Below are 1,125,475 nucleotides of genomic sequence, written 5' to 3'. Positions count from 1 at the left end.
CCGATTCTGTGACTGGTTGCAAGGGGCCTGGCTATTGTGGGGTGAGTTCCTCAGTGATTACCCCACCCTGAAGGGTGGCCAGGCATTTGAGTACCGGCACCTTTTTTGCTAGAAAAAATACACTGGAGCTCTTCCTCTTACTCCTTTCACTCTCCTCCAGAAAGGAAGTGATAGTTACTGGTTTAACTTTTCAAACACTAAAACAGGACCCTCAATGAAGCCAACAATTAGCAGACTGACGACAAAGTTATAGAAGGTATTACTTCACATAATTAAGCTGTGGAATTATCTTGCTGAAGAATGTCTTCAAAAAGACTAAAAGTAGGGTACACAAGAGGTTTGGGACGAGCTCCTGGAGAAAAATTCCATAAAAAAGTTAGCCACTGCTTATCTCTTGACATGAGCTATGAAAAAAAATGTGATTAAAAGTTTTGGGACCAACACATACCCTAATCACAGGCTCACTGCAATATAAAGAGTCATTCAGTTTGGGCTTATGGGAACTGAACTTCACCTGCACACTTCTGGTTCTAGTCTCCCACTAGCCTATGCTGTAGGTCATGTAGTTGCTTTGGGCATCCCTCGCTGCCTTTTCTCCCGTGGCTCCGGGTCCGGCCATCCGGGAGCGTTGCCTGCCTCAAATTCTGCTCCTCCCCACCACAGGAAGGAGCGGAGCTGCCTGTGTGAATCTCGGCGTGCCGGTGACGGCCCAAAAGAGAAAGCTGAAGACCGAGGCATTGGCGGGGAGGAGCATAGAGGCAGGTAACGCTCCCGGATGGCCGGACCCGGAGCCACAGGAGAAAAGGCAGTGAGGGATGCCCTTACAGACATGGGACAAAAAAATACAACAAAGCTTATTGGCTGCTCAATCCCAACAAAAAAGGTCCAAATCAGTTTACAATTTAAACTTAACCAATACAATCACGGTTTAGAAACGGAAATAGACGTATTATAGGAAAAAAAAAACTATAAATCCTAAAATGTTACAATTACACATTTGTTAAAAAGAAAAAAGTTTTTTTTAATTTTTTTTCTGAAACGATACTTTTTTCTTCTTTAATGGTCATAGGTAAATTGTCCCAGACATGTTGCTTGATATGAGAATCAAGAACTGAATAGTAATTTATAATGCAAACCTTTAATCAAAGGATATGATGGTAGAAATTGATCATGAAAACAAAAAGTGTATCTGGATAATGGTCTTTTAAACAAATTAACCACACGTTCAGATTGACATCTGTAAAAACCTTTAAAAACAATAAAATAATACTTTAAACATTATACAGGCCGATATAGAAGCCAGTGAAGTTTAATGTGTGAAATACTGGGCATACTGAAAGACCGGTTGACAATTTGAATGTTTAATGTATTTATTTATTAAATATATATTCCACCATCCCAACAAGTGTTCCAAGCAAGTTAAAATAAATATTTAAAATTATAACACAAAAAAACAACAGCAAGAACTGCAAAACCAAAGGAACACCAGAGACAATGCATATAAACTACAGAGATACAATCCCATCCCATGTTACTTGGGAAATGGTATCAAAATGGGGTCTCTCACATCACTTGACAGAATAGCTGTCCGCTTACCAATGTTGGCCCATGAAAACCAAAAGCTAACATACATTCTTTTTTTCCTAATAACAGTTACTGGGTGTTTAACTTTATCAGTACAGAGCACAGAAGCAGGCAACACATGTCGTTAGGGAAAGGGAAGGGAAATGGGACTTGATATACTGTCTTTCTGTGGTTTTTGCAACTACATTCAAAGCGGATTACATAATATATACAGGTACTTATTTGTACCTGGGGCAACAGAGGATTAAATGACTTGCCCAGATTCACAAGGAGCTGTAGTGGGAATTGAACCCAGTTCCCCAGGATCAAAGTCCACTGCACTAACCACTAGGCTACTCCTCCACTGGCAACATTCCATGTAGAAGCCTGCCCTTGCAGATCAGCCGCGCAGGCTTCTGTTTCTGTGAGTCTGAGTACGTGCAGGACGTCAGACTCACAGAAACAGAAGCCTGCACGGCCGCTTCTACATGAAATGTTGGTAGTGGAATAGCAACATTCCATGTAGAATCTCAAATAGGGAAAGGGAAATGGGACTTGATATACTGGCTTTCTGAGGTTTTTGCAACTACATTCAAAGCGGTTTACATATATTCAGGTACTTATTTTGTACCAGGGGCAATGGAGGGTTAAGTGACTTGCCCAGAGTCACAAGGAGCTGCAGTGGGAATCGAACTCAGTTCCCCAGGATCAAAGTCTGCTGCACTAACCACTAGGCTACTCCTCCTATTTTTTAAAGATTCGTGTGACTCTGATGTAGCCAGGAAACAAGGGGGTTCATGCCTTCCACACAAAAAAACACAAGCAATGTAGACTAAGGGTGAAATAAGACCAAATCTAAATGACCAGCCCAACAAATGAGGAGGAACTTCAAAAGCTCCTACTTATTTGATGGGCTGGTCATTTGGATTCGGTCTTCTTCCACCCTTGGTCTGCATAGTGGAGGAGTGGCCTAGTGGTTAGGGTGGTGGACTTTGGTCCTGAGGAACTGAGTTTGATTCCCACTTCAGGCACAGGCAGCTCCTTGTGACTCTGGGCAAGTCACTTAACCCTCCATTGCCCCATGTAAGCCGCATTGAACCTGCCATGAGTGGGAAAGCGCGGGGTACAAATGTAATAAAATAGATACTATTGGAGATTCTACATGGAATGTTGTTATTCCACTAGCAACATTCCATGTAGAAGGCTGCGCAGGCTTCTGTTTCTGTGAGTCTGACATCCTGCACATACGTGCAGGACGTCAGACTCACAGAAGCAGAAGCCTGCGCGGCCACATTGGTGATCTGCAAGGGCCGACTTCTACATGGAATGTTGCTAGTGGAATAGCAACATTCCATGTAGAATCTCAAATAGTAGCAACAGTGGAGGAGTGGCCTAGTGGTTGGGGTGGTGGACTTTGGTCCTGAGGAACTGAGTTTGATTCCCACGTCAGGCACAGGCAGCTCCTTGTGACTCTGGGCAAGTCACTTAATCCTCCACTGCCTGCCGCATTGAGCCTCTGCCATGAGTGGGAAAAAGTGCGGGGTACAAATGCAACAAAAAAAAAAATAAAAAAGTTGATCTGATGTAGCCATGCATAACATGTAAAAAAAACCCCTCTTTACTTGTTAGTTATTGCTTGTTATTATTAATAATCATACAGCCACTACCTAGTGATTTTCTGTGAGTGCAGCAACTATCTAACCAATTATTTCCCTTCTTTCTCCCCATAGTAATTTTTTATCCGAAACCTATATGCGCTTTATCTATCTGTTCCCTCCCATTCTAGATCTGATTCTTCCAAACTGTCACAGCAGCAAGTTCTCCAAGATCACAGATACTAACAACTCTCTCTAGAGGCTTACTTACTAAGGGCCCCTTTTACCAAGCTGCGGCAAAAGGGGGCCTGTGCTGGTCAGCTTGTGGAAATGGCCATGCGGCAAGTAAAGTACTTGCCACGTGGCCGTTTCGGGGGGAGCCCTTACTGCCACCCAGCAGTGCCAGGTATACCTCGATGCTACAAAAATTAATATATTTTTGTAGCGCCGGATATGATGGCATGCTGGGGGTGGAACGCACCGCTGGGCTGCTGCTGTACTTCCTGTTTAGCGAGTGGTAACTACTAATTGTTTCTGTAGCGCTGCTAGATGTACGCCGCACTGTACACATCACACGCAGGTACTTTTTCTGTCCCCAGAGGGCTCACAATCTAAATTTTTGTACCTGGGGCAATGGAGGGTTAAGTTCACAAGGAGCTACAGTGGGAATTGAACCCAGGTTGCCAGGCTCAAAACCCAGTGCACTAACCATTAGGCTACTCCTCCATTCCTGCATTGGGCTTACCACTGCTTTGTAAAACGGGGCCTAAAGCCTTTCTCACATTCTGTGTCTATTGGAAAAATGGCTACAAAAACAGAGCCCTTAGTAACCCACAAATTTAGATACACAGATTCCCAATTCTCGCAGCTGAGTTTAAATGGGCAGTACATAAGTACATAAGGAATGCCACACTGGGAAAATACCAAGGGTCCATTGAGCCCAGCATCCTGTCCATGACAGCGGCCAATCCAGGCCAAGGGCACCTGGCAAGCTTCCCAAATGTACAAACATTCTATACATGTAATTGTGGATTTTTTCCAAGTCCATTTAGTAGTGGTTTATGGACTTGTCCTTTAGGAAACCGTCTAACCACTTTTTAAACTCTGCCAAGCTAACCGCCTTCACCACGTTCTCCGGCAACAAATTCCAGAGTTTAATTATGCGTTGGGTGAAGAAACATTTTCTCCGATTTGTTTTAAATTTACTACACTGTAGTTTCATCACATACCCCCTAGTCCTAGTATTTTTGGAAAGCATGAACAGAAGCTTCACATCCACCTGTTCCACTCCACTCATTATTTTATATACCTCTATCATGTCTCCCCTCAGCCGTCTCTTCTTCAAGCTGAAAGGCCCTAGCCTCCTCAGTCTTTCTTCATAGGGAAGTCGTCCCATCCCCGCTATCATTTTAGTCGCCTTTCGCTGCACCTTTTCCAATTCCACTATATCTTTCTTGAGGTGCGGCGACCAGAATTGAACACAATACTCAAGGTGCGGTCGTACCATGGAGCGATACAACGGCATTATAACATCCTCACACCTGTTTTCCATACCTTTCCTAATAATACCCAACATTCTATTCGCTTTCCGAGCCGCAGCAGCACACTGAGCAGAAGGTTTCAGTGTATTATCGATGACGACACCCAGATCCTTTTCTTGGTCCGTAACTCCTAACGTGGAACCTTGCATGATGTAGCTATAATTTGGGTTCTTTTTTTCCCACATGCATCACCTTGCACTTGCTCACATTAAATGTCATCTGCCATTTAGCTGCCCAGTCTCCCAGTCTCGTAAGGTCCTTCTGTAATTTTTCACAATCCTCTCGCGAATTAACAACTTTGAATAACTTTGTGTCATCAGCAAATTTAATTACCTCGCTAGTTACTCCCATCTCTAAATCATTTATAAATATGTTAAAAAGCAGCGGTCCTAGCACAGACCCCCAAGGAACCCCACTAACTACCCTTCTCCATTGTGAATACTGCCCATTTAACCCCACTCTCTGTTTCCTATCCTTCAACCAGTTTTTAATCCACAATGGGACATTACTTCCTATCCCAATTTCCTCTGAGGCCTTTCATGAGACACCTTGTCAAACGCCTTTTGAAAATCCAGATACACAATATCAACCGGCTCCCCTTTGTCCACATGTTTGTTTACTCCTTCAAAGAATTGAAGTAAATTGGTTAGGCAAGATTTCCCCACACTAAAGCCGTGCTGACTTGGTCTCAGTAATCCATGTCCTCGGATGTGCTCTGTAATTTTGTTTTTAATAATAGCCTCTGCCATTTTCCCCGGCACTGACGTCAGACTCACCGGTCTATAATTTCCCAGATCTCCCCTGGAACCTTTTTTAAAAATCGGCATTACATTGGCCACCCTCCAATCTTCCGGTACCACGCTCGATTTTAAGGATAAATTGCATATCACTAACAGTAGCTACGCAAGCCCCTTTTTAGTTCTATCAGTACTGTAGAATGTTTAGAGTCCTAGGCTTCGCGCATAGGATACTGCTATAATAGGCCTGCTCTTTTAAGCTTTTGCAAGACCCAAGGGAAGCAGAAGGTGGCGCTCAGAACAGCCATTCCCACTAGTGAATAGCACATTCTACTCACAGACATTGTAAATGCACTTTGTGGCAACAAATGTTTGTTAAAAGATAATTCTATAGTTCATAGACTTGGAAGAATTGAACTACAAAAACCTCAGAGGGCTTGGTGTTGACACAAAATTCTGTGGCAACCTACCTTGTATTAAAAATTATTGTGCATGCAATAAAAATATATGGCCCTACCACTGACATGAAGGAGTAGCTGGCTGACATCTAGGAAAGGCAGGGTTCAACCCCCACTGCTGTTCCTTGTGATCTTGGGCAAGTCACAGGGTCCCTTTTACTAAGGCGCATAGGTGCCTACATGCGTCCAACGCGTGTCAATTTGAAGCTACCGCAAGCCCCGGGCGGGAATTCAATTTTTTACCTGCATCCAATACACGAGGCAGAAAATATTTTTTATTTTCTACCGTGTGGCACTAACAGGGCGGTAATCGACAGTGTATGCACGCTGATGATTACCGCTCGGTTAACGCGTGAGACCTTACCACTAAGTCAATGGATGACGGTAAGATCTCAGGCCGGACGCGTACTAATGTTTATTTTGCCGCCAGTGGCGTTCCTAGGGGTGGCGGTGGTTGCGGTCCGCCCAGGGTGCACGCCGCTCGGGGGGTACCGTGCACCTGTCGGCGCCGCTCGTTCCGTGCTCCCTCTGCCCCGGAACAGGTTACTTCCTGTTCCGGGGCAGAGGGAGCATAGAACGAGCGATGCCGACAGGCGCGCGGCACCCCCCCCCCAGCAGGTAAAAATGCACCCGGGGGTGTCGTTTCGGCGATCCGTCCCAGGTGTCAGCCGCCCTAGGAACGCCTCTGTTTGCCGCACATCCATTTTCGGCCCCAAAAATAAGAGGTCTTTTTTGCAGGTGTGCTGAAAAATGGACCTGCGCGCATCCAATACACATGCCTAGAACAGCGAAGGCCAAATACACGAACAGTGGATCCAAAACGTCCTCTCACAAATGGTGTTTCCTAAACAAGGTCTTTTATTCAAATCAATAAAAACAACCCGACATGATTCGTGTTTCGGCCGTAAAGGCCTGCGTCAGGGGTCTATGAGTAAACATAAATATAATAATCAGAAACACATGTCTCTTATAAATACATATAAAAGGATATTGTTCCAATAAATACATTTGATTCCATTGCTTTGTTGTTTTTTATCTACTGTTTTGTAAGCAGTTGTGTGCCTTTTTGGTTTTTTTTGTTTTATTAAAAAAATATATAATAATAAAAAATCATTATATAAAAACATTGTATAAAACATAATATAGTTTACATAAAATAAAATGATCAACATACCTATTGATCTTCGATACAAAAAAACTGGCAAAACAGTCATCTGTTTTGCCAGTTTTTTTGTATCGAAGATCAATAGGTATGTTCCTTTAAATATGTGTTGATCATTTTATGTAAACTATATTATGTTTTATACAATGTATTTGGCTTTTGTTTCTCCTGTGGAGAGATCACCTTCTGTAGGTGTTGGCTTCTTTAGAACAGCGCAGGGCCATTTTTCAGCGCACCTTTGTAAAAGGACTCCTTAACCCTCCATTACCTCAGTTACAAACTTAGGGCTCCTTTTGCAAGGCAGCGCTACTGATTAGCCTGCACTGAATGCAAAAAAAAAGTCCATGGGAATTGGAACGGGCTTCTTCGAATTCAGCGTGCGCTAATCAGTAGCACCATTTTGTAAAAGGAGCCCTTAGATTGTACCAGAAGGTAACACATGTGAGCCGAATCCACATCCCATCCTGCTGGTGCCTCATTATACTTTCAGCCTCAACCTCTCACTTCTGCTGCTTCTCAATGTCTTCATGAGATTCTTTGTATGTTTGTATGGAAACCACCTGGGTTATAGGTGGTACATACATTTTGAAAATAAATACATATTTCTCTTTCTGCAGCATTGCTCACGGTAAATGGTATCACTTAGATATTCCTGTTTTCATTTTGTCCAGTTGAAGATCTTAAATTATCATTATGCATCTTTCCCAGATAATCTTGCCTGGCTTATTCCAATTTTTGCTGTTACCTCCTAGATTTCAGTTCAGGTGCGTCTCCATTTGGTCTTCAAGGGTCCACGTAGATATATCCAGCTTTCTTCCTTAGCTGCTGTGATCTGTGTCCTGCTGCTATAGGTCAATTAACAGGTCCTCCATCACCTATAACTGTAGTAGAGAGGACTCTGCCAAATTATTAGCCCTTGCGCCAAGCCTACGGCTAGGCATCTTTGTATGCTATATGATGTGAACTTCTCATTTCTTTTAGGCAGTAGACACCCAGCCTTTTTCATAAAGGTGAGTGGTCTCCCAGATTTACATTTGACAATGCCCAAGGATCTCATGGACTGGGACAGAACTATTACCCTTAGGTTAAGATACTTCAGGATTCCTAACAGGATTCTTAGCACTGATTCCTTCTGAAGATCAAAGGAGGTGGCTTGGGCCATCCTTTTAGTATTAAGAGTGCAGGAAGTGCTCCTCATCGGAGGAGGAGAACTGAAAAGCAGGTCGGTCGAGTTATGTCTATGTAATTCTAGCTCTCGCACGTCCATAATCCAGCTCCTGAACCAGTTTCAATTGGTGGTGGTGGTGATGTATGAAGAAGGGAGGATACCTCTCTGATGCAGCCTTCCAGGGAACGTGATGGGAAAAATTCTCTCTCTCAGGTTGAGTGACTGTGAACTGAACTCAGCTGGGACAGAGCTTGCACTGTGAATCATTTGTTCTGCCTGTACACCAGAGTATGAGTCTGATCATCTGGGTCTCATGCAAGCTGCAGCCATACTGAAGTAGATAAGGAAGAAGCCACCAAAGTCAGTGCTTAGCCTTGAGATCATTTACCAATCTGACTGAGCCCTTCGCATATCCTCTCCCAAGCAACTGCTCAAACCCAGAATATCCCCGTATTTCTAATGCCAATGTAGGCCTTGAACAGACATAAGACTACTTACGGGGCAGTATGGACAATATGGCATTGATGACCTTGGCACTGAGTTTGGTGTGACTGCAGGATTGGTCTTTTTGGCTGGCTCACTTTGGAGGACAGACCTCATTGCATTCTCCCCTCTTACCAATGCCAAAGCTTTGATGTTACAGCTCAATTTCAAATGCTTTCAGGTCTCACATGCAACCTTGTTTCTTTCTGCAGTGGAGTGGGCTAACAGTGCCCATTCTTGGCTATGAGAAGATCCTATCTGAACTTGGCTCTGAAGAGGTCACCTTCAATGATGAAGGCTCTGTCAGAGGGGTCCTTTTATGCCAAATGCTTTGATACCAAGTTTTTACTACTATATTCAGTGGCTAAATATGTTGCTTTGATGGGCAGTATTAGATATTTTTCGTTTACAGACAAGGCATTATCTCTTGTAGACAAAATAGTCCCTACCAAATCTTTTTTTTTTTTAAATGGGATTCTAGATTATTCACCTTTTCTAAATCCAAGCTCAAGACAAGTTACATACAGGTGCATGAATTAGTTCCCTGTCCCTGGACGTGTACCTAAGGAGTGCCCCTCGCTTACAACCCGCTTCTCTAACCACTAAACTACTCCTCCTTAAATAAAGGAAAACGTAAAAACCCAACTGGAGCGGGCGATGGTGGGAGGGGGAAGTCGGGGAGGGATTTCCCGACTTTATAGAGCCCTTCTTTCTTATGCTAAACCTGTTATGCACCACCTCCTTAAATGGGAGTCTGTTCTAGGAGTCTCATATGAATACTCTCAGTGCGAACGAATGTTTAAATCGCTTCTTAAGGTGTCTGTATCTAGTGCTCTGATGGAAAATGGATACAAAATTTTGTATAGTTGGTATTACACGTCTAAGCGTTTAGCGGCTATATTTCAAACGGGGTCTCCAATGTGCTGGCGCCAGTGCGGCCTGGTGGGAGACATGGGCCACATATGGTGGTCCTGTGCTCAAGCACAAGAATTCTGGATCAATGTTTTGAAATTTGTTTTCTCTCTCACCAAAACTTCATATCCCCTGAAGTTAGAACACTGTCTCCTGCATTTCAGACTGTGGGGTGTGAAGGTGGCTGTCGATCAGCTAGTCTCACATGTGTTTGTAGCGAGTAAGTTGATACTAGCTGCAGCCTGGAAGAAACCTACCTTACTGGGACTTGGGGCTATTTTGCGGAAAGTAGCCCATATCCATTTGATGTCTAAACTAACGGCTCTGCGTAGCGGACAATTATTGGCATACTCTCGCATCTGGGACCCTTATGTGCAGTGGACTGCCTGTCCTGACTCTTCTCTATCCATTTTGTAGTTGGTTAACTGGGGGGGGGGGGGGGGGGGGGGGGGGGGGGGGAATTGTTCGGGTGGGGGTGGTTAGGCTTATTGATTGTTATCTGATGTTTAGTAATCTTTTTGATGATTAAGCTTTAATAAACATTTTTGAAATGGAAACAAAAAAAAAAAACGTAAAAATATGAGAACATTTTCTAGCTAGACCAACATCTTCATTGTTACTAGAGCCTCACAACTGAAATGAAGAGAGGTGAGAAGTGAGAACACAGAGGGACACGGAAGAAGAGAGATTCACGGGATCTTGTGTCGCCAGTGCCTTACAGTGTATCTGATGCCCAGGAGCAGTAAAAGCCTTCTAGACTTTCCTGCAAGTGCTAATCATATACTGTGTCCACGGAGAGTGATACTGTTCTTGTATATTTCTTCTTTACCACTATGTCCAATTTTCTCACCGAGTGTTTCAAATCGGTGGGAAATAGAAATGTCCCATTTGATAACAATGTCTTCCTTCTCTGCAATTATACCATGGCTGTGATGCCAGTATTTTTCTAGAACAGCAATCTTACAGCGTGTACAGAGCTTCACGTGGTTAAGCCATGCTACCATATTGTGCCTTCTAAATACAAGTCCTCTGACATCAGCATCTTGCACTCAGCAACAAGATGCATGACTGTTTTCAGGTCTGTACTAAACACATTGCATTTGTTTATCTTCCCATATTTTTTCTCTGTTGTCTATAAACCATCTTGATCATTGTCCACTCTTCTGTGCTACAATTATCAGTAGCTCATCTTTGGGTTTAAGTTCACTTTTCTTTAACTACGTCCTGGGTCGTTTTCATCTACATATGGTTACTGAAGTAACTCTTCGTATTTCACTTTTATCTACAATAGCAGTATGCTTTCAGTTTTTTTCTATGCTTGCTATAAGCCATCCGACACGTCATCCACTGTCCTGTACACGATTATAAACCTGTCATCTTCAGAATGTACTTCCTTTTCTTTAGACAGTTCTGGTCTGGTTTTGTGGTTACTGAAGTAGCTCATTTCTTTATTTTATTTTTATTCTATTTAGAGAATATTTACTATACTGCCTTAACTAATGGGTAGATCTAGATGGTTTACAACTCTAACAATAAAACAATTAATGGAAAGTAGGAAAGGATAACCAATCACACAAGCACACTTGCACACCCAAAGAACAAGCTAGAACTGTAGCACTGGTTAAAAAATTTGAAGGGAGGGGAACAGGGAAGCAAAGGGGAGAATCAGTGATGTTGGCAACAATCTGCCCTCTGAGGGATTATAGGCCTGGGAAAAGAGCCAAGCCTTTAGAGCTCATTTCAACTTTTCAAACAACAATTCAGCCTTGATGTTGCGAGGAAGAGAATTCCAGTAAAATGGAGCTGTGAGATAGCAATCATATTGTCTGGTGAACTAAAGACTGGCCTGCTTGTGATTAGGAAGGATCAGAAGATCATCATTTAAAGGCCAGAGCAGATGGGGTGGGGAGTATGGGATGGTAAGAGTGTCAAGATATTGTAGTGAACCTAGTCGGAAAGCTTTAAAGGTAAGGGTTAGGAGCTTATGTATGAGTTGTAGTTTGATAGGGAAGTGTCTCCAAATGGGTTTGTGTGGATCCTTCTATGAGTTTTTAGGTATCGAACTAGAGCGAAGCTCTTGTCACACACAGAACAAGAAAATGGTTTCCCTTTAGCATGAATCCTTTGGTGAATTTTCAGATATGACAACGTATTGAAGGTTTTATTACACTCACCACACGTGAATGATTTCTCTCTCATATGGATCCTTTGGTGTGTTTTCAGATTTTTCTGCAGAGTGAAGCTTTTATTACACTCAATACATGTAAAAGGTTTTTCTCCCGTGTGGAGCCGTTGGTGAATTTTGAGGGACGATAACTCTTTGAAACTTTTATTACAGTCTGTACATATAAACGGTTTCTCTGTCATGTGGACTCTTTGGTGTTTTGTTAAATTTGATTTCTGGCCAAAGCATTTATCACACTTATTACATGTAAATGGTTTCTTTCCAGCATGTATGGTCTGGTGGATTTTCAAATAAGATAGCTGATTAAAGCATTTGTTACACTCAACACATGTAAAAGGCTTGTCTCCTCTATGGATGCTTTGGTGGATTTTCAGATATGAAAAATGATTGAAACATTTGTTACATTCAGCACACGCAAAAGGTTTCTCCCCTGTATGGGTTCTTTGGTGCGTTTTCAGATTCCCTTGTTGAGAGAAGCTTTTATTACATTGACTACATGTAAATCGCTTCTCATTTTTCTGTGATTTTTTCTGTAGTGGGTCTTTCTTGTGAAGAATGTTTTTCCCATGTTCAGAAAGTGAAAATGTTGTCTCTTCTGTCTGCATCTTCTCATGTATTTTTTGATGCTTTAGTAAGGACTCCTTGCAAAAGAAACGTTTCTTACATTCAACACATTGAAAAGGATTCTCATGAGTTTGCCAGAAACTCTTATCACACTCAGAACAGGAAAATAGTTTCTTATTGGCATGGCTTGTCTGGTACATTATAACACTGTCCTTCTGAAAGATTTTACGACATTCCATGCAAGAAGACAACCTCTCTCGGGTGTGAATTGCCTGGTGTTGTACTAAATTGACCTTCCTAGTAAAACCATCCCCACATTCAGAACATGTAAATGGCATTTGTCCTGTTTGGGTTTTCTCTTGTTCCTGTATGTCTCCATTGTGGCTGAAGGCCGTCCTGTAATCTGTACACATAGATGGTCTCTCTTCAGTGTAGTATTCCTGATGTGATCTCAGTGTTACAGGATCCCTGAGGTATATTTCACATATATCACACACACACCTTTGTTCTATTATACGATTGTTCAGCTCTCCTCCTATGAATGTGATATCACTAGCACTTTGCTCATACAAACTAGAATCCTGAGCGGAGTCTCCTGTTGATTTTCTTCGCTTCTTTTCCAAGGTACATTGATTACTGAAACTTCTTCCTCTGTCAAAACATGACCTATCCTCTCCATCTCTTGCTAATAATATCTTGTTCTCATCATGATTCTTGATGAGATCACAGTGATGTTTCTCTATATCTTTATTCTCAGGTGCATCAGTTTCTGGATTAAGTAAGAAAAAAAACAGACAAATGTTAGACATACAGTGAATGTAACAGAAATTTGCTGAACTCACTGGATGATATTTTAAGTATTTCATCACAGGATACAAGAAGAATTGCCGAGTTCCACTCCCATTTGTAGAACTGGTATGAAAAGATCTGTTGACACAGGTGGTCTGATTTTGCATTTAACAAAACATCTGATTTGTTTACGCGTAATTTTTGATATGTCATCCATAATAAGTTTAGAATATAATTTAAATAACAGTAACAAATGAAGGTAACAGCACCTTTTTCCAATTCTGTTATATCTTTGTTTAAGTTGACAGAATTAAGTGTTAAAACTGTGGTCGTACTACAGCTTCCCTGCAAGGGGTGGGAAAGTAAGTAAACTAACTATGGATCCAATACTGAGGAAGAAGGCCAAGAGAAGATGAGCCAGCAGAGGATCAGAGGGCAAAATGGAAAGCTTCAGAGAAGGTACAATTAGATCCAAAGTAAGTGAGGCCTTCAGATATATTACGTTGTGTCAAAGGGATGGACTGAAGACTTTGGAACATAAAGCCTGTGTACATTGTACCTATTAGATAATAAATCAAACCAAGTGCGGGGTAAGAACTTCCCAAAACAATATCAAATATACACAACGTAGTGTGAGCTCATCTACTGACTGATGACAACGAGTCACTGTCTGTGCAGGAGGAAGAAGCTTCTTGAGGCTTTTTCCTCCTGCACAGTGACTCGTTGTCGTCAGTCAGTAGATGAGCTCACACTACGTTGTGTATATTTTACATTGTACCTATGACAGGAACCTGAAGTGATGAAAGAGCTCTCTAGAGGAGCTTGTGAAGGGGTCTGTGCTTGTCAGCGACGAGAGAGATCTCTAGAGGAGCTTTGAAGGGTCTGTGATTGAGGGTAATGAGAGAGCTCTCTACAGCAGCTTGTGAAGTAGGTCTGTGCCCTGTGACTGTGGACGAGAGAGCTCTCCAGAGGAGACTGTGAAGGGGTCTGTGCCTTTGAGTGATGAGAGAACTAGAGGAACTTCTGAAGGGAGGCTGTGCCTGCGGGTGATGAGAGAGCTCTCTAGAGCAGTTTGTGAAGGGGTCTGTGCTTGTCAGCGACGAGAGAGCTCTCTAGAGGACCTTTGAAGGGGTCTGTGCCTTTGAGTGATGAGAGAGCTCTCTAGAGCAGTTTGCAAAGTGGGTCTGTGCCTGTGGGTGATGAGAAAGCTCTCCAGAGGAGCTTATAGAGGTCTCTACAGTTCCCAGCTGCTCATTCCACTCTTCAGCTCAGTAGTTTTACAGCAGTCCCTCTTATTATTAAACTCACCTGAGCAGCTGTTTTTCTCAGCCTTGCTTTCCTCTGATCCCAGCTCATCTCCGACGTACGGCTCTTCCACTTGTTCAATGTGAGATATAATATCAGGGGTGACAGCTGGAGATCCTGCTCCTGGGGGTTAGAACAACGCATTAGGTTCCCAAAATCACTCTGGGTTTGACAAACTCAAATTCAGGACTTTAAAAAAATTACTAAAATAAAGACATTTACAAACGTGAGTGAACAAAAATAGTTGACTCCTTGATTAAGGAGAAGCAGCTCACAATACCTCATCTATATGAGGGAAGTGACATCATGGACCAAGATGGTCAGCTGAGCTTTTAGTTCTGCACAGCCTGATTCAATTTCAGCACAAATCCCCTTCATTTGGTTGATTTCGCATATAGGGAGAGCATTAACACTATAGAGGAACATTTGAAGAACACGGGGATATGAGTATTTCGCTCTTCTCTCATCATATTTTGCAAGTTTGCTTATTTATCCCACCAGAGGTGCAAGTCGTGAGAAGGTCGAGATAGCTGGGCCTACTAGTGACACCGCCTCTTATAAAGGAGTTATCAGCAGATCCAGTGGCGGATGGAGGTCCACTTATGGAATTTCAGGTATTCCTCCAAGAAATTAAGACCGATTTGAAAGCAGTTCGATCTGAGCCGTGTACATTGGCAGTGGATCTCCGTGGAAAAGCAGCAAAATTGGGCCATAGACTGGTCGATACGAAAGCTCGGTTGGAGGAGCATATGAAATCATCACTTTGGACTCTTCTCTAGAGGAGTGTAAAACTACTGATCAAGTTCTACTTGAAAAAGTTGAAGATATGGAGAATCGCAGCAGGCGACATCAGGGGCATAGCCAGATATTGACGGGAGGAAAGTGGGGCCATATTTTGGCCCACCTCCCTGCTGCCGCCCTCCCCTGCCGTCGTCACCACCGCTGCCGCCACCCCCAGCCAACACGACACTGCATGATGGTACCTTGGCTGGCGGAGATTGCCTTGCCTTCCCTGTTCTCGTCGCACCCTGCACCCTTGTTTAATGAAACTGAGCATGCGCGAGTGTCGCACATGCTCAGTTTCACTAAAATGAGTGTAAATGATGTGACTAAGAAGAGAAGGGTAGGCAGTGTGGCGAGACCAGCACAGGACAAACGCTTCATTTGGCAGGGGTTGGGGAATCCCGCCAGCCAAACCGGGGGCCCCAGAGCCACTTTGGGGGGCCCTAGCCCCTGTGGCCCCCCCATACCTAGGCCACTGGGCGACATAACCTGTGTTTCAGGGGGTTCCGGATAGTATGGACTACATAAAGCTTTTGACACGGTTCCCCACAGGAGGCTCAAATAAACTTGACAGGCTGAAGATAGGACCCGACGTGGTGAGCTGGATTAGGCACTGGTTGACGGACAGACATCAGAGGGTGGTAATTAATGGAATTCGCTCGGAGGAGAGAAAGGTGAGTAGTGGAGTGCCTCAGGGCTCAGTGCTGGGGCCGATTCTGTTCAATATATTTGTGAGTGACATGGCCAAAGTGTTAGAAGGTAAAGTTTGCCTTTTTGCGGATGATACTAAGATTTGTAACAGAGTGGACACCCAGGAGGGAGTGGAAAACATGAAAAAGGATCTGCAGAAGCTAGAAGAATGGTCTAAGGTTTGGCAATTAAAATTCAATGCGAAGAAATGCAAAGTGATGCACTTAGGGAGTAGAAATCCACGGGAGACGTATGTGCATAGGAGCTGGCTCTGTGGGTGCTTGAGCATCCCCAATATTGAACAAATTCCTTGACAGTTTCCAGGGAGAGGTCATTTTCATTTGGTTTAGCACCCCCAATAATTTTGAAAAGTTGGCTCCCCTGCGTATGTGTTAGGCGGTGGGAGTCTGATATGTACAGACAGGGAGAGGGATCTTGGGGTGATAGTATCTGAGGATCTGAAGGCGACGAAACAGTGTGACAAGGCGGTGGCCATAGCTAGAAGGTTGCTAGACTCTATAGAGACAGGTGTGACCAGCAGAAGAAAAGAGGTTTTAATGCCCCTGTATAAGTCGTTGGGGAGGCCCCACCTGGAGTATTGTGTTCAGTTTTGGAGGCCGTATCTTGCTAAGGATGTAAAAAGAACTGAAGCGGGGCAAAGAAATGCTTCAAGAATGGTATGGGATTTGCGTTACAAAACGTATGAGGAGAGACATGCTGACCTGAATATGTATACCCTGGAGGAAAGGAGAAACAGGGGTGATATGATACAGACGTTCAAATATTTGAAAGGTATTAATCTGCAAACCAACCTTTTCCGGTGATGGGAAGGTGGTAGAACTAGAGGACATGAAATAAGATTGAAGAGGGGCAGACTCAAGAAAAATGTCAGGAAGTATTTTTTCTTGGAGAGAGTGGTGGATACTTGGAATGCGCTCCCGTGGGAGGTGGTGGAGATGAAAACGGTAACGGAATTCAAAAATGCGTGGGATAAACATAAAGGAATCCTGTTCAGAAGGAATGGATTCTCAGAAGCTTAGCGAAGATTGGGTGGCAGAGCCGGCGGTGGGAGGCGGGGCTAGTGCTGGGCAGACTTCTACGGTCTGTGCCCTGAAAATGGCAGATACAAATCAAGGTCTGGTATACACATAAAGTAGCACATATGAGTTTATCTTGTTGGGCAGACTGGATGGACCGTGCAGGTCTTTCTCTGCCGTCATCTACTATGTTACTATGTATAAACTGCGAATCCGTAGTGCAGCAAATTAAAGTACACTTCTTTCTGATACTGACACATTACTGCCTCCTGATAGCATACGACTGGAGGGAGTCTCTCATGTGTCAGGACACCACAGAGCCAATCTCCCACGGGATATAACAGCATGCTTTACAGATTTTAAAATAAGTTAAGCTATAATGGTTAAAGACTTTCAGTGGAATACTTAAATGGTCGATGTGGTTCAAGATGTGGCAGCAATGACGCTTCGTAGGAGGAAGGAACTCCAACCTTTTACTAGATATCTACATGAAAAGGGGAATCAAATACAGAGGGCACCACCCGATCGCATTAACATTTTATTTGGAAGGGAAGCTTCAGCAAGTTAGATCACCCAAAGAAACTAGAAAGGCTTTGCCTGAAGTGATTTATCTAGTACTTCAGCTTCCTTGGCATGTCAACATCTCTCAGCCCGACCTACATCACTCGTGGTTAAGGCCGCTTGAGCAGACAATCATCTGATCTTCAGTTTTTTTTGTTACATTTGTACCCTGCGCTTTCCCACTCATGGCAGGCTCAATGCGGCTTACATGGGGCAATGGAGGGTTAAGTGACTTGCCCAGAGTCACAAGGAGCTGCCTGTGCCTGAAGTGGGAATCGAACCCAGTTCCTCAGTTCCCCAGGACCAAAGTCCACCACCCTAACCACTAGGCCACTCCGCCACTGTTGCTACTATTTGAGATTCTACATGGAATGTTGCTATTCCAACATTCCATATAGAAGTCGGCCCTTGCAGATCACCAATGTGGCCGCGCAGGTTTCTACATGGAATGTTGCTAGTGGAATAGCAGAATAGCAACATTCCATGTAGAATCTCCAATAGTAGCAACATTCCATGTAGAATCTCCAAGAGTATCTATTTGATTACATTTGTACCCCACACTTTCCCACTCATGGCAGGCTCAATGCGGCTTACATGAGGCAATGGAGGGTTAAGTGACTTGGCCAGAGTCACAAGGAGCTGCCTGTGCCTGAAGTGGGAATTGAACTCAGTTCCTCAGGACCAAAGTCCACCACCCTAACCACTAGGCCACTCCTTCACTCCTGAAGCAGCTCCTACTTGACTTGCATTCAATGAGAAATAATTAGTTAGGTTTTAATGACTAAGAGAGGATACACTTAAGTGAGGTTATAAGAGATTTGGTTTTTCTCAAGCGACTCTTATGTCTGAAGAGATAATTGTTTTTAAGGTTTATGCTGCATTTTAGGGCTATGCATGATTTGCTCCTCCCCATCGAGACATGCCTGAATAGTGGTGCATGTTACCATCAGTTTCAGTTATGGGGGGGGGGAGGTATGTGGAAATGGGGTTATAGTCCATGGGATGTCTTTTATTATTACGATGGTTGAAGAGGTTTGGGATGAGAGGGATATTATAAGGTTGGGTACACCTCAAATAATCTTACTTTATTATCTACCCTGGGGGATGTAAAATTCACACCCTTGAATGTCAAGGGTTTAAATACAGCTTTTAAATGCCAATTGCTATTCAGAGAAGCGCAATGGCTGCAAACAGATGCTCTCTTTATTCAGGAAACCTATTTATTCCCAAAACATGAATGAATATTATTTCACAAAAAATACTTGGGGGGTGTACTTGGCATCCAACAAGCTCCAAAATAAAACTAAGGGAGTGGGTATATTGTTCTCACATGATCAACAATGGCAAACGAAGAAGCAGTTGGCTGATAAGGAAGGTGGTATTCGCTGCTAGTAGTTCAAATGAGGCAATCCATATTTACTTTTCTAAATGTATACGCACATAATCAAGATCAAAAATTCTTTTATGAAACAATATCTGAGCTGCTGACTAGACTGCTATGTGTAGGGGGCTCTGCTTGGGGGGAGGGTGGATTTTAATCTCACTTTAAATCCTGATACTGATAATTCAGCTACTTCTGTGACCTATACTAAAGCAGACTATAATCCCACTGACACAGCCCCATGTGACATCCATTCTACGCCTCACTATAACCCCTGTCCCAGATTATAACCCTACTGACACAGCCCCCTATGACCTTCTTCTACCTTCACTATAACTCACTGACATAACTATGCATTTTTTCTTTCCTTGTCCTGTTTGCATGTCCTGCATTAGAGACATTAGTGAGCACTACAGCACTCGTTTCATTTTCTCATATTTTTTTTTAGATCATGTCCAAAATTCCTCACACTATCTAATAAAAATGTAAACTTATCATTTACCTATAGAGATCAGGATTTGATAATTTTCCTTCATCACATCTTTATAAAGCTCCTTCTGCCATTTTTCTAAATCCTTCCACTCCTCTTGGGAGAAATAGATGGCAATGTCCTCAAAGGCTACTGGCACCTGAAACACAAACCATTCCACAGTCAGCACCTTCTGCATCAAGTACACCAGGAGACCTCCCTGTGCTGAGACTTAGCAGGGCAGTGGAAAGCATTTCTCAGCTGCCTCCATCATTATTACCCTTAACATAATAAGAATAATAAAAACAGGAAAAGAAACCAAGTGCTAATTTATTTCTTTTTAAAATCACTGTTTGGGTTTTCTAAGTCCAACTGGCAGATATTGAAATTACCCTGAAGAAATTGGGGACAATCTCTTACCTGAGTAAAAGGCATTTTCCTCTCTGCTTCGGGCTGTTTTACAGGATTAAAAATGAACTGTGGCTCTGTCTCTGGTTGAGTGTTTGGGAGAGGGGAACCCTCTTTCCCTAGAACTACCAGAGAGCAGCACCTCCTCCTGCTTGGCGCACACTGATGATGTCAGAGAAAGGGGGCGGGAAATGTGCAGCACAAAGGTGTGTAGTTTTGCTCTGTCGTTCGGAGAGCAGCAGCTGACTTTGGTGGGGGTGGGGGAGGGGGAGGAGGAGGAGGAGGAGGAAGCAAATGTTCACAGGCTTTGGTACGTGCTAGCACCGTTTTCCATCCTACACCATGATCATGTCAGAAAATTTAATGAAGTCAAGAAGAAGCAATGTAAAAAATAAATAAATAAATGAAAATAACAAAAAAAAATCCTCACTCCTCAAAAATGAATGTGGGAAGAGAATGCATAAGCCTGTACAAGGCAAAGGTGCTGGGAAGGACACCTTACAGGCAGACAAAGGAGGATTAAGTGACTTGTCCAAGGTCACAAGGAGAGGAGGGGGAAATTGTATAATATAGGTGCTAATATTTATGCACTAATTATGAATGTAAATGTTTGGAATAATGGTATTTACATATGTACGTGTGCATATACATGCATAACTGTAAAGTTACCAGATTTTTGGTTTGCTTGCACATCTGGAACACCTGGACAGGGTGGGGCACGATAGGGACTCTCCCAAGTGCAGCTTTCCACCATAACAATTATAAAACTACAAAAAATGAATATTATGTTACTTTACATCTTAAAATACATGTTTTTAAGTTCCTTCATGGCTCCTTGGCTGATATGATCCACATAAAAGAGTTAATTATGCAAATAAAACACCAAAGCAGCTGACAAATCCAGCTGTTCAACCTGTAAACTTTATCGGGACTATTTTATAACATAGGCACGAACATTTATCTGTATATTATATGTGTAAATGTTTAGAATAGTAGCATATACCTACATATGTGTGCACATGTTTATGATGGTTAATATACCACCTTTCCAAAAATAGAACAAAGCGGTTTACAATTAAAATATGAGAGTACATGCCAGCCTAACACCTAAGCCCTATTCTACAAATACCTGCCTATCTTCAAGAGCACATATTTTACAAGAGGGTAAACCAGGGGTGGGGTTACCATATTTGTGGAGACAAAAAAAAGAGGGCACACAAAAATAAAAATGGTTGCTACCTTTACTAAAGAAATATTTAATTGTAGCAAATGTGTAAAAATGGCTTTTAGTTAATGAACACAAATCAGTGACTGACTTAACAGTACAGCTGTAGATAGTCTACTTTTCAGAAACTTCTGGATTTGAGTTTGACTGAGTCTGAGCCCAAGCATACTTATCAGAAGAGTGGATATCCCTCAACAATATTAGCTGGCTTCTGAGATAGGTGTGAAAGTCTTTGCATGACATGCTTAAACATGCTGGCCCAAGGCAAGATGCCGCCTGAGGCGGAGCTGACATGCCACCCCCTCCCAGGCCAAGATGCTGCCCCCCCCCCCCCCCCCGTGCGTTTTACCTCGTCAGGGTGACATTCCAAATCCAGCAGCGATTCCCATACACTGCCCTGATGCCACCAGCACCCGCCTCTTCCCTTTACTGTAGCTGCCTGAGCCTCTGATACCATATAGTAACATAGTAAATGATGGCAGATAAAGACCTATACGGTCCATCCAGTCTGCCCAACAAGGTAAATTCATTTTACATGGTATGCGATACTTTATATGATGAGATCAGCAATGCCTTTCTCTCTCATTAGCACCCCCATGTGTCCAGACTCCAGACTGACTAATAGGCCAGAGATGGGTTCATTATGTGGGTTGGTGTGTTGGTCATAGGCACATAAAAGAAAAAGAGGATATTTTACTAAAAATTTAAAAACCTGGAGGACATATCTGAAGAAGTCCAAAAGAGAACATATGGTAACCCTAACCATGGGTATAGTTTAGGGGGGGTAAGGGGGGCATTGCCCCACAAATGAGCTGCTCTTATCTGTGTTGAAGGCAGGTGGGCAACAACTCCTCATCTCTCTCTATCCCCCACCCCACCACAGGTTTGTTTTTCTTTTGAGCTGTCACCGGCAGCAGTAGTGAATCAAGTACTCTGTTGGCAACCTGCCTTTGGAGCCTTGCTTATGCTACCTTCCACCCTTTCTGATGCAACTTCCTGTTTTCATGAGGGTGGAAAGTAGCAGAGCACCTTTTATTTTGCAAAGCACTATGGGCCAGATTCAGTAAATGGCACCCAGATTTAAGTAGTATCGGAAACTCTAGCGTACCTAGGTTGGGGCAGTGGGGGAGGTCCATTCTGGGTGCCAGCAGCAAGGGGGTGCATGAGCAGGTGTGCGGCTGTCGGCGCCCTGCCCTGGAATAAGAATTTGACATCAGAAGGGGTAGGGCGCCGGCAGAGCCGACAGCCATGCGCCTGCTGTGCACACCCCTTTGCTTGGAGGAGGTGGGGTGTGCTCGCTGCCTGGGGGGGGTGCGCACTCCCCAAGGAGGGAGCGTGCTCCACCCCAGGTGCCATATAAGGTAGGTACATCGCTGACCGGAAAGATCCATGCTAAACTCACATTCTATAAAGGGTGCTCTGCATCAAACCCATTATAGAATAGCGCACAGTGCCAATTCCTGCGTCCAACTTTGAGCATCAGAACTTGGACGCACAACCCAGGAATTCTATAACACTATGCCTACATTTTTGGAACCCTGACCTGCCCATGCCCCTCCCATAGAAACACAGCAACAAAATGGCCCATCCAGTCTGGCCATTCTCAGTAACCCCTAACTCCTCCTTTTCCTAAGAGATCCCAGGTGCTCGTCCCACACGTTCTTACATTCTGATACAGTCCTCGTCTCTACCACCTCCACTGGGAGGCCATTCCACGCATCCACCGCTCTTTCCTTGAAAGAGTATTTTCTTATACTCCTCCTAAGCCTATTTCCTCTTAACGTCATCCTATGTCCTCTCATTTCGGAGTTCACCTCCTGTACATTAATGCCACTGAGGTATTTAAATGTCTCTATCATATCCCCTTTCTCCCAGCTCTCTTTCAGTGTGTACATGTTGAGGTTCATAAGCCTGTCCTTATATGTTTTATGGCAGAAACCACTTACCAATTTTGTAGCCACCCTTTGGACTGACTCCATCCTGTTTACAGTGGTGGAAATAAGTATTTGATCCCTTGCTGATTTTGTAAGTTTGCCCACTGACAAAGACATGAGCAGCCCATAATTGAAGGGTAGGTTATTGGTAACAGTGAGAGATAGCACATCACAAATTAAATCCGGAAAATCACATTGTGGAAAGTATATGAATTTATTTGCATTCTGCAGAGGGAAATAAGTATTTGATCCCCCACCAACCAGTAAGAGATCTGGCCCCTACAGACCAGGTAGATGCTCCAAATCAACTCGTTACCTGCATGACAGACAGCTGTCGGCAATGGTCACCTGTATGAAAGACACCTGTCCACAGACTCAGTGAATCAGTCAGACTCTAACCTCTACAAAATGGCCAAGAGCAAGGAGCTGTCTAAGGATGTCAGGGACAAGATCATACACCTGCACAAGGCTGGAATGGGCTACAAAACCATCAGTAAGACGCTGGGCGAGAAGGAGACAACTGTTGGTGCCATAGTAAGAAAATGGAAGAAGTACAAAATGACTGTCAATCGACAAAGATCTGGGGCTCCACGCAAAATCTCACCTCGTGGGGTATCCTTGATCATGAGGAAGGTTAGAAATCAGCCTACAACTACAAGGGGGGAACTTGTCAATGATCTCAAGGCAGCTGGGACCACTGTCACCACGAAAACCATTGGTAACACATTACGACATAACGGATTGCAATCCTGCAGTGCCCGCAAGGTCCCCCTGCTCCGGAAGGCACATGTGACGGCCCGTCTGAAGTTTGCCAGTGAACACCTGGATGATGCCGAGAGTGATTGGGAGAAGGTGCTGTGGTCAGATGAGACAATAATTGAGCTCTTTGGCATGAACTCAACTCGCCGTGTTTGGAGGAAGAGAAATGCTGCCTATGACCCAAAGAACACCGTCCCCACTGTCAAGCATGGAGGTGGAAATGTTATGTTTTGGGGGTGTTTCTCTGCTAAGGGCACAGGACTACTTCACCACATCAATGGGAGAATGGATGGGGCCATGTACCGTACAATTCTGAGTGACAACCTCCTTCCCTCCGCCAGGGCCTTAAAAATGGGTCGTGGCTGGGTCTTCCAGCACGACAATGACCCAAAACATACAGCCAAGGCAACAAAGGAGTGGCTCAGGAAGAAGCACATTAGGGTCATGGAGTGGCCTAGCCAGTCACCAGACCTTAATCCCATTGAAAACTTATGGAGGGAGCTGAAGCTGCGAGTTGCCAAGCGACAGCCCAGAACTCTTAATGATTTAGAGATGATCTGCAAAGAGGAGTGGACCAAAATTCCTCCAGACATGTGTGCAAACCTCATCATCAACTACAGAAGACGTCTGACCGCTGTGCTTGCCAACAAGGGTTTTGCCACCAAGTATTAGGTCTTGTTTGCCAGAGGGATTAAATACTTATTTCCCTCTGCAGAATGCAAATAAATTCATATACTTTCCACAATGTGATTTTCCGGATTTAATTTGTGATGTGCTATCTCTCACTGTTACCAATAACCTACCCTTCAATTATGGGCTGCTCATGTCTTTGTCAGTGGGCAAACTTACAAAATCAGCAAGGGATCAAATACTTATTTCCACCACTGTATATCTTTCTGTAGGTACGGTCTTCAGAATTGCACACAGTACTCAAAATGGGGCCTCACCAGAGACTTATACAAGGGCACTATCGCCTTTTTCCTGCTGGTCCAGAGGCGTAGCCAGGTTTTGACATCAAGGGGAGCAGACTTTTGTAAAATAGGCACCAGTGCGAGGCTGAAGGGCCGGGAGAGAGGAAAGGGTTAAAATCCTCGTAGGCATATATGTGTGATCAGTGATTCAGTTGTTTGGGGAGGCTAAGGTGGAGTAAAGTGGGCCTAGAGTGGGGTTGGGGCAGGGGTAGGTAAAATCCTTAGGGTGAAGGCAGCACCTTTGTTAGCAGCAAAGGGACAGTGAGGGCACAGCAGTGAAGGACCCCTTCACTTTGTCTCTGGTGAACCTGCACTAGTCATTTCCCCCTAGTATCTCTATTACTGAAGGTATTAACACTGAATACACTCCAGGGAATTATGTGCCAAAAACATCCATATACTATACCACAATAATACTAATTATTAAACAGAATAGTATTTATGGTATTCTGTAAATATATACAGGTACTTTTAAAACTTGGCTCCCGGTCAGTCCTAGCTCTCTAGTCCAGCATCTTCCTGTTGGCCATGTGAACAGTGATGCTCAGCAGCACTGTAACAGAAATCCTGTGGTTACTGGCAACCATAAGATGATTTGGCTATCACATTTTTGGTAAGTTGCCAAATGGCCACCAGGTTTACTGCAGAGTTACAAAACATGTTTGGAATAGGCATTATCTATATTAGATGAATCTAATGGTTAGAGAAGTAAGCTAAGAAGCAGAGAAGCCAGGGTTCAAATTCCACTGCTGCTTCATTACCTCCTGTACAAACTTAACCCTCCAGAGGCAGGAAAATACCTGTTGTAGCTAAATGTAACTCACCTACAGCTACTACAATGAGAGGTATGAGTTAAATACAAATCCAAAGTCCAGTACCAGGTATATTGTGAATACAAAACCCTACAAAAGTCACTCAGGACCTATAGAGCAACTCTAGCAAACCATAATAGCACTAAATTTCCAGGAATCACACAACAACGGTCTATCCAGTGGCATACCAAGGGGGGGGCAGTGGGAGCGGTCCGTCCCGGGTGCACGCCGCTGTGCGCCTGTTGGCTCCGCTTGTTCCGTGCTCCCTCTGCCCCGGAACAGGTTACTTCCTGTTCCGGGGCAGAGGGAGCATGGAATGAGCGAAGTCGACAGACGCGTGGCACCCCCCCCCCCCAGGAGGTAAAAATGCACCCGGGGGGGGGGGGGGGTGCGCATCGGCGATCCGCCCCGGGTGTCAGCCACCCTAGGAACACCACTGGGTCTATCTAGGAAAAGACAGCACTGTAAATATTGCCGTCGGTACTAGAACTCAATACATCTTTTGAAAAAACTAAGCAAGCTGGATTAGTACAGATTGAGCCTACACAGAAATTCAGTGCTTAACAGAATACCTAGCCTCTTTCACACACAGACCCTCACCAAATACAGAATAAGTAATCATAACCTAAAAATAGAAATATGTAGACAAATTAATCTGAACCCCCAAGAAGCCAGAGTCTGCAACACCAGAGAAATAGAAACAATATGTGTCCGTCCCCCTGTAATGTGCAAAACAAAGTTAGTAGCTGCAAATTTCAAAAACTGACATATTCCAATCACTTTATTAGACATTAAGAAATACAAATAAAACAAAAAAAAAGCAGAAAATAAGGTGATATCTTTTTATTGGACTAAATACATTTTTTCCTCGTCTCCCCATCCAGCACTCTATTACTCTCACTCTTCTCCCCCGTCCAGCATTACCCCATCTATCTTTCTTTTCACCCATTGCCCTGTCTCTCTTACCCCATCCAGCATCTCTCACTCTTCCTCCCCATCCAGCATCACCCCATCATTCTTTTATGTCAGAATCCAGCATCACTCTCTCTACCCCCCCCCCCCCAAATCCAGCATCACCAGTGGTTCTGAACCTTTTTTTTAGTGAGGACATACTTGATGGACGATGCTCACATCCATGACACACTACATACATGACCCTCGTGGACCTTTGATCTGATACAGTATGTCAGTTCTTATATATTAAATGTAAACATCCCACTCTTTCCTGCTGCTTTCCACTTTTCTGTGCTGTGGCTGGCCCCGCTGTATTTTAAAAATGGCTGCCGAGGCTTCCAGCGGCAGTCTCAGCAGCCATTTTGTGACAACACGGTGGTGGCACCTGCAGCACAGAAAAGTGGAGAGTGCCAGCGACGGAGTAGCAGCAGTGGGCAGGAAAGAGTGGGATTCTTTCCTGCCCCCACAGTGACCACTACACCACCAGGGCCGGTAGCAAGGTAGGACTCTAGTACGCTGGAGGGGGATAACGGCATTACTGGGAGGGGGGGCAGTTTTGGCACAGTATAAGTCATCACAAGAACAAAATATAAATCAAGCGTGGTACCGGAAGATTAGAGGGTGGCCAATGTCACGCCAATTTTTTAAAAAGTTTCAGAGGAGATCCGGGAAATTATAGACCGGTGAGTGACGTCGGTGCTGGGCAAAATGGTAGAGACTATTATTAAGAACACAATTACAGAGCATATTCAAAAGCATGGATTTAGTGAAGGGAAATCTTGCCTCACCAATCTACTACATTTCTTTGAAGGGGTGAACAAACATATGGATAAAGGTGAGCCGGTTGATATTGTGTATCTGGATTTTCAGAAGGCGTTTGACAAAGTACCTCATGAAAGACTCCAGAGGAAACTGGAGAGTCATGGGATAGGAGGTAGTGTTCTATTGTGGATTAAAAACTGGTTAAAAGATAGAAAACAAGAGTAGGGTTAAATGGTCAGTATTCTCAATGAAGAAGGGTTGATAGTGGGTTCCACATGGGGTCTGTGCTGGGACCGCTGCTTTTTAACATATTTATAAATGACCTAGAGATGGGAGTAACTAGTGAGGTAATTAAATTTGCTGAAAGTCGTTAAATCGCAGGAGGATTGTGAAAAATTACAAGAGGACCTTACGAGACTGGGAGACTGAGCATCTAAATGGCAGATGACGTTTAATGTGAGCAAGTGATGCATGTGGGAAAGAGGAACCCCAATTATAGCTATGTCATGCAAAGTTCCACGTTAGGAGTCACGGACCAAGAAAGGGATCTAGGTGTCGTTGTTGATGATACGTTGAAACCTTCTGCTCAGTGTGCTGCTGCGGCTAAGAAAGCAAATAGAATGTTAGGTATTATTTTTTAATTTTTATTTCTTACATTTGTATCCCATATTTTCCCACCTATTTGCAGGCTCAATGTGGCTTACATGGTGTTCGCCAACTCCGGTTGAGAAACAAATACATAGTGATGTTATAAGTCTAATAGGTTCATAGTTACAGACGCAATTAGGAATAGTACAGAAAGAGAGATATATGATAGTGTTCGTTACAAGGTTTGGTTACATTGTGTTGCAGGGGTTCAGGTTGGGTCAGAGGGGTACGCCTTTTCGAACAGGTGGGTCTTTAGGGATTTCCGGAATTTAAGATGGTCATATGTTGTTTTCACAGGTTTTGATAGTGCATTCCACAATTGTATACTTATGTAGGAGAAGCTGCATGCATAGTTTGATTTATATTTGAATCCTTTGCAATTTGGGTAGTGGAGATTTAAGTATGTTCGTGTACATCTGACTGCGTTTCTGGTTGGGAGGTCTATGAGGTCTGTCATGTATCCTGGGGCTTCGCCATAGATAATTTTATGGACCAAGGTACAGATTTTGAAAGCTATGCATTCTTTGACTGGGAGCCAGTGTAGTTTTTCTCGGAGGGGTTTGGCGCTTTCGAATCGCGTTTTTCCAAATATGAGTTTGGCTGGTGTGTTTTGAGCAGTCTGAAGTTTCTTAGGAAACTTTGAAGATTATTAGGAAAGGAATGGAAAACAAAAATGAGGATGTTATAATGCCTTTGTATCGCTCCATGGTACGACCGCACCTTGAATATTGTGTTCAATTCTGGTCACCACATCTCAAGAAAGATATAGTGGAATTAGAAAAGGTGCAGAGAAGGGCGACGAAAATGATAAAGGGGATGGGATGACTTCACTATGAGGAAAGGCTAAAGCGGCTAGGGCTCTTCAGCTTGGAGAAAAGGCGGCTGAGGGGAGATATGATAGAGGTCTATAAAATAATGAGTGGAGTTGAATGGGTAGAAGTGAAGCGTCTCTTTACACTTTCCAAAAATACTAGGACTAGTGGGCATGCGATGAAGCTACAATGTAGTAAATTTAACACGAATCGTAGAAAATTTTTCTTCACTTAATGTGTAATTAAACTCTGGAATTCGTTGCCAGAGAATGTGGTAAAGGCGGTTAGCTTAGTGGAGTTTAAAAAAGGTTTGGATGGCTTTCTAAAGGAAAAGTCCATAGACCATTATTAAATGGACTTGGGGAAGGTGGTCATGTGATGCTAGGCTAAGGGAAGGACGCCGCACATTACAGTTCCGCGGCTCCTCGGGTAACATCAAGCCCTTAGCAACATCAAAATCAAGCACAGACGACAAAAAAGTAGGGTGGGAGCGGTCGGAATACCCCAGCAGTGCAAATTTGAGCAGTGCGCTCAGAAAAGGGTCAGCATGACTACAAAAACAAACCGAAAAGAGGGGACGCGGACACTGGTACCTCGGGATAATCGGTGAGCTCGGCCTCGAAGACTCGACCTTACTGGAAGCGTCGGTAGATAAAAAACTGCAAAGAATCTCAGATCAAATAGAGCAGATGGAAGGCAAGCTGGAACGGTTGAGAATGGATATGTCGGGGTTCCAGCAGCGACTGTCAGATGTGGAGGATCAGTGTGTGTAGCAGGAGGCTCAACAGCGAGACATGCAGAAAAAGTTGGAAAGTTTAGAATCAAAAGTCGAGGATCTAGAAAATAGATCACGATGGAATAACCTCAGGCTGGTTGGCTTGCCGGAGTCTCTGAGAGATGTGGATTTAAGGCAATTTTTAGAAAAGTGGCTGCCTAAAGTGCTAAATCTGCAACAGCTGGAAAACTGTCTAAAGACTGAGTGCGCGCACCGGCTAGGTCTGGCCAGACAAGGCAAGGAGAGACCGAGAGTTGTTATTTGCAAAGTGCTTAATTACACTCACAAGCAAGAAATCTTACAAGCATGGCGGATGAGAGGAAAGGTGCAATATAAAACATTTAATGTTCTGTGCTTTCAAGACTTTTTGGCGGCAGTAGCAGCTCAGCGCCGGCCATTCACAGAGGTTTGCAAGCATCTGTATAAGAAACGGGCGCACCTTTCTTTATTGTTTCCTGCCAGACTGAGGATTCAGTATGAGGGCAAGCCTCACTTTTTCAACTGCCCTGCGGAGGCTTTGCAATTTGCCAATCGTATGGAGATCAGAGCGGAGGATAGAGACTTGGCAGGACCCAGTAGTCGGCAGGAATTGTGAAAAGCAGCGAGTCCAGCAGAAGAGCATGGACGTCTGTCAGTTGGGGAAGATGGAAGAGAACGTGGAAGACCAAGCAGTATTGGACAATAAAAAATTTAAGGTTCAGTTTGATGGTTTGGGATAGACTGGGTAAAGCATAGTATTCAATTTAATTGCTCTAAGAGCAAGGTAAATTGCAGAGCTGAATATACACTGTTTTGTATTTTGTGAGATGTTGCGGGGTGAGAGGAGGGGGCGGAGGCGTGACCTGTTCTCTAATGAGGACTTAGCTTAAGTTAATGGGAAGTGGAAGGGGGTGGAGGGCAGATGGGATAGGGAGAGGGAGGGAAGGGGAGGGGAGGGAGAAGGGGGATGGGGAAGTTTTTTTTATTTATCTCTCTTCTTTTTCTTCGATACAGGCAGAGATTGGGTGAGAGTATTGCTGAGGTGTACTGTAGAGAAATTGTTGACAGAGGGGGGCGCACCCAGGGGCTGGGGGGTGTAACCTCATATTACAGGTTATAATATTTTGGTCAATTCCCTATGTCATGGAAATAGCTGGGTTCATTTAAATTAGTATCCTGGAATGTGGGGGGGGGGGGATCTCATCGCCCATTAAGCGTACAAAAGTTCTACAAGCAATGCAGCGACATAAAGTGGATGTTGTGTTTCTTCAGGAAGCACACTTGACGGCGGTGGAACATAGTAAATTTCAGAAAGGATGGGTGGAGCAGGTAGTGGGGTCCCCGGCAGAGCATAAAAAGGGGGGAGTGCTGATACTTTTCCGTAAAGGACTGCAGTTGCAGGTCAAGACGGTTAAAAAGAGTTCTGAGGGTAGATACATGTTGGCAGAAGTAGTAATGGGGAATAACATATACATTTTTTGTAATATTTACGCACCCAATGTGTTTGACAGCAAAATTTTACAGAAATGTAATAGAGCTGCTGAGCCCCTATCAGGGAGGTAACGTAATTCTTGGTGTGGACTTTAACTTCGTATATGATTCCCAGATGGACAAAACGAGTTCACAGGTACCTAGTTCAAGTTATTCTTCCAGAGGCCTACCCTTCCTCTGTTCAACACTAGACTTAATTGATGCGTGGAGAGTATTACATCCAACTCTGAGAGATTATACACACATGTCCAGAGCACATTTAACACAGTCGCATATAGATTATTTCCTAATATCACAAGATCTCTTTTCTAAAGTTCCGGTAGCAGAGATAGGGCCCTGTGAGGTCTCGGATCATTCATTTATATGGATACAGCTGCAAATATCAGGTGGGGGGGTGTGGAGATTCCCATTTGAGCTGTTTTGGGACCCACATTTTAAGGCTTTGATAGGGGATAAATGGAAGGAGTATGCGAGTCATAACAGTGGACATCAACAACAGCCTAGTTTATATTGGGAAACAGCTAAAGCGGTGATGAGAGGAGAGATCATAGCATATAGGGCTAGGTCCAAGAAAATGAGGGATAGGGAGATTCTTCGCCTAGAAAAGGAAGTCCGTTCTCAGACGGTTCGATCTGAGGAAATTATGACACCAGAGAGGAAGGGTGCACTCTTGGCCACTCAGAAAGCGTTAAATGAATTGCTCCATCAGAGGGCATTGAAATCACATCTTTATTACAAGCACCAATTCTTTCTACATGGGAACAAAACTGGAGCATTGATGGGGAGATTGGTAAGAAGGAAAGGGGGTTGTAGGAGCATTCTGGCAGTGCGGGATGAGGGAGGTCAGTTCCTCCATGCGCCTAGAGAAATTACTGAATGTTTCAGGAGATACTGAGATTTTAAACAGGGAGCCCACTGACATAGTGCAGGACAGTATGGTTTACTTAGTTAATCAAGCGCTGCCTCAGATATCGGATTTGCAAAAAGAGTATCTGAATAGTCCTATTACAGAAAGAGAGTTAATGTTGGCGTTTCAACATACAAAAAGCGCCGGGCCCAGATGGGTTTACTATGGCATTTTATAAGATAGTGCAGGAACAGGTGACGCTTCCATTGTTAAATCTCTTCAACGCTATGGCAGTTTCTGGAGAAATGTCAGACTCCCTTAATGTAGCAAAAGTGATAGTGTTGTTGAAGCCTGGGAAGGATGGGACAGAAGTAGGGTCCATATAGGCCAATAGAGTTATTAAATTGTGATGTTAAACTTTATGCTAAGATATTAGCCAACCGGCTGTCCAGGGTGCTTCCAGATCTGATAGCGTCCCCTCAGGTAGGATTTGTGAAAGGTAGATTGGTGGCAAGCAATGTTAGAGCCCTTTTGGCCTCGTTGGAGATAGTGGAGGTGCGGAAAAGACCTTCTCTGTTGGTCAGTTTTGACGCAGAGGCCTTTGATTCTGTCGTTTGGAATTTTCTGTTTGCGGTGATGGAAAAGGTAGGAGTGGAGGGAGTTTTTCAGGATGCGGTGAGAGCGCTCTACTCGAACCCACAGGCGTTTATGTGGATCAATGGAGAGCAATCTTCTTTGTTGTCAATTAGGAGGGGCACGAGGCAGGGTTGTCCGCTGTCCCCCTTGCTATTTGTTCTCATATTGCACCCATTGATCAGGGAAATTGGATCCCACTCAGGAGTGGATGGGGTATCCTGGGGGACATCGTCCTTTAAGATTTCTGCTTTTGCAGATGACATACTAGTGCACCTCATCCAACCTGGAAGGTCCTTGAGGGCTGTGCTGGAACTGTTTCAGGAATACGGGGACTTTGCAGGGCTTAAAATTAATTATTCTAAACCTCTGGCATTGACAGCCCATGAAAGTGTGAAGGAGTGGGGGGCTGATTTTCCACTAAAATGGGCGACAGAGTTCCTTCCGTACTTAGGAGTGTGGGTCTCAATGAAAATGTCTGCTTTGTATCATCTAAATATTACTAGATTGTTGGATAGAATGAAGGGCCGGTTGGGTATGTGGCGGGCCTTGCCGCTTACCTTGCATGGGAGGATACACTTGTTCCGCATGGTAGAAATTCCAAGGTGGCTGTACACTTTCCAGGTGCTGCCTTTGCGGTTAAAGAATAAAGATCTAGGCCAGATTTACAGGCATCTGCGGAAGTTTGTTTGGAGAAATGCTAAGCCAAAACTTCCTCTAAAATTACTCATGGGCCCTTGGAGGGCGGGGGGAATGGGGCTCCCAGACATATGTCAATATAATCAAGCATGTTTATTAAGACATCTGGGGGATTGGTTGTTGGGTAGACAAGATTTCACACCCTGTAGTATGGAACAAGATTTTTTCAAGCCCTATCATCTGTATTTTTTGTTGCAGTGTTCCCGAAGAATCTTGCCTGAATACATCGGTAGCAATGTACTATTGAATCCTCTTAGGGATATTTGGAGAGAACTGAATAAGTTATGGGGACTAGCGGCGGACATCTCGGACCTGTTGCCTTTACAGGATAACCCATTGTTTGCTCCAGGTTCAGATAATAAAGTATTTCGTAGATGGGTGGAGCTGGGGATCACTTGAGCATGTATTGGATGCAGGGGGTAAGATACTGAATTTGGGAGCTTTGGGAATAGGCATTAATCATAGTTATCAATTTGCATATCACCAGTTAGCACACTATGTTCGATCCCTGGACCCCAGTAAGTTGGGAAGTGGTCACGGGCGTAGGATTAGAGAATTTTTTGGAAATATACCTGGGGATAGGCTTTCAGTTTCAGGTTTACAGAGAGCCCTCTGGGAACTAGATGGGGAAAAGGATACAGAAATTATACGACAGCATTGGGCGCAAGATTTGCAGCAGTCAAAGTTGAAGTTAGATTTTCGGAAATTGACATCTCGTATACCTACGATATCTGTGAATGCCAGCCTGCGAGAATGTCAGTACAGAATATTATATAGAGCGTACATGCCCAAGAATCAAGTGTTCAGAATAGGGGGGTGGGTCTCAGATCCTCTTTGTTCTAACTGTAAACAGGGGGAGGGTACATTGTTTCATTCTCTTTGGGAATACCACACTATCAAAGCCTTTTGGAGGTAGATATTCAAGTACCTGGAGTCTTTGGTGCATTTTAGGATTCCATTTTCTCCCCAGGGGGCACTGTTAGATAAATATGAAGTATTCGTGCTTCCAGAGGGGCTCAGCAGCTAATCCGTAAGGCCAGTATTTTAGGGAAGAAGCTCATTATGGGTGCGTGGATGAGTGAGGACCCGCCGGATTTTTGGCATTGGAGGAACCGGTTACATGAGCTATTGCTGCTGGAAGGTAGGGGAGTGGGGTCCTCCCCCAAGAGAAGGAAAGTCATTTGGGAACCATATATACAGTCTCTGTCACCCAAAGCTCGTCGCTTAATAGGCTTTGAAACTTTTTTTTTCCATTGGTCATTAATAAATATGTTGAAACAAAGTGGGAGGGTTGGAGATGGGTGGGGAGGGATGGGGTTTGATCATTTCAAAAAAGTTTTGATGACTTTTCTCGAGCGTTCTTTGAGGGCATGTAAACTGTTTTGTACTGTTAATGGTCGTCAATAAAATGATTTAAACTTAAACATAAATAGAGGGTGGGGTGGGGATAAAATTGTTAAAAGTTTGATGATAGACTGTTTGATGATAGTCTGTCTCGGCTGTGTACATTTTCTTCTTTGAATCTCTGTATACTCATTATCTGGAGGTGTTTACTTTGAACTGTCATCAATAAAAATGTTGAAACATAAATGGACTTGGGGAAAATCCACAATTTCTGGGATAAGCAGTATAAAATGTTTTGTACTTTTTTGGGATCTTCCAGGTATTTGTGATCTGGATTGGCCACTGTTGGAAACAGGATGCTGGGCTTGATGGACCTTTGGTCTTTCCCAGTATGGCAATACTTATGTACTTATGTAAAATATTACTGGAATTGGAAAAGTACAATTCCAATTTGTACTTTCTGTCTCATACCTAGCTTCCCAAATAAGAAAAATTCAAAAACCAAAATGTACCTTACTGCTGTTTGTGTTTATGTGATCACTGACAGCTGTATCTGATTGCTGTGCTTTTGCAGGACCTATATCCAGTGCATGATAAAGCTAAGTTTTTTATCTGATCTTTCTGAATGTCTGTGGGTTATTTGCACGTATCAGAGGAAATACAAATAGAACTATGAGGTGGTGGCTAGCAGTTCATATCAATCACTATAAAAAAACGATAAAATAATAACTTAAAAATGTAACCACTATCAATTGCTGTAAAATACATTTCGCAATGTACAAAATAAATGAGATGGAGTCCCATAAAATAACAAATAAGCATTTAAAAAGACAGAGGACAAACAAGGATAAAAAGGTTAGGGCTCTTCAGCTTGGAGATGGCTGTGGGGAGATGTGGAGCAGGTAAATGCAAATCAATTATTTAACTCTTTTCAAAAAGTACAAAGACTAGGGGACACTCCACAAAGTTACATAGTAATACTTGCAAAACAAAACGGAGAAAATATTTTTTACTCAACTCAATGCACAGTTAAGCTCTGGAACTTGTTGCAAGAAGATGTAGTAAAAGTATGGCTGCGTTTTAAAAAGATTTGGTCAAATTCCTGGAGGAAAAGTCCATAAACTTTTTAAGGTAGATATGGGGAAAGCTACTGCTTATCACTGGGGGGTAAGTAGTGTGGAATCCTGCTACTTTTGGGATCTGCCAGATACTTGTCACCTGGATTAGCCATTGCTGTAAACAGGATGGGCTTTATGGACCTTTGAACTGTCCCAGTATGGCAATTCCTACATCCTTAAATGAAAAACATAATGGCTGTAGATACAACATTACCAGTTTGGAGCTAATTTTCAAAGCATTTAGACATAAAATACCACAGTAACCTATGGTACTTTATGTCTAAGTGCTTTGAAAATGAGTCCCTATATAACTTAGTAAGTCTAAGTACTTTGAAAAGGATCACCATAATATCTTTTGATTTAAGTTCTCCTTTCTTTAGTCATTCTTGGATAGAGTTTGATCTGTGTGTTTATGTGGATCCTTCTATGCCTTTCCAAGTATCGAAAAACAGTGAAGCTCTTGTCACACACAGTACATGAAAATAGTTTCTCTTCTGTATGGATCCGTTGATGGATTTTTAAATATGATGACTGACTGAAGCTTTTATTACACTTAGTACATATAAAAGGTTTCTCCCCCGTGTGGATTCTTTGGTGTGTTTTAAGATTCGTTACCAGAGAGAAGCTTTTATTGCATTCAATACATGTAAAGGGTTTCTTTCCTGTGTGAAGCCATTCATGGATTTTCAGAGAAGATGACTGATTGAAGCTTTTATTACACTCAGAACACTTAAACGGTTTTTCACCAGTGTGTATCCGTTGATGGATTTTCAAATATGTCAATCTTTTGAAGTTTTTATTACACTCGGCACATGTAAAAGTTCTCTGTCTTGGGGTATCTTTAAATGATTTTCTGTGGCTCCATGTGCGCTTTTTCAGCTGTGAAAACTGAGTAAAATTATTTCTGTTCTCTGTTGATATAACCAGTTTCTCTTTATGTACTTTTTCATGTATTGAATCTTCTTTTTGGGAAAACCTTTTCCCATTTTCAAAACATGAAAATGTTCTCTTTTCTGTCGGCATTTTCTGGTGTATTGTTTGGTGTTCTACTAAGGATTGCTCAGAAAAGAAACGTTTCTTACATTCAATACATTGGAAAGGTTTCACTTGAGGTTGCCAGAAATGTTTATCACACTCAGAACACGAAACTGGTCTCTCACCAGTGCGGTTTGTCTGGTACATTATGAAACTTTCCTTCTGAAAGATTTTACGACATTCGGCACAAGAAAAGAGTCTCTCACGGGTGTGAACAGCCTGGTGTTGTACTAAATGTCCATTAGTAGTGAAACCATCTCCGCATTCAGAACACGTAAAAGGCATCTCTCCTGTTCGGATTCTCTCTTCTTTCTGTATGTCTTCCTTCTGACTGAAGGTTGTCTCATAATCTGTACACGTGGATACTTTCTTTCTCATGTGAGACTTCTGGTGTAATCTCAGAGTTACTGGATCCTTGAAGTATATCTCACATATCTCACATAAACATCTTGGTTCTGCTGTTTGTTTTGTCTGTCCTTCCCCTATATCATCGCCACTTTGCTCACAAACAACATTTTCAGCTAAGCCTCCTATCGAATTTATTTGCTTCTTTTCTGGCATGCATTGATTTGTGCAATTTCTTCCTCTCTCAAAACATGAAGAAATATCCTCTTGTAATAAGATTTTGTTCCCTTTTGTATTTTTATTCTTGCATGCAACAGCTTCTAGATAATATAAGAAAACACAGACACATGTCAGATATCCCATACAAATTTAAGGTCTTCATTGAATAATAAGTGTCAGATCACATGTTTAAAAAAAAAACAACTGAGTTCCACTTCACTTTTGAAAATGGACATGAAAGAATTTGTGATCAAAGTTCCTCTGATGCTTTTGCAACATTAATAAATAACTAATTAGGATATAGTTTAGCCTTAGTAACTTTACCTGAATATTGAAAAAGAGAGGAGAGAACAGATTATGGAGTGACTGTGTATCACATGAATCAGTCTTTATTACAAAAAATGTCTATGACAACAACAGTCTATTCATGTAAAATAAAGTCAATCCATGGCAAAGAGGACTCAACATGGCCGTGTTTTGGCACAAGGCCTGTGTCAGGAGCCAACAATACCTAAAAACAGTTGTAACTATGATGAACAGAAAAAGCCTTGTTAGGAATATTTGAGTAAAACCACTGGATAGTAACCTTCATATTGCAAATAAAACAAAGCATATCTGTAATACAGGGTCGCTTTGGTGTAGCACTGTCCCAGGATAATCTCCCTGAGTCCGTTTTATTGGGCAGAATTCAGTATTTTCTTCTGTCCAGAGATAAGGCAGGGTGCTTGTATGAACTTTCATGTACTGTTTCACATGCTTTATTTATTGTCACGAATGCAAACTTAAAAGACCTTAACTGGAAGCAAGTTGTGACCTACTGGTGACGTGACAGACTCTGTTAGTCATTTAGCAAAGAAGGGAATTTAGGAACGAGATTAAAGATACAATTCCAGGCTACTCTGACTCTCCACTGAAGAACTAAGGCCTTGAACATTAAATTGAGCCTTGTCAGCTTCCCTACAGATGACTTCCACCAATTAAAAAAGGTAAAGGGTAATGGAAGAGCTTAGGGCTCTTCAGCTTGGAAGAGAGACTGCTGAGGGGGATATGATTTAGGTCTATAAAATACTGAGTGGTGTAGAATGGGGTAAAAGTGAATCGATTTTGCACTCTTTCAAAAAGTACAAAGACCAGGGGACAGTCAATGAATTTACGTGGAAATACTTACAAAAAAAATGAGAAGGAACATTTTTTTTCACTCAAAGAATAGTTAGGTTCTGGAACTCGTTGCCAGAGGATGTGGTAACAGCGATTAGAGTATGTGGGTTTAAAAAAAGTTTGGATAAGTTCTTGGAGGAAAAGTCCATAGTCTGTTACTGAGATAGATATGGGGGAAGTCACTGCTTGCCCTGGGACTGGTAGCATGGAATGTTGCTATTATTTGGGTTTCTGCCAGGTATTTGTGACCTGGATTGGCCACTGTTGGAAGAAGGATACTGGGCTAGATGGACCATTGGTCTGACCTAGTACAGCTATTCTTATGTTCTTAAATGCTTGAGAACATCTCCAAGAAAGCTATCCTCAAATACAAGCTCACTTCCTGTCATCTAAGAAACCTTTCAGAATATCTCTTCCCAGACACTTAATTTACCCACAAGCTCACGTCCTGTCAGCTAAGAAAGGGAAATGGGACTTGATATACCGCCTTTCTGTGGTATTTTGCAACTACATTCAAAGCGGTTTACATATATACAGGTACTTATTTTGAACCTGGGGCAAGAAACCTTTCAGACTGCCTCTTCTAGGAGACTTCATTTACCCACATACTCATTCTGATCTTCAGTATGCACCTTGCCATCTGTCTCAAGATCACCAAGCATTCTGCAAGCTAGTGGGATATATTTAAAGTTTCTAAATATAACAAACAGCTAGTTAACGCTGAGTTTAACTGCAAACACATCAGACCAATAAAAGATGAAACTGTACTCTACTGCTGGATTACTTCAGCTAACGGTCAGAAATATAGGTTGAAAAGGGTAGAGGAAAACATCCATTTATTCCTGAAGAACACTTTAAGTAGGGAGCTGAGACATCCAACTGTTAAACCAACATATTTATTTTATCCAGTGAACATCCACTCATCCTGCTTTTCATAAGGATTTGAACCAGCACATTATTCCCAATACCCATAGACTTCAGATACTGAAGAAGTCATTGATGATCTACTGCGCTGAAGACTACAGACAGGTCAAGCAATTCCAACAGGAAGTGGCTGACCTTATCTGCATCTGTGTTCAATTCTGGTCGCCGCATCTCAAGAAAGATATAGTGGAATTGGAAAAGGTGCAGCGAAGGGCGACTAAAATGATAGCGGGGATGGGACGACTTCCCTATGAAGAAAGACTAAGGTGGCTAGGGCTTTTCAGCTTGGAGAAGAGACAGCTGAGGGGAGACATGATAGAGGTATATAAAATATTGAGTGGAGTGGAACAGGTGGATGTGAAGTGTCCACGCTTTCCAAAAATACTAGGACTAGGGGGCATGCGATGAAACTACAGTGTAGTAAATTTAAAACAAATCGGAGAAAATGTTTCTTCACCCAACGCATAATTAAACTCTGGAATTCGTTGCTGGAGAATGTTGTGAAGGCGGTTAGCTTAGCAGAGTTTAAAAAGGGGTTGGAAGGTTTCCTAAAGGACAAGTCCATAAACCACTACTAAATGGACTTGGGAAAAATCCACAATTCCGGGAATATCATGTATAGAATGTTTGTACGTTTGGGAAGCTGCCAGGTGCCCTTGGCCTGGATTGGCCGCTGTCGTGGACAGGATGCTGGGCTCGATGGACCCTTGGTCTTTTCCCAGTGTGGCATTACTTATGTCTTCATGTACAATCAGTTATGCACAGTACATGCACAGACAAACTGCTGAAAGTGTTCATAAGTACATAAGTACATAAGTAGTGCCATACTGGGAAAGACCAAAGGTCCATCTAGCTCAGCATCCTGTCACCGACAGTGGCCAATCCAGGTCAAGGTCACCTGGCACGCTCCCCAAACGTAAAAACATTCCAGACAAGTTATACCTAAAAATGCGGAATTTTTCCAAGTCCATTTAATAGCGGTCTATGGACTTGTCCTTTAGGAATCTATCTAACCCCTTTTTAAACTCCGTCAAGCTAACCGCCCGTACCACGTTCTCCGGCAACGAATTCCAGAGTCTAATTACACGTTGGGTGAAGAAACATTTTCTCCGATTCGTTTTAAATTTACCACACTGTAGCTTCAACTCATGCCCTCTAGTCCTAGTATTTTTGGATAGCGTGAACAGTCGCTTCACATCCACCCGATCCATTCCACTCATTATTTTATACACTTCTATCATATCTCCCCTCAGCCGTCTCTTCTCCAAGCTGAAAAGCCCTAGCCTTCTCAGCCTCTCTTCGTAGGAAAGTCGTCCCATCCCCACTATCATTTTCGTCGCCCTTCGCTGTACCTTTTCCAATTCTACTATATCTTTTTTGAGATACGGAGACCAGTACTGAACACAATACTCCAGGTGCGGTCGCACCATGGAGCGATACAACGGCATTATAACATCCGCACACCTGGACTCCATACCCTTCCTAATAACACCCAACATTCTATTCGCTTTCCTAGCCGCAGCAGCACACTGAGCAGAAGGTTTCAGCGTATCATCGACGACGACACCCAGATCCCTTTCTTGATCCGTAACTCCTAACGCGGAACCTTGCAAGACGTAGCTATAATTCGGGTTCCTCTTACCCACATGCATCACTTTGCACTTGTCAACATTGAACTTCATCTGCCACTTGCGGCGGCGGCCATTTTGAATCTCGCCAGACCGTCAGAAAGCAGTGAGGAGCACGGAGAGCAGCGCGATGGGCAGGAAAGAGGGGGCTCTTTCCTGCCCCGACGTCACTAGACCACCACGGAACATGGCATCGCGTAAGTACGGGACGGCGATCCAAAAACGCTACCTTCGGACTATAAGACGCACCCCCCATTTTCCTCCCAAATTTTGGGGGAAAAAAGTGCGTCTTATAGTCCGAAAAATACGGTATGTGTTATGTCTAGCATCTCTCTCAAGTTATTTCAACATTAGCTCAATGTTCAGTAAATAATTATCATTTTAGTTGCTGTAAGCAGAATCATCTAGGCTGCAAGCTTTTTGTTTCCCCTGATTTAATTGTTACATTAAATTCCTGGGCAGCTCTTCATAATCATTTTCAACATGGACCCGGGGGTCTCTATTCTCAGACACATTTTCCAGACCATCAGGTCTGCTCCTGATTACATTTCCAATTTAATCCAAGCATATCATCTATCATGCCCTCTCCGATCTTCTCAGCGATCACTACTGCGTCTCCTTAATACGACTAGACACTGCCAGAGAACATTTTCATATGCAGCCCCCAAACTCTGGAATACATTACTGCACCTTCATTTCCTGTTTTCACACAACACTCGAAAACCTGGCATTTTCATTATCTTAGGCTATAATTCTTTCCTTTTTTTGTTCTATTCTCCTTCTTTCTTATATAGTTTTTAATTTGAACTCATCCGAGTTCTGTTTTGTACACCGCTTTGCTACTTTTCTTGTAGACAGCGGTATATCAAGGTTTTGAAAGCAACTTATCTCCATGACCCTTCCTAAACCCTGTCTGGGACAGACAAATAGAGTCTCACCCATAAATTGACAATATTGAGCACAGACCAACTTTTCATTTACACCCTAAAAAGAGGAAATGAGAACACGGAATGAGCCAATCACACACGGTCAAAAATACAGCACCTTTTTCCAAACCAACCAGTCACCCAAACAATCAGAACTCACAACATATTTGGGAACCCCCAAGCCTGAAAATAAATAAATTCTGAACTTTTATTAATCTCTACAGTCAGTATCTGGCACAAACAACTTCTCCACTGTCCAAGCTTGCAAACTATAAACACAACGTTATCGTCCATCATCAACCAGTTTAACATTTCCCCCCCCCCCCTTCTCCCCCTACCCATCCACTTTCCCTTCCCCATAGAACTCCTTATGAATCTTAATATACCACAAATACAGAAGCAGTCCCTGTACCGCCTATTAAATCCTTGAGCGCACTGCATACAGACAACCTGCCTCCTCTTTGTCGGGTAAATTCTGAACTTTTCTTCTTCTTCTTTGGAAAATGGCTTTTATTCTTTTGGCCATAGAATTCCAGGAAGAAGCAGCTTCCGCAAACTACTGAAGACCCATCACAAAGATCAACACGTGTGAAATCCTCCTCATGTATCCAAAACTGTCTTATAATGTTTTCTTGTTTTATTACTAATATGCTTCATCATTATCATGTAACCCAAAACCCTCTGTAATACCAAATGTCTACTCTCTTCTTGTATCCACTATTCATGATGTATTGTAAGCCACATTGAGCCTGCAAAGAGGTGGGATAATGTGGGATACAAATGCAACAAATAAATAAACTGTCCACTAGGAGGTTTGGCCAAACCTCTTGGATCCATCAACATGGGACTGTGATGTATACATTCTAATCCTATTCGGGTACAATTAGATCCTTGCGAGCAGTAAAGGAAACTTAACTGAGTAACTGATGTGCACTTGGCATCTGCCATAAATACAATTAATGTATGACAAGCTCAGCAGTTTTATATCAGTCCCTCTTATTACTGGACTCACCTGAGCAGCTGCTTTTTCCGGTTTCTCTTTCCTCTGATCCCGGCTCATCCCTGATTTCTCGTTCAACGTAGGATATAATATCAGGGGTGACAGTTATAGAGCCTGTTCCTGGGGATAAGAACGCCACATTAGGTTTCCTATAGTCACTCTGGATTTGATTCATCCTAATTCAGGCCTTCGAAAATTTCTAGCATAACAATATTCACCAAATGCATGGAACAAATTATTCAAATCCTTGGCTGAGGCCCAGACACCTCAGTAAAGTTGTACAAACTACTTTTATGAAATGTGCTAACTCCACTTCCTGCTATAAATCAGCTTCAATAACTCTTATACACCAAATGAATCTCCTTCATCCTCCATAAGAAACACTCACAAGGGATGGAATCAAGTAACTGGCTCATGCTGAGTGAATCATCGTGCAATGCTGATGGTTTGGAATCTTTCATTTTGGCCAGACACTTTTCTTCTGCTCCTTTGGGTGACTAGCTCAGTTGACAGAAGCCTCTGTTGACCTATGGTGCCGTGAGCCTTCATCTACTACTTCCTGAGCTGGTGGGGGGGGGGGGGGTCTTTTATCTTCATTCAGGCCCCAATGCTCAAAGCTTACCGTGCTTGTGATATTTTCAGCGTCTAATGCACAATGGGGTTCAGTGGGTCTTTTACCATTTGCGGTAGTAGTTATCGGTAACCCTCTGCAAATATATTACAACAAGCTCATTAGTATTAAAATGAGCATTCTGTGCAATGCACAGAAAGGAGCATCTACCTTTAATGTTCAAAATATTCCAACACATCTGAAGCTGTCATTGCATGAGTGCAATTTCTCGATGGAGCAGTCTGCTTGCATTTTTTTTTTTTTACAGTATCCGCATGTGTGTGTGAAATGTGCCATGTGAGTGTATTATATGTGTGTGTGTCCCACACGTAACAGTAGTGTTAAAAAGTTGTTGTGGGGGGGGGGGGGGGGTGGAAAGGAAACTCCATGCCTACAACAAGGTTGTAGCCTTTTTTTTCCTGGGCATGTGTAGAACATAGACATTTACCGCAAAACTGTTCTGCACATGTGCAAAGCGCTTTCCCTACTGAGCTGCTTTCAGAATTTCCGTACATTTCATTTGCATGTGAGATCCTTTAAGCATCGATCAGTAAGTTCAACCAAGATATAGATGCGCTCTGTTTGGCAACGTTTGAGCACTGGGGCCTCAATTAACTGAGTTATATAACAACAGCCCTTGGAAGGGATCATGCACCAGGGGCTTCTTCCTGAACCTGCATTCATGAGCCCTATGTCCAGCCACTAGGTGTCACCACTGCATAATGAATAAGACTCCCTCTCCCCAGGGTCTCCGAGTGCTCTCTCCATACCATCTTTAGGTCCGACTAATCTAGGGAAAAGGAAGATCTGATTTGGGAACTTAAACCCAGGCCCTTCACTTTGTAGGGAGTATGACAACACAGCAGGGCTGCCTCATTGCCAGCAGCTGCTCAGAGGGATGCAAGCAGTACAGACCCCTGCTGTGTCCTAATGAGCAAGTTATCATAGGGAAAATGAAGAAATACAGGCAGTCATTTCAGAATGTTTAGGTGCCATTTATATTTGTAATTCAGGCTATACATAGTAACATAGTAGATGACAGCAGAGAAAGACCTTCACGGTCCATCCAGTCTGCCCAACAAGATAAACTCATATGTGCTACTTTTTGTGTATACCTGACCTTGATTTGTTTCTGCCATTTTCAGGGCACAGACCGTAGAAGTCTGCCCAGCACTAGCCCCGCCTCCCAACCACTAGCCCCACCTCCCACCGCCGGCTCTGCCACCCAATCTCCGCTAAGCTTCTGAGGATCCCTTCCTTCTGAACAGGATTCCTTTATGTTTATCCCATGCATTTTTGAATTTCGTTACCATTTTCATCTCCACCACCTCCCGTGGAAGGGCATTCCAAGTATCCACCACTCTGTCTCTGAAAAAATACTTCCTGACAAAGAGCAATTTCAGAAGAGATATGCAGCGGCACATGGAGATTTCAATCAGGCATTTTTGGACAGTCCTTAAAAAATATAGATGTAGACCAGTAATGGATGTATACCTCGGAAAATTTCCCTGTCAGCATTTTACACTTGATCCAAGTCCTGGGATTTAGAGGAGAGAACTGTACAGGAAGTCACCTTCTTTTGCCAAACGTTTTGAGTTCTTGTATTCTTTTGTCCAGAAATAAGCAAAATCCCCTTCCATCCTAATGTCTTGTGGGCAGATGCTCCACAACACAAGACTAGCCACAGAAAAGGTCAGTGCTGTGGGTTCCACAGCATTGGAGCTGACTCTGTGGGTGCTGTGGGTACTTGAGCACCCCCAATATTGAGAAAATTCCTTGTATGTGTCCAGGGAGGGGTTATTTTCATTGGGCTTAGCAGCCCCAATAATTTTGAAAAGTTGGCTCCTATGTTCCACAGCCTAACTTTTGAACAAGTCGTCAACCGCATCAGTTGCTCATTGTCTGAGGACATAAAAGTCTACTAAAGTCTTCAAATATTTTGGAACCTGACCATTTAACACCTCAAACATCAAAACCAAGACCTTGAATTTCACCCTTATGGGTATAGCTGCCAGTGGACACTGATAAGATGGGGGATAATATGATCGTATCATCTTCAGCCTGAAATCAGGTGTACTGCCACATCCTGCACAATTTTCAGGACTTCACATGATGAATACAGAAACCCTAAAAATATCCCGAGCAATGCTCAGGCTGTGGCAGGCAGTGGTATTGTTTTCTTGAACACTGCCCACTGTGGCCTTACTTACACTCAGATACTCAGTGCTGGCCCAAGTCTTTGGTGGGTCCCAGAATACCCAGGTCACCAATATTTAGTCCTGGTGTCCGTAGAGCTGTCTGGGCCAGTCAGGACTGCTATAGATGTGGTCCTACTTGTCCAGATAGTTATCTGACCACTGGCACTGAATATCGGTAGTGCCAGAATAACCTCTGGCTTCACTTCTGCTCTGCGCCCGGACTGCCCCAGCAGTAACCAGAGGGCGCCGCACTGGTCCATGCTGATCAAGGTGGTTTGATGAACAGGAGATGGCAGGAGCATGCTTGGCCCATTATCTGGTCTGAAGCCAGTAGGTGGAGCTTGGCATCCTATCAATTACATTGTTTTAAGTGTACCAAGATGGCGGCAGCTGCATATGGGAGAATTAAAACCTCCTTCGGTGGAAAAGCTTCAACTTTGTGACGTCAAGCCATCTCCTGTTCATCAAACCTCCTTGGAGCTGGTACTTCGGGGCGCTCTCTGGTTAAGTGTCACTGAATATCAGTGCCTCACATGGTCAATGTGATTTAACAGGACTGGGGCCCTCCTACCTGGTTAAATTCCACTAAAATATCAACCCCATCGTGTTGTAATAATCCAAACCTCATAACACCAAATCCTGAACAGACAAAAAAATGGTCTCTTCTTCGACAGTCTTGCTGTTATCTTAACATGGTTGTCATTATCTGACTATTATTTTATTTTAGAGCAGTTCTTTGGCATGTGTAGACTAATGGACCTAGTTTTCCGAAACCTCCACAACCAACTTGGAGTTGTAATACCACAGCACCTGATGAGGGTACTGCTTTGCACTCTCAGGTACCCTCATCTCTGCATTCCTTCAGGCTTTCTTCCACTCTATAGGAAAGAGCATTTCCAGTGAGACGATAAATTCAGTTTTGTGTCTCCCATAGCTATAAATTTATAGTTAATAGAGACTCTGCCACTGATCATTGAGCCTCTCCATTCTAACTGCTGCGGCATGATCCGGCCATAGCCAACATTGGAAAAAATAATGCTCCTATCCATCCATATCCACAGAAGATTCATGCTTGTCTTATATTGGCTGCAAAGAGGAGCTTTGGACCCCTCTTGAGTCTTATCTGCCTATCCAATACTGCTTGCCCTTCCCACCCTACCAGATTAATCCCACAGTTCTTGCCTTTCCTCCCTCAAAAGCCCGACTAATACTTTTCTCTCTCCACCCATCCACTCAATCCCCAGTCCATTCTTTCTACCAGTCCTAATCCCACATCCTCTCTTTACAAAGTGTAATTCTCGGTCATTTCTTTTCTCCACTTCCCTACACTCCCTCCTACCCAGCAGGAGTAAAAATATACTATACATTACACCTGCGTCCAGCTTCCCCTACCTTACAGTCCCCCAGTTTGAATTGCACAGTGCAAGGAGACCTCTCCATTTTAGCAATTCTATCATCCACAGGCACCACCCCACAATGCCTATTCTGCCTGTACTGTGAGCCACAGATGCCACCCCACGTGACGCCCATAATGCCTGCTGTGACCCACAGACGCCAACCCACGTGACGCCCATACTGCCTGCTCTGTGACCCAGACGCCAACCCACGTGACGCCCATACAGCCTGCTCTGTGACCCAGATGCCAACCCACATGACGCCCATACTGCCTGCTCTGTGACCCAGATGCCAACCCACGTGATGCCCATACTGCCTGCTCTGTGACCCAGATGCCAACCCACATGACGCCCATTGTCAGGATTCCTACCTGCATGGCTGGTCAGTTCGTGTTCCTGCTGCGGGGCCTGGATGCTGGCTGTGGTGTGTTTGGGTGGCCACGGCGCTTGTGAACCAAGCCCTCTACTTACGGATGTATGTTAACAGCCGACACGATGATTGGGTGTCTCTTCTTCCATGGGCAGAATTTGCTTACAATAATAGTTTCCACATTTCCTCTCATATGCCTCCTTTTTATGTCGTCTATGGACACCATCCTCAGTTACCCCTCCCTCTTCCCCAACCCCAGGGTCCTCCTATTGTCCATCGAACCCTCCAAAACTTTCACGAGATCTGGAACTCCGTCCAACGACAACTTCAACAAGCTGACACCCGCTGCAAGTACTTTGCAGACAAGATACACAACACCTTCCATGTGTCTCTCTTAAAACCATTTCTCCCTTCCAAATGGCATCATGAGCCTAAAAGGCCAATCATCCCCGACACGGAGCCTGATCCTGAGTTTGAGGTAGCCGAAATCCTAGACTCTAAATGTCGTAGAGGTCACCTGTATTACCTATTATCCTGGAAAAATTAAGGACCCAAAGACAACTCCTGGGAACCCGCTACCACGCTCCTGACCTAATTCGAGAATTTCACTCTCACTACCCCTCCAAACCTGGACCAGGCCGGAGGAGGGGTCCATGAAAAGGGGGTACTGTCAGGATTCCTACCTGCACGGCTGGTTGGTCCACATTGCCGCCGCCACGCCTTGGGGTCTGGACGCCGATTGCGATGTGTCTGGGCGGCCAAAGCGCTTCTGTACGGGGCACCGCAGTATTTTCACTGCTTTGGGCAGGTCCTGTGATGCTTCCACTGCGGTGGGTGGGTGGTGTCCTGGCAGCCCCCCGGCGTGGTCTCTGGACGGTGCGGGGTGCGTCCCTTTTCCAGCCCCGCCTCCCGATTGGTCAGCCTGCTGTTTGCTTCCTGCCCTGTTATATTTAAGCCAGCCCTAGTCTACCTTCACTGCTTCGGCTACAACTTCGAGTTGTTCTCTGGACCTGCTCGTCAGCCCTAACCTTTCTTGTTTTTACCTTCCACCTTGACCTTAGCCTGGATCTGGACACTGCCTGCCGCAACCTTAGCCTGGACACTGCCTTTGCCTACCTAGACCTTAGCCTGGACCTGGACACTGCCTCTGCCTGCCGCTTGACTAGACCGTCGTCTGGGCTGGGACGCCTCTACATTGGTCTTCATGGAGGAGTAGCCTAGTGGTTAGTGCAGCGGACTTTGATCCTGGGGAACTGGGTTTGATTCCCACTGCAGCTCCTTGTGACTGTGGGCAAGTCACTTAACCCTCCATTGCCCCAGGTACAAAATAAGTACCTGTATATAAGTAAACTGCTTTGAATGTAGTTGCAAAATACCACAGAAAGGCGGTATATCAAGTCCCATTTCCCTTCTCTTCTAAGTTCCTCTTCCGGTACACTAGTTCCTATCCGTTGGACTACTCTAGCCTTGTTCGCCCGGCTCCAGAATTCCCAAGTCCTGACAGCCGCCTGCACCCAGGTGCTCAACCGCTGGGGAATGGCTGTCATCGCAGGTGAAGCACCCGGGTGGCCGACAGCTGCTCCTGGCTCCAGGACAGCACAGGAACTCACTTCCCTAACACCCATTCTGCCTGCACTGTGACCCAGACACTACACAGCGTGATGCCCATTCTGCCTGCTCTGTGACCCACAGATGCTACCCTACGTTGATAACAATTCTGCCTGCTCTGTGACCAATAGATGTTATCGTATGTGACATGCATTCTACCCTTTCTGGAGTCACCCCATGTGACATCCATTCTCTTTATAATTCCCCAGACATCCATTCTATTATCTTCATGACATATTACTCTCTAGTCATGTTGCATCTGCAGTTTGTGACGTGAGGAAGGGGTTGTTAGCGCCTAAAAAGTACATACGAAATGTATGAAGTTGGTTCAATAAAAGGTAAATCACATCATTTTTTCCTTTTTTCTTTTTAACCAAATCACAGTGGGAATCCTTGACATTCGACACTGTCTTGTGTCATGATGACCCAAATCTATTAATTAAATATATAGGAACATGGACAGGCATTTTCGAAAGAATGTCCAAGTCAGAATTGGGATGTCCTGCTCATAACATCCAAAAAAAAAAAATCCATCTCACAGCCATTTTCAAACATTAAAAACATTGGGATTTCCTGTTAGAAAATATGCGAGGACGACATTCTTGCACTGAAAAAGTCCAAAATGAACAGCTATTTTCCAAAATGAAACGTCCAAAATCTGAACGCCAAAAAAGCAGACACAAAAACATCTGTCTGGCATGATTTATATAAAAATAGCCGCACAGACATCCCTGCAGAGCAGAGGGTCAGCCTAGTGATCAATGCAGTGGACTTTAAACAATGGGAACCAGGTACAAATCCCACCTTAATCCCATTTTAATTCTTGTATATGTTACTGTGACACCTCCACGAAAAGATAAAAACCTACTGCACCTAAAGGTACACCACTACAATAGCCACCACGCTTGCAGGTGTCTTATAAATTCAGGTACAGTAGATATTTCTATGCTCCAGGAGAGATCACAATTTTGTGCAAAAATAAGTTAAAATGGGAGTTATATCTGGGTTCCCCTGTTCAAAGTCCACTAAGCTACTCCTTACACTCACTTGCTGCTCTATTAGCAATGCCCATAATACCTGAAAGCTGTCACAAAGCCTGTCTCTTTCACTTCTTGGGGGTGGGAGAGGGTGAGTAACCACTAGGAGATGAAGGAAGGCTGATACTTTCACCCCTCCAGTGCTCAGCTGCTCAGTCAGGGCACATTTTTGTACCCTGGAAGTGTTTGAAAACAGATCTTGATAAAATGGTCCTTTTTTTTTGTCTTGGACATCTCTCCCTATTCCATTATCACTGAAAGACATCCTAATTTTGTGCCTGCCCTAGTTCCACCATAAACATGCCTCCAACACACTTCAGGGTTGCCAGATGGGTGGCTTTCCCGCCCAATTGGGCTCCTTTCCGTGACCCGCTGCAGCATTTTCATGCCGCGTGCGAGTTGCGGGATTTTGGGCGGCTTCTTGTTGCCCCACCGGCAGTTTTTTCACCCGCTATGGTTTTTTCCCGCCATCGGGAACGGGTTGACTAGTTTTCCCACGGTCACGGCCAGTAGAAGCCCCACGGAGGCGGGCTTAATATAACATCATTTGATTGCAAATGGCTTCATTAATATTTATTAATGATGTCATTCACATGCACATAGACTTTGTGCAGTTTGGGGCTGGCTTTGGGCGTGACAAATGTTTTCCATCTGGCAACACTGCTCGCTATTTGGATGAACTGCAGTGGAAAACATCCAAATTCTGCCTTTCGAAACTCATACTTTGGGCGTTTTCAGCAGATGGATGCTTTTTGCTATTTTGAGACATCCATCTGCTTCGAAAATGAGCACCATAGTAACATAGTAGATGATGGTATATAAAGCCCTGTTCACACCATCCAGTCTGCCCAACAAGATAAACTCATAGCATATGGCATGTAAAATGATCCCTTACCCAGTGAAAGCAAGATCTCATAATTCTCCTTCATCACATCCTTATAGAGTTTCTTCTGCCAGTCTTCTAAATCCTTCCATTCCTCCTGGGAGAAATAGACGGCAATATCCTCAAAGGTTACTGGGATCTGAAATACAAATCCTACCACACTCAGCACCGTTGGCATCACATCTATCAGGGCAGCTCTTAAGCCTGGGGCTCAGCAGGGCAATTCACAGCCATAAAGCAGAATTATATTTGTCTATTATATATTTTGGTATATTTTGTTAAGTAGGCATTTAGTTTTATTTTGTGTTATATTTTTCACCTGAAATCTATGTAGACAGCCATTTTAAGTTAATTAAAATATTTATTTATTGCATTTGTATCCCACATTATCTCACCTCTTTGCAGGCTCAATGTGGCTTACAATACATCATTTTTAAACTAACTACATACAGAACCTCAGACACAAAAAATCATCAGTGAGATGCCCGAACTCTCTCCTCACATTTAGGAGGGTCCTGAGGTGCCTTTTCCTCAGCCCCAGGTCTGCTCAGGGTCGTATTAAAGCCAGCACTGACTCTGCAATGACCTGGATAAGAGATTCATATAGAGAGGGCACGAAGCTGGGGGCAGTTAGTCTCCTACCTGAGCAGAAGCTCCCGCAAGCATTTCCCTCTCTGCTTTAGCTGCTTTGCAGGATTACAAATAAACTAGGGGCTTTTCCTCCTGCAGTGCTGAAAAGAACAGCTTAGAAGTTAGAAGCTGTTACAAGTAAAGGAGGAAGCAGAGGTTGGCGGCTGGAGTTTTGTGGCTTCCAATTGCAACAGTTAACCTGCAAATGAAAGGATGAGACACTGGCTGCTGCTTCAACCTCTCCCAAGCCAAAGCCGGAGCCCCCTGCTAAGCGCACATTGATGACATCACTCGGAGGCGGAGCTTCGCACTGAACTTTATGCAGCACAGCTGTTCGCCAGTTCTGCTGCGCGAGAGGTGTTTATTTTTCTTCTGTCGTTGCAGGCGGTGTTGCTTGCAAGACAAGTTAATTGTCCGAAGAAGAGACGCTTCTTTTATTTCTTGTCTCCTTCGTTCTTCTATGCTTTCCTATCATTTCTTCTTATACTAATTCGTTTTATAGATTCCGAGGTCTCTGCCTGTAGGTTGGTTATAGTGTAGGAAACGGTGCTGTGCAATCAAGGACAGATTTGTTTTAGTGCTGCGGTGTCTGCATCTCCCTCTCGCTAGAGTTGCCAGATGGCCCCAGACTGGTCAGACAGGGTTGACCCCATGGCTGGCACAACCATTTGGCAAGACTAGGCAACTGCCTGGGGCAGCAGATTTTTTTGTGTGTGAGGGGGAAGAGGGCAGCAAATAGCAGCCGCACAAACTCAAAGAACCATCGGTATATATTTTTACCTAGGCTACTCCTTAGAAAAGCAGGACTAACAGTTTCTGTGTGCACTAGGTTAAACAACAGGGCAGGTGTAAGAGTATTGGGCGCCCTTGGAGAACCTTCAGTCATATGCCTTCTCCACCTCCTAAGACATGTGCGTAAATATCATACACACAAACAATGAGGGCAGATTTGAAAAGTAATTTAAATGGGCAATTTGAAATTTGGCTATTCTTCACTAAATCCATGTTGGTTTTGTTTCATTAATCCATGCTTTTGAATATATTCTGTAATTTTATTCTTTGTCTACCATTTTGCCTAGCACCAACGTCAGGCTCACTGGTCTATAATTTCCCAGATCACCTCTGGAACTTAAAAAAAAAAATCAGTGTTACATTGGCCACTCTCCAATCTTTCAGTACCATGCTTGATTGTAAAGATAAATTATGTATTACTAACAATAGTTCTGCAAGTTCATTTTTCAATTCTATCAGTACTCTGAGATGAATACCTTCTGGTCCAGACAATTTGCTACTCTTCAATTTGTCAAATTGTGCCATTTCATCTTCTAGGTTTATAGAGATTTTATTCAGTTTCTCTGACTCAGCTCTGAATACCATATCTGGCACCAGTATCTCTCCCAAATCTTCCTCGATGAAGACCAAAGCAAAGAATTCATTTCATCTCTCTGCTATGGCTTTGTCTTCCCTGAGTGCCCCTTTTACTCTTGGGCCAAAATGAGCCATAAGAATAGCCATATTGGGTCAGACCAATGGTCCATCTAGCCCAGTATCCTGCTTCCAATAGTGGCCAATTCAGGTCACAAGTACCTGGCAGAAACCCAAACAGTAGCAACATTCCATGCTACCAATCCCAAGGCAATCAGTGGCTTCCCCCCACATCCATCTCAATAACAGACTTTTCCTCCAGGAACTTGTTCCGTTTTCCAAATAATTTATAAATATGTTAAATAGCACGTCTCAATATAGATCCCTGCAGCACTCCACTGTTCACCCTCCTCCATTGAGAAAAATGGCCCTTTTCCCTCTTCTTTTTGCTCTGATGCTCAATCTGTTGCTTCAGGAGCTCCAGAGCAACATATGCAGAGTGTGGATTGGATATGTTGGTTTTAAAACCGCTGCATTTGGTGATGATTTGTTGGTACTAATTATACAGCCTTGTTCCTCCATCCCTATTCTTATGCAAAGTGTTTGTGAGTATGGTGATTTCTCAGGAATCTAATTGAATCTGGCTAAATCTGAAGTTTTGGCAAGCTTAGACTCGTTGCATCGGACTTGGAGAGCTGATTTACCTTATACGGTGGGTGCGGAGGTTTTTCCGCTATCTCAGTATCCAGTTACCTATAGACCTGGCTTTTCTCTATAAAAGCTTCTTTAGATCACTGCAGCACCTTCCCTCTGTCATTTCTAGGTAGGATCAACTTATATAGCATGGTGCTTTTTCCGCAGTGGTTATATGTCCTCCAGTCTTTGCCAATTCGCTTACTTTGTTGCGATATTCAAGCTTTACAAACGCTCTTGGTGAAGTTTTTCTGGGGAGAGAAGAAGCGTACAATTCAGTGGCGCTGTCTTTTGGGATCAGGGAGGAACGGGGGTTCCAGATCTAAAAAGATACAACAAAGCTCGTCTCCTATGTCACTTACAGGATTGGCTTTTGGGCACTTCTACCTTTACCGATGTAGTTTTGGAGAGAGCTTATTTTCACCCTTGTCATCTCAATTACCTCATTCATGCCAAGTTGGCAAAGTTACCAGCTCTGATCTGCAGGAGTGTTTTGTTTCGGCCACTCTGGACTTTGTGGAAAGAACTTCCTGATGTGGCACCAGGAGCCTTCATTTAGTACTTTTCTGCCCCTTGGTGGTAATGCAGAGTTTTCTGCTGGTACGGACAATGGGGCATTTAGGCGCTGGGAGGCTGCGGGTATTTTGGTTAAAGAAGATGAGACTTTTCCTACATTTCAGGATCTGCAGCAACATTGTGGCTTTGGTCCTTCGGATACTTTTACTTATGTTCAGTTATCCCATTATTTATCCTTTCTATCAAAACAAAATTTGACACTGAGATCTGTGTCCTCTTTAGGGAGCTCTTGGAAGGGGACACTTTGGGCGAGGTCTCCATTTTCATGGTTTCATAAGGAGCTCTGCAAACACTCTTCTGCATTGGATTTTGGCGGTGCGGTGGAAAGGTGGGAACGGGCTGCAATTATTTTGGCTGACATTCGAGGGATTCCTAATCTGGTTCGTAGTGCAGAGTTGCAGGAATGTCATTTCCGAACTGGGCATAGAGCCTATTTTTCTCAAACAGGCATTCCATGTGGAAAATGTGCCCCCCCCCCCCCCCCCCCGTTGGGCGCCAAATCTGTTCTAGAATACCAACGAAAGTCCGCAGTTACGCACCAAACTTATGCCGTGTCTATGGCTGGTGAAAATACTGGCGCCTAAAATCAGCAGCTGGGCGCATAAGTGCAACTATTCTATAAAGTGTGCACTGAAATAGTCATAACGGAATACTGTAAGCCACATTGAGCCTGCAAATAGGTGGGACAATGTGGGATACAAATGCAATAAATAAATAAATAACGCCTATGACCCGCTCCTACCCCTTCCATGGGAATGCTCCCTCTGCAGTTAAGCGTTAGAACAGTTAAACGCCAAGTTATAGAATAGCATCAATGCATTTTCCCGCCTAACTGCCATTTCAGCCCCATCTTGGCTCTGAGTGAAGCACCCTTTATAGAATAACTAGTGGAACCCAGCCTGTTTCCTCAACAATGAAATGGGCCACAGGAAGGCTCTCTTGTAAGCAATTTTTTGTCTCTCCCCTGCCCTCCCCTCCATGCCCAGCGATTCTTCCCTCCAATCCCCTCTCCTTCATGTCCAGCGATGCTCCTGTTCCCTGCCCTCCCATCCGTGTCCCGCGATTCTCTTCTCTCCTGTCCTCTCCTCCCATCCCATCCATGTCCATCGATTCTGCTCTGCTCTGCCCTCGATGTGCCGCGATTCTCTCTTCCTTTGTACCTCATCGTTTTCTGGCTGGCCTGGCTGGCTTCCCTTCCATTGGTAACATCCTGACGTCAGCTCACCTCCAGCATTCCCTTCCCTCTCACTGTTCCGCCCTCTGACGTCATTACGTTTTGACGCGAGGGCGGGGCAGTAAGGGGGAATGGAACGCTGGAGGCTGGCTGACGTCATGAGATGTTACGAACCCAGGCAGCCAGACAGTGATGGAACGTTGGAGGTGCAAATTATTATATAGGGTAGATTAGTGCGGATATTTCTGGCGCTGATTTTTGGGCATCGTTGACTGAATCCAGCCCTAGGTGCCAATGAAAATGCCACTTGCATGCGCCCAGTTGTAGAATTGCCCTTACTGCCTATCAGGGCTGCCAAGAGACAAAGCCTAGCCCAGGGCAAACAACTTAAGGAAGTTACTTCACAGCAGACAGGAAGAAGGACCCGTGGCTGGCACAACAGAATTAACGAGATAACTTGGCACAGGAGCCCGAGCCAGCCTTCTGCCTGCCACAGGAAGCCGCCCTTCTCTCTTGATCACTGCTGTGGCAGGTAGAGGACTGAAGGTGGGGGGGAGGTTGCTGGCACTAAGCCCCTCCCCCACTTCTCGGTGGACTGTTGCCTGTAAATCCCCCTCCTCCTCACTCAAGAATTCATCATGACACAGGCTCACATTTAATATTCACTTACATTTCATGGGGGTGAATTACACTTATTGCTGAAATTACATGTACTTTTTGCTACAGTGAAGCTTGAATCTGATGCAAAATGCAGTGTGGGCAGGTACTGATATTTGCACAGGAAATAGGTAAAAGGCCAAACTCTTTTTAAATTGTATATCTCCCCAGGGTTACAACTCCTAAGGAAAAATTTAGTATGAGACAAAAAGCAAAGAGCCTAAGGAAGCAGAATGAAATATCAAATGACCCAAAAAGGCAGTGGTGTTACTCATCAAATCTTTGGTCCCTGAATTCTCATCATGCTGGCAGCTTTTCTTTTATAGTTATATAAAAGTCTCTCAGCTTTAAAATTCAATATTAAGCACAAAATATGAAAACCGCGATCATTTCACTACTGTCCGATCATTTCACTACTGTGCATGTATTTCTTTGTCAATTGTTTTCTTTTCCAGAACAGTTTCTCGTACTGTTTTCTATTCTCTCTCTATTGTCTTGCATTCGTACCCCTCTGCTTTTCTTTGATCTCTTCCCTTCTGCAGCTGCATTTCCCTCTTTTTTTCATATCTCTGTCTCTGTTTCTCTAGTCGGATCTGCCTCTGCTCCACCGTTTCCACGAATCTTTTCTTTGCGATTCTCTCTTTCTGTTGTTGTAATCGTATTTGTCTCTGCTCACTCGTTTCTTGCGCTCTTTTCTGCGCAATTCTCTGTTTGTTCTTCTGTAGTCGTATGCATCTTTGCTGGCTAGTTTCCTGTGATCGTTTCTTTCTCGCTTGCTCTCTAACCTTCTGCAGCCGATCCTGTTTTTGGGCTACAGTTTCATGAAATCTTTTTCTTGCGGCTCTCTCTCTTTGCCCCTGCATCCGTATTTCTCTTTGTTCTAAAGTTTCTTCAGATTTTCTCTTTTTCACTTGTTCTGTCAATCTCTGCACGTAATCGCCGTTCATTTTACTCTCGTTTGTAGAAACAGTTGGAAACAGAGCATCACAATGGCCGTTGTCTAGCCCACCAGCGTACAACGGTGATATATTTCTTGCAGTCAAAACTTGCTCATCTGTAATAGCAGTTGGTACACTAACTTGGCCTTCAGTGTCCAAATAACTACTAATGGAAACTGGACGGTATTTTGTTATATCTTCGTTCTGAGAGAAGAACTTACCACACCTGGCACATGAAAATGGTCTTTCTACCAGGTGGCTCATTTTGGGCCTTTTCAGGTATGACAGAAAACTGAAACTCTTATCACATTCACTACATGTAAGTTGTGTTCCTTCTTTGCATGTTTTTTGGTGTATTGTTAGGTCTTTCTTTCGAAGAAAGCTTTTCCCACATTCAGAACACGACAATGTCCTGTTTTCTGTCTGCATTGTTTGGTGCATTCTTTGTTCTGTTACTAAAGATTCCTTGCTAAAGAAACGTTTCTTATGTTCAACAGGCTGCAATTGAGTTTTCCGGAAACTTTTATCACACTCGGAACATAAAACTGCTCTCTTGCCAGCAGGGATTGTCTGGTACATTATGCGTCTGTCCTTCTGAAGAAAGATTTTATGACATCTAGTGCAAGAAATCATTCTCTCTCGGGTGTGAATTATCTGGTGTTGTACTAAAGCTCCCTTGCGAGTAAAAACATCCCCACATTCGGAACATGAAAAGCACATCACTGCTCTTTGGGTTCTTTGTTCCTGTAACTCTCCCCTCTGGCTGAAAGAGTTTGCGTAATCCATACATGTAGCTGGTCTTTCTTGGGGGAGTGCTGTATCAGATTTCTGATGTGATCTCACAGTTATGGGATCCTCAGGGAACATCCCACATGCATCCCCTGTATGGATTCTTAGCTTCTTTTCCGAGATGTGTTGATTCTTGTCATTCCTTCCCATGTCAGGGCATAACGACATCTTCTCTCCATCTCTTTCTGATAACATCCTGTTCCCTTCCAGATTCTCACCAAGTTCCCTGTGATGTCTCTCTAAACTTCCACACTTGGGCACTTCAGGTTCTGGGTAACATAAGACAAGACAGACCTATGTTAGACATGACATATGTAGGGGAATGCTTTCTGTGAATGAAGCATGTTTTACAGATGGTAAAGGGCTCTTATCAAATTTCACATGAAAAGCAGGCGCATAGAAAGAGTGTACCTATTTTTACATGGCCCTTATTAGATGTTCCCATGGGCGGAGTTTGGGTGGATTTGCAATATACTTGCATATTGTATTAAATGCATGAATACATGCGTACATTTTATTATTTTATTTGCTGCATTTGTATCCCACATTTTCCCACCTATTTGCAGGCTCAATGTGGCTTACAATGCTCCGTTATGGCATTCGCCATTCCAGAGTAGAAGTTACAATAGTTGTTACATAGAGATTAGGTTGACATGATAAGTTTAAGCATACAGGCATAGAAAGAAATCATTCAAAGTGGAGGTCGAGTGGTAAGGTGTTGTGGTTACAGTTATTAGACATTGTGGTATGCTTTGTTGAAGAGATATGTCTTCAGAGATTTACGAAAGTTCGTTAGTTCGTAGACTGTTTTTAAGATACATGGTAGTGCATTCCACATCTGTGTGACCATGTATGAAAAGCTGGACGCATGTGTTAGTCTGTATTTCAGTTTTTTTACAGAGCAGGTACAGATGTATGCAACAGTATCTGCGCACTGCTGAGGCTGGATCGGGGAGTATGAATTTATTTAAAACAATTTTTATTGGTGATCAAATAGTAAACATATGAACTGGAAATCACAAACTTAACCAACTCTTAGAACAAAGATAATGAATACCAAAATCAACAACAATAATATATATCACCATCTTATAACAATTTCAAAAGCTGCTCACCCAAGCATTTCTATCCCCCCACGTTCCAAAAGATAGTATGGAGCTGGGAGTCAACATTTTCACCTCTAACTCCTAAAGCTATTCAGCTATACCAAATTTGAGAAACTGCATAATCGAATAATTGGGTAATCTCGAGGAATATTACCTAGATCCTCCCCCATCCATCTAGCTAAATCCCCTTCCCTTCCTAGAATAAATAAGAGACTTCCAAGCCTCTCCCACTTCAAGCCGCCACCTCCCCCCGTGGATAGAAAACCCAATCTTCCCCTTGGGCTGCTGCCCTCCTCACCGTCCCCCGTAGGCCCTCCCCAGGCCTACTTTTTAAAAGCCCTGGTGGTCTAGTGACCTCTTTGGGGCAAGAGCAGCCCGGGTTGCTCCTGTCCCCACTGGCTGCAGTTTGAAAATGGCAGCCGGGACTTTCTGCAGCAGCCTCACGAGATTGCTGTGGGAGGCCACAGCTGTCATTTACGGCAGCAAACTTTTACCAGAAGTGGCTGTTGGTTTCTGTGAGCCGGGGATTTCTGAACACTGATTATGGAATAACATATGCGTAGTGCTGTGAGGAGCATCAACCTTTTTTGAGAGGTTTCTAGTTTGAGAGTTCTCGATATTGCTGCAAGACCCCAGAACATGACCTGTTACATACTGACCTGAACATGTATACCCTGGAGGAAAGGAGAAACAGGGGTGATATGATACAGACATTCAAATATTTGAAAGGTATTAATCCGCAAACGAACCTTTTCCGGAGATGGGAAGGCGGTAGAACCAGAGGACATGAAATGAGATTGAAGGGGGGCAGACTCAAGAAAAATGTCAGGAAGTATTTTTTTCACAGAGAGAGTGGTGGATGCTTGGGATGCCCTCCCGTGGGAGGTGGTGGAGATGAAAACGGTAACGGAATTCAAAAATGCGTGGGATAAACATAAAGGAATCCTGTTCAGAAGGAATGGATCCTTAGAAGCTTAGCGGAGATTGGGTGGCAGAGCCAGTGGTGGGGGGCGGGGCAGACTTCTACGGTCTATGCCGTGAAAATGGCAGATACTAATCAAGGTCAGGTACACACAAAAAGTAGCACATATGAGTTATCTTGTTGGGCAGACTGGATGGACCGTGCAGGTCTTTCTCTGCCGTCATCTACTATGTTACTATACTGCATTTACACTGCATATCTTCCTTCTTTGCTGCAGAGGATGTGTGCCTAGTGGATTGAGACTCTGTTTGTATTCCGATACCTTTTGTTGGTTTTTAGGAGCTTTCTAGCAACTCTGGCGTTATATGCCTTTATGACTCTTTTTTGTCATACTATATATATTTTTTTTTCTATTGCTAGTGGATGATATGCTAGATGTGATGGTTAGCCTTAGTCTATTATGGATTGTAAGTTGTTTCTTATGGACAGATTATCGACACAGGCTAGAAGGGACTTCAAAACTCGTTCAGCTGTATATAACTTTTTGTTTCTGCCTTGCGATATGGTATGTGCCAGTCTTTTACGTTGCCATGTTATTGCTATAATCCCTTTGCCTTTTAGCAAAGGGTTATGAGGCCCTTTTACTAAGGAGCGCTGAAAAATGGCCTGCGGTAGATGCGTGTTTTGGGCGCGTGCAGAATCATTTTTCAGCGCACCTATAAAAAATGCCTTTTTAAAATTGTTGCTGAAAATGGACATGCGGCAAAATGAAAATTGCCACGCCTCCATTTTGAGTCTGAGACCTTACTGCCAGCCATCGGCCTAGCGGTAAGGTCTCATGCGGTAATCGTCCGCGCATAGAATGACGATTACCGCCCGGATTTTGCTGTACGCCAGAAATTTAAAAATTATTTTCCGGCATGCGTAGCGGATGCGCGTCAAAAATGAAATTATCTCAAGGGCCATGCAGTAGCCGGGCAGTAACTCTAAACTAACACGCGTTGGGCGTACGTAGGTGCCTAAGGGGCTTAGTAAAATGGCTCCTTTGTAATTTATGGTTTATGATTCTGGTTGAGAAGGGGAACGAGGGTAAAGCTCGTCTCATATTCATGAAGGCAATGATGTTCTGAGATTTTCTGTTCCTGATATCATACTAGTACACCATGATTTTTTTATTTTATTTTTTTATAACTATTATTATGGGTACTATCATATTGCATTGTTTCTGCTCCCATGTGGTTTTTCAGCAAAGTGAGAATGGTTACAAATTTTATGGGCTGGTCACTACATCTTTACTGAGGGGTAATCTTTTTCAGAGTTTGGCGGTTTAGCTGCCAGATATGTTATTTTTACCGACTTTTTCCTTATCAGAGTTTTGGAGGTGTTGGGATATCGGGAAGGAGGATTCCAGTTTCACACTCAGGGGGGGAGGGGGCAGCAACCACTGGGGGATTAAGAGATGACTTCCCTTAATCCTTCCACTTCACAGCTGCTCAGTTGGAGCACACTCTGAGGCATATTTTCAAAGCACTTTGGGAGGCTAAGTTCCATATGTTTCTATGGAACTTTGGGAGGCTAAGTGCTTTGAAAATAAGCCTCTCTATAACCTGGACATGTCGGGTACCAGGTCTAAATACCAAGGTCCATTTTTTTGGACATAGCTCAGTCAGGAACCCCTTCTGAATTCAGAGTTGGACTTCCATATTTTGGCACTTCCCTAGTCCCGCCCAAAATATGCCCAGACCGGGCAACAAGGATATACTATAGTTTTAGACATCAGTATCCCAGATTTATAAAATTGGGATTTGGATATCCATGCAATATGGATGTCTAAATGCCAGTGTTCAGACATCCAAAATATGAAAGGGCCTAAGTGACCTACCTCCCATATGGCCTCAGCCAGTCTGAGAACTTTGGGTTTCTTGAGTTGGAAAAAGGTTCATCCTAAGCATCAGGTGTCTGTAACAAAAACTCTGTGAGTGATGAGAGGGATCTCCAGAGGAGCTTGTGAAGGATGTACAGGAGGAGAGCCTTTTTCAAATGAAGGTGGAATGAGGGGGCATACAATGAAGTTAAGAGGAGATAAGCTTAGGAGGAATCTAAGAAAATACTCTTTCACGGAAAGGGTGGTGGATACGTGGAATGGCCTCCTGGTGGAGGTCATGGAGACGAGGACTAGGTCAGAATTTAAGACAGGCAGGTGGGATCTCTTAGGAAAAGGAAGAGTTAGTGGTTACTGAAGATGGGCAGACCAGGGGCGTATCTGCGTGGGGCCACAGGGCCTGGGCCCCCGCAGATTTCGCCCTGGACCCCTCTACCGCCGTTAACCCTCCCCCGCCTACCGCCGTCAACCCTTTCCCCGCCTACCGCTGTCACCTACCCCCGAGGTCCGCTTCCTCCTGCTGTTTTTTTAAAATATTACTTCAGCTGGTGGGGGACCCCAACCCCCGCCAGCCCAGCCGAGGTCTTCTTTAACTTCTTTATCCTCGTGATGTGAAAGCTGCATCCTTCCAGTTGGACGGAGTCTGACATCGCAGCACGTTGACATCCTGCACGTACAACGTGCTGCGATGTCAGACTCCGTCCAACTGGAAGGATGCAGCTTTCACAGCATGAGGATGAAGAAGTTAAAGAAGACCTCGGCTGGGCTGGCAGGGGTTGGGGTCCCCCGCCAGCTGAAGTAATATTTAAAAAAACCGGCAGGAGGAAGCGGACCTCGGGGGTAGGTGACGGCGGTAGGCGGGGACCGTGCAGGTCTTTTTCTGCCGTCATCTACTATGTTACTATGAAAGGGTTGACGGCGGTAGGCGGGTGACGGTTAACGGCGGTAGGGGGGGCGGTGGCCGGGGGGGCTATAATGTGTCCCCTCACTCTAGCCCCTGCCCCCCCTACCGCCGAACCTCAGATACGCCCCTGGGGCAGACTGGTTGGGCTATCTGGCCCTTATCTGCCATCATGTTTCTATGTCTCTGCCTATGAGTGCTTAAAGAGCTCTCTAGAGGAACTTGTGAAGGGGTCTCTGCAGTTCACAACTGCTCATTCCATTTTTCAACTCAGCAATTTTACACCAGTCCCTCTTATTACTGGACTCACCTGAGCAGCTGCTTTTCCCAGTGTCATTTTCTTCCGATCCTGGTTCATCCCTGATGTATGGCTCTTCCCCTCGTTCAATGAGGGATATAATATCAGGAGTGACAGCTGGAGATCCTACTCCTAGGGGTAAGAACAATACATTAGGCTTTCATCATCACTCAAGTTTAAAAAATAATAAAGATATTTAACAATGTCTCTGAATAAAATATTAATGAGGCATAGGTCAGAATACCTCAGATAAATCTGAATACACCCTCTTTACACATTTGGTCCAATACTGAAAGCAAATTACCCATTTTGCCAGCAGGTGGCGAACACGTAACTCACCAACCTAGATATAAAAAAAAATAATAATTATGTGGATAAAATCAGGCCATTTAAAGTGCCAAATAGCCAGATTTTATCTGGATAATAAGGGGCCAGTTATCCTTATTATAGATATATTTTTCTACACATATACTAATACATATAAAAGTTAGTAAAAGGGACGCATTATCTACTAGGGTCCCAAAGGGCATTTACTCCTGAAAGAAGACGGTAATAAATATCATACAAAGGCTGTATCACAAAAGTGCCTGCAACATGATAAAAGCTTCTTTATGCTTCTAAGAATTAAAAAAAAATTTTGAGAGAGATGTATTTTAAAAACTTTTATACTCATCTACAACTGTTACAAATTATTACAAAATCTTTATTATACCAAAATTTGTTAACACAATTACATCACCCATGTTATCTAAAAAATCCCCAATCACATTCAACATCATTCACTCCAATCATCCACACACACTTATCATCTTAAGATGATTGGAGTGAATGATGTTGAATGTGATTGGGGATTTTTTAGATAACATGGGTGATGTAATTGTGTTAAGAAATTTTGGTATAATAAAGATTTTGTAATAATTTGTAACAGTTGTAGATGAGTATAAATTGTTTATTGGTACAACTATTTATAGCGTGTGAACTTAAATTAGAATTGTGTTAAAACTTTTATGATGCAAAAGCAGTGTCAGGTCAGCTCACTTGTGTTCAGTGAATGGCTTCCGGCTAGAGACAAAAGGTAATTTAATCCTTATCAGTACTGCTGGAATGCAGGTTTAGCAAAGGCTCAGACAGAGAAGGAAATAGCAAAAGATAGTACGGGAAAAACCAGTTCATTTCAAAGAAAAGTTTAGTGCTCTCAAACAGAAGTGAAGTTTCTATCATTTAATTGGAGACAAAAAAAAGCATATTTTCAAAGCACTTAGCCTTCCAAAGTTCCATAGGTTTCTAAGGAACTTTGGAAGGCTAAGTGCTTTGAAAATATGCCTCAAAGCTATTTACAAAGGAATGTTGCGAAAAACATGCGGCAAAGTACTGTCCCTCTGCATATAGCAAATGCTATATATAAAAAAAAAAAGGTCCTCTGTTATTCTTACTTATAAATGCTGAAACAATAACGATTCTTTACCAACTGACACAGTTGCAACTGCCTACAACTAAAATGAAAATATATCCCTAGTTACAGTGCTTTGGAGCAATGAAAGCAAACAAGAAGCCTCATGTGGCCACGAGAAGGAGGAATTCTTTTTAGTAGCCTTGTGCCATTTATTTTTTGTATATAATTCAAAGAATGTGAACTAAGGTTTGAAAAAGAACTCAAATAAGATAAGAAAATCTTCCCCAAGAGAATAGCAATTATATACTCATGAATCTTTGTGACAAAATGGGGGACAAAAGGGTCTGGGATCCCTTCTCCTTCAGGACATCCCCTGAGATAACCGCCAACTATCCATACCTTGTGATAGTTAGGATGTACCAAAATTCAAACTTGTTCAACAGCTAAAACAAAGGACATCATAAAAATAGACAACAATAAAATTAAAGAACAATAAAGTGTAATCTTCCCTCTGACCAGCAGATGGGAGAAAGCGCGAACAGCGCTCCAGAAACGTCAGGGTCAGCAATTTGTACTGGCTGCGTGCTTTTGGCTTTTCTATTCTCTGACCACAGAGAAAAAGGAAGAAGGAAAGTTTATTCCTCACTGTCATACAAAGGTCACAGAGCTGAGAGAAAGAAAGGCAGAGAGAATGAATGAAAGATTCTTTGCTGCAATTAGTTCTTACAATGGGGGAGAGGGACACACCCCTCTCGGGAAATAGGCTGCGGGCAAGGATATGAAATTTCTCTTGCCAGCTGGACTATTTCAGAGTCTCACTTTAGATGAGCAGTCACTTATATACCCTTCCCATCACAAAAGACCACCTCATATATCACCCAATCAGCAATCCTGCAAGTACATAGGAGACCTGTGATAGGGCCCTAAGTGTCCTTGCCACACCTTTGCTCAGTAACAAACAGTTGGGATGTCATGACAACGGGGGTCTTGTCAGTTTGTTTGTAACAAGACAGTTGGTTGGGATGTCATGGCAATGGTTTTTGTCAGTTCGTGGTCAGCCAGAAATTCCTGTCTTGCAACTATCAGTGAAAACTCACAGAAACACAAACAGAAATAAGCAGAAAAGACCAGAAAATTCCAGAACATAACAAAAAAAAAACCCCTTCTTGTCATCAAGGGAAGGGGCTAGGCATGGAGCCAGGGGGCTCCACAAAACTGCTCTGCACAGGGCCCCGCAATTGCTAAGACTGGCCCTGTTCTGAACAACATATCCTTAGACATGTTGAAATCTAAAGTACAAACCACTCTCTCCTTTCTTTCTTTCCTTATGTCTCAATAATTCTTTCCAATCTTGTTGAACCGTTCTTTGAAAATGTTCTTTAATAGTTTTCTCAGGGTAACCCTGCTCTAAAAATCTATTATGCATATCTCCTCGTTGCTTCAAAAAATTCTGTCTCCAAAGAACAGAGGCATTTCAAACATAGTAGATGACGGCAGAGAAAGACCTGTACGGTCCATCCAGTCTGCCCAACAAGATAAACTCATATGTGCTACTTTATGTGTATACCTGACTTTACTACTACTACTACTACTTAGCATTTCTATAGTGCTACTAGGGTTACGCAGCGCTGTACAAGTTTAACAAGGGGAAGGACAGTCCCTGCTCAAGAGAGCTTACAATCTAAGGGTAACAAACTATGTAGTCAGTGTAGGTATCATGAATGGGGAAGGTGGTTAGGCGCCAAAAGCAAGGGAGAAGAGATGGGCTTTGAGTAAGGACTTGAAAATGGGCAGGGAGGGCGCATGGCGTATGGGCTCGGGAAGTCTGTTCCAGGCATAAGGTGATGCGAGGCAGAACGGGCGGAGTCTGGAGTCAGCGGTGGTGGAGAAGGGTACAGATAGGAGTGATTTGCCCTGAGAGCGGAGGTTACGGGTGGGAACATAGGGAGATAGGGTAGAGGGGAAATGGGGGGCTGCAGATTGAGTGCATTTGAAGGTCAATAAGAGAAGCTTGAACTGTATACGGTAGCGGATCGGGAGCCAGTGAAGCGACTTGAGGAGAGGGGTGATATGAGAGTATCGGTTCACGCGGTAGATAAGACGTGCGGCGGAATTTGACAAATTGAAGGGGGGATAGGTGGCTAAGCGGGAGACCAGCGAGGAGAAGGTTGCAATAGTCAAGACGAGAGTGGACGAGGGTTCGGGTGGTCTGTTCAGAGAGGAATGGGCGAATTTTGCTAATATTATAGAGGAAGAAGCGACAGGTCTTAGCTATCTGCTGGATATGGGCAGAGAAGGAGAGGGAGGAGTCGAAAATGACTCCGAGATTGCGGGCTGAAGAGACGGGGAGGATGAGGGCGTTGTCAACAGAGACGGAGAGCGGGGGAAGAGGAGAGGAGGGTTTGGGTGGAAAGACAAGGAGCTCAGTCTTTGCCATGTTCAGTTTCAGATGCCGGTTGGACATCCAGGCGGCGATGTCTGAGAGGCAGGCCGAAACTTTGGCCTGGGTTTCGACTGTGATGTCGGGAGTGGAGAGGTAGAGCTGGGTGTCATCGGCATAGAGATGGTACTGGAAACCATGTGATGATATCAGCGAGCCCAGGGAAGAGGTGTATATCGAGAAAAGAAGCGGTCCAAGGACAGATCCTTGAGGAACCCCAACAGAGAGCGGGACGGGGGTGGAAGAAGAGCCATTTTCCGGGCACAGACCGTAGAAGTCTGCCTAGCACTAGCCCCACCTCCCACCACCAGCTCTGCCACCCAATCTCCGCTAAGCTTCTGAGGATCCATTCCTTCTGAACAGGATTCAGACATAAGAACTAGCTATATGGTAGGTTATCTTTCAGTGCTGTACCGTGACAACTAGTGTAATGCAGTACCTTATTTACATCTGTAGGCTGTCTATAGATACTCGTTTCAATCCTTCCATCCACATTAATAATCTGGATATCTAGAAAAGGAATCTATTTCCTATTGTAACTGATCTGAAATCTCGAATTTGAGTCATACTGATTAATCCATTCATGGAACCTTAGCAAATCAAATTCAGTTCCTTTACAAAAGAAAAATATGTCATCAATGTACCTCTTCCAAATTAACAAATTTTCCTTTAACTCATGTTCCCTTAAAATTTTCTCTTCAAACCTAGCAATGTATAGTTTATATGTGGTAATACCATGGCCTGAGAAGTTTGTATATCCTTTTAGTTTAATGTCAAATATGATTTTATATTAACCGATTGCTCTGTTTTCTGGTTGCCTTTAATTATTTTAGGTTAGATATTTCAATTTTTACATTTTTATGATTTATATTGATTGTATATGTTTTTATTGTGCAGTATCAGCCCCTGACACAGCCTAAAAGAAGGCAAAACGTCACCATGTCAGGCATTGCTATCTCTAAAATTGATCAGAATAAAGTTTTCTTGTATTATAAGATACGTGTTCTGCTTTTTCTGGACTGCTTAGCATCTTTTGCAGAATACAGTTTCCTCTTCTTGGATTCCCCCCCGAGCCATGAAGTCACATTTGATATGTTCAGTAGGATACCTAGCAGTATCAGTTGTGCCGACATGGATGAATAGCATAGGATAATGGTCAGTAGGCTACATTAATCTTGGCAAACTTTCTGCTTTGGCACCAGGCAGACAGCACACCTCCCTGGATATTATGTCTGGTTGGCAGCCTCTGTACTCCTCAGAAGAGAATCACCAACCACCACTGCTTTTTGCTTCTTATTGGCAACTGATCCAGCAGCTTTAGGATTTTTTGATTTTAGCTTTGTTTCCTCCTGTTCTTGAGATTTTTTTCATCTCTTCTACCTTCAGGACTGCAAACCAGTTCTTCAGTTCAACAGAAGATGGAGTTGGGGAGTTGATTTTGCAGGATCTGGTGATCTATGTTCAGCTGTCCACTTTCTGCATATCTCCTTTCTCTCTGCTGGAGATCCCCAATGCCTCAAAATGCATTTCTGGGATGGATTTCTGGTTGTCACAGATGCTTTTTAGTCTTGCCACCTCCTCTCTTAGTTCTTGTACTTCTTTCATGAGGGACTCAATGTGCATACATTTAGCACATGAAACCAGTCCTTCAGCTTGGAGTAAGCATTCAGCCTGGACGGAGGCAAAAGCTGTAATGACAGCAGCAGCTTTGGGGGGAACAATGTACTTAGCTATACTTCAACTGTAGTAGCTTTTTGTACAGTGGTGGAAATAAGTATTTGATCCCTTGCTGATTTTGTAAGTTTGCCCACTGACAAAGACATGAGCAGCCCATAATTGAAGGGTAGGTTATTGGTAACAGTGAGAGATAGCACATCACAAATTAAATCCGGAAAATCACATTGTGGAAAGTATATGAATTTATTTGCATTCTGCAGAGGGAAATAAGTATTTGATCCCCCACCAACCAGTAAGAGATCTGGCCCCTACAGACCAGGTAGATGCTCCAAATCAACTCGTTACCTGCATGACAGACAGCTGTCGGCAATGGTCACCTGTATGAAAGACACCTGTCCACAGACTCAGTGAATCAGTCAGACTCTAACCTCTACAAAATGGCCAAGAGCAAGGAGCTGTCTAAGGATGTCAGGGACAAGATCATACACCTGCACAAGGCTGGAATGGGCTACAAAACCATCAGTAAGACGCTGGGCGAGAAGGAGACAACTGTTGGTGCCATAGTAAGAAAATGGAAGAAGTACAAAATGACTGTCAATCGACAAAGATCTGGGGCTCCACGCAAAATCTCACCTCGTGGGGTATCCTTGATCATGAGGAAGGTTAGAAATCAGCCTACAACTACAAGGGGGGAACTTGTCAATGATCTCAAGGCAGCTGGGACCACTGTCACCACGAAAACCATTGGTAACACATTACGACATAACGGATTGCAATCCTGCAGTGCCCGCAAGGTCCCCCTGCTCCGGAAGGCACATGTGACGGCCCGTCTGAAGTTTGCCAGTGAACACCTGGATGATGCCGAGAGTGATTGGGAGAAGGTGCTGTGGTCAGATGAGACAAAAATTGAGCTCTTTGGCATGAACTCAACTCGCCGTGTTTGGAGGAAGAGAAATGCTGCCTATGACCCAAAGAACACCGTCCCCACTGTCAAGCATGGAGGTGGAAATGTTATGTTTTGGGGGTGTTTCTCTGCTAAGGGCACAGGACTACTTCACCGCATCAATGGGAGAATGGATGGGGCCATGTACCGTACAATTCTGAGTGACAACCTCCTTCCCTCCGCCAGGGCCTTAAAAATGGGTCGTGGCTGGGTCTTCCAGCACGACAATGACCCAAAACATACAGCCAAGGCAACAAAGGAGTGGCTCAGGAAGAAGCACATTAGGGTCATGGAGTGGCCTAGCCAGTCACCAGACCTTAATCCCACTGAAAACTTATGGAGGGAGCTGAAGCTGCGAGTTGCCAAGCGACAGCCCAGAACTCTTAATGATTTAGAGATGATCTGCAAAGAGGAGTGGACCAAAATTCCTCCTGACATGTGTGCAAACCTCATCATCAACTACAGAAGACGTCTGACCGCTGTGCTTGCCAACAAGGGTTTTGCCACCAAGTATTAGGTCTTGTTTGCCAGAGGGATTAAATACTTATTTCCCTCTGCAGAATGCAAATAAATTCATATACTTTCCACAATGTGATTTTCCGGATTTAATTTGTGATGTGCTATCTCTCACTGTTACCAATAACCTACCCTTCAATTATGGGCTGCTCATGTCTTTGTCAGTGGGCAAACTTACAAAATCAGCAAGGGATCAAATACTTATTTCCACCACTGTATCTATGTGTCATACCCCGCGTGAGGGATTAGGGTGGGCCTGTGAAATAACACAGCTGGACAAAAGGATATAAATAGAAAACAAGTATTTATTTAATTGAATCCTGAGGCCTGTTACGTCACAGGACCAGGAACAAAAGATAGACCGCTTCTGTAGTTCAATAAGAAGTCTTAAGCAGGCCTCAGGCTGGCAAGGCCTGAACACCATCTGTGGATGGTAGGGCGCTCCCACCCCAAACACAGCCTGCAAGTCCTTCTCGGTTCTTCTCCAAGTACTAGGGTCTGGCTCCATCCAGACCTCAGAGCAAGGCTTGTCAGTCTCAAACAAGAAGCAAAAGAGGCTTACCTCAGCCAGGTCACAATTCTTAACCACAGATGGTGGTGGCGTACACTGGGGCTTCGATTCCTTCTTCTCTCTGGGCCTGCTTAACCTCAGTCTGGCCTTGTCTTATATACTTCCTGGTTTAGGCTCCACCCCTCCTCCTGGCTCACTTCCTCCCGGGCCAGACTAGTGTATTAAAAACACCCTACTACACCTCCGCTTTGCAACAAACCCTGCCTACTAGACTAGGAGACTGCTTTAGCTATGGGTAGAGAAAAGGTGGGGGAGGGGGCAGGAGAGCTAATAAAAAATACTTTAAAATATGGTGCTTTAGCCTCTCCAATGGCCCCCTCCCCTACAACGTCCAACACCCCCCCATGCAGAAGCGTATCCAGGTGTCACAGCTCCTCCGTGCCTCTCCCCCCACTGCCCCCCCCCCCCCCGATGCACCTTATATCTCCTTTAGGGAATACACCTTTTAAAGAGGCTCCAATCTCTCCTCCAGTGCCTTCGGGCCCTTTTGAGCCTTGTTTCAAGGTCTTTAAGCCTTGCCTTGTGTGTCTTCGAGTTCCTGCCGTATTCCAGTTCCTGTCTTCTCTCAGAGTCCCTGTCAAGCTCCAGTCCTGCCTTGTTTCAGAGTTCCTGCCAAGCTCCTGTCCTGCCTTATCTCTGAGCTCTTGCCAAGCTCCAGTTCTGCCTCTTGTCCCAGAGTTATCTGTCTTGTCTTTTGTCTTATCTGGTCCTGTTCGGTCCCGTCCAGATCCAGTTCTTGCCCTGCCTTGTCTGGATCCAGTTCTAGCCATGTTTCCTTGTCTTGCCTTGTACTGTCTGGGTCCAGTTCTAGCCCCATTGCCTTGCTTTTCCTTGCCTCATCTGGATCCGGTTCCTGTCTTGTCTGTCCTGCCTCGTCTTGTCGGCCTTGCCTCAAGTTCCTGCTCTGGTTCCAGTCTTGCTTCAGGTCCTGTCTTGAATCACCTTGCCTTGGATCTTTCCCTGTGCCAGCCCAGAGTCTGGCTGCGGCCCAAGGGCTTACCTCCCCTGTGTTCATGACAGATTTTGAAGGCCATAGCCCAATGAGTCACCTGGCACTGATGTTCCTGCCTTGGTCTTGTGTTGATACAGTTCTGTTCCAAAATCCTGCCAGTTCACTTCAGCCTTGTCTAATTCTGCCCAAGACCTAGCCATTCGCATGGACCAGATCCAGCAAGCAGAAGAGAGTGCTCTCATTGGGAGAACAAGGATGCTGCAGACCTCTGGCTGGGAGGGAGGCTTCTTTGGATAGCTTGCTCACGTTCAGTCATGGCTGATTGCATGTCTAGGGTCCCTGTGAACAGATGTATTCAACCTTGTGTTTCCTGTACTGTGCCCAAAGAAATAGACCATAGGGACCTAGTCTAGGACTGGCCTGCGGTTTCAAGGATTCTTCATGGAAGTCTTTTAGTCCTGCTCCTGTGTTTCCTGTGACACCCTGAAGTGAATAGAGGAGAGGAGGACTTTGAGGAAGGGGTATTGTCACGGCTCTGCACCTTGTATCTCCTCTCAGGTCCCGTGGCATTCGGGGCCTATGGCAAGCGGTCAGGCCTGGTGTGTGTCTGGGGCAGCCATCTCCGATGTTCTGCAGTCATTGACAGACTTTGGGGTGCTCCCTGCTGTCAGCCTCCTAGGGCGCACTCGTGTGCCCAAGATCTGCTCTTAGAGGAGAAGTGTGCTTGGCTTCTGGGACGCCTGAGGAGTACCTTTTGCAGTCTGAGGGGGTATTTAAAGAGGCTCCAGTCTCTCCTCCAGTGCCTTTGCAACAGGTCCTTTTGGGCCTTGCTTCAGGTCTTCAAGCCTTGCCTTGTGTGTCTTTTGAGTTCCTGCCCAGCTCCAGTACTGCATTGTCTCCAAGTTCCTGCCAAGTTCCAGTCCTGCCTCCAGTCCCAGCATTGTCTGTCTTGTCTCTTGTCTTGTCTAGTCCTGTTGGGTCCCATCTGGATCCAGTTCTTGCCCTGCCTTGTCTGGAGCCAGTTCTAGCCTTGTTTCTTTCTTTTGCCTTGCCCTGTCTGGGTCTAGTTTGAGCCCCGTTGCCATGCTTTTCCTTGCCTCGTCTGGATCCTGCCTTGAATCACCTTGCCCTGTGCCAGCCTGGGGGACTTATCTGCCGCAGTCGGAGTCTGGCTGTGGCCCAAGGGCTCACCTCCCCTGTGTTCGTGACACCAGATTTTGATTGCAGGGGGAGCAGACCTTTTGTAATATAGGCACGGGTGAAAGGCTGAAGGGCTGATCTACATAAGCACCATTTCATTCAAAATCTGTTTGGTGAAGAAGCTGTTCCACTTACATCCCACCTAGCTACACCTCCGCCTCCAGGCCTACCTCAGATCCTTGGTGGTCCAGTGGGAGCGATGAGGGCAGGAGTGAACCCCACCCGCTCCTGCCCCTAGTTGGCAGAAAGTTAAGTGATCACAGCAGCACTTTCACTTTCTCACCAGTTCACATGGGGAAATCCTCACACTGTGTTTTTCCTGATGGTCCAGGTCTGCTAATAAAAACGTAATATTTTCTCTTACCCAGTGAGATCAGGGTGTCATAACTCTCCTTCATCACATCACTGTAAAGCTCCTTCTGCCACTCTTCTAACTCCTCCCACTCCTTCTGTGAGAAATAGATGGAGATGTCCTCAAAAGTTACTGGGATCTGAAAAAGAAATGGGTACAACTGGCCTAAAAAAAACTGGCAGTTTGATGGACTTTTCACTCGCCTCCTGTTAGTAAATGAAGCTCAATGAGGCCACTTTGCACTGTCCATATGGTTGCAAAGTCCATAGGGCCTTCTTACCTGTACGCAATTTCACTCAGAAAATTGCTTACCAACCCCCCCCCCCCCCCCCAGCAACACTTGCAGCTGTTTCTTCTGCAGGACCTTTATCTGTCCAAAACTGTGCAGGTTGTTGCAATCCCAGCCCTAGCACCGTCCTTAGGAACTGCCCTCAGAACATATTGAGACAAGAAAAAAAAAAGAAGACCTTGGTGGAAGACTAAACGATGACAAAAGCAAACAACCAAAAGAAGCAAATGATTTGATTTATTCTTTTTTTTTTTTTTTATATCTTTATTGAGTCATATGGAGAATACAGTAACTAGCAAAATTGGTCTGGGTTCACAATCCCTCTATATAAACAAGTGAAAACACAGCGTTGATTACAAAACACGACTAGCACGAACACTGCCAAACAAGTAGATCACCCTTGACTCATTTTCCCCCCATATGAACAATAAACAGTGGTGTTCCCCTTCCCCCCTTACCCTCCCCTCATGACCATTCTGTACTTCTGACCATAATATCTTATTGACTCTTGCAGTGACTAATTGGTAGAGACCATCATGTACTATCCTACTACTCACCAACATTCGCATCGCAACTCCTGCAGTGAGTTATTTGACAACACATTTTCTCCTGCAAATTTTTCCCAGAACATTTTATACTGCCTCGATCCCAAAGAGGTGTTGTATTTAAGAGTCTCCAGCACCCAGCTCGCCATCTCTTTCACGAGGCTCACCCATGTCGTTATCTGATGAGTTTTATCCGCCCATGACATCAGACTACATTTCTTAATCAACATAGCAGCCACTAAGATAAATTTACACTGTGCCTCATTCAACCCTTGTTCCCTCAGACTGCCCAAATCTCCCATATATAACACCAAATAAGACCACTCTGAATTTTGCCTTTAACAAAACAAATAGCAAAAAGCCTTGTGCGATGCTGCTCTTTTTTTCATTGTGCTTCTTTTGGATACCGCTTTATCATTATCACCTTAGGTTAATGCCATGGTTAAGACGGCATGTTTCAAACTACATCAACTAAGAAATATTTTTTCATTGTTATCGGCCCAATCGATTCGACTACAGGTTCTACAAAATATTGCAGCAAAGATGGTGTTTGGAAAGAAAACATTTGATCATGCCACCCCATGCTCGATCAAGTTAGAACATTGGCTTCCTATGAATACTAGAATTTCTTTTAAGTTAGCCAGTTGGATTTACAAACTATTTGATTGCTTGTGCCCAGATTATTTAATAAAGCTATTTTCTTTTCCTTTACCTCCGACTTTTTCAAGAGCTGGAGACCATCACTTTCTTTAATTTCCATCATCTGTTGGGATGAAATATAAAAGGTTTTTGCAATTATCTTTTCCCTATCAGGCCATCCAATTTTGCTGTTCTTTGCCTATCACACTTAGGACAATGTCTACATAATCCTCTTTTCAAAAAAGCTTGAAGAACTATATATTCCAGAAAACATATTTATAATTCTTGTGTCTCTCTCTTTAAAATTCTAATCTTCTTTGAACCTAAATAATGGGAGTTGGCGGAATGTATGTACCTTGTCCTATTGTATTATAATCATAAAATGCCTGTTGCTGCTGGGCATGTCAGCAAATACACATGTATTTCTGTGTCCTCATACATGTTTTTCCAAAGACTCCACATTTACATAAGTACTTAAGTATTGCCACACTGGGACAGGCCAAAGGTCCATCAAGCCCAGTATCCTGTTTCCAACAGTAGCCAATCTTGCCAAATACCTGGCAAGAACCCAAAAAAGCTCAATACATTTTATGCTGCTTATCCTAGAAATAAGCAGTGGATTTTCCACAAGTCCATTTTAATAATGGTCTATGGACTTTTCCTTTAGGAAGCCAGCCAGACCCTTTTTAAACCCCGCTAACCGCCTTTACCACATTCTCTGGCACCGAATTCCAGAGTTTAATTACACGTTGAGTGAAGAAATATTTTTCCAATTCGTATCAAATTTACTAATTTGTAGCTTCATTGCATGTCCCCTAGTCCTAGTATTTTTCGAAAGAGTAAACAAACGATTCATGCCTACCCGTTCCACTCCACTCATTATTTTATAGACCTCTATCATATCTCCCCTCAGCCGTCTTTTCTCCAAGCTGAAGAGCCCTAGCCGCTTCAGCCTTTCCTCATAGGGAAGTCGTCCCATTCCCTTTATCATTTTCGTTGTCCTTCTCTGTACCTTTTCTAATTCCACTATATCTTTTTTTGAGATGCGATGACCAGAATTTAACACAATATTCGAGGTGCGGTCGCGCCATGGACCAATGCAAAGGCATTATAACGTCCTCACTTTTGTCTTCCATTCCTTTCCTAATAATACCTAACATTCTATTTGCTTTCTTAGCCTCCGCAGCACACTGAGCAGAGGATTTCAACGTATCAACAACGGCGCCTTTCTTGGTCTGTGACTCCTAACGTGGAACCTTGCATTACGTAGCTATAGTTCAGGTTCCTCTTTCCCACATGCATTACTTTGCACTTGCTCACATTAAACGTCATCTGCCATTTAGACGCCCAGTCTCCCAAGGTCCTCTTGTAATTTTTCACAATCCTCTCGCGATTTAACAACTTTGAATAACTGTGTCGTCAGCAAATTTAATTACCTCACTAGTTATTCCCATGTCTAGATCATTTATAAATATGTTAAAAAGCAGAGGTCCCAGCAATGACCCCTGAGGAACCCCACTATCTACCCTTCTCCATTGAGAACACTGACCATTTAACCCTAAAATACTCAGGGAACTGTGAACATCCTGTCCTAGACATTTCCGTTCTGACCTAGATGCCCTATAGAAAATGGGCTGTAAAAATCCTAACATTATATATTAACATCTCATCCAGGGGAGGGTAATATCCAGACATGATACACTAGCTTGCAATAACACAAAGACACAGGCACCCTGCCCAGCACTTCCTAACCTGCTCTACTGCAAAGCTTCTTTAAGATTTAGGTGGTGCCCTTTGGCACATCTGAGGTATTTTTCCATGACAGCAGCATCCTTAACATATCCAGACTGGACCAATCTGGGTCGTGTTGTTTCTTACTGAGTGGCTCACACTCTCCCAGACCCAGTGAAGGAAAAAGAGGCATTGCTCCCACAAGTAAGCAGGGTGCTGGATAAGGTTGTCACAGGCTACCCCAGTGCTCTATTACCGTCCCACTGTATATAGGAGGGGTTTGATTTCAGGGAGTCCCTGAACTTGGAAGGGAAAACAAATAGAATGTTAGGTATTATTAGGAAAGGAATGGAAAACAAAAGCGAGGATGCTATAATGCCTTTGTATCGGTCCATAATGCAATGCACCTCGAATATTTTGTTCAATTCTGGTCACCGCATCTCAAAAAAGATATAGTGGAATTAGAAAAGGTACAGCGAAGGGTGATGAAAATGATAAAGGGAATGGGATGACTTCCCTATGAGAAAAGGCTGAAGCGGCTAGGGCTCTTCAGCTTCGAGAAAAGACGGCTAAGGCGAGATATGACAGAGGTCTATAAAATAATGAGTGGAGTGGAATGGGTAGACGTGAATCATTTGTTTACTCTTTCCAAAAATACTAGGACTAGGGGGCATGTGATGAAGCTACAAAGTAGTAAATTTAAAATGAATCGGAGAAAAGCTTTCTTCATTCAATGTGTAATTAAACTCTGGAATTCGTTGCCAGAGAATGTGATAAAGGCGGTTAGCTTAGCAGGGTTTAAAAAAAGGTTTGACCGGCTTCCTAAAGGAAAAGTCCATAGACCATTATTAAAATGACTTGGGGAAAATCCACTGCTTATTTCTGGGATAAGTAGCATAAAATGTATTGAACTTTTTGGGGGGGATCTTGCCAGGTATTTGTGACCTGCCGGGCTTGATGGACCTTTGGTCTGTCCCAGTGGGGCAATACTTATGTACTTATTACAACTTTATTTAACTTTTCATTCAATAATGAATGTAGGCAACAAAGTAGTTTATTGCCTCTAGAATCCACGAATGCTAACTTCAACAAATCTCACTAACTAAAATTATTATACCCCAAAAAAGCAAAACCAGAGCGCACTTGTGTGAAGTACCTTTATCTTCGAAAGCATTCAACTGATAACGGTCAGCACATATTTATTTTTTAAAATATTTTGATAACTGTATTTGAGCATAATTTCCTTTATACGTTCTGAACCGTCTTTTAAGAAATTTAGGGCCCTGTTTACTAAAGTGCGCTAGTGTTTTTAGTGCGTGCACAAAATTAGCACACACTCGGGCTCATTTTCAAAGCACTTAGCCTCCCAAAGTTCCATAGAAACCTATGGAACTTAGCCTCCCAAAGTGCTTTGAAAATATGCCTGACTGTGTAAGCACCCATCGGAATATTGTGGTTAGTGCGCTAAAAACGCTAACGTGCCTCTGGCATAGCTTAGTAAACAGGGCCCTTAAATCTCTACTCAAATCTTATTTTTCGGTTGTTTTTGGACTATCTCAGCAGTGACATTTTTCTTCAGATCTGTTATTTATTTATTTGTAAGTCCTGAATGATCTTGGTTTGCATGTTCTCTTTTCTATCATCATGGAATTCTGTTTTCTTTGGATTTTGTTTGTTTGTTTTAGCTTTCTTTGTAAACCGCCCTGACCTGTTTGCTCAGAAAGGGCGGTATAGCAAATTTGAATAAACATAAACAATCTACTTCTATATCTATATTTTATTTTATGCTTTTATGAGACGAGATCTATAGGTTTCACTAAACTTTCAAAGAAGTCCATGGCAGAAAATCTTTTAGAATCCCTGGTCTATAGGAATCCTGTGTGTCAATTCCATGCCTTTGTTTCAATCCTGATCCTGCTTTTGCTCCAAGAGGGCAAACCAGGCCTCCACTCCACTTTTCTGAGAAAACGTTTGTGATATCCTTCCTGAATCAACCTCCTGGAAATTCATATCATGACCCCTTGTTCAGCAACTTTCTTTTTTTCAATTAAGCGTTTGATTTCTGAACATTACTAATTGTCCAGTATTAAAACATGTTTATCATATCCCCTGTCTTTCCTCTCTTTTACGGTAATCAGATTTATGTTTTTCATTCTCATCTATTGGGATTTTAATGCAGACTACACTTTATTCTGGTTGCCCTTCTACCACCTTTAGTCTCCATCCTTTCCAGGCCTGATCAAAGGGTGTCCAACACCCTAGGCAAATCTTCAGCTATGCCCTCCATCCCAGGGATGGCTCAAAGCCATATTCCCCTCACTCCTAGTGGGCTAGCATCTCCCTTTCCCCTCCACGCCCCACCCAGATCAATATCTCCCCCTCCTCTCCAAATCTCTCCACCTGTCCATTATCGCCTCTCCCTCTCTTTTCCCCTCCAATCCAGCATCTCATCTCCCCTTCCATATCCCTTTCTGTGTCCAGAATCTCCCTACCCCAGCCCAGCATCTACCCCCACCCTTGCTTTTCTCCTGCTGCCACACCTCCTCCCAGGCTCTCCAAAAATATTCAGCAACTCTGCAGGATCTTTCAGTATAGGTTTTTGCTCAAGCGCTGCTGTGGCCCCCCCTCTCCCCAACAGGAAATTAGTGTGGGCATCTACAAAAAGGTCTTGCACCGACACCGGTGCCCACTACCTTTTTAGGGTCCAGGAAAAGGTAGGCAACACTAGCTGTGGTGGCAGAGGAAAGGGAAATGGAAGAACATGATATACCACTCTACTTCCGTGCCACCCCTCAAATATTGCCAAGCTAGCTGGCCCCCTAGTCTACCTAGTGGAAGGGCTGGCCCTGATACTTTCTGAGATACAGCAGCCAGAACTAAACTTGGTACAAGTACAACCTCTTCAATGACATTCTCACCTCCTTTTTACTTCTCTATATGCTCCCCAACATGCTTCTAGTAAACTGCCTTATCATACTGTTTTGCTACCTTGAGATCATAACACTCTCTGAGGTTTCTCTCAATCAGTACACATCAGATTCTTATACTTAGCAAATAACCCAAAGTGTTTTTTTCTCAGCACTAATTCTGCTCAGGGTATTAAAGGCAGGGCTGAAGCTGCAGAGTCCCGGGTCAGAAAGCTGCAGCTGTTTGTATAGAAACAGCAAGAAGCTGGGAACAATCTCCTACCTGAGCAGAAGCTCCTGCAGGCATTTTCCTCTCTGCATTTGCTGCTTTGCAAGATTAAAAATGAATTGGGGGCACTTTCTTTGGCTGCTGGGGAAGAGATCAGGGATGGTCTCTTGCAGTACATGGAGAATTTGTGTGCCTCCCAGCTGCCTGCCACATGTACAGAACAAGAGGTTTGGGCTGGAAGCTTTCCGTTTTAAAGTGCAGTTGTTAACCTACAAATTAAAGAATGAAAGACTCCTTAAATGCTAAGCTACCCCGTGCTGGGGTGCAGACTGATGACGTAAGGAGGTGGAGCTTTACACTGAGCTACAGTACGGAAGAATTTTCCAGATATTGCATAAATATTGTATTTGTAAGATAATTGGGGCCAGTTATAGAATGCATGAATGGAACATCTTCTTGGATCAGCCAAACAAATCCTGCCCTCTCATCCTCCCCGATTGCTGATGCTGCGTGGGGCAAACATTTGGTACGGCCGTAGTCTACTTGGTCATCCAGTTCTACTACCGATGTACAAAATGTACAATAGCTATTTCTCACTGGTTCACTCTAATAAGAAAACCCGTATGCACAAGGCAGCAAAAGATATTTGCTTAAGTCAGGTGACCTCCTTGGAATTGGCTCAGAGCAAGCTTGCCGTCAGACTGCCCTGCCTTCTACTTCCTGGTTGCCCGCAGCCAATCAGCAGATCTGACTGAATCAGCCAATCAGCTGAGCCTGAGTGAATCTGGTCTCCACCTCCAGTAGTGCAGCTGCCAGTGGGAGAGATGAGAGAGTAGGAGATGGATCTGTATCTTCTGTTTTTGTGCTGTCAAAAATCAGCAGTCTTCCCAGAAAATAAGTGTCTTTACCTTTCCAGTTTATTCACAGTTTCTCTTATATCATGCTGTTATCTAGAGGGAATTGATAGCAGGAACCAGAGGGTAGGTGGAGGTATAAAAGCCAACTTTTCAAAACTCATGAAATCAATACAAATTATTTTTTTTGTTACATTTGTACCCCGCGCTTTCTCACTCATAGCAGGTTCAATGCGGCTTACATATTGTATACAGGTACTTATTTGTACCTGGGGCAATGGAGGGTTAAATTGTACAGCGCTGCGTAACCCTAGTAGCGCTTTAGAAATGTTAAGTAGTAGTAGTAGGGTTAAGTGACTTGCCCAGAGTCACAAGGAGCTGCCTGTGCCTGGCCAAAGTCCACCACACTAACCACTAGGCCACTCCTACCATGTAAGGAAAAACAAACAAAAAGCAGAAACAGAAACACAAAGCAGGTCAGGAGTCTGACTGCCCAGCTCATATTTAAACCTGCAGTGCAAAGCCTGGACCACAGGAACCTATAAAAATAAATAAATAAATAAAAAAGAGCACTCAAAAGTCCCAGCACCAACATTCAAGTAGGGCACGTGTTGTCATTTTAATTTTTGCTTTATTGTGATGTTTTAGTTATATTGTACTCTGCACGGAGTATTTTTGGAGGTGTGGGGTATAAAGGTCAATGAATAAATTACAAAAAATTTTACCTATGTCCTTCAGGTTTTTTAATTTTTGTGCCTATAACCACCATACCTACCCACATAATGGAGAAAAACCATCTCTGGCCTGTTAGTTTGGACAGATGGGGATGCTAGAGAGAGAAAGGCATTGCTGATATCTGTTTCCCTGCTGTTTGAACTTCAAATTAATTTTGTTCATGCAGTACAACTTTGAGCATATGTCATGCTAAGACTTTCACACCCATCTTAGAAGCCAGCCAAAGTTGTTGATGGATATCTGCTCTTCAGATAAGTATGCTTGGGCTCAGAGTCAAACTCAAATCTGGAAGTTTTTGAAAAGTAGATTAGATTTTAGTACATGCTCCAGCCCCGCCCCACTCTGCCTTGGCTCCACCCACTTTACCTCATGGCTCCACCCCCTGGCATATCAATCCCACAGCCATTCCAGAAAATATTTTATTTACTCCAGTCACAGCAGGGATGGGTAAGAGGGAGTGTTTCTGTTCACTCTATTACACCCCCCTATCCAGCATCTGTTCCCCCAAGGGACAAAAAACCATGAGGGGGCCTCGGGCCTCCCCCCCCCCCCCCCCACTTTGAGTTTAAGCCTATCTTTCCACTCATTTCTGTACCTCTCTTCCATCCAGCTCCCCATTTAAAACTGATTATCAGCCAGGACCCACATAAGTGGATGTGTTAGTAGCCCCCCTCCTTTGTAATTCCCCAATCTATCTGATCCCCCCCATTTCCCAACCACTCCCTCCATGGCAAGCTCTTATATGGAAGGCTGACACCTAGTACCATGTGACTATCACTAAGGGTCAGCGCCGTCATTTTGAAACCCAGAGCTAATGGTTGGAAAGGGGATGGCTTGAGCTCCATCCCATTAGACACCAGGGATAACCTCCAGGTAATTCTGGGGGGGGGGGGGGGGGCGTCAGGGCATCCTGGAAGTTGAGGGTGCTTGTCACTATTCAGTGCCAACACCTGATAGCTATGCGACACACAAAAGGCTGTCCTATCTGGCCACTTAGCTGTGCGGGGACCAGAACTGAATACGGTTTGTGCCTGCATAAGTGCCAGCTCCTCCCAGACTCTGTCCACGGACCACCCTAGCAACGACCAGGTTTTGATTGTGCAGTTTGAGCCAATATTCAGCTGTACTCCTCAGTTATGTGTGGCTGAATATCGACCCCTGTTTATTATGTATTTAGGAGACGGGAAAGCCTAACGCTCTGTGGGAAAATGGCTAGAACTCTCTAGAAGAGAAGTCCCTACACCTGGATAGGGAAACCAATGCTGGGAGGGTGGTAACCATCCCAAGGAAAATACCAGGAAGGCCAGCCAGTATCCAGAACAGAAGAGGCATCAGTTCTCAGGGATGACCAGCAGTATCCATATGTGTATGTGACTGGAGCAGCCACCCCTAAAAGAACCAAGTCCAAAGTTGTCGGTGGCATTTCAGAGGACCCAAAGTGCTTTATGACTGACCATATAGGCACCCAGGCAGTGCCTAAGGGCCCAGTGAAGTTGGGGGGCCTAGTACCTCCTCCCCACGTCAGACATCTCTCTCCCCTCTGAACTCAGGTCTGGCACTTCCCCTCTCTCACCCTCCACCCCGTTTACCTCAAAAGTCCTTTGTCCATACAGAGCCCAGCTGTTTGCGACTGGAACCTTCTCTCTGCCGTGGCCTGCCCTTTTCTGACAATTCCTGCTGCCACAAGGGTGGGCCGTGGCACAGAGGTTCCAGTCAGCGGCAGACAGCCAGAACCCTATAAGGAGAAAGGAATTTTGAGGTAAACAGGGGGGGGGGGCGAGAGAGGAGGAGTGCCGGACCTGGGGTGGGGGATGAGGGGGGCAAGGAGGTGGTGGTGAGAGGGCTAGTGCCAGATCTCAGGAGGTGAAAGACTGAATGCCAGACCCGGGGATAGAGAAGGGTGAGAGATGTGGGACCCAGGGGCAGAGGGGGATGGATATGGGATCCAGGGGTGAGGGGCCCTGCTGCCTGGAGAATCAAGACCATGCGTAGCAGACACAACCTGCCAGTTGCTTGTTCTGAGTTACTCATGCCTAATAAAGTTGTTGGACCCTTCCTGTATGATCCCGTTATGTACCACCACAGAATCCACAACCTCGGGGGCAGGATCCCAAATGTGTAACATTTTATTTGAACAAGGGAAACAATGTTCATCTCCATTCAAGCCCTGACCAGAACCCCTTTCAAGCGAGTGCAATTTTAAAAAAAGAGATTTTCAGCCTACAGTATCACAAATCCCCTCAACCTCTTCCTCTTATCCTCCAGTTTAATATCTTAATTACATCTCCTGACTGAAAAAAGGCAGATTCTAGTTTCTCCCTATCCTTGAGCTATCCACTCCACAGGAATCTACAATAAAATAAACAATTTTCCAATCTTTGTAGCTATAGTTTCAATCTGTCTTTTCTTGCCCTTGGTTTTCTGTTAACTTCCTCCCTGGCTCCTCATTCCTTCTCCTTTTTTAGTAATTCTGTTCTTTTTCCTCCATGTCCATCTCAATAACAGACTATGGACTTTTCCTCGAGGAACTTGTCCAAACCTTTTTTAAACCCAGATACCCTAACCGCTGTTATCACATCCTCCAGCAGCGAGTTCTAGAGCTTAGCTATTGAGTGAAAAAATATTTCCTATTTGTTTTTAAAGTATTTCCATGTAATTTCATTGTGTCCCCTGGTCTTTGTACTTTTTGAAAGAGTGAAAAATCGATTTTTACCCATTCTACACCCCTGAGGATGTTGTAGACCTCAATTACATCCCCCCTCAGCGGTCGCTTTTCCAAGCTGAAGAGCCCTAGACTCTTTAGCATTTCCTCATATGGAAGCAGTTCCACCCCATTTATCATTTTGGTTGCTCTTTTTTGAACCTTTTCTAATTTCTATTAACACTTGTGGAGTGGAGGAAAAGCATAATGGTTAATGCAGTGACCTGAGAACCAGGGGAACTGGGTTCAATTCCCACTGCAGCTCATTGTGACTGTGGGCAAAGTCCATTACCCCAAGTGCAAAATAAGTACCTGTATATAATATGTAAACTGCTTCGATTGTAACCACAGAAAAGTGATATATCAAATCCCATCTCCCATTCCACTAGTAAAGGAAAACACAAAACAAAACCAGGAACGGCACTGTTAATATAATGTCCCATTTCTTAGCATCAGCCTGTATACAGTAGCCTAGTGGTTAGTGCAGCGGACTTTGATCCTGGGGAACTGGGTTCGATTCCCACTGCAGCTCCTTGTGACTCTGGGCAAGTCACTTAACCCTCCATTGCCCCTGGTACAAAATAAGTACCTGTATATATGTAAACCCCTTTGAATGTAGTTGCAAAGTACCACAGAAAGCCAGTATATCAAGTCCCATTTCCCTTTCACTATTTGAGATTCTAGATGGAATGTTGCTACTATTGAGATTCTGTTGCTACTATTTGAGATTCTACATGGAATGCTGCTATTCCACTAGCAACATTCCATGTAGAAGTCGGCCCTTGCAGATCACCAATGTGGCCGCGCAGGCTTCTGTTTCTGTGAGTCTGACGTCCTGCACATAAGTGCAGGACGTCAGACTCACAGAAGCAGAAGTCTGCGCAGCCTTCTACATGGAATGTTGCTAGTGGAGGAGTAGCCCAGTGGTTAGTGCAGCGGGCTCTGATTCTGGGGAACTGGGTTCAATTCCCACTGCAGCTCCTTGTGACTCTGGGCAAGTCACTTAACCCTCCATTGCCCCTGGTACAAAATAAGTACCTGTATATATGCAAACCCCTTTGAATGTAGTTGCAAAATACCACAGAAAGGCGGTATATCAAGTCCCATTTCCCTTCCCTCTCCCTCTATTAGGCAACCTTCGAAAGCTAATCAAGAAATGTACTAAGTTATGTCCAATAAAAAAGGTATCATCTTATTTTCTTTTTCATGTTTTATTTTGTTTTATTTGTATTGATTACCTCTATTAGTTGGAATAGGAACTTCCCAAGGTGATCACTCTTATTCCAACTGCTGAAAAGCTCTTTCTCGGTTGTGAATTGCCTGGTGTTGTACTAATGACCCCTTCCTGCTGAAACCATCTCCACACTTAGAACATGTAAAAGGCATCTCTCTGTGGGGTCTCTTTTGGGCGTGTAATTCTCCCTTCTGGCTATAGTTTTTCCCATAATCTATACATTTAGGTGGTCTCTCTTCTTTATGAAATCTCTGCTGTTGATGTAGAGTAACAGGATGTCTCATGTGTATCTCTTCTTGGGGTAATGTCTTCAGTGGGGTTGGTTTTACATATACCATTCCAGGTATCTCTCGAGTGTGAATTCTCTGATGTTGTACTAACGATCCCTTCCTAGTGAAAACATCCCCACATTTCGAGCATTTGAAAGGCTCTGTTGTGCGAGTTCTTTCACATTCTTCTGATTCTTCATTGTGGTTGAAGGTTTTAGCGGATTCTGGACACACAGATGGTTTCTCTTCTGATCTCAGAGTTACAGGGTCCTCAAAGAATATCCTGCACACATCACATAAACATCTTTGTTCTGGTTTCTGGTGTCTCTGCTCATCCTCCGTGTGTGAGATACCATTCCCACTTTGCTCACACACAGTAGAATTCTCTGTCAAGTCCCTCAATGAATTTCTTTGCTTCTTTGCTGAGAGGCATCCAGTCCTGAATTTTATTACCCTGTCAGAATGTGAAGAAATCTTCTCTTCCTCTTTTTCTGATAACTTCTTGTTCCCTTCACAAATGCTAAGCTCCCAGTGATAGGTCTCTGTATTTTTCATCTTGTGTGCATCAGTTTCTGAAAGATAAGAAGGGGAAGACATATGTTAGACAAGCATAGGGCAAAATTAGAAAATCACTCTTCCAAGACTGCTGAAATATAATTGCCTACATGTGGTTGGCACTGTAATTCTACAATCGTTCCAACTACACTCACCATCCCAGATGTCAACATTCCCATTTCCGACAACCTAAAAATTTTAGGAGTATTAACTCTGGAAAAATCACGCAAAAGCCACGACAAGGAAAATGTTCAACATGATGTGGACGCTGAAACGCGTGAAATCCTATCTTCCCCTAAAATCCTTCCGCACCTTGGTTCAATCCACTGTGCTTACCCACGTTGACTACTGCAACAGTATTTTCCTTGGATGCAAGGTCCAAATTCTGAAAAAACTTCAAACAGCCCAAAACACGGCAGCCAGACTCATTTTTGGTAAGTCGCGGTTTGAAAGAGCGACACCTCTCCGTGAAAAGCTTCATTGGCTACCGATTACTGAATGAATAAATTTCAAAGTCCACACGCTGAGTCACAAGATTATCTACGGAGAATCCCCAGACTACATGTACAGTCTGATTGACCTTCCATCCAGAAATGGCTCTAAATCTTCCCAAACTTAACTTACATCTTCCTAATTGCAAAGGACTTAAGTACAAAACATACTACGCATCTAACTTCTCCGTCATTGGCAGCCAATTCTGGAACGCCTTACCGAGATCCATTCGAATAGTAAATGACCATTTAACCTTCCGGAAGCTGCTAAAAACTTACCTCTTCAAATAAGCCTACACAAATGAACTGACTTAAAATAGAAATCCACCTCCGTTACCCGAATCAAACTATGAAGACAGAACCTGGAATATTCTCCCCATTTTAATCTTTATAAGTCCATCCCTCTCCAGCCCCTCACTATACACTCTTCCTCATATACATCACACTATTCCCAATACACACCCTCCTCCCATTCCCTACCTTTACCATCCTCCTCTCCCTTGTTCAACCAACTTACCCACATCCAGTTGACCACCTCTTTATTCACTATATTATAACTGTATCCATTCTATGTTACTTTGTAAACATGAAATACTATGTACGCCGCACTGAACCTGCTATAAGCGGGAAAGCGCGGGGTATAAGTGTTACAAATAAATAAACTGCCCTGTTTGTGATGCCAGTATCTAATCACGATGGCGTGTGTAGCCTGCAGGGAGGGGTGGGTGCGATTCTGGATGCCTTGTTGGGCAGACTGGATGGACCGTGGAGGTCTTCATTTGCTATCATTTAATTAGATTGTAAGCTCTGTCGAGCAAGGACTGTTTCTTCATGTTCAAGAGTGGAGGACTGGCCTAGTGGTTAGGGTGGTGGACTTTGGTCCTGGGGAACTGAGGAACTGAGTTTGATTCCCACTTCAGGCACAGGCAGCTCCTTGTGACTCTGGGCAAGTCACTTAACCCTCCATTGCCCCATGTAAGCCGCATTGAGCCTGCCATGAGTGGGAAAGCGCGGGGTACAAATGTAACAAAAAAAAAAGTGTACAGCGCTGCGTGCGTCTATAGCGCTATAGAAATGATAAGTAGTAGTAGTAGGTCTTTATCTGCTATCATTTAGTATGTAATTTCAAAAACACTTATTCAGTTGGTGGCAGTGTTGACTGCATTAGTTCTTTAAAAACAAAAATATCCTAGGACACGTTTATATAGAACTACTACTACTACTATTTAGCATTTCTATAGCGCTACAAGGCATACGCAGCGCTGCACAAACATAGAAGAAAGACAGTCCCTGCTCAAAGAGCTTACAATCTAATAGACAAAAAAATAAAGTAATCAAATCAATTAATGTGTACAGGAAGGAGGAGAGGAGGGTAGGTGGAGGCGAGTGGTTACAAGTGGTTACGAGTCAAAAGCAATGTTAAAGAGGTGGGCTTTCAGTCTAGATTTAAGGGTGGCCAAGGATGGGGCAAGACGTAGGGGCTCAGGAAGTTTATTCCAGGCGTAGGGTGCAGCGAGACAGAAGGCGTTGGCAGTAGTGGAGAAGGGAACAGATAAGAAGGATTTATCCATGGAGCGGAGTGCACGGGAAGGGGTGTAGGGAAGGACGAGTGTGGAGAGATACTGGGGAGCAGCAGAGTGAGTACATTTATAGGTTAGTAGAAGAAGTTTGAACAGGATGCGAAAACGGATAGGGAGCCAGTGAAGCGACTTGAGGAGAGGGGTAGTATGAGTAAAGCGACCCTGGCAGAAGACGAGACGGGCAGCAGAGTTTTGAACCGATTGGAGAGGGGAGAGGTGATTAAGTGGGAGGCCAGCAAGAAGCAGATTGCAGTAGTCTAAACGAGAGGTGACAAGCGTGTGGACGAGCGTTTTGGTAGAGTGCTCGGAAAGAAAGGGGCGGATTTTACGGATGTTGTAAAGAAAGAAACGTGTGTATGTGTGATCATGAGAGGAAATGAGAAAGGAAGACAGTTTGAAAGGTACAGTGAATCAGTGTATGCGTGCTGAAGCTGTTGAAGCTGCTTCTCCCATAGAAATATATTCACAATATTCTTATTAAAACATGTCATTCAAATCACAACCTTTTGTTGCCTCATAAAATCCCATTCATTCTTTCACACATCCAAAATCACATAATACTCCCCTGCAACCAGTCCACTGTTGGATCATTAACAGTTATAAACTTGATGCTTATCTTATCCTTATCTTGATGGCAGACCCAATGACATCATTTGTCTCAAAAAATCTTTTGAGTATCCTCGTATGCCAAGATGTTATTTCACGACAAACAAGGTGGCTCATGTACAGTTATAAACTAGATAGGACCTGAGTATTAGTTCTTTTGACTCTTATTTTGGTTACATTTCTTTAAAATGTCTCCCACTCATGACAGGCCAGCAAAGTGTCGTAGGTATACATTTTTTTTTTTTTTTTTGCATATTAGCTCACCATTCCGGCTAGCTGAAGATCCTCAATCTGTTTTCTTGGGCTGGTGGGCCTCCCAGTGCTCTAGTGTCACAAATATGGGACTGATTGAATTATGCTGAGGCTGCTACCTGTATGCAGACTATATTGTCAATCTCTCTTACAGAGCTACCTGGGGGGAAGTGGCTCATCGGCATTGCAAGCTTTCTCTAGTCCTCATTTGTACTATTTTTCCTGCTTGGCCATATGCTCATCTTAAACAGTTTTGCCTGCCTATAGTGCAGTGTTTTTTTCTTCTTTTTCCTCTGTCAGGCGATACCTTTTTCAGCATCTTCCGAAAATGCCCTGTGCTCAGGACTCAGAAGGCTAGGATTTTAAGATTGCCAACTGTTTGGATGCATACTATGTCAGGACATTTTCCCGAGTTTAAAACTTTTATGGAGTGGAGGAGTAGCCTAGTGGTTAGTGCAGTGGACTTTGATCCTGGGGAACTGAGTTCGATTCCCACTGCAGCTCCTTGTGACTCTGGGCAAGTCACTTAACCCTCCATTGCCCATGGTACAAAATAAGTATCTGAATATATGTAAACTGCTTTGAATGTAGTTGCAAAAACCTCAGAAAGGTGGTATATCAAGTCCCATTTCCCTTTATCTGCAGTTCTCTAATTCCCATCTCTATCTCTCCCATGTAATTGAACCTGCTTGCCTCCATTGTAATTAGCATCAGAGACTGTAGGTAGGATCCAGCCTTCAAAAAGGCTCGCTAGAGTCCCCTACGTGGAACTTTTTTGAGCCATATAAACTTGGTGAGGATAAAGACTGTAAGATCCAGCCAATGAGGAAGGCTGTGGGGGTGGAACACTGCAACGCAGTTCTAGTCACAGAGACTGCGGGTCAGATCCAGCCAATAAGGAAGGTCATGGGGGGAGGAGCATTTGAATGCAGTTCTAGTCACAGAGACTGTGCGGGTCAGCCAATGGGAATGCAGTGGGAGAGGAGCACTTGAATGCAGATCTAGCAGGGAGGTTTAATGACCTCCTTGAGTTCTAGTCACAGAGACTGTGGGTAAGATCCAGCCAATGAGGAAGGCTGAACACACCACCCGAACTCTCGTCCACGCTCTCATTACCTCTCGCCTGGACTACTGCAACTTACTCCTCACCGGCCTCCCACTTAGCCATCTATCCCCCCTTCAGTCTGTTCAGAACTTTGCTGCACGTCTCATATTCCGCCAGAACCGATATACTCATATCACCCCTCTCCTCAGGTCACTTCACTGGCTTCCGATCAGATACCGCATTCAATTCAAGCTTCTCCTTCTTACCTACAAATGCACTCAGTCTGCTGCCCCTCACTACCTCTCTACCCTCATCTCCCCTTACGTTCCCGCCCTTAACCTCCGTTCACAGGATAAATCCCTCCTCTCAGTACCCTTCTCCACCACCGCCAACTCCAGGCTCCGCTCATTCTGCCTCACCTCACCCTATGCTTGGAACAACCTTCCTGAACCCTTACGCCAAGCCCCCTCCCTGCCCGTCTTCAAGTCTTTGCTTAAAGCCCACCTCTTCAATGCTGCGTTCGGCACCTAACCCTTACCGTTCAGTGAATCCAGACTGCCCCAATTTGACTGCCCCTATCGGACCGACCGTTCACTTGTCTATTAGATTGTAAGCTCTTTGAGCAGGGACTGTCTCTCTTTGTTAAATTGTACAGCGCTGCGTAACCCTAGTAGCGCTCTAGAAATGTTAAGTAGTAGTAGTAGTAGTAGTAAGGTGGAGCACTGGAATACAGTTCTAGTCACAGAGCTTGCGGGTCAGATCCAGCCAATGGGAATGCAGTGGGAGAGGAGCACTGAAATGCAGTTCTAGCAGGGAGGTTTAATGACCTCCTTGAGTTCTAGTCACAGAGACTATGGGTAAGATCCAGCCAATGAGGAAGGCTGTGAAGGTGGAACACTGGAATACAGTTCTAGTCACAGAGACTGTGGGTAAGATCCAGCCAATGAGGAAGACTATGGGGGGTGGAGCATTTGAATGCAGTTCTAGTCACAGAGACTGTGGGTAAGATCCAGCCAATGAGGAAGGCTGGGAAGGTGGAGCACTGGAATACAGTTCTAGTCACAGAGATTGCGGGTCAGATCCAACCAGTGGGAATGCAGTGGGAGAGGAGCACTGGAATGCAGATCTAGCAGGGAGGTTTAATGACCTCCTTGAATTCTAGTCACACAGACTGTGGGTAAGATCCAGGCAATGAGGAGGGCTGTGCTGGGTGGAGCACTGGAATGCAGTTCTTGTCACAGAGACTGTGGGTAAGATCCAGCCAATAAGGAAGGCTGTGGGGGGTGGAGCACTTGAACGCAGTTCTAGTCACAGAGACTGTGGGTAAGATCCAGCCAATGAGGAAGACTGTGGGGGGTGGAGCATTTGAATGCAGTTCTAGTCACAGGGACTGTAGGTAAGATCCAGCCAATAAGGAAGGTCATGGGAGGAGGAGCATTTGAATGCAGTTCTAGTCACAGAGACTGTGGGTAAGATCCAGCCAATGAGGAAGACTGTGGTGGGTGGAGCACTGGAACGCAATTCTAGTCACAGAGACATTTGGCGTGCGCCCATACCTACTGGATGATTTATTTATTTCCTCCCATGCGTGGCGTTTCCAGCAGTAATTGGCACTTGGCATGCGCCAACCGATCACTGCTTATGTGTCGTGTCAATCCTTACCACTAGATCAATGAGTGGCGTTAAGGGCTCAGGCCAGTGTTAGGCGCGTGCTGTTTCAGTTTTACCGCATGCCCTTTTCCTGTCCCATTAAAAAAAAGCCCTTTTTTTGCAGATGCGGTAAGAATTGGCCCAATGAGTGCCCAAAACACAGGCCTACACTACTGCAGGCCACGTTTTACTGCAGCTTAGTAAAAGAACCCCATAATTTTCCCAATGTCTAATCACAAACCAGGATTTAAGCGCTATACTACCTGCACCAGAAAAAATGTCAAGCACAGGCAGTGCTTACACTGCCTGGTCAGCAACACTGTGTAGAAAAATGTCCCGATTGTAAGCAGATGTCACCAAAGATGCTAGAAATCAGAAGGACTATATTCAAACAACTTTTCACACAGAGCAGCCATCAACTTCAGGCTCTGGTAAAAAGAAGCAAACTAAAAAGATGCTAAATCTGAACAGCAAGTGTCTAGCAGTATCTGCCCATGGGCGGGACCAGAGCTTGAGAGACAGAAGCGAAGCAAAGGCGCGCCAAGTGAAGACCATGCCGCGTTTCGCTGTAGCTGCCGACGCCTTTTCAATTTCGGATGAGGAGGGTGAGCGCTGGTACTGGGAGGTGCTGGGAGGGCGAGCGCTGGTGCTGGGAGGTGCTGGGAGGGCGGGCGGGCGGCCTGGTGCTTCGGCGGTTTGGGAGGGAAGCAGGCCTGGTGCTGGGAGGGAGGGAGGCAGGCTGGGTGCTACTGGGTGCTGGGAGGGAGGGAGGCAGGCCTGATGCTGGGAGGGAGGGAGGCCTGGTGCTGGGAGGAGGGAGGGAGGAAGGGAGGGTGAGCGCTGGTGCTGGGAGGTGCTGGGAGGGAGGGAAGCAGGCAGGCCTGATGCTTCGTCGGTTTGGGAGGGAAGCAGGCCTGGTGCTGGGTGCTGGGAGGGAGGGAGGCAGGCCTGGTGCTGGGAGGTGCTGGGAGGGAGGGAAGCAGGCAGGCCTGATGCTTCGTCGGTTTGGGAGGGAAGCAGGCCTGGTGCTGGGTGCTGGGAGGGAGGGAGGCAGGCCTGGTGCTGGGAGGTGCTGGGAGGGAGGGTGGGCGGCCTGGTGCTTCGTTGGTTTGGGAGGGAAGCAGGCCTGGTGCTGGGAGGGAGGGAGGCAGGCAGGCCTGGTGCTGGGTGCTATGGGTGCTGGGAGGGAGGGAGGCAGGCCTGGTGCTGGGTGCTACTGGGTGCTGGATGGGAGGGAGGCCTGGTGCTGGGAGGGAGGGAGGCAGGCAGGCCTGGTGCTGGGTGGGTGGAAGGGTGGCCTGGTGCTGGGAGGGTGGCCTGGTGCTAGGTAGGTAGGTGGGTGGCCTGGTGCTGGGTAGGTGGGTGGGTGGGTGGGTGGGAGGGAGACCTGGTGCTGGGAGCTACTAGGTGCTGGGAGGGAGGGAGGCAGGCCTGGTGCTGGGTGCTACTGGGTGCTGGATGGGAGGGAGGCCTGGTGCTGGGAGGGAGGGAGGCAGGCAGGCCTGGTGCTGGGTGGGTGGAAGGGTGGCCTGGTGCTGGGAGGGTGGCCTGGTGCTAGGTAGGTAGGTGGGTGGCCTGGTGCTGGGTAGGTGGGTGGGTGGGTGGGTGGGAGGGAGACCTGGTGCTGGGAGCTACTAGGTGCTGGGAGGGAGGGAGGCAGGCCTGGAGCTGGGTGCTACTGGGTGCTGGGTGGGAGGGAGGCCTGCCTGGTGCTGGGAGGGAGGGCAGGCAGGGGGGAGAGGAGGGTGGCTGGACATGGGTGGCTGGAGGGGAGAGGAGGGTGGCTGGACATCTGTGGCTGGAGGGGAGAGGAGGGTGGCTGGACATGGATGGAGGGCAAGAAATGAAGAAGAAAGGAGGAAAGTAAAGAAAGAAATGGAAAGGAAGCCCTGGAAACGGAGTTAAGAGAGCAGCAGAATCAGAGACAACAAAGGTAGAAAAAATCATTTTATTTTCATTTTAGTGTTTGGAATATGTCCAATTTGAGAATTTACATCTGCTGTCTTATTTTGCACTGGATATACTGGAGCTGTAACAGCTTACAGAAATGATTTATAATGGAAGAAAATCATGTTATTTTTTTCTCCTATACTAGTATAATATTTTCAATGATGTCTGTTTATATGCGCCATGGCTGGTGTAAGGGGTGTGGCTATCATAGGGGTGGAGTCATATGTGGTGACTCCGCCCATAATGAGTACCGGCACTTTGCAATAAATAATTAGATTTTGGGTTGCTGTTTGGGCACTCGGGCTCTGAAAGGTTCGCCATCACTGGTATAGGGGGTGAAGTGCTTCAGTGTGTGAAGGAAGAGCGGGACTTGGGGGTGATTGTGTCTGATGACCTTAAAGCTTTCAAACAGGTAGAAAAAGTGACGGCCAAAGCCAGAAGGATGCTTGGGTGCATAAAGAGAGGCATGACCAGCAGGAAAAAGGAGGTGATAGTGCTGTTGTATAAGTCTCCAGTGAGGCCTCATTTGGAGTACTGTGTGCAGTTCTGGAGACCGCACCTACGGAAAGATATAAACAGGATGGAGTCAGTCCAGAGGGCGGCTACGAAATTAGTAAGCGGTCTTGAATGCAAAAATTATAAGGACAGGCTTATGAACCTCAACATGTATACGCTGGGAGAGAGGAGACATGGTAGAAACGTTTAAATATCTCAAGGGCATTTATGTACAGGAAGAGAGCCTTTTTCAAATGAAGGAGAGCTCTGGAATGAGGGGACATATGACAAAGTTAAGAGGAAATAGGCTTAGGAGTAACCTAAGGAAGTACTATTTCACAGAAAGGGTGGTGGAGGCGTGGAATGGCCTCCCGGTGGAGGTTGTGGAGTTGAGGACTGTTCCAGAATTTAAAAAGGCATGGGATAAGCATGTGGGATCGCTTAGGAACAGGAAGAATTAGGGGTTACAGAGGATGGGCAGACTGGATGGGTCATATGGCTTTTATCTGCCATCATGTTTCTCTGTTTCTAGTGTCTTCTACACCAATAAGAAAGCAACAGACTACTACAGCACAAGTTGCACAAACCACTCGTGCTTGCCTAACTAATCACTAAGAAGACAATGGGTTTTGGGGGGGGGGGGGTTGGGGGGCTCAGCACCCAAGGTAAGGGAGCTATGCACCTGGGAGCAATTTGTGAAGTCCACTGCAGTGCCCCCTAGGGTGCCCAGCATATGAGGAGGACCAGTGCACTACAAATGCTGGCTCCTCCCACAACCAAAGGGCTTGGATGTCCACTGCAGTGCCCCCTAGGGTGCCCAGCATATGAGGAGGACCAATGCACTACAAATGCTGGCTCCTCCCACAACCAAAGGGCTTGGATTTGGACGTTTCTGAGATGGGCGTCCTTGGTTTCCATTATCGCCGAAAACCGGGGACGACCATCTCTAAGGATGACCTAAGGGTGACCATCTCTAAGGTCAACCTAAATGTTGGGATTTGGGTGTCCCCGACCGTATCATCGAAACGAAAGATGGACTCCCATCTTGTTTCGATAAGCCCCTTCGCCGGGACGTCCTTTAAAGATGGGCGTCCTTGTTCGATTATGCCCCTCACAATGTCATGGCAGCTGTAAAGTATAAGAATACAACCACAGAGTCATATCCCTGGTTGAGCCCTCAAAGAACACTGACCGTATATAGACAGCCAATTCCAAGCTGTAGCCAAAGCCATAAACTTGATTACCCCATAGCCAAAATGTGTTCGATAAAATCAGACAACTGGTGACAACTTTTTTCAGCTGGTTTGCCGAAAAAGGGTAAATGGGAAATAGATCTATAACTATTAAAATTGTTTACATCTTTACATCATATCATAATCGGTTGTACGACAGCTTCCTTTAGTTGGGAAATTTCCCTTGCTATATTGAACAAGTCACTAACATCGGTGGTTTCTGCAATAAATTTGTCCATTTTCAATTTCAAATTGTGCAGGCAGAATATCTTTTTTTTTTGCGGGGGGGTGGGGGGGGAGTCAATCACTAGGGATCATGCTCTTAAGAAATTTGTCCATTTTTAGACATTGGATAAAAAAATCTGTCAAGCTGTCCGTGCAAGTTCATAGGTCTCAACAGCCCCTGAAGCATTTCATCAATAGAAGACACCATGATTTCCAAAGAGGTTCTGATATTTTTGTCCCATTGGAAGACTACTCATTAGGCATATGGAAATCCACAGTTGAAGCATTGTTTTTAAGAAAGCATACACCTTTCAAACTGCCTTTTCTTCTCTTCTCCTCTCCTGATCACAGACCTAGTGACAACACATACACATACATACCAACACACATAAACACAGATGTAACTGGAAGTCAGACTCAGGAGAGAACAAAGGATTTTCAGAATTTCCAACTAGGTATTCCAGGCTTCAGCAGACTCTCTGATCATGGGACAGTAGCTGAGACAGTAATCAGGACAGGATGCTAAAAGCACTTTCCTTAACAGAGGAAAAAGTAGAGCTCTACATTCAGAAGACCAAATTGAATCATTACAACATTTCATGTGGGACTAATGTTATGTGCATTATGGTGAGAAGATGGTTGAGGACTTTGGGTAACTGGATTGGAAAAAACTAGCCTAAGTGACTGAAATCCCGTGAGCAATGAAAGAGTTCTCCAGAGGATCTCGTGAAGGGGACTCTATAGTTCCCAACTGCTCATTCCACTCTTCTGCAGCCCCCCATTACTTCTCTACCCTCCTCTCCCCTTATGTTCCCACCCGTAACCTCCGCTCTCAGGACAAAGCACTCCTATCTGTACCCTTCTCCACCACCGTTAACTCCAGACTCCGCTCCTTCTGCCTCGCATCACCATATGCCTGGAACAGCCTTCCCGAGCCCATATGTCATTCGCCCTCCCTGCCCATCTTCAAGTCCTTACTCAAAGCCCATCTCTTCTCCCTTGCTTTTGGCGCATAACCACCTTCCCCACTCATGATACCTACACTGACTACATAGTTTGTAACCTTTAGATTGTAAGCTCTTTTGAGCAGGGACGGTCCTTCCCCATGTTCAACTTGTATAGCGCTGCGTAACCCTGGCAGCGCTATAGAAATGCTAAGTAGTAGTAGTAGTCTTCAGCTTAGCAGTTTTACATCAGTCCCTCTTATTACTCACCTAAGCAGCTGCTTTTCCCAGTCTCTCTTTCCTCCGATTCCAGCTCATCCTTGATGTAGGGCTCTTCCCCTTCTTCAATGTGGGATATAATATCAGGAGTGACAGTCAGAGAGCCTGCTCCTAAGTTAAGGACAATGTGTTAAGTTTCCATAAACACTCTGGGTTTCAGTCAAGCATTGAGCCATGAACCAGGAAATCTCAGAGTGAAATTTTGTTTCTGATGTTCTTTGTGACCTGTCCCCTGATTCTGATTAGGTTACCCAAAGTTGAGTCCAGATCTGCGCACAAACCAATTAGCTAAACAGGAGCTAACAAGCACTTAATTGGCATTAATTAGGACTCATGTGGGATCTACCCTACGCCCTATTCTATAACATTCACACTCCAAAGAGGGGGTGGGAGAAGCAGAGGTGGGTCAGGGTCGTTCCCAGAAGTTAGGTGCAATGTTATAGAATACCTGCATTTGCACGCCTAACCAGTTACATAAGTATTGCCAAAGGTCCATCAAGCCCAGCATCCTGTTTCCAACAGTGGCCAATCCAGGTCACAAGTACCTGGCAAGATCCCAGAACAGTACAATACATTTTATGCTGCTTATCCTAGAAAAATGTTAACACCAGTGAACACACACACACATTTGAGGCAGTGATCGGAATTCGTAACTCCCCCTTGATAAAGTCAATACGAAACGGGGACCTGTCGGGGTTCAAGAGTGCACCAACCTGCCTAAGATAAGTGTTGTGTGTATTTTTTGGATTAAGAATGTTGTACCAGCTTACAGTCATGAATTAATGATAGAAATAGGATGGTGGAGGCTGAGTCAATGATTAAGCTATGAACACAAGATAGTTATTCACCTATTGAGTGAAAAAATATTACCGTGTTGAATATATGAGACTCTACCTCACTTTACAACAACTACCTAGTCTCTACGTTCATTATATTTACATTCATACACTTTGTGTATATTTTGTTTGCGATTTTTTATCCTAGAAATAAGCAGTGGATTTTCCCCAAGTTCATTTTAATAATGGTCTATGGACTTTTCCTTTAGGAAGCCGTCCAGACTCTTTTTTAAACCCTGCTAAGCTAACTGCTTTTACTACATTCTCTGGCAATGAATTCCAGAGTTTAATTACACGTTGAGTGAAGAAAAAATTTATACGATTCATTTTAAATTTACTACTTTGTAGCTTCATCGCGTGCCCCCTAGTCCTAATATTTTTGGAAAGAGTAAACAAGCGATTCACGTCTACCCGTTCTACTCCACTCACAATTTTATAGACTTTTATCATATCTCCCCTCAGCCATGCCTTCTCCAAGCTGAAGAGCCTGAGGCGCTTTAGCCTTTCCTCATAGGGAAGTCGTCCCATCCCCTTTATCATTTTCGTCGTCCTTCTCTGCACCTTTTCTAGTTCCACTATATCTTTTTTGAGATGTGGCGACCAGAATTGAACACAATATTTGAGGTGCGGTCGCACCATGGCGCGATACAAAGGCATTATAACATCCTCCTTTTTGTTTTCCATTCTTGTTCCATAGTCTGTTATCGACATGGCGATGGGGGAAGCCACTGCTTGCCCCAGGATTGGTAGTATGGAATGTTGTTGTTGTTTGGGTTTCTACCAAGTAATTGTGACCTGGATTGGCCACTGTTGGAAGCAGGATACTGGGCTAGATGGACCATTGGTCTGACCCAGTATGGCAGGTTCTTATCAGTTTTGCGCCAGCATTTACACCAGCCTTTTGCAGGCATAAATGCTCATGCCCACAGTGAGGTGTGAAATGCACGCTAAGCTAGTATTCTGTAACGATCATTATGCCCAGAGAACTCTTTATAGAATACTAGCTTAGCGTGTTATCATCCCGGTGCCTAACTTTGGGTGCCATGTATAGAATCGAGTTCTATGTCATCCACTGCCTGTGGAAGAAACTTAAGATTGCAAACTCGCTCTCTGGTGTAACATGCCTTGATCGTGAGTTTGGACAGGTAAATATTTAACTTATTGCAGTATTCAAAGCATGAGGTGGAATAAAATTACTGATTTTATCATCTGTTTTCGCTATGAACAAGCCTTGATCTCTCTTAAACATGAGACTCCTTCTGTAACACCACACATCCTAAGGGGGGTCACATGACTGTCTTGTTTGGTTGTTGTGGTCTGGCAGTTTCCCCCTTCCTACTTTGGGCTTCCTGCCCAAGCAGAACCAATTTCTATTAGGCTACAGTGCAACAAATCTTCATTCACAACTTCCTGCGGTGGGGAGTTAGTTTCCCTGTTTTCTATCTACCTTCCTGTTAACTTAGCCCAATCACTAGGCGAGGAACTAGGGCTCCACTTTGCATCACGGGCCCCAAGTACAGCTTCCTAGATGTCACCATTGCAAAATGCATGGAACTTGCTTCTCTTCATGGGGCTGTAAGTGTGGGTATCCTTATGTTTGGAAACGTTGTAAGTTTAAACTGGTTGATAAGCAATAAGGCAGCTACTCAAAGGGACATAAGTGGTGATGCCCCTGCTGTGTTCTAGTATACAAAGATTAACTTCATAGCAGCTACATGTTGTTTAGGTTCACCTTTCAGTGCAGGATCCTACAGGTACGTTCACCTAGGCCAGTGCTTCTCAACCCAGTCCTTGGGTGACACCCTGCCAGTCAGGTTTTCAGGATACCCACAATGAATAGAGTGGAGATACAAAAGGAGTTGGAATGAAACATAGTCCACAGCAATATGGTAGTCGTCAATGTGCAGAAGGAATGGATCCTCAGAAGCTTAGCTGAAATTGGGTGGCGGAGCAGTTGGGGGGAAGAGGGGGTGGTGGTTGGGAGGCGAGGATAGGGGAGGGCAGACTTATACGGTCTGTACCAGAGCCGCTGATGGGAGGCGGGACTGGTGGTTGGGAGGCGGGAAATACTGCTGGGCAGACTTATATGGTCTGTGCCCTGAAAAGGACAGGTACAAATTCAAGGTAAGGTATACACATATGAGTTTGTCTTGGGCAGACTGGATGGACCATGCAGGTCTTTTTCTGCCGTCATCTACTATGTTACTATGTATTGAAAGAAAAAAAAAAAAAAGGCCCGACACAGGCACATTTCGGCTAACGCCTGCATCAGGAGCTTCATTAATATTTGAGATTGCAATAGGTGAGTTCCAATGAATTACTCAATTTATTGTAAACTGATATTGCTCCTTCTGGGAGAGCAAAGATGATATTGATGTAGCCACTCTGTGCATCACTGTTGAGGTTGGTTTCTCTTTATTGGAGTGGAGGAGTAGCCTAGCGGTTAATGCAGAGAATGTTAATCCTGGGGAACTGGGTTCGATTCCCGCTGCAGCACCTTGTGACTCTGGGCAAGTCACTTAACCCTCCATTGCCCCTGGTACAAAATAAGTACCTGAATATATGTAAAACGCTTTGAATGTAGTTGCAAAAACCTCTGAAAGGCGGTATGTCAAGTCCCATTTCCCTTTCCCTATTTGAAATTGTACATGGAATGTTGCTAGTCCACTAGCAACATTCCAAGTAGAAGCCTGCCCTTGCAGATCAGCAACGCGGCCACGCAGGCTTCTGTTTCTGTGAGTCTGATGTCCTGCACGTGCAGAAGCCTGTGCGGCCGCATTGCTGATCTGCAAGGGCAGGCTTCTACATGGAATGTTGCTAGTGGAGGAGTAGCCTAGTGGTTAGTGCAGCGGACTCTGATCCTGGGGAACTGGGTTCAATTCCCACTGCAGCTCCTTGTGACTCTGGGCAAGTCACTTAACCCTCCATTGCCCCTGGTACAAAATAAGTACCTGAATATATGTAAACCGCTTTGAATGTAGTTGCAAAAACCTCAGAAAGGTGTTATATTAAGTCCCATTTCCCTTTCCCCACAATGAATATGCATGAGATAAATTTGTATGCACTGCCTCCCTGGTATGCAAAACTTTCTCATGCATATGCGTTTTGGACATCCTGAAAACCTGACTGCTGGGTTGAGAACCACTGCCTAATGCCATGTCACCCTGAATGGTCTTCTTCAGAGGCTATTATTCCAAGGACAGTGACATTCAGAATTTTTCACCTTTTGATGCATGGAAATATAATACCTGGCAAATCTCTCTCTTCCCAGAGGATTATTTCTTTGGTTCTTATGTTGTTTGGGAGATGTCATGAGTAAAGTGTTAGTCCACTTTTAAAGATAATAAATAGAAATAAAACAAAACAAAACATAGAAAAGAAAATAAGATAATACCTTTTTTATTGCACTAACTTAATACATTTTTTGATTAGCTTTCAAAGGTAACCCCTCTTCTTCAGATCAGAAATACCCAAATATTGACAAATATCAGAATATATCTGAAACACAAAAGCATTCCAATAGTCTCACAGGAAGAGGGTGAGGTGGGTTAGGTGAGAAACAGGGAGAGCTGGGTGGGTGAGAGACGGGGAGATATGGATGACTGGTAAGATGGTTTATAGTGAGATAGAAAGCCCAGATCTTTAGTCCTGTCTGGTGGGTGTCAAAATATTTCATTTTGACTTCAAAGGTCTTAGGTTCCTGGATTGTCTTAACATTTCCTTTTAGTATTCTCACCATAAATCATTGATGCAGTGTTCTGGTTTTGTAAAGTGTTGTCCCACAGAGGTGACATCCTGGTTGGCATTGTCATGCTAATATGGTGTTTATGTAGATTAAATTTCGTCTTTAGTATCTGGCTTGTTTCTCCAATATAGCACCCGGAACAGGGGTGATATGATACAGACGTTCAAATACTTGAAAGGTATTAATCCGCAAACAAATCTTTTCCGGAGATGGGAAGGCGGTAGAACGAGAAGACATGAAATGAGATTGAAGGGGGGCAGACTCAGGAAAGATGTCAGGACGTATTTTTTCACGGAGAGGGTGGTGGATGCTTGGAATGCCCTCCCGCGGGAGGTGGTGGAGATGAAAACGGTAACGGAATTCAAACATGCGTGGGATATGCATAAGGGAATCCTGTGCAGCAGGAATGGATCCTCAGAAGCTTAGCCAAAATTGGGTGGCGGAGCAGGTGGGGGAAGAGAGGTTGGTGGTTGGGAGGCGAGGATAGTGGAGGGCAGACTTATACGGTCTGTGCCGGAGCCAGTGATGGGAGGCGGGAAATACTGCTGGGCAGACTTGTACGGTCTGTGCCCTGAAAAAGGCAGGTACAAATCAAGGTAAGGTATACACATATGAGTTTATCTTGTTGGGCAGACTGGATGGACCATGCAGGTCTTTTTCTGCCGTCATCTACTATGTTACACTTTTTGCATTGAATGACATTACTACAATTGAAGATGAGCACGTGTAGGATCCCCTTCTGCTGAAAGGTTTTTCCCATGTGATACTGCACTCTCTCATTTAAGGGGAAGGCATTTTTTTTTAACTTTTAGCAAAATTATTGAAATTACGGGGCCTGATATTCAAGTCCGCTAGCTGCTGATTTTAAAAAAAAGTCCACAAAAGTGGAGGAATGCAAAACATTACAAACACAAATCAAATCGAAAGGAGTAGTGTAGTCAGAGGAGTATGGATTGGAGGAGAAGGATTTGGTATACTACCATTGCTTGAGAAATTATATACACAGACGAGCGAGGGAAGAGCTAGAGTTGGCTGAAACAGTGCTCGAAAGAGCGATCAGGGGGGGAGGTGGCAAGGGCGCTGTGACTAGGCTTTATAGGGCCCTGCTGCTGCTCTCAACTCCCCAGGAATATTATGTGAGGAGATGGGAGTCGGTGCTACAAACTAGCTTTACGGATGAGAGTTGGCGGAATGTGTATAGATATTTGTTAAAGCCATCTATAGCACAACCCCTAATTGAAAATGGGTATAAGATACTGTACTGGTGGTACTACACGCCGGACAAACTCCAGAGAATTTATACACACATGACTGCAGACTGTTGGAGAGGTTGTGGGATAAGAGGGACGTTTATGCATATTTGGTGGGAATGTCCAAAGGTCAAGGTATATTGGGCACAGGTGCTGGAGATGATTCATACAATGGTCAAGGTGACATACCCTAGTCAGGCAGGATATTGCTTATTACACCTTCGGCCCCCGAAAGTTAGGATACGCTGGCATAAACTAGCGATCCAGTGTCTTGTAGCAGCTAAAATTATGCTAGCGAAGGCCTGGAAGCAGGTCGAACTACCTGGCATGCAGCTGGTGGCACGTAAATTAGATTATATATACCAGATGTCCAAGTTGACAGCAATTAGAAAAGGCCATGTTAATTTGTTTCAGAAGATATGGCTCCCATACGAACAGAAAAGAGAAGTGCTTTTGTCACCACCATAGTGCGGGAGGGATGGGGGGGGGGGGGGGGGGGGGGGGGGGGGGAGGTTGCTTTATCCGTAACTGTTTTGTATTGTATGAGAAATCCTATGTATGAGACTTGGCAAATGTTGCTGTTTTTGTTTCTCTGTTTGTTGAAATTGAAAAAGCAATAAAAATATTTGGAAAAAAAGAAAGGAGTAGTGTAGTCAACACAACACTTCCAAAGAGGACATGAAAATGATGTAGATGTAAATGAAGAACTTTATTCTATAAAAAAACTCAACATGGCACTGTGTTTCGGCTACAGCGCCTGCTTCAGGAGTCTCTGAGGATAAAAATAATGTAAAGATATAACAATAATGTTCAAAGTAAACAGTCACAGTATTTATTTATTTGGATTTTTTGCTCACACCTTTTTCAGTAGTAGCTCCTGGTGAGTTACATTCAGGTATGCTGGATATTTCTCTGTCCCAGGAGGGCTCACAATCTAAGTTTGTACCTGAGGCAATGGAGGGTTGTGACTTGCCCAAGATCCCAAGGAGCAGCAGTGGGATTTAAACCGACCACCTCTGGATTGCAAGACCGGTGCTCTAACCACTAGGCCACTCCTCCACTTGTTATTCTTTAGGGTTCTACATGGACTGTTGCTACCCTTTGAGATTCTGCATGGAATGTTGTCACTCTTTAGGATTCCAGAATCGTTGCTGATCTGCAAGCGCAGGCTTCTGGTTCTGTGAGTCTGATGTCAGGACGTCAGACTCACAGAAACAGAAGCCTGCGCAGCCACGGTGCCAGGTACACTGGATATTTCTCTGTCCCAGGAGGGCTCACAATCTAAGTTTGTACCTGAGGCAATGGAGGGTTAAGTGACTTGCCCAAAATCACAAGGAACAGCAGTGGGATTTGAAGCAGTCACCTCTGGATTGAAAGACCAGTGCTCTAACCACTAGGCCACTCCTCCACTTGTTATTCTTTAGGGTTCTACATGGAATGTTGCTACTCTTTGAGGTTCTGCATGGAATGTTGTCACTCTTTAGGATTCCAGAATCGTTGCTGATCTGCAAGCGCAGGCTTCTGTTTCTGTGAGTCTGATGTCAGGACGTCAGACTCACAGAAACAGAAGCCTGCGCAGCCACGTTGCCAGGTACACTGGATATTTCTCTGTCCCAGGAGGGCTCACAATCTAAGTTTGTACCTGAGGCAATGGAGGGTTAAGTGACTTGCCCAAGATCACAAGGGGCAGCAGTGGGATTTGAACTGGCCACCTCTGGATTGCAAGACTGGTGCTCTAACCACTAGGCCACTCCTCCACTTGTTATTCTTTAGGGTTCTACATGGAATGTTGCCACTCTTTGAGATTCTGCATGGAATCTTGTCACTCTTTAGGATTCCAGAATCGTTGCTGATCTGCAAGCTCTGTGAGTCTGACGTGCTGGACGTCAGACTCACAGAAACAGAAGCCTGCGCAGCCACGGTGCCAGGTACACTGGATATTTTTCTGTCCCAGGAGGGCTCACAATCTTGGTTTGTACCTGAGGCAATGGTGAAATGGTAGCAGTGCTCTGCACAAATGTGGCCATTAAAAAGAGCACTGCTGCCATTTCACACTGTGACTGTGTACTTTGGACATTATTCTTATATCTTTACATTATTTTTATCCTCAAAGGCTCCTGAAGCAGGTGCAGTAGCCGAAACACAGTGCCATGTTGAGTCTTTTATAGAATAAAGTTCTTCATTTACATCTACATCATTTTCCTGTCCTCTTGGAAATGTCGTCTTGACTACACTACTCCTTTTGGTTTGCTGATTTTCAAAGACATACGCCATGCATTGTATCCTCACTATAACCCACAGAAACAGCCCCGTGTGACATCCATTATACCCTAAGTAGAACCCCAGTGACCCAGGCCACATATGGTTGTCCTCATCAAGCGTCACAAAAAAAACAGAAATGGAATGTTCTCCCTTACCGAGTGAGATCAGGGTCTGATAATTCTCCTTCATCACATCCTTGTAAAGCTCCTTCTGCCATTCCTTTAAATCCTCCCACTCTTCCTCGGAGAAATAGACGGCGATGTCCTCAAAGGTTACTGGGACCTGAAACACAAACCCTTCCACACTCAGCACTATCTGTATCACATCCATCAGGAGACCTCCCAGTACTGGAGCACAGCAAGGCGGGGGGAGAGAACAGAGTTACTGTTCTGTTTCAAAAGCAGTAACATCAGGAAACACTGAGCAGTAACTGAAGAGTGATAACTAAAAACAATTTTTATGACGAGGGTATAGGTATATATATAATGTATGGGTGACTCATATTTAGTGCAATATTGGGAACAGTGATGTGTTATATAGAGCCTGCAGGTTTCCTCACTAAAATTAGTGTCATTACTTAGTAGAGGAACCATAATGGTTATTTCAGGCATAAAGACATCGCCTCGGGAACAAGATGGCGGCTTGAAGGGAGTACAGCGAGTTGCTCCAGGACCCGTGCTGACTCTTTTTCCCTTTTTTGACTTTAGTACTCTGTTTACCCTATGCCTAAACGGAGAGGCAAACAGAGTGCAAGCCCCGTTGTACCTGTTTTGCCAGCAACTGGGACCATGGACCGCTTCACTGTTCCAGGGATTACGGGACGCTTTGAGTCTTCGCTGCGAGGGGAGGTGACGCGAGGTGAATCGCTCCCCCTGCCTGAAGTAGATACATCTCTCAGTCCCGAGACTAGAAATCCAACGCTGATGTCTGCAATCGAGCAAGGGTTGATAGAACAGGGGCATACACGCTCCACAGGGGCGGTGATAGCCCCTGCAACGGGGTCAGACCCAAGCAATGGATTGCAGAGCAACTCTTGGAGTTTGGGTGTGCCACAGCATAGCAACGGCGTTTCTGGAGAGACAACCGCGGAGAAGGAGTTGAAACTCTCTGGAGATTCTCTGCCTGAATTAACATCATTGAGTAAGTCTTTTCTTCCAAACAAACCCTCAACCATAACTTTAGACGCTATATGGGAAGCTCTTCTGTGCTTTGAGACATTATTTCCCCCAAAATTAATATCTGTTTTGCGACAAGCTCAATTTCCCCTTGAAAGGGTATCTATAATGGAAAAGAAAGTCACAATATGTGAAGGGAAAATTGAAACTAATAGTAAAGATATAAAACAATGTCAACAAATTCAAAGAAATATCATTAAAGAAAGTATGTGGTTGCAAAATAAAATTGAAAGCCTAGAGAACCAACAGAGATCAAAAACAATACATTTTCCAAAGCAGATGTCGGTTGCACCTTTAATTACCTTTAAAAGGTATATCTTTGAAATATTGAAAATTCTGGAACAAGTTTGTCCTCTGGTATCAAAAATATATTATTTACAACCTTATAAGAAAAAAAAAATGACCAACCTATCTCCGAAGGAGCTGATGCTGTTTTTGAGACTTTAAACCTTACTCAAACTATTTAAGTTGATAATCTGGGCTTACAATCAGCAACTTTAATTGTGACTTTCGTATTACAACCGGATAGAAACTGGATATTAAAATAATTCTTCCGTCATAGGGAGAAACCTTTTTGAACCATAAGATAAGAATTTTCCTGATGTATCCCGTGTAACCCAGAAGAAGCGCCAAAGTTTCCTTAAACTTCGCTCTTCTGTTCTTCAGTTGGGCGGTCTTTTTTGGTTGAATTTTCCATGTAAATGTATAGTGAAGTTTTAAATTCAGTGAAATATGTTTTCTTTGATCCATTACATTGAAGTTCCTTTCTTAAATCTAGGTCAGTAACAACTCCATCTCCAATTCCAGAAATGGTAATTGTTATTTTGAATTCTCTCAAGGGAACCTCCCTTCAAGTCTCTAAAGGTAGATTAGTCAATGAAAATTATCCTGAGTATTGTGCCTTGTTCTCTTCTCCCAATTGTGGCCTAAATTGGATAATATGTATTTTCTTTTTCCTTTTGACAAAATGATTTGCTTTATTAATCCTTTTTTCTGTAACAAGATTGTTCTTGGAGCCGTAATAATAATCTTAAAAAAAAAAAAAAGACCGCCTCAAGTTGGCCTTCTTAGAAGGGTTGTATACGACTCTGTACGTGCTTAGGGCCTCCTGTGGAGGCTCAACTTCATTTTAGTTATGTACCCTTGTATTTAAATTACTTCATGGTGAGGATCCAGTGTATATGAATGCTTTAATTGCTGTTTTGTCCAAGTCCGGTTTTTGAGCATATGGCAGAAATATATAAATACGATATCCCCAAGAGCACGCAGTCAAGTACTTAATAGGTTACCGTGGGGTAAAGGAGGAGAACAGAACTGATAGGACATGGGATATGACAACAGGACGAGGAGGGAGGGGGGAAGGAGGGAGGGGGGGGGGCGGCATAGAGTACACGTGACCAGACTGGCAAAGGCCTAAATATTGGGGATTTCAATTGAACTGCTTTGTTGAAGTTGAAGGAACACCTCAACGAGGCTGTGGTACCAGGGAGCAGCTTCGGTTGAATGGGCAACTGGATAACAGCGAAGAATGGGGGGGAGGGGGGGGAGTTGGGAGGGGTAAGTTGCACAGTTAAAATTCAAAAATGCTGCATGTTAGTTAGCAAACTGTTGTATAGTTATATCGAGGTTTGATGTATGTTATATGCAGAGCCCTGTATGACAATGTTTATTCTGCTGCAGTATCAATAAAAATCGTTTAAACATAATTGCTGTTTTGTCTCGATCTAGGGATACTTTTTCAGGAAATCCTTTACTTTTGCAGTTTCCTAATCCTCGAGGAATTTGCTCCAGAAATTTTTTGTCACCTACTTTCCAATACTTAGCTACTCAAGTTTGGAACTCTCTGCCGATTAAGATGCAAGTCATTTCTGATTACATGGCTTTCAGAAAACAGTTAAAAACGCAGCTTTTTAAAAAGTACCTTTTATAAATTTAGGGTTATATCATATACTTGTGGATAGTTTTATTTTTATGGGGCCCCGTTTACTAAGCCATACTAGAGGCGTGTTAGTACTTTTAGCGTGTGCTAACCATTAGCACACGCTGTGTAGCTGCCCACAATATTCCTATGGGCGTCTACACAGTTAGCTAGCGCGCGCTAATTCTGTGCATGAGCTAAAAATGCTAGCGCACTTTACTAAACAGGGCCCTAGGTTTATTTCATTTTATTTCTGATGGTTAATTCTTCAGGTTTGTCTGAACTGTTATGATTTATGAAATCTGCACTGAACTTATAAGGTTGTTGCGGAATATTAGTCACCGCATCTCAAAAAAAGATATAGTGGAATTAGAAAATATACACAAAAGGGCGACAAAAATGGTAAAGGGGATGGGGTGAGTTCCCTATGAGGAAAGGCTAAAGCGGCTAGGGCTCTTCAGATTGGAGAAGACACAGTTGCAGGGAGATATGATAAAGGTCTATAAAATAATGAGTGGAGTGGAATGGGTAGACGTGAATCGCTTGTTTACTGTTTCCAAAAATACTAGGACTAGGGGGCACGCAATGAAGCTACAAAGTAATAAATTTAAAACGAATCGTAGAAAATATTTTTTCACGCAACCTATAATTAAACTCTGAAATTCGTTGCCAGAGATTGTGGTAAAAGCAGTTAGCTTAGCGGGGTTTTAAAAAAGGTTTAATTACGCGTTGGGTGAAGAAACATTTTCTCTGATTTGTTTTAAATTTACTACACTGTAGTTTCATCGCATGCCCCCTAGTCCTAGTATTTTTGGAAAGTGTGAACAGACGCTTCACATCCACCTGTTCCACTCCACTCATTATTTTATATACCTCTATCATGTCTCCCCTCAGCCGTCTCTTCTCCAAGCTGAAAAGCCCTAGCCTCCTTAGTCTTTCTTCATAGGGAAGTCATCCCATCCCCGCTATCATTTTAGTTGCCCTTCGCTGCACCTTTTCCAATTCCACTTTATCTTTCTTGAGATGCGGCAACCAGAATTGAACACAATACTCAAGGTGCGGTCACAAAAAAAACCCCAACCCCAAAAAACTTTTATGCAGAGCTGCCTATAAGAAACTCGTTCATGTAAATTTTCTACCAGATTTATTTGTATACAAGTTCCAGTAGAAATTTTACAGACGGACTGTTATTTGTGCGTGCAATTTGGCAGGACTGAACCTACAGGGAGGAAGTTAAAATAAGCTGTTTTTTTAACCAAAAATGGTTCTTCGTTCCAGGGAAGGCACAAGCATAGAGGGGCCGATATTCAGACTGTGGGAGGGAGACCGGCTAACTCCCACAGTGAACCCAAAAATTCAATGCCGGGGCCGTATCCGGCAACCAGCACTGGATTTCCGGGATTCTTGGCAGCTAAAACATAGCAGGTTAAGCCGATATTCATTGGCTGACCACCTAAATTATAGACCTATTTACGCAGGCGACATAGCCGCTGACTGGGCTGGCCACTAAGCAGTAATATGCAGCCAACATAGCCGGCTATCTCGCGCTGAATATTAGCGCTTAGCTGGTGTAAGACTATGTTACTTAACCGGCCAGGAGCCGCTCCTGGCCAGTTAAATAGTTTTAAATATTGGCTGGAGAATGTTCTTATTATTAGTAGAGGATTCCATTAGGGGTTTTCTGGGATCCCCATGCAGAAGCCAGTGGAATATCAAAGCAATGAAGCTGCAACCCAGTGTGACTAACCTAGGCCGTATCTGCAATATACTCATCTGTTACAACTGGTGAGACACAAAAAAAATCCTGCCTGCAACCTGTGGCATAAGGTCTCTTCTTTTATCTTTCTTGTTTGGCTGTTCCCTCAAAACACAGCAACTCCTCTGTTTCAGGCAGACTGATGATATCAGGAGTGGAAAGTGGAAACTGGGACCTGATAGCATAAGCATATTGGGCTCAATATTCAAAGCAATTTAAGCAGACAGGAGAGACTCTGGCCCGCTTAAATCGCTCAGGGCCACCCAACTGCCAATATTCAGTGGCACTTAATCGGACAGTGCTGCTAAACATCGGCTCTGCCTGTCCAATGAAAAAAGTGGGCAGGTCAGGGGCAATACATCAGGGACTTCAAGTAGGCCCAGGGGTGCCTATCCTGAGAAGCAGGAAGGTTGGGGAAGACTGCCATTGCATTGTTGGAGGGCTCAGGGGGGTGTCAGGGGCTGGGTTAGGGGGGGGGGGGGGCTAGTGTTTCAGGAAGGTTAGGTGGGCAGGGGAGTGAGTCTTGTGAAGGGGGTGTGGGGTGATCATTAACACAGGGCACTTTTTTTTTAATGCCGATATTCAGCTACTGCCTGCAAAAACTGAAGAAGCCAGCACAGCCCCGGACTGAATATCCTGGGCCAATTTAGCCAGTGACTGCGTTTTAAACAACGCTGACTGAATATCATTTGGATTATTTCTGATGGGGGTACTGGCATACCACGAGTGTCCAGCACCTTGAAGCCAGTGTTTACATTTGCATCCTTTCCACCCCCATGCCCAACAAAAGACTGACCTTCCAGTTCCTCCTCTAGCACACACACCCCTCCTCAAACTGGCACCCAGGGGTCATGGCCCCTCTAATCCAGTCGGTTGGCCACTGGATGAAAGCTGGAAAGGATGGGAACACAGAAAGGCAGGTACACGCATAATCACTGTCCCAAAATACTCCCACTCACATTCAGTATGCACACTGTTTTCTGCATTTCTCCTTCAGTATTCTCTTGTGATCTTTTTCTTGCATTTCTGTGTCTCTGTTTCTCTAGTCGTATCATTATATCAACGGTTTATTGTGCTATTTTCTTTGCATTTCTTTCTGCTTCTCTGTTTGTTCTTTTATAGTCATACTTCTCTTTGCTGCAGGGTTTCCTGCGATCTTTTCTTTCGTGCTCTCTATCCTGATGACTTCTGCAGCCTTTACTGTACGGTCTCGTGTAATCTTTTATTTGCTTCCCTAGTTATTCTCCGCGTCTGAAGCAGTTTCTCTCTTTGCTCTAAAGTTTCTTCTGATGCTTTCTCTGTCTCTTGCTTTGTTATTGTCTGTACGCATTCACTGCTCATAGTATTGTATTGTGAAATTTTAGAGGGAGAAAAAGGATCCTTTCCCAGGCTCTTTCCCTAGATGCCGAACAGGGAGCACCGCACACCAAGGCACTTAGAATAGAACAGGAGAGAGACGCGTGATGACGTCAAAAAGCTGAACCCTCCCCGCGCGGCCACCAATCTTGATACACCCAATCAAGCAAACAAGCTAGGTTACATTTAGGAGATGGGGTGAGCCCAAGGAGGTTTGATGAACAGGAGACGGGGGTGTTCCTATTTAGTCCATTATACCAGATGAAGCCAGTAGGCGGAGCTTGTCGCCGTTTTAGTTCACCCAAAACAATAGCAAGCGCTGTTGAAAAAACAGTAGCAACATCAAACCTATAAATGGCAAGTGACCGACTCACCTGCAAATGCGCAGTAGAGACTTCCCTCTCTGTCCCGCCCCCGCGTCAAGACGTGATGACGGGAGGAGGGGGGCGGGACAGAGAGGGAAACTGCGCTGAAGGGAACCGCTGACGTCGCTACCGCCCCCCCCCCCCAAGGTAGCCACTACCGCCCCCCCCCCCCCGGAGTCGCCACCACCCCCCCTTCACCCGGCCCGGGCCCTCTCTTCGTTATTCAACTTACAGCAGCGCCGAAACAGCAGCAAGCAGCAGCTCCCATTGGCCTTCCTTCACTGCCTGTGCCCCGCCCTCGCCGACGTGACGTCACACGAGGGCGAGGCACAGGCAGTGAAGGAAGGCCAACGGGAGCTGCTGCTTGCTGCTGTTTCGGCGCTGCTGTAAGTTGAATAACGAAGAGAGGGCCCGGGCCGGGTGAAGGGGGGGGGGTGGTGGCGACTCCGGCGTGGGGGGGGGGGGGGCGGTAGCGGCTACCTTGGGGGGGGGGAGGGGAGGGGACATGGGAGGTCTCAGAAGGAGGGGGCCTTGGAACTGGGAGGGCTGGACTGAAGGGGGCCTTCCAGCTGGCTGGGAAGAAGGGGGGGCCTTGGAACTGGGAGGGAGGGAAGGAAGGGGGCCTTGGGAGCTGGGGGGGCCTGGGGCCTTGGAACTGGGAGGGAGGGAGGGCCGGGGGCCTTGGGAGCTGGGGGGAGGGCCTGGGGCCTTGGAACTGGGAGGGAGGGCGGGCAGGCAGGGGGCCTTGCAGCTGGGAAGGGGGGAGGACTGGAGCCTTGGAGCTGGGAGGGAGGGCAGGGGGCCCCTTACAGTTGTGAGGGAATGGGGCCCCTTACAGTTGTGAGGGAGAGCAGGGGGCCTTGGAACTGGGAGGGAGGGAAGGGGGCCTTGGGAGCTGGGGGGGAGGGCCTGGGGCCTTGGAACTGGGAGGGAGGGAGGGAGGACAGGGGGCCTTGCAGCTGGGAAGGGGGGAGGACTGGAGCCTTGGAGCTGGGAGGGAGGGACAGAGGGGGCCTTGGAGCTGGCAGGGAAGGAGGATGGCAGGGGGCTTTGCAGCTGCAACGGGAGGGGGGCCTTGGGGAAAAAAACATTCCAATACCCGCCCGTTTTTACGGGCTTAACGGCTAGTATAATAGAAATAACGGACTGCCTATGCATGGTCCATGATCTGTAAAAACCTGATCCATTTGGCTAGGCAATGTCTTAAAAGGTGGAGGACAAAAGATTTCTTTTCTTTTTTTTTTTTTTTTTTTACTTATTTGACAGCTTTTTCATTTAATTTTATTTATTCCATATCCTATATAAATATAATAAAACGCACCTCCAACATTCTGAAGCCGAGAAAGTGAAGCCTTCAAGCATTCGTGCACTCTGTAAGGCTCCATCTCCTGAATTGACGTCACGTAGTTCCGGGTATGTCAGCCGCAGCACTGACCAACCACGCGACAGCAGCATGAGCCCCCGCCCCTGCCACCCGTCCCTCGCCGCAAAGCCAAGCCCCCCCCCCCCAGGTCGATGCTGCTCAACCCTCCACCCCCCCCCCACGGTTGCCACCCCTCCCCCCAACATCCCCCCTGAGGTCGCCCCCCCCCCCAGGGTTGCCACCATTCCCCCCACTCCCCCCCCCCCCCCCGAGGTTGCCGCCCAGGCCCAAGAACTAATTAAAACAACAAAAATGCTTTAAAAAAGCAAACTCGGCACCGCAGGCAGCCATCAGGCATTGACTGTCGGCTCTGCAGCTGCTCCTCTCACCTCTCATGTCACTGCCCCTGGAGCAGACCCCGGAGGAGCGCAGCGACGTGAGAAGCGAGAGGAGCGGCTGCAGAGCCAACAGCCAATGCCTGATGGCTGCCTGCGGTGAGAGGCTGCTGAAAGAAAGAGGGGACACATTGGGAGGGGGTGCTGAGACCAGAGAGGGGGAGGGGGTCCTGAGACCAGAGAGGACGGGGTCCAGAGACCTGAGGGGGGGAGAGGGGAGGAGGTCCTGATACCAGAGAGGGAAGGGGGGAGGGGTCCTGAGACCAGAGAGGGAAGGGGGAGGTATCTCTGTCACACACACACTCTATCTCTCACACACACGCTCTCTCTCTCTCTCACAGTCAGTGTCTTCCTCTCTCTCAGTCTCACACACTGTCTCTCACACACTCACAGCCTTATTTTCGAAAGAGAAAGACACCCATATTTCGACCCAAATCAGGAGATGGGCGCCTTTCTCCCGTGGGCACCCAAATCGGTATAATCGAAAGCCAATTTTGGGTGTCTTCAACTGCAATCTGTCGCGGAAATGGGCAAAGTTGACGGGGGCGTGTCGGAGGCGTGGTGAAGGCGGGACTGGGGCGTGTTTACTGGCCGAGAAGAGATGGGCACCCTTGACCAATAATCGAAAAAAGAAAGGCGTTTTAGCGCAAATTTGGGTCACTTTTTTTGGACCCTTTTTTTATCACGAACAAGTCCCAAAAAAGTGCCCTAAATGACCAGATGACCACCGGAGGGAATCAGGGATCACCACCCCTGACTCCCGCAGTGGTCACTAACCCCCTCCCACCAAAAAAAACCAACTTTAACAACTTTTTTTTCAAGCCTGTATGCCAGCCTCAAATGCCATACCCAGCTCCATCACAGCAGTATGCAGGTCCCTGGAGCAATTGTTAGTGGGTGCAGTGGACGTCATCCAGGTGGACCCAGGCTCATCCCCCACTATCTGTTACACTTGTGGTGGTAAATGGGAGCCCTCCAAACTGCACCCAAAACCCACTGTACCCACATCTAGGTGCCCCCCTTCAGCCCTTAGGGCTATGGTAATGGTGTAGAGTTGTGGGCAGTGGGTTTTGGGGGGGGGATTTGAGGGGCTCAGCACCCAAAGGAAGGGCGCTATGGACTTGGGAGGTATTTTACTTTTTTTTTTTAATTGTTACAAGTGCCCCCTAGGGTGCCCCGTTGGTGTCCTGGCATGTGAGAGGGACCAGTGCACTATGAATCCTGGCCCCTCCCACGACCAAATGCCTTGGATTTGTTTGTTTTTGAGCTGGGTGCCTTCGGTTTCCATTATCGCTGAAAAACGAAACTGCCCAGCTCAAATCCGCACAGATCCGATGCATTTGCCCGGCACAAACTGTATTATCTAAAAAAAAATGGACGCCCATTTTTTTCGAAAATATTGTCTGTCCCGCCCCTTCACGTACCCATTCTCGGATATAGACGCCCATGGAGATTACTACTATTACTACTACTTAGCATTTCCATAGTGCTGCCAGGGTTACGCAGCACTGTACAAGTTTAAACATGGGGAAGGACAGTCCCTGCTCAAGAGAGCTTACAATCTAAAGGTAACAAACTATGTAGTCAGTGTAGGTAACATGAATGGGGAGGTGGTTAGGCGCCAAAGGCAAGGGAGAAGAGATGGGCTTTGAATAAGGACTTGAAAATGGGCAGGGAGGGCGCATGGCGTATGGGCTCGGGAAGTCTGTTCCAGGCATAAGGTGATGTGAGGCAGAAGGGGCGGAGTCTGGAGTTAGCGGTGGTGGAGAAGGGTACAGATAGGAGTGATTTGTCCTGAGAGCGGAGGTTACGGGTGGGAACATAGGGGGAGAGGAGGGTAGAGAGGTAATGGGGGGCTGCAGATTGAGTGCACTTGAAGGTCAATAGGAGAAGCTTGAACTGTATACGGTAGCGGATCGGAAGCCAGTGAAGCGACGAGGAGAGGGGTGATATGAGAGTATCGGTTCACGCGGTAGATAAGACATGCGGCGGAATTTTGGACGGATTGAAGGGGGGATAGATGGCTAAGCGGGAGACCAGCGAGGAGAAGGTTGCAATAGTCGAGAGTGGACGAGGGTTCGGGTGGTCTGTTCAGAGAGGAATGGGCGAATTTAGCTAATATTATAGAGGAAGAAGCGACAGGTCTTAGCTGTCTGCTGGATATGGGCAGAGAAGGAGAGGGAGGAGTTGAAAATGACTCCGAGATTGCGGGCTGAAGAGACAGGGAGGATGAGGGCGTTGTCAACAGAGACGGAAAGTGGGGGAAGAGGAGAGGAGGGTTTGGGTGGAAAGACAAGGAGCTCAGTCTTTGCCATGTTCAGTTTCAGATGCCGGTTGGACATCCAGGCAGCGATGTCTGAAAGGCAGGCCGAGACGTTGGCCTGGGTTTCGACTGTGATGTCAGGAGTGGAGAGGTAAAGCTGAGTGTCATCGGCATAGAGATGGTACTGGAAATGGGCGTTTGCAGTCGATTATGCCCCTCCACATCACATTCACTCTCTATCTGTCACACAGTCACTCTCAAACACTCTCTTGATCTCATACACTCTCTCGGTCTCACAGTCTGTGTATCGCACACATACTCTCACACTCTGTCTCTCACACACACTCTCTCTCTCACACACACTCTCTCTCTCTCTCTCACAGACACACTCGCACCCACACTCACTCTCTCTCTGTTACGCACATTCACTCTCTCTCTCTCACACAGTCACTCTCACACACACTCTCTCAAACATACACACTTCGAGGAAAACCTTGCTAGCACCCGTTTCATTTGTGTCAGAAACGGGCCTTTTATACTGGTGTAGATATAAATATCATGAAATAAACATTGACTATCAAAACAGCTTAATAAATTATTTTAGCTGGTAGAAACAGCAGTAATAAACTGTATTTTGCGCTCATTTTTCTTTTTAAAAATATTTTATATTAATCTTCAGATAATAAAAAATATAACATTCATGAAATGTATGAAGTACAATAGTGCAATTGCAAGAACAAAACAACCAAATACTTGTGCTCATTTTTCTACACCGTTCTATACAATACAGATGGCCAAATTTCACTGACAAGTGGTTTTATAAATCAAAATCAAAATAAATATTTAGTTTCTGGTTCTGATATCCTTGGATGGTCCAATTGATGCAGGTTACTGTAGGCTTTTTCTTTGTTGTCCAGGAGGAGGGTTAGATGTAAATAAGGATCCAGCTCAGAGCATAGGGCATGAGGAGAGTTATTTGTAATGTGAACGGAAGATAACATTTCCTTTCTCCAGCCAAAATAAATGGAAGAAGTTCAAAGTAAAATTGAAGACTGACGCCTCAACACAGACTGAGCAGAAGTCAGTAAAGGTTTGGGTTGTAAATAAGCAGAAAATGTAATTATTTAATCTAAGTTGCAGAGCCTGATGTGAACCCAGCCGGCCAGCTGATTCTAGCTTCCTTATGTCTATATTAATAGCAGACTATGGATCTTTTCTCCAGGAATTTGTCCAAACTTTTTTTAAACCCAGACATGCTAACTGCTGTTACATCTTCCAGCAACAATTTCCAAAGCTTAACTATTTGTTGAGTGAAAAAAATCCTTCCTTCTATTCATTTTACTTTAAAAGTTTTTATTATTGAGAATCGGTAGCAACATTACAAACAACAGATGGCTGCTCACACACTTACAGTGAATCAGCAAGTAGACCTGACATGATCAGTACTATAACCTCAAAGTTTAAGTAATACTTCCAACCCAGTTCTGTTATTCACCCAACCTGACACCCACCCTTACTCTACCAGCTATACCTTTTGTGTATTATGACCTTTTTACATCATCAATATAATGTATTACCTCTTCATACAACCATGTGCAGGAACCTTCTTGCAAAGTCAACAAGCAACAAAATCAATATTCCCTTTCCCTCTCCACTCCCAACCACCAATCAACTCACCCCATACGAGCATATGAATCCCAGCCATCCCAGCTTTTAACATTCCCCATCCCCCTATCCTACCCTCCCTCTTTTTATCCCATCCTAATCAAGAACCATCATTCACAGGATCACAGTATGGATTATCAAGGTCCACCTAAGTCAATGAGGAACAAGCTCCGAACTCTTGCTGGAAATGCCTGTATGTAACTCTCCCAAACTTCCAGGAAGCCCTTTTTCTTTCTAAGTGTCAGCTTGGCGTGATTTAGTTCTAGTAGTATAAGCGAATGCAATCTATTTCTCCAAAACCAATATGTTGGGGGATCCTTACCTATCCGGTAACAGAATATGCTCTTTTTCTCCACCAAGACTCCTTGTAGACTAGCAATTGAGGGCCCCAGGTGAGGGAACCTTGAGGTCCATCTTCCCAAACAAAGTTTCCTTGTGGGTCACATCTAATACTCTGTCCTCGCAGGGAGCTTAGATAGTTAAAAATGTCCCCCAAAAGGAGGATATAGACGAACATTTCCAGAAAGCATGAAAATATGTTATCAGCCTGATGACATTTAAGGCATACTTGAGATTGGATGATCCCTGCCCTAACTGCTTGTGTTTGAGAATAATGTGCCCTGCATATAATCCAAAATTGGCATTCTTGAAGATCTGTACTGTGAACAGCCTTTGGAATCTGGTAAAAGCAGGGCCCCAATATTGACAGTATACTCCCAAACCAAGCTCCTGACTCAATAATTGATCAAAATATTTCAGGAGAGCAATAATGTCTTATGATAAATGGAGATCGGAACTCCAGATGTTCTCCCTCCAGAAGCTCATCTACTTGAGTACTTAGATGAGTCTCAAGAGCCCTACAATCTAATAAGTGAATGTAATAAACCGCTTGTTCAAAAGCATACTGGTGTCCTCCTGTCACAAATTGAAGTCTCTTCCTATTAGAAATATAAGGCATCAAAGAACCATCTTCCCTCAAAAAAATGTTCTACTGGGTGATGCCACACCTAGACCATCTCTGTATTATCCCCAAATCCATCCCCAGGGGAACCTGCCCATTACCCATTAAGGGAAGCAGTTCAGTACCAGTGGGAGAATGTCCCCAATGCAGCATTGAAATGATGCCAAAGATGGCACAAGGGTTGTAACAAAACATTATTTTTCTTCTCTGGGGTAATGGATCTGATGACGCATGCAGCCAAAAAAAAAAAGAATTCCATGGGGCAAAAAATGCTTGTTCAAAATGTATGGAAATATACGAGTCACTTCCCCTTAACCAATCACCAAAATGTCGAAGCATGCAAGCTGATTATAAAGCACCAAATCCAGTAATCCATAACTCCCTGACTTTGTGTCCCCAGCAATAGTTTGAGCTGTATTTTAGGTTTCCTCTCATCCCATAAAAACTTGGCATCAGCTTCAGATACACCTAATCCTTCCTCAAAAAACGCAATGGGAGCCTCTGAAACGCAAAGCCAACGGGGGGAAATTACCATTTGATAAAGACTTACCCTACCTGTTAATGATAGAGGCAAAGAGCACCAGCAGGACAATTAGGTTTTAGTTCTATCTAGAAGCTTAAGTACGTAAGTATTGCCACACTGGGACAGACCAAAGGTCCATCAAGCCCAGCGTCCTATTTCCAACAGTGGCCAGTCCAGGTCACAAATACCTGGCAAGATCCCGAAAACATTCAATACATTTTATGCTGCTTATCCCAGAAATAAGCAGTGGGTTTTCCCCAAGTCAATTTAATAATGGTCTATGGATTTTTCCTTTAGGAAGCCATCCAGACCTTTTTAAAACCCCGCTAAGCTAACCGCCTATACCACATTCTTTGGCAACGAATTCCAGAGTTTAATTACACATTGAGTGAAGAAACTTTTTCTCCGATTCATATTAAATGTACTACTTTGTAGCTTCATCGCTTGCCCCCTAGTCCTAGTATTTTTGGCCCGTATAACTGCCCAGTGTTGGTGGTGATAATTACACCTAAGTAAGTAAAGAAATCCCCTGCTCATTTCAAGAGAAATGTACCCTGCCAAGCTGCCCGAACTGTCGGGTCTGTAGCCAAAGCCTCCGATTTGGTGTAATTTAGTTTTAAACCACAGAAGTCCCCATACAAAACTTGCCTTGATTTTAGCAAACATCAAATTATCCCAATTGACTCTGTACCTTGCATCTTGTTCCCATCATATATCTGCTGTTGGTCTCTCAGCTTTATGGTAGCTGTAATTGTAGAAAATCATTAGTATCATATCTCTGTTAGCTGAATGTTCTAATGCATGCTTATTAGGTGTATCATTAGTATTATGCTAACATTGTATTAAATCTCTGATATTTAAATTCCAGTGATGTTAAATGTATATATTTTTGATACTGTTTCACAGTAGTTCTGTTATTAGTTTTCAATTTACTGTTTTCAAGTTTACCTCATTCATTGTATTTATGTTTATGATTGGTTATTTTACTATTGTTCTGCTGTTTGTAAGTTTTATGTTAAACTGTACCTGCTGTACACTGCCTTGGTTCAATATCTTCATAAAGGCAGTTAATAAATCCCAATAAATAATTATTCCTGAAAACTGTCTAAAAGAGCCTTCAAAGATAATAGGGGATTGGTGAGGTGGACCAAAAGGTCATCCACAAACGCGGCTATGGTGAACTCCTTCCTTCCCAGTCTCACCTCTCAGTTCTGGGTTGGTTTGTATATCTCTTATCAACAGGTCCAGTGTCATCACAAACAGCAGGAGAAAGAGTGGGCAACCCTGCCTAGTGCCCCAGCCTATGGGCAAAAGGTTCCATTGATCCACAATATGCCTCACTGCATCTTGAAAAAGGCCCCATGTGCCATAAGCCTCCAAAGTCCCAAACTCCCAGGAGACCCTGTTGAACATCTTCTCCACATTGAATCCGAAGACCAGAGAAGGTGTATGAGACTGAGCAACCACCTCCAAAGAAACCAAAAGTTTCCGAATATTTTTTAAACTGCTGTTCTAGTCGGAGCAAAGCCCACCTGCAGGTCTGCTATTATTTTGCGGAACACTCTGGAGAGGCGGTTAGCTAAAATTTTTGCAAACAGTTTTGCCTCACAATTTAACAATGAAATCAGTCTCTAAGAAGCTGGCCACACTATTTACTGGGTCTCGCCCGGGCTTCTCTAGAACAATTACTTGAGCCATCTGCTATGAGTCTGGCATCTGTCTGTTGGTTATGATTTCATTAAACATAGCAGCTAGTGAGGAAGCAATGGTGTCCAGGATTTTATAAAATTCACTTCGGGTTCCTGGGGCTTTTAATAAAGGTCATTGTTGAATCACCCATCCTACTTCATCTGAGGTGATAGGGGCATTCAGAAGTCCCTCATATTGAGGTGTGACCTGGGGTAATTCTATACTTAGATAGGTTGTACTATCTAACTGATTCAAGTAATCTCTAGTGTATAATTGGTCAAAAAAGGATTTTAAAATTGCTGCTATCTCTGTATCCTTGTGCACGAGCTTGACCTGTTTATCCTGAAGCCCCGTAATTTACTTCGTCCCTTCTCTTTTTTTTGTGTAACCGAGCCATTAGTCTAATATTTTTGTTGGCATAATGATTTAACTGGTATTTGTAGTATTGAATAGATTTGATAGTCCTGTCATGTATCAAGGAGTTCAGCTTATGTTGGCTGGCTATAAGTGGCTCTTTATTTTGTAATGTTGGCACCCTACTGAAGTTTTTCCTTTCCTCCTTGCTTTTTCTTCAAGATGTAAGATTTCTTTGTCTCTTGATTTTCTTTTGTGACATGAGTAGGATATAATTTAACCTCTTAGTATTACCTTTGTGGCATCCTAAAACAGTGTTGGGATGCATCCCAGTGGTTTCATACATCCCATTTAAATCTGTGCATTTATTTATTTATTTCTTGCTCACACCTTTTTCAGTAGTAGCTCAAGGTGAGTTACATTCAGGTACGCTGGGTATTTCTCTGTCCCAGGAGGGCTCACAATTTAAGTTTGTACCTGAGGCAATGGAGGGTTAAGTGACTTACCCAAGATCACAAGGAGCAGCAGTGGGATTTGAACTGGCCACCTCTGGAATGCAAGCCCAGTGCTCTAACCACTAGGCCACTCCTCCTTCCATGTTTCCTGTTTGTCTAAAATATATTCCCAGAACCACATATCTGAGTACAAGGCTCAGGGAAACAGTCAATACCTATGATGGGTTCAATCCCAGCTTAACACGTCTGCCCAAACTATTGCATGGTCAGAATTTCCCCTGATCCTATCTCCAACTGTTCCAGGTTATTGAACTCCTCTATCCTCTCTGGAAATCTATCTTGGATAGTGAACAGTGGGCTATAGAGAGGTGTGTTTAATCATGATCCTGGGGTTGTAGGACTCTCCATCCATCTACCAACCCCAGAGCCTCACACAGAAGTGGAACCTCCTTGGCTAAGTTGATCCCTTTGCTGGGGAATACAAGAGATTTATCTAATTGGGGGTCAAATACTCCATGGAAATCTCTTCCTAAGATCATAGGAGAGTCACCAAACTCTTGAAGTTTATTGATTAGATGTATATAAATTTTTTTTATCATAAGTATTGATGAATTTCCACCTGTATCCCTTTTCTAAACAGTATGGCTCCTTGGGCTGGAACTTCTAACACTTTCCCTACCTACCACTTTTGCCATTTCATATGTTCAATGGAATTAAGATGTGTCTCCTGAAGTAATGCTATGGTGGCATGCTTTCTTTGCAGAGCTTGTAAAAATGTTTTACGCTTAATCGGGGAGAATATCCCTGCCACATTCCAGGTAATTATTCCGAGACATCTAAGTGACCTCATCCACACCATAAGAGTTGGCCACAATGTTCTACTAGATTGTGTAAGGGAGGGGGGGGGGGGCTCCAGCCATCCCCGTGCCTCTAAGTTTATCTAGTCCCCAGTGTAGGTGGGTTCCCTTCCCCAATCCTTTTTAAGCTCCTTTGTGCTCATACTTAAACCAGACTCCATATCCACTCCCTCCCCCATCCCTATCCACCCCAGCACCACAAAAGATACCACCTCCCTCCCTCATCCCCATTCTGTGAGTATTCTTATAAATATGTTAGATTTCTCTGAACCCCCCACTCATCCCCATGTCTTATGTGACTGTAAAACACTCCCCCTAACTCCTAACTGTACCTACTTAAGTACAATAATATGTGCAGATACCACCTTATCACGATGGTGTCTGTTTCCTTGTCTGTGCTCGCCTCACCCTCTGGTGGTCAGAACCGGTGGCTGCTATGAACTGTCACCCATTCCAGACTTTAGCCTAGTCCGGTCCGGATCTTCCGGGCTGCCAGACTTGCTTCTCTTGTTTGTGCCTGAACAGCACCCGTAGCTGCCTGCAGCTGAACTTCAGCAGCTGATGGGCTTTATTAATCACCTGGAAACTTCTGTGTTTGCCTTTGCATCGTCGAAGGTCTCTGGTTTGTTGGTGCTTTGTTGCACTTCTGCCTAGTCTGGTTTCTTGTCCGGTTCTAGTTAGTCTGTGTGTAGTTTAGCTTAGGTTTGTTGCTTATTTCTTAGTCTTGCTTCTGGTCTGTATTCCTGGTCTAGTTTCTGTTTGTCTGTGTCTCTCTCTTAGTGGCTGCGTGGCAGCTTTCAGTTCCTGTCCTTTAGCTTGTCCATTTCCTGCCTTGTGTAGTATTGTCTGTCTGTGTCCTAGCCCAGTTTCCTGCCTTGCTGCCCATGTATATTCCTTTCCCCTCTGACCCTTAGTCCCTGTTCAGCCTAGTTGGTATCCAGTTCCTGCCCTGTCCGGTAAGTCCTGCCAGCCGCCTGCACCCAGGGGCTCAACTCCTGGGGAAGGGCGGTCAAGTGCAGGTGAAGTCTAGCTGTTTCTGTCAGAGTTCTGCCTTGTCGCTGGTGTGGGGTGGTTTTGCCTGCCACTGCCGCTCCCCGGCAGTGGTCCAAGGGCTCACAAACCTAGTTTCTGCCTTGAAAACCTAACACACCTCTTCCCCTAAATTCTTATTTCTCACACTAGTCCAGCAAATGTAGACCCTGCCAGAGTAGAAATGGACTGTATGAGCAAGCCATTACTGTCTGAATCTGTCTTCCCTGTTCCTGTAATTGAGGGGGTGATGGCGAACAGGGGATTAGCAACAAAATCTTTTGGGTTGAGCAATCCAGATACCCCTCCCCCCCAGTTCTGGGTGGTCATCAATTTAGCTGACAACAGAGAGGAGAACAGGCCCAGATTGCCGGAGCCTACCCTCAGCCAGGCTTAGGCTGTGTGACATCTCACCTCAGAGGGAGACCCTATCACTGAAGGAGATTTTAAAAAGTCCTTGGTTTCCTTTCGAGAGTTCAGGAATCGGCATTTCCCATTATGGATGGCTGCCAATCTTGCTGGAAACCAAATCCCCACCTGAAGACCTTTCTCTTGTATCACAGTCTTAAAGGGCCATCATAGCTCCTTGTGCTTACACACTGTCATCAGACTCTGGTCAGGAAAAATCCACAGATCTCTGCTGTCATATTTACACACTTAATCATGTCACAATTGTTAAAATATCAGCTCTGTTTCTTGGTAGCATAGGAGTTTGATCACCATAGCTCTTGGTGGCATAGAAGAATCTGGTCTCGGCTTGAGTTCCCAATGGGCTCTTTCAATTTCGAAAGCTAGGGAACCTTCTTTAGCAGGGAAACAGGACATGAAAAGATTTTGTACATAAGCAACTGGTGCTCCATCTTCTGAACCTTCCGGAATGCCCAGGATTTGCAGGTTAGACCTGCGACTCCTGTTTTCTTGGTCCTGAATCCAGTTCTGTAGTTTCTCCTTCTCTGCTCATATCCAGCAGATTGCCAAGACCTGTCGTTTCTTTCTTTACAACATCTGTAAAATCCGCCCCTTTCTTTCCGAGCACTCTACCAAAACCCTCATCCACACCCTTGTCACCTCTTGTTTAGACTACTACAATCTGCTTCTTGCTGGCCTCCCACTTAGTCACCTCTCCCCTCTCCAGTCGGTTCAAAACTCTGCTGCCCGTCTCGTCTTCCGCCAGGGTCGCTTTACTCATACTACCTCTCTCCTCAAGACCCTTCACTAGCTCCCTATCCGTTTTCGCATCCTGTTCAAACTTCTTCTACTAACCTATAAATGTACTCACTCTGCTGCTCCCCAGTATCTCTCCACACTCGTCCTTCCCTACACCCCTTCCCGTGCACTCCGCTCCATGGATAAATCCTTCTTATCTGTTCCCTTCTCCACTACTGCCAACTCCAGACTTCGCGCCTTCTGTCTCGCTGCACCTTACGCCTGGAATAAACTTCCTGAGCCCCTACATCTTGCCCCATCCTTGGCCACCTTTAAATCTAGACTGAAAGCCCACCTCTTTAACATTGCTTTTGACTCGTAACCACTTGTAACCACTCGCTTCCACCTACCCTCCTCTCTTCCTTCCCGTTCACATTAATTGATTTGATTTGCTTACTTTATTTATTTTTTGTCTATTAGATTGTAAGCTCTTTGAGCAGGGACTGTCTTTCTTCTATGTTTGTGCAGCGCTGCGTACGCCTTGTAGCGCTATAGAAATGCTAAATAGTAGTAATAGTAGTAGTTTCTCCAGTTGCTATTCTACTCAAGGTCTATAGTGGTTTTCTTCGCCCAGTCCTCCTGCAGCTTCACAAGGTGAGCTTCCACTGTGTCTAAATGGGAGGACAAGGCCTCAAATTTGTCCTCCAATCTGTGAATCACCAAACCAGCAATTTCCAATTCTGCTGCCTTATGGTTTCATAGTTGTCCTCCCCTTCCACCCTGGTGGTGTGGGCACTCGGTCCGGACTGGTAGCATGTTACTCCAGTGGAGAATTTGTGAAGGCAGGTCTCCCTCCTTCTTTAGGCATTTTGATTGGTTTAGCCAAATACATGTCTTTGATGGGGGAGGGGGGGAGGAGAGATAACCTGAGGCAACAATGTTGCTTGTAGTAACATAGTAACATACATAGTAACATAGTAGATGACGGCAGAAAAAGACCTGCATGGTCCATCTAGTCTGCCCAAGATAAACTCATATCTTGAATTTGTACCTGTCTTTTTCATGGCACAGACCGTATAAGTCTGCCCAGCAGTATTTCCCGCCTCCCAACCACCAGTCCCATCTCCCATCACCGGCTCTGGTACAGACCGTATAAGTCTGCCCTCCCCTATCCTAGCCTCCCAACCACGAACCCCTCTTCTCCCCACCTGCTCTGCCAGGCTGATCCTCCAAAGGGTACTGTCTCCAAAAGATCAGGGCCAGAAAATTTACGCTCCCCCAGGCAGGTCTCAGATCACTGGCCGCCAGCTGCGGCATCTCAGCTCCAATAATTAAAAAAACACAGCACTGTGAGGGTCTCATGTTCAACCGGCTTTGACCTCCATACCGGCTGACAAGCTCTGGGAGACCCCGCCACCCCCTCCTATTAGTTTTAAAAGTTATTACCATGTAACTTCATTGAGTGTCCCCTAGTCTTTGTACTTTTTGAAAGAGTAAAAAATTGATTCACTTTTACCCGTTCTGCACCACTCAAGATTTTGTAGCCCTCTATCCTATCCTCCACTCAGCAGTCTCTTGTCCAAGCTGAAGAGCTCTAACCTCTTTAGCCTTTCTTATACGAGAGGAGTTCCATCCCCTTTATCATTCTGATTGACCTTCTTTGAACATTTTCTAATTCTGCTGCATCTTTTTTGAGATATGGCAACCAGAAGTGCACTCAAGGCGAGGTCACATCATGGAGCGACACAGAGGCATTCATTCCTAGGATCCTGTTTGCTTTTTTTGGCTGCCACTGCCACACACTGGGCGCATTTCAACGTATTGTCTATGATGACACCTAGATCTTTTTCTTAGGTACTGATTCCTAAGGTGGAATGGAACCTAGCATCTAGTAACTATGATTTGGATTTTTCTTTCCAATGTTTTGCATTTGTCCACATTCAATTTAATCTGCCCAGACTTCCAATTACCTAAGGTCTTCTTGCAAGTTTTCACAGTCTGCATGTGTTTTAACAACTTTGAATAGTTTTGTGTCATCTTCAATGTTAACCATCTCACTTGTCGTTACGATTTCCACCCAGTACAGATCCCTATGGCACTCTATAATTTACCCTCCTCCACTGAGAAAAATGGCCATTTAACCCTACCCCTCTGCTTTCTATCCATTAACCAGTTCCTAATCCACAATACAGCATTGTCTCCTATCCCATGGGTTTTTAATTTTCTCAGGAGTTTCTCATGAAGGACTAATGCTTTCTGAAATTATTTATTTATGGTTCATTTATATCCCACATTTTCCCACACATGCAGGCACAATGTGGCTTACAGAAAATTAGGAGGAATTACAAATTATGAAGAGACAGAAAAGCGAAAAAGATAAAACCAGGGGGCGTTGACTAACAGCAGAAAACTAAGCAGGGAGGGGAACGTAAGGGAATATTAATCAGCAGGGGAACTAGTGGAGTAGGTTGTAACAAAGAAGTAGGTCTTCAGTAATTTCTTGAAGAGGGTGTGGTCCGTTTGCATTTTGAGGTGCCTCGGCAGAGCATTCCACATTTTGGGGCAGCAATAGCGGAAAGACGAGGAAAAAATCTTCTTGTATTTGACGCCCCCTGCAGCTAGGAAAGTGGAGTTGAAGATATGACCGGGCAGTAGGCACAGAGTTCTTGGGTGGAAGATCAATCAAGCTCAGCATGTAGTCTGGAGCAAGTCCATAGATAATTTTATGGGTCAAAGCACAAACTTTAAAGGTGATACGTTCTTGTACAGGTAGCCAGTGAAGGTTGTAGCGCAGAGGCTGAGCATATGTGAATCGATTTTCACCCAGAATCAGTCTCTCGGCTGTGTTCTGGACGGTCTGGAACTTTTTTAGGAGAGTTTGCAGCCCACATAAATCCCACTGCAGTAATCAAGGTGGGACAGTACTAGCCAGTGCACAAGGGTGCGAAACAGCTCTCTTGGAAGGAAATGTCTAATGCGCCGGAGCCTCCTCATAGCATTAAACATTCGTTAAATGCTATGTGGAGGCTTCGGCGCATTAGACATTTCCTTCCAAGAGAGAAATGAAGCAAATTGGTAAGGCAAGACTTCCCTTGGCTAAATCCATGCTGACTCTGTCCCACCACACCATGTTTGGCTATGTGTTCAGTGGAGGAGTGGCCTAGTGGTTAGGGTGGTGGACTTTGGTCCTGGGGAACTGAGTTCAATTCCCAGCACAGGCAGCTCCTTGTGACTCTGGGCAAGTCACTTAACCCTCCATTGCCCCATGTAAGCTGCATTGAGCCTGCCATGAGTGGGAAAGCACGGGGTACAAATGTAAGAAAAATAAAAAATATATTTTTCCACTATTTTGCTCAGTGCTGAAGTCAGACTTACCGGTCTGTAATTTCCCGAATCACCCTTCAAACCCTTTAAAAAAAAAAAGGTGTTACATTGGCCACCTTCCGATCTTCAGGTACTATGGACAATTTTAACGGCCTTCTCCTAGCCCCAGCATCTCTCAGCATCAGCCCCCTCGTCCTAGCTCCAACATCTGCAAGAATAAGCAACCTTCTCCCAGCCCCTGCAACCAAAATCAGCCTTCTCCCAACTCTACCCCCATCCCCAGGCTCAGCTCCCTTCTCTCAACTCCGTTCCCAGCTTCAGCCCCTTCTCCTAACCTCAGTATTGGACACTTTTCCCCAAATCAGCCCCTTTTGCCCAACTCAACAGCCCAGTCTCAGCATCGGACTCTTCCCCACCCTATCACCTGCCAGTGCCTGACTCCTTGTCTTACTTCCCCTCATCCCAGGGGTTGGAAACCTGCAGTCCGCTGTTGAATTTTATGTGGCCCTCAAGACCATAGGAATTATACACAGAAAACATCATTAGAGTATTGGCAATTTTAAATACTGTATTTTTCAAATATTCTCAGAATAACCAGTCTAGCAGTTTGTTTATTATCATTCTTATTTACATTTTTGCTCATTTATCACAGGTCTATAGAGCTCTGTGCAACTCCTGTTCCAACCTTACATAATGTTGCGGCCCTTTAGGGGTAGTACTGACAATCATGTGGCCCTCTGTGTATAAAGACTGCCCACCCCTTCCTCATCCCCTCCAATCCAGGTTCCTCTGTCTCCCTAACCCCCCCCCCCCCCTTTCCATGTCCAACATATCCTCCTCTTTCATCCTTCTTCCCAGTCTCTCCCAAAGAGCCAACATTTTTCATTCCCCCTCTCCCATATGGTCTAGAATTTATTTATTTTGATATTTAGACTGCGCTTCCAGTAAAGCCCAGAACAGTTAAAAAAAATACATACATAATCAAGTAACAAGACAAAATTAAGAGCAAAATAATACATAATCCATCATCAACGTGACTCAAGAAAATAAGAATGAATAATAATAAAAATCACATAATAAAAGTATAGTTTTAACAGCTTTCCTAAACTCAATAAATCATCAATAAATCTACAAAAGGAAGCTAATTCCAATTAAAAAAACAACCAAGTAAGAGTACACACAAGAACGTGCTCATTCAAGGTGAAAAGATCTAGCTGAAGGAAGAAAAAAACGTTCTCCTTGAGAATGCAAAGGATGATTAGGAACATATTTGGAGATCTTTTCGAAAAAAATACCCAACAGACAGCCCATGGAAAATGTTAAATGCAAGAACCAACAATTTGAACATGCAACGTTTTTCAACAGGTAACTAGTGTAAAGCAACAAGAATTGGTATAACAATCATGATCTCTCAAAAATTCAAAAAAACGCACAGAGCAATAAATCCAGAAACGTAGCTGCTGCCCTGAACATGCGGTATTGACCATACAGCTCCAGGAATATAGCAATTATTATAATTTAAATAAATAAAGCCTCATGAGCCCAGGGTACAAATTATTTGGACAACACCTGAATGGGCTCTCATCATTGGCTCCCGCCGCCTCCGAAAACACCAGCAGAATAAAACAACTCCAACTGGAGAAAAAAGGTCTGCGGTAAAAAATGGAGGGGGCTGACTGTAATTATTTTATCCCAGAGGTGTACAGACAATAATCCAAACTACTTCTGTGTTTCAAAAATCGGAAGAATTAATTCTAAAATGTCAAACACATGCACAAGAGAACAAAATAGAGTACTTAGCTTCACCCGGATGGTAATGCCTATTATCCCTCCAGGAAACACTCTTAACTTTGTTCAAACCAAATGCCCATAGTGTTTCATAAATGGTCCATTTCTCAGTATTTCATTAGTGTCCCATTTCTCGACAGATCAAGGAATCCTTCAGTTTCGCAACTTTATTAGGATAGAATGACCACCCAGGTGAACCAGAGGATTTAGCAACAGCAGTTAGTGTATCTGGGTTTAAAAAGGTTTGGACAAATTCCTGGAGGAAAAATCCATAGTCTGCTATTGAGATGACATGGGGAAGCAACTGGAAATATTTTTTTCATTCAACAAATTGTTAAGCTCTGGAACTCTTTGCTGGAGGATGTAGTTACAGCGGTTAGCTGCTATTGAGATGACATGGAGGCATATTTTCAAAGCACTTAGCCTTCCAAAGTTCCATAGGTTTCTATGGAACTTTGGAAGGCTAAGTGCTTTGAAAATATGCCTCATGGGGAAGCAACTGGAAATATTTTTTTCATTCAACAAATTGTTAAGCTCTGGAACTCTTTGCTGGAGGATGTAGTTACAGCGGTTAGCATATCTGGGTTTAAAAAAGGTTTGGACAAATTCCTGGAGGAAAAATCCATAGTCTGCTATTGAGATGACATGGGGAAGCAACTGGAAATATTTTTTTCATTCAACAAATTGTTAAGCTCTGGAACTCTTTGCTGGAGGATGTAGTTACAGCGGTTAGCATATCTGGGTTTAAAAAAGGTTTGGACAAGTTCCTGGAGGAAAAGTTCACAGTCTGCTATTGAGACAGACATGGGGAAGCAACTGCTTGATCTGGGATTTGTAGCATGGAATGTTGCCACAATTTTGGTTTCTGCCAGGTACTTGTGACCTGGCTTGGCTACTGCTGGAAACAGGATACTGGGCTAGATGGACCATTAGTCTGACCCAGTATGGCTACTCTTATGTTCTTATGACATTGTAAGTAGTGCACTATGAGGTGTATTTTAAAGCACTTGATAAGTCTAAGTACTTTGAAAATAAGCACCTATGCCATACTTTGTATTGTTATTTGAATATTTTACTGCTGTGTCTATTGCTTATGTTTGATTTATTCTTACTGTACACCACCTTGAGTGAATTCCTTCAAAAAGGTGGTAAATAAATCCTAATAAATAATTTACTTTACCAGGTGCTTATATTCCGCTCACACCTTGAGAGGTTCGGAGCGGATTACAGAGTAAAGAGAATTCAACAAGATTGCATTGGGAAGACAAGTTTCATAGCAGCTTATAGAGCGGGTTAGCAGGTAGATAAGTCAGTCTAATACATAGATGCAGTGAAAAGGACTTCAGTTTGATGTACTGAAAAAGTCATGTTGGAGAACCAGATTTACGAGGAGTTTGGTAAGACATATTTCTTGAATAGAACGGATTTTAAGGCTTTACGGAATTGAGTGTAGCAGTTGATGTTAAGCATTGGTGTCAGTAGGGCGTTCCAGAATTTGGCAGCGTGGTAAGAGAATAGGCTTGAGAAAAGTCTCTAGCTGAAATTCCTTGAAGGATAATTTTAGAGGGTAAGGATAATATAGCTGGTTAGCAGCTAGCTGCAAATATTCAGTGGGAAATAACCAGTTCCTGGCCAGTTATACTGGCCAGTGTGGTTAGATATTGTTGACAATTATTGGAGATTTTTAGATAAAGATTCCAATGTTCTTCTGATATTGTTGGACCTGAGTGCAGCTTTTGATACTATTGATCACTCTGTTTTGTTGAATAGATTATTAGAACATAAGAGTAGCCCTACTGGGTCAGGAGTGGGAGGAGTCTGAACATTGTCAGAGAGGCGGCTAGAGGGAGGGGGGGGTCACCTTGTTGGAGGGTAGGAGAGAGGTCTTGCCTTGTTAAGAGGTGGGAGGGGGTCCGAACCTTGTTAGGGGGAAGGGGGGGTCTTACTTTGTCAGGAAACTGGAAATGTGTCAGCCAGTACCAAAAGTTATACAGTTGCTGTCTGGTATTCAATGCCAGCACCGCCTAGCTAAGTGGGCAAGTTGAGGACTAAATATTGCTGGCACCCACATAACTACTGACTCCTCCTGAATCTGCCTCCAGCCCACTTCAAAAATGGATGGTCAGCGCCATCATTCAGTGGCACTGCCCGTGAAATGTTTCTGAATTTCGGCATTTGGCCTGCAGAATGTGATTTAAATGGACAAGTGTCTCCTACTTGCTTAAATCGCTTTGAATATTGATCGTCTGTATATAACCTAGGGGTGTGCAGCCCAAATATTTTTGTGATGTTGTTTCCCATGCTATTTCTGGGAATGCGTGCTTTATGAGTGGGTTTTATTTTGTTGCGTAACATAGCTGGTTAGATGCAGATATTCAACACAGTGGCGTTCCTAGGGGGGCTGACACCCGGGGCGGATCGCCAATGCGCCCCGCCCCCGGGTGCAGCGCCCCCCCCGGATACAGCGCGGACCCCCCCTGGTGAAAGGACACCCCCCCGCGAAGGAACCCCCCTCCCCGGGTGCACGCCGCTGGGGGGGGGGGTGCCGCGCACGCCTGTCCTCCGTTGTTCCATGCTTCTTCTCTGCCCCGGAACAGGAAGTAACCTGTTCCGGGGCAGAGAAGAAGCATGGAACAACGGAGGACAGGCGCGCACGGCACCCCCCCAGCAGCGTGCACCCGTGGCGGATCGCACCCACCGCCCCCTCCTAGGAACGCCACTGATTCAACATCAAACTGGTTATGTTTAGCAGTTAACACAGGCCTGCTAGTTAGGCAACCTCTCTTTAACCACTCAGCACTTAACTGGTTAGCGCTAAATATCAGCTTAACCAGTTAAGTTGCCGCAGTCAAAAATTAAACTGGAGAAGGTAGTGGGATCCAAGATAGCTGCTGCCTGGAGTGCCACGTAAGCTATGCGGGGCCGGTGCTCGAAAATAATGTTCCTGTTAGTTGCCTACCGACCTTTCTGCCTTGAAGATGGCCCTGAAGCGACGAGGGAAATTCAAGAGCCTCCCCTCAAAACCTCTTGGTTCTCTTGCAGCATCACAGTCTTTGATTACACCCTTTGTAAGTTGTCTCCAGCCAATGCACCGCTGGGTAAGGAGGCCTTGGCTCAAGTTTGTGCTGGAATGCTTTTGAGCCCAGACACAAGGGGGAAAGGGAAGGGGAAATGGGACTTGATATACTGCCTTTCTGAGGTTTTTGCAACTACATTCAAAGCGGTTTACATATATTCAGGTACTTATTTTGTACCCGGGGCAATGGAGGGTGAAGTGACTTGCCCAGAGTCATAAAGAGCTGCCATGGCAATTGAACCCCGTTCCCCAGGATCAAAGTCCACTGCACTAACCACTAGGCTCCTCCAAGGAGCCCTCACCTGCTACCGGTGTGAAGTGCCGACTATCGAAGTGCGGAAGAGCAGCACCATTTGGAAGGGATCCTAAAGGGGGTATCTACCTTCTCTAGAACCTTTGACAGAAAAGGTACATTTGAAACAGGTCTGTAACTTTCTGGTCTGTGTGGATTTTTTTTGAAATAGGCTCAACTGCTGTTTTCCATGATCATGGGACCCTCTCCCTATTTCAACAAATCATTAATCAAAAGGTTGAAATGACTGAACTGTGGTATCTCCAACTATTGTCAACATCATAGAGAGGCAAAGATCAAAAACAGAAGGACGAATAGAATCAAAATAAATCAGTCAGCTCTGGTAAAAAATGGCAGCTAAGATAGCAGGAGTAAGTAGTAAGGATGGTTCATTCGGACCTCATGGTGGTAAATGGCCCACAATCAACTCCAGAAATTTCAGTGTCCAATGATAGGCAAATATTCTCAATCTTTTAATTGAAAAAAAAAAAAAGAAAATACTTCACTATCTAAATGAGGAGGAAAATCCAGTGTAGCATCCCTGGATGCCACTATAAGCTTTTTAGTCAATTAAAAAAATATTCCTAGATCTATTTGGCATCTCAGCTAGTAGTTGAGAGAAATAGGCCTTCTTAGCCTCAAAGATCCCAACTCTGTATGCTTCTTTTCTCCAAATATTTTTAAAGACTGGTCTTTACACTACATTTTCTCAGCTCTCCTAACCAAAGGATAATAATGAATATACTTGGATTATGACTTGATGTGGAATCATGGGTATAGTATAAGGGGGACAAGGGGGCATTGACCCCTCCCTAATGCTGCATTACTGTGTGCCTCTCTGCCTCCCTTCCACTCATCCTCACACATGGTGCAACATCCCCCCTCCCCTCAAGCTTCCCTGTCCAACATCTCCTCCTCTGTCTCCCTCCTCATGTCCAACATTCCTCTCTCCCAAATGACATGGCATCTTTCCTCTCCTTCCTCCCCCTCAAACCTTCCTATCATGGCTGTGGCCACATCAGCATCATGACCAAAAAGTACAGCCATGTGCCGTTGAACCTCTCGCTCAAATGCGTTGCAAGGCATGTTGAGTTCTGCCCCTTTGATGCACATTTCCTATTTCTGTTTGGGCAGAACCTGGCAGTGCCTTACAACGTACTTGAGCAAGAGGCTCTGTGGTGCACTGCTTGACTTTTTATTCATGAAGATGTCGCGGCCACAGCCATAACAGAAATGTTTGTGGGGAGGGGGGGGGGGCTTCCTGCAGGGGCGGATGGGTGGAAGGGAGGCACACTTTCTTGCAGCATTTGGGGGGGGGGGGGCAATGCCCTTTCATGCCCCTCCCAAACTATAGCATGATTCCATAACAAGTCATAATCCTAGTATATTCATAATCATCCTTTGAGCAATAGTTACCTCTTCATTTATATTCAGGGCTGGCCCAAGGGTATCCGACACCCTAGGACAAGGGTTCCCAAACTTGTCCCATGGGAACCCCTGCCAGTCAGGTTTTCAGGATATCCACAATGAATATGCATGAGATCAATTTGGTTTGGGAATCTATTTTCCTAGGAGAACCTTCAGACATGCAACCCTCTTGCCCCCAGGAGTGGCTCAAGCCCCCCCACAACAGTTCACCATCTCCTCTTCCCCTCCCTCCCACCACCAGGTAGGAAGCATCTCCCCTCCCTCCCCCCTAGGGTTCTCTCCCTGCCTCGCCCTCCTGGATCCGGCATCTCATCTCCACTTTATTACCCTGGTCCCAAATCCGGAATGCTCCTCCTGTAACCACCACATAAAACTTCCTAAGCCATTTTAAAAGGTACTCTGATACAATGGATTTCCTTTTTGGGGGAGGGGAAGGGAGGGAGCAGTGCTCAAGTGTAAGCCTCTACTACAAAGTCCCATTTTAGCATGGACTACCTTCAAAATGGCCTGGGAAGAGGGTCAACAGAAGGAGAGATGGCGGAGCATTGGGGGAGCATGTTGGACATGAGAAAGGAGTAAGGAATGGAAGATGAAATAATGCTCTCCAGCTGAGCCACCACCTCCTAAATGCTACTGTCCTAGGCAGAAGCCTAGGCTGGCCCCACTTATATTTTCCATATTGCAACTCCTTTTCCTTGTTTTATTAATGTCTCTGCTTCCTTTTTTGCTCCTGGTCTCTCCCCTCCCCAATGGCAGGATTAACCCTTTGGTGGGCTCTAGCACACAAAAGCGTTACCCCCCTCCCGCCCTCACTGAACTCTCCAAAAAATGCTTATGACTATAGAGGAAAACCAGCAGAGAGAAAGCAGTGAGTAAGAAGTGCCCCTCACTGGCTCCTCCTGTTACCTAGAAGAGAGTCCATGGGGAACAGTAGAATAGAGAAACTTCTGCCATAAGCTAACCCTCCAGAACAAAATCTACTTTGGGAACTACTCAATTACACACCTGAAAGGGCCCTTCCTAAACATTTGGGCCCTAGGCATATGCCTAGTTTGCCTCGGCCTTGATCCTGCCCTGCTCCCTTTCCTCCATCATCCCTGTAGGCACCTGCTTTTCCTTCCCCTCCTCGCTCCTCCTCCTCTTCTACCTTCCCTCTTCTCCCCCCCCCCCCCCAAATCTCCACCCCATCTCCTATTTGCCCATTCCATATCGCTCCATTCAAACACACACCTGTATTCTCCAACTCAGGACATTCCCATTCCAACTCAAATTATTCTTTTAAACCCATCCATGCTCTCTGCCCCACTCACACCATATCTGCTATTCCACACTCTCTAACAATCTTTAAGTATTAAAGACTGTTCACTACCTCTTCACTTTGGCATCTATTTAAACTATTAACTTCTCTAAGTATTCAGTCTCTGTCCAAATGTCATCTGCATAACTATGGCACCCAGTATTCTTCTCAGTATCCAGCACTCTGTGTATTACTGTTTCACTCAGAGGCATTCGCTCTACCAACTGAGCTACTGAAGGAGACACCATACTCTTTAGTCTTTTCCCACTAGCAGGAATTCTCTGTTGGGAATGCTTTCACAGCTGTGCCTGTCCCTGCCTCATCATGGAGTAATCCTGCTCTTCTCAAAGCCTTTTTTTTCTTGGTTCCTCAGGTTTTCTCACACAAAAAGCAGCTCTGGTATTTAACATTTTCCTTTTTTTCAGTAATGTTGCATATTCTTTTAATCTTTTCCTCCTCTGCAAAGTGTCCTGAGATAGATCATTGTACAGTTCCAGCTGTGACTCTTGCCATATTATATTACCCACTTTCTAGGCCTTACTTCAGATTGCCTGCTTCAAAGCAAAACTATCAAACAAGCTATAACATTCTGTGGAATATTTGAAGCTCTGCAGGGTCCAGCATGTGTGATGTGTCTTTTTTCTATTTCCACCACTGTTTCCTTTGGGCTTCCCTCTATTGCAGTGATAAGAACTGCTTTCCAAATTTTCTTTACCCACTCAGTCTCTGTGCCTTTGCTCTACGTCCGAGCAGCAGAACACCTTTTTGGTTGGAGGGCCAAACCAACCTCTTCTCTTGCACCCACAAGCCCTGGCTGCTGATGCCATATGTGGTAAAATATTGGTCAGCCTATAGCAGTGACCCAAACCCATTCTGCCTATAGTCTACAACATAGATGTATCATTATCCGAAGGGGAGAAATTTAGGACAATAGATTTGGGTCATGGACTTGATATACTGCCTTTCTGTGGTACATCAATGCAGTAGATTCTTAATTCTTATTATGAGAGTGGAAACGTTCCATCTTCTGGTCCTCTGTTCGAAATCTACAGGCCCAAAGCTTTTCTGAGCAGCCTGGGCTTTGGGTGAGGGATTTGCTAATAGTTCATACGTAGTAGCTAATGAGCTATTTCTCTTTGTGAGTCTTTATGGTTTGGAAGGAAGTTTTTGTCCATGCTTCTTTTCCACAGCAAGAGGACAGAAGTGGGATAAGACTCGGACAAAAGCTCTGGCTTCTCTAGTAGTCGGTCTCTTGTGGGAACAGCCCTCTTAGTTTTGGAATAAGATTTTTTGTTGAGGTAGGAGGGTTTGGTGGCTGGAGATTGTTCTACGGTTTTTTAGAATTTTTTTTCAGTCACTCCTGTGTCCCTCAACCGGAAAGATTCAATACCAACCTGGCAGGTATCTGGTGAAGGCATGGATACCCAGCGAATGCCACCTTGGTAGGAAAGAGGAGAAGAGCCACCAACCTGGTAATCGCCCAGCAAAGAAAGTTAAGGAGATGCCTACAAGGCACAAAGGGAACGAGAGAAGTGAATTAATGGACCTCTAAAGACTGATTACTGGCTCTCGGCTATAGAGGATCCTTTTTGATTAGAAGGAAGCCCAAATTCCAAGAGGAACGAGACCTGTTTCAAAGTGTAGGAATAAGGGAACAGGTTCATTAATGTACACTTTAAACAGAGGGGTTGCTACAAGAGAGTCACATTGTTCCTGCTAAACAAATACTTCAGAGTCAAGCAACTTATTGACACAAAGCTAGAAGAGACATCAGTGTACGTCTGAAGGTAAATTCTTTCCCTCTTCCCCTAGTAGAGAATCCACATCTGGGTTTTGAAAAAGTGAGTCAGAGACTGCTGTTGATAGCTCCTCTCCTTAAGGAGTCCATGAGATGCAACATATAGGCAACACATCCAGGTGTGCTTGAAAATTCTTTTTTTAAACAGGCCAGTGGCACCCAAGACTACTGAAACTATTTTCCATCTCTCAAATTCACTGCTAGTGCTCATCTTTAAAATTTCCATTGTGCTGGAGAGAACCTCATTCTGAAGTTCATAGGTTGTAAAATATAACAGAAAACACTTAATCAGGCCAGTTGAAGCCCAACACAACTGGGGCAGTTTCTGTATCTTTCCACCACATACTCTCAGTCTCTTGATTACATCTCTCAATACTTAGTAATGAATAATCGCTTGGTACCGATACTTCTACTGGAAAAGCCGCTTCAATGTTTTTCTCCTTTACCACTATATCCAGTTGATTGGAATGAAACGTGCGGATCTTTTTGTGTCCGGTAAAATTTGACTTTCAACTGAAGCTTTTACCACTCACAGAACATAAAAATGGTATCTCACAGGGGGACAGTGTCTCTAAAAGGGTTTATTTCGAGCATACCATGACAGAAGTGAACCTCACTCTCCAGTCAGTGCATGTTGTATACAATCTCAATCTCTCAAATTTACAGTGTGGACTTTCTGGTGTTCTGTGAGGTGAATTTTCCAACTGAAGCTTTTCCTACAGTCACTGCAGGAAAATAGTTTCTTATCAGTATGGTTTATATAGTGGGTTACAAGATCTTTCTCATGCCAGAAGCGCTTATCACACTCAAAACATGAAAATGGTCTCTTTTTACCAGGGCTTATTTTGTGGTGCATCTGGAGGCTTCTGTCACTGTCAATGACTGAAAACAATCGGTCTCGGCTGTGAACTTTTTGGTGTTGTAGTAGAGCTTCCTGTCTAGTGAACTCATCCCCACATTCTGAACACGTAAAGGACATTGCTGCTCTGTGGGTCTTCTCTTGTTGCTGTAATTCTCCCGTCTGAATAAAGATTTTCACATACTCTGTACCCACAGATGGTCTCTCTTCAGTGTGGGATCCCTGATGCGACTGCAGAGTTGCAGGATCACTAAGAAATATTCCGCATACATCACATAAACTACTTTGTTCTGTTATCTCAGCTGAGTCTTCTGTCAAATCGCTTTGCTCCTTTTCCGAGATGTATTGATTTCTGCAATTTTGCTCCCAGTAGGAACATGACACGTGCTTTTCAGACACCATTTCTTTACTTTCAGGACTCTCGCTAAGCTCCCAGTGATGTGCAGCTGGATTTTCATTCTTGGGCACATCAGTTTCTAGATAAGGTAAAATAGGAGAGACATATGTTAGAGGCATAATGAGTGATCCCAAAGGAATGATGACTTTGAATTCAGATTCAACAGTGAATGACATTTTCAGTTAACGATGGGGAGGAGTCCAGGTCCAGCACAGACCCTCTGCCCATGGGGCAACACTTGAGACGGTAATGAGGAGAGACTGTTAAATCACTTCCTCTTCCCTAACTATGGAAAACACTGCATAAGAAGCTCTGTACAGAGAATATCACATTGTGTAATTTTATTTATTTTATTTTTGTTACATTTGTACCCTGCGCTTTCCCACTCATGGCAGGCTCAATGCAGCTTACATGGGGCAATGGAGGGTTAAGTGACTTGCCCAGAGTCACAAGGAGCTGCCTGTGCCTGAAGTGGGAATCGAACTCAGTTCCTCAGTTCCCCAGGACCAAAGTCCACCACCCTAACCACTAGGCCACTAGGCTACTCCTCCAATCAAGGACAGTTCACTTCATATGGGACCAATATTACAGGCTCTGAGCCAGAGCACATTATGACAATTAGATGATGTTAACGGTTCTATGTGACCGGGTTTGGAAATGGCAGTCTGTATCAGAAACACTGCAAGTGATGAGAGAGCTCTCCAGAGGAACGTGGGAAGGGGGTCTCTGCCTGTGAGTGATGAGAGAGCTCTCCAGAGGAACGTAGGAAGGGGGTCTCTGCCTGTGAGTGATGAGAGAGCTCTCCAGAGGAACGTGGGAAGGGGGTCTCTGCCTGTGAGTGATGAGAGAGCTCTCCAGAGGAACGTGGGAAGGGGGTCTCTGCCTGTGAGTGATGAGAGAGCTCTCCAGAGGAACGTAGGAAGGGGGTCTCTGCCTGTGAGTGATGAGAGAGCCCTCCAGAGGAGCGAGGGAAGGGGGTCTCTGCTCGTGAGTGAAGAGAGAGCTCTCCAGAGGAGTGTGAGAAGGGGTCTCTGCAGTTCCCAGCTGCTCATTCCACTCTTCAGCTCAGCAGTTTTACACCAGTTCCTCTTATTACTGGACTCACCTGAGCAGCCGCTTTCCTCAGTGTCTCTTTCCTCTGATCCCAGCTCATCTCTGATATACTGCTCTTCCCTTTGTTCAGTGTGGGATATAATATCAGGAGCGACAGTCACAGATCCCGTTCCTGAGGCAAAAACAATGCATTAAGTTTATCGAAGGCACTCTGATTTGTCTGACAAATAGGGTGGTAGAACAAAAGTTTTAAACTATTAAACTCTTTGCCTTAATTCTGAACAAAGAAAATGTTAAAACATGAAGAAACTCATCAACTTCCATGAACAGCAAGTCTGAAATCCTTGGTAAAGGCATCACGTTATGTTCATGACCCTCTCCAAACACAGCAACACATCTACAACCTCATCCCAACAGGCATGGGCCTCACTATTCTTTATACAACTAGCAAGTCTCCTTCCTTCTTTAACAGAAGCCGTTTTTGTGGCTTCCTACAGAGGGGTCATGGTGTCAGTCCTGTGGTGACTATATTCTGTTGTACAGTCTCCTCCTACAGCTTTCCACACCTCCAATAATTCCTGACCTGCTTTCTATTTCCCTGAAATTAGCCCAATCATCCTGTAAGTACACCCCATCTCCCACAACTACCCTCCCACAATCCCCCCCATCTTCCCATCCCCCCAAAACTACTCCCCCACATCCTCTCTTTTCTAAGTCAAAGATACACACAAATGCCCATGGAGGTGCTGAAAAGACTTTTCTCTCCTAGGGGGTCTTTACTAAGCCAAGCCCAAATCATGAACAAACAGCCCAAAACACAGCAGCTAGACTCATTTTTGGCAAATCAAGATTCGAAAGCGCAACACCACTTCGTGAAAAACTTCACTGGCTCCCAATCAAGGAACGAATACACTTCAAAGCCCACACAATGATCCACAAGATCATCAATGGCGAATCCCCAAGCTACATGTCCAACCTGATCGATCTTCCAGCCAGAAACTGGACCAGTACTTCTAGAACATATCTCAATCTTCATCTCCCTAACTGCAAAGGCCTTAAATACAAAACCTACTATGCATCCAACTTCTCTGTAATTGGCAGCCAACTCTGGAACGCCATACCTCGACACATCCGAAAAACCAATGAGCATCTACCCTTCCGAAAACTGCTGAAGACTTACCTCTTCAAACAAGCCTACGACCCGTCCTAACTCTCAAACACAACTCCACTCCACTATATCACCCACACTCCAATCCCTTCAACACATCGCTTACCACTGTCCCACTCAATGTAATTATCCCACTCTACGAAATTATGCCGTCCCTGTGACACTTTGTTCCATACTTTGTATATCTGTGATACATCATATCATACTGAACCTAATCTAAGTAATTATGTCATCATCTCTTTGATACATTGTTTCCATCCCTGTATTATCTCTGTGATACTTTGTACCACACTTTGTAAGCCGCACTGAACCTACTACTACTACTATTTAGCATTTCTATAGCGCTACAAAGCGTACGCAGCGCTTCACAAACATAGAAGAAAGACAGTCCCTGCTCAAAGAGCTTACAATCTAATAGACAAAAATAAAGCAAGCAAATCAATTAATATGGGGGAGTGGTTACAAGTCAAAAGCAATGTTAAAGAGGTGGGCTTTCAATCTAGATTTAAAAATGGTCAAGGATGGGGCAGTAATATTCCAGTAAGATGTGTAAATAAAAAACTTAAAGCAAGATGGTCAATATATTGTATATGGATTTTCAGAAGGCACTTGGCAACATGAAAGACTCCTCGGGAAAACTTATGATAAAGCCACAACTTTAAAGTTGGCGCTTAGGTAAGTACCGCAGCCATCTTGTTTGTAGATGCAGCGGTGAAGTAATGGATTTGTTTCTTCCATTTCAGATTCAACAGTGGATTTGTGAAATTGAACTGAACATTGAAGCGGCTGTTTAAGGATTAGCCCAGTAAATCATTCGACAACAACAGGATCTGAAGGAGGATTTATGGAGTTGGAGTCAATAATAAGTACTGGTTTTGTGAGTCACTTTTTTAAAAATTTCAGTTTTTTTATATACAGATCTGTTGATTTTTTTGAAGTACATTGCCCAACACTTTTGTTGTGTTTTTATATATCAAAAAAGTACAGCCTTTCATGGTTTCTTAGTCAGCAGAGATATAGGGTGGATTTTTTGGAATCAATCCTTTTTCTCAAGATTGTGGATTTTTTTTTTTCTATTGAGCGGGGTATAAATGCCACAAATAAATAAATAAGCCACGGTACCGTTTTTAGCTTGCGGTAGAAATCAGCTGGTGGTAAATGCTGAGATGCCCATAGGAATATAATGGGGGTCTCCTCAGAGAGTGTACCACCAGCTGATTTCTAGCATGAGCTAAAAATGCTACCGTGGCTTAGTAAAAGACCGCCCCCCCCCCCCAGGTTCCCTGAAGCTCAGCTTCATTAACTTTTTAGCTTGGAGAAGAGACGGCTGAGGGGAGATATGATAGAAGTGTATAAAATAATGAGTGGAATGGATCGGGTGGATGTGAAGCGACTGTTCACGCTATCCAAAAATACTAGGACTAGAGGGCATGAGTTGAAGCTACAGTGTGGTAAATTTAAAACGAATCGGAGAAAATTTTTCTTCACCCAACGTGTAATTAGACTCTGGAATTCGTTGCCGGAGAACGTGGTACGGGCGGTTAGCTTGACGGAGTTTAAAAAGGGGTTAGATAGATTCCTAAAGGACAAGTCCATAGACCGCTATTAAATGGACTTGGAAAAATTCCGCATTTTTAGGTATAACTTGTCTGGAATGTTTTTACGTTTGGGGAGCGTGCCAGGTGCCCTTGACCTGGATTGGCCACTGTCGGTGACAGGATGCTGGGCTAGATGGACCTTTGGTCTTTCCCAGTATGGCACTACTTATGTTATGTACTTATAACTCACACTTGTTAACACTCACAGTGACCGCTCCTAGCGGGGTCACTTCAGTACTTCACTTGTACTCTATAGTCTGGGATCTTGCCAGGTATTTGTGACCTGGATTGGCCACTGTTGGAAACAGGATGCTGGGCTTGACGGACCTTTGGTCTTTTCCAGTATGGCAATACTTATGTACTTAGTCCTCAAATTCCATCCCATCTTCCAATTCTGCAGTCACAGGTTAGGTAAACACTCCACAATGTAAACCTCCGACCTTTTCCTGTCTTCTAACACTGCGGTCACAGGCTAGGACTCTTCTGGAGGACCCCTATCTCCTGCACCAGGCACATCTTCAAACACAGCCGCCTGTGTTTGGAATCTCTCTTGGAGCGCTCAATCTTCCTGTTCCACAATGGAAGAGCTAACAGACAAAAGGCGGGGGAGGTATAACCCAGAAGCAGAAGAATGGATGCATTTTGATAGACTTCTAGGGAAAGACCGGAATATGGGGGGGACAGAGGGGAGGGTGAGTGGGGATGGATTGGGGTCGGTTTGCGGGGGAAAGAGGAAGGGGATGGGAAAGTCGAGGGGGAGGGGGGGGAGAAAATGGAGGAGAAGTAAGCTCTGTTATTGGTTAATGTTTATACGTCTGTACCCTGCGGTGAGAATTAGGGAGCGGAAAATGTAAGAAGTGCAGGATGTGCGACATGGTAATGTTGTTATATTTGTGGTATGTTTAATAAACTTTAAAAATTAAAAAAAAATCTGCCTGTTCTATTCCCACACTAGGAATTTTAGGGGCCACGGCTGGTGGTAAACGCCGAGACACCCACATGAATATAAACACTGCCGTAGCTTAGTAAAATACCCCCTTCATCCTGTTCTCTGTCTTGAGCCCTGCCCTCCTGACTCAATAGTCTAACATACCCTTAAGGTGTGGTCTGGTGAGGAAATAAAGGGGAATTGTGTTTACTCACTCCCTCACAAGCCCGTTAAGTTCTGATACTCCCTTATATTTTATAAAGGCGAGTTTTATTGTTTTGTGTTGATTATTTTTTTTATTTAAAACATTTATAATCCACAAGCTACAGTACAACAATCCTTCATTTAAATTACCTTTTTCCCCACCATTTTATTTAATTTGATGACAGTCAACTATCTAAAAAAAATCAGTCTACAAACATTGAGAGAAATTGCGATGCACCCAGGTATACAAAAAAAAAATTAACAAAGGAAACCTCAAAGCTCCAAAATAGTGCTCAACAAATCACCAGCACATACTTACCCAATGGAGACCAAATACTATCATTGGTTTCTAATTTGAAGAAAAAAACAGAACAGTCGATAAAACTCCAGACCACAAGCTGAAGACAAACAGTTGTTTAAAAAAAAAACTACAATATAATAAACAGCAATCGCAAAATCACTCGATGTGGCAATATGTTAAAAAAACAAAACAAAAAAAAAACTGGGCATAACAAACCAAAAAACCAAAACACTTGTCTTTCAAATGTGTCTCTTCTTTAACTATCAGCAAATGTTCGAAAAGAAGTAAGGTGTGGGAGAGGTTTGCATATCCATGCAGATAATTTGGAAAATGCATGTAAATTCCCAATGAAAATTTGTGCACTCCATACAGCAGGTCTAAACATGTGAATATATTTTCCTGGGGTAATTTCCAGACCTGAAGTACATGTGTACTGCCAGTCTGAAAATCCAGCCAGGTCCAGATACAGAAACCTATGCATGTATCTCTCAATATCCTGGTCCCATGGGACTATCTCTATGGTGCATCTTATTTGAGAAATGTCTTAGAAATTGCAGCCTTCATTTTGGGGTTGGTGAAAAAGACAGCCATTACACCAGGGCCCTTGATCTTCCATGTTACTGAGGGCAAAGACACAGCACTTGGTTCTTCCTGATGAGGGCAAGGAGATGGGGTGAGCGGATTTAGGGACGACAAGAGTGAGGACAGGATCAAAGTGGCTGTGGGTTTTGGTGAGGAAAGTGAGGGAGTTAAGGGGGATGGAGAGAGAGAAGTAAGGGGATCAGAGGGAGTGCGGGTAGCATGAGTAAAGGGATCTGAAACGAGAAGTGAGGGCAAGGAGGATCGGAGGTGCTGTGGGATATGAGTGGGGATTAAAAGTAGGGAACAGAGAGAGAGAGAGAGTAAGGGGGATCACAGGGGCTCTTGTGTTTGAGTGAGGGGATAGGAAAAAGTATGCAAGGGAATTGGATAGGGGTGTGGAGTATGAGGACATATTTCATTCCTCTCTTGACCCACCTCACTGAATCAGGATCCCCCCTTTCTTTCCTTTTTCTGCTGCTCACCACCCCCCACCTCCACCTCTCATTCCCCACCCTGCCCCCAGGACACATATCCTTCTTTCCATCCTCTATCCATATTTATTTATTTATTTGTTGCATTTGTATCCCACACTTTTCCACCTATTTGCAGACTCAATATGGCTTACAATAATACATCACAACAAGCGCTAATCCAGAGTAGATAAACAATTGGTTACATAAAGAACAAGTGTAACATAATGGATATAATCAATCCAATAAATCAGAAGGCAGACAGATTATCAAGTAATTAGTGGTGTGTTGGATTCCTATTATTGATTATTAAGGTTCCACGTTAGGAGTTACGGACCAAGAAAGAGATCTGGGTGTCGTCGTCGATAATACACTGAAACCTTCTGCTCAGTGTGCTGCTGCGGCTAGGAAAGCGAATAGAATGTTGGGTATTATTAGGAAAGGTATGGAAAACAGGTGTGAGGATGTTATAATGCCTTTGTATCGCTCCATGGTGCGACCGCACCTTGAGTATTGTGTTCAATTCTGGTCGCCGCATCTCAAGAAAGATATAGTAGAATTGGAAAAGGTGCAGCAAAGGGCGACTAAAATGATAGCGGGGATGGGATGACTTCCCTATGAAGAAAGACTAAGGAGGATAGGGCTTTTCAGCTTGGAGAAGAGACGGCTGAGGGAAGACATGATAGAGGTATATAAAATAATGAGTGGAGTGGAACGAGTGGATGTGAAGCGTCTGTTCACGCTTTCCAAAAATACTAGGACTAGGGGGCATGCGATGAAACTACAGTGTAGTAAATTTAAAAAAAATCAGAGAAAATGTTTCTTCACCCAACACATAATTAAACTCTGGAATTTGTTGCCGGAGAATGTGGTGAAGGCGGTTAGCTTAGCAGAGTTTTAAAAGGGGTTAGACGGTTTCCTAAAGGACAAGTCCATAAACCGCTACTAAATGGACATCCATTCTCCCCTCACTATAACCCCATGTGACGTCCATTCTCCCCTCACTATAACCCCATGTGACATCCATTCTCCCCTCACTATAACCCCATGTGACATCCATTCTCCCCTCACTATAACCCCATGTGGCATCCATTCTCCCCTCACTATAACCCCATGTGACGTCCATTCTCCCCTCACTATAACCCCATGTGACATCCATTCTCCCCTCACTATAACCCCACTGACACAGCCCTGTGACATCCATTCTCCCCTCACTATAACCCCATGTGACGTCCATTCTCCCTTCACTTTAACTCCATGTGATGTCCATTCTTCCCTCACTATAACCCCATGTGACGTCCACTCTCCCCTCACTATAACCCCATTGACACAGCCCCCTGTGACATCCATTCTCCCCTCACTATAACCCCACTGACACAACCCCGTGACATCCATTCTCCCCTCACTATAACCCCACTGACACAGCCCCGTGACATCCATTCTCCCCTCACTATAACCCCACTGACACAGCCCCGTGCGACATCCATTCTCCCCTCACTATAACCCCATGTGATGTCCATTCTCCCCTCATTATAACCCCACTGACACAGCCCCCTGTAACATCCATTCTTCCTTAATTATATCTCATTAATGCAGCCCTTCTGACATCTAGTCCAACCTCCCTATAATCCCAATGACCCAGCCCAATATTTTAGAACTCTTAGTATAAAATAAAATTCTCCCTTACCCAGTGAGATCAGGGTCTGATAATTCTCCATCATATCCTTGTAAAGCTCCTTCTGCTGTTCTTCTAAATCCATCGGTTGCTCCTGCGTGAAGCAGATGGCCATATCTGCAAAGATTACTGGGACCTGAAGCACAGATCCATCCACACTGAACACCATCTGCATCGCGTCCATCAGGAGACCTCCCTGCGCTGGGGCTCGACAGGACAGAGGGAGAATTTTCCATATGCTTGTATGTCACTGAAAGAGAACAGATTTACTCCTTCAGCTTGGAGAAAAGATGGCTGAGGGGAGATATGATAGAGATCTATAAAATATTGAGTGGAGTGGAATGGGTAGATGTGAAACAATTGTTTACTCTTTCCAAAAATACTAGGACTAGGGGGCATGCGATGAAGCTACAAAGTAGTCAATTTAAAACTAATTGGAGAAAGTGTTTCTTCACTCAACGTGAAATTAAACTCTGGAATTTGTTGCCAGAGAATGTGGTAAAGGTGGTTAGCTTAGCGGGGTTTAAAAAAGGTTTGGCCAGCTTCCTAAAGGAGAAGTCCATAGACCATTATTAAAATGACTTGGGGAAAATCCACTGCTTATTTCTGGGATAAGCAGCGTAAAATGTATTGAACATTTTTAGGATCTTGCCAGGTATTTGTGACCTGGATGGGCCACCTTTAGAAACAGGATGCTGGGCTTGATGGACCTTTGGTCTGTCCCAGTATGGCAATACTTATGTACTTATTCTGCTTTTACACTCTCCAACAGAGAAGCACTTGGCAATCAGTGAGCAACAACTGAAGAGTGATCTCCAATAAAGATTTTTTTTTTAATATCTTTATTTATAATTTTCCAAATTATCACATAACATGAGTGCAATCACAGTAACTGAATTACAACATAAAGGAAAAAATAAATCTAGGAAATAACCTCCTGAAGTAAACACTTCCATTTAGTTAGTCCACAATAAAGTAAAGTAAAGTGGGACAACACACAATGAAAAAAAATAAACATAGGAAATACAGCCTGCCTGGCTCACTCCCTCCGTTCGTCGTTGCGTAGTGGATCGATGTATGCCCCGCCCTCGCGTCAAACGTGATGACGTTGAGGGCGGAGCGATGCGATTGGTCAAGTGTCATAGCTCCGCCCTCAACGTCATCACGTTTGACACGAGGGCGGGGCAAACAGCAATGGGGCTAAATTCCGATCTCTGGCACCTCACAAACCGGAAGTCACAGCTTCATTAGAACGTTGAGGTAGGAAATTATGTGCGGAAGGGGCGTGGCTGTGGGTGGGTCTATCAGTGAGAGTGAGTGGTGCATGAGTTACAGTGAGTGGTGACAGCCTAAGTGCAGGGCTCCAGGGTTTCCCTGCCACAGAGTGAGCTTCAGAATGTTTGAGGTGAGAATTATTAATGTATATATATATATATATATATATATATATATAAAATACACTGATCTTTTAAAGACTTTAATCAAATGACGTTACTAGACATTGTGTACTATATAAGAGACAGATGTATCACATGCTCTAACTACAGGTACATCAGAGAGACAGCGTTCCCCCCAAGAGAAAGTATTTCTCATTTCAAAAATGACCTCCACCCTTATTTCCCCTTCCTCCCCTAACCATCACCACTACTGGGTGATTCCTCTACTATGTTTATAAAAGGCTGCCAAGTGGTTGGGGAGGGGAGGGCGGATTGGGAATACTAGAAGTTATCGCTTCAAAGATGGCCTGGGGTCATAAGAGTCCAGACGCCAGGTCATTTCAGTGTATGTTTAAGATATGGGTTAAAGTAGGGTTGCGGGGGGGGGGGGGGGGGTGATCCTGCATACAACCGTTAAATTTGAAAGGAAACTAGGATAATGAGGGTGAGGGTGAAGGGAGTCTTCGCTCAAAACAAAAATGGGATCATGTGTTATCCAGCTTTTTGCTGTATGATGTTTTTGCTTATTATTCTGTTATGTTTGATTGTTGTCATGTAATCAATTGATGTTGTTGTTTAGTTGTTAGATGTTGGATTTGTCTGATCCTGAAAAAAAACCCCGTTAAACCTTAAAAAAAGGCTGCCAAGTGTCCAAAATAGATATTTTAACATTTCGGTTTATTTGTTTGTCTTATATTTTTGGCCTTGCAATTCCTTTTCTTGCGTGAATTAAATCTCATGGCAAAGTAGTCAAATGACTTGGGGATTTTTTTACCCTTTATTTTCTGTCTCCTCCCATCTCGCTGCAGGAACAGTTCACAGTCGAATGTCAAGTAAATTGTGAGCCATAGGTCTGGCAACAAGAGGGTCAAAAGACCTGACTGGGGCCTGGAACACATGCCCCTGTTAGCACTGAGCCACCTGGAAATCTTTTAACTTCACGAGAATTCTTCAGGCCAGCAAACCACAAAGAAGACTGGGGACTAAAGAGAGAACTTCACACAGATTTAAGCAGTTAGCTTAGTGGGGTTTAAAAAAAGGTTTGGTGGCGCACAGATAGCATATGAGCCCTTACCACCTACAAAATGGGTGGCGGTAAATGCACATGTAGTAATTTGACAAAAATGGTCACAAGCTAATGGCAACATTAGCACGAGAAAAGTCCATAAGCCATTATTAAGATGGAATTGGGGAAAATTCACTGCTTATTTATTTTATTTTATTACATTTGTACCCCGCGCTTTCCCACTCATGGCAGGCTCAATGCGGCTTACATGGGGCAATGGAGGGTTAAGTGACTTGCCCAGAGTCACAAGGAGCTGCCTATGCCGGGAATCTAGCATAAGCAGCATAAAATATAGTGTACTGTTTTGGGATCTTCCCAGGTACTTGTAACCTGGATTGGCCACTGTTAGAAACAGGATGCTGGGCTTGATGGACCTTCGGTCTGTTCCAGTATGGCAATGCTTATGTCCTTATGTAACCCATAATCTGTGTGATGTCACAGAGCCCTTTCTGGTCCCTTTTTCTTTTCTTCCAATGACAGCAGGATAGCCATAGCAGGTATTAAAATCCTTTTATTAAATAACCTTTTCTAGGCACTTTCTGCCCCTCCCTGACAGTTCTTCCTATACACTGTATGGCACTGGGAGGCAGGACCATTGCCAGCGTTGGGCAAGAAGGGCTACTATCCTGATTGTCACATCAATCTCTTTCGTCAGTTTGCAGTGGCATAGGCAGAATTTTTAACAGGGGGGGTGCACCACCCCCCTGGTACCTCAAAATCACCTCGCTCCCCTCCAGTCTTTACCTGGGCAGCGGCAGTGGCACTCACAGGCTGCCTGTGCCTGCACCTGGACTCTCTCTCTCTCTCTCTCTCTGAACTGTCCCACCCTTCACAGAACAGGAAATTGCATCAGGGGGCAGAGTGGTTCACAGAGAAAGCCCTGGTGCAGGCAGCTTATGAGTGATGCTGCCCAGGTGAAGACTGGAGGGGAGATTAAGGTGCAGGCAGTCTGACAGGGTGTGTGTATGTAACACAAGCTCCTGGAATAAATATGCCACTGTCAATCAGTGAGCCCCAAAGGGCTTATAGAGTGCTGCCTCTTTTAAGCAGAATTGACAGAGGCAGGTGGCACCTCATAAGCTAACTAACTTATCGAGGCTTGAGCTTTTGATGACGTGAACCTAGTCCTTTAAAGCTCACATCTCAATCAGCTGATTAGTCACCTGTTTTGGTCAATTTGTTACAAGAGACTAAATTTTAAAACTTTTTAAGCAGAGACAATCAAAGCTTCCCACAGAAAGCCATGCTACAAGCTTTCAGGGACGTTAGTGGGTAAATATGAGAAAAAATGCATTTGTCTTCCTATGGAAAATCCACATAACAGAAAGATCTGAGCTCTTGTAAATAATTTTCTTTGCAGGTGGAGTGGGAAGAGATGTATAAGTAAATAAGCACTGTATCCTAATATCTAAGGCCCTTTTATTACGCTGCATTAGCTTAGTAACTTAAAATGGCATACTGTGGGTCACGCTCAGTCATCCTGCGGTAGCTGCCAGAACTGCATGTGCTACAAAATTGTTTTGAGTTGGCATTCCTGCACTAATCATTTTGCACAGCTACATTATTGCACACTAACTGGTTGGCGCACAGATAGCATATGAGCCCTTACCACCTACAAAACGGGTAGTGGTAAATGCACATGTAGTAATTTCACAAAAATGGTCGCAGGCTAATGGCAACATTAGCACAAGGCCATTAATATAATCATGCCAACTGGATCCAGATTCACAGGACAGGTTTGATCCAGTCCTGGGTTTACCAGGTGCATACTGGGACTTGCAGTCTTGCTTTTCCCAGGGAATGCAACGGGGTAAACCCAGAACTAGATCCACCCTGTCCTGTGAATCTGGATCCAGTTGGCAGCCTTACATTATACAAAAATAAATAAATATATATATATATATAATTTAACAGATAAATTTAACAGATAAAAGTGGAAATTCAGATTTTTGCTCTTTTCAGTAATTAAAGTTGCTTTTGATAACTTCTCTTTCCTTAAATTCAGGAGGATCCCACAAGTGCAGCAGTGTGTTGTATAGAGAAGGCAGGAAGTTGGGGGGGGGGGGGGGGGTCAATCTCCTACCTGAGCAGAAGCTCTTGCAGGCATTTTCCTCTCTGCTTTGCAGGAATAAGAAATTAAACTGGAGGTTCTTTCTCTGACTTCTGTGAAAGAGCCGAGTCTTTGTCTCCTGCAGTGATGGGGGAGGGGCTATTACAAGAGCAAGATAAGAGCAAAAGCTGCGATTTGGGGATGGAGGATTCTCTTTTCCACGTGCAGCTTTTAATCTGTAAATTAAAGGTTGAAAGAGGATAATTATTATATCTGTTTCTGGCCGATCAGCTTCGGAGGGAAGAATCTTTTCTTGCTTGGGCGCAGAGAGATGACATCACAGGAGGGGGCGGTGTTTACATTGAGCCTATGCCATCTGTACTCTGCCTGCCAAAGGCATTCTTTTCAACTTCATTTTCCTCATTTACTCTGCCCAGTTTTTATTTCTGCTTTTTCAAAGATCCCTCAATATCTGACTTCTGCTAAATTATTCTGATTCTGTGGTGAGGCTTTCATATCTGTCTGCATTTTATCTCATGCAAGAAGGTTTGGGAAAGTAAAAGAGGAATCTGTGCAGATGACAGAGTTAAAAATCATATGTATTAAGTTAGGAAAATAATATTCTTTTAAGTGAAGCTTATTTTTACTGCAGTGCTGGTAATTGCAGATAGACATGCTTGTTTCAATTACACAGATGTTCTTACCCAGAAACAACCAGAGAATCCCCACCTATTGTAATCTCATTAACATCTGTAGCCTGGCCTTTTGTTTTTAGAAGTTTCTATTTCTCAAGGCTCTTCATCATTGTAACTTGACAGCATCTTCAAAGGGCCTATAGTTCTGCATATGATAATTAGCAATAGCCAGATGTTATATTGTTTAGATTTTTTAACATTCACAGTACATTAAGAATTTGCTGTGTATATTCTTTCTGTCTTGTGGTGCCAATTATACATCTTTAAAGTTTGGACATCTTAAATATCTGTACATTTTTTTCCTAGTCTTTGTCTTAAAGCCATTTATCTTCTTAATTAGCCAACTAGCTAGCCAATATTTTGTGTATAAAAAGAGGTGCTTTGCTAATTGTATTTTTGAACAGAGTCGGATTTAGAGAGAGAGATTCTCTGTCTGAGATCTGTTCCTTGCTTAAGCAATTATCATTGAACTAAAGGGTGAATAAATAAATTGCACAACTGACTTGCTAGACTCATTCCTTTTTCACAGCATTATCAAGGAGGAATTTTCCTCTAGGATCCACAATGCTTTTTCAGTGCAATACAGAATCATGGGTGGGGGTCCCTGCAGCTCCTGATGTTTGCATGTGTAAACAGCCTATTGGTGAATGAACAACAATCTTACAATAACAAAGTAACACAGTACATTCTATTAACCGTGGATAAAAACCTGTACACTCTGTCCAGTCTGCCCAAGGCAGCCAGAGTCGTACCTGCTGCTCCATGCAGCTTAAACTCTTCTATACCCTGCTTAAAGTGTGAAAGTCATTTAATTTTGCTTTGATTCCATGCTCTTTTTATATAGGGATCCATATTTATTCCATGTGTCTTTGAGTTAGGTCACTATTTTTTCCCCATCACCTCCCTGGGAGGCAGTGGCATAGCTAGGACTGAATGAGCCCCCTATAACACCATCTCTCGGGGGGGGGGGGGGTGTCTTCAGAGGTCTAGTAAATAAACCCTGCAAACAAAAATACATCCCAAACCTATATTACTCCTGCTGGAATTCTGCACAACTGCACAGCGCAGAATTTCCTTAGAATTCCCCAGCTACGCAGAATTTGCCATTTTTCCAACAGAATCTACTACAGGAACAGTGGCTAGCCCCACAGAATCTACACGGCTGGCTGGCAGCCTGAGCCGAACCTCAGTAGGCCCTCCCCGAGCTTACCTTAACACCCCTGGTGGTCTAGAGGCCTCTTTAGATGCAGAAAAGAACCCCACTCTTTCCTGCCCACTGCAGCTGATATGGGCCGGTACCATCGTTTCTTCAAAATGGCCGCCAAGACTTCAAGCGGTAATCTCGTGAGGCTTCCTCAGGAAGTCTCAGCTGCCAGTTAGAAGCAGCAGCAGTACCAGTCGCAGAGCAGCTGCAGCAGGCAGGCAGGCAGGAAGAGTAGGGTTATTTTCCTACCCCAAAGAGGTACTCCCGTTGCAGCTCCTCCTTATCGTAGCTCACTGGTGAATGTGGGTCTGGATCTAGAAATTAAACTATGGAAGATGCGTGGATACAGGGGTTCTGGAAAAAAAAACTATGGATGCAGTGGGTATAGGGAGGGGACTCTAAAAAAGTGGATGCTATGTGTAGGCGCAAGCAGAGGGCTGGAAAAGGGTGCAGGGAGGGGGATGGAAAAATATGGATGGTGTCTGAGTGCAGGGAGGGGGCTGTAATATTGTTTAAATTATGACAACGATGCAGAATTTTTGAAATTTTGAGCACAGAAGTTTAAGGGCCCTGTTTACTAAGCTGCGATGTAGGCACGCTAACAATTTTAGCGCGCGCTAAAACTTAGCACATGCTAAAAACGCTAGCGCACCTTAGTAAACAGGACCATTCATTTTTTTGTGCAGAATTTTGATTTTTGGTCCAGAATTCCAGCAGGAGTAATTAAGGTAATAGAAGGATTGGTAGGTAGATAAATATCTTATGGATTATTTGGAAAACCAGGATATTTTACATTCACCACAGTCTGGATTCCAAAGCAAATATGATACTGAAACAGCAGTAAACACACTGATATCTGATGCTCACTCAATAATAAGTACAGGCCATCAAGCAATAATGCAGGTTGATTTATCATCTCCTTTCGATTTGGTTGATCAAACCATCTTACTCTATATTCTTAATGACATTGGTATAACTGGCAAGGTTTTATCATGGTTGGATGTCTTACAAAAAGAACCTAAGAATAGCCATACTGGGTCAGACCAATGGTCCATTCTAGCCCAGTATCCTGCTTCCAACAGTGGCCAATTCAGGTCACAAGTACCCGGCAGAAACCCAAACAGTAGCAACATTCCATATAGAACCCCAAAGAATAGCAAGATTCTGGAATCCTAAAGAGTACAAGTCTCCATGCAGAATCTCAATTAGTAGCAACATTCCATGCTACCAAACCCAGGACAATCAGTGGTTTCCCCATGTCTGTCTCAATAGTAGACTATGGACTTTTCCTCCAGGAACTTGTTCAAACCTTTTTTTAAACCCAGATTCATTAACTGCTGTTACCACATCCTCTGGCAAAGAGTTCCAAGTGAAAAAAATATTTCCTCCTATTTTGAGAGGGTCTTTTACTAAGCTGCGGTAGCATTTTTAGCTTGGGGTAGAAATCAGCTGGTGTCTCGGCCTTTACCGCCAGCTGATTTCTACTGAGAGCTAAAATTGCTACTGTGGCTTAGTAAAAGGCCCCGACTATTACATCCAGTTGACAAATTCTCTTGGCTCAAACCCTCGACGTCTCTTTGCCACACTGAACTCTCCTCAAAGTGCCTTCACCTCCAACCCCCCCCCCCCCCCTCCTTCACTTTCCCCCCAGAGTTCTTTCATGATAAGGTTCACAAGATTAAACTTGAATTCTCAACCAGGTCACCTCCACCTCTCCTTCCCTTAGTCCATTCTCTCAATCCTCCAACCCCTGCCTCCTTTTCTGAAATCACTGAAGAGGAAACTATACATCTTCTTTCTTCCTCGAAACTAACGACCTGTTCCTCTGATTCTATTCCCACCCATCTACTTAACACTATCTCTCCTACTGTCATCCCTTTTATCTGTCATATCCTCAAGCTTTCACTTTCCACTACGACTGTTCCTGATGCCTTCAAACATGCCGTAGTCACACCACTCCTTAAAAAACCTTCATTGGATCCTACCTGTCCTTCCAACTATCGCCCCATCTCCCTCCTCCCTTTCCTATCCAAGATACTTCAATGTGCAATTCACCGCCGTTGCCTTGACTTTCTTTCATCTCAAGCTATTCTTGATCCACTTCAATCTGGCTTTTGCCCCCTTCTTTCAACTGAAACAGCACTTGCTAAAATCTCCAATGATCCGTTCCTGGCCAGATCCAAAGGTCTCTATTCTATCCTCATCCTTCTCGATCTATCTGCTGCTTTTGACACTGTTGATCACAGCCTACTCCTTGATACGCTGTCCTCCCTTGGATTTCAGGGCTCTGTTCTTTCCTGGTTTTCTTCTTATCTCTCTCAGCGTACCTTTAGTGTATACACTAGTGGATCCTCCTCTACTTCTATCCCACTGTCAGTTGGTGTACCTCTGGGATCTGTCCTGGGACCTCTTCTTTTCTTCATCTATACATCTTCCCTTGGTACTCTGATCTCATTCCAAGGTTTTCAGTATCATCTTTACGCTGATGACTCCCAGATCTACCTCTCCACACCAGAAATCTCAGCCAAATTCCAGGCCAAAGTATCAGCCTGCCTGTCTGACATTGCTGCCTGGATGTCTCAGTGCCATCTGAAACTAAACATGACCTGAGCTTCTTATCTTTCCCCCTAAACCAACCTCTCCTCTTCCCCCATTCTCTATTTCTGTGGATAACACTCTCATCCTTCCTGTCTCAGCTCGTAACCTTGGGGTCATCTTCGATTCCTCCCTCTCCTTCTCTGCACATATTCAGCAGACTGCTAAAACCTGTAATTTCTCTATACAATCACCAAAATTCGCCCTTTCCTTTCTGAGCACACTACCAGAACCCTCATCCACACTCTTATCACCTCTCGCTTAGACTATTGCAACTTGCTTCTCACAGGTCTCCCACTTAGCTATCTCGCTCCTCTTCAATCTGTTCAAAATTCTGCTGCACGACTAATATTCCACCAGTGTTGTTATGCTCATTTTAGCCCTCTCCTCAAGTCACTTCACTGGTTTCCTATCCATTTCCGCATACAGTTCAAACTCCTCTTATTGACCTATAAATGCATTCACTCTGCAGCTCCTCAGTACCTCTCCACTCTCATCTCTCCCTACATTCCTCCCCGGGAACTCCGTTCACTGGGTAAATCCCTCTTATCTGCATCCTTCTCCTTCACTGCTAACTCCAGACTCAGTTCCTTTTATCTTGCTGCACCATATGCCTGGAATAGACTTCCTGAGCCGGTATGTCAAGCTCCATCTCTGACAGTCTTAAAATCTAAGCTAAAAGCCTATCTTTTTGATGCTGCTTTTAACTCCTAACCCTTGTTCACTTGTTCAGAACCCTTATTTTATCATCCTCACTTCCCTTATCTCTTGTTTGTCCTGTTTGTCTGTCCTAATTAGATTGTAAGCTGTGTCGAGCAGGGACTGTCTCTTCATGTTCAAGTGTACAGCGCTGCGTACGTCTAGTAGCGCTATAGAAATGATAAGTAGTAGTAGTAGTAGTCTTTGCACTTTTTGAAAGAGTGAAAAATCGATTAACTTTTACCTGTTCTACCCCACTCAGGATTTTGTATACCTCAATCATATCTCCCCTCTGCCATCTCTTTCCCAAGTTGAAGAGCCCTAACCTCTTTAGCTATTCTTGGTGACCTCTTATATGTGTGGGATGGGATCCTGAACAAAATAAAAGTCCCACTGTAGCCAGACACATAGGCAGATGCAGCAACCAAACGTAAAAAAATCTAAATCGTTAAAGTCCCTAACGATTTTAAAATAACGAAAAATGCACAAAAAAAAAAAGTCACACATGCTGAGATCGGTATTGAAACGTACAATGTATCAAAGAATCACAATACACATCGTTAATCGGCCCCCAAATCATGCGCAGAGCAGCCAAGCGTTATGTTAGCTGCTCTGCGCATGCCACAAACAGTCAAAACACAGTCAAATCACAAGCACATGGCTCCCAAATCAAAACAAAAATAAAAAAAAAGACAGGGGTGGGCCCAGCAGGAGAAAGACGCGCCATCGAAGCTGGGCGAAGGCAGGCATCAGCTTTCTTCTTGCCCGTGCAGCGCCTTCGGACAGAGGAGAGAGGCGCTGCACGGGCCCGGTAAGAGGGAGGGGGGCCCGATGGAGGAGGGGAATGGTGGCGACGACCCCAAAAGGGGGCGGGGCACAGGACGGAGGATGTCGGGAGGTGGAGCTGAGGTGAGAGAGTAGTGAGGAAGGGAGGGGGGCAGGGGCTGCTAGAATTTTGCTTTTTCGGGGTGGGGGGAGCGGCGGAAAGTGGGGAGCAGCGGGGGGGGGGGGGGCAAGGCCGTCCGTACAGTACGCTCCTGATGAGCGCCCTTGCCCCTCCCGATCCTTTTTTTATTTTTATTTATTTATGTGTTTTCTGACGTCCTTTGGACCAATCACAGCGCTTTTAGCTCTGCTAATGCGCTCGGATTGGCTCAAAGTTTGTTTATTTTTTCACTTAATGATTTTTCCTGGCACAGAGCTGTCCTAACGAGTGGTTGTAGGAGTATTTGCTGTGATCTCACCCACCCTGTGTGCATATGAGAGCATCTTTACAGCCAACATGGACGCTGCAACCTTTCACCTATATGTCTGACTACCAACTGTGCAGAAGTCAGCATTTCAGCTTGTAATAGATTTACTGAAGCCTGCACCACCTCCAAGGTCACTCTGTATCGGGGGAGAATGCATGTCCCTGAGAGAGAGGGAGAGCGTACGAGATAAGACGGACAAAGGAAGCTTCATACAGATGCTGGGAGTACATGGTGGGATTATTTCTGATTGGCTCCCAGAAAACTGATTGGTCTGAGAAGCGGGAACAGAAACAGGCTAGTTGCTGAAGAACCGAACAGAAGAACAGAAGAGGAGAACACTTGCATTTCTGCAAGCACCTGATTTACCTGAGAGACTTACTGATAATACCTGGCAAAGCTTTTCCCCAGGTTACAGCTGTCTACAGGATCTATACTGCGTCTGTATCATCTGTGGCTGATCAAGACAAGTGCATCACCTGAGCTTGTGGGACCTCGCTGAGACATTCGGCTGAGGTATCGGAAGGAATCTGATCTGGTGACCGGGACGGTGAGATCATAGTTTACTTCCTTCAGGCTGGGTTAGATAATTAGTCTGTGCTCGGACCCATCAGATGCGTGACGTCAGGATTTATGATCTCTACTCGCTGTTAGCCTAGTATAAGATTTGTGTGGTAATCATTAGGATCTTGGTATTGTGTTTATCTGTCATTACAGATTAGCCAATAGGATAATCATAGTTATTCTCTATATTTTTGGTATCATTGTGCATGCAATCAGGAATTGCTGATGCTATAAGCTGATAAGAGTTTTCTATATTTTTGTATATAACGCTGTATAAATAAACTAATATATTCCATTGGTCTGTCCGTTATTTTCCATGCAGCTAAGGTTGGGCAGAGGCCACGCCCCCTAGACATAAGCGAGTACATAGGTAGGAATTGGCCTCTTACAAAATATATATATAACCACCTACATGGTCCAGACCTCTCGTTAGATTTCCTGCCTTTTTCCTGCGTAAAGGCAATCGGAAAAGGTTAGTGCATGTCGTTTCAATGGGGTTTTCACACTAATTGCTCATCTCCATTCCGTTTTCGTTAGCTGCTGGCTTCCTCGGTAAAAGCCCTTTGATGCATGCAACGGATCAAATTTTCCTCGTTGGAGAGTCATTAAAGGCTCATTTAGCTTTAGTGCATCTGCCTCATAATCCCCTCCCTCTCCCCTGAAAGTGAAATTGAAAGGGGATACCAGGCTCTGACAGCTTTAGGTATTAGCAGCATAAGGATCCTGCTCATTGTCTAAGTGTAAATTCAGCTCCCCTTATACAAGGCAGTGTTTAGAACTTACAATACGCTACGATAAAGAAAAAAATCATACATTGTAGAACCTCTTCCCAGCTACAGGGTGGAAGATAAATCAAAATGAAGCTTATAGTATCGTGCAGTGTGGAGCCACTTGTGTCACAAACCAAGATTTTCAGATTTGGCACATTGATATAATTTCTGCTTCTTCCCATTTACCCATTAGCAAATGGCTGGTTGCACTGGAATCTGTAATAAGAATTTTTAGAGGGAAAACAGAACTGCAGCTGGAAAAGAAAATGACCAGTACCATTATTACCCTCACTGCAGATGAACATCACTGCACTCCCACAGTATTGGCACATGCAGGAAGTTAATTTCATCCTGTGGAGTTCATCCAAAATCAGGATGTGCAACAATGATATTTGAACAGGAAAAAACGCCCAATGGAGTGGAGGAGTAGTCTAGTGGTTAATCCTGGGGAACTGAGTTTTGATTCCCACTGCAGCTCCTTGTGACTCTGGGCAAGTCACTTAACCCTCCATTGCCCCTGGTACAAAATAAGTACCTGAATATATGTAAACTGCTTTGAATGTAGTTGCAAAAAACCTCAGAAAGGCAGTATATCAAGTCCCATTTCCCATCCTCTGCCCATGAGACAAGGGCTCCAGCAAAAAAACAAGCCATCAAAATGGAGAAAAGAATCAGCAAAAGGTGATGTGCAAAACATCTTCTCAAATCTCAAAAAGAATCATCATACATGCTAAGGGTCGAATATTCAAGAACTTCCCTTCACATGTCATAAGTGATGGACTCCATACTCTAAATCAAATGACACCAAGCGTAGATATAGGTAAAAAGGTTTTATTGACACACATTTAAAATGATCACAGTTAACTCAGAAACGACAGCATTTAGCTTTCAGACACCAAAAGGAGAAACACGTCAAAGTGGCTGGATACCCAACACAAGCAGTGTTCTGGTCGAAAACAGCTGCGTCGGGGGGAAATTAATATCTGGATATCGGAACCATATAATTTTAAACCTGAAATGATTGATGAGACAAGTTACAAAGATAACAACAAGATACATCTAATTATAGAAAGGAGCTTATTTGAAGCATATGGACGTCCATATGTTTGAAAAGCCCAAATCCCGATTCTCCAAAAGCAGAAAAGGGACGTCCAACACTGCAGTACATCCAAACAGCAAGGGGGTGTGCTGTGGGAATGTTTTGGGTGGGACTAGGGAGAGCCCAAAATCAGGATGTGCAACAGGAAGAAACGCCCAAGCCTAGAAAAAAGAGCGTCCTAAGTTATACCTGTTTCAAGTCACATCCAAGGTGCAGCAACTGACCACTGGCGGGATTAAGGCCCGATACTTCCTTTATCTCCCAGTGGTTGCTCATCCACTCCCTCTCGAAAACTGAAAGGGGATACCAGGCTCTAGGTATTATCAGCATTTTTAACAAAACACGAAGCTAGTCTGAGGAGTGCCCCAGTGGTTAGTGCAGAGGACTTTAAACCAAGGGACCCAGGTTCAAATACCACGTTAACTCTTTTTTTTTTTTTATTATTGTGAGCCTGCCAGAAACAGAAAAATACATACTATACCTACATACATAAGCCACCTGCAGAAGTGGTGTACATTCAGGTACAATATGTATTTTTCTGTTCCTGGAGGGCTCATAATTTTTTTTTATTACATTTGTAGCACGCGCTTTCCCACTCATGGCAGGCTCAATGCGGCTTACATGGGGCAATGGAGGGTTAAGTGACTTGCCCAGAGTCACAAGGAGCTGCCTGTGCCTGAAGTGGGAATCGAACCCAGTTCCCCAGGACCAGAGTCCACCACCCTAACCACTAGGCCACTCCTCCACTCTATAATTAACAAAATAAAGGGTCATTTTACAAAGGCGAGCTGAAGAATGGCTTGCGATAGCGTAGGCGCGGGTTTTGGGTGCGTGCAAAATCATTTTTCAGCGCAGCTGTAAAAAAAAAGTTCTATTCCCTCCCCCCCCCCCCCCCCCCCCGAAAATGGACGTGTGGCAAAATCAAAATTGCCGCATGTCCATTTTAAGTCTCAAACCTTACCGCCAGCCATAGACCTAGCGGTAAACAATTTGGATGGTAATGACCTGCGCGTGTCCGCTACGCGCACCAGATAATAAAAAAAAATATTTTGCGGACACGCGTCAAAAATGAAATTACCGTAAGAGCCATGCAGTAGTTGGGCAGTAACTCCATTTTGGCGCGTGTCCGTGTGTAGGTGCCTATGTGGCTTAGTAAAAGGGGCCCTAAAAGAGTCAAAGTTGGATTTCAACCTGGGTCCCTTGGTTTAAAGTTCACTGCACTCACAAGGCTGCCCCGTCTGCTCTGCAGGGATGTCTGGGTGACCGTTCTTCTACGAATGCTGCCAAATGTCCTTGTCCCTGCTTTTTTGCCATTCACACGTTGGGCATTCCAGTTTGTAAAATGGTTGTCTGTGCTGGACACCTTCAGACATGTAAGATGGTCGTTCACTTTGGACATTAAGAGCTGGACGTCTCTAACCTGACATGGACATCCTTTCAAAAATGCCCCTCAAACTACCTTGGGAGTTAATAACAGAAATTGTCCAGAACATTACTATGTCAGTTTAAAAATTCATCTAATTATCTGTTCCCGTTTTAAAAACGTCACACCAAAAACCATGGGCCCTGTTTACTAAAGCCGCGCTGTAGGTGTGCTAACTTTTTAGCGTGCACTAAAATTAGCACGTGCTAATGCTAAAGACACCCATAAGAATATACAGATGTCTCTAGCATTAGCAGCTCAGTAAACAGGGCCCTAGATTTAATTATGAATTAAACCCATTTAAATTAACACATTTCTCCACAAAAATGAAAAGCAAATCACATCTCTGACAAGTCTCTGGTTTCAGAAGTCCAGCCCCACGGACTGGTTAAATTTTGCCCAGTCAACTCGGCAGCCGGAGAAAATTTATCCAGTAATCTTGGGGTGGCGCTTGGAGTGTTCTGGGGGTTATGCTTCAATTTAGCCAAACCGTACTGAATATCAGAGGTGTCTGGTAGGGATCTGCATGTTTGTGTCATTTCATTTTATAATAACAAAATGCTATTTAATTTAATGTACGCTGTTTAGGAACAATGTGCACTGTTATGAGATGAAATGGAACGATACAAATGAAAAGCAAAAGCCAAATAAAACAAAAGTTTTCTGCCTGCAAACCTCTGTTATCTGGCTAAAATTAAGACAAACTGCCGAAAGCTATAGTTATCCAGAAAGGTCATCTGGAGTCTCTTAACCAGTTTTACTCAGTGGTTTGCTGATTATCAGGTTAAAACATAACTGGGTTGTATTTGTTTGAGTGTGGGGGTTCCTGTTTCTGTAGGACTCTTGCTGCAGATGAATCTAACTGTTTGGTACTGTTACTTCACACTGTTTTGTACAATGTATATTTGCTGGATTCATTAATAAACTTCTGGTTCAAAATTAAAAAAAAAACTATTCGGATAGCTTTACCCAGATAGCGATCCACTGACCCAATAAAGTGAATGACATGGTAACGGGGACAGAGCCCATGGGGATGGGGTGAGGACAGAGTCTGCGGCGATGGGGCGGGGATGGAGACAGAGCCCATGGGGACAGGGACAAACTTTGTCTCCATGTCATTTTCTACTTTGAAGCCTGTTAATCAACTGGACTGTTATTTATGTTTGAGTGATGCGGATGGTGATATTTTGATTTTTTTGGAAAAACAAACAGACATGCTGGCCACAACTAGCAGAATTTGCATGGAGGATCCTGTACATCCTGCTACCAGCACATCTTCTAAAAAGATATCTTCTATTGCAGGAAGGACTGTGGAAGACAGGAGAGCTAGACTGAATCCTGAGATTGTTGATCACTCATTCATCCACAGATTAAAAAATCATAACACTGCTTCATAGGGCATATTTCTCTCCTCTAGGGCAAAGAGAATGGGTTGTATTTTGTACCCCTAGACATTTTAACAGGGTGGATTAGGGTTCCTTGGGGTAGTAGAAGTCAGCTATTGTTGGGGGTTGAAGGGTAGAGAGGGTGGTGGGGAGTTATTATAGTTGCTCATTGTTGTTATTGTTTTCTATTTGTAATTTATACACAACAGTTGCACAGCATATTGTTCCTTTTTATATTTGAATAAAAAGATTTAAATATAAAATCATAAATAATCTGACCAAGCCATGAGATGGAAGGAGAGAGAGGCTAAAAATTTTAGGAATGGGAGGGGTTAGTGGAGTATGCATAGTTAGAGAAGTCCGCCTCAGAAAATGGGGGAAAGTGCCAGGGGAATCCGGACATGTTAACCTACACTCTGATAATTATACTGAGGGGAGAGGTAGAGGGATGCCATGAAGTTAAAAGTTGGTTTAAGAGGATAGAGGGGAAGGAGGTGGGGGAGGGAGGAAGGGGATATAGTTTTGGCAAAGGTAAGATTCTATGTAAATTGAAGGGTTACATGCAATAATAGCTTGGAAAAGTTTCGTTTGAAGAAAAATATTCAGAAGTCTCGTCTGTAAACATTGTTGGGACTTAAATGAGGTAATAATACACAGAGCAAAACACGAGACAATTATGGGAGTTTAATATGGAAGTTTATGGGTTAAGATAGAATTATCTGTTATCAGACTTCTATTGTATAACGAAGAATTGCTAGTAATGCGTCTTCATTCATAACAATAGTTAATACATAAATGTTAAATACAGAATAGGGTTTGGGGGGAGGGAGGGATAAGTGTTATATTACAAAATTTGATGGCTGTACGTAATGTTGCATGTTTGAAGTGTTGTTCCACTGAGCTCTGTACAACTGTTTTGAGACTGCTATGTTCAGGTGGATTTGTACTTTTGGAGTTGTCATCAATAAAAACTGTTGAAAATAAATATAAAATCATAAATGTTCGAGGCTTCTACAGATGAGGACAGAGCCCACGGGGCTGGGACGGGGACAGAACCTGCGGGGACGGGGCGGGGATGTATATAGGACTCTGAATGGATGTCTGTAAATTTAGTTTCAGTGTTATTTTACAAAACCAATCATCTGCACACAACCTGCACCAATATAAGCATGATCAAAAGACATCACTACAGGAGCTGGCAGGAAAGATGGGCTGCAAACAGAAATAGGGTGAAGGATGAAAATCAGCTGTTTCCGCTTCTGGTCCATGACATGAGGATGTGAAAGGAAACGCATGGAGCTTTTCTGAGCTCCAAGGGCAGCAAGGAGGAGACACCACATGTGGCTTCTGAGTGCAAGCAACATGTGAGCCGGTTTGGATCATGTACACAGTTTGATGGCATGACCACCCCACCTAAGTGGGGGAGGGGGAGTGAATAGAGAAAGAGAGTGAAAGATTGATAGGGGACAGGGGGAGTTGGTGAGGGAAGTAGAAGCATGAAAAAGAGGGGAGATTGTTGAAGCTGAAGAAGGGGAGAATATCTATTTGCAAGAGGAGAAGTAAAACATTAGGGAAGGGAGAGTAGGAACGTGGCTATAATGCAGAGATTCAAAAATTCACAATATTTTCTGTATGTATGTGGGGGAGGGTGCGGGAAGTTTGAGGAGAAAGAAGGGTAAGGAAGAGATGGAAAAGGGTACAAGAAGGAAGGTGTGAGATGGGTACAGACTGATGAGAACTCACTAAATTGCACTTGTTTTGCAGGTTTCAGCCAACCTATATATAGAAAACGTTTAGCTGGCAGTGGTGTTAATTGGTACCCTGACACGGCACTGCTGCCCTCCCTGCACAGATGAACGAATTCCTTGGGCACACCATTGTGGAAATGCTCCGTTTTGACAGAACTGATGGGATCAGGCTTGAGGGGAGGGGAAGTACAGCACCTCCGAGCATGTGCACAGGTGTGGGCCAGAAAATACCATTAATAAGAGAGCAAACTATTAACACCTATCCCTAAAAGCCCAATCCAGGAACAGTTTCAAGTAAATTAAAAAACTATGCATTCCAAAGGAAATTATTTAATTCCCACAGCTTCAAACACACACAAACGTCACATAGAATACCAGATAACATTATACCTAAACAGCTCCTTTTTAATTCCATCCAAAGAAGGTCTTCTTGGCATATTTGTGAAAGAATGTGTCCTCCTAACATCTGGGTAGTTTTTCTCTAGTTGCAGTTGTTTTGATAAATGATGATCACAAGAGCTCTAAAGTTTCAAATCATTTGCAAAAAAACCTAGATACGATGGTAACTGTGACTCATTTACATCTCTGGCATTAAGGTTGAATCTATATCCCATGGAAAGTACAGATATGGCTTTTCTGGTAAGCTTTGAGGAGCATCTTCCAACTTAAATTTGTATTACACTCAGTCTCATTCTAATGAGAACTTTCTGGAATTGTATGAGCCGTATCTTCAAACTAAGATTGAATCACACATCTCTCACAGGTCAGTGTCTGCAAATGAGTTTGTTCTGTGTCTCCTACAACACAAATACCTTTACTCTTAAATTTCTAAAGTTTACGACCAATAGTCACTTTAAATCTTGCATTATGCCAAACAGCGCTTTCTTCTGGAGTTCATAGGGTGTAACATGTACAGACAATACTGAGGTGCAACTGGAAGTTTTTTTTTTTAGTCAAGCTGGTCACGTGCATTGCAATACAATTTAGCTGATTTCTGTCTCTAGTTTTGAATCCCCTGGTACGGGATGATCTTGTCTCATCGTATGCGGTACAGAATAATCTCTTGGTGGCGACACTTCCATCAGTAATGCCATTAGCGTGTTTTTCTCTTGTACCACCATGTCCAGTTTCACCCTTTTGGTATGAATGGGAATTTTCCAGGTGTCCACAATGTCTTCATTCTCTACAGTTCTGTCAGGGTTGTGGTACAGGAATGTTCTAGAGCGTACACAATTTCCAGTTGAAGAGCTATGCTACTCAATTGTACATTTCTACATAGAGGATTATGGGATCAGTATGTTACTTGCAGCAATGTGTAACCACTTCCAGTTCAGTTTACGGAATCCCCATTTGTCTGTTTTATCCATTTTTTCAATGTTAATTGTGATCCATGTTTTCCATAGTCCATTGTACCTGCTGCAGTTAACAATCTTTCATTTTCAGCTTTAAATTCGCCTCTCTTTCAAATTACTGTGTCAGATTTTGGTCTACAAATGGTGAGTGAAGTAACTCTTTGCATTTTCTGTTGTAGATGTACATTTGCCATTTGTTTTTTCTCATTCTCTGGTCCAGCTCTTTAAAAATTACGTTTTTATCTGGTTTTAAAATTGTGTTGTTGAAGATCTCTGAATTTCCCCATCTGTTGGTTTTCATCAACTGAGATACTCTTGAGGAAGTATTTCAAGGGAAGTATTGATGTTATCTGATTCTGACAACATAACTATTTGCCATCTAATATTTTTAAAGAGAGTAAGGAGAAGGGGGAATGTGAGAGCTATCTACGGATTAAACAAAATTTCCGGAGAAAACACAAAATACCTTCATGCGCCACCCTCCTGGTTAGCTTCTCCTGTGAATGTGACAAGCTAGTTATTTTGGGAACACATGTCAAGAAAAAAAGATTACTTATCTTCTAGGGAATGAGTTCAAATGTTTCTAATTGGGGATAATTTTCCCACTTCAATTGTAACCAATACTAAATTCTCAACAGTAGAAAATTCCCACTTCACCAGGGGGTATGTTTACTAAGGTGCGTTAGCGTTTCTAACGCACCTTTAAATTTAAAGTGCGTTAAACTCTAACGCGACTATACATTTCTATGGGCGTTAGCGTTTAACGCGCGTAAACTATTTACGCGGGTTAAAAATGCTAACGCGCCCATAGCAAACCCTAGTAATCGTAGGCGTAGGTGTATACTCTCACTCTCAACTTTTCACATTTATGTTAAAAAGGAGAAGCCTCAGTTATCACTGAAATTGCTTACCAAGGGGCTCTTTTACTAAGCCGCAGCAAAAAGTGGCCTATGGCAGTGCGAGCGCATCTTTTGGGATAATCCAGAACCTCGAGCATCTCAGCCCTGGGCTCATCCTCAACCTCTATAGGGAAGGGAATAGCCACAGCCATTTCCCGGACAAAGGAGGTAAAGGATAGACTCTCTGGTGAAGAAAGTCTCCATTCTGGTGGAGGGGAAGGTTCAGAGGGAATCCCATAGGACTCATCAGAAGAAAAGTACCTGGGATCCTACTCTTCCTCCCACGAACGCTCATCTTCAGTATCAGACAAGACTGCCTCGACGCCGAGGAACGATGTCCTCGATGGCAGTACCGAGAAGTCGACGCCCGCCTGGACTCCGGTGAAGCTTCCTCCACCGACGTCGAAGGGGAGTCGACCTGGGTGGCAGCCGACACTGATGATTCCCTCAACGCCCCGGAGCTCCCGGCACCATGTGTCGAAGGAGAACGATGATAGTGCTTCTTCATTTTCGCTCGTCGCCCGTCATCGAGACTCCTCGGTACCGATCAGGACGTGGAATCCTCACGCCTCCTAGGGGCCAGGTCTGACGAAGGTCGGTCCCGGGGGGCCTGCATAGCAGGAGGCCTCGAGGCAGGTGGAGATCCACTCGATGCCTCACTACTCCCAGCGCGAATTGGTCTTTCCGCAGCCATTACCTCCGTTCCCGACGTTGATGCTTCCCTTGATGTCGACGCTGCCGACTTCGGTACCGGTCGAGGTCGGACTGGACCGACCCCTAAAAGCTTTTCTCGTTGGGCTTCTCGAGACGCTTGGGTCCATTTCTTCATACAAAGACACAAACTACAAGCGGCTGAGCTATGGTCGGGCCCAAGGCACTGGATACACCAGGCGTGGGTATCGATACCTGAGATGGTCTGGTTTCACTGAGTACAACATTTGAAGCCCCTGGGAGTCTTGGATGACATGGAAGGATAAACGACTTCGGCAAAATCAAAAGACGCGATTGTGCCTGCTAAAAGAAAAAGGGCACAAAAAGAAGGGAACAACTCGGCCGCATCGATAAAGAAAGGAAACTTTAAAAGGGCAAAAAATAAAAGAAAGAAAACTACGGGGGAAGTTTTTTTTGTTTTTTTTTTAATTGTAAATTGTATTAAAAAGAAAAGAAATAAGGCAAATGCCTCAAAATCGAAAGAACTCTTTCCTGGGCCTGAGAGGAGCAGGGAAAAAACTCAACCACACCTCAATGCGGAAAAAAAATAACTGAGCGGGAATGCTCACGTGACGAGTGGATAAATTGGTCCGCGCATGCACGGTGCGCGCTGCATGCGTGCCAGAATACTCTGGCAAGAGTTTTTCATATTTTGCTTGCAAAAATGACGGTTCTCGGGCCGACGCAGACGTCGACCCACATGTGAGAACAAGCAGCCTGCTTGTCCTCAGAGAAACAAAGTTACGCCTAGAATAAATTAGTAAGCAATTTCAGTGATAACTGAGGCTTCCCCTCCAATTTAACATGAATGTGAAAAATTGAGAGTGAGTACACACCTAGTGAAGTGGGAATTTTCTACTGTTGAGAATTTAGTATTGGTTACAGATGTGGCTAAGGCCATATAACGATAAAGGAAATTATTCTTCAGTTAAAATCTAGGGCTCTTGCTATGGTGGCTAGCTTCTTTTTGAAATTTCCTTGCAAGTGCTTGATTACATTTCCAGATGCTAATTATGGGTCCCTTTTACTAAGGCGCAGTAGGCCTAATGCGGGCCTACTGTGTGCTAAAAGGGCAGTACCGTGGGATGCGCCGAGGCATCCCGTGGTAGATTCCCGCTCAGTGCGCTCTAATCCCACACTGGAAAATATTTTGTTATTTTCCAGCATGGGAGGCGTGCCCCTGGGTGGAGAATAGGCATGCCTGCACTAATCGCATAGTGCAGGCACAATACCGTGTGTTACCTCATTAGCACGAGAGTAGCAAAGGAGCCCTAACCACCTCCTAAATAGATGGCGGTATGGGTTCCCACGGTAATGGCTGCACGCTAATGGGGAAATTAGCACGTGGCCATTACAAAAAAATGTGGCACGGCAGCCATTTTACTGCCACACTAAAAGTGGCCGCAGCACGCAAAAAAAACCACATGCTAACACCAGCGCCAGACACTTTTTAGCGTGGCTTGGTAAAAGGACCCCTATGTTTCCTATGGAACAGCTCAGCTTGAATGATTATGAATAGATAAGTAAGTGAATAATTTTGGGTTTGTCCGTAACTTAGGTGAGGAATTTAGTTAGTACAGGCCAAATATTTTTGCCAGGTTTAATTTGAAGTCCAAATTGCTTTATAGTGTTAATGTTTCTATTGTCCTTTATCCTCATTGACGTAGCATTGTTCTAATTCTTGTTTTGGGTATTATTGTACTTAAGATAAGATGTTATAACATTAAAAATAAAACTGTTGCATTTTTTACCTCATACACTAATAGAGTATCATTCATTCCTTCTATTAGCAATGAATTTCTTGGTGTTTTCTGAAACATTTTTTCTTCCTAAAGCGTTTACCACACTCAGGGCATGAAAATCGCTTTTTATTGTGAGATTTCAGGTGTATCATAAGGGCTATCTTCTGCCTGAAGCTTTTATCACACAGAGTACATGAAAATGGCCTTTCGTCTGTGTGAATTCTTTGATGAACTGTGAGATTTGCCCTCTGTTTGAAGCTCTTATTACATGTACTACATACAAACGGTTTTTCATTAGTGTGGATTTTTTGGTGCATTGCTAAACTGTTTTTATGTTTGAAACTTTTACCACACTCAGGGCACAAAAACGGTCTCTCTTCAGTGTGAATTTTCTGGTGTGCTGTGAGGCTTACCTTCTGACTGAAACCTCGACCACACTCAGCACATGAATATGGTCTCTCACCTGTGTGTATTCTTCTGTGTACTGTGAGATTTCCTTTCTGATTGAAACTTTTCCCACAATCTGTGCATGAAAATGGTCTCTCATTAGTGTGGATCAGCTGGTGTGTTCTGAGACTTGTCTTATGACTGAAGTTTTTATTACACTTAATGCATGTAAACAGTTTTACATCTATATGTATTTTTTGCTTAAAGTCTGTCAAACTGAAATGTTTATCATATGCAAAATATGAATTTGACCTCTCACTATTGTGGCCTTTCAGGTGTGTCATTAACCCTATCTTCTGTCTGAATGTTTTACCACACTTAGTACATGAAAATGGTCTCAAATTAGTATGAGTTTTCTGGTGTGTTATGAGGTTTCCTTTCTGGGAGAAACTTTTATCACACAATGTACATGAGAATGGTTTTTCACCTGTGTGGATTCTTTGATGCACTATCAAACTCATTCTGTTGTTTAAAATTTTACCACACAAACTACATGAATATGGTATCTTGTTCTCCCTTATGCCAATGTCCTGAACAGTATGAATGTTCTGGTGTTCTAGTAAACTTATTTTATATTGGAAACCTTTACCACATTTAGTACAAGAGAAAGGTTTCTCTCTAGTGTGGATTTTCTGGTGTATTTTGAGACCTATCTTCTGGTTGAAATTTCGTTCACATACAGTACATGGAAATCGTTTTTCACCTGTGTGGATTCTTTGGTGCACTTTGAGATTTGCCTTCTGGTTGAAATTTTTACCACATATATTACATGAAAATGGTCTCGCATCAGTGTGGATTATCTCATGTATTGTTAAACTTGCTTTATGTTTAAAGCTTTTTCCACATTTAGGACAAGAAAATGGTCTCTCCCCAGTGTGGATTTTATGGTGTGTTATGAGACCAACTTTCTGGCTGAAACTTCTACCACACTCAATACATGAAAATGGTCTCTCACCTGTGTGGATTCTTCTGTGTACTGTGAGGTTTCCCTTCTGACTGAAGCTTTTATTACATTCACTACATGAATATGGTTTCTCAGCAGTATGAATTTTCTGGTGTGTTCTTAAACTTAGTTGATCTCTAAAAGCTTTACCACACTCACTACACAAGTATGGTTTCTCATCTGTGTGAATTTTCTGGTGTGTGATTAAACTTAATTTTTGTGTGAAGCTTTTACCACACTCAGTACATGTAAAGGGTCTCTCACCTGTGTGGGTTCTTTCGTGCACAATAAGGTTTGCCTTTTGAATGTACCTTTTACCACAATAGCTACATGAATAGGGTCTCTCGTCAGTATGAATTTTTTGGTGTGTTCTGAGATTTGACTTCTGAGTGAAGCTTTTATGACAGTCACTACATGAATATAGTTTCTCATGTGTATGTATTTTCTGGTGTGCTTTGAGGCTCAACTTATGCCTGTAGCTTTTACCACAGTCTGTACATAAGAATGGTTTCTCATCACAATGGGCATTTTGGTGTCTAATAAGGAGTTTTTTCAGAGAAAAGCCTTTCCAACATTTAGAGCATGAAAATGACTGCACCCTGGCAAGAATACTGTGACTTTGAGTGAGATCTGCATTATTAATAAAGTTTCCCCCATAATTTGCCGCTATATACAGCTTCTCTGTTTTGATTTTCTGCCATTCCACTAGTTTTCTCTCTGTAATGAAATCTTTACCAGATTCAACACATGTAAAAGGTTTCTCTTCTATGGACATTATCTGTTTCCATAGTTTTCCCTTTTGACTGCAAGTTCTCTCAGAGTCTATACGTGTCAATGATCTCTCTTCAGCGTCAGATCTCTGCTGTAGTTTCAGAGTTGTAGAATCCAGGAAGAAAATCTCACAGACATCACATACACATCTTTGTTCTGCTGTTTGGTTTCTATGCTTTCCCTCTGTGTATGAGATATTATTGGCGTTTTGTTCACTATCAGATTTATCATCTGAATTCCCCTTTAATTTTCTTCGCTTCTTTGCTGAGATGTACTGATTTTTGCAATTTCTTCCCCAGTCAGAACATGAAAACATATTCTCTCCATCTCTTTCTAATGAGATCTTCTTCCCTGTGGGATTCTCCCTGAGCTCCCAGTGATATGTTTCTGTAGTGTTGTTCTTGACATTTTTGTTTCCTGGATAAAAAAATACTAGGTGTTATTATATTTGCTAAAAACCCAGAATACAGACACCAGTGAAGTGAGGTAACTGGAAGTCAGGCTCAAGGAGAATAAAGGGGGGGTGGGGGTATTCCAGACCACTACAGACTCTCTGATCATGGGACAGTAATCAGGAGAGGATGCTAAAAGTACTTCCCTTTGGAGACATTGCCCCTGACAGAAAACAGTAACATATGGACAGTGCGTTTTTCTAACGAAAAAGATGCCGGTACTCAAATGCCAAGCCACCCTTCAGGGGTGGGGTGATCACTGAGGGCCCCACCCCACAATAGCCAGGCCCCCTGCAATCAGTCACAGAGTCTAGGACAAGGCAGAATTGGTATGTAGAGCCTGAGCTCTTTCATTAAAACTTGGGGACCATGAGTCAAATTTAGCAAACAGTAGAAAAGGTGCCGGCACTCATTACCCCCAAGTACCCCCTCAAAAAAAAGCACCGCATATGGAACACGAAATTAATTACATAAAGAATCGTAAAGATGAGCTCAGCCCTATATTAACTCTAGCACATCACATTCAGGGTCATTTTAAAACAGGTCACTCATATAAAATGTTTAAAAAGTACTTATTTTACAAAGGCAACATCCATGGGTATAACACAGGCTCCCAGAATGATCTCCAAGATTCTTAAAGCAGCTACATCTTTTTGCTCGTACTCTCTGCTGGTTCATACACATTTGACAAACTATTTGTAGCCATTCTAGCTTCACCTCAACTACATCTCCAGCAATACTGTCTCATGATCCCTGTAAAAGTGTGTATGCTCCTATTGGCACATACATGTACTTGTACACACTATATATGCACTTGTGATGCTTGTGAAGGGTCTCTGCCTGTGAGTGATGAAAGATCTCTCCAGAGGATCTTGGGAAGGGGTTTATGCCTGTAAGTGATGAGAGAGATCTCCAGAGGAGCTTGTGAAGGGGTCTGTGCCTGTGAGAGATGAAACCTCTACAGAGGAGCTCCTGAAAGGGGTCTCTGTCCATAAGTGATGGAAGAGATCTCCAGAGGAGATTGGGAAGGGGTCTCTGCCCATGAGAGATGAAAGGCTCTCCAGAGGAGCTGGTGATGGGGTCTTTGTAGTTCCCAGCCGCTCATTCCTCTTCAGTTCAGCAGTTTTACACCAGTCCCTCTTAGCACTGGACTTACCTGAGCAGCTGCTTTTCCTAGTCTCACTTTTCTCTAATCCTGGATCATCCCTGATGTATGGCTCTTCCCCTTGTTCAATGTGAGATATGATATTAGGGGTGACAGTTGGATAACCTGTTTCTGGGTTAAGAACACTGCATTAGGTTTTTCAGTCACTCTTGATTGTATTGACCCATAGTCAGCAATTAGAAAAATAATGCGGCATGCGGATATTTTCCACCTTTAGTGAATATATTCAACCCCCCTCTCAGAAAGACAAATTCTGAGGTGTTTTGTATCTTGGAAAAGCAACAGAACCATCTTTTCATATCCTTATAGTCTCATTCCCACTATGAAAAGTGCAATGTGGAGATAATTTTTATAATGGAACAACACAGAGGCAGTGATCTGCAAGAAAATAGTCCACAAACAGAACAGAGCAGACCACAATATTGAAGAAACAGATATTTATTGCTCAAGATGACCAATGTGGCCACGGTTCGCCTTCCAAGAGGCTGTATCAGGGGCTACACTGTTCAATCAGAACATCCTATATAATAATTCTCACCTCCAACAAGATGTGCTTGGGACCGTGCCTGCCGGAAGTGGTCTGCTAGGCAGGCACGCACTGACCTCAGTGACATCAGCAAAGCAAAACAATCTGAGTGCTGGCCATTAGGACACAGGGTTGATAGGAGAGTTTTAAAAGACTGAAGGAACCGACAGTGTTAAATGGGGGGAGGGGGGAGTTCTGAACGATTGAAAGACATGAACATTTGGGAAAGGAAAACAATCTGAATGCTGGCCATTAGGACAAAGAGTAGATAGGAGAGTTTTAAAAGACTGGAGGAAACGAAAGTGTTAAACTGGAGAAGGGGGGGGGGAGTTGTGAATGACTGAAAGACATGCAAATTTGGGACAGGAAAACAATCTCAATGCTGGCCATTAGCACACAGGGTACATAGGAGAGTTTTAAAAGACTGAAGGAACCAAAAGTGTTGGGGTATCCGGATACTGGGCGTTAGGGCCATGGGGGTACATAGACTTTTGAAAGCCTTAAGGAACCCAAAGTGTGGGAAGGAGGAAAAGGAGGGGAGGGAACAGGGTGAGGGGGGCCCTGTCACACACTCTCATTCTCACACACACACTGTCACACAGACAGTCTCACTCTGTCACACACCCACGCATTCACTCTGGCTCTCTCTCTCAAACATACACACTCCCAGGAAAACCTTGCTAGCGCCCGTTTCATTCGTTCCAGAAACGGGCCTTTTTTACTAGTTATATATAAAGTCCTACAAAATTCATCGTATAATAAATAAACTGAAATCATGCACCTAACTGAGGGCCCCTTTTAAAAAATGGCGGTAAGTCCAGTGTTGGCTTACCACTCGCTAAAAAGGAAGTACTGCTGGACTACCGCAGCAGCCCGGCGATATTTACCACCCCCAACGCGGTCATATCCGGCACTACAAAAATAGTAGCACCGGTGTGTACCTGGTGGTAATCGAACTCTCCCCTCTAAATGGTCGCGTGGCAAATGCTTTAACTGCCGCACGGCCATTTCCTGCAGAAAGACCTACCTTTTCTCCGAGGACAAGCAGGCTGCTTGTTCTCACATGTGGGTCAACGTCTGCGTCGGCCCAGGAATCGGCATTTTTCAAGAAAAAAACAAAAAGAATTTTGCCAGAGTCTTCTGGTGCAAGTGCAGCGTGGACCGATTTCCCGCCCATCGTGTGAGCGCATTCCCTCAGTTGTTTTTTCTCCGCATTGAGGTGCGGTGTTGTTTTTCGCTGTTCCTCTCAGGCCCAGGAGACAGTCTTTGTTTTTGTTTTCAATTTTTTTCCTTAAAATATTATCGATTAAAAAAAAAAAAAGTAGAAAGGCCTTTTCCTATTACTGTTGTTAGTTTTTCTCCTTTTTAAAGTTTCCTTTCTTTTTCGACGCGGCCGGCTTCAGGCCCCGCGGTCGGGCTTTTTCCCTTATTATTGTGTCTTTTTATTTTAGCAGGCACAATCGCGTCTTTTGATTTCGCCGAAGTCGTTTATCCTTCCATGTCATCGAAGACTCCCAGGGGCTTCAAACGTTGTACTCGGTGCAACCAGACCATCTCAGGTACCGATGCCCACGCCTGGTGTATCCAGTGCCTTGGGCCCGACCATAGCCCAGCCACTTGTAGTTTGTGTCTTTGTATGAAGAAATTGACCCAAGCGTCTCGAGAAGCCCAACGAGAAAAGCTTTTAGGGGCTCAGTCCAGTCCAACATCGACATCGGTACCGAAGTCAGCAGCGTCGACATCGAGGGAAGCATCAACGTTGGGAACGGAGGTAATGGCTGCTGAAAGACCAATTCGCGCTGGGAGTAGTGAGGCATCGAGTGGATCTCCACCTGCCTCGAGGCCTCCTGCTATGCAGGTCCCCCGGGACCAACCTTTGTCGGACCCGACCCCTAGTAGGCGTGAGGATTCCATGTCCTCCTCATCGGTACCGAGGAGTCTCAATGACGGGCGTTGAGCGAAGGCGAAGAAGCATTGTCATCGTTCTCCTTCAACACACGGTGTTGGGAGCTCCGGGGCATCGAGGGAATCGGCATCCGAGAAGCGTCAGCGCCAAGAGGATCGCTCCCCCTCTATTCAGGAGGTGCCGATGTGTTGGTCTTATGGCAGCCCGGTACCTGCTCCCGAGCCTCGACAGATTCTGCCTCCGGCTCCTTTACTGACCCGCAGCCTTGTCCAACGGCTGCTGTCGACGAGCGCATCAGGGCCCTGCTTCGAGAGATTCTGGAAGGATTGCTGCGCCAGTCTGCTTCGGTGTCGGGGGTGCTTACGCCTTCCGTACCGTCTGCTGCAGCGGCACCTGGCCCTTTGCCTGTGTTGAGGTCCCCGACCTCGGTGCCGCCTGCGGCATCGGTGTTGGCTGCCACCCAGGTCAACTCCCCTTCGACGTTGGTGGAAGAAGCTTCACCGGAGTCCAGGCGGGCGTCGACTTCTTGGCACCGCAATCGAGGACGTCGTTCCTCGGCATCGAGGCAGGCTCAGGTTCGGACTGCTCTGAGGGATGCCTTGTCCGACACTGAAGATGAGCATTCATGGGAGGAAGAGGAAGATCCCAGGTACGTTTCTTCTGACGAATCCTATGAGATTCCCTCTGAACCTTCCCCTCCACCAGAAAGGAGACTTTCTCCACCGGAGAGTCTATCCTTTACCTCCTTTGTCCGGGAAATGGCTGCGGCTATTCCCTTCCCTATGGAGACTGAGGATGAGACCAGGCCTGAGATGCTCGAGGTCCTGGATTATCCTTCTCCGCCTAGAGAGGCTGCAATAGCTCCTTTGCATAATGTACTGAAGGAAGTCCTTATGCAAAACTTGTTGTTCCCTCTGTCTAATCCTGTGATCCCGAAAAAAAACTAAATCCCAATATTGGATCCACGGGGAGCATGGATTGATGAGGTCTCAGCTACCTCACAATTCCATGGTGGTGGACTCCGCCCTCAAAAGAGCCAAGAGTACTAGGGACTATGCCTCGGCGCCCCCAGGCAGAGAATCTAGAACCTTGGACTCTTTTGGGAGGAAGATGTATCAGGCCTCTATGCTTGCTGCCAAGATCCAGACATATCAGCTCTTCACGAGCGTCCACTTGCGGAACTCGGTGAGGCAACTGTCCAGTTTGGTTGATGGACTCCCTCCGGAGCAGGCCGAGCCTTTTCGCCAGGTAGTCAGGCAGCAGAAGACGTGTCAAAAATTCCTGGCCAGGGGTACGTTCAACACTTTTGATGTAGCATCCAGGATTGCTGGTCAAGGTATAGTGATGCGCAGACTCTCATGGCTGCGTGTCTCTGACCTGGATCATTCGGTCCAGCAGCGAATGGCGGATGTTTCTTGCCGGGGGGATAACCTTTTTGCTGAGAAAGTAGAGGATCTAGTTGACCAGATCAAGAAGAACAATGATGCTATGGATTCTCTCTCCCACTGGGCGTCTTCTGCTAGATGAGGAGGTTTTTTGGAGGGAAGAGGAGTGCTCCCTATTCCTATGCTAGGCGTAGGTACACTCCTGCTTCTCGGTAGCCTGCTCAGGCTCAGTCCCAGTGCACTCATTTTCGTCAACAGCGTGTGCCTAAGGCCACTGCGGCTCCCCAGCAAAAGCAAGGGACGGGCTTTTGACTGGCTCCAGTTCAGCATAGCCTCAGTAAACGTGTCCGTACCGGACGACTTGCCGGTTGGGGGAGGAGGTTAATGTTTATTCAACAAAGGTGGCCTCTTATAACTTCCGACCGATGGGTTCTTCAAATTGTCCAGTTAGAATACACCCTCAATCTGGACTCCAAGCCTCCAAATTACCGACTGGGAGCTCAGTCCTACAGCTCCCAGCACAAGCAGGTACTTGCAGAGGAACTCTCCGCCCTTCTACAGGCCCAAGTGGTCGAACCCATTCCACCAGGGGAAGAAGGGCTGGAATTCTATTCCAGGTACTTCCTTGTAAAAAAAAAAACATGGGGGATGCGTCCCATCCTAGAACTAAGGGCCCTGAACAAATTTCTTATTCGAGAAAAGTTCAGGATGGTTTCCCTGGGCACCCTTCTTCTCATGATTCAGGAAAATGATTGGCTATGCTCTCTGGACTTAAAGGATGCTTACACACACATCTCGATACTTCCAGCTCACAGGAAATATCTTCGATTTCAGATGGGAACACAGCACTTTCAGTACCGTGTACTGCCTTTTGGCCTGGCGTCTGCGCCCAGAGAGTTTACCAAATGCCTAGCTGTAGTCGCAGCATCGCTATGCAGGCTAGGAGTGCATGTGTTTTCGTATCTCGATGATTGGCTGGTGAAGAGCAGCTCGAAGGAATGTGGCTCGGCAGATGTTGAGACTTCTGGGGCATATGGCCTCCACAGTTCATGTAACTCCCATGGCACATCTACATATGAGATCAGCTCAATGGACCCTAGCTTCCCAGTGGTTTCAAGCTGCGGGGGATCTAGAGGATGTAATCCAACTGTCCACCAGCTTTCGGAATTCTCTTCAGTGGTAGACGATTCGATCCAATTTGATCATGAGACAACCATTCCAAGTTCCTCAGCCACGAAAAGTGCTGACGATGGATGCATCTCTCCTGGGGTGGGGAGCTCATGTAGATGGGCTCCACACTCAGGGAGCCTGGTCCTTTCAGGTAAGAGGTCTGCAGATCAACCTCCTGCAATTAAGAGCGATCTGCAACATTCTAAAGGCTTTCAGATATCGGCTGTCCAACTGAGTAATCTTAATTCAGACAGACAATCAGGCTGGCACCAGATCTCGCTCTCTGTGTCAAGAAGTCATCCAGATGTGGCTCTGGGCTCGTCGTCACAGCATGTTTCTCCAAGCCACTTATCTGGCAGGCGTAAACAACAGTCTGGCTGACAGGTTGAGCAAGATAATGCAACCTCACGAGTGGTCACTGAACATGGCCATAGTCCACAAGATCTTCCGAGCGTGGGGCACCCCCTCGGTGGATCTTTTTGCCACTCAGATCAATCACAAGGTCCCTCAGTTCTGTTCCAGGCTTCAGGCCCACGACAGACTAGCATCAGATGCCTTTCTCCTACATTGGGGGACAGGCCTTCTGTATGCATATCCTCCCATACCTCTAGTAGGGAAGACTTTGCTGAAACTCAAACGAGACTGCGGAACTATGATCCTGATTGCACCCTTCTGGCCGCGTAAGATTTGGTTCCCTCTTCTTCTGGAGTTGTCCTCCGAAGAACCGTGGAGATTGGACTGTTTTCCAACCCTCATCACTCAGAACGAGGGGTCGCTTCTACATCCCAACCTCCAGCCTCTGGCTCTCACGGCCTGGATGTTGAGAGCTTAGAATTTGCCTCCTTGGTTCTTTCAGAAGGTGTCTCCTGAGTCTTGCTTGCTTCCAGGAAAGATTCCACGAAGAGGTGTTACTCTTTCAAATGGAGGAGGTTTGCCGTCTGGTGTGACAGCAAGGCCCTAGATCCTCTTTCTTGTCCTACACAGACCCTGCTTGAATACCTTCTACACATGTCAAAGTCTGGTATCAAGACCAACTCTGTAAGAGTTCACCTTAGTGCGATTAGTGCTTATCATCGCCGTGTAGAGGGTAAGCCTATCTTGACAGCCTTTAGTCGTTCACTTCATGAGAGGTTTGCTTTTATCAAAGCCCCCTTTCAAACCTCCACCAGTGTCATGGGATCTGAACGTTGTTCTCATTCAGCTGATGGACATATAATAACTCTTCCTCTCTACGAATCCCTAATGTGTCTGTACACATAAACCTTATTCTACCACAACATTACTGTATTTGTTCATACCAGAATTGGCGAATGCCTTTACGGTACTATGTAAGCCACACTGAGCCTGCAAATAGGTGGGAAAATGTGAGATACAAATGTAACAAATAAATAAATTAAAGCTCCTTTTGAGCCACTGAATTCCTGCCATCTGAAGTACTTGACCTGGAAGGTCATTTTCTTGGTGGCTGTTATTTCAGCTCATAGGGTCAGTGAGCTTCAGGCCTTGGTAGTACATGCACCTTATATCAAATTTCATCACAACAGAGTAGTCCTCTACACGCATCCTAAGTTCCTGCCAAAGGTGGTGTCGGAGTTCCAACTGAACCAGTCAATTGTCTTGCCAACATTCTTTCCCCATCCTCATACCTGCCCTGGCGAAAGCAGTTTGCATACCTTGGACTGCAAGAGAGCATTGGCCTTTTACATGGAGCGGACAAAGCCCTTCAGACAGTCCGCCCGGTTGTTTGTTTCTTTCGATCCCAACAGGAGGGGAGTCGCCATCGGAAAATGCACAATCTCAAATTGGCTAGCAGATTGCGTTTCCTTCACTTATGCCCAAGCTGGGCTGACTCTGGAGGGCCATGTCACGGCTCATAATGTTAGAGCCATGGCTGCGTCTGTGGCTCACTTAAAGTCAGCCTCCATTGAGGAGATTTGCAAGGCTGCAACGTGGTCATCAGTCCATACATTCACATCTCACTACTGCCTCCAGCAGGATACCCGACGCAACAGTTGGTTTGGGCAGTCAGTGCTGCAGAATTTGTTCGGGGTTTAGAATCCAACTCCACTCCCCTAGACCTATTTTTGTTCTGTTCCAGGCTGCACTCTCAGTTAGTTGTTTATGGTTTCAGGTCAATCTAAGTTATGTCCTCGCCGTTGCGAGGCCCAATTGACCAATGATCGTTGTTTTGAGTGAGCCTGGTTGCTAGGGATACCCCACAGAGAAAGCGAAGATACTTACCTGTAACAGGTATTCTCCGAGGACTGCAGGCTGATTGTTCTCACAAACCCGCCCACCTCCCCTTTGGAGTTGTTGTTAGTTTGTTTCTTGCTTTTTGATTAAACTGAGGGAACGCGCTCACATGACGGGTGGCAAATCGGTCCGTGCATTCTGCACGCGCGCCAGAAGACTCTGGCAAAATTATTTTTATTTTTTGCTTGCAAAATGCCGATTCCTGGGCCGACGCGGACGTCGACCCACATGTGAGAACAATCAGCCTGCTGTCCTCAGAGAATATCTGCTACAGGTAAGTATCTTCGCTTTACCCGCTGAAGTAAAAAGGGGCCTCGGCATGCATCAAAAACATGCGCCAATGCCAGCGCAGACCCCCTTTTGCCACAACTTGGTAAAAGGGGCCCTGAATCAATTATAATAAACAAGCAAAAATGCCCGTTTCGGAACAAATGAAACGGGCCCTAGGAAGGCTATCATCTAAGCGTTTTCTCGTCTCTCTCCCCTGCCCTCCCCTCCATGTCCAGCGATTCTCCCCTGCTCTCCCCTCCATGTCCGATTCTCCCCTGCCCTCCCCTCCATGTCCAGCGATTCTCCCCTGCTCTCCCCTCCATGTCCAGCAATTCTCCCCTGCTCTCCCCTCCATGTCCGATTCTCCCCTGCCCTGCCCTCCATGTCCAGCGATTCTCCCCTGCTCTCCCCTCCATGTCCGATTCTCCCCTGCCCTGCCCTCCCCTCCATGTCCAGCGATACTCCCCTGCTCTCCCCTCCATGTCCGATTCTCCCCTGCCCTGCCCTCCCCTTCATGTCCAGCGATTCTCCCCTGCTCTCCCCTCCATGTCCAATTCTCCCCTGCCCTGCCCTCCCCTCCATGTCCAGCGATTCTCCCCTGCTCTCCCCTGCCCTCCCCTCCATGTCCAGCAATTCTCCCCTGCTCTCCCCTCCATGTCCGATTCTCCCCTGCCCTGCCCTCCCCTTCATGTCCAGCGATTCTCCTCACCCCTACTCTGCCCTCCCATCCCATCTCATCCATGTCCAGCAATTCTCCCCTCCCATCCCCTCCATACCTGAGGTTGCAGCGGCGGCAGGCTCAGCTCGGCTCGTGTCGCCTCCAGCCTTCCCTCTCAGTGTCCCGCCCTCCTCTGACATCATTTCGTCTTTCCACAAGGGCGGAACACTGAGAGGGAAGAGAACGCTGGAGGTGAGCTGACATAAGCTCATTAGGATACAGTTACGAACCCAGCCAACCAGCCATCCAGGGACGTACATTGACCAATTATTATGTAGAGAGATAATAAGCCAAATGGAAAAACAAGAGGAGCAGGTACATGGATAAAAAGACATGCACAATAAGACATTTAAAAGGGACACATACCTGTTAGGGTTTCTCAAGGCACTTTCCCCTAATAGTAAGTAATATTTTCAAAGCTTTTCTTATGCAGCAAAAATTCTTTAAGTAACATTTGATTTGAAAAATAGTGTGGCTTATAAAACCAGACAAATGGATGGATAAAATGCAGCTACTCACAAACAGCAGCAGTGTCTCTGCAAAGCCTAAAGACAGTAAAATTACTGAAAATGAGAATGAAGCCAGTAATTAAGAAAAAAAAAAGTCTAAGTACACAGATGCAGTAATGAAGCTACAAAGTAATAAATTAAAAATTAATCAGAAAAAATGTTTCTTCACTCAACGTGTAAGTAAACTCTGGAATTCATTGCCAGAGAATGTGGTAAAAGCAGTTAGCTTAGCGGGATTTAAAAAAAAGGTTTGGATAGCTTCCTAAAAGAAAAGTCCATAAGCAATTTATTAAAATGGACTGGGGAAAATCCACTGCTTATTTTAAGCAGCATAAAACATATTGTACTGATTTGGAGATTTTGCCAGGTACTTGTAACCTGGGTTGGCCTCTGTTGGAAACAGTTTACTGGGCTTCATGGACCTTCAATCTATCCCAGTATGGCAATATTTATATTATGATAATGTCATCAGCATCACTGGAACACATACAAAATGGACACTTGGAATGCATAATTTATGAGCACTTTGCAGCATTTTTACACAAAAAGTAGCGATTCCAGGTGGGGAGTGGTTTGTGTTTTTTAAAAATTATCACAGATCGATCGGTTTTTATAATTAGCATTCCAAAAATGGCACAATTTTTTATATTTAGTGCAAATTTTTAAAGCAAATTTTGTAGGTTTTTTAGAAAGGTTTAGGCCTTTTTTGAAGCTATTTTAAGTGCTTTAATATGATGCACCTTTGACATCTATCATGCAACCTATAAATTTGATTGTTCATCAGTGTGGCTGTTGTCCTACTAATCAAAGAGGAGGTGTTCTGCTTGACAGAGATGTTGCTGCTGTTTGTGAGTAACTGCATCTTTATACTTGGACTTTTTTTTTTTTTTTAATTACTGGCTTAATTCTTATTTTCAATACTTTTGCTGTCTTTAGGCTTTGCAGAGACACTGCTGCTGTTTGTGAGTAGCTGCGCTTTATCCATCCATTTGTCTGGTTTTACAAGCCTTCAAATCAAGTTTTACTTAAAGAATTTGTATTGTTTTAGGCTTTAAATATATTATTTATTATTGAGGAAAGTGCCTTGAGAAACCCTAACAGGTATGTGTCCCTTTTAAATATCTTACTGTGAATGCCTTTTATACATATTTATGTTCTAAGCCTTTAAGACTTACGATTTTCATTCAGTATTTTATCCATATACTAACTCCTCTTGCTTTGCCATTTGGCTTATTATTTATTATGATTGGTTCAATTAGTTGCATGTGTTTTGAGTAATCACATGTGCATGATTTCTATTTATTTATTTGGTTGTGAGATAAAGTTTTATCGGACTTTAACTGTATATATGTTCTGTTGGAACAGTGTAGCTCCTGATGCAGCCTCCTGGAAGGCGAAACATGGCCACATCGGGCATCTTGAGCAATAAATATCTGTTTCTTCAATATAATGGTCCGCTCGGTTCTGTTTGTTGTAATTTTTATAAGCCATTTTTTGCATGTACAGCATTTGGTATGTGCAGAAATAGGCCCTTCATGCAATATGAGGTTAATTTTACAATAGGCCACCTACGTGTGGAGGGTAAGCAAGTGCCTGTTTTATGAAAGACACACAGGCAACTAGGTGTCTTTATAAAGTACTAGGGATAAAATGGCAGAAATCATGGCTAGACTGAAGCCACCAACTTTTACGCCTGCTCAAGATCAGGAGTAAGTGTTAGTACATAAATGGTGTGTGTAAATCTTGACTCCACCCCGGAGCACATGAGTCTCTTAAAAGTCCTTGCTTTCTTGGTAACCCCTGGGGTAATGTTACACATGTAATAAGGCATAAATTTACTCCCATGGGTGTAAACATTCCTAGGGGGTGGAGATGCGAGCTATGTGTTTATTTCATAACATTTAGATGTATCTACACAAATGAAAGCAGAAAAGGTGTAACGGTGCCAAAGCTTTGAAGGGATAATTTTAACACGTTAATCGCATCCTGCCTCCCCATCCCTCTGGGATCCCTTTGAACTTGCCTATACAAACGGCACAGCTAAGCACTCGCTGCTTCTCCCTAGCCGGAGCCTTCCCTATCATCCCGCATCCTCTGATGAAACTGCATGTTTCCTGTGGGCAGAACACTAGAGAGGGAGGTTTCTGGCAAGAGAGAAGCAGTGTGTGCCTAGCAATTTCGAAGGATCACCAGGAGGATGGGGAAGGAGAATGAGATGCCGGCGAATGAGGGGGCAGCAGAAGGGAAAAAAGCTGCTAGAACAAATGGGGGGAAGGGGTAGTATAGAAAAAGATGCCGCAGTATGGGGGGGAGGGGATGAAGCAGAGAGAAAAATATGTCGGTCGGGGGGAGGGAGGGTGAGGCAGAGTCCCGGACTAAAGCATCCTGTCTCAAGTGGGGTTTATATGTGAGATGGTGCCCATAGAGAGGAGGGGAGGGGAGGGAAGGGGATGGGAAGGGAGATGGGAGGAGATGGTGCCCATGTACAGGAGGAGGAGGGAATGGAAGGAGATGATTTATTTATTTATTAGGATTTATTTACCGCCTTTTTGAAGGAATTCACTCAAGGCGGTGTACAGTAAGAATAGATCAAACATGAGCAGGAGGCAATTAGAGCAGTAAAAATATTGGAACAACAATACAAAGTATGGCATGGTATACTACTTGCAATGACAACACAATATGTACTAGAACATTATAATTGGTAGTGAAGGCGGAGCAAGATGGCGGCGGTACCAACTGCTCGCGTTAGTGAGTAGCCCATCGCTGCTGGTATCTAGAATTTCTCTTGCTAAAATTTCTTCGAAACAATTTCTTCTAAAAGTTTTTTGGCTGCTATGCCTCATAGCAAAAGAAAAGGGATCGTAAGGGTGAGGACCCAGCCCTCCCTAACTTCAACACCCGCCCAGCAGTCCATGGAGCTGTTCCTTACGCGACAATCCACTTTAATAGCGTCTGGAGGTCCCGCTGATCTTTCGACGCAGGGAGGCGCCGAGATCCAGGGAATTGACACATCGTTGTCTCCCCCGACGCAACTCCCGCCTATGCAGCCGGTGGTACTCGAATTTGCGGGTGAATTGTCGACCTCGGAAGTCGGGGAATTGAATTTGCCACTGGGTCAGCAAATAGGAGTACTTCCTGGATCTCCCACGTCAACGGAGTTGAAGGGCCTTGAGCCCTTGCAAGGGAAGCCCCAAACATCTAAGGCCCCAACTGCAAAGGTTACGCTGAGGCAATATGGGATGTGCTCCAGCGTTTGGACAACTCTGTGAAGACTTCAACAGGCAAGATTGACATTTTATCTGAAAATTTACAGAATTTAAAAACTGCATTTGCAACTATGAGTAATGAGTTGATTGAGAAAGTAAATCTTTTAGAGGCTGATACTGTCAAAATGAAAGAGGTAACATCGAAATTGATTCAAGACAATACACAGATATATAATAGGTTGGAATACTTTGAAAACTACAACCGAAGATTAAATCTTCGATTGTTAAATTTTCCTTGCACTGAGGTGTATTCCCCCTTGGATATATTCAAGAGATACTTGATGGAAAATTTAAAATTCACCTCTGAGAATATACCTCCTCTTAATAAAATATATTACCTACCAACAAAAAAACTAAGTGGATCTCCACAAATTTCTCAACAGCCTCAAGGAGATCTTAATGTTTCAGATTTGCTAGAAACATCTTTGTCTTCAATAACAAATAGGCAAACACTGTTGGTCTCATTTGTATTTCAGCAGGATTTGGAACTGGTTAGGAAACTAGCCTTAAGGAACTTACAACTTCCATTTTATGGACAAAAGATCTGGGTTTTCCCAGACGTTACTAAATCTACACAAATTAAGAGAAAAGATTTTCTAGCATTGAGACAAGCTACCTTGGCGCTGGGTGCTACTTTTAATTTAAGTTTTCCATGTAAATGCAATATAAAACATTTGGGTGTAAAATATGTTTTCTTTAACCCTGTTCATTTGAAGCAATTTATAGAATTGAAAAAATTGTCATGAAGCCTGTTGGATAGTAGCAGTATTGACCTTATGGAGAAATGAATGATTATAAGTGGATAAAACTGTTAAGCATTTCTTTCTAGGTAGTTTTTGTTGCATATAGATCTCCTGTGTGAAAATGGCTCTTCTCCTCCCCAATTTGTGGTCTAATATAGGATGCATAATTATGTTTCTGGAATTTAAAAAAAAATTTCTGTAATTTTGTTTATTTATATCTGATTTTCCTTTTCAAGCGTTATGAAGCTTGTAATTTAAAAATGATAAATAAAGAATTAAAAAAAAAATAATTGGTAGTGAAGGGTAAGGCAAAGTTGTAACATATAGGTGAGTAAGAAAGTAGGAAGAATTAGAAAGTAAGGTGATTGATTTGAAGAAGGTTGCACGTGAGGTCTGAGAGATGGTTAAATATTATCTCTCAGCTAGGGTAGGAGTGGATAAACATGTCCCGCTTTAGTATGTGCAGCCCGAGTCAATCCTTTTGTGTGTGAGTGAGACTAACAAGTTAGTTACTTCTTCCGTTAAAGGCCTGGTTGAAGAGCCAAGCTTTCACCTGCTTCCTGAAGTAGAGATAGTCTTGTGTTAAGCGGAGCCTTTCAGGCAATGCATTCCAGAGTGTGGGGGCTACTCCGGAGAAGGCTCGCTTGCGGGTATCACATCGTGTAATGTCTTTTGGAGAGGGTGTAGTTAGTGAAAGTCCTTGGGAGGACCTTAGTGTCCTTGGCGGTGTGTGGAGGATCATCCTATTCCCATGATGCCCATGTAGAGGAGGAGGAGGGAGATGGGAGAAGATGGTGCCCATTGAGGGGAAAGGGAAGGGAGATGGGAGGGAATTGTGCCCATGGAGGGGAGGAGAGATGGTGCCCATGGAGAGGAGGGGAAGGGAGACGGAAGGAGATGGAAACAAGACAGATTTGAGAAGTAGGAATCGAAATGGAAGAAAGTTGCATGTGAAAGATGGATATAGGGCAGGACGTGAAGGAGAAAAAAAAAAGAAAGTGAATATAAAGGAGGCCCTGGAATCAAGTTCAGAGCACAGGGAAGCAGAACCAGAGACAGAGAAAGAGATGATTAGAAAGATAAAATCCAAAGAGAATCCACATACAGTGGAGAACTCAATAGATCCCACGGGTCGTGAAACAGAGAAAAAGAGGTGGGAAAATAAGTCAGGCTATCCAAAAGATGGAACCAAATGTTTATATAAAAAAACAAAATTTATTAATCTTTAAACAAAAAATGATATAACAATAACTCATTAAAATTGACTCGACACAAACGTTGTGTTTCGGCCGGAAGGCCTACATCAGGAGTCTTATTTGTCAAATTGAGATTAAATGTGATAATTCAAAAGAATCTTGAAACGCAGCTAAAAGATTCCAAAGATCTGCAATGGAGATCTAAAAATGGTCTTGAAAAAGACCGTTGTGCATATGAACCATCTATCACAGTGATCTCAAAGGAAATAATGTATCACAGTGATCTCACTGTGATAGATGGTTCATATGCACAACGGTATTTTTCAAGACCATTTTTAGATCTCCATTGCAGATCTTTGGAATCTTTTAGCTGCGTTTCAAGATTCTTTTGAATTATCACATTTAATCTCAATTTGACAAATAAGACTCCTGATGTAGGCCTTCCGGCCGAAACACAACGTTTGTGTCGAGTCAATTTTAATGAGTTATTGTTATATCATTTTTTGTTTAAAGATTAATAAATTTTGTTTTTTTATATAAACATTTGGTTCCATCTTTTGGATAGCCTGACTTATTTTCCCACCTCTTTTTCTCTGTAGAAAGATAAAATCGCCAGACAACAAAGGTAAATCATTTTATTTATACTTTAGTAATAGAAATATGTCAGCTTTGAGAATATACATCTGCTATCCATACATTGCATTGTATAGAAGGCAATGTGAGGGGGGCGCTTTATGAGATTAATAATGCAATTCAAAATTTTAATCTTGATTAATCATACGATTAAAAATTGTAATCAATGTACAGCTCTAGATAGGTGCCATCCCTAACGCGAAACATGCCTAAAGTTCATACAGCGCTTCCTTTCTGAGCCTTACCTCTTTTCATTAGCAAACAAGGAAGTGTCTGTCAGGTCACAGATATTACAGTGCCACTTCCTTTCTTTCGAGGAGGAGGAAAAAGCTTTCTGTTATGTTTCAGGCTATCCTGCTATATCATTGGCGCTCCTGAAGCCCACAAAAGGAGCAGACTTTAAAATTCACTGCCTGATTCAGCATTACACAGTCACTGAAGGGTTTCAGAGGAGTCCTCCAGCCTCGGTAACAAATGAAAGTGCATTTTCTGTTAACATTTCTCTAATTCACAGAAATCACCATCTTTCTGCATAAGTCAAGCATTTGTCTTTTTATACCATTTTGATGGACTGTATTATATTTTGATTGCTGTCATCTGTTCTCTTTGGGGGAAGGAAGGTGCTGAAATAGAAATATTCATTCTGCTACCTAGATTTCCATTGTTACATTAGCTGCCTCTCAGTTCTCCCACACCTTTTTCACTGTCCCATATTTCTAAGCACCATAGCGTGCTTAAATTCTCCAGTTTCTTTCCTGCTTCCCTGCAAACCACAGCCAACATAAGTGAAGTGATCACCATTTCACAACAACTCGTCTGGTACCTGCAGTATCCCAGGCTCCCTCCTACCTGCACATATTGCTCGCCAAACCAGCTTCAAGAGCAATTTTGCTCACTAAACGGAAGTGGCTGTTTATATAGCTGCTCATGGCACTTTCTGTCCCTCACTTACAATTTTTTTTTCCAAATCACATTAGGAATCCCTCACACTCAGAATGACATTTTATATGATGGCCTAGAACTGTGACTAAAAATATAAAATCCATTATTCCATAAATTTCACTTGACCCAAAAACCACCTAAAGGGCTACGTCCGTTTCTTAAAAGAACGGTACTACTGGGTAAGAAGGTCATCTTAAGTTTATGGATCTCACCAGACTCTCCAACTTTGCCCCACTGGCGAGCGAGAATGATCTTTCTATGTTCTTTGGAGCGTAGAGCAGTGGGTGACCTGGCCTCACCCAGAGGGGAACTATTTTGCTTGACTTGGGCCCCTTTTTGGGACTCATTAACGGAGGTGGCTAGAAGTAGAATTTTGAATTCTTAAGGTTTGGGCCGACGAGCTTGCCCCGGTGCGGTGGCAGGGAAAGGGAGGTGACATGGTTCTGTGATAAGATGAAGGAGATAATGTAAAAGAAAGCGATGGCGATTACCTTAGTCTCTTCAGGACCTTCGTAACTATGAGTTACAATCCGGGGTACTACCCTGGATGACAGTAGCTTAGATATGACCTTATTGTTGTGTAACCCCGTAAGATGAGGGACTGAATGGTAACTAACTGACTCCATATCCATAAGTGATCTTTGGGGATGGGAGGGGAGGGGGGATTATAGGGGGGGAAGGGGGGTATCCAAAACAAAAAGAAAAACTGTCTAGACTACTAGAGGCTATCGGTTGTCTGTTACATGGTTATTGTTCTTCTGTTGTATTTTCTGGTATAGCCCTGTATATTACATTATTATTTCTTTAATAAACAGATTCAAACATAAAAATATAAAATCCTCCCTTACCTAATGAGATCAGGATCTGATAATTCTCTTTCATCACATCCTTGTAAAGCTCTTTTTTCCGTTCTTCTAACTCCTCCCACTCGTCTCTGGAGAAATAGATGGCGATGTCCTCAAAGGTTACTGGGACCTGAAACACAAAACCTTCCACACTCAGCACTTTCCGCATCAGATCCATCAGGAAGCCTCCCGGTGCTGGGGTTCAGCAGGGCAGGGAGAGAGTTTCTGTGCTTGTAACTCACAGGAAAAGTGGTCAAGTAACCCACAGGGTTTCCGATAGGTTGGTGGCTTTTTCATCTACAATTCTCATATGGATGAAAATGAGCTCTATAGAAAAACTGCATGTGAAAACTAGGCACAGGGCCCAGCAAAGAAAGCTAACTACACCTCTTCACGTTATTATTATTTATTTAGATTTTGCTCACACCTTTTTCAGTTGTAGCTCAAGGTGAGTTACATTCAGGTACACTGGATATTTCTCTGTCCCAGGAGGGCTCATAATCTAAGTTTGTACGTGAGGCAATGGAGGGTTAAGTGACTTGCCCAAGATCACAAGGAGCAGCAGTGGGATTTGAACCAACCACCTCTGGATTGCAAGACTGGTGCTCTAACCACTAGGCCACTCCTCCACTTGTTATTCTTTAGGGTTCTACATGGAATGCTGCTACTCTTTGAGATTCTGCATGGAATCTTGTCACTCTTTAGGATTCCAGAATCGTTGCTGATCTGCAAGCGCAGGCTTCTGGTTCTGTGAGTCTGACGTCCTGCACATACGTGCAGGACGTCAGACTCACAGAAACAGAAGCCTGCGCAGCCACGTTGCCAGGTACACTGGATATTTATCTGTCCCAGGAGGGCTCACAATCTAAGTTTGTACCTGAGGCAATGGAGGGTTAAGTGACTTGCCCAAGATCACAAGGAGCAGCAGTGGGATTTCAATCGGCCACCTCTGGATTGCAAGACCGGTGCTACTACTACTACTACTACTACTACTATTTAGCATTTCTATAGCGCTACAAGGCATACGCAGCGCTGCACAAACATAGAAGAAAGACAGTCCCTGCTCAAAGAGCTTACAATCTAATAGACAAAAAATAAATAAAGTAAGCAAATCAAATCAATTAATGTGAACGGGAAGGAAGAGAGGAGGGTAGGTGGAGGCGAGTGGTTACAAGTGGTTACGAGTCAAAAGCAATGTTAAAGAGGTGGGCTTTCAGTCTAGATTTAAAGGTGGCCAAAGATGGGGCAAGACGGGGGAAGTGACGTCACCGGAGAGCATGGCTGCCTAACTTCTGTGCTCCCGAGTACCCGAGGTGCAAAGAGCGCTACCCGGCACTTACAATAAGCAAGGAGGGCAAAGAAAACGGCGCCACTTAAGAACGAGGAGCGGAGGAGGCCAGAGACGTCCATGCAAAGGCGGTCTATGCCGCTAAACCTGTCAAAATTCGCGTATAAGAAAGGCGCGACGAAATCCAACATGGCGGCCAGAGCGAACGAAGAAATGGCGGAGCGAATGGATGCGGAATTGCAACCATCGGGAGACATGTTCGCATCGCAGACCCAGGGAGAGCCTGAGGGGGCCGGACTGCCGGAGCTATGCGCTTGGATCCAGGAAATCCGATCGGATCTAAAAGCCATGAGGTCAGAGCTGGCGACGCTGGGGGCTGACCTGAGAGGGGAGATAGCTGAGCTCGGACACCGGGTGGAGGAGGCGGAAGGCCGAATAGATGACCATTCGGAGTCCCTGGGCTCCCTTGAGAGGCAGATCGCAGATGAGCGAATAGGGCAGCAGCTTCTCTCTGAAAAACTGGAGGATCTGGAAAATAGGAGCAGGCGCCATAACATCCGCATTCGGGGCTTGCCGGAGGTTTCAAAGTATCAAAATAGTGAGCAAGTGGTCCAGCAAATTGCCAGCGATGTTCTAGCGAACACGGAGGATCCGATTCCACCAGAAAAAATAAACTTGGACAGAGCACATCGGGCCCTGGGGGCTAATAGAAAGAACTTACCAAAAGATATTATAGCATGCTTCCAGGACTTCAAAGTGAAAGAGCGAGTCATGGCAGCGGCAAGACAAATAAAGGATTATAAATGGGACACCAATAGAGTGGAAATATACCAGGACTTGGCGGCTGCCACCCTGAAGAGAAGGGCTGAGTTGAAGCCGGTAACGGCAAAGTTGCGAGAACTGGATATTCGTTATCGCTGGAGATATCCGTTTGGACTAGCATTCTACAAGGATGGGAAACAGCACATGGTTAAAACCTTGGCAGAGGCGCAGAGAATACTGCAGGGAGACTATCAGATGGATACACCCTCGGCAGCGGAGCGCCCATCGATGGCAGCGGATCCCAGGACCCACCCCAGATGGCAAAGAGTGGGTCAGAGTCGACTACAGCGCCAGAAGTCAGCGGGACGCCTCACCTGACTTTGCATGGCAACAATGGGAGATAAGATCCCACTTGTTTAACAGGATGCGCCCTTGTGGCGAGTTTACCAGGTGCCGTGGACTTGGAGAGCGGCAAGCTGGCCTGGTCGAAAGTTATTGTTGGTTATAAGGTGCAGTAGGGTAATATAGAACATTGGTTTAAACAGGGAGCAAGATAAGAGTTAAGTTAAAGATATTAATAGCTAAAAATGTGAAGGGGTACTAGTGAGTTACAACACCTCCGTGTTGCACCATCCAGAATATGGTAAAGGTGCTAAGGTTTTGGGGGAGGGAAGGGGAGACTAGGGGGGGAGGGAGAAGGAAAGGAGCGGAGGAGGGGAGGGGGGGGGGGAGGGAAGAAGGGTGGGAGAGATGGGTGGCTAATATTGAGATATGCTATAATGATGCTCATAACTGAAGAAGTTGTCTATATATACAATGCTTAAATGTGTGACTATAAATGTGCGGGGCTTGAATACTCCGCAAAAACGGAAGCAGGTATTTAGGGAAATGCAACGCCAGCAAGCCGATGTAATGTTTCTCCAGGAGACCCACCTTAGAAAAGTCCATGAATACTTAATGAATAATAAGCAGTACCCATATATAAGATGTGCATCAGCCACAGAGGTTCAGAAAAAGAGGGGAGTTTTGATAGCTCTATCCCGGTCCCTACCTTGGCAGGTGCATACAACGGTCAGGGATACAGCGGGCAGATATATATTGATGGTGGTCTCCCTTGATAAGGAATATTACACACTGGTATGTGCATATGCACCCAATGAGAATCAGAGGATATTTATGCAGGAACTGGAGAGGATTTTACAAAAGCATGCTAAAGGTCATTTGGTGATAGGGGGCGACATGAACTTGACACTGGACCCGAAGCTAGATAACTCAGGGGGGGTGGCAAAATACGCGCAGGGAGATAGAGTAGCCTTCCAGTCCTGGCTGGCAAGGTGGGGGCTGACTGACTTATGGAGAGATACGCATGGGACTGAAAAAGATTTTACCCATTATGCCCCCCTCCACAAAACCTACTCGAGAATTGACTATTGGCTGGGCGATGCGATGGTGAGGAGGCAGGTTGAAAGGGTGAATATCGAGCCCTGTAGTTGGTCGGATCACTCTCTGGTGGTGCTAACGCTGAGGATGGGAAGAAGGCCTATAGGCCGTCCCCATTGGAGGCTAAACGAAGCCTTACTCCTAGAGCCACAGAATATAGCTAAATTGGAAAAGTACATAAAGGAATATATAGAGCTTAATGATAATGAAGAAGCCCATCCGACCAGTATTTGGGAGGGAATGAAAGCGGTATTAAGGGGTCAGATAATAGCATGGCAGGCACACATCGTCAGGGATCATAGGGGGAAGGAGGATGCAGTTAGAAATAACATGGAGGCCAGTGAAAGAAAGCATAAAGAGGATCCGTCCGACACGCAAAAATTGCAGGAAGTGCAGCAACTCCGAGCACAGCTTAATGATCTCCAGATGACGGAGATAGCAGGGCAGCTTCAGCGGGTTCGGCAGGAGCATTTTGAATTTGGAAATAGGGCTGGCCGGCTATTAGCAAATAAATTGAAAAAGCAAACCCAAAGAAATTATATTGCAGGGGTATATAATGCATCAGGTCAGTTAGTAAACAGCACAGAAGAGATACAGGAAGTGTTTCGGGATTATTATGGCCAACTATATAAGTCGGACCTGAGGGGCACAAGGGAAGAGATTGCACAATATCTACGGGGGATACAAATGCCAGGCCTATCGGAGAAGGAGGTAGAGGAGTTGTCCTCCCCCATAACGCTTGAGGAGATAGAAAGGGCAATCGCGAGTTTGCCAAATAATAAGGCGCCTGGGCCTGACGGATTCCCAGCGAGCTTCTATAAGCTGTTCTCCAAGTGGTTAGCACCATTACTGTTAAAAGCAGTCACAGCATTTGACAACATGGGGGAAATGCCTTACTCGTGGAGGGTGGCAGAGGTAGTCTTGATACAAAAGCCGGACAAGGATCCCCTATGTTGTGGATCATATAGACCCATTTCCCTATTAAATGTGGACTATAAAATTTTCACTAAAATTCTGGCTGCAAGGCTGCAGAGGGTACTCCCGAGAGTGGTTCATGAGGATCAGGCGGGCTTCATAGAGGGCCGGCAGACGTTCGACAATATTAGGTGCCTGCTCCATGTGATTCAGCAAGCTAATGAAGAGCCAGACTCGGTTCTACTCCTCTCGGTGGATGCTGAAAAAGCGTTCGACCGGGTGGAGTGGCCTTTTCTGTTTGGGGTCCTAAAGCAGATGGGACTGGAGGGAAGAATCTTAAAATGGTTCAGCTTGCTTTATACTAATCCCCTGGCAATCATAAAGATAAATGGGGCTTATTCGGAGCCGATAGGGCTGGGTAGGGGGACGAGGCAGGGGTGTGCGGTATCGCCCCTGTTGTTCGCAATATCCATTGAACCATTAGCACAGAGGATTAGAGAACACAAGAGTATACGGGGGGTGGTTAGAGGTAAGAGGGAGCACAAGATTATGCTGTTTGCGGATGATGTATTGCTGACCTTGGCACAGCCTAAACAATCGCTACAGCAGGTTACAGAAGTGATCTTGCAGTATGGGGAGCTCTCGGGCTTTAAAATTAATACCACTAAGTCCGAAATACTTAATCTTACGGTTCCGCAGAGGGAGGCCCAGGAATTGCAGAAATTATACCCATTTAAATGGGCAGCGAGGGCAATAAGGTATCTTGGGGCTATGATTACCCCAAGAATAGAGCTTTTATATCAAGAAAACTTCCCTAAGAAGGTCAGGGAGCTTTTTGAAGAACTGGATAGGTGGGAGGGCCTCACGATTTCGTGGTTGGGTAGAATACATGCGGTAAAAATGATGCTCCTGCCGAAGCTGCTTTATTTATTTATGGCGCTTCCAGTTCCCATACCGCGTATCTTTTTCCAGCAGTTGACTAAAAAGGTTTTTGCATATATTTGGAGGAAGCGGCCACCCAGGGTGCGAAGAAGTGTAATGTACCAAAGGCCGAACAAAGGCGGCATGGGGGTCCCAAATTTTTTTCTCTACTACCAGGCAGCGCAACTGCGGGTATGCGCAGAATGGTACCCGACCAATACCAAAAAGTGGCTTCACTGGGAGCGAGCATGGATGGGGACTAGATACACAGGGGACGCACTCTGGAAACCGAGAAAGGAACTCTTAAAGATAATTGAGAGGGTTCCGTTGGGCTTGAGCCACATCTTACATACCTGGCTTCAATTAAGAAAGCGGGCTTTCCCAGAAAGAGAATATTTCCAACAGATGGCAATACAAGATGCTCCAGGGTTCCCCTTGGGGAGGGAGGAGAGGGTATTTCAGATCTGGGCCAAGAGGGGTCTTTACCAACTGGGGCAAATTTGGGTCAACGGAGAGATGAGGTCATTTGAGGAGTTGCAAGATGAGTACGGATTGGAGGAGAGGGACTTAGTTTATTATAACTGCATCAGAAATTATATACTTAAAAGAGCTAGGGATGAATTGGAGTTGGCAGAGACGGAGGTGGAAAAGGCAATGAGACAAGGAGGGGGTAGGGGTGGCATAACGAGGATATATAGAGCTCTGCTTCTGCTCTCGTCCCCACTGGGATTCTATACTAGAAAATGGGAGGAGGAACTACAGGGTAACTATACGGAAGAGTGGTGGACACATAGCTATAGACACCTATTGAAGCCCTCCATTGCCCAGCCTCTGGCAGAGAATGGGTATAAGATCTTATACTGGTGGTACTATACCCCAGTTAGACTACAGAAATTCTGCCCACAAATGTCGACAAATTGCTGGAGGGACTGTGGAGGGAAAGGCACATTTTGGCATATATGGTGGGAATGCCCAAAGGTTCAAAAATTCTGGACGGAGATCCTGGACAGGGTGAAGGAAATGACTGAGATTAGATATCCGAAAACGGCAGAGAGTTGTCTTCTGCATGTAAGACCTAGCAAGAGCCCCATACAAGGTCACAAGCTGGTCATCCATGTCTTAGGAGCAGCAAAATTAGCGCTCGCTCGGGCCTGGAAGCAGCAGGAGACTCCAGCCATGCAGGTGGTGATGGGCAGGGTACATCACCTGTATCAAATGTCAAAGTTGACGGCATTGCGAAAAGGTCAGCTTCAAAAGTTTAAAAAAGTATGGGATGCATATGAACAATGGAAAGGAGTGGAATGAGGCAGGATGATGCACACCCGAGGGGGGGGGGGGGGGGGGGGAGGGGAGGGAGGGGGGAAGAATTGAAGGGGAAAAAGAAATGAGCATATGAGCTGTACGATCTGCATTGTTTGTATGTAGTTGATGTAATAAGTTTATCAGAAGCTTGTATCAGTAGAGGTTGTTTATTTTTGAAAAACCAATAAACAAATATAAAAAAAAAAAGATGGGGCAAGACGTAGGGGCTCAGGAAGCTTATTCCAGGCGTAGGGTGCAGCGAGACAGAAGGCGCGAAGTCTGGAGTTGGCAGTAGTGGAGAAGGGAACAGATAAGAAGGATTTATCCATGGAGTGGAGTGCACGGGAAGGGGTGTAGGGAAGGACGAGTGTGGAGAGATACTGGGGAGCAGCAGAGTGAATACATTTATAGGTTAGTAGAAGAAGTTTGAACAGGATGCGAAAACGGATAGGGAGCCAGTGAAGAGTCTTGAGGAGAGGGGTAGTATGAGTAAAGCGACCCTGGCGGAAGATGAGACGGGCAGCAGAGTTTTGAACCGACTGGGCCCAATTTTGAAAATTCTTTTGAAGACCTCAATATGTACACCCTACAGCAAGGGTGTCCAACCTCGGTCCTCACCAGGTCGGGTTTTCAGGATGTCCCCAATTAATATTCATATACTACTAGCCGTTAAGCCCGTTAAAACGGGCGCGTATTGGAATGGTTTTTTTTCCCAAGGCCCCCCTCCCGTTGCAGCTGCAAAGCCCCCTGCCATCCTCCTTCCCTGCCAGCTCCAAGGCCCCCTCTGTCCCTCCCTCCCAGCTCCAAGGCTCCAGTCCTCCCCCCTTCCCAGCTGCAAGGCCCCCTGCCCGCCCTCCCTCCCTCCCAGTTCCAAGGCCCCAGGCCCTCCCCCCCAGCTCCCAAGGCCCCCTTCCCTCCCTCCCAGTTCCAAGGCCCCCTGCTCTCCCTCACAACTGTAAGGGCCCCATTCCCTCACAACTGTAAGGGGCCCCATTCCCTCACAACTGTAAGGGACCCCATTCCCTCACAACTGTAAGGGCCCCCCTGCCCTCCCTCCCAGTTCCTAGGCCCCCTGCCCCCCCCCCGTGCCTTCTTCCCAGCCAGCTGGAAGGCCCCCTTCAGTCCAGCCCTCCCAGCTCCAAGGCCCCCCCTCCTTCTGAGACCTCCCATGTCCCCTCCCCCCCTCCAAGGTAGCCGCTACCGCCCCCCCACCCCGGAGTCTCCCCCGCCCCCCCTTCACCCGGCCCCTCTCTTCGTTATTCAACTTACAGCAGCGCCAAAACAGCAGCAAGCAGCAGCTCCCGTTGGCCTTCCTTCACTGCCTGTGCCTCGCCCTCGTGTGACGTCACGTCGGCGAGGGCAGGGCACAGGCAGGGAAGGAAGGCCGACGGGAGCTGAAGCTGAGCTGCTTGCTGCTGTTTCGGCGCTGCTGTAAGTTGAATAACGAAGAGAGGGCCCGGGCCGGGTGAAGGGGGGGTGGTGGCGACTCCGGGGGGGGGGGGGGCGGTAGCGGCTACCTTGGGGGGGAGCGGTAGCGACGTCAGCGGTTCCCTCCCTCCCCTTCCGCGCAGTTTCCCTCTCTGTCCCGCCCCCTCCCCCCGTCATCACGTCTTGACGCGGGGGCGGGACAGAGAGGGAAGTCTCTACTGCGCATTTGCAGGTGAGTCGGTCACTTGCCATTTATAGGTTTGATAACTCTCCAGTAACCACTCTTATATTAATGATCAAAATGTTTCTTTATTCTTACAACATTTTTTTAAATACCTACAAATTTGTTAAAAATGACCCTAATCCTCACATGCAACTTTCAACACATCTCTAATTATATAGCTATGTCGTCTGTGGCTACACCTTCTGTTATTTGCAACCGAAATTACACATTCATATTTTTCTGTACGTGTGATGTAACATAAATAGAGCATTCTAGATGAGAAGAAAAATCACTTGTCACAAATAATTGAAAAAGAAAGAAGTAAAACTGGACAGTGATCATCTTGTTGTTGCAACAAACTGTGCATAATAGAATAATGCCGAGTATTCCAAATATAAGATTATGAGAATGCTCTATTTATGCTACATCACACGTACAGAAAAATATGAATGTGTAATTTCGGTTGCAAATAACAGAAGGTGTAGCCACAGACGACATCTCTCTATATAAAAGGCAACACCAACGTTCTATGAAGCCTCCAGCCGGAAGTGTGAAGGGGGAGAGATATCCGGTTTCCCCATGAGTGTCTGCCCCGCCCTCTCTGTAACACAGTCAGTGAAGGAAAACAGCAGAGCACGAAATCAAATCGCTGGCTCTGTAACAGTGAAGGACTCAGAGGGGGGAGGGGAGAGAGGCCAGAGGGCAGGGACACACACACTCCCACATGCACACAGAAGAAAACCTTGCTAGCCCCCGTTTCATTTGCATCAGAAACGGGGCTTTTTTACTAGTAGCTATATAATTAGAGATGTGTTTGAAAGTGCGTGAGTTGCATGTGAGGATTAGGGTCATTTTTAACAATTTTGTAGGTATTTAAAACAAATTCTGTAAGAATAAAGAAACATTTTGATGATTAATTTAAGAGTAGTTACTGGAGACTTATAGTAATAAATGCTATAACCAGAGTGAAATCAGGAAACTCAGAGGGAAGCACAATGAATATTCATGAGACCTATTTGATTACAGTGGAGCAGGAGTTCTCAACCTAGTCGACACACATCTAGCCAGTCAGGTTTTCATGATACCAACAATGAATATGCGCAAGATAAGATTTGCATGCCCTACCTCCATGGTATGCAAATTTCTCTCATGCATAGTCATTGCGGATATCCTGAAAACCTGACTGGCTAGATGTGTCCCAAGGACTGGGTTCAGAACCCCTGCAATGCAGGCAGAGCAAGCAAACAGATCTCATGCATATTCATTGGAGAAATCCTAAAAACCCGACTGGATTGCAGCCCTCGAGGACCAAGGTTGGACAACCCTGCCCTAGGGGATAACGGGGGTAAGATACAGACATTTAAAAACTTAAAAGTTATTAATATGCAAACTAATCTTTTTTTCAGAAACAGGGAAGCAGTAGATCTAGAGGTCATGATTTGAGGTTAAAGGGTACGAGACTTAGGAGCAGTGTCCGGAAATACTTTTTCATGGAAAGGGTGGTGGAATGACCTCCCGTGGGAGGTTGTGAAGACAAAAACGATTACGGAATTCAAAAATGCTTGGGATAAACAAAGAGGATCTCTATATCGATAAAGAATGGAGTCCAATTAAAGCAAAACTTAAATGGCCTCATAATCTGAGTGAGCTTTGATGGAAGCTTCAAAGCTGAGAAGTAAGGCCAATCCCAGGCAGATTTCTATGGTCTGGGTGCAGTAAATGGCAAAAACAGATCAGGATGAAGGCTGGAATGGAGTAGCCTAATGGTTAGTGCAGCAGGCTTTGATCCTGGTAACCTGGGTTCAATTCCCACTGCAGCTCCTTGTGACCTTGGGCTAGTCACTTAACCCTCCTTTGCCCCAGATACAAAAAACAGATTGTGAGCCCTCTAGGGACAGAAAAGAAAACTACCTGCATATAATATGTACAGCACTGCGTATGTCTAGTAGCGTTATAGAAATGATTAGTAGTAGTAGTAGTAGTAACTACTAGTTGGGATGTAGGACCAGTGCCAGGCAGGCTTCTACAGTCTGTGCCTCAAAACTGGCAGGGACAGACGGAGATTAAGGGGTCCTTTTACTAAGGTGCACTGAAAAATAGCCTGCGGTAGTGTAGGCATGCGTTTTGGGAGCACGCAGATCCATTTTTCAGTGCGCCTGCAAAAAAAGGCCTTTTTAAAAATGTTTGCTGAAAATGGATGTGCGGCAAAATGAATACTGGCGTGTGTCCATTTTGGGTCTGAGACCTTACCGCCAACCACTGACCTAGCGGTAAAGTCTCACATGGTAACCGGGCGGTAATGACCTGCATGCGTCAAATGCCGCTTGGTGCACATCCGAAAATAAATATTTCGGACGCGCCTATCAGACACGCGCCAGAAATGAAATTACCGCAAGAGCCACTCAGTAGCCAGGCGGTAACTCCATTTTGGCGTGTGTTGACGCTTACACGGCTTAGTAAAAGGGCCCCTAAATATACCAGCACAGGCAGCTCCTTGTGACTCTGGGCAAGTCACTTAACCCTCCATTGCCCCATGTAAGCCACATTGAGCCTGCCATGAGTGGGAAAGCGCGGGGTAATAAAATAGATACTATTGGAGATTCTACATGGAATGTTGCTATTCCACTAGCAACATTCCATGTAGAAGGCTGCGCAGGCTTCTGTTTCTGTGAGTCTGACGTCCTACACGTACGTGCAGGACGTCAGACTCACAGAAACAGAAGCCTGCGTGGCCACATTGGTGATCTGCAAGGGCCGACTTCTAGTGGAATAGCAACATTCCATGTAGAATCTCCAATAGTAGCAACAGTGGAGGAGTGGCCTAGTGGTTAGGGTGGTGGACTTTGGTCCTGGGGAACTGAGGAACTGAGTTTGATTCCCACTTCAGGCACAGGCAGCTCCTTGTGACTCTGGGCAAGTCACTTAACCCTCCATTGCCCCATGTAAGCCGCATTGAGCCTGCCATGAGTGGGAAAGCGCGGGGTACAAATGTAACAAAAATAAAATAGATACTACTGGAGATTCTACATAGAATGTTGCTATTCCACTAGCAACATTCCATGTAGAAGGCTGTGCAGGCTTCTGCTTCTGGGAGTCTGACGTCCTGTACGTGCAGGACGTCAGACTCACAGAAACAGAAGCCTGCGCGGCCACATTGGTGATCTGCAAGGGCCGCTGTCTTCTACATGGAATGTTGCTAGTGGAATAGCAACATTCCATGTAGAATCTCAAATAGTAGCAACAGTGGAGGAGTGGCCTAGTGGTTAGGTTGGTGGACTTTGGTCCTGGGGAACTGAGTTTGATTCCCACTTCAGGCACAGGCAGCTCCTTGTGACTCTGGGCAAGTCACTTAACCCTCCATTGCCCCATGTAAGCCGCATTGAGCCTGCCATGAGTGGGAAAGCGCGGGGTACAAATGTAACAAAAATAAAATAGATACTACTGGAGATTCTACATAGAATGTTGCTATTCCACTAGCAACATTCCATGTAGAAGGCTGTGCAGGCTTCTGCTTCTGTGAGTCTGACGTCCTGCACGTACATGCAGGATGTCAGACTCACAGAAGCAGAAGCCTGCGCGGCCACATTGGTGATCTGCAAGGGCCGACTTCTACATGGAATGTTGCTACTATTGGAGATTCTACATGGAATGTTGCTATTCCACTAGCAACATTCCAACATTCCATGTAGAATCTCAAATAGTAGCAACAGTGGAGGAATGGCCTAGTGGTTAGGGTGGTGGAACTGAGCTCAATTCCCACTTCAGGCACAGGCAGCTCCTTGTGACTCTGGGCAAGTCACTTAACCCTCCATTGCCTGCCGCATAGAGCCTGCCATGAGTGGGAAAGCGAAGGGTACAAATGTAACAAAACAAACAAAAAATCATGAAGAAGTGCAACTTGTGCAGAGCAGATTCAACTCTGGCCTTCTTGTTGGGCAGACTGGATGGATCGTACAGGTCTTTATCTGCCGATCACAAAGGAAACCACTAAATATGTGCACAGCATCGCAAAGAATTCAATTCTGTTTTAAACGTATATCTGTTGTACAATTTTAAGTTTGTCAATAAAAAATTTAAAGTTTAAACAAAAAATTTCATTCAGCAAGACCTGAATGCAATTATGAGATTATACTTTAAATCAACTAATCGTATTTTTGCAGGTCAAAAGATTTGGCTTTACCCCGATGTGACAAAATCAACTCAAGAAAAAAGAAAAATGTTTCTTTCTATGAGGTCAAAAGTTGTTGATAAAGGGGGAACTTTCCTCTTGGCTTACCCGTGTAAATGTCTCATAAGGCTTAATCAGACAAAATATGTTTTTTATGTTCCTGATCAGCTTAAATCCTTTCTGGAAGTAGAACAGAGTCAGCGTTAAAAGAAATGTAGAGAAATACGACACCATAATTTTGGAGAAATTATTTGATAATTTGAATTTTGTTAAACTTCACTAATTCCTGCCCCCCACTTTTCTTCGCCTTATTAGGCTTTGAGGTCTAAGGAAGCCATATTGTAATAGATTGTAAGTTTGAAATGACTATATTTGTATGACTATTATGGCTGTGTTTAACTTGACAGTTTGTTATACCTGTTAAAGTTTAATGCAAATAATAATAAAAATTATTATACAAAAAAAAAAATGTCAATTCTGTTTCAAACACACATACTTTTCATTAACTCTCATATCCAATTTTTATCTGGAAGAAAAAGCCTTACCGAATTTTGCAGGTATCTTAAAAGTTTAACCTCCACTGCATTCAAATCTCTCTCATGAATATTCATTGTAGGTATACTGAAAACCTGACTGGCTGGGGTGCCTCCACAATCAGGTTTGGAATCACTGACTTAGACGCTAGTCTATAAACGGGCACGCAAGTGTGTTTACGAACAGATTTGCTGTTTCAGCCCCATTTCAGCGCCTTGCATCCGTTATAACGCTTTTCCGTGCCGAAGTAGCACCTAACATTTGGCAACCATACATAGAATTCCCCAGTATGTGTGTAAAACAAGCAACAGCTGGGAAACTCAGGACAGAAGGGAAGGAATTTCTAGAGATGTGTGTGAAGACAAAGGATTTGGGAGCTACGTTTTTTATTAGCTTATCCCTGCAAATGCTTAGTACAATATTTTATTTGCAGCATTTGTATCCCACATTTTCCCACCTATTTGCAGGCTCAATGTGGCTTACGTTATGCCGTAATGGCGATCGCCATTCCGGAATGAGAAATACAGAATATCATTACATTTAAAGTACAGAAAATATAAAATAAGTTATAAGAAGTAGATATACAGTTCAATTCAAGCATTAAAGATCAAGGGTAAATGTAGAACATTCAACAGTAATAATGTGAATAAAGTAAACAAATACAAAGAGTTCAATGTTAACTTGTTTTGGTAAAGTTTTGATGTCTGGTCATTTATGAAGGATCCTTTAGGTAAGTCTCTTTGAGCAATTTTGGAGTCACGTATACCTTTTTCGTTCCAGCCCAATTAAGAGCTTTTTTTTAACCTTAAGAAAATCTTTAAATATTTATTTGGATATTATTGTAATATGTCTTGAGGAAGGGTGTTGAATAATTGTGATTCCTTTATTGCTCCTTGTAAATTGCAGGTCTCTCTCCCTAGTTTTGGTGGTCTAAGAAAGAAAATTATGATATTCCTTAAATTGTTTCCTTAATTAACAAATGCTGATCTGTTTTTCTGTAGCAAGTATTGTTGCTTGTGCAAATAATCAATAAATAATAATTAAAAAAAAAAACATGCAGCAGCTCAAAATGTTAGAGCTTTCATACATTTCGCATATGTTTCTGCACATCGGTCCCCGTCTGTGAAAATATTCACCATTTTGTACATCTAGAGAACAGAGTTACTATTCACATTCTCTAAAGCAGCAGCAGCCCTACCAGCAAACCCTGAGAAGCAACTGAAGAGCGATCTCCCAAAATAAGTACATAAGTAATGCCATACTGGGAAAAGACCAAGGGTCCATCGAGCCCAGCATCCTGTCCACAACAGCGGCCAATCCAGGCCAAGGGCACCTGGCAAGCTTCCCAAACGTACAAACATTCTATACATGTTATTCCTGGAATTGTGGATTTTTCCCATTTAGTAGCGGTTTATGGACTTGTCCTTTAGGAAACCGTCCAACCCCTTTTTAAACTCTGCTAAGCTAACCGCCTTCACCACTTTCTCCGGCAAGGAATTCCAGAGTTTAATTATACGTTGGGTGAAGAAAAATTTTCTCCAATTTGTTTTAAATTTACTACACTGTAGTTTCATCATATGCCCCCTAGTCCTAGTATTTTTGGAAAGCGTGAACAGACTCTTCACATCCACCTGTTCCACTTCACTCATTATTTTATATACCTCTATCATGTCTCCCCTCAGCCATCTCTTCTCCAAGCTGAATAGCCCTAGCCTCCTTAATCTTTCTTCATAGGGAAGTCGTCCCATCCCCGCTATCATTTTAGTCGCCCTTCGCTGCACCTTTTCCAATTCTACTATATCTTTCTTGAGATGCAGTGACCAGAATTGAACACAATACTCAAGGTGCGGTCGCACCATGGAGCGATACAACGGCATTATAACATTCTCACACCTGTTTTCCATACCTTTCCTAATAATACCCAACATTCTATTCGCTTTCCTAGCCGCAGCAGCACACTGAGCAGAAGGTTTCAGTGTATTATCGACGACGACACCCAGATCCCTTTCTTGGTCCTTAACTCCTAACGTGGAACCTTGCATGACGTAGCTATAAAGGATCAAGAGTTCAGTTTACTTTAATTTAAAGGACATAACTGGTACACAGAGAATGTCATAGGGTTAAATCACAAACAGGATTACATTTACAAACCAGTAAAATACATCCATTTTTGTTTTCTAAACTAGAAGAATAAAAACCTCATTATCCACGTGTTCGGTATTCACAGAAAATAAAATGTGACCCATTTTGGCTATTCATAGCCACGCACAGTGTAGTGCAAGTGAAAATGAAAGTGTGTTCCCATGGGATGAAGATATTCATGAAACTGTGCGAGAGTACTGTTACACCAAAAGACTGTATATACTGTACTTTTACTAAAAAAAACAATTGTATAACATACATTTATAAAATGCACAATATAATAAGGAAGCTGTTCTTTATAAGAAGGCTACATGAAATGATGAGTTTATGGTGTTCACTGTACACTTTTTGCTACCTAACAGGGTTGCACAGGAACCTAACCCCCTTTTTCCTATAGGATCAATGGCTCTGTATTTGCAGTTTTGGTATTCACAGGGTTTAGGAACCTAACCCCTGAGAATAGCAAGAACGGACTGTAAATGGCCATTTATAAAATACCGACTGTTGCAAAAGTACACCCCATGATATGACGGCGCATAAATTGTCAGTGATCATGTACAGTAACAGTGTCTGGGCAGAGTTACTACATAGATTATGAAATGCCTGAATCCATGCAGGTACCTGCGTAAAGCACGCACCTTCATTTACATCATCTCTCGAGCAGATTTATGTGATTGCGCCTAAATTCAAGACACATTCTCTGCTACATACGTTAGAATGACAAGTAGGCACTTAAATATATACATTACAAAGATACAGTTTAGTCTGATTGAGGATTACATTGGTGTTTCTAATATGTTAGCTATGAAAGATTTTTGTGAGCTATTATCTTTGAGGTTTTGATCGAATCTATTACAATGCCAATCCCCTCCCCAATCCAGCACCTTTATTTTTCTAGAAAAGCAGCCCTGTTATTATTTTAGTTGGACAAAGAATATATGGGGAAGAAAAAATAATTATAAACACAGAGGTCAATATTCAAAAGATTTGTCCACCTAATTAGGAAGGAATTCTAACCATGGACTCCCAATCTCTACAACTATATTTACTATGGACAACTCATAGTGTATAACATTTATCCAAATAAAGAGGTAACACTGGGGGCATTCCCACTGTGAGGATTAACTTTATCTGGTCTGCACTGGCTTACCTAAATTATCTGGGTTACACTGATTAGTTAATGGAACAAAGGTAATCACACTATTTTTAATCCATATATTCTATTCACGCACATATGGCCTGAATGTTAAGTTAACTTTAATGCTTAGAAGGTTTTTGAATATGTATCTTTTAGGGCTTCTTTTACAAAGCCGTGCTACCGATTCTCGGTGCGGCAAATGAGAGAAAGCCCATTCAATTCCTGTGGGCTTCCTCTCATTTGCTGTGCGGGAATCACTAGCGCGGCTTTGTAAAAGAATTCCTTAGCAAAGACCGCAGATGTGACCACTTTGATTTAATAAATATATACACTGGCTCCCTATTCAAGCCAGAGTGATTTTTTTTTTTTGCTTTCTTTACAAAATTCTGGTTGGTCTTGCACCAGTGGATATGTATGAACATTTCTTATTGGTGAATACTGATCAAACTCGCAGTTCCAAGATCTTCAATTTTTTTTAGCTTTCCTTTTATACAGGAAAAAAAGATTAAAGATAGTTGATTTTCTTTTTTCATATCCAGCTGCTAAGCTAAACTACAATAGAATTTGCTGAAATTATCTGGGGTTGCTTCTACTTATTTAGACGTCAGAAAACTTTACTATTTAGTAAATCCATTTTGAAATCTTGTTAAATTAAGCTACCTGTAATTCTGATATGTAATTGTTGATTTAATGATCATTTCTGGCTTGTCCTTATTGTAATCCGCTTAGAACTTATAGAGTACAAGTGGGCTATAAATCCTATTGTAATGAAATGAAGCATGTGATTGGTTCTTCTCACTAGTACAATCTATACTGAAATTTCTGCTGTCTATCCTTACACTCAGAAAGGTCCCAAAGTGTATTTTCCCATCCTCCGATCTGTTCTGCATGCCATTAGGTCAGAGCTTACTCTAGTGCACAAACAGAGTAGAATGCTAGGGACAATCTCCTACCTGGGCAGAAGCTCCTGCGGGCATTTTCCTCTTTGCTTTGCAGGATTAGAAATGAACTGGGAGCTCTTAGTGTTTGGGAGAGAGGAGTCTCCAGCTGGAAGGCTGCAGCAGAAAGTCTGTCTCTTTTCTCCCTTTCTCTCCCGGCTCATCCCTTGGAAACGGAGCAGCAGCATCTCTCCGAATCCTGGCTGGCGCGCGCTGATGACGTCATAAGCGAGCAGGAATAAGTGCACTACAGCAATGCATGTCAAGGTGTTCTGTCAATAAAGTTCTTTGAATCAGCAGCTGAGCTGAGGTGACTGGGGAGAGCGGAGGGGGGTTCTCGCAGGCTGAAGGGAGGTTTCTTTCCAGCACTGTGCAAAAGCAATAAAGAACAAAAATTGGGTATTTTCCTTTGGTTGGGACATGGAAGGGGCAGTAATGTATCTCATACAGCAACAGAGATGGGATGAAGACTTTGGCTTTTGGTAGGGTTACCATATTTGCCTTGCCAACAAAAAAAGAGGACCCCCCCCCCTCTGAGGGACACCACCTGCAGCAGAGTTGCCAAGTTACCCATTCCTGGAGGGAGGAAGACTTTTTGGCCAGTCCTGATTTTAAACTTACATCCCAAAGCAGTGTAGTAATTGTAGTCCATGATTCTAGCCATTGAAATCAGTGCTGCAGGTCCCATGATGCACCAGGATGAGGTTGGCAGAAATCCAGGACCGGCCAAAAAGTCTCCCTCCTGGAATGGGTAACTTGGCAGCTCTGTTGCAGTGGTGGAGGGGCTTCTGTGTTTCAATGACTCAGAGGGCTATGCTGAAGGGTTACCCATATCCAATGCTTGTTTTGTGCCGGTACGTACCGGTACAGCGTACCGGCACCTTTTTTTCCTAGGCTCACCTACCCGCTCTTATCTCCCCAGCCCTGCTTTCCGTTCCTGCCACCCGCGACGCCCCTTTTAAGCCCCCGTTGAGTTCCAGCGCCATCCCCACCTGCCCGCCCTTAGCTTCCCGACAGCCCCACCCCCGTGACGCGTTTAAATCTTTTTTTTTACGTGAAGTCACAGCGCCGGCGTTAGTGAGAGGACCAGGCTCGCCTCCTCCTGCCTTCCTTTCGTTCCCTCTCAGTGTCCCGCCCTTACAGAAACAGGACACACAGGAAGGCGGGACACTGAGAGGGAACGAAGGGAAGGCAGGAGGAGGCGAGCCTGGTCCTCTCACTAACGCCAGTGCTGCGACTTCATGTAAAAAAAATAAAAGATTTAAACGCAACGCGGGGGGGGGCTGTCGGGAAGCTAAGGGCGGGCAGGTGGGGCTGGGGCACTGGAACTCGATGGGGGCTTAAAAGGGGGGGCAGGTGGAGGCCTGAGGCGAGTTACTGGACATGGAGAGGAGGATAGGGGGCGAAAGAGAATCGCTGGACATGGAGGGGAGGGGAGAGAGGAAAAATTGCTGCACATAGATGGGAGGGAGGCAGAGGAGAATCGCTGGACAGGGAGGGGAGGGCAGAGGAGAATCGCTGGACATGGAGGGCAGGGGAGAGAGAGAATTGCTGAACACAGATGGGAGGGCAGAGGAGAATCTGGACATGGATAGGAAGAGAGGGCAGGGGAGAGAGCAGAGTTTCTGGACATGGATGGCTGGAGGGAAGGGCAGGAGAAATGCTGGACATGGATGGAGTGGAGGGAAGACAGGAAGAAGATGCACATGGATGGAGGGGAGAGAGGAGAAATGCTGAACATGGATGGAGTGGAGGGCAGGGAAGAGAGGAGAAGTGTTGGAGGGAAGGAAAGAGATGCACATGGTTGGAGGGGAAGGGAGAGAGGAGAAATACTGGACATGGATGGAGGGGAGGGAAGACAGAGGAGGAGATGCACATGGATTTAGGGGAGAGAAGAGAAATTTTGGACATGGATGGAGGGGAGGAGAGAGAGTTGAAGTCAGATGAACATGGAGAGGAGGAGAGAGGAGAAATGCTGGGCATGGATGGAGGGGGAGAGGAAAAATGCTGGACTTGATGGAGAGAGGAAGGAGATGCATACTGACAAGGTAAGGGAAAGGGAAAAGAGGAGAAAATCTGCACATGGATGATAGGCAAAAGCTGGATCCACTCTATACCTCCTCCAGTCAAGAAGACCCAGCTTTTACCTATGGATGTAGGGCAAGAAATGAAGGAGGAAAATAAATAAATAAGGGATCAGATAAAGAGCCTCAGAATCAGAGACTGGGACCAACATGTTCAGAAAAACAGTCACCAGACAACAAAGGTAGAAAAAAAATCATTTTATTTTCATTTTAGTGTCTGGAATATGTCCAATTTGAGAATTTACATCTGCTGTCTTATTTTGCACTGGGTATACTAGAGCTGTAACAGCTTATAGAAATTATGTATAATTAAAAAAAATCACAAGTTATTTTTTGCTCCTATACTGGTATAGTGTTTTAATGATACTACTTATATGCGCCACGGCTGATATAAGGGGTGTGGCTACCATAGGGGTCAGAGCCATAGATGGTAACCCCACCCATAATGAGTACCGGTACCTTTTTTCCTACAAAAAAAGCACTGCCCATATCAGACAGGCCTCTGAGGAGAAACCAGACAAAGAGTGTCACAAACTTGGGAGAGTGGAAAGATGGCGACCTGAAGCTCGTACGCTCAACGACCCAGCTGTCCAGGGCCGTGCCGATGCGGTAAGCGAGGTAAGCGCCGCAGGGGGGCGCCCACCTCTGGAGGGCGCCGCCGCGGTGCTTACCCTCGCCCCGCCGAGGCCTTTAAAACTTTTGGTCGCCCCGGGTGTCACCAGAAAGGGGGATGCCGCCGCTCTTCATCCTGGCACCCCCCCCCTCCCGCACCAGCCCTTTAAATTTATTTGCCGAGCGAGCGCAGCACCTCGTGTGCAAGTAAAAGAAGCGGATCCAATCATCTCATTGGGCCTTCCCTCACTGTCCCGCCCTCCTCTGACGCAACTTCCTATTTCCTCTAGGGCGGGACAGTGAAGGAAGGCCCAATGAGATGATCGGATTCGCTTCTTTTACTTGCACACGAGGTGCTGCGCTCGCTATCGCGTCGGCAATGTCTTTTTGAAGACGGGTGTCAGGGAGAAGACGAGGCAGGGTGAGGGTGGGGGATAGATGGGGTGACCGTGAAGGTGGGGGAGGACTCGGATAGCAGAAGGGACTGGGTGCGAGACAGATGGGGTGAGGGGGACTCGGATGGGCAGATGGGACTGGGTGCGAGACAGATTGGGTGAGGGGGGCTCGGATGGGCAGAAGGGACTGGGTGCGAGACAGATGGGGTGAGGGGGACTCGGATGGGCAGAAGGGACTGGGTGGGAGACAGATGGGGTGAGGGGGACTCGGATGGGCAGAAGGGACTGGGTGGGAGCCAGATGGGGTGAGGGGGACTCGGATGGGCAGAAGGGACTGGGTGCGAGACAGATGGGGTGAGGGTGGGGGACACTTGGATAGCAGAAGGGACTGGGTGGGAGACAGATGGGGTGAGGGGGACTCGGATGGGCAGAAGGGACTGGGTGGGAGACAGATGGGAGAAGGGGCATGGAGCTGGAACTGGGGTCTGAAAAGTGAGCAGGAGGGAGAATGGGGTCATGCCTGGGGCAGGGGTGGATGGGAGAATCAATGGATCTGGAACTAGGGGCAGCCGCAGGTGGGAACTGGGAGCCGAAAAGAGGGGGCAGTGAGAGAGGGGGGATAGATCCTGGATGGAATGGGGAGGGCAGACCCTGAATGGATGGGAGGGCAGAGAGGCATGGATGGGAGGGCAGGGCCCAGGGAGAGGACAAATTGTTGGAAGGGGAGGGGAGAGAGGATTGCTGGCTATGGATGGAGGAGGGAAGGGCAGAGAGGGACAAGGATGGACATGGGGGCCCAGGGAGAGGACAAATTGCTGGAAATGGAGGGGAGGGGAGAGAGGAGGATTGCTGGCTATGGATGGAGGAGGGAAGGGCAGAGAGGGACAAGAATGGACATGGATGGGAGGGCAGGACCCAGGGAGAGAGGAGAAATTGCTGGAAATGGATATAGAGCAAGAAATGAAGAAGAAAGGAGGAAAGTAAAGAAATAAATGGAAAGGAAGCCCTGGAAATTGAGTTAAGAGGACAGATAGCAGCAGAATCAGATACTGGACCAGCATGATTGAAAAAAGAAAGTCACCAGACAACAAAGGTAGAAAAAAATTATTTTATTTTAATTTTAGCGTTTGGAATATGTCCACTTTGAGAATTTACATCTGCTATCTTATTTTGCAATGTATAGCAATTTGTTTCTAAGAATATTGCTGAAAATTCCTTTCAGTGTGGCAAGTGGTGAGCGATCATTTTCATGGGGGGGGGGGGGGGCGCCAACTGATAGTCTGCAGGGGGGCGCCAGAGACCCTAGGCACGGCCCTGCAGCTGTCCTCTGAAGTTCTGTCGTTGTTTACTTGAAATTTCCTCTCTGCAACTGCAGTTACCTTAACTGAGAGGAAGGGGACAATCGGGGGTCAGCCGCTGATAGCCAGAGTTTTGTCCCCTGTGCAGCAAGTGTGGGACTGCTGCGCGACAAGCTGCCCACAGATGACTGGGTTGGTGAGTCCTTTGATTAGCGCCGGCGAAGGAGCGTCAACGCTCTTGGACCTGGAAACAACTTCATCGCTCCCGAATCATTTAACCACCATGTCCAAAGGACTAGAGGAGTGAGTTAGGAGTCCATGCTGAAATGGAAGTCGTTTACAGCTGAAGCCGAGTCGGCGGTGCCACTCCTAAACCCGTAAGGACTATCAGCTTGAAGTTTTTGGCTCCCGTGGAGGTTACATTAAATATCATCTGGAAGGCACTCCAGGACCTAACGGTGGTAGTAAATAACTTTGCTTCAGATATAATCTTATTAGTGAGCTACATGGATAACCTAATCGAACACTTTGAGAAAGAAAAATTGATACAGCAAATGAAGTTTTACAGGAGTAGGAAATGGTTAAGATTTTGAAAATGATAATAGACCAGAAATTTGAACAAAATGAATATTATTACAGATGATTAATATTGAGATTGTTGGTTTCCCAGAGTTCCGGGTATGACTCCTAAAGAGTTCCTCATAAATATTTCCTGAAAATTTTGTTATTTTCCTTTGTAATTTATTTATTTATTTATTGCATTTGTATCCCACATTTTCCCACCTTTTTGCAGGCTCAATGTGGCTTACAATACATCTTAGTAATTCCTCTTAGTAACATAAATTATTACTTAGTAATATTAATTCAATAGTTAATTCAAAAGGAGTGAAGCCTGTGAAACTGGGATTACCTTAATCAGCGGGAATTGGATTAGAGACTCAAGTGTTCGCATTGTTAAATAATTTCTGGTTTTAAAAGAGAAAAAAATGAAATTAGGTGTATTATTTCTACTAATATTGGACAATAAGTATGTTTCCAATTAAATAAATTCAATATACACCGTTTTGGGTTTGAAGAAGCCAACCAGACGATCAATGTGGAATAATTATTCAGATAAATAACAACTGGGGATAACCAGGTTAATACCACGTTTTTTTCTGTTTACTGTTTTAATTGATCTCCTTGTCTTGTTTCACTCTCCCTATTTTGTGGTCTAAGGAAGAGTATAGAATTACCTGATTGAAATAATTATTGTGTATTACTTTCTCTGTATTTCTGGCAAGTTATTTTATTGCTTGTAAATTTAAATTCTTATTTTAAAAAAAGGACAGATTAACAGGATAGGCAGTCTACCTGAGTGGATGAACACCAAATCCCAAGAAATCAAACCATAAACAGAGAAATGGGAAGTGGACCAATGACTCCAGGAGACTCTGACAGTGGTTGTGTACAATGAACAAACTTTAATGTAGACTAAACACGGTACTGTGTTTTGGCCACAGGCCTGCCTCAGGAGTCTTTGGTGGTCTTTTTTCGGATATACAGTCCAGATAAGAACTGGCCTTAAAAAAGACCTTTTGCAGATTTCCTCCCACAGTCCAGGCCACGTTTCATTATTGGGACTCTATGTTCCCGGAACGTTATCCGATAATGTCGGGTTTAGCCCCAATTGCGGATAATCCCCTTTTTATACCAGGTATGTACAGTAGACCTTTTAGTGATTGGGCTGTAACAGGCCTGGAGTTATTAGGGCAACTACATGTGGGTGACAGGGTGACCCCTTTTGAGAATTTGAAGAATGATTACGGGCTTAGCTCCAGCGATCACTATGCCTATTTGCAGCTCCATCATTTTCTTAAGGGGCCCGTGTACGGTACATGTTTAAGGCGTGACACGCATCCGATGGAGGAGGTATGTGTGGACACGAAGCGTACGAGGGGGCTGATATCTTTTATGTATGATTACTTAATGAGGCTTTCAAAACCATATGTATTACATAGACAGAGGTGGGAGCGAGAATTGCAATTTACACTCTCAGAGGCCAATTGGTTGACTTTGGAGAAAAATATCAGGAAGACATCAGGGGCTGTGGCCTTACAAGAAAATGCGGTTAAGGTGTTTTACAGATGGTATTTGACACCCGCTAGGTTACACCACATGAATGCCCAAATACCACGTAGTTGTTGGCGAAATTGCGGGGAGGAGGGAACTGCAGGACACATTTGGTGGAAGTGCCCGAAAGCACAAGCTTATTGGAGAGGAGTTCAGGCACGACTTCAAGGATGGATTGGTAGGTCTGTGCAGTGGCATCCCTCGATCTTTTTGCTGGGGGCGCGACCTGAAGGTCTTGAGTCCCATCAGTGGCTTTTGGTACGTGCCTCCCTTAATGTGGCACGGGTAAACTTAGCTCAAAGCTGGAAGTCCCCCTTGGTTCCCTCAATGGTAAGATGGATAACCAAGGTTCGCCATATTTGTGAAATGGAAAGGTTGACTGCTGTAAAACAAAGAATGTTGCCCAAATGGAAGAGAATCTGGGAACCCTTTTTGACTAAGTGTGTAGAATAACTGAAGTTTTGAATGGGGGACACAAAAAGCGGGAAGACGGGTGGGAGGGAGGAGGGTGGTTTAGGGGGTGAAGGAGGGGGGTAGGGGTTTAAAGTTGGGGTAGATTTAAATGTAAAATTATAAAATGGTTGAAGTATTATAAGCTGCATATTTGACAATGTTAATCTGTTAGTAGTGTTGCAAGTGATATTGAGTAGCGTCACCTGGCTTGATTGTGCATCATCATATTTAGCTGCTGTTATGTAAAGACGGTCAAGCTTGTGTTCGATTGACAAAACTGAATAAAGACTTCTATAAATTAAAAAAAAAAAGACCTTTTGCTTTTCGCTCTTTATTGATGCAGGAAGATATACTCAGCGCTTTACTGTGTTTTCAAATTGCAAATGGTCATAGGCGCCCCGTATAAGAGGCTTGGGGAGCCCAACCGTGACCTTCCCCTGACTGCTGCCCCCACAAACGCAGGACTGGTGCAGCGCTGCAGCCAGGCAGCTCTCCGGCGGTCCCTCCTTCCTTCCCACCCGGCAGCCCTCCTCCTCCTCTCTGTTCCTCCCTCCTCCCACCCCCCACGCGTGCGTGTATTTTAACCCTTATACTTTCCGTGGCAGCGACATCAGTGACGAAGAAGGCACTGCGGGCTCGCCTCCGGCTCTAGCTTCTCCCTTCCCTATTCACACAGTGTCCTGCCTTCTGCGATGATGCATTTCCTGTTTCCACGAGGGTGGGACACTGTGTCAAGAGGGAAGGGAGAAGCTGGAGGCGAGCCTGCAGTGCATTATTCTTCACTGATGTCGCTGCCACGGATAGTAAAAGGGTTAAACGCGTGGGGGGGGCAGGAAGGAACGGAGAGGAGGGCTGTCAGGGAGCTAAGGGAGGGCAGTGAGAATCGCTAGACATGGATGGGAGGGGAGGGCAGGGCAGGGGGAGAGAACAGATCACTGGACATGGAGAGGAGGGGAGGGCAGGGGGAGAGAACAGATCGCTGGATATGGAGAGAAGGAGAGGACAGGGGGAGAGAAGGGGAGGGCAGGGGGCAAGAAGAGATCACTGGAGAGGGGAGGTCAGGGGAGAGAGGAGAATTGCTGGACATGGATGGATGAATGGGGACAGGGGAGAGAGGAAATTTGCTGGATATGGGTGGATGGAGGAGAGGGCAGGGGAGAATGGAGAGTTCCTGGACCTGGATGGAGGGGAGGGGAGAGCAGGGGAGAGGAGAATTGCTGGACATGGATGGATGAATGGGGGCAGGGGAGAGAGGAAATTTGCTGGATATGGATGGATGGAGGAGAGGGCAGGGGAGAATGGAGAGTTGTTGGACATGGATGGATAGAGGGGAGGGAAGTCAGGAAGGAGATGCACATGGATGGAGGGGAGGGAAGAGAGGAGAAATACTGGTCATGGATGGAGTGGAGGTCAGGGAAGAGAGGAGAATTGTTGGAGAAGGATGGAGGGAAGGAAAGACAAAGGAAGGAGATGCACACAGATGGAGGGGAAGGGAGAGAGAATAAATGCTTGACATGGATGGAGGGGAGGGAAGACAGAGGAAGTAGATGCACATGGATGGAGGGGAGGGGAATGAGGAGAAATGCTGGATATGGATGGAGGGAAAACTGCTGAATTTAAGGGCTGGTTCGGAACACTTTGAGGACAGATACTAAAACTGGAGGAAGGATAGGGACAGGGCTACAGATGGTAGACAGGACGCATAAGGACACAGGAGGATGGTGGACATGGTGAGAGAAAAAATATCAAATGGAAAGAAGACACTGCATAAAACAGAAGACACTGGGACCAAAGCGAATAGAAAAACTAAATGATCCGACAACAAAGGTAGAAAAAAGTATTTTATTCAGAATTTATTAATTGGAATATGTCATCTTTTGGAAATGTGCATCTGTGATATTTTGCATGTAAGTTTCAATTGTTCTAGTATTGCTGCATGCTGAGTCTGACTTCTTGAGGTAACTTTCCAGTTCAGTATTTTGCCTTCATATCTGTTGTGTCATGTGTTTTTCATGTGCGATCAAGGTGCAGTATTCTGCTAGTGTGTAGTATTTGCAGCCCTTTTTTTTCACTAGGTTGTGTACTGGTGTTTTAGAGCCCGGTGTAATTATAGTGCTGCCTTTCCACACATAAGGTTGCAGCTCGTCCTGTCCTTGGAATTACTGCTGTTATGGTTTTGTAAGGTTATGAGTATGTTTTTGCTCAAGTTTGTGTATAGTGTTTTGCAGTGGAGAGATTGTGTGTTGGCCTTATTGAGGTGGCACCAAAACATCAGAAAGAATGTAGAGCCTAAATCATGACACACTACCTCTTGAAGGATCTACATATGGTCGTTAATAAAAGGAGCTCATTGTGAACACTATCCACCCTAAAAGGGTGTTTTGTGGCTCTACATGAGAATTGTGATATTATGATCCCTTGTTTCATATTGTTGACGGTCTGCATTTTCCGTATGGGTGGTATATTGGTGTATTAGGTTCTGCCCAGTGTAATATTTATGGTACAGTAAGGTTCTGAGTGTGTTTTTGCACAAAGTTGTGCATAGTGTTTTGCAGTTGAACGATTGTGGTTAGTATATGCTTTGAGCAACCACTTTATTCTTTGACATATGATACATGTCTAATATCTACATTTAATAAAAGGTATTGTGACTATTTTATTTTTACTTATTTTTTTTCTGTGTGTTGTCAGACAATTATGGATGTAAGCTCCGCCCCTGGTCCCACCCCTGCCCCACCCCCTTTAGCATCCCCAAACAGTTGGGCCACCAACCACCTATGCAAAAGGTCTTTTTTAAGACCAGTTCATATCAGGACTATATATCCAAAAAAAGACTACCAAAGACTCCTGAGGCAGGCCTGTGACCTAAACACAGTACTGTGTCAAGTCTACATTAAAGTTTGTTCATTATACACAACAACTGTCACAGTTTCCTGGAGTCATTGGTCCACTTTGTTTATGTATCATTAAAGGACAACATTTTAAATGCTCAGTTGGGTATATATGCTAATCTCAGACATATCCATCTATTTGTTCCTGTGATATAACTGAATTCTATTATTCTGTCTCACTCTATTTTCAAATGTAAGCCACATTGAACCCGACTTTGCTTGGGATAATGTGGGATATAAATGTTTTTTAATAATCCTTTATCCTTCACCTTTTAAGCAAGTTTAGTCCAGTGAAGACTAACTCAAAATAACCTGTTTCTTAGCAGTGGTGTAGCCAGAAGGCAATTTTTGGGTGAGCCAACAGGTTGGATGGGTGGGCACTAGAGAAACACCTGCCACCTTAAATAAACATAGATGCCTACAATGTAACCTTTTGAAATAAGTGTTAGGGAACCGTCTGAAGTGGTATCTTTCAAACAAGCAAAATCTCAGCTTGCTACCACAATTTTTCATCATTGGTATCCCATACAAACCACATGCCAGCAGAAACTCTCACCTGCTCGGTCACATGCAGCCCACAGACCAACCCTCATCAATGACAGAATAAAGGACCAAAAATTAAAAATGTATTGATTTTCTACATTTCTATGCCACACTGTCTCTGCAATTCTAAGCAGGTCACAATTCAACACATATAATTAAAAAAAAATATTACAAAAACATAAAACATAAAGACCTTCCCTTCCCTTCCCTACCACCCCCCTCCATCCATCACAGCAGCCTGGCATCAGCTTTTCCCTTCCCTAATCCCTATCCATCCCCATAGCTCAGCATCAGCCCTTCCCTTCTCTACTTTACCCACACCCATCCTTCCCTGTAGCCCAGAATCAAGCCTTCCCTTCCCCACCATCCATCCCATAGTTAAGCATCAGCCCTATCCTACCACCCCACCCCTCCCTGTAGCCTAGAGTCAGCCCTGTCCTACTCCCTAACCACCCACACCCCATGGCATTAAATATAAAAGACCTTTTTTTTTAATGTCCTGGGCAATGCAGAGCCCACCTCTGCACTGGTCTACCCAGAGAAAACCACCTACACAGGGCCGTACCTAGGGTCTCCGGCGCCCCCCTGCAGTTGTCCTCTCCGGCGCCCCCCCCCCCCGAAAACGAGCGCTACACTACCTGCGCTCTTCTCCCCAGATCCTTTTTTTTTGTTTAAATTTACCTCTCCGGCGCACGGCAGCGTAGGCAGCGTTAGTGAGAAGGAGGCGGCGCTCCCCCGCCCCGACGTGTCTTGCCTTCGCTGTGTCCCGCCTTCTTCTGACGTCAGAAATGACGTCAGAAGAAGGCGGAACCGAGCGAAGGGAAGACACGTCGGGGCGGCCGGGGGAGCGCCGCCTCCTTCTCACTAACGCTGCCTACGCTGCCGCGCGCCGGAGAGGTAAATTTAAACAAAAAAAAAAGGATCTGGGGAGAAGAGGGCGAGGTAAGCATGGTGCGGCGGGGCGCCCCCCAGAGGATGGCGCCCTCCTGCCATGCTTACCTCGCTTACCGCGTCGGCACGGCCCTGCACCTACACTTTTATTTTGTTATTTTAACCTAGGCACTGCAGAGACCATCCCCACCTAAAAACCCACCAAAATGAGAGAAATAGACAATTTTTTTAATTAACATGGGCACTATTACAATTATTGTTGGTGAATTTCTAGGTGGGGATGTGCTCCTCATTGCCTAGGGCAAAAGAGATATATTTAATGATTAAATATACCTTTTTTTGCCCTAGGCAGTGAAGCGTCCACCCCCCATCATTTTGATTTTCTCTCCTCACATGCTATTCTTGACCCATTACAATCTGGTTTTCGCCCTCTCCACTCAACCGAAACTGCGCTTACTAAAGTCTCCAATGACCTATTACTGGCTAAATCCAGAGGTCAATATTCCATCCTCATTCTTCTTGATCTTTCCGCTGCTTTTGACACTGTCGATCACAGCATACTTCTCGATACCCTGTCCTCACTTGGATTCCAGGGCTCTGTCCTTTCCTGGTTCTCTTCCTACCTCTCCCTCCGCACCTTTAGTGTTCACTCTGGTGGATCCTCTTCTACTTCTATCCCTCTGCCTGTCGGCGTACCTCAGGGTTCTGTTCTAGGTCCCCTCCTCTTTTCTATCTACACTTCTTCCCTTGGTTCATTAATCTCATCCCATGGCTTTTCCTACCATCTCTATGCTGATGACTCCCAAATCTACCTTTCTACCCCTGATATCTCACCTTGCATCCAAACCAAAGTTTCAGCGTGCTTGTCTGACATTGCTGCCTGGATGTCTCAACGCCACCTGAAATTAAATATGACCAAAACCGAGCTTCTCATTTTCCCCCCCAAACCCACCTCCCCACTCCCCCCGTTTTCTATTTCTGTTGATGGCTCTCTCATTCTCCCTGTCTCCGCAGCTCGAAACCTTGGGGTCATCTTTGACTCTTCTCTCTCCTTCTCTGCTCATATCCAGCAGACCGCCAAGACCTGTCGTTTCTTTCTTTACAACATCCGTAAAATCCGCCCCTTTCTTTCCGAGCACTCTACCAAAACCCTCATCCACACCCTTGTCACCTCTCGTTTAGACTACTGCAATCTGCTTCTTGCTGGCCTCCCACTTAGTCACCTCTCCCCTCTCCAGTCGGTTCAAAACTCTGCTGCCCGTCTCATCTTCCGCCAGGGTCGCTTTACTCATACTACCCCTCTCCTCAAGACCCTTCACTGGCTCCCTATCCGTTTTCGCATCCTGTTCAAACTTCTTCTACTAACCTATAAATGTATTCACTCTGCTGCTCCCCAGTATCTCTCCACACTCGTCCTTCCCTACACCCCTTCCCGTGCACTCCGCTCCATGGATAAATCCTTCTTATCTGTTCCCTTCTCCACTACTGCCAACTCCAGACTTCGCGCCTTCTGTCTCGCTGCACCCTATGCCTGGAATAAACTTCCTGAGCCCCTACGACTTGCCCCATCCTTGGCCACCTTTAAATCTAGACTGAAAGCCCACCTCTTTAACATTGCCTTTGACTCGTAACCACTTGTAACCACTCGCCTCCACCTACCCTCCTCTCTTCCTTCCCGTTCACATTAATTGATTTGATTTGCTTATTTTTTATTTTTTGTCTATTAGATTGTAAGCTCTTTGAGCAGGGACTGTCTTTCTTCTATGTTTGTGCAGCGCTGCGTATGCCTTGTAGTGCTATAGAAGTGATAAATAGTAGTAGTAGTAGTCTCTTGTAACCAGAGCTAATATTGTGATGTCATAATGCCTCAGGCCACCAATAAGAGCCAACCTCATCAGTGATGTCACAATGGCTTGATTGTCCTATACTTGGCTCACTTTTATTACATAGCTCTTTGAGCAGGGACTGTCTTTCTTCTATGTTTGTGCAGCGCTGCATACGCCTTGTAGCGCTATAGAAATGCTAAATAGTAGTAGTAGTAGTAAGAGTAATCAAAATGGTGGCTGGTGGTGAGCTTCTGGTTGTGAGTGGGCTCTTCACTGCCTAGGGCAAAAAAAAGTATATTTTAATCATTAAATATACTTTTTTTTGCCCTAGGCAGTGAAGTGCTTACCCCGCCCAGAAGCCCACTACCAGCCAGCATTTTGAGTACAATTACTACATGACAAGTTAAAAAAAAAAATATATATATATATATATATATATGTTTATTACCTGGCTCTTGTAGCTGTGTTGTGGGGCCATGGGGGAGTGTTACTACTGCTGCTGTGACTGTGATCGATTGACTCCCCAAGAAGAGAACCAACTGAATATCATAGACCCAGCTGGCAGGGCAGGTGAGGGCACAGGCAGGAGCACACAGTGTGAACTAAAGAGCCGCACCCGTGACACAGCCAGGCCGGCAGCCTTTCCCATGTGGCACAGCGTGCGGCGTGGCGCCATTGTGCCATGTGCACTTCAGGGACGGGCCAGGGGGAGCAGGCAGTGCAGCTGAGCTGAGGTTGCTTACTATACATGAATAACAGAGCAGCCACGAGACTTTAGCGCGAGATTATATGAGGTGCATCGGCGTCGGCGTGGGATAGCAATGCAGGCAGTGCTGAGGAGGAGGACCGAGTTAGAAGAGCTGCCAGTGAGTGCCAACTGCTGAGACTGTAAACAAAAAAAGCAGGTGGGAGGTGGCTGAGCAGGCCGCTGCCACGCCGGCAGAAACTAGGCTATGGCTGCTCAGCTGCTGTAAAACTGGGAGGACCTGAGCTGAGATTGGGTGGGTCTGGGCCCACCCAGGCCCACCCGTAGCTACACCCCTGTTCCTTAGCTGGGCTCTAGTATTACCATATTGACAATGCGACCATACCATGCCTCTGTGGTTATGCTCCACTAATAAGTTAAAAGATTAACTGGATTTCTTGAAAGGATTATACAGTGATACCTCGTTTTTTGTTGATAATCCGTCCAAAAACAATCAATGAAAACCGAAACAGATGAAAACTGAGGCAATTATTTCCATAAGAATCAATGTAAATCCAATTAATTCGTTCTAGACACTCCAAAATAAATACCAAAAACACATTTTATAGAGAATAAATATAGTCCCATGATGGAGCTAAAGGGAAAGGGTTAACTTATTAGCAAGGGAAACACTTAACAGGGAAAATTAGATTTGAGCACATGTGATTTTATCTTGCGTGCGTTGCGTTACACGTATGGGGTGATGCTCACACAACGAGAAACGACGCCACAATGAGCAGAACGTGTGGGTCGCCCTTTGTTTTCGCAAAATTAGCAGTGAAAACCGAGGCAACCAATGAAATCCAAGACAAATTTTTCACTGAAAAAATCAACGAAAACCGAAACCGACGATAACCAAAGTCAACGAAAACCGAGGTTTCACTGTATAAACTTAGAATGCATCATGACTAGGGACACAAACATATATTTATTTATTCAATATCACAAATTTTCATGTACAGCCACAAAACAACCTTTTAGGGTGGATAATGCTCACAAAAGAGCTCCTTTTATTATCGACCAGCTAGAGATAGGAGTTTTCAGTTTTGGCACAGTATCAGTTTTCACAAGAACAAAATATAGCAAAACCAGTGGGCTGTATTAAGGGCTTATAGCCCATTTATGTTTAAACAAAAGAGATCTGCAGGAAATAAAATATTTATTTTAATTTTGACTTGCCCCTGAAACATGTTTGAAAACAGAATAATCCATTTGTGTATCTAAAAGGTAAATTTCTGCAAAACAGATGAAGATGTGAATACATATGCCCCAATGAAAGGAGGGTTTAATTTTATTTCCAGTTAATTTCAATATATTCCATCATCTTTATAACACCAGGCTTTCCAAGGTAGATTACAACAATAGTTAAGTTCCCATCAGTAAACAGGATATTCTCACTGAAATTTGTCCATCTGTATTGTACACAGTGTATGTATGTATGTATTTATTTATTTATTTATTTACTAGGAAAAAAGGTCCGTTTCAGACACAAATGAAACGGGCGCTAGCAAGGTTTTCGTCGGAGTGTGTAAGTTTTACAGAGTGTGTGCGAGAGTGAGTGTGTAATAGAGAGAGAGTGAATATGTGAGTGTGTGTGTATGACAGTCAGAGTGAGACTGGGTGCGAGTGTGTCTGTGTGAGAGAGAGTGTGTGTGTGTAAGAATGAGAGTGTGTGCCAGGGGCCCCCTCTCCCTTCCAGTTCCAGGGGGCCCCCCTCCCTCCGAGTCCCAGGGTTTTTCTCCCCCTGTCCCTCTCAGTTCCAGGTTGGCTGTCCCCCCTCCCAGTTCTAGGGAGGCCGTCCCCCCTCCCAGTTCTAGGGTGGCCATCCCCCCCTCCCTGTCTCCCAGTTCCAGGGTGGCTCCCCTCCTTCCCCCCTGCCTCCAAGTTCCAGGGTGGCCCCCCTCCCTCCCTCCCTGCCTCTCAGTTCGAGGGTGGCCCCCCCTGCCTCCCTCCCAGTTCTACAGTCAGCCCACCTCCCTCCCAACCTCCCAGTTCCAGGGTGACCCACCCTACCTCCCAGTTCCAGGGTGACCCCTCCTCCCTCCCTCTGAGTTCCAGGGTCTTCCTCCCTCCGAGTTCCAGGGTCTCCCTTCCCCCCTCCCTCCCTCCCTCCCTCCGAGTTCCAGGGTGTCCCTCCGAGTTGCAGGGTGTCCCTCCCCCCTCCCTCCGAGTTCCAGGGTGTTGGAGTTGCGAATTATGTTGGGGTTGGGCGGGGCTGAGGGTGGGGTTGAGGGCGGGGCACCCTACGAACACTACAGGGGGGGAGCTTCAGGGGCAGGCTTAATCAGGGGGGCTTCAGTCTGGCATGGAGTGAGCTTCAGAGGTGGGAATTATTTATATAGATTTATTTAGTTTTTAGTTTAGAAAAATTAGCACAAAATACAGAGTTTAAAATTGCTGTTTCTACCAGCTATAATAACTTTAAGCTGTTTTAGTGATATTCAATTGTTATTTCATGATATTTACATCTACATATGGGAAGCTTTCAAATAAATTGAAAAGCTGTGCAATAATTACAAAGAATCTTTTGTCCACCTTTTAAGGTACAGTCTATGCAACTGAAACAGCTTTAGACTTCTTACAGATGGACCAATAAAGAACGACAACGTGAATAAAGCACCTCCTAGGTTTGCTTGCTTTATTTTGAATGTACTAGAGATGACGGCTGCGCGGGGAGTAGAAACAGAGATTAACCAAACAGTCTTCCTTGCTTACAGTGGATTTAGCTAGGCTCGCTTCCACTCCTATCTATTAAACCTCCTTGGTGTCCTGTTCTCAATCCTAACCTCCTTGCCGGAGCCCATCGAATACGGAGACTCCACCTCTCCTGGGATGCCGCGGCGCGCGCGCATAGTCCACTGCCGCTTGCTTCACTGAGTCCCAGTGGAAGGCGGCCGCTTCCGCTCTCCAGGCATCCTTTGATGTTTTTCTTGTGCAGAATGATTTTGAGAATCCATCGTCCTCTATGAAAATCCTTTATTGTTAGAGTGACTGTAGTAGATCGGTGTTTTTTTCTATCGTGGGAGATCAGTCATTTTGCCGTGGGTAATTCGTATGAATAGTTGACCCCAGTGGTGTGCTGGTAAATGTTTAACAACAGGCTCTCTCCTCGGTCCACCTCTGAGCCCCCACCCACCCACCCCACAACAGGCTCTCTCCCCAGTCCACCTCTGCGCCTCCCTACCCCACCCCACCAGGCTCTCTCCCCAGTCCACCTCTGCGCCCCCCCCCCCACAACAGGCTCTCTCCCCAATCCACCTCTGCACCCCCCCCCCCCAAATTGCAGAGCTGACTATAGCCGGGGATAGAGCCTGGGAGGGGGCAATGCATTACTCTCTCCAGGAAGACTGAGATTCTGTGGAGCAGGGCAAGCCGGCTCTGCTCTTCTCCTCCTCCCCTCCCCTCCCCGCCCCTGTGGTGCAAGGCAAGCCAACTCTGCTCTTCTCCTCCTCCCCTGCCCTGCGCAAGCTGCAGGGTCCCAGTCTCTGAGTCCAGTACATACCTGAAGAAGGCAACCTGGTTGTCCAGTGGATTCTTCGGGGCAGGCAGGAAAGATCCCCAGTCTTGCCTGCCCGCTGCCAGCACTGACTCTCCCGCGGCGCTACTGCATCGCTCTTCAAAATGGCCACCGAGACTTACAAGGGCGGCCTCCAAGACTTCAGCAGAAGTCTCGTGAGGCCGCCGCTGGAAGTCTCACCGGCCATTTTTAAAAAGCGATCCAGCAGTGGGGGAGAGTCAGCGCCAGTAGTGGGCAGGCAAGACTGGGGATCTTTCCTGCCTGCCCCGAATAATCCACTGGACAACCAGGGTGGTTGCCTTCTTCAGGTATGTACACTAGACTCGGAGCCTGGGACCCTGTAGCTCGGGGGAGGGAAGGAGGAGAGCCGGCTCGCCCTGAAGAACAACCGGCTCGCAAGATGGTAAAAAATTTAACAACCAGTTCTTGCGAGCTGGTGCAAGCCGGCTCCAGCACACCACTGGTTGACCCTAACTAGAATAGGTTTCTAGTGGCAGAGGGTGGCAGAGGCAAGAGTAGGCGATAGTTTTGTGCAGTGGCAGTATCGTAGCTAATGAGGTTAACCTGAGGCATAGGAGCCAACTTTTCAAAATGATTGGAGGTGCTGAAATTTTTGTGTTTTTTTTTAACAGGTGGTGCATTTCCCCCTCCCCCTTCTCCCCCTCCATTCATATCCAGCAATTCTCCTCTCTCCCGTCTCCCCTGCCCTCTCCTTCTTTCATATCCAGCAATTCTCCTCTCTCCCCTACCCTCCCCTCTCATCCATGTCCAGCGAATTCTCCTCTCTTCCTTGCCCTCCCCTCCCTCCATTCATGCCCAACAAGTCTCATCCCTCCCCTGCCCTCTCTTCCATGTCCAGTGATTTCTCCTCACTCCTCTCTATGTCCAGTAACTCACCCCAAACACCACCTGACCCTTTTCAGCCCCCCTCTCCCCCGAGTTCCAGGCCCCCTCCTCTCCTTCGAGTGCCAGTCCCAACCCCAGCCCGACCCGACCTCTTCTTCTCCCTCAACAGTCCTCCATCCTCGCCTTCCTGCTGCCCAGAATTTAAAAGTCATCTCACCTCGGGTCCCGGGCCGGCAGCAGTGAAAGGCAAGCAGGCTCGGCGCTTCAGCCTTCCTTTCTCTCTCAGCTGTGGTCCCCTGCTCGCCTTTCACTGCTGCCGGCTCGGGACCCGAAGTAAGATGACTTTTAAATTCTGGGCGGCAGGAAGGCGAGGACAGAGGACTGTTGAGGGAGAAGAGGAGGTAGTGGCGGGCTGGGGTTGGAACTGGAACTTCCGGTGCCGGCAGGTTAAAATATTGGGGGTGCTCAAGCACCTATGACCTGAGGTGCGATTATTGGGAGGCGGGGATAGTGCTGGACAGACTTGTACGGTCTGTGCCAGAGCCGGTGGTTGGGAGGCAGGGCTGGTGGTTGGGAGGTGAGGATAGTGCTGGGCAGACTTATACGGTCTGTGCCCTGAAGAGCACAGGTACAAATCAAAGTAGGGTAACACAAAAAGCAGCAAATATGAGTTATCTTGTTGGGCAGACTGGATGGACCGTGCAGGTCTTTTTCTGCCGTCATCTACTATGTTACTATGTATATTGAAAACTTTTCTCAATACCCCGCCATGACGACTTGGCATATAGTTGGCACTGGTAATTTTTGATAGTCTCCACGGAGACTGATATGCATATTGTAAAATAACAGCTTTTTAAGATTATTGTGTAGTTACTGTATTTGTTTTGTTTCACTATGAAAGCAGCTAAAGAGGTGCTTTTGCCAACGGTTAATATTGCACAGTTTTTCTGGCTGTCATTCATTATTGACTGTGCCCCCCCCCCCCCCCCCCCCCTCTCTTCTGGAGTACTGGGAATCATGTGGCTTCGTTTAATATTGCACAGTTTTTCTAACTTTCATACTCTATTCGGGAGTACTGGGAGTCTTGTGGAATGCATTCAGCAGCTGCTGTAGACATCCAGCGGGCTTCACGTTTCTCTGCAGGTCAGAGCGGGCTGCATCCATGCTCGGACAACAGAGAGTTACTTGCAAATTCCAGATATAGAGGAAGGGAGACGGGCTGGTTAAGGATTCCCTGAGCTGTTAAAAAATTAGACACCCCTTCAATATGATGCACCCTGATCATTCTCCTTGAAAATTCTCGGATTTTCTCTTAACAACCTACTTGAATTATTCTCAGTTGTGGTATTGCTATATTCATGCAAAATTGCCTTTCTTAGTTATGCATCTTGACTGTCATGACTAAATTGTACAGGGTAAACACTATTTATTATGAGGGTACTTCTGTAAGGTGGGTGCTAACATTTATGTATAGATTAGAACCGTCTGCTGCTGTATTTCAGCGGCTCCACCCTGGTCTCCAGTAGTAGAGAAAGGCTGCGTGAGTAGTTTCACATTTCAGCCAACCTAAGAGGTAAAAATGATTGATTGATTGATTGATTCCTTAAACTGGTCTCGTGGTTCTTTGAAAAGCACAACCTCCTGTCCGACTCCGCCCGCTGCAGTAACAAGGTGACGTTAAGAAATATTAGAATAATGGAGCCCGGCATCCTTTGCTGTTTTTCCTGCGCAGACTGATTTTGAGAATTCATCGTCCTCTACGAAAATCCTTTATTATTAGAGTGACTGTAGTAGATCAGTGGGTTTGTTTTTGGTTTTTTTTATTGTGGGAGATGAGTAACTTTGTGGTGGGTAAATTCGTATGAACAGTTTACCCTAACTAGAAAAGGTTTCCAGTGCCAGGGGGTGGCAGAGGCAAGAAGGTTTGTGTTAGCTTTGCGCAGTGGCAGTATCGTAGCCGATGAGGTTTAACCGAGGCGCGATTATTGCTTATTGAAAACTTTTCCCAATACCCCGCCGTGATGATTTGAAATATAATCAGCATTGGCAATTTTTGACAGTTTCTGCGGAAACTGATGTTTTCAGTATAAAAATAGACAAGTTTTTTTCCTAAGTGTTGTATTACTATTAGGTACCGCTGGGGTTTATTAAATGCATTTTTCTCGTTTTGTATTTCACTGATTTACTACGTTCAGTTTTTTCATTGTGTTAGTATCACCCACGGCGTTCTCAATTGCACAGTTTTCTTATGAGGTGGGGGGAGATTCATTTTTATCTACAGGGCGACAGTCTTGGTTCAAACAACAAAAGAGTCACTAAAAAAGCAGATATAGAGGAAAGGAGACAGGCTGGTTAAGGATTCCCACAGTTAGACACCTCTTCAACATGATATACCTGATCATTCTCATTGAAGATTCTCAGATGTGGTATTGCTATATTAATGTAAAACCACTTTTCTTGGTTATGTATCTTGCCTGAGTGCCATGACTAAATTGTACACTCCAGGGAGTAAACACTAGACACTATTCATTATGAGGGTACTTCTATAAAGTGGGTGCTAACATTTATGCACAGCAGGGATGCACTGGGCAGGCAGTCTACCATATAAGGGAGGGAGGGGGCCCATCAGTTGGTATATCAGTCCTGTCATGGGGGTGATTGGAATGGAATCGGGTGAGAGGAGGCTGGTCCTGTCATTGGGGGGAGGGGTGCCAATGATGTTCAGAGTGGTACAGATATTATTTCTTTTAAATTTGGGGGAAGGAAATGGGGATGATGCAGATTGGGGGCTCTATGTCAGCCTCAGACGTAGCAGTAGATTTCTGGCATTGAGCTCCTGCAGTCATAGGAGCCAACTTTTCAAAATGATTGGGGGTGCCGAATTTTTTTTTAACAGGTGGTGCATTCCCCCTCCTCTCCTCCCTCTCCCCCTGTCCCCCGTCCCCCTCTCCTGTCCCCCCTCCACCTCCCTCTGAGCTCCAGGCCCCCTCCCTCCCCTCTCTCTCTCCTTTCCCTCCCCCCCCCTGAGTTCCAGGGTCCCCCGTTCCCGCCTTGAACTCGAAGGGAGGGAGGAGCATAGTAACATTTACTATGTTCCTCCCTCCCTTCGAGTTCCAGGCCCCCTCCCTCCAAATTTTAAAAGTCATCTATTTTACCTCGTCGGGGTTAGGGAAAAGTGAAAGTTACCTTGCTTCTTGACTTCAGCTTTTTAACGTCATCTGGGGCTGGGCTGGCACCTTTCCCTGTACCTCTCTGGCTCGCTCTCTGAGTTTCTGCCCTTCTTCAATGTTCCATCTGGGCCGCCGATAAGCACACACCTTCGGGCTTCGGCGCTCCCGAGCTCTCCCTTTGCAGCATCCTGCCTATGCGGGACAGGAAACTGCTTAATGCACACTGCCGGCGGGCCCGGAAGTTGGAACAATGAAGCAAAGCTGTGCAAGGCGGGCCATGGCAGGGAGCTAAACGATCAACGCCATGGTGCATGCAGGGACTGGAGTGGGAGCCAGCCTGGGAGGGACAGGAGGACATGCACTCATGCGCGGCACCACCGGCCCACCACTGCCTAAGTTCGGGTTTCAGCGACGGCGGCTCCAGAAGCTCCTCTGTGCTCTGCCTCTGTTGCAGCATGATGATCATCCCGCCTATGCGGGACCGGAAACTGTAACAGAGCTAGAGCAGGGAAAGCTTCCGACAGCGAAGGCAGTGTGCTTACTGCACTGACAAGGAGAGTCTGGAACATTGAAGGAGGTAGGAGGCGGAGCGGACGGACAGTGCAGCTGGGCAAGGAGTCGGGACGGTGCAGGGAGCGGGACCGGGCGGGAGGGACTTTATGCCCACATCACGTGCCACTGCCAAAAATTGGGGGTGCTTGAGCACCCACAGCACCCATGGAGTCAGCGCCTATGCCTGCAGTAGACATCAGCACACAGTCCTGCACTGCTGCAGACTAGCTAAAAGGCTCTTTAGCATGCATTTTAATAGCCTGTGGTAACTTGCTGCATCAGTCCCTCACAGGCCAATGCTCAAAATTCAGCACTGTTCCGAACAGCATCGTAAAAATACTGCCAGAACCGCGCCGAACAACTCCCTAATGCTCAACACTAATGAGATGCAAATATAGACGCGCCCATAGCATTGAACATTAGGTAGTTCGGTGGGAGGATTGTGCTTGGCGCAGTAAGCTCTGCTCTTGTGCACATGCACCTGGCAAAACCAGAACGTCAAACACACATTGTTTTCTGTTTTCTGCAGCCTTAATATAATCGTTTTTATTATTTTTTTTTTTTGCTTTGACACTTACATTTAAATACAGGAAACAGTGGCGTAGCCAGACCTGACATTTTGGGTGGGCCCAGAGCTAATATGGGTGGGCACTATGTATATAAGTATGAGTAGTATTTCTTGAGATACTACAAAATAATGCCTTAGGATGCACTTGATGATGGATTTCTAAGTAGCTTGCCCAACAGTTGGTCATCATAAACCACATACATACTTTAATGGAAATGAAAAAAAAAAAACAACAATATTTTTAAATATAGTTCTCCGAGGACAAGCAGGCTGCTTGTTCTCACTGATGGGTGACGTCCACGGTAGCCCCTCCAATCGGAACACTTTACTAGCAAAGGCCTTTGCTAGTCCTTGCGCGCCGATGTGCACCGCGCATGCGCGGACGTCTTCCCGCCTGAACCAGCTCGTGTTCGTCAGTCTTCTTTTGTCCGCGCTCGGTACGGTCGTGTTTGCGCCGTTCGCGCCCCTTAAGTTGACCCTCGCGCGTCTTTTGACTTTTCGTTTAAAAAAAAAGGGGATTTTGGAAAAGGGCCTTTCGGTCTTTTCCCTTTCCCGTATTTCTAGTTTTTTTGCCCCGTTAAGTTTTCTTTCGTTTTCGGGGTAGGCCCTTTCGAGGCCTCGGGTCGAGTTTTTTCTCCCTCTCTTTTTGGTGCCTTACCGCAATTACGAGTTTTGATTTCGCCGGCGTGATTTTTCCGCCCATGTCATCGAAGTCTCCCAGCGGCTTCAAGAAGTGCACCCAGTGCGCCCGGGTAATCTCGCTCACTGACAGGCACGCGTCGTGTCTTCAGTGTCTGGGGGCTGGGCACCACCCGCAGGCCTGTAGTCTTTGCGCCCTTTTACAGAAAAGGACTCAGGTAGCGAGATTAGCCCAGTGGAACGTTTTGTTCTCGGGCTCTTCGTCTGCACCGGGAGTATCGAGTGCGTTGACGTCGACAGCGTCAAGACCTCCGCCCTCGGCCGCGACTGTATCGATTGCATCGAGGAATCGACCCTCTGCATCGTCGAGGCCGAGTCATTGGAAGGCTGCGTCGGCGTCGGTGGTACCGGGACCTCCACTAGTGCTGATGTCGTTGGACGGTGGTGCTTCGACTGGATTGCAGGTGAGGGCTGTCCATTCCCCTGCTGGTAGCGGTGAGCCTTCGGGTGGGTCTCACCCTACTCTGAGGGCTCCTGCGGTACAGCCCCCCCCGAGACCGACCTTCTTCGGCCTCGGCCCCGAGGAAGCGACGGCTGGATTCTACGTCCTCCTCGTCGGTACCGGGAAGCTCCGGTGACATGCTTCGTTTGAAAAAGTCAAAGAAGCATCGACACCGGTCTCCTTCCCGCGTCGGTACCGAGAGCTCTGGGTCGCCGAGGGAGTCGGCACCCAGTAGGCATCGGCACCGGGAGGACCGCTCACCCTCTGTTCAGGAGGTGTCGATGCGCTCCACCCTGGACAGCCCGGAACAGCCTTCACGCCCGGAACAGACTCTGACTTCGACACCTGCATCGGCTTCCATGTCTTTCTCCACAGCCGCTCTGCACGAGAGTCTCCGGGCCGTTCTCCCAGAGATCCTGGGAGAGCTGTTGCGCCCTTCCCCTCCGGTACCGGGGGTGCTTGCGCCACCGGTACCGTCGAGTGAGGCGCCGGCTGGCCCCTTGCCCGGGGTGAGGTCTCCGACATCGGTGCCGCTTGCGGTACCGACTGCGGTCGCCTCCCAGGAAGGCTCCCCGACGACGTCGGCGGAGGGAGCTTCACCGGTGCGGGTGAGGGAGTCTACCTCTCGACGCTCACACCGTGGCCGTGGTTCCACGGAGTCGAGCCGAGCACGGCTTCAGACCCAGGTTCGTGAACTTGTGTCTGATACCGATGGTGAGGCCTCGTGGGAGGAGGAGGAGCACATCAGATATTTCTCTGACGAGAAGTCTGATGGCCTTCCTTCTGATCCCACTCCCTCCCCTGAAAGGCAGCTTTCTCCTCCCGAGAGTCTGTCTTTTGCGGCCTTTGTCCGGGAGATGTCTACGGCCATCCCCTTCCCGGTGGTTGTGGAGGACGAGCCCAGGGCTGAAATGTTTGAGCTCCTGGACTATACTTCTCCACCTAAGGAAGCGTCCACAGTACCCATGCATCATGTCCTAAAAAAGACATTGCTGGTGAACTGGACCAAGCCTTTAAGTAATCCCCACATTCCCAAGAAGATCGAGTCCCAGTACCGGATCCATGGGGACCCAGAGCTGATGCGCACTCAGTTGCCTCATGACTCTGGAGTTGTGGATTTGGCCCTAGAGAAGGCTAAGAGTTCTAGGGAGCATGCTTCGGCACCCCCGGGCAAAGACTCTAGAACCTTAGACTCCTTTGGGAGGAAGGCCTACCATTCTTCTATCCTCGTGGCCAAAATTCAGTCTTACCAGCTCTACACGAGCATACACATGCGGAACAATGTGCGGCAGTTGGCGGGCTTGGTGGACAAGCTCCCTCCTGAGCAAGCCAAGCCATTTCAGGAGGTGGTCAGGCAGCTGAAGGCGTGCAGAAAATTCCTGGCCAGAGGGGTGTATGACACCTTTGATGTTGCGTCCAGGGCCGCTGCTCAAGGTGTGGTGATGCGCAGACTCTCATGGCTGCGTGCCTCCGACCTGGAGAATAGGATCCAGCAGCGGATTGCGGACTCGCCTTGCCGTGCGGACAATATTTTTGGAGAGAAGGTCGAACAGGTGGTAGAACAGCTCCACCAGTGGGATACCGCTTTTGACAAGTTCTCCCGCCGGCAGCCTTCAGCTTCAACCTCCACAGGTAGACGTTTTTATGGGGGAAGGAAGACTGTTCCCTACTCTTCTGGTAAGCGTAGGTACAATCCTCCTTCTCGACAGCCTGTGGCCAAGGCTAAGCCCCAGTGCGCTCGCTCTCGTCAGCAGCGTGCGCCTCAGCAAGGCCCCTCGGCTCCCCAGCAAAAGCAAGGGACGAGCTTTTGACTGGCTCCAGCAGAGCATAGCCGACATCAACGTGTCAGTGCCGGGCGACCTGCCGGTCAGGGGGAGGTTGAAAGTTTTTCACCAAAGGTGGCCTCTCATAACCTCCGACCAGTGGGTTCTCCAAATAGTCCGGCAAGGATACACCCTCAATTTGGCCTCCAAACCTCCAAATTGTCCACCGGGAGCGCAGTCTTACAGCTTCCAGCACAAGCAGGTACTTGCAGAGGAACTCTCCGCCCTTCTCAGCGCCAATGCGGTCGAGCCCGTGCCATCCGGGCAAGAAGGGCTGGGATTCTATTCCAGGTACTTCCTTGTGGAAAAGAAAACAGGGGGGATGCGTCCCATCCTAGACCTAAGGGCCCTGAACAAATATCTGGTCAAGGGAAAGTTCAGGATGCTTTCCCTGGGCACCCTTCTCCCCATGATTCAGGAAAATGATTGGCTATGCTCTCTGGACTTGAAGGATGCCTACACGCACATCCCGATACTGCCAGCTCACAGACAGTATCTGCGATTTCAGCTGGGCACACGTCACTTCCAGTACTGTGTGCTACCCTTTGGGCTCGCCTCTGCGCCCAGAGTGTTCACGAAGTGCTTGGCTGTCGTAGCAGCGGCGCTTCGCAGGCTGGGAGTGCATGTGTTCCCATATCTCGACAATTGGCTGGTGAAGAACACATCCGAGGCAGGAGCTCTACAGTCCATGCAGATGACTATTCGCCTCCTGGAGCTACTGGGGTTTGTGATAAATTACCCAAAGTCCCATCTTCTCCCAGTACAGAGACTCGAATTCATAGGAGCTCTGCTGGATTCTCGGACGGCTCGTGCCTATCTCCCAGAGACGAGAGCCAACAACTTGTTGTCCCTCGTCTCGCGGGTGCGAGCGTCCCAGCAGATCACAGCTCGGCAGATGTTGAGATTGTTGGGCCACATGGCCTCCACAGTTCATGTGACTCCCATGGCCCGCCTTCACATGCGATCTGCTTAATGGACCCTAGCTTCCCAGTGGTTTCAGGCTGCTGGGGATCTAGAAGACGTGATCCACCTGTCCACGAGTTTTCTCAAATCCCTGTATTGGTGGACGATTTGGTCCAATTTGACTCTGGGACGTCCTTTCCAAATTCCTCAGCCACAAAATGTGCTGACTACGGATGCATCTCTCCTGGGGTGGGGGGCTCATGTCGATGGGCTTCACACCCAGGGAAGCTGGTCCCTCCAGGAACGCGATCTGCAGATCAATCTTCTGGAGTTACGAGCGGTCTGGAACGCTCTGAAGGCTTTCAGAGATCGGCTGTCCCACCAAATTATCCAAATTCAGACAGACAACCAGGTTGCCATGTATTACATCAACAAGCAGGGGGGCACCGGAACTCACCCCCTGTGTCAGGAAGCCGTCAGCATGTGGCTCTGGGCTCGCCGTCACGGCATGGTGCTCCAAGCCACATATCTGGCAGGCGTAAACAACAGTCTGGCCGACAGGCTGAGCAGGATTATGCAACCTCACGAGTGGTCGCTCAATTCCCGAGTAGTGCGCCAGATCTTCCAGGTGTGGGACACCCCCTTGGTAGATCTCTTTGCATCTCAAGCCAACCACAAAGTCCCTCAGTTCTGTTCCAGGCTTCAGGCCCACGGCAGACTGGCATCAGATGCCTTCCTCCTGGACTGGGGGGAAGGTCTGCTGTATGCTTATCCTCCCATACCTTTGGTGTGGAAGACTTTGTTGAAACTCAAGCAAGACCGAGGCACCATGATTCTGATTGCTCCTTTTTGGCCGCGTCAGATCTGGTTCCCTCTTCTTCTGGAGTTGTCCTCCGAAGAACCGTTTAGATTGGAGTGTTTTCCGACCCTCATCACACAGGACTAAGGGGCGCTTCTGCATCCCAACCTCCAGTCTCTGGCTCTCACGGCCTGGATGTTGAGAGCGTAGACTTTGCCTCTTTGGGTCTGTCAGAGGGTGTCTCCCGCATCTTGCTTGCTTCCAGGAAAGATTCCACTAAGAGGAGTTACTTCTTTCTATGGAGGAGGTTTGCCGTCTGGTGTGACAGCAAGGCCCTAGATCCTCGCTCTTGTCCTACACAGACCCTGCTTGAATACCTTCTGCACTTGTCTGAGTCTGGTCTCAAGACTAACTCTGTAAGGGTTCACCTTAGTGCAATCAGTGCATACCATTACCGTGTGGAAGGTAAGCCGATCTCAGGACAGCCTTTAGTTGTTCGCTTCATGAGAGGTTTGCTTTTGTCAAAGCCCCCCGTCAAACCTCCTACTGTGTCATGGGATCTCAATGTCGTTCTCACCCAGCTGATGAAACCTCCTTTTGAGCCACTGAATTCTTGCCATCTGAAGTACTTGACCTGGAAGGTCATTTTCTTGGTGGCAGTTACTTCACCTTGTAGAGTCAGTGAGCTTCAGGCCCTGGTAGCCCAGGCCCTTACACCAAATTTCATCATAATAGAGTAGTCCTCCGCACTCACCCTAAGTTCTTGCCAAAGGTTGTGTCGGAGTTACATCTGAACCAGTCAATTGTCTTGCCAACATTCTTTCCCCGTCCTCATTCCTGCCCTGCTGAACGTCAGCTGCACACATTGGACTGCAAAAGAGCATTGGCCTTCTATCTGGAGCGGACACAGCCCAACAGACAGTCCGCCCAATTGTTTGTTTCTTTTGATCCCAACAGGAGGTGAGTGGCTGTGGGGAAACGCACCATATCCAATTGGCTAGCAGATTGCATTTCCTTCACTTACGCCCAGGCTGGGCTGGCTCTTGAGGGTCATGTCACGGCTCATAATGTTAGAGCCATGGCAGCGTCGGTAGCCCACTTGAAGTCAGCCACTATTGAAGAGATCTGCAAAGCTGCGACGTGGTCATCTGTCCACACATTCACATCTCATTACTGCTTTACATTATGCCATATCAAACTTGACGAGATATAAGTCTTCTATAATGGCAAACATATAACAGAATCCTGCAATATATTTACAGCATATATCCTTCTAACTTTGCTTTATAACAAATGTAAATACCTGATTAAGCAAAACAGGTAAAATACCTTTGAAGTCTTTTTCCCTTCCTTTGGCTCTACTGCTTTCTCTCTATTCTGATGCTGGCAACATAACATTGACACCAACAGATTTAATAGTCCCCGATTTATTTCTCAATGCTTTTTCACCATATTGCTTAGTAACTTCTCAAGCTTGTCACAATCTCTCAACATATCTATTGTATTTAAAATTTTACCTCAGAGGTCCTTAATTGTCCAATAATAAGTTTCTGGCAATTACTTTAGCACCAAGCTCCTCATCGGCTTCTACATAATTTTTAGAAGTATTTAAAGCACTTAGCTTAAATATGCTCCGAGCCCACCTCCACACAAAGAAGACCACCCACACTTTTTAGAAAATTTTAACCTAGGCACTGCAGAGACAATTCCCACCCAAAAAAAACACCAACAACATGAGAAATAGATAACCTTTTCCAACTGAACAAGGGCACTATTAAAATGTATTGCTGGTGAGTTTCTGAGTGGGGGTGGACTATTCACTGACTAGGGCAAAAAAGGTATATTTAGTGATTAAATATACCTTTTTTTTTTGCCCTAGGCAGTGAAGAGTCCACCCCCCCCACCCAAAAGCCTACCACCACAGCCATAATTTTGAATACAAACGCCATCTGCTGGCCAATTAGGAGAAATACACGTCATGAAATAATACTGTTTTCAGGCTTAGAAACCCACTGTTTCATCACAGTGCTCTAATAGTTAAAGCAGCTGGCTCAGAACCAGGACAACCAGGCTTCAAATTCCACTGATGAACCTATGATTAGTCCAGGGTGGAGGAGAGGTGAGTGCTCACTACAGGCCTATAAAACCACATTGCAGACAAAGAAACTCTGAAAACTAACCATGAGTTTCAGATCCCTTTCATAGCCTATTTTAACCCAAAGGGGGTACGCTCCCCCCTTTGTAGAAACGTGTTCACTATAGCTAAGAATCGTTCTTTAATTCATTCTTTCTTCCTCTTTGTTCTCTCTGTTCTGTGACCTGTGACCTCCTTTTTCTCTTCTTTATATAATTAGTCTGATTTCTTATAATTACCAAAAGTAATGATGTTAGATTTTCTAAGTTTGTTACAACTTGCAACTGATATCTGATCCTGTGCTGATGGATGAGTAATATAAGACTTTTTTCTCTAATTCGTGTCCAATTTTTCTGTAATATTTTGTAATATGTTTAGAGAACAGCAACCAAATGCGCAGCCTAGTACAAAAAAAGAAACAGACCCTGCTCTTTCTCCTGCCTGACTTATTCTGATGATGTCAGGAGAAGGTGGGAAAGCGCAAACATACACACAGCTTCATACCCTCTCCTATCATACTAAAACTGTTCCTGATCATCCTATGTGGGTTGTAGCTCATAGCCAATCAAGAAGCACAGAAAAGCATGGAATGCTAGCCTGAAAAAACCCTGCAAATACAGCGGTTTAACAAAATCAAACTATAAAATAGAAAACAACAACCAAGCATGGTGGTTTTAAATCTATTCTTAAACAGGAGTATCAGTCTCCATAGAGACTATCAAAAATTGCCAATGCTGATTATATTTCAAGTCATCACGGCGGGGAATTGGGAAAAGTTTTCAATTAGCAATAATCACGCCTCGGATAAACCTCATTGGCTACGATACTGCCACTGCGCAAAGCTACCGAACCTTCTGTGCCTCTGCCACCCGCTGGTACTGGAAACCTTTTCTAGTTAGGGTGAACTGTTCATAGGAATTTGCCCACTACCATATTACTTATCTCTTACATTAGAAAACAACGGTCTAGTACAGCCATTCTTTAAAAATCAAGGATTTTCATAGAGGACGATGGATTCTCTCATTACTCTACACAGGAAAATCAGCAAAGTACGCCGGGCTTCATTATGCTAATATTTTTAACGTCACCTTAAGAAACTTAATATGGTGGGCGGAGCCACAGCGTCCAACTTGCTGTCAGGGTTAGCTGGAGAGAGATCATCGGCCGCTTCCTATAGGAAGTGAAGCGGAAGCGAGACTTTGGGGGGGGGGGGGTGCAGAGCTGGCACATGGATGAGACCCAGCTTGCACTAAGGTAGGAGTCCAAGCTACTTATCTTAGCCCATGGTCTGTTCAGAGTCCTATTAAAGTCAGGGGTGACTCTGCAGTGCTCCAGGTTAAAAACGCTGCATCAGTGTTTTAATAAAGAGAGCAGGAAGCTGAGGACAATCTCCTACCTGGGCAGAAGCTCCTGCGGGCACTTTCCTCGCTTGTTTGTAGGATTAGAAATGAACTGGGAGCTCTTTCCCCTTTTTTTGCTCTCACTGTTTCTTTAGAAAGTGTTTTATAATTTTTAGCTATAATGTTGTACTTCAAGTATGCGGCACTATTTTCCATCCAATATCCCATCTCCTATCTTTCATTATTATCAGACTCATGAAGGAATTTCTGGCTGGTCACAAACTCTGATGGGGCCTCCCGTTGCTAGGGCAACTCAAACTACCTGGTATAACTTGTTACAAATGTAATTTACTGAGAAGAGGTGTGGCAAGGACACCAATTGCAAGCCTCCAGCACATATGAAAGACCCAATTAGAAGTCTCCAGCACATATGCAGTACCTATGATTGGTCCAGGGTGGAGGAGAGGTGAGTGCTCACTACAGGCCTATAAAACCACATTGCAGACAAAGAAACTCTGAAAACTAGCCACGATGGAAAGAGAGTTTCAGATCCGTCCCATGGCCTATTTTAAGCCAAAGGGGGTACTCTCCCCCCCCCCCCCTTTGTAAAAACTAATTCTTTATAGCTAAGAATCGTTCATTCATTCTTTCTTCCTTTCTCTTCATTCTCTCTGTTCTGTGACCTTTGTATGAGAAATAAAGTTTCCTTCCTCCTTTTTCTCTTCCTTATATAATTAGTCTGATTACTTATAATTACCAGAGGTACTGATGTTAGATATTCTAAGTTTGTTACAACTTGCAACTGATATCTGATGCTGTGCTGGTGGGTGAGTGAGTAATATAAGACTTTTTTTCTCTAATTCATGTCCAATTTTTCTGTAATATTTTGTAATATGTTTAGAGAACAGCAACCAAATGCGCAGCCTAGTACAAAAAAAGAAACAGACCAGCTCTTTCTCCTGCCTGGCTTATTCTGATGATGTCAAGAGAAGGTGGGAAAGCGCAAATGTACACACAGCATCATACCAAAACTGTTCCTGATCATCCTATGTGGGTTGTAGCTCATAGCCAATCAAGAAGCACAGAAAAGCATGGAATGCTAGCCTGAAAAAACCCTGCAAATACAGCAGTTTAACAAAATCAAACTATAAAATAGAAAACAACAACCAAGGATGGTGGTTTTAAATCTATTCTTAAACAGGAGTATCAGTCTCCGTAGAGACTATCAAAAATTGCCAATGCTGACTATATTTCAAGTCATCACGGCGGGGTATTGGGAAAAGTTTTCAATTAGCAATAATCACGCCTCGGATAAACCTCATTGGCTACGATACTGCCACTGCGCAAAGCTACCGAACCTTCTGTGCCTCTGCCACCCGCTGGTACTGGAAACCTTTTCTAGTTAGGGTGAACTGTTCATAGGAATTTGCCCACTACCATATTACTTATCTCTTACATTAGAAAACAACGGTCTAGTACAGCCATTCTTTAAAAATCAAGGATTTTCATAGAGGACGATGGATTCTCTCATTACTCTACACAGGAAAATCAGCAAAGTACGCCGGGCTTCATTATGCTAATATTTTTAATGTCACCTTGAGAAACGTAATATGGTGGGCGGAGCCACAGCGTCCAACTTGCTGTCAGGGTTAGCTGGAGAGAGATCATCGGCCACTTCCTATAGGAAGTGAAGCGGAAGCGAGACTTTGGGGGGGGGGGGGGTGCAGAGCTGGCACATGGATGAGACCCAGCTTGCACTAAGGTAGGAGTCCAAGCTACTTATCTTAGCCCATGGTCTGTTCAGAGTCCTATTAAAGTCAGGGGTGACTCTGCAGTGCTCCAGGTTAAAAACGCTGCATCAGTGTTTTAATAAAGAGAGCAGGAAGCTGAGGACAATCTCCTACCTGGGCAGAAGCTCCTGCGGGCACTTTCCTCGCTTGTTTGTAGGATTAGAAATGAACTGGGAGCTCTTTCCCCTTTTTTTGCTCTCACTGTTTCTTTAGAAAGTGTTTTATAATTTTTAGCTATAATGTTGTACTTCAAGTATGCGGCACTATTTTCCATCCAATATCCCATCTCCTATCTTTCATTATTATCAGACTCATGAAGGAATTTCTGGCTGGTCACAAACTCTGATGGGGCCTCCCGTTGCTAGGGCAACTCAAACTACCTGGTATAACTTGTTACAAATGTAATTTACTGAGAAGAGGTGTGGCAAGGACACCAATTGCAAGCCTCCAGCACATATGAAAGACCCAATTAGAAGTCTCCAGCACATATGCAGTACCTATGATTGGTCCAGGGTGGAGGAGAGGTGAGTGCTCACTACAGGCCTATAAAACCACATTGCAGACAAAGAAACTCTGAAAACTAGCCACGATGGAAAGAGAGTTTCAGATCCATCCCATGGCCTATTTTAAGCCAAAGGGGGTACTCTCCCCCCCCCCCCTTTGTAAAAACTAATTCTTTATAGCTAAGAATCGTTCATTCATTCTTTCTTCCTTTCTCTTCATTCTCTCTGTTCTGTGACCTTTGTATGAGAAATAAAGTTTCCTTCCTCCTTTTTCTCTTCCTTATATAATTAGTCTGATTACTTATAATTACCAGAGGTACTGATGTTAGATATTCTAAGTTTGTTACAACTTGCAACTGATATCTGATGCTGTGCTGGTGGGTGAGTGAGTAATATAAGACTTTTTTTCTCTAATTCATGTCCAATTTTTCTGTAATATTTTGTAATATGTTTAGAGAACAGCAACCAAATGCGCAGCCTAGTACAAAAAAAGAAACAGACCAGCTCTTTCTCCTGCCTGGCTTATTCTGATGATGTCAAGAGAAGGTGGGAAAGCGCAAATGTACACACAGCATCATACCTTCTCCTATCATACTAAAACTGTTCCTGATCATCCTATGTGGGTTGTAGATCATAGCCAATCAAGAAGCACAGAAAAGCATGGAATGCTAGCCTGAAAATCCCTGCAAATACAGCAGTTTAACAAAATCAAACTATAAAACAGAAAACAACAACCAAGCATGGTGGTTTTAAATCTATTCTTAAACAGGAGTATCAGTCTCCGTAGAGACTATCAAAAATTGCCAATGCTGACTATATTTCAAGTCATCACGGCGGGGTATTGGGAAAAGTTTTCAATTAGCAACAATCACGCCTCGGATAAACCTCATTGGCTACGATACTGCCACTGCGCAAAGCTACCGAACCTTCTGTGCCTCTGCCACCCGCTGGTACTGGAAACCTTTTCTAGTTAGGGTGAACTGTTCATAGGAATTTGCCCACTACCATATTACTTATCTCTTACATTAGAAAACAACGGTCTAGTACAGCCATTCTTTAAAAATCAAGGATTTTCATAGAGGACGATGGATTCTCTCATTACTCTACACAGGAAAATCAGCAAAGTACGCCGGGCTTCATTATGCTAATATTTTTAACGTCACCTTAAGAAACTTAATATGGTGGGCGGAGCCACAGCGTCCAACTTGCTGTCAGGGTTAGCTGGAGAGAGATCATCGGCCGCTTCCTATAGGAAGTGAAGCGGAAGCGAGACTTTGGGGGGGGGGGGGGGGCAGAGCTGGCACATGGATGAGACCCAGCTTGCACTAAGGTAGGAGTCCAAGCTACTTATCTTAGCCCATGGTCTGTTCAGAGTCCTATTAAAGTCAGGGGTGACTCTGCAGTGCTCCAGGTTAAAAACGCTGCATCAGTGTTTTAATAAAGAGAGCAGGAAGCTGAGGACAATCTCCTACCTGGGCAGAAGCTCCTGCGGGCACTTTCCTCGCTTGTTTGTAGGATTAGAAATGAACTGGGAGCTCTTTCCCCTTTTTTTGCTCTCACTGTTTCTTTAGAAAGTGTTTTATAATTTTTAGCTATAATGTTGTACTTCAAGTATGCGGCACTATTTTCCATCCAATATCCCATCTCCTATCTTTCATTATTATCAGACTCATGAAGGAATTTCTGGCTGGTCACAAACTCTGATGGGGCCTCCCGTTGCTAGGGCAACTCAAACTACCTGGTATAACTTGTTACAAATGTAATTTACTGAGAAGAGGTGTGGCAAGGACACCAATTGCAAGCCTCCAGCACATATGAAAGACCCAATTAGAAGTCTCCAGCACATATGCAGTACCTATGATTGGTCCAGGGTGGAGGAGAGGTGAGTGCTCACTACAGGCCTATAAAACCACATTGCAGACAAAGAAACTCTGAAAACTAGCCACGATGGAAAGAGAGTTTCAGATCCGTCCCATGGCCTATTTTAAGCCAAAGGGGGTACTCTCCCCCCCCCCCCTTTGTAAAAACTAATTCTTTATAGCTAAGAATCGTTCATTCATTCTTTCTTCCTTTCTCTTCATTCTCTCTGTTCTGTGACCTTTGTATGAGAAATAAAGTTTCCTTCCTCCTTTTTCTCTTCCTTATATAATTAGTCTGATTACTTATAATTACCAGAGGTACTGATGTTAGATATTCTAAGTTTGTTACAACTTGCAACTGATATCTGATGCTGTGCTGGTGGGTGAGTGAGTAATATAAGACTTTTTTTCTCTAATTCATGTCCAATTTTTCTGTAATATTTTGTAATATGTTTAGAGAACAGCAACCAAATGCGCAGCCTAGTACAAAAAAAGAAACAGACCAGCTCTTTCTCCTGCCTGGCTTATTCTGATGATGTCAAGAGAAGGTGGGAAAGCGCAAATGTACACACAGCATCATACCAAAACTGTTCCTGATCATCCTATGTGGGTTGTAGCTCATAGCCAATCAAGAAGCACAGAAAAGCATGGAATGCTAGCCTGAAAAAACCCTGCAAATACAGCAGTTTAACAAAATCAAACTATAAAATAGAAAACAACAACCAAGGATGGTGGTTTTAAATCTATTCTTAAACAGGAGTATCAGTCTCCGTAGAGACTATCAAAAATTGCCAATGCTGACTATATTTCAAGTCATCACGGCGGGGTATTGGGAAAAGTTTTCAATTAGCAATAATCACGCCTCGGATAAACCTCATTGGCTACGATACTGCCACTGCGCAAAGCTACCGAACCTTCTGTGCCTCTGCCACCCGCTGGTACTGGAAACCTTTTCTAGTTAGGGTGAACTGTTCATAGGAATTTGCCCACTACCATATTACTTATCTCTTACATTAGAAAACAACGGTCTAGTACAGCCATTCTTTAAAAATCAAGGATTTTCATAGAGGACGATGGATTCTCTCATTACTCTACACAGGAAAATCAGCAAAGTACGCCGGGCTTCATTATGCTAATATTTTTAACGTCACCTTGAGAAACTTAATATGGTGGGCGGAGCCACAGCGTCCAACTTGCTGTCAGGGTTAGCTGGAGAGAGATCATCGGCCGCTTCCTATAGGAAGTGAAGCGGAAGCGAGACTTTGGGGGGGGGGGGGGGTGCAGAGCTGGCACATGGATGAGACCCAGCTTGCACTAAGGTAGGAGTCCAAGCTACTTATCTTAGCCCATGGTCTGTTCAGAGTCCTATTAAAGTCAGGGGTGACTCTGCAGTGCTCCAGGTTAAAAACGCTGCATCAGTGTTTTAATAAAGAGAGCAGGAAGCTGAGGACAATCTCCTACCTGGGCAGAAGCTCCTGCGGGCACTTTCCTCGCTTGTTTGTAGGATTAGAAATGAACTGGGAGCTCTTTCCCCTTTTTTTGCTCTCACTGTTTCTTTAGAAAGTGTTTTATAATTTTTAGCTATAATGTTGTACTTCAAGTATGCGGCACTATTTTCCATCCAATATCCCATCTCCTATCTTTCATTATTATCAGACTCATGAAGGAATTTCTGGCTGGTCACAAACTCTGATGGGGCCTCCCGTTGCTAGGGCAACTCAAACTACCTGGTATAACTTGTTACAAATGTAATTTACTGAGAAGAGGTGTGGCAAGGACACCAATTGCAAGCCTCCAGCACATATGAAAGACCCAATTAGAAGTCTCCAGCACATATGCAGTACCTATGATTGGTCCAGGGTGGAGGAGAGGTGAGTGCTCACTACAGGCCTATAAAACCACATTGCAGACAAAGAAACTCTGAAAACTAGCCACGATGGAAAGAGAGTTTCAGATCCATCCCATGGCCTATTTTAAGCCAAAGGGGGTACTCCCCCCCCCCCCCCTTTGTAAAAACTAATTCTTTATAGCTAAGAATCGTTCATTCATTCTTTCTTCCTTTCTCTTCATTCTCTCTGTTCTGTGACCTTTGTATGAGAAATAAAGTTTCCTTCCTCCTTTTTCTCTTCCTTATATAATTAGTCTGATTACTTATAATTACCAGAGGTACTGATGTTAGATATTCTAAGTTTGTTACAACTTGCAACTGATATCTGATGCTGTGCTGGTGGGTGAGTGAGTAATATAAGACTTTTTTTCTCTAATTCATGTCCAATTTTTCTGTAATATTTTGTAATATGTTTAGAGAACAGCAACCAAATGCGCAGCCTAGTACAAAAAAAGAAACAGACCAGCTCTTTCTCCTGCCTGGCTTATTCTGATGATGTCAAGAGAAGGTGGGAAAGCGCAAATGTACACACAGCATCATACCAAAACTGTTCCTGATCATCCTATGTGGGTTGTAGCTCATAGCCAATCAAGAAGCACAGAAAAGCATGGAATGCTAGCCTGAAAAAACCCTGCAAATACAGCAGTTTAACAAAATCAAACTATAAAATAGAAAACAACAACCAAGGATGGTGGTTTTAAATCTATTCTTAAACAGGAGTATCAGTCTCCGTAGAGACTATCAAAAATTGCCAATGCTGACTATATTTCAAGTCATCACGGCGGGGTATTGGGAAAAGTTTTCAATTAGCAATAATCACGCCTCGGATAAACCTCATTGGCTACGATACTGCCACTGCGCAAAGCTACCGAACCTTCTGTGCCTCTGCCACCCGCTGGTACTGGAAACCTTTTCTAGTTAGGGTGAACTGTTCATAGGAATTTGCCCACTACCATATTACTTATCTCTTACATTAGAAAACAACGGTCTAGTACAGCCATTCTTTAAAAATCAAGGATTTTCATAGAGGACGATGGATTCTCTCATTACTCTACACAGGAAAATCAGCAAAGTACGCCGGGCTTCATTATGCTAATATTTTTAACTGTCACCTTGAGAAACTTAATATGGTGGGCGGAGCCACAGCGTCCAACTTGCTGTCAGGGTTAGCTGGAGAGAGATCATCGGCCGCTTCCTATAGGAAGTGAAGCGGAAGCGAGACTTTGGGGGGGGGGGGGGGGTGCAGAGCTGGCACATGGATGAGACCCAGCTTGCACTAAGGTAGGAGTCCAAGCTACTTATCTTAGCCCATGGTCTGTTCAGAGTCCTATTAAAGTCAGGGGTGACTCTGCAGTGCTCCAGGTTAAAAACGCTGCATCAGTGTTTTAATAAAGAGAGCAGGAAGCTGAGGACAATCTCCTACCTGGGCAGAAGCTCCTGCGGGCACTTTCCTCGCTTGTTTGTAGGATTAGAAATGAACTGGGAGCTCTTTCCCCTTTTTTTGCTCTCACTGTTTCTTTAGAAAGTGTTTTATAATTTTTAGCTATAATGTTGTACTTCAAGTATGCGGCACTATTTTCCATCCAATATCCCATCTCCTATCTTTCATTATTATCAGACTCATGAAGGAATTTCTGGCTGGTCACAAACTCTGATGGGGCCTCCCGTTGCTAGGGCAACTCAAACTACCTGGTATAACTTGTTACAAATGTAATTTACTGAGAAGAGGTGTGGCAAGGACACCAATTGCAAGCCTCCAGCACATATGAAAGACCCAATTAGAAGTCTCCAGCACATATGCAGTACCTATGATTGGTCCAGGGTGGAGGAGAGGTGAGTGCTCACTACAGGCCTATAAAACCACATTGCAGACAAAGAAACTCTGAAAACTAGCCACGATGGAAAGAGAGTTTCAGATCCGTCCCATGGCCTATTTTAAGCCAAAGGGGGTACTCTCCCCCCCCCCCCCTTTGTAAAAACTAATTCTTTATAGCTAAGAATCGTTCATTCATTCTTTCTTCCTTTCTCTTCATTCTCTCTGTTCTGTGACCTTTGTATGAGAAATAAAGTTTCCTTCCTCCTTTTTCTCTTCCTTATATAATTAGTCTGATTACTTATAATTACCAGAGGTACTGATGTTAGATATTCTAAGTTTGTTACAACTTGCAACTGATATCTGATGCTGTGCTGGTGGGTGAGTGAGTAATATAAGACTTTTTTTCTCTAATTCATGTCCAATTTTTCTGTAATATTTTGTAATATGTTTAGAGAACAGCAACCAAATGCGCAGCCTAGTACAAAAAAAGAAACAGACCAGCTCTTTCTCCTGCCTGGCTTATTCTGATGATGTCAAGAGAAGGTGGGAAAGCGCAAATGTACACACAGCATCATACCAAAACTGTTCCTGATCATCCTATGTGGGTTGTAGCTCATAGCCAATCAAGAAGCACAGAAAAGCATGGAATGCTAGCCTGAAAAAACCCTGCAAATACAGCAGTTTAACAAAATCAAACTATAAAATAGAAAACAACAACCAAGGATGGTGGTTTTAAATCTATTCTTAAACAGGAGTATCAGTCTCCGTAGAGACTATCAAAAATTGCCAATGCTGACTATATTTCAAGTCATCACGGCGGGGTATTGGGAAAAGTTTTCAATTAGCAATAATCACGCCTCGGATAAACCTCATTGGCTACGATACTGCCACTGCGCAAAGCTACCGAACCTTCTGTGCCTCTGCCACCCGCTGGTACTGGAAACCTTTTCTAGTTAGGGTGAACTGTTCATAGGAATTTGCCCACTACCATATTACTTATCTCTTACATTAGAAAACAACGGTCTAGTACAGCCATTCTTTAAAAATCAAGGATTTTCATAGAGGACGATGGATTCTCTCATTACTCTACACAGGAAAATCAGCAAAGTACGCCGGGCTTCATTATGCTAATATTTTTAATGTCACCTTGAGAAACGTAATATGGTGGGCGGAGCCACAGCGTCCAACTTGCTGTCAGGGTTAGCTGGAGAGAGATCATCGGCCGCTTCCTATAGGAAGTGAAGCGGAAGCGAGACTTTGGGGGGGGGGGGGGGGGGTGCAGAGCTGGCACATGGATGAGACCCAGCTTGCACTAAGGTAGGAGTCCAAGCTACTTATCTTAGCCCATGGTCTGTTCAGAGTCCTATTAAAGTCAGGGGTGACTCTGCAGTGCTCCAGGTTACAAACGCTGCATCAGTGTTTTAATAAAGAGAGCAGGAAGCTGAGGACAATCTCCTACCTGGGCAGAAGCTCCTGCGGGCACTTTCCTCGCTTGTTTGTAGGATTAGAAATGAACTGGGAGCTCTTTCCCCTTTTTTTGCTCTCACTGTTTCTTTAGAAAGTGTTTTATAATTTTTAGCTATAATGTTGTACTTCAAGTATGCGGCACTATTTTCCATCCAATATCCCATCTCCTATCTTTCATTATTATCAGACTCATGAAGGAATTTCTGGCTGGTCACAAACTCTGATGGGGCCTCCCGTTGCTAGGGCAACTCAAACTACCTGGTATAACTTGTTACAAATGTAATTTACTGAGAAGAGGTGTGGCAAGGACACCAATTGCAAGCCTCCAGCACATATGAAAGACCCAATTAGAAGTCTCCAGCACATATGCAGTACCTATGATTGGTCCAGGGTGGAGGAGAGGTGAGTGCTCACTACAGGCCTATAAAACCACATTGCAGACAAAGAAACTCTGAAAACTAGCCACGATGGAAAGAGAGTTTCAGATCCGTCCCATGGCCTATTTTAAGCCAAAGGGGGTACTCTCCCCCCCCCCCTTTGTAAAAACTAATTCTTTATAGCTAAGAATCGTTCATTCATTCTTTCTTCCTTTCTCTTCATTCTCTCTGTTCTGTGACCTTTGTATGAGAAATAAAGTTTCCTTCCTCCTTTTTCTCTTCCTTATATAATTAGTCTGATTACTTATAATTACCAGAGGTACTGATGTTAGATATTCTAAGTTTGTTACAACTTGCAACTGATATCTGATGCTGTGCTGGTGGGTGAGTGAGTAATATAAGACTTTTTTTCTCTAATTCATGTCCAATTTTTCTGTAATATTTTGTAATATGTTTAGAGAACAGCAACCAAATGCGCAGCCTAGTACAAAAAAAGAAACAGACCAGCTCTTTCTCCTGCCTGGCTTATTCTGATGATGTCAAGAGAAGGTGGGAAAGCGCAAATGTACACACAGCATCATACCTTCTCCTATCATACTAAAACTGTTCCTGATCATCCTATGTGGGTTGTAGATCATAGCCAATCAAGAAGCACAGAAAAGCATGGAATGCTAGCCTGAAAAATCCCTGCAAATACAGCAGTTTAACAAAATCAAACTATAAAACAGAAAACAACAACCAAGCATGGTGGTTTTAAATCTATTCTTAAACAGGAGTATCAGTCTCCGTAGAGACTATCAAAAATTGCCAATGCTGACTATATTTCAAGTCATCACGGCGGGGTATTGGGAAAAGTTTTCAATTAGCAATAATCACGCCTCGGATAAACCTCATTGGCTACGATACTGCCACTGCGCAAAGCTACCGAACCTTCTGTGCCTCTGCCACCCGCTGGTACTGGAAACCTTTTCTAGTTAGGGTGAACTGTTCATAGGAATTTGCCCACTACCATATTACTTATCTCTTACATTAGAAAACAACGGTCTAGTACAGCCATTCTTTAAAAATCAAGGATTTTCATAGAGGACGATGGATTCTCTCATTACTCTACACAGGAAAATCAGCAAAGTACGCCGGGCTTCATTATGCTAATATTTTTAACGTCACCTTGAGAAACTTAATATGGTGGGCGGAGCCACAGCGTCCAACTTGCTGTCAGGGTTAGCTGGAGAGAGATCATCGGCCGCTTCCTATAGGAAGTGAAGCGGAAGCGAGACTTTGGGGGGGGGTGCAGAGCTGGCACATGGATGAGACCCAGCTTGCACTAAGGTAGGAGTCCAAGCTACTTATCTTAGCCCATGGTCTGTTCAGAGTCCTATTAAAGTCAGGGGTGACTCTGCAGTGCTCCAGGTTAAAAACGCTGCATCAGTGTTTTAATAAAGAGAGCAGGAAGCTGAGGATAATCTCCTACCTGGGCAGAAGCTCCTGCGGGCACTTTCCTCGCTTGTTTGTAGGATTAGAAATGAACTGGGAGCTCTTTCCCCTTTTTTTGCTCTCACTGTTTCTTTAGAAAGTGTTTTATAATTTTTAGCTATAATGTTGTACTTCAAGTATGCGGCACTATTTTCCATCCAATATCCCATCTCCTATCTTTCATTATTATCAGACTCATGAAGGAATTTCTGGCTGGTCACAAACTCTGATGGGGCCTCCCGTTGCTAGGGCAACTCAAACTACCTGGTATAACTTGTTACAAATGTAATTTACTGAGAAGAGGTGTGGCAAGGACACCAATTGCAAGCCTCCAGCACATATGAAAGACCCAATTAGAAGTCTCCAGCACATATGCAGTACCTATGATTGGTCCAGGGTGGAGGAGAGGTGAGTGCTCACTACAGGCCTATAAAACCACATTGCAGACAAAGAAACTCTGAAAACTAGCCACGATGGAAAGAGAGTTTCAGATCCGTCCCATGGCCTATTTTAAGCCAAAGGGGGTACTCTCCCCCCCCCCCCTTTGTAAAAACTAATTCTTTATAGCTAAGAATCGTTCATTCATTCTTTCTTCCTTTCTCTTCATTCTCTCTGTTCTGTGACCTTTGTATGAGAAATAAAGTTTCCTTCCTCCTTTTTCTCTTCCTTATATAATTAGTCTGATTACTTATAATTACCAGAGGTACTGATGTTAGATATTCTAAGTTTGTTACAACTTGCAACTGATATCTGATGCTGTGCTGGTGGGTGAGTGAGTAATATAAGACTTTTTTTCTCTAATTCATGTCCAATTTTTCTGTAATATTTTGTAATATGTTTAGAGAACAGCAACCAAATGCGCAGCCTAGTACAAAAAAAGAAACAGACCAGCTCTTTCTCCTGCCTGACTTATTCTGATGATGTCAAGAGAAGGTGGGAAAGCGCAAATGTACACACAGCATCATACCTTCTCCTATCATACTAAAACTGTTCCTGATCATCCTATGTGGGTTGTAGCTCATAGTCAATCAAGAAGCACAGAAAAGCATGGAATGCTAGCCTGAAAAAACCCTGCAAATACAGCGGTTTAACAAAATCAAACTATAAAATAGACAACAACAACCAAGCATGGTGGTTTTAAATCTATTCTTAAACAGGAGTATCAGTCTCCGTAGAGACTATCAAAAATTGCCAATGCTGACTATATTTCAAGTCATCACTGCGGGGTATTGGGAAAAGTTTTCAATTAGCAATAATCACGCCTCGGATAAACCTCATTGGCTACGATACTGCCACTGCGCAAAGCTACCGAACCTTCTGTGCCTCTGCCACCCGCTGGTACTGGAAACCTTTTCTAGTTAGGGTGAACTGTTCATAGGAATTTGCCCACTACCATATTACTTATCTCTTACACTAGAAAACAACGGTCTAGTACAGCCATTCTTTAAAAATCAAGGATTTTCATAGAGGACGATGGATTCTCTCATTACTCTACACAGGAAAATCAGCAAAGTACGCCGGGCTTCATTATGCTAATATTTTTAACGTCACCTTGAGAAACGTAATATGGTGGGCGGAGCCACAGCGTCCAACTTGCTGTCAGGGTTAGCTGGAGAGAGATCATCGGCCGCTTCCTATAGGAAGTGAAGCGGAAGCGAGACTTTGGGGGGGGGGGGGGGGTGCAGAGCTGGCACATGGATGAGACCCAGCTTGCACTAAGGTAGGAGTCCAAGCTACTTATCTTAGCCCATGGTCTGTTCAGAGTCCTATTAAAGTCAGGGGTGACTCTGCAGTGCTCCAGGTTAAAAACGCTGCATCAGTGTTTTAATAAAGAGAGCAGGAAGCTGAGGACAATCTCCTACCTGGGCAGAAGCTCCTGCGGGCACTTTCCTCGCTTGTTTGTAGGATTAGAAATGAACTGGGAGCTCTTTCCCCTTTTTTTGCTCTCACTGTTTCTTTAGAAAGTGTTTTATAATTTTTAGCTATAATGTTGTACTTCAAGTATGCGGCACTATTTTCCATCCAATATCCCATCTCCTATCTTTCATTATTATCAGACTCATGAAGGAATTTCTGGCTGGTCACAAACTCTGATGGGGCCTCCCGTTGCTAGGGCAACTCAAACTACCTGGTATAACTTGTTACAAATGTAATTTACTGAGAAGAGGTGTGGCAAGGACACCAATTGCAAGCCTCCAGCACATATGAAAGACCCAATTAGAAGTCTCCAGCACATATGCAGTACCTATGATTGGTCCAGGGTGGAGGAGAGGTGAGTGCTCACTACAGGCCTATAAAACCACATTGCAGACAAAGAAACTCTGAAAACTAGCCACGATGGAAAGAGAGTTTCAGATCCGTCCCATGGCCTATTTTAAGCCAAAGGGGGTACTCTCCCCCCCCCCCCTTTGTAAAAACTAATTCTTTATAGCTAAGAATCGTTCATTCATTCTTTCTTCCTTTCTCTTCATTCTCTCTGTTCTGTGACCTTTGTATGAGAAATAAAGTTTCCTTCCTCCTTTTTCTCTTCCTTATATAATTAGTCTGATTACTTATAATTACCAGAGGTACTGATGTTAGATATTCTAAGTTTGTTACAACTTGCAACTGATATCTGATGCTGTGCTGGTGGGTGAGTGAGTAATATAAGACTTTTTTTCTCTAATTCATGTCCAATTTTTCTGTAATATTTTGTAATATGTTTAGAGAACAGCAACCAAATGCGCAGCCTAGTACAAAAAAAGAAACAGACCAGCTCTTTCTCCTGCCTGATTTATTCTGATGATGTCAAGAGAAGGTGGGAAAGCGCAAATGTACACACAGCATCATACCTTCTCCTATCATACTAAAACTGTTCCTGATCATCCTATGTGGGTTGTAGCTCATAGTCAATCAAGAAGCACAGAAAAGCATGGAATGCTAGCCTGAAAAAACTCTGCAAATACAGCGGTTTAACAAAATCAAACTATAAAATAGAAAACAACAACCAAGCATGGTGGTTTTAAATCTATTCTTAAACAGGAGTATCAGTCTCCGTAGAGACTATCAAAAATTGCCAATGCTGACTATATTTCAAGTCATCACTGCGGGGTATTGGGAAAAGTTTTCAATTAGCAATAATCACACCTCGGATAAACCTCATTGGCTACGATACTGCCACTGCGCAAAGCTACCAAACCTTCTGTGCCTCTGCCACCCACTGGTACTGGAAACCTTTTCTAGTTAGGGTGAACTGTTCATAGGAATTTGCCCACTGCCATATTACTTATCTCTTACACTAGAAAACAACGGTCTAGTACAGCCATTCTTTAAAAATCAAGGATTTTCATAGAGGACGATGGATTCTCTCATTACTCTACACAGGAAAATCAGCAAAGTACGCCGGGCTTCATTATGCTAATATTTTTAACGTCACCTTGAGAAACGTAATATGGTGGGCGGAGCCACAGCGTCCAACTTGCTGTCAGGGTTAGCTGGAGAGAGATCATCGGCCGCTTCCTATAGGAAGTGAAGCGGAAGCGAGACTTTGGGAGGGGGGGGTGCAGAGTTGGCACATGGATGAGACCCAGCTTGCACTAAAGTAGGAGTCCAAGCTACTTATCTTAGCCCATGGTCTGTTCAGAGTCCTATTAAAGTTAGGGGTGACTCTGCAGTGCTCCAGGTTTAAATCGCTGCACAGTGTTTTAATAAAGAGAGCAGGAAGCTGAGGACAATCTCCTACCTGGGCAGAAGCTCCTGCGGGCACTTTCCTCGCTTGTTTGTAGGATTAGAAATGAACTGGGAGCTCTTTCCTCTTTTTTTGCTCTCACTGTTTCTTTAGAAAACGTAATATGGTGGACGGAGCCACAGCGTCCTACTTGCTATTAGGGTTAGCTGGAGAGAGATCATCGGCCGTTTCCTATTGGAGGTGAAGCGGAAGCGAGTTCTCTGTTGTGTCTCAGTAGAGACAGAGTTGAGGTATTAGTTTGTGGGCTTGCTTGCTGGTCTAGTTTTGCAGGTAATGTAATTAACTTTGGTTGACTGAAAGCACATTTGACTGTGTCTCTCTAAACATTTGAGCTCTATTGGAGTGAGTGATAGTACTTATCATGAAACGCCTACCACCAACTTTTGAGTTAACCCCGCGGCCATCTAGCAGGTATGTAAGTACATAAGTACCGCCATACTGGGAAAAGAGCAAGGGTCCATCAAGCCCAGCATCCTGTCTCTGACAGCGGCCAATCCAGACTTCAAGAACCAGACAACACCCCCCCCCCCCAAAAAAAAAAAAAGTACTGCTCAGGCCCACCTGTAGCTGCCGCTTGTGCTCTACACTAGCACCCTCCTCCCGCCGACTGGGTCCCACTTACCTCTGTGCAAGTCTCCCATTCTCAAGTTATTTCCCAGTGATTTCTAGGACACTGGGATGACACTCCAGGGGTCCCACAGCTCTCAGAAACTACCCTCAGACTGAAAAAGACAAAACAGGATTCTTAGTCCAGGACAGCAGGGTGAATAAAGTGAAAAAGGTTTATTGTCAGAGAACTTGAACAGTGAACAGAAAAAGGTGAACTCCACAAAAAATAACAAGTAACTGAATATGGATCAATTATAAATCTAAACATTTCTTTGCTACCTGGGCAGTACCTGGGGAGTTTAGGAAGTATAGTTGCTCACAGGGTCTGAGTAAAAAGATTTCTCTCTCTCTGTTCCCTGGCTGAGACTGGGAAAAATCCAGTACCTTCAGGCTACATTGGAAATCCAGGGCCAATAAGAGCCCAGGGCATCAATTTTGAAAGTAGCTGCCCAATGGTACTATAGACTGCCTTTCCACAAACTTAAACTGGAAAACAGAAAGTATTTTTTCTATAGCAGCTTTAAAACTCAAAACATGCGCCATCTGCTGGCCAATTAGGAGAAATACATTTCATTAAAAAATACAGTTTTCAGGCTTAGAAACCCACTGTTTTGTCACAGTGCTCTAATAGTTAAAGCAGCTGGCTGAGAACCAGGACAACCAGGCTTCAAATTCCACTGATGCACCTTGTGATCTTGGGCAAATCACTTAACCACCCCCTGGGAATACCTACTTACCTGAATCCAACTTACCTGAAATGGCATGAGCTAAATCCAAATCTGCTATTTAGATACCTAATTTGCCTATGATGAGAGAGAGTCTGGTGCAGAAAAAGATCATCTATAACTCCACCCCATTTTCAGAGTAAAAACAATTAAACAGCATCAAGGTATGCTAATGTAATTCCCTGTTAGGTTGGGGGTTAATAGAAGAGTAAATTCCCGTAGAGAGTCACTGTGGCGGGGGAGGGGGGGAGTGACCGAAAGCTCTCTGGGTGGGAGGAAGCCCAGACCAAAGGGAGTAGTTTTGAAATAAAATGCAGAGAGTTATGCCCTTTAGGGTGGGTCTTTGGTTGCCTGCAAGCCCCTGCCAAGTAACCCAAAGAAGGAGAAGGGGGATCCTGAAGCGCCACCTTATGATTGGGCTAGAAATGAGGAGCAGTTATTGGCCCACGCACAATAACTGGTGAAGGAGTCAGAGTTTCGGGCTGGGCAGATTTGGGATTCTGGCCTGTAAGCAGGTTCAAGGCAGGATGTAGCCTGCTTAAGGCCTGGGAGCAATGCTACCTTCTGAGGTACACCCGCAGAAGGAGGACAGCCATAAGGGAGTGTGCCTGGTGCTGGAATCCGTGGATAACAGAACAGCCCTGGAGTTACATCTGGTGAACAGGATACGCATGGACAGGGGTGCTTGTGAATAGCCCTGACAAAAAGAAAAGAATCTCCTGAACATACACCTAGGAATAAAGTGGTATAGGTGTTCCCCACTGAACAGCAGAAGTTTGAAACTGATTTGAGTTTGTATAAGTGACTGTAGCGAAGAATAATTCAAGTTGCAAACTGCCTGTTTGTGGAAGTTACAATAAAGTTGAGTTTGTTAGAAAATCCTTCAGAGTGCAGTGTGGTTCCTGGACTGAAGAGTTGAGAGGAACCCGGAAATGGAAAAAGTGTTTCCTAAACCCTGGATTGCTATTCCGGATCACTGACCCACCCCAGTTCAACTGTAAGTGGACTAGAAATGAGGTGTGTGGTAAGAGTAGCCCTAAGAGTGAGCAAAGACTATAACATTTGTGTAAAGGACTTTTTTTTTTTTGGGGGGGGGGGGGGGCGAGCTGGCACATGGGTGAGACCCAGGTTACACTAAGGTAGGAGTCCAAACTACTTATCTTAGCCCATGGTCTGTTCAGAGTCCTATTAAAGTCAGGGGTGAGTGGGGTGATTCTGCAGTGCTCTAGGTTAAAAAAGCTGCAGCAGTGTTTGTATAAAGAGAGCACGAAGCTGAGGACAATCTCCTACCTGGGCAGTTTCCTCTCTGCATTGCAGGATTAGAAATTAACTGGGAGCTCTGACTCTTTCCTTAGTAAGAAACGGACCTGCTCTTCTTCCTGCCTGGCCTATTCTGATGACTTCAGGAGAAGGGCGAACAAGGAGGTTTAATAGACAGTAGTGGAAGTGTGCCTATCTAGTCCTTTGTTAGCAAGGAAGCAAATTAGAACAATCTGACTTTCTCCTTCCCAGCGCATCTGTCATCCCCGTTTACCCAAAACAAAGCAAGCAAACCTATGAGCTGCTGCATCCACATTGTCTGTTTTTGTTTTCTTTTTTTTATTGTTGGTCCATGTGTAACAAGTGTAAAGCTGTTTCAATTGGATAGGCAGTGTCTTAAAAGGTGGAGGACAAAAGTTGTTTTTGTTTTCTTATTGGACAGGTTTTTAATTTATTTGAAAGTTTCCCATATGTATATATAAATATCATGAAATAACAATTGAATATCACTAAAACAGCTTAAAAAATTATTATAGTTGCTAGAAACAGCAATTTTAAACTCTGTATTTTGTGCTCATTTTTCTACACTAAAAACTAAATAAATACACTGTATACAATACAGATGGCCATATTTTAGAGAGGATATCCTGTTTCCTGATGGGTTCATCTTAAATGTTGTTCTAATCTGCCTTGAGAAGCCTGGTGTTATAAAGATGAAGGAATATATTCAAATTAAGAGGAAGTTGAATTAAACTCTCCTTTCATTGGGGCACATGTAATCACATCTTCATCTGTTTTGTAGAACTTGACCTTTTAGATACACAAATGGATTATTCAGTTGTTTGAGCTTGTTTCAGGGACAAGTGGTTTATAATTAAAAATAATAAAAATATTTTCTGTCAAACAGATCTCTCATTTGTGGATACATGGCTAGGATCAGGCGACCCTCAGGGGGAGGAATGCTGGCTTCGGCCTAACCCCTGGTAAGCCTTCCTCAGCTGAGAGGTGCCCAGCTCTACCACCAGCTGCCTTTCAGGTGCTGTGGAGGACTTGCAGCTCATCTGCATATCCTTTACAGCCTTCTCCGGGGTGACTGTCCCAGGTCCACTCCGATCCACTCAGGGCCTCTTTTCTAGGTTAGGCGCGCGGGGCATTTTTCTCTTTACATCTATTTTTCTCCTAGTTACTACTTATGGCTCCAGTACACTTTTTCTTCTTGGCACTGTCCCTTCCTAATTTATTTCTCCATATTAAACCACTGTACACTGCAGGAACACATTGTCCACCATCTGTATTCATCATCTCACCATCTCTTTTTTCCTCTTCCTTTTTCTCAGCTCTCAACCTTAAACATTTCCTTCCTTCTATTCATCCGTCTCCTTTCTATCTGAGTGCATCTCGCCTTCGTCGCTGTCGTCGTACCTCTCCTACTCTTCTCCGTACTCTCTTACTCCTTCTCCTGCTCTCCGCTGGGGACATTCATCCCAGTCCTGGTCCTCCACATCAGCTCTCATCCTATTTGTGCAGGTCACACCGTGATATCTCCAATCTAATTTCTGTTCCTTTCCTCCCCCTCCTTCTCTGCCTTTCTCTTGCGCTCTGTGGAATGCCCGCTCTGCAGTGGCGTAGGAAGGGGGGGCGGTGGGGCGGTCCGCCCCGGGTGCACGCCGCTGGGGGGGGTGTCGTCTCCGCTTGTTCACTGCTCTCTCTGCCCCGGAACAGGTTACTTCCTGTTCCGGGGCAGAGAGAGCAGGAGAACCAACGGAGAAGATGCAGCTCCCAGCGACTGCACTGGGGGCGGAACAGTCCTCCCGCTCGCCCCCCTTGGTAAGACTGTGCTCTGGGGGGTGCGTTCGCGCTATGGGGGGGCGCCGTGCTGCACCTGGGGGGGGGCACAGCGGCAAACCGCCCGGGTGTCAGCTGCCCTCGCTACACTTCTGCCACTCTGTCTGTAACAAACTTTCCTACATCCATGACCTCTTTATCTCTCGTACTCTCCATCTGCTTGCCCTAACTGAAACTTAGCTTTACCCTGAAGACTCTGTTTCAGTTGCGGCCCTATGCCATGGAGGTTATCTTTTCTCCCATACTCCTCACCTGGTTGGCCGTGGAGGTGGTGTTGGGCTACTACTTTCACCCTCTTGTAGATTTCAACCTCTTCTTCTACCTCAGTCTCACTGTTTTTCTTCCTTCGAAGTCCACTCCATCCGTCTATTTGCTCCTCTGCCTCTCCGAGTAGCAGTCATTTATCGACCCCCTGATAAGTCCCTTTCTTCCTTTCGCACTGACTTTGATGCTTGTCTTTCCTTCTTTCTTGAACCTTCATCTCCTTCCCTCATTCTTGGGGATTTTAACATTCATGCTAATGATTCCTCTGACTCTTATGCTTCGCAGTTTCTTGCTTTAACATCCTCTTTCAATCTTCAACTGTGCTCCACCGCCCCCACTCACCACTGTCTTGATCTTATCCTCTCCTCAAACTGCTCACTCTCCAGTTTCTGTGCCTCAACTCTTCCCCTCTCTGACCATCGTCTGATAACTTTCACACTTAAACACCCTCCTCCCCAGTCTCGTCCAATACATTTAGGAATCTTCAGGCTATTGACCCTTCTACTCTGTCCTCCAATGTTTCAAATCTCTTCTCTACCACTATGTTATCCAAGTCTGTCAATGAGGCTGTCTCTTCCTATAATACTGTTCTCTCCTCTACTCTGGATACTCTCGCTCCTCTCATTCCCCGTTCTGTAAAACGTACCAAACCCCAACCTTGGCTGACCTCTAGAATCCACTACCTACGTTCCTCTGCCCACTCTGCCGAACGCCTTTGGCTGAAATCCCGTGCCCATGCTGACTTCATACATTTCAAATTCTTGCTGACCTCCTTCCAGTCTGCTCTTTTACTTGCCAAACAGGACTATTACATCCAGTTGACTAATTCTCTTGGCTCAAACCCTCATCCTCTCTTTGTCACACTGAACTCTCTCCTCAAAGTGCCTTCACCTCCAACCCCCCAGACTCTAGCTTTCATGATAAGGTTCACAAAATTAAACTTGAATTCTCAACCAGGTCACCTCCACCTCTCCTTCCTTTAGTCCATTCTCTCAACCCTCCAACCCCTGCCTCCTTTTCTTCCTTTTCTGAAATCACTGAAGAGGAAACTACTCATCTTCTTTCCTCCTCGAAACTACCTACCTGTTCCTATTCCTACCCATCTACTTAACACTATCTCTCCTACTTTCATCCCGTTTATCTGTCATATCCTCAATCTTTCACTGTCCACTTCGACTGTTCCTGATGCCTTCAAACATGCCGTAGTCACACCACTCCTTAAAAAAACCTTAATTGGACCCTACCTGTGCTTCCAACTATCGCCCCATCTCCCTCCTCCCTTTCCTATCCAAGATACTTGAATGTGCTGTTCACCACCGTTGTCTTGACTTTTTTTCATCTCAAGCTATTCTTGATCCACTTCAATCTGGCTTTCACCCCCTTCTTTCAACTGAAACAGCGCTTGCTAAAGTCTCCAATGACCTGTTCCTGGCCAGATCCAAAGGTCTCTATTCTAGACTCATCCTTCTCGATCTATCTGCTGCTTTTGACACTGTTGATCACAGCCTATTCCTTGATACGCTGTCCTCCCTTGGATTTCAGGGCTCTGTTCTTTCCTGGTTTTCTTCTTATCTCTCCCAGTGTACCTTTAGTGTATACTCTAGTGGATCCTCCTCTACTTCTATCCCACTGTCAGTTGGTGTACCTCAGGGATCTGTCCTGGAACATCTTCTCTTCTCCATCCATACTTCTTCCCTTGGTACTCTGATCTCATCCCATGGTTTTCAGTATCATCTTTACGCTGATGACTCCCTGTGTTGGAGTATAATACTTATGATACGATACTTATGCTGACCCAGAATATTTGTTTTCTGACATGCAGAATGTTTGTTTTAACCTGTTGCTACCAGAATATTTGTTTGACAGGTTGCTACCACAACGCTCCGTTGTGGTGGGTAACTCACTACAGGACTGTGCTGAGAAACAAGTCCAAAGGCTGGTGTTTTCGTCAGAGGGTGCCTGGGAGAGAGGAATGCAGATTGGCCACTCATTGTTCTGTTCTAGGCACACTTGTTTGTGAGCTGTTATAAAAAGAGGGGAAAGCTCTGGATAAAACAGAAGCTCTGTACCTGGTTGAGGGACGCCTCGCTAGTGCTGGAATTTTCCCGCAGATCTCTGGGCGGTCATCGGTGCTTCCCCGATTGATGTTGCAGCTCAGATGAAGGCTACAATCCTGTGGTGATGTATGTATTGTGATAAACACAGTGACTGCCCTTACAGGAGGAGGCCGCCAGAGGGCGCTCTCCCATGGAAAACCTAAAAATGCCCTGATCTGGCCACTAGAGGGAGCCAAAGAGTATAGTCCATGGTAGTGACCAGAAGGAACGGCTAGGGGGTGCTCATGGCATAGGACTTGTACTTCCCTGGGAGGCCACCAGGGGGACTCTGAGTGGAAGCTGGAAAGGGTGGAGAGAGTTCTGGGTGCGGACCTTTCTGGAAGCAGGGGGGAGAGGCCTAAAGAAAGGGGGAAGGGAGTATTGGAGACCCTATAAAAGCATCCTCTAAGCCAAGGGAGGGGGAGAAGAAGATGGGGGAACCTGTAACACCCAGAGCTGGAGGATTACTAGCAGGAAGGCTGAAGAAGGAGGCCTGCTGAAGGAGAGCTCAGGAGAGAGGTCAGGAGAGGGTTCCCTTCAAGCCCAGAGAGGTACTTACCTGATGGGGACCAGGCACTGGGTACTAGGGTTATGAACAATTGCTACTGAAGTGTTTAAAAAGAACAAACAGCCGTGGGGTGGAGGATAGGACCTTAAGGTTAAGGTGACTAAAGTGTGTCCTATCCAGGGGAGGTGGCTGTTATACCCTGAGACCCAGATGTCCCCCAGTAAATGGTCTCAGGGGGGGTGAAGCACAGTCAGAATAGGAGTTGGAAAGCCAGGTTCCCAAAAGACTGTAACCTAGCTAATAAACTGAATTTACATGCAACTGGCTAATTTGCATATCTTTGCAAGCAGAAAAAGCTGTGCTATCTATCCAGAGAAGGGTGGCCTGGGGGTCCCACCAGAAGAACTGGTAAGGTGGGTCGGTTACCAGGAGACACAGCGGAGAGGCCGGGCCAGGACTGCGGGTTAAGGAAGAGGTCACCCTGAGGGAAAGGGGAGGACCAAACATAGAGGCCTGAGTCAACGCAGTCACAGAGAACTGTAGTTTCAAGGTGGTGCTCTGAGGCAAAAAGGCTGGTGAGGCCGGGTCCCACTGACTACGGGTGGGTTCTGGGGGACTAGAGAACTCAAGGTGAAGCTGAGTGGAAAAGGCATCAGTCTCCAGAGAAGGTCTCCTGTGTGGGGATAGTAGGAGTAGTCAAGTTCCAGAGGCAAGTCAGCAGAGTGCCATGACGTCTCCTGTGGCATTCTCACAGTATACTGCATAAGAGTGTTATGTAATATGTGGGTATCTATTGATGTGTGAATAAACAATCTTTAAAGCACTATCCAAACCCTTGATTTGCTACACTACCAGATCTACCTCTCCACACCAGAAATCTCAGCCGAAATCCAGGCCAAAGTATCAGCCTGCCTGTCTGACTTTGCTGCCTGGATGTCTCAGCGCCATCTGAAACTAAACATGACCAAAACTGAGCTTCTTATCTTTCCCCCTAAACCAACCTCTCCTCCTCCCCCATTCTCTATTTCTGTGGACAACACTCTCATCCTTCCTGTCTCATCAGCTCGTAACCTTGGGGTCATCTTCGACTCCTCCCTCTCCTTCTCTGCACATATTCAACAGACTGCTAAAACCTGTCATTTCTTTCTCTATAATATCAGCAAAATTCACCCTTTCCTTTCTGAGCACACTACCAGAACCCTCATCCACGCTCTTATCACCTCTCGCTTAGACTATTGCAACTTGCTTCTCACAGGTCTCCCACTTAGCCATCTCTTCTCTCCTCTTCAATCTGTTCAAAATTCTGCTGCACGACTAATATTCCGCCAGGGTCGTTACGCTCATATTAGCCCTCTCCTCAAGTCACTTCACTGGCTTCCTATCCATTTCCGCATACAGTTCAAACTCCTCTTATTGACCTATAAGTGCATTCACTCTGCAGCTCCTCAGTACCTCTCCACTCTCATCTCTCCCTACATTCCTCCCAAGGAAATCCGTTCACTGGGTAAATCTCTCTTATCTGCACCCTTCTCCTCCACTGCTAACTCCAGACTCCGTTCCTTTTATCTTGCTGCACATATGCCTGGAATAGACTTCCTGAGCCGGTACGTCAAGCTCCATCTCTGAGCGTCTTCAAATCTAAGCTAAAATCCCACCTTTTTGATGCTGCTTTTAACTCCTAACCCTTATTCACTTTTTCAGAACCCTTATTGAGCCTGCCATGAGTGGGAAAGCGCAGGGTACAAATAAAAAAAAAGAATAAAAAAATCCTCACTTTAATATTCCCTTGTCTCTTGTTTGTCCTGTTTGTCTGTCCTAATTAGATTGTAAGCTCTGTCGAGCAGGGACTGTCTCTTCATGTTCAAGTGTACAGTGCTGCGTACATCTAGTAGCGCTATAGAAATGATAAGTAGTAGTAGTAAATGGGCTATAAGCCCCCATTGCAGCCCATTGGTTTTCTTATATTGTGTTCTTGTGATGCCTCATATTGTGCAAAAACTGGAAATACAGTGAGACAGAATAATAGAATTCAGTAACATCCAAAACATATTTTTTTTATGTTTTAATCATCTTTATTAAAAGCAAAACATGTTGATTAATAAGCTTCATACAGATCAAGAATAAAACAGTAAACCATCCAACATGGCACAATAAAAAATGTTACTTTTACCTCAATAACCCTTTCCCTCCTGTACTCCCCTCCCTCCCTTTAAGCCCACCTGTTTCCACCCGCCAAAATAACATAACAGACGTACAGATCAGTAGGACTCAAAGCATTTCATATCAAATAAAGCCATAAACAACACAGATTATACCAAATTGTTAATCACACTTTGGTTTTGCCTTTGGGTTTAATAAGCAATACTATGTGCATGTAAGATCTAGATAAACAAATGTAAACAATCTATGTTTAAGGCATATGCTCTAAATATGTAATACTTGTTAGCAATAATGAAAGTGATGGAATATTCACATAGCAGGCAGACAATAGATTTATTTTCCACGGAAAATAATCAACTTTGTATATACTTGGTGACTAATATTGTGCTGCTTGATATTTTGTATTTTGGCGGGGTATTGTTTGCCTGCATAATAAAATCACACTTGCAAATATTTTTCTGACATGGCTTTAATTAACTGAAGCTACCATAACAGGCAGATATGGTTGTATAATTAACATTATAAGTTTATTTGTATTTGGGTAATGACTGAGAAAAATACTATTGAAAATTATATAACAAAGCACGAAGTTGACTTGGTTAACTTCTGCTGTATATCAACTGGTAGTAAATAATAGTAATAATATTAAGTGCATTTTTATAATATACTACTGCATTCTTTAAAATAGAACGAGCAAGTTCCCACAAACCATCTAGGCACAGATAAAAAAAAAAAAAGCTTTAAAGTCTGAATGTTAAGCACCTGATTCTCATAAAATGGTATCTGTTTTCATGGCCCATTACCAGGAGAAAAAAAAATCTCTGCAGAAATATAACACATGCTAGGTGCCCCTGTACCCAGCCCCTCCAAAGAGTAGTAACTCTAACTTATGAAAAGCTTCCTCTGCATACATGCCTATGCTACACAAGCTGGCATGTTTGAAAATTTAAGTGAGATTAAACAAAAAGCAAGGCGCAGTGCCCCCCCCGGGTGCACGGAGCCACCTATAACAAGGCGCCGTGCCCCGACAGGCATGTGCACCGGTGTGGGCGAGGTGCGAGCGAGGCTTGGCAGGCATGTTCACGCCGCCCAAGGGCACCCTGCTGGTAAGGGGAAGAGCTAAAAGGGGTTTAAAAGCCCCTGGGTGGAGCCTGGATGAACTGTTCAAGTGTCTGGGCACCAGCATGCAACTCATAGTAACATAGTAGATGACGGCAGAAAAAGACCTGCATGGTCCATCCAGTCTGCCTACTACTACTACCATTTCTATAGCGCTACAAGCCCAAGACAAACTCATATGTGTATACCTTACCTTGAATTTGTACCTGTCCTTTTCAGGGCACAGACCATATAAGTCTGCCCAGCAGTATTTCCCGCCTCCCAACCACCAGTCCCTCCTCCCATCACCGGCTCTGGTACAGACCGTATAAGTCTGCCCTCCCCTATCCTCTCCTCTTAATCACCACCCCCTATTCCCCCCACCTGCTCCGCTTCGTCTCTGCGCGCGGGCTTGCAGGCATTTTGGGCCACGCCCCGGCCTGTTCGTTTTTACGACACCTCAGATCCAGCCTTGTCAGCGGCGCTGCCAGCGCGCCCCTGTGACAGAGAGGTGAGTGAGTTTCTGAGTTTCGGCCTTGCTAAGGGAGCATGGTACCCTGTTGTTTGGGGAGTGGATCGGGTGCGAAACTGCCATATACTACACAAGTTATGTTTGTGCAGAGCTGCGTATGCCTTGTAGCGCATTAGAAATGCTAAATAGTAGTAAACATTTAAGTGACATTAAACAAAAATGCTGTTAACAAAATAATTTTGTTTTCAGTATATGGGGGTAAAACGAAAATAAATACTAAATAATTTCCTGGCTTTTCTTGATTTCAGGTTATGCTTATAACAATTTGATGAAGATCGATAACTAACAAAACGAAACAATCCAACTATACTAAATGTGATGCTATTTTTAAACAAAAACATCAGTCTCCGTAGAGACTGTCAAAAATTGCCAATGCCGACTATATTTCAAGTCGTCACGGCGGGGTATTGGGAAAAGTTTTCAATTAGCAATAATCGCGCCTCGGATAAACCTCATTGGCTACGATACTGCCACTGCGCAAAGCTATCGAAACTATCTTGCTCCTGTCATCCCCTGATACGGGAAACCTTTTCTAGTTAGGGTGAACTGTTCATAGGAATTTGCCCACTGCAAATTACTGATCGCTTAGACTAGAACCAGAGGACTAGCTCAGTCATTCTTTAAAAATCAAGGATTTTCGTAGAGGACGATGGATTCTCTCATCACTTCACACAGAAAAACAGCAAAGTACGCTGGGCTTTATTATGCTAATATTTTTAACGTCACCTTGAGTAAAGTAATGTGGTGGGCGGAGCGTCGAACTTGCTGTCAGGGTAGGCTCAGCTGGATAGAATTCATTGTTGTAAGTGTAGCTTAGATCGACCGTAGCCTGTTTGGTTTAGGAGGTGAAGCGCGCGTGTTTATTCCCTTTCTCTGTGCCCTGGATTTCTTATGTGCATTGTGATAGAAGGGAGCACCAAAACTGTGCAGATGCCGCGAGATGGAATTGAAGCGAACCAAAAGAGGGCGAGGGCTACAGTCCCAATTTAGGAATTTCACCCCACCCCCCCTCAAGTCGGCTGAGATGTGGCTGTACCCAGATCCCCAAATGGAACCGCTGGAACTCTCGGTTGGGGACTTGATTCTGTGTGTGGGATGGGTGTGTTTCTGGGTGTTCTACCATTCCTTTCCCTTGATGCTGTCCATTGCCGCCACCCCTCCCTCCCTCCCCACCCCCTTTTCTTTCTGTCCTTCCCCTGCTTCTTCACGGGTCTCCTTTTCTGCCATGATATTCTGTGCTTCTTATTCTAAAGATCTACACACTGTTGCTGGGTGTTGTTTATTGTTTATTTATTTATTTGAGGGGGGGGGGGGGTTCCAGGATTCTATTAGATTGTAAGCTCTTTGAGCAGGGACTGGCTTTCTTCTATGTTTGTGCAGCGCTGCGTATGCCTTGTAGCGCTAGGGTTACCATTTTGTGTCCTCTGAAAAAGAGGACACATGTCACGCCCCCTACCCCGCCCCCACCACGCCTCATGCCACGCCCCGCCCCTTCAGGTCGGGTTCCGCCCCTACTCCCCCCCCCCCCCGTCGCATAGTCCCCTCCCCCCATCACATACCCCCCCCTCACTATCTAGCCCTGGTGGTCTAGTAGTGTCTTCTCTTCGGGGCAGGAAAGAGCCCCCTCTTTCCTGCCCGGAGCGCTGCCTGCCCTTGCCTGCTGCATCCTCCTCGGTATGGCTGGGGATTCAAAATGGCCACCGAGAGTTGAAGCGGCCTCGCGAGAGTTCAACTCTCGGCGGCCATTTTGAATCCCCAGCCAGACCGAGAAGGATGATAGACAGGGGAGGCAGCGCTGCGGGCAGGAAAGAGGGGGCTCTTTCCTGCCCGGAAGACGTCACTAGACCACCAGGGAACATGGTAAGGAAGGGGAGGGGACGGGAGACCAGGTCACCAGACCCACGGCGCCGATCGCCCGCCCACCGCACGCACGCGCCTCCCCGCACCCGCGCTCACGTTTGTCCAGAAATCCGGACAAACGTGGGCGCGGGCAAAATCCGCCGGACGCCCCGGACATGCCCTCAAAAAGAGGACATGTCCGGGGAAATCCGGACGTATGGTAACCCTATGTAGCGCTATAGAAATGCTAAATAGTAGTAGTAGTAGTAGTAGTAATTCTTGCGAACTCTTCTGATCATGGACAAGTCATTTAACCCTCCGTTGCCTGAGGTACAAACTTAGCTTGTAAACCCGCCAGGGACAGCAAACTACTGGATATTTTTGCATTTCTGTGTATATTTGCACACATGGTGCATATGTGCCATTAATCGTTTATAATCTGTGCATAAATGTTAGCACCCACTTTATAGTAGGAAATACCCGCATAATGAAGTTTTACTCCCTGGATTGTACAATTTAGTCATGACCAGTGCTTTTTTTGTGCCGGTACGCAACGGTACGGCGTACCGGCACCTTTTTCTCCTCCTCCCCTCCCCTCCCATTATTTCCAGCGATTCTCCGCCTCTCTCCTGCCCTCCCATCGACGTGCAGCGATTTTTCCGTCCCTCCCCTGCCCTCACCTCTCCCATTTCCAGCCATTCTTCGTCCCCCAGCGTCCTCCTTCATTGCCTGCCAGCCAGCGTCGGAGTCAGAAGCGAACGGTGCAGGCAGCGATTGGCTGGCAGCGTCGTAGCTTCCCTCTGCAAGTCCCGCCTATGCCTAAACAGGAAGTTGTAGGCGGGACTTGCAGAGGGAAGCTACGATGCTGCCAGCCAATCGCTGCCTGCACCGTTCGCTTCTGCGTCCGACGCTGGCTGGCAGGCAGTGAAGGAGGACGCTGGGGGACAAAGAATCGCTGGATATGGGAAAGGTGAGGGCAGGGGAGGGACGGAAAAATCGCTGCACGTCGATGGGAGGGCAGGAGAGAGGCGGAGAATCACTGGAAATAATGGGAGGGAAGGGCAGGGGAGAGAGAATTGCTGGACATGGGAAGGGCAGGGGAGAGAGAATTGCTGGACATGGGATGGGAGGGAAGGGCAAGGGAGAGAGAATTGCTGGACATGGGAAGGGCAGGGGAGAGAGAATTGCTGGACATGGGAGGGAAGGGCAGGGCAAAGAGACTTGCTGGACATGGGATGGGATGGGAGGGAAGGGCAAGGGAGAGAGAATTGCTGGACATGGGAAGGGCAGGGGAGAGAGAATTGCAGGACATGGGATGGGAGAGAAGGGCAGGGGAGAGAGAATTGCTGGACATGGGATGGGAGGGAAGGGCAAGGGATAGAGAATTGCTGGACATGGGAAGGGCAGGGGAGAGAGAATTGCTGGACATGGGATGGGAGGGAAGGGCAAGAGAGAGAGAATTGCTGGACATGGGATGGGAGGGAAGGGCAAGGGAGAGAGAATTGCTGGACATGGGAAGGGCAGGGGAGAGAGAATTGCTGGACATGGGAAGGGCAGGGGAGAGAGAATTGCAGGACATGGGATGGGAGAGAAGGGCAGGGAGAGAGAATTGCTGGACATGGGATGGGAGGGAAGGGCAAGGGATAGAGAATTGCTGGACATGAGAAGGGCAGGGAAGAGAGAATTGCTGGACATGATATGGGAGGGAAGGGCAGGGGAGAGAGAATTGCTGGACATGGGATGGGAGGGAAGGGCAAGAGAGAGAGAATTGCTGGACATGGGATGGGAGGGAAGGGCAGGGGAGAGAATTGCTGGACATGGGATGAGAGGGAAGGGCAAGGGAGAGAGAATTGCTGGACATTGGAAGGGCAGGGGAGAGAGAATTGCTGGATATGGGATGGGAGGGAAGGGCAAGGGAGAGAGAATTGCTGGACATGGGATGGGAGGGAAGGGCAGGGGAGAGAGAATTGCTGGACATGGGAAGGGCAGGGGAGAGAGAATTACTGGACATGGGAAGGGCAGGGGAGAGAGAATGCTGGACATGCGATGGGAGGGAAGGGCAGGGGAGAGAGAATTGCTGGACATGGGAAGGGCAGGGGAGAGAGAATTGCTGGATATGGGATGGGAGGGAAGGGCAAGGGAGAGAGAATTGCTGGACATGGGATGGGAGAGAAGGGCAGGGGAGAGAGAATTGCTGGACATGGGATGGGAGGGAAGGGCAAGGGATAGAGAATTGCTGGACATGGGAAGGGCAGGGAAGAGAGAATTGCTGGACATGATATGGGAGGGAAGGGCAGGGGAGAGAGAATTGCTGGACATGCGATGGGAGGGAAGGGCAGGGGAGAGAGAATTGCTGGACATGGGAAGGGCAGGGGAGAGAGAATTGCTGGATATGGGATGGGAGGGAAGGGCAAGGGAGAGAGAATTGCTGGACATGGGATGGGAGGGAAGGGCAGGGGAGAGAGAATTGCTGGACATGGGAAGGGCAGGGGAGAGAGAATTACTGGACATGGGATGGGAGGGAAGGGCAAGGGAGAGAGGATTGCTGGACATGGGAAGGGCAGGGGAGAGAGAATTGCTGGACATGCGATGGGAGGGAAGGGCAGGGGAGAGAGAATTGCTGGACATGGGAAGGGCAGGGGAGAGAGAATTGCTGGATATGGGATGGGAGGGAAGGGCAAGGGAGAGAGAATTGCTGGACATGGGATGGGAGGGAAGGGCAGGGGAGAGAGAATTGCTGGACATGGGAAGGGCAGGGGAGAGAGAATTGCTGGACATGGGATGGGAGGGAAGGGCAAGAGAGAGAGAATTGCTGGACATGGGATGGGAGGGAAGGGCAGGGGAGAGAATTGCTGGACATGGGATGAGAGGGAAGGGCAAGGGAGAGAGAATTGCTGGACATGGGAAGGGCAGGGGAGAGAGAATTGCTGGATATGGGATGGGAGGGAAGGGCAAGGGAGAGAGAATTGCTGGACATGGGATGGGAGGGAAGGGCAGGGGAGAGAGAATTGCTGGACATGGGAAGGGCAGGGGAGAGAGAATTACTGGACATGGGAAGGGCAGGGGAGAGAGAATGCTGGACATGCGATGGGAGGGAAGGGCAGGGGAGAGAGAATTGCTGGACATGGGAAGGGCAGGGGAGAGAGAATTGCTGGATATGGGATGGGAGGGAAGGGCAAGGGAGAGAGAATTGCTGGACATGGGATGGGAGAGAAGGGCAGGGGAGAGAGAATTGCTGGACATGGGATGGGAGGGAAGGGCAAGGGATAGAGAATTGCTGGACATGGGAAGGGCAGGGAAGAGAGAATTGCTGGACATGATATGGGAGGGAAGGGCAGGGGAGAGAGAATTGCTGGACATGGGATGGGAGGGAAGGGCAAGGGAGAGAGAATTGCTGGACATGGGAAGGGCAGGGGAGAGAGAATTGCTGGACATGCGATGGGAGGGAAGGGCAGGGGAGAGAGAATTGCTGGACATGGGAAGGGCAGGGGAGAGAGAATTGCTGGATATGGGATGGGAGGGAAGGGCAAGGGAGAGAGAATTGCTGGACATGGGATGGGAGGGAAGGGCAGGGGAGAGAGAATTGCTGGACATGGGAAGGGCAGGGGAGAGAGAATTACTGGACATGGGATGGGAGGGAAGGGCAAGGGAGAGAGGATTGCTGGACATGGGAAGGGCAGGGGAGAGAGAATTGCTGGACATGCGATGGGAGGGAAGGGCAGGGGAGAGAGAATTGCTGGACATGGGAAGGGCAGGGGAGAGAGAATTGCTGGATATGGGATGGGAGGGAAGGGCAAGGGAGAGAGAATTACTGGACATGGGATGGGAGGGAAGGGCAGGGGAGAGAGAATTGCTGGACATGGGAAGGGCAGGGGAGAGAGAATTGCTGGACATGGGATGGGAGGGAAGGGCAAGGGAGAGAGAATTGCTGGACATGGGATGGGAGGGAAGGGCAGGGGAGAGAGAATTGCTGGACATGGGATGGGCAGGGGAGAGAATTGCTGGACATGGGATGGGAGGGAAGGGCAGGGGAGAGAGAATTGCTGGACATGGGAAGGGCAGGGAAGAGAGAATTGCTGGACATGGAGGGGCGAGAGGTGAATCGCTGGATGGGGAGGGGAGGACAGGGAAGAGAGAATTGCTGGACATGGAGGGGAGAGAGGAGAATCGCTGGACAGGGAGGGGAGGACAGGGAAGAGAGAATTGCTGGACATGGAGGGGAGAGAGGAGAATCGCTGGACAGGGAGGGGAGGACAGGGAAGAGAGAATTGCTGGACATGGATGAGAGGGGAGAGAGGAGAAATGCTAGAAATGGATGGAGAGGAGAGCAGGAGATAGAGGAGAATTGCTGGACATGGATGGATGGAGGAGTTGGCTAGGAGAGAGGAGAAATGCTGACTTGGATGGAGGGGAGGAGAGAGGAGAAGTGCTGGACATGAATGGAGGGGAGGAAAGAAAAAAGAAGATGCACATGGATGGAGATGAGGGAAAGGGAAGAGGAGAAAAACTGCACATGGATGGAGAAAATAGGCAAAAGCTGGATCCATGTTATACCTCCTCCAGTCAATTCCATGGAGGAGGACCCAGCTTTTACTTATGGATGCAGGGCAACAAAAGAAGAAGAAAGGAAGAAAGTAAAGAAATAAATGGAAAGGAAGCCCTGGAAATGGAGTTAAGAGAACAGATAGCAGCAGAATCAGAGACTGGGACCAATATGGATAGAAAAACAAAGTCACCAGACAACAAAGGTAGAAAAAATCATTTTATTTTCATTTTAGTGTTTGGAATTTGTCTTATTTTGCACTGGGTATACTGGAGCTGTAACAGCTTACAGAAATTATTTATAATGAAAAAAAATCAAATTATTTTTTCTCCTATACTAGTATAATATTTTCAATGATGTCTGTTTATATGCGCCATGGCTGGTACAAGGGGTGTGACTAATGTGGGTGTGGCTATAATAGGGGCGGTGCCATGTGTGGTGACCCCGCCCACAATGAGTACTGGCACCTTTTTTTCTACAAAAAAAGCACTGGTCATGACAGACAAGATAACCAAGAAAATTCCCCCCCCCCCCATTAATACAGCAATACCACAACTGAGAAGAATCCAAGTAGGCTGTTGGAGAGAATCTGAGAATCTTTAATGGGAATGATCAGATACATCATGTTGAAGGGTGGGGTGGCTAACTTTTTAAGAAATCTGGGAATCTTACCCAGCCTGTCTCCCTTCCTCTATATCTGGAATTTGTAAGTGACTGTTTGTTGTCGGAGCCAGGATGCAGCCCACGACGATTGCAGGGGAAGGTGAAGGTCACACATTTCTCCCTCCCAGTAATGAGGACTGGGGGGAGGGGGATAGGACATAGCCAGCAGGGAGGCACCATGAGCGCTCAAACAAGTTTAGGCCAATGAAAACGAGTTGGGAAGACTGCACTGCCGACTGTTGGCAGCAGATGCCCTTTGGTGGCTTTCATCACGGGAAAAAATAACATTCCAAATGTGCTACATAGCAATACAAGTTCTCATAATACCTTATACAAGCAAGTAGAGAAATAAAATAAAACTTAACATTCTAACTCACTTTAGCTTTCACGAAGAAAAACGAAAACAACAAAGAAATAAGTAAAAGTATCAAAACCACATTTCATAAAAATCCAATGTTGGTATATCACTCTCCATAGAAACTATCAAAATTGCCAATACATTGCAGTGCATTACCAGGAAAAATCTTTAGTATCGATTGCGATTCGAATAAACCTCATTAGCTACGATACTACCACTGCACAAAGCTACCAACCATTCTATGCCTTGCCTCTGCCTGGTGCTGGAAACCTTTTGTAGTTGGGGCCAACTATTCATAGGAAATTGGAATTTACCCACGGCAAAATTACTGATCTCCCGCAATAGAAAAAACACCGATCTACTACTGTCACTCGTAGGGAACGATGGATTCTCAAAATTATTCTGCACAGGAAAAACAGCAAAAAATGCTCGGAGCCGCATTCCACTGGGATGGGACTGTTCATGGGCGTCGAGTGGTTTCCCGTCGTTCAGCTCTACTTTTGCAGACAATGTTCCTTGTGTGAGGCTGCAGTGCGAGTAGTTGGCGGCCAGTGTTTCTTCTACTCCCTTTCTTTTGTTTTTTGTTTTTTTTCTGGTCAGGGTTACTTCTTTGCACTGATAGAAGGGAGACGCGGCAGCACCTAAAATGTGCAGAAGCCAATGATGTGAAAATGAAGAGAACCACAGGTAAAGGTTAGATTCCCGTCTTAGAGATTGTATCGCTCAGGCTGGCTGAGATGCGGCACCACGACCCTAATGGTTTTGCGTTTCTGGATGCTCTCTCACCATTCCTTTCTCCTTATGCTGTCCACTGTTGCCTTCACCACTCGCTCTCCTTCCTTCCCCTGCCTTTTCACTTTTTCTCCTTTCCTTCCCCTTGTCCTTTCTCCCTCCCCACTTGGCCTTATCCCTTCTGTCCTCTTCGGCTCTCTCTTGTATATATTAGATCTGCCTCACCCGTTTGGGCAGCGGAAGCCAAGGGCTCTCTATACTATCCTGAAAAGAACTGCATATCCCCTCTAAATACTTAATTACTCTAACCATGTATCTGCTCTGTCAGATTTACAGTCTAGGCAGCAGCAAATTCAATAATTAGGAGGAAACCCAGTATTCAAAAGATATAATAAGATAGTTTATTAGCAAAAGCATCTTACCCAAAGATAGTACCAGCAGTTCAGACATTCACATGGTAGAACAACACTTCACGACTGATGACATGTGCCTTCAAAGGTTGCTGGCTTCACTCTTCTCCGAAAACACTGCTTAGGTAGCAGACCTTTTATACATTTTTGGTCCTTTAGATCCCTATGAGCATTTCACTTTCCCACCTGCACTTTTGTCATAATTGGCACATATATCCAATTATGCCCAAGTTCTAACTTTTCTTATCTTTCATCTAATTAGGACCGAGTTTCAACCTTAGCAAGTTTGCTTATCTCTTATCCAGTGGCGTCGCGAGGGCAGCTGACACCCGGGGCAGGTCGCCGCTGCGCACCCCCCCCCCCCCAGATGAGAGAGCAAGGAACCAGCGAGGCGCCGACACCCCCCAGCGGCGTGCACCCGGGGCGGACCGCCCCCCCCCCCTTCCTACGCCACTGCTCTTATCCAATCATGACCAAGTCTCAGTTTTCTTATCTCTTATCCAATTATGACCAAATTTCAGCTCTCCTATCTCCAAACTTTGCTTACCCTTAAATTGAACTTTTCTTCACCTGGCCCAATTAATTTTATGGTTTCTCAGTATGCCTATGTCCAGCTATACACAACCCTTGCCAACTTTGTAACTCCGCCAAGGTTAAGCAGGCTGTCACATTTCTTCAGTGAAGTATCAGGACTGAGAGATGCTATGATTTTAGAGGCCTAGTTTACTTTAGAAAGCCTGAACCTGTTTATCACTGCATTCAATTTGTGACAATTATTTACACTCTCAAACTCATATCCCCCCAAAACCCACAGAAATAGCAGAAACAAAGCCGTAGGAGGTACAGTATGTGAGAGGGGGAAAAGGGGGGTGGGCTGAAAAGCAGTGTTTGAGGGGTACATGATGTATTGAGCAAGGTATGGGTGAGGTGGGGTATATGTAGGTGTGAGGGGGTGCTATAAGACAGGTGTTGAATAAGGGGTGCTATGCTCAGGGTAAGGGGAGCTTGGTTTGTGTTTAAGGTGCTGTGCTGTTTGTGTTACATGAGTGGGACAACAGGGTATGAGCTTGTCAGCTGTGGAATATGAGGTGGCTGAGGGGGAGGGACTACAGTGCAAAAGGGAAGGAACACAAGGGAAAGACCATAATCAAGTGTATAAATATCACACTCGTTGATTTAATCATGAATTGATAATGAGTGTGACTATTGGGCAGGCTGGATGGACCATTCAGGTCTTTATTTGCTGTCACTTACTATGTTACAATTAATCCTCTTTGCTCCCGGGCTGATGAGCAGACCTCAGCTCTGACACAGGCATGAGCATCAGATGTCACCTGACCTACTGGCGCGTGCATGTGGTGACCTCTCAGCACACAGTGCCAGTAAATCAGAGACAAATCTTACATGTGTACACCAGAGTGTTCCAAGTTTCAGCTTCCATTCCTTCCTTGCCTACAGTACTGTGGCTCAAATCCAGAGAGAGACTGAAGAAGCTGACTGGAATTTTCTTTTATGTACCATTAAATTCTTGCGGGGACGGGTGGGGATGGGTTAAATTCTTGCGGGGATGGGTTACATTTTTGCAGGGATGGATGGGGACAGGTAAGAATCCAGCAGGGACAGGCAAGATTTCTGTCCCTGTGCAACTCTCTATTCTGGACCACTTTTTGGAACAAATAAGGCACAAAAAAGTGCCCTAACTGACCACTGGAGGGAATCAGGAATGACTCCCCCTTTTACTCCCCCAGGGGTCACTGATCCCTCCCAGCTCCCCCTACAAAATGTGAAAAAAATAGTACCAGCCTCTATTGAAGCAGCTAAGCGAATCAGAAGACAAAAGGCCAAATTGGTTCCGAAACAATGCAACTTTATTGCTAGCAATGAACAGCACTGAGTTCTCTCAGGATACTGTGTGTCACAAATCATCTGACGTTTACATTTATACTTCCCTGCTGGGCCTGCGCATTAGGCCCCTTATACATCACAGTAGACATGCGCAGTAACCATTTGTAGTTCTTACAGTACACATTTGTAGTTCACAGTACATACACACGTCATAATACTGAAATGATACTGGCTAGAGAAACGAAACTTAACTTCTTCTTCCACACACACACAATGCTCCTTTCTAGCACAGGAGATAAGGTTCGTTAGGCTCAGAGATGCAGGGTGGGGGTGTCTACACCCTCCAAGGTCATCTATTCATATGACGCCTACGTGCAAGCTGGTCTTGTGTAAGCCTTGCTACTACTGTTACAAGATATATCTAATAGCCCTGCATTCTGTCTTACATTAGTAAACAGCAAACTGGGTAAGGCACGAATATCCAGTGCATTCATAAAGTATAAAAAGCAGAGGTAGTATGCATAAGTATAAGTCCATCAGTATGCAGAAAACATGAGGTTGTTCTGTTGGTCAGTAGTATTCGGGTAGTATCCGGCGCTCCACTCCTACAATTCCCCCCTTTTGATACTAGAACAGTCATTCTGATGGAGAGTATCACTCCCAGAACCCTGAAAGTGAAAAGAAAGACAAGAAACATTAGCAAGGAGGCAAGAAGGAGCCCTAGGCCCTTGTGCAGCCGCTGGTTACTTCGCCGGGGTTGAGACGGAGGGCCCCTAGTGGAATCCCCCCCCTTTGTAGCCAGTCTTGTGCTGGCACAAGGGTATTGGCCCATGAATTGACTCGTGAGGATAGAAGTCCGCGTCAACCACAAGGTTCTGCTTCATCAGATTGAGGAATGGGGGAGTACATCTGGAGAGCCATAAGTTGGGCAGCAGCTCGGCGGTCAGCGATACTCTCCATGGTGGAGCGGAGACACCTGAAAACTAAGGGGAGAGACAAAGGAATTAATAGGCAGGATAGCAAGAACAGGCCCCCCATAGCGAGGAGGCTCTTTAGGCTGCCGGAGGTCGGCAGCCAATTGGTTAGGGAGGAGGTCCAGTCCCAAGCGCTGTTCCAAGTTTGGACTGGGACGTGAGCCAACTTAACCATCCGGTCAGTTATCTCTCTGATGACATGGCTCTGGTCATCAATTTGTAAGCAGCAATTACTGAGGTTAAATTTGCCACATACCCCCCCCCCCCTCCTGGGCCAAGAGGTAGTCAAGAGCTAGGCGATTTTGGTAAACTGCAGTAATGAGCTTAGTGTTTTGGCGGGCCAGGACGTTGAGGGCAAAGGCCGAATCATTGGTAAGGATTTCGAGCACGGCCTGTAATCGGATAATGCGATTCAGCATTTAGATAGGAGTACGGTACCCGTATGTACCATCTTCGGCCCATGTGGCCGGGCCATAGTAGTGAATGATACGTTCTGGCGGCCATTCGTTGTCCTTCCAGTCTCCTATCTGGACTTTGGGTTTAAGGTCTGGAGGGGACCGTTTACGCCTGCCCATATTACCAGGCCCCTTTTCCATGTACAAGGGGATGCCCAACGTCTCGCCGACGCGTAGGGGCAGGAGGAAGAAACTAGGACGGACGGTGCCCAAAAGACAGGTACCGTACCAGCGGACCGGGAGCTGTTCATAGGCCCTGCGACCGCAGATATAGTAGTAGCCTTCCGGGGCTATCCACTTAAGGGAGGCGTTTCCTCCGAATGTCCAAGTGGTGTTCAAGGTGGGTTCAGTCCAGATGGGTTCCGGGGCGGGCAGGTTGTCCGTCTGCCACCAGGTATGTCGGCTTCCATTAAACTGAAGGACCCCCGTACAAGCGGAGTCTCCCACTGGTACAGAATAACGCTTCGATGGCGCTCGGCTAGCGCAAAGGGTACCTATGATGTTGGTTCTCAGGGCCCATTCGTAGGGCCTCGGACGCTGAGGAAAGGTAATGTTGGTGGTGTTGAGAGCGTCCCACATATGCTGTCGGATCTCCTTCGCTTCCCAGGGCCATTGCTCACCCATGTCGGTGCCTCCACAGACAAAACAGTTGGCGATTCCCAGGGAGAGGGCAATGTTTTCGGCCAGATTGAGGAACATGTTCCGAGCTTCGGGAGAGATGGGGAACTTAGCGATTTCGTCGAATATGTCCTGGTACCCGACGACCGTGGTCTGATAGTGTGTGGGTGTCTTCTGCTCCAGGCTCTGGCTAATAGTAATGAACGTTATAGGTTCCGTCCCGGCTCCATCGATGCCAAATCCCCACGTTTGTCTCCGGTCCCCTTAGTGGCCACTCAAGGAGCACGGTATTACCTGGGCCCCTTCGAATTTCACCTAGGCCGGGGCATCCAGGGTAACCGCCTCCAGTGTAGGCACACACTCGTTCCCATCCTGAGGTCCACGTATCTGCGGCACAAGGTAACCAAGACCAAGGAGACCCATATCTTCCGTCCAAAGTGAGGGGGCAAACATACTTGTGATCGTTCGCATAGGCCTGGCGCCAAGCTAGACTGCCGCACTTGAGAGACCAGGGGTGTCTGTCGATAGCAACACAGACGTCAAAGGTAAGGGTGGCCACAGTCTGGGTACCACCCGCGATGATGCGGGTAGAGTTCACGTAATACAGGATACCATCTCCCTGGACTCCCATGGAACTGACGTATTGGGGGAGGCCCACACTGAGGGTGACATTATAATATCGTGGCTTGACTGGACTGTGACAGATCGTGAGATTGCCCTGGAGACACCTGTGAAACTGCTGAAGTCCAGCCGGGGTTGTAATGGCACAAGCCGGAAGGGGCCGGCAGTCACCTTCCGGCGGCTGCGACTGATGGATGAGGGTGGTGATCAGGTGGTATCCCCCCTCTATGCGATGGCGCACCAAGCGCAAACATTCAGTGCAGTTCTGACTCAAGGAAGGAGATTGATTGGAGAGTGGGCAGAGGAGGAGTAAGAAGAGTGGGTACAGCATCATAGATTTGGGGGTAGGTATCCCAGTCGTTGCAGTAGGAGGATGATGAGACCCACGATGAAGGCTGCGATAAACAAACAGCCGAAGACGCAATGGGTCCAATGGCTGAGCTTCTGTTGCTGGGTAGGCATGGATCTGTAGGTTTACTTTCTCCTTAGGGTCAGCCGTAGTGGAGCGTCGGGATGCTGATGGGCAGTCCACAGCTTAGGAACGCTATTGGTAGGTGCAGCGGGCTTCAACCTGGTCCAATGTATCCACACAGGGCTTCCTGCAATTTTAACAGCGGTTGGGGTAGTTAGGAGAACAAGGGAGGGCCCTTTCCATTTGGGCTTGAGACAGTCAGATTCATCCCACTCTTTTACCCAGACTTCCTCCCCTACTCTGAACTGATGTGTAGGACTGGTGAGAACAAGGGGGCCTACCCTTTCAGTGTATTGCTGGATGTCTTGCACTACCTCACGTAAGGCTTTCATCTGTTTCACTAAGGAATTCTCGCCCTGAATCTGCAAGGAATCGGGAAAGGAGGGTAGTGGTGGCGGCCTAGCGTACATCATCTCGTAAGGAGTAAGGCCGGTAGCCTTGGGGGTGCACCTGAGATGCAGCAAGGCCAGTGGGAGTAGGTCGGGCCATTTGGCTTTGGCTTCTTGACACAGCTTAGCGAGCTGGTTCTTCAGGGATCGGTTAGCTCTCTCCACTATCCCACTACTTTGGGGTCGCCAAGCACAATGCAACTTCCAATTGAGGCCCAGCCTCGTGCTGAGCTGTTGGGTTACTTCACTGGTAAATGCAGGTCCGTTGTCGGAATTTATCTGTTTGGGGAGACCGTATCTGGGTAAGATATGATGTATCAGTAATGAGGTGACTTCCTTAGCCATTTCCGTTCTGGTGGGCTGGGCTTCAATCCATCCAGTGTAGGTACACACAGCGACGAGGATGGCTTTGTAGCCCCAGGCTGGAGGCATATGCGTGAAGTCAATCTGGCAGACGTGAAAAGGGCTAGTGCCTCGGAGAAGGTGTCCTGGCGTAGGACCGGGCCCCGTTCTTGGGTTGTTTCGAGCACAAGTTGTGCATTGGCTGGAAGCATTTTTGGTCCACAGGGACAGTTTGTTGATGTAGTAGGTCTTTTCGAGTAGGCGCCCCAGGGCATCCCTGCCCAGTTGGGTGCGGTCGTGAGCCTCCTTGGCCACCGTCCAGGCCAGGGCTTCGGGTATCCATATGCGCCCATCCTGTAGTATCCACCAGCCATTGCGTGACTCCAGGCCCTCTTGCCAGGCCCACTCAGTTTCTTGTGGGGTATAGATGGGGGTCTCTGTGGGGAGGTGCACGACGAGTACGGGGTCAGAAGAATGAGGGTAAGGGAGTTGACTCGCCCTTTTTGCGGCATCATCCGCTCGCTGGTTTCCCCGGGCGATAGGGTCCGTCCGGCCGGTGTGGGCCCTGCAATGCATTACAGCTACTTTCTTTGGCTTCCACACTGACTCGAGTAATTGACAGATCTCAGTGGCGTTGGCAAGTCCTTTCCCTTCAGCTGTCAGAAATCCCCTCTCCTTGTACAAGGCTCCGTGCACTTGGAGGGTTAGGAAAGCGTATTTGGAGTCGGTGTAGATATTGACAACTTTTCCTTCAGCCCACAGGAGGGCTTTGGTGAGGGCGATCAGCTCCGCTTTCTGGGCCGACGTTCTGGGCGGCAGAGCCATAGCCTCGATCACATGGTCCTCAGACACGACAGCATAGCCAGCTCGTCGAATTCCCTCTATCACCTGGCTGCTTCCATCGGTAAAAAGGGTGATGCCCCCTTGCCAGGGTTGGTCCTTGAGGTCAGGTCTGCTAGAATGCACAGTGGCCATTACTTCCTCACAGTCGTGGAATGGTGGTTCAGGGGCCGGAAGGAGGGTGGCAGGGTTAAGGTTAGTTGTGTCCAGGATCCGTACCTCCGGGTTTTCGCACAGGAGGGCCTGGTATTTAACCAATCGGGAGTTGGTCATCCATCTGGGTCCATGACTCTCGAGTAGGCCGTGGATGGAGTGGGGTGTAGTCACAAAGAGGGTCTGGCCAAACGTGAGTTTATTGGCCTCGTGTATCAGCAAGCAAGCCGCCGCGATGCTTCGGAGACAGCCCGGCCACCCTCGTGCCACGTTGTCCATGCCCTTGGAGAGATATGCTACAGGGCGTTGCCAGGTACCGACCAGTTGGGTGAGCACCCCAAGTGCCAGTCCCTTCTTTTCGTCGATGAACAAGTGGAACGGCTTAGTCACGTCTGGCAGTCCGAGCGCTGGTGGGGCCACAAGGGCCTCCTTGAGGTCCTGAAGGGCTTTCAGTTCGTGTTTCTCCCACTGGAGATTTTGGCCCTCGAGTTCAGGTCCTTTCAGTTTGGCGTACAAGTCTTGGGTCAGGACAGCGAAGTTGATGACCCAGATCCGGCAGTATCCAGCGGCTCCGAGGAGTGCCCGCAATTCCTTCTTATTCGCAGGAGTGGGTTGGTTGCGAATGGCTTGGGTTCGGGGGGTACCGAGCCTTCGGGTTCCTTCTCGGAGGCGAAACCCCAGATACTCGACTTCGATCTCGCATATCTGGGCCTTCTTGCGACTGGCCCGGTACCCCTGGGCTTCCAGGGTTTTCAAGAGGTAAAGGGTAGCTTCTGCACATTCCGTGTACGTTTCACGGCCCATCAACAGGTCGTCCACGTATTGAACAACCGGCCCGTATTCGTCCTGATACGTCTTCAAGTCCTGGGCCAATTGGTCACCAAAGAGGGTAGGCGAGTTCTTGAATCCCTGGGGAAGTCGGGTCCATGTGAATTGCTGCTTATTCCCAGTCTGTAAGTCTTCCCACGTGAAGGCAAACAACTTCTGACTGTCGGCAGCAAGAGGAACGGAGAAGAAGGCGTCCTTCAGATCAATGACACTATACCACTTGGTCTGGGCTGGCACTTGGGCTAGGATTGAGTAGGGGTTTGGTACGAGAGCGACTATGTTGGCTACCTGGTTGTTGACCTTTCTCAGGTCTTGGACAGGTCTGTACTCTGAGGTTCCTGGCTTCTTAACGGGCAGCAACGGGGTGTTCCATGCGGATCTGATCGGTTTAAGGACCCCTTGTTGAAGGAGTTTCTGTAGATGAGCTTGCATACTATGTCGGGCTGCATAAGGGATGTGGTATTGTCCTTGGTTGACGACTTGAGCATTTGGTTTGAGTTCAATCCAGATGGGGATGGCGTTAACAGCCAGTCCCCCGGGGTTCACCTCTGCCCATACGTTGGGCACCTCATCCATTAAGGCTCGTCTCCGCTGAGCAAAAGGGGTGTCTTGGGCATAACGGCAGTCATTGGGGCCTGTAACGGGGGAGGCGTGTAGTCTCCATTCTTCTCTCACGGGGCAGACAAGCGTCACTGGTCGGTCTTCAAAGTGAGCTTCCACTTCACCCGAGGTCTTGAACTTCAAGGTGGCCTGGAGCTTGCAGAGTAGATCTCGACCGATCAAGGGGATTGGGCATCCGGGGACATGTATGAACTGATGGGACACCATCGTCCCTCCGATCTGGACTTGGCGTTCTTTAAGGAGGGGGGCCGTAAGTGCTTTCCCGGAGGCCCCCACAATCGGTATGGTTTCTTTTGTGGCCGGTGCTATGGCAGTGGTGATAACAGATCGCTGGGCCCCAGTGTCGAGTAAGGCCTTCATCAACTGCGTCCCCACCCGGATCTCCACCAGAGGGTCAGTGGGGACTCTGCCCTCCCGGTCCCTTCATGCAGTTCGGTCCCGGGTGGCGTCAAGGGCCATCTGCCACTCCTGTTGCTCATCTCGTCCTCGTCCTCGGCCCCGTCTGGGCCCCCTTGTTCGGTCGTCGTTCTCCTCCTCTCTCGTCCGATCTCGTGGCTTCTCCGGGCAGTCAGCCCACCAGTGTCCTTCTTCCCGGCAATTTGCACACTGGTTACGTCCTATGGGGGATCGTGTCCCTCTTCCCCTTCGACCCTTGCCTTTACCCCGTGATCTAGACCCCAGGCGTTCTTCCAGCACCGTGGCCAACACATCTGCCTTCTCCCGCATCCGTCTGGTCGATTCCTTCCGGGCTTCCGTCTTCTCCTCTTGGTCACGGTATCCGAATACCCGATCAGCTATAGCTTTCAATTGGCTGATACTCATTCCCTCGAACCCCTCTGTTCTCTGTAGCTTTCTCCGTATATCCGGTGCCGACTGGCTGACAAAGCTCATAACCACCGTGGGGAGATTCTTGGGATCTTCGGGTTTTATAGGACTGTGTCTCCTAAATGACTCCATTAGTCATTCAAGAAAGTCTCCTGGGCTTTCGTCTTTCAGTTGAACTACACTATGGATTTTTCCCATATTGGTAACCTTCTGTTTCCCCTTCTTAAGGGCTGCCAGGTACGCCTGCTGATACCTGCGAATAACGGCTTGGCCCTCAGCGGTTCGGTAATCCCACGCAGGAGCAGCGGTGGGAGCCTCCGCTTCTATTAGGTTCTGTACGTTAGCATGGCCGGGGTTCGCGTCCCGGACGGCTTGTTCCATATTCTGTTGTAAGAGGCGGCGTTCCTCAGTGGTTAGAATATGGGCACTTAATTGCCTAAGGTCACCCCAAGTCGGGTTGTAACTATAGATAATGCCCTCCACTAATTCTACCAGCTGTTCAGGTTTCTGGTCGTACGAGGGCCCATGCAATTTCCAGTTGTACAAGTCGGCACTGGAGAAGGGGACGTGGCTATAGACGGTTGATTCAATAGGCTGGCCCCCTTCTTCTGCCGGGTTAGGGGTAAAGGTGGTAGATAGTCGGACTGGGTACAAGTTGGTAATCCCCGTCCTGCGACTGGAAGGGGGGGCATTTTGCGGACTCGATTGAGGGAACCGAGTGACTCTCTTCACAACCCTTTTGCTCTTCCGTGAGGTTGCAGGGCCAGTTGACTCAGGTGAGCCAGGTCGGGATGTCTCTCCGGCCTCCGATTCTGACTCGGAAGCCTCGGCGTTATCCGGGCCCACTGCCAGGCCCGCGAAATCGGGGTATATGGGGGCGTATGGCGGTGGCGCAATATCGTCTTCATATGTCTCCGTCGTAGCCAGTATCGGGGCCTTCGGGGGCACCTTTCCGGGCAAATCCTGAACTTTCCCTCGAGTTCCCTTCGGGGGTTTCACTCTAGGAAGTGTGTAGGTAGTACGGGGCGTGGTCTCTGTCCTAGCAATAGTAGCACTGGGCGTGGTCTCTATGGCTTCAATGCTAGGAGCGGTCGGCCTTATGGGGGCGGTCCCTGCGGCCTTCTGAACGGCAGCGGTTGCCGGTGTTTGGAGCGTGAAGGCATGGGTCGGCAGGGCTTTCAGGGCTTTAAGTTTAGTTTTCCGGCCCTTTCTCTGGGTCACCACCATAAGGGCCGCTTTTTCTACCTTATGTTGGGCCCAGTCCGGCGGGTTCCGGACTACATTCAACCACGCTTCTATATACGGTATGTCCTCAGGACAGCCAGGATTCCCTTCAACTATAACAATGTCCATAATCGCTGCTACCTTCTCATATTCAAATGACCCTTCCGGTGGCCACTCCGCGATCCCCAACCCTGGCCACATAAATTGACATCGCTGTATCATCCCGGCCCTACTACATTTATCTTGGTCGAACACTTCGCTAAAGTGCTCCGTCATTAAATCTAAAGGTGTGGACCCACCCCCGCCCATCCTAACCTGAGTGCCAAAGGATAGGCCACAGACAAAGAGGGAGAGGGATGGTGGAGGAGTAAGGGGTCTCTTTCCACCGGACACAGAAGGGTCAACACTCGGCCTGACCGGAACGCGGTCGCCCGGTCCGGAAATGCAAGCCCACTCACACACTTTCATACGCCTCAAGAAACCCTCCCGTTCGGTTTCTTCGCCTGAGCCTAGTGAGTTTCGGGACCTAGTCCGTATTTGTCACTGGCTAAAAGAGGGTGATCACGCCTCTTCTTCGGTCCTTACTGGGCCGGTCACTACGTAGAGTATACTCGCCTGTCCGCGGGGTCGCAGGCCGCGCCGTCGTACGCGTCTCTCACTGGAGCAAGGAAAAAAACAAAAAGGTGCCTTGCCGGAACCACACAGCCCCTTTCCAGTCAGGCGGAATTGATCGACCCTCCTCCGGGAGATGGACACTGAAATCAGCGGTGGCCACTCACCACCTTCTCGGGAGGGGATCGATGACCCGTCCCGACTGCAATGTGGGAGGGGAAAGAATATAATCCGATTTTCCCTTTTGTAACCACTCCTGGCTGGCTCGCCAATGAAGCAGCTAAGCGAATCAGAAGACAAAAGGCCAAATTGGTTCCGAAACAATGCAACTTTATTGCTAGCAATGAACAGCACTGAGTTCTCTCAGGATACTGTGTGTCACAAATCATCTGACATTTACATTTATACTTCCCTGCTGGGCCTGCGCATTAGGCCCCTTATACATCACAGTAGACATGCGCAGTAACCATTTGTAGTTCTTACAGTACACATTTGTAGTTCACAGTACATACACACGTCATAATACTGAAATGATACTGGCTAGAGAAACGAAACTTAACTTCTTCTTCCACACACACACAATGCTCCTTTCTAGCACAGGAGATAAGGTTTGTTAGGCTCAGAGATGCAGGGTGGGGGTGTCTACACCCTCCAAGGTCATCTATTCATATGACGCCTACGTGCAAGCTGGTCTTGTGTAAGCCTTGCTACTACTGTTACAAGATATATCTAATAGCCCTGCATTCTGTCTTACATTAGTAAACAGCAAACTGGGTAAGGCACGAATATCCAGTGCATTCATAAAGTATAAAAAGCAGAGGTAGTATGCATAAGTATAAGTCCATCAGTATGCAGAAAACATGAGGTTGTTCTGTTGGTCAGTAGTATTCGGGTAGTATCCGGCGCTCCACTCCTACACTATGACAGCATTACATATAATACCTGGTCCATTAGAGCAGCATACAGCTCCCTGGAATAATCTAGTGGTCAGTACAGTGCACAGTAGACAAAGGGACCCTGCTTCCCCTTACCTGCTACACTGGTGGTGGAAACTGTGATCCGCCAAACTCACCAGAAACCTACTGTACCCACATATAGGTGCTCCCTTGACCCATAAGGGCTACTGTAATGGTGTACAGTTGGGGGTAGTGGGTTTTGGTGGGGGCTTAGCAGACAACATAATGGAGCAACGGTGAGATGTGTACCTGGGAGCATTTATTAGAAGTCCACTGCAGTGCCCCCTAGGGTGCCCCATTGCTTTCTTGGGATGTCTGGAGGACCAGTGTACTAAAAATGCTGGCCCCTCCGACATCCCAATTACTTGATTTTCTCTGGGGGTTTTTCACTTGTACATTTTGTTAATGAAAATGGGCCTGAAAAGATAAACGCACAAAGCACAAAAAGATGTTACAAACGGTATTAAAAAAAAAAACAGATGTTTTGCTTTTTCGAAAATGGCTATATTTCCTATTCGGATTTTGATGTTTATCACAAAATGTTCAAAAATGCCCCTCTAGGTCACCTCCTGGCCTGGCAATTAACAATCCTGGTTACCAAAAAGCAAACACTTAGGTTCTCCACCATGTCCTATTTAATTCTATAATAATTTCCACAGCTATCAGAATTTATGTATTTTTATTTTAATTAGTTACACGTATTAATTGACTGTATCCCAAGATGAAGTACTGTACAAAATAAATAGTCTAATACACATAATTACCCATCAAGTGCATAACATAAATGAATCTTAATCTAACCTGGTCCTTTTATTCCACTCTTTTAGTTTCATAGGATCACCCCAAGTGGCTTACAACGAAATGGCAACATAAATACAAATTATGCATTACTAGTAAAAAAGGCCCGTTTCTGACACAAATGAAACGGGCGCTAGCAAGGTTTTCCTCGGAGTGTGTATGTTTGGGAGAGTGTACGTGAGAGTGACTGTGTGAGAGTCAGAGTGAAAGTGTGAGTGTGTGTGTGTGAGAGAGAGAGTGAGTCTGGGTGTGAGTGTGAGTGTGAGAGAGTGTGTGTGTGAGAATGAGAGTGTGTGCAAGTGTGTATGTGAGACACAGTGTGAGAGAGAGTGTGTATGAGACACAGATTCTCTGTGAGAGTGAGTGTATGAGACCAAGCGAGTGTGTGAGTGACTGTGTGGCACATAGAGAGTGAATGTGATACAGTGTGAGACAGAGTGTGTGAGAGTGAGAGTCAGAAAGACATTGTATATGAGAGAGAGAGTGTGAGCCTTGCCCTCCCAATCCATGCCCATCTGTCCCCTGCCCCCTCCATTCATCCTTTTCCAGCAATTCCCCTCTTTCCCTGAGCCCTGCCCTCCCAATCCATGCCCATCCATGCTCCTCTGTCACCTGCCCCCTCCATTCATCCCTATCCAGCAATTCCCCTCTCTCCCTGAGCCCTGTCCTGCAATCCATATCCATCCATGCCTATCTGTCCCCTCCATTCATCCCTATCCAGCAAATCCCCTCTCTCCTTGAGCCCTGCTCTTCCAATCCATGCCCATCCATGGTCCTCTGTCACCTGCCCCCTCCATTCATCCCTATGCAGCAATTCCCCTCTCTCCCTGAGCCTTGTCCTGCAATCCATATCCATCCATGCCCATCTGTCCCCTCCATTCATCCCTTTCCAGCAATTCCCCTCTCTCCCTGAGCCCTGCCCTCCCAATCCATGCCCATCCATGCTCCTCTGTCCCCTGCCCCCTCCATTCATCCCTTTCCTGCAATTCCCCTCTCTCCCTGAGCCCTGCCATCCCAATCCATGCCCATCCATGCTCCTCTGTCCCCTGCCCCCTCCATTCATCCCTTTCCAGCAATTCCCCTCTCTCCCTGAGCCCTGCCCTCCCAATCCATGCCCATCCATGCTCCTCTGTCCCCTGCCCCCTCCATTTATCCCTTTCCTGCAATTCCCCTCTCTCCCTGAGCCCTGCCATCCCAATCCATGTCCATCCATGCTCCTCTGTCCCCTGCCCCCTCCATTCATCCTTTTCCAGCAATTTCCCTCTCTCCCTTCCATGACCCCCCCCCTCGCATCCATGCTCCTCTCTCTCCCATGTCCCAGCCTGGCCCGCCCTCTTCCCCCCCCCCCCCCTTCGCATCCATGCGCCCCCCCTTCGCATCCATGCTGTCGTTTTTTCCCGTGCCCTCCCGCTCCCATTGTTCAACTTTACTGCCCACCCTCTTCTCTCCCCCCAACATCCCTTTTTTTTCTTTTTAAATTTACCTCGATGGCGGTTCTGGCAGCGCAGCGTCAGGGAAGGAGGCGGCGCTCCCGACGTCTAGCCTTCCCTTCGCTGTGTTCCGCCTTCTTTTGACGTCATCCTTGTCATCAGAAGTAGGCGGAACAGAGCGAAGGGAAGGCTAGAGACGTCGGGAGCGCTGCCTCCTTCCCTGACGCTGCGGTTTGTTTGTTTTTTTCCGCCCTCAACGTCATGACGTTTGCCCTCGACGTCATGACGTTTGACGCGAGGGCGGGGCAGAGACGGCTGGCAGCCTGGCTGGCTTCACACCACGAATCCACGAACCCTACAGCCAGAGAGTGTTTGAGTGGCTTCAGAACGTTCACGGTGCGTTTTATTATATTAGATTATTATCAATATATATTCAAAATTCAACTCACTAATACATGGTAAAACAACACAACCCATCATTCATCCAATGTACAATGCAAATTCAGGAGCCTACAAAAAGCTCTCTGAAATAGCCACATCTTGAATCCTTTCAAGAAGGAAAGAAGATCCTTTTGGAAACTCAGATCCCTTAGGAGGTTAATGAGGCTCTTATAAAAATTCTGCCCCCTCCCCACCTTCTCTGGCTCATTGAAGTCTGGGACTTAATCATGGACTCTCCATGCAGATCACCCTAGCTCTCTTGAAAGCCAGCCTGCTGTACATGATTCTGAAGCTCCATGTTATCCTGTATTATTTGTGTATTTATTACTTTTCTTCTTTCCTGATCACAAGCTTTAAGGAGTATTCTTTTCTTTTCTTTTGTCTTGCTAAATCTGTTGCCTCTTTTCTAAAATCGGTATTTAGATGCATTGGCAATTTACACATGTAAAGGCCATACAAGTGTATTAATATAACTTGTTTAGTTTCAAACTTTAGCGCTTTTGTTTTGACTGTTTGGGTTTATTGATGCGCTTCAGTATGTTTGAAGGTCTATGATAGTAGACGTGTATTCTATTTCTATGTGACCCAGACCTCTGATTTTCAGTCTCAGCATAAAGTAGTTCTTACAGATTTGCTGCTAGGCATGATGGAGTTTTAGTGCTCTTATTGTACACTGAGCTGGTTGAGGTCTCTTTGGGGCCACTGCATGATTGCATAGCAGTATGAAAGTATGGGGATTGGTAGTTGAATGTGTATTTTCCCATGATCTTAAGCATTTATTACCTGCAGTTCTCTTTGCTGATCTTTTCTCTTGTTGTTTTATGAGTAGTTGCAACTTAATTTGAACAGGAAGTTGTAGGTATATACTACTACTACTATTTAGCATTTTTATAGCACTACAAAGCATACGCAGCGCTGCACAAACATAGAAGAAGAAAGACAGTCCCTGCTCAAAGAGCTTACAATCTAAATATATAGGATAAATACTTTTGCATTAGTTTTCTGTATCAAGGCATACGCGTGTGTTCTTGGTCTTCTCTAAGGCCTTTCTCTTCATACATTGGACAGAGCAATGCCGTTTTTGTGTTTATCTCCTTTATCACAACGTTGGTTTTCTTGCATCCAGCTTTTTATCAGCTGGAATATGAATGTGAATCCGTAACATTTTCATTCTCTGCTATTCCTTCAAGGTCACTATACCAGTGTTTTTCTAGCACAGCGATGTTATGATGCTTCACACACATTCCAGGGGATGAACCATGTCACCTTATTGAGTGCCGAGGACCAGTGGCGTACCTAGGGTAGTTGACACCCGGGGCCGGTCATTTTTTAACACCCCCCCCCCCAAATCCAGTACTAGGCATGCCGAAAATACAAAACACTCAGGACCTATAGAGCAATTCTACCATACCATAAGCAGTCATTTCTACGAGTCACACAAGGAAAAGGAAAGCATCTTAAACACTACAGTGAGCACTAGAACATCAATTCACCTATTGTAAAACGAAACCAGACAGAATAGTACAGATCGTAGATCCTGCACAGTCAATGCCAACTGAAAGCCATGTCTTTTTCACAAACACAGATACACCCTAATCCACTATAGAATAAGTAATCATAAACTTTCTATTTAGACAAAAATTAAACTGAACCCCCAATGCCAGACTCTGCATACAATGCAACACCACAGAAACAGAAACCGTCCCCTAGTACTGTGCAAAATATAAAGACAGCAGATATAAATTTGAAAAAAACTAACAAGTACCAATCACCACTTTACAAATTAACAAATAGAAATAAAACAAATATAGAAAGTAAAATAATACCATTTTATTGGACTAATACATTTAGCTTTCAGAGGCCAAAACCTCTGTCCTCGGGTCAGTACAGTATAGTGCTGTTACAGTATCCTATCCTGACCTGAGGAAGGGGGTTTTGTTCTCCGAAAGTTAGTCAAAATGTATTAAAATTAGTCCAATAAAAAGATTACCTTATTTACATGTTCTATTATAAACATTTAACACATCTACAATACTTTATCCTAAAGCAAAAAAAATAAAAATATATATTTTATTTACAGTTTGTTGTCTCTGGTTTCTGCTTTCCTCATCTTCTTTTCACCGTCTCCTTCCATCCAGCATCTGTCTTCACTCTCTCTCTCTGCCATCCAGTGTCTGCCCTCTCTGCCGTCCCTTCCATCCACTGCCTGCCCTTTCTCTCTGCCCCTTCAATCCACCATTTGCCCTCCCTCCCATCCATCCAGGGTCTGCCCTCCCTCTCGCTCCCCCTTCCATCTAGGATCTGTCCCCTCTCTCTCTGCCCCTTTTTTCAGCCCCCAGTTCCAGCCCCCTTCTCCCCTCTGAACACCCCCACCCCAGTCCCCTTCTCCCCTCCTCCTGTCTGAGACCCCACCACAGTCCCCTTCTCCCCTTCCCTGTCTGAGACCCCCACCCCAGTCCCCTTTTCTCCTCTGAACACCCCCACCCCAGTCCCCTTCTCCCCTCCCCTTCTCCCCTCTGAGATCCCCACCCCAGTCCCCTTCTCCCCTCCCCTTTTCCCCTCTGAACACCCCCACCCCAGTCCCCTTCTCCCCTCCCCTTCCCCCCTCTGAGAACCCCACCCCAGTCCCCTTCTCCCCTCCCCTTTTCCCCTCTGAACACCCCCACCCCAGTCCCCTTCTCCCCTCTGAACACCCCCACCCGAGTCCCTTTCGCCCCTCTCCTTCCCCACCTCAGTCCCGTTAAAACCGGCGAAGCAGCGTCGCAGGCAGTGCCTCGTGCTCTGCTTGTAAAAAAAAAATCAAATCTCCTTCCTTCTCCTCGTCTTGACGTCTTGACGTCGACTCGGGCCTTCCAATCAAATTGATTGGAAGGCCCGAGTCGACGTCAAGACGAGGAGGAGAAGGAAGGGAAGGAGATTTGATTTTTTTTTTACAAGCAGGGCACGAGGCGCTGCCTGCGACGCTGCTTCGCTGGGTTTTTAAATGTGCGGCGCCGCAGGAACAGCCACGGGAGGCGGCGGGAGCGGAGCACCCCCCACCCACTGGCACCCGGGGCGGACCGCCCCCACCGCCTCCCCCTTGGTACGCCACTGCCAAGGACAAGGGTGGCCCCTGCATGAAGTTTGCTTTTCACTTCCTTTCATACTTTAGGAACAGTCGTTACCTTCTTGTGATTTGGTCTAGATGTACAGCAGGATTATCACGGAAAGGTACGCAGCGAGACTTGGCCAGAGAAGTACGATTTTTCCCCCTTTAGATCTCATTAACTTTTTTTCTGTTTTGTCTAATTAAAGATCTAAAAAGTGGCATCTGTTGCTTTTCCTTTGACATTTTGTTGCTCTTTCTTTCAGCTCTTGGCATGCCATCTTTGTGACACTTCTCAGTTTAAGTGTGATATCAAACATACAAATTGCGAGTGACCGTACTCACCCGCAAATGTGCAGTAGAGACCGAACTTTCAAGGAGCAACACTCCAAGCCCCGCCTCCACCAGCAGCTCCTGTTCTGGACGTAATGCAGCCAATAGGGAGGGAAGGAGGGGGCATGGAAATCGGAGGGGGAGGAGCCATGTACATCGGAGGTGCACAACAAATCTGCAACTACGGAGGAAGGCATGGAACTTGGCAACGGGAGGGACGGTGGAGGAGGGAGGGAGACAAGGGTGATGCAGTACACACACACAGAACAAGTCAGGAACAGAGGACAGTTGGTGGAAATCGGACGGAGAGGGGCAAAGGAGGGGGCGTGGACATCTGTGGGGGAGGGAGGGAGGATGGACAAGCACAAGGATAAGAGCAGAGGGAGGAGCCGTGGAAATTGCTCTCAAATGGCAGGCTCTCTGTTCGACATGGCATGGAGGGGGTGTGCAAATCTGAGGGGGAGGAGCCATGTACATCGGAGGTGCACAACAAATCTGCAACTACGGAGGAGGGCATGGAACTCGGCAACGGGAGGGACAGTGGAGGAGGGAGGGAGACAAGGGTGATGCAGTACACACACACAGAACAAGTCAGGAACAGAGGACAGTTGGTGGAAATCGGAGGGAGAGGGGCGAAGGAGGGGGCGTGGACATCTGTGGGGGAGGGAGGATGGACAAGAACAAGGATAAGAGCAGAGGGAGGAGCCGTGGAAATTGCTCTCAAATGGCAGGCTCTCTGTTCGACATGGCATGGAGGGGGTGTGCAAATCTGAGGGGGAGGAGCCATGTACATCAGAGGTGCACAACAAATCTGCAACTACGGAGGAGGGCATGGAACTCGGCAACGGGAGGGACAGTGGAGGAGGGAGGGAGACAAGGGTGATGCAGTACACACACACAGAACAAGTCAGGAACAGAGGACAGTTGGTGGAAATCGGACGGAGAGGGGCGAAGGAGGGAGCGTGGACATCCGTGGGGGAGGGAGGGAGGGAGGATGGACAAGCACAAGGATAGGAGCAGAGGGAGGAGCCCTGGAAATCGCATGGGGAGCAGCAGTGTAAATCGCTGGGAAATGGCAGGCTCTAGGGAGGGACAGCAGGACCACTACTATTTTCACTCAGACAACAGGAAGGAGGTCTGTTGTTGGACATGGGCATGGAAATCGGAGCAGGAGGCAGGACAGGAGGGGGCGTGGACATCAGAGGGGGTAGGAAGGGGGACACTGGACAAGAACTAGGATAGCAGCAGAGGGAGGAACCGTGGAACAAAGATAACCAATGGCCAGAACCGCTACCATCCGGGGAGGAGCCAATGCGGAGACCTGGCCGAGGAGAAACTAACACACACACACACCTTTGCTGCAAGCAAAGGCATACCTGTCACGCCCCTTTGGCTCACTGAACAGCACCAGTCAGCAGAAGGGGCGGAACAACAACAACATGTATGGGGGGGGGGGGGGGGGAAGAGACCGGCACGGGACTGCAAAACGAGCCTGCCTTTCAAACTGCCCCAACAACTGCCTACAAGGAGACACTGAACCTCCACTGAGACAGGGAGTACTAACAGCTCACTAGCACTCTCTCTCACTAACACACTGTCTCACTCACACACACACACACACACACACACTAGCAGCTCACACTCACTGTCAATTTCCCACATAAAAACACTTTCTCTTTCATTCTCACACACTGGCACACACACACAATATTAAATGAAGGGGTGGGGGAAGGCAAATAAAAACAAAACCCTGATTTGCACCTTGCAACAAATGGATATAAGGAGCCACTAACCACCACCACTGTGACAGCTCACTCTCATGCTCTGTCTCTTTCCCAGAAAGACACACTTTCTCTCTCACTCACTCACTCACTCTCTCACCCAAGCACACACACACACACACACACACACAATATTAGAAGAAGGGGTGGGGGCAGGCGAAACAACAACGAGCACTGATTTTAACCTAAACAAAAAAAAACCCATAAGGACCAACTGACCCACTCCACTCTGACACCTCACTCTCATGCTGTCTGTTTCCCAGAGAGACACACTTTATCTATCACTCGCTGACTCACACACACACAATATTAGAAAAAGGGGTGGGGGCAGGCAAGTGAAAAAAAAAGCACTAATTTGTACCCTAAAATAACTTGCTATAAGGAACCAGTGACCCCCTCCACTGTGACTGGGAGTCCTAGCAGCTCACTGACACACACAAACTCACTTTTCAAAGCCCACAAACACCGGCTACAAGGAGCAACTAACACTCACTCTCTAATACACATACACGCTCTGTCTCACACAGACGCACACACACACACTTTCACACTGCACACTTTGTCTATCACACACACACACAAAATATTACAAGGAGGGGGGGCCACACAACAGAAAAAAACATCAAACCATTGACCCTCCACTGTGACAAGGAGTACTACCACCTCACTCTCACACAGACACACACCTTCTCTAACACTCTCTCACACACACTCATCTACAACAACATTACAACTGATTTGAACTACTGTGACAAATCAGAACAAGAAAAGGACTGTAACAAAACAGAAACACTACTATTAAAAAAGCAACCTAAAACAACTAATATGCCACGACGAAAACTAGACACCACAGGAACTGAGCAGGCAGCTCATGATTTAGAATTGAAGAGGAGGAAAGCTCAAAGAGATAGAATTAGACATGAAAATAAAACAGAAACACAAAAACATGCAGAAAAGGAAAGAGTACGCAATTACAGAAAACATCGCAGTGAACTACAAAAACATGAAGAAAGACACAGACGTCAACAATCAAGAATCAACAAACACTTAATGGACCTTCAAATGACAAGACACAAAGCTTTAAGAACATTACAAGAGTTTCAGGAAAAAATATAAACAGTAGCAGCCTTGGCAACTTTTGCAAAATCTGTGAACATTGTCATGCAAAACACTTTAAAAATGACAGACCAACAGATAAGAAGTTTAATGATTGCTGCAATAAAGGGTCTATACATTTACCGCCTATAACTACAAATGAATACATTAAGAACTTGATGACTGCACAAGATCCAGATTCAAAAACATTTATGAAAAATATACGATCATATAATAGTGCATTAGCATTTGTATCAGTGGGAGCAAAAATTAATGTCCCTAGAGGTTTTGGACAAATGTAAAAATCAATTATTAAATGTTTTCCCCTGTTATTTAATTTCTTTTTTTCATTAATCGATGGAGGGGAGGGCAGGGGACAGAGGAGGGTGGCTGCACATGGGGTGAGGGAAGAGGACAGAGGACGGTTGCTGGACATGGGGGAAGAGCAGGGGACAGAGCACAGTTGCTGAACATGGAGGTGAAATTTAAAAAAAAACGCCCGTTTTAATGGGCTTAACGGCTGGTATGTAGTATAAAAGTAGCAGATGTAAACACAGAAGAACACCGTCTTCGCAAATTCAAAACGACAAATAACACAGCGAAGATGACACAAAAATGCGATAGTGGTGCTTTGACAGCCTGAGGAGCCCTTTCGTCCCGAACCTTTCTTGGCATAGGTTACAAGATCATAGAAGTCTGCCCAGAACTGGTCCTACATCTCAATCACTGGAGTTGCTGTCAAAGCCCACTCCTGCCCATCCATAATTGGGACACAAGACCAGCTCCATTATTCTAGTTCCAATATTTTTTATTTGATTTTATCAATGAAACAAAACACAAATGGCTAAAATGTTAGCCAGTATACAAATATGAACAATAAACTGAGCATCAAACAATATACACATCTGATACAAGATATGGTTATGGATTAGTAACAATGGGTAGGTCGTCATATCGTGAAAACAGACAGTTAAGAGTACATATCTACACAAGAGTACTACATATTTGATCTTGAAGGGGAGTCCATATTTTCTTGTATTTAGTCATTGAATTATACTTCTCAGCCGCTGCATATTCATATTTGGCAAGTATGCATACTGAGTTCCACCATGAAGGTTGCCTTGGATAAGTCTTTCCAACAAAAGAAAAGTATTCTTAAGGCCGTATGGAGAAGTCTATCCAAAAGTTGTGATTGATATTTATCCAGTGGGCAATGTATAGCTAATGATCCTACTATGGCTATTTCATATGAAAAGGATTCCTGGATCTTCAGTGTAGATGATATGGTGTTCCATATTGATCTCCAGTATTCCTTTATAAAGTACAGGAGTAGATAATATGTTTAAGAGTTCCTTTATCTTTATTACACGACCAGCATTTTTCCGTGTTGTTTTTGGGAACTGATGCTTTTAGTTTGGCAAGTTTACTTGGACTCCAGAGATTGCGATGTAGATGAAGATCTAGTAGTATGTGTAGCTCTAAACCAAAATTTATTCCTTAGTTGTTCGTCAAGGTGAAGATTTAAATCATGTTCCCAGGATTCCATAATATTAGTAGGTGCTTTGAATTTTGCTTGTTGACTACTACTACTACTATTTAGCATTTCTATAGCGCTACAAGGCGTACGCAGTGCTGCACAAACATAGAAGAAAGACAGTCCCTGCACAAAGAGCTTACAATCTAATAGACAAAAAATAAAGTAATCAAATCAATTAATGTGTGCAGGAAGGAGGAGAGGAGGGTAGGTGGAGGTGAGTGGTTACAAGTGGTTACGAGTCAAAAGCAATGTTAAAGAGGTGGGCTTTCAGTCTAGATTTAAAGGTGGCCAAGGATGGGGCAAGACGTAGGGGCTCAGGAAGTTTATTCCAGGCGTAGGGTGCAGCGAGACAGAAGGCGCAAAGTCTGGAGTTGGCAGTAGTGGAGAAGGGAACAGATAAGAAGGATTTATCCATGGAGTGGAGTGCACGGGAAGGGGTGTAGGGAAGGACGAGTGTGGAGAGATACTGGAGAGCAGCAGAGTGAGTACATTTATAGGTTAGTAGAAGAAGTTTTAACAGGATACGAAAACGGATAGGGAGCCAGTGAAGCGACTTGAGGAGAGGGGTAGTAAGAGTAAAGCGACCCTGGCGGAAGACGAGACAGGCAGCAGAGTTTTGAACCGATTGGAGAGGGGAGAGGTGAAATATTGTTGAAATATTTTGTACTATTTGGAGGCAGCTCCTTTAGATAACATTAAAGTTCTACAAATTTGCCAGCAGCTAGGCGGATCAGTAGAAAGTTTAGTAATGTCAGTAGTAGCAGTTATGCAGTGCTTAAGTTGTATCCATTTGTAGTGGTGGGTATTAGGAATACCAAATTTCAAGCATAGCTGAGAAAAGGGAACCCAGGTTTTGTCTTTTATAATATCATTTAATGACCATATGCCGGGTTTTTTTCCATAAAGGCCAGTTTATACAAGCTTTGTTAATTTTAAAGGTAGGATTGTTCCATATTGGGGTAAATATGGAATGTCTTAGTGGCTTTTTAACAGTACCAAGTTCATTGAATACAGTATTAAGAGTTATAAACATAACATTCTTATTTAACTTAACACATTGAGACCATGGGAGGTAATGTAAAGGCACATCTTTGTTTATGAGTCTCTATATAGAACCAAGAAGGGTAATTAAGTAGTTCCTCTTTAGGCATAAATATTGAATTTTGTTTCAGGAGAAAAGACATGTGATAGTCATAAAAACTAGGAAAATTTACTCCACCATTTATTGGACTAGCTTTTAATTTTTTTATGGCTATTCTTGGGGTCTTGTTTGCCCATTATTGATGTTTCTTTCCGAAAACGAACTGACAGATACAGTAGTTTCTATGAACCATTACAAAAGAACATAAAGACTCCTGAGGCAGGCCAGTTGGCAGAAACACGGCCATGTCGAGTCTCTTTGAGTTATCATATTGGTTTGGACTCACCAATAAATTTGGACTTTCTCCACATCATCTCAAGACCCCACTTTTGTGTCATCTTCGCTGTGTTATTTGTCATGTAAAAGTAGCAGCCCACTATTTCCTTTTTATCTTCAGGGGTTCATGTACCTGTGATTAATCCCCTTTCTTTTTGTATTATCATCTGTCTCCTATTGCAATTAGTCCACGAACAGCTTCACCATGGCATATAGCTGCACCAGGAGGGTTGTCTTCATTTGAGGATTCTGCACTATTGCTGCGACCAATCACTTGAATACATTTTCTGGTGTACTATCAGCATTCTCTAGCTATAGAAGCTTTTCAGAACATAAGATGTGCCATCGAGCCCAGCATTCATTCCTTCTCTGACAGTAGCCAATCCAGTTCACAATAGGAATCTAAAGAACAGATCTGTTCATTGTTGTTATAGGGTGCCTTTAAGCCTACACAGCTGAGAATGGACTTTTCCTCCAGGAACTTGTCCTAATCCTATGCTAGCTACCCTGACCTCGACCTCTGGCCAAAAATCCCATACCCTAACAGAACATTACATTATATATATATATATATATATATATTTCTCTGATTTATTTTAGATCTGATACATACCTGGCAAACTGCTAAGGAATGAAGGGTTTTGCAAAATATCACTGCACATAGCATTTTGTGAATGCCACAACAGGAACAGGCAACGCCTTAAGGGTAAATGTGAATCAATTGTTTACTCCAGCCATTCTCAACCCAGTCCTCGAGGCATACCTAGTCCCATCGGGTTTTCAGGATATCTACAATGAATATATTCATGAATTAGATCTGCATGTAATTGAGGCAGTGCATGCAAATCTATCTAATGCCTATCCATTGTGGATATCCTGAAAACTCAATGGGACTAGGTGTGCCCCACAGACTGAGTTGAGAATGGCTGATTTACTCTTTCAAAAAGTACAAAGACTAAGGAACACTCCATGAAGTTAACAAGTTAATACTTTTTTTAAAAATTTTATTTTTACATTTATTGAATATACATTTATGCAATCAACATAAATTCACTTTTAGAAATAAAACAAATATCTGAAATGGTAATTAATTCCCTTAATAAAGGCAAAGTCTATGAAAATTTAGTCCACATAATATTGATCCAAGAACTAGGAAATATAAGTATAGGTAAATTAAAGGTAAATTAATACATTTTTGAAACAGACAGAACTTAGAGGATTGCTGCTGTGCTTCACGCTATCACTCAGGAACTACTGCAGTACTTTCTTTAGAGGAAACCAAATCTAATAATTTCTCAAGTTAATACTTTTAAAATGAATAGGAGGAAATAGTTTTTCACTCAACGAATAGTTAAGTTAGAGGATGTGGTAACAGTAGTTAGTGTATCTGGGTTTAAAAAAAGATTTGGAGAAGTTCCTGGAGAAAAAGTTCATAAACTGTTACTAAGATAAATATGGGGAAGCCACTACCTATCCCTGGGATTGGTAGCATGGAATGTTGGTACTCTTTGGGATTCTGCATGGAATCTTGTACTCTTTAGGATTCCAGAATCTTGCTATTCTTTGGGGTTCTATATGGAATGTTGCTACTGTGTTACTTCTTCCCATCCCTTAGCCTTCACAGGGAGGGGGGAAACAGAGGAAAAAAAATAAGAAGAAGAAAGAGAACTTAGACTCTGTTAGGCGCAACCAGTAATTTACCTTTATTAGTATCTCACAGAGCCAAAAATACAAAAAATAGTCCTCTCCCTGGAGCAGGTTGTCAGTCAGCAACGTGCATCCTGAAAGACAAAGACTCCTCAGCTAACACTATCCCAACCATTACATATAAAGTTTAGTTTCTCATAAATCATGTGATTTCCCCTAAACTGGAATCAGAAAGTAGCCTGTACCATATATGGGTATATCAGTCTTTCCTGACGTTATGTGCACATGCACACTTGGTGGCCATTGGCTAATTACTTATCTGTATAGCGTGCACAACCAGAACAATACCCTTGTGTCCTCTGTCTGTCTATCTCCCCAAATGAAACATTCTGGACATGTTAGGCTCACACTGTGTCCTCAGCCTGTCAGCAACTGCCAAGGTTACCTTATATGAAAGGCATGATCTCAGCTCCTGAAAAAAGCACTGTATGTTGCAAAGATGCTAACTTGTTAGGCCAAGTTGTGAGAACCAAAGTAAGCAATGTACAGGCCTCAGTAGCAGTAGTTAGCCCTTAGTACTAGGCCTAACATAGGAAGGAATATACATTTCCCTCTTGAAAGGCTGAAAGCGAAGAGCATGAAGCCTTTCACACACACTCGGAGCACACACAGAGGTGGTAATTAGGACTGGGTTCTTCAGAGCCAGTGTCGCTACACTTTGGGACTCTGCCAGGTACTTGTTATATGGATTGGCCACTGTTGGAAGGAGGATACAGGGCTAGATGGACCATCAGTCTGACCCAGTATTGCTATCCCTATGTTCTTACAACAAAATATTTTTTCATATTTAGCCAATGAGTATTTGTAGTCTGCTTTCAAGGCAGATATCATCAGTAATCTGGCTACAATTAACCTGTATTATATTACAGAATGAATGTATCCATATCCTTTAGTCCCAATACAAGTATCTTTGTAATAACCAGTTATTCAGACAGTGCTGAAAATCCTTGTAAAGAGAGAATAGACCTAAATGTCTGTGGTATGGCATTCCAGGCTTCTGGACCCCTGCTTCTGTGTCACTGCTAAGTAACATAATTGAGTTTTTAGCGATTTAAGCTGGATTCTTGACTTGAGCATAGTTCTATTGATGAGGCAAACACAGATATAAAATGATTTGAGATATTCTGGGTCAAGACCATACACATTTTTAAATATAAGAGCAAATACTTTAAACTCAATCCTGGCTGTCCTCAGGAGCCAGTGGAGCTGAATCAGATACAGAATTGCATGATCTGTTGATCTTTCTCCCATGATCAGTTTCACAGCTACTTTTAATGCTCTTTTTAATATCTGTATTGTGCCAACGAGAGCTGGAGCTCAAAAGATTATAATATATATTAAGTGTGGATTACCAGGTGCTTTTTGAGGCTTTTGTTATGCCTGAAGCTTTTACCACACTTATTGCATACAAACGGCTTTCCGTGAGTGTGTATTTTCTGGTGTTCAGTAAGAATTACCTTAATTCTGAAAGTTTTATCACAGTAAATACACGAAAAGGGTCTCTCACCAGTATGGACTGTCTGATGGGCTACAAGATTTTTATTAAGCCTGAAGCTTTTACCACATTGAGTGCATGCAAATGGCTTCTCACTATTGTGAAGTATATGGTGACGTCTGACGCTGGACTTAAACCTGAAGGCTTTTCCACACACTGTACATGAAAACGGCTTCTCCCCAGTGTGTATCTTCTTATGCTCAGCGAGGTTCATCTTAATTCTGAAGTTTTTACCACACTCAGAACATGAAAAAGGTCTCTCGCCCGTATGGATTGTCTGGTGGTTTGTTAGGTTTCTCTTAAACTTAAAGCTTTTACCACATTCGTTGCATGAAAAGGGTCTCTCATCATCAGAGGTTAACTGGTGATATAAGAGAACTGACTGGCTGAAGCTTTCACCACATATCATATGCAGAAAAGGCCTTGCATGCCGGGCAGTGTCCCTAAGTGGGTTTGCTGTGTTCATATCACTATGTATTTGTTGGTACTTTGTAAGACTTGTTATCTGATGGGTAGTTCTGTCACACTCAGTGTGCGTAAATGGTCTATCACCAGTATTGACTTTTTTGTAATCTGTAACATGCATCATCTGATTGAATAAAACTGACTGTTCTCCTGAGTGACTGTTGTGGAATTTTGTGAGATTTACTTTATCAATAAAGCTTTTCTTGTGTTCTGTACTTGTAAACAGTCCTTCTCCTTTATTTATTTTCTGAAGTTGTGTTACTTCGCCATTTTTAGTGAACATTCTTTCACATTCAGAACACGTCAAAAGTCTCGCTTCTGTGCTTGTTTTTTGCTGACCCTGTAGCTTGCCCTTCTGAGTGAAGGTTTTCCCACACTCTGTACATGTAGATAATCGCTCTTCAGTGTGCGATCTCTGATGTGATTTCAGAGTTACAAAATCCCTGAGGAATAGGCCACAGATATCACATAAACAACTGTGATCTGTTACCTGTTTTCTCTCTTTCCCTGTGTGTGAGAAGTAATTGCCGCTTTGTTCACATATGATAGAAATTACTGCTGAGTCTCCTGTTGAATTTTCTTTCTTCTTTTCTAAGAAGCTTTGATCTTCACAACTCCTTCCCCAATCAGAAAATGAAATATCCTCTCTGTCCTTTTCTGATAACAGTTTGTTTTCTTCTGGCTGCTCAATCAGCTCTGAACTGTTTCTGCACACATTGATTTCTAGATTAAAAAAAAAAAAAGTAAATATTAGGCATTAAAAAAGTTGTTCAAAAGACAGAACAAAAAATAATGATAGCCCTAGCTGTCCACCTAGTTGCTTCTCATTGACAGGACAACACTGAAGTAAATACATATGAATGGATGCATCATCTATGTCTTATCAGGCAATATGAAGAAGCTGCACCTTTGAAATATAATAATTTCTCCTCCACTTTGAAAAATTGGGCACCACTGGACAATGATTGTAGACAAAATTAAGTGTATATGGCATACTGCTAGAATCTTCTTTCCTTTTATTTTTCTAAATGTTTACAGCAAATTTTCTAAGTTCTTTTTATATTTTATACTTCAAGTTTTTAGCATGAATGTTTATGCCTTGTTATGTATTTTAAAAATTAAATAAAAATATATTTTTTTAAAGTAAATGCTAGGCATTAACAAAGTTGTTCAAGAGACACAGAATAACAGACTCCAGAGAAGTGAGGGGACCTGATGTAACTGGCAGTCTGACTCAACGGAATTTTATGATGGAGAGAATTCTGTCTTCTCAGTATGGGACAGGTGCTCAGATAATAAGCAGGAGAGGCTGCTAAAGCACATCCTCCTCCCTTATGGTATAAATGAAGATATGAACTCTCAAATTTCAAAAGCCTGCTTAGAGCATAATTTCAGAAACTAGGGTAAAATTATGTATCATACCTGATAATTTTCTTTCCATTAATCATAGCTGATCAATCCATAGACTGGTGGGTTGTGTCCATCTACCAGCAGGTGGAGATAGAGAGCAAACTTTTGCCTCCCTATATGTGGTCATGTGCTGCCGGAAACTCCTCAGTATGTCGATATCAAAGCTCCATCCGCAGGACTCAGCACTTAGAGAATTACACCCACAAAGGGACACTCTGCCCAGCTCACCACCGCCGAAACGGGGGAGGGGAATTAACCCAGCTCATCCCCACACAAGTGGGGGAGGGGAATCCGTCCAGCTCATCCCCGCGGAGCGGGGGAGGGACACCACCCCGCTGATGCGGGGGGATCTGGCTTATCCTGCAACCGCAACCGCGGGAGGAGCTGACTGACCCTAACACCGCCGAAGCGGGAGGGGTACAAAGCTGCCCTACAGCCGCATGAAGCGGGAGGGAGTGCCGGCAGAATTTAAGTCTCAATCCAGCCCCGTAAAACGGAGGGGAGAGGAATGCAGCAGCTCACTGTAACACAAACTCGTCTCAACTCTTGAAGGATCCAAGTGAAAAACCTTGAACACGAAGTCCTCCTGAAGTAACTGAAGACTAAACTTGAACCTAAAATTCAACCAGAATATAAACAGTACAGATATCTGGGAGGGGCTATGGATTGATCAGCTATGATTAATGGAAAGAAAATTATCAGGTATGATACATAATTTTACCTTCCATATCATCATGCTGATCAATCCATAGACTGGTGGGATGTACCGAAGCAGTACTCACCAAGGGCGGGACATCGAAATCCCTGACCGCAACACTGAAGCTCCAAACCGGGCCTCCGCCCGAGCAGCCACAGTCAAGCGGTAATGCCTGGAGAAGGTATGGGCCGATGCCCAAGTTGCCGCCTTGCAAATCTCTTCCAAGGAGATGGACCCGGCCTCTGCCATAGAGGCCGCCTGAGCTCTAGTGGAGTGAGCCTTCAGCTGGATAGGCGGCACCTTCCCCGCGGCCACATAAGCCGCTGCAATGGCTTCCTTGACCCATCTTGCCACTGTAGGCTTAGCAGCCTGCAGACCCTTACGAGGACCTGCAAACAGGACAAACAGATGATCCGATTTCCGGAAACCATTGGTCACTTCCAAGTATCTGATGATGACTCGTCTCACATCCAGATATTTGAGAGCAGAGTATTCCTCTGGGTAGTCCTCCCTACGAAAGGAAGGGAGACAGAGCTGCTGATTCACATGGAAGCGAGAAACAATCTTGGGCAGGAAGGAAGGCACTGTGCGAATAGTCACTCCTGCCTCAGTGAACTGCAGAAAAGGCTCTCGACATGAGAGTGCCTGGAGCTCGGAAACTCTTCTGGCTGAAGTGATAGCCACCAAAAAGACTGCTTTCAACGTCAGGTCTTTCAGAGATGCCCTCGACAAGGGTTCAAAAGGCGGCTTCTGCAAGGCTCTTAGTACCAGGTTGAGATTCCACGCAGGCACCACTGAGTGCAGAGGAGGGCGCAGGTGATTAACTCCCTTGAGAAAGCGCACCACATCTGGCTGCGAAGCCAGGGAAGCACCCTTCAGGCGGCCCCTGAAGCAAGCCAGAGCCGCTACCTGGACTTTAAGGAACTGAGCGACAGGCCTTTCTCCAGACCTTCTTGCAGGAACGCCAACACTGAAGAAATTGGAGCAGTGAAGGGAGAAAGTGAGCCCGCTTCACACCACGCTGCAAAGGTACGCCAAACCCTGGCGTAAGCCGTAGAAGTAGAGCGCTTCCTCGCTCTCAGCATAGTGGCGATGACCTTGTCTGAGAAGCCCTTCTTTCTTAGACGCTGCCGCTCAATAGCCAGGCCGTAAGACCAAAGGGGGAGGGATCCTCCATCACCACGGGACCCTGATGTAACAGGCCCTGCTCCACTGGCAGCCGCAGAGGATCGTCGACTGAGAGCCTGATCAAGTCCGCATACCAGGGACGTCTGGGCCAATCCGGACCCACCAGGATTATCCGGCCTAGATGCTTTGCCACCCGGTCTAGCACCCTGCCCAACATGGGCCAGGGCGGGAACACATAGAGAAGCTCTTGTGTCGGCCACCGTTGGAGAAGAGCATCTACTCCCAGGGATCGAGGGTCCCGTCCTCTGCTGAAAAAGCGCGGCACTTGGCAATTGGCCGATGACGCCATCAGATCTAGGCTCGGCTGGCCCCAGCGCTTCGTGATGTCCAAGAACGCCTGAGCAGATAGCTGCCACTCTCCGGGCTCCAAGGTATGGCGACTGAGAAAGTCCGCCTTGACATTCATGACTCCGGCAATGTGGGCCACTGACAGCTGTTCCAGGTTCGCTTCCGCCCACTGGCATAGATTCATGGCCTCCTTGGCTAGAGGGGCGCTCTTGGTACCTCCCTGGCGGTTGACATAGGCCACAGCCGTGGCATTGTCCGACAGGACCCGTACTGGCTTCAACGCCAGTACCGGGATGAACTCCAAAAGCGCCAACCGAATGGCTCTGAGTTCCAGGAGGTTGATAGACCACTTTGCCTCTGCAGGAGACCAGAGCCCCTGCGCTGTCCTTCCCAAGCAGTGGGCTCCCCAGCCCGACAAAGAGGCGTCCGAAGTGACGACAATCCACTCCGGGGTCACCAGAGGCATTCCTGCAGACAACTTGTCTGTCTGCGTCCACCAGCTCAGCGCCTTGCGCACTGCTGGGTCCAAGGGAAGGCGCACAGCATAATCCTCCGACATCGGAGTCCAGCGCTGCAGCAGAGAGTGTTGTAGTGGTCTCATATGAGCCCTGGCCCAGGGCACTACTTCCATCGTGGCCGTCATAGAGCCCAACAGCTGCACATAGTCCCAAGCCCGAAGAGGAGAGGCTACTAGGAACTGGTCCACCTGAGCCTGAAACTTGACAATCCGATTGTCTGGCAGGAACACTCTGCCCACTTGGGTGTCGAATCGAACTCCCAGATACTCCAGGGACTGAGTTGGGCGCAGCTGGCTTTTCTCCCAGTTGATGATCCACCCCAGGGAGCTCAAAAGAGCAACCACCCGGTTCACAGCTTTGCCGCACTCTGCATAAGAGGGGGCTCGGATCAACCAGTCGTCCAGATAAGGATGGACTTGTACTCCTTCCTTCCTCAGGAAGGCCGCGATGACCACCATTACTTTGGAGAAGGTCCGCGGAGCAGTAGCCAACCCGAAAGGGAGGGCTCTGAACTGGAAGTGTCGGCCCAGGACTGCAAAAACGCAGAAAGCGTTGATGAGGAGGCCAGATGGGAATATGCAAGTACGCTTCCTTGATGTCCAAGGATGCCAGGTACTCCCCTGCCTTCACTGCCGCTATAACAGAGCGGAGAGTCTCCATGCGAAAGTGCCGAACTTTCAAGGCCCGATTGACCCCTTTGAGGTCGAGGATAGGCCGTACAGAACCTCCTTTCTTTGGTACCACAAAGTAAATGGAGTAACGCCCCTTGCCAAGCTGATTTTCTGGCACCGGAACGACCGCACCCAGGCGGATCAGGTTGTCCAAGGTCTGCTGCACTGCCACAGCTTTGACCGGAGACTTGCAGGGAGAGAGTACAAACCCGTCTCTTAAGGGTCGGCAGAACTCTAGCTTGTAGCCGTCTCTGATGACTTCCAGCACCCAAGCGTCTGAAGTTATTGTGGTCCACTCGCCCAGAAACGAGGACAGCCGTCCTCCAATCTGCACTGGGGCGTGGACCAAGGCCCCATCATTGGGTACAAGACCCTGGGGGAGGACCGGAGGGAGCACCTCCGGGACGGCGGTCTCTGCGAAAGGAATGCTGCTTGGGGGAGAAGTTCCTCTTGAAGGAAGAGGGGGCAGAGGAGCCCGACCTGCCCGGGCGGTACCGACGGGCTTCCTGAAACCGTCCTCTGGAGGTACCGGGGCGAGTACTAGCCCGAGCCCTGACCTCTGGTAACTTCTTGCCCTTAGACGTGCCGAGATCGGTCACGATTTTGTCCAGCTCGACCCCAAAGAGCAGCTTGCCTTTAAAAGGCAATCTAGCCAGGCGGGATTTAGAGGCGTGGTCAGCAGACCAATGCTTCAGCCAAAGCCACCGCCGCGCAGAGATTGTCTGAGCCATGCCCTTAGCTGAGGCCCTCAAGACATCATACAGCAAGTCTGCCAAATAGGCTAAGCCCGATTCCAGGGCCGGCCAATCATCCCTCAAGGAATGATCCGAGGGGGAAGCCCGCTGCACCATAGTCAGGCACGCCCTGGCCACATAGGAGCCGCAAACTGAGGCCTGCAAACTTAAAGCAGCCGCCTCAAAGGACGACCTTAAGGCCGCCTCCAATCTTCTGTCTTGGGCGTCCTTTAGGGCCGTGCCACCTTCCACCGGCAACGCCGTTTTCTTAGTCACCGCAGTGATTAAAGAATCCACGGTAGGCCACAGATAGGCCTCACGTTCACTTTCAGGCAAAGGATAGAGGCGGGACATAGCCCTAGCCACTTTAAGGCTCGCTTCCGGGACATCCCATTGAGCTGAAATTAAGGTGTGCATGGCATCATGCACGTGGAAGGTTCTAGGCGGGCGCTTCGTCCCCAGCATAATGGCAGAGCCAACAGGGGCTGAGGGAGAGACGTCCTCCGGAGAGGAATTCAAAATGCCCATGGCCTGCACTAACAGGTTGGGCAAATCCTCTGAGCTAAAGAGCCGCGCTGCAGAGGGGTCATCCGCTCCATCCGAGCGGGGATCCGTCTCCTCCAAGGAATCCGCAAAGGACCGTTGGGAGAACTCAGATACGCTGCCCTCATCTACATCGGAGGAGACAAAGTCCTCCAAGGCCTGGGAATCAACCCGAGGGTGTTTACCTCCGGGGGCCTCAACCTCTTTACCAGACGAGGGAGCAGGGGCAGCGTTTTGCATAAGGAAGGCCTGATGCAGCAGCAAAACAAACTCGGGGGAGAAACCCCCCAGACTGTGCACTTCCGCAGCCTGGGCTACAGCCCTAGAAGCACCCTCAACCGGTGCTCGCAAGAGCGGGGGAGAGACATGCTGCGCATCCAAGATGGCGTCCGGCGCAACACTCCGCGAAGGAGCCGCGCGGGAAGAACGGCGCTTAACTTTAGCCGCTTTTGTGCCGTCGCCAAAATTAAGGGCGTTCATGGCATTAATGTCTCCCACCTCAAGGGCGGCCCAAGAAGAAGCCGTCCGAGCCGCGTGGCCGGCCAAGATGGCGGAGGCGAGCAGCGGGGGATGGGCGTTTATGGCGGGAAAAACCGCCACACCGGAGGAAGGACCGGGACACTCATCGGTCACGAAACTGTCACCCAACAAGGGCGAATCAGACTTTAAGACCCCCGCATCCCCTCTAGAAGCGCCCAAGCGATCCGGGGAGCGACTCTTTGCGCCCTCGCCCTCCGACGCCATAGGCCACGTGGAGATCAATCGGGGAACCCCCTGCCCGCTATAAAAAGGTAAAAATTACCTGCTTTCCGCTCCGAGCTGTAACGACCTGGTGTCCCAGTGAGTAGCTGCAATAAACGTTTAAATAAACGTCGAAATAAACGCCTTTAAGGACGTTCAAAATTTTTTTTTTTTTTAACGGAGCCAGCGGGAGGGGGGAGAAAAGGAGGGACCTGGCGCCACCAGGTTTGCACTTGCTCAAGAAGAGCCCTCAACAAAACCTAAAAATTAGGCTTGGAGGCCTAGCCAGAGCTGCTGCTGTGTGTGACCACCACCTGCTGAGATAGAGAACATACTGAGGAGTTTCCGGCAGCACATGACCACATATAGGGAGGCAAAAGTTTGCTCTCTATCTCCACCTGCTGGTAGATGGACACAACCCACCAGTCTATGGATTGATCAGCATGATGATATGGAATATACTGTTTGCCCTAAAAAACGGTATTGATTATGCACTTATATTGAATGTCACTTCTTGTAATTTTAAACGAAAAAGCCTCATAAGCCCAGGGTACCATTAATTTGGACACAACTTGAATTGGCTTTCATCATTGGCCCCCACCTCCTCCGAACACACCTGCAGAGCAAAACAACTCCAAAATGGAGAAATACAGATCTGCAGTAAAAAACGGAGGGGTTTAAATGTGACAGTTTTATCATCAAAGTGCACAAGCAAAAACCAAAATGTGCTTCTAACCTAAAGCTTACTATAATCGGAAGAAACATTTAAAGGGCGAGTCATACATAGATGGAAACCACAGAAGAAAGTACTTAGCTTCACCAAGGGAATACTGGCAGAACACCGTCCCGGAGATATTTCTTAGTTTAGTATACAACCAAACTCAATCAACGCACGAGAATGTAAGGAATTCCTCCCCCTAGGGGATCTCAAATGGCCACAAATGCAAGCAACCCACGTCAAAGGGCACACACTTGAACTTTCAACAGACCAGAACCTAATAATTACAGATATTAAATGGACAGAAACACCCTGGACTGATCACTACAAATTAAATCTATCCCTACACTGGCGGAAGAAGGGATCACACCAAATACAAGAACACACATCCTACAGCACAAGAGGTCAAGCAGACACGAAAACATTCTGGCAACAGATGTACAACAATGAATGGACAGCACAAACAGACTCCATATATTACCTCGTGGAATGGGATAAAAGATGCAAATGCATACTAGATGAAATAGCACCCTTAAGAACAAGAACTTCATGTAAGCATAACTCGATAACATGGTTCAACGAAGAACTGAAAAAGCTAAAAACACAATCCAGGAAACTCGAATGAGCATGGAGAAAAACAAAAGACGAACACACACTCAACACATGGAAACAATCACAAAGAAAATACATCATACTATAAAACTAAAATAGGGACAGATTACAAAGACACAAAGAAATTATACCAACTTGTGAACAAACTCCTAGACACCAACTTGGTCACTACATCGAATACAGACATCCCATCTGCAGACAAACTTGCTAAGTATTTCAATGAAAAAATTGAAAACCTACACAACACGCTACCTCAGGACAACACTGACATCGAAATCTTCCTGAATGAGTTGGATCCAAACACGGGAGAATACCTGGCTGACCGAATCTGGTTAAAATTTGCCCTCCTTACCGTCGATGCAGTTGCACAGGCGATCAGCAGGTTCTCCAACACTCACTGTAAACTAGATACCTGTCCCGACTACCTAATGAAATCCGCCCCTGACCGCTTCATATCAGGCCTCACATCCCACCTAAACTACATGCTTCAGCAAGGTCTCTTCCCTAAGGAAAATGGCAATATCCTACTCACTCCGATACCAAAAGACACCAAGAAAAAAAAACAAATGAAATCACTAACTACCGTCCAGTAGCATCCACTCCGTTGCCAGTCAAGCTGATGGAAAGCATGGTAGCCAAACAACTTACAGATTATATAAACAAATTCTCAATATTACACGAATCACAGTCAGGTTTTCGCCCCCTCCAGAGCACAGAAACAGTACTACTCACTCTCCTAGGCAAATTCAGGCAGGAAATAGCAACAGGGAAAAACATCCCCCTCTTCCAATTTGACATGTCTAGTACATTCGACATGGTAAACCATAATATATTAATAAGATTACTAATAAGTTCGGGATTGGTGGAAACATACTTAGCTGGATCAAGAGTTTCCTAACTACAAGAACATATCAAGTAAAATTAAACTCAAACATATCATTGCCGTGGAAAGCAGACTGCGGAGTACCACAAGGATCACCGCTATCACCGATCCTCTTCAACCTAATGATGACCCCACTAGCCAAGTCCTTATCCAACCAAGGCCTTAACCCTTTCATCTATGCAGACGATGTCACAATATTCATTCCTTACAAATCTAAACTGACTGAAATCACCAACGAAATCAAGATCAGCTTGAACATCATGGACTCTTGGGCAAATTCATTTCAACTAAAACTAAACAAAGGAAAAACACACAGTCTCATCCTCTCATCCCTACACAGCACAGACAACCCCACTATTATCAACACCCCAGATTACACCCTCCCTGAAAATCCTCAGCATTACAGTGGACTGCAACTTAACACTAGAGAGCCAAGTGACATCCACAACAAAGAAAATGTTCCACTCAATGTGGAAACTCAAACGCGTGAAACAATTCTTCCCGAGGGGAACATTTCGCAACCTGATACGATCAATGGTACTAAGCCATGTAGACTACTGCAATGGAATTTATGCAGGATGCAAAGAACAAAGAAACTTCAGACTGCTCAAAACACAGCAGCTAGGCTTATCTTCGGAAAAACGCGATTTGAAAGTGCAAAACCCCTTCGCGAAAAACTACACTGGCTCCCAATCAAAGAACGCATTGCTTTCAAAATCTGCACTCTGGTTCACAAAATTATCTATGGTGAAGCTCCAGGATACATGACAGACTTGATCGACCTACCAACTAGAAACACATCTGAATCAACACGAATGTAGTTAAATCTGCACTACCCAAGCTGCAAAGGACTCAAATACAAATCAACTTACGCGTCCAGTTTTTCCTACATAAGCACACAACTGTGGAACGCATTACCAAAAGTCTTGAAAACTACGAGCGACCACCTAAACTTCCAGAAAATACTAAAAACTAACCTGTTTAAAAAGGCATACCCTACCGATCCAACATAAATGCCTGATCTCTGCAACACAACAAAACTAAAGAACGTAATGGACATAACACAACTCTTCCGCTGTACGATTCCTTAGTGTGGCTGTGCCACATGAACTTTATCTTACCACAACATCACTTTGTATTTGTTTACACCAGAGTCTGTAACACCTCTCCGGTACTATGTAAGCCACATTGAAACTACAAACAGGTAGGAAAATGTGGGATATAAATGTAACAAATAAATAAAATAAATAAACCAATGTCCATGTTGTCTCATCTCTAGTCAAAAAAGTCTTTCTCAAAATCATTCTCAACAGATAAAGGATTCCTTCTGTTTCGCTACTTCATCAGGAGAGGATACAAAAGACCAATTTTCTTCCTCACTTTGATGATAAAACTGTCACATTTAAACCCCTCCATTTTATTTTTTTACTGCAGATCTATTTTTCTCCATTTTGGAGTTGTTTTGCTCTGCAGGTGTGTACGGAGGAGGTGGGGGCCAATGATGAAAGCCAATTCAAGTTGTGTCCAAATTAATGGTACCCTGGGCTTATGAGGCTTTTTCGTTAGAAGTGACATTCAATATAAGTGCATAATCAATACCGTTTTTAGGGCAATAAATGAAGATATGAAATGGTCAGTCTAGGCTGTCTTCACCCTATATTTACCTTCTAACAGATTACATTATGGCCCTCAGATGGTCTTAGGTATTTGGAAAGGTGCATCTTATATGACTGCTACCTGTAACAGAAATCCTGTGTGACGAAAGCTCTCCAAAGGAGCTTGTGAAAAGGTCTCTGCCTGTGAGTGATGAAAGAGATCTTCAGAGGAGCTTGGGAAGGGGTCTCTGCCTGTGAGTGATGAAAGAGCTCTTCAGGGAAGCTTGGGAAGGGGTCTCTGCCTGTGAGTGATGAAAGAGCTCTCCAGAGGAGCTTGGGAAGGGGTCTCTGCCTGTGAGTGATGAAAGAGATCTCCAGAGGAGCTTGGGAAGGGGTCTCTGCCTGTGAGTGATGAAAGATATTTAGAGGAAATTGTGAAGAGGTCTCTGCAGTTCTCAGCTGCTCATTCCAATGTTCAACTTTTACACCAGTTCCTCTTATTACTAGACTCACCTGAACAGCTGCTTTTCCCAGTTTCTCTTTCTTTGAATCCAGGCTCTTCCCCGCTTTCAATGTTGGCTATAATATCAGGGATGACAGATAGACAGCCTATTCCAGGAGTAAAAACACTGCATTACGTTTAGCATAATCAGGGATGGAATAATCCTTTGGGGAGCACTAGACAAACAAATTTATTGGGCCTCCCAACAGTCACTTTCCCTGCTCTGCCCTTTCTAATTAGATTCTAGATCTCATTGACTAACACAAACTCCCTCTATTATTGAAGATATTGTGTTGCACACAAAACCCTGCCAAAAGACACACTCAGAACCTTTGTACTACTACTACTAGTCATTTCTATACAGCTACTAGACTTTCGTAGCGCTGTACATTTTAACACATAAGAGACAGTCCCTGCTTGACAGAGCTCACAATCTAATCAGGACAGACAAACAGGACAAATAAGGGATAAGGGAAACACTAAGGTGGGAAAGATAAAACAGACATTGGTACTGAACAAGTGAATAGGGGTTAGGAGTTAAAAGCAGCCTCAAAAAAGTGGGCTTTTAGCCTAGATTTGAAGGCAGCCAGAGATGGAGCTTGACGTACTGGCTCCAGGCATATGGTGCAGCAAGATCAAAGGAACAGAGTCTGGAGTTAGCAGTGGAGGAGAGGGGTGCAGATAAGAGAGATTTACCCAGTGAACGGAGTTCCCAGGGAGAAGTGTAGGAGGGAGAGGTAAGAGTGGAGAGAGAGGAGCTGCAGATTGAATGCATTTGTATGTCGATAAGAGCAGTTTGAACTAACACCTAGGACTCATCCGCCAACAATCCTTTGTATGAAAATGGAGCACCATCTCTTCCGAGGGCATTCGATGCATTCCACAAATAATTATTTTCTGACACTTGTTCCCAAGTCTGGCCCCTTAGGAGCTTCATGTTACAATTTGTTTTTTTTTTAATTATCAATCCCTTTTAGACATTTAGATCCCTTTTAGATCACCTATGATACTCCTGCTAAGACGTCAACGCTTACTCTTACCCCAATGTTATACTCAATCCCTCATCTTCTTCCTTCCATCCTTTACCATTTCCCTCCCATTCTCCTTCCCTTTCACCTATCAAATCCTTGTATACCTTCCCTATTCTAGTTCATTACGTTCTTTTCACATGTTCTTTGTAATGCCTTTCATAATGTAAGTAGTTATGATCATCACAATTTATAATACTGTTCCTACATTTCCTTGTTTGTACTGTATTCTTTACCATGTAAGATGCTTTCTTTTACTATGTAAGCCGCACTGGACCTGCTGTATGTGGAAAAGAGCGGGGTACAAATGTAATAAATAAATAAAAACATAAAATATTTATATGTCTTGTCATATCTCCCCTCATCTCTCTTCTCCTCCATGAGTCTCATCCATATTACTACTACTACTACTACTACTATGACTTCTTACTGTTCAAGCCTCTCATAGACTTGTTACTGTAAAGTCTATGATATCTTGAGAGTATAACCTTGGAACACCAATCACACCTGAAGTCTCTTATTATTTTTCTGAAGTCTCTTTTATTTGAATAAATCACAGATGTTCAGAAGTGCTGCCCCAGAGCACAGAGACTCCGTAATTCTGAGAGCTGTTTCAGTGGTTGGAGGTGAGAAACAGTTGAGCAGATAGAAGTATCTCAGAGCTGGGTGACTGGAATGTGCTCTAGTCTATCTCAGTCCTTCCTGAGAAGCCACCTCCAGTATTGAAGATAGTATTCAAGTGAGGCCTTACCAATGACTTGTACAATAGCTGCATCCAGTGGTGTGCTGGAGCCGGCTCGCAAGAGCCGGTTGTTAAAGTTTGTTCCGACTTGTGAGCCAGTTGTTAATTAGCGCGAGCCGGCTCTCCTCCCTCCCTCCGGATCCGGTCCCTCACCGACCTGACTCTGAGTCACTGAATTCTTCGGGGCAGGCAGTTTTGCCTGCCCGCTGCCGGTTCACTCTTTAAAAATGGCTGCCGAGACTTCAAGAGGCGGCCTCGCGAGACTTCTGCTGAAGTCTTGGAGGCCGCTCTTGTAAGTCTCGGCGGCCATTTTGAAGCGCAATCGGCAGCAGGGAGGGTCAGTGCCGGCAGCGGGCAGACAAGACTGCCTGCCCCGAAGAATTCGGTGACTCAGAGTCAGGTTGGTGAGGGACCGGATCTGGAGGGAGGGAGGAGAGCCGGCTCGCGCTAATTAACAACCGGCTGGCAGCGGGCAGGCAAGACTGCCTACCCCGAAGAATTCGATGTACAAGGCAGGGTGACTCAGAGTCAGGTCGCGTGAGGGACCGGATCCGGAGGGAGGGAGGGAGGGAGAATTTGCTGAACAACTCTGGAGGGGGTGGCAGGGGAGAGAAGGGAGTCGCTGGGCATGGGTGGATGGAGGGGAGAGAAGGGTCACCGGGTATGGGTGCATGCAGGGCAGGGGAGAGGAGGGTCGTTGGACATGGGTGGATGGAGGGCAGGGCAGGGGAGAGGAGGGTCGCTGGACATGGGTGGATGGAGGGCAGAGCAGGGGAGAGGAGGGTCGCTGAACATGGGTGGATGGAGGGCAGGGGAGAGGAAGGGAGAGAGAAGAAATGCTGGACATGGATGGAGGGGAGGGAAGAATGAGGAAGGAGATGAGATGAGATGAGGGAAAAGGAAGAGAGGATAAAAACTGCACATGGATGAAGAAAATAGGTAGAAGCTGGATCCACTGGACAGTCAAGTCTGCGGAGGACCAGAAATGAAGAAAGGAGGAAAGGAAAGAAATAAATGGAAAGGAAGCCCTGGAAATGGAATTAAGAGGACAGATAGCAGCAAAATCGGATACTGGGCCAGCATGATCAGAAAAAAACAGTCACCAGACAACAAAGGTAGAAAAAATTAATGTTATTTTCATTATAGTGTTTGGAATATGTTCACTTTGAGAATCAGGTGCTCAACATTAAAAGTTTATATTTATTTACTTATTTATGGCATTTTATCACACATTAAACATGAATTAGATTGGAACCTGGATCATTTAATTTTTTTTCCTGGAGTAATGCATTGCCCCCCCCCCCCAGGCTCTCTCCCCGGCTATAGCCAGCTCTGCAATTTTTTTGGGGGGGGGCACAGAGGGGGACCGGGGAAAGAGGACTGGCTGAAAAGTCTCTTTACCCCCCCCCCCCTCCCCAGAACTGGGTAAATTGGACTAAAACTTGGACGTCTTCACCTGGACCTGTTTTTATTGCGAATAAGGCACAAAAAGGTGCCTAAAATGACCACCGGAAGGAATCGGGAATGACCTCCCCTTACTCCCCCAGTGGTCACTAACCCCCTCTCATCCTCAAAAAACATCATTAAAAATAATTGATTGCCAGCCTCAGATATCATACTCAGGTCCATGACAGCGCATGGAGGACCCTGGAGCAGTTTTAGTGAGTGCAGTGCACTTCAGACAGTTTTAGTGGGTGCAGTGCACTGGCCCATACCCCCCCCCCTACCTGTTACATTTGTGGAGGAAACAGCGAGCCCTCCAAAGCCCACCAGAAACTCTCTGTACCAACACATAGGTGCCCCCCTTCACCCATAAGGGCTACTATGGTCGGAGACAGGATGCTGGGCTTGATGGACCATTGGTCTTTTCCCAGTATGGCGGTGCTTATGTACAGTTGGGGTAGTGGGTTTTGGGGGGCTCAGCACACAAGGTAAAGGAGCTATATACCTGGGAGCATTTTATGAAGTCCACTGCAGTGCTCCCTAGGGTGCCCCATTGCTGTCCTGGCATGTCAGGAGGACCAGTGTACTACAAATGCTGGCTTCTCCCACGTCCAAATGGCTTGCATTTGGACGTTTGAGAAAGACGTCAAAATCTAAGGACATCCTTAGTATTTTCGAAATGAAAGATGGACATCCATATTTTTTTTTAAATGACCTTCTCCCCATCTGAGCCGGTACGTCAAGCTTCATCTCTGGCCGTCTTCAAATCTAAGCTAAAAGCCCACCTTTTTGATGCTGCTTTTAACTCCTAACCCTTATTTATTTATTACGTTTGTACCCCGCACTTTCCCACACATAGCAGGTTCAATGCGGCTTACATAGTAAATAGAATAACAAAGTCTTGTAAGGAGAAATATTACAAACTATAGTAAACATAGTAATAATAATTCACTTGTTCAGAACCCTTATTTTATCATCCTCACTTTAATATTCCCTTATCTCTTGTTTGTCTGTCCTAATTAGATTGTAAGCTCTGTCGAGCAGGGATTCTCTCTTCATGTTCAAGTGTACAGCGCTGCGTACGTCTAGTAGCGCTTTAGTAATGATAAGTAGAAGAAGTATCTGGCCCTGCCTCCGAATTTGGACGGCTTGAGTGGAGGAGTGGCCTAGTGGTTAGGGTGGTGGACTTTGGTCCTGAGGAACTGAGTTTGATTCCCGGCACAGGCAGCTCCTTGTGACTCTGGACAAGTCACTTAACCCTCATTGCCTGCCGCATTGAGCCTGCCATGAGTGGGAAAGCGCGGGGTACAAATGTATAAAAAAAAAAAAAAACACGTCCAAATTCTGACTTAGACGTTTCTTTCTAAAACGCCTCTCCATGGCTCCTATAAGATCATAGCTAAATTTTGCCCCAGATTATGATCACATATTCTTTGATGGTCACAGAAACTTCAGAATGAGTAAACTGTGGCTTTGTGAACTGGCCCCAAAATGATAAGTACAGCATTTTCTCAATTTCTTTATACTCAAATCACACTAAGACAAGCCCACTGTCAAAACTGTCCTCATGATATCCAAGAGCTGCTAATAAAAATGCAAACTGATCACTTACCCAGTGAGTTAAGGATCTCATAATTCTCCTTCATCACATCCTTGTAAAGCTCCTTTTGCCATTCTTCCAAATCCTCCCACTCTTCCTTGGAGAAATGGACAGTGATGTCCTCAAAGGTTACTGGGACCTGAAACACAATCCCTTCCATATTTAGCATCTTCTGCATCAGGTCCATCAGGAGACCTGCTGGCACTGGGTTTTGTTTAGTTCTTAATATATAATTCACAGTCACATAACATACAGTCTCCGAACAGGGGCATATTTCAGGTGATCTTAGCAGTGCTGGGAGAGAAAGAGTTCTTTGTGTTCATCACAGTAAAAAAAAAAAAAAACAACACACAATCGTAAAGCAACATTATTGGAAAACCACGTACACAGAATCTGGGACACAATGGGGCTCTTGATCTCTCCCCTTATATTTCAAATGGGCCCTCACTGCCTTTTCTAAGCTGCAAGTGAACTTTGAACCCTATTAAAATCAGTGCTGAGTCTGACTATCCCAGGTAAGAAAGCAATAGAATTGTATAGGGAGGGCAGGAAGGTGGGGGCAATCTCTTACCTGAGCAGAACCTCCTAAAGGCATTTCGTCTTTGCTTCTGCAAGATTAGAAATGAATTAAGATGCTGGGGAAGAGCTAAATATTTGCATCCTGCAATGCTGGAGAGGGGAAGACGTTGAAGATCGTCGCATAGGCAGGAGGACGGGGAGAGAAGGGCAGAAGCTGAAATCCAGAGCCGGATGGTTGGGATCCCTAATTATTAACCCGCGAATTATACGATGAAAGAAGAAAAAAAAAATACTCTTCCTGCTTTTCTGTCAGTCTACTACAGGCTTCAGCTGGCTCCTCTTTGTTGGACTGTGACACAACATATGACGTTTTATAGAAGGGGCGGAACTTACAACAGAGCGAGACAGGAGACGGTATGAGCCTATCAAGCCCATTATGTGGGGTTGAAGCCAGTAGGCGGAGCTTACTGTCATTTTAGCTCACCCAAACCAATAGCTAACGAGAAAACAATGGCAAAAGATTATTAGAAATAAGCGACTGCCTATGCTTGGTCCATCTGTAAAAAAACAAAGACTAAGTCTGATCCAGTTGGATAGGCTGTGTCTTAAAAGGAGGATAAAATATTTGTTTTTACTTGTTTGACAGCTTTTTTCTTTATTTGAAAGCTTCCCATATCTAGATATATCATGAAATAAAATTTAATCTCACTAAAACAGTTTAAATATTATTGTAGCTGGTAGAAACAGCACTAACAAACTGTATTTTGTGCTCATTTTTCTACACTGTTCTACAATACAGGAAATTTAAGTGAGGATATCCTGTTTCGTGATAGCTTCATTTTTACTGTTGTAATCTGCCTGGTGTTATAAAGATGGAATACATTGTAATTAAATAGAACATAGTAACATAGTAGATGACGGCAGAGAAAGACCTGTTCGGTCCATCCTGTCTGCCCAACATGATAAACTCATATGTGCTACTTTATGTGTATACCTGACCTTGATTTGTATCTGCCATTTTCAGGGCACAGACCGTAGAAGTCTGTCCAGCACTAGCCCCGCCTCCCAACTACTACTAACTACTTATCATTTCTATAGCGCTACTAGACGTACGCAGTGCTGTACACTTGAACATGAAGAAACAGTCCCTGCGCAACAGAGCTTACAATCTAATTAGGACAAATAGGACAAACGAGATAAGGGAATATTAAAGTGAGGATGATAAAATAAGGGTTCAGAACAAGTGAATAAGGGTTAGGAGTTAAAAGCAGCATCAAAAAGGTGGGCTTTTAGCTTAGATTTGAAGACGGCCAGAGATGGAGCGGACAGATGTGAAGTGTTTGTTTACACTTTCTAACAATAATAGAACCAGGGGACACAAGATGAAACTAGAATGTGGTAGGTTTAAAACAAATCAGAGAAAGTTTTTCTTTATTCAGTGCGTAGTTAGACTCTGGAACTCATTGCCAGAGAAGGTAGTGATGGCGGCTGGCCTTGCTGAGTTTAAAGGGGGTCTGGACAGATTCTTGAAGGAAAAATCCATTGATCATTATTACATTTTGGTTTTTTGCCAGGTTCTTGGGGACTTGATTGGCCGCTGTCGGAGACAGAGTCTTGGGCTTGATGGACCTTTGGTCTTTTCCCAGCATGGCGGTGCTTATGTGCTTCTGTGCTTATGTACCGGCTCAGGAAGTCTATTCCAGGCATATGGTGCAGCAAGATAAAAGGAACAGAGTCTGGAGTTAGCAGTGGAGGACAAGGGTGCAGATAAGAGAGATTTACTCAGTGAACGGATTTCCCGGGGAGGAATGTAGGGCGAGATGAGGGTGGAGAGGTACTGAGGAGCTGCAGAGTGAATGCACTTATAAGTCAATAAGAGGAGTTTGAACTGTATGTGGAAACGGATAGAAGCCAGTGAAGTGACTTGAGGAGAGGGCTAATACATAGGCGCCGACGCTGTGGGTGCTCAAGCACCCCCAATATTTCACCCACAGGAAGTTCGTTCCCTCCCTCCCTCCAAGTTCCAGGGTCGTTGTCCCTCCCTCCTGAGTTCCAGGGTCGTCGTCCCTCCCTTTCTCCCTCCCTCCCTTCAAGTTCCAGGCCCCCTCCCTCCGAATTTTAAAAGTCATCTTGACTTACCTCGTCGGGGTTACGGCAGCTGGCAGCAGCAGTAAAAAGTGTGCAGGCTCGGCGCTTACTTCAGTTTTCCCTTCTCTCTCTCTCAGCTCTGGTTCCGCCCTCATTTCCTGTTTCCGCAAGGTCGGGACCAGAGCTGAGAGAGAGAGAGAAGGGAAAACTGAAGTAAGCGCCGAGCCTGCACGCTTTTTACTGCTGCTGCCAACCGCCATAATCCCGACGATGTAAGTCAAGATGACTTTTAAAATTCGGAGGGAGGGGGCCTGGAACTCGAAGGAAGGGAGGGACAACGACCCTGGAACTCAGAGGGAGGGAGGGAGGGGGACCCTGTGGAACTTGGAGGGAGGGGGGACCCTGGAACTCAGAGGGAGGGAGGACCCTGGAACTTGGAGGGAGGGGGGACCCTGGAAGTGAGAGGGAGGGGGGACCCTGGAACTGGGAGGGAGGGAGAGGGAGGGGGGACCATGGAACTCGGAGGGAGGGAGGAAGGGGGGACCCTGGAACTCGGAGGGAGGGGGGACCCTGGAACTCGGAGGGAGGCAGGAAGGGGGGATGACCCTGGAACTCGGAGGGAGGGAGGGAGAGGGAGGGGGACCCTGGAACTGGGAGAGACCCTGGAAGGAGGGTGGACCCTGGAACTCGGAGGGAGGGAGGGAGGGAGGGAGGGAGGGGGGACAACCCTGGAACTCGGAGGGAGGGAGGGAGGGGGGACCCTGGAACTCGGAAGGAGAGGGGAGGGAAAGGAGAGAGGGGAGGGAGGGGGGCCTGGAACTCAAAGGGAGGGAGGGGGGCCTGGAACTGGAAGGGACTGGAACTGGGAGGGATGGAGGGGGGCCTGGAACTCGGAAGGAGGTGGAGGGGGGATGAGGGAGGGGGGGCAGGGGATGGAGACAGGGGGATGGGGGAAGGAGAGAGGGAGGGGGAGGGGGAATGCACCACCTGTAAAAAAAAAAAAATTTTCAGCACCCCCAATCATTTTGAAAAGTTGGCTCCTATGGGCTAATATGAGCATAATGACACTGGCAGACTATTAGTCGTGCAGCAGAATGTTTAACAGCCTGAAGAGGAGAGAGATGGCTAAGTGGGAGACCTGTGGCAAGTTGCAATAGTCTAAGCTAGAGGTTATAAGAGTGTGGATGAGGATTCTGGTAGTGTGCTCATACAGGAAAAGGCGATTTTTGGTGATATTATAGAGAAAGAAATTACAGATTTTAGCAGTCTGCTGAATATGTGCATAGAAGGAGAGGGAGGAGTCGAAGATGACCCCAAGGTTTCGAGTCGATGAGACAGGAAGGATGAGAGTGTTATCCACAGAAATAGAGAATGGGGGAGGAGGAGAGGTTGGTTTAGGGGGAAAGATAAGAAACTCAGTCTTGGTCATGTTTAGTTTCAGATGGCGCTGAGACATCCAGGCAGCAATGTCAGACAGGCAGGCTGATACTTTGGCCTGGATTTCGGGTGAACAGCACGTTCAAGTATCTTGGATAGGAAAGGGAGGAGGGAGATGGGGCAATAGTTGGAAGGACAGGTAGGGTCCAATTAAGGTTTTTTAAGGAGTGGTGTGACTACGGCATGTTTGAAGGCATCAGGAACAGTCGCAGTGGACAGTGAAAGATTAAGTATATGACAGATAAAAGGGATGACAGTAGGAGAGATAGTGTTAAGTAGATGGGTGGGAATAGGATCAGAGGAACAGGTAGTTAGTTTTGAGGAGGAAATAAGTACATAAGTACATAAGTAATGCCACACTGGGAAAAGACCAAAGGTCCATCAAGCCCAGCATCCCGTCCCCGACAGCAGCCAATCCAGGTCAAGGGCACCTGGCAAGCTTCCCAAACGTACAAACATTCTATACATGTTATTCCTGGAATTGTGGATTTTTCCCAAGTCCATTTAGTAGTGGTTTATGGATTTGTCCTTTAGGAAACCGTCTAACCCCTTTTTAAACTCTGCCAAGCTAACCGCCTTCACCACGTTCTCCGGCAACGAATTCCAGAGTTTAATTACGCATTGAGTGAAGAAACGTTTTCTCCAATTTGTTTTAAATTTACTATACTGTAGTTTCATCGAATGCCCCCTAGTCCTAGTATTTTTGGAAAGCGTGAACAGACGCTTCACATCCACCTATTCCACTCCACTCATTATTTTATATACCTCTATCATGTCTCCCCTCAGCTGTCTCTTCTCCAAGCTGAAAAGCCCTAGCCTCCTTAGTCTTTCTTCATAGGGAAGTCGTCCCATCCCCGCTATCATTTTTGTCGCCCTTCGCTACACCTTTTCCAATTCCACTATATCTTTCTTGAGATGCGGCGACCAGAATTTAACACAATACTCAAGGTGCGGTCGCACCATGGAGCAATATAACGGCATTATAACATCCTCACACCTGTTTTCCATACCTTTCCTAATAATACCCAACATTCTATTCGCTTTCCGAGCCGCAGCAGCACACTGAGCAGAAGGTTTCAGTGTATTGTTCTCCTGAGCACTGGTTCTGGTCTCTTTTATTGCTTGGAAGTACAGGTGTTAAAACATGCAAACTATGCTCAATCCAGGCTACTTACACTGACATTTCCGGGGATCAGACTGGGGGGGGGGGGGGACGAATGTCAGCGCTGCTTGCATTCTCTTACAGAAGCCTTTGGCTGACACTCTGACCCTGAAACCTCAGTAAGGGCCTTGAACAATATAAGATAATGCTGACATCTTGCACACTTTTTTTTGTTAATGGTGAAAAGATGGAAGCAAATTTGGGTACTTGATACAGCATGCACATTCGCTACTGCATTATGCACAGTGCACACTACACTGTACGAGAGACTAATATCTGATTAACACTACATGTTTTGACCCTGTGTATTATTGCATCTCCTGAATGGAGACATGCATTTTTAGATTGAGTACTTCGGTACAGACATGAATTAAGAGGTGCTCGGCATAAAGGAGGAATCCTAAAATTATAATAGCAGATAGACGTCATAGCATATCCTGAATGGAGTCATGCTATTTGACATTGAGAACTTCGGTACCGACAGATTTTAAGAGGTGCACGGCATTGAGGAGCAATCCTAAAGTTATAAAAGCATACACACATCCTTAATGGAGCCGTGCTACTTGACATCAAGAACTTGAGTTGAGAGTATGGCTACGGTGGGAATCGAGCCCACACCCTCAGGATCAAAGTCTGCCGCACCAACCACCAGGCTACTCCCCCAACTCCACTTGGCATGAAGGATGAAATTTGAAATTCCTCATGGTGAAGAAAAAGATGTAATATGGTGGATAGGAACGCTGACTCTGTTGAGTTGAAGTGAATGGCTCCATCTCCAGTAAAGTCTGTGCTGCTTCAAAAACAGACGCCTGGTCCCCAGACACTGAGGAAAAGGGGAGAGCAGGTACTGGAGAAACCTGATCCCCAGGCACCGAGGCAAGGGGGAGAGCAGGTACTGGAGAAACCTGATCCCCGGGTACTGAGGCAAGGGGAAGAGAGCAGGCAGGGCCGGTCTTAGCAAGTGCGGGGCCCTATGCAGACCAATTTGGTGGGGCCCCATCCTAGCCCCGCCCCACTCTAGCTCCACCCCATTGAAAAGATTATTCCATTTTTAGAAATGTTTTTATTTATGAAACGTCAAATAAAGACAAATGAAGCTAAACTTGTACAAAAAACTGATGGACTCCTCATGCCACAGGGGACCCCAAATTTGCCTGAATTAGCAAGGTAGGTGTCCTGGGTCCCAGAATGTCTAACACCAGCCCTGTCCCAAAGAAGGATATAGGGAGAGAGAAGAGAGGAGAGGAGAGGAGAGGAGAGGTAATGAGTCACAGACTTAAAGATGTTGTAGGTGAGTAAGAAAAGTTTGAAGTGTATCCAGAAATGTGAACAAGCCACTGAAGTGACTTGAGAAGGAGAATTATGTTAATATAGGGAGACTAGTGGAAGATGAGTCGCACAACTGAATTTTGAATAGATGGAAGTAGAGAGAGATGGTTCAGTAGGAGAGCTGTGAACAGCAGGTTGCAATAGTCTAGTGCTATTGATCCTGGACTGGGAATATTAGTGTTTCCTGGCTCCACAAACCTCTTTTATGCACTTTTTCTCTCACTTCTAAGTTGGTTTGCCCATATTTTGGATTATTAAACTGAAAGCAGCAGACTATATAACTGTATATTAATATCATTAGGTCCCTAGCCCCCCCCCCTGATCTCAGAGCCCCCTACTTTTGACCCCTCTATGCTACCTGTTGGTACTCTTGCCACTTTTTAGCAGAACAAGGTGAATACACCTCACTAACCCACCCAGCTACAAAAGTCCACCTCTATACTATCCTGCCTAACACCTTCTTTCTGTCTTCCTTTACTCAATTTTTGTACACTACCAATTGTATCTGATATCCTGGAATGACTATGTCATCACAAATCTCTGTAAGCCACATTGAGCCTGCAAATAGGTAGGAAAATGTAGGATACAAATGCAATAAGAGAGCGCTGCCCAACTTCAGTCTTCCTGGTGCTCTTTCAGTGCTATTGTCCTCTTCTCCCTCAAAACTCTACTCCAGGACATGAACCCCTTTGACTCTCCTCTTGATCCCTGGCACACTCACTTATTCAAGCATCTAGGACCTCGTGTTCCCCTTATTTTTACCCATCCTTCAAATCTCTTTAACCAACAGCAGTGTTCCAAGTGCCTGGAAGCATGCTCTAGTCTTGAAACCCACCCTTTACTCCTCTGACCCTGCAAACTTCTGACCCATCTCAAACCTTCCATTCATTGCCAAAATTGTTCACTACCAACTATGTGACTTCTTGGACAGACAAGACCTTTGTTTTACACCCCTAGCAGACCAGTTTTAGGAAGAATGATAGCCTGGAGCATCTAAGACCGGCCCTGGGCACAAACTTGCTCCAGCTCCTCCACTTGACTTTATTTTAAGTCGCACAGCACTTGCACCAGCGATGGCTCACCTGCACAAATTAACCACCAGATCATCACTTTAATGGTTGAGTTCCATTCGCAAATCAACAAGAGCACTTTGGTTCCTTTATAAGAAAAGCTATCATTATTCATACCTTGCCTTTGAATGGCAGTGGCACAAACTTGCTCCAGACGCTCCACTTGACTTTCTTTATTTTTTAAAGTTGCACTCGCACTGGCACCAGCGAATCGATGGCTCACCTCCAACCACGTTCCAGCTCCTTTTCCCATCCCGCTCAATGACTCCCGCCTGCCCTCGCGGAATCAGGAAATACCTCATCAGAAGGAGGCGGGACATTGAGCGGGAAGGCGGAAGGGAAAAGCTGGGGTGAGCCGTCGTGCCTGCAACTGTCTGTTGGGGCTGGGCCATCGCTGCAACTGTCGTTGTCCTGGGACTGGGAGGTGCCGGGAGCTGACGGCGGGCTCAGTGGGGGGGGGGGGCACCGGTGGCAGGAGCGGAGGGATCATGATGCGGTCCGGAGCGAGCAGGATCATGAAGATGATACAGTCCTAGCGAGCGGGGGTTGGAGGGAGAGGCAGAGTTGAGGCGCACCGCACGGGGCCCCCTTAAGCGAGGGGCCCTATGCGGCCGCCTTAGTCGCCTCTGCCTAACACCGGCCCTGAGAGCAGGTACTGGTGAAACCTGATCCCCCGGCAGAGGCAAGGGGGAGAGCAGGTATCATTTGGTCCCTCCTAGAATGTAAAGTTGATGCTGTAATGGAGCATTTTTAAGTATCCGAACAGAAAATCTCTTTTGAGACAGAAAACAACTAAAGTAGATATAGAAAAATAATTTGAAATAAAATTTGTCAGAATTGTAAATAAAAATCGATAAAATAATTATGTAAAAATAAGTGAAAACAAAAACAGCTCGGGTCAATCCGAAAAACAAACTAAGGCGGGATGATTGAGCATTAAAAAAAAAAATATATATATTTTTCTCTTTCTCTCTACTCTGATTACTTATCTATATATATAAAAGGCACCTCCAACCTTCCAATGAAGCCTCAAGCCAGATGAGGCGCCCGAGATATCCGGTTTGCCCTGCAGTCACTGTAGCTGCGCCCTAGAATGCGATGACGTTGAGGACGGGGCGGCGAAGGCACAACGCACGAGTTCCAGAGATTCAGGGCCAGATGCACTAAACCTTAATGACCCTCTAACAACCCTTTAACGAAGAAAATTCCTAACCGTTGCATGCATTAAAGGCCTTTTTCTGATGAAGCAAGCAGCTAACGAAAACGGAATACAAAAGAGTAACTACCACTGTAATGTGGACGATTCGGGATGCACTAACAATACCGACGATTATAGCGAACCTTAAACTTATGGTCAGATTAGTCGTAAAGGCCTGAGCTGTCATCTCCCCGCTTCCCCCTGCACCTTGAAATTCCACCTTGAAAAACAAAATAAACAACACAAAGTGGCTCCCTGCTTCCCTCTGCATACAATAGAAATGAAACGAAAACAAAATAAAAGGACCAGGAGGGGGCAAGGGCGCTCGTCAGGAGCGTCCATTATGGACGGCCTTGCCACCCGCCCCCCCCCCCCGAGGTCGCTGCTGCTCCCCGCTTCTGCATGTATTAAATAACAAATAAAAACAAAAACCAACGTTTAGCAGCCTTGGTCCCCCTCCCTTTCCTCTCTCTGTTTTCTCCTTCTAACACAGCTCCGCCTCCCCCATCCTCCGCCCCCGTGCCCCACCCCCTGAGCTCGTCGCCGCCACTCCCCCCCTCTACCGGACCCCCCTCTCTGCTTTACCGGCCCGCGCAGCGCCTCTCACCTCTGTGTGAAGGCGCTGCACGGGCAAGAACAGCTGATCGGCGATCAGTGCTGCCTTCTCCGACATCCCTCTGTCAGAGGAGGGCTGGCCCAGGAAGAACAGAGGGACGTCGGAGAAGGCAGCACTGATCGCCGATCAGCTGTTCTTGCCCATGCAGCACCTTCACACAGAGGTGAGAGGCGCTGCGCGGGCCGGTAAAGCGGAGGGGGGGTCCAGTAGAGGGGGGAGAGCGCCGGCGAAGAGCTCAGGGAGGCGGGGCACGGGGGCAGAGGATGGCCGGAGGCGTAGCTTTGGGTGAAGGAGGAAAAACAGAGAGGAAGGGAGGGAGACCAGGGCTGCTAAACTTTTTTTTTTTTAATTTAATACATGCAGAAGCGGGGAGCAGCGGTGACCTCGGGGGGGGGGGGGGCAAGGGTGTCCATATTATTTTCAATGTGTTTTTTTGTTTGTATTGGGTTTTGACGTTTGTGGCATGCACAGAGCAGCCAGCATAATGCTTGGCTGCTCTGCGCATGCTTTACGGACAGATTAACGACGGGGATTACACTTCTGTAATGCATTTGACTTTCAAATACCGAACCGAACCTGTGGGACTTCTGTTTTTAGTGCATTCTTCATTTTTTCAACTTTGGTAAGGACTTTTACGTTTTTGATTTATATGGTTGATGCATCTGGCCCTCAGTGACAGCAGCGGGGAGAGCGCTGCGAACTTTCAGCACAAACTCGCAACCGAGTGACGGATGGAGGGAGACAGGGGTGTGGAACTTGGAAGGGGGGACGGAGGGGGGGTCTGGAACTTGGGAGGGAGGGAGGATGGTGCGGGGGGGGGGGGGGGAGGATTACCTTGCTAGCGCCCGTTTCATTTTTTTCCGAAATGGGCATTTCTTAGTAGTGTATTTAATATTGTACTAGCTGTTAAGCCCGTTAAAACAGGCGTTTTTTTTTTTTATTTCACCTCCATGTGCAGCAACTGTGCTCTGTCCCCTGCTCTTCCCCCATGTCCAGCAACCGTCCTCTGTCCTCTTCCCTCACCCCATGTGCAGCCACCCTCCTCTGTCCCCTGCCCTCCCCTCCATCGATTAATGAAAAAAAGAAATTAAATAACGGGGGAAAACATTTAATAAATGATTTTTACAGTACACTTTTATATACAATGTTTTTTGTGTACACAGAATTTGATCCTTGGATCAATTTTCCTTGTTCTGATGTCTGATTAACTAACACTTTAACGTCTGAAGCCTTTCTGACTCTTGAAAAGGCAACATATAGTTGTCCATGGCTAAATACAGGGTTGGGTAGGTATATTCCTACCTTGTCTAATGTCTGCCCTTGTGATTTATTAATAGTTAGGGAATTGATGCCTTTGTAGTTGGAATTGGCAGTCCAGAATCAATAATAAGATCTATTCGTGGAATGAATACTGTTTCACCTTGTGCACTGCCAGTTATGACTTTAGCCAGTATTAAGTTTGGTTTTAAGTCGGTAACAATCAGTCTTGTTCCATTGCAAAGACCTCTTTTAGTATTTAGATTCCTCAATAGCATAATAATTGCTCCCTTTTTGATTTTCAATGTATGAGGGGCAGTGCCTGAAGGATGTAATGTGTGAAGGAATTCAATTGGGTATTCGCTGACATCATCACCATGCTCACTGATGAGTTTGTCTGAACTGAGGTAAACTTTTTCTTCCTCTTTCAGCTTACTCAGAACTTGTAGATTGATTTAATTGACATGTTCATTTTTGGGGGATAAAATAGCTCTTCTTGAGTATGTTTCAATATCTTTTGATAACAATGTTGTTCCAAATATATCCGTAATAATATCCTCAGTTAGCATGAATCTGGATCTTGTGCAGTCATCAAGTTCTTAATGTATTCATTTGTAGTTATAGGCAGTAAATGTATAGACCCTTTATTGCAGCAAACAAACTTCTTATCTGTTGGTCTCTCATTTTTAAAGTGTTTTGCATGACAATGTTCACAGATTTTGCAAAAGTTGCCAAGGCTGCTACTGTTTATATTTTTTTCCTGAAACTCTTGTAAAGCTTTGTGTCTTGTCATTTGAAGGTCCATTAAGTGTTTGTTGATTCTTGATTGTTGACGTCTGTGTCTTTCTTCATGTTTTTGTAGTTCACTGCGATGTTTTCTGTAATTGCGTACTCTTTCCTTTTCTGCATGTTTTTGTGTTTCTGTTTTATTTTCATGTCTAATTCTATCTCTTTGAGCTTTCCTCCTCTTCAATTCTAAATCATGAGCTGCCTGCTCAGTTCCTGTGGTGTCTAGTTTTCGTCGTGGCATATTAGTTGTTTTAGGTTGCTTTTTTAATAGTAGTGTTTCTGTTTTGTTACAGTCCTTTTCTTGTTCTGATTTGTCACAGTAGTTCAAATCAGTTGTAATGTTGTTGTAGCTGAGTGTGTGTGTGTGAGAGAGAGAGTGTTAGAGAAAGTGTGTGTCTGTGTGAGAGTGAGGTGGTAGTACTCCTTGTCACAGTGGAGGGTCAATGGTTTGATGTTTTTTTCTGTTGTGTGGCCCCCCTCCTTGTAATATTTTGTGTGTGTGTGTGTGGTAGACAAAGTGTGCAGTGTGAAAGTGTGTGCGTGTGTGCGTCTGTGTGAGTGAGAGACAGAGCGTGTATGTGTATTAGAGAGTGAGTGTTAGTTGCTCCTTGTAGCCGGTGTTTGTGGGCTTTGAAAAGTGAGTTTGTGTGTGTCAGTGAGCTGCTAGGACTCCCTGTCACAGTGGAATGGGTCACTGGCTCCTTATAGCGAGTTATATTAGGGTACAAATTAGTGCTTTTTTTTTTTTCACTTGCCTGCCCCCACCCCTTTTTCTAATATTGTGTGTGTGTGAGTCAGCGAGTGATAAATAAAGTGTGTCTCTCTGGGAAACAGACAGAGAGCATGAGAGTGAGGTGTCAGAGTGGAGTGGGTCAGTTGGTCCTTATGTTTTTTGTTTTGTTTAGGTTAAAATCAGTGCTCGTTGTTGTTTCACCTGCCCCCACCCCTTCTTCTAATATTGTGTATGTGTGTGTGTGTGTGTGTGCTTGGGTGAGAGAGTGAGTGAGAGAGAGAGAGAGAGAGAGAGAGAGAGAGAGAGAGAGAGAAAGTGTGTATTTCTGGGAAAGAGACAGAGAGCATGAGTGAGCTGTCACAGTGGTGGTGGTTAGTGGCTCCTTATATCCATTTGTTGCAAGGTGCAAATCAGGGTTTTGTTTTTATTTGCCTTCCCCCACCCCTTCGTTTAATATGTTTCAACTTTTTTATTGATGGAACAATCTGGCATGTACAACCGATTAACTTCAATAACAATTATTAAATACAAGTGTTATGCATCTGTACAGGGTGAGTATCGTTTACCATCATTATTTGATTTTGTTTTCTCCCCCCCCTCTCCCCCCCTCCCTTTTTCCCCCTCCCACATGTCCCAAATGCGACTTAGATTAGGCAATGCATATTTTATTCTCTTTGAGTTCGTCTCTGTGTGGAACCATTGTTTACAGGTAGGCTTCCATTGTCCCGGGAGGGAGCCCTTGTTCTTGTGGTCCCCTCCCGGCTGAGCCACTGGTGCTGTCGAGCATTGCCCAAATGTCCATCAGATCTTAGTTATCAATAACATAGTACCTTGGTAACATGTATATTAATTATTCCCTTTTCATAATGATACAAATTCTCCCCAATCCCTCCTCCCCCCCGCTTGCCAACCTTTGTTCGGGAAAAGGTTTACTCTCTATATGTGCATCCAAATCTGTGTCACAACGTGTTGAGTAATAGGCTCCTACCCCTTTGATTAAGCCCCTGCAAATATGGTCCCCATACTTGCATGAAACATTTTTTCCGCTTTGGATTACCTTTTGCCTCCCTGGCCTCCCACGTAGCCATCTCATGTATTTGGTTCCGCCAATGCCAATAGGCTGGTGGATCGGGAGATATCCATTTTTGCAATATGGTCTTGCGTGCTATCAGACTGACCTTACGACACCAAAGCCTAGGCCCTTTCGCCACTGCCGCGAACGCTGGTTGTGTGTCCAGCACGTAATGTTCCCATATCCCCCTCACCTGTGTCTGTGTCGTGGCGGTTAGAAAACATTGAATTCGTCTCCAAAACATACGAACTCCAGGGCAGTCCCAAAAGGCGTGAAATAACGTGGGGTTTTCTTGGTCACATTTAACACAATTCACGTTCCCCCCGGTAGTTATGTGTCCCCATTGCTTCCCTGACATATATGCCCTCATTACCACTCTATATCCACTCTCCCTGAGCCTTTCGTCTATAGTGAGCATCGGAATGCGTCTCAGTGTGGCCCCTACATCCCACCTCTCTAATGACCCTCCCGATTCCTGTTCCCATTTTTGTTTAATATAGTCCAAGTTTTTTATGGGGGCGTTTTTCTCTATTGCTCGGCTTATAGAAGATACTGTCATTCCTATTGCTTCCAGTGTCAGGAAGAAGTTTTGTATCTGACCTCCTATTTTTGATTGGAGTGTGGATTGGTTAAGGCTAGAAATATAATGTTTAGCTTGTACAAATGCAAAATAGTCCCCCCATGCATTCCCTATCTTACTTTCTAGGTCTTCGAATTTCAGGATATCTCCATCCCTTCCTAGCAGATGTTCCACTTTTGTGATTCCCTGTGTCTCCCATCGAAGGAAGACTGAGTTAGTTTGTCCAGGCTCAAAACTCGGGTTCCCTCTAAATGTTAAGAGTTCTGATGTTCCTGGTATTCCTCCCAAGGTCCTAACTAGCTCTTTCCATGCCTTTCGCATGGATTGTAGCAAATGACAACGTTTTAACTGAGCTGGAATTTGTCCCTGTTCCAAGTGCAATAATGTGACAACATCGTACGGAGCGAAATATTCCTGTTCCATTTTCAATGGTGTGAAGGCATTTGAGTGGCTTACCCAGTCTCCTATATGTCTAAGGAGACAAGCTTGGTTGTACACGGCCAGGTCTGGCACTCCCAATCCTCCTTTATTCCATCTCCCTCTCATCACTGCGGCCTTTATTTGGGGTTTCTTTCTCGCCCAACAGAACCTGCTAAAGGCCCGGTTAATGTTCATTAATTCCTTGCGTGTCAGTCTAAGGGGGAGTGTCTGCAGGAGATACAACCATTTGGGGAATATTACCATGCGTATTAGATTTATCCTTCCAACTAATGATAACGGGAGGCCCTCCCATCTGTCTAGGCGCTGTCTTGTCCCCTCTAACAGGGTGCGTACGTTTAAGTCCTGCAGCTTTCCTAGCTCCATGGTCAGTTGAATCCCCAAGTATTTAAAGGATCCTTCTGCCCAGCTTAAAGGGAACCCTTGACCCCATAGGGCCCTCACCTCCTCTGAGGAGGCCAAGGCTTCTGACTTAGTCATGTTCAGTCTTAAACCTGCATAATCCCCATATTCTTCTAAGATCTCCATTAGAGCCGTGAACGATGTCTTTGGCTTTGTAAGCATTACTAAAAGATCATCTGCAAAGGCTGCTATTTTGAATTCGGCCTGACCTATGTGCATACCCTGTATCGTTGGGCTAGCCTCAATGTCTCTGATCAATGGGTCAAGCGATAAGACAAATAATAATGGGGATAACGGGCATCCTTGTCGGGTTCCCTTATATATCTGAAACTCCTCTGATTCCCATCCATTGACCTGTATTTTAGCTTTTGGTCTATGATAGAGGGCTCGAATCCCTGACATAAAGCGACCATCAAACCCATATTTTTTTAATGCGGCGAACAGGAATGCCCAGTGTACTTTGTCGAACGCCTTTTCGGCGTCAAAGCTTATTAGGAGGGATGGTGTATCTGTATGTTTCCTCCTTTCTAGAGCCCCTATGATTTTCCGCAGGTTCTTCACTATTACCTTTCCCTCCACAAATCCCGTTTGCGCTTCATGGATTAGCTTCGGCAGGACCTGTTTCATGCGGTTTGCCATAATTTTTGCTAGTAATTTTATTTCCACGTTCAATAGGGAAATTGGGCGATATGACTCTACACATTGCGGGTCCCTACCTGGCTTAGGCAGCACCACTATATGTGCTAATGATAGGCCTTCCGGAGGTTGTTCCTTGTCAACTATGCTATTAAAATATTTAGTTAATGTCGGAGCAATGTGTTCCCCCAGGATCTTATAAAATTCTATGCGGAACCCATCAGGGCCAGGCGCTTTCAGCAGTTGTCCTTGTTTTATACCCTGCATTACTTCTGCCTCTGTAATTGGTTCATTCAATTTATCTTTATCTCTCTGGTTGAGGGCTGGTAAGTCTAAATTGTCTAAATAGAGAGACTCTGATAGTCCTCTATCTTCCGGCTTCATGTATAGTTTGTCATAATATTTAGCAAACGCCTCACATATCTTTTCTGCTGTGCGTTCCATTTTCCCTTGTTCCCCTCTCACTTGTAGGACCTGTCTTGTGCCCCCTCTCGGGTTAGCTAATCTTGCTAATAGACGCCCTGCTTTATTCCCAAATCTGTGTAAATGAAATTTATAATATGCTTGAGACTTCGAAGCCCGTTGGTGCAACAATGTGTTTAATGTGACTTGAGTTTCCATGAGTTTAGTGCGGTGTGATTCTGTATGTGTCCGGCCGTAGGCCTGTCGAGCTTTGCATATCAGCTTACTTAGTCTTATAATTTCCCTATTTCTCGCTGACCTCAGGTGGTGATGGTAGCTAATTATTTCGCCCCGCAGCACAGCTTTCGCTGCATCCCAGAATAAAGTTGGGTTCTCTATGTGTTGCTGGTTCAATGCTGTGTAATCTGCCCAACTCTCTTTTAATTTGGTCTTAAATTTCTCGTCACCAGTCAATTCTAGTGGAAACTGCCAGGGGCCCCTTTTATATCTACGTTCCTCCCATTCCCATTCTACACTCACCCAAGCATGATCTGAAATCGTGTAAGGTCCTATACGCGTATCCTTTACTTTTCCTAGCATGTTTTCAGTAGTTAATATATAATCTATTCTAGCTTGGGACGCGTGGGCCCTCGCGTGGTGAGTATAATCTCTTTCAGTGGGATGTAACACCCTCCACACATCTATCAAATGTAGTGTTTGTCCTAGTCTTTTCAAGCCCTTATTAGACGCCGCCGAATCATTCCTTTTACCCTGGGTGCTATCAATCGAGGCATCCCATACCGTATTAAAGTCTCCCCCTACCAACATCTGTTCCCCACGATATGAGAGTAAATGTTGTAGTATTTGGTTGTAAAAGTGTCTGTCATATTGATTAGGGGCGTAGACATTGCCTACTAACAATTTTTGTCCCGATATTTCCACTTCCACGAGCACATAACGGCCCCCTGCGTCCGTCACCATGGGTCGTACCGCTGTGGTCAACCCTTTACGAATCAATATCGCTACCCCTCCTTTTTTCCCTTGTGCTCCCGCTGAGACGCATTCCTCCACCCACCATGTCCTAAGCTTTGCATGTTCCTCCTGGCTAAGGTGTGTTTCTTGCAGCAAGGCAATATCTATATTATTTCTCTGTAGCTGTTGCAAGATTTTTGTTCTCTTTGTGGGTGAGTGTATACCCCCCACGTTCCAAGTAACGAGCCTAACCATAGTCTATCGGGCCTATTATGTTCTGTAGTGTAACTCTCTTTTCCTGTTGTTTTGTCAGGAGGGCACCCCAGCCTATGCCCCTCCAGTTCCACTCTCGGCCTTTGCCTTGTCTTTGTTCCAGTGTTCTTCCTCTCCCCCTAACATATTGGTTGGCTTTGTTCCCTTTTATCCCTCCCACCCAAATCTCTACTCCTTCCCCTACCCATCCCCCCACCCCATTCTTCTGACCCCTCCCCCCTTGTTCCATGTTTCCCAATATAGGAACCGATCACATTTATCGCCTCCCGACGTCCCTCCCTTTCATGGTCTCATTCGTTATATACTCTGGACTTGTAAGGTCCTTCCAATTTGTTTATACCCCCTTAGCAATCAACCCGCAACAAACATTATAAACCCCTGGTACAGGTTTCTTATACTTCTCAAATTGTGTCTCCCCTCATATGGCAGTACCTATTAAGATCATTTTACAAGGTCATTTATACCATCAATCAGGCTTTGGTATGGGCAGGCCTCAATCAATACAAATTTCAGAGTCCACCTCCAATCCTAGGTATTATATCTCCTATCTGTCTTAAATCTCTAGGTTTGTCTTTATATTCCTGAGGTCTGTCCCCGTGGTGCAAGCTATGCAGGTGTGAACCCCTCCAATTAGTCAAAAATCTTTATATCCTATACGACTTTATCAAACATTAACCTCAACTGTTCAAACGGTCTGTTATCTAGTCAAACCTGTCAAAACTGTGGTTGATGTCCATGAGATCTCTCTCTATTTAACAATCTTTAACATTAACATCTGCCGCTGAGTTGAACTGTTGTCTAATCAAACCTTGCAATCTTGTGGCTGTTGTCCATAAAACCTTTCTCTAGTTGAGTGATAGCGTAGCACTCCGTCCTCTCCTCTGGTTCATGCCGGGGTGTCTCTCCTAGTGCTTTCCCCGTCTTCTGCCCCGATCTGGGTCACAAATTTTTTCGCCTCCTCCACTGCGTCAAATACATGCGTTGATCCTTTGTACACGATTTTCAGCTGCGCTGGGTACATCAAGTTGAATCTGATCTTCTGATTAAACAATGCTGTACACACTGGGGAGAAAGCGCGGCGTCTCCCCGCCACCCCCGCCGAATAGTCTTGAAAACATAGTATTCTTTTCTGTTCATACATCAGCACATTGTCTTTCTTGGAGGCTTGCAAAATATGTTGTTTGTGTTGGAAATTCAAAACCCGCATTATGAGTACTCTGGGTTTATAGGTGTTATCTATTCGAGGCCCCAGACGGTGGGCTCTCTCCACTCTCACGGGGCCCATGTGCGCAGGGAAGGCCACTCTTGCGGTAAGCCAACGTTCCAGTTCCATAATTATGTCCCTGCCACCCATGGCCTCCGGAAGTCCCACCAGGCGCAAATTGTTGCGTCTAGAACGATTCTCTAGTTCTTCCACTTTTTGTTCTAGCGCTTCAACACGTCCTCTGGACGTTTTTTGTTCGGCCTCCACCTCCTGCAATTTATCCTCCACCATGCTCGTTCGAGTTTGACAGGCCACACATTCTCTCGCCAAGTCTTCCATTCGCGAGTGCAGCTTCTCCAATTTGGAGTCAATGGGGGCTAATCTGCGGTCTAATAGTTCCTCCATAACGGCGGACATCTCCGCCGTTATCTCCGCCACCCACGCCGAAGAAACTGCCGTGCTGGATTTTTCCGGCGAGGACGCCATTTTGGGGTCTGGTTGTTTTTGCCGCAACTTCTCTTTTTGAGCCGTTTTCGCAGCCATCCCCGGCGTATGCTGCCTGATATTCACTTGTTGGAGTTTTATCTATGCTCCGGTGTATTATAGCGTGTACTTTGTGTCCGTGGTTGTGCCGCTCAACGGGAGAGGAGTATCGGGGTCGGAGAGCTCTTCAGGTGCGTCTGCTCTCCGCCATGGCGTCACGTGATCTCCCCCTTCGTTTAATATTGTGTGTGTGCCAGTGTGTGAGAATGAAAGAGAAAGTGTTTTATGTGGGAAATTGACAGTGAGTGTGAGAGTGAGCTGCGAACAGTTTTGGATCCCTGCTTGGTTTCTGGTGGTTCTCTCTCTTCTCTCCTGCATTAGTTTCTCGTCGGCCAGGTCTCCGCATTGGCTCCTCCCCGGATGGTAGCGGTTCTGGCCCTTGGTTATCTTTGTTCCACGGTTCCTCCCTCTGCTGCTATCCTAGTTCTTGTCCAGTCTCCCCCTCCCTACCCCCTGTGATGTCCACGCCCCTTCCTGTCCTGCCTCCTGCTCCGATTTCCATGCCCATGTCCAACAGACCTCCTTCCTGTTGTCTGAGTGAAAATAGTAGTGGTCCTGCCGTCCCTCCCTAGAGCCTGCCATTTCCCAACGATTTACACTGCTGCTCCCCATGCGATTTCCAGGGCTCCTCCCTCTGCTCCTATCCTTGTGCTTGTCCATCCTCCCTCCCTCCCCCAGGGATGTCCACGCCCCCTCCTTCACCCCTCTCCCTCCGATTTCCACCAACTTCCTCTGTTCCTGACTTGTTCTGTGTGTGTGTACTGCATCACCCTTGTCTCCCTCCCTCCTCCACCGTCCCTCCCGTTGCCGAGTTCCATGCCCTCCTCCATAGTTGCAGATTTATTGTGCACCTCCGATGTACATGGCTCCTCCCCCTCAGATTTGCACGCCCCCTCCATGCCATGTCGAACAACAGAGAGCCTGCCATTTGAGAGCGATTTCCACGGCTCCTCCCTCTGCTCCTATCCTTGTGCTTGTCCATCCTCCCTCCGTCCCCCACGGATGTGCACGCCCCCTCTTTCGCCCCTCTCCGTCCGATTTCCACCAACTGTCCTCTGTCCTGTGTTCCTGACTTGTTCTGTGTGTGTGTACTGCATCACCCTTTCCCTCCTACTACTACTACTACTACTACTTAACATTTCTAGAGCGCTACTAGGGTTACGCAGCACTGTACAATTCCACCGTCCCTCCCGTTGCCGAGTTCCATGCCCTCCTCCGTAGTTGCAGATTTGTTGTGCACCTCCGCTGTACATAGCTCCTCCCCCTCCGATTTCCACGCCCCCTCCTTCCCTCCCTATTGGCTGCATTACGTCCAGAACAGGAGCTGCTAGTGGAGGCGGGGCTTGGAGTGTTGCTCCTTGGTTCTGTGTCTACTGCGCATTTGTGGGTGAGTACGGTCACTCGCAATTTATATGTTTGATTGCATTTATATCCCACATTTTCCCACCTGTTGGTAGGTTCAATGTGGCTTACATGTTACATGGGGAGCAGTTACAAAGTTTCAATTGCATTGACGTTTAGTTCTAATACAAATGGTTAATCATAACGTAGACTGTGTTTACAGGTATTGTGGAGGAATGGGTAAAAGTTTGTGAAAGTGATGCATGCTTCGTTGTTTCCGATTCCGAGGTTCACTTTGAATGTTATAAAGCACTACCAGGGTTACGCAGCGCTGTACAATTTAACACAGAGGACAGTCCCTGCTCGAAGGAGCTTACAATCTAAAGGACAAAAAAGTGCAGTCAATCAAATTGGGACAGTCTAGCTTTCCTGAATAGATGAATAATGGTTAGGTGCCGAAAGCGACATTGAAGATGTGGGCTTTGAGCAAGGATTTGAAGATGGGCAGGGAGGGGGCTTGGCGTATGGGCTCAGGGAATTTATTCCAAGCATAGGGTGAGGCGAGGCAGAAAAGGGCGGAGCCTGGAGTTGGTGGTGGTGGAGAAGGGTACTGAGAGGAGGGATTTGTCCTGTGAGTGGAGGTTACAGGTAGGGGCGTAAGGGGAGATGAGGGTAGAGAGGTAATGAGGGGCTGCAGATTGAGTGTATTTTCTAGTACTGATAAATCTTTTACATCGTCTTCTGTAAAGACCGAAGCAAATAATTCAGTTGGCGGCGGTCAATGTTTAATGCTACCAAAAAAACAGGATTCCTTTCACATCAACAATAGTGGAGTGGAGTGGAGTGGAGTGGCCTAGTGGTTAGGGTGGTTTGGTCCTGGGGAACTGAGGAACTGAGTTCAATTCCCACTTCAGGCACAGGCAGCTCCTTGTGACTCTGGGCAAGTCACTTAACCCTCCATTGCCCCATGTAAGCCGCATTGAGCCTGCCATGAGTGGGAAAGCGCGGGGTACAAATGTAACAAAACAATATATAGAAAAATCTGTAAATATGTTTCTATATTGTTGACGTGAAACAAATCCTGGCTTTTTGGTTGTGTGGCACACATGAAAAGTTCTCTATATTTCTTTGATAAGCATTTAAACAATGATCATCCACTGCCACTGTTTCCTCTGAGCTAAGCAGGAGTCCTCCAACTGCATTGCTGCCAGTAGAGGATGGTGGTTCAATACTGTTTTCAGTTGCTAGGGATAGGCAAGTTCCCTGGAGTCCTGCAGACCTTGTCAGTCCCTCACTACTGAAAAAGTGATAGTGAAATGGCACTCTTCACTGGCAGGACTGTAGGTGGAGGAGTCCAAGTTAGCTTAGGGAACAGTGCCCATGGTTGAATCAGGGGCGTAGCTAGGAGGGGCCAGGGGAGCCTGGGCTCCTGCAAATTTCCGGGCCCCTGGTTTTGCTGGCGGGGGTCCCCAACCCCCACCAGCCGAAGCTGCCTTCAGTGCCGGTCTCTGGTGCACTGTGTTGCCTGCCCTGTGCTCTTTCTTCCTCCTGATGTCCTGTGCACTGGATGTCAGCAAGAAGAAAGAGCAGGGCAGTGAATGTGGCTGGCTGGTGGGGGAACCCCCCCCCCCACCAGCAAATGTATTTGGGGGGAGCAACGAGGTGGCATCTATTGGAAAATTTAGAAGTATTTCAACAAAAAAAAGTGATAGTTGCATATAAGCGAGAACGCAATTTAAAAGATTTTTTAGTTCCAATAAAACAAAGGGGCAGACGATCTGCAAACTCCAAGATGGAAAATATACAAAGCAGATCGTTGATGGATAAAAATGATTTTAATAATAAATTAGAATATGCATACAATAGCCCGACACAGGCCGTGTTTCGCCCTACTGGGCTGCTTCAGGGGCTCTTCAATGTTTCTCCACTACCAAAGGAGGAGTAAAATGATAAAAGCAACTGTGATATAATATACAGTTGATATCTTGAAAAAACGGCTCTCTCAGAGATGTTGAAACCAATGATCAATAGCATACAATCAATCAGACAGTCCCAGGTGGTGAGACGAAGCGGTGTGGAAGTGAGGGCGAGGTGGCAGACTAAAATGTACCCCCCCCCCCCAACTCGTGCTCTGGCCCCCTCCCACCGTGAAGTCTGGCTATGCTCCTGGGTTGAATATTGACCCTAATTTTACTACATCTGTCTACAGTTTTACAACCCTCATTTCAGCCCTCACATGCCCTATTTGGCTCTTGCTCCAGTCTGGTTAATTGTCCCCAGCATCTCTCCCCCATCCACCCAGCTTTTACTCCTTCTCTTTCCCTGTGCCCTGCTTCTCTCCCTCAATCTTTCAGTGTCTATCTCCCATGTCTTAACTTTCTCAATCCTCCTCCTCCTCCCTTGTGTCCAGTAACTCCCACTATCCATCTCCCTATCTCACCGATTCTCACGTGCTGCATCTCCCCTCCCTCCCCACTCCCGCGTTTCCTATCTTCCTTCTCCCCCCGCCCACCCCATTTTCTGCATCGCCCCTCCTCCCTCCCATGCCTCGCCCCTCCTCCCTCCCATGCCTCGCCCATTGCCATAGCAGCGGAAATACTAAACACGAATGCCCGTTGCCAAGGATGCCAAATGAAGCCTCACTGTAGTGCGCACGACGTTCGCCCGGCGACTGTCCTGAAAGGCTTCTTTCACGCCCCTCTGACGTAACTGACGCGTCAGGGGGCGGAACAGACATGGTCCGTCCGCTGTACAGGCAGGCCTGCGCTTCATTCTTTATTGTCTTGTCGGGCTGGGAAGTTTGACAGTGGGACAAAGGCTGAAAGGGGGCTGCTGCCGATGGGGTATTTTCGGGGCTACTCTAAAACTTGCCACCTGAGCCGATCGCTTCATTTCACCTAATGGTAGAGGGCTGCTCTGCAGTCAGCTCTTCCCCAGATAAAGAGCCCCCGGTTTAATTACAATTCTGCAAACCAGGACCTGAAAATTAGGAAGTGGCTTCACTTCAAATTCTGGGTCGGGCTGTAGAAAGAAACAAAGGCAGAGGAAAATGTCTGCAGAAGCTTCTGCTCAGGTAGGAGATCACGTCTTGCACTGTTTATATACAAACTGCTGAAGCTTTCCAACCCTGACTGAATATGATCCAGAATAGAGCTGGGGATGAGAAAAGGCACTTTGACATCCTTCTGTGTGCAAGAAAAAAGAGCATCTGAGTTCCATAAAGTGTATCACCAATTCTCAGGGTGATGCAGCAAAGCATTGTCTGAACGCTTCTAACATGAGTGTAAAATGATGCTATGCAGAAAGCTAAGTATATGCAAATTTTATGTGCACAGAACATGTACACCTATCAATGGGAACCTGCCAGTTTGCCGGATGCATTGCAGTCAAAGGTTTCATAGTAAGCATGGCTTCTTGGGCCCATGTCGGAACAAAAACAGAAGAGTCAGCACAAATTGGTACCTATTATGTGTTTTAATATAAGGCTCTCATAAATTGCTTGCATATACAATGTTTGCGAGGCTCATATTTTATTCGCGGAAGAACAGGTGACAGTTTTTACTGACATTTTTGTTTTTGTTCCAATAAACTTAAGGCACATTTTTTTGGTTGCTGAAGATGACAAGGCTGGCAGTTAAATGTTTAAACCTTATAAATAACGAAGGAGAAGGAATCCAAAAGGAAAAGGGTCAAAGCAAACAAACAAAAAGCACAAGGAGCCTTCAAAAATGAGGGTGTCTCAATTTCACTTTATTCAACAGACCCGACACGGTCTGTGTTTCAGCAGATATGGCCTGCGTCAGGGGTCTAATGATGGTATCTAGTTCCAAAGTGACAGAGGTACAAAACCATCCGATGGAAGTAAACAGCTTTGCCCTGAAAAAGACAAATCTGTTCAAAACTGACTAGAATATCGCCAACCTAAAAAGCACGTTGACAGTAACTAAACTTAGAGTTCTCCCTGCACTGAACATGTAACGTGTGCTGCCGAAAACGAATGCAGAGAAGGCTTGATCTCAGTATTTGCTTTTGGCAGGAGCACTTTTCCCACCAAAACTCTTCAAGGTTAGTTTCGTCAGCGTGCTTTTTAGGTTGGCAATATTCTATTCAGTTTTGAATAGATTTGTCTTTTTTCAAGACAAAGCTGTTTTCTTCCATTGGATGGATTGGTACCTCTGTTACTTTGGAACTAGATACCCTGTTTCCCCGAAAATAAGACAGTGTCTTATATTAAGTTTTGCTCCCAAAGATGCGCTAGGTCTTATTTTCAGGGGATGTCTTATTTTTTCATGAAGAAGAATTTACATTTATTGTTGAACAAAAAAAATGAACATTATATACTGTACAGTAGTTGTCATCACAAACCAGCATAACCAGACAAACTGAATCCTATCAAGAATTTCTTGTTACTACCATTACCATTCAACACCACCTCCAACCAGTCCTGCTTGTTTCGAAGCTCCGCCCACACCCCTCCCACGGAGTTGCAGATTCCCCCGTCCCTTCGATTTCAACCCCCCCACCACGTTACTGACCCCTTGCCCCCCGTGACATTTTTTTTTGAGCAGCAGGAGGGCGGAACAGCGCGAGCCCGAGGGCGGGGCTAGTGAGTGGAGGGCTCAGAGGACGGCAGGGCTCCGAGGGTGAGGCTTTGACAGCGAGGGGCGGGAGGGCGGAACAGCGTGAGCAACTTTGTTGTGATCATCTGTGTTCTGAGGGCGGGGCTAGCGAGTGGAGGGCGGAGCTATTACGAAGCCGACGAACACTTCAGGGCTTCAGGCTTCACTGCAATGCTGGCGGCTTCAGAACATTGGATGTGCTTTTTATTAGGTAGGATCATTTCATCTTTGGGTTGCAGTGAAAAAAATTAAGGTTTCTGTGTCCATGTCCCATCGGGGCCAAACAAAAACTTTGCTAGGTCTTACTTTTGGGGGAGGCCTTATATTTAGCAATTCAGCAAAACCTCTACTAGGTCTTATTTTCAGGGGATGTCTTATTTTTGGGGAAACAGGGTACCATCATTAGACCCCTGATGCAGGCCATAGTTGCTGAGACATAGATCTGTTGAATAAAGTGAAACTGAGACGCCTCCCCGTTGTTGAAGGTTTCTTGTGCTTTTTGTTTGTCTGTTTTAAATGTTTAAACCTTGGCATTAAATCCTTTCCGCTAACTCTTCTGTGCTGCCTCAGATCTGGCAAAACATTTCTTGCATTGTTTGTGCGGCAAAACCCACTGTTCCCTCCTCTGCATTGCTGTAGAAAACTAAATGGCCTCATTACCAGACATTTTAATGCCATATGCAGTCATGTCTTCCACCTAAGTTAACCCCCTGCGCTCAAACTCTTTCGACATTGTTCTACCATTTACATGCATGTACAACCCTCAGTAGCCCAGAGGTTAGGCCCTTGGTGGCTTTCTGCCAGTGGCGTAGGAAGGGGGGGGCGGTCCGCCCCGGGTGCACGCCGCTGGGGGGTGTTGGCTCCGCGCTGGTGCACTGCCCTCTCTGCCCCGGAACAGGTTACTTCCTGTTCCGGGACAGAGAGAGCAGTGCACCAGCGCGGAGCTGACACACCCCAGCAACGTGCAGTCGGGGCGGATCGGCCCTCCCGCCCGTCCCTCGCCGCAGGTATGCGCTCCGGGGGGGGAGGGGGGGGTTGCGCTCCAGCGGGAGGAGGGTGTGCCGTGCTGCACCCGGGGTGGGGGGGGGGTGCGCAGCGGCGACCTGCCCCGGGTGTCAGCTTCCCTCGCTACAGCTCTGCGTTCTGCATCAGTCTTTCTTTGTGTAATTAGTTTCTTGTAGCTGCGTTAAATTGTTGTGAATTATTCACATCTAGAAATTTCTCCTGTGTTCCACCATTCTGTGAATTTGATGCAGAAGGAGCTGAGTGTGGAAGGGTTTGTGTTTCAGATCCCTGTAATCTTTGAGGACATCGCCATCTACTTCTCCCAGAAGGAGTGGGAGGATTTAGAAGAATGTCAGAAGAAGCTTTACAAGGACGTGATGAAGGAGAATTATCAGATCCTGACCTCGCTAGGTAAAGGATAATTTTTCATTTCTGTTAAGAGCCCTGGGCTGTGGTAAGAGAGGCAGTTCTGAGTGAGAGGGCTTTTCCAATGTGACCATAGGAGCCGACCCTGTGGGTGCTTGAGCATACCCAATATTGAGAAAATTCATTGTGTGTGTCCAGGGAACGGTTATTTCCACTGGGCTTAGCACCCCCACTAATTTTGAAAAGTTGGCTCCTGTGAGTGTGACGATGTAAAAAAGTTGGAAAGTGTCTATCTCCCATGTCTTAACTTTCTCAATCCCCCCTCCCCAGAAATTATTCAGTTGAAGTCCACTACAATTAGTAGTTCCAATTCTCATAACAAAGGAGAATAAAGGAAAAATATTAATTAAGAAAAGATCTGGTACTTTCAGATTCCCTTATTACTCTGTAACCCATCAAACCAGAGAGGCAACACAGAGATCCCTAACCCCAAGTAGCCAAAAAAGATGTAAGTTACCTCAAGAAGTCAGACTCAGCATGCAGCAATACTAGAAAAATTGAAACTTACATGCAAAATATCACAGATGCACATTTCCAAAAGCTGACATATTCCAATTAGTAAATTCTGAATAAAATACTTTTTTCTACCTTTGTTGTCTGATCATTTAGTTTTTAGTGTCTTCTGTTGTATACAGTCTTCTTTCCATTTGATATTTTTTCTCTCACCATGTCCACCATCCTCCCGTGTCCTTATGTGTCCTGTCTACTATCTGTAGCCCTTTCCCTATCCTTTCTCCAGTTTCAGCATCTGCCTTCAAAGTATTCCGATCCAGCCCTTAAATTCAGCAATTTCCCCTATATCCATGTCCAGCATTTCTCCTCTCTCCCTTCCCCTCCATCCATGTGCATCTCCTTCCTTTGTCTTTCCTTCCCTCCATTCCTGCCCAACATTTCTCCTCTCTTCCCTGCCCTCCACTCCATCTATGTCCAGATTTCTCCTCTCTTCCCTCCCCTCCATCCATGTGCATCTCCTTCCAGTCTTCCCTCCCCTCCATCTATCCATCCATGTCCAGCAACTCTCCCCTGCCCTCCCCTCCATCCATCCATCCATCCATGTCCAGCAACTCTCCTCTCTCCCCTGCCCTCCCCTTCATCCACCCATGTCCAGCAACTCTCCTCTCTCCTCCATTCATATCTAGCAAATCTGTCCCCTGCCCCCCTCCAGCCATCCAAATCTAGCAATTTTCCTCTTCCTTGCCCTGCCCTCCTCTCCATGTCCAGTGGTTTCTCCTGTGCTCCGCCCTGTCCTCCCCTCCATGTCCAGTGATTTCTCCTCTTTTCCTTGCCCTCCCCTCCCATCCATGTCTGATTCTCCTTTGCCTCCTTGTCCACCCCTGCCATCCATGTCGACTTGCCCCAGCTCCCCGAGTTTGAGGTGCTACCCAGCCCCGGCCCCAGGAATCACAGACCTCCATCCCTGATTTCTCAAATCCCAACATATGCATACGGTCTATTTTTCAAGGCAACCTACCCCCGCCCCCCACCCCAAATATGAAAACTAGTTCATTGTGCAGACTCATATTTAAAGGCTTCCTTCCCCTTTTAGTGCAATAGAGGACTCGAAAATGGAAAAGCAGTGCGGTACCTGGTAGCTGAGGACAATTTCAGGCTCCGTGCTACCCGCAGGCATGGCTGCCATGGGCTGCTCTCCGCCTCTCTCGGTGCTTCGCTCGGCTTGGTCGCCGCCAGCCTGTGCTTCTCCCGCTCCGCTCAGCCTTCCTTTGACAGGTGGCTCTCTGCTCTGTACAACCCCGGTCTCAGGCTCTGCTGTTGCTCCGCTTCGCCTCCATCTTGTTCTCTCTTCCTCCGCTTTGGCCACGCTCTGCTTCCAAGCATGTGGCTGTGGGGACCGGCGCGAACGCTGCCGGTCCGCGTTGCCTGACCCCCCCCCCCCCGCCTTGCTCTGCTGCTACAGCAGCACCAGGGGGTAGGGGGCGGAGGCAGAAACACCAAAAATGGGCAAGAGGTGCACGAGGAAGAAGGTTGCACTGGCCTTGACTGAAGAGGCGAAGAGGTATGGATGCGCAGGTTTCGGCGATACAATCAGCTGTCGTCGTGCGATGCTGCTTCCAGTTCCCGGAAGGGAGGTGGCAGGAACGGAAAGGACGGAGGGCTGGCAGGGAGCTGAGGGCGGGCTGAGTGGGGGGGCGGGGGGCGGTGCGGGAGCTGTGAACGCCAGTGGCAGAGTTGAGGCACACCACGTGAGGCCCTATGCGGCTGCCTCGGTCGCCTCAGCCTAAGACTGGCCCTGTGGATAGAAATTCTAGGTGTGAAGGGAAGGAATATACCAGTAGGGCTGTACTACCGTCCGCCGAGACAGAATGAACAGACAGATGAAAATATGTTTACAGAAATTAGGAAAGCTAGCAAATTGGACAATATTATAAAAATGGGTGATTTCAGTTACCAAAACATGCAAAATTACTTCTACAATTATGTCTTCAGTATCTCAAGATATATCTTGTATCATTTAATGAAAAATAGTGGCGAAGAAAAGATCTCAGTATATATCAGAGAACACCTCAGTTTGAACGATAAAACTTCATAAAATTCATAAAACAAAAACAAGATAACCTTTTCCAAGATACGATATTGACTTGAGACAATAGTAATGCTGATTAATAACACTTAGTACTTATCTTGAATCGTACTCCAGAAATCTTCATATCCATCGGGTGAATGATCCTTAAACATCCCAACAGGGGTTCCCTGTTTCACCTTAACCAGGCTGCTTCAGGGGAAACATTTTTTAAATATAATCCATCCAAGAAAATTCAAAATACAGCTGTCAACAAAATCCTCTACTGGCTCTTAACAAAAGTAGAGACTTTTGTTGACAACTGTATTTTGAATTTTCTTGGATGGATTATATAAAAAAAAAATGTTTCCCCTCAAGCAGCCTGGTTGAGGTGAAACAGGGAACCCCTGTTGGGATGTTTAAGGATCATTCCCCTGATGGATATGAAGATTACTGGAATACGATTTGTCATCCAAGATAAGTACTAAGTGTTATTAATCAGCATTACTATTGTCTCAAGTCAATATCGTATCTTGGAAAAGGTTATCTTGTTTTTGTTTTATGAATTTTATGAGGGTTTATCGTTCAAACTGAGATGTTCTCTGATATAAACTGAGATCAGTTGAGGCGGTACAATCTATGTGGAATTGTTCCATAGTGTGGGACTCACTGCTGCTCTTTCAGTGTTACTCGTTCACCTCGGATTCCCCTGCGGGCCTAAAGGGATTTCCATAGCATCGCCAGATCAATCCAGAGACTTGTGGGTTATGCCCCTACTCTAGCAGGTTAGATAGAGAGAACTCAGAAGTTTGCCTCAAGAGGGCATGTGCAGCCATACTAACTTCAGTATTCTCTCTATCTAGCAGGTAGAAGGGAGTATAACAGTGCAGCTCTGTAGACTAAGGCTCCTATCCCGTTCCCTCGGGTGTGTTGAGCTTTTGCTTGGGTTGAGGTGCTGGAGCACATTGTGGGTTACACCTGGTGGTGCCAGGTCCCTACCCTTCTCCCCCTGTCAGAGGAATTTGGCTGTATTGGTCTCCTGCCTCTTTGAAAAAAAAAAAAAGCTCCATAAAGCCAGACAGAACGAGCCTGCAGTTCAGCCTTAAATTTGCTTCTTGGTGCTGAGAGCCATTTTTCGTTCAGATTCAGTGGAACGTGAGCAGGGCTGTAACTGAGAGAGGTAAGGCTTTTGGGCCATGTCTGTTCTGTCGGAATCCGTTAAGCGCTGCTCGCGCTGCGGGGCACAGAGGTCGGCGTCGGAGGCCTGTGAAGCCTGTTCCGTGGGGATGGTAAAATCCGGGTCGGAGCAGGGGGACTGTGTTTTAGCAACCGAAGCGCTAGAGAGGAGCGATTTGGGTTTGGCGGGAAAAAGTAGGTCTGGGCCGGCGCGTGGCTCCACCAGTGCCATTTTCTCTCTGGAGCCGCTTGGACTGGAAAGCACAGCAGCGGGATCAGCTGGGGGTGCATCAGAGGGAAACGGTGCGGTTTCGCTTCCAGAGTCGGCAGTGATGGGGGGCTTTTCCCCAGAATTTGTGCTTCTTATGCACAAGGTGTTTTTGAAGCGCTCTGAAGGTGAGCATCAAGCAGCAGCCGTTTTGGGGGGTCCTGGGGCTTCGTGTTCAGACTGGAGTCAGAGGCCAGCTAAAAGGACCTGTATGGACTTGGAGATTCCCATGGGTGATGATTCGGGTCACTCTGAATCAGATGGTGATCCAGGATCAGGGGATTGTTTCCCAGAGGCCCTGGAAGATGGGGAGCTGCCCGCGGGGGAAGGGGGGATCCCATTGCAGCGAGGCTCTTTTTAGGAAGGAAGAACTGCCTGCTTTTATTGTGCAGGTGTTGCAAGTATTGAGTTTATCTGCTCTGGAGCCTGCGATTCCGTCCGCGGTCAGCTCTTCAATAATGTCGGGCACTAGGGCTCCGCCGAGATCCTTTTATGTTCATGAGGCGATGCAGGTGCTCATTCGGGCGCAATGGGACTCTCCAGCGGCCAGTCTTCAGGTAGCCTGGGCTATGGCTAAGGTTTGGCCGTTGAGGCAGGAGGATTTGGAAACCTTGCGCCTGCCGGTGGTAGATTCTTTGATTTCGGGCATGGCTAAGAAGACCGCTTTACCCGTTGAGGGAGGCGCAGCGCTCAGGGACCCGCAGGAGAAGAAACTGGAGGTGTCGGTCAAGGCTTCGTTTGAAGTAGCTGCCTTGACTTTGCAGGCTTTGGTCTGCGGTTCGTTTGCGGCGAGAGCGTGCCTTTCTTGGGTACAGAAGGCGTCCTCCCCAGATGACCTGATAGAAGTCCTTCCGCTCCTGGAGTCGGGGTTGGCTTATTTGGCGGATCTCTTGTATGATATTCTTTGGGCCTCCGCTAAGGGAGTTACTCTGGCGGTTTCGGCTCGGCGCTGGATCTGGTTGAAGCATTGGGCCGCAGATTTGCTGTCTAAGTCTAGGTTGGCCCGGTTGCCTTTTAAGGGGAAGCTTCTGTTTTGTCAGGAGCTAGCTCAGATTGTTAAGGATCTTGGTGATTCCAAAGGCCGGTTGCTGGAAGATAGGTCTAAGTCCCAGACGAGGTCGTTTCATCCGCGCTTTAGAGAGGCAAAACGGAAGAGTCGGGGGCTTTCAGAAGTCCCGGTTTCCTCAGAAACAACAGCAGCCCTTTCGTTAGGAGTGCAGAATCCTGCCTGCAGCTTCCCGAAGTCAGCCAGGAGGCAGGGGTGCACAATGATGGTGCCCTGGGCCTGTCCTTTCCGCCGATAGGGGGATGGCTGTCCCAGTTCGGAGAGGTATGGGCCAGGGTGACTACAGACGAATGGGTGCTGGATGTTATACGAAATGGCTACAAACTAGAATTTGCTCGCCCTTTAGGAGACAGTTTTCTCGAGTCTCCATGCAAGTCTGTGATAAAGAGCGCAGTGGTGCGGGCAGCCTTGGCAGAGTTGCTGCGTCTGGAGGCGGTAGTAATGGTGCCGGCGGATGAAGTCGGTCACGGTCGCTACTCTATTTACTTTGTGGTGCCAAAGAAAGGAGGGGCCTTTCGTCCTATATTACATCTAAAGGTGGTCAACAGGGCCCTTGCGGTACGCCACTTCCGGATGGAAACTCTTCGATCAGTGCTGGCAGCGGTACAGCCAGGAGAATTCTTGGCGGCTCTCGATCTAAAGGAAGCCTATTTGCACATCCCCATCTGGCCTTCTCACCAAAGATTTCTCCGCTTTGTGGTGTTGGGACAGCACTTCCAGTTCAGGGCCATGCCCTTTGGTCTGGCCACAGCGCCGTGCATGTTCTCCAAGGTCATGGTGGTTGTGGCGGCCTCTCTGCGGACCAGAGGAATGCAAGTTCACCCTTATCTAGACGATTGGTTGATTTGCGCTCCGTCTCACGCAGAATGTGTACGGGCGACCCAGGCGGTGATGGACCTTCTTCAGTCTCTTGGTTGGGTGATAAATGTGCAAAAGAGTCATATTGTTCCAACTCAAACTCTGGAGTACCTGGGAGTGCATCTGGATACCCGTCAAGGCAGAGTGTTTCTTCCGGAACAGCGACGGGCGAAGCTGACGGAGCAAGTTTCTTCAATCCTACAGACGCTGGTTCCGAAGGCCTGGGACTATGTTCAGGTGCTGGGGTCAATGGCGGTGACGCTCGAAGTTGTACCATGGGCCCGGAGTCACATGTGGCCTTTGCAATGGCATCTACTCAGCCGCTGGTCTCCACTGTCCGGGGATTATACAATCTGAATTCCCTGGACTCCCCGAGCGCGGTTTACTCTCCGTTGGTGGCTCAAGTCAGAGAATTTGCTTCGAGGCATGTCTCTGGCTGCTCCGGAGTGGCGTGTAGTGACGACGGATGCCAGCCCATCGGGTTGGGGGGCTCACTGTCTCGGGCACTCAGCTCGGGAGTTGGACGATGGCAGAGTCAAGGTTGCAGATCAATCTTCTGGAGCTTTGGGCAATCCAGTTGGCTCTTCTGGCCTTCGAGAACTTGCTGAGTCTGAGTGGCCTGCGACGGCGGTGGCATATGTCAATCGGCAGGGGGGAACCCAAAGTGCTCCGCTGGCAAACGAGGCATCTCTGCTGTGTCTTTGGGCGGAGAAGCGTCTCATGTTGTTGTCGGCCACTCATATAGCGGGGATACTGAATGTGCAGGCCGATTTTCTCAGTCGGAATTGCTTGGATGCCGGGGAGTGGGAACTCTCTCCCTTAGCTTTTCAACAGATTACGGATCGTTGGGGATCTCCGGTGTTAGATCTGATGGCTCGATTCTCCAATGCCAAGGTGGCCCGGTTTTTCAGCAGGGGCCGGGAGTTCGGATCTGAAGGCATAGACGCTCTTCTTCAACCGTGGCCGCTAGATCTTCTGTATGTCTTCCCTCCGTGGCTGATGGTCGGTCGCATAGTGAGCAGAATCGCTTGTCATCGGGGTCCGTTGATTCTTATTGTGCCGGATTGGCCCAGGAGGCCTTGGTATGCGGGTCTGATTCGCCTTCTGATTGACGAGCCGTTCCATCTGTCTCATTTGCCGGATCTGCTGCATCAGGGTCCGGTGGTTATGAAAGATCATGCTCAGTTTGGGCTTACGGCCTGGCTATTGAAAGGTTGCGTCTGAGGCGTAAAGGTTACCCAGAGGCAGTTATTGTCACAATGTTGCAGGCGCGCAAACGTTCTACTTCGACTGCGTATGCAAGGGTCTGGAGGTCGTTTGTTTCTTGATGTTCCTCGGCTGGCGTTTCTCCACAGTCTGCACCTATTGGGTCCATTTTAGCCTTTTTGCAAGAGGGGATGGATAAGGAGTTATCGCTCAGTATGTTAAAAGTTCAGGTAGCGGCTTTGGCCTGTTTTAGAGGGCGTTTGGGGAGGCAGTCTTTAGCCTCTCATCCGGATGTAGTGCGATTTCTTCGGGGGGGTAGGCCATCTGAGATCTCCTCGAGCTCCGGTGTTGCCGGCTTGGAATTTGAATCTTTTTCATATAGCTTTCCAACGGCCGCCGTTTGAGCCCCTGAGTAAGGCGTCGTTGAAGGACCTTACGTTGAAAACAGTGTTTCTGGTGGCAATGGCTTCGGCTGGGCGGGTGTCTGAGATTCAGGCCCTTTCGTGTAGAGACCCTTTTCTCCGTTTTTCGGAGGCGGGAGTATTGGTCAGGACGGTTCCATCCTTTGTTCCTAAGGTGGTCACGCGTTTTCATGTTAACCAGGAAGTGGTGTTACCATCTTTCAAGCAAGAGGATTATCCTGACAACTTTCGAGCTCTGCGTTGTTTAGATGTTAGGAGGGCTCTCCTGGGTTATTTGGAGGCGACTAATTCGTTTTGGAAGTCGGATCATCTCTTTGTGCTGTTCGCAGGAAATAAGAAAGGGAACATGGCCTCTAAGGCAACGGTTTCTCTGTGGCTTATGGAGGCTATTGCGTCGACATACCTTTTGATGGGGAAGTCTTCTCCTCTTCATGTTCGGGCGCACTCTACGAGAGCTCAGGCGGTTTCTTTTGCGGAATTTCGTCTGGTTCCGTTGGAGGACATTTGTAAGGCGGCGACTTGGTCATCTCTCCATGCATTCACCAAGCATTACCGTCTGGATGTCGCAGCGTGGCAGGATGCGGTTTTCAGAGCTTCAGTTTTGACGGCCGGGGTAGTCCGGTCCCACCCTTGATGAGGATTGCTTTGGTACATCCCACAAGTCTCTGGATTGATCTGGGGACGCTATGGAAGGTAAAATTATGTCTTACCTGATAATTTTCTTTCCATTAGTCCCTCAGATCAATCCAGAGGCCCTCCCTGGGATTCGCTTTCGTGATGTCAGATAAGGGTCAGTATGATGCAGTCGGTTCTGTTCACGTTCCCTTGTTATTTGGACGGTTACAGGTTTAATGTTCGTTTACAGGTACACGTTGTAATTGCTGGCAGCTCGGAGAGTTTTTCTCAGTTATGCTGCTTTTGCAGAGGCAGGAGACTCTGATATGGTTTAAGTTTCTTACTGCTTTGGTATCGTGTATACTGAAGTTAGTATGGCTGCACATGCCCTCTTGAGGCAAACTTCTGAGTTCTCTCTATCTAACCTGCTAGAGGAGGGGCATAACCCACAAGTCTCTGGATTGATCTGAGGGACAAATGGAAAGAAAATTATCAAGTAAGACATAATTTTACCTTGTTGGGGTGGCCGTATTTTTTGGGATCAACTCTATTTTGAAATCCTGGCTCTCCCCTTCGGGCTCCTCTTTGCAAGTTTGGAGAACCCAGATGCTTCATCAGATGAAGGAGGATAGATGTGGAGTCAAACAATGGGATAGTGTTCCTGGGACACGGTTTGGGGGCCAGATGGGAGCCATTTTGGAACACTCTACCCCATAAAAGGAGAAGTTATATCTTGAATTGCTGATCCATATGTATGTACGAGGGTGGGGTGGAGAGAAGGTTGTGGGGTGGGTGGGGGGATTGATAGGAATGGTCATTAAAGACAAGGACTAATGACTGATCCGTGTATTTGTCACATCAATTATGGAGAGTTATTTTGATACAGAGTTCCCTCGAGGGCGGGGCAGTGATCGGGAGTGGAATTACAAACACTACATGGCTTCACTGCCACACTGCCACGGAGTCAGCTTCAGAACGCTGGAGGTGCGAATTATTATATTAGATTTGTATCCCACATTTTCCCACATATTTGCAGGCTCAATGTGGCTTACATGGTACCGTAAGGCATTTGCCAACTCCGGTAGAGAAACAATTACAAAATGATGTTGTGGTTGAATAAGGTTCAAGTGTTACAGACACATTAGGGAATTGGATCATTCCATACCAAGTGGTCTAAAATTAAAAAAAGTTCCCACCATCATGTTCTCCAATTTTGTTCAAATTTTATCTGTTGCACAAGTCAGGTGTTAAACAAAATTTCTCCAAATTTGAGGTCTCTAACTGCAATAATTGCAGATCTAGACCCCCTTTTCTGAAAGGTTGTCAGTCCATGAGCGCGCGACATTGACCAAAATGCCATTTTTGGGGTCTAATAAAATCCAAACACATTTATAAGAATGGCTAAAAAATTCAAATCCTGTACAGTTGTTGATGCTAATTCCGATGAAATACATTTTAACATTATGGATGCAAAATCCAGTCAAACAAGTTGACTCAAAGTGTGCATAAAAAGTGGTCGCGACTCATCGGAACATATTTGGACCAATATTCAGACCGCAACAACTTCCATGCAAACAAAGATACGGACTTGAAATTTTGAACAAGCATTATGCTTGTGCTGGACATAATACTGCCAGATTTGCAACTAACCAGCATCTATAACCGCCCTGCAGGATCTCTTCAAAGTTGGCACTGTCAGCGCAAATGGTAAAATGTACCAAAGTTCAAAGCCAATTATTAAATAAGAGTCTGCCTGAATCAGCTTGTGAACAGTATCATCTGAAAGAGAAAATTGTGCTCTACAACACTGATATGTTTTTGTTTTGCAATGCCACCATTAAGTAGCCATTTACTCAGGTCAAAGTATGTTATATTTTGTGTGTGCGATGTATTGCATTGGTTCATGATGGCTGAGCCATTACTGGTTATCACATTGAAACCAGCATCCCCATCGCCATAGGGGCCACGCCCGATAGCCATGCAGTAATAGCCAGAAGTGGGTATCTTTACTGCAGGATCCCAAGCCTGATTGTGGGTTTCTTTGCTGCAGGATCCCAAGCCTGATTGTGGCGTTTTACTAATGGCTTATGGACTTACCGTAAGTTGTAAAGTGCTGTCCCAAAGAGGTGGCATCCTGGATTGCATTGGAGTGTTTAATATTGTGTCTGTTTGTAAATTGAGCCGTGTCTTCAGCATCTGGCATGTTTCTCCAATATTCTTTACACTTTTTATATTGAATGATGTATACCATACATGGAATTTCTATCCACAAGGATTCCATGCTGCTATCGGTTTAATATAGAATGTTTATTTTGTTTGACTGAATTCCCTCGTTAACATATAGTGCAACCCCCCCCCCCCCCCCCAGTTTGAGCCACTCTGTCAGTACAATATAATTTGTACCCTGGCTCCTATTCCCTTACCACATCGCCTACAAAATCTTAGTTTTGCTCTTCAAAATCAGAACTACAGGAGAACCAATCTTCCTAGCAAATCTGTCTACTTATCTCCCTACCCACTCCCTCCATTCCCATTGACTGTCCTCCTTCCACCAGGAACAGCGGATGATGCAAGCCGTCATAGTCAAGAGAAGAACGCACAAGGAGGCGCACAAAGGAGTGTGAACAAGGAGCAGTTCACGTGACAAAGCATACGGCGTGTGCCGCTAAGGCTCTTCAAGATACGGTACTCCTCACTGAGGTCACTTCCAGGAAGAGGGCGGGCTTAGCAGTTTGTGATGGTGGTTTTCTGCATAGGCAGTAAGGAAAACCCTGGAAAACACAGCAAAGATAGCAAATATCAGCAGGCAGGCATTAAGCAGAGCAAGAAAACTGTGCACCCCACTAAGGCTCTTCAAGATATGGTACCCACTAGCTGAGGTCACTTACGGCAAGAGGGCGGGCTTAGCATCTTGTAAACCGCCTCTTCTCTCGACATCCGCCCCCCTTCCCGGTGGGTAAACTTTGAGAGAGAGAAAATATTCCCCATACCTCTACCTTTGCTTCCAACCATGAACAAATTTTGCTACTCTGAGAAACTTCTGATCTTAAAACAGACCTCACACTCTATCAATATGTAACCCTATGGGTTAAATTTTAAAAGATCACCTGGCTCCTTCTAGATCTGTTGTACAGATAGTGAGCAGTGCAGTGAAACTGAGTAGTCTGTGTGCATGGGCTGAGTGTTCTGCTTGCTGAAGGAACTCTCAGGAGAGTGACAAACAGCTCAGGCTGGCAGTTGGGAGGGAGCTGGATTGGTGAGAACAGGTTACTAGGATAAGACTGGAAGAAAGTTGATGCTGGAGATCATCACCTGAAAGAAAAGGCGCCCACCGTTCAAGAGAGCCAGAGAGAAAACAAAGAGAACAGCTAAGTGACTGAAACTATTTAAAAAATGCACATAAGAGAAAATAGTAAAGGAAACCTGAACAATAAGTGAGAGATAACTAAAAAAAAAAAAAGAGTAGAGAAAATCTTACATGTTGAGATCCTTGAGGGTCTCCAGAAATCTGAAAGACAGGAGAAAAGAAACTAAAGAATCTAGTGTTTTGTAAAACTGAATGTGCTTAAACGATTTATGTAACTAATATTTATACTTATCTGAAAATGCTCTCAATGTTTCTAGAGACTAAACTGATTTGTGTTGCAAACCTGTAATTGAAATACATATGTTAAATTTGCAAGTTGGTAAAATTTCATTAACATTTAAATATAATTCAACTAATAAAAAATACATTTTCTTTTTATTGTTAAACTCCCTGGTTGGTGTTGAGTCATTTTGGGGAAACACTGTGACATATTTGGTACCATCATTGTAATACCTTGCTCTGCCACCAGGGGGGTTTACAAATATATTAAGTAAGTTGTTAAACTTTAAATGGTCTGATTCATATTTATTTATTTATTGCACTTGTGTCCCACATTTTTCCACCTTTTTGCAGGCTCAATGTGGCTTACAAAGGTCTGTAATGGCTTCACCATTACAGGGTCAAAGGTATATTTGGTGTTACAAAAGATCAAGGAAAACAGAGAGGAACTAACAAACAGTTATGTAAAGGCGTCATTCAAAATCAAGGTGTAGTGGTGATTCTACTTTTATGGTATAATTCTACTTTTCTACTTTTTCTTGTAAATCCTTTTCAAAAATTAAAAAAAAATTGTTTTTCTGCTAATGTATGGTCTCCCAAACAACTGTTGTCAAACTCTGGCATTATTCCTTTTCAGGACTTTTGTCAGCTCTACAATATCCCTGCTAAATACAAAGTCTTTTGAGATCAGTTTACTCTACTCATAAGTCAGCTTTATCCATCACCAGAATCACATTTGATTCTTACTTCAAGTTTCTCAAACTTATGTCAATCTCTTATGGCTCTGAAATCTGCATCTAAAACATATAAACTCCTGCAGAAGACAAAACTGAACTCTTGTTCCACTCATATGGTAGATTGGAAGAAGGACCTGGACTTGACAGTGTCTAAGAAAGACTGGGTCACTTTCATAGAAACATGACGGCAGATAATCCAGTCTGCCCTTCCACAGTAGCCACTAACTCCTCCTTTTCCTAAGGGATACCACGTGTCTTTCCCACGCTTTCTTAAGTTCCAACACAGTCTTCATCTCCATGACCTCCATCAGGAGGCCATTCCACGCATCCACTACCCTTTCCGTGAAAGTATTTCTTAGATTACGCCTAAGTCTATTTCCTTTTAATTTCATCCTATGCCGTCTTATTCCAGAGTTTTCCTCCATTTGAAAAAGGCTCACTTCCTGTACGTTAACGCCACTGAGGTATTTAAATGTCTATCATGTCTCCTTTCTCCTGCCTCTCTTCCAGCGTATACATGTTGAGGTTCATGAGCTGCACTTCTGCAATCATCCTCTTTTATAATCCACAAGTCTTATTGGACTCCAGCTAAACTAGCTAATCTTTCCCATAATTTACTAAACATATGTTGGTCTGCTGTGGGTTCACTTGCACATATGCTATTTCACTGCCAAACCTTACTTTCCTACTAGAACTCAGTCTGGAATCTGCTCCAGAAGATATTCACCTTCACACATACTTTATCTTGCAAAATTTTAATTTTGAAATCATCCACGCATGACATCCCAATTCCACCTAAACATGCCAAGGTATTTAACTTGATGTTGTCCCTTGCTTTCTGTTTAATTATTTCAAACTGGAAAAACAACTTGAATGTATTTTCATGAGTGCTGAAATTTACTATGTTGTTTTCAACACTACAAGGAAATAGCTGCTTTGAAAAATGGACACGTTTTATCTTTTCATAAAACTTGGTCTATATTAGATAATTATTATCAATCACTCCTTTCCACTTAAATTCATTTTAACCTTTTTGCTCATAATCAACCTGATATTTTTCTCTTTGCTCTAACATTTTATTATCCATAGAGTTAAAGTGATCATAGCAATTCTGCTTGTTTGTTAATTATTGTTTTTTTTTCCTTTTTATTACCATGGCCTTTCACCACCAAGTTCATCTTTGTAACTTGCAGACTCCTTTAGTTTTTATGTATTGTACTTTATACAAATGTTTATAAATTTAAAAGAAAAAAGGTTTGGACAAGTTCCTGGAGGAAAGGTCCATAGTCTGTTATTGAGATGAATATGTGGGAAGCCACTGCTTGCCCCGGGATTGGTAGCATGGAATGGTCCTACTAATTGGGTTTCTGCCAGGTGCTTGTGACCTGGATTGGCCACTGTTGAAAGCAGGTTATTGGGCTAGATGGACCATTGGTCTGACCCAGTATGGCTATTCTTATGTTCACAATGTTTAATGCCTACTACAGGATCAACCCATGATCTGTTACAGGATACTGGGGGCTGTAGAAAGAAAGTTGCAGGCATGGCTGTGCCAGTGGGTTATAGGCTGTTAGAATGGAGTAATGTGTGGGGAGAGTTAATGTGTGAGGGTGTAAAAATTTGAGGGAAGTACCAAATTTAGGGGAGATTAGTAATGCATGGGGTAGGTTGTGAGTGAATTTAGCTTGGTTTGGGGGCTTAGTAATGTATGAGAGAGGTAGAGAATGTGGAAATAATGACGTGAATGGGAGGGATTTATTTATTTATTTTATTTGTTGCATTTCTATCCCACAATTTCCCACCTTTTTGCAGGCTCAATGTGGCTTACATGGTACCGTAATCGGCGTTAACCAATTTCAGTATGAACAAATACAAGTTGCGATTAATATCAAGGTGATATGGTAGAGTGAGATACATGTATGGTAAAGACAATTGGGGAGAACTTAGAGAGGGAAAGGAAGAGTTAGGATATGTCCGTTACAATCTTTGGTTAAGTTGTGTCGCAGATGTCCAGGTTTTTTATGTTGGTTCAGTGGGGTATGCCCTTCTGAACAGTTCTGTTTTTAGTACTTTCTGGAAATTCATGTGGTCGAGTGTGGTTTTTACTACTTTTGGTAGTGCATTCCACAGTTGTGAGCTCAGGTAGGAAAAGCTGGAAGCATAGGTGGATTTGTATTTGAGTCCTTTGCTGCTTGGGTAATGGAGGTTTAGGTATGATCTTGCTGATTTTATGGTGTTTCTGGGTGGTAGGTTGATGAGGTCTGTCATGTATCCCGGTGCCTCGCCGTAGATGATTTTGTGAACTGTCGTGCAGATTTTGAATGTGATACGTTCCTTAATTGGAAGACAGTGCAGTTTTTCTCAGAGTGGTTTGGCACTGTCAAAACGTGTTTTTCCATATATAAGCTGTGCTGCTGTGTTTTGGGTGGTTTGAAGTTTCTTTATGATTTGTTCTTTGCATCCCGCATAGATTTTGTTAAAATAGTCTGCATGGCTTATCACCATTGATTGTACAAGGTTGCGAAATATTTTCCTTGGGAAGAATGGTTTCACATGTTTTAGTTTTCACATTGAGAGAAACATTTTCTTTATGGTGAGTTTACCTTGGGACTCTAGTTGGAGGTTTCGGTCGATTGTTATTCCGAGAATTTTCAGGCTGTCTGAAATAGGGAGGATGTATCCTGGGGTGTTAATGTTTGTGAGTTTGTATGCATTGTATTGGAATGAAATGATGAGACAGTGTGTTTTTTCTGAGTTGAGTTTTAGTTGAATGCGTTTGCCCATGAGTTCATGATGTTTAAACTGAGCTTGATTTTATTGGTGATTTCTGCTAAATCATGTTTGTAGGGGATGTATAGTGTGACATCATCAGCGTAAATGAATGGATTAAGGCCATGTGTAGATAAGGCTTTGGCTAGTGGGACCATCATGAAGTTGAAAACAATCGGTGATAGTGGGGATCATTGTGGTACTCCGCAGTCTAGTTTCCAGGGACGATATGTTGGTGCTTGATTTCTCTTGGTATGTACTGGTGGTTAGAAAGCCCTTAATCCAGTTGAGAGTGTTACCACCAATTCCGAAATAGTCTAGGAGTCTTAGCAAGATATTATGGTTAACCATGTCGAATGCGCTGGACATGTCAAATTGAAGGAGGAGAATGCTTTTGCCTGTAGCTATCTCCTGTTTGAATTTGGATAGGAGAGTGAGTAGTACTGTTTCGGTGCTATGTTGTGGTTGGAATCCTGATTGTGACTCATGTAGTATAGTGAATTTGTTTATGTAGTCGTTGACTTGTTTGGTTACCAGTCCTTCCATGAGTTTGACTACTAATGGAATGGATGCTACTGGGCTGGTGATGTCGTTTGTTTTTTTTCTTGGTGTCTTTTGGTATTGGGTGAGTAGGATGTTGCCTTTTTCTTTAGGGAAAATACCCCGCTGAAGCATGAAATTTAGATGGGATGTGAGATCTGTTACGAAGCGGTGGGGGGCAGATTGTATTAGGTAGCTGGGGCAGATGTCCAAATGACAATGGCTTTTGGAGTATTTTTTGATCGCCTGAGTAACTGTCGGCACTGAGGAGAGCGATGTTTGTCCATAATTGGTCCGCCGGGTATTCGCCAGGGGTGGGGTGGGGTCCAACCCATTTGTGAAGTTTTCTATTTCCGTGTTGTCCAGAGGTAGGGTTTTGCATAGATTAATAATTTTTTCGTTGAAATATTTAGCAAGATTGTCTACAGATGGGATGTCAGTGTTGGTTGTGGTGATCGGTGTTGTGTCTAGTAATTTATTCACGAGATGGCATAGTTTCTTCGTGTTGTTGTAGTCTGGCCCGATTTAGGTTTTGTAATATGATCTTTTGGTCAGTCTTATTGCATATTTGTATTTCCTTTGTATCTGTTTCCATGCGTTGAGTGTGTGTTCGTCTTTTATTTTTTTCCATGCACGTTCTAGTCTTCTTGATTGTGTTTTTAATTTTTTCAATTCTTCATTGAACCATGGTATTGAGTTGTGTCTTGTTTGTAGGGGTGCTATTGTGTCTAGTATGTATCTGCATCTTTTGTCCCAGACTGAAAAAATAGTGAATGGAGTCAGTTTGTGTTGTCCAGTCATTATTATATATCTGTTGCTAGAAAGTATCCGGTTCTATTTGGCCTCTCGTGGTGTGGGTTTTGTGTTCTCATGTGTGGAGAGAGCCTTTTTTCCTCCATTTTAGGGATAGGTTTAATTTATGGTGGTCGGTCCATGGTATTTCTGTCCATCTGGTTTGTGTTATGGTTAGGTTCTGGTCAGTGAATAGTTTTATGAGATTTAGGTCAAGTGTATGGCCCTTCGAGTGGGTTGTTTGCATATTCGGCCATGTTAGATCGCCTATGTGAAGGAAATCTTTACAGTCTCGTGCATTTGTAGAGTTTGGGTCTTCTAGGTGGAGGTTAATGTCTCCTAATAGTAGTATGTTGGAGTTGGATACACATGTGTTTGAGATGAAGTCCATGAAGTCTGTATGGCTTTCATTCCAGTTGCATGGAGGTCTGTAAAACAGGACACAGTTTAGGTGGTCGAGCAGGGTATTGTGGTGGATTCTGATTGAGGCTATTTCGAAGTGGGTTGTTATAGATTCGGCAATGGTTTTCGATAGTGAGGTGAGATCGGTATATGAGCGCTATACCCCCTCTTCTTTTTTCTTTTCTGGTCCAGTGAGTGATTTTGTATCCTGTCCGGACAAAGGTTTAAGATGTTTGGGTCCTCTTGGTTATGGATCCAGGTTTCAGTGATGAATAGTAGATCGAGTTTCTCTGATGTGATCCAGTCTGTTGTTATTGTTGTTTTATTTGTCACGGATCTGGCGTTGACGTAGCTGACTTGAATTGTTTGATATGGGATATTATGAGAGAATGATACTCAGTATGAAGGGGATATTAATATGTGGGGAGGTACCAAGTATAGAGGTTGTTTAGTATTATGCCTGCAAATAGGTGGGAAAATGTGGGATACAAATGCAACAAATAAATAAATAAATAATTATGCGGGAGAAGCAGGAACTATGGAGAGGCTGGCATTGCTAATCACTCCCAGAATGATTTATGGGAAATCTAATGTTCTGTTCTTATCACAGGAGCAGACTTTCTGACTGTCACCCCTGATATTATATCCTACATTGAACGAGGGGAAGAACTGTACATCAGGAATGAGTCGGGATCAGAGGAAAGAGAAACTGGGAAAAGCAGCTGCCCAGGTAGGTCCAGTAATAAGAGGGATGGGTATAAACTGCTGAGCTAAACAGTGGAATGAGCAGCGGTTCTGTCAGAAAACTAGTATGTGGACAGCAAGATGTTCAGCCAGACAAGTGGGTAATGTTATCCATCAACACAGACATGAAGTGATTCTTACATAGCTGTAGAAAAGGCTTCAAGGCTTTGAAAGGCCCTCTCAGTCCTGTATAATAAAATAGCTTGAACTAGCCAAAATGGGAGGCAGGAGAGCTGTGGCTGATTTAAAATGAGACAACTCAGTTTTCTCAGTGAACAAGTAGGATTTACTGTGAATATAAACAGAAATGAGAAAATTGACAATGGGAGGGCAACATTTTTGTGGGACAAGCCTCATTTCTGTTATATGTATTTTGAAGAGAAAGCAAGTAGGGAAAGTGTGCACAGAGGTATTGCTTTTTTTCCATACTACAGGCTTTAGTAAACACTAGAGCTTCCCAAAGTGTGGGTCGGGACCTCAAATAGGGTCACAACCTAGGTGGGCCCCTGCTCTGCATGTTCTTATCCATACCTTGATAATCTCTAATTTATTTTTCATGGTATTAGTCAACGGGATATGCGACGGCTTCAGTTAGTACAAAATGCCGCCTTGCGCCTCCTTACGGGCCCTGGGCATTATGACTCTATTGTCCCTTTGTTGCAGGCTGCTCATTGGCTCTATTTCTTACAGAATGTTGTACAAGCTGCTACTTTTGACTTTTAAAATCCTACGTTCTGGTCAGCCAGCTTTTTTTTTTTTTTTTTTTTTTACCAAGTTTTGCAGCCAAGTTCCTCAAGGGCGCTTCAATCCTCCCAAATTCACATTCTGCAAGTGTCCTCATTTCACATGGTTTATCTTTCCTCTAGCCAGAAATGGATCTTTGCAGTACAAGGTCCTACGCTCTGGACTCTATCCCATTAGATCTTCGACTAGAGCTCTCTTTAACAGACTTTAAAACGAAGCTTAAAACGTATCTTTTTATTGTGGCATATGAACCTTAGGTGCCGATTGTTTTCTGAGTTGGGGCTGGGTGTTGCCGGGTTTGCCGTGTCAATCGCTTTCACATCCTCTCCTGCTCACTGTGCCAAGGTCAGATATTTGGAGCCTGGGGTCCCTCCCCACTGGGGAATTATCCCCATTATTAACTGAAAATCCTTTATTCGCTACTACTTCCAGTGACATCAAGGTTGCTCACTTCTCTTGAGTCTCTTATTCTATGTCTCCAGCAAATAATACCCTAGTGTTTTCTTTTTATTTTTATTCTAGAAAAGGATGATCCCAGAAGCTGTAATACAGAGACACATCATTGGAAACTCAGCAAGAATCTGGAAGAAAACAAGGTGTTTGCAGATGAAGTTGGAGAGGATACTCCCTTTTCTGACTGGGGAAGTAAGTGCAGGAATCAATTTATCTCTGAAAAGAAGCAAAGAAATTCAACAGAAAACTCGGGTCTGTGTGAGCAAAGTGCCAGTAATGTGATATACACTGTGGAAGGAGAAAGAAACCAGAGAACAAAACAAAAATGTGCATGTGAGATATGTGATATATTCTTCAGCAATCATGTGATTCTAAAATCAAAACAGAGATCTGATGTTGAAGAGAGACCATGTACATTTACAGACTGTGAGGATTCTTTCAGTCAGAAGTCAGAAAATGAACTGCAGAAAACACACAGAGAAATACAAACTTTGACTTGTTTACAAGATGGTGAAGATTTTACTGAGAAGGAAGAACTAATGCAACCCCGGAATATCAATGAAGAGGAAGTGATCACAGATAGTGATTATGGAAAAGACTTCATTAAAAAAACAGACCTCAAAAAGCATGAGAACATCCATACAGATAAGAGATTACTTTCACAGTCTAAATGTGTTAAAAGCTCGATTAGTAAGAGAAATCTCACATATAAACAGAAAATCCACACTGGTGGCAGACCATTCCCATGCTCTGAATGTGAAAGAAGCTTCACTGAGGAAGGACGACTGATATCTCACCAGAAAATCCACACTGGTGAGAGACCGTTTTTGTGTTCTAAATGTAAGAAATGCTTCACTTGTAAGAGATACCTAATAGCTCACCAGAAACTCCACACTAGTGAAAGACTATATTTATGTTCAGAATGTGAGAAAAGTTTCACTGAGAAGAGACAACTAAAATGTCATCAGATAGTACACACTGATGTGAGACCATTTTCATGTTCAGAATGTAAGAAAAGCTTCAGTACGAGTGGACGACTAAGACATCATCAAAAAATCCACTCTGAAAAACGATTTTCATGTTCTGAATGTGAGAAAAGTTTTACTGAGGAAGGACGACTAATAACTCATCTAAAAATGCACACTGGTGAAAGACCATTTTCATGCTCTGAATGTGAGAAAGGCTTCACTTGCAAGAAATATCTATTAGCTCACCAGAAAATCCACTTTGAGAGACCATTTTCTTGTTCTGAATGTGAGAAAAGCTTCATTGAAAAAGCATATCTAATATCTCATCAGAAACGCACACAGGTGAGAGACCATTTTCATGTTCAGAATGTGGGAAAAGATTCACTGGGAAAAGACAATTAGCTTGTCACCAGAAACGCCACAGTAGTGAGAGACTATTTTCATGTTCAGAATGCAAGAAAAGTTTCACTGATGAAAAACAACTAATTTCTCATCAGAGATTTTCACAGTCTGAATGTGTAAAAAGTTTAGTTAGTGAGAGAAATATCACATATCAACAGAAAATCCACACTGGTGACAGACCATTCTCATGTTCTGAATGTGAGAGAAGCTTCACTGAGGAAGGACGGCTGATATCTCACCAGAAAATCCACACTGGTGAGAGACCGTATTCATGTTCAGAATGTGATAAAAGCTTCACTGAGCGAGGACGATTAACGAGTCATCAAAAATCCATACTGAGAACGATTTTCCTGTTCTGAATGTGAGAAAAGCTTCACTGAGGAAGGACGACTAATATCTCACCAGAAAATCCACACTGGTGAGAGACCATTTTTGTGTTCTGAATGTGAGAAAGGCTTCACTTGCAAGAAATATCTAATAGCTCACCAGAAACTCCACACTAGTGAGAGACCGTATTCATGTTCAGAATGTGAGAAAAGCTTCACTGAAAAGAGACAACTGAAATGTCATAAGAAAATGCACACTGGTGTGAGACCATTTTCATGTTCAGAATGTGATAAAGCTTCACTGAGAGAGGACGACTAACATATCATCAAAAAATCCACACTGAGAAAACGATTTTTCCTGTTCTGATGTGAGAAAAGCTTCACTGAGGAAGGACGACTAATAACTCATCTAAAAATGCACACTGGTGAGAGACCATTTTCATGCTCTGAATGTGAAAGAAGCTTCACTTGCAAGAAATATCTAATAGCTCACCAGAAAATCCACTTTGAGAGACCATTTTCTTGTTCTGAATGTGAGAAAAGCTTCATTGAAAAAGCACATCTAATATCTCATCAGAAAATGCACACAGGTGAGAGACCATTTTCATGTTCAGAATGTGGGAAAAGCTTCACTGAGAGAAGACATTTAATTTATCACCAGAAACGTCACAGTAGTGAGAGACTATTTTCTTGTTCTGAATGTGAGAAAAGCTTCATTGAGAAAGCATATCTAATATGTCATCAGAAAGTGCATACAGGTGAGAAACCTTTTTCATGTTCAGAATGTGAGAAAAGCTTTACTGAAAAAAGACAACTAGAATCTCATCAGAAAACACACACTGGTGAGAGACCATTTTCATGCTCTGAATGTAAGAAAAGCTTTGTTGACAAAAGACGACTAATGGTTCATCAGAAAATACACAGTGCTGAAAGATCGTTTTTGTGCTCTGAATGTAAGAAAGGTTTCACTTGCAAGAAATATCTACTAGCTCACCAGAAACTCCACACTAGTGAGAGACGATTTTCATGTTCAGAATGTAAAAAACGTTTTCTTGAGAGGAGTCATCTAAAATCTCATCAGAAAATACACACTGGTGAGAGACCATTTTCATGTTCAGAATGTAGGAAAAGCTTCACTTGCAAGAGATATTTAATAGCTCACCAAAAAATCCACAATGATCAGAGACCACTTTCATATTCTGAATGTAAGAACAGCTTTACAGAGAAAGCACGACTAATATCTCATCAGAAAATACACACTGGTGAGAGACCATTCCCTTGTTCTAGATGTGACAAAAGGTTTATTGGGAAGAGACAACTAATATTTCATCAGATGACACACACAGGTGAGAGACCATTTTCATGCTCTACATGTGAGAAAAGGTTCACTGAGAAGAGACAATTAATATATCACCAATTGACACACAGGGCTCGAATGAAGAAAATAAGAAGCAACATAAACACTGGAAAATGTAGATGCAAAGCATTGATAGGGCTAAAGAGACTATGAAGAGAAATTTTCTGCAGAGGAAAAACTCACATTAACAACTCTTCAGGTACATCAGGAGCAGAAAGCCTGTGAGGGAATCTGTGGGACTGTTAGATCATAAAGGAGCAAAAGGGTCACTCAGGGATGGCAAAGGCCATAGTGGAGAGACTAATGAATTCTGGGTTCGGTCTTTATAGAAGAAGATGTAAGAGATCTACCTGTACCAGAATGGTTTTCAAGGTGAGAATGTGGAGGAGCTGAAAGAAATTGACAAATCAAAGAGTAGTAAATCACCTGGACTGGATGGCATGCACCTTAGTGTACTGAAAGAACTCAAACATCAAATTCCTGATCTGCGGTTAGTGATCTGACCTGCCATTAGATTGGAGGGTGGCCAATATAACACCAATTTTTAAAAAGGGTTCCCGGTGTGATCCGGGAAATTAAAGACTGGTAAGCCTGATGTCAGTGCTGAGCAAAATAGTGGAAACTATTATAAAGAATAGAATTATGAAACACACGTGGTTTAATGGGAAGAGTCAGCATGGATTCAGCCAAGGGAAGTCTTGCCTGCACCAATTTGCTATATTCTTTGAAGGAGTGAATAAACATGTGACTAAAGGTGAGCCTGGTGATGCAGTGTATTTAGATTTTCAGAAAGCTTTTGATAGTTCCTCATGAGAGACTCTTGAGAATATTAAAGGGTCATGGGATAGGATGCAATGTTCTGTTGTGGGCTTAAATGGCCATTTTTTCAGTAGTGAGGCTGAATAGTGGAGTGCCACAGGGATCTGTACTGGGACCGGTGCTATTTAACATATTTATAATGATCTAGAAATCAGAATGACAAGCGAGGTGATAAACTTTACAGATGACACAAAGCTATTCAAAGTTGTTAAATCACATGCAGACTATGAAAAATTGCAGGAAGACCTTGGGAAATTGATAGACCGGGCATCCAAGTGGCGCATGAAATTTAATATGGACAAATGCAAAGTAGTGCACATTGGGAAGAATCCAAATTTTAGTTACCTGATGCTAGGGTCCACCTTGGGCATCAGCACCCAAGTAAACGATCTAGGTGTCATTGTAGACAATACACTGAAATCTTCTGCCCAGCATGCAGCGGTGGCCAAAAAAAGCAAACAGGATGCTAGGAATTATTAGAAAAGTGATGGTCAATAAGACCAAGAATACTATAATGCCTTTATATCACTCCATGGTGCAACCTCACCTTTAATATTGCATTCAGTTCTGGTTGCTGTATCTTAAAAGAGATCTAGCGGAATTAGAAAAGTTCAAAGAAGAGCGACCAAAATGAGAAAGGGGATGGGACTCCTCTTGGATGAGGAAAGACTAAAGAGGTAGGGCTCTTCAGCTTGGAAAGAGACGGCTGAATAGAGATATGATGAGGTCTACAAATCCCGATTGGTGTAGAATGAATAGAAGTGAATCGATTTTTACTCTATCAAAAACATACAAAGACTAGGGGACACTCAATGAAATTACATGGAAATACTTTTAAAACAATAGAGGAGGAAATATTTAGTCACTCAATAAATAGTTAAGCTCCGGAACTCATTGCAGTTAGTGTATCTGGGTTTAAAAAAAGGTTTGGACGAGTTCCTGGAGGAAAAGTCTGTCTGCTATTGAGAGAGTCATGGGGAGCCTACTGCTTACCCTGGGATTAGTAGAATGGAATGTTGCTGCTATTTGGGTTTCTATGTCAAAAGAAAGGTGTAGTAATTACGTGGCAACACAAATAGCTACTCTCACTGGAAAATCATTTCAAATTGTAATTCTTATTTTTATAACTACTTTTTGCAAATGGTGTTGTTTTGTCAGCACAACTGACTGTTTTAGACTGGCCGGAAGCAAGTAACATGCACCATAAACACTATTTGTCTGATGTGGGCGTCGGGTGTTATGAGTTCTTAACAGCGCTGCGTTCTGTACATACAGATACGTATTTTGCTTTCTTGTTTCTTTTTAGAGATTTTGGTAGTTAAATAAAAATGTCTTTGCAAGTAATGTTCTTGGCTTACGATGTGCCTATTTTTTTTTTTTTTTTTACATATAATGAAAAAGACAGTTGAGGAGTGGCCTAGTGGTTAGAGCACCGGTCTTGAAATCCAGAGGTTGCCAGTTCAAATCCCGCTGCTGCTCCTTGTGATCTTGGGCAAGTCACTTAACCCTTCATTGCCTCAGGTACAAACATAGATTGTGAGCCTGCCTGGGACAGAGAAATATCCAGTGTACCTGAATGTAACTCACCTTGAGCTACTACTGAAAAAGGTGTGAGCAAAATCCAAATAAATTATTTGAGATTCTGTTGCTACTATTTGAGATTCTACATGGAATGTTTCTGTTCCACTAGCAACATTCCATGTAGAAGCCTGCGCGGCCGCGTTGCTGATCTGCAAGGGCAGGCTTCTACATGGAATGTTGCTAGTGGAGTAGCCTAGTGGTTAGTGCAGTGGAACATTGAACGTTGCTATTATTTGAGATTCTACATGGAATGTTGCTGAGTGGAGGAGTGGCCTAGTGGTTAGAGCACCGGTCTTGCAATCCAGAGGTGGCTGGTTCAAATCCCACTGCTGCTCCTTGTGATCTTGGGCAAGTCACTTAACCCTCCATTGCCTCAGGTTCAAACTTAGATTGTGAGTCCTCCTAGGACAGAGAAAAATCCTGAGTACCTGGCAACGTGGCTGCGCAGGCTTCTGGTTCTGTTGCAGGACGTCAGACAAATAGAACCAGAAGCCTGCGCTTGCAGATCAGCAACGATTCTGGAATCCTAAAGAGTGACAAGAGTCCATGCAGAACCTCAAAGAGTAGCAACATTCCATGTAGAACCCTAAAGAATAACAAGTGGAGGAGTGGCCTAGTGGTTAGAGCACCAGTCTTGCAATCCAGAGGTGACCGCTTCAAATCCCACTGCTGCTCCTTGTGATCTTGGGCAAGTCACTTAACCCTCCATTGCCTCAGGTACAAACTTAGACTGTGAGCCCTCCTGGGACAGAGAAATATCCAGCGTACCTGAATGTAACTCACCTTGAGCTACTACTGAAAAAGGTGTGAGCAAAGTCCAAATAAATAAACAAACAAACGATTGATGAAACACTAAGAGCATGGATCTGGAGTAGCTGTGCACTATTGGAGTTCCTGTAGCTTATTTTATTGTTAACATCTGATGCTCCTTTGTCTTGTATATACAAAATAAAATAATATAAAAAGTGGTTATAAAAAATAAGAATTAAAATTTCAATGATTTTCCAGTGAGAGTAGTTGTTTGTGTTGCCATGTAATTACTACTGTTTTCTTTTGACATTGTTTCCTGTGGAGTGCCCCCCCCCCCTTTTTATTTTACACACTATTTCGGTTTCTGCCAGGTACTTGTGACCTAGATTGACCACTGTTGGAAACAGGATACAGGGCTGCATGGACCATTGGTCTGACCCAGTATGGCTATTCTTATGCTTTTATGTAAATCCACTAAAGACCCAACAGGGAATCCCTATTTTGCGATTGCTGCATCAGGGGAAAATGTTGTTCATTGACCTGTACACCACTAACCCATTTTCACAAGCAAGAGATAGATTCAGATCATCTCTAACATATTCAAGTGTTCCATTGAGGTTAATTTCTCTCAAAGAATAGGTACATAAGTAATGCCACACTGGGAAAAGACCAAAGGTCCATCGAGCCCAGCATCCTGTCCACGACAGCGGCCAATCCAGGCCAAGGGCACCTGGCGAGCCTCCCAAACGTACAAACATTCTATACATGTTATTCCTGGAATTGTGGATTTTCCCAAGTCCATTTAGTAGTGGTTTATGGACTTGTCCTTAGGAAACTGTCTAGCCCCTTTTTAAACTCTGCTAAGCTAACCACCTTCACCACGTTCTCCAGCAACGAATTCCAGAGTTTAATTATGCGTTGGGTGAAGAAATATTTTCTCCAATTTGTTTTAAATTTACTACACTGTAGTTTCATCGCATGCCCCCTAATCCTAGTATTTTTGGAAAGCGTGAACAGACGCTTCACATCCACCTGTTCCACTCCACTCAATATTTTAATACCTCTATCATGTCTCCCCTCAGCCGTCTCTTCCCAAGCTGAAAAGCCCTAGCCTCCTTAGTCTTTCTTCATAGGGAAGTCGTCCCATCCTCGCTATCATTTAGTCGCCCTTCTCTGCACCTTTTCCAATTCTACTATATCTTTCTTGAGATGCAGCGACCAGAATTGAACACAGTACTCAAGGTTGCGGTCGCACCATGGAACGATACAATGGCATTATAACATCCTCACACCTGTTTTCCATACCTTTCCTAATGATACCAACATTCTATTCGCTTTCCTAGCCGCAGCAGCACACTGAGCAGAAGGCTTCAGTGTATTATCGACGACAACACCTAGATCCCTTTCTTGGTCTGTAACTCCTAACATGGAACCTTGCATGACGTAGCTATAATTCGGGTTCTTTTTTCCCACATGCATCACCTTGCACTTGCTCACATTAACGTCATCTGCCATTTAGCCTCCCAGTCTCGTAAGGTCCTTCTGTAATTTTTCACAATCCTGTCGCGAGGTTAACGACTTTGCATAACTTGTGTCATCAGCAAATGTAATTACCTTGCTAGTTACTCACATCTCTAAATCATTTATAAATGTGTTAAAAAGCAGCGGTCCTAGCACAGACCCCTGAGGAACCCCACTAACTACCCTTCTCCATTGTGAATACTGCCCATTTAATCCCACTCTCTGTTTCCTATCCTTCAACCAGTTTTTAATCCACAATAGGACATTTCCTCCTATCCCATGACCCTCCAATTTCCTCTAGCCTTTCATGAGGTACCTTGTCAAACGCCTTTTGAAAATCCAGATACACATATCAACCGGCTCCCCTTTGTCCACATGTTGTTTTACTCTTCAAAGAATTGAAGTAAATTGGTCAGATAAACTAGACCATCTGGGGACATTACCCCCATGGCAGCTGGTTTTCCTGTCCTGATTGTGAGAATAATTTGGCACTTTGAAGGTACTGATTGAGTGTCTGATAGTGTGTGTATGGAGAAAGGAAATCCTCAACAAGAAACTGTGGCAGAAAGATACAGGAATTGTTCCAGTTTTGTTGGGTACCACTGCTTTCATGAAAAAAGAATTTCCAAGCGCACTTTGATGTGTTGCTTGTATCTATTGCACTTTAGGAATTCCAGCATGCCCTAGCATAGGAGTGAAGTTCATTCATGTCATGGAATGTGGAGACATTATACCATGAGAGATTATTTTAATGCTCCGAGGGGTCCTTTTACTATGCTGCAGTAGGGCTAATGCGCTGGTAGCACACACTAAATTGACACTACCGCTGGGGTAGCTCTGGGCACCCTGCAGTGGTTTTGAAGTTAGCACGTGATGCTTCCTGTGCTAGAAAATAATTTTCTGTTTTCTACCACAGGGGGGCGTTCTGGTGGTTATCGGCAGCGCAGCCACATTAAACCGCGTTGATTGCCGCAAGAGTAGCGCATGAGCCCTTACCACCAAGTAAATAGGTGGCGTTAAGAGCTCAGGCATTAAATAGCCGTGTGCTACTTTTAATATTAGGGCACAGCCATTTACCATCCCATTTAGGGGCCCATTTTACCCGCCACAGAAAAAATGGCCCAGCATGTGCTAATTTGATGAATCCAAACTAGCACAGGCCACTTTTTACCGCAGCTTAGTAAATGGGCCCCTAAATGTGAGAAAAGCTTCACTAATAAGATGACTAATATCTGAATAGACAATCTACACTGGTGAGTGACAGTAGATGCCCCAAAGTTGCAGAGATAGAAAGAAAAAGAAAATTGAGATACCAAAGTAACCTATTTAAACAGAACCCAACGCAAATTTACAGAGAATTGGAGAAGAATATTATTGAAGCCTAAACAGCATTGACTAAAGCTGAAGCAGAATAGCTCTGGAGAAGTTCATAATACAGGCTACCTCACATACAGAATAAGTTGGAAAAGTTTAACATCAAAACTATAGTATAGGCGGAAGGTAGATGTGGGGGCATAGTGATCCCCATCCATAAGAACCTAGCTTCTCATGCTAGGCTGATAGCCAAAGACAGGGGGAGTAGATATGTTGTAATTCACTTAAAACTTATGGGTCAAGAGCTTTATCTGTGTACAGTATATGGCCCTAATGTTTATGACCATCAATTCTTCCAGCACCCAGTACATTTGGGAATCTAGTTTTCTAATGCTCCCTGGATCATGTTGGGTGATTTTAATCTAGAATCTGACCCACTCTTGGATAGGTCCTCTGCTCAGGCTTGTGCGGCATTGGGGGCAGGTAAGGTCTGCCATATCTTTATAACGCATTCAATTTGATAGACCTGTGGCATTTGCTTAATCCCACACTGCAGACTATACACATCTCTCCCAGGCTCATAATACATGGTCCAGAATTGATTATGTCTTGACTGACACATTTGTTTCCCCAGATCTTGCAGATGGCTATTGGCCCTATGGAGGTCTCTGACCACAAGCATATTTGGATAGCCTTGGGTCAGTCAGAGGTGAACCAGGGTTGTTGGAAATTTCCCTTATATTGTCTCATGATAAACAATTTGAAGAATATTTAGGTCAAAAATGGTCTTTGGTTTCTGAGACAAATGCAATTCACATTCAAGAGCCCTTATTTTTTTGGGAAGCCTTCAAGGGGACACTCTAAACGTCTTGCACAAGCCACTATTCAGCTTCTGATGCCACACGGGACTTAATGATGGCCACCTTGCGAGCTGTAAACTTCCTCGGTCATGAAAAAACAAAAAGAAGTCTTTTCTATCGTAAATTTTGGTATCACTGCTTTGCTAACAAGGCTGCCAAATTATTAGTGAAGGTAATTAAGGCTTGATCTAGTAACAGATTTGTTCCCACTCTTTTAGCCACAGATGACACTTGAGAGCCTATCAGTCTCCGAGTATTGCACAAATCTTTTTTGACTACTTCTCTTCCATGTACTGTGCTTCTCGAGCTCTTCGGGACCGTCATTGTCTGATTATTTGGAGGATTCTGAAATCCCATGCTTAACCCCTGAGATGCAAACACAGCTTGGTGTGCACTACGGGCTAAAGAGATCCAAAAGGCTATTAAGTTTCTGACAAGTGGTACAGCCCAGGACTTACGACTTCACGCCGGAATATTATAAATATTTATCCCCCCATCTTTATGGGTCCTTGGAAGCTTACTATGATGCTTCAGTCTCTCAGGGGATTTTTCCCTCTCTGTCTAACGAAGCCCTGATCACTTTGATTCCCGGGCTGGGCAAGGCTTCTCACCATACACCTGATTAATGTGGGCCATTAGATTCTAACCAGGGTTCTGGTGGATCGTTTGGCCTCCCATATTCCCCATCTGGTGGGAGAGCACCAGGTTGGCCTTGTTCAAGGGCATCAGTCTGTCTTAAACATTTGAAAAGTACTGTTGTTGATTTCTCAAAGCCAGGCAGCCCAAGAACAATCGATGTTTGTCAGCTTAGAAAGCTTTTGACAAGGTCGATTGGAATTACCTATTTAGGGTCTTGCAACACGTTGGTTTGGGGGGCTGGTTCTATGAAGCAGTTCAGGCCTTATATAAAAACTCTAGAGCGGCTATAGTGGTGAACGGTGTCAGGACACAATCCTCTGCAGTGGAAAAGGGCACTTGTCAGGGATGCCCCTTATCTCCGCTGTTATTTTTGTTGTACTTTGAGCCCCTCTTACAATCCATTAATGCTGACCCAGATATCACTGGAATTGTGTTTCCACACATGCCGGTTAAGGTACTGGCTTTTGCCAATGACATTCTGTTGATACTTACAAATCTGCAGTCCTCACTGCCCCATTTGTTAAGCATCATTGATAAATTTAGTTTTTTCTCTGGATTCCGGTTAAATCTTCAGAAATTGATGGCATTACCCATATGGCCCTCTATTAAAGACAAATGGGTGAGGACCTTTCCACTTCATTGGGCACCTGACAAGATAAAATACTTGGGAGTTTATATTTCGGCAGAGATGTCTCAGTTATATGAAAATAATCTTGGCCCCCTCTGTGTATCTACTAAGAAAACCTTGCAGAAGTGACAAGACCCTTCCTGTATTTTTACTGGGTAGGATAGCTCTTTATAATATGATTATTATTCCAAAGTGGACCTAATGTCTTACAAATGCTACCGCTCTTTCTGAAATACAAAGATGAGCGTACTACCTTGAAATTCTTGTCCCACTATTTTTGGAATGGAAGTCATTCGCACTTGCCCTCTTCTCAATTGTTTATCCCTAGGTCTCAGGGGGGGCATAGGCTTGGTGAGTATAAACTTATTTCAGTCGCCTGCTGTATGCTTCATCTGATGGATTGGTTTCGTAACACCACCTTTTTCTCCTGTACAGCAGTGGAGTTAGTTATTGGCCGCAGAATCCAGTAGGTAGGGCATGGACGTCTTCTTCTTTTACCATTGCGACGCGCCTGGCGTTGGCTTTGTCAAACACATGGTCTGTCTCAGGAGGTGTCCCCGTTGTTGCCCATCTCTGGGAATAGTGTTCCTCATCCTCATTGGGGGCAGGTAAGGGTCCGGATTTTCCAGCAGGAGATACTTCTCATGCTTGTTTTCACAGGAGATCCTAAGTTTATATCATGTTCTCACAGAAAAGGGTAAGTTGAAGTCTTTTGATGTCATACAGACAGAATACAGGTTCACTTTGAGTGATAGGCTTGCTTATGTTCAATTGCAACATTATGTTTTTTTTCCCCTTCCTGCCTCACTGTTGATATCTTCAATTTGGGTTGGATGCTCAATTACTGAGACCACTGAAATATTATCATGGCTACCTGTGCGAGAGGCTCCAAGAATGATTGACACTAAAGTGGAATGAGAGCTAGCACTGATGCTACAGGGTCATTGTCTTAAGTCCTGCCTTTTGGGAATATACAAGTTGATGGAGAGTGCCTCTCTCTGGGAGTTACAATATAAATTTCTTATGAGAATGTATGTTTTGCCTCATAGAGCATATTGTGCAACACTGTGGCAGGATGGCAATTATCCTAAGTGTTTCTTGGCACCTGCGTATCTTGGACATATGTCCTGGAGCTGCTGTATTATTGTTGGACTTTGGACTCAACTTTGTGCACATGTCTCTTACCTCTGTAAGGTGAAGTGGATCCTAACACCGTCCCTTCTGTTTTGATGTGTTTGTGTTGCCAGCTTCTCCTCCTGCAGGTCTGAGGCCTTTTCTCAGGAATACATCTTGCTGGCTAAGAAGACTATTTATTTTACAGTGTTGCTTATCTTCCGATCCTCCCACTGTTTTACAGTGGAGATTAGCCACGATACTTTTATGTTCTCTGGAACGTAGGGGTATTCTGGACTTATCCTCTTCCAAGGGTGATTTATTTCGTAAGACATGGGCACCATTTTGGGACTCTAACTCTGGTGGCCAGAAGCCAGATTTTGAATGCATAGACAAGTAGTGTTCCTCAACTTTAGCTATGGGGGGGAGGGAGGGGTGGTGGGTGGGGGATCTTTAAATTGTCAACTTGGCATTTAATTCTGTGAGGGTTCGGATATGAATGTTTTTCTGCTGTTTCATGTAATGACTGTGTTTCCGTTTTGGCATTGATTCTTATGTATATGATGCTGATAATAAAGAAATTTATTAAAAAAAACAAACAAACTATAGTATGGTCTTAAGTAACAGCCAAATAATTAAGGAGAGCCTGAAACTGGAAGAGCCCTGGCACTAATGGAGGGCTCAGCATTTGATTAAAATATTTAATATCTCTCCACCACTCTTGCAAATTGCAAAAATCAGTTGTTAGCCGGCCAGAGCTAATACAACAATAGTTATTGATAGGAAGAATACTTTTCCTGCCAAAGAAATACCCAGATAGTATCTCCCAAAGCTACCATGCTAGAATTTGCTTACTTACATTTTACAAGCTGTCACTGCAGTTGATGCTGAAAGAATATGATCGCATGGATTCTTTGTTGAGTTATCAACCATTACCAACACATAATGGCCAAACCAAAATGTCAGAATCATAGCACAACTGCTTTTGCTATATATCCATCCAATACTCTCCACGTATCAAAACGCTGTGCAACAATCCTACATTTCTCCGCTGCCCCCTTACACCTCCAGTATAAGCAAACAAGGTTCCACCAATATACTTCACAAATAGCCTGAGAACTTTCCAGTGATGTAAAACAACTTTAACCACCAAAGTAATAAGAAAATCATACAATTTAACTTGCTTATGAAGGGGAGGAGTAAGCAAGCCATATGACTTCCAGATCAAAATGTTGTACATTAGGGGCTCAGTCAGATGCAGAATATCTGTCCAGGTAGCCCACACTCCCCACAAGTGATGCTGAAGTGATGGGCACAATGTCTCAATGTCTGTAAGGCAGTGCCAGCATCTGTTATCCCTTGAAAATGTTAACTTTGAGAGTTTATATGGTGTTCAATAGGCTTTGTGCATCAAATGAATAAGACGATTGACAAATGGATGCAGAGGTAGTATGCATAGTCATTTGCCATCTCTTTTATTTTTTTTAAATTCAATTATACATCTTTTGTATTACTAGTATAATACAAGAAAATACAACAAAGAAATATTAGGATAATAAGAAAACAAATTCCATTATAACATGTGCTAAATAAGAGGCTGTCCTAGCCGGGGCAGGCCACTAGATGGGGATGTTCCCCTATAAATGTCCAGGATGTCCGGGGTAGGCCACTAGAGGGCGCTAGGAGAATAGATGGAGGTCGCTAGGACCGGGGAGAGCCCTGGGAGGTCCACAGGTGTAGGAGGTTATGGGCTGGGTCCTGTGTAGCTAATTAACCACTTTATACCCCACCTGAGAGGTGAAAGGAAAGGAAGAGAGCTGGTAGCTAAAGCAAGACAATCCCCCTGGAAAGAACTGGCTAAACCCTATGGACTTGTGGTGGACTGTGTGCTCAAGGAAGACAAACAGGCTGGGGTAAGAAGTCCCTAAAGCATTAGTGTTGGACTGTGTAGCCTCAGTACTTAGAGGAAGACGAAGTAGGGCTGTGTGTCCCAGTACTGAGAAGCAGGCTGCAAAGCCTGGGGTTAGAAGTCCCCAAAGTATTGAGGTTAATGCTGAGCCCAGGAATCTGTGTGGGGAGGCTCAGTGTGAAGATATGTAAATGTATAAAGTATTTAAGCTAGAAGAACTGTGCCCAGGGGCTGGAATAAAGAATTGCCTGAATATGCTGTTGGTAAGACCTGTTTAGTTTTGCCTCTGGAGAACCAGGTCACCCTGAGCGGTGAAAGGATAACATGCTAATCTGCATACAATTTGCATACTGAGAACCGGCTCACCCTGAGTGAGAAAGGGGCCCAGGAGATTGAGGTTGGATTGCTCAGGATGTTAGGAAGAGACTGTTTGGAGTCCTGTTCAGGCCTTCTGGAGAGTGGGAGCAGAAGCCTCATCTTCACAAACAATAGTTATGAAGTCCACATGTTGGGATAACAGCAAAGAATATGAGGCATATTTTCAAAGCACTTAAGTTACAAAATTACGTGGAGGTGCATAATTGAACGGCGCCAGAAAAATAGCTGGATGGCCATCTTTGGGGCCGGCACTGCAAGTGGGCAGAGCCAACTGTATTTTCAAAAAAGATGACCAGCCATCTTTTTCTTTGCTAATACGGTTGAGCCCGGCCAAGTGTCGGATTTTGCCAGGTTTGAGATGGCTGGCATTGGTTTTCAGCCATAATGGAAAATAATGCCGGTGATCTCAAACCTGGCGAAATCCAAGGCATTTGGTTGTGGGAGGAGCCAGCATTTGTAGTGCACTGGCCTCCCTCATATGCCAGGACACCAACTAGGCACCCTAGGGGGCACTTCTAAAAATTAAAGAAAAATAGCTCCCTTCCCTTGGTTGTTTAGCCCCCCAAAACCTACTGCCCACAACTCTACACCATTACCATAGCCCTAAGGGGTGAAGGGGGGCACCTACATGTGGGTACAGTGGGTTTTGGAGGGCTCCCATTTACCACCACAAGGGTAACAGGTAGAGGGGGATGGGCCTAGGTCCATCTGTCTGAAGTGCACTGCACCCACTAAAAACTGCTCCAGGGACTTGTATACTGCTATCAGGGAGCTGGGTAAGACATTTGAGGCTGGAAAAAAAGGTTTTTTGGGGGGTTGGGAGGGGGTTGGTGACCACTGGGGGAGTAAGGGGAGGTCATCCCCAATTTTCTCCGGTGGTCAGTTGGTCGTGAAAAAAAAAGGGACCAAGTAAAGCCGGCAAAATGCTTGTCAAGCCTGGCTTTTTTTTTTCCATTATCAGGCGAAGCCGGCCATCTCGTGAGCACGCCCCAGTCCCGCCTTCACTACTCTACCAACATGCCCCTTGATGTTTTGCCGGCTTTTGATAATACCGATTTGGCCGGGTTCAGGAGATTGCTGGCCATCTCCCGATTTGTGTCAGAAGATGGCCGGGGATCTCTTTCGAAAATGAGCTGGATAGTAACCTATGGAACTTTGTAAGTCTGTGCTTTGAAAATTAGCTCATGTTTATTACTAGAAAAACAAATACCATAGGGTCTCTAATATATGCCCAATTAATATAATATAAGAACTCAAAAGCACTGGAAAACTTGGTCAAATTAGGATTCCCCCAATAATACCCCCCCCCCCAACATTGCTCCCTCCACTCTCCAGGTCCCAAGCACCCCACACTGGCCCAACACCATAACCTCAAGATGAGGTAAGAAGAGAGATCTGGTCATCTTGGGGAGGGGGGGGGGCAGGTAGAAAAAAGCACTGCCAGTTAATGCAGAGGGAAGAGTGGAAGACAGAAATGGTGACTATCGGGGGGGGGGGGGCATAGTGGAGGTGAGAAATGGTTATCGCAAGTAGGAGAGAAACGGTGCCTCCCTTAAATACCACCCTAGACTATAGAAAAAACAGTGCTTCTAATTATAGCTCGGACGATTATTAGAGATAATATGGTAATTGACTAGGGACAGTTACATCAGAACTCAATACTACTGTCATTTCCCTAAGAATAAATCAAAACTACCTGACCTATTCCACTATTACCTTATCCTGCAAGAAAGTCTCCAAATGTATGGCATCAAACAGCACATAATCATTATTCTGATATGTAACTAAACATTTGCATGAAAATTTAAGAAAAAATGTTGCACCAATAGCTAAACATTGGCTTTCAGCTGTAAAAAAGCTCTCCTCTTTAATTGAGTTGCTCTAGCAAATCTGGAAACATATGAATGACTTGCCCACAAAAGGGAAGAAGTTGTTTTTTTTTTTTTTTTGGCGGGGGGGGGGGGAATAAACATTCAAGATTTCCATCTTTATCGCTGCTGACTACAATACAACTATCAATGTAGCTCTTTTTCTAATAATGTCCTGAGAAGACTCCAAACATTGTGAAAAAGCCAAGCTATCTGGGGAACTAGGAAGATCCAAAGCTCCTCCTTTCTTTTCTACCCTAAAGCTTTTAGAAATATAATATGCATTAACAATTACCACTTGTTCCCACTGGGGAAACTGCAGTGCACCTTTAAGATTCATTATAAATAGCTCTCGGGGAGAAACATAATGAGTAACTTAGAAGTTTAATAATCTCAAGTTGATGCTCCAGTTGGCAACTGCAAGATGTTCCGGTGCTGTCTCCCTGCCATATCTTGTTCCGTTGTGAAACCTCCAACTCCTGTCTACTCTTATGCTCCCAGACATGTTCAAGGCCAGATGCATGCTGTGAACTAACCTATTTAAGTATTTTATTGAATTGAGATCCAGATGGAGGAGGTGTTCCCTGCTTCCTAATGATGTTTTCAAGAACCCAATCATCCTCTAAATCTGTTAGCGGAATACCTGAATGTTGCAGAGCAGAAATGAACTGGACCCATCTAAAATATCATAGGTAAATTGTAATCCCTTTGAAGCTCCTGAAAGGGCTTTACTTCTGTAGTGGTAAGAAGCTGTCCAATCATCCAAATACTAGCTTGCTGCCAAATGGCCCAACTAATCATCTTATTATTTATCTTAATGACTTCATTGTTTCAAATGGGGAGACCAACAGAATATTTGTTCTCCTTATCCAAGCCATCAGACAGTACTTTGAAAGATTGTAAAGAAGCCACTAACATTGGCTGGTCATTACTACTAGGCAATATTCCCAGTAAATAACTCAGAGAAGGGCAAGGTGTAAACCAACTCTCAAGTGGAGTATAGGCCCAAGAGGCAGTAATCAAACCATTCTGCATGATTGTACACAAAATCATTCACGCAGAGGCCCCACTCTATATGTTAAACCTAGTGGACTTACCGCCCAGGAATGCCAAAAGATTGGCCCGCAAATTCCTCAACCTGAATTTCCCCAGCTGTAAAGGAATGAAATACAAACAGGCTTATGCTACTACCTTTGCGTACAAAAGTACACAGTTTTGGAATGCACTACCCATGTCCCTAAAAACCATGACCAATCTAACCAGCTTTCACAAAGCTTTGAAAACACATCTCTTCAACAGAGCCTACAAAAGTCACCCTCAATGAAACAAATCATTCCTTAAACCACCCAAGTACACCAAAACACCTCTCACACGACCTTACTTAACACCTTCTACCTAAATTCCTCTCTCACCCCAGCTTATGATCTATTGTTTTCTTAAATCATGTAATGACGTTCTAATTTCCATACTCTGTAAGCCACATTGAGCCTGCAAAAAGGTGGGAAAATGTGGGGTACAAATACAATAAATAAAATTCACTACATTGCCTTAATAGAAAGGAGGTATGATATTTATGGTTTAACAGTTTTTATTGATGACATATCAAAGTAAACTCATCCAACAATGTGAGTATATAAGAATTCAAATAGCAAAACATTCACAATAAAGACAAATTATTCAAGGCAGTCATCAAACTTTTAACGTTTTTACCCACCCGCCTCACCCACTCTTATGGTTCAGCACTTGGTATGGGAGCCATACCTTGACATACTACTATTTTGGTATAACCAAATTCACATTCTCAAATATTACCATGCAGCTGTTATGCCCTTTAACATTGTTAAACTCTTGTGTGTCCCCCTCCCTCCCCCAATCCCACTCCCACCCACCCTCAAAAAATGACATGTACATCAGGTGCTGAGACTCTGCCATATAAGTAATGTAAAGAAGTCTCATTTGGTGTAGCAAGTACACGGATCAGTCTGATTAGCCCTGATTACCCATACCTATTCCTGTCAACCCCCCCCCCCCCCCCCCCCGCCACAACCATTACCCCCTCCCACCCAGGTACATACAAAAAAAATCAGCAATTTAAAATATAACTTCTCCCTGTTTGGAGTAGAGTGTTCCAAAGTGGCTCCCACCTATCCTTAAACTGAGCCCCAGGAACACTGTCCCATTGCTTGACTCCACATCTATCCACCCTCATCTGATAAAGCATCTGAGTTCTCCAGACTTGTAGAGAGGGCCCGTAAGGGGAAAGCCAGGTTTTTTAAAATAGTGTTGATCCCAAAAAATATAGCCACCCCAATAAATCCCTTCAGGCCTGCAGGGGGATCCGAGGTGAATGAGTAACATCGAAAAGGCGCAGCGGGTCCCATACTAATGAGCAATTCCGCATAGATTGTACCGCCTTCAACATTCCTTTCCAGAAGCGACTCACCAAGGGGCATGACCAGAATATATGCCCCAGGGAGGCCATCTCACTGCCACATTTCAAACATGCCCCATTCCCTCCTATATTAGCCAACATTGCCTGTTTAGGCGATATGTCCAATCGCATCAAAAACCGATATAACTTTTCTCGCTGAAATATCAAAAGTCTCTGCGAGTATAAATTCTTAAGAAATGTTCGACACAATCCTGCAGTGACCTTGCAGCCTAAATCATTCGCCCAACTTGAGGCCAATCGATCATAGTCTAACTCTGCCGTGGTGTCCTTCAGCTGTTGATGGTGAAACTTCAACGGTACTGATTGCTGTGAGCCCAAAGAGTAACCCTCAGTTAAGATATCTATGATGTCTTCCGTTAAGGCCGTCCACAACAGGGACGAAATGTAATGTTGCAATTGGAAATAAGCAAAGTATTGCCCTGGAGGAATCCCAAACGTTCTTTGTAAATCACTAAATGTAAATGGTCTAATATGGCCCTCGTCATTAACCACCTGCGCAAGATAAACAATACCCTTCTGTGCCCAAGACCCGAATACACTTGTCCCCCAACCTGGTGGAAAGGCAAGATTGTGGCAAATAGAAAGCAATGGTGAAGTCTTGGCAGACAAGTGATGCCTTCTACACATCCAGCGCCAGGTGGCTCTCAGAGAAGCCAATAGAGGATGGCGTCGGAAAGCGCCCTGCGGTAGCTGCCCTCCAGAATGAAGTAACTGGCTAAAATGGACACCTGGGAAAAGGGAGGTCTCCAACCTCATTAGAAAGAACTCCGATGTCCCTCTAAACCAATCGTTTACATGACGCATCGAGCAGGCAATTGTAAGGTACCTTATACTCAACAATCCCATCGCCCACTCTCCTTTGGTGCAATCAATACTGCCAGGGGAAGTCTAGGTCGCCATCTCTCGTCGCCTACCTCTCCAAACAAACGCCTGTATTAGCCTTCCCACCATCCTTTCACCCTTCCTTAGCAAATATAGTGGTAATTGCTGAAAAACATAGAGCCACTTGGGTACCAAGATCATGCAGAACAGCACTATCTGACCCCATAACGATAATGGTAAGTCTCACCACAACTGAAGCTTCCGCCTTGTCATCTCAATTAGGGGCCTCACATTAGTTGCGTACAATAAAGACAAATCTCTAGTAATATGTATCCCCAAATATTTCAGGCATAGGCGTCCCGTATAAGAGGCTTGGGGAGGCTAAGCCTCCCCAGCCAGCCGTCCTCTCGCGCGAGTCTTGCACCCAAGGCCGGCCCAACAACACGGTAAGCATGGCAGGGGGGCGCTGACCTCTGGAGGGCGCTGCCACGCCATGCTTACCTCGCTCTCCCCCAAGATCCCTTTCCTTTTTTTTTCTTTTAAATTTTACCTCCGAGTCCGGCAGCGCAGCGACAGCATCAGTGAAAGCGCTCCCAGCGAAAGCGCTTCCCTTCGCGCAGTGTCCTGCCTTCTTCTGACATCATGACAGCCACCCAATTTAAAACACAAGCTAATCAGAAGTAAACTTCCTTCACAGACTGAAAAGGAACAGAAGGGCACACTTCCCTGTAATTTATCCAGTTGCAAACTATGCCAAAATATTTCACAGGACCCCAAAGTCATCCACAAAGGAAAGATATTCAACATAAAGGGATCTTTCACTTGCTCATCTTCCAATGTGGTATATATCATTCAGTGTAAAAAATGTAAGGAAGGATGCTATATTGGAGAAACAGGCCAGATGCTTAAGACAAGATTCAATTTACATAGACATCATATGAACAATACTGGTGCCAGCAGGGTTCCCATGCCTGTTGGTCAACATTTTACAGGACCAGGACACTGTACCAGTGATTTCACAGTGAGAATCCTCAAAGGTAACTTTAAAACCATACAAGAACGTAAGACCTTTGAAGTCAGAATGATTGAATATTTTAACACCCAACAGAAAGGACTTAACAAGGATCTGGGGTTCCTAGCCCATTATAAACCATAAAGCTGTATGTCTCTGTTGATCACCCTCCCCTCACCTATCCACACCCACCCTGTTAGAATATCAATATGCTTTGATGTCCCCATGCATACTTCCTACCCACCCTGTCAGACTGTCATAGTAATGCTTGAATGTTTTCACTTTTGTACACTGTCAGCTAGCACATTTGCTTATTTCCGATCTGAGGAAGAAGGGCAACCTTCGAAAGCTAATCAAGAAATGTATTAAGTTATGTCCAATAAAAAAGGTATCATCTTATTTTCTTTTCCATGTTTTATTTTGTTTGATTTCTATTGATAATCTAAAGGATGAAATGTCAAGGTGGGCAGTCTAGATTTCCTGAATAGAGGTATAATGGTTAGGTGCCGAAGGCGACATTGAAGAGGTGGGTGGGCTAAGCTTTGAGCAAGGATTTGAAGATGGGCAGGGAGGGGGGGGGGGCTTGGCGTATGTTCTTCTACTAATCCACTTTCCATATTCCCGCCTTCTACCTTCCAAAACCCCGCCACTGCCAAAGCAGCACCTCACCAACACATCATGGAGACAACAGCAAATAAGCGCAGGACCTCTGCGCAGGCGCGCTCCGTCCTGGAAGGTTTGGTTAGCCAACCGCCCCGTGACGTCACGGCCTTAAAGGCTCTTCAATCAATGCGTTGCGGTTAGCTGCCGTTACTGTCCTTCCTTGGTTACTGTTGTCTTGCCGGGTCGGGATCTTTGACAGCGGGGTGGGGGACAAAGGCTCGGAGGGTAGAGTTTCTGGTAAAGGGAGGCGTGTGTGGTGGTGGGTTTTAAGGCACTTGCCGCTTCAGAACATTTTTGCTTACCTGAGTTGAGCGCTTCACTAACGGTCGAGTCGCCGCCCCTCCTCCATCCAGCTGTTCCCCAGAGAACAAGCCCCCAGTTCAAAACCGAAAATTCAAAGCAGTCACTTCGCTTCCTGCTGTGCTGAGAGGCCGCAGGTGACCACGTTTGTCTCCTAATTTTGCCCAGAAAGCGGCAACGCCCGAAAGAAAATGCCTGCAGGAACCTCTGCTCAGGTAGGAGATTGTCCTCCTCTCGGGGACGGTGTGAAAACCAGATGTGCGGGGAGGAGGATGCCTCTGTGTCCGGCTTTTACCCCTCTCGAAACAAACACAGCTGTAGCTTGCTAACCTTTGACACTGCAGAGGCTTGAGTCAGCCCTGAGTTTTAATAAGACCCAGAGCAGAGCTGGGGATGAGAAAAGGCAGTTTGGCAGTGCACCGTCTTGTAAGAAGAGAGAGAGATCCTGAATCGCACCCAGGGACTACAAGATCTTCCTCCGGATAGTCCTGTTTCACGGCGGTGTCGGCAGTTCTACCTTTAAGCGGATTCTTCGTGCCGATGTCAGATTAAAAAGAAAGGAAGGGGGGGGGGAGTCAAAGCCTTTTGAAGGCCTTCAAAGGTTTGGTTGGATCCTAATTTCAGAGAAGAAAAAAAGTCACTGGCATACTCGGGGGATGCTGATTCAATGGGGAAAAAATTCTTGGATGTGGCCTAGCAATCTAGCTTTTTCCCAGAAGACTGCTGCTTGACCGCTGCAGCCCCCCCCCCTCCCCTCCCCAGTCAGTGGCCTGGGCATAGGCCCACCTAACAGTGGCTGGTGGAGCACCCCAAGCTTTGCCAGAAAACGCCCTACATGTCTCCCCCCCACCCGGCATTTCAGCATCTCTCAGCTTAACCCCAAAAACCCAAGCTCTCCATACCTTTTAAATCCTTTATTTCTTTTTTGGCAGCGATTCATAATATAAACATAAAAACAAGACTGCAGATAAGAGCCAAATGTCCCATCCAGTCTGCCCATCCATAGCAGCCTCTATCTTCCCTTTCCCTAAGAGGTCCCACTTGTCTGTCCCACGCTTTCTTAAATTCAAACACAGACCTTGTCTCCTCCACTGGGAGGCGGTTCCATGTGTCCACCACCCTTTCCGTGAAAAAGTATGTCCTTAGATTACTCCTGAGTCTATAACCTCTTAACTTCATCCTACACTCTCTCATCCCAGAGTTTTCCTTCATTTGAAAGAGGCTCACCTCCTGTACATTAATGCCACAGATGTATTTAATCGTACTATATCCCCTTGCTCTCGCCTTTTTTCCAAAGTATGCATATTGAGAGCCTTAAGTCTGGCCCTATATGATTTATGAAAGAGACCACTGATCAATTATATTCGTCCTTTGGACCTACTCCATCCTGTTTATATCTTTTCATCGGTGTGGTCTCCAGAATTGCACACAGTATTCTAAATGAGGCCTCACTAGAGACTTATATAAGGGCACTACCGCCTCTTTTTTTTTTTCCTGTTGGCCGTCCCTTTCCCTATGTACCCGAGCATCCTTCTGGTCTTAACCGTCTCCTTTTCTACCAGTTTGGCTACTTTAATATCATCTGACACAATCACTCCCAAGTCTTGCTCTTCTTTCATACACGGAAGTACTTCACCCCCTTAATGCTATACCTTTCCCTTGGCTTTTTGCAACCTAAGTGTATGACCCTGCATTTAGCATTAAATCTGAGTTGCCAATTGCTGGACCATTCTTCAAGCTTCGCCAGATCCCGCCACATACTTTCCACGCTGTCCAGGTTGTCTACCCTATTACAAAGTTTAGTATCATCCGCAAAGAGACAAATCTCACCAGACAGTCCTTCTGCAATATCACTTACAAAGAAGTTAAAAAGAGCTGGCCCAAGGACCAATCCCTGTAGTACACCACTGATAACATTATTTTCCTTGGAGCAACTCCATTTACCACTACCCTCTGTCTCCTTCCACTTAACCAGTTTTTAACCCAGTCAGTCACTTTAGTGCCCATACCAAGGACACTCAGTTTATTTGTCAGTCGCCTATGCAGAACCGTGTCAAAGGCTTTGCTAAAATCCAAGTACACTGCATCTAGTGCCCCTCCCATATTCATCTGTTTGGTCACCCAGTCAAATCAGATTTGTCTGACGAGACCTGCCTCTAATGAAACCATGCTGTCTTGGGTCCTGCAGTCCATTTGATTCTAGAAACCTCACAGTCCTCAGCTTTAGAAGCGTTTCCATTAGTTTAATCACCACCGAGGACAGACTAACAAGTCTGTAATTTTTGCCTGTTTTCCTCTTTCTGCGTCGTCTTGTACATTATGAAGGCTAACCTTTTTTTATCTTACACTAAAAACTAACCTGTTTAAACAGGCATACCCTGCTGATCCAACATAAATGCCTGATACCTGCAACACAACAAAACTAAAGTACGTAATGGACATAACGCAACTCTTCCGTTATACGATGCTCTAATGTGGCTGTGCCACATGAACTTTATGTTACTACAACATCACTTTGTATTTGTTCACACCGGAGTCTGCAAAGGCCTCTCCGGTACTATGTAAGCCACATTGAGCCTACAAATAGGTGGGGAAAATGTGAGATACAAATGCAACAAAAATAAAAAAAATATTACATAAGTACATAAGCACCGCCATACTGGGAAAAGACCAAGGGTCCATCAAGCCCAGTATCCTGTCTCTGACAGCAGCCAATCCAGGCTTCAAGAACCCGGCAACCCCCCCCCCCCCCCCCCCAATTTTTTAAAATAATGTTCAATGGACTTTTCCCTCAGGAATCTGTCCAAACCCCCTTTAAATGCCATAAGGCCAGCTGCTGTCACGACATTCTCCGGCAGCGAGTTCCAGAGTCTAACTACATGCTGAGTAAAGAAAAACTTTATCCTGTTTGTTTTAAATCTACCATATTCTAGCTTCATCTTGTGTCCCCTGGTTTTGTTGTTTGAAAGTGTAAACAAATGCTTCACATCTGTCTGCTCTAATCCGCTCATTATCTTGTAGACTTCTATCATATCACCCCTCAGCTTTTCTCCCAAGCTGAAGAGCCCTAACATCAGCCTTTCCTTTTCAGCTACTACATTTGAGAACCAAAGCTGCCTTCTTTTGCTCTTGCTTTTATGTACTTTTCTAACATGAAGTTTGTGTCTTTAAAAGAGCTCCTTTCAGTTTTGCCCACTGTTGTACTTCCTTCAGCTGTTCCCATCTAACTAAGTCTTCCTTAAGATATTCCCCCATCTTGGCAAAGCTAGTTCTTTTGAAGTGTAGAGCATTCATTCTTCAATAAGCCCTCTCCTCATGTGTCTTAATTTTGAACCACACCATCTGGTGATTATTAGATTCCAAATGATCACCCACAGTAACATTGGCCTGCTGCTCATGCCGGCCTTGAGCCTGCCCTCTGTTGCCACTTGCTGTTTCTGCATAAGTGGTACTAGGGGCTAGATGCACTAATCAGTCGTTAGAGCCCTTCCCTTACCGATTCCCTTAGCGAATCGGCAAGGAACGGGCATGCATCAAGGAATAGGAATGCAAATGAGCTGCTCATTGTAGCTCACTTGCATTCTCTATTCCATCGTTAAACAGTCTGCCAATTGGCCGGTCGAGCATGTGCAGAGCAACCAAGCGTTATGCTGGCTGCTCTGCGCATGCCAAGGACGTCCTTCACTATAAAAAAAACTCCCTCTGAAAAGACGTTCTTTTTACAGGCTACAAGCTAATGTACAGTTCAGAGGCAAGAGAATAAAAAACTAACCTGACGATACGGAGGAGCCTTCCAGCCCAGAAAAGCTGCTTTTTTTTTCTTTCAGCCTAGCACAAAGGCAAGCGATGCTTAAGCAGTTTTCAGCTTGCGCCCCCAGGATCGGGACGTGAGAGGACACAAATCAAAACTTTTTGGACGTCCCTCCCTCCGGGTCTCTCTCAGCCAATCACAGCGTGTTTAGCTGATACTGGTAACAGCTAAACGCGCTGGGATTGGCTGAGAGAGACCTGGAGCTGATCAGTTATGCTATTACTTGTTCTGGAGTGCTGTGTTTTGTTATGCTGTTTTGATAAATGTTCAATAAAGACTTCATACAACTTAAACAAGTGGGGAAAAAATCCAAGTGCTCGTCCTTTTTTATTTTTTTTAACAAAACTATTAGTAGGATTTGAACCCACCACCTCTGGATTACAAAACTGGTGCTCTAACCACTCGTCCACAACTCTACTTACTTGGATGTCCCTCCCTTACTTCTAGGTCTCTCAGCTGAGTGAAGCACGGCCAAAAAGGACTTTTATTATTGCGGGGGGGGGGGGGGGGGGGGGCGCCGCCCAAAATGGACTTTTTTATTTTTAAGCGAAGCTTTATTAAAAAAAACTCAAGCAGGCTCCGATGCTGCAGACTCTTTTTTGGACATCATTCAACCCAGGAATAATAAAACCGTCCTTTTTGGCCGTGCTTCACTCAGCTGAGAGACCAGAAAGTCTCTGAGCCAATCACAGCGCGTTTAGCTCGGCTGAACGCGTTGTGATTGGCTCAGGGATTTCCAGGTCTCAGCTGAGTGAAGCATTGCCAAAAAAGACGTTTTTATTATTCTGGGGTCCAAAAAAGAGCCTGCAGCGTCGGAGCCTGTTTGATTTCTTTTTTTTTTTTTTTTTTTTTATATAGTGAAGAACGTCCATAAAGGACACTCCTGATGAGCAGTTGAGCCGTTTTTTGGGTGGCGCACTCCCATAATGGCTGTCCATGACGAGCACTTGGTCATCCCCCCCCCCCCCCCCCGATTTTTGTTTTTAACATTTTATGAAGTTTTCCAATCCTGCGCAGCCCCAACGAGAGGTACAGACCTCTCGTTAGACCTCTCGTTAGATTTTCCACCGTTTTCCAGCGTAAGGCAATCGGAAAAAGTTAGTGCATCTCATCACAATAGGGGTTTGTACACAATTTGCTCATCTGCATTCCGTTTTTGTTAGCTGCTACCATCTTCGGAAAAAAGAGTGCATGCCAGGGTTTGCTACTTCCTCGTTAATGGCTCGTTAAGTTTAGTGCATCTGGCCCTGAGAAGGAAGGCTTAGGGTTGATGTGTGAAGTGGGTTTGAGTTTCTACTTGTTGTCAGTAAAGAAATGGACACCGGGTTGCCTGGGGGAGGGGGGGATGCCAGGTTGGATTCTCATGCCCACCCAGAATTGAGTGTCTGGCCACGCAAGTGTCCCATACCGACACACATACTGCTCTCAGAGAGAGTCAGTTTCCATCAGCAAACACAAGCGGGAAGAGCAACTGCTGTCTGCGGGAAGGATGTAGACTGAGGGAGGGGAAGAGGTTGCTTTTTTTTTTCTTGTGGCTGCTACCATCTGGTGCTTTGCACAGATGCACAACGGGAGGAAGGCAGGAGATCATGTGGGTGTGGAGGAAGAAAGGAGAGATGTTGGAGATTGGGGGGAGGGGTGATCATGGGGGTGGAGAAGGAAGGAGAGAAAAATGCTGGAGATCAAGGAGGGGGTGAGGAAGGAGAGAAATGCTGGACTCCACAAGGGAAGGTTGAGAGGTAGAGAAGAAAAGAGATACTGAATGCAATGTGGTGGGAGGAGGGACATGGGGGGGGGGGGTGAGATCCTGGGTTTGGGGTCAGAACTGGGGGTGGGGTTCAGGCAGACTTTGTGCCCACCTAAACAAAAAGCATTTCTGCTGCCCCTGAAAAGGGGAGAAAAGACAAGGGGCTGTACACATATTGGAATCTGCAGCAGCTCAGTCAAGCACCCATACCTCTCTTTCCTGGCATTTACTCACCTGTGGCCTGTATTCCCTTATTCCCACCAGAAGGTCTGGATACTGCCAGATCTTGCACTAATTCCTAGCAGAAGAGCTAGATTCAGCTCCAGGCTCAATTCAACTCCGCCAAATCAGGCCCAATTCCCAACTTGGTCTGATTGCTTATAGAGATTTTGATTTCTCCTCTAAATTCCTTCAGACATTGCAGTATCCTGGTTGGATCCTCTGCATCCCTTCCTCCCACAAATTCTGTTTGGAAAAGAAGCTTTTTACTATCATATAAGGAAAATCTAATGTAATCTTAGTATTTCTAGGCCGCCTTTTTCTAACAAAAATTGAGACCAAAGTGGTCTACAAAAATTAGTCAAAGGGAAATTGACCTTTTTCAAAGAAGCCCCAAATTAAAACCTAATTAGAAACTTTTGAAATAAAAGCTTTTAGATACTTGTGAAATATTGAATAAAAGGAGATTTTCTTGAGGGAAATAGGGAGGTAGTTCCATGCCTGGATCACTTTATAAGATGGTTCTAAAATTCTCTTAAAGCAAACATAGTAACATAGTAGATGACGGCAGAAAAAGACCTGCACGGTCCATCCAGTCTGCCCAACAAGATAAACTCACATATGCCACTTTTTGTGTATACCTTACATTGATTTGTACCTGTCTTTTTCAGGGCACAGACCGTATAAGTCTGCCCAGCACTATCCCCGCCTCCCAACCACCAGCCCCGCCTCCCAACCACCAGCCCCGCCTCCCACCACTGGCTCTGGCACAGACCGTATAAGTCTGCCCAGCACTATCCCCACCTCCCAACCACCAGCCCTGAAACAAGGAAATAGTAGGAAGTGATGATCCTTCAACTAGAGGACGAGTGAAACAGGGGTTCTTGGTTTTGACTGAAATCAAATCGTGTGAAAAGTGAAGTTTGGTCAAGACCCACATCTTCCAGTTTTTATTAAGACAAGATGCATCAGTAGAAAAGAAAGCAATTAAAACAACAATCTCAGCAAATCACTTCTTACCAACACAGCAGGAAGTGAGACTAAACAAGAAACTAAACAGAAGATAAAAATTCCACTGAAATGTAGCTGGAAAGCGATGACCACAAATGCAGTCTAAGCAATAAAGTTCATGACCTTCAAGCCCTGATGTTGGAGGCAGACTTAGACGTTGTTGCAATCATGGAGACATGGCTCAATGGTTCCCATGAATGGGATGCAAACGTACCAGGCTATAATCTATTTAGGAAGGATAGAGATGGTTGTAAAGGTGGAGGAGTAGCTCTGTATGTGAGAAATGATATCACAGCGACTGAAATGACAAGGACCTGGGGAAAGGAAGAAGCGATATGGATCACCTTAAAAAGAGATGATAGAACCTCTGTCCACGTGGGTGTTGTCTACAGACCTCCGACACAATTGGAGGAACTAGATAAAGATCTGATCGCAGATATTCAAAAGTTGGGAAAGAAGAGAGAGGTGCTGTTGCTGGGAGATTTCAATCTGCCAGATGTAGATTGGAAGGTTCCATCTGCGGAATCAGAAAGAAGTAGAGAGGTTGTAGATGCTTTTCAAAGTGTTCTGCTCAGACAAATGGTGACATAACCCACGAGGGAGGGAGCGATGCTGGATCTGGTGCTCACAAATGGGGATAGTTTGTCAAATGTCCGAGTGGGTGCCCACCTGGGCAGCAGTGACCATCAAACAGTTTGGTTTGATATGACAGCTGAAGTGGGGGGTGGCCACTCAAAACTCAAAGTCCTGGATTTCAAGCATGCTGACTTTAGTAAAATAAGAAGCTATAAATATGGCCACAAACCTTTATGTAAGCAGAGTAAATAAAAGCAAGAGAAAAAGGAAACCGATATGGTTCTCCAAGCAAGTGGCTGAGAAAATAAAGGCTAAAGAGTTGGCGTTCCTGAAATACAGAAAAACTCAAGAAGAGGAACACGGAGAGGAATACCGGATGAAACTGAAAGAAGCCAAGAGAGAGATACATCTGGTGAAAGAACAAATGGCTAGATAGGTAAGGAGGGGTAACAAAAATTTCTTCAGGTATATTAGTGAAAGGAGGAAGACTAAAAAGGGAATTGTGAGACTGAAAGATGCTGCGAACCACTATGTAGATAATGATGAAGAAAAAGCAAATTTGCTAAATAGATACTTTTGTTCTGTTTTCACAGAAGAAAATCCTGGAGAAGGACCGCGATTGACTGGCAAACGTACATATGAGAATGGAGTGGATATAGCACCATTCACGGAAGAGAGTGTGTATGAACAACTTGAAAATCTAAAGGTGGACAAAGCCATGGGACCGGATGGGATCCACCCCAGGATATTGAGGGAGCTCAGAGTGGTTCTGGCGGGTCCTCTTAAAGGTTTGTTTAATAAATCCTTGGAGACGGGAGAGGTTCCATAGGATTGGAGAACAGCGGATGTGGTCCCTCTTCACAAAAGTGGTGATAGGGAAGAAGCTGGAAACTACAGGCCGGCAAGCCTCTCTTTGGTTATTGGAAAAGTAATGGAAGCGATGCTGAAGGAAAGGATAGTGAATTTCCTGGAAGCTAATAAGTTGCAAGATCCGAGACAACATGGTTTTACCAAAGGTAAATCGTGCCAAATGAATCTCATTGAATTCTTTGACTGGGTGACCGGAGAATTGAATCATGGACGTGCTATAGACATAATCTACTTAGATTTCAGCAAAGCTTTTGACACGGTTCCCACAGGAGGCTCTTGAATAAACTTGACAGGCTGAAGATAGGACCCGACGTGGTGAACTGGATTAGGAACTGGTTGACGGTCAGACACCAGAGGGTGGTGGTTAATGGAATTCGCTCAGATGAGAGAAAGGTGAGCAGTAGAGTGCCTCAGGGATCGGTACTGGGGCCGATTCTGTTCAATATATTTGTGAGTGACATTGCCGAAGGGTTAGAAGGTAAAGTTTGCTTTTTTGCGGATGATACTAAGATTTGTAACAAAGTGGACACCTAGGAGGGAGTGGAAAACATGAAAAAGGATCTGCAGAAGCTAGAAGAATGGTCTAAGGTTTGGCAATTAAAATTCAATGCCAAGAAATGCAAAGTGATGTACTTTGGGAGTAGAAATCCACGGGAGACGTATGTGTTAGGCGGTGAGAGTCTTATATGTACAGACAGGAGAGGGATCTTGGGGTGATAGTATCTGGGGATCTGAAGGCGACGAAACAGTGCGACAAGGCAGTGGCCATAGCTAGAAGGTTGCTAGGCTGTATAGAGAGAGGTGTGACCAGCAGAAGAAAGGAGGTGTTTTTGCCCCTGTATAAGTCGTTGGTGAGGCTCCACCTGTTCAGTTTTGGAGGCCGTTTCTGGCTAAGGATGTAAAAAGAATTGAAGCGGTGCAAAGAAAAGCTACAAAAATAGTATGGGATTTGCTTTACAAGACGTATGAGGAGAGACTTGCTGACCTGAACATGTATACCCTGGAGGAAAGGAGAAACGGGTGATATGATACAGACGTTTAAATATTTGAAAGGTATTAATCTGCAAACAAACCTTTTCCGTAGATGGGAAGGCGGTAGAACTAGAGGACATGAAATGAGATTGAAGGTGAGCAGACTCAAGAAAATGTCAGGAAGTATTTTTTCACGGAGAGAGTGGTGGATACTTGGAATGCCCTCCCGTGGGAGGTGGTGGAGATGAAAATGGTAACTGAATTCAAAAATGCGTGGGATAAATATAAAGGAATCCTGTTGGGAAGGAATGGATCCTCAGAAGCTTAGCGGAGATTGGGTGGCTGAGCCGGTGGTGGGAGGCGGGGCTAGTGCTGGGCAGACTTCTAATGTCTGTGCCCTGAAAATGGCAGATACAAATCAAAGTCAGGTATACACATAAAGTAGCACATACGAGTTTCATCTTGTTGGGCAGACTGGATGGACCGTACAGGTCTTTCTCTGCCGTCATCTACTATGTTAAGAAAAATCAGAGTCTGTACAGAGAATTAGAGTGGTCCAATTGTGCTAAGATTGTTGCTTGCACTGATAACACATTTTTTGTCATTTTAAGTTTTTTATGTGATTGATTTTTATTTTCAACATTTGATGTCTTTTTCATGGCGATTTCATTTGGCATGACTCCCTATTTCATTTTATATTGAGAGTAATACCATGGTGAATGGGAGCAATCGTTTCCAAAAGATTAGGTACATTATGGTTCCACCTATCTGATAAATCATTTGGATTTTGATCGTCTACTATCAAGAGTTGTGGAATAAGCAAGTGCCAAAAAAGATTTTTTTTCTATTGAGTCCCTAGATAGAATGGTTGTATAATCAAAACTATTCTGTTGTCTAGACACTGGGATAGATAAAGTGAATTCACTCAAAAAGTGATCTTAGCTTGGGATTGGTAGCCATATGCAATTGGATATGACATTCACTTTTTTAGACAAGATAGAGTAAGCTATAATATCAAGAGAATATCCTTTGTCATGTATTGGTTCTGTTGGCAAAAAGGTGATATGTAATGACTGTAAGAATGAAAGAAAGAGAGCTGTGTAGATTAAAATCTCCTGATATTATTGATCTTGAAAACTGAGCAAACAAAAGCATAATAAATTCAAAAAGAATAGATTGCATCCTATTCCAATTACCAGGAGGATGATAAGTAAAATACCAAGAGAACACTCGATGAGGTTCATCAGCTGATTTGCACATCATCAATTCCAATCCTACCAGTTGTTAAAGAGGATGACTTCTGTCAACAATGTCTTTTGATCTCTCTTTTTGTTGACCTCCCTTTCTCTCAGTCACACAATAACTACCTTTATAGCATATTTGAATACTACTTTCAATGACCTTGCTCCATTGAAACAATTCACCTGTCATTCAGCATCACATGGTCCTTGATTTACTGATACCCTGAGAGCACATAAAAGAATCTTCTTCATGCTGAGCAACACTGGAGGAAGACCAAATCCTCCACAGATCTTTGAGTCTGTTGAACTCTCCAACATTCCTATAAGATGCTGGTGAGACAAACTAAGAGCGTTTCATCTGCAGAGAATTATCCTAAGCAATTGTTCAAAATTGTGGATTGATTTTGCTCTAGCATCTCTGCTATTGCTCAGTTACCTATATTAACACTGGATTGTTTTGACAATTTTCTGCTAGACAGATTGGGTTTTCTAGGGGGCCATGACCCACGGAAAGCTCACTCCTTTTGTTCTTTCTCCTCTCTTTGGTGTCTCCTTGACCCCTATTCCTTGTGTTTCCTTTAGTACCTTTTCCACTTTTACTCTGGTTTCAGTGTTCCTCTTATCAGAAACTTTGGCTCTTCCCGGCCATTGGGTTCTATTTACGATGGTATGCCAGCATGACTTCAAAAGGAATACTGAAATCTGCTTGTCACCTTTATTGATAGATTTCATTAGTCTCTCAAGTAGTACTGTTCCTCCATTCTTTAAACATTCTGTAATTTATCCACTTCTTAAGAAACCTGGCTTAGATGTTTCCTGCCCTTCAAATTTTTGTCACATAACCAATTTGCTCTTTTCGGTGAAGCTCACTTAAAAAGTGGTCTTTAGCTGGCAAAACTTTGGGATGCCACTCATGCTTTACACCCAAAACAATCTGGTTTATAGGATAATCACAGTATAGAAACGTCTTTAGCGTTTTGAACTGATACAGCTTCATTGGCTTCCGATCTCTTTTATAGGATACAGTTTAAGGTTTACCATATAATGGTAAACCAACATAACATGCACATTAGGCATATTATGTTGGTTTACCATTGTATCTGGCCTCTTTGATTACTCCATATCAACCATCTAGGTATTTACATTGTGCTAATGCATGCCACCTGGTTGTGTCATTGTTTTCCAAGCTTTGTATGTACACATCTTGAAAACCAATAAAGTTATGGATCCCAGTACCCTACGGCTGAATCATAGAATACCTCTAAAAAACTTAGTATGATACCACAAAGAGAATTTTTTCTATTGTGTTTATTTAAATACTGTTTCTTGCTTTTCTCAACGTTTTTGATCCTTAAAAATAAAAATCAGGAGGGATGCAGGTGAGTGACACACCGCAGGAAGGGATGGGCATGTTGCTGCAGATTCATAGTCCCTTGTTTTCTTTTTAATTGTTCCATGAAATCTGGACGTGTGGCCAGGGGCAGTAGAACTGTATTTTGTTCAGGGGAGACACAAGCTCTGTCCAAACCCCACCCCTAGCTCTGACTCCAAACCCAGCATCTCCCCTGCCATTCCCATTGTTCAGTATCACCCCTTTGTGTCTTCCTCCTCCCCCATGGCAATCAGCATCTTTATCCTTCCCTACCTCTCAACCTTTTCCTGTGGTGTCCAGCATTTTTCCCTTCCCTCCTCCCTGTGGTGTCCAGCATATCTCTCCTTCCACCACCATGCTGTCTCCAGCATCTCTGTCCTTCCTTCCTCCCCTGTTGTGCATCGGTGCAGGAAATAGGGCAGCTGCAGAATAAAAGCAGCTGCCTTCTCTCACTCCACATCCTCCCCTCAGAAGGACAACTGCTCTTGGAGTTGGAACTCTTCCCTCCTTTGTTCACTGATGCAGATTGATTCTGAGAACAGCATGTGTGGTCAGTGGACTGCAGTGGTCAAAAAGCTAGATCAGCTATGCCACATCTGTCGGATTTTCCCCATTGCATCGGCATCCCCCGATCCACTTTACCCATTGGATTGACATCTCTGAGCCTGCCAGGGACTTGGCTTTTTGTTCTTTGAAATTGGGAGCATGCCAAGCCTGTGAAGCACTTCCAATGACTTTTTTAAATTGGGACACTGGCGACACAGGGAAGATCCACTTTTTAAGGTGGAATTGCTGACATGGGCAAGAAATGGGAGGATCTGGTGGATCTGGGTTTTACCTTCTTTCTTTCCTTTGTTAAAATTTAACAGTTTAAAAACATATATAATCATTAACAAAGTGTCACAGGTTCTGTATATAACTAGTTTCTCATATCTATAACACTGTTCTAATGATGCAGAAGGTGCTGAGTTTGGAAAGGTTTGTTTTTTCAGGTCCCAGTAACCTTTGAGGACATCACAGTCTATTTCTCCCGGGAGGAATGGGAGTCTTTAGAAGAATGGCAGAAGGAGCTTTACAAGGATGTGATGAAGGGAAATTATCAGATTCTGAACTCACTAGGTAAAGGATACTTTTACATTTCTGTTAAAAGTTCTGGGCCGTGTGAGAGAGGCAATTCTGAACGTGAGGCTTTCCCTGTGATGATCTAAAAAATTTAGAAAGTGAGTGAACACTGCTGTGAATGGATGGTTGTGAGAGTAGTTAGAGATCAGGAGTGATTAAGAGAAGAGTAACTGAGGTTAAGTGAGAGAGGGTGAGGGGATTCTCTTTGTTAGTTTATTAGAGATTTGCTATACCGCCTTGGCTAACTGGCAGGTCTCGGCGGTTTACAATAATTAAAACAAATGGAAAAAGAAAGGAACTACAACAAAATTGATAGGAAAGGTAAACAAGCGAGCAAGAAACATGTACACATAGAAAAAAGTGTACAGGACAGGGTGTGGGTTAGGACCAAGGGTGGGTAAAAAAATAAATGGTGGAGTAAAATATAAAATAGGGAAGAATAGGATGCCAAATAGAGGAATTGGGGAATCAGCAGGACAACAGTGGTCAGCCCTAAAAACCAGGGCTTTTTTGAGGGGGTACTTGGGGGTACTGAGTACCGGCACCTTTTCCCTTGTCTACTACTACTTAACATTTCTAGAGCGCTACTAGGGTTACGCAGCACTGTACAGTTTAACAGAAAGGACAGTCCCTGCTCAGAGGAGCTTACAATCTAAAGGACGAAATGTCAAGTTGGGGCAGTCTAGATTTCTTGAATAGAGGTATAATGGTTAGGTGCCAAAGGCAACATTGAAGAGGTGGGCTTTGAGTAGGGATTTGAAGATGGGCAGGGAGGGGGGCCTGGCGAATGGGCTCAGGGAGTTTATTCCAAGCATGGGGTGAGGCGAGGCAGAAAGGGCGGAACCTGGAGTTGGCGGTGGTGGAGAAGGGTACTGAAAGGAGGGATTTGTCTTGAGAGCGGAGGTTACGGGTAGGAACGTAAGGGGAGATGAGGGTAGAGAGGTAGGGAGGGGCTGCAGATCGAGTGCATTTGTAGGTTAGTATGAGAAGCTTGAACTGTATGCGGTACCTGATCGGAAGCCAGTGAAGTGATTTGAGGAGAGGGGTGGTGTGAGTATATCGGTCCAGGCGGAAGATAAGACGTGCAGCAGAGTTCTGAACGGACTGAAGGGGGGGGTAGATGGCAAAGTGGGAGGCCAGTGAGGAGTAAGTTGCAGTAGTCAAGACGCGAGGTAATGAGAGTGTGGATGAGAGTTCGGGTGGTGTGCTCAGAGAGGAAAGGGCGAATTTTGCTAAGGTTGTAGAGGAAGAAGCGACAGGTCTTGGCTATCTGCTGGATATGCACAGAGAAGGAGAGGGAGGAGTCGAAGATGACTCCGAGGTTGCGGGCAGATGAGACGGGGACGATGAGGGTGTTATCTACTGAGATAGAGAGTGGAGGGAGAGGAGAAGTGGGTTTGGATGGGAAAGACAATAAGCTCGGTCTTGGCCATTGTCATGATTGTGGTCAGAACCCCTCTCAAACTTACCTTATTTCTGGTGGTCAGCTTCTTAGCTGGCTTCTGTTTCTTCTGTCTGTCCTTTCTGAGGTAGCTGCCTCTGTGTGCTGGTTGTTTCCAGCGTGGCTCTAATTGCTCTGCTATTCTGCAGCTGTGGGGGTTAGCCTGAGTTAGCTCTAGCTCTGTTTCAGTATGCTGCCTGCCTGTGTCTGGTAGTGGTGACATCATCAGGCAGGGCCTTGATAAGGAAGTGGTGTTCTTCCCTTCAGGGCCTTTGCAACGTTTGCTTTTGGCTACTTGCTTTAGGTCCAGGTTAGTGTTAGTGCAGTGTGCACTTGTGACTGTGAGTTTAGCTTTCCTGCTTTTCCCTCTTGGTGCTTTGGAAGCATTGCTGTGTGTAGGGCTTTGGAAGCTCTATTGCTGATAGAAGTACTTCAGGGTTTGGTGTTGTTAGGAACACTGCAGATTTGGCTGTTAGAAGTACTTCTGGTGTTTGTGCTGTTGGGAGCATTTCAGTCTTTGCTATTGTGTTTGGTGCTTTGGAAGCACTTTTGGTTTACGTGTTTAGCTTCCCTGTTTTTTCCCTTGTGGCTCCCCTGTCTTCCCTTTTAGTGCTAGGAGCTCTTCTGGTTGTTTGGTGCGTGGGAGCACCTTAGTTAGTTTAGTGTTGTAGAGCTTCTGTAGCTTGGTGCTCAGAGAACCTGTGTTAGGTCTGCTGAAGTGTGGTGCCTAGGAAGCACCTTTTATTAGCTTATGTGTTTAGCTTCCCTGCCTTTCCCTTGTAACTCCCCTGCTTTTCTTTTTGGTGCTGTGAGAAGCACTCCTGTTAGGTCAGTGCCTAGGGGCACTCCTGTTAGTATAGGGCTTAGGAAGTCCTTTTGTTAGTTTACTGTTAGGAACACTTCTGTTGGTTTAGGGCTTGGGAACACTTACAGTGGTGGAAATAAGTATTTGATCCCTTGCTGATTTTGTAAGTTTGCCCACTGACAAAGACATGAGCAGCCCATAATTGAAGGGTAGGTTATTGGTAACAGTGAGAGATAGCACATCACAAATTAAATCCGGAAAATCACATTGTGGAAAGTATATGAATTTATTTGCATTCTGCAGAGGGAAATAAGTATTTGATCCCCCACCAACCAGTAAGAGATCTGGCCCCTACAGACCAGGTAGATGCTCCAAATCAACTCGTTACCTGCATGACAGACAGCTGTCGGCAATGGTCACCTGTATGAAAGACACCTGTCCACAGACTCAGTGAATCAGTCAGACTCTAACCTCTACAAAATGGCCAAGAGCAAGGAGCTGTCTAAGGATGTCAGGGACAAGATCATACACCTGCACAAGGCTGGAATGGGCTACAAAACCATCAGTAAGACGCTGGGCGAGAAGGAGACAACTGTTGGTGCCATAGTAAGAAAATGGAAGAAGTACAAAATGACTGTCAATCGACAAAGATCTGGGGCTCCACGCAAAATCTCACCTCGTGAGGTATCCTTGATCATGAGGAAGGTTAGAAATCAGCCTACAACTACAAGGGGGGAACTTGTCAATGATCTCAAGGCAGCTGGGACCACTGTCACCACGAAAACCATTGGTAACACATTACGACATAACGGATTGCAATCCTGCAGTGCCCGCAAGGTCCCCCTGCTCCGGAAGGCACATGTGACGGCCCGTCTGAAGTTTGCCAGTGAACACCTGGATGATGCCGAGAGTGATTGGGAGAAGGTGCTGTGGTCAGATGAGACAAAAATTGAGCTCTTTGGCATGAACTCAACTCGCCGTGTTTGGAGGAAGAGAAATGCTGCCTATGACCCAAAGAACACCGTCCCCACTGTCAAGCATGGAGGTGGAAATGTTATGTTTTGGGGGTGTTTCTCTGCTAAGGGCATAGGACTACTTCACCGCATCAATGGGAGAATGGATGGGGCCATGTACCGTACAATTCTGAGTGACAACCTCCTTCCCTCCGCCAGGGCCTTAAAAATGGGTCGTGGCTGGGTCTTCCAGCACGACAATGACCCAAAACATACAGCCAAGGCAACAAAGGAGTGGCTCAGGAAGAAGCACATTAGGGTCATGGAGTGGCCTAGCCAGTCACCAGACCTTAATCCCATTGAAAACTTATGGAGGGAGCTGAAGCTGCGAGTTGCCAAGCGACAGCCCAGAACTCTTAATGATTTAGAGATGATCTGCAAAGAGGAGTGGACCAAAATTCCTCCTGACATGTGTGCAAACCTCATCATCAACTACAGAAGACGTCTGACCGCTGTGCTTGCCAACAAGGGTTTTGCCACCAAGTATTAGGTCTTGTTTGCCAGAGGGATTAAATACTTATTTCCCTCTGCAGAATGCAAATAAATTCATATACTTTCCACAATGTGATTTTCCGGATTTAATTTGTGATGTGCTATCTCTCACTGTTACCAATAACCTACCCTTCAATTATGGGCTGCTCATGTCTTTGTCAGTGGGCAAACTTACAAAATCAGCAAGGGATCAAATACTTATTTCCACCACTGTAGGTCAGTTTAGGATTTAGGAGTACTTCTGTTTCCAGTCCTGGTCCCTGTGTCATCCGGTATCCGGTAAGTCCTGCCGGCCACTCGAACCCAAGGGCTCAACTCTTGGGGGGGCAGTGGCTAAATGCAGGTGAAGCTGTACGGACCAGTCCAGTGTGTTCCGGTCCGGTGTGTGTTTCAGTCCAGTGTGTTCCGGTCCGGTGTGTGTGCCAGTCCAGTGTTCCAGTCCTGTGTCCTCCAGTCCGGGGGATTCCAGTCCTTATGTTCCGGCTCGCTGGGCGGTGCCTGCAATCCTTGCCGGTGCCGGTGTGCTTGCCCAGTGTTGGTGGGTGGGTTTTGCCTGCTGCTGTCGCTCCTCGTCAGCAGCCCAAGGGCTCACGTTTGCTCCAGAGCCCGGGCCCGCGGGCTCTGAACCTGAGAACCTGACAGCCATGTTCAGTTTCAGGTGGCGGTTGGACATCCAGGCAGCAATGTCGGATAAGCAGGCCGATACTTTGGCCTGGGTTTCCGCAGTGATGTCTGGTGTGGAGCGATAAAGCTGGGTGTCATCAGCATAAAGATGATATTGGAAACCATGAGATGAGATCAGGGAGCCCAGGGAAGAGGTGTAGATTGAAAAAAGAAGGGGTCCAAGGACCGATCCTTGAGGAACTCCAACAGAGAGCGGGATGGGAGTGGAGGAAGAGCCGTGAGAATGTACTCTGAAGGTATGGTGGGAGAGATAAGAGGCGAACCAGGAGAAGACAGAGCCCTGGAACCCAAATAAGGACAGTGTGGCAAGGAGTATGTGGAGACAGCCTTGTCAACAGACTCAGAGGACATGATGGAAGGGAGGAGATCAGAGATACTAGAGTATAAGGTGGGAGGGTCAACAGCCTGGAGATTCCTGGAAGTAGTGGTTAGTGTTGGGCGGGACTGAGGGGGAGGGTGATGAAGTGTGAAGGTGATCAGGTGTCTGCTATAATTGCCCCATGATCCCCAACTTTTAATGAAAGAGCTCAGGCTCTACACATCAATGTTGCCTTGTCATAGATTCTGTGACTGGTTGCAGGGGGCCTGGCTATTGTGGGGTGGGTCCCTCAGTGATCACTCCACCCCTGAAGGGTGGCCTTGCATTGAGTATCGGCACCTTTTCCATTGTCTGCTAAAATCGACCCATGGTCTCCAAGTTTTGATGAAAAAGCTCAGGCTCTACACACCAATTCTGCCTTGTCATAGATTCTGTGACTGGTTGCAGGGGCCTGGCTATTTTGGGATGGAACCCTCAGTGATCACCCCACCCCTGAAGAGTGGCCTGGCATTTGAGTACCGGCACCTCTTTTGCTAGAAAAAACACACTGCTAAAAACTACAGCCTAAGATGGGTGTAAAGCCTGAATAAATAGCCATGCCTATTAATGAGAGGGGATAGGGAATTGGTATTGTTGCACAGTTTTTAATGTTCGCTGTAGAATCTATCCATGAGCTGTTAAAGGATATTGGGGGCTATAGAAAAGAAACTGCAGTTTTGGCTCCTCCTCCCTTCCCTAATAATTGTGGCTGTGTCGGTGGGTTACAGGTTGGTTAGAATGGATGGGTGAGGGTTAATAGTGAGTGGTGGAAGCACTGATTATGGGGAGGGTTAATGTGTGAGGGTGTAAGAATTTGAGAGAATTCCACAGTTAGGGGAGATTAGTAATGTATTGGGTAGGTATAATGTATTGAGACAATCACAGGCCAGATAAACTGTTTCGACTACTTGGTTGAATATTGGTTACAGAAACAACAGGAAGTGATGAATTCTGCGCAGATGCACACTTCACTTTCTAGAGGGAATTATAGAAATGAATACAACAGCTAGTATGACTAGTCACATTTCTCTCTCTTTAGCTAACAGTTGTGTCTATATATCGGGCAGTTTTCTTATGACTCGGCCAAAACGTGTCCTGGTGGATACCATGATCTGCAGCAGTTTCATACTGTGGCCCAGGTTTTGGGGAGTGTGGATTCCTGGTCGGGGCATTCTTTTTTAGGGTTTCCTGGTTGTGTAGTACCTCTTCGGTTCCGGTAACCAAAGGTACCCTTACCTAGTAGTGCAATCCAGATCATTCACTGCAATTGGGGTCTCATGACTCAAGCCACACTGAGCCCGCAAATAGGTGGGAAAATGTGGGATACAAATGCAATAAAATAAATAAATGAAGTCAAATATGTCTGTGCATTCTCTGCTCCGATCCATCCTCTCTTTTGACTTAGAACAGGTTTTAACAAATTGTGTTTCTGTGATTGTATCATCTAATTTGAAACTTTATCAGCCATCGAGAACTTTGAGATCAGTGCAAAAATATTTATTAGGTGTTCCTTTTTTTTATTCAGTCAGACTTGATGAGTATAGTTCTTTTATTTTTTGTTATTGGTCCTAGACTGTGGAATTCTGTACCCTGTGAGTTAAGAGTAATTCAGAATTTAGCACAATTTAAGAAGGATTTGAATACCTATATTTATCAGTTATATGGTGTAATGTAAGAGAAAGTTATATGGTGTAATGTAAGAGAATGAACAAGTAATGTGTAATTCCTTAGCACAGGCAGGAGATGAATTCTGTAACTGGTGGGTTGTGTCCATCTACCAGCAGGTGGAGATAGATTACTAGCTGAAGTGAGTGATCCTGGATGACCAGCCCCTCCAAGAACCAGTATGTCTGTATCTCCTGCAGGTAGGTGGTGGACGACTTCTCGCCAGCTCCTGGATTCTTCGTGTTTGGGGCGACTCCTGGGCAAATTTTAGCCAGTTGAGTTTGGGGGCAATAGGCTACTTGGAGCCATCCTTAGAGGTATACCTAGTTTTGGGTCCCTGCCTTACCCCAGGTCCCCTTGCCTCCCAGTGTCCGCTTCTGGCTGGTACCTTCCTCACCATTAAAAAAAAAAAAAAGACTAAGACTGTGCAGTTGGAGTAAAAAAAAAAAAAAAAGCTGTCAGATGAGGGAGTGAGCAGAAACAGGACGCACAGTAAGTTTTTTACTGGGAAAAAAAACAACAAAAAACAAAGGACCCAGTGTCGGGTTCTGGGCCATGCTGTCTGTAATCATCGGGCTGCCTTTATTTTATGATCACCTCCTTCCCGCGGGGTAGGGGTTGGCGTTAGAGTTTATGGCAGCAGAGGTAGTCAAGCGGTGTTCTGCTGCAGAAACAGAAGATCCACAGCGGGCCTTTGTGTGGCGGGCTGCCCTTTCCAGGAGACAGTGTTTCTTCTGCGGAGGCTTCCAATTCCCGCATGGACACCTTGAGCACCTGCACCACTTTGCTTGCAGTTCCCAATGCAGCTCCCGCCAGTCAGTTCATGGCGGTTTCTGAGCTCCCGCCAGTCAGCTCATGGCGGTATCTGAGCCTTTGCACTGTTTGGTGAGTTTACCGCTCACTGCAGGAATTTCTTCCTCTGCTATGGCAGCTGCCCCAGGGACCTCCTCAGGGGTTGGGGGCTCTAGGGAGGGGTTTTCCCTGGAGTCTATTCTTCTCCTGCACCAAGCATACATGTTAGAGGGCCCTGCCTCGGTCCCAGCTTTAGAGTTTTTCTATGCCCTCAGAGACTTCTGCTGAGGTTTGGGGGACTGTTGGTAATGCTGCCTCTGAGGTTCCTGCTCGTAAGAGAAGGAGAACTTCCTCTCTGTCTCGGAGATAGCGTCATTGGGCCCCTGTACTCCCTTGCCTTTGCTTGCCTTTCTTTTGGGGGACTCCTTTCATCCCTCTCAGGTGGTTGAGTTGGAGGAGGGCGAGTTGGAGCAAGAGAGGAGCCCAATGACCCTTCTGCCGTCCTGGTGTTTCATAGGGATGAGCTGCCGTCTTTTATCTCTAATGCCTTAGTGGCTTTAATTGCTGACCCTACAGCATTGGTCAATCCCAGGATGGCTAGCATGAGAAAACAGTCTAAGGCATTTCCCGTGCACAAGGCCATCCAGGAACTTATTTCAGCTCAGTGGTCAGACTTTGAGGGGAACTTCAAGGTCTCCAAGGCGATGGGCTGCCTTTATCCGGTTGTCGTGGACCAGGCAGACAAGTTTGTCCTTCCTTCTGTGGATGCCTTGGTAACGGCAGTTACCAAGAAGACTATTGTCCCAGTGAAAGGATATCAAGGATATGCAGGACCAGCACCTTGAGGCTTCCCTCAAGTGTGCCTTTGAGGTGTCCACATTGGCTCTTCAGGCTTCGGTTAGTAGGTCGTATGTGTCCAGGGCATGCCTCAGTTGGCTTCAGCAGTCTCTAGAACAAAACCCGGATGCGGGTTTGGCCTTGGGATCTCTTGTGCCCCACATGGAGTTGGGACTGGCTTATCTAGCTGACTCCCTTTATGATCTAGTTTGGACTTAAGTCAAGCAGATGGTGCTTGTGGTTTCTTCTTGTCAGTTATTGTGGCTGCGCCATTGGGCGGTGGATCTGGCATCCATGCAGAGGCTCACTGGGTTGCCTTTCGGGGCCAGCTCCTCTTTGGAGAGGATTTGGAAAAGATTGTGAAGGATTTGGGGGACTCCAAGGGTCAGTGCCTCCTTGAGGACAAACCCAAGTCTGCCCCGTGGACTGGGACTGTGCGGCCTCACCTGAGAGAGGCTCGCCATTACCATCCCAGTCGCCCTGCATCAACTTTTCAGCACCCCCGTTTTCAGCAGCAGCCTTTCTTTCATCCAGGAGTTGCAGACCGGGCTTCCCAATGATGGAGTTCGGGTCCATTTTTCTATACACAAGATAGGGGATCAGCTGACTCTTCTATGAAGAGTGGGCCAAGATTACCAGAGACCACTGGGTTCTGGATATTATCGGAGAAGTCTACAAGCTAGAGTTCTCTATGCCTGTCAGCGATGCATTTTTGGAGTTCCGATTCACTACCGCCTCCAACAGGACGGCGGTCAAGACCACTCTACACTCCCTGTTGGATCTTGGGGCAGTGGTGCCTGTTCTGCTTGTGCGGGGAGTTGTTCCATTTATTTCGTAGTTCCTTGAAAAGGTGGATTCTTTCATCCTGTCCTTGAACTCTGCAAAGTGAATCAATTCTTGAGGGTCCAGCATTTTTGCATGGAAACACTGCGATCAGTCGTGGCCACAGTGCAGCCAGGAGAATTTCTAATGGCTTTGAATCTCAAAGAGGCTTATCTCCATATCTCTATTTGGCCTCCGTATCAGCACTTCCTGTGCTTTGCCATTCTGAGGTGCCATTTCCAGGTTCGGCCCCTGCCCTTTGGCCTGTCACAGCCCGGTGCCTTCTCCAAGGTTATTGTGGTCGTGGCGGTGTTTCTGTGGAAGGAAGGCATCTGAGTACATCCCACCCTGGATGACTGGTTGATTCGAGAGGACTCTGTTCAAGAGAGTTGCAGTTCCACCGACCTTGTCCTTTCCGTGCTGCAGTCTTTGGACTGTATAATCAATCTTCCCAAAAGCCACCTAATTTCTTCGCAGACTTTGGACTACCAGGAAGTTCACTTCAACACAGCACAGGGCTGTGTCTTCTTGCTGGAGAAGCGGAGGGGCAAACTCCGCTCTCAGATTTCCAACCTCCTGCAGTTGTCAAGTCCTCATGCCTGGGATTATATTTAAGTGTTGGGCTCCATGGCTGTGACCCTGGAGGTAGTTCCATGGGCGAGGGCACAAATGTGACCTCTGCAGTCTTCACTGCTGAGCAGATGGTCGCTGGTTTCTCAGGATTATCGGTGCCACCTTCCGTGGTTACCCCAGGCCTGACTCAGTATGGCCTGGTGGCTTCTAGATCTCCACTTGATGAAGGACATGTCTCTTGCACCTCCACGGTGGGTGGTTGTTGTGATGGATGCCAGCCTCTTAAGTTTAAATAAGCTATAAATAAACTTATACAACAGCTAGCATGATCTGTCATAGTAGGTACTGAGTATAATGCGGTTAGTAATACATAAGGGATATAGCTTGAGGTGGAGGGCTTAGTAATGTGTGGGGGAGGTAGGGAAAGTTGGGAATAGCAATATGATTGAGACGGATAATAAGAGGGACTAATAGAGGGGTATTAATATGTGGGGAGATTATGCAGGGGCTAGCTTGCTAATCACACCCAGAGTGATTATAGGAAATCTAATATAGAGTTCTTATCCCAGGAGTGGGTTCTTCGATTTTCATCCCTGATATTATATCCCACATTGAACGAGGGCAACAGCTGTACAGGAAAGATGAGCTGGAATTGGAGGAAAGAGAAACTGAGAAATGCATCTGTTCAGGTGAGTTAACTAATGTGAGGGACTAATAAACTGCTGGTCTGAAGAATAGAATGAGCAGCGGCTCTGCCAGGACAACTAAGTTATTTTATGTATTTAACAGTATTTGATATACCACCAGGTACAAAGATTAATAATAATAAATGTTTTAAAACCCGAGAGAGAGGATAGAGAAAATGGGTCTATGAAGCAACTGATTGCGAGCTAGTGTAGGAACCATAGGTCAGTTGAAAAAGCTGGGTCTTGATGATTTTATTTTTTTGTAATTGGGATCTTGACTAGGTACTTGTGACCTGGATTGGCCACTGTTGGAAACAGGATACTGGGCTTGATGAACCTTCAGTCTGTCCCAGTGTCCCAGTATGGCAGTTCTTATGGTAGTGGGAACGAAGTTCTACAGTTGTGGACCGATATAGCTAAATGCACAATCTTGAGAAATGTCAAGTCTTGGAAGTAGGTGGCAAGAAAAGGAGAACCTATTCAAAGGAATGTTAGTAGCATGATGGAAGATACAGGATAAGAAGATTATTGAGGTAGTCAGGGGCTTATAGACAGCAAAATATTCAGCCACACACATGGTGTGGGTGATGTCATCCAGCAGTACAGACATGGAGTTTTTCTTAAATAGCTATAAAAAAGGCTGCAAGGCTTTTATCAGCCCCTAATAGCTTAGACTATCCCACTCCAGAATAGGAGACAGGAGAGACTGGCTGATGTTGAAATTAGGCAACTTAGTTTTCTTTGTGAACAAGTAGGATATATTGTGAATCTAAATGAAAATTGGGGTGGGGGCTGACAATGGGAGGCAACATTTTAAAGAGAAGGCAATCTAAAATAACAAGTACAGAAGATATTCAGAGGTTTTGCAATTGGCAATGCCTCCCAAGACAGATTTGTACAAGAAGTGTATGGGGTGTTTAGGGTTATATGTAGTTAAGGAAGATATACACTTGGAGATGAATATGTGGGGTATTTGTGCGTTTGTGTAGGGGGTTGTGAGGGTGGGAGTGATTGATGGAGGGGTGTTACATAGGGGGGTTGGGGGTATTTACTACTACTACTAATCATTTCTATAGCACTACTAGATGTACGCAGCGTTGCACACATTATATGGAGGTACTTTCTCTGTCCCTAGAGGGCTCACAGTCTTAAGGTTTTGTACCTGGGACAATGGAGGGTTAAGTGACTTGCCCAAAGTCACAAGGAGCTGCAGTGGGAATTGAACCCAGGTTGCCAGGATCAAAGCCCACTGCACTAATCATTAGGCCATTATTGACAGTATATTTTTGTGTTTGTAGATAGGAAATGTGGTTGAGAAGGTGTTTGCAAGAAGGTGTCTGAGAGGGTATCAATGTATGTGTATAGGTGAGGGATGGAAGTGAGATGAATGTGAATGGGATTGTTTGGATGTTTATCTGGGAGACTAGAGAACAAGAAGAAAGAGGCAATTTAAAAGGGGCTGTTCTTTGTGATTTCCTTATCGTTCTGCTAGACCTGTCCAGGTGCATGGGTTTATGCCACCCTGCCAGAGACAAAACATGGCTTTTCCAGTGATATCATCATTAGTATGAGGAGTGGTGCAGCCTTGGAACTTGACAATATTCTCTGTCTCCAGCAGATGGTGGTACATCTTATACTTGTGCAACATAATTGCTGATTCAGTTCCATGACGTAAAGGCATGCTGTGCTGTCAGATGCTCTTGGAGATCAGCCTATAATGGACATTTCTACTGATTGAGTTAGGCCCCTTGTAGGAGCTCCCAGGGCATCAGCCTATGGGTCTCTGTCTTGGTTGATCCAATGCTGGCAGTTACCGTCTCTTGGGACTCCTGCTAGGTTCCATGGGTTAGGTCGTTGATCAATGGTTTGAGGCTGGATTGGGCCCCTGCACACACCAGTTTTATCTTGTCTTCTTACCTTGGGTTATTTTTAGATTCCTTTCCTCTGTAGGTGTAGGGAATGTAACAAATTTCGGGATTTGGAATGGCAGTTTTCTTCCAGTGCAATTTAAAAAAGAGGCTACTGTGATCTGACCAAGGTATTGGGGTTCAATGAAAATCTGAGATGAAAAAAGTAATTGGGTCTGTAAATTTAGTTGCTAATATATCTAATTGATGACCTTTAAAATGAGAGGACATTCTGTTGAAAAGCGAGAATTGCAAACATTAAGGAATTCTAGGAAATTCTTGGTGTATTGGTTGGTAATGTTTTCAAGATGTAAATTAACATCTCCAACCATAATGATATTATTAATACATGCATTGGATATGAATTCGGTAAGATTAGCCTCAACTAAGTTCCAACAATTAGGAGGATGATATAACAGTAGAAGGCAGATAGGTTTAAATAAAGAATTTCAAGATACAGAACATGTAGCAATTTCCAGATTAGGAGATTGAAATTCAGAGATTGTTTTTACCTCAAAGATTTTTAGATGATAGCTAAACCACCTCCCCCCTTTTTTTTCGCTCTAGGGAAATGAAGAACGGAATAACTGAGTGGGTATACATCTAGAATAATAGGATCATCTTTTGCATGTAGCCAAGTTTCACAGATTATAACAAAATCAAATTGAGCATCAGTTATCCAATCTTTAATAATTACAACTTTGTTAACAACAGATCGAGCATTGACATAACCTACAGACAGAAAAAAATAAGAACAAGTAAAGTTGCTCAACAGTGGGACTTTAATCAAGTGGCCTTTATTACAAAAGGTTTTGGAGCCTTTTTTAGTATGATGTTTAGTAGAAGGCACAATGTTCAGATCATTGTGATTCAAATAGCTAGAAGCAAAACCAGAGGGATTCCTTTGGTGATAAGTTGGTAACCAATAAGGATAATAATATTTCATAGAATATAACACTGGGATAGAAAAATAGGAATCAAACCCATTAGTAGAATGAATTGTTTCTAGATAGAACGAGAAACAAAATTAAAACAATGTAGCAGGACTCTTAGCATTCTTTTAGGAATACTTTGAAACAAGCACTCAACATATGGAAGCAAGAGTGACAGGAAACAGCTATGAGTTCAGTCAGTAAAACTGCAGCGATTATAAAGCTCTAGAGAGTGTACAGGGAAACAGCGGATCCAAATTGCTCAGTTCAAATTTCACAGCAGAGAGAGGATTCCAACGCCTCAGAGTTGGGCTGGTTACTATGGCCAGCTTCTGCTGATGTCAGCAATAGTTAGACCTACTATTGGATTTCCCACTCCTTTCAAATGGCATATGGTCTTCAATTTTAGCCAGGGAAGCACTCTTAGGGGAATGTCCCCAAGCAAATGCTATTCCATCTGCACACAACTTTTATGAGTGTCCCATATCCAGCTAGGGATATATTTAAGCTGTGCCGCTTGATTAAAACATAGTAACATAGTAGATGACGGCAGAAAAAAGACCTGCACGGTCCATCCAGTCTGCCCAGCAAGATAACTCATATGTGCTAATTTTGTGTATACCCTACTTTGATTTGTACCTGTGTTCTTCAGTAGGTACTGCTATACCCCCTTGTTGTCTAAGCTGGTACAGCATTTTCCTTTGCACTTGATAGCAGGATTGGCAAAGCAGTAAACAAATACAGTAACTTGGGGAGAATCACCATCTTAATCACATATATTCACCCCACCCAGGAAATCATCAGCAAACATAATAACACGTGTGCTTTGTTTTTTTGTTTTTTTTTAATCTAGAAAAGGATGAACTTAGAAGTAATAATACAGAGACACATCATTGGAAACTCAGCGAGAATCTGGAAGATAAGGTGTTTGTAGATGAAGTTGGAGTAGATCGATCTTATTATGACGGGGGAAGACAATGCAGGAATCTATGCATCTCAGAAAAGGATCAAAGAGATTCAACAGGAAACTCAGGTCTATGTGAACTAAATGTCAGTAAAGTCACATGCACTGTGGAAAGAGAGAGAAAACAGAGAACAGAACAAAAATGTGTATGCGAGATATGTGAAATTTTCTTCAGAGATCCTGTGACTATGAATCCACAGCAGAGATCCAACATTGAAGAAAGAGCATCTACATTTACAAATTGTGGGGAAGCCTTCAGTCAGAAATCAGAGCATGAACTGGAGAAAACACACATAGAAGTGCAAACTTTGACTTGTTTTCAAGATGGTGAAGGTTTTACTAAGAAGGAAGAACTAATACGACATCAGAATATCAATAAAGAGAAACAGGTCACATGTAGTGAATATAGAGACGACTTCATTAAGAAAACAAATATCAAAAGGCACGAGAACATCCATACAGATAAGAGACTACTTTCACAGTCTGAATGTGTAAAAAGTGTAATTGGCAACAGAAATCTTCTATATCAAAGGAAAATCCAGACTGGTAAGAGACCATTCTCATATTCTGAATGTGAGAGAAGCTTCACTGAGGAAGGGCGATTAATGTCTCATCAGAAAATACATAACGGTGAGAGACTGTTTTCGTGCTCTAAATGTAAGAAAGGCTTCACTTGCAAGAAAAATTTAATAGCTCACCATAAACTGCATATTAGTGAGAAACCATTTTTATGTTCTGAATGTGAGAAAAGCTTCCCTGAGCAGAGATGTCAGAAAATGCACTCTGGTGAAAAACAATTTCCGTGTTCTGAATGTGAAAGAAGCTTCACTGAGGAAAGACGACTAGTATCGCATCAGAAAATACACACTGGTGAAAGACCGTTTTCATGTTCTGAATGTAAGAAATGCTTTACGTGCAAAAAATATTTATCAGCTCACCAGAAAATCCACACTAGAGACATTACAAGGGAGAAACCAGAGAAACTATTTCCATGTTCTGAATGTGGGAAACGCTTTACTTGCAAGAAATATCTCATGGCTCATCAGAAAATCCATATTGGTCAGAGACCCTTTTCATGTTCAGAATGTGAGAAAACCTTCACTTACAAAAGACAACTAATATCTCATCAGAGAATGCACACTGGAGAAAAACCATTTTCTTGTTCTGATTGTGACAAAAGTTTCATTGATAGCAGACAACTAAAATATCATCAGAAAAAGCACACTGAGAAAAACTTCCCTGAGGAGGGACGATTAGTATCTCACCAGAAATTGCTGTCTGGTATAAGAACATTTTCATGTTCTGAATGTGAGAAAAGTTTCCCTGAGAAGAGACAACTAATATTTCATCAGAAGATGCATTCTGATACAAGACCATTTTCATGCTCTGAATGTGAGAAAAGCTTCACTGAGGAAAAAAGACTACTATCTCATCAGAAAATACACACTGGTGAGAGACCGTTTTCATGTTCTGAATGTAAAAAACGCTTCACTTGCAAGAAATATCTAATAGCTCACCAGAAACTCCACATTAGTGGGAGACGATTTTTATGTTCAGAATGCAAGAAAAGTTTCTCTGAGAAGAGGCAACTAAAAGCTCATGAGAAAATGCATGCTGGTGTGAGACCATTTTCATGTTCAGAATGTAAGAAAAATTTTACTGATAGAGGACGGCTAATATATCATCAAAGGATCCACACTAACAGACGGTTTTCATGTTCTGAATGTGAGAAAAGCTTCATTGACGAAGGAAGACTAATATGTCATCAGAAAATGCACACTGGTGAGAGACCATTTTTATGCACTGAATGTAAGAAAGGCTTCACTTGCAAGAGATATGTAATAGCACATCAGAAAATTCACTCCGAGAGACAATTTTCTTGTTCTGAATGTGAGAAAAGGTTTATTGGGAAGAGAGAACTAATACATCACCAGATGACACACAGAGGGGAGAGGGAGAGACCATTCTCTTGTTCTGAATGTGAGAAAAGATTTACTGAGAAGAGACAGCTACTATTTCACCAGATGAAGCACACAGGTGAGAGACCATTTGTGTGCTCTGTATGCGAGAAAAGCTTCAGTGAAAAGAGGCAATTAATATATCACCAGGCAATACACACAGGTGAGAGACCATTTTCGTGCTCTGAATGTAATAAAAGCTTCACTGAGAAGAGACGATTAATATCTCATCATAGATTACACAGTGGAGAAAGACCATTTTCATGCTCTGAATGTGAGAAAACGTTCACTGAGAAGAGACGTCTAACATCTCATCTGAAAATACACTCTGGTTAAAGAGTGGTTTAATATTCTAAGAACTTCGCTTCCAAGAGAAATCTCATACATTACTGGAAAATACACACGAGGCAAGCACCATGGTGAATGTTCTCAGTTAATTTGAGAAACTGAGATCGTGCTCCACATACCCTGGTTTAGGAGTGAGGTTCGTTAGTGTCACAACTAACCCATTTAGAGACTTTGTCTCCAAGAGAAGCTATCTTCATTTTCTGATTGTGAGAAAAGTTTCACTAGCAAGAGAGAGATTGAGATCATCTCCAAAATACCCTGGTGTACAAGTGAGGTTAATTTCTCTCAGAGAATAGGCAAAACTATTCCATTTTGGACATTACCCCCATGGAAAAATTGTCATGTCCTCATTGTGAGAATAGTTTTATGCTTTGTAGAGAAATCAGACTAATATCTATATAATAATTTGTACCTCAAGGTCCTCTGGCTGTCTGTCTGTGTTTGTAACATGTTGGTGACGTCAGCTCACCTCCAGTGTTCCCTTCCCTCTCATTGTCCCGCCCTCGCGTAGAGACAAAATGACGTCAGAGGAGGACGGGACACTGAGCGGGAATGCTGGAGGCGATGCGAGCCCAGCCTGTCTGCCACTGCTCTGATGGATGGCTTACAGGCAGGGCGGCAGGAAGGACAGAGTAGCTGGCCATGGAAGGGAAGGGAGAATCGTTGCACATGGATGGGAGGGCAGGGCACAGGACAATCGCTGCACATGGATGGGAGGGCAGGTCAGAAGCGAATCGCTGGATTTCGATGGGATGGGAGGCAAGGGGACAATCGCAGGACAGGGATGGGAGGGCAGGGCAGAGGAGAATCACTGGACATGGAGGGGAGGGCAGAATCGCAGGACACTGAGGGGAGGGCAGGGCAGAGGAGAATCGATGGACATGGATGGGAGGAGAGGAGAGAATCGCGGGACGCGGATGGGAGGGCAGGGCAGAGGAGAATCCCTGGACATGGAGGGGATGGGAGGCGAGGAGAGAACCGCGGGACACGGATGGGAGGGCAGGGCACAGGACAATCGCTAGACATGAAGGGGAGGACAGAATCACGGGACATCGAGGGCAGAGGAGAATCGATGGACATGGATGGGAGGAGAGGAGAGAATCGTGGGACACAGATGGGAGGGCAGGGCAGAGGAGAATTACGGGACATGGAGAGGATGGGAGAATCGTGGGACATGGAGGGGAGAATTGCGGGACACGGATGGGAGGGCAGGGCAGAGAAGAATCGCTGGACACAGATGGGAGGCCAGAATCGCGGGACACGGAGGGCAGGGCAGAGGAGAATCGCTGGACATGGAGGGGATGACAGAATCGCAGGACACTGAGGGGAGGGCAGGGCAGAGGAGAATCGCTGGACATGGAAGTGAGGCCAGAATCCCGGGACATGGAGGGGAGGGCAGGGCAGAGGAGAATCGCTGGACATGGAAAGGAGGTGAGAATCTTGGGATATGGAGGGGAGGGCAGGGAAGAGGAGAATTGCTGGACGTGGAAGGGACGGCAGGGCAGAGGAGAATCGCTGGAAATGGAGGGGAGGCCAGAATCGTGGGACACGGAACGGCAGGGCAGAGGAGAATCGCTGCACATGGAGGGGAGGTCAGAATCGCGGGACACGGAGGGGATGGAAGGGGAGGGAAGAATCGCTGGACATGGACGGAGGGAAGAATCGCTGGACATGGACGGCAGGGGAGAGAGGAGAAATCGCTTAGACGAGAGCCTACCTAGGGCCTGTTTCATTTTTGACGAAACGGGCTTTGTTGCACTAGTCTCATCATAAAACACACACTGGTGAGAGACCAGTTTTGTTCTCTGAGTGAAAGAAATGCTTTACTTGCAAGAAATATCTAATCAGCTTACCAGAAAATCCACACAAGAGAGTGAGAAACCAAAGAAACTATTTTCATGTTCTGAATAGAAAATTTGATAGTATTCGTGGTTAAACAGGAATCCTCGACCATCAATAGACTAAAAAACTGAGTGGCCTAGTGGTTAGGGTGGTGGACTTTGGTCCTGGGGAACTGAGTTCAATTCCCACTTCAGGCACAGGCAGCTCCTTGTGACTCTGGGCAAGTCACTTAACCCTCCATTGCCCCATGTAAGCCGCATTGAGCCTGCCATGAGTGGGAAAGCTCGGGGTACAAATGTAACAAAAATAAAATAAAAAAATAAACTATGGCAGAAAGATACAGATATTGTCCCAATTTTGTTGATCACCACCGAGCTCATGAAAAAAGAATTTGTAAGCACACTTTGATATGTTGCTATTCTCCGAGGATAACCAGGCCCTCGTATTCTCGCAGATGTGTGACATCATCTGACTAGGTAAGAGTTGACTTTTCTAGCAGCGTCCCACCACACATGTGTGGGTGTCTTCCTGCCTGACGCGAGAGTGTAGGTCCCTCAGTCTTAATTTTTTTCCGTGGAGCTGAATCTTCTCAGTGTGGTGCAAATTGTTTTCTGTGCCTTCGTCATTTCTTCGTCATTTTGTTCTTCCCTTTAGTTCTTAGGGTTTTTTTGGCCTTTTTTAAAGTTTTCTTTATTTTTTTGCGACTGGCTAGGCCTCTTTGTTCAGCTGGAGTCCCACCCTCGATTTGGCCACTACCCCTTTTTTGGTCAAAATTGAGGAGTTTAATTTGGCCTCGATTCTTTTTTCGATTTCTCAGAAGACACCCCCTACCCCCCATGGCTTCAAGAGGTGTGCCAAGTGTAATCGGACCAGCACTCATGGTGCATCGTGTGCCTTGGGCCTGACCATGACCCTAATACTTGCTTTCTTTGTTTGAAAATGCAATTAAGGACACATTTTCAAATGCGCAGGCCCAGCAGGAGAAAACTTTTGGATGTCTGGTCCATCGACATCTGCAACGGAAGCATTGATCTCCGATGGCTAAACAGGTGTTAACATCCACTAGGAGTGCACCGGCATCGAGAAGGTCGCCAACTCTCTCGACATTGGATACTGATAGTAGACCGCTGGACCGGTCAGCATCAGACCTGACACCAAGGGTATGCTCAGCATTGTCTTCATCAGCACCAAAGGACCAAGTTGCAGTTCGAAGTACGAGCATTGGTCCTTCTTGATGCACAGTGCCAGGACTACGGGGCATTAGCATTGCGATAACTGAAAAGCTCTGGTACCGAGAGCAGCACTTCTCCTCTTTGGAAGAGGTACGTGAGCCTCAAAGCAGCCAGATCCCCGCTACCGGTTTGACACAGACACCTTCCCAGGCTGCCTCTCACCGGCTCTCCTGCTTTTGCCAATGCCATCCTTTGATGAGCAGTTCCAAGCCTTGCTTAGGGAGGAACTCATGCAGATACTGCAAGCTGCAGCCCACTCAGGCATTGAGGGCGCTTGTGCCAGCTGTGGATCATGCCCAGCATCCTCCTGAGACTCCTTCCATTTCTTTGCAGATGTCACTGGTGCCGGCACCTTGAAGGGTGTCGACATAGACGCATATGGTACTACTCAGCATCGGGGGACGAAGCTTCACCAGAGTTGAAGAGTAGGGCTGTAACTTGGTGCTCTTTTGGGCATGGATAGGTTTCCACTAAGCTGGGGTAGACACAGACTCATCAGGCTCACTATGATTATGGGGAAGAGTCTGACTGGGACCACTCCTGGGATTCAGGGGAAGATCCATGTTACTTCTCATCAGAGGAGTCATACGGAATTCCCTCAGATCCCTCCCTACTTTAAGCGAGAGGAAAAACTCCATCTAAGTCTCTCTCACTAGTTTCATGAGGAGATGGCTTCGGCCATCTCTTTTAAGCTGGAAACGGAGGAAGAGCCCAGGGCGGAAATGTTGACTGTCCTAGACTACAAGTCTCCTCCACCTAAGGAAGGGGTCATGGTACCATCACACCCTATTCTTAGAGGTGCACTGACTAGAACCTGGGAATCTCCCCTCTCAGTGCAGGTTGCACTTAAGAAGGTGGATACACTGTATCATATCCAGAAAACTCCAGGATATGACAATGCCCAACTGCTGCATCGTTCCCTGGTGGTTGAGTCCGCTCTCAAACAAGCTTAGAAGCTACAGGACTCAAGCCTCGGCTCCCCCAGGTAGAGAGACCCGGACTTTAGATTAGTTTGGAAGGAAAGCTTATCAGTCCTTGATGCTCAGTGCCCGCATCCACTCCTACCAGCTGTCACTGGTTTGCTGTACACTCTGTCTTGTGATCTTCTCCCATAGGAGCAGGCCACAGAGCTTCGCTAGTTGGCCAAAAAGCAGCTGGAATGCATAAAGTATCTGCCTTGGGGCACATACGATTCTTTTGACATAGCATCCAGCCTCTCCGCCATGTGTGTAGGGATGTGCAGACTCTCATGGCTGTGTGTCTCTAACCTGGAACCATCGGTTAAGGAGAGGCTAGCAGATGTTCCATGCCAAGGGGATAACTTGTTTGGAGACAAAGTAGAAGAGGTTGCTGACCTTATCAAGAAACATACCAATGCTATCTTCTCCAACTGCCACCTCCTCAAGGAGGTTTTCCAGTGGGCCTAGGTGGTGACCCTACTATGCATTCCTGCTAAGCCCCACAGTCCCAAGGCCAGTGTCTCCAAGCCCGTGTACTTTGTCCCCCAAACACCCAGCTGGCTCCCCAGTTAAAGCAAGCAACAAGCTTTTGACTGCCTCCAAAGTATAGTCACACTCCAAGTAACTATCCCAGATGACCTACCGATAGAGGTGAGACTGAGTTTTTTTTCTATCTAAGGTGGCCCTTTGTAACCTTCAACCGGTGGGCTCTTAAAATAGCCCGTCTCTGTTATGCCCTTCATTGGCATCAGCCACCACCAAATTGCCCACTGAGAGCATCATCAATCAGCTCTCATCACAAACAGGTAGTTCCATTAAAAATCTTCATCCTTTCATAAGCCAATACAGTTGAGTCTGTGCCACTGGGTGAAGAAGAGAAGGAATTCTATTCCAGGTACTTCCTTGTGCCCAAGAAAATGGGAGGATATCATCCTATTCTAGATCTACAGGCCCTGAAAAAATATTCCTGGTCAAAGAAAAGTTCAGGATGCTTTCCCTAGGCATCCTCCTACCCATGATTCAGGCAAACAATTGGCTATGCTCTTTGGACTTAAAGGATGCCTATATTCACATTTCAATACTTCCCAGTCTCAGGAGGTATCTTGGATTTCGAGTAGAGAAACAACACTATCAGTATCGCATACTGATAGTGTTGGCCTTGTGTCAAATCCCAGAGTGTTCACCAAATGACTAGAATTATAGCAGCGTACTTGTGCAGACTGGGAGTGTACATGTTTCCACTATTTGGATGATTGACTGGTCAAGAGCACATCTCAGGAAGGGACAGCGGAGTCAATGTGCCTTACTATTCGGGTGTTAGAGCTACTAGGGTTTGTCATAAATTTCCCCATCCCAGCTTCTCCTGGTCCTTCTGTTGGAATTCATTGGAGCCCTGCTTGATACATTGTAGGCTTGGGCTTTTCTCCTGCAAGTGAGAGTGGAAATCTATAGACTAGCCTTGCAGGACCAAAGTAGCAGGCAGGTCACAGCTCAGCAAATGTTGAGATTAGGGCCTTCAACAGTACACATCACATGTCTCCATTTGAGAGAAGCCCAGTGGACCTTAGCTTTCCAGTGGTCTTGGGCAGTGGGGGGGAACCTAATGGATGTCATCCAAATTCCTCCAGACTTTACTCATTCCCTGCTCTGGTGGACAAGTCAGGTGAATTTGACTGTGGGACTCCCATGCCAGATTTCACCTCCTTAGAAGTTGTTAACAATGGATGCATCCAACCTGTGATGGGGAGCTCATGTGGATGGACTTCACATACAGGGCAATTGGTCAGCTCAGGAAACAGATCTGATGGCCATTTGGAATTCTTCAATAAGATAAGTGACAGCATTTGAGATATAACTGTGTAAAAATTCTTTTTGAAAACTGTCTTTAATAAGCTAAATGGCACATCTGATTTATGACTACAGAAGAAATTCAGAATAGCTTTGAGATAACAGAAAAGCAAAAATAAAAATTGAAGACCGGTGACGATAGGAGAGTGGCAGCCAAGAAATCACACAGCTCCACTGCTCTGTTTGACTGAGGTCTTCGAAAAAAGAAAAGAATAGAAATTGGGTATACTGTATAAGCTCTTCTTTGAACATTCTTATGTAAATTTATGCATGCTATTAGCTCTGATCATAGGGGAAAAGTGCAGGAGGATTGAACTTGATCAGCACTTGTTTTACAGGTCAAACGCAGGAGACAGAGGTCCATTGGACCCCCAGACCCCTGCTATTGCTCAGCCCTGGTGGCCTAGTGCCCACACTCAATAACATGGAGGCTGGAGGTCCACTGGACCTCCAGTCCCCCTAAATCCCCCCCCCCCCAACACAAGGTTGCCTAGGATGCACTGGGCAGAGTGCCACTATTTTGAATGCAGCGCTGGAAGACGAGGGAGTGTGCTACTCCTTGTTCCATCATGGAGGTATGGGGGGTGTTAACTGCCAGGGTGGGTGGAGGGGTTGGGTTAGCAGCCCCCTGGGCCACCAGGAATTTTATTTTAGGTTGGGGGGGTTAGGAGGGCTGTAGATCCATTGGATCTCTAGCCCCCTGGGCCCTTGTGTCAAGGGGGGACGCTGGCCACTAGGACTGAAGCGATGGCAGGGGTCCAGTGGATCCCCAGGACATTTTGGCAGCCCAGGCTGCCTGACTGATTGAAGGGGGAGGGGCGGGAGAAGAGCCTTAACCCTAATGCAAGTTCTCAGCTGGCATGGGGTTAAGATACTATTCTGCCCCTACTATCAAGAGTGCTGTTCTCTGATCATAGGGGCAGAATACAAGCAGAGCTCATTTAAATCTAATTTAAATGAGCTCTACGGTATTGAGGGGTGTGGGCGCTGTTTGCCCGATGATCATGACTATGATGAATGCAGGCTCTAGTCCGGCGCTAGTGGCCTCTAGCGCCCACGTTTACCTTTGATCATCAGGGAGTTGGTAGAGCGTGGTCAGAGCAGGATAAAAACACTTGGTACAGCTCAGTCAGGGAGGCCCAGAGGTGTGAAAGGGAAACGGACCATCTTATGCCACCACTGCAGACATGTAAGTTGCCGAAGCTCTATGCAGATAGACCAGGTTTATTTTGGAACCGTGTATAACCTTGAACTATGAAATCTGGGGTTAAGTGGCCTGGTTGTGCTGTACCTAGTGAGGCAGAACTTTAGCTCTGAGACCTAGCCAGAGTCAAAACTGTGCTGCCTTCTCAAAGACAGACTAGTGCACACTGGCCCTTCAGGAGCAGGCCATGGAAAAGAACTCTTGAGTAGAGACCTGCACGGGAACGGGGTTCGCAGGAATCCTGTGGAACCCACAGGATTCCCGCGGGGATGGAAGCAGTTCTGTGGGGATCCCATGGGGACGTAAGGAGTTCCTGCGGGGTTCCCGTGGAAGTCTCCATTAAGGAGGTGGTAGAGATACAAATGGAGATGGAATTCAAAAAGGCATGGGGTAAACACACAGGATCTCTAATTAGAAAATGGAAGTTATAAAAAACCTAAACTTAAATGGCTGCATGTGTGTGGATGTGTCACGTGACACTTAGATGGTGACTCTGGTTGTGATGAACTAGGGCCAATACCGGGAGACCTGTACGGTCTGTGTCTCGTATATGGCAATCTGGTTTAGGATGGGCTAGAAAGGGTTTAGACAGCAACTTTAGTGGCTGGAACATGAGGACAGTGCTGGACAGACTTTTATGATCTGTGTCCCGCAAATGAGTGAATGGGCTTTGAGGGCAACTCCAGCAGTTGGAACATAAGGATAGAGCTAGGCGGACTTCTATGGTCTGTGTCCCAGAAACGCCACAGAAACACCATAATCAAGTATATAATATCACATTCATTGTTGATTTAATCATGAATTGATAATGATTGTGACTATTGAGCAGACTGGATGGACCGATCCGGGTTTTATCTGCTGTCATTTACTATGTTACTATTAATCCTCTCTGCTCCCGGGCTGATGCACAGACCTCAGCTCTGACATAGGCATGAGCATCAGATGTCACCTGACGTACTGGCATGTGCATGTGGTGATCTCTTAGCACACAGTGCCACTGAATCAGAGAAGTCTTACATGTGCACACCAGAGTGTTCCAACTTCCATTCCTTCCTTGCCTGCAGTGCTGCAGCTCAGACCCAGAGACAGAGAGAGCCAAAAGGAATTTTTTTTATGTACCATTAAATTCTTGTGGGACTGGGTGAGGACAGGTTAAATTCTTGCGGGGATGGACGGGGATGGGTTGGATTTCTGTCCCTGTGCAACTCTACTCTTGAGTCAGAGGACTGGCTGTTTTATTTTCTTACCTGTAAAAGGAACAGGTCACCCAGTTCCTAGCACATTAATAAATTGTTTACTTCACCTTTAAACCACTGTGTGGCTGTGTTTTAACAAGACTCTGGGCCTGCTGTCATCCATGCTGCTATATAGCGAAAGCAAGAAACAGGAAAAATACCAAAATAACCTAATTAGACAGCACACAAAGCAAATCTAGAGGGAATTGTGGAATAATATTATTACAGCTAAAAGAGCATCTACTAAAGTTGAAACAATAGTTTTGGAGAAGTTCATACAGAATACACTGGAAAACTTGAATTTCAAAACCATAGTATGGTGTTAAGTAATAAGCAAATATTTGAGAAGAGCCCAAAACTGGAAGAGCCCTGACCCTAATGGAATGCTTACCATTTGTTTGAAACATTTAGATGCTCATTTGTAAAGCACATAGACTTACAAAGCTCCATAGTAGCATATGAAACTTTGTAAGTCTATGTGCAAAAATCAATTATTAGAGCCAGAGCTAAAACCACAATGGTTATCAATAAGAAGAAAGCTTTTCCTTCAGCTACCATCCCTTAATTTGTTTACTGAAATTATATTTGTTCACTGCAACTGATGCTGACAAAATATGATTACATGGATTCTAATGTCATAGTGAGAGAACAGAAAGGCAATAAGAGAGGAACAAATGGAATCAAAGACCCATTGATGATGAATAAAGCCATCATGACTAGTAAGAAAAACTGAAACCTCCGAGTATGGACTGACTAATGAAGAAAAGGATGCCGCCACTTTTGTAGAGAAGGCTAGACGATATTTAATATAAACAGTGTATTTACAATTTTTCTGCATAGCTCAATGGGCTAGTGCAGGAAGCATTTCTTGATAAGCGATATACAGTGGGGGAAATAAGTATTTGATCCCTTGCTGATTTTGTAAGTTTGCCCACTGACAAAGACATGAGCAGCCCATAATTGAAGGGTAGGTTATTGGTAACAGTGAGAGATAGCACATCACAAATTAAATCCGGAAAATCACATTGTGGAAAGTATATGAATTTATTTGCATTCTGCAGAGGGAAATAAGTATTTGATCCCCCACCAACCAGTAAGAGATCTGGCCCCTACAGACCAGGTAGATGCTCCAAATCAACTCGTTACCTGCATGACAGACAGCTGTCGGCAATGGTCACCTGTATGAAAGACACCTGTCCACAGACTCAGTGAATCAGTCAGACTCTAACCTCTACAAAATGGCCAAGAGCAAGGAGCTGTCTAAGGATGTCAGGGACAAGATCATACACCTGCACAAGGCTGGAATGGGCTACAAAACCATCAGTAAGACGCTGGGCGAGAAGGAGACAACTGTTGGTGCCATAGTAAGAAAATGGAAGAAGTACAAAATGACTGTCAATCGACAAAGATCTGGGGCTCCACGCAAAATCTCACCTCGTGAGGTATCCTTGATCATGAGGAAGGTTAGAAATCAGCCTACAACTACAAGGGGGGAACTTGTCAATGATCTCAAGGCAGCTGGGACCACTGTCACCACGAAAACCATTGGTAACACATTACGACATAACGGATTGCAATCCTGCAGTGCCCGCAAGGTCCCCCTGCTCCGGAAGGCACATGTGACGGCCCGTCTGAAGTTTGCCAGTGAACACCTGGATGATGCCGAGAGTGATTGGGAGAAGGTGCTGTGGTCAGATGAGACAAAAATTGAGCTCTTTGGCATGAACTCAACTCGCCGTGTTTGGAGGAAGAGAAATGCTGCCTATGACCCAAAGAACACCGTCCCCACTGTCAAGCATGGAGGTGGAAATGTTATGTTTTGGGGGTGTTTCTCTGCTAAGGGCACAGGACTACTTCACCGCATCAATGGGAGAATGGATGGGGCCATGTACCGTACAATTCTGAGTGACAACCTCCTTCCCTCCGCCAGGGCCTTAAAAATGGGTCGTGGCTGGGTCTTCCAGCATGACAATGACCCAAAACATACAGCCAAGGCAACAAAGGAGTGGCTCAGGAAGAAGCACATTAGGGTCATGGAGTGGCCTAGCCAGTCACCAGACCTTAATCCCATTGAAAACTTATGGAGGGAGCTGAAGCTGCGAGTTGCCAAGCGACAGCCCAGAACTCTTAATGATTTAGAGATGATCTGCAAAGAGGAGTGGACCAAAATTCCTCCTGACATGTGTGCAAACCTCATCATCAACTACAGAAGATGTCTGACCGCTGTGCTTGCCAACAAGGGTTTTGCCACCAAGTATTAGGTCTTGTTTGCCAGAGGGATTAAATACTTATTTCCCTCTGCAGAATGCAAATAAATTCATATACTTTCCACAATGTGATTTTCCGGATTTAATTTGTGATGTGCTATCTCTCACTGTTACCAATAACCTACCCTTCAATTATGGGCTGCTCATGTCTTTGTCAGTGGGCAAACTTACAAAATCAGCAAGGGATCAAATACTTATTTCCCCCACTGTACAAGCCAGAATGAATGATTAAAACAAAGCAATGTAAAGCAAAGAAATCAGGATGCTATATGCAGACAAAGAAATCAGAGACAGACAAAGAAAAATTCAAAAATGCTTGCTACGTCTTTGTTTCCCTCTAGTTTTATACCGGGCCTCTGACTAATTCTCTCATACAACATTCCTGTGCAAGTCTCTGAATACCACAAACTGTTAATCATGTGCAGAACATCTGCTTTCACTTACTGCTCCCCCTTCTTTCCAGACTTTCTGGAGCCGTGCCTCTGGCTAATGTGGGCCCCATCATGTCCCAGGAGATTTTAGTGTTGAAACTGTTCTTTGAAGCATTCCACTTCCATTTTTTTATGCTTTTATTCAACATTTTTATGCTTTTATTCAACATCCTCCCTTTGAGGACTGATATTCCAGGCCTCAACACATCTGTTTCAGCTCCAGTCTGTTTTCTTACCTCCTTTCTAAATCTCCTCCCCCCTTGTTTGTGGCATTCAGTTTCTGCACGCTTTTTCAATATTTTTGGCTGACATATTAAAGTTCTATTTATTCTTAGTTATCATTGTTATTTTAAAAGCATCCTGGCACATCTTTGCAAACATGCTAATACATGTTGCATTAAACAGATTCAATTGTACTAGGGTACAAAATTTATAATTCTTTTGAATACAGACAGTGAGTTTCATCAAAGGGAAGTACACTGTCATTTTTATGTTTCATATAAGAACAATTATAAGGATAATGCCCAATTGCATTAGTTAATGTGGCATTAAAAATTACACAAATTAAAAGCATAACATTCATTGAATCAGTTGTTACAACATTCTGCATGTAAGTGCACTTTATCGGGGGAATGTGTTCAGTTGTCATACTATTAATCAGACACCAACATGATGTCTGTGGGTACTTGTCCATAAGCAAGGCTTGCTTATAAATAGTCTCATTTGTCCAATGAAGGTTTTCATCATCCCTTACACAGGTATTATTGGGATCACAGTCATGGTTTTATCATTGTAGTCCCATATATCATAGCTGGCAAGGACAAGGATGTGGGCACATATGATACAATCAGTCAGATTCAACATCTTGGCCACTGTAACAAGTCTATTCTCATATGTGTTCATTGTCCATTAACAAACAACAACAGTCCAATACCATCATGTTTAGGGACATGATGTTTGTTTATTCTTTGTCCATTTCAATGTTATTAATTCGTCGAATATCTGCTAAATGTATCCAAGAAGTATGACCTTCCAGACAGGCAGCGGTCTGAGTAAGGGCCGTGATAGCAAAAGGCCCTACATACACAGGATCCTTCCATGTTTTATGTGTAAAGTTCTTTCGTAGCACTAGGTCACCTACTTTAAAAGCACAAACATCATTAGTAGTTCCTGCCTGTGATACTACATTTGTTCGGATCATATCACTTGTCAGGTTCAACATAGGTTGTAACTTTTGCCAGTACTGAGCTATGCTATCAGTACTTGCTGTCTGCATCGGGAAGAAATGATGTCCTGTCTGAATTTGGAATGGGGTCAATTTAGTACGCCCATTAGGTTGGGCCCTTATAACCATCAAAGCTAATGGTAACAAATCAAGCCAGGTATATGGTTTACCTGCTGTTTCCTTGTTTAAAGCCTTCAGTAATACTCTCAATTTAGTTTTTAAAATACCATTGTAGCGTTCCACCAAACCATTGGAGGTGGGGTGATACACTGATACTTTTCTGTGTGTTAAACCCATAATCGTTGCCATTTCTTTCAAAACACTGTTATTAAAATGTGTCCCGTTATCAGAAATTATTCTAGATGGACACCCATGTCTTGGCATAATATGAGTTACCAGGCATTGTACCACTTCATGTGCTGTCTCCCTTTTACATGGAAATGCTTCTACCCACCTTGAGAAAGCATCCACCCAAACTAACAAATACCTTTTTCCCTGCACTGGAATAATCATATCAGTGAAATCAATATACCATTCTTTTGCTGGGCCTTCTGGTATTGGAAGTGTCCCAGACGATATTTTAGGACCTCGTTTAGGTATGTTAATATTGCATACCATGCAATTCTGCACAACCTGTTGAACCAAGTTATCAATTTTCAAAGTCCAAAACCTTTGTTCAAACTGTTGTCTCATTGTTTCCTTATTCCAATGCATGGTTGCATGCCAACCAGCCAATACCTTAATCGCCTGGCTCATTGGCATACAAGGTAATCCTTCTTCTGCATTAAACCATTCACTTCCCAATTTCATACATCCTCTCTTCAACCATTTTTCACTTTCCTGTCCCTCTGGCTGCCACATTTCAATCTTATCTACATTCGTAAGTGGCCCTTCCTGTGTCTGTCTAGTATTATACAAAATCTTTTCACTTTGCTTAACCACCTCCGTTGCTGCTGCATCAGCCATTGCATTACCTAGTGCTTCAAAGGTTGGCCTTTCAGTGTGGGCCGGGGTCCACACAACTGCAGTTTTTCTACCTTCACGTTCCCTTCTTGCCAAAATTTCAAATAGCAATTTCCAATATGTGTAATGTTGTAGATTTTTACCTGCACTGGTTATCATCCCCCTACGCTGCCATTTTAATATATGATACTGTAGTGAACTTGCAACGTAACCACTATCAGTATATATAGTGACATTTTGAGTCATATCAGTGTGTTGTAAGGCTGTAATAACGGCTAAAAGTTCAGCATGCTGTGCAGTCTGGTCAGGAGGGGTTTTATATTGTACTTGCATTATCTTTCTTAGATTCTCATCTACCTGCACGCAGGCAAAGCCTGCAACAGTCCTTTCACAAGCTCCATCTGTAAACCATATTAACCCATCAGATAAGGGTTCAAAAGTAAGACAGTGAAATGTAGGGATTTCTATAGTATCGATCTCACCCTTTTGATCGACAGGAAAAAGCAGATCTATCTTATTTCTCTGTTCTTTAGTTAATGGTATTATTCTTATATCTTGTCCTAAAAGTACTGCTTGATATTTTCCAAATCTAGTGGCTGTCAATGCTGTTTGGCTAGGGCTCAACAGCGTTTTAATCGTGTGGTTAGTATGTATTACAATAGGAACAAAAGGCATTTGTGCTCTCCACTTGCCTACTGCAGCCACTATAGCTGTCAGTAACTTTGGTATTTCTTTCATTCCCTTCTCCACATGATTAAAAGAGCCTGACAAAAAAGCTACTGGTGCATTTACTTCATTGTTTTGATTAATCATAGCTGCCCAACTATTTCCCATGTCTTTTACCCACAAATGCACAGGTGATTGGATATCTATTACTGCTAACGGTCCTGGAGATAATAAATCCCTCACAATCTTAGCCAATACCATCTTATCCTGTTCTTCCAATACAATTAGTGTATTCTTTGGTGTGGCTGCGGGCAGTTTCAAATGTTTATAAAGTCTCATTACTTTTTGTGTATAATTTGGTATCCATTGTCTGCAGTAATTTAACATTCCCAAAACAGCACGTAACTGGGTAACTGTTTGCGGTACCGGAGTTTCATTTAAAATAGATATAACTTCCGGTATAATGACCTTATGTTCTGCTGAAACATTTTGTCCTAAAAAGGTGACAGTAGACTGAGCTATAACACATTTTTCCCTGTTACATTTATATCCTAACTCTCCTAATAACAAAAATAATTTTCTAGTCCAATCTAGGCATTCTGCTTCAGTCTCAGCAGACAGTAGAATATCATCTACATAGACAAACAATGACACCGTGTCAGGCAATTGACTCCTGAAATCCTTTAAATCCATCATTAGTTGTTTTGAGAATACCGATGGACTATCAGTAAAGCCTTGAGGCATCCTAGTCCACCTGTATGCCTCATTCTGTACTATAAATGACGTCAAATCCCTAGACTCTGGATGAAGAGGTATTGAAAAGAATGCATTAGACAAGTCAATAACAGTGTTATATGCATATATATTCTGAGTGTGCAAAAGTGTAGCAGGATTTGCACAAATTGGAAATTGATTTTTTGTAACCTCATTTAGCTCTCTTAAATCATGTACTATCCTTACATTGTTTTCCCCTTTTGGGACAGGAAACAATGGGGTATTGTACGGGGATACTGAAGGTTCAATAATACCACATTTCAATAATTTATCAATGTGCTCCAGGGTTTTGGATACTAATTTAGGTCGTATGGGGTAAGGGTCTTGCTTCGGTCCCTTTGCCCCTTCTATTAATTCTATCTTATGGGGTTTTGCATTTATGGCTAGTCCATATGGTGAATCACTTGTACTCCAAATATGTTGTGGTAATTCTTCCATAACCCTTACTTTATTTTCATTATTCAACTGCTGGACCATGGTGAGCAAACTTGGTATTTCTTTATTTCCAAAATCTAAACACAATCCTAATTGAGACAATAAGTCTCTACCACATAAATTTACTGGGCAATCAGGTGCCACTAAAAAGGGTACCACAGCCTCCCTTGAACCGTGCGGTTGGCATTCCAATCGCACCAGAGTCGGTTCTGTTAGCCTTTTTTCTTTGTTCTATCCCCGTAAATCCCACTGTTGTTCTATACTGATTTGAAAGCTTAACTCCCAGTGGTTTTGCACACAACACAGAGGTACTCGCCCCTGTATCTATCAAAAATCTCACAGGAGTTCCATATTTGCCAATTGTCAATGTAATAAAGGGTTCCCTTGTGTCTAACCTGAAAATCATTCCCTCTTCCTGACACGGGTTTGCTTCCAGTCAATAGCATTGGTCTGGAATATTCTGCCAAGTTGGAAAAGCATTTACAGTGCCTTGTCTCTGTGCTGCAGCCCCTGGTCCCTGTGATTGCATCGCCGGCTGCTGTATTGCAGTCTGCGGGGCACTCACAGGCATCCCTACTACTTGTGGCATTAATCCTTGCTGCGTCTGCATTTGTACTTGGGGCATTCCTGCATTCTGATAACATTCTGAAGCATAGTAACCAAATTGCTGACAAATCATATTGTTCAGATGTTATTAAAGATTTTAAATCACCTCTTTCCCTATTAGCCCTACACACAAAACTAGCTAGGAATGTGACTAATTCAAGCCAGATGATCTCTTAACACTGCAGGAATCTCACTTAAAAAAGAGTCAAACAAAGTTAAATTGCAAAGACATTCCACATAGAGAACTAGAAACAGAATAACACATATTTTAAAATAAACAGAGATCAGAATTCCCTATAAGACAAAGAACTTATTTAAATCTAATCTAAAACAATCTTTTAAAAGGAACAAAGAAAATTTCAGTTCTTCCTGACCTTTCTAACCTTTAACAGCCAAACACCGAGAAATCAAAAACAGATGACATTCCTCAACCTTCAGGCTGAACCAAAGGCTGATTTTCCTATTCTCGCTGTATTTTTTCTACATCTGCATGAAGAAGATCTGCTGCTACAGAAAATAAATTCCAAATTGTAAGATGTTGTTCTAAGCTTTTCTTCTTTTTCTTATTTTCTTGTATATATGTCAGGAGAGATAATAATTTTGGACGATCAAACGATCCATCCTGAGACCAGCTCAAAACAGAATCTTTTCCTTCATATTTGACCCACTTCTCATGTATTTTTTCAATCTGTTTTTTTTCCAACGGGAATAATTCTATGACATGCTGCAAAGGGGAGCATTTTTCCGAACTATCTAAATCTAAATACATAGCATATACAGGAGGCTTTTCTTTCTTATCTGCCCCTTTCCCTTTCATTTTATTCTGACTATTACAATTTCTCCTATAGAGCCACAACCTACAAAAATATACTAATGCACTTAAACAAAGAAAATATACAAAAAAGAAAACTACAAAGCTAAACAAATACCACTAATACGTCCACAATGTAAGCTTACTCACGCGTCTTCTTATTTCTCTTTTTAGCAAGCCCAGGAGTTATCACCTGTATGTCCACGTCAATAGTTTGATCACTCCCAAATCCGTGGTACATAGTAATCAGGCGTAAACAACGCTTGCTCTCTCTCAAAATCCTGTAAAAAACTTCATTAACAACAAACACTTAATTTGTTATTCGTCTCGCCTTCTCTTTTCCGTTTGCGGCCTACTCCTGGCTGGCTCGCCACTTTGAAGAAAAGGATGCCGCCACTTTTGTAGAGAAGGCTAGACGATATTTAATATAAACAGTGTATTTACAATTTTTCTGCATAGCTCAATGGGCTAGAGCAGGAAGCATTTCTTGATAAGCGATATACAAGCCAGAATGAATGATTAAAACAAAGCAATGTAAAGCAAAGAAATCAGGATGCTATATGCAGACAAAGAAATCAGAGACAGACAAAGAAAAATTCAAAAATGCTTTCTACGTCTTTGTTTCCCTCTAGTTTTATACCTGGCCTCTGACTAATTCTCTCATACAACATTCCTGTGCAAGTCTCTGAATACCACAAACTGTTAATCATGTGCAGAACATCTGCTTTCACTTACTGCTCCCCCTTCTTTCCAGACTTTCTGGAGCCGTGCCTCTGGCTAATGTGGGCCCCATCATGTCCCAGGAGATTTTAGTGTTGAAACTGTTCTTTGAAGCATTCCACTTCCATTTTTTTATGCTTTTATTCAACATTTTTATGCTTTTATTCAACACTAATAAAATTTTTTTTTTTTATAGCATGCCTTTCTTCTGAATACATGGTCTTAAAATGTACAAAGTGAATTCATGATTGATCAAATACATAAAGTTCACTATGAAAATGTAGCAGATCACACTCCTATCAGAACTATGAAAAAGAACCATTTGTTTTAATATCATGATCCAATAATGAATTTTTCTTCGAGAACAAGCAGGCATAATATTCTCACATGTGGGTGTCGTCATCCACAGAGCTGGTGCGGATACTGCCGAGTGCAGTGTCACTTTAAATCTTTGAGGCAATGCTCCCACCACGTATGCGCGGGTGCCTTCCCGCCTAGCGCTCGAGCGCGGGACCAGCAGTCTATCATTTTCCGCGGAACAGAGAGGTTGCTTTTTAAATCTCTCCTTAGCACGTCAACTTTTGTCTTTTTGGTGCCTTCCCTTTTTTGTGATATTTTTTCTTCATATTCCTCTTTTTTCTATATTAATTTGTTCAAAATATATTCATTTTTTAAATTATTTTATAATTCTTGACGTTTGGGATATCTGAGCCCTTCTTTTGCCCGGAAAGCATCAACCATTTTCAACTATATGACTACTGAAGCTCCTCAGGCCATAGAGCATTTTGACCTTGCGTCGGCCATTTTTCCCTCCATGTGAACGAGGGTGCTGAGTGGCTTTAAGAAGTGTACTCGATGAAATAGGACTATTTTAGGCACAGACATCCCATAACTGGTGTGTTCAGGGCTTGAGTCCGGAGCACTGGGACAATATATATACTGTATATATATATATATATATATATATATATATATATATATATATATATATATATATATAGGAATCTTGCTTCTGGCCCCACTCCATGTGTTGTTAGAGAAGTGAACAGAAGCCACAGTGATATATATTATGTTTATTAGAAGTAAGAAAATAGAAGATACAAATATAGAACTCTGCACAAGCTTCTATGCACTATAAATCTCTTACTGATAAGAACACTACCAAAATATATGGTCTAACTATACACACTGATTATCCTTAGACTAAGTACCATAATGATTAGAACAGTACAAGTGATATCCTAATAATCCTTATGAGACAATCACACATCTTATGCAAAATACACAGTAGCAGCTTATTCTCTGACCAAGAGCTGACATAAACCAATCTTACTTAGATAAGCCACTCGCTAACCCCATGACTAGGAAGTAATTCACTGTGATCTCACCATTCTCCTTATGAAGGCTTCCGATGAGACCGGATTAGATTCCCCAGATGCTGTCTCAGCTGTCTGTGTCTTAGATGTCGAGCAGGTCTCTCTCTGCAGCAAGCAGGTTTCCGTCCCTCCTTTGGATCTTAGAGCCACTTTCTCTGCCACACGTAATTGGACCAGTGATGCAGGTCACAAGGTTGGTATCAAACACAGTCTCTGGCTCGCCCCGAGCCTTACTGGATTTCTCAGGTCCTCTGACCAGTTGCTTCTCTTCCGAGCGTCTCCGCCTTACTACTTTCTTCAGTTCCCACTTTTCCCAGTACCTCTCGGTCAGGTGACTGCTGGACCCCAATCATGATCTAGTCCAATTAGTACCTGGGTGAGAAGAGTTCTTTGTTTTGTGACCTTGGAAATGTTAACTTCTGATGCTAAGACTGACTCCCTTCTCAGCTTCTCAGGATGATAAAAAAAGGGAGGGGGTTGGAACACAGAATGTCCTTGGCTTCAGTGAATCTGCCAGTGTTTTTCCACAAGCTGAAGCTGGTTCTCCCTGGACAGATTTCTCTTGCAGCCACACAAGTGAAGTGACTCCCCCATGACGTCACGGACCCGGACCTATAGCAAAGCTTAGAGCTTTAATTTAAACGTAGCCTAGTACGCCTGCGTGCAGCTTCCCGCTGTATCCCCCCCATAACCCCCCCGGTAGTCACCGCCCCTTTCCAGTTTTATTCTTCCCACTCTGGCGGTCAGACCCGTTGACTAATCATTAGTGCAGTTCTCGCGTTTTATTTTTTTCTTTTGTTATTTTTATAGTTTTTCTTTTCTCAACAATTAACACCAAATTTAATTTAGCAGCTCTCCTCTTCCTGACCATGTCGGCGAAGAAGCATGGATTTAAACGCTGCTCACGTTGTACCAACAAAATGTCCCTCACAGACCCACATGATCTGTGTGTCCACTGCCTAGGCACGACGCACTTAGACTCCAGTTGCAATAAATGTGCAGCCATGCTCCCTCGGATGAGACAAATAAGACACTTAAAAATGAGAGCAGTAGTGGACGACTTACCTCAGCAGCCTGGTAAGAAGGCAAAGAGTAAGAAGCGGCACTGTGAGGAACCCCTGGAGAGTGCCCTGCCTAGCAAAAGGCAACAGTCTCTGCCACCACAACTCCAACTAGTTGTCGGTGCTCAGACTCAACCCCAGCAAACGCCATCTGCTAAAAAAAACCAGCATGGTCGTTCTGGGCACCGCAGCACCTCTTCTCCACTGCATCCTCGGCACCGGGAGAGTGCCTCCGATCAGATTCGGCACCGAGAGAGCCTTTCCCCTGGCCATAGGCACCGAGAGAGCCTTTCCCCTGCACGTCAGCACCAAAGCAGCTCCTCCTCTGCTCGTCGGCACCGTCAGGACTCCTCCCACTCGCATCACAGAGCTGGCTCCTCCCACTCATCGCATCACAGCTGGCTCCGCCCACTCTGTGCATCACAGCCACAGCTCCTCCCCTGCTTCACATCATCAGGGCTACTCCTCCCTTCCTGAGCTACAGGCAGCTACAAAGCATTTTTCTGACACTTCTCCTCCTGCTCAGGCTCAGGCAATGCCACCTCTCTCTCCACAGGACAAACAGGCGGTCACTGACCAGATACTCTCTCCTCACCATCATTCAGGAGTTCGGGCAGCAGTCACTCCTGCAGACTTCTCCTCTATGCCACTGTCCCAATCAAACCAGGATATTCTCAATCTCCTGCGTGCTTTTTTGACTAATCAAAATCTCTCAGCTCAACAGCAGCTCACGACCAGTCAGCGACCGTCACGCCCGGCGGCGGGGGTTTCGCCCCCGGATCGGCCATCCCCTCGGCAGCGCTCACGCTCCGAGTCCTTTTCAGACTCTCTGGCTGCAGACAATTTTTCAGACTATGGCTCTTCCCCGCCCCCATCTCAGGGGTGCTCCAGATCTTCCTCTCCTGATGCCCACTCCGATCTCATTGCGGGCTCTCCTGGTCTACCTTCTGACCCCTCTCCCCCGCTACCATCTAAGTCATCTCAACCAGAGGATACTTCCTATCCAAAATTTCTCCTCAAATTGGCATCAGCCTTGGATATTCCCTCCTCTTCTCAACCGGATCCCCGATCCAAAAAATTACAAGCTCTGCGCTATAAGGAGGCACCGAAAGACATCATCGCGTTGCCTTTGCACGAGGTGCTGGCGGACCAGCACAAGTTGGTGTGGTCTACCCCTTTCACATCTCTCCCTACCAAGAAGAGTTTGGATACCAAATAGAAAGTCCAAGATACCTGGGGCTTCGGTAAACCACAACTATCTCACCACTCCATAGTGGTCCAGTCCGCCATGCGTAAACACAAAAGCTCACGAGACCACTCTAATTTTCCACCAACGAAAGACATGAAACTCATGGATCTCATGGGTAAGAAGATGTATCAAAGCTCCATGCCCGCATAGGGCTTCACATCTTCCATTATACCGACTACCAATTCACCATACTAGACAACTTCTCTCGAGCACTGGATTCCCTCCCTGCTGCACTGCAACCTCAATTCTGGCCACTGCTTCAAAATCTGGAAGAATGCGCCACCAATTTAATCAGAGCCGCCCACGACTCATATGACATGTCAGTTCGAGGGGCTGCGGTAGGCATTTCCACACGCCGGTTAGCGTGGCTAAAAGCATCCGGCCTACGGGAGGACGTTCACAACAGAGTGGCTGATGCTCCCTGCACAGGGGATAACCTTTTTGGTGAGGGAGTTAAGGACATCATCGATAACATCAAGCAAGATTGCACCACTCTGGACACCTTGGAAGAGGACAATCTTAATCAGCCCAGGTCGTCCTTTCATCGCTTGTCCTATGGCACGCCTAAAAGGAGGTATCAACCTCGGCGACAGTACCCCTTTAATAAATACAACCCGAACTACAAGTTCACCAACAAGCGACATAGACCTCAGCAGTCTAAGAAAACATATCGTGAGCGGCGGACATCCAAGCCAGCGCCTTCGACGGCGCCCAAACCCTTATCCTCTTTTTGACAAGCAGATGACTGTGCAGCTACCGGTGGGAGGTCGTCTTCAGTTTTTTGCCCCTCAGTGGCCCCCTATAACATCAGACAATTGGGTCCTCTCCATTGTCCACCAGGGGTACCTTCTTCACTTTACGACCCCCCCGCCTCTCCCCCGCATAGTCATTTCACAAGTTCCTTCGTCTCACATCCACCTACTTCACGACGAATTTCCCGCCTCCTGCACATCAAGGCAATCGAGCCGGTATCAGAAAGTTCCCGGAACACAGGATTTTATTCCAGATTCTTTCTTATTCAGAAGAAGAACGGCGGTTTGCGTTCTATTCTGGACTTACGCTCCCTGAACAAATTTCTAAAAAAAGAAAAGTTCCGCATGACGACTCTCCAAATGATTCTTCCACTTCTCGATCAGAACGCATGGCTCGTGTCTCTGGACCTGCAGGACGCATATCTCCACATCCCGATCCACCCAGCGTCCAGGAGTTACCTGCGGTTTCAAGTCCACTCTCACCACTATCAATTCTGAGTCCTTCCCTTCGGCCTCTCCTCAGCACCACGAGTGTTCACAAAATGTGTCATCACCATCATTGCTCACCTTCACCAGCAAAGGATAACAATCTTCCCTTACCTCGACGACTGGCTCATCGCGTCGCCAATGGCTCAGGAGGCCCTCCACTCCCTAGCAAAGGTCACCTCACTTCTCCAGACTCTGGGATTCCTCATCAACTTGGACAAATCTCAACTCATTCCAACTCAACAAATCGAGTTTATAGGAGCTGTCCTCCATACACCGCAGATGTTAGCGTTTTTGCCCCTCAACAGGGCCACACGGATTTCCATCCTCATCGCCCACCTAACCCAGGTCTCAGTCACCACTGCCCGAACGTTACTCGTGCTTCTGGGTCATATGGCGGCTACCATTCCAGTACTACCGCTAGCCAGGCTGAAGAGCTTGGATCCACTTGTCCCGGAGGTGCCACTGTAGTCCAAGCTCTTCAGCCGCTATCTGCAAAGATACCTGTCTCTCACAGTCTGAAGACCTCGCTGCAATGGTGGGCCCACGCCCCCCATCTCCTCCAGGGTATGCCCTTCCGGCCTCCGCTGCCGTCCGTTTATCTAACAACCGACGCCTCCAAGCAGGGGTGGGGAGCGCATCTGGGCTCCTACATGACTCAAGGACATTGGAAGCCCAAAGAAATGACATACAGTATCAATCTGCTAGAGTTGCGAGCCATCAGGTTAGCGCTTCAAGCTTTTCAGCCACACCTCTTGCACCAGCAAATTCAGGTGCAGACAGACAATCTGGTGGCAATGTACTATGTGAACAAGCAAGGCGGCACCGGCTCCCGACAGCTGTGCCGGGAAGCTCTACATCTTTGGCAGGTGGTCCTGAAGCTCCAGTCCACCATCTCGGCCTCCTACCTGCCCGGAGTGCAGAATATCTTGGCAGACTCAGCAGGAAGCTACAACCGCACGAGTGGTCACTCAAGACCACTGTTACGCAAGATCTGTTCGAGAAGTGGGGTCACCCTCTCGTCGATCTCTTTGCGTCCCCTCTCAACGCCAAGTGTCGCAGATTCTGCTCCAAGTTTCCCAGTCCGCACAGACTGGCAGAAGATGCCTTTCACATTCCGTGGACAGAAGGCCTCCTCTACGCATTTCCTCCAATCCCACTCATCTCCAAGACAATCCAAAAGGCCAAATCAGACAGAGCATCTCTGTTGTTAATAGCTCCGTACTGGCCGAGACAAGCCTGGTTCACAGCTCTCCTGAACCTCACAACATGCCCTCCACTTCTGCTGCCACTGGAACCAGACCTTCTCACACAGCAGCAGGGCAGTCTCCTGCACCCAAACCTCGCATCCCTCCGCCTCATGGCGTGGCGGATCAGCCCCACTCCAGCCTGATTTTCTCACATGGGGTGCTGAGGGTCCTCCTCGCGTCCAGGAAAGACTCTACTCTCTGCCATCACCTCCACCCTGCCAACGCTCCTCTATCCTGTGTCTTAGATTACCTTCTCCATCTTTCAGAATCACAGCTGTCTTACTCCTCCATCCGGCTCCATCTCTCAGCTCTCTCGGTGTTCCATGACCCGGTGGATGACTTAACCCTCATGCAGCACCCTGTGGCAAAACGCTTTCTCAAAGGGCTCATGCATCTCTATCCTCCCATTCGCCCTCCAACTCAGGCATGGGACCTTAATCTGGTACTCAGTGCGCTCACAGCCTCTCCATTTGAGCCACTTCATTCAACGGACCTCAAATATCTCACTTGGAAAACACTGTTCTTGATCACGTTGACTTCGGCACGGCGCATCGGCGAAATCCAGGCTGTCGTCCACTATCCACCCTATACTCAATTACTACACGATAAGGCTGTGCTCCGTACTCATCCGAAGTTTCTGCCGAAGGTGGTCTCACCTTCCCATCTGAATCAAACCATCATGCTGCCCACCTTCTTTCCTCCTCCACATGTTTCCGAGGACCATAAGAGATTTCATACGCTGGACTGCCTGAGAGCCCTTACCATCTATTTGGATAGAACTAAATGCACCAATTGACCTTCTCAATTATTCCTTTCACTCCGCTCTCCTCACCGCCCAAGGCCAGTGACAAAGGGGACTCTATCCCAATGGATTGCGAACTGTATCACCTTATGTTACCAGCTTGCCGCAGCTACCCCCTCACACATTCCGCATATTACAGCTCATAATCTGAGGGCCATGGCGGCCACGAAAGCTCATCTGCAACGAACTTCCCTGCAGGATATTTGCAGAGCAGCTACGTGGTCCACTGCACACTTTTGTGAAACATTACTGCATGGATACCGCTTCAGCTACTGATGCGGCCTTCGGCCATGCGGTCCTTTCTTCTGTGTCCTGAGGCAACAACTACCACCTCCTCCTCTCACAGGTACCAGTTTACCTTTTTTCTTTCTGTTCCTTTTACAGTACCATGTGTGCCTGCAGGGGTGTCCTTTCACCTGTTACCTGTGGAGCTGGGGAATCTTCACTTGTGTGGCTGCAAGAGAAATCTGTCCAGGGAGAAATAGAAGTTGCTTACCTGTAACGGTAGTTCTCCTTGGACAGATGATCTTGCAGCCACACAATCCCTCCCAACCCTCCCTTAAGTTGCCGCTAGCTTTTTTACCAAACTGGAAAGGGGCGGTGACTACCGGGGGGTTATGGGGGGGGGATACAGCGGGAAGCTGCACGCAGGCGTACTAGGCTACGTTTAAATTAAAGCTCTAAGCTTTGCTATAGGTCCGGGTCCGTGACGTCATGGAGGAGTCACTTCACTTGTGTGGCTGCAAGATCATCTGTCCAAGGAGAACTACAGTTACAGGTAAGCAACTTCTATATCTTTCTGACACAGGTCAGAGGTGGTGGCATCCATTTTGTTTGTAACAGAATGCACTAGGCTTGTATAAATCAAAGCCATCACAGGCAAGATCACAGGGAAATACCCCTACAGGACCTTCAGCATAAGAAGCCTAAGAAGCATCGTCATTGTTCTCCTTTCAGGCACTCTGCCCCCACCTCCCCTGCATTGATGTCCTCAATGCATGGGAAATGTCCATGCTACAGTGACCTCTCTCCTCCTCTCTAACTTATTTCTCATCAAGAGCCTTTGAGATCTTCACAATCTCCTACATCTGCAAAGGCGATAACTCAGGCTGCGTCCACACCCCTTTCTCAGCTGGTACTGATGCCTACTGTAAAGGAAGAAATCCGGGCTATTCTCCTGGAGGAGGTTTCAGGGCTGCTGTATTCACAGTCTATATAGGGTGCTTGAGCCAGTCTCGCCTCAGCCCATTGATACTTCGTAGAGACTGTCACGAGAGAAGCCCTGCACATTGGACTCTTTTGGCAGAAAAATGTTTCAGGCTTCAGTGCCTACAAATCGCATATTAGATTTTAAACTTTATTCCACGATTTACTTAACATCTCTAATACAGAGGCTGATGAGTTCCATAAGCTTCACAGAAAACTTCTGGTCTGTCGTAAATATCTGGCAAGAGAAGCCTTTGATGCCTTTGTCTCTTCACGCATTTCCGCCTTTGGAGTAGCAGTGTGACATCTTTCCTAGCTCAGGGTCTCTGTTGTTTCATGTGCAGGAGAATCTAGCAGATGTCCCTTGTTGTGGAGAAAAGAGGTTTGGCGACAAATTTGAGGAAGTGGCCAACCTAATTTAAAAACATACAGCCTGACCTCTGCAACACAACAAAACTAAAACACGTAACGGACATAACACAACTCTCCCGTTGCACGATTCCCTTATGTGGTTGGACCACATGAACTTAATCTTATCTCAACATCACTATGTATTTGTTCCCACCGGAGTCTGCAAATACATCTCCGGTACTATGTAAGCCACATTGAGCCTGCAAATAGGTGGGAAAATGTGGGATACAAATGTAACAATAATAATTAAAAAAAATTATCCTCCACTTTTTAAGGTACTGCCTAGCCAACTGAATGGTGATGGCATAAGGAACGCAAGTTTGGTCCAGTCAGACTAACTCAAAATAACCTGTGCCTTAGTTGGGCTCTAGTATTACCATATTGAAAATGTGACCATACTATGTTTATGTGGTTGTGTTACACTAATAAGTTAAAAGATTAACTGACTTTCTTTAAAGGATTACATAACCTTTAGATGCATGATTAGGAACATAAACACACACACTTATTTATGCAATATCACAATTCTTCATATGCAGCCACAAAACAACAACCTTTTAGGATTTATATTCACAATGGCTTCTTTTATTATCAATCAGAAAGAAGAGATAAAGAGTTTCCAGTTTTGACAGTATAAGTCATCACAAGAAAAAGATATATAAGAATACCAATGTACCACATTGGGGGCTTATAGCCCATTTAGTTATGTTTAAATAAAGAGAGATTTGTATAAAGCAAAATATTTTTATTATTTTGACTTAGAAAACCACTTGTCCTCTGCCACATGCTCAAAACAGAATAATCCGTAAACTTCTACAAAAGAGAGGATGCGAAGATGTGATTCCATGTGTCCCAATGAAAGGAGAGTTTAATTTCACTTCCATCTTAATAACACTAGGCTTCCCAAGGCACAACAACAACTAAGGATATCCTCACAGATTTGGCCATGTATCGCTGTATTGTGTAGAAAAATGAGCACAAAATACAGTGTTTATTCCTGCTGTTTCTACTAGCTACAATAATTTTAATGCTATTTTAGTGATTTTCAATTGTATTTCATGATATCTACATACGAGAAGCTTTCAAATAAAAAACACATAGAGGCAATCATAACTGTTTGCTGTTGTTTTTATATAAAAATATCTCTATTTTCATCATAAGCAAAAATAAAGGCATATAGATCTGTATTGAAATACTACTACTACTACTTGACATTTCTAGAGCGCTACTAGGGTTACGCAGCGCTGTACAAATTAACAAAAAGGACAGTCCCTGCTCAATGGAGCTTACAATCTAAAGGTCGAAATGTCAAGTTGGGGCAGTCTAGGTTTCCTGATAGAGGTATAGTGGTTAGGTGCCGAAGGTGACATTGAAGAGGTGGGCTTTGAGCAAGGATTTGAAGATTGGCAGGGAGGGGGCCTGGCATATGGGCTCAGGGAGTTTATTCCAAGCATGGGGTGAGGCGAGGCAGAAAGGGCGGAGCCTGGAGTTGGCGGTGGTGGAGAAGGGTACTGAAAGGAGTGATTTGTCTTGAGAGCAGAGGTTATGGGTAGGAACATAAGGGGAGATGGAGGTAGGGAGGGCTGCAGATTGGGTGCATTTGTAGGTGAGCAGGAGAAGCTTGAACTGTATGGGATACCTGACCGGAAGCCAATGAAGTGACTTGAGGAGAGGGGTGATATGAGTATATAGGTCCAGGCGGAAGATAAGACGTGCAGCAGAGTTCTGAACGGACTGAAGAGGGGATAGATGGTTAAGTGGGAGGCCAGTGAGGAGTAGGTTGCAGTAATCAAGTAATCCACACTACAGCATTGCAAACAGCAAGGCAAGCTCTAGAGCACTGACAAAACATTTGGAATATAACCCTCCTCCCTTCACAGATCCCTCAAAAACTCCAACCCCCCCCCCCCCCAATCCCCTTCTCACAGAGAGAATGCAAAGCCTAGGAAGTTTAATTAAAATAATATAAACCACACAAGGTTGCTATTGTTTTGGTCTCACCAATATGGTAGCAAGCTCCGCCCACTGCCAGTTCAGATAGTGGGCTAGATAGGCTCATGCCATCTCTTGTCATTAAACCTCCTAGGGTCTTCCTTTTGCCATTTCCTACTTCCTCTAATTCAGCTTCCTGTGGTAGAGGAAAGGTTTTGGGGATGGCTGAGACAGCCTGTCATCGCTGCCTCTGCTTTCAAGCCACCACCGATCTGGAGGACTGCAAGGGAGGAGAAGAGGGTGAGAGCCAAATCAACCTATTACACTAGGAAAATTCATGAGCTCCCAATACTGCAACACTTTATAGGATACTTAAATCTCTTACCACTCTTATACCCAGTGCTTATTTTGTAGAAAAAAGGCGCTGGTATTCATTATGGACGGGGTCACCACATATGGCCCCACCCCTATGATAGCCACACCCCTTGTACCAGCCATGGCGCATATAAACAAACAATAAAAAATGATATCCTTGCATAGTACTGATGTCATCAAAAATTAATATTAACAGGAGGAAAAAAACTCAAATTATAAGGGAACACTCTATCGTTGATAACATCAACATTAAGGAGGTCCCTTAACTCATCATGGGTAAAAAACCTCCTTCATTGTCTCAAAGAAATTTTCATTTTTATATATGGCTCATGCTCTACTTGAGACAACCCTCCGCTATTTCTGTAAATATAGTACGGAATGGTGCACTTATCTTATTAAATCTGCAGTCAGCTCAAAACCCACCACGGTCCGACTTTGGCCACAGTTTCGAATTCTTCCTCAGGGTCCGTGGTGTCTGACTGGCAGGGCCGTGCCAACACGGTAAGCAGGGTAAGCATGGCAGGCGGGTGCCTCCCTCTGGGGGGGTGCCGCCGCACCATGCTCACCTCGCTCGCCCTCCCGCTCTCATTGTTCAACTGCCCACCCTCCTCCCCCCCAACATCCCTTTTCTTATTTTTTCTTTTTAAATTTACCTCCGTGGCGGTCCAGCAGCGTCAGTGAAGGAGGCGGCGTTCCCGACGTTTCTAGCCTTCCCTTCGCTGTGTTCTGCCTTCTTCTGACGTCAGAAGAAGGTGGAACACAGCGAAGGGAAGGCTAGAGACGTCGGGAGCGCCGCCTCCTTCATGACGCTGCGCTGCTGGACCGCCACGGAGGTAAATTTAAGAAGAAAAAAAAGAAAAGGGATGTTGGGGGAGAGAAGAGGGCGGGCAGTTGAACAATGGGAGCGGGAGGGCAGGGGAGAGAGGAGCAGGGATGCGAAGGGGGGGGAGAAGAGGGCGGGCCAGGCCAACTGGGACATGGGAGCAGGAGGGCAGGGGAGAGACGAGCATGGATGCGAAGGGGGAGGGGAGAAGAGGGCGGGCCAGGCCAACTGGGACATGGGAGCGGGAGGACAGGGGAGAGAGGAGCATGGATGCGAGGGGGGGTCATGGAAGGGAGAGGGGAATCGCTGGATAGGGATTAATGGAGGGTGACAGAGGAGCATGGATGGGAGGGGCAGGGCTCAGGGAGAGAGGGGAATTGCTGGATAGGGAATTAGGGATGAATGGATGGGACAGAGGAGCATGGATGGGAGGGGCAGGGCTCAGGGAGAGAGGGGAATTGCTGGATAGGGAATTAGGGATGAATGGAGGGGACAGAGGAGCATGGATGGGAGGGCAGGGCTCAGGGAGAGGGGAATTGCTGGATAGGGATTAATGGAGGGGGACAGAGGAGCATGGATGGGAGGGCAGGGCTTAGGGAGAGAGGGGAATTGCTGGATAGGGATTAATGGAGGGGGACAGAGGAGCATGGATGGGAGGGCAAGGCTCAGGGAGAGAGGGGAATTGCTGGATAGGGAATTGGGGATGAATGGAGGGGACAGAGGAGCATGGATGGGAGGGCAGGGCTCAGGGAGAGAGGGGAATTGCTGAATAGGGATGAATGGAGGGGACAGAGGAGCATGGATGGGAGGGCAGGGCTCAGGGAGAGAGGGGAATTGCTGGATAGGGATTAATGGAGGGGGACAGAGGAGCATGGATGGGAGGGCAGGGCTCAGGGAGAGAGGGGAATTGCTGGATAGGAATGGAGGGAACAGAGGAGCATGGATGGGAGGGCAGGGCTCAGGGAAATTGCTGGACATAGAGGGGAGGGAAGAGAGATGAAGGAGATTAAATGAGGGAAAAGGAAGAGAGGAGAAAAACTGCACATGGATGAAGAAAATAGGCAGAAGCTGAGGACCAGAAATGAAGAAGAAAGGAGGAAAGGAAAGAAATAAATGGAAAGGAAGCCCTGGAAACGGAGTTAAGAGGACAGATAGCAGCAGAATCAGATACTAGGCCAGCATGATCAGAAAAAGAAAGTCACCAGACAACAAAGGTAGAAAAAAAATCATTTTATTTTCATTTTAGTGTTTGGAATATGTCCACTTTGAGAATTTACATCTGCTATCTTATTTTGCAATGTATAGCAATTTGTTTCTAAGAATATTGCTGACAATTCCTGTCAGTGTGGCAAGTGGTGAGCGATCATTTTCACGGGGGGGGGGGGGAGGAGGGGTGCCGCTGCCGCCAACTGATAGTATGCAGGGGGGCGCCAGAGACCCTAGGCACGGCCCTGCTGACTGGTAAAATACAGTGCTTTCTTCGCAGCTAGCTCACGCATATAAACAAACATCATTGAAATATTATACTAGTATAGGAGAAAAAAATAACGTGATTTTTTTCATTATAAATAATTTCTGTAAGCTGTTACAGCTCCAGTATACCCAGTGCAAAATAAGACAGATGTAAATTCTCAAATTGGACATATTTCAAACACTAAAATGAAAATAAAATGATTTTTTTTTATTTGTTGTCTGGTGACTTTGTTTTTCTATCCATATTGGTCCCAGTCTCTGATTCTGCTGCTCTCTCTGTTCTCTTAACTCCATTTCCAGGGCTTCCTTTCCATTTCTTTACTTTCCTCTTTTCTTCTTCATTTCTTGGAAAACATCCATATGTAAAAGCTGGGTCCTCCATGGACTTGACTGGAGGAGGTATAGAGTGGATCCAGCTTTTGCCTATTTTCTCCATTCATGTGCAGTTTTTCTCCTCTCTTCTCTTTACCTCATCTCCATCAGTATGCATCTCCTTCCTCTCTCTCTCTTTCCTCCCCTCCATTCATATGCATCTCCTTCCTCTCTCTCTTTTCTCCCCTCCATCCATGTCCAGCATTTTTCCTCTCTCCCCCCACCTCCATCCATGTTCATCTCCTTCTTGACTTCCCTCCATCCATAGCCAGCATTTCTCCTGCCCTTCCCTCCATCCATGTCCAGCAACTCTCCTCTCTCCCCTGCCCTCCCCTCCATCCAGCCATGTCCAGCAACTCTCCTTTCTCCCCTTCCCTCCCATCCATGCCCAGCAATTCTCCTTTGCCCCCTATCCTCCCCTCCCATCCATGTTGATCGACTTACCCCAGCCCCCACCTTGCCCCCCTTTCAGCCCCTGAGTTCCAGTTCCAACCCCAGCCCTTGGACTACTGTGGAGCTCTTAACCCAGGGGTCAAGAGAGTCCAAACAGACAGCTGACGAGTCATGACAGTCAAGAGAGGAGAAAGGATGGCCCTGAAAAGAGCCTTTATGGCAGGCCAGCAGAACCAGGACCTGGGATGGCTCTGAAGAGCCAATGGGGGCAGGCCTGGCAGAACCAGGACCTAGGGTGGATCTGAAAAGAACTCGGGTGCAGGCCCGAACCAGAACCTTGGGTAGCTCTGAAAAGAGCCTTTGGGGACAGACCCGGGACCAGGGGTGGCTCTGAAAGGACTAGACTGGACTGACTGCAGGAATAGACTGGACTGGAGATGAGACCAGTGGCGTTCCTAGGGGGGCTGACACCTGGGGCGGATCGTCGATGCGCCCCACCCCCCCGGGTGCAGCACGCCTCCCCTCTGTGAAAGGACACCCCCCGGTGAAAGAACCCCCCCCGGGTGCACGCCGCTGGGGGGGGGGGTGCCGCGTGCCTGTCCGCTTCGTTCGTTTCCATGCTCCCTCTGCCCCGGAACAGGAAGTAACCTGTTCCGGGGCAGAGGGAGCACAGAGCGAACTAAGCGGACAGGCGTGTGACCCCCCCCCCAGCGGCGTGCACCCGGGGCAGACCGCCCCCACTGCCCCCCCCCCCCTTGGTACACCACTGGATGAGACACTGAGGCAGCACTGAACGGGACTGGCTTGAACTGTGGACAGGATGCCAAGGCAGGAACTGGACTGGACTGGAGACAGGACCCTGATGCAGGAAATGGACTGGACTGGAGACAGGACGTTGATGCAGGGGCAGGATCTGGACAGACAAGAGACAGGATGCTGAAGCAGGTAGAGGCCTGAGACAAGCATGCTGGACTGGCAAGAAAGCAGTTGAGAAGATAATGGTAGAAGCCAGAGATCCGGCCTTTAAGTACCCCTGGTTGGGTGACGTCATCAGGGAGTGCTGCTTCCAGTAGAGGCTGCTGGTCCCTTTAAATGGGACACTTCAGCGCGTGTGTGCACCTGAGGAAGCTGGTTTCTGCTGGCCTCGTGCTGCAGCAGGCAGTGTTGGCCTGGAGAGCGGAGCCACCTGGGACAGCCACACAGTGGCTCACTGCAATGGGAGAGAGTTGCAAGGATGCCCTGAGTCTCTGAGGTATGTCAGCGAGCAGGAACATGGCCGTGGCCGTAACAGGAAGCCACTGCTTAACCTGGGACTGGTAGTATGGAATTTTCCTACTATTTGGTTTTCTGCCAGGTACTTGTGACCTGGATTGACCATTGTTGGAAACAGAATACTGGGTTAGATTAGACCATTAGTTTGACCAGTATGGCTATTCTTATGTTCTCTAATTACACTAATATTTTCTCGCTGGCTGAGACAAATGTGGTTCCCATATCTACTCTCTCTAGTGATAGACAAGCCATTACTTCTTGGGAATTTGCCCACTATGCTGACCAAATGAAACAGGCTGCTCCTGCACCCCAACATCAAGTCTTTGACCCTCACAGCCTGAATGTTGAAAGGCATGATCCAAACCTTACTAGTCTCCCAGGAGGTGCAAGCTGTCCTGCTTGTTCCAAGAATACCCTCTACCAGGAAATCTTATCAGCACAAATAGACCTGATTTTTACACTGAGTGACAGAAACTTCTACAGTCCACCTACCTGCCCCTTTCTGCAGGTGCTCACATATCTACTCTACTCTACCTCTCTCAGTCAGGCCTTAAAGCCACTTCAGAAAGACTATACCTATCAGCAATTTTAATGTACCATATCATAGTAACATAGTAGATGACGGCAGAAAAAAAGACCTGCACGGTCCATCCAGTCTGCCCAACAAGACAACTCATGTGTGCTACTTTTTGTGTATACCCTACTTTGATTTGTACCTGTGCTCTTCAGGGCACAGACCGTATAAGTCTGCCCAGCACTATCCCCTCCTCCCAACCACCAGCCCCGCCTCCTAACCACCGGCTCTGGCACAGACCGTATAAGCAAATATTTATATCCAAATATAAATATCTGCTTGCAGGGGCATAGCCAGACAGCAGATTTTGGGTAGGCCTAGACAAGAAGTGGGTGGCCACCAAGTGTTCTCCCCCCTCCCACACCAACGTAAAAAAAAAATATCTCAGCTGGTGGGAAAACACTGCTCTTCACCTTGGCAGCCTGCAGCAGGCATGAGCTGAAAACTGAGCATGCGCTGGTGCAAGTATCGGCAGCTTAGGAAGCTCAGATTTCTGAAGTGGAGGGCAATGTTTTCAGCACCATCAGGAGGAGGGGTCTTCAGCTGGTGGAACTTGGGATTCCCACCAGCTACCACCAGGTCCGGTCTTAGGTAGGGGTGACAGGAGCGGTCGCACAGGGCCTCGCACCTCCAGGGGCCCTGCGGCGCTTCCTGTTGCTCCTTGCCATATTGTCGCTCAGCTGCTTTCCTTCCAGCCGCCCTGCATTTAAAAAGTCACAGCAGCGGTAACGAAAAAGCAGGCTCACCTCTAGCCTTTAATCCTTCCCCTTCTCTCTCAGCGTGTACTGATGCAATTTCCTGTTTCCGGTTTCCGCGAAGGTGGCACAGTGTCCGTTGAGAAAGAAGGGAAGGCTTAAAGGCTAGAGGCGAGCCTGCTTTTTCACTGCCGCTGCTGCCACTGCAACTTTTTAAACACAGGGTGGCTGGAAGGAAAGCAGCTGAGGAAAACTGAGGGCACTGATGAGGGGCTGGGGCTGGGGTTGGGACCTCAGAAACTCGGGGCTGAAAAGGGGGCTAAGTTAAGTTGGGGGCTGGGGCAGGCGAGTCACAGGACATGGAGGGGAGGGCAGAGGAGAATCGCTGGACATGGATGGGAGGGGAGGGGATGGGATAGGAGGGCAGGGGACAGAGGAGAATCACTGGACGTGGATGACAGGGGGCAAAGGAGAATCTCTGGGCATGGGGAGGGCAGGGGAGAGAGGAGATTTGCTGGACATGGATGGATTGAGGGGAGGGCAGGAGAAATGCTGGACACGGATGGGAGGGCAGGGGACAGAGGAAAATCACTGGATGTGGATGAGAGGGGAGGACAGGGGGCAAAGGAGAATCACAGGACATAGATGGGAGGGGAGGGCAGAAGAGAATTGCTGGACATGGATGGAAGTGAGGGAAGATAGGAAGGAGATGCACATGGATGGGGAGAGGAGAAATTCTGGACATGGAGGAGAGGGGAGAGTTGAAATGCTGGATATGGATGGAGGGGAGGGAAGAGAGAGGATGTGAGATGAAGTGAGATGAACATGGATGGAGGGGAGGAGAGAGAGGAATGCTGGACATGGATGGAAGAGAGTGGAAGGAGATGCATACCGACGGAGATGAGTGAAAGGGAAAAGAGGAGAAAAACTGCACATGGCTGGAGAAAATAGGCAAAAGCTGGATCCACTCTATACCTCCTCCAGTCAAGTCCGCGGAGGACCCAGCTTTTACCTATGGATGTAGGGCAAGAAATGAAGAAGAAAGGAAGAAAGTAAAGAAATAAATGGAAAGGAAGCCCTGGAAATGGAGTTAAGGGAGCAGACAGAGAGAGCAGCAGAATCAGAGACTGGGACTAATATGATTAGAAAAACAAAGTCACCAGACAACAAAGGTTGAAAAAATCATTTTATTTTCATTTTAGTGTTTGGAATATGTCCAATTTGAGAATGTACATCTGCTGTCTTATTTTGCAATGTACTGTATAGCAATGTTCTGTTTTTCTGGGCTTATGCTGCATGCAGAATCTGTATGCTAATTTGGTTTGTGTCATTTTAGGTATACTGGAGCTGTAATAGCTTACAGAAATTATTTATAATGAAAAAAAAAAGCTATTTTTCTTCTCCTGTACTGGTGTAATATTTTCAATGATTACTGTTTATATGCGCCATGGCTGGTAAATGGGTGTGGCTAAATGTGCCAACATTGTCCAGTTCAGCACACTATTAGCATGCAAGTTCATACAAAGTTAATTATGTTCAGTGCAAAATAAATCTGTTGGCTCAGGCTGCTTGCTATCTGAATATTCAATCACTGTTTCATTATTGCTACCAAGTATTACATATTAAGGGGATTCATTTTAATTCATTTATCTAGTCCTTACGTGCAGATGGTTTTGCTTTTTAAATCCAAAGGTTTCCTAGTATAGCATTTTTCATGTTTGAATTAGTTTTTGTATACAAGTTTTGCTTGATTTGTCTTTATTTGAAATAAAATAAAATGTTTAAAACATATCTTATCAACAAAGGGCAGGGCGGGGCTGGTGGGACTGGTGGGGGGGCAGCGAACTGGTCTGCACAGGGCCCCACAGTTGCTAAGACCGGCCCTGGCTACCACTAAATGTTTCTGCTGATGGGTGGGCCTGAGCCTTAATTGGGTGGGCCTCTGCCCACCCAGGCCCACCTGTGGCTACGTCACTGTCTGCTTGTCTGCTGATTTAAGTGAGACTTAATAAATACCGAGCTGCCATTGTGTGCCCTGCTCCTTCCTCTTTCCTGCTTCTCCTCTTCATGGTTCTAGGTGCACTCATGGAAGTGCATTTTGAAGTTTTGGTGGAGGCACTTCTTAAGTACCTCACTTGTGTTTCCAATGGCAATTTCCTCAGCCAGAAGAACTGGTGAAATCCAGGGTTTAGTAAAGTAACATCCATAAGTACATAAGTATTGCCATACTGGGAAAGACCAAAGATCCATCAAGCCCAGCATCCTGTTTCCAACAGTGGCCAATCCAGGTCACAAATACCTGGCAAGATCCCAAAAAAGTACAAAACATTCTATACTGCTTATCCCAGAAATAGTGGATTTTCCCCAAGTCCATTTAATAATGGTCTATGGTCTTTTCCTTTAGGAAGCCGGCCAAACCTTTTTTAAACTCCGCTAAGCTAACCGCCTTTACCACATTCTCTGGCAACGAATTCCAGAGTTCAATTATACATTGAGTGAAGAAAAATTTTCTCCGATTCGTTTTAAATTTACTACATTGTAGCTTCATCGCATGCCCCCTAGTCCTAGTATTTTTGGAAAGCGTAAACAGACGCTTCACATCTACCCGTTCAACTCCACTCATTATTTTATAGACCTCTATCATATCTCCCCTCAGCCGTCCTTTCTCCAAGCTGAAGAGCCCTAGCCTCCTTAGTCCTTTCCTCATAGGGAAGTCGTCCCAGCCCCTTTATCATTTTCGTCACCCTTCTCTGCACCTTTTCTAATTCCACTATATCTTTTTTGAGATGCGGCGACCAGAATTGAACACAATATTCGAGGTGCGGTTGCACCATGGAGCGATACAAAGGCAGTATAATATCCTTATTTTTGTTTTCCATTCCTTTCCTAATAATACCTAACATTCTATTTGCTTTCTTAGCCGCGGCAGCACACTGAGCAGAAGGTTTCAGCGTAGCATCAACGACGACACCTAGATCCCTTTCTTGGTCCGTGACTCCTAATGTGGAACCTTGCATGACTTAGCTATAATTCAGGTTCCTCTTTCCCACATGCATCACTTTGCACTTGCTAACATCTGCCATTTAGACGCCCAGTCTCGTATGGCCCTCTTGTAATTTTTCACAATCCTCCCGCAATTTAACGACTTTTAATAACTTTGTGTCATCAGCAAATGTAATTACCACACTAGTTACTCCCATCTCTAGGTAATTTATAAATATGTTAAAAAGCAGCGGTCCCAGCACAGACCCCTGGGGAACCCCACTAACTACCCTTCTCCATTGAGAATACTGACCATTTAACCCTACTCTCTGTTTTCTATCTTTTAACCAGTTTTTAATCCACAAAAGAACACTACCTCCTATCCCATGACTCTCCAATTTCCTCTGGAGTCTTTCATGAAGCTAGAAGAATGGTCTAACGTATGGCAATTAAAATTCAATGCGAAGAAATGCAAAGTGATGCACTTAGGGAGTAGAAATCCAAGGGAGACGTATGTGTTAGGTGGGGAGAGTCTGATAGGCACGGACGGGGAGAGGGATCTTGGGGTGATAGTATCTGAGGACCTGAAGGCGACGAAACAGTGCAACAAGGTGGTGGCCGTAGCTAGAAGATTGCTAGGCTGTATAGAGAGAGGAGTGACCAGCAGAAGAAAGGAGGTTTTAATGCCCCTGTATAAGACGTTGGTGAGGCCCCACCTGGAGTATTGTGTTCAGTTTTGGAGGCCGTACCTTGCGAAGGATGTTAAAAAAATGGAAGCGGTGCAAAGAAAAGCTACGAGGATGGTATGGGATTTGCGTTCCAAGACGTATGAAGAGAGACTTGCTGACCTGAATATGTATACCCTGGAGGAAAGGAGGAACAGGGGTGATATGATACAGACGTTCAAATATTTGAAAGGTATTAATCCGCAAAAAAATCTTTTCCGGAGATGGGAAGGCAGTAGAACGAGAGGACATGAAATGAGATTGAAGGGTGGCAGACTCAGGAAAGATGTCAGGATGTATTTTTCACAGAGAGGGTGGTGGACGCTTGGAATGCCCTCCCGCGGGAGGTGGTGGAGATGAAAACGGTAACGGAATTCAAACATGCGTGGGATAGGCATAAAGGAATCCTGGGAAGGAAAACAAAAAGTGAGGAGAGTGGATGAGGATACCAACAATTATATATTTATTTACTAAAAAATTAAAAATTAATAATTAAAAAATAGCAATGTACATAAAAACGACCCGACACGGCCGTGTTTCGGCCCGTAGGCCTGCCTCAGGGGTCTTTGCAACCTGAATTAAACAATGAAACAAAGGATATTGTTACATATATATCATAAACATGAATATGGTGAATGGAAAAACAGACATTAGATGAAAATATAACGTAAATCATTATGCAAATGACTAGAAAAATATCTGTAACTCGTTCTGATTGAAAACGATTTTTTGATTGAGAACGTTTTTGATTAAAAAACATAGATAGTACTTTAAATAATACATCATATATTTATATGCAAATGTTGAGGTTTATAATTGAAATTGTATAAAATAATGTATTATGAATATTTATACACATGAATTATACTTTGAATATATCGTATTGTAAAAATAAACATAAACAATGTATTTATAAGCAAATAATAAAATTATAATTAAAATTATGCGGAATGATATATTATGAATATTTAAACACATAAATAAATGCTTTAAATGTGACTTGTTATGAAAATAAACATTGTATTTATATTCAAATAATAATTAAAAGCCATATAAAATGATGTATGGGAATGAATATTTTTTTAAACGTGTATTGATCTTCACATCAAAATTTACACATCAAAATTTAACGTAAGTGTAATGTATTAATTATGCCCACATTTTGAAATCAAATGAATAAATTGTAAAATACCTTGGTGGATGTAACTCGGAATGTGTGCTCCAAGGAAAATAACAGGACACAATCCTCTTAGGTCTGTATATATGAGAATAATTGATTAAATGCAGGAAAATCAAAAAAGATGAAATGATGTAAAATGAAACAATAGAAAAAGTATATATTATGATGGCGTGTGCCTGAAAAGACGTGAATGCGAAACTGACGCCAGTGTAAAGTAAAGCATTAAAATAAAAGGGCGAATTGCTGAGTTGGGGAATGTTGGATAAATTATGAGTTCTATATTGAAAACTGAATATAATTGAGTCTCTGTGTATAGTCAAAAGATTGTGTGTGTAAACCTGGTGATATTATATTTAATCTAACCTATATAGGCTAGGAAAACTTACCTTCTCTCTTCAGAAAAATATATACAATATATATGTGAAGACAAAACGAACTTGTAAAGCTGTAGGAGAAACAAAAGAATGAAAGAAACTTGTAATACCACATGAGGAAGCAAAAACTGGTTGTTATTCGAAAAAGTAACGTAAGTTTATATAAAAGAAATGAAATGACGCGATTTAATGAGATAGCTGAAAAACGTGATTTGTGGGGCACGGAAGTCTCAGTGCTACCTTCTATAAAATCGATGTTACTAGTATAATTTATATATTCGAGACACTGGGATCTCTCTTATAACATCAACTATGTCAAAGCTGCTATGTTGTTTATATTTTGAATAACCATCGGGATTTAAGTCTTATGGAAAGATGTTGTAGGTCTACGGACGACGATCATTGAAAGATTTTTTGAGCGTTTATTTGATAAGTACTATAATATTGGTATATAAGTTCTAAATCTTTTGAAATTTTCGCCATTTTAGAATGACAATAGTCTGTAAGCTAAATAGAAAAATTGTATGCGTGATGGTTTAGTACCAAAGAGCGCAGGGAAAGTATTAGATCTCTCTGCTTACCTCCTCTCCGAAGAGATGTCTGCAATTGTGAAAATATATTGGAAAAATGGCGATGAAGTTAGTATCTCTTATATAGATGAAGTGGGGGAAATGACGTTTTTCAAAAAATGGAGGGAAAAAGTTAACGTATGGTTTTTAATTGAAGACTACTAATTGAATTAGGAAAATGGAATCAACCTATAATTTACTTAATCACGCTTGTTTAAAGAATGATGAAATGTGTTATTGCAATTTTTAGCTAAATTAAGGAGATAATGAATGAAAATAATTATGCATGTATAAAGGATCAACGCGTAGTATGGCCATGGTAGGAGATGAAATAAATGTTATCATAATTGAAAACTAAGAGGATAATTATCACCCACATTAGATGATAATTGCTAAACGTGATGAATGCTTGGTATAAAATAATTTGAGGTGTAAACTTGATCTGATTATTAAGTGATAAGTGGTGAAGGTCCTAAGTGCGTGTTTTGAGATAGTTTAGAGTGTCAACGTGATCTGCGTGTTGAATGATGTGGTGAAGAGACTTAAATATCGTGTATTTAAGTTTGCTAAAGACATACTATTGAAATATAAAAATATATTGGAAATATAAGTGGTGTGAATAGGTGAAAAATGAAGTAAGACATATCTAATGAATATGATTCAGTATAAGAATCATTTGAACTAGAGTAATGTCAACGATAAGTGAATCTGGATTTTGAAAAGAATGCACGTGTGGAGAAAAACTAAACAAACTTGGTCTCTTGTACTTAAATTCAATGAAAAAATGCTGAAATAAGCCGATAAGTGAAGAAAAATCTTTTAGTGATTGTGCACATCTAAATACTTGCATTAGTGAAATTGTAGAAGGTAGGACTAGAATTTACTTAATCGCGTTTTAATTAAAATCATGAAGCATTTAGTGAAATGTAAGAAGTGCCCATGATTAAAAAATGAAATTAATGCCATCATAATCGGAAACTTGTCTCGTTAGAAAGCTGATACGATAAAATAAAAATGAGTGCATATATGTAAATTTTTGAAGAAAATACTGCTTGAGATTATGAATTATATGTTTGAAAAATGAGATAGAAATTGGTTAAAATGTGATATGAAAAGGTTGAACTTAAAATGAAACGTTCCTGATAGATGTAAACTAAAAATTATTTTAGAACTGAAATAATATTGGATTTAGAGAAAACTGAATATTTGAAGAGAAAAGGACAAGCTAAGTGTCTCTAACTTAAACGCAATGATACTAACGGTTTTTGAGGGGGACGAACTGTTTGAAAAAACGGATTATTTAAAAATGAACGAAGTTGACTTAACGTGTCTGACTAAGATATTAATAAAAAAATATTAATAAAAAAATAATAAAATAAACAGAAGTGAAATAATTTAGAACCTTATATTTATGCAAAACTATGCAAAATAAAGCCACCTAGTAATTGAATTGGAATGTAATATTGATTGTGAAAAATATATACCCTATAAATTGTGTGTGAGAATGGGTAGAAGGATGAGATGTATATGAAATGGAGCAAAAATGCTTGTATGTATATGAATGAAAAAATGAGAAGAGTGGGCAAACTACTGGGGCACAGATCTGCCGTGATATGCTAACTACCTAGTGAAGTAATGTAAAAACTAAAATAGATGTAAAGATATTGAATTGTTAAAAGAAAAGAAAAAGTATAGATAAAAATGTGAAGAAGACTGTTAGAAAAAGGGAAATGCTTTATGTGAAATATTATGAAATATTGTTTAGTTATTTTGTTGTGAGTAGTGTACCAAATGAATGTAAAAGGGAAAGGTAATTAAAAGTCAAATCTAAAAAAACTTCCTATATGTATGGAAACCTCAAATGACAATTCTAACATTATGAACTACCTATCACAGTGACATATAGTTACAATAAAATATTTATAAAAATACATTATAATCGATTTCTGCATTAAGTCCATTGGGATGTAAACTGTGTGGTCTAACCATGGAGCGATACAAAGGCAGTATAATATCCTTATTTTTGTTTTCCATTCCTTTCCTAATAATACCTAACATTCTATTTGCTTTCTTAGCCGCGGCAGCACACTGAGCAGAAGGTTTCAGCGTAGCATCAACGACGACACCTAGATCCCTTTCTTGGTCCGTGACTCCTAATGTGGAACCTTGCATGACTTAGCTATAATTCAGGTTCCTCTTTCCCACATGCATCACTTTGCACTTGCTAACATCTGCCATTTAGACGCCCAGTCTCGTAAGGCCCTCTTGTAATTTTTCACAATCCTCCCGCAATTTAACGACTTTTAATAACTTTGTGTCATCAGCAAATGTAATTACCACACTAGTTACTCCCATCTCTAGGTAATTTATAAATATGTTAAAAAGCAGCGGTCCCAGCACAGACCCCTGGGGAACCCCACTAACTACCCTTCTCCATTGAGAATACTGACCATTTAACCCTACTCTCTGTTTTCTATCTTTTAACCAGTTTTTAATCCACAAAAGAACACTACCTCCTATCCCATGACTCTCCAATTTCCTCTGGAGTCTTTCATGAAGCTAGAAGAATGGTCTAACGTATGGCAATTAAAATTCAATGCGAAGAAATGCAAAGTGATGCACTTAGGGAGTAGAAATCCAAGGGAGACGTATATGTTAGGTGGGGAGAGTCTGATAGGCACGGACGGGGAGAGGGATCTTGGGGTGATAGTATCTGAGGACCTGAAGGCGACGAAACAGTGCAACAAGGTGGTGGCCGTAGCTAGAAGATTGCTAGGCTGTATAGAGAGAGGAGTGACCAGCAGAAGAAAGGAGGTTTTAATGCTCCTGTATAAGACGTTGGTGAGGCCCCACCTGGAGTATTGTGTTCAGTTTTGGAGGCCGTACCTTGCGAAGGATGTTAAAAAAATGGAAGCGGTGCAAAGAAAAGCTACGAGGATGGTATGGGATTTGCGTTCCAAGACGTATGAAGAGAGACTTGCTGACCTGAATATGTATACCCTGGAGGAAAGGAGGAACAGGGGTGATATGATACAGAAGTTCAAATATTTGAAAGGTATTAATCCGCAAAAAAATCTTTTCCGGAGATGGGAAGGCAGTAGAACGAGAGGACATGAAATGAGATTGAAGGGGGGCAGACTCAGGAAAGATGTCAGGATGTATTTTTTCACAGAGAGGGTGGTGGACGCTTGGAATGCCCTCCCGCGGGAGGTGGTGGAGATGAAAACGGTAACGGAATTCAAACATGCGTGGGATAGGCATAAAGGAATCCTGTGCAGAAGGAATGGATCCTCAGAAGCTTAGCTGAAATTGGGTGGCGGAGCAGGTGGGGGGAAGAGGGGTTGGTGGTTGGGAGGCTAGGATAGGGGAGGGCAGACTTATACGGTCTGTGCCAGAGCCGGTGATGGGAGGCGGGACTGGTGGTTGGGAGGCGGGAAATACTGCTGGGCAGACTTATACTGTCTGTGCCCTGAAAAAGACAGGTACAAATTCAAGGTAAGGTATACACATATGAGTTTATCTTTGGCAGACTAGATGGACCATGCAGGTCTTTTTCTGCCGTCATCTACTATGTTACTATGACTTGAGAAAACCACCAAAGAAGAGCATCTTCTACAGCCTCAGCTTTTCCCGCTCGTTTTTGTTTCCTGTGTGGATTTGTACTGTTTTGCCAGTCTTCCAGAAGCTGATCTTTCTGCTTCAAGATACATGAAATTTGACTGAGATTGACACCATATTCTTTAGCAATACATGCTTGACTTTGTTTGTTTTCTAATTTTTTAAGAACTTCTATTCGTTCAGCCAGTGTTAAAGTCTTACAGTTGCTCGACGATGACGACTCCAGTGTACACTCTAACAACATTCTTTTGCTTATTCTGCCTGTGGCAGTTAACCAACGAGATTTCAAATTTACTGCCCCTTTGTCACGTGCCACCGCAGTCCTCAGTTGGGCAGTCATCTTCCAGCACATCACACGGTTCTTTACAGCCCTTCTCACACACACAGCGGACTACATTACATTTCCCCAGATCTAGCAGCAGAAACAACACACAATGTCTCAATTCTATGAGACTGCCCACTTCCCCTCTGTCCTTAGTTCACTGACTGCACCTTGTGGACCTCAGAAAGGTCTTTCACTCTCAGTATACAAGTAATGTGCAGCGCACATAGGAGGAACTCAGTGACACCTTAAACAATTACTACTACTACTATTTAGCATTTCTATAGCGCTACAAGGCGTACGCAGCGCTGCACAAACATAGAAGAAAGACAGTCCCTGCTCAAAGAGCTTACAATCTAATAGATTAGATAGATAAACAATTCCCTGGATCTTGCCACAGCTCTTACATCCTGGCACACTCAGGGATACATGAACCCTTCTTGAGTGGAGAGATCTCTGATGGTTGGCTTATAGGTAAGATGCGCAAACAATGACACCACTACAACCCTGAGGGGTCCTTTTACTAAGGTGCGCTGAAAAATGGGCTGCACTAGTGTAGGCGCATGTTTTGGGTGCGCGCAGATCCATTTTTCAGTGCGCCTGTAAAAAAGGCCTTTTTAAAATTTTTCCCAAAAATGGATGTGCAACAAAATAAAAATTGGGGCACGTCCATTTTGGGTCTGAGACCTTACTGCCACCCATTGAATTAGCGGTAAGGTCTCACCCAGTAACTGTGCGGTGATCGTCTACGCACGTAGAATGACGATTACCGCCCAGTTTCTGCCACACGCAGGAAAATAAAAATTTTCTGGAGCGCATAGCGGAAACGCATAAAAAATGAAATTACCGCCCGGACCACACGGTAAGTCCAAATTGACGTGCGTAGGATGTGCCTACGTGGCTTAGTAAAAGGGCCCCTGAATGTCCTTATTCCAGAGCCTACCTCACCTCACCAGTGTGCAGGCAGGTGATGCTGTACCCCACCACGTGGCCCTGCTCTCCCACTTACCCCATGTTCATTCTTTCACTCTTCCCATCTCAATCAGGTGATTGGGGCTACCCTCAGAGGATGTGGCTGATGACCCCCATCAGTCCCAGCAATGAGACCGAGGAGTGCTACAACAGGGCATACCGAAAAACCACGCCCATCATCAAATGCACCATTGAACTGTTCGAGACACGCTTCAGGTGCCTAGATCGATCGATCTGGAGGGGAGCTGCTCTACAAACCAGAAGAGGCTGCAAAATATTCATGGCCTGCTATATTCTGAACAACCTGGCACTACAGCAAGAAGTATCTCTCCTTGAGCGACTGCAGCCATAGGATGAGGACAGGTGTCTCAATGCCTGTGCAACAAGGTATGTTGAGTAACACTGCTTGCCTCTGGCTGGCAAGATGTGTTCAGGTCACCAGTCCCCCACACTTCCTTCTCATCTGGAGGACCTGCTGCTCAATGATGCTCAGCTTTTCATTGCTGGGTTGGGAGCTGACACCAGCCTTTGCCTTGGCATTCCTGTGGAGTTCCTTTCACATCCCTGTGGTCCAGAGGAAGGCAACAAAAATGATATGGGGTTTGTGCCAAAAGACGAATGAGAAAAGACTGGATGACCTGAATATATATACCCTAGAGGAAAGAAAGGACAGGGGAGATATGATACAGACATTTAAATACTTGAAAGGTATTAATATATTCTTAGATTGTAAGCTCTATTGAGCAGGGACTGTCTCTCTCTATGTCAGGTGTTCAGCGCTGTGTGCATCTGGTAGCGCTATACAAATGTGTTTTATTTTTTTTATTTTTATTTTATTATTTTCAAATTAAATTGACAAGCAGTTTATTACATTGTCTTGAAACTCAGCATCATAATGTTATATAAAGTAAATGGATACAAATCAAGTAAAAAAAAACAAAACCAAAAGAAAATATTCCCACCTATTTACCGTCAGTATCCACTAAACTATTAGTCCATAGCATTCAAGTAATTTGCTTCCTTAGACCACATGTGATAAGGGGGGGACAGGCAAAAATAATAGAGAAGTTAATTATATTCAATTTTTTAACGAAGAACAGATGCAAATCCCAATCTCATATTTTATCAAGCTTTTTAGAATCTAAGAAGACTCTCAACTGGTCAGCCGTGAAAAAAACATACTTTGTTGAACCTAACCGAACTATACATTTACATGGATAGGCCAGTAGAAAAGATCCTCCCAAGTCCAAAGTTTTTTGTTTCAGTTCCAGAAAAGACTTTCTTCTCTGTTGAGTGGATTTAGTTACATCTTGAAACATCCAAACCTTGGCACCCGCAAATAAAGTAGCAGAGTTCCGAAAGTAGAGACGTAAAATTGCATTAAGATCTTGCTCAAAGGTAAATGAAATTAATAAAGTCCTTCGCTCCATATTAATATCCAAAGTTTGTTCTAATATTTCAGATATATTCGCCAAATCCAAACTTTTCTCTCCTAGACCACCTGGTTCACTCAAATCCTTTCCTTTCTTTTGGGGTAAATAAAAAATTTTGTTTATAGGGGGAAAACCTTCCTGGGGTAACTTCAATATCTCAAAAGAGTATCTTTTAAACATGTCCAAAGGTGATATCCCTGGGAGTCTTGGGAAATTCAAAACCCTTAAATTTAGGCGCCTGTTGTAATTCTCAAGTTGTTCTAATTTGTTATGGACATACAATTTGTCTTTTACAACAGTTGCCTTAAACTCAATAAGTTGTTCTGATTTTTGCTGCAGATCTTTAACTTTATCTGAGAGTTCAACTTGGATCTACTCTACTGAATCTTGAAGTTCCCCAACTTTAGTGGTTAAAATTGTAACCTCACCTCGAGACTCCTGTAAAGAAGCCTCCATTTTCTTCAATACCTGCCAGATAGTCTCCAGATTCACCTCCGCTGCTCTTCCTACGTTCCCCCCCAATACTGGGGAGGCTTGTTCCAGGAGCTTCTGTTGCTGCTCGAGGTCCCGCTCAGGGTTCTTGCTTCTCACACTTCCGGTGGAGCTCGAATCTCCCTCTCTTGCTGCAAACGCTGCTGGATGCGGAGGTATTTTCGAAGCTGGGGGAGGGGATAATGATGTTTCATTGGCCCGTAGAGAGTCCTCTTCTCCCGGACTCTCTAGCGCGGGTCCCGTCCCTCTCATTCCGAGTTGGGATCCAGCGGTTAGGTAACGCTCGAGGGTCGACTGGAGCGGGGTCGAAGATGAGGCAGGCGGGATTCCCATCCTCGTCGCGCCTTTCCTCTTTGTGTGCGGCATTTGTTTAGCGATAGCAGAAGAAAAAGAAAAAAAGAAGCAAAATGTCCACAAAGAGGCTCCGGAGATCTAAGAGCGTTTCCCCAAACCGCGGGTTGCATTCGCCATCTTGACACGCCCCCCCCCCCCCCTTTTTCCTTCTTGCTGCTATACAAATGTTAATAATATAGAAATAAATCTTTTCCAGAGAAGGGGAAATGGTAAAACTAGAGGACATGAAATGAGGTTGTGGGACGATAGACTTAGGAGTAATGTCAGGAAATTCTTTTTTGGTTGATGCTTGGAATGCCCTCCCGAGGAAGGTGGTAGAGACAAAAACAGTGACAGAATTGATGTGGGGTGAATACAGAGGATCTCTAATTAGAAAAGGGATGGGATTTGATATACTGCTTTTCTGTGGTTAAAATCAAAGTGGTTTACATATTATATACAGGTAATTGTTTTGTACCTGTATAAGGTCTCTACAGCCCAATTTCCTGCCCCTTTTTGCAGATGCTCACCTATCTACTCCATCTTTCTGTCAGAGCTTAAGACAAATCTGGTATCATATCCAAGTACAAAACAAACCACTCTACTGATTTATGTGAGGCTTAATAAAAACTGAGCTATCAGTTAAGATGATTCTAGGTGCACTTGTGGGGATGCATTTCAAATCTTTGGTGGAGGCACCTATTAATTACCTCAAGGGGCCCTTTTACAGAGTGGCAGTAAGCACAACGAAGGCTTACCACTCGCTCTTTTCAGACCACCACCAGCCCAACATGGCAATTTCCGAGGGAAAAAGAAAACCCCCGGAAATGGGTTGCATGGCGATAACCCGGCAGTAATCAGGCATCACCATGCACTGCCTGGTTACTGCCCGGTTAGCACAGGAGTCCTTATCGCCACCTCAATGGGTGATGGTAAGGGCTCCTCATTGCACGGCCATGCGGTAAGAGTTCTCTTACCGTATGGCCATGTGTGCCTGGGGTCTTTTTACCTGCTGCTGTATGCCCTGGCACACAGGAAAAACAGCCCCTGCCGCCAGCGCAGGGCCCTTTTTCCTGCAGCTTGGTAAAAGTGTAACAGGAAAATTAGCAATCACGAGACTGGAGGCAAATAGATCTAAGACAAGCAAACTTTATTTTGGCAGCCAAGACGCAGCTCTGAGTAGCCTCAGGAAGACTGCGTGACGTGTATCATTTGCCACAGATACTTATACACTTTTATCAGCAGTCATGCGCATTGAGCTCATAAAGCATTACGCAGACCTCAGGAAATCGAAACTTATCTCTACACATAGTTCACAGACAAAGGATCTTAGGCAGAAATTAAACTCAGCAGGTTAGGGCCGTTATCTTATCTGGTTTCCATAGCATCCTGTTTGCAAGGAGCTGTAGCTCAGTTCAGTTACAAGGTAAAATTTCCTTTAGCCAAGCACAATACAGTGTAGTTTATAGCAAAAAGTCCTGAATCTCCAGGTTCAATAAAAGCTACAGTAAAAGCTCCCCCTTACAATCCCCCCTTTGATACTTTATCATCTTCTTAATGGAAAGTATCACATTCTTGATCCGTAGGTTTGAGCACAGAGCTGGTGAGACCTTTGACCTTTCCAGAGCTCAAGCGGTGCGGCTATAAGTTGTAGCTGTGAGGAAGAAGAAGAAAAGGTTAGTCACTGGACTCAATCAGTTGGCCCTAATCCCCTGCTCCGGCTGCTGGTTTCTTCGCCGGGTTCGAGATGGAGGGTTCCTATTGATGTCCCCCCCCCCCCCCTTGTAGCCGGACTTAGCCGCAACAAGGGCGGGTGGCCTTCAGATTGGTCCTGCAAGGAGAGAAAGAACTTCAGTCAGTATTAGACAAAGGTACGGGGGAGTACATTTGTAGAGACATAATCTGTGCAACAGCCCTCTGGTCAGCAATGCGCTCCATTGTTCGGCGGACACAGGACAGCAGACAAGGTATCAAACAGGGTAAGAAAACAACACCTCCTAAGAGACAGACTCAAAAAAAATAACATCTTTTTCCACCAGGCACCTCCAAGCAAAGAGTCCCACCAGCTACCATCTAGCATAGATTTCCACCGTTGGACTGGTACGTGGGCAATTTTACGGATGTTAGTGGCTATGTTTAACAGTGCCTCCCTATTATCGTCAATCTCCAAACAGTAGTTAGATGTATTCCACTTACCACAAATCAAGACAAGGAGACAGTTACAAAGAAGGACACACAGCGTCATAAACATCATGATATAGTGAGAGATAATAACAAGTGTTAATGAAAGATGTAACCAGGTTTTTCTAAAACCAACAAAAGGATACTCAGAATTGCGACTCCGGTTATTAGCAAGCCCCAATGCAGAACCACAGTTTTGGATCAGAATCAGGCATGTGGAAGTGGTACCATTCAGTGTCCTGGTACGTGAGTGGAGCAGGGTAGTCAACACCTCTTCAGGGTCAGTCGCAAGGGTGTCTCCGGGTGTGTGTGCTGGCGGTCCACAGCTCTGGGTGGGACAGGTTGGCCGCTGGCTTCACTCTGGTCCAATATATCCAGGCCGGATTCCCCGGAGCCCCTTTTCTGAGGTGGCACTGGAACTTGGAGTGTACTCAATCTCATCTTCGGCTGGAACTCAAACTCGGAGTGAACTCAGCAGCGGGGATGGAACTGGAACTCAGAATAGATGCAACAGCTTGGCTGAAACTGATGCTCTTCTGGTTGAACTGGGATGACCTTCTAAGCCGTCTCCTTTCGGCATTGGTTTCAAGAGTAGTCCGCAGGGCAGGTTCCAAGAGAAGACTGCAGCGGTACTCATGGAGCGTGATAGCAGGATCGATTGCAGAAACTGGGTTTCTCTGGGCCCCGAGCCGCTGATCTCGCCATCTCTCAGCTACAGCTTCGGGGGTATTTTCCAAGACTGGATCAGAACAAAATCTATCATGGTACTCTTGGCATCATTAAGGGCAGAAACTTGAATAGGCCTCGGAGGCTCCATCAGCAGCATCCCTCGGACTGGACTCAACTCTTGCGGACTGGAATCCCAAGGCGTCTTCTTTCGGCCTCAGCTTCATCATCCATTTGGGTCAATGCCTTAGGAGAGGTACACCACTGATCGCTGCCATGTCCCGAATGCCTGGGTCAATACTCCAAGCCCCAAGCCCCTCTTCTCATCCACAAACAAGTGGAAAGGTTTGGTGACATCTGGTAGTCCTCCTGTTGGGCCCAGTCGTCGTTGTCTGGTGAGTATGTGGTGGTTTCTTCGGGGAGATGGACGAGGAGTAGGTTCGTAGGTTCAGGAGGGTAGGGTTCTTGACAGGCTTTCTTGGCTGCCTCGTCCGCCCGCCGGTTACCCCGGGCTATGGAATCTGTCCTCCCTGTGTGGGCCCTACAGTGCATCACAGCGACTCTTCTTGGCTTCCACACAGCTTCAAGCAGGTGACAGAGTTCAGTGGCATTTGCAAGCCCTCTTCCTTCCGCTGTCGAGAACCCTCAGGCGAACACTACACAATCAACAGGTCACCCACGTACTGGACAACTGGCCCATATTCGATCTGGCACATCTCCAGATCTCTGGCGGGTTGCTATGTCGCGCTGCATAGGGTATACTGTGTTTGGGGCTGGATGACGACCTGGGTATTTGGCTTCAGTTCGATCCAGTTAGAGGTGGCATTTACGGCTAATCCCCCGGGATTGGATTCCGCCCAGACTCCTGGTACTTCTGCCATAAGGTCCCTCCTCTGTTGGGCGAAGGCAGTATTCTGAAAGTACTGGCTATCAGTGGCTCCGAAGATCAAAGGGGTGTGGAGTCTCCACTCTTCTTGGACGGGACATATGAGCGTCACTGGTTGATCTTCGAGAATGGCTTCCACCTCACCGGTGGGTTTGAACTTTAGTATCTTGGGTTTGCAATATGAGACAATACATGAGATACCATAGAAATATGTCTTGAAACAATATCATACAGGAAACAATCAGTGGCTTCAGAGGTGTTAAGACTGATGATGCTTATACCTAGTAAGCAAAAAGAAATCATTACAATTGAAAATGTATAGCAATATTCCTATATTGACCACCAGTTTAAATGCTGGAGTAGAGTTCAGCAGTTTATCTAACAAAATGAGTTCAACCAAAATCTCCTTCCAGTGTTGCAGGAATTGATGCATGAATTACCCCTATTGTTAGCAGAATCTGTGGTACTTCAGGAGTCAAACAGCACACACCAGAATGAGGGAGAAATCTTCTTTATTTGCCAGCAAACAAAGTAGGACATCAGCATTAAGTCTCTTCTTCCCTTTCTCAGCTCTCTGTGTCTCGTGGCTTCTGTCTCAGCTCCTTCTCTTCTTCTGCTGTCTGTCTTCCTTCAGCTCTCCTTCTTCTGTCTGTTCCTTCTGACGTAAGCTGCTTCTGCTCCCACTTATATACCGTTCTATCTCCCTCCTAGCCCCCCTTACTCTCCAGATGGTAAAGAATAGATTAATTACCTTGTCTCAACCAATCATCTCTATACATATGTTCAAAATATCAGTTACATAGGTTCCAGACATATCCTAAACTGACCTATGACCTGGGGCCCCTCACATTAGACAATATGGCACCAGTCTCTTGCATTTTCATTATGATTAATTTCTCAGCTATAGCTTAAACTGGGTTCATTTAGGGGCTAAGGGACATTCTCATATTCCTAGTCAACTTCATACTAACTGCTAACTGAACTCTGGCATTCATTAAGGGGTCAAGGGCCAGTCTTACTTAATAGCATACAGCTATAGTTTGTTATTTCTTTCAGGACCATTCCTACATTTACCTATAATTAATCAAGGAGAAGAGAGTTGACTTCTCTTTCACCTAGCCAGGACTGCAGCTAACTCAAACCATATGCTGACCTTTTCACTGCAGTCCTACTCAGAACGTAAGGCAAAGAGTTGAACAAACATTAGATTTAAAAAGGTATTCTACATATTAACTACACAGAATAAACATATTCTAAAATAAGCATCCTTATAAGACATATTCTAAAATACACAGAATCAGTATTCCTTATAACAAAATCTACATATCAAGAATATCTAGAATTATTTAAACAGCTTTAAACTACAGTATGTCTGGCTCATGCCTTGTTCATAATAGTATACAGATGTATGTGGTAAGGTAATATCTTTGAACTAGCATTAGCAATCCATCACTCACAAGGGGGTCAAAGAAAGTTTCTGTCTCTGACCTTTCTAACCTTTAGCTTAGCCAAAGCTAGACTTTCTAAGTAATTAAATCCAGCTGGCATTCCTTCACTTTACTTTACAGAACTGAAGAGTTAAAACAGAATTTAACCACCAAACTTTAAACAGAATTAACAATTAATATAATTTCTTATATATAATTATGCCCATGCTGCCTCACCAGCAATGGTGCAATCTTAACAGAGTTGTTTATAGGCATGAGGATATAAAGGTTACAGTTCTAAAAAGTTCATTGCAGTAATAGGCAACAATCCTGAGAACAGAGGAGAATGCGATGGTCAGGTCTGCTTCAGGAATGGTAAGACAGCAGGCCTTAGCACAATGGCAGCGAAGACTAGTGCTGTCAGTGATCACAGTTCAAATGATGTCACGTCCTGCCTGTCAACTAAGGTGAGAGGACAATTTGATGAACCTGAAAAAACAAGAAAGAGGACTCCAAACAATAAATCAATTAATCAAAGCAGGACCTCTGTTTAGGCCTCAAGACATAAAAGATAATAATTTTCTCAATATCTGGTCAAACCCTTAACAAAATATCATTAACTCAATTCTATACTCAGATTTTATGCTTTATTCAGTTCTATTTGATAGGTAATTCAGAATAAAATGAATTGCTATTCTGGCCTATCCCAAAAGAGTATAGTCCTGTTCAAACACTTCCACATATATTCACTTCCACAGACCTTCTAACTAACTTACAGTGTACCTTCGTAGCACATAAACATGCATGCCATGTGATTATTTCACACAACTTGCACATTGGCAGTAAATAACTTTTACAAGCTTAGAACATCTCAGTAACCTTTCAATGACTGGGAAATTGCTCCCATCTTCTTCACAATGTGATTCCCTACAATTCAAAACACACATTTAAATCTTTATCATGGTACATCTCACGTCTCTGGATAACCAGGTTTAAGCGTCTGCCCAAAATCATGAGAGAGACACATTTCATTTATGGAAAAAAATTAGAACAAAGATGATTTCAGCAAAGTAGGCAGGTGTCTAGAATGTTCTATAGCAGCACAAAGCATTCTCATTCAAGGTACATTAAAAATGTTAACTTCTTAACCTGAACATCCGGCTACATTCCTTTACCCTGGAAAGGGGGGGGGGGGCAATATCTGGTAGTCTCAATTACCCACGGTACAGTAACACAGATATATGTTTATCACAAGCATGGTGAATTAAATACCTTTAGTACCTTAGTAGACAAACGATTCCTTGCATAAATCACATTATCAAACACCAGGCTGCAAAAGAAAATATTAATGCAATACCACAGGGTATAAAAATTAAAAGGTTCCAATTGTTGGATAACTCAATTTGAGAAAGAGGTCCTGGAAAACACAATTTAAAGTTTTACTATGTGAACTGGTGCATGTAATGCACACAAGGGTCAGCAGAGGGAGCAAGTCATCAATATAAGAAAGAAGAGTGACATCATCAGGCAAGCAAACAACTGCATATTGAAACAATGAGAATTCAACAAGCCAGGAAGTACACGTTTCAGACAAGGCACATAAAACCTAAAAAAAATTATTTCTCTGAAATGCTGGGGTATAAGTACATAAGTACATAAGTAATGCCATACTGGGAAAAGACCAAGGGTCCATCGAGCCCAGCATCTTGTCCACGACAGCGGCCAATCCAGGCCAAGGGCACCTGGCAAGCTTCCCAAACGTACAAACATTCTATACATGTTATTCCCAAAATTGTGGATTTTTCCAAGTCCGTTTAGTAGTGGTTTATGGACTTGTCCTTTACGAAACCGTCCAACCTCTTTTTAAACTCTGCTAAGCTAACCGCCTTCACCACATTTTCCGGCAATGAATTCCAGAGTTTAATTACACGTTGGGTGAAGAAACATTTTCTCCGATTTGTTTTAAATTTACTACACTGTAGTTTAATCGCATGCCCCCTAGTCCTAGTATTTTTGGAAAGCGTGAACAGACGCTTCACATCCACCTGTTCCACTCCACTCATTATTTTATATACCTCTATCATGTCTCCCCTCAGCCGTCTCTTCTCCAAGCTGAATAGCCCTAGCCTCCTTAGTCTTTCTTCATAGGGAAGTCATCCCATCCCTGCTATCATTTTAGTCGCCCTTCGCTGCACCTTTTCCAATTCTACTATATCTTTCTTGAGATGCGGCGACCAGAATTGAACACAATACTCAAGGTGCGGTCGCACCATGGAGTGATACAAAGGCATTATAACATCCTCACACCTGTTTTCCATACCTTTCCTAATAATACCCAACATTCTATTCGCTTTCCTAGCCGCAGCAGCACACTGAGCAGAAGGTTTCAGTGTGTTATCGACGACGACACCCAGATCCATTTCTTGGTCCGTAACTCCTAACGTGGAACCTTGCATGACGTAGCTATAATTCGGGTTCTTTTTTCCCACATGCATCACCTTGCATATAGAACATACATAGATAGATAGACATGTTAGGTACTTCACTAGACAAACATTTATTGTACAAATCCTACTGAGGTAGATACAGAGATTAGGCAAGAAATAGTCTGCAAGTTTTATGAATAACTTGGGAAAGCGCATCGAGACCCACAAGACTTGCATAAGACACTACCCGTTATTGTACTTAATCAAAGGCAAGGGAACACGGCTACAGGCAGCTGATATGTCCCTGAAGAAAAGCACAAACTGGACCTTTTTCCACACCCACACATAGAGGAATGCAGTGTCTGTTTAAAATGAATATATCTGTGCAGAAGCGGGGAGGAAACAAATTCTCTCTCTCTCTTGCTTAGTTACACATGGCTTTATTATAGCAGCACAAATGCAAAAGGCAATTAACTCATGCTGCACAGATAAAATAAAGCATTACAAGGCAGGAAAAACAGCGTATTGAAAGGAAAACGCCCACATAGAATGCCAGTCTGCACTCACACTCACATTGATGACGAGAAAGAGGAAAGAGAAAATGGAACTTTGCTTGAAATAACAGCACAGCCAAGTACGGCTATCTTTCATGCGAGTGAATCAAGGAACACAGACTGCAACAAAATAAAAACTCCTCTTTTCTCCTACTAAATGAGAAAGTCTCTGCTGTCTGCAGAACACTCCAACACACTCTTTCTTCCCTCTGCATTCCAAAGCAAACAGTAACAAAATGCCATGACAAGCTGTTAACCCTTTCACAAACAGCCAAGTACAAAGGAAGAACAACTGTACTTACAGATATTGAGTTGTCATCCTACTCCAACGTTAACAATTACTTACAAGGCCTTTCTGCACTAAGGAATCACTGTTGCACACTATTTTAAAAGAAACAGTCTATTTCCTACCCTCAATGAAAATATTTGAGAACTCAAAAATCAACAGAAAAATATATATACGTACAGATGTCTATCAAAATCCCAGGCATGCACCCTTGTGCAGCCGACGCGTCCACACACAGCTCAGCTGTACTCATACTAGGGACCGCAGTCACCACCTAGCACTTTACCGAGAGATTCTTCAACCCTGCAGCTTTTCCCACAGGATTCAATAATTTTACAGTTCCGGAGGATCCCTGATAACCTTGATCCAGGCCTCTATATACGGTATGTCATTAGGGTGGCACAGTCAACTATCTGGTTGAGTCCTGGCCACATGACCTGGCCTCTCTGGATCATACCTCCCTTTGTACACAGTTTCTGGCTGAACACTTCACTAAAGTGTTCTGTCATTAGGTCTAAGGGTGTGGACCCACCCCCGTCCATCCTGGCCTGAGTACAAAAGGATAGTAGACAGAAAATGGGAAAGGGTTGGTGGAGGGGTGGGGTCCCATTCCACCGGACACATAAGGTATTTCAGTCGCACCGGCTGGGATATGGTGCCAATCACACTCTTTCACATACAACAGGAAACCCGCCCTCCCGGTTTCCCTTCTGCGGGTGAGTTTCGGGAGCCACTAGTCTGTCACGGACCTAGCCCGTACTCGGCACCCAGAAGGGGGTGATTATTTTGTTACATTTGTACCCTGCGCTTTCCCGCTCATGGCAGGCTCAATGCGGCTTACATGGGGCAATGGAGGGTTAAGTGACTTGCCCAGAGTCACAAGGAGCTGCCTGTGCCTGAAGTGGGAATCGAACTCAGTTCCTCAGTTCCCCAGGACCAAAGTCCACCACCCTAACCACTAGGCCACTGTTCGACCCTTTAACAGGTTGGTCTGCTACCCCGAGTATACTCGCTAGGCTTCTGGTTGAGGACACTGCTGCTGGCTGGCTGGTCTCAAGATTCAGGATTCAGGATACTCCGGAGACAGAAGTTTGCTTTGGTCGGATCCCACAGCCTTGAGGCCGCTGGTCGGTCCCATGCGACTCCTCCTCAAGGCAGCCGGACACTGAACTCAGTGGTGCGCACTCACCAGTCGCCTAGGGAGGGGCCGCCAGTCCCGGTGCGACTGAGCTCCGAAGGGGGAGGAAAATCCTCGTTTGACCCCGAGTCTCCTGACTGGCTCGCCAAAATGTAACAGGAAAATTAGCAATCAATCACGAGACTGGCGGCAAATAGACCCAAGACAAGCAAACTTTATTTTGGCAGCCAAGACGCAGCTCTGAGTAGCCCCAGGAAGACTTATCTCTACACATAGTTCACAGACAAAGGATCTTAGGCAGAAATGAAACTCAGCAGGTTAGGGCCGTTATCTTATCTGGTTTCCATAGCATCCTGTTCGCAAGGAGCTGTAGCTCAGTTCAGTTACAAGTTAAAATTTCATTTAGCCAAGCACAATACAGTGTAGTTTATAGCAAAAAGTCCTGAATCTCCAGGTTCAATAAAAGCTACAGTAAAAGTTACCCCTTACAAAAGGACCCCTTGGAAAACTGTGTTCCTAATAGCAATTACCTTAGCCTGAAGAATCGGTGAAATCCAGGAGTTAATATGTTTCGCCCTGTATACCCGGTTATTTCCAAGTAAAGTTGCGCTCAGAATTGGTCCTAAATTCATCTGATTTCTCCAAATTTCACATCAATCAATAAATAGTACTACTTACTTTCTTTCCAACCCCCCCCCCCCCCCAAACACACACACACACACACACCCTCCTGGCATGGCTGAAGAGAAACTTCACTCTAGATTACATAAGTACATAAGTAGTGCCATACTGGGAAAGACCAAAGGTCCATCTAGCCCAGCATCCTGTCACCGACAGTGGCCAATCCAGGTCAAGGGCACCTGGCACGCTCCCCAAACGTAAAAACATTCCAGACAAGTTATACCTAAAAATGCGGAATTTTTCCAAGTCCATTTAATAGCGGTCTATGGACTTGTCCTTTAGGAATCTATCTAACCCCTTTTTAAACTCCGTCAAGCTAACCGCCCGTACCACGTTCTCCGGCAACGAATTCCAGAGTCTAATTACACGTTGGGTGAAGAAAAATTTTCTCCGATTCGTTTTAAATTTACCACACTGTAGCTTCAACTCATTATAAAACAGCCCCCTATTCTACTATCTCCAAGCTAGGAAGGACTGGTGCAAAGGTTCGCAGTTAATCCTTACCCATCACCCTAAAAACCCAGGGATACCCACATCAACACACACTCTGTCCACTTGGGCATATGATTATATAATGGTCTGTTATTGCAAGGCCAAGATAAAGGTGCCCTGCAAGGTTGAACCACACCAGTTACCACCATTGCGAAGGAAAAAAAAGAAAAAGAAAAGAAACTTCTACAGTATAGACTGAGCTGGGGGAGGGAAGTCAAAAGGTTTACTTGAGGTAGAGGAGAGCTTCCCTTTCAGATTCATAAGAAAGAAAGATGTCACCAGTTACTGCATTAGCCTGCTGTCTATAGTGAACCTCTGTTACAGATGGGCAACTCCAATTTCTGTAAATGTATAATGTTTTCTGCCCCCCCCCCCCCCCCCCCCATATCCCTCTAAGTCCAGGATCCAGTCTGTGGCTCTTTCCTGTCATTGTCAGCAGAAACAAACTGATCTACCTATAACCCAGAAACTGACTTTCTTATTTCTCTTTCCTTTATCAGGTAACATAGTAACATAGTAGATGATGGCAGAAAAAGACCTGCACGGTCCATCCAGTCTGCCCAACAAGATAACTCATATTTGCTGTTTTTTGTGTATACCCTACTTTGATTTGTACCTGTGCTCTTCAGGGCACAGACCGTATAAGTCTGCCCAGCACAATCCCTGCCTCCCAACCACCAGCCCCGCCTCCCGCCACCGGCTCTGGCACAGACCGTATATGTCTGCCCAGCACTTGGGAGGCATTTGTACAAATGATCTATACTACAGATTCTTGGTCTGGGTACTAGGCTGTACAAGATCAGCTCCTCTGATGTTATTTCAGGCATGTGCAGTAGATGGCAGCAGTCAGATGCATCTCTCCTCCTCCCTCCCTCCCTCTCTCTTGCTTCTCTTCTCTGACTCTGATCTGTTCCTTCCCAGACATCCCCCTTCTCCACCACCTCAGCCCTTTCTTGACTTTCTCTGTACAGGGAGGGAGCCAGGGCTGGAAATCATACTCTGGAGGAGAAGGGCAGGAGAATGGCTTGCAGGCTTTCTGCTCAGCAGGTAAGAGACTGAGGTGCAGTGCCAGGCAATGCCATGCAGCCTCTGATAGGGTGCATGGGGAGTTTGGCACTGCTCAGTCTATTCATTGGTCTCTTTTATTCGCTGCAGCCTCTCAGGCTCCACTTCCTCAATCTCCTCTTGCTATATGACTTCTCAGTTTCTGCTTCCTGTGATTACTTTAGATTCACTTTCTTTCCTGGACTTTGATCCTGGCTGGGGAACTGAGTTCGATTCCCACTGCAGCTCCTTGTGACTCTGGGCAAGTCACTTAACCCTCCATTGCCCCTGGTACAAAATAAGTACCTGAATATATGTAAACCACTTTGAATGTAGTTGCAAAATACCACAGAAAGCCAGTATATCAAGTCCCATTTCCCTTTCCCTATTTGAGATTCTAGATGGAATGTTGCTACTATTGAGCTTCTGTTGCTACTATTTGAGATACTACATGGAATGCTGCTATTCCACTAGCAACACTCCATGTAGAAGCCTGCTCTTGCAGATCAGCAACGCGGCCGCGCAGGCTTCTGTTTCTGTGGGTCTGACGTCCTGTCAGACTCACAGAAGCAGAAGCCTGTGCAGCCTTCTACATGGAATGTTGCTAGTGGAGGAGTAGCCTAGTGGTTAGTGCAGTGGACTTTGATCCTGGGGAACTGAGTTTGAGTCCCACTGCAGCTCCTTGTGACTCTGGGCATGTCACTTAACCCTCCATTGCCCCTGATACAAAATAAGTACCTGAATATATGTAAACCGCCTGCCCTTGAATGTAGTTGCAAAAACCTCAGAAAGGCAGTATATCAAGTCCCATTTCCCTTTCCCTAGTTGAGATTTTACATGGAATGTTGCTACTATTGGAGATTCTAGATGGAATGTTCATGTTGCTATTCCACTAGCAACATTCCATGTAGAAGCCTGCCCTTGCAGATCAGCAACGCGGCCGCGCAGGCTTCTGTTTCTGTGAGTCTGACGTCCTGCACATATGTGCAGGACGTCAGACTCACAGAAACAGAAGCCTGCGCGGCCGCACTGCTGATCTGCAAGGAGTACAGTGGGCTCTGATTCTGGGGAACTGGGTTGAATTCCCACTACAGCTCCTTGTGACTGTGGGCAAGTCACTTAACCCTCCATTGCCCCTGGTACAAAATAAGTACCTGAATATATGTAAACCGCTTTGAATGTAGTAGAAAGGCGGTATATCAAGTCCCATTTCCCTTTCCCTGCTCTGTGCTTGGCCAGCCTTCTTTTTTCTCTCCTGCTTCTCCTCTCCTGTTCTATCCACCTATACTAGGAATAACAAATTCCATGGACCCTTACCTTTATTATTCACTCTTATCTCTGTTCTTCTTTACGATACCTATACGTTTACTATTTTTTATTACATTATTATGTTATTTTACTGAACTATATTACATTACGTTATTTAATTGAACTGTAGTTTGCCCTATGGTCTTGTAAGCCACATTGAGCCTACTATTGGTGGGAAAATAAATAGCCATACTGGGTCAGACCAATGGTCCATCTAGCCCAGTATCCTGCTTCCAACGGTGGCCATTCTAGATCACAAGTAGCTGGCAGAAACCCAATTAGTAGCAACATTCAATTCTACCAATCCCAGGGCAAGCAGTGGCTTCCCCATGGCTATCTCAGTAGCCAACTGAGGCTGGGTGTAAATTACTTGCTTCAGGTTCCTCTTCAACTCTCACGCAGGAACCACGCAGTAGTCAGGAGAGTACAAGAAATTAACTGAATTTTATTTAACACATGGAACTCAACATCAGTTGTCAGCAAATCCTCAGCATAGAATTAAGATGTTAACAAAGGCTTGATTTTACAAAGTCACAAGAACACGCAGCCTTTCCTTCTTGGGCTAGGCACATGTACAAAGCCCCTTGTGCCCGACCTGTAGCCAGATTACACCCTGCACTCCTCTCCGTTGTACCAATGGAGATCTGGATCAGCATTAACGGTCCAAGTCTTTCAGGGGTTTACCCTGAAGCAAATCTCCAGCCACAGACAGACAGCATCCTACTCTCGAGCCTGGGTTGCAGCGAGACTCCCCAATCTCAACTGTAGGTCGGCTCCTCTGAATGGCTCAGAAATTTAACAGTAATTACCCTGATCCTATATCCTTCACCAGGGTTAGTTCAACAGGTACTCCTCTTATAGCCCAACGGGTCACTTGGTGGGAGTTTTGACTCTTCCAATGCAGGCTGCCAAGGACAAATCTTACAGCATTGTCCTTGCTATATATACCGAGGTCATCAGCTCCACCCCACACCGGGACTCAACAAATCAGATCATCCCCAAGTGTGAGATGGACTCATGACTTCCATGCTGGACCCTCCCATGCAAGGCTCCAATACAACAAAGGGTTACACAAGGACCTTCCTAAGAAAAGGCAGCACTATAAATATTGCAGTGAGCCCAGAACATCAATACACTATTGGAAAATTGAACAAGCTGGATTATGACAGATCCCTGCAAATATTTAATACTAACAGAATACCTGGCCTCGGTCACAAGTACAGAACTCAGACACTCTCAAAATACAGGATAAGTAACCAAAAACTAAAATTCAAAATATGTAAACAAAAATTAAGCTTAAACCCCCAAATCCCAGACTCTACATGCCGCTCAGCACCAGAGAAATAGAAAGATGCATTTCCAACTGTAGTGTGCAAATTATAAGGATGGCAGATGTCAATTCCCTAAACTGACATATTGTAATTTCTAAGTGAGGGATAAGATATACCCCTCTCCACCCCCACCCAACGGAGAGAACTCTCAGTAAACTCTGGTCAGGGTGAAGGGTGAGGAGATCTCCTCACTCAGAACACTAGTCAGGCAGCTGACCCAAGAAAAAAAATATACAACTTAGATTTCCAGCCTATACACTAGAATAAAATGAAAGACTTTGTCGACTTTGGTTATACTCAATAAAAATTCTTTAAGGTAAATTACAGAGCCTGGAACGCTAATATAAAAACTACTGACTCCTGACCTGCGTTGTCACAGTGTAAAATGCAAATATATATTCTGCATTCACAGAAGCCTCTCTCACATAGCAATGAGTACAGAGCAGAAGTAGGGTGTTTTCCCAAAGAACTTACCATACAATAATTTCATTTCAGTAACAGCAACATAACCCCTCCCCAGCAGCAGGCATGTTATGAACTAATACAAAACCCTAAAGAAGTCATGTAGGATTTATAGAACAAATCTACCACTCCATAACAGTACCAGCAAGTGTAACCCATTTCTCTCTTAGCCAGAGAACACCTGCTACAGGTAAGTATCTTCGCTTTACCTGCCACAAGTCCCATTCAGATTAGCCCCTTAAAGGTACAGGGGATCAAGGTCTGGCTGTGATTCTACTGCTGGTGAAACTCAAAACCCTGCACCTTTTGGGACTGACAGGTACATTAAGAGGGTAATTCTATAACTGTGAACTTATTCTGTAAAGGAATATAGGTGCCTACATTCCTATATTGAATATTAGCTTAAGGGGGTAGATAATTACTCCTAAGCACATACGCGTTTATGTTGGCTGTAAATCTGGTGTAAGTGTGTGCACCTAAGTTCACAGTTAGACTTGCAAACCCAGGAGTATATAGAGGAAACTGAGTCTAGGGCTACACATGAGGGAACAGATCTGGCAATTTCTGGGGGAGAGGGGTCCCGGTTTTCTCTTTTCCATGATATAATGTTAGGAGAATAAAGGCAGATGAACTCTAGTGCATTCTGAGCTCCTCCACATGTCACTGAGTTTGTTCCTGGTTTGTGTTTCAGTTGCCAGTGACGTTTGAGGATATCACTGTCTATTTCTCCCAGGAGCAGTGGTGGTATTTAAATGAGAGACAGAAGGAGCTTTACAGAGAGGTAATGAAGGAGAATTATGAGATCCTGATCTCACTAGGTAAGGACTGCATTACCTGCATTTTTTTAGCAGACGTAGGGGCTGATTAATATGAAACATTTTCCTTTACCTTTTCTAGTCCAGAAATGTATGATCAGGGCCTGTCTCAACCCTGCTCTGTATCTGAGGATGGGGGTGTTAAGAGCCAGGATTTAGACCATACCATCCAGCTTATTTCGAAAGAGAAAAACACCTATAGTGCGACCTAAATCGGGAGATAGACGTTTGTCTCGCAAAGGCGCCCAAATCGGTATAATCGAAAGCCGATTTTGGGCGTTTCCAACTGCACTCCGTCGCGGAAACGAATAAAGTTGATGGGGGCGGAACTGGGGCGTGGTTATCAGCTGAGGAGAGATGGGCGTCTTTAGCTGATAATCGAAAAAAAAGGCGTTTTGACCGCGATTTTGGGTCACTTTTTTTGGACCTTTTTTTTCACGAACAGGTCCCAAAAAAGTGCTCCAACTGCCCAGATGACCACTGGAGGGAATCGGGGATGACCTCCCTGGACTCCCCCAGTGGTCACTAACCCCCTCCCACCAAAAAAACCCCACTTTAAAAACTTTTTTTTCAGCCTGTATGCCAGCCTCAAATGCCGTACCCACCTCCATGACAGCAGAATGTGTTCGATCCTCTCACAGCCTTTCCCTGGGTCAGATGTGGCTCTCGGGTGCAGTACAAGGTCACATCAGCATTGCATTGTGGTGGGTGTATGGTATTGGGCTCCGTGATTTCATTAGCTTGTGTTACTGTCTCACGATGTTGGTAGTTGGTAGGCTCTTCTCCCATGGTGCTTTTCCCCCTGCCTACTGGGTCAGAGTGTGCCCTGTTGTGTTTCCTGTTGTAGTCCATGCGGTAGTGGCCATTTTTGTAAGCCAGTTTTAGCTCCCTTTCATGTGTTACCCACGTTACTGAAAGTGGGCATTGTACAGCATTCTGCCAGCTCTGACCTACTGCTCATCTCAGTACCAGGGAGACTCGTTGCCAGTGGGGCACAACCTCTGATCTGCAGTTAACTGTGAGTAAAGGCGGTTATTCCAATAAAGGATGTTTTCGGAGAGATTAGTCTTCAGGTGTCAACTGGTGTACCAATGTTATATAGCAGCAACCAGTCCTAGAGGCCTGCATGTATGCAGGTCCCTGGAGCACTTTTAGTGGGTCCCGCAGTGCACTTCAGCCAGGTGGCCCCAGGCCCACCCACCCCCACCTATAACACTTGTGCTGGTAAATGGGAGGCCTCCAAAACCCACTGTACCTACATGTAGGTGCCCCCTTCACCCCTAAGAGCTATGGTAGTGTTGTACATTTGTGGGTTTTGGGGGAGGGTGGTTGGGAGCTCAGCACCCGTGGTAAGGGAGCTATGCATGTGGGAGCTTTTCCTGAAGTCCACCGCACTGACCTAGGGTGCCCAGTTGGTGTCCTGGCATATCAGGGGGGCGAGTGTACTACGAATCATGGCCCCTCCCATGACCAAATGGCTCAGATTAGGATGTTTTTGAGCTGGGCGTTTTTAGTTTCCATTATCGCTAAAAAAAACAAACGCCCAGCTCAAAAACGTCCATTTTTTCGAAAATACAGTTCGGCCCGCCCCTTCACGGACCCATTCTCCAAGATAAACGCCCATGGAGCTAGGCGTTTCCATTCGATTATGCCCCTCCACGTGTCTTACCAGTTTTCTTCCCTTTAAATCAGAGGTAAATCGTTTCCAATTCTTGGAGCAGGGCTGAAAGCCAAGGGGAAGGGAGTGCAAATAAGCAGCACCTGGCTTAAATGTAGTCAAAAGTGTGGCACTGTGTTCATTGGCCCCTCATCAGCTCATGACACTGGCACTAAGGGATGTGCATTTAATTTAAAGCGTATGACAAATGAGGGCATTTTTGATTTGTGTCCCTTTAAATGAACAGAGAGGTTGTGGGGCTGGAATCGAGCCATTCAGTTTCGGCAGCAGCAGCACTGTCTATGGGGCTAGTCATGGTGGAGCCACTGTAGGAGGGGGGGGGGGGGGAATAAAGAAGCATGAGTCACTTCCCCAATCATATTGAAACTTTTTGACAAACAGCCAAACAAGTGTATTCCTACTTGACTTGTGCCAAATCCTATGACTAATGATACCAGCAGCAGATCAGCAGGAAACTGAAATAATGAGCAGCCCAACAGTATTTTATCTCTGGGATTCAGAGACGGCAGAAAATGTTCCCGCCTTGCACCGGCTCCCCTCTGAGGAGGAGGCGTATTGGCAGGGTGGATTTATAAGGGAAATGGGACTTGATATACTGCCTTTTGCAACTACATTCAAAGCGGTTTACATAGTATAATCAGGTACTTATTTGTACCAGGGGCGACGGAGGGTTAAGTGACTTGCCCAGAGTCACAAGGAGCTGCAGTGGGAATTGAACTCAGTTCCCCCAGGATCAAAGTCCACTGCACTAACCACTAGGCCACTCCTCCACATTATTCATATATAACCCTAGGGAACTCCCAAACGCCATCTTTGCGGCATTCAGGAGAGAAATGCTGCATCCCTCCCTCCCTAATTGTCAGGATAATCATTCAGATATAATGTCGCAGTACGGTGGGGGTACCCAAGCCTGATGTGAGATAAGCTGGTCAGCCGTGACAGCTGCGCCTAAGGTTGAGCATCCTTGCTGCGCAGCGGGGAGCTCTGGTTTGCTGCTTGGTGGATTATCAGTCTTGCTAATGGCAGCGGACTGGGATTGGTATGTTAAAGTTGGAAAGCTTATGGTTGGCTTGGGTATACCCAGTTTAAGTTGTTTTGGATATTAATAAAGCTGCGTCCAAATTATTACCAATTTTTGTGAATACACGAGTTCTGTTTTTATTTATGTTATCAATTAAGTTTTTTAGGCAGGCACGAGGAGTCTTGGCTGCCGATGTTATGTTGTATTCCCACCACCGAGGAGGTGGCAGATATACAGTGGGGTATTGTGTTACTGAACTGCTTAAACTGTTTCTCCTACAATAATGCTGAATGTTCCCTTTTTTTTTTCTTTATCTAGGAAAAGATGATCCCAGAAGCAGTAATACAGAGGCAAATCATTGGAAGCTCAGTGGAAAGCCTGAAGGGGAAAAGATGTTAATAGAAAGAGACAAAGAAGAAACTCTTTCCTATTCTAATTGGGGAGAAAAGCAATGGGTCTCGGAAAATAAACAAAAAAATTCAACAGGAGGCTCAGTTCTGGATGAGCACAATTACAGTAATATCACACGTACAAGGGCAGAACAGAGAAACCAGATAAAAGATCAGAGATGTTTATGTGATATTTGTGAGATATTCCTCAGTGATCATGTAACTTTAAATTCGTGGCGGATATCTGACACTGAAGAGAGACCATCTAAATATCCAGACTATTGGAAAACCTTCCCTCAAAAGGGAGAACAGGGACAATGGAAAACATGCATAGAAGAGAGACATTTTATATGTTCTGAATGTGGAAAAGGTTTCAGTAGGAAGAAAGAGTTAATGCAACGCCAGAAAAATAATAAAGAAACTAGAATGTGTACAAGTACAGAATGTGGGAAAAGCTTTATCAATCAAGCACACTTTCCAAAACACCAGAAAAACAATATAGATGAAACAATGTGTTTATGTCCTGGTTGTGACAAAAAGTTCATCCAAAAAGAAAATGTCACAAGTAATGAAAAATGTCACCCAGGAGAGAGACCATTTTCAGATAGAGAAAGTGAGAAAGATGAAAGATTACACCCTTGTTCTGAGTGTGATAAAATCATCAATTGGGAAGAAAACCTTACAGTGCACCAGAGAATGCATTTAGAAATTAAACAGTTTATATTTACAGAGTGTGCTAAGAGCTTTACTGAGGACAGTTTCAGAGTCCACAAGACAATCCACACTGAAGTGAAACAATTCACATGTACAGACTGTGGTAAAAGCTTCAGTCATAAAGCAAACCTCATAAAGCACCAGAGAATCCACACTGGACTGAAACCATTTTCATGTACTGAGTGTAGTAAATGCTTTCGTGAGAAGACAAAGCTTAAAGTACACCAGAGAATCCATACGGGACTGAAACCATTTATGTGTAGTGAGTGTGGTAAAAGCTTCAGTCAGATCGCACATCTCAGCTCACACCATAGAACCCACACAGGGGTGAAACCATTTACATGCACTGAGTGTGGTAAAAGCTTCAGACAGATTGCACATCTCAGCTCGCACCATAGAACCCACACAGGGGTGAAACCATTTACATGCACTGAGTGTGGTAAACGCTTCAGACAGAAGTCGGACCTCACAAAGCACCAGAGAAGTCATACTGGAGAGAAACCATTTATGTGCACAGAGTGTGGTAAAAGCTTCAGTCAGAAGCAACATCTCAGTTTGCACCAGAGAACCCACACAGGGGTGAAACCATTTATGTGCACTGAGTGTGGTAAAAGCTTCAGTCATAAGGCAAACCTCTCAAAGCATCAGAGAAGCTGCACAACTTAAACCATTTTCATGTACTGAGTGTAGTAAATGCTTCAGTGAGAAGGCAGATCTCAACATACACCAGAGAATCCATACGGGACTAAAACCATTTATGTGCAGTGAATGTGGTGAAAGCTTCAGTCAGAAGGCACAGCTCAGTTTGCACCAGGGAAACCACACAGGAGTGAAACCATTTCCATGCACAGAGTGTGGTACAAGGTTTAGTGAAAAGTCAGACCTCACAACGCACAAGAGAATCAATACATCTGTCATATCCTCAATCTGTCATTTTCCACTGCGATTGTCCCTGATGCCTTCAAACATGCCGTAATCACCCCATTCCTCAAAAAACCTTCTCTAGATCCTACCTCTCCTTCCAACTATCACCCCATCTCCCTCCTCCCCTTCTTATCTAAGATACTAGAACATGCTGTCCTCTGTCGCTGCCTCTTTCTTCTCAAGCTATTCTTGATCCACTCCAATCTGGCTTTCTCCCCCTTCATTCAACTGAAACTGCACTTGCTGAAGTCTCCAATGATCTATTCCAGGCTAAATCCAAAGGGCTCTACTCTATCCTCATCCTTCTTGATCTTTCTGCTGCTTTTGACACTGTTGATCACAGTCTACTCCTTGGCACGCTGTCCTCACTTGGATTTCAGAACTCTGCTCTTTCCTGGTTTTCTTCCTATCTCTCTCAGCGTACTTTTAGTGTTTACGCTGGTGGATCCTCCTCTTCCTCTATCCCGGTCTCAGTGGGTGTACCTCAAGGATCTGTCCTAGGACATCTCCTTTTCTCCATCTATACTTCCTCCCTTGGTGCTGTCATCTCAGCCCACGGTTTTCAATATCACCTTTACACTGATGACTCTCAGATCTACCTCTCCACACCAGAAATCTCGGCAGAAATCCAGGCCAAGATATCTACCTGCCTATCTGACATTGTTGCCTGGATGTCTCACCGCCACCTGAAGCTCAATATGTCCAAAACTGAGCTCCTTATCTTCCCACCTAAACCAACCTCTCCCCTTCCCCCACTCTCTATTTCTGTTGACAACACGCTCATTCTCCCTGTCTTATCTGTTCGTAACCTTGGGGTCATCTTCGACTCCTCCCTCTCCTCTGTACATATTCAACAGATTGCTAAAACCTGTCGCTTCTTCCTCTATAATTTCGCCAAAATTCGCCCTCTCCTTTCTGAGCATGCTACCAGAACCCTCAACCACACTCATCACCTCTCGCCTGGACTACTGCAACTTGCTTCTCACCGGTCTTCCACTCAGCCATCTCTCTCCTCTTCAATCTGTTCAAAATTCTGCTGCACGATTAATATTTCGCCAAAGTCACTATGCCCATATCAGCCCTCTTCTGAAGTCACTTCACTGGCTCCCTATCCATTTCCGTATACAATTCAAGCTCCTCTTATTAACCTATAAGTGCATTCACTCTGCTGCCCCTCACTACCTCGCCACCCTCATCTCTCCCTACACTCCTTCTCAGGAACTCCGTTCACTAGGCAAATCTCTCCTAATTGTACCCTTCTCCTCCATCGCTAACTCCAGACTCCGTTCCTTTTATCTTGCCACACCTTATGCCTGGAATAGACTCCCTGAGCCATTACGTCAAGCTCCATCCCTGGCCTCCTTCAAATCTGGGCTAAAGGCCTACCTATTTGATGCTGCTTTTAATTCCAAACTTATCACTTGCTTGTAACCTTTATCTTATCTTCCTCTCTTCAATAGTCCCTTTCTCCTTATGTCCTGTCTGTCCTACCCATATCCCTTATTTGTCCTATCTGTCTGTCTTGATTTAGATTGTAAGCTCTTTTGAGCAGGGACTGTCTTTTCTTCATGTTAAATTGTGAAGCGCTGCGTATGACTGGTAGCGCTATAGAAATGATTTATAGTAGTAGTAGTAGTAAAACAATGTATATGTATCGAGTGTGATAAAAAGCTTCAATCAGAAGTCACATCTCATAATATATCAGAGAAACCATATAGGTTTGAAACCATTTCCATGCACTGAGTGTGGTAAAGCTTCAATCAAAAGTCAGATCTCAAAAAGCACTGGATAGTTCGTTCATACAGGACAGAAACCATTTACATGCTGTGAGTGTGTCAAAAGCTTCAGTCAGAAGGCACACCTCACAAAGCACAAGGTAATCCACACAGGCTTAAAACAGTTTGCATGTACTGTGTGTGATAAAACCTTCAGGCAGAAGGCACATCTCAGCTTGCACCAGAGAAACCACAGAGGGCTGAAACCATTTATGTTGCTGAGTGTGATAAAAGTTTCACGCAGAAGTCAGACCTGACAAAGCACCAGAAAATTCATACCGGAGAGAAACCATTTATTTGCACTCAGTGTGATAAATGCTTCAATCAAATGACAAACCTCAGCCTACACCAGAGAAAGCACAGGGGAGTGAAACCATTTACAAGCACTGAATGTGGTAAAGGATTCAGTTGGAAATCAAACCTCAACATGCACTATAGAATCCATACAGGATTGAAACCATTTACATAGTAACATAGTAGATGACGGCAGAAAAAGACCTGCACGGTCCATCCAGTCTGCCCAACAAGATAACTCATATTTGCTGCTTTTTGTGTATACCCTACTTTGATTTGTACCTGTGCTCTTCGGGGCACAGACCGTATAAGTCTGCCCAGCACTATCCTCACCTCCCAACCACCTGCCCTGCCTCCCAACCACCGGCTCTGGCACAGACCGTACAAGTCTGTCCAGCACTATCCCTGCCTCCCAACCACCAGTCCCACTGCCCACCACCGGCTCTGGCACAGACCGTATAAGTCTGCCCAGCCCTATCCTCGCCTCCCAACCACCAGCCCTGCCTCCCGATCTTGACTAAGCTCCTGAGGATCCGTTCCTTCGGCACAGGATTCCTTTATGCTTATCCCACGCATGTTTGAATTCCGTTACCATTTTCATTTGCACCACCTCCCGCGGGAGGGCATTCCAAGCATCCACTACTCTCTCCGTGAAAAAATACTTCCTGACATTTTTCTTGAGTCTGCCCCCCTTCAATCTCATTCATGTCCTCTCGTTCTACCACCTTCCCATCTCCGGAAAAGGTTCGTTTGCGGATTAATACCTTTCAAATATTTGAACGTCTGTATCATATCACCCCTGTTTCTCCTTTCCTCCAGAGTATACATGTTTAGTTCAGCAAGTCACTCCTCATACGTCTTGTAACGCAAATCCCATACCATTCTCGTAGCTTTTCTTTACACCGCTTCAATTCTTTTTACATCCTTAACAAGATACGGCCTCCAAAACTGAACACAATACTCCAGGTGGGGCCTCACCAATGACTTATACAGGGGCATCAACACCCCCTTTCTTCTGCTGGTCACACCTCTATACAGCCTAAAACCTTCTAGCTACGGCCACCGCCTTGTCACACTTTTGTCGCCTTCAAAGTATCTGAGGATTTGAAGGCGACAAAAGTATCTATCACCCCAAGATCCCTCTCTCTGCCCGTACCTGTCAGACTCTCCCCGCCTAACACATACGTCTCCCGTGGATTTCTACTTCATAAGTGCATCACTTTGCATTTCTTCGCATTGAATTTTAATTGCCAAACCTAAGACCATTCTTCTAGCTTCCGTAGGTCCTTTTTCATGTTTTCCACTCCCTCCGGGGTATCCACTCTGTTACAGATCTTAGTATCATCCGCAAATAGGCAAACTTTACCTTCTAACCCTTCGGCAATGTCACTCACAAATATATTGAACAGAATCGGCCCCAGCACCGATCCTTGAGGCACTCCACTACTTACCTTTCGCTCCTCCGAGCGAATTCCATTCACCACCACCCTCTGGCGTCTGTCCGTCAACCAGTTCCTAATCCAGTTCACCACTTCGGGTCCTATCTTCAGCCCATCCAGTTTATTTAAGAGCCTCCTGTGGGGAACCGTGTCAAAAGCTTTGCTGAAATCTAAGTAGATTATGTCCATAGCACGTCCTTGATTTAATTCTCCTTTCACCCAATCAAAGAATTCAATGAGGTTCGTTTGGCACGATTTCCCTTTGGTAAATCCATGTTGTCTCGGATCTTGCAACTTATTGGCTTCCAGGAAATTCACTATCCTTTCCTTCAGCATCGCTTCCATTACTTTTCCAATAACCGAAGTGAGGCTTACCGGCCTGTAGTTTCCAGCTTCTTCCCTATCACCACTTTTGTGAAGAGGGACCACATCCGCCGATCTCCAATCCCTCGGAACCTCTCCCGTCTCCAAGGATTTATTAAACAAATCTTTAAGAGGACCCGCCAGAACCTCTCTGAGCTCCCTCAATATCCTAGGGTGGATCCCATCCGGTCCCATGGCTTTGTCCACCTTTAGCTTTTCAAGTTGTTCATACACACTCTCTTCCGTGAACGGTGCTCTATCCACTTCAATCTCATTTGTACTTTTTGCAGTCCATCGCGGTCCTTCTCCAGGATTTTCTTCTGTGAAAACATGTGCTGAGTGTGGCAAAATGTTCAGTCAGAACACACACCTAAAAATCCACCAGAGACCTCACTCAATGGTGAAACCATTTCCATGTACTGAATGTGGCAAAAGCTTTAGTCAGTAGTCAGACCTTACAAAACACCAAAGAATCCACACAGGAGTGAAACCATTTACATGTACTGAGTGTGGTAGAAGCTTCAGTCAGAAGGTAGACTTCACAAGGCACCAGATAATCCACAATGGTTCGAAACCATTTGCATGTTCTGAGTGTGGTAAATGCTTCTGTTGGAAGGAAGACGTCAAACTGCATCAGATGATCCATACAGGACTGAAACCTTTTATATGTACCGAGTGTGGTAAAAGCTACCATCGGAAATCATACCTTAGAACACACCAAAGAACTCACAAAGGACAGAAACCATTTGTATGTATTGACGGTGGTGAAAGCTTCAGTAACAAGTCACATCTTAGGAAACACTAGTGAAACCACATAGGACTTGAACCATTTATGTGCACTGAGTGTGTTAACAACTTCTGTTAGAAAGCACACTTCATAATTCACAAGAAAAACTAGGGGTAAAATTTCCATGTACTGAGTTTAATAAGAACTTCAGTCAGAGGGCATACTTCAGAAAGCACCATATAATTCACACTGGAATGTGATAGCATCCCACAGTCCTGCATAATAAATTGCCTAAATGTAAACTTTAGCCTAGGTGAGGTCAGTTGGGGTAGACACAGATAAGGAGTACCCCCACAGAAAGGGATGTAAAGGGCCAAATGAAGAAGTAAACAATAACCTACACTCTGGTAGTTATAGCATGTGGAGAGGTAGAGGTTGCTGTACCGTGAAGTAAGAAGAAAGTTTCCAAAGAGTAGAGGGGGAGGGAGTGGGGGGGGGGGGGAAGGGGGCACAATTTTGGGAAGGGTAATATTTCTTGCAGACTGTTTGAATGTATACAGCACGAGGATTCGCATGCAAATACTGCTGGGATATACACAGGGCAATGATATACAGAGTAATACACGAGACATAATTATTGGAGTTCAATATGAAAGTTTATTGTTAATAGTTATGCAATTGACCTGTTATTGTACATGAACATATTCATCAATAAATAAATAAGATGACAAGAGGGAGGGAGAGGGGAGAAAAGATTGGAAATAACTTTGATGATAGAAGTTTCAGGTTTATTCCTATGTGATAGAATTATTTGTTACCGGTTTTAACTTGATGGCAATGGCATTGGTTACCACGTGTATTCATCAATAAAAACCGTTGAAACATAAATTGCCTAAATGTACATTTAATGTCACTATAAAAATGTGGCAAATTACGTTCCATCTAAAGTATGGAGATAGGTAGTTTACTATTCTTATAATCAACATCCAGGGGGCAAGGGTCACGTGATGGATTGAGAGACGAAGACACGTTCTTGGGTCTCTCCGGGTTAACCTCCCCCCAACTCTCCAAAACCACGCCAAAAATTAGCGAAACGACTCACAACAGAAATCGCTACCTCCCTAGGGGCTATGGACTCATTTGTAAGAAACCAGGGCGATGTCGGGCAAAACGACAAAAAGAGACAGCGAAAAGCCAAGAGCGCTGACAGATACAAAGATGGCGGCGAGCCTGAAACAGGAAATCGGTTCCCCATTCACCGCGGAGCAGTTTTCCCAGCTGACAGAGGCAGTAAAAATGGCATTGGAACCACAATTGCACAAATTAACAAATCAACTGGCAGGAATGGAAACTTTACTGAATGACACAACTCGCCGAACGGGAGAATTGGAGGTCCGTGTATTAGAGATCGAGGATATGGAAACCCACAGAGAAGCAGCTTTTAAAGAGATTCAGCAAGAGCTCCAGGCCGTTCGCCACCAAGCTGATGACCTCGAGAACAGGTCCAGAAGGTCGAACCTCCGATTAATTGGGGTGCCGGAATCGATACCCGATCGGACCTTACCCACGCAGCTTGAATGATGGCTAAAATCAGAATTTGCGCTATCGGATAGCGCAGGACCGCTATGTTTAGAGCGGGCCCATCGAGTGGGGAGAAAAAAAACCCAGCGAACACCAGACCGCGAGCAGTGCTCATAAAAATTCACAACTTTATCCATAATCAACATCCAGCTAGGAATAGTTCAAGAAGACTCCTTGTCACCAGTCTTGTTTTGTATCATTTAATCTTTTTGAATACACTTCTCAACCCTTTTTGCTGGCAAAGACCCAGAAGTAACATATCTGCTATTTGTAGATGACTTAAATTTCTACAGTCTCAGTGATCAACATTTAGCAGAACAACTCCGTTTAGTAAAACGTTTTTCAGAAAACAGGATGACTTTTGGCCTGGGTCAACCCAATGTGCTAAGGCAACCTTCAGGAGGAAAATTGTGCAGAACTGAAAACATTTCCATGACTGGTCATTTTTCCTCAAAGACATTGAAAAGGAAGGAATATATCTAGGACATGAGGAAGGAGCAATAATTCAGCATAACATACTGAGAGTATTACAGGAGAGTCAAACTGGTATCAAAATGACAAAACAATAAGATACAGCCAGAGGTGTAGCCAGGTTTTGAGGTTAGGGGGAGCAGACTTTTGTAAAATAGGCGCCGTTTGGTGTCGGCTAGGCAGCAGTGCCGATGTCGCTTCGGTGCCATGGCAGTGACTTGCAATGATTTAACACAGACTGCCTCTGCTGTGTCCTGTCTATGAGGAAAACAGGAAGTTACATCAGGAGGCCAGGCACAGCAGATGTCCCAGGACTGGTGGGAGCAGGCAGCCTGTCTTCTTAAGTAGAAGTAAAAATATTTCAAATTGTGACCATCACTTCAGGGACAGCATGCACACTCCTTCCAGTACTAGACACTTTTTTTTAAATCAGATGGGCTTTTGTTTGTATGGTGACTCTACAGGATGTGGAGACCACTAGTCCTGAGCATTTTACTTTGGGTGACAAGGGCCGCCAAAGGCAGCCCTTGCCCCAGAGCCTACTTTCAAATAAGCCAGATACTTTATGAGATAACACAAAATCCTGCAAGATGACACTCAAAACCTATACTGAAAACTAACACACCATAAAGGCCCTAACCCACCTATGAAAAGAGAGTGATATAAATATTATACTGGGCCTTAGAGCACCAATATACTGGCTACTGGGAAACTGGAACAAGCTAGACCTTTCCTACACAGACACTATATGCTAGCTCAGGGGTGGGCAGCCTCAGTCCTCGAGGGCAGCAAGCCAGTCGAATTGTCAGGATTTCCCCAATGAATATGCATGAGATCTGTTTGCATGCACTGACTTCATTGTATACAAATAGATTTCTCATGCATATTCATTGGAGAAATCCTGAAAATCTGACTGGGTTGTGGCCCTTGAGGACTGAGGCTGTCCACTCCTGTGCTAGCAGAATCCTTCATCTCAGAATATGGACAGCCTCTCTCACCTGGTACAAAATAGGGGACCACAAAAACCTGCAGACAAAACCTGAAATGGATACCCTCAAGAAAGCCAGACTCTTTAAGCAGGGCAATATTGGTAAGAGAGAAGCAGAAATGAATTTTCTCCTGTACTTTATGAAATAAAAATAGGAAAAAATGTACATTTAACAAAGCAGGCACATCTCAGTCCTTAAAAGTATTAAGTAAAAACCATTTTTTTCTACCTTTGTAGTCTGGGAATTCTAATTTTCTAATTAAGCTGGTTTCCATCTCTTTTCCATGAGTCAGTCTTCTCCTGAATTCTTTTCCAGGTTGATCTTTCCATTTCTTCTCTCTCTTGTCTTCTACCTTTCCTTCTATCTGGTACTGATCTTTTGTTTTATTTTATTCCCCGCCACCACCACCACCACACATACATACACACACACACACACTCACTTTTCTCTGTGATTATATCCACCCATTTGATTTTACTCTCATTCTCTTACTTTCTAGTCCTTAGTCTCCTTTTCACAGATTTGTCTCATCTACCAACTGGCTTTTCCCCATCTCCCTCATTCCCTCTCCAGCACTTCCTTTGCCCCTCTGTGTCTTTCCTTCCTCAGTCTCCTACTCCCCTCATCTTTCACCCACTTCCTTATTCCCCCATTCCTAACCCCTGTAGTCACCCTCATAACCAAGTAGTCAGGGAAGCAGTCGCGGCGCCAACCAATAAGCAAGGGGCAGGTCAGGGAAGGGGAGGAAACCGGCAGTGGTGCAACAGAGCCATGACCCCGCGCGCGGCTTTCTTTTCTTTTAATTACTTCGCAGCCAAGTCGGGATCGGGGAGGCAGTAAACGGCACGAACCAATAAATGAGGGGCAGGTCAGGGATGGGAAGCAAGCTCGTGGTTCCTTCAGGGACTGGAAAGGCACTTAAACAATGGCACATAGGTGCCATTTTCTTTGAAAATCTGTTTGGGGGAATGACCGCTCCCCCTGCGCCCCACCTAGCTACACTTCTGGATACAGCCCACCAATCAGATATTGAAATATACTCTAACATTAAAGAAAAAAATACAAGCCAAGTTATTCATCAGCTTGAGATTGTTATATTTTCATATAGCTTTCGAATTGTTGACTGGCCTCTTAAATATGTTGAAAAATTAGATGTATGAACAAGAAAACTCCTCCATGCTCACAAGGTAGTCTCTAAGAATTAGTATATACCAAGCCTGTACATCCCTAGAGCAAAAGGAGGAATGGGCCTCATAGATATAGATTATATTCTATACAGAACAGTACCACAAAGTGGTACATCTCATTCATTAGAAGCATTGTAAACATTACAGCATTGCTGTATCGGAAAAGGACTAGAATCATGACCTTAAGAGAATTCTGCAGAATGGAAACGTTATGATCGCATGAGACATCCTCATTCCAACCGATGAAAAGCTGCATGCAAGGAAATTAGATCTAGTGGTAAAATAAAAATATCAGAATGGCCTTGATCATAGAGGTATCAATTATAAATAAGTAATCTGTGAATTGTGTGGAGAGAAAAGATCCTTAAGTATCAAGAAATGCAGACTGAGACCAAGAAAATGTGACAGAAAGATAGAGTAGTATTTCCCATCATTTTGGGTGCTTTCTGTTGATTAGGAATTGGTTATTGAACAGAAAACAGAGGGTAAGGTTAAATGGTCATTTTTCTCAATGGAGGAGGGTGAATAGTGGAGTGCCGCAGCGATCTGTACCGGGACCGGTGCAATTTAACATATTTATAAATGATCTGTAAACTGGAATGACGAGTGAGGTGATTAAATTTGTAGATGACATGCAACTATTCAAACCTTCTTCCTTTACCCCACCACTAATTCTGGTATGTGATCAATACACAGAACTGAAACCAGAGATTTCAGTAAACTGAACCCTCAAACCATTTAAAATAACTCATTAGATTTACATAAATTCACTCATCTACAAATCACGTACCAAGTACAGACCTGGAACACATCACTTCATACAGCCTTTGAAACTTTAGCACCTTTAAGTAAAGAGATAGCACAAAACTTTAAAAGTCAGAAAGAACCTTGGGTATTCCCAACAAAAATGTCAGCTCATAATTTCAGTGTATTTGAGACATCAGCGCTCCTTGCCCACTCTATCTACAAAAACACAGCACATTCCTACATTTTAGCAATCCTAGCAGACTCTTCTAAGTTAGCAAGGGCACCTAATACTGCAATCCTTTATCAGACGCTGAAAACATTACCACACCTTCACTTCCTATGGCTCAGGATCTTGCAGATCACTGTAGCACCAAAATTACTATCTTGATTGCTTCTCTTGCACCTACCCCTAGCAGTGCATCAGCTCAGCCTATCCACATCACCATTTTGCCCACCAGTACAGTCTCTTCCTTTAACATCCTGGCACATCACCTGGCAATCACATCAACGTACTATAGTTCAAGACATTGGGGAGAAATTTAGACAATATGCTTGTAGGCATTTAAACTAGATGGCAGGGTGGCATATGGAGTCAGGTCACTTCAAGTGATCACCCCCAGCTAAAGACAAGATGTGACAGTAGAAAAGAAAGCAATGAAAACAACAATCTTAGTAAATCACCTCTTATCAACCCAGCAGAAATTGGGACTAAACAATAAACTAAACAGAAGACAAAAATGCTACTGAAATGTAGATGGAAAGCAATGACCACAAATGCTCGCAGTCTAAGCAACAAAGTTCATGACCTGCAAGCCCTGATGTTAGAGACAGACTTAGACGTTGTTGCAATCACAGAGACATGGCTCAATGGTTCCCATGAATGGGATGCAAACATACCAGGCTATAATCTATTTAGGAAGGATAGAGATGGTCGTAAAGTTGGAGGAGTAGCTCTGTATGTGAGAAATGATTTCACGGTGACCGAAATGACAGGGGCCTGGGGAAAGGAAGAAGTGATATGGATCACCTTAAAAAGAGATGATGGAACCTCTGTCCACATGGGTGTTGTCTACAGACCTCCAACACAATCGGAGGAACTAGATAAAGATCTGGTCACAGATATTGTTACTGGGAGATTCCAATCTGTCAGATGTGGATTGGAAAGTTCCATCTGTGGAATCAGAAAGTAGAGAGATTGTGGATGCTTTTCAAAGTGCTCTACTCAGACAAATGGTGATGGAACCCAAGTGAGAGGGAGTGATGCTGTGTTAGGCTTCTTACGGAAACACTGGGTTTGTGAGCCCTTGGACCACTGCCGTAGAGTGGCAGTGTCAGGCAAAACCCCCCAACTAGCACTGGGCTAGCACAACAACAAGGCAGGGTGCAGATGTAAATAAATAAGCAGGAACACTCTGGACTGGAACAATACTTCACCTACACTTGACTGCCGTTCCCCAGGGGTTGAGCCCCTAGGTGTGGGCAGCCGGCAGGACTTACTGGTTCCAGGAACCCACTCAGGGAATGGGACTCAGAAGCAAGCCAGACCAACAGGGACTGGGGTTCAGCGGGAAAAGGAACAAACATGGGAGGCAAGGCAGGAAACTGGGCTAGAACTCACAGACAAATAATACAACACAAAACAGAAAGTGGACAGACTAAAGGACCAGGACTGAAAGCTGCCAGGCAGCCACTAAGCAGAGCACAAAGACAGGTAACAGCAAGGACGGAAAGCTGCCAAGCAGCCACTAGGGAAAAAACACAGACAGACAAAGGAGAAAGAACAGAAAGCTGCCAAGCAGCCACTAAGAAGGGAACTAGCAACTAAAGCTAATAGCTAATCTACACATAGACTAACCAAGGACCAGACAAAGAAATACAAATAAGAAACAAGACTAGGAAACAAGCAATAAAGTACAAGCTAAACTACACAAAAACTAGACTAGAACCAGGCAAGGATTTCAGACAATAAACAGACTAGGCAGAAGTGCAACAGAGCACACCAACATACCCAGAGACCTTAGGCGATGCAAAGGCCAACTCAGAAGTTTTCCATGTGGTTAATAAGCCCATCAGCAGCTGAAGCTCACTGCAGGAATCACCAGGCAGCTACAGGTGAGGCTAGCTGCCAAACATCAAACCAAGTCTGGAGGGCTAGAATATCTGGACTGGACGGGAATGAAAGTATGGAATGTGTAGGGGGACAGCAAGACAAGTCTATGGCAGCTACCGGTTCTGGCCACCAGAGGGTGAGGAGAGCACAGCCATTGAGAAAATAGGCACAATCGTGACACGCTGGATCTGGTGCTCACAAAGGGGATAGTGTGTCAAATGTCCGAATGGTTGCCCAACTGGGCAGCAGTGACCATCAAACAGTTTGGTTTGACATAACAGCTGAAGTGGAGGGCGGCCACTCAAAACTCAAAGTCCTGGATTTCAAGCATGCTGACTTTAGTAAAATGGGGGAATACCTGAGGAAGCTGATGGGCTGGGGGGAACATACGAGAAGAGGAAGGCCAGTGGTCCAGGCTGAAAGAAGCTATAAATATGGCCACAAACCTTTATGTAAAGAGAGTAAATAAAAGCAAGAGAAAAAGGAAATCAATATGGTTTTCCAAGCAAGTGGCTGAGAAAATAAAGGCTAAAGAGTTGGCGTTCATGAAAAACAATTTTACTATTCCTTCAATACAAACCATCCTACAATCAGAAATTGACTACTCCCCAGAAAAAGTCCATTTTTTGGACACCATGGTCTCAATCAGTGATGGCTGTATACAGCGAATGCTACATACCTGTAGAAGGTATTCTCCGAGGACAGCAGGCTGATTGTTCTCACTGATGGGTGACGTCCACGGCAGCCCCTCCAATCGGAACACTTTACTAGCAAAGGCCTTTGCTAGTCCTCGCGCGCCGATGCACACCGCGCATGCGCGGCCATCTTCCCGCCCGAACCGGCTCGTGTTCGTCAGTCCCATATGTAGCAAGACAAACAAGGGAAGACACAACTCCAAAGGGGAGGCGGGCGGGTTTGTGAGAACAATCAGCCTGCTGTCCTCGGAGAATACCTTCTACAGGTATGTAGCATTCGCTTTCTCCGAGGACAAGTAGGCTGCTTGTTCTCACTGATGGGGTATCCCTAGCCCCCAGGCTCACTCAAAACAACAAACATGGTCAATTGGGCCTCGCAACAGCGAGGACATAACTGAGATTGACCTAACAATTTTTCCAACTAACTGAGAGTGTAGCCTGGAACAGAATAAACATGGGCCTAGGGTGGTGGAGTTGGATTCTAAACCCCGAACAGATTCTGAAGCACTGACTGCCCGAACCAACTGTCGCGTCGGGTATCCTGCTGCAGGCAGTAATGAGATGTGAATGTGTGGACAGATGACCACGTCGCAGCTTTGCTGATCTCTTCAATAGTGGCTGACTTCAAGTGGGCCACTGACGCTGCCATGGCTCTAACATTATGAGCCGTGACATGACCCTCAAGAGCCAGCCCGGCCTGGGCGTAAGTGAAGGAAATGCAATCTGCTAGCCAATTGGATATGGTGCGTTTCCCCACAGCCACTCCCCTCCTGTTGGGATCAAAAGAAACAAACAATTGGGCGGACTGTCTGTTGGGCTGTGTCCGCTCCAGATAGAAGGCCAATGCTCTTTTGCAGTCCAATGTGTGCAGCTGACTTCAGCAGGGCAGGAATGAGGACGGGGAAAGAATGTTGGCAAGACAATTGACTGGTTCAGATGGAACTCCGACACAACCTTTGGCAAGAACTTAGGGTGAGTGCGGAGGACTACTCTGTTATGATGAAATTTGGTGTAAGGGGCCTGGGCTACCAGGGCCTGAAGCTCACTGACTATACGAGCTGAAGTAACTGCCACCAAGAAAATGACCTTCCAGGTCAAGTACTTCAGATGGCAGGAGTTCAGTGTCTCAAAAGGAGGTTTCATCAGCTGGGTGAGAACGACATTGAGATCCCATGACACTGTAGGAGGTTTGACGGGGGGCTTTGACAAAAGCAAACCTCTCATGAAGCGAACAACTAAAGGCTGTCCTGAGATCGGCTTACCTTCCACACGGTAATGGTATGCACTGATTGCGCTAAGGTGAACCCTTACAGAGTTGGTCTTGAGACCAGACTCAGACAAGTGCAGAAGGTATTCAAGCAGGGTCTGTGTAGGACAAGAGCGAGGATCTAGGGCCTTGCTGTCACACCAGACGGCAAACCTCCTCCATAGAAAGAAGTAACTCCTCTTAGTGGAATCTTTCCTGGAAGCAAGCAAGATGCGGGAGACACCCTCTGACAGACCCAAAGAGGCAAAGTCTACGCTCTCAACATCCAGGCCGTGAGAGCCAGAGACTGGAGGTTGGGATGCAGAAGCGCCCCTTCGTCCTGTGTGATGAGGGTCGGAAAACACTCCAATCTCCACGGTTCTTCGGAGGACAATTCCAGAAGAAGAGGGAACCAGATCTGACGCAGCCAAAAGGGAGCAATCAGAATCATGGTGCCTCGGTCTTGCTTGAGTTTCAAAAAAGTCTTCCCCACCAGAGGTATGGGAGGATAAGCATACAGCAGACCTTCCCCCCAGTCCAGGAGGAAGGCATCCGATGCCAGTCTGCCGTTGGCCTGAAGCCTGGAACAGAACTGAGGGACCTTGTGGTTGGCTCGAGATGCAAAGAGATCTACCAAGGGGGTGCCACACACCTGGAAGATCTGGGTGCCCAGGGAAAGCATCCTGAACTTTTCCTTGACCAGATATTTGTTCAGGGCCCTTAGGTCTAGGATGGGACGCATCCCCCGTTTTCTTTTCCACAAGGAAGTACCTGGAATAGAATCCCAGCCCTTCTTGCCCGGATGGCACGGGCTCGACCGCATTGGCGCTGAGAAGGGCGGAGAGTTCCTCTGCAAGTACCTGCTTGTGGTGGAAGCTGTAGGATTGAGCTCCCGGTGGGCAATTTGGAGGTTTGGAAACCAAATTGAGGGTGTATCCTTGCCGGACTATTTGGAGAACCCACTGGTCGGAGCCTGCCATGAGTGGGAAAGCGCGGGGTACAAATGTAACAAAAAAAAATTAAATAAAATGCTTATTATCGATACCACTCAATACGAACTGGAGCAGTATCATGCAGAAGTTGGAGACGTTCCAGCAGACTTTGACTGCAGAATCGTACGCAGAACAACTAACAGATGGATACGTTTAGGACTGATGTCAAAAAGTTAAAAATCACAAAATTTAACCGTGATGAATCAGATTACTCTAAAGGATTCGTGTACCCATGGACAGACACCAATAGGAAAGTTAGAACTGCACATAGAAAAACATATGACCAATCGTCCAGTGAATTCTCAGAAAAGAAAGTCAAACCAGTTAAACCCAGTTATAAAATTGTAAGCACCGGATCTACAAAACCTTTGCGTGCAAATTTTCAGCAATCGGCCTCCAAGAGCAGCTAAATATCTGTGGAAGTGACAGCAGAATTGGATTTACAACTGGGCCACTACGGAACCCAGTGGGGCTCAACCGGGAGGTAGAGACGTGGGCGCCACAGAAGCTTAGCTGAAATTGGGTGGCGGGGGAAGAGGGGTTGGTGGTTGAGAGGCTAGGATAGGGGAGGGCAGACTTATACGGGGTCTGTGCCAGAGCCGGTGATGGGAGGCGAGACTGGTGGTTGGGAGGCGGGAAATACTGCTGGACAGACTTATACGGTCTGTGCCCTGGAAAAGACAGGTACAAATCAAGGTAAGGTATACACATATGAGTTTATCTTGGGCAGACTAGATGGACCGTGCAGGTCTTTTTCTGCCATCATCTACTATGTTACTATGTTTTGTAAACATTTTTAGCTGTAAAACCTTTTCTGTTTTATTTATATTCACATCTAGTATGTCATGCAGGTACATGGGATTTACAATATTTTTATTTTCTCTGTTTTCCCACAATTGGTACGTGCCCTGACTGGTCTTTAAATCAGGGACTATTTCCACTTCCGGCTGGCTCCAACGTCCTTACAAACAGTGAAGAAAGTGAATGCGGTACTGTCCTGTTCGTTGTATCAGCTTATTTTTAATTAGAGTTACTGGTCAGATAGTAAGAATACCTGTATACTGTTTTAAGATGGTGAACTTCTCATATCCTTTCAAGGACTTGAACAGCCGAATTCAAGAATGAAGTGATTGGGTCTCTTAAAAAAGCTACATAGTGAAACATGGTCTATGTCGGGACACAGGCTATTCCACACTGAAGTTAAGTCTATCAGGCTCATTTTCGAAAGAGGACGCCCATCTTTTGACACAAATCGGAAGATGGGCGTCCTTCTCACAGGGTCAGACAAATCGGCATAATCAAAAGCCGATTTTGGGCGTCCCCAACTGCTTTCCGTCGCGGGGACGACCAAAGTTCACGGGGGCATGTTGGAGGCGTAGTGAAAGCGGGACTTTGGCGTGCTTAATACATGGGCGTCCTCGACCCATAATGGAAAAAAGGGTGTCCCTGACAAGCATTTGGACTTTACCTGGTCCAGTTTTTCTTACGACCAAGGCACAAAAAGGTGCCGAACTGACCAGATGACCACCAGAGGGAATCGGGGATGACCTTCCCTATTTTGTGCCAGCCTCAAATGTCATACTCAGGTCCATCGCAGCAGTATGCAGGTACCTGGAGTTTTAATGGGTGCAGTGCAGCTCAGGCAGGCAGACCCAGGCCCATCTCCCCCTACCTGTTACACTTGTAGTGGTGGTAAATGTGAGCCCTCCAAAACCCACCAGAAACCCACTGTACCCACACCTAAGTGCCTCCCTTCACCCATAAGGACTATGGTAGTGGTGTACAGTTATGGGTAGTGGGTTTTGGGGGGGGAGGTTGGGGGGGGGAGCTCAGCACACAAGGTAGGGTGCCCGGTTGGTGTCCTGGCATGTCAAGGGGACCAGTGCACTATGAATGCTGGCTACTTTCACGACCAAAGGGCTTGCATTTGGTCATTTCTGAGATGGGCGTCCTTAGTTTCTATTATCGCCGAAAATCAGAAATGACCACGTCTAAGGACGACCATCTCTAGGGATGACCTAAATGTCAAGATTTGGGCATCCCCGACCGTATTATTGAAACGAAAGATGGACGCCCATCTTGTTTCAATAATACGGGTTTCCCCACCCCTTCACCAGGATGTCCTGTGAGGACATCCTCAGGAAAACTTGGGCGCTCCTTTCAATTATGCCCCTCTATATTTTCTACACTTGCTGGCTTTAAGAGAAAAGCATTGAAGCAGCGATTGGCATGTTAAAAAATATTAGAGAAAAGGTTTCACGGAAGAATGTGCTATGATTATTAAGACCAGTTGGTCTGTGTCAGTCCAGTGAACGTTTATGAGCACATCGCATACAAAATATTTTTATACTGGTGTAGGGTTATTCAGTTGAAATCACAATTTTGGGATTATATTGTATAATTATAAATGCAGATGCCTAGATTTATGAGCCTAGTGCTGAAAACCAGTGCTAAGCACCTACCTTCCCCCCCCCCCCCCCCAATAATGGGTCCTTTTACTAAGCCGTGTGGAGGGGCATAATCGAACAGGGGCGCCCATCTATAAGGGCACCCATCTCTAAGGACGGCGCCGTGAAAGGGCGGGCCAACCCGCATTATCGAAAAAAGGTGGGCAGCCATCTTTCGTTTCGCTAATACGGTCGCGGACGGCCAAATCTCAACATTTAGGTTGACCTTAGAAATGGCCCGGGTTTTCACCTATAATGGAAACCGAGGACGGCCATCTCAGAAACGACCAAATCCAAGCCATTTGGTCGTGGGAGGAGCCAGCATTAGTAGTGCACTGGTCCCTTCTCACATGCCAGGACACCAACTGGGCACCCTAGGGGGCACTGCAGTGGACTTCACAAATTGATCTCAGGTGCATAGTTCCCTTACCTTGGGTACTGAGTCCCCCAAAACCCACTATCCACAACTGTACACTACCATAGCCCTTAAAGAGTGAAGGGGGGCACCTAGATGTGGGTACAGTGGGTTTTGGGTGGGTTTTGGAGGGCTCCCATTTATCACCACAAGTGTAACAGGTGGGGGGGTGGGGGATGGGCCTGGGTCCGCCTGCCTGAAGTGCACTGCAGTACAGCTCCAGGGACCTGCATACTACTGTGATGGAGCTGGGTATGACATTAGAGGCTGGCATAGAGGCTGGAAAAAAATGTTTTTTTAATTAGTTTAATTGGGTGGGAGGAGATTGGTGACCACTGGGGGAGTAAGGGAAGGTCATCCCCGATTCCCTCCGATGGTCATCTGGTCAGTTCAGGCACATTTTTGAGGCTTGGTCGTGAACAAAAAGGGACCAAGTAAAGTCGGCCAAATGCTCATCAGGGACGCTCTTCTTTTTTCCATTACTGGCCGAGGACGGCCATCTGTTAACCACGCCCCCGTCCCGCCTTCAGTACACTGCCGACATGCCCCCTTGAACTATGGCCGTCCCTGCAACGGAAAGCAGTTGAGGCTGGCCAAAATCAGCTTTCGATTATGCTGGCCCTGAGAGAAGACCGTCCATCTCCTGATTTGTGTCAGAAGATGGGCGCCCTTCTCTTTCGAAAATTAGCTGGATAGGCACCTACGCACGCCCCACACGTGCCAATTCGAAACTACCGCCCAGCTACCGTGTGGCCTTGACGGTAATTTCATTTATTACGCATAGCTGCTACACATGCCAGAAAGAGGCATATTTTCAAAGCACTTAGCCTTCCAAAGTTCCATAGAAACCATGCGGTAATCGACATTGTATGTGCACTGAGACGATTACCACCCAGTTAACGCGTGAGACCTTACCGCTAAGTCAATGGGTGGCAGTAAGGTCTCAGGCCCAAAATGGACCCACATCGATTTTTGCCCCCCCCACCCCCCCCAAAAAAAGGCCTCTTTTGAGGTGCGTTGAAAAGTGAACCTGCGCACGTCCAATAAACGAGTCTACAACAGCGCAGGACATTTTTCAGCACACCTTAGTAAAAGAATCCCTAAGTCCACCCCTGTTGCCACCCACTTTCTATGCTCCTAAAATGAGTTTAGAGAAATTTCAGAGAGGCCAATTTATGAGCGTAACTCTCAGAGTTAAGCGCATAAATCCTTTGAATATTGGGCCACAATTGTTTCATATTCCACACTTGATATACCGCCTTTCTGTAGATAAAATCAAAGCAGTTTAAATATTTTTGCAGGTACTTTCTGTCCCTAATGGGCTCACAAGCTAAGATTATTTGTACCTGGGGCCATGGCGGGTTGAGGGATTTGCCCAGGGCCACAAGGAGTTACAGTGGGAATTGAACCCAGTTCCCCAGAATCTCAACCCACTGCCCCAACCGTTAGGCCTCCTTCATTTGCCAATTAACATATGTTAATTAGCAATCAGGTGTATCATTTGCCAATAATGCAACTTAAACTGGGATGTTTTATTGCACTGTATATTAAAATATAATGTGCTGTGAACCATGCTAAGCAGTTCATTATTATGCGAAATGAATAATGCAGATTCATTTAAACCTTATAAGAAGCATTATTCATTATTTTTTAGTTACATTTGTACCCCGCGCTTTCCCACCCATGGCAGGCTCAATGCGGCTTACATGGGGCAATGGAGGGTTAAGTGACTTGCCCAGAGTCACAAGGAGCTACCTGTGCCTGAAGTGGGAATCGAACTCAGTTCCTCAGTTCCCCAGGACCAAAGTCCACCACCCTAACCACTAGGCCACTCCTCCGCTCCAGATCACTGGTTCACTTACATGCTCCAAAGGATCCTGTGCAAGAACCAAAGCTCGTAATAGACTCTACACAACTCTTCCCCTTCTACGATTCCCCAATGTGTCTATAACACACGAACCTTATTCAACCACAACTCCTCTACGGTATAATGTAAGCCACATTGAGCCTGCAAATAGGTGGGAAAATGTGGGATACAAATGTAACAAATCTCTCTATATAAAACGCACCTCCAACATTCGAATGAAGCCTCTGTTAGCCAAAAGTGAAGGGGGTGAGATCGCATTGTGTCTTCCCCGCCCACGCGTCAAACGTGATGACGTTGAGGGCGGAGCAATGACACTCAACCAATCGCAACGCTCGGCAGCGAAGCGTCAGGGAAGGAGGCGGCGCTCTCAACGTCTAGCCTTCCCTTCGCTGTGTTCCGCCTTCTTCTGACGTCAAGGATGACGTCAAAAGAAGGCGGAACACAGCGAAGGGAAACCTAGACGTCGGGAGCACCGCCTCCTTCCCTGACGCTTCGCTTCCGGAACCGCCACGGAGGTACATTTAAAAACAAGAAAAAAAAAAAAAACATGTTGGGGGGAGCGAAGAGGGTGGCCACAAAAGAAAAACAATGGGAGCGGGAGGGCAGGGGAGAAACAACAGCATGGATGCGAAGGGGGGGGGGGGGAGAAGAGGGCGGCCCAGGCTGGGACATGGGAGAGAGAGGAGCATGGATGCAAGGGGGGGTCATGGAAGGGAGACAGGGGACTTGCTGGAAAAGGATGAATGGAGGCGGCAGGGGACAGAGGAGCATGGATGGGCATGGATTGGGAGGGCAGGGCTCAGGGAGAGAGGGCAATTGCTGGAAAGGGATGAATGGAGGGGGCAGGGGACAGAGGAGCATGGATGGGCATGGATTGGGAGGGCAGGACTCAGGGAGAGAGGGAAATTGCTGGATAGGGATGAATAGAGGGGACAGATGGGCATGGATGGATATGGATGGGCATGGATTGGCAGGGCAGGACTCAGGGAGAGGGGAATTGCTGGATAGGGATGAATGGAGGGCACAGATGGGCATGGATGCATATGGATTGCAGGGCAGGCCTCAGGCAGAGAGGGGAATTGCTGGATAGGGATGAATGGAGGGGCCAGGTGAAAGAGGAGCATGGATTGGAAGGGCAGGACTCAGGGAGAGGGGAATTGCTGGATAGGGATGAATGGAGGGGACAGATGGCCATGGATGGATATGGATTGCAAGGCAGGCCTCAGGCAGAGAGGGGAAATGCTGGATAGGGAAAAATGGAGGGGCCAGGTGACAAAGGAGCATGGATGGGCATGTATTGGAAGGGCAGGACTCAGGGAGAGGGGAATTGCTGGATAGGGATGAATGGAGGGGACAGATGGCCATGGATGCATATGGATTGCAGGGCAGGCCTCAGGGAGACAGCGGAATTGCTGGATAGGAATGAATGGAGGGGCCAGGTGACAGAGGAGCATGGATTGGACTCACACTTTCACTCTGACTCTCAAACACTCACTCTCACATACACTCTCCCAAACATACACACTCCGAGGAAAACCTTGCTAGCGCCCGTTTCATTTGTGTCAGAAACGGGCCTTTTTTACTAGTAAATCATAAATAAGAGATGTACCAGAGACCAAGGATCACTCCTGTCTCTCCTCCTCCCTCCCAAGAGCCCAGGGATGGCCCAGTAAGTGCTGAAGGGGGATGAGGAGGTGCCGCTGCTGCCACCCTGTTTTTTTTTGTTTTTTTAAATAGGTGGGGTGAAGATAACGGACACTGATCTTATAAAGGGATCAGGGTGAAGATACAAGGGGGCAGTAATGGATTTTTAAGGGGATTGAGAGATGGGGGGCTAATAGTTTTTACCATACAACTTGGCCTTTTAAAAAGATATTTACAAAGTATTTACAAGATTAATGGATAACATAAGAAACTTCCATCACCAAGATCCAAAATCTCCTTGCGAAATCAGAAGAATTTATCTCCTCCTATTGTGAGTTGATCAACAGACGACTGGAAATGCCCCACACCCATATTTTTCTTCTCTCCTGTGTTAATTATGGTTTCTTTCTGTTAGGTACCGACAATATATTAGTTACATTTTGTGGTAGTTCTACCTATTGTTCCTGTAAACTTTTATTTATTAATGTTCACCTCCCCCTGTTTGAAACTTTGAAAGACATCCAATTGATGAAATAGTTGACCCCCCCAAAAATAACCTTTTATGTTAAAAAAAAAAAGTCTCTGAGTCTTGGCTGTGATCTTGTTCCAGCACACAGGGAACAGAGAGCTAACTAAAGACTTCTCTATATAAACTGTTCCACATACTGAGTGAGATTAAGACAGTATCTTTTCAGATCTCCGCCAATTGCTAATTTCTCTAGTGTACCACGCTTTCTCTCAGGAGTAGGCAAGTTCAAAACTTCAGAACATCTCCAGCACCTCCTCTCCTGGTCTCTTCTTTCTCTGTCTCTCTCGTGCTGCAGTATCACTCATTTGTTTTAAAACAGCATCTCTTCCAAAGTTCTTTATATTTATTTGTCCAAAGATCTTAAACTAGCATCAGATTAATTTTCTGCAGAGTTTCCTTTAACAATGTTCTCGCTTCCAAATCTTGGATTTGTACTTATTTGTTTACTTTTTTCCCATCATAACACAGTGGATGAATGTAGAAACAGTCCAACTCTCCCATTTAGTTTGTCCAGTTCTTTCCGCCTGTATTACCAGGCTACATCGAAGCTGCCAGCCACTGAGATGAAGTGGGGGAACAGGTGCCTAGTGGTTACAGCAGCGGCTGAAAGCCAGGGTTCAGATCCCACTGATGTTTCTTGTGATTTTGGGAAGGTCACTTCACCTTCCATTGGCTCAGGTAAAAACTTAAGATTGTGAGGTCTCTGGGGAAAGGTAAATATTTACTGTGCCTGAACGTAACTTACCTTGAGCTATCAATAAAAAGGCTTGAGCTAAACACAAATAAATAAAGCAGACAGCAATAGATGTTTGACCTCTTGAAGAATATTACTTCTTATCTAAATCAGTTTTTTTTTTAAGGCTTGGTTCTCTACTAGGTGGGATAGATAAGCACACAAGTTCCTATATTTAATCTCTATGTATGCTTTCTTTAAATACTAGACTTATTGCACCGTACCCAAGTGTAATTTTTGGTGTTTTTTGAGGGGTGACTTTTGAGTAAAGCTTTTGCCACACTCCGTACATATAAAAGGTTTCTCACCCGTGTGGATTTTCTGGTGGCTTGTGAGATTTGTTTCCCACTTGAAGTTTTTACCACACACGGTGCAAGTGAAAGGTTTCTCTCCCGTGTGGATTTTGTGATGTTTTCTGAGGTGTATCTTCTGACTGAAACTTTTGCCACACTCAATACATGTGAATGGCTTCTCACCTCTGTGGATTTTTTGGTGTTTTGTGAGGTTTGTCTTCTGACTAAAGCATTTACCACACTCAGCACATGTAAATGGTTTCTCGCCTCGATGAACTTTTTGGTGTTTTGTGAGATTTGTTTTCAGACCAAAACTTTTACCACACTCAGGACATATAAATGGTTTCAATCCTGAGTGGATTTTCTGGTGGCTTGAGAGGTTTGCTTTATCCCTGAATGTCTTACCACAGTCACTGCATGAAAATAGTTTTAGTTCAGTGTGAATTCTTTGGTGTTGCGTGAGGATTTTCTTTCTAACGAAGCATTTTCCACATTTATTACATGAGAATGGTCTCTCACCAGTGTGGATTTTCTGGTGAGCTACAAGAGTTCCTTTACTAATGAAGCTTTTTTCACATTCAGAACAAGAAAATGGTCTCTCCCTAGTGTGGATTTTCTGGTGGTCACTGAAGTATCTCTTCCAAATGAAACTTTTACCGCATTCTGTACACATAAACGGTTTAATTCCAGTGTGTATTTTCTGATGGCTTATGAGGTTTGTTTTCCGATTGAAGCTTTTACCACACTCCTTACACGTAAATTGTTTTTCACCTGTATGGATTCTCTGATGGTTTGTAAGACTTGTCCTCTGACTAAAACTATTACCACACACGGTACATGTAAATGGTCTCTCACCTGTGTGAATTCTCTGGTGAACTGTGAGGATTGTCTTCCAACCAAAGCTTTTACCACACTCAAAACATGTAAACGGTCTCTCACCTGTGTGGGTTCGTTGGTGGCTTGTGAGGCTTGCCTTCCAAGTGAAGCTTTTACCACACTCTGTACATGTATATGGTCTCTCACCAGTATGGATTCGCTGATGGGTTGCAAGGTTTATCTTCCGATTAAAGCTTTCACCACATTCCACACATGTAAATGGTTTTTCACCTGTGTGAATTATCTGGTGCTGTGCAAAGTCTGCTTTCCTAATGAAGCATTTTCCACACTGAGTACACGGGAATGGTCTCTCACTAGTATGGACATTTTTATATCTCGAAGAGGGACTCTTCTGAAATAAGAGTTTATTACTTCCACTGCATGAAAACAGACTGTCCCTCAGATGGATTTTTTGGTCTCTTGTAAGATTTGCCTTCCATTTAAATCTTTTGCCACGACCATTGAATGAAAATGTTTTCTGATCGGTCTGTATTTCCTGGTAGTTTGGGAGATTTATTTTATTCACGTTTATTTTTTGTGGTGATAGTCGTTCTTCCTTCCTACTGATATTCTTCTCACACTCAGAACATCTAACAGATCTCTTTTCTGTACATGTTTTCTGTGGTCCCTGCAGTTTTCCCTTCTGACTGAAGGTTTTCCCACAGTATGAACAGGTACATGGATTCTCTTCAATGCCAGGTCTGTGCTGCGATTTCAGCGTTACAGGTTTCCTGAGGAATATCTCACACATATCACATAAACATTTTTGTTCTCTTGTCTGTATTTTCTGCTCCTTCTCTGTATGTGTGACATTACTGGCACTTTGCTCACACGTAACTGGTGAATTTCTTTGCTTCTCTTTTGAGATAAATTGTTTCTCGCACTCTTTACCCCAGTAAGACCATGAAGACGTGTCCTTTGCATCTTTTTTTAGTAACATCTTGTTCCCTTCTGCATTCTCACTGATCTCCCAGTGATGTGTCTCTGTAGTACTCTTCCTGGAATCATTATTTTCTAAATTAAAAAAAGAAAAGAAAAAGAATATACAAAGGTCATTAATACATTTACTATAAACAGTAAGTACAATACAGTAACATAGTAAATGACGGCAGATAAAGACCTATATGGTCCATCCAGTCTGCCCAACAAGATACACTCGTTTTACATGGTATGCGATACTTTATATGTATACCCGAATTTGATTTGTCCTTGCCATTTTCAGGGTACTGACTGTATAAGTCTGCCAAGCACTGTTCTTGTACTAAAATTTCTGAAGTTAACATCGAAGCCCCTTAAAATTTACACTCCAGCCCATCCATATCTATTCAGTCACAATCAGGGCACAGACCGTAGAAGTCTGCCCAGCACTGGTTTTGCTTCCCAATTACCGGTGTTGCCACCCAATCTCCGCTAAGATTCCACGGATCCATTCCTTCTAAACAGGATTCCTTTGTGTTTATCCCATGCATGTTTGATTTCCATTACCGTTTTCATCTCCACCACCTACCACAGGAGGGCATTCCACGTATCAACCACCCTCTCTGTGAAAAAATATTTCTTGACATTACTCCTGAGTCTGCCCCCCTTCAATCTCAATTCATGCCCTCTAGTTCTACTGCCTTCCCATCTCCGGAAAAGGTTTGTTTCCAGCTTAATACCTTTCAAATATCTGAACGTCTGTATCATGTTATCTGTTTTTCCTGTCCTCCAAGGTAGTTCAGGTCAGCAAGTCTCTCTTTGTACAGTTTGCAACGCAAATCCCATACCATTTCTGTAGCTTTTCTTTGCACCACTTCCAGTCTTTTTACATCTTTAGCAAGATACAGCCTCCAAAACTGAACACAATACTGAAGAGCAAGAGGCTCTGATGGAAGTGGAAGTCAGATCCAGGAAGGAATAAAGGATTTTCAGGCAACAACAGAGAGAACTCCCCAGTGGGGGACTCCAGTACAGACCCTCTGACTGTGGGGAAAACAATAATCAGGAGAGGATGCCAAAACACTTCTAGGTAAACATTCAGCTGACAGCGGTCAGCCATATCTGGGCACTGGCACTGAATATTCAGGTCTTAGCAGCACCTGGACGTTATCCCCCAGAGTTGTGCACGCAAATCTGGGCGTATTCTGATCAGCGCACACAATTTAAATTATCTTAACAAGTGAATCAGCGCCGCTAATTGCCACTTCAGAAGCAAATATTGACACTAATTGGCATTAATTACAATTTACACGCACAACTTGCTAAGCACATTCTGTAAAGTGATGCCTATAAATTCTTAGATGCAGATTTGAAAAGGGGGCGTTTCTAAAAAGCAAAACGTGCGGTTACAGAATACACCTGGTCCGCGCCTAACTTAGTTGCCGGCATTTACATCAAGTTTTACTTGGCGTAAATGGCCGTGACTAAATTTAGTCGCAGGAACGGGCGCCTAGGCGCATTCTATAAGCCATGCTTAAATTTAGGTGTAGTTTATAGAATAAGCCTAGGGGTATTATTTTGCAGCACCAATATTTTAGGCATGATATATAGAATCTGGCCGTATGCGGGTATAGCCGATATTCAGTGCCGTACCAGGATAGCTAACTGGGCAAAAGCAGGAATGCTATTTAAATGGTCCTACTTCCCAGTAAGCTATGTGGGCAGCAACATCAAATATCGCTGGCACGTGTAATGCCAACCCCTGGGTCAAGACTTATGTGACACTGTGGAACACATTTCTACGGCTTTATGGTCAAGATATTGAGGGGGGGGGTGATGAAGAGGATCCAGAATCTTTTTAAATTTTAGGGCCCTGTTTACTAAGCCGCGTTATAGGCGAATTAACGTTTTTTACGCGCGTTAACCATGTATGCGTGTTAACAGTGTATGCACCTACAATATCCCTATAGGCGCCTACATGGTTAGCGCATGCACTGATTGTAGGCGCGTTAAAAAACACTAATGCGCTTATTTTGCTGCTCATTTAACAATACAAATGTAAACATTTTGGTTATAGTGGAATGGTTGGAGGGGAGGGAGGGAGAAAATGATAAAAACATTGATGATAGACGTTAATGTATGATGTATCACTTAAAATGTCAAATTTAATGGCTATGTTTAAAATATTGAATGATCAATAAAAACTGTTGAAACAAACAAACAAACAAAAAAAAAAAACCACTAATGTGCCTTAGTAAACAGGGCCCCTAGTGTACTACTGACATTTAGAGTGGATTGGACCCCTGCCAGAGTTGGGAAAGGGGGCAGGCCGTGATGTGGGGAAGGATGTACGAGCGTGAGTGTTGTGCTAGTGGGATATAGTAAAAATATCTCCGTAGGATGTATAACCCATTATCCTTCCGAGCCCTCTGGATAAGAGTCCACCGAGGGGTGGGGGGGGGGGGGGAGAATTTACTCTTTTGGTTCCTTAGACAAATGTAGGCACATCAAGTGTTGGATCTGATTGGGCATTATTTTACTCTAGCCTGTATTTGAAGGTAATGTGTTGATTTAGTTTCAAATGCAGTAGAATAAACCAAGTATTTTATTTATTTATTACATTTGTATCCCACATTTTCCCCCATAACAGTAGGTTCAATGTGGCTTACAGGTTCCGGAGAGGAGAGTACCAACTCTGGGAATATATACAGAGTGGAAAATAGAGTAACAGTAGGTGCAAGGAAGCTGATAAGGTTCCGGAAAAGAGAAAAGTAATCCCAATGAGGCTGATAAGTCTACGCGGATGGGACTACAGCGTCTACTGAGCAATACAGAGTAGGATAAGGGTAGAAGTACACTTAATTATAACTGGAGTGGTATAATTGGAGTGGTAACATTCGTACAGTTTGAAGTAATAGGATTATGTGGAAGGGGTATTGTTCATTTCTTACTACTACTACTACTACTTATCACTTCTGGGTAGGCTTTCCGGAAGAGGTAAGTCTTGAGGTCTTTTCGGAATTTTAGATGGGTGTTCGCAGTTCTAATGTTTCTAGGTAAAGCGTTCCAGAGCTGAGTGCAAATGTAGGAAAAGCTGAATGCATATGTTCATTTGTATTTTAGTCCTTTACAGTTTTGGTAATGCAGGTTTAGAAAGGTTCTTGATGAGTCGATGATGTTTCTAGTTGGTAAGTCGATAAGTTCGGTCAAAGTATTAAAAATAAATCACTGGCACATGCCTGCTTAAATTGTTTTGAATGGAATCCGCCTGGGCGGAGAACTCTGAGATCCTACGGAGAGCAACAGAGAAGAACGGAGTGGGAAATGGACCACACGGACTCCAGAGAAAACAAGGACAATCTGGATGCTTGAGAAGACCCGACACAGTACTGTGTTTCGGCCGGCGGTCTGTCTCAGGGGTCTAAAAACAGATACACATTTAAATATAATGAGTGACCATGTATACAAAAATAATTATAAATCTTCTCAAGGATCCAGATTGTCCTCGTTTTCTCTGGAGTTCTTGGTCCATTTCCCACTCCATTCTTCTCTAAATTGTTTTGAATATCTCTAGGTCACATGTTCAGCACTGCGTGGTCTAGTAGCGCTATACAAATGTTAATAATAATATCAGGCCCTTCCTGTTTAAGTAAAATAGAGAACTACAAAATGACAATACAGAGTACGGGAGACCCAAGCTCAGTAATGTGGTTATAAGCTGGCTGAGTGACAGACAGCACATGCAAGAAAAGCAGGGTAATCAATGGAGTGCCCCAGTCCTGAAATCAATTGTGCTCCATATTTTCATTAAAAAAATATTGCAGGGGAGAAAGTGATATCATTGTTAAATACAACTGCCCGATTAATATTTAAGGTATCTGAGTACGGTAGAGCCACACCACTGTTGCTGCACGTATCGTTTTTAAGCTTTGTTGCCTGTTTTTTAAAATCGTGTACGGTGAGGCGCCTGCTTATATGACAAGTTTCATTCGATTATCAGTTAAAAACGCTAGTCCTGGATCTAGACGTTTTTTTTAATTCTTCAATATCCAGATCCAAAAGGGTAATGTATAAGAAATTTTTCTCTAGTTCATTTGCATACCTGGTGGCTACTGCAAGGGTTGAAGCTGCTGTATAAGGATGAAGGAGTCTCCATCCGTGAGTGATGAAACATCTCCAAGGAGCTTGTAAAGGGGTCTCTGTATTTCCCGGTTGCTCATTTCACTCTTTAGCTCAACAGTTTTACACCAGGCCCTCTTATTACTGGACTCACCTGAGCAGCTGTTTTCCCCAGTTTCTCTTTCCTCTGATCTTGGCTCATCCCTGATGTATGGCTCTTCCCCTCTTTCAATGTGGGATATAATATCAGGGGTGACATTCTGAGAGCCTGTTCCTGGGTAAAGAACAAAGTATTAGGCTTTGTACAGGAAGTACAATGCGTTTTCCTGTTCCTTCGCTGGACACACCCCCTTCCCGTCCAGATTCGCTTTCAACTTACATCCATAACCTCAGGATTGCCCTCCAACACATTACTGCTGCCCGCTCCTCTTTAAATCACCTTGTTTTCCCCTCTTTTCTAGCATGCCAAGCAGGTGACCTGGTCTACCGGAAGAATTTGACACACAAGACCCGTAAAGATCCCATCTACACTGGACCTTACCGAATTAAGACTGTTACCCCTATTGCTGCATTACTTGAAGGAGATTTGTCATTCACCCACCTGAAGGATCTTTGACCCTGTCCATCTGACCTTTTCTCAACATCGTCTGTGCTTCCTGTTCCACCAAAAAACAACAAAGAGTCCAAATCTCCCGCAAAAACACACACAGGGAACCAACAAGTCAAGCGGAAGATATCCAGAAGGACCAGACTGAAGTCACAGATGCTAAAAGCCAAAATCATTTATTGGGACCCAACATGGACCTCAGGGGTCTTCAAATTGGCAGATACAGATGATCCTTCCAAAAATACTTATGGAATAAAACGATCTGGACAAAACTCAGGATAGAGAGCGCTAAGACTGTCCGAATACAGCACAGGCTTCCAAATCTGTGAGAAAGCCTACTGTAGCAAAAAAACAAATAGTAGCATTTTTCCTACAGTAGGCTTTCTGAGTTTTGTCCAGATCGTTTGGGTCCCAATACATTATTTTGGCTTTTAACATCTGTGACTTCAGTCTGGTCCTTCTGGATATCTTCTGCTTGACTTGTTGGCTTCCTGTTCCACCTCCTCTTCTTTTTTAGTTAGAAAATACTTGGTTATAAATTAATTCGATTTTATTGGTTGCATGTCTTTTATTGATTTGTAATGTTCCTGGGATTTGCCTAGTTTGCTATTTTTGTCAGCCACACTGAACTTTGCTGGTATGTGTGAGATACAAATGTCATGTAATAATAATAATAATCATAATAAGCTGAGCTGGCAGCCTAATCCCCTCAAGCTTTGGGGGGATGAGCAGAACAGACCAGTCAATCTATCAACTATAAAATCAACTATTTTTGAGAAACGGAAATTGCTAGTACACAGAGGATGACAGAATGCAAAACAAGGCAATTTAAAATAGTATTTTGGGACTGAAGAGAGGAAGGCTGAATGAGAATCACAAGGTGTGTTTCCAATGCAAGAAGCCTTGTCTGATGCAGAAGTAGAGATCGCAATAGGACAGGCCTCACAAGCACAGAATAGGGTTGCAAACAGCTCCAGACAAAGAGGGTGATCAAAACTGGGGGTTTCAGTTTCAACTGGAACCAAATTTGCAGCTCATACTGGTTCCAATCTCAAAATGACTGCTGCAACCTCCCACAGCAGTCTCATGAGGCTGCCACAGGACGTCACGGCAGCCATTTTGACTGTGGAGCAGGACAGGGGCAGGTGCTAGTGTGGAGTGCTCCTGCTCCAAAAAGGCCACTAGATCACCAGTGGGGAGAGGAGGAGATGCTGGATCCCAGGTGGGGGAGAGAGAGACCAGACCTGAGGGTGGGGAGAGGGGGAGAGATGCTGGACCCCAGGAGGGAATGGAGGGAGGAGAGACAGACCAGACCTGGGGGGAGGAGGGGAACAGAGGGGGAGAGAGATGCTGGACCCAGTCATAAATTTGTTATAAATGGACCAAATGCAGCCGGCGAAATACTAATTCGAGCTGGCCATCTCGTAGCCCCCGCCCTGCCTTCTGTACCCTGCCTTGAAGTTTGGCCGGCTCCACGACGGAAGGCAGTTGGTGCGGGCCAAAATTAGCTTTTGATTATACCGAATTGGCTGGGTTCAGGAGATTGCCGGCCATCTCCCGATTTATGTCGATGGCCAGCGATCTCTTTTGAAAATACGCTGGATAGTGTATACAGGTATTTATTTGTACCTGGGACGGTGGAGGGTTGGGTGACTTGCCCGGGGTCGCAGGGAGCTGCGGTGGGGGTTGAACCCAGTTCCGCGGGTTCTCAGCCCTCTGCACTAGCCATTGGGCTACTCCTCCAGATGGTGCTGAGATTGTGATCCAGATAAAGTACCTGCTTATAGTGTGTAAACCACTTTGGTTGTACCACAGAACGGCGGTAAATCAAACCCATGACCATTTACCCTTTGACCCTTTGCTGGTCATACAGTCTGCCTCCTTCCAGCTGATTCTCGCTATCTGTGATTGTTTTAATAAAACTGCACATCTCTTCAGACTGAACTGCTGAACAGAAGCCTGGGCCAGGTAAAAATTGTTCTAGCTCCATGTATTTTCTAGAGCTCAGGAATTCGGACCGTTTGTTTCTTCCTGTTTTTCTGGGGGTTTAGGGAAACCTAATAGACCTTTCCTGCCTTCTTCCTTCTCCTTTACCCCTCTTCTCATTCCATGACAGGGCTTTCATGTCACTATGTACATGTAATTTTTTTTTATTACAATGCATAGAGAACCTAGCCAAAAATATTTTTAAAAAACCCATAAAAATGTAGTTTTGATAATTTTAATCATTTTGCTTTGCTGTAATCCTTCTCTTATTATTGTTGTTATTTAATTTTTTTTTTACAGAAGCAGGACACCACAAAAAACCTCCCCCAAAAGGTAAGTTCAAAAATTGGGTAAATTTGTTTAACAATTTATCGTTGCTTAAGGCCACATATTTGAACCATAAAAATTTGCAAACAACGGGATCAAACAAGGCTTCCTCGCCCACCCTGAGGGGAGACATGATAGAGGTATATAAAATAATGAGTGGAGTGGAACAGGTGGATGTGAAGCGTCTGTTCACGCTTTCCAAAAATACTAGGACTAGGGGGCATGCGATGAAACTACAGTGTAGTAAATTTAAAACAAATCGGAGAAACTTTTTCTTCACCCAACATATAATTAAACTCTGGAATTCGTTGCCGGAGAAAGTTGTGAAGGCGGTTAGCTTAGCAGAGTTTAAAAAGGGGTTGGACGGATTCCTAAAGGACAAGTCCATAAACCGCTACTAAACGGACTTGGAAAAATCCAAAATTCTAGGAATAACATGTATAGAATGTTTGTACGTTTGGGAAGCTTGCCAGGTGCCCTTGGCCTGGATTGGCCGCTGTCGTGGACAGGATGCTGGGCTCGATGGACCCTTGGTCTTTTCCCAGTATGGCATTACTTATGTACTTATGTACTTATGTACTTATGACTTTTTCATATTAATTTTCAAAAAATTAATGGAGGAAGGGAATAACTGCTTTTTGGACTTTATGTTTAAATCTTTTTTATTAAGAACAACAACAGTTAAACATATTATACACTGAGAGATATTCAACCAAGTAACAGTATGCTAGTTCAAATCAGCTTGTGAACATTTTCTTTATTTTCCCCCCCCCTCCCTCCCCCCGTCCCCCTCCCCTCCACTCTTCCCCCCCCTTCCCCCCCTTCCCTTCCAGCTATGTTCAAGCCAGTTTCAAACAGTGCTACCATCCATAGGGCATTCGTTCAAGACATTGGGATTAAGAACATTCTTCCTCCTGAGGCAGTAGCTTATAAGCACGACCCACTGCCCAGGGCTTTGTTTCTCATAGCCCTTCATCTACCATCTCCATCTTTACCATGAATCATACAGCTTTATTGTTCATATCAATATCCTTAGCAGACTAAATCCATTCCCATATGGTCAAATGTCGGCGGTGCATGTCTCAGCTTCGTCCCCCCCCCCTCCCTCTCCCCCCCCCCCAGTACTTCTCCCTACTCATCATTCTCTCTTACTCCACATTCATTCCCATTCATTCCAACTCATTCAATACCTGACTTCTAACTCTGGGCGCTACAACATTCAGGTATGCAGTCCAAATGTTTATGAAATGCTTCCTTCTTTTGGGGGTAAATCGCGCACCTCTGGCTTCCCACATCATAAGCGCGTGCAATTTATTCCTCCAATACCAGTAGGAGGGCGGTATGTCCTTTATCCAATGATTCAATATGCATTTCTTCCCCAGAATGCAAGACTTACTCAGAAATAGCTTCTCTTCTTTTGTACCCCGTGCCCATACTCTTGGCGAGCTAAACATGATTCGTTCAAAAGTGAGCTGTATTCTACACTTCAGAACCCTTGACACAAACCGGGCAAGAGCTGTCCAGAAACCCCGAATTCGCTGACACTGCCATAACCCATGTGCCAAAGAAGGCATTGCCGCTCCACACTTCCCGCATCTATCGGCCTCCACTATCCCTGCATGCCATGCTTGCTTGCCAGAGAAGTATGCTCTATGTATTGTTCTAAAATGACATTCTTGCAGTTCAGCACTATGCACTACTCCTGTCATCCCTTTTAGTGCTATGAGTACTTTCTCTATCGCAAATGAACTTCCCAGCTCCTGTTCCCATCTCCCCACTACCTCCTTGACATCTTTGGGGGGTTTTAGATCCTTCAGCGCCTTGTGAAACCAGGAGATTGATGTTTGCCCTAATGCATCCCCTTGCAGAAAGTCCCTAATCTTTGCTTTTTGGACTTTAAACAGTTACATATACTCAGCATTACTTCTTTGCCTACATTGGGACACCATTTATCATTTATTTTTATGAACTGTGTACTTCTTTGGACATTTTGGACATTCTTATTTTATTACCACCCCCTCTTCGTTTCTTGTAGCTTATACTTATGTTTCTTATCATGCTTTCTACTTCATTTTGTACCTGTATCATTGAACCGGAGCTTTGCGGTATTGTGTAAGCCACATTGAGCCTGCAACTAAGTGGGAAAATGTGGGATAGAAATGTGTTAAATAACTAAATAATTACTATGGCTTTCATTCCTCAACAAAAATAAATAATTTCCAACACAAAGAATGCTTTAATGTCGTTTTATACAGTTATTAACCCAGCACCTCATATGAATATGTGGAAACAGCAGCTGGCCAGGGCCTGAGGTCCAGGGCCAGGGACTGGGACAGACCAAAGGTCCATCAAGCCCAGCATCCTGTTTCCAACACTGGCCAATCCAGGTCACAAATACCTGGCAAGATCCCAAAAAAGAACAAAACATTTTATACTGCTTATCCCAGAAATAGTGGATTTTCCCCAAGTCCATTTAATAATGGGCTATGGACTTTTCTTTTAAGAAGCCATCCAAACCTTTTTAAAACTCCGCTAAGCTAACTGCCTTTACCACATTCTCTGGCAACGAATTCCAGAGTTTAATTATACGTTGAGTGAAGAAACATTTTCTGTGATTCGTTTTAAATTTACTGCTTTGTAGCTTCATCGCATGCCCCCTAGTCCTAGAATTTTTGGAAAGCATAAACAGACGCTTCACATTCACCCGTTCAACTCCACTCGTTATTTTATAGGCCTCTATCATATCTCCCCTCAGCCGCCTTTTCTCCAAGCTGAAGAGCCCTAGCCGCTTTAGCCTTTCCTCATAGGGAAGTTGTCCCATCCCCTTTATCATTTTCATTGGCCTTCTCTGTACCTTTTCTAATTCCACTATATCTTTTTTGAGATGATGCGAACAGAATTGAACACAATACTTGAGGTGCGGTCGCACCATGGAGCGATACAAAGGCGTTATAACATCCTCATTTTTGTTTTCCATTCCTTTCCTAATAATACCTAACATTCTATTTGCTTTCTTAGCCGCAGCAGCACATTGAACAGAAGGTTTCAACGTATCATCAACGACGACACCTAGATCCCTTTCTTGGACTGTGACTCCTAATGTGGAACCTTGCATGACGTAGCTATAATTCGGGTTCCTCTTTCCCACATGCATCACTTTGCACTTACTCACATTAAACGTCATCTGACATTTAGACACCCAGTCTCTGAGTCTCGTAAGGTCCTCTTGTAATTTTTCACAATCCTCCCTCCCAAATTATAGAATCCACTTGGATTTCAGCATGGATCTCTAGGCGCACTATATAGAATCTGGGGGTAAAATGTTTTACTTTATTAAAATATAGTTACCAATATTTATGATTTGTATAATCTATTTTTTTATGTCTTTTTTGGTCAGGGGCCCTTTTACAAAGGTGCGGGAGGGCTAATGCATACTGCAGGGGGTGTTCCAGGCGATAAACGATAGCACAACCACGCTGGCGCGTGCTGCCTAGTTACCATGCAGGTAGCATGTAAGCCTTTACCGATAGATCAATGGGTGGCAGTAAGGGCTCAAGCGCTGGGAAACAGAATTAAATTTGGCGCACGCCCATTTCCCGGCCCTTTAAAAAATTGCCTTTTTCCCAGCCGCGGTAAAAAAATGGCACAGCACACACCCAAAAGTCGCACCCACACTACCGTAGGCCACTTTTTACCGAGGATTTGTAAAAGAACCCCTTTTAGGAGTTGCCTAATGGTTAGTGCAGCGGGCTTTGATCTTGGCAATCTGGGTTTGATTCCCACTGCAGCTCCTTGTGACCTTGGGCAAGTCATTTAACCCTCCATTGCCCCAGGTACTAAAACTTAGATTGTGAGCCCTCTAGGGACAGAGAAAGTACCTGCATATAATGTGTACAGCAGTGCGTACATCTAGCAGCGCTATATAAATGATTATTATTATTAGTAGTAGTTATCACTGTGGGGAAATGAGATAGAGGATCAGCATGGAGATGGGATTTCAAGGAAGGAAGGAGAAGAAAAAAGAAAAGGTACTCACTCCTGGGGGGCAGAAGGGAGCAAGAGATGAGGGAGCAAGGGAAAGTATCAGGAATAGTGGAAAGAGTATGAACTGGGGTGGTGGAAGAGAAAAAGGGAAGGAGATGGGCATGTACACTCTCTCTTTCACACACACATAAACACTAATCCAAATGCTTGTATCACGGTAGGGCGGATGCATTTAAGAATGCACATTCAATTCATTTGGGTGCCTAAATAGTTAAGCAAGCAAATCACCTCTACATGCATATACCTACAAATTAACCCATGTATAATCATTTGTGTGCATATATGTGTGCCTAAAAACACCAAATCGGTCAAATGAACATGAAAATATGCCCAAAAATCAGGAAAAATTTGTTTTCAACAAGCTCAAGTCAAACTTTGTTTTGGCTATGCACACCTATACTGTATCACACATTTGGCATATCCAAAATGCTAAATCCCTCTATTACCCACCTACGTCCAGTGCTGATTCCACTTTCCCCTATACACACAGATCCTGTTCACCCCCATCCTTCTATTCCCAAACCTCTCTATTTATTTATTTGGTCAAAACACTGCCAATATAGCAGTTCACAAAGCAGAATGCAAATGGCACAGAGCCAACCAACTGAAAACAGCATGTATGATCAACAATGAGCACTAGATCTACCAGAAGAGGGCAGGGATGAAAAGGTCAAAAATTCAAAACCAGAACAAAAGTCCAAGACCATAACAGTAGCCAACAGCCATGGTACGAAAGGGAGAAAATATAACACTGAAAATGCCAAGAACCCCACCAAACTTAATTAGATGCTAGAAAGGGAACAGAACAGCCAGGTTTTGACACTTTGATTTTACAAGATGAAGCCTCCAATCTGATGTCCTTTATTGCTGACAGTAAGAAAAGTGATCACTACAGCACTCATTTTCATAGTAAATAACACCAGGAAACCAATTGTCTTACTCCTGATGACTCATGACAGCTAATAAAACATTTTTAATTATCCCTTACCGAGTGACATCAAGGTCTGATAATTTTCCTTCATCACATCCTTGTAAAGTTCCTTCTGCCATGCATCCAAATCCTTCCACTCTTCCTGAAAGAAATAGATGGCGATGTCCTCAAAGGTTACTGGGATCTGAAACACAAACCCTTCCACACTCAGCACCTTCTGCATCAAGTACATCAGGAAATCTCCCAGCACTGGGGCTCAGAAGTTCACAATCACATAACAGTTACTCCCAGAGCAGGATTATCACAAATTGAAAACACTTACACAGATCCTGGGTCACAAAAGATCATTTTGTGAGAGACCCCTGCCCTGATTTCTCTACTTACAATCAGGGAGGGTCCCAAAGTACTTTTTCTCAGCCTCAAGTCTGATCTGGGACCTAGTCAGGGCCAGCCAGCTCTGCAGTGTCCCAGAAAAGCTGCAGCAATTTTGTATAGAGAGGTTGGGACATTTTCCTACCTGAGCAGAAGCTCCTGTGGGCATCTTCCTCTCTGCTTTTGCTGCTTTGCAGGATTAGAAATGACTTGAAAGCTCGTCCTCTTGCGGAAGAGCTGAGGTAACTTCTACAAAATAAAAGAAGACGCTGAGACTTGAGGCTGGATATTTGTAGTTTCAAATTGTTACTGTTAATCTACATATTAGACGCCATCTAATAGTTGGTGACAGGGGAAAAAGACTTTGTTTTTGTCTACTGTATACAGCATGCCCTCTTCCTGCTGGACGCGGACTAATGACATCACCTGAGAGAACGTTCTGAACGGACGGAGGTCGGATTAAGAACACTCGTTGGGTGGCAGGCACGGAGGTTTAATAGACAGGAGTGGAAGTGACCCTATCTACTCCACTGCAAGCAAGGAAGCCAATTTGGTTAATCTCTGTTTCCACTTCCCCGCGCAGCCGTCATTGCCATACACTCAAAAACAAAGCAAGCTGCTGCATCCACGTTGTCGTTCTTTATTGTTGGTCCATCTGTTAGAAGTCTAAATCTGTTTCAGTTGGATAGGCAGTATCTCTCCACACTCGTCCTTCCCTACACCCCTTCCCGTGCACTCCGCTCCATGGATAAATCCTTCTTATCTGTTCCCTTCTCCACTACTGCCAACTCCAGACTTCGCGCCTTCTGTCTCGCTGCACCCTACGCCTGGAATAAACTTCCTGAGCCCCATCCTTGGCCACCTTTAAATCTAGACTGAAAGCCCACCTCTTTAACATTGCTTTTGACTCGTAACCACTTGTAACCACTCGCCTCCACCTACCCTCCTCTCTTCCTTCCCGTTCACATTAATTGATTTGATTTGCTTACTTTATTTATTTGTCTATTAGATTGTAAGCTCTTTGAGCAGGGACTGTCTTTCTTCTATGTTTGTGCAGCACTGCGTACGCCTTGTAGCACTATAGAAATGCTAAATAGTAGTAGTAGTAGTAGTTTAAAAGGTGGACAAAAGATTTTTTTTAACTTATTGGACAGCTTTTTATTTGAAAGCTTCCCATATGTAGATGTAAATCATTAAATAATTTAATATCACTAAAACATCTTCAAAAATTATTGTAGCTGGTAGAAACTGCAATTATAAACTCTGTAGTTTTTGTGCTCATTTTTCTTCACTGTTCTTCATACAATACAGATGGCCAGATTTCAGTGATGATATTCCGTTTCCTGATGGGTTCACGTTAACAGTTGTAGTCTGCCTTGGGAAGCCTGGTGTTATAAAGATGAAGAAATATATTGAAATTAAATGGAAGTATAATTAATTAAACTCTTCTTTCATTGGGGCAGCAATGGGAATCAAACCCACTTCCCCTGGTTCTTGGGCCACTGCACTAACCATTAGGCTACCCCTCCACAGAGAAGCAGACAAAAACTGGGGACACTGAAGGCTAGAAAACTTTTCAATTTCTGAGAGAGAAGCTAGAGAATCTCAAGACCCAGTTCAAAGCCTTATGATCTGTTTATATGTCTCACATAGGATCTATCATCTAATAAAAGCTGAGGCTGACAGGCTGGTTTGGGTTTCCTGTTGTCTGTTACCCTGCAGTGAGGACGAATCTCAAATTAGATAAAACAGGTCACTATAATGTTTTCCATACTGTTTCAGGTATGAAAATGAAAATGGTATTCATGGTTTCAGTACCCTTCTCCACCACCGCCAACTCCAGGCTCCGCTCATTCTGCCTCGCCTCACCCTATGCTTGGAACAACCTTCCTGAGCCCTTACGCCAAGCCCCCTCCCTGCCCGTCTTCAAGTCTTTGCTTAAAGCCCACCTCTTCAATGCTGCGTTCGGCACCTAACCCTTACCGTTCAGTGAATCCAGACTGCCCCAATTTGACTGCCCCTATCGGACCGACCATTCACTTGTCTATTAGATTGTAAGCTCTTTGAGCAGGGACTGTCTCTCTTTGTTAAACTGTACAGTGCTGCGTAACCCTAGTAACGCTCTAGAAATGTTAAGTAGTAGTAGTAGTATTATGTAGGAAGTCATACTGGTAGACATGTGTGATGTTTACATATGTAAATGTGCTATACCTATTACTGCTGATTTTGCAATGCCACTATTAACTATTCAAATATAGAAAAGGAGTGGGTTACACAGATTTGAAGGCGCTTGTTTTGGATCCTACAAAAACATACATGTTGTGATAAGTAAGAGGGTGTCCTATATGGTGTAGGCCACTAGAGGGCGCTAGCAGCAGAAGTGGAGGGTGCTAGGACCGGGGAGAGCCCTGGGATGTCCACAGATGTGGGAGGTTATGGGCTGGGTCCTGTGTAGCTAATTAACCACTTTATACCCCACCTGAGTTGTGAAAGGAAGAGAGGTGAGCTGGCAGGAGAAGAAGAGAGAGCCCCTGGAAGATACTGGCTAACCCTATGGACTTGTGGTGGACTGTGTGTCCAAAGGAGATCAGCAGGCTGAAAATCCTGGGGTAAGAAGTCCCTAAAGCATTAGTGTTTGACTGTGTGTCCTCAGTACTTATAGGAACTGTGTGTTCAGTGAAAGGACTGGGTGTCCAAAGAAGAAAGGACTATGTGTCCAGAACTGTGTGTTCAAAGAGGGGACTGTGTGTCCAAAGAACAAAGGACTGTGGGTCCAAAGTACTGAGAGAAGCAGGCTGCAAAGCCTGGGGTTAGGAGTCCCCAAAGTACTGATGTAGTACTGAGACCATGGATCTTTGTGGGGAGGCTCAGTGTGAAGATCTATGAAAGCATAAAGTATTAAGCTAGAAGGAGTGTGCCCAGGGGCTGGAATAAAGAGTTGCCTGAGAAATATGCAGTTGATGAGACCTATTTAATTTGCTTAGTGGGAACCAGGTCACCCTGAGCTAGAAGGGGTAGCATGCTAATTTGATATGATCTGCATATTGAGAACCAGGTCACCCTGAGTGAGAAGGGGGGTATCACAATTTGTATATTAAAAATGTTCCTCATTGGCTTTATACCTGTCCTGAAGGAAGCATTAGTGTTAGCTATCACCTTGATCGTGACTGAATAGATAGGGATGGGCTGGAGTGTAAATTTTAAGGGGCTTCGACGTTAGCTTCAGAGCTTACTACAAGAACAATACTGGGCAGATTTCTATGGTCTGTGCCCTGAGAAAGGCAAGGACAAATCAAACACAGGTATGACCACTCTAACCTCTTGGGCCGATGCTTTTAAGATGAAATTATATAAAGAGAAAACACAGGGTTTAGTCCTCTCATCTCAACACTCTCCACTCCTCCCAACTACTCTTAGCACCCCAGAGGTTAAACTTCCCATATCAGACAACTTGAAAATCCTTGGAGTAACGATTGATAGCCATTTATAATTTAAAAACCATGCTAAAGTCATCAACAAAAAGCTGTTCAACATAATGTGGATTTTGAAATTAGTGAAATCATATCTTCCCTTGGACACCTTCCGAAACCTAGTACAATCCACTGTACTCACACACGCAGATTACTGCAACAGTGTTGTTTTAGGTTGTAAGTCCCTAATATTGAAAAAGCTCCAGACTTTCCAAAACACGGCAGCCAGACTAATTTGTGGCAAGTCAAGATTCGACAGCGCAACACCTCTTCGAGAGAAGCTTCACTGGCTCCCCATCAGAGAAAGAATTAACTTTAAAGTCCACACAATGATTTACAAGACATTACACGGAGAAGCCCCCACCTACATGAATCACCTTATCAACCTCCCAACCAGGAACAGTTTGACGTCTTCCCGTACTTAACTTAATCTACACCTCCCCAACTGCAAAGGTGTTAAGTACAAATCCCTCTAGCCAGCTTTGGAATGCTTTACCAAGACCTATCCATACTATTAACGGCCTTGTGCCCTTCAGGAAAGCACTGAAGACCCATCTCTTCAAGATAGCCTACCCTAGCGATTCAACCTAATCTAAAGCCTGCCCACTTGATTCTTATCGACGATTGTTATACATTGACCATGTTTCCCATATCCCATATCCATTCCTCTCCATCTTCCTAAACCTACCTTCTAACGCTCATTTCCTTCTGCACCCAATTCCTCCTATGTTCAATTTACTTATCCGTTAACCCCATTAATATTGCGTTTACTACAAATTGTATATTCTTTTTTACAACTTTGTAATTCTTCATATTGTTACTATGTAAGCCGCATTGAGCCTGCCATGTGTGGGAAAGCGTGGGGTACAAATGTAATAAATAAATAAATATATATAGTATCACATACCATGTAAAATGAGTTTATTTTGTTGGGCAGACTGGATGGACCGTATAGGTCTTTATCTGTCATCATTTACTATGTTAATATGTTACCTTGTTTGGACCCAGGGTTGAGGACATAAATTGAGGTTGAAAAGGGTGCAACTCAGGAATAATGTCAGGAAGTATTTTCACCGAGCGAGTGGTAGATATCTGGAATGCCCTCCCGCAAACTGTAACGGAATTTAAAAATGCATGGGATAAACAAAAAGGAATTCTGTTTAGAAGGAATAGCTTCAAAGAAGCTTAGAGGAAATTAGGTGGCAACACCGGTAATTGGGAAGCAAAGCCAATGCTGGGCAGATTTCTACAGTCTGTGCTCTGATCTTGGCTGAATAGATTTGGATAGGATAGGATGGAATGGAATGGAGCTTTTCAGGGGCTTTGAGAAGAACTTGAGAAGTTTTAGAACACAAGGACAGTGCAGGGCAGACTTCTATGGTCTGTGCCCTGAAAATGGTAAGGACAAATCAAGCTCAGGTATACATATTGAGGCAGCCATGAGCAAAGAATAATTATATATATAAGAAATCATATGAAGGGTTAATTCTGTTAAAAGCTTGAAGTTAGAATTCTAACTTTTTACTTTGCAACTGAAGTGAAGGTATGCCAGATGGTTCATATTATTTGAAAGTCTTGCCGGGCTGGGTCAGAAAGGTCAGAAAGACCCTTGTGAGGGATGGATTGCTAAATGCTGGCACAGCTGTAAACTATTATGAATGAACAAAGGAATGAGCCAGACATGCTGAAGTTTAAAAGGCTGAAATACTATTTCAGAAGTTCTTGATATGTAGATTTTGTTATAAGGAAATAGTTAGATTCTAAATAATTCTAGATATTCCTGATGTTTAGATATGTCTTATAAGAATGCTTACTTTAGAATATGTTGTATTCTGTGTAAATTAATAATTCTGTGTAGGATGTTTGTTCAACTCTGTGTTACTTTTAAAATGATCCTTTGTCTGCTGTTTAAGGCTGCAGTGAGGAGATCAACATGTGTTTTGAATTAACTATGGTCTTAGCTAGTTTTGTGAAGGGAGCTGATAGGTGAAAAAGGTCAGAACTAGTCAGCTCTCTTCTCCTTGATTAATTATAGCTAAGTGTAGGACTGGCCTCCTGGAAGTAATAGCCTGATATGTATGCTATTAAGTAAGACTGACTTTTGACCTCTTTAATGAATGCCAGAGTTTAGTTAGTAGGTAGTATGAAGCTGATTAGGAATATGAGAATAACCAATGTTAGATGGGGCCTCTTAGTCTCTAAGGGAATCCAGTTTAAGCTATAGATGAGACATCAATCATAATGAGAAATGTAAGAGACTGGAGACCAAATGTCTGGCATGAGGGGCCCCAGGTCACAGGTCAGTTTAGGATGTCTGGAACCTATGTAACTGATATTTCAAAAGTAATGATTGGTTGAGGCAAGGTAGCCAATCAGTTTCTTAACCAATTGGGAGTAAAGGGGGCTAGGCTAGGAGGAGGGCTTAGGACCCTATTTAAGTGGGAGCAGAAGCAGTTTACGTCAGAAGGAGCTCAGAAGAAAGAGAAGGACAGAAGGAACAGACAGAAGAAGGAGAAGACAGCATAAGAAGAGAAGCAGCTGAGAGAAAGACACAGAGAGCTGAGAGAAAGACACAGAGAGCTGAGAGAAAGACACAGAGAGCTGAGAGAAGAGAAGAGAGCTAGAACTGATGTCTTGCTTTGTTTGCTGGCAAATAAAGAAGATTTCTCTCTCATACTGGTGTGTGCTGTCTGACTCCTGAAGTATCACAAATTCCTATCTCAATTCCTGCAACAATTCTTGGTGGCAGCGGTGGGATGAATCCTGCATTAATCCCAGCACCCAACTGACTGGAGAACATTCGCCGGGTATGTATTCTGTATTTTGTATTGTAATCCTAGCTAGGAAATTGTAAACCAGCCCCTCAAGAAGGAGGGAAGGAGAATCTGATCAATTCTCAGCAAAGGCCCTAGTACCTTCTAGTCGCGGGGACTAGAAGCGAAAACGCTTGAGCTTATCTGTATTTGAGAAATCTGAAATTGTTGGGTGGGATTTTCTGTATGGAATGTGTGATGCGTGAATGCTAACTGAGTGCGGACTTCTTATAGCTGCATTTCCAATTAACGCGAGTTCAATTGGTCAGCAACGGAAGGAAGCGATTGTTGTCTGTCTACCTAGTGTCTCGAGAGTGCGGACCCCTTACTGCACTCTCAAAAACTCCCTCCCTTTTGTGTGCTGTAACTGTAAGCATTATGGGTGGGACATCATCTAGACAAATTGTTACCCCCCTAGATTGTATGCTTAGAAATTTCAAAAAAGGCTTTTTAATTAATGACTATGGACAGACTTTAAGCTCAGGTACTTTAAGAACCTTGTGTGAAGTTGAGTGGCCATCTATGGGAGTGGGGTGGCCCCCTAGTGGCAGCTTAGATATTGAAGTAATCCGGAAGGTCTATAGCATAGTAGTAGGAGAATCAGAATATTCTGAACAACTCCCTTATATAGATTCCTGGGACAGCCTTGTGACTGACCCTCCCTCCTGGTTGAAAACTTATATGGGATCCCCAGTAAAATTCATGTTAGGCCGTGTTCAAAGAAAGATTAGAAAATCTAAACTAGAAGAGGGAAAGAGCCCCAGGAAGCTTACCACCCAATCGGTGGCTTCCGCCCCTACCCTGTCTGAGAAACCCATACTCTCTGATGATCCCTCAGATCTTGAGCCACCACCTTATGGCCCATTGTTGGGGTTCCGTGCCACCCCTAGAGATCCACGCCGCCCAGCCCAAGCCTCTCCAGCACAGGCTTCTCCGGATAGTTCTTCCCCTCCTGTGCCAAACCTGCCACACCCTAGGTTGGACTTTTCACCTGGCCTCTACCCTTCTGTGCCACATCCTCCCCTGTTAACCTCCGAAGACCCACTTTGGGCTCCACTCCCTGACTCCTCAACTCCTGACAGCCCAGCCTCTCCCTCTAGTACCCCTACCCACTCATTAGGGGCCCGGCATCCCTTTCAATGGACTGACTCACCTGTGACCACCTCTCAGTCTATGAGTACCCCTCCCCATCCCTCAGGGGTTCAACACACCTCCACTGAATGGGTTAGACCTGCTGCAACCACCTTTGAGCATGATAGGAGGGTAGCTCCTAGCTCTACCTCAGGTTCCATTCCCACCTCCTCGAGAGTTCTGCCACTTCGTCAGGTAACTACCACTCGACCGGATCCTAATAATCAGGGTCAGGTTATACAGGCACAGGCCTATCAGTATGTACCCTTCACAACCACCGATCTCCTGAATTGGAAGACGCATTATCCCTCTTATACTGAAAAGCCTCAGGCAGTGGTGGACCTAGTGACTAGCATTATGGCCACCCATAACCCAACCTGGACTGATTGTCAACAACTTCTCTTGACCCTCTTCACAACTGAGGAGAGGCGGAAGATTTTGCAAAATGCTGAGGCCATCACGCGAGAGCGTGTTCCCGAGAGGACACAGGACCCAGAGGGATGGGTTAGAGCTCGGTTTCCTCGCGCAGCTCCAGATTGGGATCCAAATGATGGGCAGCACTATGAACTGTTGTCTGGCTATTGCCGGGACTTACTGGAAGGTATGAGGAAAGGCATAAAGAGGCCCATTAATCTGGCAAAGGTCTCTGAAATTCTCCAAGGGGCAACTGAATCCCCTGGGGCCTTTCTAGAGCGACTAATTGAAGCCTACAGAACATACACCCCATTTGACCCTGAAGCCCAAGAAAACCAGAGAATGGTGAATAGCGCATTGGTGGCCCAGAGTATGCCAGATATCCGGAAGAAGTTGCAGCGTCAGGAGGGATTCGCAGGGATGAATACCACCCAGCTAATTGAGATCGCAACCAAGGTTTTCATTAATAGAGATCAGGAGGTGCGCCGAGAGGCTGACCGGAAGATGCAGAAGAAGGCCGACCTTTTAGCGGCAGCCATTACTAATTCCACCCTTAACCGAGGTCGACCTCTAGCTAATGGGAAGCCAAAGTGGGACCCCGGACCACCAGCCAGGGCCCGAGATTCCTTCAATCAATCCCGGCCAAGGGGGGAGAATCCCAGACCAAGATTGGAGAGGGATCAGTGTGCCTATTGTAAGGAAAGAGGGCACTGGAAAGATGAATGCCCCCAGAGGCGCCAGGGACTGAGAAGGGGACCAGGAGATCGAGGAAGCCGAGGCCGAGTTCGAGAGGGAAGATATGAGCCTCCTGAATCTGACATCATCGGGATAGCCGAGATGGCAGAATGGGACGAATAGGACAGACCGGGTTCCTATAAACTGGGCTCCCAGGAACCTATGGTCAAGCTAACTATAGGGAGCCGCTCAATTCCATTCATGATTGATACAGGAGCTGAACATTCTGTTGTGACGGAGCGATTAGCGCCTGTGTCTGGAAAAACTGTCCGAGTGGTGGGAGCCACGGGGGTGCAGAACCGGAGGCCCTTCCTGACAACCCGTAGATGCCAATTGGGCTCACACATAGTCACTCATGAATTCCTGTATATGCCAGACTGTCCAATCCCTTTGTTAGGTCGAGACCTGCTGTCCAAGCTTAGGGCCCAAATTTCCTTTGACTCTGATGGCCAGACTTCAGTCTCCTTTCGGCCTCCGACATCCAGCCCTAAGGGTATATTGAGTTTCTGCTGCCCTCTTGAAGAAGAATGGCGGCTGCATCAGTCGCATGGCCAAGTTGACCTACCCCTGGCAGACAGCTTTCAGGTCAGTGGGGTATGGGCAGAAGATAATCCCCCAGGGTTGGCCCGAAATATTCCTCCTGTACATGTAGACTTACTTCCAAGTGCCCGGCCAATCCATCTTCGCCAATACCCAATTCCCAGAAAGGCTCTGGAAGGGATTCAAGCACATTTGAATCGTCTGTTATCCCATGGAATTATTCGACCTTGCCAGTCTCCATGGAATACGCCACTATTGCCAGTTCAGAAGCCAGGGACTGAGGACTACCGGCCAGTCCAAGACTTACGAGTGGTCAACAAATCCACTATCTCATTACACCCTGTAGTGCCTAATCCATATGTCCTGCTAGGATTGATACCTTCTGGAGCTACCCATTTCACGACACTAGACCTAAAAGATGCCTTCTTTTGTATTCGGGTGGCCCCCGCCAGTCAATTGCTTTTTGCCTTTCAATGGGAAAACCCAGTAACAGGAAGGAAGCTTCAGTATACATGGACCCGCCTGCCACAGGGGTTCAAGAATTCCCCCACTATTTTTGGGACAGCCCTAGGGCAAGACCTTAAGACTTTTAAATCTGAGCCTTCCAGGCGAGTTTTACTCCAGTATGTAGATGACCTCCTGATTGCAGCAGTGACCCAGGAAGAGTGTTTTGAGGCTACTAGAGAATTGCTGGAGCTACTCTTGGATGCAGGCTATAAGGTCTCACGCTCAAAGGCCCAACTCTGTCAGTCAGAAGTGAAGTATCTGGGTTTTTGCATTTCCCAGGGAAGTAGGAGACTGGATGCTAGTAGGAAGCAAGCGGTAGCTGCAATTCCCCAACCCAAGTCCAGAAGAGAAGTTAGGGAATTTCTGGGAGCAGCCGGATTCTGCAGAATTTGGATTCCAAATTTTGCATTGATGGCGAAACCCCTTTACCAAGCCACAAAGGGGGGTGAAAAGGAACCATTTGAATGGGGACCTACTGCTCAACAATCCTTCATTGCCATAAAGAAAGCCCTACTCCAAGCCCCTGCGTTAGGCCTTCCTGATGTGGAGAAACCTTTCTCATTATATGTCCACGAGCGACAGGGGGTTGCTCTGGGTGTGCTGACCCAGATGATGGGATCCTGGCAGAGGCCTGTTGCATACCTGTCTAAACAGCTGGATGGAGTGGCTAAAGGATGGCCAGCCTGCATGAGGGCCATTGCAGCAACAGCCTTACTGGTCCAGGAAGCTGATAAGTTGACCTTGGGGCAAGAACTGGTTGTTAAAGTCCCCCATGCAGTTCTCACCCTCATGGAGTATAAGGGCAACCACTGGTTTACAAATAACCGTATGGTTAAGTACCAAGCTAGCTTGTGTGAGAATCCACGGATACACCTGGAAACAGTGGCTACATTCAATCCCGCCACTCTTTTGCCAGCATCTGAGGGACCACCAGATCATGACTGTATCCAAACTATGGATGAAGTGTATTCCAGTCGACCAGATCTTAAAGATGTTCCATGGAGGGACCCAGATGTAATTTATTTCACAGATGGAAGCAGTTATGTGGAGAACTCCAAGCGATTGGCAGGCTATGCTGTGGTGACAGAGGACAAGGTGATAGAAGCAAGAGCCCTGCCCCAAGGAACTTCAGCTCAGAAAGCAGAACTTGTGGCCCTCATACGAGCTCTGGAGTTAGCAGCAGGACTGGTAACCAACATTTATACTGATTCTAAGTATGCTTTCACAACCCTACATGCTCATGGAGCTTTGTATAAGGAAAAGGGACTTATAAATGCTGCAGGCCAACCTGTTAAGTATGGACCTGAAATACTTCAGCTGCTAGAGGCTGTGTGGGCCCCTAAGAAGGTAGCTGTTATTCATTGCAGGGGACACCAAAGAATAGATACTCCAGTGGCCCGAGGGAACCGCCATGCTGATCGGGTGGCCAAGGAAGCTGCTCGAGGACCCCCAGCAAGTACTGTGACCCCCCTGTTCCAAATTCGACTGCAAGAATGGACACCTATGTATACCCAAATGGAAGAGAAATGGGCTCAAGAAGAAGGTGCAGTAAGGAGACCTGATGGCTGGTTACATCTCCCTGATACCAGAGTTCTGGTGCCACGCCACCTAGCTTGGCCTGTAGTGTCTCAAGCTCATGACCTATCACATTTAGGGAAAACAGCACTAGCCCGCCTACTCAGTCGAGTAGTGGTGCTGGAAGGATTGGATAGTCTGGTTGCCACTGCCTCTGCCCGATGTACTCTCTGTGCCCAGAATAATGCTCATCAGGGACCCCGTATTCCACCAGGAGTTCAGTCTAGAGGACTAACACCCTTTGAGTCCCTAGTTATAGACTTCACAGAAATGCCCAGGAGTGGTAGGTTCCGATACCTCTTAGTCATGGTCTGTACCTTTTCTGGGTGGGTGGAAGCATATCCTACAGTCACTGAGAAAGCCACAGAAGTAGCTCGAGCTCTCCTTAGGGATGTCATCCCCAGGTATGGACTGCCCCTTGCCATAGGTTCAGATAATGGTCCCGCCTTTGTTGAAGCTACACTTCAGGCCCTGTCTCGCGCATTGCGCATTACCTGGAAATTGCATTGTGCCTATCGTCCCCAGAGTTCAGGGCAGGTTGAGCGAGCAAATAGAACCTTGAAAAATAGCCTAGCAAAGATTTGTCAGGAAACCCAATTGAAATGGCCACAGGCATTGCCACTAGCCCTCTTCCGCCTCCGATGCACCCCAACTAAAGGAACAGCCCTCTCTCCCTTTGAAATTGTGTATGGGAAGCCCCCAGCCATTTTACAGGGAATTAAGGGAGACATAGGGATTTTAGGGTCTGCCCAGGTGCAGGAGCAGGTAGCCCTCTTGGGGAAGATAATTTCTGAGCTTCAGTCTTATGTGAGAGAAATAAACCCTGTCCCCTTCCAGGCTCAGGTACATTCCTTCCTGCCAGGGGATAGAGTTTGGGTGAAAGACTGGAAGCTCCAGCCTTTGGGGCCCCGATGGAAAGGACCTTTTACTGTTTTGCTTTCTACCCCTGCAGCTGTGAAGGTCGCAGGGATAACTCCATGGGTCCATTGGTCTCGAATTAAGTCTGCTGACCAGACTGAGCCCAGCACGGATCAGACGGAGCCTAGACAGTGGAGAGCAGAAAGAGATCCAGCGGAGCCATTGAAGTTGCGCCTGACCCGAACCAAAGAATCTACTAGCTGAAAAGAAGGGTCAACTGCATACTGCAGGAGCGGCTGAACTTCGGCTTCATACTGAGACTCTTTCTTGCCGGATTCTGGCTTTCCTGGAATTTGAAAGCTTGATCCTTATCAGTTGAGGGTCTATCCCAACTGGTATAAGAACTCAAAGACTGAGAACACTATATTAGAGTAATCTGTGATTAGCACAGACTGTCGAAATATTATTGCTTAATTAGTTTGCTGTATTTGTTTTAGATTAGGAAGAAAGAAAATGTTAGTAGTTTGGATGCTTTTGTTGTTTTCTACTCCTTGCCTCCTTGTTCCTAATACCCCAACTCGCTCCAACCTTTGGTTACACTCAGTCCAGGAACTAATTAGCCAGGCAAAGATTACTTCCCCTTGTATTGTGTGTTCCCGATTTTCTCCTTATACTACAGATGTCCCAGCTGTTCCTGTCCCTGTGCAACTCCCAGCTCTTATACCTCCCTACTTTTCGAGTTCAGGCCCTTGGAGCCAGGATTATACTTGGTGGTCCTTTTATAATGCTACTTCCCCCTCTGACTCTTCTCTAAGGCCAGTTTTTACGTCTCCCTATCCAGCTTCTGGAGTGTTTTGTTTAACAAGAAGCATCTCAACTGTTCTTCCCATTCCCTGTAACTATACTAATGTTCTCCCAGAGAAGGAGGAACCTGTGTGGGTAGTTTCTCCAGGTACTCCTATGTGCCCTACTACCATACCTGTAGATTATGACCAAGGTGATTATCTGGCTCCTAACTATACTACTGAGAAGACTATAGTGTCCCATCCTATTTTCTACTTTCATAAGTCCCCGGGGGATGAAGGGGTTGCATCATATGAGCGGTCTGTTACAATTGGGGATTGGCACCTATGGTGTACAAAGTCTCCATTTCTTCTTCGTTCCCCCTGGGATAGGGGCTCGCATTATGGGCATCCTAATCTCCATCCTGTGCCTACATTTATTGGGAACTTTCGTCGCCCTCTCCTTGGTCATTACTGGCTCTGTGATAATGTCCTCCACATGATTCTTCCCTCCACATATGATTTTTGTGTATTGGTAACCTTGAATTATTTTCCTAAAGTTATTCCTCTTAAGCCACTATTCCCGCACCGCTCTAAGCGAGAGGCTTTGTCCTTACCCTCCTCCGTTGCCACAGAGGATGAGGCGATTGAATTAGCCCTCCAGTATATTAATTCTACTTATCCTCTGACTAAAAAGAGACTTGTAGCCCTTTCTGCCACGGCCTGGATTCCAATTGGAGGCCCGGTAGCGGGTATTACTGAACTAGGTATGGCTACCCGGAGACTTCAATCCCTACTCCATGTTTTAGTTCATGAGCTGAACGTGGTAGTCAATGCATTGCAGGATCAAATTAATGAATTAAGTATAGTTTCTAGATATAATCGTATGGGCCTTGACTATCTCTTTGCAGCCCAGGGTGGCCTCTGCACAGTGCTAAATTCTTCAGAGTGCTGTACTATTGTCATAAATAGGACGCATGTAGTTAGGCATGCCATGGATAAAGTCCTACAGTTGGCTAGCCTTAATGTGGAGGATTACCGAGGAGGATTAGACCTTACCTCCTGGTGGTGGTCATTGACCTCCTGGATACGTCCCTTGTTCATTTCCCTAATAGTTTTAGTTTTAGCAGGGTTTTTGTTTTGTTTCCTGGCCTCATGTGCTTCGGCAGTATGCCGTCGGACCTTAACAAGTAGGGTAATGGTGATTCACAAGTCTATTCCTAGTTAGGATCACTATAGTCTCCAGAGTTTGAGATGTGAGACTTATCTCTGCATAAGCTGATTTTAGTCTCAAAGGGGGGAATGAGGCAGCCATGAGCAAAGAATAATTATATATATAAGAAATCATATGAAGGGTTAATTCTGTTAAAAGCTTGAAGTTAGAATTCTAACTTTTTACTTTGCAACTGAAGTGAAGGTATGCCAGATGGTTCATATTATTTGAAAGTCTTGCCGGGCTGGGTCAGAAAGGTCAGAAAGACCCTTGTGAGGGATGGATTGCTAAATGCTGGCACAGCTGTAAACTATTATGAATGAACAAAGGAATGAGCCAGACATGCTGAAGTTTAAAAGGCTGAAATACTATTTCAGAAGTTCTTGATATGTAGATTTTGTTATAAGGAAATAGTTAGATTCTAAATAATTCTAGATATTCCTGATGTTTAGATATGTCTTATAAGAATGCTTACTTTAGAATATGTTGTATTCTGTGTAAATTAATAATTCTGTGTAGGATGTTTGTTCAACTCTGTGTTACTTTTAAAATGATCCTTTGTCTGCTGTTTAAGGCTGCAGTGAGGAGATCAACATGTGTTTTGAATTAACTATGGTCTTAGCTAGTTTTGTGAAGGGAGCTGATAGGTGAAAAAGGTCAGAACTAGTCAGCTCTCTTCTCCTTGATTAATTATAGCTAAGTGTAGGACTGGCCTCCTGGAAGTAATAGCCTGATATGTATGCTATTAAGTAAGACTGACTTTTGACCTCTTTAATGAATGCCAGAGTTTAGTTAGTAGGTAGTATGAAGCTGATTAGGAATATGAGAATAACCAATGTTAGATGGGGCCTCTTAGTCTCTAAGGGAATCCAGTTTAAGCTATAGATGAGACATCAATCATAATGAGAAATGTAAGAGACTGGAGACCAAATGTCTGGCATGAGGGGCCCCAGGTCACAGGTCAGTTTAGGATGTCTGGAACCTATGTAACTGATATTTCAAAAGTAATGATTGGTTGAGGCAAGGTAGCCAATCAGTTTCTTAACCAATTGGGAGTAAAGGGGGCTAGGCTAGGAGGAGGGCTTAGGACCCTATTTAAGTGGGAGCAGAAGCAGTTTACGTCAGAAGGAGCTCAGAAGAAAGAGAAGGACAGAAGGAACAGACAGAAGAAGGAGAAGACAGCATAAGAAGAGAAGCAGCTGAGAGAAAGACACAGAGAGCTGAGAGAAAGACACAGAGAGCTGAGAGAAGAGAAGAGAGCTAGAACTGATGTCTTGCTTTGTTTGCTGGCAAATAAAGAAGATTTCTCTCTCATACTGGTGTGTGCTGTCTGACTCCTGAAGTATCACAAATTCCTATCTCAATTCCTGCAACAATATGAAGTATCACATACCGTATGTAATGAGTTTATCTTGTTGGGCAGGATGGATGGACTGTACAGGTCTTTATCTGCTGTCTTCTATTATGCTACCAGTGACTAAGGTGGCAATTGTTCTTTCCTCAGTGATGTCTAACACTACTTAAAAAATTAAAAGAAAAAAAAAAAGAGAATAATTTCACCCGCTTCATTAATTGACTCCTCTTGTAACTGTAGTGTTGTGAAATCCGGTATATGCATGTGTAAATTCCAGGAAATACGAGATCAGCACTTGCTTACAGTAAAGTAAAGCCCTGTGTGCTGCACACACCTTTTCACAGTGTTTTTTTCTAAAAATGGCTGCTGTTGCTGCTGCGTGTGCCAGAAAATATAGTCCAGTTATGCTTATGCAGTTTGTAAAACATTCAGCAGTCCTCAGAGGCTTTTGTGGAATAATTGGGGAATTGTGAATGTCCCAATCTGGATCATGCAACAATTCCAACCTAGATTCCCTGTGCAAATTCGGGATTCACGTGTCCTCGTTAAAACTTAAGGGAGATTCCACTGGATTTATTTAACTGGATTTTATTGCAATCCTAGATCTCAAAGGGAGCCTTTACTCTCCCCCCTCCCTACATTTTGGAAGGGCACCCACTTTCCTACATCTCAGCCTCTGAATCATCACCATAAATTTGATTTGAAAAAAAACAAAACAAAACCCCAAACCATATATTTAACACACATATACGCATAATACTATAGAAATTCACACATAGAAATGGCTCCACCCCGCCCTAGCCTGCTCTGAGTGTAAAGCTCCGCCCACCTGGGCTCTGTGGCATGTTCTGCTCTGCCTCGCTTATGGCGTCATTAGTCTGCGCCCAGCAGGAAGGAGGGGTCGATCATGTCATGTGGTGTCACTGACAGAGAAACAACTGGAGCGAGAGGCGCAAAGAGGGTTTTGTATCTCCTCCAGCACGGGAAGAGGCAAACACGCAGCCAGAGAAAGAGCGTCTGTTTTCTAATTCAGTAAAGCAGCAAAACTAGAGAGGAAGATGCCTGCCCGAGCTTCTGATCAGGTAGGAGACTGCCTCCAACCTTTTGCCCTCTCTATCGGAACACTTCTAACTTGGGATACTAGGCAGTCAGCAGCACAGACTTTAATAGGACCGTGAGTAGACCTGGGATTGGGGACAGGCACTTTTAGAGCCCTCCTGAGTGTGAAGATAGCGATTAGGATTCACAGAGTACTGGTTTACAGTTGGTATAATCCTGCTGCTGGACTTCATGTTATGTAACTATGAATCACATATATCTAGAAAATGCTTCCTCTGTACTACCAAACCACAATTTTGGGAGGTCTAATGAAATATAATGGGGATGTAATGGGGCAGTTCAGCAAACTGAAGAGTAGCAAATCTCCTGGACCGGATGGTATTCCTCCTAGAGTACTGATAGAACTGAAAAATGAGCTTGTGGAGCTTCTGTTAGTGATATGCAATTTATCCTTAAAATCGGGCGTGGTACCGGAAGATTGGAGGGTGGCCAATGTAACGCCCATTTTTTAAAAAGGTTCCAGGGGAGATCCGGGAAATTATAGACCGGTGAGGCTGACATCGGTGCCGGGGAAAATGGTAGAGGCTATTATTAAAAACAGAATTACAGACCACATCCAAAGACATGGATTACTGAGACCAAGTCAGCACAGCTTTAGTGTGGGGAAATCATGCCTGACCAATTTACTTCAATTCTTTGAAGGAGTAAACAAACGTGGACAAAGGGGAGCTGGTTGATATTGTGTATCTGGATTTTCAAAAGGCGTTTGATAAAGTACCTCATGAAAGGCTACAGAGGAAATTGGAGGGTCACGGGATAGGAGGAAAAGTCCTATTGTGGATTAAAAACTGGTTGAAGGATAGGAAACAGAGAGTGGGGTTAAATGGGCAGTATTCACAATGGAGAAGGGTAGTTAGTGGGGTTCCTCGGGGGGGTCAGTGCTAGGACAGCTGCTTTTTAATATATTTATAAATGATTTAGAGATGGGAGTAACCAGCGAGGTAATTAAATTTGCTGATGACACAAAGTTATTCAAAGTCGTTAACTCGCGACAGGATTGTGAAAAATTACAGACGGACCTTACGAGACTAGGAGACTGGACGGCTAAATGGCAGATTATGTTTAATGTGAACAAGTGCAAGGTGATGCATGTGGGGAAAAAAGAAACCCGAATTATAGCTACGTCATGCAAGGTTCCACGTTAGGAGTTACGGACCAAGAAAGGGATCTGGGTGTCGTCATTGATAATACACTGAAACCTTCTGCTCAGTGTGCTGCTGCGGCTAGGAAAGCGAATAGAATGTTGGGTATTATTAGGAAAGGTATGGAGAATAGATGTGAGGATGTTATAATGCTGTTGTATCGCTTCATGGTGCGACCACAACTTGAGAACTGTGTTCAATTCTGGTCGCCGCATCTCAAGAAAGATATAGTAGAACTGGAAAAGGTGCAGCGAAGGGCGACAAAAATGATAGCGGGGATGGGACGACTTCCCTATGAAGAAAGACAAAGGAGGCTAGGGCTTTTCAGCTTGGAGAAGAGACAGCTGAGGGGAGACATGATAGAGGTATATAAAATAATGAGTGGAGTGGAACAGGTGGATGTGAAGCGTCTGTTCACGCTTTCCAAAAATACTAGGACTAGGGGGCATGTGATGAAACTACAGTGTAGTAAATTTAAACCCTAGAGGCCGGAGCTTACTTCTAAATGCAAGGTGAACTTCCTATATTGAATTGGTAAGATCCTTCAGGTTGGAAAAGAGAGGGGAGGGAGGGAGGATGGGGGAAGGGGGAATGTAGGTTAAGTCTGGGGGGGGGGGGGAAGAGAAAAGGTGGGTTGGGGGTTGGGAGAGGGAGGGAGGGAATTTATTACGGGGTTTCTCCTTGTTGATATACAAAATTCAAAAATGCTGCATATTAGTTAGCAAACGGTTGTATAGTTTTATCAAGGTTTGATGTATGTTGTATGCAGAGCCTTGTAGGGCACTGTTTATTTCTGCTGCAGTATCAATAAAAATCGTCTAAACATAAAACAAATGGGAGTAAATTTTTCTTCACCCAACGTGTAATTAAACTCTGGAATTCATTGCCGGAGAACGTAATGAAGGCGGTTAGCATGGCAGAGTTTAAAAAGGGGTTAGACGGTTTCCTAAAGGACAAGTCCATAGACCGCTACTAAATGGACTTGGGAAAAATCCACAATTTTGGGAATAACATCTATAAAATGCTTGTACATTTGGGTAGCTTGCCAGGTGCCCTTGACCTGGATTGGCCGCTGTCGGGGACGGGATGCTGGGTTCGATGGAACTTTGGTCTTTTCCCAGTATGGCATTACTTATGTACTTATGTATAATCTCGCTTTGGAACTCAATGTTTTGTGAGTGTGAAATATATCCATTCAGAAATTTCTCTGCCAGCCTCACTGATGAATGTGATAGAGAAGGTGTTGACTGTTGAGCGGTTTGTGTTTCAGATCCCAGTAACCTTTGAAGACATCGCCATCCATTTTTCCCAGGAGGAATGGGAGACTTTAGAAGAATGGCAGAAGGAGCTTTACAAGGATGTGATGAAGGAGAATTATGAGACCTTGATCTTACTGGGTAATAGAGAACACTGTATTTTTACTAGCAGTTTCAAGATAACGAGAAGAACAGTTCTGATAATGAGCTTTTTCTAGTGTGTTTTGGTAAAACGTTTTAATCATGAATTGATAATGCGTGCAACTGTTGGGCAGATTGGATGGACCGTTCAGGTCTTTGTTTTCTGTCCCTTATTATGTTACTACCGTGTTTCCCCGAATATAAGACACTGCCTTATATTAATTTTTGCGCCCAAAAAGGCGCTAGGTCTTATTTTCAGGGGATGTCTTAATATTTTGGGGAAACACGGTTGGCCCGCCCACCTTCCCTCCGTCGCTCCTGCAACTACCGGTAACCCCCCACCCGAGGTCGCCCCCCCCCCCACCCGAGATGGCGCTCCCACCCGAAGTCGCCGGACCCCACCCCCCTCCGTCGCTCAGAAACTAACCTGAACTTAAGCCTCCTTTCACTTTCCTTCCAGTTCGCAGGAGCAGCAGGGCAGGGCAGGCCTCTCCTTCCTTCCGAGCCCCACCCTCGCCTGACGTTACGTTACGTCAGGCGAGGGCGGGACACGGAAGGAAGGAGTGGCCTGCCCTCCTACTGCTGCTGCTTGCTGCGAACTGGAAGGAAAGTGAAAGGAGGCTTAAGTGCAGGTTAGTTTCGGAGCGACAGAGGGGGTTGGGGTCCGGCGACTTCGGGTGGGGGCGCCATCTCGGGTGGGGGGGGACGACCTCGGGTGGGGGGTTAGTTTCAGAACGACGGAGGGGGGCCCGGCGATCTCAGGGGGGGGGACCCTACTTACCGGGAAAAACAAAACTTTGCTAGGCCTTACTTTCGGGGGAGGCCTTATATTTTCTAAGGGCACCAAAAACCTCGGTAGGTCTTATTTTATGGGGATGCCCTATTTTCGGGGAAACACGGTAGCCGTTGAGCCCGTAAAAACGGGCTAGTAAAGGAAGGGGGGGGGTTGAAAGGCCCCCCCCCCGATAGGTCGCCGCCGCCCCTCCCCCCGGAGTCTCCTCCGCCACCCCTCCACCCGGGCTGGGTACCTGGCTTCACTATTCAAACCGCCGGAACGCAGCACACAGCTCATCTGAGCTGCCGTCGGCCTTCTTTCTTCTCTGCGTGTGTTCCGCCCTCGTGTGACGTAATGTCGGCGAGGGCGAGACACAGGCAGGTAAGGAAGGCCAACGGCAGCTCAGATGAGCTGTGTGCTGCGTTCCGGCGGTTTGAATAGTGAAGCCAGGTACCCGGGCCGGGTGGAGGGTGGGTGGGGGGAGCGGTAGCGGCAACCCTGGGGGGGGGGGAGCGGTGGCGACGGCGGTTCCCTCACTCGCAGGTGCGCAGGTTCTCTCTCTGTCACGCCCCCATCATCACGTATTGACGCGGGGGCGGGACAGAGAGGGTCTCTACTGCGCATTTGCGAGTGAGTACGCCTCTTGCCATTTATATGTTTGTTTACATGAGGAAGTGCTGCATTGATCATTTTGGGGCCAGTTTCCAAGGCTCCAGTTAATGAATCTGGGATTCCTGTGGCAGGAATCTGTAGTTATCAGCTAGGGTAAACCTCAGCCATGATCTTAAAAGGTCCAGAACCCCCTTTTAGTTTCAGCCAACATGACCATAGAAGCCCTGGGATCCTGTAGTGATATGTGCCCCTAGTCATCCTACCCCCATTCTGGGCAACAAATGAAAACTCAATAACTGGATCTCTGGCTATGAACCCTGCTTCTCAGGCCTAAAAAATGACACCTCTACTAACCCATTCTCATCTCCACACCCCCTTCGCACCCTTGACCCTATCTACTCCAGCTTACAAGAGGCAGGAGTGACCCAGGCATCCCATTGCTCCAGCCTTTCAGCATCTCTCCAGTTTGATGCTGGTTAACCTGAAGTTGTCCTTTGCCCCACACTTTTGGAAGCAGGGGATCAAGGTTAGTGACTGGAATTTCAGGCTCAGAGGAGAGGGGATGGATGCAGTGGAGGGGGATTCAACAGAGCCTTGCAGCATATGCTTGGTTACATATCACAGTGCCCGGTACAGAAGCCTTAAGAACATAAGCATTGTTATGTTGGGATAGACCGAAGGTTCATTAAGCCCAGTATCTTGTTTCCAATAGTGGCCATTCCAGTTCACAAGTATCAGGCAATATCCTAAAACAGTAAAACAGATTTTATGCTTATCCTGGATTTTCCCAAGTCCATCTTAGTAATGGCTTATGGATTTTTCTTTTAGGAAATTATCCAAACCTTTTTAAATCCCTGCTAAACTAACTGCTTTTACTACATTCTCTGGCAACGAATTCCAGAGTTTAATTACAAGTTGAGTGAAGAAATATTTTCTCTGGTTTGCTTTAAATTTACTACTTAGTAGCTTCATTGGTGCCCCCTAGTCCTAATAGTTTTGGAAAGAGCAAACAAGCGATTCACATCTACCTGTTCCGCTCCATTCAGTATTTGATAGATCTTTATCATATCTCCCCTCAGCCATCTCTTCTCCAAGCTGAAGAGTCCTAGCCACTTTAGCCTTTCCTCATAGGAAATTCATCCCATTTCCTTTATCATTTTCGTTGCCCTTCTCTGTACCTATTTTTTAAAAATATTAATCAAGAAAGAAAACCAGGTACCAAACATCAACTCAATAAGAGATTGTACAGCAAACATACCGCAGAGAACTCATCGCCCCACCTTCCTCCACCCCTCAAATCCCTCCAGCTGGCGCTGAAATGTTTATAGTGAGGGTGTAGCTAAAGCCAAGTCTTCATAAGTAAAACCCCCCAAGTTTATGGCTTAACGGTAGTGGCAGGTTGGGGAGGGGGCTGCCCCCTCCAGTGGTGTCCATTTTCCAAGCATGGTATGGATCCTATGTCGTAAGAAAGTTAACCAGACACTCAGCCCATATATCTGTCGGCTGTGTCATCTAGTGTATATATAGTCCAACTTATGAAGTGCCATCATTATCGACGGGATGAGTGGGTTGTTTCCTTATTGCCGCCAGAGCGAGTTTACCCACTACAAAAATGTGCTAGCTAGTTGATGATTTTCTTTTTTAACCCCTGACACGTTTAAAATGAAGCAGGCAATGTTCTGCCTTTACCGGGTATGTAACTTATCCCGCCTCCATTCTGTTTATATCTTTCTGAAGGTTTGGTCTCCAGAATTGTACACAATATTCTAAATGAGGTCTCTCCAGAGTCTTCTAGAGGGGCATCATTACCTCCTTTTTTCCTACATACCATTCCTCTCCCTATGCACCCAAGCGTCCTGCTAGCTTTCACCGTTGAATTTTCTACCTGTTTGGCCACCTTAAGGTCATCAAGTCCCACTCCTCTAATAAGTTCTTCACCCCCTAAACTGTACTGATCCCTTGGGGTTTTGCATCGCAAATACATGACCCTGTTTTTTTTTTTTTTTTAGCATTAAATCTTAGCTGCCAAGTTCCTGACCATTCATCAAGCTTCACTAAGTCCTTCCTAATGTTCTCCGTACCATCAAGGATGTCTATCCTATTGCAGATGTTGGTATCATCCGCAAAGAGGAAAGCCTTACCAGACAGCCTTTCAACAATATTGCGTATAAAAATGCTTACAACAGACACTTTGTACCTGGAAAAATATAGCAGTTTTTTGTTTTTAATCTTAGCTAGTGAATAACAATAATGCAGGTTCCTAAAAATAGTTTGTTTATTTATTTATTGCATTTGTATCCCACATTTTCCCACCTCTTTGCAGGCTCAATGTGGCTTACAATATATCATGGATAGTGGAAACATATTAGAGAATAGACATTTAGTATTACAGAAGTATCTTGGGTAACATGATAATGATAAAGCATGATAGTAGTATAATAAGCAAATTTTATAAGACAATTCTGGATATATGTGGTGGAGATCACATTTGTTGATCTTTGTGGTATGCCTTGTTAAAGAGATGGGTCTTCAGTAGTTTGCGGAAGTTAGTTCATAGATCTTTTTTAAGTTGCGCGGCAGTGCGTTCCAGAATTGTGTGCTCAAGTAGGAGAAGGTTGACGCATGCGTTAGTTTGTACTTTAGACCTTTGCAGTTGGGGAAGTGAAGATTAAGGAATGTGTGGGATGATTTTTTAGCATTCCTGTTATAAATCCTATTACTAATGCCCGTGTCCTAGATCATGGGTGGGCAGTCTTAGTCTTTGAGGGCTGCAATCCTGTCGGGTTTTCAGAATTTCCCCAATGAATATGCAGGAGACCTACTTGCCTATAATGAAGAATTGATTAATAAAAATGTTCTAAGCATAACTGATTGTATGTCTAATATTTACATGCATATTCATTGGGGAAATCCTGAAAACCCGACTGGGTTATGGCCCTCAAGGACCAAGGTTGCCCATCCCTGTACTAGATAAATACTGGGGGGGAGGGGGGGAACAGAATAACAGCTACCCCTGACAAGGTTAAACATGATATAAATTGGTCCTCCAAGCAGTAGAAGAATTATAAATGCCTTACTGTGTTCTGCAGTGACAACTTCTGCCTAACAAAATCTTGGCCTAGATACAGCTGTGATCCTTCATAAAGTGATTGTCCTTTCCGCTCCAGCTGAGTAGAAGTGGCAAACTAAAAAGGGGTTCAGGGGGGTGAACAAGAAGGGTGAAAGCAAGATTTTATGTTATTATGGTTCCTTCCCTTGGCTGTTTGTATGGACAGTCTCTGTGATAAGTAATGTGATTCCATCACATTGATAACAACCAACCCAAGTAAATCCCTCTCACCTGGTTCACCAAGAGACAGTGTCTCTGAAAATCCTCATGACAAACCCCATCTGGGAATATCATGTTTTGAGTTAGTTGGTAGTTCTGCTCAAGTGTCTGAAGGCACGAAGTCCCAATGCTGGATTGAACCCGTCCCATCATAAGGAATAAAAATAGGAGCACAATGACTCTGTTAACCTCTGTCCCACAAATCAAGGTAGCAGCACTGAATCCACATTGGCTGAAATCTGTTTTGGAAGGCTAATTTTGTGCTGTAAATAAGAATACTAGGGGCGCTTAACTTCCACCTTGAACATGACCCTTCTACTGCAACCTATGGGATATTTTCAAACTGTCCACAGTGGAACAGAGACACTGGGGACTTTTACACATTGACTTTTTACCAGTTTGAAAGTGAAACTGTTATTGGGGCCAAGAGGTTGTGGTGGTTTATCCTGATGTTGAGTGGCTGTTAATTGAAGTTTTCAGACTTATTTTCGAAAGAGAAGGGTTCCCATCTTCCGACAAAAATCTGGAGATGGGCGTCCTTCTCTCAGGGTCGCCCAAATCGGCATAATCGAAAGCTGATTTTAGGTGTCTTCAACTGCTTTCCGTCACGGGGACGACCAAAGTTCACGGGGGCGTGTCGGCACCGTAGCAAAGGCGGGACTGGGGCGTGATTAAGAGGTGGGTGTCCTCGGCCGATAATGGAAAATAGAAGGGCGTCCCTGACGAGCACTTGGACGACTTTACTTGGTCCATTTTTTTCTTGCGACTAAGCCTCGAAAAGGTGCCCAAACTGACCAGATGACCACCAGAGGGAATTGGGGATGACCTCCCCTCACTCCCCCAGTGGTCACCAACCCCCTCCCACCGTTAAAAAAAAAAAAACTTAAAATTTTTTTTTTTGTCAGCCTCAAATGTCATACCCAGCTCCAAGACAGCAGTATGCAGGTCCCTGGAGCAGTTTTAGTGGGTGCAGTGCATTCAGGCAGGCGGACCCAAGCCCATCCCCCCCACCTTACACTTGTGGTGGTAAATGTGAGCCCTCCGAAACCCACTGTACCCACATGTAGGTGCCCCCATTCACCCCTTAGGGCTATGGTAGTGGTGTACAGTTGTGGGGAGTGGGTTGGGGGGGGAGGTTGGGCGCCCCCCACCATATTATTGAAACGAAAGATGGACGCCCATCTTGTTTCAATAATATGGGTTTCCCCGCCCCTTCGCGGGGCCATCCTGCGAGGATGCCCTCATGAAAACTTGGGCGCCCATTTCGGTTATGCCCCTCTTTGTTGCCTAACTTGGCAGTATCATCATTTATTCAGGAAAATCATGTTAAAATGGTATATCGCTGGTACCTCACCCTGGACAAGCTGCACAGATGGTACCCAACTGTTTCCCCTTTTTGCTGGCATGGCTTCTCAGTAGTGGGCACAGTTTTTCATATTTGGTGGGCATGTTCTAATGCTCAGGCCTTTTGGAAGGGCACCCGCTTTTAAATCAAACTGCTCACTGGCTTTTTGGTTTCTTGGGCCCCTGGTATCTTTTTACTTAATAAAACTATTCTTGAGTATCTGTCTGCCAGAGCAGCATTGATGTGTTTTTGTGTCAGTGCCACTCGGCTGGTTCTTGCAGCTTCCTGGAAATCCTCAGAGGTACCATTAGTGAATAGATGGCTATGTAGGTTGCATTATATTTATGATTATGGAATATCTTACTGCTGTTCGGCGTAGGACCCTTTCTAAATGGACAAAGATTTAGGGACCCCCCTGAAGGACAAGCTGTAATCATTTGGGCTGGACTATTTTTCTTGTTGTTTTTTTTAATATACAGTACTTATAAAATCCTCGGGGTTTTCACTTGCACATGTGGGTTGAAGTTCAGTGTTTATATTGTATTTTCATACATTGAACTTGTTATGCATCGCTTGAAAAAAAAAAGTGAAACTATTAAAATGGAAAATGTGTGATGATTTGAAATTTCGATCTATGTGCATTGTGTTACTCCAACCTAAACAAGGGCTCAGCAACACTTCTCAGTGCTTAAGTAAAATGCTATTTACACATGAACAGTTTTGAAAATAGTTCTTGAGAATCACCAGTACACAGGTTCATGAGGTACAATTAATACTTTTTATTAATTCTTCTGCAAGAAAACATGCTGGGTAATGTTATGACAGGATACTTGTACGTCTTCTTAGGAGAACAACAGAAAAACAATAAGAAAAAACAAATCTTGTTATATGACTGAGCTTGTTCAGCTGTCCTTTCTACAATAATGACCAATTTGTTTTTTCTTGATAGAAAACGATGATCCCAGAAATAATAATACAAAGATACCACACTGGGGGCTAGGTGAGAATCCAGCAGGGAAGAAGATCTTATCAGAAAGAGGCAAAGAGGGGATTTCTTCCTGTCCTGACTGGGGAACAAACTATAAGAATCAGTGCAGTTCAGAAAAGAAACAAAGGAATTCAACAGGAGACTCGGCTCTGTGTCAGCAAAGTGCCAATACTGTCACACACACAGGGGGAGAGCAGAGAAACCAGACAGGCGAACAAAGATGTTTATGTGATATGTGTGAGATATTCCTCAGGGATCCTGTAACATTGAAATTACTGCATGGATCGAACACTAAAGAGAGACCATCTACAGGTACAGACTGTGAGGAAGCCTTCAGTCAGAATGTGGAGTGCATAGCCGTATCTCACCCAGATGGACAACAGAAAACATGCACAAGAGAAGAGCCTTTGCCTTATGCTGAGTATGGGGAGGGATTTAGTAGGAATGAAGAATTAACGCAATATCAGAACATTTGTAAAGAAGCTAAAACGTATGCAAGTGCAGAATATGGAAATAGCTTTACAACTGTAGCCAACCTCGAAAAATATCTGAATATTCACCCTGATGAGAAACCATTTTTATGTCCCGATATTAACAGTGGCTTCAACCTGCAAGAACATTTCAAATGCAATGCTAAATTCCACCAAAGAGAGAGACAAATTTCAACCAATGAATGTAAGGAAAGCTTCTGCCACAGGGAAGCATTTGCAAATCCCCACAAAAGTCAAAATGATGAGCGATCATTTACTTTTAGTACATCTGAAAAACACTTCAGTAAGAAGGAAGAACTACAGAAATACCAGAAAACATGTGCTGAGTATGACGGTACTTACAGCCTCAAGACAAATCTCAAAATTAACAATCAAGCCCACACAGATTCAAAATTGTTTACATGCACTGAATGTGGTAAAAGTTTTATTCGGAAGGCAAATCTCACCATACACCAAAGAATCCACACAGGAGTCAAACCGTTTACATGCCCTGAGTGTGGTAAAAGCTTCAGTCACAAAGGAAATTTCACAATCCATCAGAGAATACATACCGGAATCAAACCATTTACATGTACTGAGTGTGGTAAAAGCTTCAGTGAGAAGACAAGTCTCTCGGTCCACCTGGGAATCCACACAGGAGTCAAACCATTTACATGTACTGAGTGTGGTAAAAGCTTTGGTCAGAAGGCAAATCTCACAATCCACCAGAGAATCCACACAGGAGTCAAACCGTTTATATGTGGCGAGTGTGGTAAAAGCTTTGGTGAGAAGGCAAAGCTTATAATCCACCACGCAATCCACACGGGAGTAAAACCATTCACATGTACTGAGTGTGATAAAGGCTTCATTCAGAAGGAAAAGCTTAGAATCCACCAGAGAATCCATACAGGAGTGAAACCATTCACATGTACTGAATGTGATAAACGTTTCAGCGACAATGGATATCTCACAGTCCACCAGAGAATCCACACAGGAGTCAAACCATTTACATGTACTGAATGTGGGAAAAGCTTCCGGTGGTGCTCAGGCCTTAAGAAACATCAGATAGCTCATTCTAAAGTGAAACCCTTTGAATGTACAAAATGTGGTAAAAGCTTCCCAAAGCTTACGATGCACCAAAGTATCCATAGAGGAGTAGAACAACTTGTGTGTAGTGAGTGTGATAAAAATTTCAATCAAAAGGGAAATCTCACAATTCAGAAGAGAATCCACATAGAAGCAAAAGTATTTACATGTACTGAGTGTGAAAAAAGTTTCAGTCAGAAGGGAAAGCTCACAATCCACCAGAGAATCCACACAGGAATCAAACCATTTACATGTACTGAATGTGGTAAAAGTTTCCGGTGCTGTTCAGACCTTGGAAGACATCAGAGAATTCACTCCAAAGTGAAACAGTTTGAATGTACTGAATGTGGTAAATGCTTCAATCAGAAGACAAATCTCACAAGCCACCAGAGAATCCACACAAAAGTCAAACCATTTACATGTACTGAATGTGGTAAAAGCTTCCGGTGGTGTTCAGACTTCAGAAGACATCAGAAAATTCACTCTAGAGTGAAATAATTTGAATGTACTGAATGTGATAAATCCTTCGGTCAGAAGACAAATCTCACATTCCACCAGCAAATCTACACAGGAATCATGTGCTGGAGTGTGGTAAAACAGTGTTTCCTAATTTGGTTCTGAAGTACCCCTTTGCCAGTCAGATTTTCAGGATGTCCATGATGAATATACAGGAAATTAATTTGCATACACTGCCTCTGTTAAATGCAAATCCCTTTCATGAATATTCATTGTAGATATCCTGAAAACGTGACTGACAAAGGGGTACTCCAGGACTGAGTTGGAAAAGGTTCCGCATGCATGCATACTTCAAGAAACAGCAGCAACCACTCAACTATGAAACTATGTAAATGTAACAAATGTAGCTTCAGACTTATCTTACTGTCTATTAGAGAATTCAAACAGGAGTGAAACCATATGCATGTATGGAATGTGGGAGTATCTTTGGGTGGAGAGGAGACTTCAGTAGACACCAGAAAATTCACATCAGACACACTACCAGATGTATAACACTGGGATCATTACCCTAAAGAATAATGGGGAATGAGGAAGCTATGATCACTAGAGACACTCCCAGTCAGTGCAAGAAAACTGGATATTGCTTTAATGCAAAAAGCCACCAGACTTTCATTTCTAACAGACTTGATGGTAAAATGCGACAAGTACAGAAAAACAAATAGCTTCCACACAGGTCAAACAGCAAATGATAATCCAAAAAACCTTCTAACGGACTCAAAGAGTTCACATCAAACGTTTATTACTAAAAGCTGGACTCGGCACGAATTGTGTTTCGGCCACTCAGGCCTGCCTCAGGAGTCCCTGTAATATGTATTTATGGTGATTTCTGGTAACACTACTGTACCTCAGAACTGTGTATCGGCATGAAGCAAAAATGCAGTTACAAACTCGATCCAAAAGCACTGTTGCCAAACTTTGTCGCGCACCAAATAACCGTGTCAAGTCCAGCTTTTAGTAATAAACTTTTGATGTGAACTCTTTGAGTCCGTTAGAAGTTTTTTTGGATCATCATCCTTCTTGTCTCCTTCGCTGTGTTCGTTTGATGGTAAAATGATTATTTTGTGTATATGGCTGGAGAAAAAGAAGATTCTCACATCTCCTCAAATGTAATCACAGAAATGTAGTACAAAGATACAGAAATTGTACGAGCTGTATTGAGCTCTACCAGCCATATGAATGCCAGAATTATGTGTTTTATATTGCGCACAAATCAGGACTGAAAGCCACCAAATTTACATAGAATACTAATGTCACAGGACTCACCAATATAACTTCATATGTATATATTTTTTGTAAATAGAGTACCCTCAGATATTTTTCCACTGTTACTGCAGACAATGAAGCTGCTACAAAGTGGTATAGCACTTCTTTCATCGGGTTACTCTACAATTATTTAGGGAAACTTTTTTTTAAATAGTTTTCTTTTGCTTCCCAACACCAACTTTAAATATATATATATGGTGAAGAACTGTGCACTTATCTCACCTCACTGAACACTGCTAAATTTTCGTTGTTCCTGACACGCCTTCCCCTGGAACCACCCGACTCTGCGGGTTTCAGTCACTTTCCTCAGGGACAAGGGTTAAGGCAAAGGAGTTCTCCTTTTCCTTTACAACCAAAAAATTGCGAGACTTACTTCTCGATAGCAGAACGTGGCTCATAAAGGCGCCTCCAATCATGTGAGGGACGGAAGTATCCTTTAAATGACGTCAGAATACAAATAACTTTATTGAACAAACGAAGAAAGCTCCCACAATCCCAAATGAAACCATGGGAGTTTAAATCATAGCATTCCATTCCACAGTTTCATTAAGTCCTTGGGGATTCACAGAGACATTGATATCATTTATTTGCTTTCTGTTGGTAGAATTATGTGTTTGACATAATGAAAATGCAAATCACGTTATGCCTCTAAATCATCTATCTTATCCTACGTTTTCTGAATTGTAAGAAAGCAACCTACAAAACAATCCATACTGCTAATTTTTCATATCCAGGCACTAAAATTTGGAACTCCTTACCATCAAATGCACCGGTGCTTATGTGTTATTCTGAAGTCTATTGAAAAATCATTTCTTCAGTCTAGCTTTTAAGGAAATAAGCACTCTTCTCAAATAAACTCATGGCATTAATTTTTACCTCATCCCACCTCCCACTACTCCTGTCTACCCTAGTCCTTTACCTTTTTTCTCCATATTTCAATTATCTAGCGTAAATCACTAAGGGTTCTTTTACAAAGCCGCGCTAGCAAATGAGAGGAAGCCCCTAGGAATTGAATGGACTTCCTCTCATTTGCCGCACCAAGAATCGGTAGCACGGCTTTGTAAAAGAAGCTCTAAGTATTTAATTACATCTGTTCCTAACTCAAGTTTTACTGGTCTAAGATTATATGATGTATTTTACTTAATACATTTTGAACATGTTCATGCTTTTCTAATTGTTATATAAGCCACATTGAACCCGAGTTCTATTCGGGCTAATGTGGGATATAAAAGATAAATAATAAAATAATACATTAGCAGTGATTCTGAGAGATTGAGATAATCAGGACTGGCTTAACCACTGGACCAGGTGAGGCTCTGGCCCAAAGTTCTGGTGATTTAACGACGCCAAACTACCCAGCCTCTGATCTCACTTGGTCTACAGTTTAAGTCTTTTCTTCCTTTTCCCTTGGGTCGCTCACTTCCCCACGGTCCTGTAAAGTTTGTCTGTTGCTAGTGGCAGGAGTAGCAGCATGGATCAGCGTGCGCCCCAAAACCCACGCCTACACTACTGCAAGCTATTTTTCAGCGTGCCTTTGTAAAAGGACCCCAGAATTAATGTAGCATAGGGAATGATGTATGCAGATCACCCTTTGAAAGCAAAGTTGACGTTAAATGAATAGTGATCATTGCAAAATGTATGAAACAACTTTAATGAATGGCATAAAGTAATAAAACATCATATAAAAGTCAAAGTACAGTAAAATAAACATTTAAATATAGTAAAAACAATAATCAAATAAGTGTAAAAACCAAAATAGACTCCAAAAGGGACCTAATAAATTGTAACCACATATATTCAAATGAAGAAAGATACTGATCATCAGAATATTTGCAAAACATCCCTGTAAGGTGCAAGTCACATGGTCAGTGGCGTTCCTAGGGGAGCTGACACCCGGGGCGGATTGCCGATGCGCCCCCCCCCCGGGTGCACGCCACTAGGGGGGGGTTGCCGCGCGCCTGCCGGCTCTCCGTTTTCATGCTCCCTCTGCCCCGGAACAGGAAGTAACCTGTTCTGGGGCAAAAGGAGCATGAAAACGAAGAGCCGACAGGTGCGCGGCACCCCCCCCCCCCCCAGCGGCGTGCACCCGGGGCGGACCGCCCCCACCGCCCTCCCCTTGGTACGCCACTGCACATGGTTAGAATGCTAACGCTGCTTCTAAACTAGCCGGTTGAACAATTTTGAGTGATCAATATGTAAAAGTTGAACAAAATGATACATCTTTTGATAACTCAAAAGATGTATCATACAACAATGGCTTGAAAACAGTAAAAATAAAACATGAAAGTTGTCAAAATATCAAGGTACAATGAGGTATAGCGAAGTTAAAACAATAGAATAAATAATAAAAAGAAAATAAAACTTACAAGACTAAAAATCATAAAAAGGCCACAGCTGATAGTCACAGTACAACAACCCCATTAAAGACTACTACTACTACTACTTAGCATTTCTATAGCGCTACTAGGGTTACGCAGCGCTGTACAAGTTTAACAAGGGGAAGGACAGTCCCTGCTCAAGAGAGCTTACAATCTAAAGGTAACAAACTATGTAGTCAGTGTAGGTATCATGAATGGGGAAGGTGGTTAGGCGCCAAAAGCAAGGGAGAAGAGATGGGCTTTGAGTAAGGACTTGAAAATGGGCAGGGAGGGCGCATGGCGTATGGGCTCGGGAAGTCTGTTGCAGGCATAATTTCTGTGTTTAAACCAGCTGGTTGTACAGTACCAAGTTCAAAAATGCTTCACCGTTCCTGTTACAATAATTAATCAATGTTTCCTCCATGCCAGGGTTTACTGATGACCTTGAGCACAAAGTATCTCAAATCTTCAAAAAATGTGAAAATTTCAAACAATGTTGTATGAGGGGCGCAGTAAGGTTCTCCCTCCGCACATTACTTTTGGGTTCAGTATTCCTTGTTTTCACTTTCCTCATTGTTTTTCCAACATAGATGAGAGAACAGGGACAGATGATCACATAAAGTCAGTGTTACAGTCAGTTATGTTTCAGATGGTAGGTTTTTCCTGTACGTGGTGTATAAAGACATCCAGGGCCACACCCATATGACATCAGATGCTGCAGGATTTTTGAAGAAACTTTCCCAGTCCAGGAACCACAACTCCTTCAGTGCCAAAAAAAAGCAGTCCGCTGATCACCATCTTCAAATCTGACCTGTGCAGCGGAGAGAGGAAGCGGATGACGTCAGATGCCGTGGGATTTTTGCTGGGGTGCCCAACGGTGTGTTGCCAAATGTGCATACCTTAGTGCATGCCTTTGTGCAGTGACTGCGGCAGCAACAGTGACCAAAGAATAACGTACTCTGAGGCACTAGAGGTCACCCGAATTGCAACAGTCCTTGGAAACACCCTCGCTTACCACAATCTGCAAATCAATCCCTCAGGGAGATGGAAGATATTTGGTGGCTACTTGTTATAATTTGGCTATTGATAAGGGAAGATCTAAGCAGCCCAAAGGAGAGTGGTCTCCATGTACGAAAGAGATCAACCTCTGGTTTGCTAACAACGATCTCAGTAGATCGTCCCTTCTCATGGTCACTCCCCAAGGTTCATCAAAGTCTTGGCACACAATGAAAACTCACAACCAAGGCGACTTAGGAGCTACGACAAAGTGAAACCCAAACAAAATAGAAATCTCAGACAAATAAAAATAGACAAAAACACTAACCCTCGTTTTCTACCCATCCTCCTGCTATAACTTCAATGACAGATCACTGGTAAATAAGGCCATAATAGAGAGTGATTAGAATTGGAGGACCCTGGTCGGATATTTGTGGCAGAGACCCTGGTTACAATCCAGAGACAATCCAATGCTGAGAGACCTACTGCCATGGGCTACAAAATGGCCCATATAGTTCAGGAACACAAGAGGGGGTGGGATACACTAATTTATATTTTTAAAGATTTCTTTGAGGTACAGATCTCTGACCATCTAGAAATTCTATCCTGCAAACTAGGAAACAGCTCACTCTCAGGGAATCTATATTGCACAGTCTGCTACTGCCCTTCAGGAAAATGGAAAGAGGCGAAAGAGGACCTCTATGACCCATGGCACTTAAAGAATCCATACGATGCCATAGTATAAGACTTCAAATCTTTCCTTGAAAGTGTAAACAAGAATCACCTCATCTCAGATAACCCACCAGAAGGGACATAAATTAGACTTTGTAGCCCTGGAGCACAGGAAAGGAAAATCTGATGAAGTTAGAAGACAGAGGCTGGGACCCCCTGATAGGATTAGACTACTTCCAATCAATTTTGTAATAGATTGGCAAGAAAATCCTATAGGAAGGAAGGCGCAGAACAGCTTCCATACATACGAAATTCGCAATAGAATACACCACGAGACTTTCTGGCAAATGAGGGAAGACAAATTAAAGGATTCAAACCACCTGGTTAACCTGAAACAATGGAATGATGGTGCTTGATCTAGACAAAATAGTACCAAAAAGGTTAGAAGACAAAGGAATATTCCTTGGTTTAACGACACACTAATGAGCTTAAAAATATCTTGCAGAAAGTTAGAGAGGACCTGGAGAAAATCCCAATCTATATCAGATAATGAAGAATGGAGGAGAGCAGTGAACCACTACAAACACCAAGTCAAGATAGCCAAATAAAAACACTTTGCAGACATAATAGGAACAGGAAAACCAGATGTAAATAAACTACACCAGATACTGGAACGGTTAATAAAACCCGAGGAATTACTGAACATCACAGTCGCGACATCTTCAGCAGAGATACTGGCCCAATATTTAAGAAAATGATTACAGATGTGAATACAGCCATTGAAAACAAACCCATCAACCAATCAGAACATGAAGAAATACTTACAAATGGGGACACCGTACGTGGGTCTAAATTGGAATATGCAGCGGACAGGCACTGGGATGAATTCCTTCCAACCTGGGAAGATGACTTTAAAGGGCAGTGGAAAAATACTCCAAATTCCAATGTATACTGGACAAGTACCCATCCTACCTGCTAAGATCCCCTTGGGATAGGCACATAAAACTGGAAACACAATGGATAACGGAGTCCTTATTCTCACCCCCCTCCCAAAAAAAACAGAAGAGATGTCACCAACCTCGGAACTACTGCCGGGCTCGTGCACTACCCCGGCAATTGGACCACTTTGGCACATGCTACACGCACACTAAAAGGGTCCCTTAGTGAGGAAAGTTAACTTTCTTTCATTATTGGTAACATCTGAAATAGAGAAGACATACTTGAAAGAGTGGACAAGATGAGAAGCCATGTATAAGATCTTAAGGTGTGCTAAATCATCTTGCAGCTGACATTCGATCACTGGGCCACACTGACAGCTCTATGATCTCTTCCTGCTTGTAGTCATTTTTTTTGGCATGGTAATTCCTCCCCTTCATTTACAACCACCCAAGGATTTCCCCTTAGATTCAGGAGCATAACAAGATACCCAATTTTGGGTGAGCCTGGGCCCAAGATGGGTGGGCAGAAGAACTCCGCCCTGTCCCACAAGTGATTTGGTCTCTCCCTCTCTCACCTGCATGCCATATGGTCTCTGAAACATCCCCCTCCCCGCATGTGGAGGAGTGGCCTAGTGGTTAGGGTGGTGGACTTTGGTCCTAGGGAACTGAGTTTGATTCCCACTTCAGGCACAGGCAGCTCCTTGTGACTCTGGGCAAGTCACTTAACCCTCCATTGCCCCAGGTACAAGTAAGTACCTGTATACAATATGTAAGCTGCATTGAGCCTGCTATGAGTGGGAAAGCGCGGGGTACAAATGTAACAAAAAAAAAAACCTTTTAAGTAGCAGGTTTTCACCGGCAGTGAGCAGCAACTAATACACACTGTTCGTATTGGCCCCACAACTTTCCCTCTGATGCAACTTCCTGTTTCCGCGTAGGCAGGAATACATTTATTTATTGTATTTGTATCCCACATTTTCCCACCTATTTGCGGGTTCAGTGTGGCTTACAATACATTGTGAATGGTGGAAATACATTTTGTTACAACTTGGTTATGGAATACATTGTGAGGAGTTATGCGAAAACAAAGTCAGAGTATCGTTAAGGCAATAGAACAATGGAGAAGAACAATGGAAGGAAATAACGGGAAACTGACAGGGCAGCTGAACAATAGTAGGAGAACATTCGGTATAACCTTTTTCTGTGATTAGAGGTATAAATGTGGTGAAATTCAGACGGGAGTGTATTGTTGCATTACTAACTGTGTGTGTGGACTTCATGTGTTTTCATCCTTGCAGTAAATCTTATCAAAGAGATGAGTTTTCAATGATTTGCGGAAGTTGGTTAGTTCGTAGATCATTAGATCATCAGAGGGAAGACTGTGGGGGCGGTGCAAACAGTATGTATCAGTCACTGCTCGCTGCAGGCGAAGATCTGCTATTTACAAGGTATGCAGGAGGGACAGTTGGGAGTTTTTGGCTGGTGGGGCTTGGGGATCATAAGTGTGCTGCTACTGGGTGGGCTTGAGGCAAAAGTGGGTGCACCCTTGGCTACGCCACTGCTTAGATTAATGTGGAGGGGCATAATCGAACGTCGCCAGCCAAATAGATCGCCGGCGATCTATGTTGGCGGCGGCGCTACAGCTGGCCGGAACCGTATTATCAAAAAAGATGGCCGGCCATCTTTTTTTTCCGATAATATGGCTTAGCCCGGCCAAATGCCTTGGAGTTCGCCGGGTTTGAGATGGCCAGGTTTGTTTTTCAGCGATAATGGAAAAAAATGCTGGCCATCTCAAACCCGGCGAAATCCAAGGCAGTTGGTCATGGGAGGAGCCAGCATTTGTAGCGCACTGGTCCCCTGACATGCCAGGACACCAGCTGGGCACTCTAGGGGTCAGTGCGGTGGACTTCAGAAAAACCTCCCACATGCATAGCTCCCTCACTTTGGGTACTGAGCCCCCCAACCCCCCCCCCCCCCAAAAAAAAAAAAAACCACTACCCACAAATGTACAACACTACCAAAGCTCTTAGGGGTGAAGGGGGCAACTGCATGTGGGTACAGTGGGTTTTGGAGGGCTTCCATTACCAGCACAAGTGTTACAGGTAGGGGGGGATGGGCCTGGGTCCCCCTGCCTTAAGTGCACTGCGGTACCCACTAAAAGTGCTCCAGGGACCTGCATACACGCAGGCGTCTAGGACTTGTTGCTGCTGTATAACCTTGGCACACCAGTTGACACCTGAAGACTAATCTCTTTGAAAAAGTCCTTTATTTGAATAAGCATGTTTACTCACAGTTAACTGCAGATCAGAGATTGTGCCCCACTGGCAAAGAGTCTCCCTGGTACTGAGATTAGCAGTAGGTCAGAGCTGGCAGAATGCTGTACAATGCCCTCTTTCAGCCACATTCAAGGTAATAACGTTCTCTAACGTGGGTAACACATGAAAGGGATCTAAAACTGGCTTACAAAAATGGCCACTACCTCATGGACTACCGTAAACAAAACAGGGCACACTCTGACCCAGTTAGCAGGGGGGAAAAGCACCTTTGGGAGTAGAGCCCAGTACCCTACACCCACCACAATGCATTGCTAATGTGACTCTGCAGGGTACCTAATAGAAAAGGTGTCACACTCACCCGAGAGCCACATCGCAACCAGGGAAAGGCTGTCTGAGGATACAACACATTCTGCTGTCATGGAGGTGGGTACAGCATTTGAGGCTGGCATACAGGCTGGCAAAAAAAGGTTTTTTGTTTTATTTTTTTTAGTATGGGAGGGGGTTGGTGACTACTGGGGGAGTATGGGGAGGTCATCTGGTCATTTGGTGCACCTTTTTGAGGCTTGATCGTGAAAATAAAAGGACCAAGTAAACCTGAACTACGTTATAAAATGGACTCTTCCCAAAGAACAAAGGAAATATTCTACTCACCCCAATACTGAAAGATGCAAAGAAAAGTACCAGTGACCTAACCAACTATCACCCAGTAGCATCAATCCCACTAATAACCAAACTAACGGAAGGCATGGTAACCAAGCAGCTCAACAACTACCTAAACAAATTCTCAATTCTTCACTACTCTCAATCAGGATTTCGGGCTAACCATAGCACCGAAACAGTACTAATTACTCTCCTGTCAAAATTTAAACAAGCAATTGCATCTGGCAGCAACATACTTCTCTTACAATTTGACATGTCCAGTGCTTTCGACATGGTCAATCATGAAATACTACTACACATCCTAGAATACTTCGGAGTTGGAGGTAATGTTCTTAGTTGGTTCAGAGGCTTCCTAACCACGAGATCATACCAAGTAATATCTAACTCGATCATATCAACCCCATGGACACCTGAATGTGGAGTCCCTCAAGGATCTCCCCTCTCGCCAACCCTCTTCAACCTAATGTTGACACCCTTGGCCAAGTTACTATCCAATCAGAACCTCAATCCATACATATACGCAGATGATGTCACTATCTACATCCCGTTCAAACATGATCTAAAGGAAATCACCAATGACATCAACAAAAGCTTCCAAATCATGCACTCATGGGCAGATGCATTTCAGTTGAAACTTAACGCAGAAAAAACACAATGTCTTATACTTACCTCACAATATAACAAGTACATTCACCATGTTAACCACACCAAAATTTTTCTTTCCCGTATCAGACACCCTAAAAATTATTGGAGTTACCATTGATGGTAATCTTACACTCAAAAGTCATGCGAAGAATACAACTAAGAAGATGTTCCACTCAATGTGGAAACTCAAAAGAGTAAAACCTTTCTTCCCAAGGGCCACTTTTCGCAACCTGGTACAGTCAATGGTGCTGAGTGACCTTGATTACTGCAATGCACTCTATGCTGGCTGCAGGGAGCAAACCATCAAGAGACTTCAAACAGCCCAGAACACTGCAGCCAGACTCATATTTGGGAAAGCAAAATACGAAAGTGCAAAACCGCTATGAGAATAACTACACTGGCTACCACTTAAAGAACGTATCGCGTTCAAGATCTGCACATTAGTTCACAAAATCATTCACGGAGATGCCCCGGCCTACATGACTTGCCACCCAGGAATGCTAAAAGATCAGCCCGCACATTCCTTAATCTACACTTCCCCAGCTGCAAAGGACTGAAATACAAACACATGCGTCCAGCTTTTCATACACGGGCACACAGTTGTGGAATGCATTACCACGCAATTTAAAAACAATCTACGAACTAACTTTCGCAAATCTCTGAAAACATATCTCTTCAACAAGACATACCACAATGATCAATAATTGTCACTGCAAAACTTCACCACTTCACCCAGTGGCGTTCCTAGGGGGGGCTGACACCTGGGGTGGATCGCCGATGCGCCCCGCCCCCTGGGTGCAGCGCCCCCCCACCGACGAACCCCCCCTATTCCCCTGGCGAAAGAACCACCCCCGGGTGCACGCCGCTGGGGGGGGGGTGCCGCACGCCTGCCAGCTCTTTGTTTTCATGCTCCCTCTGCCCCGGAACAGGAGGTAACCTGTTCCGGGGCAAAGGGAGCATGAAAACGAAGAGCCGACAGGCGCGCGGCACCCCCCAGCGGCGTGCACCCGGGGTGGACCACCCCCACCACCCCCCCCTTGGTTCGCCACTGACCACCTCATATTCTAAATGATTTCTCTCTATACTTGTCTGCTTAACTTTAGTATGTCATCCTATTCTCTATGCAACACCAATTGTAATTTCTACTCTGGAATGGCAAATGCCATAATGGAATGTTGTAAGCCACATCGAGCCTGCAAATAGGTGGGAAAATGTGGGATACAAATGCAACAAATAAATAAATAAATAAATAAATGTTGAGCACCTGATTCTCATAACATGCTACTACTACTACTACAAATCATTTCTATAGTGCTACCAGAGCTTTAGTAGCCCTTTATGAGGAGACAAAAAATCTCTGCATGAATATAACACATGCTAGGGTGTCCCTATAACCCGCTCCTCCAAATGACACACTGATTACATAGTAACATAGTAGATGACGGCAGAAAAAGACCTGCACGGTCCATCCAGTCTGCCCAACAAGATAAACTCATATGTGTATACCTTACCTTGATTTGTACCTGTCTTTTTCAGGGCACAGACCATATAAGTCTGGCCAGCACTATCCCCTCCTCCCAACCACCAGCCCCGCCTCCCACTACCAGTTCTGGCACAGACCGTATAAGTCTGGCCAGCACTATCCCCTCCTCCCAACCACCAGCCCCGCCTCCCACTACCAGTTCTGGCACAGACCGTATAAGTCTGGCCAGCACTATCCCCTCCTCCCAACCACCAGCCCCGCCTCCCACTACCAGTTCTGGCACAGACCGTATAAGTCTGGCCAGCACTATCCCCTCCTCCCAACCACCAGCCCCGCCTCCCACTACCAGTTCTGGCACAGACCGTATAAGTCTGCCCAGCACTATCCCCTCCTCCCAACCACCAGCCCCGCCTCCCACCGCCGGATCTGGCACAGACCGTATAAGTCTGCCCACCACTATCCTCGTCTCCCAACCACCAACCCCTCTTCCCCCCCCCCCCCCCCCCCCCCCCCCCCCCCACCGGCTCCGCCACACAATTTCGGCTAAGCTCCTGAGGCGGGCTGGCCCTAGAAGGTTTGTCTCCAGCTGGTACTGGTGAACTTCAGTGCTCTAATTATGTACATTTTCTCATCAGACTATGGCTAAGCTCTCAGTGAAAACCAACATTTCTGCTTATGATAAAATTCAATATCAGAATAGGGAGGGGGTCCACTCCTGACCAGAGGGGAGGGATGTTATTCCCTTATTATACTTCCTCTGTGTGCATCGGCACAAGCTGACATGTTTGAAAATATAAGTCAGATTAAATAAAAATGCTAGGAACAATAAAGAACGACAATGTGAATGCAACAGCTCATAGGTTTGCTTGCTTTGTTTTGAGTGTATGCAAAACGACGGCTGCGTGGGGAAAGGAAAACACAGACTAACATAAGTGGTGGCTTCAAGTTTTGACGTCATGTCGTCTCCTGTTCTCAATCTAACCCAGAGAAGTTTAATAGGGAAAACTCAGACTAACCTAATCGGTTTCAGCGTTTTGACGTCACTTACTTACAAAGGACTAGATAGGCTCACTTCCACGCCTGTTTATTAAACTTTCTTGGAAGTTAGATTGAGAACAGCATGAGAGGGAGACCACGCCCCTTCCATTAATTGGTCACAAGGCTCGTGAGGAAGGGGAGAGGAGGATAAGATCCCGCCCCTCTGACACTGTGATTTGTCACATTCTATCTAGGGTGGTTCTAATGGTCCTGGTCGGGTTCCTTCCCCCTCCTCTTTGTACTTTAATAAAGTACAGAATTTGGTTTGTGTTAAAGCTAAACACATCCTTCCCAAATCCAGTAGAGGAAGAAGCTGTTTTCCCTGCATAATATCTGAGTATTTGTAAACTGGAGCACAACATCTGGCTGGAGGGAGTAGTTCCTGTTTCAGGGTCGGAGGGGGAGGGGGGGGGCGGCTGGTGTTTCCTGTCTCAGTACTTACATATGCTAAAGTATTCCAGGAAGTGACAAAGAAGTTATTACTAAAACCACCACAGTTCTCTGCTCCTTCCCTAATTCAGTTCTCCATCTGCCACCATTTAAAGAGAAGCCAAGTCTTGGCTCTGAGCCTCTGACTGACCAAAGCTTACAGCTGCCAAACCAGTGTAGAGAAGGGCAGGAGAATGGCTGCAGGGGTTTGTGCTCAGCAGGTAGGAGACAGGTGGGCAGCAGGGGATTCAGTGCCAGGCTCATTTCTTCTTGTGTGTGTGGCATTGCCTGGCACTGCTCAATCCATTCCTGGGGCTCTTTATTCCCTGCAGCCACTCAAGCTCTTCTTCCTGATTCTCCTCCCCTCACACAGCAGCTGCTCCTCCTGCTTTACCAGACTCTCACTTTCTGCTTTACCTTCTCCTTCCTCTCTCCCTCTCCCCTTGACTGTCACCTTCTGCTTCCTAACATCTATATATATAAAACTCATCCTCAACGTTCTGTTGTCTGCTGATGTCACTGAAGCCAAGGTTCGTATATTCGAAGCTCTGAAGCCACGAAAATCACAGTCTCTGGGCCCCGCCCTCACGTCAAACGTTATGATGTTGAGGGCGGAGCAGATTCTCACCTCCAACGATCTACTCAGGCCACAAACTCCGGATTTCCACACTGTAGCTCTGCTCCGCCCTCGCGTCAAAACGCGATGTCGAGGGCAGGGCACGAAAACCGCCACCCACACACAGCTACAATGGAAACAGCAGCGGTGCACGCCACGAACCAGGTAAAACCGCGACGAGCCATGCAGCCATGAAACCCTTGCTAGCGCCCGTTTCATTGCGCTCAGAAAGGGGCCTTTGTTTACTAGTCTTACATAGGAGCCAACTTTTCAAAATTATTGGGGGTGCTAAGCCCAGTGGAAATACCCCCTCCCTGGACACATACAAGGAATGTTCTCAATATTGAGGGTGCTCAAGCACTCACAGCAGCACCCACAGTCGGCTCCTATCTTCGTCTCTCGCTCTCTTCCTCTGTCACTTTCTGCTTCCTTCCATTTCCGATCTGACGAAGAAGGGCAACCTTCGAAAGCTAATCAAGAAATGTATTAAGTTATGTCCAATAAAAAAGGTATCATCTTATTTTCTTTTCCATGTTTTATTTTGTTTGATTTCTATAGATTCTACATGGAATGTTGCTATTCCACTAGCAACATTCCATGTAGAAGTCGGCCCTTGTAGATCACCAATTTGGCCGCGCAGGCTTCTGCTTCTGTGAGTCTGACGTCCTGCACATACGTGCAGGACGTCAGACTCACAGAAACAGAAGCCTGCGCAGCCTTCTACATGGAATGTTGCTAGTGGAATAGCAACATTCCATGTAGAATCTCCAATAGTAGCAACATTCCATGTAGAATCTCCAATAGTAGCAACATTCCATGTAGAATCTCCAATAGCATCTATTTTACTGTCATAGTAATGCTTGAATGTTTTCACTTATATACACTGTCAGCTAGCACATTTGCTTATTTCCGATCTGAGGAAGAAGGGCAACCTTCGAAAGCTAATCAAGAAATGTATTAAGTTATGTCCAATAAAAAAGGTATCATCTTATTTTCTTTTCCATGTTTTATTTTGTTTGATTTCTATTGATAGCCTTTAAGAGTAGACTAACACGGCTACCACACCTCTCTACCATTTCCCTAAATTCTCCTTCCTCTCTCCCTCTTTCTCTGTAGTACTTGCACTATTCTTGTTAATATTATACATTTGTGACTTGTTTATACCTGAATTTAACTATATATTTTTGTATTTTCAATTACTTAAAAAAATTGCTCCCAGAGGTGGGGTGCGAACACGAAGTTTAAACCTTCTTGGACGAGAAAGACTAATTTTAGCTTCCTCTGCCACTGATTGGTCAGAATATTCCTGGGGGTGGGATGATCCCCCCCCCCAGGTTCAGGGAGGGCTGGAGATTCGGTGGGTCTCCAGCCCCCCCTAGTCCCCCAGCAAGGGGTCCCTTATATGGTGTATAGCCCCACCCAGTGCATCCCAGGATACACTGGGCAGGGCTGGGTGCTGCTATTTTGCGGCGTCACAGGAAGAGGAGGGAGGCAGGGCTCCAACACACAAGGTAGGGGGGTCTGGACCACGAGGGACCCCTTGCTGGGGGAGTTAGGGGGGGCTGGAGGCCCACCGGATCTCCAGCCCTCCCTGAATCTGGGGGGGGATCGTCGGGGGGACCGGAGGTCCGCCGGACCTCCAGACCCTTGTCACTGGCAGGTTTGCTGTTGGGGGGAATGGGGGCCTGCCAGCATGCAAATACATGCTGGGCAGGGCTCACCATTCCTCCCCAATAATCTGCAAATCCTAATGCCAGCTCGGAGCTGGCATAGTGTTTGCCGTGGCCAGCGTCCCAATCTTTGGCACGCTGGCTGCTGATCATTGGGGATGAATATGTTTAGCCCTGTTTAGCATGCATTTGCATGCTAGTTGCATTCAGAGCCTTCGAGTGCGTTGTTTCACGCGCTCAAGGGCTCTGATCATGGAACGTTAGCAAACGCTGGCGCTAGTATGGCGCTAACAGCCTCTAGCACTGGCGTTTGCTTCTGATCATCCCCCTGTTGGGGTTTGTGCTCAGCAGGTAGGAGACTGGCAGGAGATGGGCAGCAGGGGATGCAGTGCCAGGCAATGCCATACACACAGAAGAAGAAATGAGGCTATCACTGCTCAATCCATTCCTGAGGCTCTTTATTCCCTGCAGCCCCTCAGGCTCTTCTTCCTGATTCTCCTCCCCTCACACAGCAGCTGTGCCTCCTGCTTAACCAGATTCTCACTTTATGCTTCCTCTTCTCTTGCTTTGTAAAATTTGTTTCCTTGTGGAATGGGTAGAGGTGAAATGCCCTTTATCCAAAAATACTAGGACTACAGGCACACAATGAATCTACTAAGTACTAAATTTAAAACAAATTGGAGAAAATATTTCTTCACTTGTAATTAAAGTCTGGAATTCCTTGGCAGAGAATGTGGTAAAAGCAGTTAGCTTAGCGGGGTTTAAAAAAGGTTTGGATAATTTCCTAAAAGAAAAGTCCATAAGCTGCCTGGAGGTCTCAGCGCCATCTGAAACTAAACATGACCAAGACTGAGCTTCTTATCTTTTCCCCTAAACCAACCTCTCCTCCTCCCCTATTCTCTATTTCTGTGGATAACACTCTCATCCTTCCTGTCTCATCAGCTCCTAACCTTGGGGTCATCTTCCACTCCTCCCTCTCCTTCTCTGCACATATTCAGCAGTTCTAAAATCTGTTGTTTCTTTCTCTATAATATCACCAAAATTCGCCCTTTCCTTTCTGAGCAAACTACCAGAACCCTCATCCACACTCTTATCACCTCTCGCTTAGACTATTGCAACTTGCTTCTCACAGGTCTCTCACTTAGCCATCTCTCTCTTCTTCAATCTGTTCAAAATTCTGCTGCATGACTAATATTCCGCCAATGTCGCTATGCCCTGATTAGCCCTCTCAAGTCACTTCACTGGCTTCCTATCCGTTTCCGCATACAGTTCAAACTCTTATTGACCTATAAGTGCATTCACTCTGCAGCTCCTCAGTATCTCTCCACTCTCATCTCTCCCTAAATTCCTCCCCGGGAACTCTGTTCACTGGGTAAATCTCTCTTATCTGCACCCTTTTCCTCCATATGCCTGGAATAGACTTCTTGAGCTGGTACATCAAGCTCCATCTCTGGCTGTCTTCAAATCTAAGCTAAAAGCCCACCTTTTTGATGCTGCTTTTAACTCCTAACCCTTGTTCACTTGTTCAGAACCCTTATTTTATCATCCTCACCTTAATATTCCCTTATCTCTTGTTTGTCCTGTTTGTCTGTCCTAATTAGATTGTAAGCTCTGTCGAGCAGGGATTGTCTCTTCATGTTCAAGTGTACAGTGCTGCATACATCTAGTAGCGCTTTAGAAATGATACATAGTAGTAAGCTATTATTGAGATGGATTTGGGAAGATCCAGTGCTTATTTCTAGGATAAGCAGCATTAAATCTGTTTTACTGTTCTGGGGTCTTCTCAGGTACTTGTGACCTGGATTGGCCACTGTTAAAAAAAAAAAAACCAGGATACTGGGCTTGAAGGACCTTTATTCTGTCCCAGTGTTGCAAGTTTATCTTATGTTATGTACAGAATTGTCAGACTGTGGATGGTGATAGTAAGATTGAAATGAAAGACATATTTATTGTTCAGGACATAAATCTCTGACAATAACACTTTTTTGGGGGTGGATTTTCATGATACAGAGACTTTATTGTTATGATTTCTTGATGTGATTCGTACAGGTTTCACTGATGGGCAAGTTTTTATTGGTCTTTTCGGATGTTGTAGCATCATTTTGATACCATTAATCATATCATTTTGATAAACAGATTGAAAGCTATTGGAATATGTGATACAGTTCTGAAATGGTTTAAATCATTTTTGGAATAGGGTTTTGTTTTGTGTTATACAGGGTACTGATGTGTCAGAAATACAAGTCTTTAATAAGAGGTGTCCCACAAGGATCCTGTCTCTGCAATTCTCTTTAATATTTTTTAATACCTCTTAGTCGGCTGCTTAATTGTTTTTGGTGTAAAATTCAGACTATATGCAGACGAGATAGTTTGATTCCATTGGAGAAAAGTGTTGGAGATACGTTTGCCAGATTGAGGTTAATAATGTTTTCTATTCACTGCTGGGTTTCTGCAAATAGTCTGAAATTGAATATTAACGAGACTCAGATTGTATTACTCACAACATGTGATGCACCTGATCATCCTACAGTGTTTCAATATGAAAATGAATCAATTCCTATATCGTTCTGTTCAGATAGAAGTAAGATTTTTTTTTACATTGCTGGTCCAGTTTACTGGAATAAGTTGCCAATGCAAATAAGAAATATTAAAGAATTAGTAAAACATGCCCGTTTCTGGAGCAAATGAAACGGGCGCTAGCAAGGTTTTCCTCCCGAACCCCCCCCCCCCCCCTCTGTACCCACCCCTTCGTCGTTGTGAAGCCACTGACCGCCATTGTTCCGGACCTCGTCAACGCACGCCACCTTCATCTCCCGAGTCCTTCCTTGTTGGTTGTAAAGCCACTGACGCCATTGCTCCGCCTCGACGTCATCACGTTTGACGCGAGGGTGGGGCCCTGACACAGCGATTTAGGTGGCTTCACCACCACGAACCCTTCGAACCGGAAGTGCCCGCAGGTACTGACAGCGACGTCAGTGTCCTCAGAACGTTGAGGGTGAGTTTTATTATATAGGATTTAAAAAAGAGCTTGGGACATGGTTATTGATGCCGACTTACAGCTGGGATGGTGAATGATGATGATTTAGTACTTGTTTCAGCATTTTTTGTTCAAATTTTCTTTATTAAAGTTTTATAAGTAACAATACAAAAGAACAAAACAATGGCAACAGTATGTGGAACATAAAAAAGGTGTACTGATCATCAGTGGCGTAGGAAGGGGGGGGCGGTGGGGCGGTCCGCCCCGGGTGCACGCCGCTGGGGGGGTGTCGGCTCCGCTGGTTCCCTGCTCCCTCTGCCCCGGAACAGGTTACTTCCTGTTCCGGGGCAGAGAAAGCAGGGAACCAGCGGAGCCGACGCAGCTCCCAGCGACGTGCACTCGGGGGCCGATCAGCCCTCTCGCCCACCCCTCGCTTCCTAATTCAAGTAAGAATGCACTCCGGGGGGGTGCCGTGCTGCACCCGGGGGGGGGGGGGGTGCTTAGCAGCGACCCGCCCTGGGTGTCAGCCGCACTGCTGATCATACTTAGAAGGTATACATTTAGAAACATTAAAGCTTATGTTTACAATACAAGTCAACAGGTTTTCAGACTTTTTAAGGAAATGAGGATTATTCGACTTCTCTGTAATTTTAGCCTCATATTTATAAATAACACAAACACTATTCCACCAAAAAGCACATGAAACTTTTGAATTTTCTTTCCATTCTGATAATATTGCTTTAAGAGCTAAAGCCATAAGGATATCGAAGAATTTCTTTTGTGTTGGTGATAGATAATGTTGTTAAACAAGTGATCTGAAAATAATTGTATGGAAGTCTAACTGGATCGGTAAATGAAGTAGTGTAGAAATTCAATCCCACACTAGAGTCCAAAATAATTGTAAATCTGGGCAGAGATAGATCATGTGGTCAAGAGAACCTATTGTGGCATTACAGGACCAGCATAGATTCGAATTGTTATTGCTTAGTCTAGTTAGGCAGACTGGGGTCCAATTACTTCTATGCAGAAGAAAATGTAAAGATTGTAATATGGGTGCAGAAGCAAGTGGGCTATTAATGTTTCAGCATTTTGAGTTTGAAGATATTTTGTAATTTTTAGTTGCCTTTAAATTATGTATGTGACAAGCAAAAAAGCCCGTTTTGCGAAAAATGAAACGGGACCTAGGAAGGCTATCGTCTAAGCGATTCTCCCATTCCATCCCATCCAATCCAATCCATGTCCAGTGACTCTCGTCTAAGCGATTTCTTCTCTCTCCCCTGCCCTCTCTTCCATGTCCAGCGATTCTCCTCACCCCTTCCATCCCATCCATGTCCAGTGATTCTCCTCTCCCCTCCCCTCCCCTTCCATTCATGTCCAGTGACTCGCCCCAGCCCCCACTTGCCCCCCTTTTAAGCAACTAAGGTCAAGTTCAACCCCAGCCCTCACCTGCCCGCCCTCATCTTCCACAACAGCCCTCTTTTCCTTCCTGCTGCCCTGCCTTTAAAACTTTCCTTTTACCTCAGGCCACAGCGGCAGCAGGCTCGGCTCGTGTCGCCTCCAGCCTTCCCTTCTCTCTCAGTATCCCGCCCTCCTCTGATGTCATTTTGTCTTTCTGCGAGGGCAGGACACTGAGAGGGAAGGGAACGCTGGAGGCGAGCTGACATAAGCTCATTTGCATACGATTATGAACCTAGCCAGCCAGCCATCCAGGGACGCAGATGGACAAATTATTATATAGAGAGATTATGTAATCCACCGAGAATCTTGGAGCTAGTTTTTTAAATAAATAAAAGATATAAATGTCTTCTGTTTCTCCTCTGGCAGTAACAGAAAGGAGTGTGAGGTGCATCAGCTTATTCCTGAGGAAACTCTGCACAGGGTGAAGCTGAAACCGTCAATGTTGATTCCTCCAGAGCTCACAAATCTCGCTCCCTCCCCACCACCAAGTAACACACCTGCCCTCCTGTGGCACCAGCCTCCTTGTTCCATTTAATTTCTTGCCCTCTACCTCCCTGACCCTCACCACAAACAGAGGAGAAGGCGGAGAACGGCTGCACGGTGGGTTATGTCCTGCTCCTCTGCCGCCCTGGCTCTGATGGCTGAATTTGAACCATGGGGGACACCGTAGAGGCTCAGGGTTCAAATTCAGCAGTCAAGGTCAGCGTGGCTGACAAGCAGGATCTGGCATCAGGGAAGGAGGGAAATTAGAGGTAATGAATGGGTCAAGTCAAGCAGTATTACTGGAGGGTGAAGTGAGAGCTTGGGGAGTGAGAGAGGGGATGAAAAGGGCAAGCTGAGGAGGGGTGTAAACACTGAGAGTGTGGATAGGGAGAAGGAGGGCAAGCGGGGGGTGCTATGGGTGAAACGTGTGAGTGCAGTACCTTGGCTGAATTTTGGGGATTCCATAGGTGGATGTAGGTGGTGGTGGTGTAGATGGATGTATGTACCGAGGAAGGGAGACAGAGAGCAGAGATGTATTGGTGGCATTCACAAAGGTAGGAGCTGGAATCTAATGCATTCTGAGCACCTCTCCATGTCCCTGAGTGTGTTTCTGGTTTGTATTTCAGATGTGGGTGACGTTTGAGGACATCACTGTCTCTTTCTCCCAGGAGGAGTGGGAGTATTTAAATGAAGGGCAGAAGGAGCTTTACAGGGAGGTGATGAAGGAGAATTATGAGACCCTGATGTCTCTAGGTAAGGATTTCCTGTTATTCCCCCTGTTTTAATCCCTTCTCAAGCACATTAAGGAGTGACTGGCAGTGGGTGAGTCTCAGTACAGGAAGCCGGAGTCACTGATAATGAGCAATGGCGAGATGGCCCACTCTATATGCAATGCAAGCAAGCAAGAGGGAATTGGCAACACAACAGAAGTCTAGTAGAACCGAGAGGCAAAGTCTTAGGCTGAAGGAAGCGAAGTTTATTGAAGGACCCGACACAATCTTCGTTTCAGCAAAGTGCCTGCATCTGGGGTCTATACCTACAAATAAAGCATTAAAACTGTTAGTACAGACAGTATAAATTATATAGTAAAAACATACATTTTAATTGTAAAAAAAAATAAAAACATAATTGTAAAAAAGTGCACAGATACCATACGATGTTCTCACAGCATAGCAGCAGGGGCGGATTGACCATTCAGGCAACTGGGCAGTGCCTGAAGGCCCAGAGCAGTGAGGAGGGGGCCAATACTTCCTCCCCACATCGCTCTTACCCCCTCTCCCGTTCTGGCATTTCCTGTCTCTGACACTCCTCCCTCCGACCCCAGCACATTTATCTCAAAATCTTGAAAAGACAATAGCTTTTTGGATAACAGGTCACAGTTCGGTACCAACTTTAATCCCTACTTTGTTTGACAGGCAAATTGTTCCGGTACAATCTGTCAAATATTTAGGTGTGATTATAGATTCTGAATGTTCAGATATCAGAAGTAGTAAAAAAGTCTTTTTATCATCTAAGACGCTCTATCAGAAATACAATAGACAATAATTCACTGCGTATTTACATTATGACACGCCTTGATTATTGTAATATTTATGCAGGCATTACCAAATTCAATGTGAAACGTTTACAAACTATTCAAAACACAGCTGCTCGTATAATTTGTAGAGCCTCAAGATACAATAAGCCTTTATTACATCAACTTCATTGGATTCCGATCTGAGAATTTCATTTAAGGTTCTTATCCTTACATGTAAAGTGCTTTACTTAGCTACGCCATCCTATCCTGCGAACTTAACTATTCCATACACCCCGTTGCGAACTTTACGTTCACTCACTGATAATAGGCTGGTAATTCCACCTCCCTCGAGAGCTAGGTGGGAATCAACCCGAGCCTCAGCCTTTTTCCAGATCTTATCCATCTCTTTTCCAAACTGAAGAGCCCTAACCTCTTTAGCCTTTCCTCATATGAAAGGCGTTCAATCCCCTTTATCATTTTGGTCGCTGTTGTTTGAACCTTTTCTAATTCCGCTATGTTTTTTTTAGATACGGCGACCAGAATTGAACACAATATTCAAGGTGAGGTAGCACTGTGGAGCAATACAGTGGAGTGGAAGAGTAGCCTAGTGGTTAGTGCAGTGGACTTTGATCCTGGGGAACTGAGTTCAATTTCCACTGCAGCTCCTTGTGACTCTGGGCAAGTCACTTAACCCTCCATTGCCCCTGGTACAAAATAAGTACCTGAATATATGTAAACCGCTTTGAATGTAGTTGCAAAATCCTCAGAAAGGTGGAAGATTCATTTACGCTCTTTCGTAAGGCTTTGAAAACCTATTTCTTTGAAAAGCTATTGAAATTTAGCGCTACCTATCTAGAGAACCACTCAGAACGAAAAGGAAATATAACTATTGAACATGGAATATATATTACCAAAGGATATAGTATTGACTGATGTGATGGGTATGATTGATACAATTAATTGTTTTGTCCACTTTGGTATGGAAGTTTTTGTTAGAGCTGTCCTATCGTAAAATGGATTTCTTTTATAAGTTAGAATATCATTCTATGCTATTTGTATTTTAAAGATGTAAACCGTTCTGATTTGTTTTGCAAGAAGTGACGGTATAGTAAATAAATAAACGTTCCATATCATCAAGCTGATCAATCCATAGACTGGTGGGTTGTGTCCATCTACCAGCAGGTGGAGATAGAGAGCAAACTTTTGCCTCCCTATATGTGGTCATGTGCTGCCGGAAACTCCTCAGTATGTTCTCTATCTCAGCAGGTGGTGGTCACACACAGCAGCAGCTCTGGCTAGGCCTCCAAGCCTAATCCTTAGGTTTTGTTGAGGCCTGGGGTTGAGGGCTCTTTTGAGCAAGTGCAAACCTGGTGGTGCCAGGTCCCTCCTTTTCTCCCCCCTCCCGCTGGCTCCGTTTAAAAAAAAAAAAAAAATTTTTAAACGTCTTTAAAGGCGTTTAATTCGACGTTTCTTTAAACGTTCATTGCAGCTACTCACTGGGACACCAGTTCGTTACAGCTCGGAGCGGCAAGCAGGTAATTTTACCTTTTTATAGCGGGCAGGGGGTTCCCCGATTCTTCTCCTCGTGGCAATGGCGTCGGAGGGCGAGGGCGCAAAGGGTCGCTCCCCGGATCGCTGGAGCGCTTCTAGAGGGGATGCGGGGGTTTTACAACCTGATTCGCCCTTGATGGGTGATAGTTTAGTGACCGATGAATGTCCCGGTCGTTCCTCCGGCGTGGCGGTTTTTTCCCGCCATAAACGCCCATCCCCCGCTCCTCGCCTCCGCCATCTTGGCCGGCCACGCGGCTCGGACGGCTTCTTCGTGGGCCGCCCTTGAGGTTGGAGACATTAATGCCATGAACGCCCTTAATTTGGGCGACGGCACAAAAGCGGCTAAAGTTAAGCGCCGTTCTTCCCGCGCGGCTCCTTCGCGGAGTTTCGCGCCGGACGCCATTTTGGATGCGCAGCATGTCTCTCCCCCGCTATTGCGAGCGCCGGTTGAGAGTGCGTCTAGGGCTGTTGCCCAGGCTGCGGAAGTGCACAGTCTGAGGGGTTTCTCCCCCGAGTTTGTTTTGCTGCTGCATCAGGCTTTCCTCATGCAAAACGCTGCCCCTGCTCCCTCTTCTGATAAAGAGGTTGAGGTTCCCGGAGGTAAACGCCCTCGGGTTGATTTCCAGGCCTTGGAGGACTTTTGTCTCCTCCGATGTAGATGAGGGCAGCGTGTCTGAGGTCTCCCAACGATCCTTTGCGGATTCCTTGGAGGAGATAGATCCCCGCTCGGATGGAGCGGATGACCCCTCTGCAGCGCGGCTTTTTAGCCCAGAGGATTTGCCCAACCTGTTGTTACAGGCCATGGACACTTTGAAGATTTCCTCTCCGGAGGACGTCTCTCCCTCAGCCCCTGTTGGCTCTACCATTATGCTGGGGACGAAGCGCCCGCCTAGAACCTTCCACGTGCATGATGCCATGCACACCTTAATTGCGGCTCAATGGGATGTCCCGGAAACGAGCCTTAAAGTGGCTAGGGCTATGTCCCGCCTCTATCCTTTGGCTGTGAGTGAACGTGAGGCCTATCTGTGGCCTACCGTGGATTCTTTAATCACTGCGGTGACTAAGAAAACGGCGTTGCCGGTGGAAGGTGGCACGGCCCTAAAGGACGCCCAAGACAGAAGATTGGAGGCGGCCTTAAGGTCGTCCTTTGAGGCAGCTGCTTTAAGTTTGCAGGCCTCAGTTTGCGGCTCCTATGTGGCCAGGGCGTGCCGGACTATGGTGCAGCGGGCTTCCCCCTCGGATCATTCCTTGAGGGCTGATTGGCCGGCCCTGGAATCGGGCTTAGACTATTTGGCAGACTTGCTGTATGATGTCTGGAGAGCCTCAGCTAAAGGCATGGCTCAGACAGTCTCTGCGCGGCGTTGGCTTTGGCTGAAACATTGGTCTGCTGACCACGCCTCTAAATCCCGCCTGGCTAGATTGCCTTTTAAAGGCAAGCTGCTCTTTGGGGTCGAGCTGGACAAAATCGTGACCGATCTCGGCACGTCTAAGGGCAAGAAATTACCAGAGGTCAGGGCTCGGGTTAGTACTCGTCCCGGTACCTCCAGAGGACGGTTGCAGGAAGCCCGTCGGTACCGCCCGGGCAAGTCGGGTTCCTCTGCCCCCTCTTCCTTCAAGAGGAATTTCTCCCCCAAGCAGCATTCCTTTCGCAGAGACCGCCGTCCCGGAGGTGCTCCCTCCGGTCCTCCCCCAGGGTCTCGTACCCAATGACGGGGCCTTGGTCCACGCCCCAGTGCAGATTGGAGGACGGCTGTCCTCGTTTCTGGGCGAGTGGACCACTATAACTTCAGACGCGTGGGTGCTGGAAGTCATCAGAGACGGCTACAAGCTAGAGTTCTGCCAACCCTTAAGAGACGGGTTTGTACTCTCTCCCTGCAAGTCTCCGGTCAAGCTGTGGTAGTGCAGCAGACCTTGGACAACCTGATCCGCCTGGGTGCGGTCGTTCCGGTGCCAAAAAATCAGATTGGCAAGGGACGTTACTCCATTTACTTTGTGGTTCCAAAGAAAGGAGGTTCTGTCCGGCCTATCCTCGACCTCAAAGGGGTCAATCGGGCCTGGAAAGTGAGGCACTTTCGCATGGAGACTCTCCGCTCTGTTATAGCGGCAGTGAAGGCAGGAGAGTTCTTGGCTTCCTTGGACATCAAGGAAGCGTACCTGCATATTCCCATCTGGCCTCCTCTCCAACGCTTTTTGCGTTTTACAGTCCTGAGACGACACTTCCAGTTCAGAGCCCTCCCTTTCGGGTTGGCTACTGCTCCGCGGACCTTTTCCAAAGTAATGGGGGTCATAGCGGCCTTCCTGCTAAAGGAAGGAGTACAAGTCCATCCTTATCTGGACGACTGGTTGATCCGAGCCCCCTCTTATGCAGAGTGCGGCAAAGCTATGGACCGGGTAGTTGCTCTTTTGAGCTCCCTGGGATGGATCATCAACTGGAAGAAGAGCCAGCTGCGCCCGACTCAGTCCCTGGAGTATCTGGGAGTTCGTTTTGACACCCAAGTGGGCAGAGTGTTCCTGCCAGACAATCGGATTGTCAAGCTTCAGGCTCAGGTGGACTAGTTCCTAGTAGCCTCTCCTATTCGGGCTTGGGACTACGTGCAGCTGTTGGGCTCTATGACGGCCACGATGGAAGTAGTGCCCTGGGCCAGGGCTCATATGAGACCACTACAGCTATCTCTGCTGCTGCGCTGGACTCCGATGTCGGAGGATTATGCTGTGCGCCTTCCCGTGGACCCAGCAGTGCGCAAGGCGCTGAGCTGGTGGACGCAGACAGACAAGTTGTCTGCAGGATTGCCTCTGGTGAACCCGGAGTGGATTGTCGTCACGACAGACGCCTCTTTGATGGGCTGGGGAGCCCACTGCTTGGGAAGGACAGCGCAGGGGCTCTAGTCTCCTGCAGAGGCAAGTGGTCTATCAACCTCCTGGAACTCAGAGCCATTCGGTTGGTGTTATTGGAGTTCATCCCGGTACTGGTGTTGAAGCCTGTACGGGTCCTGTCGGACAATGCCACGGCTGTGGCCTATATCAACCGCCAGGGAGGTACCAAGAGCGCCCCTCTAGCCAAGGAGGCTATGAGTCTTTGCCAGTGGGCAGAAGCGAACCTGGAGCAGCTTTCAGCGGCCCACATTGCCGGAGTCATGAATGTCAAGGCGGACTTTCTCAGTCGCCATACCTTGGAGCCCGGAGAGTGGCAACTATCTGCTCAGGCGTTCTTGGACATCACGAAGCGCTGGGGCCAGCCGAGCCTAGATCTGATGGCGTCATCGGCCAATTGCCAAGTGCCGCGCTTTTTCAGCAGAGGACGGGACCCTCGATCCCTGGGAGTAGATGCTCTTCTCCAACAGTGGCCGACACAAGAGCTCCTCTATGTGTTCCCGCCCTGGCCCATGTTGGGCAGGGTGCTAGACCGGGTGGCAAAGCATCCCGGCAGGGTAATCCTGGTGGGTCCGGATTGGCCCAGACGTCCCTGGTATGCGGACTTGTTCAGGCTCTCAGTCGACGATCCTCTGCGGCTGTCAGTGGAGCAGGGCCTGTTACATCAGGGTCCCGTGGTGATGGAGGATCCCTCTCCCTTTGGTCTTACGGCCTGGCTATTGAGCGGCAGCGTCTGAGGAAGAAGGGCTTCTCAGACAAGGTCATCGCCACTATGCTGAGAGCGAGGAAGCGCTCTACTTCTACTGCTTACGCCAGGGTTTGGCGTATCTTTGCAGCATGGTGTGAAGCAGGCTCACTTTCTCCCTTCACTGCTCCAATTTCTTCAGTGTTGGCGTTCCTGCAAGAAGGTCTGGAGAAAGGCCTGTCGCTCAGTTCCCTTAAAGTCCAGGTAGCGGCTCTGGCTTGCTTCAGGGGCCGCCTGAAGGGTGCTTCCCTGGCTTCGCAGCCAGATGTGGTGCGCTTTCTCAAGGGAGTTAATCACCTGCGCCCTCCTCTGCACTCAGTGGTGCCTGCGTGGAATCTCAACCTGGTGCTAAGAGCATTGCAGAAGCCGCCTTTGGAACCCTTGTTGAGGGCATCTCTGAAAGACCTGACGTTGAAAGCAGTCTTTTTGGTGGCTATCACTTCAGCCAGAAGAGTTTCCGAGCTCCAGGCGCTCTCATGTCGAGAGCCTTTTCTGCAGTTCACTGAGGCAGGAGTGACTATTCGCACAGTGCCTTCCTTCCTGCCCAAGATTGGTTCTCGCTTCCATGTGAATCAGCAGCTCTGTCTCCCTTCCTTTCGTAGGGAGGACTACCCAGAGGAGTACTCCGCTCTTGAATATCTGGATGTGAGACGAGTCATCATCAGATACTTGGAAGTGACCAATGATTTCCGGAAATCGGATCATCTGTTTGTCCTGTTTGCAGGTCCTCGTAAGGGTCTGCAGGCTGCTAAGCCTACAGTGGCAAGATGGGTCAAGGAAGCCATTGCAGCGGCTTATGTGGCCGCGGGGAAGGTGCCGCCTATCCAGCTGAAGGCTCACTCCACGAGAGCTCAGGCGGCCTCGATGGCAGAGGCCGGATCCGTCTCCTTGGAAGAGATATGCAAGGCGGCAACGTGGGCTTCGGCTCATACATTCTCCAAGCATTACCGTTTGACTGTGGCTGCACGGGCGGAGGCCCGGTTTGGAGCTTCAGTGTTGAGGTCAGGGATTTCTATGTCCCGCCCTGGGTGAGTACTGCTTCGGTACATCCCACCAGTCTATGGATTGATCAGCTTGATGATATGGAAGGTAAAATTATGTATAATCATACCTGATAATTTTCTTTCCATTAATCATAGCTGATCAATTCATAGCCCCTCCCAGATATCTGTACTGTTTATATTCTGGTTGAATTTTAGGTTCAAGTTTAGCCTTCAGTTACTTCAGGAGGACTTCGTGTTCAAGTTCTTCTTTCACTTGGATTCTTCAAGAGTTGAGACGAGTTTGTGTTACAGTGAGCTGCTGCATTCCTCTCCCCTCCGTTTTACGGGGCTGGATTGAGACATAAATTCTGCCGGCACTCCCTCCCGCTTCGTGCGGCTGTAGGGCAGCTTTGTACCCCTCCCGCTTCGGCGGTGTTAGGGTCAGTCAGCTCCTCCCGCGGTTGCGGTTGCAGGATAAGCCAGATCCCCCCGCATCGGCGGGTGTGGTGTCCCTCCCCCGCTCCGCGGGGATGAGCTGGACGGATTCCCCTCCCCCACTTGTGTGGGGATGAGCTGGGTTAATTCCCCTCCCCCGTTTCGGCGGTGGTGAGCTGGGCAGAGTGTCCCTTCGTGGGTGTAATTCTCTAAGTGCTGAGTCCTGCGGATGGAGCTTTGATATCGACATACTGAGGAGTTTCCGGCAGCACATGACCACATATAGGGAGGCAAAAGTTTGCTCTCTATCTCCACCTGCTGGTAGATGGACACAACCCACCAGTCTATGGATTGATCAGCTATGATTAATGGAAAGAAAATTATCAGGTATGATTATACATAATTTTACCATAAAAGTTCCTTTCTTCGTAAAGGGTCCCAGCACAGACTGTCTGCCAAGGGCATTTGGGTTTCTGTGGTAAATCCACAGTAAAAAGAAAAAACCTGGCCGTTTACCGCAGATGCAGGAGCAAAACAGTTCCCGTTCCGGCGTCTCCGTGTCTGCCTCCCTCCCTCTACCTTATACAGCCAGGCAGTAGTGTGCTGGAGCTGGCTCGCACGAGCCGTTTGTTCATTTTTTAAGCATTTTGGGAGCCAGTTGTTAAACTTTAACAACCGGCTTCCGAAATTTGGGCTCAGGTCCCTTCTTAGCATCGTTGTTCTCCTCCTCTGTGGTTTGTTCCAGTGGTGTAGCTACAGGAGGCCTTGGGGGCTCAGCCCCCCCCCCCCCCCCCCACCAACAATAGTGGCCAGCCAGGCAGATTTTTTTGCTTCCTCAGGCTCCTTATGCCCACAGTTAGGCAGCTGAGCTCTTCCTCCCTTCCTTCGGGTCCGTCCGGCTCTCTCTCCTCCCTGTTTCCAGCAGTGAGCCGCGGCATGGGCAGTGTTGAAGACAGCTGCTTCCGGCTGCCCTGGTCTTGTCACTGCTTCATCCCACCTTTTCAGCTTCCTGTGAGTGGAATGAAGCAGCGAGACAGACTGGGGCAGCTGTCTTCAGCGCTGCCCACGCTGTGGCTCACTGCTGGAAACAGGAGAGATAGTCGGCTGGACCCGAAGGAAGGGAGGGAGAGCTCAGTTGACTGCGGGCACAGGGAGCCTCAGAGCCCAGAACAGTCAAGTTTCAAATAAAAACTGTTTACATCACTACAATCACTTCCTATTATCTGTGTGCTGATTAAAAGAAAGAGAAGTCAGTCCTCTGTAACAGCTTTAAGAATGAACATGCACCATCTGCTGGCCAAACAGGAGAAATACACTTCAGACATATTTAAGGCAGGAAAATATCCAATACATTTTACAGGCTTAAAACACACAAGAAATATTTACGTTTATAAATGTAAAGAAATTTCTACTGCTTTGGTTGAATATAATCCCTAACATACCAGACACACAGGTAGTTAGCACTTAGATGTAATTCACAAAAGGATGACAGAGGGAGTGTGATAGAATTTTATAAAATGATGGGTGGGGTCGAACAGTTACTTAACTTTCCAAACAATACAAAAACAAGAGGACGCTTTGTGCAATTAAAGAGCAGCAGGCTGAGAATTCTGGTTGTCCTGAGCTTGCCGCATCGAATTCAAACAGACGTTTTAGCCATCAAGAAGAAAGTCACAGTATAATAAATGAAACATCGATTACATTTACTCAGACACCGCAAGAACCGGACAACCACAACATGACGCCCGCCACGGAAGCCTAAGAGAACGTAGAAAGGTTGTTTTACCTGCAGCACATAATTAAGCTGTGCATTGTACCAGAGAATATGGTCAAAGCGATTACAATAGAGGGGTTCAAAAGAGGAAAAGCCATAAAAATATGTTTAGTCAGGTAGACTTTGCAGAGCCATTGCTCATCTGTGGAGAATGAACCAGTTGGAGACAGGATCAAGACTCCGATGGCTGTTATACTGATGTGGAAAGACCAACAAGGAGCTTTTAAATATTGAGGGAGATCATGTATTCTATCTGCATCTCTGGTACTGATCAGCATGGAGATGTTGTATTTTTTTATTTTTGTTACATTTGTACCCCGCGCTTTCCCACTCATGGCAGGCTCAATGCGGCAGGCAATGAAGGGTTAAGTGACTTGCCCAGAGTCACAAGGAGCTGCCTGTGCTGGGAATTGAACTCAGTTCCTCAGTTCCCCAGGACCAAAGTCCACCACCCTAACCACTAGGCCTCTCCTCCACTCTAGGATCAAGGGAATGTAAAGGGGTCTGTGTATTACCAAGGGGGAGTTTTACAAATGTAAGTGGCGCTCGGTAGTGTGGGCCTGTGGGATTGCCTGTTTTTAAAATGGAGGTGTAAATAGCCGTCTGATAAAACAGAAATCTGCATGTGGCCATTTAATACCTGAGCGGGTTCACAGTTTAACGCAGCGGTAATGTCAGTGCACAGTTACCGCCGGACGTGCCTAAACCACAGGCCCACGTTACAAATAGAAAAATGTTTTCTGATGTAGAAAGCGGCACACAGCAAACTCAGAACTACCCCTGGGTATGCCAGGTGGTAGTGCTGATTTCCTGCACAGCAGCCCTACGGCCCTTAAACTTGTTAAATTGTTCTTCTCCTACAATAACAAAGCAGCAATGAGGAGCCAGTAATTATTTCTTAAAATCCTTTGAGGAATCAAAACAGCCTTATAAGTAGTGAAACTTCTAAGTCCAAAATACTTTTTCTATTAGTTCGTCAGCCCAACATGTTTCAGCATTCAGAGGTAAAATTATAAATTGTAAAATGGAGAAACAATCCCCCTAGGCGACTTTAGGTGGTTTAGGTGGATTGTTTGTCCATTTTACAATTTAATAATTACTGGCTCATCATTGCTGCTTTGTGCCTGTATTGCTTTTGGATTTTAGAATTGTTTTTTGTCTTTTCCTACAATAATACACAATGCTGTTTTTTTTTATTTAGAAAAAGAGGACCCTGAAAATAGTAATACAGAGATACATAACTGGAATCTCAGGGAGAAGCCTGAAGGGGAAAAGATGTTATCAGAAATAGAGAAAGAGGAGACTTATTCCTGTTCTGACTGGGGAGAAAAGGGAAACAATCAAAATAAACAAAAACTTTCACCAGGAGGCTCAGCTCTCTTTGAACACAGTACCAGTAATATACAGACAGGGGAAGAGGAGAGAAAGCAGATGAGAGATCATAGCTGTTCATGTGATATTTGTGAGATATTCCTGGGTGATCAAGTAGTTCTAAAATCACATCACAGATCTGATACTGAAGAGAGACCGACTACATGTATGGACAGTGGGAAAAATGTCAGTCAAAAGAGAGAACTACAGGGACAACAGAAAACATGCGTGAAAGAGAAACATTTTACATGCTCTGAATGTGGGAAAGGTTTCAGTAGGAAGAAAGAGCTAATGCAACACAAGAAATCTAATAAAGAAACTAGAATGCGTACAAGTACCGAACTTGGGAAACGCGTTATCAATAAAACAGACGTTACAAAATATAAGAAAAACAACACTGATGAGAGAATATCTTCATGTCCTGGATGTGAGAAAAGTTCCAACAAGGAAGAACATTTTAGAAAAAATGCAAAATTCCACCAAGGAAAGAGAACAGTTTCAAGTGCTGAACGTCAGAAAATCTTCAGTCAAGAGGAAGCATTCGCAGACCATCAAAAAGCTCAAACTGGTGAGGAATCGGACACTTCTGCTAAATCTGAAAAAATATTTTGCAGGAAGGCAACACTCTCAAAATACCAGGAAATCAAGAAAAATGAGAGATTATATACTTGTGCTGACAGTGGTATAAGTTCTTGTTGGGAAGGAAACCTCACAATGCAAAAGAGACTTCGTTCAGAATTGAAACCATTTATATGTACTGAGTGTGGTAACAGTTTCAGTCAGAAGGGAGCACTCACCAGACACTGGAGAATCCACACAGGAATTAAACTATTTTCCTGCACTGAGTGTACTAAGAGTTTCAGCCACAAGGTAGAGCTCACAGAGCATCAGAGACTCCACACAGGAGGAAAACCGTGTACTTGTACTGAGTGTGGTAAAAGCTTTAGCGACAAGAGAATGCTGACCAGACACCAGAGAATCCACACAGGTGAGAAGCCGTTTACATGTACTGAGTGTGGTAAAAGCTTTACTCAGAAGAGCACACTGATCATACACCAGAGAACCCACACAGGTGAGAAGCCATTTACGTGTACTGAGTGTGGTAAAAGATTTAATGACAAGAGAACACTGAGCAGACACCAGAGAATCCACACAGGAGAGAAGCCGTTTATATGTAGTGAGTGTGGTAAAAGCTTTACTGTAAAGGGAAGACTGATCACACACCAGAAAATCCATACAGGAGAGAAGCCATTTATATGTAGTGAGTGTGGTAAAAGCTTTAGCTTAATGGGATATCTGACCATACACCAGAGAAGACACACAGGCGAGAAGCCATTTACATGTAGTGAGTGTTGTAAAAGCTTTAGTGCAAAGGCAAAACTGATCACACACCAGAAAATCCATACAGGAGAGAAGCCATTTATATGTAGTCAGTGTGGTAAAAGCTTTAGCGTAATGGGATATCTGACCATACACCAGAGAAGACACGCAGGTGAGAAGCCATTTACATGTAGTGAGTGTGGTAAAAGTTTTACTGAGAAGAAAACACTAACCATACATCAGAGAATCCACACAGGAGAAAAGCCATTTCATTGTAGTGAGTGTGGTAAACACTTTAGTAAAAAGGAAACGCTGATCACACACCAGAAAATCCATACAGGAGAGAAGCCATTTATATGTAATGAGTGTGGTAAAAGCTTTAACATTAAGGTAAAACTGACCATACACCAGAGAACACATACAGGTGAGAAGCCGTTTACATGTAGTGAGTGTGGTAAAAGCTTTAGTGAGAAGAGAACACTGATCATACACCAGAGAATCCACACAGGGGAGAAGCCGTTTACATGTAGTGAGTGTGGTAAAAGCTTTACTGAGAAGAAAACACTGACCATACATCAGAGAATCCACACAGGAGAAAAGCCATTTAAATGTATTGAGTGTGGTAAAAGCTTCATGTGGAGAGAAACACTCAAAGTACACAAGAAAATTCATTCAGGAGGGAAATGATTTTTGCGCAGTGAGTGTGACAAAAGCTTTAATGACAAGGAAATACTGACCAAACATGAGAGAATCCACATACCAGAGAAACGATTTACATGTCCTGAGTGTGGTATAAGCTTCATTCAGAAGGAAACACCCACACCAGAAAATCCATTCGGGAGTGAAACAATTTACATGCAGTAAGTGTGGTAAAAGCTTTAATGAGAAGAAAGCGCTAATCAAGCACCAGAGAATCCACACAGGCAAGAAGCCATTTATATGTAGTGTGTGGTAAAAGCTTTATTGATAAGGGAATACTGACCAAACACCAGAGAATCCACATAGGAATGAAGTGATTTCTATTTTATGAGTGGCAAAAGCTTTAATAGGAAGCAAACACTGACCACACACTAGAAAACCCACACAGGACTGAAACGATTTACATGTACTGAGTGTGGTATCAGCTTCACTGGGAAAGGAAGACATATAAAACACCAGGAAATCCCAATTACCCTGTGAATCATATGGAGAGACAGAAGATCCTAAGGCAGGAACAAATGCAGTCCGAGAACATGAAAATGTGGCAGAAGAATTCAGACCTATTTTCCATCATGTTGAGAGCTACAGGCTTCATCGAAAAGAATTTCCAAACACACCTGCATAGGTTGTCTATACATGTTACATTTTATGAACCCCAAAGGGAAGCTCTCTCTGGTATGATGGAAGTTCTACAGCGAACATTAGCAGTAAATTTGAGGGCCTGAGATCCTTCTCCACATAGCCTGGCCTAAGAGTGAGGTTTATTCCTGTCATGGTATGTGGAAAACTAACTCATCTGGAGAAATTGCCCTGAGTGAAACTATATGTATGTACTGAGTGTGGTAAAAACTTTAGCTAGAGGTGCACTAATTTAGAGCGTATTAAAGGCTCATGCCCATTATATTCCTAGGGGCATTTTAGCATTTAGCGTGGCTTTGTAAACGGGGGGAGGGGGGGTAAGTGTGGTAAAGGCTTCAGCTAGAAAGTGTACTTCACAGTGCAGAAGCCATTCAGGAGTGAAACCATGTATATGCACTGTGTGGTAAAGCCTTCTGTCGGAATGCTCAATCACAGTGGGAAAGATAAGTGCTACTCCAGGAAATGTACAGGGATCAAGCCCAGACACATGAATGGTTAAGGAGAGGAGAACTGAAAACTATGGATGAGAGATTGATAGCTGCAGCCCAGGATGGCGGATTATGGACTAGATGGTTCACAGTAAGTAGAGGAAAAACTGGTACAATCGACATCTCCTAGCTGGCTGTGAAGTGCTGGTGGCAGAAAAGTTTTATGAAGAAAGGCATAGCGAGGTGGCATTAAGCATTGTTTAGAATCTGATGTTGGTCCCTTCAATAAAGGGGTTACATAAGTACATAAGTATTGCCATACTGGGAAAGACCAAAGGTCCATCAAGCCCAGCATCCTGTTTCCAACAGTGGCCAATCCAGGTCACAAATACCTGGCAAGATCCCAAAAAAGTACAAAACATTTTATACTGCTTATCCCAGAAATAGTGGATTTTCCTCACGGCCATTTAATAATGGTCTATGGACTTTACCTTTAGGAAGCCATCCAAACCTTTTTTAAACTCCGCGAAGCTAACCGCCTTTACCACATTCTCTGGCAACGAATTCCAGAGTTTAACTACACGTTGAGTGAAGAAAAACTTTCTCCGATTAATTTTAAATTTACTACTTTGTAGCTTCATTGCATGTCCCCTAGTCCTAGTATTTTTGGAAAGCGTAAACAGACACTTCACATCTATTTATTTATTTATGACAGTCATATCCCACATTTAACATGTATTAGGTTGAAACCTGGGAGCATTTGAAAGCTTTTTTTTTTTTTTACCTGTGCCTAGATGGTTTGTGGGAACTTGCTCCTTCTGTTTTGAAGAATGCAGTGGTATATTATAAAAATGCACTTAATATTGTTTATTACTATTATTTACTACTTGATATACAGCAGAAGTTAACCAAGTCAGCTTTATGCTTTGCAATATAATTTTTAATAGCATTTTTCTCAGTCATTACTCAAATACAAATAAAATTATAATGTTAATTATACAACCATGTCTGCCTCTTATGGTAGCTTTTGTTAATTAAAGATGTGCCAGAAAAATATTTGCAAGTGCGATTTTATTATGTAGGCAAATAATACACCGCCAAAATACAAAATAGCAAGCAGCACAGTATTAGTAGCCAAGTTTCTACAAAGTTGATTATTTTCAGTGGAAAATAAATCTGTTGGCTGTCTGCTATGTGAATATTCCATCACTGTTTTATTATTGCTACCAAGTATTACATATTTAGGGCATATGCCTTAAGCATAGATTGTTTACACTTGTTTATCTAGACCTTACATGCACATGGTATTGCTTATTAAACCCAAAGGCAAAACCAAAGTGTGGTTAAACAATTTGCTATGAACTGTGTTGTTTATGGCTTTACTTGTTATGAAATGCTTTGAGTCCTACTGATCTGGACGTCTGTTGTGTTATTTTGGCGAGTGGAAACAGTCGGGTGGGCTTATAGGGAGGGCATGTTGTATGGTTTACTGTATTTTTCTTGATCTGTATGAAGGTTATCAACCAACATGTATTGCTTTTAATAAAGATGATTAAAACATTTAAAAAAAGTTTTGGATGTTACTGAATTCTATTATTCTGTCTCACTGTATTTCCAGTTTTGGCACAGTATGAGCCATCACAAGAACAAAATATAAGAAAACCAGTGGGCTGTATTAGGGGCTTAAAGCCCATTTAGTTATGTTTCCACAAATGAGAGATCTGTTTCACAGCCAATATTTTTATTATTTTGACTTATAAACCACTTATCCCTGAAACATGCTCAAACAACAGAATAATACATTTGTGCATCTAAAAGGTAAACTCCTACTAAACAGTTGAAGATGTGATTCCATTTGCCCCAATGAAATGAGAGTTTAATTCAACTTCCATTTAATTTCAATATATTCCATTATATTTATAACACCAGGCTTCCCAAGGTAGATTACAACAACATTTAAGATGAACCCATCAGGAAACAGGATATCCTCGCTGAAATGTGGCCATCTGTATTGTATATAGTGTATTTATTTAGTTTTTAGTGTAGAAAAATGAGCACAAAATACAGGTATAATAATTTTTAGGCTGTTTTAGTGATAGTCAATTTTTATTTCATGATATTTATATCTACACTAGTAAAAAAGGCCCGTTTCCGAAACCAATGAAACGGGCGCTAGCCAGTGGCGTAGCTACGTGGGGCCTGAGGGGGCCGGGGCCCCCGCAGATTCACCGCAGGACCCCCCTCCCGGCGAACACGCCCCCGCCTACCTTTACTTTTGCTGGTGGGGGATCCCACTCCCCGCCAGCCGACGTCTTCTCAGTCCTTCCTGCTCTTCAATTTGTTTGCTGACGTCCTGCACGTAATTGTACGTGCAGGACGTCAGACTCAGAGAACAGTTCTGTTCTCTGAGTCTGACGTCCTGCATGTACAACGTGCAGGACGTCAGCAAACAAATTGAAGAGCAGGAAGCGACTGAGAAGAAGACGTCGGCTGGCGGGGAGTGGGATCCCCCGCCAGCAAAAGTAAAGGTAGGCTGCAGCGGCGGCGGGTTCACGGCGGGAGGGGGGGCGGCAATGTCGGCGGTGGGGGGACGGCGCCGGGAGGAGGGCTAAAATGTGCCCCCTCCCCCCGGGCTCTGGACCCCTCACCCACGGAAGGCTGGCTACGCCCCTGGCGCTAGCATGTGGGTTTTTTGTGTGTGTGTGTGTGTGTGTATGTGTCACAGAGTTATTTTGTGTGAGGGTGCGGTGTGTGTGCAGGTTGTTGATGCGTGTCTTTTTTTGTTTTGTTTTTTTGCTTGGGGGTTGGGGGATGTGCTGTGCTGTGCTGGCAAAGTGGGTTGGATTGGTGTGTGGCTTTGAGGGTGTGTTTCTGTTGTATTGTGTGTGTGTATGGTTTTGTCTGTCAAGGAGGTTTGTGGAGGGGGGTCTTTCTGTTGGTGAAATGTAAATGTGGTTGTAGGGGGGTCAGCCTTTGTTGAGTGTTTTTTTTTCCAGGTTTTTTTTTTTTGTGTTGTGCTGAGGCAGCAGTGTTGTTTTAGATGGGCGGAAGGTAGAGGAGCACGTTCTTTGTCTGTCTGTATTTTTTGGCCGTTTCAGGGCTGCTGTAGGGGAATGCTGGAAGAGAAATGTGCTGTTGGAAGCAGCGCCATCTTTTTCCATTGGGCTGGGGTTCTGGGCATCCTGGAGGTGGGTGACGGCTTGCCTGAGGACGGGGATGGTTGTTTTAAGTTGGCAGAAGGGAGAAGAGCATGGTCTCGGGCCGTCGGGGGGGGTGATCCGGTATGTTTAGTCCATTTCAGGCCGGCTGCAGGGGAATGCTGGAACATTTATGTGCTGCAGGAATCAGCGCCGTGTTTGCTATGGGCCCTCTGGCACTCTTCAGTACTGGCACTAGGCATTTAAAAATTTCTCCCCCCCCCCCTCCCCCCGGTCTATTTTTGCACATACCCACAGGAATATTCTTCTCTTGTTCCAGTCAGGGCCGTGCCAAGGGTCTCTGGCGCCCCCCTGCAGACTATCAGTTGGCGCCCCCCCCACCCCCCACCCCCACCCCCGGTGAAAATGATCGCTCACCACTTACCACACTGACAGGAATTGTCAGCAATATTCTTAGAAACAAATTGCTATATATTGCAAAATAAGATAGCAGATGTAAATTCTCAAAGTGGACATATTCCAAACGCTAAAATGAAAATAAAATGATTTTTTTCTACCTTTGATGTCTGGTGACTTTCTTTTTCTGATCATGCTGGCCCAGTATCTGATTCTGCGGCTATCTGTCCTCTTAACTCCGTTTCCAGGGCTTCCTTTCCATTTATTTCTTTCCTTTCCTCCTTTCTTCTTCATTTCTGGTCCTCAGCTTCTGCCTATTTTCTTCATCCATGTGCAATTTTTCTCCTCTTTTCCTTTTCCCTCATTTCATCTCCTTCATCTCTCTTCCCTCCCCTTTATGTCCAGCAATTTCTCCTCTCTCCATGAGCCCTGCCCTCCCATCCATGCTCCTCTGTCCCCTGCCCCCTCCATTCACCCTATCCAGCAATTCCCCTCTCTCCCTGAGCCCTGCCCTGCAATCCATATCCATCTATGCCCATCTGTCCCCTGCCCCCTCCATTCATCCCTATCCAGCAATTCCCTTCTCTCCCTGAGCCCTACCCTCCCATCAATCCATGCCCATCTGTCCCTTGCCCCCTCCATTCATCTCTGACCCTATCCAGCAATTTCCCTCTCTCCCTGAGCCCTGCCCTCCCATCCATGCTCCTCTGTCCCCTGCCCCCTCCATTCACCCTATCCAGCAATTCCCCTCTCTCCCTGAGCCCTGCCCTGCAATCCATATCCATCCATGCCCATCTGTCCCCTGCCCCCTCCATTCATCCCTATCCAGCAATTCCCTTCTCTCCCTGAGCCCTACCCTCCCATCAATCCATGCCCATCTGTCCCTTGCCCCCTCCATTCATCTCTGACCCTATCCAGCAATTTCCCTCTCTCCCTGAGCCCTGCCCTCCCATCCATGCCCCTCTGTCCCCTGCCCCCTCCATTCATCCCTATCCAACAATTCCCCTCTCTCCCTGAGCCCTACCCTCACATCAATCCATGCCCATCTGTCCCTTGCCCCCTCCATTCATCCCTGACCCTATCCAGCAATTCCTCTCTCTCCCTTCCATGAACCCTGCCCTTGCATGCTCCTCTCTCTCCCCTGCACTCCGGCAACTATTCCCTTTCTTTTTTTTTTTTTCTTTTAATTTTACCTCCGTGACCACCCGGCAGCGCAGCGTCAGTGCAGGAGGTGGCGCTCCCGACGTGTCTAGCCTTCCCCTTCGCTCATGTTCCACCTTCTGTGCAGGAGGCGGCGCTCCCGACGTGTCTAGCCTTCCCCTTCGCTCATGTTCCGCCTTCTTCTGACATCAAGGAAATGATGTCAGAAGAAGGCGGAACATGAGCGAAGGGGAAGGCTAGACACGTCGGGAGCGCCGCCTCCTGCACTGACGCTGCGCTGCCGGACGGAGGTAAAATGAAAAGTATTAAAAAAAGAAAAGGGATCTTGCTGCAGGAGAGAAGAGAGCGCGGGCAGTTGGGCAGTGGGAGGGCGAGGAGGTAAGCATGGTGCGGCGGCGCCCCCCAAATGACGGCGCCCCCCTGCTATGCTTACCTCGCTTACCATATTGGCACGGCCCTGGTTCCAGTGGTGGTTCTGTGCTCTCCGTGCTGCACAGATAATGAGCCATTCTGCTGGGGAATGCTCCTCCCTTATTGTCATGTAGTTTCCTCTGATTGGTCCGGCTTACGTTGCCTAGTGTTGCCTGGGAACGGTGTTGTGATGGTCCTTTGTGTTTCAGAATGTTGAGGGTGTTTTTTCTGATTGGTCCGTCATGCGAGGGCGGGGCACAGAGACATGGTCAGTGTTGTGGCTTCACCACCATGAATCCATGAACCCTTCAGGGAGTGACTGAGTGACTTCAGAACGTTGTCTTCAGAATGTTGAGGTTGAGTTTTATTATAGTAGATATGGGAAGCTTTCAAATAAAAAGCTGTCCAATAAGTAAAAAAAAACAACAACAACTTTTGTCCTCCACCTTTTAAGGCACTGCCTATCTAACTGAAACAGCTTTAGACTTGTTATAGATGAACCAACAATTAAAAAAAAAACGACAGTGTGGGTGCAGCAGCTCGTAGGTTTGCTTGCTTTGTTTTGAGTGCATGGGGATGACACCTTCGCTGGGAAGGGGAAACTGAGATTGCCCTACTTGGCTTCCTTGCGTACAATGGACTGGATAGGCTCACTTCCACTCCTGAACCGCCTTGATCTAACCCTTCTGATGTCATTAGTCTACGCCTAGCACTGCAGGACTAGGAGCGTAGCGTGAAAGACAGAGAAAGTCACAAAGAATCGGTTTTTTGCATACTATAATCTGTAGATTAACAATTCTTAAACCCCAGATGTCGGCTTCTGCACTTTTGTCTCCTCTGCCCAACATTTTCCCTCCAGCACCGGATGTTGCGGTTTTCCCGCCCAATTTCCCACACAAAATCCCGCCCCCAAGTCATCAGCTCCACCCTCGACGTCACTAACCCGCCCAAACGTCACTAGCCCGCCCCCGACGTCACTAACCACGCCCACCGCAACCCGCAATGGTCAAACATTTCCCGCAGCGGGTCGCGGAAACTACTACTACTACTACTACTTGGGGGGGGGGAGAAGAAGACGGGCAGTTCCTACATGGGAGCGGGAGGGCAGGGGAGAGAGGGGAATCGCTGCCTTGGAGCCAGGCAGGGGCGGGGCGGGGCGGTGGGCGCCGCCAACTGGTAGTCTGCAGGGGGGGCGCCAGAGACCCTTGGCACGGCCCTGATGAAATGTGATCATGATATGCAATTCTATGTTATTTGAGTGCGATTTATAGCCACTCAGAAATTTCTCTGCTAGCCTGATTAATATGGTAGAGAAGGTGTTTGTTGAGTGTGGAATGGTTTGTGTTTCAGAGCCCAGTAACCTGCTTTGAGGACATCGCCATCTATTTCTCCCAGGAGGAATGGGAGACTTTAGAAGAATGGCAGAAGGAGCTTTATAAGGATGTGATGAAGGAGAATTATGAGACCTTGAATTTACTAGGTAATAGAGAATACTGTATTTTATAATGAGCTTTTTCTAATGTGTTTTGGTAAAAAGAAATGTGAGGAAGTGCTGCAGTGATCATTTTGGGGCCAGCTTACTAATGAATCTGAGGTTACTGTGTCAGGAATCTGTGGTTATCAGCTAGGGTAAAACTCAGCTGTGAGCTTAAAAGGGCCAGAACCCCCTTTTAGTTTCAGTCAACGTGACCATAGAAGCCCTGGTGGCCTCTGGTGATATAAATCCCCAGTCATCTTGCTCCCAATCTGGGCACTTGTGCCAGATTAGGTGTTCCTATGCCCCCTTCACATTTATAGGAACACATCACCCTCCACCCCTGGAAATGAGCTGAAGGAATGAAGATAGGTAGGACCTTAAGAAGGTAAATAAACCTGGGTTATAACTTCTATGCGACCCTGCCAGGAGAGAGTGAGCTTATCCCATCTCTCCAAATTCTGATTTACCCCAGCCAATAAAGGCTCAAAGTTCCAGTTATATTGTTGCAGGAATTACCACTATTGTTAGCAGAGTCTGTGGTACTTCAGGAGTCAAACACCACACACCAGAATGAGAGAGAAATCTTCTTTATTTGCCAGCAAACAAAGTAGGACATCAGCTCTAGGTCTCTCTGTGTCTCCTGTCTTCTCCTGTCTGTTGTCTCTCTCGTCTCAGCTCCTTCTCTTCTAACGTAAGCTGCTTCTGCTCCCAGTTATATAGGGTCCTACACCTCTCTAGCCCCCCTTTCTCACCAGATGGTAAAGAATAGATTGATTACCCTGTCTTGAACTAATTATCTCTATACATTTACTCCAAAATATCAGTTACATAGGTTTGAGATATTTCCTAAACTGACCTACAGTGGGGGAAATAAGTATTTGATCCCTTGCTGATTTTGTAAGTTTGCCCACTGACAAAGACATGAGCAGCCCATAATTGAAGGGTAGGTTATTGGTAACAGTGAGAGATAGCACATCACAAATTAAATCCGGAAAATCACATTGTGGAAAGTATATGAATTTATTTGCATTCTGCAGAGGGAAATAAGTATTTAATCCCTCTGGCAAACAAGACCTAATACTTGGTGGCAAAACCCTTGTTGGCAAGCACAGCGGTCAGACGTCTTCTGTAGTTGATGATGAGGTTTGCACACATGTCAGGAGGAATTTTGGTCCACTCCTCTTTGCAGATCATCTCTAAATCATTAAGAGTTCTGGGCTGTCGCTTGGCAACTCGCAGCTTCAGCTCCCTCCATAAGTTTTCAATGGGATTAAGGTCTGGTGACTGGCTAGGCCACTCCATGACCCTAATGTGCTTCTTCCTGAGCCACTCCTTTGTTGCCTTGGCTGTATGTTTTGGGTCATTGTCGTGCTGGAAGACCCAGCCACGACCCATTTTTAAGGCCCTGGCGGAGGGAAGGAGGTTGTCACTCAGAATTGTACGGTACATGGCCCCATCCATTCTCCCATTGATGCGGTGAAGTAGTCCTGTGCCCTTAGCAGAGAAACACCCCCAAAACATAACATTTCCACCTCCATGCTTGACAGTGGGGACGGTGTTCTTTGGGTCATAGGCAGCATTTCTCTTCCTCCAAACACGGCGAGTTGAGTTCATGCCAAAGAGCTCAATTTTTGTCTCATCTGACCACAGCACCTTCTCCCAATCACTCTCGGCATCATCCAGGTGTTCACTGGCAAACTTCAGACGGGCCGTCACATGTGCCTTCCGGAGCAGGGGGACCTTGCGGGCACTGCAGGATTGCAATCCGTTATGTCGTAATGTGTTACCAATGGTTTTCGTGGTGACAGTGGTCCCAGCTGCCTTGAGATCATTGACAAGTTCCCCCCTTGTAGTTGTAGGCTGATTTCTAACCTTCCTCATGATCAAGGATACCCCACGAGGTGAGAGTTTGCGTGGAGCCCCAGATCTTTGTCGATTGACAGTCATTTTGTACTTCTTCCATTTTCTTACTATGGCACCAACAGTTGTCTCCTTCTCGCCCAGCGTCTTACTGATGGTTTTGTAGCCCATTCCAGCCTTGTGCAGGTGTATGATCTTGTCCCTGACATCCTTAGACAGCTCCTTGCTCTTGGCCATTTTGTAGAGTTTAGAGTCTGACTGATTCACTGAGTCTGTGGACAGGTGTCTTTCATACAGGTGACCATTGCCGACAGCTGTCTGTCATGCAGGTAACGAGTTGATTTGGAGCATCTACCTGGTCTGTAGGGGCCAGATCTCTTACTGGTTGGTGGGGGATCAAATACTTATTTCCCTCTGCAGAATGCAAATAAATTCATATACTTTCCACAATGTGATTTTACGGATTTAATTTGTGATGTGCTATCTCTCACTGTTACCAATAACCTACCCTTCAATTATGGGCTGCTCATGTCTTTGTCAGTGGGCAAACTTACAAAATCAGCAAGGGATCAAATACTTATTTCCCCCACTGTATGACCTGGGGCCTCTCAAACTAGACAATGTGGCACCTATCTCCTGCATTTTATTATTATTAAATTCCAAATCAACTTCATAACTTAAGTTCATTGAGGGGCTAAGTCTTGCTTAATGGCACACAGACATGGTTTATTATTACTTTCAGGAGACCAGTCCTACATTTAGCTATTCATCAAGGAGAAAACTTGACTTTCCCTGACCTCTTTCACCTAGCTAGGACTGTGGATAATTCAAACCAGATGATGACCTCTTAAACTGCAGACAAAGCTTCACTTGAAAAGTCAGCCACTGATGTAACACTGAATTGAAAAGATATTCTACATAGAAATATAACTTATTAATTAAACAGAATAAAACATATTCTAAAATAAGCAGAAATCAGAATTCCTTATAAGACAAAATCTAAATCATCAAGAATATCTAAACTATCTTCTTCTAACCAGCATTAGCCTACTCTTTTTAAAACTGCAGTATGCCTTGCTTGCTGATCCCCTCTAGATTGAATGGCCTCCAGAGGTGGTAAATATGAACTAGCCTTAACCATCCATCACTCAAAAAGGGACAAAGAAAGTTTCATTTCTCACTGACCTTTCTAACCTCTAGTCTAGCAAAAGCTAGACTTCTGAGCAATTAAAACCAGATGGCATTCCTCCACTTTACAGGACTGAACCAAAGTTAAACACCAAATTAATATGATTTCTTTGCCCAGGCTACCTCAATATAACTTTTGACAATCACTTCCAGTATGTATTCCCAAATATTTAACAGATGCTGGAACCCAACGAAAAGGGGACTCTCGATTCAAAATCTGCACTTTCTCGGGTGCCACCGGGATATTCAATATCTCAGTTTTATACAAATTAGCATTAAAACTGGGCAGTGCACTGTATTGATCCATCAGTTGGCATAATGCTGTTAGACCATCCCTTGTTGCCTGCATCGTTATGAATCAGCAAAGAGGGAGATCTTGGGTTGCCTGCCTCTTACTCCCAGGCCCACTATATCCTCCCTCTCCCTGATTCTCTGTGCAAACGCTTCTACTAGTGCAAGTAAGAGGTGAGGGGGCAGCCCTGACGAGTTTCCCTCTGTAGTTCAAATCAGGACAGTGTCTGCCATTAACATTAACACATGCCAGTGGTTGATTGTAGAAGGGTGTTATCCAAGATATAGATCTATCCCTTACCCCCACCTTTTCTAATACACTAAGCATAAAAGGCCAGTAAACATGATCAAAAGCCTTTTTGGAATCCATCGTTTCTCCCCTGTTATCTAAGCCTGCCAAATAATATTGACTATCCTCTGTATAGCATCACTTGTCTCCCAGTAATAAATCCCACTTGATCAGATGAAATAAGGTGAGGCATATACTTGGCCAATCTCACTAACAGTCTGTCCATTAATTTGGTATCAGTGCCCAAGAGTGAAATGTTATTTATTTATTTATTACATTTGTACCCTGCGCTTTCCCGCTCATCGCAGGCTCAATGTGGCTTGCATAGTAACAAGAGAATACAATCTATAGTATCAAAATCAACAAAGGAGGTATGTGATAGAACAAATGAACAAGGAGTAAATGGGATAGAAGAGGTATGAGAAAAAGGATAGGGATGGGTAAGGCGGTGGAGCGATAAAGGAGAAGATGGGAAGAGCATGGAGGGTAAGAAGGTTAGGAGAATTTTCTGAGTCATTGTTGTTAATGGTTATTTGAACCGGTAGATAGATGGTTTGCTTATGTTTACTTATGATAGGTCGGGTCACTTGGGTAAACCTGTTTGAATAGATGGGTTTTCAATAATTTCCTAAAGGGAAGATATTCATTAATTGACCAAATGTGTTTAGGTAGAGCATTCCAGAGCTGGGATCCCAGGTAGGGGAAGTTAGATGCATGGTATTATTCATGATGTATTGTAAGCCACATTGAGCCTGCAAAGAGATGGGAAAATGTGGGATACAAATGCAACAAATAAATAAATAAATGGTAGGTTTTGTACTTTAGTCCTTTGCAGTTGGGAAGCTGAAGGTTAAGGTATGATCGTGAAGATGTTTACCATTTACCGCCCCCCTAATAAATCCCTCTCTTCCTTCCTCACCGACTTCGATGCCTGGCTTTCCGTCTTTCTTGAACCCTCATCTCCGTCCCTCATTCTCGGAGACTTTAACATACACGTTGATGACCAGTCCGACCCTCACGCTTCTCAGTTCCTCACTCTAACATCCTCCTTCAGCCTCCAGCTTTGCTCCAGCACCCCTACTCACCGAGACGGCCAATTTCTTGACCTCGTCCTCTTCCGGCTCTCCCTCCAATTTCCACGTTTCAGCTCTTCCTCTCTCCGATCATCACCTAATCACCTTCACACTTCTTCACCCCTCCCCCCTCAGCCCCGTCCAACTTTAACCACTACCTCCAGGAATCTCCAGCTATTGACCCTCCCACCTTATTCTCTAATATTTCTAATCTCCTCCCCTCCATCATGTCCTCCGAGTCTGTCAACAAGGCTGTCTCCGCTTACAATGCCACTCTCTCCTCTGCTCTGGACACCCTCGCACCATCCACCTCCCGTCCCACAAAGCGTACTAATCCCCAGCCCTGGCTGACCCCTTGCATCTGTTACCTTCGCTCCTGCGCCCGATCTGCTGAACGCTTCTGGAGGAAATCTCGCACCCATTCAGACTTCCTTCACTACAAATTCATGCTAACCTTCTTCCACTCCTCCCTATTCCTTGCCAAACAGGACTATTACACCCAATTGACCAATTCTCTCAGCTCCAACCCCCGTCGTCTCTTCTCCACCCTTAACTCCCACCCACCCCCTCGCTCTCTCCTCAATCACTGACTGATTACTTCCGCGACAAGGTGCAAAAGATCAACCTTGAGTTCACTACCAAGCCATCTCTTCTTCACCCTTCAACCCTCTCCCTCAACCAACCAACCCAGGCCTTTTTCTCCTCCTTTCCTGTCATCACCGAGGAGGAAACCGCTCGCCTTCTTTCCTCCTCGAAATGCACCACCTGCTCTTCTGATCCCATTCCCACCAACTTACTTAACATCATCTCTCATACTGTCACCCCCTCCATCTGTCATATCCTCAACCTCTCTTTCTCCACTGCAACTGTCCCTGACACCTTCAAGCACGCCGTAGTCACACCTCTCCTCAAAAAAACATCACTTGACCCTACCTGTCCCTCCAACTACCGCCCCATCTCCTTCCTACCCTTCCTCTCCAAAATACTTGAGCGTGCCGTTCACAGTTGCTGCCTTGATTTTCTCTCCTCTCATACCATCCTCGATCCACTTCAATCCGGTTTTCGCCCTCTTCACTCGACAGAAACAGCACTCTCTAAAGTCTGTAATGACCTGTTCCTTGCCAAATCCAGAGGCCACTACTCCATCCTCATCCTCCTTGATCTATCCGCCGCTTTTGACACTGTCAATCATGACTTACTTCTTGCCACACTGTCCTCATTTGGGTTCCAGGGCTCTGTCCTCTCCTGGTTCTCCTCCTATCTCTCCCACCGCACCTTCAGAGTTCACTCTCATGGATATCCCTCCACCCCTATTCCCCTATCTGTTGGTGTTCCCCAGGGATCTGTCCTTGGACCCCTTCTCTTCTCAATCTACACCTCTTCCCTGGGCTCCCTGATCTCATCTCATGGTTTCCAGTATCATCTCTATGCTGATGACACCCAGCTATATCTCTCCACACCAGACATCACCGCAGAGACCCAGGCAAAGGTATCGGCCTGCTTATCCGACATTGCTGCCTGGATGTCCAACCGCCACCTGAAACTGAACATGTCCAAGACCGAGCTCATCGTTTTTCCACCAAAACCCACTTCTTCTCTTCCTCCACTTTCCATCTCAGTTGATAACACCCTCATCCTCCCCTTCTCATCTGCCCGCAACCTCGGAGTCATCTTTGACTCCTCCCTCTCCTTCTCTGCGCATATCCAGCAGATAGCCAAGACCTGCCGCTTCTTCCTCTTTAACATCAGCAAAATTCGCCCTTTCCTGTCTGAACACACCACCCGAACTCTCATCCACGCTCTCATTACCTCTCGCCTTGACTACTGCAATTTACACCTCACCGGCCTCCCACTTAGCCATCTATCCCCCCTTCAGTCTGTTCAGAACTCTGCTGCACGTTTCATATTCCGCTAGAACCGATATACTCATATCACCCCTCTCCTCAGGTCACTTCACTGGCTTCCAATCAGATACCGCATTCAATTCAAGCTTCTCCTTCTTACCTACAAATGCACTCAGTCTGCTGCCCCTCACTACCTTTCTACCCTCATCTCCCCTTACGTTCCTGCCCGTAACCTCCGTTCACAGGACAAATCCCTCCTCTCTGTACCTTTCTCCACCACCGCCAACTCCAGGCTCCGCTCATTCTGCCTCGCCTCACCCTATGCTTGGAACAACCTTCCTGAGCCCTTACGCCAAGCCCCCTCCCTGGCCATCTTCAAGTATTTGCTTAAAACCCACCTCTTCAATGCTGCATTCGGCACCTAACTCTTACCGTTCAGTAAATCCAGACTGCCCCAACATCTCCATTAGGTAGTGTCTATTCCAGAACCTGTGGGATAGTTGTGTCCATCAACCAGCAGGTGGAGATAGAGAATTGAAAACTGAACTGAGACATGGCATCCAGTTCAGCTCAAGTATTTTCGAATGGGCACACTTTTCAGCCTCTGGTTCTGAATGATTTGCTCCTGATGCCGTTGGTCAACTGGTCCTTTAGCTTTGCGGGTGGCTTGAGACTGTGGAGTCATATCTGAAGGTCTTCAGATCCCTGTTTTTGGTGTTGGTGCCTTGAGAATTTACTTCTTCCCTCCCTTCACTTCTCCCCTGTTTCCTGTGGAGCTCTCCTTTTCCAGCACAACAACCTTAATGTAAAAAAAAAAAAAAAGGAGAAGGAAAGAGGTTTACTGGAGAGTGTGGGACAGTATCAGTCCTGATTTTTTCTCATCTGGGGTAAGTCTTGTGGACACACTGAGCTTAGTGGTCGCAGCCAGCAGTGGTAAGTTTGACTAAAGTTTGACTCAAAATTTCTTGGAGGCCTGCAAGTTCTACTTGGTGCAGGGGAGGGAGCCTGGCACTGCTTGGGACTGCGTTATGTTGCGTTTGTGCCAGTTGTGGTGAATGGCGACTCCCACGGAGGCAGTTTTCCTGCTGGTTTGGGGGGGGGGGGGGCACTGCAGTGCATGGAAGCCAGGAATCCCACAGGATGTGGGGGAAATGGTTGGCAGCAGCAAGTTTTTGGATTAGGTACAGCATCTGAATATCCCGGGGACCGGGCTTTCCAACAGGGCTGGTGCACAGTTTGATGGAAGAGAGTGCAGGAAGGGGCGCCATTTTGTTGGGTTCAACTGGCAGTGAGGAACAGCCTCTGATCACGCATGGAGCACAGCTGCCATTTTTTTACAACCTTAAGCCCGACAGAGCATTCAGCTGCATCAGGATCTTTGTTTTCTCCTGCGTTTATATTGCTCTTACACCAGGCCTATTTACTAAAGCAGAGACAGTCAGAGTTGCTACAAGGTGCTTAAGTTTCTCGCCCCACTGCTCTTTCACCTCTTAAGAGATTGTCCCAGGCCAGAGAGGGTGAACTATTGAGTCGCAGCCGAGTTGACACTGCCTAACCAGCCTGAAGGCTAGGTAGGCCCCAGCTGATGGCAACTAAGTCACTCTCAGGCTAGGACCAGGGCTGCCAAGTCTAGCAGTACACTAGGAACGTACGGGGTACTGTCAGAGGCCTCAGTAAGCAAGCTGGTCCAGATACCAACAATAGTATTGAAGAGGGTCGAGAAAGTTCAAACAATCCTGGAGGTCGGGCAGACGGAGATCAGAGGAGTAGAGGAAAGAAGCTGAGGTCTATGCCATAAAGTCAGTCCAAGGAAGAGGGCAGGAACAAGGGCAGACTGAAGGGACATACTGGAACAGGGTCGGAAAGACTGGAGAGACACACAGGGACCAAAGCGGGGAGACTGGAGAGACATACAGGGACCAAGACAGAGGGTGGTTCTTAGAAGAACCTTTAGAGGCTGCGTGAGGCAGGAACCCTGGAATAGGTCTAAGTAGGTAACAGGCAGGAACACAAGGATGGGACCAGGCAGGAACTCAGGAACTGGGTGAAGCAAGCACACAGGAACTCGGGAATAAGTGAAACAGCTCACCCCAGGCAAAGCTAGGCGACCTATTGCGAAGGCAGAGTGGAAGAGCCCCAGGATCCCTTATAAGGCCCCAGCTTCATGACATCATCACTGGGCATCCTAGACAAATTCCCACCGCTGGCCCTTTAAAGTGAGTTCTTCAGCATGAATGCGTGCTTAAAGGAGCTGGCATCAGCAGTTGCTGGGTATGAGCGTGGGATCAGTCTGCCCGACTTATCAGAGCAACCCGTGCAGACAACCCACTGTGTCTGGAGGAAACCGCGGAGCCCAACCACCAGTGGAAGGAGGTCACTCAGGATGTGGGGCACGGCCATGGCAGAGATCTCGTTTAGCCTCATCTGTCCACTCCTGGAGATCTATCTCTGCTTCTCCATCCTTACCTAATGTGGCCTCGGTCTATTCAGAGGAGCCATCATTGAAGGAGCCGTTAAAAGGAGGGAGATGACCCAAAAGTATTGTTTCATAAAAAGGAGCTCAGTACTCTTATTCCTGAGGCATTCTTGTCTTACAATTAAGAATAAGCTGAAGACAAGTTTTATGAGAGTTTCTATGAATTGATATTAAATGATGTTTGAATTAAATATATACAAGATTACCAATTCCCTACATGTGTGTTTCAAGAGAATTTCAGCGAAGGGGGGTTAAATTATTAGATTGAATTGCTCTTGCTGATTACACTCATCTATAAAATTTTTAGACTGTTTAACTTTGATTTATCATAAAGTTGAAAACATGACATTGTTGCTGGGGAATGTTATGACTGGATATTTGTAATCATTTCACACTGCACCTTCTTAGGAGGAGAACAACAGAAACACTATAGAAAATATGTTATTGTATTACTGAGCTTGTTCAATGTTCCTTCTGCTATAATAATGACCAGTGTTTACTTCTTTTTGTGTTTTTTTTTTTTTTAATAGAAAACAAGGATCCCAGAAATAATACAAAGATACAGCACTGGGAACTAGGTGAGAATCCAGACGAGAAGAAGATCTTATCAGAAAGAGACAGAGAAAGGACTTCTTCCTGTCGTAACTGGGGAACAAAGCGTAAGAATCAGTGCGGTTCAGAAAAGAGACACAGGAATTTAACAGAAGACTCGGCTCTGTGTCAACAAAGTGCCAATACTGTCACACACACATGGGGAGAGCAGAGAAACCAGACAGGAGAACAAAGATGTTTATGTGATATGTGTGAGATATTCCTCAGGGATCCTGTAACACTGAAATTACAGCATGGATCGGACACTAAAGAGAGACCACCTGCTGGTACAGACTGTGAGGAAGCCTTCAGTCAGAATGTGGAGTGCATAGCCGTATCTCACGCAGATGGACAACAGAAAACATGCACAAGAGAAAAGCCTTTGCCATATGCTGAGTATGGGGAAGGATTTAGTAGGAATGAAGAACCGATGCAATACCAGAAAATTCATAAAGAAAGAAGAATGTGTGCAAGTATAGAATACGGAAAAAGTTTTACAACTGTAACCACTCTCAAAAAATATCTGAATAATCACAGTGATCAGAAACCATTTTCATGTCCTGCTATTAGCAATGCAAAATCCCACCAAGTAGAGAGACAGATTTCAGCCAGTGAATGTAAGAAAAGCTTCTGCCACAGGAAAGAATTCACCAAATCCCAAAAAATGCAAAATAATGAGAGATCATCTACTTTTAGTAAATCTGAATTACACTTCAGTAAGAAGGAAGAACTACAAAAATACCAGAAAACATGTTCAGAGTATGGCGATACATACATTCCCAAGGCAAATCTCACAATCCACCAGAGAGTCCACACAGGAGTCAAACCATTTACATGTACTGAATGTGAAAAAAGCTTCAGTCAGAAGGGAAGTCTCACAATCCACCAGAGAATTCACACAGGAGTCAAACCATTTACATGTACTGAATGTGGTAAAAGTTTTTGTGAGAAGGGAAGTCTCACAATCCACCAGAGAATCCACACAGGAGTCAAACCATTTACATGTACTGAGTGTGATAAAAGCTTCAGTCAGAAGCAAAACCTCAATAAACACCAGAGAATACATACAGGGGTGAAACCATTTTCATGTGCTGAGTGTGATAAAAGCTTCATTCAGAAGGAAAAGCTCAAAAAACATCAGAGAATCCACACAGGTGTCAAACCATTTACATGTACTTTAAGTGGTAAAAGCTTCCATGAGAAGGCAAGGCTCACAGTCCACCAGAGGATCCACACAGGAGTCAAACCATTTACATGTACTGAATGTGGTAAAAGCTTCAGGGTGTGTTCAGACCTCACAAGACATCAGAAAATTCACTCCAAAGTGAAACTATTTGAATGTACTGAATGTGGTAAATGCTTCAGTCAGAAGGCAAATCTCAGAAGCCACCAGAGAGTCCACACAGGAGTCAAACCATTTACATGTACTGAATGTGAAAAAAGCTTCAGTCAGAAGGGAAGTCTCACAATCCACCAGAGAATCCACACAGGAGTCAAACCATTTACATGTACTGAATGTGGTAAAAGTTTTTGTGAGAAGGGAAGTCTCACAATCCACCAGAGAATTCACACAGGAGTCAAACTATTTACATGTACTGAGTGTGATAAAAGCTTCAGTCAGAAGCAAAATCTCAATAAACACCAGAGAATACATACAGGGGTGAAACCATTTACATGTACTGAATGTGCTGTTCAGACATCACAAGACATCAGAGAATTCACTCCAAAGTGAAACAATTAAAATCCCACATTCCACCAAAGTATTCACACAGGAATCATGTACTGAGTATGGTAAAAGCTTTCACATGCATGCCCACATCAAGAAACATAAGGAATTTCACTCCAATTTGAATCCATGTAAATGTACTGAATGTAGTAAACTCTTCAGACCTATCTTACTGTTCACTAGAGAATTCACACAGGATTAAAACCATATGCATGTACGGAATGAATGTGGGAGTAGCTTCGTGGAGAGGAGACTAGACTAGACATCAGAAAATTCACATCAGACACACTACCAGAAGTATAACACTGGGATCTTGACCCTAAAAGAATTATGAAGAAGCTATGGTCAAAAAGACACTCCCAATCCCGCTGATAAAACTTGATGCAAGAAAACTGGATATTGCATTAATGGAAAAACGTTCATTTCTAACAGAAGTGTTGGTAAAAATTGATAATTCTGTGTAAGGTTGGAGAAAAAGAAGATTCTCAGATATCCACAAATGTAATCAGAGACCAAGGAACTGTGGTAGAAAGATACAGAAATTGTCCCAGTTGTATTGTGCTCTACCAGCCAATTGAAAGAAAAAAATGTCTAAACACATCTTGAGATAACGCCTTTGGAGATTACACAATATGAATGCCAAACTTAGGGGTCCTTTTACTAAGGCGCCCTGAAAAATGGCCTGCTCTGGTGTAGGCGTGTGTATTGGATGCACGTAGGTCAGTTTTCAGCGTGCCTGGAAAAAAAAAAAAGCCTTTTTTTGAGGGGGGGGGGGAGCCGAAAATGGAAATTGGTGTGCGTCCATTTTATGCCTGAGACCTTATCGCCGCTCATTGACTTAGTGGTAAGGTCTCATGCGTTAACCAGGCGGTATTTGTCAGCGCGCGTACACTGTTGATTATTGCCCAGTTAGCGCCATGCGGTAGAAAATAGAAATTATTGTTTGCCTCGCATTTTGGACACGTGTCAAAATTAGAATTACTGCCCGGGGCATGCAGTAGCCGGGCGGTAGTTCTAATTTGACGCGTGTCACCTACGCACCTTAGTAAAAGGGCCCCTTAAATCTGTGTTTGACATAATGATTCTGAGAGATTAAAATAATCTCTGGCAGATCCTGCCATTGGAATGAGATTTCTTCATAATCCCCGTTTTTGCTGTACCGAAAAAGCACTGGGTTCACAGCCAAAGAGAATTATGGAGAATAAAGACGTTATAAGCAGTTGGGCCATTCCCATTCCAACTGGTAAAAGCTGAATGCAAGAAATCTTGACATTGAGCCAGATGCACTAAACCTAACGAGCCAGCAACATGGTTTTTAAACTAGTTCTAGCTGGTTTAGCGAGCAAGTAGTAAAACGAGACATGCACAAAAGGGTTTTCTGAGCCATTTTCCTGTCACGGTAGCAGCTAACGAAAACGGAATGCAAAGCTATTATAATGAGGTAATTACTGTTATAATGTGCATGCAATGTGATGCACAGCTGTTTTCTGACACGATGAACAGAAGCAGTCCATAGCTTTACCGTGGATAAGTTAACGGGAGGTCTGGAGCTGTCTGTCCTCACAGCTCCAGACCTCCCATTAATTAGATAAAGAAAACACCATCAGTGTGCTTGAAATGACCACATCTGCTGCCTTAAATTTGAATTCCAACATTGCAACCGTCGGGGGCCATGCACATTATCATTTCACTGTAAAGGAACAAGTGCAGTGACATTAATACAGCCATGTCAAATACCCTCCCTCATGTTAGGAAGCTCCGTTCAGCTTCTTGTTTCATCCAATGCTTTCTGCTTACAACGCAGTATGCACAAGAATCCATTAAAAGCAAGGACCTGTGCTCCAGAGAGGAACCTGCATGGGCAGTTTTGCAGATGAGCTGTGGGTCATGTTGCTTTGCGTAGGGTTAAACAGATACGTCTGCTTCTATCCAATAAACACCTCTGCCAGTGAATGGAGAAACGGGCAATTTTATTCTGGCTTTTCCTTTGGGGTGGGGATCCCAATTCAGCTCCCCCCACAATGGCAGCTGCCTGCTGTCTTGCACCCTTGCCAGTGATATCAGAGGCATCCATATTTGTCTACCTTAGTTTAATGTTTGATTTTGAAGGAAAAAAAAAAAAGCTACACCGGCTCTCGGCCGTCTATAGCATGTGCATATCTGAACTGCATATTGGTTGTACTTTTGTTTCCGTATAATAGAGCAGTGGAAGATGAGAACACTTATTAAAAGGTTAATTGTCTGCTTTAACCCTACTGGTGACACGTGATTTTGTTCTATAGCGCTGATATAGAAACAGTGAGCCCAGGGAGTGCCATACATCCAATTGAACAGCATTTTGGCACAGTGATATCAGAGGCATCCATATTTTTCGTTTAATGTTTCATTTAATTTTGAAGAAAAGAAAGCTAGCCTTGCTCTCATACACGCAGCTTTTCTGTGTGTATGAATGGCCATCTGTAGCATGCGCAGAGCATACACGCTTAGTGATGTGCTGCTGTGCGCATGCTCGGCTGGCCGATTGGCTTCCCCCGTATCGCATGTAATGAGCTGGGTCGGAAAAGCAATGAGCAGCTCATTTGCTTACGATTCTCTTTGTGAATCCATCTGTATTTCCAAATCGGTAATTTTTACCGATTTGAAAGTACGAATGGATTCTTAACGGGGATCTTACTGCATCTGGGCCATTGTGGTGAAGGAGGAAAAAAAATACATGAACTGCATTGATAATAGAGGTGTCGGTGCCAAGCGATTATTCTGTGAATCGTGTGGAGAAAGAGAAGACCCTCAAGTATCAAGAAATTATTATTATTTGTTACATTTGTACCCCACATTTTCCCACCTCTTTGCAGGTTCAATGTGGCTTACATAGTGCCGGAGAGCAGTTGCAGACTCCGGTGTATACAAATACAAGGTGAAGTTGTGATAGGGTAAGGTTCATGTGGTAGGACCACATAGAGGAAACGTTCGACGGTAGGGTTCAGTGATGGCCATTACGAACTTTAGCATTGTTGTGTCACTGAGCTCAGGCATTTACATTGGATCTGTAGGGTATGCCTTTTTAAACAGGTGGGTCTTAAGTGTCTTTCTGAAGTGTAGATGGTCGTATGTGGTTTTCAAGTCTTTTGGAAGTGCGTTCCATAGTTGTGTGCTGATGTAGGAAAAGCTGAATGCGTAAGTTGATTTGTATTTGAGTCCTTTGCAGCTTGGGTAGTGTAGATTCAGGTACATTCGTGTAGATACGGATGAGTTTCTGGCTGGTAGGTCGATTAGGTCTGTCATGTATTCCGGTGTTTCACCGTATATGATTTTGTGGACCATAGTACAGATTTTGAAGGCAATGCGCTCTTTGATTGGGAGCCAATTTAGTGTTTCGCAAAGGGGTTTAGCGCTTTTAAATCGTGCTTTTCCGAAGATGAGTCTTGCAGCCGTGTTTTGTGCGGTCTGAAGCTTCTTTAGGATTTGTTCTTTGCATCCTGCGTATATTACATTGCAGTAGTCTGCATGGCTCATTACCATTGATTGTATCAGGTCAGAGACCAAGAAAGTATGGCAAAAATATACAGAAATACTCCCGTTGTACTGGGAGCCCCAGGCTTGATTAAAAGTAATTTGGAAGCACACCTATAGCTGTTACATGTTATTAACTCCAGAAAGAAACTCTCTTTGATTCAATGCAACTACTGTGATGAGTGTGCGCAGTAAATTTGAGTCTGAGATCATTCATACTCTGGCTTAGGGATGTGCAAAAATAACACCATAACAAAATCATAACAATAAATCATCAGTATAACCATTCAAAAGCATGTGAACAAGAAATAAATGTTTTCTTTAAATGGAGTCACATAATAGACTGGATTCTGTACATGATGCCGAAATACAATGCAACTAGTCTTTAAACCATGGCTAAAGTGAGGTGCAGTTTATAGAATACACCTCGCGGCCTTGCCTGCGCCTAAAATGTAGGTGCGGCCATTTACGCCAAGTAAAAGTTGGTGTAAATACTGGTGCGTAAGTGCGGAGCAGGTCTGTTTTAGGAACGCCCATGCTCCTCCCGTGGCCATGCCCCCTTTTCAGAGCCGCAAGGTAGAATTTACACGCATCACTTTATAGAATATGCTTAGCAAGTTATGCGTGTAAATTCTGATTAGTGCTAACTATGCTGATAATTGCACAAAACACAGCTGCTCAACTAATATTCAGAACAGACCGCTTTGAAAGTGCAAGACCACTGCTTCTCAAACTTCACTGACTACCCATCAAAGCATGTATATCCTTCAAGATTTGTACATTGGCTCACAGGATTATTTTTGGGCTGGCACCGGAATACATGACAAACCTAATAGATCTACCTATGCGCAACACAATCAATGGCGCAAGAACCTACCTCACCCTACACTTCTCCAGAGTCCAAAGCCTAACATACAAATCTGTATACTCAACCAGCTTCACATACATTTGTCCCAAATTTTGGAACAATACTGAATATCCTAAAATGCACGACCAACTGCATAACTTTTCGAAAATACCTGAAAGCCCACTTCTTCAAACAATCTTTCTTCGAAAATCCCACATAGACTAACTAATCAACAGTACAAGACACCACAAACCCAATCACTAACAGAAATTGAATCAATGACATGCACTAACTCCTAACGAAAATGGTACATGTCAAACCATATTTAAACTGTAAGCCACATTGAACCGACAACCTGATTGGAAAATGTGGGGTACAAATGCAGAAAATAAATAAAATAATTGCTTGCTAGGGTCCAATTATCAGTGCTGATTAGCTCGTTCAATTAAGTTGCATGTGGAAATCGGATACATGCCCTGATTTCTGCATGTAACATCATCATATATAGAATCTGGGGGGAAATGTCCATAAATCTGTATTCAGTTATTGAATTTTTAAATTTTTGAGAGGTGTCATACATAGTAACTGATCAGTGCATGATTAAACACAAAGCTGAAAAACAGCTAAACAGCTTCGCACTATAATCATGATCGTCATACTTGGCATTGGATATGTGCTTTTTCTCAAAAGCTCCGCCAAGACCTCCCCTCTTCTACCTCTGTTGAGTAATGGATCCTTTTCTCCGGGTTCCACTATAAGCTCATTTTGAATCTTTATCATATTCTGTCAGAATCGGGCCATTTGAAATCCTTTGCTACGTTGTGTTCAGACTATCAAACATATAAACGCCGAGTGACCGTACTCGCAAATGCGCAGTAGAGACTTCCCTCTCTGCCCCACCCCCGCGTCAATACGTGATGACGGGGGCGGGACAGAGAGGGAAGTCTCTACTGGCATGCTGCAGACGTCGGAACCGCTCCCCCTCCCCCCCTCCCCTGGAGTCGCCGCCGCCCCTCCATCTGGCCCGAGCACTGTGAACTTACATCAGCACGCAGCAGCAGGCACATCAGCAAAGCTGCCGTCGGGCTTCCTTCTCTGCCTTTGTCCTGCCCTCGCCGACGTTACGTCACACGAGGGCGGGACACAGGCAGAGAAGGAAGCCCGCCCCGACGGCAGCTTTGCTGATGTGCCTGCTGCTGCGTGCTGATGTAAGTTTACAGTGCTGCTCGGGCCGGGTGGAGGGGCGGCGGGGCTCGGAACCCCCCCCCCCATTCCAAAAGTAGCTCGTTTTCACGGGCTCAACGGCTAGTGAGCTTATAAATAAGGACAACTTTGCTTACTTGCAACTTCAACATTATATAAGATCCTTGCCAAGATCTGCACTGAGGTTGGATTTTCAGGAATCCTTGGTTACAGCCTTTAGTTTGGATGCTCAGCTTCCTGTACCATTAAGATTCCATCACATGTATTTGAAAGAACATATCACGGAATTTGATTATGATGCATTGGTACACTCGCTTTTAATGAAGCGGCAAGCCAAGGACAATTTAGATTCTAAGCAGGGCAAGTGTTTTTGTTCAGTCTGGAAATGTTTTTGGACATCCTTACCACATTTTATTTTATTTTTATTACATTTGTACCCCGCATTTTCCCACTCATAGCAGGCTCAATGCGGCTTACATATTATATACAGGTACTCATTTGTACCTGGGGCAATGGAGGGTTAAGTGACTTGCCCAGTGGGAATCGAACCCAGTTCCCCAGGACCAAAGTCCACCACTCTAACCACTAGGCCACTCCTCTGCCTCTGGTACTGGAATGCTGAAAGGGGTGGGGTGGAGTAAATGCCATAAAATGTTGGTCAGCTTAGACGTTGTGTTATTATAACATCTAGTTTTATTTCCTGCTTACACTTTGCAGTTCAAAATCTGTATTTAGTGGTTGCCTCTTGCATTGTACTTGTATTTTTGTTTACTTGGCCAATAATAATATTTAAACATATAAGAACAGACAGCAAAATCCACAAATTCATCTGGTGCATTAAAACCCATAGTATAGCCGTACAAAAATTAAAAGTGAGCTAAGAGAAAGGTGGTATTAACTTACCAGATTTTAAAATCTTATCATCTAGCCTTTAGAATGTCACGAGCAATTCTCTGGTTTCCAAATTCTCATCCAAATGACCTCCCAAGATGGGTTAAATTTGAATCCTCTCTAACTTATCTATGCCCACTTTATCTATTACCCTCTATGGACAAATACCCTTACTCTGATAATCTTTGTTTAATTAAATCCACAGCATATACTATAAATGAGGTAAGAAAATTGTTACAATTTTCAGATGTACTCTTATCGGTAACCTCTGTATGGTACAATTCCAAATCAAAAAATTAACAGTTCTTATTTAAATTGGGTACTCTGGCAGGAAAGAGGCATCTGGTCTGTCTCCCAAATCTTTTCCATTACTGTTATGCTCACAATAGAACTAAAGTCTCTATTTGATTTACCTTTGCAACAATATAATTTATGGTTCCAATTAAAAGACAAATATTGATTTCTCCTCCTAACATTATAACAATTCTGAGTTCCCCACATTTTGTCAAATCCTGCTCTCAGAGAACAGTAAAGCCTCTAAAATCTCCAAGAAATCTTGGACAAATCATGACAAATTTGTAAACCCTTGTAAAAATGTCAAAAAAGCATGAGAGAACAAAAAAAAAGAATTTGAACTCAACACTACTGATTTCAACTGGCACAATTTTTGGTCAAGAGCAAATTGTCTTTATTCAGGTTTCATGTTAAACAATTTTTTTTTAATTATTGAATAAGCAATCAAGTAGAAACCTCCAAAAGAGAAAAAAGAATGAATACAATAGAACAGCCCAACCTGAAATACAGAGGCTCAGAGCACGTACTCCTAACCCCCAATCTTCCATTTTGTAGTAGACAAACAAATGCAACCAGTATCCAGAGGGCCTGGGTTCTTATGACACCCCTGAACCAACTACCCCCCCCCCCCCAAGAATCGCATAAAAGACAAGAAAGAAAAACAACCACATCAACCAAACCCTACAATGCCCAGAGACCTATCACCCTAGCTAGGAACAGAATGCACATTTCTCAATCAAAAAGTATTCAGGATCAGGCTTCATCCCCTCTGTGGCAGCAGCTACATGTAGTGGGTCCAAATCAAGCGAGTTGTGCGTTTAAAGGACCCACAAGATTTCAGGGCTTCACAGCTAATCAGATGGTGAAGTTGGCGTCGCCACATCTAGTACATGAGAGGATCCGCTGAGGTCCACGATTATAGAATTCCACTTCCTACCTAAAAGGCACATCTTACGAAATAGCAAAGTACCCTCCTTAGTTTGCCCCAGAAAGGACCTGGTTTGTCTAAGACCAACTGTTCTGGCATCCTCAATCCTACACCCCAAAACAAAGGCCATATAGGCAGTTACTTTTCTCCAAAAACCTTGAATTACAACACAAGCCCAAAAGGAATAATAGTAGGTGTTATCAGCTTGATGGCATTTATCACAAAGCGCCGACACCACCCCTCTATGCCTTGAACAAGTGTACCTTAGTGCAATATGCCCAATATAGAACACAAAAACAACATTCCCTGTACCCCGCATTAGTAATCAATCCCAGAAGGTTCTTAGTATTACCGACCAGATCCCACTGACCCAGTGTATGCCCCAAATCATGTTCCCATCTCTGCCTTGCCAACTCTAAATCTACCACTCCAGCCGGTATATGGACTTACAAATGCATGAAATGGACATGGCAACCTCAGAGATATCATAAAAAAAAAAGTCCAGAGCTTCCGTCCTATTTGGTGACCTAGTGAGGCTGAATTCAAGGAGCGTACATAATGTGTCAACTGGCAATATGCAAATCTGTCACCCCACCGAAGGCTGTCTCCTGGATGTAATGTCTCAAGAGGCAAAAGAGAACCCTGTTCATCCGAAACCTGCTCCAAAGAATGGATACCCTGGGTTCTCTAGTCCAGGCCCAAATTAACCTGAATGGACAATGTATTGGTGACAGATGGCTCACCTGCCAAATAGCACACTAGCAAGCCCCACACAAAGTTACCTCTGTAATCGAACTGAGTTCAATTCCCGGCACAGGCAGCTCCTTGTGACTCTGGGCAAGTCACTTAACCCTCCATTGCCCCATGTAAGCCGCATTGAGCCTGCCATGAGTGGGAAAGCGCGGGGTACAAATGTAACAAAAATAAAATAGATACTATTGGAGATTCTACATGGAATGTTGCTACTATTGGAGATTCTACATGGAATGTTGCTATTCCACTACGTGCAGGATGTCAGACTCACAGAAACAGAAGCCTGCGCGGTCACATTGGTGATCTGCAAGGGCCGACTTCTACATGGAATGTTGCTAGTGGAATAGCAACATTCCATGTAGAATCTCAAATAGTAGCAACAGTGGAGGAGTGGCCTAGTGGTTAGGGTGGTGGACTTTGGTCCTGAGGAACTGAGTTCGATTCCCAGTTCAGACACAGGCAGCTCCTTGTGACTCTGGGCAAGTCACTTAACCCTCCATTGCCTGCCACATTGAGCCTGCCATGAGTGGGAAAGCGTGGGGTACAAATGTAAACAAAAATAAAGCGCAGTGGATACAAAAGAACACTGTGCCACATGTGAACAGGGAACAACCATTCCTCGTGCTGTAACAGAGAGATCAGTCAAGCGCAAAAAAAAGGCCGCCTCCAGCTGGAGCGTCATAAACTGATGCTGGAAGTAAAGCCAATTTCTAGCATGCCACAACAGGCAAGCCAAATTATGTAATTTCAAGTTAGGTAACCCCATCTCCCCTTCTTCCGAGCCCAGCTACCCATGAAATATTGCAGTAGTAATTTAGGTTTCTTCCCTGCCCAACAGAAATGAGAGACTAACTTATTATAATGTCTGATATCTTTCTGTAGTAATCGAATCGGTAGCATCTGCAGCATATTCAGCCACTGAGGAAAAATAATCATACGAATTAAGCTGATATGCCCTACCAAACAATAAAGGCAAGTTTTTCAAACTCTCTAATTGGCATTCTGTGTTGGCCAACAACTGAGCCACATTCAACGAGTACAACGCCAAAGTAGAAGGGGTGAGCAAGATCCCAAGGTATCGAAAAGAACCAGTGGCCCACTGGAGGGGAAAATAAGCCCTCCAAGTGCACTGAAGAGCCGCCATAGAGGGCAAAGCCTCAGATTTCGTTAAAATTTAAACAAAAAACTCACATAATCACCATATTCCTGAAAACATTTTAGTAAAAACCCCCGAGAGATCATCAGCAAAAGCTGCCAATTTGAAAGACTCGTGAGATATCCATGTCAAAGATCGTAACCTTTACCATCTTAAAAAATATGATCACATGACTCCTTACCTCAAAACCTCCCATTGGTTAACTGTTCCACACCGCATTACCTATAAGATCTTCCTGCTAATATTTAAAACATTCACTTTCTCAGAACCCCTATACCTCTCTCGATACCTTATCCCCTATTCTCAAACGTGAACTCTTAGATCTGCTCAATTCAATCTCCTCACTATCCCCACTCATAAAGATGTTTTTCATGAACATAGTTGACATATCATGTTCTCCTCTCAAGGTCCTAAATTATGGAATTCCATACCATCCCATCTCAAACAGATTACTTCTTTGCCACTTTTAAAAACTGAACTTAAAACGTTTATTTTTCGAGACACTTATTCTTAGCTTTTACTGATGAGGCAACACCTACCTGGTAAACTGACTTCCCTCCCTCTTTGTTTTTTTCTGTCTCTCTTCTTTCCTATTTTTACATTGGAGTTCCACCATATTTCCTTTTGTATCATGTTTGTCTTTGTTAGTCTTTTCCCCCTCCTATCCTTTTTTAGATTATACGCCACCTAGATGGTTGTTCTATTGGGCAGGATAGTACATTTTCAGTAAACTTGAAACTTGTAAGCATTAACAAGAGAGGCGACAACGGGCATCCCTGTTTAGTTCCACGTCTGATGACAAAGCTATCAGAGACATCCACTGGCCAGCACCCAAACCTTGGGAGAAGAATAAAGAGCTTCTATCATGGATACAAAGTGACCCTGAAAACCATATTTCTCCAAAGTAGCATATAAAAAATCCCAGTGAACCCGATCAAAAGCTTTTTCTGCGTCAAAACTGACTAAGCGAGAAGGCTTCCCCCTGTAGGCTCCACGTTCCAAAGAGGTAAATTCATCTAAGATTTTTTGATAATGAGTGAATTTTAACAAAGCCCACTTGTGAGTCATGTATGATGGAGAGCAAAATTCTGCCCAGTTTATTAGCCATAACTTTAGCCAACAATTTAACTTCATACTTGAGAAGAGAAATTGGTCTATAGGACTCTGGGAGAGTAGGATCCCTACCAGGTGTAGGCAAAACCACAATTTGAGCCAAATTAAGAGTGGCTGGCAAAACCATCTACCCATGTGTTGAACATATTGGCCAAGAGAAGACAATAGCCTCTCTGAGAAGTTTATAAAACTCCATCTGAAAACCATTAGGGCCCAGGGTCTGCCCCAAGGGACTCTGCTGCATTGCCAAATAGACCTTGTCTGGCGTAACTAGGGAATTCAAAAAATCTTAGCCTGCAATATCTGTGGGAGAGCCAAGTCCATCTAAATACATCTGACTAGGGAGACCATCTGCCTCGGGGGGGGGGGGGGGGGGGGGATACAGATTTTGGTAAAAGGTCCTGAGCATCTCACAGATCTCAAAATCTGTGTGTACCAAGATCCCATTGGAACCTTTCAGCATGAGGATCTTTTTGGACCTTTCTTAATTGTTACCATACGAGCCAGATGTCTGCCACATTTGCTACCATGTTTATATGATTGGTGTTTATAATATGCAAATGATTTAGCAGCCTAATCATGTAACAAGGTGTTTAAGGCTATTTGCACAGTTAACAATTGTTTGCGGTGTTCATTGTGAATGACCTCAAAGCGTTTCTGCAGCACCTGTGACTGTTTCTCGAAGCCAAGAATTTCCCGATTGTGGACCCGCTTAGTATGACTAGAGTAGCTGATAATCTGTCCTTGGAGCACTGCTTTAGAGGCCTCCTAATAAAGGATCGCATCAGGCTCAGAAGCCAAATGGAATTATTTGTAATCGTTCCAGCATTGCAATAGATTCCCCCCCGAATCCATCCTCCCTATACAGACGCTGCAGATAAAGACCCACCCCCGCAGATTCAATTCCGGTCCCCTAGGTAACCAATCCAGAAGGACGGAGGACCATAGCTGATTGGATATTGGCTAAGGACCTATCTGTGTCCCACTGATTTGGGAAAAAAGCTCCCTAGAAGCCAATAAATAATCTATGTGAGACTGCGTGGAGTGGGCTCTCAACAAATGAACTACCTTTATGAAGAAGTCCAGAGTCAGTTGAAATGTGCCAACGTTTTCCAGTTATGTGATATGTATTTATTTATTCTTCAAGTCATTTTTCAACAGCATTTTCTCAGTTGTTATCCAAATGCAAACACAATTATAAGTTTTGGATATTACTGAATTCTATTATTCTGACTCACTGTATTTCTACTACTACTACTACTACTACTATTTAGCATTTCTATAGCGCTACAAGGCATACGCAGCGCTGCACAAACATAGAAGAAAGACAGTCCCTGCTCAAAGAGCTTACAATCTAATAGACAAAAAATAAATAAAGTAAGCAAATCAAATCAATTAATGTGAACGGGAAGGAAGAGAGGAGGGTAAGTGGAGGCGAGTGGTTACGAGTCAAAAGCAATGTTAAAGAGGTGGGCTTTCAGTCTAGATTTAAAGGTGGCCAAGGATGGGGCAAGACGTAGGGGCTCAGGAAGTTTATTCCAGGCGTAGGGTGCAGCGAGACAGAAGGCGCGAAGTTTTGGCACAGTATAAATCATCACAAGGACAAAATATAAGAAATCCAATGGACTGTACTAGGGGCTTATAGCCCATTTATTTATGTTTAAACAAATAAGAGATCTCCATGAAAGAAAATATTTATTATTTTGACTTATGAAAACCACTTATCCCTGAAACATGCTCCAAACAGAATAATCCATTTGTAAAAAAAGAGATGGGGTGAAGATGTGATTCCATGTGCCCCAATGAAAGGAGTGGCTGTAGCTAGAAGGTTGTTGGGCTGTATAGAGAGAGGTGTGACCAGCAGAAGAAAGGGAGTGTTGATGCCCCTGTATAAGTCGTTGGTGAGGCCCCACCTGGAGTATTGTGTTCAGTTTTGGAGGCCGTATCTTGCTAAGGATGTAAAAAGAATTGAAGCGGTGCAAAGAAAAGCTACGAGAATGGTATGGGATTTGCATTACAAGACGTACGAGGAGAGACTTGCTGACCTGAACATGTATACCCTGGAGAAAGGAGAAACAGGGGTGATATGATACAGACGTTCAAATATTTGAAAGGTATTAATCCGCAAACGAACCTTTTGCGGAGATACGAAGGCGGTAGAACGAGAGGACATGAAATGAGATTGAAGGGGGGCAGACTCAAGAAAAATGTCAGGAAGTATTTTTTCACGGAGAGAGTGGTGGATGCTTGGAATGCCCTCCCACGGGAGGTGGTGGAGATGAAAACGGTAACGGAATTCAAATGTGCGTGGGATAAACATAAAGGAATCCTGTTCAGAAGGAAGGGATCCTTAGGAGCTTAGCCGAGATTGGATGACAGAACCAGTAGTGGGAGGCGGGGCTGGTGGTTGGGAGGCGGGGATAGTGCTGGGCAGACTTATACGGTCTGTGCCCTGATAAAGACAGGTACAAATCAAGGTAAGGTATACACAAAAAAGTGGCACATATCAGTTTATCTTCTTGGGCAGACTGGATGGACCGTGCTGGTCTTTTTCTGCCGTCATCTACTATGTTACTTCCAATCTTTATAACACCAGGCTTCCCAAGGCAGATTACAACAACAGTTAATATGAACCCATCAGGAAACATGTTAGCCTCGCTGAAATTTGGCCCTCTGTATTGTATAGAACAGTAGAAAAATGAACACAAAATACAGATATCTCATTATAATCTTTTGCTATTTGTAAGCTCCGCCTACTGGCTTCAGCTCTTACAGTGGACTACATAGGCTCACTTCCACTCCTGTTTATTAAGTCTCCGAATCCTAGGTTACTTTTAGCCAACCTCCTCCTCTCAATCTAACCTCCTTTGATAACAGTCAGCAGCGTCCGGCTAATTGCAAAGCTCCGCCCCTTTTCTGACATCATCACCGTGCGCCTGAAGAGAGCCAGATTATACCGAGGTAGGAGAGAAAAAAATAAATAAATAAAGGAATAACAGCTTCTATTTTGAGTTTTCTCTTTCCCAAACAGCTAGAGGAAGAGTTCCCAGTTCATTTGCAATCCTACAAAGCAGCGAAAACAGAGAGGAAAATGCCTGCAGGAGCTTCTGCTCAGGTAGGAGATTGCTCCTAGCTTTCTGGCCTCTATGCAAACACGTCACAGCAGCTTTCTAACCTGATACACTCAGCCCTGACTTTAATAGGACCCACTAGAGCAGAGCTGGGGCTGAGGAAGGGCACTTCGGGACCCTCACTGAGTGGCAGGAGAGACATCAGGAGTCCCAGTTGCAAGATGTGCTTTGGGTTTCTTATTCTTTAGCAGTCTTAAAATTGTTAGGCTAAATTGGGGTAATTGGTGACAAATTACATAGAAAGAAAAGTATAAGGAATTTTTTTCTTCCTCTGGGTCTTTTTCTCTCTGATGGAAACATACATAAGAGTAGCCATATTGGGTCAGAGCAATGGGTCCATCTAGCCCAGTATCCTGTTTTTTTTTAAACAGTGGCTAAGCCAGGTTATTAGATTGTAAGCTCTGTCGAGCAGGGACTGTCTCTTCATGTTCAAGTGTACAGCGCTGCGTACGTCTAGTAGCGCTATAGAAATGATAAGTAGTAGTAGTAGTTATGAGTGTCTGGCAGAAACCCTAATTACTACTACTACTTAACACTTCTAAAGCGCTACTAGGGTTACGCAGCGCTGTACAGTTTAACAGAGAAGGACAGTCCCTGCTCGAGGAGCTTAAAATCTAAAGAATAAATGTACAGTCAGTCAAAATAGGGCAGTCTAGATTTCCTGAATAGAGGCATAAAGGTTAGGTGCCGAAGGCGACATTGAATAGGTGGGCTTTGAGCAAAGATTTGAAGATGGGCAGGGAGGGGGCTTGGCAAATGGGCTCAGGAAGTTTATTCCAAGCATAGGGTGAGGCGAGGCAGAAAGGGCGGAGCCTGGAGTTGGCGGTGGTGGAGAAGGGTACTGAGAGGAGGGATTTGTCCTGTGAGCGGAGGTTTCGGGTGGGAACGTAAGGGGAGATGAGGGTAGAGAGGTAATGAGGGGCTGTGGACTGAGTGCATTTGTAGGTCAGAAGGAGAAGCTTGAACTGTATGTGGTACCTGATCGGAAGCCAGTGAAGTGACTTGAGGAGAGGGGTGATATGAGCATATCGGTCCAGGCGGAATATAAGACGTGCAGCAGAGTTCTGCACGGATTGAAGGGGGGATAGATGGTTAAGTGGGAGGCCAGTGAGGAGTAGGTTGCAGTAGTCAAGGCGAGAGGTAATGAGAGAGTGGACGAGATGACAGTTCGGGTGGTGTGCTCAGAGAGGAAAGGGCGAATTTTGCTGATGTTAAAGAGAAAGAAGCGACAGGTCTTGGCTATCTGCTGGATATGTGCAGAGAAGGAGAGGGAGGAGTCGAAGATGACTCCGAGGTTGCGGGCAGATGAGACGGGGAGGATGAGGGTGTTATCGACTGAGATACAGAGTGGTGGGAGAGGAGAAGTGGGTTTGGGTGGAAAGACAATAAGCTCGGTCTTGGCCATGTTCAGTTTCAGGTGGCGGGTGGACATCCAGGCAGCAATGTCGGATAAGCAGGCCAATACTTTGGCCTGGGTTTCCGCAGTATGGTGTACCATTCGAAGAAAATCCGTGTAATTTACAGATCCATTTCCAAGTTGCTTTTGCTGATGTCATTATTCCTGTATGCTTCAGTAGGGGCGGCAATGGTAATCCCATCATGTGCAAATAGCTGCTGAAGTGCATTTCTGGGTATAATTGTAATTCTAGTTCTGTATTTGTATGGTCCTGTGTTCTGTGAAACCAGTCAGTGATGTGGCGCATGCCACTAGCTATTGAATTGAAGGACAGTAAAGATGTTGGTTTTTCAACAAAAGAACTGGTGTAGTCTCCATCAGCGTGTGAAGTCTGGTGCAGTGCTTGCTCGGCCTCTTGGGTATATCCTAGTCCCACCCTGGTCCCAATAAATAAATAATAGTGTGCACCTCTGTTGTCCACCTGTCCTGGGTATAATATAGGCAGTCACCTAGACCACATCAGCGTGGGGGTTGCACTTCTCACTGCCACAATCTTAGTTATCTACAGTATGAGGAGAGGGGGATTTCGTTTAAGGGGTGAGGGTAGGGGGTGAAATAAGCATTGGAATATTATCTTGTGTATGCTGAGTTTATTGTTCCTTTTGTTGATGAAATTACAAACCTTTCAATAAAGATATTTTAAAGTAAAAAAAAAAAAATCTAACATGGCCATTTTTCACAAATCAGGCTGCATCAGAAGTAAAATTACAACTAGATGAGAGAATACAGACTTCCTACACCCACGTTTAGAAATCAAGAACTTTGCACCGGTCTGATCCAAAACAAAACATTTTATGACAATGTGATCCCTTTGCTACTCGCACAGGGGTTCAAGTGAGTGGTTAAGTCAAGGGAAGGTCAGCGGAGGATTTGACGGTGTCTGGGAGCCACTGGGCCACAAGGGAAGTTTTCATAGAGGGTAGGAGACGGGAAGTGTAGCTGGCTTTTTTTGTTTTTCAAATGTCTGTCTTCCTGTCAGTTAGTGAGCCAGTCTCAGCTCACACAGTGACAGGAAGGGAGACGTTTTATTCAGGATGCAGCAGATGGCTGCATATTACCATGGCCTGAGTGTGTTTCTGGTTTTGTATTTCAGATCCCAGTAACCTTTGAGGACATTGCCATCTATTTCTGCCAGGAGGAGTGGGAGGATTTAGAAGAATGTCAGAAGGAGCTTTACAAGGATGTGATGAAGGAGAATTATGATAACCTGAATTCAGTGGGTAAGAGAATTGTGTATTTTTATTTGGAGCCCTGGTCATGCCCAGAAAGGCAGTTCTGAACGTGAGGGCTTTCCTGGTGTGGTTTAGTGAAAATGATAGAAAGTGAGTGAGCGCTGCAGTTTATGAAGGGGGGGGGGGGGTGGAATGTTGTGGAGATTGAAGACAGGATGATTTGGAAGCGAGATCAATGAGGAGGGAAAGGATCATGCCAAGAGATTGGGAAGTGAGGGGGAATGAGGGTAAGAGGGCCCTGTTAGTGTAAAAGGGATGGGATGGGGTTAAGAACAACATGGAATAGCCATACTGGGTCAGACCACGGGTCCATCTAGCCCAGGATACTGCTTCCAACATTGGCCAATCCAGGTCACAAATACTTGGCAGAACCTCAAATAGTAGCAACATTCCATACTACCAATCCCAATGCAAGTGGCTCCCCCTACATCCTCCGGCAACGAGTTCCAGAGCTTAACTATACATTTTGAGTGAAAAAATATTTCCTCCTAGTTGTTTTCGAAGTAGCTTCATTCAGTGACCCTTGGTCTTTATACATTTTGAAAGAGTAAAAAGCAATTCACTTCCACTCATTCTACACCTCTCAGGATTTTGTAGACCTCTAGCATATCTTCCCTCAGCCATCTGTTTTCCAAGCTGAAGAGCCCTAATCTCTTTAGCCTTTCCTCATATGAAAGGAGTTCCATACCTTTTATCATTTTGTTTGCTCTTCTTCGAACCTTTTCTAATTCCGCTATAGCTTTTTAAAGATACAGCGACCAGAATTAAACGCAGTACTCAAGTTGAGGTCGCACCATGGAGCAATACAGAGCCATTATAATATTCTTTTCCATCCCTTTCATAATAATTCCTAGTATCTTGTTTGCTTTTTTTTGTCCACTGCTTCACACTGAGCAGAAGATTTCAACATATTGTCTACAGTGACACCTAGATCTTTTTCTTCCCAATGTGGACTCTAGCTTCAGGTAACCATTATTCAGATTATTCTTCCCAATGTACATCACTTTGCATTTGTTCACATTAAATTTAATCTGCCATTTGGATACCCAATCTTCCAGTTTCCTAAGGTCTCCCTGCAATTTTTCAGTCCACATGTGTTTTAACAACTTTGAATATTTTTCATCTGCAAATGTAATCACCTACTTGTCATTCCAATTTACAGATTTATAACTATGTTAAATAGTACAGATCCCTGTGGTACTCTACTATTCACCCTCTTCCATTGAGAAAAATGGCCATTTAACCATACCCTGTTTTCTGTCCAATAATCAATTCCTAATCTACAACAGAACATTGCCTCTTATCCCATGACTCTAATTTTGTTAGGAATCTCTCGTGAGGAACTTTATCAAAAGCTTTCTGAAAATCTAGATACACTACATCAACTGGCCACCTTTATCGACATATTTGTTCACACCTTCAAAGAAATAAAGCAGATTGGTGAGACAAGACTTCCCTTGGCTGAATCCATGCTGACTCTGTCCCATTAAACCCTGTTTAATTGTGTTCCATAATTTTATTCTTTATAATAGTTTCCACTATTTTGCCCGGCACTGACGTCAGGCTTACTGGTCTGTAATTTCCCAGATTATCCTTGGAACCGTTTATAAAAATCAGTATTACATTGGCCACTCTCTAATCTTCAGGTACTACAGACAGTTTTAACGACAGGTTACAGATTACTAACAGCAGATCAGCAATTTCATTTTTTAACTCTTTCAGTACCCTAGAGTGCATGCCATCCAGTCCAGGTGATTTACTACTCTTAATTTGTTGATTTGGCTCAGTACATCTTCCAAGTTCACCGAGATTTCTTTCAGTTCCTCTGCATGATCACTCTTGAAAGCCATTTTTTGTATCTTCTTCCATAAAGATCGAAGCAAAGAATTCATTTTATCTCTCTGCTATGGCCTCGTCCTCCCTGAATGTTTGATGATTTAACGGTGTCATGGATTCCTTCACAGGCTTCTGGTATACCTGAAAAAGTTGTTACTGTGAGTTTTTGCCTCTGTGACAAGTTTCTTTTACCTTTCTTTATCAATGCTTTCCTCTAACATACCAGTGCTTATGATGCTTCTTATTTTCTTCATTCAAATCCTTTTTCCATTCTTTGAAGGTTGTTTTTTTGTCCCTAATAGCCTCTTTCACCTTGCTGGCTGTCATTTGCTTTTCTTTCCACCTTTTATAAATATATGGAATACATCTGCTCTGGGCTTCTAATATATTTTTAAACAATGTTTGTGGAAGCTTCCCACTTTTTTTCTTTGTTTCCTGCCCACTTTTTCCCTTTTGCACTCCCTCACCCATTTCAGATTCTTTCCTTCTGCCAAACTAGGAAAAAAGGCCTGTTTCAGACACAAATGAAACGGGCGCTAGCAAGGTTTTCCTCGGAGTGTGTATGTTTTACAGAGTGTGTGCGAGAGTGAGTGTGTGATAGAGAGAGAGTGAATGTGTGAGAGTGTGTGTGTGACAGACAGAGTGAGACTGGGTGCGAGTGTGTCTGTGTGAGAGAGAGTGTGTGTGTAAGAATGAGAGTGTGTGCCAGGGGCCCCCCCTCCCTTCCAGTTCCAGGGGGCCCCCCTCTCTCCCCCGACCCTGTCAGTTACAGGTTGGCCGTCCTCCCTCCCAGTTCTAGGGTGGCCCCCCTTCTTCCCTCCCTGCCTCCCAGTTCTAGAGTCGGCCCTCCCTCCCTCCCAGTTCCAGGGTCGGCCTCCCACCCAGTTCCAGGGTCCCCCTCCCCTTCTCCTCTCCCTGCCAGTTCTAGGGCGTCCCTCCCTCCCTCCGTCGGGTGCTGAGAGCCAGCGTGGTGTAGCAGCAATGGGCACCTTGCAAATGCTCCCTTTTGTCCTGCAACGAAGTTACCTTTCAAATGGAGTTCTTTTTTAAAAGGTTTTTTTTTTTGTTCTTTTTTGAAAGTTTTTTTTTTTTTATCTCCGAGTATTGAAAGATGGCTTGTGAAGTTCAGTGAAGCCACAGTCAGCTTCCGAACGTTGGAGGAGGTGTCGTGTCCTCTGATTATCCGCCCTCGACGTCATAACGTTTTGACGCGAGGGCGGGGCCCTCCCTCGACGTCATGACTCTGTGACGTGAGGGCAGGGCAGAGACAGAGGCCAGAGACGGAAGTCTACACCATGACGAATCCATGAGCCCTGGTCCCTGCACTGAAGCCACGGAGTGAGCTTCAGAACGTTGGAGTTGCGAATTATGTCGGGGGTGGGCGGGGCTGAGGGTGGGGCACCCTATGAACACTACAGGGGGGGGCTTCAGGGGGGCTTCAGTGACATGGAGTGAGCTTCAGAGGTGGGAATTATTTATATAGATGTTCCTTCCTCCCTTTTCCACATGGATCACTGAGATCCCTTTGTCCACCCAAAAAGCTGAAAAAAACAGAACAGATTACCCAAGAGGCAATGTTCTGTTGTGGATTGGGAACTGGATAAAAGAAAACAGAGTAAGGTTAAATGGCCAGTTCTCTCAGTGAAGAAAGGTGAATAGTGAAGTGCCACAGGGTTCTGTACTGAGACTGGTGCTTTTTAACATATTTATGAATGCGCTGTCAATAGGAAAGATGAGTGAGATGATGAAATTTGCAGATGATGCAACTGTTCAGAGTTATTAAATCACGTTGTAGAAATTAGCAGACATTGCAGGAGGACCTTGGGAAACTGGAAGACTGGGCATCCAAATGGCAGATTAAATTTAATGTGAACTAGTGCAAAGTGATGTACATTGGGAAGAATAACCCTAATTATAGCTATGGGATGCTAGGTTCCACATTAGGAGTCATAACGTAACATAAGATAGTAGATGATGGCAGGTAAAGACCTGTACGGTCCATCCTGCCTGCCCAACAAGATAAACTCATAGCATAAGATATGACTGTAGATGTTTGATAATGGGAGAGAAGAGAACAACTTGACATCCTGAGGGATAAAGAAGGGAGGAGAGGGGAGGGGGGGATGGGTGGAGGGAGGTAGAGAGAGGGGGAGAAAAAATGTTTAAAATGCAGTTGAGACATGTTATGTTATAAGGTGATCTGTAATGTTATGATAAGATACAACGCAGTTGTGATATTTTGACTTTAATAAAATTTATAAATTAAAAAAAAAAAAAAAGATATGACTGTAGAAGCCTGTGTGGCACTGTCCTTGTCCTAAAACATCTGAAGCTGTTATTGAAGTTCACTCCAGCCCATCCAAATCTCCCAACCACAACCAGGGCACAGGCCGTAGAAGTCTTCACAGCACTGGCTTTGCTTCCCAATTACTGGTGTTGCTATGTAATCACCGCTAAGCTTCTATGGATCCATTCCTTCTAAACAGGGTTTCTGTGTGTGTATCCCATGTATTTTTGAATTCCGTTACCATTTTCATCTCCACCGCCTCCCACCGGGAGGGTATTCCAGGTATCTACCACCCTCTCCTGCCTGACAGTATTCCTAAGTCGGCCCCCCTGCAACATTATTATTATTATTTGTTGCGTTTGTATCCCACCTTATCCCACCTCTTTGCAGGCTCAAAGTGGCTTACAATACATCATGAGTAGTGGAAGAATATTGTAAATAAACATTTAGTATTACAAAGTCTTGGAGTGGCCTAGTGGTTAGGGTGGTGGACTTTGGTCCTGAGGAACTGAGTTGGATTCCCACTTCAGGCACAGGCAGCTCCTTGTGACTCTGGGCAAGTCACTTAACCCTCCATTGCCCCATGTAAGCCGCATTGAGCCTGCCATGAGTGGGAAAGCGCGGGGTACAAATGTAAAAAAATAATAATAATTAAACAAAGTTATAATGTACAAGCAGATATAATGAAACAGTTCTAAACATAGATGGGCGAGTTGTGCATATTCACATTGGTTAATCTTTGTGGTACGCTTTATTAAAGAGATGGGTCTTCAGTAATATGCAGAAGTTCGTTCTTTCGTAGATCGATTTTAACATCAATGCACGTCCTCTAGCTCTTCCACCTTTCTATCTCTGGAAAAAGTTTTTTTTTTTTGTAGATGAATACCTTTCAAATATTTGAATGTCTGTATCATATCACCCCTGTTTCTCCAGGGTATACATGTTCAGGTCATTGATTCTCTCCTTGTACCAATGCAAACCCCATACTATTTTTGTCATCATGACAATTAGTATGAAATCTTCTGCTCAATGTGGTGGCAGCCAAAAAGCAAAGAAAACTTTAGGAATTATTAGGAAAGGAATAGAGAATAAAACAAAAAAAAAAAACCCATCATAATGCTTTTTAATCGCTATAGCACACCTTGAGAATTGTATGCAGCTCTGGTTGCTGCATCTCAAAAAAAAAGATGTAGTGGAACAGGAAAAGGTACAGAGAAGTATGACCAAAATGATTAAGGGGATAGAATGACGCTCTTCAGCTTGGAAAGAGACGGCTGAGAGGAGGTATGATAGGGTTCTGTAAAATCCTTAATGGGGTGGAACAAATCGATTCTTTACTCTTTCAAAAAGTAGCCGGTGGTGGGAGGCAGGGATAGTGCTGGGCAGACTTATAGGGTCTGTGCCAGAGCCGGTGGTGGGAGGCGGGGCTGGTGGTTGGGAGGTGGAGATAGTGCTGGGCAGACTTATAAGGTCTGTGCCAGAGCTGGTGGTGGGAGGCGGGGATAGTGCTGGGCAGACTTATACGGTCTGTGCCAGAGCCGGTGGTGGGAGGCAGGGATAGTGCTGGGCAGACTAATAGGGTCTGTGCCAGAGCCGGTGGTGGGAGGCGGGGCTGGTGGTTGGGAGGCGGAGATAGTGCTGGGCAGACTTATAGGGTCTGTGCCAGAGCTGGTGGTTGGGAGGCGGGGATAGGGCTGGCCAGACTTATACGGTCTGTGCACTGAAGAAGACAGTACAAATAAAAAAGTAGCACATATGAATTTATCTTCTTGGGCAGACTGGATGGACCATGCAGGTCTTTTTCTGCATCATCTACTATGAATAGGGGACACATCCTTGAAGTTCCATGGTAGCACATTTAAAACAAATAGGATAAATATATTTTTTTCCCTCAGATGTAGTTAAGCTCTGGAACTCTACCCAGAGCAAATGGTAAAAGTAGTTAATGTACCTGGGTTTAAAAAAGGTTTGGACAAATTCCTGGAGGAAAATTCCATAAATCATTATTAAGTAAACCTAGGGAAAGCCACTGCATGTCCTTGGGGGTACTTGTTACTTTTGGGAACTGTACCAGGTATTTTGACCTGGCTTGGCCGCTGTTAGAAACAGAACAGTGGGCTAGATGGAGCTTTAGTCTGACTCATTAGAGCAACTTTTTTATGTTGTATAAATAGTGGAGAATCATTGTCATGTAAAATAAGATAAAATATTCATTGACATTTATGCAAATGTGCCACACAGTAGTCTCAGTTACATCATTTTTAATGCTTGACACAGAATTTACTGCTGAGCTGCCACAGGATATTGGGAACTGTGAATATAGTGAGAGTAGCATGGATGTGACACATGCGGCTGTGTCTGTGGGGGTTATAGTGAGGGAAGAATTGATGTCACACGGGGATGTGTCTGTGGGGATTATAGTGAGGGAAGAATGGATGTCACACGGGGATGTGTCTGTGGGGGTTATAGTGAGGGGAGCATGGTTGTCACACGGGGCTGTGTCTGTGGGGGTTATAGTGAGGGGAGAATGGTTGTCACACAGGGCTGTGTCTGTGGGGGTTATAGTGAGGGGAGATTGGTTGTCACACGGGGCTGTGTCTGTGGGGGTTATAGTGAGGGGAGATTGGTTGTCACACGGGGCTGTGTCTGTGGGGGTTATAGTGAGGGGAGAATTGATGTCACACGGGGCTGTGTCTGTGGGGGTTATAGTGAGGGGAGAATGGTTGTCACACGGGGATGTGTCTGTGGGGATTATAGTGAGGGAAGAATGGATGTCACACGGGGATGTGTCTGTGGGGATTATAGTGAGGGAAGAATGGATGTCACACGGGGATGTGTCTGTGGGGGTTATAGTGAGGGGAGAATGGTTGTCACACGGGGCTGTGTCTGTGGGGGTTATAGTGAGGGAAGAATTGATGTCACACGGGGATGTGTCTGTGGGGGTTATAGTGAGGGGAGAATGGTTGTCACACGGGGATGTGTCTGTGGGGGTTATAGTGAGGGGAGAATTGATGTCACACGGGGCTGTGACTGGGGGTTATAGTGAGGGGAGAATGGTTGTCACACGGGGCTGTGTCTGTGGGGGTTATAGTGAGGGAAGAATTGATGTCACACGGGGATGTGTCTGTGGGGGTTATAGTGAGGGGAGAATGGTTGTCACACAGGGCTGTGTCTGTGGGGGTTATAGTGAGGGGAGAATGGTTGTCACACAGGGCTGTGTCTGTGGGGGTTATTGTGAGGGGAGGACAGGCACTATATATATATATATATATATATATGGAGGTACTTGGTATGGAGGTGGTTGAGTCACATGAAGGAAAAATACTGAGTGTGGGGATCTTATTGTGAATTGCATCCAGATTGGTTATGGAGAATCCAATGTAGTGTTCTTATCCCAGGAATAGCCTCTCAGACTGTTGCCCCTGATATTATTTCCCGCATTGAACAAGGGGAAGAGCCATACATCAGGGATGAACCACAATCGGAGAAAAGAGAAATTGGGAACAGCAGCTGCTCAGGTGAGTGTAGTAATAGAAATATAGAAACAAGAAACTTTGGCAGGTAAAGCCCATATGGCCTATTTAGTCTGCTCCTCTCTGTCATCTACACGGAGGACAGCCCATGCATCCATCACTCTATCTGTAAAGAAATGTATGCTTATAGGATAGACTCAGCAGTAATCTTTCACCTCCATCCTATGCAGTGACGTACCTAGCTTGTTTGCCACTCAGGGCAGGATGCCACTGCACCTCCCCCCCACCCCACCCCCAGCGCATCACCTTACCACCTTTCCTCCTAGCAAGGGGGTGTGCGTAGCAGGTGCGCAGCTGTTACCTCTGCCAGTCCTTGCCCTGGAACAAGAAGCGACATCAGAGGGGCAGGTGACCGGCAGAGCCGACCGCCATGTGCCTGCTCGCACTCCCTTGCTGCCCGGGGCAGACGGCCCTCACCGCCCTACCCTTGGTACGCTACTGATCCTATATTCCCTGGTTCCAGAGCTTCCTTTCAATTGAAAGAGGCCTGCCTCCTGTATATTTACTGCCACAGATTTATTTGAAAATATGTTTATTGAAAATTATACCCAAAACATACCATGACTACAATTACAATTTGTAGAGTGAAAGCAAAACAAAAACACAAACATAACCTGCCAACAAGGCATATACCTCAATTGCTGATTAGCGAAAGCAAAACCCCCTCCCCCTCAATTCCTCCACGTTTCCCCAACGCAGTACACAAAAGAACACAATAGAAAGTGAAACAGGAATGCCCATGCCACACAATATTTAAATTTTCAGGTTATTCAATACAATCGAACAAACTCGTACGGTAAGTGTGTTCACAAACGGTGTCCACATCTTAAGGAATCACCTCTTAAACAGATGACTACGATTGTCAACTGACAAGCACTCCATCCATAACAGATCATTCATAAAATTCCGCTGTTGTAACATAGTAAATGACGGCAGATAAAGACCTGTATGGTCCATCCAGTCTGCCCAACAAGATAAACTTATTTTACATGGTATGTCAAAGTGGGAGCCTCTGGGTAGATTCATTGAGCCAAAATGCAGCGCTTGGCAATTAATGATGCTTTCCGTAGAAAGTCACAAAACTTGGGTCCCCTCTCAGGACACATTTGATGGACAATGCATACATATGTGACACAAGATTTATACAGTGGCACTATCACCTTTTTGTTTTTTCCTTCTGGACATTCCTCTCCTTATGCACCCAAGCATCCTTTTGATTTTCTTGTTGCCTTTTCCACCTGTTTGGCCACATTAAAAGCATCAGAAAGATCCCATCCTGCTCTCTTTTAGTGTACAGAAATACTTTGCCCTCTGTATTGGTTCGGTATTGCAGCCTGCTCACTTGATCACCACAGACTGCTCACAGAATAAAATACTACAGATCCTTTTAGATTCGTATTGGGTAAATGAAACTCTTTATTTGCACTTTAATTGGAGAGTGTATGTCATTATTGTTACTGCATTACAATGATTAAGAAGTACACACACTAATCGAGTACATTACTAAAGGAAGGCTATAGAAAAGTAAAATAAGATTTTTATATATATATACATACATCATCATCACTGGTCAGGAATTACATCATTCAGGCCCTTATCTCATCAGCTGGGGGGCCCGTTGCAGTGAAAGCCTGAAGCGTCCAGACCAGGAACAAGTCTTCTGCACGATGCGTCCATCCACAGAATGAGCCCCAAGGCTCTGCTGCAAAAAGCCCCCTTTTAAGCTAAAACTTATCCAGAAATGTGCATGGGGATGCCATCACACACTCTCAGTTCAAGAAAACAAACCACTGGCCAGGTGACTTATTTACCGAACCTCAAGAGTACCCACCCCTCCTTCTGCACAAGCTGGCTTCAGGGACATACATTGTTCTGGAGAGGTGCCTTATCTCCTACACCTCCCTTCTGCACAAGCTAGTTTCAGGGACATACATTGTTCTTGAGAGGTGCCTTATCTCATTCCTTCCAGCCTGTTCTTTGAGATATACCAGGCAAGTAAAATACAGAAGAGTTTAAAATGTATTATCGATCAAAGTAAGACTGAAAAGCAATTCTTAATATTTTCCATCACACCCTCTAAACTGTTGCGTTCCCTTCTGTTTTTTGCAGCCCAAATGCATTGCCCTGAATTTTTTAGCATTAAATCTTGCTGCCAAATTCTAGGCCATTTGTCAAGCTTCAGTAGATCCCTTCTCATATTATCCATCCCTTCCAGTGTATCTACCTCATTGCAGAGTTTTGGTATTTTTCACAACAAGGCAATTCTTACTTGACAACCCTGTGCAATATTTTTCACAAATATGTTAAAAAGAATCGAACCATAGATCAACCCCTGTGACACACTACTGTTAATGCCCATTTCCTCCGAGTGAACTCCATTTACCACCACTCTTTGTTACCTTTCACTTAACCAGTTTCAAACCCAACCGGTCACTTTAAGGCCCATACTGAGCGCACTCTGTTTATTTGTAAGTCACCTATGCAGAATTGTGTCAAAGTCTCTGCTCATTTCTAAGAACACCACATCCAGTGCCCTCTCTCAATCAAATTCTCTGGTCACCCAGTCAGATATATTAATCGGTAACCTCTAGTAAAACCAATGCTGCCTTGAATCCTGCAGTCCATTGGATTCCAGAAACTGCTCTGCCCTCTGTTTGATACATCCATTAATTTACTCACCACAGTGGTCAAAATAACCAGCCTCTAGCTCCCAACCTACTCCTTACTCTCTCTTTTGTGGAGAAAGACCACATCCGCTGTTCTCCAATTCTCCAGGACCACTGCCGGCTGTAAAGAAGCATTGAAAGGATCAGACAGCGGAATCGCCAGACTTTCCCTAAATTCCTTCCTCAGATGTATCCAGTCCAGCCTCATTGCTTTTTGTAGCTTTAATTTAGCTATCTCCTCATGATCAGTCTTCTGCAAATCATAAGAATAGCCTTCTCCCCAGTCGAAGCAAGGGACAAGCTTTTGACTGTCTCCAGGAGAGCATAGCTGCACTCAAAGTAACCGTTCCGGACAACTTACCAGTAGGAGGGAGGCTGCATTTTTACCATCACAGGTGGCTCTTTCTAACCTCCAACTGTTGGGTTCTTGAAGTAGTCTGTCTCATTTACGCCCTGCATTGGTATCAAAGATCACCAAATTGCCCACTGAAATCATCATTTATCAGCTCTCTGCACAAGCAGATATTTGTAGAGGAAATCGCCACCCTTCTACAGGCCAATGCAATCAAACCCATACTACCAGGGGAACAAGGGAAGGGATTCTATTCCAGGTACTTCCTTGTGCCCAAAACACGTGGGGGATTTTGTCCCATCCGAGACCTAAGGGTTCTGAACAAATTCTTCATCAAAGGAAAGTTCAGGATGATTTCCCTGGGCACCCTCAAGATTCAGGAAAATGATTGGCTGTGCTCTCTGGATTTAAAAGGATACCTATACCTACATTTTGATACTTCCCAGTCACAGGAAATATCTCGGATTCCGAATAGGGAAACACCACTACCAGTACCACGGTCTGTTCTGTTATAATGAACTTATAACCTGCCAACTCCTTTAATTGAGGTTCTAAGTGGGATACAAAAGAGTTCCATTACATTTTTTTAGCAGGATGAACAAAACTATTTAAAACTACTTCTTTAAAAGCTAGAAAACAAATAAGCCTTCACGATTTTGCGAAAGAAAAATTAACTTCTTAAAGATTCCATAACTGTACAGCAAGAGATATAAAAGAATGAAAAAAAAAACAATGCTTTAACCCTCACATTTCTAACAGTTGGACATGCCAGAAGCACCTTTAAAATGAACTGGAGCCCACACTGGCCCAGCAGTCTCAACATTTGGCGAGCTGTGGCCTGCTGAACAGAGCTCCTATGTACTCCAATCACTGGCCCAGGAGAAGGTGGGACTTGGTGTAGTTTATGGTGAACTCTAGTAACTCCAACACCCGACTAGTTAGGCGAATTGACACTGTCACTCCATCTGTGATGTGCTCTTGACCAGCCAATTGTCCACATAGGGGAACATACACTCCCAGCATGCGTAAAAGCACAACTACTGCTAGACACTTGGTGAAAATCCTGGGAGTTGACGCAAGGCCAAATGGAGCTGCTCTGGTTGCTCAGTGTGCAGCGGTGGCTAAGAAAGCAAATAGAATGTTAAGAATTATTAGGAAAGGAATGGAAAACAATAATGAGAATGTTATAATGCCTTTGTATCGCTCCATGGTGCAACCGCACCTCGAATACTGTGTGCAATTCTGGTCACCACATCTTAAAAAAGATATAGGGGAATTAAAAGGTACAGAGAAGGGCAATGAAAGTGCCAATGAGGAAAGTGAACTGGCTAGGACTCTTCAGCATGGAGAAGAGACGACTGAGGGGAAATATGATAAAGGTCTATAAAATACTGAGTAGAGAGGAATGGGTAACATAGTAAATGACAGCAGATAAAGACCTGAACGGTCCATCCAGTCTGCCCAACAAGTCCGCCCTGCACCGGTTTTGTTATCCAAATACCTGCGTCGCCACCCAATGTCCGCTAAGATTCCATAGATCCATTCCCTCTAAACAGGATTCCTTTGTGTTTATCCTGCGCATGTTTGAATTCCATTATCATTTTAATCTCCACCACCTCCCGCAGGATGGCATTCCACGTATTCACCACCCTTTCCGTGGAAAAAATACGTCCTGACATTACTCCTGAGTCTGCCCCCCTGCAATCTCAATTCATGTCCTCTAGTTCTACCACCTTCCCGTCTCCGGAAAAGGTTCGTATGCGGATTAATGCCTGTCTTCCCAGTGATCTCAGGCTGCTGAGAATCTAGTGGATGTTATCCAATTCCTCCAAAGTTGACTCATGCCCTTCTCTGGTGGACAGTTCTACAAGTGTTAAAAATGGATGCATCCAACCTGGGATGGAGAGCTCATGTAGATGGGCTTCACACCCAAGGAACTTGGTCTGCCCAGGAAACAGATCTCTATATCGACTTCCTCAAGCCAAGAGCCATTTGGAACACTCTAAAGGCTATTTGAGATTGAATAGTAACATAGTAACATAGTAGATGACGGCAGAAAAAGACCCGCACGGTCCATCCAGTCTGCCCAACAAGATAAATTCATATGTGTTACTTTTTATTTGTACCTGTCCTCTTCAGGGCACAGACCGTATAAGTCTGGCCAGCACTATCCCCGCCTCCCACCACCAGCTCTGGCACAGACCGTATAAGTCTGCCCAGCACTATCTCCGCCTGCCAACCACCATCCCCGCCTCCCACCACTGGCTCAGACCATATAAGTCTGCCCAACACTATCCCCACCTAAACTCGGCTAAGCTCCCAAGGATACATTCTTTCTGAACAGGATTCCTTTACGTTTATCCCATGCATGTTTGAATTCTGTTACTGTTTTCATCTCCACCACCTCCCGCGGGAGGGCATTCCAAGTATCCACCACTCTCTCCATGAAAAAGTACTTCCTGACATTTTTCCTGAGTCTGCCCCCTTCAATCTCATTTCATGTCCTCTCGTTCTATTGCCTTCGCATCTCCAGAAAAGATTCGTTTACGGATTAATATCTTTCAAATATTTGAACTTCTGTATCATATCACCCCTGTTTCTCCTTTCCTCCAGAGTATACCCAGCAGTAGCTTTGATCACAACCATTGTTGCCACCAAATCTCCGCTAAGCTTCTGTGCATCCATTCCCTCTGAAAACGATTTCCCCCCTGTCCATCCCACACAGTTTTGAACTCTGCCACCACCCCCACCTCCACCACCTCCCGCGGGAGGGCACCCCAAGCATCACCATTCTCAATGAGAATGACTTGATTCTGTAGCCAAACAGACAACCACCTAGAGAGTAGGATTAAATGGCCAGTATTCTCAATGGAGAAGGGTAGATAGTGGGGTTCCCCAGGGGTCTGTGCTAGGACTGCTGCTTTTTTAACATATTTATAAATGATCTAGAGATGGGAATAACTAGTGAGGTAATTAAATTTGCTAATGACACAAAGTTATTCAGAGTTGTTAAATTGTAAGAGGATTGTGAAAAATTGCTAGAGGACCTTGGGAGACTGGGCATCCAAATGGCAGATGACGTTTAATGTGAGCAAGTGCAAAGTATGCATGTGGAAAAGAGGAACCCAAACTATAGCTAAGTGATGCAAGGTTCCACATTAGGAATCGCTGCCCAGGAGAAGGATCTAGGTGCCATCTACGGTCTGTGCCCTGAGAAAGGCAGGGACAAATCAAACTCGGATATACATATAAAGTATTACATGCCATGTTAAATTAGGTATCCTTCAATTTTCCGCACACCACTCCTCTTCTTGGCTGGAGTTTTGAGGGGACCTATCTCCTGGACCCATTACTTGAGTTACGTGGAGGGGCATTTTAGAAAGAAACGTCCAAGTTGCGATTTGGACGTCTTTGCAAAACGGTGGAATCTAGGGGCGGGGAAACCCATATTTTTGAAAAAAGATGGACGTCCATCTTTCGTTTCAAAAATACAGTCAGATGTCCAAATCCTTAAATTTGGACGTTCCTAGATTTGGACGTCCTTGGATCTGGACATTTCTGACTTTTGATGATTTTTGAAACCAAAAACGTCCAAATCAAGCCGTTTGGATGTGGGAGGAGCCAGCATTTGTAGTGCACTAGTCCCCCTGACATGCCAGGACACCAACTGGGCACCCTAGGGTGCACTGCAGTGAACTTCATAAATTGCTCCCAGGAACATAGCTCCCTTACCTTGTGTGCTGAGCCCCACTACTCACAACTGTACACCACTACCATAGCCCTTACGGGTGAAGGGGGGCACCTATATATGAGTACAGTGGGTTTGTGGTGGGTTTTGAAGAGCTCACTGTTTCCTCCACAAATGTAACAGGTAGGGGGTATGGGCCTGGGTCCGCTTGTCTGAAGTGCACTGCAGTACCTATTAAAACTGATGGACCTGAGTATGACATCTGAGTGTGGCACGAAAATTTTTTAAAGTTGTTTTTTGAGGGTGGGAGGGGGTTAGTGACCACTGGGAAAGTAACGGGAGGTCATCCCCGATTCCCTCTGGTGGTCATCTGGTCATTCTGGGCACCTTTTTGTGCTTTATTTGTAATAAAAACACATCCAGATGAAAACGTCCAAGTGTTCGTCAGGGACATCCTTGTTTTTTTCGATTATGGGTCAAAGACGTCCAAGTGTTAAGCATGCCGAAGTCCCGCCTTCGCTATGCCTCTGACACGCCCCCTTGAAATTTGGACATCCTTGTGAGGTACTGCAGTTGGGAGACGTCAAAAATAGGGTTTTGATTATACCGATTTGGACATCTCTGTGAGAAGGATGCCCATCTTCCATTTTATGTCGAAAGATGGACATCCTTCTATTTTGAAAATTAGCCCAATGGTGTTATAGGATCCCATCTTAATTTTTCCACCCAGGACCTTTCAGTCCTAGCTGTACCACATTGTGTTTTATTTGTTGTTTTCAATTAACATAATAATTCCCAGAATTTGTGTTTTTATCTAGAAATGGATGACCCCAAAAATAATAATACAGAGACACATCACTGGAAACTCAGTGTGAATCTGGAAGAAAATAAGATGTTAATGAAAAGAGACAGAGAGGATCCTCCAGGTTCTGACTGGAGAAGAAACCACATAAATCAATGTGTCTCAGAAAAGAAGCCAAGAAAATCACCAAGGGATTCGGCTGATAAATCTGTGTTTGAGCAAAATGCCATTAATATCACATATGCAGGGGAAGAACAGAGAATCCACACAGTTGGGAGACTATTTTCTTGTTCTGAATGCAAAAAAAGCTTCACTGACAAGAGAAATCTAAAATATCACCAGAATGTCCACACTGGTCAGAGACCATTTTCCTGCTTTGAATGTGAGAGAGACTTCATTAGTAAGACAGCTCTAATATATCACCAGGAAAGACACACTGGTGAGAGACGATTTTCATGTATTGAATGTGAGAAAAACTTCATTAGTAAGAAAGGTCTAAGGAATCACCAGAAAATACATACTGGTGAGAGACCAATTTCATGTTCAGAATGTGAGAAGACCTTCATTAGTAAGAGAAGTCTAATGTATCACCAGAAAATACATACTAGTGAGAGACTAATTTCATGTTCAGAATGTGAGAAAACCTTCATTAGTAAGAAAAGTCTAAGGTATCACCAGAAAATACATTCTGAGGAGAGACAATTTTCCTGTTCTGAATGTGAGAAAAGCTTTACTCGTAAGATACATCTTGTAAATCACCAGAGAATACACTCTGGTGAAAGACCATTTTTATGTTCAAAATGTGAGAAAACCTTCATTAGTAAGAAAAGTCTAAAGGATCACCAGAAACTACATTCTGATGAGAGACCATTTTCATGTTGTGAATGTAAGAAAAGCTTTACTACAAAGGCATATCTGGTGGATCACCAGAGAATACACTCTGGTGAGCGACTGTTTTCATGTTCAGAATGTGATAAAAGCTTTACTTGGAAGAGCAATCTAAAATATCACCTGAACATTCACACTGGTGAGAGACTATTTTCGTGTTCTGAATGTGAGAAAAGTTTTCCTTGTAGGACAACTCTGGTAAATCACCAGAAAATACACTCTGGTGAAAGACCATTTTCATGTTCTGAATGTGAGAAAAGCTTTACTCGTAAGACACATCTGGTGGATCACCAGAGAATACACTCCGGTGAAAGACAATTTTCATGTTCTGAATGTGAGAAGAGCTTTACTTACAAACGCACTCTAAAATTCCACCAGAACATTCACACTGGTGAGAGACGATTTTCATGTTCTGAATGTGAGAAAAGTTTCCCTTGTAAGACAAATCTGGTAAATCATCAGAGAATACACTCTGGTGAGAGACCATTTTCGTGCTCTGAATGTGAGAAAAGCTTCACATTTAAACAGGGTCTTAAACGTCATCAGAATATCCACATTGGTAAGAGACGATTTTCATATTCTGAATGTGAAAAAAGCTTCAGTAGTAAGAGAAATCTTGTAGACCACCAAAGAATACATTCCGGTGAGATCACTTTAATGTTCTAAATGTGAGAAAAGGTTCATTTTGAAAAAGTATCTAATATCACATCAAAAAAGCCACACTATTGTGAGCCTATGTAATGTTCTGAATGTGAAAAGTTTTATTAGTAAAGCACATCTAATAGTCATCCCAGAAGATACACACTGTTGAGAGACCATTTTTGTGCTTTCAATGTAGGAAAAGCTTCACTAGAGAATAGTAAGGTTTCTAGAATCCAACAGATAGCAGAAACCAAAGCAGCGTGTTTTCACTAGAGGCAGGTCTTGTCAGACAAACCTGATTAATTTCTTTGACTGGGTGATCAGAGTTGGACCGAGGGAAAGGGAACTGGGACTTGATATACCACTTTTCTGAGGTTTTTGCAACTACATTCAAAGCAGTTTACATATATTCAGGTACTTATTTTGTACCAGGGGCTATGGAGATTTAAGTGACTTGCCCCGAGTCACAAGGAGCTGCAGTGGGAATCGAACTCAGTTCCCCTGGAACAAAGTCCACTGCACTAGCCACTAGGCTACTCCTCATCACTAGATGTGATGTATTTACATTTTAACAAAGCCTTTGACATGGCTCCACCTAGACAAATAAACCGAGTGTCCTCAGTACGGGCACTAAAGTGACTGACTGGGTTAGGAACTGGTTGAGTTGAAGGCGAGAGACAGTAATATGGAGCTCACTCTGAGGAAAGGGTTGTTCCCAGTGGTGTGCCGCAAGGTTTGGCTCTTGAGCTGGTTCTTGTTAATATTTTTGTGAGCAATATTGCTAAAGATCTGTCTGGTAAGATTTGCCTTTTTGCGGATGATACCAATAGGGTAGACACACCTGATAGTGTGGATAACATGAGGAAAGACCTAGTGAGGCTTCAAGAATTTGTTCAAAATTTGTCTGCTAAGATTCAGTGCTAAAACGTACAGGGTACAGTTTAGAGGGTGAAGAACATTTGTACTTGAAAGGGGAATGGGACTTGGGTGTGATTGTATGTGATGATCTTAAGGTGGCCAAACAGGTAGAAAACGTGACATCAAAAAGTAGAAGGATGTTTGGTTGCATAGGGAGAGGAATGACCATTAGGAAAAAGGAGGAAATGATGCCTTTGTATAAGATGTGGGTGAGATCTCGTTTAGAATACTGTGTACAAATCTGAAGGCAGCATCTTCAAAAAGAAATAAACAGGATGGAGTTAGCCCAGAGGACAGTTACTAAAATGGTCGGTGGTCTTTGTCATAAAGAGTTTGGGGACAGCCTTAAAGATCTCAATATGTGCACTTTGGAAGAAAGGCGGGATAGGGGAGATATGATAGAGAAGTTTAAATACCTCCGTGACGGGGGGGGAAGAAGTGATGTCATCCAGTTGAATGGCTGCATAGTCCCTGAGCTCACGCTTCCTCAGCATTAATTTGCTATAAAAAGCATTCCCAATTTGAAAAGTTTTGCTCAACCAGCCTGCTACAATTGGCAGAAACAACCAACCATTTGATGGGCACTAAACCTGTGGATAGATCTTCAGATTTTTGCCAACAACGTGGTGCGATCTCGGAGCTCGACAGCAGAGACTGTGGCGGCGATGGTCGCTTTGGATTTGCCCTGCGCTGCATCGGGTGGAAAAATCATGGAAGGCACCACAGCTTTGCCCGCGTCTAAAGAGGAATTGCATACCTGGATGTCGGAATGGAAGGCGATGATCCTTAGCATAAAACGAGATCTACACACAGATGTGAAAGGCCTACATAAAAAAATCGACACTATGGGGCAACGTCTGAATGAATTTGAGGAGCGGGTCATCACACACGATCAGGACTTGTTGGATCTGCACAAGAGATGTGACGCACATGATTCTAACTAAGAGAACCTGCTTCTAAAAGTATAAGACGGGGCGAATAGGGCTCACAGGAATAACCCAGGGCAAGAGGTGTCCCAGAAGGTGACAGCGGGCGAAGATGTGGCAGCGCCGATGCAGAACATGTGACATCAATTTCTGCAAGCGGCACACCCAGGCCTAGAACAATCAACATTTGACTTTGAGAGAAGCACCGTGTCTTGGGGGCCACATGCACCAGATAGGCCTCGAGACATTATAGTTTGTTTTCTTTGCTTCCTGCAGAAAGAATGGGTCTTGCAAGCAGCTTAGCAGGTATCTCATATCCAAATGAATGGGGCAAATATTGAACTTTTTGCTGACTTTTCGGTAATCACTTTGCGCTGCCATAGGGAATTTTGAGAGGTCACATGATGTTTGCAGCTGCAAAAAAATTTGCTATCGGTGGCATTATCCTTTTGGTCTTTCTTTCGCAGTGGCTAATAAAATACATAGTCATGTGCCCATTGGAAGCCCAAGGGATTTTACAAGAGGCCAATCTGTGGCTCAAGGAACCACCGCACCAGCCTGCATCGAGGATCCCTATTAGCCAATGTTGGAGATGAGGAGAGCAGAAGCGACGTCTACAGCGTCATTCTGATATGGGACTGTTATCTGCTACCCCGCAGGGCTGAGTACTGACATTTTGCATTGGCCCCAGAGTTCTTCTATTTCTGTTTCTAATTCACTACCTCTTCATAAGGGGTCTGTGTCCGATATGGAGTTGCTGTTGGCATCTTCCGTTCCAGCCTGTTGTGCTGGATGCTGCCACTACACAGGTTTTCTCTTTTCTAAGTGTCCCGCTGCTTTTTAACATATTTATAAATGACCTAGAGATGGGAGTAACTAGTGAGGTAATTCAATTTGCTGACGACACAAAGTTATTCAAAGTTGTTAAATCGCTGGAGGATTGTGAAAAATTACAAAAGGACCTTGGGAGACTGGGCATCTAAATGACAGATGACGTTTAATGTGAGCAAGTGTAAAGTGATGCATGTGGGAAAGAGGAACCCGAATTATAGCTACGTCATGCAAGGTTCCACGTTAGGAGTCACAGACCAAGAAAGGGATCTAGGTGTCGTCGTCGTTGATGATACATTGAAAACTTCTGCTCAGTGTGCTGCTGCAGCTAAGAAAGCAAATACAATGTTAGGTATTATTAGGAAAGAAATGGAAAACAAAAATGAGGACGTTATAATGCCTTTGTATCGCTCCATGATGCGACCACACCTTGAATATTATGTTCAATTCTGGTTGCCGCATCTCAAAAAGATATAGTGGAATTAGAAAAGGTGCAGAGAAGGGCAACGAAAACGATAAAGGGGATGGGACGACTTCCCTATGAGGAAAAGCTAAAGCAGCTAGTGCTCTTCAGGTTAGAGAAAAGGCAGCTGAGGGGAGATATGATAGAGGTCTATAAAATAATGAGTGGAGTTGAACGGGTAGACGTGAAGCCTCTGTTTATGCTTTCCAAAAATACTAGGACTAGGGGGCATGCGATGAAGCTACAAAGTAGTAAATTTAAAACGAATTGGAGAAAATATTTCTTCACTCAACGTGTAATTAAACTCTGGAATTCGTTGCCAGAGAATGTGGTAAAGGCAGTTAGCGGAGTTTAAAAAAGGTTTGGACGGCTTCCTAAATGAAAAGACCGTAGAGAATGACACGGGAACAAAGTTTGTCTCCATCCCTGCCCCGTCTCCGTGGGTTCTGTCTCCGTCCCCACCCCATCCCCACAGGTTCTGTCTCCGTTCTGTCCTCATCTGCAGAAGCCTTGAACACTTATGATTTTATATTTAAATCTTTTTATTAAAGTATAAAAAGGAACTATATGCTATGCAACTGTTGTGTATAAATTACAAATAGAGAATAATAATAACAATGAGCAGCTATAATAACCCTCCTCAACACCACCCTCTAGCCTTCCAACCCCAACAATAGGTGATTTCTACTACACCAAGGAATTCTAATTCACACTGTTAAAATATTCAGGGGTATAAAATACAACCTGTTCTAGCACTGTTATGGTTTTTCAACCTGTGGATAAATAAGAAGTCATCAACAATCTCAAGATTCAGTCTAGCTCTCCTGTCTTCCACAGTCCTTCCTGGAATAGAAGTTCTCAGAAGATGTACTGGTAGCAGGATGTATAGGATCCCCCATACAAAGTTTGCTACTTGTAGCCAGTATGTTTGCTTGTTTTTCCAAAAAAATCAAAATATCTTTGTAGCCATCAGTCCAGTCCATTAACAGGCTTCAAAGTAGAAAATGACACGGGGACAAAATTTGTCCCCAGCCCCATCCCCATCCCCGCGGTTACTGCGGTTCCCCGTCCCCGTGTCATTCTCTACCGTAGACCATTATTAAATTGGAGAAAATCCACTATTTCTGGGATAAGCAGTACAAAATGTTTTATACTTTTTTGGGATCTTGCCAGGTATTTGTCACCTTCCAGTCACTCTCCTCAGTGACTCTACACAAGGATTCTATCTTTCAGTAATCCCAGTTCAACAGAGGATTACATATGCATCAGTCCCATTCTTGTATTGATTTATGGTTAGGATATATTGCATGCTGCTCAGGCTGTTTCCATCCAGGCCTGCTCTTGATCAGACCATGTTCCGCTTCTTTTGACATTAAGCATAGTTGGGGAGCATTTGGGCCAGCAGTACTGGTACATGTCAGATGCTCTTCTACTGGACCCTCAGAATGTGGCCTCACTGGAAAAGGCCCTGCGGGAATACATAGAATTGAATGACACTGAGGGTATAGATCCTATCATACCCTGGAAGAGTCTTAAAATGGTGATGTGGAGACAGATTATAGCTTTGCAGGCCCATTTGTGCAAGCAGCAATTAGTGTAGGAGTGATCCCTTTATTGCCAAATTGCTCAGCTGGAAGTTAGTCATAACAGCGATCTCTCTGGTTTGTGTGATGCAGTTACATGCTGTTCGCCTTGAGCTTAATAAGGTAACTGGTTGAGATGTCTAATAGCTTACAAAAATTTCAACAAGAGCATATTGAATTTGGCAATCGAGCTAGTAGACTTACTGGCTCACAAGTTTACAAAGTTGACCCATCGTAATTCAATAGTTTTGATCACTGCAGATAGTGGGGAGGTATGCACCACATTGGAGCAAACAAAAAGGCAGAATTCACACATTTTTATGACACACTATAGACCGGAGAATGTCCCGGAGCCTACTGACATTCTGGCATATCTAGAGGAAGCATGCCTGCCTAGTTTGACCATGAAGGAGGCAGCCCAATTGTCCAGACCAACTGAATTAGAAGAAGTTTATTGGGCCATTAAGAATCTTCTTCATAATAAGGCCCCTGGATTTGATGGTTTTGCGAATAAGTTTTACAAGGCTCATTGAAAGCTTTTGGCCCCCTTGTTGCTGTGGGTCTTTGCTGCCTTTGATGTGGCCCATAGAAGTCAACATTTCAAAGTGATTGGGAGTGCTACACTGAGTACAATTGACTGCTCCCTCATCAGAGTAATAGAGTTTGCTCAATTGGGGGTGGTCAAGCATCCACAGGCCACATGGCCTCCACCATCCATGTCACTCCCATGACATGCCTGAACTTGAGTAGGGCTCAATGGACTCTGTGTTTCCAGAGGACTCAGGCCACGGGGAACCTTCAGGATGTAATCACTGTCACAGTTTCTCTGAAGGAATCTCTTTTGGTGGTTAATTTGTAGAAATTGAGACAAGGGTTGCCATTCCAAATTCCTCAACCCCACAAAACAGTTATGATAGATTCATCCCACCTGGGGCTGGGAACTCATGGGAGCACACCTATATCCAATGGTCTGCTCCAGAGAGAAAACACCAATCTCTTGGCGCTAAGAGCTATTTAGAATGCTTTAAAAGCTTTCAGAGGTCAATTGGCAAATCAAATTATTCTGATCCAAACAGACAACCAGGTTGCAGTGTGCTATGTCAACAAGCGGGAGGCAGAGAAGCAGGATGGTGGAGATGGGCCACTTCCACAGGATGGCAAGGAAGGACAACTGTCTGGCAGACAGACTGAGTCATCCATATGAGTGGTCTTTAGTCATGGGCATTGCCCATAAGATCTTTTCAAGAGTAGGGCACCCCCTCGATAGTCTTTTTTGTCACTCATCTCAACAAGAAAGTCCCTCAGTTTTGCAGCACACAGCAGACTAGCTTTGTACATCTCGATTGGGGGAAGGGTTTTCTATATGTGTATCCTCCAACGCCTCTTGTAGCAACAACTCTCCTTAACTCAGGATTGGGGAACCATTATTTTCATTGTGCCCTACTGACTCCAGCAGATCTGGTTCCCTCTACTTCTGGAGCTGGCCTCTGAAGATCATTGGAGACTGGACTGCTTTCTGACCCTCTTCACTCAGAACAAAGGGCCCCGCGTATATCCCGATCTCCAGTCCCTGGTCCTCATTGGTTGGATATTGAGAAGTTAGAAGTTAACCCCTTAAATTTGCCAGATGATGTCACTCAGGTTTTCCTAGCTTCCAGGAGAGATTCCACTAGGAGATCTTATGGTTTCAAGTGGAGGAAGTTTATCATCTGGTATGAGGGCGAGGCCCTAGATCCCTTCTGCCCTCACAAAAACTACTAAAATACCTTCTACACCTGTCAGGTAGGTCTCAAGACCAGCTTGGTAAGGGTTCACCTCAGTGTAATCAGCGCTTATCATTATCATGTGGAGGGAAGCCCATCTCTGCTCAGCCTTTAATCATTTTCTTTTGCTAAAACCTTCCATTGAACCCGCTGGGGGGGGTGCCACGGCGCGCGCCTGCTCCGAGTTCGCTAAACTCCGTCGCTCGTTCGCTGCAGCTACTTCCTGTTCCGGGGCAGAGGGAGCTGCAGCAAAGCGAAGTTTAGCGAACTCGGAGCAGGCGCGCGCCGCGGCACCCCCCCCCCCAGCAGCCTGCACCCAGGGGGGGGGGTCATTTCGCCGGACGGGGGAAGGTGTCATTTAGCGGGGGGGGGGGCGCATCAGTGCTCCACCCCAGATGCCATCCAGGCCACGAACGCCACTTCTGGAAGGTCAAATATCTGGTGTTGGTCACTTCAGTAGGCAGGGTTAGTGAACTAAGGGTCTTACACAAAAGTTTTACACGGAGTGATTTTGCATACACATCCTTCCTAAGGTAGTGTCAGAGTTCTATATCAACCACCCAATTGTTTTTGCCAACATTCTTCCCAAGGCCACATGACCATCAATGAATATTCATGAGAGAGATTTGCATGCAGTGGAAGCAATGAATACAAATATCTCTTGTGAATATTCATTGTGGATATCCCCAAAACCTGACAGGCTGGGGTGCCTCCAGGACCAGTTTTGGGAACCACTTTTGTACTTCATTACTACTCAACCCTAGCAATGCTAATACCCAGTGTACCTGAATGTAACTCACCTTGAGCTGTTCCTGAAAAGGGGTGAACAAAATCCAAATAAATAAATAAAATTAATTAATTATCTATATAATAAAAGGCACCTCCAACGTTCCAATGAAGCCTAAAGCCGTAAACTTGAGGCAGCTGAGATATCCAGTTTATCTGAAGGGGGACGTGTGTGCTGCAGCCTCTCCCCTTCATTAATGCTGGCTGTTAAAAACAGTGAAGAGGAACATGCAGGGACTCAGTTTCAGGCTGCCTTGCAAACAGGAAATGAGGGCGGGACCAGAGGAACAGCCTAAACAAAAGCAAAAACAAAGCTTAAAGAACCCTGAAACTTCCTCTGTCCCTACTCCCCTTCACCGTTTTTTACAACAGCCAGCACTAATGAAGGGGAGGGGCTGCAGCACAGCTCCCCCTTCACATAGGAGCACAAAAGACTGAAACTTTTGTTTCTCCCAGTCTTTGCAGTCGGCAGCAGCTCACAGGTTCTAAATCTACCCACTTACGAGTCAACTGGGAAATATTACAGCTCAGCCTCTGCACATACACAGCAGCAGAGGGCTGCAGCACACGTCCAGCTTGCACTGCGGGGCCACAGACACTGACAGTGGGTGCATGGCACCAGAGAGAGGGGGGGAAGGGGCTCCAGGGATGACAGATGGGGGGAGGGGGTCCTGAGAACTGAGAGGGTGGTCCTCACACCAGTGAGGTGGGGATGGAAGGGGGTTCCTGAGACCATAAGGGGGGAAGGGCATACAGGACGAGGGGGAGCGGCAGCGACCTCGGGGGTGTGTGTGGAGGGGGGAGCAGTGCCTATGACAACCTCGGGGGGGGGGTTGAGGGGATAAGCGCTGGCACCCTGGGGGGGGTGCAGGGGTCAGCAGCGCCACTGACGAAAACCTTGCTAGCGCCCGTTTCATTTGTGCCAGAAATGGGCCTTTTTTACTAGTGTTATTAGAAGCCCTGAAAGGAGCAATCCACTGGCAGACACTAGTCTAAATGCATTCTTAAAGTGAAATAACAGATTCTGAGGAAAGGGATAAATAAAATGATTACATGGATGCTGTATTTGCTAAAACCTATAACTCTGCTTATAACATAAATTATGAAATAAAACAGGATGTCAGAAAAAATGTCAACAGGAAGCACCTGATGGATGGCCTTATGCTCATCTCAGAGTATGTATTGTAGAGCTGCAGAGAGGAAAGGCTAGCAGGAAATGAATTGTGGCTTGTAATGTGAACGCTTCCGATCTCTCGTGTGCAGCTGCATTCTAAACCAGACACTTCCTCTGAATGAACCTGTGAATGCCTTGCTTGTCTTGTCGTCATAAGCCATTTTCTCTCTCTAACCTTGAATCTAAAATCCATGGTTTTTCTGTAAATTCCACAATTCCAGTTGGGAGATTGTAAGCAGGATGGACCAGACTGAACACAGTTTAGACACATCACAAAAAAACGAAATGATGGGGGGGGGGGGGGGGGGGGGGGGAGTAGGGAGTTGGATGGGCAGGAAGGGTTTGTAGGAGGAAAAGTTCTTAAGGGTTCCTTGTTTTTCTACTTTAATTGGGTACATGTCCTTTGGAAGAATTTAGCATATGGATAGGATAACTTTGACTACTTTCAATTTTAGAGGTCTTAATTTGCCAATTAAGTGACAGCTGTTTTTTTTTAAAGAACTCAAGCGGACAAATGCAGCAATAGCATTTGTGCAGGAGACTCATTTGCTACCTAGATATGAAAAACTTTGTAGGCGTAGGAACTATCCCACCATGTCCTATGCTTCTAATGTAGTCCAAAAGAAAAAAAAGAGAGTTTTGATAGCTTTAACCCATAAATATCTATAGGTGGTTCAGAAGGTGATGGATAAAGATGGACGATATCTTCTCTCCCTGGTACAATTAGGTTCCATGACCTATACTTTGCTTAATGTATATACTCTTAATGAGGAATAGGGGTGTTTTTACAGGGATTAAGATCAGTACTTTTAAAATATGATCAAGGCAGTATTTTATTAAGGGGTGACTTTTATCTTACATTAAACCCCTTGCTGGACAATTTATCACAACAGTCGCTTATGCCCAAACGGATAGGTGAACCTTTAAGGCCTTTCTGGCTCAATGGGGTTTGGTTGATTTGTGGAGGGCCTTCTTTCCTGGGGAGAAGGAATATACATTCTTCTTGGCAGTGCAAGCCTTACAGCGGCAAGCACAGGCCTCATGTATCTGGCCTCACACGTGGTCTGATCACTCTTCAGTGCAACTGGAATTGTTTGTAGGGGTGGATCGGGGGGGGGGGGGTTCCTCAGTATTGGTGTCTTAATGACGCTCTTTTGCAAGACCCAGCCAATGTGAGTCAGGTGGAGAGGGGTCTTTTACACTATATCAAACATAATGATACTGGGGAGGGACATAAAGCAGTTATGTGGGGGAACCTTATTGCTTTTCAGTCTCATCTTAAATCTACACAAAAGAGTAGGGAGAGGGAATTGTGAGGGGAAATAATGACCTTGGAGCATCAAGCAAAAGTCTTGGGCTCAGCCTTTCAGTGGGAGGGTACTTTGGGCTTAGGGTAGAGCTGTGTGAACTGCAGCTGGTGGAGGCAGCAACCGTATTACAGCAAGTACAACAAAAACATTTTGAATTTGGTAATAGATCCAGTTGCCTTCTTACTCGTAAGTTGCAGAAACAGGTGGTGCAGACTCACCTTGGCTCTGTTTGGGATGGTGTTGGCGTGCTCCATACATCCACAGCAGGCGTGAGAGAGACTTTTATCCATTCTTATGAACAACTTTATGCTATGCCCAGATAGGATATACAATCTTATTTGAACTTTCTCAATATTCCTTGGAAAAGACAGGGCCAGATTTAAGGTTTGAGTGCCCACAGGTTGGACAAGAAGGCGAGGGGGAGGATTCTCTCTTCAAGCTTAAACAGCTCTGAAGGGGGATGGAGACTGGAAAGGAGGTCTGGGGGTGTTGGGTCAGAGTGTCATGGTAGTGTTTCTTGACATGGAACCAGTGGACAGCCCTAAAGTAATTGGGGAAAGACTCCTTTTTGGCTTGGGTTGATGGCGCTTTCAACACTTGCTTCCAATTCCTGGAGGAGATCTCTTAATTCTCGTAACTTGTCATTAGCTCTACTTGTAACTTTTGGAAAACTCCTTATTCTCTTCATCAGTGCCTTTTGGGTAGCTTCTGGGCTGCCTTAGTGCTGCTTGAGTCTCTCCCACATTTCTTTCAAGCCTCTGGAGGGATCATGCAAATATACGTCCTTTAATCCCTTTTCACATTTGGCTGACTCAGTTCCCAGTCATTTTATCATCAGATCCATTTCTTGCTTTGGAGTGGGCTTCATAATTGCTATGGCATTCTTAAAGTCAGATTTCCATCCTCATAAGTACATAAGTATTGCCATACTGAGACAGACCAAAGGTCCATCAAGCCCAGCATCCTGATTCCAACAGTGGCCAATCCAGGTCACAAATACCTGGCAAGATCCCAAAAAAGTACAAAACATTTTAAACTGCTTATCCCAGAAATAGTGGATTTTCCCCAAGTCCATTTAATAACGGTCTATGGACTTTTCCTTTAGGAAGCCATCCAAACTTTTTTTTTAAACTCCGCTAAGCTAACTGCCTTTACCACATTCTCTGGCCATGAATTCCAGAGTTTAATTACACATTGAGTAATTACACATTGAGTGAAGAAAGATTTTCTCCAATTCGTTTTAAATTTACTACATTGTAGCTTCATCGCATGCCCCCTAGTCCTAGTATTTTTGGAAAGCGTAAACAGACGCTTCACATCTACCCGTTCCACTCCACTCATTATTTTATAGACCTCTATCATATCTCCCCTCAGCCGCCTTTTCTCCAAGCTGAAGAGCCCTAGCCGTCCCATCCCCTTTATCATTTTCGTTACCTTTCTCTGCACCTTTTCTAATTCCACTATATCTTTTTTGAGATGCGGCGACCAGAATTGAACACAACATTCGAGGAGCGGTCGCACCATGGAGCGATACCCAGGCATTATAACGTCCTCTTTTTTTGTTTTCCATTCCTTTCCTAATAATACCTAACATTCTATTTGCTTTCTTAGCAACAGCAGCACACTGAGCAGAAGGTTTCAATGTATCTTCAACGATGACACCTAGATCTCTTTCTTGGTCTGTGACTCCTCTATACTTTTCAGGGCAGTCACTGAACTGGGTAAGCCCCACGTTCACCATCTTTTTGCGAGTCTAGGTTGCTAGTTTCTAGTGTGATGGCAGTAGGTATCTGTGACTGGCTGTTTGCCGCAATTTGTCTGAAGTCAGGTGTGGAGTGTGGTAGATCTGGGGCCGCTTGTTTAATCAGAGGGTGTTTAGGTGATGCCCTCCCTGGGTGCAACTGCTTGTCCTTTATTTGAGCCCAGTCCCTAGGTGTTGGCAGAGTCTGTGGTTGAAGGTCCACACATAAAACCGGAGTGGAGGAGTGGCCTAGTGGTTAGGGTGGTGGACTCTGGTCCTGGGGAACTGAGGAACTGAGTTTGATTCCCACTTCAGGCACAGGCAGCTCCTTGCAACTCTGGGCAAGTCACTTAACCCTCCATTGCCCCATGTAAGCCACATTGAGCCTGCCATGAGTGGGAAAGAGCGGGGTACAAATATTTAAAAAAAAATGTATTAGCTCCTCTTTTGAACTTAAAAGATACCTCAGGTCAGTCAGAGGGAAGGAGTAAGTAAAACCTATAAACTGAGAATGCTCTAGAAAAATTCTTGAGGGTGGTCAGGAAAAAGATCTCTCACAAGTATGCATTTTCTGATGACATATTAAGTTTGCCTTCCTAATGAAACTTTTTCCACATTCAGAACACGAAAATGGTCTCTTTCCAGTGTGTGTTTGGGACTTTAAGCATGCTTTAGTGGTGAAACATTTTTCACATTCAGAACACAAAAATGGTCTCTCACCAGTGTGGGTCTTCTGATGGGATATAAGATGTAGCTTTGTAATGAAACTTTTTTCACATTCAGAACATGAAAATGGTTTCTTAACAGCATGGATATTCTCATGACATTTTAGATATCTCTTTTCAGTGAAGCTTTTTTTGCATTCAGAACATGAAAATGGTCTCTCTCCAGTGTGTGTTCTCTGGTGGGACTTTAAGCATCTTTTAGTAGTGAAACATTTTTCACATTCAGCATGGATATTCTCATGAAATTTTAGATATCTTTTTTTCAGTGAAGCTCTTTTTGCATTCAGAACATGAAAATGGTCTCTCACCAGAGTGTGTTCTTTGGTGACATAGTAGACCCGCCATTCTAGTGAAGCTTTTGTCACATACAGAACACAAAAATTGCTTTTTACCAGTGTGGCTGTTTTGCTTAAATTTAAGAGCTTGCTTATTACTGAACGTATTTTCCCATTCAGAACATGAAAATTATCTCTCATCCTTGTGGATGTTCTGGTGAAATGTTAGATTTCTCTCATGAAAGATCCTTTTTGCACATGCAGAGTATGAAAATGGTCTCTCATGGGGTAATATCTCCAAATGGGTGGTATGTTTTGATGTTCTGTTAGTTTTCCCTTCAGCAAGTTTATATTACGCTCACTACATGAAACATTTTTCTCACCACTGCGGCTTTCCTGTTGTGGTGTTAAGGCAGTCTTCCGAATTAAATTTTCACCATATTCAGTACACGTAGGCTGTCGTTCTCCTAGGTACTTTTTCTGGTGAGATAATAAGACATCCTTGCAAATGGTGCTTTTTTCCCCTTCCAAATATGAAAACGGTTTCTTCAATATATGGATATTTTTGTGTTTTATAAAAACTTTCCATTGAAAGAAGCTTTTATTACACTCACTACAGCAAAATGGCCTCCCTCCATTACGGATTTTCTGGTGAGATATTAGCATCCTCTCCCAACTGAAATTTGTGCCACAATCAGTACCTGAAAACAGTCTAGCTTCAGTGTAGATTTTCTGGTATTTTGTGACATTACTATCACATCCATATTTGTGTTCTGTTATCTGGTTTCTCTGCTCTTCCGTCGCGTGTGTGATAAATCTGTGTTCGAGCAAAGTGCCAGTAATATCAACTGAATCTCCTGTTGAATTTATTTGCTTCTTTTCTAAGATGCATTGACGCCTGCACGTTCTTCCCCAGTCAGAACATGGAGAAGTTTGCTGTAAGTTTGCTGCGGTGCACAGTTTGGGAAACGCTGTCTTAACCAATCATTTTCTCTTCTTACTTAATCCTCTAGGCATCAACACTAACCAGAAAATTCTGGGTTTGACCATCATTTCTACCCTTACCCAATCAAAAAACTCCTTTATCTTCCCACAAGACCACCAAATGAAGTTTTTAAAAAAATTTTAATATGCAGAACATGAAAATGGTGTCTCAGCATGGTGCATTTTCTTGTGAGATATTAGAGTTTGCTTTCTAGTGAAACTTTTCTCGCATTCAGAACATGAAAATTGTCTCTCACCAGTGTGCGTTTTCTGGTGAGATATTAGATATGTCTTCCTAGAGAAGCTGTTTCCACATTCAGAACATGAAAATGGTCTCTCACCAGTGTGAATGTTCTGGTGAAATATTAGATTTTGCTTACTAGTGAAGCTTTTCTCACATTCAGAACATGAAAATGGTCTCTCACCAGTGTGGATATTCTGGTGAGATATTAGATTTCTCTTTTCAATGAAGCTTTTCTCACATTCAGAACATGAAAACCGTCTCTTAGGTCTCTCGCCAGTGTGTATTTTCTGGTGAGATATTAGATTTTTCTTACTAGTGAAGCTTCTTTCACATTCAGAACACAAAAAAGGTCTCTCACCAGTGTGGATGTTTTGATGAGATATAAGACTTGTCTTAGTGGTGAAGCTTTTCTCACATTCAGAGCATGAAAATTGTCTCTTAGGTCTCTCACCAGTGTGTTTTTTCTGATGAGATATTTGATTTGTCTTGCATTTAAAGATTCTCTCACATTCAGAACATGAAAATGGTCTCTCACCAGTGTGCTTGTACTGGTGAAATATTAGATTTCTCTCAGTGAAGTTTTTTTCACATACAGCGTATGAAAATGGTTTCTCATGAGGTAATATCTCCAAATTGGTGAGTCTCTCACTGGTGTGGATTTTTTGGTGTTCTGTAAGCTGTACTTTCAGCAAGAATCTTATATTACACTCAGTACATGAAAAAGCTTTCTCACCAACATGGCTTTCCTTCTGTGGTGTGAGGGCACTCTTATGAATTAAAATTTCACCATATTCAGCACATGTAAGCTGTCTCTCTCGTATGTGCCTTTTCTGGTGAGATAATAGGACATCCTTACAAATGATGTTCTTCTCCCATTCTAAACATGAAAATGATGTCTTAAAATATGCATTTTTTTATGTCTTATAAAAGCTTTCCTGTGGAAGAAGCTTTTATTACATTCACTACAACAAAATGGCTTTTCTCCTGCATGGATTTTCTGATGAAATATTAACATTCTCTTCCACCTGAAATTTTTGCCACAATCAGTATATGACAATTGTCTCTTATCTGTGGGGCTTTTCTGGTGTTTTGGGGCGTTTGCTTCATTAATAAAGCTTTTTCCATATTCTGTACATGTGAACTGCCTCTCTCCTTTCATTTTTGGGTGTTGGATTAGTTCTTCCTTTTTATAACCTTTCCCATACTCATAACAGGTACGCATTGCCTTTTCCATGTGTGTGTTCTGCAGTTCCTGCTCCGACTTCTGACTGAAAGAGTCTCCACAGTCTGTACATTTAGATGATCTTTGTTCAATGTTAGATTTATGATATAATTTAAAAGACAAAGGCTCCCCAAGGATTATCTCACAAATATCACATACACATTTGTGTACTGTTCTCTGATTTCTCTGCTCTTTCCCCGTATACATGACACCAGTAGCACTTTGCTCACACAAGGATTTATCAGCTGAATCTCCTGTTGAATTTCTTTGCTTCATCTCCAAGATGCACTGATTCCTGCTCTTTCTTCTCCAGTCAGAACACGAAGGATCCTCTCTGTCTCTTTCCATTATCACTTCGTTGTCTTCCAGATTTTCACCGATTTTCCAGTGATGTGTCTCTGTATTATTGTTTCTGAGGTCATCCAGTTCTAGATAAAAACATAAACACTGGGGATTATTATGTTTCCTGGAAACACCAGATGAAGCACCCGGAGGTAAAGTAAGAACTGTGTGGGCTCCAGATGGAAACATTAAGATGGACCCCATAATTGCGGCTATCAGTGCATCGATTTGCAGCACAGTTGTTTTGTAGCGAGCAAACTGGTCCTAGTAGCAAGATGGAAACAGACCAATCTCCCGGACCGGCGGACAATATTAAACAAGCTGGAGAATAACTGCTTGTTATCAAAATTAACAGCTCTACGTACGGGACAGTTGTCCAACAATATGAACTTTGGTCATCCTCTAGCAATACTTCTGACTCCCCAAACTAAGGACTCAGGAGGTAGGGGGGAGGGATGGGCAAGCTAGGAATAATGTAAAGGGTTAGTAGGGTAGGACATGAAATGGAGGGGTAGAGACGTAGGGGAGGGAGGGAAAGGGATCGGGATGGAACTAAGAAATGAAGATGTTGGGCAGAACGATGGTCTACTGAATATGTATGTTTTGAATATGAGTTTCTTGCTGTAGAGTTGATTATTGAAACCAATTTTTTAAAAAAAATGGACCCCCATAACACTGTGTTGCTTGAGGGTCTGAGGAGGACAGCACTTAGGGCAGAAAGATAATACCGCACTGTTTCTGTGTGTCTCAGGGTCTGCCTGAGCTGTCGGTGAATGAATGTCTGTGCTGAGCAGGGAGATGTGTGTGGGATGGCTGCAGTTGGGAGGGGTATGTGGAGTTGTGGAGAAGATTAGGGGAATGGGAAAACTTGAGGGGTATCTGGGGCAGGTTTGCACAGGTGGATATCAGGGTAAGAGTGTGTGTGTGAGGGTAGGGATATGGTGTGTAGCGATGTCTCTAAGACAATAGCGGGGACGGGTTGATTGTATCTGTTGATCTTAAGGTGGCCAAACAGGTAGAAAAAAAGCACCAGCAAGTTTAGGTTTCTGAACTCCTCCACTAAGTAATCTCTAAGCACTAGCAACCCTTGCAATAAAAATGTGGTTCCTTAGGGTGCCTAAGATCATTGGCGATGGCATTCAAGCCTAAAACTGGAGCGCCTAAAGAAAAAAGCAATACTGAGGATTAGCAGTAGGGCAGCAGCGAATCAGATCTCTCAGCCATGCGACTTGGCCTCTTTACTCTGAATTGATGGTTTCAGCACAGGGAGCTGGTAAGATGCATGAGATGACTCAGGACCTGAAGAAACTATTGGGTGAGATCCTCCATGTGAAATTAAATTTTAGACAAGACTGATGTGATTCATAGTGACATAGAAAAGTTGGAAGGTAGATTGGAAGACCTGGAACTCAGAACAGAGGAGCAGGCCAAGACCATGATGAAGATCCCTACCTGCGCTGACCTTTTACAAAATGAGGGATTTTTACTCTAAGTTGATGACCCATAAAACCAAGTTTGAAGGAAGAATCTCCAATTCAGGTGGGTGTCCAAATGAGGGGGGGATCAAGAGAACTATCAGTTAGCCTAACTAAGGCTTCAGGGCATATCCAGAATATCAGCTAAGGACCTCTGGGAGAGCAGCTCTGACATTCCCTCCAACCCCTTCTAGTCTGATCCCTGGGAATGTCAGTGAAAGACAGGATGTCTCCTAACACCCGTGCTTCCAAGCAATAAAACAAACCAGAACTAATGCTCAGGAAGAACAACAGAAATAAACCACTGTCTCCATGAACTGTGCCTTCACAGGAATTTACACCTCCTTGGTAAAACTAACCAAATTATTTTACAGGTTGGTGCATGGGAAAAGAATTCAGTTATTTAAACCCAGAGAGGGACAAAGAGAGGGAAAGAGACACATACACACACACCCCTGCAGTTACACATCCCCTCCCAACTGTTGATATTCCACACACATTTCCCTGCTCAGCACAGACATTTATTCACCGACAGATCAGGCAGACCCTGAGACACACAGAAGCAGTGCTGTACACCTATTTCTAGATAAAATACCTTTTGTCAAGTCTCCCTGGTGTGTTGTATTATTGTGCGACAAAGCCCACTGCCCCTAAGAAGTGGGCCTGAGACCAAAAGAAAGGAACCCAGAGAACCAGATGAAAGCCAAAGCTAACATCTGACCTCTGGGGCTATAACGGACATCGGAAGGCATGACAATGCCCCCAAGCAGTACGTGTTTCAGGAAGCTGCTGTTAGGGGCAGGAGTGAGTGGGTTTCGCTCCTGCGCTTGACAGCCCGCTAGACCACCAGGGAGGTCAGGTAGGCCCTGGGGGAAGGTCCTATCCTGACTGGGAGGTGGGAGTGGGATGGGCCTTTTGTTGGAGGAGTTGGGGGGGCGGAGCAGACCTACCCATAGGGGTGGTATGGTATGCAGTGGAGCTGCCGGGGAGGGGGGGCGATGTTGTTGGGGGGCTGCGCTTCCATGAGAGGGAGAAAATATACCTTTTTTTTTTTTATGTGGGTCCCGGCCCGATATTCAGTCGGGGCTCGCATTACTTTTTTTTTATGTGAGCTCAGCTGAATATCGGCCGGGCCCTCATAAGCTCCAGCAGCTTGCACGCCCAAAATTATGCCCTGATATTCAGTGCCGGTGCCTGGACATGGCCCAGCACTGAATATTGGGGCATAATTTAGCCAGTGACGATCAGCATTTTAAAAACCGCTGGCTGAATATTGGGGGGTAAAACTATAAATGAAGAGTTGGGGAGGGTGGGTGGGAAGGAAGACTGAATTAGGCCCTGCTGTGCCTTCTAGAGGCTATCTGTTAATGTTGTAGGCTATGGCAGAAAGTTCAAGTTTTAAAACTATAGGGGAAAGGGTTTTATACTAGCAAACTAACATTAAAACTGTAAACTGAGATTTCCTATGATGCATAGAAAAAGTCTTAAAAATGGATTTCGAAAATAGTGATGTGGATGAATAGTTGATTAAGTAGTGGTTAGAGTGGTGGACTTTGGTCCTGGGGAACTGGGTTCGATTCCCACTGCAGGCACAGGCAGCTCCTTGTGACTCTGGGAAGTCGCTTAACCCTCCATTGCCCCATGTAAGCCGCATTGAGCCTGCCATGAGTGGGAAAGCGCAGGGTACAAATGTAACAAAAATAAAATAGATACTATTGGAGATTCTACATGGAATGTTTCTATTCCACTAGCAACATTCCATGTAGAAGGCTGTGCAGGCTTCTGCTTCTGTGAGTCTGACCTCCTGCAGGACGTCAGACTCACAGAAACAGAAGCCTGCACGGCCACATTGGTGTAGAAGGCTACGCAATGGAGGAGTGGCCTAGTGGTTAGGGTGGTGGACTTTGGTCCTGAGGAACTGAGTTCGATTCCCACTTCAGGCACAGGCAGCTCCTTGTGACTCTGGGCAAGTCACTTAACCCTCCATTGCCCCATGTAAGCCGCATTGAGCCTGCCATGAGTGAAAAAGCGCGGGGTACAAATCTAATAAAAAAAAAGTATAATTCGCTGTTAAAATCCCTAAAATTTTAGGGATCTATTTAGACAATAAATAAATATTAGAAACCTAAATAAATTGTTTGGTTAGAAAAGCATTTCTACTTTTTAGGAAATTTAAGACAAATACGTAAATAGTTTTGGGAGAATCAGTTTAAAATAATGGTGCAGACAATCATTTTGAGTCAGCTGGACTATTGCAACATTATATATTTGGGATGTTCAAAACAACTTTTAAAAAGGCTTCAAACTATTCAAAATAGGCACTTCAATTTTCTTACTGAAGAGATTTGATAGTTTGTCTCAATATTATATTAAGTTGCACTGGTTACCGATTGGTGCCAGAATTTTATTCAGATTGTCGTGTTTTCTTTATAAGACCATATATGGCCTGGACCCATCTTATTTTCATGGACATTTTGTTAGCAATAAATACTAAGCATTCTACAAAAGGATATAATAACTTTTTTTCTTTTCCCTCCCCTAAAGGGAGGAATCCTGCTCAGAAGGAATGGATCCTAAGGAGCTTAGATGAGATTGGGTGGCAAAGCTGGTGGCGGGAGACAGAGATGGTGCTGGGCAGACTTATACGGTCTGTGCCAGAGCCGGTGGTGGGAGGCGGGACTGGTGGTTTGGAGGCGGGGATAGTGCTGGGCAGACAACAGAAACAGCACTCTCTAAAGTCTGCAATGACCTGCTCCTTGCCAAATCCAGAGGCCACTATTCCATCCTCATCCTCCTCGATCTATCCGCTGCGTTTGACACTGTCAATCATGATTTACTTCTTGCCACACTGTCCTCTTTTGGGTTCCAAGGCTCTGTCCTCTCCTGGTTCTCCTCTTATCTCTCCCACTGCACCTTCAGGGTACACTCTCATGGATCTTCCTCCACTCCCATCCCACTATCTGTTGGAGTTCCCCAGGGATCTGTCCTTGGACCCCTTCTCTTCTCAATCTACACCTCTTCCCTAGGCTCACTGATCTCATCTCATGGTTTTCAGTATCATCTTTATGCTGATGACACCCAGCTATATCTCTCCACACCAGACATCACCGCGGAGACCCAGGCCAAGGTATCGGCCTGCTTATCCGACATTGCTGCCTGGATGTCCAACCGCCACCTGAAGCTGAACATGTCCAAAACCGAGCTCCTCGTCTTTCCACCTAAACCCTCTTCTCCTCTTCCTCCATTCTCTATCTCAGTTGATAACACCCTCATCCTCCCTGTCCCATCTGCCCGCAACCTCGGAGTCATCTTCGACTCCTCCCTCTCCTTCTCTGCGCATATCCAACAGACTGCCAAGACCTGTCGCTTCTTCCTCTTCAACATCAGCAAAATTCGCCCTTTCCTCTCTGAACACCACATGAACTCTCGTCCACGCTCTCATTACCTCTCGCCTTGACTACTGCAACTTACTCCTCACCGGCCTCCCACTTAGCCATCTATCCCCCCTTCAATCTGTTCAGAACTCTGCTGCACGTCTCATATTCCGCCAGAACCGATATACTCATATCACCCCTCTCCTCAAGTCACTTCACTGGCTTCCGATCAGATACCGCATACAATTCAAGATTCTCCTCCTTACCTACAAATGCACCCGTTCTGCGGCTCCTCACTACCTCTCTACCCTCATCTCCCCCTATGTTCCTGCCCGTAACCTCCGCTCTCAGGACAAATCCCTCCTTTCAGTACCCTTCTCCACCACTGCCAACTCCAGGCTCCGCTCATTCTGCCTTGCCTCACCCTATGCCTGGAACACTCTTTCTCAACCCCTACGCCAAGCCCCCTCCCTACCCATCTTCAAATCTCTGCTTAAAACTCACCTCTTCAATGCTGCTTTCGGCACCTAACCTTTCGAGAAATATAGTATGCCCTATCAGATTGTCTCTACACTTGTCTTTTAGATTACACTTGTCTCTAGATTGTACACCTGTCTTTTAGATTGTAAGCTACTTGAGCAGGGACTGTCCTTCCATGTTAAATTGTACAGCGCTGCATAACCCTAGTAGCGCTTTAGAAATGTTAAGTAGTAATAGTAGTAGTAAAGGTATTAGATGGCTGAAAACATTTGAATATTTGTTATCCTTCCCAGGAGCTAGGATTGGAAAAGAAATTTCAAATATAATCAGATTAACTGGCTCTTATATAGAATTCCATCGTAATATTAAAACATTTTTATTTTGGATGTATTGAATTCAGTATAATATTAATTAGACAGCTTTGTACGTTAAGTGGATAGTAAAGTAAGTAACATTTTTACAGTTTTTTATCATTGTAATTCCCGGGTACTGTTCAGCATCCAACATTGCAAACCACTCTGAACTCAAAGGTTAGTGCAGTAATAAGTCTTGTTATTGTTATTATTACATTATTAGAAGATACATTTCTTGCAGTTTCTGGGGTATATTAGCTACCTTTTTATGTTTTGACATTATCTATAGGTCCACACTGAAGTTGGATTACATATTTTCTTCTGATATTTTTGACAAAAATTGTAAGCCACATTTAACTCAACAGGCTGAATATGGGGTACAAGTGTCATAATAAAGTAATGGAAATGTATAAGGGTGGTGGTAGATTTCTTCATTAATAAGGGATGTATCGAACATTTCTTGTGCATAAAGTTAGTTTTTTGTAAAGCAATTCAAAGTAGACTCCAGCATTGGCTGTGATGTATGATAACCTGAACCCAGAGGTCTTTCTATTCAGTAGACCTATTCTATGTATAAGGGCAAAACACGACAGTGAAACACACACTTAATGCGAGTAGACAGTGGTGAACTGTTGGAAGCAATATGGATGTCTCTCATTGGTTAAGTGGATGACCAAATTGCGTTATATTTGTTAAATGGAACGGTTGACTGCTCGGCATAACGAAGCTGTGGTTTTTTTTTGTTACATTTGTACCCCGCACTTTTTCCCACTCATGGCAGGCTCAATGCGGCAGGCAATGGAGGGTTAAGTGACTTGCCCAGAGTCACAAGGAGCTGCCTGTGCCGGGAATCGAACTCAGTTCCTCAGTTCCCCAGGACCAAAGTCCACCACCCTAACCACTAGGCCACTCCTCCACTATCCCTTCCTGATTCACTGTGAATAATGTTATGCCAGGGGATGGGAGAAGGATGGAACCTAGGGGCTTTGCTGGCAAGATTATAAAAGTTACCTTAAAATATACGAGGAAAGTGTAAGAAATGCTTTTTTTTAATGTTTTTTTTTTGGGGGGGGGGGCAGCTTTCTGTGATTTATCCATCATTGATCATCCCCTCTTGGGAGGGATCTACGAGCAAACCGCAAATTATTGAAGACCCATCTTTCTGAAAAAATTTACGGAAAGAACCAAAACACATAAAGTCCACACTCACTGTTCACTAATGCATCAATACATCCACTTCTAAACTCTCATCCCCCATAGTCTCACCTCACTCATACCTTTACTCACAGAAATATGTATACCATACATAATGCCCTTTTAACCTCCCGCTGTCTCCTTCCAATGTTTCAAGGTCTTGCTCCAGTGTTTATATTCCTTAACAACACTTTGATTGTCTCGCATAACTCTTCACAATGTAATCCATAACCAAGTTGTAACAAATTGTATTTCCATCATTCATATCGTATTGTAAGCCACACTGAGCCCGCAAAAAGGTGGGAAAATGTGGGATACAAATGCAATAAATAAATAAATATATGAAAAGTACCATACTGGTGTAATTGTTTTACAATTTAAATTGTTTGCCTATTATAAAAGTTGTAAATTACAAAACAACTTGAAAAAGAAAAATACATGTATAAAAAGACCTATGAACATTGCACTGATATGGGAGGGGGAAGGATTTTGTTTGGGACAAAATGTTGGAGGAGACCCAAGAGCTGTGGCTTCCTGCACAGATTATGGTTGTATTGCCAATGTTGCAAGGGGGGGGGGGGAGTTAATTAGTTTAAGAGGCATTGGGGGGAGACTGATTTGGGTACAAGTCTGGGTGAGGGGGGGGTGGTAATTTGGTAAAACTTTGAGGATGGAATTCCTTTTTCTATTCTGTGCTGGTCATTTCTGTTGACTCATACAGCGATTGTTGAAGTTGTATACTTTGCTGGTTTCTCAATAAAAATGTTAAAACATAAAAAGACCTATGAACATTTTTAAAAAATATAAATAAAATAAGGTGATGACAAAAGCCAGAAGGTTGCTTGGGTACATAGGGAGAGGAATGACCAGCAGGAAAAAGAAAAAGGATATAATTCCTCTGTAAAAAAGTCTCTGGTGATTTCTCGTTCACAATACTATGTACAATTCTGGAGACCACTCCTTCAAAGAGATTAAACAAGATGGAGTCAGTCCAGAGAGAGGCAACTAAAATGGACTGTGGTCTCGTTCATAAAGCAAATGGGGAAAGACAAAGATCTCAATATGTATAGTGTGAAAGAAAGGCAGGAAACAGGAGGTAAATAGAGACATTAAAATACCTCCCTGGTACAAATGCACAGGAAGTGAATCTCGTTCAATTAAAAGGAAGCTCCGGAATGAGGGGGGCATAGGATGAGATTGAAAGTTTCCAAGTTTATTAAATATTTGATATACCGCTCATCGATAGAAACCATCTCAGCAGTCTAGAAATCCAAAATTTTAAAAAGGTAGGAATAGAACTACAAGCTGCATTGAGCCTGCCATGAGTGGGAAAGCGTGGGGTACAAATGTAACAAAAAAAACCAAAAAACAACAGTTTGGCTACTGAGAGTGAAGGAGTAGCCTAGTGGTTAGGGTGGTGGACTTTGGTCCTGGGGAACTGAGGAACTGAGTTCGATTCCCACTTCAGGCACAGGCAGCTCCTTGTGACTCTGGGCAAGTCACTTAACCCTCCATTGCCCCATGTAAGCCGCATTGAACCTGCCATGAGAGTGGGAAAGCGCGGGGTACAAATGTAACAAAAAAAAAAAAAAAAGACCTGCAGACTCACAATGTTCAAATCAGTGCTGAAGTAGAGTTAGCGGAGTATCAGTTATCATAGCACTGCAAGAAAAAGGGAGTTTAAATTCTGCTTTAAATCTGGGACAGACTCTGGAGTAATGTAAGGAAATACTTTCATATGGAAAGGGAAGCGGATGCACAGAATGGCCCCCAGGCAGAGATGGTGGAGATGAAGACTGTATCTAAATTCAAGAAAGCATGGGGCAAGCGCAGAGGATCTCTATGGGTGAGAAGGGATTGTAAAGGCTACTAGATAGGCCAGATGGGCTTTATCTGCTGTTATTTCCTGTGTTTCTATATTTCTATTACTAGACTCACCTGAGTAGCTGCTTTTCCAAGCTTCTCTTTTTGCTGATCTCAGCTCATCCCTGACGTATGGCTTGTCCCCTCGTTCAATGTAGGATATAATATCAGGGGTGACAGTCGGAGAGTCTGCTCCTAGGGTAAAAACATAATGGATTTCCCGTAATCAATCAGGATGTGATTCACAATGTTACACCACATACTTGGTGCTTTTCTCTCCCAACCCGCTAATAATCTCCATACTAAGTGTCATCCCTTCATATTACCACTCAGATACCATACTTGGGACCTCCTATTCCTTACCTCCCCTGTGTGTTACTAACACTGCCGTGCTCACTAGCTACTGCACTTTACCAACCTCCCCTGCATCTGGTATTCCCCTCACATTATTAACACCCACCACCACAAACGCACTTATCCATGGATTCTATAAAGCTTGCCCAAATTTGCACACCCAACATTGGACGGGATCTTTGTTGGATTATTTGTAGTAAATAATTAGCAGATTTTAGTACACACAGCTTCAGCTTTAGAAATGTTAATTTCTTTCTTCATCTCTCTCTCATTCACCCCTGAATAATTCACTGCTGAGTCACTTTAAAGTTGAAGTAACAAAACATCTGTTTACTCACAGTTTGTAGTTAGATTATAATCAGACAGGCTTATATATACATATTACTATACATTTGTATTATCAGCTCCTTCCATGTGCTTAGATGGTAATGGATGCTCACACCACCATAGATCCTCTCAGGTTAGGAGAGATCATGAGCTCCATGTGCTCCATGTGCTGTGTCTGCTGCATCTAACCCCCACAGGAAGTTGCATAGCTGTGTGACCTCTCTAAGTAATTCACATCAGAGGTCACAGAGTAATCACAGAGAAATAATAGGTGACAGGCAATGCATGTAAAATACAATTACATTCCAACAAACCCCTTCTCATGCATAACTGTCATGCAATTATTTATTCATACAAAGTCCAAGCTTTATACGCAGATTCACAAAATGTTCTCTGGGTAACGGTTTGGTCATGATGTCAGCTGTCATCTCACTGGTGTGACAATAGTGTAGACTGATGACCCCTTCTTTTGCCAACTCTCGCACGTTGTGGTATTTCGTTGCGATGTGCTTGGTGCGTGACTGAACCTTGTCATTCTGTGACAGTCGGATGCAGCTCTGATTATCTTCCATTATCTGGATTGGTCTCTTTTCAGCTATTCCAAAATCCAGCAAAAGTTTTTCAATCCACATCAGTTCTCTGCACGCTTCCGATACGGCCACATATTCAGCTTCTATGGCTGATCTATATTGGATGTTATCTGGTAAAGGTTCTCTTACTGTTTCATCCTTCAGAAAATCAGTGATCATGGGAGTGCTTACAACTTGGGCATCTTGCATACCTAAACTTTCAATAAGCTCATTTATTTTCTGCTTCTGGCTTAGAAGATAAGAACCATCATTTTGTTTCTCAATTTCTATACCAAGATAGTATGACACATTTCCAAGTTCTTTTATCTCAACATTGAGGTTTAAACACTTTACAATGTCCTTGTACTCTTGCTCACTTTTGCTTGCAATGAGCAGATCATCAACAAAAGCTAAAATGTATGCATATTGTCCATTTGTGCACCTAGTGTACAAGCATTTATCTGCTTCACCTTGCTTAAATCCTAAATTTGTCAATATTTCATGCAATTTATCATTCCAACATTTTGCACTTTGCTTTAATCCATAAAGACCTTTGTTTAATTTACACACTAGCTGTCTTTGTTTTGTATTTATGAAACCTGTTGGTTGTTCCATGTACAAGTCTTCAGTTATATCTCCGTGAAGAAATGCTGTTTTCACATCAATGTGGTTGACTTGCATGCCTTTTGAGACTGCAATGCTCAGAAGTGTTCTGATTGTCGTGTGTTTCACTACAGGTGCAAACACTTCATCAAAATCTTCTCCATATTTTTGAAGATATCCCTTTGCCACTAATCTGGCTTTATACCTTTCCACTTTTCCTTGTGCATTCCTTTTTAACTTGAATACCCATTTGCATCCTATAGCTTTCTTGCCAGGAGGTAATTTTGTAAGAATCCAAGTATTATTTTTATCCAATGCATCAATTTCTTCTTGTGCAGCTTTACGCCATTCAGCAGCTTCTTCTGCTGGCATTTTCTCAATCTCATCCCATGTTAAGGGCTCTTGAGCTTCTGCTGACTTTGTTAGGTAAGACAGTCTTGGGGGTGGAACACCTTTGTTTTCCCTGGATGAGCGTCTGACAACAGGTTGGTCCGACCTTTCTGCATCCTCTAAATCTGAGAGTTCTTCTCCAATTGATTCCCCTTCTCCAACTGTACTGTCTTCTTCAATGATCCTTTCTGTGTCTGCTTCCTCTGCCTGTTCCTCGTTAGAAACAGATGAGTTGCTTTCAGACATCTGCCTTGGTATGGCATTTATATACACTGGCATGTCTATTATGGTTCTAGTTTCATATTCTGGATGATAAGGCTCATCTGGGATAATCCAGCCTTTATCAACCCTTTTGTTTTCATCAAAATATGTAACATGTCTTATGCCAACAATGCCAGTTTTCAGATTCAAAATTCTATATCCTTTGTGTCCTGGAGTATAGCCAACTAAAATGCCCCTTTCTGTTGTGGAATCCAGCTTATGCCTTCTTTGCTTTGGTACATGAGCATATGCTGTACTTCCAAATGTTCTTATGTGTGACAGGTTTGGCTTCCTACCATGCCATGTCTCATGTGGTGTGCGCTCAGCGCCTTTAGTTGGCATTCTGTTTTGTAGGTACACTGCTGTGAGAATGGCTTCCCCCCATAGTCTTTTAGGGAGATTGCTATCTGACAGCATACATCTGGTCATTTCCACAAGTGACCTAAATTTTCTCTCTGCAACAGAATTTTGCTCTGGTGTATAAGCTACTGTTGTGATATGCTGAATGCCTTCTTGTTCTAGAAATGTGCGCATGCTTTGTGAAGTGAACTCACCACCATTGTCGGTCTGAAGAACCTTTGGTTTTCTTTCAAATTTATTGCTCACCATGGCTACGTATTTCTTCAGCATGTCTGTGACTTGACTTTTTTCTTTCAGCAAATAGGCCACACAATATCTAGAGAAATCATCCAAGAATATTAGCACAAATCTGTTATTTCCCAATGATGGGATATTAAACGGTCCACATAAGTCACTGTGTATTAAGTCCAGCACTTTATTACTCCTATTTCCTGTGTATTCAGGAAATGAGGGTCTCACACCTTTTTGAGTAACACAGTCTATGCATTTCTCCATTTTACCAGCATCTGCACTTATCTGAATGCCGGTGGCCAGTTGCTTACTGTAAAGATCCTGGATCACCTTAGAATCACGATGTCCCAGGCGGCGGTGCCAGATTTCCAGACTACATTTACCATCATTCTTCCTTACTTGCGCCATATGTGAGGCTTCACCTGAAATGCTCAGTTTATAAACATCATTATGCATAAAAGCTTCAGCATACACTTCATCATTTTTAGAGATTGTGCACTTACTGTTTTCAAAATGAATCACAAATCCCTTCTTATCTAATGTAGATACACTAAGCATATTGCAAACTGCTTGGGGAATATACAAGACATCACTTACAGGAATTTCTTTAACTTCATTAGACACTTTGCATTTTAAGAATCCAATACCTTTTGCTTGGATCTTAGCAGTCCCTGCGTTTGCAGTTTTAAGAATACCTTCCTCTGGACACATTTCCTGAAAGAAATCTTTACAATTGGTTAAATGGCATGTGCTCCCCGAATCCAAAATCCAAGTACTTTCATTTGAATTATTATTTACCATAGTCAAAGATTTTTCTGCCATTAGAAAGCCTTTGTGTTTATCTTTGTCCTTCATACATTTCCTGGTTTGAAAATTCTTTAGTTCCATTGGCTTAGGTGAGTTAGAGGGAGTGTTTTGTGTTTCCTTACACCATTTAGATACATGTCCCTCCTTTCCACATGAGTAGCAAATCAGCTTGCCCTTGGGTGGAGTTTTCCCATAGCTCCGCCTTCCTCTGTTCTTTGCCAAGAAATTTGTTTCATTTCTCTCTGACTGACTTTGAGAACAGATCTCCTCAGAATCATTTATTATGCATTCCTGCCTTAGTTTTGATGTTGCCTGTTCAAAAGATTGCCCTTCAATGGCCTCATTTACAGACCTAAAAACATCAAACTTCTTTGATAGTGAGGTAAAAAGAAATGCTTTTTTCAATGCATCACACATGGGAATTCCAGAAAGTTCTAACTTTTGAAATGAAGACATAAGATGCATAATGTGATCATTACATTTACTTTTATCCCTTAATTTGGTTTCATTCAACTCTGCCAACCAAATTGGTTGCTGCTTTGCATATGTAGTTGCATACATAGTTCTCAGCTTACATAAAATGTCCTTTGGTGTATCTTTTCCCTCCACTAATATGGCTTGTTTCTCTGAGAGAGCTTCCAAAAGCATGCACTTCACATAATAGTTTGCATTGTCCCATTCAGCCATATTTTCAGCTGTTCTGTCTTGGTCTAAGCATATATCTAATCTTTTTGCTCGAAGGAGACATATGAATCTTAGTTCCCACTGCTGATAATTAAACTCATTTAATTTAGGCACCTTGAGAGAATAGAACAATGGTGAATTTCTTCCCTCAGCCATTTTCTTAGCCTTCTGTCTGCTGTGTGGGGGGAGAGAGAGACAGACTGAATCTTTCCTTTAAAACTTAAGAGAAAAATGTGGCCTTTTTTCTGCCTGGTAATATTTCTCTTCTTTTTCAATTCCTGGCCCTGGGCCCATAACCCTTTTGTTGGATTATTTGTAGTAAATAATTAGCAGATTTTAGTACACACAGCTTCAGCTTTAGAAATGTTAATTTCTTTCTTCATCTCTCTCTCATTCACCCCTGAATAATTCACTGCTGAGTCACTTTAAAGTTGAAGTAACAAAACATCTGTTTACTCACAGTTTGTAGTTAGATTATAATCAGACAGGCTTATATATACATATTACTATACATTTGTATTATCAGCTCCTTCCATGTGCTTAGATGGTAATGGATGCTCACACCACCATAGATCCTCTCAGGTTAGGAGAGATCATGAGCTCCATGTGCTCCATGTGCTGTGTCTGCTGCATCTAACCCCCACAGGAAGTTGCATAGCTGTGTGACCTCTCTAAGTAATTCACATCAGAGGTCACAGAGTAATCACAGAGAAATAATAGGTGACAGGCAATGCATGTAAAATACAATTACATTCCAACAATCTTGAGATCCACATGCAAACTACTTAATGTCATTAACAATCAATTACTGGTGTTAATTGGTGCAAATCTATACTTATGCGCATATCTGCCTGTGCACTATTCTATAATGCTGCACACCCAGTGGTGTCTCATGTGCAACCCTAAAGGGGCTTGGCCAGGGGAGGGGCATGGGCAGGTCAGGAGTGTTCCAAATGTAGGCGCAGTGTTATAGAATTCCTGGGTAATGTGCTCAACTTATGTGCCAGTGTTTACACCAGGTTTCAGCGAGCGAATGTCCTCGTGCCAAAGTGGGGTGCAGGAATCGATGCTAAGTGCTATTCTATCAAGGGCGTTTGGCTTGGAGCAACCTTTATAGAATATGGTCACTGCAGATCTTTACTGCGCCTAGATTTGGGCACAATTTAATGAAATTGGGCCTTAATGCCTCCCCTCCCTTTTTACTAACTCCCCCATCCATTTTCCCACTATAACCCCACTGACATAGCCCCCTGTGACATCCATTCTCCCCTCACTATAACCCCATGTGACGTCCATTCTCCCCTCACTATAACCCCACTGGCACAGCCCCCTGTGACATCCATTCTCTCCTCACTATAACCCCATTGTCCCAGCTCTGTGTGACGTCCATTCTCCCCTCACTATAACTCCACTGACACAGCCCCCTGTGACATCCATTCTCCCCTCACTATAACCCCACTGACACAGCCCCCTGTGACATCCATTCTCCCCTCACTATAACCCCACTGTCCCAGCTCTCTGTGACGTCCATTCTCTCCTCACTAAAACCCCACTGTCCCAGCCTCCTGTGACATCCATTCTATCCTCACTATAACCCCACTGTCCCAGCTCTGTGTGACGTCCATTCTCCCCTCACTAAAACCCCACTGTCCCTGCCCCTGTGACATCCATTTTACCCTTAGATAGAAGGGTGGACAAAGGGATCTTAGTGATCCATATAGAAAAGGGACACACTGTAGAATAATTTTTAAAAAACATTTAGACAGAAGGGAAGAATCAGAAACAGGTGGTGGTTTTTTAGCAGGGGTGTGGGTGGAGGACATGAAGAAGGGAGGAACAGACAGGGGTCAAAGGGGAGAGTGGGGATCTTATTCTCAGACACACCCTAATAACAATCCCCTATGCCATCCCTTTTACACACACAGAATCCGCTTACCCTCATTCTCTCTCACTCCCCCATCTCTTGGCACTGATCCCGTCTCCACTCACTCTCACCCTGTCTACACAGCAATGCAGCGCTCACTCGCTTTCTTTTTCACTAAATCACACCAAGAAAGCGGTCACATTCAGAACTGCTTTTTCTCAGCATGGCCAGGGGCTGCTGTCAAAAATGTAAAATTCTCCCGTACCCAGCGATTTCAGGATCTCAAAATTCTCCTTCATCACATCCTTGTAAAGTTCCTTCTGCCATTCTTCTAAATCCTCCCACTCCTCCTGCCAGAAATAGATGGCAATGTCCTCAAAGGTTACTGGGACCTGAAACACAAACCAGAAACACACTCAGGCTTCAGTGCAGGTAGCACCTTGTTAAAATGTTACGCTTTTTTATTTTTAAATGTCTCTATTGAAACAGATAAAAGAGTAGGTTCTACAATCCAAGTGTTTTTAACACACCTATAAAGTTACATTCCTATAGGCGGGTTAGCATTTCGAAGACCTGCCTCAGGGTTCAGTGGTCCATGTATGATCTCCGCATTGTATAGTGAGTGGTCCGTGTATGATCTCTGCATTGTATAGTGATCACTATACAATGCGGAGATCATACACGGACCACTGAACCCTGAGGCAGGTCTTCGAAACGGCGGCCATCGTTGGTCGTGGTCAGAGTGTAAGAAGAATCCGCACATCTAGACACCTGATAAAGCTAAGTAATGTCTGGTGTTGATTTGAATGTATGAAGTGATCTACTAGAAAACGAAAGACAGAAGAAAAGAAACATATGTGAAAAATACAAGAATTAATTAACACACACACACAGGTTTTCTGGCCGATGATGAAGAAGCCCAGCCCCCAAAGCTTGTAGATACGCTGGGGGCTTCTCAAGGCCTTTCCTCTGTTTTTCAGTCAGACCTTTTGATGCTTATTATTATTGTGAATCTCCTAATTTTCTAGATTGACATTAAATTGTTTAAAGAGATTATCTTGTGTATACATTTATAGTTTTGAACTCACTTATATATATTGTCATCTACCAACATTTGCTTATTTCCGATCTGACGAAGAAGGGCAACCTTCGAAAGCTAATCAAGAAATGTATTAAGTTATGTCCAATAAAAAAAGGTATCATCTTATTTTCTTTCCCATGTATTATTTTGTTTTTCTTCTATTGATTACCAAAACTCACCAGAAACCAACTGTACCCACATATAGGTGCCTCCTTCACCCGTAAGGGCTATGGTAGTGGTGTACAGTTGGGGGTGGTGGGTTTTGGGGGACTCAGCAGACAAAATAAGGGAGCAATTTATTTATTTTATTTATTTGTTGCATTTGTACACCACATTTTCCCACCTATTTGCAGGCTCAATGTGGCTTACATAGTACTGTCAGAGGCATTTGCCCAGTCGGTTGAACAAATACAAGGTTGTATGGTGATCGAATGTGGAGGGTCGGAAGGGATGAAGGTTGTGTGTTGTCCAGTACATAAGTATTGCCACACTGGGACAGACCAAAGGTCCATCAAGCCCAGTATCCTGTTTCCAACAGTGGCCAATCCAGGTCACAAATACCTGGCAAGATCCCAGAAAATCTCAATACATTTTATGTTGCTTATCCCAGAAATAAGCAGTGGATTTTCCCAAGTCAGTTTAATAATGGTCTATGGACTTTTCCTTTAGGAAGCTGTCCAGACCCTTTTTAAGCCCCACTAATCTAACTGCCTTTACCACATTCTCTGGCAACAAATTCCAGAGTTTAATTACAAGTTGAGCGAATAAAAAGTTTCTCTGATTCGTATTAAATTTACTACTTTGTAGCTTCATTGCACGCCCCCTAGTCCTAGTATATTTGGAAGGAGTCAACAAATGATTCATATCTACCTGTTCCACTCCACTCATTATTTTATAGATCTCTATCATATCTCCCCTCAGCCGTCTCTTCTCAAAGCTGAAGAGCCCTAGACGCTTCAGCCTTTCCTCAAAGGGAAGTCGTCCTATCCCCTTTATCATTTTTGTCGCCCTTCTCTGTACCTTTTCTAATTCCACTATATTTTTGTTTAGATGTGGCGACCAGAATTGAACACAATATTCGAGGTGCGGTCGCACCATGGACCGATACAAAGGCATTATAACGTCCTCACTTTTGTTTTCCATTCCTTTCCTAATAATACCTAACATTCTATTTGCTTTGTTAGCCGCTGCTGCACACTGAGCAGAGCATTTCAACGTATCATCAACAACAACACCGAGATCCCTTTCTTGGTCGGTGACTCCTAACGTGGAACCTTGCAGACAGCTGTTTAAGACTGCGTCACAATATTAGGCCAACGACTGCAGCTGCGGTGGGAGCCTTTCTGGTCCGTACTGACTCATGTGGCCCGGAGTCGTGTGTTAAATGGTTGATGTGTTTCACGTAGTACTGTTGGAAGAACGTACTGTACTGTTATCATTACATGGGGCATTGGGTGGTGTGAGGGGTGGGTGGGAGGGAGTTCTGGTCTTTTTTATGTTTATCTCTGTTTTACTGCTTTGTTTTCTTGTTAAAGATAGGATTTTTTTTTTTTACTCTATGAATTTTTATCTGTAGCCCAGACATGGCCCGGAATTGAAATTCCAGGTTTAATGGCGGCACCGCCGACTGAAAATCAGGCCCCACCTTATTTACTCATTTTCTCTTTTTATATATTTTCTTTCCCCTCTGATTTTTATTTTTGTTACATTTGTACCCCGCGCTTTCCCACTCATGGCAGGCTCAATGTGGCTTACATATTATACTAGTAAAAAAGGCCCGTTTCTGACACAAATGAAACGGGCGCTAGCAAGGTTTTCCTCGGAGTGTGTATGTTTGGGAGAGTGTATGTGAGAGTGACTGTTTGAGAGTCAGAGTGAAAGTGTGATTGTGTGAGAGAGAGCGTGAGTCTGGGTGTGAGTGTGTTTGTGAGAGAGTGTGTGTGTGAGAATGAGAGTGTGTGCAAGTGTGTATGTGAGACACAGTGTGAGTGAGAGTGTGTGTGTGTGGGCGAGAGAGAGAGTGTGTGTGTGAGACACAGATTCTCTGTTTGAGTGAGTGTATGAGACCAAGCGAGTGTGTGAGTGACTGTGTGGCACATAGAGAGTGAATGTGATACAGTGTGAGACAGAGTGTGTGAGAGTGAGAAAGACATTGTATATGAGAGAGAGAATGTGAGCCGTGCCCTTCCAATCCATGGCCATCTGTCCCCTGCCCCCTCCATTCATCCTTTTCCAGCAATTCCCCTCTGTCCCTGAGCCCTGCCCTCCCAATCCATGGCCATCCATGTTTGTCTGTCACCTGCCCCCTCCATTCATCCCTATCCAGCATTTCCCCTCTCTGCCTGAGGCCTGCCCTGCAATCCATATCCATCCATGCCCATCTGTCCCCTCCATTCATCCCTATGCAGCAATTCCCCTCTCCCTGAGTCCTGCCCTTCCAATCCATGCCCATCTGTCACCTGGCCCCTCCATTTTTCCCTATCCAGCATTTCCCCTCTCTGCCTGAGGCCTGCTCTGCAATCCATATCCATCCATGCCCATCTGTCCCCTCCATTCATCCCTATCCAGCAATTCCCCTCTCCCTGAGTCCTGCCCTTCCAATCCATGCCCATCCATGCTCCTCTGTCACCTGGCCCCTCCATTTTTCCCTATCCAGCATTTCCCCTCTCTGCCTGAGGCCTGCTCTGCAATCCATATCCATCCATGCCCATCTGTCCCCTCCATTCATCCCTATCCAGCAATTCCCCTCTCCCTGAGTCCTGCCCTTCCAATCCATGCCCATCCATGCTCATCTGTCACCTGGCCCCTCCATTTTTCCCTATCCAGCATTTCCCCTCTCTGCGTGAGGCCTGCTCTGCAATCCATATCCATCCATGCCCATCTGTCTCCTCCATTCATCCCTATCCAGCAATTCCCCTCTCCCTGAGTCCTGCCCTTCCAATCCATGCCCATCCATGCTCCTCTGTCACCTGGCCCCTCCATTTTTCCCTATCCAGCATTTCCCCTCTCTGCGTGAGGCCTGCTCTGCAATCCATATCCATCCATGCCCATCTGTCTCCTCCATTCATCCCTATCCAGCAATTCCCCTCTCCCTGAGTCCTGCCCTTCCAATCCATGCCCATCCATGCTCCTCTGTCACCTGGCCCCTCCATTTTTCCCTATCCAGCATTTCCCCTCTCTGCCTGAGGCCTGCTGTGCAATCCATATCCATCCATGCCCATCTGTCCCCTCCATTCATCCCTATCCAGCAATTCCCCTCTCCTTTTCCCTATCCAGCATTTCCCCTCTCTGCCTGAGGCCTGCTGTGCAATCCATATCCATCCATGCCCATCTGTCCCCTCCATTCATCCCTATCCAGCAATTCCCCTCTCCCTGAGTCCTGCCCTCCCAATCCATGCCCATCCATGCTCCTCTGTCCCCTGCCCCCTCCATTCATCCATTTCCAGTAATTCCCCTCTCTCCCTGTGCCCTGCCCTCCTAATCCATACCCATCCATGCTCCTCTGTCCCCTGCCGCCTCCATTCATCCTTTTCCAGCAAGTCCCCTCTCGCCCTTCCATGACCCCCCCCCCCTCGCATCCATGCTAGTCTCTCTCCCATGTCCCAGCCTGGCCCGCCCTCTTCCCCCCCCCCTTCGCATCCATGCCCCCCCCTTCGCATCCATGCATCCCTTTTTTTTTTTTTTATTCTTTTTAACTTTACCTCCGTGGCGGTTCGTGCAGCGAAGCGTCAGGGAAGGAGGCGGCGCTCCCGACGTCTAGCTTTCCCTTCGCTGTGTTCCGCCTTATTTTGAAGGCGGAACACAGCGAAGGGAAGGCTAGACGTCGGGAGCGCCGCCTCCTTTCCTGACGTTTCGCTTCCGGATTTGTTTGTTTTGTCGCGAGGGCGGGGCAGAGACGGCTGGCTGGCTTGAAGGCTTCACACCACGAATCCACGAACCCTTCAGCCTCAGCCTGGAAGGTTCGTGGTGGTGAAGCCACCAAAATTGCTCCGGGCCCCGCCCTCGAGGGCGGAGCAATGGCAGAACAACGAAGGGGTTGGCAGGGAGGGAGGCAGGGAGGTGGGGGGGTGGGAAATCGGTCCAGGCCCCGCCCTTGCGTCAAACGTCATGACGTTGAGGGCGGAGCAATGGCAGAACAACGAAGGGGTTGGCAGCGAGGCTTGTTGTATTCCTATTGGTGTGACGCAGCTGTGACGCTCGTTTCACATCATGGCGGCGCCCAGATGTACTGTGGTTAAAAGTGGTTACAGAGCTTCGAACATACGAACTTTTGAAGCCTCAAAGTGTGGTTCAGAACGTTCATGGTGCTTTTTATGTGCAGTTGGGGCGTGGCGTAGGTCGCAGAAGGGGCGTGGCTGAGGGCGGTGGTGAGTAGTCCGAATAGCCAGGAGGACTACAGCAGTTCAGGACTTCACTGCCACAGTTGGAGGGAGTTTCAGAACGTTCAAGGTGGGATTTATTTATATAGATACAGGTACTTATTTGTACCTGGGGCAATGGAGGGTTAAGTGACTTGCCCAGAGTCACAAGGAGCTGCCTGTGCCTGAAGTGGGAATCGAACTCAGTTCCCCAGGACCAGAGTCCACCACCCTAACCATTAGGCCTCTTCTCTCTTTCTGTCGCGGTCCCCTTTTCTCCTCTTGCTGATCTCATCCCCGCCTCCCATTTCTTGTCTGTCATTTATCTTGTCTTCCTTTTATTCTTTCCAAGCCAATTGAAGTTGGAAAGAATTTTACACAACGGGTTGAGATATTAGTCATGCTGTGCTGCTTGGTGAAGAGGTTTATGTAGGCAGTGGCGTACCTAGGGTAGTTGACACCCGGGGCCGGTCATTTTTTAACACCCCCCCCCCCCAAATCCAGTACTAGGCATGCCAAGAATACAAAACACTCAGGACTTATAGAGCAATTCTACCATACCATAAGCAGTAATTTCTACGAGTCACACAAGGAAAAGGAAAGCATCTTAAACACTACAGTGAGCACTAGAACATCAATTCACCTATTGTAAAACGAAACCAGACAGAATAGTACAGATCGTAGATCCTGCACAGTCAATGCCAACTGAAAGAAAGCCATGTCTTTTTCACAAACACAGATACACCCTAATCCACTATAGAATAAGTAATCATAAACTTTCTATTTAGACATAAATTAAACTGAACCCCCAATGCCAGACTCTGCATACAATGCAACACCACAGAAACAAAAACTGTCCCCTAGTACTGTGCAAAATATAAAGACAGCAGATGTAAATTTGAAAAAAACTAACAAGTACCAATCACCACTTTACAAATTAACAAATAGAAATAAAACAAATATAGAAAGTAAAATAATACCATTTTATTGGACTAATACATTTAGCTTTCAGAGGCCAAAACCTCCGTCCTCGGGTCAGTACAATATAGTGCTGTTACAGTATCCTATCCTGACCTGAGGAAGGGGGTTTTGTTCTCCGAAAGTTAGTCAAAATGTATTAAAATTAGTCCAATAAAAAGATTACCTTATTTACATGTTCTATTATAAACATTTAACACATCTACAATACTTTATCCTAAAGCAAAAAAAATAAAAAAATATATTTTATTTACAGTTTGTTGTCTCTGGTTTCTGCTTTCCTCATCTTCTTTTCACCGTCTTCCTTCCATCCAGCATCTGTCTTCACTCTCTCTCTCTGCCATCCAGTGTCTGCCCTCTCTGCCGTCCCTTCCATCCACTGCCTGCCCTTTCTTTCTGCCCCTTCAATCCACCATTTGCCCTCCCTCTCCCATCCATCCAGGATCTGCCCTCCCTCTCGCTCCCCCTTCCATCTAGGATCTGTCCCCTCTCTCTCTCTGCCCCTTTTTTCAGCCCCCAGTTCCAGCCCCCTTCTCCCCTCTGAACACCCCCACCCCAGTCCCCTTCTCCCCTCCCCTTCTCCCCTCTGAGATCCCCACCCCAGTCCCCTTCTCCCCTCCCCTGTCTGAGATACCCACCCCAGTCCCCTTGTCCCCTCCCCTTTTCCCCTCTGAACACCCCCACCCCAGTCCCCTTCTCCCCTCCCCTGTCTGAGATCCCCACCCCAGTCCCCTTCTCCCCTCTGAGATCCCCACCCCAGTCCCCTTCTCCCCTCCCCTTTTCCCCTCTGAACACCCCCACCCCAGTCCCCTTCTCCCCTCTGAGATCCCCACCCCAGTCCCCTTCTCCCCTCCGCTTTTCCCCTCTGAACACCCCCACCCCAGTCCCCTTCTCCCCTCCCCTTCTCCCCTCTGAGATCCCCACCCCAGTCCCCTTCTCCCCTCTGAGATCCCCACCCCAGTCCCCTTCTCCCCTCCGCTTTTCCCCTCTGAACACCCCCACCCCAGTCCCCTTCTCCCCTCCCCTTCCCTTCTCCCCTCTGAGATCCCCACCCCAGTCCCCTTCTCCCCTCTGAACACCCCCACCCGAGTCCCTTTCGCCCCTCTCCTTCCCCACCTCAGTCCCGTTAAAACCGGCGAAGCAGCGTCACAGGCAGCGCCCCTCGTGCCCTGCTTGTAAAAAAAAAATCAAATCTCCTTCCTTCTCCTCGTCTTGACATCTTGATGTCGACTCGGGCCTTCCAATCAAAAGGCCTGAGTCGACGTCAAGACGTCAAGACGAGGAGGAGAAGGAAGGAGATTTTATTTTATTTTTACAAGCAGGGCACGAGGGGCGCTGCCTGCGACGCTGCTTCGCCGGTTTTTTTAATGTGTGGCGCCGCGGGAACGGCCACGGGAGGCGGCGGGAGCGGAGCACCCCCCACCCACTGGCACCCGGGGCGGACCGCCCCCACCGCCCCCCCCCCTTGGTACGCCACTGTATGTAGGGTCGTTGGGGTAGGCCTTTTTGAAGAGCTTGGTTTTTAGTGATTTCCTGAAGTTCAGGTGGTCATGGATTTTTTTCACAGCTTTTGGGATGACATTCCATAGTTGTGCACTTATGTAGGAGAAGCCGGATGCGTAAGTTGTTTTGTTTTTCAGTCCTTTGCAATTTGGGTACCTCAAATCAACCTATGCATCCAGCTTTTCCTACATAAGCACACAGCTATGGAACGCATTACCAAAAGGCGTGAAAACAACTTATGATCACCTAAACTCCCGGAAATCATTAAAAACTAACCTGTTCAAAAAGGCATACCCTACCGACCCAACTTAAATGCCTGTTCTCAGAGGGGTTTGGCGCTTTCGAATCGCGTTTTTCCAAATATAAGCCTGGCTGCCGTGTTTTGAGCGGTCTGAAGTTTCTTTATAATTTGTACTTTGCATCCCGCATAAATTCCGTTGCAGTAGTTTACATGGCTTAGTACCATTGTGCAAAATGTTTCCCTCGGGAAGAATGGTTTCACGCATTTGAGTTTCCACATTGAGTGGAACATTTTCTTTGTTGTAGATTTCACTTGGTTCTCTAGTGTAAGGTTACAGTCGATTGTGACACAGAGAACTTTCAGGCTGTCTGAGATAGGGAGGGTATAATCTGGGGTGTTTATGTTTGTGGGTTTGTTCGTATTGTATTGGGATGAGAGGATGAGACAGTGTGTTTTTTCTGTGTTGAGTTTTAGTTGAAATGCGTTAAATCTGGATCTAATTGGCAACCCTACCTAGCTGTTGTCTTTTTCGGTCCCCTGCTCCCTCTAACATCAACTTCCTGTTCCAGGGCAGGGGACCGGCAGAGCTGACAGCCATGCAACTGCTCAGCCGATATCAGGGGCGTATCTGGACTCCGGCGGTAGGGGGGGCCAGAGCCAGAGGGAGGGGGCACATTTTAGCCCCCCCCCGCCGCCGCCGCCGAGCCCCCACCGCCGAGCCCCCACCGCCACCAATGACTCCACCCCCCTCCCGCCGCCAACCCTCCCCCGCTGCCGTTCTTACTTTTGCTGGCGGGGGACCCCAACCCCCGCCAGCAGAGGTCTACTTCCACCTGCCGCAAAAACTTCTTCTTCAGCCGGCGGGGGACCCCAAACCCCCGCCAGCCGCCCCGTGGTGTTTAAAATTCATCTTCGGCCTCCGTGGCCGTGCTGCTGTGATAGGCGCTGTTGAAATCCACTTCGGAGTCTGACGTCGTTGTACGTTGTACGTGCTGCGACGTCAGACTCCGAAGTGGATTTCAACAGCGCCTATCACAGCAGCACGGCCACGGAGGCCGAAGATGAATTTTAAACACCGCGGGGCGGCTGGCGGGGGTTTGGGGTCCCCCGCCGGCTGAAGAAGAAGTTTTTACGGCAGCGGCAGGTGGAAGCAGACCTCGGCTGGCGGGGGTTGGGGTCCCCCGCCAGCAAAAGTAAGAACGGCAGCGGGGGAGGGTTGATGGCGGTAGGGGGGTCCAGGGCAAAATCTGCGGGGGCCCAGGCCCCTGAGGCCCCACGCAGATACGCCCCTGGCCGATATTCAGCGCAGGCTAGTTACATTCGACATGGTAAACCACAACATACTACTAAGACTACTTAGCCATTTTGGGATTGAAGGAAATGTACGTAATTGGATTAAAGGTTTTCTAACCACCAGAACTTATCAAGTAAAATCGAACTCAAACATATCACCACCGTGGAAAGCAGTATGCGGAGTATGATGCATAGAAATGTCACTTTGGTTCTAGTGTACCAAGGGCGGGGTGGTCTGCCCCAGGTGCAGACAGGAAGGGTATGTGCTGAGCAGTTGCATGGCTGTCAGCTCTGCCGGTCCCCTGCCCTGGAACAGGAAGTTGATGTTAGAGGGAGCAGGGGACCGACAAAAACAACAGCTAGGTAGGGTTGCCAATTAGATCCAGATTTAACGCATTTCAACTAAAACTCAACACAGAAAAAACACACTGTCTCATCCTCTCATCCCAATACAATACGAACAAACCCACAAACATAAACACCCCAGATTATACCCTCCCTATCTCAGACAGCCTGAAAATTCTCTGTGTCACAATCGACTGTAACCTTACACTAGAGAACCAAGTGAAATCTACAACAAAGAAAATGTTCCACTCAATGTGGAAACTCAAACGCGTGAAACCATTCTTCCCGAGGGAAACATTTTGCACAATGGTACTAAGCCATGTAGACTACTGCAACGGAATTTATGCGGGATGCAAAGTACAAATTATAAAGAAACTTCAGACCGCTCAAAACACGGCAGCCAGGCTTATATTTGGAAAAACGCGATTCGAAAGCGCCAAACCCCTCTGAGAAAAATTGCACTGGCTCCCAATCAAAGAACGTATTGCTTTCAAAATCTGCACCCTGGTTCATAAAATTATCTATGGCGAAGCCCTGGGATACATGACAGACCTCATAGACCTACCAACCAGAAACACAACAGGATCAACATGAACATACCTAAATCTCCACTATCCAAGCTGCAAAGGACTAAAATACAAATCAACCTATGCATCCAGCTTTTCCTACATAAGCACACAGCTATGGAACGCATTACCAAAAGCCGTGAAAACAACTTATGATCACCTAAACTTCCGGAAATCATTAAAAACTAACCTGTTCAAAAAGGCATACCCTACCAACCCAACTTAAATGCCTGAACCCTGCAACACAACGAAACCAAAGCTCGTAATGGACATATAATAACTCTTCCGCTCTACGATTCTCTTCCTCTCTACGATTCCCTAATGTGTCTGTACACACAAACCTTATTCTACCACAACAGTACTGTATTTGCTCATACCGGAACTGGCGAAAGGCCTTTATGGTACTATGTAAGCCACATTGAGCCTGCAAATAGGTGGGAAAATGTGGGATACAAATGTAACAAATAAAATAAAATCCAGTTTTGAGCTTACCCCAATGCATTTGGGGACGGGGAAATCAGAACCACAAGTCCCTGCATGCAATGGGGTAAACCCAGGACTGGATCAATTCTGTTTGGCGAATCTGGATCTAGTTGTCAACCCTACAGCTGCACAACTGCTCAGTGCACCTCCATGCTTGGAGGAGGGGGGGAGCTCTGCCCCGGATGGTAACCAAAGTAGGTAGCCACTGCACTTTGGCTTGCTTCCCTGTTGTGGCGTAGCCACAGATGGGCCTGGGTGGGCTGGGGCCCACCCACATAGGACTCAGGCCCACCCAACAGTAGCATATGTTTAGCATTAGCTGGTGGGGATCCCAAGCTCTGCCAGCTGAAGACTTCCCCCTGATGGTAATGAAAATGCTGCTCTCCACCATACTGGCACCTGTGAATGCTCAGTTTTCAGTGCATGCCTGCTGCAGACTACCAAGGTGGAGTGAAGCATTTTCCCACCAGCTGAGATATTTTTTTGGTGTGGGGGGGTGGGGGAGGAGAACATTTGGTGCCCACCCGCTTCTTGCCTAGGCCCACCCAAAATCTGCTGTCTGGCTACGCCCCTACTCCAAATATTTCTGTCTAGAAAAGTCCACTGATTTCAATAGCTGGGATCAGGGACTTCAAATCCCACACTGCTTTTGGAATGCAGGTATAAAGCAGGACTTGTAAAAAAAAGCCTCCTGCAACTGGGTATTTTAGCAGCTCTGTTTTGTTTTGTTTTGGTGGTGGTGGTGGGTGGGGTGCGGGACAAAAATCTTGACATATGAATGAAGAGGTATCCAAATACATGCCCAGTTTATTTTCGTTTGGTTGTTTTGTCAAATAGGTTTGTTTGAGGTTTTGCTCGCTGTATCATCATCATGTTGTATCGCATTGTATCTACTACATATAAGCTGCTACTATTGTAAGTTTCTTGTTCTTTTCTCCTTGATACATTGTTCAGGATGTATTCAATAATAAAAGCAGAGCTACCAAGTTTGGTCTAAGGTCTCTCTTTCCTGGAAGCTTTGTAAAAAGACACCTAAAAACAAAATATTAATAAAGGGGGTGGGGGAGGGGACCTGGATTCTTAGCCAAGCCCTCCCTCGCCTTTTTCCTCCCACACAAGTTACTGCCTGTGGCTCAGTGTGATGTCATCAGCCTGCGCCCAGCAGAAAGGAGAGGTGCTGGAGATGGACGGCAGATTAAGCACTGCAACTTGAAGCTTCCAGCCTCTGATCTCAGCTTCTGCCCATCTTTCCCTCTTCTCTTTCAGTAAACAGCTCACCTTCCCCAGCATGCCACTGCAGCCAGAGACCCCAATTAATTTCTAATCCTGCAAAGCAAAGAGGAAAATGCCTGCTGGAGCTTCTGCTCAGGTAGGAGATGGTTCCCAACTTCCTGTCCTCCCTATACAAACGCTTTCTAACTTGAGACACAGCAGAGACTGGCCTGATTTTAATAGGACCCAGTCAGAGCAGACCTGTGGCAGAGGGAAAATACTTGTTGAGACCCTACTGGGTGTAAGGAGAGGGAGAACAGGAGTTCCACAAAGTGATATTTTGTGTCCCCAGTTCTGTGCATACCTGGTTACCAGTTGCTATATCCATGCTCTGAAATTGGGACTGTGTATTATTTCACATTGAAAACTCTCTCCCTGCCCTGCCGAGCCCTGTTGCTGGGAAGTCTCCTGATGAATGAACCTGATGCAGAAGGTGCTTAGTGTGGAAGGGTTTGTTTTTCAGGCCTCCGTATCCTTCGAGGACATCGCCATCTATTTCTCCCAGGAGGAGTGGGAGGATTTAGAGGAATGGCAGAAGGATCTTTATGTAGATGTGATGAAAGAAAATTACCAGACCCTGATCTCACTGGGTAAGAAAGAATTTAACATTTTTACCAGCAACCCTAGCATATAAAGATAATCTAAGTTATGAGGCTGTCTGCTATAATTCTTAAAAATTATCACATTGTTTTCTTTAATTGTAAAAATGAAGGGGGTGGGGCAGGGGAATGACAGCGCATATGCTGTCTCCTCAGATCTTAGATCTGCCTATCTCATCCACATCCCCTAACCTCTCTGTTCTCTCATACTCAAGACCTATTCCCCCCATCTCGATTCTTCCTCTGTTCTCTCCATCTCTGATGCTTACTCCTCTTCATCTCTAAATCAGATCTCACTTTCCTCTTCCCATTCTTTTGATTCTTTACCTGTCCTCCTCTCGCTCTCTCTCTCTCATCTGATTCTTCCCTGCTCAGATTTTCACCCTTCTCTAATTTCCTTGTTTCTGATCACCCCTCACTTCCTCCCCATCTCAGTTCTCCTTTTTGCCCTTTACTCCCATATATGAAGTTGTTCTTCATTCTTCACCTCTGATTTTTTTCCCTTCTTTCTTTCTGTCCCCCCATTTCTAGTCTTTCTCCAGACTCCCTATATCTTACTCCCCATGTTCTCTTTAATAATCTCTTCCTCATTTTCGAACCCCCTTCTGCTCTACATTCCAAAATCCACACATCTGTCTTTTAGATTCTTTCCCTATGACAAACTCCCTGCCCAATGCTGATCACTAAGATCCGTTTTTTTCCACTACCAAAAATACACAAATAATTCAGATTGGAAAAAAGGATGACCTATGAAGTAAAATTAAATGTGCATTTCTTTATTCACAAATTTTTGCAGATATGTTACAGGATTGCAACATTTCAGAAATTTCACTGTGGAATGTTTTAAATGGGGGTAATCTTAAAAAGCCATTTCCACAGCTAAAACAATGGGTTAAATAGCACCGAAATAGCCTTTTAAAAAATGTGTCTGTAGTACATAAAACTAAATTTATATACATACAGTTTATTTCACTTAAGTTTATTGGACTTAAATAAAGGCAGTTGCAGGGTGGTGTTGCAGTTTTGATTTACATGCATTCTTTGATAAAATGCACATGGAAAATAAAGTGGGAAAATTGTGAATAGAAAAGAGCAGCTGTGAATGTCTGAGTGCATTTTCCATCGGGAATCTTCAAAGGGAAAATAGAGTCCTTGAAAACTGATATAACCTTTTCAATACCTGCTTCACAGGTTAGGCGGCCTGTAGCAAGATAATTTTCATAACGTGCTACCACAGGAAACAGAGCATTGGTTATAGGGCAGATAGAATGGATGTCACCCGGGGCATGGTCAATCAGGTTATAGTGAGGGCAGAATGGATGTCTCATAGGGCTTTGTCAGTGAGGTTATATTGAGGGGAGAATGGATGTCACATGGGGTTATAATGAGGGGAGAATGGATGTCACAGGGGGCTGTGTCAGTGGGGTTATAGTGAGGGGAGAATGGATGTCACATGGGGTTCTAATGAGGGGAGAATGGATGTCACAGGGGGCTGTGTCAGTGGGGTTATAGTGAGGGGAGAATGGATATCACATGGGGTTATAATGAGGGGAGAATGGATGTCACAGGGGGCTGTGTCAGAGGGGGTTAAAGTGAGAGGAGAATGGATGTCCACAGGGCTGTCAGTCGGGTTATTGTGAGGGGAGGGCTGTCAGTCGGGTTATTTGAGGGGAGAACTGATTCACAAGGGTCTGAATCAGTGGGGTTATAGTGAGGGGAGAATGGATGTCACATGGGGCTTTGTCAGTGAGGTTATATTGAGGGGAGAATGGATGTCGCACAGGGCTGGGACAGTGGGTTATAGTGAGGGGATGATGGATTTCACATGGGGCTGGGTTGGTGGGTTCATATTAAAGGGAGAAACAAGTGGAAAAGTGCACACTTTGTGTGACAGAATAGCACATTTCCTTCCTTCCTTTGATTACAAACTCAGGCATTCTTGTTCAGGACTAGATGTGAAAATACATGCCCCCCCCCCCCAATATTTAAAACCATTTTAACCATCCAGGAATACCTGCTGGCTGGTTAAATAGTGCTTACTTGACTATCCGGAAATATTCAGCTGGAGAGAGCCAGTCATGTACCGCTGAATATTGCTGGTTAGCACTTGGCAGATAACCGGTTATCCTTTAATATTCAGTGCATCGCCAGCTACGTTTGGTGGCCAAATTAGGCTGCCAAAATAGCAGGCTCGTCTTTAGCCAGTTTAAATGTAACTAGCCTGCACTGAATATCGGCTTGCCCAGTTAAATTTAAACCATCCAAGGAACACCCTAATACAGTGCAGTGGTTCCCAAGCCTGGTCCTGGAGGCACCGCAGCCAGTCAAGTTTTCAGGATAACCACAATGAATATTGATGAGAGAGATTTGCATGCACTGCCTCCACTGCATTCAAATCTCTCTCATGAATATTTAACATTTATTTAACAAGGCCTACAACAAGAACCAATAGCTTCACTGATCCACTTTCCCAACCCAACCAGCTATGAAAATCCACTTCTGCAATCACCTGCCCAATCACTTCCTGTTTCTTCCCTATTTAATCTCTGCACACTACTAACTGTATCTGATATTCTGGAATGACAATGTCATAACAAAACAATGTAAGCCAGATTGAGCCTGCAAATAGGTGGGATAATGTGGGATACAAATGCAATAAATAATAATAATAATAATTGTAGGTATCCTGAAAACCTGACTGGCTGTGGCACCTCCAGGATCAGGATTGGGAACCCACTGCCCTAATTGTCAGTGCCGGTCACTGGAAATGGCCCTGCATTGAATATCCAGGTTGACCACCAGCCATGAGAATTAGCCAGGCTTCTTCCCGTAGTCTGAATAGAAACATAGAAACATGACAGCAGATAATGGCCAAACGACTCATCCAGTTTGCCCATCCTCTGTAACCCCCAATTCTTCCTGTTCCTAAGCGATCCCACATGCTTATCCCATGCCTTTTTAAATTCTGGAACAGTCCTCGACTCCACCACCTCCACCGGGAGACCATTCCACGCCTCCACCACCCTTTCTGTGAAATAAAATTTCCTTAGGTTACTCCTAAGCCTATTCCCTCTCAACTTTGTCGTATGCCCCCTCATTCCAGAGCTCTCCTTCATTTGAAAAAGGCTCTCTTCCTGTACATAAATGCCCTTGAGATATTTAAACGTCTCTATCATGTCTCCTCTCTCCCAGCGTATACATGTTGAGGTTCATAAGCCTGTCCCTATAATTTTTGCATTCAAGACCGCTTACTAATTTCGTAGCCGCCCTCTGGACCGACTCCGTCCTGTTTATATCTTTCCGTAGGTGCGGTCTCCAGAACTGCACGCAGTACTCCAAATGAGGCCTCACCAGAGAGTGGCAGAATATCACTGCCTTGAGTGAATTCCTTCAAAAAGGCAGTAAATATAGTAACATAGTAGATGACGGCAGAAAAAGACCTGCATGGTCCATCCAGTCTGCCCAAGACAAACTCATATGTGTATACCTTACCTTGATTTGTACCTGTCTTTTTCAGGGCACAGACCGTATAAGTCTGCCCAGCACTATTCCCCGCCTCCCAACCACCAGTCCCGCCTAAATAAATCCCAATCTTCTATATATATAAAAGGCAACCCCAACATTCTGAAGCCTCCACGGAAGTTGAGGCGCCCGAGATATCCAGTGTGCCCTGGAGTGTCTGCACCGCCCTCGCGTCAAAACGTCATGACGTCGAGGGCGGAGCTATTGACACTCAAGGGCTGAAACGGCCCACAGCGAACAAGGCAAGTAGCTTCGAGGGACGGAGGGAGGGGGCCCCTTGCTAGCGCCCGTTTCATTCCGCTCAGAAACGGGCATTTTTTCCTAGTAAATAAATAAAACTAAGGTAATACTTGTTAGAGAAGTGAGCAAGGGCAGATCTAGGCAGTGAGGTCATGAAATTTGAGGAGTTAATTTTAAAATTTAAAGGGAGCAGGGGAGGTAATATCTAATTTAGATGTATGGTTAACGGAGACCACGGAGGACAAAGCTACCTTCATGAGAGGATGGCAAAAGATTTTGGGAGGGAACCGCAAAAGGAAGAATGGGAGACAATTTATAAATGGGTGAACGGACAAAAGCCTTGACAGGAGAATGTATCTACAGTATTGTACAGAACTTACATAATCCCGTCCCTAGTCCAAGTGGAGAGAGGGCACAAATAAGGGAGGAGGGAAGATGTTTTCACATGTGGATGGAGTGCCCTAGAAATCAGGAATGTTGGGAAGGAGTGGTAGTTCTGGCTCAAGAGATTGTAGGGGACAGAGGTGAAACCTACATCTGGAATGTTGCCTGTTAAAACAGTTCAGCTAGTGGGAAGTCTGTTGAGGAGGAGTGGCCTAGTGGTAATGGAGGAGTGGCCTAGTGGTTAGGGTGGTGGACTTTGGTCCTGGGGAACTGAGGAACTGAGTTCGATTCCCACCTCAGGCACAGGCAGCTCCTTGTGACTCTGGGCAAGTCACTTAACCCGCCATTGCCCCATGTAAGCCGCATTGAGCCTGCCATGAGTGGGAAAGCGCGGGGTACAAATGTAATAAAATAGATACTATTGGAGATTCTACATGGAATGTTGCTATTCCACTAGCAACATTCCATGTAGAAGCCTGCGCGGCCACATTGGTGATCTGCAAGGGTCAACTTCTACATGGAATGTTGCTAGTGGAATAGCAACATTCCATGTAGAATCTCAAATAGTAGCAACAGTGGAGGAGTGGCCTAGTGGTAATGGAGGAGTGGCCTAGTGGTTAGGGTGGTGGACTTTGGTCCTGGGAAACTGAGGAACTGAGTTTGATTCCCACTTCAGGCACAGGCAGCTCCTTGTGACTCTGGGCAAGTCACTTAACCCTCCATTGCCCCATGTAAGCCGCATTGAGCCTGCCATGAGTGGTAAAGCATGGGGTACAAATGTAACAAACAAAAAAAAAGCTAGATTTTGGAAGCAGGATAAGCTATCCTTTTGAGAGAAGGGGGTGAAGAAATTGAATGATATTGTGTGGATGGCCAAGATTGCAGCATATATAGAGAGCATTTGATGGGCGTTCTGCCCTCTCACTGAGTGATTGGCATGCAGTATAAACCAGAGTATAGAAAGTCACTATGAGACATGTGAGAACTCTTGAACCAAAATCTTCTTTAATACAGTAATCAAAACAAGGAAAAATAATTTACAGGATGTGCTGGACAAGAGTTTTGCCTTGCAGACTTCGAGTCTGTTTTCCACCAGCTCTCTCTCCATGCAAGAGAGAAGCTGGGAGGAATTCAACAGCATGCTGAGAGTAATGTTGTTTATACTTTTACACTGATGAAATCTTGATAGAGTCACAGTAGCTTGAAGGGGTCGTACAGGGGAATACAGCATAAGCAGTTTCAGTTCATAGAATTCCCTCCCTTACAAACAAAATGTCCTCATTATCATATTTTATAGACCACTGGTTAGGGTGTTTTTAAAATTTAGTATCACAGTGGAACAAGGCCCACTGACCTCCTCCCCCCCCCCCCTTCCCCAGATCTTGCTACCGGCACTACATCCTGCACTACATCCTGCACCATGCAGCTCTCTCTCTCAGCCTGAACTGTGCACTGCCCAAACTCCTTCTCTATTCTCAGAAGAAAGAGAGTAGTGTGGGAAGTTGAGTATGGAGCAGCTGAACACACTGAGAGTCATGTGGTGCTACAAGAAAAACTGCCAGCAGATCTATGGAGCTGCGGGTTTAAAAATGGGGAGGGGGAAGGTGGAGAGCCAGCTTGGAGTTAAAGTGGAGATAGGATGGTGAAAGGTGACTGATGAAGAGGGGGGTGGGGGATGAGGACTGGGTGGGACTAGCTGACATGAAGGTGGAGGAGAATGTGTCAGGGAGAGGAGCTGATGAATAAAAATCTGGGAGTAGACTGGGGGTAGCCTTGACTTTGGTTACACAAATACGCTGACCACATCAGTAGGGGAAACCTCTACAGTGTCATTGGAGAACGACTACCCCGCCCACCTGGTGTGCTGTCCACTTTGTCCAGCAATGATAGCTCTGACTTTGAAGTTGTTTTTTTGTTTCAACATGGCCCCCTGCTAGAAAAATAGTGAACATCAGTGTAGTCGAATATTTACGTGGGTGAAGCAATTTCTTACTTTTATGATTAGTGTATTGAGTCTTATTATCACAGGTGAGTTTAAGGAAGATTTTCAGTTTTTGAGTGTAGAAGGATGTGTGTATTTATTTTGTAAATTGTTTATTTGTATACTGATACTTTTTTTTTTATTGCTGTATCTTGCCTTGGTGCCTACAGGAATGCTAATTAAATGAAGTGCTTTAGCCTCTCCTGATTACTATCCCAGCTCCTGTCATGGTTAGAGGGGGGTATTCTGGAGTCCCCCAGTGGGGAATTCTCTCCATCACTAGCCAAAAACCCTTTACTCACAGCTGAGTCTGATTTCCATTTACTTGAGAGACCTTCACCTCTAAGGTGCAATACATTTGCCAACCCACCCAATGAATAATGTCCTGTGTTTACTTTTCATCTAGAAATTGATGATCCAAGAAGCAATAACATGGAGGGAGATCACTGGGAGCTCAGTGAGAGTGTAGAAGGGAACAAGACGTTATCAGAAAGAGACAGAGGTGCTGCTACTTCCTGTTCTGACTGGGGAACAAAGTTCAAAAACCAACGCATCTCAGAAAAGAAGCAAAGAAATTCAACAGGAAACTCAAGACTGTGTGAGCAAAGTGTCAGTAATGTCACCCATAAAGGGGAAGAGCAGAGAAACCTGACCTTTGAACAGAGCTGTTTATGTGATGTGTGTGGGATATTTTTCAGCAATCTTGTAACTCTGAAATCACATCAGCGATTACATGCTGAAGAAAGACCATCTGCATGTGCAGACTGTGGGGAAGCCTTCGTTCAGAAGGGAGAACTGGAGGAGAAAGAGGAAATCCTCACAAAAGAAAGACCTTTTATATGCTCTGACTGTGGTGAACAGAGACCCCTAAAATTAACAGGATATGGGAATAGTAATGAATCAAACATCTCAGAATACCAGGAAAATAACTTGGAAAAGAAACAGTTTTTGTATAATATAGGCTTTGAAAATGTTTTCACAGAATATCAAAAAATGCACCCTGGAGAAAGACCATTCTCGTGTACAGAGTGTGGTAAAAGCTTTAGTCGTAAAAGAAACCTCACAAGTCACCGCAGAATTCACATAGGAACGAGACCGTTTACGTGTACAGAGTGTGGTAAAAGCTTTAGTCGAAAGACTCATCTTAGAGTACACCTGAAAACCCACACAAATAGAAAGACTGTTTGTAGATGTTACAACAGTGAAATGGCACATACATGTACTGAGTGTGGTAAGTGCTTCAATCTTGAGATGTTCCTTAATAACCACCAGACAGTCCACGCAAAATCCCCTTGAGCTTTAGAAGGAAGCTCCCATTTGCACTTTGGAAGAATTAAGAAGCGCATTAGTTAATCTGAGAAACTTAATGGTTTATGGTTATAATTTACTAATGTTTGATATACCATCTACTATAATAAAACGCACCCTCAACGTTCTGAGGACACTGACGTCACTGCAGGCACTCACACACCGGTTCGTAAGTTCATGGTGGTGAAGCCACAACACTCACCATGTCGGCATGCCCTGCCCTCGCGTCACACGTGATGACATCGAGGGCGGAACACGAAAACAAGGCAAATCAACGCATGGCGCGTTTCCCTACTCCTCCCCTTCCACCAAATCCCAGCCGCAAACACCGACGTGCCCATCACCCCGGCCCCTTTCACCACATCGCCCCGCCCCTTTCAAGGTACCGGCCTGCCCCCGGTACCACACTCTTCCCCTCATTACCTTCCCTCCCCCCTGTCACCTCCCATCCCCTTACGCCACTATCCCTGGTGGTCTAGCGGTACCTGTTCGCTCGGGCAAGAACGAAGGAACCCCCGCTTTCCTGCCCGGAGCGCTGCTGCTAGCTGCCCGGCTGCATCGTGTCTGAGTCCAGCTCTCGGCGAATCAAAATGGCCGCCGAGAGTTGAAGCTGCCTCGCGAGACTTCAACTCTCAGCGGCCATTTTGAAACGCCGAGAGCCGGACTCCCACACGATGCAGCAAGTAAGCTAGCAGCACCGCTACGGGCAGGAAAGAGGGGGCTCTTTCTTTCCTGTCCTGACCGAACAGGTACCTCTACACCACCAGGGAGACAAGCGTAAGGGGAGGGGAAGGGAGTCCGGTGCTGGCTAGGGCCCGTTTCATCAGCGGCAGAAACGGGCCTTTTTTACTAGTTCTCAATAGATATGTCAGAATGGTTTACAATCAATAAAAACAATGAAAAGAAAGGAAAAGAACAACATTTTTTTCAGTTAAAGACCTAACCACTCATACCAGAATGTACTTCACAGTCGACCATAATTCAGAGTAGGTCGTAAACACTTCCTGTATCTAACAAGATCATTCCCAACATACCCTGGCTTATGAGTGAGGTTCATTCCTGCATTAATAACGTGCAAAACAAACCTATTTGGAGACATTATTACTGCTACTTTCGATAGCGCTACCAGACCTACGCAGCACTGTACACATTATATGCAGGTACTTTCTCTGTCCCTAGAGGGCTCACAAGCTAAGTTTTTGCACCTGGAGCAATGGAGGGTTACGTGACTTGCCCAAGGTCACAAGGAGCTGCGGTGGGAATGGAACCCAGGTCACCAGGATCAAAGCCCACTGCACTGACCATTAGGCTACTCCTTCAGATTCTAGTTACCAACAGCTTGAAGCTTTATAGACCTTTTATCATAATTTAGCTTTGAGTAGTGAAATGTCTCTCAGATGACATCAGGATGATACTGTCCTGGAAACAGTTGCATTGCCTTGTCCCCTGGATGCGACATACTGATGACAGGTCTGTGTACTGAAAAACACAACAAGGCGGTATGGCTCATGTACTAGAAACTGTGCAAACACTAGGCAAAAATTGCTGTACCAGAAAAACAACTAAAAGACACAGGGGAGATGACCAAGAGTGCACCAGAGGCGTCTTGAGAAAGTACTTCTTTATTGACACGCGCCAGTGGCGGGTGGGAACTGGGGCCTGTCCCCCATATTGGCTCTGGGGCCTCCGGTTTGGCTGACGAGGGTCCCCAACCCCCACCGGCTAAGGCGTTTGTCTTGCGCTGGTCTTATATTGCCTGGCGCCCCGTCCTGTTTTCAGTGCCGTGCATGCTTGTTTTAATGAAACTGAGCATGCTCACGCGTACTCATTAAAACGAGCGTGCATGGTGCTGAAAAATAGGATAGGGTGCCAGGCAATGTGAGACCAGCACGGGACAAAAGCTTTAGCTGGCAGGGGTTGGGGACCCCCGCCAGCCAAGGTACCTTCCAGCAGCGGGGGGGGGGGGGGGGGGGGGGGGAGAGCGGCAGGGAGGCAGGAGGACAACAGCGGGGAGGCGGGCCAAAATACCCCCCCCCCCCCACCTTGGGCTCTGCCCTCCCCCTCCGAGGTCTGGCTACGCCCCTGACACCAGCTCACATATGGTACATAAGAATACACAAGGTTGTTCGGAGGACTTGGACGTGAGCCGTGTTTCGGCTATATTGCCTGCCTCAGGAGTCCAAAAACAAATCTATAGCGGGGTGTGGACATGCCTTTCCTTAGTGATAAAAGGGAATCTATAAACAATCATAGCATTTAGCAGTTGTAGTAGAACCAATTCTCCACACAGGGAGCAAAGATATAGAGTGGTAGAAGATCATCATAAAAGCAGTCAAAGGCCAAGAAAATTGAGCAGAAAGATGTCGTTAAGGCTACTTCTTTATTGGGTACCAATGCACCTTGAATTGTTGCCTGTATATATTATACCCTATGAGCTCCGGAAGGAGACTCTCTGGCAGAATACAAGTATTAATTATAACACCTAATAGTGAATTTGAGAGACTGAGAATCTCCTTATCCAACATAGTTTTAGGAATAAATCTCACACTTTGCTATCATGGCACATGCAAAGTAGATGGACCTTCGAGACCTTACTTGTCATCATACTGTGTTTTTTTCACAAGGTTTGGACAGTGTTCGGTGATGGTACTGTGGAGCTCTCATCCTTGGGCAGCTATCTGAAAACTTAGAGCTTTTTTTTAAACCCCGCTAGGTTAACCGCCTTTACCACATTCTCTGGCAATGGATTCCAGAGTTTAAGCTGAGTTAACTTCTTATGCAATGCAAACAGCTGAAGAAAAAGGCCACAAAGCTCTAAGTTTTCATTTTCTTCAGCTGTTTGCATTGCATAAGAAGTTAACCTAGCTTAAACTCTGGAATCTGTTGCCAGAGAATGTGGTAAAGGCGGTTAACCTAGTGGGGTTTAAAAAAAAGGTTTGGGCGGCTTAGACCATTATTAAAATGACTTGGGGAAAATCCACTGCTTTTTTTCTGGGATAGAAAGTAGAAAAGTGAGTACCACCAAATACTATTCTAATCGAATCTCAGGGACGTCTCGAGCTAAATCTTTCAGGAAGAAGGTATTCAGAGAGTATATATTAATCAATTTTTTATTATGTATTGATGGTCTTGCAGGATTATCCCTTGACAAAGCAATCCAGCGAAACAGGTCCTGTCGGGATAACAAAGGTTCCTGGATGCTCCTCAATACATACACAAGATACACAAGATAAGTGATTGTGATTGTTAAATAGTGGTGGCTTAAATTGATGCCTTCCTACTGTTCTTTAAGTGTGTGCTTTAAGTACTCCTCACATTAACATATATTTTTTGCACATAAAATACTTATAAAATTTGGATGGAGGGGGTCGTCAATGATTAAAGACTGCCATGGCTGGTAGACGAGCATTTTGTCGCATATACAGCCAAATGAAATTATATGAGACATCCCTGAGATTCAATTAGAATAGTACTTGGTGGTACTCACTTTTCTGCTTTCTATTTTTGCACATGTTTGCTGTGTTCTTTTGAACATAATAAGTAGAACGCCTTAACATTTTGACAGTTTTTTTCTGGGATAAGCAGCATAAAATGTAGTGAACATTTTTGGGGATTCTGCCAGGTATTTGTGACCTGGATTGGCCACTGTTGGAAACAGGATGCTGGGCTCGATGGACCTTTGGTCTGTCCCGCTGTGGCAATACTTATGTACTTAAGGAGGAATTTGCCTCTACTGCCACAAATGGTCTTGGACCTGGCCAGAAATGGAGTGCTGTAGTTGAGGAATTGAAGAATTTAGGGGAGGAACTTAGAGACCAGGTAAGGCTCTTACCTGCTCATGATAGGAGGAGGAGAAGAAAAGGCAATAACTTACAATCAGCTTCAATACATGGCTCAAAACCTGGTATAAAGAGTGTTTATTTCTTTTATTCATTTAATCGCCCATCATTGCAGCCTAAACAATGTACGAAAGAACACAAATACAGTAAATGAATGTCACTCAGTACATCCAAAACAATAAAAATCATGTAAAGATAAAAGTTAAAATACATTTTAAAAAGAGGATTTTAGCTATAATAATGGACTGGGACCATATTTGGAGGAATACTGTAGAGAAGGGGAGGAAAAAGGACATTAAGGTAGAACCTAGAAAGTGAGATGGTTAAAGAAAGCCAACTGATTCCTGCTGTCATACCAAAGCATTAAAAACGGGTGAAGAAAGACACAGTAACATGGCTCATACAAGGCTACCTTTAGCAACAGGGTAAATGAAGGGCTCAGTGATACTGGAAGGCGCTCCACTGTCATGGACACTGGAGATGTGGACGCTTGGGCTAAGATTAGATACTTCACCATCTATAGGGGCGTAGATCTCTGCTTTGATTAAGTCCCCTTTTTGGAAACTGGGAATGATCAGGCAGTTGTGTTTGTATTTGGCAAAAGATCTGGTTGTAGGGAGGGGAAAGGGAAATGGGACTTGATATACCACCTTTCTGAGGTTTTTGCAACTACATTCAAAGCGCTTTACTTATATTCAGGTACTTATTTTGTACCAGGGGCAATGGAGGGTTAAGTGACTTGCCCAGAGTCACAAGGAGCTGCCTGTGCCTGAAGTGGGAATTGAGCTCAGTTCCACCACCCTAACCACTAGGCCATTCCTCCACTGTTGCTACTATTTGAGATTCTACATGGAATGTTGCTATTCCACTAGCAACATTCCATGTAGAAGTTGGCCCTTGCAGATCACCAGTTTGGCCGCGCAGGCTTCTGCTTCTGTGAATCTGGACTCACAGAAACAGAAGCCTGCGCACCCTTCTACATGGAATGTTGCTAGTGGAATAGCAACATTTCATGTAGAATCTCCAATAGTATCTATTTTATTACATTTGTACCCCGAGCTTTCCCACTCATGGCAGGCTCAATGCGGCTTACATGGGGCAATGGAGGGTTAAGTGACTTGCCCAGAGTCACAAGGAGCTGCCTGTGCCTGAAGTGGGAATTGAGCTCAGTTCCACCACCCTAACCACTAGGCCATTCCTCCACTGTTGCTACTATTTGAGATTCTACATGGAATGTTGGAATGTTGCTAGTGGAATAGCAACATTCCATGTTGAATCTCCAATAGTAGCAACATTCCATGTAGAAGTCGGCCCTTGCAGATCACCAATGTGGCCGCGCAGGGCTTCTACATGGAATGTTGCTAGTGGAATAGCAACATTCCATGTAGAATCTTCAATAGTAGCAACATTCCATGTAGAATCTCCAATAGTATCTATTTTATTACATTTGTACCCCGCGCTTTCCCACTCATGGCAGGCTCAATGCGGCTTACATGGGGCAATGGAGGGTTAAGTGACTTGCCCAGAGTCACAAGGAGCTGCCTGTGCCTGAGGTGGGAATCGAATTCAGTTCTTCAGTTCCCCAGGACCAAAGTCCACCACCCTAACCACTAGGCCACTCCTCCACTCATTATATTTGTACTATTCTGCTACTTGTTTGTACCTAATAAAATTGTATTCTTTTTTTTATACTCACTTTGTCCATTGCGTCCTTGTTTTTTTTGTGACAGTTTTGATGTTATTTTGGACAGGTTTTGAGGACAACAGGGAAGTAATTTCCAGGTGGTCCAAGAGACCAATTTAAAGCATTAGCAATTGAATGGGTAAAAGCTGAAGAGCGAGCAAAGAATTAGGAAGGAATAGTGGAGACAGGGGAGCCACGTATTATGGCCACCTGCCTCCAGAAGATAAGGCTGAAGGAGAATGAGGATTCTACTAGCTTAGGAGGCTGGATCCTTCTGCCAGCCATAAAACATTTTAGATACAAGGAAAGCAATAATAGGGGAATATTATAATTTACTAACAGTTTAGTGATGTAAAAGGCACATATGCAAAAGCTGTAGCTGCAGTGGCCTACCTGATGGCTACAGATGCAAATTGGCTATTTCATGTGCCACCACCCAATCATACAATTCCACGCTTAGAATTGTGTGGAGCAGTGCTGGCCGTAGAGAAAGCAGAAATGAACCTCAATGAAATGGACGTTCAAATCGATGATGTCGAATCCTACACTGACAGTAAAGTCGTCCTGGGCTACATCTACAATCAAACCAGGAGATTTTACGTGTACGTCAGAAACAAGAGTGGAGCATAGAGAAAAGTCAACGTGACCAGAACAGTGGCATTAAGTGCCAACTGAGCAAAATCCAGCAGACTGTGCCACCAGAGCTGTGCCAGCATCTTGTCTAGCGGAAACCAGGTGGTTAACTGGACCAGACTTTCTTCTAAAACCTGACCAACATTATCTTCAGTGACGGAGAACTCCTTTGAACTTATAGATCCTGACTCTGATGCAGAGATCCGTCCAGAGATGACTGTTCTTGCTGCTAATCTGGTTCTGAAAGCAACTTAGGAGCTCAGCATTTCTCAAGTTGGATAACTACTACCAATCATTTCTATAGCGCAACTAGATGTATGCAGCACTGTACATATCATACGCAGATACTTTCTCTGTCCCTAGAGGGCTAAGTCTTTGTATCTGGGGCAATGGAGGGTTAGGTGACTTGCCCAGAGTCACAAGGAGCTGCCTGTGCCTGAAGTGGGAATCGAGCTCAGTTCCACCACCCTAACCACTAGGCCATTCCTCCACTGTTGCTACTATTTGAGATTCTACATGGAATGTTGGAATGTTGCTAGTGGAATAGCAACATTCCGTGTAGAATCTCCAATAGTAGCAACATTCCATGTAGAAGTCGGCCCTTGCAGATCACCAAAGGAAGGAGCTCTCTATAATGTGTATCTGCAAGCCAGGATCAAGGCCCGCTGCACTAACCATTAGGCCACTCTTCCCTCAGAAGAGCTATAGCACACCTTATTCATATTGCATCTTCATCTCATCAGTCAGCTTGTAAAGAACTCAGCACCTGTCACCACTGGCACATCTGTTCAAAGCCTCTCTCAGTAAATGAGATTATCCGAGCAGAGTACCATCCTATGTTGCGTACAAGAAGCATATGTGGAAGAATTCAAATACATCAGTAGAGGCATGAACCTTCCAGAGTAACCCACTTCTAAAGTTGAACCCCTTCATTAACAAGAAAGGCCTGCTGAGAGTCAGCAGCCGCCTCACTCAAGAAGAACTACAGAAGGGGGAAAGGAACTCATCATCCCAGGTCAGCACCACACATCAACCTTGCTTGTGTGTCACTATCACGAGCAAGTTAAATATCAAGGGACAATTAAGACATTCATCCGACCAGTCACCGAAGTGAAACTTTACCTTTTGAGGAGATGTGAGGACACTGGACCATTGTCCACTCCAGAGACTCAAAGACTTTTCTCTCCCCTTTGTGTTGTTTGTGTTGTCTCTCGTTTCAGCTCCTGCTAAACTGCAAGAGAGAAGTCACCAGAGCAACAGTGAACCAGAGACAGGCAAGACGTTTAAGATCCAGATATAAATGGACTTTTGCATGCTTATAATGTTTATAGTTTTGAGAAGTTAAATAGTGGTATCTACTGTAAGCATTTATAGGTGAATAACTCTTCTGGGCAAAGCTACCCAATGAGTAATTCCCAGGTTCCGTTTACAGGAGTCTGGCTAAACCAACTTCCTAGCTCTGTCCAGGGGTTATATATTATAAAGGAACCTGGCTGTTCTGGGCCTACACCAGAACTTTTCTTCTGTTAGAGAGAACTGGAATAAAAGTAAAGTCACTGCTGTGAAATATATTAATTTATTATATAGGCAAGAAAATAGAATAATACACCCTACACTACAGCTCAGCTGTACAAATGAAGCTCCCTTATGCTGATAAGCAACTGTAGAATGTATTGTCTAACTAAAACACTGATATCACTGGTTACTAGGTTATTACACAATCCTGATTAGTAATACTGACTAGGTCATGAAGTAATACAGATAGCAGCACATCTTCCTGATCACAAAGTTCTGACTAACCCGCCTTTGCTGAGGTAAGAACCCACTAGCTAATCCCCGACTATAGGAAACAAATCCCTGTAATTCTCACCGAGCTGACTCTAGGTGGTCTCTCAGATGAAGTGGACACAGGTTTTTCCCTTTTAGACTCCAGCTGTTTTCCACAGCGAGTCCCAGTCTTAGGAAACAGCACAGGCTCTCTGCAGCATGCAGGATTACAGTCTCTGGCTGGTAGAGCTCAACCAACAGGTACTTTCTTCAGATGGTCAGTTCACAAGGTTGTGGACCACTTCAGGTCTCGCTGGTCTTCTTTTCAGCTACCCTTCTTCCAGTAGAACTAGACAAATTCTCCCTTTCTTCTTTTCTTTCTTCTTCTGTCTGTCCTCTCTGTACTTCTCTTTCTGGTTTTTGCTCTCTGGCCCCTGATTCCCAGGTGACCAGACAGCAACCAATCAGGATCTTGTCCAGCTCCTTCCCTGAGCAAGAAAACCTTTTTTTTTGATCTTCCAGTTGTTACATTGTGGTATGCATTCCTGTCTCTCATCAGACTCGCTGGCACCATGGCCTTACCCCCTGTAGCTCATCAGGGAGGTGCAAGGGTCAGGTAGCCCACTGCATATCCTTGAGTTTTTTCCAGACCTGCCAGTTATTTACCACAAGCAGAGCTCTGCCACAAACAGAAAGTTGAATCTGCTTGGTCACTGAAGTGCAGGGTCTTAGTTCACAGACTCCATCTTGACATAGTTGTATACACAGGCTGAGACCAGCAGAGTGAGGCTCACAGGGAAATAGCCCTACACTACCCATACCAGGTCCCTATGTTCATGGAGGCAGGGTATATTGTGAAGTTTATTTAATATGAGTATTGTTTGTATTCAATTGCATTGTCTGTGCAATAGACAGCACTACATATTAGGAGTGCTTTTCCTATAGTTTGCAGTATCCTGTGATTGACTGCTTGTGAGCTTTCCCTATTGGCTGTTAGCTCTAAGCTAGGGCCAGCCCTTCTTCTCTGCCCCTGCGGGGCGGTGTGAGACAACCCAATTTTCCTTGCATGCTTTGTGATCAGCAGCTGTTCTAGGGCTGATCACTCCTTAATATACTGTAATTCCATCAAGATTTTTCATCTCCACATTTATTTTCCCAGAGTTTCTCCCCCTTATTCTTCTTTGAGTGTTACAGCTTTTCCTACCAACTGGGCTGAGGTTCTGTCCATATCCTTGTCTCTGCAGTGGCTAGATACAGACTCTATGTGCAGAAGGCAACAATTCTCTTCTAAGCAACTGGACTGTAAATTGGATTGTCTTTATTATTATTATGAGTACTACAGTAAAGAGAATTTGCTTAAGAACTGAGAGTCTACTGATAAAGCTTCTACTTGGGGATAGTTTAAGCTGGTTGTTTAAGGTACACTATAGTTTGCCTAGAACAGTACAATTAGTCTGTCTATTTCAAAAGGAAGGAGCTCTCTATAATGTGTATCTGCAAGCATATAGTAATGAAGTAAAAGTAACACATTACAATACTTAAGTAAAATGTCAGTACTTTTACTCGTTAGTACATGATAAGACTGAGCACGTTACTTGTAAACGAGTATTATCTGCACCAATTTTAAGTACTTTTCCCTCGTTACAATTCAGTTTTGTTACTAGTAAATCAATTTTCCTCCCCCCTCCTTCTCTTTGCATGCCTGAGCCAGGGGCTAGCTACTGGCCCACCCAGTTTCAGCTCAGGCTCACCCTGTCTGTCTCTGATCACCACCAATCAGGTGCCTGTCTTAGGCGCCGGTTACCTTGCACAGCTGTCGTAAGTTGCACTGGCATCAGTGCTTCAACCACGTGCAAGAGGCTCATGCTCCCTCAATTCAATGCAATGCAATGCAGCTGAAGTTGATGTCTGCTGCCGCTCTAGGAGACCACACGCACAACCAGACACAGTGAGCCAGTCCCAGGAGGAACTAGTGAAGAAACTTGCAATTGGGGAGGTCTGTTCAATTGAACTAAGGTAGGCAGGCAGGCAGGCAGGCAGGCAGGCAGCAATGCCAGGGCTGGGCTCCCAAGCACAACATAGCCCGCCGGCCCCCCTCCTCCCCTACATCCCATGCTGGTACCAGTAGTGCTGGTGGTACCGCTGCTGCCACTGCGATGAAAAATCTAAGCAGTGGGTTGTCATCAGCCCCATCCTGCCGAATCAATTCTTCAGTTCACCCCCAACCCTGCACCACTATAAGGACTCCCTTCTCCAACATTGCACACCAATCAGGATCTCATCGGGGCACTAGGCTTCTTCTGTAGGAAGCTCAGTAGGTAAAGAAAGAAAAAAAAGTTTTATGTTTAATGTTGTTGGTGGGCTACTGGGCTTCCCATCAGTATTAAATATAAACCTTTTTTTTTTTTACTTGGGCAGTGCAGAGCCCACCCCCACCCAGGACAGAAGCCAAGCCCAAGTTAAAAAAAGATTTATGTTTATTGGTGGGCTTCTGTTCTGGGTGGGAGTGGGCTTTGCACCGCCCACGTAAAAAAAAAGTTTTAGATTTAATATTGTTGAGTTTCTATGTGGGGGTGGGCTCGGCAGTGACCAATTTTAAAAATTAAGTTTATATTTAATACTGGTGTGCTTCTGGGTGTGGCTGGGGGGGGGGAGATTGGGACAGGCAGGATAGATGCCAAAACTTGCATGTTACCGTATTTTTCCATAAGCATTACAAAATTACTCTATGGGGTCTGACTTAGGGTTACCATACTTGCCACGACAAAAAAAAGGACGCAAAATAAAATGCAGCTCTGCCCGCAGCTCACCCTACCCCGCCCCACCCCTACCCCACCCCCTATTCCATTCCACCACGCCCCTGCACTCCACAATCACCATGACCCCCCCCCCCCCCCCCCCCCAAGAAAGCCAGATGCAAGCAGTGAAAATACTGGTAAAGTAACAGAAATGCATTTTCTTCCGTACTCTGCTAACTACAAAATGAAAAGATGTATATTTCCAAAAAAGCATGTCCCCCTTTCCTTTCCCTCCCATCCATGAGCAGCATATCCCCCTCTCCTCTCTTCTCCATCCCCTTCTATCCATATGCTGTATTTCCCTCTTTTGCCTTCCCCCTCATGTACATCCCCCTTTCCAATCTTTTTTTCCAGCCTCCCTCCACCCACGGAAGTCTTGCAAGGCCAACGCTTGAAATCTTACCAGCCATTTTGAAGCAAGTGGATCAACAGAGCTGGACAGGAAAGTGTGGGGTTCTTTCCTGCCCCGAAGAGGCCACTAGACCACCATGGCGTATTAAGGTATGTGAGGAGAGGGCATCCTGAGGTCTGCCCTCCTGCCCAGAAACCCGGACAAATGGAAAGACCAGTAAAAACCACCCGGATCCTCGACAGTCCCCTGAAAAAAAAAACGACGTGTAGGGGGGAATCCGAACATATGGTAATCCTATTTTGTTTATTTTTATTGAAGGAATTTTTTTTTTGCCTGGGTGTGTGTAGAAAAATATTTTGTTTTGAATGTATTAATTGGAACATGCCAGCCTTTGGAAATGTGTATCTCCCCTAACCCTATTCAACATCTGGCATCTTTAATTTTTATTTCTCTATTATTGCAGTTCTTTTTTACCAAACATTATATTAGGCACTTAGGGCCACGTTTACTAAGCTGCGCTAGAGGCGAGTTAGTGCTTTTAGTGTGCGCAGTGTAGGCGCCCACAATATTCCTATGGGCGCCTACACAGCACGTGCTAATTTTGTGCACACGCTAAAAACGCTAGTACACCTTAGTAAATAGAGCCCTTACTTTTTTACTTTTAAATGTTTTCATTGTACTTTTTACATTTACTTAAGTATATAAACACTGAAAGCCCACCTCTTTAACATTGCTTTTGACTTATAACCACTTGTACCTCTCGCTTCTACCTACCCTCCTCTCTTCTTTCCTCTACACATCAATTGATTTGCTTACTTTATTATTTTTGTCTATTAGATTGTAAGCTCTTTGAGCAGGGACTGACTTTCTTCTATGTTTGTGCAGCGCTGCGTACGCCTTGTAGCGCTATAGAGTAGTAGTAGTAGTAGTAGTAAACATGCATGTATCTTTACTTTTACTCAAGTACTTTAACCTAGTACTTTAAACAACACTGTCTGCAAGGTACTGTATACAGATAATGAAATTCCCTCCCCTGAGCAGCAGTCCCAACTATCTCGAGTGTACCATTCTGTCTGCCCTTCTCTGATGTCATCAGTCTGGGCCCCTTTGATGCAAAGCTCAGGCTTCTCTTCTGTGACGTCATTAGCCTGCGCCCAGTAGAAGGGGCTGCTGAGCTGCAGACGGACAGAGAAATATAAAGAATCTATTGTTCTGTTGTAATTTGTTTTGCAGATTAAAAGCTGTAACTGGGATACCAAAATCCTCCAGTCCTAAATCTCAGCTTTTGTAATAAAGTCTTGTCCTTTCCTCAGCACTTCAAGAGGCATACACTCAGTTCTTTTCTAGCAGCCAGAGAAAGAGTTCCCAATTCATTTCTAATCCTGCAAAGTTGCAAAAGCAGAGAGAAAAATGTCTTCAGGAGCTTCTGATCAGGTAGGAGATTACCCTCAACTTTCTACCATTTGCCCACAAATACTGCCTCTGCTCGCAAATCTAGGACACTGTAGTAAGTCAGCCTTAACTTCAATAAGATCCAGGGCAGACTGAAGATGAGAAAAGGCACTTTGGGAGTGATGCAGAAGGTGTTGGGTGTTTTTCTGATTTGTGTTTCAGGTACCAGTAACCTTTGAGGATGTTGCCATCCATTTTTCCCAGGAAGAGTGGGAGTGTTTAGAAGAATGGCAGAAGAACCTTTACAAGGATGTGATGAAGGAGAATTATCAGACCCTGATCTCCCTGGGTAAGGAAGAATTAAATATTTTTTATTAGTGGTTCTGGGTTGTAATGGAAATGACAGCGTGAGGTAGAGGCACTGGTTATGGTGGGGATTTACTTTATGAGGGGGCGGTACAGAGAATCTGGGTAAGTAATATTACTGTGATGAGGTGTCACATTTAGAAGTGTAATAGTAATTTATTAGCTGCCATTTTGTGACAGTTACGTCAAGGTGATGAACATATATTAGTCACTATATAAAAATTCACAATTCATATATAAAGTAAAACAACATTGGAACTGCACAGATATAAAGATTGCTTGGTCCTCTCAGACTAAATCTCACAGTCTTCAGGGGGGACTAGTAATTGGATAAGCAGATACCAAATATTGTGGGGAGGAAGGGGAAAGATGAACTATAGGGGGATTTATTAATGTGAGGGGGATGTATTGAACTATGGTAAGATGAGTGGAGGAATGCTGAAGATTAAGTATTTGTAGTAAAGGAATTAAAGTATTTTAAAAATGTACAGAGATTACAATTATTTTTTTATTTGTGGTTGACTGAATTGTGTTATTTAAAGAATTGTTTAGAGTTTTGGTTTCCTTGTTAGTTTGTGGTCCTTATCCCCTCTTAATTCAGTGGATTTAGGCCCAGCTCACTGGCGTTACTGTGCAAGGCCAAGTGAAAAGCTTATCACCCAGGATCACTGTTGGGGCTGCGCTCATAGCCTTTAGGAGGTGGAGGAGAAATGTAGTTATTTTTATGGAGGAGGAATAGCTTTTTGCCATAATAGTTCCCTCGTTCTCATATCCTTTTCAGCTCAACCAGAAGCAGTGTTGGATTCTGAGACTGCTTCATGAGCATTTTTCTTCTGTTTTAATAGACTGATCTTCCCAATGTCTCATGGTCTCTAAATCCAGGCCAGGGTCACAATTCATGATGGTCATGATGCCTGCCCAACCCAGGGCTGTGAACACTGCCTGTACAACCTCCCCAGTTGCAGCCTACCTGGGATGTAGAAGACTTGACTGGAATATGTAATAGGACCTTGTACACAGCATAGCAAAGCAAAGCACTGCGCCTGTCCTGAGGCACCGAACCAGCCTGGAAATCATTGTTGAGAGTGGCACCTAATGGCTGGATTTTGAGTCCATGACTACAGGGTTTGAAATGAGCCCTGGTGTCTGCTCCTTGCTGAGGTCTGTCAGTGCAATGACCAGACTAAGAACAGAGCTGGCCTAGTAAAATAAGGGGGGAAAAGACCCTTTGCAGTTGTGATTGAAATCTTGTGGCACCCAGCATCCTAGCACTGGCTTTGATTTGAGTTTGAAGAAAAAGGAGTAACTACAAAGCCTAAATGTATAATTCAGTTGATCTTATTATAGCTTTTTTATTCCTTTTCCTTTTGATGTGTAAAGGGTGTTCAGATCAATTACCTGAGACATCCAGGACCCAGAAGCTGTTCCTGTTTTAACTGATGATCTAAATATTTGTTCACTGAAGTTGGTGAAATTCTTTATTCTAGAAATCCTGAATTTGAGGAATCGCACCCAGAATGATTATAGAAAATCTAATACAGTGTTCTTACTCCAGAAGCAGGCTGTCCAACTTTCACCCCTGATATTATATCCCACATTGAAAGAGGGGAAGAGCCTTACATCAGGGATGAGCTGGGATCTGAGGAAAGAGAAACTGGGAAAAGCAGCTGCTCAGGTGAGTCCAGTAATGAGGAACTGGGGTAAAACTGTTAAACTGAAGAGTGGAATGAGCAGCTGGGAACTGCAGAGACCCTTTTCCAAGCAACCCTGGAGATCTCTTTCATCACTCCCAGGCAGAGACCCCTTCACAAGCTCCTTGGAAGTCTCTTTCCATCACTCCCAGGCACAGACCCCTTCACAAGCTCCTTGAAAGTCTCTTTCCATCACTCCCAGGCACAGACCCCTTCACAAGCTCCTTGGAAGTCTCTTTCCATCACTCCCAGGCACAGACCCCTTCACAAGCTCCTTGGAAGTCTCTTTCCATCACTCCCAGGCAGAGACCCCTTCACAAGCTCCTTGGAAGTCTCTTTCCATCACTCCCAGGCACAGACCCCTTCACAAGCTCCTTGGAAGTCTCTTTCCATCACTCCCAGGCACAGACCCCTTCACAAGCTCCTTGGAAGTCTCTTTCCATCACTCCCAGGCACAGACCCCTTCACAAGCTCCTTGGAAGTCTCTTTCCATCACTCCCAGGCACAGACCCCTTCACAAGCTCCTTGGAAGTCTCTTTCCATCACTCCCAGGCACAGACCCCTCCACAAGCTCCTTGGAAGTCTCTTTCCATCACTCCCAGGCAGAGACCCCTTCACAAGCTCCTTGGAAGTCTCTTTCCATCACTCCCAGGCAGAGACCCCTTCACAAGCTCCTTGGAAGTCTCTTTCCATCACTCCCAGGCAGAGACCCCTTCACAAACTCCTTGGAAGTCTCTTTCCATCACTCCCGGGCACAGACCCCTTCACAAGCTGGAGAGCTCTCTAATCCCTCACCCCATGAAAAGCTCCTCTAGAGAGCTGTTTCATCACTCGCAGGCTGAGTTTTTTTTCTTTTTAAGAGATCACCTAGTGGATATTTTTGTTTGATGATCTTTCTGGGAATATGAGATGAGAAATTCCTAAACCCCTGATGCAGACCAGTAGGGCCAAAACACGAGTTGTGTCGGGTCTCCTTTATTGTTTTTGAAGACTTTTGTAATAGAGTTTCTTGGACACCGTCTGCGAGAGGTTCCTTTTTTCCTCTGCTGTTTTATACCTGGTGTATTTGATCTGTGGAGGTTTTTTTCTCCTTCTGTTTGTGACTAACTTGATCCACTCCAATCTCCAGGTGATTTTAATATAGTTTTTTTTTTTGGCTCTACACACATACATAGTTTAATATTTAAAGTGGATTATGGAATGTTTACACGTCTTTCATAATATTTGTATACTAAGTACCCTGGAATTTTATGGTTATTAGGTGTGTATGTTGTACCAATGGCCTTATTGGGAATTAAATATTACTATTTGGTTTACTGCAATACTGTCACCATATGGAACTGGAATGGTGCCCTGTGTGACACGCCCCTTGGTGCCTTGCACCACCCACTGCACCATGGCTTAAAGGAAAAGACACTGGTCGGGGAGCGGTTTTGGTGCCCCCGCATGTTATTTACCTCCAGTTTCATTTTCTGCAATAGGACCTACTTTAATAACTGACATTGATGGTTCTAGTACACACTAACCATGGGAGCATCCTTTAGCAAACTAGCCCTTATTCTGTTATCAGAGTGCTACCCCCACCCTGGTGGTTGGGAGGCGGGGATAGTACTGGGCAGACTTATACGGTCTGTGCCAGGGCTGGTGGTTGGGAGGCGGGGATAGTGGTTGGGAGGCTGGGATAGTGCTGGACAGACTTGTACGGTCTGTGCCAGAGCTGGTGGTTCGGAGGCGGGGCTGGTGGTTGGGAGGCGGGGATAGTGCTGGGCAGACTTATAAGGTCTGTGCCAGAGCCGGTGGTTGAGAGGCGGGGCTGGTGGTTGGGAGGCGGGGATAGTGCTGGACAGACTTGTACGGTCTGTGCCAGAGCCGGTGGTTCGGAGGCAGGGCTGGTGGTTGGGAGGCGGGGCTAGTGGTTGGAAGGCGGGGATAGTGCTGGGCAGACTTATATGGTCTGTGCCAGAGCTGGAGGTGGGGCTGGTGGTTGGGAGGCGGGGATAGTGCTGGGCAGACTTATACGGTCTGTGTCCTGAAGAGCACAGGTACAAATCAAAGTAGGGTATACACAAAAAGTAGCACATATGAGTTTATCTTGTTGGGCAGACTGGATGGACCGTGCAGGTCTTTTTCTGCCGTCATCTACTATGTTACTATGTCACTCTGCCATTTTGAACGTGTGACTCCACTTCTCCTCGATAGCCGTTGGTTGTCTTTTGCAGGGTGCGGTTTATAAGGTTCTGGCATCTGGTTTCCATTATCTTTCTTGAAGTCTTTGACACCACACATGCCTTGCTGTTTTTACAATCCCAGCATGACAGAATGTTGCCTGTTCCCCCTCCTTCCCGTGCTCAATTGGACAATATACGTAGTACAGCTTTTAATATTTTGGCACCCGTGCTTTGACATTCCGCACAAGGGCGTTCGTTTTGAGAGTTCCTGTAAGTTTAAATCGGGGCTTAAGATGCGTTACCTTTCTATTGTTTAAAGGCTCTGTGGGGCTGGCTGTTAATGTTTGCAGCTGGAAATTTTTCTGTCAAACATTTTGTTAATTTCTTGTCCAGACGCCCTTTCCTTTTCCCCGTTCCTGTTATGGTTTTGCTGGAATTTCTACATTTTGTTTCTTGTTGTTTGGAGTTGTATTGTAAACCATTGTGATGCCCTGTTGAAGGTTTGAAGGAATGGATTTTCCAGGTGTTAGTTGACAGTGGCAGTAGAAAGCTTATATATATATATATATATATATATTTTTTTTTTGTTACATTTGTACCCCGCACTTTCCCACTCATGGCAGGCTCAATGCAGCTTACATAGGGCAATGGAGGGTTAAGTGACTTGCCCAGAGTCACAAGGAGCTGCCTGTGCCTGAAGTGGGAATCGAACTCAGTTCCTCAGTTCCCCAGGACTAAATTCCACCACCCTAACCACTAGGCCACCTCCCCCCACTATATGATGTAGTCATTAGGTTTCACAGTCGAATTCAAAGAAAATGAGATACATTATGCCTGGAACAGACTTCCCGAGCCCATACGCCAAGCGCCCTCCCTGCCCATCTTCAAGTCCTTACTTAAGGCCCATCTCTTCTCCCTTGCTTTTGGCGCCTAACCACCTTCCCCATTCATGCTACCTACACTGACTACATAGTTTGTAACCTTTAGATTGTAAGCTCTCTTGAGCAGGGACTGTCCTTCCCCATGTTAAACTTGTACAGCGCTGCGTAACCCTGGCAGCGCTATAGAAATGCTAAGTAGTAGTAGTAATGTGACCCATTAAGAACCAGCTCGCCTGGGGGAAGCAATGTGTGGTGGGGAAATCATGTGGCTGGCGCCTACCTTATGGAATTATTTCCAGTCAATCGCTGTGTCTATATTTAGAGCCCTGTTTACTAAGCCGCTCTAATGCACTATTTCCATGGAACCCCCGGTCCAAGGTGGCCCATTTTTAACTATGTGTCTTCTCACATTTTTCTCCCCCACACCAAGGGGCCCTTTAACTAAGCTGCAGTAAGCGCCAGTGCGTGCTTACTGCACCTTAAAATGGCCTACCGCGGGCTGTGCTCAGGCAACCTGCGGTAAGTGGAGGAGTGGCCTAGTGGTTAGGATGGTGGACTTTGGTCCTGGGGAACTGAGGAACTGAGTTCGATTCCCACCTCAGGCACAGGCAGCTCCTTGTGACTCTGGGCAAGTCACTTAACCCTCCATTGCCCCATGTAAGCCGCATTGAGCCTGCCATGAATGGGAAAGCGCGGGGTACAAATGTAACAAAAAAAATACAAATAATTTTCACATGTGTGCATGCTACTCACACGCTAAAAAAATAAAAATTATTTTGTTTTCATAGCTGCACCCCCAAAACATGCCCTCAGCGCTAATCAGTTAGCGCGTGGACATAGCTGCCTACTCAGGGGTTCCCAAACTTTTTTGGTTCGCGGCAGCTCCCCCCAAGCCACATGGGTCTCCGCAGCATCCCCCCCCCCCCAGCCCAGCCACATTGGTTCTCCGCATCACCCCTGCCATATAGGTCTCCCTTTCCCTGCAGCCCCCTCCTCTCACACCAGCACACCTTCCCCAAATCCAGCATCGATCCTACCTTCCTTCCTGCAGGTCCAGGATCCCCCCACCCCCGCCATGTAGGTCTCCTTTTCCCTTTCCCTGCAGCCCCCTCCTCTAACACCAGCACACCTTCCCCAAATCCAGCATCACTCCTACCTTCCTTCCTGCAGGTCTAGGATCACTGCTGCTTCCTTCTGCTTCCCCTGCCGCTGCAGTGCTTGTAGCTTACATTTTCAGGCCATCCGCGATTCACACAGGCCCTCTGGTGCCTTCCCAGTCTGCCACGTCCGGCCCTCTCTGATGGAAGTTTCCTGTTGCGAGGGTTGGACATGACAAAGGGAAGTCCCCGCAGCGCCTGTGTGAATCGCAGACACCTGAAAATGTAAGCTGCAAACACTGCAGCAGCAAGAAGCGGCAGATGCCGGACCTGCAGGAAGAGAAAGTAGGGAGTGACGCGCTGTGGCACAGTTTGGGAACTACTAGCCTACAGAATAGGTGTCAGTAAGTGCTCACAGGAAAATTAGCATGTGGCCATTATTGCGGAAATGTAAAAGTCGGCCATTTACTGGCAGCGCTAAAAATGGAAGATCCGCAATGGGGCTAGCGCTGGCCACCTTTTAGCGCTGCTTAATAAAAGGACCCCCAAATTTTTGTCCAGTTTTTTTTCAGAGATTTATTTTGCTCCCAGGCAGACATTCTTGACCTCTTTATTTAAAATCTCTGTCCTACATCCATTGGGTTGGAAAGAATAAAAAGCTTTAGTAAACTGGGTTGTAATGGTTACAACTATTGTCCTAAAATAACATCCCAATGTTTTCCTTTTTAAAACAATGTAGCTAAAGATGATCCCAGAAACGGTATTACAGAGAAACCCCACTGGGAGCTCAGAGGGAACCTGGAACCGATTGGGAAGTCATCAAAAATCTCAGAAGAGAAACAAAGAAATTCAACAGGAGACTCACCAGCTACCAGTCTCCTGTGGGAGCAAAGTATCAGTAATGTCACACAGAAAGGGAAAGAGCGGAGAAACAAGACATCATTACAAAGGTGGTTATGCGATGTATGTGGGATGTTCCTCAGGGATCCTGTAACTCTGCAATCGCATCAGAGATCGCACACTGAAGTGAAACCTTCTACAGGTACAGCCTGTGGGAAAACCTTCATTCTGAAGGGAGACATACAAGAGCAACAGAAAACACGCGTGAAAGAGAAACTTTGTACTTCTGAGTGTGGAAAAGGTTTAAGTGAAAAGATAGATCTAGCAGAACACGAGAAGCTCAATGAAGAGAGAGCGTTTCCATGTAAGGAATATGGGAAAAGTTCTATGAATACAGCAAATGTAACAAAAGACCAGAAAAGCCACGCCGATGATAGACCATTTTCATGTGTAGATTGTGGCAAATGCTTTAAGCAAAAGGCATACCTCACAAGACACCAAGAAATCCACATAATAGAGAAACCATTTACATGTATTGTATGCGCAGAATGCTTCAGAAGCAAGGGAGACCTTGCAGAACACCAAAACATACACAGACAAGAGAGAACATATGTATGTACTGAGTGCGGTAAAAGCCTTAGCCAGAAAGGCCACCTTGAAAGACACAAGAGAATCCATACGGGTGAGAAACCATTCACATGTAATGAGTGTGGTAGAAGCTTCAATCAGAAATCACATCTGAAAGACCACGAGAGAATCCATACCGGAGTAAAACCATTTATATGTGCTGATTGTGGCAAGAGCTTCATTCAGAAGACTTCGCTCACAAGCCACCAGAGAATCCACACAGGAATGAAACGATTTACGTGTGCTGATTGCAGAAAGAGCTTCAATAAGAAGACTTTATACATAAAACACCAGGAAAGCCACAAAGGAGAGAGAGAATTTATACCTACTGATTGTGGTAAAAATATCTTTCAGAAGAGAGATCTTACAAGACCTCAAGACTGTAAATTTCAGAACCATAACTTACACCCTGTATATCCTGCTTTGAATGTGAAGTTCATTCCTGTCACTTGTACGCAAAACCAAACCCATGACAGAGTGTCAGAAAATAAGTAAATGGAACTATGAGAGGGCAGAACAAGAGGGCAGCATAACATATGGTGAGATGTCTTGAGTGTTTTGTCTTATGTCATTTGACATAATCGGGAGCATGTGTGAGCCCTAGAAATCCCTCTCCCTAGGAAAACTTGTTCTGGCATCCCATAGTCTACCAGGAGCTAGGGAGTTCCTGGGCTGGAAGGAGAGGAGAGGGTCACAAGTGCATAGGAGGTTATGCAGGGGCAGGGTTAATGACGAGAGAAGGCTTGTAGAAGATGAGTCTCCCTGGGTCCGTAGACAGTATGTAATGGCTCCAAGCAGGTCCAACTTCCCTTTACCCCTGTTACACTTTACATTGCCTGGGAAAATGAAGGTTCAAGATGCCTTGCTTCCATTAGTTTTGGCACCAATCCAGACACAGCCTAAGATGGACAGCTTCCTACTGTGACCCACCAAGGGAAAAAATTCGAGAGGGCCTTGCTGTGAAGCAGAGTAGAGGAAAATTGGCCTCGCTAGGAAATGAAATATCACTGTCCTGTGAAAACTATCTGTATGTGAGAAAGGCAAGGGCAAAGCAAACTCGGGTATACATATAAAGTATCAACATGTAAAATGAGTTTATCTTATTGGGCAGACTGGATGGACCATTCAGGTCTGTATCTGCCGTCGTTTACTATATATGTATGTATGTATGTAGTTTTGCGAGATGAGTGCCAGTGTGGCTAGTTCCCAGCACACCAAAGATGGCACTGCTTCCCAAAGTCTGACAGGTTCATTGCAGGGTCCGCTTGCAGCAGGAGGAAATCAAATGCCCACTAACTTACCTCTAGATGAACAGAAGGTGGTGGTGGAGGTTGAGGGAGAGTGTATTTATTTATTTATTTATTACATGTGTATCCCACATTTTCCCACCTATTTGTAGGCTCAAAATAAGAGCAAAGACCCCCCCCCCCCCAAGTTCTTGTTGGTGTATACTCTGGTAAGTTCTTGCCTCCCTTCTGTATCAAAATCCCTTTGATGACCCTGGACACTGTTTGGACAGCTCCGTTGAGAACAGGTGAATGAAATTCTTTCTGTTTTAAACATATTTCTTCACTGGCAAAACCCATCCAAAACCCACTACCCCCAAGTGTACACTACCATAGCCCTTACAGGTGAAGAGGGCACCTATGTGTGGGTATAGTGGGTTTCTGGTGAGTTTTGGAGGGTTCACAGTTTCCGCCACAAGTGAAACAGGTAGGGCGAGGTAGGAGGCTGGGTCCACCTGTCTGAAGTGCACTGCACCCACTACTAGACTACTCCGGGGTCCTGCATGCTATTCTGAGAGGCCTGAGTATAACATCTGAGGGTGGCACAGCGGCTGGCAAGTAATGTTTTTCATCACATTTTTGGGGGTGGGGGTGGGAGGGGGTTAGTGACCACTGGGGGAATAAGGGGAGGTCATTCCTGATTCCCTCCAGTGGTCATCTGGTAATTTAGGGCAACCTTTTGTGCCTTATCCTATATAACAAAAAGCACCCTCAACATTCTGAAGCTGACTCCATGGCTTCAGTGAAGGGTTTGAAGCTTCTGAAGCTCAGGCTCCATCTCTGTGAGCTCCGCCCTCAAGTACTTCCGGGTTCGTCACAAGCAGAAGTAACCAACCACATGAGGTTTCTCGGCTTCAGAATGTTAGAGGTGCATTCTATTAAATAGGATTGGTCAGTTCCTTGAAGCACAGCCAGAGCTCAGCATCCTGCACAGTAACGCTCAGACACCAGAGAGAGAGAGGGGGGGGGGGGATGACACCAGAGAGAGGGAAGGAGGGGGGCCTGACACCAGAGGGGGGGGGGGGGTATCTCTGTCACACACACACTCTCACAGTCAATGTCTTTCACTCTCACACACTTATGTCTCACACTGTATCACATTCACTCTCTACGTGTCACACAGTCACTCACACACTCTCTTGGTCTCATACACTCAGTCTCACAGAGAGTCTGTGTCTCACACACACTCTCTCTCGCACACATTGTATCTGTGAAACACACTCTATCACACACTGTGTCTCACATACGCACTTGCACACACTCATTCTGACACACACACTCTCTCTCTCTCACAGACACACTTGCACCCAGACTCACTGTCTCCCTCTCACACACACACTCGCACATTCACTCTCTCTCTCACACACAGTCACTCTCACATACACTCTCTCAAACATACACACTCCGAGGAAAACCTTGCTAGCGCCCGTTTCATTTGTGTCAGAAACGGGCCTTTTTTACTAGTTCGTTATAAAAACAGGTCTAGCTCAAAAGGTCTAAGTTTTAGTCCTGGACAGTTTTGTTCCATTATAGCTGAAAAATGTCTGTCTTAGGAACGCCCAAGTGCCACCCTGAACAAGCCCATGCCACTCCCCCTTGATATTTGGATGCACTTCTGGCGGACTTCAGAGAAAAACGTCTAAAAATGGGTTTCAAAAATGCTGATTTGGACGTTTTTGTGAGAAAAAAGTCTAAATGCAGACATGCAACTTTTTGGATGTTTTTCCTCTTTTGAAAATGAGCCCATAGGGCTTGTTAAGGGGGTGGTGGTCCATTCTCCATCGGAGGGGGGGGGCGCAGGGGGCAGGCACGACTTTTCAACTTTGTTTGTGGTTGAAATTGAGCCGCAGATTTGGTTTCGGCTGGCCTCTGATTTGTACTACCATAATCTGGGATTCAACACAGCTGTGTTTTGGCACGAAAGCCTGCATCAGGAGCCCATTACGACTATGAGTGTTATCAATCCGATATATATACAATAGTTGTGAATCAAGATCAAACGTTTCTTCAAAATGAGAGGAGTGGCTGTGTGCCCACGTAAAGCTGATTGTGAGAAACACAGCATAACAGCACGAGGTTACCAAAGAAACACAGCACTGGCATAAAGCGTTTCTGGGATTACACTGGGAGCAGTGCTGTAGGCACTTCCTGTATATTATGCTTCTCCTGTAAAGTATGGTGAATTATGCTAGCGTTATGTATGTATTCTTTGCAGCAGAGCAGCTAAAAATCCTTCTTGAGAGTAAGATCAGGAATAATTATCTTTGTTGACTGGTAGGAATCATGTTAAGTCTTGTTTGACTAATTTTTTTTTCTTGCATGGAAGTGACATGAAAATACTTTTAAAACAAATAGGAGGAAATATTTTTTTCACTCAACAAATAGTTCTATATCATCAAGCTGATCAATCCATAGACTGGTGGGTTGTGTCCATCTACCAGCAGGTGGAGATAGAGAGCAAACTTTTGCCTCCCTATATGTGGTCATGTACTGCCGGAAACTCCTCAGTATGTTCTCTATCTCAGCAGGTGGTGGTCACACACAGCAGCAGCTCTGGCTAGGCCTCCAAGCCTAATTTTTAGGTTTTGTTGAGTGCCTGGGGTTGAGGGCTCTTCTTGAGCAAGTGCAAACCTGGTGGCGCCAGGTCCCTCCTTTTCTCCCCCCTCCCGCTGGCTCCGTTTAAAAAAAAAAAAAATAATTTTTGAACGTCCTTAAAGGCGTTTATTTCGACGTTTATTTAAACGTTTATTGCAGCTACTCACTGGGACACCAGGTCGTTACAGCTCGGAGCGGACAGCAGGTAATTTTTACCTTTTATAGCGGGCAGGGGGTTCCCCGATTGGTCTCCACGTGGCCCATGGCGTCAGAGGGCGAGGGCGCAAAGAGTCGCTCCCCGGATCGCGTGTGCGCTTCCAGAGGGGATGCGGGGGTCTTAAAGTCTGATTCGCCCTTGTTGGGTGACAGTTTCGTGACCGATGAGTGTCCCGGTCCTTCCTCCGGCGTGGCGGTTTTTCCCGCCATAAACGCCCATCCCCCGCGGCTCGCCTCCGCCATATTGGTCGGCCACGCGGCTCGGACGGCTTCTTCTTGGGCCGCCCTTGAGGTGGGAGACATTGATGCCATGAACGCCCTTAATTTGGGCGATGGCACAGAAGCGGCTAAAGTTAAGCGCCGTTCTTCCCACGCGGCTCCTTCGCGGAGTGTCGCGCCGGACGCCATCTTGGATGCGCAGCATGTCTCTCCCCCGCTCTTGCGAGCGCCGGTTGAGGGTGCGTCTAGGGCTGTAGCCCAGGCTGCGGAAGTGCACAGTCTGGGGGGTTTCTCCCCCGAGTTTGTTTTGCTGCTGCATCAGGCCTTCCTTATGCAAAACACTGCCCCTGCTCCCTCGTCTGGTAAAGAGGTTGAGGCCCCCGGAGGTAAACGCCCTCGGGTTGATTCCCAGGCCTTGGAGGACTTTGTCTCCTCCGATGTAGATGAGGGCAGCGTATCTGAGTTCTCCCAACGGTCCTTTGCGGATTCCTTGGAGGAGACGGATCCCCGCTCGGATGGAGCGGATGACCCCTCTGCAGCGCGGCTCTTTAGCTCAGAGGATTTGCCCAACCTGTTAGTGCAGGCCATGGGCATTTTGAAGATTTCCTCTCCGGAGGACGTCTCTCCCTCAGCCCCTGTTGGCTCTGCCATTATGCTGGGGACGAAGCGCCCGCCTAGATCCTTCCACGTGCATGATGCCATGCACACCTTAATTTCGGCTCAATGGGATGTCCCGGAAGCGAGCCTTAAAGTGGCTAGGGCTATGTCCCGCCTCTATCCTTTGCCTGAAAGTGAACGTGAGGCCTATCTGTGGCCTACCGTGGATTCTTTAATCACTGCGGTGACTAAGAAAACGGCGTTGCCGGTGGAAGGTGGCACGGCCCTAAAGGACGCCCAAGACAGAAGATTGGAGGCGGCCTTAAGGTCGTCCTTTGAGGCGGCTGCTTTAAGTTTGCAGGCCTCAGTTTGCGGCTCCTATGTGGCCAGGGCGTGCCTGACTTTGGTGCAGCGGGCTTCCCCCTCGGATCATTCCTTGAGGGCTGATTGGCCGGCCCTGGAATCGGGCTTGGCCTATTTGGCAGACTTGCTGTATGATGTCTTGAGGGCCTCAGCTAAAGGCATGGCTCAGACAATCTCTGCGCGGCGGTGGCTTTGGCTGAAGCATTGGTCTGCTGACCACGCCTCTAAATCCCGCCTAGCGAAATTGCCTTTTAAAGGCAAGCTGCTCTTTGGGGTCGAGCTGGACAAAATCGTGACCGATCTCGGCACGTCTAAGGGCAAGAAGTTACCAGAGGTCAGGGCTTGGGCTAGTACTCGTCCCGGTACCTCCAGAGGACGGTTTCAGGAAGCCCGTCGGTACCGCCCGGGCAGGTCGGGCTCTTCTGCCTCCTCTTCCTTCAAGAGGAACTTCTCCCCCAAGCAGCATTCCTTTCGCAGAGACCGCCGTCCCGGAGGTGCTCCCTCCGGTCCTCCCCCAGGGTCTCATACCCAATGACGGGGCCTTGGTCCACACCCCAGTGCAGATTGGAGGACGGCTGTCCTCGTTTCTGGGCGAGTGGACCACAATAACTTCAGACGCTTGGGTGCTGGAAGTCATCAAAGACGGCTACAAGCTAGAGTTCTGCCGACCCTTAAGAGACGGGTTTGTACTCTCTCCCTGCAAGTCTCCGGTCAAAGCTGTGGCAGTGCAGCAGACCTTGGACAATCTAATCCGCCTGGGTGCGGTCGTTCCGGTGCCAGAAAATCAGCTTGGCAAGGGACGTTACTCCATTTACTTTGTGGTACCAAAGAAAGGAGGTTCTGTACGGCCTATCCTCAACCTCAAAGGGGTCAATCGGGCCTTGAAAGTTTGGCACTTTCGCATGGAGACTCTCCGCTCTGTTATAGCGGCAGTGAAGGCAGGGGAGTACCTGGCATCCTTGGACATCAAGGAAGCGTACTTGCATATTCCCATCTGGCCTCCCCATCAACGGTTTCTGCGTTTTGCAGTCCTGGGCCGACACTTCCAGTTCAGAGCCCTCCTGTTCGGGTTGGCTACTGCTCCGCGGACCTTCTCCAAAGTCATGGTGGTCATCGCGGCCTTCCTGAGGAAGGAAGGAGTACAAGTCCATCCTTATCTGGACGACTGGTTGATCCGAGCCCCCTCTTATGCAGAGTGCGGCAAAGCTGTGAACCGGGTGGTTGCTCTTTTGAGCTCCCTGGGGTGGATCATCAACTGGGAGAAAAGCCAGCTGCGCCCGACTCAGTCCCTGGAGTATCTGGGAGTTCGATTCGACACCCAAGTGGGCAGAGTGTTCCTGCCAGACAATCGGATTGTCAAACTTCAGGCTCAGGTGGACCAGTTCCTAGTAGCCTCTCCTCTTCGGGCTTGGGACTATGTGCAGCTGTTGGGCTCTATGACGGCCACGATGGAAGTAGTGCCCTGGGCCAGGGCTCATATGAGACTACTACAACACTCTCTGCTGCAGCGCTGGACTCCGATGTCGGAGGATTATGCTGTGCGCCTTCCCTTGGACCCAGCAGTGCGCAAGGCGCTGAGCTGGTGGATGCAGACAGACAAGTTGTCCGCAGGAATGCCTCTGGTGACCCCGAAGTGGATTGTTGTCACGACGGACGCCTCTTTGTCGGGCTGGGGAGCCCACTGCTTGGGAAGGACAGCGCAGGGGCTCTGGTCTCCTGCAGAGGCAAAGTGGTCTATCAACCTCCTGGAACTCAGAGCCATTCGGTTGGCGCTTTTGGAGTTCATCCCGGTACTGGCGTTGAAGCCAGTACGGGTCCTGTCGGACAATGCCACGGCTGTGGCCTATGTCAACCGCCAGGGAGGTACCAAGAGCGCCCCTCTAGCCAAGGAGGCTATGAGTCTATGCCAGTGGGCGGAAGCGAACCTGGAGCAGCTGTCAGCGGCCCACATTGCCGGAGTCATGAATGTCAAGGCGGACTTTCTCAGTCGCCATACCTTGGAGCCCGGAGAGTGGCAGCTATCTGCTCAGGCGTTCTTGGACATCACGAAGCGCTGGGGCCAGCCGAGCCTAGATCTGATGGCGTCATCGGCCAATTGCCAAGTGCCGCGCTTTTTCAGCAGAGGACGGGACCCTCGATCCCTGGGAGTAGATGCTCTTCTCCAACAGTGGCCGACACAAGAGCTTCTCTATGTGTTCCCACCCTGGCCCATGCTGGGCAGGGTGCTAGACCGGGTGGCAAAGCATCCAGGCCGGATAATCCTGGTGGGTCCGGATTGGCCCAGACGTCCCTGGTATGCGGACTTGATCAGGCTCTCAGTCGACGATCCTCTGCGGCTGCCAGTGGAGCAGGGCCTGTTGCATCAGGGTCCCGTGGTGATGGAGGATCCCTCCCCCTTTGGTCTTACGGCCTGGCTATTGAGCGGCAGCGTCTGAGGAAGAAGGGCTTCTCAGACAAGGTCATCGCCACTATGCTGAGAGCGAGGAAGCGCTCTACTTCTACTGCTTACGCCAGGGTTTGGCGTACCTTTGCAGCGTGGTGTGAAGCAGGCTCATTTTCTCCATTCACTGCTCCAATTTCTTCAGTGTTGGCATTCCTGCAAGAAGGTCTGGAGAAAGGCCTGTCGCTCAGTTCCCTTAAAGTCCAGGTAGCGGCCCTGGCTTGCTTCAGGGGCCGCCTGAAGGGTGCTTCCCTGGCTTCGCAGCCAGATGTGGTGCGTTTTCTCAAGGGAGTTAATCACCTGCGCCCTCCTCTGCACTCGGTGGTGCCTGCGTGGAATCTCAATCTGGTGCTAAGAGCATTACAGAAGCCGCCTTTTGAACCCTTGTCGAGGGCATCTCTGAAAGACCTGATGTTGAAAGCAGTCTTTCTGGTGGCTATCACTTCAGCCAGAAGAGTTTCCGAGCTCCAGGCGCTCTCATGTCGAGAGCCTTTTCTGCAGTTCACTGAGGCAGGAGTGACTATTCGCACAGTGTCTTCCTTCCTGCCCAAGATTGTCTCTTGCTTCCATGTGAATCAGCAGCTCTGTCTCCCTTCCTTTCGTAGGGAGGACTACCCAGAGGAATACTCTGCTCTTAAATATCTGGATGTGAGACGAGTCATCATCAGATACTTGGAAGTGACCAATGATTTCCGGAAATCGGATCATCTGTTTGTCCTGTTTGCAGGTCCTCGTAGGGGTCTGCAGGCTGCTAAGCCTACAGTGGCAGGATGGGTCAAGGAAGCCATTGCAGCGGCTTATGTGGCCGCGGGGAAGTTGCCGCCTATCCAGCTGAAGGCTCACTCCACAAGAGCTCAGGCGGCCTCGATGGCAGAGGCCGGTTCCGTCTCCTTGGAAGAGATATGCAAGGCGGCAACTTGGGCTTCGGCCCATACATTCTCCAAGCATTACCGCTTGACTGTGGCTGCTCGGGCGGAGGCCCGGTTTGGAGCTTCAGTGTTGCGGTCAGGGATTTCTATGTCCCGCCCTGGGTGAGTACTGCTTCGGTACATCCCACCAGTCTATGGATTGATCAGCTTGATGATATGGAAGGTAAAATTATGTATCATACCTGATAATTTTCTTTCCATTAATCATAGCTGATCAATCCACAGTCCCTCCCAGATATCTGTACTGTTTATATTCTGGTTGCATTTCAGATTCAAGTTTAGTCTTCAGTTCCTGTTCAGGAAGACTTCGTGTTCAAGTTATTTTTTCACTTGGATTCTTCAAGAGTTGAGACGAGTTTGTGTTACAGTGAGCTGCTGCATTCCTCTCCCCTCCGTTTTACGGGGCTGGATTGAGACTTAAATTCTGCCGGCACTCCCTCCCGCTTCGTGCGGCTGTAGGGCAGCTTTGTACCCCTCCCGCTTCGGCGGTGTTAGGGTCAGTCAGCTCCTCCCGCGGTTGCGGTTGCAGGATAAGCCAGATCCCCCCGCATCGGCGGGTGTGGTGTCCCTCCCCCGCTCCGCGGGGATGAGCTGGACGGATTCCCCTCCCCCACTTGTGTGGGGATGAGCTGGGTTAATTCCCCTCCCCCGTTTCGGCGGTGGTGAGCTGGGCAGAGTGTCCCTTTGTGGGTGTAATTCTCTAAGTGCTGAGTCCTGCGGATGGAGCTTTGATATCGACATACTGAGGAGTTTCCGGCAGCACATGACCACATATAGGGAGGCAAAAGTTTGCTCTCTATCTCCACCTGCTGGTAGATGGACACAACCCACCAGTCTATGGATTGATCAGCTATGATTAATGGAAAGAAAATTATCAGGTATGATACATAATTTTACCTTAAGCTCTGGACTTCTTTGCCGGAGGAGGTGGTAACAGCAGTTAGCGTATCTCGGTTTGAACAAATTCCTGGAGGAAAAGTCCGTAGTCTGCTATTGAGACAGACATGGGAAGCAACTGCTTGCCCTGGGGATTTGTAGTATGGAATGTTACTACTCTTTGAGATTCTGCATGGAATCCTGCTATTCATTATGATTCCGGAATCTCGTTTCTCTTTGGGGTTCTGGAATGTTGCCACGATTTGGGTTTTTGCAAGGTAGTTGTGACTTGGCTTGGCCACTGTTTGGAAAACAGGATACTGGGCTAGATGGACCATTGCTCTGACCCAGTATGGCTACTCTTATGTATAGTGCATATTATATGTATTACTAAACAGTTAGCTAAACCAGTCCAACATCCAAAGGAAGACTCACTTTTCTTGATTCCCAAATGCTTATTACAATAAGTAAACAGATAACTTAAGGGCCCTTTTACTAAAGAACTACCACTGGGATACTGCAGGACTCCGGTGGCAGTTTCCACCCACAGTGCGCATCATTTCCGGAGCTACACTAATTGTTTAGATTTTTGTAGCACTGGAACTTAACTGGCCGTAATCGGGCAGCACCAGGTTAGCGTGGGATCCCTTACTTGCATCTCAGTGGGTGGTGGTAAGGTCTCCCCACTGAAATGGCCATTCGGTAAATGATTCACTTATTGCATGGCCATTTCTTTTCCCCCAAAATGGCCAACCTTTTACCCGTTGTGGTAAAAGGGAGCCTCAGCACGAGTCAAAAACACACACTAGCGCAGGCCCCTTTTTACTGCAGCTTGGTAAAAGGACCCCTTAACTGCGTGCAGATAGTTGAAACAAGAGTTCTGCTTAGGCCAGGTGCATCTTTGAAACGATGCTGATCAGTTACTCCAGAAGCAGGCTGTCCAACTTTCACCCCTGATATTATATCCCACATTGAAAGAGGGGAAGAGCCTTACATCAGGGATGAGCTGGGATCTGAGGAAAGAGAAACTGGGAAAAACAGCTGCTCAGGTAAGTCCAGTAATAAGAGGAACTAGGGTAAAACTATTAAACTGAAGAGTGGAATGAGCAGCTAGGAACTGCAGAGACCCTTTTCCAAGCAACCTTGGCGATCTCTTTCATCACTCCTAGGCAGAGACCCCTTCACGAGCTCCTTGGAAGTCTCTTTCCATCACTCCCAGGCAGAGACCCCTTCACAAGCTCCTTGGAAGACTCTTTCCATCACTCCCAGGCACAGACCACTTCACAAGCTCCTTGGAAGTCTCTTTCCATCACTCCAGGGCATAGACCCCTTCAAAAGCTCCTTGGAAGTCTCTTTCCATCACTCCAGGGCACAGACCCCTTCAAAATTGGGTGGCGGAGCAGGTGGGGGAAGAGGGGTTGGTGGTTGGGAGGCTAGGATAGGGGAGGGCAGACATACGGTCTGTACCAGAGCCGGTGATGGGAGGCGGGACTGGTGGTTGGGAGGCAGGAAATACTGCTGGGCAGACTTATACAGTCTGTGCCCTGAAAAAGACAGGTACAAATTCAAGGTAAGGTATACACATATGAGTATCTTGGGCAGACTGGTTGGACCATGCAGGTCTTTTTCTGCCATCATCTACTATGTTACTATGTATGACTGACAGATACCAGACTGAAGGGGTGGATGTTGAGTGACTGGAACGATAGGCTTTGAATTATTGCAGAGATGGATGTTAATCTTCAGTGACGATCCTAGGTCGGCTGCCACCCGGGGCGGATCCCCCCCCACCCCCACCGGGTGTACTCTTAGCTGCTGGGAGCAGCCGCGCGGCTCCCTCTGCCCCGGAACAGGGAGTAACCTGTTCCGGGGCAGAGGGAGCAGGGAACCAGCGGAGCCGACAGGCATGCGGCTGCTCTCTGCACCCCTCCAGCAGCATGCACCCGGGGCGGATTGCCCCCACCGCCCCGCCTTTGGTACGCCGCTGAGTGAGAGAAAGATGCTTGTCTGATTGGATGGATCGTGGGGTTCGGTGAGTGAATGATGTTGGGCATTGGGTAAAAGGAGGATACGTTTTCCAGAGGGCGGAGACTGTGGACTGTTTGCTGTCTGAGCCCAAGACAGAGAATTCTGATCTGCAGAGAGGGGTGCAAGGAACACCCACAAGGCTAGGGGGCTGAGGCAATGGCCAGTAGTTCAGAGAATTCATCTCGGGCTGAAGTTTGAAGCTGGCAGGTCTTCCAATGACTTGGAGAAAATGGGTCACATGCAAGGTTTGACCTATGAAAATAGAGATTCCAAACTCCAGCAGGAAGTTACTGCTATCTTGACTTATATGCTGCTCCTTACAAATACAGAACATTACTCTTATTTCTGTATTCCCCCCCCCCCCCCTTTATGTCTGTTGGTCTAATGGAGTTTAATGCCATTTTTTCTTTTTATCTCTAATTTTTCTTCAGTATTTGTTGAGGATTCTAGACTCAGTTTTCTGTAACAAGACATTGTGGTTCTTGTATGATTGTTGATATCTGAAATTGAGATTAAAAACAAAATTAGAAAATAAGTTGAATACAGCAAAATTGTTTTGCCGCTGCTCATAGACAGCTGCAGGTGCTGACATCCGTGTTTAACATCTAAATCAAAACTCGGTGAATTTACCACTGTTAAGGAAGGAAAAAGAATTCATGGGGAATGAAAAGGCACCTACGCTTGGTGTAATCGCTAGGGCTGATTGCGTCAGTACAAGCCTACGTCACAAATCAGGACCTGTGGTTAGTGGAGTCTTTTAGTTGAGTGGTACCTGGGATCAAAGAGGCTTGACCGAGTACCACGCGTAAACAGGATTTGTTTTTCGTGTCGCCCCTGACCTTTGGAATAAGATCCCTATAGATCTGAGGGCGGAACGTAGTTTGCAGTGTTAAACATACCTGTTCTCGCAAGCTTTCCGTGCTTGAAATCTGGGAGTGTAGCTGATTTTGTCATAGTTCTCTCTGGAATTGTTTGTCTTGAGTTCTGTGGGTTTTCCTATACGATTGCAGTTCCTTTTCTGTGTTTTTGTCTTTTTATATATTTTTATTGTAAACTGCTTTGATACAGTATTATGTAGCGTATTATGTAGCGTGGTGGATTAAATTCAATAAACTGAAACTAATGATGGTGTTAGAAATGTGCAGAGCCTTTGGCAGAAGATAACACCCCTGATACAATTATAGTCTATGGTGACCCAGTTCATGAACCCACTGCAGTAGGGCAAATTGTAAGCTCCTTCCTTGGTCCTATGGCGAAGTACTAATCTCCATCACCTCCTTTTCTCTCCGCTGGAAAGACACATATTGTGCTGCTCCGCTTTCCCGGCTGCTGGACACCGATGCCATAGATAAGTTGGGAAAGTTGGCCAGCTCCATGAAGGTATGGGGTGGTTGCAGGGGAATCATCTGGCTGCTGTTGAAGATGGAATCTTGATTTATTGGGATTTATTTACCACCTTTATGAAGAGATTCACCCAAGGCGCAGTGTACAGCAGGTAGAGTTTAACATAAAACTTACAATTTTGTTAACAGCATAACAATAGTAAAATAACCAAGAATAAATATAAATACATTAAATGCGGTAAACTTGAAAACAGTAAATTGAAACCTAATAATTCTACCCCTATTCAGGAAATCTAGACTGCCCCAATTTGATTGCACATTTTGTCCATTAGATTGTAAGCTCATTTGAGCAGGGACTGTCCTCTTTGTTAAACTGTACAGCGCTGCGTAACCCTAGTAGCGCTTTAGAAGTGTTAAGTAGTAGTAGTCACAGATAGAGTTTACAGCATGCATTGGTATGTGCCACATTCCACTCTTAAACCATGAGCCCTGTTTGGTTGTTCAGGTAATATACCATCACACAAATGGTATGGTGCAATCCAGCGGGGACATGTCAAAGAAGGGCACCCTCCTCCATGAGGCATGGTCTGGTCTTTCAACTCTGCTGGTTGGGTCTGAATGGAGGGGAGCACAGTTTCAGGATTCGTAAGGACAGTCATTTGGAATAACTCCAATGCTGCCTCTTCACATGAGACTTAGTGTCCAGCAAAAAACCCCAAACGATAAAAAACAACAACAACAAAATAGCATGCAGAATAGCTATAAAAAGCCTTACAGTTTTCACAGCCTACTTCATTGGCTACCAGTACAATACAGGGCTAAATTTAAAACTCTCTGATCTTCAAGACCCTTAAAGGAAATGGCCCCAAGTACCTGAAGAATAGGATGATCCTCTACACACCGCCAAAGACACTAAGGTCCTCTCAAGGACCATAACTAACCACACCCTCTCCAAAAGATATTATACGATGTGATACCTGCATACGAGTCTTCGCCGGAGTAGCCCCCACACTCTGGAATGCACTTCCTGAAAGGCTTCGCTTAACACAAGACTATCTTTACTTCAGGAAGCAGGTGAAAGCTTGGCTGTTCTGTGAAGAAACAGTGTATTTTAAGCCTGTAAAATGTATTGGATATTTTCCTCATTAATTATGTCTTGAAGTGTATTTCTCTTATTTGGCCAGCAGGTGGTGGTCTCTGCTGTAAAGCAGTTACAGAAAAAAAAATATTCTTTCTTTAGTTTTAGCACACAAACAGGAAGTAAGAAGCAATATGTGTTTGAAATTTTCTTGTCCTGGGCTTTGATTGGCCCAGGAGCTCATTTCATTTGAAGTGTATTGGCTTTTCCTGCAGTCTTAGCTAGGAAGAAAAGAGAGAAAAATCTCTTTGCTAAGGCCCTGTAAACAGTTACATTTGATAACTTGTGAGCAGCTATATGTACTGATCTTCCCAGGTACATTTTAGAAAGTAAACAAATGTTTAGCTAGGGTTATAATTGACCCATATTTCAGTTACCTGTTATTGTTTGCTGATTGGATATTTTTTGTTCATTGTTCAAATTTTTAAGACTGTAAACAATTTTCAGTTTATTGCCTCTTTGTCTGGACTGATAAAGAATCCTAGTGGTTTGTGTGTTGGGTCTGCGAGTGCTTTCTGGGAACTGTGGGACCACTGGGAGAGTGGCCTCCAGTAACCTAGAAATCACTGGGGATAATTTGGGAGCAGGAGACTCTCCCAGAGGCAGTTGTGACCCAGTCGGTAGGAGAGGGGGCTAGTGTAGAGCACAAGCGGCAGGTGCAGATGGACCTGAGCTGTGATGGGATAGACCCTATAAGTGGCCGCAGGGTAACCCCAGGCGGATGGCTAGTCATTTTGTGACATCTTCAACCAGGCCTTTAATGGAAGAAGTAACTAGTTAGTCTCATTCACACACACACAAGGAGTGACATGGGCTGCACATACTGCAGCAGGACATGTTTATCCACTCCGTCCCTAGCTGAGATAATATTTAATCATCTCTCTGAAATGTTCCTTTCTTTAAATTGGTCATCTTATTTTCTAACTCCTCTTACTCTCTTACCTATCTATATGTTACATCTTTGCTTATTCCCTACACTGTTAATTGAAATGTTCAATTATGTATTTTGTTGACATTGTAAGTATTGTACTATGCCATACTTTGTATTGTTATTTGAATTTTTTTTTACTGCTGTAATTGTCTATTGCTCATGTTTGATTTATTTGTTCTGTACACTGCCTTGAGTGACTTCTTTCAAAAAGGCAGTAAATAAATCTTAATAAATAAATAAAAATTGCTGCAGGTAATATTTCTGGATAATGACAAATGTAGGAAAAAAACAAGAAAATGAGCATGGTATTGGGGAAAAAGTGGGGGAGGTGGAGGATAGATAATTGAAATGTACCACAACTGTGACCTGTAAGACAGAATGTTTTCTATATATAAAGCGTAACAGGAAGACAATATAAAGGAATATATTTTATTGAAGGGAAGCAGTCCAGAATCGTCACATTTAAAAGATATCTTTAAGAAATCTGTAAAGCATATCTTTAGGTGTTACCAACATTAAACATGGAAAGTTCAGCAGCCTCAAGTTCAAAACTCTAGTATAATTCTCTGAAAGTTCTCAATCTTTCTATGCAATATCATCTCATCTTGACCAGAAGTAGTTTGCAAAGATTTCACCTGCTGAATCTGGTTCAGGCAGCAACTCCTGTAGCAGCAAGATCCTTCTCCAGCTTCGTGAGTTTCCTCGAATCTTGGAGAACTGAAGGTAGAACCACAGAAACAGGTGCTTAGTACAATTTCCAAGTGATTGGAGAGAAATGCACGGGGACTGTAAGGAAGAGGTGGGCCCGAGCTGAGAAGTGCACGTATCTGTGCTGATAATAATCTCCACAATTCTGTCAGGATTACAACCCCAGTGTTTTTCCCGTTTTAAGTATTGTTATGGTATTTATACTTTTCCAGTAGATGAGTTGTGTTTGCCTTATTGTGTCATTCTGTAAAAGGCCTTCTGACATTAAGCCACATTGAGCCTGCCAGCAGTGGGAAATTGTGGGGTATAAATGCTGTAAAATAATAATAACATGTCACATCCAGTCTCCAGTTAACTGCTATAAAAATCTGCATATGTCTTTTACCATTTTTTCCTACATTGGCTGTAAACCATCTGATCCATAGTCAACTGTCATTATCAATTTGTCATCATTAGGATAAAATTCGCTCCTCATTAACCATTCCTGTGTCGTGTTTTGATCTACTGGTGGTGGCTGCAGAAGTAACTCTGTGTATTTCTCTATTGTATTTGTGATTTTACCAAGTGCTTCTAGCTTTTTGCTGGCCTGATTCTTCACTGAATTCCTTCCTTTGGTTTTCAAAAACTCTACTGCTCTTTTCTTCCCGTGTGCCGCTGTCTGTATGGAGTCTCTGATGCCTGGTGAGACCGGTCTTCTGACCAAAGCCCTTACCACACTCGGTGCACGTAAATGGTTTCACTTTCATGTGAACTGTCTGGTGCCCTATAAGGGCTCCCTTTTCCCTGAAACATTTACCACACTCATGACAAGGAAATGGTTTCAATTGTTTGTGAATTCTCTGGTGGCTTGTGAGGCGTATCTTCCACCGGAAGCTTTTACCACAGTCAGAACACGTAAATGGTTTGACTCCCGTGTGGATTCTCTGGTGCCTTGTAAGGGTTCCCTTCTCCCTGAAGCATTTACCACATTCAGGACAGGGGAAAGGTTTTACTTGCATGTGAATTCTCTGGTGGCTTGTGAGACGTACCTTCCAACGGAAGCTTTTACCACACTCAGAACATATAAATGGTTTAATTTCTGTGTGGATTTTCTGATGACTCCTGAGGTCTGCCCTCTCCCGGAAGCTTTTACCACACTCAAGACACGTAAAGTTTTTGGCTGCTGTATGGCTTCTCTGGTGCCTAATGAGGTTAGTCTTTTGACTGAAGCCTTTGCCACACTCTGCACAAATAAACGGTTTGATTCCCGTGTGGATTATCTGGTGGATTGAAACCTGAGCCTTTCTTCTAAAACTTTTACCACACTCAGGACATACAAATAGTTTCACTCCAGTGTGAATTCCCTGATGGCTTCTGAGGACCCCCTTCTCCCTGAAGCTTCTACCACATTCGGCACATGTAAAAGGTTTTACTCCAGTGTGGATTCTCAGGTGACTTGTAAGGAGTGCCTTCCAACTGAATATTTTACCACATTCGGTACATATAAATGGCTTTAACCTTCTGTGCATTCTCCGGTGCTTTGCGAGATAGGTTTGGAGAGAAAACATTTTTCCACACTCAGTACACGTAAATTTTTTTTCTCTTCTGTGGATATTCTTGTCTTGTGAGAGCGCTGTCTCCTCCCTAAAGCTTTTATCAAATTTAGGACAAGAGAATGGTCTCTCCCTCATAAAGCTCGTTTGCTGTTTTGTGTAAGCTTTCATCCGGAACAAGTTTTTATTACGGTCATTCAATTTATCACACTCCGTACAGGAAACTGTTCCCTCAACAGTGTGGCCTTTCTGGCGTTTTATGAGGTTTGCTTTGTTCATAAGTCTTTTCTCATATACTGCACTTGTACGCTGTCTTTCTTCTTCGTATATGTTCTGGGATTGCACTGGTTGTCTCTTCTTACCGATACCTTTCCAATACTCAGAATTAGTGAAAAACCTTTCTCCAGTGTATGCATTCTGTTCTCTCTGTAGGCCCTTTCTGTGACTGAAGGGTTCCCCGTTATCTGCATATGCAGACAGTCTCTCTTCAACATCAGGTCTCCGTTCTGATTTCAGAGTTGCAGGATCCTTGAGGAGCACCTCACATACATCAAATAAACATCTTTGCTCTCCTGTCTGGTTTATCTGCTCTTCTCCTATAAAGGTGACATTATTAGGTCTTTGCTCACAGACTCCTATTGAATTTCTTCGCTTCTTTTCCGAGATCCAGTGCTTCTTGTACTTTGTTCCCCAGTCAGAACATGAAGAAGCTTCCTCCCCATCTCTTTTGGATAAGATCTTGTTCCCTTCCAGATCCTCAGTCAGTTCCCAGTGCTGTATTGCTGTATCACTGTTTTTGGGTTCACCTTTTTCTAGGGAGAAAAAAAACTGGGCATTATTGAAGAAGGACAGTTTAACATATGCAGTTAATGTAACAACATTTGGTTTTGCTTGTTGTGTTTCTGCTGTTCTCCTGAACAGGGCACAGGGCGAAATGATTACAAGCACCGAGGACAACAGACAAAGGATCTAAGCAACCAACCTTAAGAGTTATGTCATTACGTACCTCAATTTAGGTTGCTAAAAGCGGAAGGTGTTATGGATGGGCCCAGTTTGAGGGGTACAAAGTTAGACACTCTGCAGTGATTCCCAGCAACTGGGTTCCTATCTTAAATGATTCTATTGTTAAAGTTATTTGCAGCTGAAAACTTAGGACACAAGATCAAATGAAAATAAATGACTAATGCATCAAAGTTAAGAGCAAAAAATGAGGTGCTTAGCAATATCTGAATAGCAGTTTCATAGTGTCATAACATTGCCTTGCCACACAGTGTCATGTCCACATGAATCTGGATTCATATATTTATTTGAATTTAGCTCACACCTTTTTCAGTAGTAGCTCAAGGTTCATTAGGTATTTCTGTCCCTGGAGGGCTCACAATCTAATTTTGTACAGGGTAAGTAACTTGCCCAAGGTCACAAGGAGCAGCAGTGGGATCTGAACCGGGCTCCCCTGGTTCTCAGCCCACTGCTCGGAGTACGGTACTAGGGCTACTCTTCCACCTTCCAAGCTTCTGCTCAAAATTCAAGAACAGAATGTATTTTTCTGCCTTACAGGTTTTACAATCTAAATTCAGAGGGCAAAGTGATTTGTCCAAGGTCACAGAGAGCGTCAGTGGAAGAAGCAGGATTTTAATACTGGCTTCCCTGCAGCTCAGCTGGCTGCTCTAACCCTTCAGCCACTCCTCCACTCCCCCCCACAAAATATAGGTTTGTCCCGAATCCGCCTGTAGTGATTGTGGGAGATGATTTTCAAAGCCACGTCTAAAGGAATTCAAACTGCCTGTCAGAGAGCTGTATACCCTTGGTGTTAAAAATAGATACACTGCACAAAACACCTGCATTTAGAGGGGGCATATTTGAGATGAGAAGTATAAGAATGGCTACAGACCATTTCCACATTTTGTATGTAAAATGTACCTTTGGATGTTATCCCAGCATGGACAATTTCAAACCTTCCCTGGGGAGTGCAGTAATAGAGTCATGTTTGAGGCAGTGGCGTAGCCAAGGGTGGCCCTGGGTGGGCTCAGGCCCACCCAGTAGCAGCACACCTATGAAGTGTCTGGCAGGGATTCCCAAGCCCCACCAGCTGAAAATTCCTGTCCTTCCTGCATACCAGCCTTCTCTCTGATGTATTCCCGCCTATGCAGAAACCGGAAATTTTATCAGAGGGAAGGCTATGGAACCAACACGAGCAGTGTATATTATTTGCTGCTTGCTGCCAGTGAAAATCTGCTATTTAAAAGGTATGGGGGGAGGGGGATGTTTGAGAGACCATATGGCATGTGGGCGAGAGAGGGAGAGACCAAATCACTTGTGGGACAGAGCGGAGTTCTGCCCACCCATCTTGGGCCCAGGCCCACCCAAGATTGGGTGTCTGGCTACGCCCCTGGTTTGAGGGATAAACATAGGAAACATGAGAGGTAATAACCCAGCACGGGAGGGAATATTTACTAAAGAGGACAGAACAAGGAGTAAAGACGGTAATTACTCAGTTCATGTGGTGTTTTTTTTAACCAATTTTTGGACTCCAGTTCATCTCCCTTGCTAATACAATGATATATGCACATGAAAACTTAACGTGTGCAAATCTATTTTACTCTTGTTAATTTATAGGTTAATACATCTGATTTTGCATACTTGAGAGTCATTTTAGAAGGCCTGCATGTTATTTACTTGTGTAAAAGCCCTACATGCATAGTGAATATTTTTTTAAAAAGCCATTGTTTCTGAATAAAAATGGCCTAGCATGCACACTTTGGAAGGGGTCATGTGTGAAAAGGACAGGTACAAATCAAGGTAAGGTATACACAAAAAGTGGCACATATGAGTTTATCTTGTTGGGCAGACTGGATGGACCGTGCAGGTCTTTTTCTGCCGTCATCTACTATGTCACTATGTTTGTGATTGGGCCATGAAAGTATGCGTTTACAAAAATACTTTCAAAAACATGGACATCAGCATTTACACCTATTCCGAGGCAGGCGAGTCAGCTGACCTCTCTTTTGGACCCCGGGGGGGGGGGGGGGGGGGGGGGGGATTGTGCTTCCTCACCCTCAAAAATTTTTCCAAAAAGAGTTATTTTGCTCAGCTCCTTAGCTGGTTGATCCTAGACGTCCAGTTTTGGAGGCTTCCTGATTGGCACTTACACATGTAAAAGCCCAAGTGATGCTGAATCTTTTTTTGTGGACATGTTTATTTGTAAAATGGCTGTTTCGACTAGACATGTTACGCATACACACGTACATATCTTATAAAGATAAGAAAGATACATTTCAAAGGCATTTTTTGTTTTTTTTTGTTACATTTGTACCCCGCGCTTTCCCACTCATGGCAGGCTCAATGCGGCTTACATGGGGCAATGGAGGGTTAAGTGACTTGCCCAGAGTCACAAGGAGCTGCCTGTGCGGGAATCGAACTCAGTTCCTCAGGACCAAAGTCCACCACCCTAACCACTAGGCCACTCCTCCACTGTGGGTAAAGCACTGCCTGTGACAAAATCGCTCATCTAATGTGCAGGTAAACGTAAGCATGTACAAGCTTATCTGCCCTTTGAAGTGGTGTTAATTCCTTCCTTCCCCAGCCTCTTATTTCCTTCTTTCGCCCACTCAACGTGTTTCCAGCATCTGCAGTCATCCCCTCATCTGCTTTTCTCTGTCTCTCATCTCCTCACAAACTCTAGCTCCTCCCCCCCCCCCCCCTAAAGTCTCTTCTGTCTCTTAGTCTCACTCATTTTGCCCTTTTACAACCACCTAGTACCAATTCCATCATCTTCTCATTGACCTCCTGGCCAATCTCTCCCTCCTCATAGCCTCTCCCACACGGTTCCAATACATATTTATACACCCAGCATCTCCCTCTCCAAACCACCACCACCGCTTTCCCTTCCCCTGTCCAAATATCCTTTTGCCTGCTGTATATAATTGAAGAAATAAAAGCAATAGTTGAATTATAGTTGACCCTGTACAGAAATATGCAGAGGCATGCAGAAAGAACATGTGTGTAAAGATTAACAGAGAACAAAGATTGGCAAGAGAATTAAGTCTGTGGTTGATACTTTAAAGTAAGGGAGAGATAAGGGGAAGGAAGACAAGCACCAGATGGCCCTGACCAGATTAATGATTTACATGAGAAACAGAGCATTGTGTGCAAAAGAGAACAGGCAGTGCTAAAAAAGGGTGTATATAAACTAGAATGAAAATGTATAAGAAAGCAACTTCATCTCTGTATTTGATGAGATTGTTTTTGTATACTTGCTTCCTATGTAACATTATTACATAGCTCTGTCATGGCATTGACAGTTGAATAAAAAGAAAATTTTTTTATCTATAACTGTGGATATTTTATTTTGCTTTGTCCTTCATAATGAGAAGTTTAAACAATAAGGTTTAAACACTGCTCAGGAACAGATACGAGTGTCCTTCAGCCACGTACATTTACATTTTATAAAATGACACAGGTAAATTGACACTGCACCCATGTACACCCAAACTTCACCTAGAACATTCATAAACATGGCAAGGGGCAAAGCCAGACCTCAACGTTTGGGGGGTCCGGAGTCCAAAGTAGGGGGGGGGGGGAGACACAGTTTGGCCCACCTCTCTGCCCCGGCGCAACCCCATATAACTTGGCTGGTGAGGGTCCCCAACCCCTACCAGCTGGGGGCTTTCTCCAGCACTGCTCTCTTGAGCATTGCTTGCTCTGCTTCCCCTCACGTCGCAAGACAACCTCCCAACAGCGATCGGGGTGGGGGTGTCACTTAATTCCACTACCCAAATCCACACCCTCCTCGGTACTTTTAAATCCTTTAGATCTTCGCCAGCAGCAACTCATTCCCCTTGCTCACACCAGATTTAAGCCTTCCTCCGACATAACTTCCTGGTCCTGCAAACAGGAAGTTGCATCACAGGGAAGGCTCTGGCTGGTGCGAACGGGGAATGAGTTGCTGCTCGCTGCCGCCAACGAACTAAAAGATTTAAAGGTACTGGGGGGGGGGGGAGAGAAATCAGGGGAGTGGAGTTAAGTGACCCCCCTCCACTCTCCCATCAATCTTCTGGAGGGAGAGATACCGGAAGTCTTCAGCTGGCGGGGCTTGGGGAACCCTGCCGGTCATATTACTGCTGTGCTGTTGCTGGGTGGGCCTGTGCCCACCCGTGGCTATGCCACTGCCGTATGGTAGAAAATAAAAAGAAGGGTGGATACCTAAACACATTCCTGAAGGGGCTGTAAGATCTATAATACTGGCAGAGTTCAAGCATACATGAGAAAGACACATAGGGATTTAATATACTGACTTTATGTGGGTACAAGCAAAGTGGTTTACGTATATCGCAGGCAGTTACTTTGTCTCTAGTGAGCTCACAAGCTACGTTTTGTACCTGGGACAATGGAGGATTAAGTGACTTGCCCAGGGTCACGAGCTGCAGTGGGAATCGAACCTAGTGACCCTTGCTGTTCATTCCACTCTTCAACTCTGCAGTTTTACTCAGTCCCTCTTATTACTGGACTCACCTGAGCAGCCGCTTTTCCCAGTTTCTCTTTCATCTGATCCCGGCCCATCCCTGATGTACGGCTCTTCCCCTCGTTCAATGTGGGATATGATATCAGGGGTGACAGTCAGAGAGCCTGTTCCTGAGGTAAAAACACTGAATTAGGTTTCACATAATCACTCTGGGTACGATTCCCCCAAATTCAGGATTTAAAATCCTCAACAGAAAGAATTTCACTAGCTTCAGTGAACATAAATATTCAAACCCTCATGTAAAAAATAAGTTTAGGAGCCCTGAATGTCATAAATCTTCTTACACTTTTTTTTTTTTTTAGACTAGCTTCCACTATAATACTGCCTTATATTATCATCAGCCTTGTTATCTCTCACATAGCATGCAAGTGAGATGCAGAACATCTGAAATAGGGCAAGGAAACAAGTATGTGTGTTGTCACTGTTGCCTGCTCTTGCTTAGCAGACCTGGTCTGCGAAAGCAACCAGTAGGTCTCGGAGAACGCCTCCAGACTCACCTCCGGCCTAAGCCACAAAACTAAGCACTACCTGCCTCTGGTGAAGGGAGCTGACACTGCGCCTCATACAGGCCAGCCCCTGGTCTTAAAGGCATATAAGGCCCCAGGGCTTCCACACCTGTGAGAGAATGGCAAGATTCAAGAAAAAAAAATTGTACAGAACCACCCCTGAACACCAAAAGGGTAGATGACCCCAGGTCAGGGGTGAGTTAAGCTGAGAAGCCAGTGCCACAGACTCCGAAGGAATGGATCTTCTTTCAAGATGGCCATCAAATAGATCCATATGTGACCTGTACGGACCACGCGATGAGGCTGCTCTCCTCCTTCAGAGATCCACACAGTTGGCATGGGTGGCATTTGATGATGATACGAGCGCTGAGTGAAACTGGCATCAATGGATCTTTTTACAAGTGGACTCTCCACCGCTGAATACTTGGCTCTATCAGGCACCTCAACCAGCACCGACACACACTGACCTTTACGCTGCACCACCTTTGGCGGACTCCGTGTCAGTGAGTGGTGGCCACTGGATTCCAGCGGGTGGCTCTAATAAATGGGGAGTCTCATCAGCTGGTCCACCTCAACCAGTAATGAAGCTTAGCTCTCAGAATCTAATGGGCAATGACTGCTGTTCAAGATAGCTCCTCCGAGCTGTCAGAATCGATAAACCAGACCATTATCCTGCGCAGTCATCAATAGCACTGCCACTCATAAGTATTTCAGGTATTATATCCCGACACTAGTGACAGGATGCTACCTCATAGCATAGTTTCACAGTACTGCTGCTAGGGCTCAAGACTATTACTACAGGTCAAGGCTGCCATTCTGAATGCAGACCTGGCACAGGCAGGAGCAAATGGGGGTGGGGAGGTCTAAGGCGGGACCAGGGTTGCTCTAGGTAATGGTCTGGGGGGGGGGGGGGTCAGCAAAACTACCCCCCCCCCCAATATTCAGCCTTTAAACTCACTGATCCATCCATGGGAGATAAGACTGGGGACCTCCCCCTTGACCTTGTTCTCTCCCCAGTGCAGTCAAAAAGGTGGTGGTCTCCTGCCTTCTCATAGGACATCCATTTTCCCCTCTCTTGCTCCTAAGCCCAAGCAATGTCACTGACCACAGGCCAGATGCTGGAAACCAGTCTTCCTCACATGTCTATTGAAAACCTATTTATTTAAGAAAGCATGCAATAACAACTCATCCTAAATGCAAATTAACAAAACTCAACTATACAATATGTATTTTCTATATCTCAACTGTTGTTGCTAATTATCTTGATTTCAAGTTTAATGATCCCAATTGTTCAAGCTATTTTTGTCATGAATGGAGTTTAACCTATCACCTTTAGCTATCTGTCCCTCTACCTCAGCTATGTATTTCTCCTATCCGGAACTGGTAATCACCACTTACGGAATGATGTAAGCCACATTGAGCCTGCAAATAGGTGGGAAAATGTGAGATACAAATGTTATAAATAAATAAATAAATGTTTGGCACCAACGGCTGACTCATCCTCCAGACTGGCAGCTGCTAAAGGAAGTGGAGCGGTGACAGCACTCGCACTGTGCTGCCACGTACCACGGTTTAAGCAGTGGTTTCCACTGGTCTTCTCTTAGTAGAGCCCACTATGGATTCGAGGCTACTACTACTACTACTAACTAGCATTTCTAAAGCACTACTAGGGTTACGCAGCGCTGTACAATTTAAACATAGAAGGACGGTCCCTGCTCAAAGAGCTTACAATCTAAAGACAAGAGAACAATCTAAGGACAAGTGAACAATCTAGAGGACGAGTGAACAGTTAATCAGATAGGGTGGATAGATTGGGGCATTCTATCTATCTCGAGCGGTTAGGCGCCGAAGGCAGCGTAGAAGAGGTGAGTTTTAAAGAGGCCTTTATACGCTCTCTTTGTTTCTCCTTCCCCCCTCCCAAACACCTGGAGACTCCAACACCATCACGGAGCAGGTGGGTGAAAGAGGGGTTGGTGGTTGGGAGGCGAGGATAGCGGAGGGCAGACTTATACGGTCTGTGCCAGAGCCGGTGATGGGAGGCGGGACTGGTGGTTGGGAGGCGGGAAGTACTGCTGGGCAGACTTGTACGGTCTGTGCCCTGAATAAGGCAGGTACAAATCAAGGTAAGGTATACACATATGAGTTTGTCTTGTTGGGCAGACTGGATGGACCGTGCAGGTCTTTTTCTGCCGTCATCTACTATGCTACTATGTTACTATCTCCATTTGCTGCAGCTGCTGCCAAGACTTCTGAAATGAATTATTCTGGCAGCCCCTGTTTCTTGCTCCTGGCCTGGCACTCAAGGTCCCCCTCCTAGGAGTAGGGGAGAGAGGCTGAGGCACAAGCAGCAAAAAAACCTCCCACGGCAGCAAGCTGAAAAATGGAGGGGGGGGAGAAGGAAAAGGAGGGGTGACCCAGATCAACAAGATACAGCACCCCAAGGCTTTGCAGACCACTCCAGCCGGTCATCTTTTTCACTTTTCTTTAACTTGTGTCATTAATAAAATTCAAATTTTTTGAACGACTCTCCTACCCATAGCTTATCAGATCACATCTAGGTTGATCAGGTGACCTCACTTACCATCAGCTAGAAACTAAGAAATACTGGCAAGCTGGGGGTGCACAGAACCCTTTACAAGAAAATGGCATAAGCCAGTGGTCCTCAGTCTCCATCTGCTGGCAGGAGGGCATATTAACTATGCATCCCTACTGGTTTACAGCAGGGTCCTCAATCCAGTCCTTCGCACACACCCAGCCAGTTAGGTTTTCAGGATATCCACAATGAATATGTACGAGATAAAATTTATATGCACTGCCTCCACTGTAGGCAAATTTCTCTCCTGCATGTTCATAGTGGGTATCCTGAAAATCTGACTGGATTAGTGTGTCCTGAGACTGCTGGTCTAGAGGGACGACGAAGAGGCCTGGTTCCAGTTGCTGCAGCTGACTGAGCAGTGCAGGCTGCAAGGAACCCTCAAGAAAGAGATGTTGGCTTTCTCCCCTCACTATAACCTCCACTGACACAACCCCGCGTGACATCCATTCTCCCCTATGACCTCCACTGACACAACCCCGCGTGACATCCATTCTCCCCTCACTATGACCTCCACTGACACAACCCCGCGCGACATCCATTCTCCCTTCACTATGACCTCCACTGACACAACCCCGCGTGACATCCATTCTCCCTTCAATATGACCTCCACTGACACAACCCCGCGTGACATCCATTCTCCCCTCACTATAACCTTCACTGACACAACCCCGCGTGACATCCATTCTCCCCTATGACCTCCACTGACCCAACCCCGCGTGACATCCATTCTCCCCTATAACCTCCACTGACACAACCCCAAGTGACATCCATTCTCCCCTCACTATGACCTCCACTGACACAACCCCGCGCGACATCCATTCTCCCTTCACTATGACCTCCACTGACACAACCCCGCGTGACATCCATTCTCCCTTCAATATGACCTCCACTGACACAACCCCGCGTGACATCCATTCTCCCCTCACTATAACCTTCACTGACACAACCCCGCGTGACATCCATTCTCCCCTATGACCTCCACTGACCCAACCCCGCGTGACATCCATTCTCCCCTATAACCTCCACTGACACAACCCCAAGTGACATCCATTCTTCCCTCACAATAACCTCCACTGACACAACCCCGCGTGACATCCATTCTCCCCTCACTATAACCTCCACTGACACAACCCCGCGTGACATCCATTCTCCCCTCACTATAACCTCCACTGACACAACCCCGCGTGACATCCATTCTCCCCTCACTATGACCTCCACTGACACAACCCTGCGTGACAACCATTCTCCCCTATGACCTCCACTGACACAACCCCACGTGACATCCATTCTCCCCTCACTATGACCTCCACTGACACAACCCCGCGTGACATCCATTCTCCCCTCACTATGACCTCCACTGACACAACCCCGCGTGACATCCATTCTCCCCTCACTATAACCTTCACTGACACAACCCCACGTGACATCCATTCTCCCCTCACTATGACCTCCACTGACACAACCCCGCGTGACAACCATTCTCCCCTATGACCTCCACTGACACAACCCCACGTGACATCCATTCTCCCCTCACTATGACCTCCACTGACACAACCCCGCGTGACATCCATTCTCCCCTCACTATGACCTCCACTGACACAACCCCGCGTGACATCCATTCTCCCCTCACTATAACCTTCACTGACACAACCCCACGTGACATCCATTCTCCCCTCACTATGACCTCCACTGACACAACCCCGCGTGACAACCATTCTCCCCTATGACCTCCACTGACACAACCCCACGTGACATCCATTCTCCCCTCACTATGACCTCCACTGACACAACCCCGCGCGACATCCATTCTCCCTTCACTATGACCTCCACTGACACAACCCCACGTGACATCCATTCTCCCCTCACTATAACCTTCACTGACACAACCCCACGTGACATCCATTCTCCCCTCACTATGACCTCCACTGACACAACCCCGCGTGACAACTATTCTCCCCTATGACCTCCACTGACACAACCCCGCGTGACATCCATTCTCCCCTCACCATGACCTCCACTGACACAACCCCGCGTGACATCCATTCTCCCCTATGACCTCCACTGACACAACCCCGCATGACATCCATTCTCCCCTCACTATGACCTTCACTGACACAACCCCGCGTGACATCCATTCTTCCCCAACTATAACCCCACTGACAGAAGCATATGCGAGTATTTTCTTTTGATGGAAGAAAAAGAACATTATCGATAGCTGTAGGGAAGTTATGAAAAGTAATCGTACAGGGATGAAAATTCAAAGCGGAGGAAGGAGAGGAATGTTAAGGATGGTGCAGGGGTGAGAAGAATGACAGCAGAAAGAAAGAGAAGTAACTGAAATGTGGGAAAAAGTGAGGAGGGATGTTACATAGTAATCTGTTGTATATTGAAGCTTTAATAAAAATTTGAAATATCAAAAAAAAAAAGGAGAGGTCAGAAAAGAAGGAGAGAAAGGGAGGAATGGGATAACAGATCAGAAGAGATGGAAATCTGAGATTATAGCAAAGAAGAATCGAGTGCTGGGGGAGGAGAATTTACAGGATTAGGGGTGGGTGGTGGAAGAATGGATCCAGGAGAAGGGGTGTGGTGAGTGGGATCCCATCTCTCCCTCCCCTTCTCAATCCAATACAAATCCCCCCCCCCCCCACCCTCTTGTTTTCCTTGACTTCTGTTTAACATCAAATGTATTCTGTACCCTGGTATGGTGATGCCATAACAGGTCTCTGTAAGCCACATTGAGCCTGCAAACAGGTGGGAAAATGTGGGATACAAGTGCAAAATAATAATAATAATATTAATCAACTATCTTCTCCCTCTCACACACACACCTCGGCAATCCTTTATCCTCTAACCCTCAGATTCTATATATGGCTCTGAAATTTTGGCACATAACTAAATTGGTTAACGAGCCATTAACCGTTAATTAGCAAAATCAGTTACTGAAGTTAACTGGCACTAATTTGGATTTGGGCTTGTAGCTTTAAGCGTGGGAATTGGCTCCTAAGCGTTATTCTATAAAAGGGTACTAGAACAGCGCTCAGGGATGATTTTTCAGCACCATTTATAGAATGCCCCCTCCCCTAAGTTTTCCATCTCCTGGTCTTGATCCTTTCAGCTGATTCACATTCTCAAGCCCCCACCAATAAGGCCTCTGCATGTGTACAGCTAGCAGGATGCAAACTGATCCCCGAAACACTGGCTGAATCCCACTTTTTTTTTAAACAATGTCACTGTAGGAGATATTCACACTCTGAATTTTACTTATTTATTTATTTTTATCATGGCCCAGGACTACTAATAAAAACAATAATTCCTTACCAAGGGAGCTCAGCGTCTCATAATTCTCCTTCATCACATCCTTGTACAGTTCCTTTTGCCTTTCTTCTAAATCCTCCCACTCCTCTTGGGAGAAATAGATGACGATGTCCTCAAAGGTTACTGGGACCTGAAACCGAAACCCTTCCACACTTAGTACCTTCAGCATCATGTCCATCAGGTGACTTCCCAATACTTGCTCTTACGGGAGCAGGGAAGCGTTTTCTGTGTGCAAAGCTGAGCAGGAGTCCTCAAACTGCATTCCTACCAGCGGCGGGGTACTGCTTCAATATTGTGTTTTCAATTGCTAGAGACAGGCAGGTTCCCTGGAGTCCAGCTGAGCTTGCCTGTGACTCACTATTGAAAATGAGATAGTGAAACAGCACCACCTACTGGCAGAACTGGTGGAGGATTCCCGCTCAGCTTTGAGGAGCAGTGGTCACATATGGTCAGATTCAGTAAAGGGCACCCAAAAATAGGCATTGGAAAGATCAGCTCTAAACCTGAAATTTATCAAGGACGATCCACATCAGGAGCTCTTTATAGATAGTGCTTAATACAGATTCCACTGCCCACCTTCGGACATGGGACTTACACCTGGGGTAAGTCCTCACGCCCAGCAGATAACCCTATTCTAACACACTGCGCTTAAATTTTTGGAACATACTTGACCCGGCTACGGCCTTTTCAGTTGCACACTAGACAATTTAGGTGCCGTCAGGAAGTATTTTTTCACAGAGAGGGTGGTGAATACGTGGAATGCCCTCCCGCGGGAGGTGGTGGAGATGACAACAGTGATGGAATTCAAACATGCGTGGGATAAACACAAAGGAATCCTGTTTAGAAGGAATGGATCTATGGAATCTTGGCGGACATTGGGTGGCGACGCCGGTATTTGGAGAATAAAACCGGTGCAGGGCAGACTTCTATGGTCTGTGCCATGAGAAAAGCAGGGACAAATCAAAACTCAGATATACATATAAAGTATTACATACCATGTAAAATGAGTTTATCTTGTTGGGCAGACTAGATGGACCATTCAGGTCTTTATCTGCCGTCATTTACTATGTTATTATGTTACTATTATAGCACAGCAGGCAGTCAGATCTGCACACAAAGCTTAACTAGCGCCAACTAACATCAATAGTTAACACCTTAACTAATTAGTTTGCAAGCTGATCTGAGATCCATGCTTAAATTTGGGCGCTCCCAAATTTGGTTGCTATATAAAATCCGAGGAGTAATATATAATCACAGACCAGAATTATAACTGGACACCAGTTAAACACAAAACCTGGATACAAAATATCACTTTGTGGACTCCTGAACCATAAAGCACTAAAGCAGACTGAGGTGAGAGAGAAAAAAAGGTAAAGTTTTATTTATTTTTTTCCCCTGGAGGGTTGGGGGTGCAAACCTAAATATTCTCATATGGTACTTACTATCCTTGCACCAGCCTTGCTCTCCTTAGCTCAGGTTTCAAAGCACCTGTCAGCCCCAGGTCTGCTCCGGTCCTACTACAATCAGGCCTGACTCTGCAGTGCCCCAGGTTAGAAAACTGCAGCAGTGTTTGTATAGAAAGGACAGGAAAGTGAGGGCAATCTCCTACCTGGACAGAAGCTCCTGCAGGCATTTTCCTCTGCTTTGGCGAAAATTAATTGGAGGCTCTTCCTCTAGCTGCTGCTAAACAGCTGAGCATTGGTGTCTTTGCAGTGCACTGCTGGGGGGAGGGGAGGGAAGGGCAGCAGAAACAGAACTGGAGCTGAGAGTTTCATTAGCTGCAGCTCTTAATCTGCAAATACATTGACCAAAGAAGAAAAGCGTCTTTGTGTCTCTTAAGTGCACACAAATCTTTCTACTGGGCACAGATTGATGACATCACAATGGGATGGGCGGGGCGGGGACACGTTCTGATGCCAATTATATGTACTGTTTAATATCAAACAAAATTCTACCGTCCCTTGTCAACAACGGAATGAAGAATAATTCGCTCTTTGCCATTACTTCTTCTCAGTTGGCTATGGATGTATATAATATCCTAAAGATGTCTATTTAATGGATATAATACTAATCATTTTTATTTCATGGATATTTGAAGGCAAAATCCCGTGAAACAAAAAAAAAAAATGCACTCTCTCTATATATAAGTGCAAGAAAGTCAATAACAAGATGTGATCCGGGCCTGATTGTTCCTGGTCAGGTCACATTTCTTGCCTGGTGTAAAAGAGAAAAAAATGCACTCAACTTCTATATCTCTCTCTCTATATATATAGAGAGAGAGATGTTGAGTGCATTTTTTTCTTTTACAGGATTTTGCCCTACAATATTCATTAAATGTGACCTGACCAGTGATAATCAGGCCGGGATCAGATCTTGTTATTGACTTCCTTGTACACTGTAATTTTATTCACTGTTGTTAGTTTTACTTCTGTCTTTTTTTAAATCTCTCGCTCTCTCTTACCCTAATTGCAGCACATGCAAAATTGTCATGCCAGTAAAGTTATTTGATTCTGTAATAAGAGAGTGTCAATACAGTAAGGTCACATCAGTAAGAGGTAGATATTCAAAGTAGGTATAAATGGGAGGGGGGTATAAGTGGGAAGGAAAGGCACCTGTCTGTTTAAACCGCAAACAGTAGGCTAGGAGGGAATATTCAGTAGCAATATCTCCTCTGAGGAAGGAGGAGGATGTCAAACAGTTGAAGCTGTCTCCCCCACACAGCCACCATATATCGTGTGACCCCATCACAGACACTATTGAAACAAATAGCAAACGTGAGGTTTATGACTGCCTATGTGTGTGTGTGTTTTAATTTGACAGCTTTTTATTTATTTGAAAGCTTCCCATATGTAACCCAAGGATTTTTTTTTTTTTACCTCTGGGGGTCCTGGGGCGTGAGCCACGGCCCTGCTGCAGGTGTTCCAGAGTGGCAGACTTCTTTTTGGAGCTGTGGGAGCCTCGATTTTTGTAGGAGACTCTCACGGCTCCAAAAACAAGTCTGCTGCTCTGGAACACCCGCATCCGCGGCAGCTCACATCCCAGGACCCCCCCCCCCCCCCCCCCCCCCCCCCCCCCCCGTGGTTTAAAAAAACTCTCAGATCAGATATGGGAAGCTTTCAAATAAATAAAAAAGCTGCAAAAATAGGTAGTCATAAACCTCACAAGTTTGCTATTGTTTTCAATATGTTGCAATATGCTAGCCCTTTCGCTCAGTAAAATACAGGCAAATGGCTCAGGCTAAGAGCTAGGCCTTTAAGAATCAGAGATCACCTTTGACACAGTTACATTTCACTGTGGCAAGTGCTGAAATGAGGTAATTGAGAGCTGGCAGGGGAGGGGGCATTTGCTCTTGTCAACAATGCTGGGACTGGCACCTGTGAGAAGTCATGAGCAAGATGTTTTGATTAAAATGAAAGATAGTAGAGGGTCAGATGCAAGTAAGGGGAGGGGGGAGCTGAAGAGAGCAAAATGACCTGTGAAGTCATCTCACAGATGCGCTCTGAACATATCTTGTTTATACTTAGAGCTTGAGAACATGTGAAGTCATTCTGATCTACTGATAAGAGCCAAGAGCTCTGGTGAGAAAGGTAGGGTCCATTGGAATCAATAGGGCCAAAATGGTATAAAAAAGGCAGTCTGAGGGGTATTGAATCAGAAGGAAGGCTACAAGAGAAGGCGGGTGACAGACGTGTCGTGAACTGCTGCTCAACCATATGAATGACTGAACTGCTTGTACTGTCTTTGGGTAAGATATCAATGCTAATAAATTATATTACCATATCTACTGAATACTGGACTCCATTCTAATTGGGGAGGTCGTTACTGCCTAGGTGGTGTAGAACTGTCATGAACAGATACAAGATTGGGGGTGATTAAGCACATAGAGGGGATATGCAGTTCCTTTCAGGTTAGTAGAAAGCCCATGGCTCCGCTGCCCAAACAGAGGAGGCAGACCTAATTATTTACAAATAGCATCTGTGAATGTTTGGGGGGATCACACAAGATGGTGGCAGGCTCCGCCCACTGGCTTCAGCAAACAGCTTATGCTGTCTCCTGTCATAAAATCTCTTTGCCTCTGACCACTGCAGCAAGAGAGGCGGAACCTGCAGATATATGGGCATCAGCAGAGGCGTAGCCAGGTTTTGACGTCCGGGAGAGTAGATTTTTCTAACATAGGCACCAGATGCCAGTCAGTGTCAGCCAGGCAGTGGGCTGATGTTGTTGCTCAAATGCGGTGACTGTGGCCAGCAATGATTAACACAGGCGCTGCCAGGGTTGCCAGGTGGAAAATATTTTTCCAGCCTAAAGGAGCCCAAAATCCAGCCCAAAACCCGCCCAAACTCAAACCCCGCCCCTGACACCCCCGCCCCCGCGTCATCACCCCCGCCCCCGCCGTCATCGGCCCCGCCTTCCCCGTCAATAACCCCGCCTCCCACGTCACTAACCCCGCCTCCCACGTCACTAACCCCGCCTCCCACGTCACTAACCCCGCCCAAAAACGTCACTAACCCCGCCCACCGCGGCCGAAAAAGCCACCTAAAAAAAACCGCCCGAAGCACAAAAACCAGCCCAAAAAACCGCAACCCGCCGCGGGCAAAAATTTCCCGCGGCAGGTCGCGGAAAACCACCCAATTGGGCGGTAAAACCGCCCTCCTGGCAACACTGGGCGCTGCCTCTGCTGCATCTCAACTATGAGGAAACAGGAAGTTACATCAGGAGGCGGGATCCAGCAGAGGTTCTGTACTGGCTAGAGCAGGCAGCCTGTCTTCTTAACTGCAATTACAAATATTCAGATTGTGACCATCACCTCAGGAGCAGTATATATACTCTTTTCACTGCTGAATGCTTTGTTTATTTATTTATTACATTTGTACCCCGCGCTTTCCCGCTCATCACAGGCTCAATGCGGCTTACATAGTAACAAGATAGTAATCAGATGGGCTTTTGTTTGTGTGGTGACTCTACAGGATGTGGAGACCATTAGTCCTGAGCATTTTGAATTTGGGTGACAAGGGTCGCCAAAGGCCTTTGCCCCAGAGCCTATTTTCAGATAGGGCCAGACACTGTGAAATGACATACAACCCTGCAAAAAGACACTTAAAACCTATACAGCCCTAACCCAACTATGAAAAAAATAGTGCTATATAAATATTACACTGAGTCCTAGTGTTGCAGGAATTGATGCATAAATTTATGATACTTCAGGAGTCAGACAGCACACCAGAATGAGAGAGAAATCTTCTTTATTTGCCAGCAAAAAAAATAGAACATCAGCATTAAGTCTCTTCTTCTCTTTCTCAGCTCTCTGTGTCTTTCTCTCAGCTCTCTGTGTCTTTGTGGCTTCTGTCTCAGCTGCTTCTCTTCTTATGCTGTCTTCTCCTTCTTCTGTCTGTTCCTTCTGTCCTTCTCTTTCTTCTGAGCTCCTTCTGACGTAAACTGCTTCTTCTCCCACTTAAATACAGTTCTATCTAGCCTAGCCTAGCCCCCTTACTCTCCAATTGGTTAAGGAATAGATTGATTACCTTGCCTCAACCAATCAGTTCTATACAAATATCAGTTACATAGGTTCCAGACATCCTAAACTGACCTGTGACCTGGGGCCCCTTACACCAGACATTTGGGCTCCAGTCTCTTACATGTTATTATGATTGATTTCTCATATTCCTAGTACTAACTGCTAACTAAACTCTGGCATTCATTAAAGGGGTCAAGGGCCAATCTTACTTAATAGCATACATATCAGGTTATTACTTTCAAGACCATTTCTACATTTTACCTATAATTAATCAAGGAGAAGAGAGCTGACTAGTCCTGACCTTTTTCACCTATCAGCTTCCTTCACAGAACTAGCCAGAACTGCAGATAATTCAAAACACATGTTTGCCTCTTCACTGCAGTCTTTGCTTAGAAAGTCAGACAAAGAATTGAACAAATATTCTACATAGAAATTACAGAATAAAACATATTCTAAAATAAGCATCCTTATAAGACATATTCTACATACTTATAATGGTCTCTATCTATATCTAAGCTATCTCCTTATAACAAAATCTACATATCAAGAACTTCTGAAATTATTTCAGCTTTAAACTACAGTATGTCATATGTCTGGCTCATTCCTTTATTCATTCATAATAATTTACAGCTGTGCCAGCATTTAGCAATCCATCACTCACAAGGGTGAAAGAAATTCCTGTCTCTGACCTTTTTAACCTTTTGCTCGGCAAACTAGACATTGAAATAATATGAACCATCTGGCATTTCTTCACTTTAGTTGCAAGGTAAAAAGTTAGAATTCAAACTTCAAGCTTTTAATATCATTTCTTATGTATATAATTTCTCAGAGTTAACACTTTCTTTGCCCATGGCTGCCTCATTCCCCCCTTTGAGACTAAAATCAGCTTATGCAGAGATAAGTCTCACAACTCAAACTCTGGAGATTATAGTGATCCTAACTAGGAATAGACTTATGAACCACCATTACCCTACTTGTTAAGGTCCGACGGCATACTGCCGAAGCACATGAGGCCAGGAAACAAAACAACAACCCTGCTAAAACTAAGACTATTAGGGAAATGAACAAGGGACGTATCCAGGAGGTCAATGACCACCACCAGGAGGTAAGGTCTAATCCTCCTCGGTAATCCTCCACATTAAGGCTGGCCAACTGTAGGACTTTATCCATAGCATGCCTAACTACATGCGTCCTATTTATGACAATAGTACAGCACTCTGAAGAATTTAGCACTGTGCAGAGGCCACCCTGGGCTGCAAAGAGATAGTCAAGACCCATATGGTTATACCGAGAAACTATACTTAATTCATTAATTTGATCCTGCAATGCATTGACTACCACGTTCAGCTCATGAACTAGAACATGAAGTAGGGATTGAAGTCTCCGGGTGGCCATACCTAGTTCAGTAATACCCGCTACCGGGCCCCCAATTGGAATCCAGGCCGTGGCAGAAAGGGCTACAAGTCTCTTTTTAGTCAGAGGATAAGTAGAATTGATATACTGGAGGGCTAATTCAATCGCCTCATCCTCTGTGGCAACGGAGGAAGGTAAGGACAAGGCCTCTCGCTTAGAGCGGTGCGGGGATGGTGGTTTGAGAAGAGGAATAACTTTAGGAAAATAATTCAAGGTTACCAATACACAAAAATCATATGTGGGGGGAAGAATCATGTGGAGGACATTATCACAGAGCCAGTAATGACCAAGGAGAGGGCGACGAAAGTTCCCAATAAATGTAGGCACAGGATGGAGATTAGGATGCCCATAATGCGAGCCCCTATCCCAGGGGGAACGAAGAAGAAATGGAGACTTTGTACACCATAGGTGCCAATCCCCAATTGTGACAGACCGCTCATATGATGCAACCCCTTCATACCCCGGGGACTTATGAAAGTAGAAAATAGGATGGGACACTATAGTCTTCTCAGTAGTATAGTTAGGAGCCAGATAATCACCTTGGTCATAATCTGCAGGTATGGTAGTAGGGCACATAGGAGTACCTGGAGAAACTACCCACACAGGTTCCTCCTTCTCTGGGAGAACATTAGTATAGTTACAGGGAATGGGAAGAACAGTTGAGATGTCTCTTGTTAAACAAAACACTCCAGAAGCTGGATAGGGAGACGTAAAAACCGGCCTTAGAGAAGAGTCAGAGGGGGAAGTAGCATTATAAAAGGACCACCAAGTATAATCCTGGCTCCAAGGGCCTGAACTCGAAAAGTAGGGAGGTATAAGAGCTGGGAGCTGCACAGGGACAGGAACAGCTGGGACATCTGTAGTATAAGGAGAAAATCGGGAACACACAATACAAGGGGAAGTAATCTTTGCCTGGCTAATTAGTTCCTGGACAGAGTGTAACCAAAGGTTGGAGCGAGTTGGGATTTTAGGAACAAGGAGGCAAGGAGTAGAAAACAACAAAAGCATCCAAACTACTAACATTTTCTTTCTTCCTAATCTAAAACAAATACAGCAAACTAATTAAGCAATAATATTTCAACAGTCTGTGCTAATCACAGATTACTCTCATATAATGTTCTCAGTCTTTGAGTTCTTATACCAGTTGGGATAGACCCTCAACTGACAAGGATCAAGCTCTCAAATTCCAAGAAAGCCAGAATCTGGACAGAAAGAGTCTCAGTGTGAAGCCGAAGTTCAGCAGCTCCTGCAGTATGCAGTTGACCCTTCTTTTCAGCTAGTAGATTCTTTGATTCGGGTCAGGCGCAACTTCAATGGCTCCGCTGGATCTCTTTCTGCTCTCCACTGTCTAGGCTCCGTCTGATCCGTGCTGGGCTCAGTCTGGTCAGCAGACTTAATTCGAGACCAATGGACCCATGGAGTAATCCCTGCGACCTTCACAGCTGCAGGGGTAGAAAGCAAAACAGTAAAAGGTCCTTTCCATCGGGGCCCCAAAGGCTGGAGCCTCCAGTCTTTCACCCAAACTCTATCCCCTGGCAGGAAGGAATGTACCTGAGCCTGGAAGGGGACAGGGTTTATTTCTCTCACATAAGACTGAAGTTCAGAAATTATCTTGCCCAAGAGGGCTACCTGCTCCTGTACCTGGGCAGACCCTAAAATCCCTATGTCTCCCTTAATTCCCTGCAAAATGGCTGGGGGCTTCCCATACACAATTTCAAAGGGAGAGAGGGCTGTTCCTTTAGTTGGGGTGCATCGGAGGCGGAAGAGAGCTAGTGGCAGTGCCTGTGGCCATTTCAGTTGGGTTTCCTGACAAATCTTTGCTAGGCTATTTTTCAAGGTTCTGTTTGCCCGCTCAACCTGCCCTGAACTCTGGGGACGATAGGCACAATGCAATTTCCAGGTAATGCGCAATGCGCGGGACAGGGCCTGAAGTGTAGCTTCAACAAAGGCGGGCCCATTATCTGAACCTATGGCAAGGGGCAGTCCATACCTGGGGATGACATCCCTAAGGAGGGCTCGAGCTACTTCTGTGGCTTTCTCAGTAACTGTAGGATATGCTTCCACCCACCCAGAAAAGGTACAGACCATGACCAAGAGGTATCGGAGCCTACCGCTCCTGGGCATTTCTGTGAAGTCTATAACTAGAGACTCAAAGGGTGTTAGTCCCCTAGACTGAACTCCTGGTGGAATACGGGGTCCCTGACGAGCATTATTCTGGGCACAGAGAGTACATCGGGCTGAGACAGTGGCAACCAGACTATCCAATCCTTCCAGCACCACTACTCGACTGAGTAGGCGGGCTAGTGCTGTTTTCCCTAAGTGCGATAGGTCATGAGCTTGAGACACTACAGGCCAAGCTAGGTGGCGTGGCACCAGAACTCTGGTATCAGGGAGATGTAACCAGCCATCAGGTCTCCTTACCGCACCTTCCTCTTGAGCCCATTTCTCTTCCATTTGGGTGTACATAGGCGTCCATTCTTGCAATCGAATCTGGAACAGGGGAGTCACAGTACTTGCTGGGGGTCCTCGAGCAGCTTCCTTGGCCACCCGATCAGCATGGCGGTTCCCTCGGGCCACTGGAGTATCTATTCTTTGGTGTCCCCTGCAGTGAATAACAGCTACCTTCTTAGGGGCCCACACAGCCTCTAGCAGCTGAAGTATTTCAGGTCCATACTTAACAGGTTGGCCTGCAGCATTTATGAGTCCCTTTTCCTTATACAAAGCTCCATGAGCATGTAGAGTTGTGAAGGCATACTTGGAATCAGTATAAATGTTGGTTACCAGTCCTGCTGCTAGCTCCAGAGCTCGTATGAGGGCCACAAGTTCTGCTTTCTGGGCTGAAGTTCCTTGGGGCAGGGCTCTTGCTTCTATCACCTTGTCTTCTGTCACCACAGCATAGCCTGCCAATCGCTTGGAGTTCTCCACATAACTGCTTCCATCTGTGAAATAAATTACATCTGGGTCCCTCCACGGAACATCTTTAAGATCTGGTCGACTGGAGTACACTTCATCCATGGTTTGGATACAGTCATGATCCGGAGGTCCCTCAGATGCTGGCAAAAGAGTGGCGGGATTGAATGTAGCCACTGTTTCCAGGTGTATCCGTGGATTCTCACACAAGCTAGCTTGGTACTTAACCATGCGGTTATTTGTAAACCAGTGGTTGCCCTTATACTCCATGAGGGTAAGAACTGCGTGGGGGACTTTAACAACCAGTTCTTGCCCCAAGGTCAGCTTATCAGCTTCCTGGACCAGTAAGGCTGTTGCTGCAATGGCCCTCATGCAGGCTGGCCATCCTTTAGCCACTCCATCCAGCTGTTTAGACAGGTATGCAACAGGCCTCTGCCAGGATCCCATCATCTGGGTCAGCACACCCAGAGCAACCCCCTGTCGCTCATGGACATACAGTGAGAAAGGTTTCTCCACATCAGGAAGGCCTAACGCAGGGGCTTGGAGTAGGGCTTTCTTTATGGCAATGAAGGATTGTTGAGCTGTAGGTCCCCATTCAAACGGTTCCTTTTCACCCCCCTTTGTGGCTTGGTAAAGAGGTTTCGCCATCAATGCAAAATTTGGAATCCAAATTCTGCAGAATCCGGCTGCTCCCAGAAATTCCCTAACTTCTCTTCTGGACTTGGGTTGGGGAATTGCAGCAACTGCTTGCTTCCTACTGACATCCAGTCTCCGACTTCCCTGGGAAATACAGAAGCCCAGATACTTCACTTCTGACTGACAAAGTTGGGCCTTTGAGCGTGAGACCTTATAGCCTGCATCCAAGAGTAACTCCAGCAATTCTCTGGTAGCCTCAAAACACTCTTCCTGAGTCACTGCTGCAATCAGGAGGTCATCTACATACTGGAGTAAAACTCGCCTGGAAGGCTCAGATTTAAAAGTCTTAAGGTCTTGCCCTAGGGCTGTCCCAAAATAGTGGGGGAATTCTTGAACCCCTGTGGCAGGCGGGTCCATGTATACTGAAGCTTCCTTCCTGTTACTGGGTTTTCCCATTGAAAGGCAAAAAGCAATTGACTGGCGGGGGCCACCCGAATACAAAAGAAGGCATCTTTTAGATCTAGTGTCGTGAAATGGGTAGCTCCAGAAGGTATCAATCCTAGCAGGACATATGGATTAGGCACTACAGGGTGTAATGAAATAGTGGATTTGTTAACCACCCGTAAATCTTGGACTGGCCGGTAGTCCTCAGTCCCTGGCTTCTGAACTGGCAACAGTGGCGTATTCCATGGAGACTGACAAGGACGAATGAGCACCAAACTTACCAAACCATAATTACAAAAGGGCCTAAAAGCTGACTTGTTGGAAGCTGTTTGGCTGTTGAGGTCTAAGCATTTGGCCATATGAGGTCCTTTTCTCCTAATAATATAAAAGTATTTAAAAGTCTCTGTTTATTCCATAATATTAGTTGTAGTGATACTTTTCTATTGGAATTGAATACTATGTGTTTTTGGATTGTAGTTTTCAGAAAGGGCATTGTCAGTTCTCAGTACATTATATAATGCTGTTAGATCCAGTGATCTTACTTTTGGGATGCAGACATGACATGGACAGGCTGGGAACCTCTCATAAAAGATTATATCCAATGTGTAAGAGAATTGTGTTGCACTGGGAAGAGAAGAAAGAACTGACCAGTGAGGTGTGGCTCTGTTTTCTTGAACATTATTTAAAAGGAAATGGTTATTTACTTAACATAGTGGGTCGTTTACAGTTTATTCGGACTTGATATACCGCTTCCCCACTATAGCGACTGAACCAGTTTACAATATAAAAAATCATAATGACATATAAGTTCAACAAAATACAGAACAGGTGGCTGATGTATTTTTAAAATTTCTTTATACACAATACAAACCACACACAAACATGCAACAAGTACTTGAGAACACCAATTACCCTACAGTAAATACGCTTGGAAATTACATGGATCAGAAGCTCACAAGCTATCTAATAACTGCTGATTAGCATTCCTATGGGCATCGGCTCTATCATATCACCCTTATTTTGGCTCAGCGAGGAAGAAAGACTTTACACTGTTCCTGCTGTTAACAGTATGAGCCAGTTGACACATTTGACGGGGGTAATAAAGAGTTTGTATCGACGTGAACACACACGTTCTTTCTAAACTACAACACAAAAGGAGTCCCTTCTACTAAGCTGTGGTAAAATTGTTTTTGCTGCACGCTAAGGCCCCTTTTACCACAGTGGGTAAAAAGGCCGAAAAAAAGACATGGCCATGCAGTAAGATTTCACTTACCATGTGGCAATGTGGGGGGAAGCACTTAATGACACTCATTAAGGTAGTGGTAAGGGCTCCTGCGCTAACCCAGCGGTAGCCAGGTAGCATGCGGTGATGCCCGATTACCACCGGGTTAGCACTGCGCTAAAAAATAAGGCTCTATTTCCCTAGCACAGGCAATGAACTACTGCCAGCGCCCGCGTTGGGCCAGCGTTAGCTCCAGAGTAGCGCACAGCAAGCCCACTGGGCTTATCGCTGCTTTGTAAAAAGGCCCCAAAGAGAAGCAAAGTCTCACAACCAACCAAGACAACCAGAAAAACTATAATACATATTTCAGTTAAAACAAAACAACATACAAATCTGACAAGGCCATGTTTTGGCACATACCTACTTCAGGGGAATAAAATTTCAGATGTCTACAACAACCATAATAAAAATCAGTACTCACAGGTACATAAAACTGTGGACACAGGATAGACCTACACACATATGTGATATTTACATTAAAAACTGACACACATTTCAGTTTATTTTTGGTCTTACTCTGCTAGATTTCTGAATACCAAGTGTGCATAATAGTCGTGCCTTCTTTTGAAGCAGGTAAAAGTGTGACTGAAAAGCAAATACAGAAATTTGGAAACGTAATTTTCACGTGTGTTTTCATCTCCTAACCTAAACACAACCTTGGACACTGGGTTCTCTAAGGGGCTCTTAAAATGGAGTACTGTGGGGCATGCTCAGACATCCTGTGCTAACTCCAAAATGTGTACGTGCTAAAAAAGATATTTAAAATTTTTTCTGAGGGAGCGTGTCGGGGCGGAGAGTGAGCATTCCTGTGCTACATTACCGCACTGTAACTAGTTAGTGCAGGAATAATGCGGGAGCCCTTACCATCTTTAAAATGGGGGATGTTAAGTGCTCACATGGTAACTTGTAAAAATAACCTCATGCTAATGACATAAAATGCTTATATTCTGCGAAAACCTGGGCAGCTCACCACGGATTACAAAACAAAGAAAACTGGGAATAGCCCTGTGAGATTTTACATATTAAAAAGACCCCAAAAATTACAATGTTAAAAAACTAACCCTCCTGTTTACCAAGCTGTGCAGCAGTGCCGACACAGCCCATTCAAAGAGAACAGGATGTGTTGGCATTAGTGTGCAGCTTAGTAAACAGGGGAGTAATTTAAGTATTTTTGAAAAAAAAAAAACAACAGGTTTTCAAGTGCTTCCCAAAATTCAAGTAGTCCGACAGGTATCTTTCTCGGGAGATAGTTCCAAAAACTAGCAGACGGATACAGAAAAGACAATTTAAAAATTGTCAGATAGCAAACTCCATTAGAAGAGGGAAAATGCAATACAAGAGGATCTAATAATTGTTAAGAGTATTTCCATAGTAGGACGGTTAATAAGACAGCACATGTAATATGGTACTAAGCCATGAAGTATCTTTAACACTGTGCAGAGTTTAAACATGAATCTAACATAAACTGGCTTTAATCAAAAGAGTGGTTCCATAAATACATAAGCATTGCCATACTAGGACAGACTGAAGGTCCATCAAGCCCAGCATCCTGTTTCCAACAGTGGCCAATTCAGGTCATAAGTACCTGGCAAGATCCCAAAACAGTACAATACATTTTATGCTGCTTATCCTAGAAATAAGCAGTGGATTTTCCCCAAGTCATTTTAAAAATGGACTTATGGACTTTTTTTCTTTAGGAAGCTATCCAAATCTTTTTTTAAACCCCGCTAAGCTAACTGCTTTTACTACATCAGTTTAATTACACGTTGAGTGAAGAAATATTTTCTCCGATTCGTTTTACATTTACTACTTTGTAGCTTCATTGCATGCCCCTTAGTCCTAGTATCTTTGGAAAGAGTAAACAAGTGATTCACGTCTAACCGATCCACTCCACTCATTATTTTATAGACCTCTATCATATCTCCCCTCAGCCATCTTTTCTCCAAGTTGAAGAGCCCTTTACCATTTTTGTCGCCCTTCTCTGTACCTTTTCTAATTCCACTATCTTTTTTTTTTAGATGCAGTGACTAGAATTGCACACGATATTTGAGCTTCGGTCGCACCATGGAGCGATACAAAGGTTACATGCTCATATTTTCCCACAGAGTAAACCAATCTGGCAGCTGTATTCTGCACTGTCAACATCACCACATGGCCATTAATAGAAAAAATAGAAAAGTGTCCATTTTATGGGTGTGGTAAAAATGGCCTTAGGGTCAAATTCTATAAATGGCACATTTTAAAAATCGGCACCGAAAACCCACACTCTTAGTTAGATGTAGTTTATAGAATATCTGCATGCGCCGTTCTTGCAACTAAAATTTAGGTGCACCCATTTAGGCCACCTAAAACCAAACCAAATACCTGCGCTAAGGTAGGCGCAGATCAGGTGTATTCCATAATAGCGACAAAAAAGCAGAAAAACACGAAGAACAAAGGTTCCAAAGAAAGTTTAAATCAACCAACAGTGCCCGACACAGGCCGTGTTTCGCCCATTCATGGGCTGCGTCAGGGGCAGATGTTGAAAACTGGATACCTTTCAACACAGGTGTTGAAACATATAATTATATGACAATAAAACACAGTAATGCTGTTGGATTAACGGTGCCATCATGTGGCGTTTTTTGTCATATCATTGCAGTCATACAAGTTTCAATGCATATGTGGAGACGTATCCAGTTTTCAACATTAAATGCCCCTGACGCAGCCCACGAATGGGCAAAACACAGCCTGTGTCAGGCACTGTTGGTTGATTTAAACTTTCTTTGGAACTTTTGTTCTTCGTCTTTTTCTGCTTTTTTTTTTGTCGCCATCTTGGATTCTGCAGCTGGACTGCCCTGTTGCTTTCTTGGGTATTCCATAATAGTGCACATAGTTTTTTGAAACACCCACAACCTACCCATTCCACACCCTCTTTTCAGCTGCGTACATTAGAATTTACACAGTGTTGTAAAATATGCCTAGAAAGTTGTGAGCGTAAATTGTAATTAAAGCCAATTAGTGCTGCTAATTGAATGTTAAATACCAATTATCGGTGCTTATTGCCTTGTTAATCAATTAAGTTGTGCATGCAATTTGGCCATGCAGTCAAATTAGCATGACAACTTAAGGCACCATTTATAGAATTTGGGGATTAGTGCTTGGGAAAGACCCACATCAGGGCGTGCTATGGCCAGCTTTTACTGCACCTTTGTAAAAGGGACCCTAAATGCACTGAAAAGAGGCACACTGTGGACCTTTGCCTGTGCTTTTCACTTCATTCAGGACAGACAATTTCCAGATGCAAATTAAATGGGGTTTTTTTTTTATCCCATGAAAGCTGCTTTTGAAAACTGCTGAGCCTCCAAGTCTGTTCCCTCTTTTATTTTAGCATTTCTGTAGTTTCCTCCTGTCTGCCTTTGCTTCTGCCAAATGGCTGGCACAGAATTTAAAGTCTTCTCACTCATCCATAGAAGACCAAGATTTCTTCTAGTGTTCAGTCGCTCATTTGGCTACTTCTTAAATGCAAAATTTCTCTCCTTCAAGCATTATTGTCTGTTCCTGCTATTTCACGTTTTCTCTGGTTACCTTGTAGCAAGAATTTAATCAGTAAATCACAGTTTTCTGTGGAGCTTTATCAACAGATGCTGGTTCCCAGGCTGGTCATCCTGAAGCCAATCCTGAGTTGAGGGGTGAATGACGCGACATTGTACAGAGTTGTAAAATCATAAGATTGTGAGAAATTGCAAGAGGACCTTATCGGACTGGGAGACTAGGCAGCCAAATATCAGATGACATTTACCCCTGGATTCGATAAAAGTTGCCCAAAATTGGGCACGGATCCGATGGGCACCCACAATAATTAGTTAATGGGCTCCAAAAATTTAAATCCTGGCATTAACAAGCACTTAATTGGCATTATGATTTGGGCACGGATTTGGCTACACACTTCTGGAACAATGGGTGTCTATATTGGATTGTGTAGCAACTCAAAAGGGGGTGTGGCCATAGGAGGGACATGGTCAGGTCAGGGTTGTTCACAAAAGATGTGCACAGTGTTACAGAATAGCGGGGATCCACACTCAATTTGCACACCAGGATTTACACCAGGTTTCAGCTTTAAGTCCTCACGTGCGGAATTCAGTACTTTAGAATTTTATTACTGCCTAATTTTCAGCACCATTTATAGACTTTCTCCCATGAGCAAATGCAAAGTGATGCACTTAGGGAAGAGCAACCTAAATTATAACTAAACGATGCGAGGTTCCACTGCCCAGGAAAAGGATTTACGTGTCATCGTTGATACTTTGAAACCCTCTGCTCAGTGTGCTAAGAAAGCAAATGGAATGTTAAGTATTATTGGGAAAGGAATGGAAAACACAAATGAGGACGTTATAATGCCTTTGTATCGGTCCATGGTGAAATCACACCTCGAATATTGTGTGCAATTCTGGTCACCGCATCTCAAAAAAAGATATAGTGGAATTAGAAAAGGTACAGAGAAGGGCGACGAAAATTATAAAGGGGGTGGGATGACTTCCCTATGAGGAAAGGCTATAGTGGCTAGGGCTCTTCAGCTTGGAGAACAGACAGCTGAGGGGAGATATAATAGAAGTCTATAAAATACTGAAAGGAGTAGAATGTGTAGACGTGAATCACTTGTTTACTCTTTCCAAAGAAAAATACTTGGACTAGGGGGCATGCAATGAAGCTACTAAGTGATACATTTAAAACACATCAGAGAAAATATGTCTTCACTCAGTGTAATTAACTCTGGAATTCAGCAGAATGTGGTAAAAGCAGTTAGCTTAGCAGGGTTTAAAAAAGGTTTGGATAATTTCTTAAATTAAAAGTCCATAAGCCATTATTAAGATCGATTTGGGAAAATCCACTGCTTATTTCTAGGATAAGCTGTGTAAAATCTATTTTACTCTTTTGGGATCTTGCCAGGTACTTGTGACCTGGATCAGCCACTGTTGGAAACAGGACATTGATGCACCTTTGATTTGCTACAGTACCGCAAAGCTTATGTACTTAAATGTTTAACTTGGATGGTTCCAAATTATACACGTATTCGGCAGCGCTAATGAGTTTAGGTCAGAGCATCCTAAACTATAGATCATGACCACACTCTATTTGGGGTCACAACCCGGGTGGGCCCTCCAGAAAGACGTCCTTGGCCTGCACCTCCAGGGTCGCAGCCACAGGATGGATAAGTCCTGGTTCAGGCAGTACTGCTGAAATGCAGGAATTAGCTTAGAATATCCAAGTTAGACATTTCAAGTTATGAATATTTAAGGGCAATTCTACAAAGGGTGTTTAAATTTCAGCACTATTTAAGCGCAGTAAGAATAGAATAGGTGGAGCTATTTATACAAATTACATCATTAACTGGCAGTTCAGTGCTCAAGTGCCAGGCGCTCTTCCGTAAAAAAAATGCACCTCATATTGCGCAACCTCAAGGAGAGGGTGTTACATAGTAACATAGTAGATGACGGCAGAAAAAGACCTGCACGGTCCATCCAGTCTGCCCAACAAGATAAACTCATATGTGCTAGTTTTTTGTGTATACCTTACCTTGATTTGTACCTGTCTTTTTCAGGGCACAGACCGTATAAGTCCGCCCAGTACTATCCCCGCCTCCCAACCACCAGCCCTGCCTCCCACCACTGGCTCTGGCACAGACCGTATAAGTCTACCCAGCACTATCCCCGCCCCCCCAACCACCAGCCCTGGCACAGACCGTATAAGTCTGCCCAGCACTAGCCCCGCCTCCCAACCGTCTCTGCCACCCATTCAAGGCTAAGCTCCTGAGGATCTCTTCCTTCTGAACAGGATTCCTTTATGTTTATCCCACGCATGTTTGAATTCCGTTACCGTTTTCCTCTCCACCACCTCCCACGGGAGGGCATTCCAAGCATCCACCACCCTCTCCATGAAAAAATACACCCATGACATGTCCATATGTTAACATGAACATGTCATGGGTGTTTCACCTAATGGTACAGGCAACTATACAAGATTATTAATTGTTCATGTGGTAAGTCACACTTAGGTGCACCCCCTTATGCCTGCCGTTGACATGGTGTAAGTGACTGCGCTTACCATCAGGCACACCAAAGCGGATTAACACTACTTTTCTACAATGGTTTAGATGCACCCCAAAGCCGTTTTAGAAATGGCTATACGTGCATCATGAATTGCTACCTTTGTGTGGATAACTAAGATGTATATCACCACTGACACGCATAAGACAGATGTGCCATGTGCAGAAAGTTTTGGGCCACGATTCTTTTCATGGCTTAGTCCTTTCTTTACTGATTTCCCAAGCTGCATTACTGTAATATTGCTTTTTCTGGACTCACGCAGGCAACGCTGAAAAAGCTCAAAACCCAACCAGTGTACTGTGGGCAGAAAAATCGCTTAAAAAAGCGGTATTTTTTATTGTTTGCCACAGTTGTATGAGATCTTTATTTCTCCTTGTAATGTCATTTCTTCACTGGTTGGATTTTGAGTATTATCTACTCAAATTACAGCAAAACATCTCATTTGCCATGTTAAAAGATACAACTCTGTTTCACCTCTTCTTAAGGACCATCTACCAGTGCCCTATCGAATTCTTCTGCTTGCTTTCAAAGCCTTTCACCTGGGATCACCATTATACTTGTCTTCTTTAACAATACCTTATTCCTCCACATGATAGCTTCGCTCTATCAATGATCACCGTATGGTTCTTCCCAGTCCTATGTTTGCTAAACATGAGAGAAAACTCAGAGCAGTGCTTTTTCTTTTTAGCCCCTGTGACCTGGGACAATCTATCTTTAGATATTCGTGGTGAACTATCCCTTCCAAAATTTAAAACAGCCATTAAAACTTGGTGTTCAGGCAAACCTTTGGTTAGTAATTAAGGTAGAGTTCTGGTGACTTCAAGACCTTTCCCTTTTTACCTTTCTTCTCCGATTTGTCCCCATCGTTTCTGCCTTGGTTTGTTTGGTATATGTGTGTTGTCCCCCCCCCCCCCCCCCCCCCCCCCCCCCCCCCCCCCCCCCCCCCCCCCCCCATCTGTTGTATACAAAATTTGAGTTCCTTTTCTTGACTTGTTTTTTTTTCTATTAGTATGTAAACCGCTTTGTTCTGTGCATCAGCTAAAGCAGTACTACTACTTATCACTTCTATAGCGCTACAAGGCATACGCAGCACTGTACACCATATATGAAAAGACAGTCCCTGCTCAAAGAGCTCATAATCTAAATAGGACAGGCAAACAGACAGAACAACTAAAGCAGTAGTAAGTGTAAATAAAGAATAACTATTGTCTCCGAAGAACACACCAAACACTACCCCAAGTTTGGAATGGATAACTCTGGCTGTATATAAAAAATATATGTTCAAAGTCATCCAGTCAAGTTCTGCCCCCTTGCAATCAATCAATCAATCAATAAATAGGTTGCCACTTACGTGAGCCTTTACGGAGCAGCACCCAGTCAATTGGCTGGCTGGAACTCATATTATCTTGACATTTACGCATAGAATTGGCACCCGTTAGAGGATTGGCCTTTAGGCACATTTTCAGCAGTGCTGTGTGTATAATCTATATGCATATTTCAGGCAAATTAGCAGATATCACTGGATGTCCTGTTTGAAAACTGACCTTAACTTCTCTAGATTATGAACACACAGCAGAAACTGTTGTAAAACTAATTGAATTCATTGTCACCCACAGCTACTTCAGCTTCAATAATGACATCTATTTATAAAATATGGGAACCGCTGTGGGCACCAGAATGGCACCACAGTATGGCAACCTCTTTACTTCAGAAATGGAGAAGGCATTCCTAATTAGTTACCATGACAAATCTTTCACATATTATATCAGTAAATCAAGTAGAAATGTTTAAAGTTCTCCTCTCCAACTCCTCTAATGCAACAAATTACCACAACCTCTCCGTGAACAAAAATCCCTCAAGAATTTTAAAACTGACCTGAAAACTTTCCTTTTCCAAGATGCATATACTTGATTCCTCCTCTCCCAAAGGTGGTTCTGAACAACTCCATCCCTTTTTTTGTAATTTCCTCCTCTGTCCTATAATCATTGTAGTTCTACACCCCCCCTCACTTTAATCATGTTTTGTCTCCCCCATCTCTTTCTCCTCTATATTTCTTTTTAGTCTGTGAGCTGCCTAGATATAATCCATGAAGGGTGGGATAGTAAGCCCTTAATAAACTTTAAAAATCTTAAATCACTAAGATCATGTTGTGCTGATACTAAATGTTGGACCGATGGGGCTTGCAATTGTCCATTCATCGTATCTGACACATAAAAATGGCGCGGATTTAAAAGATTTCTGACGTCACACGCCCTAGTCCTCGCTCCTTCCCTTACTCGACGTGCCTATTTGAGACCGCCCACTACCCTCACTATCCTGCTTATAATCGAACGAGAAAAACGCCCAAGTTCCGACCTAAATCGGGAGATGAGCGTTTTTCTCACAAAAACAAATAAAGCGGTATAATCGAAAGCCGAACTTTGGACGCTTTCAACTGCACTCCGTCGCGGATGCGGACAAAGTTAACGGGGCGTGTCGGAGGCGTGGTGAAGGCGGAACTGGGGCGTGGTTATCACCCGAACAGAGATGGGCGCCTTTCGCCGATAATGGATACGTTTGTAGCTAGAATTTAGGGCACTTTTCCTGGACCCTGTTTTTTCACGAATAAGGCCCCAAAAAGTGCCCTAAATGACCAGATGACCCCCAGAGGGAGTCGGGGATGACCTCCCCTGACTCCCCCAGTGGTCACTAACCCCCTCCCACCACAAAAAAATGATGTTTCACAACTTTTTACTTTCACCCTCAAATGTCATACCCTCCTCCCAAGCAGCAGTATGCAGGTCCCTGGAGCAGTTGTTAGGGGGTGCAGTGGACGTCAGGCAGGTGGACCCAGGCCCATCCCCCCCCTACCTGTTACAATTGTGCTGCTTAATGCTTAGTCGTCCAACCCCCCCAAACTCACTGTACCCACATGTAGGTGCCCCCCTTCACCTCTTAGGGCTATAATAATGGTGTAGACTTGTGGGCAGTAGGTTTTGAGGGGGATTTGGGGGGCTCAACACCCAAGGGAAGGGTGCTATGCACCTGGGAGCTCTTTTACCTTTTTTTTTGTTTTTGTAAAAGTGCCCCCTAGGGTGCCCGGTTGGTGTCCTGGCATGTGAGGGGGACCAGTGCACTATGAATCCTGGCCCCTCCCACGAACAAATGCCTTGGATTTATTCGTTTTTGAGCTGGGCGATTTCATTTTCCATTATCGCTGAAAAGCAAAAACGCCCAGCTCACACCTTGGCGAATAACACATGGGCGTCTATTTGTTTTTAAAATACGGTTCACTCCGCCCCTTCATGGACCCGTTCTCGGAGATAAACGCCCATGGAGATAGGCGTTTCTGGTCGATTATGCCGCTCTATGTATCTTAGAAGAATTGATGCCATTCGATCCTAATATTTAATCCATTTAGCTGGATCATTTTAAGACGATGAATCCACTTCTGTTCTTGTAGCAGTGCCAGTTTCTTATCACCTCCCATGGTGTTCCACCGCATCTGCTGCAAAACTATACATCTTAAAGATCCAAAAGTATGTTTAGTAGTGTCGCAATGTGGTGCAAGTGGTGCTGTAGTCTTGTTGGTATTGATGTTGCTCCTATGTTCTATGAGCCTTGTTGACAATTTCCGTGAGGTTTGCCCCACATATACCTTCCTACACGAGCAGATGATCGCATACACCACCCAATCAGAATTGCAAGAGGTCGTGTGATGGAGTTTATAACTCTTCCCTGATTGTGGGTCAATAAATTCTGTTGCCTCTAACATATTGTCACAAACACTGCAAGTGCCACACTTCTTATGTCCTTCTCCCTGTAGGTTCATTATAGAGTCCTTAAAAGTGGAAGGTGGTGGAATCTTTTAAATCCGCGCCATTATTATGTGTCAGATACGATGAATGGAAGGATATCCAGCATTGAAAGTAAGAGGATGCATGAGGGGATAGAATACGTGCGGTTATACTATGAATTAAGTACAATGTAACTGATTTTGTCCTGTTTTCAGATCCCAGTTTTTGTACACCGTGGACCCTGATGCAGGAGTCGAAACCTTGGCGAAAGTTGGGCCGTGGTTAGTGGTTAGAGATTCAGCAGACTACTGGGTGACGTGAAAGATGTCTTTTTTTCACATTTAAATCTAACAGCTGTTTTGAAGAGTTAGTAAAAGTATAAGCAGGAGGTTTTTCAGCTGGTGGTGAATGTGTTGGCCTCCCTCAAGTTAATTACCATATTAACAACGGAGTGTCCCAACGTTTATTTGAGGCTTTTCCTCCTTAGACAATTCTACTACATCGTCAAACTGTAAATATCTCATATTTTTGATTGGTTAGTAGTTTTGGGGGACATTAAATGGGCCTTCCTGTCATTTGCCACTGGGGTGTTAGTTCTGACTGTCCAATCAATTGATTTTTGCAGTTTATCAGGTCTTGGTGAAGCAATATTAGATATTTGTGTTGGTGTGAATTCTCGTGTCTTGTTGATGTGGATTATCTTGTGTCTCACTGAAGCGTCAAACACACTCACCCAAACTGTTTCATTCAGAGGTCTCTAAGTACACTACTTTTGCAAATTCTTGGACAGGAATGAATTTCACTCATAATCCAGGCTATATTGGATATGATCATATTCTTTCTAACTTATCCCTTTAGTGTCCAACTAGGAAAAAATGCCCGTTTCTGAGCGGAATGAAACGGGCGCTAGCAAGGGGCCCCCTCCCTCCGTCCCTCGAAGCTACTTGCCTTGTTCGCTGTGGGCCGTTTCGGCCCTCGAGTGTCAATAGCTCTGCCCTCGACGTCATGACATTTTGACGCGTCATGACGTTTTGACGCGAGGGCGGTGCAGACACTCCAGGGCACACCGGATATCTCGGGCGCCTCAACTTCCGTGGAGGCTTCAGAACGTTGGGGTTGCCTTTTATATATATATATAGTTGTTCCCATCAATCTGTTCCCATGTGGCTTATTACGGGAACATTGGACACTAAAGGGTTAAACTAGTTTTTTTTTTTTTTTTTAAAGATTGGCACTGTGCCAACCAGAACCACCTGGGCTCACGCGAACACCACCACTGCCACAAACAACATACCATGGTGCATGCACAGAGCTGCCAAGTTACACAGGATTTCTGACAACCCTATCCTGACGTATTATGGGACTGGCAGTACCAATTTTAACTGGTAGAATTAGGGACTAAAAATATCATCCTATTTTAGGTTGTAAGTTCAAAACCAGGGCTGGCCAAAAATTCTCCCTCCTAGAAATAGGTAACTTGGCAGCTTTCCTCTTGGAAGTGCTTTTTAAATCAGGCCAACGTCTTCCAGTAGAATTGGGACAATCTCAATTTTTTTTGGTCTCAGATTGCACCTTTATATACTTAAAATTTTTCTCTTTTCCATATGCTGTACAGAACAGTTGTTTGGTATTGATGCTTTTACTACTAATATTTATGTGAATGCTCTGGTGATTTATGAGGTGTGCCTTCCGGTTGAAGCTTTGACCACACTCACCACAGGTAAACTGTTTAAATTCTGTGTGGATACTTAGATGTCTTGTGAGATCTTCTTTCTCCCTGAAGCCTTTACCACACTCTGTACATATAAATGGTTTAACTTCTGTGTATATTCTGTGGTGTCTTGTGAGACGTTCCTTTTCCCAGAACCTTTTACCACGCTCAGTACATGTAAACAGCTTCACTCTTCTGTGAATTCTCTGGTGGTTTTTGAGGTGTGTCGTCAAACGGAAGCTTTTACCACATTCAGTACATATGCATGGCTTCAACCCTGAGTGGGTTCTCTGGTGCCTTGTGAGGTCTCCTTTCTCCCTGAAGCTTTTACCACACTCACCACATGTGAATGGCTTCACTCCAGTATGAATTCTCTGGTGACTTATGAGTCTTGCCCTCCAAATGAAACATTTGCCACAGTCAACACATGTAAATGGTTTCATTCCCACATGGCTTCTCTGGTGATCTTTGAGGATTTTCTTCTGACTAAAGCTTAGTCCACACTCAGTACAGATAAATGGCTTAAGACCCATGTGGGTACTCTGGTGGTTTAAAAGACTTGTTTTGTGACTAAAGCTTTCCCCACACTCAGTACATATAAATGGTTTAAATCCTATATGGATTCTCTGGTGTCTAGTAAGGTGTGTCTTCAAACGGAAGCTCTTACCACATTCAATACATGTAAATGGTTTCAATCCAGTGTGAATTCTCAAGTGCCTTGACAAATTTTCCTTCTCACTGAAGCTTTTGCCACACTCAGTACATGAAAAAGGTTTCATTCCTGTGTGTCTTCTCTGGTGGCTTGTGAGTTGTGTCCTCCGACTAAAACTCTTACCACATTCGGTACATGCATACTGTTTCACTCCCGTATGGATTCTCATGTGCCTTGTCATGTTTGTTTTCCGACTGAAGCTTTTATCACACACAGTACATGTAAAAGACTTCATACTTTGAGGCATTATGTCTTGATTTGTCAAAGCCGTTTTCTGAATAAAGTTTTTATCACGTTCAATACATGGAAAGGAGTTCACTCCTGCATGGGTTCTCTGGTGTTCTGCGAGTTTTATTTTCTGACTGAAGCTTTTTGTTAATTGTATCTGTTCCACAATGGTTTGTTGTTGTGAGAGGTCTACCTTCCTAATGGAGCCTTCTTCAGATATGGCAAGGGAGAGTTGTCTCTCCCCAATTTGGGTTTGCTGATGTCTTGAAAAGGCTTTCCTCTGACAGCTTTTATTATATTCGTTACTTGAATGGAATTTTGAGTGTCTTGCAAAGTTTCCTTTCTGATCAAAGCTGTTTTCATAATCAGGACATGAAAATGCTCTCTCATCTGTATGGTTTTTATAGAGTTTTATAATGTTTTCTTTATTAATAAACATTTCCCCATTTTCTGTACTTATACGCATTCTCATTTTATTAATAATCTGGTATTGCTTTACTTCTTTCTTATCGAAGCCTTTCCCACACTCAGAACATGTAAAACATTTCTCTTCTGTGTATATTTTCTGTTTTCCCTGTAGTTCTTTCTGACTGAAAGTTTCCCCACATTCAGTACATGTGGGCGGTTTCTGTTCAGTATCAGGTCTCTGTTGTGATTTCACAGTTACAGGATCCCTGACGAATATCTCACACGCATCACATAAACATCTTTGTTCGCTTGTCTGGTTTCTCTGCTCTTCCCCTGTATGTGTGATATTACTGGCATTTTGCTCACACAGAGCTAAGTTTCCCGTTGAGGTTTTTTGCTTCTTTTCTGAGTTGCACTGAATCTTGCACTTTGCTCCCCTGTCAGGACAAGTCTCCTCACTGTCTCTTTCTGATAACATTTTGTTCCCTTCTGGATTCTCACTCAGCTCCCAGTGTGGTACTTCTGGATTATTTTTTCTGGGATCATCATTTTCTAGATAAAAAGATTAAACATTGGTCATTACTGTAGGAGAAGACAGTTTAATAAGTTCAGTAGTACAATAACATTTGGGCCCTGTTTACTAAGGTGTGCTAGCGTTTTTAGCGCATGCTAAAAATTAGCACACGCTAACCGTGTAGACGCCAATAGGAATATTATGGGTGTCTACGCGCTAACGGTGCCTCTAGTGTGACTTAGTAAACAGGGCCTTTATTATTTTCTTGTTTCTGCTGTTCTCCTGAGGAGGATGCAGTGTGAAATGTTTACAAGCAGTGTCATAGCAGCAAAAAAAAGGAGGTACAAACCCAGGTTACTTCCTGTTCCGGGGCAGACTCAGAGGGAGCAGTGAACACATGCGAATTGCGAACTCGGACTGAGACAGGGCAACAGGCGCGCGCTGCGGCACCCCCCCAGCGGCATGCACCCGGGGTGGACCGCCCCCACCGCCCCCCCCCTTTGTACGCCACTGGAGATTCCCCCCTTCCTCTCCCCCATCCCTCCCCTCTTGTCTTCTAATGTATTTATTCACATTTTCATGTACCTTTGAAGGTACCATGCATAACAATGGTCAATAAACTTTTGTAGTGGATGCTATGAATGTACCAGTGCGCGACATATGTGTTGTTCAACAAATTTCCAAATAAAGCATGAACTGCCGGCACAACTCTGTATTCGTTGGTTATTACTGTATGGGTATATTGAGTTTCATCCCCTCCCTACCCTGCACTGTGATTCTTCTGTTCAACAAGTTATGGACCTCCAAGCAGGAAATACACATCGTACCATTTACTGATACGCAGCTTTAAAATAAGACAGGACATCTGGGTTTTATTTTAATATTTGTTGTTCCTGAAGGTATACAGCTGCCATAATAATTTTTAGGGGCTCTTTTTCTAAGCTGCGTAGGTGCCTATGCACGCCCAACGTGCGCCTATTTGGAGCTATTGCCTGGCTACCGCGTGGCCCAGGCGGTAATTTCATTTTGTATGCGCGTCGGGTAGGCGCGCTGGAAATTTTCCGGCGTGTGGCACTCACCGGGTGGTAATCGGTATTGTACGTGCGCTGACAATTACCGCCCAGTTAATGTGCGAGACCTTACCGCTAAGTGGCGGTAAGGTCTCAGGCCCAGAATGGACACATGTCAATTTTCATTTTGCTGCACGTCCATTTTTGGCCAAAAAAAAGGCCTTTTTTGCAGGTGCGCTGAAAAATGAACCTGTGTGTGTCTAATACACGTGTCCTACACCAGTGAGATGCAGTAAAAGGACCCCTTAGTCTATTATAACTACGTCTTTTTAGTATATTTTCTAAAATGAGGAGAGCCCAGCAGATTGGCGATTATGCTCTTGTTTTCAAAAGCATGAAACTGGGACCAGATCAGATGTCTTTGGCCTGCTAAGTGGATAGAGCTAGTTTTGGAGGAACGTATTATGCTGGTTTTTTTTTGCTCCATTGTGAACCTGCTTTCATTTTGAAGCCCCTGACGCAGCCCTCGTGGGCGAAACACAGTCTGTGTCAGGCGTTTTTTTAGAATAAAGTTGCACACTACACCTCGATTGATCCGCTTCCGTTTGCTTCTATGGTGGTATACATCAGGGGCATATCTGAGGTTCGGCGGTAGGGGGGGCAGGGGCTAGAGTGAGGGGGCACATTATAGCCCCCCCTCACCGCCGTCAACCCCCCCCTCACCGCCGTCAACCCCCCCCTCACCGCCGTCAACCCCCCCCCCGCCGTTAACACTCCCTCCCTCCCCCGCCTACCGCCGTCACCTACCCCGAGGTCCGCTTCCTCCGGCTTTTTAAAATATTGCTTCAGCTGGCGGGGGACCCAAACCCCCCGCCAGCCCAGCCGCGATCTTTAACTTTTTCATCCTCGTCGTGCAGCGCGCTGTGAAAGCTGCATGCATCTTTAGATCCAGTTGGATGGAGTCTGACGTCGAAGCACGTTGACGTTACAATGTGCTGCGACGTCAGACTCCATCCAACTGGATCTAAAGATGCATGCAGCTTTCACAGCGCGCTGCACGACAAGGATGAAAAAGTTAAAGATCGCGGCTGGGCTGGCGGGGGGTTGGGGTCCCCCGCCAGCTGAAGCAATATTTTAAAAAGCCGGAGGAAGCGGACCTCAGGGTAGGTGATGGCGGTAGGCAAGGGAGGGAGGGTTAACGGCGGTAGGGGGGTCCGGGGCAAAATCTGCGGGGGCCCAGGCCCCTGTGGCCCCACGCAGATACGCCCCTGGTATACATATTCATATCACACTTCACCAATCCAGTATCTTTTCCGGTTTTATACTCCCACGTCATCTTTTGAATATTCATTTCTAGATGGTTTTTGTGGTGGAGCATTTTTACAGCTATCGTGTATGCGAATTCCTAGTAAGTGTTTTAGGTTTCATTTTTTGTGCCCCTGCGAGTTTAAATGCTCACTCAGGTGCCCTTTTACAAAGGTGTGTAAGAGCCTAAGCGCGTGCAGTGCGCATCAAATTGAACGGGCACCTGGCACTAATTCCAAGTTTGGCACGCGCCAAAAACCCGTGGTAGAAAATAATTTTCTATTTTCTACCACAGGGGCGTTCCTGTCGGTAATGGGAAGTTGGCACGCGCTGAACGGTTACCATGCAGGTAACGTGTGAACCCTTACCGCTAAGTCAATGGGTGGTGTTAAGGGCTCAGGCCATAAATAGACACACGCTGGTTTTAATTTTGCCGCACGTCCATTTCCCGACCCAACCCCCCACCCTTTTTTTTTTCCCAGATGCTGTGGAGAAATTGTCCACCATGAGTCCAAAACACGTGCCCACACTACCACAGGCCAGTTTTTGGCGTGCCTTGTAAAATTCTCAGTTGCGTACTTTGATATTTTTAATAGAGGGGGATATAATAGTATATTTGACTAGTTTGTTTATGTGGCGTCACCGGGGCACTATGTACTCTATTAAGTCTTTGTGTTGAACTATTTCTTTTGACTCCTAACTTGTCACTTGCTCGTAACCTTTATCTTGTCTTCCTCTCTTCAATAGTCCCTTTCCCTATGTGTCCTTCTGCCTGTCCTACCCTTATCCTTATTGGTCCTGTCTGTCTGTCCTGATTTAGATTGTAAGCTCTTTTGAGCAGGGACTGTCTTTTCTTCATGTTCAATTGTGAAGCGCTGCGTACGACTGGTAGCGCTATAGAAGTGATTTCTAGTAGTAGTAGTAGTAGAAGCCTGCCCTTGCAGATCAGCAATGCGGCCGCGCAGGCTTCTGTTTCTGTGAGTCTGACGTCCTGCACGTATGTGCAGGACGTCAGACTCACAGAAACAGAAGCCTGCGCGGCCGCATTGCTGATCTGCAAGGGCAGGCTTCTACATGGAATGCTGCTATCGGAATAGCAACATTAACATTCCATGTAGAATCTCCAATAGTAGCAACATTCCATTTAGAATCATTCCTATGTGTCCTATCTGTCTGTCCTACCCTTATCCCTTATTGGTCCTGTCTGTCCTGATTTAGATTGTAAGCTCTTTTGAGCAGGGACTGTCTTTTCTTCATGTTCAATTGTGAAGCGCTGCGTACGACTGGTAGCGCTATAGAAATGATTTACAGTAGTAGTACAGTACTATATTAGAACTTTACGTTATTGATGCTCGTTTTTTTTTTAACTTTATCTTTATTAAGCTTTTTAACGAACATAATTTCACATTTATGAATGATAATACACAATTTGGAAATAAATTATATAGACAAGCAAATATTTTTTTAAGTTTCAAATAGTTATCGACCACAAGAATAAGAAATCAATCCAAGATGTAAGATTAACAATATAATCTAAAGGAAATAAACATACATTGTAAATTATAATAATGAAGCGTCACGTCCCGAGTGATTCACTCCAAGGCTGTTAAACAGTGTACATATGGGATTAAACCACTACATTAACCTCTTCCCTACTGATTAGAAATTCCTCTAGCTGTTTGGGGTCAAAAAATTGAAACTGTTTAGATTGAAACACTATTCTACATACACAAGGAAATTTCAACAGGAAGGTAGCTCCTATTGCCACAGTTCTTGTGCGTAAAGCCAAAAAGGCTTTACGCCTCTTCTGAGTCTCTCTTGATAAGTCTGGGTATATTCTTATTTTATTGATGCTCTTAATACAACAAGCGAACCTCACTTTTTCATTTCAGCACAATTTTTAATTTGTATCTTTTTTGTTTAAGCCATCATTTTTTCCAGTGCAAGTTTTTTGGTTAGTGCTCGGTGCCTGTCTCCTTTTGCTGGTTGCCGTCTACTGTTTTTTTTTTTGGTTTTTATTTAAGGTATGTAACACTTTTTAGTCATACTCGGGACGCTGCCCCTCTCCTATACACTACTTATTTTTGCTTACTGATGTCAGCAGTTGCATATTCAACAGATACACGATCTTGACGTAGTTCTGCTTTAGTGGCTTTTTATAAAGAGTGGATATAGGTTTTTATTTTTTCATGTTTATAGTTCTTGATGGTTTATAGCTATTACAATCTTTTTGTTTATCTCAACTACGTACATCTTCTTTGTATATTTTCCAATAAGAGTACGGTGGTATGCATATTTACTTTACTTTCCACCAATCCGGTTCCACTGAGGGTTTTTAAACCATGACATCACCTATTGAATATTTATTTTTAGATGGTGATTATGTAAGCAGTCCTTTGAGGACACAGAGCACTGTGCTGCCATGAGTTTCTGAGAAAGCGTTTTATACTTCACTGTGAGTTCAAATGCTCATTGTATTTTGTTATCTTTACTAGAGGGGAACAGGACATCTGTTGGTCAGGCATCATCAGGAATCCTGTGCAGAAGGAATGGATCCACAGAAGCTTAGCTGAAATTGGGTGGCGGGGGGAAGAGGGGTTGGTGGTCAAGAGGCTAGGATAGGGGAGGGCAGACTTGTGCGGGGTCTGTGCCGGAGCCGGTGATGGGAGGTGGGACTGGTGGTTGGGAGGCAGGAAATACTGCTGGACAGACTTGTACGGTCTGTGCCCTGGAAGAGACAGGTACAAATCAAGGTAAGGTATACACATATGAGTTTATCTTGGGCAGACTGGATGGACCGTGCAGGTCTTTTTCTGCCGTCATCTACTATGTTACTTTGAATGGGTTATATAGCTCCTATCGGATTTTTACTGGAAATAGTGTGGAAGCTGAAATGAGAGCCGGTGGTGGGAGGCGGGGCTAGTGGTTGGGAGGCGGGGCTAGTGCTGGGCAGACTTCTACGGTCTGTGCCCTGAAAATGGCAGATACAAATCAAGGTCAGGTATACACATAAAGTAGCACATATGAGTTTATCTTGTTGGGCAGACTTGATGGACCGTGCAGGTCTTTTTCTGCCGTCATCTACTAAGTTACTACGATGGTAAATGTTTGGGATTTTTAAATTATTTTTTTTAATCGTTTTTGTTTTCTAGAGCAAATTTGAGTGTGACCATATTTATTTTACTGATTTGAAAGGTATGTTTCTATTATCGCCGAAAATAGGGGATGACCATCTCTGAGGACAGCCATCTCTAAGGTCGACCTAAATTTCCAGATTTGGGCCTCCCCGAACGTATTATCAAAACGAAAGATGGACGCCTATCTTGTTTCGATAATATGGGTTTCCCCGCCCCTTCGCTGGGACGTCCTCAGGAAAACTTGGGCGCCCCTTTTGATTATGCCTCTCCATATGTCCCAAGATGGTCTTAGGGATTTAGGCGATTGTATTTGCATAGGAACATCCTATATGACAGGATGTCCCTATGAAACCCTGTGAGTGATGAAAAAGCTCTCCAGAGGAATTTGCGAAGGAGTCTCTGTCTGGGAGTGATAAGAGTGCGCTCTTCAGAGGAACTTGTGAAGGAGTCTCTGCCTGGGAGTGATAAGAGAGCGCTCTCCAGAGGAGCTTGTGAAGGAGTCTCTGCCTGGGAGTGCTAACAGAGCGCTCTCCAGAGGAGCTTGTAAAGGGATCTCTGCCTGGGAGTGATATGAGAGCGCTCTCCAGAGGAGCCTGTAAAGGGATCTGTGCTTGGGAATGATGAGAGTGCTTTCCAGAGGAGCCTGTGAAGGAATCTCTGCCTGGGAGTGATGAGACAGCACTCTCCAGAGGAACTTGTGAAGGAGTCTCTGTCTGGGAGTGATAAGAGAGATCTCCAGAACAAAGGGTGTCTGCAGTTCCCAGCTGCTTATTCCACCCTTCAGTTCTGCAGTTTTATCTCAGTCTCTCTTATTACTGGACTCACCTGAGCAGCTGCTTTTCCCAGTTTCTCTTTCCTCTGATCCCGGCTCATCCCTGATGTACGGCTCTTCCCCTTGTTCAATGTGGGATATGATATCAGGGGTGACAGTCAGAGAGCCTGTTCCTGAGGTAAAAACACTGAATTAGGTTTCACATAAACATTCTGGGTGAAAGCCCCCCCAAATTCAGAATTCGGACAAAATTTCCAGCATAAAGATGTTGGATATAATTGGCAGCTTTTAACACCATAAATCATAGACGTTCATCAATTCAGTGAAAAAAAAATCTACTCAAACCAGTAGTAAAAGAGGAACAGTTCTGGAGCCCTGGCGTTTCTCAGAAAAGTCCTGGAAACCTTCTTTAGACATCTTTTAGTCTAGATCTCAATATAAAATAATGCAGTCCCTTATCACCTCATTTCAATATGCACAACTCTCATTATCCCTTATGCCCTGGTGCTCCCTGGAGCCTGGTACTGACAGTGCTAATTTGTGCTCTATTCTCCCTGTATAAGGTTCAGGTTTTGAATTTGTAGGAAGCTGATTTGTGTTGAAACTGATTCCACCAGAACTGCACACACTACTCAAGGCGAAGTAGAACCATCCTAATAAAACTCACCCTCAACGTTCTGAGGACACTGACGTCACTGTCAGTTCCTGCGGGCACTTCCTTCCGGTTCGAAGGGTTCGTGGTGGTGAAGCCACTGAAATCGCTGTGTCTGGGCCCCGCCCTCGCGTCAAACGTGATGACGTCGAGGGCGGAGCAATGGCGTCAGTGGCTTTACAACCAACAAGGACTCGGGAGATGAAGGTGGCGTGTGTTGACAAGGTCCGGAACAATGGCAGTCAGTGGCTTCACAACGCCGAAGGGGTGGGAAAGGAGGGGGGGGTTCGGGAGGAAAACCTTGCTAGCGCCCGTTTCATTTGCTCCAGAAACGGGCATGTTTTACTAGTGGAGTGATAAAAGAGGCATTATGACATTTTTTGTTTTATTCTCTATTACTTTTCTAATAATCCCTAACATTCTGTTTGCTTTCTTGGCCACCGCCGCACACTGAGCGGAAGATTTTAACTTCTTATTCAGGATGATGGATATTTTTCCTGGGTAGCAATATAGTAACATGGGGGAAAATTCTGTATATGGCGCTTTAAAAATCGGAGCCGTAAAACCATGCGGTTAGCGTGATTCGATAAACTGCCCCTAAAGTTAGGCGCAGTTTATAGAATGTGCTCACGTTACCGTTCTTGCGACTAAAATTTAGGTGCACCCGTTTAACCAGGCCTAAACACCTGTGCCTAAATTAGACGCACATTGGGTGTATTCTATAATAGTGTGTATACTTTTTTTTAAATGCCCACAACCCGCCCATTCCTCGCCCCATTTTTGACTGTGCGCATTAGAATTCATACGCACCGCGTTATAGAATATGTCTAGAAAGTTGTGTGTGCAAATTCTAATTAAAGCCATTAGTACCACTAATTGGTTAAGTATCAATTATTGGTGTTGACTGGCTTGTTAATTAAGATGTACATGCAATCTGGCTTTGCGGCCAAATAATTTATTTGTTTATTAGAATTTATTTACCACCTTTTTGAAGGAATTCACTCAAGGCGGTGTACAGTAAGAATAGATCAAACATGAGCAATAGGCAATTACAGCAGTAAAGATATTCAAATAACAATACAAAGTATGGCATAATATACTATTTACAATGTCAACACAATACGTAATAGAACATTTTAATTGTCAGTGTAGGGTATAAGCAAAGACGGAACATATAGATAGCTAAGAGAGTAAGAACAGTTAGAAAGTAAGTAAATTAGTTAGAAAGTAAGAGTCCCTTTTATTAAGGTGCGTAGGCGTCTAACGCGCGTCAATTAGGAACTACCACCCACCTACTGCGAGCCCTGGGCGGTAAGTCTATTTTTTATGCGCGTCCGATATCTTTTTATTTCCTACCATGTGGCGTTAACCAGGCGGTAATCGGCAGTGTACGCGCGCTGATGTTTACCGCCCGGTTAACGCGCGAGACCTTACCGCTAAGTCAATGGCTGGCGGTAAGGTCTCAGGCCCAAAGTGGACGCGCGCTGATTTTTATTTTGCCGCACGTCCATTTTGGCCCCCCCCCCCCCAAAAAGGCCTTTTTTGCAAGCAAGCTGAAAAATGGACCTGCGCACGTCCAATACACACGCCTACAACAGCGCAGGCCATTTTCTGCACACCTTAGTAAAAAGGACCCCTAAATTTGGGGGGATAGTGAACGATGGCAGATAAAGTCTTGTATGGTCCACCCAGTCTGCCAAATAAGGTCGTCAGAGTTGTACTTGCCGCTTCATATGTATTACAAAGCCTTTATGCCCTGTTTAAAGTGTGAATGTCATTTAAATTGGTGACTCATAATTTGGAACCCAGCACTGTGCATCTATAATTTGGATTGTTCCTCCCAATGTGCATCACTTTAATAAGAATAATAATAAAATTTATTTATAATCTGCATTATCTAGTAATTCTAAGCAGAGTACTACAGCTTACATACATACTAAAATTAAACGGAACAATACAATAATCAGTCTTATTAAATTTGTACTTATCCGTGTTAAATTTAATCTGTCATTTGGATGCCCAGTCTTCCAGCCTGTCAAGATTCTCCTATAATTTCTCACAGTCCTCATGCTATCTGACGATTTTGAATACTTTCGTGTCATCTGCACATTTGATCACTTTACTCAATCCCATTTTCAGGTCATTTATAAATGTTACGTTTAAACGATTTTACTGAACATTTCAATAAAGGTACAATCAACCTTCAACACTCAAATTGTTCAGTTTTTTAAAAAATAAATCAGGCTTATTTTCGAAAGAGAAGGGCGCCCATCTTTTGACACAAATTGCAAGATGGGTGTCCTTCTCACAGGCTCGCCCAAATTGCCATAATCGAAAGCCGATTTTGGGCGTCCTCAACTGCTTTCCATCGCGGGGACGACCAAAGTTCATGGGGGCATGTCAGAGGCGTAGCGAAGATGGGACGTGGGCATGCCTAACACATGGGCATCCTCGACCGATAATGGAAAAAAGAAGGGCGTCCCTGACGAACGCTTGGACGACTTTACCTGGTCCTTTTTTTCTTTCGACCAAGCTACAAAAATGTGCACTAAATGACTAGATGACCACCGGAGGGAATCAGCGATGACCTCCCCTTACTCCCCCCAGTGGTCACCAACCCCCTCCCACCCTAAAAAAACTTTAAAATATTTTTTCCAGCCTCAAATATCATACTCAGCTCCATGATAGCAGTATGCAGGTCCCTGGAGCCATTTTAGTGCACTTCAGGCAGGCGGACCCAGGCCCATCCCCCCCTACCTGTTACACTTGTGGTGGTAAATGTGAGCCCTTCAAAACCCACCAGAAACTCACTGTACCCACATCTAGGTGCCCCCCTTCACCCATAAGGGCTATGGTAGTGGTGTACAGTTGTGGGGAGTGGGTTTTGGGGGGCTCAGCACACAAGGTAAGGGAGCTATGTACCTGGGAGCAATTTAGAAAGTCCACTGCAGTACCCTCTAGGGTGCCTGGTTGGTGTCTTGGCATGTCAGGGGGACCAGTGCACTACGAATGCTGGCTCCTCGGTTTCCATTATCGCTGAAAATTGGGGACGACCATCTCTAAGGTCGACCTAAATTTCGCAATTTGGGCGTCCCCGACCGTATTATCGAAACGAAAGATGGGGACAACCATCTTGTTTCGATAATACGTGTTTCCCCGCTCCTTCACCGGGATGTTCTCAGGAAATCTTGGGCACCCCTTTCGATTATACCCCTCAATGCCTTCTCTGTCTTATCTTCCGTCCCTCCCCCTTCCCCACTGCATGAACAGCTTACACATATATTGAACAAATCAAGAAAAATAGACCATCAAATAGACATCTAGAATGCACATATTGACAACAAATTATCAAACAACAACATTTCCACTTCCCATCTATAAATGTTAAACGCACTGGTCCCAGTACTCCAGTATTCACCCTCCTCCATTTAGAGATCTGGCCATTTAACCAGTTCCCAATCCATAACAGGACACTGCCTCCTATCCTAAGGCTTTTTAATTTCTAAAAACTGAAAATCTAGATGCATTACATTAACTGGCTCACCTTTATCTACGTCTTCAAAAAATGTATGTAGCAAATGTTCTTGGATAAATCCATATTGACTCTATCCAATTAAACCACATGTTTTTCCATGTGTTCAGTAATTTAGTTCTTTATAATAGTTTCCGTCATTTTGCCCAGCACTGATATCAGGCTCATCAATCTGTAATTTTGTGGATCACCCCTGAAATCATTTTTTTAAACTTGACATTCCTTTAGATTCTTTCCAATCTTCAGATACCTTGAATGATTTTATGTTTAAATCTTTTTTATTAAACTTAAGTGCAGAAATGAGTAAATACAATTCTCAACAGGAACATGAATACATAATGTCATCAAAGAAACTCATACCAGTATGTATACTAACAGTTATATTATTTTTATAGTGTAACAGTTAGTGATGGCTCAGCAAAATATACTGCCTTTGTAATGGCTACGCAAATAAGTCTAAAAACCGTGCCATTCTGAAGTCCCAGCAATGCCTATTGCCCTCCCATTCCCCCCCCCCCCCTTTATTCCAACCCCCCTTCCCCCCCCCCCCCCCCCCCCCCCATCCCCTCCCTCCCTTACTTTCTTCATTCTAATAATAACTCCCCGCTGATGATGACAGAACCAAGCAGCCTTTATAGCCAGCAAATCGTGGCCCAAACAATCTGTAAACATGCCCCAATGGGTTATTGTTCATCATGATGCGCCTCTCTGCCTCATAGCTGGCTGATGAGAATTGCGCTACAAAAGTAGTATACCCTAAGACCATAAAAAAAAAAAAAAAAATCAAAGACGATTTAAGATGAAGCTGCGTGCTTTGGGTGCTAATGATTGTATGTAGGGCTCCCATACCCCCAAAAATGCTTTCCGCCTCCTCGGGGAGGATCCCACCACCCTACGCTCCTGGAGGAGCAATTCATGCAGGCGATTCCTCCAATGCCAAAAGTCCGGTGGCTCCGACTGCATCCACCCAGACAGGATAAGCTTCTTCCCTATAATACCTGCTTTACGGAAGAACTGTCGGACCCCTCTGGGATGCTGCGCAAATACTTCATACCTGTCCAGTAGAAACCCCTGTGGAGAGGGATGGACCCTACCTTGCACCACTGACTCTAGATAAGTTATAATTTGCCCCCAAAATAGCTTTATTTTTGGACATTCCCAGAAGGAGTGAAACCATGTGCTCTCTTTCAGTCTGCACTTGGAGCACAAAGGATCTGGGACTCCTCCAAAGCGAAACACCTGGAGCTTTGTCATATATGCCCTATATAATATTCGAAATTGGCATTCCCGCAATGTGGCACTTCCTGACACAGAGGGTATCCTGGCTGTCAATTTCTGAAAATCCAAGGTCAAATTAGGTTTTTGAAGGTCACAAGCCCAGCGCTGCAATGTGCCTCCTGTGTCTTTCCTGTCACTGTGTTTCCCCAATACCCTCTGCAAACCCGAGACCGAAAGGCGTTCCCCCGGAACTGCCCTAAAGAATTCCCTAAGGCGGCTCCCATGCCTACCTTGCAACTTCCCGGAATCCAGAGTCTGCACATAATGAGCTAATTGGAAATGGGCGAATATGGCTCCCTGTTCTATGCCCACCCCTAGCGCTCCTATCTCTAATAATTGCCCTCTCCCTCCTAGCACATGCTCTAACCTAGTTATTCCCAAAGCTGCCCACCTGTTAAATACCACACTCTCCATTCCAGGTGTAAAACTCGGGTTACCCTGTAGGGGCAACAAATCGGAAGTGTCCGCTGCCAGACCCCAACTCTTAGTCAAGTCTTTCCAGGCCTCACGCAACGGACTTAATAAAACACTCCTCCCCACGTGAGGCGGTATGGAATCCCTGGAACAATGCAATAGATAGTACAGGTGAAACGGTTTGAAATAGTCTTGCTCTAGCGTTCGGGGTGTGAAATCTTGCCTATCTAGAAACCAATCCCCCAGATGCCTTAACAAACATGCTTGATTATAACGACGCAGATCTGGCAGGCCCATTCCCCCCTTCCCTCCAGGGCCCCATCAACATTTTTAACGGGAGCTTCGGCTTTGAGTCTCTCCAAAGGAATTTACGGAGATGCTTATAGATTGTGGTTAAATCTTTGCACTTAAGCCTTAGTGGGAGGACCCTCAACAGGTAAAGCCACCTTGGGATCTCTATCATCCGGTACAGATGTAGCCTCCCATGCATGGACAGCGGCAAAATCCTCCATTTCGCCAGTCTTCCTCTCAATACCTCTATCATGTTGGTCACATTGGAGTGGTAGAGAGCGGATGAACACATGGGAATCCAAACACCCAGATACCTAATGGACTCCGCTGCCCACTTCAGAGGAAATGCAGGGCCCCATAAGTTACGCACTTCCCGATTACCTGTCAAGGCCTGGGATTTTGAATAATTTATTTTGAAGCCCGCAAAGTCTCCATATTCCTGAAAAAGTTCCAACACTGCTCCCAAGGATTTTTTTGGCTGAGTGAGATGTACTAAAATGTCATCCGCAAAAGCAGAGACTTTAAACGAGGATTTCCCCCAGGTCACTCCCTCCACTTCTGGGTGCGCGCTTATTTCTCTAATCAAGGGGTCTAAGGACAGGACAAATAGCAACGGCGACAAAGGACACCCCTGACGTGCGCCACGTCTGATTGAGAATAGTGTTGATTGCTCCCCGTTTATCCACATGTAAGCTTGCGGGTTTACATATAGGGCCTTCACCGCACTCCGGAACATCCCCTCTATTCCCATCCGCCTAAGTACTTCAAACATAAAATTCCATACCACCCTGTCAAATGCCTTCTCTGCGTCAAAGCTGACTAACAGAGAAGGGGAGTCCTGCTTTTCTACAGTCTCTAAGGAAGCCAGTAGTGCCCTAATGTTTTTAGTGGCCGTTCTCCCTTTTACAAAGCCCACCTGTGGATCTGCTATTAGGTCTGGGAGTACCCTGGCCAAGCGGTTCGCTAGAATCTTAGAGTACAATTTAATGTCACAATTTAGTAAGGAGATAGGCCTGTATGACCCGACTTCCAGATCATCTTTCCCCGGTTTTAACAACACTACCACTTTTGCCACATTTAACGCGTCCGGCATTTCTCCCAAGGTAGCCATTACATTAAATAAATTGAGAAGTGGGGGTGTGACTTGTTCCTGCAACAACTTGTAGAATGCCATGCTATACCCATCGGGTCCCGGTGCCTTGTGCAGACTACTTTGTTGCATTGCTACCATAAGCTCCCCTTCCTCGATTGGGCTATTTAGGGCTGTCTTCTGTGCCTCCGTGATCTTTGGTAACACTTGATTAGTCAAGTATATTTCGCTATCTGCTATAACATCTTCTGGCTCCTTATAAATATCCTGAAAATATCCCCGAAAACGCTCTATTATGTGTTGAGGCTCGCGCAGAATTCTACCCCCCCGGTCACGCACTTGCAGGATCTGCGTCGGCCCTCTGGTCCCTTTAATCAGCCTTCCCATTAAGGCTCCCGCTTTATTCCCGTACTGAAAAAGTTGAAATTTATAGTACAGTTGTGATTTCAGTGCCCTCTGATGCAATAGTTCATTTAACTCCCTCTGTGTTGTTAAAAGTGCTCTCTTGTTTACCTCCGTAACTTCTCTCCCTAATCGCAACCTCTGCTTTCGAACCTCTCTTTCCAGGTGAAGGATTTCTTTATCCCTCTGCTTCCTTTTCCTTACTCTGTACGCTATGATCTCCCCTCGCATAACAGCTTTTGCTGTTTCCCAGTATAGGCTGGCTTGGTGCATATGTCCACTATTGGCCGTTGCAAAATCCTGCCATTTTTCTCCTATGTAAGCCTTAAAATGGGGATCTCTGTAAAGATCAAAAGGGAATCTCCAGCTGCCCCGTCCCCCCCCTGCTCCCCGCGATTGTAGTTGCATCCATATTATCAAATGGTCCGAAATCTCGCACGCATCTATCGCAGCATCCGGCACCGCGGCGAAGAGCCCCCGTGAGATTAGAAAATAATCTATGCGGGACTGCGACAAATGTGCGCGAGACACATGGGTATAGTCCCTCTGCATTGGGTGTAATATCCTCCACACATCCAGCAGATCTAATGTTTCACAAAGGTGAGGCAGGCCTTTCTGGGAATGCTGCACCTTCAGATTGGAAGCGCCACTTCTATCTACCCGAGGGTCATAAACCATGTTAAAATCTCCTCCAAGAATTATGTTGTCCCCTTGGTATGGCCCTAGCAACTCTAGCAAATGTTTATAAAAGTTTTTGTCATAAACATTGGGCGCATATATGTTGCAGAATATATAGGTGTTTCCACCCCTCTCCACTTCTACTAAAATGCACCTCCCTGCAATACCTCTCTTAACTGCCTTAATCTTCATTTGTAGCCCCTTACGAATCAATAATAGGACTCCTCCCTTTTTCCCCACTGCGTGCGATCCTTCTGCTATCTCCACCCATCCTGTCCGGAATTTCTGATGCTCAGTCGCCGACAGATGCGTTTCTTGAAGAAAGGCAACGTCTGCCCTGTGCCTCCTCAGCGCCTGCAACACCTTCGTGCGCTTTATAGGTGATGAGATCCCCCCCACGTTCCAAGAGATTAATTTAAGGGAGCCCTTCCTGTTGTATGGGAACTAGACCCTTTGATAAGTGTGATCTGAAGCTTGAGGCCCACCCCCCAGCCCATGGGTGCACCCCAAATTGCCCACAGCAGCTCCCTTGTCCTGAATGATATGTCCAAGCTCTCCATCTAACCAAGTAAAATAAAGGAAATTGAATTGCATGAAAAAAAACCAACAGAAATCGAAAAACTCCCCCCCCCCAGCCCGCCCCCCCTCCCTCCCACCTCCCTCCCCATGTCCCCCCCCCAGCCTACTCCACCCCTCCTCCCTTCCATCCCTAACTTTCCCCCCCATTGTACCACAGGTAGTTCTCGCTAGAGAACCGGTCACGCCTCTGCTCCGCCCCTGCCCCAACGCCCTCATGTAACATAATAAACAATCCCGCCCTCAAAATGCCATACAGAATTAACAATAATGCACTTAAAGACTGTTGAGCCTTACACCACCGGCCATTGTATCCATGGCTAGTGCCTCCAAATTCTTGCTCACCAATAAGGCCCACTTCTAGTCCACATAATAGCTTGCATTATGTCTGTGTTTCCAACTGGCGTTTGCCAACCTCCCAGCTTGATACTGTTCTATGTAGCCGACCCCCTTCAGGACTTCCGTGGACTGGTATCCGTGGGGTGCTCATTTTCCACTTCAGTGGTTTCCCTCAGCCAATTAATAAATTGTAAAGCCGCTTCCGGGGATTCAGCGACATGCTGCTTCCCAGCATGATAGATGCAAAGCTTTGCTGGGAACATTAGGGCGAAGCGGATCTTCTGCTCATGTAATCTCTTGCAGGGCTCCGCATATTTGCGGCGTTGGGCTGCTACGGCGGCTGAAAAGTCTTGAAAGCACAAAATTCTGTGAGATTCATATTGTACTGCTCCTTTCGCATGCCAAGCTCTTAAAATCTCCTGCTTGTGCATGTAGTTTAGCACTTTGCAAATAACCACTCTCGGTCTTTCAGATTCCTGTCGTGCTCTTCCCAGCCGGTGCGCTCTTTCAATTTGTAATCCATGTGCCACGTTCCCCAAATTCAAAGCTGTCGGCAGCCATGTTTCTAGAAACTCGCGAAGGTCCACTTCTCTTAAAGATTCCGGTAAACCTACTAGGCGAAGGTTGTTTCGTCTTGATCTGTTTTCTAAATCTTCAACCTTAGCTGAAAGCTCTTCAACCTGTTTCTGCAGCTGTTTTTGTTGGGATTCATTTTGTTGATAGTGGTCTTCCATGTCTGATAATCTTTGTTGGAATCCCGTCATATCTGCATGCAGCCCCACAAACTTTCCGTCCAGCTGCTCGATCTGCTCAGAAATTTTTTGCAGCTTACGGTCTACTGAGCCTTCCAACAGCGTGGAGACTTCCGCTGCAATTTCGGCGGCCCATACGGAACTCACCGATTCTCCCGCGGGTCCGGCCTCCGCCATCTTTCCTTCTCCCACGCGACCCCGAGTTCCGTCTTTCCGACCGGATTTGGAGGTCATAATCGCTGTTTTGTGGGCTCGCGGGACCAACACTCGCTGCTTGGGTGTTCCGATTTCAGGTGTTTTCTCTGCGGCTTATTCTTTGAATTTTAACGGCGCTGCGGGCTAGATGTTATAATCGGGGCCTCGGAGCTGTAGGATGCGGCGTCCTTCCCCTCAGCCAAGCATCACGTGACCTCACCTTGAATGATTTTAATGATAGTAGATCTACAATTTCAATTTTGAGTTCTTTCTGTAGTCTGGGTGTATACCATTTGGTCCAGGTGATTTACTACTCTTTAATTTGTGATTTGGCCTATTACATGGTTTATTAGGTTTTTGCTATACTGTTTTTTTGTGAACACATCAAAGTGATTTAAATCTTTAAAAAAAATATTCTAGGTTCAATGAGATTTGTTTCAGTTCCTCTGTTCTGCACTCTCACTAGGTGATTTGCATGCAGGTTAAACCAGAGTACAGAACATTACTATGAGAAGACTCAGAACTCTTGAACCAAAATCTTCTTTAATGCAGTAATCAAACAAGGAAAATAACTTACAGTTCAGGTGTGCTGGACAAAGAGTTTTGCCTTGCAAACTGGGAGTCTGTTCTCAATCAGCTCTCTCTATGCAAGAGAGAAGCTGAGAGGAATTCAACAACATGTTGTGTAGTAATGCTGTTTATACTTTTACACTAGTGAAATCTTGATAGAGTTACAGTAGCTTGAAAGGATCACACAACAGAATACAGCATAGCAGTTTCAGTTCACAGAGGAGATACCGATCAGATACCACATTCAATTCAAGCTTCTCCTTCTTACCTACAAATGCATTCTGTCTGCTGCCCCTCACTATCTTTCTACCCTCATCTCCCCTTACGTTCCCGCCCGTAACCTCCGTTCACAGGATAAATCCCTTCTCTCAGTACCCTTCTCCACCACCGCCAACTCCAGGCTCCGCTCATTCTGCCTTGCCTCACCCTATGCTTGGAACAACCTTCCTGAGCCCTTACGCCAAGCCCCCTCCCTGCCCGTCTTCAAGTCTTCGCTTAAAGCCCACCTCTTCAATGCTGCGTTCGGCACCTAACCCTTACTGTTCAGTGAATCCAGACTGCCCCAATTTGACTGCCCCTATCGGACCGACCGTTCACTTGTCTATTAGATTGTAAGCTCTTAGAGCAGGGACTGTCTCTCTTTGTTAAATTGTACAGCGCTGCGTAACCCTAGTAGCACTCTAGAAATTTTAAGTAGTAGTAGATATGCTGAAGACTAACTCTCCAGACCCAATGGAAAGAGAAAGGAGGAGCAACTTGCCCAGCATGCACAGAGAACAAGGCAAGTCAATAGAAAGAGCTCCATAACACACAGGAAGCTGGGCGGGTGCTCTGAAACAGCCTATCACAGGGGAACTACAGGATTACAGGGACCTGTAGTTCAAGGGCATAGTGCCATCTAATTACAGATAATGTAAGCTGGTATAAACAATGCCTAATATATACATAAACAACAAACAGCCTGCCTCCATGCAAATGACAGCAGAATAATATTCTATATTGTCACTTTTAAATACCATTTCTGGCATGGGTAGATCCCCTTACATCCATCTCAGTAAAGACTGAAGGAAAGAATTTAGTATCTTCATTATGACCCGAGTGTCCCTTTTACTCCTTGATTTAGTTAAAAGGCTTATATCCTGCTATTTCCAAAGTTCAAAGTGGTTTACGTCTCACATACATAAGCACAACTCAAATAAATAAAATAATCATAATTCAAAACATTAACCAACAAAATAACAATGTTAAATCAAAATACATCAACCATCCACATCACATATGCCTCCTATTGCAGTTGACGTCCCTGATCTATTATATGGGACTGTCGAGGATCTGGAAATGCCTGCCGAGGAGAAAAGCCTTTAACTGTCTTCTAAACACAAGAGTATTTGTCAACCAACCAACCAGAAACACATCCAAATCATCATGAACATACCTAAATCTCCACTACCCAAGCTGCAAAGGACTTAAATACAAATCAACTTACGCATCCAGCTTCTCCTACTTAAGTACACAACTGTGGAACCCATTACCGAAAGTCGTGAAAACAACATACGGTTATCTAAACTTCCGGAAATCACTAAAAACTTACTTGTTTCGAAAGGCATACACTACCGATCCAACCTAAATGCTTAAACTACGCAACACATCAAAACCAAAGTACGTAATGGTCATAACTCAACCCTTCCGCTTTATGATACCCTAATTGCGACTGTTCCACGAGAACCCACTTTGTATTTGTTCTCACCGGAGTCTGCGAATGCCTCTCCGGTACTATGTAAGCCACATTGAGCCTGCAAATAGGTGGGAAAATGTGGGATATAAATGCAACAAATAAATAAATAAATAAAATAAATTCTGTTGGCAGGGTATTCCATAACCTAGGAGCTGCTACTGAGAACAAGTGCTCCCTGATCTGACATAATCGGACCTGTCAATGTAAAGGGATGTCACGTCTGTGGCCGTGACCACCCTCAGCCTTACCTTCTTTCTGGGGGTCAGCAGCTCTGCTGGCTTCTGTCTGTGTTTGTCTTGTCTCTAGTCTCTGTGCTGATTGCTTCTCTAGACCTCACCTGTGTGGGCTATGCCTCTCTAGGGAGCCAGCATCTAAGATGGCTGCCACCGGCTCTGTGCCAGCTTCCAAGATGGCTCCTGCTTGTCTTTCCTGTGGGCTCACTTCCTATGTGTGTCAAGCCTCTCTTTGGGGTCAGTGTACTTCCTGCTTCTGTCCTACTGCTGGTGACTCATCAGTGAGAGCCTTCATAAGGAAGTGCTGTGCTTGCAGTCAGGGCCTTTGCATAAGTGTTATGCTCTTAGGCCAGGTCAGGTTAGTAAGTGTCTGCTGCACTACTGCTTAGCCTCTCTCTGGGTTCCAGCCCAGTTTCTTTCTGTGTCTGTGTCTCTGTTGTCCTTCCGTGGGGGGTCTTCCCTGCCACTGTCTGTCTGTGGACTTCAGGTCCTTCCTGGCTTACCCTGTGTTTGGGGTGAAGCCTCAGTTCCTGGCTTACCCTGTGTTTGGGGTGAAGCCTCTGCTCCAGGCTTACCCTGTATTGGGGTGAAGCCTCTGTTCCTGGCTTACCCTGGGTTGTGGTGAAGCCTTTGACCGGGTTTGTTCTCTGTCTGTTTGCGAAGCCTCAGCCTTTGTGGGTTCCCCAGTCAGTGTGGGGAAGGCTGTAGCTTCAGATCCTTGGCCTGTTCTTCCTGGTTACTCCGTTTGCTGTGCTGCCTGCCCAAGATCCTTGGCCTGTTATTCCTGGATTGCTCTCTTTACCCTGAACCCTGCCTTGCCTAGCCTGTGTGCCTTCCCTGCTTGTATATCCTGAATCCTGTACCTGTCTGGCTAGTGTGTTTTCCTGGGTGATTATTCCTGTATCCTGTCTCCACCTAGCTAGAGGGTGTACCCTGTGGGTATTCCCGGATCCCCGTTCTGCCTAGTGTGTTGCTGCCCTAGTCCTTGCTCCTGCTAGCTTCTGTATGCCTGGTGTTCCTTGGTCTGTCTTCTGGGTCTTGCTAGTGGCTGTGCAGCAGCACACGGTCTGAGTCTAGTTCCGTGCCCTGTCGCCCTCGTGTATCCCAGGCCCAGGGTGGGTCCTCTGGATCTTCAGTTCCTGCCTTATCCTGCAAGTCCTGCCGGCCGCCTGCACTTCGGAGCTCAACTCCGGAGGAACGGTGGCTAGGTGCAGGTGAAGCTGTTCCTGTCTCATCTGTTCTAGTTGCCTGCCTTGTACTACTCCAGTCCAGAGTTCCAGTCCAGCTCTTCTGTGTTTCCAGTCCCGAGGTGGTCTTGCCTGCCGCTGCCGCTCCTCAGCAGTGGCCCAAGGGCTCACGAACTCCAGTCCTGCCTCGAGGACCTGACAGAATGCCAAGGCCCTCGAGAACACGACAAGGGATGTCCAACAGTCTTTATTTCCAAATCTTAGGGACCTCAGAGGCCAATATAATCTAGCAAGAGACATTAGAGCCTCCCCATTCAACACCCTATGCGCTAGAGTAAAGATTTTTAGTTTTTTTTATGATTTACAATCAGTAGCCAGTCTAGTTTTCATAATGGAGGTGTTACTAAATCAGAACAAACAGACTGCAGCATTCTGCATAACTTGCAGCGTTCGTAGAGTGGACTCAGGCAGGCCTAACAGCAAACTATTATAATAATCTATATAGATCTATGTAAGAGAGACCCCAATGATTGGAAACCATCTAGGCATATTATCCAGCTTCTGAAATGATTTATGTCGTCATAACAATTGCAAGTTATATAACACAGTCTTCACACACACATACCACATGCAGAGTCTGATCATAACACCCAAATTCCTATGGGGTCCTTTTACTAAGCCGTGGTAAAAAGTGGCCTGCGGTAGTGTAGGAATGTGTATTGGGCGCACGCCGGGCCAGTTTTTACCGCATTTACAAAAAAATGGCTTTTTAATTTTTTTAATGGGACGGAAAAAGGGCCTGTGGTGAAAATAAAACCAGTGCACACCCCAAACCAACCTGAGCCCTTAATGCCACCCATTGATCTACCAGTAAAGGCTCAGGTGTTACACACACGGTGACCGGTCAAGTGCCGCGGATAGGAGGAAATAAATAATTCATCCACGCATTATGGGTGCGCGCCAAATCTGAAATTACCACCAGGAGGGTGTGCTGGCCTGGCGGTAGTCTCATTTGGGTGCACGCATGTACAGCCTACCGGGGCTTAGTAAAAGAGCCCCCTAAGTGCTTTCACAATAGGAAGAGATCATCCATCTACAGAAAGCTCAGAAGGTGCCGGTGACACAGATGACCTTTGTAGATACACTACTTCAGTTTATTGTTTTGCCATATTACGACATAACAAGCCATTAGCACTTCTCAATTGTCTTCAAATATGATGTCACAAGATCCAGGGTTTGTTCAATGGATCTCCCCGAGCCCATACGCCAGGCCCCCTCCCTGCCCATCTTCAAATCACTGCTTAAAGCCCACCTCTTCAATGTCGCCTTCGGCACCTAACCTCTACACCTCTACCCAGGAAATCTAGACTGCCCAACTTGACATTTCGTTCCTTAGATTGTAAGCTCCTTTGAGCAGGGACCGTCCTTCTTTGTTAATTTGTACAGCGCTGCGTAACCCTAGTAGCGCTCTAGAAATGTTAAGTAGTAGTAGTAGGTTTTAATAGATATGACGGTAATCAATAGAAATAAAACAAAATAAAACACGGAAAAGAAAATAAGATGATACCTTTTTTATTGGACATAATACATTTCTTGATTAGCTTTCGAGAAGGTTGCCCTTCTTCGTCAGATTGGAAATAAGCAAATGTTGGTAGATGACAGTATATATAAGTGAAACACCAAAGCATTTCAGTGACAGTCTAACAGGATGGGGGTGGATTAGGTGAGAGACAGGAAGAGTCGGGTGGATGAGGGACAGGGAGATATGCATGGAGACAGGAGGGTGACAAAGCAGTACAATTTTATGGTTTATAATGGGCTAACTCTGTCTTCCTTAACTATTCACAATGTAACCATAATCGTAATGTAACAAACTGTATTTCCATTATTTACAATGTATTGTAAGCCACACTGAGCCCGCAAATAGGTGGGAAAATGTGGGATACAAATGCAACTAAATAAATAAATAAATAGAAAACCCAGATCTTTAAGTCCTGTTTGGTGGGTGTCAAAATATTTAATCATTCTGACTTCAAAGGTCTTTTCTTTTCCATGTTTTATTTCTATTGATTACCTTTAAAAGTGGACTAACACGGCTACCACACCTCTCTACTCAATAGATATGAAAAAACTGCAAATCATTAGTGTAAATCTTATAAAACTACATCCAGGTCTATAGCAACCAGCACACCAGTTGCACATAACATCCCAAAGAAAGCTGACTTTTGTGCCCCCCCCCCCCCCCCCCCCCCCGTTGATAAAGCAAACCATGGGGAGTAATCATCACCTTGGCGGACTTCTGTAGGCGACCAGTCAAAAACGAGGAAAACCAAAACCACCTGTTCCAATGTTAACTATTTGCTGCAGGATGAAAAAATGATTTATGGTGTCAAACGCCAATGATATAGCCAACATTATTCAGCATATACGATGTACCCATGTCAAAACTGCAACAAATTACATCAAAATTACATAGCAGCAATTTTTCTATGCTATGTGTAGCACGGAACTCAAATTGATGCATGTCTAAAATATCTTCCTGAGGGATAAACTCCCGAAGCTGATCTAATACCACCTTTTCAATTACTTTAGCTAAAAATGAAAGAGAGATTAGACTGGCCTATAATTATCTAGATCTGTAGGATCTGCATTTTTCTCTCTTTATAAACCACAAACTAGCTTTTTTTTCCAATGGCTGAGCATACAGCCAGCAGATAAAAGATTAATTCACTACTGAGTCAGCAATCTCCGCTTTCATGGACTTAAGGACTCATTTAGAAGAGCTATTTAACAGACTTGGAGAGTGCGATAGGTAGTTTGAATAATTTTTCATCTGTCTAGAGGTGACCAGTGAGAATAACTCCTACTTGACTTCTGGGTTCATGTCCTCTTTAGGTGGATCCATACTGGATGCAGAAACCTGATCACAAATTTTAATAGCAATAACCTCACCTTATCCTTTAAAGGGGCATCTCGATTAGTAACTGTCAGATTTTTTACCACTACAAAAAGCACTCTTGGCAGAGATGCAGCATGTTCAAATCAGATGAAAACAGTCTTTTTTTGACTGCAGTCACTTTCTCATGATAAATACCGTGATGAAACCAAGGCCCTGGTGCACCTCCCACTGGCCATGGACACAGTTGTCACCCAGCCTTGTCAGTCAGGTTTTCATGATATCCACAATGAATATGCACAAAGACATTTGCATATAATGGAGGCAGTATATGCAAATCAAATTCATGCATATTCATGCAAACCTGACTGGCCCTGGCCAGGATGGACTTGGGAAACACTGGTCTAAAGTACTGGTACATATGACATATTTACTAATACTTTAGATCCAGGAAAAAGACTGGATATGAATATATAAGTATAAAATGATAAATTTACCACATATTATGTTTGTTTTTTTTATTTTGGAGTCAGAGTCAGTGCATTTCTACCAACTCTGACTCCACCCCAAATTGCTTCGGACTCCAATACCGTCTTTTGCTTCATCTTTTAAGAATGTTGGCTGTAGTTCAGCCTTCATTCCAACTTTTTAATTTGTGGGGTACGTCTGGTCTGGGCTTCCAAGATGGTATTTTTAAACAATGTCCATGCCTAATTTAAAAACTCTTAACTTTTGCAGCTGCTCCTTTTAGCTTCCCCCCCCCCCACCATTTTCCTCATTTTATCACAGTTACGCTTCTAACACAGTAGATTTCCTTAGTATATTCACTCCAGTTATTAAGTCAAATTTGATCATGTTATAATCATATTGCCAAGTGGCCCCAACACTGTTATTTCTTGCTCCAAGTCCTGCATGCCACTACGAACTAGATCTAAAATAGCCCCCCCCCCTCCCTCCTCGTGTTGGTTCCTGAACCAACTGCTCCATGAAGTAGCCATTTATTTTATCTAGGAACTTTACGTCCCTAGTGTTTTCTGACAAAAAAATCATCCATTACAGTATTGCCAAATGTGTTAGCTTCCATAATTTCTGTTACCATTTCATCATCTGTCCCTTCATTCTGGTCAGACGAAGATGAGGAGAAGAGCAGAGGTAAAAGATGGACAGGAGAATGGGAGGGGGGCCGTGTAAGCCTCAGACATGAGGAAACAAAAGGTTTAAGAATCAGAAATGGGAAGGATTGTGCTCAAATGGAGAGAAGGGAGATCATGGATGGGGGAGGAGAGGAAGTGCTGGGAACTGTGGAAAAGAGAAGGGAAGTAATGTTCAACAGAAATGTGAGAGATGGGAGGAGTGATCGGGGAAGAGGGTCAGGGATGAGTTAATCTGAGATTTAGCAAGAAGGCATACCCTCTCACACTTCAAACCCCAACAGCTTTATAGTTGAAGGAAACCATATGATCACTGCAACACTTCCTCACTTTTTTAATACCCCATCACAGCAGGGAACCCACACATTCAAAACTTACTTTTACACGATAGTGCAGAGCTGATAATAAAAATGTAAAATTAGTCCTTACCCAGAGAGATCAATGTCTGATAATTCTCCTTCATCACATCTTTGTAAAGCGCCTTCTGCCATTGTGCTAAATCCTCCCACTCCTTCTGTGAGAAATAGATGGCAATATCTTCAAAGGTAACTGGAACCTGAAAAAACAAACCCTTTCAACTCTCAGTACCTTCACAACACTGGGGCTCAGCAGGGCGGGGCAGTGATTTTTAGGTGCATATATTTCTCGGTCACATAATACAGTATCTCATAAGATCTATAAATGGTTGCCAACTTTTTAAAAGAGAAAATCCTGCCTCTCCCCATTCTATCCAAATTTGCCCCCATATCTCCCATCCCTGCATGGACCTTTCCTCATTGAAATTGGGCCATCAAGGGCCTCATCATAAGCTAGTGGAGGCAGCAACAAAGCTTTGGAAAAGTCTGAAGCCCCCAACCCAAATATATCATGCCTAGAAATTCTCCAAGCACATGACAGAAAAAGGCAAATGGAGCATTACTGTCTGCCAATCTATAAATCTCAGCTACCAGCCACAAAGCATAATGACTGGTAAGATCTCCCTCCTTATTCTGAGAATCTCCATACATTATAAGAACCCTCAAGCCCCCTCCCTAATACTTTTCTAAGCATGAGGTATGTGATAACGCTTAATATGGATTACTGTCTGGCACTGATAGCTCCAGGGTTGACGGAGATAGTAGAGACAGCAGGGGTAGCATAAGCACCGAAATGCCTCAACCCATCTGTGAAGTGAGCCCTCATGCTCAGAACAGGCCTCAGCTGCAGGTGATTTGTTATCTTGTATCCTAGCAAAGAGTGACTTGTGCCCATGACCTTTTCTCTTGCTCCTTCCTCCACAGAACCAGCCTGAAACCAAAACCCACTCCAGCTGCAGTGCAATGGAGAAGGGATGGATGGAAGGTCCCTATAACGACTGTTAGCAGCTCTCAGTCATCCACACTGCCACACTATTCCACCCAACTTGCCACTGAAAACTGCATAAAATACAAGTGTTTAAGTTGCTAGATTGAAAACAACTATGAAAGTCCACCTCTACAATTACCCGCTTCATACTTTCCTTCTTTCTTCCCTTACTTAATCTTTGCACATTATTAATTGTATCTGACACCCTGGATTAACAATGTCATAACAAAACTATGTAAGCCACATTGAGCCTGCAAATAGGTGGGAAAATGTGGGATACAAATGCAAATAAATAAACTCTGCTGTCAGAATACCAGACAGTTGGCTGAATCTAAGACACAAAAATATCACTTTGTAAGCCTCCTCTGCTGCAGGTCTGATCTGGGTCTTATTAATGTCAGGGCTGACTCTGCTCCAGGTTAGAAAGCTGCAAGCAGTCTTTGTATAGACATGGCATGAAGCTAGAGGCAATCTCCTACCTGAACAGAAGCTCTTACAGGCATTTTCCTCACTGCTTTTGCTGCTGTGCAGGATTACAAATTTTAGGGGCTTTCGCTCTGGCTGTTTGAGGAGAGAGGGATCTCTTTCTTCCCTTCCCTGTTTCCGTAAACAAAGCAGCTCCCCCAGTCAGTCCCCTCCCCTCCCTTCTGCTGGCGCAGACTGATAACATCATAAAGTCAGAATGCAGAGCTATGCAGTAAAGCACAGACTGATGACGTCACAATTGAGAAGGTGGTTTCAGACCAAGGAGGTTTAATAAATAGGAGTGGAAGTGAGCCTATCCAGTCCATTGTAAGCAAGGAAGCCAATTAGGACAATCTGTTTCCCCTTCCCAGCCCAGCCGTCATCCCCGTTTACCCAAAACAAAGCAAGCAAACCTATGAGCTGCTACATCCACATTGTCGTTTTTTTTTATTGTTGGTCCATCTGTAACAAGTCTAAAGCTGTTTCAATTGGATAGGCAGCGCCTTAAAAGGTGGAGGACAAAATATTGTTGTTGTTTAACTTATTGGACAGCTTTTTAATTTATTTGAAGGCTTCCCATATGTAGATATATATAACAATTGAATATCACTAAAACAGCTTAAAAAATTATTATAGCTGCTAGAAACAGCAATTTTAAACTCTGTATTTTGTGCTCATTTTTCTACACTAAAAACTAAATAAATACACTGTATACAATACAGATGGCCATATTTTAGAGAGGATATCCTGTTTCCTGATGGATTCGTCTTAAATGTTGTAATCTGCCTTGGGAAGCATGGTGTTATAAAGATGAAGGAATGTATTGAAATTAAATGGAAGTAGAATTAAACTCTCCTTTCATTGGGGCACATCTTCATCTGTTTTGTAGAACTTTTCCTTTTAGATACGCAAATGGATTATTTGGTTTTTTTTAGCATGTTTCAGGGACAAGTGGTTTTTAAGTCAAAATAATAAAAATATTTTATGTCAAACAGCCCATAGGTTTTCTTATATTTTGTTCTTGTGATGACTCATACTGTGTCAAAACTGGAAATACAGTGAGACAGAATAATAGAATTCAGTAACATCCAAAACTTATTTTTTATGTTTTAATCATATTTATTAAAAGCAAAACATGTTGGTTGATAAGCTTCATACAGAAAAAGAAAAAAACAAAACAGTAACCCATCCAACATGGCACAATAAACACTTTCACTTTTACCCCAAAAACCCTTCCTCTCCCTCCCTATAAGCCCACCTGTTTCCACTCGCCAAAATAACACAACAGACGTACAGATCAGTAGGACTCAAAGCATTTCATAATGAGTAAAGCCATAATTGTTTAACCACACTTTGGTTTTGCCTTTGGGTTTAATAAGCAATACTATGTGCATGTAAGGTCTAGATAAACAAATGTAAATAATCTATGTTTAACTAAATATGTAATATTTGGTAGCAATAATTAAGCAGTGATGGAATATTCACATAGACAGCCAACAGATTTATTTTCCACTGAAAATAATTAATTTTGTATAAACTTGGCAACTAATATTGTGCTGCTTGCTATTTTGTATTTTGGCAGTGTTTTGTTTGCTGAATAATAAAATCGCACTTGCAAATAGTTTTCTGGCATGGCTTTAATTAACAAAAGCTACCACAAGAGGCAGACACGGTTGTATAATTAACATTATAATTTTATTTGTATTTGGGTAATGACTGAGAAAAATACTATTAAAAATTATACTAAGAGCATGAAATTGACTTGGTTAACTTCTGCTGTATATCAACCAGTAGCAAATAATAGTAATAAACAATATTAAGTGCATTTTTATAATATATCACTACATTCTTCAAAACAGAAGAAGCAAGTTCCCAGAAACCATCTAGGCACAGGTGAAAAAAAAAAAAGCTTTCAAATGCTCCCAGGTTTCAACCTAATACATGTTAAATGTGGGATATGAATGTCAAAAATAAATAGAAACTCTGAATGTTGAGCACACGATGTCTCTTTTAGTGGCCCATTACCAGGAGAAAAAAATCTCTGCACGAATATAGTAACATAGTAGATGACGGCAGATAAAGACCTGCATGATCCATCCAGTCTGCCCATGACAAACTCATATGTGTATACCTTACCTTGAATTTGTACCTGTCCTTTTCAGGGCACAGACCATATAAGTCTGCCCAGCAGTATTTCCCGCCTCCCAACCACCAGTCCCACCTCCCATCACCGGCTCTGGTACAGACCGTATAAGTCTGCCCTCCCCTATCCTCGCCTCCCAACCACCACCCCCTCTTCCCCCCAACTGCTCCGCCACCCAATTTCAGCTACGCTTCTGAATATAACACATGCTAGGGTTTCCCTGTAACCAGCCCCTCCAACTGACCACTGATTAAGATTAATAACAAATTAACAAAATTTACATCAGATTTGAATGCTTGTGGCGCTTTTTGTACCCTTAAACCTCTGGGAATGCGTTCATTTTTACAGTACTCAATTAGTGCTGTACTGTTCAATTCTAATTTAATGGCTGTCTTAAATTTAGTGAGTAGGGTATCCCAATCACCCAACCCTACTCCTAAAGGTGAGGACCCAAAAAACGTGTTATCACCTAACAAGGAAGTAACTGACTCTGATGTAAAACTGAAGCCAGTTTTCCATGAATTGGACATGATAACAATCTGAATCCTGAAAATATCAAAATATCAAAATACCTAACAGATTCTCTGCTGACTATACTAGATAATCTAAATGGCTGTAAAGCAGATATTCAGTTGCACATGAGGGAAAAGTCTCAACTGCTATGGCTATATTTGCACATGAATGTTCATTGTATAGCACATAGAAAAAGTCATCATAGACTTGAAAACCCTCTAGTATATACTCAAAAAATATTTTTTTAATTTTTTAAATCAATCTGTGTGTAGGTCTAATTAGACTTGAAACTCTGTGATCATATCAAAATAATATCAGAAAAATGACGATAACAAAATAACATCACTTAGCTTATCACGAATCATGGAATGATGTCGTTCTAATAAGGCGGTGGATCCAAAAAAATATATATATTATGAATGCATTGGTTCCTACGGTCCCGTTTCGTAAATCTTCATCAGGGAACCCGCTAATTCATGGAACCCCGCACCTAAATCGCTGTCAATCAATCAGAACGAAAGAAGGTATAACTAAACAAGGACAAATCCATTGAAACAAATAGTGAGATCAAAATTATCATAATCCCTTAAAAGCAACATCATGTCATTTTACCTATATTTGCAATGCAATTCCCACGAAACTCGTGTCTTCTGGAAAGAATTGTTGGCGTCCTCACCTGACTTCAGTATGAAATTAAAGAAAACTTTACCCAATCAATGACTGGAGCGTCATATGACGCAAAGATCGCTTTGACCAATCATCGACTGCCATATCAGTAATCAATTTAAATTTAAAGGGCCATAGACTGCCCTCTGTTGTCACAATCCAACACTGAAACAACATTCTCTTTCAAAGAAAAAACATTCTCTTTCCAAGAAAAAGTATAATCCCAATCTGATGTATTTATAGGAATGCTCCCCATTGTATGGTTGAATTCAAACCACTAGGTTCCAAAGTCTGTAATCTGTGGATCCATCTTTGTTCTGCCTGAAGTAACAGTTTGCTTCGATCTCCACCTCTGATGTGTGCCACCACATGATCTATCACTGTGCATTGAAAATGTTCGAAATTGTGCTTGAACTCTTTGCAGTGAGAGACTAAAGGGGCTCCACATTTTAAAGAATTAATACAGGACTTATGTTCACTCAATCTCGTTTTTAAACTTCTGTCTGTCTTGCCGATATATAGTTTTTCACACGGACATTTGAGAAAATAAATCACGTGATCGGTCTTGCATGTAGTCAAATGTCTGAATTTATATGTTTTACCGTCTATTGGATTGCAGAAACTGTCATTTTCAATCATAATATTACAGAAAGAACAGGATCCACATTTGGTGTGAGAACCTGTAACGGTGTTTTTTCTGACCACAATATCTGCTGGACATAAAAGTTCCCTTAAATTGCGTTCTCTTGAAAAAGCTATCTGTAATTCAGAATTGTTGAATAAAGGATGTTGTTGTACAATATCCCAATTTTTTCTAATTAAATTAGCCACCTCTTCCCCACCCTTCTGATATTTTACAACAAAAGTGTGTTTGCGATTTTTATCTTCAATGCCTAATCTGTTGTTATTGGAAAGTAATAAAGATCTATTGTTGAATTTCGCTCTTGTGTATGATTTCTTAAGTACATGCACTGGATAGCCTCTTTGATGTAATGAATGGGCTAATACTTTTGCCTGTTGTTTGAAAAGACTATCATCTGAACAAATTCTTTTGTATCTCAAAAACTGTGAAAAAGGTAAGCTGTCCTTTAAAGTTCTAGGATGACAGCTATTGTATTGCAACATAGTATTTTTATCCGTGGATTTTTTAAACACCGTAGTCTGAAAAACACCTGCTGTCAATTTTATGTCTACGTCCAAAAAATGAATATTAGAGGTTGAACTTTCGCTGGTGAATTGTAAAGCTGGATTCAATCGATTCAACCAGCTAACAAATTGATTTAAGGTGTCCTCATCCCCTCTCCACAGGAGGAAAATGTCGTCAATGAATCGTTTCCATATTAATATAGAATTAGTCCAGTTATGGTTCAAGAGATATTTCTCCTCAAACCGTGCCATGTACAGATTAGCCACCGAGGGGGCAAAAGACGCTCCCATCGCTACTCCAGCTATTTGTTGAAAAAATTCATATTGAAAAAGAAAAAAATTTTTTTTTGTAGCGCTAATCCCGCTAATTCTAATAGAAATTCTGTGGGAATATCATGTGGTCTTGAACGAACTTCTAAAACCTCCTTTATGACTTCAAGCGCTTCGGTCTGGGGTATTGAAGTATATAAAGATTTTACATCTAAAGTGACCATGATGACCTGTGTGTTAGATTCCAAAGTAATATCCTCCAAAATATTAAGAAAATGAGTAGTATCTTTCAAAAAAGCTGGAGTCTGGGCAACAAAGGGCTTCAAAAAATAATCAACAAACACCGAGAGGGGTTCAAGCACCGATCCTCTCAAGGATAAAATAGGGCGGCCCGGAGGTTTTTCTAAATTCTTGTGGATTTTCGGTAGCATATATAGAACAGGAGTTCTAGGATGTTTAGAGTTTAGAAATCTGAACTCTTTTCTTGAAAGGAAACCACAAGCTAATCCTTCCATGGTTGACACTTTTATAATGTCTTGCAGTTCCTTAGTGGGATCTTGATCAATTTTCAAATATGTGTCGGAAACTGATAGTTGTGAGAATGCTTCTTCCAGGTAACTGTCTTTGTCCAGCACCACAATGGCTCCCCCTTTGTCAGCCTTTTTAATGACAATTGATTCATCTGCTATTAAATTTTGAATCGATTTTCTTTCTTCTTTGGACAGATTGTCTTTCTTCCACCTCAGGGATTCAGAATAGTTAGTAATGTCTCGTAAAAGGACATCCTTGAAGATTTTCACGATAGGATCCAAAGGTCCTGGAGGCATCCAGGACGATTTTGTCTGTATCCTAGAATCCTCAAAGTGTGTATTCGAATTACCAAAGTGAATTCTCAATTGTAATAGTCGGAGAAATCGTTCTAAATCTATCCTAAATTGAAAAATATCAAATTTTTTCATAGGCACATATGATAATCCTTTTTGTAGTAAACTCAGTTCTGCACTGGATAATGTGCGTTTGGATAGATTAGTTACCACTGTGGAACTTGGTGAAACTGTCTCTGTGATCTGGTCTGTGGGCGGGACGTTTCGTTTCCACCCCTTCTTCTTCGGGCATATCGCCCTCTTCCTCGGTACTGACGTCCGCCTAAAAAATCACCATACTCATTTCCTGAGGACGAACTGTCACTTAAAATATTGTCGAAGGATTCAGCTTGTGGCTCATTCCTTCTGTTGGTTGGTTGACTGTCGTTACGCATCCACATGTATACGTTATTATTGGAATAATCTTTCGCATCTCTTTCAAATTTCTTTATTTTGACAGCTCTGATGTTCTCCCTAAATAATCTTAGGTTTTCTTTTAATTTCTCGTGTTGATGATCAAAGTCTGCTGTCTGACTATTTTCTTTAAGTTTTTTTAATTCCGCATCCAAGGCTGTCTTTTCTACTTCTAAAACTTCCTTGCTTTTTTCAATTATCAATACCATTAAGTCCAAAGAGCATTTGTTAAGAATCATATTCCATTTGTTAACAAAATTTACATCAGATTTGAATGCTTGTGGCGCTTTTTGTACCCTTAAACCTCTGGGAATGCGTTCATTTTTACAGTACTCAATTAGTGCTGTACTGTTCAATTCTAATTTAATGGCTGTCTTAAATTTAGTGAGTAGGGTATCCCAATCACCCAACCCTACTCCTAAAGGTGAGGACCCAAAAAACGTGTTATCACCTAACAAGGAAGTAACTGACTCTGATGTAAAACTGAAGCCAGTTTTCCATGAATTGGACATGATAACAATCTGAATCCTGAAAATATCAAAATATCAAAATACCTAACAGATTCTCTGCTGACTATACTAGATAATCTAAATGGCTGTAAAGCAGATATTCAGTTGCACATGAGGGAAAAGTCTCAACTGCTATGGCTATATTTGCACATGAATGTTCATTGTATAGCACATAGAAAAAGTCATCATAGACTTGAAAAACCCTCTAGTATATACTCAAAAAATATTTTTTTAATTTTTTAAATCAATCTGTGTGTAGGTCTAATTAGACTTGAAACTCTGTGATCATATCAAAATAATATCAGAAAAATGACGATAACAAAAATAACATCACTTAGCTTATCACGAATCATGGAATGATGTCGTTCTAATAAGGCGGTGGATCCAAAAAAATATATATATTATGAATGCATTGGTTCCTACGGTCCCGTTTCGTAAATCTTCATCAGGGAACCCGCTAATTCATGGAACCCCGCACCTAAATCGCTGTCAATCAATCAGAACGAAAGAAGGTATAACTAAACAAGGACAAATCCATTGAAACAAATAGTGAGATCAAAATTATCATAATCCCTTAAAAGCAACATCATGTCGTTTTACCTATATTTGCAATGCAATTCCCACGAAACTCGTGTCTTCTGGAAAGAATTGTTGGCGTCCTCACCTGACTTCAGTATGAAATTAAAGAAAACTTTACCCAATCAATGACTGGAGCGTCATATGACGCAAAGATCGCTTTGACCAATCATCGACTGCCATATCAGTAATCAATTTAAATTTAAAGGGCCATAGACTGCCCTCTGTTGTCACAATCCAACACTGAAACAACATTCTCTTTCAAAGAAAAAACATTCTCTTTCCAAGAAAAAGTATAATCCCAATCTGATGTATTTATAGGAATGCTCCCCATTGTATGGTTGAATTCAAACCACTAGGTTCCAAAGTCTGTAATCTGTGGATCCATCTTTGTTCTGCCTGAAGTAACAGTTTGCTTCGATCTCCACCTCTGATGTGTGCCACCACATGATCTATCACTGTGCATTGAAAATGTTCGAAATTGTGCTTGAACTCTTTGCAGTGAGAGACTAAAGGGGCTCCACATTTTAAAGAATTAATACAGGACTTATGTTCACTCAATCTCGTTTTTAAACTTCTGTCTGTCTTGCCGATATATAGTTTTTCACACGGACATTTGAGAAAATAAATCACGTGATCGGTCTTGCATGTAGTCAAATGTCTGAATTTATATGTTTTACCGTCTATTGGATTGCAGAAACTGTCATTTTCAATCATAATATTACAGAAAGAACAGGATCCACATTTGGTGTGAGAACCTGTAACGGTGTTTTTTCTGACCACAATATCTGCTGGACATAAAAGTTCCCTTAAATTGCGTTCTCTTGAAAAAGCTATCTGTAATTCAGAATTGTTGAATAAAGGATGTTGTTGTACAATATCCCAATTTTTTCTAATTAAATTAATTTAATTAGAAAAAATTGGGATATTGTACAACAACATCCTTTATTCAACAATTCTGAATTACAGATAGCTTTTTCAAGAGAACGCAATTTAAGGGAACTTTTATGTCCAGCAGATATTGTGGTCAGAAAAAACACCGTTACAGGTTCTCACACCAAATGTGGATCCTGTTCTTTCTGTAATATTATGATTGAAAATGACAGTTTCTGCAATCCAATAGACGGTAAAACATATAAATTCAGACATTTGACTACATGCAAGACCGATCACGTGATTTATTTTCTCAAATGTCCGTGTGAAAAACTATATATCGGCAAGACAGACAGAAGTTTAAAAACGAGATTGAGTGAACATAAGTCCTGTATTAATTCTTTAAAATGTGGAGCCCCTTTAGTCTCTCACTGCAAAGAGTTCAAGCACAATTTCGAACATTTTCAATGCACAGTGATAGATCATGTGGTGGCACACATCAGAGGTGGAGATCGAAGCAAACTGTTACTTCAGGCAGAACAAAGATGGATCCACAGATTACAGACTTTGGAACCTAGTGGTTTGAATTCAACCATACAATGGGGAGCATTCCTATAAATACATCAGATTGGGATTATACTTTTTCTTGGAAAGAGAATGTTTTTTCTTTGAAAGAGAATGTTGTTTCAGTGTTGGATTGTGACAACAGAGGGCAGTCTATGGCCCTTTAAATTTAAATTGATTACTGATATGGCAGTCGATGATTGGTCAAAGCGATCTTTGCGTCATATGACGCTCCAGTCATTGATTGGGTAAAGTTTTCTTTAATTTCATACTGAAGTCAGGTGAGGACGCCAACAATTCTTTCCAGAAGACACGAGTTTCGTGGGAATTGCATTGCAAATATAGGTAAAACGACATGATGTTGCTTTTAAGGGATTATGATAATTTTGATCTCACTATTTGTTTCAATGGATTTGTCCTTGTTTAGTTATACCTTCTTTCGTTCTGATTGATTGACAGCGATTTAGGTGCGGGGTTCCATGAATTAGCGGGTTCCCTGATGAAGATTTACGAAACGGGACCGTAGGAACCAATGCATTCATAATATATATATTTTTTTGGATCCACCGCCTTATTAGAACGACATCATTCCATGATTCGTGATAAGCTAAGTGATGTTATTTTTGTTATCGTCATTTTTCTGATATTATTTTGATATGATCACAGAGTTTCAAGTCTAATTAGACCTACACACAGATTGATTTAAAAAATTAAAAAAATATTTTTTGAGTATATACTAGAGGGTTTTTCAAGTCTATGATGACTTTTTCTATGTGCTATACAATGAACATTCATGTGCAAATATAGCCATAGCAGTTGAGACTTTTCCCTCATGTGCAACTGAATATCTGCTTTACAGCCATTTAAATAAAAATGCTGCCAACAATAAAGAACAACGCAGATGCAGCAGCTCATAGGTTTGCTTGCTTTGTTTTGAGTATACAGGGATGACAGCACGCGGGTAAGGGAAAACTCAGACTAGCCTAATTGGTTTCAACATTTTGACGTCACTTCATCTCCTGTCTATTAAACCTCCTTGGTTCAGAATCTTCAGACCGGGCTGGTGGGTGGCTTCTAGTTCACATCAAATCTTAGGAAGAGCTTTCTTTCTTTTTCATTATTTAATTAACTTTCCTTTTTTCTGAAATTACATCCTTTTGCATTAGGACATTTGCAGTCCTTGATTCTACCATTTGAAATCAACAATGCCCACAGCGATTACAAGGAAGAGCAAGACAGACATCAATCTTTGAAGTCAGAGATAGATAGGGCTGCCAAGGAGTTTTTCCACACACTGGAACACCTGCATAGTTTAACCCTAGAATCTGAGACTGAGCTAGATGTTATCGCTCAGGCTAGTCTTTGGGTAGAGTTTCAAAAAATTCAAACAGTATCAGAGATAACAGATGGTCTATGTTCAACGTGCAGGTAGTGTTGTAGGATACAGTGAGCTCGTGCAGACCTTAAGAGTCATAAATTACAGCAGTCTGTTGTCCATCAGACAGCTCAGCTGAGCATTCTCCATTTTGAGATTGAAACTCTGGTACAATTACATAGGCAGCTGTCTGTTTAAAACCTTGTGAGTAGCAAGATCCTTACCATATTAGGAACAAGGAACCCAAGCAACAAGCATGTATATTTTCAGCCTATACTATATCTGCGTTCCCAAAGATGCAAACTTTAAGGGTACATTATGTTCAGTTCCCCTGTTCTTTTACTTACTGAACATGTGTGTTCTTAGTGACACTTAGCATCTGGACAGGATATTCATTACTTAAGCAAGCTTGAACTGTCAGCTCAGCAATGTCAGCAGACTGTAACTCGGTTAAATGCATCTGTCCTGCTTTGTCTTCAAATGTTCTCTAGCTTTACATTTTGATGGTTATCTCTTGATATTCCCTTCTGAGCTGGGGGTGGTGGTGCTATGATTTTCATATACATTCTCGCTACCATCACTTGTCTTGGAAATTAGTCCTAGCATAGTAGATTTGCTCTACATCTCAAGCAGGAGCGTAGCCAGACAACAGATTTTGGGTGGGCATAGGCAAGAAGTGGGTAGGCACCAAGTGCTCTCCTCCTCCTCCCCCCCCCCCCCCCCAATCACCAAAATAAATCTCAGCTGGCAGGAAAATGCTTCTTTCCACCTTGGCAGTCTGTAGGAGCATGCACAAGTGCCGGTATCGTGGAGAGTAGCGCTTTCATTACCATCAGGGGGAAGTCTTTAGCTGGCAGAGCTTGGGATCCCCACCAGCTACCGCTAAACATGTGCTACTCTTGGGTGGGCCTGAGCCCTAAGTGAGTGGGCCCTTGCCCACCTGTGGCTACGCCACTGATCCCAAGTGACTTTTTTTTAATAAAATTTACTATTACTTCACACTACGCCTGGGAGCAATAGGATTTATGTTTCTGTTGATTTAATCATGAATTGATAAGGAGTGTGACTGTTGGGCAGACTGGATGGACAGTTTAGGTCTTTATCTGCCGTCATTTACTACGTTAAGATTACATCACAATCAGAAATTTCTTTGCATGGTGAGTTTGGTGGGGAAATGTCCTAGCTCTGCTCTGTGCCCGGGGGTGGGGGGAGGTTCTATAGCTGTAGAATTTGACATTAATACCATATCGAAGGAGCATACATGTGTTGGAAGACAGTGGCTCAATGGGGGCTGAAGAGCAGGAGCTCTTGTACTTCCCTCCAGCCCTCAATGTAGCCTGCAGGCATTGAAGACCTCGCTGCAGTTATTTGTTGGGGGAGAGACAGAGTAAAAGCATGGGGGGCAAAGGGTAGGTGGCAGGTTTCTCTTTTTCAAAAACTTGGTGAGCCTAGTCTACACGTTAGGAGCAGAGTGGAGGAGTGGCCTAGTGGTTAGGGTGGTGGACTTTGGTCTTGGGGGACTGAGGAACTGAGTTTGATTCCCACCTCAGGCACAGGCAGCTCCTTGTGACTCTGAGCAAGTCACTTAACCCTCCATTGTCCCACGTAAGCCGCATTGAGCCTGCCATGAGTGGGAAAGCGCGGGATACAAATGTAATAAAATAGATGCTATTTGAGATTCTACATGGAATGTCGCTACTATTGGAGATTCTGCATGGAATGTTGCTATTCCACTAGCAACATTCCATGTAGAAGGCTGTGCAGGCTTCTGCGAGTCTGACGTCCACGTCAGACTCACAGAAACAGAAGCCTGCGCAGCCACATTGGTGATCTGCAAGGGCCGACTTCTACATGGAACGTTGCTAGTGGAATAGCAACATTCCATGTAGAATCTCAAATAGTAGCAACAGTGGAGGAGTGGCCTAGTGGTTAGGGTGGTGGACTTTGGTCCTGGGGAACTGAGTTCGATTCCCACTTCAGGCACAGGCAACTCCTTGTGACACTGGGCAAGTCACTTAACCCTCCATTGCCCCATGTAAGCCGCATTGAGCCTGCCATGAGTGGGAAAGCACGGGGTACAAATGTAACAAAAAAAAAAAAACAACCAGCATTTACATGGGAGCCATGCTGACCAGGTAAGGATGTGCTGGGAAGGGAACCCTTTTCCTCTTAATTGTAGGTTGTGCCTTTGCCTGGTATAATCACAGTTTACTTATTCATTCTTTATTTATTGTCTGATTGATTGTATTTACTGCCTTCTTGAAGGAATTCACTCAAGGCAGTGTAAGTCAACCATAAGCAACAGACAATTACAGCAGTAAAAATATTCAAACAACACCACAAAGTATTGCATAGTATTGTCTACATTACAATAGACAGCATAGGGTGTAAGAAAGATGGAAAGAAAGTTACAAATGAGGTCTGAAAGGTGCTTGAATATGATCTTACCTAGGATTTATTTACTACTTGATAAAATGTTCTTCAGGTGGTGTACAGCAGGTGGAGCTTGATCTAAACAACTTACACCGTGTTAACAGCATAACAATAGTAAAATAACCAAACTGTAAGAATAAACTACTATCAGTGACATTATAAGCAAATTACATTATATGCTACTGTAGCCTAGGCTTGGGTGTGGAGTATTCTTTCTGCATCCATGATTGAGACTATTGAGCTGCGCACAGGAGGTGCTTTAGCTATTTTTGCCCAGCCCGTTCCTGTGCTGCCTGCTGGTTCATGATGGCATTTTCCTGCTTGCTTGTTCTAGCTGAGGTGGTGAATTTCAGTCTTGTTCCCAGCATCGTCCTGTTACATGCCCACCAGTGGTCCCCTATCTCCTCTCTCTCTCTTTCCCTCTTCTTGCCACCACCACATCACAACAGGCACCAAACTCTTAAAAAAAAAAAAGGGGGTGGAGCCTTTGAGCCCATGTGCACACTGAAGGCCTGCTATGTTTCCACCCCCACCAATACAGACTTCCTGTTAGCAAATGGCAGGGACCTGGCAACCTTTAGCATGCCTCTGGACTCAAAAGGCTTCAAATTTCCCTTAAAAAAAAAGATGTAGGTGTGGCAAGACAGGGGGCATAATGGACAGCTGCTGCTGGTGGAGGGGGGGGGAAGATACTGAAATACAGGGGGAGGAAAGAAGTTAATACTGGACTGTAAAAGGGAATTGGAAGAGAAATGGGAGATGCTGTACTGTGAAGGGAGGGGATAAGAGAGAGGGGACATGCAGGACCATAGGAGTGGAGGGGAAGCAGAGGCAGCGTACTCTGGGCCCCCAGGCAGTGAGAGTACTCTGGGCGCCCCCCCCCCCATACCACTCTGAAACACACACACTACCGCCATCCCCACACCTTGAAGGGCCCTGGTGGTCTAGTGGTTTCTTCAGGGGCAGGAAAGAACCCCACTCTTTCCTGCTGCTGCTACTCTGCCCAGCACCGTCTTTTCAAAATGGCTGCCGAGATTTCACATGGTAGTCTCGTGGGTCTCAACAGTCTCACAAGACTGCCACAGGGAGTCTTGGTGTCAATTTTTAAAACAAAGCACCAGGGAGAATAGTGACAGCAGCCACTAGACCACCAGGGACCTCGGGAGGGCTGTAGTGTGCAGAGAAAGGCAACCAAGCAGAGCCTCTGGGCCCTCGGGCACTGCCTGGTTGCCCGAATGGTCAGTCTGTCCCTGAGAGGAAGGGAGATGGGAACTGTTAGATACAAGGGGTAGGAAAGACAAAGGAATGATACTGGCATACAAGGGGGAATAGAGACTGGAGATGCTAGATGAGGGGGAAGAGAGTGTATATACTGGTCTGCCGACCAGAAGAGAGGGGAGATTTTCTGTATGGAAGAGGGGATAGAGAGATGCTGGACCACAGGGTGGAGGGGAACAGTGAGGGGAGTAGCCAGTCAACTCAGATCCTGGATAACTTGGTCAAATTCCCACTGCAGCTCCTTGTGACCTTGTGCAAGTCACTTAACCCTCCATTACCCCAGGTACAAAAAAAACACACCACCACCTTAGACTATGAGCTCACTAGGCACAGAGAAAATACCTGCCTATGTGTACAGTGCTGTGTACATAGTAGTGCTACAGACATGATTAGAATTAGTAGTATTAGTAGTAGGGGATGGGGAGTGGCTGGACAATGAGGGGAAGAGAGGGGAGATGCTGAACCAAGGGGAGAGAAAGATAAGACAGATGTGATGCTGGACAAGAGGTTTGAGAGTGAGGGAAAGCAGGCATGGTGGATATGTGGAAGTTAGCAAGGATGTGAGTGAGAAAAGGATGGAAAAAAGATTGGGAGACGTGGTAAAAATAGAGACTGGGTGGGGGTAAGAGATAGAAAAAAAAAAGGAACGGAGAGAATAAGCAGCAGGGAAGGGAGCTAGGGCTGGTGAATGGATAACAGATGAGGACTGGAGTGGGGATGCTTTCAGAGGATGGATTCATGGTAATAGGGAGTGAGTGAAAGAAAGAAAGAGAAGGGAATAAGGCTGTGTAAGGAAAAATAGGAAAGCTAAGGAGGCAAGAATAGGAAGGTGGGCTGGGAAGGAGGTGAGAGAAGATAGGTGAAAGGTAAAGAAGGAGATTAAGAGCTGGAAGATAAGGCAGAAAAGAAAGAAACAGAGGAAAGAGCTGAAAAGGAAACTATCGGCAGTGAGCTGAGATCCTGGGGAACCGGGTTCAATTCCCTCTGCAGCTTTGTGTGATCCTGGTTAAGTCGCTTAGCCTTCCATGGCCCCAGGTACAATATACTAATTAGAATGTGAGCCCATCTAGGACAGTGCAAGTACCTGTTCAATTTTATGTAAATCACCTTGATTATTCTTGCTTGAAAAAGAGGCAGGGAATTGGAAGAGAAAGAGGAGATGTTGGACTGAGGGGAAGGGTTAAGAGCGGGAACGGGGACATGTAGGACCATAGGGGTGAAGGGGGATGGGAACTTTTGGGATACAAGGGGTGGCAAAAAGGAGTGATAGTAGCATAGAAGGGGGAAAGAAGAGTTCTCAATGCTCCCCTCTGTCGCCTCTCACTTCCCCTCTTCCATACAGTCCATCTCCCCTCTCTCTCTTTCCCTTCTGGTCAGACCAGCAGAAACACTCTCTTCCTCCTCATCTAGCATCTCCACTCCACTCCCCCTTGGTTTGATATGAGCGAAAGCAGAGTGCAGACACATAAAACTCAAAGCACTGGATTTCAGATGTACTGATTTTGGTAAAATGGGAGAATATCTGAAGCTGATGGAAGGGGTAGGCATGGGTCAAGTGGAAGTGCACTGGTCCAATGCTATAAATATGGCAACTGACCTTTACACAAGGAAAGTAAACAAAAACAAGAGAAACAGGAAGCCAATATGGTTCTCCAAACATGTGGCTGAAAAAATAAGCGCAAAAGAGGCTTCATTCAAGAAATTCAGAAGAACGCAGCAGGAGGATCAAGGAAAAGATTAAACTCAAAGAAGAAAATAAGAAAATACAGCTAGCGAAAGTGCAGGCAGAGGAAAACAAGGCTAAAGCTGTAAAGAGGTGACAAGACCTTTTTCAGATATATTGGGGAAAGGAGTAAAGATAGGAATGGAATTGTAAGACTGAAAGATGCTGAGAATCGCTAGGTGGAGAGTGATGAGGATAAAATGAATGTGCTAAACAACTACTTCTCTTCGGTGTTCACAGAAGAAAATCCCGGAGAAGGTCCGCGGTTGGCTGCCGAGAGTATATCTGGGAATGAAAGGGATATTGCACCGTTCGTGGAAAAAAGCATTTATAAACAGCTGGAAAATCTGAAAGTAGACAAAGCTATGGGGATACATCCCAGGATACAGGGAGTTCAGAGAAGTCCTGGCGGGACATCCTAAGAATTTAACAGATCTTTATAGACGAGAGAGGTTCCACAGGATTGGAGATGAATGGATGTTGTCCCCCTACACAAAAGTGGAGACAGGGAAGATCTGGGAAACAACAAGCCAGTAAGTCTCACGTTGGCGGTAGGGAAAATAATGGAGTTGCTGCCGAAGGAAAATATAATTAACTTTCTAGAAACCAACGGGTTACAGGACCCAAGACATGCTGCCAAACAATCTGATTGACTTCTTTGACTGGGTGACATAAGCGTTGCCATACTGGGACAGACTGAAGGTCCATCAAGCCCAGCATCCTGTCTCCAACAGTGGCCAATCCAGGTCACAAGTACCTGATAAGATCCCAAAAAAGTATAATACATCTTTATGCTGCTTATCCTAGAAATAACTTGAATAATTTTAAACCGTCACTCTGTCCCATGAAACAAAATATCAAAAAATATACACAGAATGTGTAAATGCAAATATGATGATCTTAAGGGCTGTTAGACTAAAGTGAGGAAGAGTCTCATATGTAATACACGATAATATTTCTTTCACTCAACAGGTGAATCAATTACACGTGTTCATGTCTTAATCATTGACTCAGCCTCCACCATCCCAATTATACTAGCAAACAAATGACTTGCACAACTTTTTAAATGTACTTCTCAATGATGCACACTGCACTTATCTTAGGCAGGTTGGTGCACTCTTAAAACCCCGACAGGTCCCCGTTTCGTATTGACTTTGTCAAGGGGGAGTGACACTAATTCCGATTACTGCCCCAGGCTTCTAAGTGTGCTGGCTTATTCTAATGGGGCAGTAATCGGAATGAGTAGACGTGAATTGCTTGTATACTCTTTCCAAAAATACTTGGAGGCATGCAATGAAGCTACAAAGCAGTAAATTTAAAACAAATTGGAGAAAATATTTCTTAACTCAACGTGTAATTAAACTTCAGTCTTTCCTCATAGCGAAGTCGTCTCATCCCCTTTATCATTTTCATTGCCCTTCTCTGTACCTTTTCTAATTCCACTATATCTTTTTTGAGATGCGGTGACCAGAATTGAACACAATATTTGAGGTGAGGTCTAACCATGGAGTGATACAAAGGCATTATAACATCCTCATTTTTGTTTTCCATTCCTTTCCTAATAATACCTAACATTCTATTTGCTTTCTTAACCACCACACACTGAGCACACTGAGTGTTTCAACGTATCATCAATGATGACACCTAGATCCCTTTCCTGGTCGGTGACTCCTAACATGGAACCTTGCATTACATAGCTATAATTCGGGTTCCTCTTTCCCACATGCATCACTTTGCACTTGCTCACATTAAACGTCATCTGCCATTTAGACGCCCAGGGGCTCATTTTCAAAGCACTTAGACTTACAAACTTCCATAGGTTACTATGGAACTTTGTAAGTCTAAGTGCTTTGAAAATACACCTCCCAGTCTCCCAAGGTCCTCTTGTAATTTTTCACAATCCTCTTGAGATTTAACAACTTTGAATAACTTTGTGTCGTCAGCAAATTTAATTACCTCACTAGTTATTCCAATCTCTAGATCATTTATAAATATGTTAAAAAGCAGCGGTCCCAGCACAAACCCCTGGGGAACCCCACTAACTACCCTTCTCCATTGAGAATACTGACCATTTAACCCTACGCTCTGTTTTCTATCTTTTAACCAGTTTTTAATCCACAATAGGACACTACATCCTATCCCGTGACTTTCCAATTTCCTCTGGAGTCTTTCATGAGGTACTTTGTCAAATGCCTTTTGAAAATCCAGATACACAATATCAACCAGCTCACCTTTATCCGCATATTTGTTCACCCCTTCAAAGAAATGTAATAGATTGGTGAGGCAAGATTTCCCTTCACTAAATCCATGTTGGCTTTGTCTCATTAATCCAAGCTTTTGAATATGCTCAGTAATTTTGTTCTTTATAATAGTCTCTACCATTTTGCCCGGCACTGACATCAGGCTCACCGGTCTATAATTTCCTGGATCTCCTCTAGAACCATTTAAAAAAATTGGCATTACATTGGCCAATCTTCTGGTACCACGCTCAATTTTAAAGATAAATGACATATTACTAATAGTTCCACAAGTTCATTTTTCAATTCTATCAGTACTCTGGGATGAATACCATCCAGTCCAGGAGATTTGCTACTCTTCAATTTGTCAAATTGTCCCATTACATCCTCTAGGTTTACAGAAATTTCATTCAATTTCTCCGACTCGTCAGCTTTGAATACCATTTCTGGCACCAGTATCTCTCCCAAATCTTCCTTGGTGAAGACCAAAGCAAAGAATTCATTTAATCTCTTTGCTATGGCTTCGTCTTCCCCGAGTGCCCCTGTTACCCCTTGGTCATCTAGCGGTCCAACCGATTCTTTTGCCAGCTTCTTGATTTTAATATAATTAAAATCATTTTTACTACGTGTTTTTGCCTCCAACGCAATCTTTTTTCAAAGTCCCTATTTGCTTTACTTATCAGCGCTTTACATTTGACTTGACATTTCATATTATTTTCAGTCGGTTCCTTCTTCCATTTTCTGAAGGATTTTCTTTTAGCTCTATTAGCTTCCTTCACCTCACTTTTTAATCATGTCGGTTGTCATTTGGTCTTCCGTCCTCCTTTTTTAATACACAGAATATATTTGGCCTGGGCTTCCAGGATGGTATTTTTGAACAGCATCCACGCCTGATGTAAAGTTTTGACCTTCACAGTTGCTCCTCTAAGTTTTTTTTTCTCACCATTCTTCTCATTTTATCATAGTCTCCTTTTTGAAAGTTAAACGCTAACGTAATGGATTTCCTGTGTATACTTACTCCAAAGCCAATATCAAATCTGATCACATTATGATCACTGTTATCAAGGGAACCCCACCACCATTACCTCCTGCACCAGATCAAGTGCTCCACTAAGGACTAGGTCTAGAATTTTTCCTTCTCTTGTCGGCTCCTGTACCAGCTGCTCCATAAAGCAGTCCTTGATTTCGTCAAGGAATTTTACCTCCCTAGCGTGTCCCGATGTTACATTTACCCAGTCAATATCGGGGTAATTGAAATCACCATTATTGTGTTGCCCAGTTTGTTAGCCTCCGTAATTTCCGATAACATTTCTACATCCATCCGTTCATCCTGGCCAGGCGGATGGTAGTACACTCCTGTCACTATCCTTTTCCCCTTTACACATGGCATTTCAATCCATAGGGATTCCAAGATGTGTTTTGTTTCCTGCAGATACAATGATACCCCCTCCACCAATTCGATCCACCCTATCACTACGATATAATTTGTACCCTAGTATGACAGTGTCCCACTGGTTATCCTCCTTCCACCAGGTCTCAGAGATGCCTATTATACCTGTTTCATTTAGTGCAATATATTCTAACTCTCCCATCTTATTTCTTAGGCTTCTGGCATTCACATATTGACATTTCAAACTAAGTTTCTTGTTCCTATTTACATCTTGCTCAGTACATGACAGTGTTAATTTGCAATCTTTTGTCTGATTTTTATTTAAGGACACCTGATCTACTATGGTCTCTTTTGCAACCTTGCTATCAGGATACCCTATCTTCCCCATCTCCCGGATATGCACTCTAAACTTAGTCTACTTGGATTTCAGTACAGCCTTTGATATGGTTCCTAACAGAAGACTCATAAGCTGAGAGGACTGTTCTTAGGGCCCAAAGTGCTGAACTGGATTGGAAACTGGTTGACCATAAGGCAGCAGATGATGGTGGTAAACGGAATCTGCTCAGAGGAAAGGAAGGTGAGCAGTGGAGTGCCTCAGGGGTCAGTGTTGGGGCTCATTCTGTTTAATATATTTGTGAGAGACATTGCTGAAGGGTTAAAAGCAAAAGTTTGCCTTCTTGTGGATGACACAAAGATAGCCAATAAAGTGGATACCCCCGGTGGGAGTAGAAACCAAGAGAAGAGATCTCTGAGAATTAGAAGAATGGTCAGAAGTCTGGCAGTTAAAATTCAATGCGAAGAAGTACAAAGTGATGTAATTGAGGTGTGGAAATCCAAAAGAGACGCACCAGATAGGAGGAGAGAGATTGGTAAGCTCAGCTCAGAAGAGAGACCTTGAGGTGATGCAAAAGTGGAGTGCAGATGTACAAAACTCAAAGCACTGGATTTCAGATGTACAGATTTTGGTAAAATGGGGGAATACCTGAAGAAGAAGCTGATGGCATGGGTAGGCACTGTTGAAGTGGAACAGCAGTGGTCCAAGCTGATAGCTACTATAAATATGGGGATCTCAAGGTAAGGAAACAATGCAACAAGGTGGTGGCCACAGCCAGGATGCTAGGCTGCATAGAGAAGTTATAACCAGCATGGGATAAACATAAAGGAATTCTGTTCAGAAGGAATGGATCCTCAGGAGCTTAGCCGAGATTGGGTGGCAGAGCCGGTAGTGGGAGGTGGGGATAGTGCTGGGCAGACTTATAAGGTCTGTGCCAGAACCGGTGGTGGGAGGCGGGGCTGGTGGTTGGGGAACGGGGATAGTGCTGGGCAGACTTATACGGTCTGTGCCCTGAAAAAGACAGGTACAAATCAAGGTAAGGTATACACAAAAAGTGGCACATATAAGTTTATCTTGTTGGCCAGACTGGATGGACCGTGCAGGTCTTTTTCTGCCGTCATCCTCTATGTTACTACGTAGAAGAAAGGAGGTGTTGATGCCTCTGTACAAGTCATCGGTGAGGCTCCACTGGAGTACTCTGTTCAGTTTTGGACGCTGTATCTTGCTAAGGATGTAAAAAGAAGCAGTTCAAAGAAAAGTGATGACAAACGAGGAGAAACTTGATGACCTGAACATGTATACCCTGGAGAAAAGAAGAAATAGGGGTGATATAGACGTTCAAATATTTGAAATGTATTAATTCACAAACCTTTTCCAGAGACAGCAAGGAGGAAGAACTAGAGAACATGAATTGAGGTTGAAGGGGGGTCCAACTCAGGAATAATGTCAGGAAGTATTTTTTCACTGACAGAGTGGTAGATACCCGGAATGCCCTCTCTTGGGAGGTGGTGGTGATGAAAACGGTAACGGAATTAAAAAATGTTTGGGATAAACAAAGGAAAAATGTTGGGATTTTCTGTTTGAAAATATGTGATAAGGACATTCTTGTGATGAAAATGTCCAAAATATGGATGGCAAAAAACAGGCATAAAAACATCTGTCTGGCATCATTTGTACAAAAACGGCCACAAAGATGTCCCTGCAGAGCAGAGGGGCTGCCTAGGGGTCAGTGCAGTTGACTTGGGACCCAGGTACTAATCCCACCTTAATTCCATGTTACTGTGAGTCCTCCAGGAACAAATAAAAAATCTACTCTACCTACAGGTAAACCACCACGATAGCTATCATGCTTGCAGGTGTATTATAAATGCAAGTACAGTAAGTACTTCCATATTCCAGAAGGGCTCACTTATTTCTACAGAAAAGAGTTAAAGTGGGAATGAAACCCAGGTCCTGTTGTTCAAAGCCCACTGAACTGACCACTAGGCTACTCCTTACACTTACTTGTTTCTTTATTAGGAATGGCCATAACACTTGAAGTGGTCATAGGGCCTGGCATACACCGTCACTTTCACTTCTTATGAGGGTTGGGGGAGGCCAGTAACCACTGGGAGAGGAAGGAGGGTGGTCATGCCTTCATCTCACCACTGATCATATCAGGGGCATATCTGAACTTCAACGGTAGGGGAGGCCAGATCCGAGGTGAGGGGGCACATTTTAGCCCCCCCCGCCCCCCGCTGAAGACGACGACACCACCCCCACCCCCGCCAACACCACCACCTCCAACTACTTCAACCCCCCCTCTCGCCAAAGACGACGACACCACCACCCGCCCGACGATGACACCACCACCTGGCTCCAACTACTTTGTACCCCCTCCTCCCGCCTCACCTCCCTTTGCTGGCGGGAGGAGGGGGTACAAAGTAGTTGGAGCCAGGTGGTGGTGTCGTCGTCGGGCGGGTGGTGGTGTCGTCTTTGGTGAGAGGGGGGGTTGAAGTAGTTGGAGGTGGTGGTGTTGGCGGGGGTGGGGGTGGTGTCGTCACAAACCAAACCCAAACGAAGGAAGGAGACTTTGGCTGGCGGGGGTTGGGGTCCCCCGCCAGCAAAGGGAGGGTGAGGTGTGACGGCAGAGTGACGGCGGGAGGAGGGGGAGGGTTGAGAGGGTCGTCAGTAGGGGTGTCCAGGAGCAAATCTACGGGGGCCAGGCCCCCATAGCAGATACGCCCCTGGATCATCTGCTCAGTCAGAGCAACTTTTTGTATCCTGGAGATGTTTGAAACAGGTCTAGATAAGAACATCCTAATTATTTTGCCTTGGACAATACTTCCCATTCCATTATCGCTGAAAGACGTCCTAATTTTAGGCCCACCCTATTCCCACCCAAAGCATGTCTCCAACACAACCCCCTTGCTCTTTGGACGAATTGCAGTGGAAAACATCCAAATTCTACCTTTTGAAAATTGCAATTTGGTCATTTTCGGCTATTTTGAGATGTCCATCTGCTTCAAAAATGAGTGCTCTAGAGTGACACCTTGCAGGGTACAGATCTTCTCAGTCACTGGATTCATAAATTCTTTAACTGCAATAGTGATCTTATATGTGAAAACAGTGGTCACATTTGTAGTGGCCAACATATGACAGCTATTTAATCTTTATGGATTTCTTCACTAACAGATCAGAGAGACATGATTCTTTTTTCATGTGAATGCTATATTTATTTTTTCCACAAACACAAATGGGATAAATTAATAACTGGGTCACTTTGTGAAGTCTGCTTTTAAGATAGCATCACAATGTCTGGTTTTCCTGCATCAAGTTCTTATTGGTTTTGAAATGTCTTTAGTAATCATATCTTCTTTTATTTACTTTAATTCTGTCAGGATCGCGATTCTACTGTTTTTCTGACACAGCAAACAGTTTTAGGGATTACAGAATTTTCAATAGATGAGAGGAGCTTTGTATACAAGCTTTCTGACATCAGCAATCACAGCCAGCAAGAAGATACAATACCATTTTTTTTATGCCGTCAACCATTTTGTCAGTGGTCCACTGTACTGTGCTACAAGTTTCACTCTCTCTTCTTTAAGTTTACTTCGCCTCTTTTTAACTATGTCAGATTTTGATCAACTTGTAGTCTATAGAGTACCTATCTCTATTTCCCACTGTATTTGTGCATTAGCTTACCTGGGCTGATTCGTTAAAAGAGATTTGCCTCACCTATTTCACAATTTTTGTTGCGTCTTTCTTTGTTCAGTGGGTCAACACTGCATATATCATAACAAGAACAAATTTCACCCTTATGCCAAAAATATGTTGGAGACGCTCTCAGCCAGTGTGTGATCTCTGGTGACGTGTTAAGTATTCCTTCAAACTGAAGGTTTTATCACATTTAGAACAAGAAAAAGGTTTCACCCCTGTCTGGGTTCTCTGATGGGTTCTCTGGTGGATTGAGAGCGATGGCTTCCAACTGTAGCTTTTACCACACTCAGTACAAGAAAACGGTTTCAGTCCTGTATGGATTCTATGGTGAATTGAAAGTGATGTCTTCCGACTGAAGTTTTTACCACACTCAGTACACGAAAATGGTTTCAATCCTGTATGGATTCTTTGGTGGCGTGTTAGACCTAACTTGTGACTGAAGCTTTTATCACACTCAGTACATATATAAGGTTTTAGCCCTGTATGGACTGTTTGGTGACGTGTTAGGTCTAACTTGTGACTGAAGCTTTTATTGCACTCAGTACAGAGATAAGGTTTCAGCCCCGTATGTATTCTTTGGTGGCGTGTTAGATTTTCCTTGTGACTCAAGCTTTTACCACACTCAGTACAAGTAAACAGTTTCAATCCTATATGAATTCTTTGGTGGATCGAAAGGGATGTTTTCCGTCTATAGCTTTTTCCACACTCAGTACATGTAAATGGTTTTATCGCTGTGTGGATTTTCTCATGTCTTTTGAGATCTCCCTTATGCCGAAAGGTTTTACTACACTCAGTACAAGTGAATGGTTTCATTCTTACGTGGGTACTCTGGTGACGTGCTAGATAGCCCTTCAAAATGAAGCTCTTACTGCATACAGTGCAAGTAAATGGTTTTCGTCCTATGTGACTTCTTTGGTGGTTGTTGAGAGAGACCTTCTGACTAAAGTTCTTACCACACTCAGTACAAATGAATGGTTTTATTTTACTGTGGAATCTTTGGTGGAATGTTAGATGTTTCTTCTGACTGAATTGTTTCTCACACTCTGTACATGTAAACGGTTTCACTGTTGAATGGATTTTCTTGTGGACTATGATCTCGGTGTTTTGACTGTATCTTTTACTACCTTCAGTGAATGTAAATAGTTTCTCTCCTTTGTGGATTTTATGATGTTGAATTAGTTCTCTCTTCTTAATTAAACCTTTCTGGCACTCAGAACGGCTAAAAGGTCTCTCTACCCTACACGTTTTCTTTTGTTCCTGTAGTTCTTCCTTCTCAGTTAAGGATTTCCCACAGTCTGTATATATACGTGGTCTTTCTTCAGCATCAGATTTTTGCTGAGATATCTGTGTTTCAGGATCCCTGAGGAATATCTCGCACACATCACATAAACATCTTTGTTCTGTTCTCTGATTTCTCTGCTCTTCCCCTAGATGTGTGACATTATTGGCACTTTGCTGAAACAACAATATGTTTCCTGTTGGATTGTTTTGCTGCTTTTCTGAGATGAATTGATTCTTACACTTTGTTCCCCAACAAGAACAGATAGAAATTTCCTCTTTGTCTCTTTTTGATAACATCTTGTCCCCTTCTGGATTCTCACTCAGCTCCCAATGATGTCTCCCTCCATTATTGCTTCCGCGATCAGCATCTTCTAGATAAAACAAACATTAGTCATTATTAGAGGAGAGGGTCAGTTTAACCCATTTCAAATCTCACAGCTGCTCCTTGTGATCTTAGGCAAGTCATTTAACCCTCCACTGCCTCAGGTACAAACTTACGGGCCTTTTCACTAAGTTGCGGTAAGAAATCATTTGAGCTTACCGCACCTTAAAATGGCCTACCGCATTCCGCAGTAAGTTTTCCATGCGCAATGTTCAAATTTAAAATATATTCTTTAGCTCTGGGGGTGGAGTGGGCGCAGCTATGCTAATCAGTTAGTACAGGATTAGCTTCCGAGTTTATACCGCCTACAAAATAGATGTCAGTAACTGCTGATGTGCTGCTAATGGGAAAATTAGTGCGTGGCCATTACTGCAGAACTGTAAAAATGAGCCACTTACTGGCAGCGCTAAAAGTGGCCCTAGCGCCCGGGAAAGCCCCGAACCGAGGCTAGTGCAGGCCACATTTTAGAGCTGCTTAGTAAAAGGGCCCCTTAGACTGTAATCCCTCTGGAGACATGGAAATACCTAGTGTAAATTACATTGAGCTACTCCTTAAAAACATGTAAACTAAAGCCTAATAAATAAGCCCTATTTTCTTCTAAATGGTATAGTGTGAAATGTTGCAGAGCAAAAAAAATAGAGCACATTCCAACAACAACAAGAAAAAGTAGAAACCTAGAAGGGAGTTGGATAATAATGTGTGTGACTGCTGGGCAGACTGGATGGACCGTTCAGGCCTTTATCTGTCATCATTAACTATCAGGGCACAAACAGATGTCCAAATCTCTCTATATAAAAAGCACCTCCACATATCACTTTAGACTTTGATGTTTTGACGGCCAGGATATGGAGTTTGGCGGGTAGTGCAGGGCTTAGAGAGTGCCAATATCGTATTCTCCATAGGGCCTATTTAACGAAGGCTCAGATATTCAAGATGGGGGGAATTTCTACGCCTTTATGTGGGAAATGTGGGAGGGCTCCAGGATCTCTTTTTCATTGTTTGTGGAGCTGCTATAAAGTGAGACATTTTTGGGACTCCATTGCTCACTATCTGGCGGATCTTTTGGACTCGAGAATCATGTGCTCTCCGATGGGAATTTTGTTAGACAAATATGAAGCTTTCCTTTTACAGGGGGGGCTCGGCCCGTCAATTGGTTCAGAAGGCCTTTTTGATTGGTAAGAGGCTAATACTGAGCCAGTGGGTGGCGGAGACCCCTCCGGACTTCTAGTATTGGCGAAACAAACTACATGAGTTTATGTTGTTTGAGAGGAGAGGTGTGGGCAGCTCCCCTGGGCGGCGGAGGCGATTTCTAGATATTTGGGGGCCATATATTCACAGTCTGTCTCCTAAAGGGCGGAGTTTAGTGGTGAACTCCCTTTAGATATATATTGAGGTGGGTCCATCCTTTGTGGTAGAAGTTGGAAGTCTGGATATCTCTCAACAAGGGGAGGGGGGTAGGTGGGGGGGGGGGGGGGGAGGGAAGGATTTTACTGTTTGTTTTACTGTTCTAATTTTTGATAACATTCTGTTCCTTACTAAATTTCGAGAGTGGTGGAAGTTTGATATGGGTGGGGGGAACATACGAGTTCAAAGTAGACTGTTTTAGAATGTTGGCAGGGGGGGAGGGGGGTTCTATACTAAAACATTGATGATAATGCTCTATGTGAGGGGTTTTTTGTTTTTTTTTCTTGAGCTGTGAATGTGTTCATTATCAGAGCTACATTATGTTTTTCTGGGTACTGTTATCTGTATAATATCATCAATAAAAATTGTTGAAACATAAAACGCACCTCCAACGTTCTATTGAAGCCTCACTTTTCCCAACGTTCTAAAAATGAGGCGGTGTAGATCGATGCTCCTCCATGACTGTATGCCATGCCCTCGCGTCACAACGTGATGACGTTGAGGGCGGAGCACTTACACTCAACGAATAGCATCGCCCACCCGTTCCTACCCGAAAAAAAGGGACGTCAGACGGATCGCAAACGAGCAGAAAGGGAGGACTACCATCACCCCGCCCTCGCGTCACAACGCAGCCAGACTGAACGTCGGAGGGGAGGGTGGGAGCCAGTCAGCCAGAACATGGGAGGGAGGGAGCTTGAACGAGGCAGTGAGAGAGAGGGCCACGACCCTGAAGGGCGGAGGGAGGGAGGGGGCGCTACGGCCCTCAAGCTGGGAGGGGAGGGGGAGCCCCTGCCGCACACTCTCATTCTCTCTCACACACACACTCTCATTCTCACACACACAGCCTCACAAGGCAGGCAGCCAGCCTGAACGTCGGCGGGAGGGAGCCAGCCAGCACATGGGAGGGAGGCAGCTTGAACGAGGCAGTGGGAGAGAGGGCCACGACCCTGAAAGGCGGAGGGAGGGGGCCACGACCATAAAGCTGGGAGGGGAGGAAAAAGGGGAGGGGGAGGGGGAGGGGAAGGAAAGGAGAGAGGGAAGACGGGGGCAGGAGACGGGGGCCCTGCTGCACACTCTCATTCTCACACACACACTCTCAAACAGACAGCCTCACTCTATGTCACACACACACACACTCGCACATTCACTCTGTCTCTCTCTCACACAGTCACTCTCACACACTCTCAAACATACACACTACGATGAAAACCTTGCTAGCGCCCGTTTCATTGGTCTCAGAAACGGGCCTTTTTTTACTAGTGTCTTCATAAATGTGTTTCTAGAAGGTATAATTCAATATGACAAATAATACATATCTCAGTTATAAGCCTTTAGCAGATAATAATATTTAGCAATAGAGGAGACAGCCTTCAGACTCATTCATGTTGCTAGACAAACTACCAACTCCCTTCTGTTACAGAATGAAGTGTTTCCAAGTATCCTGTCATAACAACATTGTGTCAAGTCCTCTTGCATGTGGAAAAAAATATTTGTGCATCCTGTAGCTGTTTCTAGTGATCACTGGGGACAATTGTCAAGGCTACAACAGCCAACTGAGTTTCTGAAAGCTCTCTCCATCACAAAGTGCAACTGTTTAGTTACTCTTCAAGGAGATGTCTCTCAGGGGCATGTTTAGGAAAGGGGATGAAAAGGTTTGCAAATAGATTACATTTTCAAAATCAAAGATTCTAGTAGCAGACCACATGTAAGGACACAGGAGAGGAGAGTATAATCAGAGCGGGAGATGAAAAACCTGAATCCAGTTGCCTTCCAGATAGCATTAATGGGTTTTTTTTTCTTGAAGCTCACAGACCTGCCCTGGTTCTCAACCAGTGTGTCACAAAATTTTTTGGTTTAGACAGCAAGCCTGTGTTTCCTTTACAACCATCAGTGCCTGCAAGCTGGGAAGACCAGTCTTGAAATCCCTGTAACTGGTCCCTATTTCCGCTTCCCCACTACCCCCAATAATAACTGCTGCCTGGAGCACCAACTGAAAATATTGCAGGTGTGCTGTCCACAGCTTCTGTTTGCTATGTAGCAGGTTTCTGTGTTGCTTCACAGTATCTGGCAGTGGAATGATTCTGTGTTGCTGTTACTGAAGTGACACTAGAATTTGAATATATATTTGTTTTGTTGTATGACAAGTGAGAATCTGGGACCGATATGTTGCATACAGCTTCTTGATAGGAGACAGGCAAATAAATTCATACTAAACTTTAAAATAATTAAACAAATATTTAGGCATGCTTTGTTCAGCTATAAATTTTAGTATCTGGTATGTCACATACATGAACGTTGTCTGTCAGGTGTATCACAAAAGAAGACTGGTTGAGAACTGCCACCTTAGATGAACAGTTTTAGGAATTATACCAGTAGCGTAGCCAGATCTCAATTTTTGGGTGGGCCTGGGGGTGGACTGGGTGGGCATGACCCACATATTTCCTCTCTGTCCATCCCCCTCCCCTAAAGACAAATACCTGGGCTGGCGGGGATCTCCAGGCCCTGCCAGCTGAAGAATCTTCTAGAGGCACCCAAGGCTTGAGAAATCTCATCCCTGCGCCAGTCACCAGCGTGGTGGGAAGCAGCGTTCAGCAGCGTTGCCTGCGTGCCTTTCAAAATAATTCGTCTCCCCAGGCTCTGCTGCATTTACTTCTTCGCCCGTCGCAAAGCGCTGCCGTTCACACAGGCAGCTCCGCTCCCCTTTGCCGCGTCCATCCGGCCCTCTCAGATCCACTTCCTGTAGTGGATACGTAGGGCCAGATGGACGTGGCAAAGGGGAGCGGAGCTGCCTGTGCGAACGGCAGCGCTTTGCGACGGGCGAAGAAGTAAATGCAGCGGAGCCTGGGGAGATGAATTATTTTAAAAGGCAAGCAACGCTGCTGAACGCTGCTTCCCGGACCCGTCGGAGCCGCGGGAGAAAAGGCAGCGACAGCAGCAGGATGTTGGATGGGCAGGCCTGGAGGGAAAGTGGCTGGGCCTGGGCCCGTCCAGGCCCGCCTGTGGCTTCGCCCCTGAATTATACGGGTTAAAAAGTCTAACGAGACAGCCTCAGCAGGCACAGTTTAAGTCAGGTGTAAGGGGAGATAAATTGAAATACAAGTGATGTGAATTTCCCTATTACTGCACCTGTCACACTGAATGGTTTCTGATCTTTTTTTGGAATAATTTTTGTTGCTGAATACAACATTAAGAGAAATCATCCAACTGTTATTTAACAGATCCATATGATCAAAACAGTTATAACTGATACATATCCTATATTCAAACAACCCATATTTTGACATTTTCTCCTCCCCTAAGGCTAGCGGACATCCCCCGTTTTCAGCTATTGTCCCCGACTCCTTACTGTTGGGCAGCCTTTCCTCATGTTGCACATGCTCGATTTTAATGAAACTGAGCGTGTGTGAAGTATTGCAAAAGCTATGCTTCACTAAAACCAAACATGCACGCAACGAGAGGGAAGCAGGGCAGGCAATGTAAGGAGAGTAGTGCTTGAGAAACGCTTCAGCTGACGGGGGTTCCCCTCCAGCCAAACCAGGGGCCCTGCATCCATTTTGGGGGGTCCAGGCCCCCGTGGCCCCCTGTACCTACTCCACTGGTTCAGCAGTTTGGCATCAGTTTCTCTTATTACAGGACTCACCTGAGCAGCTGCTTTTTCCAGTTTCTCTTTCCTCTGATCTTGGCTCATCCCTGATGTACGGCTCTTCCCCTCTTTCAATGTGGGATATAATATCAGGGGTGACGGTTGAAGAGCCTGTTCCCAGAGCAATAATACCACATTAGGTTTCCCATAATCACTCTGGGTATGATTACTCCAAAATCATTGTTTAGAAACATTTCCAGCACTGAGAATGTCACCAATTTAACTGAAGAAAAAAATGGTCAAACACTTGGAGCCCTGTATGTCTCACAGAAATCACAAACATTCTGGGGTCAATATTCAAAGCAATTTAAATCGGGCAGGAGAGGCGAAGCTATGTTGTGGGCAATCCAGGGCTGGAGTCGGCAGTTATGCAGGTAAATGCCAATATTCAGCACTTTAACTGCATAACGTAACCTGACAAATCAGACCAGAATAAAGCACAGTCCTAGCTTTGTCCGGTTTCACCAATCCCTGTTTACCCACCCCTAACGCCAGCCCTGAGTACAGCAGTCCACAGGTTGGTAGTTCAAGGTGTGTTACATTTAAATATGGTGGGTATTTCCCTGTCCCAGGGGCCTTACAGTCTGTCTGGTCGACATTCAGAGTGATTTAAAAGGGGCAGGAGAGGCTCTGCCAATATTCCTCAGCGCTTACCTGAGAGTCCTGCGAAATAGTTCTGATCACCCATTTTTGAAGTGGGCTGGAGAGGGACATTCCAAGGGTGAGGTTGGGGAGGAGCTGGCAGCTTAGTGCCAATGCCCAGGTAAATAAACAACCAAATAGGATCGCATAGATAGCAGTCCTAACTTTGGTCACTTAGCTACATCAATAATAGCACTTAATATCGGCTGGCACCCACATAGCTGTCAGGCCAAAGCTCATTGCTTCCCCCACCCCCGTGGAGCATCTCTGATCACCTTCCTTCCACCCTCCTCTCAATAGGTCATAGCAGCCATTTTCGATTAGATACCATGAGGGTCAGGTGTGAGTGGGGTTCATTCCTGCCCCAAGGACCACTAGACCATCGGGGCCAGTAAGTAGGCCCGAAGGGACCTTAGGGGGGGCGGTTTGGAAATCTTGAAGGGGAATGATGAGCTTACAGATATGTGGACTCCACTTATACGGGACCCAGCTAAATTTCGTCCGGGACCCGCATAAGTTTTGGTGGCCAGTAGCTGGCTGGTCAGGCATGGATATTCAGTGCTGGTGCCCCCACCTGGTGTGGAATTTAATTTTTACCACTAGCTGAATATTGATGAGTAAATTTGTATGTGAGGCAGTGGGGAGTTAAGTGACTTGTCCAAGACCACAAGGAGTGTCAGTTGGATTTGAATCTTGTTTTCTCTGGTTTACAGCCTGCTGCTCTAACCACTAGGTTACAGTGCCAGAAATATCCTTCTCTTGTCTACACAGAACAAACAGTTAAGTCCCTAATAAAAAGAACAGATTGATACAAATCTGATATTAGAAATGGTAACATTCAGAAATCAATACGTGAACATTTCAGCCTTCCAGGAAACCAACTAACCTTAGCGTTGCCATATTCCTACAAAGGGATAAGCATAGGCAATAGACAATTGTGGCAGTAAACATATTCAAATAATACACATTATTACTATTAACTATTCAGAGATCATCCTTTGTTCTCTTCACTCACCATAGCTATCAGTAAAGACAACGCAAGATCTAACCATCTTTCGTAAACTACGGAAAACGGACCTATTCAAAAAAGCATACAACAAACAATCATCCTAACTTCTAAACAACAACAACGAAGAATAAGACCGAAACGACATAACCACTGGCCAACACTATTACTCTCACCATAATACCATCATCTGAGCAACTACATAAAGCCGACACCTACACAAGACCACAAAGTATTCTTCTACCACATATATACACACTTGATTGCAAAACCACGTGTTAACAAGTACGCAAGCACACAATGCATTCTTCTACCATGTATGTACACACTTGATTGCAAAATCATGTGCATATCTAAAGTCCGGAAATGGCAATTGCCATAACGGCAAATGTAAGCCACATTGAGCCTGCAAATGGGTGGGAAAATATGGGATACAAATGCTACAAATAAAATAAATAAATAAATAAAACTAAACAGCCATTATCTCTCCCTTTCCACATTCTGTCCAACACTTTATCTTTGTATCCTTCATCTGACAATATGGACTCTGGTCTCAAAACTTCATGCCTCAATAAATTGCTTAGTCTATGAGGTGCCACCTGCCTTTCAATTTTCTGCATATAAAACGGGCTTTACACGTGTTAAAGGGGGCACCAAAATTGCCGGAAATCGAGAGACAGCCTGCAAATAAGCTTTGGGGCCTCGTCCCTAGCGTCTGTCCTGGACCCCATCATGTCTAGCACCAGCCCCTTGTATTCACCTTTTTTTCACAAACCAAACCTAGAGATACATACTCAGAAGTATCTTTTTCCATTATGGCCTATGACTACTAATGAAAACTTAAAATTCTTTCTTACCAAGTGAACGTAGGATCTCATAATTCTCTTGCATCACACCTTTGTAAAGCTCTTTCTGCCATTCTTCTAAATCCTCCCACTCTTCTCGGGAGAAATAGACAGCAATCTCCTCAAAGGTTACGAAGACCTGAAAAACAAACCACTCCACACTCAGTACCTTCTGCATCATATCCATTGGGAAACCTGAGGTCAGAAAGAGAAATTTCAAAATCTATATACTACTACTACTACTATTTAGCATTTCTATAGCGCTACAAGGCGTACGCAGCGCTGCACAAACATAGAAGAAAGACAGTCCCTGCTCAAAGAGCTTACAATCTAATAGACAAAAAATAAATAAAGTAAGCAAATCAAATCAATTAATGTGAACGGGAAGGAAGAGAGGAGGGTAGGTGGAGGCGAGTGGTTACAAGTGGTTACGAGTCAAAAGCAATGTTAAAGAGGTGGGCTTTCAGTCTAGATTTAAAGGTGGCCAAGGATGGGGCAAGACGTAGGGGCTCAGGAAGTTTATTCCAGGCGTAGGGTGCAGCGAGACAGAAGGCGCGAAGTCTGGAGTTGGCAGTAGTGGAGAAGGGAACAGATAAGAAGGATTTATCCATGGAGCGGAGTGCACGGGAAGGGGTGTAGGGATGGACGAGTGTGGAGAGATACTGGGGAGCAGCAGAGTGAGTACATTTATAGGTTAGTAGAAGAAGTTTGAACAGGATGCGAAAACGGATAGGGAGCCAGTGAAGGGTCTTGAGGAGAGGGGTAGTATGAGTAAAGCGACCCTGGCGGAAGACGAGACGGGCAGCAGAGTTTTGAACCGACTGGAAAGGGGAGAGGTGACTAAGTGGGAGGCCAGCAAGAAGCAGATTGCAGTAGTCTAAACGAGAGGTGACAAGGGTGTGGATGAGGGTTTTGGTAGAGTGCTCGGAAAGAAAGGGGCGGATTTTACGGATGTTGTAAAGAAAGAAACGACAGGTCTTGGCAATCTGCTGGATATGAGCAGAGAATGAGAGAGAGGAGTCAAAGATGACCCCAAGGTTTCGAGCTGAGGAGACAGGGAGAATGAGAGAGCCACACAATCGCACAAACTCAGAACAGGATTACAAGTAGAAACCAGTTACACAGAGCACCTGGGGCACAAAATATCACTTTGTATAACTCTTGCTCTATTTCCTTATAAACATGAGGAGGTTTCCAAAGTGCCTTTATCCAGCCACTAACGAGATCAATCTCAGCTTGAACATCATGGACTCATGGACAAATGCATTTCAACTAAAACTCAATAAAGCAAAAACACATTGTCTCACCCTCTCATCCCAACACAGCGTGGACAACCCCACAAGAATTGACACACCAGACTACACCCTTCCTATCTCAGATAGTCTGAAAATCCTCGGCATAACAATGGTCCATAACTTAACACTGGAGAGCCAAGTGGCATCCTCAACAAAGAAAATGTTTCACTCAAATGTGGAAACTCAAACACTTAAAACAATTCTTCCCGAGGGAAATATTTCGCAACGTGATACAATCAATGGTACTAAGCCACGCAGAGTACTGCAATGGAATCTATGCGGGATGCAAAGAACAAACCTTAAAGAAACTTCAGACCACACAAAACAAGGCAGCTAGGCTTATATTTGGAAAAACGCGATTTGAAAGCGCAAAACCCCTATGCGAAAAACTACACTGGCTCCCAATCAAAGAATGCACTGCTTTCAAAATCTGCACCCTGGTTCACAAAATCATCTACGGTGAAACCCCGGGATACATGACAGACCTGATCGACTTACCAACCAGAAACATATCCGAATCAACACGAACATTTCTACATCTTCACTACCCAAGCTGCAAAGGTCTTAAATACAAATCAATCTATGCATCCAGTTTCTCCTACATAAGCACGCAATTATGGAATGCATTACCAAAAGCCTTGAAAACGACGTACAACTACCTAAACTTCCAGAAATCACTAAAGACTAACCTGTTCCAAAAGGCATACCCTACCGACCCAACTTAAATGCCTGAACTCTGCTACACAACAAATCTCAAGTACGTAATGGCCATTACTCAACTCTTCCGTTGTACGACTCCCTAATGTGACAGTGCTACATGAACTCTATCCTATCACAACATTACCTTGTATTTGTTCACTGGAGGCTTCAAAGCCTCTCCGGTACTATGTAAGCCACATTGAGCCTGCAAATAGGTGGGGAAATGTGGGATACAAATGTAACAAATAAATAAATAATTTGATGGCCAACTCTGCAGTATCCCAGGGTAGAAAGCTACAGCTGTGTTTGCATAGAAAGAGCAGGAAGGTGGGGACTAAGTATCTCCTACCTGAGCAAAAGCTCCTGCAGGCATTTTCTTCTCTATTTTTGTTGCTTTGTAGGATCAGAAATAAAACAGGGCTCTTTCTGCTGAGAGTGGTTGACTGTCCTACTACAGAGGAGCGGGTAGACTTGGGGGCAGCTATAGAAGAGTAAGGGATAGAAAACAAAAGTTAATATTAACTCGGGTCTGAAAGTTTAACATTAACTTGCAAATTAAAGGACGGAAAAATGAACAAACTTTCCCTCCATCGGCTCACGCCTGCTCCTCCTACAGTTGATGAGATGACATCACATGAGGGGGCGGACCCAATGCCGTCACTTATCAGTAGAAGCTTTGAATAGAGTGCGTAGACTGATGACGTTTCGTACTATTACCGTCTCAGCAGTAGCTTTGAATAGAGTGCGCAGACTGATGACGTTTCGTACTATTACGGTCTCTCAGCAGTAGAAGCTTTGAATAGAGTGCGCACTGCGCAGACTGATGACGTTTCCTACTATTACCACCGTCTCTCTTGTACTGTGCAGGCGAAGGAATGGGGAAATAGTTGTTGATTGTGGCACATAACTTGCATCTGCCTGGCAGAGACAGGAAGGGACCTTCACAAGTGCGATAACATGCACCCAGGTCACCTATCGCTGCTGGTACTAAACATTTATATAGTGCTAGATATAAGTGTTGCAAAATAACTCTCCTCTCGTGTGTCTGGGCAAAAAACTCTTTATTTGGGAGTCAATCCCCTTCTTATATACTCTATGAATATTCATGGATATTACATGTATTATCATTACTATTGGTTACATTTTGCTTACACAACCATGATCATGCATTGCTTACAAGAACAACTCTACATGAACAGCTCGTGAACCTGCTCAGGAATGTACAAACATCACCTGCTATTCTGCTACTTTCTCAGGAAAGAACAAAAACATCACATGCTAGATTCTCAGGAATATACAAAACATCATCTGCTGCCTGTATCCAAATACATTCTATCTACATCTCCACCTTTTTTTTTTTTTTTTTTTTTTTTTTTTTTTAATGAAATCTCCGTGGTGTGCCAGCTGGAGATGGAGGTGGAGATGTTTGTAATAGCTTATAAACATATTGAGCAGAGTGACGTGTTGGAGCGAATGGACGAGGAAAACATAAAGAAAAAAGGCTAGGAATGCATTGTATACAACAGCAAAAAATAGTGAAAACAAAAATACCAATGACTAAATACTGGATAATAGGGCGGAGCCAGGTCCAAGGGATCCATTGCCACAATTGATCCCATACATCAGAGAGTAGGTTATTATGAATAGTAATATGAGTAGTTAAATTCCGTAGGAAAGCTAATTGTTTGTCAATGGCCTTTGAATTGTCAGATAAATTAAAACAGCACATGTCCTGAAACTCTTCGCAACCATGATGGTTAAGTAATAAAAGATAATCAATGGCTGCTCGATTTTGTAAAACTCCATGACGTAATTGCTGTTGCTCAGCATTAAGTAAACTAATAGCAGTGGAGGTTGCATTGATTGATTTAATTGCCCAACAGGCTAATTCACGAATATTTTTTGCATTTGCCGCTGCCAATGCAGGGACACCTATTAATGAAAATGCAAGTGCCAGATATTCAGTTTGACTCAGAAATTTAACATTATCATTGCAATTGGCAGCAAGGGTCATACGCTTGGATCGCATATGTGAGGAGTTAGAAAATAAAATATGTTTACTGGGAAGTACCATAGTGAGTCGACTTAGACAGCATGTAGTACCATCAGATATATTAGCTGGAATATAATTAAAGGTATACATTCCACATGACCAAAACCAGCCAGGGGGTAAATGAGTAAATTTATAAATATATGAAACATTTTCGTAGGAGCTACAATTTAACAAAGTTGGTCCAAAATTAACACAATTTGATCGGGTACAATTAACCATACGAGCACATGTCATATTGATACTAGCTATTTGATTGGTTCTCACATGCATTGCCAAAGTAGGCGGCAACAGGGTTTGTGTTCCCCAATTATGGTATTCATAAGAAGCATTTCGATAGGATGAATTAACAGGAAGCTGTGAATAAAACCAAGTATCATTTTGCATATCTTTAGGATCATGACATACTGGAATCAGGCAAGTTGCCAAAACTTCTCCAACTGCCTTTTGATGAGAAAGACAGAAATCAGTTTGGTTCAGTGAAATTGCAAACGCTTCCCAAATATTTTTTGTGGGAAGTAATTGTGACTGTCCACAAGGTATGTACAAACAACAACACAGTAGAAGCAATGTAATGGAATTAGCATTAAGCGCTGCAATAATAGCCACTACGAAGTTATCATCAGTCTTTTCAATATGAGCTTTTTCTAAAGTCTCTGTAGCTTGTTGACTCAAGGCTTTAATTTGTCCCCAAGTAACAGGAGCATTAGGTTGACGAGTCACTGACCGTTTGCGTGTTTGCATCTGCGGTCCTTGAAGGGTGAGTGTGAAATTGGGAATTGGGTTGTGAAGACCTTGATGCCACGACATGAGGTTTCACCCACTTTGCTGGAATCCACACCGGGCCAGAATCTGTTTGAACAGCAGCGTAACCACGACCCCAGGTAAGGAGAGGCACAGGGGAACTCCACTGATCAGAAGGTAGTTGTCGGTATATGACCAAAGGACGAGATAAAGGTGGGGCAGGAGTACGAAAATGTTGTTCAAATCTGGAAGAAAAAGTTTTTGTAGCAGGATTATTGATGAGATTGAGATGATTCAGTGTGTAAAGGATTTGTGCTAAGCATTCATCAATGCTTACTCTATGACGGAGAATACCGTCTTTTTTTGTAGTCAGATTACTTAAAGCAGTTTTCAGTGTGCGATTAGCACGTTCAACAATAGCTTGACCAGTGGAGTTATAGGGGATACCAAAAAGGTGCTCAATATGCCAGAGGGTCAGGAACTCCTGTAAGGAGGTGGAAGTATAAGCAGGGGCATTGTCTGTCTTGAGAGTTTTAGGAACACCCATGACCGCAAAAGCTTGGAGAAGATGAGAGCGGACATGAGATGTAGTTTCCCCTTTTTGTGCAGTGACCCACAAAAATCCAGAATGAGTATCAACAACCACATGAAGCTTAGACCATTGACCAAAAGGGGGAAAGTGAGTAACGTCCATTTGCCAGAGGCTATTAACTTCCAGACCACGAGGATTAACTCCAGGAAAAAAGGTAGTAGGAGCTGAAAAGGAACATTGTGGACAATTTTTGATAATAGCTCTAGCTTCTTCTAAAGAAATTTGAAACTGGCGAGCTAGGCTAGGTGCATTTTGATGATGAAGTTCATGACTGCAGTGTGCTGTGGAGAAAAAATGAAGATGGCGATCCGCTCGAGCATTCCCTTCAGACAGACCACCAGGAAAAGGTTGATGACTGCGGATATGACCTATAAAGAGAGAAGAAAGGCGATTCTCCAAGTAACCTTGGAGGGTTAACAGTAAAGCATAAAAAGAGGCATCCATTTTGAATGATACATAACTGTCGGGCATGCGACGGGCAAGATTAGCACAATATTGACTGTCAACAATAAGATTCAGTGGTTGATCTGAAAATAAAGAAAGAGCCAGGATGATGGCAGCAAGCTCTGAACGTTGAGCAGAGGTTTGTGGAGAGGTAAATTTGACGTGCCATTTGTTCAGATTGTACCAAGTAACCACCCCACGAGTGGGACTACCATCTGTAAAGACGGTGAGAGCAGTAGGGAGTGGACGTAAAGAAATGGGATCATGAAGAGTGATTGGCAAAATGGATGTGCCCTGTATGCGAGGGTCTTTAGGATAGTGGCAATCTATAATACCAACATAAGTGGCTAAAATAAATTGCAAGTCGTCGGAGAACTGAATCATTTTTTCCCACTGCCACAAAGAATGAGGAATGATGAGTTTAAGAATGTCGAAACCAGTCATGAATGTTGCTCGCTCTCGAGCTTTAGTAATCAGCAAGGCTAGTTGCTGGGGCCATTGTGTAATAGTAGAATGGAGAGTATTCTGTAAATAGACCCATTCTATCAATTTCGGAGGAGTTGTATCTTGATATAAGACACCAAACGGTTGTCGGTGGGTGGGGTCTTTGAGAACGCAAAAACAAAAAAGGGCAAATGCATCTCGTCTATCTGTCTATTTTGTTTGTAAGATTTGATCCAATTGTGACAGAATTGTTTGTTGCGATGCAGTGAGTGTAATTAATTCAGCAGGTGTTTTATGACCTTTTAATGCGAGAAACAGGGGTTGTAAAAATTCTGTAGGAAGTTTCAAGTAGGGACGTAACCAATTGAGATTTCCTAAAATCTCTTGTAATTGATGTAATGTCGTGGGAGACTGTAAATTGAGATGAGGAGCGACAGGTTGGGCTGCAGCTTTAGTCATACGGAAACCTAGATATAAATAGGGTTCCTTTTCTTGAACCTTCTCTGAGGCAATTGTTAATCCTGAGGAGGCCAAGATAGAAATTAAAGTAGATTTCCAAGAAGGGGGAAGAGTTATCCCTGCAATTAGTATATCATCCATATAATGATATACCAAAAGTTGAGGGAAATAGGCACGAAATGGTTGCAAGGCTTGATGAACATAGTATTGACAAATAGTGGGTGAATTTAACATTCCCTGGGGCAAAACTTTCCAACAATACCTAGTAGTAGGGTGTGCATTATTGTAAACAGGTACAGTAAAAGCAAAGTATTTATAATCTTTTTCCTGGAGAGGAATTGAAAAAAAACAATCCTTCAGATCTATAATAGCTAATTGATAATCATAAGGAATCAAATTAGGATTTGGAATACCACATTGTAACGGGCCCATTGGTTCTAAAATCGCATTAATAGCTCGTAGGTCATGTAAAAATCTCCATTTTCCGGATTTTTTCTTGATCACAAATACCGGAGTATTATATGGAGAATTGGTAGGCTCAATGTGATTTAATTGTAATTGTTCTTCCACCAATTGATGTAAAATCAACAGTTTTTCTCTGGTAATCGGCCACTGCTCTACCCAAACAGGTTTGTCAGTTTTCCATTCCAAAGGAAGAGAAAAAGACATATTTATGAACTGTTAATCAGGTAGGATCAATGATGCATCTAATTGTTCCAAAAGGTCACGACCCCATAAATTAAAGGGTACTTGTAAAATACAGGGCTTAATATGTCCTAGAACCTTGGTATCGTTAGGATATGTAATAGATAACCATTGAGAACTTTGGGAGGCTGACTGAGTTCCCCCTATTCCTGTCACATGTGAAGTATCTTCAATGGGCCATTCCACAGGCCATTGTTTGTAAGCTATGACAGAAACATCCGCCCCGGTATCTAATATACCAACAAAGGGCTTTTGTTGCAATAAAAATTGAGCAGTGGGTCGTGCATTAGAAACCGGTTTTAAAACTGCACTTACCTGTCGCGTAGATCCAAAGCCCCCTGTACGAGAGACAGTAGAAGGAATAGGTGCTGTAAAATATGGTAAAATAATTAATTGTGCCCACGAGTCCCCGGGAGAAATTGTTAAAGGTGATGAGGACCATACTTGAATTTTAACAATGCCTGTGTAATCAGCATCAATAACTCCAGGGATAACATGAATACCTGCCTTCGATGCAGAGGAGCGAGGTAATACTAAACCTACAGTAGCCGCTGGAATGGGTCCTTTAAAGGTAGTATTATATACCAAAACTTCATGAGGTAAGATGGCAGTTTTACATTCCGCTGCAATAAGGTCAATTCCTGCACTACCTTGTGTAGCAGTAGTACTATGAGCAAAAGACCCTTGCACTCCCTTTGGACCGAGGTTAGGAGTTAACCCGGAGCAAAGTTTTTTGGGGGTGGCGGTGTGGAATTAATTGGATTAGAGCGACATTGATTGGCCCAATGATATCCTTTTTGACATCGAGGACATTTTCGAGAAGGTCGAGAAGGTCCTTTTGCAAAGTTGGCACCCCCTCCTGGGGCTCTACACTGAGCTCGAAAATGTCCTGGTTTCTTACAATTAAAACACGTCCCCTGTGGCTTATTACCTTTTTGTATAGCTCCTGCTAACAAATTCATAGAATAACCATGAGTCCCCACATCTGCACATGCGCTCAATAAATCTGCTAAAGTAATTCCTGGGCGATGAGCTACAGTCTGCAATGCCTTTTTGCAATCTGAATTTGCATTTTCTTGGGCTAATTTAATCAATAACTCTGTTTGCGCATCAAGATTATCAATTTGCCTAGTTACAGCTTCCTGCAATCGATTAACAAATTGAAGGTAAGATTCGGTTGCACCCTGTTTAATTGATGCAAAAGATTTTGTTGGTTTATTCCCTTCTGGTGTTCTTTTAAATGCTCGCAAGATACAAGTGCCTATGGCTTGAAAACAGGTATCGTTTTGTTGAATTTGCATATCAAGGGTTGAAAATGGTCCCGATCCATAAATTTGATCAGGCACCAAATTAGTCCCAGTGATAAGTTGTGCTGCTTGCTTATATTCATTATCCCACACTACATATTGCGCAGGAGTTAACAGCATACGGAAAAGGTCTTTCCAATCTTTTGGAGTCATTAAGTAACCGTTACTAATCCCTTCTATCATGCCTTGAACAAATGAACTTTTTAAACCTGATTCTACGATAGCTCTACGTAATTCTCTCAAAACTTGATAAGGTAGAGCAGTCCATTCTGCATGATGTGTTTCGTTCCCTGCCTCTATTGTTGTAGTTCTAGTAACTGGGTATAAATTAGGATTAGGTTCCGAATTATCCCATAGATCATCGTTCCAAATGAATTCACCATTTTTTCGTGCTTGCTGTATACCTAATTGAATTAAACTAGGTCGTTCTACGCTCTTTGGTGTTTTGGTAATAATAACGCTATCATTAGCGTTGTTGTTTTGGATATTTTCAATTGGTTTATTAGGGGTAGTAGTAGTAAAGTCAGGAGTTTTGTTTTGCTCTTCCCTTCCCATATCGGTGGCCAGCCGACAAGAAGGAGGAGAAGGTGTAGGTCCAAGAGTCGCGGGAGGTAAAAGAGACCAGGTCTTGCCTGGCAATTTGTTGGATATATTTTCGTTAGTAATGCCTGTCAATCCAGAAGAGAGAATTACTATAGTAGAATATATCTCTCTCCAAGTCAATAATATAGGAGTCGAAACTCTAGGCTCTAAACGAAACTGCTGCCCTATCTTTTCCCATGTTTGAGGATCGAATGATCCCTTCTCTGGATACCAGGGACATTGACAAACTATTTCCTCAATTAAACGCTCTATATCTTTAAGAGTTATTGGATTTCGGGAGGAACCATATCTTTGCGTTATAGTATATAGCTCCTGTGCATGTTGTTTATGTGATGATGTTAAATTTCCCCCCATACTTACAGTGTTCCGTAGAAGGAATGGCGCGCTGACTGTTCCAGTCGTAGTAAGTACGTCACGTTTTCACCGATCACGTCGGGGATCACCAGATGTTGCAAAATAACTCTCCTCTCGTGTGTCTGGGCAAAAAACTCTTTATTTGGGAGTCAATCCCCTTCTTATATACTCTATGAATATTCATGGATATTACATGTATTATCATTACTATTGGTTACATTTTGCTTACACAACCATGATCATGCATTGCTTACAAGAACAACTCTACATGAACAGCTCGTGAACCTGCTCAGGAATGTACAAACATCACCTGCTATTCTGCTACTTTCTCAGGAAAGAACAAAAACATCACATGCTAGATTCTCAGGAATATACAAAACATCATCTGCTGCCTGTATCCAAATACATTCTATCTACATATAAGATGTTCACAGGCCTATTCAAAAACCAAAGATAGTTCCTACTCCATTAAGCTACCAATTTTTTCATGACTGAACCTGGGATTCTTCCTGTGTGAACCAGTTGTGAGCAAGCAGTTCATAAACAAGGGGAGCTGCGCTATGAATACATAGTTAGTCACCTCACTAACTCACTCACTCAATTATTATCAATAGAAATCAAACAAAATAAAACATGGAAAAGAAAATAAGATGATACCTTTTTTTATTGGACATAACTTAATACATTTCTTGATTATCACTCAATTATGAAAGCCTACCATCCTTAACTACCCTAATCACTCTCTTCCTTCTTCCCTATTCCCTTCCTTGATCGCTACACATCACTAACTGTATCTGATATCCTGATTATGACAATGTTAACAACTCTATGTAAGCCACATTTAGCCTGCAAATAGGTGGGGGAATGTGGGATACAAATGCAATAAATAATAATAAAATTGTGATAATCTGCTGTACTCTCCAATCATGTCATTTTACCAGATATCACAAGCACGTGGTTTGAATTCTGTATGGAAAAAAAATATTTAAGACCCTACACAAAAGATGAAGGCGTTTATGCCTTTAACTTTCATAAACACTCCCTTTGAAAATTATCTTGGGAGTGGAGGAGTGGCCTGATTAGAGCACCGGTCTTGAAATCCAGAGGTGGCTGGTTCAAATCCCACTGCTGCACCTTGTGATCTTGGGCAAGTCACTTAACCCTCCATTGCCTCAGGTACAAACTTAGATTGTGAGCCCTCCTGGGACAGAGAAATATCCAGTGTACCTGAATGTAACTGACCTTGAGCTACTACTGAAATAGGTGTGAGCAAAATCCAAATAAATAAATAAATAAAATAAATCTTGCATTATCCCTTGTATCCACCCCTTATCTCCCTTCCATAAATGGCTCTATTGCCCTGTACACTTGACAGAAGCAGATCCACACAAGCTGGGTGTGGGCCAGGGGGGTCAGAATGCTCTGGTAGGCTGAGGGTACTCTTTCTCGGCACTCCTGAAGAAAAAACCAGCAGACTCAGACTTGCTTTACTAACAGAAACTGAAAACACCGTTTATAACAGTCAACTTGATCTTAACACTTCAGGGATTCTTCAGATGTATTAGCACAGCTTTAACCTAGTCTCCAATGATATCAAGGCACTTTTCTTAATTCACATTTCCAAATAGTGATTACCGTTCCACCAAACAAACAAAATATAAATGATGTTATGTTGGGTGATTTTTTTTCCTCTTGATACGTTTCAGTTCACACACAGAGGCACAAAATGCCCATAGAGACTGGCTTATTGGCCCGCATAAACACAACAATAGATCCACGAAGATACTCCAATGTGTTTTACTGTTCTCACCAACAGATATAGCAATATCCAAAATTATACAAAAACATTGGCCGGTTCTACAATTGCACCCTCAATTCAAAAATAGACCTCGGACAACCTATAGTAGAGGCAGAAACATGGGGGAGTTTTTATCTATATTTAGACAATCAGTCAGTACCATCAGTACGAGGACATAGTAGCTGCCGGAACTGCATATATTGTAGGTATGCGATGAATGTTAAAAGTGTTATAAATCCAGCTACTGTCAGAAGATTTGATTTACGATCTAGAACTGACTGCAATACATCACAAGCAATTTATTACTACTACTACTACTATTTAGCATTTCTATAGCGCTACAAAGCGTACGCAGCGCTGCACAAACATAGAAGAAAGACAGTCCCTGCTCAAAGAGCTTACAATCTAGTAGACAAAAAATAAAGCAAACAAATCAATTAATGTGTAGAGGAAAGAGGAGAGGAGGGTAGGTGGAGGCGAGTGGATACAAGTAGTTACGAGTCAAAAGCAATGTTAAAGAGGTGGGCTTTCAATCTAGATTTAAAGATGGTCAAGGATGGGGCAAGGATGCTGTCTGCTGCCCATGTATAAAGTGGTACATCGGTCAAACGTGGAGAAAAGTAAAATTACGGATAGGGGAGCATCTTAGTAATACTCTCACCAATAAAGCAGAGGCGCCATTGGTGAAACATTGGTACAACATGGGTCATTCAGAATCTGATTTAAAATATATGGTGTTAACTCGGGTGCAATTGCGCTGGGGAGGGGATATTACCGCTGTTTTAACACAACTGGAACAAAGATTCATATACACATGGGATAGAGTACACCCCAATGGTTTCAACAAAGAAACAGAATGGTTGACCCTTTAAGATAGGGGTGGGGGTTCCTCGAGTACGTAACTTCTGTTGAGACCAGACAGCCATAGTGATGACGTATAAATAAGAGGATTCCATTAAGATTCTGGTTCATTACAGCAGGGAGGAACGAGCACAGAGATCTCCCCGGTAAGCTGAGAAACAGCATTCAATAGATATCGTTTATTATAGAGTTATAAAAGTGAACATGAACTACTGAGATTACATACACTTACAGATATATGTTTGTAGCTTCATTTAATAGATTGGAAATATATTCCCTTGAAAAAGCTCTGAGAGTAAAACGTGGCTTCACGTTGGGAACAGCGAAGGCGTACGGGATTTTAATCACGATGCACTAATCACGGGTGACATGGAGTTTATTCAAACCACACATCAATTGAGCCAAGTGAAAAATATCCATTTCACAATATTATTAATGATTGTCAGCACAAGATATAACATGCCTTGTTGATTGAGGAAAGGAAGGAATGAAGGGCGAGTGCTGTGATGTTTGGCGGCTAAGTACCTACTCCATATCATATGGTTCAAAAGGCACTACAGCATTACTGAGCACTGCAAGTTAAAAAAATTATAATAAAAACATTAAGAAACAGCGTAACACTTGATTTAACAGTGGATTTCTGGTGTAACTGACATATTTAGTTAAATAACCAACACCAGGTTCTTATATTTGATCCCTAATTAGTAGATTGATTAAATTTTAACTGCCAGACCCTCAACCATTCTTCTAATGTTCGGAGATCCCTTCTCATCGTTTCTACTCCCTCCAGAGTATCCATTCTATTGGCTATTTTCGTGTCATCCGCAAAAAGGCACACCTTACCTCCAACCCTTCAGCAATATCTCCCACAAATATATAAAACAGAATAGGACCCAGCACTGACCCCTGAGGAACCCCACTGCTCACCTTCCTTTCCTCCGAGCGGATTCCATTTACCACCACCCTCTGCTACCAGTTTCTTATCCAGTTCACCACTTTTGGTCCTAAGTTCAGCCCTCTCAGCTTATTCAGGAGTCTTCTGTGATGGACCGTATCAAAGGCTTTGCTGAAGTCCAAGTAGATTACATCTAGCGCACGTCCCTCGTCCAGTTCTTTGGTCACCCAGTCAAAAAGTCAATAAGATTCATTTGGTAGTTCTTCATCCCAGGGAAATGTCCTCCCTTGAGCCTCAAGGTAGGGCAACAGTTTATGTAAACCCAGACACACTCCCTCTGGGGCTGCCTGTAACTGCTCCTCACTCTTAGTGACCGTCCTGAAACTCTTGAGTATTTTCACGGGGTTCACATCAATAACCTCTTGCCTAATCTTGCTTAATCTTTTACCATTCAGCCCCCTTTACTCACTTTCTCACCCCTTCAAATCCCCTGATCACTCTCAACCCTAGTCTACTTTGTTCATTTGATTAACTTCGATTAAAGGTATTTTATTCTCCCTTCCCCCTTGCAGCTCTCTGTGATTTTGGGCAAGTGACTTAACCCTCCATTGCCCAGAGTCGCAAGGAGCTGCGTGTGTGGGGAGAATATAATAACTTTAACCACATGATTAATTGCACGATTACAAATTTTAATTGGAAATGCAGCCCTAAAATAATTAAAGAATAAAAAGTAATGAAAACATAAGAAATACAAAATACTAATTTGAAAAATTACAAATTAACAAATTTAAAACAGAATGCAGAATAGTTATAAACAGCCTTACGGGTCTCACAGCTTTGAATACATCTAGAAATGTATTTTTAAAGATAACAGAATGTGAAAATGGTGAAGAATTGGAAGATTTTTGCAAGGCTCCACACTATTCTGAAAACTTTCTTAATAAAAGGTCTCTCGTGGTGCCGTCTCCAAATGCGTTTGTTTTGTGTACTTAAGCCATGGTATGTTTGACATGATCTAAAGTCTCTCAACTTTATTTGCACTGCATAAAAAAAGAGCTTCCTTCTGGAGTTCATAGGGTGTAATATGTAGGTACAAGCAAAAATGTCTTTAAAAAATGAAATGGGCGCTAGCAAGGCTATCTCTAATGGCGATTATGTTTTTAAGTGAACCGCAATTCTCCCGTCACCTCCCATCCCATCCATATCCACCGATTCTCCTCTGCCTTCCCATCCCATCCATGTCCCGCGATTCTCCCCTCGCCTCCCATCCCATCGATATCCAGCGATTCACTTCTCCTCTCTCCCCTGCCCTCCCCTCCATGTCCAGTGATTCTTCCCTGCCCTCCCATCCTATCTATGTCCAGCGATTCTCCTGTGCCCTGCCCTCCCATTCATGTTCAGCGATTGATGTACAGTACGTTGGAGTGTCCCTCTGCTTCTCCTCTCTCCCCTGCTCTCCCCTCCCCTCCGTGTCCCACGTTTTTGGCCTCCCATGTCCACTGCTGCCCTGCCTGTAAGCCATCCATCTTACCTGATGTTGTAGCTGTGGCAGGCTGGGATCACGTTGCCTCCAGCGTTCCCTTCCCTCTCAGTGTCCTGCCCTCCTCTGACATCATTTAGTTTTTACACAACCCAGACAGCCAGCCAGAGAACCTGAGATACCAATTATTATATAGATGCCTTCAAGTTCTTTAAAATCAAGGCAGGGATGAACCATAAAATTGGGGCAGTTTCTGTGTCTTTCTGCCATATTTTCTTGGTGTCCAATTCCATCTGCTTTTGTATTACCACAAGTCAGTCATTCTAGTCAACTGTGAGTTAACAAGACAACATGTGCCCTCAAATAATTGAGGACAAGCGCTGATCCCTGATGCAGGATTAGAAACTCAGCACTGCGTCAGATACATAAGCACCTCTATTCATAGAAGCTGTGCACAGGAGTGGAACGAGGCAGCAAGCAGAACACATAAGTTTCATGTCATTCTAATTTCACCTAGAAGCTCCTAGTTCCCCGTGTATGTTTGACACATGCATTCAGTAGTATTTCAAATGTAATATCAGGACATTCTTTGGGAAGAAAGGGATTTTTATTTATATTATTGGACTATAGAATTTTGCATGCACACAATATTGTTTGAATTGTACAAAGCAGGAAGGATCCAGTGATTGACAAACAGGAGCTGAAATTTATAGGGTCTGACGATCTCTTTCTTCATACAAAATATTTAGGTGTTCAGCCACAGGAAGTTGTGACTTTCCAAAGAACCAGGGAAGCCAGGATTCAAACTTCTCCTGCTCCCACTGACCCTCCTTGTGATCCTGGGCAAGTTAGTTCACCAATGCCTCAGGTACAAACTCAGGGATCAATTTACTTACTTTACCAATTTACTTAACATATTATTGTCATTTAATTCATGGTATTAGTAAATAAACCTCATCGTGAAGAATGGGGCTATGTATAACACACATTAATACAGGTTTGTGAATTTAACCCGAGAATCCCTAGCTTAACTATAACACTCCATCCTTATTCGGAAGTCTTCTTTCTATAACTGTTGCTTAGTCTTTTATGTTAGCCTAATCTTTTTGTAACACCAATTGTATCTTTTACCCTGGAATAGCGTGCCATAACAGGTCTTTGTAAGCCACATTGAGCCTACAAATAGGTGGGAAAATGTGGGATACAAGTGCAATAAATAATAATAACAACCCTTGGACTGTAATCCTTCTAAGAACATGGAAATATCTACTATACCTAAATATAACTTGCATTGAGCTACCACTGGAAAAAATGTACGAATTAAGGGGCCCTTTCAATAAAGCTTAGCAAGCACTAACCCCCGGATTCAGTATAATGTGACTTAAGTTGCACATGCAAATCTGGTTGTATTCTGGCTTTGCACGTGCAACTTAATTAGTTAACAAGCCAATTAGTATTAATTAGAATTTACATGCACAACTAAGCATATTCTGTAACTTGATACGCCTAAATTCTAAGTCTCATAGTTGAAAAGGGGGCATGGCCAGAGCCATGAAATGGGCGGATCGTGGGCGTGTCTAAAATCGATGCACATTGTTATATAATGCACCCCAGTCCACACCTAGTTTACACGTCGGCATTTACACCAAGTTTTACTTGGCGTAACTGCTTGTGACTAAATTTAGTCGTGCTGATGGGCGCATTCTATAAACCACACCGAACTTTAGGGGTATTCTCTAAAATGTAGGCGTACTTTACAGAATACGCCTAGGAGTGTTATTTCTCCGAGCGGACTTTTCAGGCACCTTATCTAGAATCTAGCCTTAGTGGTTCCCAAACCTGGTAGGTTGTAGGTGGTTACTTCACTCATCTTGTGGAAGGAGAAATGTTTTCATGTTATTAATTATCGTTTTGCTATTTATATAGAAACATACTAGATGATAGCAGAAAAAGACAATTTGGCCCATTTGGTCTGCCCGGTTCAGATTCTTCTACTTATAGGTAAGCCTATAAAAGTCCCAAATGCAACACCAAGCCAAATTCCTGTCCCCTCCCCCTCCACTTCAATCTGAACTTTCACATATTTAGCCATCATAGCAATCTACAGTGGAGTAATCATGTTCTCAGTAATGCTTCTCCTGAAGTCTGAGTTTGGAGCATTCCCACCTAATGTGAAGAAATAACCCCTTCTCACATCCCCCCCCAACATCTATCAGAGCTATTGGGAACCATGGCTTGAAGCAAACTAGGAGTCAGTACCATTGATATAACACTTTGTAGCAATTCCCCTTTAATACAGTTGAAATGTACAGTGTCAAGCCTCTTAAGACTTGTTAACTGTAAAGTCTCAATATCTTGAAGTATAACCTTGGCACACCAGCACACACCTGAAGTCTCTTTATTTTCTGAAGTTTCCTTTATTGAATAAACACATATAATTTACTCACAGTCAGATGTTCAGAAGTGTTGCCCCAAGGCACAGAGACTCTGTAATTTTGAGAGCTGTATCAGTGATTGGAGGCAGAAATCTGAAGAGAGGCAGCTTTATTGCAGAGGTGAGAAAATAGTTGAACAGGCAGAAGTAACTCAGGGCCGGTTGACTGGAGACTGCAATATCTCGTTAGGAAGATATATTCAAGGTAAAAAAACAAGTTTGTTCCAGGGAGTTTAGCAGGACAAGTGCTATCTGAAGCAAGATGGAGAATGCCTCATGGCGAGGGAGAGGGAGAGGCTAAGAAGGGCTCACACAGGCCCAGGGAGGACGGGGTAAATAGACCAATGGGGACAGAGCCTGCCATCGGGTAGCAAGGGGTGGTCCTAGAGGGCAGCCCTCGATTAGAGGGAAAGGTTGTACCTGGCTGACCTCTCAGGACAGAGATAGTAAGAATGACCAGGAAATGATAGTAGGTAGACAAAGGAGCCAAGGTTGGCTGAGAGAGGAGGTCTAGGCAGCAGCACAAACCAATAGTAACAGTTCTTATACAGACAGGCAAGTGTGGCTGCATTGCCTGTGAACTACATTACACACAATGCATTGCTCACGTATCTTTGCAGTGGGAACTGCAGCAATGAAGATCCTTTATAAGTGAGAATGACAGTAAAGGCATTAAACACATTTTAGGGTCACACTAGTGCAAGGCTGTCAGAGGACAGAACATACAGTTTAGCAGCTTGTTCAAAAATCGCTAACCACTGTTTCTCACCAAGCTTCCTCTCTATATCCTGCTCCTATGCCTGCATATACCTGAATTTCTTAAACCCAACTCCCCCTCTGAAGGAATAATACCATCCCACTGCCCCTGGATCACCGATACTACTACTTACCCACTCAGTATATCTTTCAGCTTCATTGCAATGTTCTTTTGGGAAGCAAATTGTGCTGTACTTGTAAAACATGGAGAAACCCCCCAGTCTCCAACCCATATTTGAATTGATTTATTGACTTGATGTACCGCTTAATACAAACTTGTTCTAAAGCGATTTACAATATTAAAGTTGACAGTGTTGTAATTTACAACAGATTAAAATATAATATACAATAAATAAAATTACAAACAAAAACATGCATAAAGCACTCAACGATAATCCAATTCATAACACTTCTCAAATAACCAAGTTTCTAGAGCTTTCTGAAATCACAAATAACCAGACATGACTCAGCTCTGATGGTAACGAGTTCCATGGAGATGCACCAAGATTAGAAAATACCCTATTTCTGATGCTTTGTAAGTCTAATAGAACATAATTATTCTCTCAAATCCCTAAAGGCTATCAGCTTTCCTTCACTGATAAATTGATTAAAAGTTATCCCAGCTTAGAAAAAAAGACCCCCCCCCCCCCCATTCCTTCCTTGTGAGAAATCTGGATTGTAGTTTAATAGGGCCAACAATGACATCTGTTTCCCCACCCCCTTTTGGACCAGGTCCCCTTCCATATTCTCACTACGTCCTGTCAAAGGATTAACAAAATCCCATCCTTTCCATCCCTGGCACAACAGCCAAGGGACAAAATGCAAAGGGCACTTTCGCACCGGAACTGCTTGAGCTGAAAGCTTGGCTTATCGCACCTCAACTTCCACTTCAATAAACGTTTTAATGGCATGGCTAAGTAGTATTTAGCACAATCCAGCAGTGCTAGTCTCCATTCCCTCACTTCTTAAATCTGTACAATACCGACTTGGCTACTCTTGGTCACTTTCTGCCCCATACAACATCCAAGATCTCCCTTTGCATCTGATTTAAAGCTTGCTGGAGCTCCCCCCCCCCCTCACCCCACTGGTAGGGCTTGGAACTAAAATAGCAACTTTGGGACAATCATCATTTTGACGATGGCAATGTGTCCAAATCAAGATAGGGTCCCCTCTGCCATCTCCCTAAGAAGGTAACTAGCTCCTGAAATAAGGGTAGGTAATTTAGGGTGGGGGGGGGGGGAATTCAATAAATAGCACTCAAAGTTAGGGGTCAGGAAGATCCATGTTACATTAGTATTCTGCAAAGGGCATGTACCCTTCTTAGAATACTAGTTTAGAACATATCTTGCACCTAACTTTAGGCGCTGCTGAAACCCGGTGTAAACTAATGGTGGTCGAATACGTAAATGATCCTAACTCCATAACATTGAACCTAACTTCTGGGAATACCCCTGACCCATCCATGCCCCTCCCATGGCCACACCCCCTTTTGAGTAGTGTGTGAAAGTTAGGGCAGGGCCACCGAAAGTGAGGGTGGCAAGATTCCCCAGGCCCGGCCTGCAAGGAGGTTCTGGTGCCTGCAAGGCTTCCGGAGGCAGACAGAAGGGTCTGCTCCCTCGGTCTGTCTCTCTCCTGCTCCTGTGTGTCAGGACACATGTGATTCCGTTAACACGCTAACCCGGTTCCCGGCACACAGGAGTAGGAGAGCAACAGAGGGAGGAGCAGATGCAGGAAGGTAAGGGGGCAGGAGGCAGCTGCAGCGGCCCTGCCCCCGGCCCGATCTCTCAGTGGCCCTGGCCCAGGGAAGCCACGCATAAAGTCAAATGAGTTCCAATGAACATAAATTATTAACCGTTAATGGCTCATTTACCCATTAAATTTGCATGTGAATCTGGGATCCACACCCACATTTTGGCAACCTATAGAGAATCCAGGTGTCAGTGTGTAGACATTAGGATTTGTCCAATCTGAAGACATAAACTCCTATCCTATTCTAAGTGAATCACAAGCCCATTGGTAACGGAAACTCTTCCTTAGCATTAATTGACCTAGCAGTAGTAGAAAATCTAATGGCCTCCGTCTGAACTGTATTTATCTAAAATCCAGCCACTTTTCCCAATATCTCTGCACTCTTTCAGCACTATAGCTAATGTTAGCTGAGGACTGGTTAGGCTCATCATAACAGCATCTGCAAAAAAAAAAAAAGAATAATTTTATGGGAATCCTTACTCATCCTTATTTCTTTAATGTCCAGATTCCTCTGCACTCTCTGGGCATGTAGCTCCACTGTAAGAGCAAAAGAAGTAACTCTACCTAATCAGAGGGCCTGTGCCATTAAACTTTAATATATGCTTCTTGCTGTAAGTACAAACTAGCCACCCACATAACAGTTTGGGCCCAGACCTATCTTTGCCAGTACTTCCAACATAAATCCCCCAATCCATCCTATCAAAATCCGTTTCAGCATCGATGCCCAGAAGCACCGAAAGCTCTCTGCTCTGGTGGGCCACCCACACCAAATTAACAAACCTTTATGTTGTCCCCTGCCTGTCTACCTGGTATGAAACCCAGCCTGATCTTCTCCAAGTACCTGTGGAAGGCACTACTACTACTATTTAACATTTCTAAAGCGCTACCAGGGTTGCGCAGCGCTGTACAATTACCAAAGAAGGACAGTCCCTGCTCGAAGCAGCTTACAAACTAAAGGACAAAAATTGCAGTCAATCAAGATTAAGGTAGTCTAGATTTCCTAGATAGAGATACAATGGTTAGGTGCCAAAAGCGACATTGAAGAGGTGGGCTTTGAGCAAGGATTTGAAGATGGGTAGGGAGGGGGCTTGGCGTATGGGCTCAGGGAGTTTATTCCAAGCGTAGGGTGAGGTGAGGCACTAGGACAAGTTTGCACGTTTGACTTTTCCATTACCATCTTTATGACGGGGAACCATTGTGCTTTAGAGGGTCCTCATAAGAGCTTCTCCAAAACTTTTTGTTTCACCTTTGACTGGTAGCGATTTTTTTTTTCAATTTATGCTTTTACCAAAAACATCAAGTATACATACATCATAAATCTGAAAGGTCAGAAAATTTTTCATACAAGTAGGAAAAAAGGAAAAATTAAATCCATATTTAGTCCACAATATTTGAAGGTCAAATCAGAAATCCCAACGAGGAAAAATAAATATATATCCAAAGGGAGCAGCAGCAAATGAACATTAACCTGCATCCGATTCGCATCACTCTCTAGGTGACATATCAGAGTTCAGTACTACACCAGTACCTTCCACCGTAATAAAAATCAAAAGCTCAAAGAAAAAAAAACATTTTTAGACCGATATGTAATACATTTACAGGAAATTGATGGTAGTGTTCTATCTACATTAACACTTAGAGAATGACACGGGGATGGGGACAAAGCCTGCAGGGACGGTGCGGGGACAGATCCTACAGAAACGGGGTAGGGACAAACTTTTGTCCCTGTGTCACTTTCTACTTTGACGACTGTTAATGAATTGGACTGTTATATATGTTTGATGCACACGACAATATTTTATTTTTTGGAAAAACAAGCAAACATACTGGCCACAGCTAGCAAAATTTGCATGTGGGATCCTGTACATCCTGCTACCAGCACATCTTCTAAGAAGACATCTTCTATTGCAGGAAGGACTGTGGAAGACAGGACAGCAAGACTGAATCCTGAGATAGTTGATGATTTCTTATTCATCTACAGATTAAAAAATCATAACAGTGCTTCATAGGGCATATTTCTCCCCTCTAGTGCATACAGACTGGGTTGTATTTTGTACCCCTGGACAATTTAACAGGGCAGATTAGGGTTCCTTGGGGTAGTAGAAGTCAGCTGTTGTTGAGGTTGGAAGGGTAGAAGGTGGTGGTGTTATTAAAGATACTCGTTATTATTGTTTTCTATTTGTGATTTATTAACAACAGTTGCACAGCATATTGTTCCTTTTTATACTTTAATAAAAAGATTTAAATGTAAAATCATAAGTGTTTGAGGCTTCTGCAGATGAGAACAGAGCCCATGGGGACAGAACCTGCAGGGACAGGGCGGGGACTTTTAGCTCACGGTAGAAATCAACTGGTGGTAAACCCCAAGCCGCCCATTATATTCCTATAGGTGTCTCGACGTTTACAAGCAGTTGATTTCTACTGTGAGCTAAAAACACTAACGTGGCTTAGTAACCTCCGTTCACAGGATAAATCCCTCCTCTCAGTACCCTTCTCCACCACCGCCAACTCCAGGCTCCGCTCATTCTGCCTCGCCTCACCCTATGCTTGGAACAACCTTCCTGAACCCTTACGCCAAGCCCCCTCCCTGCCCGTCTTCAAGTCTTTGCTTAAAGCCCACCTCTTCAATGCTGCGTTCGGCACCTAACCCTTACCGTTCAGTGAATCCAGAATGCCCCAATTTGACTGCCCCTATCGGACCGACCGTTCACTTGTCTATTAGATTGTAAGCTTTTGAGCAGGGACTGTCTCTCTTTGTTAAATTGTACAGCGCTGCGTAACCCTAGTAGCGCTCTAGAAATGTTAAGTAGTAGTAGTAGTAAAAAGCCCCCTCAGTTCAGTCTAACTATTTTTATGTTGAGGTCTCTCCTTTCTGTCTTCTCTCTCTTCAGCTTTTGTGCTTCCGATGTTATTTTCAGTTTATTATAGGAGAATATCAATATAAGTTCTTCTTCTATTAATGCAGCATGTGTGGAAAACAGGGTACCTTATCACCTCCAGGTTTTCAGTCTCTCATTTTCTGTGTCGTTGATTCTTTGCGGTCTTTGGTTGCATTTTTCCCCCTCATTATGTACAATTCAAATTCAATTTGCATTAAAATCTATCAAACAAGATCACCTTAGGAGATGTTTTGAATGAAAATGGAGAGATCAAAACTCGGGAACAATTGTTAGGTACTGATAATGCACAATGGAAGGACATATTTGCATATTGTCAATTGCAACATTTTCTTCGATCATTAAATAAAGAACGACTTGTGCAGAATCTGGGAGCTAAGGTGAAACACTTTTTTGAAAAAATTTCCATAACAGATCCTTCCATTTCCAGGTTACATAAGGCGCTGTGGGAGTGTGCAGGGACTAGGAATCTGAAACAATTGAAAGAGCGCTGGGAAAAAGATTTGGGGATTAGTCTAACGACATGGGATATCAATAAGCAGTTGAAAGGAATACCAAGGGTGGTTGGTGGTGCGCAATATAGGGAATGTGCCTTTCGTTTTATCCATCGCGCATATATGTCACAAGTACAACTAGCAAAGTTTGGAGGAACACAGACATCGATATGTAGGCGTTGTGGGAATGCGGAAAACACCTTTTATCATGGCTTTTGGGGCTGTAGGAAAATCAAAGCATTTTGGGGGAAAATATCTAACTACTTATCTACATTATTAGGATACAGGATAGTGGGATCACCCCAGCAGCTGTTGTTGAATATGCCGGGGTCGGTTGGGGAGGGAGCACATCAAGGGACACTCTTATTTTGTAAACTTACCTTACTGGCAAAGAAATGTATCTTGCAGCATTGGACATCTGATACTGGGCCGGAGTTTTGGCATTGGCGAAACCTGGTTCATCAGTTGATGATGTGGGAAGCAAAAGAAGCCAAACGTGGGCCTAAACGGAAAATTGAATTCTTGAAACTTTGGGGTAAATATATAGACTCTTTGTCTCAAAGAGGGAGAAGCTTGGTCCTTAATACACTGTAGGGGATGCAATTGATTAGGTTGGAATCAGACATGAGCGGTGAATCAGGGGGGAGGGGGTGGGGGGGGGGACAAGGAAGAGATATAAAGGGAGCCTAAGGGAGCTACTGAGGTGATGGGTATCATTGGGGCAAAGAATATAGTAGGGGACTACAATTTCTATCAATATTAATGATATTATGGGATGAACATATAAATAATGTCTAAAGGATGGGACACATACTAGTCTCTAGGGAAGACCTGGAGACTTGATTCCATTGTTTAAGTCATTGAAGCATTGGAGACCTATCGACATTACTGAATTGGTGATGACTGATGATTGTCTACAAAATTGATTGATGATTATAAGACTATGCTTCGCAAACAGCGGAAGTGAGAATAATAATGTAAAAGGGGGGGGGGGGGGGGGGGGGGATTGAACACTTGACATGAGTTAATGGTTGCATTGTTTCTGTGTAGGTTCCATGAAACTTGTTTAATTAATAGTTGAAGAATATTAAGAGGGACGGGAAGGGGGGGGAGGAGATAAAATGATAAAAAAATTTGATGACTGTTAGTAACGTACTGATTCAATGATTTACATGTCTTGGGAAACATCTATGTATAATCAGAATGTGGAATGTGAGTTATGTATGAAGAGTCATCAATAAAAACCGTTGAAATATAAAATCTATCAAACAAAAATATGGTTACCTGCTTTCTGCTGTTTTGGGGAACACACAATATTCAGTTTGATTAAATAAAAGTCTACCAATCACACCTGTACATGCAGTGATTTTATTTACTCATCTATATGGTCCCCCCCCCCCCCCCAAGGAAAAGCTGTTTTCTTTCACCTTCTGTGTTCTTCTATACACTAGGAAGCCATTATATTCCTCTGCTGTCCTCCACGGGATCCTTTCTTGCCAATGTGTATCTTTTGGTGTCGCCTGAGGGTTATCTTTAGCTTGAAACCTTTACCACACTCAGCACATACGAAGGGTCTTTCATCACTGTGACTTCTTTGGTGTTGTGCAAGGCTCATTTTGAGCTTGAAACTTTTACCACATTCAGTACATGGAAATGGTCTCTCATCTCGATGGATATTCTGGTGTAATTTGAGGTTTGTCTTCAGTTTAAAGCTTTTATCACATTCAGTACATGAGAATGGTCTTTCATCAGTATGGATGCTCTGGTGTGCTGTGAGATGGGTCCTCTGACTAAAGCACTTACCACACTCCTTACATAAAAATGGTTTCTCACCAGTGTGGATGGTCGAATGGATTTTGAGATTTTTCATGCAGCCGAAGCTTTTCTCACACTTTGTACAGGAGAATGGCCTCTGACCAGTGTGACTTTTCAAATGGTTTTTGAGGTTCTCCATAGATCTATAGCTATTACTACACACAGTACATGAGAATGGTCTGACATTAGTGTGAACGTTCTGGTGTTTCATCAGCGTGTCCTTTACCCTAAATTTTTTATCACACAGAGAACACTGGAACGGCTTCTCGCCAGTGTGAATTTTGTGATGTATTGTCAGTTTTTCCTTTACCCTGAAGCTTTTGCCACATTCGGTACATAAAAATGGCCTCTCCCCAGTATGAATCCTTTGGTGTTTTCTGAGACCAAGCTGGTGCTTAAAGCTTTTCTCGCATTCATTACATGAATACGGTTTATCTTCAGTATGTATTTTCTGGTGTCTTACGAGACTCTGCCTTTGACTAAAATCTTTCCCACACTCAGGACATGAAAACGGTCTCTCCCCCGTGTGGGTCCTCAGGTGGGATATTAAGCATGATTTCTTACGGAACCTTTTTTCACATGCAATGCATAGAAATTGCCCATCTTCTATCTGAGCTAGATGAAGTTGTACTTGCTCTTTATTCACAGTGAAACCATTCTTGCTATTAGCATATGTAACAAGCTTTGCTTCACGGTCGTTTCTCTTTTGTTCTGGCAGTTCTCCCTTCTGACAGGAGGTTTTACCACCGTCTGTACATACAGCTAGACTCCCTTCAGCGTGAGACCACTGCTGTGATTTCAGAATTACAGGGTTTCTGAGGAATAGTTCACACGCATCACATGCACATCTTTGTTCTCTTGGCTGGTTTATCTGCTCTTTCTCCATGCATAGATTATTAACATTTAACTCATTAGCAATGACATTCTTAAGCAAGTCTCTTGTTGGCTTTCTTTGCATTCTTTCTGTGATGTACCGATTCCAGCCATTTTGTCTCCGATTAGAACAAGAATAGGGAGCCTCTTTCTCTCTTGCTGATGACATATTGTTCCCTTCTGGATTCTCACTAAGCTCCAAGTAATATGCCTTTCTATTTGTTTTCTTTGACGTATCCGTTCCTAGGAAAGGTAAAAAAAAAAAAAAAGAACAGGCATAAGTTATAAAGAGGGGCATTTTCGAAAGAAACATCCAAGTTGTAATTTGGACATCCTTGCAAAACAGCGAAATCCAGGGGCGGGGAAACCTGTATTTTTGAAATGATGGATGTCCATCTTTCATTTCGAAAATACCGTCAAAGAAGTCCAAAGCCCTAGATTTGGACATCCTTAGACAAGGACGTTTCTGACTTTCGGCAATTTTCGAAACCAAAGATGTCCATGTCAAAAGCGTCCTAATGCAAGCCATTTGGTCATGGGAGGAGCCAGCATTTGTAGTGCACTGGTCCCCCTGACGTGCCAGGACACCAACCAGGCACCCTAGGGAGCACTGCAGTGGACTTCATAAAATGCTCCCAGGAACCTAGCTCCCTTACCTTGTGTGCTGAGCCCCCCAAAACCCACTACCCACAACTGAACACCACTACCATAGCCCTTATGAGTGAAGGGAGGCACTAGATGTGGGTACAGTGGGTTTGTGGTGGGTTTTGGAGCGCTTGCAGTTTCCCCCACAAATTTAACAGGTGGGGGTGGGGGGGTGGGTATGGACCTGGATCCGCCTGTCTGAAGTGCACTGCAGTACCCACTAAAACTGCTCCTGGGACCTGCATGCACTGTCACGGACCAGAGTATGAAATCTGAGGCTGGCATGACATATTTTTAAAGATGTTTTTTGATGGTGGGAGAGGGTTAGTGACCACTGGGGGAGTAACGGGAGGTCATCCCCGATTCCGTCCGGTGGTCATCTGGTCATTTCGGGCACCCTTTTGTGCCTTATTCGTAATAAAAACAGGTCCGGGTGAAAACATCCAAGTATTCGTCAGGGACGTCCTTGTTTTTTTCAATAATGGGTCAAAGACATCCAAATGTTAGGCATGCCCAAGTGCCGCCTTCGCTACGCCTCTGACACGCCCCCTTGCTGTTGGAGACGTTCAAAATCGGGTTTCAATTATACCGATTTGGACGTCTCTGGGAGAAGGACGTCCATCTTCCGATTTATGTCAAAAGATGGACATCCTTCTCTTTCGAAAATGAGCCTGAAAGCGTGTCTAAAGTTCTTTACATGTGGAGGTTTGTTATAAAACTGTGGGAAGGTAAACAGATGTAAAATGTAGGCGTCTTGTAAGACTCCGGCTACTTTTATGCGATCCGCATGTACCCATTCTCAAGATGTAGTTCGAGTGGAATTGCGATATACAGGCAGAGTACACAATAAGGTAAAATTATGTATCATACCTGATAATTTTCTTTCCATTAATCATAGCTGATCAATCCATAGACTGGTGGGTTGTGTCCATCTACCAGCAGGTGGAGATAGAGAGCAAACTTTTGCCTCCCTATATGTGGTCATGTGCTGCCGGAAACTCCTCAGTATGTCGATATCAAAGCTCCATCCGCAGGACTCAGCACTTAGAGAATTACACCCACGAAGGGACACTCTGCCCAGCTCACCACCGCCGAAACGGGGGAGGGGAATTAACCCAGCTCATCCCCACACAAGTGGGGGAGGGGAATCCGTCCAGCTCATCCCCGTGGAGCGGGGGAGGGACACCACACCCGCCGATGCGGGGGGATCTGGCTTATCCTGCAACCGCAACCGCGGGAGGAGCTGACTGACCCTAACACCGCCGAAGCGGGAGGGGTACAAAGCTGCCCTACAGCCGCACGAAGCGGGAGGGAGTGCCGGCAGAATTTAAATCTCAATCCAGCCCCGTAAAACGGAGGGGAGAGGAATGCAGCAGCTCACTGTAACACAAACTCGTCTCAACTCTTGAAGAATCCAAGTGAAAAAACTTGAACACGAAGTCTTTCTGAAGTAACTGAAGACTAAACTTGAACCTGAAATGCAACCAGAATAAAAACAGTATAGATATCTGGGAGGGGCTATGGATTGATCAGCTATGATTAATGGAAAGAAAATTATCAGGTATGATACATAATTTTACCTTCCATATCATCAAGCTGATCAATCCATAGACTGGTGGGATGTACCGAAGCAGTACTCACCCAGGGCGGGACATTGAAATCCCTGACCTCAACACTGAAGCTCCAAACCGGGCCTTCGCCCGTGCAGCCACAGTCAAGCGGTAATGCTTGGAGAATGTATGAGCCGAAGCCCAAGTTGCCGCCTTGCATATCTCTTCCAAGGAGACGGACCCGGCCTCTGCCATCGAGGCCGCCTGAGCTCTAGTGGAGTGAGCCTTCAGCTGGATAGGCGGCACCTTCCCCGCGGCCACATAAGCCGCTGCAATGGCTTCCTTGACCCATCTTGCCACTGTAGGCTTAGCAGCCTGCAGACCCTTACGAGGACATGCAAACAGGACAAACAGATGATCCGATTTCCGGAAATCATTGGTCACTTCCAAGTATCTGATGATGACTCGTCTCACATCCAGAAATTTAAGAGCAGAGTACTCCTCTGGGTAGTCCTCCCTACGAAAGGAAGGGAGACAGAGCTGCTGATTCACATGGAAGCGAGAAACAATCTTGGGCAGGAAGGAAGGCACTGTGCGAATAGTCACTCCTGCCTCAGTGAACTGCAGAAAGGGCTCTCGACATGAGAGTGCCTGGAGCTCGGAAACTCTTCTGGCTGAAGTGATAGCCACCAAAAAGACTGCTTTCAACGTCAGGTCTTTCAGAGATGCCCTCGACAAGGGTTCAAAAGGCGGCTTCTGCAATGCTCTTAGCACCAGGTTGAGATTCCACGCAGGCACCACTGAGTGCAGAGGAGGGCGCAGGTGATTAACTCCCTTGAGAAAGCGCACCACATCTGGCTGCGAAGCCAGGGAAGCACCCTTCAGGCGGCCCCTGAAGCAAGCCAGCGCCGCTACCTGGACTTTAAGGGAACTGAGCGACAGGCCTTTCTCCAGACCTTCTTGCAGGAACGCCAACACTGAAGAAATTGGAGCAGTGAAGGGAGAAAGTGAGCCTGCTTCACACCACGCTGCAAAGATACGCCAAACCCTGGCGTAAGCAGTAGAAGTAGAGCGCTTCCTCGCTCTCAGCATAGTGGCGATGACCTTGTCTGAGAAGCCCTTCTTTCTCAGACGCTGCCGCTCAATAGCCAGGCCGTAAGACCAAAGGGGGAGGGATCCTCCATCACCACGGGACCCTGATGTAACAGGCCCTGCTCCACTGGCAGCCGCAGAGGATCGTCGACTGAGAGCCTGATCAAGTCCGCATACCAGGGACGTCTGGGCCAATCCGGACCCACCAGGATTACCCTGCCGGGATGCTTTGCCACCCGGTCTAGCACCCTGCCCAACATGGGCCAGGGCGGGAACACATAGAGAAGCTCTTGAGTCGGCCACTGTTGGAGAAGAGCATCTACTCCCAGGGATCGAGGGTCCCGTCCTCTGCTGAAAAAGCGCGGCACTTGGCAATTGGCTGATGACGCCATCAGATCTAGGCTCGGCTGGCCCCAGCGCTTCGTGATGTCCAAGAACGCCTGAGCAGATAGCTGCCACTCTCCGGGCTCCAAGGTATGGCGACTGAGAAAGTCCGCCTTGACATTCATGACTCCGGCAATGTGGGCCGCTGACAGCTGCTCCAGGTTCGCTTCCGCCCACTGGTATAGATTCATAGCCTCCTTGGCTAGAGGGGCGCTCTTGGTACCTCCCTGGCGGTTGACATAGGCCACAGCCGTGGCATTGTCCGACAGGACCCGTACCGGCTTCAACACCAGTACCGGGATGAACTCCAAAAGCGCCAACCGAATGGCTCTGAGTTCCAGGAGGTTGATAGACCACTTTGCCTCTGCAGGAGACCAGAGCCCCTGCGCTGTCCTTCCCAAGCAGTGGGCTCCCCAGCCCGACAAAGAGGCGTCTGTCGTGACGACAATCCACTCCGGGGTCACCAGAGGCATTCCTGCAGACAACTTGTCTGTCTGCATCCACCAGCTCAGCGCCTTGCGCACTGCTGGGTCCAAGGGAAGGCGCACAGCATAATCCTCCGACATCGGAGTCCAGCGCTGCAGCAGAGATTGTTGTAGTGGTCTCATATGAGCCCTGGCCCAGGGCACTACTTCCATCATGGCCGTCATAGAGCCCAACAGCTGCACATAGTCCCAAGCCCGAAGAGGAGAGGCTACTAGGAACTGGTCCACCTGAGCCTGAAGCTTGACAATCCGATTGTCTGGCAGGAACACTCTGCCCACTTGGGTGTCGAATCGAACTCCCAGATACTCCAGGGACTGAGTCGGGCGCAGCTGGCTTTTCTCCCAGTTGATGATCCATCCCAGGGAGCTCAAAAGAGCAACTACCCGGTCCACAGCTTTGCCGCACTCTGCATAAGAGGGGGCTCGGATCAACCAGTCGTCCAGATAAGGATGGACTTGTACTCCTTCCTTTCGCAGGAAGGCCGCGATGACCACCATTACTTTGGAAAAGGTCCGCGGAGCAGTAGCCAACCCGAACGGGAGGGCTCTGAACTGGAAGTGTCGGCCCAGGACTGCAAAACGCAGAAAGCGTTGATGAGGAGGCCAGATGGGAATATGCAAGTACGCTTCCTTGATGTCCAAGGATGCCAGGTACTCCCCTGCCTTCACTGCCGCTATAACAGAGCGGAGTGTCTCCATGCGAAAGTGCCGCACTTTCAAGGCCCGATTGACCCCTTTGAGGTCGAGGATAGGCCGGACAGAACCTCCTTTCTTTGGTACCACAAAGCAAATGGAGTAACGCCCCTTGCCAAGCTGACTTTCTGGCACCGGAACGACCGCACCCAGGCGGATTAGATTGTCCAAGGTCTGCTGCACTGCCACAGCTTTGACCGGAGACTTGCAGGGAGAGAGTACAAACCCGTCTCTTAAGGGTCGGCAGAACTCTAGCTTGTAGCCGTCTCTGATGACTTCCAGCACCCAAGCGTCTGAAGTTATTGTGGTCCACTCGCCCAGAAACGAGGACAGCCGTCCTCCAATCTGCACTGGGGCGTGGACCAAGGCCCCGTCATTGGGTACGAGACCCTGGGGGAGGACCGGAGGGAGCACCTCCGGGACGGCGGTCTCTGCGAAAGGAATGCTGCTTGGGGGAGAAATTCCTCTTAAAGGAAGAGGGGGCAGAGGAACCCAACCTGCCCGGGCGGTACCGACGGGCTTCCTGAAACCGTCCTCTGGAGGTACCGGGACGAGTACTAGCCCGAGCCCTGACCTCTGGTAACTTCTTGCCCTTAGACGTGCCGAGATCGGTCATGATTTTATCCAGCTCGACCCCAAAGAGCAGCTTGCCTTTAAAAGGCAATCTAGCCAGGCGGGATTTAGAGGCGTGGTCAGCAGACCAATGTTTCAGCCAAAGCCACCGCCGCGCAGAGATTGTCTGAGCCATGCCTTTAGCTGAGGCCCTCAAGACATCATACAGCAAGTCTGCCAAATAGGCTAAGCCCGATTCCAGGGCCGGCCAATCAGCCCTCAAGGAATGATCCGAGGGGGAAGCCTGCTGCACCATAGTCAGGCACGCCCTGGCCACATAGGAGCCGCAAACTGAGGCCTGCAAACTTAAAGCAGCCGCCTCAAAGGACGACCTTAAGGCCGCCTCCAATCTTCTGTCTTGGGCGTCCTTTAGGGCCGTGCCACCTTCCACCGGCAATGCCGTTTTCTTAGTCACCGCAGTGATTAAAGAATCCACGGTAGGTCACAGATAGGCCTCACGTTCACTTTCAGTCAAAGGATAGAGGCGGGACATAGCCCTAGCCACTTTAAGGCTCGCTTCAGGGACATCCCATTGAGCCGAAATTAAGGTGTGCATGGCATCATGCACGTGGAAGGTTCTAGGCGGGCGCTTCGTCCCCAGCATAATGGCAGAGCCAACAGGGGCTGAGGGAGAGACGTCCTCCGGAGAGGAAATCTTCAAAGTGTCCATGGCCTGTAACAACAGGTTGGGCAAATCCTCTGAGCTAAAAAGCCGCGCTGCAGAGGGGTCATCCGCTCCATCCGAGCGGGGATCCGTCTCCTCCAAGGAATCCGCAAAGGACCGTTGGGAGAACTCAGATACGCTGCCCTCATCTACATCGGAGGAGACAAGTCCTCCAAGGCCTGGGAATCAACCCGAGGGCGTTTACCTCTGGAAACCTCAACCTCTTTACCAGACGAGGGAGCAGGGGCAGCGTTTTGCATAAGGAAGGCCTGATGCAGCAGCAAAACAAACTCGGGGGAGAAACCCCCCAGACTGTGCACTTCCGCAGCCTGGGCTACAGCCCTAGACGCACCCTCAACCGGCGCTCGCAAGAGCGGGGGAGAGACATGCTGCGCAGCCAAAATGGCGTCCGGCGCGACACTCTGCGAAGGAGCCGCGCGGGAAGAACGGCGCTTAACTTTAGCCGCTTTTGTGCCGTCGCCCAAATTAAGGGCGTTCATGGCATTAATGTCTCCAACCTCAAGGGCGGCCCAAGAAGAAGCCGTCCGAGCCGCGTGGCCGGCCAAGATGGCGGAGGCGAGGAGCGGGGGATGGGTGTTTATGGCGGGAAAAACCGCCACGCTGGAGGAAGGACCGGGACATTCATCGGTCACGAAACTGTCACCCAACAAGGGCGAATCAGGCTTTAAGACCCCCACATCCCCTCTAGAAGCGCTCAAGCGATCCGGGGAGCGACTCTTTGCGCCCTCGCCCTCCGACGCCATATGCCACGAGGAGAAGAATCGGGGAACCCCCTGCCCGCTATAAAAAGGTAAAAATTACCTGCTTGCCGCTCCGAGCTGTAACGACCTGGTGTCCCAGTGAGTAGCTGCAATAAACGTTTAAATAAACGCCTTTAAGGACGTTCAAAATTTTTTTTTTTTTTACGGAGCCAGCGGGAGGGGGGAGAAAAGAAGGGACCTGGCGCCACCAGGTTTGCACTTGCTCAAGAAGAGCCCTCAACCCCAGGCACTCAACAAAACCTAAGAATTAGGCTTGGAGGCCTAGCCAGAGCTGCTGCTGTGTGTGACCACCACCTGCTGAGATAGAGAACATACTGAGGAGTTTCCGGCAGCACATGACCACATATAGGGAGGCAAAAGTTTGCTCTCTATCTCCACCTGCTGGTAGATGGACACAACCCACCAGTCTATGGATTGATCAGCTTGATGATATGGAAAATACAATACAATATATATACAGCTATCTACCCACAAAGGATCCACTTGGAAAAGTACACACAAATATATTACTAACCCGAACTATACCGAATCAATAATTTAGTCAGAAGACTTGATCAAATATGTAGAAAACAGATGCTTTCAACAATTTACAAAATCTAGAAGAAAAAAAACCATTCTCAACTCCAAAGGAAGAGAATTCCAGCATTGTACTGAACAATATACAAAACTGGAGCTATGATAAGATTTATATCTCACGCTTTTTTTTTTTTTTACAGACGGATATTGCAATAAACAACGATCCTTTGATCTAAGTGAACGAACTGATGTTCCTATCGTGAACAGTTCTGGAATAAATAAAGCCATAAAACATTTACACCTTCTCCTAAGCAAGTGTAAACTTGCATCACACTGGGGGAGGGGAGGCGGAGAGGAGTCATTGTAGGAGCATATTTTACAGATGTACAGTGGGGGAAATAAGTATTTGATCCCTTGCTGATTTTGTAAGTTTGCCCACTGACAAAGACATGAGCAGCCCATAATTGAAGGGTAGGTTATTGGTAACAGTGAGAGATAGCACATCACAAATTAAATCCGGAAAATCACATTGTGGAAAGTATATGAATTTATTTGCATTCTGCAGAGGGAAATAAGTATTTAATCCCTCTGGCAAACAAGACCTAATACTTGGTGGCAAAACCCTTGTTGGCAAGCACAGCGGTCAGACGTCTTCTGTAGTTGATGATGAGGTTTGCACACATGTCAGGAGGAATTTTGGTCCACTCCTCTTTGCAGATCATCTCTAAATCATTAAGAGTTCTGGGCTGTCGCTTGGCAACTCGCATCTTCAGCTCCCTCCATAAGTTTTCAATGGGATTAAGGTCTGGTGACTGGCTAGGCCACTCCATGACCCTAATGTGCTTCTTCCTGAGCCACTCCTTTGTTGCCTTGGCTGTATGTTTTGGGTCATTGTCGTGCTGGAAGACCCAGCCACGACCCATTTTTAAGGCCCTGGCGGAGGGAAGGAGGTTGTCACTCAGAATTGTACGGTACATGGCCCCATCCATTCTCCCATTGATGCGGTGAAGTAGTCCTGTGCCCTTAGCAGAGAAACACCCCCAAAACATAACATTTCCACCTCCATGCTTGACAGTGGGGACGGTGTTCTTTGGGTCATAGGCAGCATTTCTCTTCCTCCAAACACGGCGAGTTGAGTTCATGCCAAAGAGCTCAATTTTTGTCTCATCTGACCACAGCACCTTCTCCCAATCACTCTCGGCATCATCCAGGTGTTCACTGGCAAACTTCAGACGGGCCGTCACATGTGCCTTCCGGAGCAGGGGGACCTTGCGGGCACTGCAGGATTGCAATCCGTTATGTCGTAATGTGTTACCAATGGTTTTCGTGGTGACAGTGGTCCCAGCTGCCTTGAGATCATTGACAAGTTCCCCCCTTGTAGTTGTAGGCTGATTTCTAACCTTCCTCATGATCAAGGATACCCCACGAGGTGAGATTTTGCGTGGAGCCCCAGATCTTTGTCGATTGACAGTCATTTTGTACTTCTTCCATTTTCTTACTATGGCACCAACAGTTGTCTCCTTCTCGCCCAGCGTCTTACTGATGGTTTTGTAGCCCATTCCAGCCTTGTGCAGGTGTATGATCTTGTCCCTGACATCCTTAGACAGCTCCTTGCTCTTGGCCATTTTGTAGAGGTTAGAGTCTGACTGATTCACTGAGTCTGTGGACAGGTGTCTTTCATACAGGTGACCATTGCCGACAGCTGTCTGTCATGCAGGTAACGAGTTGATTTGGAGCATCTACCTGGTCTGTAGGGGCCAGATCTCTTACTGGTTGGTGGGGGATCAAATACTTATTTCCCTCTGCAGAATGCAAATAAATTCATATACTTTCCACAATGTGATTTTCCGGATTTAATTTGTGATGTGCTATCTCTCACTGTTACCAATAACCTACCCTTCAATTATGGGCTGCTCATGTCTTTGTCAGTGGGCAAACTTACAAAATCAGCAAGGGATCAAATACTTATTTCCCCCACTGTACATAAGTTGCACCTTTTTGGGCATTATGCATAGGCACCCTATTATGAAATTACCCCCACAATGACAAGTCCCAAGAGAGTAACGGTCTCTTATGCAGCTGGAAGTCCTATTCACCAGTATACGAAGGGGGGAGGGGGAGGGGATTTAGTATATTGCCTTTCTGTGGTTACAATCAAAGTGGTTTACATATTATACACACGTACTTATTTTGCACCTGGGGGAAATGGGAGGGTTAAGTGACATGCCCAGAGTCAGAAGGAGCAGAACTGAGAATGAACCCGGTTCTCAGGCCGCTGCATTAACCACTAGGCGCCTCCTCCACTCCCAGGTAATAATGGAGAGAATTCCCACTGGGGAATATGTGGGAAAAAACCCGTATCGTCTCAGTCAGAAGAAGTTATGCTTCTGGGTGGCTATGTTTGCATAAGGACATCCTGTGAAACTGGTGGCTGGAGAGAAACCCTGTGAATGATGAAAGATTTCCAGAGGAGCTTGTGAAGGGGTCTCTGCAGTTCCCAGTTGCTCATTCCACTCTTCATCTCTGCAAATCCCTCTTAGTTCTGGACTCACCTGAGCAGCTACTTTTCCCAGTTTCTCTTTCCTCTGATTCCGGCTCATCCCTGATGTACGGCTCTTCCCCTCGTTCAATGTGGGATATGATATCAGGGGTGACAGTCAGAGAGCCTGTTCCTGGGGTAAGAACAACACATTATAGTTCCCTAATGACCCAGCCCTGTGTGACATCCAGTCTCCCTTCACTGTAACCCCCACTTAACTCATCCCCTTTGACATCCATTCTACCATCACTAACCCCCACTGACTCAATGCTATGTGACATCTATTCTCCCCTCACTATAACCTCACTGACTCAGGCCCGTGTGACATCCATTCTCCCCTCACTAAAACCCTGACACAGCCCCTTGTGACATCCATTCTCCCCTCACTAAAACCCTGACACAGCCCCTTGTGACATCCATTCTCCCCTCACTAAAACCCTGACACAGTCCCTTGTGACATCGATTCTCCTCACTATAACCCCCACTGACACAGTCCCATGTGGCATCCATTTTTCCTCTATAACCCCACTGACAGCTCTGTGTGACATCCATTTGCTGTCTGTATAATCAGCTGGTACAGGAATACTTTTTACTTCCCTGGTCATTTTGCACCTGTTGCAAGTTTAGAGCTGGCAGGAAGCATTGTGAATCCTCTCTCACTTTTTTTTTACTAGGATTATACCAGAAATTACTCACACTCAGAATTATTTTTTCTCATAATGGCCCAGGACTACTAAAAAAAAAAAAAAAAAAAAGTTAAAATTATTCCTTACCCACTGAGAGCAGAGTCTGATAATTCTCCTTCATTACATCCCTATAAAGCTCTTTCTGCCATTCTTCTAAATCCTTCCATTCTTCCTGAGAGAAATAGATAACGATGTCCTCAAAGATTACTGGGATCTGAAAAACAAACCCTTCCGCACTCAGAATCTTCTACATAACGTCCATCAGGAGGCCTCTCGCCACTGGAGCTCAGCAAGATGGGTTGGGGGGGGGGGTCTGGCTGTATATAATTCACAGAACAGGATTAGAGCTAACGGAGGAACGGAGAGTCTGGGGTGATATTATACAGACATTCAAATATTTAAAAGGTATTCATCTACAAACAAACCTTTTCCAGAGACAGGAAGGTGGTAGAACTAGAGAACATGAACCGAGGTTGCAGGGAGGCTGACTCAGGAATGATGTCAGGAAGTACTTTTTCATGGAGAGAGTGGTAAATGCCTGGTATGCCCTCCTGCGAGAGGTGAATCTAACATGGAATCATTCACAAGGGGAAAAAGTGCCATGGACTATTTTATTTTGGAAATAAATAGATAGCTGAAAAGTGGGAACTTTGTTCTTGAGTCACACGAAAGTGATTTGTTTGAGACGGCAAAGATTGGATGCTGTTATTTTTTTTCCCCTTTCCAGTAAAAGTACTGAGTTGTACTGGTAAGCCCCAGGCCTGCACCCTATCCCATCCTTTTGTGTGCTGGAGACCCTGTGGGAATGGTGTCAGGTGACAGGACAGTGATTGGGCCGGGGTTACACCTACTATTGAAAGTCCTGAGGCTAGCACCATTCTTTTGTACCATGGTGGCTGATCTGCCATACCCAGAGATTTGGTCATGTGTTTCCCCCTTCACCTGCTTGCTCACAAGTTGCTTTCAGGCAACCATCATGTGACCTACCCCCTCCCCAAAATGTTTATTTATCTTTCTGCCCCATTTTCTTAGTCTCAACTGCATTTTTTGGTACCTAAAGATCTTTTCTCTCTCTCTCCACACAATTCACAGAGTAATTGCTTGAGACTGGCTTCCATATTTCACTGCATTAGTGTTTCTGTGCTGCAGTTGCTAGAATCCCCTCTCCCACAGAAATGCACCAGACCGTTGGGGGGGGGGGGGGGGGGGAAGGAATTTCTTTTTCTGGTACTCATTGGCTGAAATGGCCTATTTTATAACTCAATGTGTCTTTTCCCCAGTTTCTCTAGAATGCTAAATTTCAATCTGTTCCACTACATTTTTGGAGAAGTATTTTACCCAGAAACAGCCATTCTTGACCTCTTATGTACAAGTTATTGCCAACATCCATTGAGCTGGAAAGAATAAAGAGAGGATGCACCAGAACATCATGCCTGCAACCCTATTTTATCTAAAAGAGAACATTAATAACTCAATGTAAAATATCCTAAGACCCAGGGCAAAGTTTCTGTCCTGGACTTGTCTTCCACACAGATTTTGCATGTTGATAAAAAGCTGGATTTTATTGGCTGATGTGACATTTCCAGTGCATAATTCTCTTCTATGCAGTATCATCATGCATTTGGTCATAAATATTTAGAGGTAACAAAACTTAGATAGTATGCTTTTAAATATTTAATCAGAAAATTCTAATTTTAGTGGAGTGCTACAGTTTTCAAACACCCTCTCTCTTCTCCACAAATGCTACTACTAATCATTTATATGGCGCCACTAGATGCAACACTGTACTTTCTCTGTCCCTAAAGGCCTCACGATCAAAGTTGATGTACCTGGGGGGCAATGGAGGGTTAAGAGACTTGCTGTCTAGGATCACAAGGAGCTATAGTGGGAACCAAATGCACGTCACCAGGATCAAAGGCCGCTGCACTAACCATCAGGCTACTCCTCCATAGTTTACCATAGGTACCAAGGGAAACATTTTACCCTACCAACATCTGGTAACCACTTTATATCAAAGACCATAATGACTGTGCAGCCATCCAGGGTTGAAAGCACTCTAGAGAGCGCAGCAAATTACGAACAATCTCCTACCTGAGTAGAAGTTCCTGCAGGCATTTTCCTCTCCGCTTTGCAAGATTAGAACCTTCCTTATGTGAAGAGCTGAACGTTTGCCTTTTGCAATGCTGGGTGGGGAAATAGCAAGCAGAGGTGCGAGTCTACTCTCGTGTCTTCCCTTGTTTCCTACTGGCTGTGATGTCATCAGTCTGCGCTCAGCGTAAAGCTCCGCCCTACAAATGTTGTTAATAGTCTGCTCCAAGGGAGATTTAATAAGCCTCCTGTTCTTGGCGCCGCCAGTCCTTTTTGACGTCATCACTCAGTCGAAAGCAAGCGTCACCTATTCTGTGATGTCATTAGACTGAGCCCAAAACAGAAAGAAGACTAAATCCCTCCCTGCTCTGCTAGAGATTAGAGAAGCTATTGGGTTCTTTTTTTTTTTTCATTCCCCCAATCTTTTAATTTGTCAGATTGATAACTGTAAAAGAAAAACAGGCTCTTCCAATCCAGCCCCAAATTTCCGTTTCTGCTTTTCTCCCGTTCTCAGCTTTGCAAGAGACGAACACTTACATAGTAACATAGTAGATGAGGGCAGAGAAAGACCTGCATGGTGGACAGGTCCATCCAGTCTGTCCAACAAGATAAACTCATATGTGCTACTTTTTGTGTATTCCTTACCTTGATTTGTATCTGTCATTTTCAGGGCACAGACCGTAGAGGTCTGCCCAGCACTAGCCCCGCCGCCTCCCAACCACCGGCTCTGCCACCTAATCTCAGCTAAGCTTCTGAGGATCCATTCCCTCGGAACAGGAGACGAACACTTGCAGCTTCCTCAGCAGCCAAAGAGCTGTATTATGTTTAATCTGGCAAATCAGCAAAAACAGAGAGGAAAATGCCTGCAGGACCTCCTGCCCATTTGCTGTTTTCTCTCTCTCCTTTCAGCAGGGCTGGTGCTAGGGTCTCTGGCACCCCCCGTCTAGCATCTCCTTTCTCTCTTCTCCCTTGCCCCCCTTTTCAACCCTGTGCCTTAAAAGGTGAAGTACAAAAGTTGTTTTTTTACTCCACAGCTTTTAATTTCTTTGAAAGTTTACCATATGTAGATATTAAGCTACCAGACGCACACAGCACTGAACACCTGATACAAAGAGACAGTCCCTGCTCAAAAGAGCTTACAATCTAAGTAATACAGACAAACAAGACAGTTACGGGTGAGGGAAGCAATGAGTGAGAAGGGACAATGGGAGGGCAATTGTGGCTAGGAGCTAAAAGCAGCAGTGAAAAGGTGGGTTTTCAGCATAGTTGAATATCACTAAAACTGCTTAAAAATTATTGTATCTGGTGGAACCCGCACTAATAAAGGCTGTATTTTGTGCTCATTTTTCTACTGTTCTATACAATACTGTAATATATGGCCAAATTTCAGTGAGGATATCCTGTTTACTGATGGGTTCATCTTAACTGTTGTAATCTGCCTGGTGGTATAAAGATTGGAAATAAAATTAAACTGTCATTGGACCACGTGAAATCACATCGTCACCTAATCTCTTTTGTACACATGGATTATACTTTTTGAGCATGTTTCAGAGACAAGTGGTTTTCAGAAGGCAAAATAATAAAAAATATTTTCCTTCATGCAGATCTCTCATTTGCTTAAACATAACTAAATGGACTATAAGCCCCTAATGCAGTCCATCGGTTTTCTTATATTTTGTCCTTGCGATGACTTATATTGTGCCAAAAGCTGCCCCGCCACCGCAGTAATGCCGCCATCCCCCTCCCACATACTACAACCCTCCCAAGAACACCTACCTTGATCCTTAAAGGCCACCCTGGTGGTGGAGTGGCATCTACAGCTGTGGTGGCAGGAAAGAATCCCACTCTTTCCTGCCCTCTGCTGCTCCTCCGTCTCTGCTTTGCTGTTCTGTTCTGTGGGTGGTGCCGCCGGGTTTTCAAAATGGCTGCTGAGATTTCAAGCTCAGCAACCATTTTTAAAATAAAGCTGCTCTGCCCGCTGCACAGAAGAGCAAACGGAGATGGAGGAGCAGCAGAGGGCAGGGAAGAGTGGGATTCTTTCCTGCCCCCGCAGAAGCCACTACACCAGGGCAGCCTTCAAGGATCAAGGTAGGTTGTCTTGGGACAGCTGTAGTGTAGAACAGGGTAAGCATGGCAGTTTCTGGCGCCCCCTGCCATGCATACCCTGCTTACTGCATTCCACCAGCCCTGTCTTTTACATTCAGCTTTCTTCTATTCATGTGCAACATTCCCACTCCTCTTCCATCCTAATAATCACTGACAAGAATTTATCTTACAGTTAATGTACTGCTGGCAAGTTCTCAGGGTGCTGCGGCCCCAGCTTGGTGGTCTTCCCTCTCTCACCACTGGCAGGAGGTGAGCAGCATTTCCTGCCCCATTTGCTACCACCTCATCTAGCTTCATTCTGAAATTTTAACACATGGCACCCTGTAATCTACTGGGACTGATGAGCACTTAGTATTCAAAGGGCAGAGTGAAGCCAGCAGAGGAAGAAACAGAATGAAGTGCTGCTTTCCTCCTGCCAGCCAGGGGGGGCAGGGACATAGAATCCCTCAGAGTGGGGGCAAGAGGAAAATTGCCCCAAACACTGCCTTAACACATCAGCACCATCAATTAGGTCTGATTTCAGGGATGCCACAGCTCAATATCTCACCTTCTGCCTAACACCACTCTAGCTGCGGCAGGCAGTCCTGCCAAGCAGACCACTGGAATGTAGGAGTAGCCTAATAGTTAGAGCAGTGGGCTGAGAACCAGGAATGCCCAATTCAAATCCCACTGCAGCTCCTTGTGATTATGGGCAGGTCGCTTCATCCTCCATTCCCTTGATTACAGACTTACTGTTTGATATTCATCTGGACATCTACTACTACTTGACATTTCTAAAGCACTACTAGGGTTACGCAGCGCTGTACAATTTAACATAGAAGGCCAGTCTCTGCTCAAAGGAGCTTACAATCTAAAGGACAAATGTACATCTCTGGCTTCTACCTGAATATGTCCTGCAGACTGTGCCATACCTGAATAGTGCCCCTGAATATCCAGGGAGACTATCCATTTAATACCGGGCGGAGTCAGGGTGGACCTGGAAGATATCCGGGCCTTACAGGTATAGTCAAGGAGGTTTAATTACAGGAGCTGGCATGAACCTATCAGGCTCATTATCTGGGCTGAAGGCAGTGGGCAGAGCTTGCTGCCATATTGGCCAGAACAAAACAATTGCTATCACTATTGAAAACAATAGAGAACTTGAAGTCTTTTAAACATCCTAGATTTTGCATTCCCTCTGTTAGGCCAGCCACTATTATACTAAACTGAGTTTAACTCTTAAAATGGTTTATAATCTCAAACTGTATAACTCTTTAACTATATTCCTATAATAAACCCATTCTTTAAGAAACATTAAAACCACATTGTCACATAAAATACAGATCACAAGGAGAAGCAGCAGTGGGGTTTGAACCGAGCACCTCTGGATGTCAAGAGCAGTGCTGTAACCATTATGCCACTCCATGTGTCTGTCTTGGGTAAATGAGACCGTTGCCATTGGGTCCTAGCAAGTCCAATTATTACTTATTGTTTTCCTGCCTGCTCTATTATGGGATAGTAACATAGTAGATGATGGCAGAAAAAGACCTGCACGGTCCATCCAGTCTGCTCAACATGATAAACTCATATGTGCTACTTTTTGTGTATACCTTACCTTGATTTGTACCTGTCCTTTTCAGGGCACAGACCTTATAAGTCTGCCCAGCACTATCCCCGCCTCCCGCCACCGGCTCTGCCACCCAATCTCGGCTAAGCTCCTTAGGATCTATTCCTTCTGAACAGGATTCCTTTATGTTTGTCCCACGCATGTTTGAATTCCGTTACCGTTTTCATTTCCACCACCTCCCGCGGGAGGGCATTCCAAGCATCCACTACTCTCTCTGTGAAAAAATACTTCCTGACATTTTTCTTGAGTCTACCCGGAAGGATCTTGAGAGAGATCCTCACAACTGGTTTACTGATATATATATCCCCCTTTTTACATTGAAGTCTGTAATAGATGACACCACAAGATATTTTAATATTGACGTTTTTTATAGAACACTGCTACTATGTGTTTATATACAATAAATGATTGGTGTATACAAGAACTTATTAGCAGTTCATACTGGTCTCTGACACCTTTCCCTCTTTTAAGGTAATATCCCCCCCCCCCCCCCAATATTTTATTCATAATTTATTATGTTCTTTACATATTGAGTGTATCATTCTTATTGTACGTGTCCATTCTTTTATAGAGAGCTTTTATATTGTTATTCTGAGTTTGTTATATTTAGTTTTGCTTTATACATGTAACTTTAATTATATTATATAGTTACAGGTGTGATACATGTCCTAACAACAAGAGTTGATTTCACCCCGATGCAGGCAGTCTGCTATCAAAACATGTCAGGCAGTTATCAAAACAACTAAATGGCAGGACAACTGCTTTCCCAATAAATCTTTATTTTTTACATGGTTCAGTGAGCTGCTTCTTTTCTGGAGCCTGTATTTTTCTACGCTTCCTTCCTTGGATCCATTCCTATGCTTACAGGTGGATACTCACTCATTCCTTCTGCTCCTCAGACTGCACGTCCAAGTTATATGATAGAACTGGATTCCGGATGCTTACTTTTATACTTCAACACTTTGTGTGTGGCTGGATCTGCTGACGCTGTTAAATAGTCCTGGAGGCCTGTGATGGTGGCACATGTATAATCTATTGTTCCGAGGCAAAATCCTCCTTTGAGCCAGGCTTGTACAGTCTCAGCATACGCTTGTTCATGTAGACTCTCATGAGCACGGAGTTTTCTCGTTTGTACATCCATTTTTTCAAAGAGGCCCGTCAACAACTCCAAAGTTATTTATCTTATTCTCTGAAGTAAGAACACTTTTCAGGAGCAGTTTTAAGCTCCTGTAATACTCTGCTGGAGTTTTCTCTTACTTTATGCTGGAGTGTTGTTCCTTTCTCTACTTCCAGAAATTTACATACAACTTCCCGCTCAAGTTCCTTGATGTCACTATCATCAGTCAGAGAGATGATTTCAGTTTTCCTCCTAGAAAGGTTGCTTTAGCACACCTATACAGGCCAGAAGTCATCCTGAAAAGCTTTTTAATAAACAGAGTTGCTTCACCAAAGTATCTACAACCACCAAGTGTGATGTTACCTCTCCCATATGAATCCCTCTTCTGCCTTTTTAAATGTGATCAGTGGCTAAAGCTCCTGCCACAATGTGGACACACAAATGGTTTCTCATTGGGGGAGGGGGGGCAACATCACCAAATATTAGTTTTGTGCACAAGCCTAGAGCCCAAATGTCTAGGAGAGTCCTGTCAGTTGATCTCCAGACTCAGGAGACTAAGGCTGCCAACTGTCTGGATTTTCTTCAAGACTCTACAGACATTTCCATTACTGTCCATAAACCAGAAGGATGGCTAAAGTATCTAAAGAAATTCCAGAGTTGAGAACTCTCCAGTGCTCCCCCTGAACCTACCCTGCCTGCTTCCAGTGTAACTAGCAGCACCAGTAAGCCACTCAGCTTCCTAGTAACATCAACCAGTCTCATACAGTAGGAATTCTGAGTCACAGAGAGTGTGGATGGGATCCAGCCTATGGGAAAGCACTGGGAGCAGGAGAACAGGATGGCAGCTCTATTCACAGAAAGGAGGGGGGGGGAGTCTGATACACATCCTGTACTGTGCAAGTGAAGCTTCTAAAAGGGTAGGGTGACAAAGCTTTGCAAGGGGCCCTAGGCTGACCTTGGAAAGAGCCAGTGGCGCTACTGAGTGTCCAGAGAAGGAGGGTGCTGAGAAGGAATAGGAATGGAAGAGAGATAGGGGGTAGCGAAAGGGGAATGCTGAGGAAACGCTGGCAGCAACTGCAAAAACTTTACATGATGATGGGCAGAGCTGGATGGGTGGGAGGACTCACAATGAGCAGCAACACATCACTAGAAGTTTGTGTACAGGTATGTCTGAAGAGCAACAGAGTGCATTTGAAGAGAAATAGACAGAGAAGGCCTGTGTGTTTGTGTCTTTCGCTGGTACAGCAAATATCACATAATAAAGTTTCCACTTGAAAGACTGGGCTGGAGAAATCCACTGGTACAGATGCTCCCATGTGCATACTAAGTGGAGGGATGTTTTCTGTCCAATTAATTTATTCACAGTTATCTGAGCAAATTCCTTTCCAAGCCCTCCCAATACTTCCTCCACCGTCTCTATATCCTTTCAGAGGCACTACAGAAAGAATATCATTTTTTGTTGCTTCTTTTGTTAAAAGCCTTTTTGACACACAAATCTCTCTAGATTTATACCTCAGACATATTTATTTATTTATTTTAGTTACATTTGTACCCCGCACTTTCCCACTCATGGCAGGCTCAATGCGGCTTACATATACAGGTACTTATTTGTACCTGGGGCGATGGAGGGTTAAGTAACTTGCCCAGAGTCACAAGGAGCTGTGCCTGAAGTGGGAATTGAACTCAGTTCCCCAGGACCAGAGTCCACCACCCTAACCACTAGGCCACTCCTCCACTAGCACCTATAATCTCACTCTTTGAGTTTCAGTTTTGGGTCAGTCCACCCTTGGCATCTCTGGTTTGTACCAGGGGAAAGGAGGATGAAAATGCTCTTCCCAGCCTCCCTGGATCTCAGCCCACTGATCTAACCACCAGGCATCTCCATTCAAAGCTTTGTGCAGTCCTGATACTCACTCACAACCTGCAGTTTTCCCCAGACAACGGCTGGATAGATGAAGTGTGAGGGGAAAGGCATGAATGAAGATCTGTGCTGGAAGGGAAAGAATGACGGTGATGGGGTTAAGCCAAGGAGGAAACAGGGTCCATAGAAGGGGTCCACAACTATATATTTGCCTAGGTTCCAATATAGTGTTAATCCAGCTTTGAATGACCACAATAAACCTCACTCTTAAGCCAAGGTAAGTATGATCTTAGTCTCTTACATTTACTAGTAATACTTGCATCATGTAAACAGAGCTTCCCTCTGGAGTTTTTAGATTGTAAGCTCTTTGAGCAGGGACTGTCCTTCTATGTTTAAATTGTACAGCGCTGCGTAACCCTAGTAGCGCTTTAGAAATGCTAGTTAGTAGTAGTAGAGTTTACCTTGGAAAATTTTTTTCAATCAAGCCCGTCGCACCCAAAATAACAGAGACCAAGAAACTATGGCAGGAAGATATACAAAAACTTCCCAACTGCATTTCTGGGTACTTAAGGATCTTGTCTCCCTCCACAAAATTCAGAGTAATCGCTTGGTACAGACACCTCTATAATCAATGCTGTTCGGGTGGTTTTCTATTTTACCACTACATCATGTTTTCTAGCATCCAGCTTTTTATCAGGCAGGATGGGGACGTCTCAGGTGATCATAACCTCTTCATTTTCCACAATTTTCTTAGGGGCACGATCCCAATGCTTTTCTGGCACACTGAGACTGTAATGCTTACAGAGTTTCCAATGAATGAGATGCATCACCTTGTCGTGCCTTTCTGTATAAAAATGTTTGCCCTCAGCACGTCACAGCCAGCTAGAAGATGAATAATCATTTTTAGCTCTTTCTTACAGAGTCTACTGTACATTTATAAGGTTTCTGTCCAATGTGGATCATTTGGTGGGTTTTCAGATGTGATGACTGAATGAAACTTTTATTACACTCCATACACGTAAATGGTTTCTGTCCATTGTGGATCATTTTGTGCCTTTTTAGATCAGATGACCAAGTGAAACTTTTACTACACTCAGAACACGTAAAAGGTTTCTGTCCACTATGGATCATTTGGTGCTTTTTCAAAGCTGACGACAAAATAAAACTTTTATTACACTCTGTGCAGGTAAAAGGTTTCTGTCCATCATGAATCATTTTGTGCCTTTTAAGATCTGATGACCGAGTAAAATTTTTATTACACTCTGTACACTTATAAGGTTTCTGTCCAATGTGGATCATTTGGTGGGTTTTCAGCTGCGATGATTGAACAAAACTTTTATTACACTCCATACAGGTAAATGGTTTCTGTCCACTGTGGATCATTTGGTGGCTTTTCAGATGAGATGACTGAGTGAAACTTTTATTACACTGAGTACATTTGAAAGGTTTCTGCCCACTGTGAAACATCTGGTGGGTTTTCAGATGTGATGACCAAATGAAACTTTTATTACATTCAGTACATGTAAAAGATTTCTTTCTGCTGTGGGCTGTTTGGTGGATTTTGAAATGTATTTTCAGATACGATCTAGAATTAAAGCTTTTACCACAATTTGGACACGTAAACTGTTTCTCTCTCTTAAGGTTTCCCTTTTTCTCTGGAAGCATCTTTTGGATTTCTGGAATTTCAGTACACTCGTTATGAAGCATCTTCTTTACATGATTGCTCTCGCAACCTGCTGGATAAGACAAAAGTACAGCCATTATTTGATAGGCTGGTGATGCAGAACAAGTTTTGGGGATCCCTATTCCAGGGGCGTAGCCAGACAGCAGATTTTGGGTGGGCCTAGTCAAGAAGTGGGTGGGCACCAAATGTTCTCCTCTCCCCCCCCCCCCCCCCCCCCCCCAATGTGATGAGGCCAATATCATCAGCTTAGGAAGTTTAGACTGCTGAAGTGGAGAGCAGTGTTTTCAGCACCATCAGGGGGAGGTCTTCAGCTGACAAACTTGGGATCCCCACTAGCTAGCACTAAATATATGCTGCTGTTGGGTGGGCCTGAGCCCTTGGTGGATGGGCCCTGGCCCACCCAGGCCCACCTGTGGCTACGCCACTGCCCTATTCAGACTCTCAGAACTAGATATGCAACAGCAAGCAAAGGGCATATATTTCATGCCTTCCAATACATTTTTTTTAAAGATTCTGCAGCAAGTTTCTTTAGCAGAATTTTGTTTTAATTCTGTGGCATATTTTCATAAATTTGCATATATTTCCCTAATTCTTTTTTTTTGTTGTTGTTGGGGGGAGCAGGGTTACTTCATACAAATGTAATTTGCTGGTGTTTATACGTTCAATTACTTTCTTTGGCTTTTTTTCTTTTAATAGAGATTTTAGGAATCAGTGCTGGGAAAGGGGATGGGACTTGATATACTGCTTTTCTGTGGTTACAATCAAAGTGGTTTACATATTATATTCAGGTACTTATTTTGTACCTGGGGCAATGGAGGTTCTAAGTGGCTTGCCCAGGGTCACAAGGACCTGCAGTGGGAATCGAACCCAGTTGACAAGGGTCAAAGCCCGCTGCACTAACCACTAGGTTACTTCTAGTGAAGGGGAATGGGGAAAGGGGACGAATCTCAGCAGAGGGAGAGTGGATTTCAGAGGACGGAATTGGAGGAGGATTCTAAAGCAAGAAGGGTAGGGATAGAAAAGAACAGGGAGTAGAAGAAGGAGGAGGAGTGGCCTAGTGGTTAGGGTGGTGGACTTTGATCCTGGGGAACTGAGGAACTGAGTTCGATTCCCGGCACAGGCAGCTCCTTGTGACTCTGGGCAAGTCACTTAACCCTCCATTGCCCCATGTAAACCACATTGAGCCTGCCATGAGTGGGAAAGCATGGGGTACAAATGTAATAAAATAGATACTATTGGAGATTCTACGTGGAATGTTGCTGTTCCACTAGCAACATTCCTTGTAGAAGGCTGCGCAGGTTTCTGCTTCTGTGAGTCTGACGTCCTGCACGTATGTGCAGGACGTCAGACTCACAGAAACAGAAGCCTGCGCGGCCACATTGGTGATCTGCAAGGGCCGACTTCTACATGGAATGTTGCTACTATTGGAGATCCTACATGGAATGTTGCTATTCCACTAGCAACATTCCATGTAGAAGCCTGGTGATCTGCAAGGGCCGACTTCTACATGGAATGTTGCTAGTGGAATAGCAACATTCCATGTAGAATCTCAAATAGTAGCAACAGTGGAGGAGTGGCCTAGTGGTTAGGGTGATGGACTTTGGTCCTGGGGAACTGAGGAACTGAGTTCGATTCCCGGCACAGGCAGCTCCTTGTGACTCTGGGCAAGTCACTTAACCCTCCATTGCCTGCCGCATTGAGCCTGCTATGAGTGGGAAAGCGTGGGGTACAAATGTAACAAAAAAAAAAAAAGAAAGAGGAAAGGAGGATCATGGGAGGGGAGGAGAAAGAGGGGATCCAACATCAGAGCAGGGGATCTTGGATTCAGAAAGGGAAGGAGAGTCCACTGACAACAGTCTTCCCAACACCGATCTCATCCTTCACTCACTCCCTCTTGTCCCCAATTCTCAATCTCCCCTCGCTCTACTTTCTCTCTCTGCAGTTGTCATTCATATGGCAGGAGAAGGAGGCACATCCCAGGTGTGTTTGAGCACAGCAGGGGCACTGTACTTTCAGTCACATCCTCCTTAGCCTCTTCTGGCCCAGCACATCTGCTTTGATTGCTCAAATTGACACACCAGGCTGGAAGAAGTGAAGGAGGGTATGACGTAGCACAATGCAAGATAAGCACCCAAGATTACACTGTGCACAGCAGGAGATCAGCAAGTGCTGACATGCTGACCCTCAATATCCCAAGGCAATTCTGCACATGTCAATCTAATTAAAATAAATAGCAGCGCAAAAGTACATATTTCTTTCAATCAACATTAATATATAATACACTTTTCGGTAACTCACAGGCGAGACCCCCATCACGGTATCTGCTCCAAAACTAATTATTTTATTTTTGTTACATTTGTACCCCGCGCTTTCCCACTCATGGCAGGCTCAATGTGGCTTACATGGGGCAATGGAGGGTTAAGTGACTTGCCCAGAGTCACAAGGAGCTGCCTGTGCCTGAAGTGGGAATTGAACTCAGTTCCTCAGTTCCCCAGGACCAAAGTCCACCACCCTAACCACTAGGCCACTCCTCTAAAGCGTAGAGCCTACTCTACAAAAAAAGCATCACGATGATACCCTGTTACGTGATCAAATATTATTAGACCAAGCTTCAAAAATACAAGGGATTAAATAATGAGGATAACTACATGATGGATTCTGAACACTGAGATTTGTATTTGGGACACTGCAGATTTTAATATTTTGTGGATGAGTAGCTCCAAATGATGAACTTTACCCACCCTGACTGCATTTTCAAAGACTCAAGAGCACGTGAAAGGCACTTGGGACTTCCATAAGTGTCACTGATAAGTATATGCTTTTTGGATCAGTGAATGTTGCTGTGCAATTTGTAACAAACATACCGGAAATTGTAAGGTGTTACTGTATTATTTTTTATCGAATGCCAATGCCTCTCATGTGAACAGCGGGTGTGGTGATTGACAAAAGTTATTGTGTTCACCAGTGGTTGGGGTGATAAGGTTATATATATTTTTTGAAAATAAAGTATGTTTTTTTTTAATTTGGTATTGCTATAGTGAAGTAATTTATGATTATAGATAATTGGATACTTTTTATAAATTTGAGTCCTTATATTATATTGGAAGATAAAACACAACATTGTAAGGCAATAAACACAGAGTATTTCTACAGGATTGAGGCTGCCATCTTGATGCAGTAAACCACTGGGGTAGGAGAACTAGGGAATCATTCTTTCCCCCTACTACCCACTAGGGAGATTATAATTAGTGATGGAGAAAACTGAGGGTCAGGGTATTTTGAAAAGCAATTGGGGGTGGAGGGGATCATGGGTCCATTTTTTTTTTTTTTTTTAAGTACTGCCCCCTTTAAGTTATTCTCCAGGAGCACTGGGCCGTGCATTTTCATCTTTCCATGAATAACACACCTTGCAATGTTTAATACAAGCTACATTATTCATTTTGCATAAGCCCTCTCTGTCTTCTTGGGGATCAGGACATATGTGGACACTAGTTCCTTTTCTGTGATGGAGTTTAGGGAAATGTTAGATATAGAGAGTTATGCACTCAGCCCTAGTAAATTTTCAGAGAGACCAATTTATGAGCATAACTATCATAGTTAGGAGCAGAAATCCTTTGAATACCAAGCCATGTGAGCCTAATTTTGAGTGTAGAACCCAGGGGCTAGTTTTATAAGCACAGGTGTAGCTACCATTGAGCGAACCTGGCAAAAAACTCCCAGGGCTACTCAGTGTTAGGGGCAGGGGCGTAGCTAGGTGGGGCCTCGGGGGCATGGGCCCCCACAGATTTAGCCCTGGCCTCCTCCTTTCGACCCCCCCCCTGCTGCCGCCCCTCCGTCACCGCTGCCCCCCACCGCCAGGTACCTTTGCTGGCGGGGGTCCCCAACCCCCGCCAGCTGAAGTCTTCTTCAGCGCCGGTCTCTGGCGCGTTCACTGATCTGATTATGTGAGTCCTGACTCCTGACGTCCTGTGTGCATGTTCTGTATGTAGCCCCATGCAGGACGTGCATGCAGTACGTCAGGACTCACAGAAACAGATCAGCAAAGGTACCTGGTGGTGGTGACGGAGGAGGGTCGGCGGTTGGAGGAGGGGGTCGGCGGCGGGAGGTTCAGCGGCAGGCCCGTCCCACCTTGGGCTCTGGACACTCCTCCTGCCAAGGTCTGGCTACACCCCTGGTTAGGGGCCATTTGCAGCTGAATCTCCCCAGCCCCTTTCCAGCATGACTTCCTTCATCTGCCCCCCCCCCCATGCGGGTCTGGTATCTCTCTAGTCCCCTACCCCCACAGTTCTTCAAGTGCATGATGGGTTACCAGCATGGGCAGTCATGAAAACAGACTACCTCTGGCTAGCCCACCAGAGCCTTTCATGAGCGACATCCCATCTCTCTGATGCAACTTATTATTGTGGGTGGGATGATGCACAGGAAAGGCCCTGGCAGGGCCGGCTGAAGGTAACTTGTTTTAATCCCTCCCTCTGTCAGCAACCCACTGCACGTTGGAGGACCAGTGGGGAGGGGGACTACAGAGAAATCCTGAACCCATGTATGGGTGGTGTGATGGAGAAATGCCAGATCTGTGAGGGGGAAAGAGTAGGATGGAACAGAGGGGAGAGAAAGAGAGACCTTGAGCAGAGGGGAGGGGGTGCAGAAGAGTGGGGGAGACTGGATGGTAGGGGGAGACAAGAGGGAGATGCTAAACCAACATAGGGAGGGAGGGATACAAGAGGAAGGTAAGAAACAGAAGCTGGACACTGGGAGGACAGGGACACAGAGAAGAGGTACTGGGCATGGAGGGAGCATAGGGACAGGGGACACAGAAGAGCAATGCTGGACAGAAAGGGAGATGAACAAAATAAACCAGGACCTTAGCCACCCAAATATTAAACTAAAGTCTCAGCTAACGCCAATGCACTGATCCACTTATCCAGTATTTATAATACAATGCACACCAATGAGTAGCAAGGGAACCCTCAGATGATTTTCCCACTCCTCATGCAGTCAAAAATACTGCTATGAAATGGTATAGCGTTTCTTTCATCGGGTATCCCTGCAGTGAGTTCGGAAGGCTTGTTTTCTTTTTTTTATTGCTTCCCGACACCACTGTGCTACAAACTTTCAGTCTTTTTAAACCAAATGTGCAAGGTGAAAAGCTGAGTACTTATCTAGTCTCGTGGGAATTCTTCCACTTAATTCCACAATGCCTTCCCCTTAAACCGCCCGACTCTGCAGGTTTCAATTGCTTGCTTCAGGGACGAGGGTTAAGGCACGAAAAACAACTCCTTCCTCTAGCTCAAATTAAAACGACAGAAAGGGAGAGACACAGATGGGAGATACTGGACAGAGTAAGACAGCCCACAGAGAAGAGATGCTGAATATGGCGGGAGAATAGGGGCAGAAACATAGAGGGGAGCTGCTGGACAGTACAGATAGGGACGCAGAGGAAAAATGGGATCCTGGACATAGAGAAAGAAGAACCTGGAAAGAGAGTTTAAAAAAAAACAACAGAGAAAAGCAGAAATAGTGCCAAAGAAATGCTTAGGCATCAAAGGCAGAATTTATTTTTTTTTCAGATTTATTAACAGTTAATTTGTCAGCTATGGGAAATGAGCACCATGGTTTCTATTACTATGACAGGTTTACTATATATGTCTGGAAAGCGAATGCTACATACCTGTAGAAGGTATTCTCCGAGGACAGCAGGCTGATTGTTCTCACTGATGGGTGACGTCCACGGCAGCCCCTCCAATCGGAATCTTCACTAGCAAAGTCCTTTGCTAGCCCTCGCGCGCCGATGCGCATGCGCGGCCGTCTTCCCGCCCGAAACCGGCTTGAGCCGGCCAGTCTCATATGTAGCAAGACAAAGACCAGGGAAGACACAACTCCAAAGGGGAGGCGGGCGGGTTTTGTGAGAACAATCAGCCTGCTGTCCTCGGAGAATACCTTCTACAGGTATGTAGCATTCGCTTTCTCCGAGGACAAGCAGGCTGCTTGTTCTCACTGATGGGGTATCCCTAGCCCCCAGGCTCACTCAAAACAACCATGGTCAATTGGGCCTCGCAACGGCGAGGACATAACTGAGATTGACCTAAAAAATTTACCAACTAACTGAGAGTGCAGCCTGGAACAGAACAAACAGGGCCCTCGGGGGGTGGAGTTGGATCCTAAAGCCCAAACAGGTTCTGAAGAACTGACTGCCCGAATCGACTGTCGCGTCGGGTATCCTGCTGCAGGCAGTAATGGGATGTGAATGTGTGGACAGAAGACCACGTCGCAGCTTTGCAAATCTCTTCAATAGTGGCTGACTTCAAGTGGGCTACCGACGCTGCCATGGCTCTAACATTATGAGCCGTGACATGACCCTCAAGAGCCAGCCCAGCCTGGGCGTAAGTGAAGGAAATGCAATCTGCTAGCCAATTGGATATGGTGCGTTTTCCTACAGCCACTCCCCTCCTATTGGGATCAAAAGAAACAAACAATTGGGCGGACTGTCTGTTGGGCTGTGTCCGCTCCAAATAGAAGGCCAATGCTCTCTTGCAGTCCAATGTGTGCAGCTGACGTTCAGCAGGGCAGGAATGAGGACGGGGAAAGAATGTTGGCAAGACAATTGACTGGTTTAGATGGAACTCCGACACAACCTTTGGCAGGAACTTAGGGTGAGTGCGGAGGACTACTCTGTTATGATGAAATTTTGTGTAAGGGGCCTGGGCTACCAGGGCCTGAAGCTCACTGACTCTACGAGCTGAAGTAACTGCCACCAAGAAAATGACCTTCCAGGTCAAGTACTTCAGATGGCAGGAGTTCAGTGGCTCAAAAGGAAGTTTCATCAGCTGGGTGAGAACGACATTGAGATCCCATGACACTGTAGGAGGCTTGACAGGGGGCTTTGACAAAAGCAAACCTCTCATGAAGCGAACAACTAAAGGCTGTCCTGAGATCGGCTTACCTTCCACACGGTAATGGTATGCACTGATTGCACTAAGGTGAACCCTTACAGAGTTGGTCTTAAGACCCGACTCAGACAAGTGCAGAAGGTATTCAAGCAGGGTCTGTGTAGGACAAGAGCGAGGATCTAGGGCCTTGCTGTCACACCAGACGGCAAACCTCCTCCACAGAAAGAAATAACTCCTCTTAGTGGAATCTTTCCTGGAAGCAAGCAAGATACGGGAGACACCCTCTGACAGACCCAAAGAGGCAAAATCTACGCTCTCAACATCCAGGCCGTGAGAGCCAGGGACCGGAGGCTGGGATGCAGAAGCGCCCCTTCGTCCTGTGTGTTGAGGGTCGGAAAACACTCCAATCTCCACGGTTCTTCGGAGGACAACTCCAGAAGAAGAGGGAACCAGATCTGACGCGGCCAAAAAGGAGCAATCAGAATCATGGTGCCTCGGTCTTGCTTGAGTTTCAACAAAGTCTTCCCCACCAGAGGTATGGGAGGATAAGCATACAGCAGACCCTCCCCCCAATCCAGGAGGAAGGCATCCGATGCCAGTCTGCCGTGGGCCTGAAGCCTGGAACAGAACTGAGGGACTTTGTGGTTGGCTCGAGATGCGAAGAGGTCTACCAAGGGGGTGCCCCACGCCTGGAAGATCTGTCGCACTACACGGGAATTGAGCGACCACTCGTGAGGTTGCATAATCCTGCTCAACCTGTCGGCCAGACTGTTGTTTACGCCTGCCAGATATGTGGCTTGGAGCACCATGCCGTGACGGCGAGCCCAGAGCCACATGCTGACGGCTTCCTGACACAGGGGGCGAGATCCGGTGCCCCCCTGCTTGTTGACGTAGTACATGGCAACCTGGTTGTCTGTCTGAATTTGGATAATTTGGTGGGACAGCCGATCTCTGAAAGCCTTCAGAGCGTTCCAGATCGCTCGCAACTCCAGAAGATTGATCTGCAGATCGCGTTCCTGGAGGGACCAGCTTCCTTGGGTGTGAAGCCCATCGACATGAGCTCCCCACCCCAGGAGAGACGCATCCGTGGTCAGCACTTTTTGTGGCTGAGGAATTTGGAAAGGACGTCCCAGAGTCAAATTGGACCAAATCGTCCACCAATACAGGGATTCGAGAAAACTCGTGGACAGGTGGATTACGTCTTCTAGATCCCCAGCAGCCTGGAACCACTGGGAAGCTAGGGTCCATTGAGCAGATCTCATGTGAAGGCGGGCCATGGGAGTCACATGGACTGTGGAGGCCATGTGGCCTAGCAATCTCAACATCTGCCGAGCTGTGATCTGCTGGGACGCTCGCACCTGCGAGACGAGGGACAACAAGTTGTTGGCTCTCACCTTTGGGAGATAGGCGCGAGCCGTCCGAGAATCCAGCAGAGCTCCTATGAATTCGAGTCTCTGCACTGGGAGAAGATGGGACTTTGGATAATTTATCACAAACCCCAGTAGCTCCAGGAGGCGAATAGTCATCTGCATGGTGTGGTTTTCCTTTTCTGTTTGTGTGCTGTGATTATAATTATACAATGGACTGCAGGGCTCCTGCCTCGGATGTGTTCTTCACCAGCCAATCGTCGAGATATGGGAACACGTGTACCCCCAGTCTGCGAAGTGCCGCTGCTACCACAGCCAGGCACTTTGTGAACACCCTGGGCGCAGAGGCGAGCCCAAAGGGTAGCACACAGTACTGGAAGTGACGTGTGCCCAGCTGAAATCGCAGATACTGTCTGTGAGCTGGCAGTATCGGGATGTGCGTATAGGCGTCCTTCAAGTCCAGAGAGCATAGCCAATCGTTTTCATGAATCATGGGAAGAAGGGTGCCCAGGGAAAGCATCCTGAACTTTTCTTTTACGAGATATTTGTTCAGGGCCCTTAGGTCTAGGATGGGACGTATCCCCCCTGTTTTCTTTTCCACAAGGAAGTACCTGGAATAGAATCCCAGCCCTTCCTGCCCGGATGGCACGGGCTCGACCGCATTGGCGCTGAGAAGGGCGGAGAGTTCCTCTGCAAGTACCTGCTTGTGCTGGAAGCTGTAAGACTGAGCTCCCGGTGGACAATTTGGAGGTTTGGAGGCCAAATTGAGGGTGTATCCTTGCCGGACTATTTGCAGAACCCACTGATCGGAGGTTATGAGAGGCCACCTTTGGTGAAAAGCTTTCAACTTCCCCCCGACTGGCAGGTCGCCCAGCACTGACACTTGGATGTCGGCTATGCTCTGCTGGAGCCAGTCAAAAGCCCGTCCCTTGCTTTTGCTGGGGAGCCGAGGGGCCTTGCTGAGTCGCACGCTGCTGACGAGAGCGAGCGCGCTGGGGCTTAGCCTGGGCCACAGGCTGTCGAGAAGGAGGATTGTACCTACGCTTGCCAGAAGAGTAGGGACCAGTCTTCCTTCCCCCGAAAAATCTTCTACCTGTAGAGGTAGATGCTGAAGGCTGCCGGCGGGAGAACTTGTCGAATGCGGTATCCCGCTGGTGGAGATGCTCTACCACCTGTTCGACCTTCTCTCCAAAAATATTGTCCGCACGGCAAGGCGAGTCCGCAATCCGCTGCTGGAGTCTGTTCTCCAGGTCGGAGGCACGCAGCCATGAGAGCCTGCGCATCACCACACCTTGAGCAGCGGCCCTGGATGCAACATCAAAGGTGTCATACACCCCTCTGGCCAGGAATTTTCTGCACGCCTTCAGCTGCCTGACCACCTCCTGAAAAGGCTTGGCTTGCTCAGGGGGGAGCGCATCCACCAAGCCCGCCAACTGCCGCACATTGTTCCGCATATGTATGCTCGTGTAGAGCTGGTAGGACTGAATCTTGGCCACGAGCATAGAAGAATGGTAGGCCTTCCTCCCAAAGGAGTCTAAGGTTCTAGAGTCTTTGCCCGGGGGCGCCGAAGCATGCTCCCTAGAACTCTTAGCCTTCTTTAGGGCCAAATCCACAACTCCAGAGTCATGAGGCAACTGGGTGCGCATCAGCTCTGGGTCCCCATGGATTCGGTACTGGGACTCGATCTTCTTGGGAATGTGGGGATTACTTAATGGCTTGGTCCAGTTCGCCAGCAATGTCTTTTTGAGGACATGATGCATGGGTACTGTGGACGCTTCCTTAGGTGGAGAAGGATAGTCCAGGAGCTCAAACATTTCAGCCCTGGGCTCGTCCTCCACAACCACCGGGAAGGGGATGGCTGTAGACATCTCCCGGACAAAGGAAGCGAAAGACAGACTCTCAGGAGGAGAAAGCTGCCTTTCAGGAGAGGGAGTGGGATCAGAGGGAAGACCTTCAGACTCCTCGTCAGAGAAATACCTGATGTCTTCCTCTTCCTCCCACGAGGCCTCACCCTCGGTGTCAGACACAAGTTCACGAACCTGTGTCTGCAACCGCGCCCGACTCGACTCCGTGGAGCCACGTCCACGATGGGGGCGTCGAGAGGTAGACTCCCTCGCCCGCATCGGCGAAGCTCCCTCCGCCGACGTAGTCGGGGAGCCCTCCTGGGAGGCGACGGCAGTCGGTACTGCATGCGGCACCGACGCCGGTGACCTCACCTCGGGCGATGGACCAGCCGGCGCCACACTCGACGGTACCGGAGGCGCAAGCACCGCCGGTACCGAAGGGGTAGGGCGCAACAGCTCTCCCAGAATCTCTGGAAGAACGGCCCGGAGGCTCTCGTTCAGAGCGGCTGCAGAAAAAGGCATGGAAGTCGATGCAGGCGTCGACGTCAGAACCTGTTCCGGGCGTGGAGGCTGTTCCGGGCTGTCCAGAGTGGAGCGCATCGACACCTCTTGAACAGAGGGTGAGCGGTCCTCTCGGTGCCGATGCCTGCTGGGTGCCGACTCCCTCGGCGACCCAGAGCTCTCGGTGCCGACGCGGGAAGGGGACCGGTGTCGATGCTTCTTAGATTTTTTGCAAAGCACGTCACCGGCGCTTCCCGGCACCGACGAGGAGGACGTAGAATCCAGCCGTCTCTTCCTCGGGGCCGAGACCGAAGAGGGTCGATCTCGGGGGGGCTGTACCGCAGGAGCCCTCAGGGTAGGGGGAGACCCACCCGAAGGCTCACCGCCACCAGCAGGGGAGTGGACAGCCCTCACCTGCACTCCAGACGAAGCACCACCGTCCGACGACATCAGCAGACGAGGTCCCGGTACCACCGACGTTGATGCAGTCACCCGATGTCTCGGCGCCGATGCAGAGGGTCGATGCCTCGATGCACTCGATGCACTGGCCGCCGAGGATGAAGGTCTTGACGCTGCAGACGTCGATGCACTCGATACCCCCGGTGCCGATGCCGACGAAGAGCCCGAGAACAAAAAGTTCCACTGGGCCAACCTCGCTACCTGAGTCCGCTTCTGTAAAAGGGAACACAGACTACAGGCCTGAGGGCGGTGCTCGGCCCCCAGACACCGAAGACATGAAGCGTGCCTGTCAGTGAGCGAGATTACCCGGGCGCACTGGGTGCACTTCTTGAAGCCGCTGGAAGGCTTCGATGTCATGGGCGGAAAAATCACGCCGGCAAAATCGAAAGACGAAATGGCGAAATTTGGCACCAGCAGAAAAAAGCGGGAAGGAAATTTCGACCGGGGCCTAAGTAAGGCCTACCCTGACGACGAAAGAAAACTTACCAGGGTGAAAAACTCGAACTAGAGGAAGGGAAAAAGCCAAAAGAGGTTTTTTCCAACACTTTTGAAGCAAAAACGAGTCGAAAACGACGCGCGAGGTCGACTTTTTCGGGGCACGAAACAGAAACACAACCGTCCCGAGCGCGGAGAAAAGAAGACTGGCCGGCTCAAGCCGGTTTCGGGCGGGAAGACGGCCGCGCATGCGCGGTGCGCATCGGCACGCGAGGGCTAGCAAAGGACTTTGCTAGTGAAGATTCCGATTGGAGGGGCTGCCGTGGACGTCACCCATCAGTGAGAACAAGCAGCCTGCTTGTCCTCGGAGAATGTGTTTACTTTTTACAGGGTTTATTTATGTACAGCTATGCATTGCTTTTATTCCACAACCACGACGAATGGTTAATTGTGGATTACAAAGGTAAGGCCAAATGATAACGAAAGTGATACATAACCAAAATTATACAGAATTAATAGTCACAGCTCTATTCAAACTGCCCATCCCTTTTCCCTCTCAAGTCAGAGAGAGATACACAGAGGCAACACAGATACAAACACATGCAGAGTGGTTGTAAAGAATTCCACAAGGGACATCTCACACATTGGTGACCAGGAGAATAGAGGAAAGAGCAGATGCAGGTTAACAAAAGAATTCACTTATTTAAAGGAACTCTGAAAGGATTTCTCCTCCTTCAGTCCCCACTATGTTGGGAGAGATGGTGTTAAAGGGAGCTCATTTTAAATTTTTCCATCCTGGATCCATCCAGTCGTAGCTAAGCCACTTTATAACTGCCCGTATTAACTCCTAAAACAGCGTTTTAGGTGCTGAAATCCTTTATAAAATGACTCTCTAAAGGTAGGAAAAGCCACAAATGAAAAAAATCCTTCACGTATCAGAAGGCCCCAACCAGCCACTTTCTCCCCTCTCAGCATACAGAGAAATAGGTTCCCCCAGGATTCCTGGGAGTCCTTTCCAGTACCTGCGCTGCCACTCACCTCTCCGAGAACTATTTAATCTCTCTCTTACATCCTGCTGATCCCAGACACACAAATCTTCGTCCTGCTCAATCTTTGATATAAGAGAAGGTTTCTCAGAAGAAGAGTCTGTTTCAAGCCAAAAAGAATTGCATTACACTTATTTTGCTTTTTAAAATAAAATATTTGTACAGCTTAGGCAGCTGGAACATAAGTGGTGCAAAACTAAATAAAAGCATGATAGGCAGCAGTGCCTTTCCCATGTGGCCTTTTATCATCAACAGATTATTTAAAGTACATAAAAACATGTGTTGCCATACTGGGACAGACCGAAGGTCCATCAAGCCCAGCATCCTGTTTCCAACAGTGGCCAATCCAGGTCACAAGTACCTGGCAAGATCCCAAAACAGATTTTATGTGGTTTATCCTAGAAATAAGCAGTGGATTTTCTCAAGTCCACCCTAATAATGGAGATGGTCACAAGTTAGTCATTTTTTAATCATCATTTATTATATTAGTAAGGAGCAGGATAATTTTCAAACCATTTCAGTGAACAACATCTTTACCCAGCGATGTTAGAGTTTCATAATTCTCCTTCATGGTCTCCTTGTAAAGCTCCTTCTGCCATTCTGCTAACATCTCCCATTCGTCCTCACAGAAATAGACAGCGACGTCCTCAAATGTAACAGGGACCTGGAACAAGAGGAGGAAGCCGCTCAGCACCCGCTGCCTCAGGCACATCAAGGCAAACGCCTGACATATTATTAGGATTTTCAGTAGCAGTTCAAGGAAAGTTCAAAAGGAACTTTTGTGCCCATATTTGGAGAGAACTATTTTTATTTATTTATTTTTGTTACATTTGTACCCCGCGCTTTCCCACTCATGGCAGGCTCAATGCGGCAGGCAATGGAGGGTTAAGTGACTTGCTCAGAGTCACAAGGAGCTGCCTGTGCCGGGAATTGAACTCAGTTCCTCAGTTCCCCAGGACCAAAGTCCACCACCCTAACCACTAGGCCACTCCTCCACTACATCCACTACAACTACATCATCTGGAATTTATTAAGAAAAAAAAAGCACATGTTCCTGTAAGTCTGAAACCTTCCGGGGAAAGGGGGTGGGATGTATTCAAAGCAGTTTACATATTACATACAGGCATTTATTTTGTTCCTGGGGCAATGGAGGGTTAAGCGAACATCTTGATTTCTACAGTAACAGTTAGGGTATTGGCTTTGTGCATAAAGTCTGATCATCCTCCCCGGATATTCAAACTCTGCAGTCAGCAATGCTTTAAAAAAAATGCAGCGCTTCAGAATTGAGGGAGGTGTCTGCTTTCTGTCTTGCCTCTGAGACAGAAGTAACCTTCTGGAGGTCTCCTGGGGGGGTTGGGGGTGGACCCTCGGGTAAATGTTTACTCCCCCAGGCAGGAAAACGTCTGGCTACTAAATAAGTATTAGACATAATAAATGTTTATTCAAATTGTCAAAGAAGCCAATCAGTAATTATTGAAATAGTAACAAATAAACTCCCAATACAGTATAATATGTAGTTTTCCCTGGGAGCTGTCAATATATCCACCTGCTAGTAGCCACACTGAGGCTCGTCATCCTCAGTTCTGTTTCCTCTTAAATACTTTTTTCTTCCTTTCTTCATTATCTTAAATTATAATTACCCTTCCTACCTAATGAATATGCATCTTTCCAGAATATTCTGTTTCCTGTTATGATGAATCATGTTCCAACATGTTCCATCAAATTCTATCATTTATTCCCTTAAATTGACAGTTAGGGCCTGTCATGTAAGTTTTCATTAGATAATGGGTAAAATTACCCTGTTACTATCCCCACCCTCTTGCCACAATTTTACTCACACCCACTTACTTCTCCTTTTGATTGTTTATCTGGGTACAGCAGATGTCCTTAAACATAGGAGTCTCTGTCTTAGTTGCTGACCAGCAACTTATCACAGGTTAGCATAGCAAAGGCCAAATGTCAGACCACAGCCTTAGAAAGGTATTTTTCAGAAAAAAAAAAAAAAAACACATTTATAACTCTCTTGCAACTCTTAAGTCTGCTCCCAGCTCAAGAAAAGCAAAATAGCTATATTAAAAACTAGAAATATGTATGGTTTACACCTTTACATGGCCTCTATGATATACAGAGGGGGGAGTCACTAGAGCAGTGATGGCGAACCTATGGCACGCGTGCCAGAGAGGGCACGTGGAGCCCTCTCTGCTGGCACGCGCACCGTCGGTCGCCTCACCCGAGACTTTCAGCCCTCCCACCCACCCGGCGTCAATCATTCCTTCCTCCCTCCCTCCCACCCGGTGTCAAGCGTTCCTCCCTCCCACCCACCCAGCACCAGCCCGCCCTCCATCCCTCCCTCCGAACCGGAAGAAATTTAAAAGTCTTCCCTTGTCTGAGTAGGCGGCGTCAGCATCAGCAGTAGCAGCGAAAAGCGTGTTGCTGGTTCGGCGCGTCTTCAGCCTTCCGTCTCTCAATCTCTCTGGTCCCGCCCTCATTTCCTGTTAGGGCGGGACCAGAGAGCTTGAGAGACAGAAGGCTGAAAACGCGCCAAACAGCAGCACGCTTTTCGCTGCTACTGCTGATGCTGACGCCGCCTATTCGGACAAGGGAAGACTTTTAAATTTCTTCCGGTTCGGAGGGATGGCGGGCTGGTGCCGGGTAGGCAGGAATGCTTGACACCGGGTGGGAGGGAGGGAGGAAGGAAGGAATGATTGACGCCGGGTGGGTGGGAGGGAGTGCGGCCTGGTGCTTGGGTGGGAGGGAGGCCTGCCTGGTGCTTGGGTAGGAGGGAGGGAGGGAGGGCGGAGGGCTGCCTGGTGCTTGGGTGGGTGTCCTGGTGCTTGGGTGGGAGTGCTGGGTGGGTGGATGGCCTGGTGCTGGGTGGGAGGGAGGGAGGCTTGGGTGGGAGGCCTGGTGCTGGGTGGGAGGGAGACTTGGTGCTGGGTGGGAGGGAGGCCTGCCGCTGGGAGGGCAGGGGAGAGAGGAGGGTGGCTGGACATGGGTGGCTGGGGGAGAGAGGAGGGTGGCTGGACATGGGTGGCTGCAGGGGAGAGGAGGGTTGCTGGACATGGATGGAGGGCAAGAAATGAAGAAGAAAGGAGGAAAGTAAAGAAATAAATGGAAAGGAAGCCCTGGAAACGGAGTTAAGAGAACAGATAGAGAGCAGCAGAATCAGCGACTAGGACCAATATGGATAGAAAAACAAAATCACCAGACAACAAAGGTAGAAAAAATAATTTTATTTTCATTTTAGTGTTTGGAATATGTCCAATTTGAGAATTTACATCTGCTGTCTTATTTTGCACTGGGTATACTGGAGCTGTAATAACTTACAGAAATGATTTATAATGAAAGAAAATCATGTTATTTTTTTCTCCTATACTAGTATAATATTTTCAATGATGTCTGTTTATATGCGCCATGGCTGGTGTAAGGGGGTGTGGCTATCATGGGGTGGAGTCATATGTGGTGACCCCGCCCATAATGAGTACCGGCACTTCGCGATGAGTAATTAGATTTTGGGTTGCTGTTTGGGCACTCGGTCTCTGAAAGGTTCACCATCACTGCACTAGAGGGAAGAGAGGACTAGTTTGGATGGGGGGGGTCACAAAAGTACAGGCCTCCCACCTCTTCATGGAAGTGAGAATTCTTGATACAAATGTTAATAATAATAATTACTGGGAGGAGGATAGGGAAGGGTGTGGAATTAAATACCAAAATGTTTCTGCCGTTTGAAATTCCAGTTTGTATTCAGCTTATTGTATTATCTTACCTGAATGGATTACTTGGAAGCTTGTTTTGTATCAGAGCTTCCTTCAACCATTTCTTTAGCTGGTGTTTCCATCTTAATGTCTGATACAGTGAAAAATTTATAACCAGTCGACATTTAAACCTCAAATTCAAGCAATAGTTAGAAATTCCTACTATCGATTACGATTGTTGAGTAAGCTTAAGCCTTTGCTACCTAGGACTGATTTTCAAAAGCTGGTACAGGCCATGATGTTTAGTGTTTTGGACTACTGCAACATTGTGTATTTGGGCTTATCAAAGTCTTCTTTGTAGGCATTGCAGGTGGTCCAGAACTCGGCGGCTCGATTGGTGACTGGCCTTGCATAGTTTGATAAATATCACCTATATTTGAACGTCTGTATCATATCACCCATTTCTCCTTTCCTCCAGGGTATACATGTTCAGGTCAGCAAGTCTCTCCTCATACATAGTAACATAGTAAATGACGGCAGATAAAGACCTGTACGGTCCATCCAGTCTGCCCAACAAGATAAACTCATTTTACATGGTATGTGATACTTTATTAACCCGAGTTTGATTTTCCTTGCCTTTCTCAGGGCACAGACCATGGAAGTCTGCCCAGTACTGCTCTTGTACTAAGTTCTGAAGCTAACATCGAAGCCCCTTAAAATTTACAATCCAGCCCATCCCTATCTATTCAGTCACAATCAGGGCGTAGACCGAAGAAGTCTGCCCAGCTCCCATTTTGTTTCCCAATTACCGGCGTCTCCACCCAATCTCCGCTAAGATTCCACAGAACCATTCCTTCTAAACAGGATTCCTTTGTGCTTATCCCACGCATGTATGAATTCCATTACCGTTTTCGTCTCCAGCACCTCCCGCGGGAGGGCATTCCACATATCCACCACCCTCTCTGTGAAAAAATACTTCCTGACATTAGTCCTGAGTCTGCCCCCCTTCAACCTCAATTCATGTCCTCTAATTCTACCGCCTTCCCGTCTCCGTAAAAGGTTCATTTGCGGATTAATACCTTTCAAATATCTGAACGTCTGTATCATATCTCCCCTGTTCCTCCTTTCCTCCAAGGTTTGCAACACAAATCCCATACCATTTTTGTAGCTTTTCTTTGCACCGCTTCCAGTCTTTTTCCATCTTTAGCAAGATACGGCCTCCAAAACTGAACACAATACTCCAAGTGGGGCCTCACCAACGACTTGTAGAGGGGCATCAACACCTCCTTTCTTCTGCTGGTTATGCCCCTCTCTATGCAGCCTGACATCCTTCTGGCCATGGCCGTTACCTTGTCGCATTGTTTCTTCACCTTCAGATCCTCCGACACCAACACCCCAAGGTCTCTCTCCTGAGTCGAGCTTACTAATCTCTCCCCTCCTATCTGGTATCTCTCTTTTGGGTTTCCGCACCCCAAGTGCATCACTCTACACTTCTTGGCATTACATTTTAACTTACATATATGTACTATAGAAACCGTTATAAGTCAATTTTTTTTATTTTTTTGTATGCTGTGCTATGTGCATGAAACAATATATATAATAAAAAAATATACACTTTTATCTATAAATACTGATATGTGAGTGCTCAGTAAAACCCATGTTGCTTTGGCTGGAGTCTGGACTACTAGAAAGTTACATGCTGAACCCAACATCATTGCACTCCAGCCCTCCCTCACTCCTGATATTGCTTTTAACTTGCTTTATTATCCGATCTTATCTAAATTTATACATGCTGGGTAATTGTTTAAATAAATACTTAGCTTTGGGCTGGATCCATATGATCTTTATAACCATCTGTTGGGGTCTATTCGGTTAGCTACTGAAGCTCCATTAGTGAAAACTATGCTCGTGAACTCTGTGAAATGGTTTAAAATTTTTTCTTTTTTTCTGTCTCTCATAATTGGCTGATCGGTATTTCATCCTGTTATCCTCAACACAACCTGTGTTTCGCATTTGTTGCTTCCTCAAAAGAACTTAATTCGATCAAACCAAAGCCATGCTCTTGTCTCTGGACCAAGTATATACTATCAAAAATGACATAAAAGTTATAATTTTGCCATCGTATCTTAAACTGTTTACATAATTTATTTTGATTGGAATAGTCTCCGTATTCAATTCTTCTAACATTCTCTACAAATTTTTTTTCTTTTATTATAATTATTGTGAGGCTTACCTAGAAAGGTGGGTCGCCAAACCCAATCGACTTCCGACCGTTTACGATCACAGTTTTCACTGATGGAGCTTTGGCAGTAAAATGCCTGCTAAAATAACACGCTGGCTTCCTTACAAGAGAATAAGCATAGCAAGTCTTCATACAGTGCTTATTCTTTTGTAATGAAATTTAAATGACATTGAGGGGCATAACTGAACGAAAACGTCTATCTCCATGGGCGTTTATCTCCGAGAACGGGTCCGTGAAGGGGCGGACCGAACCGTATTTTTGAAAAAAATAGACGTCCATGTTATATTCGACAATGTGAGCTGGGCGTTTTTGTTTTTCAGTGATAATGGAAAATGAAAGCGCCCAGCTCAAAAACGAATAAATCCAAGGCATTTGTTCGTGGAAGGGGCCAGGATCAGTAGTCCCCCTCACATGCCAGGACACCAACCGGGCACCCTAGGGGGCACTTTTACAAAAACAAAAAAAAAGGTAATAGAGCTCCCAGGTGCATAGCACCCTTCCCTTGTGTGTTGAGCCCCCCAAATCCCCCTCAAAACCCACTGCCCACAAGTCTATACCATTACTATAGCCCTAAGGGGTGAAGGGGGGCACCTACATGTGGGTACAGTGGGTTTGGGGGGGTTGGACGACTAATAAGCATTAAGCAGCACAATTGTAACAGGTAGGGGGGGATGGGCCTGGGTCCACCTGCCTGAAGTCCACTGCACCCCCTAACAACTGCTCCAGGGACCTGCATACTGCTGCCAGGGAGGTGGGTATGACATTTGAGGGTGAAAATAAAAAGTTGTGAAACATCATTTTTTTGTGGTGGGAGGGGGTTAGTGACCACTGGGGGAGTCAGGGGAGGTCATCCCCGATTCCCTCTGGTGGTAATCTGGTCATTTAGGGCACTTTTTGGGGCCTTATTCGTGAAAAAACAGGGTCCAGGAAAAGTGCCCTAAATTCTAGCTACAAACGCATACTTTTTTTCCATTATCGGCGAAAGGCGCCCATCTCTCCTCGGCCGATAACCACACCCCAGTTCCACCTTCGCCACGCCTCCAACACACCCCCGTCAACTTTGTACGCTTCCGCGATGGAGTGCAGTTGAAAACGTCCAAAATCGGCTTTCCATTATACCGATTTATTCGTTTTTGTGAGATAAACGTCTATCTCCCGATTTGAGTCGAAATCTAGGCGTTTTTCTCTTTCAATTATAAGGTGGATAGTATCTGTTGTACCCAAACTCTATTGAATATTTTGATTAATGGATTATTTGTTCTTAACTTGAAATCTGAATAAAAGTTTTTGATATTAAAAAAAAACAAACCCACAAAAACTAATTTAACACAATTTAGTAAATTTGCCCCTTAGACTTTAAGCCTTCTAGGGACAGGGGAAGACCTCCTATACCGCAATATAACTAGAGTTAACAATGAAAAGGCTGAATTTTATCTTTATAAATACATTAATTAATACATGTGTGCAGAACTCCGTTAACTGCAGAGTCATCCAAGCATTGCCATAATGGGACAGACCAAAGGTCCATCAAGCTCAGTATCCTGTTTCCAACAGTGGCCAATCCAGGTCACAAGTACCCCTGGCAAGATCCCAGAACAGAAAAACAGATTTTATGCCGTTTATCCTAGAAATAAGTGGTGGATTTTCCGCAAGTCCATCTTAATAATGGTTTCTGGCCTTTTCTTTTAGGAAGTCATCTAAACCTTTTTTAAACCTCGCTAAGTTAACTGCTTTTACCACATTCTCTGGCAACAATTACACGTTGAGTAAAGAAATATTTTCTCCGGTTTGTTTTAAAATTTACTACTTGGTAGCTTCATTGCATGCCCCCTAGTTCTAATATTTTTGGAACGAGTAAACAAGCGATTTAAGTCTACCTGCTCCACTCCATTCCACTCGTTATTTTAAAGATCTCTATCATATCTCCTTCTCAGTCGTCTCCTCTCCAAGCTGAAGAACCCTAGCTGATTTACCGTATTTTTCGGACTATAAGACGCACTTTTTTCCCCCAAAATTTGGGAGAAAAATGGGGGGTGCGTCTTATAGTCCGAAGGTAGCGTTTTTGGACCTCCGTTGTGTACTTACAGGATTCCATGTTCCCTGGTGGTCTAGTGACGTCGGGGCAGGAAAGAGCCCCCTCTTTCCTGCCCATCGCGCTGCTCTCCGTGCTTCTCAATGCTTTCTGACGGTCTCGGCGAGATTCTCGGCGGCCATTTTGAATATCGCCGAGACCATCAGAAAGCATTGAGAAGCACGGAGAGCAGCGCGATGGGCAGGAAAGAGGGGGCTCTTTCCTGCCCCGACGTCACTAGACCACCAGGGAACATGGAATCCTGTAAGTACACAACGGAGGTCCAAAACCCGGACAAGACGCACCGGAGCACCTAGGTTTTAGAGGAGGGAAAGAGGAAAATTTTTTTTTTCCTATTTCCCTCCTCTAAAACCTAGGTGCGTCTTATGGTCCGGTGCGTCTTATAGTCCGAAAAATACGGTAGCTTTCCTCACAGGAAAGTCACCCATCCCCTTTATCATTTTCTTTGCCCTTCTCTGTACCTTTTCTAATTCTGCTATCTTTTTTGAGATGCAGTGGCCAGAATTGCACACAGTATTCAAGGTGTGGTCGCACCATGGAGCGAAAGTACTACTACTTAACATTTCTAAAGCGCTACCAGGGTTACGCAGCGCTGTACAGTTTAACAAAGAAGGACAGTCCCTGCTCAAAGGAGCTTACAATCTAATGGATGAAATGTCAAGGTGGGCAGTCTAGATTTCCTGAATAGAGGTATAATGGTTAGGTGCCGAAGGCGACATTGAAGAGGTGGGCTTTGAGCAAGGATTTGAAGATGGGCAGGGAGGGGGCTTGGCGTATGGGCTCAGGGAGTTTATTCCAAGCATAGGGTGAGGCGAGGCAGAAAGGGCGGAAAGAAAGGCATTACAACATTCTCATTTCTGTTTTCCATTCCTTTCCCAATAATTCCTTACATTCTATTTGCTTTTTTTTTTTTTTAGCTGCGGTTGCACACTGAGCAGAGGGTTTCAACATATCAACAACTACGACACCTAGATCCTTTTCCTGGACAATGACTCCTAATGTGGAACCTTGCGTCACGTAGCTATAGTTTGGGTTCCTCTTTCCCACGTGTATCACTTTGCACTTGCTCACATTAAATGTTATCTGCCATTCGGATGCCCAGTCTCGTAAGGTTCTCTTGCAATATTTTCACAATCCTCTTGCGATTTAACAACGTTGAATAATTTTATATCATCAGCAAATGTAATTACCTCATTATTCCCATCTCTAGATCATTTATAAATATGTTAAAAAGCAGCGTTCTCAGCACAAACTCCTGGGGAACCCCACTATCTATCCTTCTCTATTGAGAATACTGACCATTTAACTCGACTCTCTGTTTTCTATCTTTTAACCAGTTTTTAATCCACATTATGTTCTCATGAGGCAGAGAAAACCCCATCCCCAGTTTTGACTGCAAAGCTGGCTGGGTTTTCTGGGCTCTCTGCTGAATAGCATGAGAACAAGAACCCAGTCTTTTTTGGGAAGAACAGGCGGAAGCAGAGTACCTAAGCTTTTAAGGAGTAACAGAACCCCATTTGCCCTCCAGTCTGATAACTCCTAGAAGAGGAGGCTGGGCAAAAAGTGGGCCCAGACAGGTTCTGCTTAATGAAGGTAGCAGACTCTTGAACCTCATCTCCAAACAGATATTATCATATTCAGCAGAGAGCCCAGAAAACCCAGCCAGCTTTGCAGTCAAAACTGGGGATGGGGTTTTCTCTGGCTCATGAGAACATAATGTGGATTAAAAACTCCAGGGTTAAAAGATAGAAATTCCCAAATTGTAAAGGTCTTAAGTACAAACTAACGCATGCGTCAACCTTTTCCTACCTGAGCACACAATTCTGGAATGCGCTACCGTGAAACCTAAAAACGACCTATGAACAAGCCAACTTCCGAAGTCTACTGAAGACGCATCTCTTCAACAAGGCATACAACAATGATCAACAAATATGAATTTATGTACACACAGCCAGAATTGCCGCTACAATATTTGCTGCCAAACTACTGTCGTGTCCTTCATTATCATGTTACCCAAGATCTTCTACCATTATCAAATGTACAATTTCTTTATGATTCTGATATATTTCTTAAATTTCTATTACTACGTTTGATTGTTAAATAATACCATGTTCTATCATTATCATATTACCCAAAATTCTTCTGTTATTACTAAATGTATACTTTCTCATGTATTCTCATTATTCATGATGTATTGTAAGCCACTTTGAGCCCGCAAAAAGGTGGGAAAATGTGGGATACAAATGCAACAAATAAATAAATAAATAAAATTCTATTCAAGGCTTGACTGGTCAGCAAGCTTTTCATGCATATCGTATCTCAGGTCTGAGGCCAGAGTTACATGAGTTTCCAGGTGCCAATACCCATAACAATAGCTCTTAATTCCATATCAAAAATATAATTGTTGCAGCTGTCTAGGTCTTGCCATATCTGAGTAAAAAGAACTGATATTTCAGCCATCATGCAGTGAGGTCTGAGGTTTGTCTTTATATAATGGGTTCTCAAACCTGATTAGTTGGGGTTTGAGCTGGGCAACTTCATTGGAGCAGTGTTTTTTTTGTTTTGGGGGTTTTTCGCTTTTTTTTTTTATTCTGTAAGGCAGGAAATGGTACAATTTAAACTCGGAAAGGTGGGAGATTTTGGTGAGAAATTGAGTCAGAAAAGCCTGCTTGTTAAAAATGTGAATTTTACCAGGAAAATTGAGCCAGGAAAGTTTACTGGTCACAAATTTTAAATTGTCAGGAAAACTGAAGAGGAAAAGTTTGTTCGAACAGTTCTAACTCAGGGAGTTCTGTAGGTCACATTCTGAAACTCAAGGGGAAAGGCACATATTTGTCCTCAGCACCAATCCCTTTTGTGCTACTACTACTACTACTTAACATTTCTAGAGCGCTACTAGGGTTACGCAGCGCTGTACAAATTAACAAATAAGGACGGTCCTTGCTCAGAAGAGCTTACAATCTAAAGGACGAAATGTCAAGTTGGGGTAGTCTAGATTTCCTAGTAGAGGTGTTGTGATTAGGTGCCGAAGGCGACACTGAATAGGTGGGCTTTGAGCAATGATTTAAAGATGGGTAGGGAGGGGGACTGGCGTATGGGCTCAGGGAGTTTGTTCCAAGCATGGGGTGAGGCGAGATACCCTTCTTTAAGGATATCTTTTACTAAGGCGTGCTCACGTTTTTAGCGTGTGCGCTAAATGTTAGAGATGCCCATAGGAACGCATTGACATCTCTAACGTTTAGTGCGCCTACAATTTTTGCGTGCGCCAAAAACGTGAGCGCGCCTTAGTACTTTGTTTAAGATGAGCCCTTTGTCGCCATTCTACAGAAATAGTAAAACTACTAAAATAACCAATTTTTATCTTAGCATTCATAGGAGCCAACTTTTCAAAATTATTGGGGGTGCAAAGCCCAGTGGAAATAACACTTCCTTGGCCGCATACAAGGAATGTTCTCAATATTGGGGGTGCTCAAGCACCCACAGAGTCGGCTCCTATGTTTACATGCAATGTGTGATGGCGAACCCACTTGTGCGGGACACCTTTTGTGAATAACAGGTTGTATTTAAAAATACTTAATCAAGTATGGGGATCAATCAATAAATAAACCTGGTGTCGGATATAAATCAATACTTGATGTCACCAGTATCCAAATCATGGGCGTGACTGAGCACAGCATAAAAATTTATACAAATATCTATGATTTGGATACTGGTGACATCAAGTATTGATATGCATTTAAAAATACACCAAAGTATTTAAAAAAGAAATTATGCACTGAAAAAGCTGTACTCATAATTTAACTAAATGTCAGACACATGACTAAAAACAGGATTCTGAACAGGATGTAACATTTGCACATACAAACTAGACTTTATTTGCAGTTACTGAATGTCAAAGCTACGCGGAAGTGTCTTTGTCTGAGCTGCTGGTGAAACGCCCCAGCCCTGGAGTGAAAGCTGCCCTACCTGTGCAGGTTCAGCCTCAGCCATTCTCTCTCCTCTTTTCAGGAGAGGATTCATTTTCGCTCTTCTCTTTTTTTCCCTTCTTGGGATTAAGCTTCTCTCCTCTGTTCCACACTGAGATCAATACTGGGCTCACAATGATGACATCATCGCAAGAAGACCAGTGCAAAATACTACCTGTCACAAGGAAGTTTGATCGAGAACAGGCGACGGCATGACGTCAACATGTTGAAGCCACTTAGGTTAGTCTGTTTTCCCTTCCCCGTGCAGCTGTCTTGATACGTACACTCAAAACAAATAAGCAAACCTCTGAGCTGTTGCATCCACCTTGTTGTTCTTTGTTGGTAGCATTTTTATTTAATCTCACTTATAGTTTCAAACGTGCCAGCTTGTGCAGCATACGGATGTACACAAAGGAAGTATAAGAACGGAATAACTTTTCATAGGTAGCAATTTGTTATAAATCGTAACCAGTTGAAGCCAGTAGGCGGAGTCACAAGTACACCCAAAACTATAGCAAACTCTATTGAAAACAATAGTAAAAAAAGATTATTAGAAATAATGGACTGCCTATGCATGGTCCATCTGTAAAAAGTTTAAAGCTGTTCCAGTTGGATAGGCAGTGCCTTAAAAGGTGCAGGACAAAAGTTTTTTTTTAACTTATTTGGCAGATTTTTAATTTATTTGAAAGCTTCCCATATCTACTACTACTACTTAACATTTCTAAAGCGCTACTAGGGTTACGCAGCGCTGTACAATTTAACATGGAAGGACAGGCCCTGCTCAAGGAGCTTACAATCTAAAAGACAGGTGTACAATCTAAAGACAAGTGTACAATCTATAAGACAAGTGTACAATCTAAAAGACAGGTGTAAATCTAGAGACAAGTGTACAATGTAAAAGACAGGTGTAGAGTCGATCTGAAAGGGCATACTATATTTCTTGAAAGGTTAGGTGCCGAAAGCAGCATTGAAGAGGTGAGTTTTAAGCAGAGATTTGAAGATGGGTAGGGAGGGGGCTTGGCGTAGGGGTTCAGGAAGATTGTTCCAGGCATAGGGTGAGGCAAGGCAGAATGAGCGGAGCCTGGAGTTGGCAGTGGTGGAGAAGGGTACAGAAAGGAGGGATTTGTCCTATGAGCGGAGGTTACGGGTGGGAACATAGGGGGAGATGAGGGTAGAGAGGTAGTGAGGAGCCGCAGACCGGGTGCATTTGTAGGTAAGGAGGAGAAGCTTGAATTGTATGCGGTAACTGATCGGAAGCCAGTGAAGTGACGTGAGGAGTGGGGTGATAAGAGTATATCGGTTCTGGCGGAATATAAGACGTGCGGCAGCGTTCTGAACGGATTGAAGGGGGATAGATGGCTAAGTGGGAGGCCGGTGAGGAGTAAGTTGCAGTAGTCAAGGCGAGAGGTAATGAGAGCGTGGACGACAGTTCATGTGGTGTGCTCAGAAAGGAAAGGGCGAATTTTGCTGATGTTGAAGAGGAAGAAGCGACAGGTTTTGGCAGTCTGTTGGATATGCGCAGAGGAGGAGAGGGAGGAGTCGAAGATGACTCCGAGGTTGCGGGCAGATGGGACGGGGACGATGAGGGTGTTATCAACTGAGATAGAGTGTGTAGGAAGAGGAGAAGTGGGTTTAGGTGGAAAGACGAGGAGCTCGGTTTTGGACATGTTCAGCTTCAGATGGCGGTTGGACATCCAGGCAGCAATGTCGGATAAGCAGGCCGATACCTTGGCCTGGGTCACTGCGGTGATGTCTAGTGTGGAGAGATATAGCTGGGTGTCATCATAAAGATGATACTGAAAACCATGAGATGAGATCAGTGAGCCTAGGGAAGAGGTGTAGATTGAGAAGAGAAGGGGTCCAAGGACAGATCCCTGGGGAACTCCAACAGATAGTGGGATGGGAGTGGAGGAAGATCCATGAGAGTGAACCCTGAAGGTGCGGTGGGAGAGATAAGAGGAGAACCAGGAGAGGACAGAACCTTGGAACCCAAAAGAGGACAGTGTGGCAAGAAGTAAATCATGATTGACAGTGTCAAACGCCGCGGATAGATCGAGGAGGATGAGGATGGAATAGTGGCCTCTGGATTTGGTGAGGTGCAGGTCATTGCAGACTTTAGAGAGTGCTGTTTCTGTCGAGTGTAGAGGGCGAAAACCGGATTGAAGTGGATCGAGGATGGCATGAGAGGAGAGAAAATCAAGGCAGCGACTGTGAACGGCGTGCTCAAGTATTTTGGAGAGGAAGGGTAGGAGAGAGATGGGGCGGTAGTTGGAGGGGCAGGTAGGGTCAAGTGATGGTTTTTTTAGGAGAGGTGTGACTACGGCGTGCTTGAAGGTGTCAGGGACAGTTGCAGTGGAGAGAGAGAGGTTAAGGATGCGACAGATGGAGGGGGTGACAGTTTGGGAGATGGTGTTAAGTAAGTTGGTGGGGATGGGATCGGAGGAGCAGGTGGTGCATTTCGAGGAGGAAAGAAGGCGGGAGGTTTCATCCTTGGTGATCTCAGGAAAGGAGGAGAAAGAGGCCATGGTTGGTTGGTTGTTGGATGGGGCTACATGCTGAAGAGGTGGTGGTGGCTTGGTAGTGAACTCAAGGTTGATCTTTTGCACCTTGTCGCGGAAGTAGTCAGCCAGTGATTGAGGAGAGAGTGAAGGGGGAGTGGGAGCGGGGGGCATTTTGAGGAGGGAGTTAAGGGTGGTGAAGAGACGACGAGGGTTGGAGCTGAGAGAATTGGTCAATTGGGTGTAATAGTCCTGTTTTGCAAGGAATAGGGAGGAGTGGAAGGAGGATAGCATGAATTTGTAGTGAAGGAAGTCTGAATGGGTACGAGATTTCCTCCAGAGGCGTTCAGCGGATCGGGTGCAGGAGCGAAGGTAACGGATGCAAGCGGTCAGCCAAGGCTGGGGATTAGTACGCTTTGTGGGACGGGAGGTGGATGGAGCGAGGGTGTCCAAAGCAGAGGAGAGAGCGGCATTGTAAGCAGAGACCGCTTTGTCTACAGTCTCGGAGGACATGATGGAGGGGAGGAGATTAGAGATACTAGAGGATAAAGTGGGGGGGTCAATAGCCTGGAGATTCCTGGAGGTGGTGGTTGAAGTTGGGGGGGGTGAAGAAGTGTAAATGTGATCAGGTGATGATCGGAGAGAGGAAGAGCAGAAGCGTGGAAATTGGAGGGTGAGCCAGAGGAGGAGAGGACGAGGTCAAGACAATGGCCGTCACGGTGAGTAGGGGTGGTAGAGCACAGCTGGAGGTTGAAGGAGGATGTTAGGGTGAGGAACTTAGAAGCGTTAGGGTCGGATGGGTCATCAACGTGTATGTTAAAGTCTCCGAGAATGAGGGACGGAGATGAGGGTTCAAGAAAGACGGAAAGCCAAGCATCAAAGTCGGTGAGGAAGGAAGAGAAGGATTTATCAGGGGGGCGATTGATGACTGCGACTCTGAGTGGCAGCGGATAGAATAGCCGGATGGAGTGGGCTTCAAAGGAAGAGAAGCAGTGAGACTGCGGTAGGGGGAAGGGTTGGAAACTACAGGAGGGTGAGAGTAGTAGCTCAACGCCTCCACTGCGGCCAGTTGGGCGGGGAGTGTGGGAGAAGAGATAACCTCCATGGCAGTGGGCCGCGACTGAGGTCGAGTCTTCCGGGGAGATCCAGGTTTCGGTTAGGGCGAGCAGTTGAAGGGAGTGAGAGATGAAGAGATCGTGGATGAAGGACAGTTTGTTGCAGACTGAGTGGGCATTCCACAAGGCACATGAGAAGGGGAGGGAAGAGGGGGGAGGAGGGGAATAGAGACGAGATTGGAGACATCCTGGAATCGTTCGCATGGATAGGGCGGGGACAGGTGAGGGGGACCTGGATTAGGGTTAATGTCTCCTGCGGATAGCAGGAGGAGGAGCAAGAGAATGCGGAGGAGGGTGGGGGAGGTCGGGCGGCGAAGGCGACGAAGACGGGGTGAACTTAGGAGGAATGGGGATGGGTTAATGGCAGGAAGGAAGTGTTGAAGGTTAAGAGCTAGGAAGGAGGAGGGGGACAAGAGGGATGGTGAGGTGGTGGGGGATGAGGGTGAAAAGGGTATTGCCTTGGCGGGCAGGGTGGGAGGGCAGCGAGTTCTAGTGGTAGACAGTGGGAGTGGGGGGGAAAGAAGATTAGGAAGGGACAGGGCAAGGAAGAGAATGTGGACAGGGGCCATAAGTGTCTGAGGTGTAACAGGTGACTATGTAGTGACTGAGGTGTTAAGCAGTTAACAGGTGACTATGTAGTGACTGCGGTGACTGAGGTGTTAAGCATATAGATAGAGCTGGAAAGCTGGGTTTTGGACTGGCGAGTAGGTAAGTCAATGGCTGACAAGCTAGCAGGCAGGTAGGTAAGTCAATGGCTGAGAGGCTCACAAGCGGGCAGGCAGGTTACTCGATGTGTTAACAGGCAGGCAGGTAGCAGCTGGAACAAGCAGACAGGAACAAGCTGGGACAGGAGCAAGCTGGGACAAGCCGGGACAAGCTGGAACAAGCCGGAACAAGCAGGAACAGATGGACTGTGTCAGGATGAGCAGACGGACAGGCTGGAGCAAGCCGGGGCAGGCAGGAACAGATGGACTGTGACGAGTTGGACCAGAAGACGACAGAACAACAGGATACGCTGAGATGGTTGGGTTGGAACATGCTGGAACAGACGGACTGGCACAAGCTGGGTCATGCAGGAACGGATGGGCTGGAACAAGTTGGAACAGTCGGGCTGGAATGGACGGACTGGAACAAGTTGGAGCAGGCTGGAACAAGCTGGAATGGACGGACTGGAGCAAGCTGGAGCAGAAGGACGGACGAATGGACTGGAGCAGTAGGAGTGGAACAGACTGGAGCAGTAGGACTGGAACAAGCTGGAGCATACACGAGCGGTCGAACTGGAACAAGCTGGAACTGACTGGAGCAGTATGACTGGAACAAGGTGGAACAGATGGATTGGAGCAGGCTGGAATAGATGGACTGAAGCAAGCTGGATAGGTAGGCCGGAACAGGCTGGAGCAGACGGATTGGAGCAAGCTGGAGCAGAAGACAGTGGAGCAGTAGAGCTGGGACACACTGGAACAGACGGACTGGAACAAGCTGGAACAGACGGACAGGAACAGGCAGGAACGGGCGGACTGGAGTAAGCTGGAACTGATGGACTGGAACAAGCTGGGACAAGCCAGAACAAGTTTGGCTGGACAGAAGGTCAGGAACAAGCTGGAACAGATAAGCTGGGACGAGTTGAGGCAGAAGACAGCAGGACCAGAGCAAGCCGGAAAGACGGATTGAGAGAGGCAGGAGCAGAAGCAGAGGAGAGCACAGCAGCGGAGTGGGAAAGTCCAGGGCCGAGGGACCAGAGCAAGCTGGTGGCAGGGCAAGGCAAGGACCAGAGCCAGCAGGGATCACGACGGTATGAAAATGGTCTGAGGGAGAGGATCAACACCAGGGCCTAGGGATTAGCTGCCCCAGGTCACCTGGCTCCCCAAGCTCCTCTCAGACGGGTCATCATCAGGGCCTGTGGGTCAGCTGCCCCAGGTCTCCTGACTCCCCACGCTAAAGGGATAGAGCTGCAATCGAGTGACAGCACTCCCAGGCGCCGATCACCCGCTGCCTCACCCCACCTCAATCTCCTGGCCCACGCTGCTCCGGTTACCAGGGACGAACGGCTGCCACATGGACGCGCGGTCTTGCGGCGCACAGCCTCCTCCTATATATAATAATTCTCACCGCCAACGTTCTAGCTTGCTACCTGTGTCCGTGGCTTTCTTTGGAGACGGCTGTCTGCTAGGCTCCGTAGATCAGGCTGAGGCTGACGTCATGTAGAACGCCAGAGCGGGAGGAGGAGGGGCGAAAGGGACAGGGCACAGGGGCGGAGGAGGAGCTTGAAAGAAACAGAAGCGTTGAGGGGCGGAGTAGCCGACAGCGTCGTGGCCAATGGCAGGGAAAGAAAGGTCGGAGTCCTCCTTGGGCGTCAGTGGAGGGGGCAGAGCCACGGAGAGCGTGCTGCTGTGCCAAGCTGGTGCGCGGGTGCACTTGCGCGTTCCTGCGCGGGGGAGGGGGGACCTCAGGAATCGGAGCGGCGCATCTCAGGAGTCGGAGCGACGCTGCAGAGGAGGAAAGCAGGTGACGGCCATAGCTGCCCCTCCGGGCCCCATGGGAGGGTGTGTGGGCAGCCACAACGACTCCTCGGGAGGGAGAGAGCTTGAAACTCGGAGGGAGGGTTGGCGAGAGAGGGGGACCCTGAAACTTGGAGGGAGGGGGGACCCTGAGGAAGGGAGGGGACTCAGAGGGAGGGGACCCTGACACTCAGAGGAGGGAGGGAGGGGGGACCCTGAAAGTCAGAGGCAGGGAGGAAGGGAACGACCCTGAAAGTCGGAGGAAGGGAGGGAGGGTACGACCCTGGAACTGGGAGGAAGGGATGGGGGAAGGGAAGGAGGGGAGGGGGAAGGAATGGGGGGGAGGGGGCCCCTGGCACACACTCTCATTCTCTCACACACACACTCGCACCCAGTCTCACTCTCTCACACACACTCTCTCTCTCACAGACACACTTGCACCCAGTCTCACTCTCTCACACAGACACACTCGTACCTAGTCTCACTCTCTCTCTGTCACACACACACACTCGCATATTCACTCACTCTCTCTCTCTCTCTCACAGTCACTCATACACACTCTCTCAAACATACACACTCCGAGAAAACCCTTGCTAGCGCCCGTTTCATTTGTGTCAGAAACGGGCCTTTTTTACTAGTGTATATATAAATACTAGTGTATATATAAATATCAAAACTGAATATCACCAAAACAGCTTCAACAAATTATTGTAGCTGGTGTAAACAGCACTACTAATGGCTGTATTTTGTGTTAATTTTTCTACACTGTTCCAGTCCAGCAGCCAGGGATCTCCAAGCTCTACAGCTGGCACTGTGTCCTCAAGCTGTCATTGCCACTGCTGCCCCCCCCCCACGAATGCTCAATTTTCATATGTGTGCAAAAACCAAGCATGCACAAGGGTGGGCTGGCAGTGGTAACAGCAAGTCAGGGACAGTGCTGCCAGCTGCAGAGCTTGGAGAGTGCTGTAGGCGGTCGGTGGCCCAACTGTTTGGGGAGGCTAAAGGGGGAGGTGTTAGGAGTGGGACCAGGGGTGGAGCTTACAGCCATAATTGTCTGATAACACACAGAAAAAAATAAGTAAAAATAAAATAGTCACAATACCTTTTATTAAATTTAGATATTAGATATGTATCATATGTCAAAAAATAAAGTGGTTGCTCAAAGCATATATTAACCACAATCACTCAACTGCAAAACACTATGCACAAATTTGTGCAAAAACATACCCAGAACCTTACTGTACCATAAATATTACACTGGGCATACCCTAATACACCAATATACCACCCATACGGAAAATGCAGATCGTCAACAATATGAAACAAGGGATCATAATATCACAATTCTCATGTAGAGCCACAAAACACCCTTTTAGGGTGGATAGTGTTCACAATGAGCTTCTTTTATTAACGACCATATGTAGATCCTTCAAGAGGTAGTGTGTCATGATTTAGGCTCTACACCCTTTCTGATGTTTTGGTGCCACCTCAGTAAAGCCAACACACAATCTCTCCACTGCAAAACACTATACACAAACTTGTGCAAAAACACACTCATAACCTTACAAAACCATAACAGCACTAATTACAAGGACAGGACGAGCTGCAACCTTATGTGTGGAAAGGCAGCACTATAATTACACCGGGCTCTAAAACACCAGTACACAACCTAGTGAAAAAAAAAGGGCTGCAAATACTACACACTAGCAGAATACTGCACCTTGATCGCACATGAAAAACACATGACACAACAGATATGAAGGCAAAATACTGAACTGGAAAGTTACCTCAAGAAGTCAGACTCAGCATGCAGCAATACTAGAACAATTGAAACTTACATGCAAAATATCACAGATGCACATTTCCAAAAGATGACATATTCCAATTAATAAATTCTGAATACTTTTTTGTCTGATCATTTAGTTTTTCTATTCGCTTTGGTCCCAGTGTCTTCTGTTTTATGCAGTGTCTTCTTTCCATTTGATATTTGTTCTCTCACCATGTCCACCATCCTCCTGTGTCCTTATGCGTCCTGTCTACCATCTGCAGCCCTGTCCCTATCCTTCCTCAAGTTTCAGTATCTGCCCTCAAAGTGTTCCGAACCAGCCTTAAATTCAGCAGTTTCCTCTCCATCCATATCCAGCAACTAAAAGCCAGAGACTCCTATGACTAAGGACACCTGCTGTATCCAGATAAACAATCAGAAGGAGAAGTAAGAGGGTGTGAGTAAAAACTATAGCCCTAACAAGAGGGTGGAGGGGCTAGAATGATGACTGTGCATACCTACTACTACTACTATTTAACATTTCTAAAGCGCTACCAGGGTTACGCAGCGCTGTACAATTTAACAAAGGAGGACAGTCCCTACTCCAAGGAGCTTGCAATCTAAAGGACAAAAAGTGTAGTCAATCAAATTGGGGGCAATCTGGATTTCCTGGATAGAGGTGCAATGGTTAGGTGCCGAAAGCGACATTGAAGAGGTGGGCTTTGAGCAAGGATTTGAAGAAGGGCAGGGAGGGGGCTTGGCGTATGGGCTCAGGGAGTTTATTCCAAGCATAGGTCAACCTATATCAAATGAAAAGCCCTAACTGCCAATATAATAAGGGAATAAAACGATAGACTTTGATGGAACATGAGACGTCATAACAGGAAACAGAATATTCTGGAAAGATACATATTCATTAGGTGGGAAGGGTAATTATAATTAGGATAATGAAGAAAGGAAGAAAAAAGTATTTAAGAGGAAACAGAACTGAGGATGGAGAGCCTCAGTGTGTCCACTAGCAGGTGAATATATTGACAGCTCCCAGGGAAAACTCTGTTTTTATTTGCTACATATTATACTGTATTGGGAGTTTATTTGTTACTATTTCAATAATTACTGATTGTCTTCTTTGACAATTTGAATAAACATTTATGATGTCTAATACTTATTTAGTAGCCAGAATTTTTCCTGCCTGGGGGAGTAAACATTTACTCCTTCAGAAGGTTACTTCTGTTTTAGAGGCAAGACAGAAGTATACATTAGGCAGCTGCCTGGGCACCAGCTAAACTAGGTTACTGGACTTGTAACATTACAAACTAGGATACATGTGCTTATCTTTATATGCAGTCAAAAATAGGTAATTTGGGATTACTTAGGCGATTGTTTAACTTCCACATAGTTTGAGCTGCAGCCCTGCATGCATTGTTGCCGGCTTCCTTTCTTCTCCCGGGCCGGTACTTCGGTGGCCTGAAGCAAGGACCTTGAGCTGCAATCCTCATGCTTGCGGCAGGCAAAACAAAAAACAGCATGAAACCGTGCACGGGGCCATGGCCCTGCCAGCTTCCTTCCTCCGCCCTCCCCTCAGGATGTAACTTCCTGTTTTGGAGAGGGAGGAGGAAGGGATCCGGCAGCGGCACACGCAGGGCTACGACCCCACGCACGGTTTCATGCTCTTTTTTGTTTTGCTGCGAGGGTCGGACTCGGAGTAAGATGTCCAGCCACAGGGCAGCTGGAGCTGACGCTGTCAGGAAGGGACCTGAGCCACCCCAGCCCAAAGTTTGGGAGCCAGTTGTTAAAGTTTAACAACCGGCTCCCAGAATTCTTAAAAAAAATAACAAATGGATCTGGTGAGCCGGCTCCAGCACACCACTACATCTGTATCATGTCTCCCCATCCCTTCTCTCTCTAGGTTATACATATTCAGGTCCCCAAGTTATTTCTCATACATCTTTTGTCACAAGCCCCATACCATTTTTGTCACTTTTCAATGGACCATTTCTAGTCTTTTTATGTCCTTAGCTAGATAGGGCCTCCAAATCTGAATATAGAGTCATTAACTCCTCTTTGCTACTGATTATGCCCCTTTATATGCAGCCATGTATCATCCTGGCTACAGCCACCGCCTTGTCACATTGTTTCACTGCCTTGAGATCCTCGGACGCTATCACCCCAAGGTCTCTCTCCTGAATCGTGCTTATCAATCTCTCACCTCCTATCTCATACTTCTCCTTTGGGATTTCTACACCCCAAGTGCATCACTTCAGTGTTAACTGCCAGACCTTAGACTATTCTTCTAATTTTTGTAGATCCCTTCTTATGCTTTGTACTTCCTCTTTAGCATCCACTCCACTCTGTTGGATATTTTTGTTCATCCACAAAAAGACAAACCTTTCCTTCTAACCCTTTGGCAATGTTGCTCCCAAATATATTAAATAGAATCGGTGCCAGTACTGATCCAGTGGAAGTCTCGGCAGCCATTTTTAAAGAGCGATGCGGGAACAGAGGGGTCAGCACCGCCAGAGGGCGGGAAAGACTGGGGATTTTTTCCTGCCCTGAAGACTCCACTAGACCACCAGGATGGCTTCAAGTAAGTGCCGGGAGGGCACCCTGTGGCTTGGGGGAGGGGAGGCAAGGAGATAGATTGCAGCAATGGTGGGGAGTGGGAGGGAGCGGCACGGGGTACTGTGCGACTGCTCCTGTCACACCTGCCTAAGACCGGCCCTGGAAGTGAATAAGCATGGCAGTGCTGTGAAAGTTTGGACTTTGATTCCCCTGATACAGCTTCGGTGAAACAGGGCCTCTGTCGGGAATCTGTAATTGCCTTTTACCAGCATGTGAAGTTGGAAAATGAGCTGAAAGAGAGCCACTGCAATTTCTTTTTTCATTTCCAAGGATATCTGTGGAATACACCCATGCAGTTCTTTAAAACCAGCTAAGTACTTGTGATTTTTCTATTTATATATTAAAAATATATTGTTAAAAATTAGAAAATGCTTCCGGTAGAAAATGGGATGTTTTGAGGGAGTTTGGCGTTTTTATGACCATTGATGTGTGTCCTGGGCGAGCATCTTTTCTGCATATTGAAGTTTGAGTTTCCAGGACTAACTGAGGTCTTTAATCCCTTCTCTTAATAATAGTAACAAGGGGTTCCATCACGGAATAACGTAAGGTGTTACTATTGGAAATTACGGTTTGAGTTTAATGTAACATGCTGACTATTGTTTCTTTCAGTGTGCATGGCAAAAGTGAAGATAGTAAGGGGGGAGGGGGATAAGAGAGGGTACTGTTATAAAAACAAAAACTGATGATAGCAATTTAAGATTAATGTACATAAGAACGACAGTTTTACAACTTGTTATGTATGTACTCTAATGGATGTGTTACCAGGTGAAATCATCAACAAAAAATGTTGACACATAATCCCTTCTCTTACTTGATAGTATTGAATGTGATGTGGTAGTTATTTTTGATATTAAACACATTCAGCCTATATGTATTTTTGAGTAATAGGAAGTGAGACAAATTAAGTCTCCAAATCATTAAGGGGCCCTTTTACTAAAGGGTTAGCATGCTGCAACAGGCTTGCCACACACCAATCCGAAACTGCCGGGCTACTGCAGGAGCCCAGCAGTAGTTCCCACCCCCAGCACACGCTACAAAAAGTTTATATTTTTGTACCACCAGATTAGTACAGGAGTCCTTACTGTCACCTCAATGGGTGCCGGTAAGTGCTCTCCCCTCCCCCCCCCCCGAAATGGTCATGCGGCAAGTGGTTCACTTATTGCATGCCCATTTCTTTTCCCAAACAAAGACAGCCTGACGCCTGACGCCGACACTAGCGCAGGCCCCCTTTTACTGCAGCTTACTATAAGAACCCCTCAATATGGTAGAATGAACCCGTGCAATCAAAGTGTCTAGGAATGGTGTCCAAAGCTTTAGAAATTGCCATTTTGACTTCCATCCTCGTAATTATACTGAAAAACACTCCATATGCAGCACTTCATGCATATTGCATCTCCATTACATTAAAGTTGGAGGTTCTGGGTGGATCCATTGAATGAGCATACAGCGTTTAGCTTTACGGTCCTTGGACCCCTTCTCTTCTCAATCTACACCTCTTCCCTAGGCTCACTGATCTCATCTCATGGTTTTCAGTATCATCTTTATGCTGATGACACCCAGCTATATCTCTCCACACCAGACATCACCGCGGAGACCCAGGCCAAGATATCGGCCTGCTTATCCGACATTGCTGCCTGGATGTCCAACTGCCACCTGAAGCTGAACATGTCCAAAACCGAGCTCCTCATCTTTCCACCTAAACCCACTTCTCCTCTTCCTCCACTCTCTATCTCAGTTGATAACACCCTCATCCTCCCCGTCCCATCTGCCCGCAACCTCGGAGTCATCTTCGACTCCTCCCTCTCCTTCTCTGCGCATATTCAACAGACTGCCGAAACCTGTCGCTTCTTCCTCTTCAACATCAGCAAAATTCGCCCTTTCCTTTCTGAGCACACCACACGAACTGTCGTCCACGCTCTCATTATCTCTCGCCTTGACTACTGCAACTTACTCCTCACCGGCCTTCCACTTAGCCACCTATCCCCCCTTCAATCCATTCAGAACGCTGCCGCACGTCTTATATTCCGCCAGAACCGATATACTCATATCACCCCTTTCCTCAAGTCACTTCACTGGCTTCCGATCAGTTACCGCATACAATTCAAGCTTCTCCTCCTTACCTACAAATGCACCCGGTCTGCGGCTCCTCACTACCTCTCTACCCTCATCTCCCCTCATGTTCCCGCCCGTAACCTCCACTCACAGGACAAATCCCTCTTTTCAGTACCCTTCTCCACCACTGCCAACTCCAGGCTCCGCTCATTCTGCCTTGCCTCACCCTATGCCTGGAACAATCTTCCTCAACCCCTACGCCAAGCCCCCTCCCTACCCATCTTCAAATCTCTGCTTAAAACTCACCTCTTCAATGCTGCTTTCGGCACCTAACCTTTCGAGAAATATAGTATGCCCTTTCAGATCGACTCTACACCTGTCTTTTAGATTGTACACTTGTCTTTAGATTGTACACCTGTCTTTTAGATTGTAAGCTCCTTGAGCAGGGACTGTCCTTCCATGTTAAAATTGTACAGCGCTGCGTAACCCTAGTAGCGCTTTAGAAATGTTAAGTAGTAGTAGTAGTACGGAGAAAAAGCCCCATCAATGTGGGCCCTTCCTGTATGGTAGTCATGTTGTCTAACAAGCTAGCTGTTGGGGCGACTGTCCACTGACATTCATACATAGCATGCGAGTGTGACCACACGGCTATTCAAAAATGATAAATCAGAACACAGTCCCAGACACAGTGTTGACAGTGACCGCTCCACATTTGACGCGAGTACAATCAGTAGGGCAGCCCATCCTTCTGGCCCGAGAGGGATGGATGAACATGCAGGACAGAAATTTACAATGTAGCTCCTGTAGTTGAATACTTTCTGCCAGGAGTGGTGCTGTTCATAAGCTAAGTAAAAACTCATTAACAACCTGATCTCCAAAATCTGTAATCTAGAGGGCCACCACCCAATGCAAGGGTTGAAGTCTTTGTCGTCATTTCAAGGCTTTGTAATGATGGCCCACTAAACCCTTGGTGACTGCCAGAACAGGCCTCGAATCATCAAAAGCAGAATCTATAAACGAAGAGGGGTAGGTGTGCAATTAGGAGAAGGGATACCAGTCAGCAGGTTACAACTCATATCTTTCCGTATCACATCATAGGACAGAAGTGTTGGGCCATCTTCGTCCACTAAATGTTTCAACATGCTCAGACCCCGGTCAGTCCAGGCCCAGAAAAGCACAACATGTAGGCCTAGAACAAAATCTGTAGGTATTTGCAGCAATGAACCAGAAGGCAGAAGTATCGTCGAAAGCGCCACCAAGCCCTTCACAAAGAGCTGACCAAAGGATGGTGCTTCAATACCCTTAGTAGATTCCAGATTGTAAGCTCTTTGAGCAGGGACTGTCTTTCTTCTATGTTTGTGCAGCGCTGCGTATACCTTGTAGCAGTATAGAAATGCTAAATAGTAGTAGTAGTAGTAGTCAGTGCACATTTTCTTAACACAGTAAAAACACAAACGAAAAAATGATGGGACTCTTGCAGAACAATGGGCTCTTGAAGAAAACTTCGTCTGACACATTCAACACAGCACAATGCTGAATTCAAGTGTTAATGAAAAAGCTGTGAGCTATTTTGAACGTGTCAGACAAAGTTTTCTACCCGTGATTTTTGCGCTGTTCATACTATTGAGTTGACACTAGAACAGCATCTGATACAAGTTCAGATTTATTCCTTGCGTTGCCAAACGTCGGAGGACGAGTCAGTTTTATGTCCATCCTTTTGAGACTCCTGGTGCAGAATCTAGTGGCCGAAACACAGCCCGTGTCGTCTTCAATGTGAATAAATATTGGCATCTTTAAAGCACTGTCACGTTACTGTTCCTAGTCTCCTTTGCTGTGTTTATGTGAATGTTTGGGCTGTGGAGGTTTGTTCTTCTGTACCCTTGTTAGCTTTGGATATACCATGAGAGTAATGAACCTCACTCCTACTGTAAGTCAGAACATGTGGAGTAAATCTGCGTGTCATATTTATTAGTAATGCTTGCCGTACTACTTGCATTGTACCAAAGAGAGCTTCCTTCTAGAGTTCATATAATGTAAGATGTAAAGGCATCACAACCAGAAATGAGATTTATTGATCTTATATACAGTGATTATACAAAAGTACTCAATGCTATATACAATATATACAATATAATAGCAAATAAGATGAGTAACTGTTCTACCAATCCATTGTCAGTCTCTCACCATTAATTTTAAGCTTACCTCTCCTTAACTGTTCCTGTGCCAGGTTTTGAATTGAAGAATGGCCCGATTTTCCACACATTAGCGCTTTTCCCACTTGCTTTTCAAAATTCAGTAGCTTACCTTCCTGCATGTACTGGTGGATTCTAACTCATTTCACCTCAATAGTTTAGTACATCAGCACTTTTTGCACATTTGGATCTGTTATTGCTTTTCAATAACCTACTAAGTAAGGATGCCTATGATTATAGCTCTTTATATACAATCTATTTCTATAAGAGCCATTCCTCTTTTTCTTCCTGGGCTATAGTGCCTTGGTATACACTGATTCTTGCAGATTACCTTGTGGGCATGGAGTTTTCTTTTTCTTACGTCTAATTTTTCAAGATCTCTCTGAGGCTGGGCTATGATTCCAAAGCTGCATCAAAGCATGGGAACTGGAAGCTAGTTGACGGCTTGTATCTTTTTCTGCCCTGTTTAGGCCATCTTCAAGCACAGGAGCTAACATTTCAAAATGATCAAGGGGTGCAAACATAATACAAATTACTACTCTCTGGACACAGTGAAGGAGCTGGCTCAATACTGAGTGTGACTGGTCCCCACTTAGCTGGTTCCTATGTCTTCAATATCATTTTTAGTCTCCTGCAGTGGTTTTTGTGGAATTTATCTCTCAGCAATGTGCCATATTCCTCCTTTCTTCACTTCTAGATTTTATATGCACCTCTCAGGGGCAATGTCTCTAAACTGCTTAGTTTTTCACATACCGTGACAGCAACGAATCTCATTCCAATGTACTGCTAACGTATGCTGCAGTACTTTCATCATACCAAAGAGAATTTCCCTCTGGAGTTTGTAACATGTAACAATCTAGCCTATCCAGCTGACCGTTTCCAGCTCTTTTCTTACTGAATCTACAGCTGTCTGGTGTACCATGTTTTTCTATGCTTACTGTAAACCTCATCCATACGGCATTGTCCTGGGCTGCAACTATCAATCTTTAATCCTTAGGTTTCAGTTCTCCTCTCCTTAACCATTCATGTATCCCGGCTTGATCCACACATGGCTCCTGAGGTAACATTTTGTATTTCCGTATTTGCTACTTGCTTTTCTTTGTTCACTGAACTACTTTTTTTTAAAGAGCTTTTTCTCCTGTTTCGCATGTTCATTTGGTTCCACTCCTGTGTGAACAGGTGGGTTCTCACTCATTCCTTCTGATTGTCACTTACTTTCATACTTTAATTGTGCATTTGGGTCTGATGCTGCTGTTAAATAGTCCTGGAACACAGTTTCTAAGTATCTGGGGGAAATACATAAACAAGATATCGCCCCGAGCGCTTAGTCAAGTGCTCAACGGGCTGCCCTGAAGATTGGAGGACAATGGATGAGCATAGGTACAAGAGACACATACAGGAAGGGGGAGGGATGTAGGGGGGTGGAGACCACTTAGGAATGAGCATGGGGGTTAGGGAAGCGGGCGGGAAGGGTGGGGAAGGAATCTAGGAAATAAAGAAAAAGCAAATCATATGGGACATGTAACTGTTTTGGATAGATGTTATAAACATTGATTGTAACATAGCAAGCTGGGATCAGCAAACAGAAAATTGTATATGTTGTACATGTTTTTAGCGTAATTGCAGTTTCAATAAAAATGATTTAAACATAAATTTAATCTGCAAAAAAAAAAAAAAATAGTCCTGGAGGCCTATGATGGTAGCCTTATATATATATAATCTATTTTTATGAGGCAAAATTCTACTTTGGATAGGCTAGCTACGCAATATCTGGTTGTAGCCAAAATAGCAATAGCCAGAAACTGGAAACAACAGCAGCCGCCAGACATGCAAAGAGTGCTACAAAGAGTGGACTTTATGTACCAAATGGCCAAATTGACGGCCATCAGAAGAGGGCAAGTGGGAGCCTTTGACAAACTGTGGCAACCCTAGGAACAGCAATCAGCACCACCTTGATACAGGGGGGAGGGTTGGCTGGGGAGGGTAAGAATGGATTAAGCTGTATAATGAGACAAAAAGATGTAATGTGAGGTTTAACTAAGATGTACTATAAAATTATAATAAAAAAAGATTAAAAAAAAAATTCTGCTTTGGCTCTAGGGATCTACAGTCTTGGCAAATGTTTATGAGCATGAATAAGTTTTCTTGTTTGTACATCCATTTATTCGAGGCAATTCCAAAGTTATATGACACAATAGGTATCACAAGCAGGTTGATGGCTTGTATCTTTCTTTCAAGTTGAGCATTTTTCAGTTGCAGTTTTAATCTCCTGCAATATTCTGCTGGTCTTTTCTCTTAGTACTTTATGCTGGATTGTTGTTCCTTTCTCTACTCCCAGATAGTCACATATACCTTCATGTTCAAGTTCCTTGATGGCGCTATCATCAGACAGAGAGATGTTTTCGGTTTTGCTTAATTTTCCTCCGAGAAAGGTTGATTTAGCACACTTATCTAGGCCAAAAGTCATCCTGATGTCAACTTGGAAAGCTTTTTACTAAATAGAGTTGCTTCAGCAAATGCTGATCACTGGGGCTGTAGAATTTCAAGTCAACTACAGTGTGATGTTACCTCTCCCACGCTCCAGTAGGGATCCTGTCATTTTAAATGTGATCAATAATCAAAGCTTATGACACAATGTGGACACATAAATGGTTTATCATGGGCACAATGTCACCAAATGGCTTAGTTTTACGCATTTCATGACAGCGGGGCTAGATTAAGGAATAGGAAGTCTGGGCACAAGCCTTGAGCCCAAATGTCTAGGAGAGTCCTGTCAGATGACCTTCAGACTCAGGAGACTAGGGTTGCCAACTGTATGGATTTTCTTCAAGAGTGGACGCTACAGACATTTCCATTACTGTCCATAAACCGGAAGGATGGCTAAAGTATCTAAAGAAATTCCAGAGTTTCCAGTGCTCCCCCTGCATGAGTGAACCTACCCTGCCTGCTTCCAGTGTAACTTGCAGCACCAGTAAGCCACTATGCTTCCAATTTCCATCAACCAGTTCATACAGTAGGAATTCTGAGTCACAGAGAGTGTGGATGGGATCCAGCCCATGGGAAGTACTGGGAGCAGGAGGACAGGATGGCAGCTCTAGTCACAGAAAGGAGGGGGGGGGGGGGGGGGTCTGACACAAGTTCTGTGCTGTGCAAGTGAGGCTTCTGCATAGGGTAGGGTGAATGAGCCTTGCAAGTGGAGGAGAGGTCTAGTGGTTAGGGTGGTGGACTTTGGTCCTGAGGAACTGAGTTCGATTCCCACTTCAGGCAGAGGCAAGCTCCTTGTGACTCTGGGCAAGTCACTTAACCTCCATTGCCCCATGTAAGCCACATTGAGCCTGCCATGAGTGGGAAAGCGTGGGGTACAAATGTAATAAAATAGATACTATTGGAGATTCTACATGGAATGTTGCTATTCCACTAGCAACATTCCATGTAGAAGGCTGCGCAGGCTTCTGCTTCTGTGAGTCTGACGTCCTGCACATACGTGCAGGACGTCAGACTCACAGAAACAGAAGCCTGCGCGGCCACATTGGTGATCTGCAAGGGCTGACTTCTACATGGAATGTTGCTAGTGGAATAGCAACATTCCATGTAGAATCTCCAATAGTAGCAACAGTGGAGGAGTGGCCTAGTGGTAATGGAGGAGTGGCCTAGTGGTTAGGGTGGTGAACTTTGGTCCTGAGGAACTGAGTTCGATTCCCACTTCAGGCACAGGCAGCTCCTTGTGACTCTGGGCAAGTCACTTAACCCTCCATTGCCCCGTGTAAGCCGCATTGAACCTGCCATGAGTGGGAAAGCGCGGGGTACAAATGTTACAAAAAATAAGATACACTGGGCTGACCTTGGAAAGAGCCAGTGGAGCTACTGAATGTCCAGGGGAGGTGGGTGTTGAGAAGGGATAGGAATGGAAGAGAGATAGGGGGTAGCGTAAGGGGGTTGCTGCAGGCTGAGGAAAAGAGCTGGCAAAAACTGCAAAATCTTTACATGATGACAGGCAGAGCTGGTTAGGTGAGAGGACTCACAATGAGCATATGAGCAGCAACACATCACTAGAAGTATGTGCACAGTTGTGTCTGAAGAGCAAAAGAGTGCATCTGAAGAGAGAGAATGTAAGAACAAAAGTACATATGTACATAAGTAATGCCACACTGGGAAAAGACCAAAGGTCCATCGAGCCCAGCATCCTGTCCACGACAGCGGCCAATCCAGGCCAAGGGCACCTGGCAAGCTTCCCAAACGTACATGCATTGTGCCAAAAAGAGCTGGAGTTCATAACATATATAGGAAACTTACTTAAAATTCCTTTTAATCAAGCCTATTGCAGCCAATACAAAAGGAATAGTTCTGTATCTTTTTGCCACATTTTCTTGGACTCCACAGCTTTGTACTTTCTCTCCTCCATGCACAGAACAATCACTTGTACCAACACCTCTATTATCAATTAAAGGGAACAATACATTATTTCCAACTTGTTAACAGCAGTCTACTTAATTGTAATTAATCCTTCTGCTATGGATCATTTGGTGGCTTTTCAATTTTGATGACCGAGTGAAACTTTTATTACACTCAATGCATTTAAAAGGCTTCTGACCACTGTGGATCATTTGGTGCCTTTTCAGATTTGACCTTTGATTGAAGCTTTTGCCACACTCAGAACACGTAAATGGTTTCCTTCCACTGTGGATTATTTGGTGCATTTTCAGTTCCGATGACTGACAGAATTTCTTATTACACTCAATACATGTAAAAGGTTTTTGTCCACTGTGAATCATTTGGTGTATCTTTAGATGTGATAGATCAATGAATCTTTTATTACACTCAGTACATATAAAAGGTTTCTGACCACTATGGATGATTTTGTGCCTTTTAAGTCCTGATGACAGAGTGAAACATTTATTACACTCAGTACATGTAAAAGGCTTCTGTCCGCTATGGATTATTTGGTGCTTTTTCAGATCGGATGATTGAGCAAAACTCTTTTTACATTCAATACATTTAAAGAGTTTCTTTCCACTGTGAATCATTAGGTGTATTTTAAGATATGACAAATGGATGAAACATTTATTACATGCAGTACATATAAAAGGTTTCTGGCCACTGTGGATCATTTGGTGCCTTTTCAGATATGACGGAAGGATGAAACTTTTATTACACTCAGTACATATAAACGGTTTCTGACTACTGTGGATCATTTGGTGCCTTTTCAGATTTGACATGTGATTGAAACTTTTGCCACACTCAGAACAGGTAACTGGTTTCCTTTCACTGTGGACCATTTTGTGCCTTTTCAAACCAGATGACTGAATAAAACTTTTATTACATTCAGCACATGTAAAAGATTTCTGTCCTCTATGAATCATTTGGTGTTTTTTCAGATATGATGATTGAGTAAATCTTTTATTACACTCAATACACGTAAATAGTTTCTTTCCGCTATGAATCATTTGGTGTATTTTAAGATGCGACACCCGGTTGAAACTTTTATTGCATTCAGTACATATAAATGGTTTCTGACCGCTATGGATCATTTCATGCCTTTTAAGCTCTGATGGCCGAGTGAAACTTTTATTACACTCAGTACATTTAAAGGGTTTCTGTCCACTGTGGATCATTTGGTGGCTTTTAAGATCTGATGACCACGTGAAACTTTTATTACACTCAATACATTTAAAAGGTTTCTGACCACTGTGGATCATTTGGTGCCTTTTCAGATTTGATATATTAGTGAAGCTTTTACCACACTCAGTACATGTCAAAGATTTCTTTCTGCTGTGCATTGTTGCATGGATTTTCAGATGTTTTTTCACAAGCAATTTAGAACTAAAGCTTTTACCGTGATCTGAACGTGTAAACTGTTTCTCTCTCTCAAAGCTCTCCTTTTTCTCTGGAAGCATCTTGTTGGTTTCTAGATTTTTAAAACATTCATTATGAAGCTTCTTCTTTAAATTATTGATCTCACAACCTGCTGGGTAAGAAAAAAGTACAGGCATTATTTCATAGGTTCTCAGGCTCCATATTCAGAACTGGATGTGCAATGGAGAGCTCAACGCATGTGTTTTACTCAACCAACAAGCTTTCAAAAGGAAATGCAGTTTTGGACAAAACAACCATTAAAACAACCATTAGATTGTAAGCTCCTTTGAGCAGGGACTGCCCCCCCTTTTTTGTTAAATTGTACAGTGCTGCGTAACCCTAGTAGCGCTATAGAAATGTCAAGTAGTAGTAGTAGTAAATTCACAGCCCTGGTTTCTTCCAATAGATTTTTCAAGATTCAGCAGCAACAGTTTGCAATTTCTTCAGCAGATTTTTAATTCTGTGGCATATTTTTATAAATTTGCATTTATTTTCATAATTTGCGGGGAGGAGAAAGGTTTACCTTATACAAATGTAATTTTCTGTTATTTTACATCCAGTTACTTTCTTTGTCAAATAGGGATTTTAGTGATCAGTACTGGGAAAGGAGAAGGGGACTGTCACGTTTTCCAAAAGCAGGAACTAGGATCGTGAGCCCTTGGGCCACTGCCGAGGAGCAGCAGTGGCAGGCAAAACCACCCCACACAGGGATAAGGCAGAACTCTGACAGGGCCAGCTAGACTTCACCTGTGCTTGACCACCGTTCCTCAGGAGTTGAGCCCCTGAGTGCAGGTGGCTGGCAGGACTTACTGGACAGGGCCGGAACTGGATACCAGCAGGATACACACAAGGACTAGAACACACAGGGAGGCTAGGCAGAATACTAGACTAGGACTCTCAGACAGACAAGGGACAGAACTGAAAGCTGCAAGCAGCCACTGAAACAGGGGAAAAAACACTGATAGATAAGAGACAGAACTGAAAGCTGCCAGGCAGCCACTGAATAAGACACACAGGTAACCAAGAACTAGACAAGAAACAAGACTGGGAAACAAGCAATACAGTACAAGAAGCTACACAAAGACTAAACTAGAATCAGGCAAGAAAACAGACTATAAACTAGACTAGGCAGAAGTGCAGCAAGCACCAACAAACCCGGGCCTTAGGCGATGCAAAGGCAAAGCAGAGAGTTTCCAAATGGCTAATAAGCCCAGCAGCAGCTGAGATTCAGCTGCAGCAATCACCCGGCAGCTACGGGTGCTGAGCAGGCTCAAACAAGACAAGCAAGTCTGGCAGGCCGGAAGATCCGGACTGGACTGCGCTGAAGTCTGGAATGGGAAACAGCACATAGACAATCCAATGCAGCCACCAAGTCTGGCCACCAGAGGGCAAGAGGAACACAAGCAGAAGGCATACAGAAGCACAGAGAGGCTTAACACACACAGGTGCAGTATACTGGAGAAATCAGAGCCATGCTGGAAGCAGCCAGCACACAGAGACAGAGCTAACTTAGAAAGACCAGACAGAAGCCAGCTCAGAAGCTGACTGCCGGAAATAAGGTGAGCCTGAGGGGGGTCACGACCATGGACGTGACAGGAACTAAAGAAGATGGATGGGGAAAGGGGATGAATCTTGGCAGAGGAGGAATCTTAAGCAAGAAAGGTAGTAGAAGAAAAGAACAGGGAGAATCATGGAGTAGAGGAAAGAGAGGGAAGAGGGATCATGGGAGGGGAGTAGCCAGACAGTCAATTTTGGATGGGCCTCAGCCCAAAATGGGTGGGCACAAAAATCTTCTCTCTGCCCCCTCCCAACTCAAAATATACTTTGGCTCGTGAGGATCCTCAAGCTCTGTCATCTGAAGACTTCCTCCGAAGATGGCCAGAATTCCCTTTTACCAAGCTTAGCAGGTTGATGCTGGCACCTCAACGCATGCTTAGTGGTCAATGGCTAAAGGATGCTGCTGTCATTTGCCAAGCTTAGAAGAAGGGAGTTTTGGTTGCCTTTAGAGGAGGTCCTCAGCTGATGGAGCTTGGGGATCCCCATCAGCTACAGCAAGGGTCAGGACTAGTGTTAGACATGCTAGGTCCCCCCCCACCCCCAAATTCCCTCTCTTCCCTGTCTCCCCTCTAATCTTCCCACCTACCATTGCAATCACACTGACAGATCATCACCAAATACAGAAAAAGGGATCACAAATTAGACATAAAAATATGTAGACAAAAACTGAACTTGGAACCTCGCCGTGTACTGCAACAGTGGAGAAATAAAAACAGAAATCTATTTATTTTACCACTGAACACAACAAAATGACATCCGCTATGCACATTTCTCAAGCTAACATATTTCAGTTAATAAATTCAGAATAAAATGCCTTTTCTATCTTTGTTGTCTGGTCATTTTTTTTCCATGTTAGTTCCAGTTTCACTTTTCCACTTTCCTGTCTTTCTGTTAATTCTCCTTCAAACAGCTGCTGTTCATTTGTCTTTTCTCCTCTCTCGTTCCATTCCCTCACCGCACTTGCCTCTGACAAATTGATCTTTCCATTTTAGCTCTTTCCTCTCTTTTTCTTTCCTGCTCTCTGTCTACTCAAATTTCACCCTCTTTTTAATCCCTTTCCTTCTTTTTACTTTTCAGATACATATCAGATTTCTATCTCCTTCTGTCACCCACTAGCTCTCCCATTCCTCATCTCACCGGCCATGCGTTATCTTTTATTTATTTGCATTTGTATCCCACATTTTCCCACCTATTTGCGGGCTCAGTGTGGCTTACAATACATTGTAAAAGATGGAAGTGCAGTTGGTTGCAGTACAATTATGGGTTACATTGTGAAGAATTATATAAGACAGAGTAAGTTCAGGATATTCTTAGGGGATCGAACCGTGGAATATAACAGGGGTGAGTTGAGAGGGGGGCAAAACATAATCGAGGGAACAGGGAGGTCTGACAATTTTATCAGTGGGTAGGGTTTAAGAGTGGTGAGAGTGCAGGAGTAGAGGTTCAGAGAGTGTATTGGTGCGTGTCTATGAGATTGTATGGGCTTTATGTGTTTTGATCCTTGCCGTAGATTTTCTCGAAGAGATAAGTCTTTAGTAGTTTGCGGAAGTCGGTCAGTTCGTAGGTCATTTTCAGGCTGCGGGGTAGTGTATTCCAGTATTGTGTGCTCATGCATGTGAAAGTCGATCCGTAAAGTGCTTTGTATTTTATGCCTTTGCACTTAGGGAAATGGAGATTGAGGAAGGTTCGGGACGATCTTTTAGCGTTTCTGGGTGGCAGGTCAATTAGGTCGGACATGTATGCAGGGGCTTCACCGTGAATGATTTTGTGGACTAAGGTGCATACTTTAAAAGTGATGCGTTCCTTGAGTGGTAGCCATTGTAGTTTCTCCCGTAAGGGTTTTGCACTTTCGTATTTTGGTTTTCCGAAGATGAGTCTGGCTGCTTTATTCTGGGCTGTTTGAAGTTTCTTCAGTATTTGTTCCTTGCATCCTGCGTATAATGAGTTGCAATAGTCCAGGTGACTGAGTACGAGTGATTGCACTAGACTGCGGAAGACAGATCTTGGAAAGAATGGTCTAATTCTTTTCAGTTTCCACTTGGAGTAGAACATTTTTTTTGTTGTGTTGTTCGCATGAGTCTCGAGAGTTAGGTGGCGGTCGATAGTGACTCCAAGGATTTTTAAGGTTTCTTTCCTTGAATAATGCAGTTTGCAAGGTTTAATGCGATAGTTTGGCAGGCTAGAAGCAAGAACTATCCAGAGCAGAAGCGTAGCTAGGTTGTGACGCCAGGGGGAGAAGAGAGGTGTACACGTACACTGCATAGGCACAAACACGCACTGCGTAGCTGTGACAGACTGCCTGCAAAATAGGCGCCGTCGCTGTCTGAAGTCAGTTTGGGGGAGCAGTCGCTCCCCTGGCACCCCACCTAGCTACGCCTCTGATCCAGAGAGCTGCACAGGATATGTCCATCCACCTGCTAAGATAGAGAGACTACTGAAAGTGAAGCTGCTGCACAGAATCTTTATGGCAGAGCTCTGGCATTCTCTTTATCTCCACCTGCTGGTTGGAGGACATAACCCATTTGTCTCTGGATTGATCTGTTGGGACTAAAGAAAAGAAAATTATCATACAAGAACTAATTTTTCCTTCTGCCCAGTTCTGCCCCCAGAAGTGCCTACTTTTCAGAAGCATCAAAAAGTGGCTCACAGGAATCTGTGGACCTGATATTCAAACAAATTTCAACCTAAGTTAGGCTTCTAAATTTGTGCCCTATTTTCAGCCAAATTTAGGAGCCCAAGGCCCTCATTTTACAAGCCTTGTTCGTGTTTGATATGTGCATAAACCAACACTTATGTATTTTTAAAAGACATTTATTCCCCATTTCAGAAGGGGACTATCCCCAGCATCCTATATTGCTCGACTTAAGTTGTGCGTGCAAATCCAGTTGTATTCTGGACTTGCGCGCACAGTTTAATTAGTTAACAAGCCAATCAGCACCAATAATTGGATGTTAACAAGCACTTGACACTAATTGGCTTTAAGTAGAATTTACGCGCACAACTGTCTAAACGTATTCTGTAACGTGATCCAGGTAAATTCTAAGTTGCGGGTGTGGCCATGGTTGTGAGATTGGCGGGTCGTGGACGTTTCTTAAATCTATGCACGTTGTTATAGAATACACCCAGTCCGTGCCTAATTTAGGTGTTGGCATTTACACTATGTTTTACTTGGCATAACTGCCCGCGACTAAATTCCGTGATGTGGACGGACGCACAGCAGATTCTATAAACCTTGTGGAAATTTAGGCGTATTCTAAAATGTATGCCTAAATTTAGGCGTACTTTACAGAATACGCCTAGGCGTATTTTTTTGTCGCCGATTATTCAGGCATGATATATAGAATCTAGCCTTATATGTCTATGTCCTTAAAAGATCAACCTTGGGATTTATATCTGCTACCAAGCATGTTTAGGATTAGGTAAACAGCTCCTGTTGGAGGGGCTTAGGGGAGGTTGCCCCCTTAATCCCCCCGTAGTTTCTGTACCCCAAAAATGCCAAACTGTCAAGGGAAACTGGTCACTGTGATAGCGTCTGGATAATAGACAGTTATGTCTCTAAAATCACAAACATAACCTAATTATGTGCTGGCTTTGAACCCATAGACACATTCTGTGGTTATTTTGCTAAAACAGATGTTTATGCTCCACAGAACATCAATTTCTCCTTTATTTTAGAACAGGCTCTACATCAGAAGGTTCTAAAATACTCATTAAACTGGAGGCGTACTGAGCTGCACGTCTCAATTCCAGCTTCTATGACTTGTATAAAATGGGGCTGTAAGTTAAACTTAATTTGGTTTTGTTTTTCTAGTTGTATATGCTGTTGCCTGAACTAGAAAAAAAAGTTAATCTTAATCTAGGAGCTTAAAATTCATGCATATACATTTTTAGTTCTACCATCCATTTGCTTATATTTATGAGCCTAGTAATAAAAATAAACTCTTACTCCCCCCCTCCCTGTTTACTAAGCTGCACTAGCAGCTGCTGTGTGCTAATGCCGACGCATTGCCGCACGGTTTAGTAAACAGGGGAGGTTACTATTTTCCTCCACCCTAAATCTACCACTGTTGCCACCCACTTTTATAAAATTTAGGAGTTTAGTGAAATTTTTAGTATAAAGTTATGCACTCAGCTCTAGTAAATTTTCAAAGCCAATTTATGTGCAGAACTCTCAAAGTTTTAGTTGCATAAATATCTGTCTTACCTGATAATTTTCTTTCCCTTAGTCCCAACAGATCAGTCCAGAGATTGTGCGTTATGTCTCTCAATCATTGGATTTGATCCACCCCTCAATGGTACTGTGCCTCCATGGAATCTCAGTATTTTAAATGACACAGCAATGGAGGTTATAAATACGGTACAGAAGAATGTATCATAATCTAGCACTACAGTTCAACAGCCTAGAAAGGGAAAAGGACTCGGAGACTTGCAAGTATTGTCCCAGAAACCTCCTATTATTCCTCTTTCTCCTGCAAGTTGAGTATTTTTTTTTGGGTGGGGAGGAGGGGGGAGGCTTGAAGAAAACTAGTATAAACTAGTTTAGGAGCTGAAAGGGCATATAGTCAAGGAGCTGCACAGTGTACTGTCACCATCCGCTGGAGACAAAGAAATACTGAGGTTCCATAGAAGCAAGACCCCTTAAGGGGCAGATCACAAAGAGCTACTTTCCTTCTCTATCTCCATCCACTTGTTGATGAACATAGTCTACAAATTCTGGACTAATCTGTGGAATGCTTAGGAACCTTTGAATTATAGGTCCTCTGTGCCTAATTTTGAGTGCCGAACACCGGGGCAAGTTTTATAACCAAGGACATGACTACCATTGAGTGAGCTTGTCAAAATGCCCAGGGCTGCCAACTAGATGTGGCTGCCTGCAGTTGAACCCTTCCACTCACTAGTCTGGCATCTCTCCCTTCATCTGTTCCCCCATGGAGCACCACTCCATCCCTCCCCCCTGTGGTCCTCCAAATGCTCAATGGGTTGCTGGCAGAGGCAGCGATGAAAACAGACTGTCTTCAGACAGCCTCGCCAGGGCCCTTCCTGTGCAGCAGCCCATTTCTCTGAAGCAACTTCCTATGGGCAGGATGCCACACAGGAAAGGACTGGCGGGAAGCAGATGGAGGGCAGGGATGGAAAAATGGCAGACCTGTGAGGGGCGAAAGAGAGAGAGAGATGTGGAGCAAAGAGGATGGGAAGAGAGGGGGAGAGTTACTGAACCTAGGAGGGACATGAGGAAGCAATGGGAAGAGAAATCTGGAGCAAAGGGGAGGGAGAAGACAGAAGAGATATGCTGAACTTGGTAGGGGAAAGCAGAGGGAAGAGAGAGAGAGAGCTCAAAGCAAAGATGGGAGAAAAAGAGGGGTTGAGATACTGGACCTGGCAGAGAGGAGCAGAGAGAGACAGAGACACTGGACCACAAGAAGGCAGAGTGGAAGGATAGGGGCAGGAACATAGAGTGGAGATGCTGGACAGTAGAAATAGCAACACAGTGGAAAGATGGAATGATGGATGTAGAGATAAAAGAAATGTCAAAAGTACAGGACACCCTGGAAAGAGAGTGAAGATAAAAATAGAGAAAAACAGAAAAGAGACACTGAAACAGACAACAAAGGTAGAAAAAATATTTTTTTCAGAATTTATTTACTGTAATACATCAGCTTTGGGAAATGTGAAGCGCAGTTTCTATTTCTATTACTAAGGCAGATTTTTCTATATAAGTCTGGAATGTCTTTGCTTTTTGCAGAGTCTGTTTACTGGAGCTCTGAAAGGATTATTCCTCCTCTCTTCCCCCCCCCCCCACTCCCACCCCCAGTCCCACTACCTTGAGAGAGTTAATGTTATAGGGGAGGATTCATCTTAATTTTTCCACATGGGGCCCATTCAGTCCTGACTACATCACTGTTTATAACTGCCAATATTTGCTTCTAAAACAGCATTTTAGGTGCTGAAATCCTTTATAAAATGACTCCCTAAAGGTAGGAAAAGCTACAGGGAAACAATCCTTTTGGTATCAGAAGGCCAGAACCAGCCTTTTCTCCCCTCTCCTCATACAAAGAAAAAGGTTCCCCCAGGCTGCCGGGGGAATCCTTCCTCTACCTGCGCTGCCACTCACCTCTCCAAGAACTTCTTAACCTGTCTCTTGGGTCCTGCTGATCCCCGACACACAGAGCTTCCTCCCGCTCAATCTTTGCTATAAGAGAAGGTTTCTCAGAAGAGCCTGTTCGAAGCCAAAAAGAATTACATCAGATTTCTCCTAAATAAAGGGAAATTTTCCTTTTTTTTTAAATAAACGAAGGCAGCTGGAACACAAATGGTGCAAAACTAAATTACAGCAGGAGAGGCAGTGGTGTTTTTCTCTTTTGACCTTTATCATCAACAGATTATTGAAAGTAAGACCAAGTATTGAATTCTAAGATTATAGACTATGAGCAATAACTTCCAAATGTTATTTAATTCAGTAAGGAGTCCTTTTACAAAGGTGCGCTGAAAAATGGCTTGTGGTAGTGTAGGTGCGGATTTTGGGCTCGTGCCAATCCATTTTTCAGCGCACCTGTAAAAAAATACCTCTTTTTTTGCCGAAAATGGACTTGCGGCAAAATCTAAATTTCTGCACGTCCATTTTGGGTCTGAGACCTTACTGCCAGCCATAGACCTACGGTAAAGAATCTGGGTGGTAATGACCTACGCGCGTCCAAAAATAAAAAAACCGCAAGAGCCACTTGGTAGTCAGGCAGTAACTCCATTTTAGCACACATAGACGCTTACGCAGCTTAGTAAAAGGAGACCTAAATGAACTCACTGGTAAGAAAAGTGGCATGAAATTGATTGTCATTTTTTTTTTTACTAGCAATCATTTTGAAGGCTTCTTTGCAGAAAAAAAGTTCTAAATTGTCATGCCAAGATCTCCCAAGTGGTAACCTGGCGTGTTTGCAAGATATTTCTGTGCACTGTCTTTTCAATTTCACTGAGTTTGTGATTGATTCTGTGACTAGTGGTGGTCTTGTGGCTGATCTGACCTCATTTCAAGGCAATGAGAAAATGCAAGGCCTGATCCTGGATTGTAAGTCAAGTAGTTGGTGCTGAAGAGTTGACTGGTATGTCGACTATGTCAGCTGTTAGACCAGCCTTTTTCAACCGGTGTGCCGCAGCTGCTCCCCACGTGTGCCACGGTAGTTGGGCCAGCTTAATTTTTTTCTACTACAGACTAGCGACGAACAGCAGCTCAATCTTCGAAAAGGTCTTTTTCAAGACCAAAATTCAACCTACAAGAGACTTCATTCTGTGCGCTTTGTCCACTAACCTTTTGAGACAAAGCATCCAGACTCCTGAGGAAGGCATTTGTAGTGGCAAAACAGGGTACCTTGTAGAGTCTTCTTTCAATAAAACCATACTTTATACATTGGACGCCTTGGGTGTACTTCTTGAAGAGCCTGGTTCTGTTCCCACTCCTGCACCTAGTACTGTTCTTCCATGGGACACTGCTGTTCTCTTCCACCCTCTGGTGGTTTTGCTTCTCCAGCTTAAGAACGGAATAAGTTTTCATATCTCTAGCGGTCGGTGGCAGGGAGAAATGACTCATACAGCCTGCTTGTGCCAACCCCAGAGCTTTCTCTCTGACGTAGCTTTCTGCTTCCACATAGGCATGAAGTGTCAGAAAAGAAGTCTCTGGGGTTGGCACAAGCAGGCTGTATGAATCGCTGCCGCCGACCCCTACAGACAAGAAACCTTTTTAAAAGGTACACGGAATGGGGGGGGGGGGGGGGAGATAAAAAGAGACAAGGGGAGATAACTGGTCGTTGTCTGGAGAGGGAGAGATGATGGACTTTTTTTTTGTGGGCGCTGGGGAAAGAGAAGGTAAATGTTGGACTATTTGTGAGGGTGGGGGGAAGAGAAAGTAAATATTGGACTATTTGTGAGGTTGGGTGAAGAGAAGTAAATGCTGGACCATTTGTGAGGGTGGGGGAGAAGAGAAGATAAATTCTGGACTATTTGTGAGGTTGGAGGAAGAGAAGGTACATGCTGGACCATTTGTGAGGTTGGGAGGGGGAAAAGGTCAAATTCTGGACCATGTAGGGAGGTGTGGATGGTGGTGGGAGGGGAAGAAGGCAAAATGCTGGACCATTTGTGGATGTGGGGGGGGGGGGGGGGGGGGGGGGGGGAGAAAGTAAAATGCTACACCACGTGTTGGGGTGTGCCTTGACAATTTTAGCACCATGTAAGTGTGCCGTGAGACAAAAAAAAGCTTTAAAATCTCTGTGTTAGACCCATTATGGTTCTGGAGATTGAAAATATTATTGTCTATAAAGTCACCTGCTCAGTTAGTGAACTGAGTTCCCATTTTTTTTGTCTCCATAGCTTGGGTAGTTCATCTATCTCTCAAGCATGTAGCAGTACCTATGGATTTGAAAGCGGCTATTGTAACACTTATTTTAAACAAAGGGAGGAAGGACGTACTTTTCCCTTCTAACTTCCATCCTATTTTGAATCTGTCTTTGTTTTCCAAGGTGCTAGAAAAGGTGACATTAGAACATGCAGTCAAGTTGGTGGATCATGATCAGATGATCAACCTGTTTCATTTGGGCAATTGACAGTTTCACAGTACTGAGATAGTGCCGATTGCTATCGTAGATGGTATTAGAGTCAGGGCAGGACCAGGAAGGTACTACCTAGTCAGGAGACACCAGGAAAGCCAACAAACAACAAAGAAGAACAGCAATACGGCAAAGATGTTTTATTGTCAACAATATACGAACGCAGCCATATTTTGGCACCTGCCTGTATCAGGGGAGACACATCAGATGAAAAGTCTTTTGACAAATATCAAAACAAATGTGCAATGTGAATCTGAATCTTGGAAATGCCATTCATTTGGACTTAATGGCTGAATTTGGACAGGGCGAATTATGGGCCAATCTGTTCACAGCTGAAGGGCTGGGAGCAGGACCGCAGAAGACAAAGACAAATAGGAATTGAAGGGTGGTAGTCCCTGAACGATTTTCAGAGGACTGTGTTCGTGAAGAGCTGGCTAAAGTTAAGGTGGACAAAGTGATGGGGCCTGATAGCATACATCCGAGGCAACTGAAGGAACTTAGTTTTAGAGGTTCTGCTGGCTGACCTTTTCAATGCTTCTCTAGAGTCCATCCGAGGCAACTGAAGGAACTTAGTTTTAGAGGTTCTGCTGGCTGACCTTTTCAATGCTTCTCTAGAGTCGGGAGAGGTCCCGGAGGACTGGAGAAGAGCAGATGTGGTCCTTCACCACAAAAGCAGAAGGAAGAAGTTGGGAATTGCAGGCCGGTAAATCTGACTTCTGTGGTAAGTAAACTAATAGAAATGTTTCTAAAACAGAGAATAGTAAAGTTTTTGGAAGCCAGTGGATTATAGGACTCAAGGCAACATGGTTTTTCACTAGAGGCAGGTCTTGTCAGACAAATCCAATTAATTTCTTTGACTGGGTGACCAGAGAATTGGATTGAGGGAGAGCGCTAGATGTGGTGTATTTAGATTTTAGCAGATCCTTTGACACGGTTACGCATAGATGACTAATAAATAAACTGAGGGCCAGATGCACAAAGCTTCCCTTGCTAGCAACATGCGATTCTGACCGGTTCTAGCCAGTTTAGCAAGCACGGTATTCAGCGAGAAATGCACAAAGGGGCTCTGCGTGATTTCACCGTTTGCAGTAGCAGAAAATGGGAATCATATGCAAGTATATTACAGCGAGCTAATTACTATTCAAATGTGCATTCTGAGCTTTGTACAGAATGCAGCCCTTACCTTCTATGAGGAAATTTTAACGAACGGTCAGGAGCTGTCGTAGCTTGATGGTGGCTTCTCGGCGGTGCAGTCTGCTGTGGGTATTTCCATTGGTATTTTGAAAGGTGGAGAATTGTGACCTACATGAACTCACCTAACACAAGTGATTGCTCTTTAAATTAAATAAATCAAAATATATCAAAACAGAGAAAAGAAATAAGATGATACCTTTTTTTAATTGGACTAATAATACATTTTTTGATTAGCTTTTGAAGGTAACCTTTCTAGGGGGGGGGGTTACCTTCAAAAACTAACCAAAAAAATGTATCAAGTTAGTCCAATAAAAAAGGTATCATATTTTCTTTTCTCTGTTTTGATTTATTACCTTTAAAAATGGACTAACACGGCTACCACCCCACTTTTTTTAAATGAAGAAAATGATGTGGACAACCCATTCTTGAAAATGAAAGAGTGAAAGTAACTGGTAGAGCAAAAATCGAAGCCTGGCGGCCACGATCAATATTCCCTCCCAAAGAAGCACGTAGTTTTGAAAGGAAAAAAAAAAGCTACACATGGCTTTCAAAATTGCTTTCACACATGTATGAAAGCAGTGTGTAGCTGTGAAACAATGTGGAGGCATGTCCATAGCACACGCTGTGTGCTGCTTAGCAGGTGGCTGTTCTACACATGCGCTGGTGCTTTCCCTGCCAAGCTGCTTGTTGCAATTTCATGCAGCTCATTTGCATGTGATTTCCTTCCATCATCACCCACTTTTTTGAACCAGTAACTTTTTCTGGGGATCACGTTTTCTTGCGGGGGGGTTTGTGCATCTGGCCCTGAGTACCCTCAGTATAGGTTCTAAAGTAACATAGTAGATGATGGCAGAAAAAGACCTGCACGGTCCATCCAATCTGCCCAACAAGATAACTCATATGTGCTACTTTTTGTGTATACCCTACTTTGATTTGTACCTGTGCTCTTCAGGGCACAGACCGTATAAGTCTGCCCAGCACTATCCCCGCCTCCCAATCTTGACTAAGCTCCTGAGGATCCATTCCTTCTGCACAGGATTCCTTTATGCTTATCCCAGTGACTGACTGGGTTAGGAACTGGTTGAGTGGAAGGCGATAGAGGGTAGTGGTAAATGGAGCTCACTCTGAGGAAGAGAATGTTACCAGTGGTGTGCGGCAAGGTTCTGTTCATGGGCCGGTTGTTAACAATTTTGAAAGCGATATTATTGAAGGGCTGTCTGGTAAGGTTTGCCTCTTTGCGGATTATACCAAAATCTGCAATAAAGGTAGACACCCCTGATGGTGCGGATAACATGAGGAAGGACCTAACAAAGCTCGAGGAATGGTCCATAATTTGGCAGTTAAGATTTAATGCTAAAGAATGAGGCGTCCTGCATTTGAACTGCAAAAACCTGAGGGAAAGGTATAGTTTAGGAGCAGGGGCGTAGCTACGGGGGGGGGGGGGGGGGGGGCCACGGGGGCCTGGGCCCCTGCAAATTCCGTCCGGTCCTCAACCCCCACCAGCCGAAGCCTCTGCTCTTCTTTCTTCTTGCTCCCATCGCTCCCTCATTCACAAAGGCTTATTCAGTTCTCTCACCCTTAATTATCTCTGCCAGCTATATCGGTGCCCTCTTTCTCCACTCCCCAGACTCATTCCTTCTATCCCCTCCAAGGCTGACACTCTCTTTTTCTCGCGCTCTCTTTACCCCCCTGCCATGCAGCACCTCTTCTCCCCCCATGAAACATCTCTTCTGTTTCTCACTTCCCCCATGCATCCAGCATTGCCCAGTCTCTCTCTCCCCCCTCCCCTTGCAATATCTCTTCTCCGTTTCTCTCATCCTCACACATCCAGCATTGCCCTGTCTCTCTTTCTTCCCCCTCCCTCTAGCATCACCCCCTTTCTCCCCCTCCCATTCTTGCTGAGGTTAGTTTCACTTTTAAAATGTGCTTTTCTAAGGGTTTTTCCTCCATTTAGACTGATACTTCTATTTTTATAAAAGGCACTGTCCGTCCCTCTGTTTGTTCTAATTATTTTAAGTCATACTTTGTCCCTCTCCCATTTATATCTTGTTGGAAGACACTGCCTGTATGAGATCAGTACCATCAGACTCTACTCATTAGATAACTAAGAGCTGGCCTTCTAAGCTTAGGGGCCCTTTCTACCGTTGGTGTAGCGTGCAGTGAATCTGCCCAACTGCCAGGCTCTCCCACGAGCACGGCGGTAGTTCTGGGTCTGCCACGCGCTGTTTCTGACACTACAAAATAGGTTTTATTTTCTAGCGTCAGGGGGCGGGAAGTAGGCATGCCTGGTGGTAATCAGGCACCGTGGGAGCCCTCACTGCCTCCTATGTAGCTGAACTCTACCCTGAAGTGCCAAAGGTTTGAAAGCTAGAAATTCTTTGCATTTATTCTAGATCACCTTAGAAACATCAGAGAAAATTGATGGCTTTAGACCTAAGAGGAAAATAGATAGTTTACGAAAAACGGTCCATAGCCAAAGCAAATACTAAAACTAATGTAGAGGACACTATTTCCATCTCCGTAGGAGCTGGTAAAAATCTGAAAAAGATCCAAAATTTCAGCTGAATCCTGCAAGACGTTCTGGAAAGGCAAAGAAGAAAGCTTTTTAACAGGAGGTGACGTAGCCAAGGAAAAGTTAAAAGTCTTGCTGTCATGACTCTCTCTTATCCCCAGGATTCTATATATCGTACCTTAATTTCTGTGAGGAAATCAAAGCGTAATCTATAATAGTGCATGTAACTTAATTAGTTAACTAGCTAATCAACGCTGTCAACTGAATGTTAACAAGCAATTATCAGCACTAACTGGCTTTAAGCTTTACGCGCACTACTTGCTAAATGTATTCCGTAACTTGGTGCGCTTAAATTCTAAGTTGCATGGGTGGGGCATGGGCGTTTCTAAAATCTACGTGTGTTGTTGTAGAATACTCCTGCTCTGAGCCCAATTTAGACTTCGGGATTTATGCCAGGTAAAAAATGGCGGAAATGGCCGCAACTAAATTTGGTCAGATGGAGAGGCGCCCGGAATATTCTATATGCCGTTCGTAAATTTAAGTCTACATTCAAATTATTCTTGCTGTACATTGCCTTGGGTGAATTTTTCAAAAGAGCAGTATAGAGATGGGAGTAACTAGTGAGGTAATAAAATTTGCTGATGACACAAAGTTATTCAAAGTCGTTAAATCCCGGAAGGATTGTGAAAAATTACAAGAGGACCTTACGAGGACCTCCCCGCTCCCCCCGTTTTCTATTTCTGTTGATGGCTCTCTCATTCTCCCTGTCTCCTCAGCTCGAAACCTTGGTGTCATCTTTGACTCTTCTCTCTCCTTCTCTGCTCATATCCAGCAGATTGCCAAGACCTGTCGTTTCTTTCTTTACAACATCCGTAAAATCCGCCCCTTTCTTTCCGAGCACTCTATCAAAACCCTCATCCACACCCTTGTCACCTCTCGTTTTGACTACTGCAATCTGCTTCTTGCTGGCCTCCCACTTAGTCACCTCTCCCCTCTCCAGTCGGTTCAAAACTCTGCTGCCCGTCTCGTCTTCCGCCAGGGTCGCTTTACTCATACTACCCCTCTCCTAAAGACCCTTCACTGGCTCCCTATCCGTTTTCGCATCCTGTTCAAACTTCTTCTACTAACCTATAAATGTACTCACTCTGCTGCTCCCCAGTATCTCTCCACACTCGTCCTTCCCTACACCCCTTCCCGTGCACTCCGCTCCATGGATAAATCCTTCTTATCTGTTCCCTTCTCCACTACTGCCAACTCCAGACTTCGCGCCTTCTGTCTCGCTGCACCCTACGCCTGGAATAAACTTCCTGAGCCCCTACGTCTTGCCCCATCCTTGGCCACCTTTAAATCTAGACTGAAAGCCCATCTCTTTAACATTGCTTTTGACTCGTAGCCACTTGTAACCACTCGCCTCCACCTACCCTCCTCTCTTCCTTCCCGTTCACATTAATTGATTTTATTTGCTTACTTTATTTATTTTTTGTCTATTAGATTGTAAGCTGTTTGAGCAGGGACTGTCTTTCTTCTATGTTTGTGCAGTGCTGCGTACGCCTTGTAGCGCTATAGAAATGCTAAATAGTAGTAGTAGTAGCAGATGACATTTAATGTGAGCAAGTGCCAAGTGATGCATGTGGGAAAGAGGAACCCGAATTATAGCTACATCATGCAAGGTTCCACGTTAGGAGTCAGGGGCCAAGAAAGGGATCTAGGTGTTGTCGTTGATGATACGTTGAAACCTTCTGCTCAGTGTGATGCTGCGGCTAAGAAAGCAAATAGAATGTTAGGTATTATTAGGAAAGGAATGGAAAACAAAAATTATGTTATAATGCCTTTGTATCGCTCCATGGTGCGACCACACCTCCAATACTGTGTTCAATTCTGGTTGCCGCAGCTCAAAAAAGATATAGTGGAATTAGAAAAGGTGCAGAGAAGGGCGACAAAAATGATAAAGGGGATGGGACGACTTCCCTATGAGGAAAGGCCAAAGCGGCTAGGGCTCTTCAGCTTGGAAAAAAGGCGGCTGAGGGGAGATATGATAGAAGTCTATAAAATAATGAGTGGAGTGGAATGGATAGATGTGAAGCGTCTGTTCACGCTTTCCAAAAATACTAGGACTAGGGGGCGTGCGATGAAGCTACAATGTAGTAAATTTAAAATGAATCTGAGAAAATTTTTCTTCACTCAATGTGTAATTAAACTCTGGAATTCATTGCCAGAGAATGTGGTAAAGGTGGTTAGCTTAGTGGAGTTTAAAAAAGGTTTGGACGGCTTCCTAAAGGAAAAGTCCATAGACCGTTATTGAATGGACTTGGGGAAAATCCACTATTTCTGGAATAAGACGTATAAAATGTTTTGTACTTTTTTGGGATCTTGCCAAGTATATTGTGACCTGGATTGGCCACTGTTGGAAACAGGATGCTGGGCTTGATGGACCTTTGGTCTTTCCCAGTATGGCAATACTGAACTTATTTTATATATAAATCCTAATAAAATCAATTAAGTTATGAGCATTGTTACAGAATGTGCCTGGATTTCCACACGGGGAACAGTCTTTATTTGCCCTCATTTACTTTATGACTAAGGAGCAGGAGGATTTTCAAAACATTTTATGGAACTAAGTCTTTACCCAGCAATGTCAGAGTTTCGTAATTCTCCTTCATGGTCTCCTTGTAAAGCTCCTTCTGCCATTCTGCTAACATCTCCCACTCGTCCTCACAGAAATAGACAGCGACATCCTCAAATGTAACAGGGACCTGGAACAAGAAGAGGAAGCCGCTCAGCACCCGCTGCCTCAGGTACATCAAGGGAAACTCATGACATATTATTAGGATTTTCAGTAGCAGTTCAAGGCAAGTTCAAAAGGATTAAAAAGGATCTTTTGGGGAGCTCCTGTGCATGATCTGGAATTTTACTTCCAAGGAACGACCCCTTATACAAAACAACTTAGATTGTGAACCCTCCTGGGACAGAGAAATATCCAGAGTACCTGAATGTAACTCACCTTGAGCTACTACTGAAAAAGGTGTGAGCAAAATCTAAATAAATAAATAAACTTCCTATTACTACTTAACATTTCTAAAGCGCTACTAGGGTTACGCAGGGCTGTACAATTTAACATGGAAGGACAGTCCCTGCTCAAGGAGCTTACAATCTAAAAGACAGATGTACAATCTAAAGACAAGTGTCTGATAGGGAATACTATATTTCACGAAAGGTTAGGTGCCGAAAGCAGCATTGAAGAGGTGAGTTTTAAGCAGAGATTTGAAAATGGGAAGGGAGGGGGCTTGGCGTAGGGGTTGAGGAATAAGTTTGAAACCTTCCGCCATCTTTGTTTCTACAGTTTTTAGATCTTGGCTTCACTAAAGGAGGTGGAGAAACACTAAAGGAGGTAGAGAAAGTCTGAACCTCCTCCCCCAATATTTAACCTCTGCAGTCAGAATTGCTTTAAAACAGCAACTGCACAGGCAGCTCCTTGTGACTCTGGGCAAGTCACTTAACCCTCCATTGCCCCAAGTACAAATAAGTACCTGTATACAATACGTAAGCCACATTGAGCCTGCCATGAGTGGGAAAGCGTGGGGTACAAATGTAACAAAAAAAATTTAAACTTGGCATTAGGATACTGTTGCTGGATATCTAGATCTAAAGTTACTGTCAAAAGTAAAACAGCTTTTTTATCTGTATAGTTATCAGAGTACCAGTGCTAAATATCGGCGGTACCCAGACTATTTTTCACTTCACCCCTGACCTCCCTGGCACTTGCATGATAATGCCGGGTGGTCAGCAGTTGAATATCAACCTGTGAGATTCCCCAGAACAGTAACACCACAAACAACTGAGGAGATAATTTTCAAATAATATCCTGAACCTAAATTAGATTCTTAAATTTTGGATGAAAATTCACCTATATTTTGAAGGTAGAACTCAGAATCGTAAATTGAGACCTCAATGCATGCATCTAGATTTAAAGGCCAATTTTGCACAGGTTGTCTGGGTAGTATAAGGTACATCCAAGCCCGGACGTTCACAATTTGCAGAATAGCCTTTTGTAAAATACATTTACAGCTGCAACAAAAACACTTGCAGTCTGCAGAACACAACCCACAACAGCAGACACTTTAGGAGGGGTGGGGGGAACATACAGCAGCATCTACCAGGGTTTTGGACACGTAAGTACTGCTATTCAGACATGTCAATTGCAACTTTGCAACCTTTGGGGTCAGGGAAAGAGACATCTTATACCTGAACATAACTTGCCTTAACAATGAAAAGGCGTGAGCTATGTCTTCAACAATAAAATGTAATAAATGCACGAAAAACAGCAGCGTCTCCACGGAAGTATCTTTGTCTTCTCTGAGCTGCTAGTGAAAAGGTCCAGCCCTACCTGTGCATGTTCTGTCTCTGCCATTCTCTCTCCTCTGGGGAGGAAGGATTCACTCTTCCTGCTCTCTCTCTCTCTCTCTCTCTCTCTATGGCTGTTGTTGCTCACCACGACAGCGGATCATCAGGCGCACAATGATGACATCAAAGGGAAGGCGGGGCTAAAAAAAGAAGTTTTTTTTTTTTTTTTTTTACTACTGGTGCTTCTCCGACAAGGCTTAAATGTAGTATTTTGGATTTTTTTTTTTAATAAATAATGAAACAATAACAGCCACAAGCGAATACAAATCACTGGCAAACACAAGAATAAATTAAACCGAGATAGTTTACAATGAATAACAATTCAATAAACATAGAGCAATAATTCCATTTTTCGTATTATATAGGTAGTAAATACCCTTCTATAATTGTGCTTGCAGTTTCCCGATTCAAAACGTTATGAAAAATGCTGTCAGTATTAGCTAAAAATCTTTAAAAGATATGAATGCTGAAATATAGTCACATTCACAATCAGATGTTTTTTTTTTTTTTTTCATTTTAAGTTTCGAGACACATTGTTTTTGGAATATTCACTTTATGAACACAAAGCATAGAGTTTATTTTAAACGATGATGGAAAATCAGAGTAAATATAACTACGTAATTCTCAGGAAGCTAGTACCTTGTGTTTCACAGATCTTTTACCACCAGCTATGATGTCCTTGTATTAAAATGCATTACCCCTTCCCCCCCCCCCCCCCCTTTACTAAGCTACACTAGCGGCTTAGTAAACGGGGAGAGGGGGTAAGTTTTAAGCTTAACGCATTATAATGTAGCATTTTAGCACACACTAAGTCCCAAATTTGTGCTGCATCTAATTATTTTTTATTCCTACTAGGACTCGAGCAGCAGCATTCTGGATTACTTGCAATGCCTTTACACTCGATGTAGACATACCAATGTATAACGCATTGCAGCAACCCAGCCACTTCGAAAGTCATGGAGGAAAGGAGAAACAGGGGTGACATGATACAGACGTTCAAATATTTGAAAGGTATTAATCCGCAAATGAACTTTTTCTGGAGACGGGAAGGTGGTAGAACTAGAGGACATGAATTGAGGTTGAAGGGGGAGCAGACTCAGGACTAATGTCAGGAAGTATTTTTTCACAGAGAGGGTGGTGGATATGTGGAATGCCCCCCCCCCCGAGAGGTGGTGGACATGAAAACGGTAATGGAATTCAAACATGCGTGGGATAAACACAAAGGAATCCTGTTTAGCGGAGATTGGGTGGCGACGCCGGTAATTGGGAAACAAAACGGGAACTGGGCAGGCTTCTACGGTCTACACCCTGATCGTGACTGGATAGGGATGGGCTGGAGTGTAAATTTTAAGGGGCTTCTACGTTAGCTTCAGAATTTAGTACAACAGTACTGGGCAGACTTCTACGGTCTGTGCCCTGAGGAAGGCAAGGACACATCAAAATCGGGTATACATATAAAGTATCACATACCATGTAAAATGAGTTTGTCTTGTTGGGCAGATTGGATGGACCTTCATTTACTATGTATGGTACTATGTATAACATTGGTTTCAATTTAACTATCAGTTATTTTTTTATTTGTTACATTTCTATCCCACATTTTCCCACCTATTTGCAGGCTCAATGTGGCATACGTGGAGGGGCATAATTGAACGAAAACGTCTATCTCCATGGGCGTTTATCTCAGAGAACGGGTCCGTGAAGGGGTGGACTGAACCGTATTTTCTAAAAAAATAGACTTCCATGTTTTATTCGACAATTTGTGAGCTGGGCGTTTTTGTTTTTCAGTGATAATGGAAAATGAAAGCGCCCAGCTCAAAAACGAATAAATAAATCCAAGGCATTTGTTCATGGGAGGGGCCAGGAGTCGTAGTGCACTGGTCCCCCTCACATGCCAGGACACCAACCGGGCACCCTAGGGGGCACTTTTACAAAAACAAAAAAAGGTAAAAGAGCTCCCAGGTGCATAGCACCCTTCCCTTGTGTGTTGAGCCCCCCCAAATCCCCCTCAAAACTCACTGCCCACAAGTCTACACCATTACTATAGCCCTAAGGGGTGAAGGGGGGCACCTACATGTGGGTACAGTGGGTTTGGGGGGGTTGGACGACTAATAAGCATTAAGCAGCACAATTGTAACAGGTAGGGGGGGATGGGCCTGGGTCCACCTGCCTGAAGTCCACTGCACCCCCTAACAACTGCTCCAGGGACCTGCATACTGCTGCCAGGGAGGTGGGTATGACATTTGAGGGTGAAAATAGAAAGTTGTGAAACATCATTTTTTGTGGTGGGAGGGGGGTTAGTGACCACTGGGGGAGTCAGGGGAGGTCATCCCCGATTCCCTCTGGGGGTAATCTGGTCATTTAGGGCACTTTTTGGGGCCTTATTCGTGAAAAAACAGGGTCCAGGAAAAGTGCCCTAAATTCTAGCTACAAACACATACTTTTTGTCCATTATCGGCGAAAGGCGCCCATCTCTCCTCGGCCGATAACCACGCCCCAGTTCCACCTTCGCCACGCCTCCGACACGCCCCCGTCAACTTTGTATGCTTCCGCGATAGAGTACAGTTGAAAACGTCCAAAATCGGCTTTCCATTATACTGATTTATTCGTTTTTGTGAGATAAACGTCTATCTCCCGATTTGGGTCGAAATCTAGGCGTTTTTCTCTTTCAGTTATAAGGTGGATAGTACCGTAAAGGCGTTCGCCAATTCCAGTATAAACAGTTACACAGTGATGTTATGGTAGAATAGGGTTCATGTGGAACAAACATATTAAGGAATCGTATAGAGGAAGAGTTAAGTTATGTCCATTACGCTCTTTGGTTTCGTAGTGTTGCAGGGTTCAGGTATTTAAGTAGGGTCGGTAGGGTATGCTTCTTTGAACAGGTAAGTTTTTAATGATTTCAGAAAGACTAAGGAGGCTAGGGCTTTTCAGCTTGGAGAAGAGACGGCTGAGGAGAGACATGATAGAGGTATATAAAATAATGAGTGGAGTGGAACAGGTGGGTGTGAAGCGTCTGTTCATGCTTTCCAAAAATACTAGGACTAGGGGGCATGCGATGAAACTACAGTGTAGTAAATTTAAAACAAATCGGAGAAAATCTTTCTTCACCCAACACATAATTAAACTCTGGAATTCGTTTCCGGAGAACGTGCTGAAGGCGGTTAGCTTGGCAGAGTTTAAAAAGGGGTTAGACGGTTTCCTAAAGGATAACTCCATAAACCGCTACTAAATGGACTTGGGGAAAATCCACAATTCCAGGAATAACATGTATAGAATGTTTGTACGTTTCGGAAGCTTGCCAGGTGCCCTTGGCCTAGATTGGCCGCTGTCACGGACAGGATGCTGGGCTCGATGGACCCTTGGTCTTTTCCCAGTGTGGCATTACTTATGTAAGTTGTTTTCACGGCTTTTGGTAGTGCGTTCCATAGTTGTGTGCTTATGTAGGAAAAGCTGGATGCATAAGTTGATTTGTATTTATTTATTACATTTGTATTTCCGGAAAGCACTAAAGACAGACCTATTCAGAAGAGCATACCCCACCGACCCAACATAAAAATACCTGGACACTTGCGACACAATGTAACCAAAGACCAAAACAGACATTACCTGACTCTTCTTCCCCCTTTCCCTCCCTAAGTTCCCCCTAATTGTACCTACCATACATGTACCTCATTCTACCACAATATCACTTTATATTCATTCATACTATGTATTTGTCCAGACCAGAATCGGCTAACGCCATTAACAGTCATATGTAAGCCACATTGAGCCTGCAAAAAGGTGGGAAAATGTGGGATAATAATAACAATAATAATATCTTAAATCTGAAGCTTTTATCACATTCAATACATTTAAATCATTTTCACTTTGAAGTGAATTCTCTGGTGTTTCGCAAGGTCTGAAGATGACCGGAAGCTTTTATCACACTCAGTACATGTACATGGTTTGAATCCTGAGTGGATTCTCTGGTGGATTGTGAGATAGGCTTTCTGATTGAAGCTTTTACAACATTCAGTACATGTAAATGGTTTGACTCCTGTGTGGATTCTCGTGTGGATAGTAAGTTGTGACTTCTGACGGAAACTTTTACTGCACTCAGTACATGTAAATGGTTTGACCCCTGTGTGGACTCTCTGGTGGATGGTAAGATTTGCATTCCGAATGAAGGTTTTATCACACTCAGTACATATAAACGGTTTGACTCCTGTGTGAATTCTCTGGTGAACTGTGAGTTGTGACTTCCGACTATAGCTTTTACCACAGTCACTACATGTAAATGGTTTGACCCCTGTGTGGATTCTCTGGTGTATTGTGAGTTGTGCCTTCCGTCTGAAGTTTTTACCACACTCAGTGCATTTAAATGGTTTTACTCCTGTGTGACTTCTATTGTGGACTGTGAGAGCAGACCGACTACTAAAGCTTTTATTACATTCCGTACATTTAAATGGTTTAACTCCTGTGTGAACCCTAGTATGGATTGTTAGATATATCTTCTTAGTAAAGTTTTTACCACACTCGGTACACATAAATGGCTTGACTCCTTCGTGGATTATCTGGTGAGCTGTGAGCATTGCCTTTTGACTGAAGCTTTTACCACACTCAGCACATGTAAATGGTTTGACCCCTACATGAATTCTCTTCTGGATTGTGAGATTTGCTGTCTGACGGAAGGTTTTACCATGCTCAGCATATTTAAATTGTTTCACTCCTGTGTGAATTATTTTGTGGATTGTGAGACTAGGCTGATTACCGAAGCTTTTGCTACACTCTGTACATTGAAATGATTTCAGTCTGGTGTGTGTTCTATTATGACTTGTTAGATAAGACTTGCGACTAAAGCTTTTACCACACTTAGTACATGTAAATGGTTTGACCCCTGTGTGCACTCTCCTGTGCATGGTGAGATTTGACTTCTGACTGAAGCTTTTGCCACACTCGGTACAGATAAATGGTTTGACTCCTGTGTGGATTCTCCTGTGTATGGCAAGATTTGACTTCTGGTTGAAGCTTTTGCCACACTCAGTACAGATAAATGGTTTGACTCCTGTGTGGATTCTCTTGTGGCCTGTGAGAGATGTCTTGTCGATGAAACTTTTACCACATTCGGTACATGTGAATGGTTTGATTCCTGTGTGAATTCTTGTGTGTAGTATTAGAGATGCTTTCTGATTGAAGCTTTTACCACACTCAGTACACTTAAATGGTTTAATTCCAGTGTGAATTCTTTGGTGTCTTGTGAGGTCTGTCTTCTGACCGAAGCTTTTACCACACTCAGTACATAAAAATGGTTTGTCTCCTGTGTGGATTCTGTTGTGGATTTTGAGAGCTGTCTTGTCAATGAAGCTTTTATCACATTGGGTACAAGTAAATGATTTGACTCCTGTGTGGATTCTCTTGTGAATTGCAAGACAAGGCTGACTACGATAGCTTTTGCCACACTCAGCACACTGAAATGGCTTCAGTCCTGTGTGGATTCTATTGTGTATTATTAGACATCTTTTCTGACTGAAGCTTTCACCACATTCAGTACATATAAATGGTTTAATTCCTGTGTGGATTCTATTGTGGATTGTTAAGGATGTCTTGTGACTGAAGCTTTTGCTGCATTCAGTACATATAAACGGTTTAATTCCTGTATGGATTTCCTTGTGGATTTTGAGAGATGTCTTATAAATGAAGCTTTTATTACATTTAGAACACATAAATGGTTTGACTCCTGAGTGGATTCGCTGGTGGACCGTGAGCCTTAATTTGCGACTGAAGCTTTTACGACACTCAGTACATGTAAATGGTTTAAACCCTGTGTGGATTCGCTTGTGGATTGTGAGATGTGACCTCTGTCGGAAGCTTTTACCACACTCAGTACAGGTAAATGGTTTGACCCCTGTGTGGACATTCTGGTGGATGGTAAGATTTCTCTTCTCAATGAAGGTTTTATTGCACTCGGTACATGTAAATGGTTTACTCATTTCAGAGTTACATTTCTGCTGTAATTTTAGTGTTACAGGATCCCTGAAGAATTTTTCACATCCTTCACGTAAACATATTTGATCTATTCTCTGGTTTCTGTGCTCTTCCCTTGTACTTGTGACACTGCTGGAAATTTGCGGACACACAGCCAAGTCTCCTGTTGAATTTATTTCCTTCTTTTCTGAACTGCATTGATTCCTGTACTTTGTTCCCCAGTCAGGACGAGAGGTCTCCTCTGTTTCTGATAATATCTTGCTCCCTTCTGGATTCTCACTGAGCTTCCAGTGTAGTCTCTCTGTTTTATTATTTCTGGGATCATCGTTTTCTACATTTAAAAAAAAGTAAACATTGGTCATTATTGTAGGAGAAGGACAGCTTAACAAGTTTAGTAATACAGTAACGTTTGCCTTTTCTTGTTGTGTTTCTGCTGTTCTCCTGAAGAGGGCGCAGTGTAGAACGATTACAAGCATCCTGCCATAACACTATCATGTTCTCTTACATGTGAATTAAAATAATTAATTGTACCTGGTGTACTTGTACTCTGGTGATTTGTAAAGAACAATTTTTAAACCTGTTCATCAAGTAATAGCATAAGCACTGAGAAGAAGTGTATACAATATGTAAACCACTCTGATTATAACCACAGAAAGGGGGAAATCCCATCCCCTTTCCCATTATATTTGTTTAGGTTAGGGGAGTAATAGATAAAACAAATGTAAAAATGTGATCTAAGTAAACCACATACAATAAGCATATGGTAAGAAGTGACATGAGCAAATTATAAACATTCAAATCAATATCAGGTGTACAAAAACAGAGAATTCCAAAGGGTTCAAATCTTCACATATTTTACATTTCGCTTTGGAACCAGAGACAAAACGTCTATGGACACAAGGCCCCTGGGCCTTTGTCCCAGGGTGGACAATGTGAAAATGTCTCATTGGCTGCAGCAGAAGAATCATGTGAGTGGTGTAAGCACGGGACACGTAACAGAGATAACCCGGGACAGGAGGAAATACAGTGGGGGAAATAAGTATTTGATCCCTTGCTGATTTTGTAAGTTTGCCCACTGACAAAGACATGAGCAGCCCATAATTGAAGGGTAGGTTATTGGTAACAGTGAGAGATAGCACATCACAAATTAAATCCGGAAAATCACATTGTGGAAAGTATATGAATTTATTTGCATTCTGCAGAGGGAAATAAGTATTTGATCCCCCACCAACCAGTAAGAGATCTGGCCCCTACAGACCAGGTAGATGCTCCAAATCAACTCGTTACCTGCATGACAGACAGCTGTCGGCAATGGTCACCTGTATGAAAGACACCTGTCCACAGACTCAGTGAATCAGTCAGACTCTAACCTCTACAAAATGGCCAAGAGCAAGGAGCTGTCTAAGGATGTCAGGGACAAGATCATACACCTGCACAAGGCTGGAATGGGCTACAAAACCATCAGTAAGACGCTGGGCGAGAAGGAGACAACTGTTGGTGCCATAGTAAGAAAATGGAAGAAGTACAAAATGACTGTCAATCGACAAAGATCTGGGGCTCCACGCAAAATCTCACCTCATGGGGTATCCTTGATCATGAGGAAGGTTAGAAATCAGCCTACAACTACAAGGGGGGAACTTGTCAATGATCTCAAGGCAGCTGGGACCACTGTCACCACGAAAACCATTGGTAACACATTACGACATAACGGATTGCAATCCTGCAGTGCCCGCAAGGTCCCCCTGCTCCGGAAGGCACATGTGACGGCCCGTCTGAAGTTTGCCAGTGAACACCTGGATGATGCCGAGAGTGATTGGGAGAAGGTGCTGTGGTCAGATGAGACAAAAATTGAGCTCTTTGGCATGAACTCAACTCGCCGTGTTTGGAGGAAGAGAAATGCTGCCTATGACCCAAAGAACACCGTCCCCACTGTCAAGCATGGAGGTGGAAATGTTATGTTTTGGGGGTGTTTCTCTGCTAAGGGCACAGGACTACTTCACCGCATCAATGGGAGAATGGATGGGGCCATGTACCGTACAATTCTGAGTGACAACCTCCTTCCCTCCGCCAGGGCCTTAAAAATGGGTCGTGGCTGGGTCTTCCAGCACGACAATGACCCAAAACATACAGCCAAGGCAACAAAGGAGTGGCTCAGGAAGAAGCACATTAGGGTCATGGAGTGGCCTAGCCAGTCACCAGACCTTAATCCCATTGAAAACTTATGGAGGGAGCTGAAGATGCGAGTTGCCAAGCGACAGCCCAGAACTCTTAATGATTTAGAGATGATCTGCAAAGAGGAGTGGACCAAAATTCCTCCTGACATGTGTGCAAACCTCATCATCAACTACAGAAGACGTCTGACCGCTGTGCTTGCCAACAAGGGTTTTGCCACCAAGTATTAGGTCTTGTTTGCCAGAGGGATTAAATACTTATTTCCCTCTGCAGAATGCAAATAAATTCATATACTTTCCACAATGTGATTTTCCAGATTTAATTTGTGATGTGCTATCTCTCACTGTTACCAATAACCTACCCTTCAATTATGGGCTGCTCATGTCTTTGTCAGTGGGCAAACTTACAAAATCAGCAAGGGATCAAATACTTATTTCCCCCACTGTATTACAAGCAAAGAGTGGAGGCAGGGGACAGAGTGACGACGACTGAAAAGTTATTACATTGGTAATTCTACAGAAATGCATTCAGTTAGTCCAAGAAAAAGAGTCTAATTTTCCTTTTCCTGTTTTGTTTTATTTCTATGTATTACATTTAAAGTGGATTGACATAGTAATACACTACTTTATCCAAAGAAAAGCATGAAATCAGAAAATAGGAAGAAGAAATCCAAAGGAGATACAGAGAGGCATAATGGAATGGTGCCGGCCAAATAGATAGCCGGCCGGCGCCGTAAAGAGCTGTCCCCAACCGTATTATCGAAAAAGATGGCCGGGTTTGAGATGGCCGGCATCGGTTTTCGCCGATAATGGAAATTGAAGCCAGCCATCTCAAACCCGGCCAAATCCAAGGCATTTGGTTGTGGGAGGAGCCAGCATTTGTAGTGCACTGGCCCCCCTCATATGTCAGGACACCAACCGGGCACCCTAGGGGGCACTGCAGTGGACTTCAAAAATTGGTCCCAGGTGCACAACTCCCTTACCTTGGGTGCTGAGCCACCCATATCCCCCCCAAATCCCACTCTCCACAACTCTACATCACTACCATAGCCCTAAGGGCTGAAGGGAGGCACCTACATGTGGGTACAGTGAGTTTTGGGGGGGATTTGGAGGGCTCCCAATTACCACCACAAGTGTAACAGGTAGAGAGGGGGATGGGCCTGGGTCCACCTGCCTGAAGTGCACTGCACCCACAAAAAACTGCTCCAGGGACCTGCATACTGCTGTCAGGGAGCTGGGTATGACATTTCAGGCTGGCATAGAGGCTGGCAAAAAAAAATGTTTTTTTTTATTTTTTTGGGGTGGGAGGGGGTTGGTGACCACTGGGGGAGTAAGGGGAGATCATCCCCGATTCCCTCCAGTGGTCATCTGGTCAATTGGGGCACTTTTTTGAGGCTTGGTCCTAAAAATAAATGGACCAAGTGAAGCCGGCGAAATGCTCGTCAGAGCCGGCCATCTTTTTTCCATTATCGGCCGAAGGCGGCCATCTCATAACCACACCCCCGTCCCGCCTTCTGTACCCTGCCGACACGCCCCCTTTAACTTTGGCCGGTTCTGCGACGGAAAGCAGTTGGAGCCGGCCAAAATCGGTCAGAGTAAGGTAATGAGTGACGGATAGGAACAGAGAGTGACTCAGCATTTGATGCCGTCCACCATGATTTGCTTTTACAGAGAAATGGGATTAGAAGGTTCGGTCATTAATGGGGTCTCCGCCTTTCTGAAAAACAGGTCGTACTCAGTTTTTAAAAAATGGAGTTAAATTACAGAGCTGGATATCAAGCTGTGGTGTTCCTCAGCTATTCAATGTGTATATGAGCTCTTTAGGTGTTTATTTTAAATATCTATATATATAAAAGGCACTTTGAAGCCTCAAGCCGGAAACTTGAGGCGCCCGAGATATCCGGTTTGGCCTGCAGGCTCCAGTCACTGTAGCTCCGCCCTCGCGTCAAAACGCGATGATGTTGAGGGCGGGGCGGCCCTCACGTCAAAACGCGATGACGTTGAGGGCGGGGCGGCCCTCGCAACCACGTCACTGAGGGACGAAGGTAGGAAGAGAAGAGGTGTGCAACTCGGAACGGAGGCACGGAGGGGGTGTCTGCAACTCGGGAGGGAGGACGGGGGGGGGGGGGGGAATTACCCTGCTAGCGCCTGTTTCATTTTTTCCAGAAACGGGCATTTCTTACTAGTAAGAATATATTTTTGCTTTGGCCAGAACATGATTCATTAGATGGAATATTTGCTGCTGTAAAAAAATTGTATTTCAATAGTTGAAAATTGGGCTAGATCCATCTTCAACGTCAAACAGCCCAAGCTGTTGTGGTTTGGAAATCAACAACAGGTTTTAAAGAAATCTATTGACCTGAGTTCTGGAATCTCCTTGAGATTCGAAGCTAAGTCGAGAGTTCTTGGTTGACTCAAAACTAACTTTTGAAGATCCGATGAAATGTACTAGTTAAAACGTTCTCTCTCAATTTGAGGAGATTGAGTTCTATCAGTCCCTCAAGTTTTAGGACAGTAGCTCAAGCAATTTTGTTACCACACCTTCATTATTGCAATTCCTTATATTGTTCTATTAATTTGCAATTAAGGAGATAGCGTCAACTACTGGTTTGATGAAATACATCAGTGAGGTTAATTTTTTAAATGGGAAAGATTCATGCAGCAATGTAAGTTGCACTGGCTTAAAACTGATTCGTGGATTCTTTTTAAAGTTGCATATTTAGTGTTTAAGTGTTTTCATGGGTTGAACTCAGAATCAGTTGGTAGGCTTGCAAATAATAAAAGTAATCTGAGAAGTAGGTTGAATCTAACTCTGGATATCCCTTCTGTTAAAGGAATGGCTCTTAAGGAATGCTGGGAACATTCAGTTCGGAACGGTATCCCAACTGAAATACGACTTCTTACCGTCTTTTTGTAAGGTACTTAAGACATGTCTTTTTTTTTTACCAAACATCTTGATTAATAACATAGTAACATAGTAGATGACGGCAGAAAAAGACCTGCACGGTCCATCCAGTCTGCCCAACAAGATAAACTCATATGTGCTACTTTTTGTGTATACCTCACCTTGTTTTGTACCTGTCCTCTTCAAGGCACAGACCGTATAAGTCTGCCCAACACTATCCCCACCTCCCAACCACCAGCCCCACCTCCCACCACTGGCTCTGTAGTTTTTAGTTGTAAGAAAATTAATAGTATCAAGACAAGATGAAGAGTGATAGAGAAAAGGTTAACATCACAGGATCACTATGTTCCCAACCATTATAACACACAAAAAATCTTTTAGATTCTAATTGTTTACTTGTCTTCAAGACACAACAAATAATCCACACAAACCCCCACAAAAAAACAAAAACAAAAAAAAACACTGCTGCCCCGAGCTCCTGGAAGTCTACCCAAGATTCAGATACATTCTGTGCTGCTTAGGGTCAGCCATCCTTTGCTCCACCCGATCCCCTCCTTCCACTCTACCTTAGCCTCCCCAAACAAGTCACTTATGATTACCAGGCGCAGCTGCTGGTTGTACTTGCTTCCTCACATGACAGATGTCATGTTTAGCATTTCTATTATTATATTTTTGATTGCAAAATGTTATGTAAATTCCTTCCAATTGGGAAGTTTCTTGTTCTGTTCTCTGCTTTGCACCTTAGGGCTTTAAAGCAGATTACAAATCTCCCTATAGAAAAGTAAAAAAACATTTTGAAAAATTGGATTTGAGCTCTGAATATAAAGTTGGATGGACTTATATTTAAATATTGGGCGTTTTTTTCTGCTGATGACGTGACTTTAACCAATATTCCTGGAAGCTTAATATCTAAGCCTCCGGGTGGATTCTGAGGCTTTTTCTTCCCTTAGTTAATTATGAGCCTTGTTTGAAATGGTCTAAGGTTTGTAAGCCGTTTCTATAGATTTAGAATTCCTTTTTTTGTATATTATTTTTCTACTATGTCCCTGTAGGCTTCCTCTATAAAACTCTCTGTCTGCCTCAGCTCCTCCAAGTCTGCTATTCTAGCCTCCACAGATTAGACCTGCTCCCAGAGTGCAAGGAGCTCTTTGCACCGAGTACACACATACAACCTCACCAGCTGGGAGATAATCAAACATGTGACACTTTGTGCAAAAGACTGGATAGCCCCCATCTCGCTGCTGGACTGCTGCCTGCATTTTATTATTGGCGATGTCTTAATTAAGCTGCTAATGGAGTGGGATATGCAAACTAAAGGCCCATAAGATTGCTAGTTATATGCTTGGCTATGCTAATATTTAGGTTTTCTAATTATTCTTATTTTTTATTGTTATTAGTAGTTTCCCCTCTGTAGATCTAAGTGGACTGTATTTCTAAGAACTAATTACTAGCTGATAAAGACACCCTAATGGTTCAAGGGTGGAGTGGAGGAGTGGCCTGGTGGTTAGGGTGGTGGACTTTGGTCCTGGGGAACTGAGGAACTGAGTTTGATTCCCACTTCAGGCACAGGCAGCTCCTTGTGACTCTGGGCAAGTCACTTAACCCTCCATTGCCCCATGTAAGCCGCATTGAGCCTGCCATGAGTGGGAAAGCGTGGGGTACAAACGTAATAAAATAGATACTATTGGAGCTTCTACATGGAATGTTGCTACTATTGGAGATTCTACATGGAATGTTGCTACTATTGGACATTCTACATGGAATGTTGCTATTCCACTAGCAACATTCCATGTAGAAGGCTGCGCAGGCTTCTGCTTCTGTACGTGCAGGACGTCAGACTCACAGAAACAGAAGCCTGCGCGGCCACATTGGTGATCTGCAAGGGCCGACTTCTACATGGAATGTTGCTAGTGGAATAGCAACATTCCATGTAGAATCTCAAATAGTAGCAACAGTGGAGGAGTGGCCTAGTGGTTAGGGTGGTGGACTTTGGTCCTGGGGAACTGAAGAACTGAGTTCGATTCCCACTTCAGGCACAGGCAGCTCCTTGTGACTCTGGACAAGTCACTTAACCCTCCATTGCCCCATGTAAGTCGCATTGAGCCTGCCATGAGTGGGAAAGCGCAGGGTACAAATGTAACAAAAATAAAATAGATACTATTGGAGATTCTACATGGAATGTTGCTACTATTGGACATTCTACATGGAATGTTGCTACTATTGGACATTCTACATGGAATGTTGCTATTCCACTAGCAACATTCCATGTAGAAGGCTGCGCAGGCTTCTGCTTCTGTACGTGCAGGACGTCAGACTCACAGAAACAGAAGCCTGCGCGGCCACATTGGTGATCTGCAAGGGCCGACTTCTACATGGAATGTTGCTAGTGGAATAGCAACATTCCATGTAGAATCTCAAATAGTAGCAACAGTGGAGGAGTGGCCTAGTGGTTAGGGTGGTGGACTTTGGTCCTGGGGAACTGAAGAACTGAGTTCGATTCCCACTTCAGGCACAGGCAGCTCCTTGTGACTCTGGACAAGTCACTTAACCCTCCATTGCCCCATGTAAGTCGCATTGAGCCTGCCATGAGTGGGAAAGCGCAGGGTACAAATGTAACAAAAATAAAATAGATACTATTGGAGATTCTACATGGAATGTTGCTACTATTGGACATTCTACATGGAATGTTGCTATTCCACTAGCAACATTCCATGTAGAAGGCTGCGCAGGCTTCTGCTTCTGTACGTGCAGGACGTCAGACTCACAGAAACAGAAGCCTGCGCGGCCACATTGGTGATCTGCAAGGGCCGACTTCTACATGGAATGTTGCTAGTGGAATAGCAACATTCCATGTAGAATCTCAAATAGTAGCAACAGTGGAGGAGTGGCCTAGTGGTTAGGGTGGTGGACTTTGGTCCTGGGGAACTGAAGAACTGAGTTCGATTCCCACTTCAGGCACAGGCAGCTCCTTGTGACTCTGGACAAGTCACTTAACCCTCCATTGCCCCATGTAAGTCGCATTGAGCCTGCCATGAGTGGGAAAGCGCAGGGTACAAATGTAACAAAAATAAAATAGATACTATTGGAGATTCTACATGGAATGTTGCTACTATTGGACATTCTACATGGAATGTTGCTATTCCACTAGCAACATTCCATGTAGAAGGCTGCGCAGGCTTCTGCTTCTGTACGTGCAGGACGTCAGACTCACAGAAACAGAAGCCTGCGCGGCCACATTGGTGATCTGCAAGGGCCGACTTCTACATGGAATGTTGCTACTATTGGAGATTCTACATGGAATGTTGCTATTCCACTAGCAACATTCCATGTAGAAGGCTGTGCAGGCTTCTGCTTCTCTGAGTCTGCCATCCTGCACGTACGTGCAGGGCGTCAGACTCACAGAAACAGAAGCCTGCGCAGCCACATTGGTGATCTGCAAGGGCCGACTTCTACATGGAATGTTGCTACTATTGGAGATTCTACATGGAATGTTGCTATTCCACTAGCAACATTCCACGTAGAAGGCTGCGCAGGCTTCTGCGAGTCTGACGTCCTGGGTTCGTAACATCTCCTGGCTACCTGGGTTCGTAACATCTCCTGACGTCAGTCAGCCTCCAGCGTTCCATTCCCCCTCACTGTCCCGCCCTCACGTCAAGACGTAATGACATCAGAGGGCGGAACAGTGAGAGGGAAGGGAACGCTGGAGGCGAGCTGACATGAGGAGGGATATTACAAACAGAACGGAAGCCAGCGCCAGCCAGCCAGAGAACGTTCAGGTACAAATCGAGGGGAGGAGAGAATCACGGAACATTGAGGGGAGGGAGGAAGAGCAGGGCAGAGGAGAGGAGAATTTATGGACATGGATGGGATGGGAGGACAGTAGAGGGGAGAATCGCGGGACACGGATGGGAGGGCAGGGAAGAGGAGAATCGCTGGACATGGAGGGGAGGGAAGAATCGCTGGACATGGAGGGGAGGGCAGGGGAGAGAGAAAAAAAAAAGCTTACATGACAGCCTTCCTAGGGCCAGTTTCGTTGTTGAGGAAACGGGCATGGTTCCACTAGTTTTACAATATTTTGGTTTTGTGGCAGAGGATGGAGAAGCAGGACAAGTCCCAGAAAACAGGGATGAAACTGTGTTGAGTTCACGAGTTCAGCATCCCCAATTATTTTCAAAAGTTGGATCTTATGATGGGAGTGACTACTTGGGCTTTATGACTATGGGTGCTGGAGGAGTCCGGGTGAGCCTTTTCCTTATCTTAATCCAGGCACTCGTCATCTCTGTGCAAGGACCTCTCTCAAGAGTCTAAGCACAGCAGAATATATGTTCATACTGATGCAACACACGCATACTCCACCTGCACAGATGGACATACCCCAAGAAAACCCTTCTGCTACTATATACAAAGGTCAGGTACCCCTGGGAATTAATTCACACTAGTAAAACTAAATGTAAGATTAAAGTCCTGAGTACTGAATACTGATGTAGCTCCTCTTAATACCTCACCTGAGCAGCTGCTTTTCCCAGTTTCTTTTTCCTCTGATCTCAGCTCATCCCTCATGTATGGCTCTTCCCCTCGTTCAATACGGGATATAATATCAGGGGTAACAGTCGGAGAGCTTGTTCCTGGGGAAAGAGCAGCATATTAGATTCTCCGTAATCAATTGGGCTACAACTGTCCAAAATTCAGGATTTAGACAAATTTCTAGCAGAAAGATATTCACCAACTTCAGTGAACAAAAACACTCAAACTCTCAGGCAAGAGTCACGAGACTCACGAGACTACCGCGGGAAGTCTCGGCCACCATTTTGAAAACACAGTGGCGTGGGCAGGTGGGGGAATAGCAGCAGGTAGGACCGGGGCAGCGGGGATGTCGGCTGCGGTGGTAGGGGGCAGCAGCAACAGTGTGTGTGTGTGGGGGGGGGGGGGGGGTGTCGGGCAGAGGACACAGACCACCCTCAGTGCCCAGGGGCCCAGAATACTACTACTACTACTATTTAGCATTTCTATAGCGCTACAAGGCATACGCAGTGCTGCACAAACATACATAGTAACATAGTAGATGACGGCAGAAAAAGACCTGCATGGTCCATCTAGTCTGCCCAAGATAAACTCATATGTGTATACCTTACCTTGAATTTGTACCTGTCTTTTTCATGGCACAGACCATATAAGTCTGCCCAGCAGTGGGTTTTGTAGCACAATAATATAACACACAACACAGGTGTGTCTTAGAAAAGGGTATTTTAAATAGAAACAGGCATCCAGCATTTAGGGGTCCTTTTACTAAGCTGCGGTAAAAGGGGGCCTGTGATAACGTCCGCACATGTTTTTGATGCAAGCTGAGGCCCCCTTTTACCATAGCGGGTGAAAGGATGTTTTTTTCTCAAAAGCAATGGCTGTGCGGTAAGTGAACCACTTGCGGGGCTGCCATTTCACAGAGGAGCACTTACCACCACCCACTGAGGTGGCGTAAGGGCTCCCACGCTAACTCCTGTGGAAGCCCGGCAATCCTTTAGCAAAAGGGCCCCTCAGGGCAGAAAGGTATTACAGTACTGCTTCTGTGCGTCTCGGTGTCTGCCTGTGTAATAAAAGTGAATTTTAAAGATTGTTTTTCAACTCTGCCTTGACCGACCAGTGCACTCGGGGTCTGTATTTGTGATTAGAAGTAATTCTGTTTAAAAATGATTGCTTAACTTTGATTGTGTGAAAATAAGTTGGAATGTAGAAGGTAAGACACAGCTCTAATTAATTTGGTATGTGAAGAGGGAGATTGAGCTTGTTTTCGAGTTCAGATTGGCTACCTGGACTGGGAAACATGTTACCACATTCCCATAGTATGGCTTATTTCTCAAGCATCCTGTAATTTCCCTTAGCTCTGAACATGAGTTCTAAGCCTAATAAAAAGGGGAGTTTCTTTCAGTGAAATTGGGAGCTCATCTGTAATGTATGAACTGTGCAGAGAACCATGTTTCCTGGTCAAAGAAACTCCTGGCGTTTGCTGTGAACAGGGTCCCCCTAGCTAATGATAAGAGTCTGGATGATGTAAGGACCAGTGATGATTGTTTTATTGCTTCTTTTCCTGGTCTAGGAACTCTTAGCATTGCTTAGAAGTATTTTATTTATTTTTTACTTATATTTTGCTCACACCTTTTTCAGTAGTAGCTCAAGGTGAGTTACATTCAGGTACACTGGATATTTCTCTTTCCCAGGAGGGCTCACAATCTAAGTTTGTACCTGAGGCAATGGAGGGTTAAGTGACTTGCTCAAGATCACAAGGAGCAGCAGCGGGATTTGAACCAGCCACCTGTGGATTGCAAGACTTGTGCTCTAACCACTAGGCTCCACTCCACATGTAGAGACCAGTGATGTAATGACTGTTTATAGATAGGTATTGTTTCTTTTTAGTTATATAGCTAATCATTGTGTGTGTATATAGCTAATCATTGTATATGTCTTAATCATTGTAGATTTTAGCACCTCTAATAAAGGTCTCATTTACCTAATACAAATCCAAAAGAATCCACAGTAATTATTGAGTAGTCTGTGTCAGTGAAGCAGGCTGTAAAAATCCATAGCAGAACAGCCTGTCACTCTGATTCTGTGTGTGTCTTTGTCAGTGAATGAGTGTATGTCCTTCTGCTGGGGCTGAGGAGAGGTATGTGTGTGTATCCTGTGTCAAAATGTGGGGATATCTGAAGGTGTGTGTGTGTGTGTCTCAGTATATGTGTATGTCCTGTGTGTGTCTCTATCTCTGGGTTTAAATATCGGAATTCTTTTTCCCAGCACCAGACTCTGTACAATTTGGTCTGTTTGATTCCGATATCTCCTGATTGCCAAAGAAGTGTGAATTCCTTTGTAGGCCCAGTTTATGGAGACAGTGGTCTGGCTTCTATTGTTCTCCTCAGCACTGGTTCTGAAGACATATAAACTACGCCCAAAAGGGTAGGAGACATACATAAGTACATAAGTACATAAGTAATGCCATACTGGAAAAAGACCAAGGGTCCATCGAGCCCAGCATCCTGTCCACGACAGCGGCCAATCCAGGCCAAGGGCACCTGGCAAGCTTCCCAAACATACAAACATTCTATACATGTTATTCCTGGAATTTTGGATTTTTCCAAGTCCGTTTAGTAGCGGTTTATGGACTTGTCCTTTAGGAAACCATCCAACCCCTTTTTAAACTCTGCTAAGCTAACCGCCTTCACCACTTTCTCCGGCAATGAATTCCAGAGTTTAATTACACGTTGGGTGAAGAAAAATTTTCTCCGATTTGTTTTAAATTTACTACACTGTAGTTTCATCGCATGCCCCCTAGTCCTAGTATTTTTGGAAAGCGTGAACAGAAGCTTCACATCCACCTGTTCCACTCCACTCATTATTTTATATACCTCTATCATGTCTCCCCTCAGCCGTCTCTTCTCCAAGCTGTATAGCCCTAGCCTCCTTAGTCTTTCTTCATAGGGAAGTCGTCCCATCCCCGCTATCATTTTAGTCGCCCTTCGCTGCACCTTTTCCAATTCTACTATATCTTTCTTGAGATGCGGCGACCAGAATTGAACACAATACTCAAGGTGCGGTCGCACCATGGAGCGATACAACGGCATTATAACATCCTCACACCTGTTTTCCATACCTTTCCTAATAATACCCAACATTCTATTCGCTTTCTTAGCCGCAGCAGCACACTGAGCAGAAGGTTTCAGTGTGTTATCGACGACGACACCCAGATCCCTTTCTTGGTCCGTAACTCCTAACGTGGAACCTTGCATGACGTAGCTATAATTCGGGTTCTTTTTTCCCACATGCATCACCTTGCACTTGCTCACATTAAACATCATCTGCCATTTAGCCGCCCAGTCTCCCAGTCTCGTAAGGTCCTCTTGTAATTTTTCACAATCCTGTCGCGATTTAACGACTTTTAATAACTTTGTGTCATCAGCAAATTTAATTACCTCGCTAGTTACTCCCATCTCTAAATCATTTATAAATATATTAAAAAGCAGCGGTCCTAGCACGGACCCCTGAGGAACCCCACTAACTACCCTTCTCCATTGTGAATACTGCCCATTTAACCCCACTCTCTGTTTCCTATCCTTCAACCAGTTTTTAATCCACAATAGGACATTTCCTCCTATCCCATGACCCTCCAATTTCCTCTGTAGCCTTTCATGAGGTATCTTGTCAAACGCCTTTTGAAAATCCAGATACACAATATCAACCGACTCCCCTTTGTCCACATGTTTGTTCACTCCTTCAAAGAATTGAAGTAAATTGGTCAGGCAAGATTTCCCCACACAAAAGCCATGCTGACTTGGTCTCAGTAATCCATGTCCTCGGATGTGCTCTGTAATTTTGTTTTTAATAATAGCCTCTACCATTTTCTCAGGCACCGACGTCAGACTCACCGGTCTATAATTTCCCGGATCTCCCCTGGAGCCTTTTTTAAAAATGGGCGTTACATTGGCCACCCTCCAATCTTCCGGTACCAAGCTCGATTTTAAGGATAAGTTGCATATCACTAGCAGTAGCTCCGCAAGCTCGTTTTTCAGTTCTATCAGTACTCTAGGATGAATACCATCTGGTCCAGGAGATTTGCTACTCTTCAGTTTGCCGAACTGCCCCATTACGTCCTCCAGGTTTACCGTGAAGTCAGTAAGTTTCTCCGACTCGTCCGCTTGAAATACCATTTCCGACACCGGTAACCCACCCAAATCTTCCTCGGTGAAGACTGAAGCAAAGAATTCATTCAGTCTCTCCGCTACGTCTTTGTCTTCCTTGATCGCCCCTTTTACCCCTCGGTCATCCAGCGGCCCAACCGATTCTTTTGCCGGCTTCCTGCTTTTAATATACCGAAAAAAATTTTTACTATGTTTTTTTGCCTCTAATGCTATCTTTTTTTCATACTCCCTCTTGGCCTTCTTAATCTGCGCCTTGCATTTGCTTTGACACTCCTTATGCTGTTTCTTGTTATTTTCAGACGGTTCCTTCTTCCATTTTCTGAAGGCGTTTCTTTTAGCCCTAATAGCTTCCTTCACCTCACTTTTCAACCAGGCTGGGTGTCTTTTGGACTTCCGTCTTTCTTTTCTAATTTGCGGAATATGTATGGCCTGGGCCTCCAGGATGGTATTTTTGAACAGCGTCCACGCCTGTTGTACAGTTTTTACTCTCTCAGTTGCCCCCCTAAGTTTTTTTTTTACCGTTCTTCTCATTTTATCATAGTCTCCTTTTTTAAAGTTAAACGCTAACGTATTTGACTTTCTGTGTACATACTACTACTTATTTCTATAGCGCTACTAGACATACGCAGTGCTGTACACTTGAACGTGAAGAGACAGTCCCTGCTCGACAGAGCTTACAATCTCCTGTCTACCTGTACTGACATCACCTGGGATCAGACCAGGGAGGGAGGAGGGATGTCAGAGTTGCTTGCATTATCTCACAGAGGCATCTGGGTAGGCCCTGGATCCTTCGGGTTAGGCTCTGAACTGCACAAGGTAATGCTGACATTTACAATATGCAGGACCTCTTATTATTCAAACAAATAATCGCTGAAGCCCTGTCATCCATTTCTCAAACATAAGAAATGCAAAGTGATGCACATAGGGAGTAGAAATCCACGAGACGTATGTGTTAGGCGGTGAGAGTCTGATATGTACAGACGGGGAGAGGGATCTTGGGGTGATAATATCTGAGGATCTGAAGACAACAAAACAGTGTGACAAGGCGGTGGCCGTAGCTAGAAGGTTGCTAGGCTGTATAGAGAGAGGTATGACTAGCAGAAGAAAGGGGGTGTTGATGCCCCTGTACAGGTCGTTGGTGAGGCCCCACCTGGAGTACTGTGTTCAGTTTTGGGGGTAGAGTCTGACACTGTATGGGGGTGGTGGGACAGTTTCAGACAATAATTTTAGAAGTTGGGCAGTTGTGGGATATAGTTTTTGGGTTCAGGAAGTTTGGAGGTGAAAGGAGTTGTGAAGGGTACATTTTGGGGCAGTTGTGGATGGGTATTATTTGGGGTTGGAGAAGTTTGGGAGTGATGACTTGTTGGCAGGGGGCTACTTTTGTGATTGGCACAGTTATATTGTAAACACCAACTGTTTGGATAGCAGTTTCATATGATACTGGATTTTTGTTAGATAAGTATCTCAGCTAAGTTCTCCCCCTCAGACTGTAGGACCTTTACAGTAAGAGGGTCTTTTTACTAAAGCTTAGCTTGAGTCATCTGCAGAACAGCCCATTTTATTCCCATGGGCCTTGGTGCAGATAACTTGAGCTAAGCTTTAGTAAAAGACCCCCTAAGTTTATTCACATAAATATAAAAAGATAGTAGATTCTTTCAAAATAATGTTTTATTTGAGCATTACAATAAAGATTCTCCTGGAGGCAGGGAGGAAAGAGAGGCAAGATGGTTTCATTACAATAGTAACAGTGTGATAATTACATATAAGATAACAACAAGAATATTATTAATACATTGGATAGAAAAGAAAAGTGTAAAAACCACAGAGCTTAGATATTGCCACAAATTAAATATAAATATAGTTCCGTGATGGTAGGTATTCATAGCTAATTCAAATACACCAGAATTTCTCTAATTAGTACCTACTTTCAGGTAAGTTAACTTTAGCTGTCATTAACTCTGATCCTCAGCTTCCAACTTTGGAACAACCAGTATCAATTTGGAGAAACGTGCTGCGGGGTTCTGGCTCCTTTAAGATCACAAGTTTTCGCCAGTCTTCAAACACACATCGTTTGTAACCTGGCCCCAGGGGGGGAAAAAACCTGCAGCGCTTCTTCAGTGCCTCACTTTTCTTTTTACCCAGTGGCGATCCTAGCCTGCATGACACCCGGGGCGGATCGCCGATGCGCCCCCCCCCCCGGCGAAATGACACCCCCCCCGGGTGCACGCCGCTGGGGGGGAGGGGTGCCGCGACGCGCGCCTGTCAGCTGAGTTCGCTGACTTCGCTAACTTCGCTGCAGCTCCCTCTGTTCCGGGGCAGAGGGAGCTGCAGCGAAGTTAGCGAACTCACCTGACAGGCGCGCGCCGCGGCACCCCCCAGCGACGTGCACCCGGGGCGGACCGCCCCCCCCCTTTGGTATGCCACTACCAAATCACATTAAGAAAACCTCACTGTCAAAACTGTCCTTTTCCTGATATCTCAGAGCTGCTAATAAAAATGTTAAATTCTCCCTTACCCAGTGAGATCAGGATCCGGTAATTCTCCTTCATCACATCCTTGTAAAGCTCCTTCTGCCATTCTTCTAAAACCTCCCACTCCTCCTGGGAGAAATAGATGACGATGTCCTCAAAGATTACTGGAATCTGAAATACAAACCACTCTACACTCAGAATCTTCCTTATCACATCTACCAGAGGGGTAGGGAGAGAGTTTCTGAGTGGACATAATTCACACTGGCATAACTCAGTGTATAATAACACAGTTCCAAGGCAGCAAGATTATATTTCCGAATACAGTTACACTTACACATGCAGAGCCCTGTTTACTAAGCCACACTGTAGGCGTGAACACTTTTCAGCGTGCAGTAAAAATTAGCACACACTAATGACAGACACCCATGGGTGTCTCTAGCATTAGTGTGCACTAAAATGTTTGCACGCCTTAGAAAACAGGGCCCTATATTGCTATGGGGGTCTCTAGCATTAATGCTCACTAATTTTTAGCGCGTGCTAAAAGGTTTACGTGCCTACAGCGCTTTAGTAAACAAGGCACGCAGACTCTGGGACTCCTGGTCCAGCACCGGCGCAAACTGGTAAGTATGGGGGGAGGGCGCCGACCTCTGCGTGGTGCTCTAATGTACCCCAAGTCGTGCTTACCGGGTTGCGCCAGGCTACCACCTCTCCTTTCCTTCTGACCATCCCCGTGCAGTCAGACATCTCTCCCTCGTCATCCCTCCTCCGATCCAGCGTCTTTTTCGCTCTCCTTGCCCCCCCCCCCCCCCACCAGTGTGCCTCTCCTCGTCTCTCCCTTCTCTTCTCTCCCCGCTGGCGATCAAAGCTTCCTCTGCCTGGTGACAAGGGCAGCAATGTAAGCAGACGGCTTCTGCAGACCTAGAGACTTTCCCTCAGCCGCTTCTTGTCCTCTTTGAACTCCGGCAGGAAAGAGAAAGGGGGAGACAGAGAAAAAGGTGCCGGGGAAAGTGAGAGGAGAAAGTGCAGGGAGGAGGAGGAGGGGGTGGGTAAGGAGAGAGGGGTAAGTGCTGCACTGGTGGGGGCTGCCAGATGAATCCTTAGCACCAGCCCTGTCCTTATCTCTCTTTCCGGAGGGCTCCATTGAGAACAAACCCTTAACCTTTTTAAAGTCAAGGCATATTCTACAGAGCCCTAGGTTAGAAAGTTGCAGCAGTGCTTGTACAGAGAGGACAGAAAGTTGGAGGTCAATCTCCTACCTGATCAGAAGCCCCAGTAGGCATTTTCCTATCTGTTTTTGCTGCTTTGCATAACTAGATATATATTAGAGGCTTCTTCCAGCAATGAAGGGGTCGGGAAAGAAGTACAGAAGCAGAGATCTAGGACTAAAGGCTTCTGCAGTGCTCGCGACAATAATCTGCAGAACTTGAAAAAAACAAGCCGCTCTGGCGCTGCTCCGCAGTCTGATGACATCATACAGAAGAAGGACAGCGAGCCAACAAGGTTTAAACCAAAGAGGTTGAAGAAAAAAAAAAACAACAACAGGAGACGGGGTGTTCCTAACTAGTCCATTCTACGGGCTGAAGCCAGTAGGCGGAGCTTTAGTTCAACCAAAACAATAGCAAATGCTATATCAAAAGATTATTAAAAATAAATGCGTGGTCCATCTGTAAAAAGTCTAAAGCTGTTCCATTTGGAAGGGCAGTGCCTTAAAAGATGGAGGACAAAAGATTTTGATTTTTTTAAATACTTTATTTGACAGCTTTTTAATTTATTTGAAAGCTTCCCATATCTAGATATAAATATCATGAAATAAAAATGGAATATTACTAGAACAGCTTAAAAATTATTATAGCTGGTAGTTATAACCTCTGTATATTGCGCTCATTTTTCTACACTGTTCTATACAATACAGATGGTGAGATTTCAGTGAGGATATCCTGTTTCTTGATGTTGTTGTGAGGCAGCATGGGCATAATTATATATATAACAAATTATATTGATTGTTAATTCTGTTTAAAAGTTTGGTGGTTAAATTCTCAGTTCTGTAAAGTAAAGTGAAGGAATGCCAGATGGTTTAGATTACTTAGAAAGTCTAGCTTTGGCTAAGCTAAAGGTTAGAAAGGTCAGAGAGAGAAACTTTCTTTGACCCTTTGTGAGTGATGGAGGGTTAAGGCTAGTTCAAAGGTATTACCTTACCACATATGTATACTATTATGAACAAGGCAAGCAGGCAGTTTGTTTTAAGATTAGGCTGAAATACTGTTTAGAGAGAGGCAATAGTTAGATTTTAGAAGTTCTTGATATTTAGAATATGTCTTATAATTCTGATTTCTGTTTATTGTAGAATATGTTTCATTCTGTGTAATTAATATGTAGAATATCTGTTCAATTCAGTGTTATATCTTTGTCTGACTTTCAAGCAAAACTGCAGTTGAAAAGGTCAGCATCTGGCTTGAATTACCTACGGTCCTAGCTAGTTCTGTGAAGGAAGCTAATAGGTGAAAAAGGTCAGGACTAGTCAACTCTCTTCTCCTTGATTGATTAGCTAAATATAGGACTGGTTTTCTGAAAGTAATAACAAACTATATCTGTATGCTATTAAGTAAGATTGGCCCTTGACCCCTTAATGAATGCCAGAGTCCAGTTAGCAGTTTGAGCTATGACTGGGATTATAGCAAAATGTAAGACTGGCTCTTAGCCCCTCAATGAACCTAAGTTAATCATAATAAAATGCCAAGAGATAGGTGCCCCAATGTCTGGTGTGAGAGGCCCCAGGTCATAGGTCAGTTAGGAAATGTCTGGAACCTATGTAACTGATATTTTGGAAATATATGTATAGAGATGATTGGTTGAGACAGGGTAATTAATCTATTCTTTACCATCTGGAAAGTAAGGGGGGCTAGGAGGGGGATAGAACTGTATATAAGTGGGAGCAGAAGCAGCTTACGTCAGAAGGAACAGACAGAAGAAGGAGAGAGAGAGGACAGACAAGAGATGCAGGATCCAGAGAAAGAGAAGAAGAGACTTAATGCTGATGTCCTACTTTGTTTGCTGGCAAATAAAGAAGATTTCTCCCTCATTCTGGTGTGTGCTGTTTGACTCCTGAAGTACCACAGATTCTGCTAACAATAGGGGTAATTCCTGCATCAATTCCTGCAACAATTCTTGGTGGCAGTGGTGGGATCCTGAACCCTGCATCAATTTCTGGCACCCAACTGACAGAGGAACATTAGCCGGGTATGTATTCTGTATTCTGTATTGTAATCCTAGCTAGGAAACTGTAAACCAGCCCCTCAAAAATTGAGGGAAGGGGAGTCTGATCAACTCTCAGCGAAGGCCTTAGTAGCTTCTAGTCATGGGGACTAGTAGCAAAACCGCCTGAGCTAATCTGTATTTTAGAAATCTGAAATTGTTGGGTGTGATTTTCTGTACTGGATGTGTGTGATGCATGAATGATTAAACGAGTGCGGACTTCTTATAGCTGCGTTTCCAGTTAACGCGAGTTCAATTGGCCAGCGACGGAAGGAAGCGATTGTTGTTTGTCTACCTTTTGTCTCTGGATTTGTGGACCCCTAACCACAATTCCAAAAATTCCCTCCCTTTTGTGTGTTGTAACTGTAAGCATTATGGGAGGGACATCGTCTAGAAAAATTGATACTCCCTTAGATTGTATGCTTAAGAATTTCAAGAAAGGATTTTTAATCAATGATTATGGACAGACTTTAAGCTTAAGTACTCTAAGAACCTTGTGTGAAGTTGAGTGGCCATCTATGGGAGTGGGGTGGCCCCCTAGTGGCAGCTTAGATATTGAAGTAATCCGGAAGGTCTACAGCATAATTGTAGGAGAACCAGAATATTCTGAACAACTCCCCTATATAGATTCCTGGGACAGCCTTGTGACTGACCCTCCCTCTTGGTTGAAAACTTATATGGGATCCCCAGTAAAGTTCATGTTGGGCCGCGTTCAAAGAAAGATTAGAAAATCTAAACTGGAAGAGGGAAAGAGCCCCAGGAAGCCTACCACCCAATCGGTGGCTTCCGCCCCTACCCTGTCCGAGAAACCCATACTCTCTGATGACCCCTCAGATCTTGAGCCACCACCTTATGGCCCGTTGTTGGGGTTCCGTGCCACCCCTAGAGATCCACGCCGTCCAGCCCAAGCCTCTCCAGCACAGGCTTCTCCGGATAGTTTCTCCCCTTCTGTGCAAACCCTGCCACATCCTAGGGTGGACTTTTCACCCAGCCTCTACCCTCCTCTGCCACATCCTTCCCTGCTAACCTCCAAAGACCCGCTTTGGGCTCCACTCCCTGACTCCTCAACTCCCGACAGCCCAGCCTCTCCCTCTAATACCCCTCCCCACTCATCAGGGGCCCGGCATCCTTTTCAATGGACTGAATCACCTGTGACCACCTCTCAGTCTATGAGTACCCCTCCCCATCCCTCAGGGGTTCAACACACCTCCCCTGAATGGGTTAGACCTGCTGCAATCACTTTTGAGCATGATAGGAGGGTAGCTCCTAGCTCTACCTCAGGTTCCATTCCCACCTCCTCGAGAGTTCTGCCTCTGCGTCAGGTAACCACCACTCGACCGGATCCTAATAATGAGGGTCAGGTTATGCAGGCACAGGCCTACCAGTATGTACCCTTCACAACCACCGATCTCCTGAATTGGAAGACGCATTACCCCTCTTATACTGAAAAGCCTCAGGCAGTGGTGGACCTAGTGGCTAGCATTATGGCCACCCATAACCCAACCTGGACTGATTGTCAACAACTTCTCTTGACCCTCTTCACAACTGAGGAGAGGCGGAAGATTTTACAAAATGCTGAGGCCATCACGCGAGCACGTGCCCCCGAGAGGACACCGGACCTAGAGGAATGGGTTAGAACTCGGTTCCCTCGCGTAGCTCCAGCTTGGGATCCAAATAATGAGCAGCACTATGAACTGTTGTCTGGCTATTGCCGGGACTTGCTGGAAGGTATGAAGAAAGGCATAAAGAGACCCATTATTCTGGCAAAGGTCTCTGAAATTCTTCAAGGGGCAACTGAATCCCCTGGGGCCTTTTTAGAGCGACTAATTGAAGCCTACAGAACATACACCCCATTTGACCCTGAGGCACTAGAAAACCAGAGAATGGTGAATAGTGCATTGGTGGCCCAGAGTATGCCAGATATCCAGAAGAAGTTGCAGCGTCAGGAGGGATTCGCAGGGATGAATACCACCCAGCTAATTGAGATCGCAACCAAGGTTTTCATTAATAGGGATCAGGAGGTGCGCCGAGAGGCTGACCGGAAGATGCAGAAGAAGGCCGACCTTTTAGCAGCAGCCATTACTAATTCCACCCTTAACCGAGGTCGACCTCTAGCTAATGGGAAGCCAAAGTGGGACCCCGGACCACCAGCCAGGCCCCGAGATTCCTTCAATCAATCCCGGCCAAGGGGGGAGAATCCCAGACCAAGATTGGAGAGGGACCAGTGTGCCTACTGTAAGGAAAGAGGGCACTGGAAAGATGAATGCCCCCAGAGGCGTCAGGGACTGAGAAGGGGAGCAGGAGATCGAGGAAGCCGAGGCCGAGTTCGAGAGGGAAGGTATGAGCCTCCTGAATCTGACATCATTGGGATAGCCGAGATGGCAGAATGGGACGAATAGGACAGACCGGGTTCCTACAAACTGGGCTCCCAGGAACCCATGGTCAAGCTAACCATAGGGAGCCGCTCAATTCCATTCATGATTGATACAGGAGCTGAACATTCTGTTGTGACGGAGCGATTAGCGCCTGTGTCTGGAAAAACTGTCCGAGTGGTGGGAGCCACGGGGGTGCAGAACCGGAGGCCCTTTCTGACGACCCGTAGATGCCAATTAGGCTCACACACAGTCACTCATGAATTCCTGTATATGCCAGACTGTCCAATCCCTTTGTTAGGCCGGGACCTGTTGTCCAAGCTTAGGGCCCAAATTTCCTTTGACTCTGATGGCCAGACTTCAGTCTCCTTTCGGCCCCCGACATCCAGCCCTAAGGGCATATTGAGTTTCTGCTGCCCCCTTGAAGAAGAATGGCGGCTGCATCAGTCGCATGGCCAAGTTGACCTACCCCTGGCAGACAGCTTTCAGGTCAGTGGGGTATGGGCAGAAGATAATCCCCCAGGGTTGGCCCGAAATATTCCTCCTGTTCATGTAGACTTACTTGCAAGTGCCCGGCCAATCCATCTTCGTCAATACCCAATTCCCCGAAAGGGTCTGGAAGGGATTCAAGCACATTTGAATCGTCTGTTATCCCATGGAATTATTCGTCCTTGCCAGTCTCCATGGAATACGCCACTGTTGCCAGTTCAGAAGCCAGGGACTGAGGACTACCGGCCAGTCCAAGACTTACGAGTGGTTAACAAATCCACTATTTCATTACACCCTGTAGTGCCTAATCCATATGTCCTGCTGGGATTGATACCTTCTGGAGCTACCCATTTCACGACACTAGACTTAAAAGATGCCTTCTTTTGTATTCGGGTGGCCCCCGCCAGTCAACTGCTCTTCGCCTTTCAATGGGAAAACCCAGTAACAGGACGGAAGCTTCAGTATACATGGACCCGCCTGCCACAGGGGTTCAAGAATTCCCCCACCATTTTTGGGACTGCCCTAGGACAAGACCTTAAGACTTTTAAATCTGAGCCTTCCAAGCGAGTTTTACTCCAGTATGTAGATGACCTCCTGATTGCAGCAGTGACCCAGGAAGAGTGTTTTGAGGCTACCAGAGAATTGCTGGAGCTACTCTTGGATGCAGGCTATAAGGTCTCACGTTCAAAGGCCCAACTTTGTCAGTCAGAAGTGAAGTATCTGGGCTTCTGCATCTCCCAGGGAAGTCGGAGACTGGATGTCAGTAGGAAGCAAGCGGTTGCTGCAATTCCCCAACCCAAGTCTAGAAGGGAAGTTAGGGAATTTCTGGGAGCAGCCGGATTCTGCAGAATTTGGATTCCAAATTTTGCATTGATGGCGAAACCCCTTTACCAAGCCACAAAGGGGGGTGAAAAGGAACCATTTGAATGGGGACCTACTGCTCAACAATCCTTCATTGCCATAAAGAAAGCCCTACTCCAAGCCCCTGCGTTAGGCCTTCCTGATGTGGAGAAACCTTTCTCACTGTATGTCCACGAGCGACAGGGGGTTGCTCTGGGTGTGCTGACCCAGATGATGGGATCCTGGCAGAGGCCTGTTGCATACCTGTCTAAACAGCTGGATGGAGTGGCTAAAGGATGGCCAGCCTGCATGAGGGCCATTGCAGCAACAGCCTTACTGGTCCAGGAAGCTGATAAGTTGACCTTGGGGCAAGAACTGGTTGTTAAAGTCCCCCATGCAGTTCTCACCCTCATGGAATATAAGGGCAACCACTGGTTTACAAATAACCGCATTGTTAAGTACCAAGCCAGCTTATGTGAGAATCCACGGATACACTTGGAAACAGTGGCTACATTCAATCCCGCCACTCTTTTGCCAGCATCTGAGGGACCACCGGATCATGACTGTATCCAAACCATGGATGAAGTGTACTCTAGTCGACCAGATCTTAAAGATGTTCCTTGGAGGGACCCAGATGTAATTTATTTCACAGATGGAAGCAGTTACGTGGAGAACTCCAAGCGATTGGCAGGCTATGCTGTGGTGACAGAGGACAAGGTGATAGAAGCAAGAGCCCTGCCCCAAGGAACTTCAGCCCAGAAAGCAGAACTTGTGGCCCTCATACGAGCTCTGGAGCTAGCAGCAGGACTGGTGACCAACATTTATACTGATTCCAAGTATGCCTTCACAACCCTAGATGCTCATGGAGCTTTGTATAAGGAAAAGGGACTCATAAATGCTGCAGGCCAACCTGTTAAGTATGGACCTGAAATACTGCAGTTGCTAGAGGCCGTTTGGGCCCCTAAGAAGGTAGCTGTCATTCACTGCAGGGGACACCAAAGGATAGATACTCCAGTGGCCCGAGGGAATCGCCATGCTGATCGGGTGGCCAAGGAAGCTGCTCGAGGACCCCCAGCAAGTACTGTGACCCCCCTGTTCCAAATTCGACTGCAAGAATGGACGCCTATGTACACCCAAATGGAAGAGAAATGGGCTCAAGAAGAAGGTGCAGTAAGGAGACCTGATGGCTGGTTACATCTCCCTGATACCAGAGTTCTGGTGCCACGCCACCTAGCTTGGCCTGTAGTGTCTCAAGCTCATGACCTGTCACACTTAGGGAAGACAGCACTAGCCCGCCTACTCAGTCGAGTAGTGGTGCTGGAAGGATTGGATAGTCTGGTTGCCACTGCCTCTGCCCGATGTACTCTCTGTGCCCAGAATAATGCTCGTCAGGGACCCCGTATTCCACCAGGAGTTCAGTCTAGAGGACTAACACCCTTTGAGTCCCTAGTTATAGACTTCACAGAAATGCCCAGGAGCGGTAGGCTCCGATACCTCTTGGTCATGGTCTGTACTTTTTCTGGGTGGGTGGAAGCATATCCTACAGTCACTGAGAAAGCCACAGAAGTAGCTCGAGCCCTCCTTAGGGATGTCATCCCCAGGTATGGACTGCCCCTTGCCATAGGCTCAGATAATGGTCCCGCCTTTGTTGAAGCTACACTTCAGGCCCTGTCCCGCGCATTGCGCATTACCTGGAAATTGCATTGTGCCTACCGTCCCCAGAGTTCAGGGCAGGTTGAGCGGGCAAACAGAACCTTGAAAAATAGCCTAGCAAAGATTTGTCAGGAAACCCAACTGAAATGGCCACAGGCACTGCCACTAGCCCTCTTCCGCCTCCGATGTACCCCAACTAAAGGAACAGCCCTCTCTCCCTTTGAAATTGTGTATGGGAAGCCCCCAGCCATTTTGCAGGGAATTAAGGGAGACATAGGGACTTTAGGGTCTGCCCAGGTGCAGGAGCAGGTAGCCCTCTTGGGCAGGATAATTTCTGAGCTTCAGTCTTATGTGAGAGAAATAAACCCTGTCCCCTTCCAGGCTCAGGTACATTCCTTCCTGCCAGGGGATAGAGTTTGGGTGAAAGACTGGAGGCTCCAGCCTTTGGGGCCCCGGTGGAAAGGACCTTTTACTGTTTTGCTTTCTACCCCTACAGCTGTGAAGGTCGCAGGGATAACTCCATGGGTCCATTGGTCTCGAATCAAGTCTGCTGACCAGACTGAGCCCAGCACGGATCAGACGGAGCCTAAACAGTGGAGAGCAGAAAGTGATCCCGCGGAGCCATTGAAGTTGCGCTTGACCCGAACCAAAGAATCTACTAGCTGAAAAGAAGGGTCAACTGCATACTGCAGGAGCTGCTGAACTTCGGCTTCATACTGAGACTCTTTCTTGCCCAGATTCTGGCTTTCTTGGAATTTGAGAGCTTGATCCTTGTCAGTTGAGGTTCTATCCCAACTGGTATAAGAACTCAAAGACTGAGAACATTATATGAGAGTAATCTGTGATTAGCACAGACTGTTGGAATATTATTGCTTAATTAGGTTGCTGTATTTGTTTTAGATTAGGAAGAAAGAAAATGTTAGTAGTTTGGGTGTTTTTGTTGTTTTCTACTCCTTGCCTCCTCTTTCCTAATACCCCAGCTCGCTCCAACCTTTGGTTACATTCTGTCCAGGAACTAATTAGCCAGGCAAAGATTACTTTCCCCTTGTATTGTGTGTTCCCGATTTTCTCCTTATACTACAGATGTCCCAGCTGTTCCTGTCCCTGTGCCGCTTACAGCTCTTATACCTCCCTACTTTTCGAGTTCAGGCCCTTGGAGCCAGGATTATACTTGGTGGTCCTTTTATAATGCTACCTCCCCCTCTGAATCTTCTCTAAGGCCAGTCTTTACGTCTCCCTATCCAGCTTCTGGAGTGTTTTGTTTAACAAGAAACATCTCAACTGTTCTTCCCATTCCCTGTAACTATACTAATGTTCTCCCAGAGAAGGGGGAATCTGTGTGGGTAGTTTCTCCAGGTACTCCTATGTGCCCTACTACCGTACCTGTAGATTATGACCCAGGTGATTATCTGGCTCCTAAGCGTACCACTGAGAGGACTATAGTGTCCAAGCTTATTTTCTACTTTCATAAGTCCCCGGGGTATGAAGAGTTAATAACAAATGAGCAGCCTGTCACAATTGGGGATTGGCACCTATGGTGTGCAAAGTCTCCATTTCGTCTTCGTTCCCCCTGGGATAGGGGCTCGCATTATGGGCATCCTAAGTACCTTGTCCAGCCTGAGCCAACATTTATTGGGAACTTCCCTCACCCTCTCCTTGGCCATTACTGGCTCTGTGATAATGTCCTCCACATGATTCTTCCCCCCACGTATGATTTTTGTGTATTGGTAACCTTGAATTATTTTCCTAAAGTTATTCCTCTCCTCAGACCACTATCCCCGCACCGCTCTAAGCGAGAGGCTTTGTCCTTACCCTCTTCCGTTGCTACAGAGGATGAGGCGATTGAATTAGCCCTCCAGTATATCAACTCTACTTATCCTCTGACTAAAAAGAGACTTGTGGCCCTTTCTGCTACGGCCTGGATTCCAATTGGGGGCCCGGTAGCGGGTATTACTGAACTAGGCATGGCTACCCGGAGACTTCAGTCCCTACTCCATGTTTTAGTTCATGAGCTGAACGTGGTAGTCAATGCATTGCAGGATCAAATTAATGAATTAAGTATAGTTTCTCGGTATAACCGTATGGGCCTTGACTACCTCTTTGCAGCCCAGGGTGGCCTCTGCACAGTGCTAAATTCTTCAGAGTGCTGTACCATTGTCATAAATAGGACGCATGTAGTTAGGCATGCCATGGATAAAGTCCTACAGTTGGCTAGCCTTAATGTGGAGGATTACCGAGGAGGATTAGACCTTACCTCCTGGTGGTGGTCATTGACCTCCTGGATACGTCCCTTGTTCATTTCCCTAATAGTCTTAGTTTTAGCAGGGTTGTTGTTTTGTTTCCTGGCCTCATGTGCTTCGGCAGTATGCCGTCGGACTTTAACGAGTAGGGTAATGGTGATTCATAAGCCTATTCCTAGACGTTATGCCCCGGGAGGAGGTATGGAGTTGGGATCACTATAATCTCCAGAGTTAGAGTTGTGAGACTCATCTCTGCATAAGCTGATTTTAGTCTCAAAGGGGGGAATGAGGCAGCATGGGCATAATTATATATATAACAAATTATATTGATTGTTAATTCTGTTTAAAAGTTTGGTGGTTAAATTCTCAGTTCTGTAAAGTAAAGTGAAGGAATGCCAGATGGTTTAGATTACTTAGAAAGTCTAGCTTTGGCTAAGCTAAAGGTTAGAAAGGTCAGAGAGAGAAACTTTCTTTGACACTTTGTGAGTGATGGAGGGTTAAGGCTAGTTCAAAGGTATTACCTTACCACATATGTATACTATTATGAACAAGGCAAGCAGGCAGTTTGTTTTAAGATTAGGCTGAAATACTGTTTAGAGAGAGGCAATAGTTAGATTTTAGAAGTTCTTGATATTTAGAATATGTCTTATAATTCTGATTTCTGTTTATTGTAGAATATGTTTCATTCTGTGTAATTAATATGTAGAATATCTGTTCAATTCAGTGTTATATCTTTGTCTGACTTTCAAGCAAAACTGCAGTTGAAAAGGTCAGCATCTGGCTTGAATTACCTACGGTCCTAGCTAGTTCTGTGAAGGAAGCTAATAGGTGAAAAAGGTCAGGACTAGTCAACTCTCTTCTCCTTGATTGATTAGCTAAATATAGGACTGGTTTTCTGAAAGTAATAACAAACTATATCTGTATGCTATTAAGTAAGATTGGCCCTTGACCCCTTAATGAATGCCAGAGTCCAGTTAGCAGTTTGAGCTATGACTGGGATTATAGCAAAATGTAAGACTGGCTCTTAGCCCCTCAATGAACCTAAGTTAATCATAATAAAATGCCAAGAGATAGGTGCCCCAATGTCTGGTGTGAGAGGCCCCAGGTCATAGGTCAGTTAGGAAATGTCTGGAACCTATGTAACTGATATTTTGGAAATATATGTATAGAGATGATTGGTTGAGACAGGGTAATTAATCTATTCTTTACCATCTGGAAAGTAAGGGGGGCTAGGAGGGGGATAGAACTGTATATAAGTGGGAGCAGAAGCAGCTTACGTCAGAAGGAACAGACAGAAGAAGGAGAGAGAGAGGACAGACAAGAGATGCAGGATCCAGAGAAAGAGAAGAAGAGACTTAATGCTGATGTCCTACTTTGTTTGCTGGCAAATAAAGAAGATTTCTCCCTCATTCTGGTGTGTGCTGTTTGACTCCTGAAGTACCACAGATTCTGCTAACAATAGGGGTAATTCCTGCATCAATTCCTGCAACAGTTGTAATCTGCCTTGGGAAGCCTGATGTTATAAAGATGGAATATACTGAAATTAAATGGAAGTAAACTTAAACTCTCCTTTCATTGGGGCACATGGAATCACATCTTCACCTCATCTGATATGTAGAAGTTTATATTTTAGATACACAAATTAATTATTCTGTTTTTAGGCATGTTTCAGGGACAAGTAGTTTTATAAGACAAAATAAAAATATTTTGTTTCATGCAGATCTCTTTTGTTTATATATAACTAAATGCCAAACTCCCTATGCAAAATGAAATTTGAAAGTTGATAAAACTTTATCTGGGGGGAGACGTTCATGGATTTCTTAAACTGGGATTTATCGCATTCCTGAATTTCAGAGGGGAAACTCTACCCCTCCACGCACTCCTTTATCTTGGCCAGTCTCTAGCTAAAATCCCGTTTAAGAGCATTTTGACCACAATATTCACAAAATAAGCAAGAAAAGCACCAACTCCTGCACAGCACGTAAAACTCCACCCCCTTCCGCCCGCTCCGTGGATAGAGTGACGTCAGTCGTATGATGTCATCAATCTGCGCCTCGCAGGTAGAGGGATGTATCATGTAGCTTGTTGCAGACAAAGAGACTTTTTTTGTTTTTTATAATATGCACACTACCAATTAGTAAACAGACGGCTTCAGCCCGAGAACAGAAGCTTCTTTTCTTCTCTTCCTTCCCCCCTCCCTCCCAACATCTCCCCACTCTAGCACGGGAAGAGGCAAACACTCAGCTTTTCCCCAGCAGCCACAGAAAGAGCCTCTCATTTCTAGTCCTGCAAAGCAGCAAAAGCAGAGAGGAAAATGCCTGCAGGAGTTTCTGATCAGGTAAGAGATCCTCCCCCCTAAATTTCCGACCTATCTGTTTAGCACCCTCCTCTCACTAACCCACACCCATCCTGTTAGAATGTCCCCATGCACCCTCCCACCCTGTCAGACTGTCAAAGTAACGCTTGGATGTTTCTCTTATATATACTATCTGCTAGCACATTTGCTTATTTCCGATCTGATGAAGAAGGGCAACCTTCGAAAGCTAATCAAGAAATGTATTATGTCCAATAAAAAAAGGTATCATCTTATTTTCTTTTCCACGTTTTATTTTGTTTGATTTCTATTGACGAACCATCTGTAGAAACACTGCTGCAGCTTTCTAACCTAGGACTTTTTAGAGTCAGCCCTGATTTTAATTGGACTGTGAGCAGATCTTGGATTTAAGAAAGGCTTTTTGAAACGCTCCTGATTATAAGGAGAGAGGCATCAGGAGTGGAGTCCCATAGTCTGTGTATAACTGGTTTCCTGTTGCTGTACTGCATGTTATGTGGCAGGGACTAGAAAATGTTTTCGTTGCACCCCTGACCTGGGAGGTCTTCTGAAATGTACTCCTGCTTTGGATATGTATATTATGTGTGAATTGTATTCACTTAGAAACTCTCTCCCCTATGTGCAGCTAATGGATTTGATAAAAGGTGTTATGTGGAACGGTTTGTATTTCAGATCTCGATAATCTTTGAGGACATCGTTATCTATTTCTCCCAGGAGGAGTGGGAAGGTTTAGAAGAATGGCAGAAGCAGCTTTACAAAGATGTGATGAAAGAGAATTATCAGACCCTGATTTCATTAGGTAAGGGTGTCCCTGTAACCAGTCCCTCCAACTGACCACTGATTAAGATTTATAATAAATTACTACTCTACCTATGAAAAGTTATTCTGTTTTTATGCTTCCTCCGTGTACATCTGTATGCTGCACAAGCTGGCATGTTTGAAAATGTAAGTGAGATTAAATAAAAATGCTACCAACAATAAAGAACGACAACATAGATGCAGCAGCTCATACGTTTGCTTGCTTTGTTTTGAGTATACGGGGATGACAGCTGCACGGGGGAAGGGAAAACTCAGACTGACCTAATTGGTTTCAGCATTTTGCCATCACTTCATCTCCTGTCTATTAAACCTCCTTGGTTTTGAAGGCTGGAGGGAAACTCAACCATGATCTTAAAGGAGCCAGAACCTCCTTTTACTTACAGCTGACATAACCAAAGAAGCCCTGGTGTTCTGTGGTGACAGGTACCCACAGTTAACCTCAGCAGCACATTTCTCCAAGTTGATGTAGGTTGACTGGAAGTTCTCCTTTGCCTAGGGTTACCATATTTGCGGAGACAAAAAAGAACACAAACAATAAAATGCTGCCCAGCTTCACACCGCATCCTGCGGCACAGTCACCTTGACACCCCGCCCCCCTCCCCCAAGAAAGCCGGATTCCATAAGCAGTGAAAATACTGGTAAAAGTAACAAATGCATTTTCTTCCATACTCTGATAAATACAAAATTAGAAAATCTGTACACTTCCAAAAAAGCAAGCATCCATGAGCAGCTTGATTCCCGCTCCTCTTCATTCCCTTCTATCCATGTGCTGAATGTCCCCCTTTCCCTTCCCTCCTTGTGTAGCATGTCACCATCTCCTCTCCCTTCCTTTCCATCCATGTGCAGCTTGCTGCTTGCCACGTTCCCATCCATGATCAGCTTGTCCTCTTCTCCCCTTCCCATACATGTACAGCATATCAACCCCCTCTCCCTCCGATCCATGTGCAGCTTGTCCCCTTCTCTCCATCCCATCCATGTGGAGCATATCAACCCCCTCCTCCCCTGACCTATCTTACAGCCCTGGTGGTCTAGGGACCTCCGGAGCAGGAAAGAACTACACTGTTTCCTGCCCGCTTCTGCTGAGTTTTCAAGCAGTGGCCTCGCAAGACTTCTGCAGCTTGAAGTCTCAACAGCCATTTTAAAAAAGCAGCGGCAGCAGACCACTAGATGGTAGGTTCAGGCGGGGGAGAGAGAAGGCCTGCCAGCCAGCCTGTCCGCCTGCCTGCCCAGAAACCCAGACAAATGGGCAGGCTGGTAAAAACCGCCTGGACCCCAGACAGTCTCCTGAAAAAGAGGGCATGTCTGGGAGAATCCGGACGTATGGCAACCGTGCCTTTGCCCCCATCACAGACCTTAATTGATTAATATCTGTAGGAGTATTTGATATATCCTGTTCTATTATCATAGTGTTACTATTCCATCTAACAAGTTATTTTAATAAAACCATCTCCATTGTCTTTCTTCCCTGTCTCCAGGAGAACGTTTATTATAGTGCCCAAATAAAACACATTAGTTTGAAAGAAAATGAGATTCTTTTGTATTTATATGAACTTAATTATTGTTCTGGTCTGCAGTCTGAGGGGGAAAACTTGGCTGAGATACTTATCTAACAAACATCCAGAGTCATATGAAACTGCTGTCCAACCGATTGGTAACTGTTTACAATAATAACTGTGATAACCGCAAAAAGTACTCCCCCATCATCGCCAACTGCCTCATCACCCCTAAACTTCCCCAACCCCAAAAACTACTCCTCTACAACTGCCCTCAAAATCGAAACTACTCCTCTACAACTGCCCTCAAAATCGACCCCTCACAACTACTTCCACCCCCAAACTTCTTGTACTGAAAAAAAAACCCCTACATCCCACAACTTCCCCAATCCCAAAATCTACCCTCTGCAGCTGTTCTACTACTCTCATACTGCCTCAGAATCTACTTCCCACAATTTTACTCCCACATCTCCAAACTTCCTCAACCCAGAAAACTATCCCAATAACTTCACCACCACCCCCTAAACTGCCTCAGAACCAGAATCTACTCCCTCAACTACCCTTGTGACTAACTGCCCAGCCTCCAAATTTCCACAACCCCCAAATCTGTCTCCCTACAACTGCCTACCGCCCCCAAACTGGCCCAACCCCCAATTTTTCTCCCAAATTTATTTATGTTATTTATTTATTTATTTATTGCATTTGTATCCCACATTTTCCCACCTCTTTGCAGGCTCAATGTGGCTTACAATATATCATGGATATTGGAAATGAGAAGGGAGTAGACATTTGGTGTTAAAGAAAGACTTTGGGTTACATGGTTATGGAATACATGATAGTAAAAAAACAGAAGGCATTAATTTAATTTACATTCAGGGTATATATGGGAGTTTCGCATGACTTGGTCTTTGCTCTAAACCCCAAACTTATTCCATGTAACTGCCTCAATCCCCCCAAACTCTCCCACCATCTTATATTTCTCTTATTGGTTGCTGTGTGTATTCCAGCTAATAAACGTTGTTGAGGATGGGGCCACATTAAGGAATCGGCAAACTACGCACATATTCACGATGCAGATCTTTAAGGGAGCCCTTTCAGATGTATTTAGGACTGAGGAGGGTAGGATTGAGAACTGTCTGTCTTTTTTTTCATGATTCAGCACAGTTTTATTGATTTATTTAAAAATTCTTGTATCCCACACTATCTCCAAATTTAGGCAGCTTACAAAAAATACATACATAAGTTATATATAAGAGCATCAACAAACAAGCAAGCAAGCAAGCACAAACATAAATACAGTTCATCTGAAATCAAAACAATCCATTAATGTCCAGAAGCATAGCAAATGGTTAATATATCTGGACATTTTGTAGAGCTTAAATCTTCTATTTGCAGTTCTCTATTCCTCCTTGCTCTGCTTGTTTCAGTGTAACTTGCAGCAGAAACTGTGTAGTAGGACCCACAATTTTGGAAGTTGGGGATCAAGGTTAATGACTTGGGGTTTCAGTAATAAATATACATGTGCTGTCCAGGTTCAGAGGAGAGGGCAGGTGGGACAGGCAATCAGTGCTCCTTTGGTCATGGAGGGATGTAGTGGAGGGGGATTCAAATGAGGCAGCTGATGTGAATTCTTATGTGCTCAGTTTGTGTATCACCAATACCCTGTACAAAGGCCTTATTTTCCCTCCAGGTATACTTTTCCCTGTGCTCCCCTTTATCACTCTGGCTTAGGTTGCTAGACAATGTCTCTATCTTAGTGCGCATAAGTGTTTCCCCTATGGTCCCCCTTGATAAATGGCTAAAGAGAGAGAAGGTTGAAAACAACAGGTCCGGTTATTCTTATCTTAGTGGTGGGAAAATGAATGAAGACTCTGCAGTGAAGTATTGTACATTCCAGAGTGTGGTATTGTCATGAAACGCCTAGCATGTGCTCTACACTGGTATACCCTCCACCCCACCGCACATTGTCTTCACTTGTCTCTGGTCGAGTCTCCCACCCGCAAGTGATGCCCTCGGTGGTTTTTAAGGGCACTGGGGCCAAAATCCCAGCGGTCCCACAACTCTTAGAAAACATCCACAGACCGAAAACTCAAACCACCAGGATTCTTAGTCAGTCCAGGACAACAGAACTAATACATTAATAGGTTTATTATCAGAAAAATGGAATAGTGAACAGTGAAAAAGATTTAACCGGCAAACAATAAGAGGTAACTTAATAGATTTTAACATTAAAAGTAATTACACACTTTATTACTACCTGAGTAGCACCTTTTGGAAGTTCAGGAAAATTAACTGCTCACAGGTTTTGAACAGGGTCTCAGTGCAGAGATGTTTACCTTCCACACTCCCTCTGAGGCTAAAGATTTCCAGCATATTCTGGCTAGAGTTTTGAACTTAAGGGCCAATCAGAGCCCAAAGCATTAACACAGGTTTTTTTGGGCCAATAGCAGAGCAGGTTGCTTTCACTTAGGGCTTAAGTTGGAAAGAGACAGTCACCTCTGCAACAGCTTAAAAGCAGAGGACAGACACCACCTGCTGGCCAAACTGTAGAAATGCATGTCATAAAAATAGCTATACAAATTACACAAGCATTTCACCACAGGCATACTTTATTTATTTGTTTGTTTGTTTATTTAGCTTTTGCTCAACTTTTTTCAGTTGAGTGACATTCAGGTTCACTAGGTATTTCTCTGTCCCTGGAGGGCTCACAATCTAATTTTGTACCTGAGGCAATGGAGGGTTAAGTGACTTTCCCAAGATCAAATGGAATGCTTACAACCATTATGTGTAAAGATCATTAGGAGTCGCCTGATTTGAAAAAGATCTTGTCTGATATGTTGGTAGATTTTAGTGATTTAGAAATGGATTCTGCAGTTAGTATGTGGAATGAGACCAATGAAGGAAAAACATTTGCTTTGTAACCATAAAGTCACCTGGTTTATTGATGATCTAAGGTCTTGAAACGCGTCATGAGGTGATGTGTAAGAGAGCGGAGGAAATAATTTTAGAACAATATAATCTTAAACTTCAATATTATCATTCTGTGCCATTATTAGATAAATGAGGGGTCCTTTTACTAAGGCACACCTAATATTGGCCTGTATTGGTGTAGGCATGTGTTTTGGATGCGTGCAGTTCATTTTTTCAGCGCGCTTGGGAAAAAAAAAGGCATTTTTTTAATGGCCGAAAATGTACGTGTGGCAAAATTAAAACCAGCGCGCATCCATTTTCGGCCTGAGACCTTACTGCCACCCATTGACTTAGAGATAAGGTCTTGTGCGCTGAGTGGTAAGCGGCCAGTGCGCCTAAACTGACGATTAGTGCTGGGTAAGCGCCACGCAGTAGAAAATAAATATTTTCTACCGCACGTTTTGGACGCACGTCAAAAATGTAATTACCACCTGGGGCGTTCGGTAGCCAGGCGGCAGTTCCAATTTGACGTGTGTTGGATGCGAATAGGCGCCTATGTGCCTTAGTAAAAGGGCCCCTGGGGCAGGGGCGTAGCTACAGGGGAACTCGGGGGCCTGGGCCCCCACAAATGTCGTACGGGCCCCTGGTTTGGCTGACAGGGGTCCCCAACCCCTGCTAGCTGAAGTCTTCTTCAATGCCGGTCTCTGTCGCAGCCGCATTCACTGCCCTGCTCTTCTTTCTTCTTCTTGCTCCTCCTGTGCACGCTGACGCTCCTTCTCAGTTGCACGTAAAGGAGTGTCCGCGTGCACAGAAGGAGCAAGAAGAAGAAAGAAGAGCACGCATGGCAGCGAACGCGGCTGCGCCGGAGACCGGCATTGAAGGCTTTGGCTGGCAGGGGTTGGGGACCCCTGCTGGCAAAGGTATTTGTGAGGTGGGCGAGGAGGCGAGGCATGATGGGGGGTGGGGGGGTGGGGCGGCATTCAAAATGTGCCCGCAACCTCGGGCTCTGGCCCCCTCCTACCGTAAGGTCTGGCTACTCCCCTGCCCTGGGGGTATTATAATAAGGTAATAGAATCTGCTCCTTCAGGACTAAGGAGCTTTTTGTCTTGGTGAGAAAATTGACTTGAAAGATCATCAAATTACTCCAAGTTTGACTTGTCAAGATTTTGCCATTGGGTTTGCCTCTAAAAAGTAGACAATATTGTTTCTCAGTTTCAGTCCACAAATTCACAGGTGGAAATAGATTATCCTTTAGCAGATGAAGATTGTTGGGCCAGTTTTGAACAAGTGTCTGGTCAGCAGGTTAAGTCGGTTTTATCTAGAGTTCCTACGTTTTATTACCCATTAGATGTTTGTTATCCATCTGTTTTTAAAGCTATGAAAGAACTGAGTGTAGATGTTTTTGTTGGGCTTTTGAATAAATCTTTGAAGGGAAGGTATTTTACCAGCTGTGTAGATGAAGGCAGTAGTGAGACCATTGATTAAAGATAAATCTTCTGATTTGAATTATTCTTATTCTTAGCATTTGTATAGCGCTACCAGACGCACGCAGCGCTGAATTGTGGTGGGAATTACTTCTACTACTACTAATCAGTTCTATAGTGCTACTAGATGTACACAGCACTGTACACATTATATGCAGGTACTTTCTCTGTCTCTAGGGGGATCACAATCTAAGTTGTTTTTTTTTTTTAATTTTGTACCTGGGGCAATGGAGGGTTAAGTGACTTGCCCAAGGTCACAAGGAGCTGCAGTGGGAATTGAACCCAGGTTGCCAGGATCAAAGCCCGCTGCACTAACCATTAGGCTACTCCTCTACAGGCCCTTCCATTTCTTACTAAGGTTGTTGAGAATGTGGTTTATGATCAGTTGGTGGACATTTTGGAAAAGCATAATATTTTAGACCCTAATCAGTTTGGCTGTCAGTCCAACCATGACACCGAGACTGTAGATTTCATTGTTAGATTCAGTCAGGACTGGCTTTGGTAAAGGCAAGCACTACTTTTTGGTCTGTTTAAATATTTCTTCAGCTTTTGACACTATAGACCATTACATCTTAATAGATTGAAAGCTATAGGTGTGAAATATGTGGTCGTAAATTAGTTTCTTTTCTTTCTCCGAGATGAGTGTTTTTGTTTCTACATGGAATGTTGCTATTTCACTAGCAACATTCCATGTAGAAGTCGGCTCTTGCAGTTCACCAATGTGGCCGCGCAGACTTCTGTTTCTGTGAGTCTGACGTGCAGGACGTAAGACTCACAGACGCAGAAGCCTGCGCAGCCTTCTACATGGAATGTTGCTAGTGGAATAGCTGAAACCACTTGAAATCTCCAAAATCACAAAATCCTTGGAAGAATCAAACACGCAAATCACAATACCAAAGATTAGAACTGAGTGTGTGCAAACAATTCACAAGCCAACTATTAAAGTTATTATAGGGAGCCCTCGGAAAATACTACTTTACGGCAATTTCACATTATTTGCCTAGTAGCCTAGTCTCTCTTCATCGGGTCGTCCCTTAATAAACTATTGGTGAATGCTGTGATTGTTGCAAACACACTGCCGAAAGTGCTCAAAAAATATATATATAATGTGTGCTTTAAATATAAAAAATGAAAAAACTTTAACTTAACTCGCATGCCACTGCATGTCTCACGTTGTTGGAGTCCACTTAGGCTTCCCCTAAATTACGCCCGACGCCGCGGGTTTCAATGTTTTCATCAGGGACTCGGGTTAACATAGTCCGCACCCGGGTGCACAGCTTGTTGTGGGATCAAGGCGGACTATGTTAACCCGAGTCCCTGATGAAAACATTGAAAACATTGAAACCCGCGGCGTCGGGCGTAATTTAGGGGAAGCCTAAGTGGACTCCAACAACGTGAGACATGCAGTGGCATGCGAGTTAAGTTAAAGTTTTTTCATTTTTTATATTTAAAGCACACATTATATATATATTTTTTGAGCACTTTCGGCAGTGTGTTTGCAACAATCACAGCATTCACCAATAGTTTATTAAGGGACGACCCGATGAAGAGAGACTAGGCTACTAGGCAAATAATGTGAAATTGCCGTAAAGTAGTATTTTCCGAGGGCTCCCTATAATAACTTTAACTTAATAGTTGGCTTGTGAATTGTTTGCACACACTCAGTTCTAATCTTTGGTATTGTGATTTGCTAGTGGAATAGCAACATTCCATGTAGAATCTCCAATAGTAGCAACATTCCATGTAGAATCTTCAATAGTAGCAACATTCTATGTAGAATCTCCAATAGTATCTATTTTATTACATTTGTACCCCGCGCTTTCCCACTCATGGCAGGCTCAATGCGGCTTACATGGGGCAATGGAGGGTTAAGTGACTTGCCCAGAGTCACAAGGAGCTGCCTGTGCCTGAAGTGGGAATCGAACTCAGTTCCTCAGTTCCCCAGGACCAAATTCAGACATCTTGACGGGGTTTGGGGGATCCCAACTAGCAACACCAGTAAACTGCACTGCTGTTGGGTGGGCCTGAACTCAGAGAGTGGGCTGCCACTTACCCGTGGCTGTGCCACTGCTCAAGACGGCAAGATAATACTTTGTCGGTTTGATTTCCTTCATTCAAACAGAGAGGCAAATTTCGTACAGACAGTCCAGGATGAACAATCAGTGGATGAAAGAAAACACTATGATACCAGAGATGTTTTATTGGATAAGCAGACACATATTGACAGCTGCCTACATCCAGCTTTACAAACAAACAGACTTAAGAACCAGACCTCGGTCTTAAACGGAAATCAGCAACAACTCAACTGACAGTGACACAGACTGCCAGTGCAGAAAATAGTGAAATAGGAGACTCGCATGTTCTAGGAAGGGTAACGAAGCTCGCACGTATTGAACTGAAACCAATTCATGTGTTGCACTATACATTTTGAGAACTGGACTAAAAAGATGTGTGAAGCGGGCTTATGTTTTTGTTTTTTTTCCTGGGATATACAGGGATGCAGAACTTTTTCTCTTTGCCTGAGGAGTTTTGTCTAAATCCTGAATTTGGGCCAAATGTAGCCCAACAGTTATGGAAAACCTAACGCACTGTTCTTTCCCCAGGAACAGGCTCTCCAACTATCACTCCTGATATTATATCCCACATTGAACGCGGGGAAGAGCCATACATCAGGGATGAGCCGAGATCAAATGAAAGAGAAACTGGGAAAAGCTGCTGTTCAGGTGAGTCCAGTAATAAGAGGGACTGGGGTAAAAACTGTTGAACTGAAGGCTACATTATTAGTTAAACCCCTGCCTCAAGGAAAGGAAAATCCACTTGACAGTTTACCCTTTTCTCCTGGAGCTGTGACCATTTTTACTTTGAGTAGAACTTGCTTTACCAAGGGCACAGAGGGTGTTCTGTTGGGTTTTCATGCTATAACTTGTGGTTACTGTGTTAATCTACTTTAGAGATAAGTTGTTTTGTTTTATTTCTGTTTATTATGTTCCTATCTTACAGAATACTGTGTTACATGGTTACCTACTGCATTTGGGTGCTCGCACTTACACGGCTGGTGTGGGTGTTGGTGCCCGAAGGTACATCAATATCAGATTACACTAGTATGCAACAGCGGAACCTAGTCACTTTTGTTTTAGAAACATGGAAACATGACAGCAGATAAAGGCCATATGACCCATCCAGTCTGCCCATCCTCTGTAACCCCTAATTCTTCCTGTTCCTAAGCAATCCCACATACTTATCCCATGCCTTTTTAAATTCTGGAACAGTCCTGGACTCCACCACCTCCACCAGGAGGCCATTCCACGCCTCCACCACCCTTTCTGTGAAATAATACTTCTTTAGATTACTCCTAAGCCTATTCCCTCTTAACTTCGTCATATACCCCCCTCATTCCAGAGCTCTCCTTCAGTTGAAAAAGGCTCTCTTCCTGTACATAAATGCCCTTGAGATATTTAAACGTCTCTATCATGTCTCCTCTCTCCCGCCTCTCTTCCAGCGTATACATGTTGAGGTTCATAAGCCTGTCCCTATAATTTTTGCATTCAAGACCGCTTACTAATTTCGTAGCCGCCCTCTGGACCAACTCCATCCTGTTTCTATCTTTCCGTAGGTGCGGTCTCCAGAACTGCACACAGTACTCCAAATGTGGCCTCACCGGAGACTTATACAACGGCACTATCACCTTTTTCCTGCTGGTCATGCCTCTCTTTATGCTCCCAAGCATCCTTCTGGCTTTGACCGTCACTTTTTCTACCTGTTTGAAAGCTTTAAGGTCGTCAGACACAATCACCCCCAAGTCCCGCTCTTCCTTCCTACACTGAAGCACTTCACCCCCTATACTGTACCGTTCCCTCGGATTCTTGCAACCCAAGTGCATGACCCTGCATTTTTTGGGATTAAACCTTAGTTGCCAAATTTCGGTCCATTCCTCTAGCTTCGCTAGGTCCTTCCTCATGTCATTCACACCCTCCAGAATAGGCTGTGGGGGTCACATGATGGTTGGCACCTGAGCCAGACCCCTGCCAACCAAACTCCGCTCCCCACTGTATTAAAACCCTCCATAAATTAGCTGTTAATATTTAAATTGACCTGTTAGAGGAGGATTTAGTCTGAGCACTGGGACATCCAGGTACAAACTTTAATACAGAGCAGTGAGTGGTATTCCACTATGGAGTGTGTGACAGGGACAGGACAAGGCACGCCTGTTAGCTTCAGGAAGATGTAGTGAAGGATTTATGTTTAAATCTGTTTATTGAAGCTAATGTAAGGCATAATACAAACAACCCTGACAGAACAGTCAGGGCCGGTCTTAGCAAGTGCGGGGCCCTATGCAGACCGATTTGATGGGGCCCCATCCTAGCTTCGCCCCCACCCTAGCTCCAGGGCCAGCCACCCCTCCCTCTGAGCTCCAGGGCGGCCACCCCTCCCTCCGAGCTCCCTCCGAGCTCCAAGGCCCCCTCCCCTCCAGCTCCAAGGCCTGCCCCCCCCCCTGAATTTTAAAAGTTTACCTCGTCGACGTCGGGTTACAGAGGCCGGCAGGTAGCAGCAACAGTGAAAAGCGTGCAAGCTGCTCGGCGCTTTGGGAGCCTTCCTTCGGGCGGTCGGGGCGGGGCGAGTTCAGGCGCGCTGCGCGGGGCCCTCTTGAGCGTGAGGCCCTATGCGGTCGCCTCGCCCTAAGACCGGCCCTGAGAACAGTGAAGTCTGAAGATATGAACAGATTGTTACAAATTCTTAGAGAGCTTACAGCCAGTTATTCCCCGTCTTCTCATCTCATTGATGTGCCAGATGGGGTGAGGTTGAAGACTGTTAGAAGAAACCTTATTGTATCCCACTATCCAGTAGAGGGAAATGTTACTTTGAAACAGAACTTCTCAAAGCCAGTATGTTATAAAAACAGGCTGTCCCCCTTGTGTTGGCTACTGAAGACCAAAGTCAGAAGGCCTGTACTCTGATGACCCTCCGAATATATCAACCTTTTTGTAATCTTCTCTTATTCTTGGATAGGGTTACCATAGGTCCGGTTTTACCTGGACATGTCCTCTTTTTGAGGACATGGCCAGGCAACTGGGCGGGTTTTGCCAGCCTGCCAGTTTGTCCGGATTTCCGGACAAACAGGCAGACTGGTGGGCGGGCCTAATGGTGTCCTATCCCCTCCCCTCCCCTTACTCTACTGCCCTGGTGGTCTAGTGACCTCTTTAGGACAGGAAAGAGCCCCCTCTTTCCTGCCTGGCGCCCTGCAGAAGTCTTGTGAGGCCACTTCAACTCTCAGTGGCCATTTTGAAATGGTGCCCGGACCGTCAGCATTGCAAGGGGAAGAGAGAAAATGCAGAGCTGTGCTCCAGGCAGGAAAGAGGGAGCTCTTTCCTGTCCCGAAGAGGTCACTAGACCACCAGGGCAGTAGAGTAAGGGGAGGGGACTAGGGGGTAGGACACCCTTAGGGGGGTAGGGGTGGGGTGTGAAAGGTGGCGTGGCAGGACATATGTCCTCTTTTGGGGGGAGCAAATATGGTAACCCTATTCTTAGATGACAAGCACTCCAAGCTCTATTCCTCCAAGGAAGATGAAAAGGAGAGCTTAGCAGGGCATGTGGCACGGTTATGACAAGTTGAATAGACAGCTCAGCAGGTAGACTGTGTGAAGAGGCAGAAACATGTCTGCAGCAAGTAGAGCAATGCTGGAAAAAGATTGAAGAACGAGCAGAAGATCAGGAAAATAGAAGTAGGAGAAATAATATAAGGATTGTAGAAATTCCAGAATCCGTGAAAGAGCTGTGGGGATTGGTCAAGTCCTGGTTACCACATGAGTTCGGCCTAGTAGCGGAGGGTGAGTCGGTCAGAGTTGAGCGTGTTCACTGAATGGAGCTGATTAGGGAAGAGGAAAGAAGACCCAGGACTACAATGATTGGTATATACTGTTGGATCTGTATAAGTGTAAACAGGCCCCAGAATATAAATGAGCAAAAAAAGTTGCTCTCTGGGACTTTTCTGCAGGAGTGACAGAGAAACATCATGTAATGGCCCTTTACTGTTCCCAAAGGGATACAATCACTCATAATAATAAAGGACCTAACCAGTTTTGGTCAGATTGCTGTTTCCCATATGATCCTTTCAATGCTATCCAGACTACAGTTGAGCAAATAGGGAAATACACATTACTCAAATTGTTTCTACAGCTGAGAACATGGGGAGTGGTGGAGAAAAATAGTGATTGGGGGGGGGGGTGCACTAGGGGTTCCACACCTTTTACTAAATTTGTGGATAATAAGGGCTTCTCAGCGGGAGAGAGACTTAGTGTTCGGGACTGGCAGGCTAAGGGGTGTCAATATTTTTGGACAGATGCACGATTTGGGTCAAGGTACTTTCCATCTTTTGACCGAATAACTCACAAGTGGCAGGTACCCAACATACAGTTCTTGCGTTATCTTCAAGCCAGAAGCTATTACCAAGTGCTTCAGCTTGGAGAGGGAGGGTCTCTGGTTTTTACTACTTTAGACAGAGGTTTGTTTGGTTTTTTTTAACTCCTTCCCCAGTATAATAGGTTATCCTCTTGGTATAAAATAGGTAGGGAAGAAAGAATAGGCATATAATTAGACACTTTGGCCAGGCAGTAGGAGAGGGATGTAGGGGAAGAGGTGACAATACAGCAACTGGGCTCAGTTATTGAGAAGAGTTTTAAAACACCACCTAATGTGGGATTGCAGGAGACTCATTATAAATTGATGCACAGAGCTTTAATAAACAGCGGGGACACCTCACGCAAACGAACCTTTTCAGGAGCCGGGAAGGTGGTAGAACTAGAGGACATGAATTGAGGTTGAAGGGGGGCAGACTCAGGACTAATGTCAGGAAGTATTTTTTCACGGAGAGGGTGGTGGATATGTGGAATGCCCTCCCGCGGGAGGTGGTGGAGATAAAAACGGTAATGGAATTCAAACATGCTTAGGATAAACACAAAGGAATCCTGTTTAGAAGGAATGGTTCCGCGGAATCTTAGTGGAGATTGGGTGGCAACGCCAGTAATTGGGAAGCAAAACCAGTGCCGGGCAGACTTCTACGGTCTGTGCCCTGAAAATGGCAAGGACAAATCAAACTCGGGTATACATATAAAGTATCACATACCATGTAAAATGAGTTTATCTTGTTGGGCAGACTGGATGGACCGTTTAGGTCTTTATCTGCCGTCATTTACTATGTTACTTGATAAATGCCCACTGGTTACCAATTACACACTACATAACATATACAATTTTACTATTAGTATTTAAAATCTGCACTTCCAAAGAACCGCTATATTTAATTCGTACTTAGTTCCGTATGTTCCCTCGGATCTTCTCAATAACATTGGCTTAGTGTTCCTACTTATGGAAAAATACAGCTTGAACACACTAGGCATAGCATATTTTCAGTCAAAGCTCCAGAACTATGGAAGGCAATGCCATTTGCTGGATGCTTTCAAAACTGTTCTTTTTTTTAAGGACACCTAAACTTCCGGAAAACACTAACGACTAACCTGTTTAAAAAGGCATACCCTATCGATCCAACATAAATGCCTGATCTCTGCAACACAACAAAACTAAAGAACGCAATGGACATAACACAACCCTTCCGTTGTACGATTCCCTAGTGTGGCTGGGCCACATGAACTTTATCTTACCACAACATCACTTTGTATTTGTTTACACCGGAGTCTGCAAAGGCCTCTCCGGTACTAGGTAAGCCACATTGAGCCTACAAATAGGTGGGAAAATGTGGGATACAAATATAACAAATAAATATTGTTTGAAGGTTCTATATATGCTTGTTTGTGGTATCCATATGATTCTGCTGGAACTTTGATTACAAATGCATATATCTTTTTCATTTTACCGTCCTTCCTGTTGTTTATTGTCTTGTCTCAATATAATTTCCGCTTTAAAGTTTAGATTGTAAACCGCCTCAATGGTTTTTTTCCGTAGGCGGGATAGAAAGATCCAAACAAACTTGAAAATATACTGAAACTTGAAACTATGGAAAACAGATGTCTGTGAGCAGTGGAAGACTCCTGTTGGGTCCCTCTTGCGTTCTTTCTTGGTTTGCAAGCAGCTAAGGCTGCTCTGGAGGTCAGCATTTAATAGAATAGAGGTTATCACGTGCATAGATTAGAATGGAATTACAGGATATCTATGCTAAGAGATGAGGCCCCACTGCTTCAACTAGGTATTCCAGAATATAAAAGAATGTTTATATAAGTTGCACTTTTATTGGTCAAAAAAGGTAATTCTGGCCTTTTGAGTCGAAGAGGAGCCTCCCCCTGTACAAGCCTGGGAAAAATCTATGAACTATATGGCAGAATGGGAAATAAAAATGTTTCCACAGAGTAAGAGGCTGGAAAGAATGAGATTGTGAATTATGAAAGAGATATGCACCCCCATATTTAAAAGGATTACAAGGTATAGTTGAGAGCAATTCGAAGGAGAGGAGTGGGTGTCAGACCTGTGAGTTCTTGTACCAAGTAGAGCGCTGCTGAGCCCGTTAGTTTGACCAGGTTCTGCTTGGCGGCTGGACAACCCCAGGTTTCACCTGCACTGACCGCCGTTCCCCAGAGGTTGAACCCCTAGGTGCGGGTGGCCTGCAGGGCTTACGAGACGGAGCAGGAAGCAGGGTGATGAATGTGACGGCCAGACAGGCAGCAGGTCAAGAGAGTAATCCAGGTACAGGCAAAGTCAGGAGGCAGGCAGCAGACACGAGAGTAATCCAGGTACAGGCAAGGTCAGGAGGCAGGCAGCAGACACGAGAGTAATCCAGGTACAGGCAAGGTCAGGAGGCAGGCAGCAGACACGAGAGTAATCTAGGTATAGGCAGAGTCAGGAGGCAGGCAGCAGACACAAGAGTAATCTAGGTACAGGCAGAGTCAGGCAGGCAGCAGACATGAGAGTAATCCAGGTACAGACAAGGTCAGGAGGCAGGCAGCAGAACCGAGAGTAATCTAGGTACAGGCAGAGTCAGTAGGCAGGCAGCAAACACAAGAGTAATCCAGGTACAGCAATGAAGAACAAAGTAGAGGAGAAGCACACTACTGAGCAAGTAACACCTACCAGAGTAGAAGCCTAAGCTAGGGAGAGCTCGGCTGATAAAGTGCTGGCATCTGACATCAGCAGGGAGAAGGGGCACAGCCATAGGACAAGAGCAGGGGAAGGAGGAACTGGAAGACCAAGGCAAAGGAAGAGCAGACCCAGGTGGGTGGAAGCAAAGCAATCAAGGAGCCTGCAGCCAGAGAAGAACTACACACACGTCTCAGGGCTGTGCCAGGCAAGTGTGCGTGCCGACGCGACCCTGTGCTTACGTCTCCAACGTGACTCTTCTACTGCAACCTATGGGCCGTTTTCACACTGTCCACACCGGGACAAGTTCAAATTAGGACTTATATGTCGCTAATATCCCCTTGTCAGGGTTCAATGTGGTTTACAAAGATTAGTCTAGAACATTGTGTGAAAGCATGGGCCTGTGAGATACAACATGGGAGTAGTCAGTAGGGAGGAAGTACAGGTGACCGGTGGGGTGTGGTGATACAGAATCATGAAGCAGTGTTTGGGGAAAAAGAAGGTTTTTATTTTTTTTCTAAAGCTGATATAGTTGCTGTCTGTTCTGATGGTGATGGGTAGGGAGTTCCCCACAGGGAAGAGTGAGTAGAAAATCTTCTGTGATCTGGACCCCTTGTAAGGTATGATTTCCTTGTCATCAGCAGCAGATGAATCCATTAACTGATGGGTTGTATCCGCCTACCAGCAGGTGGAGATAGAGAACACTGAAAAGACACAGTGACCTTGGACAGCTAGCCCCTTCTGCCTTTAGTATATCTCTATCTCCCAGCAGGTGTGGACGTCGCTTGATCAGCTCCTAGATCTCTGCCGGGGGTGGCTCCTGTGCTTTGCCAGTAGAGCGGGGGTGTTGTGGCTGGTGGTGCCCACTTTGAAGGCATACTTGGTTTTGTTCCCTGTCCCTGCCTTACCCCATCCCCCCTCCTCCCGGAGTCCCTTGTTTGCTGCCTGCCTTCAACTTTCCTCACAGTGTAAAAAAAAAAAGGGCGCACTTATACAGCGTTGCTGTTTCTGAGGCTTTCTCCAGATATTCTGGTTCTGTGCAGCTTGACCAGAGCTCGTTGGCTCGGTCTTCTGAGGTGAGAGTGGTGCCCAGCTTCTCCGGGGCGGTTCCTGCGGACAGCGTTCTGTGCGGGGTAAGTTTTGGCGCGAGGCTGCCATTTTATTTCTATATTTCCGTCCAGACGGGCGATGGCTGCTGGTGTGCATGGAGGAAGTCTCCCGCTTTGGTCTTACGGCCTGGCTCTTGAAAGGGCAAAGCTGAGGAAGAAAGGTTACGTGGAGTCGGTTATTGCCACTTTGCTTCGAGCGCGGAAGCGTTCTACAACCACAGCTTACACCAGAGTCTGGCGCACTTTTGAGGCATGGTGTATGGATTGTCTTATAACTCTCTCAGGGTTCAGGTTGCTGCGCTAGCCTGCTTCTGTAGCGGATGTGCGCTTTCTTAAAGGTTCGCTTCATCTTTGACCTCCATTGCGGCGTCCATGTCCTTCTCGGAAGCTGAATTTGGTCCTTACTGCCTTGCAGGATGCGCCTTTTGAACCCTTGCGTTTAGCAACTGATAAAGATCTTACTCTGAAGACTGTGTTTTTGGTGGCTATTACCTCGGTGCGCAGAGTTTCTGAAGTTCAGGTCTTATCGTGTTGGGAGCTGTTCCTTCAGTTTTTGGAGTCTGGTGTTACTCTTAGGACGGTTCCGTCTTTTTTGCCTAAGGTTGTGTCTGTATTTCATTTGAATCAGCCACTTTTTCTTCTTTCCTTCAGGAAGTCGGATTTTCCAGCGACCTTTTCACTTCTTTGTCTTTTGGATGTTTGTCGGGCTCTTTTTCGCTACCTTCAGGTCACTAATGAGTTTCGTTGTTCTGACCACCTTTTTGTACTGTTGTCTGGTTCCAGGCGCGGTTATGCAGCATCCAAGGCAACCATTGCTCTATGGCTCAAAGAAGCCATTTCTTCGGCTTACTTACTGAAGGGGGTTTCTCCTCCAGAAGATTTGCGTGCTCATTAGACTTGGGCGCAGGCTACTTCCTGGGCCAAAACAGGTAGTCTTCCTTTGGAGAAGATTTGTCGAGCGGCTACTTGGGCTTCTCGGCATTCTTTTGTCAAACACTATAGGTTTGATGTAGCAGCGCGGGGTGATGCTCACTTTGGGGCGACTGTTTTCTCTCGGGGAGCGGCAGCTTCCCACCCTATTTAGGGGATTGCTTTTTTACATCCCACCAGTTCCTGGATTCATCTGCTGCTGAGGCTAAGGAAGGTAAAATTATGTCTTACCTGATCATTTTCTTTCCTTTAGTCGCAGCAGATGAATCCAGGATCCCTGCCCTGTTGTTTGCCGCGCATTCTTTTGTCTTTGCATTTCAGCTGACGATGTACCAATTAAAAAGAAAAAGAAGAGAACAGCACAAGTGTAGATTTTGATAAGAAAATGTGAATCTCGATACGGCACTTTGCTAATGGTTCACTTTGGACTCGTTTGGTGTTTTTTTTTTTTAGTCCTATTTTATCTATTGTTGGAGTCGGCTGTTGCCGCTTTGTTGTGAGGAGTTTTTTTCTTGTTTGCTATGATTTATTCTCCTCTGCTTAGGGATGCGACATATACTGAAGTAAGAGGGAGCTGGATGTCCAGTATCATTGCTTCTTTCAGTGTTCTCTATCTCCACCTGCTGGTAGGCGGATACAACCCACCAGTTCCTGGATTCATCTGCTGCGATTAAAGGAAAGAAAATTATCAGGTAAGACATAATTTTACCTTCTATTACCTTCCCATCTTAAACAGGTACTCATTTCTTAAATAAAATGTTTATATATTGAACAGCTTTGGAAATTGTTCTTCACAATCACCAGAGCACAGGTACAGGAAGTACAATTTATTTTTTTAATTCACTTGTGAGAGATTGGGTAATGTTATAACAGGATGGTTCTAATCGTTTCACACTGTGCCCTCTTCAGGAGAGCAGCAGAAACACAAGAAAAAAAAATGTATTACTGAACTTGTTAAACTTTCCTTTTCCTATAATAATAACAACAACAACTAATGTTTACTTTTTTTTTTTTTAATTTAGAAAATGAGGATCCCACAAATAATAATACAGACACATATCAATGGGAAGTAGAAGGGAACGAGATGTTATCAGAAAGAGATTATGCGGAAGCTTCTTCCTGTCCCGATTGGGGGACAAAATATAGGAATCGATGCATCTCGGAAAAGAAGGAAAAAAACTCAGCAGGAGACATGGCTCTGTGTCAACAAAGTTCCAGTAGAGTCGCAAGTACAGGGGAAGAGCAGAGAAACCGGACCATAGAACAAAGATGTTTATATGATGTGTATGAAAGTTTCCTCAGGGATCCTTTAACACTGAAATTGCAGCAGGAATGTAACACTGAAGAAAGACCATCTTTATGTACAGAGTCTGGTGGAGCCTTCAGTCAGAATGTGCAGTTTTCGCCCATATCCCACCCAGATGTGGGACAACAGAAAGCATGCACAGGAGGAAGACCTTTTCCGTGTGCCGAGTACGGGAAAGGATTTAGTAAGAGTACAGAACAAATACAATATGAAAATGTAAGTTTTACAGCAAGCGTTAGCAATAAATTTGAGAGGCTGAACTCATACTCCACAGACCTTGGGTTAGGAATGAGGTTTATTCCTGGCACAGTATGCACAAAACAAACCCATTTAGAGAAATTGCCCCTAATGAAACCATTTATATGTACTGAATGTGGTAAAAGCTTCAGTCAGAAGACAGCTCTAACAGTCCACAATAGAATCCATACAGGAGTGAAACCATTTAAATGTAGTGAGTGTGGTAAAAGCTTCATTCAGAAGACAGACCTTACAAGGCACCAGAGAATCCACACAGGTATCAAACCATTTAAATGTACTGAGTGTGGTAAAAGCTTCACTCAGAAGACATATCTAAAAATTCATAAGAGAATTCATACAGGAGTCAAACCATTTACATGTACTGAATGTGATAAAAGTTTCATTGACAAGACATCTCTGAAAATCCATAGCAGAATCCACACAGGAATCAAACCATATACATGTACTGAGTGTGGTAAAAGTTTCAGTCAGAAGACAGCTTTAACAATCCACAACAGGATCCACACAGGAATTAAACCGTTTACATGTATGGAGTGTGGTAAAAACTTCAGTCAGAAGACAGCTCTAATTATCCACAGTAGAATCCACACTGGAATTAAACCATTTACATGTACTGAATGTGGTAAGAGCTTCAGTCAGAAGACAGCTCTAACAATTCACAAAAGCAAACACACTGGAATGAAAAACTTTAAATGTGCAGCATGTGGTAAAACCTTCAGTAATCAGCCTTGTTTCACTGCACACAAGAGAATTCACACAGGAGTTGAACCATTTGTTTGTTCTGAGTGTGGTAAAAGCTTCAGCCAGAAGACAAGTCTCACAATCCACCAGAGAATCCATACACAAGTCAAACCTTTTACATGCACCGAGTGTGGCAAAAGGTTCAGTCAGGAGGCCAAACTAGCAAGCCACCAGAGAATCCACACAGGAGCCAAACTCTTTTCATGTACTGAGTGTGATAAAAGTTTCATTTGGAAGGCAAGGCTCACAGTCCACCAGAGAATCCACACAGGAGTCAAGCCATTTATATGTACAGAATGCGGTAAAAGTTTCAAACAGAAGACATATCTGACAATGCACAAAAGAATTCACACAGGAGTGAAACCATTTGTATGTACAGAATGTGGTAAATGTTTCAGTCATAAGGCAGGTTTACGTGTTCACAATAGAATCCACACAGGAGTGAGGCCATATACATGTGCTGAATGTGGTAAAAATTTTAGCCAGAAGACAGACCTCACAAACCACCAGAGAATCCATACAGGTGTGAAACCATTTACATGTACTGAGTGTGGTAACAGATTCAGTCAGCAGGCAAACCTCACAATCCACCAGAGAACCCACACAGGGATCAAACCATTCACATGTACTGAGTGTGATAAAAGCTTCAATCGGAAGACACAACTCACAGTTCACCAAAGAATCCATACAGGAGTCAAACCTTTTATATGTATGGAATGCGGTAAAAGCTTCAATCGAAAAACAAATCTCACAATCCACCAGAGAATCCACACAGGGTTCAAACCATTTACATGTACTGTATGTGGCAAAAGCTTTAGAGAGAAGAACAAACTCTCAATCCACCAGAGAATCCACACTGGGGCAAAACCGTTTACATGTACCGAGTGTGGTAAAAGCTTCTGTCAGAAGTCGTATCTCACAATTCACAAGAGAATTCACACAGGAGTCAAACCATTTACATGTAGTGAGTGTGATAAAAGTTTCATACAGAAGGCATATCTCACAATCCACCAGAGAATCCACACAGGAATCAAACCATTTACATGTAGTGAGTGTGATAAAAGCTTCCGGTCATCGTCAGAGCTCACTAAACACCAGAGAATTCACTCTAAAGTGAAAACATTTTAAATATACCAAATGTGGTAAAAGCTTCAGATTTAAAACATACCTCACAGTCCACCAGAGAATTGACACAGGAGTGAAATGGGCCTCGTAGAACTAGTTTATACATATAGATGCACCAACATAAGTCTCTAAGCCTATTTAATAGCGTCAATGAATCAAATACAGAAAAAGTCAAGTATGAAAGTAAGCAGCCAGAATCTGGTTCCACCTTTAAACTTGTACAGGTATGAGATCACGTGATGCTCTGAGCACAAGGATATAAACTCATGGTGCTCTCTCATTCACCACATAATCTTCCTCCATCCCCCTTGTTACTGGTGTAGATTCACCCTGAGACAGGAGTTATGGTCAAGTGGATGATAAATGGACAAATAACTTATCCTTTCCCAGTTGGAAATGTCGGCAAAGCTGCACCATAAGGACTGATACAAAAAGAAAGCACAGCCTAGTGAGTACAAAATGGCGGATGACACTTCAGAGCATTTATTTTGTCACTACAGCATGTATCAATTAACTGAGGCAGTCACTCAAGCTTCAAAAAGTAAATTTGAACATCTCTTCAACCGAGTGCAGACATTATCCAGTATTTTGTTTGAATATTACCCAAATGGGAGTATTAGAGAAGTGAGTGTCAGCAGATCATACTCAGAAGCTCCTAGCACTGCAAGGAGTGGTGGAGTAATGGGAAAATTAAACTGGATGATTTAGAAAATCATTCATGACATAATAACATCAGAATCGCTGGGCTGCCTGAATCTTTTACCGATACAGAGCTGGTGGGCTTTCTTGCCAATAGCATTGCAGCTTGGCCCACAGCGGGGGAAAGAGTTCACAGAGTGGGCCTACATGGTGAGATAGAGAAATGTCCCAGAGTGGTAATAGCCATTTTCTGAGCATAGTTCAGTAATCTGGCTATCTTTAGAGCTGCCTATATCCATGGGGACTTGAATTACCAAAATAAAAGGATCAGACTTTAGTAGGACTACTTGGCCCATGTCGTTGGAAAGTGGAAGGAATATGCAGTGGTTTGTGCTCAGTGGAGGAGCTCAAACTGTGTTTTGTGGCATTATGTCTGGTCCAGCTAAAAGTGTGGCACAATGGAACCTTGAATTCTTCAATTCAGCAAGTGCAGCCCAGCAGTGGATCAAAGATCAATCCCAGTGAGATGGCATGGAAGCGTCAACGAGTTACATTTTAGTTGGATCCCACTATCAACCATAGTTCCATGGTTGATGACCTGTGTGTGATACCGGGGGGGGGGGGGGGGGGGTATAGCCTTGCCCAATTTGGACCTGTATGGTCCTTACGCCAAGCCCCCTCCCTGCCCGTCTTCAAGTCTTTGCTTAAAGCCCACCTCTTCAATGCTGCGTTCGGCACCTAACCCTTACCGTTCAGTGAATCCAGACTGCCCCAATTTGACAGCCCCTATCGGACCGACCGTTCACTTGTCTATTAGATTGTAAGCTCTTTGAGCAGGGACTGTCTCTCTTTGTTAAATTGTACAGCGCTGCATAACCCTAGTAGCGCTCTAGAAATGTTAAGTAGTAGTAGTAGTATGGTAAAGTCCTGTAAACTTAGACAAGTAATGTTCTGGATGAACCATACCTCATTCTGTACTCCAGGTGAAGGCAAACAGAGATTTGTTTTCTCTTTTAAGTTATCGTATGTATTACAGGCTAAAGCCATTCGGCTGCTGCAGGATTTTTAAAACAGTATAATAATATAACCTTTGAGGAGCCTCTGATAAGGATTTTCCTGCAGGGTTGACCAATAGAGTGTTTAGAATTTGGGAAGACTTGGGTATAAGTACTTAAGTAATGCCATACTGGGAAAAGACCAAGGGTCCATCGAGCCCAGCATCCTGTCCACGACAGCGGCCAATCCAGGCCAAGGGCACCTGGCAAGCTTCCCAAACTACAAACATTCTATACATGTTATTCCCGGAATTGTGGATTTTTCCCAAGTCCATTTAGTAGCGGTTTATGGACTTGTCCATTAGGAAACCTTCTAACCCCCTTTTAAACTCTGCCAAGCTAACCGCCTTCACCACGTTCTCCGGCAATGAATTCCAGAGTTTAATTACGCGTTGGGTGAAGAAAAATTTTCTCCAATTTGTTTTAAATTTACTACACTGTAGTTTCATCGCATGCCCCCTAGTCCTAGTATTTTTGGAAAGCGTGAACAGATGCTTCACATCCACCTGTTCCACTCCAGTCATTATTTTATATACCTCTATCATGTCTCCCCTCAGCCGTCTCTTCTCCAAGCTGAAAAGCCCTAGCCTCCTTAGTCTTTCTTCATAGGGAAGTCGTCCCATCCCCGCTATCATTTTAGTCGCCCTTCGCTGCACCTTTTCCAATTCCACTATATCTTTCTTGAGATACGGCGACCAGTATTGAACACAGTACTCAAGGTGCGGTCGTACCATGGAGCGATATAATGGCATTATAACATCCTCACACCTGTTTTCCATACCTTTCCTAATAATACCCAACATTCTATTCACTTTCCGAGCCGCAGCAGTGCTTCACCACTGTGTTGATGATGAGGGAATATGTTGTCCTTTTTTGGCCTTAAAGGCCCTTAAAGAATGTAACCACATTAGAAAGAATTATTATTTTGCATTTATTAAATTTATTATGTGCACTCACTTCCACAAGATGCTTTACAGCAGGGCTACTCAAATATTTTGAGTGGAGGTCCAGAAACTTCAGTTGTCTGAAACCTGCATGCACATTTTCCAAAGCTGAGATTTGGACGCACTTCAGAGAAAAACGTCTAAAAATAGGTTTCGAAAATGCTGATTTGGATGTTTTTGTGAGAAAAATGTCCAAATTCAGACATATGCCACTTGGATGTTTTTCTCTTTTGAAAATGAGCCCGTTTGTCTCATTAATCCATGCTTTTGAATATGCTCTGTAATTTTGTTCTTTATAATAGTCTCTACCATTTTGCCTGGCAGCGACGTCTGGCTCACCGGTCTATAATTTCCTGGATCCCCTCTGGAACCTTTTTAAAATATCGGCGTTACATTGGCCACCCTCCAATCTTGTGGTACCGCGCTCAATTTTAAAGATAAATTACATATTACTAACAATAGTTCCACCAGTTCATTTTTCAATTCTGTCAGTACTCTGGGATGAATACCATCCGGTCCAGGAGATTTGCTACAATTTGTCAAATTGCCCCATTGCATCCTCTAAGTTTATAGAGATTTTTTTTATTTATTTGCTGAATTTGTATCCCACATTTTCCCACCTATTTGCAGGCTCAATGTGGCTTACATTATATAGCAATGGCATCACCATTAACAGAGTAAGAGGTTCAGCATATTGTTACAATTAATGTACAAGAGTAACAGGTAAGACTTCATTCAGTTTCTCTGGCTCAGCTTTAAATACTATTTCTGGCACCGGTCTCTCTCCCAAATCTTCCTTGGTGAAGACCAAAGCAAAGAATTAATTTAATCTCTCCGCTATGGCTTTGTCTTCCCTGATTGCCCCTTTTACCCCTCGGTCATCTAGTGGTCCAACAGATTGTTTTGCCGGCTTCTTGCTTTTAATATATGTAAAAAAAAACATTTACTATGTGTTTTTGCCCCCAACACAATCTTTTTTTCAAAGTCCCTCGTTGCTGTTCTTATCAGCGCTTTGCATTTGACTTGACATTTCTTCTGCTGTTTCTTATTATTTTCATTCGGTTCCTTTTTTCATTTTCTGAAGAATTTTTTTTTAAGCTGTAATAGCTTCCGTCACCACACTTAACCATGCACGGCTGTCGTTTGGTCTTCCTACCTCCTTTTTTAATACACGGAATATATTTGGCTTGGGCTTCCAGGATGGTATTTTTGAAAAGCATCCATGCCTGATGTAAATGTTTGACCCTCGCAGCTGTTCCTCTAAGTTTTTTTGTTTTCACTGTTCTTCTCATTTTATCATAGTCTCCTTTTTGAAAGTTAAACACTAACGTATTGGATTTCCTGTGTATACTTACTCCAAAGCTAATATCAAATCTGATATTATGATCAGAGTTCTGAAGCGGCCCCATCACCATTACCTCCTGCACCAGATCATGCGCTCCACTAAGGACTAGGTCCAGAATTTTTCCTTCTCTTGTCAGATCCTATACCAGCTGCTCGATTAAGCAGTCCTTGATTTTGTCAAGGAATTTTACCTCCCTAGCATGCCCCGCTGTTACATTTACCCAGTCAATATCGGGGTAATTGAAATCACCCATTATTATTGTGTTGCCCAGTTTGTTTGCGTCCTTAATTTCCTTTAACATTTCTGCATCCGTCTGTTCATCCTGGCCAGGCGGACAGTAGTACACTCCTATCACTATCCTCTTCCCCTTTACACATGGAATTTCAATCCATAGGGATTCCAAGATGTGTTTTGTTTCCTGCATAATTTTCAGTCTATTTGGTTCAAGGCCCTCCTTAACATACAATGCTACCCCTCCACCAGTTCGATCCACCCTATCACTACGATATAATTTGTACATGTCAATCAGTGTTGTCAAAAGGGTACCAGACAGGCAGAAAGAAGCGTCAGTGGAAATTGTTGCTGGAAACATACAGATCCAACCCCTCTGGTGAGAATAAGTGTAGGATCCGCTGGAATCTTGCCATCTTAGTGAAAAATAATGCTGGAACCATAATGATCTAGCTTTTATTATGGGAATAAGTGCAGGAGCTGTTGGGATCTTGCCTTCCTGGTGGAACATAATGCTGGAACCATACAGATCCAGCACTTCTGGTGGGAATAAATGCAGGATCCATTGGGTTCTAGCCATCCTAATGAAAGATAGTACTGGAACCATATGGATCCATCAAATCTGGGGGAGATAATTGCAAGATCCCTTTGGATCTTGCCTTCCTGTTGGAAAATATTGCAGGATCTATGTTGTTCTTGCCCTTCTGGTGGGAATAAGTGCTGTATCCATAACAATGACACCTTTTTAGTGGGAAATAGTGCTAGATCGCAAGGGATCCTGCCTTCATGGTGGAAACCAATAAGTCCTTGAGGAATAAGCCTTCTTGGAGCCAGTGCGTACTGGATAAATGTAAATTGAGCCTTTCTCAGGGGAAATAGTAATATATCCATGTTGATCTTGCCTTCTTTAGAACTAGCGGTGGGCCCTGGGGGATCCACTCATTCTGGTGAGAATGAATGCGGGATGTGGGTGTAACCAGGCTTTCACTTAGGGGTTAGCGGATCATTGGGTACAAAGAATAAGGGGGAAAAAGCAAGTGAGCCACAATCGGTAGTACATGTATGGATGGCCAATAAAGTTACCGCACATATAAGAATTTATGAAGCCCCCACATCCACTTGCCTTTTTTTCCTTTTGTTTTAAATTCCTACATTTGCAGATAGGGTGAGCAGAAATGCTTTTTCTTTGTGTTCCAGATTCAGAGCCAGCTCCAGTCTAATCACAGCATTTCCTGTTCCCTTCTATTTCTTTGTTCATTATCTGAATTCTGTGCACGCCCCCCCCTCCCCCAACTCCGTAAGTCTGTATCTGTAGTGCTCCATGAGTGGAGGAGTGGCCTAGTGGTTAGGGTGGTGGACTTTGGTCCTGAGGAACTGAGTTCGATTCCCATTTCAGGCACAGGCAGCTCCTTGTGACTGTGGGCAAGTCACTTAACCCTCCATTGCCTGCCATGAGTGGGAAAGCGCGGGGTACAAATGTAACAAAAAAATAAATGACTCTTAACCTTGCACTGAGTGTACCAGCATTGTTCTTTATCTCACTCTCCACCCATAATATCTAACCATCTGTATCACTTTAACTCTTCTCCTGCACCCCCCATCACAGAATCTAGCATCTCTGTCAAACCAGCCCTCTGGATTAAAAGGAAATTTTACACCATTTTTTTTTGTTTGTTTTGTTACATTTGTACCCCGCACTTTCCCACTCATGGCAGGCTCAATGCGGCAGGCAATGGAGGGTTAAGTGACTTGCCCAGAGTCACAAGGAGCTGCCTGTGGCGGGAATCAAACTCAGTTCCTCAGTTCCCCAGGACCAAAGTCCACCACCCTAACCACTAGGCCACTCCTCCATTCCTGGATCCATTGGGATCTAGCCATTCCAAACCCTCTTAAATTACAGGATCTCTTTCATTTCCCCCACCCATTCATTATTAGGCTTCCTTCCCAAACCTCAGTAATTTACGGGATCTCTCTACTACCTTCAACATCTCATGCTATTGAGTAACGTTCCTTAGGGCTCCCTTATTTTTATACTATACAGCAAGTTCATGAACTAGCAGCACAAATGTGTCAGCATAAAGATGTAATAAACAATGAACACAGGGTGCTTAGAAATGACACGTTAATGTGGAAGTTTATGATAGACTTGCTTTTTTATTAATATTGATGATGTCTGACAGTGGAAATAAAAACAATATATGACAGGGAAAAACACAATATGCATATGTAATAGACAGTTGACACAGGGTGCTTCAGAATGACTGGTGTTGAAATTTGTAATAGCCTTGCTTGGTTTAAAAAATGTAATTTTGATGTTTTCTGAACCGGTAAAAAAAAAAATAAAAAAGAAACCCAGCAAAACACTACAAGCAAAGAGCCTGCCTGCTGTATCAGTGGCGGCTGGATCCCGCCTCTCCCCGTGATGTCACATTCTTGATGCGTCAGAGGGGGCAGCAGGAAGACCCGGCAGACACTGAACCTGGACTTCGGTGTGATCAACGAGGTTTGGTTGAGAACAGTAGATGGCATAATGTCAAAAAGTTTAAGCAACTTAGGTTAGTCCATGTTTTCCCTTTCCCGCGCAGCCAAAACAAAGCAAACAAACCTATGAGCTGCTACATCCACGTTGTCGTTCTTTATTGTTCGTAGTATTTTTATTTAATCTCACTTATATTTTCAAACATGCCAACTTGTGCAGCATACGGATGTACACAGAGGAAGTATAATAACGGAATCATTTTTCATAGGTAGAGTAGTAATGTGTTACAAATCCCAAGCAGTTATTTGGAGGGGCTGGTTATAGGGACACCCTAGCATGTGTTATATTCCTGCAGAGATTTTTTTTCTCCTGGTAATGGGCCACTAAAACTTGAATATCACTGTTATTCAAAAATTATTGTAACTGGTGGAAACGGCACTAATTAAAGGCTGTATTCTGTTCTCATGTTTCTACATTGTTCTATACGTGGCCAAATTTCAGCGAGGAGATCCTGTTTACTGATGGGTTCATCTTAACTGTTGTTGTAATCTGCCTTGGGAAGCCTGGTGTTATAAAGATTGGAAGTAAAATTAAACTCTCCTTTCATTGGGGCACATGGAATCACATCTTCACCTAATCTCTTTTGTAAATGGATTATTGAGCATGTTTCAGGGACAAGTGGTTTTCATAAGTCAAAATAATACAAATAAATATTTTCTTTCATGCAGATATCTCATTTGTTTAAACATAACTAAATGGGTATAAGCCCCTAATGCAATCCATTGGTTTTCTTATATTTTGTCCTTGTGATGACTTATATACTGTACCAAAACTGGAAATACAATGAGACGGAGCAATAGAATTCAGTAACATCCAAAACTTATTAATGAGCATTATAATTGTGTTTGCATTTGGGTAATTGAGAAAATGCTGTTGAAAAATGTTTTGACACATATTAACAAAAATGATGTGAAGAAATAAATGTATATCATAGAACTGGAAACTGTTGGCACATTTAGACTGACTCTGGACTTCTGCATGAAGGTAGCTCTACCCTCACTTTGGGCCCTGTTTACTAAGCCATGTTATAGGAGCGTTAGCATCTTTAATGCGCATTAAACATGTACGTGTGTTAACTGTGTAGGCACCTACAATATCCCTTTAGGTGCCTACATGATTAACGTGCACGCTAATTGTAGGCGTGTTAAAAATGTTAACGTACCTTAGGAAATAGGGTCCTATATCTCTCTTTTAAACGTAGTAATAAACAAAGGAGTCCTTTTACTAAGCTGCAGGAAAAGGCCCTGCGGCAGTAGCAGGGGCCATTTTTTCCACACTCCAGGGCCCTTTTTACTGCAGCAGGTAAAATTTCCCCCCCCCCCCCCCCCCGAAAATGGCCACACGGTAAGATAACTGTTACAGCGGGGAGCATTTACCACCATTGAAGTGGCGGTAAGGGCTCCCACGGTAACTGGGCAGCATACAGTGATGCCCAGTTATCACCGGATTAACATCGTACGTGACAACAGATAAAGACCTGTACGGTCTATCCAGTCTGCTCAACAAGATAAGCTCATTTTACATGGTATGCGATACTTTCTATGTATACCCCAGTTTGATTTGTCCTTGCCATTCTCAAAGCATAGACCGTAGAAGTCTGCCCAGCACTCTTGTACTAAAAGTTCTGAAGCTAACATCGAAACCCCTTAAAATTTACACTCCAGCCCATCCCTATCCAGTCACGATCAGGGCACAGACCATAGAAGTCTGCCCAGTACCGGTTTTGCTTCCCAATTACCGGTGTTGCCACCCAATGTCCACTAAAATGTCGTGGATCCATTCCTTCTAAACATGATTCCTTTGTGTTTATCCTATGCATGTTTGAATTCCATTACCGTTTTCATCTCCACCTCCTCCCACAGGAGGGCATTCCACATATCCACCACCCTCTCCGTGAAAATGTACTTCCAGACATTACTCCTGAGTCTGCCCCCCTTCAACCTCAATTCATGTCCTCTAGTTCTACTGCTGTCCCATCTCCACCCCTGTTTCTCCTTTCCTCCAAGGTATACATGTTCAGGTCGGCAAGTCTCTTCTCATACGGTTTGCAACACAAGTCCCATACCATTTTTACATCTTTAGCAAGATATGGCCTCCAAAACTGAACACAATACTCCCAAGTGGGGCCTCACCATGAGTGACAGATTGGCCTGCTAATAGCAATTATAATTAGGGCTGTACGTCAATTAAAATGCCTAATTACACGGCGAACCGCAATTAAAGTTTTTAATCGCATAGAGCGCCCCCTCCCCTCCGCAGTTCTTTGTGTAAAGTGCAATATATATATGTAAATTGTCAAGACTGACATATTTCAATTAATAAACTAAAAATAAAATCATTTATCTTACCTTTATTGTCTGGTGATTTTATCTTTCTATCATCTCTTTCCCTGTCTCTAGTTCTGCTTCCCTGTGCTCTGAACTCTGTTTCCACAGTCACCTGTCCATTCACTATTTCTTTTTTTCTCCTCCATTTCCTGTCCTATATTCATCTTTCACATTCAACTTTCTTCCATTTTTCTTCCTCCTTGTCAAATCTATCTAGTTTCCATCCCCTCCACTCTCTTTTCTCTCCCCTTGCCCTCCTTTCCATGGGCATCATCTTCTTCCATCTCCCCTCCCTCTTCCCTTCCCTCAACTCCATAGTCACCATCTCCCATCTTTGAATTTTTCTGCTATTTCCAGCATCTGTCCCTCTCAAACAACCAGTGGTGTGCTGGAGCCTGCTCGCACCGGCTCGCAAGAGCCGGTTGTTAACTTTGCTCGGCTCTTGCAAGCCAGTTGTTGAAACGCACGAGCTGGCTCTCCTCCCTCCCTCGGGATCGGGTCCCTCACGTCACCGACTTGACTTCGAATTCTTCGGGGCAGGCAGTCTTGCCTGCCCGCTGCCAGCGCTGATTCTCCCCTGCTTGCGCTGCCGGTTCGGGCTTTAAAAATGGCTGCCGAGACTTCCAGAGGCGGCCTCACGAAACTTCTGCTGAAGTGTTGGAGGCCCTTGTAAGTTTCGGTGGCCATTTTGAAGCGCGAACTGGCAGCTCCAGCGGGGGAGAGTCAGCGCTGGCAGCGGGCAGGCAAGACTGCCTGCCCCGAAGAATTCAAAGACTCAGATCGGTGATGTGAGGGACCAGATCCGGAGGGAGGGGGGAGAATTCACTGAACAACTTGGGAGGGGGTGACAGGGGAGAGAAGGGAGTCGCTGGGCAATTGTGGATGGAGGGGAGAGAAGGGTCACTGGGTATGGGTGCATGCAGGGTAGGGGAGAGAAGGGTCGCTGGGTATGGGCGCATGCAGGGGAGAGGAGGGTCGCTGGGCATGGGGTGCATGCAGGGCGGGGAGAGGAGGGTCACTGGGTGCATGCAGGGCAGGGGGAGAGAAGGGTCACTGGACATGGGTGGATGGAGGGCAGGGGAAAGAAGAAATGCTGGACATGGATGGAGGGCAGGGGAGAGTGAGGAAGGAGATGAGATGAGGGAAAAGGAAGAGAAAAACTGCACATGGATGAAGAAAATAGGCAGATGCTGAGGACCAGAAATGAAGAAGAAAGGAGGAAAGGAAAGAAATGGAAAGGAAGCCCTGGAAACGGAGATAAGAGGACAGATAGCAGCAGAATCAGATACTGGGCCAGCATGATCAGAAAAACAGTCACCAGACAACAAAGGTAGAAAAAAAATCATTTTATTTTCATTATAGTGTTTGAAATATGTTCACTTTGAGAATTAGGTGCTCAACATTAAAAGTTTATATTTATTTACTTATTTATGGCATTTTATCACACATTAAACATGAACTTTTGTTCTGTGCCAGTATGGCAACGCTTATTTTCTTAAGGTTTGTGTGGTGTTTACATGTGTAAATGTACTACCGTTTTATGTGTGGCTTTTGTGATGCAGCTATTTACACATGTGTAAGCCACAGGCCACACAGATTTGAAGGGGCCATGTTTTGAGTGGCCCACAAAATATGCATGTATATTTAAAATTATCCCTCATGCCATTTACACCTGCTCTGAACCAAGCATAAGTGTTAGCCACCCCCCAGTGTGTGAGGTGGCAATTGGTTTTCCTCATGTCAGAAATTTAAAAAAAAAGCAGGCAGTTCACCTGGCTCCTCTTGTACCTGTAGTTCTGTGAAATCTGGCATTTACATGTGGAAATACCAGCAAATCCACATGTATGCTGCAAAATCAGCTCTTAATGCCCTGCGTGATATATGGTGCTTTTTTTCAGTGTTTTTCTTTCTAAAATGGCTGTTACTGCTGCACATGCCAGTTTACAAAACATTCAGTAGAGACTTTCATGGGATGGCTGGAGAATTGAGTGTTCCTTCCGCCCTGGACGTCACAATTCCATTTCCAACCTAATCTCTCTACGCAAAATCAGGGAGGGTTCACGTGTCATAGTCTGAAACTTCATAAAATGTTACTTAGGGAAGACGTCTATGGATTTCTTAAACTGGATTTTATCGAATTCCTGAATTTCAGAGGGAAACTTCCCCCCACCCTCAAAAAGTATCAGTTTCTACCTCAAAAAACTCACTTATGTGCCTGAGACTATCAATATTCACAAGAAGTCAAAACAGGCTCCGCCTCCGTCCTTCACCGAGTACCAAAAGCTCCGCCCACCCTCTGAGTACAGTTAAACTGGGCTCCGTGCAACAACAACAACAACCTCCTTGTGTTCCTCTATATGATGTCATCAGTCTGCGCCCAGGAGGAGGAGGAGGGGTGCTGCGTGTTGAAAAGACAGCGAAAAAAAGGCCCAAAGCGGCTTTATTTTTCTTGTAATCTGCAGATTACCAATTAGTGAGCAGAAGCCTTCAGCCCCATATCTGTACTTTTCTCCCCCCCCAGCAGCCTGTTCAGCCCCAGATCTCTACTTCCGTACTTCTCTCCCCCCACTCCAGTCCTGTCCCTCCAGCAGAAGTCTTCTTCTGTACTCTCCTCCCACTCCTGTGACTCCTTGTGATACCCTTTAACAACATCGCTCCACCCCTCTATTGCTGGAAGAAGCAAACACACTGCTCTTCCCCACCAGCAGACAGAGCCTCTAATATATCTAGTTATGCAAAGCAGCAAAACCAGATAGGAAAATGCCTGCAGGAGCTTCTGATCAGGTAGGAGATTGCCCCCCCCCCAACTTTCTGTCCTCTCTATACAAGCACTGCTGCAGCTTTCTAACCTAGGGCTCTGTAGACTATGCCCCTTGACTTTGAAAGGATCATAAGCAGACTTGGGACTGAGGGGAAGGGCACTTTGGAACCCTCCCGTGTATCAGGAAATAGAGGTCAGAAGTCCCAGAGTCTGTGTGTAACTGGTTTCCAGTTGCTTTAGTATGTTGCAGGACTACATGCCTAGAAAATGATTCCCCTTCACCTTTAAGACACAGTCTATAATCCTGTTATGGAACTGTATGTTATACAGTGTGAGTTATGCGAGTGTGAATTATATCCACTTAGAAACTCTCTCCCTACCTCTCTGATAGATATGATAAAGATGCTGAGTGTAGAGTGGTTTGTGTTTCAGATGCCAGTAATCTTTGAGGACATCATAATATATTTCTCCCAGGAGGAGTGGGAGGTTTTAGAAGAATGGCAGAAGGAGCTTTACAAGGATGTGATGAAGGAGAATTACGAGATCCTGATTTCACTGGGTAAGGGAGAATGTTACATTTTTATTAGCGGCTCTCAGATATCAGGAAAAGGACAGTTCTGACAGTGAGGTTTTCTTAATGTGATTTGGTAAAAAGAAAAGTGAGGAACTGAAAAAGTGCTGCAGTTTGGGGGGGGGGGGGGGGGGGGGTTGTCCCCCTGGGCCTGGTTACAAAGCCATAGTTTACTGAATCTGTTCTTGTGGACTGCAAAGAATGTGTGTTTCAAGGGTGGGAGGAAACTCAGCTATGATCTTAAAGGAGCCAGAACTCCCTTTTATTTGCACCCAGAATGACCAGAGAAGCCCTGGTGACAGGTACCCACAGTCAACTGTAGCAGCTCCTTTCTCCAGATTTGGTCCAAAGTTTTGGAAGCTGAGGATCAGGTTTAATGAGAGCTAAAGTTAACTTACCTGAAAGAAGGTTTTAGTTACAGAAATTCTGGTGTATTTGAAATAGCTAGAAAGTTTAAAGGACAATTGAATATTTAACATCGCAGAACTATATGTTTAATTGGTGGCAGTATCGAAGCTCTGCAGGTTTTACACTTTTATATCAAATGTATTAATAATAAACTTGCTGTCAGCTTATATGTAATTATCACACTATTGGAATATATGGGTGTCTCTTGCATTTGCGCATGCTAAAAACACAAGCACGCCATAGTAAACAGGGACCTTAGACTTACAAAATTACATACGAGGAGTGTGGGCATGTTGGGGGTGTTACTCGAATTTATGCGCGTTGTTATAGAATTCTGGAGAACGCAGCTACATTTAGGTGCAGGTATTTACACCAGGTTTTCAGTGGCGTAAATGGCCGCTCCTAAATGTAGGTGCGTTTCCCCGGTCCTATTTGCTATTCCATATACCACACCTAACTTTAAGGTGCGTTATATAGAATAGTGCTAGGCACTTGAATTGGACACATCTAGATTTTAGACGACATTTACAGAATCCGGCCCTACATGCGTGAATTTAGTCTTTCTGTTTTTATGTCGCAAACTAGGCAAAGACGTGCTTGTGACTCTTTCCAATCTCGGTAAAATAGAGGAAATGTTTTGGCAACAGGTAGCTCCTGATATTTTATCATCTATAAAGAATTCCAGCCCTGAGGGCTTATTGGAATGCTGGGATACAAGTATACAAGACGTCTATAAAATAATGAGTGGAGTTGAACGGGTAGATGTGAAGCGTCTTGTTTACGCTTTCCAAAGATACTAGGACTAGGGGGCATGTGATGAAGCTACAATGTAGTAAATTTAAAACATAGTAACATAGTAGATGACGGCAGAAAAAGACCTGCACGGTCCATCCAGTCTGCCCAACAAGATAAACTCACATGTGCTACTTTTTGTGTATACCTTACCTTGATTTGTACCTGTCCTTTTCCGGGCACAGACCGTATAAGTCTGCCCAGCACTATCCCCTCCTCCCAACCACGAATTGGAGAACATTTTTCTTCACTCAACGTGTAATTAAACTCTGGAATTCGTTGCCAGAGAATGTGGTAAAGGCGGTTAGCTTCGCAGAGTTTAAAAAAGGTTTGGACAGCTTCCTAAAGGAAAAGGTCATAGACCATTATTAAATTGGACTTGGGGAAAATCCACTATTTCTGGGATAAGCAGTATAGAATGTTTGGTACTTTTTTGGGATCTTGCCAGGTATTTGTGACCTGGATTGGCCACTGTTGGAAACAGGATGCGGGGCAACCTTTGGTCTTTCCCAGTATGACAATACTTACGTACTTACCGGTATTTTGCTGGACAAAATAGCACCCCTTACCATTAGAAGGGAAATAAGGATTCGGCACAAATGAGTGCCAGAAAACGTGATTGTCGTAAGTTGGAGAGAAAATTGGGGAAAAACACGTGAAACCGATAATAAAATTGCATGGAAACAAGAATTGATTCTTTTGATGGTAGGAAATCATATTATTGCTCATTAATAGAGCCTTTGAATATCTGGTCTAATCAAAATCGACTCAAGTTAAATACAACTCAGCTCGAAACCTTGGGGTCATCTTTGACTCTTCTCTCTCCTTCTCTGCTCATATCCAGCAGATTGCCAAGACCTGTCGTTTCTTTCTTTACAACATCCGTAAATATCCGCCCCTTTCTTTCCGAGCACTCTACCAAAACCCTCATCCACACCCTTGTCACCTCTCGTTTAGACTACTGCAATCTTCTTCTTGCTGGCCTCCCACTTAGTCACTTCTCCCCTCTCCAGTCGGTTCAAAACTCTGCTGCCCGTCTCATCTTCCGCCAGGGTCGCTTTACTCATACTACCCCTCTCCTCAAGACCCTTCACTGGCTCTCCCTATCCGTTTTCGCATCCTGTTCAAACTTCTTCTACTAACCTATAAATGTACTCACTCTGCTGCTCCCCAGTATCTCTCCACACTCGTCCTTCCCTACACCCCTTCCCGTGCACTCCACTCCATGGATAAATCCTTCTTATCTGTTCCCTTCTCCACTACTGCCAACTCCAGACTTCGCGCCTTCTGTCTCGCTGCACCCTACGCCTGGAATAAACTTCCTGAGCCCCTACGTCTTGCCCCATCCTTGGCCACCTTTAAATCTAGACTGAAAGCCCACCTCTTTAACATTGCTTTTGACTCGTAACCACTTGTAACCACTCGCCTCCACCTACCCTCCTCTCTTCCTTCCCGTCCACATTAATTGATTTGATTTGCTTACTTTATTTATTTTTTGTCTATTAGATTGTAAGCTCTTTGAGCAGGGACTGTCTTTCTTCTATGTTTGTGCAGCGCTGCATATGCCTTGTAGCGCTATAGAAATGCTAAATAGTAGTAGTAGTAGTACTATTTGTTTGAATAATAATGAGGTCCTGAATACTGTAAACTCATCTAAAGTTTTGGTTTTCGTGTTAGATTCAGCACTGACCCGTGAAGCCCAAATCAATAATTTATATAAGAAGTTTTTTTTGTTGTTGTTATTAAGGCAGCTGAAGACTCTTCGTCCTTACGTCCATGAAAGCCAATTTGCAGTGTATGTCCAGGCTTTGGTTATATCTCGGTCAGACTATTCTAACAACTTATATTCTGGGATTTCAGACGTTCTCATGAAAAGATTACAGCTTTTGCAGAATACGGCTGTTGGACTGATTTTTGGAAAGAAAAGGATTGATCATGTCTCTCTGGTGTTGGCTTCTGTTCACTGGCTTCCCTTCAAAACACGAGTCTTGTTTAAATGAACTTGCTTTGCGTTTAAAAGTTTACATGGTTTGGCTCCAGAAAGTTTGTCTCAGTTAGTGGTATTTCCTTCAGTCCGAAAAGTTTCCAGGTCAAAAGATTCTTATCTGTTAATATTTCCATCTTTTAAGAGTGTTCAGCATAAAAAGATATTGGCATTGTCTTTTTCATATACAGCTATTGCAATCTGGAAGGAGCTTCCTTTACCGGTGAAGCAGGGGTGTAGGCAGACCTGCCATTTTGGGTGGGCCCAGAGTTAACCTGGGTGGCCCCTTCCAACCCCCATACATACATACATACATACATACATACAGTGTAGTTTTGGGTTTTTTTTAATGACCCAGCGCCTGCCCATTTCTCTCTGAACCTCCTCCCTGGTTCTGCCTCAGAGCCGTTGGCCATTTTAATTCCTATAGGCAACCTGCACCGCCCTGCAGGCTTCTCTCTACCACGTCCCCGCCAAAGAAACAAGAATTGACATCATTGAGGGCAGGACATGATAGAGAGAAGCCTGCAGGGCTGGCACAGGATGCCTATAGGAATTGCTGCCGGCAGTAGCTCTGAGGTAGACCAGGAAGGGGTGGTTCTAGAGAGAGATGGGCAGGTGCTAGGCCACGAGTGGAGAAGAGGGAGAGAGAGTAATGAGGCAATGCCACTGAAGAGTTTTCGGGGGCCTCATGGGCTGCTGACTGGGTGGGCCAGAGGCAAGAATGGCTGGGCCTGTGCCCACCCAGGCCCACCCTTAGCTACTCCACTGCAGTGAAGAAACAGACCTCTTATGCTTTCACAGAAGTATTAAGTTTTCCAACAGTTTTTTGAATTGGGGTCAATTTTTATATTTTTGTTATTATTTTCATTTATGTAATTGTAGTTCAGTGTTTTATTGTAAACCACTCTGGACCCTTTGGAGGAGAAAATGGTCTATACGTACATGATTAGATTAGATTTTCATTTTCTATTTTCCATTGATTCCGCTGCAGTTGGGACATGAGAGAGATTGGAAAGTGTTTTATATACAGAGGGATATGGAAAATGTTTTTGGTTTTCAGCCCTTCCCCTAAGCTGAGGTCAGTCTGAGTATGCTCAGTCTGTTTCCTGCTCCCTTTTCCAGATGGAGATTCTCATGGTCTATGAAGGATAATGAGGTTTGTGCATATTGAAATGAGGGTGACAATGTATTGCACTATACTGTACATATTGAGAACTAGACTAAAAAAATGTCTGAAGGGGAATTATGTGATTTTTCTGAGATATACAGGGGCACAAAACTTTCCCTCTTTGCCTGAGGGTTTGAGTTTTTTTTGTTTTGTTTTTTTTTGTTCACTGAAGTTTATGAATATCTTTCTGCTGGAAATGTGTCTAAATCCTGAATTTTGTTGCCCAATTGATTATGGAGAATCTAATATGCTGCTCTTTCCCCAGGATCAGGCTCTTTGACTGTCACCCCTGATATTATATCCCACATTGAACGAGGGGAAGAGCCATACGTGAGGGATGAGCTGAGATCAGAGGAAAGAGAAACTGGGAAAAGCAGCTGCTCTGGTGAGTCCAGTAATAAGAGGGACTGGGGTAACACTGCTGAAATGAAGGCCACATCAGTATTCAGTAATCTGAACTTTAATTTTATTTCCATAGCATCCCACAGATCAATCCAGAGACGAGTGGGTTGTGTCCCTCTACCAGCAGGTGGAGATAGAGACACAACCCGCTCGTCTCTGGATTGATCTGTTGGGACTAACGGAAAGAAAATTATCAGGTAAGACATAATTGTACCTTATTTATTACATTTGTACTCCGCGCTTTCCCACACAATGCAGGTTCAATGCAGCTTACATAGTAATTCGAAATACAAAGTCTTGTAATAGAAATTTCAAAACGGTATTGAAACATTATAAAGTTGAGCTTGAAAATGTATGATTAGGGTAAGAGAGGGTAGACAGGATACTACTACTACTACTTAACATTTCTAAAGCGCTACAAGGGTTACGCAGCGCTGTACAATTTAACATAGAAGGACAGTCCCTGCTCAGAGCTTACAATCTAAAGGACACGTGAACAGTGAGTCTGATGGGGGCGGTTAAATTGGGACAGTCTGGATTTCCTGAAAGAGTTAGGTGCCGAACGCAGCATTGAAGAGGTGGGCTTTAAGCAAAGACTTGAAGATGGGCAGGGAGGGGGCTTGGCGTATGGGCTCGGGAAGGTTGTTCCAAGCATAGGGTGAGGCGAGGCAGAATGAGCGGAGCCTGGAGTTGGCGGTGGTGGAGAAGGGTAATGAGAGGAGGGATTTGTCCTGTGAACGGAGGTTTCGGGTGGGAACGTAGGGGGAGATGAGGGTAGAGAGGTAGTGAGGGGCAACAGATTGAGTGCATTTGTAGGTGAGAAGGAGAAGGTTGAACTGAATGCGGTATCTGATCGGAAGCCAGTGAAGTGACCTGAGGAGAGGGGTGATATGAGTATATCGGTTCTGGCGGAATACAAGACGTGCAGCAGAGTTCTGAACAGATTGAAGGGGGGATAGGTGGCTAAGCGGGAGGCCGGTGAGGAGTAAGTTGCAGTAGTCAAGGCGAGAGGCAATGAGAGCGTGGACGAGAGGATAGGATTGTATACGTTGGGAGAAAAGGGGTAAGGAGGGATATAATAAAGGAGAGATGGAGAAGAGAAGGATGGGATGAGTAGAGGGGGAATGGGGAGGTGGGGTAAGTAAAACTAATGATGAGGTTGGTATCTAAGTCAGAACAGAATTGGGAGTGGAGGTTGGTAAGATTAGGTTGGGACATTAGAGTAGGCTTGCTTAAAGAAATGAGCTTTCAGCAATTTTCTAAAGGGCAAGTAGTCGTTAATTAATCGGATAGGTTTTGGTAGAGCATTCCAAAGTTGGCTGCCCAATTACTAGTGTGAATTAATTCCCAGGGGCACCTGATCTATGTATATACTAGCAGAAGGGTTTTCTTGGTCTGTATGTCCATCTATGCAGGTGGAGTATGCATGTGCCTGAATTAGGATAGTGAAAAGACTCGCCCGGACTCCTCCAGCACCCACAGACATAAAGCCCAATTCACCATTTCTACCTTAGGAGTCAGTTTTGAAAATAATTGGGGATGCTGAACTCAATTTCATCCCTGCTTTCTGGGACTTGTCCTGCTTCTCCATCCTCTGCAGCATTGCCTACGTTGAGCCTTGGAAGCACAGCAAGGGTGACAGCTTGAAACCCCACAGAGCACTTGCTGAATGGGGAAAGCATATTCTAGTGGCCTCAGACATGGGAGCATGCACTCATGCTAAGCCTCTGTGTTCTGGCCTGCTTACCTGATATTGCTCCAGTGACCGTTTATCTGGCTTAGAGAGCTGAGTGGCTGGGAGGTGGCTGTAGAGTTTTTTCTTTTTATCAAGAGCAAAGGATTCAGCAGTTGAGAAGGAGGGAAGCTAGCAGGCCAAATTAAGAAACAGAGTTTGAGGCAATATACCTCTTTCTCCCTCCCATAAACTCCACCCATGGTCTCTTGCACCTTCATACTGCTGTTGCTGTGCTTCTTCCTTAGGTTCACATAGCCTAGTGCCCCCATTAAACCTACCATTTCTAACCCCTGTGAGATATAATAGGGGAATAATATTTTTATTTTTGTGAGGAAGTGGAACAGTGCTCCTCTCCATTCTCCCTCAGTCCCTGACCATAGCACCTCTCGGTGTCAGAGCTGCTAAGGGAAAGCGGTTTTTAAAGGGGAGATTTTCAGTTTATTGTATTGCATGATGCCACAACCCCCTCCCCTTTCCCCATCCTTCCAGTTTTAACTATCTTGTTATCCCAGTGACTGCTGGAAGAAAAGAGCTGATACCAGCTGGCCTCCCACCCAGTTCTGTTTTGCATCAGTTTTGGGGGCTGCTGATAAACAATTTTCAAATCTTTGTGTCTGTAGCTTAATTCTATCCTTTTCCTCTGCTTTCTGTTTGTTTCTTTTCTGGCTCCTCATTCCTACTTGTTTAAAACTTATTTTCTTGTCTTCCTTTAATTTATTTATCATTCCCTTACTTTTTTTGAACTCCATATCCATAGCTCTTTGATACACAGGTTATCTCTCCACAACTTGTCACCACCTCTCAACACCTCCTCCTGCCACTTCCCTCCCTCTCCTCAACCTTTTAATGCTTCTTCCCCCAACTACAATCCTCTCTCTTCTCAGAACGTTTCCTCAATCTATCTCTTCTAACAGCAGAGAGGGAGAAATCTTCACTGGTAAGAATTTGCTGGGAAATTGTTTTTAAACTTGGGAAAAGGTAGACTTAGAATCAAATAGGTACGGTAACCTCAAGGACTTTATTTTAAGCTACTCTGCTTACTTAGGAAAGGAGTTTAAGGAATAGCTTTTCTTAACATATAAAGTTTCTGTTATAATTCAGCAAAGATACTTACCTGTAGCAGGTATTCTCCGAGGACAGCAGGCTGATTGTTCTCACATGTGGGTCGACGTTCACGTCGGCCCTGGAAACGGAAAATTTTCCCAACAAAAATAAAAAGTTTTGCCAGAGTCTTCTGGCTCTCAAGCGCGGACTACTTCTCGCCCATCGCCTGAGCGTGTCCCCTCAGTTAAATCAAAAAGCAAACAAATAAACTAACAACAGCTCCAAAGGGGAGTTGGGGTGGTTTGTGAGAACAATCAGCCCGCTGTCCTTGGAGAATACCTGCTACAGGTAAGTATCTTCGCTTTCTCCGAGGACAAGCAGGCTGCTTGTTCTCACGTGTGGGGTATCCCTAGCAACCAGACTCACTCAAAACAATGAACATTGGTCAATTGGGCCTCGCAACGGCGAGGACATAACATAGATTGACCTGAAACCATAAACAACTAACTGAGGGTGTAGCCTGGAACAGAACAAAAATGGGTCTAGGGGGGTGGAGTTGGATTCTAAACCCCGAACAGATTCTGCAACACTGACTGCCCAGACCGACTGTCGCATCGGGTATCATGCTGAAGGCAGTAGTGAGATGTGAATGTGTGGACTGATGACCACGTTGCAGCCTTGCAAATTTCTTCAATGGAGGCTGACTTTAAGTGAGCCACTGACACAGCCATGGCTCTAACATTATGAGCCATGACATGGCCCTCTAGAGTCAGCCCAGCTTGGGCATAAGTGAAGGAAATGCAGTCTGCTAGCCAATTGGAGATTGTGCATTTTCCGATGGCGACTCCCCTCCTGTTGGGATCGAAAGAAACAAATAACTGGGCAAACTGTCTGAAGGGCTTTGTCCGCTCCACATAAAAAGCCAATGCTCTCTTGCAGTCCAAGGTATGCAAACTGCCTTCGACAGGGCGGGTATGAGGATGCGGATGTGGCAAGAAAGTTGACTGGTTCAAATGGAACTCCGACACCACCTTCGGCAGGAACTTAGGGTGTGTGCGGAGGACTACTCTATTGTGATAGAACTTAATATAAGGTGCATTCACTACCAAGGGTTGAAGCTCACTGACCCTACGAGTTGAAGTAACAACCACCAAGAATACGACCTTCCAGGTCAAGTACTTCAGATGGCAGGAATTCAGTGGCTCAAAAGGACCTTTCATCAACTGGGCGAGAATGACGTTGAGATCCCATGACAGTGGTGGAGGTTTGACTGGGGGCTTTGACAAAAGCAAACCTCTCATGAAACAAACAACTAAAGGCTGTCCAGAGATAGGCTTACCCTCTACACGGCGATGATAAGCACTAATCGCACTAAGGTGAACTCTTACGGAGTTGGTCTTGAGGTTCTGGTCTCAAGAAAGGCATCTGACGCTAGTCTGTCGTTGGCCTGAAGCCTGGAACAGAACTGAGGAACCTTGTGATTGATCTGAGTGGCAAAAAGATCCACCGAGGGGGTGCCCCACACTCGGAAGATCCTGCGGGCGACACCCATGTCCAGTGACCACTCGTGAGGTTGCATTATCCTGCTCAGCCTGTCGGCCAGATTGTTGTTTACACCTGCCAGATAAGTGGCTTGCAGAAACATGCCGTGATGGCATGCCCAAAGCCACATCTGGACGGCTTCCTGACAGAGGGCAACATCCGGTGCCCCCCTGCTTGTTGGTGTAATACATGGCAACCTGATTGTCTGTCTGAATCAATATGATTTGGTTGGACAGCCAGTCTCTAAAAGCCTTTAGAGCGTTCCAGATTGCTCGCAATTCCAGGAGATTGATCTGAAGACCTTTTTCCTGAAAGGACCAGGCTCCTTGAGTGTGAAACCCATCTACATGAGCTCCCCAGCCCAGGAGGGATGCATCCGTCGTCAGCACTTTTTGTGGCTGAGGAATTTGGAATGGACGTCCCAAGGTCAAATTGGGTCGAATTGTCCACCAGAGAATTCCGGAAGTCGGTGGACAGTTGGATTACATTCTCCAGACTCCCCGCAGCTTGATACCACTGGGAAGCTAGGGTCCATTGAGCTGATCTCATGTGTAGGCATGCCATGGGAGTCACATGAACTGAGGAGGCCATGTGCCCCAGAAGTCTAAACATCTGCCGAGCTGTGATCAGTTGAGACGTTCGAACTATGGACACCAGGGACAGGAGTTTGTCTGCCCTTGCTTCGGGAAGATAAGCTCGAGCTGTCTTTGTGTTCAACAGAGCTCCAATGAATTCCAACTTTTGAGCTGGGGTGATATGGGACTCGGAGTAATTGACCATGAACCCCAGTAGTTCTAGCACCTGAATAGTCATTCGCATGGACCGTAGAGCACCTGCCTTCGAGGTGCTCTTCACCAGCCAATCGTCGAGATAAGGGAACACATGCATTCTCAGTCTGTGTAGCGACGCTGCGACTACCACTAGGCACTTCGTGAACACTCTGGGGCAGTACTGAAAGTGCTGAGTTCCCAGTCAAAATCGAAGATACTTCCTGTGAGCTGAGAGTATCGAAATGTGTGTGTAAGCATCCTTTAAGTCCATAGAGCATAGCCAATCGTTTTCTTGAATCATGGGAAGAAGAGTGCCCAGGGAAACCATACTGAATTTTTCTCAGAGAAGAAATTTGTTCAGGGCTCTCAGGTCTAGGATGGGACGCATCCCCCCTGTCTTTTTCTGCACAAAGAAGTACCTGGAATAGAATCCCAGCCCTTCTTCCCCTGGTGGAACTGGTTTGACTGCTTGGGCCTTCAGAAGGGCAGAGAGTTCCTCTGCAAGTACCTGTTTGTGCTGGGAACTGTAAGAATGAGCTCCCGGTGGGCAATTTGGAGATTTGGATTCCAGATTGAGGGTATATCCTGACTGGACTATTTGAAGGACCCACCGGTCGGAGGTTATGAGAGGCCACACCTTTGGTGAAAAAATATCAACCTCCCCCCAACCGGCAAGTCATTCGGTACGGACACTTTTACAGAAGCTATGCTTAACTGTAGCCAGTCAAAAGCCCGTTCCCTGCTTTTGCTGGGGAGCAGCAAGGGTCTTAGACGCACGCTGTTGACGAGAATGAGCGTGTTGGGGCTGAGCCTGGGAAGGCTGTCGAGAAGCAGGATTGTACCTACACCTAGGATAGGAAGAGGGAGCACTCCTCTTCCCCCCCAAAATACCTCCTAGATGAGGAGGTAGTAGCAGAAGACACCCGGTAGGAGAGAGAATCCATAGCATCATTATGCTTCTTGATCTGATCAACACGGTCCTCTACTTTTTCACTAAAAAGGTTGTACCCCTGGCAAGGAACATCCGCCATTCGCTGCTGGACCAAATGATCCAGGTCAGAGACATGCAGCCATGAGAGTCTAGGCATCATTATACCTTGAGCAGCGATCCTGGATGCTACATCAAAAGTGTCGAATGTACCCCTGGCCAGGAATTTTCGACACACCTTCTGCTGCCTGACCACCTGGCGAAAAGGCTCGGCTTGGTCCGGAGGGAGTGCATCAACCAAGCTAGACAGTTGCCTATCGAGTCCCGCAAGTGAACGCTTGTGAAGAGCTGGTATGATTGGATCTTGGCAGTGAGCATAGTGGCCTGATACGTTTTCCTCCCAAAAGAATCAAGAGTCCTAGCTTCTCTGCCTGGGGGCGCCGAAGCAGTCTCTAGTACTCCTGGCTCTCTTGAGGGCGGAATCCACCACCATAGAATTGTGGAGTAACTGAGACCTCATCAATCCAGGTTCACCAAGTTTTATAGCCAAGACGCTCACGCGAGTGATCCGGCCAACATTTTAGCACAAAGGTCTTTTTCAAGACCACCCGCAAAACAGTCTTCAATTTCCAGTATTGCTTTAATCTGGATCATCGCTATCATTCTCCACTCCGGCACTTAGACTCCTGATGTAGGCCTTTTGGCCGAAACACAACGTTGTGTCGAGTCAATATATTGATTAATAAAATTTTGTTCATCTCCACTCTGGGACTCCTGGTTTTTTACCCACTGCCTTGTTGTATTGTGATTATCCGTGGGACTTTGTTGAGTTCTCCACGTTCGTGGATTCTCTACTAGATTGTACAGATGTACAAGAGAGTCAAATGGGCTGAAAGTGCCCTTTTTCAGACGTTAGGAACATAAGAGTAGCCATACTGGGCCATTCCAATGGTTCTGAGACAGACCACGTTTTCCAAATTTACCAAATTCAGTCGTTGACCCTCCACTGTTTACTTGTAACATTTCCTTTCCCGGGCTATTACCTCTGTTACGGGCCCTGTGCTTACACCTCCCACATGATTCTTCTGCTGTAGCCAGTGGGACATTTTCACACTGTGCCCAGTGGGACAAAGGCTCAGGGAACTTGTTACCATAGACTTTGCCTCAGGTTCCAAAGCGAAATGTAAAATGTGTGAAGATTTAAAAATGAGATCTATGGTTTTCAGTCTTTTAAAATGGGCTACATTTGAACCCTTTGGAATTCTCTGTGTTTTTGTACACCTGCTATTTGAATGTTTATAATTTCCTCATATTGCTTATTATTACCACTTGCTTATTGTATGTGGTTTACTTAAATAAAAATTTTTAAAAATTAGATCTATGTGTATTTTATTACTCCCCTAACCTAAACAAGTATTAGGGGGATGGGATTACCCTTCTTCTGTGGTTACAATCAAAGTGGTTTACATATTATATACATTTCTCAGTGCTTATGCTATTACTTGATGAACAGGTTTAAAAATTGTTCTTTACAAATCACCAGAGTACAAGTACACCAGGTACAATTAATTATTTTAATTCACATGTAAGAGAACATGATAGTGTTATGGCAGGATGCTTGTAATCGTTCTACACTGCGCCCTCTTCAGGAGAACAGCAGAAACACAACAAGAAAAGGCAAACGTTACTGTATTACTAAACTTGTTAAGCTGTCCTTCTCCTACAATAATGACCAATGTTTACTTTTTTTTAAATGTAGAAAACGATGATCCCAGAAATAATAAAACAGAGAGACTACACTGGAAGCTCAGTGAGAATCCAGAAGGGAGCAAGATATTATCAGAAACAGAGGAGACCTCTCGTCCTGACTGGGGAACAAAGTACAGGAATCAATGCAGTTCAGAAAAGAAGGAAATAAATTCAACAGGAGACTTGGCTGTGTGTCCGCAAATTTCCAGCAGTGTCACAAGTACAGCGGAAGAGCAGAGAAACCAGACATCGGAACAAAGATGCTTATGTGATGTATGTGAAAGATTCCTTAGGGATCCTGTAACACTGAAATTACAGCAGGGATGTAACACTGAAATGAAACCATCTACATGTAGAGACTGTAAGGCAGCCTTCAGTCAGAATGCTCAGAGTCTGCCCATAACTCACCCAGACGTGGGACAACAGAAAACATGTGCTGAATATGGGAAAGGATTTAGTAGGAGGGAAAAACTAATACAATATCAGAAAATCCTAAAAGATACAAGAATTTATACAAGTGCAGAATGTGGGAAAAGCTGTACTAATAAAGCAAACCTCAAGAAATATCTGGATATTCACACTGATCAGAAACCATTTTCATCTCCTGGTTGCGACAGTAACTTCAACCAGGAAGAACATTTCCCAACCAATCCAAAATTTCACCCAGGAAAGACAGAAATTTCAACCAACGAATGTAAGAAAAGTTTCTGTCGCAGGACAGCATTCATGAAACCCCAAAACACTCAAACGGGTGAAAGATCATTCACTTTTAGTAAATCTGAACAATTCAATAAGAAGGAAGACCTACGAAAATCCCAGAAAATCCAGAAACAAGAAAGAGAATTTACATATGCTAAAACATTCAGCCACAAGGCAGATCTCAAAAGTAACAAGAAAGCCCACACAGGTGCAAAATTGTTCCCATGTACGGAGTGTGGTAAAAACTTAAGTAATAAAGCAAATCTAGCAATCCACAAAAGAATCCATACTGGAATTAAACCATTTATATGTACTGAATGTGGTAAGTGCTTCATTCAGAAGGCAAATCTCACAAGCCATAAAAGAACCCATACAGGGGTTAAACTATTTACATGTACTGAGTGTGATAAAAGCTTCAGTCGGAAATCAAGGCTGACAGTCCACCAGAGAATCCACACAGGAGTTAAACCATTTACATGCATACAATGTGATAAAAGCTTCATTGACAAGACATCTCTTAAAATCCACAACAGAATCCACACAGGAATCAAACCATTTATATGTGCTGAATGTGGTAAGTGCTTCAGTCAGAAGGCACATCTCACAATCCACAAGAAAACCCACATAGGGATTAAACTATTTACATGTACCGAGTGCGATAAAACCTTCTGTCGGAAGGCAAATCTCACAATCCACAACAAAATCCATACAGGAGACAAACCATTTATATGTACTGAGTGTGGTAAAAGCTTTAGTCAGAAGGCAGACCTCATAAGGCATCAGAGAATCCACACAGGAGTTAAACCATTTTTATGTACTGAGTGTGGTAAAAGCTTCCGTCAGAAAACAGATCTCACAAGGCACCAAAGAATCCATACAGGAATTAAACCATTTAAGTGCACCGAGTGTGGTAAAAGTTTCAATCAGAAGACATCTTTAACAATCCACAAGAGTATTCACACAGGAGTCAAACCATTTCCCTGCACTGAATGTGATAAGGGTTTCAATCAGAAGACATCTTTAACAATCCACAAGAGAACTCACACGGGAGTCAAACCGTTTACCTGTACCGAATGTGATAAAAGTTTCATTGACAAGACATCTCTCAAAAGCCATAAGAGAATCCACACAGGAGTCAGACCATTTACATGTACTGAATGTGATAAAAGCTTCAGTCAGAAGAGTTCTCTAACAATACACAATAGAATCCACACAGGACTGAAACCATTTCAATGTACAGAGTGTGATAAAAGCTTCAGTAATCAGCCTTGTCTCATAAGTCACAAGAGAATCCACATAGAAGTCAAATCATTCACATGTGCCCATTGTGATAAAAGCTTTGTTGACAAGACAGCTCTCAAAACCCACAACAGAATTCACACAGGAATCAAACCATTTATATGTACTGAGTGTGGTAAAAGTTTTGGTCAGAAGACAGCCCTCACAAGGCACCAAAGAGTCCACACAGGAATTAAACCATTTAAGTGCACTGAGTGTGGTAAAAGTTTCAGTCAGAAGACATATTTAACAATCCACAAGAGAATTCACACAGGATTCAAACCATTTACATGCACTGAATGTGATAAAAGTTTCATTCACAAGACATTTCTCAAAATCCATAAGAGAATCCACACAGGAGTCAAACCATTCATCTGTACTGAGTGTGGTAAAAGCTTCAGTCAGAAGTCAAATCTCACAGTACACAGAAGAATCCACACAGGGGTCAAACCATTTACATGTACTGAGTGTAGTAAAAGCTTCAGTCAGAAGGCTAATCTCGCAATCCACAGCAGAATCCACACTGGAGACAAACCATTTATATGTACTGAGTGTGGTAAAAGCTTCAGTCAGAAGACATCTTTAACAATTCACAACAGAACCCACACGGGACTGAAGCCACAATTTACAATAGAACCCTCACAGGACTGAATCCATTTCAATGTACAGAGTGTAGCAAAAGCTTCAGTAATCAGCCTTGTCTCACAAGCTACAAAATTCACAGAGTAGTGTAACCAGTTATATGTTCCTAGTGTGGTAAAAGCTTTAGTCAGAGAACATCTTTAACAGTTCACAATAGAACCCACACTGGAATGAAGCCATTTCAATGTAGAGATTGTAGCAAAAGCCTCAGTAATCAGTCTCATCTCAGAATTCACATAGAAGTGTAACCATTTAAATGTGCTGAGTGTGGTAAAACATTCAGTGGGAGCAAATTTCACAATCCGCAAGAGAATGGATGTAGGGGTCAAACCATTTACATGTACTGAGTTTGATAAAAGCTTCCGGTCACCTTCAGAGCTCACGAAACACCAGAGAATTTAATATGTCAGCGAAACATATTAAATGTACTGAATGTGATATAAGTTTTAGGTTTAAGATATACCTTTCAGGCCACTAGAGGTGTGAAATGGGCCTCATAGAACTAGATTATACACACAGAGTTACCATCATAGCCTCCAGGCCTATTTAACAGCATCAATGGATCCAAACACAAAAAGTATGAAAGCAAGCCTCCAGAATCCAGTTCCATGATTAAACTTGGACAGGCTTTCCAACGGGAAGAAGGAATGAGTTAAAATCCACTTGCATGCAAAGAAATGGAACCAACAGAATATGCAAAGCAGGAATAAAGGTTCTTTAAAAAAGTAGATCAGCAAACAAGGAAAAACAAGTGGCAAATACACCAGTACAGAGGGAAATATAAAGTGTTGCTCTGGAACCCCATGTGAATCAAGTCCAGAAACGTGAGTGGTTAAGGAGAGGAGATCGGAAACCCAAGGAAGAGAGAGTGATAGTTGCAGTCAGTGGTAAAGGGTAAATTCACAAATGCCTTAATGAGCTCCAGTTGGAGGTGGCAGAGATTGGCCAAAGGGTGGGGGCTGTGTGAGTCATAATTTAAAAAATGTCAATACAAACAAACGGAAAGTTAAGGACTTAGAGAATCACTCCAGACGGAGTAGTTTGCAGATAAATGAGATCTCCGAGACCAAGAAATGGAGAAAGAGATCTGCACGTAGTGCTCAGCAGTAAAAACCCGGAAGGAGGTGTGATAGAGGTTAATCTTGAAAGAGTATTGCGACAAGGCTACTGCCAGGGAAGCTAGGAAGAAGCAATTAGACCTTTAAATACAAGTACCAGAAGCCATTGCAAGGAAGGAGGCAGAGAGTAGTCTGGAGACAAGGGAATGGATTCCCAGCTCCAGCAGAGGGAGCCAGGGGGATAGCCAGGCTGAGCGTATAATTTCATCACCCACTAGGGGGAGGCAGAGGGAAGAAGCTCAGTTCCCCTGGATACACAATCAGTATACCATGCGGCCCAGCTGGGATAGAGAGGGGCCCAGGGAGAAGGAAGAAGATGATTGGATGGATTATGTGGAAGGAGGGGTAGATCAGATGGGGGGGGAGGGGGGAGAAGCCTCTATGGAGTGGGAGAGTTCAAGGCAGGGATGGCCAGCTCCTGAGGGTTTGGAAAGGGTGAGAGTAACCTGCTTTATGGGAAGCCTGATTAATTTGAAAGCCTGCTTTATGGGAAGCCTGATTTATTTGAAAGCCTGCTTTACTTACCTGCTTTATGGGAAGCCTGATTTATTTGGAAGCCTGCTTTACTTACCTCCTTTATGGGAAGCCTGCTTTATTTACCTGCTTATAGAAAGCCTGACTTTGAGAACCTGCCTTGTTCTGGGAAAAACCCTGCGGGGTTGGAAACCTATTTTGGGTGGAACCTGTTTGTTTGGGGATAACCTATGTACTGAAGTTTGAGACAGCTGTTATTGGCCTGATAATAAAAAAATCGTTTGACCTAGCCACTGTCTGCAATTGTGGTGAGATCTGGAAGTTCGGCGGGTGGACGGCTCCACTTTGCTGGGAAACAGTGGACCCTTTTCACAGCATATACTGGTCTATGGGATACAGCATTAATAATCTCCTTAGAGATGATACTTATATGTTTGTGTGATTATACACCTAAAAAGAAAATTGCTGGCAGCAGTCACTTCCTAGACTGCTTTGAACGGAGGAGTCTTCAAGTGGCAGTCTACTTGGACTTTGCAAAGCCATGCTTCAGAGGTGCTGAACTTTTATGAGTGTCACTGGGTGCCTGCATCAGCACCAAACAAAGATACGGCAAAAACAGCAGAGGTGATCCGAGCCTTGCAGGAAGTGGGGTTGGGTGAGGTCTGTCTGCTATGCCTGAAAAGCAAGAAGAGAAGGGGTTTTGGCAGAATAAACAAATAAGGGAAGTCTGTATGAGTACCACTGGTCTTAAGGGAAAATGGAATATGAAATGGGCATGATGGATGGGAGGAGGCTGGTGTTTGGGTGGTGGGGCTAGTTCTGGGCAAGACTTCTACGGTCAGAGTCCTGAAAATGGCAGATAAAAATCAAGGTAAGGTATACACAAGAAGTAGCACATATGAGTTTATCTTGTTGGGCAGACTAGATGGACCATGCAGGTCTTTTCTGCCGTCATCTACTATGCTACTGTGTTATGTAATAGAGATACAATGTATGCACTTGACAGGGGTAATTTCTCATATGCATCTGCAATGTGCCTATCAAGTAAATGTAATGTCATGAGATTTTCCTGGTGGTAAAACTCTTCCACTACTACTTCTGAATCTCTTTAATCATGTCTTATCTTCCCCATTTCTTTATTCTCTATTTTTTAGTTTGTAAGCCACCTAGATGTAACCCATGATGGGTGGGATAGTAAGCCATTAATAAACTTGAAACTTGATAAAACAATATTGGGTTTTCACTGTGATGATTCTTTAAAATTTAACATACAGATTGGTCAGACTGTAAAATCTTGGTTTGTATGTTGCGACAGCTGAAGTCTATATTGACTGAAAATAATTAGAAAAAATTGATATACACATTTGTGACAAGTAGGCTTGATTACTGCAATACTCTTTTGATTGGACTGATTAAATCTGACTAAATTAAAACTTTTGCAACTGGTTACAGCTGGTCGTTTAATAACAGGGTCTAAAAGAACATAAGTATTGCCATACTGGGGCAGACCGAAGGTCCATCAAGCCTAGCATCCTATTTCCAAAAGTGCCCAATCTAGGTTACAAGTACCTGGCAAGATCCCAAAACAGTGCAATAGCTTTTATGCTGCTTATTCTAGAAATAAGTGGATTTTCTCCAAGTCCATTTTAATAATGGCTTATAGACTTTAGCAAGCTATCCAAACCTTTTTTAAACCCCGCTGAGCTAGCTGCTTTTACAACATCTCTGGCAACAAATTCCAGAGTTTAATTAGACACTGAGTGAATAAATATTTTCTCCAATTTGTTTTAAATTTACTACTTTGTAGATTCATTGCGTGCACCCTAGTCCTAGTGTTTTTGGAAAGAGTACAAAAATGGTTCACGTCTACCTGTTCCACTCCACTCATTAGGTTACTATAGAACTTTGTAAGTCTTAGTGCTTTGAAAATACGCCTCTATATGTCCCTTTTCCCCCCTCCCCCTAAGTTTGTCAATGATCTCCTGCCACCTCTTCCTGCTGCTTCTGTGCTACTTCTTTAGGCTCATACAGCCCAGTGTTCCCACCATTTCTACCTCCTGTTGGATATAATGGGGCAATAATATATTTAATTTTTGTGAGGAATGGGAATAGGGCTGGCGATCAATTTGTGTATAACTCTGAAGGTTAATTTCAGAAAGGTGATAGTGATACACAGGGCCGTGCCAACACAGTAAGCAAGGTAAGCACTGCAGGGGGGCACCGACCTCTGGAGGGCGCCTGAGGTCCGCTCAGTTGCAAAATCTTTTACCTGAAGTTGTGATTCTCCTCTCTCCCCTGCCCTCCCCTCTTCACGTAGCAGTGCTCACTGAGGCAGGCAGGCTCTGCTGAAGTTGTTTGAAAGAATACAACTAGTGCTATATATGTCTTTGGTGTGGGAAGAACTCCTTAGTCAGGGTGAGCTTGAACAACATTCAAATTAAAGAGAACAGGTTTGGAGGGAGGTGTGCAAGTGAGACTGGGGAGAAATAAAAAATAAATAGTGTAATTGTTGAAATCTGTAAGTGGTTCAAAGTTTTTCTGAGCATGTACACTGAGAGGAGGGCATGATGACTGCAATGATGTGTGCATAATTATCAGGTAACCTGAGATATCTAGAGCTAAAAGCCATTTCATTGGCTGATGGTTCCAACAGTAGTTTCAAAGAAGTTTAGCTGACTGTTTAGTGTTTGAAGAGCTGGTAAGTGAAAATCTGATTGCTTTTTTTGTGTTTGTTTTTATATAAAACATTCTCCTTGGATAGGAAGAGTTTGTGATATGTGAAAATACATTTTGCTTTAATGAAATTGCTAAACTTTAGAGTCCGTGCTAGCGATCATTTTCACTGTTAAAAATCATAAAAAATTATTTGCGATCAAGTATTTTGCAAGAAAGGCTCGTAAGCCTTGCCATGATTGCTATTGAGAATGATATATGTGCCCAGTTAGATATCAAAGATTTAATTACCAATTTCATGAACATGAAAGCACGAAAAGCTAAGTGGTTGTAAACCCTTTATTTGTTCAGCAATCCCACAAAGATGCACTCCATCTTTCAGCTCCTATTTCCTTTGCATCTTGTGCCACACGGGGGGGGGGGGGGGGGGGCCCAGAGACCCTTGGCACAGCCCTGGTGATACAGAGCTTAAGATTCTTCAAATCAACACAGAAGTCAAAAGGAGAAGTGACAAATGTTATAGGTGACTCTCAAAAAGAGACCAAAACATGACATTGTTTAGCTCAAGCGGTGAGTACATTAACTTTTGTTAAGGGTATGCATTGCAAAAGTGTTTAGCACATCTACTGAATCCCGTGCTATAAATGCCACCGCAAGCCACTGCTTTCAAAATAGCAAAAGGTTCAACACATTCGTCATAGAAGCCAAAACAGAATTCCTCCATAAGAGGAATGTAACTCGACTTGAAGTAAATCAAAAAATAAATAATAGCCTGTGTGGCAATAAGAAAGCAAAATAAAACTTTGTGGTAATGATAGTGGTATCTACAAAAGCTGAAGGCCAACAAAGTGGAGGGAAGGAAGAAAAGCTGGATACCAACAGGAACAGAAAGGGTTAGCAAGAGTGGAGAGAGTATGAAAGAATCTCCCAAGAGGGAAGATCAAGGATCGAGGGAGATGATGGGGATGTGAGAGGGTTAAAGAAAAAAAAAAAGAAGAGAGGAGCAGAGCAGAGAAATATGGTGGATGGAAAGAGAGAGAGAGGACGCAGGAAAAGCAGAATGTGAAAATGAGGACTGAAGACTGGGGGAGAGAGGAAATTCATGGAGAAAATGTAGGAGAAAGGTAATAAGGCAAGAAGGACAGATCAGACAAGAAGAAAGGATAACAGGCTGGAACAGTAGGGAGAGAAGACAAGAGTAGACAATGTAGAAAGAAGGAACAGAGCTGCCAAGTTACCCAGTCTCAGGAGCAGGACTTTTGGCCAGTCCTAGGTGTGAATTTAAATCAGAATTCATTGTGCTAGTTATAGTCCCTGATTCTACCTTTTGACATCAGTGCTGCAGGTCTCTTCTTGTTTTGGACTTATATATATCCCAAAGCAGGTGATATTTGTAGTTTCTGTTACTTCCTGATTCTACCCATTTAAATCAGTGCTGCTGCAGGAACAATGTAATGCAAAAAGATGGGTTGTCGGAAATCCAGACCTGGTCTGATCTATTCCTCCTGGAACTTGGTAACTTGGCAGCTCAGTGGTAACCTTATCAAAAAACCCAAATATGCACACGAGATCATAAGGCGTCGGAAAGACTTCATCCACTGTTATGACAACTATATAATTGTACTACCATCGCCTACATGATGTCATCAATCTGCGCCCAGCAGGAAGAGGACCTGCCCGTGCTGGAAACAGATAAACATAAAGAGCCTTTTCTTTTCTCACCCTTTGATTTGCAGATTGAGAGCTGCAACTGGAGACCAGATACTTCCAAAATCCAATCTCTGTTTCTGCCTTTCTCTCTCCCTCCTGCTGTTCCTACAAACAGCCTCCGAGGCCCCCACCCCCTAGCACTGCAAGAAATACTCAGCTCTTTCCCAGCAGCCTGAGAAAGAGCCCCAAATTCATTTCCAATCCTGCAAAGCAGAGAGGAAAATGACTGCAGGAGCTTCAGCTCAGGTAGGAGATTGGCCCCAACTTTCTGCCTTGTTATAAACAATGCTGCAGCTTTCTAACGTGTGATACTGCAGAATCCTGAGCTTCCAAATTACACAGCTGTAGGAGGGAGATTTGTAGGCTAGTCCTGGATTTCTGATTACTCCACACTAATTTATGTGATTGTGACTTATTTGCACACACAAAAAACCCTCTCCATCCTGCTGATGTCACTGATGAATGTGGAAGAGTTTGTGTTTTAGTTCCCAGTACTTTTGAGAAATTCGCTCTGTGCTTCTCCCAGGAGGAGTGGTAGGATTTAGATGAATGACAGAAGGTTTACAAAGTTATGTTATGAAGAGACTCCTGATGGTAGTGGGTAAGAGGTTAAGTTTACATTTATTAACAGTTCACTTATATGACACAAGAGGATTGGCCTAATGGATAGAGCAGTGATTCTCAACTGGTGTCACTGGCATCAGTTTTTATTTATGTATTTATTTATTACATAATTTGTATCCTGCGCTGTCAAACTTTCTAGGTGGTTCACAATTTTCACATACACAAATAAAAACCGATCAATAACAACACTTTCTCTTCCAGCAAAACAAACAAAAATCACAAATAGCAAACATCTCTAAGCCTCCAGATCAGTACCAAAGGATTCCCTAAAAAGGAATGACTTCACATATTTTCTAAATTGGCCATGGTTCTTCAATAGGTGAATTTGATCTGGGAGCCAATTCAACAGCCTCACTCCTTCCATATAAAACATTCTCAATCTATGATCTTCCAGTCATACATATTTCACAATAGGTACATCAAGTAACAACTTGTTATCAGAGCAAAGGGACCTTTTTGGACAGTAAATTCGTAATAGAGTAGCCAAAATGATAGCAGCCTCATTGTTCAGACACTTATAAATTAGTGTCAGAATCTTAAATTTTGAGCGCCATTTAACCGGCAGCCAATGGAGTTTCATCAGAACTGGGGTGATATGGTCAGATTAATGGACGTATTGACCACTTTTACCCTTTCACCTTTTCCCCTTATACCCCGTTTTTTTTATCTCCCTGTCCTCTACACTATGTTATCTGTATAGTTACCAGATCAGCGACTGCCTTTATGGTTTGATGTTAGCCACATTGAGCCTGCAAATTGGTGGGAAAATGTGGGGTACAAATGTGTTAAATAAAATACATCTAGTTGTTCTGGTCACTATTCTTGCTAAAGCATTTGTGCTGTCTGAAGAGGATGCAACAGGGTCTCTGAAGCTCTCATAAGCAAAGCATTACAGTAGTTGAATAGTGGAGTGATATGAGCAAAGATAATGGACTTAAAGTTATCCTCTGACAAATAGGCCCTTAATCTACTCCAAAGCTTAATTCTAAGATGGCAGCACAAGCCCCAGCAGTCTGATGGGTGTCAGGGTAGCGGCAGCAGGAAACACGAGCTGAAGACGAGGCCCCAGAAGCAGCAGCATGCTGCCTTTATTTCTTGAGAACTCTGCTCCTTCCCTGCGTCTCAGCTGTAAGCAGTGCTCAACTTGGATTTCATTTCTGGTGTGCTGAGCATAAGTCCCACAAGCAGTTGTGATGCAAGGAAGGAGTGCAGCTCTCAACAAATAAAGGCAGAGTGCCGCTGCTCGTGTGGCTGTGTCTTCTGTGCTTGTGCTTCCTGCTGCTCCACTTATATAGGGTTACCATATGTCCGGTTTTACCCGGACATGTCCTCTCTTTGAGGACATGGCCGGGCAAGTTTTGCCCGTTTGTCCGGATTTCCAGACAAACGGGCAGACTGGCTGACGGCTGGGTCTAATGGTGTCCTATCCTAGCCTCCCCTCCTCTTACCTTACTCTACTGCCCTGGTGGTCTAGTGACCTCTTTGGGGCATGAACGAGCCCCCTCTTTCCTGCCCGGAGCGCTGCCCTGCATTCTGTTCCCCTTGCAATGCTAAGTGCACTGCTGACGGTCCCAGGCTGGCGCCGATTCAAAATGGCCGCCGAGAGTTGAAGCAGCCTCGTGAAACTTTCTGCAGAAGTCTTGCGAGGCCACTTCAACTCTCAGCGGCCATTTTGAATCGGCGCCGGGACCGTCAGGAAAGAGGGGGCTCTTTCCTGCCCCAAAGAGGTCACTAGACCACCAGGGCAGTAGAGTAAGGGGAGGGGACTAGGTGATAGAACACCCTTTGGGGGGGTGAAAGGGGTGGGGCGATACATGACGGGGCGGGGTGTGTGTCGGGGCAGGGCAGTGGCAGAGGCGGGGCATGTGTCCTCTTTTTGGGGGGGACCAAATATGGTAACCCTACACTTATAGATCTTGTACCTACCATGAAATATGTACGATTGGAAGATCATAGATTGAGAATGTTTTATGTAGAAGGAGCGAGGCTGTGGAATCGGCTCCCAGATCAAATTTGTCTACTGAAGAACTATGGTCAATTTAGAAAATGTGAGAAGATATTCCTTTCTAGGGAAGCCTTTGGTATTGATCTGGAGGCTTAGATAAGTTTGCTATCTGCGATTTTTGTTTGTTTTGCTGGAAGAGCAAGTGTTATTATTTCCACATCTGTATTGCAAGGGAGGGGGAAAGAGGGAAAGGAGTGGCCTAGTGGTTAGGGTGGTGGACTTTGGTCCTGGGGAACTGAGGAACTGAGTTCGATTCCCACTTCAGGCACAGGCAGCTCCTTGTGACTCTGGGCAAGTCACTTAACCCTCCATTGCCCCATGTAAGCCGCATTGAGCCTGCCATGAGTGGAAAAGTGCGGGGTACAAAAATAAATAATAAATAACGATGTTGCACTCTAGGTGGGGACAGAGGAGAGAGAAGATACAACTCTGTAGGGGGGAACAGGGCAGAGGGAAAATGCAGCACTGTAGGGGAAGAGAGGAGGAGAGAGGGAGGGGGAGATGCTGGGAATGGTGGAATCAAGTGGGAGAGACTCAAGAAAATGAGTGAATACGAAGGGTAGAAACATGATAATGGGGAATGGATGAAAGAAGGGAACAGGAGGCAATAGAAGGAGTGAGGGAGGTGAATAGGAGAGTTACAAGGTTGGAGAAGTGGTGTGGTAGCTCTGTTAGTTCACTTTAAAGACAATAAATAGAAATAAACAAAGAAAAGAAATATTTTATTTCTATTTATTACCGGTAGAAGGAAATGGATAGTTGATAGGTAGGTAAAAATTAACTGGAGGGTGAAAAAGAGGGTTTTTGTAGCTGTGGAGCTTGTTTACATTTAGGGCTTCTTTTACTAAACCGCGCTAGTGATTCGCATATGGCAAATGAGAGGGAGCCCATTCAATTCCTGAGGGTTTCCTCTTATTTGCCACGTCAGGAATTATTAGCACGGTTTAGTAAAATAGATCCTTAATACAAACTACTATACTGTATGAGTCCAAAGGTCTGTGAGGGTCATGGATGCAGTGTGTCACATATTAACGCACTGCCCTGTCAGGTGTGTCCCGACTTAATGGAGGGTTGAGAACCACTGGGTTAGAGAAGTAGGCTGAGAACTAAGGTGTCACGGTTGTGGCCGTGCCCTTATGTTCAGATCTACTGTTTCTCTGTATCTAGCTCTGTGACCTCTCCAGTCTGCCTTTTCCTGTTCTTCCTCCTGTTAGCCAAGCCTCGCTTTGGTGGCCCTGCTTCTGCTTCATTTTCTACTTGTGGCATCATCAGCCTACTCCTTTATAAGGACCCAGGGAGCTTTCCTGCGTTGCCTTTGCAACAGGTCTATTTTTCTTTTTCTTGTACTGTTGTGTGATTCTGAGGGAACTGGTCTTCTTGTTATACTGTGCTTTGGGGCACAGCCTTGAGCCCTATGTGAGTGGTTTTGGTTTTAATCTGTATGGATTACTTCCCTGTTAGGTTTACTCTCAAGCAAAGCCCTCTTCTGTTTCTCTGTTTGTGTTGTTCTGCTTTAAACCTGTATGGATTACTAGCCTGTTAACTTTGCTTCCAAGCAAAGCCCTGTTCTGTTTTTCTGTGTGTGGTTCTGGTTTGAACCTGAATAGATTCCTTTCTTGTTATCTAGGTTCTCTAGTTTAAACCTGTTTTGTTTCCTTGTGTGGTTTCCCTTGTTACCTTTCACTGTTCAGAGAGCCGGTTGTTGCCAGCCAGCTGCTTTCCTTGATTACTTTGCTTCCACAACCTAGCTGCTTTCCTTGATTACCTTGCTCCCGTGCAGCTGGGTGTGCTCTGTCTCTGGCTGCCTTTCCTTTCCCTTCCTGGCTGAGTTCTGGTAAGAACATTGTTTGTTTATCCCTTTGTTTGCTTTAAACCTTTGCAGTGTAAGACCTGCTTCCTTCTGATGTGTTTTAGAAGCAGACCTTCCTGTTACCCTGCTTTGCTGTGTTTGTCTGCTGATTCTTGTGAGCATTGCTCCTTATCTGTTCTGTGTATGTAAAGGCAGCTTTCCCAGTTTGCTTACTTTTCCCTTTGTTTCTAGTGTCTGTTATTTGACTCTGTGGCACGGCCTTGTGTATTCCTTCCTATAAGCGGCTTCCCTTTACCCTTGTGTGTTGTGTGGCCAGCCTTGTGTATTCTTATGAGTGGTTTCCCTTTACCTTTGAGTGCTGCGTGGCAAGCCTTGTGTATTCCTATGAGTGGCTTCCTTTTTCCCTGAGTGCTGTATGGTACAGCCTAGTGTGTATTCCTATAGTTGGCTCCCCTTTACCCTTGAGTGCTGCGTGGCCAGCCTTGTGTAGTTTTATGAGTGGCTTCCCTTTTCCCTTGAGTGCTGCGTGGCCAGCCTTGTGTAGTTTTATGAGTGGCTTCCCTTTTCCCTGAGTGCTGTATGGTACAGCCTAGAGTGTATTCCTATAGTTGGCTCCCCTTTACCCTTGAGTGCTGCATGGCTGTATGGTACAGCCTAGAGTGTATTCCTATAGTTGGCTCCCCTTTACCCTTGAGTGCTGCATGGCTGTATGGTACAGCCTAGAGTGTATTCCTCTAGTTGGCTCCCCTTTACCCTTGAGTGCTGCATGGCTGTATGGTACAGCCTAGAGTGTATTCCTCTAGTTGGCTCCCCTTTACCCTTGAGTGCTGCGTGGCCAGCCTTGTGTATTTCTCTGAGTGGCTTCCCTTTTCCCTTGAGTGCTGTGTGGCACAGCCTTGTGTATTCCTATGAGTAGCTTCCCTTTTTCCTTGAGTGCCTAGTGGCACACCCTTGAGTATTCCTTTGAGTGGCTTCCCTTTTCCCTGAGTGCTGTATGGTATAGCTTAGAGTGTTCCCTCATGAGTGGCTTCCCTTATCCTTGAGTTCTGTATGGCATAGCCGTGAGTGTTCCTCTGTGTGGCCTTGTCTTGAGTTTTTCCTGTGTGCTTTCTATTTGAGTTCTCTTTGTGAGATTTCTGGTTGTGTTTGAGTGGATTGCTTTTTCGATTAGCTGTGACTACTAGCACAGCCTTGAGTGATCTCTCTGTGTGGCACAAGTGGGCCGTTCTCCTGGTTAGCTGTGTCTACTAGCACAGTCCTGTGTGTCCCCCCTGTTTGATTCTGTTTGAGTGGGTGGTTCTTCTGTTTGCTATGACTACTAGCTTAGCCTTGAGCTGGCTCTGTGTGGCACAAGTGGACAGTTCTTCCATTTAGCTGGGACTACTAGCTCATCCTTGAGCTACATCTGTGTGTGATTTCTGTTTGACTTGGTTAGGATTATTCCTTTATAGCTGTGGATCTAGCACAGCCCTGAGTGTCCTCTCTGTTTGGTTCTGTTTGTTCTTGAGTGGGTGGTTCTTCTGTTTAGCTGGGACTACTTGCCCAGCCCTGTACTACCTCTCTGTGTGATGTCTGTTTGACTTGGTTAGGACTATTCATTTATAGCTAGGGTTCTAAGCCCAGCCCTGTGCTGCCTTCCTGGGTGGTTTTCTTATCTTTTACTTGTGGTTTCTACCATGTGAGTCTAAGTGGGGTTTTCTTTTCCCCTTCAGTTTCTTTGTGCCTGTGTGTAGGGTCTTTTGACCCCTTGTTTGTGGCTCTGTTTAGTGCAGTGTGTGTGCACTGCTTGAGTAGTACTTGCTCAAGAGATTCCATTCTGTTTCTTTTCCCTTCCCTCTGATATGATTCGGTTCCAGTTCGGCCGTGAGGCCCGTACGCTTGGACTCTGTACGAGTGGGTTCCGGTTCAGCCGTGAGGCCCGCCTGAGTGGTCTGTCTCCCTTTTCTGGTGGTGCTTGTCGCTTGTCTTGAGTGTGCTGTCTATTTGCCATGTGTGGTATCCTGTGTGTATTCAGTGCCTGGTTCACCTCTACTCTGTGCCTCCCCAGAAGACTTTGCTGCAGCCTGGCTGCAGCCCAAGGGCTCACCATCCTGGGTTCCGTAACACAAGGAAATCTGGTTCAAATCCCACTGTGTCTTCTTTTGATCTTGGGCAAGTCATTAACACCCCCCCCCCCTTTTCTGTTGCCTCGGGTACAAATTTAGTTTGTAGTTCCTCCAAGGACAGGAGAATATCTACTGTACCTAAATATAACCCACCTTGAGTTTTGACTGAAAAATAGTGTAAACTAAATCCAAAATCCCTTCCCTTCCCCCCATGAGATAACTAAGATTCCTTTAATAGTATTAGGGCCCTTTTTACCAAGCTGTGACAAAAGGGGGCCGGCGCTTGTGTCGGCTCATATTTTACACGCACGTCAAGACCCCCTTTTACCACAGCTGGAAAAAGGGAAGTCTCGCTTTCCTACAGGAAATGGCCGAGTGGCAAGTAAAGCACTTGCCGCGTGGCCATTTCGTGCAGGAGCCTTTACCGCCACCCATTGAGGTGGCGGTAAGGGCTTCCGCGCTAACCCGGCGATAACCGGGCAGTGCGCAGAACTGCCCAATTACCACTGGGTACACTCCGGCACTACAAAACACTAGGGGTTGGAAGTACCGCCCGGCTGCTGTGGTAGCCCGGCCATACTTTCTGTATAGCGAGTGGTAAGCCCGTGTTGGGTTTTCCGCTGCTTAGTGAAAGGAGCCCTAAGTGTGCAGTAATTGTTAGTAAGTTACCCCATTTATTAGGCAGCATCCCTGGAATACCATTATCAGTGCCAAGATTGAAGGAGGGCTGTGGTGCCTAATGTCATTCCTAAGGGAAGGAAGGCAACAACAGCAGGGCAGCTTTTACTTTAGGCGTGAGGAGCGTCCATTCCATGAGCATCAGCAAAGCCAGTAATAGGCAAATTTTTTAGAGAGGGAATTAGTCAGTTTGAAAACTAGGGTGGGATGGAGATTTCACTCAAGGTAAGGCCATGTCAAGAGACAGTTTCAAGGCTTCCTAACTCTCGATATTCTGTTAGTTCACTGAGGAAAAAAAGGATAGCAAGGCCTCACAATATGAGTGAGGTTACTGATGGAGTCCAGCGTGAGAAAGTTTCTCCAGCTTAGATACATTTAGAACCCTTTGAAAAGCCTACCATACATACATGTCACTTCCTGCCTACCACTGTCGCTTGAGACCTTCTCAATCTTTGTCTTTCTGCAGAGCCAATTGGTTACATCACCTGATGCTTTTCACCAACACATTTTTTCAGAATTTTGCTTAATTTCTCTTCAAGTCCTGTCAATGTCATGCAATTCCTGGTGTCAATTAGCATCTTGGATAGGTTATTGTCCAAGTCTAAGTTTTCTTTATTTTTTCATGTTATCACAAGTTAGGCTTCCATTGTGGGCTTAGAGCACTCCATTCAGACATATTTTTCAAAATCGAGTCATTTGATTTTGTTTTGGCTGGGTTTTTTTTTCTACAATATATCCCAGAGAAAAGTGCCCAGTGTTTTTAAAAAGTGCATCCAGTGTGGCAAGGCCATATCTGTTACCAATGCTCGTAACTGGTGCTTGCAGTGCCTGGGGCCTGACCATGAACTCTGTCAATGCAGTTTGTGTTGGCAGATGTCTTGATCAAGAGGAGCAATGTGAATGGATTTTTGGTGCTTCAAAGTCCAGTACATCAGCATCAGAGGAATCAAGTCCATTGGATATTGGGGATGCAACAATATCAAATGTACATTGAACACCTTTGACACTGAGCATCGATAGAGGCCATAAAGACTGAATATATTCCAACTCTTGTCTCTAGAAAAGAAAGGATTCATCCTCATCTCTCTTGATGTCAAGGGCTCCTTAAGCCGAACACTTTGTAGAGGACATGATGCATTGACATTGCACCTCATCAGAGTGCAACATTGAAAGCATTGATGCACCAAGTTCACTTGTGTCCTCATGCCCCTGCTGTGAGAACTGCTGATCCTCTTCAGTACCAGAGGGGATGTGACAACCTCCAGGGACCTAAGACAAAGCCTCAAATACTCCTCAGGTGACTCAGGAGGACATGGCCTCTCCAAGAACAGTCCTGGTCAGACTTCTACGGTCTGTGCCCAGAGAATGGCAAGGGCAAATCAAACTTGGGTATACATGTAAAGTATTACATACCATGTAAAATGAGTTTATCTTGTTGGGCAGACTGGATGGACCATTCAGTCATTTACTATGTTACTATATGTTACTCCTACTCTATTTCCTGTGCCTTTGACATTGGCAGCATTTGAGGAAATTCATGAGGAAATTCGAAGAACAGCTGGAGTGATTCTTTCTTGGTGCAACACTGTGACTTCAATATCATCAGTTTTGGTGCATTGGGAGATCCAGCCAGTTCTAGAGACCCATATGCTGTTTTGCCTTGAAGGAGCTTGAGATCAATGGCTACCACACTATCATCCATCTCCAATTCATCAGGGGAAAAAGCTTCACTGAGACATTGCAGATGATTTTTGTCTCAATGCTGTCATCTGAGGCCTATGTAGACAGAGAGCAAGACAGGCTGAACTTCTTTTCTGGAGTATTTCTCAGGGTCTGAGACAGCATGCTCCTGGGATTGTAATTATAAACCAGACAGATTCTCTGAAGAGGAGGATTCAACTGGTTTGTTGTCAAATCCATCTCTACCACATGAAAGTGGAAAGACCCCATCTGAGGAAAGCTTCTTCATTAACTTTAAAGGGAAATTCTATTTAAATTAGAAATGGAAGAGGAACCCAGGGCAGAAACATTGACATCCTCCAGATCTTGACCCTCTCAAGGAAGTTGTGGCAGTGCCCATTGACAGAATCCTCCAGTACTTCCAAAGTGACTTAAGAGGGCATGGAATATGAGAATATATGAGTTGTGTGCCCTCCCCCACCCCCATTTTGCCTATAAACAAGGAGATCAACTCTGTGGAGAGACCAGAAGGCTCCTGGTTTCCTTACCATTCCATGGTAGTTGAATCTGCACTCAAAAGGGCTACGAGTTCCAAGTTACACCCTTCAGTGCCTTCCCGGGAAAGAGGCTAGGGTATTTGAGTTTTTTGGGAGAAAGGTTTTTTTTTTTTTCAGAGCATTATGCTTGTAACTGCATAAGTTCTTACCAGCTCTTCCGAAGCATGTACTTGTGAAACACTGTACACAAGATAGGCTGTCAGGCTCAAGAGAAGGCCATGCATCTCCATTCATCGGCATTCTAGAATGTATACCTAATGCTACCTATTCTAGTAGCAGTTGGCAGCTTATCATTAAAATTAGCCACAGTACTGAGGATCGGAGAGAAGCCAATGTAACACCAACTTTAAAAAGGCATCTAAAGCGAAATCCAGGAACTATAGACTAGTGAACCTGACATTAGCTCCAGGTAAAAATTGTAGAGGCCATTTTGAAAACATGTGGATAAACATGGCTTAACTAGTAAAAAAGGCCCGTTTCTTACAGAAATGAAACGGGCGCTAGAATAATGATGATGTACTTGCATTTCTGGTTTTAACAGAGCCATTTCCCAAAATTAGGGTGTACAGTGAGTAATGTTTTTTTGTATATAAATGTGTACGTATATTGTTTTAAGAAATGGACAGTAAGCATAATGTCACCTTTGCTGCTAATATGCTGTGTGTGTGTGTGTGTGTGTGTGGTTTGCAGGTTTCCTCTGTATGGGGATCAGCAATGCTCCGATGCCTCACCTTTGCTGCTAATATGCTTGGGGGGGGGGGGAGTTTGGCTGACAGACACAGAGTGTGTGTGCTTCAATATCAATTCCCCCTTTTCCCATCAACTTTCTCATACTAAGTGTGTGTGTGTGGCAACTCTTATGTTCTGCCAAAGTAAAGGAGTGATGTCATGAAATTTGCGACAGTTAGTAATAAGTTTAATAGCTGAGTTTTGGACAATCTGTAGGTGTCAAATGTCAGATGTATGAGCACCATTCAAGAGGGCGTTACAATAGTCAAATGTGTTTCTGGTTTATGTTTCAGGTCCCAGTAACCTTTGAGGACATCGCCATTTATTTCTGCCAGGAGGAGTGGGAGGTTTTAGAAGAATGGCAAAAGGACCTGTACAAGGATGTGATGAAGGAGAATTATCAGGCCCTGATCTCACTGGGTAAGAGAGAATTTTTATTATCAGCCCAGAGTCATTAGGAGTAAGACAGTTCTGACAGTGAGTATCCTGGTGTGCAAGCCAATGTAATAGGATTGTGTTGAAGTTTTAATGCAGATTTTTGTAACATTCTTAATTTTTTTATTTTTTATTTTACTTTTGCTGTGGGTGTAATAAAGTAATAAGATATACAATTAAAATCAGGGCTTAATTTGGAGACAAAAAAAGTGGATTTGTGGAGCTGGGAGGGAGTGGCCAAGCAGGCAGGAGCAATGGGAGAAGAGGGTCTGGCTTAAGGAGCTGAGTGACTGTCTCTGCTGTGCCCCAGGCTCACCCCCTCCTCTTGTCTGGAAGGGAGGGTCTGGAGCAGAAGACCCTGATCCTCCAGACTGAAAAGAAGTGGTAGAACTTCCAGCCATTCTCCCAGAACTTGTCCTGGCTAAACTTCAGTGCTAAATCGTAAAGTAAAAGCTTGTGTTAAAGTGGACATAAGAGTATAAGAAAAAATGTGTTAAAATGGAAGTACTAAGGACAACTTTTTGAAGTTAAAATGTACTTCCATTTTGACGTCAGTGGTTAGAGGTGGAAGTTAAGTTTAACTGATATCCACCGATGATTGAATTGTTTGGTGGATGTAGGTAACGGGGTGGGTGGAGGTGGGGGCAGATGAGTAAGAGGGGTGGGTAAGTGGTAGGGGGAGGGCCTGGACTTGGTCATCCAGTTGTAGGGGCCCTCAAATTCTGAATCTCTAGGAATCCCCAATTCAGGGATCTTGGATCTTTGTTGGCTGATTTTGTGACTTCCGTTGAAGTCAGTAGAAAGTTAAAACTTTCTTTTCATTTCCAGGATGAAGTAAAGATTCCGTACTAAGCTGGAATTTAAAAAAGCAATTCTATATGCAATGCATCTCATTAACTTGCATTTTGTTGCTCATTGCACTAAGTACTACTACTTCTAATCGTTTTATAGCGCTACTGGATAGTGCAGTGTGGTACTTCTTTAGGGTTAACTATATGGTACCTAGTTTTAGTTGCAAACAGTACATGGGTGGAGGAGTCGCCTCGTGTAAGCGAAGCACATAGGTAGAGGAGTAGCCTGATGGTCAGTGCAATGCCCTGAGAACCAGGGGAACTGGATTCAATTCCCACCCCACTGTTTCATGGTGTGATTGCATCTCGAGTATTGTATGCAGGTCTGGACACTGCGTCTCAAAAAAGATGCGGAGGGGCATTTTTGATATGACTTCAGTAGAGGAGTGTGGTAGCCGTGTTAGTCCAAACAAAATAAAACATGGAAAAGAAAATAAGATGATACCTTTTTTATTGGACATAACTTAATACATTTCTTGATTAGCTTTCGAAGGTCGCCCTTCTTCCTCAGATCAGAAATATGACTTCCAAATCCGATTTGGGATGTTTTGCAAAAAAAAAAAAAAAAAAAAGTCCAAACATCCAGTGCCAAACATGGTCATTTTCGAACCAGAAAAATGCCTGTCTCTTTGGTTTGAAAATTGCCCTATTTTAGACGTTTTTGTGCTCTGTGCGTCTTTCTTTAAGGATCATTTTCAAACAAAAAAACCATCCAAGGGAAAAATGCACAAAAACAAGCAGTCTTACTAGACCGGCCACACAGATTTCCCAGCAGAGCAGTGGACAGCCTAGGGAGCACTACAATGAACTTCACATAAAAGGTCCCAGGTACACATCACATCATAACCACCATAGAATAGCAAATAATATACTGTACTGTACCCAACTGTACACCGCTATAATAGCCCTTATGCCTGCAGGTGTCACCTATGTGTGGGTTCAGTAGGTATTTTGTGGATTTTGGGGCACTCATACTTTCCACCACAAGTGTACCAGTTAGAGTGGGATATAGGCCTGAATGCCCTTATCTATAGACCACTAGGCTTCTCCAGGGATCTGCTTGCTGCTCTTGAGGAATGGCCATTATATCTGTAGCTGTTATAGAGCCTGGTATGTACTCTCACTTTCACCTCTTAGAGGAGGTGGGGGGAGATTAAGGAGGGAGGTTTATACCTTTATCCCTCCAGTGGTCATCTGGTCAGTTTTGGCACCTTTTTGGCACTTAGTCGTTCTTGAAGCAGGTCTAGTCAAATGCATCCTACTTTGTGCCCTGGACATTTTTACAATGTTCCATTATTGCACAGAAGTGTCCAAATTGTAAGCCCACACCCTAGTCCCGCCCAAAACACACCTCCGACATGCCCCCTTGAGATTTAGACGAACTACATTGAAAAACGTCTTAAAAATGAGTTTTGAAAATGTCGATTTGGATGTTTTTGCAAAAAAAAAAAAAAGTCCATCTGCTGCTTTGTCCCATTTCTTGGACATTTTTCTGTTTAGAAAATGAGCCCCATAGTGGAATTAGAAAAGGTACAGAGAAGGGTTACCAAAATGATTAAAGGATGAGGAAAGGCTTAAGACATCAAGGTTCAAAGTACAAAAACTAGGGGACATGCCGTGAAGTTAGATTAGCACATTTCATTTATTTTTATTTTCATTTATTTATATTTATATCCCACAAAAATACAAATTACAATTCGGCTTTATGTGACATACAGTACTTGTGGATATCATAGAAGAACATATCGGATCAGCAGAGATAAACAATCATAAAAACACAAAGAATAGATTCAATTGGAATAAAACCTTAAGTTAGGACTCAAGCAAATTCCCAAATTAGGCCTCATCCATCAGAAGGAATTTCTTGAAAAGAAAGGTCTTTTACAGCTTTCAAAGTTTCATACGGTGAGGAACACTGCGTACATCTTTGGGAAGTTCATTCCGCCATTTCGTAGCCTGACAAGAAGGTAATCCCTGGCTCCTAAGACAGCATTGCATAGGGGTAAATCAACCAGAAATAACATATAGCCAGGAGCCATTCCATAAAGTATCTGATAAACAAACACGCATAGTTTAAAGATCACCCTTGCTCTAATGGGTAACATTTAAAACAAATAGGAGAGATTATGTTTCCGTCAGCACATAGTTAAGCTCTGGAACGCGTTGATAATTCTCTGACTTTATTTGATTATTTAATAATCTGATCATTTTAGCTATGCAATTTCGATGTTATCGTTGATCTCATAGCATGATCGTGTCAATTTTTCCATTACCTGTATTAATGATACTTGTTTTGGCTTGTATTTTCGTTATTGTATTACTACATAATGTTTGTAAGCCACATTGAACCTGAACTTGTTTTGGGATAATTCAGGATATAAAGGTCAATCAATCAATCAATCAATCAATACTCAAAGGGGTCCCACAGGCCAGTCAGGTTTTCAGGATATCCCTAATGAATGTGCATATTCCAATCCAAAGTAACTACAGCACTTAGCAAATGAAGTTATTACTTTATTGAAAACGCAACATATCACAATAAAATTCTTATGTTTCTATATAATCCAACATATATCCTCACTATCACCACATCCATGCCATTTGCACCACAGTGAAACCTGTAGGAACTGTCTACTTTACTTTACATATTACAGAACTTTTGCCCATAGACACACTCCAAATGTTCCATCATTTCTATCAAATAAAAATGCTGAAGTTTCCATACAAAAGAAGCCAGGTCTACTTCTTTAACTTTTGTATTGATGGCACAATATGCAACATATGAATATATGAATATCAATAAACATGTACATAATACAAGTCAAATCAACCAGAAAACAGAAGCATATGAAAAGAATGTCATCAAACTTTTACATTTTCCCCCTTACTGCACCATGCATAACTGCTCAGTCTATACCCATCACTATCCTCTATAAAAAAAAACCAACACCCCCCACCCCCTATTTACGAATGATTATTCTAATACCTAATGGTACAGAGGTTAGGAACAACACAATTTGTCTACAACTGATCAATCTTTTTCCCCATCATCAATCCTAACAAAACCCCCCTCCCTCCCCCCACCCCAGACCTCCCCCCTTCAAGACTATTCTCATCACCCAAGAGCTGGTACCATCTACTTGTCTCCCAACATATATTCCTTCCTTCAATATTCCACACATTCTCGCTAACTTATCCCAGTGCATTCAAGACTTGACTCCGTGTTCGTGGGGATGTTTTATTCAGATAGGCCCACCACACCCCAATGAATCGCTGCCTTCTCTTTGGCGTGTGACGGGCATCACGCATTTCCCATAACATGAGCTCATGTAGCCTATTCCTCCAATACCAGTATGACGGGGCCCTATCGGAAACAGGTCTACTTCTTTAATTGAACACCCCTCTCATCAGTTTATTTATTTATTTATTTAGATCATTTATACCCCGCTTTTTACCACAGTTTAGCAGCCTCAAAGCGGCTTACAATGAACTAATAAACAATTACAATGACAGTAGAGAGGGTAGAAGGAACAGAGAAAGAGGGGAAGGGAAGGGAATATGAATACCTAAATAGGCAGGGAAAAGAAAGCAAGAAGAAGAGAAAGTAAGGAGTCCAAAATCAGGTCTTGACTGGCTGAGATTCATTAGGCAGGTAATCAGATAAGACTAGGTCTAAAGTGTGTCCTGCCTGAGGAGTAGTGTCCATTGTATATCTGTGGATAAATGCACCATTCACTTATCTGGAATATTCGATTTCTTCTTCTTCAACTTTGCATGTGTCTCACGTACCAAAGGTTTACGGTCTCACATGTATCTCCATACAACGTATTCAATGTTCTGGATGAATCAGTCAAATGGCGAAGTTCTTATTTCAGCTATCACAAATTCACTTTCCAATGTAATCCTTTGCCAACCAGCAATCCCCTTCAATGTTCCAAAACGCCGTCAAACCCTACACAAATTTGCGTTTCGCTTTTTGCGTCATCAGGGGTTTTGACTAAAAAATAACAAATTAGTGAGGCTGTCAGATATACCTATACATTTAATTAACTTTTCATCCGATATCAATTAAAACATCAAAATCTCCATACCTTACAATAATGTATCCATGAGCTAATCGCCAATATAATAACTTCATTTGCTAATTGGAATAACTAGATTGTAACTAGATTGAAATTGAAATACTCGGATATTGGTGTAATAAGTATGCATGAGAGATTTGCATATAATGGATGTGACAGGCTTGCAGATCTCTCTCATGCATATTCATTAAGGATATCCTGAAAACCCGACTGGATTGTGGATCCATAGGACAGGTTTTGAGTACCCCTGCCATAAATTATTATTAAGGTAGACTGGGGAAAGCCACTGTATATTCCTGGGGGTAAGTAAAATGGAATCTTGTTATTTTGAGGGATTTTGTCAAGTACTTGTGACCTGGATTGGCCACTTAGAAGCAGAATAGTGGGCTAGACGGACCTTTGGTCTGACTCACTATGGTAATTTTTATATTATATTTATGTTCTTAAATTCCATCCTTTGTGTTTATATCACCATTTTGTGAATTCATCATTTTTTCTAAACTACATTTCAGGCATCTGCCATGCTTTCTTTTTTTTTTTTTTATATTCTTTTTATTAAACTCCAATGTAAAACAACACAACATCAATGTGCAAGGTATACATTACACCATGTAGTGTCAGTGAAATACAATACCAACATTTTACATAAAATTATTACCAATATTTTCACCTCCTGTCACATGCCCTGATAACAATCGTCTCACATTGACCTTTTTTTGTTTTGTTTATACAGTCATCACCCCCATGCTCTTCATTAAAAAAAAATATTTCATAACATTGTTCCTGAGTCTTGACGCACTGTGGTTGTGACCTGATGCAACAGTGCTGATTTTCCCTCCCTTTCTGCACTCTGTGTTCCTTTAATGTCCTACTTGTAGTTCTTCTCTCTGTATCTATTGCATCTTCATACACCTCCTCAACCACTGACAAACTGGACTCTTGCCCCCTAAAGCTCATCCTTCAAGAACTCACCAGCCTCTTTGTCACTTTACTGCCCTAGTCTAAAATGGCTTCTTCTCTGAAAGTTTTCAAAAATAAGAATTTCTTACTTTATTTTTTTTCCATTTTCTATTGAAATTAGGAGCACATGAGGAATTGGAAAGTGTTTAATTTTCAGAGAAATGTGGAAAAACATTTTTTGGTTTCCTGCCCTTCCTCTGAGCTGACATCACTCTGAGCATGCTCAGTGTGTTTCCTCCACCCTATTCCAGATGTTCTGGATGTCATGAAGGAAATTCACTTGTCATATGAGGGATAATGAGACTAATACCATATTACACTTTTCATATTAAGAACTATAATTTAAAAAAATGTGTGAGGAGGATTTATATGCCTTTTCTGAGACATGAAGAGTCCTAAAACCTTTCCTCTTTATATAAGGATCTGACTATTTTAATTTAGTGTAAACTAGTAAACATAAGGCAAATCTAATGTACTGTCCTTACCCCAGGAACAGGCTCTCTGATTGTCTCCCCTGATATTATATCCCGCATTGAACGAGGGGAAGATCCGTACATCAGGGATGAGCGGGGATCAAAGAAAAGAGAAACTGAGAACAGCAGCTGTTTAGGTGAGTCCAGTAATAAGAGGGACTGGAGTAAAACTGCAGAGATGAAGAGTGGAATGAGCAGAGACCCCTTTACAGGCTCTTCTGGAGAGCTCTTTCATCACTTACAGGGTTTCTCTTACAGGTAACAGTCAGATAAGATGATGCTTCTCACCATTGTACTGCTAGGAGGGCCTCCGTGTGCTGCAGCAACTACTGTCCCGGCTTTATGCATTTCTTTCTCTCCCTAGCTCTGGCAGGAGGTGAGCAGCACTTCATGCCCCATCTGCCAGCACCTCCTCTGGCTTCATTCTGAAACTGAACATGTGGCACCCTGTATTCTCCTGGGACTGATGAGCACTGAGCAATCAAAGAAAAGGAAGCAAACAGCATAAAGTGCTTTCTTTGAGGACAACCAGGGTCACTGCCAGTCTGGAGCTTGTAACAAGCTTAAAATAGGTCTTTGAGCTCGAGATGCTCTCCACCACACATGCGCAAATGCTTTCCCACCCACCTCGAGAGCAGGAGACCAGCAGCTCTCTTTTTTCCACAGTTGAGGAGAGGATGCATTCATTTCCACTCCTCACAGCTGGTTCAGCCTTCGGTCTTTTTGTGCCTTCTTAAACACACATCCTCAACAATCGAAATCCTGGCATGCAAAATCACCGACAGAACACTAACTGACCAACTATGCATCACATTATTCTACCGCCCTCCAGGAAACTGGACAAATGCCCAAGATGATTTCATGGACTTCGTATCAAAAAAACGGCACCAATCACCCAAATGTCCTCCTAATAGGTGACATAAACCTGCACCTAGAAAAACAAAATGACACAAACACCAGAACACTAATGAACTTCATAAACCAATGGTACTTCACAACAGCACAAGGAACCTCATTGCACACAAAAGGACACCAAGTAGATATAGTAGCCCATAGATTCTCAACGAATATCAACCATATATTAACAAACCACACGTGGGAAGAGGTACCATGGTCAGACTACAGCAAGCTCACTTTCACACTACAATGGAAAGAAAACGGCAAGAAAAGAGAGCCAAGAACCCAACACACATTCACAACCAGAGGAAAAGTAGACAACCCACATTCTGGACAACAACAATAAATGAACTCAACGACATACCACCCAAGGATAAACCACTTCATGAGAAACTGGGATGAAACAAGTGAAAACACACGACAAAGCAGCACCACTCAAAACAAAAATCACAAAACAACCACATCCCTGGTTTAATGACAAACTACTACACATGAAGAAACTCTGTAGGAAACTCGAAAGAGCATGGGAAAAAAACAAAATGGATGCGAAGAAAAGCCATAAGAACATTCACAAACAGCATAAAGAAAGTGAAAGCAGAACACTACAGTACATATACGAACCTCAACCAGACCAATAGTTAGTGGACGTAAAAAATGAAATTCCCGCCCGGGCCACATGGTAGCCGGGCAGTAGTTCAAAATTGACATGTGTAGGCACCACGAGGCTTACTAAAAGGGCCCCTTAACCTTCTATTGTCTCTAATACAAAACATAGTTATCCCTACCTAGGGTTACCATATTTTGTCCCCCCAAAAGGAGGACACGTGCCCCACCCCCTCATGCCCCACCCTGCCCCCTGTCGCGCCCTCACTCCGCCCCTGTCACATTTTCCCCTCCCCCTGTCACACACCCCATCACCCCCCCCTCCCCTTACCTTCTGCCCTGGTGGTCTAGTGATCTCTTCGGGGCAGGAAAGAGCCCCCTCTTTCCTGCCCGGAGCACTGCCCTGCACGCATCCTTCCTGTTGTTGATCGTGGAGCCAATTCAAAATGGCCGCTGAGAGTTGAAGTTTCGCTAGGCCACTTCAACTCTCGGCGGCCATTTTGAATCGGCTCCGCGATCAGCAACAGGAAGGATATGTGCAGGGCAGTGCTCCGGGCAGGAAAGAGGGGGCTCTTTCCTGCTCCAAAGGTGGAAGAGGTCACTAGACCACCAGGGCAGTAGTAAGTAAGGGGAGGGGAGGCTGGCAATCTGCCCATTTGTCCAGATTTCTGGTGGGCCGTCCCGCCCACCAGCCTGCCCATTTTGTCCAGAAATCCAGACAAACGGGCAAATTGGCAAAACCCGCCCGGTTGCCCGGACATATGGTAACCCTATCCCTACCTTCAGACAGATTAAATACAATACCACCCACCACTGCATGTTTTTGGTTCCCGGCTCTCCTCTATGGAACGCATTACTTTCTCTTCGCCTAGAGACCTCCTTAGAAAGGTTTTGAATACAATCTTAAATCTTCCTGTACAATGATGCTTTTGGCTGACCATTTCTCCAGATGCCTAAGAAGGAATACTTCCATCGCCAGCCTGTAGAGCACAGCCTTCCCCGTCCCTTCTCCTCCCCCGTCTTCTCTCGTCTGTCCCCCCTTCATTTCTGTCAATAATTGTAGTTCAATTTCGGCATCTCTGCCACTTCAATCTCCCTGAAACTACTCTTTCCCTCTTTGTTTTAGATTACGTAAACCTCTCAGGTCAACCTGTATGTTAGTGGAGGAGTAGCCTAATGGTTAGTGCAGTGGACCGAGGACCAGTTCTGCACGGTTCCCGTGGGGACGGAAACAGGTCCTATGGGATTTCCATGGAAGTGTAAGCTGCACCTGTGCCAGCCTCTCATCTACTGAGTACCAAGTTCTTTGAGTGCTGTGTCCTCCTTCTTGCTTTAACAGCACCAATGTGGAAAGTCTTCCATTAAGGAGGTGGTAGAGACACAAATGATGATGGAATTCAAAAAGGAATGTGATGAACACAAGATGATCTCTAATTAGAAAATGGAAGTTATAAAAACCTAACCTTAAATGGCTGCATGTGTGTGGATGTGTTGAGTGACGCTTAGATGGCAACTCTGTTTTGTGATGAACTAGGGCCCAGTGGCATAGGTGGGGCCATGGGGGCCTGGGCCCCTCCCCCCAAAAAATCTTCTGAGCCCCTGGTTTTGCTGGCGGGGGTCCCCAACCCCCATCAGCTGAAGCCTTCGTCCAGCGCCGGTCTCCGCCACCGCATTGCCTTCCCTGCTCTCTTTTCCCTTTACATCTGGCACACTCCTTTTAGTGAAACTGAGTGTGCTCAATTTCACTAAAAGGAGCGTGCAGGATGTGAGGGGGAGAGAAGGGCAGGCAATGCTCCAGCACTGGACGAAGGCTTCAGCTGCTGGGGGTTGGGGACCCCCGCCAGCCAAGGTATTTGCAGTGGTGGGGAGCGGCGTGGCGGAGAGGTGGCGGGGAGGGTGGTGGTGGTAGGGCAGCACACCAAAGTGTGCCTCCCCCACCTCAAGCTCTGGCCCCCTCCCACCGCAAGGTCTGGCTACGCCCCTGCTAGGGCCGATACTGGGCAGAATTGTAATGTCTGTGTCTCATATATGGTAATTTGTTTTAGGATGGGCTGGAAGGGGCTTAGACAGCAACTTCAGTGGCTGGAACATGAGGACAGTGCTGGACAGAGTTTTATGGTCTGTGCCCCACAAATGAGAAGATGAATAGACTGGAGTGGGCTTCGACAGCAACTCGAGCAGTTGGAACATAAGGATAGGGCCGGATAGACTTCTATGGTCTATGTCCCAGAAAGTCCATAATCAAGTATATAATATCACACTCATTGATTTAATCATGAATTGATAATGAGTGTGACTATTGGGCAGACTGGATGTACCGTTCAGGTCTTTATTTGCCGTCACTTACTATGTTACTATTAATCCTCTTTGCTCCCGGGCTGATGCGCAGACCTCGGCTCTGACACAGCCATGAGCATCAGATGTCACCTAACCTATTGGTATATGCATGTGACGACCTTTCAGCACACAGTGCCAGTGAATCAGAGACAAATCTTACATATACGCACCAGAGTGTTCGAACTTCCAACCTTTGTTCCTTCTTTGCCTACAGTGCTGTGGCTCAAATCCAGAGAGAGACTGAGAGAGCTGACTGGAATTTTCTTTTATGTACCATTAAATTCTTGCGGGGATGGGTAAGATTCCAGTGGGAACGGATAAGATTCCAGCAGGGATGGGTACAATTTCTGTCCCTGTGCAACTCTCTAATCTGAAACAAATATAAAAATAGAGGCAAAATCCTTATTTTAACAGTGGCCACCTGCCCCAGCTAGGAATTGTTTAATCTCTACCTTTTCTGCATATCTGTAACTGTTTTTTGTAAAAATAAAAAAAGGGGGGGGGGGGGTAACTGATATAACTGGGTAATGCTATGACAGGATACTTGTAAACGTTTCACACTGCACCCTCTTCATGGGAACAGCAGAAACACAGTGAGAAAACCTACATGTTGTTATATTACTGACCCTGTTAAATAGTTATCTTACAATAATGGTCAATATTTTAATCTTTTTATGTAGAAAAGGATGATCCCAGAAACAATCCAGAAACACATCCCTGGGAGCTGAGTAAGAACACAGAAGGCTACAGGATATCAGAAAGAGATGGATGGGATAATTTATCCTTTTCTGATCGGGGAACACAGCGCAGGAATCAATGCATCTCAGGAGAAAAGCAAAGAAATTCAACAGGAAATGCCAGTAACATCACACATGGAAGGAAAGGGCAGAGAAACCAGACAAGAGAACAAAGATGTTTATGTGATGCATGTGAGATATTCCTCAGGGATCCTGTAATTGTGATTTCACAGCAAAGCTCTGACACTGAAGAGAGATCGTCTACATCTACAGACTATGAGAACGGAGAACAACATGGACAATGGAAAACACACACAGAAGAGAAATTTTTAGCATGTTCAGAGTGTGTGACAGGTTTCTGTAGGAAGGAAGAAATAATGCAACACTCAAAAAGGAATAAAGAAATGAGACTGTGCACACATACAGAATATAAGAAAAGCTTTACTGATAAAGCAAGCCTCACAAAATACAGGAAAATCCACACCAATCAGAAAACGTCTTCATGGCCTGGTTCCGACGAAAGCTTCACCCAGGATGAAAAACCCATAAAATTCCACCTAATAAACAGACCAATTTCAAGTACTGAATATAAGATAAGATTCTGTCAGAGGAAAACATTTAGGAAACGCCAAAAAGCTCAAACCAGTGAGAGATTAAACCATTTGAAGACATTACCCCCAGAGGGCTCTTTCACCGTTACAAAATCTACAAAACACTTCAGTAGGAAGGAAGGCCGCATAAAATATCAGAAAATGCAGAAAGAGGCAAGAAGATTTACATGCTCTGAGTGTGGTAAAAGCTTTAGTCAGAAAACAAATCTTACAACTCATCAGAGAATTCACACAGGAATGAAACCTTTTACATGTTCTGAGTGTGGTAAAAGCTTCATGTGGAGTGGACACTTTTCAAACCACCAGAGAATTCACACTGGAGTGGAACCGTTTACCTGCACTGAATGTGGTAAAAGCTTCTTTTGGAAGACCTCGCTCACAAGGCATCAGAAAATCCACACGCGATCCAAACCATTTACATGTACTGAATGTGGTAAAAGCTTCGGCCGAAAGGATGGGTTTACACTGCACCAGAAAATGCACACTAGAATGAAACTAACCCATTTGGAGATATTACCCATTGTGAAACCGTTTACATGTACTGAATGTGGTAAAAGTTTTAGGTATAAGCAGTACCTCACCGCTCACAAGAGAATCCATACAGGAGTGAAACAATTTACCTGTAGTGAATGTGGTAAAAGTTTTAGTCGAAAAGGAAACCTCACAATCCACCAAAGAAGCCACACAGGAGTGAGACTATTTATCTGTACTGACTGTGGTAAAAGTTTCTGTCACAAAGTGAGCCTTACTATCCATCGGAGAATCCACACAGGACTGAAACTGTTTATATGTGGCGAGTGTGGTAAAAGCTTCAGTCGAAAGGACAGCTTCACAATCCACCAGAGAATTCACACAGGAGAGAAACCGTTTTCGTGTACTGAGTGCGGTGAAAGCTTCAGTCAGAGAAAGCTCCTCACAAGGCACCAGAGAATCCCCAACATAGCCTGGAGAGCACAGTCAATATGCTGTGCTAAAGCCTGCTCTGTAACTGAAATAGCAGTCCCCACGGAATCCAACATCACCAACTCTAACTTAGAGAGCATAGTTCTTTTATATGGTGGACAACCATTAAGGCCAGCCCCAGAACAGCTATTGCCAATAATTGAGCCCTATTTTCCTGCTACACCAATCCCAGGTGAGCTTGTTGGTGTGTTCACAAAACTACAAGCCTCTACAATAGTTCCTTCTTTGCTTGTGGGGATGGGAGATGACAGTGTAATGATCCCATCTGGTGAGCCTTCATCACTGGCTGAAAAGAGTACTCATGATTAGTGCTTGATAATTGCTGCAGCAGTCCACACATTCTGCCAGCTCCTGGCTTTGTCAAGGTTGCCCGCTTCTCTGAACTCAGCAAGGCATTTGCCTCTCTAGGGCAGCCATTCTTCCTCTAAGCCCTTCTCCTGGAGCTAAGTCCTGAGCCACAGTGCTGGCAAAACAATCAGTAGATGCTTGAAAGAAGGGGCTACCCCTGTGAGGTAATGGGGGAACCAGACATAACATGACCCTTTTGTTTCCCTATAACAGGAAACTAGTCCACACACATTCAGACCTGGAACTCGGTTCTTCTGTGACGACTCAGGCAGCCATCTTGGGCTCCATCTCACAAGCCCTATATTTAAATTGACAGGGTGCATGGAGTAGCTCACGAAAGACTGAATGAAAGAGTAAAATCTGTACTGAATGTGGTAAAAACTTCAGTTGCAACCTACCACATAGTCCACAGAGAAGTGCAGCTTTGGAATTGTAGACTAGCCCCACAGAGAGCTTGAGAAGATTGAATTTAAGAACAAAAAACTTATTCCATGCTCACCAGGTAAGTTGTAAGAGCCAGTCTATGCTGTGATTCTATATTCCAAGAATTGAGATATGGGCCTTACTACCACAGGTCTTCAGGCATACTTTATAGTATCAACAAATCTAAACATTTAAAGAATACTGAAATACAACAGCAAACCACCAGGATTTAATGTCTATCCTTAAACATGGACAAGTGCTCCAACAGAAAGAAGGAGTTCCTTAGCGTCCCTCCGGCCCGGCCCAGAATGTGACTGATGGGCGTGCACAACCCATCAGTCACATTCTGGGCCGGTCTGGAGGGACTAAAGGAAAGCAAATTAGCAGGTAAGGTCTAATTTCTCCTTAGTGAATCAGCACATGGGAGGGAAGAAAGCAACACACAAGAGAAAAAAAAGTCTTCAGGAATAAAATGACAACGTGCAAGGATGTCACCGAAAGATGAGTTAGCTCGGTTGATTGAGAAACTCGGGCTGAAGCATATTGTACTAACAGAAGATCTTACATTCATATATACCAGTAACAAGCTGAGGGTTTGTTGATACTATAAAGTATGCCTGAAGACCTGTGGTAATAAGGCCCATATCTCAGTTCTTGGAATATAGAATCACAGCATAGATTGGTTCTTACAAATTACCTGGTGAGCATGGAATAAGTTTTTTGTTCTTAAATTCAATCTTCTCAAGCTCTCTATGGGGCTAGTCTACAATTCCAAAGCTGCACTTCTCTGCGGCTTACATGGTAGGTTGCTTTTTAGCATATTTATAAATGACCTAGAAATGGGAGTAACTAGTGAGGTAATTAAATTTGCTGATGACACAAAGTTATTCAAAGTCGTTAAATCGTGGGAGGATTGTGAAAAATTGCAAGCGGACCTTACAAGACTGGGAGACTGGGCGTCTAAATGGCAGATGACATTTAATGTGAGCAAGTGCAAAGTGATGCATGTGGGAAAGAGGAACCCGAATTATAGCTATGTCATGCAAGGTTCCACGTTAGGAGTCACGGACCAAGAAAGGGATCTAGATGTCGTCGTTGATGATACGTTGAAACCTTCTGCTCAGTGTGCTGCTGAGGCTAAGAAAGCAAATAGAATGTTAGGTATTATTAGGAAAGGAATGGAAAATAAAAATGAGGATGTTATAATGCCTTTGTATCGCTCCATGGTGCAACCGCACCTTGAATATTGTGTTCAATTCTGGTCGCCGCATCTCAAAAAAGATATAGTGGAATTAGAAAAGGTGCAGAGAAGGGTGATGAAAATGATAAAGGGGATGGGATGACTTCCCTATGAGGAAAGGCTAAAGCGACTAGGGCTCTTCAGCTTGGAGAAAAGGCGGCTGAGGGGAGATATGATAGAGGTCTATAAAATAATGAGTTGAGTTGAACGGGTAGATGTGAAGCGTCTGTTCACGCTTTCCAAAAATACTAGGACTAGGGGGCATACGATGAAGCTACAATGTAGTAAATTTAAAACGAATCAGAGAAACCTTTTCTTCATTCAACGTGTAGTTAAACTCAGAAATTCGTTGCCAGAGAATGTGGTAAAGGCGGTTAGCTTAGCGGAGTTTAAAAAAGGTTTGGACGTGTTTTAGGAAGTCTGGAGCTTTTTCAATATTAGGGACTTATAACCCCAAAAACCACTATTGCAGTAATCTACATGTGTAAAAGTACAGTGGATTGTACTAGGTTCCGAAAGATGTCTAAGGGAAGATATGATTTCACTCTTTTCAAAATCCACATTGTGTTAAACATCTTCTTGTTGATGACTTTAGCATGGTTTTCAAATGATAAATGACTATCAATCGTTACTCCAAGGATTTTCAAGTTGTCTGATATGGGAAGTTTAACCTCTGGGGTGCTAAGAGTAGTTGGGATGAGTGGAGAATGTTGAGAAGATAGGACTAAACACTGTGTTTTCTCTTTATTTAATTTCATCCTGAAAGCATCAGCCCAAGAGGTTAAAATTAACTACCTACCCTGCCTTTTGCTGCCCAAGAGCCCTCCGAATTGGCCAGATCAGCCAATCACCCTTGTAAGGATGAATCTGGATCCCCTCCTTGCACAGATACAGTCACTACCATTGTAAGCCGCCTAAATGGTAAGAGCAGAGTATAGCAAGAGGTGCGTATAGACAGACAATTGACAGTGAGGAAAGGGGGAGGAACTCCATTTTGTTGAGAGAAAGCGGGGGAGGGAGAGAACGATAGGGAAGCTCTTGGTAATTCAGCCGGGCGTTTTGCGCTGAAAGATTAGTTGAAAGCATCTCAAACAAAACGTTTTGAGGTCTGATTTAAAAGTGGAGAGTGAGGTCTGATGTCGCAAAGAGGTGGGCAGGAGATACCAGAGATGTAGACCTTGAACTGAGAATGTTGAAATTCGAGTATGTTCATGGTGGATTTGTTTATAAGTTGGAACGATATGTAGATTTTGATCCTGAGAACAAAGAGGACGCGATGGAGATTATGGAAGCAGTAGGTGGAAAAGGTGGAGGGTTTTTTTTAGAAGTTAAGACCTTGAATATGTTAAGTAGCAGCTTATAAGTAATTCGATGAGATATAGGGAGCCAATGAGATTTATTCAGAAAGGGAGTGATATGATCAAATTTCTGAGCTTTGTGAATAATTTGAATGGCAGTATTTTGTACTAATTGGTCCTCACACAAATACCACAGACTGCTGCCTGGACCCCTAGTGCTGAAGAGCCAAAGGCTTGCTTAATGAGCTGCTCCACTTTCCTATCGAGAGTATCCTTGCTCCTTCATGATCTAAACGTCCCACGGATTGTCTCACAGTCTTTCTGCTTCTGATGTACCAGAAAAAGGTGTTACTATGAGCTTTCGTCTGCACAGCAAGTTTTTTGGGGGATCTTGCCAGGTATTTGTGATCTGGATTGGCCACTGTTGGAAACAGGATGCTGGGCTTGATGGACCTTTGGTCTTTCCCAATATGGCAATACTTATGTACTTTACAGTCGAACAGCTCTCACGGGAATAGTGTACATAAGTACATAAGTACATAAGTAGTGCCATACTGGGAAAGACCAAAGGTCCATCTAGCCCAGCATCCTGTCACCGACAGTGGCCAATCCAGGTCAAGGGCACCTGGCACGCTCCCCAAACGTAAAAACATTCCAGACAAGTTATGACCGCAGTAAACAAGGCATCCAACTTAGGGAAGCAGATTTGCCTGTACAGGTCCTCTCATAGAGGAGGAAATAGCCTGCCCAATACCTTAGTGCCCCAAGGCTGGACCTCCCACTCCACCAAGGGTATCTGCAAGAGGGGCCTATACAGCGGGAAGACCTTGGAGGGTTTTCCTTTGTATATTCCTTCCTATGTTAGGCCTAGTACTAAGAGCTAACTACTGTTACTGAGGTCTGTACTTTGCTCACTTTGGTTCTCACAACTTGGCCTAAGAAGTTAGCATCTTTGCAACATACAGTGCTTTTCTCAGGAGCTGAGATCATGCCTTTGACAGGCTGAGGACACAGTGTCAGCCTAAGATGTCCAGAATGTTTCATTTGGGGAGACAGACAGAGGACACAAGGGTATTGTTCTGGCTAATTAGCCAATGGCCACTGACTGTTCACGTGGACACACATCAGGAGAGAGTGATATAATACAGGACTATCCATATATGGTACAGGCTAGTTTCTGATTTCTAGTTTAGGGGAAATTACATGATTTATGAGAAATGTAATTTGCAACAGTATATATGTGATGTCCGGGAGGTGTTAGCTGAGCAGTCCCTTGTCTTTCAGGATGCGCACTGCTGACTGACAACCTGCTCCAGGGAAGAGAACTATTGTTTGTATTTTTGGCTCTGTGAGATACTAATAAAGGTAATTTACTGGCTGCGCCTAACGGAGTCTAAGTTCTGTTTCTTATTTTTTCAGTTGTTGGGGCTGTAGTGCTTTCCCTCCCTGTGGGGGCTAAGGGACAGAAAACACACCTTCCACAACATATGCATACTTGATCCGTCTTTCTCATTTTCAGGGCACAGGCCGCAAAAGTCTGTGCAGTGCTGGTCTTACTCCTTAACTACTGAAGTTTTCATTGAAGCTCACTCCAGCCCATCCAAATCTGTCTAGCCCAGTGGTTCCCAAACCTGGTCCTGGAGGCACCCCAGCCAGTCAGGTTTTCAGGATATCCACAATGATTATTCATGAGAGAGATTTGATGCATTCCCTCCATTGCATGCAAATCTCTGAATATTCATGGTGGATATCCTGAAAACCTGACTGGGTGGGATGCCTCCAGGACCAGGTTTGGGAACCACTGGTCTAGCCATAATCAGGGCACAGGCCACAGAAGCCTGCCCCTATTGGAGTTGCTATCTAAGCACTGCTAAGTTTTGATTTAATTCTCTTTCCATATAGGAATCCTTTGTTTTTATCCCACACATTTTCTGTTACCGTTTTCATCTCCACCTCCTCCCACGAGAGGGCATTCCAAACATCTACCACCTCCTCTTTGTAAAAGCACTGGATCTCTAAGGAAGTGATAGGGAGAGTAGATGGCATGGATGGGCAGACTGGATAGGCCATATGACCTTTATCTGCCTCCGTTTTTCTATGTAAAATGTAAAAGTACTTCTGACAAACTGAAGCGTAGCAAATCTCCTGGACCGGATGGTATTCATCCTAGAGTACTGATAGAACTGAAAAATGAGCTTGCGGAGCTACTGCTAGTGATATGCAACTTATCCTTAAAATCGAGCGTGATACCGGAAGATTGGAGGGTGGCCAATGTAACGCCCATTTTTTAAAAAGGCTCCAGGGGAGATCCGGGAAATTATAGACCGGTGAGTCTGATGTCGGTGCCGGGGAAAATGGTAGAGGCTATTATTAAAAACAAAATTACAGAGCACATCCGAGGACATGGATTACTGAGACCGAGTCAGCACGGCTTTTGTGTGGGGAAATCTTGCCTGACCAATTTACTTCAATTCTTTGAAGGAGTAAACAAACATGTGGACAAAGGGGAGCCGGTTGATATTGTGTATCTGGATTTTCAAAAGGCGTTTGACAAGGTACCTCATGAAAGGCTACAGAGGAAATTGGAGGGTCATGGGATAGGAGGAAATGTCCTATTGTGGATTAAAAACTGATTGAAGGATAGGAAACAGAGAGTGGGGTTAAATGGGCAGTATTCACAATGGAAAAGAGTAGTTAGTGGGGTTCCTCAGGGGTCTGTGCTAGGACCGCTGCTTTTTAATATATTTATAAATGATTTAGAGATGGGAGTAACTAGCGAGGTAATTAAATTTGCTGATGACACAAAGTTATTCAAAGTCGTTAACTCGCGACAGGATTGTGAAAAATTACAAGAGGACCTTGGGAGACTGGGCGGCTAAATGGCAGATGACGTTTAATGTGAGCAAGTGCAAGGTGATGCATGTGGGAAAAAAGAACCCGAATTATAGCTACGTCATGCAAGGTTCCACGTTAGGAGTTACAGACCAAGAAAGGGATCTGGGTGTCGTCGTCGATAACACGCTGAAACCTTCTGCTCAGTGTGCTGCTGCGGCTAGGAAAGCGAATAGAATGTTGGATATTATTAGGAAAGGTATGGAAAACAGGTGTGAGGTTGTTATAATGCCGTTGTATCGCTCCATGGTGCGACCGCACCTTGAGTATTGTGTTCAATTCTGGTCGCCGCATCTCAAGAAAGATATAGTAGAATTGGAAAAGGTGCAGCAAAGGGCGACTAAAATGATAGCGAGGATGGGACGACTTCCCTATGAAGAAAGACTAAGGAGGCTAGGGCTATTCAGCTTGGAGAAGAGACGGCTGAGGGGAGACATGATAGAGGTATATAAAATAATGAGTGGAGTGGAACAGGTGGATGTGAAGCGTCTGTTCACGCTTTCCAAAAATACTAGGACTAGGGGGCATGCGATTAAACTACAGTGTAGTAAATTTAAAACAAATCGGAGAAAATGTTTCTTCACCCAACGTGTAATTAAACTCTGGAATTCATTGCCGGAAAATGTGGTGAAGGCGGTTAGTTTAGCAGAGTTTAAAAAGGGGTTGGACGGTTTCCTAAAGGACAAGTCCATAAACCGTTACTAAACGGACTTGGAAAAATCCAAAATCCCAGGAATAACATGTATAGAATGTTTGTACGTTTGGGAAGCTTGCCAGGTGCCCTTGGCCTGGATTGGCCGCTGTCGTGGACAAGATGCTGGGCTCGATGGACCCTTGGTCTTCTCCCAGTATGGCATTACTTATGTACTTATGACATTACTCCTAAATTGACCCCTCTCTCCCCCACCAACAACCTCAATACATGAGCTGTAGTTCTACTGCTTCCCCATCTCTGGAAAAAAGATTTGACAAATATTAATATACAAACAAATATTTAAATTTCTATATCGTATCATGGATATATAACCAGGGAGTCATCTTCCTCCTCCTCCTCCTCCGGAACAAACTCCCCAGCTCCAGGGAGAGAATGTCTGAGGGGCCCTTCCACTAAAGAGGACAAAGGCTAAAACAGATGCCTAATCTTCCACCAAATGCCCTACTGGGGACTCTAGGGCACTTCCCCACCCAGACTGCCCATCATAAAGCCCCCCCCCCCGAGATTGCTTCCAGGTGTCCATTGCCCTGACCTGCATCACACACACCCACGTTGTCCCCTGGAGCCCTGCAAGAACTGCTGAATGTCCTCCATGAGGGCCTGGATAAACTAGGGAATAAAATCCTCCTAGGATCTGTCCAGGGCCTTCAATGAGCCGTTAAATACAAAAAGAAATGGAGAACCCCAACCCACGCTTAGGGGACAGGGGCTGAAATCTGGGCAGCCCACATGGCAGCCATATGGTCTTGCGGCCCAATGTCCACCATTCCTGTCAATTTCATCTCTGTTCACACCTGGCACAACAGTGAATCTAATCCCTGGCGATCAGCAGTCTGCAGTGAGAGTGACTCCCGCATGTCCTCAGAACAATCCCATCATAAACAGGGCAGGGGTCGGCAGTGCTACTAATGAACTGGCTCCCACAAGCTCCACACTTCCTGTCACCTGGCATACAGAGTTCCCCACATCCTCAGGATCCCCGCTACGATGGGGTCTACTGTACATTCTAATGTCCAGTGGCGTTCCTGGGGGGGGAGGGGGGGGCGGTGGGTGCGGTCCGCCCCGGGTGCACGACGCTGGGAGGGTGCCGCACGTGCCTGTCCTCTGTTCGTTCCATGCTTCTTCTCTGAGAAGAAGCATAGAACAAACGGAGGACAGGCGCGCGGCACCTCCCCAGCGGCGTGCACCCGGGGGGGGGGGGGTGTCGCACTACATCCGGGGGGCGGGGTGCATCAGCGATCCGCCACGGCTGTCAGCCCCCCTAGGAACGCCACTGCTAATGTCACTGCTGTTTCCTTGGCAAATTACAAATACATAACATTTCAAAAACATAAAAACAACCAATACATCAAACAACTTATACAAAGGCAGAAGCTACTTAGATAACAATCTTATGTTTAAATCTGTTTATTGACGTATCATATAAAACATCGATACACAATGTTCAGCGAATAACCTTTCTAATACAACAGACAACTATCAATCCGTCCACATACGTCAAAACATGTTCTTCTTTTTATCCCCAAACAACCCCCCTCCCCCCACCCTCTCCTCCTTTTAGTTTTAAACCTTTTGTTAACAGAATCTCCAAAACCCACTTTTAACATAATATCTATCAGTCCGTACTAATACACACGTAACTGCCCCTCCCTCTGAAAACTCCAGTATCTTCCACTATTATTGAACAAGCTGCATACCTTCCATCTACCCCAGAAAGGACATGGAACTCCAGCAGTAGATAACAATCTTAAACCTACAGAAATAGCCAGTGTAACCTAGGGGTTAAAATAATCTTAACTGGGCTCCTCCAGAGGGAAAAGAAAAAAAAAAAGAGTTCTATAGTGACATCAAAGAGTTCTATAGTGACATCACTCTGGAACCACAGCTGAGCAAGCTGAGACCCGGTTGCCTTGGCAACAGCTTGCTGGTCAGTTGAAAGTTGGGCAGAAACAGGTGAAGAGAGTATGTGTATTTTTGAGTGTGAGACAAGGTTGCCAATTGGGTGGTTTTCCCGCCCAATTGGACAGTTTTCCGCAACCCGCAGCGGGAAATTTTTGTCCGCGGCAGGTCGTGGTTTTTTCGGCTGGTTTTTCGGGCCGGTTTGGGTGGGGCTAGTGACGTTTTGGGCGGGGCCGGTGATGGAGGAGGCGGGGCCGATGACGGAAGAGGCGGGGTCAATAATGGCGGAGGCGGAGTCGATGATGGCGGGGGTGGGGTTGATGACGGCGGGGGTGGGGTGTGAACTTTTTGGGCGGGTTTCGGGGCCAAGTACCTGGCAACACTGGTGTGAGAGTGGCCAGGAGTTGGTGCTGCGGTTGAGAGAGGTTGTGCGTGGGTGAGGCTGGTGCTGATTGAGGTGGAGAAAGATATATATATATATGCGGAGTTAGGATTGGGGAAGGGGTGAATACCTGTGAGTGAGTGTCTAGAGAGGGGGATATTAAAGGGAGAAGGGTGGACATAGACTGCTTCCCTCCTGGAGGGGAGTGCTTTTGAATAAAAGCAATGCTTACGGGATCTCAGACAAAAATCAGGAGTTATTCTTGTGTAAGTCCCATGCAGTGGGGAAAAAAAATGTAAGACATTGGCTGAGCCACCCTCCTTTTGGTACTGGAGAAATAGGTTCCATGAGCTAATGCTCTGGGAGGCCAGGGAGGCTTACGGTAACCCAAAGAAAAGAAAGGTCTTTGCTAATATATGGTCTAAATATTTACAAAATATCTCCCACAAGGCTAGAAGTGCAGTGCTTAACAAATTGGATACGTCCTAGATAGTGAGACATCCAGCAGATATTTGCTCCGGATTTTGGACCGGTTAAGACCTATAATAGATATTGCTAGTATAATTACCATGAAATAAGTAGATAAAGGTAAAGGAGTAAAATAAAGGGGAGGTTGGGGGGGGGGGGGAAGGGGGAGGAAAAGATGTAAAATAATGATGATGATTTTAGACTAGATGCACATGTACAATTATGACATGACTGAATGTTTACAAAATGTTTGACTTTATTGGTTTTGTTTGACGTGGTACATCATCAATAAAAACCGTTGAAATATAAAGGGAGAAGGCTGTTGGTGAGAGCGGATGTGTGGTGCAGGGTGTCTGAGCAAAGGAATTACAAGGGAGGTAAATAGGCGTTAGGAAAGAGAGATGAATGCATGAAATTAAAGTACTAATATTGTTTTGAAAGGGGGATTATCTAGGGAATGTGTGAATAACATTTGGATTGAGGTAATTGGTTTTGGATGCAGTGAATGCTTATGGTGGATATACCCTTCCAGTATAGGGAAGCGCAAGTAATAGTTTAGGCCTGGAAGTGAGGTGCCTTTGGTTAATTTTATTTATAATAACTACCAGCCCCAGTATTTGAAATTCCATTTAAAAGTCATTTAGTATAGTGGAATATGGTAAAGGAAATAGGGAGAAAGGGTTTTCTTTCCTATTTTATTTAATTAAGAGTAAGGTGTAGGAGGAAGAGAGACGTGAAAGTGGTGCTGGAGGAGAGGTGACCGGGCCCCCACGCAAGAAAGTTCGGAGCTGCATCAATTCCAGAAGGAGAAGGACAGCTAGGTAAAAGTGAAATAGACTTTGAAGCAATACTTACCTGGGAGAGAGTCCGGGTAACCTAGGGAAACAAAAAAAAGACACAAAGCATCAAATTCTTCCTAATTTCAGGGAAGAAAATAGATAAAATAAATAGCTGTTGCCACAGGTTGATGATTAAAAAGGGTAAATGTATAAAAAGGAACTTATCTGATAGTGGTGCATAGAATCCAGATTAGTCTGTCTGGAAAAGGAAGAATACAAGAAACATTGTTATGATGTTGAAGTGAAGTCATTGAAATGTTGTTTAAATGCTTAGTGCTAAGTTAAATACCAAGTTTTGTTGTTCAAAAGGTAAAATTATAATTATTAGTCATCAATAAAGTTTATATTTTGCAACTATTCAAATTGGTCTCCTTCAAGTTCAGAACTTATCCTAAATTTAGTTTTTTATTCCTCTCCTGCCCTTCGAGGACAGGAGACGAGGTTAGTGGATTTGTACCCCCTTCCGGTTGGCAGAAAGTTCCTGAGGGTGAGTCACGACTACTGCCAACTAACTCTCAGAGAACCTACAGCTGACATCGCATGCCTTACCAGGGAGGGCATGTAACAAGAGTTCACCTAAAACAATGCCAAGTGGAGGAGTGGCCTAGTGGTTAGAGCACTGGTCTTGCAATCCAGAGGTGGCCAGTTCAAATCCCACTGCTACTCCTTGTGATCTTGGGCAAGTCACTTAACCCTCCATTGCCTCAGGTACAAGCTTAGATTGTGAGCTAATAAAAAAGAAAAATTACTCCTTATCTAGTGACACCAAGGTCTGATAATTCTCCTTCATCACCTCCTTGTAAAGCTCCTTCTGCCATTTTTCCAAATCGTCCCACTCCTCCTGGGAGAAATAGATGGCAATGTCCTCAAAGGTTACTGAGACCAGAATCACGTCCATTAGTAGGCCCCATAGTGCTGGAGGTCTGGAGGAGAGTTCTGTACCTGGGCACCTCCATTTAGGTGCCCCGAGGGTGCATGGAAGGAACCTATTCTGTAGGGACAAAGAGTTCGGAAACACTGTCCGCAAAACTCCAAGTCCAGTCCTGGAGTACCCTTTGCCAGTCAGGTTTTCAGGATATCCACAACGAATACGCATGAACTTGATTTGCATACATGCAGATCTCTTTCATGCATATTCATTGTAGATATCCAGAAAACCTGACTGGCAAGGGGTACTCCAGGACCGGACTTGGGAAACACTGTTGTAGGATATAAGGGAGAAATGGAAAACCTGTGTTTGTGTCAGTCACAGGATGAGAAAGGATTGTTAAGATCCTCTGGTATGGAACTTAATAACCTTGAAGACTACAGCCTGCGAATGCCTGGCAATGAATGCCTCTCTGTTGAACCAAATGTCCTGGAGCTAGGCCTTGAACACTAGTCATAAAAGAAGTAAATTGTGTAGATTAGCAAAAAGTAAGGATGTGGGGCCAAAATGACATGATGTATCTACTGATCTATGAAGACAGACCGAGCCTGAGAAGAAAGGAGCACAAAATATAGCCTTTATTAGTGCTGTTTGGACTAGAACTGTACCAAACATTCATATTCGATTCGGCCCCGAATACATTATTCATATTCAGCCTAATAGTGATTTCAATTCAAATACGAACAATCCAGGGCTCTACTGTGCTAAATCCTACTGAAATAAACACTTGACCTCTGATTTCACTTGAGCTTTAACATAAATTATAAAAGAAGCAATGCCCAATTTTGTATTTGGTTGAACATCAAAATAGGCTATTTAGTACTGCTCTAATTTGGCTATATAGCGAGGGTCCAAAGTACAAAACAAAGTCCATTTTGGAATATTGATTTTTACCAATAAAGAACTGTGTGCCGTCTCTGAAGGCTCTTGGTACTTTTTGCTGTACAGCTCTAATTTGGCCATGTTTTCTACTGCTGGATACTTTGTGTTTTCCCTGCTGCCTCCCCCTCCTCCCCCCAAATGGGGTTTGTTTGCAAAGCAAAAGAAATAAACATACATAGTACGTGCGCGCGCGGGGGCTGGCGAATGCTGTTGCTGGTGGGGATCTCCGATCGGAGGGGCTGCTGTGGACATCACCCATTGGTGATGTCCTCCTTGCGAAGGATGTTAAAAAAATGGAAGCGCTGCAAAGAAAAGCTACGAGGATGGTATGAGATTTGCGTTCCAAGACATATGAAGAGAGACTTGCTGACCTGAACATGTATACCCTGGAGGAAAGGAGGAACAGGGGTGATATGATACAGACGTTTAAATATTTGAAAGGTATTAATCCGCAAACGAATCTTTTCCGGAGATGGGAAGGTGGTAGAACGAGAGGACATGAAATGAGATTGAAGGGGGGCAGATTCAAAAAAGATGTCAGGAAGTATTTTTTCACGGAGAGGGTGGTGGATGCTTGGAATGCCCTCCCGTGGGAGGTGGTGGAGATGAAAACGGTAACGGAATTCAAACATGCGTGGGATGTGCATAAAGGAATCCTGTGCAGTAGGAATGGATCCTCAGAAGCTTAGCCGAAATTGGGTGGCGGAGCAGGTGGGGAGAAGAGGGGTTGGTGGTTGGGAGGCTAGGATAGGGGAGGGCAGACTTATACGGTCTGTACCAGAGCCGGTGATGGGAGGCGGGACTGGTGGTTGGGAGGCGGGAAATACTGCTGGGCAGACTTATACGGACTGCCCTGAAAAAGACAGGTACAAATTCAAGGTAAGGTATACACATATGAGTTTATCTTGGGCAGACTAGATGGACCATGCAGGTCTTTTTCTGCCGTCATCTACTATGTTACATGTTGTACTATATTTAAAGAATGATAACGTCAAAGGAATTTTTTAAAATGTTTTTAAAGAACCTCAGAAAACTGCAGCTGTACTCAATATAAACACAACTAATCACCAGTTCCACTTTCTTCAGGCCCTGATTACACTCCAATATGCATATCAGAAGAATCACATTTTTAATATTTTTACATTTTACAAATAAAAACTTACTTCCCTGTCTGCCAGGAAATGCAGTAATTATGAAACATGGAGACCACGTCAGGTTTGCTGGTGGTCACAGAAGTACCCGTTTTTATTTGCAATGACTGAACAGAGTGGAATAATTTGAATAATATGTTTATTCAGTACAGCTTAAGTTTTCTGAAAAGAAAATTGTTTCAGAAACTCCATAGAGATTACAATTATTTGATAAACAGACTGTTGGGAAGATAGGGCTATGTTTGCTTTACTGTTTAGATTTTTTATTTTTAGCAGTGGGGGGGGGGGGGGGGGCACAATATTTTAATGTGGATTTATGTTTGAATTGGGACATTGTGATACTTTGGATATAGGATTCCAGCTGGAGTGACACTTTCAGTACATAAAAAGGATGTTACTTAATGTTCAAGTAGGATATTTTGGGACTTACAACTCTTGCAGGGCTTTGGAGAGAGTGCATGTGTGTTTGAAGAGATTTGTACAGCTTTCCTTTTTCTGTACTCCTCTGGGGATACTCTCAGCCCAAAGTGAGAGAGCAATTGCAGAAGGCAGGGGTGACTTGCACAGCAGATCTCAGCTTGAAAGGTACAGGTGCAAGAAGCTGAGGCCAATCTCCTACCTGAGCAGAAGCTGTTGCAGACATTTTCCTCTCTGCTTTTGCTGCTTAGCAGGGTAAGAAAGGCTGAGCGTTTGCCTCCTGCGGTGCTGGGAAGGGAGCGGATGCGGGTTATTACAGAGCAGAACGGGAGAAAGAAGGGCGGGCGCTGAGACTGCAGGATGGAGGTTCCCAAATGCACCAGTTAACCGGCAAATAAGAAGTGACACTCGCTTGTGTGTCTCTGGGTCAGGTCTCTCCGGCACCACGCTGCTTCTCTTCTTGCTGGGCGCAGGTTGATGACAAAATGCAAGGGGCGGGGTGAGCAGGGCACGCATTGCCATTGGCAATTTGCCAAGCATCTTCTCAGTGCACTGTAAACTCTGTGAAGAGCAATAGGTGACTTTAACTCTTCCTCTCCCTTCATTCTGGTACTGCCTTCTGCAGTGTATGGGGGTTACTACATTTCTGAGTGGAAATCTGAAACTAGGGTGGACAACTTTCCATATCATCAAGCTGATCAATCCATAGACTGGTGGGTTGTGTCCATCTACCAGCAGGTGGAGATAGAGAGCAAACTTTTGCCTCCCTATATGTGGTCATGTGCTGCCGGAAACTCCTCAGTATGTTCTCTATCTCAGCAGGTGGTGGTCACACACAGCAGCAGCTCTGGCTAGGCCTCCAAGCCTAATTTTTAGGTTTTGTTGAGTGCCTGGGGTTGAGGGCTCTTTTGAGCAAGTGCAAACCTGGTGGTGCCAGGTCCCTCCTTTTCTCCCCCCTCCCGCTGGCTCCGTTAAAAAAAAAAAAAAAAATTTTGAACGTCCTTAAAGGCGTTTATTTCGACGTTTATTTAAACGTTTATTGCAGCTACTCACTGGGACACCAGGTCGTTACAGCTCGGAGCGGACAGCAGGTAATTTTTACCTTTTTATAGCGGGCAGGGGGTTCCCCGATTTATCTCCACGTGGCATATGGCGTTGGAGGGCGAGGGCGTAAAGAGTCGCTCCCCGGATCGCTTGGGCGCTTCTAGAGGGGATGCGGGGGTCTTAAAGCCTGATTCGCCCGTGTTGGGTGACAGTTTCGTGGCCGATGAATGTCCCGGTCCTTCCTCCGGCGTGGCGATTTTTCCCGCCATAAACGCCCATCCCCCGCTCCTCGCCTCCGCCATCTTGGCCGGCCACGCGGCTCGGACGGCTTCTTTTTGGGCCGCCCTTGAGGTTGGAGACATTAATGCCATGAACGCCCTTAATTTGGGCGACGGCACAAAAGCGGCTAAAGTTAAGCGCCGTTCTTCCCGCGCGGCTCCTTCGCGGAGTGTCGCGCCGGACGCCATTTTGGATGCGCAGCATGTCTCTCCCCCGCTCTTGCGAGCGCCGGTTGAGGGTGCGTCTAGGGCTGTTGCCCAGGCTGCGGAAGTACACAGTCTGGGGGGTTTTCCCCCGAGTTTGTTTTGCTGCTGCATCAGGCCTTCCTTATGCAAAACGCTGCCCCTGCTCCCTCGTCTGGTAAAGAGGTTGAGGTTCCCAGAGGTAAACGCCCTCAGGTTGATTCCCAGGCCTTGGAGGACTTTGTCTCCTCCGATGTAGATGAGGGCAGCGTATCTGAGGTCTCCCAACGGTCCTTTGCGGATTCCTTGGAGGAGACGGATCCCCGCTCGGATGGAGCGGATGACCCCTCTGCAGCGCGGCTTTTTAGCTCAGAGGATTTGTCCAACCTGTTGGTACAGGCCATGGACACTTTGAAGATTTCCTCTCCGGAGGACGTCTCTCCCTCAGCCCCTGTTGGCTCTGCCATTATGCTGGGGACGAAGCGCCCGCCTAGAACCTTCCACGTGCATGATGCCATGCACACCTTAATTGCGGCTCAATGGGATGTCCCGGAAGCGAGCCTTAAAGTGGCTAGGGCTATGTCCCGCCTCTATCCTTTGACTGAAAGTGAACGTGAGGCCTATCTGTGGCCTACCGTGGATTCTTTAATCACTGCGGTGACTAAGAAAACGGCGTTGCCGGTGGAAGGTGGCACGGCCCTAAAGGACGCCCAAGACAGAAGATTGGAGGCGGCCTTAAGGTCGTCCTTTGAGGCAGCTGCTTTAAGTTTGCAGGCCTCAATTTGCGGCTCCTATGTGGCCAGGGCGTGCCTGACTATGGTGCAGCGGGCTTTCCCCTCGGATCTTTCCTTGAGGGCTGATTGGCCGGCCCTGGAATCGGGCTTAGCCTATTTGGCAGACTTGCTGTATGATGTCTTGAGGGCCTCAGCGAAAGGCATGGCTCAATCTCTGCGCGGCGGTGGCTTTGGCTGAAACATTGGTCTGCTGACCACGCCTCTAAATCCCGCCTGGCTAGATTGCCTTTTAAAGGCAAGCTGCTCTTTGGGGTCGAGCTGGACAAAATCGTGACCGATCTCGGCACGTCTAAGGGCAAGAAGTTACCAGAGGTCAGGGTTCGGGCTAGTACTCGCCCTGGTACCTCCAGAAGACGGTTTCAGGAAGCCCGTCGGTACCGCCCGGGCAGGTCGGGCTCCTCTGCCCCCTCTTCCTTCAAGAGGAACTTCTCCCCCAAGCAGCATTCCTTTCGCAGAGACCGCCGTCCCGGAGGTGCTCCCTCCGGTCCTCCCCCAGGGTCTCGTACCCAATGACGGGGCCTTGGTCCACGCCCCAGTGCAGATTGGAGGACGGCTGTCCTCGTTTATGGGCGAGTGGACCACAATAACTTCAGACGCTTGGGTGCTGGAAGTCATCAGAGACGGCTACAAGCTAGAGTTCTGCCGACCCTTAAAAGACGGGTTTGTACTTTCTCCCTGCAAGTCTCCGGTCAAAGCTGTGGTAGTGCAGCAGACCTTGAACAATCTGATCCGCCTGGGGGCGGTCGTTCCGGTGCCAGAAAATCAGCTTGGCAAGGGATGTTACTCCTTTTTCTTTGTGATACCAAAGAAAGGAGGTTCTGTACGGCCTATCCTCGACCTCAAAGGGGTCAATTGGGCCTTGAAAGTTCGGCACTTTCGCATGGAGACCCTCCGCTCTGTTATAGCGGCAGTGAAGGCAGGAGAGTTCCTGGCATCCTTGGACATCAAGGAAGCGTACTTGCATATTCCCATCTGGCCTCCTCATCAACGCTTTCTGCGTTTTGCAGTACTGGGCCGACACTTCCAGTTCAGAGCCCTCCCGTTCGGGTTGGCTACTGCTCCGCGGACCTTCTCCAAAGTAATGGTGGTCATCGCGGCCTTCCTGAGGAAGGAAGGAGTTCAAGTCCATCCTTATCTGGACGACTGGTTGATCCAAGCCCCCTCTTATGCAGAGTGCGGCAAAGCTGTGAACCGGGTGGTTGCTCTTTTGAGCTCCCTGGGGTGGATCATCAACTGGGAGTAAAGCCAGCTGCGCCCGACTCAGTCCCTGGAGTATCTGGGAGTTCGATTCGACACCCAAGTGGGCAGAGTGTTCCTGCCAGACAATCGGTTTGTCAAGTTTCAGGCTCAGGTGGACTAGTTCCTAGTAGCCTCTCCTATTCGGGCTTGGGACTACGTGCAGCTGTTGGGCTCTATGACGGCCACGATGGAAGTAGTGCCCTGGGCCAGGGCTCATATGAGACCACTACAACAATCTCTGCTGCTGCGCTGGACTCCGATGTCGGAGGATTATGCTGTGCGCCTTCCCTTGGACCCAGCAGTGCGCAAGGCGCTGAGCTGGTGGACGCAGACAGACAAGTTGTCTGCAGGAATGCCTCTGGTGACCCCAGAGTGGATTGTCATCACGACAGACGCCTCTTTGATGGGCTGGGGAGCCCACTGCTTGGGAAGGACAGCGCAGGGGCTCTGGTCTCCTGCAGAGGCAAGTGGTCTATCAACCTCCTGGAACTCAGAGCCATTCGGTTGGTGTTGTTGGAGTTCATCCCGGTACTGGTGTTGAAGCCTGTACGGGTCCTGTCGGACAATGCCACGGCTGTGGCCTATGTCAACCGCCAGGGAGGTACCAAGAGCGCCCCTCTAGCCAAGGAGGCCATGAATCTATGCCAGTGGGCGGAAGCGAACCTGGAACAGCTGTCAGCGGCCCACATTGCCGGAGTCATGAATGTCAAGGCGGACTTTCTCAGTCGCCATACCTTGGAGCCCGGAGAGTGGCAGCTATCTGCTCAGGCGTTCTTGGGCATCACGAAGCGCTGGGGCCAGCCGAGCCTAGATCTGATGGCGTCATCGGCCAATTGTCAAGTGCCGCGCTTTTTCAGCAGAGGATGGGACCCTCGATCCCTGGGAGTAGATGCTCTTCTTCAACAGTGGCCGACACAAGAGCTTCTCTATGTGTTCCCGCCCTGGCCCATGTTGGGCAGGGTGCTAGACCGGGTGGCAAAGCATCCCGGCAGGGTAATCCTGGTGGGTCCGGATTGGCCCAGACGTCCCTGGTATGCGGACTTGATCAGGCTCTCAGTCGGCGATCCTCTGCGGCTGCCAGTGGAGCAGGGCCTGTTTCATCAGGGTCCCGTGGTGATGGAGGATCCCTCCCCCTTTGGTCTTACGGCCTGGCTATTGAGCGGCAGCGTCTGAGAAAGAAGGGCTTCTCAGACAAGGTCATCGCCACTATGCTGAGAGCGAGGAAGCGCTCTACTTCTACTGCTTACGCCAGGGTTTGGCGTATCTTTGCAGCGTGGTGTGAAGCAGGCTCACTTTCTCCCTTCACTGCTCCAATTTCTTCAGTGTTGGCGTTCCTGCAAGAAGGTCTGGACATAGGCCTGTCGCTCAGTTCCATGAAAGTTCAGGTAGCGGCTCTGGCTTGCTTCAGGGGCCGCCTGAAGGGTGCTTCCCTGGCTTCGCAGCCAGATATGGTGCGCTTTCTCAAGGGAGTTAATCACCTGCGCCCTCCTCTGCACTCAGTGGTGCCTGCGTGGAATCTCAACCTGGTGCTAAGAGCATTGCAGAAGCCGCCTTTTGAACCCTTGTTGAGGGCATCTCTGAAAGACCTGACGTTGAAAGCAGTCTTTTTGGTGGCTATCACTTCAGCCAGAAGAGTTTCCGAGCTCCAGGCACTCTCATGTCGAGAGTTTTTTCTGCAGTTCACTGAGGCAGGAGTGACTATTCGCACAGTGCCTTCCTTCCTGCCCAAGATTGTTTTTCGCTTCCATGTGATTCAGCAGCTCTGTCTCCCTTCCTTTCGTAGGGAGGTCTACCCAGAGGAATACTCTGCTCTCAATTTCTGGATGTGAGACGAGTCATCATCAGATACTTGGAAGTGACCAATGATTTCCGGAAATCGGATCATCTGTTTGTCCTGTTTACAGGTCCTCGTAAGGGTCTGCAGGCTTCTAAGCCTACAGTGGCAAGATGGGCAAGGAAGCCATTGCAGCGGCTTGGGTGGCCGCAGGGAAGGCCCATACCTTTGCCAGGCATTACCGCTTGACTGTGGCTGCTCGGGCGGAGGCCCGGTTTGGAGCTTCAGTGTTGCGGTCAGGGATTTCTATGTCCCGCCCTGGGTGAGTACTGCTTCGGTACATCCCACCAGTCTATGGATTGATCAGCTTGATGATATGGAAGGTAAAATTATGTATCATACCTGATAATTTTCTTTCCATTAATCATAGCTGATCAATCCATAGCCCCTCCCAGATATCTGTACTGTTTATATTCTGGTTGAATTTTAGGTTCAAGTTTAGCCTTCAGTTACTTCAGGAGGACTTCGTGTTCAAGTTCTTCTTTCACTTGGATTCTTCAAGAGTTGAGACGAGTTTGTGTTACAGTGAGCTGCTGCATTCCTCTCCCCTCCGTTTTACGGGCTGGATTGAGATTTAAATTCTGCCGGCACTCCCTCCCGCTTCGTGCGGCTGTAGGGCAGCTTTGTACCCCTCCCGCTTCGGCGGTGTTAGGGTCAGTCAGCTCCTCCCGCGGTTGCGGTTGCAGGATAAGCCAGATCCCCCCGCATCGGCGGGTGTGGTGTCCCTCCCCCGCTCCGCGGGGATGAGCTGGACGGATTCCCCTCCCCCACTTGTGTGGGGATGAGCTGGGTTAATTCCCCTCCCCCGTTTCGGCGGTGGTGAGCTGGGCAGAGTGTCCCTTCGTGGGTGTAATTCTCTAAGTGCTGAGTCCTGCGGATGGAGCTTTGATATCGACATACTGAGGAGTTTCCGGCAGCACATGACCACATATAGGGAGGCAAAAGTTTGCTCTCTATCTCCACCTGCTGGTAGATGGACACAACCCACCAGTCTATGGATTGATCAGCTATGATTAATGGAAAGAAAATTATCAGGTATGATACATAATTTTACCTTTCCATATACACTTTAATTAGACATAAATCAGCCAGTTGGGAGGATAGAAACATGACCCATCCAGTCTGCCCATCCTCTGTAACCCCCAATTCTACCTGTTCCTAAGCGCATTGGCGTTCCTAGGGGAGCTGACACCCGGGGTGGATCGCCGATGCGCCCCGCCCCCCTGATGCAGCGCCCCCCCCCCCCAGCGAAAGAACCCCCCCCCCCCCGGGTGCACGCTGCTGGGGGGGGGGGGGGGGTGCCGCGCGCCTGTCCACTTCGTTCGTTTCCATGCTCCCTCTGCCCCGGAACAGGAAGTAACCTCTCCCGGGGCAGAGGGAGCACAGACCGAATGTAGCGGACAGCCGCACCGCACCCCCTCCCCCTCCCCCTTGGTAAGCCACTGCCTAAGCGATCCCACATGCTTATTCCATGCCTTTTTAAATTCTGGAACAGTCCTCGACTCCACCACCTACACCATCCTTTCTGTGAAACTAGCCGTTGAGCCCGTAAAAACGGGCTAGTAAAGGAAGGGAGGGGTTGAAAGGCCCCCTCCCCCCGGATAGGTCGCCGCTGCCACCCCCCCGGAGTCCCCTCCGCCCCCCCTCCACCCGGGCCGGGTACCTGGCTTCACTATTCAAACCGCTGGAACGCAGCACACAGCTCATCTGAGCTGCCGTCGGCCTTCCTTCTTCTCTGCGTGTGTTCCGCCCTCGTGTGACGTAACGTCGGCGAGTGCGGGACACAGGCAAGTAAGGAAGGCCAACGGCAGCTCAGATGAGCTGTGAGCTGTGTTCCGGCGGTTTGAATAGTGAAGCCAGGTACCCGGGCCGGGTGGAGGGTGGGTGGCGGCGGCGACTCTGGGTGGGTGGGGGGAGCAGTAGTGGCAACGGCAGTTCCCTCACTCGCAGGTGCACAGGTTCCCTCTCTGTCACGCCCCCCGTCATCACGTATTGACGCGGGGGCGGGAGAGGGTCTCTACTGCGCATTTGCGAGTGAGTACGCCTCTTGTCATTTATATGTTTGATAATACTTCCTTAGGTTACTCCTAAGCCTATTCCCTCTTAACTTTGTCGTATGCCCCCTCATTCCAGAGCTCTCCTTCATTTGAAAAAGGCTCTCTTCCTGTACATAAATGCCCTTGAGATATTTAAACGTTTCTATCATGTCTCCTCTCTCCCTCCTCTCTTCCAGCGTATACATGTTGAGGTTCATAAGCCTGTCCCTATAATTTTTGCATTCAAGACCGCTTACTAATTTCGTAGCCGCCCTCTGGACCAACTCCATCCTGTTTATACTTTTCCGTAGGTGTGGTCTCCAGAACTGCACACAGTACTCTAAATGAGGCCTCACTGGAGACTTATACAACGGCACTATCACCTCCTTTTTCCTGCTGGTCGTGCCTCTCTTTATGCACCCAAGTATCCTTCTGGCTTTGACCGTCGCTTTTTCTACCTGTTTGGAAGCTTTAAGGTCATCAGACACAATCACCCCCAAGTCCCGCTCTTCCTTCGTACACTGAAGCACTTCACCCCCTATACTGTACCGTTCCCTCAGATTTGTGCGACCCAAGTGCATGACCCTGCATTTTTTGGGATTAAACCATAGTTGCCAAATATGGGATGGGAACATAACATAAGTGTGCCCATCAAACTAAGTATCCTGTTTCCCAACAGTGGCCAATCCAGGGCTGGCTTAACCATCGGACCAGGTGAGACTCTGGCCCAGGGTGCTGTCAATTGGCGCAAAAATACCCATCATCTCATCAGGGGCAGCCTGAGATAAGCCGCCGCCCCTCCCCTTCCACGAAATTACCTTTTTCTTTTCTGTTCTTGTTTTTCAAAAGAAGGCAGCAGCAACTCCCTTAGGCTGCCCTGCCGCCAGTCCTGGCTCCTTCTCTCTACTGCAGGTGGCCTGCCTCTCTGTTTCCTCAGAGGCGGGCCACCCGCAGTAAATAGAAGGGGGCAGGACCAGCAGCAGGGCAGCCTCTAGGAATAGCTGATGCATCCTGAGGGGGCGATGCTGCCTGAGGCCCCGCCTCAGGTGGCCTAATGGTAGGGCTGCCGCCACTGCCTCTGGTCTCACCTGGTCTGCAGGTTAAGCCTTTTCTTCCCCTCCCCGAGAGTCCGGCAGTGCTCCCCCACCCCTCACACTCTCCCCATGGTCCTGTAAAGTTTATGGTGGCAGCAGCAGCAACCTGACAGGCTGTCTTTGGCCAGCCCCTGGGTCTTCTCTCTGCCGTGTCCTTCTGGCCAAAGACAGCCTGTCATGCTGCTGCCGGCAACCGTCATAAACTTTACAGTAGAGAATGGCATGGGGACAAAGTTTGTCTCTGTCCCTGCAAACTTGGTTGGATCCCAATCACACAAGCCTCAAACTGTTCTGATTTTATATATCATTTTATTGAAGTAAAAAAAGAAACAATATTCTGTTCAACTGTCCTATACAGTTTACAAACAGTATAGAACAAGGATCAACTAAATCCCTGTCTCCTCTCACAAATATTCCCTATCAAGGCTGAACAAGCTAAATTACTACAGAATGCTACATTGAAAATTCATGTTAACAGAATACCTTGATCACACACACACAGAACACAAATGCCAAATACACAATAGCTGACCAAAAATGATAAACATATCAACCTGAAACCACACCACAGAAATAGAAAGATATGCATTTTCTCATATACCTTGAAAAATATGAAGATAACATGTCAGAGATAGTGTTGGAGGGGGGGCAACTAGGACAACTGCCCCCTGGTCAGAGAGAGCCCTAAGCTTACTGGAAGCTGAAGAAGGCATGGCCTGGTAGTGGGCTACGGCGTCCCCTCCCAAATTTCTGCCCTGGGCCCTGACCACATCTAACACCAGCTCTGGTAGGATACAACATTTCACATCTGACGTATTCTATTCACAAAATAGAAAATAATTTTTTTCTACCTTTTTTGTCTCTTCATTTTATTTTTGAAATCATGTCTGCCCCAGACTCTGGTTTCTGTTTCCCTCTGTCTTCTCAACTCACTTGCCAGGATCTCCTGCCCATTTGACATTTCTTCTTTCTCTGTGCTCTCCACCCATCTTTCCCCATGTTCTGCATCTTTCTTCTCTGTGTCCCATATACTTCCCTGCCGGTATCTTCTCTGTGTCCATCTCCCCACATTCATCATCACCACTCCATGTCCCTATCCCCTCCACCTATGTCCAGCACCACTCCTTTGTGACTCTGTGCCCCCCCCCCCCAGTCCAGCATCTCCCTTCTGCGTTTCTAGTCTCTCCGATGTGTGGCGTCTTCCCTCTGTATCCATGTACTTCCATGTCTGTGTCCCTTCCCCTCAGCAGGTCCAGCACCGCTCTCCCTTCCCTCCAGCAGCTGGGCAAGGGAAGAGTGGCCTAATGGTTTGATCCTAGCAACCTGGATTCAATTCCCACTGCAGCTCCTTGGGACCTTGGGCAAGTCACCTAACCCTCCATTGCCTCAGGTAAAAAAAAAAAAAACTTAGCTTGTGAGCCTTCTAGGGACAGAGAAAGTACCTGCATATAATGTGTACAGCACTGCGTATGTCTAGTAGCACTATTGAAATGATTAATAGTAATAGTAGCAGCATCTCTGTCCCTTCCCTCCAGCCCTCCCCCATGGGTCTAGTGTCTCTTTCTCTCCCTTCCCTCCAGCCAGCCCTCCCTCCCCCCCAATAGTCCAGTGCCTTTCTCCCTACTCTCCGTCTCCCCCTTCAGAACCAGCAGCCCCCTCCCACTTTTCCAACACTCCCCCTCCCCCCCTACATGGGTCCGGCGCTTTTGTCTCCCCCCCCCCCCCTTCCCACCACAGTAGCTGTCTTATGCAGCAGCCAGCTGAGCTGACTGTGACCTCCACAGGCTGCCCTGTTCCAGAGCCTTCTCTCTGCTGGAACTTGCCCTTCTGTTGTAACTTCCTGTTTTCGCTAAACAGGACCCAGCAGAAAGAAGGTCCTGGAGCAAGCCTGTGGGGTTCGGTGTCAGCTCAGATGGCTGCTGCATAGAGCTACTGCTGGAGGGAGGGAGGAAGGCAGGCAGGCACAAAGATGCAGGGTGGGGCAGGAGAGGGGCACTGCCAAAGCAAGTTGGCTCAGGGCACCACTTTCCCTTGAGCAGGCCCATTATCCAGGTCACAAGTACCTGGCAAGATCCCAAATGAGTTTGTCCCTGTCCCCGTCTGCATCTCTGCAAGCTTTGTTGGATCCCATCCACACAAGCCTCAAACAGTTCTGATTTTATATATCATTTTATTAAAGTATAAAAGAGGGTCACGTGACGCCATGGTGCGGGGCTGACACTGGAAAGATAGGCTCCGGGCACATTCACCCGAAAATCAGATAATTTGACTTACCCAGGGTGCGAAACGCTACAGCATTGCTCCTATAAGGTGAGAGAGCGGCTAGTGAGTAAAGATCAGGCAGAGAACCACAGAATGGCAGCAAAATCGGTGAGGAGAGAGCGAGATAAATCGAAACTGCCAGATAACAAGATGGCCGACCAGCGAGATCCCAGAGAGCTAGCGGTGGGATCCGCATGGCTGACGGAGATTACGGCCGAGGTAACAGCAGCGGTTGAGGCGGCGCTAGATAAGAAACTACAGCAATTGTTTGACCGGACGGAGGAGGCTCATGAGCGTATTGATAGTATGAATCTGGAGCTAGATGAAGGTTTACAGCGGATTTCGGAGATGGAGGAGACGGTGGGGGCGCAGAAGGAGATTAATAAGAAATTAGAGCGGCGGGTACAGGATCTGGAGACAAAGATCGATGATTTGGAGAACAGGGGCAGGCGAAATAACCTGCGTCTGGTTGGACTTCCAGAAACGCTCTTGGATAAAGACCTACCTTCCTTCTTGGAGGAATGGCTGCCGAAGTCTTTACACATCGAGGACAAATTACAGAGTTTTTGTATTGAACGGGCTCATAGAGTTGGGCCTCCGCGATAGCCAGCGACCAGGCCGCGAGTAGTAATATTAAAATCTCTGAACTTTCGGCATAAACAATATATTCTGGACGCGATAAGAGGAGGTTGTACCCTCACCTACCAAGATAAGAAGATCCTTTGTTTTCAGGATTATTCTCAGCAGGTGCAGATGAGGAGGAAGTCCTTTGCGCCTATATGTACGGACCTTTTCAATAAAAAAATAAAATTTGCGCTTCTATATCCGGCTAAGCTGCGCCTCACGATTAATGGAGTCACAAAATTTTTTGACACAGTTGAAGCAGCTAAAGCATATATTCAACAACATGGGGGTGAATAGATCATCCAGAAGGAAGGATACAAATATAGAAGCATTTTGTGGTTAATTTGTGGTGGGTTTTCGAGTCTTGAGTACTGATTGTTTGAAAGGTGACTTAAATATGATATGAACAGAGCTTGAAGATAGGGGAGCTTATGAACGAGACAATACAGAATATGACAACAGGGGAAACAGCAGCAGACTGTGGAATATAATATTGAATTATTAATACGGTATTGTGGGCATGGAGGGGCGAAATGCAGAATAAGACAGAATGACCACATAGAATTAAGACCCTGCATAGAGTTGCTGAACTATTTCCTGGTTGTTGCAAAAGAAGATGATCAAAGACTGGTATGGGATCCTTTGTTTTCAGGAGTATTCTCAGCAGGGGCAAATGAGGAGGAAGTCCTTTGCGCCTATATGTACGGACCTTTTCAATAAAAAATAGAATTTGTGCTTCTATATCCGGCTAAGCTGCGCCTTATGATCAATGGAGTCACAACAGTTTTTGACACAGTTGAAGCAGCTAAAGCATATATTCAACAACATGGGGGTGAATAGAACCTCCAGAAGGAAGGATACAACTATAGAAGCATTTTGTGGATAATTTCGGGACAGAGGATTACTTGAGACTTTCTTAATATAGAAAGCTACTCCAGTGGAACTGCTATAAGTTTTCAAGTCTTGAATACTGATTGTTTGAAATGTGACTTAATTGTGATATGAATAGAGATTAAAGATAGGGGAGCTTATGAACAAGATAATACATACTACGACAGCAGGGGAAACAGCAGTGGACTGTGGAATATAATATTGAATTACTATGGTCTTATGGGCATGGAGGTGAACTGCAGAGTAAGACAGAATGACCGCATAGAATTAAGACCCTGCATAGAGCTGCTGAACTATTACCTGGATGTTGCAAAAGAAGATGATTAAAGACTGGTATATGAGAAGTGACCTGTAAAATTGTGAATGGGTAGGCTGTGGGGACTGGGAAGAGTTGGATGGGTAAATGACAATGATAACTGTAGGGTGAGTGCAGGTGTTATCAAGTGACTAGTTCTTGGAACAGGAGGGAGGGAGGGAGGATTAGAAGGATGGGCGACAGGGGGGTGGGGGTGGGATGGGAGGTAGGGGGAAATATAGGGCTTGGTTACCAGAATTTCAATTAGGTATATGGAGTCAGAAGAGATATGTGAGTGAGTTGAATGATGAGTGGCTGCTGAAAAGAATAGTAGGAGTGGTGCTGCTGGGACACCATGACTGCACATTTATAGATGTGGAACAAATGTTGATGCAAGAGCGAGATATAGGGGATTGATGGGACTAAAGGTATACTCCTGGAATGTGGGAGGTATTTCATCTCCCATTAAGAGAAAGAAAATATTACATAGTCTTAAAAAGAAAAGAGCAGACATAGCACTCCTCCAGGAGACACATTTATCGTCTCAGGAGCATGATAAACTCAAAACCTGGTGGGTGGGGACAGTGTTGGAGGCCCCTGCGGTGGGGAAGAAGGCCGGAGTAGTGATCTTGTTCCATAAATCCCTCCAGGTAGAGATGGGGCAGATGTGTATTGATCCTGAAGGGAGGTACATTCTGGCGCAGGTCAAGGTGAATGGAAATACCTACCTTATTAGTAATATATATGCCCCTAATGTGTACAGTAAGAAATTTTTCCATACTCTCATAAGCAAGATGCAGCAATTTAATATCCCGCAGAAGATAATTGGGGGGGGACTTCAATGTGGTAGCGGATTCCACCTTGGATAAATCACATAATGTAGCAGGTGCGCTAGGGGAAATGGATAAAGGTATCAATTTGTTGTGTGGAGCCTTGGGAGTGGTTGATGTGTGGAGGGTTCTTAACCCAAATACCAAAGATTATACGCACTACTCTAGAGCCCACCACACGCAATCACGAATAGATTACCTATTGATAGATGAAAACAGCTTTGCAGGAATCTCAGAGGCTGCAATTGATCCTACGATTATATCGGATCATGCGGCAATATATATTGAATTTAAAGATCAGAATACACAAAGTAGACAGTTTAGATGGATATTTCCCCTGGATCTTTATTATGATCAGGATTTTTGGGCATATATTAGGAGGAAATGGGAAGAATATACACTATATAATGCATCTCATAAAGATACACCAATACTGTTTTGGGAGGCTGGGAAGGCTGTGTTAAGGGGTGAGATTATAGCATACAGTGCCAGAAAGAAAAAAACAGAGAGATCGAGAGATCATCAGGCTGGGGGAACAGTTGGGGCAATTGAGGAGGGCGTATGGACAAGGGTCCGCAAATCATATTCGAGAGCAATTATTAGCCACCCAGGTAGCCCTAAATGAACTGTTACATCAGCGAGCCAGTAAATCTGCTGAATATTATAGATATCAACTACATAGGTTCGGTAATAAACCAGGGAAGATGATGGCAGGTCTGGTGAGGAAGGTGAAGGGGCAGAGGAGAGTGTTGGTGGTCAAGACACAGAGGGGAGGGAGGACTGGTACATGATGATACAGAGATAAGAGATGTCTTTAGGGATTATTATGCTAGGCTATATGCTAAGGATGATGATGATGATTTAGATCCTGATATATACCTAGAGAATGTCAACAAGCCAAAATTTCAGAGCAACAGAAGAGGGAGCTAAATAAACCGATTGAGCCTGAGGAGGTCCTTAGAGAAATAAAAGACAGTGCATTACATAAGGCTGCGGGGCCAGATGGATATAGGGCTGAATTGTATAAAATACTAATGCAGGACATAGGAGACCCCTTGACTAAGGCCTTCAATAGATCAGTTGAATTAGGGGAACTCCCGCAGTCTTTGCGACTAGCGGACATAATGGTCTTCCCGAAACCTGAGAGAGATCCGACCTTACCAGACTCTTATAGACCAATTTCTCTGATTAGCTATGAGGCTAAGTTGTTGGCAAAACTTTTGGCCTCGAGATTGGCAAAAGTGTTACCTAGCATAGTTGCGACCCCTCAGGTAGGCTTTGTGCAAGGGAGACAGAGTGGGAAAAATATTAGGCTGATTTTGGCATCAATGGAGAGTGTGCGAAGGAGGGGTGGGGAATCCCTCTTGATCAGCTTTGATGCCGAGAAGGCGTTTGATCGGGTCGAGTGGGAGTTCCTGTTTGCTTCATTGAGGGCGTATGGTTTTGAAGGCTATTTCACACAAGCAATCTCTATATTATATAAGAACCCTATGGCGAGAGTGCTGGTCAACGGAGCGTACTCTCGAAGCTTTGTAATTAATAGAGGAACCAGACAGGGATGCCCTTTGTCCCCATTACTGTTTGCTATTACGTTAGACCCCTTGGTCAGGGAAATTATGGGTAACTCTGAGATTGAAGGTATAAAATTGGGAACCAGAGAATTTAAGATTTCGGCGTTTGCCGATGACATTTTGGTTCATTTAGATAGACCGGAGAGCTCGCTGCCGGTGTTGATGGAGGTTTTTGAAGAATATGGGGCCTTTTCGGGATTTAAATTGAATTTTCAAAAGTCAGAGGGGTTGCCCACAACTAATACGGTAAGGGAGAAATGGAAGGGAAAGTTTCCACTGAGATGGGCGAATGAGGAATTTAAATACCTAGGCATAACACTCACAGGAGACCTGAGTAGAATATATAGACAGAATGTTGATCAATTACTGCAGTATACGCGACATAAATTAGCAGTATGGGAGGGGCTACCTATAACATTAAGTGGGCGAGTTGGTTTGTATGCGATGATGCTCTTTCCAAAATGGCTGTATGTATTGCGACAGTTACCTATAGTATTACAGACTAAAGATATAAAGAAGATTCGAGGAATGCTGACTAGGTTCTGTTGGAGTGGGAAAAAGGCTAAAGTTAAATTGGATTATCTTTATGGGAAAAGAGCAGAGGGAGGTTTGGGGTTGCCTGATATTAAACAATATAATTGGGCCTGTTTGGCTCGGCACCTAGCAGATTGGATTTTGGAAACAGAAGAGCATACGGCATGGAACATTGAATGTAAATTGTTTAGCCCATATCATCCCTATTATTTGTTGCATGTTGGGGGTAAAATGTTACCCAAAGAATGGCGGCATCATATTTTATTACACCCAATGCGCAGTATATGGCAGTACATATTGAGGAGACTAAATAAGAACCCACGATGCACGGATCTTCTCCCACTAGTAGGGAATGGAGCATTTGAACCAGGGAACACTCACCCGAAATTTATCAAGTGGGCACAGGAAGGAGTAGTGTTGGTGGCAGATGTGATGCAAGACACGGGGAAGGTTATAACTAGGGAGGCTTTAGAGGATATGGTGGGAGCGGAGAATGTGACATGGTATGATTATTATCAGCTCCATAGTTATATTGAGAATATACATAGAGAAAAATGTGATAAAGGGATGTATGAGATATTGGTGAATTTGTTTCTGCCTCAGGGAAGAGAACAGACTACGGTGTCCACACTGCATAAACAGTTAAGCCTGATTGCCGTGCACCGTAGCTATGAGGCAGTGGCTAGACGATGGTCCGAAGATCTGAGGGTAGAGATCAGAAGTGGAGATATAGCCCAGTCTTTAAAAGAGATTGTACATAAAGTGGCTAGTGCCAGATATAGGGAGATACAATTTAGAATCATTTTGAGAGCATACTTCTCTCCCATACAGGCGTATTATGCAGGTAGATTGCAAGAACCGCATTGCAGTAAATGTAATTATCAGAGAGCAACACTGTATCACATGATTTGGGGGTGCCCTGTTATTCAAAAGTTTTGGGGTCCAGTGTTGGAATATTGCGAAGCTCTGCTACATAAGAAGCTTCGGCTTGAGACTAAAAATGTTGTGCTAGGATTGAGGGGAAGTGGGTCAATTATGCGCTACAAAGAAAGCCTATTTGTATATAAGGCACTTATTGTTGGGAAACAATGTATTTTACAATATTGGACACAAGAAATAGGCCCATCTTTCTGGCAATGGAGGAGCTCGCTTCACTCCCTGGTGCGGATGGAAGTGCGTGCTATGAACAGTAGCCCTAGAAGTAAACTACGTTTCTGGGAAATTTGGGAACCGTATGTGCAGGCTTTATCAGGCAGAGCTCGTAGTCTATTGGTGAACACACTCACGGGAGGGGGAGGAAAGGAAAGTTAAAAAAAAAAAAAAAAAAAGGATTCATATGTTTACTGAATTATGTTGATATGAGAATTCTGGTAAGGGTATAGGGGGGAAAGGGGGTGGGGGGAAGGGAAGGGCATTTACAGAAACGTTTGATGACACTTAAGTTAAAGGTTATGTTAAAGAAGACAGAGATTTGTATTAAGTATATGTTTATTGATCAATATATGTTGTTGACTGTGACATCAATAAAACAGTTTAAACATAAAGTATAAAAAGAAACAGTATTAACCGTCATTTTATAAATCACAAACAATACAGAACAAGGATCAACAAAATCCCAGTCTTCCCTCACAAATATTCCCTATCAGGAAAGCTGAACAAACTAAATTACTACAGAATGCTACATAGAAAATTCATGTTAAAAGAATACCCCATCATACACACACAGAACACAAATATCAAATACATAATAGCTGACCAAAAATGATAAACATATATTAACCTAGAAATAAGCAGGGGATTTTCCCAAGTCCATGTTAATAATGGACTTTTCTTTTAGGAAATTATCCAGTTTTACCACACTCTCCGGCAATGAATTTCAGAGTTTAGTTACACATTGAGAGAAGAAATAGTTTTTCCAGTTTGTTTTAAATGTACTACTTAGTAGCTCTATTGCATATACCCTAGTCCTAGTATTTTTGGAAAGTGTAAAGAAGTGTTTCACATCTACCCATTCCACTCTACTCATTATTTTGTAGACCTCTATCATATCTCCCCTCAGCCATCTCTTCTACAAGCTGAAGAGTCCTAACCGCTTTAGCCTTTCCTCATAGGGAAGTTGTCCCATCCTCTTTATCATTTTTGTTGCCTTTCTCTGAACCTTTTCTAATTCCGCTATCTCTTTTTTGAGATGCGATGACTAGAATTGCACACAGTATTGAAATTGCGGTCGCATCATGGAGAGATAAACGCATTACAACATTCTCATTTTTGTTTTTCATTCCTTTCCTAATAATTCTTAACATTCTATTTACGTAGAAAAATTGAAAATTTAGGCAGTTAAAGACCATATGGCCTATCCAGGGGCTGTCTTGAATTCAGATACAGTTTTCGTCTCCACCACTTCCACCGGGAGGCCGTTCCATGAATTCACCACCCTTTCCATGAAGAAGTATATCCTCCGGTTACTTCCAAGTCTGTCCCCTTCCACCTTCATTCTATGCCCCCTCGTTCCAGAGCTTCCTTTCATTTGAAAGAGACTTGCCTCCTGTGCATTCATGCCACATAGACATTTAAATACCTATCATATCTCCCCTCTACCGCCTTTCTTCCCAAAAATATGTAATCCACTGCTTATTTCTTGAATGAGCAGCATAACATGTACTGTTTTCGGATCTTGCCAGGTACTTGTGACCTGGATTGGCCACTGTTGGAAACAGGATGCTGGGCTTGATGGACCTTCACTCTGTCCCAGTATGGCAACGCTTATGTTCTTATATGAGAATTTCTAAGAGATGACAGCTTTCTCTGAAGGGAGAATGTGGTATGTCCCTAGATGGGAAGGAGGTCCAGCCAAAGGGGTAAGTTGTTGGAATAAGCTGCAGAAAGAAAGTGGGTTTGTTTGATTGACAGGTGAGGTGGAGCTGGAGATGATAAAGGCTCTTGCTTGAGGGGGAAGTGGTCTTTGATTGACTGTATCCAGGGCCATGCCAACACATTAAGCAGGGTAAGCACCGCAGGGGGGCGCCGACCTCTGGAGGGCGCCACCACGGTGCTTGCCCTACCTTTTCCCTGAGATCAGCTCACTTGCAAAATGTTTTACCTGAAGCTGTGATTCTCCTCTCTCCCCTGCCCTCCCCTACCTTTTTCCTGAGGTCAGCTCACTTGCAAAATGTGTTACCTGAAGCTGTTATTCTCCTCTCTCCCCTGCCCTCCCCTCTTCGACCACAGTGCTCACTGAGGCAGGCAGGCAGGCTCTGCTGAAGTTGTTTGAAAGAATACAACCAGTGCTATATATGTCTTTGGTGTGGGAAGAACTCCTCATTCACGGTGATCTTGAACAATATTAAAATTAAAGAGAACAGCCAGGTTTGGAGAGAGGTGTGCAAGTGAGACTGGGGAGAAATAAAAACTAAATAGTGTAATTGGTAATTGTTAAAATCTGTAAGTGGTTCAAAGTTGTTTTTTTTTCTGAGCATATACACCGAGAGGAGGGCATGACTGCAATGATGTGTGCATAATTATCAGGTAACCGGATAGCTACAGCTAAAAGCCATTTCATTGGCTGGTGGTTCCAACAGTAGTTTCAAAAGAGGAAGTTTAGCTGACGTGTAGTGTAGAAGAGCTGGTAAGTGAAAATCTGATTGTTTTTTTTTTTTTTGGCGTTTGTTTTTATATAAAACATTCTCCTTGGATTGGATAGGAAGAGTCTGTGATATGTGAAAATATATTTTGCTTTAATGAAATTGCTAAACTTTAGAGTCAGAGACTTATCAATGATCAGAAAAAGAAAGTCACCAGACAACAAAGGTAGAGAAAAATCATTTTATTTTCATTTTAGTGTTTGGAATATGTCCACTTTGAGAATTTACATCTGCTATCTTATTTTGCAATGTATAGCAATTTGTTTCTAAGAATATTGCTGACAATTCCTGTCAGTGTGGCAAGTGGTGAGCGATCATTTTCACAGTTAAAAATCATAAAAAACTAGTAAAAAATGTCTGTTTCAAAAGGGAAGGAAATGGCCGCTAGCAAGAAGGCCATCCCCCAAACTCCCTCCCTCGCTGTTCCAGACTCTGCCGTCCCTCCGTTTTCACCCCCCCCCCTTTCTGCGACCCAGTCGACCCCACTTCTCGGCGAAAACCGTCCCCTGCTGCCATCCAGTACCTGTGCTGACGGGGGACCCCAACCCCCATCAGTAGAAGTCCTGTGCTGGCCTTCGAGGCGTTGCTTCTTCAATGATTTTGTGTCCAAGTTGCTCTGTGTGCGTCTGATGTCAGACGCACGCAGAGGAACTTGAACCGAAGATCACTGAAGAAGCAACAGCGCGAATGCCAGCATAGGACTTCGGCTGACGGGGGTTGGGGTCCCCAGTCAGCACAGGTACTGGATGACGGTGGGGGACGGTTTTCGCCGAGAAGGGGGAGGGGTCGACTGGGTCATGGAAGGGGGGTGCAGTGGGCTGTAACACAGGGGGAGGAGTAGGGAAACACACGCCGCATGTTTCCCTACTCCTCCCCTTGCTTTGGAATCAGCTGTCATTGACGTCACTGACGTGAGTGCGTGCCTGCCTAGCAGACCACCTCCGAGGGAGGCACGGTCCCAGGCACATCCTGTTGGAGGTGAGAATTATTATATAGGATTATTTGCGATCAAGTATTTTGCAAGAAAGGCTTGTAAGCCTTGCCATGATTGCTATTGAGAATGATATATGTGCCCAGTTAGGTATCAAAGATTTAATTACTAATTTTGTGAACATGAAAGCACGAAAAGCTAAGTGGTTATAAACCCTCTATTTGTTCAGCAATCCCACAAAGATGCACTCCATCTTTCAGCTCCTATTTCTGCAGCGGGGCACCAGAGACCCTAGGCTGGGTAAGGATGAACGCAGCCCGAAATAAGAAATCAGGCAAGGAAAGTTTGTCCAAGGTCAGGTTACAGCTCAATTAGTGTGTTGCTAGAAGAAGGACAGCCTAAAGGATCTGTGCATGAGGAGATAAGGATTGTGATCAGCAGTGCTTTTTTGTGCCGGTACGCACCCGTACGGCATACCGGCACCTTCCCCCCCCCCCCCCCCCCCAGTGAGTCCTGCACCCTTCCTCTCCCCTACTTACTACTACGTCGGACTCGGCAGCACGAATGGTGCAGGCAGCAATTGAGAGAGGCTGGCAGCATCGGAGCTTCCCTCTGCGAGTCCCACCTATGTTGTTGCAACTTCCTGTTTCCACATAGTCGGGACTCGCAGAGGGAAGCTCCGACGCTGCCAGCCTCTCTCAATCGCTGTCTGCACCGTTTGCGCTACTGAGTCCAATGCTGGCAGGCAGTGGAGAAGGAGGATGGGCTGGGGGAACAAGAATCGCTGGACATGGGAGAGGGGAGGGCAGGGGAGAGAGGAGAATTGCTGGACATCATGGGAGGAGAGGGCAGGGAAGAGAGAATCGCTGGACATGGATGGGAAGGGAGGGCAGGGAAGAGAGAATTGCTGGATATGGATGGGAAGGGAGGGCAGGGAAGAGAGAATTGCTGGATATGGATGGGAGGGCAGGGGAGAGAGGAGAACTCGCTGGACATGGATGGGAGGGGAGGGAAGAGAGAATCACTGGATATGGATGGCAGGGGAGGACAGGGGGCAGAGAAGAATCGCTGGATGGCAGGGGAGGACATGGGGCAGAGAAGAATCGTTGGACATGGATGGCAGGGGAGGACAGGGGGCAGAGAAGAATCACTGGATATGGATGGGAGGGGAGGGCAGGGGAAGGAAGAGACATACTGGACATGGATGGGAGGAGAGGTCAGGGAAGAGAGATTCACTGGACATGGATGGAAGGGGAGGGAAGGGAAGAGAGGAGAATCGCTGGACATGAATGATAGAGGAGGACAGGGGACAGAGGAGTATCACAGGACATGGGAGAGGAGGGCAGGGGAGAGAGGAGACATGCTGGACATGGATGGAGGGAAGGGAAGAGAGGAAGGAGATGCACATGGATGGGAGGGCAGGGAAGAGAGGAGAAATGCTGGAAATGGATGGAGAGGAGAGCAGGAGGATAGAGGAGAATTGCTGGACATGGATGGATGGAGGGGTTGGAATGAAAAAAGAAGACGATGCACATGGATGGAGATGAAGGAAAGGGAAGAGAGGAGAAAAACTGCACATGGATGGAGAAAATAGGCAAAAGTTGGATCCACGTTATACCTCCAGTCAATTCCACGGAGGAGGACCCAGCTTTTACTTATGGATGAATGGCAAGAAATGAAGAAGAAAGGAGGAAAGTAAAGAAATAAATGGAAAGGAAGGCCTGGAAATGGAGTTAAGGGAACAGATACAGAGCAGAAGAATCAGAGACTGGGACTAATATGGATAGAAAAACAAAGTCTCCAGGAAGCTGTGGTATATGATGAACAATCTTGAATGTAGACTTGCCACAGTACTGTGTTTCGGTCACAGGCCTGCCTCAGGAGTCTTGTAGTTCTCAATTTCCTGTTGCAGCCACTCCGGTGTAATTTGCGCTTGTGGATGCGAATTCTGGCTTTCACTGTTCAATGAAACAGACTCCTTAGCACTCGTGTTTTCCAAGTCGGTTTCCATCAAATCTGAAAATGAACCAGGCAGCCGTGAGTGACCCAGTTGGGGAACTCGCCTTCAAGGTCCAGGTTCTTTCTGTCCTCCACCAGGGCTGCTTTCAGTGCTAAGAAGTCTGTTTCATTGAACAGCGAAAGCCAGGATTCGCATCCACAAGCGCAAATGACACCGGAGTGGCTGCAACAAGAAACAGCTAGAGGGTGCTTAGGTCATAGGACCGGGTTTTCCCCCAAAGTAGCCACCGGGGGGAGCTGTCAGAGCGGAAGAGGGAAAGGCATTGAGAGAGAGCTCTAGACCCAGATCTTTCTGGAACCAGGGGGGCGAGGTCTAAAGAGGTGGGGAGGTTTATTGGCCACCCCATAAATAGCTTCCTCCCAGAAGAGGTAGGAGAGACGAGATGGGGACCTGGAAGCCTGAAGCTGAAGCCTAATGGAGGAGAGTCCCTGGCAGATGGGAGAAAAGGAGACTCTAAAAGCCATATGGACAAGTTATTGATGGAAAGTAACTAACAGCCGTTGGGGTGGAGGACAGGACAGGACTGTATAGTTAAAGAGAGTGAAGAACATCCTGTCCAGGGGAGGAGGCTGTTGACACTGAGACCCAGGTCTCCCAAAGTACATGGGCTCAGTGAATGAACTTATAAGTGAATAATAACTGGAAGAAGTTAGCAGAGTGCTAATGAAGTGAATTTGCATCTACTGGCTGTGTCTAATTTGCATACTTGCAGAAGCTGGGGAACCCAGGTGATAGTCTCAAGGAAGGGATCAAGGGGCACCACCAGAGACCCAGAAGGGTGCCCAGGTACCAGAGGCTATAACAGGGGAGGGGTCTCCAACGACAGTGATAAATAGAGAACAGTCACCCTGAGTGAAGGAGGAGCCCCAAACATTGATACTGAGTGTATAAGCGGCCTTACAGGAGACTGGTTTCTGAGCCTTTCACAGACACCTAGTGTTAGTGAGTCTCAGCTGAGGGTGTGTGAGGCTGGACAGGAGCCACAAGAGGGCTCCCTGCACACAAGAGGACATGTGGGGGTTTACAGTGGACAGATTTAGGGTATTGAATGGAAAACAAAAGTAAAATTATGCACAGCTTTCAATCTATTTCTCTCTGTTTTTGCAAACAGGTAATATCATCAACATGAGTTATTATCATAAATCAGGATCTGAAAAACATCGAGAGAAGAAAAAAAAAAACGTGATGAGGAAGCTAAAAAGGGCCAGCAGTTGCTTCAGAGCTTAGGATTTTCATTTTCAATACAGAAGGTTCAAGACAAGTCTCACATGCCAAGTACATCAACAACAGCACCAGTAAGAGAAGAAACAGAGGCTGAAGTGTCATTTGAAAGTGAATTACAAAGTCCAGCTGATGGACAAGCTCAATCTGCTACTTCGATGAATATAAACATTGATACCAATCTCTTTGATACAGGAACTCTTACAAAAGAAAGTCTCACAAAACAGGAAATAGAAGAAGCAGTAGAGAGAGAGGTCCTCAGCCTCACCCCCATATTTGTGAATTCCCTAGAGATTAAGAAAATCGGCAATTCCCAATATCAATCCTCGAAATGAAGCTACAAAATGGGGAAATTGTACCGAGGGACTGGTTAGTGTGGAGTACAACAAAACAGGCATTGCACTGTTTTCCTTGTCGCCTTTTCTCAACTCGGTCAAAATGTTCGTCCCATATTGTCATCAGTTTCTGGCTTCCAAAAAAACCTCAAATGGAAAAAGCTATACGAGAAAGTTCCAGAACATCAGGAAAGTTCAGAACACAAAAAATGCTATGTCATGTGGCGCACGCTTGAATCTGGTCTGAAAACTAGTTGAAACATTGATCATCATTTGCAGAAAGGTATAGAAAGTAAAGCGTATTTGTGGAAACAGATGCTCCGGAGACTTCTTGATGTTACATTTTTCTTAGCAGAGAGAGGTCTAGCATTTAGAGGAGACAGTAATGTAATTGGAGATCCAAATAATGGAAATTTTCTTGGCATTCTGGAGTTGTTAAGTTGCTATGATTCTCTTTTAGAGCATCATCTCAAGAAAGTGAGAGAATCACAACAAGAAGCTAATTCTCGGTTGCAAGTTCACTATCTATCAGCTGACATATAGAATGAATTTATCAAGTGCTGTGCTGATCAAGTTAGAAAAACAATTTTAATGGAAAGATATTCTGCAAAATATTATTCTATCATTGTTGATGCCACTCCCGATTTTACTCACATAGAACAAACTAGTTTCATCTTAAGATATGTTTTTTTGAAGGAGGAAACTGGATTATATGAGATTGAAGAGAGATTTCTTGAGTTTGTAAACTGCAATAAAAAGACAGGTGAAGACATTGGCAATCTAATCATTGAAGTTCTCAGCAAACACAAGATTCCAATTTCCTGAGTGTTGGGGTCAGGGGTACGACAACGGTAGCAACATAAGTGGAGCTTACAATGGTGCTAAAGCTCACATATTAAGAATAAATCAGTTGGCTGAGTTTTCACCTTGTGCTTGCCACAGTCTAAATTTGTGTGGAGTCCATGGAGCAGAAAGTACTATTCAGGCTGTAACATTTTTTAGAGTTGTTGAAAAGTTATATGCCCTATTTGCCTCAAGTGCTCAAAGATGGGAAATACTTATGAAAAATATCACTGGTTCATTACACAGAATGTCGGACACCTGTTGGCCTGCAAGTGTTGAAAGCATACGTCCTGTAGCTGCACATCTGCCAGGTATTTTGAATGCACTTGAAGAAATGGAAAATCTAGACCTGAGACCGTATTTGAAATTGAAGGACTGCAGACATATCTGAAATCATTTCAATGTGTCCTTATGTGCTCTCTCTGGCTTAAGCTTTTAACTGAAATAGATTACCACAACAAAGTGTTGCAAGCACAGAAATGTTCATTAGAAATTGAAATAAAAAACATTCGGAACTTAGTATCAAACTTGAAAGTTATTAGAGAACATTGGAATGCAATTTTGAAAGAAAGCAAACTGGTTGCTGGAAATGTAGGTTTCAACACGGAATTTCCACAAATTACATTAGGAAAAGAAAAAGAATGGCCGATGAACCACATCAATCAAATACATCAGAGGTAAATGAAAGTGATCGTGAAGAATGGCTCAAAAAATGTGTTTTATGTTTTGATTGTGTTATTGCAAATGTAATGGTGCGATATGAAGACTGTGTGAAACTTCATCAAAGTTTCAGCTTCCTTTGGATGTATCTCTTTTTATCTGATGAAGAAATAGAAGCAAACATTAGAACCTTTTCCACCAAATACAGCATTGATGTTTCTTCTTCAGCATTGTCTGAAGAAATAAAACACTTAAAAGGATGAACTTTGACACTATCATAGAAACATTTGCCAACAAAAAATTTCGCAAAGCATTCCTCCACTAGAATACAACCACAGTCTATTTAAGTATTCTATATAATTACCGAAATGTATTAAATTATATAAATATTATCAAAATTTTGACTTTTGCCTTATGTGTGGTGCACCGGGGGGGGGGGCCTTAAGATGGTTTGCCCCGGGCCCAGCTTTGTCTCTCGGCGGCCCTGCCCTAAACCTGTGATAAAGTGAGCATATCAAACAGCGTTGTATGCAGATCGGGAATGGTTATTAAAATCCCCTGTCCCTGAGAAAGCTGATTCGATGGTATGTATACTCCCGTTTTCCTCTAAGTCCAAGGCTATAAGATCAATAATATTAAAATATTGGCATGTCCTGAAGGTTCATCTGTCTTTGCAGGAGAAGCCAAAATTTGCCTACCGTAGGGGATGAAATCTGGGTGAAATGTTGTCCAATCCACATGCCCCTATACAGGAACAGTGGGGCCATTAAAAATGTGGTAAATGTATCTATTGTCAGTATAGGAAAACTCTAACTAGTGTAGGAGAAAGCAAACCCAATGTAATATATATAAACCCAAATAGAGGAGTTTGACTCTTATATATCCTGATAGTGTGGAGGTGTTCCTTTAAATTGGTGAAAAACAGATAGATTCACCCTTAAAGCTATTAAATCTTAACAAAACGAACCTCAAATCTCCCAGCAAAGAACTCTGCAAAAATATTGTCAATCCCCTGCGTAAATGGGAGTGGAATACTATCATAGGTTCTGTTCAAGAGAGAATAGAGAAAAAACCCCCAACGTAAAAACTCATCAGCTAGATGAGAAAACCGAAAGGGTTTCCCTTTCGGTTTTCTCATCTAGCTGATGAGTTTTTACGTTGGGGGTTTTTTCTCTATTCTCTCTTGAACAGAACCTATGATAGTATTCCACTCCCATTTACGCAGGGGATTGACAATATTTTTGCAGAGTTCTTTGCTGGGAGATTTGAGGTTCGTTTTGTTAAGATTTAATAGCTTTAAGGGTGAATCTATCTGTTTTTCACCAATTTAAAGGAACACCTCCACACTATCAGGATATATAAGAGTCAAACTCCTCTATTTGGGTTTATATCTATTGTCAGTATGCCATGGAAACTACATTTGTGAACATACCCCATTCCACGCGCCAGTTTTATTTACATTCTAGAACAGATTGTGAGTCCTCAGGGGTTGTGTATTGTGTTATGTGCCCGTGTGGGTTATGTTATATTGGACAAATGGTGAGACAGGTAAAATTGAGAATAGGTGAGGATATTAGCAATATTTGGATCAATAAATAGGAGGCTCCGTTGACAGCCCATTGGCATCAATGTAAATCATTTGGTGTCTGAATTGCGGTTGTGGTGCTGCTTCAGGTGGCGGGAATGGGTAATACGCTGACAAATAGATTGCTTTCAAGAAAGCACGAAGGCAGACGGTCTGCAAACTCCAAGATGGAAAACAAAAAAAGCAGATCGTGTAGAAATGAAATGCAATTTATTTAAACAATACAACAATATTTATATGAGTACAAACAGCCCGACACAGGCCGTGTTTCGCCCAACTGGGCTGCTTCAGGGGCTATAAAAGATATTTAAAAAATAAAATTGGTGAGTAATCTGCTGTAATATTACATATCTAGGTAACATACATAAAAATTATATACACATACATGTATATGCACATACAACAAATATATCATGTATATACATACATAAATTTAAAATAATATGTATCTCATAAAACATGCCCTATATATAACACTTATCGCTTGGGCAATACATATATAGAGAACATCATCTAAAATTATATTAAATATTGATAAAACAGAAATCAAAAGAAAAGGAACAGCTATATCCTATGTATACATGAGAATGAATTAACATAGGCTAAGACACCCACCTATACAGAAAATCCTTTGTTGCCAAATATAAGGCAAAATGTAGAAATCCTGTTAATTTAAAAAGATTTGTGTGAGTAAATATCAATGTTATATGCTAAAATAGAGAACTTGACTTGTTTAAAAAAAATGTGTTTTAAAAAAATGTATTGGACTCACATGCATCAAGGGTTGGTTTGGAAAAAAACAGCTGAGTCAGAGATTTCAAAACGTGATCCACTGATCTAGAAAGAGGTGGAGACAATAATGTATATGTCTCTATGTATAATTTATAACGTAATTCTGTGCACAGTTTATAAAAAGATCAATAGTGACAACTTGTATATTTGAATCCATTTCGAATACGCTGTTAAAAAAGCCTTGAAACAAAAATTCTACTTACATGGAGCCAGTGCTTCGGTCACATATCTCTGGGTTTGCTGAAAAAAGCTCACAGCAAACAGAGGAAGCTTAAGACAGGAAACAGGGGGTCAGAGGTCAGTCTCAAGGACACAATTGTCCCACAAAATTTGTATTTAGGATCGATAATATATAATGTGACAATCGAAGAAAAAATGGACCATGTAAAGTGGACAATATTCAACAACGGGATATATAAAAAACATATATATATAAAAATGTATCTTTTATAGCTGATGGTGTCATGGAAACTAAAAAGGTCAGAGGTCAAAGAGCGTCCTTGGTTCAAACAGAACATCTAAATAAATAATTAAATAAATAAATAGCGACGTGCCATTATTAGCACTTGCCCCCTTTATTTGCGAGGTACATAGACAACTAAATGACACAACCTTCTATAAAGTCTTAACAAGAAATCCTACAGAAAGTATTCAGAAAGAAATTTCCACATTAGTTGAAATAGGCAGAGCAGCACAATATCTAACAGAAAAGGAAGCTAAATTCCTAACAGTAAAAGAACCTGTGATACCGACAATATACATTCTACCAAAAATACACAAGTCCCTGTCCAAACCTCCGGGCAGACCTATTGTGTCTGCTTGTGGCTCACTTTTAGAACCTTTGTCTATTTTTACTGACAAATTTCTACGTCCTTTGGTACATAAGATCCCATCATACATACGAGACTCAGCAGATATGATCAATACACTTGAAACAATTTTACCAAGTGAAGACATGCTTTTAGTGACTCTCGATGTAGAGAGTCTCTATACCAACATTCCACAGGAAGAATCTATTGAAATTATCAAAGAACAACTACTTGAACATAATGTATTATCTAGGTTTCCAGTACAATTCATCATTGAATTGGCCACGATAGCACTTACCAAGAATTTCTTTTCATTCAAAGGAAAATTTTACCATCAGATTAAGGGAACAGCCATGGGTGCAACATTCGCACCATCTATTGCCAACCTATATGTAGCAGGGTTTGAGAAGAAATTTTTACCAGGGAATAAATATATGGCTAATGTATTTCTGTGGAAAAGATATATAGATGACATCCTAATGATTTGGAAGGGAACAGAAAGTGATTTGAAAGATTTCCATAATTGGTTAAACACTCTACATATTAATCTTAAATTTCAAATGAATTACAGTAATAGAACCATCCCTTTCCTGGACATCAACATACATATCAAACAGAATAAATTTACTACAGATGTCTACCGCAAACCAACAGATGTTAATAAATATTTACATTATACAAGTTGTCACAGTAAGAGTTTGAAAACCAATCTACCTTATAGCCAGTTTCTGAGACTGAGACGATTATGCTCAGACTCAGGAACATATGTACAAAGATCTAAAGATATGTCTAAACGGTTTATAGAAAAGGGTTATCCACAGAATTGCATAAGAGAAGGCTTTCAGAAAGCCTCGAAATTCACAAGAGAAGCATTACTTAGACCAAGTCCTAAAGCAAATAAAGATAAGATTGTATGTACATTACCTTTTACCAACATGTCCTATTCCATTGTCAGTATAATTAAAAAGCACTGGCACCTATTGGAAAGTTTAGAAATATTTGACAAAAAAAAAACCTTATTGTTGCTTATAAACGAGAGAAGAATCTGAGAGATCTTCTCGTTCCATCTACACTACCAAGTACAGATGCATTATCAAGTAATCTCCCTAAAGGACATTTTCGGTGTGGCAAATGCTCTGTATGTAATGTAAATATTAAAACTAAAAATCTGTATGTACAATCAGCTAATAAAGAAATTAATTTACACCATTTTTCTAATTGCCAAACAAGTAAAGTGATATACATCGCCATATGTCCCTGTGAATTAGCCTATATAGGCAAAACCAAAAGAAAACTTAACACTAGAATCATAGAACATAGGAGCGCTCTAAAGAATAAATCGTTAGAAAAACCACTAGTAGCACATTCACTGGCCCTTGGCCATAAATTTGAAGAGTATAAATTTTGTGCTATTTATGTATGTAAGAACAAGTGGAGAGGTGGTTCAGCAGATACATTTTTGTTACGGAAAGAGCAAGAATTTATTTATAATTTAAATACCCTCCATCCACATGGCTTAAATGCTGACACAGATTTGTCTGTTTTTCTATAACCTTCTTATGATCGCTGCCTTTTAAGAATCAATATTATATTATATATAAGATAGGCATTGAAGACATCCACCATACATCAATTTTTACTGCTTAGTGTATTTGCTGTGTTATTCTGACTTTTTTCAAAATTTATTCACTTTTTATCCAGTATTTATTTGATTCTACAGACTCTTATGAATATCTTTCATTTTTCAAATAAAAGGGAAAATCATATTAGTGGCACACCGCTGTGAATTTTTTTTGTCTTTTTGTTTTTTAAATAAAGGGGGCAAGTGCTAATAATGGCACGTCGCTATTTATTTATTTAATTATTTATTTAGATGTTCTGTTTGAACCAAGGACGCTCTTTAAAAAGGTCAGAGGTCAAAGAGCGTCCTTGGTTCAAACAGAACATCTAAATAAATAATTAAATAAATAAATAGCGACGTGCCATTATTAGCACTTGCCCCCTTTATTTAAAAAAACAAAAAGACAAAAAAAATTCACAGCGGTGTGCCATCAGCTATAAAAGATACATTTTTATATATATATGTTTTTTATATATCCCGTTGTTGAATATTGTCCACTTTACATGGTCCATTTTTTCTTCGATTGTCACATTATATATTATCGATCCTAAATACAAATTTTGTGGGACAATTGTGTCCTTGAGACTGACCTCTGACCCCCTGTTTCCTGTCTTAAGCTTCCTCTGTTTGCTGTGAGCTTTTTTTCAGCAAACCCAGAGATATGTGACCGAAGCACTGGCTCCATGTAAGTAGAATTTTTGTTTCAAGGCTTTTTTAACAGCGTATTCGAAATGGATTCAAATATACAAGTTGTCACTATTGATCTTTTTATAAACTGTGCACAGAATTACGTTATAAATTATACATAGAGACATATACATTATTGTCTCCACCTCTTTCTAGATCAGTGGATCACGTTTTGAAATCTCTGACTCAGCTGTTTTTTTCCAAACCAACCCTTGATGCATGTGAGTCCAATACATTTTTTTAAAACACATTTTTTTTAAACAAGTCAAGTTCTCTATTTTAGCATATAACATTGATATTTACTCACACAAATCTTTTTAAATTAACAGGATTTCTACATTTTGCCTTATATTTGGCAACAAAGGATTTTCTGTATAGGTGGGTGTCTTAGCCTATGTTAATTCATTCTCATGTATACATAGGATATAGCTGTTCCTTTTCTTTTGATTTCTGTTTTATCAATATTTAATATAATTTTAGATGATGTTCTCTATATATGTATTGCCCAAGCGATAAGTGTTATATATAGGGCATGTTTTATGAGATACATATTATTTTAAATTTATGTATGTATATACATGATATATTTGTTGTATGTGCATATACATGTATGTGTATATAATTTTTATGTATGTTACCTAGATATGTAATATTACAGCAGATTACTCACCAATTTTATTTTTTAAATATCTTTTATAGCCCCTGAAGCAGCCCAGTTGGGCGAAACACGGCCTGTGTCGGGCTGTTTGTACTCATATAAATATTGTTGTATTGTTTAAATAAATTGCATTTCATTTCTACACGAAATAGATTGCTTCCTAAAGAACAGTGGTTCATTTATACAAGGGGGAACCACATATCTGTGGGGTTTAAATAGGGAAATTGAATGGCAATAATTGGGAGGTGTTAGGTGTGATTCATTTTAAATACCGGAATGGAAGTTTAATCGTGTTACCTTCTGTTCAGGAAGCGGTGCACTATGGATTTGGTATCCCTCTGGAAGAGATGGCCGTAACAGGCAGGTAGAGATTGTGGGGGAATCGGTTGGAAAAAACTGTATTAGGTTAATGTTGCAAAGTTTAAATGATACAGTTGGACATATATTAGCTTATAACAGAGTGTTTGTTCTGTGCCATTTTTTTAATGATCTAGCGTATCCTTCTGAAGAAGCTATTTGCGGAACTCTGCATGAGTTAAGGAAACACGCCATTATGGTTTTTAAGGAAAGACGCCATTTGTGTTATCTATTAAAAGTTACACCATGGAATCTTTCTTATGAACATACAACAGTTGCTAAAGGCTGGAATTTGTAAGAGTTATTTTGAGGTATTTGAATGATCTGTGATTGGAGAAGCATTACGAAGTTTATGACCGTCAGTGACTGTTGCTTTATCTGGGATTGGCAGCATATCTTTATCATCTATAGTGTGTGTAATATTGGACAATTCAATTTATCTCCATTGACAACTGCTAAATGGATACAGTTATCTGATGTGGACTGCCTGAACATTGAATGAGATCAAAAGATTCTTAGATAAGTATATGAGTGTATTCTTTTATATTGCTTATGTAATAAAGAACTGCATGTCAAGCACCTCTGTTTGTGTTCAGATTGTTGACTGTGATAAACAGTTGTGTATGGTGACATTTAAAAAAAGTGATCAACTGTGTTTGATTTAGAATATTAAATTTTAACTGCCAGACCCTTGACCATTCTTCTAATGTTTGGAGATCCCTTCTCATTGTTTCTACTCCATCCAGGGTATCCACTCTATTGACTATCTTCATATCATCCGCAAAAAGGCAAGCCTTTCCTTGTAACCTTCAGCAATATCTCTCACAAATGTATTAAACAGAATCGGCCCCAGCACTGACCCCTGAGGAACTCCACTGCTCACCTTCCTTTCCTCCAAGTGGATTCTGTTTACCACCACTCTCTGTCACCTGTCGGTCAACCAGTTTTTTATCCAGTTCACCACTTTGGGTCCTATGATCAGCCCTCTCAGCTTATAAACAAGGCATAGTGCCCCTCGGGTGCACGGACACACCAATAACATGGCGCCGTGCCCAGGCGAGCCTGAACAGGGGATGCAGCAGGGTGGGCGCTGGGTGGTAGGGGAATTTTTCCCACCGCACATTGGCACTCCGCTGTGGGAGGAGGAGTTGAACCCGGGGCTTTATAATCTCCGGGGAGAGCCTAAATGCCATCTTTATGTGGCATTCAGGCAAAAGCCAGCACCTTAGGAATCGAGCCGTTCAGCCAGGATCCTTGCTTTTGAAGAGTTGTTGTCCCCTGTGTCTGAATCCGGTGGTTGAGGTGTCCTGTGGGCAGCAGGAGCTGGGACACGAGGGAGAGTCACCTTTTTGCTGGCCGTTTCAATTTCGGCACACTGTGGCATCCTCAGATGTGCGGGAGGTCGGTGGAGAGTCAGACTATATCTTCACTTCCTCTGGCTTTGGTGGGTGGAGCAATGAGGTAGGCTGATTTTCTGTGCTATATCTTCAGTCTCAATAGTACTGTGTTAAAAATTTAAAATGGTGTGTCCTAGTGGTTGGAGAACTGTCTTGACATCAGGAGGTGGCAGGTTTGATTCCAGGTGCAGCCACCTGAGTAGTATGCTTCAGTAATTGGAGGGAGAGGGGGTGGAGTGTTCCCCCTCTCCCCTGGTGTGGTGTCTGTCTCTCTCAGCCCCCCCCCCCCCCTGAAAAAAAATGGACTGCTTGTTTTTTCCTGATCCCAGCATGTGTGCTATGGGTTGGTTTTGTCTGCTCCCCCCTTTCGGTTACGCAGTGGACTCCCTGGGTAGGGTGTCAGACATATTGAGAAGGTCAATTTTGGTGCCAATGGCGGCCATCTTGTTGGCTGTGAGACAGGGAACTATGGGGGCCTCTTGGGCAGCCGTATAGGGGAGGTCAAGTAGCAAAAAATTGAGATAGGTGGGTATTTTTGACAGTGGTGGCCATATTAAAAAACAAACAAACAGAAAGGTAAGTAAATACAGTGCACTCCATTTAAGTGCATGTCAGATAAGCGCATGCTCTGTTTAACTGCATGCTGTACTTCGGTCCCGTTTTTAGCGCCATCAATTTCTATGGGGACAAACTTCGGTTTAGCGCACCACTGATAAGTGCAAAATTTGCTTATATGCATGGTTTAAGACCACTCCTCTGCAGGAAAGACTCTGCATAAGCGCACGCATGGAATATGGAAGCCGATAGGCATGTGACAAAGGGGCGATAAATTTGAAATCTCGTTGGTTAACTGCCACAGGCAGAATAAGCAAAAGAAAGTTGTTAGAGTGTACACTGGAGTCTTCGTTGTTGCACAATTGTAAGACTTTAACACTGGCTGAATGAATAGAAGTTCTTAAAAAATTAGAAAACAAAGTCAAGCATCTATTGCTAAAGAATATGGTGTCAATCCCAGTCAAATTCACGTATCTTGAAGCAGAAAGATCAGCTTCTGGAAGACTGGCAAAACAATACAAATCCACACAAGAAACGAAAACGGGCGGGAAAAGCTGAGGAGGTAGAAGATACTCTTCTTCGGTGGCTTTCTCAAGTCAGAAGCAGACAGCTTCCTGTCAGTGGTCTACTGCTTATGGAGAAAGCTAATCAGCTAGCTGAAAGTCTTGGACTAACTGAATTCAAAGCCACTGTTGGATGGTTGGAAAGATGGAAGGAGAGGAACAACATAAAATTCAAGAAACAGCATGGTGAGAAACAAGACGCTGATGACTTTGGTCCTGAAAATTGGGTTGTTTCAGTTCTTCCTACCATCTTGAACGAGTTTGCACCTCGTGACATTTTCAATGCTGATGAAAACGGTCTCTACTGGCGAGCGATTCCTGATGGAACACTTGCATTCAAACAAGCCGAAACTACAGGAAGTAAAACGTCGAAGGACCGACCGACGATCCTCCTTTGCTGCAATATGGATGGGAGTGAGAAGTTGGAACCACTAGTCACTGGAAAGAGCAAGCAGCCCCATTGCTTCAAGAATGTTACTATATCAGATGATCAGATGCCAAGCTTCTTTGGGTCACAACGGTTAAGTGCACGCTCCGGTTAACTGCATGTATTTCTTTGGTCCCAGACCCTTGCACTTAAGCAGATTGCACTGTGTGTGTATATATATATATATATATATATATATATATATATATATATATATATATATATATATATACACACACACACATTTATATACGTATACATGATAATATATATATGATGATAATAATAATAATTGGATATATATATTTCGTTTTTTAAAGAGGAAAATAATGGATGGGAGTAACTGAGTGAGATATAAGGGGTCAGGTTTAAAAAAAAAGTGAAACTTAAGTGCAGATTTCAGCACAGTGATCATATACATCAGGCGATGGAAAATAGTGTCACATGATTTGATTCGATGTTGACTAATTATCTTGTCTCAGTTTATTTAGATTCCCTTTATTCCTAGAACACCCCCCCCCCCCCCACCCCGGTACAGAATGGAAGCGGTGAACCTGACCTCCGATCTGGAGATCGTGGGCCACGTGCAAGAGAGTGAGAAAGCGGATGAAGTACAGCTATCAACCCCCAGACAAGTGGAGATTCCAGCTGCCAATGGAGGGAGAGTAAGTGGCGGCACTGCCAAGCCTCCCAGATTGGCCCAAACTGTAAGGTAAAGGGCACCAAAAAAGGGGTCAAGAGCAGTTCACCAGGACAGACCAGCTTGACAGTGGCAGAAGGGAGGCCGGCTAAGAAACAGGGCCAAAGAAAGAAGAGTGCAGTAGTGGGGAGCAAGAAAGGGGCACAAAGAGGAAGTGCCAAAGATGGTCCCAAGTCCGTGGCGAATACGTCCCAGCAAATGACAGCGTGTGCAAGTATTGCAGAATCGTCGGGCAGCCCGTCTACGACCTCTTGCGGCACAACACCGGCTTAAAGGCTGGACACCCTGGTTTATTGGTCCAATGCCCCTTCACTCCCAGGATGTGCAGCGCCTCAGCCAATGACACAAAGGGCCACTTTTCTGGCAGTGGGTAACCCTAGGTCGGTTGCGGGCAATGGCAACCTCTTAGCCTGACCATTGTTTCCATACCTGTATTATCTCCGTGATACTCTGTACCATAATTTGTAAGCCACACTGAACCTGCTATCGAGCGGGAAAGAGCGGGGTATAAATGCCACAAATAAATAATGCCCCCATATAACCAGGGCTGGGCTTACCCTCCACACTTTCCATTCTATGGAGCATGGCCGGGGTATGGACAATTTTTGAGAGAGGAGTTTAAGTACTCTGAACAAATGTATCCTCCTGTACACAAAATATATTACTTGCCAGTTAAACCACAAGAAAAAACACGAGAACAAGAACAAGAATCTCAGGTTCAGCCTGGAGGTCAAGCACAGGACTTGGACCTGACTACTTTTCTAGAACAATCCACTGAAGAAGAAAAAAAGAGATCTACGTTAATTGTGAAGTTTGTCTTTCTCCAAGATAAGGAAGCAATATTGAAACTTTATTTCCAGACATCTAAGATAGATTTTCTAGGAGGGAGAATTCTTATTTTTCCTGATGTATCCAAGTGGACAAAAATGCGAAGAAAGAAGTTTCTTGAATTAAGACAAGATGTGATATTATTGCAGGCCAAGTTTCAATTATGCTTCCCGTGCAAATGTGTTGTAATATATGGGGGACAAGAAATTTATTTTCTATGAGGTTGATCAACTTTCTGATTTTATAAAGGCCAGGAGGCAATCTGGGCATTCCTCATAGTTTAAAGGGATAAATAAGAAGCCTAAATTTTTGTTTTGCTAATTGTATTAATTTCCAACTCCTCTTGGGTTATTCTTTAGGACATCTCAATAAGTGGACTAATTCAGAGCTTTCAGTCAGCTGATGTATGTATTTGAAAATGAGTTTTTGAAACTAAGTGTATCATATGCCCTGTAATATTTCCTCAAAGATATTTATCTTTGTAAACCATATGTTTAAAATGAATAAATAAAACCGGTATCCGCTCCCTCTTATTCCGGAGCTATTCAACTGTCTGCAGGGAGTGGCAATCTTCACTAAACTAGATCTGCGAGGTGCCTATAACCTGATCCGAATTTGCGAAGCGGACGAATGGAAGATGGCTTTTAATACCCATAAAGAACATTTCGAGTATCTTGTGATGCCTTTTGGCCTTTGCAATGCCCCTGCGGTCTTCCAGGATTTCATCAATTTCATTTTTCAGGATCTCCTGTACTTGATGGTCATTGTTTACCTAGATGACATTTTGGTGTTCTCCGCTTTGGCTCAAGACCATCCCCATCATGTACGCACCGTCCTCCTCCAACACCTCCAGAATCATCACCTCTTCGCAAAATTAGAGAAATGTTCATTTCATCAACAGGCTATTCCCTTTCTGGGATATATTGTTTCATCTGAAGGTCTCCAGATGGATTCCACTAAACTCCAAGCCATCCAAGATTGGCCCATGCCCCAAGGACTCCGGGCTTTACAACATTTTCTGGGGTTTGCTAATTATTACCCGCAGTTCATCCAGCAATACTCCCTCATTACTGCACTTCTGACCGCTCTAACTAGAAAGGGGGCCCGACGTGAAGAACTGGCCGCCCGAGGCTCATGAAGCCTTCACTGTCTTAAAACAAGCTTTTGTGTCGGGCCCGGTACTTTGAAGTCCAGATATAACCAAGCCGTTCATTTTAGAAGTGGATGCCTCTTCGCTGGGGGCTGGGGCGGTCCTGTCACAAGCCACAGACTCTGGCAAGCGCCAACCTTGTTTTTTCTTTTCCAAAAAATTATTTCCAGCGGAGCGCAACTACACCATCGGGGACCGGGAGTTGTTGGCTCTTAAATTGGCGCTCCAGGAGTGGCGATATTTTCTGGAAGGTGCCTTGCACCCCATCACTGTGATCACCGACCACAAGAACCTCTTATACCTCCAGGATGCTAAGAGGTTAAACCCATGACAACCACGTTGGTCTCTCTTTTTTGCCCGATTTAATTTCCGCGTGGTATTCTGGCCTGCCGAAAAGAACGTGCAAGCGGATGCCCTTTCCAGGGCCTTTAATCCTCCCGAAGAGCCCGAGGAATCCTATCCCGTGTTAAACCCCGCCTTTATTGCATCCACTGCGATAGCTCCTTCAACCACTACGAAGACCTCCGTGCCTCCCCAGTCCCAGAAAAAAAGTTCTCAAATGGGACCACTCCTCCACAATAGCAGGTCACTCTGGATTCCGCAAGACCTTTCATTTAATCTCGCAGTACTATTGGTGGCCACACATGGCTCAAGATATTTTACATTTTGTGTCCACCTGTCCCGTTTGTGCCCGAAACAAATCCTCTCCTAGTAAGCCATGGGGATTTCTACAACCGCTGCTGGTTCCACAGTATCTTTGGCATGAGATCTCCATGGACTTTATTACCGACTTACCACCTTCCCGGGGCCACACCGTTATTTGGGTTGTAGTGGATTGATTCTCCTGTATGGCTCACTTCATTCCCATGAAGTCTCTCCCGTCAGCCACTACGCATGCCAAGAATTTCATCCAACATGTATTTCGTCTACATGGTCTACCTCTGCGAATCATAAGCCACCGAGGATCTCAATTTATGTCCAGGTTCTGGAGAACTCTGTGCTCTGCCTTTGGCGTCACCACCCATTTTTCTTCTGTATACCACCCTCAAACCAATGAGATGGTAGAACGTGTCAATCAAACACTCAAAGCTTTTCTGTGTATATACACAATCGACAGGATGATTGGTCTACATTACTCCACTGGGCAGAGTTTGCTTACAACAACGGTCTCCACTCCGCCTCTCGGACATCACCATTTTTTACCGTGTATGGACGCCACCCATGCCTCCCTCTTCCGATTCCTCTGACCCAAACCTCGCTTCAGTTTCAACAGACCCTCACGGATATTTGGGACATTTGGAGTAGAGTCCAACATCATCTTCAACAAGCTGCTGCAAAGTATAAACTTTTTGCAGATAGGAAGAGACAAGCTGCACCGACTTTTCAACCCGGACAGAAGGTATGGATTAGTACTAAGTACTTGAGACTTCGTTTACCCTCTTTCAAGTTTGCTCCCCAGTACATTGGACCTTTCTCAATACAATCCCAAGTGGGGACAGTCACCTATCAGCTCAGACTACCAGCCAGTCTCAAAGTCCACAACACCTTCCATGTGTCTCTACTAAAACCATTCTTGTCCTCGAAATGGCACCCAAAACCAAAGAAGGTTGCCATCCCTGATATCGAGATGGACCTGAGTTCGAAGTAGAGGAGGTTCTAGATTCCAAACGCCAAAGGGGACGACTCTTCTACTTGCTTTCATGGAAACACTTTGGTCCCAAGGACAATTCGTGGGAACCGGCTACTAATGTCCATACCCCAGAACTAATTCAAGAGTTCCACGCTCGCTACCCATCCAAACCCGGACCTAGGCAGAGGGGAAGCCCTTAAGGAGGGGGTACAGTCATGTCCCCTACCTCAACACAAGCGGCGTCCTCGGGCTGCGCAGGGTCCTGGCAACACACACACTTGACTGGCTCAGCCTTGAGCCATGTCTGTGTACTTCTTCTCTGGCTGCAGGCTCCTTGATTGTCTTGCTTTCATGCATCTGGATCTGCTCTCTCTGCCTGGCTTCCAGGCTCTTTAATTGCCTTGCTACCACGCACCTGTGTTGACTTTCTCTCTGCCTACCTGACCTATAGAAGCTCTCTTCTTCAGCTGGTTCCTGTCTACATCAGAAAGCCTGCACTATTTCTGGGACACTTTTCCTCTGCCTCATTGCTTCGGCTTCTATTTGGGTAAGCGTTTCTCTTCAGCGTACTCTTCTGTTTGCTGCCTGCCTGCCTGTAAAGACCCTGCTTGTACCTGGATTACTCTTCTGTTTACTGCCTGCCTGAATATCCTGCCTGGACCTGGCTGCTCTCTTGTCTGCTGCCTGCCTGGATATCCTGCCTGGACCTGGTTACTCTCTTACATACATAGTAACATAGTAGATGACGGCAGAAAAAGACCTGCATGGTCCATCCAGTCTGCCCAACAAGATAAACTCATATGTGCTACTTTTTGTGTATACCTTATCTTGATTTGTACCTGTCCTTTTCAGGGCACAGACCATATAAGTCTGCCCAGCACTATCCCCGCCTCCCAACCACCAGCCCTGCCTCCCACCACCGGTTCTGGCACAGACCGTATAAGTCTGCCCAGCACCATCCCCGCCTCCCAACCACCAGTCCCGCCTCCCACCACCAGCTCTTATCTGCTGCCTGCCTGGATATCCTGCCTGGACCTGGTTACTCTCTTGTCTGCTGCCTGCCTGAATATCCTGCCTGGACCTGGTTATTCTTCTGTCTACTGCCTGCCTGAATATCTTGCCTGGATCTGGTGACTCCCGGGTCAGTTACCCGCCTGGACCCAAGACACTCCTTAGCCTACTGTCTGTCACTCTGTTGTGACCTGCTCCTAAACTTCTTCCTTCTGCTCTCCTCTGGCTGGTCTCTCTGGGCGCCCCTTTCCTGGCCTCTCAGTATAAGTCCTGTTGGCCACCCGCACCTGAGGGCTCAACCCTCAGGGATCGGCGGTCACCACAGGTGAATTTCGGGGTTGTTCAGCTGCCAAGCAGAACCCGGGTCCATGACTTTTCACACCCGGCAGCACACTGCTCGTCACAGGAACACACCATATCTGACACATAGAGATGATGGATGGGAGTCCCGAGTGGTTTGAATTAAAGAAGAAAGTTCAGCAGAAGGTCGCCCTTTAGAACGGGGCAGGGGCCCGCGCAGGGAGTAATTCAAGCAACAATGAGATTGGGGACCACCCACCAGGTCATACCACAGTAGGAATAGTCAGTAATTAATATTTCAGGGGAGTTAACCGATGTTCAGCATAGCCTCTCAAATTTGGGTTTAGTATTATGATCCCTTTAAAATTAGAGTAGCGATCTATCGCTTCATTAGAACTTTACAGATTAAAAAGTTTTTTTCAGATCAAACACCTTCTATAGATATCTCGGATCTTTAAGCCTAAATCTATGTGGTACCCTCCAATGATGGATCCGGTGATCTGTACTTTTTTAAAGTTAGTTCTATATGATGTGACACAGCTGGAAACAGATCAAACAAAGAAATGGATCGCTTGGAACCTATCTCCTCAAGAAATTACAGCATTGAAGGAATTGTGAGATAGAGATGATATTGTGATTCATTGTGTAGATAAGGGAGGTACAGTGGTAATCCAATCGCACAGCAGTTATAATGACTAGGATCGGCGGCAATTAAATGACGAAAAGTTCTACCTCCCTTTACATGATGACCCTACAACAGCTATGGGGAAAACAAACCAGCAGATCAGTATAATATCCAAAAAGACTTTATTGAGGATACCGTGTATGAAACAAATGCCCGACACAGGCCGTGTTTCGCCCAACAATAGGGCTGCGTCAGGGGCTATAATAAATAACAAACATATAAAATTAGAAATATGTGAAATTATAAAACAAAATATATAAAATATAAAACATGAATTATACTGTACGTGTAAAACATAGACATGAATTATAAACACTAAAAGTGCTTTTTTAATTCAAAATTTTATAAAATAGCTTTTATGGTACAGTGGGAAGCGATTTTAAACAAATGTTCCTTAGATTTAATGATTTTATTGATTAAAACATGTAAGGAAAGAGAACAGAAAACAAAGGAAGAATTAGATAAAGAACTAATTTTTTTTAAAAGATAATGATGCGTGTTTTGATATATTATATGAAGATTTTTAAAAAAGCAGCGAACAGTTCGAAAGGGATTTGAGACTAATTAAATTTGAAAAATTCAGAAGGGATGATGAAGATTACAAAAATAAAAAAGTATATCCATGGCACAGAAATAATAATCAAAGGAAACAAAGTAACTATAAGAGAGCTAACAAGACAATTAGAGTACAATATCCCACTGGTACACAAAACACAAGTAATGATTACGGTCCCAATAAGGACATAGTAAAAGCTGACAAAAGAAAAACAGATTACAGCCCTCATACATATAGAGAGAGGAAAAGACCTAGGAGTGATCCCGATGAGGTCTTTGACCCATCAGCATCACTATATACGACCCCACCACGGATCAATATGGAGAAACAAGTTATGAAAATAGGTCAACTATGGAGAAAAAGGTCTGTTACGGATAATTCTGTATCCGAATTTCAAAGAAGTTTTTTGCCATATAGAGGTAGAGGGAGAGGGAGAGGTAGAGGCAGCTTCAACTATCACAATCAAAGACAGGAAAACAAGAGTCAGTATTGACTACAATCTACAATATTTCTAATAGGTCACTAACTGATATAGAAAAGCGTGTCTTAAATAAGGGTCTTTCTTTTATACCCACACCCCGATATGATGCATTTAAAACAAGAGTAGAGTTCTTTAAATTTATTAGGAAACTGAAGGTCATAGATTTTTTCTCAGGTATGAATAACAACAATATAGATTCATCAATAGTCAAGAAAGATAGCAGATGGATTCCACCTGAGAACCCACATTTTTTAATCAAAGCATTTGAGAGTGTGGTACTTGATGATATTACAACACTAGAAAAACAAGATTATAGAAGGATTTTTTATAACCTATCAAAAGATGAAAAGAATGCAGTAAAAGATTTACAAAGTGATCAGAGCATTATCATCAAACCCGCGGATAAGGGTGGAGCGATAGTTATTATGAATAGAGAGGATTATATCAAGGAGATTAATAGACAATTGGATGATAGTACATTTTATAAAGTATTGAAAAATGATCCTACTAGCATTCAAAAGGAGATTGCCTCATTAATTTCTTTAGGAAGTGAAGCTCAATACATTACATCTAAGGAGGCAGATTTTTTAACAGTAAAAGAACCAGTTATTCCGACGCTCTATATACTCCCCAAGATACACAAATCCCTGTCTTCTCCACCTGGTAGACCCATAGTTTCTGCATGTGGCTCAATTTTAGAGCCACTTTCTGTCTTTGTAGACAAATTTTTACGTCCCTTTGTGAGACGCACAACTTCATATATACGTGACTAATCAGACATGATTAACATATTGAATGATATAATTCCCGATAAAAATTTGATTTTAGTCACATTGGACATAGAGAGTCTATACACTAATATACCCCAATTAGAAGCAATTGAGATCATTAGACACACTATTTCAAACAGATACTTTTACCATCGTATACCAACAGATTTTATTATTGAACTAGCTGTCATTGCATTAACTAAAAATTATTTTGGTTTTAATGGTAAATTTTATCAGCAAATTAAGGGCACTGCAATGGGTGCAACTTTCGCACCATCCATTGCAAATTTATATGTGAGCAACTTTGAGGACAAATTTTTAACTAATAATGATTTTATGTCCAATATTTTATTATGGAAACGCTACATAGATGACATTTGTTTAATATGGAATGGGACACTTCAGGATTTGAACAGTTTTTATAATTGGCTTAATAAGCTAGATCCAAATTTAAGATTCCAGATGAATCATGATTATCACTGTATACCTTTTTTAGATATCAGAATTAGCATTAAAGATGACAAATTTGTTACCGACATCTACAGAAAACCGACTGATGTCAATAAATTTTTGAATTATGGTAGTTGTCACAGTCGATCCTTAAAGAAAAATTTACCGTATAGCCAATTTTTAAGGCTACGGAGATTATGCTTTGATCAGCGCACTTATCACCTTAGGTCGATTGATATGACTAAATGTTTTTGTGAAAAAGGTTACCCACTTAAACATATCAATGAAGGTTATCATAGAGCATCAAGTTTATCGAGATCAACATTATTAGAACCAGTTAAGAAGAAAAACGAGAAGATTGTATGCACACTGCCTTTCAACCACGTCTAATCCAATTATAAAGATCATCAGGAAGCATTGGCATCTATTACAAGGAGTCACATCTCAACAAAAAAAGAACTTCTTATAGCCTTTAAGCGAGAAAACAATCTTAAAGACATGTTGGTTCCGTCGACTTTACGTAATTTATCTACAACACAAAGGAATTTACTGGTGGGACATTATCCCTGTGGCTCATGCTCAGTTTGCAATGTTAATTTGAAAACAAGAGTTGTGCACATTCCATTGTCCAACAGAAATGTACACCTTAAAGAGTTCTCAAATTGTAAAACTAAAAATGTCAGCTATGTGGCAATTTGTCCATGCGGGGTGAGCTTACATAGGAAAAACAAAGAGACAGTTCAGTAAAAGAATTATTGAACATAGAAGTGCGTTAAAAAGGAACGCACTTGAAAAACCATTAGTAGCACATGCAAACAATTTAGGACACCGTTTTGAGGAATTACGTTTTTGTGTGATTTTTGTTTGAATATGGAAACAGATTTATCTGTATTCCTTTAAATTTACATTATATACATTTCAACTTACAACTTTTTCATTTTTTCAATTCACTATTTTCATATTTTCATTTATATTTTTATTTATATGTATTATTATTTTTATTTGAGTATTTACCATACATTGGTAGTTTACTTGTTTTGCTGTTATTTTTATTTTTATTATTTTTTCATTTTTCATCATTTTTGAACATATTTGTATCAATTCATTTTTCATTATTACCCATATGTTATGCATTATTATATTCCATTCTTCATTCATTTCGATCTTTCATAATTATGCTTTTTCATTAATTTATTCTTTTTTTATTCTATTCTTTTTATTTTTCAACCATTTTTTATTTTTAACTTTTCATATTTCATATTTTTATCATTTATTTACACTATTTTACTTGTGATTTATTTATAAAATTAATAAAATTGTTAAGTTTTCAATTTTTTGCTTCTATTCAGCTTTAGTTCACTAAGTATTTTTGATATGATTTTTGAACAGTATATAAGGTCATCCATGCACGTAACTTTTAATTTATGGTGAGGTTTTTACTTTCACGAACACTTTTCACATCTTCTACACACACACATATATACATTTTTTTTTGTTTCATTATATATATGTTTTTTCACACATCATTTCAATGATCCCTCTTTTTTCAACTTCAATATGATATAAGATTTCACCACTCATGCACTGCATCTTATTTACATATGGTTTTAATTATATGTAATATTTTCTAATCAATTCTACACACTATTATTTTAGTGATTCTACAACATCTTATACATGGGCATACCCAAGTTGTCTTTTTAAATTCACATTATGATATCATTTAGATCATTATACATGCAGGTGGTTTTTGAAGCAAAAATTTTTTTTAATCTAAACCGGAAATGGGGTATTTAAGGATGTGTTTGCATTTGCAACGGTTTTTCCAGCCTTCGTTAGCAGGCTATTCATTGTCTATCTGGCGTCATTCAGTAAGTATTCCTTCCCCCCCTTGTTTGTATAGTTTTAAATGATGATTTTTATTTAAGATCGTATCGCTGTAGAGGTTATTTTCAGTAGTATGGGAGAATAAGACCATCTGTTTGTTAGATATTAGTTAGCCCTTTTTCTACCTAAGTTGTCAATGCAATGAGCTAAACGCTGTCTGCATGTATCGGAATGCTTATTTAATGCTGCTCATGGATGTCGATTTACATCTTCACATTTCTAATAGAGTTTGAGCCAGCACACCTCAGGCGATTTCAAGGGGCAATTTGTTTTGTAATAGTCAGCTGTTTCTCAGCAGGAGCCCCCTTGTCCTTTACAATGGATTGTGTACATTTCAAGCTGCAATGTGATTTGATAGTTAGCTGTTTCTCAGTAGGAGCCCCTTGTTGTTAGCAATGAATTGTATACACATCACTCTCTGATGTTGTTTGCTCCTACTACAGGGACTAAGATCAGCACCTCTATATATTTTTTGCAGCCCATGATTTTTTTTAGACACATTATTGTTAAATCTCTGGATGTAGACTCATATACAGATGTTTTAGCAAGCACATCACTTATGTATTATATTGCACATTAGTCCATAATATATTAGTTTTTCTCATACATTTGCTTTCACTTCATTATTATTTTATTATTTTTCATTATTGTTTTATTACTTTTTTATTATTACTATTTTTCAAAAAGAATTTCATTCTTTATTATTCATTTATTTTTATTTTATATTTTTATTATTTATAATTCTTTATCATTTTTACTCATCCAGGGATATTCTATTTTATGCTGCTCATGCTGGCTTTTTATGAAGAAGGTTCCTTATATCCTTGTTTTGACATATAATTTGATAGTAAGTATTTTACATCTATTTGTTTGATATTTTTTTATTATTATTATTTTTTTTTAATTATTCTGATTTTCTGAGCTGTTTTACTATTCCTAAATATTTGAGGTAATTATGGGTGCTCTATATATTTGTTCCTTTTTCAGCCGATCTTAATTAAGAAAGATACAGACTAGGTAGGTGTCCTCAATTTTTTGGTTTTTTCCTAATGGTTTTGTTTTTTTAATGGTTTATTCAATTTTTATGTTCGTGCCCTTCTTTTACTGGTATTTTGGAATATATATGTAGTACATATGTTCTTATCCTGTTGGTTTTTGACAGATCTATATATTTTATGCATATTCTTATATTATATGTTCAAATATTAATTTGATGTTTAATGTTATTTTAAATGTTCACTGTATAAAATTTTGAATTAAAAAAGCACTTTTAGTGTTTATAATTCATGTCTATGTTTTACACGTACAGTATAATTCATGTTTTATATTTTATATATTTTGTTTTATAATTTCACATATTTCTAATTTTATATGTTTGTTATTTATTATAGCCCCTGACGCAGCCCTATTGTTGGGCGAAACACGGCCTGTGTCGGGCATTTGTTTCATACACGGTATCCTCAGTAAAGTCTTTTTGGATATTATACTGATCTGCTGGTTTGTTTTCCACGTTGGATTTTGCAGATCGTTTGCCTTGTTGCTTTCTGGGACCTACAACAGCTATGAAAGAGACTATTTCGAAGACTGTAGATCCAGCTTTGGCCAGGGGGATGCTTACTCAAAAAGAGGCTAATTTTTTTAAGAATCAGCGCACCATCTACTCCTTATATATACTTCCTGTCAAAAATTCATAAAGGATTGGACTGCCCTCCTGGTAGACCGATTGTTTCTACTGTAGATTCGGTATTGGAACCACTATCAAGATTTGTGGACTTTTTCTACAAATTTAGGTTAAAAATATACAGTCCTTTATTAGGGACTCGTCTCATATGCTATGCCTCCTGACTACTGTGGAAAATATCCCGGAAGATGCTTGGTTTGTTACCCTGGACGTCACTGCCCTATATACAAATTACCTCGTGGCAGCATTACGGATTATTGAAAAGATGTTGGAGGAAAGACAACCCCCCCCCCCTTGCATCCCTACGGCTTTCTTAATGGAATTGGCCACTTTAGTGATCAAAAATAATAATTTTTGATATGATGGGAAATTTTACCTTCAATGGCGTGGCGATGGGAACCACTATAGCACCTTCTATTGCCATGTTATAGATCGTGTTTTTTGAAGACCAGTTTCTTTATCCTTCTTCTCAATTTACAGCTGTGAAAATCTGGAAGCGTTTCCTGGATGATATATTTTTCATTTGGACAAATAATCATGAATCGTTGATGGAGTTTGTCACCTGGATAAACACACTGGATCAAAATCTTTAATTTACAGTAATGTGCCATCAAAAATTTATTGATTTTTTTGGATATTCATATTGAGAAAAGAGGGGATCATGTGGCCACTACTATTTATCGTAAAGTTACAGATCAGAACAACTATTTGCACCTCAGTAGCTTTCATCCATATCATCTGCAAAGTAACTTGCATATTAGCCAATTTCTCAGTTTGAGAAGATTATGTTCATCAGTGATGGAATTTAAACATCAAGCTGCATTACTAACATCGAGGTTTATGGAACGTGGATTTCCACCTAAAGTGATTCACAGAGCGTATTTGCGTGCCCAATTTGCACAACATGAACTTTTATTGTCTGATCAAGATCGAATGACAGATGCAGATGATAAATTAGTATGTGTGCTACCATATTTTACATTATCCAAGGAAGTAATGAGCTCGATCATGCAACATTGGCATGTGTTACAAGTGGAAAAACCTTTTGCTGATAAACCTATTATAGCATTCTCGAGGTCTAAGAATATTGGAGAACTATCTAAGAAGAAAAGACACTATCAGGGGCATTTTCAAAAGAGAAGGGTACCCATCTTCCGACACAAATCGGGAGATGGGCGTCCTTCTCTCAGGGTCGCCCAAATCGGCATAATCGAAAGCCGATTTTGGGCGTCCTCAACTGCAGTCCGTCACAGGGACGGCCAAAGTTCACAGGGGCGTGTCAGAGGCATAGAGAAGGCGGGACTTGGGCATGCTTAAGAGATGGGCGTCCTTGGTCGATAATGGAAAAAAGAAGGGCGTCCCTGACTAGCATTTGGTCGACTTTACTTGGTCCATTTTTTTTCATGACCAAGCCTCAAAAAGGTGCCCGAACTGACCAGATGGCCACCGGAGAGAATCAGGGATGACCTCCCCTTACTTCCCCAGTTGTCACCAACCCCCTCTCACCCTAAAAAAAATTTTTTTTTAAATTTTTGCCAGCCTCAAATGTCATACCCAGCTCCAAGACAGCAGTATGCAGGTCCCTGGACAGTTTTAGTGGGTACAGTGCACTTCAGGCAGGCACGCATCTTAAATAACAAAATTGAAGCACCGAGGTGCCTGACTGGATTAAAAACTGGTTAAATGAAAGAAGACGGAGGGTAGTGGTAAGTGAAGGTTGCTCAAAGGAAAATGATGTTATCAGTGGTGTACCACAGGGATCTGTCCTTGGACCAGCTCTTTTTAACATCTTTGAACAATTCTGAAAAAATACTTTCATGCAAAGGTTTCTAAAAAAACCTTTGCAAATGACAACAATTATCAAATGCATCATAACCCACTGAGGGGCCAAATGACAAGCCTAAATTTAAAACAGATAGTTGTCCCCTAGTTAGATGTTTAGAGGACGAAAGACACCTAATGTCGTTTGGTTTGTTTCTTGGTCCTAACAGCCCTGGGTTCTATCGGCTAAGATTCTTTCTGAGGGGGAGGAACCATCAGAATTGTTCAAACGATGAAAAGTTGGATATGTTTCTGTTGAGAGGCAAGGAGCCCCGGATGCTTCTATTACAGCCTTTGAGAGATTGATGTTGGCAGATATTTCGGTCTTGGAACAACATTCACAGATAATGCATCATAACCTGACGAGAGAACGACAGGCATTAAAACAACTTTCTACTGATCCCTCTTTAGTCATAAAAAGGGCTGACAAAGGGGGTGCAGTAGTTGTTCAGGATAGAGGGCAATATTTAAAGGAGGTTTTTTCTCAAGTGACAGATAAGGAATTTTATCAACTTCTTTTTTTAATTTGCATGGTCTTTATTAACTGTTCAAAAACATGAAATAAAACATACGTCATCGCCAACAACATTCTCATATCTTACTTTTACAAGTGTACAGTAGCAATGTAGGAAACGAACAAACAAGAAAACCTTTCCACCAGTTTAAACATTCCTATTACAGCTTAAAGTAACTTCAAGTCTTTTTTATAATGTTTCGTTTCCCACCACCCTCCTACCCTCCCCAACCCACCCTCTCTCCCAAATCAGAAGGTATATCCATTATCCTATCAAGGTCACACACTATTTAAGCTGAGAAATGAAAGATGAAAGGTTCCCAACTGATCTCCCAGAGGCGGTTGATGAAACCAGCCTTAGATATACTAAACAAGGAATTTTATCAACTTTTACAGCGGGATCCTACGTATGAGATTCAGGCTGAGGTGGTGGACATTTTAGAGTCAGCTTTTCAAAAGGGGTTGATTATGAAAAAAGAAAAACAGTTTTTGGGTATCTGGAGCCCCCAAGTTCCTATATATATTTTATACCCAAGATACATAAATCCATGGAGTCTCCCCCGGGACGCCCTATTGTTGTGAGATGTGGATCCATATCCTATCCTAATATGTTGACCACTATTTAAAACCGCTTGTTAAAACAGCCGAGTCCTATGTTAGGGACACAATATGATACATTTACAATCGATTAGGGCGCCCCGGGCGACCCCATGGTTTTTAGTTACATTGGATGTAAAAGCACTATATACCAACATTCCCCAGCAGGCAGCAATACAGATTTTATCTCAGTATTTGCGGCTTTCCTCTCTGCTGGGGGAAAAATTACAGATGGTAGAACATATGGTTGGCTTTGGTGATACAGAAAAATTATTTTCGGTTTGAAGATCAGTTTTTTCTTCAAGTTAATGGGGTGGCAATAGGGGCCACAGTCGCCCCTGTCAATTGCATGTTTGTACATGACCCAATTTGAGGAAAAATTTGTATATGGGAGTACATATGCTAGCCATATTGTATCATGGAAACGTTATATTGATGGTGTGGTTTTGATTTGGCAGGGTATGGAACGGGAACTTGGGGACTTTGTTCAATATTTGAATAGGGTAGATAAAAACATACAGTTCTCTGTGTACTGCCACCTTAAACATATTTCTTTTGGGATATTGATATTGTTCTGACCGATAAGGGAACCTTTGATACCTCAGTTTTTTGAAAGGTAATGGATCGAAATACTATACACCACTATTCGAGTTTACATCCTAAAGTGATGCGGGACAATATCCTGATTGATCAATTTTTGCAGTTGAAAAGAGTTTGTTCCACTGCTGATCAATTCAAACAACAAGCAACAAACATGTCAAACCGTTTTGTACAGAGGGGATACCCCGGACCGGTTATAAAAACAGCTTATAACTGGGCATATCATGCTAATCGGGATTGGTTACTGTGCTCTTCTCGGAGTACAAGAAGGGATGCCCTGGCATGTGTTTTGCCATTCTCTTCACATTCTAGGGCCATACAATCCATAATATTAAAGTACTTGCATGTGACGTGACGCCATGTGCGCAAGCGGACTGTAAAAAATTTGCTCCGTGCTCCCTCGAACAAAACCCTGCCAAGAAGCACCTTTTAGGCAACTAAACCCCACAAAACTGACAAGAACAACTGATAAAGGTAACCTAAGGCTGGGCAGTTACAAAGGAAAGACGATGGCCGCCAAATCATTGCGCCGCGATAAAGAGAAAACAAAGCCCGGCGACAAGATGGCGGCTCCGGCGAGTCCACCAGGGGCCTCGGTTAGCTCCGCGTGGGCAACAGAGATAGTCGGTGAAGTTACAAGTGCAGCGGAGGCAATATTAGACAAAAAACTGCAGGGTCTCGACTCCAAATTGGAAAGTTTAAAATCATTATTAGCGCAAGTAACCCAGGATATGACCAACTTTCAACACCTAACTGGAGCGCTAGAAGACAAGGTTGGAGCGATGGAACAACAAAATGCAAGACTTTTGAAACAGCTGGAAGAGCAAGCAGAAAAATTGGAGGACCTCGAAAACCGGTCCCGGCGAAATAACTTGCGCTTCGTCGGACTGCCGGAATCGCTGAAAGAAGGGGAGCTCCGCGCATTTTTAGAAGAATGGCTGGCGAAAGAACTACACCTACCAGCAGAGATGGGCCCTTTGGCAATAGAGAGGGCACATAGGCTTGGACCGGTGAGGCCTAACAATAACAGATCCCGAGTGGTGATCTGCCGGGTACTCAATTTTGCTCAAAAAACCTTGATAATGCAGAGAATAAGAGCAGGGAATGGATTATTCATGATGTATTGTAAGCCACATTGAGCCTGCAAAGAGGTGGGATAATGTGGGATACAAATGCAACAAATAAATAAATAACTACAATAGCCAAAGAATTATGTGCTTTCAAGACTATTCCACTGCGGTAGCGGCCCAGAGGAAAATATTTACACCAGTGTGCTCCCAGTTGGTACACCACAAGATTAAATTTGTATTGCTTTACCCAGCAAAGCTGAAAATATTCCATCAATCCGAGGTGAAAATATGTACCTCACTGCCAGAAGCACAGGACTTTGTAAAACGCATCCTAAGTAACGGTGATGAATGATAAGCTGCAGATATAAGGAAGGTGGTGGCCTGTTAGAAATTGTATATATGACTTCAGTTGGAATTAGATTGGAAAAAAAACTGGAAAGGAAGTTACCTGACGCGTTACCTAACTGAGGGCTTAAGAGGACGTAATAATTTAAGATGCCTTGGATTTGGCTCAAGCACTGTGAGTAAAGAAAAGATTCCTGCTTGCCAAAGTCTTTGCTGGGAAGGAACAGGAGTAAGCCATGTAGATATAAAAAGAAAATCAAAGAAACGCACTTGTTCTTGTATATGTAGCCGGGAGTACCTTCATCAGCCTGGACATACAGAAGGCCTGGATTGAAGGGATTGCAGTTTCAGAAACAACGCCAAGAGCTGGAGATGGACAGAGACTGGAGCTGAGGCGATAATGTGAGATGTCCCACAACCCTAACTCCTGGTAATACTGGGTCATGCTGAAGTTTTTTTTGGTTGATTATATCTAATAGTTGGGGAACAATAAGACTTTAAGTGATTGGAGAGAAACGTAGGAGCGGAAGTACAGCCTATAAGCGTGAGGAACCACTGATTTTTTGTTCACATGGGTATGATGAACAACATTCGCAATACCATGTAACTAAGCAGAAGCGCATTGAATGGTGTTGTTAGTGTTGCAGGACTGTGTAAATTGCGCCAAGGGGGTAACGCGGGCCTGAAAGTTAAATGACTGTAAGCTGTACAGAAGGGCATGAATATAAAACAAAGATATGGTATAAATGCTTGATAAACAAAGTTGTGGGTATAAGGTAGAGGATAGGGCAACTAAAGGTGTGGAGAAGCAATCAGGTAAGGTACAAGGGGTTGTTCGAGGGGGTGTTGCTTTGTGACTAGTCCCATAGGGACGAGACATCAGGGGAACGGGGTAGAGTGTGGGGGGCGGGGGGAGAGAGAGGGATATGAGAACCAATAGGCTGGGTGATGTTACTTTCATGTGGGAGGGAAGGAGAAGTGCAATTGCTACTACAATAGAACATGTTAAAATGGATGCTATGACACAGAGTACCAAAGCTACTGAGGTTGGCCACAGGCTGGGGTGGCTGACCTTGAAAGTTGCAGAATATTTGATATATGCCATAGACCCAGGTGTTATGTGATATGGTCAAAATAATTGGCTGGAATGTGGGAGGCATACACTCACCTGTGAAACGCTCCAAAATCATAGGCGGTCGGTGGCCCAGCTGTTTGGGGAGGCTAAAGGGGGCAGGGTCAGAGGCGGGACTTACATCCATAACTTCTACAGAGTACATCCAAAACTAATTTTTATTTTCTCATTTCCATCTTCCAAAATTCCAGGCCTGCCTCGGGGATTCAGACATCTTCCTGTGACACGTCCCACCCTCACGGAACGGAAGCAAGAAGTCATGCAAGAAGAGGAGGCGGGTTGTGTCATAGGGGGAAGGCCGAGTAGCTACCGAGGCAGGCCTGCTGTAATTGCTAGGGTGGCGACCACTACCGGTAGCAGTGTGAGAGTTGGGGGAGGGGGGAATTGGAGTCCTGAGTACTGGCTATCATTGTGGCAGCCTGGCGGTCAACTGCAGCAGTGGGAGGTCCTGTGGCCACAGCTCTAATGGGCTCTTCTTGCTTCTTCTGTGGTGTTCTGCTGTGCAGAATGCTGCTCCGGTTACCTTTGGGAAGGCTTTTGGGTCAGCTTGCGGCTAGCCTCTTATACTGGGCACCTATGTCCAAAATACTGCAGTGGATATTCCCTGGATATTTGTCTAACCATAGAAAATTTCAAGAACACTTACAGAATAGCTGGGCAGAGTATAAACGCAATAATGAAACAACTGCCGCTGATCCTGTATTATTCTGGGAGGCGGCTAAAGCAATGCTCAGAGGAGAAATAATTAGCTTTGTGAGTCAATTCAAAAAAGCAAGAGATAACGAAATTTTGAGGTTAGAATGTCAAATAAAAACCTTGAGAAAGAAGTACGGAGCGCAGACATCGGTACAACTGAGGAAAGACTTACTGGCAACACAGGCAGCCCTAAACTCCCTTATTCATGAGACAGAAACTAAATTGCAGGCCTATTACAAGTTTCAATTGTACAAACATGGAAACAAGGGGGGGGGGGGAGGATGTTGGAGAGACTAATTGCTCGTAAACAAATGTCGAGGTCAGTTATAATGCTACAGGATCGAATGGGCAAAACATGTCACACAGACTCAGAAATTAAAGAAATTTTTAAGGAGTTTTATCAAAAACTATATTCAGAGGGGAAGGAAGAAGGGCTAAATAGCGACATGTACTTAAAGGAATTGAAACACCCAGTACTTACAGATCATGATCGTGAGGAGTGATCCAATAACAATAGATGAGGTACATTGGGCAATAGGTACAAGCCAGAAAGGTAAAGCTCCGGGCCCAGATGGATTTCGGGTGGAATTTTATAAAATCTTGGGGGGAGAGATTGAGCAAGTGCTGGCGGAAACCTTTAATGCTTGGGTAGAGGGCGGCCAACTCCCCAGACATATGAATGTTGCTCAGATTATACCGATTCCTAAACCAAAGAGAAATCCCACTCTCCCTGAATCGTATCGTCCAATATCGTTGTTAAATTGTGAGATAAAACTAATGGCAAAAATTCTAGCAAATCGCATGAGTAGGGTATTACCCGACCTTGTGCTAGATAGGCAAGTAGGGTTCGTCAAAGGACGGAACATATCAAAGAATCTTCGCCACATACTGACAGCATTAGAACAAGTTGAAAAGGATTCAGAACCCACAATTATGATTAGTTTTGATGCCGAAAAGGCCTTCGACCGTGTACAGTAGAGATTTTTGTTTAACACATTAAAAAGTTATGGGTTTGAAGGTTGGTACTTAAAGGCGATCGAAACATTGTACACAATGTCCACTGCCAGAATCGTGGTCAATGGAAGCTACACCGAAGAACTGAGAATACAGCGTGGCACCCGACAGGGATGCCCACTATCACCACTGCTATTCGCTATATATTTAGACCCATTATTTAGAGATATCTACGCCATGACCGGGATTCGGGGAGTCCAAATTGGGAACCACACATTTAAACTTGCCGCATTTGCAGACGATTTGTTGGTAATGTTAACGAACCCGGTAGAATCCCTGAAAGATTTGCTGGAAGTTTTTAATGAATAAGGGGACTACTCAGGGTTCAAACTTAACTTACAGAAGTCAGAAGCTATAGCTATTAATATAGATATGGAAACGTGTTGGCCAGGGCGCTTTCCACTCCGTTGGGAAAGAGGGAATTTTAGATATCTGGGCATAATGCTGACACCTAGAACAAAAGATTTATATTCTAACAACGTACCAAATCTGTTAGCACAGACTCGCCAGCAACTAGAAAGTTGGAATGCGTTAACACTACCGCTTACAGGGAGAATAAGTCTTATTCGAATGGTTATTTTACCACGTTGACTCTATGTCATGCAAACTATTCCAATATACCTGAAAGGTAAAGACCTAAGAACACTGTACGGAATGATAGTGAAATTTTGTTGGTCAAGTAAGAAGGCTAAGATGAAGTATCATCTGCTGTTGTGAGGCTGGAAACAAGGAGGAATGGGATTGCCCAACCTGAAATTTTACAACATGGCCTGCCTGTTGCGATACATCCGAGATTGGGTTTTTGATTCCACACACTACACACCAACACATATGGAGAGCGCCCTATTTCACCCGTATAAGATGCAATCACTTATGCAAATAGTCCCACTAACACATAAAAGCAGTGTACTGCTGAGGCCCTTGATGAAAGTGCTTCGATGGTTACAAGGCACCTTAGGTATAGGGGAGGGACCTACAGAACTAATGTATATTCGGGGGAACCCTACGTTTAGACCAGGGATGGACAACAGCCCATTCTGTAGATGGGAAGAAAGGGGTTTGGGGTGTTTAAGGGACGTGGTACTGGATAACGGGGAAATAAAATCCCTGGAACAACTGCTGAGCAGAGAAAATGCTGGGTGGTGGGATACGTACGCCCACTACCAATTGAAACATTACATGGAATCTATAGGCTCAGACAGACTAGCACAGAAACTGGGGGAAAAGCTGAATTTTTTTTTTTTTAGGAAATACAGGAAGCAGAGCCATCTGTATCAGGTGTACATGGAGCACTTTGGCAGAACACCCCCCCCCCCCCCCCCGCACAATTATACGCAGTTGAAGAGCCGATGGGAAGAAGATTTAGGAGTTAGTCTGGTAACTTGGAATATTACTCAACACTTGAAAGGGATTCCCAAAATGATTAGTGGAGCACAATATAGAGAGTGTGCGTATAGGGTGATACACCGCGCATATATGTCACAGGCACAGTTAGCAAAATTTGGAGGAGTAAACTCTCCGACATGTGAATGCTGCAGCAAAACAGATAATAGATTTTACCATGCTTTTTGGGGGTGCAGGATAATCAGGCAGTTCTGGGGGAAAGTGGAGTGGAGGAGTGGCCTAGTGGTTAGGGTGGTGGACTCAGTTCCTGGGGAACTGAGGAACTGAGTTCGATTCCCGGCACAGGCAGCTCCTTGTGACTCTGGGCAAGTCACTTAACCCTTCATTGCCCCATGTAAGCCGCATTGAGCCTGCCATGAGTGGGATAGCGCGGGGCACAAATGTAACAAAAAAAAAAAAATGTACATTGTGCACCTATTAGGCCGGGATGCGACAGGAACTGCTGTTCAACTTCTGCTAGATATGCCTGGGTCACTTAAGAGGGAAAACACTTGAAGAAACTATGCTCATTCGTAAACTCAATTCACTATCCAGGAAATGCATACTGAAATACTGGAACAGCTGATACAGGGCCAGAGTCTTGGCATTGGTGGAATGTTATTCACCAGCTGATGATGTGGGAAGTGAAGGAAGTTAATAGACCATTCAAAAAGAAAAATAAATTCCTAAAAACTTGGGGAGTATACATAGATACATTGTCACAGCGGGCGAAGAGCTTGGTGCTTAATCTGTTTTAGCACATAGATGAATATATAGGGATTACACTGGGGGATAGAAAGTAGAGGGGGCAAGGGGGGGGAGAAGGGAAGGAGGGAGTGGGGGGGGGGGAAGACCATTATCAGGGGAGGGACACGGAAGTAATAGTAAACATTTACTGTGTTATGAAAAGGTTGAAGTAAAGTGATGTTGTGTTCTAAATGACTCATCGGGGACATGAGGAGACATGTTATGTTAATGGGAAGTGGGGGGAAGGGATAAAATAAGAAAAGTTTAATGACTGTTCTAGCTAAAGGAATAATTGTCAATATGAACATGATTACACTGACCTGTATTAAGCACTGTAATTTGAAGTAGGTTTGGTACTGTCATTAATAAAAATGTTTAAACCTAAAGTACTGGCATGTTTTGGTTGTACATCACCCCCTTCGGGGAACATATTAGCAGTGCTTTTTTTGTGCCGGTACGCAACGGTACGGCGTACCGGCACCTTTTTTTTTTGCTCCCCCCGCCCCGTGACAGACGCAGTGCCAGCCCCCATTTACGGCCGCTGCTGCTTCTGTTGAGCAGCAGCGGCTGCTACACAAAGAAAAAGATTTAAAAAAAACTTCAAACCTGGCTGAAACGCGGCACTGTAGACAGCCATTAGGCATTGGCTGTTGCCCCGCAGCCGCTCCTCCTTTTGACTCTACGTCACTGCGCTCCTCCGGGGTCTTCCTCCAGGGGCAGTGACGTAGAGGCAAGAGGAGGAGCGGCTGTGGGGCAACAGCCAATGTCTAATGGCTGTCTACAGTGCCGGGGTGCCGCGTTTCAGCCAGGTTTCAAATTTTTTTTTTTTTTTAATCTTCTTTTTCTTTGTGTAGCGGCCGCGGCGCTGCTGCTCAACAGGAGAAGCAGCAGCAGCCGGAAATAGGGGCTGGTGCCGCGTGCATCGCGACTTCGCGCCGTTCGCGGGAAACTTGGCAGGGAGAGGGAAACCAACAGAGGGAAGGATTGGGGAGAGAGAGAAAGAGGGAAAATAACAGAGGGAAGGATTGGGAAGAGAGAGAAAGAGGGGAAAACAACAGAGGGAAGGATTGGGGAGAGAGAGAAAGAGGGAAAACAACAGAGGGAAGGATTGGGGAGAGAGAGAGAGGGAAAACAACAGAGGGAAGGATTGGGGAGAGAGAGAAAGAGGGAAAACAACAGAGGGAAGGATTGGGGAGAGAGAGGGAAAACAGATGGAAGGATGGGGAGAGAGGGAAAAACAGATGGAAGGATTGGGGAGAGAGGGGAAAACAGATGGAAGGGTGGGGAGAGAGAGAAAGAGGGAAAACAACAGAGGGAAGGATTGGGGAGAGAGAGAAAGAGGGAAAACAACAGAGGGAAGGATTGGGGAGAGAGAGGGGAAAACAGATGGAAGGATGGGGAGAGAGAGGGAAAAACAGATGGAAGGATTGGGGAGAGGGGAAAAACAGATGGAAGGATGGGGGAGAGAGAGGGAAAAACACAGATGGAAGGATTGGGGAGAGAGAGAGAAAGAGGGAAAACAACAGAGGGAAGGATTGGGGAGAGAGAGAAAGAGGGAAAACAACAGAGGGAAGGATTGGGGAGAGAGAGGGAAAAACAGATGGAAGGATGGGGAGAGAGGGAAAAACAGATGGAAGGATGGGGAGAGAGAGGGAAAAACAGATGGAAGGATTGGGGAGAGAGGGGAAAACAGATGGAAGGATTGGAGAGAGAAAGAGGGAAAACAACAGAGGGAAGGATTGGGGAGAGAGAGAAAGAGGGAAAACAACAGAGGGAAGGATTGGGGAGAGAGGGAAAAACAGATGGAAGGATTGGGGAGAGGGGAAAAACAGATGGAAGGATGGGGAGAGAGAGGGAAAAAACAGATGGAAGGATTGGGGAGAGGGGAAAAACAGATGGAAGGATGGGGAGAGAGAGGGAAAAACACAGATGGAAGGATTGGGGAGAGAGGGAAAAACAGATGGAAAGATGGGGGAAGAGAGAGGGAAAACAGATGGAAGGATGGGGAGAGAGAGGGGGAAAAACAGATGGAAGGATGGGAGAGAGAGAGAGGGAAAAACAGATGGGATGGGGAGAGAGAGAGGGAAAACGGAAGGATAGGGAGAGAAAGAGGGAAGACGCTGGATGGAAGAATGCAGAAAGAAATAGGGGAGACACTGGAAGGATGGGGAGAGAAAGCAGAGCTGCTGGATGGAAAAGGGGAATAGAGAAAGACTGGAGAATAAGAGGAAGGGGCATGGGGAGAACAAGGGTGAGGAAAAGATGAAAAGCCACGGGTAGATGAAGGAAATTAAAGAATGGATAGTAAGAATGAATTAAATCTGGACAGAGAGAGAGCCTGAAAATATTGAAGAAAGCAAAGAAAAAGGAGACAAAAAATGACAAATGGCACAGAAGAGTTAAGCGAAAACAAAGGAAAGGAGAATCACAGACTGGGACCAATATGGAAAGAAAAACAGTCACCAGACAACAAAGGTAGAAAAAAATCATTTTATTTTCATTTTAGTGTTTGTAATATGTCCAATTTGAGAATTTACATTGGCTGTCTTATTTTGCACTGGGTATACTACTACTACTACTTAGCAAATCACGTTATTTTTTTCTCCTATAGTACTGTAATATTTTCAATGACGTCTGTTTATATGCGCCATGGCTGGTATAGGGGGTGTGGTTAATGTGGGTGTGGCTATCATAGGGGTGGAGCCATATGTGGTGACCCCGCCCATAATGAGTACCGGCACCTTTTTTTCTACAAAAAAAGCACTGCATATTAGTAATAAAACAGGAGGCCCCTTTAACGTCCCATTGGCACCAATATCAGCATAAAGTATTGGACTTCTGCTTTGTAGTACTCCTTCAGGTATCTGGGGTTAGTGGTTCCATTGTACAGAGATTGTTATATAAAAAAAAACCCCGCTTTATTTACTTGAGGAAAACCACTCTCCCAGGTGGCTTGAATAGAGAAGTGGAATGGGGTTGATAGGTCACATGACCGTGTGCTCTTCTTTAAAAGTTAGCCTTCAAATTAGAGTGTATATCACTTCCTGTTTCTGAGGGAAGCACACACACGAGTTGTGATTCCCCTGGATTGATCGGTTGGAAAAGCAGGTTAGTTTGTTTGGTTGAGCGAGGCTACTTGTTAGTCTTTTGGATATATGTGTATATTTGCTAAATGTTTGTTAATCTAGGACTAGCTTTGTAGTACAGTGATCGTTATCTGTTATTTTCATTTTAGTACGGAGACTGTTACCAGTTAAGTGTCCTTTTAATAAATCCTTCTGAGGAAGCCAAAATAGCGAAACTCTGCAGGAGTTAAGGAATTAAAAGGACTAATACACTGCAGTAAAAGCAGGGCTTTTTGCCCATGAATGATCAATACTTGAAGAGGAGTGTAATGATTTAATGCTCCGATAAGCATTTATTTCTTCTGATGTTTTTGAATTTGCACTACTGGATTTTGGGATTTCAGAACTTTATGAATTCAAGCATCATCTGTTTATCCAATTTCATTGGAATATTCTAATACGTAAGAAGTTCATTTTGACTGCCAGCGGCGGCAGTGATATGGCCAATTTATGTGTTGTTCAACAATGTATGCTCTCCACCATGGACTTTTCAATTTAGTGAACTGAGGAATATCTGATTGAGGGGGAGACAATTAGTTTCCATTAGTGTAATTCATAAGTGTTTCAATAAAAAAAAGTATTCTGATCACTGTCTCAGCTAGTATATATGTATACATCAATGTAAACATTTAGTCAATTTTTAATATTTAAGATTGTACAATATTATTGTTAAAGTGTTTATAGGTGCTATTTTGAGAAGTTAAAATGTAATGCCAAGAAGTGTAGAGTGATGCATTTGGGGTGCAGAAACCTAAAAGAGAGATACCGAATAGGAGGGGAGAGATTAGTAAGCTCGACTCAGGACAGAGACCTTGGTGTTCGAGGATCTGAAGGTGAAGAAACAATGTGACAAGGTGACAGACATGGCCAGAAGGATAACCAGCAGAAGAAAGGAGGTGTTGATGCCCCTCTACAAGTCATTGGTGAGGCCACACTTGGAGTATTGTGTTCAGTTTTGGAGGCCGTATCTTGCTAAAGATGTAAAAAGACTGGAAGTGGTGCAAAGAAAAGCTACAAAAATGGTATGGGATTTGCATTGCAAACCGTAAGAGGAGAGACTTGCTGACCTGAACATGTATACCTTGGAGGAAAGGAGAAACTGGGGTGACATGATACAGATGTTCAAATATTTGAAAGGTATTAATCCGCAAATGAACCTTTTCTGGAGACAGGAAGGCAGTAGAACTAGAGACATGACTTGAGGTTGAAGGGGGGCAGACTCAGGAGTAATGTCAGGAAATATTTTTTCACAGAAGGGTGGTACATATGTGGAATACCATCCCGCGGGAGGTGGTGGAGATGAAAACGATAATGGAATTCAAACATATGCGGGATAAACACAAAGGAATCCTATTAGAAGGAATGGATCTACGGAATCAGCGGAGATTGGGTGGCGATGCCGGTAATTGGAGAGTAAAACCAGTGCTGGGCGGACTTCTACACTCTGCACTCTAATAACAGCTGAATAGATATGGATGGGCTGGAGTGTAAATTTTAAGGGGGCTTCCATGTTAGCTTCAGAACTTTTAGTACAGGAACAGAAATAGGCAGACCCAACAGGGGGAGGCCGCCCACAAATGGGCCGAGGGCCAACGAAGACTAGGGGGAGGGGGAGGGGTAAAGAAAGAGTAGGGACAAAGAACAGCTACAGGGGAAATAGGTGAGGAAAGAGTTAAAGAAAGGGAGGGGAGGAGGAAAAAATGGGTGGCAGACAGGAAGGATACAGAGAAGGAACCATTTTGAAACCAGCAAGCACGGGGAGGAGCAGTGCCACACCCTAAGGAGCACCAAAAAACAAAACAAAAAACATAGTTGTATATATTGTGCAGACCTGGACCACAATCTTACTCAATCCAAGCAGATGGAGTCATTATAAAACTAAATCCATAACTAATACATAAAATATAAATATCTGTATATACATATTGTGATAAAGTCACCTCCAGGATAGTTGGGTTAAGGCAGTTTCAGTCTGAAATACAAGTCCCAGAAGGCATTGCAGGCAAGGAGCCAGAGGGGGAGATGAAGAACCCGGACTGGACTCCTAGCTGCAATCAGGGAAGACATGGGTGTAAGCTGGCCGGTGGTGTAGAGTGGCTGCCACTAGGCAGAAAGAGAGTTAGGAAACCCTGTGTGCAGGAGCTCATCATTGGTCTCATTAGTTTAATGCTCAACTCAGCTGGTTTGGGTGTGAGGAAGCTAAGGGAAGGAGAATGATTGGTGGTGGTAGCTGAAGCCAGGGATTGATTAGGCAGGTGGGAAGGAGTCCCAGCAGTTGAGTTCAGTTCAGGAGAGAGGAGCTGAAGGACAGAAGCAGTTGCAGGCTGAAAACCCTTGGGCAGGGAGGTCCCTAAAGTACTGAAGCAGGCTGAGATTCCTTGGATGAGAGGAAGTCCCAAAAGTATTAAATTCGCTGTGAAGCTGATGTAGGGGGAAACCCTTGGGTAGGAGTCCCTAAAATATTGAACTCTCCTGAAGGTAAAGAGGATAGAAGGTAGAAAATGCTACTTGGTGACTGAACTGTGATGATGAACTGAAAGAACTGTTTGTCTTTGGAATTGAATTACTGTTTATTGTGCACTGGATAAAGAGCCCAGACTGAAGCCTGTAAGCCTGTATTGAATCCTGGTATGTGCTATGCTGCTGTTGGAACTGTGTACTAGAAACCTGCATGGAATAAAATCCTTAAGATTGAAGTTACTGGTGGACATCTATTTCTTCATTGTACCGGGAGCCTGTGGCTGGAGGAGATTGTTCTATCCTTGGCTGCACAAGAGAGGTACCTGGTTACAATATATATATATACTATATTTATACAGGTATATATATATTCCTGTGCATTAGAGGGGCTAACATGTGCCTCGTGCAGGCTACAATATATGCAGGTTTTTCTAACTGTAAATTCCTTTAGTGTCTCCATTGCAGGAATGCCAACTCAACACAGCAAAAAACAGATGGCCGCAACCAAAACCAACAGCCGGCCAGCAAAAACTACAACATCCAAGCGGAGTAATGCCACGCAAAAGCCCAGAGCCAGTAGGAGAGTGGCAAGAACATCAGAATAATCACAAGGACAATCGTCCCAGGACCTTGATGCTCTTATGTGGGAGCTCAGAAAACAGATTGAACAGCATGGGGTGCCATCCGTAACCCAATAGCTACAATCCATGGGACCAAGCGCAGCAGCAACTAATGCCCCAGCGGTAGCATATGCAACGCAGGTACTGGTACCAGAGACATCTGCTACGACCCATGTGCCTGCAGGGGGTAAGTCAATCAATACGGGCATGGCCACTTCGTAGATTTCATGCCCTACTACACAGAGCCATGACACCTCGTTGGCTGAGGTAATCAGGAACGCGCTGCATGACTATGAGTTGAGGCAAACTGCTACCACTACTACAGGGCAAACTGATAATGTGCCACTCAGTACTCCAGGGCAAGCATATAATATAGATGCACAGTTAGCGGGCAGCTCGGGGAACTCCGAAGGAGTGGTTAACCCCAGAAGTAATGTATTATGTGGCATATTCACGCTCTCTAGATGTGTGTCAAAAACAAAGAAAGAAAAAAATTTGGAAAAAAAGAATTTATAGACATATTCTCACTCCTCTTACGGGAGCAGGACGATGACAGCAATACTTTTAGGGAAAAATTTGCATCACCATTTGAACGTGACAGAAAACCTAGAATATTTAAATCCATCACAAATTGGATCTCAGCATTCCATATTTTTATGACAGTCATTGTTGAGAAAGAGCCAGAAATGAGCCCTTATCTTGTAAGATACATGGACTCCATCATTAGAGCGCATAAGAGCTATGGGGGGTGGGCATGGCTTAATTAGGATATTAAATTCAGAAAGAGCATGGCGGACAACCCATCAATATCATGGAAACATAGGGTTGTAGATTTATGGCTTGATGAAATGTCGGCTCACAGGCCTTTCATGCATGACAAAGGATATATTCATACAGACACGCCAGGGCACAGGCAGTGGCAATCCTTTCCGCCCTCAGCAGCAGGTCAACAGCACTATGGTCACAGATGGGAAGAAGACCTTGCAGGCAATACAACCAGGGACAATGCACATGGCACCCTTTAAGTTTCAGCTATAAAAGAAAAGTGGGATGTTTGACCACAGAAAACAAAAGACTGGACAAATGCATCCTTAAAAACAGTTGTTTATTGATGAAAAAAGACTCAACACAAACGTTAAGAGAGATTGTCATATACTGCCTTACTGCTATAAAGGCATGCATCTGCATTGTAGATATCGTAAAAACAGACATAAGATTGCTAATGTAAAAGGGGAGGGGAAGAGGTTATGTATGGCACTTTATTGCATATATTTGTGGTTCACATGGCTAGCAAATCTGTCTTTCTTTACTACAGCTTGTTTTCGACTACTACTACTACTTATCATTTCTATAGCGCTACAAGGCATACGCAGCGCTGTACACCATAGACAAAAAGACAGTCCCTGCTGATAGTTTGCTACTTCCCGACCGTTCCTATTCATATCATCATGGGAAAGTGGGCATCGTATACAAAGAAGTACTGCAAGAGCTGGGAGAAAGAGGCACTCTTAAAAGACTGGATAAAGAGTGTGCCAGGAGACGACAACAAAGCATATTGTCGTTTTTGCAAAGCTGAGATACGTGCATATCATGCTGATTTAGTTAACCATGCCAATACAGCCAAACATAAGAGGAATGCAGCGCCTTTCAAGTGCTAGGACTTTATTTGATATGGGCTGCCAGTCTACCACTATCGACAAATCAACCAAGATAGCGGAGCTGAAGTTGGCGGCACACGTTGCGTGCCATTCCAGTATTGCAACGATCGATCACCTAGGCGAGGTTGTCAAAGCCATTTCAGGCAAAGACATAGCTATACACCGCACAAAATGTTCTGCACTGATCAAGAATGTCCTTGGCCCTGCAGTCCATCAAGAATTAAGTTCAGACCTGGGCAAAAATGACACGTCTTATTCCTTGATCATCGATGAATGCACAGATATTGGCCTAGAGAAGCAGCTGTGTGTGATGGTGCGCTACTACAGTACTTCCTTGAAGTGTATTACCACCGCATTTCTAGGAATATTAGCCCTTGAGACTGGTACTGCAGAAGGAATATTCAGTGCCATAACCAATTTTCTTACAGCAAATCATCTTCAAATAGACAAATGCATTGGCTTAGCAACCGATGGCTGTAGTACCATGTGTGGCAGAAATAATTCAGTAATAACAAGGTTCTGTGAAGTGTGCCCCAACATTGTACATATAAAGTGTATTTGCCATTCAATTCAGCTGAGTTCATCACATGCGCTGATGGTGCTGCCAAGGAACATTGAATTCATGGTTGCTGAGACCTATAACTGGTTCTGCCATAGTACTGTTCGCCAGCAGAAACACAAACAGATATATCAATGCATTAATGTTGGTCAAGAACCAATAAAGATCCTGAGGTTGTCAGACACTCACTGGCTGTCCATAGCTGCTTGTGATCAGCGTGTGCTTGACCAATATGATGAACTGAAGCTTCACTTCAAGGTAGCGAAGGATGAGGCACGCAGCTACACCGCTGACCAGCTGTACCAGATGTACAACACACCACAAAACAAGCTGTACTTGATATTTTTGAGGCCCATACTGCAGGAACTCAACCGAGTGAACAAGCTGTTTCAGTCTGATAAAGCGAGCCCTGTCCGTTTGCTCGATGATCTGATGACATTGTATCGCACCATGCTGCTGAGACTTGTGAGACCGACCACATTCACATCGTGGGAAGTAAATCTGATGTATGAGTTGGAAGACAGATCTAAGCATCTACCGCTGATGAACTTTGGTATCGAATTCCAGTTGGCGCTGCATGACGCTGGAATCAAACCCGCATCTGCAGAACACATTAAAGAACGCTGTAGAGATTACCTATTTGAACTGCTGAGGGAAATGCGTAAGAGGCTACTGTCAAATGTCCACCTGCTACAGTCTCTGTCAGATCTTTCTCCATCTGTTGTCCTTGGAGCCCTGAAACCACAGCTGTCGAAGTTGTCATTTCTACCTCTGTATAACGGTAGTATTGGAGATCTGGAGCAACAGTGGCTGCAGATCAGCACAGTGTTATGGCCAACCTACAGTGAAAATGAGATCGAGCAGTTTTGGGTGACTGTAGCAAATCACACAGATGCTACGGGAGATCATGACTTCCTCCTGCTGGGGAATTTTGCCCTATGTATGTTGGCTTTGCCTTTCAGCAATGCAGCTGTGGAAAGAACCTTTTCTCAGATGAATCTTATCAAGACAAAACTGAGAAACAGGATGCGACAAAGCACTCTGAAAGCCTTGTTGCGTATTCGTAGCTACATGGGGCGCAAAGGCATATGCTGCCATGAGTTTGTTCCTACAGATCAGATGCTGAGTTTATTCAACTCTGATATCTATGCGAGTACAAGCCAGGCCCAGGAGGAAGATGACGTGATATTGATACCCGACGATGACGATTGTGCACCTTCCTGCAGCGGAGTTTCCAGGCCATAAGAGCCCGGTGAGTACTCTTCTTGGAGGCGGTGGGTGTTGGTAGCCTGACCATAGGGTGAGACAGTAATCCTTTATTCCCTCCTGTTTCCTTTTCAGTCCGAGTTCCTGTGCCTGGCTGCGTTGAACGAGTCAGAGAGGGTTCTTTTGCCTGTCCGTGTGGAACGAGTCAGGGGGGGTTCCTATGCCTGGCTGCGTCAATCGAGTCACAAGGGGTTCTTGCGCCTTGCTTGTGTAGGAGGTGGAAGGCCTCCAATTATTTAATATACAGAATAAATTCCTCATATTTGGACAGGGAGAAATGGAGGTTTCTCTCCTTCCAAAGACAGGGGAAAGCTTGCTGGAATAGCAATTCTCTCCACCCTCTCTCTCCTCTTGCATAAGTCAGGTGAATTGTAAACCTGATTTACCCACAGTTTCTCCCACTAAGTGTGAATGGCCTAAGGGAATGCCTGAGACAGAGTTTCTTTCCCATGTCCTTTGAGGAAAGACCACTTCAAAGACTCTTTTTGTTGTAACTGAAAGAGGACATAACACATAACACTTGCAGAAGACATCTTTCTGTCTAACACAAAAGATCCATACTGTATCTCACAAAGGAGAGGCAGACCGAACTCCTTTAAGAAAGGATCTCTGGAGCCAAATGGCAATAGTTTTATGACAGGCAACAATAGTTCTCTCTGAACACAAAGAAACCCCATGTTATGATATCAACACAGGATCTGAGCAGGCAAGAGAGAAATCTAACACCTATCTGTAGGGAAACAGCTTTGGTCTTTAGAATACGAATGACTTGGCTATCAGAAGCCTGAGAAAGCATGACCTCCAAAAAAGGAAAGTAATTAACTCTTGTCTCCTCTTCTTAGAATTAGAATAATAAATAAGAATAAAGGAAAATATACTAAAACAAAAAGATCAAGAGACCTGAAATATATTCTTTTGAAGGTATGACCAGAAGAGAGATATTAATCTAAAAAAACCCTGTCACTTCATGACAATAGACCAAAATGTAACTTCTACTACTACTACTACTACTACTACTTAACATTTCTAGAGCGCTACTAGGGTTACGCAGCGCTGTACAAATTAACAATTAAGGACGGTCCCTGCTCGGAAGAGCTTACAATCTAAAGGACGAAATGTCAAGTTGGGGTAGATAAGTTTTCCTGAGAAGAGGTGAAGTGGTTAGGTGCCGAAGGCGATATTGAAGAGGTGGGCTTTGAGCATTGATTTGAAGATGGGTAGGGAGGGGGCACGGCGTATGGGCTCAGGGAGTTTGTTCCAGGCGTGGGGTGAGGCGAGACAGAAGGGGCGGAGCCTGGAGTTGGAGGTGGTGGAGAAGGGTACTGAAAGGAGGGATTTGTCTTGAGAGCGGAGGTTACGGGTAGGGACGTAAGGGGAGATGAGGGTAGAGAGGTACGGAGGGGCCGCAGATCGAGTGCATTTATAGGTGAGTAAGAGAAGTTTGAACTGTATGCGGTATCCGATTGGAAGCCAGTGAAGTGACTTGAGGAGAGGGGTGACATGAGTATATCGGTTAAGGCGGAAGATAAGACGTGCGGCAGAGTTCTGGATGGACTGAAGGGGAGATAGATGGCTACGTGGGAGGCCAGTCAGGAGTAGGTTGCAGTAATCAAGGCGAGAGGTAATGAGAGAGTGGATGAGAGTTCGGGTGGTGTGCTCGGAGAGGAAGGGGCGAATTTTGCTAATGTTGTAGAGGAAGAAGCGACAGGTCTTGGCTATTTGCTGGATGTGCGCAGAAAAGGAGAGGGAGGAGTCGAAGATGACACCAAGGTTGCGGGCAGATGAGACGGGGATGATGAGGGTGTTATCAACTGAGATAGAGAGTGAAGGGAGAGGGGAAGTGGGTTTGGGTGGGAAAACAATAAGTTCAGTCTTAGACATATTCAGTTTCAGGTGGCGGTTGGACATCCAGGCAGCAATGTCGGATAAGCAGGCCGAGACTTTGGCCTGGGTATCCGCAGTGATTTGTGGTGTGGAGAGATAAAGCTGGGTGTCGTCGGCATAAAGATGATAGTGGAAACCATGAGAAGAAATCAGGGAGCCTAGGGAAGAGGTGTAGATTGAGAAAAGAAGGGGCCCAGGACAGATCCCTGAGGAACTCCAACAGAGAGCGGGATAGGGGAGGAGGACGCACCATGAGAGTGTACTCTGAAGGTACGATGGGAGAGATAAGAGGAGAACCAGGAGAGGACAGAGCCCTGGAACCCAAGGGAGGACAGTGTGTCAAGAAGTAGGTTGTGATTGACAGTGTCGAAGGCGGCGGAGAGGTCGAGGAGGATGAGGATGGAGTAGTGACCTTTGGATTTGGCGAGGAATAGGTCATTGCAGACTTTAGATAGTGCTGTTTCTGTTGAGTGTAGGGGGCGAAAGCCGGATTGAAGCGGATCAAGGATGGCATGAGAGGAGAGAAAATCAATACAGCGGCTGTGAACGGCGCGTTCAAGTATCTTGGAGAGGAAGGGTAGGAGGGAAATGGGGCGGTAGTTGGAGGGACAGGTAGGGTCAAGTGATGGTTTTTTGAGGAGTGGAGTGACCACAGCATGCTTGAAGGTGTCCGGGACCGATGCAGTGGCGAGTGAGAGGTTAAGGATATAACAGATGGTGGGGGTGATGGTAGGAATGATGGTGTTGAGTAGGTTGGTGGGGATGGGGTCAGAGGAACAAGTGGTGGCTTTCGAGGAGGAGAGGAGATGGGTGATTTCCTCTTCGGTGATAGCAGGAAAGGAGGAGAAGGAGGCCTGGGTAGGTTGGATGACAGAGTGAGATATAGGCTGAAGAGGAGGAGAGGGAGTAGTGGAGAATTCGAGGTTGATCTTCTGGACCTTGTCACGGAAGTAGTGGGCTAGAGATTGAGGAGAGAGTGAAGGTGGGGTGGGAGCAGAGGGCACTTTGAGGAGGGAGTTGAGGGTGGCGAAAAGACGACGAGGGTTAGAGCTGAGGGAATTGGTCAATTGGATATAGTAGTCCTGCTTAGCGAGGAATAGGGAGGATGGAAGGAGGATAGCATGAATTTGAAGTGAATGAAGTCAGTAAGGGTGCGAGATTTCCTCCAGAGGCGTTCAGCCGAACGGGCGCAGGAGCGGAGGTATCGGGTGCAAGGGGTCAGCCAGGGCTGGGGATTGGTACGTCTTGTGGGCCGGGGGGTGGACGGTGCAAGGGTGTCAAGAGCAGAGGAAAGAGTGGCATTGTAAGTGGAGACAGCTTTGTCAACGGATGTGGAGGACAAGATGGAAGGGAGGAGATCAGAGATAGTAGAGGATAAGGTGGGGGGGTCGACAGCCTGGAGATTTCTGGACGTAGTAGTTAGTGTTGGGCGAGATTGAGGGGGAGGGTGCTGAAGTGTGAATGTGATAAGGTGGTGGTCGGAGAGGGGAAGAGGTGAGACGCAGAAAGTGGAGGGTGAGCAAGTAGAAGAGAGGACGAGATCGAGACAGTGGCCAGATTTGTGAGTAGGGGTGGTGGGGCTCAGTTGGAGGTTGAAGGAGGAGGTAAGAGTGAGGAACTGAGAAACATACGAATCGGAAGGGTTGTCAATGTGGATGTTGAAGTCACCGAGAATGAGGGATGGGGATGAGGGCTCAAGAAAGACGGAGAGCCAGGCATCGAAGTCGGTAAGGAAGGAAGGAAGGGATTTCTCAGGGGGGCGGTAAATGACTGCAACTCTGAGTGGCAGTGGGTGGAATAGACGGATGGAGTGAATTTCAAAGGATGAGAAGCTGTGAGACTGAGGTAAGTGGAGAGGTTGGAAGCTGCAGGCGGGCGAAAGTAGTAGTCCGACGCCGCCACCGCGGCCGACTGGGCGGGGCGAATGGGAGAAAAGATAACCTCCGTGGCATAGGGCTGCGATTGAGGCAGAGTTGTCCGGGGTGAGCCAGGTTTCAGTTAGGGCGAGCAGGTGAAGGGAATGGGAGATGAAGAGATCGTGGGTGAAGGGAAGTTTGTTGCAGATTGAGTGGGCGTTCCATAGGGCACATGAGAAAGGGAGGGAGGAGGGGGGGAGGAGGGGAATAGGGATGAGATTGGAGATATCACGGGATCGTTTGCATAAATGAGATGAGGATGAGGACAGGTGTGGGGGACCTGGGTTGGGATTGATGTCACCCGCTGATAGCAGGAGAAGGAGCAAGAGAGTGCGGAGAAGGGTGGGTGATGAAGGGTGACGAAGGCGGCGAAGACGGGATGCGCTTAGGAGGAAAGGGGAAGGGTTCATGGCAGGAAGGAGGTGTTGAAGGTTGAGAGCTAGGAAGGAGGAGGAAGACAGTAGGGATGGTGAGGTGGTGGGTAGGTAGAGGAGGGTGGAAGAGGATAGGGATGGGTAGTGAGATCGTGTGGAAGACAGCGGTGAGAGGAGGAAAAGATTAGGGAGGGACAGGGCAAGGAATAGAATGTGAATGGGGGCCATGGGTAGTGACTGAGGTGCTCAAAGGGAAAGGTGGGCTGGGAAACAGGCAGGTGAGGCTAAGCAGTCGGGCAGGAGAGTGATGAGCTGGTAGGAAGATGGGCTGGGAGGCAGGGGGGTGGTAGACAGCCAGGTGATTGGTAGAAAGTCAATGATTGGCTAGTAGTCAGGTTGAGAGGCAGGCTGGAGTGGTTTTAGGCGGGTTGGAACAGCAGGAGCAGAAGTCTGGAGAGCTGGATCAGGCTGACTGGTGCTGGCTGGAGTAGGCGGGCTGGAACAGCCGGAGCAGGTGGCAGGAACAAGCAGGAAGCGCTGGAACCGACGGAGGCTGGAGTAGATGGACTGGGATGAGTAGGAAGAGCTGGATCCGACGGAGCAGGGACGAGCAGGGGGAGCTGGATCAGGTGGGCTGGAGCAAGCTGGATTAGGCGGGCTGGAACGCGCAGGGGGAAGCTGGATCAGGCTGGAGCAAGCTGGGTTAGGCGGGCTGGAACAGCTGGAGCAGGTGGCTGGAACAAGGAGGAAGATGCTGGATCCGACGGACTGGGACGAGCAGGGCTGGATCAGGCGGAGTGGAACAGGGTGGCGAGCTGGATTAGGCGGGCTGGATCAAGCAGTAGCATGTTGGAAGAAGCTGGAATCGATGGAGCTGGAGTAGGCGGGCTGGATCAAGCTGTAGCATGCAGGAAGAAGCTGGAATCGATGGACTGGTACAGGGTGGTGGAGATGGGCTGGAGCGAGCAGGGAGAAGCTGGAGTGGTACAGGCTGGACGAGCTGGGTCAAGCTGGAGCAGAAGGCTGTGATAAGTAGGCAGGTGGACTGGAACAACAGGCATGGAAGCAGGAAGAAGCTGGATCATGCGCATGCAGGCAGATGGAGCAGATGAGGCAGAGCAGGCAGGCAGGCAGGCAGGCAGGGAAGCTGGGCCAGCAGACTGGTCAGGGACGAGGTGTGGCTGATGGATTGTTTCCCACGGTCTCTGTCCCTGCTCCGGTCGGCCCGTACGCTGGATCGCCTTGAAGCCTGTGCAGATGTTGGATCGGCCGGCTGGAACGGGCTGGTGGACTCTCTTGTCGGCGCTGCGACGTCCCGGGCGTCTCGGTCCCGTGGTCCGCACTGCAAGTACGCACCCAGGCCGTTCCGGCCGGGGAGTGCGGTGGCAGTGCCCAGGAACACGGTCGACCAGTGCGGCAGGCTACGGACCGCCCGATCCCTCTGCGCAGGGGCCCGAGGCAGAGAGACCGCGGGAGCTCTGAGCAGCCGAGCGACGGTGGGGGCAGGCCGCAGCCACGCGGCAGGCAGGCAACAGGGAGCCACCGCCGACCCGGACCGTCCGCCCGCACCGGAGACCAACGACGCCGTCACAAATGGACCACGATGTTCCCCGTTCCCGGTAGTTCAGTCAGCGGTCTCTCCTTCCCGCCCGCCGCAGCCACGACCACCGTTGGACGCGTGGTCGGGCCCAGGTCGCTCTTCGATGGTGCTGCGAGGTGGCCATGCACATCCTTTGTCATAAAGATCCTGACTGTATCCTGACTGTATTTACAAGATGCTAATTAAGGAGGGAAAAGTCCCTCCCTCTCTCTTGCTCTTTTGTATTGTAAGAGAAAGAAAGTTTTATATATTATGTCTTTGCCAGATAAGAAGTTGGTCAGTGTATAGTGCACTCTGCCCCATGCCAGGGGATAGAGAGCCTGACCTGACCACTTTCCATTGTCAATACATGTTTTTCTCCTCTTTTCTATACTAGACTATACTTGACTATTTTCTTATTTTTTTATCCTAATCTCTGGATAATTAAATAAACCAGTGTTAACCCCAGGAAGCGCTTCCTTGGTCTTTTTGTCTTTGTTGCAGTCTAATAGTGCTACCAGTTGTCTGGTTCTTTTAAGGTACCGGTCGAGGGATTGTATTTGTGTGAGTAGTGCCCAGCCGTGATTAGAGACTCTGGAGGCGTGGCACGAAAAGCACAAACAAAGTGGTGTTTCTGCTCGGTTAACCCGTGTCTGGTTGAACCCGTGTCTGGTTAAACCTGAGTGGACTTCAACCGCCCGGCAACGGCTAATATCCAGTGAGTGGGCCTCGACAAGCGACCGACCAAAGTAAAAGTGTTTGGACCTTAAAGAACGTATTCGTCCGGCGAGGCACAACCGGATAGGCGATAGGTGAACGGTGAGAGGTGAGAAGACAGCGTGGTAAGTACGTCATCATTTTGTGGGGATTGTTTTTTGTATTCTTTTATTTGTGCTCTCTCTCTCTTCATTCTAAGGCTAGATTAGAATCTGTTTAGTTGTAGCTATGCAGACTGCATTAGAGCAGGTCTCCACGGCAGTGCCGGCCTACAGAAACGAAATTGTAAAGTACCACCAGAAATGGGTTAATGGAACTAAAAATCTGAGCATCATGTGGCCTCAGTCAGGAAGTTTTGACAAACAGATTTTAAAAGCTTTAAGGTTGTGGATAGAATGTACTAAGACAAAAAAAATATAGCAGGGAGAGACATTTAAATTTGTGGAGACTATGGGATAATATGGCAAACAGTAGTTATGATCAGGCAGTCCAAAACCCTCCGCCCTATGCGGCAGTCTCCAAGCAATGTATGGTAGCTGGTAGGGGAAGGGTCTGCAGCACAGCTTACAGATTCCAAACATCCAGATCAGCTGCAGCCGCCCATATGGCCTACTGCTGCTGGTTATAGTGCACCCATTCCCTCAGCCCCAGCTATGGATAGAACTGAAAAAGAACTACCGGCACAGGCTAAAGCACTGCCGGACATACAGCCATCTATAGGACAGGCAGGGCAGGCTCCCACTGCTCCTGTACCCACAACTTCAAGTGGGTCAGCTCAGTGTGATCCCATTCCCCCTGAAAGAACAGTGAAGCAGGTGTCTATTGAATATCCTAACACAGATGAGGGTGATAGTGTGTGGACTAGGGCATGTGGATTCCTAAATCTTACCGGATTACAGGGATCTTTAATGATGGATGAATATATAGAACAGTGGATAAAAGAGGGAGGATTGGAGAATGAAATTAGAAAAATTATAAAGGTAAATGAAAAGGAAGATGGGAGTGGAGAAGAAGGACTGGAGGATGCTGGAATAGAACAGACTGATAGTCAGAAACCAGGAAGTAGTAAAGTGAAACAGATGGAGGTACCTGCAAATAATACCCGGGGCAAACAGAATCCAGACAAGCAGGGAAAAACAATGGTAGCAATTAAGCACCCACATGAGTCAGCTTCGCTGAAATCAATGAATCCTTTACTAAGGACTAATAATTTGGATAGAACTGGAGCTCCTGTGTTAAAGTATGTCCCATGGTCCTTTATGGACCTAGAGAATGTATGCAGGTCCTTACCTCCTCTGGAGAAAGGAGCTTCAGCATTTATAGCTAAATTTGAGCAGATCACATCTGGCCACACGGTAGCTGTCGGCGATGTGAAAGCACTACTAGCCAGACTGGTAGGAGGTAATACCGATGAGATTTTTAGAATGGCACGGTTTCCAGGGGTGACATTTCAGAACACTAATAGTGATGGTGCTGAGTTTGGTCTCATGCGTAATAAGCTTTGGGAAGCCCTGAGACAGCGATACAGGGACACCTGCAATTTTAGCAATGTATCTAGCAAGGTGATGGCACCAGGGGAAGATATTCATCAGTATGTAAAAACACTACAGGATTTGTGGCATTCAGAAATAGGTCAGCCTTGGGATTATGGAAATTCCCATGTTTTATTTTACCATATCCTGAAGAAAGGGCTCCCTGTAGATGTGCAGAAAGCTCTGGACGGGGTAGTAGCTACAGAACATAAGTCTTGGGCCGAGATTGTGTCTCATATTGTACATTTTATGCAGAGAACACAGCAGCAGGCAGATAAAAAGGCTAATAAGGAAAAGGGACTAGAACACAAATTTCTCTCTACCCAAATAGAGCAGGCTGAAACACAGCTAGCCCTGATTAGTCCGTCAGGAATGGGGGTAGGACACAGGCAGAGTCAGCAAGGTACAGCGAGGACAGACTACACACAGAGACCAGATTTCTCACAGATTCTCCCTTGAAAGATTTCAGGCATTAGGTAAGAGAATGATGTGTGCCTCTTTTCTTCTAAAATATTAGGAAAAACACTACAGGAAACAAGTTTGTTTTGTGAAGTTTAAATATTGGTTACACCTTTAAATTGAAGCAGTAAAAGGAGGCATCTTGTTGTTTGACAGGTCTAAGTAAAGTGTAGGGGAGGGTAGAACTTTAGAAAAAAAAAAAATAACACAGCTAAAAGACTTGTGCTTAATATATAGGACACTGACAGGATCAAAGAAATGTATATCTTTACTCCTCAGTATTTCTAAGATTACCTGAGGATTGAGTGCTGGACTGCTTAAATCCTAAACTATGCGTTTGTGCATCCTTTCCATTAACTGAATTTAGTAGAGACATTTAAGGGCTAATATTATTCATGAACTTTTCCTTTCTCCTCTCTCTCCCTGCATTTTCCACTGTATTTCTCTGCTCCTCTTTCAGCCCTGCTGGCAAGAGCAAATTACTTTTTCCTCTACTCTGAAGACAGGGGCAGGGTCTGCTCTGCCCCCTGTAGAGTTAAACAAGTGTGCCTTAATAGGGTGCTCAAATCTGTTGTTTACCGGATACAAACTCCATGTTACTTTGCCCTTTGTGTATATGGTCTCTAGATAAAAGTTTGTTTCATGACACTTACAGAGTGTGTTTAAGCTATTAGGAAATTAATTGGTCCACATTCCAGTATGATTAAGTTTGTTTTTTGCAAGATTGATAGGACAAATGTGGTTCCATCCCTTTATTAGAGATGCCTTTAGTTTTAAAATTAGAACTAACAGGATAACAGAAATTGACACTAAGCGTTTTTTCTTGAAAATAAAGTAAGATCTGTAGATTTTTGCAGTTTTGTACTGGATCACAGCCTGGGGGGTAGTCTGTGGACCTCCAGATCAATGAGTAATTATAAACATATAATGCCCAACCCGTTTGTGTCCCACCTGCAGAAACTGTGGGGCTCACTGAAGTACAAACTCAGGGGGTCCAGGGGTACCTCTACACTGGCTCAGATTACCTTGAAGCCCGAATTCCAGGCGGGTAGAGAGGGGGGAGTATTCAAAGAGTGGATCCGAAAAGGGTTATGCAGATTTAGGGACTTCCTGGAAGACAGGAATATAAAGGAGTTTGGGGAACTCCAGAGGACATATGAACTGCCGACCAGATTTTTATGCATACTTGCAGATTAGACACTTTATAGCAGGTCAAGGCTGGCTGAGGGCAGACCCCGTGGAGAACTAAACGCTGGAAAATTTGTGGGAATCCTTGGACAGTGGGGAAAGGGATTTCATTATTCTACAAGTATATCGGGGGGGGGGGGGGGGGGGGGGGGGGAACTTGTCAGGTTGCCCTACATGTTGGCTTAGGAAAAAGACTTAAATGGCGAGTTGAGTGTGAGAGAGTGGGAAATGGTATGCATGGAGGTCAAAAAAGCGTCTGTATGTGTTCTGATAAAAGAAAATGCCTACAAGGTGTTAAGTAGATGGTACTATACACCAGATAGGGTGAAGCGTATGTACCCAAATGTTAACTGACCAGTGTTGGAGATGTGGGCAGGAAATTGGTACTTTTATCCATGTGTGGTGGACCTGCCCATCTCTGCAGACATTTTGGAAGGAAATATCCCGGAATTTAACAATAATTTTGGACACTGAATTTCCTTTAGATCCAAAATGGTGCTTGTTGGGCTGGGGGAACCGGAAAGGGCAGA

General features: G+C 44.8%; 19 protein-coding genes, 2 long non-coding RNA genes, 11 other non-coding genes and 2 pseudogenes across 41 annotated transcripts; 13 read left to right on the top strand and 21 right to left on the bottom strand.

Annotated features, from left to right (window-relative positions):
- Nucleotides 1-35,476: 35,476 nt before the first annotated feature.
- LOC115464910 (gastrula zinc finger protein XlCGF26.1-like) lies at nt 35,477-51,737 on the bottom strand. Of its 2 annotated transcripts, none has more exons than XM_030195291.1 (4): nt 51,532-51,737; nt 50,902-51,028; nt 42,802-42,909; nt 35,477-37,254 (listed from the first exon to the last, which is right to left on the bottom strand). In XM_030195291.1, exons 1-4 carry the CDS (start codon nt 51,553-51,555, stop codon nt 35,915-35,917), a joined length of 1,599 nt encoding a protein of 532 aa, XP_030051151.1. In that variant the 5' UTR covers nt 51,556-51,737; the 3' UTR covers nt 35,477-35,914. The 2 variants fall into 2 exon arrangements, with proteins under 2 accessions (XP_030051151.1, XP_030051159.1); XM_030195299.1 differs by having other exon boundaries at nt 42,802-42,903.
- Nucleotides 51,738-56,031: 4,294 nt separating this feature from the next.
- Nucleotides 56,032-79,487, bottom strand: LOC115464822 (zinc finger protein 34-like). 2 transcript variants are annotated; one of them, XM_030195183.1, is made up of 4 exons: nt 79,258-79,380; nt 72,877-73,003; nt 62,833-62,952; nt 56,032-57,980 (listed from the first exon to the last, which is right to left on the bottom strand). In XM_030195183.1, exons 1-4 carry the CDS (start codon nt 79,279-79,281, stop codon nt 56,461-56,463), a joined length of 1,791 nt encoding a protein of 596 aa, XP_030051043.1. In that variant the 5' UTR covers nt 79,282-79,380; the 3' UTR covers nt 56,032-56,460. The 2 variants fall into 2 exon arrangements, with proteins under 2 accessions (XP_030051043.1, XP_030051050.1); XM_030195190.1 differs by lacking the exon at nt 72,877-73,003 and having other exon boundaries at nt 79,258-79,487.
- A 5,240-nt stretch (nt 79,488-84,727) lies between these two features.
- On the bottom strand, nt 84,728-110,829 carry LOC115464992 (zinc finger protein 250-like). Its single transcript, XM_030195390.1, has 4 exons — nt 110,202-110,829; nt 104,549-104,675; nt 96,292-96,411; nt 84,728-85,568 (listed from the first exon to the last, which is right to left on the bottom strand). Exons 1-4 carry the CDS (start codon nt 110,295-110,297, stop codon nt 84,772-84,774), a joined length of 1,140 nt encoding a protein of 379 aa, XP_030051250.1. The 5' UTR covers nt 110,298-110,829; the 3' UTR covers nt 84,728-84,771.
- Nucleotides 110,830-134,773: 23,944 nt separating this feature from the next.
- On the bottom strand, nt 134,774-150,758 carry LOC115465054 (zinc finger protein 184-like). The gene is made up of 4 exons (XM_030195456.1): nt 150,487-150,758; nt 145,914-146,151; nt 139,028-139,147; nt 134,774-138,001 (listed from the first exon to the last, which is right to left on the bottom strand). The coding sequence occupies exons 2-4, from the start codon at nt 146,083-146,085 to the stop codon at nt 137,313-137,315; spliced, it is 981 nt and encodes a 326-aa protein (XP_030051316.1). The 5' UTR covers nt 146,086-146,151; nt 150,487-150,758; the 3' UTR covers nt 134,774-137,312.
- A 75,317-nt stretch (nt 150,759-226,075) lies between these two features.
- Nucleotides 226,076-226,216, top strand: LOC115460818. The gene has a single exon (XR_003940596.1). It is a non-coding gene; the product is annotated as a U4 spliceosomal RNA (small nuclear RNA).
- A 9,721-nt stretch (nt 226,217-235,937) lies between these two features.
- On the bottom strand, nt 235,938-236,078 carry LOC115460817. The gene has a single exon (XR_003940595.1). It is a non-coding gene; the product is annotated as a U4 spliceosomal RNA (small nuclear RNA).
- A 1,706-nt stretch (nt 236,079-237,784) lies between these two features.
- Nucleotides 237,785-237,925, bottom strand: LOC115460814. Its single transcript, XR_003940592.1, has one exon. It is a non-coding gene; the product is annotated as a U4 spliceosomal RNA (small nuclear RNA).
- Nucleotides 237,926-239,645: 1,720 nt separating this feature from the next.
- On the bottom strand, nt 239,646-239,786 carry LOC115460815. The gene has a single exon (XR_003940593.1). It is a non-coding gene; the product is annotated as a U4 spliceosomal RNA (small nuclear RNA).
- Nucleotides 239,787-241,492: 1,706 nt separating this feature from the next.
- Nucleotides 241,493-241,633, bottom strand: LOC115460813. Its single transcript, XR_003940591.1, has one exon. It is a non-coding gene; the product is annotated as a U4 spliceosomal RNA (small nuclear RNA).
- Nucleotides 241,634-243,340: 1,707 nt separating this feature from the next.
- LOC115460812 lies at nt 243,341-243,481 on the bottom strand. Its single transcript, XR_003940590.1, has one exon. It is a non-coding gene; the product is annotated as a U4 spliceosomal RNA (small nuclear RNA).
- Nucleotides 243,482-245,191: 1,710 nt separating this feature from the next.
- LOC115460811 lies at nt 245,192-245,332 on the bottom strand. Its single transcript, XR_003940589.1, has one exon. It is a non-coding gene; the product is annotated as a U4 spliceosomal RNA (small nuclear RNA).
- A 1,724-nt stretch (nt 245,333-247,056) lies between these two features.
- On the bottom strand, nt 247,057-247,197 carry LOC115460810. Its single transcript, XR_003940588.1, has one exon. It is a non-coding gene; the product is annotated as a U4 spliceosomal RNA (small nuclear RNA).
- A 1,716-nt stretch (nt 247,198-248,913) lies between these two features.
- On the bottom strand, nt 248,914-249,054 carry LOC115460819. The gene has a single exon (XR_003940597.1). It is a non-coding gene; the product is annotated as a U4 spliceosomal RNA (small nuclear RNA).
- A 1,723-nt stretch (nt 249,055-250,777) lies between these two features.
- On the bottom strand, nt 250,778-250,918 carry LOC115460820. The gene has a single exon (XR_003940598.1). It is a non-coding gene; the product is annotated as a U4 spliceosomal RNA (small nuclear RNA).
- Nucleotides 250,919-262,915: 11,997 nt separating this feature from the next.
- LOC115460809 lies at nt 262,916-263,056 on the bottom strand. Its single transcript, XR_003940587.1, has one exon. It is a non-coding gene; the product is annotated as a U4 spliceosomal RNA (small nuclear RNA).
- A 33,830-nt stretch (nt 263,057-296,886) lies between these two features.
- LOC115464926 (gastrula zinc finger protein XlCGF57.1-like) lies at nt 296,887-315,232 on the bottom strand. Its single transcript, XM_030195310.1, has 4 exons — nt 314,960-315,232; nt 314,401-314,527; nt 309,587-309,682; nt 296,887-299,198 (listed from the first exon to the last, which is right to left on the bottom strand). The coding sequence occupies exons 1-4, from the start codon at nt 314,981-314,983 to the stop codon at nt 297,853-297,855; spliced, it is 1,593 nt and encodes a 530-aa protein (XP_030051170.1). The 5' UTR covers nt 314,984-315,232; the 3' UTR covers nt 296,887-297,852.
- Nucleotides 315,233-335,334: 20,102 nt separating this feature from the next.
- LOC115465127 lies at nt 335,335-339,100 on the top strand. Its single transcript, XR_003941330.1, has 3 exons — nt 335,335-335,345; nt 337,998-338,003; nt 339,015-339,100. It is a non-coding gene; the product is annotated as an uncharacterized LOC115465127 (long non-coding RNA).
- Nucleotides 339,101-340,318: 1,218 nt separating this feature from the next.
- LOC115465403 (gastrula zinc finger protein XlCGF26.1-like) lies at nt 340,319-361,124 on the top strand. Its single transcript, XM_030195880.1, has 4 exons — nt 340,319-340,484; nt 358,065-358,184; nt 359,465-360,705; nt 360,861-361,124. The coding sequence occupies exons 1-4, from the start codon at nt 340,319-340,321 to the stop codon at nt 361,122-361,124; spliced, it is 1,791 nt and encodes a 596-aa protein (XP_030051740.1).
- Nucleotides 361,125-361,506: 382 nt separating this feature from the next.
- Nucleotides 361,507-369,105, top strand: LOC115465319 (gastrula zinc finger protein XlCGF8.2DB-like). Its single transcript, XM_030195769.1, has 2 exons — nt 361,507-362,437; nt 369,068-369,105. Exons 1-2 carry the CDS (start codon nt 361,507-361,509, stop codon nt 369,103-369,105), a joined length of 969 nt encoding a protein of 322 aa, XP_030051629.1.
- Nucleotides 369,106-381,001: 11,896 nt separating this feature from the next.
- Nucleotides 381,002-410,283, top strand: LOC115465223 (zinc finger protein 850-like). The gene is made up of 3 exons (XM_030195660.1): nt 381,002-381,292; nt 393,889-394,015; nt 407,879-410,283. The coding sequence occupies exons 1-3, from the start codon at nt 381,269-381,271 to the stop codon at nt 410,281-410,283; spliced, it is 2,556 nt and encodes an 851-aa protein (XP_030051520.1). The 5' UTR covers nt 381,002-381,268.
- Nucleotides 410,284-468,689: 58,406 nt separating this feature from the next.
- LOC115464900 (zinc finger protein OZF-like) lies at nt 468,690-477,493 on the top strand. Its single transcript, XM_030195280.1, has 3 exons — nt 468,690-468,799; nt 472,589-472,715; nt 475,730-477,493. Exons 1-3 carry the CDS (start codon nt 468,773-468,775, stop codon nt 477,178-477,180), a joined length of 1,605 nt encoding a protein of 534 aa, XP_030051140.1. The 5' UTR covers nt 468,690-468,772; the 3' UTR covers nt 477,181-477,493.
- Nucleotides 477,494-479,055: 1,562 nt separating this feature from the next.
- LOC115465113 lies at nt 479,056-979,632 on the top strand (annotated as a pseudogene).
- Nucleotides 498,401-514,556, bottom strand: LOC115464711 (zinc finger protein 260-like). Its single transcript, XM_030195076.1, has 4 exons — nt 514,308-514,556; nt 513,848-513,974; nt 506,050-506,169; nt 498,401-501,872 (listed from the first exon to the last, which is right to left on the bottom strand). The coding sequence occupies exons 1-4, from the start codon at nt 514,329-514,331 to the stop codon at nt 499,900-499,902; spliced, it is 2,244 nt and encodes a 747-aa protein (XP_030050936.1). The 5' UTR covers nt 514,332-514,556; the 3' UTR covers nt 498,401-499,899.
- On the top strand, nt 530,488-576,960 carry LOC115460050 (zinc finger protein 814-like). Its single transcript, XM_030189905.1, has 7 exons — nt 530,488-530,636; nt 533,086-533,212; nt 540,222-542,305; nt 560,281-560,370; nt 562,920-563,046; nt 573,370-575,494; nt 575,667-576,960. The coding sequence occupies exons 1-7, from the start codon at nt 530,613-530,615 to the stop codon at nt 575,812-575,814; spliced, it is 4,725 nt and encodes a 1,574-aa protein (XP_030045765.1). The 5' UTR covers nt 530,488-530,612; the 3' UTR covers nt 575,815-576,960.
- LOC115464812 (gastrula zinc finger protein XlCGF26.1-like) lies at nt 608,204-628,094 on the top strand. Of its 2 annotated transcripts, XM_030195172.1 has the most exons (4): nt 608,204-608,376; nt 610,942-611,068; nt 618,602-618,721; nt 626,261-628,094. In XM_030195172.1, the coding sequence occupies exons 1-4, from the start codon at nt 608,353-608,355 to the stop codon at nt 627,796-627,798; spliced, it is 1,809 nt and encodes a 602-aa protein (XP_030051032.1). In that variant the 5' UTR covers nt 608,204-608,352; the 3' UTR covers nt 627,799-628,094. The 2 variants fall into 2 exon arrangements, with proteins under 2 accessions (XP_030051032.1, XP_030051035.1); XM_030195175.1 differs by lacking the exon at nt 618,602-618,721.
- Nucleotides 669,204-678,531, top strand: LOC115465027 (gastrula zinc finger protein XlCGF8.2DB-like). Of its 4 annotated transcripts, none has more exons than XM_030195450.1 (4): nt 669,204-669,292; nt 670,365-670,467; nt 670,834-670,960; nt 677,503-678,531. In XM_030195450.1, exons 2-4 carry the CDS (start codon nt 670,444-670,446, stop codon nt 678,390-678,392), a joined length of 1,041 nt encoding a protein of 346 aa, XP_030051310.1. In that variant the 5' UTR covers nt 669,204-669,292; nt 670,365-670,443; the 3' UTR covers nt 678,393-678,531. The 4 variants fall into 4 exon arrangements, with proteins under 4 accessions (XP_030051310.1, XP_030051297.1, XP_030051302.1 ...); XM_030195437.1 differs by lacking the exon at nt 669,204-669,292 and adding an exon at nt 669,722-669,758; XM_030195442.1 differs by lacking the exon at nt 669,204-669,292 and adding an exon at nt 669,932-670,013.
- On the top strand, nt 690,659-699,663 carry LOC115464945 (zinc finger protein OZF-like). 2 transcript variants are annotated; one of them, XM_030195347.1, is made up of 4 exons: nt 690,659-690,911; nt 691,092-691,218; nt 692,794-692,910; nt 697,812-699,663. In XM_030195347.1, the coding sequence occupies exons 1-4, from the start codon at nt 690,888-690,890 to the stop codon at nt 699,032-699,034; spliced, it is 1,491 nt and encodes a 496-aa protein (XP_030051207.1). In that variant the 5' UTR covers nt 690,659-690,887; the 3' UTR covers nt 699,035-699,663. The 2 variants fall into 2 exon arrangements, with proteins under 2 accessions (XP_030051207.1, XP_030051199.1); XM_030195339.1 differs by having other exon boundaries at nt 692,791-692,910.
- LOC115464733 (zinc finger protein 260-like) lies at nt 713,943-729,481 on the bottom strand. Of its 2 annotated transcripts, XM_030195099.1 has the most exons (5): nt 729,288-729,481; nt 727,682-727,808; nt 721,252-721,371; nt 714,748-716,552; nt 713,943-714,708 (listed from the first exon to the last, which is right to left on the bottom strand). In XM_030195099.1, exons 1-4 carry the CDS (start codon nt 729,309-729,311, stop codon nt 714,766-714,768), a joined length of 2,058 nt encoding a protein of 685 aa, XP_030050959.1. In that variant the 5' UTR covers nt 729,312-729,481; the 3' UTR covers nt 713,943-714,708; nt 714,748-714,765. The 2 variants fall into 2 exon arrangements, with proteins under 2 accessions (XP_030050959.1, XP_030050951.1); XM_030195091.1 differs by having other exon boundaries at nt 713,943-716,552.
- On the bottom strand, nt 751,015-850,202 carry LOC115460042 (zinc finger protein 84-like). Its single transcript, XM_030189898.1, has 7 exons — nt 850,014-850,202; nt 848,010-848,136; nt 847,250-847,369; nt 802,453-803,975; nt 777,938-778,064; nt 759,591-759,710; nt 751,015-753,351 (listed from the first exon to the last, which is right to left on the bottom strand). The coding sequence occupies exons 1-7, from the start codon at nt 850,035-850,037 to the stop codon at nt 751,286-751,288; spliced, it is 4,107 nt and encodes a 1,368-aa protein (XP_030045758.1). The 5' UTR covers nt 850,038-850,202; the 3' UTR covers nt 751,015-751,285.
- Nucleotides 857,512-883,039, bottom strand: LOC115465002 (gastrula zinc finger protein xLCGF3.1-like). 2 transcript variants are annotated; one of them, XM_030195401.1, is made up of 4 exons: nt 882,919-883,039; nt 871,461-871,587; nt 870,916-871,023; nt 857,512-858,436 (listed from the first exon to the last, which is right to left on the bottom strand). In XM_030195401.1, the coding sequence occupies exons 1-4, from the start codon at nt 882,970-882,972 to the stop codon at nt 857,604-857,606; spliced, it is 1,122 nt and encodes a 373-aa protein (XP_030051261.1). In that variant the 5' UTR covers nt 882,973-883,039; the 3' UTR covers nt 857,512-857,603. The 2 variants fall into 2 exon arrangements, with proteins under 2 accessions (XP_030051261.1, XP_030051267.1); XM_030195407.1 differs by having other exon boundaries at nt 857,512-858,433.
- LOC115460038 lies at nt 901,928-937,370 on the bottom strand (annotated as a pseudogene).
- A 10,381-nt stretch (nt 979,633-990,013) lies between the features above and the next one.
- LOC115464674 (zinc finger protein 271-like) lies at nt 990,014-1,007,396 on the top strand. The gene is made up of 4 exons (XM_030195039.1): nt 990,014-990,263; nt 990,673-990,799; nt 995,432-995,551; nt 1,003,347-1,007,396. The coding sequence occupies exons 1-4, from the start codon at nt 990,240-990,242 to the stop codon at nt 1,005,962-1,005,964; spliced, it is 2,889 nt and encodes a 962-aa protein (XP_030050899.1). The 5' UTR covers nt 990,014-990,239; the 3' UTR covers nt 1,005,965-1,007,396.
- Nucleotides 1,007,397-1,011,925: 4,529 nt separating this feature from the next.
- LOC115464722 (zinc finger protein 260-like) lies at nt 1,011,926-1,036,134 on the top strand. The gene is made up of 4 exons (XM_030195083.1): nt 1,011,926-1,012,176; nt 1,022,412-1,022,538; nt 1,028,937-1,029,056; nt 1,033,437-1,036,134. Exons 1-4 carry the CDS (start codon nt 1,012,153-1,012,155, stop codon nt 1,035,374-1,035,376), a joined length of 2,211 nt encoding a protein of 736 aa, XP_030050943.1. The 5' UTR covers nt 1,011,926-1,012,152; the 3' UTR covers nt 1,035,377-1,036,134.
- A 3,558-nt stretch (nt 1,036,135-1,039,692) lies between these two features.
- Nucleotides 1,039,693-1,067,126, bottom strand: LOC115465134. The gene is made up of 3 exons (XR_003941332.1): nt 1,067,115-1,067,126; nt 1,058,385-1,058,394; nt 1,039,693-1,039,769 (listed from the first exon to the last, which is right to left on the bottom strand). It is a non-coding gene; the product is annotated as an uncharacterized LOC115465134 (long non-coding RNA).
- Nucleotides 1,067,127-1,125,475: the final 58,349 nt, after the last annotated feature.

This window comes from Microcaecilia unicolor, chromosome 1, assembly GCF_901765095.1.
Source record: "Microcaecilia unicolor chromosome 1, aMicUni1.1, whole genome shotgun sequence".
In the NCBI taxonomy this organism is placed as follows: Eukaryota; Metazoa; Chordata; class Amphibia; order Gymnophiona; family Siphonopidae; genus Microcaecilia; species Microcaecilia unicolor.
This window is presented reverse-complemented; position numbering and strand designations above follow the sequence as displayed.

Excerpts from the sequence above, each read along its gene's own strand:
- LOC115464910 (XM_030195291.1), bottom strand. The coding sequence starts at position 51,555 with ATGCTTGCGGGAGCTTCTGCTCAG. Across the intron at positions 42,910-50,901 it reads TGAGATCTTGCTTTCACTGG|GAACAGGCTCTATAACTGTC; the intron begins GTAAGGGATCAT and ends TCTTATCCCCAG. Across the intron at positions 37,255-42,801 it reads CGGAAAAAGCAGCTGCTCAG|AAGCTGTTGCATGCAAGAAT; the intron begins GTGAGTCCAGTA and ends TATATTATCTAG.
- LOC115464822 (XM_030195183.1), bottom strand. The coding sequence starts at position 79,281 with ATGCCTGCAGGAGCTTCTGCTCAG. Across the intron at positions 62,953-72,876 it reads TGACACCCTGATCTCACTGG|GAGTAGGATCTCCAGCTGTC; the intron begins GTAAGAGAAAAT and ends TCTTACCCCTAG. Across the intron at positions 57,981-62,832 it reads TGGGAAAAGCAGCTGCTCAG|AACCTGAAGTGCCCAAGTGT; the intron begins GTGAGTCCAGTA and ends TATGTTACCCAG.
- LOC115464992 (XM_030195390.1), bottom strand. The coding sequence starts at position 110,297 with ATGATACGACTAGAGAAACAGAGACACAGAAATGCAAGAAAAAGATCA. Across the intron at positions 104,676-110,201 it reads AAACAGTGTGCATACTGAAT|GTCCCAGTAACCTTTGAGGA; the intron begins GTGAGTGGGAGT and ends TTTGTGTTTCAG. Across the intron at positions 85,569-96,291 it reads TGGGAAAAGCAGCTGCTTAG|AAACTGATGCACACAAGATG; the intron begins GTGAGTAATAAG and ends CTTATCTTTCAG.
- LOC115465054 (XM_030195456.1), bottom strand. The coding sequence starts at position 146,085 with ATGGACGCGATGCAGATGGTGTTCAGTGTGGATGGATCTGTGCTTCAG. Across the intron at positions 139,148-145,913 it reads TCAGACCCTGATCTCACTGG|GAACGGGATCTGTGACTGTC; the intron begins GTAAGGGAGAAT and ends TTTTTGCCTCAG. Across the intron at positions 138,002-139,027 it reads TGAGGAAAGCGGCTGCTCAG|AAACTGATGTGCCCAAGAAT; the intron begins GTGAGTCCAGTA and ends TACCTTATCTAG.
- LOC115464926 (XM_030195310.1), bottom strand. The coding sequence starts at position 314,983 with ATGCCTTTAGGAGGTTCTGCTCAG. Across the intron at positions 314,528-314,959 it reads CTTTAGGAGGTTCTGCTCAG|GTCCCAGTAACCTTTGAGGA; the intron begins GTAAGAGATTGC and ends ATTGTGTTTCAG. Across the intron at positions 299,199-309,586 it reads TGGGAAAAGCAGCTGTTCAG|AAATCAATGTGTGCAGAAAC; the intron begins GTGAGTCTAGTA and ends TTTTTAATCTAG.
- LOC115465403 (XM_030195880.1), top strand. The coding sequence starts at position 340,319 with ATGCAGAAGGAGCTGAGTGTGGAAGGGTTTGTGTTTCAGATCCCTGTA. Across the intron at positions 340,485-358,064 it reads TCAGATCCTGACCTCGCTAG|GAGCAGACTTTCTGACTGTC; the intron begins GTAAAGGATAAT and ends TTCTTATCACAG. Across the intron at positions 360,706-360,860 it reads CTCATCAGAAACGCACACAG|AGATTTTCACAGTCTGAATG; the intron begins GTGAGAGACCAT and ends ATTTCTCATCAG.
- LOC115465319 (XM_030195769.1), top strand. The coding sequence starts at position 361,507 with ATGCACACTGGTGAGAGACCATTTTCATGCTCTGAATGTGAAAGAAGC. Across the intron at positions 362,438-369,067 it reads TCATCAGATGACACACACAG|ATCTTGCAGATGGCTATTGG; the intron begins GTGAGAGACCAT and ends TTGTTTCCCCAG.
- LOC115465223 (XM_030195660.1), top strand. The coding sequence starts at position 381,269 with ATGCCTGCAGGAACCTCTGCTCAG. Across the intron at positions 381,293-393,888 it reads CTGCAGGAACCTCTGCTCAG|GTCCCAGTAACCTTTGAGGA; the intron begins GTAGGAGATTGT and ends TTGTTTTTTCAG. Across the intron at positions 394,016-407,878 it reads TCAGATTCTGAACTCACTAG|AAAAGGATGAACTTAGAAGT; the intron begins GTAAAGGATACT and ends TTTTTAATCTAG.
- LOC115464900 (XM_030195280.1), top strand. The coding sequence starts at position 468,773 with ATGGCTTGCAGGCTTTCTGCTCAGCAG. Across the intron at positions 468,800-472,588 it reads GCAGGCTTTCTGCTCAGCAG|TTGCCAGTGACGTTTGAGGA; the intron begins GTAAGAGACTGA and ends TTTGTGTTTCAG. Across the intron at positions 472,716-475,729 it reads TGAGATCCTGATCTCACTAG|GAAAAGATGATCCCAGAAGC; the intron begins GTAAGGACTGCA and ends TTCTTTATCTAG.
- LOC115464711 (XM_030195076.1), bottom strand. The coding sequence starts at position 514,331 with ATGCCCACAGGAGCTTCTGCTCAG. Across the intron at positions 506,170-513,847 it reads TCAGACCTTGATGTCACTCG|GAACAGGCTCTCAGAATGTC; the intron begins GTAAGGGATAAT and ends TTCTTTACCCAG. Across the intron at positions 501,873-506,049 it reads TGGGGAAAACAGCTGCTCAG|AAAATAATGATTCCAGGAAG; the intron begins GTGAGTCCAGTA and ends TTTTTAATTTAG.
- LOC115460050 (XM_030189905.1), top strand. The coding sequence starts at position 530,613 with ATGCCTGCCCGAGCTTCTGATCAG. Across the intron at positions 542,306-560,280 it reads ATCAGAAAATTCACTCTAGA|CGATTTAGGTGGCTTCACCA; the intron begins GTGAAATAATTT and ends GCCCTGACACAG. Across the intron at positions 560,371-562,919 it reads GTGTCCTCAGAACGTTGAGG|ATGTGGGTGACGTTTGAGGA; the intron begins GTGAGTTTTATT and ends TTTGTATTTCAG.
- LOC115464812 (XM_030195172.1), top strand. The coding sequence starts at position 608,353 with ATGCCTGCAGGAGCTTCTGCTCAG. Across the intron at positions 608,377-610,941 it reads CTGCAGGAGCTTCTGCTCAG|ATCCCAGTAACCTTTGAGGA; the intron begins GTAGGAGATTGC and ends TTTGTATTTCAG. Across the intron at positions 611,069-618,601 it reads TGATAACCTGAATTCAGTGG|GAATAGCCTCTCAGACTGTT; the intron begins GTAAGAGAATTG and ends TTCTTATCCCAG.
- LOC115465027 (XM_030195450.1), top strand. The coding sequence starts at position 670,444 with ATGCCTGCTGGAGCTTCTGCTCAG. Across the intron at positions 670,468-670,833 it reads CTGCTGGAGCTTCTGCTCAG|GCCTCCGTATCCTTCGAGGA; the intron begins GTAGGAGATGGT and ends TTTGTTTTTCAG. Across the intron at positions 670,961-677,502 it reads CCAGACCCTGATCTCACTGG|AAATTGATGATCCAAGAAGC; the intron begins GTAAGAAAGAAT and ends CTTTTCATCTAG.
- LOC115464945 (XM_030195339.1), top strand. The coding sequence starts at position 690,888 with ATGTCTTCAGGAGCTTCTGATCAG. Across the intron at positions 690,912-691,091 it reads CTTCAGGAGCTTCTGATCAG|GTACCAGTAACCTTTGAGGA; the intron begins GTAGGAGATTAC and ends TTTGTGTTTCAG. Across the intron at positions 691,219-692,790 it reads TCAGACCCTGATCTCCCTGG|AAGCAGGCTGTCCAACTTTC; the intron begins GTAAGGAAGAAT and ends TTCTTACTCCAG.
- LOC115464733 (XM_030195091.1), bottom strand. The coding sequence starts at position 729,311 with ATGCCTGCAGGAGCTTCTGTCCAG. Across the intron at positions 727,809-729,287 it reads CTGCAGGAGCTTCTGTCCAG|GTCCCAGTAACCTTTGAGGA; the intron begins GTAGGAGATTGC and ends TTTCGGTTTCAG. Across the intron at positions 721,372-727,681 it reads TGAGACGCTGAGCTCCCTTG|GAACAGGCTCTCTGACTGTC; the intron begins GTAAGGAATTAT and ends TTTTTACCTCAG.
- LOC115460042 (XM_030189898.1), bottom strand. The coding sequence starts at position 850,037 with ATGCCTGCAGGAACTTCTACTCAG. Across the intron at positions 848,137-850,013 it reads CTGCAGGAACTTCTACTCAG|ATCCCAGTAATCTTTGAGGA; the intron begins GTAGGAGATTGT and ends TTTGTTTTTCAG. Across the intron at positions 847,370-848,009 it reads TCAGACTCTGCTCTCAGTGG|GAACAGGCTCTCTGACTGTC; the intron begins GTAAGGAATAAT and ends TTCTTACCCCAG.
- LOC115465002 (XM_030195401.1), bottom strand. The coding sequence starts at position 882,972 with ATGAATCCTCTCCTGAAAAGAGGAGAGAGAATGGCTGAGGCTGAACCT. Across the intron at positions 871,588-882,918 it reads CTGAGGCTGAACCTGCACAG|GTCCCTGTTACATTTGAGGA; the intron begins GTAGGGCAGCTT and ends CTCTTGTTCCAG. Across the intron at positions 871,024-871,460 it reads TGAAACTCTAACATCGCTGG|ACTCTTCTTCTGAGAAACCT; the intron begins GTAAAGATGTTG and ends GGCTTGAAACAG.
- LOC115464674 (XM_030195039.1), top strand. The coding sequence starts at position 990,240 with ATGCCTGCAGGAGCTTCTGATCAG. Across the intron at positions 990,264-990,672 it reads CTGCAGGAGCTTCTGATCAG|ATGCCAGTAATCTTTGAGGA; the intron begins GTAGGAGATTGC and ends TTTGTGTTTCAG. Across the intron at positions 990,800-995,431 it reads CGAGATCCTGATTTCACTGG|GATCAGGCTCTTTGACTGTC; the intron begins GTAAGGGAGAAT and ends CTCTTTCCCCAG.
- LOC115464722 (XM_030195083.1), top strand. The coding sequence starts at position 1,012,153 with ATGACTGCAGGAGCTTCAGCTCAG. Across the intron at positions 1,012,177-1,022,411 it reads CTGCAGGAGCTTCAGCTCAG|GTCCCAGTAACCTTTGAGGA; the intron begins GTAGGAGATTGG and ends TTTATGTTTCAG. Across the intron at positions 1,029,057-1,033,436 it reads TGAGAACAGCAGCTGTTTAG|AAAAGGATGATCCCAGAAAC; the intron begins GTGAGTCCAGTA and ends CTTTTTATGTAG.